The sequence below is a fragment of the Narcine bancroftii genome, chromosome 14 (assembly GCF_036971445.1).
Source record: "Narcine bancroftii isolate sNarBan1 chromosome 14, sNarBan1.hap1, whole genome shotgun sequence".
NCBI lineage: Eukaryota > Metazoa > Chordata > Chondrichthyes > Torpediniformes > Narcinidae > Narcine > Narcine bancroftii.
The window spans coordinates 29207657-30295977 of record NC_091482.1 but is presented as its reverse complement, the minus strand read 5'-3'; the positions used below and the strand labels follow the sequence as shown (position 1 = coordinate 30295977).

Genomic DNA, 1088321 nt, shown 5'->3' with positions numbered 1-1088321 from the left:
CATTATTTGTCTGTATGTGTGTTATGTCTGGTTGTATGTCTGCATGTTTTTGCCCAGAGGTCTGTTTCGTCAGGTTGAACTTGTACAATCAGATGACAATAAGCTTGACTTGTCTTGGTTTTAAGGACTGGCACTCTTCACAAAGACACAGTAATGATGCCTTTAAAGCAGCTTCTAAATACAGTAAACCCCCTATTATCTGGAATTCAAGCAACCGGCAAAATAAAATCACAAAATAAATACTGTATATTTCCATGTATAAGTCAACTGGCTTACAAGTCAACATTCCTTTTTCAGCCTAATTTAAAGGGTTTTATGGTCTATCCGACGTATACGTCAACCTCCGTTTTTTGGCTGCCTGAGGTTACCCATTGACCAGTGTATAAGTCAAACCCCAAAGCTCGCGATGCCTGAGATGGGGCATTGACCGGCGTATATGTCGACCTCCATAGATCGCGTGGATTGATCTGCTGGGCATTGGCTGGAGGTTATTGTTATCATAGAGGGTCCATTGAAACAATGAAGCACACGATGAAAATATGAAGTGAGCTTTAAGGTGAAAATGATAGAAATGGCCAAGAAAACCAACAACGGCGGCTGCTGCAAGAAAATCTGATGTGGATGAGAAGTTGGTAAGAGATTGGAGGAAAAAAGAAGTGACTTTAAGAAAAATACCAAAAAAAAAAAGGAGTCACGTGATGGAGTAGTGGCCGGACGGTGAACTCCAGCCCTCTCCAGAAAAGTCGGGAAAAACAAGAGAAAATACAAAGGCACAGAAATACAAGTTAAAGAAAAGTGAGTATAAAGGTGGAAAGAAGATGGAGACAAAAGAAGAAAAATCAAAATCAACGGTAAGAAGAGAGGAAGAGAAGACAACGGAGGAAAAAGGTGAAGGCCTTACCTGTCCGAAGAGGCCCGCTGTGGAGAGAGTCGCGCATGCGCGATGCGCATGAAAAAAAACACACCGACGGGAGGGGGGACCAGCTGGGGAGTCGATCTCCACAGCCGGCAACGACAGCTGCAGAACACCTGCAGCAAGAAGAGACCACAGAAGACAATAGAAACAAGAAAGAAGAGGAGGAAAGGGCACCAAAGAAACAACAGATGGCCAACCCAGAGGAAGAAGAAGAGGAAGAATACAGTGAAATAGATTGGGCAAGGTAAAGGATATACTTGCTCTTGTTAGAGGATACATGGAGTAATTTAAAGAATGGCAAACACAGGAATTCAATGATTTAAGAAGAAGAATAAACAACACAGAAGAGAAAGTGAATAAAATAGATATGACCTTGACAGAAATGGGGGGAAAAATGGACAAGATGGAAGAACGGGCAGTAGCAGCAGAAATGGAGGTAGAAGACTTAAAAAAGAAATTGGAGGAATCTAATAAAAAAACTAAAGAGACACAAGAACTACTAGCTCAAAAAATAGATATAATGGAAAATTATAACAGAAGAAATAACATAAAGATAGTGGGCCTTAAGGAAGATGAAGAAGGCAAGAATATGAGGGAGTTTATAAAAGAGTGGATCCCTAAGACCCTAGGATGTCCAGAACTACAGCAAGAAATGGAAATAGAAAGGGCACATAGAGCATTGGCCTCTAAACCACAACCACAACAAAAACCAAGATCTATTGTAGTAAAATTCCTAAGATATACTACAAGAGAAAAGGTACTGGAGAAGACAATGGAAAAAGTAAGAGAGGGCAACAAACCACTGGAGTATAAAGGGCAAAAAATCTTCATTTATCCAGATATAAGTTTTGAACTCCTAAAGAAGAGAAAAGAGTTCAATACAGCAAAGGCGATTTTATGGAAGAAAGGGTATAAATTTACACTGAAGCATCCTGCGGTATTGAAAATATTTATTCCAGGACAACAAAACAGACTGTTCTCGGATCCAGAAGAAGCACGAAAATTTGCAGAACAATTACAAAAATAGACTGAGGGATGAAGACGGGTAATGAGAGTAAAAATGATCACGATTGATATGTATGTGGGTAAAGACAAAAATAGACTGAGGGATGAAGACGGGTAATGAGAGTAAAAATGATTGATATGTATGCGGGTAAAGAGGTATAAGAGTGAATAGAGACAATGGGCATACGTGAAAGTATCTGTAATTAGAGGAAAACATAGATAGTATAGACAAGAATTAATAAGGGAAGGTAATGGAATAGAGAGAATAAGGAGGGAATTAAAAGAGTGACCTTTATGACATATGAAAAGTGAAATCTTTTCTGGAGGAGGCTGGGTGGGGGAAAAGAGCGGTCACTGCAAAATCAGTTGACGCTTGCAAGTGGATTCGCAAATCCAAATGGAGAGGGGAGATGTGGTTGTCCGACAAGGGATAAAGGACAACTCAGGAGGGGAAGGGGAGATAGGGGATAAAGAAGATAGAAATAGGAGAATAAGGAAAATGTTGGATGTTGTAGGAATGTTGTCTGGTAAAGAGTTGAAAATAAGAAAACAGAAATGGAAAAGGAGGAAAGGTAATGATGGAAAAACGGAAAGAGAAGATAAACAAAATATAAAATGGCTACGCTGAACTATATGACTTTAAATATTAATGGAATACATAACCAAATTAAAAGGAAGAAACTACTAAATTTACTGAAAAAGGAAAAAATAGATATAGCATTTGTCCAAGAAACACACTTAACTGAATTGGAGCACAAGAAATTAAAGAGAGATTGGGTAGGACATGTAACAGCAGCATCGTATAATTCAAAAGCAAGAGGAGTGGCCATATTAATTAGCAAAAATGTGCCATTTAAAATAGAAGAGGAAATAATAGATCCAGCAGGGAGATATGCTATGATAAAATGTCAGATATATTCGGAGCTTTGGAATCTACTTAATATATATTCACCTAACGAAGAAGATCAAAAGTTTATACAAGATATCTTTTTGAAGGTAGCTAATACGCAAGGGAACATACTAATAGGAGGGGATTTCAATCTGAATTTGGATCTAAATATGGATAAAACGGGGAAAAAAATTAACAGGAAGAACAAAGTAACCAAATTTATAATTAAATCAATGCAAGAAATGAAACTTGTGGACATATGGAGGAAACAAAACCCAAAAGAAAAGGAATACTCATACTACTCGACTAGACATAAAACATACTCAAGAACAGACCTAGTATGCAGGATAGAGTAAGAAAAACAGAATGCTATCGGACCATTCACCCTTAATACTGACAGTAAAGCTAGAGGACATCCCTCCAAGAATGTATAGATGGAGATTAAACCCCATGCTACTTAAAAGACAGGATTTTAGAGAATTTATTGAAAAACAATTAAAAATGTACTTTGAAGTAAATACGGAATCAGTGGAAGATAAGTTTATACTATGGGACGCAATGAAAGCATTCATTAGAGGACAAATAATAAGTTATGCAACCAAGATGAAGAAGGACTATAATCAGGAAACAGAGCAGTTGGAAAGGGAAATAGTAAACATAGAAAAAAAATTAGCAATAAAGGAAGATACAACCAAAAGAAGAGAATTGGCGGATAAAAAAATAAAATATGAAACATTACAAACATATAAGGTGGAGAAGAATATAATGAAGACAAAACAGAAATATTATGAACTAGGTGAAAAAACACACAAAATCTTAGCATGGCAGCTTAAGACAGAGCAAACTAAGAAAATGGTATTGGCAACAAGGAAAAAAGACAAACAAATTACATATAATCCAAAAGAAATTAAGGAAAACTTCAGAGAATTCTATGAACAATTATACCGAACTGAAAACGAAGGGAAAGAAGGGAAAATAGATGAATTTTTGACTAAAATTGAACTACCAAAACTACAAATAGAGGAACAAAATAAATTAACAGAACCATTTGGAACAGTAGAAATACAAGAGATAATAAAAAAATTACCAGATAATAAGACACCAGGAGAGGATGGACTCCCAATAGAATTCTACAAAACATTTAAAGATCTATTAATACCGCCCCTCCTGGATGTAATCAACCAGATTGATGAGACACAAAACTTACCAGATTCATGTAAAACAGCAATAATTACAGTGATAATAAAACAAGGGAAAGATCCACTCTCACCAGCGTCATATAGACCAATATCTCTGCTAAACACAGATTATAAGATAATAGCTAAACTATTAGCAAACAGATTAGCAGAACAGGTACCGAAAATGGTAAATTTAGACCAAACTGGATTTATCAAAAAAAGACGCACAACAGACAATATTTGTAAATTTATTAACTTAATTCATGCAGTAGAAGGAAATAAAGCACCTGCAGTAGCAGTTGCTTTAGACGCAGAGAAGGCCTTCGACAGAGTAGAATGGAATTACTTGTTCCAAGTATTGCAAAAATTCAGTTTACCGGAGAAGTATATTAATTGGATTAAAGCATTATATAAGGGACCGTTACCGAAAGTGACAGTAAATGGACATGTATCAAAGCAATTTAACTTAAGCAGGTCAACGCGGCAGGGATGCCCACTATCACCATTATTGTTTGCGCTAGTTATAGAACCACTAGCAGAATCGATAAGAATAGATAATAATAAAAAAGGAATAAAAATAAAAGACAGGGAATATAAAATCAGTCTATTTGCGGATGATGTGATAGTGTACTTAACAGAACCAGAACTATCAATAAAAGAACTATATAAGAAATTGAAGGAATATGGAGAAGTGTCGGGATACAAGATAAACGTAAATAAAAGTGAAGCAATGCCTATGAATAACGCAGATTTCTCAAAATTTAAGGAGGAATCCCCATTCAGATGGCAAATGCAGGCAATAAGATACCTAGGTGTACAAATATACAAAAATCTAGGCCAATTATATAAACTCAATTACAATCCACTAATGAAAAAATTACAGGACGATTTAGAGCATTGGAAAGAGCTACCACTAACACTGATAGGAAGGATAAACTGTATTAAAATGAACATTTTTCCAAGGATACCATACTTATTTCAGGCATTGCCAATACAACTGACAGAAAAATTCTTCAAAGAGTTAAAGAAAATAATAAGGAAATTTTTATGGAGAGGGGGGAAACCGAGGATAGCACTAGATAAATTAACAGAATGGTATAAACAAGGAGGCTTACAATTGCCAAACTTCAAAAATTATTATAGAGCCGCACAATTAAGGTACCTATCAGATTTTTATCAAACAAGGGAAAAACCAGACTGGACGAGATTAGAATTAGATAAAATAGGGGAAAAGATACCTGAACACATATTATATAAATGGGGCGAAAAATTGGTACAACATAGAACTTCTCCAGTATTACACCATCTCCTCAATATATGGAAGAAGATTCATGTAGAAAGAAATAAAACAAATTATCAATTACCAAAACTAATATTGACGCAAAATAAGCTACTCCCTTTTACAATAGACAACCTTTCCTTTAGAAAATGGGAAAAAAAAGGGATTAAAAGAATAGAAAATTGTTTTTCAGGAAGTAGATTCTTATCCTTTGAACAAATGAGAGATAAGTACAATATAACTGGAGCTACAGCGCTGGCATATTACCAACTGAGATCCTACTTGAAAGATAAATTAGGAAGCAATTTGAGTTTACCAGAGGGAAGTAACCTTGAATATGTGATTACAGATACAATGTTAATCAAAAGATTTATAACAAATATGTATATTAAACTGCAAGAAAAGGAGAATGAGGAAACAAATGGTAAAACTAAACAAAAATGGGAACAAGATTTAAATATAAAGATAAAAAAGGAAACATGGGAGAAATTATGTTCTGGAACGATGAGAAATACAATAAATACGAGGCTGCGTATGATACAATATAATTGGTTACACAGACTATACATTACACCGCAAAAGTTAAATAAATGGGACCCAACAGTATCTGATAGATGTTTTCGATGTAAAAAAGAAAGGGGAACAACAATTCATGCAATCTGGACATGTGAGAGAGTAGAAAAATTTTGGGATGATCTCAATCAGATATTAAATAAAATAACAGAAAACAATATACCAAAGAATCCAGAGATCTTTCTCCTAAGTAACATAAAAAATAAAGAATTTGGAATTGACTTGGAAGATGCACAAAAAAGATTTGTTAAGATAGCCCTAGCCGTAGCAAAAAAATGTATTATGTCAACCTGGAAATTGGAAGATAATTTGAAAATACAACAATGGTATATAGAAATGAATAAATGTATTCCATTAGAAAAAATAAAATATAGTTTAAGAAATAATATTGAAATATTCGAACAAGTATGGGAGCCTTACATTAAATACAATAGCGAAAACCTACCGGGGACAAACATTACCTAAGTTGATGGAAGGAGAAGGAAAGAAAAGAATGGACTCTGTAGAATTTCTGGTGTATTTTTGTTGAATGACAACATTGTCTGACTGAATTAATGCAACCTAGATTGTATACCTAAAATGGATGAGAGGGGGGGGGGGTGGGGGGGGGGGGTGGCTTGGGAGGAGGGAGGGGGGGGAGAAAAAGTCACTGTAAATGTGTGAAAAAGAAAAAGTGTATATCATGGCTATTGTGATTTATGGTGTGAAAAAAAAAAACCAAAAAGAGAGTGTTCTTTGAGAAGAGGAATCGTTTGTTGGCCAGAGTTGGAAAATCACATTGGAGGTGGGTATGTGAACAGAGGCAACAATGCTACATAGTCACCTGAAATAAGAACGTTTACATTGCAGTGGGTCAAGTCACACCCAGATCTCAGTGATGAATTTTGAGGCTACAGTCGGTTGGTGCAATTGTTTCATGAACAGGAAAAATCTGGTATTATGCCAAAAACCAAAAATTGCACAGAAACTACCAAAAGATCTTGATCATAAAGTTGTAAATTTTCACCAGTTTATTATATGCAGTCGGCAGAAGCACCAGTTTGCACTGGCAAATATCGGAAATGTGAACTAAACCCCCATGAATTTCGACATGATAGGCAATAGAAAACTGTGCAAACCACAAGTTCAGGCCATGGAAGGCCCATGTTTACCGTGGCATTATTGTGCATGGCCGACAGGACAGAGTTAAGACCCATGGTGATCTTCAAATGCAAAATTAAACCAAAAATGAAATTCCCTGCAGGTATTTTTGTACATTTTTGTGAAAAAGGATGGATGGATGAACATGGTGTAAAACTACGGATAGATAATGTGTAGAACAGGCGATTTACGCAAAGAACGGAGTTTGTTGGTCTGGGATATGTTTTGTAGCCACTTAACTGAGAACAGTAAAAGTAGATTATTACTACATAATACTTGGTGGTTAACCCTGGTGGTTTGATATCCATATTGCAACCTCTCGATGACTACTTGAGCAAGCCATTCAAAGACCATCTGCTTGAGGAATGGGATACATGGATGTCAAGTGAAGAAATTTTATTTACAAAAGGTGGGGCAATGGATGCTGCATCACGTGATGTGCTATGTAACTTTGTGCTCAAGGCATGGGACAAAGTTAAAGTGATAAAATAGTTTAAAAAGTGCAATATCTCTTGTGCAACTGATGGGACAAGAAACTTGTGCCATCTTTGCCTTATACGATAATAGCAAGAGTGATTTTGAAGGGTTCTAAATGTGTTGTTTCCAGACAATGATAGCAGTTTTGAAGGGTGCTACTTGTGTTGTTTTCAATAAAAATCTCAATGAAAATCTGTGGTAGTTGGGGTTTTTTTGACTTTGAAGAGTCAACTTATGCACCGAATTGGTTTTTCAAGGGTTGATTTATACACTGGAACAGCATGGATTGGATTTTGAGCTGAATTGAAGGTCTCAAAAGTATATCCAGCGTATAATTCGACCACCATTTTTTGAGAGATGTTTTTGGGTTTCACGACTTGACTTATACGCCAAAGTATACGGTAAAAAAATATGAAGTTTGTCAATCAGGCAGCACAATCTCAAGCAACCAGAAAATTCACTTATCTGGCATCTATTAATCCCATAGATGCCAGATACCAGGGTTTTTAATGAATATTGTCCGGGCTCCATGTCAGCATGGACAAGCTCCCTCACACTGCGTTTAATGTACTTTTGATCAATGTCAAGATTTTATTTTTATGGTGGATCTGATTGATCAATAGTGTTGCACAATGCATGTCTAATTCACCAAAACACAAAGAACTTTAGTTTCTAGGTAGTTGCGATTTCTGGCTGACAATAAAAATAGTGAGCTGGCCCATGATATACCAACCACAGTTCCACTCTGCCTTCTGACCACAACCCTCCACTGACCAGATGACACCCCTGCCTAGCACACATCCCCATGCATCTCACAACGACCTCCTCAATTGGTCTACCCTTCACTACGATTCCCCAACTCCCAAGATTAAGAACAAATGATGTTGCTTTGCAACACTGCAATGTCATGATGGGATATCACTGTCTCAGGACTGGGCACAGTCTTCATGGTGTCACCCAAAAGAGATAGTAGAGGAGGGATCTCATTGTAAGGTCAACCTGCAATGTGTGCTGCTGTCAGGTGTTGGTTCGAAGAGAATGTTGAGATCCAGTCTCTGTAATGTCATTTAATTGATGAACTGCAAGTTAAAGGATTATTGCTGAGACAAAGTCTTGATGGAGAAATGTCAATTTAAAATTGTCAATTTAAAAATTTTAAAGGGGTGGCACATTTGGTGTTGCAGTTAGTGCAACGCCTTTACAGTACCAGCAATTGGGGCTGGGGTTCAAATCTCGTGCTGTCTGTAAGGCATTTGTCCATTCTCCCTGTGTCTGCAGGGGTTTCCCTTAGGGGCTTCGGGTTTCTCCCACCATTTGAAACGTACTGAGGGTGGAGGTTAATTGGGCTGCACAGACTTGTGGGCCAAAATGGCCTGCTGTATGTATGTTGAAATTTAAAATTTAAAGATTTTAAAATTTATTTTTCAACATTTCACAAATGCTGAGAAAAGATTGGAAAAATTGAGAAATGTGAGAGGTGAAATATTACAAAATGTGCATGTTAAAAATAAATAATTTAACATTCAATCATATGTTACAATATTATTGTGAATGAGTTACAATATATTCAATTGCATTTTATTTTCATGGCAGTAGGTTATTTTATAGTGAAGGGTAATCCATAGAAGGTGCAAATTCAACTGTTCAACACAGGGCGATTGATATTATGAGACCTTGAAACTGTTGGGGAGGGCTGCAATCTGCCATGCATGTGGTGAAGTTCTGTATCACTGACACCATCGTCTGGATTTCTGTGTTTGCAACACAAGCTGAGACACATTCACAGAGAAAATATAGAAGCAGCAGAAGGTTGTTCTGCCATGAGGCACTTCCTGCAGGAAATTCAACCATCTACCTTTGCCAGAAAGTGCAGTCAATTTCAAGACATGTCTGGGTGAAGTTTTGAAGGTATTTTGTTCTGGGGGTAAATATTAGAATTACTCATAGTTAAGTATAGGGCAATTGATATTATGAGAAAAGGAATGGTTGAGAAAATTCTTTCTTTTTCAATCTTTTTATTATTATTATAATTTATAAACACATACAGTTCAAAGAGATATAAAAAAAATACATAGTAAGTAATGAATTAATACAGGGATATTAAACAATAATATTACAGAATAAAAATATATCATAAAAAATTTTTTTGATCAGTTTAGGGTGTGAACTATCTCTAAAAAAAAGATATAATTAATAACAATATATGAAAAAAGAGAAAAAAAAAACCCAAAAAAGAAGAAAAAACAAATCTGAATTAAAAAAAAACTTTTAAAAAAACCTACAGATATAGCTAAACCACGCCGATCACTCCGATCTCATCTTACAGCCCAATTATCATACATAATCATAGAAAGAAAACAGAGCCAGATCAACTCACCACAAATGAAAATATTGAATAAATGGTCGCCAGGTTAACTCAAACTTAGAAGGGGATTCATAGACAGAGTTTCTAATTTTCTCTAAATTTAAACATAGTATGGTTTGGGTAAACCATTGGAAAACAGTGGGAGGATTTACCTCTTTCCAATTTAATAGTATAGATCTTCTAGCCATTAGTGTAAGAAAAGCAATCATACGATCCGCAGGAAGAGATAAATAAGTCAAATCTATCATAGGTAATCCAAAAATTGCAGTAATGGGATGTGGTTGTAAATCAATATTCAAAACAGTAGATATAATGGAAAAAATTTCCTTCCAATAATTCTGTAAAGAGGGACAGGACCAAAACATATGTGTAAGGGAAGCTATTTCCAATTGACATTTATCACATATAGGATCGATATGAGAATAAAAGCGATGGAGTTTATCTTTAGACATATGAGCTCTATGAACAACTTTAAACTGTATTAGTGAATGTTTTGCACATAGAGAAGAAGAGTTTACCAGTCGCAGAATTTTATTCCAATTTTCATTAGAAATATGAAGGTTGAGTTCTCTTTCCCAATCATTTTTAAACTTTTCAAAAGTCCCAGAATTTATTTTTGTAATTATATTATATAATTATATTATATTATATTATTATATAATAAAATTCAAGAATCCTTTATTGTCATGTAATAGTACAAAACATGTACTGCAATATTACATGAAATGGATTCATGGCTGCAGACCCTACACACAAAGGGGTGATTATGCCGGCATTGTTGGCTGTTATAGCACCCTGCCCAGCACCAAGATGACACATTATACATTTTCTAAGTACATCAGGAGCAAAATGATCGCCAGAGAAAGGGTGGGTCCCTTAGGGATCCAAGGGGTAACCTATAGGTGAAGCCAGGCAATGTGGTTCAAGTTCAAATGAATATTTCTTGTCTGTATTCACCAAAGACCATGACATGGAAGATGACGAATCTTGGATGTCTGCTCCAAGAACTACCATTGTGCCTTCTGGTTCTCCATCCCATAGAACGATGTTTCCTTTCAGTCAGTTTGTGGGATTTGATATGAGGATACCCCGCTCCTCAGAAAGGAACAGCATGTGTGTGAATGAATTTAGGTGAGCAGGGGGTTGCACAGGTCCAGACCCAACCTCTTGACATCCCCTCCCGGATCCAGCAGTACGGTGAGGTCCAAGATGCCTGGGGGGGGGGGGGGAAGTTCTGTTGCAGACCAAGCTTCGGTGCAAGGGACGCCCTTTTTTGCGCTTCTCAGTACATGTTTGTTAGATGGCCATTGACCCTACGGGAGGATTTGTCGACCCTTTGACATGTTTCTCATCCTGCAGGGTATCTAGTCACTCTCCGCACCAGACAAGCCTGATGGGAGATCCGGTTTAATCGCCGACCAGCCGACCATGCGATAGATAGTACTGGGTTACATGGTACTGGCGGCACTCAGACGAGTGACGTGACCACTCTCACATCAGAGGGTGATCCACTCTCTTTTGCAACTCCCTCTGTCACACCTAAAACGTCTATTCCCTGGAGCATTAAAGCTTCCCCTCTGCCTTACTTCATATTTTCCGTAATTGCAAATATTATTCATAATTAATTCCAAATGCAGGTCTAAGCATCTAAGAAAGCTGGTCAATCGAATCCATGTACATGAAAAACTGGTTCAGAGGGAGAAAACAATGATTATACGTACTGTATATCTGATCATGTAAATAAGTGTGAAACATTGAAATGCAGAAAGTAGGTCCAAAAATGACCACTCGACTCTTTGACCTTGTTTGCCATTTGGAGTGACTGTGGCTTATCTCCCACACAAATTTAAATGTTATCAATTTGTCAACTCCTATTTAAGTTGCTGCTCTTCGCCTTTAAAAAATAATTATCACATTGTGTCTCCTGGAGATTACTTCAAAGCAGTAATTGCCATCTCTAAAACACTGTTTCATGGTGAGTTCCCAATGCACTTTATCCTCACAATTAACAGATTGTTTATTGTAGGAATTTTAATGAAATTGGGTTGCAGACCTACTTATAGAATTATATCAGAAAGGTTAATCATGCCAATGTATTAATATTATCCTAGAATAAAGTGAGAAACACACATATGAAGAGAATAAAGAAGAAAAAGTTTAACTTAAAAGGTGACTTTTCGCAAAGCTCCAAAGGCTGTTTGTGCTCCAGAAAATTCCAGTCAAGGCCTGACCACGACCACTGGAGTGGGATGAACTGGATGGAATGTAAATTGGAGAAAGGACATTCGAGAATCCATGAATCAGACAGATAAGTGAGTTCAGTTGATGACTCCAGAGGGATCGAGAGAGGATATGATGGCCACAGGGGAAGAAGAGATGGGTCCGCATTGCCAAATTGGGGAAGGAGCCCACTTGGTTCTGTAACATTGTGGTTGACCACAGATGGTGTGGTAAAGGGCCAAAAGATATGGAACCTTGATATTTAAGGGTATTTAAGCTAATGCACAAAGAATCAGGAGTAGTCAGCGACATAAACTTCTGAAATCTGGAACCTGCTGAGAGCCAGATCACAGGCATTCGAGTCAGGAAATCCAGATCATTACAGGAAGAGCAGGAACGACCTACGGAAATCCACCTCCCTGGCAAAAAATGGAATTTCTGGGGAAAATTGGAAGCAACAATGGATATCCGAGGGTGGCGGGTCCTAAATGACAAAGCCTGTTACAAAAGCAAATCCAGTGCGGTAGGAGACAGCAAAGCTTCACTCCCATATGAACTCAATGCCTTCAAAGCTCAATTTGACAACAAGACCAAGAAAGAACCACCACCGTGTGCCCCGATGTCCCTGATGATCCTCTCCTGTCCGTTTTCAAGGATGACGTGCGGCTGCCTCCAGGAGAGTAAATCTGAGGCAAGTATCCAATCTGGACGGAGCATTAAAAACGTGCTGACCAACTTACCGATGTATTCATAGATATCTTTGACATCTCACTCTGGAAGGGCATGGTCCCCACCTGTTTCAAACAGGTGTCAATCGTACTGGTGCCCAGGAAGAGTGTGGTAACCTGCTTAAATGATTATTGACCAGTGGCACTCACATCAACGGGAATGAAGTACTTTGAAAGGCTGGTGTTGAAGCATATCAGCTCCTGTTTGAGCAGCAACATAGATGCCTTCCAATTTGCCTATTGTAGCAACAGGTCTATGACGGATACCATTTCACTGGCTCAAAGCCCTGGAACACCTGGACTATAAAGATGCATCAGTCAGGATGCTCTTTATCGACTACAATTCGGCATTTAACATCATCATCCCCTCAAAACTGATCAGCAAACTCCAAGACCTGGGGACTCAACTCTCCACTGTATGATTGTATCCTGGATCTCCTCACATCCAGACCACAATCAGTGAGTATTAGTAAGAAAATCTCCTCTACGATCTCCATCAGGGCTGTGTTCCTAGCTCCCCTGCTCTACACTTATGGGCGTGTGGCTTGGTTCTGCAACACACCATCTACAAATTCACTGACGATACCATGGTAGTGAGTTGTATAAAAAGGGGAGATGAATCAGTGTACAGTAGGGAGATTGAAAACTTGGCTGAATGATGCACCAATAAAAAACTCACTCAATGTCACCAAAACCAAGGCGCTGATTGTTGACTTCAGGAAGGCAGTACGAGAGGTGTTCAGTCATTGGGGTGGAGTTCTCGGGAGTTACTATCTCAGAGGATCTTTCCTGGATCCATTGTGAAGAAAGCACATCAGCACCTCTACTTCCTCAGGAGTTTGCAGAGGTTTGATATGACATTAGAAATCCTGGCAAATTTTTACAGATGTGTCGTTGTAAGTGTGCTAACCGGCTGCATCGTGTAGTCACACCAAAATGCCTGAGTGCAAAGCCCTGCGAAAGATAATGGACACAGCTCAGGACATCACAGGCAAAACCTTCCCCACCATCAAGAACATCTGCAGGGAACACTGCTGATGGAGAACAGCAGCAATCATCAGGGATCCATATCAGGAATGTTCTAGCTGCTACCATCGGGAACGAGGTACAGATACCACAAGACTCACGCCATGTGGTTCAAGAACACCTACTACCCCTCCACCTTAGACTCTTCAATGACAAACTCAATCAGGGACTCATTTAAGCACTCTTATTTTTGCACTTTATTGATTTTTTTTCTCTCTCTCTGTTGTGACTGAGTATGTAGAGGTGTTTGGGAAATAAATTAGGAAAGGTTTGTTAGAGCAGGACACACACAAACATTTTAAAACACAGAATTTTTGCAGGAGTTTTGCAGAGTGCCCACAGACTCATGATGGTCCGCTATTTGCAAAAGGCAACAAACACCTCTATATACTCTGTCACACTGTATTGCACAATCAGTTTGTTTACATTTCTTTACTTGTTTCATATGTACATTGAGTACAATTCTTTTGGCAGTAGTAATTCTGCCTCGCCTGCAGGAAAATGTATCTCAGGCTTGTATGTGATGTCATATATGTACTCTGATAATAAATCTGAAATATTATATGCAGCTAATACCGAACTTGACTTTAGGCCTTGAAATCTGAATCTGATCAGCTTGAGAAAACAAAAATACAAGATCATCACTGCTCTTAGCCTCAGCTGAGGAGTCTCACTGCTAATTTGACATCCGTTGCAAGCGAATGATCACATTGGTCTTATTTGCTTTGTGTTTTGCATGATAATATGTTGTAATTTTTTTAACATCACTATTGTTCTTTTATGAACCAATAAACCACACAATTCCTTAAACTCTGTGTAATCTGTGATCTTAAAGAGTTAAAATCTTGCATCGCAATTTCACCTGCAAGCAATTTATCTTAATTATCCATTTAAAATAAAATTTCACTCTCACAAGATCTTGTGTTTATAGCTCTTGATTTCTTTGATATATCAGATTCAGACCTGAGTTTTTAAAAATATATTTTAATTGACTCCAAAACCTGGGGAGGCCTGCCATTCAATGTGAGTTGTTGACAGTTAAGCATCCCAGCCCCGGGAGTTAAACAGGGTGAGGTCCAAGCATCGCCTGGTGCATCAGCAAGTTCATGAGAAAATAGAGTTAGCTATTTAGCCTGATGAGTTTGCTCTGCCACTCAGTAAGTTCATGCTGATCTGGGTGTAGACTCGGCTCCACTTCTCTGTTCATTCTCCGTAACCCTTAATTTCCCCATTATTCAAAACTCTTATCTGTGTCTTTAAATACATTTAATGAGGCAGCCTCCACTGCTTCATTGGACAGAGATTTTGACAGATTCACTACACTTTGGAAGGAACAGGTCCTCCTTATCTCAGTCTAAATCTACTCCCCCAAATCTTTAGGCAATGTTCCCTAGTTCAAGTCTCACCTGCCAGTGGAAACAACCTTTCTGCTTCTATCTTATCTATTCCTTTTATCATTTTACATTTTCTTAAATGTAATTCCTTACTTCTTCTAAACTCCAATGAGTATAGTCCCAGTCCCAAGTTCTCTTCGTATACTAACTGCCACATGGCAGGAATCAACTTAGTGAACCTCCTCTGCACCACTTCCAATGCCAGTATATCCTTTCAAAAGTAAGGAGACCAGAACTGCTTAGTGTATTCCAGGTATGACCTCACCAGTACTCCATACGTTGCTGTGGAAATTCCCTTCTCTTAAATTCAATCCCTCCAGTGGGAGGTGCTTTCTTGATTATCTGATACGCCTACAAACTAATATTTTGTGATTCTTGTACAACCATTCATAGGGTTCTTTGCACAACAGCATGGTGTAATTTTCACCATTTAAGTAAAAGATCAATTTATTGAACAGTTATGGGGGCCAGCACTAATCCCTGTGGCACCCAACTAACCATTGATTTGGCAAGCAGAGAAACACCCATTCAAGCTAACTCTCTGCCTCTTGAATTTAAGGTGGCTTCCCCCAGGAGTATCATCTGAAAAGTTCTGGCGTGAACCAAATGCTGCCCTTTTAAATCTACCAGCAGGCAGTGGGCGAGTGTGAAATCGGCTCCTAGGAGCAGTTGCGCCACTGCCACGACAGTAAAAGTTCACTTAAATCCTGGAGAAAGAGACTACTCTTTTTATTCAAATAGACTTATTTTTACTACTTGCACAAATACAAGGCAGGATAATAGTTGTATTCCTTGGAAAAAAATTACATGTAATTTAAGAAATAAATATCCTACATTTTTACAAATTTGGAGGCCATATATGCAAAGTTTAGGGGTGAATATTTAAAAATGTACTTCCAGCCTGTGTTAATCTTCTTCCCCCTAAATAATGATTGTACGAATACTTAGGACCCCAGTGTGCAAACTGATCCTTTGTGCAATCCAGGAAATTATTTTTCACTTTTTTTACATTTTTTATAACTATATAATTACATTTATATCTTTGTTCTTTTTCAGTGGGGGGGGTATAAGGAGGGAGGGAGGAGAGGGTAAGGGTGGGCTAAAACCATCATGTAATCATTGTAATTTACATTTAATTAATATTTTATCGATGTAAATGTTTATTAATTTTAAATAAAATATTCAAAAAAAGTGATAATTCAAAAGAGCTAAATAAGTGGACACCCCATCCACCCAGCCGCATTGCTATTACCATCAATGATGGGGTGTGAGGGCCCTTCAATGCTGACCACCCCACGCATTTCCAGGAAACACTATGGCCAACCATGGTTAATGGCTGTGGCGGTTAGCCATCGTGAAAATCTCCTCCACGTGTGAGACTCTCTGTTGGGAGGCAGTTCCTCATGGACACCGATGCCATTATCATGGGCTCCTTTGTCTACTTTGCCTGGTGTTTCAAACAGATCACACAGTTTGAAACCTTCTTGTCAATGTCATAATTTACCCCCTGGCCAATAAGTAGCAGTTCTGGCCTTCTTCTTGCATTTTCCCTCTCCAAGTCCATAGGCCAGACCTAGACAGTCTTTCAACATTTCAGATGTGGTATCGTCTTTGATGTGACTGACCTCCAGTCTTCTCCCACAGCCTATTCCATCTTCTCAAGCATCCCTAGATATTTTCATCCTTCTGGATGGTTCAAAGAATGTCAAAAGCATCGGTTCTGCAGTTAGAATGGTCTTCAGTCCTCCCCATTCTTGCTCGTGGTTGGCTGTCCACTTGAATTCATATTTATCATGTAACATCTTCCTCAGGGATATTGTTTTGGAAGACAAAGTTTGGAATTAATTTATCAATGAAATTGATCATTCCCAGCACTCTCAATATGACCTTTTTGTCAGTGGGTCTGGGCATCTCTAGAATTGCTTTTACCTTGCTCTTGTCTGGCTCCACACCTGCCTCCAACAACTTATCTCCCAGAAAGGTGATTTCCTTCACACCAAACTGACATTTTGCTCTGTTTAGCTTCAATCCATACTTCTGGATTGCGTTGTAGCACTTTGATGACCGTTTTGTTGAGTTGTTCTTGTTTGGATCGCCATAGGATCAAGTCATCCATGTACACACATACCCCATTTATGCTGTCTATGATGTGCTCCATTGTCCTGTAGAACACTTCCAGAGCTGAGGAAATTCAAAACAGCATCCTCAGACAGGTGTATTGGCCAAATGATATATTAAATGTACAGTATTTTGTGCTGTCTTCATGCAGTTTTATTTACCAGAAGCCCTGGGATGAATCCATTTTAGTGAAAAATTTTGCACTGGCCATCTCCCTTGTAATTTCATCCCTGGTTGGAATCTAATAATGTTCTCTCTTTATACTGGCATTCAAATCTTTTGGCTCCATGCACAAGCATTGGTCACCATTCTTTTTGGCACACACCATTGAATTCTTCCATCTGTGGGCTCCTCCACTTACTTTATGACCCCTAGTGAGGCCATTCGATTGAGTTCTTGCTTGAACTTTTCTTTTATTACTGGCTGTGCATCCTCCTTTAACTGTATCTTATAGGTGAATGGTAGAACGCAAAAGCCCTTGAAGATGTCTGGAAATTGATCCAATATTTCCTCTACGCTGACCGAGCATTGTCGCTTTTAATATGGTACACCCTCTTGACTAGTCTTAGGTTTTCACATGCTTTGTCACCAAGCAGTGATTCATGTCCATCTGGTATTAATGCAAACCTTTAGTTTACATGTTCCTTTAGTGTCAATGTAGGATTTGGGGCAAACAGAATTTGAGTGGATGTATGGCTTTATCTTCATTGCCCTGGTGTTGTGCTGACCGTTTGAAAGAAGTGACACAGTCCACTTGTCCTGTTCAACTCTGTTCATGCTTGGGTCTTCAGTGTCTGTTGGTTTAGAATCTTCCTGCATTACCATGCCAATGAAGAATGGATCACTGAGGGCAGTTTCTTCTATAGTGCGTACCGAGTACACACTTTCACTTCTGTTTTGTTTCCCTTTGGAAAAACAGTGCTTTGCATCGTGATTCTGCCCTTTGCACTTTCCATTGGCTGGGCATTGTTTTGGTGCATGTTGATGCCACATCATTTACAATTGAATGACTCTCTTTTTTGGTTGTTTTCTATATCTTGTTTTCTGTTACTACGGCTATGTGTTCAATTTTACCACCATTTGCATCTCACCAAACTTTTTCGCCAGCCGCTGAGCAATTCACCGGCATGGCATATTCTCACAGGTCCAGCTAAGGTAAGCTCTGCCTCTCGTAGGAGCCTCTCTCTCACTTTCTTATCACTATTTCGGAATGCAATTTGATCACAGATCATTGAATCTTGCAGCGATCCAAAATTGCATGTTCTTGCTTTTAGTTGGAAGTCCGTTAAGAAATTACTGAAGCTCTCTGCCTGCAGCTGCATGCGTGTGTGAAACATGTACCTCTAGAATGTTTCATTTTTCTTTGGTGAGCAGTGTTCATCAAACATCTTGATAACCTGTTGAACTTTCCCTGTTCCTCTGCCTTGGCAAAGACAAATGTGCTGAAAACCTCAAGTGCTTGAAGTCCAAGTACGATAAGTGGCAGTGCATTCTTCCATGCATCTGGTTTTCTATCGAGTCCAATGGTTTGCAGATTCAGCTGCCACTCATGGTTGTCATTCCCAGTACTATTTACAGCATCAGGATTCTTCTCACTTTCCATAATTTCTGCTGATACTGATTAATACGCACTCTTGGTACCATGTGATGTTTCTTTTAAGTAATAAAGAAACTTGGGTTCTTTTAGTATTAACAATATTTTATTAACAACTCACAACCTTGTAGTGCAGCCATGTTCTTCATCTAACCCAGTAATTTTCAAACTGCACCCCTAAACTCGCATTCCACCTTAAGCAATCCTTATGCCTTAAGTGCTCTGTGATTAATAAGGGATTGCTCAAGTTGGTATGTGAGTGGAAAGAAAAAGGTTTGAAAACCACTCTTCTAATCAAACCAAATTGATTCATCATGTGCATGGTTTCATGACTCCAAAGGAAATGGGCCAATGACAATTTTTCTCAAGCAAAGTATTTCAGTAACAATTGGGTCTAGAGCAAGGAGGGAGGGCACCCCACTCACACACCACCTTAAGCAATCTCTTACCAATCACAGAGCACCAATGGCATAAGGATTGCTTAAGGTGGAATGTGAGTTTAGGGAGAGAGTTTGTAAACCACTGATCTAACCAATAACGCAACATTCATCTCTGATTTCCTCTAGTGGTCAGGAGTATCGTCAGCACTCTATTACTACAGCAGGAAGGCTCATTGATCTTCAATTCTACTTTCAACTATGTAGGAAATGACTCGGTCCACACTACAAGTAGTAAGATTTGGATAAAATGAAGCCCAGAAATGTGCTAACTGATAATAATCTCTAATCAAATGGAGCCTAACCAACTAACATTGGTATTCAGTCAACATCCTATGGGTCACTTTTCCATAAACTCTACTGCAGCTATAAAAACACATTGCTGGAGAAATTCAGGCAGGTCCAAAAGTGACCTCTATGTAGCAAAGGTAAAGATACCAATGTTTTGGGCTATTGAGCTATGAGCAAAATATAGACAGGTCCCCGAACAAAATGCTTGGGGCAGGAGGAGGAGCACAGTCCGAAAGACAGGAAGAAAGAGGTGGATAAAGGAGGAAGGGCACCCCAGCAAATGGAAGGGAGACTGTGAAAGACTAGAGAAGGGGGAGGGAGACCCGGCAGAAAGGAGACCGAGGGATGGGGAAGAGAGAGAGAACAGGGAGCAGGTTTGCAGGAACCAGAGAAGTCCATGTTCATGGCATCCGGTTGGAGTGTGCCCAGTCCAGAAATTAGGCCTGAAACATTGGTGATGTATCTTCAACTTTGCTGTATATAGTACACTATTTGACCTGCTGAGTTTCTGCAGCATTGTGATTTTACTTCAATCACAGTGTCCACAGACTTTCATGTTTTACTCCTGCAGCTATGTGAGCAGTTCAAAGACTGGTATCCTTCTGCACTCCTCATTGAACTGTTAATTCCTTGGTTTGATTATAGAGGCAGATCAAGGGACATTGCAGATTGTGGCAGTGTATGTGGCTGTGCTAATGATGGTGCACATGGCCCCACGAGTGTCGTCCCGAGCAGTATGATTGGTTCCAAGCCAATTCCATTTCAGACAGTTAAAATGTCACAGAGGCTGCCTGTCTGAAGAATGAAGAATTCACTCTTTTTAATGTTAGTTAAATAATATCTGTTTAAATACTATAAGCAAATATGCACAGTTCTAAACATTAAACAAGAAAGTAAATAATTAAGATATATGTTATCATTTCCCCATGTCGTGTATGAATACGGAAAAGATTCGCTATTAAGTTAATGATTCAGATATAAGATGTTATGGGGTTATTTATGACTCATGATCTTACTTTATAATTTCACTTCAATGTAATTAAATTGTCTAACTTGTATCTTTTCCATATTTTTTAATATATATTTTTATTCCTTCATTGTTCTTTTAATATTAATCATATACTGCATTTGGCAATGCTGTTAGGTGGGGGTTTTGAGTTTTTCTCCTTTTGTGGTGGGCTGTGGCAGCGGCGATTGGGCCGGTGGTCCGGGTGGTGAGCGCAACCAAAGACCAGCAATCTGTGCACCGGCACTGGCCCCAAGTGAACTGGCGAGTGGATGGCAAGGGCATCTTAAAGAGCCAGAGACCCCAAAATGCACAGCCCACAGATGGACAGCACGCGGGGAAGAAGGGCATTGTTTTGCAGAAAAGTTCCTGTGCTCGGGAAACCCGTTTTCGTTATGCACGTTATGACATCAGCCAAGGGGGGCCATGGCGGTAACAGGGCAAGTGTAAAAGTCGGGCCAGAGCTTAACTTGTCTACACTACATGTGTGCATCTTCTTCTGAGTAGTGCGCGGCTACAATTGCTGACCCCGACGGTTTAGACGGCTTCTAAACCCAGCGATGAGTGAACAGGGAGCAGTCAACAAGGTCGCTCTCAAGCTGCTGACCTCTGAATCAACCATGTGTGTGGTTTGACCAGGCTGAGGCACAGCTCCATATCTGGCAGATCACAGCAGAATCCACCCGGTACTACCACGTGGTGAGCACCCTGGACCAGGACACAGCAGGCTGGGTAGCCAACATCATCCAGGAGCCTCATTGGAAGGCACGTACATCTCCATCCCCATTAATACACTCAAAGCCAAAGCTGGATGTAACCAGGAGCTCAGTAACAGAGTGCAGGCAGGTCGAATTGAGCTGCTTTGTCTGACACATCAGCCTGGTGTGTGAGCTCTGAAACATCAGCACGAGCTCTGAGGAATGCCAGCATTACATAAGCCAGTGACAGCTGAAGATCAAAGAGATGCCAGAGCAGGAAAGGAACAGATGTAATATTCTCTGCCGCACTCAGTGACCAAGCTCACTGCAACCCCGGTGCCACGCTCTCAGGAAGTGTCTGCCGTTGTCATTTTTGTCAGCTTGGTAACTGTTTAAATAAAAAAGAGCTGACATCGAGATGTTTTCACAGAAGGTTAACTTCCTTTAATTCTATGATGGAGAATAAAAACTGCGCCTATTTTTCTTCTCCACCCTGAAGGAATAGAGCAGGCAGAGTCTGATCTGACTGGACAACATGGGAGGTAGTTAGGTGATTGATCACCTCTGTGAATTTTCTTAGTGGTTGTGTACACAGTAACATTAATATATCAGCAAATAAAATGATCAAATCTGCTTTTACCTGCAAATCCAAATATAGAGATATAAATAAAGAGATATAAATAATTAAGCCCATTTACACAGGCAAGCACTGCAAGCAAAATGTCTGACATTTCTCTTGGGTTTAGCAACACCGCTAATTCTGCATAATCTCTTTTCCTCTGCTAGTCATCCATCTATCAGGAGAATAGTGTGGCAAGACAGACAAGTGTTTCTTTGCCCTACAATTGTTCTGAATCAGTAATAGAATAACTGTCTGTTTCCCAGCTGTTCCCAGTCTGCTGATCATTGTAGCTCACTCTGGTGGTACGTTCACCTCTGAATCAAAAGATTCTAAATTCCATTTCTACTCCAGAGAACTGAGGACAGAAATCCGGCTCAGTAGCATGGGGGTGCTGGAGCTTAGTTGCGTTGATAAACTGGGGATCAGGAGATGGTGGATAAGTGAGTTTGCTGGTTGATTGAGACTCCCTGTTGCATGGATTGGTGACCTGACTGCTAGGGGCTGCTAATTTTAAACTTTTGTATTTTTTACCCATGTATTTCCTGTAATTTTTTCCCCTAGTTGCTTGAGGATGCTGGTTGCTTGAATTCCTGTACTTTACTGTATTTATTATTGTCAAGAGTTATATGTAGGAACTTGCTTCTGTGTCTAGTGGATTTCTATGATGGCTGGTTCACGCCTGTGACTTCACTTGTTTGTGGAGCGTGGAGTTGGCTGAAAGTTTCTCTATAATGCCACTTCCTTTCTTGGTTCCCCCAGTCCTCCTCCCAACATTCAGTGCTCTATTAAAGCTGATTTGTTTTTAATCCTAAATGAGATTCCAGTCGCGGCATCCCTTACTTTCTCCATTTTAAGGGATACAGTATAAGGGGTTTGCTATTTCTTGGGGTAGTTTGATTATTTTTAACTCTAACAGTCGTCAACCTGCAGTGGTAAATGACTCCACAGAGGCAGCCTGGTCGCCTGAGTATTTCTAGCCACCTCTGCTTGTTGAGATTAAACAGTAATTTTCCCAGTGAACATGTGTGTTGAAAGAACAGTTAGATGAGTTGGCAGGTGGGAAATAAACTGCCTTCCTTGTATTCTCTATCTTTGAATCTTGCTGGTAAATATTATGAAAATCTGGGTCAGTCCAGCAGCTCAGGCAAGGTCACCTTCTCCTCATCTGCCATTGCTTCATCATGACCTGATACCTTGTAAAAACACGATGCTGGAGAAACTCAGCAGGTCAAACAGTCCACTTTATAGAGCAAAGATAAAGATGTAAAACCAACATTTCGAGCTTGAGCCCTTCATCAAGGAATATGATCTTTGACCTGAGTTTCTCCAGCATTGTGTTTTAACTCCAATATGGACATTCGTGTTTTACCACCAATATCTTGTAGTTGCTTTATTACTGATTGGCTATGTGAAAAATACCTTCTGCTGAGACTTAGCTTTTCTGGTGTTCCACTCAGACCTGCGGGAATATAGAAAGTCCAATGTTAAAATAACATGGCTCATTTCAGAGGATCCAATCAATAACTGTCAAAGACTAGATTAATAAAGTGGAAAACTCTTCGGAACAAGCTTCATCGTGAATGTTCATAATCAAATTGTGTTGGAGCTGGCCAGTTATATTATGCTCGAGTAATATTTTCTGAACTGAGAGACCTTTAAAGGTGTGATTGCTTTGCAAAGTGACTCAAGGGCAATTGATGAAAGGTAGAATTATTTCAAGTGCAGAAGTAGCAAAATTTGCAAGCAAACCCAATTCTGACCAAAGGATTCAGATGGGAAATGTTAATTGTTTCTCTTTCCACACTTGCTACCTGCCATGCTGAGTGTTTCCAACATTTTGCTGAAATGTGTTCAGGAAAGTTTCCTTAACGAGAGAGAATGCAATACTGAAGAATAAGACCTGGTAGGTGAAGGAAATGAATGCAAGCAAACATTTTGTATCTAGTGATTATATTGCCATTAGATTCAAGGCAGTTCTGGAAAAAGATGGGTCTGGTCCTTGGGTTGAGATTGGAGAAAAGCTCATTTTGGGTTGGGGGAGGCGAATGTGTGCTTGGTAAGTGGGAGGCCTGCAAAGGTGAAAATTTGAGAGAACAGAGTTAGTTTGCTCCTGTCAGGATGAAAGGCAAGGCAAGACAAGCAGATATGAGGAATCTTGGTTATCAAGAGATATGGCTTAATAAGGAGGTGCATAGGCACAAGGAACAAATGAGGTACTTGAGTAATGTAAGAAATGCAAGGAAACACTTGAGAAGGAAATCAGACTAAAAGAAAATGAGTTTGACAAGGGAAAAAAAAATTCCAAAGGTTTCTACAGATCTATTAAGAGCAAAAGAATAGCAAGGGACAAAACTGAAGATCAGAATGGCCATCAATGCATGGATCCAAATGGATTTTTTGCATATACATAAACTAGGGAGATTTAAAAAAAAATCTAGACATACAGCATGGTAACAGGCCATTTTGGCCCACAAATCCATGCTGCCCAATTAGTTAATCTACACCCCTGGTGCAATTAGAATGGTGTGAAGAAACTGGAATCCCCGGGAAAAATCCATGCAGAGACAGGAAGAACGTACAAACTCCTTGCAGACAGTGCGGTATGTGAACCCTGGTCCCAATCGCTGGCGCTGTATTTGTGTTGCTGGAGCTGTGAGCCAGCAGTAACTCAGGAACAGCACAGACTTAGTTTGGGATAAGAGAATGCTGTGCTTATGAACACCTAACTTTGAACTCATTTGTTTAGGAACATAGGAACATAGGAAGTAGGAACAGGAGTAGGTCAAAAATGGCCCATCGAGCCTGCTGCGCCATTCAATACGATCATGGCTGATCTAATTTATGACCTAACTCCACCTACCTGCCTTCTCCCCATATCCCCTAATTCCTCTATCATGTAAAAATTTATCTAACCGAATTTTAAATATGTTTAATGGGGCAGCCTCAACCACTTCCCTGGTTAGAGAATTCCAAACATTCTCTACTCTCTGGGAAAAACTATTTTTCCTCATCTCTGTCCTAAATCTACTCCCCTGAATCTTGAGACTGTGTCCTCTTGTTTTAGTTTACCCGGCCAGCTCAAAAAACCTTCCTACATCTATCCTATCCATACCCTTCATAATCCTATATGTTTCTATAAGATCTCCTCTCATTCTTCTGAACTCGAGTGAATATAATCCTAGACGATTTAATCTTTCATCATGTCAACCCCTTCATCCCAAGGATCAACCTAGTAAACCTCCTCTGGACCGTCTCTAAAGCCAATATATCCTTCCTCAAATATGGAGACCAGAACTGGACACAGTACTCCAGGTGCAGTCTCACCAGTACCTTATATAGTTGCAACAATTACCTCCCTACTCCTGAATTCAATTCCTCTAGCGATGAAGGCCAACATTCCATTTGCCTTCTTAATAACCTGCTGCACCTGCAACCTAACTTTTTGCGATTCATGCACAAGCACTCCCAAGGCCCTCTGCACAACAGCATGCTGTAGTTTTTCACCCTTTAAATAATATTCAGCTCTTTTATTTTTCTTGCCAAAGTGGATAACCTCACACTTACTAACATTGTACTCCATCTGCTAGACCTTTGCCCACTCATCCAGCTTAACTATATCCCTCTGCAGACTCTCCACATCCTTATTAGAATTTGCTCTTCCACTCAAATTGGTGTCATCCACAAACTTGGCTACACCACATTTTGTCCCCTCCTCCAAGTCATCAATGTAAATGATGAAGAGTTGAGGGCCTAACACTGACCCCTGCGGCACTCCACTTACCACTCTCTGCCAACCTGAAAAACTCCCATTTATCCCAAATCTCTGCCTCCTGTCAGACAACCAATGTTCAATCCAGGCCAATATATTTCCCCGGACTCCACTTTCCTGTAACTTACTGATAAGTCTCTTGCGCAGCACCTTATCGAACCCTTTCTGGAATTCCAAATATACAACATCAACCTGTTCCCCTCTATCCACCACACCCATTATATCCTCAAAGAATCCTAACAAGTTTGTCAAACAAGATCTTCCCTTTCTAAAACCATGCTGCGTCTGCCTGATTGAACCCTTACTTTCCAAAAGTTTCACTATTTCATCTTTAATGACGGCTTCAAGCATTTTTCCAACTACAGACGTCAGGCTAATTCGCCGATAATTTCCAGTCTTCTGCCTACATCCCTTCTTAAAAAGTGGCGTGACATTTGCTGTCTTCCAGTCTGCCGGGACCTGCCCAGAATCCAAGGAATTTTGGTATATGACCACCAATGCATCAACTATAACTTCTGCCATTTCCTTCAGAACCCTTGGATGCATATCATCAGGACCAGGTGATTTGTCTGGCTTTAGTCCCATTAGTTTCTCCATCACTACTTCCTTTGTAACAACTATTTTATCAAGGCCCTCCCCAACATTCGTATCCTTAACTCCGCACTTGGGCATGCTGGACATGTCTTCCACCGTGAAGACTGACACAAAATATTTGTTTAATGCCTCGGCCATTTCCTCATTTTTTGCTACCAGTTTTCCTTTCTCATCCTCCAAGGGTCCTATGTTAACTCTGGCCACCCTCTTCCGTTTTATATATTGATAAAATTTTTTGCTTTCTGTTTTTATATTTTGTGCCAATTTACTTTTATAATCCTTTTTCCCATTTCTTATTACCCGTTTTGTAACCATTTGTTGTCTCTTAAAGTTTTCCCAATCTTCCAGTTACCCACTGCTCTTTGCAGCTTTGTACATCTGCGCCTTCAATTTTATATTCTCCTTTGTTTCCTTTGTTAACCACGGTTGATTTTTCCCTCTCTTGCTGCCCTTTTTCCTGACCGGAATATTTTTGTTGAGCATTACAAAATATTTATTTGAAAATCTTCCACTGTTCCTCAACTGTTTCATCAATTAGCCTGTGCTCCCTGTCCACTCTGCCCAATTCCTCCCTCATCCTATGGTAGTCAACCCTGTTTAAGCATAATATGTTAGTTTTAGATCTAACTATTTCCCCTTCCATCTGAATGAGAAATTCAATTACACTATGATCGCTATTTCCCAGATGGTCTCTGACTATTACATCATTTACTCTACCTATCTCATTGCACAACACTAGATCCAGGAGAACATTTTCTCTTGTTGGTTCCTTAACATGCTTCTCAAGAAAGTTATCGTGGATGCATTCTATGAAGTCCTCTTCTAGACTCCCACGACCAACTTGATTTTCCCAATCTATGTGGAAGTTAAAGTCCCCCATGACTACTGCCGTATCATTATTACATGCCTCACTTATCTCTCTATTTATTTCCTGTGCCACTAAACTATTGTTATTTGATGGGTGATAGATAACACCCACCAATAATTTTTTCCCTTTGCTATTCTTTATCTCTACCCAAATGGACTCAACATTATGCTCTTTAGATCTTATATCATCCCTCACTACTGCCTGGAGCTCATCTTTGATTAAGAGTGCAACTCCACCTTCCTTATCATCCTGTCTATCTCTTTGCACCACCTGATACCCTTGAAAGTTTAATTCCCATTTAGGGTCACCTTGTAGCCATGTTTCCATGATGGCTACCAAATCATAGGCATGGGTACCAATTTGCACCTCAAGTTCACTAACCTTATTTCTAATACTGCAGGCATTCAGATAAAGTGCCCTTATGCTCTTTGTCCTTTTAATATCTAGTGACTTCTGTAACCTTTTCTTTTGATTTTTCTGCCCATTATTTTTCTTTGTAATTTTCTTAACACTATCATTGACCTGAAAACTCACTGCACCATCTGATTTTTTACTTTCTCCTCCCAACATTACTTTTCCCATTTTACTTTTCCTGGCCATTACTTTATCTTCCCTACCCTTTTCCCTATCGCTCTGGTTCCCATACCCCTGCCAAATTAGTTTAAACCTTGCCCCACTGCTGTACCAAATATACTTGCCAAAATGTTGACACCTTTTGAATTTAGGTGCAGCCCGTCCCTCCTGTAAAGATCATGCCTTCCCCAAAAGAGATCCCAATGATCCAAGAAGCCAAATCCTTGCCTTGTACACCAGCACCTCAGCCACACGTTCATTTTCCTTATCCTTACATTCTTTTCATCACTTGCATTTGGAACAGGTAGTAATCCCGAGATCACCACCCTAGCGTTCCTGTCTTTCAGCTTTCGTCCCAGCTCACTGTAATGCCTTTTCATTACCTCCTCCCTTTTCTTGTCAATGTCATTTGTACCCACATGTACCAAGACATCAGGCTGCTCTCCCTCTCCTCTCAGAATATTTTGGACCTGATTTGTGATATCTCATACCCTTGCACCAGGGAGGCAGCACACCATGTGGGTATACTTATCTGGCTCACAGAACCTCCTGTCTGTACCCCTGACAATGGAGTCCCCAATAACTACTGCATTTCTCCTTTTCCTTTTCGTTTGCACCACTCTGCCAGGCTCATTGCCATTGACCTGGTGCCCATGGCCATCTTCTGTCCGGTCATCTCCCTCAACAGAATCCAACACAACATAACTGTTGCTGAGTGAGATAGTCACTGGTGTGCTCTCTGTTTTTCTCACTCTTTTCTTTCCTCCCCTGACGGTTTCCCACTTACCTGACACGGGTTCTGGAGTATTTATCACCCTGAAAGTTGAGTCGATTAACTCCTCACTCTCCCTTACAAGCCGCAGGTCATCAATCTGCAACTCCATATCCCTAATTTGCTCCCTTAGTAACTGCATCTCGGTACACCTGGTGAAGATGTGGCCATTTGGGAGGGTGGAGGTCACCCATCGTTCCCACATCTGACACCCAGTACAGAGCACTAACCCTATTGGCATGACTTTGAATATGAAGGCCGCCTCTTGCTGGCCGCTCCCTCCCCTTTCACTCCTTTTATTGGCCCCTTGACCAATTAACCCTGTCACTTTCAGTAAGCTCCTCCTCCTCTGACTCACAGCCCGACTCTCTCCAAGCTCCTCCTCTGACTCCCAGCCGAACCAAGTTTGAATATGTGGAAGATTGTTTGAATATGTGGAAGATTGTAGAGACAAAAGGCCCCTTCTCTCCAAATCCATGATGTGTTGATAACTAGTGCAGACCCTGAATGGGTTTGTCTTGGTTTGGATTTGGTGATGGGGTAAGATAACTGTTAGTCCTGCCTCCCAGAATACCAATTCTAGTTTCCATGTGAACAATTGCTGGTAGCTGAAGCACTATTTGGATTGTGCTCTGGAAACAGAGTGCAAAGGACTGGAGCTACTCTACTCTACTTTCAACCATTTGGGAATGGATTTTGGGCAAATATCTGGTAAGAGTTTGTTATGTTCAATTTGATTTTTTTCTGCTTGCCATATTAGAATGATGACTAAAAAGTATTTTATTGGCATCGGGCCCTTTGTTCTACCATTGAAAAAGAGACCATTCAGTATTAGCTTTGTGCTGGGGTGACAGAGGTGAGTTTGTGGTTGAAGAATGCACACCCTTTAACACATTCACATTCTTAGCCCTACCAATATGAGGAAATGTGTGTGTCTTCTCCGGTTCGCCCACCTGATGGCTCTCATAACTCGAGCCAGGCACATAGTAATGAATGCTTGGAAATTCTTGTCGTGGGCATGGTTCTTCCGTGCTTTAGAACAGGAGGCTTATAGACCTGAACAGATCCATCCCTCCCTGCCTCCATATGGAAAATCAGGTACTTTATATGGAGGGCCTGACAATTTTATTTGTTCTTCTTCTGGTAGATTGCTCCTTAATATTAAGGCAATTACATTCAAGCAATTGTTGTTCTGTGGCATTTGTACATCAGTCCCATCCCAGACCAATAGATGGCTCTATATAACTTTAACTTGTAAATTTGGTACCCATTCAAATGCTTAATTTGCATTTTTGCACATTGATTGATTCTATTGAATAACTTTGTTTACCGGTTAATGATCTATATTTACAACTAAATTTTGCATTATTGCTGGTCTGCTTAAATATTTGTGAATTCCCAACATTAGGGACAAGTGCTGTGTGGCAGCCCCCACATGCTTTCTTTTTATGGACTCTTTTGTGAATATTTTTGTTCATGTTACCACCCATTACTTCTGGGATTTCCATGGAAAAGCACCTGTCAGCACTGCAGTTCCACGCAACAAAGGTAACTAATTTTGGCATAGCCGTTATCGTAACGCCGTTACAGTGCCAGCTGCTGGGAATCCTGCACTTTTTGTAAGGAGTTTGTAGCTTCTCCCCATGTCTGCGTAGGTTTTCCCCGGGGAGCTCTGGTTTCCTCCCAGTGTTGGAAGGAGAGATTAATTAAATCTTACTGGAACGTCAAAGGCTGAGGGGTAAACCCAGAGGTTAACAAAATGATGAGGGATGTTGGTAGTTAAAATCTTTTCCCTGGGCAGTGTCTCTAAAACTAGGGGGGTATATTTAAAATGAGAGAGGAGAGTGGAGGTTTTTAACATAAAGGATAGTGAATAGAAAATAGAACAGTACAGCACAAAGGTTTGCATCAAAGGTGATGTCCTAATCAAACTAAATCTTAGCTGTTTGTGCTTGATAGTTATCTCTCCGTCCCCTTCATATTATTGTGTCTATATAGACAGCTCTTAAATGCTTCCTATTGTATCTGTTTCCGCCACTATTCCTGGCAGCTTATTCTAGGCACCTATCACTCTCTGTGTAAAATATTTTCCCACACATCTCCCTTAATCTTCCTACACCTCACCTTAAACCTATATCCTGTGTTGTGTGATGCTTTTACCCTGGGGAACAGATTCTGACTGAACACCCTCTCATTATTTTATAAATCTCAATTAGGTTTCCCCTCAGCCTTCTATACTCCTGAGAGTTTGTCTAATCGCTCCCTATAACTCATCCCCTTGGAAGCAGGTAACATTCTAGTAAACCTCTTCTAGCCTTTTCCAAAGCCTCCACCTCCTTCCTGTGATGGAGTGATCAGAATTACGCACAGTATTCCAAGTATGGCCTAACCAAAGTTTTATGCAGCTGCCACAGGACTTCCTCGATTTTGTACTTTGCACGGTTAGCGCAAAACTGTAACAGCGCTAACGATCGGGACCCGGGTTAGAATCCTGCACTGTCTGTAAGGATTTTGTACGTTTTTCCTGTGTCTGCATGGGGCTCCAGTTTCCTCCCACCATTCAAAACATACTGGGGGTTGTAGGTCAATTGGGTGAAAATTGTATGTTTAAATTAAAAAAAATTAAAAATAAAAAAATTGCTCAATGCCCTGCCTCCTTTAGCACCCTACCTATATTTTTTAGTAATTTTTTTAAAAACATTTTTATAATAATTACAGTACAATTAAAAAAAGGAAAGAAACTGAAAATACAATATCACATATGCATATATATCAAGATAAAACTTCAAACAGTATAAACTTGGTTCCCCTCCACTGCACTGGGTGAAGACAGAAAAGACATCAAAAATATTTTATAGAGATAAAACCCTACCTAACCTACTCTATTAAAAAAAGAAAACTAACAAAAAAAATCTGAGCAGCCTATCCTGAGGGCTCCATATATTTTGTAGCTTTCAATTCAGACCATGAATCAAAAAGCGAAGACTATTATCTTATCTGGAAGAGAGAGAACATCTAATTATATTAAAAACATCTCCATCAAATGTAAATAAAAGGTCACCATGTATCTTCACATTTCACCGATGAATCAAATACAGGATATCTATTTTTTTTTTCCTGAACTTGAACAGGACATAATATGAGAAACTGTTGGAGGTCTAGAGTCTTTCCATTTGAATAGGACAGCTCTTCTGGCCAACAATGTAGAGAAGGCCACCACTGTTGTAAAGGTGCAAATAAACTCCCTATGTCTGGTTCAATAACCCCAAAAAGAGGAGTTATTGGATTGTGTCAAAGCTCCACCTGAAATACTGTTGAAAAGATATTAAAAATTTCTTTCCAATAGATTTCTAAGGATGGAAAAGACCAAAACATATGTGTTAAGCACCCACCCATTTTCATGGCCACCTTCAATAGGAGTGGACCTGGACCTAGATCCCTCTGCTTATCAAAACTTTTTAGAGCCCTCTTATTAACTATGCATTCCTCTTGTATTTGTACTCCCAAAGTGCCACCCATTACATATGGTCAGCTTAAACTCCATCTGCCATTTCTGGGCTTATATCTATAACTGATCTATATCCTGTTGTATTCTTTGAGAGCCTGTTACTCTGTAGAAAACTCGATGTATCAGCAGCAAATTATTACCCCTCTGCTGTACAATGAACCATGAGGTCCCAACTTTCATACTGAATACTCCATCCAATGAAAGGAAACAGGCCAAATCTCTTTTTTCCTGCTCAGTCCACCTGAGTTGCCATTTTCAGGGAACTATGCCCTTGCACCCCTAGATGTCCATGTTTTACAATAATCTTCAGTGCCCCACTGTTCACTGTATATGCCCTACCCTAGATTGACTTAACAAAATGCAAAATCTTGCTATGATAAATTTCATTTGTTACTCCTTGACTCATCTTTCCAATGTTCTCAATCCTGTTGCAAACTTGAATATCTTCCTCACTGTTCACCAACAGTTTTGATGCTGTCTACAAATTTACTAATTGTGTTAATTACACATTAATTATTTGAATGGCAATGCACCTAGCCTTGACCCCTGCAGCACACCATTGGTCATTGGCTTCCAATCAGAAAGCATCTCTTCACTACACCCCTTTGACTCCTGCCATGAAGTCAAGTTTGATTCCAGCATGTGGTAAACCACTGTCTTGCTATGATTGGCTGCTACCGGCTGGACACAACTCCTGAGACCGATCCTACCCATAGCCCTTTGCAGGGTCCCCATTCTACTCTGCCTCGGTCAGTCAATAGTTGATAAAAGCCGATCGGTTTGACAACTTCTGTCTTTTGTGATTAGTGATGATGCAGCACCACACCTCAATACGAATTCCATACCCAACTTTCCTCAGTGCATGCCTCCCAGAACCAACTTTTACAATGTGTCTTTACAATTTCATCTTTTCCAGTGTGCTTATTCTATATCTACTCTTCTATGATGTGTGTCCTTTATCTCTTGCCTAATCCACTCATTCTCAACTGATCATTATATTGCAACCTTTGTCAGAGTATTATATTTAAGTCATCCTTTCTCAAAATGTCCTCCCTCTTTCATGCTTCCTGCTTGTCTGTATAACAGACTCTTACAGCATGCATCCTCATATTTAACTTCCCACAGAGCGTGTCACTTCCCTAATCTGTTTCCTCTCTTTTGCATATTTCTGGGATGTTTATTTATAACCACTCTAACTTTGCTATTTCTATGTCTTCCCCATTGCATCTCTGTATCTCACTCTTCCTCTGTCACTCACTCTTTGCCAGATTATTCCCCACATCCCACTCATCAGCAGTGAGTAGGCTCTATTATCCACTCTTCATCAGTTTTCCCTCTAAGCCATTCTTCATTAATGTGCCCTTTCTCTCCTACACTTCAGTTTACCTGCATGCCTCTTCTTCTGCCGTGTCTCCTAAATCCAATTTTTTAAACATATATATTTCACTATCACCCCCCTTCCCTCAATGTGAATCCCCCTTTCCTCCTCTTTCCCAGTGTATCTCTATATCCCATTTTAACATATATATTTCACTATCACCCCCCTTTCCTCAATGTGACTCCCCCTTTCCTCCTCTTTCCCAGTCTACCTCTATATCCCACTGCTCTGTCTCTAAATGTGGCATTTTGTTCTCTAATCCACCATGTATGTTTATTTGCATCATAGTTCACCGAGGCTCCTACTTTGCACTTCAAACCCTGTTCTCCATGTCCTAACTAATATTCTCCTGCTTCCCATTGCCACAGCATTAAACTTTGGAGTGTATCACTTCTCTTCCACGTGCACTCCATGCTGTATGCCCCAAAGTTGAAGGCGATTGCTTATATATTTCTTTCATGTATTTTCCTCCATTTGATTTTCACACATTCTGGATAAAGTTCAAAAATAAAACAGGGGAAGATCAAAAAAATTGAGCTTAGATGAATATGATAATTGTGTTCTGCTCAGCAGATCAGAGGCCATGAATATAACATTGGCAAACTCCACGTTTTCCTTCAGAGCTGTGAATTTTAGTGCCAGATTCACATCAAAAGCAGCTGCTACTATGTTGATTAACTCCTATGTAAAGGTTAAGAAAGAGAGTTTGGGCTATAAGAACCCATTTTTCAATTGATGCTTATAAATTTATGCTTCTCGATGTGGTGCCATGAACAAAATGTGATTTATGGAGTCCAGTGAATGTTGTGTTCGCTTCTTTTTATGGACTTTCCAAAGCATTTTCCTGCTGTATCACTGTTGTCAACATCATAAATTTCTATTGATTTCATTAGGCATCTGGACTGAGCTCTTTGCTGCTCCCTTGTCACTGGTCCAAATGTATCCAAAGGACTCTGTGTCTAGCTTTCCAAGGGGTTTCTATCCCTCTTGGAACAATTTGGTTCTTGCCATATAAATCAATTCAGTTTTCGTTAAGCATGTTTTTCGTGGCTCCCTGCTGAATCTGATTCTTGCTACGCTGCCCATTTCCACTCGTGCTGTGATCTGAATTGCCACCTCCTGCCTCTGAAAGTCACCGTGCACCTTGGCGGTAAACACAAGGTAAAATATTGTGATTTGTGTGGAGGGAATCAGCTGGGTCAAAATCGGGAGTGCCTACGTGCGGCCAAGTTTGCTACTGGGCTTCCTTCCAGAATCAAGCAGCCAAGTGTAACGAGGTGCCTTTGGTCACTGGAGACAAGTAAATATACCTCAGTGTCAACAGATGAGGCGTTGAAGAGTTTTCCAGGAAGAAAATAACTGTAAAGGAATAGAACAATATCAGGGCTAGGTACATAAATCTCTAAACTAATGAAGGGATAAATTAGGCCATGAGAAAAAAAGCAAACATTGCACTAAGATTCAGTTCTAGAGCGATTGAATTAACATCAGTGAAGTGATGTTAACATGATATCGAACCAATGTTGAGCTCCCTTTGGAATCTCGTGAGCAGTACTGTTCTCTATTACCCAAAAAGAACACTAAGGCACTGGAGAAAGGATCAGTAAGGTGTAATGCCCCCATACCAGGTTGTGATGCAGTGGTCAGCCCACATCTAGAGAAGTTTGCCAAGGTTACCGATGCCATACCAAACTTCTGCAAGCTCCTGAGAAAGTAAAGATGCCGACGTGCCTTTTTCACTAGGCGTGAGTGTATTGGGTCCAAGGAAGGTCCTCCAAGATCGCGACTCCCAGCAATTTAAATTTGCTCACCGTCTCCACCCAAGGAAGAGAAAAATGTTTGATGTGATTAGATGAAGAATGATGTGCGCTGGTATGGGCTTATTGAGCTAAATGGCCTCTTTTTATGTTATAATAACACAAGAACCACGTGTAGGTGATGAGAATAGCCAATGGAATGAGGTATAGCTGGTGTTCATGATGGTGACCAGATCTTCCAGAGGAGAATAGGGAAGATTAGAAAATGCATGAACTGAAAAAACAGTGGCAAGCATCACAAGGATAGATGTTAGAATAAAATAATAGTTTTAAACAAATGCACACATGCTGTTTTAACAGTTAATGCCATGTACCTTTTACCCACAGATGAGATAATTGTTGTGTACTTTCCTATATCATTAATTACATTATGAATTTTTGACAGCTAACATGTCAAAAGCAAGCTGTGTGCCATCTGGGCAAATTTTGCTAATCAGCTTCTTTCGTCTTGCTTACCAGATCTGAAGCAATGACTGCAGTGATGAGCTGAACCTTGTGCCTTCAGTCCTTTGGAGAAGACCAAATCATGCAGTATTTTTAAAATGCCACATCAGACTTTTCAGAAAGTATGCTTTCGCCAATAGAACCATTGTGGTGTTCTTAGACCGTTAGTCATTCGGCAAACAGTAAGATTCCATCTGATAATTTTGACTGTGCTGCTTGTGTGTACTGTCTTGACCAGGGCACAGTATCTTGTTCAATATCTGCCTGGCCTATTGGAATGACCTCACTGGCACCAACCTCAATGAGCACAGCGGCACCTCAGGGCTGTGTGCTCAGCCTGTTCCTGTTCACACTGCTGGCCCACGACTGCATCACCAGATCCAGCTCTAACCACATCAAGTTTACAGATGACACAACAGTCGTCAGGCTTATCAGCAACAACAATAAGTTTCACTATGGAGAAGAGGTGGAAAGTCTCGTAAAATGGTGTGAGAGTAACAACCTGAGTCTCAATGTGGACAAGACAAGACAAAGGGATGATTGTGAACTTCAAAAGGACCAGGAATGGCCACCCTCCACTACACATCAACAAGTCTGTAGTAGAGAAAGTGGAGAGCACCAAGTTCCTTGGATTTCACTTTAACTCGTGACCTATTGTGGACACGCAACATCTCCTCACTTGTCAGGAAGGCACAACAGCAACTGCACTTCCTCAGAAGACTGACGCGAGCAAAAGTACTGGCCATCATTATGTCACCCTTCCACAGGAGCTCTATCGGGAGTGTCCTGGCCGGTTCCATCACAGTGCAGAGAAATGGATCAGAGGTCAATCCACAGGACCATAAGAATGGTAGAGAGGATTAATGGAGTCTCCCTCCTCCCTACTTTCCCTCCCCATTAACATGGTCTACTGGGATTGTTGTCTGAAGAGGGCATACAAAATCATGGAGGACCCCTTCCAACCCACTCACTACATCTTTCAGCTGCTCCTGTCAGGGAAGAGATACAGGAGGATCATAGCAGAACCACCCAGCTGAGGAACAGCTTCTTCCCACGGGCAGTGAGAATGCTGAACGGCCAAAGGAACTGCTCACACTGACCAACTGAGGCTCTCATATTCATGAAACAATATTTATTTGTATATATGAATACTTGCATATGTATTGTTTGTCTATATGTCTGTTATATCTGGTTATATGTCTGCGTGTTTTGCGCCAAGGACCGGAGAACACTGTTTCATCGGGTTGTATTTGTACAATTAAATGACAATAAACTTGACTCAATTGAAAGCCTCATTTGGTGGATAATACAGCTGATAATGCAGCAATCCTGCCTCCAAGGACTGCTTTGAGCATGGGACTAGATAGGGTGTCCTTAACCTTCTAATTCAATTGATTTTACACCGATATCATATTAACTAGGTTACTTAAAAAATGGTCAAAAGGCATGATATTTGCATTATATTCAATTTCCCTTTGTTCTTTTGTAGTGTTATTCAAATTTCAAGATTCTTTTATTGTCATGTAATAAAATAGAAAATGCAATATCACACAAAATATCCTTCAGTCTGCCACAAGGCAGACAGAGGCGCCATCAGTATTGCTCAGCATCCCTTTCAGTCCGAAAAAGAGATGCAAAAGTGAGTCCCTTCAGAGTCACTGAGTGCCCATGGAGTCTCTTCTAGCGCTTCTGCTGCCTCTGCAGCCACACAGAATCCTGTTCTATCCGCTGGCAACCGGTGCTATAGATCCAAACCTCCAATACCTTCAGCACCGGAGGCCCTCAGGGGCCCTTCTTGCCCTCTGCTCCCTCTCAAATCTGTGTTCTGATACCTGGTTCCTGTGAGCCAGCAGCCGGCAGCCTGTGTTAGTCCATTTGCTGAGCCTCCTGCTTGTCCGTTGCCATGGTCACCATTCTATAGGGTCACCTATGCATCTCTTTCTTAACAGGGGAGGAGATTGTTTCACACTATTTCTGGTGCCATGTGCGGGTACGCTCCTCTCCCGGAGTCTGGAACCCCTCGATGCTGCTGTCAGCACAGGCGCCACCCTCTTGGGCGCACACCTCGTGGTTGTAGAGTTTTAAATTAAAGCACTGTCGGTTCCTTTAACAGGCTATTTAAAGCTTGTATTGAGCCATCAGCATTAGTACTGGGTGCCTGGACCCTGTGGGGGAGCACTGTGTCTCTGTTGCCCACTCTTCCCGGGTTCACACCAGTGGCTGCACTGCCACTGCAGCAATACCACCCTCTCCCTTTTTAGAATTCTAACTTCCTCCGAAATGGTGGAATTTGACTCAGTAGGTAATATTTTTGAGGGAATGCAAGCTCCCAATTGTTAATTGTTGGAAGATGATGTAGAAAATTAAGTTTCTTACATATAAATAATGCTATTTCTCCATCATCAGTTTTCACACTTACCTTCTAGAGAAGCCGCTCATGCAAAACGATATTGCCACGTGTTTCGACTAAGTACCTGTCATGCGGTACTTACATAGGCTGGATGCGGGTCAATGTCATTAACCCATTGTTGCGGAACGCCTGTAGTTCAGTTTAGACTGCAGGCAGTCCGCAATAATGTCCAGGAATCACTAATTTCCGTCCTGATCTTTTTACACAGACAGCGCTCCGGGAATTTGGGAATAATTTCCTGGAACGCAGGAGCTGTGTACAGAAAACATAAATGTCTGTTCGAAAATGGACTGCGCAGTAACTATGTGTGATCTTAGATCATGTACATCTGAATCTTATTATTTTGTTCCCTAACCGTCCATACTCTATCGCACAGTTTTACACTTTCTATTGACCTCCTATTCAAAAACTCGTCGGGTGAATGGCTTCTACTTTTCATTAACCTTGGCCAGAGAAAAGCTTCCTCATATCAACCCCCAGAGCAGCAAACAAACCACTATCTGTATTATGTTGAGGTATGGTTCCTCTTAATTCATCCAGAGGCTACTGTAACACACTCCATTAAGTATCAAATTATTTCTCATGTGATGTCAGTGCTTTTGTTGTTTGTGAGAGGATTTCCTGACATCGGCTCTGAAATGATCTTTTCATTGATTTAAACGTGTTCCCAATTTATACTCCCTCACTTTAACTTGAGGTAATATTAGCCTCTTGGAATGCAGGAATTGCATCCCACTCTATTGACAGGGGAGTTTGTCATTCTAGTACCTTTGCTAATGGGACATTTTGAATATAAAGTTACTAACTGATCTTTTCGTATCTTCAGCACTTTTCATGGAAAAAAATGCATATTTAATTTCTCCTCTTTAAATTTAGACAGGGAGCATGGTAACAGGCCCTTTCGGCCCACGAGCCCGGGCAACCCAATTGACCTACGTCCCTCGGTAGGTTTTGAATGGTGGGAGGAAACAGGAGCCCCTGGGGAAAACCCATGAAGACGTGGGAAGAATGTCTAAACTCCTTACAGACAGCGTGGGATTGAATCCCGGTCCCGATCACTGGCGCTGTAACAGCGTTGTGCTAACCACTAGGTTAACTGTGCCGCCCTCTATGTAATCCATGACATGGCTTCATTAAATTTCACCTGCCATTATTGTTCTGATTTACCTTCCTTGACTAACTTATTTGATAACTCATGAATTGTTATTTTCAATTCACTGGGCCTCCCATTTTGATATTGTGGTGATACAAATATGTAACTGCCGATGGGTAGCTGGCCTGTCCCCCACTGGTAACTTCTCCCCTTGTGACCCTGGAATAAAGGTCGACCTCCCTCTCCCTGTCCTCAGGCGAGCACTTGGAATTGGGCCAGCTACAAGTCTAAAGTATAATAAAGCCCATCGTTCCTCACTCTATGGCTTTGGAGTTATTGATAAAGCCCATCAGATATCCAAATAATGTCATGCTCCCTCATTCTCCCCAACTTCTCCAACCCCTCCAATATGCACTTGTTGTTTCCTGTCATTCATTCTTTTTACTATTCATCTCTCATGATTCAGATACATTGGCTTAAATTGACTTTATAATTTTGAAATCATTTGAAAGTTTATGCTGACAATCAAGTTCATTCCTTTTGTTTGAAGTCTAGCTAAGTTGGTTGTTACTTGGTAAATGCACACAGAAATATTGGAGGAATTCAGTTGATCTTGCGGTGTCCATAGGTGGTAAAGATGTATTACTGACATGCCTGAGGAATGAGTAAAATGCTGGCAGGCATCTGAATTAAAGACTAGAAGAAAACGGGGAAGAATGGGAGAGGGACAAATCCAGACCAAGAGCCAAAAGGTGTTAACTAGATACGATAAGAGGAAAGGCTCTTATAAAGGAGACAGAGTGAAAAGGGATGAGAGAGAGAGATAGAGAGAATTACAGTGAAGGAATGGGGAAGAAGAAGGGGGTGGGGTGAGGGGAGTTCTTGATGGAAACTGGAGAATTTGATGTTACTGCCATCCGGTTGGTGGGTGCCCTGATGGAAAATGAGGTTTTGTGCTCCTGTTGTGGTCTCCTCTACTGAGACTGGGCGAAGTCTGAGAGATTGCTTTGTTTAGCACCTCAGCCCTGTCCCCCGCAATAGCGTGGGTCTCCCGGTGGCCACCCATTTCAATTCCCCACCCCATTCCCTTACTGACATGGTCTCGTGTTCTGCCAGACTGAGATGACCCACAAATTGGAGGAAGAACACATCATTTTCCATCTGGTTATCCTCCAACCGGCTGGCATTAACATAGAATTCTCTGGTTTCTGATAATCCCCCCCCCCATCTTTTATTCTTCCCCGTTGCCTTTCCCTCAGCTCTGTCTCTCTCTCCCTTCCCTTTTTTTTAAAGTTTAGACATATAGCATGATAACAGGCCATTTCTTTCCCTCTGTCTCCTTTCGCAAAGCCAAAATCAATTCTCACTTTTCCTCTTAACATATCCCATTAACACCTTTTGGCTATTGATCTGGACTCCTCCACCTCCCATTCTCCCTCCCCCTCCCACTTCTCTCTGGTGTTTAATTAAGATATCTGCTTACTTTTACCTTGAAGACGAGCTCAGGCCTGCAACTTTGGTAATATATCTTTATGTCCTATGGATGCCGCAAGACCTGCCGAGTTCCTCCAGCATTTCTGTGCGCGTTAACTTCAATCTCGGCATCTGCAGACTTTCGAGTTTCACTCCTGAGCCTTACTCGGTCACCTGTTTTGAATATCAACATTGTGTTTGTCTGCTTACAATACGCTATCTCCACAGTATCTCCAGTCTCTTATTATGATCAGTTTTGTTTTGTCTATTTTTGCATCACAGGATGAAGGGGGTGGGGTGAGGGGAGTTATACTGAGTGTGTGCAGGCCGTTGATTTTATTTAGGTTGTTATCATTTGCAGAAACACAGTCAGAATCAAGATTTATTGTCATGAACGTGTCATGAAATTTGTAGTTTTGCGGCAGCGTCACAGTGCAGACATTTCTATGGACCTCATTTCAAAATAAGTTAAAAATAGTGCAAGGAAAAGACAAAGTGAGGCAGTGTCTGCGGTTCATTGATCATTCAGGAATCTGATGGCAGCGGGGAAGAAGCTGTCCTTGTGCCGCTGAGTGCTCATCTTCAGCCTCCTGTACCTCTTCCCTGATGGTAGCAGAGTGAAGAGGGGATGGCCTGGGCAAGGTGGGGGGGTAGTTTGGGATCCTTGAGGATGGAGGCTGCTTTTTTAAGACACCGCCTCCTGTAGATGTTTTCGATAGAGTGAAGTCTGGTGTCCGCGATGCCACAGGCTGAGTTAACCACCCTCTGGAATTTTTTCTTATCCTGAGCATTGGCACCTCTGTACCAGACAATGACATCACGAGTCAGAATGCTCTCCACCTATCGAAGCTTCTCAGAGACTTTTATCTCCTCAAAAAATCCCCAGATTGGCAAGTGGGCAATATTTCATGGAATTTGTTATATTGTTTTTTTTGTTTGTGACTGAATTCGCAATGTATTTTGACTGTTCAATTCATTTATAATCACTGGAGCAACACTGTGGCTTAAACATTAAGATCAAATGAGATGATGGCTTGCAAGAAGGTGTGAGGCTTTGTTACAGTCTCAAACCAGTTCAAAGGGAGGTATCGTGCTGTTTGGTTGAACTACCAAGTAAGAACACCTGATGTTCTTCATGGGATGGAATATTCATCATGAGGAACTCAGCACAATGTGAAACTATGGCCTTCATCACAGACATCAGCTATGCTCAGCTCCAGGGCTTTCTTCCAATAGAACAAGCCTGCTTATCTGCACTCGAGTTCTCCAAAGACTGGGGGTAGTAGGTTCTGTCTATTTCTGCAGTAATGCCAGAAGGATCGATGGAATTATTGGCATGCATTTTTAGGGGTGGCCGAAACTCTCCATCAAAAATGGGAATCAACAACATGAAGAGGGGCACAGGTTTAAGAAATCAAACACTTCCTTCTATCAAAAGGACAGTTGATGTATCTTTCCCAAAATGGAAATGTTAATGTAGAAAATCTTGAACCAGGAACTTATTCACATGCTCAAAGTTAACTAAGATCAAGTCACACCACTATGACTTTGAGAAACTGTTAACAATATGTTGAAATGGGAAATTTCTGGTTCGGAGGGGAGGACAGCATCTTATTTTAAGGATTCTTACTTTTGCACGGTCAATCTGTTTACATTCTTAAATTGTTTACATGTGTATGATGAATGCAGTTTTTTTTGTACTACCAATAAGTGGTAATTCCGCCTCGCCTACAGGATAAAGGATCTCAGCATTGTATGTGATGTCATGTCTGTACTATGGCAATAAACCTGAAATCTGAGGGGACCAAAACAAATGCACTTGGTGCTGGAGCAGAAGAAAAATAATGAGTGATGTTGAAGGAAGATGTGCTCTACTCAACCAGGATTCAGTTTCTTGCTTTCAACATGAACACGTGGAACTCCACCTCATCGGCTGTAGGGAGCTGCAATGTTTGTGGAGAGTACACCTCTCTTCTCCTCCAATAGTGCGCAAGGGATTTATGAATGGCTGAAATGTAATTTGGTGAGGTAGCAATCAACTGGCTGTTTCACAGGGAGCATGTCCCGTGTCTGAGGCATGGTCACTGCCATTTGAGGAGCTGACTGTGTGGCTGCCAGATTAATGGGTCAAGGCAGCAAGAATGGGTTTGGAAATGGAATAACGAATGCTGCCGTGAGTTAAGTGGGGACGAGGAATAGTATGAATCGTATGTATGTAACACGACAGTTGTTCTTCTTTTCTTTGGCTTGGATTCGCAGATGAAAATTTATGGAGGGGTAAATGTCCATGTCAGCTGCAGGCTCGTTTGTGGCTGACAAGTCCGATGCGGGACAGGCAGACACGGTTGCAGCGGTTGCAGGGGAAAATTGGTTGGTTGGGGTTGGGTGTTGGGTTTTTCCTCCTTTGTCTTTTGTCAGTGAGGCGGGCTCTGCGGTCTTCTTCAAAGGAGGTTGCTGCCCACCGAACTGTGAGGTGCCAAGATGCACGGTTTGAGGCGATATCAGCCCACTGGCGGTGGTCAATGTGGCAGGCACCAAGAGATTTCTTTAGGCGGTCCTTGTACCTCTTCTTTGGTGCACCTCTGTCACAGTGGACAGTGGAGGGCTCGCCATATAACTCGATCTTGGGAAGGCGATGGTCCTCCATTCTGGAGATGTGACCTACCCAGCGCAGTTGGATCTTCAGCAGCGTGGATTCGATGCTGTCAGCCTCTGCCATCTTGAGTACTTCGATGTTAGGGATGAAGTCGCTCCAATGAATGCTGAGGATGGAGCGGAGACAACGCTGGTGGAAGTGTTCTAGGAGCCGTAGGTGATGCCGGTAGAGGACCCATGATTCGGAGCCGAACAGGAGTGTGGGTATGACAACAGCTCTGTATACACTAATCTTAGTTCGAGTATATCAGCATATAATATGCATTTTGTTTACTTTTCCTGCACGGCTGAGGTTATTAGACATCTACTGAGTTATTTATTTCCTTAAGACCCACATCTTGTATTGACTCAGACCAGTTTAGTGGTGGTAGTAAGTGATCTCCTTCATTGTTCCATTCCTTGCCCACCTTTGCTGCATCCGGTCTTCACCAAATGTCTTTCTGAACCAAATTCTGCCCTGGCTTCTTTCCCATTTCATATAGTTTGTTATGATGCGGAAAAAGACCATTCAGCCTATTCAGCTCTATGCAAATTCACAGACCAATCCCATCAACCCCTTTCTTGAATTGAATTGTTTGTTATTGTCGTGTGTAGAGGGGAAGTTTTTTTTTCCATGCTATCCAGACAAGTCAACCCATATTTCAGTACAACAGGGAGATCAAGAATTAAACAAACATGCAGTGCATAGTGTAGCAGAGAATAGAGCAAACAGTGCAAGGGCGATGTTGAGGTAGGGTTTGTGAGACAAAGAAATAATTTTAACAAATGAGAGACCCATTAAAGAGATAGTAAAAGCAGAAAAGAAACTCTCTTTGAATCTGGTGATGATGAACAGGGAGCTGTTCACATGCTGTGATTGCAGTTAAAAATGCAAATCTTCTGGAGAAACTCAGCAGGTCTTCCAGCGCCCATGGGATGTAAAGATTCTGGGGTGAGCCCTACTTCAAGGTATGAGCAAAAAGCAGGTAGGAGACTGATTAAAAAGGCTCACTCTCAATAACTCCTTAAAAAGGGGAGAAGCACAGGACGACAGACAGAAGGACATGGATAGAAGGACAGGGGAAGAAGAGTGAGAATTGATCAGGGTGGCTCTGTGAATGCAGAAACCATGGACAAACGTAGGTATAGTAGGGAATTGAAATGAAATCCCTGCTAGGGATTAAGGTGCTGAATGAAGTGATCTCCCAGTCTGCATCCAGTTTCCTCAATGTAGAAGAGACCACAATGGGAGCACCCAGATACAGCAGGTGACTCCCTCAGATTCACAAGTGAAGGGCTGCTTCACTTGGAAGGACTGTTCGGGCCCAAATTAATGATGAGGGAGGGGGTGTGGGTGCAAGTGTAGTACTTACTGCAATTACAGGAGTAGATGTCAAGGGGACAATTGGTGGGAAGTGAGGAGTTAACGAGGGAATTACAAAGGGAGCAGTTCCTGCAGAAAGGGAAAGAGGTGTCTGGTGGTGAGTTCATGTAGTAGGTGGTGGAAATAATGGAGGATAAAATCTTCAATGCAAAGAGTATTGGGTTGGAAGATGAAACCCAACCCTGCACTACCTGGTTCTACCTACTGCCAAAGATCCACAAACCCTATTGTCCTGGTAGACCCATTGTTTCCACATGTTCCGGCCCCACCAAACTGATATCCACTTACATTGACTCCGTTTTGTCACTCCTGGTCCAGTCCCTCCCTATATACTATACATCCAGGATACTTCACATGCCCTCCATCCCTTCAACAACTTGCAGTTTCCTTAACTCGACTGCCTCTTCTTCATCATTGATATCCAATCACTATAGACCTCCATCCCCCATATCAAAGGCCTCTAAGATCTTTGTTTCTTTCTTGACGATAGACTCAACCATTCTCCTTCCACCACCACCATCCTCTGGCTGGCACAACATGTCCTCACTCTCAAAAACTCCTTTGACATCCCACTTTCTCAAAGTCGAAGGGGGAGACATGGGTACCTGTGTGGCTCCCAGTTACGTCCACCTTTTCGTTGGCTACAAACCTACACAGGCAAGGGTCCTCAACTCTTACTTCGTGGCCTTAACAACTACTTTGATGCTCCTCATGTACCCATGATGAGCTCTTCAAATTCATCCACTTTGCTGCCAACTTCCACCTCAATTTCACTTGGTCCATTCTTCCCTTTCTCGATACCTCTGTCTCTAACTTGGGAGACAATCTCTCGCCAGATATTTTCTGAAAATCTACCAACTCCAACACCTTCCTTGACCACTATACCTCTTCACACCCTTTCCTCTGTAAGGATTCCATTCCTATCTCTCAATTCTTCCATCTCCCTTGTCCACTCTTCCCTTCCCACCAATTGGCCCCTGGAAACCTATTCCTGTAACCACAGGAAATGCCAAATTTGTATCCACCCTCCTCCCTCACCACCATTCAGAGCCCCAAACAGATCTTTCAAGCAAAGCAACATTCCGCATGTGATCTGCAGCCTGCAGGGGTCATCGACTACATCTGGTGCTCCCATTGTGTTCTCCTCTACATCAAAGAGACTGAACGCAGACTGGGAGATTGCCTCATTCAGCACCTTAGCTCTCTCTGCCGCAATAGTGGGGATTTCCTAGTGGCAAACCATTTCAATTCCCCACTCCATTCTCCTGTCTGTCCATGGTCCATTGCACTGCCAGACTGAGACCAGAGGCAAATTGGAGAAAAAAACACCTTGTAATCTATCTAGGCACCTTCCATTAGCATAGGCCTCCAGTTTCTGTTAGCCCCTCTTCCCCTATCTCTATATCTCCTTTCCTTTCCCCCTCTCTCTCTCTTTCCACTTCCTCAATGTCGCCTTTTATCGCCTTTTATCTGTTGGCCTATATCCACCCCCTCCACCCCCACCCATTCTTCCTTTCTCCTCCAATCTTTGTATTCAGGCATCTGCCTACGTTTTGCTCAGAGAAGGACTCAGATCTGATACGTCAGGTGGCTCCGTTGGCGTAATGGTTAGCGCAACGCCTTTACAGCGCCAGCGATCAGGACCGGGATTTGAATCCCACGCTGTCTGTAAGGAGTTTGTACGTTCTCCCCGGGTCTGCATGGGATTACCCCGGGGGCTCTGGCTTCTCTCACTGTTCAAAACGTACTGAATTTGTAAGTTAATTGGATATAAATTGGGTGGCATGGACTCGTGGGCCGAAATGGCCTGTTACCATGCTGTATGTATACATTTAATAATAATGAAAAAAAAAACGCTGCAAGACATCCCAGGTTCCTTCAGCAGTTTTGTGTTTTTATTTGAATCTGGTGGTGCGCATTTCTAAACATGTATCTGTTGCCCACAGCTTGGGGAGATGAATGTGTGGCCATAGTTGGATGGGTTCTTTAATCCTTAGTTGCTTTCATGAGAGAGGACATGTCACCTTGAGTCCTTTGTGACCACTCTCAAAACAAAAACTGGAACTAAACATGAATGAGAAACGAATGAACAAACTGTGTTTTGGGAGTATCCTCTTCTGAGGACAATTACATCTCCAGTAATTAATGCCAGATTAATATACTGTGGTGCACTGTTAGCCAGAATCAGACACACACAAAGATAAAGACTGTACAACAGGTTTTAATCCACAAAGACTTCCACAGAGCCAGGCTGGCTGTGGCTGCAGCAACTCTGAGAGAGGCCTTGGGAGGCCAGCGCAGGCTTATATCCCGGAAGGTGATTGTGGTGGTCCACCACCGGCCTACTGCAGGGGGCAACCTCTGTACCTTCAGGAGTGTAAGGGGACAGGACAACACCTGGCCAGATGCCAATCAGTCAGCCTGAATGGATCAAGCCCCACCCGGTCGGGTGTCAATCACCCTCTGGGATATAAGCCTGCGCCGGCCTCCAGAGGCCTCACACTGAGTTGCTGCAGCCACAGTCAGCCTGGCTCTGTGGAAGTCTTTGTGGATTAAAGCCTGTTGTACAGTCTTTACCTTGTGTATGTCTGATTCTAACAGCGCACCACAATTTAATTCACAAAACTTTCCCACGGCTGCCATGGAAAAACTCATGCGCGCAGGGAGCCTCGAGGTTGACCCACGCCACCCGGAAGCCCAGACATGCTTTGAGATCTGGCAGCACGCGGTCAAGACAATCATCGAGGCACACGAGGGTGACTTCCTGGACGCCGATCGTAAGAGGTTGGTCCTACTTTGGTCAAAGCTGGGTCCCCAAGCCTCCCAGGCAACTAAAGGCTGCTCCACGTACAAGAACACAATGGTCACTCTCGAGAACTTGTACAAGCCTCCCATGAATGTGGTCTGTGCAAGGTACCTCCTCAACACCTGAGCCCAGCAACCCGGGGAGATGGCTGAGACTTACCTGGGACACTTGCGAGAGTTGGCCCAACCATGTCTGGTTGAACCCGGGGTAGGTGTAGAGGAGGTCGAGAGGCTGATATGGGACACCTTCGTCCGAGGGCTACGCTCAAGGACCATCCAGCAGAAGCTGCTGGAAGACAACATCTATGCACTAACCAGGACTGTGGAAGTGGTCCAAACCCTGAAAGCAGCAGCCCTGCACATTGAAACCATCGATTCTGGGTTCCCCCAGGCTCCCTCATGGCCCTCTCACACTCCAGCTGCAGTCCCAGGCCGGGCTGGAGAGGAGAACATCGCTGTGACAGGTACCTGGCACCCCTGTAAATACTGTGGGTCCTGATGTGGGTCAGATCGATGATAGCGCCAAAACTGCCCAGCTAGGAAACTGTATTGTTCCTGATAAGGCAAGAAAGGCCATTTTGCAAAAGTGTGCCTCTCTAAACCTGCCAGCAGCTCAGTTGCCCTCTATGACCTCCTTACCTCACCCACGGACCCACCCACGTGCGCGTGCCGGGCGGCGCCATTGTCCCCGTGACAAATTCCGCCTACCCCCACTTCGACCACACAACATCCAGCCCTGCCAGCAACCCTCGCAGCATGTGCCCCAAGCATCTTCACCAGCCCTTGCCCTCGCCGCTTGCTGAGAACTACAGTGACATCACTTCTGGCTCATGGCATGACGTCACTTCTGGCTGACATAATGACATCACTGCCGCCGGCCGGAATGATGTCACTTCCCCAGTGCAGCAGACACTGCTGGGGAAGGAGGCCAGCCACGCAGCGGCTCCCCACGTACTCCCGCCATCTTGGGCCAGGCAGTGCTCCACACATTCTCATTGACATTGAGAATGACGTGTTCAACACGAGCGATGACCAGACCGCCCTACCGACACTCCCCACACCTCCGGAGGCCATCAACTACTGCAAGCTGCACCTCAAGACCGATGTCGACATGGTCAACATGGGTGATGACCAGGCCGCCCTATCAACTCTCCCCATCCATCCAGATAGCAACGACTCTGACTCTGAGATGATCCTGGCCACCACCAAGCTGACCAGGGACATTCCCCACGATCTCGGGCACTCAATGATGGATGTGCGAGTTAACGGGCAGGTAACAAAGTGCCTGTTGGACAGTGGCAGCACTGAGAGCTTCATTCACCCAAGCCTGGCCCACTCCCAAAGGTTAAAGGTCCACCCCATCACCTGCTTGATCGCCCTCGCCACCAAGGATAAGACTGTTGGTACCCTCAGTCGATATAACGGTGGGAGGGGAGACTTACACAGGATTCAGGCTCCTGGTCAAGCCCAAACTCTGCGCACCACTCCTCCTGGGCCTGGATTTCCAGTGCCACCTGCATTATGTCACCCTTGCCTTCGGGGGGCCCCAACCTCCATTCACATTGCACAGCACGCCATCCTACCAGCCCCGGTCAACCTGCGGCCTCTCCACACTGCGCATCACCCCACCAGCGCTCTTTCCACATCTTGCGCTAGGCTGCAAGCCGATCACCACCACAAGTAGGAGCTATTGCGCTGCAGACAGGGACTTCATCAAAGTAGAGGTGCGGCGACTCTTGGCAGAAGGTGTTATAGAGCCCAGTAACAGCCCTTGGAGAGCCCAAGTCCTGGTGGTCAAAGGGGGAGGTAAGCCAAGGCTGGTCGTGGATTACAGCCATACATTTAATCGGTACACCCAGCTGGATGCCTACCCCCCTGCCGAGGATCACTGACATGGTCAGTGAGATTGCCCACTACCGGGTTTTCTCCACGATTGACCTGAAGTTGACATATCACCAAATCCCTATTCACCCGTAGGACAAGCCCTACACTGCCTTTGAGGCAGACGGGCACCTGTACCAGTTCGGCCAGGTTCCTTTTTGGGTCACGAACGGGGTCTCCATCTTCCAGTGGGAGATGGATCACATGTAGACCAGCACAAGCTGAAGGCGACATTCCCATATCTGGATAACATCACTATCTGCGGCCGTGACCAGTAGGACCACAATGCTAACCTGGAAAAAATCTTCCAGATGGCCGCAGAGCTGAACCTCACTTACAACAAGGAGAAGTGTGTGTAAAGCACCACCCGCCTCACCATCCTGGGGTAAATCGTGGCCCATGGAGTCGTCGGCCCAGATCCAGGAAGGATGCGCACATTAATGGAGTTACCCCTCCCCCCCACACTAAAGGCCTCTGCATATGCCTGGGCTTGTTCTCTTATTACTCGCAGTGGGTCCCTCTCTTCTCAGACAAGGTCCGCCCACTGGGCCAAGCCATAACTTTTCCTCTCCCACCTGAGGTGCAGGCAGCCTTCACCTGCATCAGGCAAGACATCGTGGATGCCACGATGCAGGCTGTGGATGAGGACTCTCCCTTACAGGTGGAAAGCAGCAACTCAGTGTGAGGCCTCTAGAGGCCAGCACAGGCTTATATCCTGGAGGGTGATTGACACCCGACCGGGTGTGGCCCCAGCTGCTACCCTCAACCAAGGGGGGCACCCCGTCGCCTTCTTCCCCGGGACCCTACACGGCTCCGAGCAAGGGCACTCCACCATTGAAAAGGAGGCCCAGGCGATTGTGGAAGCGGTACGCCACTGGCACCACTACTTGGCCGGCAGGAGATTCACGCTCCTCACGGACCAATGGGCCATGGCGCTCATGTTTAACATTACCCACAAGAGCAAGATAAAGAACGACAAGATCCTGCGCTGGAGAGTCGAGCTGGCAACCTACAGCTACAACATCCAGTACCGCCCCGGGAAGTTTAACGACTCCCCTGATGCCCTCTCTCGCACTTGCGTGTCTATGCATGACAACAGGTTGCAGGCATTGCATGAGTCCCTCTGCCATCTGGGCGTCACACGGTTGTACCATTTTGTTAAGTCCCAAAATCTGCCGTACACCATCAGGGACATCAGGGACATGACCGAGACCTGTTGGGTCTGTGCAGAGTGTAAACCCCGCTTCTTCCACCCCCCAACAAGGCCCACGTTGTAAAGGCTAATCGGCCTTTCGAGCATCTCGGCATGGACTTCAAAGGGCCCCTGCCTTCCACGAACCGAAATGTCTACTTCCTCACGGTAGTGGACGAGTACTCACACTTCCTTTTCGCCATCCCTTGTCTGGACACCTCCATGGCCACCTTCATCAGGGCCTTGGGGCAGATTTTCGCCATGTTTGGCTACCCCACCTTCATCCACAGCGACCGGAGGTCTAGTTTCATGAGCAACGAGCTGCGCCAGTACCTGTCGGGTAGGAGCATCGCAACCAGTCGCACAACAAGCTATAACCCGAGAGGCAATGGGCAAGTGGAATGCGAGAATGGGGTGGTCTGGTAGGCAGAACTCCTGGCTCTCGGGTCAAAAGGGTGGGCCGTTGAGTACTGGCAGGATGCCCTGCCCGAGGTGCTCCATGCCAATCAGTCAATACTGTTTACAGCTACCAACGAGACCCCTCATGAATGCCTATTCTCATTTCCCAGGAGGTCAGCGACTGGAATGTCACTCCCAGAATGTCTCACATCCCCGGGACCGATGCTTCTGCATAAGCATGTACGGACACACAAGGCCGAAACCCTGGTGGAGCAGGTTTTCCTCCTTCATGCAAACCATAACTATGCTTATGTTAGGTTCGGCAGTGGCAGGGAGGACACCGTCTGAACCAGGGACCTGGCACCAACAGGAGCACCCACCACACCACACCTGGCAGGGAGGACACTGTCTGAACCAGGGACCTGGCACCAGCAGGAGCACCCACCACACCACACCACCCTCCAACCCAGGACGACGTTGACCGGGCATACATCCCCGACCCAGGCAGCTATGGGGCACGCAAGGCCTCCTTGACCACCAGGGGCCCACTTCAGCCTTAGGAGACGAATCCTCCCCCCAACACATCCAATATGACCCGCATTGTCGACCCCGGCCCCCTGGCCACCCCTCTGCACGGCACCATACCAGCCACACACACTCTTGCCACCATCCCCCCCACTTGCCCTCCGACCAGTGACCAGGAGCCAGTCCTATGATAGTCACAGAGACCCTGGTGGCCACCGAATCGTCTCAACCTGTAAATATTGTATATACATAGTGGGTGCGATTCCTTGTTACTGCAACCCCCACTCCCTGGGACAATTTTAAAGAAGTGGGTGAATGTGGTGGTACACCACCAGCCTACTGCAGTGGGCAACCTCTGTATCTGCAGGAGTGTAAGGGAACAGGACAACACCTGGCCTGCTGTCAATCAGTCAGCCTGAATGGATCAAGCCCCACCCGGTCGGGTGTCAATCACCCTCCAGGATATAAGCCTGTGCTGGCCTCTAGAGGCCTCACACTGAGTTGCTGCAGCCACAGCCAGCCTGGCTCTGTGGATGTCCTTGTCGATTAAAGTCAGTTGTACAGTCTTTACCTTGTGTGTGTCTGATTCTATCTAACAGCGCACCACAGTGATTGACACCTGACCGGGTGGGGCTTGAACCATTCAGGCTGACAGTCGGCTAGGTGTTGTCCTGTCCCCTTACAATCCTGCAGGTACAGAGGTTTCCCCCTGCATTAGGCTGGTGGTGTACCACCACATTCATCCCCTTCTTTAAAATTGTCCTGGGGGTGCAGTAACAAGGAATCGCACCCACTATGTACATACAATATTTACAGGTTGAGACGACTCGGCGGCCACCGGGGTCTCTGTGACCATCGTAAGACTGGCTCCTGGCCACTGGTCAGAGGGCAAGAGGTGGGGCTGGTGGCAGGAGGGTGTGTAGCTGGTGTGGTGGCCTGGGGGGCCGGGGTCGACAATGCGGGTCGTATTGGATGGGTGGGGGGGGAGGCGGGTTCGTCTCCTAAGGCTGAAGTGCGCCCTTGGTGGTCATGGAGTCCCTGTGTGCCCCATAGCTGCCTGGGGATGGGGATGTATGCCCGGTCTGTGTCATCCTGGGTTGGAGGGTGGCGTGGTGTGGTGGGTGCTCCTGCTGGTGCCAGGTCCCTGGTTCAGATGGTGTCCTCCCTACCACTGCCGAACCTAATGTAAGCGTAGTTATGGTTTGCATGAAACCAGGGCTTCGGCCTTATGTGTCCATACATGCTTATGCAGAAGCACCGGTCCCGGGGACGTGAGCCATACTGGGAGTGACATTCCAGTCACCGACCTCCTGGGAAGTGAGAACAGGCATTCGTGGGGGGGTCAATGACTGAATGGCATGGAGTGCCTCGGGCAGGGCGTCCTGCCAGTACTCAACGGCCCACCCTTTTGACCTGAGAGTCAGGAGGATTGCCATCCAGACCATCCCATTCTCGCATTCCACTTGCCCGTTTCCTCTTGAGTTATAGCTTGTTTTGCGACTGGTCGCGATGCCCCTCGCCGTCAGGTACTGGCGCAGCTCGTCGCTTATGAAACTAGACCCCAGGTCGCTCTGGATGAAGATGGGGTAACCAAACATGGTGAAAATCTGCCCCAAGGCCCTGATGAAGGTGGCCATGGAGGTGTCCAGACAAGGGATGGCGAAAGGGAAGCGTGAGTTCTCGTCTACTACCGTGAGGAAGTAGACGTTTCGGTTCATGGAAGGCAGGGGCCCTTTGAAGTCCATGTCGAGACGCTCGAAAGGCCAAGTACAACGTGGGCCTGGGGGGGAGGGGATAGGTAGAAGATGCAGGGTTTACACTCCGCACAGACCCGACAGGCCTCGGTCATGTCCCTGACGTCCCTGATGGTGTATGGCAGATTTTGGGACTTAACGGAACGGTACAACCAGGTGTCGCCCGGATGGCAGAGGGCCTCATGCAATGCCTGCAACCTCTTGTCATGCATAGACGCGTAGTGGCGAGAGAGGGCATCGGGGGAGTCGTTAAACTTCCCGGGGCGGTACTGGATGTTGTAGCTGTAGGTTGCCAGCTCGACTCTCTAGCGCAGGATCTTGTCATTTTTGCTCTTGCTCTTGTGGGTAGTGTTAAACATGAACGCCATGGCCTGCTGGTCTGTGAGGAGCGTGAATCTCCTGCCGGCCAGGTAGTGGGACCAGTGGCAGACACTTCCATAATCGCCTGGGCCTCCTTCTCAATGGTGGAGTCCCCTATCTTGGAGCCATGGAGGGTCCTGGTTGAGGGTAGCAGTGAGGGCCACCTCAGAGGCATCGCTCTCTACCTGGAAGGGGAGTCCTCATCCACAGCCTGCATCGTGGTGTCCGCGATGTCTTGCCTGATGTGGGTGAAGGCTGCCTGCGCCTCGGGTGGGAGAGGAAAAGTTGTGGCTTTGGCCAGTTGGCAGACCTTGTCTGAGAAGCGAGGGGCCCACTGCGAGTAATAAGAGAAAAGGCCAGGCACCAGCGGAGGGCCTTTAGCATGAGGTGGGGGGAGGGGAGGGGTAACTCCATTAATGGGCGCACCCTTTCCGGATATGGGCCGACGACTCCATGGGCCATGATGTACCCCAGGATTACGAAGCGGGTGGTGCTGAACACACACTTCTCCTTGATGTAAGTAAGGTTCAGCTCCGCGGCCGTCTGGAGGAAATTTTCCAGATTAGCATCATTTGCCTACTGGTCACGGCCGCAGATCGTGACGTTATCCAGATATGGAACATCGCCTTCAGCTTGTGGGGGTCTACCAGATTATCCATCTCCCGCTGGAAGACGGAGACCCCATTTATGACCCCAAAAGGAACCCGATGGAACTGGTACAGGCACCCGTCTGCCTCAAAGATGGTGTAGGGCTTGTCCTTCGGGTGGATAGGGATTTGGTGATACGCTGACTTCAGGTCAATTGTGGAGAAAACCTGGTAGCGGGCTATCTCATTAACCATGTTAGCGATCCTCGGCAGGGGTTGGGCATCCAGCTGGGTGTTCTGATTAATGGTCTGGCTGTAATCCACGACCATCCTCATCTTACTTTGACCACCAGGACTTGGGCTGTTACTGGGCTCTATAACGCCTTCTGCCAGGAGTCGCTGCACCTCCGTCTTGATGAAGTCCCTGTCTGCAGCGCAATAGCACCTATTTCTGGTGGTGATCGGCTTGCAGCCAAGCGCAAGATGTGGGAAGAGTGCCGGTGGGGTGATGTGCAGTATGGAGAGGCCGCAGGTTGACCGGGTCTGATAAGTTGGTGTGCTGTGCAATGTGAGTGGAGGTTGGGACCCCTGAAGGCAAGGGTGATACTTTACAGGTGGCACTGGAAATCCAGGCCCAGGAGGAGTGGTGCACAAAGTTTGGGCATGACCAGGAGCCTGAATTCTGTGTAAGTCTCCCCTCCCATCGTTATATCGACCGAGCAGCACCCGAGTGTACCAAGTCTTATCCTTGGTGGCGAGGGTGATCAAATAGGTGGTGGGATGGACCTTTAACCTTAGGGAGTGGGCCAGACTTGGGTGAATGAAGCTCTCGGTGTTGCCACTGTCCAACAGGCACTTTGTAACTTGCCCGTTCACTCTTATGTCCATCATCGAGCTCCCAAGATCGTAGGGGATGTCCCTGGTCAGTGTGGTGGCGACCAGGACCGTCTCGGAGTCGGAGTCATTGCTATCCGGAGGGATGGGGAGCATCGATAGGGCGGCCTGGTCATCGTCTGTGTTGACCACATCAACATTGGTCGCTGGGTGAGGTGTGCGGCAGCTGATTGCAGCGGGAGATGTGGGGAGCATCAGTAGGGCAGCCTGGTCATCGCCCATTCTCAACGTCATCAGTGGCCCTCCGTATCGGGCACAGCCTGGCCCAAGATGGCTGCAGCACGTGAGCGGCTGCTGCTTATCTGGCCTCCTTCCCCAGCTGTGTCCGCTGCGCCGGCGGCAGTGATGTCGTTACGTCAGCCGGAAGTGACATCGCTTTAGTTCTCAGTGGTTGGCGCCGGTGAGGGGGTGGGGCTGGTGCAGATGCTCGGGCCATATGCTGTGACAGTCGCTGGCAGGGTCGGATGTAGTGTTGTCAAAGTGTGGGAAGGGGGAAATTGTCGCGGGGACAATGGCGCTGCCCGGCATGCGCACGTAGGAGAGTCTGCAGGGGAAGTGGGGAGGTCATAGAGGGCAGCTGAGCTGCCAGCAGGTTTAGAGAGGTTCACTTTTGCAAAGTGGCCTTTCTTGCCTCATCGGGCAAGGTTAGGCAAGGCTAAGTTCCTAGCCGGGCAGTTTTTGCGCGATTGTTGATCTGACCCACACCAAGATCCATAGTACTTACAGAGGCGCCAGTAATCTGCCGCAACAACGTTCCCCTCCCCAGCTCAGCCTGGGGCTGCAGCTGCAGTGTGAGAGGGCCATGAGGGAGCCTGGGGGAACCTGGAATCAAAAGCTTCGAATTGCAGGGCTGCTGCTTCCAGGGTTTGGACCACTTCCACAGTCCTGGTTAGTGCATGGATGTTGTCTTCCAGCAGTTCCTGCTGGATGGCCTTTGAGCTTACCCCTCGGACGAAGGCATCCCAGATCAGCCTCTCGATCTCCTCTACACCTACCCCGGGTTCAGCCAGACTCTCGCAAGTGTCCCAGGTAAGATTCAGCCATCTCCCCGGGTTGCTGGGCTTGGGTGTTGAGGAGGTACCTTGCACAGATCACATTCTTGGGGGGATTGTACAAGTTCTCGAGAGTGTCCATTGTACGTGGAGCAGCTTTTGGTTACCTGGAAGGCGCGGGTACCCAGCTTTGACCGGAGTAGGACCAACCTCTTCTGATCGGAGCCCAGGATGTCGCCCTCGTGTGCCTTGATGATTGCCTCGACCGCGTGCTGCCAGATCTCGAAGAGTGTCTGGGCTTCCAGGGGGTGTGGGTCGATCTCGAGGCTCCCTGCATACAGGAGTTTTTCCATAGCCACCATGGGAAAATTTTGTGGATTAAATTGTGGTGCATTGTTAGCCAGAATTAGACACACACAAAGATAAAGACTATACAACAGGCTTTAATCCACAAAGACTTCCACAGAGCCAGGCTGGCTGTGGCTGCAGCAACTCTGAGTGAGGCCTCAGAAGGCTGGCGCAGGCTTATATCCTGAAGGGTGATTGACACCTGATCGGGTGGTGCTTGATCCATTCAGGCCGACTGATTGAAAGCTGGCCAGGTGTTGTCCTGTCCCCTTACACTGCTGCAAGTACAGAGGTTTCCCCCAGCAGTATAACTGTCAATTTCAGGTTTGGCTCTTCTAATCTTTCACTCAATCAGGAATGTTGGTGAATTAATATGTTCACAAATATTCCTGTTAATTTCCTTATGCCCAGCAGCTCCCTCTCATTATTATTGACTGCTCTTGTCTGATGAACACGAAGTCTTGCTATGCAAAAGGGGGTACGTAATCACAAGCCGCCTTTAAAAAATGCGTGCATTCAGTTGGCAAATCCTTTCTTTTCATCTCCTTGAGAAAATCGCTCCAAGAAGTGCAAAAAGCATCTGATGTTCCCTGTAGTATCTTATCATCATCTATCATCTGCATGTTTAAGCTTAATGGCGAAGAAAACCCTGCATAAATAATGTGCTTCCAATTTTTAGCAAAAATATATGACACTCTCATAATAAATGCCCCTTATGAAGATTAATTTTATGAATATATTTCACAACGTTACATTTTTAAGCAACAGTTTAATTAAAATCTATTAGGTGAGTAAAACCATGCAAATTTCTCAGGATTAGGCAAGTCCCTGGGAATAGTGTTTAATGTTTATTTACTGCTGACTGAAATGGCCTTCATCTCTTGATTCATAATTATGCAAATAGGTTGGCACTGTTTTATTTCCTTCTTAGTGAAGATCTGCCTGGTAATTATTTGGATGTGTGAGTAGAAGATCTAAATCGATAAATCCTGGCCTTTGCTGTTAAATGGATTTGGCCTCAGTATCTCAAGATAACGAGATAGAAAAATCTGTGATTGTCAGGCTGGTCGACTGTTGAATTCATCACAGTCAAGTATAATTTCAGTTGCATCTGATGTAATGAAGGAACTCAAGCAGTCTAATGGAGTCACAAGAGATTGCAGATGGTATAATATGGAACAATTAAAGGAAATTGCTGGAGGAACTCAGTGGGTCAAGCAGCATCCGTGGAGGCAGAGGAACAGTTGACATTTCGTTCGTGACCTTGCATCATGGCTTGCCAAGGATGCTGGCAGTATCTGCCCTGTGGGTCGCTCCCAGGAAGGGAGCAGAATCCAATAAGATCACAGGCCAGGTGGGTTGGAAAGGCACACGTTTCGAACACATGGGATCTCCAGCCGTACTTATTACATGGAGACCAAAGATCCATGCTTGTTGTTCCACCTTTTGGGAAGGGATACTTGAGGAAGAGAGTTTGAAGAAGATGGGCACTGAGCGGTAAAGTCAGTGCAATGTTCATTGTATTGCTGGCAACGCACATATCTTGGAGCAGATGGAGTCCAAGGAAAATTTCAAGTGAAAATTAGTATGCGGCTATGTTGGTACACCACCGGCCTACTGCGGGGGGCAACCTCTGTACCTGCAGGAGTGTAAGGGGACAGGATAACATCTGGTTGGCTGCCAATCAGTCAGCCTGAATGGATCAAGCCCCACCCGGTCGGGTGTCAATCACCCTCCGGGATATAAGCCTGCGCCGGTCTCCCGAAGCCTCACTCAGAGTTGCTGCAGCCACAGTCGGCCTGGCTCTGTGGAAGTCTTTGTGGATTAAAGCCTGTTGTACAGTCTTTATCTTTGTGTGTGTCTTATTCTGGCTAACAGCGCACCACAGCGGCCTTAGCCATAAGATGAGAGAAAGATCTGATTGAGAAGAGGAAAGTGAGAAATTAGGTCAGGGATCATAAGGGAATTCCTGGAAGATCCATTAGTGCGGAGCCAAGAATCACAGTGAGATTGTATGGAAAGTGATGCCTCAAGAAGCTGTGGGGGTTTAGGACAGCAGAGAGGAATATGCCTTCTAGCTCATTAAAAAAATAATTGTGAGTGTGGTTCTTGAAACCCAGGGATTGAGGTACTATTTCAATGTCCACCATACTGCAGTTGGTATTAGGCAGAGGGTAAAGCAAACACTGCAGTACAGTGGTGTGAGCGGCCCATGGTGAAAGTGCAGAAGGTGGAGAGAACTTATGAGGAACAGCATTGAGGCAGTGGGTGATACAAATTGGAGTAAAGATGTACCCCAGGATGGCGAGCAGTAGACACAGTGACCCTGCCTTTTTTGAAGAGCTTTCCCTATCCTCTGGCAGATGAGAAGGTTCACACAATCAAGTCGGAAGTTACCGCTGTGGCGGAAGAGGTGACATAGGCCTTGGAGAAGGAAATCATGTCTGGTCACACCACCACAAAGAGGCCTGGATGAGACAATACCTTATGGGAGGATTGTGTTAGTGTGTAGCAATATAAGATGTGTGATATCGGTTCGTGAAGCAACCACCTTTCAAGGAACACTTCAGGGAAAATGGAATTAGAAGAGTTGATAGTGAATAAATTAGTAAATAATTAGTATTTTTTTTGGGGCCAATGGGTTTAAAATAAAAGAGAATTATGTATTTTATATTTTTGTTAATATAATTTGGGAACCTTTACTTCCAGGAACAGATACAAGGGCAAATGAAATTTTTAAAAAATAAATAAAATTCAGACATACAGCACAGTAACAGGCCATTTTGGCCCACGTGTCCGTCCCGGTCAATTTACACCCAATTAAAAGACATCCCAGTATGTTTTGAATGGTGGAAGGAAACCGGAGCCCTTGGGGAATACTCGCACAGATGAGGGGAGAACATGCAAACTCCTTGCAATCAGCACGGGATTCAAACCTTGGTCTCAATTGCTGGCGCTGTAAAAGCGTTGCGCTAACTCCTATGTCAACTGTGCTGCCAATTCTGCCATCTTTCAAGAGTTTCATTTTCTAATGGGTAATCAGCTACCATGAACTGATTACTAATTTTCAATAGCTCAGTTACTCCAGAGTTGCACAAAGGAATTTCTCAGCCCTTGTCTCCGTGAGCTAGAATTGGTGCTGAACTATGAATTGCTCAGGATAAAAATGCAAATATTATTGATTTTCTTTTCAAATTGATTGTGAAAGCTTTAAATGAATGAAGCTCTGTTAATTTTAAAGGAAAATTATGGGAGTCATGCCTTAAACACCTTGGTGGGACTCATAATTCTGCCTAGAACAACTGGATTTCACCTTGTGTGTGACTCTTTCCTCCAGTCCTGTCCTGATGGAAAATGGAAACCGTCCCTCTGCTTCCACAAATTATGTATAACCCTGAGCTAGTTGTTTTGGCTGCAAGTTCCAGCAATTTTAATCTCTTGTGTTGCATGATTTTTTTTCTGTGTCGGTGAGGGAATAATTTGAATTATTCGAGAAATGTAACCCAAGGAATCCCTTCAACCCAGTGAAACTGCGGCAGGCGGCTTTCTAACAGAATGGTTCTACAGCACAGAAAGAGGCCCTTTGGCCCAACTAATCCTTGCTGACCATTACTTCTCTGCTATTCCTGTATGCCTGTATTTGGCTAATATCCCTCTAACCTTTCCTATCCACTTACAGCCTTTGAAGTGCTGTAAGAGTGCACCTGCTGCTAGTACAAGCTTATTTCACAAACCAACCACTTTCTGTGTGAACAATCTGCCTCTCAGTCCTCCTTAAATATTTCCTCTCTCACCTTAAACCTACGCCTGCTACTTTTCTGCTCCCCTGCCCTGGGAAAAAGACTATGACAATCCATCTTATTCACTTGCCCGAGTTAACATCCATCTGCTATTCCATGCAACCCGGTAACAGGCCATTTCAGCCCATGAGTCCATGCCACCCAATTTACACCCCATTAACCTACACCCCCTGAATGGTGGGAGGAAACTGGAGCCCCCGGAGAAATCTCAGGCAGACACGGGTAGAATGTAAAAATGCTTTACATTCAGCAGAAGACGCGATCCCTGGTCCCGTCCTGATTGCTGGCGCTGTAAAGGCATTGCGCTAACCACTACACGAAGCATCCTGGGCCCACATTCCCATGTAGTTGCCTCAGATGATCTTCATTTTCTATTGCAGCACAAATTTTGTTAAGGAAGTACAGGATATAATGTCCCTTTCATGATAATACCTCACAGCCAGGGGTTGGTCTGCAGTTATTAATGCTTTAAGCAGTGTTAGTTTTGTTAGATAGCTTTTACAAGATTCTGGATTCCACCTGTTGAGATAGAGCTGGTTAATTTTGGAGAGGAGAAAGGCAGCGCTGTCCTTGTTGCTCCTTTGCATAAAACGTTTGTGGGCCATTCGCATGCTGAGGAACGACAATTGCCTTGGTCTTAACCTGTCAGCAGAGATGCAGTTAATATATCTTCCTCCATATTTTGATCTGTGAGCTAAAATAAAATGAATTATTCTCAACCACAGTCTGCTGTGAAATACTCCAAGTGCCATAATCATAATGTATTTATATAGCACCTTTGATAGGTTAAAATACCTTAAGCCATTTCACTAGAATAATTTCAATTAAAAATTGACATTGAGTCAGGTAAGGATCAAAAGCATAGCCAAGGAAATCCTAGGGCGTTTAATGCATGCATTACAAGGGCAAGAGGATAAAGAGAGAGAGGATACGACCACTCGAGGACAAGGCCGGACAGTTTTGGCTGGAGCTAGAGGAAGTGGGCAAGATATAAAATTAGTACTCTCCATTGGTATTCACTACGGAGAAAGACATTTCATTGAGTGTAGCAAGATCAGAGAGAGTTATGCTGATAGAATCAAGGGCATGTGGATATAATGATGGAGGTAGTGTTGGGTTTCTTGGTGGATTCGTGTGGATTTTTTCGGGGCCTGTAGGGTTTGTCCCATTACTGAGAGAGGCGAGAGAATGACCTTTGTATCCTGTTCAGCCACAGACAAAGTCCCCGATGACTGGGGATCTGTTTAAGAGAGGCAATAGGAACAAACCAGGAAACTACAGGCTCCTAAGACTTGCATCAGTTGGCAGGTACATAATTGGAAATTGCATCTACTCACAACTGGAAAAGTATAGACATTAGGGGCCATCAGCATGGCTTAGGGCAGGCTGCCTTTGGTGTATTGTGTGCAGATCTGGTCATAACATTACAAGGATGTGGAGATTTTGGAAAAAGGGGGAGAAGAGATTCACAAGAATGTTTCTTGAATAAAGGAGTATTAGTGAAAAAGAGAGGTAGGACAAACATACAGCACAAATGTGCAGGCCCTTCGGCCCTCGATGCTGTGCTGACCGAACAAACTTGGATTGTTTTCTCTGGAGCGTCAGAGACTGAGGGACAACCTAAAAGAACCATATAAAATTCTGAGAGGCACAGTTTGGGGAGATAGTCTGAGTTTCCCCCCCCCCCCACCCAGAATATAAATATCAAATACTGGAGGGCGTAGGTTTAAGGTGAGAAGGAGAAATTTGAAGGAGATTACAGGCATGTTTCGTACACGTAACTAGAGCATGCTGCCGGGAGAAGGTGGAAGCATGTTTAAGAGAATTTAGCAAACACATGGTCAGTCAGGGGAATATGGATCATGTGCAGGCAGATGTACAGTTTAAATTTGCATTGTGGTAGGCATACACATGGTGGGATCAAAAGGTCTGCTTATGTTATTGTTGTGGCTCTCCCTTGCTTGAGGTTGATGGACTTCATTCCATTGATCTTTTTATGGACTCTCATGGCTTATGAGTCCAATCTTGGAAAGTGGCCCATCAAGTGAAGACGCCTGATCATGTATTTACTTGATGTTGCATCCCAAGAAGCACACGATACTTCACAATTTGAACAACTAGTTCCAATGGCCTGGAAACCCCAACGATTGGAGCTGATGGATTTATTGCAGCCTTCGTCTGCCTTCAAAGTAACTTCATCCACCTGTTCCACCATTGAGGACTTGGTTGGATTGTTCTTCGTTAAGGACCTCACCCTTGACCTTAGCACCATGGGTGACCCTACCAGGAGCATAGCATGGCTATGCTCTCATGGCTGAGAGCATGGCTCTCAGGATCTTAGGCCTGTGGTGCACAGTTAGCCAGAATCAGACACACACAAAGGTAAAGACTGTGCAACAGGCTTTAATTCACAAAGACTTCCACAGAGCCAGGCTGGCTGTGGCTGCATCAACTCTGAGTGAGGCCTCAGGAGGCTGGCACAGGCTTATATCCCAGAGGGTGATTGACACCTGACCATGGAGGGCTTGATCCATTCAGGCTGACTGATTGACAGCCGGCCAGGTGTTGTCCTGTCCGCTTACACTCCTGCAGGTACAGGGGTTTCCCCCTGCAGTAGGCCAGTGGTGTACCACCACAAGGACCACACAAGTTTCTCTACCACGTCAAGGTGACAATCCATGGAGATTGTGTTGTACTGTTCTATTAAATAGGTTTTAAGGAAAGAGGGCAAAGAGGCTGCATAGTTTAATTGGGGAATTCTGAATCTTAGGGTGATGGTAGCCCAAGTTGATGGTTCATATTTTCTTATAGCACAGAGGCTATTCCATGCCTTGCAAGCAGAAGCAGAGGCCAGGTTGGAAGCCAGATGTAACTGCTGCACCCCTGCTGCCCATTGCCAGTGGCAGAGCAGTAAAGAGAACTAGAGAAGCGCAGAGGTGGCGAGAGACAAGGTGCAACTGGAGCAGCAAAAATGAATGAGGTGCATAAGCTCGTGAAGGTTAGCAGCCACAGGATGATGAGCAAGCAGATTTTGCTATGGATAGGCACACCCCCCATTCTCTAGCTGTGCAGTATGTGCACTGCTAACATTGCAATAATAGGCTATTATCTCCTGAAGGCTTTGACATCAGTGAAGCAAGATTTTGATCGCCTGTAAAGGTGAAAAACAATAAATTCCACTGACACATCAATTATGCTCAAGGTAGTTAAAGAGAGAAAAAGAGATTTATGAAACTCAAGTTATTTTGAGGAAGCCAGTGATTACTACCAAAGTAATTGGTAGTTCCCTATCTTCAAGAAGATTAACAAGGTCACAGCTTGAGGTTTTGTACCTATATACCTGACCTGAGTAACCTGTAAATGTAATAGAATAGTAATCAAAATGGATGCATATGGGAACACTGTCAACCAGATAAATAACAGCCATAGTAATTCAAGAAGGTTTGCTGTGGCCTTGTCAACACTGGTAAATTTTGAGGTGACTTACTTAATAGAAATAGCCCATTAGGAGCAGGAGAAGGCCATTCAGCCCTTCAGCTGATCATCCACTTCAGGGCCCTGTTTCTGTCTTCTCCCCACATCCTTTGATTCTTCAGCATTAAGAAATCTAGTGACCTCTTTCTTCAATGTGCTTCATAACTTAGCCTCCAATGCCTTCTGAGATTTCCAAAGGTTCACCGGTGTCTGGATAAAGGAATTTCTCCTGAAGTTTAGTGCCTTATCCCATGGTCTATGATTCTGGGCTCCCCAGCCTCGTGTATGTCCACCTCAATCTGATCCCTCTAGTCTATTGGACATTCATGATATGGAAAGGTAACATTAGGCTCATCTCCTAAAATAGTTTCAGTATCTTGTGCTTAGCTTGGATAAGTTGTAGAGACCAATATTAGTTCTTCAAACCTCGCTATGAAATAGACCAAGGCATTGGCCATTTTCAAATTCTTGAAAGAGAACCGGAATTAGTCAAGGACAAATTGTGGGCAGTCCAGCATCAAAGATAAATTTTTTTTAATCTTCACTGAACCAGTGGAGCAGAACTATTTTGTGATGAGGGCTGTATTGAGAAACTGGATCACTTCAGAGAGCTGCATATGAAATGCTCTGGTCTAACCACACGATACCAAGCTAAACTGATATTTTCAGTCTTGTATATAAATGCGAAGACATGCCACTATTTTAAAATTCAAACACTAATTTGTAGAGAATATTTAGGAGGATGCCATTGTTTATTTTAATATTTTTTAACTGTATTTCTCTGAGTTTATATTTAGTCACTCGTTTCTGCTTTTTCTTAATAATCATCCAGTTTTTCATTTGGCATTGCACTTCTTTCCTTACTTTTAATTTGGTTCAATATGCTTGTTATTACCAATTAGGGAAAATGTCTAATAAATGCCTGTGGACCTCCAAAGAAAAAAACATTACTCCTTTCTTCTATTTCTAATGAGTTAGAAACTATATTTATTTTGTGTATGGTTTTGAAAAAAAAAAGACCTGTACTTGCCTCATTTCTTTCTGGCTAACTGTCGCACCACAGAGTTACCACCAAGTTAATCCACTAGAAAATTCAGAAATAACAGCATTTGTGTTTACTTGAGCAAGCAGATTCCCTGCCCATATGGGTTCCCTGCAACTTGCAACTACATGTACTAATATTTAAATGCTACAGATGATGTCTGAAACAAAAACTGAAATTGTTGGACACAATTTTCTAGTTAAGCAGGATCTGTGGAAAGGAAAATGGAATTAGAGTTCAAGCACCCTCTGAAACATTATCATCCTGATTGATATTGATCAGTTTCCCTCTCCTCAAATAATCTGACTTCATGAGGATCTTCAGTGTGCTGTGTTTTTAATATAGGTAAGGTGTGGAAGTCAGCCCGTGTTGTAATAAAACAAACAGCAGAACAAATTAAATGCACAACAGATTTTGTTTTCATTCAGCCTTGATAATGCAAGTGGGAGTAAGGGGTGCAAAGAATGAATAGACAGTGTCACTCATTCCCTGCACTGAGCCTTGCTCAATTCATACAACATTCTGGTACATCTCATATAGTTGTGTCGTTTCACAAGTTACTTGCACAGGTTTCTTGCAACTGATTGATCCTGATTTTTATTAACATGTTTCCTTGTTGTTTCTCTAGACTTTCAACTTAATCAACTTTAGAAAGGTTAATCTTGCTCAAATTTTGTCATTCTATATTTGTCTATCTGAGCCATATCTTGTTTTTGTTTTCAGACATATCAAGCAACCTTGTATTTATGAAACTTTGCTCATCTATTATTTAATTGTGAATCTTTATCTGCAAGGCTAGCAAATCTTTATGTCTACGAATAGAACAGAGAATCCGCCTTCCCTTAATGGTTAACATCCCTGTTTGACATTCTTTTACATTCCCTCCTTTTATCATTCCACAATAAGTATGAAAGGTCCGTGGAGGATACTTGTTGCAGCACACTTTTACAAAGACAACATAAAAAACAGTACAGCTATGATATGATCAAACTTTTTCCCAGTAACTGAATCCACCCATTTATGCAAAGGGGTAGCCGTAGTAGTCATGCATGTCCGCTCCAATTCCTCATAAGTCATGTATCTATTTTTGCATGTGGCTCACCAAATTAGTGAAGTTTTCAGAGCTATCAGAAATATATATACAGCAGTCTTGACCTATAATTTTACAAGCCTCCCCATGATTAGCCAGAATAAAGTCAAGGGCCATTCAGATCTAGATCGTCACAGTTCGAATGGCAACCATCTCTGGTGATAGTTGAGAAACTGCCTTGGAGCTCCTTAGTCACATCATTAGCCAATTGTTCCAATGCTGCAGCTGTACCGTAAAAGGGGAATGGAATCATAAAGACCTCCTCCATCTCTTTGTCCTGAACCTGGCTACATCTGGCCAATCAGGGTGTTGGTCTAACTTCTGTACATGGTGTAAGGAGGAAACCATGTATCCCAAATAACAGGACCCCGTCCAATTACCAGTCAACTATGGATGGATATGCCTTATGTCCATAAATAAAATAAGTTTCATTGTATGCTGTAAAAATGAGCCATCATCATCATCCAGGGCCCGAATGACTCTTTAGACCAGTAATCGTTGAACGTAATATTGTGTACCTTTGTCCAGTCCAAATTAAACATCTCCCTATCTGTCAGCGGAGGCTGCCACACAGCAATTGTTTTACATCAACTTTCTCCCATTTGCTGCTCCTGCTCCTTACAGGGGATCCTGGATTCCTTCAGAGTGGGCAGTTTAAAAAACAAAGTGGCAGCTTGTTATGACAGCAGGTACCGTTTAATACAGTGGTTCTCAACCTTTTTCTTTCCAGTCACATCCCACTTTAAGTATCCCCTATGCCATCGGTGCTCTGTGATTAGTAAGGGATTGCTTTTTAAAAAAATTTTAAAAGTTTTTCACACTATGAACCATATCAATCAAAATACACACAATCATTTCCCTCTTGAATATACACAGTGGCATTTTCTCCCCTTTTTTCCCCCTCCCTTCCCTCCCTCCATCCCACCCCCTCCAAACCCATTTAATGTTCAACATATACAATACAATAAAACCATTAAACAATGTCATCACACAATGAAAATAAACAAGAAAATTGTGTCATCTACTTTTACACGCTGGATCAAGTCATTTTCTCTTCTTATCATTTTATCATTTTAGGGGGTGGAGGTCCGCGGTAGGCCCTCTTTGTTGTGTTCCATGTACAGTTCCCAAATTTGTTCAAATAATTGACTTTATTTTTTAAATTGTTATTTTTTCCAATGGAATACATTTATTCATTTCCATGTACCATTGCTGTATTCTCAGGCTCTCTTCTGATTTCCAAATTGACATTATACATTTTTTTGCATCAGCTAAGGCTATCAAAATAAATCTTTTTTGCGCTTCATCCAGTTTGAGGCCTAATTCTTACTTCTTATATTACTTAGAACAGGGGTGTCAAACTCAAATTCACGGAGGGCCACAATTAAAAACTTGGACTAAGTCGAGGGCCGAACTAAATATTTATTGAAAATTTTGAACAACATCTGCATGTTTTCTCTTCTTTCAACATATGTAATGTTAAACTTTAGGATATAACTTTAGGAGGATAATGTTACAGGTCAGGAGTAGGTAGCTCAAGTTCACCCTTTGCTTGACCTGAGGGAAACCTATTTGGTCCCTGTGGAGATGTAGTCAGCATTCACAGGCTGTGTCCATTTTGGCCTGCATCAGGACTCAGCATTTCCTGCTCACTCCTCAGGCTCTAGGCCTCTATTCACCCTCGACCCACCATCCGTCTACCTGACCAGTCCTTTACCGAACCTCTACTCACCCCTCACTCCACTCGCTCTGCCTCTACCCACCCCATCCTATACACGCCCCTCTACTGCCTCTCCCCTCAACCTGTTCCTCCCTCTACCCGTCTCTCACCCTCTAATCACCCCTCCCCTACTTGCCCTGCCCCTCCCCTTTTACCTCTTCCCTATCCACCCCTCCTTCTACTCATCCCTCCCTCTAACTGCCCCTCGCACCACCATAACTTCACCTGCCCATTACTCCTCACCTACACCCTCTGCCCACCCCTGCTTACCCACCCACTCAGGCCCAGCACGCTGCCGATCAGCCTTTGCGGACAACCACCATCTCTCTCTTCACGTGCAGGGCCGAACCAGCCGTCCCTGGGGTCCGCGCGGGTGCAAGCGCTGAAGGCCATGGCGACCGGGAGAAGTGTGCTCACGCTGTGGAAGGGCCAGTCGTGCGGGGCTCGCGCTGCCCGGGGACTGTGCGCAGCCTGCCATGCCCGTCGCGCCGACAGGAAATCACAGGCGGTCGCCCATCCGCCGCACCGCTCGACAGGTGGGAGAAGTGACTGGTTGTGCGGGGAGCCTTCCAACTGGCTTGCCGGCTGATGACATCGACAGACTTCTCGTGTTACAATTTCTCGTGTTACAATGGGGAAGGATGTGCAATGAAGGGGGAGGATGGTGGGGATGACATTACCAAAAAACAGCATCGGCTCTCGCTGCAGGGCGGGCCACCTCTAATACATTTTTTAAATAATCTTGCGGGCCAAATCCCGCGGGCCAGAGTTTGACATGTGTGACTTAGAAGAAAGATCTCTGGATTTTTTGGTATGTTGCTTTTTGTGATTTTATTTAATACCTGATTTAGATCTTCCCAAAACTTTTTCATTTTCTCACATGCCCAAATTGCATGTACTGTTGTTCCCATTTCCTTCTTACAGCAAAAACATCTATCTGATACTGTTGGGTCCAATTTATTTAACTTTTGGGTTGTGATATATAGCCTGTGTAACCAGTTATATTGTATCATGCGTAACCTCGTATTTATTATATTTTCCATAGGTCCAGAGCCTATCTTTTCCCATATTTTATTTTTTATCTTTATGTTTAAATCTTTTTTCCAGTTTTGTTTGGGTTTACAGCCTATTTCATCATTTTCTTTCTCTTGCAGCTTGATGTACATATTTGTTATAAATCTTTTTATTATCGTTGTTTCTGTAATCACATATTCAAAGCTGCTTCCTTCTGGTAATCTCATTCTGCTTCCCAATTTGTCCTTTAAGTAGGTTTTCAGTTGGTGGTATGCAAACATTGTACTGTGAGTTATACCATATTTGTACTTCATTTGTTCAAATGATAATAAATTATTTCCCAATAAAACAATTTTCTATTCTTTTAATTCCTTTTCTCTCCCATTCTCTAAAGGAAAGATTATCTATTGTGAAAGGGATTAGCTGATTTTGCATCAATAATAATTTTGGTAGTTGGTAATTTGTTTTTTTCCTTTCTACGTGAATCTTCTTCCATATGTTGAGGAAATGGTGCAGTACTGGTGAACTTCTATATTGTACCAGTTTTTCATCCCACTTATAAAGTATATGTTCTGGTACCTTCTCCCCTATTTTATCTAGCTCTGTCTTGGTCCAATCTGGTTATTCCCTTGTTTGATAAAAATCTGATAGATATCTTAATTGTGCTGCTCTATAATAATTTTTAAACTTTGTTAGCTGCAAACCACCTTGTTTGTACCATTCTGTTAATTTATCTAGTGCTATCCTCAGTTTCCTCCCCTTTCCATAATAATTTCCTTATTATTCTCTTTAGTTCATTGAAAAATTTCTCTGTTAAGGGAATTGGTAATGATTGAAATAAGTATTGAATCCTTGGGAAGACATTCATTTTAATGCAATTTACCCTCCCTATCAAAGTTAGTGGCAATTCTTTCCAATGTTCTAAGTCATCCTGTCATTTCTTTATTAGTGGCTGATAATTTAGTTTGTATAAATGACCTAGATTATTATTTAATCTAATACCTAGGTATCGTTTTGCTTGTGTTTGCCATTTAAATGGTGATTCTTTTTTAAACTCTGTGTAATTTGCATTATTCATTGGCATCGCTTCACTTTTATTTGCGTTGATCTTGTATCTCGATATTTCTCCATATTCCTTCAATTTCTTATGTAATTCTTTTATTGATATTTCTGGTTCTGTTAAGTATACTATGATGTCATCTGCAAATAAACTGATTTTATATTCCTTCTCCTTTATTTTTATACCTTTTATTATATTTTCTGTTCTTATCACTTCTGCCAATGGTTCTATTGCTAAAGCAAACAGTGAGGGAGATAGTGGGCATCCCTGCCAAGTTAATCTGCTTAATTTAAATTGGTTCAAAACATATCCATTTACCAATGTTTGGGTAAACCTTCACCAATGGTCCCTTATATAATGCTTTAATCCAATTAATATATTTTTCTGGTAGGTTGAACCTCTCTAATACTTTGAATAAATAATTCCATTCTACCCTGTCAAAGGCTTTCTCTGCATCTAAAGCAACAGCCACTATTGGTATCTTATTTTGTTGTACTGCATGGATTAAGTTAATGAACTTACAGACGTTGTTCGTCTTTTCTTAATAAATCCAGTTTGATCTTATTTTATTATTTTTGGTACACAGTTGGCCAATCTGTTTGCTAATAGTTTTGCTATTATCTTATAATCTGAATTAAGTAGAGATATTGGTCTATATGATGCTGGTGTTAGTGGATCTTTTCCTGTCTTTGGTATTACTGTAATTATTGCTGTTTTGCTCCTCTTCTTGCAATTTTGGTAGTTCAATTTTAGCTAAAAACTCATCTATTTTGTCTTCTTTCCCTTCGTTCTCAGTTCGGTATAATTGTTCATAGAATTCCTTAAAGTTTTCATTGATCTCTGCTGGATTATATATAATTTGCTTGTCCTTTTACCTTGATGCCAATGCAGTTCTTTTAGCTTGTTCTGTATTAAGTCGCTAAGTTTTTGTGCGTTTTTTCTCCTAGCTCATAATACTTCTGCTCTAATACTTTTCATTATGTTCTTCCCCACCTTATACGTATGTAATGTTTCGTATTTTATTTTTTGTCCGCCAATTCTCTTTTTTTTGTTGTATCTTTCCTTGTTGCTAGTTATTTTTCTGTACTTACTATTTCCCTTTCCAACTGTTCTATTTCCCGATTGTAGACCTTTTTCATCTTAGTTACATAACTTATTATTTGCCCTCTAAAGAAAGCTTTCATTGCATCCCATAATATAAATTTGTCTTTCACTGATTCCATATTTATTTCAAAGTACATTTTAATTTGGCATTCAATAAATTCTCTAAATTCCTGTCTTTTAAGTAGCATGGAGTTTAATCTCCATGTACATGTTCTTGGTGGGATGTCCTCCAGTTCTATTGCTAGTAACAGGGGTGAATGATCAGATAACAATCTAGCTTTATATTCCATTTTCCTATCCCTCCCTTGGATATGGGCTGACAACAGGGACAGGTCTATCCTTGAGTATGTTTTATGTCTACTCAATAATATGAGTATTCCCTTTCCTTTGGGTGTTGCCTCCTCCATATATCCAAAAGTTGCATTTCCTGCATTGATTTAACCATAAATTTGGCTACTTTTTTGCTAGTCTTTTGTCCAATTTTATCCACCTTTGGGTCCAAATTAAGGATAAAATCCCCTCCTATTAATATATTCCCCTGCATATCTACAATCTTAAAAAAAAATCTTGGATAAACTTTTGATCCTCTTCATTAGGTGCATATATATTGACCAAATTCCAGAATTCTGAATATATCTGACACTTTATCATTACATACCTCCCTGCTGATCGATTATTTCCTCCGCTATTTTGATTGGTACATTTTTATTGATTAATATAGCTACACCTCTGGCTTTTGAATTATATGATGCTGCCGCTACGTGCCCTACCCAGTCTCTCCTTAATTTATTACGTTCCACTTCAATTAGATGTGTTTCCTGCACGAATCCTATATCTATTTTTTCTTTTTTCAGTAAATTTAATAGCCTCTTCCTTTTGATTTGGTTATGTATTCCGTTAATATTTATAGTCATATAGTTCAACATGGCCATCTCATACTCTGTTTATACCTCATTTCCACTTCCTCACCACCACCTTTCCCCTTTTCCCCATTTTCATCTCTTAGTTTTCCTTTTTTGAACTCAATGTATGACAACACTTCTAAAACATAAAATATTTCAACAACTCCCACGTCTAAAATTCCTTTAACCCCAAGTGTCCCCCCCTCTCTGAGTCGCCCCTTGTCCCTGCTGTCGGACATCTCTCAGCTGGTCGCACTGTGTAAGTTCACTCCATTGCTGGGCCCCCCTCCCGTCAGTGTTTTCCTTTTCCTTGTTGTGTGCATTGCGCACTTCTGTTTGGCTCAGTGAGCCATTTTTGCAGTCCCACAGTCGGGAGGTCGTGACCCTGCGGGGTCTCCACTAACCTTGGGGAGTGGGCTCCTTTGTCCACGGTGGGTCCCTGCCTCTTCATGCAGGTAAGGCCTTCTCCTTTCTCTTCCAGCGTCTTTCCTTCTTTTTTTCCCCATTGTTTTTGGTTTTTCCTTCTTGGGTGCCATTTTCTTTCTTTTCTCCATACCCTTATCTTTTATTTGTTGTGTTTTGTGTTTCTTGAGCTTTGCATTTTCTTCACTTTATTTCTTCTTTTCTGAAGAGTGCTGGTATTCTCCTACCGGCCACTATTCCATCACGTGACTCCTCCCAGTAAGGGATTGCTTAAGGTGGGATGTGGGTGGAAAGAAAAAGTTTGAAAACCACTGTTTTAATTGTACTTAATGGACTTATTTCATTACTCCAAAGGAAATGGGCCAATGCCAATTTTTCTCAAGCAAAATATTTCAGCAACAATTGGGTCTAGAGCAGTGATTCTCAACTTTCCCTTTCTACTCACATCCCACCTTAAGCAATCCCTTACTAATCACAGAACACTTATGGCATAGGGATTACTTAAAGAGGAATGTGAGTGGAAAGAAAAGGGTTGAGAACCACTGGTTTAATAAAAGATGTTGTGTTATACCCTGCTGACCTCCACATATTTGTATCCTCATTTTTACTTGTCTGTGATCGGTTCTGTCTCAAGATCCATTCTATCACTTCCTGTATGGGGTAGGGGCCTGGTTCTTGAGGGAATACCTCCCATTGAGTTGGTTGCAATATGGGAATAGATTCCACAGCTAGAAATATTAATCTTATCAGCATATAATTAAGACACATGTAAAAAAGGTATTTTGCTGCCGTCCAAATTTCCTCTTTCATTCATGACTCCAGCATTCAGTTCAAATATCAAGGTGACAAAAGGACATAACAACAAAGTTTTCATGGGCATTTTTTTTCAGTCTGTTCAGTTTGATCTGTAGAAAGAGATAGAATTAGAGTTTGAGGACCATCTGAAACATTATCACAGTGATTGATTTTGATCAGTTTCCCTCTTCTCAAATAATCTGACTTCCTGAGGATCATCAATACAGGTAAAGTTGCCAGATGTCCGGCGAGTTTTCATTTGGGTTGTTAATCATCACCAAATATGGGCGGAAGTGATTCAACAAGTGACAGCAATGTGGCTCAATGTGAACAAACAATATCCCATGGAAAGACCTCTGATGCAGAACCTCTGATCTGAGTGATCTGCCCTTCTGACCACAAGGCAGAAGCTCCAAGGCACTCAGAAAGAATGTCTATTGGGTTGAAGGTGGTCCCCATGAGCTTTGTGTTGCCTCTCAGGTTGGCCAGAGTGATTGGCCTGTTTTGGACATTCGGATTTTCAAGCAGCATGGTTCATGTAGCAGTTAGGGCAAAGATATTAGATTGCCAGTGACCCAGGTTCAACTCCGGCACTGTCTGTAAGGAGTTTGTATGTTATTCCTGTACATGTGTGGGTTCATTCTGGGTGTTCCGGTTTCTTCCCACCCTTCAAAAAGGTAAGGGGGGTGTCATAGGTTTTTTGATGTACTTGGGGGCACGGGCTTATGTACTAGAAGGGCTTGTTACCATGTTATTTATCTAAATTTAGATTTATATGTACTGTGCCATTTCCACTCTGCATTGAGCTGAACCTTGTTGGAGTGAATGGGAGTGGAATGATAGGTCTGCACATCATTTTTAAATTTAAAGGGTCTAGATTTTTTTTTACCTTACATTCTTTATAAATAATAAGAATGGGCAAGATAATTAATTATAAATTAATGGAGAGTTTATTGAATCCCATTGGACAATATCCAGTCAATTATTATTTAAACATAATTAACTGCTTGAAGATAAATGAAAACAGCCAATGAACCAAGTAACAGATGGTAATAACATTCTGAGGATGTGCCTCTGGCATTGCACTCATCAGTGCACTGGAGAAGGATGGGGATCTTGTGATATACAACAAACTACTGACTAAACAGGGAATATGATTTAGTATTAATGTCATTTAAGTATGGATTTGCTCAGGTAAAGTTAGATTGATACTGCTAATTCACTGCAACTGTAAAATCATCCATTGGAACCAGGCCATTAAAGAGTTGTCATGTATTACAGTTCAACATGGAAAGGAATGTTTTTTTTTGTAAGTGTGAAGATTGAACCCTTGGGGGAACCTGAATGAAATAAACCAAATGATTTTCTTTCCAATACAAAGGCAGTTCTAAAGCTGATGTGGAATGTGGGGTTGGTGTGGAATGTGGGGTTGATGAGGAATGTGGGGCTGGTGTGGAATGTGGGGTTGATGAGGAATGTGGGGCTGGTGTGGAATGTGGGGTTGATGTGGAATGTGGGGCTGGTGTGGAATGTGGGGTTGATGAGGAATGTGGGGCTGGTGTGGAATGTGGGGTTGATGTGGAATGTGGGGCTGGTGTGGAATGTGGGGTTGATGTGGTGTTGGGCACTATCGGTAGCCCCAATAATGACGCAGACAGAAGACTGAGGGGAGCGATAGGCTTTATTGAGCTAGAGACTGCTGGCCCTGGTCCAGGCTAGGAAATGACCTTTATGGCCCAGGGTCACATGGGCAGGACTAAGGCAGGAGGGCGGGCCAGCCAGTGCGTACAATCATATCACTACATTCACCTCCTCTTTTTTTTAAAAAAGAACCCACCGGTAATAACAAAACTGGGGGCGATAACAGCAGCAATTCAACAATACAACAATATTTAACAATTATTAAACAGGAGAAGTGGATCCCCCCCACCGGCTAGAGGTTGAGCTGCACAGGCGGCCTCTTCTATCTGCCGGACCGCCAGGGAACCGATGTGTCTATACGGCACTCCTCTGGAGAGGGGACTGATGGGGGAGTATCCTCTACAGGAACTGTGGGGGTTGGGGTGCTGGTGATGGACACCTGGAGTGCTGGGGGGGGGTGTCCTCCGCAGCTGCAGGAGGGGTACAAGCGAGGATGTCCGACGGTAAGACAAGCAGCTCGGGCTCCAGGACCATGCTTGGATGTAGCAGCATCAGGTCTGTGGTGTGGTCAGCAGCTGTCAATGCAGTCTCGGGGTCTCCGGCCCTTGTCAGATCTTGTATGGGCACAGTGTCCTCGTGGCCGTCTGGGTACCTCACAAATGAGTATCGAGTGTTTGCATGTATGAGGTGGACCGCTTCAACCAGTGGATCCGTCTTAAGGCCTCTGATGTGCTTCCGAAGGAGAACTGGCCCTGGGGTTGTCAGCCAGGGAGGGATGGAAGAACCATTTGCTGACCTCCTAGAGAAAGCAAAGAGGCGTTCATGCGGGATGGTGTTAGTAGTGGTACACAGTAATGACCGGATGGCATGGAGAGTTTTGGGGAAGAGGTCCTGCCAGTCTTCCAGACGGTGCCGTTCTCGCTTTCCACCTGGCCATTACCTCTGGGGTTATAGCTGGTGGTCCTGCTGGTGGCTATGCCTCTGGTCAGGAAGTACTGACGCAGCTCCTCACTCATAAACGAGGTCCCCCAGTCACTGTGAATGTAGTTAGGGTACCAAAACAGAGTGAAGATACTGCTCAGGGCGTTGATGACCATAGCCGAGGTCATATCCAGGCAGGGGATTGCAAAGGGGAACCTAGAAAATACATCCACCACCGTCTGGAAGTAGGCGTTCCTATTTGTGGTCAGGAAGGCGCCCTTAAAATTGACGCTGAGTCATTCGAAAGGACGAGTGGCCTTGATGAGGTGTGCCTTTTCTGGCCGATAGAACTGGGGCTTACACTTGGCGCAGATCTGGCAGTGTCTGGTCGTGCACTGGACATCCTCGATGGAATATGGAAGGTTCCTTGACTTGATAAAGTGAATCAACCTCATGACGCCGGGGTGGCACAGATTATCATGCAGGATCTGGAGACGGTCGAGATGCACACTGGTGCACGTTCCTTGGGATAGGGCGTCTGGGGGATCGTTGAGCTTACCCGTCTGGTACAAGATGTCATAGCTGCAGGTGGATAACTCACTCCTCCACCTCAGAATCTTGTCATTTTTGATTTTACCCCGTTGTTTGGCGCTGAACATGAAGGCCACTGCCCTCTGGTCAGTCAACAGGTTAAATCTCTTTCCGGCTAGGTAGTGTCGCCAGTGGCGTACCACCTCAATGATTGCTTGCTCCTCCTTCTCAATGGAGGAATGCCGGAGTTCAGGACCATGAAGGGTGCGAGAAAAAATGCTACCGGCCTGCTTGCCTGGTTTAATGTGGCAGTCAGTGTGAAATCTAAGGCATCGCTTTCCATCTGTAAGGGGACAGATTCATCCTTAGCGATGTCTCCTCGAATTTGATTAAAAGTAGCCTGGTCCTCCGCCAATAATGGAAAGGTGGTTGACCGAATTAGGGGGTGGGCCTTATCAGCCATTGTGCATAACACGAGAACAGCCCCAGGCACCTTTTTAGTGCCTTCAGGGTATTTGCGACAAGTAGCTCCAGAAGTGGTCGCATGCGGTCAGGGTCAGGAGCAATGACACCATGTGTCATGACGTATCCAAAAAGGGCCAGGAGCTCTGTGTTGAACACGCATTTGTCCTTGTTGTATGTCAAGTTGAGTGACTTTGCCGTAAGCAAGAACTTTGCGAGATTTGCTTCGTGGTCTTGATGGTCATGGCTGCAGATGGTGACATTGTTGAGATAAGGAAATGTTGCCATCAGCCCATGTTCCTCCACCATCCGGTCCATTACTCTCTGAAAGGCAGAAACACCAATAATAACACCAAAGGGTACCCGCAGGAAATGCAAGAGTTTCCCATCAGCCTCAAATCTGGTATCGATTCAATCGCTTGAATGGAGAGGAAGTTATTGGTAAGCCATCTTAAGATCAATTGTCGGAAAAATTCTGGACAGCGACCTTATTGACCAAGTCAGCTATATGTGGGAATGGGTACGTGTCCAACTGGGTGAAGCGGTTGATGGTTTGACTGTAATCAATTACAGTGCGCCCCTCTGACCATGAGGACCTGTGCTGTCCAGGGACTGGGGCTTGGGGCTATGATCCTCTCTGCCAGGAGTCGCTGAACCTCAACCCGGATAAATTGCATATTCTCCGAACTATAGCGCCGACTCTTGGTGGTGATGGGTTTGCAATCCAGGGTGAGATTCGCGAACAGCAATGGAGGGGGCACGTTTAAGGTGGTGAGACCACAGGACAGTGCCAGGGGCTGAATGCTGAGACTGCTGGACTGTGCCGGGGGCCGAGTGCCGAGACTACTAGACGGTGCTGAAGGTTGAGTGCTGGGGCCACAGGATGGTACCGGAGGCTGGGCTTCCAGTCGGAGATGGACATCTGCGGTGGTTGGGGGCCTCCGAACGTCATCGTCACGCTCCTAAACTCTTTGAAAGTCAATGCCCAGGAGATTCAGTGCGCAGAGGCAGGGCATAATTAGCAACACGTTATAACACTCCCGCCCCCCCAACAACGTTGAAACTATGGGTCGGACCGGGAGGGAGAGTCTCTGGACCACATCGGGGTATATATAGCTTTCCATACTGCTGCTATCGAAAAGACAGTTTGTTTTATGCCCATTCACCTCGATCTGCATCATTGAGTTTGAGATCAAGTGAGGACTGGCTTGATTCAGTGTCACTGAACCTAAGACTGGCGCTTCTTCATCGTCGTTGTCGGTGGGGAGGCCCGCCCAAGATGGCGACCTCCATGTTGACCATGCAGCATCAAATGAAGAAGAAGGCAGAAGTGGAGTCATGGCAGTCGGAAGAGACGTCACTGGAGTGGTAGGCCGAGGTGCCGAGGTTGGGAGCGATGGCTGGTAAGATGGTACTCCCCTCACCGCGCACGCGGTCAGCGCCGGAAGCTCTTCAGGTATGCATGCCGCACTGCTCATGGACTGCGGTAAGGACCTGCAGACCTTGTGGTAATGGCCCTTCTTTCCATAGCCCGAGCATGTTGCTCCTTTTGCAAGGCAGAGACGCCCGCAGAAGTTGAATCTCGTCGATGCAGACGGCATTATTGCAGTCGCAGTCAGGTCTCTAACACCTGATGCTGGAGTCCTAGGCCGACGACCCTCGTGGTGGAATGTACACAGATGGCCTGCTCAAAGAGTACCGATGCACTTGGGACTTGGGGGTTTACTTCCAGCTGTTGGGGGCACAGCAATTTCTCCATAACCAGAGAGTTCCAAAAATCTAGCTCAATAAATTGTTGGGCACTATCATTAACCCCAATAATGAGGCAGACAGAAGACTGAGGGAAACTGTAGGCTTTATTGAGCTAGAGACTGCTGATTCAGGTCCAGGCTAGGAAAATGAGTGGGAAGAAGAGGGGACTCGATCTTTATAGCCTGGGGTCATATGGGCAGGATTAAGGGAGGAGCGGACCAGCCAGTGCATACAATCATATCACCACATATGGAATGTGGGGCTGATGTGGAACGTGGGGTGGATATGGAATATGGGGCTGATGGAGAACGTGGGGCCGATGTGGAACATGGGGTGGATATGCAATATGGGCCTGATGTGGAATGTGCGCCCGATGTGGAACATGGGGTGGATATGGAATATGGGGTTGATGTGGAACGTGGGGCCAATGTGGAATGTGGGGTGGAAATGGAATACGGAGCTGATGTGGAACGTGGGGTGGATATGCAATACGGGTCAGATGTGGAATGTGGGGCTGATGTGGAATGTGTGTCTGATGTGGAACATGGGGTGGATATGGAATACGGGACTGATGTGGAACGTGGGGTGGATATGGAATATGGAGCCGATGTGGAATGTGGGGTGGATATGGAATATGGGGCTGATGTGGAACGTGGGGTGGATATGCAATACGGGTCAGATGTGGAATGTGGGGCTGATGTGGAATGTGTGTCTGATGTGGAACATGGGGTGGATATGGAATACGGGACTGATGTGGAACGTGGGGTGGATATGGAATATGGAGCCGATGTGGAATGTGGGGTGGATATGGAATATGGGGCTGATGTGGAACGCGGGGCCGACGTGGATCGTGGGGCCAACATGGATTGTGGGGCCGACGTGGAACATGGGGCTGACGTGGAACGTGGGGTCAATGTGGATCATGGGGTTGATGTGGATCATGGGGTTGATGTGGAACGTGGGGCCGATGTGTAAAGTGGGGTTGATGTGGAATGTGGGGCTGAAATGGAATATGGGACTGATGGAGAAGGTGGGGCCGATGTGGAAAGTGGGGTGGAAATGGAATACGGAGCTGATGTGGAATGTGGGGTGGAAATGGAATACGGGGCCGATGTGGAACGTGGGGTGGATATGGAATATGGAGCCGATGTGGAATGTGGGGTGGACATGGAATATGAGGCTGATGGAGAACGTGGGGCCGATGTGGAACGTGGGGTGGAAATGGAATATGGAGCCGATGTGGAATGTGGGGCCGATGTGGAATGTGGGTCTGATGTGGAACATGGGGTGGATATGGAATACAGGACTGATGTGGAACGTGGGGGCGATGTGGAACGTGGGGTGGATATGGAATATGGGGCTCATGTGGAACGTGGGGTGGATATGCAATATGGGGCAGATGTGGAATGTGGGGCTCTTGTGGAATGTGGGGCTGATGTGGAATGTGGGTCTGATGTGGAACGTGGGATGGATATGGAATATGGGGCTCATGTGGAATGTGGGGTGGATATGCAATATGGGGCAGATGTGGAATTTGGGGCTGATGTGGAATGTGGGTCTGATGTGGAACGTGGGGTGGATATGGAATATGGGACTGATGTGGAACGTGGGGCCGATGTGGAATGTGGGGTGGATATGGAATATGGGGCTCATGTGGAACGTGGGGTGGATATGCAATATGGGGCAAATGTGGAATGTGGGGCTCTTGTGGAATGTGGGGCTGATGTGGAATGTGGGTCTGATGTGGAACGTGGGGTGGATATGGAATATGGGGCTCATGTGGAATGTGGGGTGGATATGCAATATGGGGCAGATGTGGAATTTGGGGCTGATGTGGAATGTGGGGCTGATGTGGAATGTGGGTCTGATGTGGATCATGGGGCCGATGTGGAATGTGGGGTGGAAATGGAATACGGGGCCCATGTGGAATGTGGGGTGGATATGGAATATGGGGCTGATGGAGAACGTGGGGCCAATGTGGAACGTGGGGTGGTATGGAATACAGGGCTGATGTGGAACGTTCGGCTGATGTGCAACATGGGGTGGATATGGAATACAGGGCTGATGTGGAATGTGTGGCTGATATGGAACATGGGGTGGATATACAATACGGGGGTGATGTGCCAAGCACTGATGACTGTTTGTCAATCTTACTTGCTGTCTTTCTCCTTGGAATAATGACACTTTGATGAAGTTACAAAACTTAACATTGACAAATATTGGGACGGCTATTGTACCAATGACCTAAGTTCAAAATTCAGATTTATCGGAATATGAGGAATACATGACATCACATACAACCCTGAGATTTTTTTTTCCTGCAGGTGAGGTAGAATTTCTAGTTGTCACAAGTGAAAAAAAAACTTTATATGTACAAAAGAGAGAAATGTAACAAACTGTGGAATACAGAAAAACTAAATAATCAATAATTAATAATGTGCAATGAGTCCTTAAATGAGTCCCTGGCTGAGTTTGTCATTGAGGAGTCTGATGGTAGAGGGGCAGCAGCTGTTCCTGAACCTGGTGGGACGAGTCTTGTGGCACCGATGGCGGCATTCCTTGTAGATTTTCTTATGGTGACGAGAGTTTTACCTTTGGTGTGCTGGTCTGTGTCCATTACGATTTTCAGGGCTTCCTGTGCACAGGTATTGGTGCCCCCGTACCGGGCCGGGATGCAGATGGTCAGCACACTTTCCATCTCACATTTGTAGATGTTTGCTAGGGATTTTGATATCATGCCAAACATCTGCAGACTCCTGAGGAAGTAAAGACACTGACGTGCCTTCATCACAATGACATTCGACATTCATGTGTTAGATCCTCCAAGATAGTGATTAGCAGGAATTTAAATGTTCTCACCCTCTTCCACCTTTCATTCCCCCATTAATTACTGGATTGTACACCTCTGGATTTTCCTTCCAAAAGTCCTCAATCAGTCCTTGGCTTTGGTGATATTGAGTCTGAGGTTGCTGTTAGGGCACCATTCAGCCAAAGTTTCACTCTCCCTCCTATATCCTGACCCATCACCCCTTTTTATGCAGCCCACTACTGCGGTTAAGACAACAAATTTGTAGATGGTGTGGCTGCTGCACCGAGCCACACTGTTGTAGGTGTAAAACGAATAGAGCTGGGGACTAAGAACACAGCCCTGTGGTGCTCCGGTACTGGTGGAGATTGTGGAGGAGATGTTCTTACCAATCCTCACTGATTGGGGTCTGGAGGTGAAGAGATCCAGGATCTTTTTACACAGTGGGATGCTGAAGCCCAGATCTTAGCATTTGTTGATCAGTTTTGAGAGGGATCACGTTGATGAATTCTGAACAGTATTTGATTAAAAGAGCATCCTAGTGCATGTGTATTTGCTGTTCAGGGTGTTGGAGGGTATTTAGAGCCTGTGAGCTGGCATCTGCCATAGACCTGTTGTTGTGGAAGGCATATTGCAACAGATCCATGTCGCTGCTCAGACAAGAGCTGATAAGGTTCAATACCCACCTCTCTAAACACTTCATCACTGTTGATGTGAGTGCTACTGGTCAATAGTCATTTAGGCAGGTCACCACATTCTTCTTGGGTACTGGTACAATTGAGGCCTGTTTGAAATAGGTGGGCACCACATCCTACCGGATTGAGATGTTGATGATGTCCGCGAATACAATAGCAGGTTGGTCAGGTTGGAGAGACGACAGGGGAAGCAAGGGGGTGGGAGGGGGATTTAATGAAAGCCAGGTATTAATGCCATTGGGTTGGAGGGTGCCCAGTCAGAAGATGAGGTGTTGTTCCTCCAATTTACAGGTGGTCTCAGTCTGGCAGTGCATGAGACCATGGACAACCCCATATTGCATATCCACCCCATGCTCCAATTTACAGGTGCTTTCCCTGTCATCTGTCCATTCCTTTCGCACAGATGCGATAAATTTGACCTAATCCCTTATATCAATTAACACTTTTTGTGGGTCTGGATTCCTCCCCCATTGTTTGAATTCTGATATATCCTGGTTCTGCCTTTTCTGAAGTAGGACTAGAAATGAACTGGAAACGCAAACATTGCCTGAGCATTCTGGGTGGTTTTAACAGAAGCAAAGGTCCTCGTGAGGAGTTCTGTGCATCTCAGCATAACTCATTCATTTTGTGTCAGTCCTTTTTGCCAGCCATTCAGTTCCTCAGTCACACAATTCTTGGGTGGCAAGGATTTACTCCACTATCCATGATTTACTTCAGACCAGACTAGGAAGACAACATAGAGTTACACAGCATGGAAACTGGCTGTTCCACCCAACTCATTCATGCCAATCGTTTTGCCCCCTTGTTCCAGTCCCATTTCTCTCTCTCAATGTTTCCTATCCATTTACCTGTTGTTTTAATTGTACCTGCTACTATCACTTGTTCCATGTACCCACAACCCTCTGTGTGGAAAAGATTGCCCCCAGGCCTCATTTAACTCTTTATCCTCTCATCTGGAGGTACGATCTCTACTTTAGTTCCCTCTACTCAGGTGGAGGGGGGTGTGTGAGAATTCACCTTATCAACACTCATGATTTTATTTACAGGAACGTAAATAAGGTCATCCTTCAGCTTCCTAATTCTTCAGGGGAATAGAAATACCCAGCCTATCCACTTTCTCCTTCTCACTCAAACCTTCCCATTTCAGTAACATCCTTATGAATCTTTCCTGAATCTTTTCCAATTAATGACACCCTTCCTGTAGCTAGGCAACCAGAATTGCATACAATACTCCAAGTGCAGTCTTGCCACTTCTTGTACAACTGGAACAAATGTTGTACTCGACATCCTGACCAATGAAGGCAAGTATGTCAAACGCCTTCTTCCCCATCCTGCCTACCTACCTGCGATGCCACTTTCAGGGAACTATGTATCTTTACTCTAAGTCTCTCTGCCGTACAGAGAGCACAATTGGAGGCAGGAGACCCAAACTGTAAGTACAGAATGCCATGGGATACCCTCTAGTGGTCTCCATGTGACTTCACAAAATACCAATATGATGCATTTGGTGCTAATTCTGCCATTTTAAGAAATTTAAAATGTCTCTAAATTTCAGGTTTAAAAGCTGAATATAAATTTGGTTTTTGGGATAAAGCTTTAATTAATCCAGGAGGCAGAAAGAATGGGAAAAGGGGACAGATTTGATCTTCTTTGGCTTTCTTCCATTTTCTTGCTGGAATTTTATTCCTTCCACAAAACCAGACTCTGAAGGGCTGGGTTTCTTGATGCTTTGGACACTGATTTGCCCAATATCTTTGGAAAATTCAGCTCAGGCATTTTGTCATTTTCCAGTGTTGGTGGTCAGAGGCATCTGGATGGTATTGTGCACTAATTAACATGCAGTTAACATACAGCAAGCAGCAAAGGATGTGAATGGTATGATATCATTTATTGCAAGAGTATAGAAGTAAAACCATTTTTACTGAAATGGTGAGATTGGAACATTATGTAGTGAGAAGGAAGGATATAATTCTGACAGAGGGAGAGCACAAGTAAAAGGAGAGGACATAGGTTGAAGGTGAGAAGGGAAAGATTGTGAAGGGGGCATGGGGACAACTTTTTCCATGCAGAGTGTGGTTCACAAGATTGGTTCCTGGGATGCAGAGATTGTCCTCTGAAGGGTATTAAGCTGACTTGTCTGATACTTTATAGAGTTTGGAAAATATTCTCTTTCCACCCACATATCACCTTAAGTAATCCCTAGGCCATAGGTACTCTGTGATTAGTAAGGGATTGCTTAAGGTGGTATGTGAGTGGGGGAAAATGGTTGAAAACCACTGCTCTAGACCCAATTGTTACTGAAATATTTTGCTTGAGAAAAATTGTCATTGGCCCATTTCCTTTGGAGTTAGGAAACCGTGCACATAATGAGTCAATGAGGTACGATTAAAACAGTGGTTTTCAAACTTTTTCTTTTGAATCAACTTAAGTAATCCCTTACTTATCACTTATGGCATAGGGATTACATAAGGCAGTATAAGAGTGGAAAAAAAAAGTTTGAAAACCACTGGACTATATGATTGAAACACAGAATTCCTATGGGCTTGAGACTGTAGTTGTCGAGTGAGACTGGTGGGGGTGGGGGTGGGGTCTGGGAGGGAGGGGGAAGGAAATTTAACTATTTCAAATGAGATGACAAGAAATTTCTTCACCCAATGGTTGGAATTCTCTACTCATACAATAGGAGGAGAAATAGGCCTTTCAGCCCATTGAGTCTACCCCAGCCCCAGCTGAGGATATCAATGGGATAAGGCAAATGAGGGTGGCGCAGAAAGGTAAAAGGTGAGCTGTGAATTTGCTGAATGATGAAGCAGGCAAGAGGGTCTGAATGTCTTACTTCTAGTTCCTTTGTTCTTACATCCTATGTCGTGTGGTAGCCTGTGCTCAGTGAACACATATTGGTAAAAAAGCAGTGGACATTGTTATCAACCCTACTGGACCATGACCAGCCAGCTAATGCCAATACTAATTACTCACAGGAGTTCCAGATCTCTGCAACAGGAGGAGGCCAGACATGCTGTTGGATGGGATCCTCATCAAATTGTTAGGGGTGAGCTTGGGTGGGGGGGGGGGGGGGGTGGCAGGGGAATTCACTGGAGATAATTGCAATCATTCATTCAGATGGATGAAGGTCTAAAACAGGGGTGGGCAACCTACCTGGATCCGGCCGGTCATCCAAATGCAAAAGTACCATGTGCACCCAGCCCACTGATACATATACTGCACTGCTTACCATCCGTTTTGGGAATGTCCTACCCCCACCCCCATTAGCACTGCCACTCTCACCCCCACGATACACAAGGAACATACACTTGTTTCTTCCATGTTGCGTACACCCTTCCTTGTCCTACCATTCGTTCTCAACTTATACAATGCTAAATACAACATGGGGGCAACCAAGGCCAGCTCTCACAAGACTTCCTTGTTGCCATTTATTTTGATGCACCGGCCACCCCTGCTATTTTACATAGATTGGCCCCTGCATTATTGAGTATAGATTTTTCAATATATGTCTACTTCATATATGTGCATCTATAAATATTTGTGTTGTAATGTGAATGCATGTATCTTTAAGTCTGAGTGAATGAGTGCATTTTAACATTTAAAAAATTCATTTATGGTAGCATCACTATTGCCATCTGGCCCACATCTGGTAAAAGGTTGCCCGCTCCTGGTCTAAAATCTGCTGAATTTGCTGTCAGTGAGAAGAATCTTTAGCTATCTCTGTTCACTGGTAGTAATAGGAAAGTTGGTGACCACACTTCAGACCCTTCAAAATGTTAAGGAGAATAAGAAGGTTCTGCTGTATGGATAAGGCAGGGAGAAGAATTCAAAGAGAGAGGGAGAAGTGCTTTGGATAGGAGGGTGTCCAGAACTGTGCCTGCTGGAAGAGCAATGGCTATTCCTTGTTTAGGTTGTGGCCAAGATCAGTCATGTGCTTGGGACCTGTGGCTGCAAGAGTGATTGTGACCTTCAACTCTTTTGCCTTGGGTTCAGTCAGGAGTGATTCCAGAGACATCAGCAATGATTCAGTGTTCAGCCCTGCATTGCCTTAAGGAGGTGATGGAGTGTGGAGTGTTACGTACCAGATCTTCTTTCTTTGGCTTGGCTTCGCGGACGAAGATTTATGGAGGGGTATGTCCATGTCTGCTGCAGGCTCGTTGGTGACTGACAAGTCCAATGCGGGACAGGCAGGCACGGTTGCAGCGGTTGCAAGGGAAAATTGGTTGGTTGGGGTTAGGTTTCACCAAGACCATGGTATCTTCAAAACAATCATTATTAATGAGTTTATTAATAAACTCTGTGTGTGTGTGTGTGTGTGTGTGTGTGTGTGTGTGTGTGTGTGTGTGTGTGGGGGGGGGGGGGGCAGTTCCCAAAACTATTACAGTTTAGACACAATTGTAAAAAAGAATCAATTTTTAAAGTTCAGTCAATTTTGTGTTGAAACTCAGATTCTTTAAATTGTTGCTCAAAAGTAATTATGGAGCAGGTGTGAGGCCTCAGATTTCTTAAAACTCACAAAGGTCTTGTAGAGTTGTTTTCAGAGAATTGTTTCTTCAAACAAATGATTTACCTCTCTTTCATGGAGGTTTCAGAACTTCTCTTCCATGATGATTTCACAAACCCTGGCAAGGGTCACATGAAGTGGCCATGCGAAAATGGACACAGTGAAACTGTCCTCTTTTCAAAGAGGCAGCTGAAGTGAGTGGATTTTCCTTATCACTGATTTTGTGTATCTCCCATGATTAAGAAAAGACAGCTCAAATAGTACCTCTCTGACCATGTAATATTAAAGATGCCTCCTTGAAGTGCCTTTAATCACATGACATGACCTCATTGCTGTCTTTGTTTCTTCAAACCACTTCAAAAATATGAATCACGAGCAAAGAACTCTGGCCCTGCACAGGTCACTGAAGCAAGAACTTGTTTGTTTGAACAGATGCTATCTCTCAACAAACACTATTGTCTTAGGTTCAATGAAGACCACTTCAGTTTTTATGGCTGTTTACACAGCTTTAGCCAACAATAGAATAGCAGACATTTTGACTTTCTAAAGGGTTTCTGTGTGTAAGAGTCTGCGGTGTCTGGGTCCCAGTCCACCCACAAAATCCCTTTACTAAGAGATATATAATAACTAAAGATTAATAATACAATTCCGTCACATGGAGATCCTCAGCTTGTATGACAGCTGGAGGTACAGAGTCGACTGGGATTTGTGGGCAGTGATTGGTGTTCCCACAGTGCTTTGAAATAAATAATTTTGAAATCATTCCCATAGCACAAAAATTTCATCTCCTCTCTGTTGAATGTTAGTTACCACTCCCAGAGGATCCATATTCTTGGAGAATTCAGACATTACCTATAACTTGGACCAATCAACTGTGCTTCTACCTGTAACCATTGCACCAAAGCAAATGCTTCAATTAAAAAGGTTATTCTCCATACACCAACTCCTGAATCAAGTCAGTTTTTCATGCACACAGCAGAAGGCTGTAATGGTGAGCACTGGCCCATCTGCAATAGCCCAGGGCATAATATTGATGGAAAGGAGCTGTTTAAATTGCTCACATTCCAGGGGAGTTGGTGGTGTTTTGCTGCAACCTGCACAGGGAGCCAATCCTGCAGAGAGGTGGAGGAAATGGATGAGTAGCGAGAATGCAGAGAGTGTTGTCAAGGAGAAATTCATTGCTTTATGCTTCTCATCAGGAGGATTCAGAGCCTAACTGGCAAGCCACAGGTTGCAAAACCATCTGTACCTACTTACAACTATATCTGATTGGGTTCTGGCTGATAAGTAACGAGTAACATCTGTGTTACACAAGTGACACAAAATGATAATCTCTGACATGCTGCTGGTTGCATGGAAGCGCCACCATTTGCAACCTCACCTGTAAAACAGACAGCTTTCAGAATTGGAACTAAGTTGCCACTATCCATTGCAATTGGTTCCAAATGCTGGAGAGCCGTGAAGCAAGCTGCAAGGGACCATGCACTGCAGATGGGTTCAGTGACTTTAGATGGTGACACCCCTCCACCTTCTCAAGAGTAATCATGGCTAGTCATTAAATGCCGGTCTTGCCAGTGACATTTACATCCCATGAGTGAATAAAAATAAAGCCAATAAATAAAGAAAACAGACATTGCATCCCAGCTACCTCCTACCTTCCTTCTGTTGCCGATGAGTAAATAAAATTTAAATTTAGATGTACAGCACAGTAACAGGCCCTTTTGGCCCACCAGCCTGCACTGCCTAATTTACACCCAATGGACCTACGACCCTTGGTACGTCTCGAAAGGTGGGAGGAAACCAGAGTCCCCAGGGAAAACCCACGTGGACACAGTGAGAACGTACAATCTCCTTATAGACAGCGCGGGATTCAAACCACAATCCCGATAGCCGGTGCTGTAAAAGCACTGCACTAACTGCTAAGCGAACAGTGCATCTTTATGTATCCAATCAATATAAAAAGCAGATTTGCATCCTTTAATGCTGAGCTGCATGTGAACTAGGGAGGCTTGTAGAAAGCTGCCAACTTGAGTGGAGTGGGCCACACCAGGCCTTGAAGGAAGTCTGGCTGTGAGCTGCAAATTTTAAAATGTTTTAAAATAAATTATTTACAACTCAGTAGAAGTCATTGTAACCAATGCTGCGCAATTACACCCAATTAACCTCCAACCCTGTATGTTGATACGGTGGTAGGAAAGCAGAGCTGTGATCTTGCCGTGATCCCAGCAAACAAAATGTACATTGTGGGTCCGTGTTCAGCAGGGGTGGAGGTGGGGGGGTGGGGGTCTTTGACTGGTCCCACTTGCCTGTATTTGATCCAGTGAAGAAGTTGTCACTTGGGTTCTTTTAACAAAAGTGAGTTACTTTCTCTTCTAGTTTTAGATTCCCCATGGAAGCCCATTGTAATGGGAGGATCATGTAACCCCTCCAGCAAGCAAGAGATCACCTGCCACTCAAGGGTTAGATCTGCCCACTGTGAGGTTGATGCATGATTGGCCCTTGCAGCTGGTGTGCCAGTCTGTGGCATTTTGTGAATTCCTCTTTCTCTGTTCTTAAGCTGTGTCTGGATTTATTACTTCTCAGACCTGCCGAACTTGTTCCTCCCAACACACCCATCTCCTCCAATTTTAAAGTCCCCTCAGGCCTGGAAATCTAAGATAATGAGACTCAAATAGTGTGGTGAATTGCTGAACACTCATTTATCTGGCTCCGCCCTGCACTGTGGCCAGACCCTTGGCTCCTCCCTCTTGACCCTGTATAAAGGCTTCAATACCATGACCCCTCCCCAAAAAGCCTGGGTCACAGCACAAGATGACTTTGAAGTTTATTGTAAATAAAAGCCTATTGTTCTGCAACTCCAGTCTGTCGAGTTATCAAATATCTCGCAACCAACAGCTCCCCGTAGAACCACCAGCTATCAGTCAATTTGATTCAGCCTAATGCGTAAGATTTCACAAGCTGTGCTGCTGGAGTTCCATCTAACGCAGCTCTCTTTTTTTTCCTTGGTGAAAGTTACCATACTGCTTCAATAATTTTTAATATTTAGAGAAGTACCAGAGGGAAGTCATTCAGAAGGATGTTGGGTACTTCAAGCACTCGCTACAATAGTTTTTTTCAAAAAATCAGTTGTGTGAGTCAGTGTTTAAAGACGGGAAGTGTGGCTACAGCTTGAAAAACCATCTCACCCGAACACCACTCCTTTTGGAATTTGGAATTGATAAGATAGATTGTTTCCAAGTACTGAAAAATCATCAAATTCTCATTAAAAGATATGGCCCTATGTACCAAAGAAAATGGGAGTTTCCATTTCTTTTTTAATGGGAAATAAAATGGAGCAAAATAAATGGTTGTCCAGCTACATTGCTTGTGGGATGGAGATCATTTTGAAGTGATAAGGTGGACTTGGGCACAATAAGAGAGTTATTTTGGAAAATTAAAGGCCTTCTGTGTGAATAACTAGGAACTTTAATGGCTATCTTTAATGTTATCTTGAACACTATAAGGTTACTCCAGGGTTCATGAATGTGATGGATTTCTAATTACACAATAAAACTGAAAAAAGAAAAACCAATTGAGAATATAAGATTAAAGGCTATTCTATCAAATGGGGATTTCTCAAAATTTTTCTGATGTGAATTGAATTAAATCACTTGGGTACAATTTATCAAAAAAAAATCTCACACTAATTTGAAAGAAAGGATGTTGTAGTGATAAATTGTTAACTGTTAGCTTTTAATTGGAAATGTTGATGCTGCATTGGCCCTGACCACAAAATGGCCGAGGAACGCAGCGACCGCGTGAACCTGGGGGGTGACCCCGGTCATCGTCCCAATTGACCTCCCGCACGGCGATGATGCGGTGCCCTGATGTCGGCACCTGGGGCCCATATAAATGCGACGGCAAGTGCAATAAACCAGTCTCGACTTCAAGCCTTTGGTGTGCATGCTGTTCTTCTCCATGCCTGTGTAGCACGAATGCTACATTGTTGACCCCGACAAGTCCAATGGCAGTTGGACCTTAAGATGACAGACCAGGAGGAGCCAGTGACCATTCACCCGGTCTCTCTCACTCTCCCAAAATTTTGGCTGTCACAGCCACATGAGTGGTTCAAACAGGCCAAGGTTCAGCTCCAGCTTTGACACATCACCACTGCCGACAGCCACCACTTCTACATTGTGAGACCACTCGATCATGACACAGCGGCAAGGGTCATAGATTTCCTATGGCAGCTTCTAGAGCAAGGCAAATACGCAGCCTTCAAAGAGCTGTTAACCTGCACTTTCGGGCTTTCCCAGCATGAGTGGGCCGCCCGATTGCTGCACACAGATGGATTGGGGGATAGGCTCCATGCGCCCTAGTGAGTGAGATACTCACTTTGATCGAGAGCCACAAGCCTTGCCTGGTCTTTGAGCAGAACATTCTGAAGCAGCTGCCCAAAGATATCCGACTCTTGCTTTAGGATGAGGACTTCAGTGACCCTTGGAGGGTCGCTGCCCAGGCGGACATGCTCTGGAAAGCAAAGAAGGATACCAGCACCATCATAGACCACATCTACAAGCCCCATAAATAGCCGACTGAGAGACCAAGACCAGCGGAGCGGCAAGTTAATACCCGGGGACAATTCTGCTACTATCAGAAGTGATGGGGTGCAGAGGCCCATCGATGCCACCCACCCTGCAGATTTCTGCTCAACGCTCTGGCCAACCATTGTTCGCCTCCTCTACGTCTGGGACTCACTGTCAGACTGGTATTTCCTGGATGACACAGGCGGCGTGGTAAGTCTCCTTCCTCTGCAGGCCTCGGCACTCACAGCAGCAAGCAGGGCCCAGCACTGAGGGCAGCCAACAGCTCCTCCATTTGAAATTTTGGGACCCGCACCACCCCCCCCCCCTTTCGTTCAGCAACAGCTCCTTTACGTTGACCTTTATCTTGTGTCAGTGGCGCAACCGCTCTTGGGGACCAACTTCCTTCATGCCCTCTGCCTGCTTGTAGACCTCAAGGCACAGCGTTTGGTACACGCCAGAACTTTTCAGACTCTGGGGGAAGCCAAACCACCCAACCCCCACCTTGACTCTATAAACGTTCGGACAATGAATTCGCCTGCATCCTAGCGGAGTTCCCCTCGATAATGGCACCACAGTTTTCCACGGCCAAGTCAAAGCACAGGTTTATATACCACATTCTGACCAAGGGCCCCTCCCTCCACGCCAGGTCATGCCGTCATCCTCCTGGTAAACTCAGCATGGCAAAGGAGGAGTTTAGGAAAATGGAGAAGCTGGGGATTGTGCTCCGACAGTCCCTGGGCCTCCCCCTCTCCACACGGTGCCCAAATCAGCGGTGGAGTGGAAGCCAAGTGGTGACTACTCCCACCTCAACAAGGCCACCACAACCGACAGATACCCCGTACCCCACATCCAAGACTTCTCTGCCTACCTCTATGGGGCATGGGTGCTCTCCAAGGTGGACCTCATCTGGGGATACCACCAAATCTCAGTTCATCCCTAGGGGTTCCCCAAGAACACGATTATAACCCCCTTTGGCTTGTTTGAATTTCTTCACATGCCCTTTGGTCTGAAAATCACGGCATAAACTTTCCAGCGGTTGATGGACGCAGTGGGCTGGGATCTCCCATTTACATTCATCTATTTGGACGATATCCTCATCACCAGCCGGCTAAGTGAATTTGGTTTGACAATTAACCCCGCAAAGTGTCAATTCGGTCTGGACACTATTGACTTCCTGGAACATAGAATAAACTAACACAGGGCCACACACCTCCCAAAAAGGTCGAGGTGGTCTGGCACTTCACCAAACCACATACAGTAAAAGGGCTACAGGAATTCGTCAGTATGATAAACTTTTACTTCAGATTCATACTGGCAGCAACCCGCCTCATGCACCCCCTCTTCGTGTTAATGGTGGGCAAGTCAAAAGGCATTATTTGGGATGATGAGTCTTTGAGGGCATTCCAGAATGTCCACAGACCAGAGGCACTTACCGCTCTGACAGTCAACGTCTCCAGAACAGCAGTAGGAGGCATATTGGATCAGTTCATTGAAGGTCAGTGGCAACCCCTGGCCTTTTTCAGAGCTCAAATACATCGCTTTTGATCGACACCTATTGGTGCTGTACTTCGCAGTAAGACATTTTGGCAATTTAAGTTCTTCACCGATCACAAGCCGCTGACCTTTGCCTTCCATAAGGTATTGGACCTGTGGTCGACCTGACTGCAGAGACACTTGTCCTATGTAATGGACATACAGCACATTGTGGGGAGAAGCAATGTGATAGCCGACGCTTTTTCACATCCCGAATCAAGTTAGTCCAAAGGGGTCGACTATGGAGCCCTCGACAAAGTGCAGCAGCAGGACCCTGAGATTCCCGTGTATAGGACAGCCAGCTCTGGTCTCAGGGTGGAAGACATGATTGAGTGAGATCAAAGGTAATTTCAGCCTGTGAGTTTGTGTGTGTGAGAATTTTATCTTGGACCATGCACTGGGATTGAAAAAGTTAAATGCTAAAGCTTTATCTGTAATTGCTGTTCGGCAAAAATAGAATTAAATGTAGGCCTTTGGATCAGCTGGTGGGAGGTGGAGGGTGTTTGTTTTGCATAAGCATGGCATTATTGCAAGGGAGGACCAGTTAGAGATGAGGGACCATCTGTTTAGAATTTCCAGATGTTGTCATGGCTACTGTCAAAAAGTAATTGTTTAGGTATTTTTTTAAAATTTGAGTCTTTGCTCAGTCATATTTTAATATTAACCATTTTTCAACCATAGTTTAATATCTATATTTTAGAGACTCTGTTCATTCGTTTCTCCAAGCAGCTGGAATGAATCTTGATGCACCATCAGTAACTCCAAAGGACTGGAAATTATGTAAAACTGAGAGGCTTTTATTCACAACAGAATGGAGCCACGTCCATGCTGGTCGACTGTCCCGAACTGGGGAGGGAGTAGTGGAACCTTTATTCCGGAGTCTGTGGGAGGAGCCACAGGTACAGTCAGCCAATGGGTGTGCCCAGACAGATTAAAATACAAACAGTGATTTACCACTATTTGTTTTGCATTCTCCATCAAATGCAGAAAGAATGAAGATGGTTGAAGAAGGATGGCTTAAAAACAAGGGTGATGGTGACCTGGATGAAGTTCATGTAAACAATGAAGTTGTAAATGTCACTTATAGGGGAGGCCATAGCAGGAGCCCTGACTGGATTACATGAAGCTGTGAGGAAAGGGCTCACATGCACTCCCTCTAACCTTATTGACTGCACTTGGTGCTCCCGTTATGGCCTTCTCTACATCGGAGAGACCCCATACTTGTGGGCTACTGGCGACAGCAGACAAGGGACTCGCAGCAGGCTGGAGACTGGCTCGAGGCTGGTTGAAGGGATACCAGATATCGGAATGAAGATGCGAGAGGGTGCAGAGGGCTTCCTGATCGTGTCAGAGGTTTGAACCTGGAGCTGAGGTTATGAGGCTGCAGGAAGCAAATCCGTGGACACACAGTGACTCTCTTTTACTGACTGTAAATGGCGATGGACAATTTTCGCTGCTGGTGAATCCTTGTAAAGGAAATTTTATGTAATAGCACTTTTTCTATTCTACGTCAATAATAGTATCTTGGATTTTGTTCGGTAGTGTGTGTGCTGCGCTGTTAGAATCAGACACACACAAGGTAAAGACTATACAACAGGCTTTAATCCACAAAGACTTCCACAGAGCCAGGCTGCCTGTGGCTGCAACAACTCTGAGTGAGGCCTTGGGAGGCCAGTGCAGGCTTATAGCCCAGAGGGTGATTGATACCCGACTGGGTGGGGCTTGATCCATTCAGGCCGACTGATTGACAGCCACCCAAGTGTTGTCCTGTCCCCTTACACTTCTGCAGGTACAGAGGTGGCCCCTATGAAGCCATCCTGAGTTCTCAGTGACATTATTCCTCTATTGCAGGGGTGGCTTTTGAGTCACATGCAGTTGTTTGACCTATAATGTGCAGATCATGGCAGTATTTTGGCTGTGTAGTGTTAGCGGGTGTGATCATGTGATTGTGGCACGTCTGGTTGTGTTGCAGGCAGTGGGATTAATGGAGTGTAAGTGTGATCCATCCATCACGAAGCCATGGCTATCTGCCTATCTGAGCTCCCGACGTTCCGGCTACCCTCCCATCCAATCTCCTGACACCCACGCAGCACACCCATCCAAGCTCCTGAATCCCTGGCTGTCCATTTATCTGAGCTCCTGGCACTCCAGCCACCCAGCCACCCAATACCACAGCTGCCTGCCCTCCAAAACTCCAGACATTCTGACCGTGGACTCTTGCCTTGGCCCCAGCCACCCACCCACCGATCGGAGCCCCCCATGTCCCAAATGCAGACTCTTGCCTATCTGAGTTCCTGATGCCTCGAACGACTCAGGTACCTATCACAGTCAGAAGTTATATGTATGTAATAAATGACTCCTAAATTTTACCCTAAAAATAGGACCACAAAATTCAACTATTATATTTAAAAAATGTTGTGTACATTTTGATTATTGAAACCAATACAAATGGGCAGTTTAAAAACTACACGCATATATGTAATAATTTATATGTAATATATGTATTTATATTTAACAATAATAAATATTATTATTACATAATATTTATATAAATTCAGGAGGAAGTCAGGGAAACACGACCCAGTCCTCATCGAGGGCTCAGTAGTGGAGAGGGTCAAGAACTTCAAATTTCAGGGTGTCAACATCTCCGAGGATCTGTCCTGGAGCCTCCTTGTTGATGCAATCACTAAGAAGGCTCGCCAGCAGCTATACTTTGTGAGCTGTCTGAGGTGTCGTATGTCACCAAAAACTCACATCACCTTCTACATGTGTACAGTGGAGAGCATCACTGCCTGGTATAGAGGCACCAACTCTCAGGACAAGAAAAAACTCCAGAGGATTGTTAACTTGACCTGTGACTTCACAGGCACCAGACTTTATTCCATCAAGGACATCAACATGAGGCGGTGTCTTAAAAAAAAAACAGACCATCAAGGACCTTCAGTCTGCTACCTAAGGACAAGCACTCAATGGCACAAGGACAGCTTCTTCCCCACTGCCATCAGATTCCTGAATAGTCAATGAACCAGACACTGCCTTACTTTTTGTGCTCTATTATTTTATTATTGTTTTATTTTATTTTATTTTTATAGCAATGTTGTAAGAATGTTTGTACGTACATTTGGACTATGACGCTACCGCAAAACACCAAATTTCATGACTTGTTCATGACAATAAATCCTGATTCTGATAATAAATTTTTGTGTCAAAATATGCATATATGAGTAAAAACATGGATGTAATATTTTTTCATGTATTATATCTCTCAATCATCTGAAGTTTATCAGATGTGGCTCTTATCTTAAGCAAGTTTGACCCCTCCTACTCTATTGTCACTTTCTCTTCTTATCAGGTTCCAGCACTGGCAGCCTTTGTCTCCACTTATCTCCCCACTCTTCCCTGTACGAGTCATCTTCCTCGTCCTGACCCTTTTCATTTCACTTGCTTCCCTCTCCCTTTGTCTGACAACTGCCAATCGACTGCCTCTGACCATCATCCTTCACCCATCGTCCTTGGTTTCCCCCAATCCAACCCCTCCCATCCTGTCTACATTATACTGGCCTCCTGCTCTCTGCTCCCTTACTCTTAATGAAGGGTTGGCCAAGAACATTGACCATTCTCTTATCCCATTAATACTGCTGAGTTCCTCCAGCAGATTGTTTATCTCATGTTATACTATTTACAATGTGGATTTTCTTACATGTAAGTTTGTGCTGTGTATTAAAAGAAAGACACACTTGAAAACAAGTCCTGTGATGGACAATCAAGTGACACCACGAGGCAGTAGATTGGAGTCCAAAGGCTTTTATTAGACGTTAGCTGGGGCTCAGAGAGCATCTGGCCTGGATCTGAGCAGGAAGTGATCTGGGGTCAAGGTCTTGGGTTGGGACCTTTATTAGGGAATCTCCTGGGAGGGGTCAGAGGGAAGGAAAGGGCGGTCCAGGCCAGTACATACAGTTATTGCAGTGGTGTAATACCTCATACCACCACATCCTCAGCATGCTTGTCCACAGTGTTATCCTGAATTAAAACTGATGATAACCTTGGAAATAAAAAGGAAGGATTTCTGCTAAGAACTCTGTGCAACTTATGGTACAGCTGAGTGCTGACTCGCCAATTGCGTGGAACTTCTGAGAACAAAGGGAGAATCCAACTGTGAAGCAGACAGCAGCAGTTGGAGTGAAGTTGGAGCGGTGGAGGGCAGCTGGAGAGCTGTGTGAAGTGCATTTGCCTCATAAGTAAGGATGCACAAGTTTACTGCAACACATCATCAGTCATTTCTCTCTCCAGCGTTCACAACGGCATCCTTTGTTATCAGTTAAAGAACTGAACTTGGACATCGAACTTTGAATTCTATGGACTGTGTTTTTCCAACTGACTGAGTTGATTGACTCACCTGAGGTTTTTGGGGGGATTTTTCCTTTTTGAACATTGGGGACAGAATGTAATGGTCTGGGCTTTCACATTCACACTGTTTATAAATATATATCTGTATATTTGCTATAAATATTTATAGTGAGGTTAATTGTGTTAACATATTATATTGTTAATAGTCATTAATAAATATAGTGTTAAAATTTAACCCTTTTGAATTGCATCTTCTGTTGTTGCTGGTTGGAGATGTAACAACAATTCAAAGTCATAACGTTGCAGCTTCATCATCAGTCCTTGGATTTGTTGTAACATTTCACTGAGATTTTTCTTGATTTTCACTATTAATGGCCTGTGGTCTGTCTCTGCCACGTATGTTGTTAGGCCATACACATAACTGTGGAACTTCGTGGGTCCATAGGCCTAGACATTCTTTCTCGATCTATATATATCGACATTCAGACGTTGTCATCGTCCTTCATGCTTATGCTACTGGCCTCCAATTTTTGCCCACATATTGAAGTCATACACACCTGCACCTATTCCATCTTTTGAAGCATCCGTAGATATTTCTGACCTTCTGGATGTGTAAAAGAATGTCAAAAGCACAGGTCCTATAGTTAGACTGGTCTTCATTCATTCCCATTCTTCCTCGTGGTTGGCTGTCCACATGAATTTACATTTGTCCTGTAACAACATTGTTTTGGAAGGCAGGTGTGGTATGAATTTACTGATAAGGAAATAATGAATAACACTGTACAGATTTCAATTCCAAATCTGTCTAATGAGGGTGTTCAGCTTTGTCAGAATAATATACCCAGAAAATAATATATCCAATATTCACTGTGCAATAATAAAATCTGATATTAGGTAAAGCCAGACGACCATCTTTCTTTAATTTCTGCAAATGAAATTTACTCATTGTAGCATTCTCATTATTCCATATATAAGAAGACATTTTAGAGTCAATATTGTCAAAAAAATGATTTAGGAATAAAAACTGGAACTGCTTGAAATATATACAAATATTTGGGTAAAATTATCATGTTGTTAGCATTTATACAACCTATTAAAGTTATGGCAAATGGAAACCATCCAGAGCGTGTTTGATTCATATAGTCAATCAAAGGGAGAAAATTAGATTTGTAAAAAACTTTACATTTTTCAGTGATCTTAACCCCAAGATATGTAAAATGTTCTTTAACCACTATAAAAAGTATATACTCATAGACAGGCGCAGGTATATTCATTGGAAATAGTTCACTCTTGTGTAAATTCAATTTATATCATGAAAAAAATACTGAATTGGAAAAGCAAAAACAGAATTGAAGGAATAGATTTCTAAGGATATGAAATATATACTAAAAGATCATTTGTGTATAGATACCTTATGAATTACAAAGCATGTTCTTGCTTTTAATTTCAAGTTCATTGAAAAAAGTATCAAAGCTCCCTGCAGCTGCAAGCATGAGCAAAAGATACCTCTCAAATATTTCATTTTTCTTTGGTGAACAGTCATAACCTTGTCAAACTTGTCCTGGTCAGCTGCCTTGGAGAAAACAAATATGTTGAAAACCTCTCATGCATGAAGTCGAGCCATGGTAGGTAGAAGTGCAATCTTCCATGCATCAGGTTTGTTATTACTTGCAGGTACAGCTTGAATCTTTGTTTGAACAACCTCCACTCGTGGTTGCATTTCCTGTCCAATTTACAGCATCAGGATCATTCACACTTTCCATTTCCATGCTGCTATCGACTGATTCTCACTTTGCACACTCCTGGTGTTTCATCCACTCCTAGTATGCACACTCCTGGAGTTTCTTCCTACTCCTGGTATCATGTGATGTTTCTTTTATTGTAAAAAAGAAACTTGGGTTCTTTATTAGCTAAAGTACACACTGGACTGTTTGAATCCAACCCAAGCTGCAACAAATGAGCCTCCAATTCCCTCTAGTGGTCAGGAGGATCACTAGAACTCTATCACGACAATAAGTAGGTATTTTCAGGTGGGTAAGAGAGAACGAATGGTGTGCCATAGGGAACAGATGAGTTAAAAATCCATTGAATGCCCTTCAACCTTCTTTGTAACCACATCAGAAAATTTGATCTGGAGAGTTAAATGTGATTTGCTTTTATCAAACCTGTGCTTTGTCGCTTCGATCAACTCAAACTTCATCAAGTTACTACTAATATTTTTTTCTGATTTCTTTCTCTCAACTTAAATTAAGCTGGTTGACCTGGAATGTTCTTACAATCCCTTCTGAACAAATGATGACAACTTTGATCTTCAAATGATGAAAACAACTGTAAAGTCATATCTTGCAAGGATGACAACAAAGGATCGCAAACTATTTAATGGGCATAATTTATGCCTGGGTGGAGAAATGTTCAAGATCATATCATGCATTTAACCAGGTAACCAAGTTGCCAAATTAAACTGAGTTCATTCATTGGAATTGACCGGAAGAAAACTATATTCTTTCAAATTCAATTACACTGTTTATCATTTTTGTTTTCAGAGATTATATTAACTTTTGATTATTTCACAATCAATGGCAAGCTCCAATTCATGAGTTATGGGTATGAACCAAGTTCCTTTTTTAAAATTGTTATTTTCTGCAGAAGAGATAATTTAGCATTTAGCTGGTACAGACCCGTACTTATCTGGTTTTGTGGATTATTTGTGCTAATGGGAAGAGGACCTCATCTGTTGTACTGCTCAAGCTACTTCTTCCTGTTTTAAATGCTTGCCAAATTAAAAAAGACCTTAGAATTATAGATTTCAAATTCATTCATGTGTCTGGTTTCAAAGAAACTGCTGATACATAAATAAACAGTAAGGTCTGCCAAAATGTAACATTCCACAGTTCTGAAAATATTAGTTCTTTTTCACCATTAACACAGAGCCAGAGATTTGTGATTAAATTTGGAACAATTAAAAATGAGCTTTGGGCATTTGTTTCAATTTTCTCAAATGAAGTTTTAATTTGTTTAGCTTCAAGGATGGCTATTCAACACTATTACAGCGAAAGTGACGCATGTTCAAATCTGGCACTGTCCATAAGGAATTTGGATGCTTGTCCCATGATCAGCGTGGGTTATCTCCCACCCTTTAAAAACATAAGGTTATTTGAGTGGCATGGGTTTCATGGCCTGGAAGGGAATTCTATTGTGCTGTATCATTCAAAACATACTGGGGATGTAATTTAATTGGGTGTAAATTGGGCAGCATGGACTCATGGGCTGATATGACCTGTTACCGTGCCATATGCGTAAATTTTAAAATGCAATGTTTTCAACATCTCTCAGAAGAATAGATAAATGATCACAGTAACTCTGGCAAGATCTACTCCAGTAAAGCCTGCATTCAGTTATCCTTGAAAATGTGGCAGTCCATTTTACTATCTTCTGATTTTTATTATCACAAGATGTTTATTGAAATCAAAATTGGGAGATAGAAAATAAAGTGTGTATTTGCTGTCGTTTAGCATATAATTTCTTGCTGCACCGTCAAAGGGTTCAATGATCGAATTTAAGAGAAAAAAATTAAACCTTAAACAATTATTGCCAAGATATTTGTGAATAGATTGTTTCTGCTTTTCAACAAGTTATCCATTTTCTTCTTTGGCTTGGCTTCGCGGACGAAGATTTATGGAGGGGGGTAAATGTCCACGTCAGCTGCAGGCTCGTTTGTGGCTGACAAATCCGATGCGGGACAGGCAGGCACGGTTGCAGCGATTGCAGGGGAAAATTGGTTGGTTGGGGTTGGGTATTGGGTTTTTCCTCCTTTGCCTTTTGTCAGTGAGGTGGGCTCTGCGGTCTTCTTCAAAGGAGGTTGCTGCCCGCCGAACTGTGAGGCGCCAAGATGCATGGTTTGAGGCGATATCAGCCCACTGGCGGTGGTCAATGTGGCAGGCACCAAGAGATTTCTTTAGGCAGTCCTTGTACCTTTTCTTTGGTGCACCTCTGTCACGGTGGCCAGTGGAGAGCTCGCCATATAACACGATCTTGGGAAGGTGATGGTCCTCCATTCTGGAGACGTAACCTACCCAGCGCAGCTGGATCTTCAGCAGCGTGGACTCGATGCTGTCGACCTCTGCCATCTCGAGTACTTCGACGTTAGGGATGAAAGCGCTCCAATGAGTGTTGAGGATGGAGCGGAGACAACGCTGGTGGAAGCATTCTAGGAGCCGTAGGTGATGCCGGTAGAGGACCCATGATTCGGAGCCGAACAGGAGTGTGGGTATGACAACGGCTCTGAAAACGCTTATCTTTGTGAGGTTTTTCAGTTGGTTGTTTTTCCAGACTCTTTTGTGTAGTCTTCCAAAGGCGCTATTTGCCTTGGCGAGTCTGTTGTCTATCTCGTTGTCGATCCTTGCATCTGATGAAATGGTGCAGCCGAGATAGGTAAACTGGTTGACCGTTTTGAGTTTTGTGTGCCCGACAGAGATGTGGGGGGGCTGGTAGTCATGGTGGGGAGCTGGCTGATGGAGGACCTCAGTTTTCTTCAGGCTGACTTCCAGGCCAAATATTTTGGCAGTTTCCGCAAAACAGGACGTCAAGCGCTGAAGAGCTGGCTCTGAATGGGCAACTAAAGCGGCATCGTCTGCAAAGAGTAGTTCACGGACAAGTTTCTCTTGTGTCTTGGTGTGAGCTTTCAGGTGCCTCAGATTGAAGAGACTGCCATCCGTGCGGTACCGGATGTAAACAGCGTCTTCATTGTTGAGGTCTTTCATGGCTTGGTTCAGCATCATGCTGAAGAAGATTGAAAAGAGGGTTGGTGCGAGAACTCAGCCTTGCTTCACGCCATTGTTAATGGAGAAGGGTTCAGAGAGCTCATTGCTGTATCAATAACATCATAAGGTAACAAATTTGTACACTCTGATTTCAAGTGTCTTATTCAAATGTACATCTTCTAAGGATCCTTCTTTCAATCTTAGGTATCTGATATAATCCTAAATCCAATTTCAATCTCAGTCCAAACCTCCATGTTATAGACTGATTAATCAAATGATAAGTTGTGACTAGGATTTTCCTGAGGCCTGTTGCAACTTCAAACAGTGAACCATAGACAATATCATATTCTGTCTTTTTCTTTTTCTTGCACTATTTTTATTTATTTTGTGAGGTGGTTTATATAAATGTTTGGACTGTGATGCTGCCACAAAACAACAAATTTTGTAACATGCCCATAACAATGAATTCTGATTCTGAATTATGCATTCGATCATACAGATGGTTTAAATTTCTTCTTTATATCTCTTCCTCAGGCAAAGAAGGTACCACAACTAGAATGGTCTTCCAGAAGCTGTAGTTCAAAAAAAATGTTTTATAACATTAAGAGCTCCACTGGTCATTAAATATTTCAAACAATGTTCCTAAAAATGCAAATTAATGTACAACAAATCAATGTCTTTTGGTGATAGTCATTGTAGAACGCATCGAAAGAACCAAAGACTTGTTGATCCAAACCAAGGCTTTTATTAACTAAAAGACTGGAGCATATCACAAGTAGGTCGACCAGTCCAGAATGACCTGGTCTGGCTGGGAGCAACCCTTTAAGACCTGCCAGTAGGCGTGGCTATGCCCTCAGCCAATCACAGTCATCCTGCACTACCATCTGTACATATACACATTGGTGATAGAATCTGTACTATTACTGTCGTCGAGGAAAAAATCTTCATCAGGGCAGCTCAGTGCTTATTGTCAGGTAATAATGAGGAGCCTTAACCTCAATAATCTATCGATGTTCAATCAATGTGAGTGATTGCCATTTACATTAGTGCAATGTACTTGATTGCTGCAGTAACACAGTTACATAAGACACACCAGCTCCAATAGAAAACACACAAAAATACTGGAGGAATTCAGGAGGGTCATGCCGTGTCCGTAGGAGGTTTAAAGATAAACAACTGATGTTTTGGGCTGAGCCCTTCTTCAAAGTATGCACAAAAGGCAGATAGGTACCTGCATAAGAAGGCCAGGGGAGGAGGGAAGCAAGAGCAGGGAACACAGGCAGCAGGCCATAATTGGACATGGATCGGAGGACAGGAGAGGAAAGTTGAAAATTAATTGGGGAGGGGGAGTAGGGGGGGATAACTCTGTAAATTAAATTCCTATTGAATATAACTTCCCAGAAAGCAGTGACTCACTGAGGAAGTGAAAATCGGAAAATTATCTTGTGAGAAATTTGCAAATGAATTCCTTGATTACATGAGTTACATGAATTTGACCCTGGTCTGACTGGCATTTAGCTTACAACCTGCACTCTCAAAGCTCAGTGTGTTGTGTATCACTGAGAGGCAGAATTCCATGATATTGATACCGTCCGTCTGAAAGAAGGGTGTTGCCAATATTTTTTTTGAATATTTTATTTCTGATTTTCAGACTCGTATGAATCCAAATAAACAATACATTTTTCCAACAATAGTGTATATCTTGCAGAGTCTATTTTATTCCCCTCCCCCTCTCCCCCACTTCCTGTACTCTAACACAAAAAACATTCTATAAATCAAACAAATACAAAGATCAGAATATCGTGAAAGGCAAAAACCTTTAAGGGAAATTAAGAAGAGCCCAAATAAACTTAATAAGGAAAAAAAATGCAAGAGCCACGATCTCAAACATTTCACTACTGTTACGGTTATTGTATTCACTATATCTAAAAGGGGGTAGAATTACATCTGCGCAGCAATGTGCTGCAGATAGGGTTGCCACACTCTAACGAATGCGCCATATTTCTTCCTCAAATTGTACGTGATTTTCTCCAGGGGAATTCCGTATTCCAACGTATAATATTTAATTGGGAGTCGGTCTTCCATGTGACCGCTATACACTTCCTGCCTGCCGACAAGGCGACCTTCACAAACTGAATGTGGTACCTGGACAGTTTAAAACTCATGCCCATAATATTTCCCAGAAGGTACAATTCCGGATCCTGTGGAAAATCCACCTTTGTAATTTCTTTTTCAGTCCCCCAGGTCCTCCCAGAAGGATGTCACCTTTGTACGCAGCCAGGTTGAATGGATAAAGGTTCCAATCTCTACACCTAAAGCACATTTCTGAGATTTCTAGTTTGGATTTATGTAATTTTTATGGTGTGAGGTACAGTTGGTGCAGGAAATTGTATTGCACCAACCTGTACCTGACAGTAATAACTGCTGTCATGCTGTCCAGACACAGGTTTGACCAACACCGCTTGCCCAAGTGAGAGCCCGGCTTTGGGCTTTCACTTTGGATTAGGAGATACATTGTAGAGATAAAATTACACATATTCTCCTTTCGAATTAGTTTTCATTGTCACTACACACAGGCAGGGCCACAGATGGTCCCAAATGATCCCTTAAGAAAGATCTTAGCTGAAGATGGCAGATGAAAGTTTTATGAGGCAAATCATATTTATCCCTCAGCTGTTCAAATAACATGAACTGTCCTTGCTCTTAACAATCCTTGATACAGCTGATTCCCTCCCGGCACCAGGTATCCAGGATCTTACTAAGATGTTGCAAATATTGACTGTGAGCAGCCTGCTCAAGAGATCTCGCCCATAAATCCTTTCGTCATTGAATGCATTTTTAATGTTGGTATTTTGGGATGTACAATGTTTCATTATGAAAAATGACATGCTGCTGTCTGACAATGAATACCTTTAATATTACCCTTTTTCTTTCTCTTTGGCTGCTTTCAGCATTTCTTCTTCAGAGCCTCATCGTTTCATTCTGTGTCATTAAAACCACTTGTTCAGCCAAACAATTAACAAATTGATTTTTACAAGAGAGGATTCAGACAATGTAAAATGTGGAATGAGCTTCCCAATCAAGGCCACAGAGAGAAAAATCTAGACATTCCAATTGGAACTCGGAGGGATCTAGGAGCAGACTGTAAAATTACCAGACAGAATCCACGATGCTGGCATGTGGACGGGCAGCAGTGTAGTGCTTACACACGTCCTTTGAAAGCAGTAAATTTTGCTGAAAGACTCCCAAATCCTAGTAATATAAACAATTTCATTCAAAGGGGAACAAATATTATTGTAATCTAATTCACTGGTTCAGTTTGTTTGCAAGTAAAACAACTGCTTCCCAGATGTCAAATGCAGCCTAGAATCTAATTGAGTTCACTTGGTGGTGCAGTTATTGGATTATTTGACTGGGATTCCCACAGGATGAGGAATCCAGAAACACGAGTTTAAATTCAATTAGTTAAGTAATCAATAATCTAATAAAAGATGAAAGGCTTAGGCCCGGCATGTCGGTTATGCATCTTTATGCTGATTTTCTCCAGCATTTTTCTGTAATCTACAATCACAGCATCTGCAGACTGTTTTGTTTAAATAAAAGAAAATCAACTTTCAATAATAGTTACCATCAACCTTGCCAATAAAGGCCTCTGAGGAAAGGGAATCTGCCACCTGCTGATCTGCTCCACACTGAACTGGTTGATCGATTCAGTTATCCCAAAGGTTTAATTTAATTTTGAAGCTCCCTGAAGACCTGGAACATAATATGATAGGGATGATTTATAATTTCAAACCTAATTATAAAGGGGTTGGGGGGAGGGGTAGCTGGTCTTTATAAATTACATCTAAATTGTAGGGATAGTTCCCTGGACAGAATTAAAAAAAAAACGATGGGAATAGGTTTTTCAACAGTTAATTTCTGAAACTACATGGGTTTCTATTCTGAAGCGAGTACATTCATCCTCTTTGTGCCAGACACTCATTAAGGTTATACACCGGGCCCACTATTCCAAAGTCCAATTGTCTAAATTCTATTCTAATCTTTCTTCTAAATGTGATAAATGTGTAACTGAAGAAGGAACATGGTGTAACGGTTGCTCACGGCAGCACTACTGAAATGAAGCGCGTCCGCGCAGCGCGAGGGTGAACCAGTAACTGAACTTTATTCGAATCTCTTGCGCTACTTTAAGGGGATGACCCACTTTCTGTCTGGGGTGCACTGGTCTAAGGGAGTGACATCAATGCATTGCAGAGTCACTGCCTGCCCAAGGACACACAACCAGGAAGTGGCGACTTCTCTTGGGCAGTGCATGTCGCCAAACGCGGGCTTCTCCTGAGAAGGGAAGGGGAGCATGCGTCATCTTGTCTCAACCGACTGGGGCAGCAGTTCGGCCCATCTAACCGCACAATAGTATCATATGTTATGTCCCTCCCTTTCCAGTTTTTGGGAAGGTGTATTCTGTACCTTGTCTTTAGTTCTAAACCTTACTTTGACTCCAAATCTTTTTCTTGCTCTTTTTGGAATTAATGGGGCTCACAATCCCATGTAGTTTCCCTCACTTCCCTTATCACTAGAAGGGGCATATTAATGAGATAGAAAGATGCTGTCTCTCCCACTCACACTTAATGGTTGTCTGATATGATGGCATGTCTGACTTTGGGAAAAATGAAATGTTCCACGACTGAAATTAATCTTAATTTTGTTTCTTTATGGGGTTCTTTTCTCAATTATTTTCAAAATTTGTGAGATTAGTTTCTGGTTTTTAACCCCATTGTTTACCTTTTTTTATTGTTAGTCGTGGAATGTTTGTGTTTAGCCTGTAGCCTCCGAAGGGAGGGGATGGATAATTAGTCTAGTCAGCTGTTTTACTTCTTTTCAAGAAAGGTAGGTTTCAATACTATTTTTATTACTATGTAAGATTTGTTAATATTTTATTTTATTGCCATGTAACATTTATTTGATGAAACCAATAAAAATATTGAAAAGAGAGTTGTACCAAAGCTACCAACAGGATTTGAGGAAAGGCAGCTGCTATTTGGAAACACCATTCATTGCACAATTGTCCCAGGTTAACAAACCATCGCGATTTATCAACATACCACTTTTCCTCCAGTGTGACTAGGTCTAAATCCCAAAATTCCCCACCAGCAACTTCTGAGACCTTCAGAAGACAGGTGGGCACCACCTTCACAAAAACATTGATCCTTTGGATTCCATGTCCCTGTTTTCAGGGACTACCAACAAGCGCATATACACCATGTCCCGGTTTTCGTACTGTAACTATTTACCCATGGATCTGGTTTGGAAGTATATATGGAAAGGTTAAAAATGGCTGGAGTCCAAGGGGTTAAAGATAGACAATAAATGCTGGCCTTGTCAGTGATGCTCCAATCCCAAAATAAATAAATGCAGTAAAACCCCTGTTATCCAGAATTCAAGCCACCTTAAGCAACTGGCAAAAAAAATTGAGGAAAATAAATAATTTTAAATAAATAAGAATAAATAAATTTTAAATTAAAGTTTAAAATTGTAAAAGTACATTATCTCTGAAGTAATACAAACCTTTGGTGAAGATGGGAGCAAATATCCAGCCAGCGGAGTGAGGGCCTTGGCTGGTGCTTTACTCATAGCAGATGTTTGAATAAAGTTGTGATTGAATAAAATAACGTCGCCCAGGACGAAGAGCTGCCTGTTGGGGTGTCTCTCTTAAAGTGTCTCCTTATCCCTGCTTAGTAAGAGTTTTTATTAGCATATTATTAGTAAGGCTTTATTTGTTAACTTGGGGGAGGGGGAGTTAATTATGATGTTATTGTTTGTCTTTCGGGCAGCTCCGTGGAAGGGGAGGACCTGCGGTGCAGCGACAGTTAAATGTTTTCGAAGAATGTGACTGAAAATGAAGTAAAATGCTTTTAAGATTTATGTATACATGCAAGTGAAGGTATGTTCATTGTAAGTACAGTATTTTTGTCTTGTAAACTGTTTATTTTTAATGTTGGTATTGTAAGAGTGAGTCTCAAGCAACCAGAAAACTCACTTATCCAGAATCTACATATTCTCGAAAGTGTCAGTTATCAGGTATTTTACTATATATAGAATAAGTAACAGCTTGCTTGTACACAGAACAATATTAGCAGAATTGGCAAGTCTACAGCGTGGAAACTATTTAAACTCCTGCAGCTTAGTTTGATTTGACCAATGGCAGCTCCCTTATCACCAGCTCACGCTTAGTCCTGAATGACAAGGGCAAGTTCTGTTCCTTCAGTTGCTTCCGCCTCTGCTCTTCTAATGGGCACATGTCAGGTGGGTACAGAAATCAATCCATTCCAGCTTTTATGCTATAATGACACAAGGGGCCAATCAACCTGTTTAGGCTCTGCCAGCACCCTATTGGTTCTACTCCACCCTGATGCCCTCAAAACCTGCAACTTGTTATGTTGCACACATGCTCCTCTGCTCCTCTTTGATTTTCTTTTTGCCATTAACTACACAGAGGTAACTTACGTTAGCTAATAAATCTCCCATCCTGTCTTTGGTCTGTGTTTGGATCCAGGTAAAGACCATCCACTCATTTTGGTTCCCATCCTAAATGTGGTTGTTTGCAGATCAGGTCATGAAGAAGCCTCACTCTGAGGGGTACCCATCAGAAAATGTGTGGCAGGTGTGTGCACTGGTGAGTCAAGGAGTGTATGCGTCCAATGCTCCCTCAAAAATCCAGAGGGGGAAATTTAAAGTAGAACTGAAGTTATCAACCAATTCCACTGCCAAGCAGCCACAGGCAAATCTGCCTGGCATGGTCTGCCGTTGGGAACATCTTGTGACCTGGTCTCAGTGCAGGATAAACTTCAATGTGGGCAGCACATTTTTCACCACCTTGTGGTTGTTTCTTGTTTGCTGCCGGCTGAGCTAATTCAGCAACTTCTCCAAAGCTGATATCCATTGGCTTTCTTAATCTGATGGGTTAAAATGAGATCACCAACTGTTCCAGGATGTGAGAACCGAAAGGGTGTGTGTCGTATAAAGAGTGGAAAGGAACTCAGATATTCCTATACCCCTTCTCCCACATCTCAAACTTAATTAAAACAGTCCCTGCTTTCACTCTGAGTTCTCCTATCCCTTCCTTTCCTCTCTTCAAGTCAATCCCTCCATTTTCTTCTCAAAACCTGGCACAGTTTTCAATCCCATTTTAACTCATGAGATATTGGAAACTTGTAGATTAGGGCTTGAGGCAGAGCCAATGGATATGAGCATTAAGAGAAATTGCTGAATTAATTTAGCAGGATGCCATGAGCTATATGTTCTTCCCAGTAAACAAGCAACAATCACAAGCCAGCGTACATCTTCTCCATGATAAAACCAGAAATGCGGGAGATGCTTAACAGGCCAGGCAGCATCTGTGGAAGAGAAAAAGAGTTAATGTTTTGAGAGACACGCGGATTTCAGGTCGGGGATACTTAATTGGAGTTTGAGCATTTTTCTATTTCAAATTTCAAGCATCAGCAGATTATTTTGAATTAGAATCTGTTCCATACTCTCCTGTGATTTTGTTTTCCATTCTTTTTAAAGTTAAATTTAAACATGCAGCATGGTAATAGGGCATTAAAGCCCACATGCAGACACAGGGAGAATATGCAAACTCCTTACAGACAGCGTGGGATTCAACTCAGGTCTCTGGCACTGTAATAATGAGGTGTTAATCGCCCTGATCTGTATGCCTGGACTTATTTAGCCAATGTAATTTAGTGTTGGATTTAAAAGAATAATTGATTAAGTTTTATGTTCGGAGGACATTTCCAAACATCTATCACCCTTTCTTTGTAGAAGTATTTCCCTAACCACTCAAAACTATGCTCCAACTCCTATCCTCCCTGTTTCTGGATTCCCAACCAGAAATATTTCTCCCACAGATTCCCTTCAATATCTTTTGAGAACTCAATCCTATACTTGCAAACGTCAAGGGATTCAATCCTTGTTTGTGTATTCTATCACTAATATGCCCCAGACTCTGAAGTGACCTTCCAGTAAATACATCCTCTGAGGTCACCACATAATTACCAAGTTGCACTGTCCAAAACTGTTTGCAAAACAGATATGATTAACCAGACCTTTATATCACTGTAAAGGTTTATACTCTCAAATTCTAGTTCCCTGGAGATAAAAGGACTGTGTTATTATTTTCTGAAAGATTAATGTCATGAACTCTTATGTTTCTGAAATTCCACTGCTTTTAGGTTGGCACTATTTAGAAAGGATTCTCTTTCATCCATTTTAACTTGAAAGTGGATCATATTATTTAGACTGCACTGAAAACCACTTTGCCTATTTGTTTCATTTAATATCCATTTGGAATGTTTCGACCGCACTACATACAAGTGTGCAGTTAAACACAGCTCCAGCCACATCATTAAGTTCGCTGATGACATGACCGCGGTGGGGCTGATCAGTAAGAATGACGAGACATTGTTCAGAGAAGAGGTGCAGTCACTAAGGGACTGGTGCAGAGCCAACAACCTGTATCCGAATGCTAAAAAAAACAAAAGAGATGGTTATCAAATTTAAGAGGGCTGGAAGGAGCATGCTCTGTTGATCATTAATGACCCCACCATTGAGGTTGTCAAGAGTATCAAGTTCCTTGGAGTACACTTGGCGGAGAACCTCACCTGATCCCTTAACACCAGCTCCATAGCCAAGTAAGTCCAGCAGTGCCTCTACTTCCTGCAAAAGTTGAGCAAAGTCCATCTCTCACCCTCCATTCCCACTACATTCTACAGAAGATGTATTGAGAGCATCCTGTGCAACTGCATCACCGCCTGGTTTGGAAGCTGTACCACCTCGGACTGCAAGACCCTACAGATGATCGTGAAATCTGTGGAAAAGATCATTGGGGGCTCTCTTCCTACCATGAAGGACATTCAACATTCAATGCAGGTGAAAGAGAATAAACATTGTGAAGGACTCCACACACCCCTCATGTAAACTGTTCTCCCTTCTGCCACCTGGTTGGAGGTAGCATAGCACTCGGGCCATCAGGCCCCTGAAATCCCAGATCATTTGTAGATAGGGTACCATGTATTGTTGCTGTAAAAGTCTTAATATCTTCATATTTTAATGTGGTTAACTATTTTAACTTATGTAAACTATGTAAACGTGCTTAATGGTCCTGGGGAAATGCTATCTCATCTTTACCATGCAAGCATAGTATGAACGATAAATAATGGTGTGTGGTGCGCTGTTAGACAGAAACAGACACACACAAGATAAAGACTGAACAACAGGCTTTAATCCACAAAAACCTCCACAGAGGCAGGCTGGCTGTGGCTGCAGAAACTCTGTGTGAGGCTGCGGGAGGCCGGCACAGGCTTATATCCTGGAGGGTGATTGACACCCGACTGGGTGGGGCTTGATCCATTCAGGCCGACTGATTGGCAGCCGCCCAGGTGTTGTCCTGTCCCTTTACACTCCTGCAGGTACAAGATTTCCCCCTGCAGTAGGCTGGTGGTGTACCACCACATTCACCCCTTTCTTTAAAAATTGTCCCGGGGGGGGCGGTGGGCACAGTAACAAGGAATCACATCAACTATGTACACACAATATTTACAGGTTGAGATGATTCAATGGCTGCTGGGGTATCTGTGACCATCGTAGGACTGGTTCCTGATCACTGGTCAGAGGGAAAGTGGGGGGGCTGGCGGCATGGGTGTGTGTGGCTGGTGTGGTGTCACGCAGAGGGGTGGCCAGGGGAGGTGTGGTCAATGTATACGGGTCATATTGGATGGGTGGGGCGGCGGGATCGTCTCCTAAGGCTGAAATGGGCCCCTGGTGGTCAAGGAGGCCCTGCGTGCCCCATAGTTGCATGGGGATGGGGGTGTATGCCAGGTCAGAGTCATCCTGGATTGGAAGGTGGTGTGGTGTGGTGGGTGCTCCTGCTGGTGCCGGGTCCCTGGTTCAGACAGTGTCCTCCCTGCCGCTGCTGAACCTAACGTAAGCGTAGTTATGGTTTGCATGAAGGAGGAAGACCTGCTCCACCAGGGCTTCGGCCTTGTGTGTCCATACATGCTTATGCAGAAGCACCAGTCACGGGGATGTGAGCCATGCTGGGAGTGACATTCCAGTCGCCAACCTCCTGGGGAATGAGAACAGACGTTTGTGAGGGCTCTTGTTGGTAGCCTTGCACAGCAGTGACCGAATGGCATGGATTGCCTCGGGAAGGACGTCCTGCCAGAATTCAACGGCCCACCCTTTTGACCTGAGAGCCAGGAGGACTGCTTTCCAGACCACCCCATTCTCATGTTCCACTTGGCCTTTGCCTCTTGGGTTATAGATTGTCGTGTGATGCCCCTCACCATCAGGTACTGGCGCAGCTTGTCGCTCATGAAACTAGACCCCCGGTCGCTGTGGATGAAGGCGGGTAGCTAAACATGGTGAAGATCTGCCCCAGGGCCCTGATGACATTGGCCGTGGAGTTGTCCGGATAAGGGATGGCGAAAGGGAAGCGTGAGTACTCGTCCACTACAGTGAGGAAGTAGATGTTTCAGTTCGTGGAAGGCAGGGGCCCTTTGAAGTCCATGCTAAGACGCTTGAAAGGCCGAGTACAATGTGGGTCTGGGGAATGGGGGCGGAAGAAGTGGGGTTTACACTCCGCACAGACCCAACAGGACTCGGTCATGTCCCTGATGTCCCTGATGGTGTATGGCAGATTTCAGGACTTGACAAAATGATACAACCATGTGACGCCCGGATGGAAGAGGAACTCATGCAATGCCTGCAACCTGTCATCATGCATAGACACGCAGGTGCGAGAGAGGGCATCAGGGGAATCGTTAAACTTCCCAGGGCGGTACTGGATGTCATAGTTGTAGGTTGCCAGCTCGACTCTCCAGCGCAGGATCTTGTAATTCTTTATCTTGCTCTTGTGGGAAGTGTTAAACATGAAAGCACGGCCCACTGGTCTGTGAGGAGTGTGAATCTCCTGCCGGCTAGGTAGTGGCGCCAGTGGTGGAGCGCTTCCACAATTGCCTGGGCCTCCTTTTCAATGGCGGAGTGCCCTAGCTCGGAGCTGTGGAGGGTCCTGGAAAAGAAGGCGACAGGGCACCCCCCTTGATTGAGGGTAGCAGCGAAGGCCACCTCGGAGGAATCACTCTCCACCTTGAAGGGGAAGTCCTCATCCACAGCCTGCATCGTGGTGTCCACGATGTCTTGCTTGATGCGGGTGAAGGCTGCCTGCACCTCGGGTGGGAGGGGAAAAGTTGTGGCTTGGGCCAGTGGGCGGACCTTTACCAAGAAGTGAGGGACCCTCTGCGAGTAATAACAGGCCCAAGCACCTGCGGAGGGCCTTTAGCGTGGGGGGGGGGGAGAGGTAACTCTTAATGGGTGCATTCTTTCCGGATCTGGGCCGATGACTCCATGGGCCACGATGTACCCCAGGGTGGTGCTGAACACACACTTTTCCTTGTTGTAAGTGAGGTTCAGCTCCGTGGCAGTCTGGAGGAATTTTTCCAGGTTAGCATCGTGGTCCTGCTGGTCACGGCCGCAGATAGTGATGTTATCCAGATATGGGAATGTCACCTTTAGCTTATGCCCGTCTACCATGCTATCCTTCTCCCACTGGAAGATGGAGACTCCGATCATGACCCCAAAAGGAACCCGCCGGAACTGGTACAGGCGCCTGTCCACCTCAGAGGCCGTGTAGGGCTTGTCCTTTGGGTGGATAGGGGTTTGGTGATATACCGACTTCAGGTCAATTGTGGAGAAAACCTGGTGGCAGGCAATCTCATTGACCATGTCGGCGATGCTCGGCAGGGGATAGACATCCAGCTGGGTGTACCAATTAATGGTCTGGCTGTAATGCATGACCATCCTCGACTTAATTCCCCCTTTGACTACAAGGACTTGGGCTGTTACTGGGCTCTATAACACCTTCCGCCAAGAGTCGCCGCACCTCTGCCTTGATGAAGTTCCTGTCTGCAGCGCAATAGCGCCTACTTCTGGTGGCGATCGGCTTGCAGCCTAGCGCAAGATGTGGGAAGAGCGCCAGTGGGGTGATGCGCAGTATGGAGAGGCCCAGTTTGGCTAGGGCTGGTAGGTTGGCGTGCTGTGCAATGTGAGTGGAGGTTGGGGCTCCCCGAAGGCAAGGGTGGCACTCTGTAGGTGGCACTGGAAATCCAGGCCCAGGAGGAGTGGTGCGCAGAGCTTGGACATGACTGGGAGCCTGAATCCTGTGTAAGTCTCCCCTCCCACAATTATATCGACTGAGCAGTGCCCGAGGGTACCAACAGTCTTATCCTTGGTAGCGAGGGCGATTGAGCAGGTGGTGGGGTGGACCTTTAACCTTTGGGGGTGGGCCACACTTGGGTGAATGAAGCTCTCGGTGCTGTCACTGTCCAACAGGCACTTTGTTACCTGCCCGTTGACTTGCACGTTCATCAGCGAGCGCCTGAGATCGTGGGGAATGTCCCTGGTCAGCGTGGTGGTGGTCAGGACCATCTCGGAGTCAGAATTGTCGCTATCCGGAGGGATGGGGAGCATCGATAGGGTGGCCTGGGCATCACCCGTGTTGACCATGTTGTTCTCAACATCATCGGGGGCCCTCCGTGTTGGGCGCTGCCAGGCCCAAGATGGCAGCAGCATGTGGAAAGCCATTGCATGGCTGGCCTCCTTCCCCAGCCGTATCCGCTGAGCTGGGGGAAGTGACATCATCATGACCGGCGGCAGTGAGATAATTATGCCAGGCAGAAGTAACGTCATGCCGTGAGCCGGAAGTGACATTGCTGTAGTTCTCAGTGAGCGGCGCGTGCGAGGGCTGGTGCAGATGCTTGGGGCACATGCTGCTATAGTTGCTGGCAGGGCCGGATGTTGTGCAGTCAAAGTCGGGGAAGACAGAAGTCATCACGTGGACAATGGCGCTGTCTGACACGCGCATGTAGGGGGTCCCGCGGGGGAGGTAGGGAGGTCATAGAGGGCCGCTGAGCTGCCGGCAGGTTTAGAGAGGCACACTTTTGCAAAGTGGCCTTTCTTGCCACATCGGGAACAATATAAGTTCCTAGCTGGGCAGTTTTGGCATGATCGTCGATCTGATCCACACCAGGACCCACAGTACTTACAGGGGCACCGGGCGCCTGCCGCAGCGACGTACTCCTCCCCAGCTCGGCCTGGGGCTGCAGCTGCAGTGTGAGAGGGCCATGAGGAAGCCTGGGGAAACCAGAATTCAAGGCTTTTACGTGCAGGGCTGCTGCTTCCAGGGTTTGGACCACTTCCACAGTCCTGGTTAGGGCATAGATGTTGTCTTCTTGCAGCTTTTGCCTAATGGCCCTCGAACGTAGCCCTCGGATGAAGGCATCCCGGATCAGCCTCTCAACCTCCTCTACACCTACCCCGGGTTCAGCCAGACACGGTTGGGCCAACTCTCACAAGTGTCCCAGGTAAGACTCAGCTGTCTCCCCGGGTTGCTGGACTCGGGTGTTGAGGAGACCACATTCATGGGGGGCTTGTACAAGTTCTCAAGAGTTTCCATTGTGCGTGGAGCAGCCTTTTGTTACCTGGAAGGCTCGGGGACCCAGCTTTGACTGGAGTAAGACCAACCTCTTCTGATCAGAGTCCAGGATGTCGCCCTGATGCGCCTCGATGATTGCCTCGACTGCATGCTTCCAGATCTCGAAGTGTGTCTGGGCTTCCGGGTGGCATGGGTCGACCTCGAGGCTCCCTGCGCACAGGATTTTTTCCATGGCAGCTGTGGGAAAATTTTGTGGATTAAATTGTGGTGTGCTGTTAGACAGAATCAGACACACACAAGGTAAAGACTGAACAACAGACTTTAATCCACAAAAACATCCACAGAGCCAGGCTGGCTGTGGCTGCAGCAACTCAGTGTGAGGCCTCGGGAGGCTGGCACAGGGTTATTTCTTGGAGGGTGATTGACACCCAACGAGGTGGGGCTTCATCCATTCAGGCTGACTAGTTGGCAGCCAGTCAGGTGTTGTCCTGTCCCTTTACATTCCTGCAGGTACAAAGGATGCCCCCTGCAGTAGGCTGGTGGTGTACCACCACAAGGTGGTTTGACTTGATTTGATCTTTTTGACATTGGATGTGTTACATTCTATTCCGTCATCCGTCTTCTACAAACGCAATTAATACTTGTGGCTTGGACCTGTATCCAGGCCAGAAACCACTGATCAGGCCCAGCCACATTGTGTACCTCCCTCTTGACCCTTCTCTCCATGTCCTTCATCTGTCTCAATTTCTGCATCAGGCTGACAATTGTCATACACCTCTTGTGAGAATCTGCATCGAATAAAAGTAACTTATATGGGTCTTCAGCAAATTCGTTCAGGAAGTCAACACAAATAACACTGAGTCGAATTGATCAGGCGGGACCTGTTCTTGCTAGCTCTCTCTTATCAGTTGAAAAATTATCCAAGCTTCCTTATCTTCAGAGATGTGTCTTTTCTGAGAAAATATAAGATGTATTTTCTGCGAAAAGCTATCTCCCGGGCGCGGTGGAGATTTCTGATGAAAAAGGAAACAATGAGGGATACCCGACCACTGTGGCAGGGCCTAAATGCCATGACCTGCTACAAAACCAAATCTGATGAAGTAGCAGATGGCAAAGCTTCTCTCCCAGAGGAACTCAATGTGACAACAGTAACAGCAAAGAACTACCCCTCCACTCCCTCACGTTCCCTGATGATCCCAACATGTCTGTATCTGAGGATGACATGCGTACTGCCTTCAGGAAAGTGAATCTGAAAAAAGCACCCAGCCTGAACGGAGTACCTGGTCAGGTTTTAAAAATCTGTGCTGACCAACTTACCAATGTATTCATGGCTCAATAGCTCACTCCTGATGGGTATGGTACCCATCTGTTTCAAACAGGCGTCAATCATTTGAATGCCCAAGAAAAGTGCACTAACCTGTAGAACTGACATCAACGGTGATGAAGTGTTTTGAAAGGCTGGTGCTGAAGGATAACCGGTTGAGTGGTGACATAAATACATTCCAGTTCACCTATTGTAGCAACAAGTCTATGGCGGATGTCATCTCACTGGCCCTGTAACACCTGGACAGCAAAGATGCATACATAAGGATGCTCTTTATCGACTACAGTTCGATATTTAACACCAGCATCCCATAAAAACTGATCAGCAAACTCCAAGACCTGGGATTCAACACCCCACTGTGTAATTAGATCATGAATTTCCTCAACTCCTAACCTCAGTCAGTGAGGATTGGTAAGAACATCTCCTCCACAATCTCCATCAATATTGGAGCACTACAGGGCTGCATTTTTAGCCCCCTGCTCTACTCACTTTACATGATAGGACAATAACAACATCTACAAATTTGTTGACGATAGCAGGTGAGTGGGTTGTATAAAGGAAGGGGTTGAGTTAACATGCAGGAGAGAAACTGGAAACTTGGCTGAATGATGCACCAACAACAACCTTGCACTCAAATGTCACAGAAACTAAGGAGCTGATCGTTGACATCAGGAAGGGAAAGTCAGAGGTATCCAATCCAGAGATCATTAGGGGATCAGAGATGGAGAGGGTGAACAAATTTGTTCTTGGGAGTCACTATCTCGGAGCACACTAATGGCATTGTGCAGAAAGCACGTCAGCGCTTTTACTTCCTCAGGAGTTTGCGGAGGTTTGATATGACATCGGAAACCCTGGCAAATACCTGCAGAGGTGTGATGGAAAGTTGCTGACCAGCTGCATCACAGTCTGGCATGGGGACACCAATAGCCCTGCAGAAGGTAGTGGACACAGCCCAGGACATCACAGGCAAAGCCCTCCCCATTGAGAATGTCAACAGGGAACACAGCTGTGTGAGAGCAGCACCAATCATTGAGGATCCCCACCACCCAGCACATGCTATGTACTCGCTGCTGCCATCGGGAAAGAGGTATAGATGCCATAAGACTCACACTACCAGGTTCAGGATCAGCTGCTCCCCCTCCATCATCAGACTCCTCAACAACAAACTCAATCATGGACTCCTTTAAGGACGTGCATTTATTGATAATTTTTTATTTTTTCTGTATTGCACTGTCAGTTTGTTTACATTCATTATCTGTTTATAGTTTTCTATTCGTTTATATGTATATGCTGCATAAGGATTTTTCTTGTACTACCAATAAGTGGTTATTCTGCCTCGTTTGCAGAAAAGGAATCTCAGGGTTGTATGTGATGTCACGTACGTCCTCTGACAATAAACCTGAAATCTGAATCTGAGACATTATGGTGGAAGTGCTGGGTTGGATCTTCAGCATTATTGCCACGTGTTGAGGATACTTTCTCAACCTGCATGGTATCTCTGATCAGAGTGACTCTCCCATTCATCCAGAAGAATGTGGAAATCTTCAACACTAATGTCAATGTGGTTCGCATTACACGGCACAGCTTTAGCGGAAACTCAAACGTTTATCACGTGGACTCTTGGGCTCCAGGTGGCCTTGTGCAGATTCGAAAATGATCAAAGGATTTCAAAGGTTCAGATATCTTTTGCCATCAAGTCTCCAACAGAATTAGACTGCTGAGCTCCCAGCACCAGTAAATGGAGGCGGCACATTAAGAACAGTGGATGTCCCTCCTTAGGATATCACCATTTCCCTTCCTCAACCAATTTCCAGCACGGTGCTAGTGGGTCACTGAATGCAGGCCCACACTGGCTATTCAAGCGCCCAGAAGTGATGACTCTGAGCTTGAAGAAAGCAGCCTTCAGTGTAAACCTGGCTCACTAGCTAAATACTCACTTCTGTTTGGGACAGTTGTCCCCAAACCTAGCCAGTAACAAGTATTTACAGAGCTGAGGGAATGTTGCCCTGTCAAAGATGTTAGCCTTCAGGTGAAATGTGTGAGTCTTTGAAAACCATTGACCATAGAGGATGCATACATTATGGCAGTATTTCACAAATGAGAAGAGAAATCCTTTCTGCTCTCTTGTTCATTAGATACCTCGTAACTAACTATAGAAGAGTAGATTTTCTGATCATATCCTTACTGCTTGTAGGACAGAGTGTTATGTTAATAGCGATAACATCACAAAAATTTTTAATGAATCTGAAATATTCTCTAGGTTTTGAAAAGGCGCTGCAGGGATTTTCAGTTAGGAGAGCTCTTATCAGAAAGATAGTGATTAAATATTATCTTGAGAATGGTATCGAATGGAAGGCAATGATGTTTTTGCACTTGGTATCACATTTTGGTAAAGTGCAGTTTTATCATAACTTCTGAGTCATTAGGATTAGCTTGGCCCGGATAAAGGAGTTATCCGAGTGGTTTCTATGTTCTGGGCAGTTTGAGGGATGTGGGCAAGTTGGAGAGGTACTGTGCGAGTTCTCAGTGCACGAGGCCAGAAAGTCACTTGATCCCTTGTGCCTATTGCTGGAAGGTACCCAGGTGGCTCTCTCTCCTTGGATCAAAATGAAGACCTGTTTCAGTGGCAGCCCTCACTGGAGAGGTTATGAGGTGTGCAACTGATTGCTGTATTGCAGAGACCATGTCTGAAATAGATCATTGGGAGCCACAGACTTGTTGAGATATCTGAAGCTTGACTTTAGCATTGATTTTCTTTAATTTATGATTTCCTTTAGACCATAAGACCATATGTAGGTACAGAACTAGGGCATTAAGCCCATCCAATCTACTCCACCTTCACATGACGTATTTTTCTTCTCAAACCCAATCTCCTGTCTTCTCCCCATAACCTTTGACACCCTAACTAGTCAAGGACCTATCAACCTCTGCTTTAAATATACCCAATGACTTGCTTCTATTGCTGTTCGCGGCAACAAGTTCCACTGTATCTCAGTGAGGACGTGGAAGGAAGAACAGGAGATGAAAGATTAACTTTAGTTGGAAAGCCTGCTGCAAAGACTGAATTCTGGGGGGGATGTCATTAGTCACGTATGGTGTGCACAGATAGAAATTTGCCGAAACAAGAAGACTTTAGTCACCAAAGGATTTGACGCAGAGAGGTGGAAGTCGATTGATATTTTCTTTCTGATAAAATCAGCACAGAGTTCCCATTTAAACCGAGTACCTCATCCATTTTGACTTAATTAATTGCTGATGGTGAACATCTCAGCTGCAGATCAGAGATGGGGGAACCTCTGATATGGAAGTAAACAAGATGCTGGGTTCCAGTGCAGAATACAAAAGTGTTGGAGAAACTCTGTAGGGCACGAAGCATTCAGAGTCAGTCAAAGGCAATTGGCGTTTTGAGCCCTTTTTCAACAGTACACGAAATCAGGTAGATGCCTCATATAAAAAGTGGGGGGGGGGGGGGAGGGGAAGGAAGGGGAGAACAGAGGCTAACAGGTAAGAGTTTAAAGGTAGATACAGGTGGGAGGGGAGAGGACAGAGGTGTATAAAGGTAGCTCTCTGATCGAAGAAAGGGAAGGGTTGAGGAGCAGAAGGAATGGAGACTGAGGGATGAGGGAGAGAGAAAAACTAGGAGAGGGGTTCCTGGCAGTTGGAGAAATCTATACTGGTTTCATCTGCTGAGATGGAATATAAGATGCTATTCCTCCAATTTGTGGTATCTCAGGAATCACATGGCCAAGCTCTGACTATTTCTGATCTCGGGCACTTGGAATGTGCAGGGTTAAGTGGTTAAGAGTGATAAATAGATTTTCCTTTCTGCTTCATTCTGTTATTTCAGAATAGAGCTTCCAGTCTTGCTAAGTCACAAGAGATTCATCTGATATCTCATTGCAGATGCACCTGCCATCTCTCACAGTCAAACAAGATGCCTGATTTAAACCTTTATATCGCTGCTTATCAGAACTGTTAACCAGAGAGGGAGAAAAACCAGAGAACCTGATTCTGGATGTTATCCAGGAATTTCTTGCTGGGTGGGGCATTTATGCTGATGACAGGTTTATGCTTGGCTATAACTGCTAAACCCATAAATAATTCACTAGAAAATGTTTATTGTCATACGGTCCAAAATTCAGTGGTAGAGCTTTTCTGTTAGCAGTCCAGCTAGACATCTCAAGTGTACAGATGTGCAGTTATGAGAGAGATCGATGGGTACAGGATAGAAATATGGTAATTTTATTCCTTTGAGGATTATTCAGGAATCTGATCACGGCAGAAAGAATCTGTCTTTAAATCTGATCGTATATAATCTTTTGGATCTTCTTCCTAATGAATTTTGGGTGTGGGTGGAGGGGGGTAGGGTGAAGAGAGAGTAGCCAGGGAGCGATGAGTCTTGCAATACGTTGGCTGATTTTACAAGGCAGCGGAATGTACAGATGGAGTTGATGAGATGGAGAAGGACGGCTTGTGTGATGGTCTGAGCCAAGTTCATAGCCTTCTGCAGTTTATCGAGGCCTTGCAGAGAGCAGTTCCCGTATCGCGCTGGGATGTATCCTGATTTGCACATGGCATGTCATATTTCCTCAGGATTTCAAGCAATTTCATGGCATCGACGTGGGTGGACCAGGGCAAGTTTACCCTGGGAATGTAAGGCTGTCTATTATCTCTACCTCAACAGCGCAAGATACCGGCCGCGGAATAGGTTCCACCCATCTTCTGGGCCTTCAGTAGCTGCAGGTTCCAATTGAAAAGGATTTATATTCAATTGCAATGAAACCTCTTGAGACACTTTACAAGAACTAAGTTAATAAATGACACTCAGTCAAAGAAAGAGAAAGAATAGTTGACCTTGGAAAATTAAAAGCAAAACATAAGGAAAGCACATGAGCAAACATGGACTACTCCTCCATGGCACTTTGGTACAAGTCTGGATGTTCTTAGAACTAATCTTGGCAAGTGTACCTCAAAGGTTGAAAGGATAATTTTATTGTCACATAATAATACATGAAAATGTAATGTTCATGACATTTGCCATGAGGCAAACCAAGTGTCTCCATGACAATGCCTCTAACAATGGGAGAAAGAGAAGCAAAAGCGAGTCCCTTCAGAGATACTGAGTGCCCATGGATTCACCTACAGTGCTCCCGCAGCCTCTGCAGCCAAAAAGACTCCAGTTGAAACCTCCAGTATGATCAGGAAGCCTTCAGCACCCAAGGCCCTTCGAGAGCCATTCTTGCCCTCAGCACCCTCTCAAATCCTGACTCTGATATCTGGTTCCAATGAACCAGTCTCCAGTAGTGTGCAGCCTGTGTGGTCCTTTGTCCGAAAGTCACAGGCAGCTCACAGTCTGTGTGGGTCTTTCAGCTGCTGAGCCCCTGCCATGTTCACCACCAATGCTTCTCCTTCTTAATGTGGGGTGGGGGGGGGGCATTCTCCCCATTTTTGGTGCCCTACGTGGTCCACTGCTCCCATGGAGTCTCCATCTCCTTGTGATACACAGACCAGCACAGGCACTGCCATTTTGGACACAACCTGTACGGAGCCATTGGCGTTAAGACCGGTCAGTAACACTCTGCTGAATAGTGCTGTATCTCCGCTCTTTGCTCTTTTCGGTCTACACCAACAGCAACACTGTTGTTACAACAGTGCCACCTTCTTTTTGATGGAAGTGCTGGACATCAATTCTTCAGAGAAACACATAGGACAACAGAAGCTAGGCTGGTGTAGCGTCTTCGATCAATAAAATAGTCGCTTGGAAGCTAAGTGAGGCGTTTGTCTGCGACGCATTTCTGAATAGATCGGTAATGAAGCCCAAATTAATTTTCATAAACAGTCTTTATTAACAAACACAAAAGGACTAACATCTGTCGTATCATTCCATATCAATAGCAAAAACTGTTGTAGAAGAAAATAATGTTTCAGTGCAATACCGATTAATCATAAAGTAGCGAGTAAAGTTCTAACGTCTGTGAAATGTTCTAACATCCTTGCAATGGTCTACAGAAATGATTGATGCCTAACTCACCTTCTTCGGATCACCCAACTGATGACGTGGGCTAACGAATCTACTTTTCAATGGGCGCAAACCCCTGCGCAAGCTCACTGCAGAACGTGCTGGCTCCAACCACTTCCTGCCAGGGCCGAACCAAACTCGCAGGCCCACAGACCCTGACGCACCGCCAACGGCCAGTAAGGAACGAGCCTTTGGCTCTTACACCGGCCCCTAATTATTATAATGAGATGTAATGTGTCTAATAGTAATTACATAATTATGAATAACAATTAACCACATAACATGTTGCTGGTCTTACTTCAAGGCAAGTAGCCTTGAAAAGAGTGATCTTTACCACCACTCTGTAGTCTGCGTAGTGGGCAAAATGCAAAGTACATAACAAATAAAGTCAGTTTGGACTTGTCAAAGTTCTTACATCTCCCATAGAATTCCTCACAGCTTTTCTTTCGAGTTTAACATGAGGCTTTCTTCAACATTCTGCTTCTCATAGTAAGAATTTGAAGTCTTAGAACCAGATTTTGGAGATTTATCTGATCCTCTCGATTTTAATAAAGGAGTCTTTTTAACCTTCCCTGTATCATTGTCTTTCTTTTCTGAAGTTGGTCATAGTCAAATGACATTAGTTCTTTAAACTCATCAACAGCTACAGTATTTGTAGAATCCTTCTGGAAAGAAGTAGACTGTTTTTACTTATGGCTTCTACAGATTTTTTTAACTGCAGCTTCTTCAACCTCTCTGGCTTCTATTGCCTTTTTCTCCAATTCCAGATCCAATTTTGCAACTTTCAATTGAGTCTCAGTTTCTGACAGTATATTTTGAGGCCTTTTTATTTGATTCTCTCTCTGCATTCAATTCTTTTGATAGGAAAGTAATTTTCTCATTATCTTCTGAGAAGTTAGAAACTTGATCTGGAGTGAAAAGATCATGTGATACTTTGGTACTTCTGCTTTCAGTCCTGCTGATAGTAAACTCAGTCTTTGAATTTCTTCATCTTGCTTGTTACACGTTGCTCAAGTGCAATATCTTTTTATTTCTGCATCATTATTAGCTGGGCTTTCAAATTACATTCTTAATTGTTTTCTGTAGTCAGCTGTCTTGAGTTATTAACTAAATGACTTATTCTCTTTCAGAAGATGTATCTTCTCCTCCAATCTTTTTCATCTTGATAAAACTGAATCTTTTTCCTCAATAACTGTATTTGTTTCTTCTGCTATCTGGCTTTGGCAATTCTATCTACTGTGATCGGTGTGGTGTGCAGCGAACAAAAGAAAAGAACCACACAGAAGCTGTGAGTAAGTTGAACCAACCAACTGACTTTACTGAAACTCTCCAAGAGCTTATCAGCATCACTCCCATGATCCTTTACGGCCCCTCCTACTGGGACCATTGTGATGTCAGCCCAGTGTGAATCTGCACCTCCATGACTCAGTTCACTTGAGGATTAGTGCAGCTCATTACATGACACCCTCTTTCCCCACCCCCCCCCCCCTTCAGAACCGGTGTTCGGAGGTGCTGAGTCCACAGTTCATAAACAGCTCATACATATGGGAGATCAACCTCTCTGCCACGGGGCTGGAACAGTTATTGGTTGCTCGAGGTCAAGGTGTGCTGGTTTGAGATGGTCGACCATGAACGTTTCCTGCCAACCCTCATTGTCCAAAAGCCACCTATTCCCTTTGTGTCGCAACACCTTGTATGGACCCTCGTATGGGTGCTGAAGGGGCATCTGGTGTGCGCCTCTCCTTATGAAGAATTCGCAGTCTTCGAGGTCCTTCGGGATGTAGGATGGAGCTGAACCATTGTGTGAGGTAGGGACGGAGGCCAAGGTGCCCACCTTCTAGCAAAATCGCATTAGCAGCACTGTAGGTGTTTCCTCCTGGCCACAAGCCACTGGCACAAATTCGCGTGGGACTGTCAGCAGGGCCATAGACAAGCTCAGCGGAGGACATGGCCAAGTCCTCCTTCAGCGCTGTGTGGATGCCAAGGAGAACCCAAGGCAGCTCGTCCACCCAATCTGGGTCTCGGAGACATACCATGAGGGCCATCTTCAAATGCCTGATGGAACCTTTCCACCAGGCTGTTAGATTGTGACTGGTAGGCCATGATGCAACTGTGTCCCTAGGAGGTGTGCCAGCACTACCCATAGCCCAGTCATGAACTGTGACCCCTTGTTCGACATGATATTGGAAGAAAGGTTGAAATGGGCTACCCAGATGAGATGGCATAATTGTCATGAATGTGTCCAAGAGTGGGACAGCATCTAGCCATCTAGTGCACCTGTCCATCGTCTGTGTGTCAGCGGGAAAGACTGAAGAGGGGTTTCATGTGCTTCTGCACCTTGGATGTCTGACAGTGCAGGCAAGTTCTGGCCCAGTGGCCGACCTGTTTACACAGGCCATGTCACATGAATCTGTCTGCGATCAATTGAGTTGTCGCCTGGATGGAAGGGTGGGCCAACCCATGCAGCACGCTGAAGACGCCACACCTCCATGCGGAGGGAACGATGGGCCACAGATCAGCCAGTGGACACGTGACAGAGAAGTGTGGCTTCAGATGGCCTAAAACACACGTCTTCCAGCTGTAGCCCTGAGACTGCAGTGAGTTAGGGTGGTATCTCGCTGTCATGCTGCTGGGCCACTGTAAGTGCTGTATAGTCGATTCCTTGGTACAGAGAGTGCATAGATAGGGCCGACGTGGGACAGAGCATCAGTGACTAGGTTGTTCTTGCTTAAACTGTGCTTGATATAAGAGATGTAACCAGATTTTGGAGATTTATCTGATCCTCTTGATTTTAAGATACAAGAGATATAAGAGAGGTGACATTGCTGCCTTGCTGACCACAGGTCCGACACCTTGGCGAAGGCAAAAGTGAGGCACTTGTGATTGGTGAAGTCCATGAAATCCTGACTTTTGACCATGGTTGGTTTGGCAAACTAATGAATGGCCTGAACCTTTGGTGGAAGAGGGACCACTCCGTGTCAATCAAGGTGGTGCCCAAGGAAATTGATGGCTGTCAGGGTGAACTGACATTTTGTTGGGTTGATGGCGAGGCCATAGTCACTCATTCATTGGCAGAGCAGCTGCAGATGTGTTAGGTCCTCCTGTCATGAATGACTGGTGATGAGGATGCTGTCTAGGTAGATAAAAAGTCCATGAGTCTCTGGAAAGTCTGCACTGTGTTTTTGAGGCTGACTGGCATGCGGAGGAACTCAAAAAGGCTGAATGGGTGATGAGGGCTGTCTTGGGGACATTGCTGGAATGCACAGGGATCTGGTGATACCCCCAGACCAGGTCAATTTTTGAGAAGATCTTCACTCCACATAGATCGGCTGTGAAGTCCTGGATGTGGAGAACTGGGTAATAGATGGGTGTTATGGCATAGTTGTGCCGCCTGTAGTTCCCACAAGGTCTCCATCCCCCAGAAGACTTCGGTACCATTTGTAGAGGAGAAGCCCATGGGTTGTCCGAACGCCAAACAATTTACATCTCCATCATCCTGAATTCTTCCTTGGTGAGCCGCAGCTTGTCAGGGGGAATCCTGAGTACTCAAGCATGTAATGGCGGACCCTGTGTGGGGATGTGGTGCTGGACACCATGTTTCGGGACCACAGTGAAGAACTGTGATGTTATAATGGCCGGGACTTCTGTCAGGATTCTGACAACCTTGTAGCCTGATAAGGTTACCGAGTCAAGGTGGGGGACTGGGAACATGGCTTCTGATGGGTGTAGATCTGGAAGGATCTGGAATTGACCAGACAGCGCCTTTTCAGATCCACCAAGAGGTAGTGGACTCTAAGGAAGTCTGCACCCAGTAGGGGAGGAGACATGTCAGCCAAAGTGAAGGTCCAATTAAAAGAGCAGGAGCCAAACTTGAGCGGGATAGTCCACATCCCATATATGCGTATGCTGCTATTGTTGGCTACAGTGAGGGACGATCCTGACTTCCCGGCACAGATGTCTTGGTTTGAGGAGGACAAGATGATGATCTCTACCCCTTGTCCATGAGGAAATGCCACCCTGAGTTCCATTCCCATAGATAAAGGAGGCTATCTCGGCGGCCGACTGTCATAGTCATCAGCGAGAGCCGGCTCTAGCATTTCCCGGATGATAGCAGTGGTGGGCTCCAGAACCCCCTTTTTGATGTTAGAAACACCACTGCAACAAGGTTGAGTCTCCACCTGCTGTGGCTGTCACTGGGCTCCTCAGTGTAGTGGAAGAGAGATGAGTCACTGGATGTGACGCAGCAATGGATGCCCTGATATATTGCTTGGTATGCCACAGGACATCTGCGTGAGTTGATAATCTGCGTGGGTCACTGAAGTAATCATCCGTGAGGAATAGGTGGATGTCTTCGGCATCTGTTCGGGAAATATCTGTTTGAACAGTAAGCAGGGCCTGTGGCCATTCATTAATGCCAGTGTATCGTTCATAAGGGCGGACTGCGTGTGATCACCCTGGCCATCTATGCAGAGCAGCCATGCTGATTGATCATAGCAGGAAAGGTTGAAGGTGTGGCTAAGGAGCGCCTGAATTTCCTTATACCTGTCAGCAGCTGACAGCTGACGTAAGAAGTTGATGATTAATCTGGCAGTCTCCTGGTCGAGCGAACCAACCACGTACTAATATCTTGTGGAGTCCGCAGTGATCTGCCTGACCTGAAACTGGGCCTCAGTCTGTTCAAACCAGACTAGCAGCTGTGAGGTCCAAAAAATCAGCAACTTCATCAAGACTGCATCTTGATCGTGGGGTCCAAAATGCTATTTTGGATAGTCAAGGTCACCACTATGGTTGGTATGCTGTGAAGCGAATGAAAGAAAAAAAGCACAGAAGCTGTGAGTGAGTTGAACCAACCAAATGACTTTGCTGGAACTCTCTGAGAGCTTATCAGCACCATTCCCATGATCCTTTTTGGCCCCTCCCACCAGGACCATTGAGCCTGAATCTCCATGACCCGGTTCGCTTGTGGATCAGTGCAGCTCGTGACACTACAATTAAATCTTTCTGGTTGCTGTTTTCAGGATGACCCAATATTTCCAAGTCCCATGTCAACATTTTGTTCTTTGAAGGCAGTTGCACCAGTTTTGCAGTCATTTATTTTTTTACTTGTCTCAGATTCAATTACATGGAAATAATCACCAGTAGTATTTGCAACATCTTCTAATACTTCATTTTCATCTATTGTTGATGAAAATAATTCCTTTAATATTGGTTTAGATGCCTTTGATTTATTTTCATATTGATCTGTTTTCTTCAGAAGTGATTTTCTTATTTACAGTCCTTTGCTGTTCCCACAGCTCATCACGTTTCACAACTGAAATCCTGTTGACACTTCTCGCTGATTGCTTCTGGGCATTATCATTTTTCTCTTCTAGTGGTCCATTAATTGTCCATCCAATTGGATGGTTTGGACAGCATAAGGCCCATTTCCCACACTCTGCATTACTTCTAGTGGTTCCAATGCCTTTGGTTCATCTGAGCCAATCATCATCTCTATCTCAGAACCAATTCTAGGTAGATAAACATCTCAGATGTGGCCACCGTCTGATATCATTTTGATGTGAGAAAAGTCCTCTGGGTGCATGTGCTTGGAAGATCACAAGAATCGCTGCTGTTCAGCCCAACCATCACTAAGCCAAAACCAGATCAGTTTCATTAACCTTCTATGATCCATAGTCTTCAGTAGAATCTTTGACCTTCTTCCATGTAGATTAAGCTTAATCGTTAACTCCACCATACTAAATGATGCAGTACTACCTGGGTCAAGAGATGCATTATGGTACTCCCTGTCTTGGCCTTGACTTGTCCAGGCACTATTAAGAGTTTGCAGTTATCTTCCCTGGCCACAGTAAGGCCAATTGTCTGAATGGAGGCTATGGGAATATTTCCAACTGCTTCTTTTGTTTCCACTTGTTCTTTTTCAATTTTTAACCCTTCCTTGATGGATATGCACATCTTAAGATGCTTCTGATTGCACATATCACAATTCAGTCACTTCTTACAGTTTTTTCTGAGGTGCAGCTCAAACATATTCCGTTTTCTATTAGGAAACCGATTTTCTCACCATGCAACTTATTTTCTAACTGCGCACTTTTCCAAAGTAGGCTCATTGTAATGGTATGGATTGTGTGTGCTAATTGGCTCGGGCTGGCCCGCCCCCTGATGACACACTCACCTGGACTCCTCCCCTGGGACCCAGGCCATAAAGGTCATGGCACCTCTCCCTTCCCTAGTTTGGATGCGGGCCAGCTCAAGTCTTCTGTGCAATAAAGCCTAGCATTATTGGGGCAACAGGTAGTTCCCAACACTCATCTTTACAGTTTTTCTCAGCAGGCAAACTCTCCTTCTCTTCTTTATCTGTAATTGGTACTGCATTAACCAAGGCACTTCTCTTATTTTTGGATTAGGCTGGGACTTGGACTTCTTTACGTCTGCGCTCACTGTCGGAGTATCCTTGATATTTCCAAATACTAGAATAGTTGCAGTCCGCATGTGCCATTCAAGGAACTCAACAATATCCTCAAAGATAACATCCTTCCTATACTTTGTCTGAAGTTTACAAACTCTTTTCTCCACAAATCCTTCAGCATATAAGGCAAATTGTTTGTGACGATTAGCATATTACAAGATAAGTTAAGCTCCCGCACGTGGTCGATATCTTCCATAGCAGTACGACAGGAAAGTGTATGCTTGTAAAGCTTTTGTATCCACCACTTTTATTGATGACCATGAAAGAACCTTCTCCAGATAAGCCATTGCAATTTTATTCTCATTGCCAAATTGACCAAATTGCCTTTGCCTTAGTGAATCCCCTTTGTGGATCCATATGCAGACAACTGGTCACAAGTTCCTTTGGCTGCCTTCCAGTGTAATAAAGATGATCTCTAGTGTTTTTATTCCTACTTTTGATATTATGTTCAAAAGATCTCATGAATGCTTGATACTGAAGTGGATCTTGAATCTCCTTCCTGGGTAAGGAATAGAGTCCTTGTTGCTGCATTAATAAAGCAGTAATTGCATTTTGTTTTGCCATGATTGACAATATATTGTCTTGTTCACCGTGGCTTAAAGGTGGTTCTGTAGCTGAAAATGTTACATGTCCTTGTTCACCCTCATTTTTTATGACCTGATGGAAGTAAATAGAATTCTGGCTGGATAGATTGAAATCCACTCATATCTCTGTCCGAGGGATGATTATTGGTATTTGAGCCCCGGCACCTCCATTCTCGGGAAGGATTTGTCCATGTATATTCATGCCTTGTGACCGAGGTACAAAAGATTCTGCCTTGGCATCAAGTGCTCTCATTTCATGTGATGACTTCTTACCATCAGATCTCTTAGATAGGTCACTTCAAACAACAGATCCTTTTAAACTTGTCAGTACCTTCACTTCAGCCTTCTTTCTTATAAAATTATTTTTTTATTATCGGAAAAACAAACAGAAAAGCAGTAAATCAATTGCAATGAAACCTTTGCAGATTTACAAATAATAGCATAGGGTCCAGTAGCAATATGAGTTAATTCTAAATCCAATAAATGCCAATGCATACAATATTATAAAAGATAAGTAAGGAAAATATGAAAAGAAAAAAGAAAAAAAACTCAGACCCACAGCAATCGAAATTCATATTAAATCTGAACAAACAGCCTCAGGGAAAACAAACAAGCAGGCCCAGTAATATTCATCATCGCACCTCATTAGTGAAATCATGGATGTGAGCTAGAAATGGGCCTCTGGTCTTGTCAAAAGAAATCTTGATTTTTGTGACATTATGCCTAATTTTCTCCAGATTTAAGAAGGACATAATATCTAATAACCATTGATTATGCGTAGGTTGGAACTCATCCTTCCATTTTAACAGAATTGTTCTTCTTGCGAATAAAGTGGAGAATGCTATAAACTCTCTTTGATTAGAAGATGAAATAATATTTATATCTTTAGAACAACCAAATAGTGCAATTACTGGACATGGATCTAAAGTGATCTCAAATATGGTTAAAAAAGTTCTAAAGACGTCGGTCCAATATTTTTGCAAATTAGGGCAATTCCAGAACATTTGTAGCAAAGAAGCATCGAATATTTTACATTTGTCGCAAAGTGAACTAATATCAGAATAAATTTGAGCACGTTTGACTTTGGAGAAATGGACACGATGTAGCTCTTTGAATTGATTAAGACTCTGTCCAGTGCACAATGAGGAATCGTAAATCTGGCCCAAAATTGAAGTCAATTTTTCTTCTGACAAAGAGATATTCAGATCATTCTCCCATTCAGTTTTAATTCCACTAAAAGAAATTGCTTTCATATTCAATAGTCTATAATATAAAGCAGATATCATGCCTTTATGTGTAAATTGTAACTTAAAGAGTTCATCGATAAAATTTGGGTCAGGAAGAGTAGGAAATGTTAAAAGCTTACACCGAACAAAATGTTGAATTTGATGGTATCTGAAATAATGACTATTTGATAGGTTAAATATCATCCCCAATTGTTGAAGAGATATAAAATGTTGTTGAATAAAAATATCTTTAAAACTATTAATACCTAAAAAATTCCATTCTTGAAAACCGGCATGTAAAATAGCTTGTTATAATAAATAATTAGATATAATATGATATGTAACTATAAATCCTGTAAGGCCTAAAATTTTCTGAATTGATTCCAGATCCTCTATCTATGTGTCATTATTAAATTCTGACACATAGTGCCCATAGGGATGTACTTCTGAGGGACTTCTAAGATTATTGAATATCTATTCATAACAATGAATGCACTTTATCCTTAGATTCTGAAAAAGCATTCAACAGAATAGAATGGGAATATTTATTTGCCACCCTAGTAACATTTAATTTTGGCCCAGCTTTTATACATTGGATAAAACTTTTATGTGCATCTCTAATGGCCTCAATTTGTACCAATTCTCAGCAATCCAAGCTTTTTAAACTACATTGAGGCATGAAAGAAGGCTGTCCTCTAAGCCCATTGCTTTTTGACTTAGTACTGGAACCACTTGCTCTGTGGGCAAATCCTGATCTTTACTGGTTTAGTTAGAGGAACCACTGATCATAGGTTCTCTCTCTTTGTGGATGACCTTTTATTGTTCATTTCCAACTCGAGTTATCCATACCGAATATACTCTCTTTACTTTCTCATTTTAGCAGATTTGCTGGTTATAAGATCAATCTTCATAAGACCAAATTGCTACCATAGAATTTTAAAAATCTTCTTAAAGAAAACTTTGCACTTTTAGTCCACCAAACCAAATCAATTCTTAGAGGATGGTCACCACTCTCATTGACCATGATTGGTCGTATTAATTTGGTTAAAAAGAATATTCAATCAAAATTTTTATACCTCTTTCAATCACTGCCATTATTTATTCCTAAGTCCTTTTTTGAGAATTTTGAATCAATTATTATGTCATATATACGGCAAAACAAGAAACCTAGATTGAATAAAAGGTATCTTTAGAACGTTAGAAATAATGGGGAATTAGCCCTATCTAATTTTTGTTCTTACTCCTGGGCTATAAACATAAGAAATATGTTACTTGTGTTCATTGTGAAAATACTTCAGCCTTCATAACAGCAAGTTTTGATTTCAGATCCAATTGTTCTCTTTTTCTCCTTTACTCTAATTGCTGCTTAATTTGCTGCCTCCTTTAGCTGCACCTCCTGGTCCATTTTCTGCCTCCTTATCTGCTCCTCCTGGTCCCCTAAGGTGTATTTCTCATCAAGCACATCTTGTTGTGCTTGAAGAGTGGCTGAGCCTTTATACATAGAGATGAAGCACTTGAACACGGGAAGCCCACTTTGGAATTTCTATTGCTTCTCCTGCTTCCAGCATTTGAAGCACTGTCTTCTGGATTTACATCTGGTACGTGAATTGGTGCCTGGAAATCTGACTCCTTTTCAGATTCGAATCATACATCCTCTTCCCTTTTGTCCTCTTTGTCAACATTATCTGACACATCGTTAGCCATTTCTGTTAGCCGACATCACCTGCAGTGCTTTTGTGGAGTCTTTACTCTCATCCACCAAAGCTGCCTCTTCTTCTTCTTTGATTGACAGCTTCAGTCTAGCGACGAGAGCACTTTTGTCACCTGTTGTATCTATCCCCCATTGGCACAGTTCTTTCATAAGATCTGCCTTCCTCCAGGTTTTGCTACATAGTGACTTAGCGCAGACTCCGAAAGCAGTGGCGGCTATTTCTCCCGTCTCCATCTTGATGCTGAGTTCCCAGCACAGAAACACAAGCAAACTGTACTGTTACCAGCAAGCAAACCTCCACCATTTATATCACTAATTTGCAATAAGTAACTTGACTAATGTGTCAACAAAATCCTCTTCTCACAGATTAGAAATTTTGAACTCTTTTTCTGGTCACTACTCAGGCCGATGGATGTGGATCACAAACTGCAAAGCAACTCTGTATTTCTAAGATGTCCGCAATTCAATGCAATTCAATTTCCACTCACACAGCAGTCCAAATGTTCCAACAAAAATTTCTGTTGACTAATTGTAGCGATTTGATCAACAAAATAGTCGCTTGGCTAAATGAGGCGTTTGTCTGCGATGTTTTTCTTGAATAAATCGATAACGAAGCTCAAATTAATTATTTTAAACAGTCTTTATATCATGTATGTATTTTGTTTTTTTCCTAAACTATTTTTTCATTGTATGTTTTATCACTATCAATAAATAAAAAATTCAAAAAAATATGGGTGCCCTTAAATCCTGAAGTTGTGCCCTCTTGTCATGGACTCCCCTACATGGGAAACAACTTTGCCACATCAATCTGCCCAGGCCTTGCAAAATGCTTCTATGAGGTCCCGCCTCATTCTTCTGAACTCCAAGGAATACAGTCCAAGAACTTTCAAAAGTGAGTATTGCCGCAGGAAATCTACCAGGGCTGGAATAAAATGATATGTTCTTTTCGTTTTAAAAATAACTCTCTCCGAAAATTGTCAGAACAGATTCAATGTTCTCTTGTACAGTCATTCCATAGGCTGTAAATATCACTGGAATATTCTTGCTGGCTCTTTCCAGTTTTTCATCGTAAAATATTGGTAACATGACCTGGATTCTTTTGTACTAATATCTTCTGTTAAAACCAAGCCAAGTTTCATACTTCAACACACTACAGCCTGATATCACTGTCTGATTTATATGTTGCCTTTACTCTCAATTCTCGGAATTGCTCTGGCCATCCAATACACAGCAGCAGATTAATTGATCCTTATGCATTATGCCATTTCCAATTATAATCCACCCATTTATTTTAATTTTCCCTCTGCTTTACATATCTCTCACAAATCATTCTAATGACCACACCTTGATTTTCCTTTCCAAGAATTATATCCTTCAGCCTTTGAGTTATCATTCTGCTTCATTTTGACTGAGGCTACCAGCCGATTAATCATATTGCTCTTACATTAGAGCTTGGGAGGGCAGTGGCTACGTTACTGAACTAATAATGCAGAGGCTGGATGAGTGAACCTGAAACAAATCGCCACAGAGCTGGAGAATTTAAATTTGATTAATTAAACAAATTCCGGAATAAAGATAAGTATCAGGAAAGGTGTGCCTTAAACTGTTTCCTTGCCATTAAAGCCTCTATGCCTCACCTATAAGCAGCACAAAGGAAAATCTGCTGTCTGTTCGGACTACAGACATATGTTAAAGCACTGCAATGAGAATAAACCTGTGCAGCAGAATCAGGCAAGAGAAAGATTGTCTGATGCAAGAAGCTCCTCTTGAGTTTGTTCCCAACCTGCAGCGCTGTCCCACAGAGTAGACACACCTCACTTATTGCAGCTCTCTTCTCCACAACCCCTGAAGCAATTGCACGTCTTCCCTTTCAGCTTTCGTGAGATCCCAGTCTCGTGCATTCAGCGTCTTATGGAGGCGAGGCAACTTCATACCGATTAGTCCGTATTCCTCAGTGGTCACACAACTTTGAAATAGCACTGAGGATGGAACATGGTCTTGGACTCTGAGGGCAGGGGTAATAAGTGCCAGACCAAGTCTAGGGCACAAAGTAGAAGAAACAAAATTAATACTCCAATCCATAAAAATCTTGATGACAGCATTGGTAAGGGTGATCACATTGCAGACCTGTGGAGATGAAGTCAGAACTTCATAAACAAGGTACAATCCATACCTTCTGTCATGTGTGGCAGCATCACACGATTTCGAACATACCTTCCTGGGCATCCTTGAGGTGCAGCAGCAGATCTGTTTTGCAGTCCAATCTACAGAAGCATTCCCTGTCATATCCTTCATTCCAGTAGAAAGCCAGCCTCATTCAATGAATATAAATGACCTGCCAGGAACAAGAAGTCAGGGTGACATGTCAAGCCAATGAAGCCAGCACACAGGACAGCAAGTATGCCAAGCAGCAGAAGCAACAAGCAACAGTCACTTCATATCCAGATGTGAATAGTAGATAAGCACTGTGTGAGTGTGTGTGTTATGCAAGTATATAGTGTATAGTATATATACTGTGCGTGGGTGTGTATGTATACGCACACGGGCACACTATAGTGCATAACAGCACAGTACAGGCCCTTTGGTCCACAACGCTGTGCCAACCTATGCAACCTACTGTCTTGGGTAAACTTGTACCTCTCACTTTGTTCGTTTTAGATTGGTCACAGTGTTCGAACAACCGAAAGAAAATAGACACACACACCAAGAGCAGTTCATTTTATACAAGTCTTTATTACTAAATCTAAAGCTGAATTCACATTACAATATGCAAGCCCTTCCCAATTATACTTATCAACGCCTGGACTGGTCCCAACTGCCGAAGCGAGGCAACGACTGCACACTTGTAGTAGGGTGTCGGGGCGCCGGTAGCAGCTTCTCTACCTCCCTTGACCGGGACGTTAGCTGGACTCTTGAAGTTCTTCTTTTTGCTGAGAGATATAGCCACCTCTTCCAGAGTCTCTCTCTCTTCAGCAGTGGGACCAGGGCTTATATTACTCAAAAGTTGTTTACTTCAGATCTTATCTTTTTGAACAAATGGTTTATTATCTTCCTCTTGCTGAGAGATGTTGCCACCTCTTGGAAAGTCTCTCACTTCAGCAGTGGGACAATGGCTCATATCACCCAAAAGTTGTTTACCTCAAATCCTATCTTGAACAAATGGTTTAATTAACTTCAAGGTCTTCTGACAGTCTGCGACCAACAATATAAACTGCTCTGGGCCTCATAAGTGTAAATTAGATAATGTCTTCCTATTCAACTGCATCCTGGGCTCATGGTGGAATTTAGATGTGTCTACTAATTTCTAAAAAAAACAGACAAGTTGTCAGCCTTGCAAAAGCAAAGACTGCAAAAGTAAGAAACACGGTTTAAATCTTCCATTACACCTACTCCGCAACAATCTAATTTATCCCTTCTCACATCTAAATCCCTTTTATTTTTATCCTGTATCCTCCTACACTAAAGTGAGATGATGTTTGTGCATCATTCGCTTGGATCGCCTGTTGCAGTATGCAGTGCTCGTTGGGTATTTGTGTGTGTCCCTGTACACTCTGTTCCTCATTACATCGTTTGAATGCTTGTGCATTCTGCTTTGTCTTCACTGCACATTTCGCTATTTTAGAATGGATTTGGGATTTAATTTGAATTAACATAACCAGTATCTCAGCTGTCAAAAAGAATTTCACGTTTTGTGAAAGATTTATTTAATATTTGAGTTTAATAGAAAGCCATTTTAAAATCTGTCAAGGAACCCACAATCAGTTTTATACCTATATTCTTTGATTGCAAGTCATTGGGAATGGAATTCCAATAAACAAGGATATTTGTCGATATATAGTTTCTTCTCCCAAACTGTTCAGCCCTTTTCCATTACTCTAGAAAGTTATTTGAGACACAACTGCACTAGGGGATAATCAACACATCATTATTCCAACACATGCTTGGTGGTTGTAATAGGATGAGTTTCTTTCCAGCTTTCTCAATTAGGTGGAGGAGAGAAACAGCGAGGGCAGCTAGCTTGGGGTTGAAGGTGACCATCTTGGGATCGTGAGCACCCTGACAGCAAGTCTAGACTGATCTCCATCACGCTGAACCAAGAGGCACCACACGAACTCGTCAGGTCCATGGTGGACGTCCAGTAAACATGTGCGCTACCAACTGCTTATTTGATATCAGGAGTACAGAAAGTTTTATCCACTCTAATATTGCTAAGCTCCTAACCCTTAAAGTACGGCCCACAAAACACAAGATATCACTTGAGTCCAAATCACACACAGAAGCCATCCATGGGATCTATGTAGTGACCCTAACCATTGGAGGCATAGTTTACAAACATTTCAGACTACTCATCATGCCACAACTGTGCCCACTTACGACTGGGGCTGGGCTTTCAGTGCCAGCTTCAGAAAGTGACAGTGAAATTCGATGGGCCACATTACTCCCCTCACTGTTTGCAACAAGCCATTCATAGACGGCCCTCTGCATGTGACCTGTAGCCTCTCAACTCTTAAGGTCGACCTACCCCCCACCAATGTTCGTCAACCTCACCCCTGACTGCAAGCCGGTGGCCAGCAGGAGTAGATGGTACTGTGTGGCAGACAAGGCATTCATTAAGTTGGAGGTCAGCGCTTGTTGGGCAAGGGCATCATTGAGGCCAGCAATAGCCCTTGAAAGGCCTAGGTGTTTGTGGTAAAGAACAGGGAAAAGAATAGGATGGTCACAGACTACAGCCAGGCCATCAATTGGTACCTGGAGCTCGACGTGTACTCCCTTCCTTGCATATATGATATGGTCAACCAGATCGCACAATATCGGGTATTCTCCACGATTGACCTGAAGTCGGTGTTCCTGATCCACCCAGAGGACTGGCAGTATACTGCATTTGAGGTGGATGGCTACCTCTACCATTTCCTCCAGGTCCCTTTCAGCATCACAAAGTGGGTCTCCATCTTTCAGTGGCAGATGGACCGCATGGTGGACCACTACGATCTACAGGCCACTTTCCCATACCTAGATAATATAATCATCTATGGCCACAATCTGCAAGATCATGATGCAAATTTCCATAAGTTCTTCTGGGCAGAAAAATGCCTGATTCGTACTAATAAGAAAGACAAATATGTGTTCCGGATGGCATGACTAGGCATCCTTGGCTGGATGGTCGATAATGGCATCATTGGCCCCAACCCTGACCGGAAGTATCCGTTGCTGGAGCTACCTCTTCCACATACCCTCAAAGCACTGAAGAGATGCCTTGGGGTCTTCTCATATGAGTCCCTAACCATGTGGACAAGATTTGCCCTATGGTGAAAGCCACTAGGTTTCCCCTGCTGGCAGAGGCCCAAGCTTCATTCGACCGCCATCATCATTTGACCGTATCAAAGATGACATCATCAAGGTAGCCAAGACCGATCCTACCCATAGCCCCTTGCATGCTCCCCATTCCACTCTGCCTGATCAGTCAATGAGATTGACGACTGTTCCAGTCTTTAATAGACATGTCCACATCATTCCAAGTGGAGAGTGATGGGTCAGACTTTGCCCAGGCTGCCACACTCAATCAATTGGACAGGTCCGTCACCTTTTTCTCACACACCCTCCCGGGCCCTGAAATTCACCGTTCCTCCATCGAGAAGGAGTCCCAGACCATTGTGGAGGAAAATCGACACTGGAGGCACTACCTCGCTGGAAAATGATTCACTCTCCTCACAGATCAGCATATGGTCGCATTCGTGTTTAATAATAAGTAAAAGGGCAAAATCAAGAATGATAAGATCCTCAGGTGGAGAATTGAACTGTCCACTTACAACTATGACATTCTCTACCAGCCTGTCAAACTTAATGAGCCCCTGGACACTCTATCCCAAGGGACCTGTGCCAGTGTCCAAATGGACAGACTGCAGACCCTCTATAATAACCTTTGTCACCTCGGAGTAACTAGGATTTTCCATTTTATCAAAGCTCGGAACCTACCATACTCCGTTGAAGAAATTTGGACTATGATTAAAAACTGCCAGGTCTGCGGCGAATGCAAACCTCAATTTTACCGACTGGACAAGGCGCACCAAATCAAAGCCGCCCACCCCTACAAGTGCCGAAGGATTGATTTCGAGGGGTCCTCCCCTCCTCCAACCGGAATGCCTATTTCCTTACAATCATCAATGAATACTCCTGTTTCCCTTGCATCATCCCATGCCCAGACATGACCATGGCCACAGTTATCAAGGCCCTCCATAATATATTCATGCTCTTTGGACACCACAGCTTCATCCATAGCGACTGGGGGACCTCATTCATGAGTGATGAGCTGCAGCAGTACCTACTGGCCAGGGGCATCGCCATAGGAAGGACAACCAGTGAAAATGGACAAAGGGAAAAGGAGAATGCCCTAGTCTGGAAAACTATCCTCATATCACTGAAGTCACGGGGACTCCCCATCTCCCAATGGCGAGAGGTCCGCCAGACACACTCCATTCTGTCCGGTCACTTTAATATACAGTCACCAACAACACACCTCATGAATGGACGTTTGCTTTCCTGAAGAAGGCTGCATCAGGGATTATGCTGCCTGCCTGGCTTACCTCCGCAGGACCGGTCCTGCTTTGGAAGCACATCGGGCAATTAAAGACGACCCACTGGTCGAGAAGGTCCACCTCCTCCACACTAAGCCCCATTATGCCTAAGTTGTCTTCCCTGACAGGAGTGAGGACACGGTCTCGATCCAAGATCTGGCACAATTGGGCACTTCCCCAACCACCAGTGACCACCAACAGACACTTCCCCCCACTTCTACTTTAGGGGTCCCTGAGCCTGCAACTGACCATTCTCCACCCCTGTTGTTGTCAATGATGCACCAACACCGCATTCCTTTAATCCCTCACCTGTCTCCCCACCCCCGACAAACTATAAACCGATGATGACAGGCCAACCCCACAAGCTGCTCAGGATGCCACGGAAGTGCCCCAACCATTAGCACGTTGTTCGCTGTGGCAAAGGAGACCCCCTGACAGACTTAATCTGGAAGATGTACATATGTATATTTGTTTCATTTTTTTCTCACCTCTCAGGACCCTTCTTAAAAAAGAGGGGTGAATGTGGTAAACCACTGCCATGCTATGATTGGCTGCTGCCGGCTGGCCACGCCTCCCAAGACCAATCCTACCCATAGCCCCTTGCATGCTCCCCATTCCACTCTGCCTGATCAGTCAATGAGATTGACGACTGTTCCAGTCTTTAATTAATAAAAGCCTGATAGTTTCACAACTTCAGTCTTTTGTGATTATTGATGGGGCATCAGTGATGCAGTAGTTCGTGGCTCGATGTTGGAGCAGTCTTATGCTGTACATGGATCCATTGTACAGTGGTTCTATTCACGAAGCGTGGCCAACAACAATGAAGACTTCCACATACTAGAACCTGCTGCCTTCGTTTTACAATCAATGTTTGGAAGGTTCCAAATTCTTATTGTCTGAGAGCTGAGCTAATTGTTCAGGTAAGCTCCTACTGTTTGAAGCATTTGTAATGACTGAGCAATTCATTCTTAATTTTCAAAAACAGAGCAGTTAAGCAATCAATCACAGAGAGACATTATTAGTATAGCTAAAGGGCAATGTTAATTGAGTCATATTCTGAGAACAATGTGACTTTGGAATGAAGTTAATGACAAAGGCATATAAATATGGAATTATATTGGAACTTCCTTTAAGGAAGATGTTTCACAAAGCAGGATAATACCTGAGCAAACATGTCTGTGAAAGAATAAAGCCTGAAACCGAAACCTTTCATTCTTTCTGTGTAAAATGTGAGTGGTTGATAAAGCAGGCAGTAAACAGCAGAGAATCTGAAGTGATCAGAAAGGCTGGGACATGTCAATATGTATCATTCACTTTATGGCTACTATTGAGAGTATTTCATTTTGTGTGTAAATATAATGTTCCATTAGTTTTTATTGGCAGCCACAGGATTTTAGAAAGTTGCAGAGAGTCTCTGAATTTTCAGCTTCCACTCTTCAGGGCAATAACTCATGTCATGGTTATTTCCCTGCTGTTATGAAGCCATGGATTGCAGTGCCCTTCTATAGTTCCAGAGAAAGATTTAATTCTTTTTTTTTTGTTACTGAGAGGCACTACAATATGAAATGGTGTTCAATAGTTCTATGGTCCCAAACAGTCACCTGCAGCTGTGGAGCCTTTGTGCTTATTTCTGGGGCCTCAGAACCCAGGATGGAAACCTGTGAGCCACTCACATAAGCAGAAGGTAAATTATCTTGGGCTCATCAGGAAGCAGGGAATGGAGTGGGATGGGCACGTGGTGTCTGGGAAATGCATCGATAAACAGCTTTGACCTGGCTCTTAGGACCGCAGTATTTTTACATTATGGTTGTGATGTGGTTCCTTCCACATAAAGTCTTATAAAACCAGGTGGACCCTTCCATGCCAATTTCCATTCATTTATAGTTTCTGTGACTACCCCAGTCTCCCGCCTCCTTGAAACATCATTTATTTATTGCCACTGACCTTGGAAAAAGCACTTGACCAAATCACTCACCCACTGCCTGGCATTTGGTCTTTCAGTCATCAGATTCTTCCAGTCATTGCTTTCTCCTTCTGAGCCATTGATAACCTTCTTCCCTGAAATACATTTAATATGCTCCCCTCTTGGTTATTCCTTCCGGTGCGTGGCCTAGAATAGGTTGGAATGAAAACTAGCATCTTTCTCAACTGGCCTCCTGGTTCTCCTGGTGGTGGTCAGGTCATGGTTAGGGCAGAATCAGCCTGTTGGGAGAAATCTGTGTCCATTGATTCACCAGCTGGAGGAGTCTGGATACAGTTGTCCAGGTACATTCACCAAAACACCAAAGTCTTGTCAATGGTAATAAAATAGATTATGACCTAAGGAGTTGCAGGAAATCAGTTCTTCTGAGAAATAAATCTACATACCCTAGCAAAGTATTCTATACTGAGCTACTTTAGACGTCAGTGTACATGCTGTGGAATCGCTGTACACATTGTCGAGTTGATGTATACACTGGGAAGTTGATGTACACGCTGTGGAGTCTAGTGCAAGACTGACACCACCAGGCTTGCATGCTGGGTTTATATACATCTCTTCTTCTTTCACATGAACAGGAAGTGACTTAATCACTGATGTGATCAGCCCAGATAAAAACATGTGTTCGATGCAGGTCAATTTCCTATGTTTTCCACAGGACATCCACCATTTTGCTGGTAAAATGACCCCCCCCCCCCCCCCCCAGAACTGGCAATCCCTCTCTGGAGCCCAAAAATCTATATAATTCTTTGCTTGGGCGGCCTTCCTCTCCACCGAGGCACCTGAACTACAAATGCTCTGTCCAGATCCAGATGGGCAGGTTTGAGGCGGTCAATTGCAAAAGGTTCCTCTTTACATCCAATGTCCAAAATGTTCGTTGAACCATTGTGTCTTAGTACCTCAAAGTGACCCACATATTGATGCTGGAATGGTGCTCGGTGTGTTCCTTTCTGTACAAAAACATACTTGCAGTCCTACAAGTTCTGGGATGTATAGAACCTGGCCTGACCATGTTGAAATGTTGGTTTGGACACTAAAGAACTGAGCTTCTCGTGAAGCTTGCTTAGGATTGCTGCGGACTTTTCCTTCCATCCTCATGAGTCTAATACAAATTCTCATGGAACCATCAGAGGTGCACTGTAGACCAGCTCTGCCGATGAGGCACCTATATCATCCTTAGGTGCTGTTTGTATGCCAAGAGTACCCACAGCAATTCATCAACCCAGTTAGGTCCCTGCAGACATGCCATAAGGGCCAATTTCAAATGCCTGTGGAACCTTTCTACTGGTTTGTTGGATTGGGGGTGATACGCAGTTGTGTGGTGCAACTTGGTGCCAAGCAGGGTGGCCATTGTTGACCACAGACTTGATGTGAATTTGGCACCCCTGTCAGACATGATATGTGCTGGCAGACCGAAACGTGCTATCCAGGCTGAAATGAGGGCCCTGGTGCAGGTGTTGGTAGTCATGTCTGCCAGTGGAACCACCTCTGGCCACCACGTGGCCTGATCCATGATAGTGAGAAGAACACGGGAACCACATGATACAGGCAGGGGGCCTACAATGCCCACGCATATGAGGTCAAACCTCCGATACGTCGGCTCAAAAGATTGTAGTGGGCTTTTGTGTGTTACTGGACTTTGGATGTCTGGCAACGAGTGCATATCTTCACCCAACTGCTGACCTGGTTTTGAAGGCCACGCCACATCAATCTGTTGGATACCATCTAGACAGTTATTCTGATCGATGGATGTGCCAACCCGTGTACGTGTCAAATACCTGTCACCTCCAGGCCACTGGAACGATTGGGTGAGGACGGCCTGTAGATACGTCACACAAGAGTTTCAGCTCCCCTGGGCCAACCAGAATTTCTTCCAGCTGCAGGTTCGAGTCTCCTGTTCTGTAAAGTGGAGTTTCTTCATCTGCCTGTTGTACTTTCGTGAGCGCAACATAGTTCACCCCTTGGGCTAAGGTCTGCATGGATTGTATGGTCGGGTGAGGCAGCGCATCAGTCACTACGCTGGCCTTTCCTGAGATGTGTTCGATGGCCGTCGTGAACTCAGAAACATATGATAAATGTCTCTGTTGATGAGCCAACCATGGATCTGATATCTTAGTGAAGGCCAATGTAAGTGGCTTGTGGTCTGTAAAAGCCGTGAAATACCTGCCTTCTCGAAAGTACCTGAAATGTCTGATAACTAGGTACAGTGCCAACAATTCTCAATCAAACACACTGTACTTGAGTTCTGATGGTCTTAGGTGCATGCTAAAGGAAGCCAATGGTTTCCATTGCCCATTGATGTACTGTTCAAGAACCCCTCCTACTGCCGTACTGGATTCATCTACCGTCAGGACATCCGTTCTTGGGTGGATCAGCAAAGCAGCATTAACTAGGGCTTCCTCACCGTTCTCAAATGCTGCTGACAATTCTTCATCCCAAGTGACATCCCTTGCCTTGCCTGACACCAGGACAGGATGCGAGCCATTGATGGTAGAAACTGGAAATTCACCATTCCACTGAACTCCTGGAGGTCTTTAACTGTGCTGGGCTTAGCGAATGCCCGGGTCACCTCAACCTTTGCCGCAGGTGGCTTTGCTCTGTGTTTGTCAATTCTATGGCCCAGAAAGTCGACGATCGCTCACCCAAATTGACACTTGGTCGCGATGAATGTCAGTCCAAACTCATTTAAATGAGTGAAAAGCTTGTGCAGGTGGGATAGATGTTCCTGACGACTGCAGGTAGTGATAAGTAGGTCGTCTAGGTACATGAAGGTAAAGATCATGTCCCACTCTGTCCATTAAATGTTGGAAAGTCTGTGCAGCATTCTTGAGCCCAAAAGGCATCCTTCTGAATTCAAAAAGATCAAAGGGTGTAATAATAGCCATTTTTGGAATGTCATCCGGGTGGACCGGGAACTGATGATGCCCCCGGACCAGGTCCATCTTGGAAAAGGTGCAGGCTCCCTGCAAAGTTGGATGTGAAGTCTTGTAAATGGGTTTAAATCCAGTGCGGTAACCTTGTTCAATCTGCAGTAATCACCTCGGAGTCTCCCTCCTCCTGTGGCCTTGGGTACTTTGTGGAGGAAGGAGGCCCAGGAATTATTGGACCATTGTACACTACCCATGTCCTCCACCCTTTTAAAGTCCTCTTTTGCCAGATGAAGTTTATCTGGAGGGAGCCTGCGATTGGTATGTGGTCCTGCACCCCATGTTTCGGCATTGCCAAGGTGCAGGGATTTCCGCCAACAACCTGGCAAATTCATCCTCCAAAAGAGTATCAGAGTCTAAATGCAGGGCTGGCAGCCTGGCCTCACCTAGGGCAAAGATCTGGGAAGTGTAGGTATGAATGAGCCTTCGTCCCTCTAGATCAACCAGCAGGCCATGTGCTCTGAGAAAATCAGCTCCCAGTAGTGGTTGTGTGATTATGGCCAATGTGAATGCCCACTTGAACTTAGTATCACCGAGCAGAAGCGGCATTCTACAAGTGCCAAATGTCTGGATAGTACTGCAGTTTGTGGCTTTCACTGATTGCCTGGGTTTTCTGTTACTTGTGCCATGCCCTGAGGGGGAAGCTCGCTGATCTCAGCCCCTGTATCCACCAAGAAATTCTGGCCAGAGAGTCGTCTATCCCAGACATATAAAGGGCTGTCTTGATGGCCAGCCACCACAGCCATTAGCGACAGCTGGCCCCAGCAGCAGTGAGCTTCTGCACCCCATCGTCGATGGTAGAAACACCAATGGGTGCTATCTTCACCTCCTGGCCGACTGGCAGTCTGACAATGGATTTGATAATTCCTGCAGCCAGTCTAATGTTGGACTTGCATGGTCCTGCTGCTGTAAGCAGGATCTGGTGACCTGTCCTACGGATGTCAAACTTACTTGCTTAGCCCGCCATAGAACATCAGCACAGGCCGCGACTCTCTGTAGGTCACTGAAATCCTCATCAGCCAGCAGCATGTGGATATATTCCGGAAACTGCTCCAAGAAAGACTGCTCGAACACAAGGTAGGGCCTATACCCTTCTGCCTGGGCCAGTATCTCATTCATGAGTGTGGAAGGGATCCTGCCTCCCAAGCCATCCAAATGAAGTAAACAGGCCACTCACTCACATTGTGAGAGTCCAAAGGTATGGATGAGCAGACTCTTGAGCACCATATACTTGCCCACCTCCAGAGGCTGTTGCAGAAAATAAGAAACTCAGTCCACCATCTCTTGATCCAGGGCATTTACCTTTGGAAGACTACACAAAAGAGTCTGGAAAAACAACCAACTGAAAAACCTCACAAAGATAAGCGTATACAGAGCCGTTGTCATACCCACACTCCTGTTCGGCTCCAAATCATGGGTCCTCTACCGGCATCACCTACGGCTCCTAGAACGCTTCCACCAGCGTTGTCTCCGCTCCATCCTCAACATCCATTGGAGCGCTTTCATCCCTAACGTCGAAGTACTCGAGATGGCAGAGGTCGACAGCATCGAGTCCACGCTGCTGAAGATCCAGTTGCGCTGGATGGGTCACGTCTCCAGAATGGAGGACCATCGGCTTCCCAAGATCGTGTTATATGGCGAGCTCTCCACTGGCCACCGTGACAGAGGTGCACCAAAGAAAAGGTACAAGGAGTGCCTAAAGAAATGTCTTGGTGCCTGCCACATTGACCACCGCCAGTGGGCTGATATCGCCTCAAACCGTGCATCTTGGCACCTCACAGTTCGGCGGGCAGCAACCTCCTTTGAAGAAGACTGCAGAGCCCACCTCACTGACAAAAGGAAAAGGAGGAAAAACCCAACACCCAACCCCAACCAACCAATTTTCCCCTGCAGCCGCTGCAACCGTGTCTGCCTGTCCCGCATCGGATTGGTCAGCCACAAACGAGCCTGCAGCTGACGTGGACTTCTACCCCCTCCATAATCTTCGTCCGGCTCCGAATCATGGGTCCTCTACCGGCATCACCTACGGCTCCTAGAACGCTTCCACCAGCGTTGTCTCCGCTCCATCCTCAACATCCATTGGAGCGCTTTCATCCCTAACGTCAAAGTACTCGAGATGGCAGAGGTCGACAGCATCGACTCCACGCTGCTGAAGATCCAGCTGCGCTGGATGGGTCACGTCTCCAGAATGGAGGACCATCGGCTTCCCAAGATCGTGTTATATGGCGAGCTCTCCACTGGCCACCGTGACAGAGGTGCACCAAAGAAAAGGTACAAGGAGTGCCTAAAGAAATGTCTTGGTGCCTGCCACATTGACCACCGCCAGTGGGCTGATAACGCCTCAAACCGTGCATCTTGGCGCCTCACAGTTTGGCGGGCAGCAACCTCCTTTGAAGAAGACCGCAGAGCCCACCTCACTGACAAAAGGCAAAGGAAGAAAAACCCAACACCCAACCCCAACCAACCAATTTTCCCCTGCAGCCGCTGCAACCGTGTCTGCCTGTCCCGCATCGGACTTGTCAGCCACAAACGAGCCTGCAGCTGACGTGGACTTTTACCCCCTCCATAAATCTTCGTCCGCGAAGCCAAGCCAAAGAAGATGTATTGAAGAAAAATTTTCCATGTTAGGATCCAAATATCATTTGGACCATCATGATCACCAACGTAGCAAACCATTCTATATTGAACTATTACAGACATTATCAAATTGATTTATACACTGCAGAGTCAAGTGCAAGACTGACACCTCCAAGCTTACATGCTGGGCTTATATACATCACTGTTTCTGTCACATGGACAGGAAGTGACATCATCAGTGATGTCATCAGCCTAGATTAAAAACCTGTGTTAGATATAGGTCAATTTCCCACATTTTCCACAGCGTGTCCACCATTTTAGGAGCCTTTTTGCTTGCTGGTGAGACGCCACAATACAATTAAACTATTCAATTTTATCATCCAAAAATGTCATTGCTACTAAATTGTCTTTTGGTTTGGTAATTGATAATATCCTTTTGCAATTTATCCATTACTGAAGATAAAAGTACGTGAAGTAATGTTTACACTGTGGCTACAGATTGGAAGAGAAATGAGTTAAATCCACCAAAGGTTTTGAGAAAGTTAACATGTTCCCACAAATCTTGTGACTTATCTCCAACAGATGAGAATGAAGTAAAGTTGCAGGGTTTGCAATATTAAATTCTTGAGCTAATTCTTAAGAGTTTTAATTGCATTTGAGAGAAAAAAAACACATAACTGGTGAAGAAATAGAAATCGTGCTACTTCATGTTGACGGTTTTGGGCCAAGAGTCCCCTAAATTGGTCAAAATATTTGATTAATGTGTGCTAGTTAACTTTGAACACTTTTAATCAAAACCAAAGGAAACATAATTTTGTATTCCCATATTTAATAAGGCATCACTTTCTAAGCTATCACCGCTGCTCATCCAACTTGACATCTTTCCAAACTGAGCCACTCTATCTCAGGCTGCTGTCCATTTACTGAGATTCTGGCCACGTGGAGCAAATATTCTCTAATCTATTCTCTAGTCAAACGGAAATGTAATTACCCAGTCAATCTTTAGCCTCATTGGTGTGGCTCCATTATGCAAAATGTTACAGTTACTTAGGCATTTTGAGGGAAGAAAATGTCTTCATTAATAACCAGGCAGTTAGCTATCATTTCTTGACTACTCCAAAATGAGAAGATGTGTGATCAACTGCTTCTGATCTCCCTGTGCCTGTGTGATCATCTTGAGTTCACATATCAGGATCTGGGTCTGATGATGGTCTTCTGAATTGTGAAAGTTTAAAAGGTGTTTGAAGTTAGCTGGCCCATGAAACTATTGGTCAAATATTTTAAACAATTTATGAGAACTTTGCCCCAAAAATGCTGATAGAAAGTACCTAAAGATTTGCTAAAGTGTCCCTTTGTTGGTTAAATCCATGGTGATGTCTTTAGCAGGTCCATTATCTCCAGTTCACATGTTGCTGATAAGGACCTTTTGTGCAGACAAGGTTCTGCCATATTTGGTGGAGGTATAAATAACCTTGTGCCTTATAGTTTAATAAAACAATGTGCAAATTAACATTTCAAACTGGTGTGGCCCTATGACTACAATATTGAAAAATCTTGGTTGAAAATGGGGTTAGGCCATAAGATGTAGGAACTGTTTAGGCAATTTGACCCATCCCATCTGTTCAGCACCTCTCCCACCACCACATAACCAGATGTGTATTGGGAGGTGCAGCTGGGATTAAACATTTCCGGCCAACAAATGCATCCTCAATATGTAGATGGTTGGGTGAAACATCTCTTATCTTACCAAAGATGGTAATCACGCAGATCATGGAGGGGAAGTGGAAGGGGTGAAGGAAATTGTGATTGCTTATTGGCTGATGTTTGTTTGGAGTGGTACCTGATGGATAGAACTTTGTAACAGAGTTCTCATTGCACTTACCTCTTTACACTTCTAATCAAATGGCTAAATTGATAAATGCAGAAACAGGAGACACAAAAGATGCAGATGCTAGAATTTTGGTCAAGAAATAACCTGCTAGACGAACTCTGTGTCAGGGAGCATTGGGGGGAGGAAAATGACGGGCGGCATTTTGGGTCAAGACCTTGGATCTGATTACTGCTTCGTGGACCTAAGCAGGTTCATGGTTGGGATACTGGAATTGTGTTTGACCTTATTTCTGCTGGTGTTCCCATTCTGAGAGCCTTGCAGTGAACGGCAAATAGACCACTCAGCTCTCCCACATAATGTGATCATAGCTGATCTGGCTGGAGCCTGAACATATGCCTGACGGTAACCTTTCACTCGCCACATACGACGAGAATCTAATTTCCTTTGCCTCAAAATATTCAAAGATACAACTCTCCCATTCTTTCAGGAATAGATTTCTGAAGATTTGCAGCCCTCTGAGGAAATTACTTTGATTCACCCCTTTTTTTAAACTGTGATCCTCAGTTCCAAATTCTCCCATCAAAGAAATACCTTGTCCTCATCCATCCTGTTCAGGGTTTTTAGAATTGTATGTTTCAATCAAACCCATCTTTTTAAAACTCCCATGGAAACAAGTCCACCATGTCCAATCATTCTTCATAAGGCAAAATGACCATCAATTCAGTAAACCTTCTCTGAACTGCATCCAATATGCTGACATCCTTTAATAAGGTCCGTACTGTACGCATTGTTAAAAGCTTAGTGAGAACCCTTCCCATTGCCTTAAAAGTCACAAATAAAGAATGGCCACTGTCACGATAACTTCGCACTTCCAGGTGAAGTACAGAAAATGAAAGGCAATTTATTTTAAAAAGCCAATGTTTCTAAAATCTCATGTTTTAACACCAGTTGATTTTCTCAAGTGAATGTCCTCAATGTTCAGCCTCATGTTAACCATGGATTCAGCTGCAGGAATCAAATCATCTGTATCGAAATAGATAGTCCACCAGCCTCATTTGAATACTTGAAGCCTCCTCCTGCCCTGTGCAATGTAAATAGTTTTCAGCTTGGTTCTGAAGGGATCAGTTTGGACTTGATCTTTGTAGGCTTATTTTATCATTAGCCAGCATATTGTCAAAAACACTTCAGCACCAGTCTCTGTGTTCATTAATATATTCAAACACATAAATATACATCTACTTTAGCAAATAGATATTTTTTTCATATCAAGTAAAGGAGAGTTTTGAATTTTTATTTTCTGTAGCTGTTATCAACCAATGACAGGTGACATGTGCTCAGAATGTGTGAAGCCTAACAATCCATCTTGCTTAAGGCGTAACATTCATTGCTGCCTGTGCCCCTCGCCTCCTGAAGGAGCTCTGCAGTATGCTTCAGTTTACTAATCAATTTATAACTTGAAGTAGCTGTCAATTTATTCAACTTTCTGCTCTATCTCCTCCTCGTGACTCAAGGATAGCCTGTGATAAATGTGTTTGACTGGAGAGTCACTGAGCCGAGTGCTGGAATAAACACCGCAACTTCCCCTTTCAAAGAGCAAAGTCATAGTTTATCAAGGGTTTGACTCCTGTCCACACGGAGGAGATAACATATAGCCATACAGCATGGGGACAAATCCTCAGCCCGCTGAGTTTGCACCAATCATCAGATGCGCACGACCAGTTTAAATTTAGATTTAGACGGTAACAGGCCTTTTTGACCCATGAGCACGTGCTGCCCAGTTACACCCAATTAAGCTACACCCCCTGGAGTCCTTGGGGAAAACCCACACAGGCACAGGGAGAACGTACAAACTCCTCACAGAGACATTACGGGATTTGAACCCCAGTCCTGATCACTGGCGCTATAACAGTATTGTGCTAACCGTGTCTATTTTTTTCCTCTTGTATCCCTATTAAATGCAGCCCACTTTCCCATTCCCCATCACTGCCAATAACCTTACTCCTCCTGACACCAACTCAGAGCAATTTACAGCAGACAATTAACCTCCCTTTGGGATGTGGGAAAGCACCAGAGCATCCAAGAGAAACCAGGGAGAATCACCACAGAGTCAGCACCCAAGGGCAGGACTCTGGGGGCTGCAGAACTAACCATTCCCCTCTGTGTGTAGCCCTTTGACCAACTGTCATCAGCAGGTAACTGCTCAGCATGAGCGTACTCACCTCCTCCTGTCTGAAGCAGATTTACCGCCAGATTTACACAGTGAAGCCTGGATCATCCTGAAGATCAGGTATTAGCAAAGCTGTTAAATTATTGTAGATATTAGAACATCAGAGCCAAGATTAATCCTATCTCGATTCTAATTCACAAGCAATGTAGCAAGGATTCCCGCATGGAAATGAGGAATAGGTGGTGTTGCAGGGGTAAAACTTGTAAGGGCTATACATGGGAAAGAGGGATGTGGGTTGTGTTAACGTGGTAACAGGGAACTGAAGGCAGGCCCAAGAGTAGGGCCGTCAAATACAGCAGGGAACACAATTAATTATGTTATATCGTGCACCCTTTGCTGCTGAGAGGAAATTGGATTTATTGTTAAGGAAGTGACAATCATAACTTGCACCATTGTTGTAAACTGAAACTTAGACCATTGTTATCTAAACTTGTAGATAAATTAGCAACCTTTATCTTGCCAGTAACTAGTTCTTTGTATGTCCCATTCTATAACCAAAACAGGAAAATTAAATTAATCACGTTTCTGTAATTGTGTCCATGGAGAGTATAAAACCAATACCAGAATCATGCTCCGGGGACCAGCTTTCACTGCTCTTGTGATGCGCATCAGTTTTAATGAATCGCCTGTTGTCTTGAACATCAACTCCATGTGCTCTTTCTATTTTTCTCCTACAAGTGGACAAGCTGATGCCCCTTTTCTCCAAGCAATTCACGGTGCCAATTAATGATGTAATTAGAGTGATTTTTCTTTTATTTGTGCTATTTATGAGGGCTTCGTCAAAGCTGGGACTTGGCACAGCAGGCTGAGTCTGCTTTTATCCATAAATAACATTTATTTCACAATATTTACAAAAAAGAAAACCATTCAAAGTCTTTTCACATCCTCTGTTTTTTTTAAGGACTTCCCCTTGACCTCAGCCCTTCAATGCCCGGTGATGGAAGAACTCTAATCTGTGGTCCTTCCCCACGATGCCCTCGCATTGGCTGCACCGCATCCCTCAGCCTGGAATGCACTCCCTCATTGGCATCTCAGTATGCTGAAAGACCAACCAGTTTTGGGCAGACCAAAGGGGTGACTTTCACCGAATTGAGGATCTTCCAGCATTTCTGGATGTCTGGCTCTGTGTGCACCCACCGGAACAGCCCATAAATCAGAGTCCTCTGTCATGCTGCTGCTATGGATGAACTGTGACAAGAACCCTTGCATCCTTCTCCACACATTCTGCAAAGAGTTGGGTGACTCTCCTCTCCACCTCAGACATCTTGGGGACAATGTGCATTGTTGAGTGATAGTGTTCTGTTGTGTCAGGAACTCCTCTCACTGCCAGTCAGGTGCTTATTCATGAGCAATGGCAGAATAAAAACTTGTCATGAACAAGTCACGAACTTTGTTGTTGTGCTGTAGCATCAAAATGCAAACGTTCACGTAAACCACCTTACAAAAACAAATAAAATATAGTGCACGAAAAATCAAAGTAAGGCAGTATCTTTGATTCATTGATTATTCAGGAATCTGATGGCAACAGTAAAGAAGCTGTCCTTGTGCCGTTGAGTCCTCATTATTAGGCTCCTGTACCTTTTCCCCCGATGGTAGCAGAGTGAAGAGGGTCCTTGAGGATAGAGGCTGCTTTTTTTAAGACCCCATCTCATATAGATGTCCTTGATGGAGTGAAGTCTGGTGCCCGTGATGTCACAGGCCAAGTTAACAACCCTCTGGAGTTTTTTGTTGTCCTGAGTGTTGGCACCTCCAACCAGACTGTAATGCAAACCGCCAGAATGCTCTCCATGTAGAGAGTCTTTGGTGTCTGAATCCCCTCATGCACCTTACAAAGTGTATCTGCTGGCGAGCCTTCTTTGTGATTACATTGACATGGCGGCTCCAGGATAGATCATTTTGAGATGTTGTCACCCAGGAATTTAAATTCTTGGCCCTATCCATGACTGAGTCATCGATGAAGACTGGAGCATGTTCTCCAACTTCCTCCACAATCATCTCCTTGGTTTTGCTAATGTTGAGTGCAAGGTTGTTGGTGTGATTCCAATCAATGAGCTGATCTATCTCACTTTACGCTTCTTCTTTACCATTTGTGATTCTGAAAACAACTGTCAGAAAATTTGTAAATAGCATTGGAATCGTGCCTGGGCCACAGAGTCATGGGTGTGTGGTGAGTAGAGCAGTGGAATAAGCACTAAGGCAATTAGACATTCTGCCAGATCGCCTAGACCATCTGCTCAGGAACCACCCCATGGTATCCATTGTCCTTCACCTCACTGTCTGTCGGACATTCTGTGCTGACCACTGTCTGATGAACGTGGTCAAAGGTATTTTCTGGGACATTGCAAGGCAACTGGGCCAAGTTCATCTTTCACGACATCTGGGAAGGGTGAATCTTAACACATAGTAGCACTTGGTTCTTTGGTTCTACATGGAGTTGAAGTGCCAGTTAATGAAGCAGACAAAGACGATGTAGTCAAACAATAATCATGACTTTTATTAGCAGAAACTAATGGTACAATAATGAAAGATGATGGGTGCATACACAGTTATACCCAAGGGGAACGTCTTTAATGGTAGAGATAATACACAGCCAATGTCAGTAAAGCAAGGCTAGGCAAGAGGAAGACTGACAGCTCAGCAGAGATTCTCCACAGTCTCCCCCGGCAGAAGAAGGGTTAAAATCAAAGGGATAGCTGCTTTGTAAAATTTTAGCAGGCAGGTAATTTACAGCAATCCCAATACATTAAATGGCATGGAGAATTCACTGACAGCCAAAACAAGGCCAGTATCTAGCAAAGCAATTGGAATATAATGAGATGTTTATGAATACTGGAGCGTCTCGGGTTGTTTAAGGATTTGGGTGGACTTTCTAATTGGAACAGGTGCCGGCATTGCAACCTTGGGAGCTGACGGTGTTGATACAGTTCCCTGGTCTGTAGTGAGGGAAGGTTGGTCTTCTGGACCCACTCCAGAATTCCCAGTGTGAGGCAGGGGGGCCTCAGCATGGCCATCTGAATGCTTATTCGGGGTTACAGGCTAGGGGTGAGTTCAGTCTCTCAGGATCACCCTGAGTAGGGGTGTGAGGAAGGGGTGAACCAGGCAAAGCCATATCTCTTAGGGGTACAGTGTCTGTGCTCCCATCTGGGAATTTCATGTGGGCATAATTGGGGTTAGTGTGGAGTAGCTGAACTGGTTGGAGTAGAGGGTCCGTTTTACGCGTCCAAGCATGGCTCTTCAGCAGTACGGTTCCCGGCTCAGATAGACAGGCTGGCCACTCCATCACAGTTCCTGATTTCCTAGGAAAAGCAAACATACATTCATGAGGTGTTTGATTTGTTGCAGTACACAATAAAGACCGAATAGAAACTAGCACCTCAGGCAGCACCTCCTGCCACCGGGTAAAAGGGTAACCATGTGTCTTTAACGCAAAGTTAACAGTCTTCCAGACTGTGGTGTTAGCCCTTTCAACCTGCCCATTGCCCTGTGGGTTGTAGCTCATGGTGCGGCTGGTGGCAATCCCCTTGCATAACAGGGCTTGGCGCAGTTCCTCGTTGTGATAAATGCAAAATTGGCGATGCTTCTCTAATCCATATGTTCTGGATGTGCTCCAGTTTGGAAAAATATTGGAGAGATGTCTTTCAAACATTAGCAGTGATTCTCAATTTAAAATTAGAACCAAGTCCCTTAGTTCTGTTTGGAGCTCTTGGAGAAGATTATGTTTTACTAACTCCAATTAAATGCCACATTTTATCTTTTACTTCGTCGCTGGCCAGACGTGCTATTTTGATTAAGTGGAAAGATAATACCCCACTTATTCATGCCAATGGCTAAGGGACCTAATGTCCTATTTAAATTTGGAAAAAATTAGATATGCAATTAATGATTCAAACATTAGATTCCAAATATGGGGCCTGTTCGTGGACCATTACCATAATCTCTAGGCTCAGTGTTAATATTCGAATGTTGGCACTGTGTCCCACTTTAGAGTGAGTTATTTTGTTTCATCAACATTAACTTTCAACCTTGTTTAGGGTCAGTGGTTTGGAAAATTTAAATTTATTATGTCCATTCTTTACTATTATGGCTGTTCTTTGTGAGTTCACATGTATAATTATTCTTGCACTGCTTTTCTTTCTTTTTTTTCTGTAGCACATCCCATAATTGTATTGTACAAACTTATTATTACTGAAAAATCAATAAAAATACTTGAAAAAGAAAGAAATGGAGAGCTGCATGTTTACCTTGCATGTTATTTCAATTATTGTTCATTTATTGGATATACACATGGGAGAAGGCCAATGGTCAACTTTTACAGCATAATTGAGGAGGGAGTTCCATTGTTGAACCTGGTGGCAATGAGGGACCTGTAATTGTAATACCAGGTCAGGATAGTCCACAAGTTGGAAGGGAACCTGCTGCCCTTGTCCTTGTTAGTGGTAGCCTTGGATTGTTTGGGAGGACTGGTGGAGCTGCACGGGCAAGGAACTGCTGTGCTTTTGTAGATGTTCCCCACTGCATTCAGTGTGTACTGGTGGAGGTGGGAATGAACGTTGAGGATGATTGATAGAGTGCCAATCAAGGGACCTGCTTCTGGGGTGCTGTTGGACTTGGTCTTGGCCAGGCAACTGGAGAGTATTCCAACTGCATCTTGACTTGTGCCTTGTAGTTGGCAGTAAGCCCTTGTAGTGTCAGGATATCAAGCTTCTAACCTTTTCTTGTAGTTTTGATAATTATATACCAGGTCCTGTTGATTTTCCAATCAGTGGCAACTCTCAGGAAATTAATGATGGAAAACCTGCTGATGGTAACATCATTGAAAGTGAAACGTGGATGGTTAGTCCTCTCCCCAGTCCGTTCAGATGGTTATTACCTGGAACTTCTGTGCGCATGGGTAACTTGCCTCTTGCATGCCTCAATGTTTCCTAGGCCTTGCTCCATGGAGCAGTTGTGAATTTATAGAACATTGTGCAAACATCAACAAATGTTCCAACTTCTGACCCATGATGGAGGGAGGGATATGGAGGAAGCAGTTGAAGATGAGTAGGCCGAGGATTCTGACGTGAGGAACTGGGATGATTGACTTTCAATGACCATAATTATCTTCCTCTGATCCAGGAATCAAAGTTTTTCCAGTTGATTTCAGTGATACATTTGCTATCAGTCTGATTAAGGGAAAGAATTAATTCTTTCCCACTGTGTATGCTCGAAGATTTAGAGATCATCTGGTTACGGCAGCACAACAAGAATAAATCTGTGTTCTTCCAATTCATTCGATATTCTGTGGGAAAGCCAGTTTTAAACCTCCAGAAGAAATACTACCTCATATTCAAGAACACATTAAACCCTCTTTCATGCATTGAAAATATTTTACTTCAAATTTCAGTCCATACTTCATTGATATTCAAATACAAGCATGTTGAATCAATCTTCACATTGGCAATACACTCATTTGGTTTTTAATGTCCTTTTACAACTTTGTTTTTCTCTGCAAAATGATCAAGTCTAGTTCTGTGTCAGAAGCAAACTGAGACCTATTCACATTTGTAGACTATTGAGCAGAATGACAACAGCCTCTGTAATTGCTGCTCTGTCAATTTTCAATCAGTACTGGATATATCATTCTTCACAGAAAAGGGAAGAGCTAAAGAACTTTCTGTGAGAGGAGCAGGAGAATCCAATGAAATCTCAGTTGTGCTGAATAGAAACCAGCATAGGGCAGGAACACCATGGATATCTAATCCATAAATCTGTGGTATGGCGCCCACCCCATTCCAAACTGACAGCAGCAGATCCTGCATGCAGACCGTTGTCTCAGAGCACAAACAGCAGGGGAATGTAGCACATTTCTTCATTCTCTATTGTACTGCACAAATCCATTCAACAAATTAATCCCTGTTGACAAAGGACTGAAATAGAAATGTAGAAAACCTACAGCACAATACTGGCCCTTTGGCCCACAAAGTTGTGCTGAACATGTCCTTACCTTAGAAATTACTAGGCTTACCCATCGCCCTCTATTTTTCTAAGTTTCATGTACCTATCCAAAAATATCTTTAAAGACCCTATCATATCTGCCTCCACCACTGTTGCTGGATGTCCTTTCCATGCACCCACCACTCTGCATATTAAAAAAAAATCTTGCCTCTGACATCTCCTCTGTACCCACTCCCCAGCACCTTAAACCTGTGTCTTCTTGTGGTAATCATTTCAGCCCAGGGAAAAAGCTTCTGACTATCCACACGATCAGTGCCTCTCATCATCTTAAACATCCCTATCAAGTCACCTCTGATCCTCCGTCGTTCCAAGGAGAAAAGGCCTGGTTCACTCAACCTGTTTTCATATGACATGTTCTCAAAACCAGGCAACATACTTGTAAATCTGCTCCAATTCTATGACTTCCACAACCTTCCAGAAGTGAGGTGACCAGAACTGTGCACAATACTCCAAGTAGGGTCTGACCAGGGTCTTACATCGCTGCAACATTACCCCTTAGCTCCTAAATTCTATTCCATGATTAATGAAGGCCGATACACCGTATGCCTTCTTAACCACAGACTCAATCTGAGCAGCTGCTTTGAGCATCCAGTGGACTCAGACCCCAAGATCCCTTTGATCCTCCACACTGCCAATAGTCTTACCATTAATACTATATTCTGCCATCATATTTGACTGACCAAAATGAACCACTTCACACTTATGTGGGATGAACTCCATCAGCTACTTCTCAGACCAGTTTTTTATCCAATCAATGTCCCGCTGTAACCTCTGACAGCCTTCACACTATCTACAACACCCCTCACCTTTGTGTCATCAGGAACTTATTAACCCATCTCACCACTTCCTCATCCAGGTCACTTACAGAAAAAACAGAGCAAGGCTCCCAGAACAGATCCCTGAGGCACACTGGCATCACTGGGGGGGGGGGGGGGGGGGGGGGAGGGGGGGAGGGGGGGAGGTGCGTGAACCATAATGAGTGACACCATCAGAGGGAGTGACACCAAAATGACTGTCGATTAAATTTTTTTGCAGCGTTTCAGCATAAATTTATTATTTTTAATAAAATATCCCTATAGTTATAACAACAAAACAGTTTTTCATAAGCTCATCTTACATGTACAAGGCTAAAACTCTATGATAATTTACTTTTTGAGCCTTCTAATGTGCTCCAGTCAGAGACCCCCACTCAGCGCTATTACCACCCCATGCCCCCCACTCAGAACCATCACTGCCGCCACCTCCAACTCCCCCCCTCCCCAGCTCAACACTGCCTCCACCACCACCCCAAACGTACAAGGAACACACACCAGTTTCTTCTACGCTGGGTGGGGGGGGGGGGGATGTGGAGAAGAAGGGGAATGACACTAGGCTACCACACCGAGTGACACCAACCCTAGCAACGTCACTGCTGAGGCACACCAACCTCCACGTGGAATATGACCAGTCTTTAACCACTCTGATTTGCTATACTCATGACTGAGTATTATTTAAATGGAGACAAGCTAGGGAGTGGGGAGGAGCAAATGGATTTGGGAGTACTTGTTCACCGGTCACTGAAGACTAGCATGCAGGTTCAGAAAGCTGTGAAGAAGGCTAATAGCATGTTGGCTTTCATAAAGAGGGGATTGGAGTATAGGAACAGAGACACCCTTCTGCAGTTGTACAGGGCCCTGGTGAGACCCCACCTGGAGTATTGCGTCCAGTTCTGGTCTCCAATTTTGAGGAAGGGCATACTAGCTATAGAGGGTGTGCAGCGCAGATTTACAAGGTTAGTTCCAGGGATGGCGGGGTTGACATATGCTGAAAGGCTAGAAAAACTGGACTTGTATCCAATGGAGTTTAGAAGGATGAGGGGGGACATGATTGAGGTATACAAAATCATCAGGGGGATAGACAAGGTGAAGTCGGATTACTTGTTCCCAATGATGGGGAGATGAGGACTAGAGGGCATAGTTTAAGAATACAGGGTAGGCCCTTTAGGACGGAGATGAAAAAACATTTTTTTACCCAGAGACGTGTGAATCTGTGGAATGCTCTGCCACAGAGGGTGGTAGAGGCAGATTCGCTGATTATGTTCAAAAGACAGTTAGATAAGACTCTAGTGGGCAAAGGAGTTAAGGGTTATAGGGATAAGGCTGGAAAGGGGTACTGATGGTAGTGATCAGCCATGATCTGTAAAATGGCGGTGCTGGCTCGACGGGCCGAAGGGCCTACTCCAGCTCCTATTGTCTATTGTCTATTGTCTTTGCCTTCATCAAATGCCACCATTAAATCTCCACGTTAGGACAAGGGAGGGCCTGTGATTCTACAATGTCAATGCAGTGAAGGAGGGAGCTTGAACAAGAAGTCAATTTACTTTAAATTGTTGGGTTAGTTTGTATTTTATGTTTGGGTTATTTTATGTTTGAAAATGTGCACTTTTTTCACACATTAGACAGCTGTAAATATTTTGAACTTTGTGCTCTGGTTAAGATGTGCAATACAAGTTTTATAAGATATACAAGTTTATTGTTTATATATTTTTTTTCTTTGGCTTGGCTTCGCGGACGAAGATTTATGGAGGGGGTAAAAAGTCCACGTCAGCTGCAGGCTCGTTTGTGGCTGACAAGTCCGATGCGGGACAGGCAGACACGATTGCAGCGGTTGCAGGGGAAAATTGGTGGTTGGGGTTGGGTGTTGGGTTTTTCCTCCTTTGCCTTTTGTCAGTGAGGTGGGCTCTGCGGTCTTCTTCAAAGGAGGTTGCTGCCCGCCAAACTGTGAGGCGCCAAGATGCACGGTTTGAGGCGTTATCAGCCCACTGGCGGTGGTCAATGTGGCAGGCACCAAGAGATTTCTTTAGGCAGTCCTTGTACCTTTTCTTTGGTCCACCTCTATCACGGTGGCCAGTGGAGAGCTCGCCATATAACACGATCTTGGGAAGGCGATGGTCCTCCATTCTGGAGACGTGACCCATCCAGCGCAGCTGGATCTTCAGCAGCGTGGACTCGATGCTGTCGACCTCTGCCATCTCGAGTACTTCGACGTTAGGGATGTAAGCGCTCCAATGGATGTTGAGGATGGAGTGGAGACAACGCTGGTGGAAGCGTTCTAGGAGCCGTAGGTGGTGCCGGTAGAGGACCCATGATTCGGAGCCGAACAGGAGTGTGGGTATGACAACGGCTCTGTATACGCTTATCTTTGTGAGGTTTTTCAGTTGGTTGTTTTTCCAGACTCTTTTGTGTAGTCTTCCAAAGGCGCTATTTGCCTTGGCGAGTCTGTTGTCTATCTCATTGTCGATCCTTGCATCTGATGAAATGGTGCAGCCGAGATAGGTAAACTGGTTGACCGTTTTGAGTTTTGTGTGCCCGATGGAGATGTGGGGGGGCTGGTAGTCATGGTGGGGAGCTGGCTGATGGAGGACCTCAGTTTTCTTCAGGCTGACTTCCAGGCCAAACATTTTGGCAGTTTCCGCAAAGCAGGACGTCAAGCGCTGAAGAGCTGGCTCTGAATGGGCAACTAAAGCGGCATCGTCTGCAAAGAGTAGTTCACGGACAAGTTTCTCTTGTGTCTTGGTGTGAGCTTGCAGGCGCCTCAGATTGAAGAGACTGCCATCCGTGCGGTACCGGATGTAAACAGCGTCTTCATTGTTGGGGTCTTTCATGGCTTGGTTCAGCATCATGCTGAAGAAGATTGAAAAGAGGGTTGGTGCGAGAACACAGCCTTGCTTCACGCCATTGTTAATGGAGAAGGGTTCAGAGAGCTCATTGCTGTATCTGACCCGACCTTGTTGGTTTTCGTGCATGTTTATATATTTTATATATGTTTATATATTTTTGTTTATATATTATATAATATAATACAGGAAATACAAGTTCCCTTTTATTTTCAGTATCAGAGAGAGGATGTTTGGGCATAGATTCTCTGACCAACCTGTTTTAATCTAATCCTCAGAAAGATGCTCTTTTCATAGAGGTAACTATTTCCATATGCTACTCCTAACCAGTCTTGGGTGAAGTGGGCTCAATCTCAAGTTTTAAAAATAAATTGAATAAATACATGGATAGGAGAGGTCTGGAGGGTTATGAAATGGGAGCAAGTCAATGGAACTAGTGGAATAATGGTTGGCCCAGACTAGAGGGCCAAATGGCCTGTTTTTGGTGCTGTAGCGTTCTATGGTTCTAAGCTGTATAGAGATGGATAGCAAACACCCTGAATCCTGACCTTAGAATAAGGACAATGTTCTCATCCCATCAGGTCACCCTGGATCAGAACTCTCCTCCAGAAGTGGAAGACTTGTACAGCATATTGCATTGTTCAGTCTCTTGCAAGGATATTTTTCATTTGGAAGTGTTTCCTTGCTTTGATTAATCAGCATTTGCAGCAGGCTGAATGCCTGAATGTTCCTATCAGTGGCATCCAGTTAATGGATATAAAATAATTGAAATCAATAGAAACAAAACAAAACATGCTGGAAACATTTAGCAAATCAGGCAGCGTCTGTGGAAATAATCAATGTTTGAGATCTGAAAGCCCTCATCAGAATTGACCTTTTCCACTGCAAGAGCCTCAGACCTGAAAGAAGAACTCTATTTCTTTCTCCACAGATGCTGAACATTTTCTTTTTCTTGCATTTTCAGTATGTGTATTTTTGATTGATAGAATAAAGAACTCATTCTGCTCATCTTCAATGGCCCTCTCTCTCTCTTCACAATGCTTTTAATCAACTGAAGCATGACTGAACTGCTTTGCCATGGAAATCCCACTTAAATATGAGAAAAAGGCGTTGCCAGGAGCTGTCTGGAAAAACACATCAGCATTAATTTGAAGGGCAGAGCAGACTCGATGGACTGAACAAGTCTTTGGATCTTATGGCCTTGTCAGTTACGCATCCTTTATGAGAGCATATTCTAAATGGGCCTGCATGTCAATGCGATCATGAAGAAGGCTCGCTATACTTTGTTAGGGGTTGAAGAGATTTGGGATGCCACCAAGTTTCTGCAGGTATATAGTGGAGAACGTTCTGACAGGTTGCATCACTGTCTGGTATGGAGATGCCAATACACAGGACAGGAACAGACTACAAAGAATTGTGAACTCAGCCATCGAGGGCATGAGCATAACTCCATTAAAGGCTCTCTCGAAAAAGCAGCCTCTAACAAGGACCCTCACCACTCAGGCCATGCCCCCCAACTCACTGCTCCCATCAGCAGAGGTACATGAGCCTAAAATATTTTTGCATCTGTGATGTTGCAGAAAAATAATGAATTTCATGACAATACATTCTGAAATTGGTAGTCTTGGGATACTCTTAACACTGGGTGAATACTTACAGGTGAGTAACAAATGGAGTGTATGCAAAAGTCTAACGAGAAGTGCAGCAGGTACAATATATGTAATCGTAATCTCATGGTACAAGATCATATGACTGGGTGACCTGCAGCATGTGGTTTGGATATTTTTTTAACGATTTCACCAAGTACTTCGACTTGTGTTTCACATTATTCGACTGTTGAGCAACATTTTCCCTTGATGCCACTGACCCCTTCGATCGATCCAAAGCCCCTGTCGGCTTGCTTCTCCAGTAAAGCAGAGAGCAACATCAGAAATCCATTTGGACACGACCACATCTCTGATCGTCAATTCCCTGCAATCTGCCGGCAGACCTGTCTCAGGCCCTCCACTGCTGATTCGAACAAGAGAACGATGAGTGGGCTGAATTAAATTCATATCATGTTGTGAGGAGTCACATGTATTGATAATTAACAGCAGAAGGCAGGATATATTGTTGGCGGTGATGTTGGGATGGGTGCTGCAGAGATGGGACAGAGTCCAGGATATTGGGCTGTTTTGGGGCAGATTAAAATATTATCACATGGTAATTATATAAACTCAATGGTTTTTCAGTGAAAGTTCACTATTGGCGTTACTGGTGGGACCATTGATGACCACAAGACTTGTCTTTTTAAAAAATGTATTCATTTTTCAGCCTTGCTGGCAAGGCCAGCATTTAATGCTCTTCCCAAAGTGCCTAATTAATTGGTGAAAGTGAAGCCACTCCCACAATTCTGTTATGGAGGGGTTTCCTGAACTCGGGACTCAATGATGATGAAGAGCCTGTGATTTATTTCCAAGTCAAGATGATAGAATGAATTGGAGAGGAATCTGCAGACAGTGGTGCTCCCATGCTCTTTCTGGTCCAATCTCTCTTAGCATTAGGAGTCTTGCAGTCAGAGTAGCCTGGACAATTAATTCAATGCAGTTTATAGATGGCCCCCTAGTGCAGCCACTTTGGGCCAGTGACAGATGGTACTGATTATGTGTGAGCAAGTGAAGTAGTAGGTTCATGACTAACCATCCTTAGAGACTCATTTTCGTTCATACACTTTGCTTCCTTGCTGTCAGTGTTCTCCCTTACTTTACTGCTTTTTTTTCATGCTTTGCTTATTTGCATTCTGCTTGCATTGTGTGGAACTCCCTCTACTCTTCTTTCTTGTTTAAAGCCTTTCCCAGTTCATTATGTATTGTTTCTACTTGGACATGGTTCTGTCCTGGTTCAGGTGGAGTTCATCCTGTGGAAAGATGCTCTTATTTTTCACCTCAGCTCTACAGCCATCTGTTTATTTTCCCGATCTGATCACTCCCATGCCAATTTGCATGTGGGGTGTGCAATAATCAAATTATAATGCCAGCCCATCAGGGTAATGGTCATTAGATTATAGTGAGCGTTACTTTTATGGTCTGGCATTATAATTTGGAGATTATCCCTTTATGCTGGTTCGGAAGGAGACTCTCAGTCCCTACCTATGTCATAAGAAATGGGAGCAGGAGTTGGCCATCTGGCCCGTCGAGCCTGCTCCCCCATTCAATGAGATCATGACTGATCTGATGATGGGCTCATCTCCACTGACCTGCCCTTTCCCCATATCCCTTAATTCCCTTACTATGTATCTATTCCAATCTTGTCTTATATTTACTGAGGTCACCTCCACTGCTTCATTGGGCAGTGAATTCCACAGATTCACCAGCCTCTTGGAAAAGCCGTTCCTCCTCATCTGTCTTAAATTTACTACCCTGAATCTTGAGGTCATGTCCACTAGTTCTAGTTTCTCCCACCAATGTAAACAACTTACCTACCTCAATTTTATATATCCCTTTCATAATTTTATCCGTTTCTACGAGATCCCCTCTCATTCTTCTAAATTCCAGCCAGTGCAGTCCCAGACGATTCAATATTTCCTCCTAGGCCAACCCCTTCATCCCTGAAATCAACCTGGTGAACCTCTTCTGCACTGCCTCCAAAGTCAATACATCATTCCTCAAGTAAAGTCAGAATTGCATGCAGTACTCCAGATGCAGTCTCACCAGGACTTTGTACTGTTGCAGCATAATCTCCCTGTTCTTAAATTCAATCCCTTTAGTGATGAAGGCCAAAAATCCATTGGCCTTCTTGATAGCCTGCTGCACCTGCAAACCAACCTTTTGTGATTCATGCACAACTACTACCAAGTCCTCTGTACGGCAGCACGCTGCAATCACTTTCCATTTAAATAGTATTCTGATCCTTCCCTTTTCCTTCCAATGTGGATAATGTCACATTTACCAATATTGTACTCTATCTGCCAGACCTTTGTCCACTCACTTAACTTCTCTATATGTCTCTACTGACTCTTTATATCCTCTGCACAATTTGCTTTTCCACTCACTTTAGTGTCATCAGCAAACTTAGTTACACTCCACTGTGTCCTCTTCCAAATCTCTTATGTATATCGTGAACAGTTGTGGGCCCAGTACCGACCCCTGCAGTACCCTGATAGCCAACCAGAAAAACATTGCTGTACCTCAACTCTCTGCTTTCTGCTGGTTAACCAATCCACTATGCTAATACATCAACCCCCCAATTCCATACATCCATATCTTTGGTATGCCTTATATACAGCACCTTACTGGGGGCTTACCAGGGCTTGGGCCTACTTGGTTTGGCTAGGAGTCGGAGGAGGAGCTTGGAGAGAGTCGGGCTGTCAGTCAGAGAAGTAGCAGCTTGCTGAAAGTGAATAGAAGGTAAGCTATTAAAGTCAGGGGCTTACCGGGGCTTGGGCCTACTTGCTTCGGCTGGGAGTCAGAGGAGGAGGAGCTTGCTGAAAGTGATGGGGTTAATTGGTCAAGGGGCCAATAAAAGGAGTGAAAGGGGAGGGAGCGGCCAGCAAGGAATGAAAGCAGGCAAGGAGAAAAGGTAAGCTGAGTTATTTGCCTTCGTATTCAGTCATGCCAATAGGGTTAGTGCTCTGTACTGGGTGTCAGATGTGGGAACAATGGGTGATCTCCACCTTCCCAAATGGCCACATCTGCACCAGGTGTACTGAGATGCAGTTACTAAAGGACCGAATTAGGGATATGGAGCTGCAGATTGATGACCTGCGGCTTGTAAGGGAGAGTGAGGAGTTAATCGACTCAACTTTCAGGGTGATAAATACTCCAGAACCCGTGTCAGGTAAGTGGGAAACCATCAGGGGGGGAAAGAAAAAAGTGAGAAAAACGGAGAGCACACCAGTGACTATCCCACTCAGCAACAGTTATGTTGTGTTGGATTCTGTTGAGGGAGATGACCGGACAGAAGATGGCCACGGGCACCAGGTCAATGGCAATGAGCATGGCAGAGTGGTGCAAAAGAAAAGGAAAAGGAGAAATGCAGTAGTTATTGGGGACTCCATTGTCAGGGGTACAGACAGGAGGGCCTGTGAGCCAGATAAGTATACCCACATGGTGTGCTGCCTCCCTGGTGTAAGGGTACGAGATATCACAAATCGGGTCCAAAATATTCTGAGAGGAGAGGGAGAGCAGCCTGATGTCTTGGTACATGTGGGTACAAACAACATTGACAAGAAAAGGGAGGAGGTAATGAAAAGGGATTACAGTGAGCTGGGACGAAAGCTGAAAGACAGGAACGCTAGGGTGGTGATCTCAGGATTACTACCTGTTCCAAATGCAAGTGATGAAAAGAATGTAAGGATAAGGAAAATGAACGTGTGGCTGAGGTGCTGGTGTATAAGGCAAGGATTTGGCTTCTTGGATCATTGGGATCTCTTTTGAGGAAGGCATGATCTTTACAAGAGGGACGGGTTGCACCTAAATTCAAAAGGTGTCAACATTTTGGCAAGTATGTTTGGTACAGTAGTGGGGCAAGGTTTAAACTAATTTGGCAGGGGTATGGAAACAGAGTGATAGGGAAAAGGGTAGGGAAGATAAAGTAATGGCCAGGAAAAGTAAAATAGGAAAAGTAATGTTGGGAGGAGAAAGTAAAAAATCAGATGGTGCAGTGAGTTTTCGGGTCAATGATAGTGTTAAGAAAATTACAAAGAAAAATAGTGGGCAGAAAAATCAAAAGAAAAGGTTACAAAGTCACTAGATATTAAAAGGACAAAGAGCATAAGGGCACTTTATCTGAATGCACGCAGCATTAGATATCAGGTTAGTGAACTTGAGGCGCAAATCGGTACCCATGCCTATGATTTGGTAGCCATCACGGAAACATGGCTACAAGGTGACCCTAAATGGGAATTAAACTTTCAAGGGTATCAGGTGGTGCAAAGAGATAGACAGGATGGTAAGGGAGGCGGAGTTGCACTCTTAATCAAAGATGAGCTCCAGGCAGTAGTGAGGGATGATATAAGATCTAAAGAACATAATGTTGAGTCCATTTGGGTAGAGATAAAGAATAACAAAGGGAAAAAATTATTGGTGGGTGTTATCTATCACCCACCAAATAACAATAGTTTAGTGGCACAGGAAATAAATAGAGAGATAAGTGAGGCATGTAATAATGATACGGCAGTAGTCATGGGGAACTTTAACTTCCACATAGATTGGGAAAATCAAGTTGGTCGTGGGAGTCTGGAAGAGGACTTCATAGAATGCATCTGCGATAGCTTTCTTGAGCAGCATGTTAAGGAACCAACAAGAGAAAATGCTCTCCTGGATCGAGTGTTGTGCAATGAGATAGGTAGAGTAAATGATGTAATAGTCAGAGACCATCTGGGAAATAGCGATTATAGTATGATTGAATTTCTTATTCAGATGGAAGGGGAAATACTTCGATCTAAAACTAATATATTATGCTTAAACAGGGGTGACTACCATAGGATGAGGGAGGAATTGGGCAGAGTGGACTGGGAGCACAGGCTAATTGATGAAACAGTTGAGGAACAGTGGAAGATTTTCAAAGAAATATTTTGTAATGCTCAACAAAAATATATTCCGGTCAGGAAAAAGGGCAGCAAGAGAGGGAAAAATCAACCGTGGTTAACAAAGGAAATAAAGGAGAATATAAAATTGAAGGCGCAGGTGTACAAAGCTGCAAAGAGCAGTGGGAAACTGGAAGACTGGGATAACTTTAAGAGACAACAAGGGGTTACAAAGCGGGTAATAAGAAATGGGAAAAAGGATTATGAAAGTAAATTGGCACAAAATATAAAAACAGAAAGCAAAACATTTTATCAATATATAAAACAGAAGAGGGTGGACAGAGTTAACATAGGACCCTTGGAGGATGAGAAAGGAAAACTGGTAGCAAAACATGAGGAAATGGCCGAGACATTGAACAAATATTTTGTGTCAGTCTTCACGGTGGAAGACACGTCCAGCATGCCCAAGTGCGGAGTTAAGGATGCGAATGTTGGGGAGGGCCTTCATAAAATAGTTGTTACAAAGGAAGTAGTGATGGAGAAACTAATGGGACTAAAGCCAGACAAATCACCTGGTCCTGATGAAGGAAATGACAGAAGTTATAGTTGATGCATTGGTGGTCATATACTAAAATTCCTTGGATTCTGGACAGGTCCCAGCAGACTGGAAGACAGCAAATGTCACGCCACTTTTTAAGAAGACTGGAAATTATCGGCTAATTAGCTTGACGTCTGTAGTTGGAAAAATGCTTGAAGCCGTCATTAAAGATGAAATAGTGAAACTTTTGGAACGTAAGGGTTCAATCAGGCAGACGCAGCATGGTTTTAGAAAGGGAAGATTTTGTTTGACAAACTTGTTAGGATTCTTTGAGGATATAATGGTTGCGGTGGATAGAGGGGAACAGATTGATGTTGTATATTTGGATTTCCAGAAAGCATTTGATAAGCACAAGAGACTTATCAGTAAGTTACAGGAAAGTGGAGTCCGGGGAAGTATATTGGCATGGATTGAAAATTTGTTGTCTAACAGGAGGCAGAGAGTCGGGATAAGTGGGAGTTTTTCAGGTTGGCAGAGAGTGGTAAGTGGGGTGCCACAAGGGTTGGTGCTAGGCCCACAACTGTTCATCATTTACATTGATGACTTAGAGGAGGGGACAAAATGTGATGTAGCCAAGTTTGTGGATGACACCAAATTGAGTGGAAGAGCAAATTGAGAGTCTGCAAAGTGGGCAAAGGATGAGTGGGCAAAGGTCTGGCAGATGGAGTACAATGTTAGTAAATGTGAGGTTATCCACTTTGGCAAGAAAAATAAAAGAGCTGAATATTATTTAAAGGATGAAAAACTACAGCATGCTGTTGTGCAGAGGGCCTTGGGAGTGCTTGTGCATGAATCACAAAAAGTTAGGTTGCAGGTGCAGCAGGTTATTAAGAAGGCAAATAGAATGTTGGCCTTCATCGCTAGAGGAATGGAATTCAGGAGTTGCAACTGTATAAGGTACTGGTGAGACCGCACCTGGAGTACTGTGCCCAGTTCTAGTCTCCATATTTGAGGAAGGATATACTGGCTTTGGAGACGGTCCAGAGGAGGTTTACTAGGTTGATCCCTGGGATGAAGGGGTTGACTTATGATGAAAGATTAAATTGTCTAGGATTGTATTCACTCGAGTTCAGAAGAATGAGAGGAGATCTTATAGAAACATAGGATTATGAAGGGTATGGATAGGATAGATGTAGGAAGGTTTTTTTGAGCTGGCCATGGAAACTAAAATGAGAGGACACAGTCTCAAGATTTAGGGGAGTAGATTTAGGACAGAGATGAGGAAAAATAGTTTTTCCCAGAGAGTAATGAATGTTTGGAATTCTCTAATCAGGAAGTGGTTGAGGCTGCTTCATTAAACATATTTAAAATTCGGTTACATAAATTTTTACATGATAGAGGAATTAGGGGATATGGGGAAAGGCGGGTAGGTGGAGTGAGGTCATAAATTAGATCAGCCATGATCGTATTGAATGGCGGAGCAGGCTCGATGGACCATTTTTGGCCTACTCCTGTTCCTACTTCCTATGTTCCTATGTTCCTATTGAATGCCTTCTATCTTCCAAGTCATTATATCCTCAAAGAACTCCAGTAAATTTGTCAAAGAGGATCTGTCTTTGCTGAATCCATGCTGCATCTGCCTGATGGATCCATTTTGCTCCAGATGCCTCGCTATTTCTTCTTTAATGACAGCTTTAATCATTTCCCCAACTACAGACATTAAAATAACTGGCCTGTAGTTCCCTGCCTTTTGCCTACATCCTTTTTTGAATAGTAGCGTGATATTCACTGTCCTCCCATCCACTGGCACCTGCCCAGAAGCCAGAGAATTTTTGTAAATTATCACCAAAGCCTTGAGTATAACCTGCCATTTCCTTCAGTCCTCTGGGATGCCATCAGGACCAGGGGGCTTGTCTACCTTTAAAGTTTTCTGAGTATGACCACTCTAGAGATATCTATTACATCCAGGTCCTTGCCTCCCATCACATCCTTAACATCTGTTTTTAGATTGTTTGACATGTCCTTCATCATGAATACTGACACAAAATAGTTATTCAAAACCCCATTATCCAATATCAATTTCCTCTTCTCACAGGGGTCGTTATTGGGGCCACATCTTATGATGAGATAGATTATGGATTGAATGGATTGTGGCCATGTTTCCAGGTGATGCAATTTAGGTGGTGCAGTAGGAAGTGTTGAAGAAACCAAAAGTATGTAGAGAGACTTGGACAGCTTAGGAGAGTGGACAAAAAATGGAAATGAGATGCAATATTGAGAAATGTATGGTTGTACATTTTGGAAAAGGAAATAAACAGGCAGATTGTTATAAGGATGGGGATCAAATTCAAAACTTGTAAGTTTTTAACAAACGCTTTCTGGAAATCCAAATATACAACATCAACCTGTTCCCCTCTATCCACCGTACCCATTATATCCTCAAAAAGGACTTGGGGAACCTCATGCAGGATAACCAAAAGGCTAACCACCAGGTTGGATCAGCAATAAAGAAAGCAAATGCTCTGTTGACATTCGTTTCAAGAATAAAGAGGTGTTGCTGAGACTCTATGGGGCACTGGTGCGACTTCATTTGGAGATCTGTGTTCAGTTTTGGGCCCCTTATCTTAGAAGGAGAGAGTACAGAGAAGATTTAACAGGATGATTCCTGGAATGCAAGGGCTAACATGTGAGGAACGTTTAACGGCTCTTAGACTGTTTTCATTGGAGTATAGAAGAATGAGAGTGGATCTCATAGAAACATTTCGAATACTGAAAGGATTAGACAGAGTAGATGTGAATAAGACGTTTCCCTTGGTGGGTGAATCCAGAACAAGAGGACATAGTCCTAGAATTAAAAGGTACCCATTTAAAACAGAGATGAGGAGAAATTTCTTAAGATAGAGGGTTGTAGATTTGTAGCCACGTACAGCTGTGGAGGCGCGATCATTGGGGGAGTTTAAGGTGGAGATTCACAGGTATCTGAGCAGTCAAGGTATCAAGGGGCAAGGGGAAAAGGCCAGAATTTAGAACTAGAAGTGAGAACGGTTTAGCTCAGGACAGAGACGTGGAGCAGACTTGATGGGCTGAATGGCCTACTTTTGTTCCTTGATCTTTGATCTTCCAAAGGACCAACCTTCGCATCAGCAACCCTTTTGCACTTTATATAATTATAAAACTTTTACTGACTGTTTTTATATTTTGTGCTAATCTTTTCTCATTATCTACCTTCCTTCTTTTTGTTACTCTCTTCATGGTTCTTTGTTGCTTCTTAAAGTTTCTTAATTTTCTAGTTTCACACTCCTTTCAGCAACTTTATATGTACAAGCTTTTAGCTGGATGTCTTCCTTGATCTCCTTAGATATCCAAGACTGCTGTCTCCACCCTTACTGTCCTTGCTTTTAACTGAAATATACTTTCGTAGAGCGCTGTGAAAAACTCCTCCACTGTTCCCCAACTGTCCCTCCATATAGCCCATGTTCCCAGTTTACTCTGGCCAAACTTGTTCCTTTGTAGTTTCCCTTGTATAGGCATAACACGCTTGTTTTAGACCAGTCTATTGTACCCTCCATGTATAATCAACTCAATCACACTGTGATCACTCTTTCCAGGAGGATCCCTAATGACAAGATCACTATATTTTACCTGTCTCATTGAACAGGACCAGATCCAAGGTGGCATATTCCCTTGTTGGTTCAGTTACATCACGTGTTCTAACATGAGTTAAGCTTTACTCCTTTCCAAGTTCCAAATAACCCTGTGATATCTCTTACCCTGGTGCTCAGTAGGCATCATACTATTCAAGATTTTAATTCTTGTCTGCAGAGGAAGCTAACTACATTTCTCTTCTGCTCTCTTCTTGGTCAGTAGTCAGATCCCCGAGGCTTTGGCTGTTGTTGTCCACTCTGCAGATTTTATCTTCACCTTCACAGGTTAGTACGTTATTCCTGTTGGTCAGGATCAGTGATTACAGGACCTCTTCCTCTCAGAGGTTCTGTCGGCCACCCCTCTCAACTTTTCCCTCAGCCTCTCTTCTACGCCCTACTTCACCGTCTCCAGCATCCAACATCCTGCTTCTCCCTCACTTTCTCAACTTTTTCTTCATTCCCTTGCTTCTCTTGACCACTAACCCCTGACTCTTGCCTTTCCCCCTCTCTTACTCCTTATCCCAAACCACTAACATCCCCACTCTTCACCCTCAGCCTCCCTCATCTCCAAGCTCTTCTTCCTCCATTCCTCTTCTTCTTTCTCATCCTATCTTGTAATAGCCCCTTATAATTGAACACCTCACTCTTTGTTGGTTTTTCCTCCTTTGTCTTCCTTTCTCACTCCTTTTTATATGGTGTCTCAGGACCTTCAGAGTATCAGAACAGCAGTCTTTTCAATTTCTCCACTGAATTATCCCAGTCAGCAAAGACCTAGGTGTCCTATTTAGAAAGGCTAATGTGTTCAGAATGGAATGTGTTCCAGAACCGGATCTGGACATCTAGTAATGTTGTTAGTTTTGCATTACACTGACTAGTTTCAGGAAGACAAAATAATAATCGGAAATAGATTATGCCTCCAATCAGCAATTTGGAATATGTTCCTATCGAGACAAAGACTCCTCTACATTGTGAAATGCACAGGGGTGGGTAAGTGGAGAGGGGGAGGGGTTGAGGGACATGGAGGGGAGAAGAATACTCCCTGACTGCACACTATTGGAAATGAACTTCATGCCTGAACAACCAAAGGAGCTGCTGAATGACCAAGGGAACTGCTCACCCTAATCATCCAGGACTCTCATATTTATGAAACAATAAGTATGAAGACTTATCTGTATTATGCATTGTCTGTCTGTATGTGTGTTATGTCTGGTTGGGGGTCTGCATGTTTTGCACTGAGGACCAGAAAGCGGTGTTTCATCGGGTTGTACTTGTACAATCAGATGACAATAAACTGGACTTGAAAAAATGCCCCAATGAAAGATGCAGTCTTGGCTCATTGAAGGCAAGCACAACAAAGAGGAGCATCGATATTGAGGAAATTAGCATAAATGAGACACCGTCAAGATATGAAGTTCCCTAAATGCAAAAAAATTACTAAAAAAATTATGTGATAAATTTGAACAGAGAAATGTGGAATCATGTAAATAACAACATGAAGATAATTAACTTTATAATCTGTGAGAGAGAGAGAACCAAATCCATGGAGAAATTAATTTCATTTGGTACGGTTTATTATAAATGTTGCCACATGACAGTTCAATTGGATCCTAAGCTTGTGAATGAAAGTTAATGAGGTAAGAATGTCAACTGACTTCATGGACAATGCTTCGATGTATTTTTATTCAGGAGCTTCCAGGTCTATTACCAGTAATTGCGACTCTGAAACGAGAAGGCAGAAGCTGTCGACATGCAGATGACAGTAGATGCTTGAATCCTGCGCTGGCCGTAAGGAGTCTGTACGTTCTCCCTGTGTCTGCGTGAATTTCCTCCAGGTGCTCCAGTTTCCTCCCACTGTCCAAAACCATACTAGGGTTGTAGGTCCATTGGGGTAGCACAGGCTCATAGGCTAAAAGAGGCTGTTACAAGCACAGTGCATGTTGTTAGTGGTACACCCTCCAGTTCAGTGGAAGAAATTAATATTTAGGGTGGTCAATGGGTTACTATTAAATTGCTTGATCAGTCCTTGAGGTCTGTTGGAGCTACACTCCTCCAGTGGCGAATTCCATTGCACTCTTGACATGCCTTATAAGTAGTGAAATGGCTTTAGGATGTCAGGAGATTAGTCGATGACTGCTGAACTTCCATGGTCTGACTTGATTTTTTCACACATTACCTATATGCCTTATCCATTTGCATTTCTGGTTATTGTTGAACCCCCAGAGATTGATGGTGAAAGACTTGACAAAGGTAATACCATTGAATGGTAGGTGGTTAGACTCACTCTGGTTGGAGATGGTCTTGCTGTCAGACCGAAACTGTAGCTTTTAAGAGACCACAGAGAAATGTTGTCCAAGTGTGATGATTCCATTTCAGTGGTTCTCAACCTTTTTCTTTCCACTCACCTACCACTTTAAGTAATCCCTATGCCATGGGTGCTCTGTGATTAGTAAGGGATTGCTTAAGGTGGTAGGTGAGTGGAAAGAAAAAGGTTGAAAGCCATTGTTTTAATTGTACCTCTTTGACTCGTTATGTGCACGGTTTCAGATCTCCAAAGGAAATGGGCCAATGACAATTTTTCTCAAGCAAAATATTTCAGTAACAATTGGGTCTAGAGCAGTGGTTCTCAACCTTCCCTTCCCACTCACATACTAATCCCTTACTAATCACAGAGCACCGATGGCATAGGGATTACTTAAAGTGGGATGTGGGTGAAAAGAAAAAGGCTGAGAACCACTGCCTTACATCCTTCAGCAATCGTCTGCTGCCTGAGGGGAAATGGCAGTTTTGATGGTCTACCTTGGGACACAGGTTTTGTTTAGATTTATCATATCAGTAGGCTTGACGTTCTGTATTGTGGATCAAACATAGATGAACCTAACTCACTCCACCATAAGTGCATCTACTTTCTAATAAAGGCTGAGAAAATGTATCCAGTTAGTTAATTAAAAACACAGCAATCTTATCCATTTTGAGCACATGCCTGTTCTAAGTCTGTGGCTATAATCATTCATGCAATCAATTTGTTTCTGTCTTGTAACAATCTCTGCTTTATCCTGTCTATTGAATACCAACCAATTTTTCCTGAAGCCTATCTGTGGTTACTTTGGAGTTAATGTAGCAGAGAAATCCATTAGCTACATAAGAGAGCCTTGCCCAACAGACTGTCATTTTGTAAGAGATACAGAAATTCATTCAGTGCATGACAAAGGTCAGACAATGAACTCTCTGTCATTCTTGTATGTTCCGCTCAAAATGACTTGTTCAGATTTCAGATTTATTGTCAGAGTACATGCATTGTTCAGCATGTTGATTATTCAATTATAGCTCAAACCATCCCCTGTCACTTCCAAGTTACCAGCACTGGATCTTCACAAAATCATACCATAGGTGAGTTTGCCAGTGTAATTTATTACTGACAGAACATGAAAATGAATAACTTTTCAATAAAGTTTGAGTCCTCTGCTGTCAAGATAGATATAACGTGTTAATGATATTTATGATATTGCTAGTTGAGAGGGATTGTGGAGATTTGCATCATTGATACAAAAAGGTAATTTTAAAAATTCCACAGGGTATCTGACAAGATGACATGAGTGAAGTTCCGTGAACGAGTCAAGAATAGAAATAAATTATCTTTCTTCTTTGGCTTGGCTTCGCGGACGAAGATTTATGGAGGGATAATGTCCACGTCAGCTGCAGGCTCGCTTGTGGCTGACAAGTCCGATGCGGGACAGGCAGGCACGGTTGCAGCGGTCGCAGGGGAAAATTGGTTGGTTGGAGTTGGGTGTTGGGCTTTTCCTCCTTTGTCTTTTATCAGTGAGGTGGGCTCTGCGGTCTTCTTCAAAGGAGGTTGCTGCCCGCCGAACTGTGAGTCGCCAAGATGCACGGTTTGAGGCGAGATCAGCCCACTGGCGGTGGTCAAGGGGGCAGGCACCAAGAGATTTCTTTAGGCAGTCCTTGTACCTCTTCTTTGGTGCACCTCTGTCTTGGTGGCCAGTGGAGAGCTCGCCATATAACACGATCTTGGGAAGGCGATGGTCCTCCATTCTGGAGACGTGACCTACCCAGTGCAGTTGGATCTTCAGCAGCGTGGATTCGATGCTTTCGGCCTCTGCCATCTCGAGTACTTCGATGTTGGAGATGAAGTCGCTCCAATGAATGTTGAGGATGGAGCGGACTCAATGCTGGTGGAAGCATTCTAGGAGCCGAAGGGGATGCCGGTAGAGGACCCATGATTCGGAGCCGAACAGGAGTGTGTGTATGACAACGGCTCTGTATACGCTAATCTTTGTGAGGTTTTTCAGTTGGTTGTTTTTCAAGACTCTTTTGTGTAGTCTTCCAAAGGCGCTATTTGCCTTGGCGAGTCTGTTGTCTATCTCGTTGTCGATCCTTGCATCCGATGAAATGGTGCAGCCGAGTCAGGTAAACTGGTTGACCGTTTTGAGTTTTGTGTGCCCTATGGAGATGTGGGGGGGCTGGTGGTCATGGTGGGGAGCTGGCTGATGGAGGACCTCAGTTTTCTTCAGGCTGACTTCCAGGCCAAACATTTTGGCAGTTTCCGCAAAACAGGACATCAAGCGCTGAAGAGCTGACTCTGAATGGGCAATTAAAGCGGTATCATCTGCAAAGAGTAGTTCACGGACAAGTTGCTCTTGTGTCTTGGTGTGAGCTTGCAGGCGCCTCAGATTGAAGAGACTGCCATCCATGTGGTACCGGATGTAAACAGCGACTTCATTGTTGAGGTCTTTCATGGCTTGTTTCAGCATCATGCTGAAGAAGATTGAAAAGATGGTAAATTATACCATCTGAATAAAAACACAAATAAAACGTCGAGACCCAGAGTTCAGACATAGGCTTGATCCCTGGGCATACCTGTCTTTGTGTTATGAGCCCAGAGGACCCCAAAACCCAGCAGCAATGGAAATTCACCAAGACAAATGGTTACTTAAACAAAAGTTGTTTTTAATTTTTCTTTAAACATAAAAACAGGATCAAACTTTAACTTATTACTATTAACTTAACTTAACCCCCTACTAACTCTAAGCGCATGTGTATGTAATGTGTATATTCTCAGGAAAGTTCTTTGATTCACTGTCCAATCTCATTTCTCACTCCTCCAAGTTTACTGGTATCAGGCAATTCTTATACTGTGCACAAAATTAACATTTATGAATCTTCATCAGGCTTAAGGGTAAATGGTAACCACTCAGGAAGGTTCTAATTGGTTTGAGAGAGATATTTGTTGCTCAATGGACGCACACATAATGATTTCCCACGATCAGTACTTCAGTGTCTTGCCGAAGAAACTTTCCCCACCATGGGTTTTCCAACTGTTCTTCTAGCTCACCACAGAGTTCCTCTTGTTTCCCTTATTTCAGGGGAAACACTTGAGCCAGCCATTTCCTCTTGTAAGGATCACAAGGGTTTTGAACAGGCTGAACTCAGAATTCAAAGTGGGGTTTTAACAAGCCTGTCAGCTTGCCATATTGCAGCCTTAAAATCCACTGCAGAACTCAAACTGATCTCTCTCCCCCTCCCCCTCAGAAATCCTGTTTGATCTTTTCCTGTCTCTCTGCTTGTAAAAACTAGAACCTCTTGCAGGGCTAACCCAATCCTTGAAAGATCTTTATCAGCACCGAGTCTGCTTTTTAAAATTCCTTCCAAAACAGTCCCATTGTATTTTGCAAAGCCACTGGTGCCTGCATGACTGGCTTCAGCCAAGCTCCTGCATTTTAAATGAGATGTGAAGGGTTACTCTGTTTGTGGTGACCTACACTAAACCCCCACAATCAATCTCTTTTAAAAATATATTTATATATAATATAAAATATAATACAACCAGTAACAATTGGTTCTGTTGAACAGTCCCTGTTCCAATCCTACTCTGATACCCTTCCTTAACTCTTCCTCCACCACAGCGATGACTGCATTAGTGTTGCTTTTTGAACGATGCAGAACTTGACAACTCCATTAACAATTTACTGCCAACTGCATCCTACCCTCATTTACTTGGACCTTTTCCTACACCTCTCTTCCATTTCTGGATCTTTCTGCTTCTTCTCAGGAGACTGATTACAAACCCAGTGACCACCTCTCTGCCTAGACCACATTTCTTCACACTGTCTCTCGTAAGGACAGGATCTTTTTCTTCCCTTTCCTCCTCCGCTGCTTGGGATGAGGCCTTCCACTCCAGAACATCCAAAATGTCCTCTTCAAGAAACCTGGCTTCCCTACTGCTGTCATTGATAAGGTCTGAAGGTATGGCTACATTTCTAATCAGGCTCGACATCATGGATGGGCATTCATGGGCCTACCCACTCGCGGCACTAGCATCATGTGGTTTCATCTCCCCACGCTATAAGCACGTGCATTTGGCTGTTACATTGGAGGGAGGGGAGGTGTGACAGTGGTGATTGGAGGAGGTTCAGCTGCACCTCCCCCCACACTGGTGAATGAGTTTTCCAGCGTCAGTTTGTGTTTCTCCCCCTCCAAGTGATTACGCGAATTCCCTCCCCCCCATTAGACTTGTTCTGATGCCAACTCTGCCCCGCTTACTCAGACAGAAAAGATAGGGTTCCCTTGGTCCTTTCACATCTAGCATATAATTCTTTGACTTTGCCAACTTCAACGTGATCCCACCACCAGGCACATCTTCCTTTCTCCACCGCTCTCTGCTTTCTGCAATAGATCGTTCTATTCATGACTCCCTGGTCCACTTCTCCATCCCCACCCATCCTTCCACCCCCTTAGCCACTTCTCACTGTAATCATAGAAGATGCACCAGTTGTCCCTACATCTTCACTCACCCACAAACAGGCCCTCCAGATAAGGCAGAGCTTTACATGCACCTTGTCCAGCCGAGCCTACTGCATTCCAAGCACTCAGTGTGGCCTCCTCTGTATTAGTAAGACAAAATGCAGATTGGGTGACTGCTTAGTTGAACACCTATGCTTCATCCTTGGTGCTCGTTGGTACTCCTTGTTTCTAGCCTTTTTAATTCCCTTCACCAGTCCCACAGAGAGATGTCTGTCGTTGACCTCATCCAACGAGGCAAACACACACTTGAGGTACAATTTATTACATTCTTCCTAGGTTGCCTGGAACCCAATGGCATGAACTTTGGGTTTTACAGGTTTAGGTAGCCCTCATTCCAATCTAATTCCACTGCTTCCCCTGGTGCAGTACCTGCTCCTGTTCTCACCCAATTCCCCCATCTTGGTCCCCTCCCCCATCTGTATCTCCACCTTTCCTACTTCCATTGATTCAGTATCCTATCACTGCTTGCCCCTGCCCCTCCCTCCTTTCTATACTATCTCCCCTTCCCACTTTGCTCTCAACCCAAAATACTGAGAATTTCTCTCCTGCTCCTGACCCACTGAGTCCCTCCAGTTTTTATTTGTTCACTCAGCAAAAAAAAATGAACAAAGTTCTGCTTTAAAAAGCTGGACTGAGATTGGCTCACTGACTTATCGCATGATCCTAGTGCAGGTAAAATTTGTGGATATGTCTCAGAAGGCTGTCTCTATATCACATGTTCCTAGTTTCAGTCATAGCTGGAGAAGAGTTTATATTTTCACCAGTCTAAAAACTGGAAAAAAGTTTGGGATGGAGACAGAATTCCTCCTTACATTCCGGTGTTCATTTCAAAATTGAGAATGAATGATCTCTCCATTACCTAAGAGCACGGGCATCATGGAAAGTTGTAACTTTGGGGGAAGAAGGTAGTAAGTGTATTGATGGTAAATGTACTCTCATCATTAAACCCAGGATCCATCTCCTGGGCTTACCAATGTAGTAATACAGGTACACAAATCTTTATCCAGAACCCTTGGGGGACAGTGTGCTCTGAATTTCAGATTTTTCCGAATTTTGGAAAGCCAGATTTTAGACAACCCGAATTGAGCTTCCATATACACCTCCATCCCTTCCAGTCCCGCTGCCGTCTCCTCCCCAACCCCCTCGCCCACCCGACTCGCGCTGCCGGTCTCTCCCCCTCGCCCACCCGACTCGCGCTGCCAGTCTCCTGCCTGCCTGACTTGTGCTGCTGGTCTCCCCACTTTGCCCACCCGACTCGCGCTGCCAGTCTCTCCCCCTCGCCCGCCCGACTCATGCTGCCGTCTCTCTCCCCACTTGTCAGATTTTGGAGCTTTCCGGATTTTAGATGTCCTGATAAAGGATTGTGTACCTGTAACTTGATGCAATCAATCAATCTGCAAAGGGGATTTTAATCTTTTTTGGATTTCACATTTGTTCTCACCCTCATAGAGAGCTCGATGATATCAAGTTCAAGCTCATGTACCAAGAAGCAATGGGAAAGGATTTTTTTTGCAGGCAGTCCAGTTTGACATCTCATACATAGTACACCAAGTAAACTTGGTATACAAGTGCAGAGATCAGTTAATACAAAGCAAAGGCAGCATCATTTTACAAGCGTAAGAGGTTTGTTCAGGAATCTGATAAGAGCAGGAAGGAATCTTCTGGAATCTGGCAGTGTGTAGCGTCAGGTGACTGGGCCAAGCTGCAAGTGAGGGGAATAATGGAATGAAAGACGCAAGTCCGCGGACTCTGGGAGGCCAGCAATCTCACAACTGAGTTCTTGGGTGACTGTGACTTGTTTTCCTTGCAGAGGGCTTGCTGCGTGGTGGGTTAGAAAAAACCACATGGGATATCAGTTTTATTAGAATTGAGGTGATATGGAGCGTGAGTTCATTTCTAAGATTTGGATTGGTTTGCTCCTCTCCACCCATGATTGGTTATGCTTTTGCTGTCAGCTGCTGAACACAGAGAATGATGACAGCAAAGGCTGTGGGGGCAGCAGCAAGCAACTCTTCAGAACCCACTGTGCTTTCACGCTGCCCTTGCTTGGTACTAGTGATCTTTCTCATTGCAACCCCACGGCTGTATGAATGTTAGACTTGACTTGTGAGACTCCTCATGGAAATACCCTCCCTTCTGTTCCTGGTACAATGTGACGATAACTCGATAAGCTGGAAGTGTACAGGCATCAGAAGGCATGAGTCATCAGAAAGTCAAGGTGGAATCGGTAGAGGTGTGGATGGTTTGTGTGGTAGCCAGTGCTGAGTATTTTTTTGTGGAAACTATTTTTGAAGCACCTACATTCAGATTCGGCGTCACAAGAGATCTAATCAGGGAGGGGGTGAGGTTGCGTTGAGGTAACCATGGGGTGGGGACATAAACTGCTGATCGAGAACTCACTCAGCGAGGAGGGGGTGTGGTTCGCAAATGTAAATTAAAGCTGGGGTCTTCCAATCAATGAGCTTTTCCACCACTGATCATCAGGGAAGTGCAGAACGTGGCTTTTGATTTAATCCATGTTCATTTGTTTATTCTTTTAACATTGTTCTGGTGACAGTCAGCACCAGAAATTCACCAGGAGATCTATATGGTTTGAGTAGATCCCACTAAAGATTGCTGGATCAGTTCCCATACGTACAAACACATCCAGATTTTCCCAATCCAGCCTTGCCCAAACATGCTGGCTGCTGCAGAGATGAGTTTTCATTTGTCTTTTTTCTGGCCCTGTTGACAGCCTTCATGAATATGTTTGGGTACCGATTGTCAGTCACTCAGGCATCTAGGGGCTCATAGCCAAGCCCAATCTTGTCCCACTCGGGACAATGCATGTTCTTGCAGGTGGAGCCACGCACTGTGGAGCCTTTAAGCCGACTTTTCCCATGGTCCGCAGTCCCTGGTGACATTAGTGCTATAGGTGGATAGTGGGGGAAGTATGGTAACTCATTTGGGGGGGCATGGCCTGAGAATGCCCCCTAATGATGCTGAGCCTGCCTACATTAAACTGGAACCATAAATGTGTGGATATAGTTCTAATTGTTTTTTTAAATTTAGACATAGAGCACAGTAACAGGCCCTTTTTGGCCCACGAACCCATGGCGCCCAATTGACCTACAACCTGTGGTATGTTTGGAATGGTGGGAAGAATCTGGAGCATCGGAAAGAAACCCACACAGGCATGGGAAGAACAAATAAGCCCCTTACAGACAGCGCCAGATTCAAACCCCGGTCGCTGGCGCTGTGACACAATTGCACTAACCGAAACGCCAACTGTGCCACCCTTCTGTAATAAGAATCTATCAGGTGAAAACCTGAGAAACAGAAATCCTCAAATGGCAGCTAGCGATCAAGGATGAAGTTTGACTTCCTATAAAATATTCAGGGCAAGATAACACCACCTTGCTTTTGCACACTCCATTACACTTCAATTAGTGAGACATGCAATGAAATGACCACAATAAGCTTTGATTCAACAATAAACGATGATCGCTCAAAGGGCCAATCACTGAGATATGCATGAAGAAAAGTTTGACACATAGTTGATGACATTTGATTCCTTGCTCTTTCAGCGCAGTCACTTGGGGCAAAGGTTTGCAAGCTATGGGAGAACACGCATTTGCAATCAGGTGAAGTTAAATCTCAAATAAAATGTCATTGTGAGTTTCAGTCAGGTCTACAAGTCGAGAAAACAACTCCTACACTGGCCAAGACAAAGAAAACAATGGGAGAGAGGGACAATGCTGATGAGGAGACAGAAAACTTGCCAAGATGGAGGCAAAGCATTAATAAACTACCTGAGAAGTTTTAATTAAATTCTTCTAATTAGCAGGGGGTATGTGCCATCAAATAACTTTGACCATCACAGCCACTTGAGGTACTTCTGAGAAACTCTACAAGCATTTATCAGTGAGAATCAACTGCTACAAATAGAGCTCCCAGCAGATTTCAAGATAATGTGGACGTTTATAACCAACAAATCCTGAAGAACAGCATCAATGACGGCACCCATATGGTTTGTGAATTGTAAGTGCAAAGAGTAGCGGCTCCTCACACGCCACTGATGAGTTTCCTTTCTTTACTATTATAAGTTGCAAGTTGAAATTTCAGTGTCTTTATGAAAGCAGCAAATGCTGAAATCTTCATGTTGTTACTGATAAGCTGAGTCACTCCTTTCTCTTAACTGCAGCCTCCTGTGCTGATCATGGTGTTATAGTGACAAAGCAGTAAATGAGAAAACTATGACACAAGGCATGGTTGGTGTAGCGGGTAGGGCAACACCTTCACAGCGCCAACAGTCAGGACGGGTTTGAATCCCATGCTGTCTGTAAGGAGTTGGGACGTTCTCTCCGTGTCTGCATGAATTTTTCCTGGGGGCTCCGGTTTCCTCCCACCATTCAAAATGTACCGGGGGTGTAGGTTAATTGGGTGTAAGTTGGGCGGCTCAGACTCGTGAGCTGAACTGGCCTGTTATTGTGCTGTAAGTCTAAATGTAAAATTTGAAGTTTAAAAATTTAATCAAAAATATTTTAAGGTATTTTACAGAGTTCTGTGTTGAGTATTGCCCGATGTGTTGTGTGGTTTTATGTTAAAAAGTGACAGTTTGCCTTAGAGAGCCAAGGTGAAGGTGGACTGCTGAGAGAGTGGGAGATGGACTGAGCATGTGCAGAAAATGATCTAAAGATTTCTGGTCTTGGATGATAAATCACCACTGGGGGTGCTGTGGAGTGGAAGGAGGCCCAGAGCATGAGTCATGGTCTGGAGGACAGTTTAGAATGTTGGGATTTCAAAAAGGATAAACATTCTGAAGGCAGCCATAAGGATTCGGACCAAGCTGGTGGTTCCTCTCTCTGCAAACAACACAAGACAACTTCAAATTTTATGCTCTCTCTCTCTCTCTCTCAAAGATCTTTTGGCTTCAGTTTACCAAACAAACTGAATTTTGTTTGCTTCGGTTGAGATAGACGTTTTGCGAGTCTTGTGTGTTTTGTGTTTGTTTTGTGTCTAAGTTTTTCTCTGGGCTGGTTGGAAATATAACTTAGACTTTAATTACATATGTTATATTTAGGCTGGGGAATTTATTAGTTTTACACTGTTATAGAGATTTGCATAGAAACCAGTGGCCATTGTTATAAAAGGGGGGATTTTGAATTAAAGTTTGAAGGTGAATTTTTTGTAATAAAGTAATTGTTCACTTTTACCCCTGTGTGATATGCCTTCTTTGTGGTTGCTGGTTTGATCTTGTAATAAGTATTATTCATAAAAATAGCAAATGGACCAGAGAGAGAGATGGAAAGCATCTAGTCCTGTTTGTGTCTGATCATTAAATGTGGAATGGGAAATAAAAATGTAGATTTCAATTTATAAAGCTGAAAAGTAAAATGTGGAATCCTGAAGTCCGAACATGATCTGAATTGGGAATTAAATTTTGGTGAGGAGATGGAGGAGAAGATGGAGATGGGGAAGACCATGCTGGCTTGCCTTTGGATCTTAGTCAAGCTGTGAGAGAGATAATGATCTGAGTAACCAGTGCCCTGTCCTTGGGAAGGAAAGATATCTGCTGGGTCATATCCAGGTCAGGGCTTGTCCACAGTCCATTGACAATATAATTCATTTCCTCATCTTTGCAAATGCAACCATTGTGATTTGTGGACCCATAAGAGATGGAATCTGGAGCAAAACAAAACTCAGTGGATTGAGTAGCATCAGTGGGATAAAAAGAACGGGGGCCTGAAACCCTTCAGCGAGATGTGATTTGGACCCTTGCGGAGCAACAGCTTAATTTTCACCTGCACGTTTAACATGGATCACACCCCATCAAAGGTTAATCAATGCCTTTTTAAAGTAAAGCCCAAAAACGATCACTGCACTGGACTAGACCAGCAATTATTCAACGATGAAATGTTTGTATAAAACAGATGATTAATGTCGCAGTAAAAATGATGGATGGAATGCTGTCACCTGGACAATCAGCTATACCAAGTATGATCACATAGAATGATCTGAATAAATAGTCATGGGTCTGGCCAAAAGTATAAAATCCATCAAGGGGTTGTGAGAGATTGAGGCTCTGTGTGGGCTTAGAGAATCTTTGGGGAAGAGGGAATGAACGAAAGGAATGAATTAGAAAGCATCTAATCATAGGAACCACTGAACAGTTTGCCTAGAGTGATGTTTACAAATGAAAAACCCATTATCTATGTGGATGTAGCAAGCTGCAATGTAAAAATGTTGACAAAGAATGTACAAGTGCTTTAGAAGTGTCTGTGGCTGTGAGACAGAATGGTTTGATGAAAATTAAATGTAGTGATTGTATTCATAGAACACTTTCAACATAACAAATCATCCTACACAGCTTCATGGATATCCTTGCAGACAGAATTTGTCATCTTGCCACTTGAGATATTTGGGCAGTTAGTTAAAAGCTTGCTCAGTGGTTGAATTAAAGGTGCAAGAAAGATGTGGAGGTTTAGGGAAGGAATTCCTCAGTTGGGCCGCTAATGACAAAACAATTACATTTTGGGATGTTCAAGAATGTACATGGAACACAAACAGAGAGGCCCTACCCCCTAAAATGTCAGAATGAGAAGAAGACGAAGTGAACTGACCCAGTGTGTAAAAGTAGATGACACAAATTTCTTGTTTATTTTCATTGTGTGATGACCTTGTTTAATGGGTTTGATGTATCGTATATGTTAAACATTTAGTGGGTCGGGAGGGGGGTGGGAAGGAGGGAGGGAAGGGAGGGGGGAAAAGGGGAGAAAATTACTGTGTATCTTCTTTCTTCTTCTTTGGCTTGGCTTCGCGGACGAAGATTTATGGAGGGGGTAAAAAGTCCACGTCAGCTGCAGGCTCGTTTGTGGCTGACAAGTCCGATGCGGGACAGGCAGACACGGTTGCAGCGGTTGCAGGGGAAAATTGGTTGGTTGGGGTTGGGTGTTGGGTTTTTCCTCCTTTGCCTTTTGTCAGTGAGGTGGGCTCTGCGGTCTTCTTCAAAGGAGGTTGCTGCCCGCCAAACTGTGAGGCGCCAAGATGCACGGTTTGAGGCGTTATCAGCCCACTGGCGGTGGTCAATGTGGCAGGCACCAAGAGATTTCTTTAGGCAGTCCTTGTACCTTTTCTTTGGTGCACCTCTGTCACGGTGGCCAGTGGAGAGCTCGCCATATAACACGATCTTGGGAAGGCGATGGTCCTCCATTTTGGAGATGTGACCCATCCAGCGCAGCTGGATCTTCAGCAGCATGGACTCGATGCTGTCGACCTCTGCCATCTCGAGTACTTCGACGTTAGGGATGAAAGCGCTCCAATGGATGTTGAGGATGGAGCGGAGACAACGCTGGTGGAAGCGTTCTAGGAGCTGTAGGTGGTGCCGGTAGAGGACCCATGATTCGGAGCCGAACAGGAGTGTGGGTATGACAACGGCTCTGTATACGCTTATCTTTGTGAGGTTTTTCAGTTGGTTGTTTTTCCAGACTCTTTTGTGTAGTCTTCCAAAGGCGCTATTTGCCTTGGCGAGTCTGTTGTCTATCTCATTGTCGATCCTTGCATCTGATGAAATGGTGCAGCCGAGATAGATGCCACCATCATCACCCTGTACAAAAACAAAGGCGAGAAATCAGACTGCTCAAACTACAGGGGAATCACGTTGCTCTCCATTGCAGGCAAAATCTTCGCTAGGATTCTACTAAATAGAATAATACCTAGTGTCGCCGAGAATATTCTCCCAGAATCACAGTGCGGCTTTCGCGCGAACAGAGGAACTACTGACATGGTCTTTGCCCTCAGACAGCTCCAAGAAAAGTGTAGAGAACAAAACAAAGGACTCTACATCACCTTTGTTGACCTCACCAAAGCCTTCGACACCGTGAGCAGGAAAGGGCTTTGGCAAATACTAGAGCGCATCGGATGTCCCCCAAAGTTCCTCAACATGATTATCCAACTGCACGAAAACCAACAAGGTCGGGTCAGATACAGCAATGAGCTCTCTGAACCCTTCTCCATTAACAATGGCGTGAAGCAAGGCTGTGTTCTCGCACCAACCCTCTTTTCAATCTTCTTCAGCATGATGCTGAACCAAGCCATGAAAGACCCCAACAATGAAGACGCTGTTTACATCCGGTACCGCACGGATGGCAGTCTCTTCAATCTGAGGCGCCTGCAAGCTCACACCAAGACACAAGAGAAACTTGTCCGTGAACTACTCTTTGCAGACGATTCCGCTTTAGTTGCCCATTCAGAGCCAGCTCTTCAGCGCTTGACGTCCTGCTTTGCGGAAACTGCCAAAATGTTTGGCCTGGAAGTCAGCCTGAAGAAAACGGAGGTCCTCCATCAGCCAGCTCCCCACCATGACTACCAGCCCCCCCACATCTCCATCGGGCACACAAAACTCAAAACGGTCAACCAGTTTACCTATCTCGGCTGCACCATTTCATCAGATGCAAGGATCGACTGTGTATATTCAAGAGGGAAATGTTTGTGTGTATTTTGGTTAATATGGTTCATAGTGTGAAAAATAATTTTTTTTTTAAAAAGAATGTAATAGGAGTACAGATAACATAAATGGAGTTGCATGAGATTAGAGAACAGGGGTTTGAATACAAAGAAGAATATTTTTGTTATTAAACCAGGTGGATAAAATTGTGGGAGGTAAAGATGAGTTGAATGACACAACCTTTTTTCCCAGGGTAGGGACTTTAAAACTAGAGGGCATGAACTTAAGGCAAGAGGAGAAAGATTTAAGGGGAACATGAGGGGCATCTTTTTCACACAGGCTGGAGAATATATGAAATGAGCTGCTGAAGTAAACAGTCAAGACAGGTTCAATTGGAATATTCTAAAGAGAAGTAAATGGATAGGAATGGTTTAGATGGATATAGGCCAAATGTAGGCAAATGGGACTAGCTCAGGTGGACACCTTGAGTAGCATGGACTAGATGGGCTAAAGGGCCTGCTTCTGTACATTATAACTTTGTGACTCTATGACTCACTCTGCTGTCACCCATGGTGTGTGTTACGACACTGGCACTTGGATGACGTAAGGAATGTATTAGGTTAGTTGTTGCTAAATCCTATCGAGCACACAATGACAGCTACATCAGCGGAGTATATTGAGCACTGGCAACAAGTTAAGACTGTTCAGAACAAATGGACTCGGTGAGAATGAGACAGATTGAGTTTCAATAAAGGCTTCCAGCCCAAAGCGTTAACTGGACCATATGTACCCATGGATGCTGCTTGGCCCATTGAGTCCTGCCACCATCTCTTGGTTTGCTCAGGAGTCTAGCTTCTGTAGTCTTAGTGCTTTTCTTTTCCTGCTCAGATCAAAATCAGCCAACTCTGCCTAACACCAGTATTCCCAAACAACATGTGCTAAGGCAGTGAATTTCACAAGAATCAGAGTTTTAGACCACATGGATACAGTCCGTTTGGACCATGCTGACTGTGAATACCTATCCTATCTGCACAATCCCATTTGCCTGCATTTGGCATGTATTCCTCAATTCCTTTCCTACCATTTAAACATTACAATGGTATCTGCCGCCACTACGTCCCCAACACCTTATTCCAGTTTTTTAGCGCCCACTAAAAAAACAATCTCCCTCAGGTCTCCTTTAAATGTCTCCCCTCTCACCATAAAGACTTACAGACCCTTCTGCCTTAGGAAAACTATTCTATCTATCCTGTCTGTCCCCCTCATAGTTTTGTAAACCTGTCTAAGGTCACCCCTGAGCCCCCAATGTTCCAGTGAGAATAAGCTCACCTATTCAATCTCTCCTTAGAAGTGCAGCCTCAGGAAACCTTGTGAATGGCATCCATCTGTGGCACAGTTCTTTCTCTGGGATCTGCTCAGCAAGGTTGGACAATTTAAGTGGCGCTATTAGTGGCTCGGTGACCCAGTACTGATGACGCAGTTTGATGGGAGCAGTGCTCTCTCCAACTCGTTCTGCTAATTTGTACCTGTGCACTTACATCTTTATGAAAACAAAACTGAAAATCCTGGGACTTTGCAGCAGTTCAATAATATCAATTCAAGGGGGAAAAAAAACCCCAATAATTCAACAACATAAAATTGTATTGAATTAAATGGAATTATTTATTGACACAGTGAAAAACTTTGTTTTGCCTGCTGACCAGGCGCTAGTTATAGTTGTTTACTTTGTGCAACAGACATGCACCAAGAAAACCAAAGTGCAGGGACAATGCCACATAAAATAGAGGTTGTAGGGTGTGGTGTTAAAGAGATAAGCAGTGCAAGACACCATTGGGCCACTTGGCCCATCGAGTCTGCTCCACTATTCCAATCGTAGCTGATGTACTTTACAACCCAACCCCATTCTTCTGCCATCTCCCTATGATCTTTCACACCATTACTGCTCAACTACCTAGTCACCTCCACTTTAAATAGACCCAATGACGGCCTCCACAGCCGTCTGTGGCAACATATCCCACAGATTCACCACCCTTTGGCTAAAGAAATTTCTCCGTATCTCTGTTCCAAAAGGATGTTCTTTCATTCTGAGTCTGTGCCCTCTGTCCCACTACTGGAAACATTTTCTCCTGATATACTGTATCCAGGCCTTTCAATAGGCAGTTGGTTTGTAATGAGATGAGATTTCAGATTTATTGTCAGACAACACATACAACCCTGAGATTCTCTTTCCTGCAGGCATGGCAGAATGACCACTTAAATGCAGTGCAAAAAAAACTGCTCAGCGTGCACATGTAAACAGACTGTGCCATACGAAGAGTAAAAATAAATCAACAAAGTGCACAAGTAAGAGTCCTTAAATCAGTCCCTGATTGAGTTTGTTGTTGAGGAGTCTGATGGTGGAGGGGGAGCAGCTGTTCCTGAACCTGGGGGTGCGAGTCCTGTGGCACTTAGACCTCTTTCCTGATGGCAGCAATGAGAACAGAGCATGTGCTGGATGGTGTGGATCTTTGATGATTGCTGTTGCTCTCACACAGCTGTACTCCCTATAGATATTCTTGATGCTGGGGAGGGTGTTACCCATGATTCCCTGGGCTGTGTCCACAATCTTTTGAAGGGCTTTACAGTTAGGGGTATTGGTGTCCCCATACCAGACCATGATGCAGCCAATCAACATATTTTCCACCACACATCTGTAGAAATTTTCCAGGGTTTCTGATGTCACACCAAACATGAAGTAGAGGCACTGATGTGCTTTCTTCATCATGCCAGAGTTGTGTTGGGTCCAGGAAAGATCTTCTGAGATAGTGACTCCCAAGAACTTAAATTTTCTCACCCCCTCCACCTCTGATTTCCCCCAGTGATCACTGGATCATACACCTCAGGATTTTGCTTCCTGAATTCAACAATTAGCTCCTTGGTTTTGGTGATATTGAGAGTGAGTTTGTTGTTGGTGCATCATTCAGCCAAGTTTTCAATCTCCCTTCTATATGCTGACTCATTGCCCCTTTTGATACAACTCACTACCGTGGTATCATCGGCGAATTTGTAGCTGGGTGGTATTGTTGTCACATCGAGCCACACGGTCATAGGTACAAACTGAGTAGAGCAGGGGACTAAGAACAGAGCCCTTTGGTGCTCTATAACTGATGGAGGTTGTGGAGGAGATCCTCTTACCAATCCTCATTGATTGTGGTCTGGAGGGGAGGAAATCCAGTATCTGATTACACTGTGGGGTGTGGAGTCCCAGGCCTTGGAGTTTGCTGATCGGTTTTGAGGGTACAACGGTGTTAAATACCGAGCTGAAGTCAATAAAGAGCATCCCCCCTCATCCTTCAAAATTCCGGTTAGTGCAGTTTCAGGGGCATGAAACACAGCTCATTCGGCTAATCCTCTCACCCCTGGGAATCACAGCAGAAAATAAACTGTCAATGAATCCGGAGGCACGAGTCTTCAAATTCATGTATTTTCTGAGGGCGAGGAGAGGGAGCTGGATTTCTATATAGATGTTTGCCCATCTTATCCTTTTATCCATGCTGGTTAAGTCCATCTACTGTTTCTTTTAAAACATTTCTACTTCATTTGTTACCTTTAGTTCAGCAACAAATAACCCTGTTGCCAGCTTGCTCTCTTCATGAGGGTTAATCATGCTCTGGAGATTTGAGCAGAAGATGCAAGTGATGGATCAGGGAAAGTACTGAGGAAAGGCTGCAGTATCCCTCAGGAGAAACCTCTATTCACTGGGACAGAAGCAGCATTGACCGATGAAAAGCAGAGTCTCCTTCCCAGAGTTGAGGGAGTCTAACACAGATAATTTGGTCACTGTTACATTAAAGTTGGAGAACTCTGCTGTACACTAACAGTATTTTCCTGCACTAGGAGCATTAACCACACTTCAAAGTGCTTTCTTGAGCAGCAGGATAACGAGCCTTTGAAATCAGCTAAACTGAAGGCAAATTTGTTCAGTCTTTCTGTATGGACATGCTGTGTGTCAGTTTCCAATCAAAACAAGACCAGGATTAAATTAAGAAGTTTGTGCACACAAGGTTCATATTTCCCAGATTATGAAAGATGCTGGGAATTGTCCTATTGGCCTCTTTCTTCCTCTGGTGGAAGGATCCAGAACAAAAGTTCAAGTTTATTTATCATCTGATTGGACAAGTACAACCTGACGAAACAGCGTTCTCCAGTCCTCGGAGCAAAGCACAGCAAGCCCACATACAGACAAATGATACACAGGCACAAATATTAAAATAAATAAATATTGTTAACAAAATGCAGTCATGGAGGGTTCGTATGAACAGTTCATCAGTCTTTCAGCATTCCCACTTCCCACGCCAAGTGGCTGTTTCTCATACTCCTGCATTTCTTTTGCAACAGGAGTAGCTGGAAGATGTTGCCTGTGGGGTAGTAAGGGTCCTCACTGAATTTACGAGGCCTCTGTAGTCAACGATCCCAGTAAATCATGTCACGGTGGGGTGGGGGGGGGAGGAGGGGAGGGAATCTGCAGTGGTCCTCTCTGCCACCCTTATGGTCCTGTGGATAAACCTCCGATCTGAATGTTCCCCAGCAATTGTCCCACATTGTGATTGTGGTGCTATGTATTTACACCACTAGGTCACCAGGGGTCACCCCGGTGACCTTTTCTATAAAGCAGCCCAGAGCTACAGTCTCGCCTTCCAGGTTTGTCTTGCAGAGAGACAAGACCTCTTAATATACATATTAGTTTATTAAAGCTGCCACCTCACTGACAAAAGGCAAAGGAGGAAAAACCCAACACCCAACCCCAACCAACCAATTTTCCCCTGCAGCTGCTGCAACCGTGTCTGCCTGTCCCGCATCGGACTTGTCAGCCACAAACGAGCCTGCAGCTGACGTGGACTTTTACCCCCTCCATAAATCTTCGTCCGCGAAGCCAAGCCAAAGAAGAAGAAAGCTGCCTTATACTTCCACTGCTGGTGTGGTTATTGTCAGTACAATGATGGCTAGGATGCTCCTGTAGAAAGTTGTCAGGATGGTGACCATTAGCCTTGGTTCCCTCAGTCTTCTCAGGAGGTGCAGTCACTGTTGCGTCTTCCTGGCAAGTGAGGAGATGCTATGTGTCCAGGACAGGTCACCTCTTAAATGGACTCAGAGGAACTTGGTGGTCTCTACTCTCTCCACTCCCGACCCATTTATGTGTCGTGGAGGGTGGTCATTCCTGGTCATCCTGAAGTTCACAATCATCTCCTTCATCTTCTCCATATTGAGACTCAGGTTATTCTCACCCATTTCATGAGATTTTCCACCTCTTCTCTGTAGTGCGAGTCATCGCTGTTGCTGATGAGGCCAACTATGGATGTGTCATCTACAAACTTGATGACTCTGCTGGAGATGGATCTGGTGCTGCAGGAATGGGTTAGTAGTGTCAACTGGAGCAGGCTGAGCACACAGCCCCAACATGCGCCAGTACTCAATGTGATGGTGCTTGACTTTCTGCTGCCAATCCAGACAGACTATGGTCTTTACATTCGGAAGTTAGGATGCATTTACAGAGAGGGCGTTGAGTCCCAGCGAGAACAGCTTCTTCACCTGGGTATAATTGTATTAAATGGTGGGATGAAGTCAATGAACAGCAGCGTATGAAGCATCATTTTCCAAGTGGGTCAGGACGGAGTGAAGCGATAAGGCTATAGCATCATCAGTGGAACATTTCTGTCTTTAGGGGAATTGAAATGGGTTCAGTGTCTTCTGAGAGGTGTGCTTTGATGCGTTAATGCCACTGGGTGGTAGTCATTGAGGCCTCTTACTCTCACCCTCTTTGTTACTGGGTTAATGGTGGCTGGCCAGAATAAAAGCCAAAATCTTAAAATTAAATTGAGGCCTACCAAAGGTTAAGAGACATTTACTCATGGACAATGCCAATCTCAGTTTCTCTTTTCATCACCTCCTCCTGAATCCCAAGGGAAAACTAAGGTTAGATACAATTTTCCTAGTCCAATTATATAAAGGAAATCAAATGAAGAAGTAGAAATGGTGGAGAAACTGTTAAAGCAGCTTTCTTGCATTTTTAGAGACCTGACACTTCTGTGAGATTCCTGTGACCACATGAGTTTCTTTGGGTGCTTCAATTTCTTCTCACATCCCACAGTTGTACGGGTAGAAAATTGGCAACAGTATATTATTTCTTGGTACAGTGGCAGAAAAAACCAAAGAAGAAATTGGTAGAATGTGAGAGAGAATAAGTTGCAAGAGCTGGAATGGGACCAGGAGCTGGCATGGACCTGCTTGACCATAATAAATTAGTAAGGTTAAGCCATGAATAAGGTAGAGAGGGTGCAGAGAAGATTCACTAAAATGTTGCCTGGATTGCAGTATCTAGAATACGGAGAAAGATTGAGTAAATTAGGTCTTTATTCATTGGAGCGTAGAAGATTGAGAGGGGATTTGATAGAGGTATATAAAATTATGAGGGGAATAGATAGAGTAGATGTGAATAGGTTCTTCCCCTTGAAGGTAGGGGAGATTGGAATGAGGGTTGGAATAAGTTAAGGGTTAGGGGGAAAAACTTTAGAAGTAACATAAGAGGAAGGTTCTTCACTCAGAGAGTGGTAACTGAGTGGAATGATCTTCCGGAAGAGGTAGTTGCGACAGGGTCAATTCTGTCATTTAAGAGGAGATTGGATGAGTACATGGATGTGGGGGGGTTGGAGCAGGTAGGTGGAACTAGTGGAGTTTTATTTAAATTGGTGAAGGGCCAACATGGGCTGTTTCTGTACTGTAATTGTTTTATGGTTATATGAATGGTATTACAGGATTGAAGGGCTGAAAGGCCATTTGTAATGTATAATTTGTATACTCCTGGCAATCTCATCAACTTAATGGTACTTGAGCATCATCATGTATTTCTTTTCAATTAACATTAAATTTCAAGCCAAGAAATTGCTTAAATATGTAGAATAATGGGAGTCATTACACTGACATGCTGCTCTCAATATTGTCCCATTAAAGAAAAACTTTATTGCTCCAGTTAGTTCAGTGAACAGAGTGAAATGGCCTTCCACTAATGTCACTAAAGGTAATTTTGCATATTTTTTGAGACAAGATAAACCACACAAAATGTCAATGTAAAGCATTTCTTCTCTGCCAAAACATAGCAGGTGGATACAAGGCAGCCAGAGTCAAAGCCTGACTGATTCAAGACGGATTAAAAATTTTATTCGAATGCTGGCATTTTGTCCAAGATTCTGTTTCTTGGAGAAAATTCATGACATTGTCTTGGGTTGGGTTCATGCAGCCTATTAGATACTCCGATAGAAATGGACATTAACATTTAACTGAGTGTATCTTTCCCTCTCAGTTTGGATTAATGCATTAATACAGACTATTAAGGTAAATTAAAAATGTGAAATAAAAACAGAAAATATAGCATCATGAGGGGATAAGATAAATAGTGATTGTTCCCAGGGCAATTAGAAGGCATAAATGTAAAAAGAGAAGGAAAGATTGAAAAAAAACCTGAGGAGCATTTTGTTTACTCAGAGGGTATGCAATATGTACAACAAGCGACTAGAGAAGTGGTAGAGCCAACTATATTTGTAATGCTCAACATGGTCAAGTGCATGGATAGGAAAGGTTTGGAGGGATATGGGCCATGTGCAGGCAGATAGGACCAGCTAAGGTGGACAACTTTGTCGGTGCGGAGCGGTTGGTCTGAAGTGCCCATTCACGTATTGTCAGACCCTGAGATCCTGTTCCTTTCAGGTGGCATAACCAGAATTTTCTGTTCTGATTAAATGCAGATATTTTTAGCTTGTTTCGCTGATGTGTACGTTGCCACAGTACAGCCATCATTGTAAATATTCATTGGCAGGCAGAGATAAAACACAGGGGACCCTGAGAAGGCATGGATCAGGGAACAGCCACTCTGCAACACCTTGTTCAACATTTGATCTCTCGTTATTGCTTTGTTTCTTCATCATGTGACTTTCCTCCACCTTCCCCATCAATATCCATAGGTTTCTAATTGCCTCTCATGGGAAGAGACTCAGGTCATTCAGTCCTCAACTTGCGTCTACTATTTAATACATTATTGGTGATTCGTGCTCCATGCAACTCTATTCCAAGCCTGGAAGGAATCTGTCCATCTCAAACTTCAAATTCCCACAATTTCTTTGGGGGAAATTCTTTCTGACGTCTTCTTTTAAATAACAGCGTGTCGCAAGAATAATCTGCAGAACTTGGCGGGATCTCCAATTTCCTATTCTCGAGTGCATCCCCAGAATTAAAATAGAACACTACAGCACTCTTTGGCCCCTCCATGTCATGCTGACTTATTCTGCAAACTCATTAGAATTGTCATGTTTACTCTTGAGCAGACCCCAGCATCAACTTAGGGGGCCTCAGAGTTTGGTTGTTGAATCTGCATCTGGCTTCCTCACCTGCCTTGGGTGTTTATACAATAATGATGGTGACATGCTCTACCCACAGAAATGTTCCAGCTGCTCAATATGGAAACAATTCCCCAATCTAAAACAGAAAATGCAGGAAGCACACAGAAGCCCAGGTGGCAATCACAGGAAGAGATTCAGGTCTGGGATGCGTCATCAGAATAGAAGATGTGAGGCAGTCTTGTTTTAATTTGCGGAGATGGCGAGAGAAGGATGGACCAGAACAAAGGGTATATCTCTGTTAGGGTGAGGCCAGAGTTGCTTTAAGATCATCAAAAATGCTACAGATGTTGCAAATTTGAAACAAAAAGAGAAAATACTGGGCAATGCAGTGAACTGATCAGCTGAGTATTTCCAGCATTTTCTTGTTGACCTGTATCAGTAAGAGAATTATCCAATTCTGCTGCAAGTTATCCATCTGTAATATTAGTTCAACATTTATCTCTCCTCTGGTACTGCCTAAGATGCTAATATTTCCAGAATTCTCCTTTGGTTTCAGGTTTCAAGGTAGCTCTGACCTGAATGTTAACATGCCCCTTTATCTGTTTTTTTCCTCTCTGTATAACTGCTCTTGTTAATTAGAAACATTGCAATCACCTGAGCGATTCTCATGTCAACCCATGAGAAGTATTCCCTTTCTCCTGTCCGTCCCTTCTCCTTCCTTTTAGAAGATTAAATGATTTCACTCACTCCTCCCCCCCCCCCCCCCCCCAGTTCTGATGCAAATCTCCAGCAAGAAACGTTAACTGTTCCTCTTTCCAGTTACATACTGCCTGGCCTGCGGAGTGTTTTCAGCACTTCCTGATTTTATTTCAGATTTACAGCATCTGCAGCATTTTCATTGTTGACCAGTAACCTGTGATGCAAATAAAGTGTTGCATTTCTAAGTAGGTCAGGCAATTGACTCCTATCAAGTGCCCACTCAGATAGACTGAAGCATTCGTGTTGAAGAGTGAGGCTGGCCAACAAACACACACTGACACCTGAGCTAAACCAACCAGTCAGCCCAAACAGTTCTTTCACAATATGAAATACTCTTCCACCTAATGCTACATATGCAAGTGGACCAGAATTGATGTAATCCTAGCATGCGGTCTGCCTTTCTCTCCGTCCTTGCTGTGCTCCAATTAGGATTCATCTCGCTGTCTCCAACACATAATTTACCATGAAATTATTGTCTACGTGTTTTAAAACCCAAGTGTAGCATTATATAACCATTACATTCCTACTATTTTCAACCTGAAGGGCTTACAAATGTCCTTAGAATGTCATTCTGGCTATTACAGTCAGATGTTTCTGAAATGTGAAACAATTTATTTTTAATCCAGTTAAGATGACATTTATCCATATTGGTAAAATGTCATATTGGTTCTCAGTGACTGGCAGCACAGAAGATGAGCTGTAGTAAGTTCTTTCTTAAGTGGTTTTGATATGTGGAATGTACCTGATTTTAGCAATGCCTAATCCTTGTGAATATTGAAGAAGAAAAATAATATTTATCAACCTCACTGTATTTACATGTTTAAGGGTTAATGACCCTAATGCAAAATAGAGAAACTGAGAGGTCATTGAATTCAAGTTGCACGCAAACAGCAGGACGATTGTCTGTTCGTTCATCCTTGAAAGAAATGAAAATGTGATTATAACTTAAGTGCCAATTAACAGAAGCAGTTAATTTCCGGCAGGAAAATATTGTTCCTTCAATGTCATCTGATTCAGTTTTAGAAATAAAAATATTTGACATGGGCCATATGCCAAATGAGGGTAAGGGAAATAGAGTTTCAGAACATGACGAAGGAAAATTTGGTCAAAGGGTTAAAGAAGGATCTTGCTTTTATAGTAACTTTTTTTTTTTTCTTTGGCTTCGCTTCGCGGACGAAGATTTATGGAGGGGGTAAAAAGTCCACGTCAGCTGCAGGCTCGTTTGTGGCTGACAAGTCCGATGCGGGACAGGCAGACACGGTTGCAGCGGTTGCTGGGGAAAATTGGTTGGTTGGGGTTGGGTGTTGGGTTTTTCCTCCTTTGCCTTTTGTCAGTGAGGTGGGCTCTGCGGTCTTCTTCAAAGGAGGTTGCTGCCCGCCAAACTGTGAGGCACCAAGATGCACGGTTTGAGGCGTTATCAGCCCACTGGCGGTGGTCAATGTGGCAGGCACCAAGAGATTTCTTTAGGAGGTCCTTGTACCTTTTCTTTGGTGCACCTCTGTCACGGTGGCCAGTGGAGAGCTCGCCATATAACACGATCTTGGGAAGGCGATGGTCCTCCATTCTGGAGACATGACCCATCCAGCGCAGCTGGATCTTCAGCAGCATGGACTCGATGCTGTCGACCTCTGCCATCTCGAGTACTTCGACGTTAGGGATGAAAGCGCTCCAATGGATGTTGAGGATGGAGCGGAGACAACGCTGGTGGAAGCGTTCTAGGAGCTGTAGGTGGTGCCGGTAGAGGACCCATGATTCGGAGCCGAACAGGAGTGTGGGTATGACAACGGCTCTGTATACGCTTATCTTTGTGAGGTTTTTCAGTTGGTTGTTTTTCAAGACTCTTTTGTGTAGTCTTCCAAAGGCGCTATTTGCCTTGGCGAGTCTGTTGTCTATCTCATTGTCGATCCTTGCATCTGATGAAATGGTGCAGCCGAGATAGGTAAACTGGTTACAGTCACAGGAAATCCCCAAACCCATTGCTCAGAGCAAATTCCAACCATAATGATCATATTAGAATCAGAATCAGGTTTATACTCATGAACATCTGTCATGAAATTTGTCATTTTGCGGCAGCAATATTGTGCAGAACAAAGTGCAAAAATTGCTATAAATTACAATTTCATAATTACAACTGAAAGAAAAAGTAACTAGGGCATTAAAAAAAAAAGGAGAAAATGTGAGGTAGTGTCCTTTGGTTCATTGCCCATTCAGAAATCTGGTGGTGGAGGGGAAGAAGCTGTTTTTGTAATGCTGACTGTGTGTCTTCATAACCATATCACCATATAACCACTTACAGCACAGAACAGGCCAGTTCGGCCCTACTAGTCCATGCCATAGCAAATCCCCACCCTCCTAGTCCCACTGACCAGCACCCGGTCCATACCCCTCTAGTCCCCTCCTATCCTTGTAACGATCCAGTCTTTCCTTAAATGTAACCAGTGATCCTGCCTCGACCACATCCCCACCACCCTTTGCGTAAAGAAATTTCCCCTCATGTTCCCCTTATAATTTTCCCCCTTCAATCTTAAACCATGTCTCTAGCTTGAATCTCCCCCTTTCTTAATTGAAAAAGCCTATCCACATTTACTCTGTCTGTCCCTTTTAAAATCTTAAACACCTCTATCAAGTCCCCTCTCAATCTTCTATGCTCCAGAGAAAAACGCCCCAGTCTGCACAACCTTTCCCTGTAACCTGAAATCCTGTCAACATTCTCGTGAACCTTCTCTGCACTCTCTCTATTTTGTTTATATCTTTCCTATAATTTGGTGACCAAAATATACACAGTACTCCAAATTTGGCCTCACCAATGTCTTCAGGCTCCTGTACCTCTTTCTTGATGGTAGCAGTGAGGAAAGGGCCTGACTTGGGTGGTGAAGACAGAGGCTGCTTTCTTGAGTCACTGCTTCTTGTAGTTGTCCTCAATGTAGTGAAAACTAATGCCCATGATGGCACTGGCCAAGTTTACAACCCTCTGTAGCCTGTTCCTATCCTGTGCACTGGCATACCACACAGTGATGCATCCAGTCAGAATGCTCTCCACAGAACACCTGTAGAAATTTGCAAGCGTCTTTGGTGACATGCCAAATCTCCTTAAATTTCTAACAAAATTTAGCCACTGGCGAGCCTTCTTCGTGGTTGCATCGATAGGTTTGTCTCAGGATTTGTCTTCAGAGATGTTGACAGCCAGGAGTCTGAAGTTTCTTACCCTCTCTACTGCTGACCCCTCAATGAGGACTGGTTGGTCTTCTCCTTGCTTCCCCTTTCTGAAGTCCACAAACAATTCCTTATTTTTACTGATATTGAGTGCAACTAGTTGATCTCGCTCCTGTGCGCTTTGTCAATGCCATCTGTGATTCTGCCAACAACCGTGGTGTCATCAGCAAACTTGTAAAATGGCATTTCAATTGTGCCTGGCCACACAGTTCATGCATGTGGAGTGAGTAGAGCAATGGGCCAAAGCATACATCCTTGAATTGTACCTGTGTTGATTGTCAGTGAGGAGGAGATGTTGTCACTGATCCACGCTGACTGGGGTCTTCTGATGAAGAAGTCAAGGATCCAGTTGCAGGGGGAGGTGCAGAGGCCCAGGTTTTGAAGTTTGCTGACCATGACTGAGAGGATGATGGTGTTGAAAATTGAGCTATAATTGATGAAAAGCAGTCTGACGTGGGGTTGCTGTTCATGAAGGTAATGAACAGATCTAAATCTATAATTGAGCCAGATCAATAATTGAGATTTCCTCCTGCCATGTTACTGAAAGAACTCTGGATGTTGCAAGACAGAATATGACTTCCTGTGGGTGTTTGTTTAGAATATTTAAGAGCTTTACATTCATAAGGCTATACCCAGGAAGTAAACTCTACATTAATAGCCACATCCATTAACTGCTAAATCAAAATAAAACAGTGATTTTATTTTTGAAAGACATCTCATGCAGCAAAAGTTTACAGTAGTTTTTTTCATCTCAATTATTTTCCTTTTTTTAAGAATGTTCTGCGACTCTAAGGAAATTGTATTCCAACTCGTACTCGTGTTGGTGAACTGGTTGATTATGCAAAATGGTAATAAAGACAAACCTGATATCTCACCTTATCCAATGTGGCCAGATCTTCTACAAAAAAGCTACTTCTAGCCTTCTTGCATTTCCCCACACCGGGGCAAGTGATTTCCCTTTAAGCAAATGGGAAAATTTCTTCTGTAATTGAGAAAGTAGAACAGTCAGCCACTCTGAGTGACAAATGGGAATCACTGCAGTTGAGTGCGATCTGTGACAAGTTAGAGGAAACCAAATGATGAGAGGAAATCAAAAATGAATTTTAAAAGGCAATGCGATTGTTAGCATGGCAGGTAGAAAACGCAGCACCTAATGCGGTAATGTCGGATGGATATAACAGTGAAAATAATGAAGTGTTGACTTAGGTTAGACTGTGAGGAACACAGAAAATAATAGAAACAATGTCCAATTACTTAATAGGAAAGGTTTCCCAGACTGTGGAGAATTATGGGGGCAAGATGGGATGAAGAGGGAACAGGAAGAACAAATAATGAAATGTCTCAGGAATGGAATGATTAAAATAGTTGCTGATAGCAACCCAAGGAAATTGAAACAGGAGATTATTCACCAAACAGGGAGGTGATGAAAGGGCTCCGGTAGAAGCTACAGAGGCAGAAAGAGAGAGGCCGAGGAATAAGGATGTATATCAGACACGTGGTGGAGGTAGGCAGCAGAGCAAATTGCAGAGGGTTTTGGTTAAGAGCTGGTTTGGCTCACAGAAGGCAAGTCATGGTGAGCAGTTCAACTGAGTACTGTGAATGCCGCTCTGTGAAGAATTCTGACACAACGTTCGTAAACTATATAACAGGCTTTAATCAGCTTAAACTTGTACACACATGAGGCCTCTGTACCATCTTGGCTCCATGTGCTCGGCTGACTACCAAAGGGGGCAGCTCGAGTCTTTATGCAGGCCGGCAGGTGGGGCCAGCCTCCCAGGTTGCCTACTTGCAGGTACAGTGGTTGCCACCCCACCTGCAGTAGGCCGGTAGGAGTGCGACCAATGTAGTGGTTGTATCACCACAAGTACTAACAGGAAATTAACTGATAAGAGATTTTAGAGGGGATCTGATAGGAAGCTCGAGAGTAGTCAGTTCAGGAAATATCTAAATGTGCACTTGAATCATCCAGGCATTGAAGATTTTGGGCCAAGTGCATGTAGACGAGAGTAATATGGAAAGTTGCCCACTGATCAGTCTGGATGTGTTGGCCTGAATCGCCATCTTCCTTGCTGTATGACTTTGAGTTGGAAGAACAATTACTAAAATTCAATTTAATTTGTTTCATGAATATTTATTTCATCAGTATGTTTCATCATGCAGGACGAATTGTTGTAGACTGTTAGGTGAACATAAATATTAAGGTTAGCTTGTGAAGCGGTTATGAAGAAATTGTCAAAGTTGCTGCAGGGTGGAAGGTTTTATGATGACAGAGCCACGTTTGCTCCAGTGCTTTGTAGATAAAGTAAGTTGAAGAAGCCATGGGAGATTAGGGTTTGGCCAGTGTTTCTAAAATTACCACCACGGAATACAGTGAAACAAAAGGTCATATGCCGCATATACTCGTGCCATATAAAAGTTGGCGCTGTAGCGGCCTGCAAACAGAGTCATGACCCCACTCACAAAACAGCCGGTGAATGTGGCGATTGTGAGTGCCCCACAGGGAACAATGGCCGTCATCCTATGAGACCTCCCACATGGCAGGACACAGTGGGAACACTAGGCAGTTGGAGGCCGGTGCTGCGATGACGTCACTCCTGTCGTCAGAGGCAGGGAGTGAATATAAGCAGAGCTGGCAGTGCAATAAATCAGTCTTAGACTCCACACTTGGCGTAAAAGTGAACCCTAGGCCAGAGCTCCCAATGCCACAGTTATGAACTCAGCCACAGCCCTGGCCACCTGTCCATCGGAGATCCTGGCACCTCAGCCCAAGCTGCCCGCCAATCGGAACTCCAGGTGCCTACGACAACACAGATACTGACCACAGTCCCAACCTCCCCCAAGGAAGGATGAGTGTCTTGAGACTTTGTATTATTACTTTAATTCATTTAGAGGTCATTTGGATTTCTGCTGCTGTTATGGCATTTTGGATTCTAGTATGAATTTCAGCCCCTCAGAAGCACTAATGTAATAGTTGACCCTATAAATTCAACATTAAAAACATCTACAAAACTCGACTTTTACCCAGGAATAACATTAGTTGGTCACATGATAACAGTTGACAGAACATGTTTAACAGTGCAATCATGTGGGCTTCTCAGATCATCTGGATGAGATGCAGAAGATAATGCTGTAGGCTAAGAAGATTGAGGAAACACCTTGTGTGTTTGATTCTTAGTTCATTTTGTGCCTATCCCCTTAAGAAAAAGTATTGTTGGTCGTGTTACCATAGTGACTATGACATCATATGTTGTAATATCCGAACGGACCAAGAGCTTGCATCTTAATCTTCAAAGAATTATGGGAGGAGATGTAAGCTCGAGATACTTTTCTTTGAATTCATCTTAATTCTTCTTATTATGTCTTAATTTGGTCTCTTTCTTCCTGTATCTGTTTAAAGTTGAATATCATTATATCATTATACAGAATGTTTTGTTCATTTTTATGAAAATCTCTATGTGAAGTTATGCAAAATTTTTATCCATTTTATCAATGAATTTAAACTACTTAAAGCTGCACCTACAAAGTTTGGTTTATTAGATTAATAAGATACAGTAGTAATTTAGAATATTGTCACTCTCGTCACTTTGAAGATGAAACATTTTGAAGATGGGAAAAACTAGAACTTGGAAAATGTCATCTATAGAAAGTTCCTTACACTCTAAAGCCGAAAGAGCTGTTAATGTCAGATGGTAGAATTAAATACAGGATGGTGTCCAACCTGCTGTTAGGGTCATGTGATCTAAAGGTGGAAATAATTGTTGAACCATCTCACTCTTGCAGCAAAGATGGACCATGTGGAAAATTCATATCCACATAGGATAGAAGGATAGTGGAAAGTAGGAGCCTGATTTTTTATCGGGGAGAGATCTTTTATTGATGGATTCAATTAGATCAGTGGTTTTCAAATTTTTTCTTTCTACTTGTACACCACCAAAGTATTGAATATAGGAGTTGGGATGTTATGTTGAAGTTGTTTAAGAGATTAGTGAGGTCAAATTTGGAATAGTGTGTGCAGTTCTGGTCGCCTAACTACAGGGAGGATATCAGTAAGTTTGAAAGAGTGCAGAGAAGATTTACTGGGATGTTGCTGGGTCTTCAAGAGTTGAGTTACAGGGAAAGATTAAGCAGGTTAGGACTTTATTCCTTAGAGTGACGAAGAATGAGGGGAAATTTGACAGAGGTTTACAAGATTTAGACAGAGTGGGTGCAAGTAGGCTTTTTCCACAGATTGGTGGAGATAAATACGAGAGGTCATAGTTTAAAATGAAAGGGGTGAGTTTTAGGGAAAGTTCTTCCCTCAGAGTGATGGGAGTGTTGAATGGGCTGCCATCTGATGTGGTGAATGCGGGCTTGATCTTGAGTTTTAAGAATAGATTGGATAGGTACATGGATGGGAGAGGGTTATGGAGTGGGAGCAGGTCAGTGGGACTAGCAAAATTGTCATTGGAACAGGATAGCCTGTTTCCTGTCCTGTAGCATTCTATAGTTCTTAAGTAATCCCTATGCTATAGTGCTCAGTGATTGGTAAAGGATGACTTACAGTGGTATGTGAGTGGGAAGGGCAGGTTGAGAACCACTGCTCTTGACCCAATTGTTACTGATATATTTTGCTTGAGAGAAATTATCATTGGCCCATTTCCTTTGGAGTTATGAAGCCGTGCACATAACGAGTCAATTGGGTACAATTAAAACAGTGGTTTTCAAACCTTTTTCTTTCCACTCACATACCACCTTAAATAATCCCTATGGCTGTGTAGTCTGGGATTAGAGAAATGATGCAGACATGCCATCAAATAATGGATCTTCTGAGTGAACTGGCAGTGAAGCTGCAGATGTAGAGATCCACCCACTGAGTTCCCTTTGCCACACACCAGCGGCTTGTAGTTCATTGAGAGAGTTTCTGGTGATTTGACAAAACTGAGGATTGAGATTACTAGCAACCTCTCATAAGTCGACACTGCAGGGAGTCAGGAGCAATCAGCAGGTCAGTGTTGCCCCATAATCATGGATGATACCCGGTGAACTCTCTGGAATGAGGGTGAAATGTGCCTTAGGGTAAGGTGGAATGGTTAACTCTTTCCACTGCGGGGGGCTATAAAATCCCTTAATGATGGAAATAATGTCCAGTTATAGAACCAGCCCTTTTTGAATTGAAAAGATAACATTTATTGTCACATGCATATAAAATAGAGGTAAACAAGGAAGATCTGGAGATGCCTGGGTCTATTGTAGTTAGTATATCTGGTGCTCTTGATGTGGCCTCCTCTACACCATGGAGACTGGATGCAGACTGGGAGATTGCTTCGCTGAACACCTTCAATCTGTCCACTGCAATAGCAAGGACCTCCAAGAGGCCAACCACTTCGATTACACACCCCATTTCCACGTTGACATGTCTGTCCGTGGCCTCACATACTGCCAAATTGAAGCAACCTCAGATTGGAGGAACAACACTTTATAATCTGTCTTGGCAGTCTCCAACCAGACAGGATCAATATCAATTTATCTAATTTCCATTAATCTCCTCCCTTGGTCTCTCTCTTTTCCCTACCCCTCTGTCTCTCTTCCTCCAGCTCCCTCACCCTTCTCCAACCAGAGCGCTACCTTTCTTAGCTCTCCCCCATCACCTCAACTTCTTTCTCCTCCACCATCCCACCTCTATTACTTTTTACTTGTTACCCTGTCTTCATCCCCTGCCTCTCCTCGCACTTTTTAAATTGGCGGTCTGTCTAACTTTTGGCCTTCCTGAGGAAGGAATTAGGCCTGAAATGCTGATTCCCTTTCACTTTCTATGCATACTGTGTGACCTGCTGAGTTTTCTCCGCACTTTTGTGTGCTGCAGTGATAGAGGTTGTTTTGTGAATAGACCAGTCGATGTCTAATATAAGTGAAGTACTATACAATAGTACAAAGTGCAAAGAGATCAGTTAGTGCAGAGCAAAACATTTTTACTGCATGCACAATATATTTTCAAGTGTTTAGCTTAGTTTGATCAACTTTAAAGCTTTACTTAATGTTTTACTTAAAAATACAGGGATTGTCCTTTAGCAGAATTTCAGCAATCCCGCCGAAAGGGTATTTGACAGATGGAACAGCTGGGGGAGAGAGCGGCAGTGTGACTCAGGCGGGCGAGCGGGGAGAGCACAGTCTATCTCCCTTCATTTACCAAGACCGGTGCAAGCACCCCCAAATTTCCTAAATCTGAAAAGTGTCTGGTCCCAAGGATTTTGAATAAAAGGTTAAGTACCTATAGCAGGAATGCGATGATCTTAAAATAAATCAACATTAAAGGAGACGTGGCTGTAATGTGAAAGCAGTTTTGTGGCCTTAACATATAAAAATTAACCACGCTTCAGATCCCAGCATGCTGTGAAAACCAATATACTTTTTAATGAGTTTTGAAACCAGCCTGAAAGTTGAAGGAAGATGCCTGAGGCACCATATACACAAGATTGAGAGCAATCAACACCTGTGGTCTACCTTTTCAAAAGATTTGCACCAGATCAAGTAACCACTAAATTGAAGAACACAGAAGAATCTCAATAAAGTGTCCCGACCAGAAATATTGACTGGCCATTCAACCTGTGCCTGACCCACTGATTCCCTGGAGCTTCTCATTGTTGGTCCCAAAATTGTCCAATTTACATACATGCAAGAAATAAATAGGACAGAGATGACCCATTTTGGTGGGGAACAGAGAGTAATTGGTGTCAACCAAGTTATCACAGATATGTTTTAGAATTATAAAGAGCATTTAGTGCAGTGGTTCTCAACCTTTTTCTTTCCACTGACATACCACTTTAAGTAATCCCTGTGCCATAGATGCTCTGTGATTGCTAAGGGGTGGTATGTCGGTGGAAAGAAAAAGTTTGAAAACCACTGTTTTAATCGTACCTCATTGACTCGTTATGTGCACCGTTTCAGAACTCCAAAGGAAATGGGCCAATGACAATTTTTCCCAAGCAAAATATTTCAGTAACAATTGGGTCTAGAGCAGTGGTTCTCAACCTTCCCTTCCCACTCATATACCACCTTAAACAATTCCTTAATCACAGAGCACCAATGGCATAAGGATTGCTAAAAGTGGTATGTGAGTGGAAAGAAAAAGGTTGCAAACCACTGATTTAGAGCAAGCTTCAACAATATCCAGGGAAACAACAGACAGGATTAAATTAATCATTTGTATGCACAGGGAGAGAATGTTTTGAGTGAATAATAGGTCAAGTGGTACTCAGGATGTATTGAGAACTGTGTGAACAATGTTAAGTGATCAGTGTGTTAAATGCAATTGCTGACTAGTATTTTGTTGTATTACACGTTCAAAACGTAAATTGGGTACCACAGACTTGTAGAGCAAAATGGCCTGTTACTGTGTTGTATAAAATAAATCTATTGGAGTAACACTGAGTTGTTCCATTTGTATTGCAATGCACAACATTGGTGAAGAAACTCAGCAGATCATGTAGCTTCTATAGGAAGCAAAGAATATAACCAATGTTTCGGGTCTGAGCCCTTCAAGGTCTGAGTAAAGAGCAGGCAGGTGCCTGAATGAAGAGGTGGTGGGGGGGGGGGGGGCGGTGAAGAAAGGGCAACAGGAGGAGCATGTCAAAAGTCAAGAGGTCAAAGGTGGATTTGGGTGGGAGGGAAGAAGAGAAAAAGTTGAGATGATGGGGGGGTGAGGGTAACTCTCTGAATAGAGATGGAAGGGGTGGAGAGCTGGAGGAAAGGACACAGAGATAGCGAGAGAGTCAGGAGAGGGGCCATATGGAAACTGGAGGTCGATTTTAATGCCGTCTGGTTGGAGAGTGCCCTGATGGAATAATAGGTTTTGTTGCTCCAGTTTGCTGGTGACCTTGGTTTGTCAGTTCATGAAGCCATGAACAGATACAGTATGTCGATGTGGGAATGGAGTGCGGATTTGAATTGGTTGGCCTTTGGGAGGTTCCTGTTATCTCATATTCTCATATTCTGCATCTTTTCTCTTCAATAGAGCGGAGGCCATAACGGGAGCACCGGTTTCAGTAAATGATCCCTGTAGATTCACCTGTAAGGGGGTGCTTCCCTTAGGCCTGTTTAGGGTGGTGAGAGAGGAGGTGTGGGTGTAGATGTAGCATTTCCTCTGGACACAGGGGTAGGTAGCAAGGGGACGATTGGTGGGAAGGGATGTGTGGATGAGCTAGTCCCAGAGGGAGTGGCCCAAGTGGAAGGCGGAGAGTGGAGAAGAGGGGAAGATGTGTCTGGTGGTGGTAATTGCAGAGGATAATATGTTGATATAATATGATGTGGAAGCTAATGGGGTTGTATGTAAGTTCAAGGGGAATACTGTTCTTGTTGCATCTAGGGGCAGAAGAAGCCAGGGAAGATGTATGGAAATAGAGGAGCTGGGGTTAAGGGCTGAATTGAAGGTGGTAGTGGGGAAGCCTCATTTTTTTTTGTAGAAAGAGAACACCTCAGATGTTCTGGAATGGAAGACGTCATCCTGGGAGTAGATCCAATAGTATCAGAAGAATTGAGATAAAAGAATAGAATCCTTATCGGTGACATGGTGTGGAGGTGTTTGTTTAATAAGTTAAAACCCAAATTAGCTTTGTGATTGGTTGCAAAAAAAAACCCAGGAGAACTGTAGAACAAAGGGGCCTTGGCATCCATGCGCACATATTCTGGATGGTGAAGATCAGGTGACTGCATTAGAGTAAGAGAGAAGTCAAAGATTTACAGGGATATTACAGAGTGTGTAGAATCATTGTTAAGGAGAAAGCTTGGTTAAGCTGAACATCCTCAGTAAAGGGGAAGCTGAGGATTGAATTAATTGAAGTGTAGGGAGGATTTAACATGATGGCAGAGTTCTAAACCAAAGAACTAAAAGGACCTTATAACTTTAGGTATGATTCAGGGGAAGTGAGGAAAGAGGCATCCCAAAGAGATGTGGGGATCTGGTACTCACCTCCCTGAAAAAGTGATAGTGGCAGTAATTTTTTATGTTTTAAAATGCCTTGGCATGTGTCTCAGCTCCCAGTGATAATGGACAAGTAATGGATGTTTAAATGCATGATAGACAAACTGACCTCTTCTAAGTATTACGTGCTCCCAATTAATTTTCTTTTGAGTGGGGCTGTCACTTTAAGAGAACAAATCAAGCTGAAAGCCCTGCAAGCTTTGGAGATTGACTGAGGGCTGACAGGCTGGAGACAGCGTGTACTCAAATTCACTACTTCTGAAGAGAGAGGAAGTGTGCCAGGAACACAGGTCGAGAAGCCATGTGACCAGCATATTAAAGAAACAGCGCACTGTTTGATCAGGGGTCATTTTAAGGAAGCAGAACTTGGAGAAGCAGCTCTTTGAAGCAATACTGTGCTGAATTTGCCTCGTGTGGTAGTAGACAATTTGTTTGATTTCTCTCTGAGAATGAGTATACCCCACCATGGCCAAAGGAATGTCACTTTTGAAGAGGGATTAGTGTACCACACCATAACCTAAAGGGAAGGTCACTTTGAACAACTGACCCACAAAAGGGTTCATGAAGCTTAATGAAAATCATTCGCTTCATGTCTCCATGCAAAGAAAGTGGGAGTTTTGATTGCCACTCGTCTGAAAAGGACATTTCTTTGGAAGCACCTCAACAAGGATTTTGTGAGTTTCCAACAGTCTCACACACCAACTCTGTCGGGACTTTCAAATTGCAGCACCCAGATAGCCCTCCTGGGACCCGGGTGAGATTACTGGGTCGTGTGTGCCACCTGCACTTTTCACCTAACCTACCTATTAAATCACTAACCTGGCAATTTAAGGGGGACCCCGCCCTTGCGATGATATGGTGAGTGATGCGTCACACAGCCACAGGGAATCCCCTTTTCCCTGTGCTCTTTCTGTTTAAAGTTCCAGAGTAACCAGGTGAGCTTTTTCCCCCTTTCAAATAGGTGGAGGAGGACACCCGGGTAAGTTTTACTGGGTTCCCTGACCACCTCTGAGGTAGATCTGGGACCCAGGTAGATTTTTACCAGGCTTGCCCAGTTTAGCCCTTTCAAATAGCCCAGTACCTGGGTCTTCAACCTAGTAAATTACCTGGTTAACCCCATTTTACAAGGCACTTTGATCAACACTGGATTTTGTGAGACTGAACTTTAAAGTGATGTTCCAGAATTGAGCCGAAGCTGTAATGGCTTGGGATATTCACACACACACACACACACACACACACACACACACACACACACACACACACAAACACACACACACACACTCAAAGTTAGATATGTTTCAATGTTAGATAAGGTGTTATATTATTGGTAATTAATAAAAATATTGTTTTAAATATAACACTGTCTTGACTAATTTTCTATTGCTACTGTCTGAGTACGTAACATAAGCTATAAATTTATATGATTCTTCTAAATATGGTTTTAACAGTAAACCTAGCAAAGAAAAGAGTATCTGACTGATTATCTTGTTCAGTTAAAGATGTCAAACCTAGATATATCAGCCCTCCTTCACTAAGATTAAGAACCTATTTGTAGACAGATTTAAACCTGAGGTTTTTCTGATTTGAAGGGTTCAAAGGCATCTTACAGATCAGACCTGACAATTTCAACAATGATGAATTCTCTTTCTTTGCCCTCAGCCATCCCAGTGCTAGTCCCATTCATCTTTAATTTAATTTTTAAATTTCCATTTAGAGATACAGCACAGTTAACAGGCCCACGAGCCCACTCCACCCAAATGTACCCAATGAATCTACCAATCCTGAGTGTCTTTGGATTCATCCTAAAGTCTCCTGTTGAGTATAATGCACATTGATATTTTCCAACTTAAAGTACATACATGTACATGAGTACATGTACATGAGTTCTGCTGAACCCCAGTCGGGTGCTTGCATCTTGTGAATATTTTACAAGTACTTGCCCGTTGTGAAAGTTTGAGCAAGTTTTTACATTTTGACATTTTCAACTTGCCCATAAATTTAGCCATGATGGGAATTGTCTACAGCTGTCACTTCAATTGCAAATAGTTATTTTCTTCCATAATTGGTCCTTTGCCCCAAACCTTCAATAAGTGTCTCAGGACTTTTGTTGCCCGTAAAATTGTATTGATTCTGTTATGTGCGGAGTATATATTACAAAACACCTGATGTGCAAAGTTGCTGGCTCAATTCATGCCCAAATAAATAGATCCCTTTTTATAACATGTAGAATTGCCATGTATATGTAGAAAATGGTTCCCAACATGGATACGTCATGTAAGTGAATCATAATATAGGAACAAAAATATTCTTGGCTATTTGGGTTTATTTCAAAGAAGTTTCAAATAATTGAATTTACACAAGGTTATTTTGAAGAATGATGGGTCCCAAATGCATAGCTATTTTGTGTTTACAATCACTCAGCAACAGTAGAATGGGAAATGGGACAGAGTGGCTTTAGGATTTCCAGTTGTGCATAAACGCTGTTGAAAAGCATTGCTTTCTCTGACAATGTTTAATATTTTTGTTGGGATTACCAATAATTGCTTTGTCCTCTTGGCTGGGAGATGCTACAGCAGCTTGTCAGATATTCCTTCAAACCATAACATTAAAGAGTTATTTGTCCTTTTTCCACTGGCACCCTGTCCCAAGGAATTAACTGGGAATTTACTGCAACAGGGTCCAGTGGAAAAGGTACACTGTCCGAATACCGGTGTGCTGATAAAACCAGTGGAAAAGGGACAGCAGAAAGTCACCCGTTTCCAGTCGAAGGTTGAACACTCTCATCCCTGGGGATGAGTTATGTTCAATGGAAAAGCAATTAGTGTCACAGTTAAGGGTGGCCCAGTGGAAACTGCATAAGGGACTTCCTATCCTGGGACACTGCACTGGGATGCCAGTGGAAAAGGGGCTAAGTGGTGTCATGGAAATGAGGAGCTCGTGAATTATGTAATTGTCGTGGGATTTCTGAGGTCTTTCCATGGAGGATAAATGAGAAGCCTCCTGCAGGAATGCCTTATCTCTTTCATGTTTAGGTAACTGACTGGGCAAGGTCTTGGCCTGGATGCTTATTGCACATCTGAACCTTCATTTCTCACCTTTCATGTTCAATGTCTAATGTCCAGAAGCTTACAACAAATGGCTTAAGTATTTCAGATTTTATTATATTGTCTCATACAAAATAGAAAAAAATTGTGCTAAATCTTACCAGACACATTCAGATACATTATACAGTATTTGGTTGATGGAAGAGAATTGTAGCCTCTCAAATTATCAATAAAATTTTTCTCAGGAAAGTTATAATTAAGGACCATTGGATCATGTCAGGTATGCTGGGAACCAAACTCCTTCAAGTTCAATCCTGGACATCTCACCAGGACCAAGATCACACTAGGGCAGACTGCACCATTGTATTGCAGAAAAGTGTGAGTATAATTACCTTGCCAGACAAACTTCTTCAGGGAAAAGATAAAATTGAGGTGGAGAGTTTGTAAAAAGATCATGTTTAACTTATCATGGCATAGCTTTGATGGATTTATCTGTACAATTAAAGTTAATAAATCAGTTGTAATGTGCTTGGGGAAGAATGTGGCCATGTAATTGACTGTAAATTATTCTTTGTACACCAACTATAATGTTGCATTCAAATTCTATTAAATGATCTGAGCTTTACAATAAGCAGGATGCTGTCTTTCCCAGCTCCTGATCGTTCAGTGGTAGTGTTCATTGTCAGTCTCCACCCTAAATCCCAGGAGGTGCTTTCAAGTTACAGCACCTGGATGCAATTACTGGGTCGTGGGCGATTATGGGTAAGGAAGATGCCATTTCTCCCGCACTCCCTCATTGAGTCATCACCATGAACCGGAGCAGCGATCGTGGCAGCAGCACGTCGTGGTTCCCCACCCCCCGATTGTGGCAGTGGCACTTCAGCCAGGAATTTCCCAGTGACTCACGGATGCAAGCGCTGACGTCACCAGAATAACTGGGTCCGCCATTTCCCCTTTCAAATTGGCAGAGGAGGATGCCCCGGTAAGTTTTATTGGGTTCCCTGACCACCACTGAAGTAGGTCTGGAACCTGGGTGGGTTTTGACTGGGTTGACCCAGTTGGACCCTTTCAAATAGCCATGTACCTGGGTCATCAAGTGAGCAAATTGCCTGGTTAACCACATTTTACATGGCAATTTGAAAGGGCCTAGGTGAAATCTGTCCAGGTAGAGACACAGTGACATGACTGTATTATATGGCAATAAGCAAGAACAGCACAAATGACAGTGCATGAACCTCTTCAATTTAACAAAAGCCTTTTATTTGTTCAATACCCCACTCAAATTAGGCTCCTGACAGAAATTCAACCGTCTTATGTTTGCTCTTAAATGTGTCTAGAATATTACCCACTCTCAGTGAAGACAGGTGTCGATAAGGCTTTTTCCAGTGCTGCACATTGCCTACAATTTTCATTGCTGATGAGAAATTATTCGCTCCACTGCAACCACACTCCAGCACCAAGGTCACCCCAATTTCAAGCTGAGCTCTAAGATGTCGTCAATTCACTCGCCAAAGCATTTGAAAGGATGGGTCACCTGCACCCTTTGCAGAACATTGCATACGCATTTAACGCTCGCAGGGAGACCCTGGGAAATATATCGCTCTGCAGCCACTTCCAGTGAAGGCAGATGCTGACGGTGAAATTCATCACTGCCTGCACTCCTCAGTCACAGTCCATCACCAGCACTGACCTCCTGCCCACTGAAGACATTGGCATTGGTGCTGCCTCATGGAAGTAGCCAACATCATAAAGGATCTCCATCATCCTGGGCTCGATCTCCTCTCACAGCTAGCTTCAGGTAGAAGGCACAGAAGCCTATGTCCACCACCTCCAGGACAGATTTTTTTTAAACAACTTGAACATTCCAATACCACCAGGACCAGATATCTGTCTGCATGATCGTAGCGCCACATTTTACTTACACTAACTGGCAACTGAAGATTATCTATCCTTTTATATTTATTACTTTTTTCTCTCATGTGACAATTAGTGTATTTTGCATGTCTGTGCCCTTGCAGCAAACAAGAAGAATTTCAGTGCCATTGTGCTCATGTCTATGACAATATATTCTCCTCTCACTGATCAGGGTTCAACCGGGCATCAATAATCCCTGTCCTCATGCACAAGGTGATCCGCCAAGCTACTACGAGGCCCACATGACGCAGGATAGCTACTGGTGTTGGCTTTTGCGGATCCACCTGAACTGATCATTTGCTAACAAATCCTTAAGTTAAATTCCTGCATCATCTTGCTGCAGGATCAGTGTTGCCTAATTTAAAAGGGCACTGACCTCCACTTTCCTCTGACCAGCTATTTCCAAAAGGTTTCAGCCATGCTCCAAACCCTCATCCCTTTCTAGTACAGCAGTATGCAAATCCTGTCCAGACTTCACCTTAGCCACAGTAGCAGAGTAATGGCAACATAATGATCAGATTCTCATTCAATGGGTAGTGAGAGGCGTCAAGCAGATTACATTTCCAACCAGTTCTTTGCACAATCAAACAACAATGAGAATTCCCTCAGAGACCAGGATCAAGGATTCTTTTAAGACACTGCAACAATTGACAATTTCAGGTGGAACAATTGCTTACGTATGTTCAATAGGACCTGATCAGTGTAGTTTAACATTTCTTGGCAAAGTGCAATGCTTCATGCAAAATTTCTCTCCCCTAACCCTGTTTCCTTTTCAACCATCTGTATAGCAAAGATGGGTCACGTCTCCAGAATGGAGGACCATCGCCTTCCCAAGATCGTGTTATATGGCGAGCTCTCCACTGGCCATCGTGACAGAGGTGCACCAAAGAAAAGGTACAAGGACTGCCTAAAGAAATCTCTTGGTGCCTGCCACATTGACCACCGCCAGTGGGCTGATATCGCCTCAAACAGTGCATCTTGGCGCCTCACAGTTTGGCGGGCAGCAACCTCCTTTGAAGAAGACCCCAGAGCCCACCTCACTGACAAAAGGCAAAGGAGGAAAAACCCAACACCCAACCCCAACCAACCAATTTTCCCTTGCAACCGCTGCAATCGTGTCTGCCTGTCCCGCATCGGACTTGTCAGCCACAAACGAGCCTGCAGCTGACGTGGACTTTTTACCCCCTCCATAAATCTTCGTCGCGAAGCCAAGCCAAAGAAAGAAGATAGCAAAGATAGTGGAGCTGATTCTTCGTGTCGGTATTCCACCTTCACTGCGTGGGAGTTGGCTGCAGTCGTTACTGGAAGAGCAAGACAAGCCAGGACAGGGGATGGGAAAGAGTCACGAGGTTGGACTCGACTGCATGGATGGGAGGGAAAGGCAGGCACAGTCCTGTTATCCAACACAACGGAAGCAATTGCTTGAAGTTCAGCACTTAACAGTCATGATTTCCAAAGGAGCCTCTCATCCTTACAGCAATGGCATTATTCAAATAAAGAATGTCTGGATACAAAGCATGGCATCAACAGCCTTCCTGGTAGAATGTGGCAGATCCTTGTGGCTGACATTTGCTGTTGCATACAGTGTACCTGAATGAGAATGCCATTTGACAGTGCTGTGTAGTAATCAATGCAGCCTAATTATACAGCTATTTGGAACGTTATGGTGGCACGACTGGGGTAGCAGTTAGCACGAGCCTGTTACAGCGCCAGCAACTGGGTTTCAAATCCAGCGCTATCTGTAAAGAGTTTGCACGCTCTCCCAGTGTCTGCGTGGGTTTACTCCGGGTGCTCCGGCTTCCTCCCACCCTTCAAAACATACCCAATTGTAGGTCAATTGGGTGTGATTGGGCAGCATGGGCTTGTGGGCTGGAACAGCCTGTTACCGTGCTGTATGTCTAAACAAAACGCTCTTTGATAATTAAACAAGCTCATGCCTCTTGTGCTTTTCTTACTTATTTAAGGTCCTAGCACTTGATTACAGTCTCCCCCTTTCATATCCATAGTGGCTGCTGGAAGGCTCCTTCCTTTCACCTTGAAGGGCCTGTGATGTCCTCGGAGAACCTTATGCCTTAGATAGGCTAGCTAAAGAGAGAGGCCCATGGCCAATCATGGGAGGTTGTAGTGGTGGTGGCTTGGTTCATTTGCAATAGAGGGCATCGATACTCTGAGCCTGCAGAGCGGGAAACCCCTCAAGGGACTGCGCAAACAATGGGAGAACAAAGTGCTTCTGCGCCGACTGCACTGTCATCATTTCAGGTCACTGCGGGGAGAGCTCCATGAGCCAACAAAGATCAAATCACGTATCTCTGATCCTTGCTTTTCTCGCTTGTCTCCTTCGAGCCCGTTGTCATGCAGTCTGAGTAATACTCTGTATATAATGAGGAGATACATGAGCTCAGGTGAGAAGCGGAATTCCACTGCTCATGAGATAACATTTCTGTACATTATTCCTGTACTCTCCCCAGAGCTGGGCTCTGCCTGTATGGAAGAACATCCCTCTGCTCTGCAGTCTTTCTCTGTCTCTTAGAAGGACCAAGAGGTTGATTTGTAATGCCCATCACTCCTATGAAACCCTGGGGCACTGATGGGGAGCATCCTTGTATCGATCTGCTCATGTGGCATCTCTCTGTTCAATGAGTACAGCAAGGTGCTACCTGGTGGCACGTTACTGTGTGTTTACAGCTTGAAACTAGTCCCACATGGTGGGAACCAGCTTCTAGGTGGATCAGTGTATGACTGCAGAAAGGTTCAGGGTGGGCTCTGTGCCTTGTTGGTCGCTGATACCTAAACCAGCAATCAGTGTCAGGGTCCTGGCATTTCATAAGAAAGATTTTCTGCCCTCCAGAGACTCCCTGTAGCTTCTTGTGAGTATGTGGAGGTGGACTCCTCCACATTTCTTGTACAGTGTAGATGACATTATTTTCATTGAGCCACCATGATGAAGCAGAGGGCCACAAACAGGAAGGAAGTGTAATCGTGAATTAAAATAGCAAGAAGGAAACAGCTCAGAGTCATTCCTGCAATCTGAGTGCAGGGGCTCTGCAAAGCGACTGCCAAATCCGCAATTAATTTCTCCTGTGTGGACACAGTGTGTACAATATGAGACTGGAAGAGGTGTAGGCGAATCACTGCTTCACCTGGAAAGATCTGAAAAGGGAGGAATGGAAAGGGAGAAAGGACAGGAATGGAAGGGCAGACATGGAAATAACAAATGATGTGATATCCTTTGAAATGGGGAGGGGAATGTGTGTCTGTGGTGGAATCTTGCTAGATGATGGAATTCCTTTGTAATTCCCCTCCCCATTACTCATCAACACAATTTACCGTGTTTGGACCAAACCCAGCTGGTAAGAGGGAGAAATTGCAAACTCTACATATAGAGCTCCCAAGGGGAGGATTGAAACCATGTCAAAGGAACTTTGAGGCAAGTGGTGAAACTTTGGGGAAAGATTGGTTCAGAGGTAAAATAGAAATCTTTTATCATCTCAATACTGTCCAAAGATCCACTCATAAAAATATTCCCATGATTGGATTGAAACCTTGATGGACGAGATGTTTGGATCGCTTCAAAATTTCATTACAATTGGGTGTTCAGCTCTCCAGGGAAGATTTTCAAATTCTTGACAAAGCACATTTAGTACTCACATTTGCAAGAAACTAATTGTACAAGAACCTTGTGAAGTAACATATGTTGCTTTTATCCATTGATGATATAGATGAGTCTCCCATCTATGCTGTTCCCACAGAGTAATGGAGAATTATAACTTGGAGACTACTCTGCCCATTGGCATGACAGATGTGGTGACATGAGCCAGACCTGAAATTCACTTGTCCTTTCACTGCAATGTCCTAACTGAAGTGACAGTCAATCTTTCTTCAAACAGTTACTAGTTTTTAAAAAAAAAAATGTATATTTGCATTTAATAATATATAGCTCTTCCACATTTCTTGTCCAGTACAGATAATATTATTTTCATCAGGCATTTATTGGGCTTAATGGTATTGCTAGTGTGGCGACTACCTTCCTTTATAGTCGCTTGGAAGATATCAGAATGTTATTGTTGTTGTTGTCATCTATTACTCGTTCAAACAAATTTGTAATAAAGTTGAGTTTTCCAAAGTTTATTAAACAATATTAAACATTGTTAACATTATTATCGGTTGCTATACATTGTTATAACATTGTTACATGATCAATACAAATTGTCAAGAGCTTTTCCGATCCCTCCACTTTCACAGAACAAAAGAATTAAACTGAGCATCTTTATCTTAATATGTCGAGAAACCAACTGTAACCTTGGCTCAAAGATGTTGTTAGGGGACAGCATAAAAATATGTTTAACAACAGTGAAAAAGACACAAGCAGATTGAAATCCATTTTAACCCTTGCTGCTAGATAAAATTCATTATTATAACATCAAGTTCCATCACCATCAAAGTTGCTCAAAACCATGCAATCTAAATTTTGCATTGAGTCTTTGAGAGAAGTTGATGGAATAAAATCTTCATCCCCTTCGAAGAATTTACTGAAAATGTATTTTTAAAACAAATAACATATTCATAAAAGACTCCTGCATTGCAATAGACAGCAAGAAGAGTGACACCAGTGGCATGATGACAATTAAGTAATCTGAAATGTGGGACAATTCTTGGAAGTGTTACTTGGAGGGATTCACCCCTCCTATCATCTTGCATCTCGCAGCCAAGCAGTGAGAATGTCCTAACTGAAGTGACAGTCAATCTTTGGCATTCTTTCAGCAACATTTCCAAACTGGCGCTCTACTCGCCTCATTTCCTTTTTAATATTTATTAATTTGAGTTGGTGTAGAACTCAGAAGAATAAAAAGTTAGGTCATCCTTTGTTAAACATTTCAGAATTGTTCTTTTTTGGGGGGATTCTGTTGTCATGTTAATCGAATACAGTGAAACAAACAAATTACTGGAAGAACTCAACAGGAGAGGCAGCGTCGGGGTTGGGGGGGGGGGTAGATGCAGAGTCAACATTTTAGTCAGTGACTCTGGGAATGTGAGATAAAAGTGGGTTTTGTAGAGTAGGGGAGAGGACAGAGGGAATATCTGAGATAGTGCAAACCAAAATAGCCAAACAGAACATTATTCTGAATGCCAGCAATTAGGGATAGAATGAAAAAAGGAACAGATTGTGAGGAACATATTACATATACCTTGTAGTTTTGATTATGAATGTATAACCAAACCACCCTCCATTCACTATCCACAGCCTAAGAGGATGATGATTTATTTTTCTCTCTGTGCATGTTACTTCACCAGCTGCAGTCTTCTAGCAGACTTCTGGTTTTGTAATTTCACAATCTGCAGTCTTTTGCACCAAGAGTATTAAAGATGAGTACACATTTCCACTCCATGTTTTTAATCAGTTGGGAATAAAATTAACGTGCCTTGTGGTGTGATCTTGAGGAGAGTGGATAGAGAACATGAAATCCACTGTCTGCTATCCTAGTAATAGTTATTCCCAAATCACAGCGATCAGTTAGACTTGGACCAGAGAACACTACAGCACAGAAAATCCCTTCTATTGTTCTGCTAGTCCCTGTTCTCATTCCATAATCTTCCAGACCTCTCCCATCTATGTATTTATCCATTTTATTCTTAAAAATTAAGATCAAGCCCACATTCACCACATCGAATGGCAGTTCATTCCACACACACCACTCTCAGAGTGAAGAACATTCCCCTAATGTTCCCCCTAAATTTTTCCCCTTTCATCTTAAAACTATTGTATTTATCTCCCCTAATCTGTGGAAAAATCTCATAATCTTGTAAACCTCTATCAAATCTCCCCTCATTCTTCTTCACTCCAAGGAATAAAGTCCTAACAGGCTTAATCTTTTCCTGCAATATCCCAGTACATCTTCAATCTTTCAATCTTATTGTGTAGTTGGGTGACCAGAACGGCACACAGTATTCCAAATGTGGCCTCACCCATGTCGTAAACAACTTCAACATAACATCCCAACTCCTGTACTCAACACTTTGATTTATAAAGGCTAAGATGCCAAAAGCTTTCTTGAAAACCCTGTCCCCTGCAATGCCACCTTCATGGAATTATATCTTTTGCTCCTCCACACTCCTTAGTCCCCCACCATTTACCTTAGTTTGATCTTCCAAAACACATCACCTCACATTTGTCTACATTAAACTCCATCTGCCATTTTTTGGCCCATTCTCCAAGTTGGTCCGGATCCCTGTGCAAGCTTTGAAAATCTTCCTCACTGTCCACACACCTCCTATCTTTGTGTCATCAGCAAACTGGCTGATCCAATTTACCACATTATCATCCAGGTCATTGATATAGATAACAAACAACAATGGTCCCAACATGAATCCCTGTGGCACACCACTAGTCACAGGTCTCCAGTCTGAGAAGCAACCATCCACTACCACTCTCTGTTTTCTCCCACACAGGCAATTTTGAAGCCAGTTTACAACCTGTCCATGGATACATAGTCTCTTAACCTTAAGAAATCTACAACAGAGATAGACATGGCTGAAGGAACACTACAACAATAGAGAATTTGGGGAACTACAGTTTAGTTATCTTTTTTCTCAGGCACACTGCACTTAATTTGTTCTCAAATTACTCTGATACTGTTACACAATGCTATTTTTTGGAACAAATCTATCTAATTTGTATTTTGAGTGAATCAATGCTGACCCCGGAGTGTCATTCCAAAGATGCAGCACAGGTTTAAATTTTGAATTCAGTCCTTTTAAAACACAGGGGATGCCTTCTGGTCCTTCTATTCTGGGCAAGATGAGATTTCTTATCATTAAAATCCAAACAGCACCAAATGTATTTAATCTTTCACTAATTTGCATACCTGATTTACATAATCATTCATCATAATCATTCAAAGGAATTATAGGATCTGCTTTGCTCTTTGGGGACTTGCTGTTATCATATTGAAAATGCTCGGGCTTTTGTTTTCCACAATGTGTTTTTGATTAAGTAAGTTATTAGATTGTCAAAGCCTTGAAGCTAAAGAGTGTCATTATTAATTCTATGGGTTATCTACTGATATAATTATAGTTCAATTTCATTGATGCTGATGCATGGTTAGGCCCAGATGTAAAAAAGACAGTTTATTTTTATTGAATTGATGAAATCTGTAGATAAAGAAAAACCCTAACTCTTCAATCTGGCGACGTTGGGACATGGCCATTGCCGGACATCAGAAAATGCCAGAAAATAGAGATTAAATATACTGACTGTATATTAAATTTACTGACCATCAAATGACAGCTTCTCCAGTCTTTGCATCACTCTGCACCTTTGGGCCGATCCTCTGAGCTGGACGATGGGTTGGACATGTTGTATTAAAACCTAAGCCGTGCAATTTGCCTAAAGTCCTGCCTTGGTGTTAATCTGGGCCTCTGAGCTGTCTCAGTGATGTCATGTTCGCAGCTGGGTGAGTGGGTGGGTTTGGAACACAATTTTAAACTGTGCAACTGAGAGAGGGAAAAAGAAAGTGGGCAATTCAAATGCCGTAAAAGGGCTGTGCGGAACTATCGCTGCTAACAGTGCTCCCCTGGTGACAGATCCACAAACTAATGGCAGCAGGTTTAAAACCGTGCTGGTCGACGGGAGTTACCGGATCACAGAGTCCTGGATTAGAGAGGTACAACCATACTATGGCATAAGAATACAGTGAAGGAACAGACCAATGAACTCCAGTCAATTTTCCTCCCTTGCCTTGTGGTTTACCCTTTCATGATTTTACCACCTCCTTTCTGTATTGTTGCAAGCCTCGGTTTTTTTCAGTGAGTCACTTTGGGGGTTGGAACAAGGTGAAAAAAACACTCACAGATTTCATAACAACAGTTTTACAGATGCAGAGGTACCTGGGTCCAAGCCATAAATAGAGTTAATGTTCTCAATTAAGAACTCAAGGAAAATACATCTGTTCAGAGAGAAGTCATGATTTTTTAAGGACATTGAAACTGAAGCCAGTATTGATCAAGCAAGGGATCTAAAAAACAGAGTTGATATGGCTCTGGGAAATGGACACTTCTGCTGTTTCTCTTTGTCAGGGAAAACAGTGAACCACTGTGATCATTGTAACGGTCATTGGATTGTGACCATTCTGATGGTCTTTTCATTTGACCTTTTCCTGGGTCTTGAAAGCATCATGGAAGTCACACATTTCATTTCTGAATGGACTTTCCAGAATTGTGCCTAAAATGTAATCTCTCTCTCTCTCTCTCTCTCTCTCTCTCTCTCTCTCTCTCTCACACACACACACACACAGACACACAGACACACACACACACACACACACACACACAAACACACTCAGTTGGAGTTAATTTTAGATTTAAGTGCGATGTAACTTTATTAGTAATTATTAATTTAAAAAATAATGTTTTATGATGCAACAGTATCCCCTTACTCTTGTCATGAACTCGCTGCTTGCTTTTTTAACCCATTGAGGTTACCAAGGCAACATGCTTGGGGCTAAGAACGGTGAGTTAATAATCTGCCAATGGGATGCTCTTTTGTTTTATTTAATATGCCACTGACTTCAAAAACATAAAGTGAGGAAGCCTTTTTAGACTCTCAGACATAAATTCAAATAAATATCCAAAGAAGTGACATTAAGTACCACACAGGTTCAAGTCCTTCTGTCTTGGGTGGAATTCACACCTTCCCACATTTTGTTGGTCCAGAAAACATGCATATGGATTGGTAAAGAATTCTGCTAAAAATACCCAGCTTGTCAGCAGGGCGTATTCAAAATTCCTGTGCCAGAATCATCCTATTTCTCACACCATTGGTTTGTATGTGTAAACCTGGAACCTGGGTTGAAACAGGAGTTTGCATAGTTCCAATCAAAGTTTATTTCTCCTTATTCCATCAGCAGTTGGGTTTGACAGGGTGGATTCAGTATGATCATGTTTTCAAACTAAAACTACATCTTGACTGGTTTCATAACATATTGATTCAGTAGTTGTTTCCAGTATGCTCAATGAGCTAGCTTTCTCCACTACCTTTTTTATTTTCATTTGTTGATATAAAAGCTATAGCCATGCAAGATTATTTACTGCCTTTCACACAGTCAGTGTGCACCTCGTGGATGTGTGGTGAGCTCACTGATCGACTGGTGCACCTCGTGGATGTGTGGTCAGCCCACTGCTCTACAGATGCACCTCATGGATGTGTGGTTAGCCCACTGCTCTACAGGTACACCTCGTAGATGAGTGGCTAACCCACTGCTCTATAGGTGCACCTTGTGGTTGGGCATTACATAGTCTTGGCTGGAGGAAGGGCAGGATTGGCTGATGTAGGTTCCAGAGTTTAGGTATTTTAAAAGGGATGAGTTTGGAGGTAAGAGAGAGGGGTGGAGTAGCATTACTGGTCAGGGGTAGCATCACTGCTATAGAAAGGGAAGACATTGCAGAGGGAATGTCTACTGAGATGGTTTGGGAGGAAGTCAGAAATAGAAAAGGAATAATCACTGTACTAGCAGTAATCTCATTATTCAGGTGCCATCGCCATTCAGCTTGGGCGATCATGTCTCTCCATCCGTCACGATCTCTGACCCTCCGAATTGTAGTGGTTGCCTTCCCAGTTCTCCATTTTTAAGCTGAGACCGTAGTCAATGTATGAAGCGTAGTCTAAAGGCCCCCAAATAGGCCTCTGGACACCAAAGAGCAGACAAATTTTGGAATGGTGCAGGAAATATAGGGTTATCGTTATGCGAAACTTCAACTTCCCTATTATTGAGAGTGGCATTTCTTGACTGCAAGCGAGATAGAAGGGGCTGAATTGGTCAGGTATGTTCAAGAAGAATTTCTGACACAATATGTCACCAGCCGACAAGAGGAGAAGCCATACTGAACTAATTCTGGTTAATGAATCTGGTGCTGGGAGAGCATTTCGGTGAGAGTGACCACAGCTCCCTGAGTTTTACATAACAATGGATAAGGATAAAAGTAGGCAAATGGGAAATTATTTAATGGAGAAGGGTGACTTACAATGGGATGAGGCAGGAACTAACAAGAGTGTTCAAGGGTGAAAGCACTGAATTAATGTGGAGGAAGTTCAGGGACGACATGTTCTGGGCTCAGGATAGGTTTGTCCCATTGGGGCAGGGAAACGATGGTAGGAAAAGGGAACAATGGTTGACGAAACAGGTGAGGCAACTGGTCAAGAGGAAGAAGGAATCAGATATTAGATTTAGGAAACAGGACAGGTTCATAAGTATATGGTAGCCAGGAAGGAGCTTAAGAAAGGACTTAGTAGAGCTCAAAGGGGGCATGAGAAGGCCTTGGCTGTAGGATTAAGAAGAACCCCCCAAGATGTTCTATGCCAATGTGAAGAACAGAAGGATGATGAGAATGAAGGTGGGGCCACTAAAGGATAAAGAAGGAAACATGTGCCTTGAGGTGGAGGGGGCTGTGGAGGTCCTAAATAAATACTTTGCTTCAGTATTCACAAGGGAAAAGGACCTTGATCAGGTGAGGTCAGAACAGAACAGGATTGTGTGATGGATAATGAGGAAATTAAGGAAGAAGAAGTGTTGGATCTTCTTAAAAACATTAAAATTTTAAATCCCCGGGACCATTGTGATGTACCTAGATTACTGAGGAAAGTGAAGGAAGAGATAGCTGGGGTAGTAGCTATGATCTTTGAGTCCCCTTTGGCCACAGGGGAGGTGCCAGAGGATTGGAGAATGGCAAATGTAGTGCCCCTGTTTTTAAAAAAGGTAATAGGGAGAATCCTGGGAATTATAGATTGGTGATTTTTGTGTCATTGGAGAGAATTCTTAAGGATTCTATGAGCATTTGGAGAAGTACAGTCTACTCAAGGATAGTCAACATAGCTTTGTGAAGGGAAGGGCATGCCTCAAGAGCCTAAATGAGTTTTTTTGAGGAGGTAACAAAATAAATTGAGGGTAAGGTGGTAGATGTGGTCTGTGTGGATTTTGGTAAGGCATTTGACAAGATCACCCATGAAATACTTGTACAGAAATTTTTGAGGCTTTGGAACCATGAAAGTTTGGCTGTGTGGATACAAAATTGGCATATGTGTAGAAGCCAGAGAGTTGTGGAGTTCCGCAAGGATCTGTTTAGTGAACCTTGCTCTTTGTGATTTTTATAAATGACCTCGATGAAGAGGTGGAAGGATGGGTCAGTAAGTTTGTGGATGATACAAAGGTTGGAGGAGTTGTGGATGGTGCTGAAGTTTGTCAAAGGTTACAAGAGGATATAGGCAGGATGCAGAGTTGGGTGGAAAAATGGCAGATGGCGTTCAATTCACATAATTGTGAACTGATCCATTTTGGAAGGACAAGGGAGATGGCTGAGTACAGGGCTAATGGTCAGTTAAGAGTGTGGATGAACAGAGGGGCCTTTAGGACCAAATCTATACATCCCTCAAGGTCGCTACGCAGGTTGATAGGATAATTCAGAAGGCTTATGGGATGCTGGGCTTCATTAATAGGGGGATTGATTCAAGAGTCATGTTGCAACTCTACAAATCTCTGGTAAGACCACACTTAGAGTATTTTGTTCAGTTCTGGTCACCTCAGTTTAGGAAAGACGTGGAAGCTATGGACAGGGTGTAGAGGAGATTTACCTGGGTGTTGGCTGGATTGGAAAGTAAGTCTTATGAGGAAAGGTTAGGAGAGCTGGGACTTTTCTCTTTGGAGTGTAGAAGGTGCCCAGGAGACTTGATAGAGGTCTACAAGATTATGGGAGGCATAGATAGGGTGGACAGCCAGTGCCTTTTTCTCAGAGCAGGAATAGAAAACGTCAGAGGTCAGATGTAGAAAGTGAAGGGAGGGAAGTTTAGGGGAGACATCAGGGGTAAGATTTTTAGAGTTGTGGGCGCATGGAATGCCTTGCCAGGGATAGCGATGGAGTGCTTTACAGCATGGAAACAGGCCTTTTGATCCAGCTTGTCTGTGCTGACCAAGTTGTACACCTTAACTAGTCCCATTTGCCTGTTATCCCCTATCCCTCTCGACCTTTCCTATCGGTGTATTTGTCTAAATATCTTTTAAATATTACAATGGTACTCGCATCTAACACTGCCATACATTCTTGCGGCTTGGTGCATGCAGAACTCAGCCAGATTTGAAATGATCACCTCTGGGCATTTAAGACTCTTGGACAGGCACATGGATGGAGGAAAAATAGAGGATTACAGGGTAGGGAGGTTTAGTACTTTTTTTTAAGAATATATGGGTCACCACAACATCGAGGGTCTACCTCGTGTTATCCTATTTTCTTCCAGTATTTCTTTATGAAATGTAATTTGAAATATTTTCTCTGTGACGCTGCTGCAAAACATGAATTTTTTGACATGTTCCTGACAATAAATTCTGATTCTGATAAACGCCCCTTCCCTATTATTTCTTGATTTATATGCTTTCTTACTGTTCGGGGTTAAACTCTTTGAACACTGAGTCCACAGAGAAGGTTATCATGTTTCCAGTCAATCATTGCCAAAGAGACCGGATTCATCATTTTTTTTAACCCAAACACGTTGATAGATGATAATGAAAAGGCATTTCCTTGTATAGCCCCAGTTCACAAACAAGCCAACAGAAGGCTGTAAGAACTGTTGGTTTGGTAACGCTCATCCTTATTCTCAGCTTGCTAAATAGGTGGGTGATGGTGAAAGAGATGTGAGGAAAAGTGAGCGAAACGTGAAAGTCTGCTGACACTGTGATTGTAGTAAAAGCACCAAAATGCTGGAGGACCTCAGCCGGTCTTTTCAGCGTCAATGAGTCAGTGGTCAGAAGGCTAACATACAAGCACCCATTGGAAGGAATGGGGCGGCAACGTTTTCAACTTGAAAATGGTCTTCAAAACTGTTTGGACACTTTCGAAGACCATAACTGAGGATCTGATTTTTACAAATTTGCTGGTGCAATGTAAAGAAAAGGCAGCTCAATAGTGAGCGACATGGAACATCCGTCTCCCATTTCGTCATTTTTTTTGGGCTGAGAATACTCCTTTCCTCATCAGGCATATTTACAATATGTAAATAGTGGCAAAAGCAATTGTGTTTGTGGCTGAATCAGTGCAGCTGGTTTCTGTTTAATCATAAAGCAACTTGAAAAGAAATTTTGCTCTGACATTTCCCATTTGCTGTAAGTGTATGAAATACCAGAGGCAATGTAAATAGTAATATCTATCCAACAAAGTTAGATTATGTAGGACAAAATTCGACTGCGTATAAATAAAACATGAATACAAGAGAAAAATGCCTCAAACTGTGCAGAGACAGAAGGCTCCTTTTATATCATTCATCTGTGTCACAAACAATGACAATTGGAAAATGATACCTTGAACTGCGAGACTGTGTTACAGTAGAGTAACATCTTTTGTGGGAGCTCCTTCTGCAGAAAATGAAGAGACTCGAGTGCTTTTGCCTCTAAATCTGCAGTTCCTTGAGGAGTTTTGGAATTTATAAGAACTTGGGTGTACGATTCTGGCAGCATGCCATCCATCTGGATGGCATACGACATATCCTGCAGTGGGCATAAGTACCAGTGCTTATTGTCAATATATTCCTTGAGTTGTTTGGAAAAAAAACGCTTCAGGTGTTGGAGTGCATTAAAGCATGGAAACAGACGTTTTGGCCCAATTTCTCCATGCTGTTAACAAGTTGTCCACCTTAACTAGTCCCATTTGCCTGCATTCAACCCCTATCCCTCTCAGCCTTTACTAACATGTACCTGTCTTTTAAACCTTACGATAGCACTCACCTCAACCTGATTTGAAATGAATCACCTCCGGTTAGAGAGATTGTTCAATATACTCCCCCTTCTAATAGTCCCAGGGCACTGTGAAGTCATCCTTCTATCCTGTTGACCTTGTTTGCCATTGTTGCCCTGTCTTTAATGCCTATAAGTTTGGTGCCTGCCTCAACATCAACATTTTGGGGATTTTCATTTTTGCTTTTGGAGTGAATTTTTTTTCAGTTTTCCAGAACAGAAAAAGTCCATTTTCATTAAAAAGGATTTATCAGAATTCTGAATGAACCCAGTAAAATAATATTGCCATTGCTCTGTACTAATTGATCATTCTCTCTCTCATTCTCTCTCTCTGTGTATTACTTCCTGTAAAGATTGTTTGGTTGACAAACTCACTGCTCACAAAACAAGCTTTCCCTCAGCACATGTGACAGTAGACTTGACCTTGAGATGAAGAGTTTTGTTATTTGGTTCTGTTTTCGATTAGCATGAATGAAATACAGCACGGTTAGTGTAGCAGTTAGTGCAATGCTGGACAGGGGTTTGAATCCTGCACTGTCTGAAAGGAGTTTGTATATTCTCCCCTGTCTTCATGGGTTTTCTCGGTGGGTGGGGGGGTTCCATTTTCCTTTCACTGTCAAAACGTGCTGGGGAGTAGGGTAATTGGGCGGCCCAGGCTTGTGGGCTTCAAAGGCCTGTTACCATACTGTATGTTTAAAATTAAAATTTAAAATTTTAAAGTTGTCTCCTCACCTAACAACTGCTTTTACCTTTGAAAATCAAAGCAAAACCTGCAGAGGCCGTAATCTGAAATAAAATCAAAAAGTGCTGGAACCACATTTGGCAGTACTTGTGCTGGGAATTACATGAGATAAATAGGAGCTGATTTGAAGCGATCTGATTATCTGAATATTTGGTGCATCAAAAATATGGTAGCACTAATGCTGAAGTGAGGAGCATCCTTTAAAAACAGTCACTAAATTTGGAAACATTACCTTTGATAAATAGTTTAGATAGTTTGCACCCTGATTTCCTCATCTGACTTACCTCTGCCCTTTTTTATAAGACTTGCTCCATCCCCAAAATGTTTAGCTATCTACAAGACATTTTTTAAATATTTTAGTACATATATCATATGATCATATCCCCCCCCACCACCTCCCCAACCTCCCAACTATTACCGTCCCTCCTCCCTCTCCCAACTACAAAGAAAAGGGAGATCACTATTTAATCTTAAAATTATAACTAAAAAGCTTCTTGGCTGCAGGAGTGAAGACATCTACTGGAGCAGATCGAGACCTCATACTTTAATATCAACAACTTTCAAGTAAGGGCTCCAAACTTTAATTAAAAAAAAGAATATTTATCTCTCAAATTATATGTAATCTTTTCTAAAGGAATACAGACTTTCATTTCATTATGCCATCGTTTCATCTCTAAATTTAAATCAGATTTCCCCTATTAGATTTCAGCTAAGCATTTTATTGAGACCGCTATTGATAAACACAAAAGCTCAATTTGATACATATTTAGTTTCAATTTTAAAGCCGTTGATTTTGTAATATCTCCTACAAAAATAACATTGGAGCAAGAGGTAAATTTATTTTTAAAATATGCTCTAAAAAAGATTTAATTTAAATTTAGAGCAGGTCCATGTTGAATGAAAAAAAAAGTATCTACTTCTAAAACATGTATCTGAAGAACTGAGCTGAAAGTTTTTTAGTTTAAGAGGTGATGTCTCAAGAAAGCACCCTCTATCATCAAGGACCCTCACCACCCAGGTCATGCCCTCTTCTCATTAGGAAGGAGGTACAGGAACCTGAAGACGAACACCCAATGGTTAAAAAAAAAAGCCCAGCTTCTTCCCCTCCACCATCAGATTTCTGAACAGACAATGAACACTACTTCACTTTTTCTCTTTTATGCACTAATTTATTTTTTAAAATGTAATTCATAGCAATTTTTGCACCTGGATGCAGCTGCAAAACAATGAGTTTAGTGAAACATGTTCATGGACAATAAATTCTAATTCTGATATGAAAATTCTTTACATCTAAATCCCATAACTGCCCTTTTTGGAGATTTTGGAGCAGACAAAGGTCATTGTCTGGCTTCTGCTCATCGGTTGATAGCTTTTACCACCCTGATGGCTAGGAGAGCAATTCTTCAATGGAAAGACCCCACTCCGCCTATTCTAGATCGATGGTGTTCTCCAACCATGGCCTGTTTGAACTTAGAGAAAGTTAGAAGTGCTCCCTCTCTTAAATTTGAAGAAACTCGACACTCATTCATACAATATATAATTTCTAACATTTTCTTTGATTGATTGTCCCTTCCTGATACATTGAGTTTCTCTTTGGATGAGGACCAGGCTTGTTATGTTGGATGAAGGCTGATCCAAGGCTTTCCAGTTTGATTATTTTTTGTTCTTTTTTGTTTTCTCTTCATTAGATTAGTACAAGGGGTTATATTTTTCATTGCTTTTTTTTGTCTTTGATTGGATATTACGTACTGATTTGTTGTATATTGTAATCTTTTTAATTATGTATCCTAATTCTCTATATTCATTGTTTATTGTATATTAAAATTAATAAAAAGATTGAAAAAGGAAGGAAATTGTGCCTGCTGCTGTTTCATGCTGTTAGACATTATCATAGATCGAGTCCTCAGCAGGACACAACCTCTGAGAGTGTGCGTGGACTCTTTGGAGAGTCACCAATGCAATCTCTGCAGCACTGGCCAGAATTATATCGTCTATGAGATGTGTTGTTATGTTAGTGCTTTTACTGCCATGTCAACATTTCTCTGCAATGGTCTGAATAGAGTATCAGCCACTGGATATATTTAGAAGAACTATACTTGACCTTGTAATCACAGTGGGACAGCAAAGCCGCCTACCTCAACACCTGGAGCTAACGATCGGAATGGCCAATTCTGGACTCAGATGGCAAATTATAGTTTACGAACCAGAACATAGACAGCAAATATTCTCAATAGCAAATAAGGAAAACAATTGCTGGCACTTTCTTCTCCATTTTTACTTACAAATGTGGGGAAATGTAGATATGTGGAGAACTGTTGAGTTTGATGGGATGAATATTGTTTAAATAAAGAATGACATGGTCTTGTAATTGGATTTGTTGTGTGTGCATGCCCAGCTAGATGAGGAGATCAACGTCATCGTAAATACCGGCAAAGATACAAGCAGATGTCATTAAACAAGAAACACAAAGTCAGGATGCAGGTACCATGAGTAATTAGGAAGACAAGCAATATTTTGGTGTTTATTATTAAGCAGATAATGTGTACATTTTTAAATTGAAAAAAATTAGACATACAGCACGGTAAGAGGCCATTTTGGCTCACAAGGCTGTGCTGCCCAATTTACATCCAATTAATCTAAACCCCTGGTACATTTTGAACAGTGGAAGGAAATGGGAGCCCCTGGAGAAAACCCACACAGACACAGGAAGAACGTTCAAACTCCTTACAGACAGCACTGGTCTCGATTGCTGGCGCTGTAAAGGCATTGTGCCAACTGTGCTGCCCGAGAAGTCTTACCCAAAATGTGTAAGATGTTAACAAGGTCAAACTTGAAACCTGCGAACAATTTTGATTTCCTTATTTGAGAGGAGTGTAGCTGGTAGCTCCGAGAATGATTACAGGATCAATTCCGATGAAGCAAGAGTTGAACAGATGGGACTTATTGTTTAGAAGAATGAGAGTTAATTATATTGAAGCATAAAATATTCTAAGGGGGATATTGACAAAGTAAATGGTGAGAGGACATTTCTCCTTGTGGGAGAGCATGGAGCAGTGCAAATCATTAAGGAGTCATGCATTTAAGAAATATTTGAGGAGGAATTTATTCTTTCATGAATTTTTGGAGTACCCTGCCTTACAAAGCTGTGGAAGCTGCTATTAAATATAATCAAGACTGAGTTAGAGACACCTTTTAAAGGAATCAAGGATTATGCAGAACAAGGAGGGAAGTGGAGCAGAATTCCTGATCAGCTTCTCTTTGTTCAAGATTCCAGCATCTGCAGTTTTTGTGTTCAACTGACCGACCTCTGCTCCTATTTCTTATTTGTTTTGTTTAGATTTCCTGGCAAACATGTTACTGGAGACACAACACACTTCAGATGTTTTTGGACGTCACCTACTCCCTAATTTGAGGCATTGCATATGAGCTTCAATGTTATGTCACCAATAGAGATTTTCCAGTCAGTCCCTGCTTACATCCTATTTTTCATTATTCTTGAACAGCTAATGTAAGCACCATTGTTGGGTCAAGTAAGAATATGAATATTGAATCATTCCCAGAATGCATATGCTGTGTGGCATCTCCTGGACAATATTATTGACCCTCATGATGGCATAATTAGTGGTAATCCAATCACACCCACCTTCAGAGCAAAATAAACGGTGTTCTTGAATGTTATGCTCTGTGATTATAGAAGTGCTATGGAAGTTCCTCCAAAATGCACTTATTTTCTTGTGCATTAACCATGACAATGTCTGTGCCCTTCACCTTCTTATCCAGAGGTGTACATCAACTTGAGAACTATCAGGTTTGGTGGGTGTGGTAAAGCACTGTTACACCATAATTGGCTGCTATCGACTGGGAACACCTATGAGACCGATCCTATCCATAGCCCTTTGCAGACTACCCCTTTGCTTTAGCTCTGATCAGCCAAGGAGGTGGATGGTTGTTTGATAGTGTTCCAGTCTTTAGCTATGAAAAGCCTGATTGTTTCACTACTCAGCCTTTTGTGAATTATTAAAATTAGACATACAGAGAGATGAGTCTGGGTTCACAGAGAGATGAGTCTGGACACAAGTGTTACAACCAAAAATAATTTTATTCAATACATGGGAGACAATCGGGAAGATGTGAAACTACTAAACAACTATATGGACATTCACATTGGATCTAGACTGGACTCTGATACCAGTGTAGAAGATACTACCTATCTTCTACACGCTCATGCATGTGAATACACTTCACATACAGGGCCTTTCAAACACATTCCTGATTCCCTGTATCAACAGAGGTGCAGTTTTCTGCAAGCACTGATTACCACAGTATGTCGGCTCAGCTTAAGTGTACTGGACACCCTACCCACGACTCCTCCAATGATATCCACAGTAGCGACCTGGCGTAGAGTGATGTCCGGGACTTGGACCATGAGGCAGAGAGAGAGAGAGAAATGTGCTATGCATCAATGTTTTATGCTGTTCTGAGCTGGGCATTTGACCAACGATGGCACTGAGTCATTTAAATGAGCCAATGGTAAGGTGTGCACTAATAAGTGGCTAGAGTCAAATCTTAATTGGCAGAAGATGCGACTTCTGAATACGTTTTAGATAGGGAGGTCACATGACCCTCCACAATCCACAAAGTTCCAGACAGGGAGGCCACATGTTCCTCTGCAATCCACATATAACATTTGGTGTGGGGGGGGGGTAGACCTTTGCGAGTACTTTCAGTGAGATACCATTGACTCTCCTCATCTAATTAGATGTACAGATGCAACAAATCAAAAAGGCTTCGATCCCTCCAACTCTGCATCCTGGTCTGGAGATGATGGCATTGGCTATTGCTCAGCATCCATTTCCTGATGGACAGTTAGTCTGTCACTGTCGCATACTCCAGATGCCTGTATCCAACCAGTCCTCTATCAATGGTATTGTTTTTTCATTATCCAGATCCTCACTACTGGTACTGAAACATAAAAGTTTGCAGATGCTGTAATTGTAGTAAAGCACAGAATTCCTGGAGGAATTTGGCACATTATAGCATCCATAGAAGGTAAAGATACACAGTATTACTGACATTTCGAGCCTAAGCCCTTCTTGAAGGTATAAGCAAAAAGCAGGCAGGTATCTGAATTAGAGTGGGGAGAGGAGTCCAGGCCAATGGACAACTGTCAATAAATATGATCAGAGGAAAGGTAAGAATTGATTTTGGCTCTGTGAAAGGAGAGAGAAAGAAAGAGAGAGAGAGAAAGAAAGAGAGACAGGACTAGATGAAAGAAGACAGGGGGAGATTTGGTGGTGGTGGGGGGGGGGGTTAATGGAAACTGGGATAGTCAATGTTAATGGCATCCAGTTGGAAGGTTCCCAAATGGAAGATGAGGTGTTGTTCCTCCAATATGCAAGAGGTTTCAGTCTGGCAGTGTAAGAGACCATAGACAGACATGTCGGCAAGGGAATGGGATGGGGAATTGAAATGTGGGGGGATCCACGCTATTGCGGTGGTTAATATCCAGTGATTCCAATGTGGGCACCTTTGAAGATCTCTTGTTTGTCAATTGTATTTCCAAATCTTAGGTGTATCTGCATGGGTACTGATCAAATGCCTGTCATTGAGTTTTAGTCTAATCAGCTAATTCTTGCAAAATAACATCTGTCATTCAATGTGGTCTTTTATCTCCATAGGCCATGCCAGTTACTGGCCATTGTAACATCTCATGTAATGCACAGGTACTCCCCAACTGAAAATTTGTTAAAAAAAAAATTTACATTGTTTATGTTGTATTTGACAAACTATAACAGGGATACAAGGTGTGTAAGCGTCACAATGTGTGTACTTACCTTGTTAGTCCGTAGGCTGGACATAACTATCTTGATTCCTGTGCACATGCACAAGTCTTCGGTTGCAGCGTGCGTAGTACGTGTTTGAAGTTCGGTTGGTGCATGTGCGAGAGTTAAGTGCACAAATTCAATATCACTTAACTCTCATGCATGTGAAAAGTGAACTCCACGAACCCACCGTGCATGCGCCAACTGAAGACTCACAGATGTGCACAGGAATCAAGGTGGCTGCGCCCAGCCTAGAGACCCTGGGACGCTGACTAACAGGATAAATACGTACATTTTGGCTCTTACACACCTTGTATCCCTGTTGTAGTTTGTCAAATACAACATAAACTGCGTAAATTTTAGATTTTTAAATTTTTTTAACAAATGCAAGCAATTCTGACATGCGTCCATTCCAAGATACGACTAATCCTTCAGTCTGAATTACAGTCATAAGTTAGGGAGTACCTGTATTTACTCCAGTATCCTTAGAACTTGACCCAAGTATGTCTTGAGAATTACTGTAAACTGTGTAAAGAATGATTAGAATCCTTCTCCACATTCAGTTACTGAATCTGCCTGGATTGCTCATGCTTTTAGTTGACCAACACCATGACGAATAATTGTAATACTTCCCACATTGCTACAAGGTTGGGTGAAATGTTGTACAAATCAAATTCTGCAGCATGGTTCTCTGTATTGTACCATCATTGAATCTCTGCTTGGCCTTGTTACTCCGTGATTGAAGTTGCACAACGAGCACTTTGTTTTCTTTAACGAAATGGGAAATAGAAGCCATAACAGCTGTATCTTAGATTTGCACTACTGTCACGTGTAATGTCAAGTCTGTTTATGGAATGGGTTTTTTTTAGAATGGGGCCTTGTTTACTATGTTTGGACTGCAGGCTAATTTCCTGCTTGTTCTGATATATTCACTGCCTTTGTTACAATCTTACAGACCACATCTGAAGTCCTTCTTGCAGCCACACAGTGCACAGTTGAGGAATCGCCCCAAATTTGAATGCCTTGGTAAGTGTTTCAATGCAGCAATATCAATGTCCCAATGCCTGACTCCATGGGCCAAGTATATATCTCTCCAGTCTCTCAAATTGCTGTGGATTCAAGTATTTTAGTACTTCCCTTACGAAAAGAACTTCCTTGGTTTTCTGTGAAGCTCCTGATTGTCAGCTCGCAGCATGTTTCAGAGTCAATCTCTTTCAATAAAATTCTCTTCTTTTACTCACTCACTTCTTTTCTACCTTAGAATTGTTATTAGCCAGAAAGACCATATCTATCCTTTCCACATTGGCTGTGGAATGACTCAGCTGCTACATGGCGCACCTCCAGTTGTCTCTACTTGAACCCGCATTTTGTTCCATTCTCCACCTACATCGTGACACTGAACTCAGTTTTCCTGGATATTTCCTCTTCTATATTCAGCATTTTTCTCTCTGTTGTAGGTAGGTAAGCACAGTCTGCCTTGCATTTTGCATAAGGTAATTGCACCATTTCCCTCTCTCTCTCTCTCTCTCTCTCTCTCTCTCTCTTTCTCTCTCAGCTTTTGCCTTGCACGTTCACCAACTTCTTCCAAATATTCAGCCCCCGCTCTATTTTATCATCTCAACTGCAAAGATTTTGTTCGACTATGCTGAGTGGTGTCAATATTTTGCAACCACCTTTTTTTTATTCCCAGTGCCAGTTTATGTCAGCAGTTGATATGTTTCTTGTCACCAATATGAGTGAATTTGGAGGTGATCTGTGAGCTGAGCTGATATAAAACATTTAAAAGAAACCAGAAGTTTCAGAATAAAGGTGCTAACTAATGATAATGATTATGACTTTACTGTTATGTACAATGTACATATGTACCAAAATTCTTTCTTCCTGCAGATGAACAGGCACTTTGTTAAATAAAATCCTTAATTGAATTAAAAGAGACAATTAAAAAATATATGGGAAGTAACTACGGAATAGCAATGATCATATTTGTTAGTCCGTGCATCTCATGTCATCATATTTGTTAGTCCCTGCATCTCATGACATCATTTTTATTAGACCATGCATCTCATGACATCATATTTGTTAGACCATGCATCTCATGACATCATATTTGTTAAACCATGCATCTAGTGACATCATATTTGTTAGACCATGCATCTCATGACATCATATTTGTTAGTCCATGCATCTCATGACATCATATTTGTTAGTCCGTGCATCTCATGACATCATATTTGTTAGTCCGTGCATCTCATGACATCATATATCCAAAGATGTTACCACAGCAGACAAGGTCACACATATAGCAATGGCTATTGACTTGAGGTGTTCTTGGCATTGAACAATGAGATGCCTGGTTTTGGAAACTCCACTCCCCATCTGCTGACTCATCCAGCCTGTCTTTGTACTTTATAAGACATGAGAGGTAAGTTGGTAGCAACAAATTGCAGCCAAATGGTACAGCCCAGAAGAAAAGGGATAGAAAATTGGTGTTCGCCTTACCTTGAGCAACCATTACATCTCAGTGTCGATGGAGGTCTGTTTACCATTGGATAGTTAAGAGCAAAAGAGAATGGGCTTGAAATGAACTCAAGAAGCTTCCCTTCTTTGTTTCTTTATGGGGTTTCTTTCTTCATTATTTTCAAAATTTGTAAGTTTGATTAACTTTCAGTTTTTGACCCCATTGAATAACCTTCCTTTCTATTATCAGGTAGTGGACTGTGTTGCAAACCATGCATAATAGACAATGAACCAGTGTTTGATTTTAAAACACTGATTTTATTTCTTACTCTTAAACTACAGTCTTAACTCTTAAACTATCCTTAACACTGGGTTAATGATAGTCTGATACCCAAACCATTACAGGCCAAAACCTAGAAAGTTACTTCATAGTTCAGTCTTTTAAATTCAGTGTTGAAGCGTAGGCCTTGAAATTTGATGTCCAGAATTAATGATGAACTGATGGGGAGACTGGAGTCGTAGCTTCTACAGACTCACTAATTCTCCTTGTGTTGCCTTTGAAGAAATGTCCATCCACACAAGCTGTGGTCACAACACTCCTGGTCCTTTTGTAGGAACGACTTGAACTGGGCAGGCTCCACGAAGCTTCCAAGATCCTGGCACCGGTTTCTCCAAGTGACCTTCACTGTTAAATCACAAATGAAGCATTTTGCTCCCCAAAAGATCCTTTTGGCGCAGGTCAACCCACCGAAAAGCCCCAGTCATTCCCAGAGCATGCTTTGCTCTGAATTCCACCGAATGGCTGGCTACAAGAGCTACTTCAAACAGTTGTCAGAATATGATTTTTGCAAGGGAGAACCAATGTCTTTGCAAATGTATCGAATTCTGGAACAGAACTCAGTTCTTCCAATGTATCGAACTGTCACTAGGCTATGACTTGTGTTGTGATGGTGTTAGTCTGAAATGTTAATTGTGACCATTCAGCTCCTCCTGTCTATAGTATCACTTAGTGATAATCATATTTTACTAAAATGGAAGCTCGTAGTAACTGCTGATGGGAAGGAGTTGATAAATTAGTATAGTGTTTTCTCTTTAGTTTTTTTCTTTACTTTTCAATGTAACGCAACATCATTTTTATTATTACCAGTGTATGTGGTTTGTTAATACCTTATTATTATATACCCATGTAATATTTACTTGATGAGACCAATAAAAATATTGAAAAGAAAAAAAAGAAGGTACCTTTGGTGAGTCTATTTCTAGGCAGGCCTGCGTGATGGCATTAGCTGCTCCACTTTGAAACACAAGCAGTAACTTTTATGGCTCTCTGGACAATTGAAAGAAGAGCTATTTTGAAGGCTGACTGAATATCTAAAGTCTCATCAATCGAACGGTAACAAGGTATTTCTCCTTCTCCAGATGAAAGGATTGTCTGTTGAATTATCTTTACTTCACTTTGATTAGTGTATCCGAAATGTTATTCAAGAGGAATCTGCCACCAATGAAGATTAATCTTAGGAAGCAGCCCCTTTATGCATTTGGTTGCAGACATTTTGATCAAAATATCCGTAAAGAGCAAACTGCCTTGCTACAACATGGGTTTCTGTGATGCTGAGGTGCACTTAAATAAATGTGGAAAGTAGAGGTCAGATTCCTTGCTGCAATGTCTCCTCTTGGCACACTATGTATTATGAGAATACTATTAACCTTTTCATCCCTGACATCTTCAAATGATTTACCTTCTGTTTGATAGAAAACCATGGGTTCTGCTGTAACTCACCCACCAAAAATATTGGTTCTGATTTTATCTCTTCATGAGCCTTTCTTTACAACTCTGCTTTGACAATTCTTTCTTCTGTATTCTCTTTTCCGAATTGCCCACATTAACCTCCCTCTAAGTACGTGTACTTTAACTGTTTGTATCAGAACTGGCTGAAAAGTTATCCATCTTTTCATCTGTCCACTGATACGATCAAATCTGCTGGACATTTCCTATTCAGCTTTGTCTCACATTTCACAGTTTTTAATGTGCTCCTTTGTTTTCTATCTTCCTTCAATTGTATAACAACTAGATTTAATTATCAACAGTTGAGTGCAAATGTTGGGAACATTGTGACAGAGCTGTACAGAAGTTGTTGGTGAGTCTGTACTTGGAGTACTGCATGTAGTTCTGGTCACCCAGCTACAGGAAGGAAAGGGTATAGAAGAAAGTAAACAGGATGTTACTGGGACGTGAGGGCTTGGGTTATAGGGAGAGGTTGGACAGACTGTTCCCTGGTGGATAGAAGGCTGAGTGGTGAATGTATAGGTCTATAAAACCATGAGATACATGAGTAAGGTAAATGCTCAGTCTTCTTCCCAGGGTAAAAATCACATGCATTTAAGGTGAGGGTGGGAGAGGGTCTAATAAAAAAATAGAGAGTGGTAGGTCCCTGGATCAGGCAGCCAGGGGAAATGGGAGAATCAGATATGATATTAACATTTAAGAGTCTTCTGGATAAATAAATAAATGTGTAGAGGATGAAGATATGCATCATAAGCTGCGGAGTTTTACTTTAATTTGGCATCGTGCTCGGTGCGGACATGGTTGCTGTGTCCGATTGTTCGATGGTCCACGCTCCAGAGGGCAACATTTTAAGGTGAGGGGGGAGAGATTTAAGAGCCAGTTGTTTTCACTCTGAGCATAGTCCATTTCTGGAATGAGCTGCCAGAGGAAGCTATAGAACTGTGTACAATATTGAGAGTAAAAGGGTATTAGGGTAGATAGGAGAATTGGAAGGATTTAGGAAGATATGGGTCAAATGTAGGAAAATGGAACTAGCCCAGAATGCCAATGTGGTCAGTATGGACAAGAGGGACTGAAGGGCCTTTTCAGTCCTGTGTAGCTCTATAACTCTAATCTGTTTAAACATATCATGTTAAAAACCCTGGCCCCTCAGAAGTATTCTCCCTGCCATCGACATCTTCCCAAGCTTCTCAGAAACTTGAAAATTGTTTTCTCTTTTTCCCAATTCTGTAAATAAAATCTTCTGTCTAAAAGGGTTTCACTTTGGATGATTGCGGAAGTGAGTGTGCTGCTGAGGGACCAAGATGCTGCCCTCAGAGCGGGTGACAAGGTGGGTCTAGCAAGAGCCAAGATGTCTAAGGCCATCATGGAAGCAAAGTGTGCACATGCCCAGCACATTCATATTCACTTCCTGGACAGCAAGGGCACACAACGCATGTGAAAGGGCATCCATGACATCACCAACCACAAGACTACACCATCTGCCTCTGCTGGTGTGGCCTCCCTCCCAGATGCACAGAACAACTTCTATGCATGTTTTGAGGTGAAAAATGATATGGCGGCGAAGAAGACCACCTCTCCTCCAAATGACCAGGTGCTGCATCTTACAGTAGTCGTTGTGTGGAGAGTGTTAGGTAAATCAACCCACGGAAAGCTGCTGGTCTGGATAACATTCCCGGCCCAATGCTCAGGAGGTGTGTGGCTCAGCTGGCGGATGTTCTTGCCGACATCTTTAACATCTCTCTGAGAAGCGCCATGGTCCCAACGTGCTTCAAAGATGCCACCATTGTCCCCATGCTGAAGAAGTTGCCTCAATGACCACCACCCTGTCGCATTCACTTCTATTGCCATGAAGTGCTTCAAGTAGCACATCATGGAGCTCATCCAGCTCCTGCTGCTCCATCACTGGACCCTCCTGCAGTTCACATGTAGATCCAACGGTTCATCACCATTGCCTTCCATCTAGCCCTCTCCCACCTGGAAAACAAGGACTCATATGTTCGAAGGTCTAAACACCTCTCTCTGCAATTGGATTCTTGACTTCCTGTCGGGATCAACAACAGCACTTCCAAGACATCACACTGAGCATGGGGCCCACCCCCAGGGCTGTGGGTTTAGCCACTGCTGTTCACTCTGCTGACCCACGACTGTGGAACTAAATACGGCTCGAACCACATCATTAAGTTCACTGACGACACGACTGTGGTGGGCCTGATTAGCAAGAATGATGATTTCGCATACACAAGGAGAGGATAACAGACTGGTGTAGAACCAACAACCTGTATCTGAATGCTTATAAAACAAAAGAGATGGTTGTTGACTTCAGGAGGGCCCAGGGGGACCACATTCCACTGACCATTGACGGCTCCATCATTGAGGTCATCAAGTGTATCAAGTTCCTTGGAGTGCACTTGACAGAGAATCTCATCTGGTCCCTTAACACCAAGAAAGCCCAGCAGCGCCTTAACTTCCTATAAAAGCTGAGCAAAGTTCATCTCCCACCCTCCATCCTCACTACATTCTACAGAGGATGTATCGAGACCATCCTGTGCAACTGGTTTGGAAGCTGAGGCTACAGCTCAGACTGTAAGACCCTGCAGAGGATAGTGAAGTCAGTGGAAAAAGATCACTGGGGGCTCCCTTCATACCATGAAAATCATTTACAACACATAATGCACATGGAAAGCAATAAACATTGTGAAGGACTCCACACACCACTCATGTAAACTGTTCTCCCTGCTGTCATACACTGTCTGTATGTTCTCCCTGTATCTACATGGATTTTTGGCTGGCGGTCCAGTTTCATCCACCCCTTCAAAACATATCGGGGGTTGTAGGTTAATTGGGTGCAATTTGGGGGCACAGATTCATGGGCCAAAATGGTCTGTTACCTTGCTGTATGCCTAAATTAAAAAAAAATGATTGTACAATATAAAGAGAATTTTAAAAATCAATAAAGTGCACAATTAAGTGTCCTTAAATGAGTGTTGTTGGTGAAGGGGTAGCAGCTGTTCCTGAACCTGGTGGAGAAAGTCTTGTGGCACTGATACCTCTTTCCTGATGGCAGCAACGCAGCGAGAACAGAGCATGTGCTGGATGGTGTGGATCCTTGATGATTGCTGCTGCCCTCTGACAGCAGCATTCCTTGCGGATGTTCTCGATAATGGGAAGTGTTTTGCCTGTGATGTCCTCATCTGTGTCCACTGACTTTTGTAGGGCTTTACCCTCGGGGTATTGGTGTCCCCATACCAGATTGTAACGCAGCTGATCAGCACACTTTTAACCACACACCTGTAGAAATTTGCCAGGGTTTTTGATGTCATACCAAACCTCCACAAACTTCTGAGGAAGTAGAGGTGCTGATGTGCTCTCTTCACAATGCCTTTAGTATGTTGCGTCCAGGAAAGATCCTCCAAGACAGTGATTTCAGATTTATTGTCAGAGTAAATACATAACATCACATTCAACCCTGAGATCCCTTTTTCCTGTGGGTGTTGCAGAATTACCACTAAAATTGGTTGTAAAAAAAAACCTGTACATAGCATCTACATGTAAACAGATATTGAATGTAAACAAACTGTGGAATACAGAGAGAATAAATATAATCAATAAAGTGCCCAAGTAAGAGTCCTTAAATGAGTCTCTGATTGAATTTGTCATTGAGGAGTCTGATGGTGGAGGGGTAGCAGCTGTTCCTGAACCTGGTGGTGCCAGGCCTGTGGAACCTCGACCTCTTTACCGACAGCAGTGACAACAGAGCGTGTGCTGGGTAGTGTGGGTCTTTGATGATTGCTGCTGCTCTCCGAAGGCAGTGTTCCCTGTAGTTGTACTCAATAGTTGGGAGGGTTTTACACTCAGGGGTTATTGGTGTTTCATTACCAGACCTTGATGCAGTTGGTCAGCACACTTTCTACCACACATCTGTAGAAACTTTCCAGGGTTTCTGGTGTCACCTTGACCTCTTCACCTTGGCCGTGACTAGGGTAAGATGGAGCTTCCTTTGGCATCAGCCTGTTCTTCTCATCGAACCATGCATAGAAGAATATTCAGTCTGTCTGGAAGGGAGGCATCACTGTAAGTGCCTCAAAAGGTTCCCTTGTGATCTATTATTGCCACATGCAGCTCATGTTGCAGGTGTTGTACGACTGTCTATGGATTGTCTGTGCCTATTGCTTTGCCTTCCATATTGCATATGCGAGTTCAGCCCTGGCTAATCTAAGCGTCATCTTCTCTCCTGGCATGAAGACTGCTTCTCAAACTCTGCATCCAACCATCATCTCTAGTTAGCCCTGGTTGTGTAACATTTGATCTCCATGACATCCTCGAGGCAATTGCAGATCTAGCCAGTTACTGAGCTTGTGTACTCATTGATGGTTATGCTTCTGTTATCGGTGGCCTCCTCCCTGAAAGACCTTCAGTCCATGGTCTCAAAGCAGTTCTGTAGCACCACTGTGCCCTCTGCACGCCACCCTCTCCGCATACACCCATAACGCACCCCTCCCCCCTACACACACACACACACACACATCCTGATCTCCCTGCAAACTGACTCTTCGTATTTCCAGTAGTTTGTATGTCAGATTTAGCAAGACCGATATGCTGTCCGAGTATCCAAGGTGGGTGCGAGCGGCACCAGGGACAGTGTGTAGATTTCATCAAGGGTGTTCTCTCTTCTGATGGTGAAGTTGGCATGCTGTTGAAACCGTGGTTGGACAATTTTCAGGTTGGCGTGGTTGAAGTCACCAGCCACAACCATAAAACTCCTCTTTTTAATTGACATCGTTTTAAAGGCCACAATCACAAGGTTCACAGTATGAAAAGGCCACTGTTCTGAATTGTGCATCTTGCATTGCAATCACATTTAATCTTTAAAATGTTATGACAAAGGATGAGAGGTAATCCAGGATATCCATAACATTTTGAAAAATGTGCAATTACATTTATCTAAAACTGAAAAGGCTCCATAAAAGGTCACCCATATACAAATATTATTTTCTTTCAAGGCTTTAGGACTTTTCTAACAACATTGTTTCCTTTAGTTCATTTACTATCATACTATGAAGTCCAATGGGGGAAAATGCAAATAAAGTCCATTAATGTCTCTATGGCTCTATGTATGAACTCAAGTGTCTCAAATCACTCAGATCGATGAATAAGTTAATTTCCTGATCAGATCAATTTAAACAGGGGAGATGCATTAACCAGGAGGAATGAGAAAACAATAAACTAAAAGGTTAAATAGTTTCAATTATCAGTTTGGGCTGGCTAAGGCTTCAGATTCAAGGGCTACAAAATGAGTATTTAATCTACACACCATCTCTTGTACTTACGTTTCAACAATTGTACCACAAGTAAATCCAGATAAACTTCCCACTCCAGACATCTCTAATTATTCTAGATGCCTTTTGCACTTAAACCCTTTTGCTTCACGTATTTATTGCCTGCCTTTCTTTCTATTTTCTTGCTGACATTTTTTTTAGATCTCTAACTCTGGAGATCTTGCCTTCGGATTGATTGAGTTCTTTTCCATTATACACTTATTGAGCTCGCATGATCTTTTGCAGAGAGGTTTGATGGCAAAAATTGAAGTGTATTTCTCTGAAGAGTGGACAAATTTGTAAGTATGATAGTTTTACTTTAAGGGATCTATAAACCTCAGGCACAGTTTAACTGAAGGATTCTGATCTCAAGGTACCATTATAATGATACCTTTTAATGGTACAGCATTACCCTGGGCTGCCCAATTACACCCAATTAAACTGCCAGCCCTGTAAGCTTTGGAAGGTCAGAAGAAACCAGAGCACCCGGAGAAAACCCACGCAGGTCACAGGGAGAACATACAAACTCCTTACAGCAGCGCCAGATTCGAACCCCGGTCCCGATCGTTGGCGCTGTAATAAGTGATCAACTTTTTCTTGATTTTTAAATAAATATTGAATTGACCTGTGCCATATTGATTGGACAAAATTAAATTCTCGATCAGATCTCCCTCTCTCCCTCGCTCTCACTTTCCCACCCCCTTTCTCTGTTTCATACTTGCCCTTTTCAAAATTTTTACTCTTGCTTGAATGCATTTCACAGAATTGCTCTTTTCAATTGACTCGTCTCTTACTGGATCTCATTCATCTCTCGCAAGTTGAATGCTTTGTCCCTATCAGTAGGGTATTTCTTTGAAAGGGGAATGGCGGAGGCTCTGTGTGGGAAGATGATGGATATGTCTTTAGGTTGAAGGGGGGTGGTCAGGGTAAATGGAAATTATAAGATGGAAAATAGTAAAGTGGGTACCGGGATGTCCTAGCATCAGATACTTTGGAAAGGTGGGTGAAGCTTCATCATTCGGGGTTCTTGAAATGTAGGAGGTGCCACTTACTGGCACTTTCATGGGGAGGATGGGATTACATTTTCCCGGCTCTGGGAATACTTTGGTGACCTGCTGAAAAAGTCTAATGCTAAGTATTGCCTCTGCTGGGGATGGGATTATGAAATCAGATGAGGATTGTTCTAAGGAGGTTGAGGAGATTCGACGAATACTCCGTCAAACTTCTACAGGGTACTGTGGAAAGTAAACTGATTGGTTGCATCACTGCCTAGTTTGGAAACTCGAGGGCCCAAGAATGTCGGAAGCTGCAGCAAAGTCCATCTTGAGTACTGGATTCATTGAAGACATCTCTGTGAAGACATCTCTGTGAGGCACTCCTTCAAGGAAGCAGCCAACGTCCGGCTCATTCTCTCTTTGCGATGCTACCTTCAAGAAAAGGGTGCAGAAGCCATGTCTGCCAATATTTAAGTTCAAGAACAGTTTTTTTCTTCAAAAAATTATCATGCTCTTGAACCTTTTCATCCTACCATAACCCTAACGATAAACTATAGTATGGTTAGCGTAGGGGATGGCATAGTTAGCGATGTGGTTACAGCAGCAGTGGTCTGGATTCAATCCGTACTCTCTGTAAGGCGTTTGTACGTTATCCCCAAGTCGAAGTGGGTTTCCTCCAAGTGCTCTGCCTTCCTCTCACTGTTCAAAATGTACCATGGTTGTAGGTCAGTTGGGTGTCATTGGGTGACATGGGCTCATGGGCCGAAAAGGCCTGTTATGGTGCCGTGTGTCTAAGATTAAATTTATAAATTTATTCCACAACTATTGTAAGATCACATTTTTTAATGATTTGTATGATAAAATGTCATGAGTGTGTTTATTAAGTTTGCAGATGGTATCAACATTTCAACATTAGTGGTGTAGATGACAGTGAAGAAGATGATCTTAGATTGCGACAGGATCTCGATGAACTGGGGAAGTTGGCTAAGGAGTGGCAGATGGAATTTAACCCAGACAGGTGCAAAGTTAGACCAGGACTTGTGTGATGAAGGGTAGGGGTTTGGCACACTTGCCTTCATCAGTCAGGGCACTGCACAAAGCCGTACATAGCACTCCAGAACAACTGTACAAGGTATTGGTTAACCTCTGCTTGGAATATTGCGTGCATCTTGTCACCCAGCAGATGGAAGGAAAGGGTGGAGAAAATATTCAGAATCATTGTTACTGTAACTGGTGGTCTTGATTTATATGGAGAAACTAGACAGTATAGGACTTTTCTCCCTGGTGTTTAGGAGGCTAACACAGGGCCTCTAGGCTCTGGTTTATAAAGCATGTGAATAGTCATCGTCTTTACCCTCGAGTGAGGGAATCTAGATTTAAGGTGACGATTTAAAAAGGACCCGAGGGGGACCCTCTTCACACAGATGCTGGTGGGGATATGAATGAGCTGTCAGAAAAGAGGTGGAAGCGGGGACTATTTGAACATTCAGAAGTCACATACAGGAATAGGAAAGATCAGAGGGCTAAGGTGCCAAATGCAGGCAAATGGGACTAGCTTGGTCTGCATGGACAAGTTGGGCCGAAGGGCCTGTCAAACTCTGACTCTACAAGTGCAACTGTGAATATTTATCCATCCTTTCATATTTATTATCTTTTTACTTTTCTCTCATGATCATTTAATTCATACTTATTTTGTAATGGTGCAGTTTTTGACCTATTTAGCTGCCGTAAACAAAAGGAATTAGAGTGCAATTGTACCTTGTACCTTCTCATCACTGGAATATTTGAGGTCTGGAGCTGATGAGAGGCTAAACAAATATTTTCAGGCACATTATAGGTTCCTTTTTCAAAAATTGAGAAAAAAAAGCTTTTTCTTAAATTGACTTGAGTGGCAGACACATGGGATAATTTTTACAGACAGTCCCTGGGTCAAAAACCAGTTCTGTTACCCAGCTCTGTCTTCAACTCAAATTTTATTTAAGTCAGGGCAAGTACATACATGTGGTGATACACCACTAGCCGACTGCAGGGGGCGACCTGTGTACCTGCAGGAAGAGCACTGGAGGACAAGGCAACACCTGGCTGGCTGTCAATCAGCTGACCTGAATGGACCAAGCCCCACCCGGTCAGCTGCCATTCACCCTCCGGGATATAAGCTAGATCCAGCCCCTCGAGGTCAGTCTCAGAGCCAGCACAGCCACTCTCACAGCCAGCTCTGTGGAAGTTTATGTGGAATAAAGCCTGTTGAACAGACTTTATGTTTTGTGTCTGCTTCCTGCTCGATAGCACACCATAATATGGTCCATTTTTAGTGTCAATTAGTCAAATGTTTATCTTAACACATGAGCATATATAATATATATTTTCAAGCTTGTAAAACACTTAAGAATCACTCCTAAATACACAACAGCATCGTAAACATAATACACAATTGGATGATGTCGGAGAATAAGATGGAGAGATGGCTGCTGTTGGAGAGGATGGGCCTGGTGCTAGAGAATCAGGGTGTGATTTTTGCCATGTGGAATCAGCTGCAAAGAAGCATCTGTTCATTTCTAGCTGCTTTTAACCCAAGGAGGCATAAAGGGTCACCTACCTGTGAGTCACTTGTAAACCAGACAAAATAAGAGCATAACAGAATGAATGTGTTCCAAGCAAGTTCGGTGTTCTGGACAACCACACTGTTCAACGCATTATTAAAATGCACTTTGATGTAATACATTCCAATCCTATCAAAGAGATACATAAAATTGAACTTTAGTGGCAATAAGTGAACATGGTTTATTTAAGAAAATATTTGTCTAATTTAGTTTACACCTAGCCCTAATCCTAATCCAGGCATTCCCCTCCATACAAAATGGCATGGTTCAGTGGTTTGGAAACACGTCGCACCAGAGCGGAGACGAGAAAACCAGATTGCCATCAGTGTAAGGCAGCGTGCTGCAGATAGTACAGGGAGCCTGATCACAGCTGGGGTAGCAATAATGTCAACACAGCCACTTAACTCTCTCTATTCCACAGCTCAGTGCCTATATTTCAAATATTTTGAACTAGAGTCTTCCAAAGTATTATGAGGTGGTTTAAATAGTAACAATAAAACCTTATCGTTGCAAATTTAAAACTGCAGGTCAAATAAAGAATATAGTACAGGATATTCTCTCACGATGCTGACTCAACCATGCTTGAACCGGAAGTTTACGGCATTCTACTTCCGACTGGCTTGTCGGTTCATAAATATGAGTTGTTCATAAATTGGATGCTTTTCTGGGGACTGCCTATATTTCAACATTTTCTGATGTATGAACGAGCATCCATCTGATGGAAACCTTCAAATATTGGTTACCGAACCTCTATCAGCTGTGGAAACTTAGCTAAATTGACATTCTTTTCATTGAAACCCATTCCATATTGTGGTTGCAAATTGATAACGTGTGTTTTAATTTGGCAAGATTTAAAAGAACTACTGTATATCTAGTACTAATGCCTCAACATGCTACACAATGTAAACGGCTTCCTTGCTTTGCCTCTTCCATGGTAATTTTAGCTTGAAACTAATTGACTCTATTCTGTCCAACTCATTTCAAAATTTAAATACCCTCATTTATTTCTCTACACTTTTCTGTGAAGTATAAGTCAGAATAATTTAGTTAGGGTTGTTTATGTTTTTTTTATGGCAGAAAATGACTGACTCCATCGATAAATGTCCCTCATGTTTCCAGTAAAAATTTAGATTCTGCTTTTGAGACAATGTAGAAAGGCCAGAAGGAGAATTTGAAAAGTCTAAATACACTTCCTAGTTTATCAGTGTGTAAAATAACGAGAGAGAGAGAGAGAGAGAGAGAGAGAAAGAGAGATCACATTTTCATTAGTAAATTCAAAACCACCCAACTGAAACCATTCGATCCTTTTTTTCTGTTCCTGTAAAATAATATCAAGAAAATGGGGTTGATTGAAATGGCACCAGCCTTTGATATTACTTAGCCTGTGGCAAGTATTGTACATTTGCTCAACAGTGAGTTGCATTTTCATTTCTATGTTTCCCTGCTAATCTCTGAAGCTTTTTTGAGAAACATGTCAAAGGCATTTAAAGAAAACTACGTGTGATGTTTCCATTTCTGTCCATGTGCCAGTGAAGCTCTTTATATTTTGTGCACACCAGCTATGAAATTAGTGTGTGTCCATTAACACTTCAGGTTTCAGAGTGTAGACCTTCTGAACCAATTGAATCCCAAGAGAAAGGCACAATGGGATTAAAATTAACTTTCCATAGGGCAATGAAGGAGTTTTATAAATTTGAACTGGTCCTTTGTCAAAAGACACATGCAGACTGTTGAGTGCATTCAAACACCAAATGGCATTGGAAGCTGCAAGAGGTGTGAGCTATTCAGATGTCAGGCTTCAATTCAAGATCTTAAACCAGCTTCTTCTCTTTAGGTGAAGGAACCTTACTTGATCTGCTGCTAAGGTATTGATGTTCAGCCATGCAGGACCTTGAAGAATTTTGTTTGGTGTTCTCTCTGACCCTTTCCCTGTATGTGCCCAACTACCTCCTCCAACCACCTAATCATTTCTTCAACCACCTGCTTATGTCTCTGGCCCCAGAAACCCTTTTCCAGCTTGCTCAGAGACAATTTATTTCCCGATTCCTCCTGCTCTATCAGATTTACCCTATCCCCACTGAAGTTCACAGTTTACCTGATTTCTTGCACAATATTCTCTCTCACAACTTCTTAGGAATTTCACACAATCAAATATTCCTCAAACAACTGTTGTGGGATTCCCTTACAGTTCTATTTTAAGTGAAGCACAGAAGTCTGAAGACACCCTGATTGCAGATCAACCTTAAGAAGTGCTCAGGCCCGAGATGTTGGTCATATGTCTTTACCTCCTTGTGCTCAGAGGTGTATCTAGGGTATGGCAGCTAGGGCATGTGCCCTGGGTGCCACGAAGGCAGTGCCACTGACCTTGCCTCACCCACCCAATATCAAACTCCTGAGCCAAGCCTAATGCTGATCCTCGCCTTTCACCTCATACTCGACGCCCGCCGACCTAACCGCTGCAGTGCTGCCGGACATCTAACTCCCAAGCCTGACCGCTTTGCTGATCCTAGCACCAATGCCTGCTCATCCGACCATGAAACGTTTCTTCATGAAGAAGAAAGAAAACAGAGCTGAAAGATGGAAGAGATAAAAGGTAGAGGAAGCAAAGAAAGCCAAGTTCTTCATGGCCTTCTTTGAAAAGCCTGGAGCAAGTCGTTCGACACATTCCATGGAGTCACCTGCACTTGATGCAAGTTTGTTAGAATCCAATGGTGGATCAAGTACACGTGCATCACAAGCTGAGGAGGAAGTGGAGTCAGATAAATTCGAGTATGAGGAGATTAAGAGTGGGACTGCCACAGACGGGAGATATGACAGCAGGGGGAGACAATGGTGCAGGTGAGTTTATTGATGAGATTTTACCTGATGAGGTTGAACATGACTACAGTGAACCTAGTGAACTGGATAGTACCAAAGATCCTCGAGCTGTCATACCAGAGGTGACACTGAACTTCTGAAATTCGACAAGGATACTGGAAATGCAATTCTGCCTGATGCACTGAGAACGGAAATTATAAAGCTGGGCTCAAAGTATTTCCAGAACATTGAGGGGCCTTTCCTACCAACAAATAACTGCTCAATTAACACAACGTGGTTCAAGAGGAAATGGGGAAATGGTTGTGGTGAGGACATAACTCACTCATGGCTGGTCTATTCCCCTTCTAAAATGGTCTGCATTTTGTATCTGTTGTCTTCTCTATTCCCAGTCAGACCATCAATCTTCATTGGAGCAGGAAGGTGGATTCAACCAATGGAAAGCATCTGAAAGGATTTGTGTTCATGAAAATTCCAGGAATCATCAGGAGTGCTTTACACAGTGGAAACAGAGAAGTTATTGACATGGAATTTCAGTCTCTGATTGAGAAAGAAAAGCGGAAATGGCATGATATCTTGACGAGAATCCTTCACTGCATAAAATTCCTTGCGACTCAGAACTTGGCTTTGCGAGGACACAGGGAGTTACTTCAGCTAGATGATAACTCCAATGTGGGAAATTTCCTTGGCTTACTGAAACTACTGGCCATATTTGATCCTGTCATAAAAGGACACCTCACCCATATGGAAAGGTATCTTTCACCAGGTGTCCAAAACAAATTCATTCACATGATGGAATGTACTGTTCACCAGAGTTTACTGAGAAGCATTCTTGGAGCCAAATACTATGGTCTCATACTTGACTCGACTCCTGATCAGGTGCACAGTGATCAGATGTCAGAAGTAGTGAGGTACATTGATGTTAATTTAGAGAGTCCTTCCTTGCTTTTAACTGGGTATGCCAGAAGGATGCTGAGAGCTTGATTGAAGAGATCTTGAAGCAGCTAGAGAAGGATGAAATGGAGCCACAAGATTGGGGGTCGCACTGCTATGACAGCGTTGCAGTGATAGCTGGACACAGACGTGGTGTCCATCAAAGAATAAGTGAGAAAAACAACTTGGCAGTGCTTGTGAATTGCGACAATCACTCACTCAACATGGTGGGTACACAGCAGTCAAGCAGGATACAATGATGATCATGTTTTTTGGATCCATAGAAGCTCTCTACGTGTTTTACTTTCATTCAACACAGCGCTGGGGAAAACTCCAAATCACTGTGTCTGTGGTTAAGTCAGAGTGCGAAACCAGGTGGAGTGGAATACACAAGCAGTGAAGTCTGTCAACAAGTACCTTGAGGAGATACTTCAAGTTCTCCAGAACATGATAGACAATGAAAATTAGACTAGTGAGTGACACAAGGCAACAGCACAACCGTATGTTAAGTTACGATCTTCTGATTTGCTCGGATTTTGGAATAAAGTGCTCATTTGCCTTTACCAAGTTCAAAAGAGGCTGTAGGATCCTAACATGAACTTCCACGATGCTGCCCTGGATTTGAAAGCCCTCTGAGATCATTTTGATGATGAAAAAGTGTTGGTCAGTGAGTCACTTGAAGAAAGACTCAGTCCCTTTCAAGAATGGAATGTTGAAGTTAAAAGACATCAGAGACGAAAGTCACGAATGGATGACGAGAACTCGAGAGACCCTGGGTTAACAGCAAAGGAGGAAATGGAAGGAGTCATGAAGGGAATACTTGACCATCTTCACTTATTTGCATGACACTGACGCCAAGTTTTGGTTCCTTCTCTGTGATGCCCGGCTCCAGCGGTAAGTAGTCACAAAACTCGAGAAAGACCGTACAACAGGTTTTATTCAGTTAAAAGTCTCTGCCACAGTGGTGGTAGCTGTATCCCAGGCAGTTGATTGACAGCCGGCCTGGTGGAGTTAGGTCTATTCAGGTTGGCTGATTGACATCCGGCCAGGTGTGGTCTGTCCTCCGGTGATCTTCCTGCAGGTACAGAGATCTTCCCCTGCAGTAGGCTAGTGGTGGTATATCACCACATTCTCGATATCAAGGGACTGTGTTACGGTGCCGACAGTAAAAACCTAAAGAAGTGCTAAAACTTGAGCGAATGGGTCAGCTCTGATGTTGATGGACAGCAGCAATAAGAAGAAATTTTGGATTACAGAATGTTACTATCAAGACGAACCAACATGAAAATATCAAGTCCCGAAGAGCCTCTTGAATTTATTGTTCAGTACGGAGATGAGAGCGTCTTCCCCAATCTTCACATTGCTATTCAGATAATGCTAACCTTCGCGTTTTCCATCGCCAGCGGTGAGAGATCATTCAGCAAGTTAAAACTAATACTTTTGTATTTGAGTGCCACCATGGGTCAAGGCAGACTCTGTGATCTTGCTCTACTGAGTGTAGAAAGAGAAGGAACTGAAAAAAACTGCCTTTAATCACATCATAGACCAATTTGCATCAGTGAAATCAAGAAAGGTGCATTTATAATTTTCATGTAGTCCCGTAACTTGCTAATTAAAGTAGGAAAAAATACTCTAAATGTAATGTTGTTTCCCTCTATTAATCATGAATTTATTTGCATTTGAATCTGAATATTTTTTGGAATTTTACGGCTTATGGGTGTGAATGCTGAGGCCGTTTGAAATATCTGTTGCTATTTTGACTGAGCGAAGTCCATTTGCTCGAAGGGGTTAACACTACCACTAAAGTTGAGAAAGGAATTGCAGCAGGAACCCCTTGTCTGCAATCAATGCTCTCTGGAATAATTTAAATACATAATTTCAGAACATACTGAGTTCTAACAGCAATATGTTTTTTACTCCATGATTTACAGACTTTTCTCCAGTGGAAAAAAAAATCAAACTTGAAATGTAAATCTTCATGCTGATACAAGGTCTGATACAGATTAATACCTGAGGTTGATGGAATATTATCAAAGGCCAACAAGAGATTGAAGTTGTTTTTGTGACACAGGTGCTACTGGGGAGTCCTTGGATCCTCTGTCTGTTCAAAGCAATCCCCATTTGTTTTCTGCCAGCCTGATCAACGAGATTTACTCTGTGGGGCTGTGCCATTTGTGTCCCTGCTGCTCATTTCATGGTACTGGGGAACTTCCTTGTCCCATTCATGAAAAAAAAAACAAATGCTGGAGAAACTCAGCGGGTCAAATAGTGCCTTTAGGCTGCAAAGCCTAGATGGCTGCAAGGCCATCATAGCCTTGATGAAGGGTTCCAGCCCGAAACGTTGGTGATGTATCTTCACCTTTGCAACTTAAAGGCAGTGTTTGACGTACTGAGTTTCTCCAACATTTGTGTGTTTTTTCACTTAACCACAGTGTCAACAGAAACCTGCGTTTTACCTCTGCCCCATTCATGAAAAGAGCAGATACACAAATTGTAAAACGAGAAGGCAAAATAAACAAAGGGGGCATTTTAACTAGTGGGCCACTGCAACAACAGACCAACAGCACACACACACTTTCCCTGAATAGTTCTGCATACTAATGTCACAAAGGATCGTGCATCTCGTTGACTCACGGCGGGTGCTGAGTGTCAGCGGAAGTGGTGGGCCTTGGGTGACATGGGACTCTGGGAGGGGGAAGGCTCATGGTGCATCTCTCCCTCCCCATGAGACCCGGGGTGCGGAATGAGAGGATGAGGAGCACATCGCGGAGAGGACAGGTAGGGAAAGCTAAGTGGATGGTGTGGCATCAGCAAGGGATGGTTGCGGTGTGAAGGGTTGAAGTAAGTAAGTTTTAACCGGGAGGGAGGGAGTGCAATTTCAGTGCTTGGCATAGGTGTTATTTCCCTCAGATACCCCATTGTTGTTCCTTCAACATTTTTGTATTTTTAGTGATATTTTAGCATCATTTTGGGAGTTGGGAGCTCAAAGGGCTGGAACTGGGTTCAGGGCATCAAGAACCCAGATGTACAGGCAGGTGGCCAGGGCCTAGTCGGGAGCTTGGATGGGCAGGTGGCCAAGACGATGGACTCCGGTCAGGGCATCGGGAGCTTGGATGGTCAGGTGGCCGGGGCCTAGACAAGTGCCCACGGTCAGGGTTTTGGAGGCTTGGATGGGCAAGCAGCAAAGATGATGTTCTGTGGTTGGGGCATTGGGAGCTCCAGTTGGAGGGCAGGGTGGTCCCTAACCCTAACAATCACACAAGTATATAAGGTAAGTAGTTGCGGAATGTTGAAATCTTTAGTTCTTATGACTGAGATCAAAATAAGTTTTGAAGGCAAAAGGTAGGAAACATTGTAGAATAAAGAGAAGTAAATGGAATTGATTTGTGGTTAAGCTGTGATCTGACTGAGGAGAGCAGTGGGCGTGAGAATGATCTACTCTGCTCCAATGTAATTAGATCATTACATGCTCCCAGATAGTAAGGTTAGCGATTCAATACTCCCATTGCATTTGTACAGCCTGTAACACCTATTTACTTTAAATAGATACCAGTACCATTAAAATCATTAATGCAAATCAAGGGGATGGGAACTTAATAGCTCTGCTTACTCAAGAGGGCGCAAATGAGATTCGGGTTCCAGAGCTGGAGAATCGTAGCTGCCCCATGGTCATGTCATGTGCATTAGTGGAAGTAAAGGATAAATTTAAGCAATATATAAAACATTTAAGAAGCCAGAGTAGAGTGAACTGGCATCAACTATCTCTCTTCATAGAAAAAAATCAGCCATTAGATCTACAATATGGAATACAGAACATTACAGCAAAGTACAGACCATTCAGCCCACAATGTAAACCTATCCAACAACAACCTAATCCTTCCCTACCTCACACCTATAACCCTCTGGTTTTTTTTCTTACATTCACATGCTCTTTCTAAGAGTCTTTTAAATGTCCCGGCTTCCACCATTACATTGGGCAATGCATTCCAGGCTCCGATCACTCTCCGTGCAAAAAGAAAACCATGCCTCTCATGTTTCCCCTGCTCTTTCCTCCTCTCTCCTTAAACGAAAGTCCTCTGGTATTTGCTATTATCGCCCCAGGAAAAGGCGCGGGCTGTCCACCCTATCTATGCTCCCCATGATCTTATTAAGTTACTTCTCATCCTTTGTCGCTCCAAAAGAGAAATGTCCTAGCTTCTTCGAGCTTTAAGGTGATCGTTGGAGGGATTGGAGTGATGTGGGAGGAGAGGTAGCTTTAAAGAGATTATGAGGTGCTTAGATGGGGGGGGGGGGAGAACAGCTTTTTCCTGGGGTGACAATCAAATACCAGAGGATATCTGTTTAAGGTGAGTGGAGAAAAGTTATTAGGGGGTAGGTCTTTGACTCAGAGTGTGATGGGCACTAGGGTTGGTGGTACCCTACCCCCCTCCCCCCCATGGACCTCATCCCATACCAGACCATACAGAATCCTTAATAATATTTTATTGTACAAATTTGACTTGTAAATCGTTATTCCCATATATCACTGAAGATAATGGCAATAGTAGTGAGAGAAAACGCCAGAAAATTTGACAGAAGTGACTATAAAAAGACCAGCAGCAATGAAAACGTAGCGCGTGCAGACGGAACCGCGTGATTCGAAGCAATCATAATGACAGCTCTGACAGGAGAGCATTAGAAGGTTCAAAAAGTAAATTAGCATCGAGTTTTAGGCTTGTAGGTATATTGATACATGTAAGATGGGCTTACAAAATAATGTTTTTGTTGTCATAATGAACTACAGGGACATTCTTATAAGAAATAATAAATTTCTGCTGAAACACTGCAAAATAAATTATAGACAGTCATTTTGGGGTCACCCCTCTGTTGGTGTCACCCAGTCCACCCCACCCCCCCTAGTGATGTCAGTGGTGGTGGTGCCTGGAATGCCTTGCCAGGGGTGGTGGTGGAGGCTGCTACAGTTGGGACAATTAAAAGACTCTTGGATAGGTACATGGATGCAAGAAGATAGAGGGTTGTGGGTTAGGTAGGAAAGGTTTAGATTGTTGAGTAGGTTTACATAGGTCGACACAACATCGAGGGCCGAAGGGCCTGCACTGCACTGTTATGTTTGTTTCCAAGAGTGTTGGGGATCTGGAAAATCACTATCTGGAAGGGTATTGGAAGGGCTAATTTATGGGAATACAGGAGCTAATTTATGGGAATAGCCTTCATAGCTTTTATTTTCAGGCCAGCACAAACTCAATTGGCCGATGTATTGCCTCTTGGGTTGTATTTTCCTGATTCCATAATGTAGCACATGAGAAGTGTGAACCATTTCCCAGCACTATCTGTGATGAAATTTCAGGAGTGGAGTAAAATGAAAATGTATTCTTAAAAAGTGTACCTTAGTTAGACGAGCAGGTACCAGACAGCAGCTGTTATTTTCAATTTGTTCTAAAGGCTGAGGCTTTTTGCTGTAATTTCTCATTTGACACTAAATGTCAGTCCCTATCCCCTGGCATTTACAGTCTAAAGATTGAAAAGGTCTGTTAAAATGAGGCTGGCAATTTCAGTCTCTCTTGACTTCCCTGCCTATCAATAAAGAGCCTGCTGCCTGGTGCAGTTAACACAGGCCTGCAATTTGCCTGACCTGTAGATCTGTGATGCAGGCAATGAACAAGCAGCTTCGGGTCAACCAGTACGAAGGAAGAACATGCTGCGGACTGTACCCATTTTAATTTCCCCCTTTGTCCTGCAAGTTGTGACTCTTGTGACACTTCACACGCACGTCACCTCTCTCGTACACCATGGGACAGTTAATCTATCAGGATATTAATCTAAATAATCCAAAGCCAGTTAATGTTGAGAATTGAGGTTACTGGCTGTAGAGCTCGTCGAAAGAATCAAAGACTTGTTGATCCAAACCAAGGCTTTTATTAGCAAAAGACAGGAGCTCTTCACAGGTGGTCGACCAGTCCGGAATGATCCGACCTGGCTAGGGACAAAACCCTTTAAGGCCCAGACAATAGGCGTGGCTTAGCTCTCAGCCAATCGCTGTAAGCACAGTCTAGATACAGTAACTATATGGCAGTCTCTTCAATCTGAGGCGCCTGCAAGCTCACACCAAGACACAAGAGAAACTTGTCCGTGAACTACTCTTTGCAGACGATGCCGCTTTAGTTGCCCATTCAGAGCCAGCTCTTCAGCGCTTGACGTCCTGCTTTGCGGAAACTGCCAAAATGTTTGGCCTGGAAGTCAGCCTGAAGAAAACTGAGGTCCTCCATCAGCCAGCTCCCCACCATGTCTACCAGCCCCCCCACATCTCCATCGGGCACACAAAACTCAAAACGGTCAACCAGTTTACCTATCTCGGCTGCACCATTTCATCAGATGCAAGGATCGACAGTGAGATAGACAACAGACTCGCCAAGGCAAATAGCGCCTTTGGAAGACTACACAAAAGAGTCTGGAAAAACAACCAACTGAAAAACCTCACAAAGATAAGTATATACAGAGCCGTTGTCATACCCACACTCCTGTTCGGCTCCGAATCATGGGTCCTCTACCGGCATCACCTACGGCTCCTAGAACGCTTCCACCAGCGTTGTCTCCGCTCCATCCTCAACATCCATTGGAGCGCTTTCATCCCTAACGTCGAAGTACTCGAGATGGCAGAGGTCGACAGCATCGAGTCCACGCTGCTGAAGATCCAGCTGCGCTGGGTGGGTCACGTCTCCAGAATGGAGGACCATCGCCTTCCCAAGATCGTGTTATATGGCGAGCTCTCCACTGGCCACCGTGACAGAGGTGCACCAAATAAAAGGTACAAGGACTGCCTAAAGAAATCTCTTGGTGCCTGCCACATTGACCACCGCCAGTGGGCTGATATCGCCTCAAACCGTGCATCTTGGCGCCTCACAGTTTGGCGGGCAGCAACCTCCTTTGAAGAAGACCGCAGAGCCCACCTCACTAACAAAAGGCAAAGGAGGAAAAATCCAACACCCAACCCCAACCAACCAATTTTCCCCTGCAGCCGCTGCAACCGTGTCTGCCTGTCCCGCATCGGTCTTGTCAGCCACAAACGAGCCTGCAGCTGATGTGGACTTTTACCCCCTCCATAAATCTTCGTCCGCGAAGCCAAGCCAAAGAAGAAGAATACACTATGTACATTGGTGATAGAACTGTACTATCACATTCACCCCTTCTTGGAGAACTGACCCTGGAAAAAAAAACAAAAAAACGAGGGATAGAATGAAAGGAAGGGGTAGGTTAAGGACTGTAGCGGTCAGGGGGTCTGACCATCCGGCGTGACTGCCGTGGTGCCGGGATTGGGGTCGCTGGAGTGGTGTTGCCAGCGGGCTCATCGGGTGCGACCTCTCCTTCGCTCAATTCCCCAGTCGTGTTGTCGGCAGGGTGGCCCGGGTCGTTGGGGTGCTGTTGGTCCTTCTGTTGCGGCACGGGGCCTGGGGAATAAAGAGTTGTGGAAGGTTGGGTTGGGGGGGTTTGCTGGGTCTACCACATCCTGAGCTAGGTCCCGCATCGAAACAGTGTCCTCCTACCCGTTTGGGAACTCAACGTAGATGTAATGTGGGTTCGTGTGGAGTAGAGTCACTCGATCGACCAAGGGGTTGTTCTTTGAGGGCCAGACATGGCGTCGCAAAAGGATAGGGCCAGGGACGGTGAGCCATGCCAGTACAATGGTTCCTGATTCGGATTTCCTCGGGAAAAGGAACATCCTTTCGTGGGGGGTGGCATTGTTGCGGTACATAGGAGGGAGCGGATGGAGTGTAAGGCACTAGTGAGAACCTCCTGCCAGTGAGAGGTGGGGAGACCTTTAGACCGGAGAGCCAGTGTAACCACTCTCCATATGGTGGCATTCTCCCTCTCGACCTGGCCGTTACCGCGTGGGTTATAGCTCGTAGTCCTGCTTGAAGCAAAACCACACTCCAGAAGGTACTGTTGCAGCTCTGCGCTCATGAATGAGGACCCCCTATCACTGTGGATGGAATTGGAGTACCCGAAGATGGCGAAAATACTGTGAAGGGCCTGTATCACTGAGGCGGCAGTGGTGTCTGGGCAGGGCACAGCGAACGGGAAGAGGGAGTACTCGTCGATGGCCGTAAGGATGTAGTTATTACAGTTGGTCGACGATAGGGGCCCCTTAAAGTCTACGCTAAGACGCTCGAAGGGGCGGGTGGCTTTGATAACGTGGGAGTTATCTGGACGGAAGAAATGGGGCTTGCATTCAGCGCACACCGAACAGGCTCGGGTCATGGAGCGGATCTCCTCGACTGTGTAGGGTAGGTTGCGCGCCTTCACAAAGTGGGCAAACCTAGTGACCCCTGGATGACAGAGTGCCTCATGGAGTTTCTGCAGTCTGTCCATCTGTAAGCTGGCGCACGTCCCCCTGGAGAGCGTCAGGCGGGTCATGGTTAAAGGTGAAGAGTTCGATTCTCCATCTGGCAATTTTGTCATTTTTTATCTTACCACGCTGGGTGTTGCTGAACCTGAAGGAGACCGCGCATTGATCAGTCAACAGTGTAAATCGCCTCCCAGCGAGGTAATGTCTCCAACGACACACCGCTTCAACTATGGCCTGAGCCTCCTTCTCGATTGAGGAGTGTCTACTCTCTGGACCCTGGAGGGTTCTGGAGAAGAAGGATACAGGCCGACCGGCCTGGTTCAAGGTGGCTGCCAGGGCGAAGTCGGATGCATCGCTCTCGACTTGAAACGGGACAGACTCATCGATCGCGTGCAGCGTCGCAGCAGCGATGTCAAATTTGATTCGATTGAAAGCCGCTCTGGCTTCGGTCGAGAGGGGAAAGGAGGTGGTCTTGATAAGAGGATGCACCTTGTCGGCGTAGTGTGGAACCCATTGGGCGTAATACGAGAAAAGGCCCAGGCAACGTTTGAGCGCTTTCTGGGTATGGGGGGGGTGGGGTAAGTCCATTAGGGGATGCATGCGGTCAGGATCTGGCATGACTATCCTTTTCTCCACCACGCAACCTAGAATAGCAAGTCGTGTGGTCCGTAAGACACATTTGTCCAAATTGTAAGTCAGGTTCAGCCGACGGGCAGTTTGAAGAAATTTGTCTAGGTTGGCGTCGTGGTCCTGCATGTCGTGGCTGCAGATGGTGATATTGTCCAGATACGGGAAGGTAGCGGTTAGCCCATTCTGGTCCACCATTCTGGTCCATTTCCCGCTGGAAGATCGCGACACCATTCGTGACCCCGAATGGTGCCCTGAGAAATTGATATAGCCGCGCATTCGCTTCAAAGGCCGTGAATGGTCGGTCCTCACTTCGGATTGGGAGATGGTGGTACGCCGAACGTAGGTCAATGATGGAGAATATGCGGTATAGGGCGATCTGGTTCACCACATCCGTGATGCGTGGCAGGGGGTACGCATCCAGGAGTGTGAAGCGGTTAATGGTCTGGCTATAGTCGACCACCATCAGTAGTTTTTCCCCGTTCTTGACAACCACCACCTGGGCTCTCCAGGGGCTTGAACTGGGTTCGATGATGCCCTCATCCAGCAATCTACGCACCGCACTCCTAATGAATTGCCTGTTTTCGTAACTATATTGCCGACTTTTGGTGGCCACAGGCTTCCAGCCAGGGGTGAGGTTTGCGAAGAGTGCTGGCGGGGTAATCCAGAGTGTAGAAAGGCCGCAGGATTGGCCCCGGGGCACTGGGGCGGGTTGTTCGGGTGCTTCGGGGGTGGGGTGATGGCAGACCGAGAGGGGGGGGCATGGGGTCCCCCAAAGTGTAGGGACACTGTTCGGAACTGACACTGAAAGTCTAATCCCAGCAACACTGGGGCGCACAATTGAGGAAGGATGAATATTTGAAGTGGGTGACCGTTACGCCCTGTACTTCCAGCGTGGCGATGCAATACCCCTTTATCCCGGTCGAGTGCGACCTCTTCGCTAATTAGATCCTCTGGGTAGTGGGGATAATGTCAAGTCCCCAACGGAGGGCCAGATCTGGCTGGATAAAACTGTCAGTTGACTCAGAGTCAAATAAGCAATTTGTGTAGTGTCCATGCACTTTAATCAGTTCCATTGCTCTGGTGAGGGGATGAGAGCATTGCTGGTTTAGTGTTATTGAAGCAGTTGACAGGGGAGTTTCGTGTGATGACGTCACGCAACGTGATGACATCACGCAACGGGATGACGTCACACAACGGGATGACGTCACACAACGGGATGACGTAATAGACGTAGTCAACGCTGGAGGAGCAGGTTGGACAAACTCCCGGAAGTGCTGTTGTGGCGGCGTCGGTGGATGAAAGGTAAGTAGTGGGGTTTGTAGTTGCTCACGGTTGGCGGTGGGTAGGTCGTCGGTCGCGGCGGTCGGGCCCCGATGGTCATCAGCGATGGACGCTAGGGTGAGTACCTGGTTGGCCCCGGGGGCGTCTGTGGCAGCGGCAGCCGCAACGGTTGCCACAATCGGGACTGTGGCTGGGTCGAGTGTTCTGCACGGTGGCGAGAGGTGGGCTGCCCTATCCAGGTTCGGCGTCTCCGTGACGTCAGGCGTTGCCGTGCAGGGGAGCCCTCGCTCTTATTGGACGAGAGCTCTGGGGAAGAAGAGTTTGAATGGGATAGTGGTGATTGGGCTTCACACGAGACACTGTGTTTGCCTGCGGCCATTTTAGACCTACAGACTGCAGCAAAGTGGCCCTTTTTAAGGCACTTCTGGCACCTGGCTTTTCTTGCTGGGCACTAGGACCTGCTGTGCTTGTCCCTCCCGCAGAAATAACATTTTGGGTTCGCATGGGGCAGTGTAGCAGCAGCCAATAGGCCGTCAGTGGTAGGGTAGAAGGGGGCACTCTACTCACATCAGAAGGTGGGGTCCAGACCCTAGAGAACTCGGTGGACTTTAAGGCTGCATCCTCCATTGTGATTGCAATCCGGGCCACGTCCTCTAGTTTTTCTACCCCTTGCTCGAGCAAGCGCAGCCTCACTTCGTTTGATCGGACCCCGGCCACATAGGCATCCCGGACAAGATCATTTGTGATCTCGGCAGCAGTTTTGTCCACACAGTTACAGTCCTTGCCCAATGCCTTTAATACTTGTAAATATGCCCTGCTGGACTCGCCGGGCTGTTGCTTCCTCGAAGCAAGTACGAGCCGGGCATGAACTCTGTTCACCGGTTGATTATACAGTTCTTTCAGTACCTTTATGGCTGCAGTGTAAGTGGTCTCATCCTGGATGTTCTCGTAGACTCTCAAGGACACCATAGACAGCAATGCTGTTAGACGCTGGTTATCCACCTCCACCTCAATGAGTCTCAGGAAGTTTTCAAAGTTCAGCAGCCAGAAGTTAAAGGCTTTGAAGGCTGTAGCTGACTGTGGGTCGATGTCAAGTTTTTCTGGCCGAGTTAAACGCTCCATCCCTTTCAAAAAAAAAATTCTTTTTGCTAATAAAATTGTAGAGCTCGTCGAAAGAATCAAAGACTTGTTGATCCAAACCAAGGCTTTTATTAGCAAAAGACAGGAGCTCTTCACAGGTGGCCGACCAGTCCGGAATGATCTGACCTGGCTAGGGACACAAACCTTTAAGGCCCAAACAATAGGCGTGGCTTAGCTCTCAGCCATTCGCTGTAATCACAGTCTAGATACTGTAACTATATACACTATGTACATTGGTGATAGATCTGTACTATCACACTGGCCTAAATATTAATTTTTTTTTTATTATTCAGATATTGAAAGTCTTTGGACACTTGCTTAATGGTCGTTTTAGGCAGATTTTTAAACTATTTTCAAGGCAGAGGGATACAATTTATTGATTTGAGAGTTACTGGAGGGTAATAGAATACAGAGTTTCAGTCATTATACTACTGAATAGAGTCATAGAATCATGTAGTCCGAGTGCCTGCTGATCACTTACATTAACTTCACATTAATCCCATTTTAATACCCCACAGATTCTACCACCCAACTCCACATCCAAAGCCACTCACAGCAGCCAATTCATTGGTCAGCCTGCACCTCTTTGTGATGGGGGAGGAAACCACCATTCCTGGAGGAATCCCACGCCATCAAAGGAAAAACACAGAAGTTTCACCGTACGTCAGGATTGAACCAAGGACTACCGCTGTGCTGCCCTGACAATGAAGCAAATTCAACCCACTCCTGCAACTGATTCGCAGGTACATAAAGCAAGGAGCTTTCAAGAAGCCGAGGCAGCTCTAGAAAAGCTTAAAATTCAAATAGTTAGCACCTCAACAATGCAGAATGTAAATGTGTGATGGGTAGTTGTTGCTTCCCATTGTTGAGGCCAGCACAGTTGGTGTAGTGTTTAATGCAACTGCCACGCCTTTACAGCACCAGCGATTGGGTCCAGGCCGACGTTTAAGACGTGTTGAGTTTGTACATTCTCCCCACTATCAGCGTGGGTTTTTTTCCGGGCCCACCATTCAAAACGTACCGGGGGAGGGAGGCTGTAGGTTAATGGGGTATGAATTGGCGGCACTCGTGGGTCGAAGTGGCCTGTTACTGTGTTGTATGTCTAAATTTTAAAATTTAGTTACGTAATTACAAGAATTAAACTTGTGTAAAAAGGCAAAAAAGCATAGATATTTGAAATTTGAAATTAAAGAGTTATGGAAATCCTCAGTACATCAGACATCATCTGCTGCACAATTGATGTAGCGGTTAGTGCCATGCTGTCACAGCGCCAGCAACCATGCTGTCTGCAAGGAGTTTGTACATTCTCCCTGTGCCTGCATGAGTTTTCCCCGGGGGCTCCAGTTTCCTACCACTGTATAAAAACGTACCAAGAGTTTAGGTGAATTGGACAGCACAGAACCGTGCTGTATGTCTAAGTTTAAAATTTAAAGTAATCTATGGAGAGGGAAATTAAGTGAATGTTTCAGGCTGTTGAACTTCCACTGTAATGAGAACATTGGGAAAATAAGTGCATTTGAGTTGAAGTGAAAATAATAAGAAGAATGTCTATTACAGGATGAGACCAAGTTTGTCCAGGTGACATAAATGCTGTGGATGCCATCTAAGATAGGGTGATGAATACTTCTTCATCACGGAACTAATCACGAAATGGAGGAAGATGAACGAGCACAGAGCAGAGGGTAAAAATGCTGGAACTGAGATTCAGAACCGATCAGCTCCTCTTTACGAAATGAGTTATTGACCTGGATCGTTAACTTTGTTTCTCTATATTCCATTTCCTTCTACAGATGCTGCCAGACCTGCTGCATGTTTCTAGTATTTGCTATTTTTAAAGTCAAATAATTAATTGGAAATAATAAATGGTTCAATAAAGTGTATACTTTATAACCATATAACCATATAACCATATAACCATATAACCATTTATAGCATAGAACAGGCCAGTTCGGCCCTACTAGTCCATGCCGTAACAAATCCCCATCCTCCTAGTCCCACTGACCAGCACCCGGTCCATACCCCTCAAGTCCTCTCCTATCCATGTAACTATCTAGTCTTTCCTTAAATGTAACCAATGATCCCGCCTCGACCACATCTGTCGGAAGCTCATTCCACATCCCCACCATCCTTTGCGTAAAGAAATTTCCCCTCATGTTCCCCTTATAATTTTCCCCCTTCAATCTTAAACCATGCCCTCTAGTTTGAATCTTCCCCACTCTTAATTGAAAAAGCCTATCCACATTTACTCTGTCTGTCCCTTTTAAAATCTTAAACACCTCTATCAAGTCCCTCCTCAATCTTCTACGCTCCAGAGAAAAAAGCCCTAGTTTGCACAACCTTTCCCTGTAACTCAAACCTTGAAATCCTGTCAACATTCTCGTGAACCTTCTCTGCACTCACTCTATTTTGTTTATATCTTCCCTATAATTTGGTGACCAAAAAACTGTACACAGTACTCCAAATTTGGCCTCACCAATGCCTTGCACAATTTCATCATAACCTCCCTACTCTTGAATTCAATACTCCGATTTATGAAGGCCAACATTCCAAATGCCTTCTTCACCACACCATCTACCTGAGTATCAGCCTTGAGGGTACTATTTACCATAACTCCTAAATCCCTTTGTTGCTCTGCACATCTCAATAGCCTACCATTTAATGCATATGACCTATTTAGATTTGCCTTTCCAAAATGTAACACCTCACACTTATCTGTATTAAATTCCATCAGCCATTTCTCAGCCCACACCTCCAGCCTTCCTAAATCACCTTTTAATCTACGGTAATCTTCCTCACCGTCCACAACACCACCAATCTTTGTATCATCCGCAAACTTGCTTACCCAACTCTCCACCCCTTTATGGAACTATGAAGAGCAAAACTTACATCCATCAAGAGATAACTTTAAAAAGGGGCTCCACCAGGAAAAACTATCTTCCAGCATGTCCGAGTGCAAGATTCTAATGTCTCACTCCTAATTACTGATTGAGTCACTGGTGCAGACTTTGCCTGCCCTTCACCCTCCTGTCAGGTCATTCTTTCTTTGGTGATGGGTCCCAGAAGGCTAGGTGTCCAGGTCTAGTTCACTCATGGCCTCTGTGAGTAAATGAACTGGTCACTTTGATGACTGCTGATGCTCCAACCCCAGGTTATCATTTACATTCAAAAACAACTGGCACTACTAAAGACAGAATAAAATGATGATACAAGTCATGCGGGTATGTATGTACGTTGCTCAGTAGAAACCACCTTATTAAACATATTTAAGATACAGATAAATAGATTTTTGGAAAGAAGGAAAATTGAGGAAATTGTTGGTGGAGTTGAGTCAACGGCCAGATTCATGATGAAAAACGGATATCCTCGATGAGCCAGATGGCTGACTCCTGCTCCTTTTCCTTTTACCTTCTGAGGAAAAGTTGAGTGGGTTTCAATTTGGAGTGAAGAATTACTTAGTAGAGATGTACAAGATTATGAGAGGATAGATAGGGTGGTCGGCCAGTGTCCTTTTCCCAAGGCAGCCATGGCCCAAACCAGAGGTCATATCTTTAAGGTGAGTGGAGGTAAGTTCAGGGTGGCTATCATGGTGCGTGGGAGGATGGTGGGTACTTGGAATGCTGGGAACAGTGCCGGAGGCTGGTTCAATAGGGCCTTTTGAAGACTCCTAGATAGGATACGGATGTAAGAAGAATAGGGAAGGAAGCGTTAGATTGATCATGGATTAGGTTTATGTAGGACAGCACAAGGGCCTGTATTGTACTAAAAAGGCTACAAATATAATTAACTGATCTACTGAAAAATGTTGACTCTCTGTCCTTCCTATTTCTGCTTTCTACTTCTCTCTCCTCCTTTAAGACAGTTGCTAAAACTAATTTTATTGACTATTTAATCCTATCTTTTCTCTGAAGCTAAATTGTCAAATGCTGTCTAAGTGAATGTTTGATCATATCGAATGTGCTTTGTTGATTTAAGGTGCTGGGTGTTTAAACCTTGATGGCCTTTTCCTCTGTGTTTTCACTGCCAACTCTGGGATGATAACTTGCCTTCCAGCAGTAGGTTTTGAATATGCATGCTTTTCCAAAGGTTCAGTTCCAAAAATTCATCATAGCAGTGAAAATTGATCAGGTACCTTGGAGGATGAAGAATGAAGAGATGCCAAGATCTGTTTAAAAAGCTGTAAAAGATCAGCTGAATCGGGCTGCATCATTTAAGGCCAGATTTTTCCTCTTGGTAATTGCTGCCACACCCTGCCAGAAAGCATCTCGTTCAGCTGGCAACGGTACAGTTTTCACTGGCAAGTATAGCGAGGCATTTCCCGGTTCCTCTGCTCCAGTCACCCACCTGGTACTGAGAGCAGTTGCAGAACGAGCTGTATTGTCTGATATGGAGGATGGATAAACAGGAATGCATAATGATGGGTAAGATTCCGGACCCACAGATTGTGCCCCAGACAAACCTACCTAGCATCTACACTCTGCTGAAGGAATCATAGATCGGGTGGGGAGGACATGCTAGAGATTGGCAGATTGTGGTGGAACATGGCACGTTCCCCACTGGGCTGGAGAGGCTGGCTCACCCCTTAAAGACCCCTAATAAAGGCCGAGATCCCTAGTCTTCTTCCCCATACCTGCCCTTGGACTTGAGCCAGCAGCATGCTGAGGAATGCTTGGATCTTTAGATCAATAAGCCTCTGGCCCTTTGTGTCTGTGAGTGGTCATTGATCGCACTACACAGTACAGGCCTTGTGGCCCACAATGTTGTACCAACCTTGTAAACCTACTCCACGACAATCTGATCCTTCCCTCCCTCACTCCTATAACCCTCTAATTTCTCCTGCATCCACGTGCCTGTCTAAGAGTCTTTTAAATGTCTCTGTTGTAGCAACCTCTACAACCAACATTCTAAATCCAAGGGTTTAGTGCAGGTACACAAAAGGGGAAGAGGCTACTGCATCCGGAGCTCCTGATTCAGCTCCTCTCTATTGAGGAGACTGGACAGACCGGAAAATTGTTTTAAAGCCCCTTCACTCAGTTCGTTGCAACAGCCAGGATCTCCCAGTATCCAGCCATCAATTCCATATTCCATTGCCACAATGACGTCTGTCCATGGCCTCATGTTCCGTCATCCCAAGAAATTAGATGAACAACATCTTTTATTCCGTCTTGCCAGTCTCCAAACAGACAGAATTAATATCAAGGTCTCCATTTCCATTCACTCTCCCCTTCAGTTTTTCTCTTGTCCTACCTGTCTGTCTCACTTCCTTCAACTCCCCACCCCTTTACCTTCCATCTCCAATCAGAGAGCTAACCCCTCATCTGAATCACTTCCCACCTTCTTTCTCTTCTACCCTCCCATTGCCCATTAGCCCCTTTCCCCATCTCTACCTTTTCATTCAGACATCTACCCGATTTTCTGCACTCCTGTAAAGTGCTCAGGCCCAAAACGTAGATTGCCTCTTATTTTCTGTGGATGCAGCATGACCTGATGAGTTGCTCCAGAACTTTAGTGCACTGTGTTAGACCAATATCTCATGGCAGAGTGCCAAAGCAGCTACCTTATGTCAAATTCAATGAAGACCAACAGTCTGTGGTGGACAGAAATAGAGATCAAAAACTCTTAGAAACTTCCCGGGAGAGTTCCAACATTGTCAGGCACTACTGAAGCAACAAGCCTTGGATAGTCCTGTTAGGCAATCTCACATAAAAAGTGGTGCTCATTCTCAGAACAGAAGCAAAAAGATAAAGAACTTCAAGAACTAATGATGTTGCAGCATGTTGTTACCTCCGTCACTTGTCTCAATGGAATTTTCCAGCCCAGATTGATATAATCAGCCACATTCCAACCCTAAAGGCTAGATAGTCTCACTGTTTGATGAAGATTCCAGCACCAGCAGGTTTTGTCTATGTGATAGTACAGATCTATCACCAATGTATATAGTGTATATAGTTACTGTATCTAGACTGTGCTTACAGCGATTGGCTGAGAGCTAAGCCACGCCTATTGTCTGGGCCTTAAAGGGTTGTGTCCCTAGCCAGGTCGGATCATTCTGGACTGGTTGGCCACCTGTGAAGAGCTCCTGTCTTTTGCTAATAAAAGCCTTGATTTGGATCAACAAGTCTTTGGTTCTTTCGACGAGCTCTACAATTTTATTAGCAAAAATAATTTTTTTTTTGAAAGGGATGGAGCGTTTAACTCGGCCAGAAAAACTTGACATCGACCCACAGTCAGCTACAGCCTTCAAAGCCTTTAACTTCTGGCTGCTGAACTTTGAAAACTTCCTGAGACTCATTGAGGTGGAGGTGGATAACCAGCGTCTAACAGCATTGCTGTCTATGGTGTCCTTGAGAGTCTACGAGAACATCCAGGATGAGACCACTTACACTGCAGCCATAAAGGTACTGAAAGAACTGTATAATCAACCGGTGAACAGAGTTCATGCCCGGCTCGTACTTGCTTCGAGGAAGCAACAGCCCGGCGAGTCCAGCAGGGCATATTTACAAGTATTAAAGGCATTGGGCAAGGACTGTAACTGTGTGGACAAAACTGCTGCCGAGATCACAAATGATCTTGTCCGGGATGCCTATGTGGCCGGGGTCCGATCGAACGAAGTGAGGCTGCGCTTGCTCGAGCAAGGGGTAGAAAAACTAGAGGACGTGGCCCGGATTGCATTCACAATGGAGGATGCAGCCTTAAAGTCCACCGAGTTCTCTAGGGTCTGGACCCCACCTTCTGATGTGAGTAGAGTGCCCTTCTACCCTACCACTGACGGCCTGTCGGCTGCTGCTACACTGCCCCCTGCGAACCCAAAATGTTATTTCTGCGGGAGGGACAAACACAGCAGGTCCCAGTGCCCAGCAAGAAAAGCCAGGTGCCAGAAGTGCCTTAAAAAGGGCCACTTTGCTGCAGTCTGTAGGTTTAAAATGGCCGCCAGCAAACACAGTGCTTCGTGTGAAGCCCAACCGCCACTATCCCATTCAAACTCTTCTTCCCCAGAGCTCTCGTCCAATGAGAGCGAGGGCTCCCCTGCACGGCAACGCCTGACGTCACAGAGACGCCGAACCCGGAAGTGGCAGCGCACCCTCGCAACCATGGTGTTGGCCCGCCTCTCACTCCCGTGCGGAACACTCGATGCTACCGCCGCTGCTGCCGCCGCCACTGACACCACCAGGGCCGACGCTACCGCTGCTGCTACCGCCGCCACAGCAACCCCCGCGGTCAACCAAGTACTCACCCTAGCGTCCATCGCCGACGACCGCCAGGGCCTGACCACCGCGACCAACGACCTACCCACCGCCAATCGCGAGCAACTACAAACCCTACTAATTACCATTCACCCACCGACGCCGCCACAACAGCACTTCCGGGAGGTCCTCCAACCTGCTCCTCGAGCGTTGACTACGTCATCCCGTTGCGTGACGTCGTCCCGTTGCGTGATGTCATCGCGCAAAACTCCCCTGTCAACTGCTTCAATAACACTAAACCAGCAATGCTCTCATCCCCTCACCAGAGCAATGGAACTGATTAAAGTGCATGGACACTACACAAATTGCTTATTTGACTCTGGGTCAACTGACAGTTTTAACCAGCCAGATCTGGCCCTCCGTAGGGGACTTGACATTATCCCCACTACTCAGAGAATCTCATTAGCGACGAGGTCGCACTCGACTGGGATAAAGGGGTATTGCATCGCCACGCTGGAAGTACAGGGTGTAATGGTCACCCACTTCAAATTATTCATCCTTCCCCAATTGTGCGCCCCAGTGTTGCTGGGATTAGACTTCCAGTGTCAGTTCTGAACGGTGTCCCTACACTTTGGGGGACCCCACGCCCTCCTCTCGGTCTGCCATCGCTCCACCCCCGAAGCACCCAAGCAACCCGCCCCCGTGCCCCGGGGCCAATCCTGCGGCCTTTCCACACTCCGGATTGCCCCGCCAGCACTCTTTTCAAAACTCACCCCTGGCTGGAAGCCTGTGGCCACCAAAAGTCGGCAATATAGTTACGAAAACAGGCAATTCATTAGGAATGAGGTGCGTAGATTGCTGGATGAGGGCATCATCGAACCCAGTTCAAGCCCCTGGAGAGCCCAGGTGGTGGTTGTCAAGAACGGGGAAAAACTACGGATGGTGGTCGACTATAGCCAGACCATTAACCGCTTCACGCTCCTGGATGCGTGCCCCCTGCCACGCATCACGGATGTGGTGAACCAGATCGCCCTATACCGCATTTTCTCCACTATTGACCTACGTTCGGCCTACCACCAGCTCCCGATCCGCTGCGAGGACCGACCATTCACGGCCTTTGAAGCGAATGGGCGGCTATATCAATGTCTCAGGGTACCATCCACAGTGACAGGGGGTCCTCATTCATGAGCGCGAAGCTGCAACAGTACCTTCTGGAGTGTGGTATCGCTTCAAGCAGGACCACGAGCTATAACCCACGCGGTAATGGCCAGGTCGAGAGGGAGAATGCCACCATATGGAGAGTGGTTACACTGGCTCTCCGGTCTAAAGGTCTCCCCATCTCTCTCTGTCAGGAGGTTCTCACTAGTGCCTTACACTCCATCCGCTCCCTCCTATGTACTGCAACAAATGCCACCCCCCACGAAAGGATGTTCCTTTTCCTGAGGAAATCCGAATCAGGAACCACTCTACCGGCATGGCTCACCGTCCATGACCCCGTCCTTTTGCGACGCCACGTCCGGCACTCAAAGAATGACCCCTTGGTCGACCGAGTGACTCTACTCCACGCGAACCCACATTACGCCTACGTTGAGTTCCCAGATGGGCGGGAGGACACTGTTTCGGTGCGGGACCTAGCTCAGCACGCGGTAGACCCAGCAAACCCCCCAACCCAACCTTCCCCAACTCTTTATTCCCCAGGCCCCGTGCCGCAACAGAAGGACCAACAGCACCCCAACGACCCGGGCCTCCCTGCCGACAACACGACTGGGGAATTGAGCGACGGAGCAGTCGCACCCGATGAGCCCGCTGGCGACACCATCCCAGTGACCCCAATCCCAGCACCACAGCGGTCACGCAGGATGGTCAGACCCCCTGACCGCTACAGTCCTTGACTTACCCCTTCCTTTCATTCTCGCCGTCGTTTCTTTTTCCAGGATCAGTTCTCCAAGAAGGGGTGAATGTGATAGTACAGATCTATCACCAATGTACATAGTGTATATAGTTACTGTATCTAGACTGTGCTTACAGCGATTGGCTGAGAGCTAAGCCACGCATATTGTCTGGGCCTTAAAGGGTTGTGTCCCTAGCCAGGTCGGATCATTCTGGACTGGTCGGCCACCTGTGAAGAGCTCCTGTCTTTTGCTAATAAAAGCCTTGGTTTGGATCAACAAGTCTTTGGTTCTTTCGACGAGCTCTACAGTCTATCTCAAATGTTTACACAGAGAGTGGTGGGGGTTTAGAATGTTGGCTGTAGAGGGTGCTACAACGGAGCCATTTAAAAGCCTCTTAGATAGGCATGTGGATGCAGGAGAAATTAGAGGGTTATAGGAGTGAGGGAGAGAAGGATCAGATTGTCGTGGAGTAGGTTTACAAGGTCAATACAATATTGTGGGCCACAGGTCCTATAACGTTCTGGTCTATGTTGGATTTGTTCTGGCCTTACTCAAGAACAAGTGACAGGTGACAGTGAGAAACAGGCAGTGAGCTTAATAGTGACTAATGGGTGACAATGTGTTGAATAAAGGATTAAGGGCATCTGCAAGAAGCTGTCCAAATGGATTACAAAGAAAAGTGAAGCCTGAGAGATGGAAAATAACTTGTACCTATTCATTGCTCATGTCTGCAAATGACCTGACCTTGATGCCTATGATTATCAGAATTTCGGAATCAGAATCAGGATTTATTGCCATGAAGCAGCCATGAAATTCGGTCCTTTGTGGCAGTATCATAGTGGAAATATACATATTATAACCATCTTATAAATAAAAAAAATAATAGAGCACAAAAAGTCAGGCAGTGTCTTTGATTATTCAGGAATCTGATGGCAGCGGGGAAGAAGCTGACCTTGTGCCGCTGAGTGTTTGTCATTAGGCTCCTGAACCTTTTTCCTGATGGTAGCAGAGTGAAGAGGGCATGGCCTGGGTGGTGGGGGTCTTTGAGGATAGAGGCTGCTTTTTAAGACCACACCTCAATGGACTGTGATGTTGGAGGCCGAGTTAACAACCCTCTGGAGTTTACTTTTTTCCTGAGATTTGGCACCTCCATACCAGGCAGTGATGCAACCAGCCAGAATGTTCCCCACAGTACACCCATAGAATTTTCAGTGGCATACTGAATCTCTTCAGACACCTCACAAAGTATAGCCACTGGCGAGCCTTCTTTGTGATTGCATCAACACGGAGGCTCCAGGACAGATCCTCGGAGATGCTGACACCCAGGAATTTGAAGTTCTCGACCCTCTCCACTAATGAGCCCTTGTTGAAGACTGGGTTGTGTTCCCCTGACTTCCTTCTGAAGTCCAGAATCAAATCCTTGGTTTTGCTGAAGTTGAGCGCAAGGTTGTTGTCGTTACACCATTCAATGAGCTGATCTATCTCCCTCCTGTATGCTTCCTCATTGCCATTTGTGTTTTGTGTAACTGAAGGCCAGTGACCCCAAATGAAGAACATTCCAATCAGTGTGTGTCTCCAGCAGCTGCCTGGTATAAGAAGAAAATGAAATGCAATGCAGTAGTAAAGTATGAAATAGTTGAGTCGACCAGTCCATCAGCGATGGAGCTTGTAGGTCCAGCAGGGACATCGAGAAGTCAGCAAAAACTACAAACAAGTTTCCTGAGAAAACAGGGGCAAGAAGGCCTCAGCGAGAAGTCCAGCGTGAGCTACCTCAACTACAAAAAAACCGGCTAATGAAGAGGTGACTAGGAATGTGGATGAGGGTAGCGCAGTGGATGTTGTCTATATGGACTTCAGTAAGGCCTTCGATAAGGTACCACATGGAAGGTTAGTTAAGAAGGTGCAGTCTTTAGGTATAAATTTTGAGATAGTCAAATGGATTGAACATTGGCTGAAAGGGAGAGGCCAGAGAGTGGTAGTGGATAATTGTCTGTCAGGTTGGAGGCCGGTGACCAGTGGTGTGCCTCAAGGATCTGTATTGGGCCCATTGTTGTTCGTTATATACATTAATGATCTAGATGATGAGGTGGTGAATTGGATTAGTAAATATGCAGACGATACTAAGATAGGTGGAATAGTGGATAATGAAGAAGGTTTTCAAGGATTGCAGAGGGATTTGGGCTGCTTATAAAAGAGGGCTGAAAAATGGCAAATGGAATTTAATGCTGATAAGTGTGAGGTGCTTCATTTTGGTAAGAAGAATCAGAACAGGACATACGTGGTAAATGGGAGAGCATTGATGAATACAGAAGAGCAGAAAGATTTAGGAGTAACGGTACATCGTTCCCTGAAGGTAGAAACTCATGTGAATAGGGTGGTGAAGAAGGCTTTTAGTATGCTGGCCTTTATCAATCATTGCATGGAATATAGGAGTTGGGAGGTGATGTTGAGATAGACGTTGGTGCGGCCTAATTTGGAGTTCTGTGTGCAGTTCTGGTTGCCTAATTATAGGAAGGATATAAACAGAGTGGAGAGAGTGCAGAGAAGGTTTACCAGAATGTTACCTGGGTTTAAGCATCTAGAGTATAGGTTGGACAGATTAGGTCTTTATTCTTTGGAGCGTAGAAGGTTGAGAGGGGATTTGATAGAAGTATTTAAGATTATGAAAGGGATAGACAGAGTGGATGTGGATAGACTATTTCCGTTAAGAGGAGGAAAGATTAAAACAAGAGGACATGAGTTAAGAATTAAGGGGCAGAGGTTTAGAGGTAACATGAGGGGGAACTTCTTTACTCAGAGAGTGGTAGCCGTGTGGAATGAGCTTCCGGGAGAAATAGTGGCGGCGGAGTCAATTGTATTATTTAAGAAAAGGTTGGACAGGTATATGGATGAGAAGAAGATGGAGGGTTATGAGCATTGTGCAGGGAGGTGGGACTGGAGAGGGGTGTTTGATTCGGTGCGGACTAGAAGGGCCTAATGGCCTGTTTCCGTGCTGTAATTGTTATGTTATTATGTTATATGTTATTGTCTTTCAATGACTCAGGCCTGTAATAAAGGGCTGAACTCAATTTAATTTAAATTAGGATGTTCCTTGCCAGTTAAATCATTCTCCAAGACCACAATGAAGCTAGTAGATAGGGCCTCACTGGATGTACACAATTCCAATGCTACAGTCATGTTCAGCCATGGTGTAATGTCAAAAGAGTGGAAGCTCCCAATACATCTCGTCCGGGACCTAACCTCACTTTTGATTCCATTTGCTTTGAAGTGGTTAGTGTAAGTCACAGAATTCTATGGCATGGAAACAGACTCTTGAGCCCAATCAGGCATACTGCCATCCCTATTCTCAAAAACAAGGTGGATACCCGAGGACATCTGTTTAAGTTGACTGGAGGAACATTGAGGGAAGACATCAGAAGTATGTTTTTTTGGACACAGGTGGGTGCCTGGAATGCATTACCAAAGTGGTGATGGAGAATGTCCAACAGGAAAATGTAAAAGTCTCTTAGTTCCAAATAGGACAGAGTTCCTCTGGAGGAACTCAGTAGGTCAGGCAGCATCCATGGGTAGAAATGGTCAGTCAACATTTTGGGTTTGAGACCCTTTAGTTAGACTAGAAAAAAAAGGAATCCCTTTTTGCTTTAGATATTCTGATACCCAGCGTTGACTGACTATTTCTACCCATGGCAGCTACCTGTCCTGCCGAGTTCCTCCTTGTTTGCTTAAGATTTCAACATCTGCTGCTTTTGTTTTTCCTATGCAAGTTGCTTGACAAGTTTCAGGAAAGGAGGGCAAGGGTCTGCCCTTAAACTCAGAAGGGACTGTGAATCTGGGGCAATTTTTATAAGGGCAGACTTTACCTTATTAAGGGCATCTCCCCTCACATTTCCTTATTACAGGCTGGTACATCTTGATCACCAAGAAAACTTGGGATTTGGAAAATAAAGCCCAAGACACAATGTGATCACTTGCACTATTTTTCATCTGGGGTGGAGTGATGTGTGTGTGCCAGGAATGAGACTGCTTTGAAGCCCTTGCATTTGCCCTAAGCAAGGATTGTCTTTGTGGATTATATGGAGACTGCAATGTTGTTGGCACTGTAGAAAAAAACTAGTTAGTTGTGAATTTCCTACTCACTGCTGCATGAACAGCGTGGAACTCTGGTTGATAGTTCCATCTCCAGACTGCTGAGCTGAAGTGAATTAATACCACTCTGTATCATGTTCCCTGGATCCCTTGATCTCTATTGCCCAATCAGCTTCCTGCTGATCTGAGCTTTTCAAATCCAACTGCCTGAGTCACCTGACTCCAATTGCCAGATACAGCCTTCAGGTAAAATCTCTGCTGAAGTCTGCTGCAATTGCCCCCTCCAAGATTGCAAAAGCACTAAGTGTGGGTGCAAATGATTGATAAGGAGAAAAAAGGTAGCATTACAGATCTATAATACCAAGAGTCCCTGGAGGTGTTGAAATATTGTGCATAATTAACTGGCCAGTGTACTTTTCTCCCAAACCTTGTTGTTTTTATTGGTGGAGATGTTGTAGGTGGACATGTGTTATCCCGTCAGAGGTAGTAGTAGTGTTTTTGCTTACTGGCACAACCAGTTCATTCCTGGTCATCGATGTAGCTAAAACCTCATCCTTTAAGTGAGAAACTTTAAGATGGTCAATGCTAACAGCTCCCTCTTGCCTTGTCTATCAAGAACAAAATTCTTGGGAGACCTGCATATCACCAGTTTATAGTGTCTGGAGCGGTTGATATACTGCATCATGACTGACGAATACATATGAAAATAAACTGAGCTCAGCTGATACATGTGATACAACACTGGTATGCATCTTGGCAGGCATAATATTTGTCATGTACTGCCATAGTCGATGAACATAATTAGTTGTATTTAGTATCGATGTAGGTCGATCAGGTGCAATCATCTGTCCAGGTGAGTGTCGTCCCATATACTAGTTCAGCCAGTGTGCAGCCTAGGTCTTTTTTTTTACCATCTTACGGAAATCCAGTAGTACAATTTGCAACTATTTATACCACTGGTTTGGGTTCTTCTGGGCTTTCAATACTGTTTTGAGTTGCCGATGGAAGTATTTGATGGTGCCATTAGCTGCAGGATAAATAGGCTGTTGTGCGGATGAGTGTACTACCAAGTAGATTGGTCAGTTCGTGAAAGAGTTGGGATTCAAACTGTCAACCCCTTGTCTGTTATGATTGTAGATGATGTGCTGTAACGCATTACCAGTTGGTGGCCAGAAACTCTGATTATTGTCATGAATAGGTAAAGCATCTGCTAAAAATGTCTATATAGATGAGAAGATAACTGTACCCATTCGACAGAGGGAGAGGACCTACCAGATCGCTACGTATATGTTGAAATTTAGTGTCTGGGGTAGCGTATGTGTCAAGGGGAGCTGTGGTATGATGGTGAACGTTGGCTTTCTGACAGGCGATCCAGCTCCTAGCCCACTGCTTAACATCCTTATTCATGTTAGGCCATACAAAGCAAGATGTTATCAGCTTCTGTGTGGACCTTATACCAGGATGTGACGCACCATAGAGAGCATTGAGAACAGATACCGATGTTTCTTGGGAACATAGGGTCATTCATGTCCAATAGATACATCACACCAGATATATCCATTCCTTGCTGGCAAAGGTACACGCTTGAATGAGAGCAAGGTTGAGTGTTGAACTTCAGCCCATTCGTCGTCCTCCTCCTGGTCACAGGCTGGGTTTCTGAAAATCAATGATAGAGGAGGTTTGCAATGCATCTACATGCAGGTGTGAAAGTGCATCTGGTACTGTGTTTTCCTTCCCTTTGACATGTTAAGTATTGGCGGTGAAGTGCGATATGTAATCCACATGGGGAGTGCCTATTTGGCTTGGAAAAAAGGCTTGTGATCGCTGTAAATGGTGAATGTGTGGCCCTCAAGTAGATGGCAAAAATGTTTGATGGCAAGGTAAATGGCCAACAGTTCACAACCAAATATGCTATACTTGGTCTCAGCAGGTTGGGGTCACTTGGGAAAAAAGACAAGCAGTTGCTAGGCATTTTCTACGAGCTGTTGAATGGCTCCACCTACTCCGACATCTGATGCATCGACAATGAGACATAACGTCAAGGATGAACCAGAGTAGTCGCTCTAGTCAGGTCGCTCTTCGCACAATGGAAGGCTGAAAGGTCTGCCTCATTGCGTGAGATGGATTGATTTTTCTTAGTTCGGTTTTTCAGCAAGTCTGTGAGTAGCTGGAGTATGTCAGCACCGTGTGGGATGAACCATCTGTAAAAATTGATGAGACCAACGAACTCTCTAAGCTTTGTGAGTGATGAAGGAATGGAAAAATCACAGACCTTCACCTTGTCGTCATGAGGGCGAATCCTGTGTTCATCAACCGTATGCCCCAGGAAGGTGAGTAATGGTACCCCAAACTGACACTTGGCTAGGTTCACAACTATGCCGTACTCCCACAAATGCTTGAAAAGTAGACGGAGATTAATCTCATGTTTGTCACCTGTAGAGCTGGCTATTAGCAGGTCATCTATTAAAACATGGACAATAGGAAAACCATGAACCACATCATCCATCATCCTCTGAAATGTCTGTGCCGCGTTTCGTAAACCAAACAGCGTACATACACACTCGAAAAGTCCAAAAGGAGTCGTGATGGCGGTCTTGTGAATGTCAGCAGACTCCACTGATATTTGACGAATCGAATTGATCTTGGAGAAAATGTGACAACCACTCAGAGAAGACGAAAATCCCGGAGATGCGGGATGGGGTATCGATCAGGCGCTCTACCAACTTTAAGCTTGTTATAGTGGTCTTTGACTGGCAGTGAAATTAAGAAGCCATGTGTCATCTCCAGTTGCAAAGAGGCAATAACATACTCAAAACACATCTCGTGTGATGTCATGGGGTAGAAAATTGCACCTCCACCTGCACAAACCATAACGCTGGGCCAGTGGGCCAAAATGGTGGTAGTTTTAAACTGACCACCGCAATGAGTGGTACAGCTGCGGTGGTGGTTGCCTGACTCATCACCTCTGTCTCTACATTATCCATGGATGAAAATAAATATCTCCCATGTAGACGGTGGAACAAAGAAGAACAGTAAATTTACGTGAAATGGCAGATCACATCAGGGTCACCAGTGTAATAAAAAGACTAGTTAATTGTGAATTTCCTACTCACTGCTGCAGGTACAGCGTGGAACTCTGATTGATAGTCCCATCTCTAGACTGCGGAGTTGAAGTGAATTAATACTATCCTGTGTCACAAGTTAATGAAAAAAGATACCAGTCCCCTGAATCCCTTGATCTCTATTGCCCCTATCAGCTTCCTGCTCATCTGAGGTTTTCAAATCCAACTGCCTGAGTCACCTGACTCCAATTGCCTGGTGCAGCCTTCAGATAAAATCCCTGCTGAAGCCTGCTACAGCACAAAACCTGCAGCACCAAGGAGTTGATAAGGAACCGAGAAATGACAAGAAGCTGACTTTGTTGCAATTTTGTATCAGTGTAATGCACATTCATTTCAATTTGCTAAAATACTTAATTTGTCTTCCAAGTTAAATTAAGATGAGCGTTTTAATCCTCCTCTCCAGATAACAATAATTGTCTAATTTTGTACCTCACCTTTAGCTTAAAGCAACTAGTCAGATTTCACCAGGCATTTGGAGCTGGAGTTCGTAAATCTCATCCTTGTTTACTGCCTCGCACTAACAGCTCGCACACTCTTCTACCCATCAAAATGCATGTCTTGAACATGGTGCACTCCATTCTTCGATTCCCAGATTCAAATTTCTCTTTGGGATCATTGATTCCAGGGTTTCTCCCCCATCTCAGTTCTTGCACTGTTCCAGGGTTCAGGAAGGAGTGGAATCTTCTTTCCCAGCAGTGTGCACACAGACACTGGCCCTTTGGCCCATCAAATCCATGCTGATTTTTCCCCTATCTTTGTTTGCATTGGGTCCTTCTATGTCCTTGCCTATTCAAGTAAAAACACACCAAAATGCTGGAGGAATCGAGCTGGTCTCTCAGCATTCAAAGACAAAGCAAAGATATATTCGGGTGTGAGCCTTTCTTCAAGGAATAAGCAGAATTTTCTTACTCCTGGAAGAAGGGCTCAGGCCTGAAACATCGGCAAAATATCATTGCTTTCTTTTTGACGCTGAAATTCCAGCTGTTTTTACGACAGTCACTCTGCCCATTCAAGTCCTGTCTTAATGGGTCTCAATCACATCTGAATTTTTCAACTCCTCTTGCAGCGAGTTCCATATATTAAACACTCTGTGCTATAAAACACTTTTAAACAGTCTCATATTAAATCTATGTCCACTTGTTTTTCATAACCTGTCCAAAGAAAAAAAGATTTTATATATGTTATCAATACCTTGTGGCGGCATGCCATTAGGCAGGCGAACCGGCCCCGCTTGTAATCCACGCGGCGGGACAGCCGGCCAAAATGGTGCCATTGGGAGTTTCCCCTTCTTCTCAGAACCAGGCTCAGAAGCCCGTGCTGGGGGACCACGTGATGCCCAAGTGACGTCGACGTCCCCCAGTGCGGTTCTCAGCCAGGGAGCATAAGTTCAGCCCGGCAGCCAGCAATAAACCAATTTTCTGCACACTGAGCTCAGCCCGTTTGGTTGTGTGTTCTTTTAGTAGCAGTGTAGCTGCCACTACAACCTCTCATAATTTTAGATAGTTCTATCCCTCAGCATCTTTTATTCCAGATAAAACAAACCCTGTCTCTCCACTCACTCACCTTAATCAAAGTCCTCCAGGTAATGTATTGGTACAGCTTCTCTGCACTCTCTCCCGCACAATCACTTCCTTCCTGTAGCCTAGTCATCAGAACAGCATTCAATCATTTCAATTTAAAATGTAGACATAAGCACCGTAACAGGCCATTTCGACCCACGAGTCCGTGCCCCCCAATTTACCAACGGTGGGAGGAAACTGGAGCCCAAGGGGAAAACCAATGCAGACATGGGGAGAGCATAACAGTCAACAAGAGATTCAAACCCTGGTCCCGATTGGTGATGCTGTAAGGGTGTTGCACTAACTGACGCTGTAAAGGTGTGCCACCACAAAAAAGTGCAACCACAGCAGGACTCAAACCTGCACTCTTCTGGTCTGAAGTCAGATGCTTTATCCATTAGGCCACATGGCCAACTGAAATTTGTAGTCTAACCAGTGTTTTGTAAAGCTGCAACATAATGCATACGTCTGTTCCATCACCTTATTTACTTGCGTAGCCACTTTCTTTAACATGACAGCATTCAATGTTGAAGAACGCTCATCAACATTGCTTCGTGCCAAACCACTTACTGTACATGTCCACCCCTGTTTGACTTCCAAAAATTTCATCACCTTACACTTGTCAGGATTAAATTACATCTGTCAACACTCCATCCAACCTTCTACCTGATTATGTGTTACAGCCTTAGGCAAACTTAACCCACCAACTCTTACAGTTCCTTGGCCACATCTCTTCACACCCAATCCCCTGCAAGGATTCCATTCCTTTCTCACAAGTCCTGTGTCTGTTGCATCTGCCCCCAGGAAAGGTCTTCCATGCAAGATCAGCTGAGATGACCTCCTTCTTCAAAGAATGCAGCTTCCCTACTACCACCATCAACTTGGTCTTCACCTCCATATCCTCCATTACCTTCACATCTGACCTGGCCCCCCTCTGCCCCCATGTACCTCAAGAAAGGATTATACTCACTTACTCCCATGAATGCATGCTAAAGAGTCCACCCCTTCCTTGATTAAATCATTATTAATCTCAATTTGACTTTCTTAACATTTTCAGAGAAATTTACAGGTCATTAAACACCTTGGTGTGTGTCAACCTCCAAATGGCTAGAAATGCTGTCATTTTTCTTATTCTGTAATGGCTGTATTAACTCTGTAATGACTGTATTAACTCTGTTACATGCCCAACTCAGAACTTTGCTTATCCATCACTCTTGTTCTTGTTGCAGCTTGTTCAAGGAGAATGTGCCTAAATTTTAAATTTAGACATACAGCACGGTAACAGGCTATTTCGGCCCACAAGCCCGTGTTGCCCAATTTACATCATATTAACTTATACCCCCCCCACCCTAGTGTGTTTCAAATGGTAGGAGGAAAGTGGAGCCCCCCCCCCGGGGAAAACCCATGCAGATACAGCGAAAACGAACAGACTTCTTACAGACAGTGTGGGATTTGAACCACAGTCCTGATCGCTGGCAATGTAAAGGTTGGTCTAGGAGGGAGAATCCCGCAGTGGAGCGCTACGTCCCCTCATCTTGCTCTCTGTGTGTCCGCACCAGTTCTTCTAATTGAAGCAGGCTTTGGGTTAATAATGGTGTTATACCTTACAGCAGTGGTTCCCAACCCTTTACTTTCCACTCACATACCACATTAAGTATTCTGTATGCCGTAAGTGTTCAGTGATTAGTAAGTGATTGCTTAAGGTGGTATGTGAGTAGGAAGGGAAGGTTGAGAATCACTACTCTAGGCCCAATTATTACTGAAATATTTTGCTTGAGAAAAATTGTCATTTGCTCATTTCCTTTGGAGTTATGAAACTGTGGACATAACAAATCCATTTGGAATGATTAAAATAGGGGTTTTCAAACTTTTTCTTTCTACCCACACACCACCTTAAGCAATCCCTTACTAATCACAGAACACTTATGGCATAGGGAATACTTAAAGTGGTATGTGAGTGGAAAGTAAAAGGTTGGGAACCATTGCCTTAGAGGTAGACTTCTATGTTAAATGTGGTTTGATAATGCAAGTAATGGAGATAATGTCATAGAGCCATACAGCACAGAAAGAGGCCCTTTGGCCCATTCTATCCATGCCAACCATCATGTGTCTATTTGTAATTAGCTCACTTGCCAGCACTTGAATCATTGCTTTCTTTGCCTTAGCAATTCAAGTGCTCAGCTCCACACTCTAGTTGGCAAAATGAAGAGGTTTTTATAGTATTTTATATATATATATATACACACACTAAAATTACCATATATAGGTTTTATATAGTAATCCCATTTTAGACTTTGTAATTACATTGTGTGATTTCACCTCCCTCCTCACCACATTCTCTGATATCAGACACCTTCTGTAAATCTTCAGGCTGGGCCACTGAGGGTAGGCCCCGTTCACTCTATGGGGATGCGAACAAGGTTGCTTTCTTACCATATCTTCCCATTCCCAGGAATTGTTACAGGAGGTTTGATCGTGAATCTGAAGGAGGCGATGTGTGAGGAAAGTAGGCGCTAGGGAGATTGAAGATTGTTGTCAGTTCAGTCCACCTGGAAAACAATTTCCCTCAGCGGCAAGGTTTTGCTGGTTTGGACAACTTACCTGCCTAGATGCAGATTTTAGTGCCTCTGTCCAGAGTTTCCTTTGAAATGCATGTTATTCTTCATCCTACTGCAATGTCTGAGGTAATTATGAAAATTCAATTTCCAATAGTATCCAAGTACAAATTCTGCTTCCTTCAATATTTTCTTTATTTATCCATATATCTTCTTTCTTTTCTCTCTTATCTTGTATCTTTGTCTTGGCTTCACGGATGAAGATTTATGGAGGGGTAATATCCACGTCAGCTGCAGGCTCGTTTGTGGCTGACAAGTCCGATGCAGGACAGGCAGACACGGTTGCAGCGGTCGCAAGGGAAAATTGGTTGGTTGGGGTTGGGTGTTGGGTTTTTCCGCCTTTGTCTTTTGACAGTGAGGTGCGCTCTGCGGTCTTCTTCAAAGGAGGTTGCTGCCCGCCGAACTGTGAGGCGCCAAGATGCATGGTTTGAGGCGATATCAGCCCACTGGCGGTGGTCAATGTGGCAGGTACCAAGGGATTTCTTTAGGCAGTCCTTGTACCTCTTCTTTGGTGCACCTCTGTCACGGTGGCCAGTGGAGAGCTCACCATATAACATGATCTTGGGAAGGCGATGGTCCTCCATTCTGGAGACGTGACCTACCCAGAGCAGTTGGATCTTCAGCAGCGTGGATTCGATGCTGTCGGCGTCTGCCATCTCGAGTACTTCGATGTTGGAGATGAAGTCGCTCCAATGAATGTTGAGGATGGAGCGGAGACAACGCTGGTGGAAGCGTTCTAGGAGCCGTAGGTGATACCGGTAGAGGACCCACGATTTGGAGCCGAACAGGAGTGTGGGTATTACAACGGCTCTGTATACGCTAATCTTTGTGAGGTTTTTCAGTTGGTTGTTTTTCCAGACTCTTTTGTGTAGTCTTCCAAAGGCGCTATTTGCCTTGGCGAGTCTGTTGTCTGTCTCGTTGTCGATCCTTGTTGATTCAGCCGAGATAGGTAAACTGGTTGACCATTTTGCGTTTTGTGTGCCCGATGGAGATGTGGGGGGGCTGGTAGTCATGGTGGGGAGCTGGCTGATGGAGGACCTCAGTTTTCTTCAGGCTGACTTCCAGGCCAAACATTTTGGCAGTTTCCGCAAAACAGGACGTCAAGCGCTGAAGAGCTGGCTCTGAATGGGCAACTAAAGCGGCATCATCTGCAAAGAGTAGTTCACGGACAAATTGCTCTTGTGTCTTGGTGTGAGCTTGCAGGCGCCTCAGATTGAAGAGACTGCCATCCGTCAGGTACCGGATGTAAACAGCGTCTACATTGTTGAGGTCTTTCATGGCTTGTTTCAGCATCATGCTGAAGAAGATTGAAAAGAGGGTTGGTGCGAGAACGCAGCCTTGCTTTACACCATTGTTAATGGAGAAGGGTTCAGAGAGCTCATTGCTGTATCTGACCCGACCTTGTTCGTTTTCGTGCAGTTGGATAACCATGTTGAGGAACACTGGGGGGCATCCGATGCGCTCTAGTATTTGCCAAAGCCCTTTCCTGCTCACGGTGTCGAAGGCTTTGGTGAGGTCAACAAAGGTGATGTAGGGTCCTTTGTTTTGTTCTCTGCACTTTTCTTGGAGCTGTCTGAGGGCAAAGACCATGTCAGTAGTTCCTCTGTTTTGCGCGAAAGCCGAACTGTGATTCTGGGAGAACATTTTTGGCGACACTAGGTATTATTCTATTTGGGAGAATCCTAGCGAAGATTTTGCCTGCAATGGAGAGCAGCGTAATTCCCCTGTAGTTTGAGCAGTCTGATTTCTTGCCTTTGTTTTGTACAGGGTCCCAGCAGAGCTTGAAAAACTCATGCAGTTTGGCCATGCAAAAGTTAATTTTAATATCATAGGCAAGTGAATAATTCAGGATTGGTTAGAATTTTGCATCTATTTTGGTCTTGGGGGAATTTGTTTGGCCAATGGTTGTTGGAGCAGAGAAATAGTCCTTTTCAACAACTACTCAACACCTATCTCTGGAGCATTGTTTTTCTTGGTATTTTGGCAGCAGCCCTGTTGCAAGAACCCATCACAGGACCATATCAAGCTTTGCAATATTTTTATATTTCCTTGTCTTCACAGTTCTTCCACTTCTTTTCTGACAAGATACAATTTATTAGCATCTTCTTTTAACCCAAGATGAACAAGCTTTTCCTGTGCAGACAAACACTTGCTTTGTTTGGCAGGTAGAAACTAGTGCAGACAAGTGTGAGGTGTTGCATTTTGGAAGGACAAACCAAGAAAGGACATACACGGGAAATGGTAGGGTACTGAGGAGTGAGGTAGAACAGAGGAATCTGGGAATACAGATACATAATTCCTTGGAAGTGGCATCACAGGTGGATAGGGTTGTAAAGAGAGTGTCTGGCATATTGGCCATAAATTAAAGCATTGAGTAAAGGAGTTGGGATGTTGTGTTAAAGTTGCATAAGACATTGGTGAGGACATATTTGGAGTATTGTGTGCAGTTTTGGTCACCTAATTACAGGAAATATATCAATAAGATAGAAAGAGTGCCGAGAAGATTTAATGGGATGTTGCCCGAACTTCAAGAACAGAGTTACAGAGAAAGATTAAACAGTTTGGGACTTTATTCCCTGCACTATAGAAGAATTAGGCGAGATATAATATTTAAAATTATGATGGGGATGGACAGAATAAGTATATGAAGGCTTTTTCCACTGCAGGTAGGCGAGATATAAAGCAGAGGGAATGGTTTAAGGGTGAAAGGGAAAGATTTGGGGGGGGACATACTTTCACACAGAAAGTAGTGAATGAGGACTGAATTTTAACATTTACGATAAATTTGGACTGGTACATGGATAGGAGAGGCATAGAGGGGTATGGACTTGGAGCAGGTCAGGGGACTAGGAATAAAAATGGTTTGCCGCAGACGAGAAGAGTTGAAGAGGTCTGTTTCTGTGCTGAAATGTTCTATGGTTTGAGTTTGACATTGGAGCTGCTTGAACACTTCCAATAGTTAAAGATTTTTTTTCTTTCACACTTGTGGCAATTAGTACATTGTCGATTTCAGAAACAATAATCTGCATCTTGATGTGCCTTGACTGTTGTAGCCTGAAACATTTCTGGAGATGATTTCAATTATAAGGTCATTTTATTTTTGCATACTGGTCCCTGTGCATTTATTATCACAAAATCTGTGCCCTGTGATGAGTAAGGGATTGCTTAAGGTGGATGCGAGTGGGAAGGGAAGGTTGAGAACCACTGCTCTAGACCCAAATGTTACTGAAATATTTTGCCTGAGAAAAATTGTCATTGGCCCATTTTCTTTGGAGTCCATTAGTTACAGTGGTTTTCAAACTTTTTCTTTCCACTCATGTACCACCTTAAGTAACCTTACTAATCACACAGCACCTATGGCACAGGGATTGCTTTGAAAACCACTGGTCGAAAGAGTGATTTAGTCACCTGGACCAGCTGGACTACACCCCGGGGTTCTTAAAGAGTTAACTGAAGAACTTGTGAAGTAACGATCTTTCAAAAATCGCTAGAGTCAGAAATAATTCTAAAGGTTTGGAAAATTGCAAATGTCACTACTCTCTTTAAGAAAGGAGAGAAGAAAAAGACAGGAAATTATAGGCCAATTATTATAGTGGTTGGTAAGCTTCTAGTCAATTATTAACTATGTGGTTTCAAGGTACATGATAAAATAGGCCAAAATCAGCGAGGTTTCTTCAGGGGAGATGCCTGTCAAATCTGTTGAAATTTTCTGTGTGTTGTAGAAGATTGGCTGACCGGCAGAAGACAATGAGTGTGAATAAAGGGGGCCTTTTCTTCTTGGCTGCAAATGACTTGTGGTGTCCTGCAGGGATTGGTGGTGGGTCTGATACTATCCATGCTACATGCTAATGCTTAAGATGATGGCATTGATAGTTTTGTGACCAGGTTGGCAGATGATGCAAAGATAGGTGGATGATCAGGGAGTGTTGAGGAAGTCTGCAGAGGGACTTGGATAGGCTAGGAGAATGGGCAAAGAAGTAGTGAATGGAATGCATACTTTGCTAAAAAGAATAAAAGCATAGGCTATTGTATAAATGGGGTGGCACGTTTAGCGTAACTGTTACCACACACTGTTACAGCGCCAGCAATCAGGCCTGCGATTCAAATCCCGCACTGTCTGTAAGGACAGTGTCTGCGTGGGTTTTCCCCAGAGGCTTCGGTTTCATCCCACCATGCAAAAAATGTACTGGGGGTTGTAGGTCAATTGGGTTAAATGGGGCAACAAAGGCTCCTGAGCCGAAAGGCCCTGTGACCGAGCTGTATGTCTAAATATAATTTTTTTAAATTAAATGGGGAGACAATTCAAAAGCAGAGATCCAAAGGGATTTGGGAGTTCAACTACAGAACTTGCAAGTTGGATGAGTGCAATGTTAGAATTCATTTCAAGATGACTAGATTAGGATGTAATACTGAGGCTTTATAAAGTGTTGGTCAGTCCATATTTGGAGTATTGTGAGCAGTTTGGGCCCCATATCTAAGGAAGGAATGTTGCTGTTGAAGAGGATTCAAAGGAGATTTACGAAAATTATCGCAAGGTTAATTTAATGAGAGGATTTATAGATCTGAGCTTGCACTTGCTAGAGATTAGAAGAATGAAAGGAGATCTCATTGAAACCTGCTGAATATTGGAAGGCATGGATAGAGTAGATGTAGAGATAATGTTTCCAGTAGTGGGAGAGTCTAGGACCAGAGGGCACAGCCTCAGAATAAAAGGATGTCCTTGTAGATGAGAAGAAATATCTTCAACCAAAGGATGGTGAACCTATTGATAGGCTCTATCAATAACCACAGACTCATAGGCTGCTGGAACAATAGGCTTTAATGCACACAAGACTTTGGCTGGCCAAGATCCAGGACTGCCGGAAAGGTGGAGGTAACGCGACCTTTATGGCCAGGGCAAAAGGGGAGGAGACTTAAGGGATGAGTCATTAGTGGGTGGGCCAGCCTCATATATACAGTAACTGGTAGGGTCTATACAATGGAGGAAAACATATCAGTACACCTATGGAGTTCATTGGCACACACAGCAATGGAGGCCAAGCCATTGGGAATATTTAAAGCAGAGGTTGATATATTCTTGTTTAGGAAAGGTGTGAAAGGTTATGCAAAGAAGGCAGGAGAATGGAGTTGAGAGGAAAAATACATCCGCCATGATTGAAATGGTAGAGAAGACTTGAGAGTCTTAATTCTCCTTCTATGTCTTGAAGTCTTATGGAGTAATGGGAAATTTTATCTTCTGGTGCAACATCATCAATCATGGTGGAATGGCGTTTGACAAGATGGTCAGACAAGTGTTTCCATTGGCTCCTTGCACGCTGAAGATATCTGTTTTATCTGAGATTTAAAACATTTAGGATTTTTTAATTGATGTTTGTGCAGTTTATGGCTCCCATTACATCCTACCCAAGTGATTCAGATTCTGCTTTGAAATTTTGGCATTTCATTCCACTCAATGACTATAAACCGCTATTGAATTTAAGCCTAAATCCTTCATCCACAAGTGTTACAGTTTAGTGTGAAAGATAAAATGTGAGATTCTGCATGTTTAATCTTTCAGTTGAATTCGCTCATTAACTAAAACACAAACAAATGTTTCAAGCATTAAAGAAGAAAGTCTGCAGATGGTGGGATTGAGTTCAGTGCACAAACCTGCTGGAGAAACTCAGCCGGTCACACAGCATCCATAGGAATTAAAGAATAACCAACGTTTCTGGAAGGGCCCAGGGTTGAAACATTGGTTGCCATTCACTTCCTGTGGATGCCGTATGACCGGCTGAGTTTCTTCAGCAGGTTTGTGCACTGCAAATATTTCTGGCAATGTTCAAGGGTGAGCAAGTTCCAAAACTACAACGTTAAGTCAAATCTTCCTCCGATACAAGGCACTCACTAACCATCCACCCTGACTCTTAATTTTGAATCTGCACCTCTTCAAAATTCCAGATGGTTTCAGATTAAAGCGATCTTTGGTAATCTCTCAGTCAGATAAATTATATTCCAGTGGCATTAGAAGATTTGTTAATGCATCTGAGCAGATTTCAGTTAACAAAATAACTTATAGATGCTCCTTTCCTTACGATGGTCCAACTGACGATTTTCAAAGTTACAATAGCGAAATAGTTTATGATTAATTTTTTTTTCAATGTGGAATAAAAGGTATTCAACATTTAATTATAAAATAGGCTTTATTTTAGATACATTTTCCGAGCTGTAGGCTACGGTAAATGTTCTGAACACGTTTAAAGTAAGCGAGGCTAGGCTATGTTGTACAGTAAGTGCGATACTGTATTTACTGATAAACCCATCAGAACGTAACCCCACCATAAGTTGAGGAGCACCCATATTTGTGCACCTGTCCAGGCACATTGTCACTCTTAATACCACATGAACCACTTTGAAAAATCCTTCAATAGGTTTCACGTAGGAACTGAAAGGTTCATATAGCGATCATTCACAATCTGGCAGCCAATGTAACATTTTCTTCTTCTGATGCTCTTCCCACTCAATACTGATGAAGTTACCACGTTTTCTGCCATTTCATATACCTTCCAACACGTGAAGTTAATCACATCACCTTTCCCAATGCCCTTCGCTGTGTCAATACTTCCTTCACAGTGACCTTCCACCTTTTTTTTAAGTTAAAATAGGAAATGCTGCAATCCCTCAGCAGATCACATAAGATACTTGGCAAGAGGAGCAGTTAACATTATGGAACATCAGAATAATGGAAGGGTCTGGAGAGATACTACCAAATCTGTCTCTCCATATGCTCCTCCAAATCCATTGGCAGGATAGATAAGCCAACTTCAGTGCCCTCTCCCAGGTAATTATCCCAGTACTGAGGCCCTAATCACACCCTGGAAGGTTACATCAGGAAGTCTCATCACTTACATTCTTGATACCCAGACACATGCAGCACACACTTCTCCGAGCTCTGGTTCAACAGAAGGATAGAGAACACACTTCAAAAACATGCTCAAAGCCTCCCTGAAACAAGTATGTGCTAGTTGTGGGATCCCTGGCCCATGGCCAAACAAAAGGGAGAGGGAGCACCAGGATGGCACGAAGAACCTCAAATCCTGTCACCAGGAACGAGGTGCTCAGCGTGAATGGCAGAAGGAACATTCCAACTCCATCATTACCACCACCCATCCTGGCCAAGGAGAGTCTCCAAATTCCACATTGGCCACAAGTCATCCCAGGATCCATTTAAATGGATGGAAACAAGTTGTCTTCAAGTCAAGGGAATGCCTCTCCCATCATCAATGGACATTCTCAACAGATGTGCTTACCCAACAGGGGCCTGTGTTTTCTCTGCAGAAATGTTTCTATTCTTTTTCCAAAGTTTAAGTTTATTTGTCACAAAACACCTTGGGCAGTGAAAGGAGTGCTTCTGAACACAGACTGATAGCTATGTAAAGTGCACAATAAACAGAGTGCAGGATATTAATGAAAAATAAGACCAATCAAGCAAGGGCATCATGAGAGCTCTGCTATGGGGTTCATTTGGGAGCCTGTTTTTAAACTTTCACACCCGTTCAACCCGATAGGATGTGATGGGTCTTTCAGTAAGTTGGCTGCCATTCTTACACAGTGGGAGATGTCAATGGAGTCCATGGAGGTTTAAAATTTTAAAATTTAATTTTGTGTTAATTTTAAGTTTAGACATAGAGCACGGTAACAGGCCACTTTGGCCCATGAGTCCATGCTGCCCAATCACACCCAATTAACCTGCAACCCCAGTACGTTTCAAATAGTGGGAGGAAATTGCAGAGGAAACTCTAGCAGGCATGGAAAGAACATACAAACTCCTTAGAGAATGCATAGGATTTGAATCCCGGTCCCAATCGCTGGCACTGTAACGGCATTGTGCTAACCGTTGTGCCAGTTGTGTCACCCCAAGGCATGGACATCTTGTTTCAAGATGGTGGTGCCTATGCTGGGTAGCCTACTATGAAGGAGGGAGCCATGGACCAGCGCAGTGCACCAGAAATGGTGAGGAAAAGCCTGGGAGATGACCCTTCTGGGAAGATGACCACAGCAGTAGACCAGGGGAAAGTTCAGTCAGTGAAGGACCCACAGAGGATGCAGGCTGCTGCCGACTGGCTCATGGGGACCAGATATTGGAATGGGATTCGAAAGGGTGCTGAAGGCAATGAGGGCTCCCAATGGCCCTCAGGCACTGAAGGTTTCCTGAAGGTATCAGAAATTTGGATTTGGAGCTCTGGCTGCCAATGGTTCGAAAAGTGATCTGTGCAGCCAAAGGGGCTGCAGGGGCACTGGAGGCGAATCCTTGGATCCTCTATAGATGACACTTTTCTTATTCTTATATATCCTAATTTCAAAGTGTCATCTTCCAAGGCATGAGCTATGATATTCCGAATTTAGATCTGTGTCATTTCAAACTCTCCAGCTGTTACTTTATGCAGCCATAATTCATTGATAAAGCGGATGAACATTTTGCATAACTTTGCATTAAGACTTTCATAATGATGAATAACAAAGCATTTACTGTATAATGATACAAAAGATATGTGGAGATACTAGCTTAAAAAAAATACAAAAACTTTAAAGAGATACACAAAAAGGTATTTAATGAGATGCAAAACTATTCAAAGAAAATTTTTTCTTACGCTCACGTTTCCTTCAGGTCTGGTTGAATAATGAGAAAGTCGTTAGTCGGGTGGATATTACGACATATTACATCATAGTTACTATGGTAACACGATGAACAATAGATCTCTTAAAGAGCAGGCACAAAATTAACTAAGAGTTAAAAAATACAAGGTTTTAACCTTTACACCCTCAGTGTGTCTGGAGGTTCTCTCTTTTGCTTCTCCTTCTCTTAATGTTGAGGGTAACTCTTTCTTTGCAGTCGCTCATGTACATTGCATTTTTTAAAATGTGACAATGATCTAGATGATGGGGTGGTGAATTGGATTAGTAAATATGCAGACGATACTAAGATAGGTGGAATAGTGGATAATGAAGAAGGTTTTCAAGGATTGCAGAGGGATTTGGGCTGCTTAGAAAAGTGGGCTGAAAAATGGCAGATGGAATTTAATGCTGATAAGTGTGAGGTGCTTCATTTTGGTAAGAAGAATCAGAATAGGACATACGTGGTAAATGGGAGAGCATTGATGAATACAGAAGAGCAGAAAGATTTAGGAGTAACGGTACATCGTTCCCTGAAGGTAGAAACTCACGTGAATAGGGTGGTGAAGAAGGCTTTTAGTATGCTGGCCTTTATCAATCATTGCATGGAATATAGGAGTTGGGAGGTGATGTTGAGATTGTATAAGACGTTGGTGCGGCCTAATTTGGAGTTCTGTGTGCAGTTCTGGTCGCCTAATTATAGGAAGGATATAAACAGAGTGGAGAGAGTGCAGAGAAGGTTTACCAGAATGTTACCTGGGTTTAAGCATCTAGAGTATAGGGAGAGATTGGACAGATTAGGTCTTTATTCTTTGGAGCATAGAAGGTTGAGAGGGGATTTGATAGAAGTATTTAAGATTATGAAAGGGATAGACAGAGTGGATGTGGATAGACTATTTCCGTTAAGAGGAGGAAAGATTAAAACAAGAGGACATGAGTTAAGAATTAAGGGGCAGAGGTTTAGAGGTAACATGAGGGGGAACTTCTTTACTCAGAGAGTGGTAGCCGTGTGGAATGAGCTTCCGGGAGAAATAGTGGCGGCGGAGTCAATTGTGTTATTTAAGAAAAAGTTGGACAGGTATATGGATGAGAAGAAGATGGAGGGTTATGGGCATTGTGCAGGGAGGTGGGACTAGAAAGGGGTGTTTGGTTCGGTGTGGACTAGAAGGGCCTAAAGGCCTGTTTCCGTGCTGTAATTGTTATGTTATGTTATGACAATACAAGAAAGGTTTGCAGATGCATATCCCAACTTGAACATGTCTCCTGCATTGTTGCTGTGGAAAGTCTTGCCAATACTTTCTTGATGTTGGTAACCCTTTCTGGTTCACAGATCTGTGAATAACTAGAAGCATCAGGAGTTGATGTATTTGCTGTGATTTTTACCTGAAATATGACCAGAGCTTTACTTCATTAAGCAAATGCATTCATAGATAATCTACTGTAATCAAATGTTTGTCCAGTTGACAGGTCATTGAACACTTAAGGACGATCAAATTATTCTGCTCCAGCCAAAATCTCAAACCTTTAACCAGAAGTGAAGAAGGTGAACGACTGGAAATTGCAGACGAGTTTGGGAACAAGGAAGAATATTTGTAAAAGCAACAAAATCTGACCAAACAAACCAGGTAATGGTACTACTGAGTATGCCCTGGGAGTTTTTCTGCAGACGTTGAAGCTATCTTTGCTGACAGGATCAACAATGCTGTTCTAACCTTTGCAACAGAAACTCGCCTTCAGATGGGGGATGGCGCAATGAGACTGGAAGTGTAGTCTCTTGAAAAGGATCCTCAGTGAATTATAAGGAGCAATATTTTTGTCATTAGAGGACAGGCAGGATAGTGACTGGTTGTGACTGTTGCTGGATTGTGAAGTTGAGCAGTCACTGATGAATAGAATTATCAGTAGCATCATGTGAGACTTTGTGCTGAAATAATATTAATAAAAACCGTTTGTTACAGTGTTTCATCTTCTCTTCTGACCCTTTTCATTCCCATATTCTTAATGCTAACATTAACCTTGACTTCTGGCTCCATCCCTTTTCCCCTAACGTTCTGCACCCTTTCCATGATGTCCTTTAACCTGACATCAGATAGGCTGCACCATTTCATCAGATGCAAGGATCGACAATGAGATAGACAACAGACTCGCCAAGGCAAATAGCGCCTTTGGAAGACTACACAAAAGAGTCTGGAAAAACAACCAACTGAAAAACCTCACAAAGATAAGCGTATACAGAGCCGTTGTCATACCCACACTCCTGTTCGGTTCCGAATCATGGGTCCTCTACCGGCACCACCTACGGCTCCTAGAACGCTTCCACCAGCGTTGTCTCCGCTCCATCCTCAACATCCATTGGAGCGCTCACACCCCTAACGTCGAGGTACTCGAGATGGCAGAGGTCGACAGCATCGAGTCCACGCTGCTGAAGATCCAGCTGCGCTGGATGGGTCACGTCTCCAGAATGGAGGACCATCGCCTTCCCAAGATCGTATTATATGGCGAGCTCTCCACTGGCCACCGTGACAGAGGTGCACCAAAGAAAAGGTACAAGGACTGCCTAAAGAAATCTCTTGGTGCCTGCCACATTGACCACCGCCAGTGGGCTGATAACGCCTCAAACCGTGCATCTTGGCACCTCACAGTTTGGCGGGCAGCAGCCTCCTTTGAAGAAGACCGCAGAGCCCACCTCACTGACAAAAGGCAAAGGAGGAAAAACCCAACACCCAACCCCAACCAACCAATTTTCCCTTGCAACCGCTGCAATCGTGTCTGCCTGTCCCGCATCGGACTGGTCAGCCACAAACGAGCCTGCAGCTGACGTGGACTTTTTACCCCCTCCATAAATCTTCGTCCGCGAAGCCAAGCCAAAGAAAAGAAGATAGGTTGTAACTACTGTGAAAGCCATGTTGACTATTGCTGAAATGCCTCTCTGGGAGAAGAGAGCCAAAGCATGCATCATATCGGCTTAAATACATTTTCTTCCCCGCAACCATCAGACTCCTGAATGAACCCCATAACACACCTCTCATGCTGCCCTGCGAGGTGCTAACTGATTTTCCTTTCATTGTAACCTGTACTGCTCTATATACAGCTGTATGGTTTGTTTGCAGAATAACCTTTCTCACAGTACGGGCTATTTTGTGACAAATAAACTTCAAGTAAACACTTGTCCTCTCTTTTTCAAATGCTGACTGAGCTCTTGTGTTCTATGGGCAACAGTTCACCTGGTCACGTGCAGGGTGGGAGTCGGCCTCTGAGTGCACGGCCTGAATTGTCTCACAGGCAAAATCTGTCATTTGGAAGATTGTAACTGAGCCCAGTTAACACAAGTATGAGTGCACAATGTTCACATTAGCGAAAAGGACAAAAGGTTTTGATGCGCTATTTTTGATGATGAAATCAAACAGCTGAACAACCATGAAATTTAATGGAGCAGATCAACATTTCCAATAGCAATCATGACAATTCCAACTCAAGTCCAAAAACACAGCAATACAATAAAGCAACTTGATGCCATCTGCTGAGGGCAGTAAAAGTCAAGTAAATGGCTTATTCTTTCTATTTAAAAAAAAATTGCAGGAGATAATCACATTGACGCTGGGCCAGAAGAAATGCTGATGTTCACGATGAAATAAAACTCAACAAAGGTGCAGATCACTTCTGCCATTCTTGCAATTCTCAAAGGTTACCGGTGGATGATCATTTGTCCAAGGTGCTCATTGTCACAGCCTAATATTTTAGTTTCAAAAAACATTTCTGTTTCAATGGCTTTGTGAAGTAAGGCATTGTGTGCATGTTTAGTACACACAAAAGCACCGGAGAGACTCAGCAGGTCAAGCAGCGCCCATCGGAAGGCAGTTGACTTCTCATATCTGAGCCCTTCATCAGGAAGGCCAAAAATCAGGTGGATGGGTGGTGGGAGGGGAGCTAATAGGTGGATATAGGTGGGAGAATAGAAGAGGCTGAAAATTGATGGGGGAGAGGGCTAAGAAAGACTCTAATAGGAGAAGGGAGGGAAGGGGGTGAAGAGCTGGAGGCAAGGAGATAGAGAGGCCGGGGCAAGGGGATAGCAGAAATTGGAAAAGTTGACTGATGCTGTCTGCTGATGGAATATGAGATGTTGTTCCTGCAATTTATGGGTGATCTCAACTTGACAGTACGTGAGGCCATAGACAGACATGTCAGTGTGGCAATAGGGTGAGGAATTGAAATGGGATATCCTTACTTTTGCAGCGGACAGAGCAAAGGTGCTCCACAAAGTGATCTCCCAGTCTGTGTCTTGTCTCCCCATGTAGAGGAGGCCACCTTAATTCTGTTACACATTGTGCATTAGTTGCTGCCTTGTAATTCTCACTCTGTGTTCTTGAGAGTGGTTTCATTTTTTGTATTGTCAATTCCCGAAACAGTGCCCACTATAACAAAATTTTCATTTTAGATTTTAGCCCCATTGTAAAGATGTTCTTTTATCTACCTAGTAAATCTTTTACTCCAGCAATAGTTCGTGCAATATGAACAACAAAACCATTTGAGGCTCTTACAAAACACTTTGAGATAGCTTCACTGCCACCAGAGACACTTCATATGTAGATTAGTGATAACCAAGGTAGTTTATCCAATTGTATTTCTGCAATCTTTGCACAATTCCACAGGACGTTCATTTGTTAATGTAACTCTAGTCTAACCTCTTCAGATAAAATTGTCAATTTACACGAGTTTTTATTTCCTCTGGAGAAAGGAAACAGGCATAGATAATTAACCTAAAACAGCAATGAATCACACAATAGCCACAGCTGAATGATACCAAAATCAAACGCAGTCATTATTGGGAAGCACTGGATATTTCAGACCTCGCATGAATATAATCTGCTGCGATGTAAATGGGTTGTTATACTTGATGATGTATTTAGTTCTTGGGGAGTGAAAGGGTGTCAGTGACTTTGGCATCATTTTGCTGCCAACCTGCTTCGCTCATAGATCCGCTGCTGACTGAAATTGTTCTTGTTTTAGAAGTGATTAAATATTATGCATAATTTTTTGATAAGCATTGGTTTGTCTGTCGATGTGAAAAAGGGAAAGGAACAAAACTGCATTTGTAAAGTGACTTTTCTCGCTACAAGCCTACAAGAAGTGTAATGTTTGTTAATAACAGGGAGTTGTGATTATTACTGTCAGTGACATGAGGAATGGACTGCTTAACAAAGTCTGGCATTCTGAGGTCATCTCACATTTTCCTGACAGTTTTTTTTGTTAAGCTCTATTTAATAGAAGCATCTAGCTCCATTATTAAAATGACAGTCATTTTCTTGACTAATCATGCATTTGTTGAATAGGAAAATTTACTGCAAAAATGAATTGCTTTTCAATAATGTTATGAATAATTAAATGGTAGATGTTGCATCATTTGCATGGATACTTACAGGTCATGTGATTGGTATAGTAGATCTCTAATTGGACTTGAATCAGAAGGAACTAAACCATTGGTTTCGGCACTGGCTTCTGCCGTGATTCTCATCAATCTCTGCACTTTATTCAACTTTCAAATAAATTTATTTAAAACATCAAGCTCTGTGGGTGACCAACAGCAGAGCAACCCACATGTGTGGAAACTCAATTTTAAATGTTTGGAAATGAAATAAAGGCTGCACCAGGACTATTGTTATGTGTCATTTCGCCACTGACTTGTTGAGCATTTCTGCATGAGGGCAAACTGCAGATAATTTACTACCTTAGGGCCAGGAACATACACCAATGATGTAACATAACTAGGAAAAGCCCCTTCGTGGTCTTGATCCACCTGAGAGGAGTTGCAGTGGGAGAAACAAGGCTCTACTGTTGCTTCGCTTTTTCTAACTGGCAGTTGCAACAAGCATTGAATTCCCATGACAGCACGGATTATTGATCATCCGTGATGAGGTGCTTCATCAAGTGTGTTCAGGGGTATATTGGGTATACTCTCCTCTTTACACCAGACGCAACTTTGACCCATTATACTGTTAAGGGAACCTTTTTCCATGACTTCTTCTCACCTTGCCTCTAATTAAGTCTTGGTTCTTGTATTATCTTGATTAATGTATCTCAAGCTCTCAGATTAAAAGGGGGATTCTCCTGTTTTGTCAATTAAATGAACACAATTACATAGCTGTGCTCCCTCCAGAGATGGCTGGTCTGTAATATGCCGTTACTAATATGCTGAAGCACACACACCCGAGAGTTTTAAACTGCCAGAGTATCATTGAGTAAGTGATTCATTTTTCATGTATCTGTTTAATTTGTTGTCATCTTTGTTTAAATGGTAAATGTTGGAGTATTTATGCTTTTCACAACATAAGGATATCCCAAAGCACTGTACAGCCAATAAAGGACTGATGAAACAAACTCATTGTTCTTCATTAGTAGCAGACAATTTGCACAAAGGAAACGGTCAAGAACAGCAAGAAGATAATAGCTATACTTCAAGAATAACTTCCATTCTTTAAATTTAGACATAGAACACGGTAACAGCCCTTTCAGCCCATGAGCCCATGCCACCCAATTGCACCCAATTGACCAACATTCTCTGGTACGTTTTGAATGGTGGGAGGAAACCAGAGCCCCCGGGGTAAACCCATGCAGACACATGGGAGAACATACAAAATCCTTGCAGGCAGCCCGGGATTCGAACCCCAGTCCCGATCGCTGGCTATGTAACAGCATTGTGCTAACTGCTACGCCAGCCATGCCGCCCTTTGCCTTGAAATTGAGTGAGCATATGAAGATTCAGTTCAACATCCCCCCCCTGAAGGATGGGCAGTGACCTCAGTCCAGCAGTGAACTGTCAGCGTATTATGTTTCTTTGTTGTGTGAAGTTTCTAGTTGCGAAGTAATCAGGGTTAGTTACAGAGAAAATCCCTCATCAAAAGTTACAATAGCCCAAAAGAGAGTGAGAACAGCAGGGTTAGACAGAGCTAAAGACAAGACAAGAAATTAACTGATTGAGGATTCATCTCTGTTCATGGACTAACATTTTCTGGAAGATTTCATCTGCCAGAATTGACATTAATGGTTCACGATACCACTTTACAAGTTACCATTTCTGGCTCAGGTGAATAACCAAGTTATAGTTTTTTTTCTCTCTGAACACAGGGATTTGCACAAGATATGAATGCGTTATTTTTCAGTGACATTTCGAACCCTGAAAGTGAAGAATTGGCTACTATCTCAGATGGTTGGATGCATTGCAATACTTCATTGTTTTTCACTATGTGCAAAATTCTCACAGCCCCTTATAACACAATGTTACTCAGTGCCTTTCTGTAGATAAATCTGAGGAGAGAGCTCAAAACTGTAAAGAAAACTCTAGTTGCAATTCCTTACTCCAGAAGATTTCAAAAACAGTGGTCGACTTGCTTGATTGTAGTAATCCATTGATTCTAATGCTCTTTGGGATAATATGAATGTTACATAAAAGGTGTTGTATAAATTCAGACATTTATTCTTTTGTAATTGTTCTTTTCTGAAATGACTAACATGAGGGGACCTAGTTTTAAGATGCTTGGGAATAAGTCAAGGAGGGATGCAAGATGGAGAGACGGGGCTGAATTTGTCAGGTGGGTTCCAGAAAAATTCCGTACGCAGTATGTGGGCCAGCTGACTAGAGAAGAGGCCATACTGGATCTAATTCTGGGTAATGAACTTGGTCAGGTGGAGGACCTATCAGTGGGTAAGTATTTTGGTGAGAGTGACCACATTTCCCTGAGATTTAGCATAGCTATAGATAAGGATTAAAGCAGACAAATGGGAAAGTGTTTAAATGGGAAGGGCTAATTACATTGGGATGAGGGACCAGTGAGAGTAAATTGGAAACAGATGATTGAAGCTGAAAGTGCAGAACTAATGTGGAGTAAGTTTGGGGATGACGCGCTGGGTTCAGGATAGGTTTGTCCCTTTGGGACAGGGAAAAGGCATCTGTAGTTGAAAAAGATGACACAGCTCGTCAAGAGGAAGAAGGAAGCATACATTAGATTTAGGAAACAGGAAGGGCTCATCAGAAGTATATGGTAGCCAGGAATGAGCTTAAGAAAGGAGAGCTCAAAGGTGGCATGAGAAAGTCTTGGCATGTAGGATTAAGGAGAATCCCAAAGCGTTCTATGCCTATGTGAAGAACAGAAGGATGACGAGAATGAAGGTGGGGCCATTAAAGGAGGCAACATATGCCTAGAGGCAGAGGAGGTTAGGAAGGTCCTAAATGAATACTTTTGCTTCACTATTCCCAAGAGAACTTAAGAGTGTGGATGAGCAGAGGGACCTTGAGATCCAAACCCGTACATCCCTCAAGGTCACCACACAGGTTGATAGGATAGTTAAGAAGGCCTATGGGATGTTTGGCTTCATTAATAGGGGGATTGAGTTCAAGAGTCGAGAGGTCATGTTGCAATTCAGTTCTTGTCACCTCATTATTGGAAAGATTTGGAACCTGGATGTTGCCTGGATTGGGAAACAAGACTTATGAGGCAAGGTTAGCAGAGCTGGGACTTTTCTCTTTTGAGTGTAAACAGATGAGAGAGACAACAGAGGTCTACAAGATTATGAGAGGCATAGAAAGGGTGGACAGCCAGCACCTTTTCCCAGGGCAGGAATAGCAAACACGAGAGGACGTATGTACAAAGTCAAGGAGCGGAGACATCATAGATCCAGAGACGTAGAACATTACAGCACAGAAACAGGTTCCTTCAACCCTTCTAGTCTATGCTGAACCATTTTTTTTCCTAGTCCCACTGCCCTGCACCCAGCCCATAGCCCTCCATACCTCTCCCAATTCTTCTTAAATGTTAAAATTGAGCTTGCATTCACCACTTCATCTGGAAGCTCATTCCACACTCCCACCACTCTCTGTGTGAAGAAGTTCCCCCTCACATTCCCCATAAATGTTTCCCCTTTCACCCTTAACCCATGTCCTCTGGTTTGTATCTCACCTACCCTGAGTGGAAAAAAGCCTATCTACATTTACTCTCTCTATCACCTTCATAAGTTTAAATACCTCTATCAAATTTCCCTCATTCTTCTACACTCCAGGGAATATAGTGCTAACCTGTTTAACCTTTCCCTGGAACTCGGTTCTGAAGTCCAGGCAACATCCTAGTAAATTTTCTCTACACTCTTTCAGAATCAGAATTTATTGTCATGAACAAGTCATGAAATTCAGTGGTTTGCAGCAGCGTCATCGTGCAAACATTCATATTATAAACTATCCTACAACATTACTGTACAAAAATTAAAATAATAGTGCCCAAAAGTAAGGCAGTGTCTTTGGTTCATTGATTATTCAGGAATCTAACAGCAGTGCCGCTCCAGCATCTCCTTGTCATTTTTGGTGAGCTCCGGTACCTTAAAAATTAGCACTGCACCCCTGAGCAGCGGGAAGGAAGCTATCTTTGTGTCACTGAGTGATCGTCTTTAGGGACCTGTACCTTTTTCCCAATGGTAGCAGAGTGAAGAGGGCATGGCCTGAGTGTGTGGGCCTTTGAGGATAGATGCTGCTTTTTTAAGACACCGCTTCATGTAGATGGAACCCCAGTGGCACAGCGTTTCTTAGAGCTGCAGATGGAGTCAGGACACCGGAGGGAAGATTGGGGCTCCCCACCGGGCGATGGGGGCGCCGGCCGCCGGCCGCCCTGCGCCTTCCCACCGGACCAGCGACGGGTGCCCGGAGTACACGTGGAGAGTGAGGCTGATCGGGCAGGTAGGGTGGAACCCCCCGCCAATCTTGGGAGTGGCGTTGGCTGGATCGGGATTAGCCATGCTCACCTGCTCCTCCACCGCTGACCGGGATCCCAGCGCGGTCCTGAGCGCGGAGACTGCCCTGGAAAGGTCCTGGGACACTGGCACAGAAAGAAGAGCAGGGTCCGTAGAACATTACAGATCAGAAACAGGCCCTTCGGCCCTTTGACTCTACCTCGTGAAAACCCAACACTGGAGTAACTCAGCGGGTTAAATCGTATCCTTTATCCAGCAGAGAGGTACCTGACAATGTTTGGCCCTTGATCCCCCTCATCAATGTATGAGCGAAAGTCTGTGGTTTTCGTAAAAACACCAGAAGGGAGAAACTCAGCAGGTCAAAGGGGGTCCGGGAGAAACTCAGCAGGTCAAAGGGGGGGTCCGAGGGAAACTCAGCAGGTCAAGGGGGGTCCGGGAGAAACTCAGCAGGTCAAGGGGGGTCCGGGAGAAACTCAGCAGGTCAAGGGGGGTCCGGCAGAAACTCAGCAGGTCAAGGGGGGTCCGGGAGAAACTCAGCAGGTCAAGGGGGGGTCCGGCAGAAACTCAGGGGGGGCCTGACCTCGCCAGGACTGTTGCCCACTCCCCCTCCCTGCCGCAGGTTGACCCGCGACTCACGGTGACGGGGCCGCTGATCCACCGAGATGCCGCCCTGCAGCGAGAGCCGATGCCCCCGCACTGTCGTTGTCCAACCCGATCGCCCGCAAACCCCGTCCTCCCGCACACAGGCCTGACTAAGTATTATGAACTTTAATCTCAGGATAAAACGATCTTCCAATAGTTTCATGTCACAGTGATAAATATATTCCTGGTTAAAAATGGTCCTGCACCTGGATACAAGCTCATTAGGCATAAAACTTGAAAAGTGTGTAAATCAAAGGATATCTGTACCAATGGAAAAAGCGCATGGCAAATAACCCTGCTAGAGTTCATGCCCACAATCAGTCACCCATTGGATTGCTTCAGGAATCATGTTATTCTCCCACATTCTCAATAGCCCTCAGATTTTACTATTCGACAGCACACTAGCAACATTTGACAAATCCTCTATAGAGAAATATTATTTATTGAATATTTTATTTCTCATTTGTTAATGCTTCTGGAAAGAGTTTATCCAAAACTATTATTAAACATTTATTTTAATAAGAAAAAGTTTAACATTACATATGTTGAAAGAAGAGAAAACATGGAGATGTTGTTGAAAATTTTCAATAAATATTTAGTTCGGCCCTCGACTTAGTCCAAGTTTTTAATTTTGGCCCTCCGTGAATTTGAGTTTGACACCCCTGCTGTATGTCCTTTCTTGGTTTGTCCTTCCAAAAAGCAACACCTCACACTTGTCTGCATTAAATTCCAGCTGGTCCAGATCCCTCTACAAGATTTGAAAACCCTTTTTGCTCCACAGTGCCTCAAATCATAGTGTCTTATGCAATTGTGGGAAACTCAGGAGTAAGTTTTATCTGCAGAGTGTTGTTGGTGCCTGGAATACCTTGCCAGGGATGGTGATGGAGGCTGAAACATTAAGGACATTTAAAATACTCTGAGACAGGCACATGGGTGGAAGAAAAATAGAGGGTTACGGGGTAGTGATGGTGCAGTATTTTTTTAAGGAATATGTAGGTCGGTACAACATTGAGGGCCAAAGGTCCTGTATTGGGCTGTGGTGTTCTATGTTCTATTTTCTATGTGAGGTTTTCACACAGTGAGTGGTGGATGCATGGAATGCATTGCCGGCAACAATGGTGGAGCCAATAGGATCTTTGAAGAGACCTTTAGATAGATACATGGAACTGAGAAAAAATGGAGGATTATGCAGGAAGGAAATTCTAGGCAGTTGTTAGAGTTGGTCATTAGGTTGGCACAAGTCTGTGGGCTGACGAACCTTTATGTGCTAAAACAGTGGTTTTCAAACTGCCCCTCTAAACTCATATTCCACCTTAAGCAATCCCTATGCCATAAGTGTTCTGTGATTAGTAAGGATTGCTTAAGGTAGAATGTGAGTTTAGGGGGGCAGTTTGAAAACCACTGGTCTAAAATATGAAATACTCTGTTTCCATCATAGACTTCAGCAAATAATTCATAATTGGTGTCCAATTACTTGCATACTGGTTTAATTGTAACTTTTTCTTGAACTCCTATGTTTACCTTAAATACCTGTCCATGAACTATTTTGCCATCCTTGTTAGTAGAAGTCAGCTTTGAATTTTGAGGCCAAGCACAGTTTTGCGAACCGATACATTGACCATTCTTTATCTCCCATGATGCTGCTTGACCCGCTCTGAGTTCCATCAGCATGGTGTAATTGGGTGGTGAGTGCTCATGGGCTGAACAGGCCGTGTTACCCTGCTGCATCTTGAAATTAAGTAACATTGAAATTGTATTTAGCTTCCCTTTGCAGTCTCCTGCGTACCTCCAGTTTTGAAGACTGTAACAAGATCATTCCTTAACTGAGAAAAAAGAAACAAACATTTTAAATTTGAATGTAAGAAGGTGGTCTGAACAATCATTTGGAATGATGAGGATGTGGACTCCCTTAGCAATTGGGAAATGTAAGTCTGTAATGAGGGGTGTACATAGGGACCAGGACATGGAATTTTTCATGTTTGACATATGTATAAATTATTTAGCTGAGAATGCCTACGGTTCGATAAAATAAAAACTGGGGAAGTTGTAGATAGCAAAAATGGTCGTCTAGACACACAAAGGAAGATATATTACCCATGACTGTGTAGCCAAGGTTAGCACCAACTCGATCTGCAAATTCACTGTCATTGGCCACATAATGTGTCAGATGACAGAATCTAACTGGGTGGTGCCAGAGCAACAATCTTACTGAGGAGGGAAAGGCGGAGGGACCAGGGTCCAGTCTGCATTGATGGGACGGAGGTGGAGTGAGTCAGAACCTTCATGTTCCTGGGTCCATATTTCAGAAGAGCTCTCCCGGAGCCAGCGCATTGAGGCAACTCTGACGAGTCTGAGGCGATTTGGCATGTCACAGGATACTTTATCAAACTTCTACAGATGCACTGTGGATAGTATTCTAACTGGTTGCATTACAGCCCAGTGTGGGAATTCAACTGCTCAGCAACACAGAAGTCTACAGAAGATAGCAAATCATAGCGAAATCCTTCACATGCTCTGGTCTCCCACATTCCTGCTGCCTCAGGAAGACAGCCAACATCATAAAAACTTCCATCATCTTGGTCACAAACTCTTTCCACTGCTACCTTCAGACAGAATGGACAGGAGCAGCACCTCCAGGTTCAAGAACAGCTTCTTTCCAACTGCGATCGGACTCTTGACCCTCCCCTTGCTACACTAACCAGAGAGTCCTCTGGCACCACAAAAGGGCTGTTGGCTCCTTGCAAGTCGCCTTTTATTTGCCCTATCATATTTCTTTATTATCTCTTTGAATTGAATGCAAATAGTTTATAATTATTATTATGGATTTTCTTTTCAGGTTACTTGTTCGGCTGCAGCAAGTTAGAGTTTCAGTACAATTGTACGATCACAGCTTTTACCAAACATTTGGACAAGTACGTGCAGTAGATGGGTAAGGACCACATATAGAGGAAGATGGTGTAGGCGGCTATCATGTCTGGTATCCGCAAGTTGAGCTGAAAGGCCTGCTTCCATTTTGTTCGACAATGACTAGTGATAAGGAAACTCGAATCAAGGAGAATATGAGAAAGCTGTTAAGGGAAATAATGTAATATGTAAAGCTACTGGAAATCGTTAATGACATTGTATTTTGGTCATTAACTCTTCGTATTACCATTGTCACAAAATTGATATCGTAGCATAGTTGGTGGGAAGCCACTTTGAAGATATATTTTTGATATTACCAACTTTCAGTCCCAATAGCTAAGACCCTATGGTATGAATTACCTCGGTCTATCCGTCACTTTGTTGTGTTAAATTTCACATAAAAACACACCTATACAGAGAAAAATTGAGTGGACTGAGACTTTATTCATTGGAGCGTAGAAGGTTGGGAGGGGCTTTTTTTAAGAGTGTATTTAAAATTATGAAGGGAATAGATATATGTGAATAGGCTCTTTTCACTGAGGGTAGGGGAGATTGGAACAAGGGGTCATAAGTTAAGGGTTAGGGGGCAAAACTTTAGGAGTAACATAAGAGGAAGCTTCTTCACGTGGCTGAGTGGAATGATCTTCCGGAAGAGGTAGTTGCGGCAGGGTCAATTCTGTCTTTTAAGAGGAGGTTGGATGAGTACATGGATGTGAGGGTGTTGGAGGGTTATGGGCAAGGGAGTGGGTAGGTGGAACATGGAGTTTCATGTAAATCGGTGCGGGCTAGAAGGGCTGATATGGCCTGTTTCCATACAGTAAATTGTTATATGGTTATATGCAAAGATGATACATGAGAAGCATTCTTTATTAAAAAAAAGTTTAATTTGTAGCCAATAAAATCCTTGTTTATGGCACAACTTGGTGACACATTTGTTTGCTGTAAATTTTCTTCATGTGCTTCGTCCACTTAGTCACCTTCAGATCACCATTTCAATCCTTGATTAAAACACTTCGGGTGAGAGAATTATGGCACCGCTTGGAGCCTCATGATTGCGGTCACTCCTCCATTCTTCACTCCTTGTCAATGGTTCAGGGAAATCACCACATTGCCTGGCATCAACCTTCACCTCCCTTCATCCCATTTCGGGATCATTGTTGAATGATCATTGGAGATATCTGTAGGCACCTGCTGCTTTCAAATTCAGGTGTATGTTCTTGACTTCCATCCAGAAAATTCTTGAAGGAAATTGAATTTCTGCCCACTTTGCAAGCATGTAACAAAGTAGACAGTAATTAAGAATGGAATTGATCACCAAATATGGGTAGAAGATAGGGTTTCATTTTCTAACTCATTCTGTTTCATTTATCATTTTGGCAGTTGGATAATTTTGTCGAAAGATTGAAGTGGACAAACAGGGTTGTTGAGTTCATCATCTGTAGAGTACAAAAGCCAAATTTTTTTTAAATGGTATTACTTGCTTAATTTTATTATGTCTGACTTTTGTTCTAATACTTTCCGGCAACTTCACATGAATTAGTTTTCACATTGAATAAATAATTACATTGTGAATATTAGCTGTACTCTTTCTTTCTAAATAAAGAATTCTAAATAATGTGTAATCGTTTACAATTCATGTGTTACATGGAACTACTTTTACTTATTGCACAATAGTACTTTTTAAATGTGGGCATCTAACTATAACGAAGGGAGCATGGACTGAAATAGGAAGATTACATTTTAAATCACAAAGCTGTCCAAACAATGACTTCAATGCACCATTAAAAGACAGTGCACATATTGCAAAATATCTGATACATTCTTAGATCATTAGTATTTATATACACAGATACATCAAAAGTCTTCATCCAGAATCTGAAACGAAGCAGCCAAGCTGTGCTTTTTTTTTGTAGAGCTGTGCTATTGAACAGAATACTGTGGATTAACACTATATTGGAGCCAAATAATTGATACATGACAGCTGATTTTATAAATCATAGATGGGCACCAGGAACTGGCACAAAGTATTCTGGAAGCATTCATATTTACTTTGAGTTTGTGGATTTTGGCTTTCTGCAATTAGTGCAACGCTGTTACAGCGCAGGCAATTAGGACCCGGGTTCGAATCCCACGCTGTCTATAAGGAGTTTGTGCATTTTCCCTGTTTCTGCGTGGGTTTCTGCTAGATGCTCCAGATTCCGCGCATCATTCCAAGGGTTGTAGGTCAATTGGATGTAATTGAGCATCACAGGCCTGTGGGCGAAAAGGGCAGTATATCTAAAAATACAAATAACATTTGAGGACAATCTCCTCACATCTCCCTTTTAGTGCTTCTAATATAGTCATACAGTGTTGAAACAGGTCCACGACAGCCAAAATGCCCCATATATTCCAGTCCACTGTCTGTAGTATGTTTCTTAAAGTCCATGAAAGGAAAATTCAAGCCATCAAGCTCACTCCTTCATTGTGGACAATGGCAATTGCCAAACTTCCTGAGGGAACTTTCCACAGAAATATTCCATGATCTCAGAAGACAATCTGGCAAGTAATGAATATTTACCTCTATTCACATCACCAGTAAGAGAAGACCAAATAGCCTGGAGAGACATAAGAGACTACAGATTCTGCATCTTGGAGCAAAACACAATCCACTGCAGCATCAGTGGGAGAAAAAGAATAGTCAGTTTCGGGCTGTAATCCTTCATTAAGGCAACCCTTTCTATTTCCTCACTCTGCCTTGTCCACCTATCACCTGCCAGCTCCTGTCTCAACACCCCCCACCCCCAACTCTCCTCTTTGCACTAGCTCTCTTCCCTCTTTCACTCTCTATTCCGATCCAGGATCTCGACTCGTAATGTCCATAATTCTTTTATTTGCTGACCACTGAGTTATTTTAGCATTTTGTACTTTTGTTTGGCTCCACTTTGTGGGCTATGGGATCTCTTACTCAAGTAATGGAATTTCTCTTACCTCAGACTTAGAAAATGAAGTGAGAACTGTGGTAAACATCCCTTTGATATGGTGGTGTAATGTGGAAGGCCAGAAGGGCATGGAAGGTGTGGAAAGGAAGGAGGTCATTGTACAGGGGGAAACTCACTGGGAGTAAATCTTATGTTCGCAGTTAGGTAACATTCGCCGTGAAGCATTGTTCTGATATCACTGATGAGTAGAAGATTGATCAGCTGTTCATCCTTGACATTGATAATGAAGTTGTATTTTTCAGATAAAATTTTACATTGGACTTGTGTTTCAATGCTTGGGACTGCTCAGAAAATTTATGTTCTGATGTAGTGTAATTAGAAGTCTTGTTTATATTAAATTATACAGGCTAATGATAGAACTTAATTGATGTGGTGTAAGATCCTTAAATTAAGCCACACAACCGGTTCTTAGTTGCAACTTTATTTGACTGACTTCAGTAGGGATATGCAAGGATCCAAATATTCCCAAATCCACTGAGAACTGTGCCAATGTCAAGGCTGATTCATCAACCAGGTGTTCCTCGAGACATTAACAGTTCTAAGGGCTACACTGGCCTGTAGCTGGCAGTCTTTTGGGCTTCATTGGTTAAAAATTACCGGTTGCTGATATACTTTGTGGCAGTCACCAAGAAATTTCATGAAGAGGTATCTGAAGCTCTTTATCATTCCAAAGGGGTTCCCACAGATTATTCAATGACCATTTATTCACTGGGAGGAGATGGTCCTGTTTTGTCGATGTAGCCCTGTGAAGGAAAGCTTAGGGAACAGGCTCTTCAGCTTGTCCATGCTGACCAAATCTGAGCTCGTAACATTTGTCTGCATCAGGAGGATCCGGGTGGAACCCTGAAGTGCCAGTTGATGAAGTCGACAAAGACAATGGGGTCAAACAATAATCATGGCTTTTATTAGCAGAAACTCATGGTACAATAATGAAAGACAATAGGTGCATGGGAGAGGAGAGGAGAGGAGAGGAGAGGAGAGAGGAGAAGGACAGAAAAGAAAAGAGTCCGGGGCAGGTAAGAAAACTTTTTAAAAAAGTCTCTTACCAGGGTCTGCGGGGAGGAGTCGGCGTCGGAGGCGGCCATTGGTCGAGCCAGCGTACAGGAGAGTGTGAAGGGGTTAATTGGTAAAAGGCCAATAAATAAGAGGGACAGCGAGTGGCCCAGCGAGTGAGTGGCCCAGCGAGTGAGTGGCCCAGCGAGTGAGTGGCCCAGTGAAGGAGTGGGACTTCCAGGCTTTGGCTCATCAGGCTTCGGCGAAAGCAGGCGGAGAGAAAGCTAAGATAGTCTTCATTACTTCTTCATTGGGGTAAGGGATGAGTGTTAAGGCTGTGTGTTGTCGGGAGTGCCGGATGTGGGAGGTCCTGGAGTCTTCCAGACTCCCGGATGTCCATATCTGCACTAGGTGTGTCGAGCTGCAGATTGTCAGGGACCGTGTTAGGGAACTAGAGCTGCAGCTCGATGACCTCAGGCTGGTTAGGGAAACAGAGGTAGTCATAGACAGGAGTTACAGCCAGGTGGTCACGCCACGGCCACGGGAGGATGAAAGGTGGGTAACTGTTAGGAGAGGGACAAAAGAACGTAAGGTGCCAGAGACGAGCCCTGTGAATGTAACCCTCAGCAATAAGTACGCCTCTTTGAGCACTGTTGAGGGGGACATCAGGGTTGGGGGGAGTGACAGTGGCTGTGCCTCCGGCACGAGGTCGGCCCCTGTAGCTCAGAAAGGGAGGGAAAGGAAGAGGAGGGCAATTGTGGTAGGAGACTCCATAGTTAAGAGGATGGATAGGGGATTCTGCGGACGCAGCAAGGAGAACCGGATGGTGGTTTGCCTCCCTGGTGCCAGGGTCCGAGATGTTGCTGCTCGTGTCCCAGATATCCTAAAGTGGGAGGGACAGGAGCCAGAGGTCGTGGTACATGTAGGTACCAATGACATAGGGAGAATTAGAGAAGAGGTCCTAAAAAGTGAGTACAGGCAGTTAGGTAGGGAGTTAAAAAGAAGGACCGCAAAGGGGGTAATCTCTGGATTACTCCCTGTGCCACGTGACAGTGTGAATAGAAATAGAATGAGGTGGAGGATTAACACGTGGCTGAAGGGGTGGAGTAAGGGGCAGGGTTTTAAGTTTCTGGATAAATGGGACTTTTTTTGGGGGAGATGTGACCTGTACAGTAAGGACGGGTTACACTTAAATCCCAGGGGGACCAGAATCCTGGCAGAGGTATTTGCTAGGGCTACTCAGGATCCTTTAAACTAGAATGGTTGGGGGGAGGGAACAAAATAGTACAGAGCAGTAAGGAGAAGGTTAGAATGCAAACAAAGAAAGTTTGTAGTAAGTATTTGAATATGGATGGGCAGGTGATAGAGAAGGAAAATGCTCTGGAAAAAGATGAAGGGCAATTGGCAGGAAAAGTAAATAATGTTGTTCTTAAAGATGAGGGAAAACAGGGATTAAAAATTGGGAAATCCCTGAAATTCATATATTTTAATGCCAGGAGTATTGTAAAAAAGGTGGATGAGCTGAAGGTGTGGATTGATACTTGGAAGTATGATGTGGTAGCGATTAGTGAGACATGGTTGCAGGAGGGATGTGATTGGCAACTGAATATCCCTGGGTTTCGTTGTTTTAGGTGTGATAGAGTCAGAGGGGCAAGAGGAGGTGGGGTTGCATTGCTTGTCAGGGAAAATATTACAGCGGTGCCTAGGAAGGATAGATTAGAGGGCACATCCACGGAGGCTATTTGGGTGGAACTGAGGAGTAGGAAAGGAGAGGTTACACTTGTAGGGGTGTATTATAGACCACCCAGAGGGGATCGAGACCTAGAGGAGCAAATCTGTAGGGAGATAGTAGATATTTGTGATAAGCACAGGGTTGTAATTATGGGAGATTTTAATTTTCCACATATAGATTGGGAAACACATTCTGTGAAAGGACTGGATGGGTTAGAGTTTGTGAAATGTGTGCAAGATAGTTTTTTACAACAATATGTAGAGGTGCCGACCAGAGAAGGAGCAGTGTTAGATCTACTGTTGGCAAATGGGATGGGTCAAGTGACGGAGGTTAGTGTTGGCGAGCACTTCGGGTCCAGTGATCATAATGCCATCAGCTTCAATGTCATTATGGAAAGAGAGAAATCAGGGCCAAGGATTGAGGTTTTTGATTGGGGAAAAGCTAGATTTGAGGAGATGCGAAAGGACTTGCAGGGTGTGCATTGGGACAATTTGTTTTATGGGCAGGATGTAGTAGAGAGATGGAAGTCTTTTAAAGATCAGCTTTTGAGAGTGCAAAAGCTTTATGTTCCTGTTAGGTTAAAAGGAGGGGCAAAAGGTTTGAGAGAGCCGTGGTTTTCAAGGAATATTGGAAACTTGGTTCGAAGAAAAAGGGAGGCATACATTAGATATAAGAAGCATGGAGTTAAGGTGATGTTTGAAAGATACATTGAATGTAAGAGGAATCTTAAGAGAGGAATTAGGAAAGCTAAAAGAAGGTACGAGAAAACTATGGCAAGCAGGGTGAAAACTAATCCAAAAGAGTTCTACAAATATGTTAATGGTAAGAGGAAAGCTAGAGACAAAATTGGTCCCTTAGAAAATCAGAGCGGAAAACTGTGTGTGGAGCCTAGAGAAATGGGGGAGATATTGAACAGTTTCTTTTCTTCGGTATTCACTAAGGAGAAGGATATTGGGAGATGTGAGATAAAAAAAGCAAATTGGGTAAATATGGGGAATATAGAGATTACAAAAGGTGTAGTTTTAAGGCTTTTGAAGAATATAAAGGTGGATAAGTCTCCGGGACCAGATGGGATCTTCCCCAGGACATTGAGAGAAGTGAGGGAGGAAATAGCAGAGGCTCTGGCGGTAATTTTCCAAATGTCATTAGATATGGGGATAGTGCCGGAGGATTGGCGCATTGCGCATGTGGTTCCGTTATTTAAAAAGGGTTCAAGGAGAAAGCCTGGCAACTATCGGCCTGTAAGTTTGATGTCTGTGGTAGGTAAATTAATGGAGAAAATTCTTAGAGATAGTACTTATAAACATCTGGATAGACAGGGTCTGATCAGGAGCATTCAACATGGATTTGTGGGAGGAAGGTCATGTTTGACCAATCTGATTGAATTTTTTGAAGAGGTGACTAGGAATGTGGATGAGGGTAGCGCAGTGGATGTTGTCTATATGGACTTCAGTAAGGCCTTCGATAAGGTACCACATGGAAGGTTAGTTAGGAAGGTGCAGTCTTTAGGTATAAATTTTGAGATAGTCAAATGGATTGAACATTGGCTGAAAGGGAGAGGCCAAAGGGTGGTAGTGGATAATTGTCTGTCAGGTTGGAGGCCGGTGACCAGTGGTGTGTCTCAAGGATCAGTATTGGGCCCATTGTTGTTCGTTATATACATTAATGATCTAGACGATGGGGTGGTGAATTGGATTAGTAAATATGCAGACGATACAAAGATAGGTGGAATAGTGGATAATGAAGAAGGTTTTCAAGGATTGCAGAGGGATTTGGGCTGCATAGAAAAGTGGGCTGAAAAATGGCAGATGGAATTTAATGCTGATAAGTGTGAGGTGCTTCATTTTGGTAAGAAGAATCAGAATAGGACATACGTGGTAAATGGGAGAGCATTGAGGAATACAGAAGAGCAGAAATATTTAGGAGTAACGGTACATCGTTCCCTGAAGGTAGAAACTCACGTGAATAGGGTGGTGAAGAAGGCTTTTAGTATGCTGGCCTTTATCAATCATTGCATGGAATATAGGAGTTGGGAGGTAATGTTGAGATTGTATAAGACGTTGGTGCGGCCTAATTTGGAGTTCTGTGTGCAGTTCTGGTCGCCTAATTATAGGAAGGATATAAACAGAGTGCAGAGAGTGCAGAGAAGGTTTACCAGAATGTTGCCTGGGTTTAAGCATCTGGAGTATGGGGAGAGATTGGACAGATTGGGTCTTTATTCTTTGGAGCGTAGAAGGTTGAGAGGGGATTTGATAGAAGTATTTAAGATTATGAAAGGGATAGACAGAATGGATGTGGATAGACTATTTCCGTTAAGAGGAGGAAAGATTAAAACAAGAGGACATGAGTTAAGAATTAAGGGGCAGAGGTTTAGAGGTAACATGAGGGGGAACTTCTTTACTCAGAGAGTGGTAGCCGTGTGGAATGATCTTCTGGGAGAAATAGTGGCGGCAGAGTCAATTGTATTATTTAAGAAAAGGTTGGACAGGTATATGGATGAGAAGAAGATGGAGGGTTATGGGCATTGTGCAGGGAGGTGGGACTAGAAAGGGGTGTTTGGTTCGGTGCGGACTAGAAGGGCCTAATGGCCTGTTTCCGTGCTGTAATTGTTATATGTTATATATGTTATATGTTATGTACAGTTATACCCAAGGGGAGTGTCCTTAACAGTAGAGATAATGCACAGCCAATGTTAGTACAGCAAGGCTCGCCAGAGGGGAGACAGGCAGATTGGCAGACATTCACCACAGTCTCCCCCTGGCAGAAGAAGGGTTAAAATCAAAGGGACAGCTACAAGGAAAGACTGAAGCAAGCGATACATGGATACCATGATTGGCCTTGAGATACTCTAACAGCCAAAATACGCCAGTATCTAGCAAGCAATCGAAATATAATGAGATGTTTTATGAATATGTCAGCCTATCAGGTTGTTAACGAATTCTGGTGCTTCGTCTCAAAACAGACGGCTCCTTTGCAACCTTGGGAACTGGTCCAGGCCCTGGGTCTGTAATGTGGGAAGGACTGACTTCTGGACCCACTCCAGAATCGCCAGCATGAGGCAGCAGAGCCTCAGCATGGCCATCTGAAAGCTTAGTAGGGGTCACAGGCTGGGGGGGGGGGGGGGGGGTGAGTTCAACCTCTCAGGCTTCCTCTTAGGGATGCGAGCAAGGGGTGAACCAGGCGAGGCCAGATCTCTTAGGGGTACAGTGTCAGTACTCCTGGCTGGGAATTTAACATAAATGTAGTTGGGGTTGTAATGCGCGTTGAAAGAACCAAAGACTTGTTGATCCAAACCAAGGCTTTTATTAACTAAAAGACTGGAGCATATCACAAGTAGGTCGACCAGTCCAGAATGACCTGGTCTGGCTAGGAGCAATCCTTTAAGTCCTGCCAGTAGGTGTGGCTACGCTCTCAGCCAATCACAGTCATCCTACACTACAATCTGTACATATACACATATACACATTGATGATAGAATCTGTACTATCACAGGGGTTAGTATGCAGTAGCTGAACTGGTTGGACTAGGGAGTCTGTTTTACGCGCCAGAGCGTGGCTCTTCAGCAGCACGGTTCCAGGCTCAGATAAACAGGCTGGCCAGTCCATCACGTTCCTGATTTCCTAGGAAAGGCAAACATACGTTCATGAGGTGTTTGATTTGTTGCAGTACACAATAAAGACCGAATAGAATGTAGTGCCTCAGGCAACATCTCCTGCCATCGGGTAACAGGGTAACCATGTGTTTTTAAACCAAGATTAACAGTCTTACAGACTGTAGCATTAGCCCTTTCAACCTGGCCATTGCCCTGCAGGTTGTAGCTCGTGGTACAGCTGGTGGCAATCCCCTTTCGTAGCAGGGCTCGCTGCACATCAGGGCTCATGAATGCTGAGCCTCCATCAGTATGAATGTAATTGGGAAAACCAAAAATGCTGAAAATTCTGTCAAGTGACTTAATGACAGACGCTGATGAGACGTCAGGGCAGGGTATCACAAAGGGAAACCTGGAATATTCATCAATTACAGGAAGGAAATATACATTTTTGTTGTTGGAAGGTAACGACCCTTTAAAATCTAAGCTAATCCTCTCAAAATGTGGGGTTGCCTTGATGAGAGTGGCCTCCGGAGCTTTGAAGTATTGCAGTTTGCATTCTGCGCAAACAGGACAGCTTTTAGTCAGTTTCTTGACTTCTTCCAGAGAGTAAGGAAGGTTGTTAACCCTTATGTAGTGGAAGAATCTTGTGACTCCTGGGTGGCACAGTCTGCTACGGATCTCTTTTAGCCCATCCAGCTGAGCACCGGCAGCAGATCATGACAATGCGTTGGAAGGATCATTTAACCTGCCCAGTCTGTACTGGATCTCATAATTATAAGATGAGAGTTCTATTCGCCAGTGTGCCATCTTATCATTCTTGATTTTACTTTTGTGTTTAGGACTGAACATGTAGGCTACAGATTTCTGATCAGTGACAAGAGTAAATTTTCTGCTGGCTAGAAAGTGTCTCCAGTAGCGAACAACTAATAGCCTGGGCTCCTTTTTCAATGGCAGGATGTTTAAGTTCAGGTCCGCGTAACGTGCGGGAGAAGAATGCCATAGGTCTGCCCTTTTGATTGAGGGTTCCTGCCAAGGCACAATCTGAGGCATCAGTTTGCACTTGGAATGGGACATCCTCGTCAATGGACGAGAGTGCAGCTTTGGCAATATCAGCTTTAATTCTCTCGAAAGCCTTCAAGGCCATTGGAGAGAGAGGAAAAGATTTAGTGTCAAACAGAGGGCATGCCTTCGTGGCTTAGTCCCGAACCCATTTGCAGTAGTAGGAAAATAATCCCATACACCTTTTAAGGGGTTTTGCTGAGTTTGGGGGTGGTAACTTCTTAAGGGGGCCATTCTTTCCGGGTCGGGGTGGATTTTGCCCTTGCGGACAATGTAGCCCAGAATGGGTAGCTCTGTCGCGTTGAACACACATTTGCCCTCGTTAAATGTAAGGTTGAGTTCTTTAGCCGTTGTTGTCGTGCTCAGCCTGTGTTTTCCCACAGATAGTGACATTATCCAGATAGGGAAACGTACCCTGTAACTCATACGTCCTAACAATCTTATCCATTTCCCTCTGAAACACGGACACACCATTAGTGACTCCAAAAGGTACCCTTTTAAACTGGTTTAACCTCCCCCCATCAGCCTTGAGGCTGATATAGAGTCGTTCCTTTTTTTTTAATGGGGATTTGGTGGTAAGTTGCTTTGAGGTTGATAGTGGAGTACACTTTGTATTGTGCTATCTGATTAATCATTTCATTGATGTGTGGCAGGGTGTAGGCATCCAGATTCGTGTAATGGTTGATTGTCTGGCTGTAGTCAATAGCCATTCTTTTCTTAGTGTGATTTTTCACGACTACCACTTGGGCTTGCCATGGACTCTTACTGGGTTCAATTACTCCCTCTTTAAGCAATCTCTGGGTCTCAACTTTGATAAACTCACGATCCTCTTTGCTGTAAGAACAGTTCTTAGTGGCAATCGGCCGACACTCAGGGAATAAATCACTGAGAAGGGAGGGAGCTTTGATCTTTAATGTGGACAGGCTGCAGTAGCACGGGGGATGATAAGTGTGAGTAGTGGCCCACTGAAATTTAACACTACACTGTTCATCTGAAATTGAATATCTAACCCCAGTACCACAGGGGCGCAGAGCTCCGGCATAATAAAGAGCCACACATCAGCCAGGCAATGTCACTGTAAATTTAAAGTAATTTTACATTTGTCCCGTACAGTTTTTGTAAGTTCATTACAAGCCATCAATATCTTTCGGTTCGCTGGATATCTCCACAAATTTAAGGCTCTGGTAACTCTCTCATGGATGTAACTGTCAGCACTCCCCGAGTCTATTAGACAATCAAGAGTCTCACCATTCACCTCCCCCTTCATAGTCGACTGTTCCAGTCCTTAACAGGTGATGCGTTAACTAAAGTATCCAGCTTCAAGGCATTGCGGTGTTGTTGCACATTGACTGCCCTGACATCACATTCATTTGCCAGCGAGTCGAGGGCCAGCACATAGGCAGCATCACTTTACCCGGGTTTCTGGCGTCTAGTCAGCAACTGGTGTCGAGCAAGCACCACATTCCGTGGCCCTGCACAGTAAGCAGTCAGACGTTCCCGGGCTATAGCCAGAGTGGGAGCTCCTTGCGTTACGGCGAAAGGGACCTCACCCAGCAGAGAGTTCAGGTGACCCCAGTGTATCGCCTCATCGACCACGTTATTTTGAGCCATGTAGTAATCGAAACAAGCAATCCAGTGGTTGAAAATTTCTCTGGCCCTCAGGGCAGACTGGTCGATTATCAGCTGCTCTGGCTTGAGTTCTGCATCCATTTCTACTAATAAAATTGAAGTGCCAGTTGATGAAGTAGACAAAGACGATGTGGTCAAACAATAATCATGACTAGCAGAAACTCATGGTACAATAATGAAAGACAATAGATGCATATACAGTTATATCCAAGGGGAGTGTCCTTAACATTAGAGATAATTAGAGATAAGGCTCACCAGAGGGGAGACAGGCAGCTTGGTAGACATTCTCCACAAACCCACAAGGTCAGAGGGAGAACATGCAAACTCCACATGGACAGTAATAGAGGTCAGGACCGAAACAGAATGCTGAGGTTATGAGGGTACCTGAACCTCTGGGCTGCCAAAAATGTCTGATTTCTGATTTCAGGTTTATTGTCAGAGAACATACATGACATCACATATAACCCTGAGATTCTTTTTCCTGCAGGCGCTGCAAAATTACCACTAACTGGTAGTGCAAATAAAACTGTATTCAGCGTACACATGGAAACAAATATAAACAAACTGATTGTGTTATGCATGGAGCAAATAAAACAGTAAAGTGCAAAAGTAAGATCCTTAAATGAGTCCCTGATTGAGTTTGAGGGTGGAGGGGTAGTAGCTGTTCCTGAACCTGGTGGTGCGAGTCTTGTGGCACCGATACCTCCTTCCTGATGGTAGCAGCGAGAAGTGCTGGATGGTGTGGATCCTTGACGATTGCTGCTGCTCTCCTATGGCAGCATTCAATGTAGATGTTCTCAATAGTGGGGAGAGTGTTGCCTGTGATGTCTTGAGCTGTGTTCACTACCTTTTGCAGGGCTTTATGGTCAGGGGTTTTGGTGTCCCCATACCAGACCATGATGCAGTCGGTCAGCACACTTTTAACTGCACATCTGTGGAAATTTTCCAGGGTTTCTGATGTCATACCAAACCTTGAAGTCTTTGAATTTAAATTGTCTGCTGTTATGTGGGATTTTAAATCATGCTTCTGAAAGTGTGAACTCTGCCCTCTTAGCCCAATGACTTAACCAGTGCACTACCATACCACATTTTATCAATCCTTGCATATCAGAGATGTGCTCCCAGAAATCCCTTTCTTGCAGCAGTTCCCTGTGATTGAAAGGTAACGAATAAAACAGCATTACTTAACGAAGGAGAGAGAAATAAAGATTGGATACTCTAGATTATTTCACCTGCCAACACTTGTCAGAAAGACTGGAGCTCATTCCAGGTGACATGATAATGAGAAATACTATTAGGGAGAATTGTCTGTTGAGAATGTCACAAGCAAAATAGGTGAGGTGGAACCTGTATGCAGAGGATTCAAAAGGCTTCGGAACTAACTTACAAAAGGTTTTTATGTAAAACAAGGTGGTTGCAGCTTGATTATAGTAAAGATACACAGGAACTTCACAGCATCCGTCGAAGGTAAAGATATACAACTGACGTTTTGGGCCTGAGCCCTTTTTCAAAGTATAAACAAAAAGCAGACAGGCTTCAGTTTTTACTACAATCTCAGCAACTGTGGTCTTATGTGTCTCGTAACTTGTTTGTACATAGAGGATTTGTTAAAATACAGAAAACAGAGCGAGGGAATAAATGAGTTGCTTTTTTAGGCTGACTGGCTAGTGGTAATCAATTCTGATCCTCTGCTATTCACCATTTATGTAAATGTCTTCTTATTTAAACCATGCCTGGTAGAAAAACAGGAGAGAAGGGAACTGGGAGCTTGGAGACTGCATAGTTGTAAGACCAATTTAGTGACTGGGCAGATAATGGCAGGTGGAAACTATTGTAGAAGATGGAAAAGAAAATAGAATACATGTTAAATGGGGGAAGACTAGTATATATTGGTGTATAAATGAATGTTGCGTCCTTCTCAGTGTGACCTAAAAATATACACACAGCAAGCAATTCAGAAGGCAAATGATAAGTTGGCTCTTATCGCGGAAATATGGGGGCATTAAAGTAAAGGCGTCTTGCTGAGATTGAATAAAGCTTGAGAGAGATTTTATTTGGGGTATAGTATTCATTTTTGGTGTCTGCACATAAGTGCATAAGGAAGTATGCACTTGCCTTGGAATGAATGCAGAATCTGTTCACCGGAATGACTCTAGGTATGAGGCTTTGGTCCCCGAGTAGATAATGAGTAACACTGGACTTTAGTGCAATACTAATAGTAACATTTATGGACAGAGTAGATGTTGAGAATCTAGAATGAGGGGCTTCTGAGAAAGAGGTTAACCTTTATGACAGAGATCAGCAGAAATCATCAGAAATATTTGGAATGCACTAATACCTCCTCATTCAAGTTCAAGTTTGAGTATGTTATCTGATTGTATAAGTACAACCCAAGGATACAGCATTCTGCAGTCTTCAGTGCAAAACATCTAAACACACATCCGGACGAAACTCATATTAAGACAAATGATACAATGCGTGGACATTGGCGACTTCAGGGGTTTCTACGAGGCTCGAAAGGCTGTGTACCCCAAGTCCAAAGCCCGCTGCGCAGCTCAGACAGCAAAGTCCTCCTCAGCGACAAGATCTCCATCCTCAACCAATGGTCAGAACACTTCCAATCTCTTTTCAGTGCCAACCGCTCAGTCCAAGATTCCGCCCTGCTCCAGCTCCCTCAACAGCCCCTAAGGCTAGAGCTGGATGAGGTCCTCACCCAGGATGAGACATATAAGGCAATCGAACAACTGAAAAGTGGTAAAGCAGCAGGTATGGATGGAATCCCCCCAGAGGTCTGGAAGGCTGGCGGCAAAACTCTGCATGTCAAACTGCATGAGTTTTTCAAGCTTTGTTTAGGACCAAGGAAAACTGCCTCAGGGCCTTCGTGATGCCACCATCATCACCCTGTACAAAAACAAAGGCGAGAAATCAGACTGCTCAAACTACAGGGGAATCATGCTGCTCTCCATTGCAGGCAAAATCTTCGCTAGGATTCTCCTAAATAGAATAATACCTAGTGTCGCCGAGAATATTCCCAGAATCATAGTGCGGCTTTCGCGCAAACAGAGGAACTACTGACATGGTCTTTGCCCTCAGACAGCTCCAAGAAAAGTGCAGAGAATAAAACAAAGGACTCTACATCACCTTTGCTGACCTCACCAAAGCCTTCGACACCGTGAGCAGGAAAGGGCTTTGGCAAATACTAGAGCGCATCAGATGCCCCCCAAAGTTCCTCAACATGATTATCCAACTGCACGAAAACCAACAAGGTCAGGTCAGATACAGCAATGAGCTCTCTGAACCCTTCTCCATTAACAATGGCGTGAAGCAAGGCTGTTTTCTCGCACCAACCCTCTTTTCAATCTTCTTCAGCATGATGCTGAACCAAGCCATGAAAGACCTCAACAATGAAGACGCTGTTTACATCCAGTACCGCACGGATGGCAGTCTCTTCAATCTGAGGCGCCTGCAAGCTCACACCAAGACACAAGAGAAACTTGTCCGTGAACTACTCTTTGCAGACGATGCCGCTTTAGTTGCCCATTCAGAGCCAGCTCTTCAGCGCTTGATGTCCTGTTTTGCGGAAACTGCCAAAATGTTTGGCCTGGAAGTCAGCCTGAAGAAAACTGAGGTCCTCCATCAGCCAGCTCCCCACCATGACTACCAGCCCCCCCCCCCACATCTCCATCGGGCACACAAAACGCAAAACGGTCAACCAGTTTACCTATCTCGGCTGCACCATTTCATCAGATGCAAGGATCGACAATGAGATAGACAACAGACTGGCCAAGGCAAATAGCGCCTTTGGAAGACTACACAAAAGAGTCTGGAAAAACAACCAACTGAAAAACCTCACAAAGATAAGCGTATACAGAGCCGTTGTCATACCCACACTCCTGTTCGGCTCCGAATCATGGGTCCTCTACCGGCATCACCTACGGCTCCTAGAACGCTTCCACCAGCATTGTCTCCGCTCCATCCTCAACATTCATTGGAGCGCTTTCATCCCTAACATCGAAGTACTCGAGATGGCAGAGGTCGACAGCATCGAGTCCACGCTGCTGAAGATCCAGCTGCGCTGGGTGGGTCACGTCTCCAGAATGGAGGACCATCGCCTTCCCAAGATCGTGTTATATGGCGAGCTCTCCACTGGCCACCAAGACAGAGGTGCACCAAAGAAGAGGTACAAGGACTGCCTAAAGAAATCTCTTGGTGTCTGCCCCATTGACCACTGCCAGTGGGCTGATATCACCTCAAACCGTGCATCTTGCCGCCTCTCAGTTTGGCGGGCAGCAACCTCCTTTGAAGAAGACCGCAGAGCCCACCTCACTGACAAAAGGCAAAGGAGGAAAAACCCAACACCCAACCCCAACCAACCAAATTTCCCCTGCAAACGCTGCAACCGTGTCTGCCTGTCCCGCATTGGACTTGTCAGCCACAAACGAGCCTGCAGCTGACGTGGACATTTACCCCCTCCATAAATCTTCGTCCACGAAGCCAAGCCAAAGAAAAGAACATGTGCAGTGTGTATACACATAGATAAAAACAAATATATAATAGTAGAGTCTCAGAAGGTTAGTATGAGCAGTTCATTCAGTTGTTCAGAAGCTACGGCGATCATTTTAAAATACTGTATATCATATTCTCTGGCCTAAAGGGAACCAGAGGATGTCAGAATTGGATGAGATCAAGATCACAATCTTATTGATTGGAAAAGCCACCTCTGGGACTGGATACCATAATGTTATTTTATTTCTGATCTGTCTTTTACTGTGTAGCTTTCCCCTCGGGCCAAAAACCTGGAAAAGTGACTCTGTTACAAACGCGAGTTGAGCTCATGTGGCAGAGGAATGAATGGGAGATTCATCAATAGCTGCTCTGATCTCTACTCCATGTGTAGGCTGAAGAATTGACTTAATTTCTTTAGATAATTTATCACTTATAAATTGTCTTTTATCTAATTTCTTCCATAGAGCTGCTTTGGGGATATTTATCATTGTTCCTGTATCATGGTCCATTACATCAGTAATGGAAATGGTTTCATTTCATGTTGATGAATAAACAATAATTTAGCATAAAATGAATGCCCATAATAATGACTCAGCTTTTAGTACAGTTGCCTCTCAGCTTCATTGTCAGTGTGGAATTTGCAAGTTCTCCTGTAACCATATTGGTGGTGGTTCTAGATTTCCTCTTAAAACGTATGGGGTTATAGGTTAATTGGGGTATTTGAACGGCACAGGCTTGTGGGCCGGGAGGTCCTGTTATCGTGCATGTCTAACTTTGACATTTAAATCTCAAAGATATGCAGGTTGATGAGTTAATTGGCCATTGTAAATATCTCCTCATTCAAGTTCAACTTTGAGTTTGTTATCATCTGATTGCATAAGTACAACCCAATGATTCAGCGTTCTGCAGTCTTCAGTGCAAGACATCTAAACACACATCCAGACGAAACACATATTCAGACAAATGATACATGTGCAGCGTGTATACACATAGATAAAAACAAATATATAATAGTGGAGTCTCAGAAGGTTAGTATGAGCAGTTCATTCAGTTGTTCAGCATTCACACTGCCCATTGGAAATGCCTGATGGTGCTGGCTCTGTTACTCCTGTAACCCTTTTCCAACAGGAGTCATTGAAAGATGCTGTGGACAGGGTGGAATGTGTACTCAACAATTTTGCAAGTGTAGATGAGTGGTAGAATCAGGATGGAGTTGATGGGAATGCAGAAGGAGGGAGAGTGAGGAAAATAAAATAAGATTTTTGTAAGATTAATATAAATAGTGATTTGATGATTGGCATAAATTCAATGGGCTGAATGGTCTGTTTCCATGTTGTGTGATTCTATTACATTCACTCTGCTCTAACACTGGAGAATATTTTTTTTCCAAAACATTTGCATCCTGATATAAAATTGGGGATTATAATAGACAACTTCAAGCTAAACACAAAGATGATTTCAGATTTGCTGAATCATGTAGGAGGTTGAAGAAACATTACATTAACCTTTATTGAATTTAGCATGGTTAGGCTCAGACGAGAAGGGCTGAAGGGGCCTATTTCTGTGCTGTAGCATTTGATGATTCTATGACAGGCTTTGTGAACCTGTTCTATTGTGCATTCCACGAGGAAATGCTCCTCCATGTCCAGAGAAAACCAAGCAAAGCTCCAGACTTCATCCTCAGAGCAGGATGTGTCACTCATCATCCATCAGGTGTGGTCAGAACACATACATTTTCCTGAGGAATTGCTCTTAGAAATCTGAACTATACAGCTGAAATTCCAGTAAATAATTCTCTGAAAGGGAAAGAAATTATAATTGTTTAAGAATGTAAAATCTATACAATATAAAAGTAAAATTTTGCACATGCAGAATATCCAAAGATGAAACGGGAAGATGCTCGGATGACTCATGGGGTTTAGGCAGCCTCTGTGGAATGAGATGCAGAGTTGATGCTTTACTTCAATAAGATGGTCATGACTCCCAGTGCCTGAAGCTCCACTGATATATGAAATCTGTTTAAATCGCAGCAGGCCCATCATTTCAGCAGAAAGAGGAGCCTCATTTGGCTTTGCAAAATAATGCAAATGGTTCCAGATGAGTTGCTTGCGGACTAGAAGGGCCTAATGGCCGGTTTCCGTGCTGTAATTGTTATGTTATGTTATTATTTTATTCTTTGGAGCGTAGAAGGTTGAGAGGGGATTTGATAGAAGTATTTAAGATTATGAAAGGGATAGACAGAGTGGATGTGGATAGACTATTTCCGTTAAGAGGAGGAAAGATTAAAACAAGAGGACATGAGTTAAGAATTAAGGGGCAGAGGTTTAGAGGTAACATGAGGGGGAACTTCTTTACTCAGAGAGTGGTAGCCGTGTGGAATGAGCTTCCGGGAGAAATAGTGGCGGCGGAGTCAATTGTATTATTTAAGAAAAGGTTGGACAGGTATATGGATGAGAAGAAGATGGAGGGTTATGGGCATTGTGCAGGGAGGTGGGACTAGAAAGGGGTGTTTGGTTCGGTGCGGACTAGAAGGGCCTAATGGCCTGTTTCCGTGCTGTAATTGTTATGTCAATTGGTTGATGGTCAATTTTTGGTTATCATAAGGTCCTTCCATGGTGCTCCTGAATTTTAACCTCCTGGTGAAAGGATATACTTCCAAACCACCATAGATATGGCCTGAAAGGAGAGGATTGATGGGTGGGGCGGTGGGGGGGTGGGGGAGGAGGGGGAGCAGTCGAATTTACAGGTAGTGATGATCTCTTGGCCTCATCCTTCCAGGTGCCAGCGGTGCAGCTTTGGAAGTGGGCTTGTTAAATTGCTGCTTTGGTTTAGTTACCAGATTGGTATTGTATGAACAATAAAGGAAATGCATGAGTTCTACATCAGTAGCCTGATGGATATGATTATAGCGAACTGACGCATTGTTATTTAAAATGCAGCCTGCTTACATGGTGTCTTCTGCCTGTGAGCCACAAGCCATTCCTACCAGAGCTCCACCCAAGGCAGAATTTCAGCTGCTGTTTACCTTGGCTTGGGAGATGAAGATAGAAAAAAATGCCATGTAATGTAAATGAACTTCCTGAGGGCAATTAAATCCTATTAATATTAGAGAGCTCTCAGTCGAAAAAAATTGTACAGGGAAAAAAATGTTTTAATTTTTAATCTAAATGGATAAATGCACTCAGCCATGGAAGTAGGTGGAAAGATGCAGATCAATTCAGCTGTTTAAAACTACGGTCTGATAGCTTAAGAGGGGTTTATTATTCTGACTATCAGACACCAGAGTTTGTGTGGACATGAGTGTATCTGTTTTAAAAGGATGACTGTTTCTGAGAAAAGCCTCTCTCAGGATATTAACTTTCTGTAAGTCTCACATCTGATGATTCGATGGGCTTGTTTGAAGCTTTGTAAAACTGCTTCAGCTGTATTGATTGAGCTGAACATAAGCCTGACGACTGGCGAGGAGGGGGGCAAAAGAGATGCTGTGGCCCTCAACTGAAACAACAAATTGCTGGAGGAACTCAGTGGATCGAACAGCATCTCTAGGGGGAAGGGAAACTATCATCAATTAAGGTCAAGTCAATGCCCAGCATTTCTTAAATCCTTATTAACATAATGCTGGGATAAGGCACCTTTATTCAAATTTTCTCCTGAGAAAGTCATTATACTATTTGCATCCCTCATCACTTGTTTCACCTGCATATTGGCTTTAAGCAATTCCCTTCTGCTTTGTTACCCAATCTCTTCACTAGATGCCCTATTCTAGGGAACAGTTCTTGGGAGTAAACAGTTCCAATGATCCGACCTGGATGAACCACATTGATAGAGTAGTCAAGAAAGCGTCTGCAGATTTTCCGGTTTAACATTAATGCATCTACTTTCTTACACTAAGGAAGGTCAACAACCTCAGACAAGAAAAAGGGAAGGGATTCAAGGGAAATGTACCTTGTGTGGGCCTGATGATGTCACTGCAGGAGCTGGAAGAGGTCTGAGCAAACTGCGGTCTGTTCTGGAACTTTCTAGTCCCTCCTGGAACTTAGAAGAATGAGAGGGAATCTTATAGAAATATATAAAATGATGAAAGGAATAGATTATTTCAAAGCAATTTTTTTCGACCTGTGGGTGAGACTGGAACTAGGGGGCGTAGCCTCAAGATTCAGGGGAGTAGATTTAGGATGGCAAGGAGGAGGAACTGCTTTTCCTAGAGGGTGGGGAATCTATGGAATTCTCTGCCCATGGAAGCTCTGGAGACTACCTCAGTAAGCATATTTGACAAGATTGGATAGAGTTTTGCATAATTGGGAAATTAAGGGAAATGGGGAAAAGGCAGGTAGCTGGAGATGAGGCCATGCTCAGATCAGCCATAATCTCATTGAATGGCAGATAGGCTGAATGGCCTGCTCCTGCTTCTACTTCTTATCTCCTGGCATCTGCAGCATATCCCTTTAAATAATAAGAGGGAGACTGTAGGGTGATGTGCTCCTGTCACTGTACGGAGTTTTGAGCTCCAATTTACATCAGAGCAGATGGAGATGGGAGGAGCTCAACCAGCAATGTCATTAGTATCACCTGGTGGGTGGGAGAGGGCAGGCAGACAGAAGCCCTTGATTCAATTTGGTGATTGACATTAATTTATATAAAATTGCCATAGGCACGATCTTCTCCTGGTAGAATTGATTTTGGGTCACATAGTGCTTAAAGGAATGGTGGTCTAATTACTTGACTAAGGTCTTTAATAAGAAGCTCAAACAATCATGTCCATTTATGAAATCTGCTTGTCAAGCCAAATTCAAGGTTTGAGCTACCTTAGGCAGATTCCAAACCATCCCATAATATTCAGCAGCGGATTTCACTCAAATACCTTAAATTATCAAATCGATGACTTCAGCCAGCATCTTAGACAGAGACAGAGTTTGAATACAACTGAGGAGTAGGTGAGTTGGGTGCCTGCCATCAGCATGGCGATGTTTTTGAACAGCTGAGCTGAGCTAGACCTGCTGAATTATGGTTTCTTTTCCTCCCTGGATGTCCTTGGAATTCGCCCTACAGTTTGGACATTGATCAATCCTGTACATTTCAACTTCCACCTCAGCTTAATCATCGTGTCATGGAATTCATAGGCAGGATGTGGGAACCATAAATGGCAACACCCTTCCATTGGCCATCCTTTCTTGTGTTTGGGTTTGAGTCATTTTCTAGAGCCACTTCCTTCAGAGGCCATGCCTCTGAAGGAATTTAACATTTCTGTTAAATTCACTTTGAGTACAGGACAGGTAGGAACAGGCTCACAATGCCAGCACCGAACACAATACCAAATTAAACTATACCTCTCTGCCTTCACATGGACCATACCCTTCCATCCCTTGCATATTTATGTGTCTGTCTAATAACCTCTTGAATCCTACTATTTTATCTGCATTTCACCACTACCCTGGCAACCTGTTCCAGACATCTACCACTCTCAGTGCAAATAAATTGCCCCAAACATCTCCTTGAACCTACCACCCCTCACTTCAAATGCATGTTTAAATATGTGTGACGTTTTTATTATCTATGCCTCTCATAATTTTATAAACATTTTATCACTTCTCCCCTCAGCTTCTGATGCTCCAGAGAAAACAACCTAAGTGTGTCTAATCTCTCCTTATAGTTCATTCCCTCTAATTCAGGCAGCATCCTGGTAAATCACTTCTCGACCCTTTCTAAAGCCTACCCATCTTTCCTATAATAAGGCAACCAGACTTCCACACAATACTCCAGATGACGCCTAACCAAATAGCTGCAAAATAATTTCCTTACTTTTGCCACAATCAGTGAAAGCAATAATGCTCCATACCCCTCTATCTATTTGTGTGGCTACTTTCAGGGAGTTATGTATCCGAACCCTCAATCTCTCTCCATATCTTGCCATTAATTGTATACACTTACTCTTGATCTCCCAAAGTGCAATACCTCACACTTGCTTGGATTGAGCTTCATCTGCAATTTCTCCAGCCATACTAATAACTAATCTATAGGGCAGCAAGGATGGCCTTGCGGTAGCGCCAGCGATCGGGACCAGGGTTTGAATCCCACCTGTCTGTAAGGAATTTGTACATTCTTCTCATGTCTGTGTGGTGTTTCCCCGAGGGCTCCAGTTTCCTTCCACTATTTGAAATGTACCAGGGGTTGTAGGTAAATTGGGCGGAATGGAAAAATATATATAGCCTGTTATATTCTTTGATAGCCCTCTACACTGTCCAAAATCCTACCAATCTTTGTATGGTCTGCAAAGATGCAAAGTCGGTTTATTAATTTTTTAAACATGATGCTACATCATTGCCCTTCCTGAAAGTTCATTATTTGGTGAAAGTGCACACTGTCGACATTGTATTCAGTACATTCGATTCTACAACACCATTCCATCAACAACTCTGGAAATCAGCCTTCAACAACATTCATTTTAAAGCTTTGATATTGTGGAAATTCTGCACTGGAGTATTATGGAACATTCACTGGAACCAAGTCACATGATGAAGACATCCAACATTAGGAAAATCTTAGACAGTCAATCAATCTTCCGGCATGAAGCTTCAGACCAACACAGACTCATATTCCACTTTGTGCCCATAAATAGCAAATCACCTTTAAAGGAGGTCAAACAGCTTTACATTTTGCAAAATAAAATATCATAAATGGCAATATTAACCTCCTGTTATCATAAAAGAACATACTCTCCAACTTAACATTAAAAATGTCACAGAAGATATATCGATATTTAAGCTCGTAATGCAGTTCAGTGAACTGCTCTATAATGGGTCAAATGCCCTGTATAGAATCCCTAAATTGAGAATCAGAAAGCACATCTTACACTTTGGAATCAGGCCTACTAAGATCTGGTCAGAGGGTGCCCAAAATAATTTTGGAGAATCTTCATGTCAATCAGAACCGCATCTCTATGACTAGAACTGATGGATGACTCAGTTCCGATATACCTCACAAACAAAGTGTGAAAATGACCAGATACATTATTTGTTTTGGTGTTGAAGATTTAATCAGAAAAATGTCACAGGGTCCTTTGCATCTGTGAGAAACAGAAGTACCTTCACAGAAATTGCTCGAGACAAAAATTGAGAACAAAGATCATTTATTATACAACAATGCAAAGTTGGGTGCTTTCCCCTTACCCTGGGAATACACACATACACTGGGGCTCACCCAACTTTTATACAGTTTATTTCAGTATAGAAGTACCCTCCCCCTTACATTTTTCTGCCTCCTGGATGAGTTTGGCATTAGGCAATCCTGTCTGCCTACGTGCTGTTTCTATGAACTTGGAGGACCGGGGGTAACCTGTCGGTGTCCCATCATGTCATTGTCCTTATTCACACCTTCCCGACTCTCAGGGCTTACTAACTTCTTATATGCAGAACTTGCTAATTCTGTCTAAGGCTTACTAATTACATATACGGAACTTGCTGACTCTCTCTAAGGCTAGAAGACCCTTATCTTATTCAGACTAACTTTACTTCCTACATTCTATTATCTATTATCTATCCTTATCTTATTCATACTGGCTTTATTTATTACACATATATCCATACTAGTTTTCTTCATCTTTCATATTTTCATATTAGTTTTAATCATCTCTCACACATCCATCTGAGAAGTAGACAGGCCCTCAGATTGAAAGACAGTGTTTCTGACAGTGTGCAGGTCCCTGGGCTCGCCAATGCAGTGGAAGCTGAACACACAGCCTCCGCTTGTGGCACTGAGATCAGCTGCATGCGAATTGGACTCATCCACAAAAACCGGATGATAATTTAATGAGCAGTTATAAAACAATTGAGTAGTTGCATTTTATATGGGCCTATTTTACCTTCCTGAACTGTATTTAATTTACATTCATGAAACTGCTTGTCTTTTTATGTTCCGTGATATGTTTTTTGGTGGCTGGTGTACAGTGCCTTCATTTATTCCGAGTTGTTTTAAATTGCAGTTTTTGAATGGTCTGTGGCCACGATCTGTATTATGCAGCTGCCCAGTTCCTCCATGGGCCATTGCGTAAATACATTCCTGAGCCACTTACTGAAAGATCCTTTCAATTGCTTTAAACTATTGACAGACCAATGACTGAGCGCTGAGAACACTACACGGCACTCCCAATACAAACCCTTTTCAATTGCATTGCATCTCAAAGACTTGCTGCAACCACATTTTATATTCAGCTTGAACTCCAGTTGTTCTTCAGGCAGTGTAGGGTCAGGGAATGAAGAATTCTAGAGCACCTTTGTTCCCCAGACCTCTCTGCCACAAGCATGGCAAAACCGTGCTATCTTGCCCTTGATCTCCCCAGTGCAGGCAGATGCTGAAAATGCAGACCTTGGGAATATTAAAAATCACAAGGACAACTTGTGCCACCATAGATGATGTGGCAGTGAAGAACCCCTACCAAAAAATGAAATAAAGGGTTCCCCCGAAGATGGCCTTGTAGGGGCAAGAAAATTTTGCTAGGCATGCCCAAGCGACATTGATGTGGAGAAATGAAGGGAGGCTGCTGAGATACATTGCACCAACTTGGCCATGATCTGTGCTGCAGAGTCCTGCTGGGAGGAGTTAAGTAATCCCCTTCAAGCTACCTGGGGCCATACTCACTGCTTCTGCCCCTCCACATGTCCGTGGCAATGTGAAAGAATAAGTTTTATGAATATGCATAATAAAGGGTTAATGGATTATGTAAGAATACAGTAGCTGCTTGTGCAATAGTGGAATAATTCACAAGAATGTCAATAACCCTTGGGTACAAGATATTCTGACTTTTCCAGACATTTGTGGACATTACAGGGTAACAAAATGCATATGTGTGAAACTCGTGTGAAACATGTAACTACCCAAAATATGTATAAAAATATGGCGAACACTCCAATGCTTTGAGTGGGGGCTCAGTGTAGAGAATGAGTTACTGAACTCTATCTTGAATTCCCTCACTCCTCTAGTCTTACAAAGGGTTAAATAAAGAACCTGCTGCATGTTTAATTGTCTCTGCTGTGTTTTCTGTAGTTTGATTTCTTACAGTGTGGGCTGACTTTAACCTTGGCATAGTCGGTAGGATCTCACCAGGACAGAAGTCACTTCAGACGAAGTAAGATTTACTAAAATGTTGCTTGGATTGCAGTAACTATAATACTAAGAAAGATTGATTAGACTGGGTCGTTATTCATTGGAGCATAGAAGGTTGAGGAGGGATTTGATAGAGGTATTTAAAATTATGAGGGGGATTGATAGAGTAGATGTGAATAGGCTCTTCCCCTTGAGACTGGAATGAGGGGTCATGAGTTAAGGATTAGGGGTCAAAATTTAGAAGTAACATGAGAGGGAGCTTCCTCACTCTAAGAGTGGTGGCTGAGTAGAATGACCTTCTGAAAGAGGTGATTGCGGCAAGGTCAATTTTGTCATTTAAGAAAAAGTTGAATAGGTGCATGGATGTGAGGGGATTGGAGGATTATGGGCAGGGTGCAGGCAAGTGGGACTAGAGGAGATCACTTAAATCAGTATGGATTAGAGGGGCTGAGATGGCCTGTTTCCGTACTGTAATTGTTATGTGGTTATATGGTGCTCCAGAGGGCTCCAGAGGGAGGATAAAGAAGTGCCTTCAGATCCATTGTATTTGCCTCCCATTCCAGTTTCTGGGAACACTGTGGTCCCTTATCTGAAGTTGATCTGGTTCACTGCTGAGATCCAGAAAAGAACCACGATAGACAAAAAGACAAAGCATACAGATCTGTGGAAGATATAGTATGGGGGGGGGGGCGCGTGGCAAGATGGCGTAGAGTCTAGACGTGTAATCTCGACCTCTCTGGCCAGACTTTTAAGTACCCATTTTTTAACCCTTTGTTTTCAAGTTTAAACTTTTTATATTTTAGTTTAAAGTATCAGGGAACTATTATGGCCACTAATGGTAAAAAGATTAAACCTCAAGTGCAGAAGAAGTTACATTTTTGAAGTGCTGAAGATTTGGGGCCTAGACGACTTGATACAGCTCCAGGGTTAATCTCTTCATTGTCTAAACCTCAAAGACTGCCTGTGGGAGCTGAAAAAAAAAATGTCTACTACTCACCAAGTGAAGGATGGCGCTGGAATTACCCATTCTCTGAAAGAAGGTGCGTGTTCCCAAGAAGTGGATCCTGATTTTGAAAGCCTTTCGATTTCAACGGAGGGAGCACACAGGAAAACGACTCCATTGTTGGAAATGCATCAGGAAGCATTTCAACCTGAAGTAATCACTTACCTTCGTGATTTTGTGAAAAAAATGCGGGGGGAGACCAATGGCGACCCCTTGAAGAAGTCAGGGTGCCGTCATTGGGAGTCCAGACGCACAGTAAAACTTTTAAAATGCCTTCAGTTGAGTTGCAGCAGGAGCTGCAGTTACCTTGTTTTGCCACTACGTCAGAGAGAGCAGGGCTGAGCTTTTCTGATCTACAGTGTATGCAACTAAATGCAGTTATTCAGCCTTTAATGAATGAGATGGCTCAAATGAATGCTAGTATAAGTTCAGAATTGAATACAGTTAAAGCACGTGTGGATGCATCTTATGAAGAATTTTTAAAAATTCAGACTGCTTTTTTGGACTGTAAACAACAAGTGGCTTCTAACACAGAAAAAGTGTTGAAGGTTGAAAAATCAGTCATAGAATTGGGAGAATGCGAGAAGGAGCTAGAGAGGAAAATAGACTACTTGGAGAATCAAAGCAGAAGGAATAATGTGAAAATTGTTGGTTTGCCAGAAGGTATAGAAGGACAAGAACCTCTTTGTTTCTTTAAAGACTGAATCCGGCAAGTATTAGGGCAAGAATTTTTTTTCTGGAGAAAGCCAGCTGGTCAACCACCGAGACCGGAAATAATTCGATGTTTGAATTATTTGGACAGAGAAGCAATACTTCGACTAGCAGTGCAAAATGCGAGACAACGATAAACTCCGTTATTGATTCAGAATAGCAGAGTGTTTTTTTATCCTGATTTGAGTCAAGAGGTCATTCAACATCGACGTCGATTTAATCCAGTTACAGAAGTTTTGTGGTGTAAAGGTTATAAATCTACTTTTCACTACCCTGCAGTGTTGAAGGTGTTTTATGGAGACTATCAATTTCAGTTTTTTGAGAATGATCATGAAGCAATGATTTTTGCTGATTCATTGCCAGATATAAGAGGACAAAGGCATAGTCCACCGTTGTCTCCTAAAGAAAAATCTGGTTGTTCTGTAAACGGAAGAAATGGCAGAAATGGGAAAAATGGGAATAGAAAGAGTCCAACTTCTTCTGAAATGGGATCTTCGAGATTGGAATCTCTTGGATGAAAAGAAGAATTTTCTTTTTCTTACTCTTTTTTTTGTTATTATGATATTTTAATGTTATTCATTGTGTGGCTGGGGAGGGAGAGATTTGCTCTAAGTTCTTTACTAGTCATCAGCCACTGGTGGGTGACCCACACCCAATTTTTGCTTAGGAGATTACTACCTTTTGGTAGGCTTTTTTGGGGGGGGTGGGGGGAATTTTCTCTTTTTTTATTTATTATTTTTTTATTTTCATTTTAGTTAATTTTTAATTTGTGATTTTATTTCCTATTGGAGGGCCTATATACAGTTGATTTGAGTTTTTATATAAATATATTATTGGTATTTAGTAATAATAGTAAGTATGTCAAAGTTGAGACTTGCTACTTTTAATGTTCGAGGATTAAACTGTCCAATTAAGCATAAGCGAGTCTTGGTGTATATTAAGAAAATGAAAATTGATACTGCTTTTTTACAAGAAACACATTTGAATGTGAAGGAAAGTATGAAATTAAAGAGGGACTGGGTTGGGCATGTATATTCTTCTTCACTTAATTCTAGGGCTAAAGGCGTAGCAATTTTGATACATGAAAATGTATCTTTGGAATTGCAATCAATGGAGGAAAAGGCAGGATGTATTCTTAAAATGAATTGTAAGATTTTTAGTGAATTTTGGACTTTACTTAATATTTATGCCCCAAATGTAGATGATGAAATATTTATTTCAGATGCATTCTTATATTTGGGTCAGGCTAATGATAATATTTTAGTTGGTGGTGATTTTAATTGTGTTTTGGAACCTTTATTAAATAAATCTCTGAAGAAAGTTAAGAAATCCAAGATGGCAGTTCAGGTTCAAGTGTTGATGAAAGGTCTTAATTTGGTATATATTTGAAGGCGTCTTAATCCAACAGAGAAAGATTTCTCCTTTTATTCATCTAGACATGAATCGTTTTCAAGGATTGACTTCTTTTTAGTAACGGCACACTTACAAGGGAAAATACAACAAGCGGAATATAAAAGTAGGGTGATTTCAGATCATTCTTTGTTATATTTTACATATGCAACTTCTGAGAAAATTCAAGTGACCTATTGTTGGAGGTTTAATACAATGTTAATACAGTCTGAACCCTTCTCCATTAACAATGGCGTGAAGCAAGGCTGTGTTCTCGCACCAACCCTCTTTTCAATCTTCTTCAGCATGATGTTGAACCAAGCCATGAAAGACCCCAACAATGAAGACGCTGTTTACATCCGGTACCGCACGGATGGCAGTCTCTTCAATCTGAGGCGCCTGCAAGCTCACACCAAGATACAAGAGAAACTTGTCCGTGAACTACTCTTTGCAGATGATGCCGCTTTAGTTGCCCATTCAGAGCCAGCTCTTCAGCGCTTGACGTCCTGCTTTGCGGAAACTGCCAAAATGTTTGGCCTGGAAGTCAGCCTGAAGAAAACTGAGGTCCTCCATCAGCCAGCTCCCCACCATGACTACCAGCCCCCCCACATCTCCATCGGGCACACAAAACTCAAAACGGTCAACCAGTTTACCTATCTCGGCTGCACCATTTCATCAGATGCAAGGATCGACAATGAGATAGACAACAGACTCGCCAAGGCAAATAGCGCCTTTGGAAGACTACACAAAAGAGTCTGGAAAAACAACCAACTGAAAAACCTCACAAAGATAAGCGTATACAGAGCCGTTGTCATACCCACACTCCTGTTCGGCTCCGAATCATGGGTCCTCTACCGGCATCACCTACGGCTCCTAGAATGCTTCCACCAGCGTTGTCTCCGCTCCATCCTCAACATCCATTGGAGCGCTTACACCCCTAACGTCGAAGTACTCAAGATGGCAGAGGTCGACAGCATCGAGTCCACGCTGCTGAAGATCCAGTTGCGCTGGATGGGTCACGTCTCCAGAATGGAGGACCATCGCCTTCCCAAGATCGTGTTATATGGCGAGCTCTCCACTGGCCACCGTGACAGAGGTGCACCAAAGAAAAGGTACAAGGACTGCCTAAAGAAATCTCTTGGTGCCTGCCACATTGACCACCGCCAGTGGGCTGATAACGCCTCAAACCGTGCATCTTGGCGCCTCACAGTTAGGCAGGCAGCAACCTCCTTTGAAGAAGACCGCAGAGCCCACCTCACTGACAAAAGGCAAAGGAGGAAAAACCCAACACCCAACCCCAACCAACAAATTTTCCCTTGCAACCGCTGCAATCGTGTCTGCCTGTCCCGCATCGGACTTGTCAGCCACAAACGAGCCTGCAGCTGACGTGGACTTTTTTACCCCCTCCATAAATCTTCGTCCGCGAAGCCAAGCCAAAGAAGAGAAGAATACAATGTTAAAAAATATGGAATTTATTGATTTTTTGAAAAAACAAATTAATTTTTTTTTAAAGAAAATTCTAATTCTGTTCAAAGTAAGTTTGTATTATGGAATGCTATGAAAGCTTATTTGAGAGGACAAATAATTAGTTATACTTCTAAAATAAAAAAGAATCAATTAAATCAGAGTCTTGAATTAGAGAAACAGATTGATGAGTTAGAAAAGGAATTCCAGAAAGATGTTACAGAAAATCAGAAAATAGAATTATCTAGGTTGAAATTGGAATATAATACTTTGCAATCTTATCAATTTGAATGTGTGATTAATAGGACTAAACAACGGTATTATGAATGGGGAGAGAAAGCACATAAGGTATTGGCGTGGCAATTAAAGAAAGAACAGATTTTGAGGACTATTAATGCTGTTAGATGGAATTCTCTTATTACTTATAAACCTCGTGAGATTAATGATGAATTTTGTTCATTTTATAAAAAGTTATATACATCTGAAGGAAAACAAGAAACAAGATCTTTTTTTTAATCACAGTTGAATTTACTGATATTAGAGGATGCAGATATACAGGAGTTAGAAGAACCATTTACTGATTCTAAAATTAAAATGGCTATGTTGGAAATGCCAAACGGTAAATCGCCTGGTGATGATGGATTTTCGGTTGAATTTTATAAAATTTTTAATGATGATTTATCTACAGTGTTTGGGGATGTATTATGTCAAGTTGGAGAACATTATGAATTACCTGAGTCTTGTTCTAGTGCTTCAATTACAGTAATCCCAAAAAAAGATAGATATCCTTTGAAAATATCTTCATATAGACCAATTTTGTTGTTAAATTTAGATTATAAAATAATAGCTAAAATATTAGCGAATAGATTGGCTAAAATTTTACCTAAGTTGATTCATATGGATCAAACAGGTTTTATAAAGAATAGATATGCTTCAGATAATATTTTGTGTGTGATTAGTTTGATTAATAGATTTCGACAATCTTCAGATCACCCGATGGTGATATCTCTAGATGCAGAAAAAGCATTTGATAGAGTTGAATGGAATTTTTTGTTTAAAGTTTTGGAGAAATTTAAGTTTGGTCCTTTCTTTATTGGTTGGATTAGGGCTCTATATAGTAAACCGATAGCTAGAGTATTGACGAATGGTTTGATTTTGGAACCCTTTAAGTTAACTCGATCAACTCGTCAAGGTTGTCCTTTATCACCAGCTTTGTTTGCATTAGTGATTGAACCTTTTGCACAGCTGATAAGACAAAATACACAGATACAAGGTATAAAAGTTTTAGATGAGGAGTATAAAATTAATTTATTTGCTGATGATGTATTGGTGTATTTAATAAACCCAGTTCAGTCACTTTTCCACTTGAAGGAGTGTTTAATAGAATATGGATGTCTTTCTGGATATAAAGTTAATTGGAAAAAAAGTGAAATATTACCGGTAAGTGAAGGAGATTATTCAGCTTATAAGAATATTATTAATTTGAAATGGACTGATCGAATTAAATATTTGGGTATAATTTTGAATGTTAATTATCAATCTTTATATAAATTAAATTATGTTCTGTTAATGAAAAAAATTAAAACTGATTTGATTAAATGGAAAGATTTACCTATTAATTTAATGGGTAGGATAAATAGAATTAAGATGAATATTTTTCCACATATACAATATTTGTTTAAATCTATTCCATATTTACTTGATAATATTTTTTTCCGAGACTTGAATAAAATGGCTAGGGAGTTTTTATGGAGGGGTAAATTTTCGAGAGTAGCTTTGCATAAATTAACTTGGAAATATGAGTTATGGGGATTACGTTTACCACATTTTCAAAATTATTATGAAGCAGTCCAACTTAAATTTATTAGTTCATTGATGGATTTGGTACGGCCTCCTAGTTGGGCCAAAATTGAGATGGCAAATATTTCTGAATTTGAAATACATCAATTTTTGTTTAGATGGAATATAAATTTGTTACAACAATATTATGTGCCTATACTAAAACATTTAATGAAGTTATGGATAAAGAAAAATAAAATGATAGGCTCTAGGGGTAAATTATCGGCTTTGACTCCGTTGTATAATAATCAACATTTCTTTTTCAATACATAATCGGTTTATTGCATTGGAGATCTAAAGGTGTGAAAAATTTGGGAGATTGTTTTAAAGAGGGTAAAATTTTATCTTTTAATCAGATGAGGGAAAGTTTTGGTATTGATGAGAACTCTTTGTTTCTCTGTTATCAAATTCGATCTTTGGTAAAATGTATGTTTGGTAGAGATATGATTTTACCTGAAATGACTAAATTTGAGACTTTTCTTATGAAGGTACCAAAGAAGGGTTATATTTCATCTATGTATCAAATATTACAGGATGGTATGGATAAAAAGGGTTGGGATAGATCTAAAAGTAAATGGGAAGCGGATACTGGTTTTATTTTTTCCGAAGATGATTGGTTAGATATCTGTTATGATAGTGTAACTAGATTGATAAATGCACGTTATGCAATGATTAACTATAATTTTTACATCAATTATACTTAACACCTGAAAAATTTAAAAAGTATGGTTTTCATGAATCAGATTTGTGTTTTGGATGTGGTGATACGGTTGGAACTTTTTTTCATGCTGTTTGGTCATGTATACATGTATACAATCTTTTTGGAAGAAAATTCAATCGGTTTTAGAATACCTGTATAAGATTAAAATACCTTTAGATCCAACAGTATTTTTATTGGGTAGTTTGCAACCTCTGAAAGGCTTGGGGTTAGATAAGTTTCAGCTTGCTTTTTTATATTTAGCTTTATCTGTAGTGAAAAAATGTATTGCTAGCACGTGGAAAGATACAAATATGATTGATATTAATGGATGGCATAATGAGATGAGATATTGTTTAATAATGGAAAAAATTACGTATGTTTCACGTGATAATTATAATTTTTTTAATTAATAAGTGATTGTTATAATCAGAATGTTTACATTTTAATTTACATTGATTATATCTTAATATGTATATTTAATTTTCCTTTAATATTTTTTCTTTCTTTATGGCTCTCCTTAGGAGAGTTGGCTGAAGGGGGGGGGGTTCTTTTCTTTTCTTTTTTTTCTATATATAAAAAATAACATTCATGTTTATGGTTAATTGTTGTATATGCCATATATTATCTGTTTTTGAACGAATAAATAAAGTTTAAAAAAAAAGGAAGATATAGTATGAGGTTTAACGTTACATCCCACTGCAGTGGTTATCCATTTATATGGATAAAAGGATACAGGATTGCCTGAGGTTAAATTTCAATTCGACTGGTTGGTCAGAGAGGCCCAGATAAAAGATTAATTTGTATGTCAGGCAGGAGATTATGAATAAGATTGATGGGGGCACCTCAGTACAACAAATCTGTGATTTGTATCCGAAACATGGTAAATAATTTTGACATCTGTTGGCAGCATTACCAAATCCACTGGGTAATGAGGCATGACCAGTCGGGAGAAATATGGTCCGTATGGGATATAGAAAAAGCAGAGCAAGGAAATGGAGAAAGCGTGTACAGGAATGGAAGGAACAGGGAAACAAAGAAAGGCAAAAATGTAAAGAAAGAATCTGGATGGAAAATACAAGTTGTATGGCGAAAGGAGGGTGCACCCCAAATTTGGGAGGTCTGCAGGCTGAGTGTAAGAGGGGCGACAATCAGGAGAAAAATCAGAGAAATGCTGAGAGCAGAGCCAGCTGATAAAAGAAGACCCCGGGGACCCGAAGCCAGGCATGGCAACCTTATTCTTGCAGAATGATGAGGATCAGGAATCAAAAGATTCCTTGCGGGAAATACCATCCCCATATGTAGCCCAGCAGCCACAGCCCCCAGCCCCGACTCCCTCACTAGTTATGAAGGAGGAGGAGTAGCTAGACAAGGTTTCAGACTCAGTTTTGATGGAAAATTGTTGCTCATTTTGGAAAAAGAAACTTGAAGAGGTTTGCCTCCCACCTTCCAGGCTCCTCGATCACTTTTGTTCCTATAGCGATACTGTGCAGGCTGTGAGGAAGAAGGGGTTAAAAAAAAAACTCAAGCTGAATGTATTGTCAGCAGCTATTTGAAACTTGCCCTCTAAAGTGCTTCACTCGTAATGGAATGAATCCCCTCTTTTACGAACATTATGCAATGTGTCTGAAACAAAGATGAGATCTGCTTCACTAGTGCTTTGTAGTATTAAATTGACAGACACATATCACAGGTTGACTATCAATTCAGCTATTGGACATTAAAGTGACATTTAAGAAATGTTGTTAATAGCCCGCCATGCTCCTGACAGAAATTGAAATGCAGTGGGCTTTGTTAACTATATCAGAACAATTCAAAACATGTATGGGGCTCAACCCCAGGACTTATTTTCCCTGTGCCATTAAATTTTGATTGCCGAGGAAAGTGCAAAATGGAGGGAGGCAATGTGATCCCATACTGTTGCATGAAGGACTTGGGCAGCACCAGCCCCAGCCAGTCGATCAGAATTTTGAGTCCATTTTATGTACCACCAGACTGATGTTGGAGATCAGACATTTAATGATGGCCAGGCCTCAGCTTAATTTAATGCAATCCTTATACAATGCTTATCAGAAGAAAAACTGCATAATTGTTTAAGACTAAACTGGCCAGATAATACCAAAGAACAACCAAGAAGAACAGTGATGACCTTCTGGCCGAGTAATAAAGCGGGAGCTGAGGCCCCTCTGATACCCCTGGTGAAATATGAATTTCTCTAAAGAACACTGATGAGAGATGATGATTAAAGAGATGATTGGCCATATCCCGGCGAATGAACCAAGACAGATTCCTGTTCAGCATTCTTACCTGCCTCAGGGGCGAAACCGATTCTGGAGACTCCGGCCAGGCCCCCAGAGTAAGCCTAATAATTATACCTGACCACCACCCACTTGTGGACCAACACATCGCTAACATGTCTGTTTTGTTTCATTGGCGCTGGGAGTGCACCTCCTTTGGAGAGGATGATTGCCGCCAGGCATCTTTTACTACTAATAATCCCTTCTGCTAATGATCTGATAGAGGCCGGAAGTTCTCACCGCTCCCCCCCCCCCCCCCCCCCCCCCCCCCCCCAGTAACACAAGGAAGGAGTGAGGAACCTATCACTACAATGAAGTTGCAGGGTGTCTCTCTTCCATTTTTGATTGATCCAGGAGCAACTTTACAAGGATTCTCGCAGAGCATTGACATATTGATCGATGCCTCAAGAGATTCATAACACTTTGCCTGCAAATACTGGAGAAGTATCAGAGGAGGGATGGTCAGCATCACCTTGAGGTAGGATAAACCTACTCAACTACCTTCCATACCACCTTTCATCAGTCAGTACAAGTTTACATCTAGCATTCAATGGCAGCTCTCCTGGTGTCCAATCAAATAGGCCACATGATTCAAGCATGTTTGAACCACTAGGAACTCTATCTCTCTTTTAGCGAACTGTATCTGACCTTCCACAATTGCACTACTGTTAATCTGGCAGCCTTTTTAACGCCTCCTGCAGAGGAACTTGAAGAACCAGATTATGATTGTTTGCAGCGTAATCATCTTTTGACTTCTGACACGACAAGATTTCATAGACAGTCTTATTGGTGAAGCTACAACTTGTTTCATTGATGGGTCAACCTTTGTTGATGATACAGGTCAACACCGATCAGGTTATGCCATTGTCCAAAATACAGATGCAGTAATAAAGGCGGCTGCCTTCCACATCCATTCTTTCACAGCAGTCAGAATTGTTTACCTTTAGTAGAGCCTACATATTAGGGAAGGGAATGTCATTTAATGTTTGTGCCCATACCAGGACCCTGTATCCCTTGGGAATGCTTATGCAGAGGCCACTGCAAAAGCTGCTGCTATAAACAGTCCCTTCACCATTTATTCAGAAAGCAATAAATCTTGCCTGATATGGGGGATGTAGTGTAGCTTCAGGAGGACGTCCCAGCTAATTTGATCAAGCTCTAGAAACAGCAGGGGTGAGCCAGAGATCCAGAAACTGAATTATGAACTGCCCCTGCTGGACAATTTATGTACCTAATGCAATGTTTTACCTGAACTGCTTAAATGTAGACATGCAATGCCACATTTGAGTAAGGAGGGAATGATGGGAGTGGCACATTCATTTGAGAAAAGAGGCACAAATCAAGGCACAGGAATGTATTAACTGTCGGCAAAATAATCCTGGTAAAGCAGTAAGTGCCCTCCGGGTAGGACATGAATACCTTCTGTTTGGGTACATATAGATGGATTTTATAGAACTGCTTGGAGTACAGAGCTATACGTATTGTTTTGGGCTTATTGATCTACCTCATGTCTCGGGAAAATGCTGAGGCAAATTTATATTCTTATTTATAACCACTTTATGAATGTACAAACTTGGATAAAGTGTAGGGTCCTCACGGAATGAAGAAAGTAACCAGGGGTACAAAGCAAATTCAAAATTGTTGTGCTGTTTGCTATTTGCTATTAGATGACCAGGGATCCTGTGTTTACATCAGTAGTACTAAATGTTCTTGCAAAGAACCTTCAAACAATGCAATTTAGAACATTTTATCCTCAGAACAATTTAAGTAAACATGGCAGATGTTTTGGCAATGAAGAATATGCTCACTATACTCCCAAATCCAAAACTAGCTCTAACTCACAAATTAATATAGACTTAAATCATTTATAAAGGAGGCAAGATTACAGAGTCTAGGAAACAGGCATCTACTTCACTTTGGATACACTGAGAGCCTAAAGACAACAATTACATACTTCCTCTGTGTTTAAATATTAGAATTTTTAAACTGAATTTAGCATCTGCTGATTATCTTAATAACAGCTAAAGAAGGAGGTCGGGCTCATCGGCAGTGATCCCCCTGCTGGTGCTGATGCAGCTCTGGTGGGCATGACCCGTAATCACACGCTCGCACAGGACAAATCTCTGCAGAAAAAAAAATTGTTTTACTTTTCAAGTTCAACTTTGGAAGTCAACATCGAGACGTCATTGTTTTTATGCCATTCAGTCGATCATTATACTGCAATGCTGACTGACGGAGTGTCTTCATTAGATTTTAAATTCATTTTTGCATTTTCTGGCTTTATCTTTAAAGTCTCACCCTGCTCCAGATAGGTTTTGAGTTCCATACAAAAGGGACGATTAATAACTTTCACAGGTACGTAATCCCCAAAGGAAAGAGGAGGACAATCCAGAGGGGCTGGGACACAGAATTCAGCCAGGAGACACCTACAGCAGTAAAGGTTGAGGGGCAACTTCTTCAGTGGATACATCATGGTGACGGTAAAAGGATTGGCCCTGTAAAAAGTCAGCATGAGGCATCAGAAGATGATCAAGGGCCCTGATCAGGCTCCTGAGTGGAGAAAATGGACATTTATTGGGCACCCTTGAAATGACTACCTTGATGAAGGAGAAATCAGATAGCTAAATGGAAATGAGAAGTCAATCCAACAAGTCAAAGCTATGACTTTATCACACTTTTGGACTTATAGTAGTCAAGGAGTTCCAACGTAGCAATACCCTTTAATGATACAGGTTAATGATTAACCAAGTGAATGCCACTCCAATTGGACTCTGAGGGTTTAAACTAGATTCGCTGGGAGGGAGGGTACCAAGGTGAGAAAGCAGAGAAAGGGGGTTGGACAGCTGGTAGTGAGTTTGTGTGGAAGGACAGGCAGACAGGGCAAAATGCAGCCATGGGGAGCACCAGGGACACCAGAGTCAAATAAAGGGTTAAATGTTTTGCATTTAAATGCACTCAGTACAGGGTATAAAGTGCATGACCTTGTAGAGGCAGATTGGCAGGTATGATGCTGTGGCCATCGCGGAGTAATACGCTAAAGGATGGATTTCATTGGAGCTGAATGATCAAGGATACACTGTGTTTCGAATGGATAGGCAGGGAAAAGAGGAGGCAGCGTGGATTTTGGTAAGGAACATTAAATCATTGGAAAGAGGTGACAGAATCAGAAAATATGGAATCATTACGGGTTAAGTTAAGGGTATAAAAAAAATTGTTGGCTGTCATCTACAGACATCTATGCAGAAGTCAGGATGTGGACACAAACTACAACAACAGATAGAAAAGGCATCAGAAGCATATGGTAGTCATGGGGGATTTTAACATGCAAGTAGCTTGGAAAAACTAGGTTGGGACTGGATCTCAAGAGAAACCCTACAAGACGGCTTTTTAGAGCAGCTTGTGATGAGCCCTTGAGAGGATCGGCTATACTGGATTGGTGACCGTAGGTGATTAGAGAGCTTAGAGTAAAGCAACCATTTGGGGGCAGTTATCATGGTATAAATTCAATTTGAGATTTAACAAGGAGAAACTAAAGTCAGACGTGTCAGTATTTCAGTGGAGTAAAGGGAATTACAGTGATGCGAGAGAGGAACTGGAAGGAAGGACTAGTAGGGAAAATGGCAGAGCAGCAATGGATGGAATTTCTGGAAGGAATGGGCAGGATGAAAAAAAGAGTAAACATTCAAATGGAAAATCATGACTGTGGCTGACAAGGGAAGTCAGAGCCAATGTGAAGGCAGAGGAGAGGGCACTCGGGGACCAAACGTTAGTGAGAAGATAGAGGATTGGGAAGTTTGTTAAAAACACAGCAGATAACTAAAAAGATGAGAGTAGACATAGAGCCAGTAGAAAATGATGCTGGAGAAATACGACAGGGAGATTTTTTTTGTTTGATTCATTCACGTCTTAAAAGCTAACTTACCATGACAGATCATAATATTGTTTCATTTGTTTTATTTGCTTTTTTCATTAATAGTAAAGGGAAAATAAACCATATTCTTATTCTCATATTAGTTATCATGAAATGATAAAAGGAGGGAATGTGAAAGAATTAAGTTTTATGAATATGCTCAATAAAGGGTTAATGGATTAGGTGAGGATACAGTAGCTGCTTGTGCAATGGTGGGAACATAACTGCCTTCTCAACATCCGTGTCGGTGAGATAATTCTGACTTTTCCAGACATTTGTAGACATTGCAGGCTAACATGTAATGGTAAACACAAAATGCAGGTGCGTGAAACTTGTAAGGGTCTCATAAAGGCCCCTGCCAAAAATGTGTATAAAAGTTCAATGTTTTGAGTGTGGGACTCAGTTTAGAGAGTGAGTCACTGAACTCGGTCTTGAATCCCCTCACTCCCACTAGTGTTACAAAGAGTTAAATAAAGAAGCTGTTGGATGTTTAATCGGGATGGCTTAAGGTGGTATGTGAGTCAGTCTTCGCTCATTGGCCCATTTTCTTTGGAGTTATAAAACCGTGCACATAACGAGTCAATTAGGTATGATTAAAACAGAGATTTTCCAACTTTTTCTTTCCATCCACATACCACCTTAAACAATCCCTTACTAATCACAGAGAACCTAGGGCATGGGGAATACTTAAAGTGGCATGTGAGTGGAAAGAAAAGGTTGAGAACCACTGTCCTCGACCTTCCCACTACTGGAAACATCTTATCCACATCCACTCTACCTAGCCCTTTGAATATCCAGTACATTTCGATGAGATCCTTTCTCTTAAACTCCAGCGAGTGCAGTCACAGATCCATTAAATGCTCCTCTTACCCTGGGATCATTCCCTTAATCCTCCTCTGGATCCTCTCTGATGCCAATACATAATTCCTTAGATATGGGGGTCAGAACTGCTCACAATACTCCAAATGCTCAGTGCCTTATAAAGCCTCAACATTACATACCTGCTTTTATATTCCAGTCCTCTCAAAATCAATTCAACATTGCATTTGCCTTCCTTACTACCAACTTAACCTGCAAGCTAACCTTCAGGGAATCCTGCATTAGGACTCCCTGGTCTCTTTGGATCCCTGCTTTCTGAATTCTTTCCCCATTTAGAAAGTAGTCCATGCCTTTACTCCTTCTAACAAAATGCCTACGCTGAATTCCATTTGCCACTCTTTCCCCATTCTCCCAACCTGTATAAATCCCCCTGAAGGCTTCTTGCTTCCTCAATACTATCCACCCCTCACCTATCTTCATATCACCCACAAATTTATCATATTCTGCTTGCACCACTCCTGTTCTTCTGATCTTTGGAGCCAGGTACGGTGGAGGAATATTGGTTGAAGAACTTCCTTGCCAATGTGCTCATGGGACTAGCCATTGTTGCCACTCACAGATCTAGGCAGAATGGGCCATGTAAAGACCGCCTAAGCCGACTGCTTGCCTCTCTTTCAAGGGTACTTTCATGCCCAGGTATCCTGAAGAGAAAACACATGAGATCCACTGGTGCTCTGGAGGCCTGGCAGAGATTAGAGTTCATCCTGGACAAAGATGGCAATGTTTTAATTTGATGTAAATTTAAAAAATATGAATTGAGAACATTTTAATATTGTAATTATGTCAATAAACCCTTTTGTTTGGGAAAGTAAATCTGCTCTCACATCAGATGTCAAACTAAAGAACATTAGAGATGCTGTTTGATTCTGTGAACAAGTACAAAAGACTAAAAGCTGCTTAATATGTTACATTAATATGCATTAAGATCTGAGAGCTTCATGCAGTTCACACTGAAAGTTAGCTATGTTAGCAGATGTGGGAAGCTATGTTAATTCTCTGCAGCAAGTTACAATCGTAGAGCTAGAGAATGAATGTCAATTTTATCATTACATAAAATCTGAGTGCTGCAGAAACCCTTATAAAGAAGGAGGAAGGGAATTACATTTTTTTTTCAATTTCAAGTAATACTGAGATTCCCACTGAGGGTGGTTTAACTGCATGATACCGCTGTGTTCTTCAACAACTCAGAGAATAAGAGTTTTACAACAACAAAACACAGCCATTCGGCCCATCTTGGTCATGCTGTCCAAGTTGTCTACCCAAGCTAGTTCCATTTGCCTGTGTTTGACCCATGTCCCTAAATACCTTTCCTATTCATGTACTTGTCACGTACCTTTCTAAACGTGTTATAAATGCAACAATTGCATCTCTGGCAACTCGTTCCACACATCCACCATCATCTGAGTGAAAAGCTACCCTTCAGGACCTTTTCCCTCTCACCTTAAATCTATACCCTCTCATTTTAGAATTCCCTCCCTTGGAAATAAAATGGTGACTATTCATGTTATCCATGTCCGCCGTGATTTTCCAAAACTCTATAAAGTCGTTCTCATCCTCTTACGTTCCAGAGAGAGATGTCCCAGGCTATTCATTCTCTCTTTACGACCTCGGATCTTCTCCCAACTACAGTGAAGCAGAGACCAGTCATTAAAAAGTGTGAACAAGTTTTCAGGAAACACCTCACTCAGTCACTAAGCCACACAAGCCGCTTACACACTGGCCAATGGTGCAGTATTCGAGAACAGTGGAATTTATTTAGACATACAGCACAGTAACAGGCCATTTCAGCCTATGAGCTCGTGCCACCCAATTACACCCAATTAACCTACAATCCCTGGTACATTTCGAATGGTGGGAGGAAACTGGAGCCCCTGGGGAAACCCCATGCAGAGATGGGGAGAACGTACAAACTCCTCACATACAGCGCAGGATTCAAAGCCTGATCCCGATCATTGGCACCATAACAGGATTGCGCTAACCGCTATGCTAACCACACCATTCTAAGGGTGGAACCTGTCAGATTCAGAACTTATTGTTATGAATAAATCATGGAATTTGGTGTTTTGTGGCAGCATGATATAGTGCAGACATTCATATTATAACCATCTTATATTACTATAAATAAAAACAATGGAAATAGAGGGGCACAAAAGGTAAGGCCATGTCTTTGGTTCATTGATTATTCAGGAATCTGATGGCAGTGGGGAAGAAGCTGTCCTGATTTGCTCTCCTCAACAAGGGGTCCAGCGTCACAGCAGAATATCACCCTGCAGATGAGAAGAACGTCATCAACTAATGCTGACTTCTGCTGGGATTTATCCACAAGCTTGTTGCAGTAACAGCACAAACTAAAAAGAGGACGACACCTTTTCCTGTCAATTCCATCCTTTTATTGCATATTTACTGCAAATTCTTAAGAGTTGTGAAATAATATTTGAAAGATATTTTTACAATAGCTTGTCTGATTTCACACTTTGATTTTCTGAGCACCTGACCTCTCCGTCCTTGGTGATTTGGTGACACCCAATTTATGCTGACCAATGGCAGGTGTTTTTAAAAGTTCATTTGCACACTGGGACTGCCCATAGTGCAGGAATGGAATTCCAAACTTACTGCAGTCCAGACATTAGTGCAGCTGATATCACTGGACACCTTCAGTCAACATGGTAGAGAAACAGTGACTTGCTGGGGATGCATTTCAAACCAGGCCCATCAGCTTTACATCAGGGCCAAAGGTAGGAGGATTGCGCTTTTTGGTCAACATGTTTCTACAATCCTTGAAGGAGAGCATCCTAAGGATTTTTGGAGTTACATGAAATCCAGACAACATTGGTGTCCAGATGCTTAAGGTGAATAACTGTCTGATCACCGAGGACCAGGAGAAAGCAGAAGCTCTTGCAAACCAATTCCAAAATGACTTTACCTGGAAAGATACGGATCCTTCATCTTTTCCTGATCTTCGCCCTGCCCATATATAGACATGCCTCCTATCACAATTAGGTTGACGGTGTCAAAAAGTTACTGCTTAACATCAATACGGCAAAAGCGATTGAGCCAGATCAGATTCAGAATTAAGCCCTCAAGATTGCAGCTGAAGAACTAGCTCCTGTTCTGCAGTTTATCTTCCAGCAGTCACTCGGCTCAGGTGACCTTCCCCTGGATTGGAGAAAGGCAAACATCACTCCTTTCTTCAAGAAGGGCTCATCCACCAACCAAGCAAATTATTGTCCTATTTTATTAACAAGCACCTGCTGTAAACCTCTAGAGCACATAACAGACAGCAACCTGATGAGGCATCTTAGCAGTCGCAATATTCTTGCATTTATGAAGCATAGACCATGTGAGCCCCAGCTTATCCTGACAATAAATGACCTGGCCAAAAACTTAGATAACAATGTCACCACTGATTTAGTGGTGTTTGACTTCTCTAAAGCATTCATTGTCACTCCCCGCCAAAGATTTCTTAAGAAGCTTGACTACTATGATATTCTTTCTTTGGCTTGACTTCGCGGACGAAGATTTATGGAGGGGGTAAATGTCCACGTCAGCTGCAGGCTCGTTTGTGGCTGACAAGTCCGATGCGGGACAGGCAGACACGGTTGCAGCGGCTGCAGGGGAAAATTGGTTGGTTGGGGTTGGGTGTTGGGTTTTTCCTCCTTTGCCTTTTGTCAGTGAGGTGGGCTCTGCGGTCTTCTTCAAAGGAGGTTGCTGCCCGCCAAACTGTGAGGTGCCAAGATGCATGGTTTGAGGCGATATCAGCCCACTGGCGGTGGTCAATGTGGCAGGCACCAAGAGATTTCTTTAGGCAGTCCTTGTACCTTTTCTTTGGTGCACCTCTGTCATGGTGGCCAGTGGAGAGCTCGCCATATAACACGATCTTGGGAAGGCGATGGTCCTCCATTCTGGAGACGTGACCCACCCAGCGCAGCTGGATCTTCAGCAGCATGGACTCGATGCTGTCGACCTCTACCATCTCAAGTACTTCGACGTTAGGGATGAAAGCGCTCCAATGAATGTTGAGGATGGAGCGGAGACAACGCTGGTGGAAGCGTTCTAGGAGCCGTAGGTGATGCCGGTAGAGGACCCATGATTCGGAGCCGAACAGGAGTGTGGGTATGACAACGGCTCTGTATACGCTTATCTTTGTGAGGTTTTTCAGTTGGTTGTTTTTCCAGACTCTTTTGTGTAGTCTTCCAAAGGTGCTATTTGCCTTGGCGAGTCTGTTGTCTATCTCATTGTCGATCCTTACATCTGATGAAATGGTGCAGCCGAGATAGGTAAACTGGTTGACCGTTTTGAGTTTTGTGTGCCCGACGGAGATGTGGGGGGGCTGGTAGTCATGGTGGGGAGCTGGCTGATGGAGGACCTCAGTTTTCTTCAGGCTGACTTCCAGGCCAAACATTTTGGCAGTTTCCGCAAAACAGGATGTCAAGCGCTGAAGAGCTGGCTCTGAATGGGCCACTAAAGCGGCATCGTCTGCAAAGAGTAGTTCACGGACAAGTTTCTCGTGTCTTGGTGTGAGCTTGCAGGCGCCTCAGATTGAAGAGACTGCCATCCGTGCGGTACCGGATGTAAACAGAGTCTTCATTGTTGAGGTCTTTCATGGCTTGGTTCAGCATCATGCTGAAGAAGATTGAAAAGAGGGTTGGTGCGAGAACACAGCCTTGCTTCACGCCATTGTTAATGGAGAAGGGTTCAGATAGCTCATTGCTGTATCTGACCCGACCTTGTTGGTTTTCGTTCAGTTGGATAATCATGTTGAGGAACTTTGGGGGGCATCCGATGCGCTCTAGTATTTGCCAAAGCCCTTTCCTGCTCACGGTGTCGAAGGCTTTGGTGAGGTCAACAAAGGTGATGTAGAGTCCTTTGTTTTGTTCTCTGCACTTTTCTTGGAGCTGTCTGAGGGCAAAGACCATGTCAGTAGTTCCTCTGTTTGCGCGAAAGCCCCACTGTGATTCTGGGAGAATATTCTCGGCGACACTAGGTATTATTCTATTTAGGAGAATCCTAGCGAAGATTTTGCCTGCAATGGAGAGCAGCGTGATTCCCCTGTAGTTTGAACAGTCTAATTTCTCGCCTTTGTTTTTGTACAGGGTGATGATGGTGGCATCACGAAGGTCCTGAGGTTATTTTCCTTGGTCCCAACAAAGCTTGAAAAACTCATGCAGTTTGGCATTCACTCTATCATTAAAAGATGGATTTCCAGTTTCTTGATGAAACATCTCCAGCGAGTGTGTATGAATGGAAAAATGCTCTGAATGGTGTCCAGTGTTAAATGGTACACCCCAGGGCACAGAGTTAGACCCACGTTTGTTTTTACTCTACATTAATGACATTCACAAGCACTGCTAGACTATTCGAGGATGACTACTTGGTATACCATTCAATTAAGTCACCTGAGGACGAGGATGTTCTCCAGAAAGATCTTGATAGTATGGTCACAAAAATGGAGCATGCAGTTCAATCCTTGCAAATGTGAAACCCTGTTTGTCACCAAGAAGAGAAAACAAGACAAAACATCATACAAAATCCTGGGTGTCACCCTTCATGAAAACAAACAGACCAAATACCTTGGCATCAAAATCCAGAACGATCTACGTTGGAATGATCAGATGCATCATATAAGGGTGAAGACAACAGGAGATCTAAATTTTCTGAGACACAACTTCCATCATTGTTCAACTTCTGTCAAGAAGTTGTACCTCACCCTCGTCAGACCACACATGGAATACGCAGTAGCTGCATGGGACCCAGACACAAACAAAAACACTACTCCCATCGATCAAGTCTAGAGACAGGCAGCCCGATTTGTCACAGATACAGATGGAAGAGAAGCAAGTGTTGCAAAGCTCTTGGATTCATTAAACCAGAGCTCTCTTCAAGACAGATGTGAAGCGCACCGCCTGACCTGTTTTTAAAAAATGCTGAACTGCCAGCTCGATATAGATGACCAATCCTACACTGCCTCCAAGCCTGTTAAGAGCCGACGAGGACCTGCAGCCCAATTTGTCGTGCCATCTTCCAAAACAGATGTGTACAGCAATTCATTCTTCCCCCGTACAATTAAAGCACGGAATAATCTTCACTCTGCCATCCTCACACAACCAGACCCATTAAATTTAAGACAGTTCTTCTTCAAAAATCTCCACCTTAAGCCCACCCTCCCCCACCTCCAGTTTAAAATCCACATGGAATATTTTGGATGATCAAGAACCAAGACCAAAGAAAAGCACGGAATCTGTCATAAGAGAGAGAGAGAGAGAGAGAGAGAGGGAGATGTGCAGATTTGTGCTTGATGTACCTTACTTTATTTTAATGACTTTCATTTTTTTTTAGTATTTTAATACTAAAACAAAACATACCAGGGGTGTAGGTTAATGAGGTGTAAATCGGGCAGCACAGACTCGTGGGCTGAATTGGCCTGTTACGGTGTTGTATGTCTAAATTTAAAATTTAAAAATGTTTTAATTAAATGCATTTTTTAAATAATGTATTTTATTATCTTTAAATCAGTCTGAATGTTTTCTTTTATGTCTCTATTAGAACCAGGCCTGGTGTGCTCTCAGATACCTCTTCAACACTGAGGGTGGGTTTGTCCAGCCTTCCACAGTTACCAAAAGTATTTGCACAAGTTCTCTGGCTGGAAATGGCATCGTTGTGCATCAGAGCAGCCGGCTCCCATGGAGGTCCAGCCAGTTTCCATCCTGACCTCAGGGCCTGTCTGCGAGGAGTTTTCACATTCAGATATTCATAGAAAACAGGTGCAGATGAGAGTCATTCAGCCCTTTGAACCTGTTCCACCAGTCAACACGACGTCAGTATTCCTGCTTTCTCTCCATACCCCTTGCTCCCTTCACCCATAAGTGCCATATCTCACTCCCTTTTGAATATATATTGAACTGGCCTCAACAACTTTCTGTGGTAGGGATTTCCACAAGTTCACTCTCTGAGTGAAGGCGTATCTCCTCATCTCATTCCTACATAGCTTAGCCCTTATGCTTTAACTGTGGCCCTTTGATCTGGAATTCCCTGACATCAGAACATTCTTCTTGCATCCAATTCATCCAGTCTCGTTATACATTTCAATGAGATCCTCTCTTTTTCTTCTAAATTATAATGAGTAAAAGCTGAGTATATCCCACCTATCTTCATATATCAACCCTGCCATCCCAGGAATCAGTCTGGTGAATCTTTGCTGAACTTCCTCAATAGCAAGTAGTTTCTTCTTCAGGTTAAACTGGGCACATAACTCAATGAGTAGGCTTGCCAAGCCCCTATACAACTGCAGTAAGAGCTGCCTCTTCTACATTCAAAGTCACTTGCAAATAAAGGCCAAGATGCTAGTTAGTGTTTTTCACCATCAACTGTAACTGCAGTGACTGATGTCGCTAAATCCCAGACCACCATGACACCCAGGTCTCTTTGCATCTCCCCTTTCCTACTTTGTCATCACTCTTCCATTCAGTTGTTTTGCCACCAAAGTTGATATCCTCACATCTGCCATGCACTTGCCCACTTTTCTAATCTGTTCAAGACACTCTGCAGCCTCTTGGAATCTTCCTCTCAGCTCACCCAGCCACCCAGCCACCCAGCTCACCCAGCCAGCTAGCCACCCAGCCACCCCTCCAATGATTCATGGCTTTTCTCCTGTGGCCCAAACGTGCGCAGGTTGAGAAGTTCATTCCTACTGTAAATTGACTGCTGTGTACAGTTGGGGCTATGTAACTCATGGCTAGAGCCATAGGTAAAAGGGAGCAGAATGAAGGAGAGGGATACTTTAACTTAATTCAGAGATACAGCGTGGTAACAGGCCCTTCCGGCCCAGAAGCCTGCAACAGACACACACAAAGATGAAGACTGTCTTCTTCTCTTCTTTGGCTTGGCTTCGCGGACGAAGATTTATGGAGGGGGTAAAAGTCCACGTCAGCTGCAGGCTCGTTTGTGGCTGACAAGTCCGATGCGGGACAGGCAGACACGGTTGCAGCGGCTGCAGGGGAAAATTGGTTGGTTGGGGTTGGGTGTTGGGTTTTTCCTCCTTTGCCTTTTGTCAGTGAGGTGGGCTCTGCGGTCTTCTTCAAAGGAGGTTGCTGCCCGCCAAACTGTGAGGCGCCAAGATGCACGGTTTGAGGCGATATCAGCCCACTGGCGGTGGTCAATGTGGCAGGTACAAGTCCTTGTACCTTTTCTTTGGTGCACCTCTGTCACGGTGGCCAGTGGAGAGCTCGCCATATAACACGATCTTGGGAAGGCGATGGTCCTCCATTCTGGAGACGTGACCCATCCAGCGCAGCCTGTACAACAGGCTTTAATCCACAAAGACTTCCACAGAGCCAGGCTGCCTGTGGCTGCAGCAACTCAGTGGGAGGCCTCGGGAGGTCGGCGCAGGCCTATATCCCGGAGGGTGATTGACACCCGACTGGGTGGGGCTTGATCCATTCAGGCTGTGAGAGATGAGAAAAACTGATATTGCAATATGAACATGAAGAAAATAAAATTGATACATAAGTAAATGAATGAAGCCAGTACAAACAACATGAGACATGGATATTAGAAGGCAGGAAGCTGACACTGTCTGAGTAAGATAAGAATCTCCTAGAGAATCAGCAAGTTCACTAACTGAAGGAGATAAGAACAGACAATTGATGATAGAAGTAGAGTTAGTCTGAATGAGATAAGGGTCTCCAAGCCCCAGATAGAATTAGCAAGGCTTGCATAAATAATTAGAAAACCTTAGACAGTATTAGCCAGTTCTACATATATAATTAGTAAGCCTTACACAGATTTATCAAGTTATGCATATTTAATTTAAAAACCCTAGACAGGATTAGCGAACTCTGCATATGAAGGGACTATAGCTCTGAGAGTTGGAAAGGTGTGAATGGGGACAAGGGCAAGGTTATGAATAAGGACAATGGGGATAATGACATGAGAAGACACCGACAGGATACCCCCTGGTCCTCCAAGTGCACAGAAACAACACGTAGGCTGTTTGCCTAATGCCAAACCTCTCCAGCAGGAGGCAGAAGAATGTAAGGGAGGGTTATTCCTATACTGAGATAAACTGTATAAAAGTTGGGTGAGCCCCAGTGTATGTGTGTATTCCCAGGGTAAGAGGAAGCACCCAACTTTGCATTGTTGTATAATAAATGTTCTTTGTCCTCAATTTTTGTCTCGAGCAATTTCTGTCTCGAGCAATTTCTTTAAAGGTAATTCTGTTTACCCCCTCCATAAATCTTCGTCCGCGAAGCCAAGCCAAAGAGAAAGAGCAAAGAATTCTGTTTCTAACAAGGCTGACTGATAAGCAGCCGGCCAGGTGTTGTCCTGTCCCCTTACACTCCTGCAGGTACAGAGGTTACCCCCCGCAGTTAGCCGATGGTGTACCACCACACCAAGTGTCCATCTTTGGTATCTGGGGTGACATGAAATCACATGGAGAAAACCCATGCAGAAACAGGGAGAACACACACACACACACACACACACACACACACACACACACACTAAAACATTATGAAAGAAATGATTAATTAATAAGTGTATATTTACTGCATGGTTCAGGGGAAAAGAGGAATGTGATTAAGTGGCAATCACAGCATGGAGCAAAGTTGGCTGAGCAAAATTGTCCACTCCCAAAATACAGGGAGAGGAAATGCATAAAACGATTTAGGAGGAATGCTCAAACTAAAGGAGGTGGTGAGTAGCACAGGAGACACAGGCCAGACCAGAACAAAGAATGGCCTGCAAGAAACAAAGGGAATGGAAAACCAGTCTAGAGGAAGATTAAGGAAGGAGGAGGTGTTAAAGAGAACAGCAGAAATTGGCCAGACAAGAACAGAATGGTGATTAGAAATATCTGGGGATGAATTAATTTCTGATCCAATCAACAGGATAGTCTGGCTTGGAGGATTAAGATGGGAGTGCTACATCCCAGATATCTGCAAAACAGGAGATGACTTGTGATAACCCTTATGCAAAAAGATCTAGCAAAGGAAGACAACTTTTGTTCTGTATGATAAGGTTGATCTATATAAACTGAGCCAACTGGACAATAGGGGTCAGTCTTGGGGAATAGCTCACTGTGGAGGTGACCTATGAACTAACGACTGACCCAGAGCTCTGTTAAGTTTTATTCTTGTGCTGTGTAATAAATTGACTGTTGAACCGAATACCTTCACCTATCACTTCATTCAAAGAACACGCTGGACTCAGACCACACATAGACTAATTTAAGAGTAAGGTAAAGCCAGAGTCCGACAATTTGGTAACCCCGACGTGATGAAGATGGAGAAGTGACGGAAGAAAAAGATACGAAACACCGGTCGATTGTGGTGTGGTGATAACAATAAGTGACCATTCTACAAAGGGAGGTAAGCAGACGCCTGTTTTAACGAAGTTCTGCTATTGGCAAAGATAAATTGTGTGTTGTCACTACTCTGCAAAAGCCCTCGTTAAAGCCAAAGAATAAAACAAAAGGGGGTTGGAGTCCCCCTAGTAGAACGGGGTTGGAGTCCCCTGTAGTAGAAGGGGGTTGGAGTCCTCCTAGTAGAACGGGGTTGGAGTCCCCTGTAGTAAAAAGGGGGTTGGAGTCCTCCTAGTAGAACGGGGTTGGAGTCCTCCTAGTAGAAAGGGGGTTGGAGTCCTCCTAGTAGAACGGGGTTGGAGTCCCCTCGTAGCGATCTCGAGAGATAGGTTTAGACACTTGGCCAATTAGAATAAGGTGTATGGTGATGGTTATTTGCTTCTATAGTGTGTAATAAGTATTTGATTAAGGATCGTGTACCATAGTAGTGTATAAGTATCTGTATAAGGTGCATTGTGATAGTTATTTGTTTCTATAGTGTGTAATAAGTATTTGATTAAGGATCATATATCATAGTAGTGTATAATCAGTATCTGTATAAGGTGTATTGTTTTATAGTTATTTGCTTCTATAGTGGATAAGTATCTGTTTAGGAATCGTCTAGTGTATCATAATAGTTTATAATAAGTATTTGTTTAAGGATCGTGTGTAGTGTGCCGCTGGTGTTCATAATAACGTGGGAAGGGACGAAGTAGATTGCAGGGTGTCAAAATCCTACCAGGGGAGAGACCCAGTGAAGTACGAAGTCTAAAGGGTTAAAGATCGGAACGGAGATGGAAGGAGTAAATAGGGATGTAGGGCAAGAGCTCGGGGGAGACAGAGGGGTTCCCCCATCTGTAAACCGACAGTGGGAAAAAACAAGGAATCAATTACTGGGAGGATTACCGAAGGGAGAGGAGGTACAGGCTATGGCACGGTACGAACAAATATGGAGAGAGCTGCAGAGTCAGGGGAAGGTACCACGAGGGTTTGAAAAAGTCCGGCTGGTACTGTACTTAGGAGAAGCAGAGAGGGAAGCAGCCAAGGAGGTACAGGAACATGAGGCAAAGGGACAAGGATCTATATGGAATAGAAGAAGGCTTAAACAACAGAAAGAAGTGAAGGAACATAGAAGGGCAGATTTACACAACATGACATTGGCTTGCATGGCTGTGGAAGCGAACCTTCAACATGATATTAAAAAGGGACCCCTATCATAAAGGAGAAAACGGGGGAGGTTAAGCCGTCAGCCCCGCTATATCCAAAGTTACCAGAGACATTGCCACCACCTTATCCTATTCCCCAGATGCCAGTGATGCAGATAAATGAGGGAATAGCGAATGCCACTGAATTAGCAGGTCACGAACTCCAGGAGGCGAAGGAGAGACTTAAGAGAGTTATGCAGGAAAGGGTGGAGGAAATGAAGGAGTTAACAAAGGAAATACAGAATTATGTATGTAAAGTGAGGGAAACTAGTATGCGACTGGAAAAAACAAATGAGAGAGAGCAAGAACAGACACTTGAGAAAGCCTTCTCGGTAGGAATGTCAGAGGATCACACCACCCCCACTCCTCACAATAGACAAAAGGAGTCAGAGGATGAGGAGATCTTGACCTTTTTGAGTCAGTGTAAGGAGAGTTGGACGGATAAAGCAGGAGTACACCCAGCCACAGAACCCTTGCAGACTACACTCTTTAGGTCTGCAGTAACGAGTGGACTGCCAGCTGTAGTTAGGGAGGCGTTAGAGAATAACCCTGATATTCCTGGCTGCTCGAATGAGCAATGGGAAAAACATTTGACCCATCACATGAAACGTTACAGGGCTAAGCAAAAGGAGGACAAACAAATTACGGAGTCTGCACAAGTGCAACTCCTGAAGCTTCAATTGGAAGAGACTAGGAAAAAGGCAAACGAGGCAAAAAAGATTTCCTCAAAGGGTGCGAACCAGATGATTCAGCAGCCACCGCAGCCACCACAAGGGAATAATATGAGTTGGCACCCGGCCCCATATTGGGCACCGGGTCCCACCTATGTGGCCAGAATGGGAGGTCCAATGGGGGGGATTCCGAGTAAGAGGGAGAGGTCGGGGTGCTCCACAAATGCAGCCAGCCGTATGTTTTGTATGTGGTCAGCCAGGACACTGGAAGAGAGACTTCCCCCTAGTTTGGGGTCCTCAGGACACTGGGGGAAGGGGATATGGACCACCACAAAATGAGCATTGGGTCCAGCCCCAGAGATCGTCAGTGACACCCCCGGTACATCAGGCACCCCATGCGGCTCTAGCTCCGAAGAGACAATTCCCTTTGCTGACAGAGGAGGAGCAATATTGCCCACAGTGACGGAGCCCGAGCACCCACGAGCAGGCTAGGTTGGCAGACCCTTTCCTGCAGATTAAAGTAATGGACATGGAAGTATCCTTTTTAGTGGATACGGGCGCCAGATTTTCAACACTCACTGGCGCTGAGTTTCAAGATAAAACATCATCCTCTAGCGTCCAGCTGATAGGGTTCTCGGGTACACCAGAAAATCTGCCGTTTTCTACACCACTTGTCACTTCTGTGGCGGGACAGACTTTTACACATCAATACATTTTGTCAGCCAGGTGCCCTACCAATCTCTTGGGCAGAGACCTGTTGGTCAAGTGCGTAGCATCGATCCTTTGTGGACCCAGCGGAATAGAGGTCACCTTTCCAAATGGATATTCTATGAACTGTTCAGTAACTACACTGCATTCCAGTTCTCAGATGTTGTTGGCGGCAGCTGGAGGATCCGCGTCTGAGGGACAATGGGCTGACATTTACTGGGGGCTGTTGCAACCAGAGGACCCACAGAAGGGAGGGCTGCTAAAGCTTTATAATCAATGGAAGCCGTGGATCCAGACGTTACACCCGTATACCCCTCCCTCGGACCCTCCCCATATGACCCTCTTTTACGATAGGGATGGGGATGAAATGTATCAGCATGCCTTTTATGAAGAGGTAGAAGGCATGCTATGGGAAATTAATTCGGACTACATAGTGGTAGGAAAGGAGGGAGTGGCTGCTACGGTGGCACTGACATCTGAACAGCTGGAATGGTATAAGATGGCAGGTGAGGCCATTCCTCATGTCACCCTTGCAATTGGCACTACTCACCAGGCAAAAGATTTGGGACCGATGTGTCGGAACTTGAGGTCCCTTAGTGACTGGTCTGACACCCAAATACCGACAGTGCAGTTCTCCTCATCTGGTCAGGCATACAGAATTTTGTCTCCGACATATGATCAAGTCCTCCTTGAGCATAGACAGATTGAACGCTTTCATGGTAGAGAGAAGATGGATCACCCCGACTCGGCCCCTATGCTAGATTCTCTCCCTGAGAACCTGTGGTCAGTGGGATCAGCAGATGTGGGTTTTTGTCAGCAGGTTGATCCCATAACCTTCGAACTGTCAGATTACACCCCTATTTGGCAGATGCAGTATCCCCACAAACCTGAAGCGTTGGAAGGTTTGGCAGATACCATTGATGGCCTTATGTATTCAGGGGTGTTGGAACATTCGTGTTCTCGTTGGAATACACCCATATTACCTGTTCCTAAACAAGACACGGGCAAATATCGGATGGCCCATGACTTAAGGCGCATCAATGGTATTGTGCGAACACCCACAGTTCCAGTACCAAACCCATATACTGCCATGACAGCTTTAACCCCCAACCACAAGTGGTTCTCTTGCATAGATTTAGCGAATGCTTTCTTTTGCTTGCCACTGGCAGAACCATTAAGAGATGTGTTTTCGTTCATGTATAGAGGTAGAAAGTTGCGGTATACTAGGCTTCCGCAGGGCTTTATCTTATCTCCAGGGATTTTCAATCAGGTGTTGAAAGAACAGCTGGGGGGGCTAGCACTGCCAGGTGGGGTAGTTCTGATCCAGTATGTAGATGACATCCTATTAGCAGCACCTGATCATACTTCCTGTTTGGAGGCCACCTGTCTCCTGCTAGTGCAGCTGTTCAAGGCAGGCTTTAAAGTCTCTCGCTCAAAGCTGCAATGCTGCAGGCAGGTGGTCACCTTTTTAGGGAGAATGGTCTCAGCGAAAGGCACAGGGATTTCCCCTGCACATCGAACAGCGATACTACATCATCCAAAACCAAAGACAGTTAAGGAAATGCTTTCGTTTTTGGGTTTGTCAGGTTATAGTAGGCAGTTTATCCCATCGTATGGTGAGTTGACGCATCCACTGCGAACTTTGGTGAATGAGCAGGGGATGAGGAATCTGGGAGCTACACTTGATTGGACTGCACAGGCTGAGATGAGTTTTATTCTATTGAAGCAAGCTCTTACAACAGCTGTAGATTTGGCGATTCCAAATTATAAACTACCTTTCTTTTTGGATGTTTCTGAAAAAGCACACACAATTGATGGTGTTCTTTTTCAGAAAAAAGGGGGTGGAAGATGTGTGCTCATGTATGTGAGTATCACACTAGACCCGACGGAAGACAGACACCCACCATGTACAAGACATGCAGCGGGAGTAGCAAAGATTCTACAAAAGGTGGCGCACACATAGTAATGGGACATGGCCTGACGGTATTAACAACACATAGTATTGTAGCATTTGTGAGCTCGACAGCATTTACAATGACTTTGCTAAGGCAGACGAGACTAGAAAAGATCCTGAATGCTCCATATGTTACGTTTACCCATGAAGGCATTAACATGGCAGACAATATGGGAGAGGGAGAACCACACTGTTGTGAGAAGAGGGTAGTAAATGATATTAAAATAAGACCTGACTTACAGGCTACACCCTTAAGAGAACCAGATGAAACCTTGTTTACAGATGGGTGTTGTTACAGACACCCCACAGATGGATTGAAAGCTGCCTATGCGGTGGTACGAAAAACTACAGGAGGATTTGAAGAAATCATTACAGGGACAGTGAGAGGAAAGGAGTCAGCACAACTCGCAGAACTACAGGGAATGATAGCAGCATTAAAATGGGCAGAAGGGAAGGAGGTCAATATATATACAGACTCGGCATATGTGGTAGGGACAATACAGGTTGAGCTTAGTCAATGGATTAGAAGTGGGTTTTTAACAGCAGCAATGACCCCAATTAAACACGAGAAGGACGTTAGAAAACTGGCTGAGGCCCTCCTGAAACCAAGGGCATTAGCAGTTCTTAAATGTAAAGGACATGATAGAACAGATACGATGGTGGCTCGGGGAAATCAGGAAGCAGACATGGCCGCTAAAAGGGCAGCAGGATACGGCCCTCAGTTTATTATGATACAGGCAGACAGAACAGCACATGACTTATTACCACCGTGTAGGGTAGAAGTAATAGTACAGGAACAAGCAAAGGCATCACCTCAGGAAAGGATGGTATGGGAGGAAAGGGGGGCAACCAAGGATCAAGGATTATGGAGATCGATAGACGGGAGGACAGTCTTACCATCTGGACTCATGAAACCCCTCCTCGAGGAGGCGCATGGGCTAACACAGATGATAAGGTACTTGATACATTGGTGGCACCCCTTCCTGCCGGCGATGGTGGAGAACCATATTAGAGAGTGTGAGGTATATATAACTTTCAATGTAAAGGCGACTGTAAAGCCACATGAAGGTCAGTTCCCGCTACCTAAGTTACCAGGGCAGGAAATCGTACTTGATTATACGGACATGATTGAGAGGGTAAGTGGCTATCGATACCTCTTAGTAGCAGTAGATGTGTTCACAGGGTGGCCGGAGGCAATCCCTGCCAAAAGAGAAGATGCAAGGACGGTATGTAAATTCCTGATCAACCAGTATATTCCGAGATACGGATTTCCTAGAAAAATTAGGTCCGATAATGGAAGTCAGTTTAAGAATAACGATCTACAGTAGGTAGAAGCAATGTTGGGATTGAAACATGCCTTTAGAACGGTGTACCATCCACAATCCCAAGGGAAAGTGGAGAGGATGAACCAAACAATAAAAGGTAAGATCGGGAAAGTACAGGCACGGACCAAACTAAATTGGGTGGATGCGTTGCCCCTGGCATTAATGTCATTAAGGAGTTCGGTAAGTTCTGTGACAGGATTTACTCCATATGAACTACAAACAGGGCACCAGTTTCCAGGACCAGGAGCCTGAATTCAGACTACGAAGAATGAGGTAAGTTCAATGGGATGCAAGCTTTATTATGATAAACTAACGGCTCTGGTGTCAGATTTTTCACAACAGGTCACAAGTCCCAACAGAGAAGGGGAAACACCGATACCTTCAGTCTCAGAGTGGGTTCTGTTAAAGGTCATCAAAAGAAAGTGGTTGGAACCCAGGTGGACAGGACCCTACAGAGTGGTGGAGAGGACGTCCCACGCGGTTGGACTCCTGGGAAAAGGAGAGACGTGGTATCATTGGAGTCAGTGAACAGCAACGGACCCACCGACACGGACACTGGAACAGATTCGAACCGAGGTGACTGAGAACCTGTGAAGCAACTACGGACTAAGAACTTTTTGAATGGGTCCCTTTAAAGAGACTGTTGGATTACGGTGACTGTATTTCAGTATTCGAAGTGATATTTCTATATTGAAGTCAACAGAATTTAGGGGGATGTGATGGACACTATGTGGGGACTATGGGTGATGTTGTTCCTAGCCCTTGAAGCATCTGGAGAAGGAAACAACTGTACAAAGGGTTTATGGTCAGCCTGGGAGGCCCATAACGAACCGAAACAGTACTTTGCGGATTGGACTGATGTTCCTGAACACAGTGTTGGGGCCCCCACTGGACTGAAGTGTGTTCATAATGGCCAAGTTTGTGAGGTTAAGTTTAACAAGGGGTCGGAGATGCCGGTCCTTGCAAAAACTCCTGAGGTCTTGGTCCCATAAGTTAACTGGTGGTTGGTCTCATTTTCATGAGACCAAAAGGGGGACTGTTGGAATCTAGGGATAAAAACATTATGAAAGAAATGATTAATTAATAAGTGTATATTTACTGCATGGTTCAGGGGAAAAGAGGAATGTGATTAAGTGGCAATCACAGCATGGAGCAAAGTTGGCTGAGCAAAATTGTCCGCTCCCAAAATACAGGGAGAGGAAATGCATAAAACGATTTAGGAGGAATGCTCAAACTAAAGGAGGTGGTGAGTAGCACAGGAGACACAGGCCAGACCAGAACAAAGAATGGCCTGCAAGAAACAAAGGGAATGGAAAACCAGTCTAGAGGAAGATTAAGGCAGGAGGAGGTGTTAAAGAGAACAGCAGAAATTGGCCAGACAAGAACAGAATGGTGATTAGAAATATCTGGGGATGAATTAATTTCTGATCCAATCAACAGGATAGTCTGGCTTGGAGGATTAAGATGGGAGTGCTACATCCCAGATATCTGCAAAACAGGAGATGACTTGTGATAACTCTTATGCAAAAAGATCTAGCAAAGGAAGACAATTTTTGTTCTGTATGATAAGGTTGATCTATATAAACTGAGCCAACTGGACAATAGGGGTCAGTCTTGGGGAATAGCTCACTGTGCAGGTGACCTATGAACTAACGACTGACCCAGAGCTCTGTTAAGTTTTATTCTTGTGCTGTGTAATAAATTGACTGTTGAACCAAATACCTTCTCCTATCACTTCATTCAAAGAACACGCTGGACTCAGACCACACATAGACTAATTTAAGAGTAAGATAAAGCCAGAGTCTGACAACACACACACTTATCACAGGCAGTGAAAGATTCCCACCCAGACTGCTGGTTCTGTTATAGCACTGTGGTAACCACTAACCGTGCTGCTCCATTTTAAATTTAAAAAAATTTAAACGTACATCACAGTAACAGACCCTTTCGGCCCACGAGTCCGTGCCGCCCAATTACACCTAATTAACCTACAGATACATTTCAAATGGTGGGAGAAAACTGGGGCCCCCGGGGAAAACCCACGCAGACACAGGGAGAACGTACAAATTCCTTACAGCCAGCGCAGGATTCAAACCCCGACCCTGATCGCTGGCTCTAATGTTGCACTAACCGCTACACCAACTATGCTGTCCCAAATCATTCTAGCTGAAAATTCAACAGTAATTCAGATCCCTTAAATCTGCTCTTCGTGGCAGTATCTTTAAATATCACTGCCACAATAGTTTTAAAAGTGTGACCTTGACTTTGCAAAGTCTTCACTGCATTTGTTCCTGAATCAAAATGTAACAAGACTTCTAAGGGTGACAATAGCTATTATTCTGATTAAATCTGTAGAAAGTATGAGTCATTTTATCCGAATGTGAATATTTCAGATAATGATTTTTTTCGTAGTCAGTTATCTGGGGGTTATAGACCATTGAAATCTGACTTAGTGGGCTTAGTTTTGTCCCATTATTGTTGGATTAATGTTCTATTCCCATCAATGACAGCTGTAAAATTGAATTTTGTAATGGTTTTCAGAATGGAGATCCATTGGCACTGTAAATAAACACTTCCAAACTGGCAGCTCAGCACTGACACTGCACTCTTGCAATAACCATTCTAATAGCAACAAAATAAACTTGGTTTGCATGAATACAACACAAAAATGTGATCTTGACTTGCATATTAGTTCGATATATAATGACTAAAATATATCAGGAAGGATAAATGACGACATACATTATAGAGATTTTACAATTCAAAGATTTTTTACAGGTACTCTGATGGCTAAGAACATAAAAGCTTCAGGATTGCGATCCAGAGTGTTCTCCTTTAGCTGATCTCAGTTGAATTGGCATGATGGGTTAGTGTGGTGGTACACCACCGGCCTAATGCAGGGGGAAACCTCTGTACCTGCAGGAATGTAAGGGGACAGGACAACACCTGGCCGGCTGTCAATCAGTTGGCTTGAATGGATCAAGCCCCACCCGGTTGGGTGTCAATCACCCTCTGGGATATAAGCCTGTGCCAGCCTCTCGAGGCCTCCCTCAGAGTTGCTGCAGTCACAGCCAGCCTGGCTCTGTGGAAGTCTTTGTGGATTAAAGCCTGTTGTACAGTCTTTACCTTGTGTGTGTCTGATTCTAGCTAACAACGCACCACAGTTAGATAATAATTGATCACAGTCATGGTTGAGAGCTTCAGGTCCTCCCCGTGAAAGCTGTGAACGGCATTTCAATGAGAGGGTGTATGTGAGAGGAAAAGGAGACCGCAGATGATGGAGTCTGAAACCAAACAAAAGCTGCCGGAGGAACTTAGAAGGTTGAGCAGCATCAGTGGGAGAAAAGGAATGCTCCAAGCTCAAACGCTACGTCAGGACTGAGGAAGAGTTTCGGCTCAAAATGTCAACCATTCTTTATTTCCCACTGAAGCTGCTCGACCTCCTTAATCCTTCTGGCATATTGGCTATGATTTTGTCCTTGAGCAGTGGTCTGTTGGAAGAAGCAAAGTCTAAACTAAAGGAGACCTTAGTCCAAATTCAGAATGAATCCAGAAAGACAGTTCTGACAGTTTGAATGAATGACAGAGCACAAAAATTTGGCCCAGTACTGCAGAATAGAGGCATTTCAGTTCCATGAATACTGCTTGTCCCTTCCATTCCCCCACACCCCCAGCTCTCTCTCTCTCTCTCTCTCTCTCTCTCTCACACACACACTCTCTCTATTTCTCTCGCTCCCTCTCCCTATTCCTCACCATACTCCAAGGCCATCTCTCCCCAACCCTTCACTGCCAACTTATCCTACCTCATGCCCCACCAACCACCAAGCCTCTGCACTCTAAGTGCTACCCACTCCTCATCCCAGACCCCTTTTCACTGACCTGGACAACATTGTGAGTTAGATGATGTGGTGGCATATTCCTGGCTGGGAAAATGTTTAATTTTTGTCTATTCTATTCGTTTTTGGGTCTCGGGTTAAAGTGAATAATTATGTAGAATTAGAATGGGAGCCACTGGCCCTTGTCCGTGGCTTGTCTTTGTTCCCTACAAAACAATGACTCAGCCCATGGTCACAAAATCTAACTGGAGAGGATTATGCCTGTGAACGAAAGGCACACAAGGGCGGTAGTGAGAGCAGAGCATATTCTGACCTTCATGGATAGAAGATTATTGATTCCACTGTAGGTCCCAAGCCATGAACTCCATTTCCAGAATATCATCTGAAGATGTGATGACGCAGGTAATGAAAATGAATTTATACATTGTACGATGTACGTATGCACCTAAATACATCCTTGCTGCAGCTGAGCAGGTACTTTGCAACAAAGAACATTATGCATTAAATTAAATTAAAACTAAATATAAGTGATAATATAAAGAATAAAAGTGGTGTTACAATAGTCCACACAGTCCTTGTCAGAATAGTTCATGATTAGAGTAATAAGGGGAAGGTTCAAGAGCTTAATAGCTGTTTAAATAAACTTTTCTTCCACCTGGGGTTGCTGGACTTCAGGCTCTCCAAAAGAAGAGGTAGTGATCTGGGTGATGAGAGTTCTTTATGGCTGCCTTTTTGACATGGATGTTTTCGGAGCGTGAGATTGACCTAACTATGTTTAACTTCTGCATTCCTGGGCACTCAATTGACTAAACCAGACAATGATGCAACCAGTCAGTTTTCTTTCCACAGTGCCCCTGTAGAGGTTTGACTGAGTATTTGGTGATGTGTCAAATCTACTTTCATCATGGCTACCCAGATGTTTGAAATCCCATGTTCCCTCCAAAATCTCTGACAAAGTTTTACGATTTAATCTCACATGAATTTGGGAAACGGAGACTGTTTCTTTATCCAATGGGAATAACAAAGGACATTTTATATAGTCTGAACCAAACCAAACTTCACAATCTTTGACCTACCCGCCATTTTTTCCAATGTCAGCATGTTACAAAATGTTTTGTAGCTTTTGAAATACAATTACTGTTGGAAAATGTAGCTGACAGGTTGTTAATTGAGGGTTATTTGAAGCTTCCTGAAATTGGGCTTTGGTTCCATGCCCCTTCCAGAATGCTGTCCTCTGCCTGGATTGTACATGAAACACGTTGACAGGAGTTTGATCGACAATTTACTCTCATTCACTGCTGGAAACTGTGACCCCAGTAACTACACTGAGAAGCTCCGGGCAAATTGCACAGGTACAGTTACTACATTAAACAATATTGATGAGAGCATGGGGATATAAAGTACATGGAATCATCCAGGGTACACCACAAGAATCTACAAAGAAGGTCAAAGGTTTATAATCTTGTTCATAAATTCTGCAAACATTATTTTTTTAAAAACTGCATATGTTGGAAATCTGAAATAAACAAAACAAAAATGCTCAGCAGGTCAGACAGCATCTGAGAAGAAAGAAACAGTGAACCCTTCAGGTCAAAGACTCTTTATTCACAAGGTCTATGACCTGACACATTAACTCAGATACTGCCCGACCTGATGAGAAATTCCAGAATTTTTTGTTTTATTTCAGATTTATATACAGTAAAACCCCCAGTACCCAGCACCTTTGGGGATTAGTAGATGCAAATTTTCACTCTCACAAAGCCTAACTAATACACCTGCATTAGGAATAAAACAATTTAAGACAAAAATACGATACTGTACTTTTCATACTGTACTGTACTGCATGAATATATAAACCTTAAAGAACATTACTTGATTTTCAGTCACATTCTTTGACAGCACCTCCACAGAGCTGTCTGAAAGACAAACAAAAATATTATAGATAATTAACACCTTCTCCCCCGAGTTTACAATAAAGCATTACTAATATACTAATAAAGACCCTTACGGAGCAGGGAGCCAACAGAAAGCAGCATCAACCAGCTCTTCATTCTGGATGACATCATTTTATTCAAACACAACTTTATTCAAACAGCTGCTTTGAACAAAGTACGACCAAGGCGCTCCACTGGCTGAATATTTGCTCCCATCTTCACCAAAGCTTTATGTGTTACTTTAGAGAACATTTACTTTTACAAATGTAAAATTAAGTTTTTTTTTAATTTATTTTTTTTAAATGTATTTATTTCCTCGATTTTTTTGTCAGTTGCTTGATCATTTCTAAAAGTATTTTCGATCTTACAGTGAGTGAATTTCTCATGATGTCACTAGTAGTCATTTGTAATCTGGAGAATTAAGGCTCAGTGGGGACCATGGGCACTAAGTGGTGTTATATCAAAGCCACAGGCCAACAAACACCAGGAGGAAGTGGTTGTAAGAGGCAGTCAGAATCGTGCGTAACTTAAAGGACTAGTGCTCCCCTGAACATAATGCTGGTCATCAGCACAAACCAAAACCAGCAACATGTCCAGGCTGAGTTACGAAATGACTATGTTTGGAGTCCAGAAAGTTGGGGGGGGGGGGGGACACTGGGGACAACATTTGGGCACAGTGTTGGGTAGAGGAAGATATACAAAGGCAGGCAAGGAGAGGATTTTTCCATTTTCCTGTTTTTTTATTTTCAATTTCCTGAAGACATTGACTTCAACGAGCTAAGGTCTCTGGGGATTGTGCACTCTATGCCTTGTCCTTCATTATATAATGAGCTGGGAGGCTCTTCCCACAGGATTGATGAAGGAAACTCTGTCCTTGTTTGATTTTGGTACACAAATACATTTTAGCAGGTGGTTTCAGAAGAAACAGTTGCAGCAAAGTCTGACCAATAGATTTGTTTTCTTATTTTTCCCCAAAACCACTGAAATCAATTCATTCAGCAGACAACTGATCGAACCTGAAACTCCTTGCTGTGTGTGATGTGGTCACAGCAGAGAGAAGTAAATAGAAGCAGTCATATTCAATCTACTTTCTGTAACTTGTAATTATGCCTTCAAGCTCAATCGTTTTTCTCTCCTCTGTCTTCTCAGAGCCAGGTGTTTTGAGATGTGTATCATGAGTCCATTCATGATTTACCTGACCAGTGGCTGCTTCCCTGAAAGGCGTTTTCCACCTGCTTGCTCTCTCCCTTGATGGAATATTTTGCTGCAATGTTTCAGCACTGTTCCTGCAGGGAATTAGCCTGCCGTAGAATTCTGGAGAGAGGCGAAATACGTGCATGGTTTTCAAGCAGCTGGTTGACTCGATATCAAATCTGATCTGTGGTTTGAATCTTTTTCTTCCTAGTTTCTCAAGTGGTGTGCTCGATGGAAAGGCAATTGAGCGCCAGGCAGAGCAATGTGTGACTCCCTTCCCACGAGTGAGCATGTGTTTCTGCAGTGTGGCTCCATGCTGATGGATCCTGCATCTTAGCACCTATTAGCAAATGTATTAGTTCCCCTGGTAAAGTGGTGGAGACAGGAGTTCATTTGGTGGGCAGAGGCTGTAGAAAGTGGCAGACAGCTAAATACATCATAGGCATTGACCTCTTGGCCATTGAAGACCCAGAAGGCAGCCAACATCATAAAAAGCCCCCATCATCCAGCCATGTTCTCTTCCCACTGCTACCTTCAGTGGAAAGTACAGAAGCCTAAAGTCTGGCACTACTAGAATAGTTTTTTTTAATTTCCAACAGCAATCAGGATCAGATACCTCCCTGTATCTCCCAAACCAATCACTATTGTAAGACCACCAAAGATCTGTCCACTCACTCAATACATATTTAGCATTACATCTATTTATTTTTCCTTTCCTACTCCAATCTTATTTTCACTCCTTATTTGTTACTGTGTGTTGTACATGTTATGTTCATGGGTGGGGGGGGGGGGGGGCTGCAACATGTAAGACCACATGTGCACATCAGTAAACTTAATTTATAAACTTCACGCACATAGCTGTATAGGACATCACAGGCAAAACCCTCCCCACCATTAAGAACATCTACAGGGAACGCTGCTGTTGGAGAGCAGCAGCAATCATCAAGGATCCGCATCGCAAAGCACACACTCTGTTCTCACTGCTGCCATCAGGAGAGAGGTGCAGATGCCACAAGACTCACACCACCAGGATAAGGAACAGATGCTCCCCCTCCACCACCAGACTCCTCAATAATAAACTCAATCAGGGACTCATTTAAGGACTCTTACTTGTGCATTTTATTGTTTTTTTTTTATCTCTGTATTGCACAGTCAGTTTGTTTACATTTCTTTGTTTACATGAGTACGGTTTTTTGGACTAACAATAATTCAGCCTCGCCAGCAGGAAAAAGAATCTCAGGGTTGTATGTGATGTCATTCATGGACTCTGACAATAAATCTGAAATCTGTAAGAACATATGGGTTGTAATAGTGGGTGATTTTGACTTCCTCAAAATTGCCTGGGCAGCCAAAATGCTAAGGGGCAGAATTTGTGAAGTGTGCATCTGCAGTCTCCCATGTGTCTTCAGTTTACACGTTATTAAGCTGCTTGAAAGAAATGCATGGAAGGAGCCCTTCTCCAGTGTTTATGTGGAGTCAGGTATGATTTCCTCCCTGGAATCAGAACATACATTTGTGTTAGTCACGGCCTTTCACCTGTTCCATGGAGGTGCAGATAGAGGCCAATCAAATTATTGCTGCTAGAGGTTAGTCTTCGTTCACTCCAAACAAAGCACAGCTTGCCATCTGCCAGGAGTAGACACTTGTTCTGCAGAAGTAGAGAACATAATGTTGGACATATAAAAATTGCCATCAGTTTTGATTGGGGTCAGTGCACAGGTCGAGGAGCTCTGACAGCTGCTGCTCAATCTGGCTCACACCTGACAAAAGTTGCCACTGCACCTCGGGACATGAGACAATAACCTTGATCTTGAACTTAAGTCCATTCCTGCCAGAGATCGATAGGCACTTTAGGGAGGATTTCACCTTCCTAGTTTTCCACCTGTGTCCCAGATCATGATTTCTTGTTCCAAGAAAGTAATCAGCACCCAGCCCTCCAGGGCAACGGTTCCTCCAGGATACCTGCAGTCTCCGCAAAGCACAACCACCCAGCAGACTGGCGATAACAGCACAGCGGGCATTGCAACACATTAGAAAGCCAAGGTGGAAGACAGTCACCTCAATAAAAGACTTCAGTGCCCAGGTGGTGAGGTTCCTTTGGTGTTATTGTGATTGTGAACTGTTTTATTTCAACCATTCAAGCATTGGAAACCCTATGGAAAATAATATTGCCCTGCCCATGCTCTGTTCTCGCTGGTGCCATCAGGGAAGAGGTGTCGGTGGCAGAAGACTCGCACCACCAGGTTCAGGAACAGCTGCTCCCCCTCCACTATCAGTCTCCTCAACAACAAACTCAGTCAGGGACTCATTTAGGGACTCTTACTTGTGCACTTTATTTTTTTATTCTTTCTCCATTGCACAGTCAGTTTGTTTACATTTTATTAACTGTTTACAGTTCTTTATTTGTTTACATATGTACATCGTATACTCTTTTTTTTTGCACTACCAATATGTGGTGATTCTGCCTCATCTGCAGGAGAAAGAATCTCAGGGTTGTATGTGATATCATTTATGTACTCGACAATAATCTGAAATCTAATTGATGAATTTCATGAGAAGTACAGTAATGGTCTCCCTCAAATGAACCTTAAGTGTTTGTTTTACTCATTGAATATACTTGAAAACAGTACATTATTACCAGTGTGGTAATGCTAAAACATTTTTCCATTCCCTACCATAGAACCACGAAACAATACAGAACAGAAACAGGTCCTTTGGCCCATCTGTTATTTTGCCTCGTCCCATTGACGGGCACCCAGACTACACCCCTTCATACCTGTCCCATCCATGTACGTATCCACATTTTTATTAAATGCCGAAATTGAGCCTGCAATCACCACTTCAGGTGGCACCTCGCTACACACCATCAAGGATCTGGAAGTCTTTCAGGATTGGGCAAGCTATACAACAAAAGAGTCAGTGTTCAGGAGCTGCAGAGTTATCTGTTACCTTGACTGTGTGATAATCCATGACTCTTCTCACTTCCCTGATTCCATCACTGGTTCATAGGCCATGCCACTTTGAGGAAGTACAGCTCTTGGACCCAAGATGCAACAAAAAGTTGTTCTTAGATAAACATTACTCAAAAGGTTTGAGATAGTTGAAAATTAAAAACATTAGCAATTGCTGGAAATCTAAACTACAAATGAGTTTAATGTGTCATGAAGTCTGGGACTATGTCTATCACTGCAGCAGAGAATCCAAGAAATGGCAAGAGTCCTTGTTCCTCTACCTACACTACAGAGCAAATAGTGGACCCTCTGCCTCCTTGCATCTCCAGAGAACTCCATGTGGAGTTTGCAGCTTCTCCCTATGTCTGAATGGTTTCCCTCCAAGTGCTACAGTTTCCTTCCACATCCTAAAACTGCACGAGTTAATTAGCCTCTGTAAATTAGTGTGTGGGTAAGTGATGGAAATGCATGAAAGGTAACATGGGATTGGTGTAGGATGCCTGCCGTTCCACCCTCGCTTCTGCACCTATCATCTGCCCCCCCCCCCCCCCCCCCCACCCCGCACATTCCTAGTTTTTGTTTGGACACCTGCCGGCACTCTCTCACACCTGAGGAAGGCCTCAAGCCCGAAACATCGGTTATGTATTTTTACCTTTGCTACATAAAGGACACTGTTTGACCTAAGCTTCTCCAGCATGTTTTTAAGAGGGATAAATAGTTCAAGATTCAAAATTCAATTTACTGACATTGTAATAAAAAGAGTGCAATATTACACAAGATTGCTTTTGTCTACTGTAAGGTAGGAATTGCCTGAAGCACCTCCTACAGTCAGAGAAAGAAAAGCAAAAGAGAGACCCCCCAGAGTCACTAGCCCCTTTTACACAGCCACTTCGATGCAGGAATGTTGCACCTTTATTGCACTACACCTCCTCTGCAAAAGGTACGAACACGGAACAGGCCTTTCCAGTCCTGCCTTTAAGTTGGCAGCAGAGGTAGTCACAGCGCTGAATCGACATCTACGTAAAAAGGGCGATGCGCCATTCCAGGATCAGGCCAGTAAAGGAATGCAATGTTTTGATGACATGTTATCTCTGTGGCAAAGTAAACATTTTTTAAAGCAGCTACAGTTACAATGACTACGAATTGGGGAGGCCAAGAGGTCTATGAGCTCTTTACCCTCCGAGCAGAGGATGAAATAAGGAGGCATAACTGGGACGGTAAAGGCTGGCCCAATATTGGAAAGGCTGGCACAACACCTTAGAGGCTGCGGCTTTGCTCGGAGCAAGTCACAGATAACGAGCAAGTTGAAAACTTGCGATAAAGAATACCATCAGGTATAATGGCAGGAGTGGTACAGGGCGTTTGGACTGGCCATATTTTGATCTGTGCTATTCCATTTGAGGCACAAGCCACTCTACCAATCCAGTTACTCTCCTGAGCAACATGGAGGGTCCAGCTTCCCCTGAGATCATTCCAGCTGTGTCTCCCTTCTCCAGCAGTAATGCTGATACCAGAGACGCTAGTGCCACGAATACAGAGGTCAGCAACAAAAACAGTAAATCTGTGCCTCACGATCGAGCAAGTAAAAAGTTTTATTCCTGATTAACATTCTTTTAATGTCTTTTTGTGAGTGTGTTTGCCCATAAAGACCCGTCATGCAAATGTTGCCTGTGTTCTCTTGTTCTCTAGGATGCCTCCTGCCACTGGAGAAAAGGCACAAACCAACAAAGCCCAGATGGTGACGAAGGAAATGAAGGATGTTACTGGGCAATGGACCATGAGGACGTGGAAAGGGGTGCCTTCGATGGGAAGGGCAGAGGGCCCATGAAGAGCAGCTGAAAGAGAGGCGCCGCAGGTGGAGATGGCAGCGTGGGAGGCCAATAGACAAGAGCGGAAAGATGAAATCCATGGGTTCGGCAAAATGCTTCAGGATATTCAGCGCAAGATGCAAAATCAAGCCTCACCAATCAGGACCTGATTGCATCATTGGCTGCTCCTGCACCCCCCCCTTCCCACTCCCGCTCAACTCCACGAAATCCCCGCACCCTGATAAGCAACCCGATCAGGCTCCTCAGGGAGATTGGGTAGATCAGTGTTCCTCTCAGGTAAGAAGTGTTCCCTGTTGATTTCACATATATTGTGTTGAAGTCAACAGGCAAAAATAGTACAAATATCAAGTCTCTGGGCCAGGCACTTACAGCTACCTTTGAGATGTCCGAAACCATTTTCCACCACCATCCTTGCCAAGCTCAATGGAAGTTAAAGCTCCGCTGCCGTTGATCGAGTGAATAGTGGTTAGTGAACCCCTTCATCAACGACTCCTTGAGGGGGGTAAGCTGGGTCTCTGATTAGATGCATGGGATTTCCACTCCGTAAACAGTTTTGGATTTTTGTGGGCAGATCAATGTAGACATTGATCTTCTGAAATCTCAAATAATCAGTAAACCAATGTTTTCTAGCGGCTGTTTTACAATGAAAGGATTGAACCTGACCTTTAGACTTGTCATAAGATTTTTTTGAAGTAAACTCAGTTAGCCATCCCGTCAGTTTAAACATATATATTTCACCGTGATTGTGTCCTATATGGTTACATGTGACAAATAAACATGATTGATTGATTGATCCATACATACCTCACTGTACAGTGGGGTATATAAACTTACAGCAGTGGGAAGAGGTACATGACTTGATCTTCGGCTTTTCTGTAGATGGGCGAGTTAGCTAAAACTCAAGCATTGTGTGTGCAACCAGGTCAACCCACATACACATCTGTGAAGCAGTACAACAAAACTCTGTGTATAGATTGACATATGAAATACATTAATTGTTAATGACAGATCATTGTAACTCAGGCTGCGATTCTTACCAGCAATTGTGGTCAACAACAGCTTGAACAATCGAGTACCACCCTTCCCAATTGCAGTATGTTTGTGCATCTCATTGTCTCCTGAAGACGTGCACCACTTGGCAGGTCAACAAAATGTTTAAAAGGGGCCCTCTTCAATGCTTTAGTAACTTGGAGTACACCAGCAGTAACAATGCTGACACCAAAAATACAACTAATGGATTAATATTCACAAGGGTTAGCATACCACCACAAAGCAACAGCGAGTCTAAGCCGAGGTTCTCAAGTCTGTCGCCAATTTGTTGTCTTGCACCTCAGGTGTTGCTCAACGAGTTCCAATACAAAGACAAAAGTGTCCCGAGATATATGGAAATCATCTTCATCAAAATTGTTCAGGACATTAGACCAGAACATGGGCCCATGTGGTCTCTCTCTCCTCCACATCATTCTATCCGAGTCCAGCGTGAATTGACTCACAAGAAGGAAGCATCTCTGTGACTAAAGTCTGCGCACCTTTCTGCCTCAAACTGCTCCCTGCTTCTCTTCAACTTCTCCTCCAATGCATTTCTGATCGCATGAACACGTTGCTCACATGAATCTGCCATTCTACGCATCAAAACGTCATGTAGAAAATTTGTTTGCGTTCGAAGAGTGGAATAAATGTTCATGGCTACCGTAAGATCATCAAGTTCAACCGCCATTTTTGTGTAGAAAGCCAATGTTATATTTCACACTAGAAGCCGATGCTGTTGTGTGGCATGTCCCGCCTCTTTTGCTCCCGGAATGCCAGGACTGGTTGGTTTAGCATAAATGACCAAAGCAGGATTAATGACGGGTCCACTTTAGGACAGTATTGTAGGATCACTGTGTAAAAAGCCCTACTGATGTTGCTCAACCTTCTAAGTTCCTATTGAATGTTCATAGATTTGCCTCCAGCATTCCTGCAGCCTCCTTGGTGAAATAGAGAGCAGTCCAAAACATCAGCAGCTGAGCTCCAGATCCGAACCTTCAATACAATTAGGAACTTTTCAGTGCTTTCAGCATCCTCTCACATCCTGGTTCTGATACCTAGTTCCCCTTCAGCCAGTTTGAAGCCAGACCCCAGCAAGTCCACAGCCTCGTGTGAGTCTCTTTGACAGCAGTCTCCAGCAGCCAACAGTCTCCATAGGCTTCTCGACTCGAGTCATCAACAACCTACCACCTATGGGTTCCTTCAGCCTCAGAACCTCAGAAGTTTGGCATGGACTAGATGGGCCAAAGGGCCTGCTTCTGTGCTGTAGTATTTTATGGTTCTATGTATCATTATTGAGCCGATGGCTCCAGTTAGAAATTTAAATTATTTGCAAAATGAGTGTTGATGATTCTTCGCACCATTTCTGGATTGATCAATAGATGGGGGTCCTTCGAAGCTGATCAGCTTGTCATTCCTTCGTCTATCATGGTGAAAACAACATCAGATACCTAATGATTGGCCTTTAGCGAAATGGACCACTACAAATGAATGTGTCAAAACCTTTTTCTCTCTTCATTGTCTTTATTATTGGCTTTGCTGTTGCCTTTTTGTACAGAAGGTTATATATCCATGCGGCCACGCTGATATGCCAAGGCCTCAGTTCAGCACAGAGTCTCTCAGGCTGCAGGGCCTTGGTTACGATCCCTTCACAACTCACCAGCAGGTCATTTACTACGGCGACCCTGCTGCATAATCCTCTATCACAGAGCTGCACGTAGAGCAATCACAGTTCCCAGCCTTCCAGAGCAGGCTGGTTGCCAATTACATCGCTGATATTGATTTTGTGGTTGTTTACACTTCAATCATAGCACGTCTGTAAGAATCCTTAACTATTCCACTTGATCAGAATGAATGATTCCATTTTGAATACTCAGGAATCAGCAGAAAATCAGATAGAATTTAGAACATTACAGCAGAATACAGGCCCTTCGGCCCACAATGTTGTGCTGACCTACACTACAGCAGTCTAATCCTTCCCTACCTCACACTCATCATCCTCCATTTTTCTCGTATCCATGTGCCTGTCTCAGGGTCTTTTACATGCCCCTGTTATACAAGCCTCCATCACTACTCAGGCAATGCTTTCTAGGCAGCCTCACTCTCGATGTAAGAAACTTACTTGTGACGTCTCCTCTAAACTTTCCTTTTCACACATTAAACAGATGGCTTCACATATTTGCTGTGGTTGCCCTGTGAAGAAGGTGCTGGCTCTCCACACTGTCTGTGCCTCTTCATAATTTTACATACCTCGATTAAATCACCTCTTATCCTTCATCACTCCAAAGAGAAACATTCTAGCTCTGTCAATCTCATTTCATATAACGTTTTCCAATCCAGGTAACACCCTGGTAAATCTCCTCTGCACCCTCCCTACATCTTCTACATTCTTCCCGTAATGAAGTGACCAGAACTGAATGCAATACTTCAAGCGTGGTCGAACCGGAGTTTGATACAACTGCAGCATTCTACTAACAGTCTACTAATGAAGGCCAGCAAATATGCTTTTGTAACAAGCCTCGAACTACCGTCAACCAACCCTGGAGAGATCAATGGACTTGGACCTCAAGAGCCCACCAATTCTTCACACTGTTAAGAATCTGGCCATTAAACAGGTACTCCTTCAAAAGTATATTACTTCACATTTATCCAGGTTGAACACCATTAACCACTTCTCCAGCCAAGCTGGCTATATCTTCTTGTAACCTACAGCGACCTTCTACACTATCTACAACACCTCGAACTATTGTGTCATCAATGACTTTACTGACCCACCCATCCACTTCTTTGTCCAGGTTCTTGTGGAAAGCCAATAGTATTGACCTGCAGGCAGAATATTTCCATCTAACTACCACCCTCTACCTTCTGTAGATGACTTAATTCTGAATCTGCGCAGTGAGTTCCATGTCTTCATGACTTTCTGAATGATCCAATAATGGGGGACCTTGTCAAAGCCTTGCTAAAATCCATACACACTACATGTATTGCCTTACCATCATCAATTTATTTTGTCGCTTCCTCTAAAAACTCAATTAGGCTTGTGAAGCATGATCTCCCCCCATCTCAAAGCCATGCTGACTCTCCCCGAGAAGACTATTCTTCTCTAAATTCTCTAGAATCCTCTCCAATAGTTTTCCCAACTTTTGATATAAGATTCATTGGTCTATAATTCCCAGGAAGCTCCCATTTACATTTTTTAAACAAGGGGACTACATTAGTCATTCTCCAATCCAGGGAGGGGCCAAAGATCAGTGCCAACATCCCAGCAATCTCTTTCTTTGCTTCCTGTAGGAACTTGGAGCATATTGCCACCAGTGCTAGTGACTAATCCATCCGAATATTTTTTTTTAAATCCAGTACTTCCTCTTTTTTAACTTCAACATGTGCCAGCACATTCACCTATTCTACACATCCACCAAGCTTCATCTCCCTGGAGAACACTGAAGCAAAGTATTCATTTGGTATCTCCTCTACCTCCAGGCACATGTTCCCAATTTTATCCCTGATCATTCACCCTCACTCGAATCATCCTTCTACAATTCATGTATGTGTAGAATGCCTTAGGATTCTCCTTAACCCCTCTTGTCAAGTCCTTCTCGTGCCCCCTTCTAGCTGTCCTAAGTCCTTTCTTAAGTTCCTTTCTGGCTACCATACAATATAATTCTCTCGAGTCTTTCCTGAATTTTGCTTCCTAAATCTTATGTATGTTTCCGCCTTCCTCTTGACCAGCTGTCCCATCTTTCTCGCCAACCGTGACTTCTTTCCCCTACCATCTTTTCCCTGCCACTGTGGGACAAGCCGATAAATATCCTCCCCACTTGAGTTGTTATCGATGAAGCAATGTCTGGTGAGCAGCTCATTCACTGTGAACATTGGCACTGATTCAGCTTGAGAAAGAGGGTCCTCTGGAAGAGGGCATGCTTTCCACACTTTTCATTCTCTTTTGCCTAGATGGCCAAAGAGCTCCGTTAACTTTGAGTTTGATGCATGACTCACTGAAGTCAAGGATTGAGACTTTAAGGAAAGTTCTGTTCGGACGCCTGTCTACGTCATGAAGGGTTCAAGCCCGAAATGTGGGTTTTGTATCTTCATCCTTGCTCTATGAATAACATTGTTTGACCTGCTGAGTTTCTCCAGTGTTGGGGGTTTTTACTTCAGTCACGGTGTCTGCGGACTTTCACGATTGGGGCTTTCAGGGAGCAAAACACATTTAAAGTGTCCACCTCAGATAAAGTGCAGAGTTACCTGAGCTGATGGGATTTTTCTAAATTCCCTTTTCCATCTGAAAGAAGGACCTAGGAATTTCCCTGAGATTCTCCTTATGCTAATATTATGGTCTATACACTGGAGTCCAATGTGTATTTACTATCTCGGTGTCAAGGGTGTCGGCTTGGGAGAGGGCAGTGCCATGAGTTTTCGCTTTTTGTCAGATACTCAGTGAGCTATTTCACTCATTGGTGCTTTGGAGGACCTTTCCATTCCAGAACATCATGTGTTTGTGATTAATTATAACCATATCATATAACCACTTACAGCACAGAATAGGCCAGTTTGGCCCTACTAGTCCATGCCAGAACAAATCCCCACCCTCCTAGTCCCACTGACCAGCACCTGGTCCATACCCCTCCAGTCCTCTCCCCTCCATGAAAATATCCAGTCTTTCCTTAAATGTAAATAACGTTCCTGCTTCAACCACCTCCGCCGGAAGCTCATTCCACATCCCAACCACCCTTTGCGTGAAGAAATTTCCCCTCATGTTCCCCTTATCATGTTCCCCTTTCAATCTCAAACCATGGCCTCGGGTTTGAATATCCCCCACTCTTAATTGAAAAAGCCTATCCATGTTGACTCTCTCTGTCCCTTTTAAAATCTTGAACACTTCCATCAAATTCCCCCCTCAATCTTCTACGCTCCAGAGAAAAAAGCCCCAGGCTACTCAACCTTTCTCTGTAACTCAAACCCTCACATCCTGTCAACATTCTCATGAACCTTCTCTGCACTCTCTCTGTTTTGTTTATATCCTTCCTATAATTTGGTGACCAAAACGGCACACAGTATTCCAAATTTGGCTTCACCAATGCTTTGTACAATTTGATCATAACATCCCAACTCTTGAATTCAATACTCCGATTTATGAAGGCCAACATTCCAAATGTCTTCTTCACCACTCTATCTACCTGAGTATCAACTTTGAGGGTACTGTTTACCACAACTTCTAAATCCCTTTGTTGCTCTGCACTGCTCAATTATCTCCTGGACATTTTGGGTCGTTCTCTTCAAACCTGTCTTTCAATTTTCTGGTTTTGGATTTGACTCATTAGCATGGAGTTTAGAATTTTCTGTTGTATTTTGCTTCTCTCTTATTTCAAATTGCTTCACATCAATGACAAAGGAGGACCTTTTATCTTATTGAGAGTTATATGCTACGTTTCATACCTCAGCCCAGCGAGCTACATTACAAATACATTGTGAAACTCTTCCACCAGTTCCAGGTTTAAACAGTGACATGGATCCACATAAGTTAATGGTAAAGAAAAACTTTCCAGTTAGTTCTTTGTCATTAGTATCAAGTATCCAGTCATTAAAGTAGCTAGTCATTAAGCAACCTTTTGAGACAAAATTAAAATAGTTCAAAATTGATTCTACTAAGAATTTTTAAAATTGGATTAGCACTAATTAAGACTAAAATAGGTTTTATTAGATATGACCTGTTTAACTTAAGGCATTTCCTTGAAAGTCCTGTGTGGCCTCTTTTGAACAATGTATATTGATGGAAGACTCAAGTCCAGTGTTTCTGAGTTAATGAGATTAGATAAATTGTTGATACAAAAATCACTAATATTGCTAGTCAGGCTAGGTAGCCTGGGATGGGCATTGCCTTAAATTTGGGGCTTGTCATACTTTGATGAAGATCATAATCCTCATACACTGGGTGGGGGTGGGGGGGGGGTGCGAAATCAGGAATTATTTCATCAATATCTGCTGAGACCAAAATTCCAAAATTATAGTTGATAGATTTTAATTGAGTAAGGACTCTTGTGGAATGGCAAATATAATTAAGTTTCAATCTATCTAAATGGTTTATGAAGCTTGAGAAAGTGCAGCTAAATCATGTTCTGATAGCCCCACAAGAACAGACTGGAGGATTAGTGCTGAGCAAAAGATTTGCCTTGTGGATTGTAAGTAAATGGATTTCAGAGACTCATTTTATAAATGGACAAGTGATGCATTAGCTGGTGAAGGCAGCTCAGAATATCACACAAATCTCCTGCCTCCCCATCAGCTCCATCCACACCTCCTGCTGTGTCAGAAAGGCATTCAACAGACTGAAGGACACACCACACCCCCGGATGTCCTCTCTTCTCTCTCTTCCCATTAGGGAGAAGGTCAAGAGTGTGGACCATTTCTTTTTTACCGTCTCAGGCTTCTTGACTAACTTTACGTGATCTCTGCCCTTGATATGTACTGCCTCTGATCTTTTCACGATAACACTATACTCTGTAATGGTGCTCTTGCATTTCTGCTTTGTACCACTGTGTGTATATTAGAGTTTACCTGTAGGACTGCTCACCAAAGTTCCCTTCTCACTGTACCATGTATAATGTGACAATAAACTTGGCTATTCTTTTAATCGGGCAGTGCAGAGGATCGGACAAATTCTGTCAATGGCAATGACTAAGAGAGCCATCAGCACATGGAAATTTTCTTCAGCCTCTGGGCTATCAGAGAGAGAGAGAGAGAGAGAGAGAGAGAGAGAGAGAGAGAGAGAGAGAGAGAGGAGAGAGAGAGAGTTGTCAACCATTTCTTCTCTTATCTAGTCCCTCAAAAGATGGCTTGGTACTGCTCCGGTTTAGTGAATACTGAAGTGACTGGTGAGACCAGTATTGGAACTGAAGAAGTTTCAATAGATGAAATGGTAAAGGTCTGACAGATTGGCTGGGTGGGTACTTTAGGAGATCACATTGGGATTCGGTGTGCATTGAGGATCTTAATACTATCCCAAATGGTTCTTCCTTAGAAATTTGTACATTCTCCCTGTGTCTGCATGGGTTTTCCCCAGGTGCTCCAGTTTTCCTCCCACCGTTCAAAACATACCAAGGTGTAGGTTAACTGGGTGTAATTTGGCAGCACGGGCTCATGGGCTGAAATGGCCTATTACCATGCTGTTTGTCTAAATTTAAAATTTAAATTCTCCACTTTGAGTGATCGAGTATTCTCTTGAGTCAGTGGGAACGTTGCATTTTCTCAAGGACTTATTGGTCATATCCATCTACCTTTTCCACAGTCCACCTGATTATCTCTTCCTGAGGCAGAGCTATTTTGGGAATCTGGTGTCAGATCTTTGAAAAACACAGCTGACAAGTGGAGCTGATTGTTTTTAACTGGGGTTCTAAGTTGGGAATATTGGCCAAAAAAGAGACTAGCATTGTCTTGTTTGTACTTCCGGGGAATGTGAAGGATTTTACAAATGCATTTGTATAGTATCTTGGGGTCATTGTTGGGATCTGCAGCATGTCGAGCATGAGCTGTAATCTTCCAGTACCCTTTTTGTTGATTATCCAGTGACTGGGGTGACTCTTCCACAAGAGTCCTTACTCAATTAAAATCTATCAACTATACTGCATGTATTGAAGTGAATCATTATCACTGATGTTTGGCTCCCAAGATACGAGATGGGTGGGGGTGCATCAGCCATTCTGGGCTGGTAGCGTGTGGCTGGACTTGGATCAGGAAGGGCTTTGTGTGCAGCCTGGTTCAGAAACTGGAGCCTGAAGGACCAAAGTGTAGATGGGACTATGCACAGGAGCATAAGTGAGGGGTTAGAGGCAAGAAGGGAGAGAATGAACAAGGACAGGTCTGTGTATGTGTGTGAGCGCGCGTGTGTGTGTGAGGGTGAATGTGTGTGTATATATGTATGCATACCAGTGTGTGTTTGTGCACGTGTGTGTGTGTATATGTGTGTGTGTGTGTGTGTGTGCATGCGTGTGTGTATGTGTGTGTGTGCATGCGTGTGTGTATATATGTGTGTGTGTGTGTGTGTGTGTTTGTGTGTGCGTGTGCGTGTGCGGGCATGTGTGAGGGTGAGTGAGTGTATCTGTGTGTGTATATGTGTGTGAGTGCATCTGTTTGTGTGTGTGTGTGTGAGTGAGGGCAAGTGTGTATATGGGTGTGTGTGTGTGTGTGTGTGTGTGTGTGTGTGTGTGTGTGTGTGTGTGTGTGTGTGTGTGAGTGCATTTGTACATTTTCATACGTATGTGTAAGAGTACTACTCTGTACATACAGAGTGGTGGTCATCCTTATGGCCATATATGAGTACTAATGCCTATGTAGCAGACCCTAGTGCCTTACTGACCTGATCCCCCCTGTCAATGAACTAAGACATCTCTTTGACAAGTGTTATCTGTCATGATCAGGATGCCACAGTTGGTAACAATCATCTTTGTTGCAGAATTTCTTTTCCCTAACTTGTTGAAAAGCAGCACAGATACAGTCTGAAAGTGATTCAGGGAAATGCTACAATGTGTACCATCACACTATGCAGACAAACATACTCCACTCTATGGCCCTGAATACATTACTCAAGAAGACATGTTAGAAAAGGTGTCCAGATTTAAACCCTGGACACGATGGTGTACGATGATGGGAACTTGCAAATGCTGTACCTGCTCTCCTTGTCCTTGGTGAAGGGGATCACGTTTGGGAGAAAATGTCAAGGTAGCCTTGGAAAGAATAGTTCCTTCCCCACCCCCCCCCCCCCCCACCCTTTGGAAATATGGGCACTGTAACAATCCATCCCAGCAGGGAAATGAGTGGAATTAAGGAAGTAGGACATGACGCAGACGACGTTTTCCTGGTTTTGTTTTTAGTTCTTTCTTTCTATTCTTTACCTTTGTTACTTAGTCAACCTGGTTGTTTTTCCTAGGTTTTTTGTCAGGGTCATAGACCCCACCAGTATTGGTATCTGTATAATTTATATGACCGCATGTATTGTGGGGTGAGAGGAGGGAGGGAAATAAATACAGACTCCGTACGCTATATGAGTGTTGAAAGGGATTGCGTTGGTTGTTTATAATTTATATGACCATATGTATTGGGGTAGGGGGTTTGTGGGGTGGGGGGGGGAGATAAATACAGACTCTCTATGTTATATGAGTGTTGAAAGGGATTGCGTTGGTTGTTTAAAATTTTATGAATCTATGAAAATCAAATATAAAACATTCAAAGAAAAAAGTAGCCTTGGCAAACAGACCACTTTATAGGTAATACTCACTGCACTCTTTCTGAATGGAGTTAATGTTTAAGCTGGGGAATACAGTACTCATCAAATGGGCTGCTTGGTTCAGAATGCTGTTAAGGTTCTTGACTGGTGCTGGATATCACAGATTGACAGTTGAACATCTACCATGGAGATATTGCCTGCCAGCAGATGTGTGATTCAATTGGTTCTTACAATTTTTCAGTCAATACAAAATGTCACCTGGCTCATGTAGCAAGTGTGCATGAACATTCATCTTCTAAGGAGCTGCGAGTGAAATTGTGCATGATAAAAGGTCATTGATGTGGATGGTTAGGCCTAGAACATAGCCTTGAGCTACTCCTGCAGTAACATTCTGCAGCTGAGATGACTGACCACTGTGATTAACTTTATTCCAGTGTGCAAGGTCTGACTGCAGGGAGGGGAGAACTTAACCTTCAGCTTACATTGATTTTAGTTTAACTAGGACCCCTTCATGTTGGTTTTGTCAAAGGTTGCCTTAATGTTAAGGGCAGTCATTCTTAGCTTACATATCGATTTTAGTTCTTTGGTTCATTCTACAATGATAATATTTAAAACCATTTGACAAGGTCCCATGTGGTAGACTCATTGAGAGAGTCATGAGGCAAGGGATTCATGGAATTTTGGCTGTGTGGATTCAGAATTGCCTTGCCTGCAGAAAGCAGAGGGTAGCAGTAGATGGAGGTCAGTGACTAGTAGAATTCCACAGGGATCTGTTCTGGGATTCCCACTCTTTGTGATTTTTATAAATGACCTGGATGAAGAAGACGGATGATGGGTCAGTAAGGTTGCAGAAAATACAACGGTTTGGAGGTGTTGTGGATAATATAGAAGGTTGTGGTAGGTTACAACAGGGTATAGGCAGCATGTAGAGGTGGGCAGAAAAGTGGCAGATCTGTTCGCCTCATTACAGGATGCTGTGAAAGCTTTGGAGAAGCTGCAGAAGAGATTTATCAGATGTTGCCTGGATTGGAGAATGTGTCTTATGAAACAAGGTTAACAGAGCCAGGGTTACTCTCTTTGAAGCGAAGAAGAATGAGACGTAAGTTATAAGAGGTCTAGTATGAGCTCACACCAAGACACAAGAGAAACTTGTCCGTGAACTACTCTTTGCAGATGATGCCGCTTTAGTTGCCCATTCAGAGCCAGCTCTTCAGCGCTTGACGTCCTGCTTTGCGGAAACTGCCAAAATGTTTGGCCTGGAAGTCAGCCTGAAGAAAACTGAGGTCCTCCATCAGCCAGCTCCCCACCATGACTACCAGCCCCCCCACATCTCCATCGGGCACACAAAACTCAAAACGGTCAACCAGTTTACCTATCTCGGCTGCACCATTTCATCAGATGCAAGGATCGACAATGAGATAGACAACAGACTCGCCAAGGCAAATAGCGCCTTTGGAAGACTACACAAAAGAGTCTGGAAAAACAACCAACTGAAAAACCTCACAAAGATAAGCGTATACAGAGCCGTTGTCATACCCACACTCCTGTTCGGCTCCGAATCATGGGTCCTCTACCGGCACCACCTACGGCTCCTAGAACGCTTCCACCAGCGTTGTCTCCGCTCCATCCTCAACATCCATTGGAGCGCTCACACCCCTAACGTCGAGGTACTCGAGATGGCAGAGGTCGACAGCATCGAGTCCACGCTGCTGAAGATCCAGCTGCGCTGGATGGGTCACGTCTCCAGAATGGAGGACCATCGCCTTCCCAAGATCGTATTATATGGCGAGCTCTCCACTGGCCACCGTGACAGAGGTGCACCAAAGAAAAGGTACAAGGACTGCCTAAAGAAATCTCTTGGTGCCTGCCACATTGACCACCGCCAGTGGGCTGATAACGCCTCAAACCGTGCATCTTGGCGCCTCACAGTTTGGCGGGCAGCAGCCTCCTTTGAAGAAGACCGCAGAGCCTACCTCACTGACAAAAGGCAAAGGAGGAAAAACCCAACACCCAACCCCAACCAACCAATTTTCCCTTGCAACCGCTGCAATCGTGTCTGCCTGTCCCGCATCGGACTGGTCAGCCACAAACGAGCCTGCAGCTGACGTGGACTTTTTACCCCCTCCATAAATCTTCGTCCGCGAAGCCAAGCCAAAGAAGAAAAGTATGAGAGGTGTAGCTGGAGGTCAACAGCAAGCAGCCTTTTCCTTAGGGCAGGGTGGCCAACCTTTACATTCCATGCATCAATTTTCTCACGCACGAGTTCAGATGCACCAAACAAATATTGTACCCCCATTCAATTCTGGTATAAATATGTTAATATAGACCTATTTAGCAATATTACATGATATATTGATTTAATATAAAAACAAGATAAACATTACTTACCTTAATAAGACTTTTGAGTCAGTTTTGATTTCGCTAAAAATAATTGCTAAGTTTTAGACTTATTCTCAGTTAAACCCAATTCTAGATGTAGCTACTTGAATTCTTGTTATAGATTTTTTTATAAATCGGTTTTTGATTAATACTTTTTGCGTGAGTAGGCTTACATTTTTATTATTATCACTGCGGTGCAATGTGCCACTTCTCATCATCCAATGCATCACCTTTAGTGCATGCGCCATAGGTTGGCCACCCCTCCCCTGGGGCAACAGTAGCAAGTACCAGACATCTATATAAGGTGAGGGGAGCCTCAGGGGTAAGTTTTTAAATTTAAATGTAAATGCACAAGCCCGTCAATTGCATCCAATTGACCTACAACCCTGCATGTTTTTGAATGGAGGGAGGAAACTGGAGCCCCTGGAGGAAACCCATGCAGACACAAGGAGAACGTACAAACTCCTTGCAGACAATGTAGGATATGAATCCTGGTCCCGATCGCTGGCGCTGTAACAGCATGGAGCTAACCACTACACTAACCGTGCCACGCAATACATTTTTTTACATGGAGATTAGTGGGTACCTGGAATGCATTGACAGGGGTGGTGGTGGAGGGTGGTACAATAGGGGCATGTAAAATAATTTTAGACAGGAACATGCATGCAAGAAAACTAAAGGGTTATGATGTGAGGTAGGCAATGTTTAGATTGTTGCGTAAATTTATATTGGTTGGCACAACATCATGAGCCTGCATTATGTGGTGATGCTCTATGTTCTATTTGGAAAGAATTTTGGAAAATGAGAACTCGAGCATTACTCTCTCCATTCCCTTTTTCAGAACTCTGGGATGAGGATCTTCAGGTCCTTTAGAGTTTTTGGTTGTCAAAATAACATAAGAAATAGGAGCAGGAGTCAGCCATCCGGCCCATCGACCCTGGCCCACCATTCAATTAGATCATGGCTGATCTGATTATTGACTCAACTCCACCTACCTGCCTTTTCCCCATATCCCTTAATTCCTTTTTTATGTAAAAAAATCTATCTAACTGAACCTTAATTATGTTTCACGCAGTTGCCTCAACTGCTTCCCTGGGCAGAAAATTCACGACTCTCTGGGAAAAACAGTTTTTCCTCATCTCTGTCTTAAATCTACTCCCCTGAATCTGGAGGCTGTGTCCCCTAGTTCTGGTCTCACCTACCAGTGAAAATGATTTTCCTGCCTCTATTTTATCTATCCCTTTCATAATTTTATGTTTCTATAAGATTTTCACCCATTCTTCTGAATTTTAGTGAGTATAATCCCAGATGATTTAGTCTCTCTTCATAGGTCAACTCCCTCATCTCCGGGATTAACCTGGTGAACCTCCTCTGGACTGCCTCCAAAGCCAGTCTATCCTTGCTCTCGTATGGAGACCACAGACTACACACACCACCAATGTATTTCTTTGCTGAAATTAACATCTGGTGCTTCCCTGTATCCATTGAACCAGTCGTTCTTCAGTGTTTTTGGTCGATGTTTTTCACAAAACACAAAATGAAGTCACAAGACGCAAAATATTTATTCAGATCCTTTACTCTCTCCTTCTTCCACATTACAACGTGTTCTGTTTATCTGTACAAGACCAACACTTGCCTTGTCCTTTTTCCTTATTGCATACCTATAGAAGCTCTGAGATTATATCATTTTTTTTCTCTGTAACCTGCTCTCATATTTAATTTTCTCTTCCTTTATCAATTTTCTGGTCATGCTTTTCTAGTTTCTACATTCTCCCATCTAGAAGTTACTGTTTTTTTTTCCTGGCAAGTTTATAAGCCTTTTCCTTCAACTGAATGATACTTTTAATATCTTGTACAATGCATGCTAGATCAATTTTCATTTTGCGTCTGTGCCTTTAAGGGATATATGTTTCAAATCACCTTATTCTTTGTAACTGGCTTGTCAGGTAGAATCTTGACAAAAACCTTGCTAAAAATTCATGTACATTGTATCTGGTGTAACTACTATCCACAAAAGCTGCTTTGAGGCTGGGTGAGGTTCTTTATACATGATGTGTTTTCAATTATTTCCAATGCAAGTTTGGCTGTATTTAAATAATTTATTTTAACACATAAAACTTGTAACCATCATCTTTAATGTTCTCTGAAATGTCTATAAATAATGTTGTATGATATCGATCAGTAATAAAAGTGATTCATGTAAATGGTCGTGTTAACATTCTTGTCAACGTCCATGTAAACGTCCATGTCAATGGTCAGCAAAAAATGTCAGCTTCACTCACCCTTATTCACATACACCGCCATGTTCTGTGCACTCTAGCCGTACTAAATTCACACCCTTAACTATTGCGCATGCACCAGCCGGTACTCCATACACCGAACCCACTGAGTTTGCACTAGCCGGTACTCCATACACCGAACCCACTGCGCATGCACCAGCCGGTACTCCATACACCGAATCCACTGTGTTTGCACCAGCCGGTACTGCATGCACCGAACCCACTGCATATCCACTAGCCGGTACTCCATACACCGAACCCACTGCGTATGCCCCAGCCGGTACTCCACACACTGAACCCACTGCATATGTGCCAGCTGGTACTCCATACACTGAACACACTGCATTTGCACCAGCCAGTACTCCATACACTGAACCGACTGCATATGCCCCAGCCGGTACTCCATACACTGAACCCACTGCGTATATGCCAGCTGGCACTCTCGCATGTGCACTAAATAATGATGACCTCACCAGCCAACAGACCCTGGGATGCTGACTAATAAGGTAAGTACACACTGTTACAGAGTCATGTTATTATTAATCTTTAGTTTATAAATATATAATTTTTAGTAAAGTTAATTTGTGGATTTGGAAACGGGAGAAACACACACAGAAAACAGCATTTTGAGAGTCGATGTGTCTCCTATGTCCAGCTGTAAACAAGCTTGTATAATTGTTCAATTGGAAGCCTGTTTGCTCAAAAGACAACTTGACTGCTACTTCAGAGCAGTAAGCAATTTGATTATTGTTCTCCATTGAAACCTAAGACAGTGAATGTTTTCTAAGGAGAAGCACCTGTGTAAACAGAAGACCATTTTCTTGTTGATTCATCTTTCTGAAGAAAATGAAACTTAAGAGCCAGCTGTGATGTCATGTCATGTATTATGGACACTTTAAGAAGGCATCTTTCATATTATGAACCAGTTTTTCATCTGAAGTCAGAGATGCAGTAACCTTCAATGAGAGAGGTACTGTTGTGCATTCTCCCTTTGACGGATGGAACCCAGAATTGAAGGAATTGAAGGAAAGGGCCACTTTGACTGTCTCTTTGTCAAGAGGAGCCAGTTCTGCATGTCCATTTGTAACAGTCACCTCATTTAACTCTTGCCTAGGTTGGTCACATCATCGTGTGAAATACAAGTTCCGAAATCTCCATGCCAAAGAAGGGAATTTATGAAAAATCATTTGCATGAGGAAACATTTCTATAAAAGCAACTCTACAAGAGTTTGTTAGTTTTGAGAAGTCTGACTACTTGGTGCTTTGTCTACTTCATAATTACTTTTGAATAACAGTTTAAAGACTCTGAGTGTTAACACAAAATATTTCTAAGACTGAATTTTAAAACTGACTTTTCAGAATCGTGCCTGAGCTGTAATAGTTTGGGTTCTTCCACCCACACACATATATAGGTTTGCGCATAGAGGGGTTAAGTGTAGAGTTAAGTAAGATTTTACATAAATATTTAAATATATAAATATTCATAGATATTGTTTTGAAGATACCATTGTCTTGGTTAATTTCAATTGCTGCTGGTCTATGTGATAACACACATTTTGGCTCTTACAATATCAAATCTACTTGTTTCAATGACTCTTCTTGTTACCTGCTTGAATTCAATCCAGTTAGTCAGACAGACTTGGACCAAGATTCCAATGAGCTTTCTGACGAAGTGGCTCGTGTAGTACCCATACTGAGCATGACCAGGATTTTGGTGGGTACTGCTTAATAGCATTGTCAATGATACGATTCACCTTTTTGCTGACAAGAATGGACTGATGGGGCAGTAATTAGTCAGACTGGATCACACAACCCCCATAAAAGTCTTCACATCCAATGCACAAATCCCCAAATTTCCTGCTCCCAACAGGAAGCTCTTTCAAATTTCAGATATTTTTTTGGAATAATTTATTTTAATTTTGTGGTCAAACATTTATCAAGAATTAACCATTGCCTAAATACATAAATTGAAATGAGAAAATTCAATGGTACAAGTTGTCCATGTCTCCAAACAGCCCCATCTCCCTTCTCCCAAAACAAAACCCAAGATAGAAAAATAGAAAGGAAAGAAAAAGAAAATAGATAAGAGAGAAATAAACAGAAAAGCAGGAAAAGAGGAAAAGAGGAAGAACTGTTGGGATCCAGGATCCACTTCAGAGGATCTAATGACTTTTCTTGCCTAGATCTCAAATAGGAGAAAGAACCAGGAACAGAATAAGTATCCCTACATAATCAACCCTGCATAGATTTCAGAGTTATTGTCAGAGAACATACATGATATCACATATAACTCTGGATTCTTTTTCCTGCGGGTGACGCAGAATGACCACTTCTTGACAATGCAAAGAAATGTAAAAAAACTAACTATGCAATACAGAGTGAAATGAAAGAATCAATAAAGTGCAAAAGTAAGAGTTCTTAACTAAGTCCCTGATTGAGTTTGTTGTTGAGGAGTCTGATGGTGGATGGGTAGCAGCTCTTCCTAAACCTGGTGGTGCGAGTCTTGTGGCACCGATACCTCTTTAACGATAGTAGCATCGAGAACAGAGCGAGTGCTGGATGGCAAAGATCTTTGATGATTGATGCAGCTCTCTGACGGCAGCGTTCCCCTTAGTTGTTCTTGATGGTGGGGAGGGTTTTGCCTGTGATGTCCTTGGCTGTGTCCATTAAAAATTACAGGGTTTTACGCTCAGAGGTATTGGTGTCCTCATAAGCAAACCGTGATGCAGTCATTCAGCCATTCACCTGGAAATTTGCCAAACCTCCACAAATTCCTGAGTTCAAGCAAAACCGCAATCTACTCGCAATTAACAGCATGAGCGGCAGGCATTTGATTTCCCAGGTCACAGTCACAAGTCTGTTAGTCAATAAAACAACTGTTGTCAATCATTTAAGTATCAAGAATCATGAATCCTTTGAATGGCCTCTGCCTGTATTTCCTTGGAAACAAAAGCCTTCTCGGTCATTGTCATGCAGAAGTATTGAGGCCGGCAGGCATAAAGTGTCCAGTAGAAATAAGTTGCACCCAGACAATGTGAGCTCCTTCATGTTCTTTGATGCCTTTTTTTCAGTCCATTAGTCCAATTAGTCAATGCACAAAGAACATTGATGCCATCTGCCCTTCATCAAGGTGTGGAGGAACATGAGAGATGTCAAAACAAAAGGGGGAAGGGGGGAGGGGGGTGGTGAGGGTGCAAGATAATAGGTGGAGAGGTGGGAGGGTGGGGAGGAGTCTAGGGTAGTTGAAGAGAGAAAGGAAATAGGAATTGAAATAACCAGTTGTGGGGGTGGGGTGGAGGGAGGGAAGGCCTTCACCACATCAGAGAGATCGGTTGCAGATTAGGAGATCGCTTGGCCCAGTACCTCCTCTCCATCCACAACAAAAGTGATCTCCCTGTAGCCAACCATTTCAATCTGTGTCACAATCGCAAGCTCACGTCTGTCCATGGCCTTTCACACTACCCCACCCTCACCACCCACAGATTGGAGGAACAACACCTCATTTTCTTCTGGACACTCTCCAACCCCAGGGCATGAACGTTGAGTTCACTGCATTCCACTAATCAGCTTGCTTTTTCCCCCTCCCCCCAGTTATTCCAGTTCCTACTTCCTTTCTCCTCCCCCTAGCCTAGACTCCTCCCTCCACTGCGGTGTTTCTCCTCCCCCTCCACCTATCATCTCCCACCCTCACCACCCCCCTTTTGTTCGAACATCTTTCATGTACCCCACACCTCAATGAGGGGCTCCAGCCCAAAATGTTGGTGATGTATCTTCACCTTTGCTACATAAAGGCACTGTTTGACCTGCTGAGTTTCCCGAGCATTTGTTTGTGTTTTTTCATTTAATTCCTCATTAAATGTCTCATTTCTACTTCTACTATCCCTTGAGATGAAGCATGGAGAAACTAGAAAATTGAAATTATAACTATTTATTTGTCCGTGTTCTGTATCTCTGGCAAAGGATTATGCAGCAGGTAATAGATGCTGCCTCAAGGGTCCAGTGAGCCAGGTTCAAACCCACCCTCTGGCTACTGTAAATTGCTTCGAATGTCTGTGTCTTGTAGAATGAGGAGAGTATTGATGGAACTGCAGGGAGGGACGATTGATCAGAGGGAAAATCAGACGGAGATGGGGTTGGTTTGTGAGCTGGTCTCCTTTCCTTGTATGTTGTAAGGAAATTTAAAAGGTAAACATTGTTATTTGTCAAGTTTATTGTAATCTGATTGCACAAGTACAACCTGATGAAACAGCGCTCTCCGGTCCTTGATGCAAAACACACAGACGCACAACCAGACCTAACACACATACAGATAAATAATACGTATGCGGGACAAGTATTCATATATACAAGTAAATAAATAAATTGGTGTGTAAATATGAGTGTGAGCAGTTCCTTTGGTCATTCAGCATAATATAATTATATCTAACAGCTCAATTTAAATATTCCTGAGATGACATGTGACAAGCTCAGTAAATGTTAGACAGTGTCCCATTAGCACTGAAACAGTCCTTGCTTGTCCCTGCTGAACATTATTAATTTTGTTTACCAATATCTGATCCATATCTCCTGTGCCTTGGGATTCAAATGCTCCTCCAGATACTTCTTAGCAGTGCATTCCCATTGGGTGATAAAGTTCTTCCTCAGACTAGACACAGCAAAATCCATTGAACTAGACAACTTCTCAGTGAATACTATAGTCCAGAACTAGCTGTGTCTCTGAGCAGGCTGTTCCTGTACGACTACTATACCGGAAAATACTTGACATTACATAAAGGTGATTCATGTCCAACCAGGTATAATTCTTTGATAACATACTCACTGAAGTCTTGCTTTGATTTTGTCAAGACTACTCAGAGGGGTGTGGCCACATGAAGGACTTAGACAGACGTGCTTTTGTTGAGCTCTCCATGAAGAGATCTAAATAGACCATCAAAAATTGAAAATCAAGATTTTCTTCATCAAAAATGAATAAAACTAGCAGGAAGAAGCCAAAGCAGCCAAGAACAAAGATTGAAGAAGCTCCTATTCAACTGGGAACATTGGGTGAAAGTCCGAAAGGGAGCGGTGCAAAAGTGGCAACAGGACCAGCAGAACCAGGTAAAACTGGGGAGGCGGGTCAAGAATTGAGCATCATCCTGGAAAAAATGGTACCGATTCATGTGTTGAAATGGCGATAAGAGATGATGGAGAAAATGACTGAAATAAAAGAGATTGTTGAAGACTTGATGGAAAGAATGGGTCGAGCAGAGATTGATCTGATGAAAATGCATGAAAAACTCGAGGCTTTGCAAAAAAAAGTCAAAGAATGGGAGTCGGATAATCAAGGACTGGAGGACAAAATTGACTCTGTGGAGAACTTTAGTCAATGGAAAAATGTTCAAGTCATTGGACTGAAGGAAGGAATCTAGGGAAAAGGCCCAGTGAACATTTTTCAAAGATGGATCCCACAAATGTTGGGAGAAGACAAATTTGGAGAAAAACTGCAGATCGAGAGAGCTAACTGAATACTCGGACCCTGAAGAGCCGGCGACCAGAGACCAAGGCCAGTTCAGGCGAGGCTTTTAAGCTTCTGAGAAAGGGAGCAGCATATGATCACTCTAAGCAGAATAATGGCCCACCTGAGGTTGATCATGAAAAGGTACACTTTTTTCAATACTTTTGCCCGACCTTGATTAAGCCAAGAAAAGAATTTGAAGATATGAAAAGACAACTACATTCTATAAACTTGAAATACTCAAAGATATATCCCGCGACTTTGAGGGTTGAAGTAGCTGAAGGGAAGCAGCAATTTTTCAAGACCAAGAACGAGGTGAAAAATTTTCTGTGAGGTTTATTAAAAAAAATTAAGATTGCAAAGGGAGAAGATTGTGAAAACATTTATAATGGAACTAAGTAAAAGTAAGAAAAGTTTTTTTAAAATTTTTTGTTAAACCATCTTGTATTTATTGTTTAAAAGTAAAGTGTGTAGAAATATTCACAATGAGCTCAATAAAAAGGAAAATAAATCTGGGAAGAGTTGTGGCAGGGTGGAGACTCCAATCTAAGAGGGAGAATGGCACCTGGAAAGATGGTGCCAAAGGGAAGGTGTTCTTCCAACTCAAGAAATTCCGTGGGCTTTTTCTCCAGCTTTCAGGTGTATATGTCACCGTCGGGGCAGGGACTTGGGTGTTTTTCTTAAAGGAGAAGGATCAATTTATTATTTAAAGAGTCAAAGAGATTTTACTGTTAAAAATATTGTTTTAAAGAAGAATATGGATAGAACTTCAAAATTTATTAGTTTTAATGTTAATGGAATTAATGCATTGTTGAAGAGAAAGCGGGTACCTGGAGGTGTCAGTCTTGCACGAGACTCCACAGTGAATACATCAACTCAACAATGTGTTCAGTGATTCCACAATGTGTACACTGATGTCTATAGTAGCTCAGTATAGAATACTTTGTTACATTGGTAACATTTGGACCCCAACATGGAAATTTTTTCTTTGATGCATGCCTTGGGTCTGAAACTAGACTTCACAACCATGTGTATGGTTTGACCAAGCAGAGGTCCAATTCCAGTTGGGGCAGGTAACATCTGATTGCACACAGTTCTACTGAGTAGTAAGTGCCCTGGATCAAGAGATGGCATGCTGAGTTTCTGCAGCAGCCTCCAGAGGAGGGCAAGTATATGGTGCTCAAGAATCTGCTCGTCTATACCTTTGCTCTCTCAAGATGTGAGCGAGCGGCCCATTTACTTCACTTTGATGGCTTGGGAGGCAGGACCCCTTCTACGCTCATGAATGAAATGCTGGCACTAACGGAAGGGCATAGGGCCTGCCTCATGTTTGAGCAGGCTTTCTTGGAGCAGTTGCCAGAAGATGGTCACATGCTGCTGGCCGATGAGGATTTCAGTGACCTCGGGTGAGTTATGGCCCGTGATGACATTCTATGGAGGGCTAAGCAAGAAAGCGTGACAGCCGTAGGACAGGTCATCAGATCCAGCTCACAACAGCAGGACTGTACAACTTCAACATTTGACCGGCAGCAGGGTCAATGAAATCCATTGTCAATCAGCAAGGAGACAACGGGATGAAGATGTCAATGAACAGCAGCCTGGTGTATGAGGCATTGTTCTCCACATGGGCCAGGATGGGTGAAATGGATCCAGCATCTCTGGGAGGTGTGCTTTGATGTGTTGCATCAAAGCATTTCATAACGGTGGAGGTCAGGGAGGTAGTTCTGAGGCCTGTTATTTTTGGCCTGTTGGGTACTGGGATGATGGTAGCTGGTTTGAACCTGTAGACTGTTGCATTGAGGTGTTGAAGATGTCCATGAAGGCTTCCATCAATTGGTCTGCACAGTCTTTCAGTACCCAACCAGGTATGTTGTCTGGCCCTGCCACTTTGTGTGGGTTGACCTTGGATAGGGTTCTCCTCAACTTGGCTACTGCCTGTTGTTACATTTGTTACATTTGTTCATCATGGGGGCATGGAGCTCTCTTTGGCATCATCCTGTTCTCTCATCAAACTGTGCATAAAAGGTGTTCAGTCTGTCCAGAAGGGAGGTGTCATTGTCCTTAATTCGCAAGGTTGACTTGCTGGAGGAACTCAGAAGGCCTCACGGTGTTCAAGATAAAAGGGTTCAGACTTGAAACAGTGGTTATATATCTTTACCTTCTATGGAGTCTGTGAGACCTGCTAAGTTTCTCCACCATTTTTTGTGCCTTTACTGCAATCACAGCATCTGCAGATTTTTGTGTTTCACAGAGGAGAAAAGCTGGTAGTTTTGGAATCTAATAGAGACCAGATAGAAAACCAAAAGGAGAGGGGGAGAAATACAGAGAGAAGATGGGGTGGAAAGGGATGGAATCAAAGACGAGGGGGAATGAGAATGTGTGGGTGTGGTTGGGAAAGAGGGAGTAACAGAAATGAAATAGAAATTGGGACTCATTGCCTGAAATTAGAAAATTATCTGTTAATACTGTTATGAGTCCAGAGGACCCCCAAACCCACCAGCAATAGATATGCACCATGACAAAGGGTTACTTAAACAAAAGTTGCTTTTAATTATCTTTGAACATCAAAATACAATCAAACTTAAATTAAGTCTCTTGACTCACTTAACCTCCTTAATCCCCTTCTAATTCTAAGCGCACATGTGTGTAATGTGTGTAATGTGTGTGTAAGTTCAGCCAAGTTTTTTGGTTCACAGTCCAATCTCAATGGTTGGAGGCAATTCTTGTACTGTGCACAGAAGTTAACATTAATAAAGTTCACCAGGCTTTGGTGCTTAACAGGTAAATGGCTACCACTCAGAAGGTTTCTTGTTGGTTTTCAGAGAGAGAGAGTTTTTCTTGTTCCAGGACATCCACCACTGATACCTTTTTAATCACCCACTCCAGTGTCTTGCTGACAAAACTTGCCCCCTTCAGGGTTCTCCAGATGATAACCTCTTTTTTTTCAGGTCTCCACAGAGTTCCTTTCTGTTTCTCCTATTCCAAGGGAAACACCGGACAGCCAGTCCTCTCCTTTGACCAAGCCATCTTCCAAAGCTTGCCAGCTTGTCCCTCTGGAACCGATGTCTGTCTCTCCTCTCTCTCTCACTCCCCCTAACTCTTTTTTCTCCTCTCTGCCTGCAAAGATCTCATGACCTTCCAGACAGTAAATGCTCCTTTCCAGACAAAGCTGCTACTGCCTGTTGTTACATTTGTTGCCTTTTGCAAATAACAGTCCATCATGAGTCTGAGCACTCTTGCAAAAGCTCCTGCAAAAATTCTGTGTTTTAAAGTGTTTGTATGTGACCTCCTCTAACAAACCTTTCCCAATTTATCTCCCAAACACCTCTATATACTCTGTCACAATACTCTTCCTCAAGTTTATCACTGGCCTTCACTCTGGCATTGGAGAAGGCCCACGACAGATAGGTCTCTAGACTAAATTTTGACTGAATGTGGAGGAAGATTTCTGATGTAAGGGTGCTAAGGGGTAGCCTTTATCAATTGAAATAAAAATATCTATTCCTGTTTGGTTTATTAAAGAACATATTCAACAATAAACACATGAAATCAAGTACTCATCAAAACTTGTATTTATAATTGCATCCATACATTTGGGTATTAACAGTTGTTGGTGAAAAATATCTTTTAGGGGACTGATTAAGAACTTGGTCCTGGACAAAGGAGTGAACAGGGAAAGCAGAAATGAAATTCAATCTGTGCAATTATTTCTGTGGACCCTAGATTTTAACTTTTTATTTGAAAATATTATTAAAATACTACAAGAAAGACAAAAGGTAAATATTTCCTTTTAGTCCATCTTTTGCGTTTTAAAAGGTTAGATTCTTGATGTTACCAAGGCAAGAATATTACAACTGCACTTAAGGTGTAGCATGTAATAGATCCCAAGAGTGAGATGCAGGCATGAATCTAATTAAATGGTTCAAATGTTTATATATGGAATAATGGATCCCAAGAGTAAATTACAGGCTAACAACTAATCAAGCATCTCAAATAGTTTAAATGTATTGAATGAGTGATCCTCTGAGTGAATTACAGGCTGGTATTTAATCGAGCAGTTCAGATGGATCCCCAGAGTGAGTTATAGGCTAATCCAATCAATTTAGATGTAGAATATGGGATCTTACGGGCTAGAATCATGATAATTTTAAATGTTTATGAATATAATTGAAGGTTTAAGAAGAAGCTAAAGAATAATGGAGAGTGAGTTATATGCTTTAACTGTGAGATGTTCAGATATGTTATGAATTTAATAAACAGGTAAAATGGAATGCTGCAAAGGTCTTTAAATATCTCATAAATAGAATAAGAATGCCATTGAGTGAGTTAGAGATTAGAATCTAACTGAGTTGCTCAAATGAATCATATACAGAACATGAACATACAAAAGAAAGACCATTTGGCTGACTTCATCCTGAGAGAATCCTCTACTTCATCATTCATTGCTAAACTCACAAATCAGAGAATAAATATCTGGTGTAAAATAACAGACATCACCAAATGTAATAACGACTCACATCGTCGTATCCTCACGAAATGCACAATGAAAAGGGGAATCTGTCTTTATAGGATACTTCAATTCATGAAGCATCTTCACAGAGTTGGAATTATGTTTCTTTTAGTCACTGGCCACGGGGGAGGTGCCGGAGGACTGGAGGGTGGCTCATGTTGTTCCGCTGTTCAAAAAAGGATCCAAAAGTAAACCTGGTAATTATAGGCCTTTAAGTCTGACGTCAATGGTGCGTAAATTAATGGAAAGTGTTCTTAGAGATGGTATGTACAACTATTTGGAAATTGATTTAGGATTGATTTGGAGTAGTCAGCATGGTTTTGTATGTGGTAAATCTTGTTTAACAAATCTTGTGGAGTTTTTTGAGGAGGTTACTAAAAAGGTTGATGAGGGGAAGGCAGTGGATGTTGTCTATTTGTACTTTAGTAAGGCTTTTGATAAGGTTCCCCATAAGAGGTTAGTAAGGTTCCCCATAAGAGGTTAGTAAGGAAGGTGGCAGCATTAGGTATTAATGAAGTAGTGAAATAGATTCAGCAATGGTTGGATGGGAGATGCCAGAGAGTAGTGGTGGAAAAATTGTTTGTTGAATTGGAGGCTGGTGATGAGTGGAGGGGCTCAGGGTTTGGTACTGGGTCCACTACTGTTTGTCATATATATTAATGATCTGGATGATAGGGTGGCAAATTGGATTAGTAAATTTGCAGATGATACAAAGGTTGGTGGTGTTGTGGACAGCGAGGAAGATTATCAAAGCTGACAGGGTGATATCGGACAGTTAGAAGAGTAGGCTGAAGGATGGCAGATGGAGTTTAATACTAATGTGAGGTGCTACATTTTGGTAGGAATAATCAAAATAGGTCATACACATTAAATGGTAGACAATTGAGGAGTGCAGTGCAACAAAGGGATTTAGGAGTCATGGTACATAATTCTCTGAAAGTTGAATCACGTGGATAGGGTGGTGAAGAAAACATTTAGTATGTTGGCTTTCATAAATCAGACTATTGAATACAGGAGTTGGGATGTTATGTTGAAATTGCACAAGGCATTGGTGAGGCCAAATTTGAAAAACTATGTGCTGTTTTGGTCACCAAATTATAGGAAGGATATAAACGGAATAGGGAGAGTGCAAGGGAGATTTACAAGAATGTTACATGGGTTTCAAGGTTTAAGTTGCAAGGAAAGGTTGAGCAGGCTAGGACTTTATTGGAGTGTGGAAGGTTGAGGGGTGATTTGATAGATATTTTAAATTATGAGGGGGACAGATAGAGTCAATATGGATTGACTTTTCCACTGAGTGGGGGAGATTTAAACAAGAGGGCATGGATAGAGAGTAAAAGGGGAAAAGTTTAGGGGAAACATGAGGGGAAATTTCTTCATGCAGAGTGTGGTGGGGGTGTGGAATGAACTTCTAGCAGAGGTGGTGGAAGTGAGATTGATGTTAATATTCAAGGAAGGGTTGGATAGGTATATGGACAGGAGATGTGTGGAGGGTTATGGGCCGAATACGGGGCAGTGGGACTCGATGGGAGATGTTCGGCACAGACTAGTAGGGCTGAACTGGCCTGCTTCTGTGCTGTAAGTGGTTATATGATGTTCATCTGGGCATTCTCCAACTGAATGGCAGTAACATTGACTTCTCCGGCTTCTGTTACACACCTCTCTCTTCTTCTTTCCTGTCGTCTTTCCCCAGCTCTGTCACTCTTTTCCCTCTCCTTTCACAGAGCCAAAATCAATTCTCACTTTTCCTCTCATCATTTCCTTTTGACTGTTAGTCTCGACTCCTCCCCCTCCCATTCTTCAGTCTTTATTCAGATGTCTTCCTTTACCTCCTATGGACACTGAGAGACCAGCTGAGTTCCCCCAGTATTTCTGCGTATTTCTATCACTCACCTACACATAAGGGTAATTTACAATGTCTAATCAACACATATTTGGGATGAGGGGGGAAGCCAAAGCACCCAGGGAAAATGTCCTGCAGCTATAGGGAAAACGTGTGAATTCCACACAGGTAACTCCTGAGGTCAGAATAGAAACAAGGCCTCTGACACTTGGAAAAAGCTGGACTACTACCTGTGTCACTCTGCTACAAGATAATTTAAAAGAATGGAAGGATTAAGAATGGTACTAGTTTATCCAGAATTCATTGCAGGATCTTTGGATACATTCACAGCATCTGTGTATCTTCATTTAAAGAACATACCGTATATTTCAGCGTACAAGTCGAGTCATGAAACCCTTAAAAATCACAAAAAAAATAGGTGTCAACTTATATGCCAGATATACTTCTGAGACCTTAAATTCAGGTCAAAAACTGTTTGATGCCAATTTGGCGTATAATTTGACCCTGGAAGCACCTCCCCACTGCTGGCACTGCTGTTCCCCGGCACCTTCCCACTGCCGGGCAACATCATAACACACCCAATCATTCTATAATTGTAGAGCCCGAGGTCCCCGCTCCTACCTGGGAGCCAGAGTTTGCCACTCATACTGGGAGAATGAGGTCATCGCTTCTGCCACGAAGGCTGAGGTTCCAACTCCAGCCGGGAGAATGATGTCACCACTCCTATTCGGAAGAAATAAGGTTGCTGCTCCTGCCCGGTGGGCTGTTTTTTTATTTGCTTGCTTAATTTACAGCATTATTACTTGGTGATTGGGCTGTTGTAACAAATTTTGGGTTGATGCTGGGAGGCCCGGACAGCCCGAAAATGGGGGTCATAAAACCATTAAAATGAGGCTGAAAAAAGGGGGTCGACCTATCTGTCAATCGACTTATGCACCAAAATATACGGTATATTACTTTGGCAAGTTGCTGATGCACATGGAGGCTTATTCCTGAAGGAAACTGGAATAAAATATCCAATGGTAAAACTAAGATATGTGAATGACAGGCTTTGTGCTTTTAATTGTACTTAATAAAAGCTTTCATTAATCTTGGTGCTAATTTTACTTTTAAGATATCCCAGAAATTGGCAAAGAGAACATAAAGGTCAATACTGTACCTAAACGAAGCGATGAAGGAAATAATGTGGTTATCAGCAACCAGCAATTTTTTATGAGCACATCCATTGAGATGCCAGCAATCATGTCTGTAAGCTTTGGCATTTCTACCTCTCTACTGTCTTACAGGATCAGAATCAAATCAATTCAGCTACAAATCAGTGCTGTGGAAACAGACTATGCCCATGCAACATAGATTTGGTGCACTCAATAAGGAGAATGATCATGTTTAGCCTGAAAGATGATTTACCTTTACAATGAGTTGCTTAAGTAAGTGGCCCATTAGGTGTTTAGTGCAGGTACTTAAGCAATCCTAGAAGCCAAAATGTTACATGCTCCTGTCTTACATTTTGGTCTTTTCTGAACAAGGTGCATATAACCAGAATCCAATCTAGTTTGAACCCAGGTGAATCAATTTTGTTATATATCTCCATGATTAGACTGGAAATCTCAAAATGCCTTTTTACCTCCTTATTCGAAAAGCACCTTTCCTGTGTTTTGGCAGTGATTTATTTTTGTATATTTTATCACAGAAGTTACATTGAAGTTCATTATTTGATTCACAATCTTCCTATTCCAAAGGTCCTACAATTATTTTCAAACTCATGATGACAGACTGACAGGACAGTTTGCACCTGAACTGGAGCGGGACTAGCTTGCACTACCAAACCTATCCTTTCAGGTAGTTTTGCAAGGGCTGCTCTGGGAGGTGGGGGAAGGGTTTAAACTAGATTTGCAGGGGTGGGGGGCGACGGGAACCAGAGTGTTAGGGCAGATAGTGAGGTAGAGGAGGATAAAAGTCATGCGAGTACTGATGTATAGACAGAAATCTGAGGATTGTACATGATAGAAATGTTTTCAGGTGCATCTATTTCAATAAAATGAGTATTGTTGATAAGGCAGGTGAGATTAGGGCATGGATTGACATGTGGGATTATGACATTATTGCTATTAGTGAGACTTATTTGCAGGAGGGGCAGGACTGGCAGGTCAATGTTCTGGCATTCCATTGTTTTAGATGAGATAGAGTGGGAGGGATGAAAGAGGGAGGAGTGGCATTATTACTCACAGCTGTGCATAGATAGGACAGCCCAGAGGGCTCATCTACAGAGGCCATATGGGTGGATCTGAGAATTGGGAAAGGTATGACCAGACTGATAGGGTTGTATTACAGACTGCCCACTAGTTATAGGATTTATCTACAGATTTGCAGAGGGATAGCAGACTGATGTAAGAAACAGAAAGTTGTGATGGTAGGAGATTTTAACTTTCCACATATTGACTGGGACTCCCATAATATAAAAGGGCTGGATGGCTTGGAGTTTGTCAAATGTGCTCAGGAAAGTTTTCAAAATCAATATTTAGAGATACCATCGAGAGAGGAACCAGGCAGGCCAGATGACAGAAGTATGTGTAGGTGAACAGTTTGGATCCAGTGACCATAATGTCATTAGTTTCAAGTTAATTATGGATAAGGATAAGTCTTGTCCTTGAGTTGAGTTTCTAAATTGGAGAAAGGCCAATTTTGTGCAAATGAGAAAGAGCGGAACAGAAAAAGTTTTTTTTTCTGGCAAGGATGTGTCCAATAAGTGGAAGGCCTTCAAAGATAAAATTTTGAGTGTACAGAGTTTGCATATTCCTACCAGGATTAAAGGTAAAGATAACAGACATGGGGAACATTGGTTTTCAAGGGATATTGGTGATCTGGTTAAGAAGAAGAGAGAGCGAGGTGTATAATAGGTATTGGCAACAAGGAGCAAATGAGGTTCTTGTAGAGTATAAAAATGTAAGAAAATACTAAAGAAGGAAATCAGGAAGGCAAAAAGGAGACATGAGGTTACTTTGGTAGATAATGTGAAGGTAAATCTGAAGGGATTCTACAAGTATAATTGGTCTCCTAGAGGATCAGAGTGGTGAACTATGTGGGCAGCCCCATGATCTTTAACTGTTTTTTTTTTGCAACAGTATTTTCTCTGGAAACTGGCATAGTTCATGAGGAAGGAAGGGAAACAAACTGAAGTGTCATGAAATATATGGAGATTATGGAGGAGGAGGTACTTGCTGCCTTACAGTGAATAAAGGTAGATAAGTTCCCAGGGGTGGATATATATTCCCTCAGACCTTGAGGGAGACAAGTGTAAAAAATGCAGGGGCCCTGGCAGATATATTCAAAGTGTCCTTAGCTATGGGTGAGGCACCAAAGGATTGGAGGATAGCTAATGTCCCTGTTTTAAAAAAGGCTCTAAAAATAAACCAGGTAATATAGGCTGGTGAACCTGACATCAATAGTAGGTAAATTATTGGAAAGATTTCTCAGACAGGATGTATATATATTTGCACAGCCATGGGCTGATTAAGGTCAGTCAGCATGGGTTTGTGCATGATAGGTCGAGTTTAACGAATCGTAGAATTTTTCGAGGAAGTTACCAGGAAGGTTGATGAAGGAAAGGTTTTGGATGTTGTCTACATGGACTTTAGTAAAGTCTTTGACAAGGTCCCACATGGGAGGTTAGTTAAGACACTAGGTTCCATGGAAAGATTGTAAACTGGATTCAAAATTGTCTGTGTGAGAGAAAACAGAGTGGTAGTGGATGGTTGCTTCTCAGACTGTGATGAGTGGTGTGCCTCAGGGATCTGTGTTGGGTCTATTGTGGTAAGTTGGATCAGCAAGTTTGCTGATGGCACAAAGATAGGTGTCATGGACAGTGAGGAAGATTTTCAAAGCTTTCAGAGGGATCTGAACCAACTGGGAGAATGGGGCTATAAATTGCAGATGGAACTTAATGCAGACAAGTGTGAGGTGTTGTATTTTGGAAAGGAAAACCAAGGTAGGACATACACAGCAAATGGTAGAGCACTGAGGAGCACAAAGGAGCAGAGATCTGGGAATACAGATACATTCTTCCCTGAAGGTGGTGTCGCAGGTAGACAGGGTTGTAAAGAAAGCTTTTGGAATCTTAGCCTTTATAAATCAAAGGATTGAATATAGAAGTTTCGATGTTATGTTGAAGTTAGTTTAAGACATTGGTGAGGCCAAATTTGGAATATAATGTGCCATTCTAGTCACCAAACTACAGGAAGGATATCAATAAGATTGAAAAAGTGAAGAGCTTTACTAGGATGTTGCCAGGTCTTCAGGAGTTGAGTTACAAGTAAAGATTAAATAGGTTATGACTTTATTCCTTGAGTTTTACAAGATTATGAGAAGTATAGGCAGAATGGATGTGAGTAGGCTTTTTCCACTTAGATTAGGAGAGAGAAGTATGAGGGGACATGGCTTTAAGGTGAAAGGTTTAGGGGGAACATGAGGGGGGACTTCTTCATTCAGACATTGGTGGCAGTATGGAATGAACTTCCATCTGATATGATGAATGCAGGCTCAATCTTAAGTTTTAAGAATACATTAGACAGATAAATGGATGGTCTGGAGGGTTTTGGAATGGGAATAGGTAATTGGGACTAGCAGAATAATGGTCAGCACAGACTAGAAGGGCCGATTTACCTGTTTTCTTTGCTGTAGCATTCTAGAGTTCTTTTTTGTCCCTTGAGCTTTTGCGAGAGTCATCACAGGAAAGCTGACTGTGACTGTTTTGGTGCATTCTTGTGAAAAATAAATCACTGACATTTTACCAGAAGTGAAAAATATAATTTATAATAGCTTGGCAGTCAAATAAGTATTTATGAGCTTGATACATGGAGACAGTTGGATACATTAATGATGGTAATCATTTGATATCATTGCAGCAAAAATGAAGAACAAGTATGTATCTAGGAGAATGTATGGGTCTTGACTGGGCTTTAACAGGAAGTCAGCTCATGTTTCTTAGAGCAACACCTGTTAGTTGTGCTGTTTTAGAGTGAGACCTGGTTTCATTATATATTGGGGGAAGGACCCTGACAGCATCGAACATTGCTCTCACTTCATCTCTGACATTGTGATGCCCTACTGAACAAGATATAAGATTCTCACTCCCATAACCACCCCACCAGAAGAGTTAGCTTGAGTCCACCAATACTTCTTAACTGCTCTTGGTCATTACCATGAAGAACCCACCGCTTTAAGAGGTCCCACCACAATGGGCATCACACAAATAAATTCTAGGTTTCCATCTGAATCCTGAATTAATGCTTATTTGCTGAACTGGGGAATCCTCTAATTTATGTGCTTCACGTTTTTTACAACCCTGCGGTCATGGATGAAGCTGGTGTGATTCCTCATGCAACTCCATTTTAGTATGTTTCTGTGCATTATATGTACACTTTCTCTCTTAATAATAAAATTATTGAAATTGGGGCTGTTAAAACATTTTGTGCAATGGATTCTGGTCAGTGATCTGTTAATGCAGTTACTTACATATGTGCAAGCAGGGACCAGAAAAGAAACAAAGTATGAATTTATCTGAAATGCTTTTCTGAATTATAAAGAATAATTAACACATTATCAAATAATTGTGTCTGAGTAAAATGATCAAGCAATGGTTTTTTTTCAAGAACACATAATTAGTTTCAATAAAAAAACCCCAGAAAGAATATTAGCAAAGAGGAAGAGTTGGGGGGCAGGGGGCGGTGGTCTGTAATCAGTTGTGGTCTGGCACACTGACCTTTACCTTGCTGAGGCCAGTCAACAGCTCTTAGACACCTCCTCCTATTGACCCCTCCCACAGAACCTCACCACCACACATTAAACCACCATCTCCAACCTCATCACCTCTGGTCACCTCTCCTCCACAGCTACCAACTTCATTCTCTCCCACCCCTGCACTTTGTTTCTATCTTCTCCCTAAAAGACACAAACCCAACCATCTGGGTAGACCCATTGTTTCTGCCTGCTCCTGCCCCACCAAACTAATTTCATCCTACCTAAACTCTATCCTTTCACCCCTGGTCCAATCTCTACCCACCTACATCCACGACACCTCATACACCCTCCGTCTTCTCAATGACTTCAGATTCCCTGAACTGGACTGCCTTATCTTCATGATGGATGTCCAAATCCTTTATTCCCCACACAGAAGATCTGAAAGCACTTCTCTTCTTCCTGGACCAAAAATCTGATCTGTCTCCACCCTACCACCACCCTCTTCTGTCTGGCAAAACGTCCTCACCCTTCTCCTTCAACTCATCCCACTTACTCTAAATCAAAGGAGTAGCCATGGGTACCTGCATGGGACCCAGCTACACATGCCATTTTGCAGGCTTTATGCTGCAAGCCTAAACAAGCAAGACCTCCCAAATTTTCCTCCAGTATAAAGATGACTATATTAGGGCTCCCTTATGCACCCACCCTGACCTTGCCAGCTTCATCCAATTTGAGTCCAACTTCCACCCCAATCTCAAACTCACTTGGTTCATCTCTCATAACACTCTCCTCTTTCTGTATCTCTCTCTCCATCTCGGGAGACAAGCTTTCCACTGACATATACAACAAACTCTCCAACTCCCACAACTACCTGGACACTTCCTCACACTCTGCCCCCTGCAAGGATTTCATCCCCTTCTCTCAATTTCTCAGTCTTTGCCGCATCTGTTCCCAATAAGGTCTTCCAGTCCAGATCTTCTGAAATGTCTGCCTGCTTCCACAAATGTGACTCTCCCTCCACCATCAACTCAGCCCGCACCTACATCTCCTCCATTTCTCACTCATTTGCCTTGGCTCCCTCTTCCCCAAGACACAACAATTATTGAATTTCCCTCATCCTCATCTGCTACCCCACCAGCCCCCTCATCCAACATATCATTTGCTGGAATTTCCGGCACTTACTATAGGATTTCGCCACCAGACTCATTTTTCCTTCCCCTTGCCTCTCGGCCTTCCACAGGGACCACCTCCCTCTGAGATTCCATGTGCACTCATCCCTCCCCACCCTTTTCACCCCTGGCACCTTCCCCTTTGCCCACAGGAGGTGCAACACTTACACCCACACCTCCTCCCTCACCACGGTCCAGGGCCCAAAACAGGCCTTTCAAGTGAAGCAACTCTTCACCTGTACATCCAGAGTACTTATTAACTGCATTCAGTGCTCCCTTTGTCGTCTTCTCTACATCGGAGAGACCAGTCGCAGACTGGGAGATCGCTTCACTCAGCATCTTTGCTCCATTCACAACCACAGCGATCTCCCAGTACTGTCCCATCCTGACCATTCGCAGATTGGAGGAACAGCACCATATTTTCCATCTAGGCACCCTCCAGCCACATGGCATGAACATTGACTTTACTGCTTTCCATTAAACCTGCTCACCTTTTCTTTCCCCTCCCCCATTTCCTAAACTTCCAGTTCTTTCACCCACAAAGACCTACCATCCCCCCTCCCCCTCATTGCTGCTGCCCCTTCCCTCCTTTCTCCACCTATCATCCACCCCTCCTACTCTTTTGATCGGATGTTTGTTGGCATTTTCTCATACTTTGATGAAGGGCTCAAGCCCAAAACGTCAGTTCTGTATCTTTGCTACGTAAATGTCACTATTTGACCTGCTGAGCTTCTCCAGCTATTAGCAAAGATCACAGAGCATTCTCGTATGAAAACAAGACCAAGACAAGAACAGAAGTACTGATTAGACTGTATTAAGAATGATAACAGGACTAAAATTAACTTATGTTACTGTATATTACACATCTTGTATAAAGAGTTGGTATAGTTTTACTTGTGCACCATTCAATAATGTGATAACATTATGTAGCCTCAATGGTTACTTTTTTGAAAGCTGATACATAGAAGAATTTTCAATTGATCCTGATCCTGGAAAGTTATATAGCAGTAGATATTCCAACTGCCTTGCTCCAAACAGACTTCTCAGCTAATGAGGCAATACATTCAATATCTGCAATTGACAGAAATTGACATTGACAGGCATTGACAGAAATTATTCAGGATTATGTGAGATAGAATAGTAGGCTAGCAAAGTACATAATGAATTGTTGAATATTTATTGGATAATTATGAATACAATCATTAAAGCAAGGAAGCATCTAGTTTAGGAGAAATGAGTTAAAATAAATAGGATGTATGTACCAATATGAATTTTGAGAACATGTTTTACAAAGCATGCCACTCTGTGTATTCCGTACAACTCACACAAAATAAATAGACAGGGCTATTCATGGAAATTTTTAAGGTTCTTCATAGTTGACCACAATGCCACAGAGGCATAATACACAATGACACCAAATGACACTTAATCCTACAACCATTTAAAAAAAAAATTTGGCAAGGGTTAATTTCTCTCTGAAAAGGAAAATGGAAATCAGATGGCAGATCTCTCTTGGTAAGTGGCATTTGAAGGCAGGAAGGAGAGACAAGGGATGCTTGAGACAGAAGAAAGGAAATAGATACTCTGAAAGGAAAGTACAAGATTCAAACTATCAATTAAATCAAATTTTCTACTCAACTCTTGCAAGGATTTTCTAATGGACAGTAAGTGGGAGCAGAAACATTGACTACCTCTTGCTTTAACACTCTCCAAGGCCTGCTGCAGAATTACAAAAATAAAAAACAGGAACTATGATGTATCTGGTGAACAGAAACTGTCTTCAACAATTTGGTTTGGATAGATATTCATGTGTATCAACTCTACATCTGATAAAGAAATAAGCCTTGTTTGTTTCTAGTTATGACCACTCTAAAACATGCAATCAAAAGAACTATAGATTATAAGATAAACCTAAAAATATTTTCAATGGGATACTTTAAATCATGAACATTTATTGCCGTGGTAATATTGGACATACACATGAAAATATGAAATGTGTGTTCACTCATATCAGCTGTCATATCTCGACTTTGATGTCTATTTAAACATTATTATTTTCATTACAGTTCAATATTTCAACTGTGCTACATCAAGCACGAAGAAGGAAGATTATTTCTATGCGCTAATCACAAGAGCTGTATCGCTCACTTAGAATTTTGCTATAGGCTCTCTCCATATTTAGAACACAGAAATAAATTGTGCGCTAATCACAAACTTTGAAATTTCACAATCTCAAGACAAGCAACAAGAACTTGGAATTTGCATAAAAGAGAGCAAAGCTTCCAAGGCGGTTCACAGTGGAAAGAGATGGGGGATTTAGGAAAGTTGGTCAAAGGCACATTTAAAATGTGGGTTTACTGGATCCTTAATTTTAATTTAGACATACAGCACGGTAATAGGCCATTTTGGCCCATGAGCCCGTGCCGCCTAATTTACTCCACTGGTACGTTTTGAATGGTGGGAGGAAACCAAAGCCTCTGGATATAATCCTCGCAAACATGGGGAGAACATCCAAACTCCTGACAGACAGCGTGGAATTCAAACTTCCGTCCGGTACCGATCGCTGGTGCCATAAAGGCGTTGCGCTAACCATTATGCCAACCATAGCTGTCCCAAGGCAGGAATGGAAGTAGCAATGTGGCAACATTTTGGAAACATAGGCCAAGACAACAGTAGAATAAGATGTTGGAGAAGGGGTTGTTGGGAACAGCAGAACAGTGTCTATAGAGGACATCTGAAGCACTCTCAACCTTCCCAATATTATAAAATCATTAGAATCTGTTTTTGATACAACTTCAAGATCACTCCACAGTGACTAGTCATATTTGCTTAAATAGTTTACATAAATATTTTTGGAAAATGAAATAGATTATAGGAACATTGTTAAATTGATAAGTAGTTATGTATTTCATTTGTTTTTTAAGCCATGAAGCAGTATCATGTCATAAAATTGTCAGGCTTGTGTGAAAATTGGGATATATCCTCTTGTGGTTAACTATGCTGTTGGGTTAAGATCAGTTCTGGGGTTTTCTGAATGTCACTTTGTCAACCATTGTCTCTTCACTGATCATTTTAATGAAGTGAAAGATTGTGAGGTGTCAAGCAGAGTCAAAATGTTCTGTCTGGTGGATTTCTTTTGTGAAGTTTGTGAAGGTATTAAAACAATCAACATATTGATGAGGTTTCATATATACTTTAGCCATCAGGAACATCAATTTAAAATGAAAATGGCTTTCTTGATGGCATAGTGAAAGTTGCAAGACAGAGAGAAATTTAACCAGGAGCTTTTTTAATGTCGTAGGTTGGTTTAATGGTATAGTAATACCTCGGCTGTACCATTTCATCTGATGCAAGGATCGACAAAGAGATAGACAACAGACTCGCCAAGGCAAATAGCGCCTTTGGAAGACTACAAAAAAGAGTCTGGAAAAACAAGCACCTGAAGAAACACACAAAGATCAGCGTGTACAGAGCCGTTGTCATACCCACGCTCCTGTTCGGCTCCGAATCATGGGCCCTCTACTGGCATCACCTACGGCTCCTAGAACGCTTCCATCAGCGATGTCTCCGCTCCATCCTCAACATTCATTGGAATGACTTTATCACCAACATCGAAGTACTCGAGCTGGCAGAGTCCGCAAGCATCGAATCCACGCTGCTGAAGACCCAACTGCGCTGGGTGGGTCACGTCTCCAGAATGGAGGACCATCGCCTTCCCAAGATCGTGTTCTATGGCAAGCTCTCCACTGGCCACCGAGACAGAGGTGCACCAAAGAAGAGGTACAAGGACTGCTTAAAGAAATCTCTTGGTGCCTGCCCCATTGACCACCGCCAGTGGGCTGATATCGCCTCCAACCGTGCATCTTGGCGCCTCACAGTTCGGCGGGCAGCAACCTCCTTTGAAGAAGACCGCAGAGCCCACCTCACTGACAAAAGACAAAGAAGGAAAAACCCAACACCCAACCCCAACCCACCAATTTTCCCTTGCAACCGCAGCAACCGTGGCTGCCTGTCCTGCATCGGACTTGTCAGTCACCAACGAGCCTGCAGCAGACGTGGACATACCCCTCCATAAATCTTCATCCGCGAAGCCAAGCCAAAGAAAGAAAGAATCTCTATATATCTAGATAATATTCTATAAAAATGAAATACACCTAAGTCACCCAATTCCTGGGGTTCTATTATTGTTTATACCTGTAAAATTCCTGTTGTAGGCTGATTTTCAGAAGATTTAACAATTAGTAGGTATACAGTGGATATGTTTTACTTTGTTGGTTATTAATCTATGAAGACCTCTTTCATTGCATCCTCATTTCACACTCAATCTAGTGGATTAGTCTTCACACTCCAATGGCCTACAGCCAACACAGGTGTTACCCTGTCATACCTTGTTCCTGTTTCACTGATTAAAAAGGTCATTTCAATATCTCACCCGCATATTCCCAACAGTTCAAGGACAAATATGAGTCATTGGCAATTTACAAAAGCCAATGGATTTTGGTTTATTTTCTGTCAATGCCTCTTTCTGACTTAAAATAGGTGCTAAATTCCTCAAAAAATATAAGGATTCCTCTTGAAAGTCTTATTTGCAAACTGCCTGTGTCACCGATGCTTTGTGAATAAAATCACAGATTCTCAGTTCCTGCAAATTAAGATTTTTGTTTTGTTTGAGAATTGAGTACAATTGATTGCTGCTGTAATTAATTAAGAAAGGTTACATCTGGTAATTTCTGCTCCAGTGTATCAATAAATTGCATTGTAAATATGCATATTAAATTAAAATGTATAACAAGGCCAGTAATAAAATGTTCATTGATTGCTGCTAGCACACTTCACTGAGAACAAAATAATATTATTTGTTTCCCTTAAACAGAGAAACATTTTCATTTCACCTTTGATTAATCATTCATGTATCAGCTTTCCTATAACCTGAAGTAACAACTGCAATTTGTGCCATGCTCTTGCTTCAACACTTTCTATCCTTGCAAATAAATGAAATCTAAATGTGAATGAAATAGAAGTACAGAATTGACTGTGGACTCAAATTTTGATTAAGAGTTTTGTTTTAAAAATGAACATCTGCCACTTATTTTTAATATCAGTTTTGTCTTAGCAATCAACATGTTTCAGTGGTAAACCTCTTTGGTAAAGGTCTTGCCACATGTGTTCTTTCATATCTATCAACCACATGTACCGGTTTACATCTTTAAACAACTCCACTCTGAGCAGAGTATGTGAGTTTCTGCAGTGTTCAGCCTAAGTTGAAAATAAGATGCCAATGCCGTTCCAGTTCATTGTTGCCAACAGAGAATGATTCAAGCATGCTTTTGTGATTATGAGGAAAACAGTATGCACCTGTGCTACACCAGTCAATTTTGTGTCCTCATATGAAGTCTGTTTTACATTAGCTCAGATTTGTCAATATTGAGAGAAAGAGAAAAATCTTTGCCAGCTTTTCACTGTAAATCCATTCTGCGTATTGCAGCATTGTGAGGGCCCATTTAACCACAAAGCAGTGTTGTAGCACCTTTCTGTTCATCCAGTCTCTATGCACTGCAGCTTCCTTCTGTGGACCAAACAAAAACCTATATATGTGACAAACGTCTGGTGACGATAAATGCAGTAAAGAAAACCAGCAGCAGTCTAGGCAATCTCCTTTATTCTCTGAATGTAATTGTGTAGCTCCTCTGGGTCTGTAAGACCCATATCCTGGCAGACCCACTCAATGTCTTCCTCATCGGCGATCGGGATGCAATTATAGGCCAGGCTGAGCTCTTCTGATGGCAATGTGGCAAAAGTAGTAAACTTGACCCTTTTACGTTTGGAGGTGGGTGAATGCAGCGGATCCTCACTGTGATCCCGAGCTGAGCTCCCGGATGAACCATCAGCTCTGCTGTGCACTTGACTTTGCACACTTGTCTGTGAGCTGCCACTGCTCTGATGATCATTGTGGCAGCAGGTTTGAATGTTTTCCAAGGGATTGCCAGGGCTTTCAGGTTGGGGTGAGAGGTCAGCCTGGGTACGAAGAGGTTGGCCATTACCTAGAAAAACCCAGTGGTGAGAATGATCCATGCTGGCTTGACCCTCTGGGGGAATACGTTTGTGCCTGTACTTGAGAACAAACACAATGCAGTTTATTAAGAAAACCAGTATGGCGAGGCAGAAGACTCCCAACAGTGCATACATTCCAATTTCCAAATCAGTCAGACCTCTTGGTGTTGGGGCGTAGTCATCCTCAGGATCTGCAAAATCTTTTGGCAGATCCGTGACATCAATGTCAAAAGGCATGCTGGGCAACCTTGTGTTATCAAAATGCACTCCATTATCTTGCATGCCTGGTTCTGCTCTTGAGTCAGTCCTTTCTTCCACATCTGACTTAACGGTTGTGCTACCCTTCCACATAACACTTTCTTCGCGGTCACCAGTCGAAGAAGTGTCTGGCAGGAAATCAAACTGACCCTTCTCTTTTGGCTTATGTCCGAATGGGTTGCCTTCAAATCTAACTCCATCAGGTGCATAATCCTCACCAGTATTTTCTAGGTCTTCTTCTGAGTAATCATCAGACCCAAACTGAACTTGCACATCGACAAATGTAACAAACAACACGCTCTTGCGGTTGGTCTTTTTACAGGGTTCACAGATACCAAGTTCCACCTTGATAAATTCACCCGATCCTTCACCTTCTGCTATTATCAGTGGCCATCCTGAGTCTTGAGAAGAAGAGACCACTTTATCATTCAGTGTACTCATTGTTAGGTTGTAGTCTTTAACATCGTAGAGAGTCAGTGGTGCTGCTGTATTGTCACTGTAGAAAATCCATGCACTCAGAATTCCTTCCTGTGAAAAAAAACAAAAAAGTTGTAATTTCTAATTACCTCTGACATTTTTATTTGATCTGAGAGATAAGGTGTGCCTTTTTCTTTTTTATGAAACACCAATCCTGCTACCCAACTTCACAAATCATACTGAAAGGGCTGACAAGTCATGATCACCACACCAGAGAAGGAATAACAGCCAGCACTACCTGTCCTTTACATTAGTGATGAGGGACTGGAATATTGCCAAAGGAGCATTCTGGTAGGAGCATGCAGAAGAAAGGCACATGGAGGTCAAGGCTGAGCTGGTTGTGGCCATAGTTCTTCATGCTTTTGATTTATCTCTTTGTTTTAATTGCTCATGCTGAACAAAATCAATTTATCAATGAGTCAGGGTATCAAGAGTTACAGGGAGAAGGACGGACAGTGGGGCTGAGTGGGAGGATAAATCAGCTCATGATAGAATGACGGAGAAGACTCGAAGGGGCCCCTACTTCTGCTTGTGATCTTGTGACAATTATATTAAATATACATTGCACTAAAATAGTTTGTCAATCATAATTATCTCTTGCAATTTAAATTCTGAAATAAGAATCACTCTGGTATTTAAGTTTATAGGCAGAAGCAAATAAAGGCTACAATCCTTGACAATTTTGGGACTTAACTGTTGAATTTTAAAACTAGTTAAAATATGATGAAGTAGACATAAATCAATTTGTCAATATTATTACCAGAAATTCTTTTGCTTCTGTCGTGGCTTCATTTTATATTTTAAAATTTTATTTACAGCATGATAGAAGCCGATTTAAACCTGTGCTACCCTATTACATCCAACTTAACCTACAACTCCATATCTTTTGGATGGTGGAAGGAAACCGGAGCAGATAGAGGAAATCCACGCAACATTGGCAGAACATACAAACTCCTTAAGACAGTGCTAGATTCAAAACTGGATCGTTTTTGCTATAATAGCACTGCTCTGAGTAACATGGAGATTTACTCATTTGCACACGCATGCACTGTCAAACTTGCAGTCACTTGTTCAAGATAAAGGCTGTCAGTTCCTTGGGCCCTAAATGTCATTCTTCTCAAACAAAATATTACCTTTTTAAGACTGTGTTAGACAAGCAGTTTGACAATATTGAAGTAATGGAAGGGTCAAACAAGATGGCATTGAGGTAAAACTGGGTGTTTGTAACATTGATGTGGAACCTGAAGTACATTTTTGAGTGGTGTCAGCAAGGGATTGCATGTAGATGAAAAATATGAAAACATAAAGAATAAGATTCTTAGGAAAGTTCTATTGGAGCTCTATTATATAACCATATAACCATTTATGGAGCGGAAACAGGCCATGTTGGCCTTTCGAGTCCGCACCGGTTCGCTGATTTTGTGCGCCCTCTTCAGGCATTGGTCCCGGTAGATCTTCATTCAATAATGATGGACGGATTCAATGCAGGTGGAATCAGTCGTAGAAATGTTTGTGAAACGTGCAGTTCAATATTCCTTTTAATATTTTCTAAGTACCTGCTATCATTTTCTTAATTAATTCCATCTTTTCCTAATTACTGATCTGAAGTCATCTGGCCTAACATTCCCAGTTTTCCTACCTAATAGTGAAATATTTTGTACCTTCTTTTCAGTGAGAACCCATCTAGAGTCTATGGTATTCGAGAGCATCCTGGCTGGCTGCATCATAGAATGGTACATTTGTTGCTGAGAAATGGATGGAGGTCAATCTACAGGACCATAAGAGTGGCAGAGAGGATCACTGGGGCCTCCCTCCCAACCCCCCCCCCCCGGCCCCCACCGCATTGATGTGATCTACTGGCATCATTGTCTGAAGAGGGCGTGCAAAATAATTGAGGACCCTTTCCATTCCGCACACATCTTTCAACTGCTCCCATCATTGGGGAAGAGATCCAGGAGTATTAGAGCCAGGACAATTAGGCTGAAGAACAGCTTCTTCCCACGGGCAGTGAGAACGCTGAACTGCTCACACCAACCATCTGAGACTCTCATATTCATGAAACAATATCTATTTGTATAGATGAAATACTTGTCCTACATATGTATTGTTTATCTGTATGGGAGTTATACCTGGTTGTACGTCAGCGTGTTTTGACCCGAGGACCGGAGAATGCTGTTTGTCAGGTTGTTATTGTAAAATCCGCCCTGCTCCAGCTCCCTCAACAACCCTTGAGGCTAGAGCTGGATGAGATCCTTATCCGGAAAGAGACATATAAGGCAATTGAACAACTGAAAAGTGGCAAAGCAGGAGGTATGGATGGAATCCCCCAGAAGTCTGGAAGGTTGGCAGCAAAGCTCTGCATACCAAACTGCATGAGTTTTTCATGCTCTGCTAGGACCAAGGAAAGCTGCCTCAGGACCTTCGTGATGCCATCATCATCACCCTGTACAAAAACAAAGGCGAGAAATCAGACTGCTCAAACTACAGGGGAATCAGGCTGCTCTCCATTGCATGCAAAATCTTCGCTAGGATTCTCTTTAATAGACTAATACCTAGTGTCTCCCAGAATCACAGTGTGGCTTTCGCGCAAACAGTGGAACTACTGACAAGGTCTTTGCCCTCAGACAGCTCCAAGAAAAGTGCAGAAAACAAAACAAAGGTCTCTACATCACCTTTGTTGACTTCACCAAAGACTTTGACACCGTGAGCAGGAAAGGGCTTTGGCAAATACTAGAGCGCCTCGGATGACCGCCCCAAGTTCTTCAACATGGTTATCCAACTGCACGAAAACCAACAAGGTCAGGTCAGATACAGCAATGAGCTCTCCGAACCCTTCGCAATTGACAACGGCGTGAAGCAAGGCTGTGTCCTCGCACCAACCCTCTTTACTATCTTCTTCAGCATGATGCTGAAACAAGCCATGAAAGACCTCAACATTGAAGACGGTGTTTACATCCGGTACCGCACGGATGGCAGTCTCTTCAATCTGAGGCACCTGCAAGCTCACACCAAGACACAAGAGTAACTTGTCCATGAACTACTCTTTGCAGACGATGCCGCTTTAGTTGCCCATTCAGAGCCAGCTCTCCAGCGCATGTCGTCCTGTTTTGCGGAAACTGCCAAAATGTTTGGCCTGGAAGTCAGCCTGAAGAAAACTGAGGTTCTCCATCAGTCAGCTCCCCACCATGACTACCAGCCCCCCCACATCTCCATTGGGGACACAGAACTCAAAATGGTCAACCAGTTGACCTACTTCGGCTGCACCATTTCATCTGATGCAAGGATCGACAAAGAGATAGACAACAGACTTGCCAAGGCAAATAGCGCCTTTGGAAGACTACACAAAAGAGTCTGGAAAAACAAGCACCTGAAGAAACACACAAAGATCAGCGTGTACAGAGCTGTTGTCATACCCACGCTCCTGTTCGGCTCCGAATCATGGGTCCTCTACCAGCATCACCTACGGCTCCTAGAACGCTTCCATCAGCGCTGTCTCTGCTCCATCCTCAACATTCATTCGAATGACTTCATCACCAACATCGAAGTACTCGAGCTGGCAGAGTCCGCAAGCATCGAATCCATGCTGCTGAAGACCCAACTGCGCTGGAGGACCATCGCCTTCCCAAGATCGTGTTCTAAGGCGAGCTCTCCACTGGCCACCAAGACAGAGTTGCACCAAAGAAGAGGTACAAGGACTGCTTAAAGAAATCTCTTGGTGCCTGCCACATTGACCACCACCAGTGGGCTGGTATCGCCTCCAACCGTGCATCTTGGCGCCTCACAGTTCGGCGGGCAGCAACCTCCTTTGAAGAAGACCACAGAGCCCACCTCACTGACAAAAGACAAAGGAGGAAAAACCCAACACCAACCAACCAATTTTCCCTTGCAACCGCTGCAACCGTGGCTGCCTGTCCTGCATCGGACTTGTCAGTCACCAACGAGCCTGCAGCAGACGTGGACATACGCCTCCATAAATCTTCGTCCGCGAAGCCAAGCCAAAGAAAGAAGAAATTGAAAAATCAGATGACAATAAACTTGACTTCAAGGACATGTCAGGTTAGATGTAGTGCAGGCAATTCTCAACAGCATTTCACACTACAGATTAGCTGTTAAGAATTAAATTGTAATGTGTTTAGATTTAAATTATTTGATATCATTTAAATGCTTTTAAATATTATTAGTGCTATTTAAAGATTTTTAGTGTGCTATTTATTTTAAAATATTTTTAAATAGTGAATTCCTGTTTAATTTGATTAATCTTGGAATGATTTTGAATTCCAGAAATGTATTGAAGGTGGTTAGTTGGCTCACTAAGGTGGGGTCTGACAACTTTTTTTTGTAACTTTAGGGGCTGAGTTTATTTTCTTGCCTTCAACCTTGTGCCAATATTTATAAGCAGAATACCCTGAAATAGCATGGGGTCTTGTGACTGAAATTGAAGCCTTTTATTTGGAAGCTCCATCTTTGGCTTTGGAAGATCCATCCAAGATATGTAAGTTGCAAGTTATTTCTGCAGATTATGTCTTGTACTGACGCAGTGTCTCAGCCTGAGAGATCTACATACACCTTTTCACTTCACAGATGGTGACTCACTTGCTGAGTTCTTCTCCTAATCAGTTTTTGTCCTCTTTTCAAGTTGGAAATACGGTTTGATTATATCGGGGTTTGTTATCAGGTTCAAAGATGTATTAATATGCATCACAGATAGCCCTTTATTTTCTATGTTTACCCTTCCCTTCTTTCCAGAAAGAGCCCCTGCTTGATGGGTATTCCACACATACCAGCATCTCACTTGATCAATCATTCTTTGTGAGCCCAAAATTTTTTAGACTATGTACAGTCAGTTTTTGCCTTTAAGTCACTAGATTGTATTGAAGATAGGATATTTAAGATGATTTACATTCTCTTGGTGTCTTTAAATAAGTCAAAATGTAATGGTCCATTTACAGGATGGCACAGTTAGCATAGTAGTTAGCACAATGCTGTTACAGCACCAGCCACCCTGGATCTAGTCCACTGCTGTCTGTAAGGAGTTTGTGCCTTCTCCCCAAGTCTGCATGGGTTTCCTCTGGGAGCTCCCACTCTTCGGGGGTTGTAAGTCAATTGTAAGTCAATTGGACGGCAAGGGTCCGTGGGCCAAAAAGGCCTGTTAACTGTGTAAATTTAAAATTTAAATTTGTAGTTCCTGATTGTCAACTATTTAACAGCATTTAAATACCAAAGGAGGAAAAACCCAACACCCAACCCCAACCAACCAATTTTCCCCTGCAACCGCTGCAACCGTGTCTGCCTGTCCCGCATCGGACTTGTCAGCCACAAACGAGCCTGCAGCTGACGTGGTCTTTTTACCCCCTCCATAAATCTTCGTCCGCGAAGCCAAGCCAAAGAAAGAAGAAGATATCTCCACAGCTCTCTTATGCAAAGAATTTCAAATATTCATTATCCTATGACTGTAGAAATTTCTCTTCATCTGAATGGCAGACCTTAGTTCTAGAGACCCCAATTGTGGGAGAACATCATCTCTGTGTCTCCTTGGTCAAGCTCCATAAGATTTTCCATAATGATTTCTCATTTTCTTAAACTCTTTAGGGTTTGCCTACTCAATCATCACTCATTGGAGAATCCATGCCAATCAAACTGGTGGAGTTTCTTTTGTAAGTATATCCTTCCTTGGATAGACCAGAACTGTCAACAATATTCCAGCTATGATCTAAGCAGATCCCCACGCAACAGTAAGAGTTGTACAGAACAAAAATGAGCCTTTTGATCCACCACATTATGCTGAATTTTCTGCCCATTTACACTAATCTCACTTACTAGCCTTAGGTCTTTATCCTTCTGTGCCTATGAGTGCTTGTCTAAATGTATCTTAAACATGGTGACAACCGTTACTTTGTCCATATTCTTGAAGAGACTCCCTTAATCCCAGATATTCATCATTGTCATATTTTCATTTTTTTTCCAATCAAACCTTCAATATTCTTTGTTACCCTTGTTCCCTAATCTTGCCATCTTTGCCTTTAATTGTTTCTAGAATTGCAATGAAATGTCTTTATGAGCATATTCATATTATGTTGATATTATAGACAACAGTACTTGTGTTCCTAATGGTTTGCTACACTGGCTCATTAACTCACAGCAAATTGTTTACAAGGACACTCAGATAGCCTTTAACACCAGCACCTTTCAATCTCCTTCAATTAAAAAATACTTTCCTTTCTACCTTTGTGACCAAAACAGATGAATTTACAATTTTCTAAATTATTTCTATCTGCTATGTCCTTGCTTGTTTATGTTCCCTGGAAGTCTTGCTACACCTTCTTCATAATCCACAATACCTTTTAATATTGTCAGCAAACATGTTATATTCTAATCCATAAATGCTTAATATCTGTGTATAGTGAACCTTCTTGATATTGAATCTAGTAGAAACTGACTGCTAACTGGTAGAAACAAATTGGCTTAAGAGTTTAGATGCTTCTTTTCAGCTTTATGAAATTGAAAGATGATGTTTCCTGGAATTCAATGTGATATCAATCATGCTTCATACCACTATAGAATTACAACTTGGTACTTCTAGATGTGACTCACTCTGACATAACTTCTGTTCTGGGGTCCAAGGGATGATATCTCTTATTGGCCATTGCTCCTTTTGGTCCACATTGTCATAACATCAAGTATTTATTTTCTGTTATTTTGTACAGTGACTAGTATTATTGAGCATTTACTGATAAAACCTCTACCATACCCATTCATCAGTGCCACACTCTAATGGCATCCTTCTGTCCCAACCAAGTGCAAAATACTGAGGTCACCTTACTATCTCTGCCCCCTGATTATTTATCAGTGCTGGCCACTTGGTGCAAATGAAGTTTGTAACATGGAGTCATTTATGGCTATCCCAGTCCTACACCCATCTTCATGTGAGATGTGATCAGGGCTTCAATATTGACAAGGATCATCAGTTTATTGTCATTCACTTAAGTACAATATACATATGCACCTAAAGGTACTTTGGTGAAAATAAAGCAACTACAATAAATCACCTAAGTACAGAAAGAGATAATAAATATAAAAGCTAGATGATAAAATGTTTACATCAATTAGTGCAAAAAAAAGTAGTTTCAATATAGGCAGTTCTGGGTTAAAAACGAGTTCCGTTACTTAGGTCTGTCTTTAATTTGAATTTTAATGTAAAGGTCCTTATTTAGTGTCTTTATTTTAGTACACAGCATATATTTTATCTTTATATGCATATAAAATACTTCCCTTTTAATAATACTTAATAATTAAAGACTTTTAATAATAAAAGTAACTACATACAGTCATAAGGTCATGATTAAAAGTTAACACTCACAGGAGAAGACGATGGAGAGATAGCAACAGTACTCTCTCTCAATGCTGAGTGATGGTAGCATCCCTGATCCTCCCATATCTTCACTCCTGATTCGTGCCCAGCTCCTTCACTTTCACCCTCCTCCCCATCCCTCTCGCTCACTCGCTCGCTGCTTCCTCCCTCTACCTGCTTGCTTACTCCCTCCCTCCCCCCTTGCTTGCTTTGCATTTGTATTTGCGATTTGGTTAATATTTAGTTGAAACAAAATAATCAAATTCTGAAGAAATGGAATTTTGCAAGCACTGCCTCAGATTGCTTACTGTTTAAGAAAAATAATTAAATTTAAATTAGGCACAACCACGCTCAAACTCCCGGAAGTTGATGTCATTATACTTCTTGTCAGCTTGTTTGTAAATCAGATGAATTCAATCTGAAATGCAATCAGGTCTTTTTGTAGTCTCAGAATACTTTATGATTAAGGGAATAAGTTAATAAGTTAAAGAGCCTGATACATTTGATAAAATAATGTTTCTGAACCTGGGAATGCTGAACTTCAATCTTCTGCGTGAAGGTAGGTTGTGACCGGGGTAATGACATTGCTTGCATTCTTGAGGCAGTGTCTCATATAATTATCTTCACTGGATGGGAGGTTGAAGCCTATGATGGACCTGGCTATGTCTGCAGCCATCTTGCATTCTGCAGCCTTGTACATCGCTGAGTACTTGAATGACCAAACCAGATCATATACAACCAGTCCGTCTACTTTCCACATTCAATCTGTACAAATTTGATAATTAGATGAAATGTCAAAACAACTCATTAGAAAGCAGTAGCGTTGATGTGCCTTATTCATGTTTGCCTCAATTTGGTAGTTCGAGAAGATATCTTCTGGTATGTGGATTCCTAGAAAGTTGAAGGTATTAACCTGCTCTATCTCCATCCCACTAATGCAGTCATGCATTGGTCTTTGGCCTCCCCTTCATAAAGTCCATAATAAGTTCCATGATCTTGGTAATATTGAGAGCATGACTATTATTCTTGCACCACCCAACCGCATTGTCAATCCTATATTCTGAACTATTATTTTCCATCATTCGGCCAACAGTGGTGGTGTCACCAATCAATGGGGTGGCACAGTTAGCGTAGCAATTAGTGCAATGCTGTTAGAGTGGCAGTGATCGAGACTGGGGTTCAAATCCCACGCTGTCTGTAAGGAGTTGGTACATTCTCCCTATGTCAGAGTGGGTTTTCCTCCCATTGTTCTAAATGTAACAGGGGTTTGTAGGTTAATTGGGTGTAATTGGGCGGCATGGGATCATGGGCTGAAATGGCACATTATGGTGCTGTATGTCTAAATTAAAAAAATAAAAATTAATATTTACATTTAATTTATATTGTGTATAAGGTACAGGGCAAGGAACTAAGTGTGCAGCCTTGAGCTTCCCCTGTATGATCAATGCAGAGGAGGTGATGCTGTCGATCTGCAATGATTAGGTCTAATAGATGTCCTTTTGAAGCAGGAGGGGTTCTCAGACCACAGCAGTGCAATAACTCCAGCCATGCAGAGGCATTGGCATTTTTCTAGTGCCTTTCCAGTTCATGTAAGTGTGATGCTTTTCATTTCTTTAGTGGATACCATAAATAATTTAATAAGATTATTAAAATTACTCATGTATTACACGTGGTTACTATAGCAGAGAGAGGGGTTCCATATGAAAATTAATTATGAGATTTTTAAACCAACTGACAATAAAAGCAATTTTAAATGTTTCATATATGAAACTGGTAAATATTTTGGATTTTGCTTTGTTTTTTCATTTTATTTATTGAAATGTTGCTCTTTTTAAAAAAATAAACAAAGAGACTGAATGTTCAGTGATGTCACACACGGTCATGCCATCAGGAAAGTATTGCTCAAAGGGATCAAGTGGTGTCAATGTAAACCCAGCAGACACCACATTTGTGTGATTTGTTTGATTTTTCTGTGCTTCTGGAGTTTCCCATTAAAATTATTTGACACCCTATAAAATGCAATGACAGACTTACAACCATATACTGAGGAAATGCATTATTCATTTCTGTTCTTCATGGTAGATCAAAAGAGACCACAAAGTAAAGATCCACTGATCACAGCAGGATCCAGGCTTTTTCTTACTTTGAATAACTGAATTAGCGTTGGTGTAGCTTAGAATAAAATAACTTTTATTTCTGCTGCTCTGTTCAAATAAGAATCAGGCTTTTTGTAGATTCCAACTTTATTCAGATGTGTTTTTATCATTTATACATTATGTATGTGTGTATACTTCTCAGTTACAAATTAGTTTTTATTGAAATAAATGTTGTTTTAGGTTCTTAATATATTTCTCCGGTCTGAGGGAAGAATATCCATGCTATTCATTTGATCTTGTGTCTAAAGGTGGTTGCTAAAATAGTTTCAAGTCCAGATACTTACCGACTTGCCACCTATGTGACCTATGTCCATCCGCACAAAAGAACAAAATTTGTTACAAAATATAAAGTATAAAATTTGCACATTTTATGCTGTATTTAACAAACTATAACAGGGATACAGGGCATGTAAGGGCCAAAATGTGCATACTTACCTTGTTCGTCGGCATCCTGGGGTCCATCTTGCCATCAAGCCATCTTGATTCCTGTGTACATGCGTGAGACTTCGGTTGGCACATGCATGGTGGGTTCGCGTATTGGAGTTAAGTTGGCGCAAGTATGAGTTAAGGGTACAAATTCAATATTGTTAGGGCACTTAACTCTCTCAGGCCACATCAGGCCAAATCTCCTCCCCTCTCTGGCTTCCACAGGGACAGCTCCCTCATCCATTCCTCCCTCCCTACCAAATGTCCCCTTGGCACCTATCTCTCTGACCGCAGGAGATACTCCACTTGTGCCCACAGCCACTCTCTCATCACCATTCTGGGCCCCAAAGAGTCCTTCCAAGTGAAGCAACACTTCACATGAATCTGCAGGGGTCATCCACTGCATCTGGTGCTCCCGATAGTTTCTTCTACATCAGACAGACTGGATGCAGACTGGAAGATGGCTTAGTTGAGCACCTCAGCTCTGTCTGCTCCAATAGTGTGGATCACCCAGTGGCCACACATTTCAATTCCCTGCCCTATTCCCTTGCTGACATGTCTGTTCATGGTTTTATGCACTGCCAGACTGAGACCATCTGCAAGTGGGAGGAACAATACATCAACTTCTGTTTGGGCACCCTCCAACCGGATGACATTAACACTGACTTCTCCAGTTTCCCTTAAAACAATCTCCCCCTCCCATCTTCATCTTGATATTTCCTTTCCTCTAGTTCTCTCTCTCTTTCCTTTTTCCTCTGTCTTCTTTCAATTCTCACCTTTCCTTTTATCATATCCAAATAATATCTTTTGCTTTTTTGATCTGGACTTTTCCTCCTACCATTCTTCCACCTTTCTCCCTCAATCTTTATTGAGACTCTTGCCTGTTTTTTGCAGGGCTCAGGCCCAAAACATCCGTAATGCATCTTTCCCTCTATGAACGCTGCGAGACTGGCTGAGTTTCTCCAGCATTTATTCTGTGTTTTCAGTCTAAAAGGCTGGTTGTACTGGACCAATTTTATGAGAATTCTTGGAAGACATCATCTCAAGGAATTTGTTGTAAGGATTGCAAATTAATTGCTTGAGAAATGGTCGCTGGAAGGATAATTCGCCAGATGATATGACAAAACACAGAAATCACCAAAGTATGACATTTGTAATTAAGAGCAGTTGCTTGATTAAGAGACTAAAACCAGCATGAAGAGCTTATTTCTCTGTTGCAACTTTCAATGATTTTCACAAGTTTCAATAGACAACAATAGGAGCTGGAGTAGGCCCTTCGGCCCGTTGAGCCAGCACCGCCATTTTACAGATCATGGTTGATCACTACTATCAGTACCTCTTTCCAGCCTTATCCCCATAACCCTTAATAACTCCTTTGCCCACTAGAGTCTTATCTAACTCTCTTTTGAACATAATCAGCGAATCTGCCTCTACCACCCTCTGTGGCAGAGCATTCCACAGATTCACACTTCTCTGGGTAAAAAAATGTTTTCTCATCTCCGTCCTAAAGAGCCTACCCTGTATTCTTAAACTATGCCCTCTAGTCCTCGTCTCCCCCATCATTGGGAACAAGTAATCCGACTTCACCCTGTATATCCCCCTGATAATTTTTATACCTCAATCATGTCCCCCCTCATTCTTCTAAACTCCATCGGATACAAGTCCAGTTTTTCTAGCCTTTCAGCATATGTCAACCCCGCCATCCCTGGAACTAACCTTGTAAATCTGCGCTGCACACCCTCTATAGCTAGTATGACCTTCCTCAAAATTGGACACCAGAACTGGACGCAATACTCCAGGTGGGGTCTCACCAGGGCCCTGTACAACTGCAGAAGGGCGTCTCTGTTCCTATACTCCAATCCCCTCTTTATGAAAGCCAACATGCCATTTGCCTTCTTCACAGCTTTCTGAACCTGCATGTTAGCCTTCAGTGACCAGTGAACAAGTACACCCAGATCCATTTGCACCTCCCCACTCCCTAGCTTGTCTCCATTTAAATAATACTTAGCTTTCCTATTATTGCCCCCAAAATGGATAACCTCACATTTGCTCACATTGAATGTCATCTTCCATTCAGCAGCCCACTCCCCCAACCTGTCCAAGTCCCTCTGCATTTTCCTGACATCCTCCTCACACCCCACACCGCCACCAAGTTTAGTGTCATCTGCAAATTTGCTCATGTTATTAATAATCCCCTCATCCAAATTATTTACATAAATTACAAACAACTGAGGACCCAATACCGATCCCTGCAGTACTCCACTCATCACATCCTGCCATCCTGAAAAAGACCCGCTTACTCCAACCCTTTGTTTCCTATTTCTTAACCAATTTCCTATCCATGTCAGCACCTTACCTCCAATACCATGCTCCCTGATCTTGCCCACTAGTCTCCCGTGCGGTACCTTATCAAAGGCCTTCTGGAAGTCCAAATACACCACATCCACTGGCTCTCCCAAGTCCACCCTCTTTGTCACATCCTCGAAAAATTCCAGAAGGTTAGTCAAGCATGACTTACCCTTAAGGAATCCATGCTGACTAGCCCTTATACTATTATTTCTGCCTAAGTGTTCTGCTATTACTCCTTTTATGATAGATTCCAATATCTTCCCCACTACTGACGTCAGGCTGACCGGTCTATAATTTCCCGTTTTCTCCTTCCCTCCCTTCTTAAAAATCGGCACCACATCAGCCACTCTCCAATCCTCAGGGACCTCCCCCGAATCTATGGAACTTTGGAAAATGTCGACCAGTGCCTCCACAATTTCCATAGCAACTTCTTTAAGCACCCTGGGATGCAGCCCATCAGGCCCTGGGGATTTATCAGCCCTCAGTCCCAACAATTTACTCACAACCTCCTGCTTCTGGATCCGGATATCCATTAGATCCCCTACTTCCCCAGGAAAGTTCCCCAAGTCTCTTGATACCGCATGACCACTACCCCCTAACTGACCATAACCTATATCCTCCTTGGTGAAGACAGTTGCAAAATATTTGTTAAATTCCTCAGCCATCTCCTTGTTTCCGGTAATAATTCCACCCTTTTCCATTCTTAATGGACCAATTTTAGACCGAACCAATTTCTTCCTCTTCACATATTTAAAAAAGCTTTTGCTATCCTCCATTATATTATTTGCTAATTTCCTCTCGTACTTCATTTTCATTTTCAATCTGTATTGTCACCAGCACATGCATGTGCATCATGCTCATTCTACTAACTTATACATGACAATTGTAAAATAGTTCTGATGAATGTAAACAAACTCCCATGTGCTTCATAAAGATATGTTGAGGTCCTTTTAAAGGACTGTTAACAAATTGCATCAGGTATGCCTTGAGAAACTGAATTGCCTCAAAATACATTTTTCCCTATTGTACCCCACTGTATAGTAAAAACAACTATTTTTTTTCAAATCAAATATAAACTTCTGGCAGGTAACGTGATATTTCATTTTGCTCATAATTTCCTTTATTTAAGCTTTTTTTCCAGACTACAGAAGCAACATTTTACTGTTGGTGAGAAGAATCCTATAATTTCGTAGCTGTTTATTGTGAGAGTATATAGATATGTTTTTGGGAGATAAATTGGGAAAGGTTTGTTAGAGTAGGTCACATACAAACTCTTTAAAAATGATATTATTTGAAATACTGGAGCTCAGCTAATGTTAGACATATTGGCTCCACAGCCTTTGCAAGAGCTTTGGAGAGTGCCCAAGAGACTTCACTAATGGATTGTTGTTTACAAAAAGGCAACAGATGAAAGAGCTTGTTGGAGCTGCAAATTGTCTGGAGTTGTTCTAAGAGGGTCATGTGGTTTGGCAAGCAGAGAGAGTCAAACAGGCTTTTACTCTCAGAGAGAGAAATTAGTTCTACAGTGTTACAGCTAGCAACAGCAGCTGGGACTGGAATAGGACAAGCTGGCAAGCTTGTGGAAAACCCCATTTGGGAGACAGGTTGTGAGTTCTTGGTTAGCCAGGTCAAAGCCCTTGTGGTTCATGCAAGAGGAGAGGACTGGCTGTCTAATGCTTCACTTGGAATAAGTTAAACAAGAAAGAAACTCTGTGGTGACCTGAAAGAAAGAGGTTATCATCTGGAAAACCTTAATGGGGCAAGTTTCGTCAGCAAGTCACTGAAGTGGCTGATTAAAAAGGAATCAGTTGTGGAGGTCCTGGAAAAACAAATCTCTCTCTCTGAAAACCGACAAGAAACTTCCTGAGCGGTTAACCATTTACCTTTCAAGCACTAAAGTCTGGTGAACTTTATAAATGTTAAATTCTGTGCACAGTATAAGAATTGCCAGCAACCAGTGAACTTGGAGGAATGAGAAGTGAGATTGGACTGTGAACCAAAGAACTTTTCTGAACTTACATACATATTACATACACATGCGCTTAGAATTAGAAGGGGGTTAAGTTAGGTAAGTTAAGTCAATAGTGATAATTAAAGTGTGATTCTGTTTTCATGTTTAAAGATAATTAAAAGCAACATAAAGTTGAGAGGAAGGGACATTGCCTATGAGCATCTCGTAGCAGGGCACGATATTCCATTGAAATTAAAGAAATTCAGGAAATTCAAATACAAACACTCGTAAGAAGATTTCGTGAGAGAAATTATGTTGAGTATTTACGAAGGATTGTCCATAATTTTGAATAAATGTCATATTTTAGATTTTTTGAAATTAACTTATTTCTTTTTAACATTTTTACTGAAAAGAATAAACATTTTTAGTTCTATATATACATTAATAAAGTTTTTCATAAATGAACATTTTCATTAACAGTGTATTATCAATTCTCATCTTGCTTTCATAAATGATTTTAACTAAGTCTGAAAAGGAATAAATATGAGCTGCGCCAAAATAGTTCTGTACCTAAATGGGTCTGCGGCAAAATAGACTGCGCCAAACAGGCCGTGCCAAATCGCTCGCGCCAGAATGGCAATTGTTAGGTCTGCTTTGTTCATGAATGAGTGAGACAAACACCAGACTGAGTCGAAATCAGGGTTCTTTGTTCTTTATTACCGGATTGTAACACTTGCAACTAACAAAGTTAGTCGGAGAATGCATTCTGCCGTTATCAGCAAAATGGTGATTTTTTATACCCTTGGATACATGCTTAGAACATCATCATATCATTACTTGTCCAATGACTAAAACTGTTGCTATCCTTTCCCTGCTAGCTTCCTGCCTCTCAATCCATCAATGTCTCTCTTATCTTGTAAGTACAAGGATGCATTCACATCTTGTTACAGCCCTGTACAGGGTAACTCCTTACACATTCCCATCTCATGATGTTTTACCTAACAGGAGTACAAGGACACCTCCCCTTCTTGTTACAGCCCTGCACAGGGTAACTCCTTACACATTCCCATCTCATGATGTTTTACCTTACACTATGCCAAAAGGTCCTAAATCCCCAGAGATCCTAGCACACTTAAACACTGCTACACAAAGATACCGAATGCCTAGTGCCTAGTGTTCTTTCCCGAGACAGCATTTTGGCTCCTGGATCACCTGCAGCGTTCCTTTTGCCTGCATACAGACAGAGCATAAAAAGAGAGCCTTCAGAGATCAGGACAGCCAAAAGATGGTCATGGGAGGCTAGAGAATGGTTACAGGTCTGTCTGGAGTCAGTGGATTGGGCGGTGTTCAAGAACTCAGCTGAGAATTTGAATGCTTACACCATGGCTTTTGTGGACTTTATCAAAACAATTGTGGACAAGTGTGTCCCCACCAAGTAATTCAGGGTATTCCCCAACCAGAAGCCCTGGATGAACAATGAAATCTGGAACCTGCTGAGAGCCAGATCACAGGCACTTAGCTTGAAGATCCGGATTACTACACAAGGAACAGGTACGACTATTAAATGCCATCTCCCAGGTGAAACAGAGATTTTGGATGAGAATGGAAAGAACTGAGGATATCTGACAGCTGTGCTAGGGCCTAAATGACATAACCTGCTACAAAACTAAATCCAGTGCAATAGGAAACAGCAAAGCTTCACTCCCAGATTAGCTCAAAGCCTTCTAAGGCCCATTTGATCCCCAGAACAAGGAAGAACCACTGTGCATTCCTTCTCATCCCCTGATGATCCTCTACTCTGAAGATAACGTGAGGGATGCCTTTAGGAGAGTGAATTCAAGGAAAATATTGAGTGCAGATGAAGTACCTGGCCAAGAGCTGAAAACCTGTGCTGGCCAAATGGCCAATGTATTCATGAATATCTTCAACATCTCCTCCACAATCTACACCAGGACCGGTGCACCACAGGGTTGCATACTTAACATCCTGCTCTACTTGTTTACATCTATAATTGTGCTGCTCGGTAATGGCGACTCTTTATGTGCCTTATGGCAGGCTGAAGGCAATTTTGTGTAATATTATATTATAATATAATATTAATATGTTTATAATATTATATTATGTTCTGTACTATTACATGACAATAAAAGGAATCTTGAAATTTGCTGACAATACTACATTAGTGGACTGTATAAAAAGGGGCAATGAGTACTGTTCTCATTGATTGAATGGTGTACTAACAACAACTTTGCACTCAAGTTCACCAAAACTAAGGAGCTGACTGTAGACATTAGGAAGAGAAAATCAGAGATGCATGATCCAGCAATCATTAGGAGATCAGAAGTGCAGAGGATAAGCACATTTAAATTCCTAGGAGTCACTATCTTGGAGGACCTTTCCTGGACCCAACATTCTGATGCTAACATGAAGAAAGCATGTCAGCACCTCTTCTTTCTCAGGAGTTTTTGGAGGTTTGGTATGACATTGGTAAACGTCTACAGATGTGTAGTAGGAAGTGTGCTGACTGGTTGCATTACAGCCTGGTATGGGGGCACCAATACCTCTGAGCGGAATGCTCTGCAAAAGGTAGTTTACAAGCAGAACTCTTCAAACCATCAAGAAAATCTACATAGAATGCTGCTGTTGGATTGCCTGGTAGCAATCTTCAACGATACACCCCACCTGGACATGCTCTGTTCTCACTGCTGCAATCAGGAAAGAGGTAAGGTGCCACAAGATTCATACCACCAGGTTCAGTGACAGTTGCTCCCCACCACCATCAGACTCCTAAACAACAAACTCAATTAGGGACTCATTTAAGGACTCTTACAATGCACAATATTTATTATTGAATATTTATTTTCTTTATTGCTTTATTTTTGTTTACATTTCTCTCTTTTGTATACACATCTTTACCTGACTATGCTTTTTTTTCTCCACTAATGATAAGTAGAAATTCTGCCTGGCCCACAGGGAAAAGAATCTCAGGGTTTATGGGATGCATATATAATATTTGGGACAAAGACACTTTTCCTTTATTTGCCCCTGTGCCCTGCAGTTTGAAATTTTTAATCAAACAATTCACATGTAATTATAGTCCACATTCCAGTCTATATTCAAAGTTATTTGTATACATTTTGGTTTTATACATAGATCCCTCATTTCAGGGCACCATAATGTTTGGGATATTTGCTGTCACAGGTGTTTGTGAGTACTCTGGTGTGTGTATTGCTTCATTGATGCAGGTATAAGATAAGCTTGCTTCTAAACTTTTGACACCTTTGAAGTCTGTAGTTGCTATTTTTTAACATGAGGACCAGAGTAGTGCCATTGAAAGTTTTAAAAAAAGTCATTATGAGACTGAAAAACAAGAATAAAATTATGAGGATGAAAAGCAAAATTAAAACTGTTGCCTAAACTTTAGGATTACCAAAATCAACTGTTTGGAATATCATTAAGAAGAAAGAGCATTCTGATGAGCTCATTAATCACAAAGGGACTAGTGGAAGACCTCCACTGCTGATGACAGAAGAATTCTCATCAAAATGATGAAAAATCCACAAATGAATGACCAACAGATCAGAGACACTCTTCAGGAGGCAGGTGTGGATGTGTCAATGACTACTGTCCGGAGATACTTCATGAAAATAAATGCAAGGGCTACATTTCAAAATGCAAATCACCTCTGGCCAGATTACAGTTTGCCAAGAAGTACTTAAAAGACCATGCTGAATTCTGTAAAAAGGTCTTATGGATAGATGAGACCAAGATTAAATTGTATCAGAGTGATGGCAGGAGCAAAGTATGGAGGCTTAAAGGAACAGCCCAAGATCCAAAACACTCCACCTCTGGCATTGTTTGCATCTTGCAGTGTAGCCTCTATATTTCTGTTCATGTTCTGTTCTTCCACATTTGCCTCCTGAAGAGTTTTTATGATCTGTCAGACATACACTTGGGGATTTCTTTTTCATGATTATGATGAGAATTCTTCTGTCATCAACAGTGTCGGTTTTCCTTGGAATATCAGTCCCTTTGTGATTACTGAGCTCACCAGTATGCTTCTTCTTCTTAGTGATGTTCCAAACAGTTGATGTTGGTAATCCTAAAGTTTGGGCAATGTCTCTTACTGGTTTCCTTTTAAATATATTTATTGAGTTTAACATATAAACTTACATACAAAATTTTAAGGAAAACACAAACAAGTCATCTCTTATACATATAAGTACAAAAAAAATGGATGGAACTTCATTAGACAGGAGAAACAAGTTATTGAATTAATCTAATGACAACTATGTTGAAACCCATATTTGCAAAATTAATCCAAATAAAAACTGATAAAAAGAAAACAAAAAAAAATTAAATCTAAATCTAAATGAGGGGACTATTTATAAAAAGTACTGTAATGTTACATGGTCAAACCAAGATGTATACAAATAACCTTGAATACAATCTGGAATGTACACTTTAATTACATGTAAATTGTTTGATTACAAATTTAAAATTGTGGAGCACAGGGGCAAAAAAAAGGAAAAAAAAAAGTGTCCTAAACATTATGGATGGCACTGTATGTACTCTCACAACAAATCTGAACTGTAAACTTTTGTCTCAATGAGACATGGAAAAGATGGTAGGATAAGGGAACTGTATCTGACAAAGAGGTGAGACAGCTAGATAAGACAAAGAAGGAAGCATATTTAAAGTTTAGGAAGCAAACGTCAGGAAGGGCTTATGAGAGTCTGGAAGTTGTAGGTCAATTGAGAGTAATTAGGGCAGCACAGGCTTGTCAGCCAAAATAGCCAGTATGTTTAAATTTTAAAAATAAATTTAATTAAAAAAAAAATAAATTTAGAAACCAGGAAGGAACTTAAGAAAGGACTTAAGGAGAACTAGAAAGGGGCACAAAAAAGCATTGCCAAGTAGGATTACAGAAAACCCTTAGGTGCTTTATGAAGAACAGAAAGAATACAAGAGTGAAGGTAGGGATGCTTAGGATAAAGGAGGCAACATGTGCCTGGAGGCAGAGAGGGTAGGAGAGGTCCTAAATGAATACTTTGCTTGAGTGTTCACCAAAAGGCACCTTGGTCAACGTGAAAAAGCTTATATGAAACTTATATGAAAAAAGCTCACGTTGAGGTCAAGAAAGAGGAAGTACTGGACCTTCGTAAAAACATTCAGATTGATAAGTTCCCAGGACTGGACAAAATATACTGCAGGTTACTACAGGCAGCAAGAGAAAAGATTGCTTTGGCATTGGCACCAGAGAATTGGAGAATGGCAAATGTCATCCCTTTTTCATAAAAAGGTCAATGGGGGAATCCTAGGAATTAAACACCAGTGAGTCTTATGTTAGTAATGGGAAACTGTCCAGACTTCATTAAACGGATTAAATTATTATATTCATTCCCTATGGCTTCACTTCATTCTAATTTACAACAATCAAAAATGTGTAGGCTTTATAGGGCAAGGTTGCACATTAAGTCCTTTGCTTCTTGATATAGTACTGGAACCATTAGCTGTTTCTCTCCAACAGTGTAGAGAATTATTCAAAGGTATAACTAGATGTAGAATTGAACATAAAGCATCTCTTTATGTAGATTCAGTGGTTCTCAACCTTTTACTTTCCACTCACAATCCCTATGCCATCGGTGCTCTGTAATTAATAAAGGATTGCTTAAGGTCATATGTGAGTGGGAAGGGCAGGTTGAGAACCACTGCTCTAGTCCCAATTGTTACTGGAATATTTTGCTTGAGAAAAACTGTCATTGGCCCATTTCCTTTGGAGTCAATTAGGTACAATTAAAACAGTGGTTTTCAAACTTTTTCTTTCCACCCACATACCACCTTAAGCGATCCCTCATGAATCACAGAGCACCCACGGTAAAGGGAATACTTAAAGTGGTATGCGAGTGGAAAGAAAAAGGTTGAGAACCACTGACTGATTTATTGCTTTTTATTTCAAATCCTGAGATTTCTATACTAAATATATTAACTTTGTTTGCCCAATTTACCCAGTTTTCGAGTTATACATTAAATTTACATAAGAGTGAACTTTTACCCTTAAAAGGATCTTTTGTAAGCTATTCTATTTTCCCATTTAAAATAGTGAAAGATCAATTCCAATATTTAGGAATTACAATTATGAAAAATTATAAAAATTTAGTGAAAGAGAATTTTTTGGTCTCATTCAATAAACTTAAATTACTATTATTGGGATGCTCACCCTTATCTATTGCAATGATGGGTCATATTAATTCAATTAAAATGAATATTTTGCCTACATTTCTGTACCTTTTTCAACCTTTCAATTTTTTTTTAGCTCATTATATTTGGTTATTTCTTCTTACATATAGCAAGGGAAAAAAAAAGAAGCCCATCTTCAAAAGACTGAAAGGAATGGAGGATTATCACTTCCAGATTTTAGATTCTATTATTGGGCAATTAATATACAGTACATAATCTATTTTTATTATTACATTTGGACAAGTCAGTGAATTATCCATCTTGGGTAGAAATGGAACTGAAGTCTTCCAAAAATAATTCTATCTTGACAATTTTAGGAAATAAATTTTTTATGTTAAACTCAATAAAAAATTTAAAAGTGAAGGATAATGGGCAAACATTTGGAGAGGATTCTTAGGTTCAGGATTTAGAAGCGTTTAGAGATGCAAAGTGTTCTGAGGGATAGTCAGTATGGCTTTGTGAAAGGCAGGTCATGCCACATGAGTCTAATTGTGCTTTGGAGAAAGTCACAAAAGAAATTAATGAAGGCAGGGTAGTAGATGTGGTGTCTATGGATTTTAGTGAAGCATTTGACAAGGTCTCCCATGGTAGACTCATTCAGAAAGTCATGAGATCCATGGATCCTTGGCTAGCCTGCAGAAAGAGTGTAGTAATGGATGGAAAGTATTCTTCCATTTGCTCAGTGACTAGTGGAGTTCTGCAGGAATCTTTTCTGGGACACCTGCTCTTTATGATTTTTATGACCTCGATGAAGAAGTGGAAGGAGGGGTCAGTATGTTTGCAGATGGTATGGGGGTTGGAGGTGCTGTGGATAGTGTGGAAAATTGTCATAGGTTATAGCTGGATATAGACAGGATATAGAGTTAGGTGGAAAAGTGGCATATAGAATTCCATCCAGATAAATGTGAGGTAATGTATTTTGGAAGGTCAAACTTGAAGGTGGAGTACATGGTTATTGGCAGGATTCTTAACAGTGTGGAAAAACAGAGGGACCTCAGGGCCCAAATCCAAAGATCTCTCAAGGTTGGCACACAGTTTGTTAGGATATTAAAGAAGGATTGTGGTCTACTGGCCTTCATTATTCAGGGGATTGAGTTCAAGAGCTATAGAGTAATGTTGCGGCTTGTTAAAACTCTGGTTAGTCCACAGTTGGAATATTGAGTTCAGTTCTGGTTGCCTCTACAGGAAAGGAGAGGGTGCAGAGGAGATTTACCAGAATGTTGCCTGGGTTGGAGAACATTAATAATGAGGCAAGGTTAACAGAGGGGCTTTTTTCTGGAATGAAGAAGGATAATGAGGTTTGCAAGATTATGAGAATAGATAGGGTGGACAGCCAACACCTTTTTCCCAAGGCAACAGTAGCAAATATCAGAGGGCATCTGTTCAAGGTAAGGGGAGGAAAATATAGTAGGTACCATAAGATATAGGAGAAGAAGTAGGCTATTCAGCCCATCCATTCTCCCATTCAACTGGAGTTCCTTGCGTACTTCCCATAAACTCTCAATCTATGCCTTAAATATACCCAATAACCTGGTCTCCACAGCTACCCGTAGCAGCAAATTCCAAAGGTTCACCACTCTCTGGCTAAAGAAATTCATCTGCATGTCTGTTTTAAATGGGTGCCCTTCAATCCTGAGGTTGTACCCTCTCTTGTCTTTGCTACATCTACTCAATCCAGGCCTTTCAACAGTCAAAATTATTTTGAGGTTCAACCTCATTCTTCTGAGCTCCAAGGAGTACATTCCTCATATGCTAATCCCTTCATTCCAGGAATAATTTTTGTAAATCTTCTCTGAACTCTCTCCAATGCCAGCACACTCTTCCTTAAATAAGAAGCCTAAATCTGTACCCCGTACTCCATGAGTTCTCAAAGGTGCCTTATAAAGCCTCAACATTACATTCTTGCTCTTGTAACCTATTGCTAGTTATACTTATGTGTGTCTGTGTAACCTAATATGCCAACATTGCATTCACCAACTCAACATGGAGGTCAACCTTAAGCGTATCCTGCATGAGGTTTCCCAAATCCTTTATAGCTCTGAATTTTTCATAATAGTCTGCTCTTTTATTCCTTTTACCAAAGTGCTTGACTACTTTCCAATATTGTACTTCATTTGGCACATCTTTGCCCATTTTTGCAATCTATCTCTCTCTGCAGACACTCTGTTTTCTCATCATTACCTGCTCCTCCACTTATCTTTGTATTATCTGCAAAATTAGCCACAAAGCCATTTATTCTACAATCCAAATCATTAACATACAACACCAAAAGAAGTGGCCCCAATAATGACTCCTGTGGTGTGCCACAGAAAAGAAGCCTTTGATTCTTACTCTCTGCCTCCTGCTGATCAGCCAATCCTCTACCCATCATGCAAGTACCTTTCCAGAAATTCCATGTGCTCTCATTCTGTGAAGCAGCCTCATGTATGGCACCTTGACGTCAGGGTTGTTGTTTTTACAGAGAGAGTAGTAGGTGTCTGGAATACATTGCCAGGGGAGGTGGTGGAGGATGGTACAATAGGGACATTTAAAAGACTCTTTGTCAGGAACGTTTAAATTAATGAATAGGTTTATCTAGGTCGGCACAACATTGTGGATAGAAGAGCCTGCACTGTGCTCTAATATTCTATGCTCTATGTTCTAACCAATGCTATCCATTGATCTGTACCCAACTTCAACTACTGTGGCTGAATTTTTTGTTTCACATTTTCTAATATGAACTATATTAAGCTGCAAATTGTAATTGTAGCCAAGGGAGAAAAGCTCATTAGAAAAATATTTTTCTCTCTGAAACGATTTTGATTTTGGATGAATGAAAAGTTTTGATTTCCTCTGATCAAAACTGTATGTGATTAAGAAAGAAAGAAGCTGCATCACATTTTGCATCATTAAAAAAAGAGCAGCCTGAAGGACAAAAAAACTGAAGATACTGGGAATCTGACATCAAAAACAGAAAATGCTGGGTACACTCTGTGTGTCAGTCATCAACAATTAACATTTCAGTTCAAATACTAACACTGACCTGGTGAGTGTTTACAGCATTTCCTGTTAAGGCCAGAAACACTCATTGTCGAGATGATGTGCAATCATTTCTGAGGGTGAGAGAAAGTTGAACTAAGAGATCCTCTATCAAAAATATTAGAGTAGCAAGATTGTTTATATCCTTGTTTTTGAACTGGAATTTGTTTTGCTACTTCCAAGATCCTGAGGTGCTATTCCTTGCTTTCTTGCATCCTTTCTTTTAATTTATTTATCATTTCTCTCATTTCCCTATTGCAAATTATTTCCTTGACTACTTCTAGTACTTTAGTGTTCTAGATGAAGTTGGTTCGATTTTTCAAAAGTTGGCTTCTTATAGTTAAACTGCCCCATATACAATTGCAGTCTAACTAACATTTTGTACAATATAACATGATGTCCAAACTCATGCACTCAATGCCTCAGCTGAGGAAGGCAAGCATGCCGAACACCTTCCCCACCACCAAGTTATATTTTAGGATTTAAGTTGTCTGGTTGTCTAGATATTTTCTCTTGTAATGACTGAAATGTTGTTAAATGATGGTATATAGACTGGTTTGGGTTGACAGGCATACAAGATGAAAAAGTTGAATATGGAATAAATGCTGGAAATGTTATAACCTTCATCAGAAATAAGAAGTTAGAAATCAAATATGTTTTAAATTGCAAAGAAGAAGCCCTTCTATCTTTTTATAACTCTGATGAAAGGTCATTGTGTGAAACTTAAGCCTGTAATCAGTGTGCTGTGCAGAGAACAAAAGAAAAATACCACAGAGAAGCTTTGAGTGAGTTGAACCAACCAAATGACTTTACTGGAAGTCTCCGAAAGCTTATCAGCATCATTCCCACGATTCTTTTCAGCCCATCCCACTGGGACCATTGTCATATCAGCCCAGTGCGAGCCTGCACCTCCATGACCCAGTTCGCTTGTGGATCAGTGTAGCTCACTACATGACCCTCCCCACCCCTCAGAACCAGTGTTCGAAGGTGCTGAGCCCTCAGTTCGTAAACAGTTTGTATGTTTGGGCTGGAACAGTTACTGGTTGGTCGAGGTCAAGGTGTACTGGTTTGAGGCGGTCAACTATGAATGTTTCCTGCTTACCCCCAATGTCAAAAAGGCACATAGTTCCGTTGTGTCATTACACCTTGTATGGACTCTCGTATGGGCGCTTAAGGGGCATCCAGTGCACGCCTCTCCTTATGAAGATGTATTCGCAGTCTTAGAGACCCTTCGGGATGTAGGATGGAGCTAGACTATGGTGTGAGGTTGGTATGGGGACAAGATGCCCACCTTCTTGCAAAATCATGTTACCAGAGCCATAGATGTTTCCTCCTAGCTGTGAGCCACTGGCAAAAACTTCCAGGACTGTCAGTTGAGCCCATAGACAAGCTCAGTGGAGGATGTGACCAAATCCTTCTTTGACATTGTGCAGATGCCAAGGAGCACCAAGGCATCTCGTCCACACACTCAGGGCCTTGGAGCCTTGCCATGAGGGCCGACTTCAAATGCCGATGGAACCTTTCCACCAGGCTGTTAGACTGTGGGTGATAGGCTGTGGGGTGATGTAACTGGGTTCCTAGGAGCTGGACATGAACTGTGCCCCCCCCGACTGATGTAATATTGGATGGAAGGCCGAAACGGGATATCCAGTTGGCAATGAGGGCCTGGTGCAGGATTCCGTGGAAGTGTCTGGGAGCGGGACAGCTTCCAGCCATCTAGTGAACCTGTCCACCATCGTAAACAGATACGTGGGACCTTTGGAAACCAACAGCGGCCCAACGATGTGCATGTGGACATGGTCAAATCATCTGTGTGTCAGCGGGAAAGACTGAAGAGTGGATTTTGCGTGCCTCTGCATCTTGGATATCTGACAGTGCAGGAAAGTTCTGGCCTAGTGGCTGACCTGTTTACGTGGGCCATGCTACATGAATCTGTCTGCAACCAGCTGAGTTGTCACCTGGATGGATGTGTGGGCCAACAATTTAGCACGTTGAAGACACGACGCCTCAAAGCAGCAGGAATGATGGCCAGCGGACACGTCACAGAGAAGTGTGGCTTCAGATGGCTTGAAACTCACATCTTCCAGCTGTAGCCCTGTAGGGTGGTATCTCGCTATCCTGCTGCTGGGCTGCTGCAAGTGCTGTGTAGTCGATTCCTTGGTACAGGAAGTGTGCAGACAGGATGGAAGTACAGAACATCAGCCATAAGGTTGTTCTTGCCGAAAATGTGCTTGATAGCTGTCACGTACTCTGAGATATAGGAAAAGTGATGTTGCTTCCTTGTGAACCATAGATCCGACACCTTGGTGAAGGCAAAAGTGAAGTGGTTGTGATTGGTGAAGTCCATGAAATCCTGTCCTTAGAGGAAATAGCGGAAATGATGTACAGCGAGGTAGAGAGCTAGCAAATCCCTGTCAAATGCACTATACTTCTGCTCTGGGGGCCTTAGAGTCTGCTGAAGAAAGTGAGTGTACTCTAATGTCCATTAATCAGCTGCTCCAGGATGCCACCAATGGCTGTACTGGATGTGTCGACTGTGAGGGTGTGGGAATATCAACATGTGGATGCACTAGAAGGGTGGTGTTGGCCAGAGGGTTTTGGCCTGGTTGAAAGCTGCCAGAGACTCCATGACCCAGTTGCGTTCTTTCTTCTGATCAGACAGCAACTTGAAAAGAATTTGCATGATCCTGGCAGCTGACGGCAGGAACCGATATTAGAAGTTGACCATCCCAATGAACTCCTGCAAACCTTTGACCATAGTTGGCTTGACAAACTTATGAATGGCCTGAACCTTTGATGAAAGAGGGACCACTCTGGGTCAATGAAGGAGGTGCCCAACGAAATCGATGGCCGTCAGGCCAAACTGACATTTTGTTGGGTTGATGGCAAGGCTGTAGTCGCTCAGTTGCTGGCAGAGTAGCTGCAGATGTGTTAGGTGCTCCTGTCACGAAAGAATGGCGATGAGGATGCCGTCTAGGTAGATAAAAACAAAATCCAGGCTGCCCCCCACAGAGTCCATGAGTGTCTGGAAAGTCTGTGCTGTGTTTTTGAGGCTGAATGGCATGCGGAGAAACTCAAAAAGGCTGAATGGGTGATGAGGGCTATCTTGGGGACATCACTGGAATGTACAGGGATCTGGTGATACCCCCAGACCAGGTCAACTTTTGAGAAGATTCTTGCTCCACAATAGATTGGTTGTGAAGTCCTGGATATGGGGAACTGGATAGCAGTCGGGTGTCATGGCACTGGTTGTGCCGGCTGTAGTTCCCACAAGGTCTCCATCCCTCAGAAGACTTCAGTACCAACTGTAGAGGAGAAGCCCATGGGTTGTTGGGGCACTGAATGAGTCCCATCTTCTCCATCCTCCTGAATTCTTCCTTGGCAAGCCACAGCTTGTCAGGAGGAAGCCTGAGTACTTAGGCATGTACGGTGGACCCTGCATGGGGATGTGGTGCTGGACGCCATGTTTCAGGACCGCAGTGAAAGAATGTGATGTTATAATGGATGGGAATCCTGCCAGGATTCTGACAAATCTGTTGCCTGATAAGGTTACTGAGTTGAGGTGGGGGGCCGGGAACTTGGCTTCTCGAATGGTGAAGGCCTGGAAGGTCCTGGAATTGTCCAGAGAACGCCCTTTCAGATCCACAGGAGGCAGTGGGCTCGAAGAAAGTCTGCACCCAGTAGGGGCTGAGGCATGTCAGCCAAAGTGAAGGTCCAGGTAAAACAGCAGGAGTTGAACTCGAGCAGGATGGTCTGCACCCTGTATGTGCATATTCTGCTATTGTTGATGGCATTGAGGGATGGTACCGACTTCCTGGCGCAGATGTCTTGGTTCGAGGGAGCAAGTCGCTGACTTTTGTCCCCGTGTCTACGAGGAAATGTTGCCCTGAGTTCCAGTCCCATATATAAAGGAGGCTGTCTCGGTGGCCAACTGTCGTAGCCATCAGCGACAGCTGGCCCTAGTGTTTCCTGGGTGGGAGCAAAGTTCACAGCAGTGGTGGGCTCCACAATCCCATTTCTGTTGTTAGAAACACCACTGCTCCAAGTTCGAGTCTCCACCTGCTGTGGCTGGGCTCCTCGGTGGAGTGGGAGAGAGATGAATCGATGGCCGTGATGCAGCTACTAGATCAATGGATACCCTGCCATATTGCTTGGTGTACCACAGGACATCCACATGGACAGATAATCTGTGTGGGTCACTGAAGTGATTGTCTATGAGGATTAGGCGGATGTCTTCCAGCATCTGTTAGAGAAATATCTGCTTGAACAGTAAGCAGGGCCTGTGGCCATTCATTAACGCCAGTATATTGTTCATCAGAGTGGATGGCGTGTGATCGCCATGGCCCTCCATGTGTAGCAGCCGTGCTGCTTGTTCGTGGTGGGAAAGGCCGAAGGTGCAGATAAGGAGCGCCTTAATTGCCTTATACCTGTCGGCGGCTGATGTAAGAAGTCGATGATTCATCCGGCAATCTCCTGATCGAGTGAACTGAGCACGTAGTAATTTCTTGTGGAGTCTGCAGTGATCTGCCTGACCTGAAACTGGGCCTCAGCCTGTTTAAGCCAGACTACCGGCTGTGAGGTCCAAAAGGTTAGTGAGGCTGCATACTGTGCGCTTGTGTTGTTCATCGTGGTGTCAGTTCGGCCTGATGGCCATTGTGGTTTTGGACCATCAGGGTCACCACTGTGGTTGGTGTGGTATGCAGTGAATGAAAGAAAAAAAGTGAGTTGAAATAACCAACTGACTTTACTGGAACTCTCCAAGAGCTTATCAGCACCACTCCCATGATCCCTTTTGGTCCTTCCCACTGGGACCATTGTGAATTCATCCCAGTGTGAGCCTTCACCTCCATGACCTGGTTTGCTTGTGGATCAGTGCAGCTTGCTACAAGCTATGTTTTTTACTCTCTCTCTCTCTGACCAATTGCGTATTTCCAGTAGGGGGAAGTTTAAGGTCAGAATCTTATAGACCGGGATGCTAGTTGTACTGTGGTGTTGGTTGAATATATCAAACAACTGATTGATCAATAAAGTCAGGTTTAATTTTAAAGTTTAAAACCCAAGCTTTGATTTTTTTTTAATTTATCAAAAGTTAGTTAAGATGTTACAGGCTAAACTGAGAGAAAAATCTGTTTTCATTTTATGTATCACTGAAGTTAAACATTATTTTTAATCAAGGAACTAACTTGCAGACAAAACAAACCTCAATAATGTTTACAATTCACATAGATCATTTTAATGAAGCTCAGTGACAGTTCAAAAACTAAAATCTTTCCATGGTTGGAAAATAAGGTCATACTATTTAAGCAATGAAACACAGGCAGAGCATTTATCAATGATCTTTGCGCTAAAAAAACTGAATGACAAATGTGTATTTAAAGTAGTACAATGCCATCCTATTATAAATAATTGTTATTTCTGACTGAAATATGAATTAGATATTGTCATGTTTAATTCTTCAGGCTGTGCTTTGAATGGAAGATATTATATCAGTGATATGTAGTGTACCCATTTTGATAATAAGCACACTCTAGCTATTTCCAGTAGATTTTGACCCTTCAATTTGAACTCTGTCTAATGTCTGACAATAAGTTAATAGGAAACCAGATTTTTGGTTTTCTAGCAATTAGTACCTCAAAAATAATAGCCAGAATATAGACATTACGCTAGATATGTCAACAAGTCTGGGATTTCTACAAATATTTGAAACTTGCTGACAGGTACCGCACGGATGGCAGTCTCTTCAATCTGAGGCGCCTGCAAGCTCACACCAAGACACAAGAGAAACTTGTCTGTGAACTACTCTTTGCAGACGATGCCGCTTTAGTTGCCCATTCAGAGCCAGCTCTTCAGCGCTTGACGTCCTGTTTTGCGGAAACTGCCAAAATGTTTGACCTGGAAGTCAGCCTGAAGAAAACTGAGGTCCTCCATCAGCCAGCTCCCCACCATGACTACCAGCCCCCCCACATCTCCATCGGGCACACAAAACTCAAAACGGTCAACCAGTTTATCTATCTCGGCTGCACCATTTCATCAGATGCAAGGATCGACAATGAGATAGACAACAGACTCGCCAAGGCAAATAGCGCCTTTGGAAGACACAAAAGAGTCTGGAAAAACAACCAACTGAAAAACCTCACAAAGATAAGCATATACAGAGCCGTTGTCATACCCACACTCCTGTTCGGCTCCGAATCATGGGTCCTCTACCGGCATCACCTACGGCTCCTAGAACGCTTCCACCAGCGTTGTCTCCGCTCCATCCTCAACATTCATTGGAGCGCTTTCATCCCTAACGTCGAAGTACTCGAGATGGCAGAGGTCGACAGCATCGAGTCCACGCTGCTGAAGATCCAGCTGCGCTGGGTGGGTCACGTCTCCAGAATGGAGGACCATCGCCTTCCCAAAATTGTGTTATATGGCGAGCTCTCCACTGGCCACCGTGACAGAGGTGCACCAAAGAAAAGGTACAAGGACTGCCTAAAGAAATCTCTTGGTGCCTGCCACATTGACCACCGCCAGTGGGCTGATCTCGCCTCAAACCGTGCATCTTGGCGCCTCACAGTTTGGCGGGCAGCAACCTCCTTTGAAGAAGACCGCAGAGCCCACCTCACTGACAAAAGGCAAAGGAGGAAAAACCCAACACCCAACCCCAACCAACCAATTTTCCCCTGCAACCACTGCAACCGTGTCTGCCTGTCCCGCATCGGACTTGTCAGCCACAAACGAGCCTGCAGCTGACGTGGACATTTACCCCCTCCATAAATCTTCGTCCGCGAAGCCAAGCCAAAGAGAGAAGAGACATGGAATCTAGCAATGAATGTATAATGGCGGTGCTGCATGTTTGTGTAATGGCGATGCTGCCAGAGCTACTGTAATGGCAGCGCTGTAACTGGTCTGGACCCATGGAGAGCGAGGAGCGAAGATACGGGGATCCACCTACCCAGCCGACTACTGTCAGCTCCGCACAGGCTTTGAACGGCCTATTAAAGGAGCTGACAGTAGTTTTATTTAAAATCCCACGACCGGGGGACTGCCCTCAAGATGGAAGCACCTCTGTTCAGCAGCAGCCTCGAGGGGTTGCAGACTCCAGGGAAGTGAGGAATGGTGCAGGAAACGGGGAGATCGCCTCCTGTCTGAGAAGGAGAAGCTGAGGGAATGACCACAGTGACCACAGTGGCGAACCAGTGAGGGGTTCTGCAGCTGAAAGACCCACAAATGCGGCAGGGCTGCTGGAGACTGGCTTGAAACTGGCTGAAGGGGTATCAGATATCAGAAACGGGATGCGACGGGTGCTGAAGGTGCTGAAGGGATACTGATCACGTCAGAGGTTCGAATCTGGAGCTTGGGTTACCAATGGTTTGGACTGGGATCTGTGTGGCTGTGGAGGCTGCAGAAGCGCTATAGATGAATTTACAGACACTTGGTGACTCTGGGGGGACTCTCTTCTGCTTATCGCTTCAAGCAATTTCTGCCGATGACAAATCTGTCTGCCTTACAGCAAGCAAAAGTAATTTCATGTAATATGACACTGTTTTTATTACATGACAATAAATTGATTCTTGATTATGATTCACACGCAGAAGATCCTGCTGCTGCAAAGCTCTTGTCCAGGAGAATCTGGCCAGTTATCTCCAATATTCCTTATGCAGAATGTGAGTAAGGTGAGCAGCAAATGCAAGTTGAATGCTACTGACAAAATCCAGGCCTGTCAATAGCCACTATCCACAGGCCCTCTTATGGCTCCACCACTGAGTTTTAGAACTTCATGTAGATACTGGCAGACTTGCTATTTTCTGGTTGGTATTTATGACTTATTGGCCAGGAGTAGTGGCAAAGTTGAACTGACCAGACTGTTTCAGGATGGAGCTTAGGGCACTCACACTAAAAATCAAGTCAATGTCGAGGTCTTTAAAATTTTTTTAAATCACTGAATGTTTCTCTGATCTTCAAATTTTAACTTTCACTCTTGGCTCTCAATGGGGTGGAGCCTTGGGTGTTTGTGCCATGGTAACCCTTGTCAGCATTGAATAACCTGCATGTACCATAGTAGTCAGAGAATTATTGAGCTTTCTGCACTCTTTCCACCCTTCATCTGTATTTTAGGTTCTCGGGTTTTAGTTTACAGATCCTAGTAGGTCAAAAATGAATAAAGAAACCTTCTCCCTCCACTGACAAATCAATGCATCTACATGTTAAACAATACTTGAAAGTCACACTGTAAGTAGGAGGGTAAAGAAGGAAAGAAGGAGTGAGGGTGGGGTTTCAATGTCTATCACCAAGAGAGCCTCTTGGTAGAACCAGTATTGACTTGGCTGGCTAGGTTTTAGTGGAGAAAGGCACCAGACCGGATCTGTGTAATACATAAAAGTGCTGGAGAAAATCAGTAAGTCAGGAGCATCTAAACAAAGCAAAGGGTTTAGGGCCTGAATGGGGAGGGAAGGGGATGGGAAGCTTCCCTCGCCACTTTCCATTCAGAGAGTTATCCTCTTCTCCTATCAATTCTCAGCTTTTTTTCTCTTCTGCTCTCCCACCCATATCAATCAATGCCCTCTTGCCTGTGATCCTTCCGCTGCCTATAGATGCTATGTGACCTGCTATTTTCTCCAACACTTTTGTATATTGCACTACAAACACACCATCTATAGTCTTTTCTGTTTAACTTCAGACAGCATCTTTAGAAGATGGTAAATGAATCAACATATCTGGCAATTTAAAGCACTTTAAAGAGGTGATTGCAAGTGTTAGATTTAGTTGACTACAGGAATTAGATAAATTTGGGCAGCATGGTTGGCGTAGTGGTTAGCGCAACATCTTTACAGTGCCAGCAATTGGGACCAGACCTGGGTTCAAGTTCCTCGCTGTCTGTAAGGAGTTTGTATGTTCTTCCCATGTCAGCATGAGTTTTTTCCAAGGGCTCTGTTTCCTTCCACCTTTCAAAAATGAATTGGAGTGTACGTTAATAATGTATACATTGGATGGCACAGATTCGTAGGGCCATACACTGCTATATGTCTAAAGTTAAAAAAAAACCCTACTCCCTGTCAAAAAAGTGAGAAGTAACACCTGAAAAAATGGGTGGCAAGGGATTGGCCTATTTGACTTCATCCCCACCAATCTACCTTGTGTGATTCATTTGTCCAAGATAGCATTGGTAAAAGTGACTACATCACAATCTGGAGAAATGCTAAAAAAAATCTGACCTTCTCCCTGAAATTGCACCATCACCCAAGCCAATCAAATTACTTCAAGTGACATGAAGAGGTGACTGGAAATGCAAGATATATGCAGAACTTGGAGATGTTTGGGCAAGTTATTTACTCCTTGTGTTAAAAAAGGGAAGTCATACCTGCAAAAAATGGACGGCGGGTTTGCATATTGGTTAATGCAATGCTATTACAGCGCCAATGACCTGGGTTCAATCCAGTGCTGTCTGTAAGGAGTTTGCACATTCTCTTCATATGTCTGTGTGGGTTTCCTCTGGGTGCTCCAGTTTCCTTCCACCCTCCAAAATGCATGGGGATTGTAGGTTAATTGGTTAACTTTTGAATAAGAGTCAGAAAATGACTGCTCATCTAACCAGTGTAGGTCTTCTTACCACCATTAAAGCCAGCTTCTCAGGTTGGTGCAATTTTCCAGTTGCAATTTTTTAAAATTCAAGTATGCACTTTTCATTGTTACTGCAGATGTGTCAGTCATGTGTTGTATTCTGATTGATGTCCTTGCTGTATGCCCAGCAGCCTTCATACGTAATTATCTCATTCACACTGAAACTCTTGAATCAAATTGCAAGTATGTGACCTACATGCTTAAAACTGCCAATTCTACAGAACATGCTCTAAAAATTTGCATTTCAATTCCTATACTCATTCGAACACAACAAAATAATGGGCTGGAAATTCATTTGCTCCGAAGTTGGAGCATCATAATATGTTAACTACGATGCTAGTGCCAATGTTAAAACTTGCCAAAGTGGTATGATTTTTCAATAATCCCAGTGCAACAGTGCAGGTTAAACAAATATTACCTTTTGAGGCAATTGCCAGATTCTGAGAGATAAATCCAAAGAAATTTTGGAAAGCTGCGACCTGGTGATAGGGCCCCAACCCCAATATACACAGGCATTGAGGAAATAAAGGAGAATGAGAGAGGTGCTAGACCCAGAGACAGATCAAGATATATTAGTGTGGGAAATCACCAGGAAAGATAGAGGTCCTGTGTGACAGCACCAACACCTCAACATAGGAGAACTAGATGGGAAGGAGAAGCATGATCTCATTACCTGTTTGAAGCTGAAATCTCTGTATCTAATCAGCATGTACTGACTTTAATTCTTGCAATATCAGCACTCAGGAGGTACTTCCTTTCCACATACTGTATTCAGTGACAACCAAACAGTGACACATCATCCCACCCTGTCTCAATCACACTCACTGATAGTAAGACAATGATACACATATTCATCAAGTGAAACAAGCATCTAACACTAGACTGCCTCCTTGCTTTAGAGGCTAATGTCACAAGGAACGACTGCCAATCCTAGCTGGCAAGAGAATTACTTGGGCTCAAAGATGCCCAGATTTAAACAGAGCCAGCCTGCAATTTGCATGCTAAACTCGTATTTTGTAATTATTAAACTTGATTGTCTCCTGTCTTGAAATAACACTGCACTCAATGTTATATTTTTCTGTTCATATCAATGTGGGTTCACCAGGGAGAAGATCACTCCCACTTTCAGAAGTCCAGCTCCTGGAGGGAGTAGAATGAGCAGTCTCTGGATAAAGTAGCCATTCAGGAGCAGACTGCATGACTGCATCTTTCCCCATTGAGCTTTATCTCAGATAGCGACACCACCAGAACAGAACATAAGTTGGTGAGGCGTGGTGCACAATGCTTGAATATTGAAATAGCCTCTGGCATCATTGCTCCAGAAGTGAATTATCCAGAGCTTTACTATTCATTACATCATAGAGTGAATCCATGGAACTATCACCTCTACTATACCCCAGAGTTGCTCACAATTGGAACAATTTGCTTAGAGTGATTACATTTTTAGATTCCAATAGCATGTAGTTCAGCTTTTATTTTCCCTTCTCTGTTCTGGAATTTATTAATGGAAACATGTGAATGCAAATTCTGAAAACAATGACAAATATTTCAATGATTTAGGACCTTATTTCTGAATTTAGATTATGCAATATAGTAACAGAGAATAGGAATTCTACAAATGAAAAGATCACCATAAAACCAATTATGATTTGGCATGGCATTTAATCAAATGGGGATTGGGAACACAATTCAATCATATCTGCCACTTGTGAAATTAAAGCAAAGATGGGAATCAGTGAGTTGCTTTAATGATAAAGTGATCAATTTACTGATGTATTAGAGAGCAAAAATAGCCAAATTGGGTATGGTCTGCTTTTTATGAAATGGATATTCCTTACAATATTTCTGGTGAAATTTCTGTTACTACACATAAACTGTCATCATTATATTTCACTTCTGGAAAAATGGATTTACATTCACAGAAAACTATAAAGTAAGATGTTGGAACATTGCTTCATTGTATTATAAACACTATAATTTCCCTATTATGCAGAAAAATGTATGTTGAAGTGAGAAAATAAAGAAAGTTATTTTACTTTGAAAAATTTAAGGCTTTCTCTTTAAGTAACAGTGTAATTTGATAAAAGCTGATCAGACATCATGGAATAATTGGACAACAAAATTTTGAAGAAACCTTGTCTGAAATTTGCTGACTGTATCTTTAGCTGACCATAATTATTTTCAAATTTTGGTGGAATAGTTATCAGCTCTCTGTTGCATCTTTGAAGCCTAAGACAAAATTCCTGAGCAATCAAGTTGGAAAGACTCTTTCTTTTAGTGTGAAAGAAAATATCTCTAAGAGATTTGAGATATTTAAATCAAGCCATTAAAAATTGCTTTTATTAGCTTAGATGTTTGAGTAAATTCATAGTGTGTCCTGTTATACTTGAAATGAAGGTGATCTATATGTTCTCTTAGAACTATTCTTGTCCTTGTAAAGTGGTAAGTTAGTGGAATAGGTATTGATGATTTTTGAACTGCTGACAATTTGTTCAGCATGAATGGCATCAGTCTGAACACCAATAACCACTATGTACTAATTGTCATATCCACAATTGGCAACTACTTGAGTAACTGGCAGGATTTCCCTTCATTTCCAGTCAGAAGTTGGCCAGATCAGTACAGAAGCTTGCTGATCGTAAAGCTAGTCACCTTTGCGGTTCTTCGTTAAGCCATGGGAGGTGGAAGCTCCTGAACACTACTTGCCCCATGCCCTATTGCAGCCCCTCCATATCCAATTTTGACATTAGTGGTTGAACATAGAACAATACAGCACAGGAACAAGCCATTCAGCTCATGAGTCTGCACTCAATATGATGTACAAATGAAAATGAAAGTCTGCTGCTTACCCATGATAGATATCCTTCCATCTCTTATTATTCATGTGTCTTTCTAGAACTCTTTTAAATGCTACTATTGTAGCTGCTTCCACCACTACTCCTGGCAGCCAATCTTCTCTGGTAAAAACTCTCCTGCTCACCTTAAAGACATGTCCTCTAATGGGTAACTCTGGGGAAAGGATTCTAACTGCCCTATAAATGCCTCTCACAATTTTATAAGCTTCTATCAGGTCTCTCCTCAGCCTCTGATGTTGAATGAGACACCAAATTTTCTGAGTATCTCTGGCTCAGTTCTGTATGCTGGGGGAGGGGACTGTTGAGCGTTTGATGGGGAGAAAAGTAAAACTGGTTAACATTTCCAGTTAATTATTTTCCCAAAGTACCATCCAACAATGCAGGTGTAGCGGGCTGAGCAACTGCACGGTTAGACAGGTTGAATTGCCGCCCTAGTCGTCCAGCACAAGATGGCACAGGCCCCACTTCCCATCCGAGGAGAAACCTGCGGTTGGAAAAATGCGTAGCCCTGGGACAGCACCGCTTTTGTGTTGTGTGCTGCTGGAAAAGGAGTGAAGCCACGACACACTGATGTCACTTCCTGAGGCCAGTGCGCCCCTCACAGGAAGTGGGTGGTTTCCTCGAGCAGTGCGAGTAACTCAAAATAAAGTTCAGTTACTGGTTCACCTCGTGCTGAGAGGACCTCTCTCATTTTGGTAGCACTGCCGTTGGCAATCACTACAGTGGTGACCCTGATGGTTTCAACATCTTTGGAACCCACCTTGAACGCAACAAAATGCAGGATGCTACTACCGCTACATTCAAAATGACTGTGACCAATGCCCTGGGTATGCATTTACTGCCTTTCTGGGCAAATCAGCCCAGGAATTGGTTACAGCTGGCTGAGTCATAGTTCCAGGTCAGAGGCATTGTCTCAGAGGACACTTTTCCCCACCCTGCATCAGAGCTCCATACATGTGCAACTGATCTACGCCATCGGCGCTGCTGGTTTAGCCCCCCTGCAGGCCTCCCCAGTGGTAGTTGTGGCACAACCACAATGTAACGAGCGCTCAGACAAACAGAGCGATTACTATTTCTACCGTTACAGATGGGTGTGTCCCTCCATGCTCGTACTCCAACGCCAAGTCAAGCACGGTGACAGGAAATGGACAGGCTGGCTGCCTACAGTGGCCTCGGTGGTTGGCACACATAAAGGCCTACTCTACCTCAGGGACCAGCGAATAAAGAGGGATTTCCTAGTCGACACAGGCACAGAGATAAGCCTCATTCCGCCAATGTATTTCAAACTCAAACACAATTCCAAGGGCCTTCCCCTACAGGTAGCCAACAGTTCCTCCATTCCAAGTTTCAGCACCCAACTGGTCACAATCCACGCCATAGACACGGTTTTCCACTGGAAGTGTACGATTGCGTCCATGGGACAAGGCCTACTTGGAGCAGATTTCCTCCAGGCACATGAGCTCCTGGTGGACATGAACAGATGCCATTTGGTCAATGCTACCACATTCCAGCCATACCCCCTTACTCTACAGCAATGTTCCTTTCTACCATTAGGAATCCATGCGCTGGACTGTAATGAATATGCCTGCCTACTGGCCAAGTACCTGTCATTGTTGGCACCCAACTTCTATGATGCTAAGCCACCACATGGCATGGAGCACCACATCGAGTCCATTGGTCCCCCAGTGTATGAATGGTATGGGGCCTCCCGACACAGCTCTCTGCCCTGCCACATCCCGGTGAACGTGCAGTCCACTGAATTCATTTTTATTTGGAGAGGACAGCAAGGGACACCCCTACAATGCCCCCACGAAGGCCCATTCAAGGTGTGGCACCGCGACGGTGTCATTTTCACCTTGGACATTGGCGGGAGGCAGGACAGATTTACCACTGACCACCTCAAGGCAGCGCATCTGGTCTCAGACCAGCCCGGCCCGGATCCCCATGTCTGACACAGAGGCCGCCTGCCCAATGCAGTATGGTAACTTGCTTAAAGGGTGGCAGTGATTCTGTGTGGGATGGGGGGGTGGTGTGGGGTAGCGGGCCAAGCGACCACGTAGTTAGACAGGGCGAATCGCTGCCACAGTTGTCCGACACAAGATGGCGCAGGCCCCCCATCTCTTCCGAGGAGAAGCCTGCGGTTGGCGACACGTGTTTCCTGGAGGACAGCCTGAAGGATTGCCCGAATTCAGTTGGCAATTTGGCATAATGTACTGCTAAATAGAGGCCAATAACAACCCAGCCCTATCTAAAGAGATAATCAATTACTTGTAAATTAGATGGGATTATATTTGGGAAACCACCACTGTAGGGATATAAAGTCCTTTGGGGTTGACCGTTTTGGGCTGCCAGTACAATCAAGAGCAGAATGAGTGAGACATTGCCATAAGACTGAAGGAACTGGGTATAAGGTTTTGGTTGGGTGTGCCAATCAGGATCTAGCATCATTCCTGATGGATAGTCCAAACTCCAAATGTGTGAAGAGCACTGGTGAAGAGTAAGTTTTTTTTTAAAGGCAGTAGTGACACAGATTTGCCATGCATGTATGCCTGAAGTACTCTAAAGACCTGAAGGTCACTATACACTGAACTTAACATTGACAGAATTATATCAAAGGATGCATGTTATATATACACTGTATCTTGTCGTCTGCAGCACACTGCTGTATATACAATGCTTTGATGTTCTCTGCTCAAAGGAGGCAGGATAACCGGTGGCTATGAAAGTGTAATATAAGAACATATATTCATTTAATGTGCTGGGAAATCACACATTTGTAACTCCCTTTAGCTGAAGAAATGTTCCTAACTTTTCCCCTAAGTAGTCTTGCTCTGATTAGAACTATGGTCCTTTATGGTCAACACTAAAATTGTAAAGGTGTCAATGTTTATTTACTTGAGGGAATAAAAATCTTATATTCTGGTAACAATCTGGTGCATTTATACTGCGCTCCTTCCATACTCATTTTAACTTTTCTAAAACATTGCTCCCATGAATGGTTAAAATAATTATAGAAGAAAAAGGATGTTTAGAAACAATGCAGTTTTATAACAGAATAGTACAGTTATCAAAAATGCCTTCCTAGATTTATTCATTTTACAACAATGAAGGATTACATCTATCATGTTAACCTACTTTTCTTTTTAGTTGTGATTATGCATGTGTGTGTGTGTGTGTGTGTGTGTGTGTGTGTTCTTATTATTAATTATTTTAAATGCAATTAAATCTGAATAGTAAAGTCTTTCTCATGATCAGATGACAACAAAAGTAACCTCTAAATAGATTTCAATAAATTAGTATAATGGAAACTAAATTGGGAAGACTTTCCTCTTTTTTCATTACTTATGTAAACCATATGAGCTGGAAGGTGCATGTATATTTCCTTCTTCATCCATTTACAAGGGCAGAGGGAACTCCTGGTCCATGCCTTGCATCCCACCCAGAAATTTAGTGACCACCATCAAATAAAGCACATATCCAAGAATGGCCACAGAATTTTCTGGTTGCCTTTTAAGGTTGACTTTATGGGTGCTAAGGATGTAACAAGTGGTTCAAATGCCCCTGGAGATAGGATTGAGAAGTGCAAGGAAAAGTTAACAAACAACTTCACCTGAGTTCATTAGGACTCATAGCAAGTCACCGAATCAGATATCAAAGGGAATTTTTGCAATGGGAATACAACATAAGCAGCCTAAGGAAATAAGTATGAGGCTGCAAATCCACTGTATAAATCAGGGCTGTTACTGACTTACCATTCATGAAAATCCACAGAAAATCTGAATCAAACTCAATGAGGCAAAGATCTACGGAATATGCATCTGGGACTTTTCTAGTCTAATACTGTTTTATCAGTAGTTAAAGTTGACAAGTACCTACTCCTTTGGAGCAAAGAAAAATCTCTGGTACCTGTTTGAGTGTTTGTAGGCGCTGACGAGCTGTTGTCTTGGCAATGAAGGTGTGGCTAGTCCCAGGATTAGACTCCAGACTCAACGATAAACCAGAGATGACTTGAGCTTGGAGGTCAGTGATGGTGACTTTGTCATCAGAGACAGTCAATGGCACTTCCCCCAGTACAGCCTCCATCAAAGGAGAAACAACCTGCAAGAATTGAAAAGAACATCATGTGCTGCACATCTGCTTAAACTATAATCATTCATGTATAGTTCAGTATATAAGGTATTTCTTCAATAAAAATGACAATAATGCTCCTATCTGGGAAATAAATGGGCAATTTTGAGGATACAGACCAAAAATAGCTGAATATGTTCATTTCAGAAAACTTTACTTTGCATTAAGAATTATACCTCATAATTTAAACAATAACTTGTTTCAACTCCTTCCAACAATAACTTGTTTATATGTTTCTACTCTAATCTTGTACAGATTGCAGAAGCAATGATCCTTTGTAAAAGCTCTAAAGGATGCAATACAATTAAAAACCCAGTCATTACAATAATAATTTTTGGGTGAATTGTAGTGGCAGCTCACGTTTTGGCCAAATGCTCTGGATATTTACCAAGTGGAGATTGTACATTTTCCTCATATGAAAGGTATACACTAGCAACACAGATGGCCTTGGGTAAAGGGTAAGATTGGTAAATATTTAGGGGAAGGTTAGTACTAATTTGTACTATATGCAGATGGTCCTCGATTTCTGATGATCCGACATGAATTTTTGAAGTTATGATGGTTCGAATCTGTACTTTCGATTTCAAGTTCTGATGTGACCCCACGCTTGTGATGTGTGGCACACTATTCTCGTGTGATTCTTGGCGATGGCAGCATCATGTGATAGTAGCATGCAGCATACTCTCTCGCGAAGCTGACTCAACCACGCTCGCAGTCTCTGTATTCAACATTCAGTATGGTGTATTCAACATTTAATTGTAAAAATGGTAGGTGGAATATTCTTTTTGTTACGATTTTTTTGCTGGAACGCAACCTCATCGTAAGTCGCGGACGATCTGTATCTTTTTAACATGGTTTTTCCAGAGAACTTGGAGAGCATTTCTAATATTCTTGCCATCTACTGCTGAGAGCAAGACAGAAGTGAGAGAGACTCTGAATCTCATTGCAGGAAGGTGAAAGACTGAAGCAACTCACTTAGAGAAGTATATCACAGTACAGAAAAGTTTGTCACAGAGATTACAGGAACAAGACTAGATCATTCAACCATGAAGTACAATCACATTTGATCTATACTTCAGTTACAAATACTCTCATTTGTTTTATATCATTGATATTATTTCTTTTGTCACTTGTATCTTGTGACCTTTGTTAATGATTTCTGGGAAGCTACTGATACTTAGCCTTAAAGGGCTGTCTTCACAAAGATATACCCCTGGTGCAAGTAGTATGGAGTACTAAATAGAAAGATAAGAGGAGAATGTAATGTGAACTCCACTCGACAGAGCATGATATGAAGATTTTGAAATCTGCAGGGGATGGAATGATCTATGCACTAGGAAATCTCTAAGATCCATAACTCAATGAAGCAAGATCAAAGGGTATGTATCTAAGAAATGTGGAGTAATAAAGTAAAATGTATCATAATCTGATAAGACATATCAACGCAAAGAAAAATCAACCAACTGTGCATCTAATAGGCAACCTTCAGCTACCATACTCAGGCCCTTTACACACCCCAACACAATGCTCCCATGCTCAGAGGATGACAGATAGGCACATGTACATAGATCAAGCAGAACAGGTAAATGTTTGGTGCACTTTGTAAAAGAAACTCCTTTTTGTTTTACCAGGAATGGGTTATACAAAATGGAGAGATGGCACATCAGATAGCAAGAGTCTTTTGGAGCAATACCTGATGAGATTGGAGGACAGAGTACTCCTCCTGATGGGCACTGGGACAGCCAAGCCAGCATCCGGTTCAGCACCTCTAGGTTCAAGAACAATTTTTGTTTCTAACAGCTACCAGACAATTCTCTCTAAACTACCCTAACCACACACTACTGCAGGACCAGCAAAAGATCTGTCTGCACTATTGAAGCAATTCTTTTTTGCACTCACTGCAACTGTGAATACTTTTTAAAAATCTATCCTTTGATGGTTATTATACCATTTTTCTGTAATGGCGCATTATGGTGCATCTTACATATCTGTGTAGTTTGGTACTAAACCTGTACCATAACATATTTTGCTTAGCGCCAGTTCAAATAATGGCACTGCAAGGGATTAAAAACAGAATTTTAAGTGATGCATTGCATGAGCAGTGAACCTGCCAACAATGTTTGCAGTCAGTCAAGAAACAAGAGGATGAGGAGAGTCCACTCATTAGTACCATTGTGATGGACTTGGGGAAGGGTAAAATTGGTATTTAGGGGATGGTTAGTACTAATCTGTACTAAAATCCTTGGCACTTTCTCTGGCCTGTCGGACAGAACACACAAGTTACTGTAACTAGAAGCATGCAGCAGCCCATTTCTAGCTGTGTAAGAACAAGTACATCATCTTCACTCTTAAGGATATACTGAATACACTTCCATGCCAGCAAGTTATCGACATTGTAGAACTTTAAGTGGACAATGTTTGTTATAAAAGTAGTTCTAGCAATTGACATTGAAAAACATAATAAGAAGTTCCCAATTAATGGCTTTGAACACACAGAAACACTATTATTTTTAAAGTTCCAAGCAAAGAAACAGTAATAACCTGTTTAGTTGATTGGTCAATTATCTTGTCATATAATCGACCAAAAAAACATTAGTTTGTCAACAATCTATTTGGGTGCAAGTTGCTGTAAATGCTGGTTATTTTGTATTCTCATATTCTGCTCTCCTGAAAACCTCTGCTTCAGCAATATTTTTGTTGTTAATGCTTATCAAAGAGGCTCACTGGAAAGTGTACATGATTTAATGAAGAAATAAATAAGGATGACATGGCTTCGTCTAACTTATTTGAGGTGAATTTATTGGCTTGGTGGTGTCTAATTACTGTAAAATGGGGAAGTTGTAATAAAACTGCTTTTGTTGTGAAATGTTGTTTTGCCTGCCACTTGATATGATATTTAAATTTATTGCCATGTTCCAGCCATTTTTATGTCACTCAGAAACAGAGATTGCATCAACAAAAAAAAAATACAAATAAATTACTTACAGCTTTTGAGGATATACAAAGAAAAATTGTCAGCAATTCTAAGTGCCATTTTCATAACCAGTCCAATTATTGCAACTTGACTTAAAAGAAGCAGCAATATTTATTAGAAAAATAAGGCCTGGTTTTGACTGTAGTGACAGTGAATAAGAAATATTGCAACAGATGAGTGAGTTAACATAGATGATGAACAGGCTCCTAGATCAATGGAATCTAAGTATTTTGTCTAAGTTAGCGTTATAGTATCAAAGCATACAGATATTAAACAGTGAATAGAGAGCAGGAAATAGTTAACAATCACACTTCACCATGAGCCTTTAGACCTTATAGAATAATGGATATCCTGAAATAAGTTATAAAGAGAAATTGTTAAAATCATTTAATAACTACACAAGTGGTGCTTGGAGTGTTGGGGATGGGACGAGGGCAAAGGAGGTGGTGTGTAGTTATGGGCATAATACACGTTTTGTGAATTGCAGTGCACTGTGCAAAGGGACATCAGGATAGTTAAAAAGAAATATGAAAAGATAGATTCTTGCTATAAAAGGAACATTCTAGTTGTGAACTATGAAAGAATATTTGAATGGCACTCAGATTTCCAAATGATGCTGGGCAAGTTGTCTAGGTGTTATCAGTGCATGATTTTTGTGCATACATCTAGTACAATGAGTTCATCATCAATTGTGATGTTTTCCATGAACATGCAATGAGCACAAGCAATTCCAGGAATCAATTGCATGAGCTGGACGTATTCTGCACAACTTAACGTTATGCTAGTACCTCCCAAGTGGAATGTCCGTGGAGGTACATGTGAGTGCAGAGGTGCACATGCATGAGGAGTGAATCAAACGACTATTGGAAATAGATGTGCAGCTTATGGAGTTTGAACAAGAACAACAGTGACACTCATCAAGAAGTAAGCACCCTACTTCAATGTGCAAGAGGTGGACAACCACATTAAATTTGGGGCTCAGAGTGTACAAGACCAAAATGGAGTGACAAAGGGATAAATACCCAAACTGATCTCCCTCTGTAATTATGCTAAAGTTGGAAAATGAATAGTAGTTTGCCTCAGGGATTAGTAACCAGGACCATTGTTGTTTGTCATTTATATCAATGATCTGGATAATAATGTAGTAAATTAGGTCAGCAAGTTTGCAGATGGCACAATTGGAGGTGTTGTAGACATCAAAGGTTTTCAAAGCTTGCAGAGGGATCTGGAATAGTTGGAGAAATGGGCTGGTGTGAGGTGTTGCAATTTGGAAGGACAAACCAAGAAAGGACATACAGTACAAGGTGACTGGTAGGGGACTGAGAGGTGCAATAGAACATAGGGATCTAGGAATATAGATACATAATTCCCTGAAAGTGGCATCACAGGTGGATAAGGTTATAAAGAGAGCTTTTGGCATATTGACCTTCATAAATCAAAGTATTGAGTATAGGAGTTGGGATGTAATGGAATAGTTGTATAAGGCATTCGTGAGGCCAAGTTTGGAGTATTGTGTGCAGTTTTGGTTGCCTATCTACAGGAAAAATATGGAGGGATTTAAAATTATGAGGGGATAGACAGAGTAAATGTCGATAGGCTTTTTTTCCACTGAGTCACAAATGAGGGGGCATGGGTTAAGAGTAAAAGGGGGAAATTTAGGGGTAACATAAGGGGGAACTTCTTCACACAGCTGCCAGTTGAAGTGATGAATGTGGGCTCAATTTTAATATATAAGAATTTGGACAGGTACATGGTTGGAGAAGTAAGGAGGGGTATGGACTGGGTGCAGGTTAGTGGGACTAGGCAGAAAAATGGTTCATTTTTAACAGACTAGAAAGGCTGAAGGGACCTATTTTTGTGCTACAATGTTCTATGGTTCTATGTTTACTGATCTCACAAGTCTATTCAAGACCATAAGCAGCACCTATAAACCACACCAATTTTTTTTTAGGCAAGAAGGAGGCTGCATACAATTGTAGTTAGAAGCAACAGAGGTGCTGACACAGAAAAGGAGATCATGGTCTCAGTAGCTCCAGGAATTCATAGTAAGGCATGAGAGGCTCTTTCACAATCAACTTTGACTCTTTCCTACAATTCCTTCTCCCTGAAAAGAAAATAGTGGTTTAAGAATGTCCCTTTCATCTGGTTCCTTCCCTCATCTTATACCACCTGCAACTGAGAATCTCATTAATGAGAAAGAAAACAACTCATCAATGTATCAAGACAGTGGCATTCCAGCTCAGACAATCCTTCATGGATTGTGGGAATCTACATGAACAGTCTGTAGTTGGGAGAAGAAAAATGACAGTATGCCCATCCACCTCCAGGATGAGAATGCTCTGGACATCTCAAATGAAAATTGCAGTGGAGAAGACCTAGAGGATCTTGATGAACATACATGTGACAACACATGGGCCTTTGTACAGTCTGTTTGAGATGTTGTGGAGCATACTGAACAGATCTAATCTTGATAGCTAGGTCCATTTCAACACTTTGGGATCCTCTTAATGTAGAGGTCAGCTTCCAGTTGCTGTGGATTCCCTGATTTCTGCATTTAAATTCATGCCATTAATATTATGTTTCTGGATTCCACTGGGTTTTGAAGGTGTCAATGCGCTCCAGTAACCTCTCCTCCAGTATAATGAAACTAAGCAATGCCCTCCCTCATGAAAATGGCTCTGAATATTGAAAATTGGCATCAGGACTATGATATTAGTGTTCCCAGCATTATTACCCTGAAATGCTTGTCAATCAACTATTACATACAATTGGTGCTGATAAGACCATCCAAAATTTTGGTCGAAGGCTGTTCATAATCATCCCTCACTGTCCACTGCACTCTCTTTTGTTCTCTCTCCTGATTTTGCTGTGGCCAGAGGTGAGAGAACTATGCACAGGAGTAGCAGGCTTGACAAGGATGAAAAAAAAATGGACATCTAAAGGATCCACAAGAGTGAATAATCACCAGTTATATAATTCTGGTTTTGATTGATTACATAATAATATGTGATAATTTTTTAAATAATTTTTTATTTTTCACACTGTGAACCATATCAACCAAAATATATACAAATGTTTCTCATTAAATATACACAGTGGCATTTTCTCCCTCCCCCCCCACCCTCCAAAACTAATAAATATTCAACATATACAATACAATACAATAAAACCATTAAACAATATCATCAAACAATGAAAAATAAACAAGAAAAATGTATCATCTACTTTTACACACCGGATCAAGTCGTTTTGTCTTCTTATCATTTTAGGGGGTGGAGGTCCGAGGCAAGCCCTCTCTGTTATGTTCCATGTATGGTTCCCAAATTTGTTAAAATAATGTGACTTTATTTTTTAAATTATATGCTATTTTTTCCATGTACCATTCATTTCCATGTACCATTGCTGTATTCTCAGACTCTCTTCCATTTTCCAAGTTAACATTATACTTTTTTGCTACTGCTAAGATTATCATAATACATCTTTTTTGCACTTTATCCAACTTAAGGCCTAATTCCTTACTTCTTATATTACTTCGAGGTTTTTTTGGTGATTTTATTTAATATCCGATTTAGATCTTCCCAAAATATTTTCACTTTCTCACATGCCCAAATTGCATGTACTGTTGTTCCCGTTTCCTTCTTGCAGCGAAAACATCTATCTGATACTGTTGGGTCCCATTTATTTAACTTTTGAGGCGTGATATATAACCTGTGTAACCAATTATACTGTATCATGTGTAACCTTGTGTTTATTATATTCTTCATAGTTCCAGAACATAACTTTTCCCATAATTCATTTTTTATCTTTATGTTTAAATCCTTTTCCCACTTTTGTTTAGGTTTATAGCTTATTTCATCATTTTCCTTCTCTTGCAGCTTAATGTACATGTTCGTTATATATCTTTTAATTATCATTGTGTCTCTAATCACATATTCAAAGCTGCTTCCTTCTGGTAATCTCAGTCTGTTTCCCAATTTATGCTTTAAATAAGCTTTCAGTTGATGATATGCAAACATTGTACCATGAGTTATTCCATATTTGTACTTCAACTGTTCAAATGAAAGGTTATCTATTGTAAAAGGGATTTGTGGGTTTTGTGTCAATAACAATTTTGGAATTTGGTAATTCTTTTTTTTTCCTTTCTATGTGGATCTTCTTCCATATATTAAGTGAGCTTTTATATTGCACCAGCTTTTCATCCCACTTATAAAGTACCTTCTCCCCTATTTTATCTAGTTCTATCTTAGTCCAATCTGGTTTTTCCCTTGTCTGGTAAAAATCTGATAAATACCTTAATTGTGCTGCTCTATAACAAATTTTTAAAGTTTGGTAACTGCAAACCACCTTGGTTATACCTCTCTGTTAATTTATCTAACGCTACCCTCAGTTTCCCCCCTTTCCACAAGAATTTCCTTATTATTCTCTTTAGTTCATTAAAGAATTTCTCTGTTAAGGGAATTGGCAACGATTGAAATAAGTATTGTATCCTTGGGAAGATATTCATTTTAATGCAATTTACCCTCCCTATCAACGTTAGTGGTAATTCTTTCCAATGTTCTAAGTCTTCCTGCAACTTCTATATTAGTGGCTGATAATTTAGTTTGTACTTAAGTTATTATCTAACCTGATACCTAGGTATCGGATTGCTTGTGTTTGCCATTTAAATAGAGATTCTTTTTAAAATTCTGTATAATCTGCATTACTCATTGGCATCACTTCCCTTTTTTTTGTGTTGATCTTGTACCCCAATATTTCTCCATACTCCTTCAATTTCTTATGTAATTCTTTCATTGATATTTCTGGTTCTGTTAAGTATACTATGTCATCTGCAAATAAGCTGATTTTATATTCCTTCTCCTTTATTTTATTTTCTGTTCTTATCAGTTCTGCCAATGGTTCTATTGCTAAAGCGAACAATGAGGGGGATAATTGACATCCCTGTCGAGTTGACCTACTTAATTTAAATTGGTTTGATACATATCCATTTACTGTTACCTTCGCCAATGGTCCATTATATAATGCTTTAATCCAATTAATATATTTTACTGGTAGATTGAACCTCTGTAATACTTTAAATAGTTCCATTCTACTCTGTCAAAGGCTTTTTCTGCATCTAAAACAACAGCCACTGTTGGCATCTTATTTCCTTGAACTGCATGAATTAGATGAATAAGTTTACAGACATTATCCGCTGTTCGTCTTTTCTTAATAAATCCAGTTTGATCTTGTTTTACTATTTTTGGTACACAATCGGCTAATCTGTATGCTAATAATTTTGCAATTATTTTATAATCTGAGTTAAGCAGAGATATTGGTCTATATGATGCTGGTGTTAATGGATCCTTCCCCGCCTTTGGTATTACTGTAATTATTGCTGTCTTACATGAATCTGGCAAGTTTTGTGTTTCTTCTATCTGGTTCATTACTTCCAGGAGAGGAGGAATTAATAACTCTTTAAATGTTTTATAGAATTCTATTGGGAATCCATCCTCTCCTGGTGTTTTATTGTTCGGAAGCTTTTTTAATATATTCTGTACTTCCTCTATTTCAAATGGTTTTATCAGTTTGTTTTGTTCCTCTTGCAATTTCGGCAGTTCAATTTCAGCTAAAAATTCTTCTATTTTATCATTTTTCCCCTCGTTCTAAGTTTGGTATAATTGTTCATAAAATTCCTTAAAGTTCTTATTAATTTCCATTGGGTTATATGTAATTTGTTTGTCCTTTTTCCTTGATGCCAATACAGTTCTTTTAGCTTGCTCTGTTTTAAGTTGCCAGGCTAATATTTTGTGTTTTTTCTCACAGTTCATAATACTTTTGCTTTATTTTCATTATGTTCTTTTCCACCTTGTATGTTTGTAATGTTTCGTATTTTATTTTTTTGTCCACCAATTCTCTTCTTTTCGTTATTTATTCCCTTTTTACTAGTTCGTTTTCTGTACTTACTATCTCCCTTTCCAACTGCTCTATTTCCCCGATTGTAGTCCTTTTTCATCTTAGTTACATAACTTATTATCTGCCCTCTAATGAAGGCTTTCATTGTGTCCCATAATATCAATTTCTCTTTCACTGAATCCATGTTTATTTCAAAATATGTTTTAATTTGCCGTTCAATAAACTCTCTAAATTCCTGCCTTTTAAGTAGCATGGAGTTTAACCTCCATCTATATGTTCTTGGTGGGATGTCCTCTAATTCTATTGCTAATAATGAGGGTGAATGATCAGATAGCAATCTAGCTTTATATTCAGTTTTCCTAACTCTCCCTTGAATATGGGCTGATAAAAAAAAACATATCAATCCTTGAGTATGTTTTATGTCTACTTGAATAATATGAGTATTCCTTCTCTCTTGTTTCATTTGGTGTTTCATTTCCTGCATTGATTTCACCAGAAATTTGGCCACTTTATTCTTTTTGCTTGTCTTTTGTACAGTTTTGTCCAACATTGGACCCAAATTAAGGATAAAATCCCCTCCTATCAATATATTTCCTTGTGTATCTACAATCTTCAAAAAAATATCCTGCATAAACTTTTGATCCTCCTCATTAGGTACATATATATTGAGCAAATTCCAAAATTCTGAATATATTTGACACTTTATTATTACATACCTCTCTGCTGGATCTATTATTTCCGCCTCTATTTTGATTAATTAATATAGCTACACCTCTAGCTTTTGAATTATATGATGCTGCCACTACGTGTCCTAACCAGTCTCTCTTTAATTTATGTTCCTCTTCGGTTAGATGCGTTTCCTGCACAAATGCTATATCTATTTTTTTTCAGTGAATTTAATAGCCTCTTCCTTTTAATTTGGTTATGTGTTCCATTAATGTTTATAGTCATATAGTTCAACGTGGCCATCTAATATCTTGTTTACACCTCATTTCTGCTTCCTCACCACCACTATCCCCCTTTCCCCCATTTTCATCTCTCAATTTTCCCTTTTTAAACTTAATATATGACAACACATTTAAAACATAATACTCCAGCAACTCCCACATCCAATATTACCTTAACCCCAAATACCGCCCCCTCTCTCTGAGTTGCCCCTTATCCCTTGCCGGGCAACCACAACTCCCCTTTCCATTTGGATTGCGATCCTGTTCGCAAACGTCAACTGATTTCACAGTGACGGTATTCTCTCTCTCCCCCCAAAACACTTTTTTAAAAACACATATAACAAAGTTCTCCCTTTTTTCCCCTTACTTCCTTCCTTCCCTTATCTTTCCCTTCTTTAGTTCTTTACATATACATTGTTTTTACATCTTTATATATACTTTTACACTATTCTTCATTCTTATTACATCACTTCATCTCTCCTGTCCTGCAAGCATTCTGCAAATTTTTGTGCTTCATCCGGATCTGAGAACAGTCTGTTTTGCTCCCCGGGGATAAATATTTTATGCACAGCTGAATGACTTAACATGAATTTATAACCTTTTTTTCCATAGGATCGATTTTGCTGTATTAAACTCCTTAAGAGTTCAAAACTTATGTCTGGGTAAAAAAATATTTTTTGACCTTTGTTTTTCAATGGTTTATTATCTTCTCTAATTTTATTCCGTGCCTGCTCCAGTATATTTTCTCTTGTCGTATATCTCAAAAATTTTATCAAGATGTATCTTGGTTTTCGATGTATCGGCGGTTTCGGAGCTAGAGCTCTGGGTGCCCTTTCTATTTCCATTTTTTCCTGCATTTTTGTCATTCACAGGACCTTCGGGATCCATTCTTTTATAAATTCCTTCATATCGGTGCCTTCTTCATCTTCCTTCAGGCCCACTATTTTTATGTTGTTTTGCCTACTATAATTTTCCAACATATCAATTTTCTGAGCTAACAGCTCTTGTGTTTCTTTAACTTTTTATCACGTTCTTCCAATTTTCCTCTTAAGTCGTTTACTTCCATTTCTACAGCTGTTTCTTGTTCTTCCACATTTTCTACTCTTTTCCCTATTTCTGTCATAACCCGTTCTAAACTTTGCATTTTATCTTCTGTTCTTTTCATTTTTCTTTTAATTGCACTAAATTCTAATGTCAACTATTCTTTTAATGCTCTCATTTGTTCTTCAAAAAAAGCTTTATCTATATTCTGTCCATCTGTTTTACCTTCTATTTCTCTGTGAAGATCTTGGTCTTCTTCTTCCTCCTCTTCTCTGTCTGTACCTGTGTTTGTGCCTTTTCTCTTCTTTCTATCTGTGTCTCTTCTGATTTTTCTGATGAGTTGCATGTCTCACTTTGTCAGGCCTCTTCTTGCTTGGTCTCTTGCTGTTGGTCCTCTCTTTCTGAGCTGCTCATCTGTTGGGCCTCTTACTGCTGCTCCTCTTGTCGTTCACCCCGTTGACTTTCTTTCTCACCTGGCACTTCACTCCCTTTCCTGCCGCTTTCCTCACTTTCCAGCTGAGAGCCTTGGTGTCGGGCGTCTCTCAGCTGGTCGTGCCTTGATTGCCCGCTTCTCGGCTGAGCCCCCCTCCTGTCAGTGTTTTCCTTTACCCTAGATTGAGCAGTTGCGCACTTTTGTTTGGCTCAGAGAGCCATTTTTGCAGTGGGGGGTGGGGGGGTGGGATGGGGTTGTGACTCCGCAGGGCCGACACCAACCTCGGAGATTGGACGCTCTTCGCCACCATGGCTCTCTGTTCCTTTGTGCAGGTAAGGCCTTCTCCTTTCTTTTCCGGTGTATTTTCCTCTTATTTTTTTTTCTTGTTGTTTTTACTTTTTCCTTCTTTGGTGCCATTCTCTTCTCTGCAACTTTATCTTTTATTTCTTATATTTTATGGAGAGGGCTGGTTTTACCCTACCGGCCACTACTCCATCACGTGAGTCCTCCAAATATTTGATATGTTTATTCTCTTTTTGTTCAAACAGTAATACCAAAATAATCCTTAAGAGCAGTGGTTCTCAGCATTTTTCTTTCTACTCACATACCACTTGAAGTAATCGCTATGCCATCAGTGATCTGTGATTAGTGAGGGATTGCTTAAGATTGTATGTGAATGGGAAGGGAAGGTTGAGAACCACTGCTCTAGACCCAAATGTTACTGAAATATTTTGCTTGAGAAAAATTGTCATTGGCCCATTTCCTTTGGAGTCATGAAACTGTGCACAAAATGAGTCAATTAGAGCACGATTAAAATCTTAAGCAATCCCTTACTAATCACAGAGTACCTACGGCATAGGGAATGTGAGTGGAAAGAAAAAGGTTGAGAACCATTGGCCTTAGGGTATAGAAGAATGAGGGAAGATTTGATAGAGGTTTACAAAATTATGAGGGAATTGACAGAGTAAATGCGAGTAGGCTCTTTCCACTTAGATTGGGAGAGATAAATACGAGAGGACATGCCTTTAAGGTGAAAGGTTTAAAGGGAACATCAGGGGGAACAACTTCACTCAGAAATTGGTGGGAGTTTGGAAAAAACTGCCATCTAGCGTGGTAAATGCATGCTCACTGTAAAGTTTTAAGAATAAATTGGACAGGAACATGAATGGTAGTGGTCTGAAGTTTATGAAATGGGCGCAGGTCAGTGGAACTAGTGGAATGATGTTTCGGCACAGATTAGAAGGGTTGAATGGCCCATTTTTTGTGCTGTAGGTTTCTATAGAACAGGATCATTATGGTGGGTGGCAGAGCTGGTGTAGCAGTTAGTGTAAAGCCTTTACAGTGCCAGTAGTGGGGTCTGGGGTTCGAATCCCACTCTGTCTGTAAGGAGTTTGTATGTTCTCCCTGTATCTGCGTGGGTTTTCTCCGGGAGCTAGGGTGTCCTCCCAATATGTGAAACGTACCGGAAGAGTAGGTTTATTGGGTGTAAATTGGGCAGCATGGACTCGAGGGCTGAAAAGGCCTGTTACCGTACTGTATGACTAAGTTTACATTTAAAATTAAAATTTAAAAATTAAGATTCCTATTTATATTATGTCATTTATAGGTGATTAATGCTGTTGAGATGAAGACAGGTTTCTTATCCCTCTATAGTAGGTGGTGTGGGAACTATGATTTCAAGTTAATGGTTAGCAATACCACAGTGAATAAGGGAAATAAAGATAGGGAACACTTATTCCAAGCCTAGTTGGTATGTGACAGGTTGTTCAGGTTGAGTCTTTCCTTGCAAAAGGTGCAACCCTTTTCAAGATGCTCCCAGCCATTTGAAAAATGGAAGTCTCTTCATTAATGTTGAACTGCAGTGGTTAATGGGGGTAGCAGCAGAGTGGGTGACTTTGTGCTGAATTAAAAAAAATATTTTATTTAAAATCACATAATATTAATTATTTCATATAGATACAAACATCATATGATTAAATACCCCCCAACCTCCCTCAACCACCCCACTAACATCCTCCCTCCTCCTCTACCCACCTACAAAGAAAAGAAGAAGGTATCACCAATAAAAACAACCATAATCAACTTTTTAGCTGCGGAAGCAGAGATGTCCACAGAAGGCGACCAAGAGATTAAATTTTAACACCTAGATTTTTTAAATATGGACTCCACACTTTAACAAAAAAAAAGTATTTATCTTTCAAATTATACATTATCTTTTCTAAAGGAATACAAGCTTTCATTTCAATATCCCACCTATTCATACTTAAAACTGTTACAAGCCCAGAGGACCCCAAAACCCAACAGCAATAGATATTCACCACGACAAATGGTTATTTAAGCAAATGTTGCTTTTAATTATCTTTAAACATGAATCACACTTTATCTTATCACTCCTGACTTAAGTAACCTAACTTAACCCCCTTCTAAGCGCATGTGTATGTAGTGTGTGTGTGTGTAAGTTCAGAAAAGATCTTTGGCTCACAGTTCCATCTCACCTACTTCTTCCAAGTTCACTGGTTGCAGGCAATTCCTATACTGTGCACAGAATTGAACATTTATCAAGTTCACCAAACTTTGGTCCTTGAAAGGTAAATGGTTACTGCTCAGGAAGGTTCTTGTCGGTTTTCAGAGAAAGATACGTTGTTCCAGAACACCCACAACTGATTTACTTCCATCAGCCACTCCAGTGTCTTGCTGACGAAACTTTCCCCCTCAGGGTTCTCCAGATGATAACCTCTTTCTTTCAGGTCACCAGAGTGCCTTTTTTGTTTCTCTTATTCCAAGTGAAACATTAGATAGCCAGACCTCTCCTCTTGCATGAACCACAAGGGCTTTGACCAAGCTGAATTAAGCACTCACAACCCATCTTCCAGATGGGGTTTTCCACAAGCTTGCCAGCTTGTTCTGTTCCTGTCCCAGTTGCTGCTCCTGACTTTAACACTGACCAATCTCTCTCCCTCTCTCTCAGAGAGAAAGCCTGTTTGACTCTCTCTGCTTGCAAAACCACCTCTTAGAATAGCAAGTTCCCCTCCAGACTGTCTGTAGCTCCAACAAGTTCTTTCATCTGTTGCCTTTTTGTAAAGAACAATCCATTAGTGGTCTCTTTGGGCACTCTTCAAAGCTTTTGCATAGGATCTGAGGCCCTGACATGTCTAGCATTAGCAGAGCTCCAGTGTTTTAAATAAGATCTGTTTTAAAGTGTTTGTATGTGATGTACACAAAGAAACCTGCCCAATTTATCTCCCCAAAACACATCTATATACTGTCACAAAACCAAATCTAATTTCCATGTGATAGCTAAACATTTTTTTAGAAACAGCCAAAACCAAACGTAAAAATTCAGTTTGATACATAGTCAATCTCAACCCTAAGGCTATCAACTTAATATCCCCTAATAAAAATAACAATGGATCAAATGCTAAATTCACCTTTAATACCTGCTCTAAAAATAATTTAATATGTAACCAAAATTTTTTTAACCTTAAAACAAGTCCAAGTCGAATGAAAAAAGTACCTATTTCTTGTCCATACCTAAAACATAAATGTGAAGAACTAAATTCATTTTTTTTTGTTTTTTGAGGAGTTAAATACACTTGATGTAAAAAATTATATTGTACCAACCTATATCATATATTGATGACCTTAGTCATACTATGTTTGCACATGTTTCTCCAAACACTTTCATCTACCTTTCTTTTCAAGTCCAATTCCCATTTCACTCTTGATTTATGAAGATTCAGTTTAGGCATTTTATTTTGTAATAACTTATACATCTCAGAAGTAAATTTACTTGAATCTTCCTTATTAAGTATTAATTCTAAAGGAGATTGCCTAGGAAATTTCAAACTATGACTTAATATCTCCAACAATTTATTTTTCATTTGATACAAAGATAAAAAAATCTCCCTACTTCAAAACAATCTTCAACTTTTTTAATCCCATATTTTCAAAAACTGATTATCTACAGTAAAGGGAGAAAGTTTATTCTGATATAAAGGCATTTTCACTGAAATCTTTCCTTTCCCACCTATCTGATAATCGATTTTATTCCATAATTTAATTAAATGTTTCAAAATTGGTGGGTCCAATTAACAATTTTGAATTCCATTTATAAATAAATTCAGCTATAAACTTCTCATCAATTTTATCCAACTCTATTTTAGCCCAAATAGATTTACTCATATCAAACATTGCATTAATAAATTTCAATGGCGCAGCTTTATAATAATTCTGAAAATGAGGAAGATGTAAACCACCCAATTCAAATTTCCAAGTCAATTTCTCCAAAGACACCCTATTCATTTTCCCTTTTCATAAATATTTTCTTACAACTAAATTAAGATCCTTGAAGACACACATAAATCATTCCATCTACTTAAATCTTCTTTAATTTTATTAAATAATGGAATGTAATTTAACCTATATAAATTTCTATTAATTCTAATACCTAAGTAATTAATTGGATTATTTGTCCATATAAATTGAACTACATCCTTAAAACAATCATAATTTCCTTCTACTAATAGCATAACTTCACTTTTATCCTTATTAATTTTATAACCTGTTGCTCCATAATCTTTTAATTTTTTATATAATAAAGCTAAAGAGTTCTCCTGATCTGTTATATAAATTAATACATTATCTGCAAATAGACTAACTTTATATTCATTTTTATTCATTTTAATCCTCTTGATATCAATATCTTGTCTTATTAATTGTGCCAGTGGTTCAATGCAGGAGATAAAGGACAGCACTGCCTAGCCGACCGTGTCAATGGAAAAGATGGATAAAGTTGTCCATTGGTTACTACTTTAGCCATAGGGTTTCTATATAAAGCTCTAATCCAATTAACATATTTTGACCCAAATGGAAATTTTTGTAAAACTTTAAACAAATAATTCCATTCCAATCTATGAAAAGCCTTTTCTGCATCTAACGACAAAACTAATGCTGGATCCAATTGTCTTTGAGAACTATGTATTAAACTAATTAATTTTGTTACATTATCAGGAGAATATTTATTCTTAATAAATCCAGACTGATCGAAATGGACCAACTCAGGTAAATATTCATTTATTCTATTTGCCAAATCTTTAGCCACAATTTTATAATCAACATTTAATAGTGATATAGGTCTATAAGATTCCAGCTTTAATAAATCTTTACCTTTCTTACTGTTGTTACCCAGGTAAGAAGCAAGTTTCATTTGCTTGTTTTAATACTTCCATTATTAAAGGCATCAATAAATCTTTAATTTTTTTAAATTAAATTCAGATGTAAATCCATCCTCTCCAGGAGATTTCCCATTTTGCATAGAATTTAAAGCTTTAATAACTTTTTTCAACGTAAACAGGGAATCTAAATCTTTCAGAGCTTGGCAATTTGAAGATGGTAATTGGAGCTTATGCAAAAAATCTTGTTTTCCAATTCTAACTTTTTTTTCCCCTGATGGGGTTTTGTACATTTTTTTCCAAATTCATAATTTATTTCTCTAATTTAATAATTCTCTTAAGATAATTTTTCTTAACCTTAGTCAAAAAACATTATCTGGCCTCTCAAATATGCCTCTAATGCATCCCATATAACAAATTTATTATCAACTGAATTAGCATTTATATCTAAATATATCTGTATTTGATTTTGTATAAAGTGACAAAACTCTACATTTCTTAACAATGATGAATGAAACCTCAATCTATAAACTGTTTCAATTCTATCAGAATTTAGACATGACATCACCATTGGTGAATGATCTGATACAATTCTAGGTTTATATTGTACATACTCAACCTTTTCTTGCAAATGAGCCAAAATTAAGAAAAAGTCAATTCGAGAATAAGAATCAAACCGATAAGAATAAAATGAATAATACCTCTTTCTAATATTCAATTTTATACAAATATCTACCATGTTTAATTCCATCAATATCAATGATTTTTTAGCCATCTTTGTCTTAACCAAAGATTTTGTAGACCTATCTAAAATTGAATCCAAACAACAATTAAAATCTTCACCAATTATTACATTTCCATCAATTTGTGACAAATTAAGAAAAACATCTGAAATAAATTTTTCATCATCCATATTAGGAGCGTAAATATTCATAAAACCCCAAGGTTCTGAATAAATTTGACAATTCACTAATATAAATCTACCAAAAGGATCAACAACTGTTGACTGCAGTTTAAACGGTAATTTTTAAATTAATTAATATAGCTACACCTCGATAACTTTTAGAACTAAAAGACGAAGCTATAATCTGTCCAACCCATTCCCTTTTCAACTTTTGATATTCTTTCTGTCAAATGAAGTTCCTGTAAAAAAGCAATATCCACTATTAATTTTTTAATACGAGTCAAAACTCTCTTCCTTTTAATTGGGTTATTGAGCCCGTTCACATTTAGCGTTACATAATTCAAATCTTGTTTTGCAATATTTTAATAAAAAAAAAAAATCTCCAATCCACTCCAGGACATCCTAGTTCCACAGCCAAATTTCAAAACATAGGATCTCCAATACAGAAATCAAGAAACCCCAAATTAATAATAAAAAAGAAAAAAAAAATTCAAAAGTGTTGATTAGGTCAGCGCTAACTCCTTTAATAACGAGAAGTGGCCCTCGCCACTGGTGGCATGTGGCCTCAGAAGAGGAAAGTGGTAAAAAAAGAGAATCTGCGCCCCTCCCAACAGAATATCAAAAGTAAACATTAATCAGTCAAGTATAGTAAGCGTCTCTGTTAACTTGATCATCATCAATTTCAACTTGAACTTCAGTTGGCTGCTCCCCAGATGAAATCTCTCCTTTCAATTTTTCTTGATACCCCTCATGTTGAGATACAGATCCATTCTGTTTAATATTAGACAATGAATTAGCGAATTCCAGAGCTTCAAATTCATTAGCAAAAAACTGAGATTGTTATTGTCCATAAAATACTTTAAGGACTTCTGGATAATAAAAAGCAAATTCATATCCCTTGTTCCACAAAGTTGACTTAGCTGGATTAAATTCTTTTCTTCTTTTGACAATTTTGTTGCTCAAATCAGAATAAAAAATACTCTATTATTCTGGATTAACAAAGGACCTTGTTGTTCCCTTGCTTTTTGAACTGCCATTCTTAGAATAATTTCCCTATCTTGATAATGTAGGCACTTAATCAAGACAGATCGTGGAGGTTGCCCCGGATATGGTTTTTTTCCTTAGGGCTCTATCGAGCTCCAAACCATTTGGAAAATTCTCTGGTCCCAATATTTCAGGCAGCCAATTTTGAAAAAAATTCACTGGGTTGTTACCTTCAAAATCTTCAGGCAAACCAACAATTTTCACATTATCTCTTCTACTCTGATTCTCCAGCATATCGACTGTTTGCTATAGACCTGAACTTCTCACGCTGTAAAGGAATCTTCTATCTTGTTAACTGTATCTTTACAATACAATGTTCCACTTCCATATGACAATCATGGAAATTTTCAAATTTCTGAACTTTAATTTTATCAACAGATTTATTACATTTTATCACATCTGTTTTCAATACAATTCTTTAATGGCTCTCAATTGATTTGTAGAATTAGCTTTAACTTCAGCAAAATTAGCATCCATTTTCTGACTAATTGAATCCATTTTTTCCAATTTCTGTGGGCAAGAGATGTTGGGGTAACATAATATGTACCATTTTACCTTGAATATATTGGTCACCTGCTTCTTCTTCTTCTGTTTCTTCTCCTTGTGACTGTTGTAGAAAACTCTCTTCCTCTCCTTCTTCCTCTTCTGTTGATGTAGTTAAAGGCTGAAACTGCAAACGGGCATTCAGTTTAGCCCTTGTGTAACCTGCAATTGATCAAAGTTTTGATCACTTCCATCACGCGCTTGCGCGAAGTTTCACAAATGCGCACAGGCTCTGCAGTAGTCTCTGTAGTTTTCTCTGTGTCTCAGCGCCACCCTCCGCAGCTCCCCGATAGGGCAGTGCTGGAGCCTGGATTCTCACCCGGGAAGTCTTCGTCGATCATGGCTGGAGAGGAACTAGAATCGGAGGCTGAGTTTTCAAGATAGGCCCTGGTTTTTCCAACAGAGTTATTTCAATTGTAGTTGATTTTTTTGTAGTTTGAGATTTAGATTTCTTTGTAGCTATCTTCTGAGACCTCTAAGAAGTTTGTTTAAAAGCAATTAAATTAAAAAAAAGTTTAAAAAAATTAGGTATTAATTAATTCTGCCAGGAGAGGTGTTTTCCATGTCTTCCTCCTACAGCATCATGCTATGCCCCTGACTTGAATTGCTTAATGCAACATTGATATGTTCTGCAAATTCACTGTCTGTCCCATGTTTCAATGGTGATTTGTCAGGTCTCACTGCCAGAAGGGTAATAGTAATGGCAATGAATTTCAGGCAGAAATAATGAGGTATATGACATATTTGCAAGGTACTTCTGTTCCGTGATGGTAACTTACCATTTAAAATTACAAGTTCAAATGATGAAAATGCACATTTAGGAATGAACCGCCTCTCTACTTGTAGCCTGAACTCAGGAATTTGGGGTCTCATGTAAATATCAAGGGCATATGGAGTTTACTAACAGTACTTCAAACCACGTTCTCTCTTTGTAACTCCCAGCTATTTTCTTCTTTCTCTTCTAACTCCTCCTCATCTTCCTTCTGCCATGCAGGTCAAATCCTGTAAAACTTTATATATCGCCGTGATCTTAATCTCAAATCTCAACATGCTTTTTGCAAGAATTTGCTGGTGAATTTCCTTTACCCCAACCTAAAAGCATTGCTGATGAATCAAATTAGAATGGTTCAATTACAAAGCTATTGATAATGATGCTAAATCCACTGCAAGCAATCCCTTGCTTCCTTAAAGTAATTTTCTGCCAATCTGGAGATTCCATTACTTTGAAATAAAATCATATTTTGAACAACTATGTGAGTTGGTTGAATAATGAGCTTTCTTTCTACTATATGGTCTTCCAGCCTTTAGATTGTCTGCAAAAATAAGCGAGCATTTCCTGAACCATACTAAACTTGAGTTTTTTTCCCCATTTTGCTTGCCTGATATCATTACCACTCTATTGACTTGATAAGTAGTGCCAGTAAAACAAATGCCATGATAGAAGAGCAGAAATTCAGAGAGACAAAATCTCTGATTTAACATTCTAGAAGCTAAATGCATCCATGTAGCCACTCCAACTAAGTGACAAAGCAGATGGCTATTATTGTGAGAGTTATCTGTTATTTAAGCTTTCAGAAAAAAAATTCTCACGAGTACCCTTTCTGTCAATTACATTGCAAACAAAATTGATTGTGCTGACATAGGAATCAAAGCAAGTTCCTCAAATAATTCTTAATGAATACTTCTAACTGTAAGAATCCTTAATAGGACCAAATACCTTAAAAAATAAACCTCTTTGTTTCCTGACTGATTTCCATTATGATAATAAAATAGATGAAGGATAATATAAACTTGCCATATACTTGTTCCTAAATCATTGCAAGGATATCCATATTTGAGGTCTATGTTGATAAAAGCTCCACACTGATCATGTTTGGCTTCACAGTTAGTTTCCTGAAAGCTTCTCTGCAGACTAGATGCAAGTTCTCCATTGGGTATTTCAATGGAATTTAAAGACCGACGTATTAGTCTCTCATAGTGAGCCCTTATCAAGCAAAGGTTATGTGCATAGTTCCTTAACTGTAGTCTGGCAAATCACCATCCTGAAAGCAAAGGACACAGAACTGTTCTTTCTTTTCTTTGTCTTGGCTTCATGGACGAAGATTTATGGAGGGGTAATGTCCACGTCAGCTGCAGGCTCGTTTGTGGCTGACAAGTCCGATGCGGGACAGGCAGACACGGTTGCAGCGGTTGCAAGGGAAAATTGGTTGGTTGGGGTTGGGTGTTGGGTTTTTCCTCCTTTGTCTTTTGACAGTGAGGTGGGCTCTGCGGTCTTCTTCAAAGGAGGTTGCTGCCCGCCGAACTGTGAGGCGCCAAGATGCATGGTTTGAGGCGAGATCAGCCCACTGGCAGTGGTCAATGTGGCAGGCACCAAGAGATTTATTTAGGCAGTCCTTGTACCTCTTCTTTGGTGCACCTCTGTCTCGGTGGCCAGTGGAGAGCTTGCCATATAACACGATCTTGGGAAGGCGATGGACCTCCATTCTGGAGACGTGACCTACCCAGCGCAGTTGGATCTTCAGCGGCGTGGATTCGATGCTGTTGGCCTCTGCCATCTTGAATACTTCGATGTTGGAGATGAAGTCGCTCCAATGAATGTTGAGGATGGAGCGGAGACAATGCTGGTGGAAGCGTTCTAGGAGCCGTAGGTGATGCTGGTAGAGGACCCATGATTCGGAGCCGCACAGGAGTGTGGGTATAACAACGACTCTGTATATGCTAATCTTTGTGAGGTTTTTCAGTTGGTTGTTTTTCCAGACTCTTTTGTGTAGTCTTCCAAAGGCGCTATTTGCCTTGGCGAGTCTGTTGTCTATCTCGTTGTCGATCCTTGCAGCCGATGAAACGGTGCAGCCGAGATTATACAAATGTATTCATTTGAATACAATAGTGTATCCATGCAGGTTGCCTATAATGATCAATATCCTTTGCCATCTTCATTGCACCATGTTTTTCATCCTTCAATTTCTCACCATATCACTCTGATAGCCTCAGTCAAGCATTCATCTATGTAGTTGGCTTGGATGCCACTGATGATACAGTGGTATGAAACCCTGTCTGGTGAGTAAAAGAAAGTACCTTCATTGTTGATAAACAAAAGCATTTTGAGGAAAAATTAGAGTTCTCTACAGAAGGTTGTGTGGCTTTCTGTATCGCAGCATTCTACTGGAGTTCGAAGATCTTGGGCCTATGCCACCCATCCTGCCAAGATTCAGCCCTTGGAGCAAACTGCACCTGAAACACTGAATCAATCAGACTGCTTATGAATGAATGAGTCTTGTTAACTTCCTGCAAATACCTGAAATTAAAGGTTATTTTCATGAGATTATCAGTTGCGACATTCATGACGTGACACCTCTAAGGAGCTCAGGTATACTGTCCATCTTATTTATAATCTATCATTTCACCAAGTGCTCTACAAAATCAAGTTTATTGATTTCTGAATTGTTGAATTTTAGTGACTCAAATGGCCATAACATGGGACTGCCTGTATTATAACACTGCATACAATATATTATAACCAAGTGCATAATATATGAGACAAATTTATTAAGCATCAACTATGGAAAGCTCATCATTTCTTGCTGACCTGATATATGAAAGGAACAATGATGCAAATATAAATACAAATAACTTCCTAAATATCAAAAATACTCAAGGTTTGAGCTACTTCATAATGTTGATCAAGATTATAAAATGAAAAAGCGTGCATGACACGACAATATGAAATTCTAACTAATGACTCATATCAACAAATTATAAATATTCTGCATATGTTTCTACTTGTAAAACAACAAAACTCAATCGACTGAATAATTCATCTTTAGCCTTCATCGCTATACTTTCTCAGAAAGTAAACAGATGAATTTTATAGCAAATATCTAACCTTGAACATTGTCATTCCAGGCTCAAGTCCACCAAGTCTATTGCCTTCCATAATCTGTGCGATTCTTGTGTCTGCCACTCTCATGAAGTCACTGACAAGATCAGTGATATCCACTGACCACTCCGATCCTAACATAGTGATCACCTGATCTGTGCCCTCTGAGGAGGTTGTGTGGAATTGTGTGAACACTCGTACTATTGCATGCTGGTACTGCAGAGTACAGCCTCGTGCTTTGCTTCGTTCTTCTTCATCTTCATCTTCACTGTCACGGGTGGATCTGAGAAGTGGAGCAGATGTAGAACAAAGCAACAATTAATTCTATAATATACCCTTTAAATGTAATTTAAAAATATTTTCATCATTGTATAAAAGATCTCACAATCATATCACCCACTCCATGACAATTAAATCTTTAGCAAAGATTCAAAAGATGGGATATTTTCTATGATGGAAAATATTGGAAGTTTGAATAAAAAAAAGGAAAAGATCGAATCTGGCACTCTGTTAAGTTTGCACATTTTCCTGTGTCCACATGGGTTTACTCCGAGCACTCCCATTTCCTCCCACAGTTCAAAACATACCGAGCATGTACGTCAATTGGGCGGGATGGGCTTGTGGGCCAAAGGGGTCTGTTACCATTATGCATGACTAAATTTAAAATTTTAGAAGCATAATCAGATCAAATGGCATTTGGCAAAAGATCTTCTTTCAAGATTCCTGACTAAATCATTCTGAGGAGGTTGTTTGGAGCTGGATAAAACTATTTCTGAAGTGATTTGTGATATTATTTACTCTGTTCCAATTTGAGGCCTATCTTCAAAGGCAGCTTCCCATGAACAGTGCTGAGGAACATGTTAACAATCAATTAAAAATCACATGGGACTGAGATCTATGTGAAGCATCAGATATAACACACACACATACACACACTCACTCACATTACCAACTCCACAGAACAAAGGGGGAAATCTATTCTACCTTTTTCCAGTTTTCTCTGCTTTATTACAAATATCTAATAGCATTTGATTAAATACATTATTTACATACCTAACTAAGCATTTTATAAATGTAAAGGGATGGATAGCTGATTAATGGCTCTTGGGTTTATCTCTGATACTAACCCAATCACTCCGTTCACTGTCTCTGGGCAAGAACAATAATCTTGTATTCTATGATCTTGTGTATCCAGCTCTAACTGCCTCAATGATGAAAACGGAGTCCCAGCTAGTCAGTTTTATCCATGAGACCACATAAATGGAATGAGGTCAAGTTCCACAATGCCTTGTCAGTTCTCCACTTTGTGTGACCATGTACATAGCACCTGTATATTTCTATTTGTCTAACTTTTGCAGTGCTAGTTTTGATTTGGCCACTTTTAACAAGCGGCACATCAAACAATTCTGTAAAAGACATGAACATTTTAATTATGTTTTCTCTTCCTACTGATTCTGCCAGACCAATTGAGTGTTCCCCAACATCTTTTATTTTATTTCTTGTATCAAATGCCCAGTAAATGATTAAGACTTCCCCTAATTGAGTTTGTTGTCATAGAATTATACACCTTGGTACAATTTCAGGATATCAGTTTATCTCAATATTTTATTACTTCCTCATGGTAAAATTCCATACCCTTTATTTATATAAAATCCATAGGGGTGAATGCAATTCACATCCTTCTTTTCACACTACAGAACTTTGAATTCATTTACTGGGATTCCCCAAGTAATTGGTGTCGCTACTTTAATGTTAATCCTTAGAGCACAGTCTATGCAGCTCTTAATCAGGTAAAATTTACCATATAAAAACAAACCAACCAACTTAATTTCTCAGTTAAAAATAACTAACCAATAGTTGCTTTGATGGAAAAGTTACTTCATTAGGCAGAAGTATATGAGAGAAAATAGGCACGCGAGGAGAGTGAGAGATACTTCGGTGGTGGAATTGTATATAGCACAGAAATGGCTTTTTCAGCTGAGTGAGTCCTTTCAGACTCTTTTGTACATCTACATTAATCAAATTTGCCTGCATTAGGACCTGTTTTGTACTTTTAAATGTCAAAATGCCTCTTAAACTACAATTGTATCTGATTCTACCACCTCCTCTGGCAGCATTCCAAATATTAGCCACTCCTTGAGTGAATAACTTGTTCCTCAGATCCCTTTTCTATCACTACCTCTTATCTTGAAACTATATGCTCTTGTTCATGACAACCCAACCAAGGGAAAAAATAGATTTCAACTATCTACTCCACTCATAAACATATACTTCTATCAGGTCAGCTTCCTTTACTCCAGGGAAAACAATTCAGCCTCTCCCATCTCTCTCTATAACTAAAGTCTTTCAATCTGATTAACACCCAGATTGTGCTAGTAAGGGTCTGGTGACTCTCACTAGCACAATCGGCTCCTTCCTGTATTGTGGTAGCTAGAACTGCACACAAGATTGTGAGGGATAATTAAGAAGCTAACACTAGACAAAGAAGATTTTGCTTCCTGAACACTTTTGGGTGTATTTTACGGATTTTGGGCTACTGATCTCAAAAATTACCTTAGAAATTACCTATCACATGCCATTTTTTAGATATTACCTATTTTTATGATTTCCTGTCATATTTTAAGACTACTTTAAAACCATGAAATGCAATATGTCATTGAAAATGTAGTTTATGCATTCAGTTTTGGACTTCTTCCCTGCCGATCTTGGTTCAATCAGTGATGAACATGGTGAAACGAAAATCAGTGGAAATTTTTTTTAGGTCAGTTGAACTCGTGCAATGTGTCAGCATCATTTTGCGATTAAACATGCTAAATTCAATAAAAGTTAATTTAATTTTTCTCCAACATGATGCAGCAAATCTGAAATTATCTTTGTGTTCAGCTTGAAGTTGTCTATCAAAATCCCCACTTTTTTTTTGGAAGTAGACCTTTTGAAAAAAATTTTTTGTCCAGTGTTATTAGCAGTAGGGAGAGGAGAGGAGAGGAGAGGAGAGGAGAGGAGAAGGACAGAAAAGAAAAGAGTCCGGGGCAGGTAAGAAAACTTTTTTAAAAGTCTCTTACCAGGGTCTGCGGGGAGGAGTCGGTGTCGGAGGCGGCCATTGGTCGAGCCAGCGTACAGGAGAGTGTGACGGGAAGGTAAGGTCTTTTTAAAGACTCTTACTGGGGACAGAGCTTAGCAGTAGGGAGAGGAGAGGAGAGGAGAGGAGAGGAGAGGAGAGGAGAGAAGGACAGAAAAGAAAAGAGTCCGGGGCAGGTAAGAAAACTTTTTAAAAAGTCTCTTACCAGGGTCTGCGGGGAGGAGTCGGCGTCGGAGGCGGCCATTGGTCGAGCCAGTGTACAGGAGAGTGTGAAGGGGTTAATTGGTAAAAGGCCAATAAATAAGAGGGACAGCGAGTGGCCCAGCGAGTGAGTGGCCCAGCGAGTGAGTGGCCCAGTGAAGGAGTGGGACTTCCAGGCTTTGGCTCATCAGGCTTCGGCGAAAGCAGGCGGAGAGAAAGCTAAGATAGTCTTCATTACTTCTTCATTGGGGTAAGGGATGAGTGTTAAGGCTGTGTGTTGTCGGGAGTGCCGGATGTGGGAGGTCCTGGAGTCTTCCAGACTCCCGGATGTCCATATCTGCACTAGGTGTGTCGAGCTGCAGATTGTCAGGGACCGTGTTAGGGAACTAGAGCTGCAGCTCGATGACCTCAGGCTGGTTAGGGAAACAGAGGTAGTCATAGACAGGAGTTACAGCCAGGTGGTCACGCCAGGGCCACGGGAGGATGATAGGTGGGTAACTGTTAGGACAAAAGAACGTAAGGTGCCAGAGACGAGCCCTGTGAATGTAACCCTCAGCAATAAGTACGCCTCTTTGAGCACTGTTGAGGGGGACATCAAGGTTGGGGGGAGTGACAGTGGCTGTGCCTCCGGCACGAGGTCGGCCCCTGTAGCTCAGAAAGAGAGGGAAAGGAAGAGGAGGGCAATTGTGGTAGGAGACTCCATAGTTAAGAGGACGGATAGGGGATTCTGCGGACGCAGCAAGGAGAACCGGATGGTGGTTTGCCTCCCTGGTGCCAGGGTCCGAGATGTTGCTGCTCGTGTCCCAGATATCCTAAAGTGGGAGGGACAGGAGCCAGAGGTCGTGGTACATGTAGGTACCAATGACATAGGGAGAATTAGAGAAGAGGTCCTAAAAAGTGAGTACAGGCAGTTAGGTAGGGAGTTAAAAAGAAGGACCGCAAAGGGGGTAATCTCTGGATTACTCCCTGTGCCACGTGACAGTGTGAATAGAAATAGAATGAGGTGGAGGATTAACACGTGGCTGAAGGGGTGGAGTAAGGGGCAGGGTTTTAAGTTTCTGGATAACTGGGACCTTTTTTGGGGGAGATGTGACCTGTACAGTAAGGACGGGTTACACTTAAATCCCAGGGGGACCAGAATCCTGGCAGAGGTATTTGCTAGGGCTACTCAGGATCCTTTAAACTAGAATGGTTGGGGGGAGGGAACAAAATAGTACAGAGCAGTAAGGAGAAGGTTAGAATGCAAACAATGAAAGTTTGTAGTAAGTATTTGAATATGGATGGGCAGGTGATAGAGAAGGGAAATGCTCTGGAAGAAGATGAAGGGCAATTGTCAGGAAAAGTAAATAATGTTGTTCTTAAAGATGAGGGAAAACAGGGATTAAAAAATGGGAAATCCCTGAAATTCATATATTTTAATGCCAGGAGTATTGTAAAAAAGGTGGATGAGCTGAAGGTGTGGATTGATACTTGGAAGTATGATGTGGTAGCGATTAGTGAGACATGGTTGCAGGAGGGATGTGATTGGCAACTGAATATCCCTGGGTTTCGTTGTTTTAGGTGTGATAGAGTCGGAGGGGCAAGAGGAGGTGGGGTTGCATTGCTTGTCAGGGAAAATATTACAGCGGTGCCTAGGAAGGATAGATTAGAGGGCACATCCACGGAGGCTATTTGGGTGGAACTGAGGAGTAGGAAAGGAGAGGTTACACTTGTAGGGGTGTATTATAGACCACCCGGAGGGGACCGAGACCTAGAGGAGCAAATCTGTAGGGAGATAGTAGATATTTGTGATAAGCACAGGGTTGTAATTATGGGAGATTTTAATTTTCCACATATAGATTGGGAAACACATTCTGTGAAAGGAATGGATGGGTTAGAGTTTGTGAAATGTGTGCAAGATAGTTTTTTACAACAATATGTAGAGGTGCCGACCAGAGAAGGAGCAGTGTTAGATCTACTGTTGGCAAATGGGATGGGTCAAGTGACGGAGGTTAGTGTTGGCGAGCACTTCGGGTCCAGTGATCATAATGCCATCAGCTTCAATGTCATTATGGAAAGAGAGAAATCAGGGCCAAGGATTGAGGTTTTTGATTGGGGAAAAGCTAGATTTGAGGAGATGTGAAAGGACTTGCAGGGTGTGCATTGGGACAATTTGTTTTATGGGCAGGATGTAGTAGAGAGATGGAAGTCTTTTAAAGATCAGATTTTGAGAGTGCAAAAGCTTTATGTTCCTGTTAGGTTAAAAGGAGGGGCAAAAGGTTTGAGAGAGCCGTGGTTTTCAAGGAATATTGGAAACTTGGTTCGAAGAAAAAGGGAGGCGTACATTAGATATAAGAAGCATGGAGTTAAGGAGATGTTTGAAAGATACATTGAATGTAAGAGGAATCTTAAGAGAGGAATTAGGAAAGCTAAAAGAAGGTACGAGAAAACTATGGCAAGCAGGGTGAAAACTAATGCAAAAGAGTTCTACAAATATGTTAATGGTAAGAGGAAAGCTAGAGACAAAATTGGTCCCTTAGAAAATCAGAGTGGAAAACTGTGTGTGGAACCTAGAGAAATGGGGGAGATATTGAACAGTTTTTTTTCTTCGGTATTCACTAAGGAGAAGGATATTGGGAGATGTGGGATAAAAAAAGCAAATTGGGTAAATATGGGGAATATAGAGATTACAAAAGGTGTAGTTTTAAGGCTTTTGAAGAATATAAAGGTGGATAAGTCTCCGGGACCAGACGGGATCTTCCCCAGGACATTGAGAGAAGTGAAGGAGGAAATAGCAGAGGCTCTGGCGGTAATTTTTCAAATGTCATTAGATATGGGGATAGTGCCGGAGGATTGGCGCATTGCGCATGTGGTTCCGTTATTTAAAAAGGGTTCAAGGAGGAAGCCTGGCAACTATCGGCCTGTAAGTTTGACGTCTGTGGTAGGTAAATTAATGGAGAAAATTCTTAGAGATAGTACTTATAAACATCTGGATAGACAGGGTCTGATCAGGAGCATTCAACATGGATTTGTGGGAGGAAGGTCATGTTTGACCAATCTGATTGAATTTTTTGAAGAGGTGACTAGGAATGTGGATGAGGGTAGCGCAGTGGATGTTGTCTATATGGACTTCAGTAAGGCCTTCGATAAGGTACCACATGGAAGGTTAGTTAGGAAGGTGCAGTCTTTAGGTATAAATTTTGAGATAGTCAAATGGATTGAACATTGGCTGAAAGGGAGAGGCCAGAGAGTGGTAGTGGATAATTGTCTGTCAGGTTGGAGGCCGGTGACCAGTGGTGTGCCTCAAGGATCAGTATTGGGCCCATTGTTGTTCGTTATATACATTAATGATCTAGATGATGGGGTGGTGAATTGGATTAGTAAATATGCAGACGATACTAAGATAGGTGGAATAGTGGATAATGAAGAAGGTTTTCAAGGATTGCAGAGGGATTTGGGCTGCTTAGAAAAGTGGGCTGAAAAATGGCAGATGGAATTTAATGCTGATAAGTGTGAGGTGCTTCATTTTGGTAAGAAGAATCAGAATAGGACATATGTGGTAAATGGGAGAGCATTGAGGAATACAGAAGAGCAGAAAGATTTAGGAATGACGGTACATCGTTCCCTGAAGGTAGAAACTCACGTGAATAGGGTGGTGAAGAAGGCTTTTAGTCTGCTGGCCTTTATCAATCATTGCATGGAATATAGGAGTTGGGAGGTGATGTTGAGATTGTATAAGACGTTGGTGCGGCCTAATTTGGAGTTCTGTGTGCAGTTCTGGTCGCCTAATTATAGGAAGGATATAAACAGAGTGGAGAGAGTGCAGAGAAGGTTTACCAGAATGTTGCCTGGGTTTAAGCATCTGGAGTATGGGGAGAGATTGGACAGATTGGGTCTTTATTCTTTGGAGCGTAGAAGGTTGAGAGGGGATTTGATAGAAGTATTTAAGATTATGAAAGGGATAGACAGAATGGATGTGGATAGACTATTTCCGTTAAGAGGAGGAAAGTTTAAAACAAGAGGACATGAGTTAAGAATTAAGGGGCAGAGGTTTAGAGGTAACATGAGGGGGAACTTCTTTACTCAGAGAGTGGTAGCTGTGTGGAATGATCTTCCGGGAGAAATAGTGGCGGCGGAGTCAATTGTATTATTTAAGAAAAGGTTGGACAGGTATATGGATGAGAAGAAGATGGAGGGTTATGGGCATTGTGCAGGGAGGTGGGATAAGAAAGGGGTGTTTGGTTCGGTGCGGACTAGAAGGGCCTAATGGCCTGTTTCCGTGCTGTAATTGTTATGTTTATGTTATTTATATGTTATCTGGAGGGATTACTTTTCTTCTCCTTCTCAATAATGTGTTATTAATACATTTACTTCATGAAATTTGCCAGTCTTCTCACCTCCTTTCAGCTGCCAAATATGATTTTTACACAGTAATAAAGAAAAAATTCAATAAAAAATTTGCATACTTACCTCCAGAGTGAACGTTTACACAACACTTTTCCTAAGCATTTTTACTCTGCCTTCCTGTGTGGCACAGTTTGTTGGAGGGTGATTAGACCATTAGCACTGTTTCTTACAGAGTGCCTACAGTCAATTTAGATTATAGCCACTCCACAAAAATGTGTAGGGGACTTGATGGAAAAATTATGGGATAGAGTTTAGCTTCTCAGCGGCTGTGTAAAAGTACCTATGGACTATAAAATGTTAAAAATATAATGGGCTAGAAATAGTTGTACGTAAAAGAAGCATTGCACAGGGAATAGCATGAGTTTATGGAAGCTTAAAGCAGATTGAGTCAGGTGTACAGGTGCAATTCACACCAGGCCAAGTTTTCAGTGATGAATAATGATCTGGAAATTAACGCTATTTCACTCTGGGAATAGGCCAGAGTTAAGTATAAGACCATAAGAGTGAGGGGAAGAAATAGGCTATGTAGCCAATTGAGTTTGCTTCACCATTCAACCATGACCAGATCCATTTTCCCACTCAGCCCCACTGCCTGGCCTTCTCTCCATCACCTTTGATGCACTGGTTAATCAAGCATCTATTATTCTCTGCCTTAAATAAACCAAACTTGGCATCAAGACTGTCTGTGGCAACAAATACCACAGATTCACCAGCTACTGACTAAAGAAATTCCTCAGCATCTCTGTTCTAAGTGGATGCCCTTCAATCCTGAAGTTGTGCTCTCTTGTCCTAGACACTGTCACCAAGGGAAATAACTTTTCTACATCTACTCTGACACTTTTCAACATTTGAAATGTTTCAGTGAGATTCCCCTCTTTCTCCTAAATTCCAATGTGAACAGGCCAAGAGCCATCAAATGTTCATCATATGACAATCCTTTCATTTCTGGAATCATCCTCTCTAATGTCAGCATACCCATTCTTAAATGAGGAGCACAAGTCTACTCATATTACTCCAAGAGAGGTTTCACCAGTGCCATTTAAAACCTCATTTTAAAAGTGAGCTAAATTAAACAGTTTTATGTGTTTAATTTGAGGTAAACACCATTGTTTATAATATTTAAATGATCAATCTGCCAATCTACATCTCATTTGTCAATTAGCTGTCACCCTTCATTTTGTTTCCATAAATGGGTGAATTCAAGCCCCTATTTTTGATATTCTCAATTTTAACTCCATCCCAACTCTCATATTTTTGAAATATATGATTCAGTCCTATATTTCAGCAAACAAACTGACCCAGGAATTTCAAAAATTTATGCTTTTTTTTCTCCCTGTAATTCTAAATGCAGTAGCTTGAAAATGGACAATGTGCAAACGTATCACAATATGCTTTTGAACATCAATTTATTCTTGGAACTTCAATCTCTCTGTGATTGCAATGTTAAGATTTTAAATTAATACTGAGCATATTGCACCATATTAACTATGCAGTGAAGTGTAAATATCAAATTCAATATATTCTGATCTAATTCTTAGCATATAAAAGAATCTGAATTTTAAAAAAGAACATCTTATCATATTCTGAGTGTTATGCAACCAATTGATTACTTTTGAAGTGCAATAATTGTAGTGTCAACAGACATAGCTGAACACAGCTGACAAGTTTGACAAAGCATGGTTCCTCAAGCAGAAACTGAGTAGAACATTCATTTTAAAGATGTTAACTGGGTAAAGAATGGTAAAATAGATTGGAGATACAACTCTGCTACATTTTGAAGAGAATTGTGGAACTTCAATTACAGATTAAATATCCATATATTGACTACCTCAGCATTGCATGAATTTCAACTTTGATTATTTGCTCTTGTCCACACTTGTGTTTTGCAACCAGTCTTTCAACCCAAGAAAAATGAATGCTCTGGACTGAATCAAATTGTTACATTTCTGACCTAAAAATATAAAAAATTTAAGTAAGGAATGAGAATACTCCAAGCATCCATAATGCATAACTCATTTCTCAGAAGTAACTCAGAATGCCGTGTGTCCTGCTAAGTTTTGCCAGCACTTATGTGTATTAAACTACAATAACAGCATCTGCAGACTTTCTTGTTTAACTACATAATCCATTTCTAATTAATCTTGTGATGTCGTGTCACCCCTTAGAAAATCAAAAACACAGGAGGGCACTCTCTCCATTGTTTGCATTAGTTGACAATGATCAACTCAATATAATCTCCCATGGCAGCAGGAAGTTAAAAGAAGATTGGCAAGGCAAGTTTTTTCATACTTTTTTTGCCCAAAATGCAGTCAGGGGTGGTGGTAGAAGCAGACACTATAGTGATGTTTAAGAGACATTTAGACAGGGAGGGGGTAGAGCAAAATGGAACAAGTGAAGGCATATGGTTAAATTATCATCACATCATAGGCTGATGGGTCAGTCTTCTTCTGGGCCAAGCCAATAGTGAAGCTACAATATTCCTGAGCTGTACAAGGCTAGGCTTCCTCTTCTTGTCGACAGTACACTGATGTAATCAAATAGTCAACACATAGGATCAAATAGATTTGTAAGGGTCATAAGACAGTATTTGAAAACAATCTGAAATGGACAGATTGAGAGGAGGGAAAGAATACACTAAGATTCCAGTCAATATGAGTCATGGGAGTAGTCTTTGAAAGCCTCCGACACACACACTTTGTTTGATCTCATAAATTATATTCATGTCTATAAATTCTGCAACAGAGTTCTTTACAGGTTAAGAACCTATTGAAAACAGATTCTTAATGCATGACACCAGGCTCACTATCATTAATGAAATTAATGAGGAGATCAAGAGACCACTCTGGTGAGTGAATCAGAAAATCATACGACAAGAAAACAGAAAAGATCCTAGCAACAATCAAACATCCAGTAACACCAATCCTGCATTAATCCCATTTTATTCTCCCCAAAATGCCATCAACCGCTCCCAGATTCTAACACCCATCTGTATATTAGGGTGATTTACAGTGGCCACTTAGCCTATCCATCCACCTTTTGGGATGTGGGAGGAAACTGCACAACTTGAGGAAACCCATGTGGTCACAGGGGGAACAATGATACTTCACATAACTTGCAAATGAGATCAGGATGGAATCCAGGTTGCTGGAGCTGTGAGATTGGAATTTTATCAGCTATGCCACAGCACTGTTCTTGAATCTTTGAAGTACACATGCAATCACACCAAGCCTGAGGTGCAGAGTTGAGCATAAAGGAAAATAAAAGTAGCACATGCAAAATTAAGTGCAGATAAAAGTTAAGCCAATGTAAAACTGACAGGGCAGGAGCAGAATAGTTCTAATCAAGTAAAAAATGAGCTGCTAACAGAAATCAACATGACAGGCAGAAATTGTGGAAGCTAACGGATGGTCTGTGTTTTGGATTCACAACCAAAGGTGTGAGGTGATATGATGACTATAAAGATCTACAATTTATGAAATCAATTAAGAAATAAAGGTGATGAGTGAAACCAGTTATGGGAAGGATGGTGGTTAGATGGGAACAGTAAGGAGAGGGGATAGGGTTGAGTGTGTGGGTGATGAAACCAGGAGATAGACAGGAAACAAACTGGCTAACAGGGGCCAGGGGGTTCTATTGAAGTTCTTGAATTACTTGCCATCTATGTCGTGAAGTAATTCCCATTGTCCTATTTGGTAGGAATTTTCAGTATTTAGACCCAACAACATTGAAGTAATGCTTCATGAAGTAATGGTTTGTGACTTGCAAAGGGCACTGCCAATTGATGGTGTTCTTAGCCTGAATAGTTATTTACAAAGTTCTTGGATAAAACTACAACATCTAACCTGTAAGAAAGTATTCAAACTAATCAAATTATTAAAAATAGAAAAATTATGTTTTGTTTATATTACTGCCATTGTATAATGGGCTTTGTAGCAGTCTTCAAATACTGCTGGACAAAGTGAAATATCAACCTTGGAAGTTAATTCTGACTCTAAATACTTTCACTTTAGGAATTTCTGAAATCAAGCTTATACAATTTTCTTGTCATTAGCAATAATGTATACAAGTATGAATTAGCAGAGGCTGGATTAAATTCATTTCCATTCTCAATGCAAATCGATCTACTTTCTAGAAAGCTTTGTTTCTTGGTTTATATTCTGTGAGAGTGAAAATTAATTCATGCCATTTAATGAAAGATTTCTCTTTCAAAGATACACTCTTCACTCATTAGCTTTTAGCAATTTAGAGTACAGAATTCAATCTGTGAATTAATTTGTGATTCAGTGCCTCAATGACCTTTAAAATGTTCAACCTGCTTGAAGAAACCCATCTTACACATTTGCTGTTCTGTAGGGACTTTCCCTCAAAATTAGACAAACGGCTTAATTCATAGAGATTAAATTTAGAATTCTGAGCAAGTGCTTTCATTAATATGAATGTTGCAATGTTATTTCCTTAGAAATATGACAGAATTGATTAAATACCATTCTATTACAAGTAACCTATAAATGGAGTTAGCATAAAATGAATAAATTCCTGAAAATAAAGTACCCATAACTCTTTTGGATCTTCCCTTCTAGCAGAGAATGTTTGTTACACCAAGGATATGGAGTGATTTGTCCTGGTACAATACCATCAAAATGTCAACATCTCAGAGGATCTGTCCTGGAGCCTCCATGTTGATGCAACCATTAAGAAGGCTCCCCAGCGATTATACTTTGTGAGGTGTTTGAGAAGATTTGGTATGTCACTGAGGACTCTTCAAAACTTCTACGGGGGTACTGTGGAGAGCATTCTGGCTGGTTGCATCAATGTCTGATATGGAGATGCCAACGATAAGGACAAGATTAAAAAGGGACCAGTCTTCATTCCATAGAGGACATCTACAAGAGGTAGTGTCTTAAGGATTCCCTCCACCTAGGCCATGCCCTCTCTGTTACCATCGGGAAAAAGATACATGAGCCTTAAGACAAGCACTCAGCAGCACAAGGACAATTTCTTCCCCTCTGTCATCAGATTCCTGAATGATCAATAATCCAGACAGGTGGTTTATATAATTTTTTTCACTGTGATGCTACTGTAAAACAACAAATTTTGTGATGTTCATAACAATAAATTCTGTCTCAATAAATAAGCTCACCAGAAACTCCTACAAAGGTTTGACTCAATTTATATTTGTAGCTAAATGGCATTTTATCCATTTGGCCTTATGTGTTATTAAAGTCTGAAACTGCAGAGGAAAGATTTTTTTCCTGTTCATTTTCTGTTTTAGTCTTAATGGTACAGCAAATGTAAACAATCAATCATCACCAGTTTGATGATCTTTCATTGGCCTTCAGAAAGCCTTAGAGTGTTCACAACAGATTCTTAATAGAACAAAAGGGTTGGAAAAAAATAGGAGTGAAATTATCTTTTGTGAAATTTGTTACACTGGATTTGGTGTATACCAATAAATTCAGAAAATGATGCCAGTTATAGTTCACAAATTCATCAAAAGCCAGCACTGGCCTTAAACCTATATAAAGGCCCAATACAAGATGAAGACAACGTTTGCAAAAGACATCACAGCATTTGTGTGGTCAGCTTATTTTGGTAATGCTGGTGTGCATGGCGCCTTATGATCTTATAGGGCAAAGCTCTATTCTTAAAAATCTAAGTTGTTGTAAACTTCTGTAAGTTTTCCTAACACTGCTTCAGTATGACTAGATAACAAATCAAAATGTAGCTTTTGGAATTATTTAGGTAGGTGCCACCAAAAATATTAGTCTCTTAGGAGTTAAAGTCCCATATGTATCCATGACCTCTATTTAGAATATCTCAATGGAAAAGGGATAAAATGGCCATATATTACACCAGGTCTTTAAGTTGAGAGTAGGTTAAGGTATATGTGTTAAGATTGACCATACTTTTGGCACATTAGCATTTAATGAATAGGAACAGGAACCTGGTGCCTACACTGAGGGACTGGCATGAAATAACACATAATTAAGTTTTAGCCTGTACTTCAGTTGTCCTCTTCTTGACTTTGTTAGAATATAGTGAGGTCATTTTCCACTTCTTAATCATGAGAGATATGAATTAAATTCAGTTCTTTATGGGAGATAAGCACTGTTTGAAATGCCATCTTTCTGATGAGTGGTTAATATGAGAATTTATATACACTTTCAGGATCTTCTAGTATGTAGAATTTCCATGCAGTATTTCAAAACTGATTTTCTTTTATAAAGAACCTTATGATATTTCAAATTTGTTATACAGTACATAATACATAAACAAGTTCCACACTGGTTGTTTTAAATTACTATCAACAAATATGCTGATAGCATAAATGATAAGTATAGCAGACAAAATGATAGCAACCAAGTAGTGCATGGCCTATTGGGAAGAATGCAAAGGGCACAATGCTCATGAAACAAACAGAAAATGCTTCGCCAATCAGTCAGCCTCCTCACAATCTTATACAAATATTCCAGATCAATGACCTTTCATTAGAAGTGGTTCTCAACTAATTTTCCCAGTTCTGATGAAAAGTCACAGATCTGAAACTAACCTTTTCCTCTTCCCTTTGAAGCTGTTGCAGCACTTGTAGGCTTTTACTCAATGCATACATGAATGATGAAGGTGGTTATGATTTAGTTAGATCAAATATATTATTAATTCCCAGTCAGAAGTCTAATGAACCTTGTCATTTGTCATAGGCTGCCGAGGTGATATGGTTTCTAGAAAGTCAGAGCAGGAACAGGAACACTGGAAACTCAGGAAGGGTACTTCAGAGAAGTTGGGAACAGTCAAGGAAAAACAAGTGAACTAGAAAATCCAGAGAACATATTATATAGACCCTGAGATTAACCTCTGGGTCAAAAATGGCACTATACCAATGCCTCAGAAATAGTCCATCTCGGTAATAACATTGATGGTGAAGGACTTCATCTAGTTGTGGACAAGGTTACCTGGCACTGAATGCATTGAGCCAGATCAACTTGACACAGTTGAAAGCCTGTTTTGGATTTTTCAACTACTATTGATGTTTTTGGTGCACCTTTCAGGAGCACTGGGTCATTCACACAGGTTGACAATGCAGAACTGGACAAAAAAACAAGTTTGTATTCTTAGAATTGAATCAGTTTCTTGTAAATTAACAGTATGGTTCAAAACGATCCACGATGCTTTAAGGCTGTCCTGCGATGGTATTTCTTATGGTGTGGCTATAGTTTTAGCACACCATATGGTTAACCGAGATAACTCATTTTGTGTTCAGATATCTTTCCATATCACAGCAAAAATGGTCACTAAAAGACAAAGATTTATAGTAATTATAATCAACAGAGAATCTAATTGGATTTAACTTTGTCACTTTCACAGATCACATCTACTGCATGTTATTTTTAGTGAATCCAAGGAACTATCTCAGTAGGCTTAAGCTAGAATACAGAGGTCGGCCTTAGTTAAATAGTACATGCAGAAAGTGAATGCTCTCAGTCATTTTGGATGCGTAAAGATTTTTTTTAATTGTTCCCATGTACTGAGATACAGTGAAAAGCTTTCTTTCTGTTGCCATGTTCCAGCGCTCTTATGCAAAATAAAGAAAAGAGAAAAGAGAGTGACCTCAGAGTCAGTGAGTGGTTAAGAATCATGGTGCCTCCTCCAATATAGTCATCTCTACCGTTTCTGAACACCAAGCTCAAGGTGGTGTATTCAGCTGCCTTCTCTCCATCACACCTCCTCCACCCCGGTCCCATTTCCTGAAGCCGCTATTGCTTGCTGCCTGGTGGGAGACCTAATCTTCATTGGATCTCCCTGAACTCTAGTTCCCGATTAGAACTACTTCTGTTTTTCCAATTTGAAATTGAACTTTGCTACTCATGGTCCTCTAATGGACAATGGAAGAAATGACCTTTGGCCAATCTGCCAAATTACATACAGCTTTGTACCACTGAGACTCCAAACAGGTTGGCGGAAAATATACTTTGGATGATGTAGGCAAGGTAAGGTGATATGAGATGAAACTGAGATAAAAGTTGCTTGTTTCTTATTTTGCAATCTGAATGCACTAAATAAAACTGCAGCATAGTTTATCCTTCTAAGAAAGGGTCTTTTAAAATTAAGTAATTTATAATGGTCAGATTTGGCAGAATTTGGATTTTCTAAAGCCCGAACAAGTGAAGGAAAAGAAAAAGGCATAGCTTGTCATCACCATTTTGAAGTCAATGGGTATTCTTAGCTTCTCTGAAAACATAAGAAGTGTAAAGGATTGTGTAATGTGATAATCCTGTTATGAGGGCACTTGAAGAATGGAAGAATCTTGTGTGGTTATTCTACTGTTGTCTCTAACATTACATACACCTGTAAAAAGAGCAGAAAATACAGAGTAGAGGATTACCATGAAAAGGAAGAACAATTAGCACCAAGCGAGGACAGCATCATAGCACTGTTATAGGGTTCATTCAGTCTGTTTGCTACAGGTCTTTAAGATTGTTGGCGTGTGCTTTCACACTCTTGGAAGTCTTCTCCTTGATGGGAGGAAGAACAAGAGAGTGTTCTCAGAGTGTGATCAGTATGTTGGCTGTCATTCTTTGGCACCATGCATTCTTTGATTCCATGCATGGGAGGGATTTTGCAAAGTTTGTGCATGGATGAGCAACACAAATTTTAAAAGAGCTAATGTGCATGATCTAAACGACTGAGTTGTGAGTGTTTGTATTACTCAACATTTGAGTATGGTGGTGGGGAGATAATTCGCAACTCCATTTGCCTTCAGAATCAGACCCATATATTTAATTCAATGTTAAACAAATTATTCATTACTGATTCAACTTTTTAAATAATTACTCACCATAATGGAAATTTTTTTAAGGGGTAACTGTAAACCAATTTGAAAAAAATTGGCATTTTAAATTAAGCTCTGTGATTAGAATATGAATGTTTAAAATATTTGTATGCCGTCCCTTTTTTATAAAAGAAGGATTTACTCACCACTTTTGAACTAATTTGCCGTAAATAAGTCTTAACTGTGGGTCTATTCTATAAATTGGATGGAATTATTTTTAACACAATGGAATCTCAAAACTCTGGATTGTAAGTCTCAATCTGTAATAAATTGCTTGAACATATTTCTTTCAAATGAATTTTGCTGAAGGTTTGCAGTCACTAGGTTTTCCTTCTTTCAATAAGTGAATGAATTATATTAATTTTAGTGATCAGCCATTAAAATTTAGTGAAATTGAGTTCACTCACCTTTTATCGGGGAGGATAGGAACTCTCCAGCCTTTCACTTGACTCAATTTGCTATCCGATAATTCAATCTGCAGGGGAAGTTTTGGTACCCAAACTGTCAGCTCTAGTGCAGCAGTTAAATATTCATAGTCAAAAATAATCCGAGCATTCATTGAGCCACGAGACTCCTTTCCACTTACAAACACATAGTCACAACCTTTGGATACCTATGTGAAAACAGAAAAGCTTGAATCAATTGGAATCTGCAAAGGGAGGCATTTTGGACAGTGTCAAAATGAAGTCCAGAATTAATCAAAATTCATCCAAACATTTACCATTCATGCCTCATGACTATTGTCAACATTTTGTTTGAATTAACACAACCAATATTTATTTATTTGCCTCACAATTCTTTTCAAATTACATAGCTGATGAAGGGAATGCTTATTTGAAGTAAATATTTGTATAACTGTACTAATAATTCAAATCTACAACTGTTTTCAGGAAAGTGGGAAGAAATATTGGATTAGTTCAACAAAATCAATAACAGTTATGAAAATAATAAATGCTTGGCAGTAGAATGTGAAGCTGCTGCTTAAATTTTTATGCATTTAAAAGTCAGAATCAGAATAATTTATAGATTGAGATATGCTAAATTGACTTAGTTTATCTGTCTTTCTATCATAAACAATCCTGAAATGTAACGATGCACAGTCAAACAAATATTAAGCAAAGTAAAATGGAACTTTTTCCTGTGAAGTACTAGAAACACAGTGCTCTTGGTACTACTGATTATGGTAGCTTTTATTTCTTTGCTGATGATTGAAAATAGATTGAGAGGATAATATATGGTGAACCTGGGTTTGTTCTACTTTTTGTGGACAGGGTATGGCTTGTCAATTTTCTGTACATATTGTTCTATAGCTGCTAGCGATGGAGTTGTACAGGAATCATTTGGCCAGAATTGGAGTTTATATTGGAGCTCAATCCTTCTGCACTGCAACCAGAAAGTTGTTGGGTCCCAAAATTATTCCAAAATCAGGAATGGTGTGTAACTTGAAGGAGAACTTGCAGGTGGCGGTGTTCCCATGAACCTGCTGTTCTTATCTTCTTTGTGGAAGAGATCATGGATTTGGAAGATGTTGTCATATTCTGAACAAATAGGTCTAATGCATTTTGCTGAGAGTTGTTAGGCCTGCATCATTACATGTTATTGAGGAGTCCATCTCTCTGCTCTCTCCAGGGCTCTTCACTCAAGAAAAAAGGACAAATGTTAGTATAGTAAAATCCTAATTTTCTGGAATTTAAGCAACTGGTAAAAAAAATAGAAAACTTTAAAATTGGCGCCCTTAGTGGTTAGTTTGCCATCACACAACACAGTCTCAAACGTAAAACTCACATCTGGTATCTACCGATCCCCATAGGTACCAGAGGGTTTTTCTGTAATTCAAAATAAATCTATCATGCAACATCTAGTGGTTCAGTTGGCAGTGTTATAGGACTCAAAGTCCCCTACTGACCCAGCTTGAAGCCTGGTACCTGCCACAGTAACAGTTTTATGCTGTGAAGAAAGAGGGAAGCCACCAGGGAGAAGTTTGCTTTCATCATTTAGCAGAGATGATGTTCCTGAGAAGAATGCTATCCTCATTAGGAAATGAGATGTCGTTGATTTGCTGATTTCTTCTCTGTGGACAAAGAATGCTTCCCTTGAGCATCTCATCGTTCTCTGGAAGCAAAAGGATGCTGCACGTGAGCAGCTGAATGTTCTTTAGAAACAGCAAGATGCAGCACTGCATGAACAGTCTGCTCTTCTACCAAAAGCAGAGGAATGATAGCAGGAATGAGTGTCTGCATTCATCATTAATGGACATGTTCCTAATGACCCCCAATCCATGCCATCTCAGACCTCTACTTATTATGATCTGAGTCCTGATTGGTCACTGCAGGCAAGCTAATGGGAAAGATAAAGTAGGTGACTCAGCTCAAGGTCTAGAGGTGGCGTATGACGGGGAGAAATCTGAGTACCAACAGATCACTGAGAAGAAGTCATCTGGCATGTAAGTTTGGGACATTGATGTTGTTACTTGTAAGTATTAACACCATTCCCTATCACTGGATTTTTTGAAGCAAATTAATTTGGGTCCAACAGCCAGCCTTATACATTGCTCACTCAGTTGGGTCTCCTGATGTCAAAGTGTTATTTTAGATAGCATCAAACATACCCATATAATAAACATATGAAATAGTGAAAATATTTGGCAGGTTGGGTATCATCTGTGAAAAGAGAAATGGTTAATATTTCATGTCCAAGGTCAATAGGTTGCACCCAATTTTTTTCAGGCAAGGGAAGAAACAATTGAAATGTTATTAGATGCTGAAATGATGCCAGAGAACATAGAACAGAACAGTGCAGGTACAAGGTCTTCGGCTCATGTGTCTGTACTGAACATGATGCCCAATTCAAACTCAAGTATGCTGCTTGTACCGATAGATATTTCTCCATCCTTTTCATATTCATGTGCCTATCTAGAAGCCTGCTTCAACTACTACTCTTGATAACTTGTTTCAGGCTCCTACTGCCATTGATATAAAATATTTGCCTGTTCATCTCCCTTAAACCTCCCTCTCCTTCAGCTTAAATATGTTCTTGAGTATGTAATGCATTTATCCTGTGGAAAAATTCTGAATGATCACCCTTTCATGATTTTATAAACCTCTATCGGGTTTCCACTCAGCTTCTAGAAAAAACAACCCAAGTTTGTTATTTCCATAAGCCCGGCAACATCCTGGGAACCTCTTCTGTATCCTTTCCAAAGCTTCCACATCCTTCCTGTAATGGCAGCCAGAATTGCAATTCAGCTTCAGATAGTTCAAATTTCAGATTTATTGTCAGAGAACACACATGACATCACATATATCCCTGAGATTCTTTTTCCTGTGGGCCAGGTAGAATTACCATTTATGGGTAGACCAAAAAAAAAATGTAAACAACGTACACATGTAAAGAAATAAAGAAATGTAAACTAAGGAAGAAAAAAAACAAACAATAAAGTGCAGAAATAAGAGTCCTTAAATGAGTCCCGAATTGAGTTTATTGTGAAGAGTCTGATGGTGGAGGGGTAGCAGCTGTGCCTGAACATGATGGTACGAGCCTTGTGGCTTTTCTGATAGTAGCAGCGCGAACAGAACATGGGCTGGGTGATGTTCTCAATGGTCAGGAGGGTTTTGCCTGTGATCTCCTTAGCTGTGTGCACTATCTTATGCAGGGATTTACGCTCAGGGACATTGGTGTCCCAATACCAGACCAAGATGCAACTGGTCAGCACACTTTTCACCACACATCCATAGAAATTTGCCAGGGTTTTTAATGTCATACCAATCCTCCGAAAACTCCTGAGGAAGTAGTAGATGGGCTGATGAGCTTTCTTTACGATACCATTAATGTGTTGAGTCCAGGAAAGATCCTCCGAGATAGTGACTTCTAAGAACTTAAATTTGCTCACCCTATCCACCTCTGATTCCCCCAATGATCACTGAATCAGTCACAACTTCCTGAAGTTGGTGACATTGAGTGCGAGGTTATTGTTGGTGCACCATTTGGCCAAGTTTTTAATCTCCCTCCTGTATGCTGACTCGTTGCCTTTTTTAATGCAATATTGTGGTATTGTAAGCAAATTTTTAGATGGTGTCATTGTCATACTGAGCCACTGCAGGCCTGTGGTGCTCTGGTACTGATGGAGATTGTGGAGGAGAGTGTACAAATACAATCTAACCAAAGCTTTAGATAGCTGCAACACAACTTCCTTACTTTTATTCTCCCAGTAAATCCAAGAGTACTATGCACCTGCTTTACTGCCCTATACCTGCATGGCCACTTTCAGTGAGCCATGGACTCCAGATCCCTCTGCAAATCATTACATATTGCAAATTGCAAAACTTCACCCTTATTTGGATTATACTCCATCTGCCATTTCCCTGCCCTGATCTGTATCCTGTGGTACACTTTGATTGCCATCTACTCTGTCACCCGCAAACTTATGAGCCCACCCTCCTACTTTTTAAATTCAAGTCATTTATATATATACACACAGTAAAATGTTTGGCATCTGGCACCTAACAGTTGCTTGAGATTGCATGATTGCACGGATTGGCGAAATAATGGCCAGGCTCGCAAATTTTAAACTTACATAATTTTTACCTATTTATTTACCTTGATTTTTTTTGCTAGTTGTTTGAGGTTCTTGGTTCCTTGCATTCCAGATATTAAGGGTTTTACTGTACATCTCAAACAGTTACCAGTTAAACATAAAGGTCATTGGCACATGGAAGTATTTAGCCATTTTCTGATGGGAGTGATTTCACCTGAAAATAATGTTTGAATCAGGCCATGGTAGATTTATGTGAAACTTGCACATGAAAATCAAATAGTTCAAATTTTTAGCTTATGTTTATTTTTCTCTGAGAAATGTCTTATGTGTTCATTTCTTCAAAGTAAATGGAAATTGTTGTGTTACAAGCTACATTGTGTTAATCCAACAATCTTAAAACCAGTGACTGATTATTGTGTTATGTATTCAGATCTCTTCAATACATATATATATTGTATATACATATATATATGTATCTGCTAATGAAAAGATTTGCTTTTTATTTTCAAATGAAAAAACATCTCTTGCATGCTCTAACAATCTGCAATGTGTTTTGCTTGTCAATCAAATTGAAATCAAGGAGTCAATTCATAATTTTTACAGTGATTAGAGTCAGCAGGAATGAAAGATAATTAACACATTTTATTTGCCTGCAGTGTCATGTACCAGGAAAATTAAAATAAATTTAAATTATGTAGTAACAGCAGTACAGAGTTTGCAGCACTATTGGTGTTAGAAGGAAATACTCAGACATACCATATAACATAACATAACATAACAATTACAGCACGGAAACAGGCCATTAGGCCCTTCTAGTCCGCACCGAACCAAACACCCCTTTCTAGTCCCACCTCCCTGCACAATGCCCATCACCCTCCATCTTCTTCTCATCCATATACCTGTCCAACCTTTTCTTAAATAATACAATTGACTCTGCCACCACTATTTCTCCCGGAAGATCATTCCACACGGCTACCACTCTCTGAGTAAAGAAGTTCCCCCTCATGTTACCTCTAAACCTCTGCCCCTTAATTCTTAACTCATGTCCTCTTGTTTTAATCTTTCCTCCTCTTAACGGAAATAGTCTATCCACATCCACTCTGTCTATCCCTTTCATAATCTTAAATATTTCTATCAAATCCCCTCTCAACCTTCTACGCTCCAAAGAATAAAGACCTAATCTGTCCAATCTCTCCCTATACTCTAGATGCTTAAACCCAGGTAACATTCTGGTAAACCTTCTCTGCACTCTCTCCACTCTGTTTATATCCTTCCTATAATTAGGCGACCAGAACTGCACACAGAACTCCAAATTAGGCCGCACCAACGTCTTATACAATCTCAACATCACCTCCCAACTCCTATATTCCATGCAATGATTGATAAAGGCCAGCATACTAAAAGCCTTCTTCACCACCCTATTCACGTGAGTTTCTACCTTCAGGGAACGATGTACCGTTACTCCTAAATCTTTCTGCTCTTCTGTATTCCTCAATGCTCTCCCATTTACCACGTATGTCCTGTTCTGATTCTTCTTACCAAAATGAAGCACCTCACACTTATCAGCATTAAATTCCATCTGCCATTTTTCAGCCCACTTTTCTAAGCAGCCCAAATCCCTCTGCAATCCTTGAAAACCTTCTTCATTATCCACTATTCCACCTATCTTAGTATCGTCTGCATATTTACTAATCCAATTCACCACCCCATCATCTAGATCATTAATGTATATAACGAACAACAATGGGCCCAATACAGATCCTTGAGGCACACCACTGGTCACCGGCCTCCAACCTGACAGACAATTATCCACTACCACTCTCTGGCCTCTCCCTTTCAGCCAATGTTCAATCCATTTGACTATCTTAAAATTTATACCTAAAGACTGCACCTTCCTAACTAACCTTCCATGTGGTACCTTATCGAAGGCCTTACTGAAGTCCATATAGACAACATCCACTGCGCTACCCTCATCCACATTCCTAGTCACCTCTTCAAAAAATTCAATCAGATTGGTCAAACATGACCTTCCTCCCACAAATCCATGTTGAGCGCTCCTGATCAGACCCTGTCTATCCAGATGTTTATAAGTACTATCTCTAAGATAGTAGGATATTTGGGATTACCTGCAATTCTACTTCAGGAATACAACAACAATTTATCATTTTTTTCCTTCATATCTAGATTAATTCACGTTATAATTGTAAATTCTTCAATTAACAACATTTTAGTTAGGAAGAGTAAAGTTATAAATTATAATTTCTTCAAAATTTAGGATGTTTTTATTTTATTTACTTTTATAAATATAACCCTCATGGATTTTAACAAACAGAAATTCTCTTGGCTCTGGGCATAAATTTAGTTGGCATGCAGTATTTTTGGGCTTTGAGCATGGACTTTAATGATCACACTGGGTATGTCATGGAATTTTCCTGACATACGAGCTGAGAAATTCAATCACACATATACAGTTTGATTTATAAGCACCTCATGACCTGAATGTAATGTTAATTAAGAAATGTGATCATCACTTCTTAAAGCTCAGAGGACATATTGTAAATGGTGTATGAATGCGTATGGTGAGCTGTCTGCAAAGGGATGTTGGGCATACAACAACCATTTAATACATAATGGACGTTACTGCTGCTGCATCATAAGCTCAAAGAAGAAAGGCTTTGATGAAAGGAATATCGTATTCTTAAGTGCATGTTAAGCTGCAGACCTCCCTTGAAATGGTGTTGGGAAGGCCTTTATAAAAGATAATAAGTTTCTCTGTCACAGTCTAGGCATAGTAGGATAGTGTACAAGAATGAATCCCCAAAATGTACTTGCAGCCAAACAGAGGTAAACAAGAGAGTCTGCAGATCCTGTAAAATTGGACTAACACAGAAGATTAAAGAAGAACTCGACAATTTAGGCAACAGATAATCAATGTTTTGGGTTGAAACCTTTCATCAGGAATAGAATTCACAATATTCTTGATGAAGTGTTGCCTGATCTGTTGAGATCATGCAGTATTTTGGGTGTTGTACTTGCAGTGATGTGCTGAACAGGAATTACATCACTTCCATATACAATGCCTTAAATAGAGCATTTATAAAAATAATTTTTTCAAACCTCAGTATGAAATTGGCATGAGTGTTGATGATGTTGCCTTTTTTGGCTGGCATGATGTAACATGGAAGGTCACGTGTTCAGGCAGAAAGAAGCTCACTATTTAATAGGCTGAAAATCAGAGTTGTCCCCAGCTGACACCATCTTCCAAATGGTCATCCTCCTCACCTGAAGTCATGTGATTTGATACCTGGGCTGGTCTCTAGCCCCAAGACTATAAAAAGGAGCATGTGTGATTTTCTTTGTCTTTGTTTATCCCAAGCTCACTCCTGGCTTCAATCCATGTGCAATGCTGGAGGACCTATTGTAAAATGTGTGCCCTAAAGGGTGGAAGGCTCAATTGTGGTGCACACTTGAGGGACCTGCTTTAACTGTTTAGTGAAAAGCATGCTAGCGTAATCAGTTCAGGGGTGGACATTTTGTCTTTGGTTTTGTGTTTGCTCCCACCTGTAAATAAAATTTACATTTTGATACTATCAAGTAACTGTGAAACCTTAAATCTGTTACCTCAACCCTGACCACCACACATGGAAATGCTTACATTTCCTACACATTATTTTAACCGGCAAGAGTTCCGGCGAGAACAGGAACACCAGCGAGGAGCTGGACTCGGCGGGGTGAGGCCCAGTAGGAAAGCAGTGAGGAGCTAGACTCGGCGAGGTGAGGCCCAGCAGGAGCAATGACGAGGAGCTAGACTTGGTGAGGCGAGGTCTGGCGGGAGCAGCAGTGAAGCTCAATTATTTTTTTGAAAACTTTATTTTTGATTTTATAATACATATATAAATAAAAAGAAAACAAAGTAAACTAAAATAAAATAACAAACAAAACCCACCCTCACCCCTCTCTCCCACTAAAAAACCCCACAAGGGGAGCAAAAAACATAAATCAGTTAATTACTTACATATGCTGTGTGATATTACAAACTTAGAATATATAAAAAAAACTAAACCCATAATTTCCAAATAAGGTGACCACATCTGGTCAAAAAAAGAATAATTACCATGCAAATTATATGTTATTTTCTCCATATAAATACAAGATCTCAATTCATTGTGCCAATGGGCTATATTTAACTTCACATTATCTTTCCAAGTAATCGCAATACATTTCCGCGCCACTGCCAATGCTAAACGAATAAATACCATCTGAAACTTTTCCAACCCTAAACCAGTCACAGATACAGCATAACCCAGCAAAATGGTAATTTAATCATAAGTAATTTTTCCAAAAAGACTCTATTTTTTTCCCCAAAATGGTTGAACTTTATCACAAAGCCAAACTGCATGTACAAATGTTCCAGTATGAAGTCCACATCTAAAACATAAATCTGAACCACTAAAGCCATATCTTTTTAACTTCTCAGAAGTCAAATACAACTGATGTAAAAAGTTATAATTAACAAAACTATATCTTACATTAGGCAATTTAGTCACACCATCTAAACACATATCTTCTCATTCCTCCTGAGATATATCAAAAGAGAAATCTTCCTCCCATTTAATTCTAGATTTATTTAAGTCTGGTTTATTGATCTTGTCTTGTAACAAAGCATACGTCTCTGAAATAAATCCCCTTGGCATCGCAAATTTTTCCCTGAGTCGAGTAAAAGAAAGAAACTGTCCATCTTCAATACAATCATCAATCACCTTTATAGCTTTAGAATCCCAAATCTTTAAATATAAATTATCCATCGAAAAAAGAATAATTTTATTTTGATATAATGGAGTTTGGGACACAATTTTGCCCCCAGAACCTATAGCAGAATTACTTTTGGTCCAAATCGCTAACAATTATTTTAAAACTGGCGTATTATATCCCTGTAACAAATAACTATTCCACTTAAATATAAATTGATGAACTTGAGATTCAGATATACAAGCCAATTCAACTTTAGCCCAACTAGGAGGTTGGGAAACATCCGACATCTTATTGACAAATTTTAATGGTGCAGCTTGATAATAATTCTGAAAGTGAGGCAGTTGATGTCAATTTCTGCAGTGCTACCCTGGCTAATTTACCTTTCCACAAAAACCTCCTCACCACAGTATTCAATTCCTGAAAAAATACCCTTGGAAGTGGGCGTGGGATTGATTGAAAGAGATATTGAATATGCGGAAAGATATTTATCTTAATACAATTCACCTGACCTATTAATGTTAAAGGAAGATCTTTCCACTTATTTAAATCCAATTTAATCTTTTTTAATAACAGTGCATAATTTAATTTGTACAAAGATTGATCATTTACATCAACAGTTACCCCTAAATACTTAATTTTATTAGACCATCGCAATTTTGTAATCTGTTTACACTCAGTATGATCATCATCTGCAACCAGTAATATTTCACTTTTATCCCATTTTACTTTATACCCAGACAGTACTCCATAATGCTCCAAACACCTCTGCAAATGTTTCAAAGATTGTTCCGGATGTGTTAAATATATCAACACATCATCAGCATAAAAAATTATTATATTCATCTTCTGCAATTTTTATTCCTTTAATATTCTTATTTTGTCTAATTACTTGAGCCAATGGTTCTATGACCAATGCAAATAAGGCTGGTGACAATGGACAACATTGACGTGTTGATCTTGTTAATTCAAATGATGAAGAAGTTTGGCCATTCATAACCAAAAAAAAAATCAATATGAATGATTAATTCAGAGATCTAAACAACATTATTATGAATTAGGTAATAGACCTCATAAGGTGTTAGCTTGGCAGTTGAAAACTGATCAGGCATCTTAGGACTATTAATGCTGTTAGAAAGGATTCGATGGTTACTTATAAACAGCAGGAAATTAATGATCAATTCCCTTTATTCTACCAAAAGTTATATACTTCTGAAGGGATTCATGATAATGGTTCGATTGAATCATTTTTATTTGCTTTAGATTTACCAGTTTTAAGAGCAAAAGATATGAAAGAATTGGAGTCACCATTTACAGATTTTGAAATTAAGGAAGCTATTCAAATGGAAAATCTCCCAGAGATGAAGGGTTTACTGTAGAATTTTATAAAGAGTTTTAGGAAGCTCAATTTTTGATCTTTTAGCAATTAGAAAAAAAAAATTAGAATGTCTCTGGTTGTAATTTATCACAAATTTCAGTGATCTCTAGCTCAGGGAGGAATTTCCCAAAGTTGATCCTGAAATTAGCCACAGATTTTTTTCTTTAGTTTTTCACCTCCAGGAGCCACATTACCAGCATATTAGGGCAGAGAGTGGTGGTAATCCAAAAGGAACAGTGGCAATAGATAGAGAAACAGAGAGAGAGAGAGAGAGAGAGAGAGAGAGAGAGAGAGAGAGAGAGAGAGTAAGAGTGAGAGAGAGAGAGAGAGAGAGAGAGAGAGAGAGAGAGAGAGAGATAGAGAGAGAGAGAGATGGGGCAGCGCCCTGCCCCTCTTGGATACTCAGACCATATTGTCTCATTTGTGGCCCGAAATGTGAAGTTAATAAAACATTAAACACAAGTTTTATCAGGTAAACTTCGGTAAACTTCTCAGTGGCTTTATTTTCCCGTTTTCTTTGTTCTCCTGCTTGTGTTCTTATCTCTCTCTCATACCACGTGACTTCCGGTACATCTCATACATATTCATTATCATGATATCCTTCCTTTAATCAGAAATAAATTTTACCTTCACTTACCAATATCCCTCAGAAACATACAAACATCGTAACTAATGGTAATACTAGAACTCAACTACATAAAGTTTACTTCCTACAGCACTCATACATGCAATTTATGATATAAGATTAAAATACTGTCCCAAAGTTCTTATTAAAACTATGGCACAAAGTCTTCGTATCGTTTGGGCGGTTTCCGGTTTCGTTTCGGCCTGCCTGCGATGTTGTCGTCGCTTCTTGGTTGTTCACTCTCAGCGTCGGCAATACTGCTCGCCACGGCTTCGGGTGTTTCTGGCGCTCTAGTCACTTCATCAGGAGTGCTGGTAACTGCCTCTGGAACATCATCAGGTCTCTCAGTTTCAGCATCTCGTATTGGCCTTTCAACCTCTTCGCTCGATGTATCTCTTTTTACACCTGAGACATTTCTCTTATACAGGACTCCAGTCGGAGACTTGACTGTCACCATACTGCCACTTCTGGATACGACAGTATAGGGTTGATGGTAATAAGGTGTGTCTAGCTTACCACCAGTTTCATGCCTCACTAGAACATTATCTCCTGGCATGATGTCTGAGTACTTAGCTCCACGTTTCGAATCTGTGTACAGCTTTGCTGCACCTTTCTTTTCAGCATCGTGGTCCCTCATCTCCTGGTCGTCTCGGATTTCCTTTATTTCTGGCATTTTTGTGCGGATTTTTCTCCCAAAAAATGCTTCTGCAGGACTTTTTCCAGTGGTTGCATGAGGCGTTGCTCGATAGACAGCCACATAAGATAGCAATGCTTCTCGCCAGTTTTGTCCTTCTGCGTGTGCAATCCTCAATCGTTTTTCAATGGATTGATTTTGTCTCTCTACTTCTCCGTTGGCTTGCGGCCATTTCGGAGTTACTTTATGATGGTGGATACCTGTGGTCCTCATGTATTCCGCAAATGTCTCTGAAATGAATTGTGGACTATTGTCAGAGTATAATGTAACAGGTAATCCATATCTTGCGAATATCTCTGCTAATGCTTGTATTGTTTTTTCAGTGGTTGTGGACTTCAACACCACGTACTCATAGTATCTACTGTAGTAATCTATCACTACCATAATTGATTCACCCGTCGGTAAAGGTCCAAGAAAATCACCAGCTACGTCAATCCATGGTCCTGTCGGAAGTAGCGTACTCCGGATCGGTTCTGGCGGATTACTCTTACTTGTGATTTGACATCCGTGACAAGTTTTAACAAATCTCTCTGCGTCTTTATCACAACCTGGCCACCATACCTTGGTCCTGAGGTTTTGCTTGGTACTAACAATGCCTAGGTGTCCTTCATGCGCTAAGGATACGATCTTCGGTCTCAATCTTTGTGGTATCACCAATCTGCAACCTCTTAATACACACTGTCCGATGCAACAAAGTTCGTCTCTAATGGGAATGTAAGCCTTGTGAGTACACTTGTCCCATTGTCCACTCTGTATGCATTCTCTTACTTCCATGAGTTCTGGATCATGTTCAGATTCTCTCTCGACTTCCTTCGTAGTCACAGCTTTCGGTGTCGCCTGAATAGCTACGAAGCGTACAAAGCTCTCTGTTTCAGTTCCCAATTCTGACTTGGATTGTGGACCACCAACCTTCACCAATCTGGACAGCGGATCTGCAATGTTTGCTTTCCCTGCAATGTGGATTACTTTATATTTGTAGGGTTGTAGTCTGAGTACCCATCTCTCTATTCTGGCACATGGTTTGGATCTAGGTGCATAGATCACCTCTAATGGCTTATGATCTGTGATGAGTTCAAATTCAATGCCGTATAAATATGCATGGAACCTCTCACAGGCCCATACAAGTCCGAGTGCTTCTTTCTCTGTCTGAGAGTATCTTCTTTCCACATCTGATAATGATCTGCTGGCATAGGCAATGATTCTTGGTCCTCCATCATGCATCTGGACCAACACGGCTCCTAAACCAACTGGGCTGGCATCCGCTATGACTTTGGTTGATGCCGCCAGATCGTAATATCCAAGAGTTTTTGCATCTGTCAGGCTTTGCTTCAGCGCTGTGAACGCTTTCTTCTGCTCAGATCCAAAATGAAATGGTACACCTTTCCTGGTTAGTTTTCTTAGTGGTTCTGCCACTGTGGCGAAATTAGGAATGAACTTTGCACAAAAATTGACCAATCCCAGGAAACTCCTCACCTCTGTTGCGTTCTGAGGTGCACGTGCCTCTTCAATAGCTTTCACCTTGGCCTCTGCAGGGTTTAGTCCTTCCCGTGTAAGTCTGTGTCCCATGAATTCCATTTCTGACACACCAAACTGGCACTTGTTTCCATTCACGGTAAGGCCTGCCTCCTGTAACCTAGATACTACACGCCTCAACCGTTTGTCATGCTCTTCCTTCGTTGGTGCATGGACTATGATGTCGTCAAAAATGTTGGCAACTCCAGGAATGCCTTGAATCACTCGATGGATTTCACACTGGTAGATCTCAGAAGCTGCATTAATTCCAAATGATAGTCTCTTGTAACAATACAATCCACAGTGAGTCACAAATGTAGTTACATCTCGGGAACCTGGATCCAGCTCTAATTGATGATAGCCCCATTTCAGATCAATTTTTGAGAATACCTTGCTGGTAGTTAGTTCTTGAAGTATTTCCTCCACTGTTGGTATAGGGTGTCGTTCTCTAATTATAGCTTCATTGGCCATTCTCATGTCAACACATAGTCTTATGTCACCCTTTGGTTTGGGCACAATCACTACGGGACTGACCCATTGTGTCAAATGTTCCATCGGTTCAATAATGTCTTGTTCGATCAATTCTTTAATTTTGGCTTCGACTTTCCCACGAAGTCCAAACAGAGTTCGGCGCATTGGTTGTGCCTTGGGTTTGACCGTTTCATCTACCGCTAGCTTCAATTGTCGACCTTTCAGCTTTCCTACTCCTTGGAAGACTGCGGGGAATTCTTGCTTCATATCCTCATATGACTGAATTGAATTGACACAAGCTCCAATATGAAGTATTGCCAGGTCTTGCGCTGTGCTTCTACTCAGCAATGGTTCTCCCCTCTCTTCTATGACCATAAACTCTGCTTCGGTGTACTTATCTCCAGCTTCAACAGTTGCAGTAAAACATCCAATGGTCTGCAATGGCTTGGTTGCTGTGTATGGATACAGTTTCTTGGAACACTTCTTTGAGGTACAGATGATCTTTTTCCTTTTCAACTTCTCCCATAAATGTCGATCAATCACATTACTGTCACTGCCTGAGTCTACAATGACCTGTACTGTCACTCCACCAATAATCACTGGGACCTTCTCATGATGTCCTTCATTCAACATAAATTGGTAACAACTCTGTTCCTCCTGGGTGTCATCATCGTCACCGTCTATCTGGCGAATGGTATCTTTCTTTCCAGGATACTTTCCTTTCCCCCAGGCTTTGCCTTTGGAAGTTGTACTCTTCCTCTTCTGGTCTGCATTGGACTTGCTTTTGCACTTCTTTGCAAAGTGGTCCTTACCTCCACACTTTCTGCAAACTTTGCCTTTGGACGGGCAATATGGGTCTTTTCCAAAGTGACCTCGGTTTCCACATCGATAACACTCCACGTCATGTGTTGGCGTATATCTTGGCTGATTATGACGATGTGAGAGCCTCTTAATTTGCTGGCTTGAGTTGTCTTTCAGGGTCATGGTATGAAATTGCCCTTCAACAGCCTCTAATGCAGCAGCAATGGTTAAAGCATCGGTGAGTTCCAACTCATTCCCTCTTTCCAGTAGACGTCTTCTGAGTTTATCTGATCTGCACGACTTGATCCAATAATTGGTTGTCCAAATCAGCTGGCATGTAATTGCATCCAACAGCTAGCTGGCGTAGTCTCGTCACGTACTGAGCAATTGTCTGGCCATCTTCTTGTCTCGTTCTCCGAAACAAATGGCGTTGAAATGTAGCATTCGGTGTCACTACATAGTGTGCATTTAATGCAACTATCGCTTTCCGGTACTCATCCTTTCTTCCAGTATTCAAAAGTGTCTTAAATGTTTCCCGAACTGAGGGTCCAGCCGTGAAAAGAAGTAACGCCCTTCTCTGCGCTTTTTGTTCAACTGTACCGGTATCTAGAAATAGGCCACGACTGTCGGCGTAGGATTCAAATTCTTCCAGCCATGCCTTCCACTTCACACTTACAGTGCTTGCATCACCCGTTGGGTCAAAATGAGCAATTCCACTATGTGTTAGAAAGTCACTGTCTGCACCAGCCATGAGGAAATATTCCAGCCCCAAAAGTACTGAGTCACAGAGAAAATTCTTATCACCTTGAAGTTGTCTGTAATTCTCTGTAATCTTGTTTAGTCTTTAATTTTCTTCAAGCTTCTTTCATCCTCGTCGCCAATGTCACATTTGTGGCCCGAAATGTGAAGTTAATAAAACATTAAACACAAGTTTTATCAGGTAAACTTCGGTAAACTTCTCAGTGGCTTTATTTTCCCGTTTTCTTTGTTCTCCTGCTTGTGTTCTTATCTCTCTCTCATACCACGTGACTTCCGGTACATCTCATACATATTCATTATCATGACACATATCTCTGCAATGCTAACCCCAGCATACAGACCACTCATCACATGGTCCAGACCAGTTCTGAAGCAGGTTAAAACCTGGCCAGCAGGAGCCATCCATGCACTTCAGGACTGCTTCATGTGTACTAACAGGCACATGTTCAAGTAAGCAGCAACCAATGGCGACTGCATCAACCTGGAGGTGTATATGGCATCAGTAACTAGCTACATTAGTAAGTGTACTGACTACCATTACTTCCTCTAATCAGAAGCCATGGATGATTGTGGAGATGTATGTGCTGCTGAGGAGCCAAGACTCTGCCTTCAGAACGGGCAACAAGGTAGTCTTAGCCATTGCAAGATCCATCAGGTAAGTAAAGTGTGCACATGCCCAGCAAATTCATAATCTCTTTCAGGACAGTAAGGACACATGACACATGTGGAAGGGCATTCAAGATATCACCATCCACAAGACTACACCATCTGCCGCTGCTGGTGATGCCTTTCTCCTAGATGCAATGATAAACTTCTATGTGGGTTTTGAGGTGAAAAATGATGTGGTGGTGAAGAAGAGCACCTCTCTCCAAATGATCAGATGCCGAAGATACAGTGGCTGATGTGAGTAGAGTGTTAGGCAAAGTCAACCCACGTAAAACTGTCAGTCTGGATAACATTCCTAGCAGGGTGCTTAGAGGGTGTGCAGCTCAACTGGCAGATGTTATCACTGACATTTTCAACATCTTCCTGAGCAGTGCTGTGGGTCCAACATGCTTCAAAGCTACCACCATCATCCCCATGCCAAAGAGGTCATCACTGTCCTGCTTCAATGACTACCATCATGAAGTGCTTTGAGAGTCTCGTCATGGGGCATATCAAGCTCCTGCTGCTCCCCTCACTGGACCCCCTGCAGTTTTCATATAAATCCAAATACTCCATTGCCTCTATCCTCCATCTAGCTCTCACTCTCCTGGAAAATAAGGACATACATGTTCGAATGGTGTTTATTCACTTCAGTTCAGCATTCAACACAATCATATCTCAGTACCTGATAGGGGAGTTGAGCCTGCTGGGCCTAAACACCTCTCTCTACAATTGGATTCTAGACTTCCTGATGGGGAAAAATCAGGCAGTCCGGATGGAAAACAGCACTTATAAGACCATAACACTGAGGACGGGGGCCGTGTGCTTAGTCCATTGCTGTTCACTAGACTGACTCATGACTGTGCAGCAAAACACAGCTCGAATAATATCGTCAAGTTTGCTGACGATATGACCATAGTGGGCCTTATCAGCAAGAACAATGAGTCAGCATACAGAACTGAGGCGCAGTCGCTAACAACCAGTATCTGAGATTTAATAGAGGAAAAGAGATAATTGTCAACTTCAAAAGATCCCAGGGGATCACTCTCTGCCGACTATTGACGTTGTCATGAGTACCATGTTTCTTGGTGTGCACTTATGGAGAATCTCACTTGGTCCCTCAACATCAGCTCCATACCCACGAAAGCCCAGCAGAGCCTCTACTTTCTACAAAAGCTGAGGAAAGTTCATCTCCTACCCTCCATCCTCACTAAATTCTACAGAGGATGTATTGAAAGTATCCTGACCGCCTCACCGTCTGGTTTGGAAACTGTACCACCTCAGACCAAAAGACACTGCAGAGGAGAGTGAAGTTAGCAGAAAAGATCATTGGGGGCTCTCTTCCTACCATGAAGGACATCTACAACACATGATGCATGAGTAAGGAAAATAACATTGTGAGGGACTTCTCACATCCCTCTTGTAAACTTTTCTCCCTTTTGCCATATGGAAGAGGTACCGTAGTATTTGGGCCCACACGTTCAGATTGTGCAACATTTTTCCCAACCACCCCCCCCCAACAAAGCCATCAGGTTCCTCAATTCCTAGAAATTATGTACAATAGTATATCATGGATTTTTATTGTAATATAATTTAATATTGAACTCCTATTTATGTACACCTGCTCCATAGTCCCGGAGAAACACCATCTCATCTTTATTGTGCATTGCATTGGTAGTTGTATGAGTGACAAATAATAAGGTTACTTGACTTGAGAGTGCAGATATGGCACTCAAAGCAAAGGAATGCTCCTCCTGCAGGATGAGGATTGTTAGGGAAGCCAGCAGTAACCCTGATTACTTCATTCAGCTGCAGCTCCTGAAAAACTGAGTTAAGGAATTGGAACTGGCATTGGATGAAGTACAGATCATTTGGGAAGCAGATGGTATGATTGACAGGAGTTACAGGGGCATTATCATTCCTAGGTGACAGTTGGGTACAGAAATGGAACAGGCAGGCAGTGCAGGGCATCCTTGTAGGCATTCCCCTGAATAATGTAAACCATTTTGGATACTGTTGAGGGGAATGACCTACCAGGTGCAAGCCCCAGTGATCAAGTCTGTGGCACAGAGTCTGGTCCTGTGGCTAAGAAGGAAAAGGCAGAGAAGAATAGTTAGATGGGACAGATAAGAGGGTCTGTGGAGGAGATCGAGTATTCTAGATGGTTTGTTGCTTACCTGGTCTGAGCTATCTCAGATCTAGATCTCGGCATTCTCAGGAGAGAGAGTGAGTAGTCAGATGATGTGGTCCATGTAGGGATCAATGATGTGGGAAGAAAGGGTGAGGAGGTTCTGCAAGGTGAGTTCAGGGAGTTAGACACAAGGTTGAAGGAAAGGACCTCCAGGGTAGTGATCTCAGGATTGCTACTCATGCCACGTGCTAAAGTTAGAAATAGGAGGATAATGCAGCTTAAAACGTGGCTAAAGACCTGGTGTAGGAGGAAGGGCTTCAGGTTTCTGGATCATTGGACTCTTTTTCAGAGAAGGTGAGACCTGTTCTGATGGGATGGTTTGCATCTGAACTGAAGGGGGATAAATATCCTTGGGACAGGTGTGCTAGTGCTGCTCTGGTGGGTTTAAACTAGATTTGCAGAGGGAGGGGAACCTGAGTGCCAGAACAGATGAAGAAGTGGAGGATGGAAAAGATGATGTTAAAATTGCATGCACCATTAGAAGTCAATGGGCTGAACATGGTAGAAATATTCTCAGGTACATCTATTTCAATGCAAGGAGTATAGCAGGAGAAGCGGACGACCTTAGAACGTGGACTGGCTTGTGGGAATTATGACATTGTGGGCATTAGTGAAACCTGGTTGAAGGAGGGACAGGACTGGCAGCTCAATCTTCCTGGCTTCCGTTGCTTTATATGCAATAGAACAAAGTAGATGAAAGGCATTGCTTGTCAGGGCAGCAGCACTCAGGCAGGACTGACCAAAGGGCTCGTCTACTGAGGCTATATGGGTGGAGCTGAGAAACGGGAAAGGTATGACCACACTCATAGGGTTGAATGAGAATTGAGGGAGCAAATTTGTAGAGAAATAGTAGAAAGCTGTAGAAAACAAAGTTATGATAGTAGAAGATTTTAACTTTTCACATATTGACAGGGACTCCCATACAATAAAAGGGCTGGATGCCTTGGAGTTTATCAAATGTGTTCAGGAAAGTTTTCTAAACTAATATATAAAGATACCAACTAGAGAGGGTGCAATAGAGCATCTCCTATTAGGGGATATGTCAGGACAGGTGACAGTGCTATGTGTAGGGGAATATTTTGGGTCCAGTGATCATAATGCCTTTAGTTTCAAGTTAATTATGGAGAAGGATAGTTCTGGGCCTAGGGTTGAGATTCTAAATTGGGGAAAAGCTAAATTTGAGGATATGAGAAAGAATCTAGAATATGTGGATTGGGATAAGCTGTTTTCTGGAAAGGAAGTGCAAGGTAAGTGGAGGACCTTCAAAGGTGAAATTTAAGAAGAGCATAGAGTCTGTATATTCCTGTCAGGATCAAAGGCAAAGTTAAAAGAAATAGGGAACCTATTTTTGAGGGATATTGGGGATCTGGCTTGAAAGAAGAGAGAGGTGTAAAACAGGTATAGGCAGTATGGAGAAAATACGGCATTTAAGGAGTATAAAAAATAGAAGAAAAATCTCAAGAAAGAAATCAGGAAGTCTAAGACATAAGATTGCTTTGGCAGACAATGTGAATGAAAATCCTAAGGGTTTCTACAGGTATATTAAGAGCAAACGGATAGTAATGGGCCAAAATTGGTCCCTTGAAGATCAGAATGGTCGGCTTTGTATGGAATCAAAAGAGAGGGGGGGAGATCTTAAATGTCTCTTTTCCTGTGTTCACTCAGGAAATGGACATAGAGTTGGGAAAGTAAGGAAAACAAGCAATGAGGTCATGTAACCTATAAATGGGGGAAATGCTTACTGTCTTAAAGAGAATAACGGTGGATAAATCCCCAGGGATTGACAAAATATTCCCTCGGAGCTTGAGGGAAACTAGTGCAGAAATAGTAGGGGCTCTAACAGAAATATTTAAATGTCCTTAGTCACAGGTGTGGTGCCAAAGGATTGGAGAGTAGCTCATGTTGTTCCATTGTTTAAAAAAGGCTCCAAAAATAACCTTGTAAATTATAGGCCAGTGAACCTGACGTCACTAGTAGGTAAATTCTTGGAAGGAGTTCTAAGAGATAGGATATACAATTATTTGGATAGCCAGGGAATGATTAGAGTTAATCAACATACTTTATATGTGGTAGATCGTGCTTAACCAATCTTACAGAGTTTTTTGAGGAGGTTACTGGGAAAGTTGATGAAGGAAAGTCTGTGGATCTTGTCTACATGGATTTTAGTAAGGACTTCAACAAAGTCCCACATGGGAAATTAGTCAGGAAGGTTCAAATGCTAGGTATTCATGATGAAGTAGTGAACTGGATTTGACAATAGCTGGACAGGAGAAGCCAGAGAGTAGAGGTGGATGACTTCTTATCAGATTGGAGGCCTATGACTATTAGTGTGTCTTGGGGATCAGTACTGGGACCATTCTTGTTTGGCATCTATATTAATGATCTGAATGATAATGTGGTAAATTGGATCAGCAAGTTTTCAGATGACACTAAGAGTGGAGGTGTTGTGGACAGCAAAGGAGGTTTTCAAAGCTTGCAGAAAGATCTTGATCAGCTAGTAAAATGGGTTGAAAAATGGCAGATGGAATTTAATGCAGACAAGTGTGAGGTGTTGCATTTTGGAAGGACAAACCAAAAAAGGACATACACATTAACTGGAAAGGCACTGAGGAGTGAGGTGAAATATAGGGATCTAGGAATACAGATACATAATTCCTTGAAAGTAACATCACATGTGGATAGGGTTGTAAAGAAACCTTTCGGCCTACTGGCCTTCATAAATCAAAGTACTGAGTACAGGATTTGGGATGTTATGTTAAAGTTGTATAAGACATTGGTGAGGTCAATTTTGGAGGATTGTGTATAGTTTTGGTCATCTAACTACATGAAGGATATCAATAACAGAGAGAGTGCAGAAATGATTTACTAGGATGTTGCCTGGACTTTAGGGACTGAGTTACAGGGAAAGGTAAAACAGGCTTGGAGTTTATTTCCCGGAGCATAGAAGAATGAAGGGTGATTTAATAGAGGTATTTAAAATTATGAGGGGCAGACAGAGTAAATTTAGATAGGCTTTTTCCATTGAGGGTGGATGAAATTCAAACAAGAGGATAAAGGTGAAAGGGGAAAAATTTCAGGGGTACATGAGGGGGAACTTATTCACTCAGAGAGTGGTGGGAATGTGCAATGAGCTTCCAGCTGAAGTGGTAGATGTGGGCTCAATTTTAAAATTTAAGGGAAATTTGGACAGGTATATGGATGGGAGTGGTATTTAAGGTTAAGGACTGAATACAGTGTGGGACTAGGAAAGAAAAAGTGGTTTGGCACAGACTAGAGGGGCCAATGTGCTCTGATTCTCTGCTGTAATTGTTTAATGGTTCTATGTTATATGGTACATTGAGTTTGGAAAACTATTTTTACCTGATAAATCTTGGGATCTTTTGGTACTGATAGCCACAGTGAGCCCAGGTGGCAATTGTCAGCAAGGTATTGGAATGAAAAATCACATACCACCTTTAATTTTGTATTTGGCTGATCATTAATTTATAAGAATGATAGTGATCAGGAGTAAAGGAATAGGATTATAGAGTGAAGCATTGGACAAAAGATCCTGAGAAAAAAAGTAAATTTCAGCAAGGTACAAATCAAAATAACTAATTTTTTTTATATAAAAACAGAATTCTTGTTTTTTTTGCAGCTTTAAATAACAAACTGAATATATTTATATGGCGATGACTAATAGGTGCAGCATATGGTAATGTTACAGTGACAATTATTGCTCTGGGAAATCACAGAGCAGGAGGAACACAGATTTATTTTCAGAATTGAAAACTGATTTGCAAAAGCTACCGTCACTAATAGATAATAGTAAAAACACATATAAATGTTGGGAGTAATTCAGCCAGGCTCTCAGCATCTAGAGGACATAAAGATATATCACCAATGCTTTGGGAATGAATCTTTCTTCAACGTATAAACAAAGAATTAGAATAAAGACTGAAAACTAGCAGGGGGAGGAAACCATCAAAAGATGTTAATTGTGTGGATCTCCCAGTGGCCACTATTACAAGCCCCAAGGACCCCAAGTCCCAGCAGCAAGATATTCACCAAGACAAATGGTTACTTAAACAAAAATTGCTTTTAATTATCTTTAAACATGAAAATAGCACATCACTATTGACTTACTTAACCTAACTTAACCCCTTTCTAATTCTAAGTGCACGTGTATGCAATGTGTGTGTAAGTTCAGAAAACTTCTTTGGTTCACAGTCCAATCTCACTACTTATACTGTGGACAGAATTTAACATATATAAAGTTCACCAGGCCTTGGTGCTCGAAAGTTAAATGGTTACCAATCAGGAAGATTCTTGTCACTTTTCAGAGAGAGATTTGTTGTCCCAGGACATCCACAACTGATGTACTTCCAGTCACTCCAGTGTCTTGCTGACAAAACTTGCCCCTTCAGAGTTCTCCAGATGATAACCTCTTTCTTTCAGGTCACCACATTAGTCAGCCATTACTCTCCTCTTGCATGAACCACAAGGGTTTTGATCAGGCCGTCTTCCAAAAAGGCTTTCCACAAGCTTGCCAGCTTGTCCTGCAACACTGTACAAGTGATCTCTTTGTGTCTCTCTCTCCCTCTCTGAGAGAAAGCCTGTTTCACTCTCTCTGCTTGCAAAACCACATGATCCTCTTACAATAGCTCCAGACAGTAATAGCTCCAAAAAACTCTATCATCTGTTGCGTTTTGTAATCAACAATCCATTAGTGAGGCCTCTTGAACACTTTTCAAAGCTCTTGCAAAACCTGTTGACACCAATATGTCTAGCATGGGGCAGAGCTCCAGTATTTCAAATAAGATCTGTTTTAAAGCATTTGTATGTAACCTAATCTAACAAACCTTTCCTAATTTATCTCCCAAAAACATATCTACCTATCATACATATTCAAAGAGACCGATAGGAGAAAGGTAATGCTCGAGATTCATATAAATTTAAAAACTAACAATTTGTAAATATGAGCTCCAAATTTCACAAAAAGTATGATATCTCTTAAATTATGTAATTTTCTCGTGGAATACAACTCCGAACTTCTACATGCCATCTATCCATTCCCAAATCAATATCCGATTTCTATGTAATAGTAATACATTTTATAGATATTGCCAAAGCAATTTGAACAAATTTTTCTTGATACATATTCAATTTTAATTTAGGTTTAATCCCTCTAACATCTCCCAGTAAAAATAACATTGGATCCTGTGGGAATTTTACTCCAGTTATTCATTCTAATAAATTACCCAAATCAAGCCAAAAAGGATTTATTGTGGAATACTGCCAAGTCGAATGCAAAAAAGTACCAACTTCTTGTCGAAAACATAAATCTGAATAAATATAATTCATACTTTTGTGATAGTAAATATAATCGATCAATAAAATTATAATGAACTAACCGATATCTCATATTTACTGTACTTCTCACCCTCTCTACATATCTGAATCCATCTACATTCATCTATTTGCTTATTTAAATCTACCTCTCATCTATGTCTTGATTTATGAACTCCTTTTCAAGCTTTTTTTGTAATAATTTATACATCTTTGAAATAAATTTCATTACATTCTTATTTCTTAATAATAATTAGGATGTCACTGGCCACGGGGGTAGTGCCAAAGGAGTAGTGCCAAAGGATTGGAGGGTTGCGCATGTGGTTCCGCTGTTTAAGAAAGGGTCCAAATGTAAACCTGGTAATTATAGGCCCGTGAGTCTGACGTCTGTGGTGGGCAAGTTGATGGAAAGTGTTCTGAGGGGTGGTATTTACAAATATTTGGAGGTTCAGGGATTGCTAGGGAGTAATCAGCATGGTTTTGTCAGGGGTAGATCATGCTTGACAAACCTGATTGAGTTTTTCGAGGAGGTTACAAAAAAGGTTGATGAAGGGAAAGCTGTAGATGTTCTCTATTTAGACTTTAGTAAAGCTTTTGACAAAGTTCCCCACAGGAGGTTAGGAAAAAAGGTGGAGGCATTAGGTATAAATGAGGAGGTAGTGAAATGGATTCAGCAATGGTTGGATGGGAGGTGTCAGAGAGTAGTGGTAGAAAATTGTTTGTCCAATTGGAGGCCGGTGACTAGTGGAGTTCCTCAGGGATCGGTCCTGGGTCCACTATTGTTTGTTATATATATTAACGATCTGAAAGTAGGGGTGGAGAATTGGATAAGCAAGTTTGCGGATGATACAAAGGTTGGTGGTGTTGTGGACAGTGAGGAAGATTACCGTAGATTAAAAGGTGATTTAGGAAGGCTGGAGGTGTGGGCTGAGAAATGGCTGATGGAATTTAATACAGATAAGTGTGAGGTGTTACATTTTGGAAAGGCAAATCTAAATAGGTCATATGCATTAAATGGGAGGCTATTGAGATGTGCAGAGCAACAAAGGGATTTAGGAGTGATGGTAAATAGTACCCTCAAGGCTGATACTCAGGTAGATGGTGTAGTGAAGAAGGCATTTGGAATGTTGGCCTTCATAAATCAGAGTATTGAATTCAAGAGTAGGGAAGTTATGATGAAATTGTGCAAGGCCAAATTTGGAGTACTGTGTACAGTTTTGGTCACCAAATTATAGGAAAGATATAAACAAAATAGAGAGAGTGCAGAGAAGGTTCATGAGAATGTTGACAGGATTTCAAGGTTTGAGTTACAGGGAAAGGTTGTGCAGACTGGGGCTTTTTTCTCTGGAGCGTAGAAGATTGAGGGGGACTTGATAGAGGTGTTTAAGATTTTAAAAGGGACAGACAGAGTAAATGTGGATAGGCTTTTTCAATTAAGAGTGGGGGAGATTCAAACTAGAGGGCATGGTTTAAGATTGAAGGGGGAAAATTATAAGGGGAACATGAGGGGAAATTTCTTTACGCAAAGGGTGGTAGGGATGGGGAATGAGTTTCCGGAAGACGTGGTCGAGGCGGGATCATTGGTTACATTTAAGTAAAGACTGGATAGTTACATGGAGAGGAAAGACTGGAGGGGTATGGACCGGGTGCTGGTCAGTGGGACTAGGAGGGTGGGGATTTGTTACGGCATGGACTAGTAGGGCCGAACTGGCCTGTTCTGTGCTGTAAGTGGTTATATGGTTAATTCTACTTTTTTCTCTGCTGGTAATATTAAATTTCAACCAAAAATTTTACAAAAAAATCTCTTAACTTGATAATACAAATATTTTGTATTTTCCAATATCTAAAGTATTCTTTCATTCTATTAAATGTAATACATTTCCTGGCTTCAAAACAATCTTTAATTTTCATAATACAACAATTTTGCTAAATTTAAAAAAATCCATAGAAAATGGATTAAGTCTATTTTGAAATAAAGGTGTTCTTCCAGCCATTAAACCACTTCCTCCAATCTCTTTATCAATTTTATTCCAAAGTACAATTAAATATTTCAGCATTGGTGTTTCTTTATTTGCTATTAACAATCTTGCATTCCATTTATAAATAAAATGTTATGGATCAGTTTCTCCAGGTTCTATATTTAACCATGCTGGAACATTATTTAACTCATACATTACATTAATAAATTTCAACTGTGCTGCTTTATAATAATTCATAAAATTGGGGAGGTGTAAACCTCCTAAATAGTATTTCCATGTCAATTACTCCAAAGAAACCCTAGCCATATAACCATACAACCACTTACAGCAAAGAACAGGCCAGTTCGGCCCTACTAGTCCATGCTGTAACAAATCCCCACCCTCCTAGTCCCACTGACCAGCACCCGGTCCATACCCCTCCAGTCCTCTCCTATCCATGTAACTATCCAGTCTTTACTTAAATGTAACCAATGATCCCGCCTCGACCACGTCTTCCGGAAACTCATTCCCCATCCCTACCACCCTCTGCGTAAAGAAATTTCCCCTCATGTTCCCCTTATAATTTCCCCCCTTCAATCTTAAACCATGCTCTCTAGTTTGAATCTCCCCCACTCTTAATTGAAAAAGCCTATCCACATTTACTCTGTCCCTTTTAAAATCTTAAACACCTCTATCAAGTCCCCCCTCAATCTTCTACACTCCAGAGAAAAAAGCCCCAGTCTGCACAACCTTTCCCTGTAACTCAATCCTTGAAATCCTGTCAACATTCTCGTGAACCTTCTCTGCACTCTCTCTATTTTGTTTATATCTTTCCTATAATTTGGTGACCAAAACTGTACACAGTACTCCAAATTTGGCCTTGCACAATTTCATCATAACTTCCCTACTCTTGAATTCAATACTCCGATTTATGAAGGCCAACATTCCAAATGCCTTCTTCACCACACCATCTATCTGAGTATCAGCCTTGAGGGTACTATTTACCATCACTCCTAAATCCCTTTGTTGCTCTGCACATCTCAATAGCCTCCCATTTAATGCATATGACCTATTTAGATTTGCCTTTCCAAAATGTAACACCTCACACTTATCTGTATTAAATTCCATCAGCTATTTCTCAGCCCACACCTCCAGCCTTCATAAATCACCTTTTAATCTACGGTAATCTTCCTCACTGTCCACAACACCACCAACCTTTGTATCATCCGCAAACTTGCTTATCCAATTCTCCACCCCTACTTCCAGATCGTTAACATATATAACAAACAATAGTGGACCCAGGACCGATCCCTGAGGAACTCCACTAGTCACCGGCCTCCAATTGGACAAACAATTTTCTACCACTACTCTCTGACACCTCCCATCCAACCATTGCTGAATCCATTTCACTACCTCCTCATTTATACCTAATGCCTCCACCTTTTTTCCCAACCTCCTGTGGGGAACTTTGTCAAAAGCTTTACTAAAGTTTAAATAGACAACATGCACAGCTTTCCCTTCATCAACCTTTTTTGTAACCCCCTCGAAAAACTCAATCAGGTTTGTCAAGCATGATCTACCCCTGACAAAACCATGCTGATTACTCCCTAGCAATCCCTGAACCTCCAAATATTTGTAAATACCATCCCTCAGAACACTTTCCATCAACTTGCCCACCACAGACGTCAGACTCACGGGCCTATAATTCCCAGGTTTACATTTGGACCCTTTCTTAAACAGCGGAACCACATGCGCAACCCTCCAATCCTTTGGCACTACCCCCGTGGCCAGTGACATCCTAAATATCTCTGTTAATGGCCCCACTGTCTGTCCACAAGCCTCCCTGAGTGTCCTTGGGAATATTTTGTCCAGTCCCAGAGATTTATCCACCTTTATCTTTTTCAACACAGCCATCACTATCTCCTCGGTTATCCTTATATGCTTCATGACCTCCCCACTATTTTTCTTTACTTCAACTGGTTCAATATTTTTTTTCCCTAGTGAATACCAAGGCAAAGAAATCATTTAAAATTTCCCCCATTTCCTTTGACTTCTCACTCAGCCTACCCTCGCTATCTACAAGGGGTCCAATTTTATCTCTCACTAATCTTTTACTTTTAATGTACCTATAGAAACCCTTTGGATTTATTTTTACTCTGTCTGCCAAAGCTTCTTCGTGCCTTTTTTTGGACTTTCTAATTTCTTTCTTAAGACTCCTTCTACACTCCTTGTAGTCCTCCTTCAAATTCTCAGCTCCCTGCTCTTTATACCTCTTGTACACCTCCTTTTTTCTCCTAACCAAATTTCCAATATTCCTCGAAAACCAAGCCTCCCTATGACTTCCATCCTTTCCTTTGAACCTCACTGGGAAATATCTACTCTGTACCCTCAAAATTTCTTTTTTGAATATCCTCCATTTTTCATTTACATCCTTACCTGAAAATATCCTGTCCCACTCAATACTCCCCAAATCCCTTCTTATTCCTTCGAAATTTGCTCTTCTCCAATCCAGAACCTCAACTTTAGGCCCCTCCTTGCTCTTCCCTAAAACTACCCTAAAACTAACAGAGTTATGATCACTAGACCCAATTTGTTCTCCATCATTAATGTCCGATACCTGACCTAACAGGAGATCTAGTATTACACCGTCCCGAGTCGGTTCTTCTACTAATTGATTTATAAAACAATTTTTCCTTTCCATCAAAATTTTCTAACACAAACATTTAATTCCGTAAAAATGTTTTTGAGGAACTAAAATTGGAATCAATTGGAATAAACATTGTACTCGAGGAAAAACATTAATCTTAACACAATTTACTCTAACCAGCAAAGTAATAGGTAACATATTCCATTTTTCCAAATCCTATTTAAGTTTCTTTAATAAAAATAAATAATTTAATTTAAATAGTTTTGTCAAATCTGATTGTACACTTATTTCTAAATAGTTTATTCCAAGATCTGGCCATCTAGATTCAATTACTTCCTTACATTTCTGATAATACCATTAACTAAAGACATAACCTCATTCCCAATTTATTTTATATCCCAATATATCTCCATATTCTTTTATCCTAATTTTAAGTTGTTGCAAAGAATTTAAAAGATCCGTTAAATAAATCAAAACATCATCTGCAAATAAATTTATTTTATATTCTTATTGTTTCACCTTAATACCAACAATCTTTGAAACTCACCTTATTAATTCAGCTAACGGTTCTATTGCTAAAACAAATAAAGCTGGTGACAATGGGAAACCTTGGCTACTTGATTTCATTAATTCAAAAGATCTTGAAATCAGTCCATTTGTCACTACTTTCACAATAGGTTTTAATTCATCATTCTAACCTAATCTATAAACATTTAACCCAATTACATTTCTCTAAAACTTTAAAGAGGAAATCCCATTCTAATCTGTCAAATGCCTTTTCAGCATCCAAAGTGACTGCCACACTCAAGTCTCCCCTTTTTTGAATCAAATGTATTAAACTAAGAAGCTACATTATCTGCAGATCTCTGACTCTTAACAAATCCAGTTTGATCCATATGTATTAATTTCGTTAAATATTTTGATAATATTCCAACTGAAAGAAAAAAGAATAGGATTACAGAGTGAAGCACTGGATGAAAGGGTTTATGGCTTATTTTACTTTTTTATGAAAAATAAAAGATCATTGACCCATTGGCCCACAGTATTGTGCTGACTTAATAACTGATATACTATGAATAATACCAAAAGACAACAGACTTGGACCATGCTCCTGTTCTGCATGATCCCAGGACATGTACTGAAGGAGGGACTTGGCTTAACTGCCTTTATTAGGGAATTCCAGGGAGTGGAATCACCGAGGGAAGGTGGGTCAGCCATACATATGAATCATACAGTGATAGTAACAAAATAACAGTATACATTGATGAATTACCACAATAACCTACTTTAACAAATGCTTAGAGTTTTCCTACTGCATAACCCTACACTAAAAGAATGAGATATGGGAAATAAGTCTGCACTCAGTATTCAGCAGAAATAATAAGTTACAACAAAATGAAAGTTATTTAAGATATGATGAGGTTTACTAATAAAAGCAGAAAAGGCTTGGAACACTCAGCAAGTCAAACACTATCAGTTCTCTTTCCACAGATAATGTTCCAGGTCGAAGAGTATTTGTTAGAACATTGAACGCCCTTTAGTTTGAACAGTCCGCTCCCTCTGCATTCACGCCTCTGACCAGGCTCTCTGAGCTCTCTCTGTCGATTCCAGACGGAGCATTAATCTGTCAATTTGGTCACGGCTGGTTGAGGCAGTTATGTTGGTGGGATTGAGCAACCAACGTCTCGGCTGCCCTGCAGAAGTGGATGCTTGTCCCTAGGTTGTTCAGTGGCCACACTGCTGCAGTAGTCGCTGGTGTTTGAACAAAACCAACTCCTGTCTGTAACTGGCCAGACCACAAAGCAGCCAATAAAAGTGCAGGACACCCATTCCATGTCAAGTTGCGCAATGTCATCACTGACATCACTGATCACTGAGCCACCAAACACTCCTTGTTCACAGAGAATGGCACATGCACGATATTTGTAATGACCATGATGCCAAATTAAACAAAATCTACCCTGCCTGCACACAATCCTTACTTCAAAATGCCCTGCATTCTATGAAGTCTCTAGAAAATTACTATGATGTCCACTTCCATCATTTCCCATTCACCTCTTTCAGACAACATCCATGACTGTGTGAAAAAGACTTTACCCCACATTAACAGACTTACAGTTTGAGCTTCAGTTTCTAGCATGCTATATTTTGTTCGTGCGCACACACACACACGCACGCACACACAACACACACACACACACACACACACACACACACACACACACACACACACACACACACACACACACACACACACACACACACACAGTAGTTTTCTTTCCTTCCATCACAGAGGCCAAATTGATACATGGGACAGAAACCCTGGTGTTTGATTGACAGGTGAATGTGGTACTTCCATTACATTGGTGTACCAGTCATTGTGATGGGCCCCCTTACCTTCTGGGCCCCTAGACTTCAGCCTACTCTGCCTAATGGTTAATCTGCCACTGTTTATTGGGAGCGATAGATAGGTTGATGTTAATGAAAGTAGCCACTGGGAGAGGCAGAGGGAAATAGAAAATGACCGCAAACAATATAGCAGATGCAAAAGCTGTGAAATACTCTGCAGGCATCCATAGTGGGGAAAGAAAAACACAGATTCAACATTACAGACCCTAACCCTAACCTAGCTTTTATATAAATCAAAAAATGAGTTACCTGAAACTTTTGAATTTAATGTTGAGTTCAGAAGGTTGTAAAATTCTCAGATAAAAGGTGAGGTGGTGTTCTTTAAGCTTACATTAGGCCTTGTTATATCACTGTAGGGGTATCAGCCAGATAGATTAAATTGAATTGAAATGAAAAGACTTCTAGAAGTTTATTCAACGTCAATATATTGGCAAACCTGGCCTTGTCTTATCACAGATAACACCTTTGTTCAATCTAATATTGCCCTAGCTTCTCTATACTTTCATATTAATGTTTTGTATCTTTTCCACTTCTGTTGAAGAGTCTTACACCTACAACTGTTTATCTTCAGTTGTTGCCTGACCAGCTCAGTCTATTTTTATTCCAAATTTCATTAACAGCATTCTTTTAATTTTCAATAGACTAAATGTGGTATGCTTCAGCAGTAAAGAGTGGTAAGAGTTTTCATTGTAATTTGATGTTGGAAATATACAAATGCAAGAAACCGGATTTATTTTTACATGCATAGTTCATGGGTCTATCTGCTTCTGTGTGCTAGATAGTGTAAAGAACTGCTGGATGATATTATTCAAATTAATGTATTTTTCTGCCATTTGTTTATCTTCCAGGTTATTAACTAATTTAATTTAAAAAGTATTTCAAATAGAGATCAGAAGAACAACACGAAATGAAATGCTCATGTGCTAATAACATACTCAATATTATTTGACTGTATACCTATCATTCATATACCTGTTAACCAATTATGCCTCATTCCTACTCTGCTTCCTTATATCTATCTTTCTTCAGGTCTCCAGCATACCTTTTCCTGCTTTCTCAATCTCATTCTCTATCCTTGTGTAACAAATAGAGCTGTCAAGTGAGTGATAATTAATGAATAATTGCATGACTAAAAAATTAATGAGTTAATTATGATTTTACATGCACTTTTAAACATCAATAAAATATCAATATTTTTGGATGATTCAAATGAAAATAATTACCTCTAATCTTGAATGGTTCAATGGAAAATACTTTGGCTTAATTACTTTAATATAATTTCAAATTCTAGCCATTTTCTCATGACTCTAGAAGTCATTAAACTCAGTTCTCTGCACTTTTCATATTTTGGTCTTTTCGACTTCTCAAATGTCCTTCAACCTCACCACTGAACATAAGGCTCATTACCAAATTGCTTGGTTACACTCATTTTAATTTCTTTATTTCTGGTTGAGATACTGAATTGCAAGAGGAATGAGAAAATGAGAGGCAAGTGAGTCCAGCTCTGGTCTGGATTTAAGTTGAAAGGGGATGGGAAGAGTTAGAAGTGAGTGAGAAGAAATGGGAATGAAAAAAAGGAGAGCAAGAGTGCAAAAAAAGGGAGCAAGGGAGAAATCTCCTTCAGTTCTGTAGTGATGATCTCTCTTTAGCTCTCTTCCTCTCTGAATCTAATCCAACAAGTCCCATTCAGTCTATACATTCTGCACTACCTTTTGCCCCTTCCCTTCCAGCCTTGTTTCATCCTCTTACCTTTCCACCTGTTTCATTCTCCCTTTTCCTCTTTCTCCCTATCCAATGCTTTCTTCTCCTTCCCCATTCTCTTTGGGGGGCAGAGGTGCTTCTGCTGCCTGCCTGATCAAACAGCAGCAGAACTCAAAATAAAAGGCAATACTTCTTGCATTCCTGGAGATGGCCTGGTCGTATAAGTTGGATCACCACACCTTGATTTCAATGGCAATAGGAAGGAAGAGGAGAAAGCTCAGGGTCCAAAGAAGATGGATTGTCAAGGCTACTATGTGGGACTTTATCAAAAACCTTGCCAAATCTACGAAAACTACAGCAAATACATTGCCCTCCTCAAGCCTTGTTATATCCTAAACAAAAGTAACCAATCTAAATCCATGCTGACTGCCTCTAATTTTCCTTGTAAAAGGCACCTTATAGAATTCCTTAGAATTGATTCCAAAAATGTGTCCATCACCAAAATATAACAGTTTATTGCCTCTTCTCTTTTTCAACAATAATACAGCATATGCAATCTTCCAACCCACCAGGACATTTCTTTGCCCAGGAGGGAAATTTCTTCCACTGCTTCATTTAACATCTCAGCATTTATTTAGTTATGGTAAACAGATGCTGGGTTCGAGTGCAAAACAAAAAGTGCTGGAGAAACTCAACAGGTCACGCAGCATCCAAAGGAAGTGAAAGGTAACCAACTTTCGGCCCTGGGTCCATTTTCAGGTATTTGGAAAAATCAGGTAGATGCTTGAGTAAAAAGATGGAGTGGGGGAGGAGGAGAGGAGTGGGTAGCGTGGGCAAGCAGCTGTAGTGTATTTTGTGGTTGATATATACAGCAGCTTGTGTGTATCAGTAGTCCAGGGAATTAATATTTAGGATGATTGGTGCATTGTCAATAGTGTTACGCTTCGTGAAATTTGTTGGAGCTGCATTTATGCAGGCAAGAGGTCAGTATTCCTATGACTTGTAAACAGTGGAAACGCTTTGGTTTATTATCATTAACTCTGAACTGCTCGCAACCTATAGTTATAGTATGATCATAGCTGATCCAGTTGAGTTTCTGGTCAATGTGAACACTCCCCTCTCCCCCCCACCCTTGAGAATATTGATCGAAGGGGCTTTTGTGCTGGTAATTGGTTTGATGTCAAGGGTAGGCATGTTAGTGATTTATAAGGATTCACATGAACCCCTTGATCTCAATGCAAAATACCTAAGAAAATAGTATAGAAAACAGAATGAATAGAGTACTTTTGAGTTCCCTTTAAGTACCAACACAGAACATGAATGAATTTGGCAAACATTATTCCTTTAGTGAGTACAGAGTTGAATATTATATTGCTTTTAAAGACTCCAGGACCATCACATGTTTCTATGTCAGAGAATCCAAACTGAATAGAAAATATCTATACCAGATACTCTGGATGGTGTGTATAAATTGGAAAGTAATCCACAAGTACTGTTGATCTTTGGCACCTGCTGGTCTTCTTTCTTCTGCAACAATTGTGCTTTGGGAAGTGTTATCAGAGAAATATTAGTGAATATTTGCAGTGGATTTTTGTTGTTGATACATACTGTATAGTAGCACAGTGGAATAGTGCAGGAACTAATAAATATTTAGGCCATAAATTGGTGCCAGATAAACTTTGTCCTGGCCTGTGGTAAGGAAGTTTGAGATTACTTGATTTGTATCTTGTATCCTGTGGCTCATCATGACAAAAACACCATCTACAAATTTACTGATGATGCCACAGTAGTGTGTTGAATAAAAACAAAGCAATGAGTCAGCATACAGGAGGGAGATTGAAAACTTGGCTGAATGGTGTATTAACAATAATCTCTCACGCAATGTCACCAAAACCAAGAGGAGATAGTAAGAAGGAAAAACGAAGTGTATGATTGAGTAATCATTGGGAGAATCAGAGGTGGAGAAAATGAGTAAATTTAAGTTCTTGGGAGTCACTATCTTGGAGGACCTTTCCTAGACTCAACATAAGAACGTCATCATGAAGAAAGCACGTCAGTGCTTCTACTTCCTCAGGAGTTTGAGGAGGTTTGGTATGACATCCAAAATCTTGGCAAACTTCAACAGATGTGTGGTGAAAAGTGTGCTGACCATTGCATCATGGCCTTGTGGGAGAGGGGAAGGGGGGTGGAGGGCACTAATACTTCTGAGTAGAAAGCCCTGCAAAAGGTAATGACACAACCCAGTATATCACAGGCAAAACTCTCCCTACCATTGTCAAAATCTTCATGGAACGTTGCCATCAGAGAACAGCAGCAATCATCAAGGATTCACACTACCTAGGACATGCTCTATACACGTTGCTAGCATCAGGAGAAAGCATAGATGCCAGAAGACTCATACTTCCAGGTTTAGGAAGAGTTGCTATGCCTCCACTACCAGACTCCAAAATAACAAACTCAATCATTTATTTTTTTAACTTTTTTTTACACAGTTGCTGTGTAAATTATTCCCAAATTCCCGGAATGCAGTCTGCGTAAGAAGATCAGAACAGGAATAAGGGACTCATTCCTGTTCCAACATTTTACCTCCTTGACCCCAGATATTTTCGTTGATTGCCTGCAGTCTAAACTGAACTGCAGGCAATCTGTGAACAATGGGCTAATGAATAGGACAACACTGACAACGTCATCACAATGGCGCTGTAGGTCGTACCTATATTATACATTACGGTCAATGTTGAAGCAGTGGCGTTCCAGTATTCTATCTAAATTTGTGAATACTTCAGAACAAAATTATCACGTAAGGTCTATGTAAAAAAAACATAAGAGAGTCACTTGAGGACTCTGACTTTGCACCTTTTGTTGTTATTGAATATTTATTTTCTGTAATGCTCAGTTTGTTTACATTTCTCTCTTTTACACACATCTTTTTTTTAGTACAGTTTTTAAAAACAAACTATTGGTAAGTAAAAATTCTGCCTGACACATCGGAAAAAGAATCTCAGGGTTGTATGCAATGTCAATAAATCTGAACTTTGAGGTAGTAGCTGTGTAGACAATAACTATTCACAGTAATCGTTGTGCAAAAAAAGTGACATGGAATAATGCAAACAGTCGATGATTAATTTACAAGGCGGAGTTCAAGAGTCAGATAGCTATTGGAAAGAAACTGCTTGTTGTTCAGGTGCTGGTTTTCAGGCTGACTGAAGGGAGCAGTGGGCAGAGGTTGTCACCAATATGATGGGGTTATGGATGATGCTGACTTCTTTTTGAGACGGCATCTCACATAGACGGCTGCTGTTGACGGGATGTCAGAGCCTTTGTCATTTGTATTTTACATACATTTTTCTTGAGGGATTTTGCATATTCAAGGGCATCTTGTAACTGGCCAGTAAAAGATCTATTGCCCGGGTGCAAAATTGATTTGGTATAAGCACACAGCTCTTATACCAAATCAATTTTGTGATCAGATGGAAGAATTAAGCTGCCCTATTGCAATGTTTTCTGGCTTACACCAGAATAAAGGGTCAAAATAAGGGATCAACATTGCAAAACCATATAAAAATCATTTTAAAGGAAGTATGTTATAAACCTAAGTGTGCCAGATTCGCTAAAACTAAGTGAAATTTAATGCCTCTATGTAGCATTGAGTAATGCAGAATTTAAATTATAAGCATATATTAACTAAAATCATGGCAGCTTTTAGGTACTTCCTAGTGTTATTTCATCCCAGTGTTTTGATAGTAGTAGCATGTTAAAGGTGCCTACATAGTTACATTTCAGGGATAATATTAAATATTCAAATCAAATGCTAACGATGTAACCAAAAATAAATCCAGATGCTGGATATCACAAATTTAAAAAAAGCGAGAAACATTCAGTCATGAAGACTTGTAGAAAATGAGTTAATGTTTCAGATTGAAGAGCCTTCATCACACTGGTTAAAAAAACAGAGGTGCTTTAAAGGTGCAATATTTACAGTACCTCTAGTCAATCATATTGTTGATCTCAAAAAAAAGCTTATAGCCAGAAATTAAGAATATATTTTCAGGGTACCTATTGTAGCAAGGGTATTATCAAAATTTCATGTTAAAAACATGAACAGGATTCCCATGTGTTTACAGAGAGAACATGCAAACTCTGCACAGACAGCACTCCAGGTCACCATTAAACCTGGGCCATTCACTGGAGATATATGGAAGGAATACAAAATGGAGTGCCACCTCAATAAACTGATCCCATTTAGAACTAAACAGCCCTTTGACTACCACCACATCTAGGCATTCACACCCTCCACCAGTAACATAAAATGTCCAGCATGTACCTACTGCAAAAAGCACTGCAGTTATTCATCGATGCCACTTGATGGGAACTTTCAAAACCACGACCTCCACCACCAAGGCCGACATAACCATAATGGGGCCATAAGAACAAAATCACTGCATAAACCGATTGAGGAACATCTGTTGGAATTGGAAACATGCTAGCTTATTTCAACATCTTTGAATCAAACCTGAAATTCCCCACCAATGACATTGTGGGAATACCTTCACCAGAAAGACTGAAATGGTTCAAAATGGGGATGTGTAATAAATGATGATCTTGCTAACAATGTTCAGATCCTCAAAACATGAATAAATACAATTTTACACTCCAGGCTCAGGAACAATGAGCTTTTGATACTTTAAACAGTTCAGATCTGAGGTTAATTTCTAATAATCTAAGATCCAATATAAATATAATCCTTGTGTGCCCCTTTTCCCACTCTCTCTCCTTTAAGGATTCTATTCCTTTCTCTCTTCCTCTGTCTCTTACGCATCTACTCCCAGGATGAGGTTTTCCATTCCAAGACATCTGATATGTCCTTCTTCAGAAAACATGTTTTCCCCTCCACTGTTACGAAACTCAGTCTCCACCTGCATCTCCTCTTTTTACTGCACATCGTCCTATCCCCTTCCCCATCCCCCAAGATGTATCAGGGCAAGGTTCCCGCTGTCCTCACCTACCACCGCACCAAACCTATTCTCCATAATTTCTGCCACCTATAACAGAATTCCCCTTCTCCCTTCCGTGCCTCCTTCGTCCATTCAATCCTTCCCACCAACCACCCTCTTGGCATCTACTCGTGATTGCCCTTGCACTTACACATCCCTCACCACTATTTGGGCCCCACAAACAGTCCTTCCAAGTGAAGCAACATCTTACATGCAAATCTATAGTGTAATTTACTTCATCCACTGCTCTCAAAGTGGCCTGCTATAAATCGGGGAGGCTGGATTCTATTATGAGCTCCTGTTTTAGTAAAATGGGATTATCACTGAATGGTCACAATTAACATTTCACTCAAGCACCAAGCATAACACAAATCACAGCCCAACAATAATTCAATACATTGGAAGAAGTGAGGAAAGGCTTGTCAGTCTGTTCCAGAATTCGATACTTTTGCAAAGGCATTTGATTTTGAACCATGCTGACGGCTGAAGAGAAAATAGCTCTTTAAAGCAGCTCTTGTACCCAGCTATTTTTGTGGAATTCAGAGCAAAGCATGCTCTGTGAATGACTGGGCCTTTTCGATGGATTGACCTGTGCCAGGAGGGTCTTTTTGGGAGGCAGTGCTTCATTTGACATTGCTTCAATTGCTGCAAGTGGAGGTCACTTTGAGAGACTGCTTCATTTTAAGTGTGACTAGCAGTAAAGTTACTTGGAGAGACCGGTGGCATGGTCTTGGAAGCTTCTTGGAGGCTGACCATTTTGATTCTTGCCTATAAAAGGACCAGGAGTGTTATGACCACAACTCATGTGGTGGACATTTCTTCAAAGGCAATGCAAGAAGAATTCATGAGCCTATAGCAGCCACAACTCCAGTCAACTTCAGTTCAACATGAAATTTCAAAGGCTTTCGCTTCAACACTGAATTTGAAAGACTGAACTTTGAAGTAACTTTCTAGATTTTGGCTTGGACTATAATGGCTTGGGTATATCTTTCTCTCTCTCTCTCTCTCTCACACACACACACACACACACACACACACACACACACACACACACACACACACACACACACACACACACACACACACACACACACAAAACAACGCAGATTGGGAGATCGCTTCGATGATCACTTTTGCTCTATCCACTGCAAAAGTAGGAACTTCCTAGTGACCATTCACTTTAATTCCAGACTCCACTGTCACACTGACTGTCTGCCTATGGTCTCATGTACTGCTGAGTTAATGCCACCAATTTTCATTAACCTCCCTGGGTCTCTGTCTTTCCCTGATCCCTCTGTCTTTCTTCCTTTGGCTCCTCACCTGCTTCCCTTCCTTCTGCCCTCAGAGAGTTGTCTTTCTTAGCTTTCTGCTCTCTCACCCATCATTTCTTAGCTTCTCCCTCCTCCCACCTGTTACCAGTAGGTAGCCTGTGCTTTTCCCCCTCCCACTTTATTATTCGGGCATCTGCCTGATTTTTAGCACCCTGAAGAAGGCTCAGGCAAAAAAAAAATTGATTGCCTTGTACTTTTTATGGGTACTGAGTTTCTCCAGCACTTTTGTATACTGAATTAGACCCCAGCATCTGCAGATTTCTTGTTAATGACATGGGTGAATGTACAGAAAGAAGCAGGATAATGGCTTTGCACTTTCCAATTGTTAGCACCCCAGTTCTCACATATTATGTTGGGATAAACATGAATGTGATAGGCCACATCTGTTACAAATAATTTCACAAAGTTGATAATCATTTACTTACTCATAATTTCAATGTTTTTTTTAACTTTTGGCCATACTCTCATTCTATACTTTATGCTACAGTCATTGAATTTATTTACATGAATGATAGCTGTGAAATTGGATTATTCTTTCCTAGCCTAATCCCAGTTGAAGATTTTTAATGGGTAGTGTCCTATACCTTTTTCTTGCTCTTGTTGGATTGCACGGGTATATAATGCAGCTCCATATCATGAAAGCTAAAACTGTCTTCAATTCTGAAGCTAGTGGTGATTCACCAGGGACTCCATTCTCCTCCCCAGTATTATTACAACCTGAAATCGTCAAATATCCTGACCTATTTACGACTGTAGTTCTCACTATGTGATGATGGAGAAGTTCAAAATTTAGATTTATTGTCAGAAGTCAACTAACGTCTACAATTAAACACATGTATCAAAGGCTCATGTATCACAGATAACATTACTTCAGAGGATGAATAAACTAAAAGTGCAGGTACTGTCATTTTTAACATTTTGTTGATTTTCATGTGTGGGCAATCTCTTTCCTGCTGGTCAGTAAGGTATGTCAGCCTGCTTGCTAAACTTGTAATTCAACATCGAGTTCTAACACCATTTCCATCCAGCAATGCAGCTAGGACTTTTCACATTGCCCACCTGTGAAATTGGCATGTGAATTACCTGTTTTGAAATACCAGTAGGGACGCTCATAATGGACCAAGAAAAACTGGTTCCATGCGCCCTTTCACATTACCAACCCAGTATAAAGGAGCTAAGTGGAGCCCAACTTCCAGCAGTGATATCCTGAGTGATGTATTATTACTCACAGGCAGTGAATGCTTTGTTCTATAAGGAGTGTTATGTCTCTGGAGTTTCTTGGGAAGCTTCTTAAATAACTTAGAGATACAAGATTCAAACAAAAGAGAGTTTACTTACTGACGTGTTCCACCATCTCAGGAAACTGTTCACACACTCTCACATATACATGTGCCCCACAGTGGTTCACAACAGTTATTACAGTGAGAAGGGTGTATTCTTATACAGTTACAAAATAGTTCACATTATCCTGACTATATTACATCCCTCCATCTCAAGATAATGAAAAAAATAGTGTTCTTTATCATTTTCTTTCCAGTGCAACTTAAGTATCTGAACTTTTACACTCATTTATTCACACAACTATTTTTAAAAAATAGATCTTATCGATATCACACTGGCGGCAGTTTGTTCCTTCACCATCTTGTGGTTTTGGGCTATGTGTTACTGGTACACGTGTAGGTGATGTAATTGTTATGCTTCACCTAACAACTGCTGTGTTATTTTTCGGTATTAACGATTGTGGTCTCTTCACTTGATACCTCACTTGATATTGGTGTTGCAGGCTTTGCTGGTATTAAAGCTTTCTGCTTCATCACATCTTGTGTCAGCCGGATGTGATTTCTGTTCCTCCTCAGCTGATTGCCAGAGTCTGTCTCGACAACGTATGATCTTGGTGTCTCAGCTTCTCTAAATATGCACATGCTGCTCTCTGAAGAGTTCTGGCAATGTTTGTGTATGATTGTTATAATTCTGGCATCCTTCTTCTTGTGTGTCAGCCAATCTTCTGGTTTCCTCCTGAGTTTCTGGAGGGTGTATTTTGCTTGGCAGAGTTTACTTATATCTCCTGCCATTTAGAAGTTCTGCCAGGAACTTCATGTCAGCCCTTAAAGGTGTTGCTTGTAATGATAGAAGAGCTAGGGATGGGTCTTCTTTTGTTTTGCGACATTTAACTGGTGTGCGTTTCACAGTTTGCACTTGTCTTTCAATGAACCCATGACCTTTGGAGTAGTATGGGGATGATGTAGTGATAACAAACCCATACTCTGCAGCCAGCTTTATGAGTTCTTGTGACATGAACTGTGTTCCATTGTCACATATTACTTGCTTGGATTATTCCTTGTTCAGCAAGAAGCGCTCTCATTTCTGAGGTGATAGTTGACACTCTCAAGTCTTTCACCCTTTTGACAAATATAAACAGGCTACTATTAAATACCAGTCTTGATTCTCAGTGAACAAGGCTGTTCCCACTGTGTGCCATGGCCTGGCAGGTACTCCTGTGGAAATCATTTCCTCTTTTTGTTGTGTGTTTCTGTACTTTTGGCATATTTGACATGTAGCCATCATATTTTCAATGTCTTTGTATATACCAGTCCAGTACACAGCTGACTTCGCTCTGGGTTTGCATTTCTCCATTCCCATGTGACCTTCATGGATTTTCTGGAGAATCTCTTTCTGCATTGTTTCAGGTATAATCAGTCTTGATCCAGCTAGTAGGACATCATTCTCCAACAATAGATCATCTCTGATAGACCAATATTGATATATTGAAGGCTCCATCTGCTTTATCCTCTCTGGCCATCCTTGTATTATTTGTTGAGAAAGCATTTGCAACACGTCGCCCTTACTGATTTCTTCTCTAATCTGGTCACACTGACATGATGATGTTTCTTGATCCCCATGTCTTCTATTTCATATTTTTCACTTGGTGAAAGTCATGACAAGGTATCAGCAAACACCGTCTCTTTGTCTGGTATGTATTTTAACAAAGGACTCTACATCACCTTTGTTTACCTCACCAAAGCCTTCGACACCGTGAGCAGGAAAGGGCTTTGGCAAATACTAGAGAGCCTCGGATGCCCCCCAAAGTTCCTCAACATGGTTATCCAACTGCACGAAAACCAACAAGGTCGGGTCAGATACAGCAATGAGCTCTCTGAACCCTTCTCCATTAACAATGGCGTGAAGCAAGGCTGCGTTCTCGCACCAACCCTCTTTTCAATCTTCTTCAGCATGATGCTGAACCAAGCCATGAAAAACCTCAACAATGAAGATGCTCTTTACATCCGGTACCGCACAGATGGCAGTCTCTTCAATCTGAGGCGCCTGCAAACTCGCACCAAGACACAAGAGCAACTTGTCCGTGAACTACTCTTTGCAGACGATGCCGCTTTAGTTGCCCATTCAGAGCCAGCTCTTCAGCGCTTGATGTCCTGTTTTGCAGAATCTGCCAAAATGTTTAGCCTGGAAGTCAGCCTGAAGAAAACTGAGGTCCACCATCAGCCAGCTCCCCACCATGACTACCAGCCCCCCCACATCTCCATCGGGGACACAAAACTCAAAACGGTCAACCAGTTTACCTATCTCGGCTGCACCATTTCATCAGATGCAAGGATCGACAACGAGATAGACAACAGACTCGCCAAGGCAAATAGCGCCTTTGGAAGACTACACAAAAGAGTCTGGAAAAACAACCAACTGAAAAACCTCACAAAGATTAGCGTATACAGAGCCGTTGTCATACCCACACTCCTGTTCGGCTCCGAATCATGGGTCCACTACCGGCATCACCTACGGCTCCTAGAACGCTTCCACCAGCGTTGTCTCCGCTCCATCCTCAACATTAATTGGAGCGAGTTCATCTCCAACATCGAAGTACTCGAGATGGCAGAGGCCGACATCATCGAATCCACGCTGCTGAAGATCCAACTGCGCTGGGTAGGTCATGTCTCCAGAATGGAGGACCATCGCCTTCCCAAGATCGTGTTATATGGTGAGCTCTCCACTGGCCACCGTGACAGAGGTGCACCAAAGAAGAGGTACAAGGATTGCCTAAAGAAATCTCTTGGTGCCTGCCACATTGACCACCGCCATGGGCTGATATCGCCTCAAATCGTGTATCTTGGTGCCTCACAGTTCGACGGGCAGCAATCTCCTTTGAAGAAGACCGCAGAGCCCACCTCACTGACAAAAGACAAAGGAGGAAAAACCCAACACCCAACCCCAACCAACCAATTTTCCCTTGCAACCGCTGCAACCGTGTCTGCCCGTCCCGCATCGGACTTGTCAGCCACAAACGAGCCTGCAACTGACATGGACATTACCCCTCCATAAATCTTCATCCGCGAAGCCAAGCCAAAGATTTTAAGTTGAAGTTATAGCCTTGTAGTCGTGGAAATAATCTCTGTAGTCTAACTGGTGCCTTGTTTGGGTTCTTTCTCTGGATGTGTTTCAGTGGGTGATGATCACTTTCCACTATAAACTTTCTTCCGTACAGAAAGTTGTGAAACTCCTTCCATCCATATACGACCGCCAACAGCTCTCTCTCTCTATTGGCATATCTGGTCTCCACTGTTGTTAGTACTTTTGAGGCAAAAGGTATTGATTTTCCTTCTTGTACTGATGCTGCACCAAGGTCTCTGTTAGATGTATCTACTTGCAGAGTGAGGGCTTTTTTCTCTATCATAGTAGCTCAACTCCACTTTGCTGCATATTATTTCTTTGAGTTGGTCAAAACTTCACTGATTTGCTGGTGACCACTGAAATTCGATGTCTTTCTTCTGCAATTCTCTGATGTTTGGTGTGTAGTCTGACATATGTGGTACGAAGGAACTCATGTTCTGGACCAACCCAAGGAAACTTCTGAGTTCCTTTTTGTCCTTTGGGTGCTCCATTTTGGCAACGGCTTTAACCTTCTCTGGGCTTGGCTTTACCCCATCAGGAGTGTACATTATTCTGAAGAATTGGCATTCCTTTTTTTTTATAATGCATTTGTCTGCAGTAAGTTTAATTCCAGCTCCTCTTGTTCTCTCCATGGCCTTGTGGAGATGAAGATCACGAGCTTTCACATCTCTGCCCAAAACCTGGATGTCATCATTGATGCCAACAGCTCCTTTACACCCTCTGTGGGTCTCATCGATCTTCTGTTGGAACACATCCTATCTCAGCTTTAGTCCAAAAGGTAGTCGCAGGAACATGTAACGACCAAATGGAGTATTGAACATTGTTAGTAATGTTGATTCCTCATCTAGTTTCACATTCCAGGATCCATTCTTAGCATCTAGCTTGCTGAAGATTTTGAATCCTGTTAATTGCACTGTGATGTCTTCTAGAGTTGGTGTTGGGTAGTGATCCCTTTTTATTGCTTGATTTGTCTTTAGGGTCCAGACATATTCTCAAGCAGCCATTTGGATTTATTTTGACCACTATGGCATTTACCCAGTCAGTCGGCTCAATCGCTTTGGCTAGGATTTGCATCCTTTCCATGTCCTTTAGTTCTTGCTCCAGCTTCTTCTCAAGCTCCAGTGGGACTTTCCCTGGAGCATGGACGACGAGTTTGCAGTTTGGATCTATGGCGATGTGATATTCAAAGTCTCCAAAGCATCCAACTGAATTGCCAAAGCATTCTGGGTACATGCTCATGAGCTCAGCCTTGTTCATGACTGGAGGTTGGTTCTCCAATGTAGAATCTCTGTTGATCCTGGATCTGGATCTCATAACTGACAGAGATCAACTGTAACTCCCGGCAGTTATCCAGACCTAGAATTGCTGGTCCGTCTGCATTTAACATGTAGAATGTATAGAGAATGTTCTTTCCCTTATGGCAGCCATGGATCTTAGTTCTCCCTGACTGCTTGATCATCAGTCCACCATAGGCTGTTAATGTGACATTTGCTGTTTCCAATGCACTGTCTTTTGGATACCCTTTGATTATGTTCTCTGGGAACATCTGGTGGTAGAGTCTGAATGGAAGGAGGTTGATTTGTGATCCAGTGTCCAGCTTCACCTTTAGGTTAAATATTATAGGCTTGTTTGGGATTGTCTGCTGTATTTAGATCCTTGTGTGCAACTCACTTTCTTCTTGAATCTGACATCTCATGAAAGTATATGGATTCTATGTCCAGTATCTGGGTGTCAGAGTCTTCATTGTTGTTTTCTTTATGTGGTGGATCTTCTTGTCTTCTTTCTTCACTGGTATTACTGTGTTCTTCATACCAGACTTGTACATCTTCACCTAGTGGTTTACTTTACCACAGGCTCTACATTCAGAACAATATGTAGGGCATTGGTTTAGGTCATCGAAGGGGTGTTGTCTGCCGCACTTTCTGCAGGTCTTGGGGGTTTTTCACTTTTCTCATTGTCTTCCTTAATGCATCAACCTTTCCTTTCCTTTACTTGTCTGCATTGATAGGGATTTCATTTGTGTCCTCGTGGATTTGAAAGCTCTGGCTCATCTACAGCTTCGGTCACCTTCCCTATAAGTGACTTTTGCTCTTCGGAATGGGCACTCCCCATATTAGTTCAATTAATTAATCTTTCCTCTATATCCTTAAATCTGCATTTTTTAGCAATAAGTTTTAGTCTAGTGAAGACATTATCAACAGTTTCATCAGTCTCTTGCATTAAGCCTTGAAATTCATTGGGTTCAAGGTGAGAAACAAACTTTGCAAATATCTGCTCTGGATCATTTTTCTCCATCTCTGTAAGCTCCCAGGTATTAAATAAGTCAACGGCCTCGCTCCCCTGTCCAGAGAAGTAGATAACTGACCTTCTCTTCTGCTGTTGCATTTTTAAAATAGCGTTTGAATGCTAAATTGCACTTCTGCTGAAACCTTTTAAATGATTCAACAATGTTTTCAGCCTCCCCAACCATCACTGGGTGAACTGCTGCTGCTCCAGACATTTTTTCAGTAATGTTTTTTCTCTTCTCTCCCTTCATATTTCAGTGTCTTACGATCAATTGCATACCTTTATTCTTGTTCTCCTATACTGCTTGCCACAATGTTATGTCTCTGAGTTACTCGGGAAGCTTCTTAAATAACTTAAGAGATGCAAGATACAAATAACAGAAGAGATTTTACTAATTGATGCATTTCACCATTTCAGGAAACTGTTCACAATCACATATACATACGCACCACAGAGGTGCACTACGATTATTGCAGTGAGAAAGGTGTGTTCTTACACGGTTACAAAATTGTTCACAATATCCTGACTTTATAAGAAGGAGTTTACCCACACCTCACTGCAGCCCATCACTCTCCGGGTGGGGAGGGGGAGATGTGCAGGGGGATGTGGGGATGTGTGTGTGTTATGAGTGAGAAAGCAGATTCAATTGGTCTCAAAAGCAAAGACTCTGAACAGTTTTGTAGTAAATGATTTTATTGACAAAAGACAGGCGTGGAAAAGTTGCACTAACAATGAAACGCGTAAAAATGGTATCTTGCCACCCAACCATCAGAACTGCTAGAAGTAATTGAGGATTTTTAAAAAATCCATACCACAAATATTCAATTTGATGAACAGCAAGTGAACTGTTTGTAGTCATTTTGTCAAGTTCCTGTTCTCATTCTGCACTCTCTTCATATGCCAGTTAATAGTGTTTTTCTTCTATGATCTCACCTTCTTGCTCTTTCCATTCCCTGCCTCTTTAAGAACCTCCCACACATGCAAGAATGTCATCAGTGTGTCACTAATGGGACCTGGCATATTGGGTGTGCATTCACATTGGAGCCAATTCGAAACAGATCAGCTTTGATACAACCTCCCGGTGGTTAATTCCCGGGTTGATTTTTACCCTCAGACCATGTTGGGAGCATTCACACTGTCAGGTGATCTGGTAAATTGCTAGTTAATTCCCACTTTCAAGTGCCAGTGTGAAAGGGGCTTTTGACTCACTACCATCAAGGAGGTACTGTAGCATCAAAATCAGAACTGCCAGGCTGGCTTCTCGCTGGCTGTAAGATTGATGAATAGTATCCTATAACCAAGTAAATCATCCAAAAATATTTATATATTTATTTTAAATGATATTCTTATGTATATATATGTGATTATTATGTACTTGGTATTAAGTATGTGTAAGCACTGTGGCCTAGAGAAATGCTGTTTCATCAGATTGTTGTTCCTGTTCCTCTTATTGTAATGTAATAATACATGTAATATATGTGATATCCGTCAACTTTTGTCTGTCAATGAGGGAAATAAAGAGTTGCCTTATATAAGCATTGCCCGGCACCCCTAACAATAGGAGAAAATGAAGCAAAAGGATGTCAGTGAGCCTCTGCAGCCACACAGACTCCAGTCCAAACCAGTGGCAGCCCAAGCTCCAAATCCAAACTTCTGATAGGATAAGGAAACAGTTAGTGCCTAAGGCCTTTTGGGAGCCCTTGTTGTCCTCAGCGCCCTCTCAAATCCCAATTCCGATATCTGGTTCCCATGGACAGCCTGTGTGGGTCCTTCAACTGCAATTTGTCAACAGTCTGCAGACTGTGTGGGACCTTCAGCTGCTGACCCTCTCACTGGTCTGCTGCTGTGGTCACCTCCCCTGTAGGGTCGTATCCCAAGCTTTTCCTTCTCAATTAGAGGGGGAGGGTTGGGTGTTCTCCCTGTTGTAATGGCCCTGCACCAGTCCGCAGCTCCCCTGGAGTTTGTAACCCCTTGTGGTATATTGCTCAGCACATGCACCATCAGCTTGGGCACAGACTAATGGTTGCAGGATTTAATAAAAATTAGTCTCTTTAATAAGGCCATTTAAAGCCTATATGTAGTGTCGGCATTAGGACCAGGCAGAAGGACCGAGCCGAGTAGAGCTGTCTCCCCGCTTCCCACTCTCCATGGTCTGCACTTGAAGCAGCACTGCCGTTACAGCAGCTCTAGCAGTGGTAATATTTTTATATGTACATGTACAGTCTGATGATAATAAGTTTGAACTTGAAATTTTAACCAATATCTTCGAAAGTTAATGTAGGAAATACATGTTGACTAATAGTATTCTATCAAGTTAACATGCTGTTAACTTGATAAAGCCATGCTTAATTGTCTTTTCAATTATGATTTTTACACAGAAATAAAGGAAAGATTCTGTAAAAAATTGTATACTTATCTCTGGAGTGGTCGTTTACATAGCACTTTTACTAAGCACTTTTACACTGCCTTCCTGTGTTGTGGAGTTTGTTGGAGGGTGAATGTCGTATTCATTAGCTCAGTTTCTTACGGAGTGACTGCAGTCAATTTACACTGCAGCTGCTCCATAAAAATATGTAGGCATCTTGGAAAAATTACGGGATGGAATTTAGCAAATAAATTCCGTCCGGACATTTTTTACACTGGCAGTGGAACAGATAATTCGTACAAATTTTCTGCTTCTCAGTGGCTGAGTAAAAGTGCAAAAAGTGTATTCCAACCCTGGGAAAAATGGCTTCAAGGGTTTGAAGCAGCATATAGAATCACAAATGACATATTCCCATTACATTATGATGGTGAACAATTACTGAAAATTTATAAAGTATCTTTGCATGCTAATGACATAGACACAAAAGCTGCACATACTTATGCTTATTCCCTCTCTCTTTCTTTGGCTTGGCTTCGCGGACGAAGATTTATGGAGGGGTAATGTCCACGTCAGCTGCAGGCTTGTTTGTGGCTGACAAGTCCGATGCGGGACAGGCAGACACGGTTGCAGCGGCTGCAGGGGAAAATTGGTGGGTTGGGGTTGGGTGTTGGGTTTTTCCTCCTTTGTCTTTTGTCAATGAGGTGGGCTCTGTGGTCTTCTTCAAAGGAGGTTGCTGCCCGCCGAACTGTGAGGCGCCAAGATGCACGGTTTGAGGCGATATCAGCCCATTGGCGGTGGTCAATGTGGCAGGCACCAAGAGATTTCTTTAGGCAATCCTTGTACCTCTTCTTTGGTGCACCTCTGTCACGGTGGCCAGTGGAGAGCTCACCATATAACACGATCTTGTGAAGGCGATGGTCCTCCATTCTGGAGACGTGACCTACCCAGCGCAGTTGGATTTTCAGCAGCGTGGATTCGATGCTGTCGGCCTCTGCCATCTCGAGTACTTCAATGTTGGAGATGAAGTCGTTCCAATGAATGTTGAGGTTGGAGCAGAGACAATGCTGGTGGAAGCGTTCTAGGAGCCGTAGGTGATGCCGGTAGAGGACCCATGATTCGGAGCTGAACAGGAGTGTGGGTATGACAACGGCTCTGTATACGCTAATCTTTGTGAGGTTTTTCAGTTGGTTGTTTTTCCAGACTCTTTTGTGTAGTCTTCCAAAGGCGCTATTTGCCTTGGCGAGTCTGTTGTCTATCTCGTTGTCGATCCTTGCATCTTATTCTACATAACATAATATGGCATACGATTCAACTGTGTTACACAACCAAAAGCAAATGAAACAATTGATCAACATTGCACATGCCTAAGGCAATCCACAGCAAGATGTGAATTTTATGATCTTGAATGAGAATGGAAAATGCAGATAACTTTGATGGGAAGTCCCTGGTCATTAGCCCGTTGTTCACGGATCGCTTGCAGTTCAATTTAGACTGCAGACAATCCATGAAAATATCTAGGGGTCACAGAGGTAAAATTTCAGAATGGGAATTCCCATTACGATATTTTTACACAGACTGCATTCCAGAAAATTGGGAATAATTTCCCAGAATGCAGCAGCTGTGTAAAAAACAGAATTGAGAAAGGCAGAATTCAAAACTGTGCGATTGTTCTCTTAGCAACTATTTTCATAAAGCAGAATTTTCTGAAAAGGAGACAAACTATGGGGCAACTAAACTATTTCTAGATAATTTGTCATTTAGCAAACACATTAGATAGTTGAGAGCATGAATTAATTCTGTCATTAAAGAGTTGAAAAGCCCTTGATAAAGGGCTCAAGTCCAAAAATTTGGTTCTGTATCTCTACCTTTGCTACGCAAAGCACACTGTTTGACCTGCTGAGCTTCTCCACCATTTTGTGTTTTTTTCTTCAACCACCGTGTCCACAGATTTTCATGATTTATAGCTGTAAATGGAATAGGACTGTGTAGTCATCAACAAACATCTCATTACTGGCTTTAAAATGGACAGAAAGTAATTGATGAAGCAAATTTTCCGTGACCCTTCAATAAATATGATGGTAATTCACCATTATCAACCTTTTATTCATAAATTTAATCATTAATTATTCTTTAAGTGATTATTCACTAATTGTTGTCATCTCTTCCATTGAGCATGTCTTCCAAGAGTCTTGCCTAATCTACTATTTCACATAGTGGTAGCCAAGCATGCAATTTTGCTCAAGGAATATTGCTCAAAATTAGTGTCACTTGTAGCCTCCTCCCATTGCTACGTCATCTCAGTGAATAATGATCTCTGGAATTCCCTGGTCATCAAAGTGCCTGGTATTATGAATCCATACATCTTAGCAATAATTGAGATGCTGTGCAATCAAGGAGTGGCTAGATTTGGTGTCCATTACTCTTACAGCATATCCATTAAGAGATTTGATGGCAATTAGTATTGGTTGATTTCAACAAGCTTTATTAACAAAGTGGGGAAATCAATATGATTTGAATTTCAAATACACAGATGTGTTTACACAAAATGTGGATAAGAAAACCACCAATGGTAATGATACAGATAGGTGCAGATTCATAGCATTCATCAGAAAGATATATGAGCAATGCAATTCCCATTCCAACAAAATTAGGTTTTATATTGATAGTATGACATCTGCAAAAGAGTTATTATGACTATGGTCTCAATAAAAAAATAATGAATTTTATAAACTTCTGTGCAAATGCATCAATTAGGGTTTTGTTATCCTACAAACAGCTATGGTGATTTTAATAGTACGTAATTAGGTTTTTGTGCAATTACATTTTAAGGTGTTATGAACAACATTAATTATTTTACTGAATAAGTTTAGTTAAGTTTGAATTAAGAATAGTATGTATTTGTTCTTTTTAGGGATATTTGACACAAAGATATAGCCAGACATGTTATAATACAAAATCATATTAAACAGATATCAAAAGGCTTTAAGTTAGTTTACTGGGAATTAACCAATGAAATATAAATGTGTTGATTTTCCCTGCATTGAAATCACAGAGGGAGTTTGATAATGGCTTATGTTTTTTAGGTTAATCGTCTTTTCTTAGCATGTTTTAATTCCTTAATGAAATTATTTGAAGTGATTATCTTTTGTAATATAAAAGTCATCTTTAACCTATAAATCATATTGTTAATGGTAGGCTTGATCACAATAGAAAATGGATTGAAACATTCAATTAAAGGAAATATAATTGTCTATTCTAATTAGTAATGGATCAGATTTTGTCACTGTAATGAAAGAGAACAAATCAGCATTTGGCTTCATTACACCAAGAAATTGACATGGACTTTGGGATTTATGTACGTGCAGATATAAATGTGGAAATCCCCAAGTTCCTGTTAACGATTTAACATGCTCTGACAAGGTTTGCTAACTATTGTAGCCTCAGCCATAATCAAACAATATGAATTGATAAAAAATATAAACATTCATTGCCTATTCTCTGCATAAAATTTGCTGAAGATGGTTTACCTTGTTGCAGAAGCATGAATTTTTAAAATATTTAAAGCTATTAGCAACTAACTAAGTCTTTAAAATGTGCATGTAGATTGTTATTACTTCAAATATTTAAAAATAATAAATAGATTTATTTTTAACAAACATCATTTGTGAAATTTCCACTTTAATTATCGCCTTTTAAGTATTGATCTAAGCATATTTGCAATTTTAATAGATAAATCGTTTTTGCTTTTCTGTTTGTGCTTGTGTGACTCCTTCATTGTCTTTGGCAGAGCAGCCATCTTAAATATATTACTGTGACCGGATATTTTAAATGATACCTGAAATTAATTAACATTGGAGTGGCAGGGCCAAAATTACATAACCTGCAATAAAACCGAATTCAGTGCGGCAGCGGACGGCAATGCTTCACTCCCAGAGGAATTCAATGTCTTCTATGCCTGATTTGACCACGGTAACCACCAACCATATCCCCATGTCCCCTGATGATCCTATTCTGTCCATATCTGAGGATGATGTGCAGGCTGTCTTTAGGAGTGAATCCAAGGAAAGCATCCAGGCTGGACAGAATAACTAGCTGAGTATTAAAAATCTGTGCTAGAGGGGGCGTGCCATGTGATAACGTGGGGTTAGACTGTGAATCTCTTCTCTCTCTGAAAAAGTTTAAAAAAAGAATTAATAAAGGTTGAAGAAGTTAAAAAAGTAGAAGGAAAAGTTGTTGGAAGACCAAATAAATAACACAAGAAGTCACCAAAGAAAGAAAAATCAGTTGTAACTGCACAAGAAAAAGAGACAGATAAGGAAGTGAGGCCTACCTTGAAGAAGGATCTTGGAGCTGTCCGGAAGGTAGGAGTCCATGGAGATAAGCCTGGATCTGGGGAGACCTTGGACTTTGCTGTACAAGGTCTCCCCTGAAAATGGCTGCCCATTACGGGAGAAGAAGCATAGAAAAAAAAGGAGGCAATTTAAAAATAAAACCAAAGAAGCTTTCAGCTCTAGCAATCAGGATGAAGACCAAGAAGAACGGGAATTACATCTAGAACAAGGAACTATGACTAAAAAGAGATAAAAAATGAGAGAGACATATATTTCCAGCTGAAATGAAGAACTAATATGGAAAACATCTAACAATCAAACAGCAGAAGTTAAAATGTGTAGTGAGAGTATGGCTGAAAATAAGAAGGTAGAAAGAATGATGCAGCAAGTAGATAAGAAATTTGAAGTTGTGGAAGAGAAAATTAAAAGAAATGAATTTGAAATTCAAAATGGTAAAGAGATGAAAAAAATCCAAGCTGAAGCGGCTGCAACAAAAGATCAACTAACTCAAAAAAATTATATTTTAGAAAACCTTAGTAAAATAAATAATATAAAAATTGTTGGACTTAAAGAATGTGTTGAAGGTCAGGAGATGAAGAAGTTTTTGCAGCGATGGATTCCTCAATCCCAGGAGGAGGGGAGGTAACTGAATTTCGAGGAGATATTGAGATTGAAAGAGCTCATAGAGCATTATGACCGAAGCCACAACCAGATTTAAGTCCACGTCCGATATTGGTTGAATTGCTTCATTATGAAGTGAGAAAAAAGATCTTGGAATTGGAGGTGAAACAAACAAAAGAAAGATAATCACCATTAATTTACAATGGAATCAAGATCTTCTTTTACCCTGATATAAGTTTTGATTTGTTGAAAAAGAGAAAAGAATTAAATGATGTTAAAAATGTATTGTGGAAGGAATGCTATGCCTTTGTCTTAAGGTATCTGGCAGTATTGAGAGTTTTTGTTCTTTACGGAACCCAATGAGGCAAAGCTGTTTGCAGACTCATTGCCTGAGAAAGAGAGACAAGCAGTGTGTGATGCTTGAAATGAGAAATAATATTGAATGATTATAGTTCATAATCATAATACAGAGAGGGAAAAAGGAAATATTTTTTTTCGAGAAAGATTGGGGAGAAAGTTTTAACCTGAAGGATCTATAAATAAGTAAAAATTCGTAAATGGTTAAGATTATATAGATGTGATGCAACAAGAGACAGTACAGTAATTTGAAAGAGTGAGTTGGGAGTGAAGGACTAACACCTACCAAATCATGAGTGCTGGTGTGTTCTCGACTGCAACTCGTATAGATCAGGGTTTTAAATATGTAAGTTTAATAATGTACTTTTTGGAATGGGTGAGTGTTCTATCCTTTTCTTTTTATCAATACACCTAAATATATCAAGAACATTAAGAAATATATTGTTAGTGTTATTAAAATGAGATGGATGGGAGTGGAAAGATAGATTTAGTAAAGAGATCTGATGGCTGGAACACTGAATGAATACAGATTTGACCATGGTAACCACCCTCCATATCCCCATGTCCCCTGATGATCCTATTCTGTCCGTATCTGAATGAATGGGATACAGAATCAATAAAACAGAAAACAAAAAAATATTAGTGTATATGAAAAAAACAAAAATAGATATTGCCTTTTTACAAGAAACACATTTGACAGAAAAAGAACATGAAAAATTAAAACAAGATTGTGTAGGAACTGTATTGGCATCATCATTTAATTCAAAAGCTTGAGGTACAGCAATATTGATAAATAAAAAATTACCAGTGAAAATAGAGGACACAATTGTAGATAGAGCAGGAAGGTATGTTATGGTAAATTGTCACATTTATTTGGAACAATGGACTCTAATGAATGAATACTTACCTAAAGTAGATGATGGTAAATTTGTACAAGATATTTTTATGCAATTATCAAATGCTAAGGGAAAAAAAATATATTAGGAGATTTTAATTTTACTTTGGGCTCTAAACTAGATAGGTCAGATGATAAAATGATAAAAAATAAAGTAGCTAAAATACCAATAGATTTAATGAACGATATGGGGTTAGTGGATATTTGGAGAAAAATTCACCCAAGTGAGAGATTATTCTTTTTGGCATAAAACATATAGACATGTTTTTAAATTTCTGCACAAATTCAGTCAAGAGTGCAAAAGGTTGAATATCAAGCATGAGTTCGATCTGATGATCCACCTTTAATTTTTCAATTTTATTACAGGAAGAACAAAAGGTAAGTTATAGGTGGAGATTAAATACAACATTGCTGAAGAAAGAAGAATCTTGCGACTTTATGAGATAACAGATAAAAAAAAATTCTTGAAACTAACAATGATTCAGTAATGAGTATGTTTATAATATGGGATTGCATGAAGGCATATCTAAGAGGTCAAATAATAAGTTATACTTCAAAAGTAAAGAAGGAATATATGAAAGAGGTGGATCAGTTGGAAAAAAAATAATGAAATTAGAGAAGGAATTATAAGTGCAAATAATGAGGAGAAAAGGAACTGTTAGAATAAAAAAAAATAAAATTTAATACAATATAAACTTACAGAATCGAGAGAGAGATAACGAGGTCACGACAAAAATTATTATAAATTGGGTGAAAGAGCACATAAAGTACTAACATGACAATTAAAAACAGAGCAAGTTTCTAGAACAATAATTGCTACTGAGAAAAATACTGGTCATTACTTATAAAACACTGGAAACAAATGATAATTTAAAGGAATTTTATGCCAAACTATCAATCAGAATCTTTGAAAGATGATAATAAAATAGAAGAATATTTGTGATAAGTTAAATGACCTATGTTAGATGAAAATGAAAAATTAGAATTATCTAATACTTTTTTTCTGAAATAGAAGTTTATGAGACCTTAACGTCATTACAGAAGGATAAATCACCAGGTGAAGATGGTTTCCCACTAGAATTTTATGAAGAATTTAAGGAATTATTAGTACCTACATTAATGGAGATATTAGATCAAATGAAAGGGGTACATGACCTACCAGAATCTTTCAAAACAATGTTAATAACAGTAATTCCAAAGAAAAGGTAATATTATCTACAACCTTTTTCATATAGACCTATATCCCTACTGAATATGAACTATAAAATTGTATCAGTTATTAGCTAATCGGTTAGATAAATTTTAACCAAAATTAATAAATATGGATCAAACTGGTTTTATTAAAAATAGAAGAGCAGCAGATAACATAAATTTTTAAGTTTGATAAATGTAGCACAAAATAGAAATATACCACCAGTAGCAGTTGCGTCGTATGCAAAGAAAGCATTTGATAGATTGGAGATGGATTTTTTGCTTAAAGTACAAACATTTGGGATTCCAAATACTTTTGTAAATTGGATAAAAGCATTATATGATCAGCAAAAAGCAAAAGTGGTTATGAATAGACAAATATCAAAACCTTTTTTGTTAGAAAGATCATCTAAACAAGGTTGTCCATTGTCACTTTTTTTTATTTGCATTAGCCATAGAACAATTGGCAGAAATAATTAGAAGTGACAAAGAAATTAAGGGATTTGAGATAGGCAATAAAGACCACAAAATCAGTTTGTTTGTGGATGATGTCATAGTGTATTTAACAAGACCAAAAATATAATTGAATAAGTTAAATATGAGATTAACAGAATATGGATTATTATCAGATTATAAAGTTAATGTTGATAAAATCAAGGTAATGCCTATGGTTGATATGAATTATTGATAATGTAAGAGATTGACAACATTCAAGTGGCAAAAAGAAACAATTAAATATTTAGGAATAAAAATTGATAGAAATATAAATAATTTATTTAATTTAAATTACTCACCCCTATTAAACAAGATAGAAGAAGATCTGAGAAGATGCAAAGACTTACCAATAAAGTTAATAGGACAGATGAATTGTATTAAGATGAATATTTTTCCAAGAATACAATATTTATTTCAATCATTACCCATTCATGTGCCAGAAATGTCTTTTTTTTTGAGTTTGAATAAAATTATACAAAAATTTATTTGGAAAGGTAAAATGCCAAGAATTGATCTTGAAAAATTAACATGGAAATAAGATTACCAAATTATAAAAATGATTATAAAGCAGCTTAATTAAGATTTTTGTCATCCTGCTATCAAATGGGTGAAAAAAATTGCTTGGGTTCAGATTTAAATGAATAAAATTGGAGAAACTATCCTAGAACAAATTTTGTATAAATGGAATAGTGAATTGTTTAAAGGAAAAATGGAAGAACCAATTTTAAAACATATATTGAAAATATGGAATGGGATTCATATGGAGAGAGGGATTAAAAAATATCAATGACCTAAAATGTTGTTAAAACAAAATTAACTTATTCTTCTCACTTTGAATTTATTTATTTCATTTTATTGGCCCCAAGCCCAAAATGTTGGCTATGTATTTTTACTTTTGCTACATAAAGGACATCATTTGACCAGCTGATTTTCTCCAGCATTTTGTGTTTTTACATATAAAGTTAAATTTAACAATGTTAACACTACAGAGAACTTAATGATTTTAATGACTGCAGAGAATTTGACTGTAGCTTCCACTAATCACGGTAACTAAGCTACTTAACTTAAAATGTATTAACTGGAAACATACAGTCTTTAAGTAAGTAACCCATAGTCTTTGAGATGGACTGAATAAAGTCTGTAAGTCACTGCACCTAGTCTCCCTTTCCTAGATCCCCACAGGGATGAAGAACACTGAACCTGAGCACGACCCCTCAACTTTTCCAGAGGTTTTAGCCACTCCATCATGTATAAACAAGTTGTTGGAGAAATGTCTCCTTCCACCTTTGTGGCAATCGTCAAATACTGGGCACATCCCACAGAGTGTTCTCATAAGGTCAGGGGTTGGATGATTGGATTGACTGCTCTATACAGCTTCACGTGCCTATCCACTTACCAACAGTACTTTCCTTTGTAGCTATAATAGTCACTTCAACCTTCCCATTGTATATCAACAAATTCAGAATGGTTTCTATATTTTCTATTGACAGTTCCACCTTGCTGATCCTCACTTCACAGATGTATTTCCAAACTTCATAAAATGAAGCAAATAAACTGCTCCTTTGCACCATAGGACTTTAAAAAAAACTCTCCTGTGCCACCTCAGCATTATTTTGTAAGAATGTGAAGCACTGTTGTTTCAACACTTCCACAAATCCTAGCCCTTGTTTTCCCGGCTATTCCAGACCTGGCTCTTGAGTTTGGCCCTCTGCTGACCCAGCCCTGGTTTCCCCAGCTGTTCTAGTCCTTGTTTCCCTGGCTGTCTCAGCCCTGGCTCGAGTTTGCTCCCCTCCCTGCAGTCCTGGCTCTGGCTTCCCCAGCTCTTGAGTTTAGCTCGCAGCTGTCTTGACTCTAGATCTTGAGTTTGGTACCCCTCCGCCCCGGCTCCGGCTCTTAAGTTTGATCACCATGCTGTCCTTGCCCTGGTTTCCCCGGCTGTTCCAGCCTTAGCCCTTGAGTTTGGCATCTCACTTTTTATACTTCACTTTACTATTTCTCATACACATTTTTGTTGTTTTCCTCTCAAGTTTCTTCCTTTTCTTTTTTCCTGCTGCTGAGCACATGCTTTCATCACCCAACTTATTACTTTTGTCCTTCTTTATTCACAAAATTTTAACCTCCAACTTCCTTCTTTTTCAGAAATCCTGTGGATCCCGTCATCCGGAGTGTGGATTTTCATCCTCGTCGTTATTTTTTCCCCTTTGGAAATATCACTGCTGGTTGCTCGAGACTCAGTTGAGCTGTAATTCATTTAAGATGGCACCAAACTGAAACTCCCCATAGAACATTACTCTGAGTATCTGATGTCATATGCACACGCTCATTCCCCTAACACTTCCCATCCCACACCCCAACACCGCTTCCTTAAAATTCCTGCTGTATTTAATGTCAGAGATAGCCATATACCCACTATTTTAAATTCCCTGCTTATTTATTTTGCCTCTTTTTACAGAGGCAGTACTGCACCTCAACTCCATTTTATCCATGTTGGTCCAGTCCCTCCCCACCTTCGTCCATAATACTTCATATTTCCAACATCACTTCAACCAGTTCCCCGAACCTGGCTGCCTCATCTTCACCATCAACATCCAATCACTATACACCTCCATTTCCCCATACTAGAAGGCCTCAATGCTCTTCGTTTCTACCCCGACAACAGTCTAAACCAGTAGCCCCGACCACCCACCTCCTTCTCCATCTGGCAGAACTTGTCTTCACCCTCAATTACTTCTCCTTTGACTCATCAACTTCCTCCAAGTCAAAGAGATAGCCATATACCCACATGGGCTATGCCTGCCTTTATGTTGGCTATGTCAAGTCAAGTTTGTTGATATCTGATTGCACAAGTACCACCCAATGAAACAGCATTTTCCAATCCTTGGTGCAAAACACGCAGACATACAACCAGAAATAACACACATACAGACAAACGATACATAAGCAAGACAAGAATTCATATATACAAATAAATAAATATTGCTTCATGAATATGAGAATCTTAGATGGTTTGTGTGAACAATTCCTTTGGTCGTTCAGCATTCTCACTGCCTGTAGGAAGAAGCTGTTTCTCAGCCTGTTTGTACTGGCTTTGATACCTGTGTCTCTTTCCTGACAGGAGCAGCTGAAAGATGCTGTGTGCAGAGTGCAAAGATTTTGAACAACCTCTTCAGACAATGACCTGATAGATCACATTAGCCGATTTCAGGTGACCAGAATATCCGATTGTAAAGCTGCCTATTCTACCCCAATGTGGCCACCTGAAAGTGGAGAACCCAGCCAGGAGGAGCGCTTACCTAACCCACCTCCTGTAGGTATAGTCTCCTGCACGGAGAATCCCCCATTGCACCTGAAAGCAGCACCAGGCAAAGCCGGCTAGCAGCTTTCAGGTGCCTCGCAGGGGGCAGGTTGATGCAAGTCAGCTGGCAACCCAACTCCCAGCTGCCTGACAGTCCCTCCAGCACGCAGGAGCGGCCGGCGTGGAACTACAGGGCAGGGGTGGCTGGCGCGAGATTATGGGGCTGGGGCGGCTGGCATGGCCATTCCAACCTCGACGTCCCACGCCAGCTGCTCCAGCCCCATAGTCCCGCGCCTGCTGTCCTACCCCTGACATCCCCCGCTGGCCGCCCCAGCCCTGCAGTCCCGTGCCGGCTGCCCCAACTCTGATGTCCCCTGTTGGCTGCCCCACCCCTGCAGGCCACACTAGCCCTGTAGTCTCGCGCCGGCTGCTCTAGCCCTGTAGTTCTGTGCTGGGGTGCTGTCAGGCAGTGAGGAGGGGGCTGCCAGGCCACGGGGAGGAAAGCCGTTAGATGACTGCCCCTGTCCCGACTTAGGAGCCGGCGTTTGCTCCGCGGCACCTCTTCCCGCTTCAGGCCTTTCAGGTGGCCGAACACTGCCTTCAGCACTGCCACCTGAACATCCCTTCGAAGGCACCCGCAGCCACTTCAGAGCCGCATTCTCCAGGTGATTCCACCTGAAGCAGCTATTGATAGAGGAGAAGGGAGACTCCCAGGAAGGGAGTCTTGGCTGCTTTAATTTTCTCAGGAAGTGGCCATGCTAATGAGCTGAGCAGGTGTTTTGAAAGAGCTCTCTATAAAAAGTATTAAAAAGCTAGTTTAAAAGCACGAAAACCAGAATTTTATCGTCAAAAATCGATAAAACAAGTACTAAATGACCGAGGCAACCAAAAACAAAGACTGAAGGGGTAGCAGTTAAGCCAAAAATATCGAATTGAAGCCTGATGAGGAGTGACTCAGCAAGGGCCTTGCGACCGGCTGAAGCCAGCAGAGCTGGGGAGTCAGCCAAAGATATTACCACCGACCTGAACATGATAGAAAATTTATGTGGTCGGTTTACGAGTATGGAATCAGCAATTAGAGATATATCAGAGAAGGTAATGGAAATTAAAGTTGTGGAAGACTTAAATGAATGAATGACTCATTCAGAGGCTGAGCTGGACAAAACAAAAGACAGACAAAGCACAGGAAGTAAAAACAAAAATATGGGACACAGAAAAGAAAGGACTGATGGACAAGATCGATCATATGGAAAATTTTTAGCAGACTTAACAATGTAAGAATCATTGGACTGAGAGAAGGAATAAAAGACGTAGTGAGTTCCTTTGAAACATGGATCCCACAAATGCTGGGACAAAATAAGTTAAATGCAAAGATGCATATTGAGAGGGATCACCGGACCCTCAGACCCAGAAGAACCGGAGAATAGTGACCACGACTAGTCCTGGTAAGACAAGTTACTGGGAGAGAGATGAAAACTTGGGAGCCGCATATGAATATTCAAAAAATAATAATGGCCCATTAGTGGTGGTTAATGCAAAAGTAATGTTTTTCCAGGACTTCAGCCCTGCCTTGGTCAAATAAAGAAAGGAATCTGACAAGGTAAAGAGCCAACTGCAATTTAAAAACTTTAAGTATTCAATAACTTATCCAGCAACTCTGAGGGTGGATGTCTCAGAAAGTAATCGATGGATTTTCAAGAATAAAGAAGAAGTGAAAGAATTTTTAAGAAAGTTATGAAAAGATTAAAATCACCAGCTGAAAGGGCTGAAAAGACTATTTCAAAAAAGGACAAATTAAAAGTAACTTTTTATTTACACTTTTAAAAGAAAAAAAACATTGGTTTATATGGAGAGCTCTGAAAAGACAGAAAGGCAGTAAGGAAAGCAGCAAGATGGGTATTCCAACTTGGTTGGGGGGAGGGGGAGCGAGATGATGTTGAGAAAGGAGAGTTTAACAGATGGCACCAAATGAAGGGTCTCTTCAGAAGAAGAACCCACAGGCTTTTTTTCATTGGTTTCTGGGTACTATAGTCAATGTCACCATCAGATCTAGGGATGTATGTGGGTGCTTCTTAAAGGCGAAATGTATGTGTTGGAAATATTTTTTAAAAGGGAACTGTTACGACAGTATTTAGAATATTGGGAAGATATTGTTATACAATATTTGAGTGAAAAATAGTATGGATAAAACATTAATGTTTATCAGTCTTAATGTTAATGGGATAAATGGGTCGGTAAAGAGGAAAGGGGTCTTGGCATACTTAAAGAAATTAAAAGTGGATGTATCTTTTTGCAGGAAACACATCTTACCAAATTACAACATGATAAATTAAAAAGAGGATGGGTGGAACAAATGATATTGTCTTCCTTTGGTTCAAAGGCAAAAGCAATGCCTATTCTAATTTATAAAAATACACCAGTGTTAATAGAAGATACCTTGATTGATTAAGCCGGAAAGTATGTAATGGCACACTGTAAAATTTATGGAGAACCACGGAGATTTATGAATATTTATGTCCCAAAATATGACAACGAAGCCTTTATGAAGGACATCTTCTTAAAAATTGCAGAGGGAAGGCAAAATATATCAGTTGGAGGAGACTTTAATTTCTGCTTGGATCCAACATTAGATAAATTGACAAGAACGATAATAAGAGCAAAAGCAGCAAAAATCCAAAATTTCATATATGAAATATCTAAATCTCATCGATGTATGGAGGCAATTAAATCCCACAGAGAGAGACTGCTCTTTTTACTCAAGGATTCTTGACTCACATACAAGGATTCTTATTTTTAATGTCTGCTCGGTTAAAAAGTAGAGTGATAAAAACAGTGATAAAAACAGAATATCTATTGAGGCTTTTATCAAACCATTCTCCAATAATATTAATTATAGCAACAATGGGAAAGCAAGAGAGTGTATACAGATGGCATCTCAATACAAAATTGCTTCAGAGAACAGACTTCTGTCATCTACTAATAAGTTTTCTGATAACCCTCAGTATTTGTTGAATAAGCTAGCGGGCACTGCGAAGACGATGAACTAAATGCGGTTTCTACTCCCAAAATCTTGGCAGAAAAAGAAAGAAAACATCATTTTCACACACAGGAGGAAGAGTTCTTTTTTACTAATGTGAAAGAAAACTGCATGTGTCTCATTTCCAGGGTGACTGTGGCAATGGAAAAGCAGCACAGCGTGGAGAGACACTTCAGTACGTGACACAAAAGCTACCATGCTAACTACCCACTGGGCAGCACACTATGGGCAGAAAAAGCCTGCGACTTAAAGGCAGCTTTGGGCAAAGAACAGTTTTTTTTCACAAGGCCAGTGAAAAACTCCCAAAAAACAACTGAAGCCTCATTCAGAGCTACACATTTTTTGATAAAGAAAAAGGCGGCATTTTCAGACAGGGAGGTTTTCAAAGAAGTAATGATAATAATTGCAAACATTATGTTTAAAGACGAGAAGAATGGAGCCAATGTCATTTCCACTCTCTCTGATGTCCAACTGGGGGCAAGTACAATGGTTAGAAGAGTTTCGGCTATGTCTGGAAACTTGGTATATGCCCAGCAGCTATGAAGATTGCCAGCTTGTTTGGTTCAACCTATCTCTGTGAATCAGCCTTTTCTGTCATGAACTTCATCAAGAACAAACACAGAACACGCCTCACTGATGCACATCTGCAAGACTCACTCAGAGTTGCAGTGTCAAGTTACACCCTCGATTACAGTATACTGGTGAATGTTGTCAGTGGCCACATGGCAGTGCCATAGCAAAGTTACATTCTGTTGGAGTTGATAATTTTTTATATTAAATTACCCATCTTTTCATGTTTACTTTTACTGACTCCAACAAATTCAAATGTTGAAAAATTGTGACAAATGTGTTCATAAAGTGTGACAGTTCTGATGATTTTGTTAAAAATGCTGCAGATTTGGTGATTAGTACAAAATGTGATAAGATTTATTTAAAAATCTGAAAGAATTGACTTTTGTTAAATCTTATATAATTGATAACTTGTGCAAACATGGTACATAGTTCATGATTTGTTAAAAATTGTTATAGTAGCTAGTAAAAATGGGACATGATTTCCTATGAAATGTTGCAAAAGTGATCATTTGAAAATGCAGAGATTAATAGAAATAAAATGTTGCATGTTGAAATGTATCTGTTTCCTACCTTATTAAATCATTAATAATTATTTTGAGGAATCATTAACATGATTAGTGTCTTCACATAGATGATTAATAATATTATATAATTAAAGGTGAGCCGTGCAACTTTGTTATTTCAGAAATGTGTACTAAACTGGTAGCCCTTCATATTACTCAGTACCCTTGAAGTAGCTCGCAGTTTCAAAAAGGTTGGTGACCCCTGGTCTATGGTCTCATGCACTGCCACACTGAGACCATTAGATCACCTTTGGTACATTGTTCCCCCTGCCCAATTACCCCCCCCCCCTTCCCCTCGCCATTTCCTCCCTTCTCCCCCAGCATTTTTATTCAGGCATCTGCTGCTTTCAGATTATACTTTGATGAAGGGCTCATGCCCGAAATGCAGGTTATGTATCTTTATCTCCTATGAATGCTGTGAGACCTGCTGAGTTCCTCCTGCATTTCTGTGTTTTTACTACAGAGGTTAGAAAATCATTTTATCTACTACATGAAGACAGATCAATTTTTTTTTAAGTGAAAATTTAAATGCAGTAAAACTGTTTTATTTCAGCAGCCAAGAAATTATACTCAGCAAGTATGCATTAGCACTTGCTTATGCAGAATGCTAAGAGCGAAGACTGCGCACAAATGAAAAAAGCTTGATGCAGCATCTGAGTTGAAATACAGTCACATTAGTTGATTAAAAAAAACATTGTGGTGGACTCACAAGAAACCAATGTCAGAAACTGCAATATGGGTGGCATAGATGTGTAGCAGTGATTTGTCATGCCTCTAAGAAGTTGCCATGAAATATTTTCTGATGAAAATGCTTCACAGACCCAGATTCAATCCTGACCTGGATACTCTGCTCAGAGTGGCATGTTACCTCTATGACTGTGTGGGTTTCCTCCTATTACACATCCCATTGTAAATTATCCTTTAGTGTAGGTTATTTGCAAAATGATTCAAAGGGAAATTGATGGGCAAGACTGAGAGAGTATTAGTTCTGGGAAACAGGTGAGGGGTAATGGGATGAATAAGTTTGCTCCCCGGGTGTCAAAATGGATCCAATCGGCTGCAATGATTACTTCTGTGGTTTTTATAAGCAAAGGATTGAGGCCAACTCAGCTATTTTTAATTTAGGTTTACAGTAGACTGTGTAGGAACTGGAGTTTGCCAGGTGCCGTGAGAAACCTTTGGTGATTTTTGCAATCCTCCTTTTATTACCTTCTTGTTCTGGATACTGAAGTGGTGTCACCATTGGATCTGTGAGAAAGGCAGAAGAGTCAGGATAGACATGTCCAAGGACCTTATATGAGAAGATGCTCTCAAATCTTCCCCCTCTATCAGGAATCATCCTCCTACCTCCTGCTATCTCAGAAGCCACACTGCCACACTGAGACCATTAGATCACCTTTTGTACATTGTTCCCCCTGCCCAATTACCCCCCCTCCCCCCCTTCCCCTCGCCATTTCCTCCCTTCTCCCCCAGCATTTTTATTCAGGCACCTCCTATCTGGAGGCCTGGTGACTGGGATTCTACAGGCAGCGCTCTTGTTCATGTATGGAGGTAAAGGTAGTTTTCATCCTGGATTTGCTGATCATCTTAGTCAGCGATTGATGCTTGCCATATTTCTTAGTTTTCTGTTCACTGCTGTTCTGTGCTCGGAAAAAGGAACCTTCAGAAAGAACAGTTTATGAGAAATAAAGGCTTCCTCAAGGTTTAATGGGGTGACTGTCAGGTCCTTCAGGCTTCTTGTAACAAGAATCACAACAGCTATCACCTGGCAGAAATTCAAATGATTTGTCATCACTGAGAGAAATTTCTTGTGGTTAATGTCATACTTCTGGGAAATTTAGATGGGGCATTTATTCTCAGGAAGTCTGTAATGCTTGTCATATTCCAACTATTATGTTAGATAGAAGGTTGGCTGGTTGACGAATGTTGTCCCCTTTTTTCTTGGTTCTTTGCATCTTTCTGCACTATCTGGTGCAGTGAAGCACAATTACATGAAACAAATAGTAGCTTAGCTGAGATGACCAAATGTGCCCTCGAGACTTCAGTTTACTATTCCCTACAGAACATTAGATGTATTATCATAATTTCCTGAATGCCCCATAACCTAGCCACCAATGCTTAGAGACCTTGAAGAGAAAGGGAAAGGAAGAGTTGAAGCTGGAGAATATTCTCTCTGGATGGCACATGTCATAGTCAGAGCACTTATTTCATTGATTCTGCATTTTGACAAGAAATAAATAACAGATGTAATGAAAGGCTATTTGGATACAATGCGGGTTTGGGACTAGAAGGCCATAGTTCAGTAAAACTTCTGGTATCTGGCACCTATAGGGAATGGTAAATACCAGATAAGTGTATTTTCTGGTTGCTTGAGACTTATTATTACAAATCTTATAGACAATAGACAATAGGAGCTGGAGTAGGCCCTTCGGCCTGTCGAGCCAGCACCGCCATTTTACAGATCATGGCTGATCACTACCATCAGTACCCCTTTCCAACCTTATCCCCATAACCCTTAACTCCTTTGCCCACTAGAGTCTTATCTAACTCTCTTTTGAACATAATCAGCGAATCTGCCTCTACCACCCTCTGTGGCAGAGCATTCCACAGATTCACACTTCTCTGGGTAAAAAAATGTTTTCTCATCTCCGTCCTAAAGGGCCTACCCTGTATTCTTAAACTATGCCCTCTAGTCCTCGTCTCCCCCATCATTGGGAACAAGTAATCCGACTTCACCCTGTCTATCCCCCTGATGATTTTGTATACCTCAATCATGTCCCCCCTCATCCTTCTAAACTCCATTGGATACAAGTCCAGTTTTTCTAGCCTTTCAGCATATGTCAACCCCGCCATCCCTGGAACTAACCTTGTAAATCTGCGCTGCACACCCTCTATAGCTAGTATGTCCTTCCTCAAAATTGGAGACCAGAACTGGATGCAATACTCCAGGTGGGGTCTCACCAGGGCCCTGTACAATTGCAGAAGGGTGTCTCTGTTCCTATACTCCAATCCCCTCTTTATGAAAACCAACATGCCATTAGCTTTCTTCACAGCTTTCTGAACCTGCATGCTAGTCTTCAGTGACCGGTGAACAAGTACTCCCAGATCCATTTGCTCCTCCCCACTCCCTAGCTTGTCTCCATTTAAATAATACTCAGCTTTCCTATTATTGCCCCCAAAATGGATAACCTCACATTTGCTTACATTGAACGTCATCTTCCATTCAGCAGCCCACTCCCCCAACCTGTCCAAGTCCCTCTGCATTTTCCTGACAGCCTCCTCACACCCCACACCGCTACCCAGTTTCGTGTCATCTGCAAATTTGCTCAAGTTATTAATAATGCCCTCATCCAAATCATTTACATAAATTACAAACAACTGAGGACCCAATACCGATCCCTGCGGCACTCCACTCGTCACATCCTGCCATCCTGAAAAAGACCCGCTTACCCCAACCCTTTGTTTCCTATTTCTTAACCAATTTCCTATCCATGTCAGCACCTTACCTCCAATACCATGCTCCCTGATCTTGCCCACTAGTCTCCCGTGCGGTACCTTATCAAAGGCCTTCTGGGTCCAAATACACCACATCCACTGGCTCTCCCAAGTCCACTCTCTTTGTCACATCCTCGAAAAATTCCAGAAGGTTAGTCAAGCATGACTTACCCTTAAGGAATCCATGTTGACTAGCCCTTATACTATTATTTCTGCCTAAGTGTTCTGCTATTACTCCTTTTATGATAGACTCCAATATCTTCCCCACCACTGATGTCAGGCTGACAGGTCTAAGCATTTTACTTTATTCTCAATTACACTTTTTGAAAACATTTAACTGTTGCTGCATCTGCAGGTTGCTCCTCCATCTTGAGCTGCCTGAAAGACGAAAAATAACATTATAGATAATTAACCCCACCCCTCCCCCAAATTTACAGATAAAAGCTTCTGATCAGGTAGTCTCTTATTAAGAAGGGATAAGGAGACTTCCTGGATGACATTTTTTTTCAAACAGCTGCTACAAGCAAAACATGACAAAGGTACCCCACTGGCTGAATATTTGGTCCCAACATCACCAAAGGTTTATGCGTTACCTCAGAGAACATTTACTTTAACAATGTGAAGTGTATGTATTTTTTTCTACCTATTATTTTATTATTAAAACATTTAATATTATTAAAACATTTATTATTAAAACATTTATTTTCCTTGATTATTTTGCCAGTGGCTTGAGGCTGTTATGAATCGAGAGGACACCAAAGCCCAGCAGCAATAGATATGCACCACGACAAAGGGTTACTTAAACAAAAGTTGCTTTTAATTATCTTTGAACATGAAAATAGAATCAAACTTTAACATCTCTATTGACTCACTTAATCTACTTAATCCCCTTCTAATGCTAAGTGCAAGTGTGTGTAAGTTCAGCAAAGTTTTTTGGTTCACAGTCCAATCTCATTAGTTGCGGCCAATCCTTATACTGTGCACAGAAGTTAACATTAATAAAGTTCACCAGGCTTTGGTGAACTTACAGGTAAATGGTTACCACTCAGAAGGGTTCTTGTTCCTTTCTGTTTCTCCCATTCCAAGGGAAACAACGGACAGCCAGTCCTTTCCTTTGACCACGCCGTGTTCCAAAGCTTCCCAGCTTGTCCCTCTGGAATCGATGTCTGTGTCTCTCCTCTCTCTCTCACTCCTTCCTCTCTGAGAGCAAACCATCTTTTTTTCTCCTCTCTGCCTGCAAAGATCTGTTTTCCAGACAAAGCTGCCTCTGCCTGTTACATTTGTTGCCTTTTCAAACAGTCCATCATGAGTCTGAGCACACTTGCAAAAGCTCCTGCAAACATTCTGTGTTTTAAAGTGTTTGTGTGTGACCTGCTCCAACAAAACTTTCCCAATTTATCTCACAAACACCTCTATATACTTTGTCACAGGCTGTCGGTTGCTTGAATTCTGGATACCACTGATTTTACTGTATCATGGCAGCAGCACAGTATTTACAGAGATTGTGGTATATTTGGATGCAATTGAGTCATAGGTGGATGTGAAGTAATAACATAATATTTTTGTCCCAAGCGCATGTGTCAGTTGCTGTTATGCTGCCATATAGTATGCACTTTTGGCCTGATATTTCTGATGTCCCTGAGTATTATTATAGACAGTAAGTACACAGTCTATTAGTCCATCTCACAGACATTGGTCAGATACACTACAGTTGGAATTAATGATTGTCAAAGCAATAGATGTGACTAGTGTCCAGATAAAACAATTTGAATAAACTCTTTGAAAGACATACTGAACTTTATTTTTTGGTAAGTGCTTGGATGGCAAAGTTGTTCTGGGTACTGTGAGCAGTACATACAATAGCAATTGAAAAGTGCTGAGAGAGAAGACCAAAACTGGAGAATTAATAGCAACATTCAGAATAATTTTCAGCAACTTCTCAAGCAAAGCTCTGATAACATCAAGGAACGCTCTCTGTAGTTTAAGATATCAAGGTGTGAGAGATCAATGGCAAATGGTGCTGAGACAAGGAAATCTTGCTTGATATTTCCCGACCATTTCAGGTACACATTTCCAATATCATACTCTCTTAAATTAAGTAAATTCTGACAGATTTCCTTAATCAATGTATATCGCAACAACACAGCTCAAAGCCCTGCAAATGTCACTCCACAATTTCATTGAAGATCTATTACCTTTGCCAGACAATGATTATCAATTATGAGATTCAGCACAACCTCTAGTGTACTGGTATCTTTTGGAAAACTATTTTGACACATCTTCATTGATTAAGATCCCACAGAGTAATACCAAAATCCAGATTTACAACTCAATTCCCAGTCTTCTTGGGTGACTTACTGTAGGAACTAAAGAGCATGGAGGCAACCAGATATCAACGCTAATATACTCTATTTAACGTACACTCTGACTTTGAAGGAAACTTGGCTGTAGCAACAGATCACATAGTAATCAAAGAACACACGAAAGACCGAAGAAAACTGACATATTATACATCATATACATGGGCATAGCGGTTAGCGCAATGCCTTTATAGCGCCAGTGATTGGGACTTGGGTTCAAATCCCGCACTGTCTGAAAGGAAAGGTACGCTCTCCCCGTGTCTGCTTGGGTTTTCCACGGGGTCTGTTTCCTCTCAGCGTTTGAAATGTACCAAAAATGTTGGTTAATTGGTTGTAAGTTGGGTGGCATGGACTCATGGGCTGAAATGGTCTATTATCATGCCAATGTCTAAATTTAAAAAAAATCATGTGTCAGGATAAACAGGTCATCAACCACAATGAATGTTTGCAAAACATCCATCAAATGGGAGTCTGATTCAAAGCTGGATAAAGCGAGTGTATATTGAAAAAGAAAATAATCCCCATTTGTGGCCAGATGTCCTATGTAGAAACATTTGAATTTCCTGTGGATTGATCTAATGGTTTAATGTCATCTACACAAATCATCTCTGGATTCATAATGAACCATGGTAAAGATAATCTTTCAATTGAGGGATATCTACAATAGGCTTGTGAACATGTATGATCTTAATTCAAATTCATTAAGGAAAGCAACTTAAAAATAGCATCTGGACTTAGGGAAACTTCTTTCAATGTCAAGTCAAGCAGATTCATTAATATCAAGCAACTGACAGCACTTCTTCTTATGTCAAGATTAATGCAGATAAACAACGTGGCCAACTATGACCATCTAAGTATTTTACACGAGTGAAACCAATGGGAAGCTTTATGAAAATACGCTTTCAAATTAATGATAACAGTTTCATCTTCTGGATCGGATTTAACATGATTCTATTATCTTTCTCAGATTGACGAGAATATGACATTATAAATGCTGCTTCCTGGAGAACAAATTTGGATTTATGTGGGAACACTCATCCACTCTAGTTATGCCACATTATCATGGCTACAGATGAGGGAGGGTATTCACCTGTACAAAGTATAGTGTGCTTAGACAAAACAAAGTAATGAATTTCTTTTAGGAATCATGTTATCTCCTCTAAAATAAAGATGACTTTGACAACATAACTATCTACTTTATGGTAGGAAAAATGAACATGATGCCTATTCATAATTTAAGCTAAGACTTTCTAAATGTGGATCTCCCTATTGAAGTGCAAGTGACAATAAATTGATAAACCTTTCTGAAAAGATCTCTGAAATATATATTGAGAAGACTATACCAATAATACACATTTTTAACAATGCAAGTGTTTATTGTTAGTCCTCTTTCACACTAGTGCTACAAATTCTTCTTGGGGAAATCCTGATAGTTTATCCTGGAGTAATTTTACGCAAGTGAAAGACATAATGTGGAAGCTGTTGAACATGAATAGCTGAGAATGGTTGCACCATACATATCATCAAATATCCTTAGCTGCTTTGCTTATCTAGCTTTTCATTGTGTTCATAATTTTCAGAAATCAAGGTTGCTTATGACCTAGGTAATGCAAGCATAAAGCAGGGAGCATCAAACTGTGTTCTCAGAATCTATCTGTCATTGGTTTCAGTTTTCAGACATCCCTCATTTCATCTTTCCTCATTGTAAAATACCCTTACTCCTCAGGCTCTGTAAGAAATCAGTGCAGACACAATGCTGGAACTTTGATGATTCCCACAATAGCTTAATTCTTCCAAAGACTTCCTTAATTCTGATAGGTCTTTTTTGTTAGTAAATTAATGGTGATTGTTCATCACAAATAACTAACTGCTAATACATGCATCATTGCAGCTTATTAATTCTGTGCACTTGGCAAAGCAAAACATCAGAACTGCTACTGACTAGTACTGTATAATGCTTATGATCATGCCATGTGTGCCTTTAACATTTCAGCCAATGCTCTTATGGACAGGATTCATCAACTTGTCATCATTTGTGCCATGATAATGCACCTCGCATCTCTCAAGCATTGCACTTTGCTGATTACGTTGCCTTAGAATGCAGTCAACAATAAGATCACTGGCACATAAGTGAAAGGCAGACTTTACTCCAAGGGTTTACCGTGCACATGTTAAAGTGTCTGTAATATTAACACATTGAAAAGGTGACTAAACCAATGTTCTTTACACATAAAATCAGAGGATACTCCCTGTAATGCAGTTAATACTGCATATTTTACCTTTCTTTCTGACATATTATTTAAGTGTGGAAGGGAAATTATCTGAAACGTGATGCTATTTCACATGTAGTGGCCTGGATCATATTAGGTAGCTCACAGCTCAGGTTCAACTCAGATTTGCAGATCACATTTCCTTACTTAACCCACTCAATGGGTTTAGATGTTACAGGTGCTGGCTTTTAGATTAGATGTTAACTCAAGTATCATGTGGTACTCCAAGATCCCACATTAATTTCTAATGAATAGGAGAAATCTCCTCTAATTCTTGGTCAATATTTATTTCTCAACGAGCAAATCTTACTCTACAACCAGCCCAGTTCCCTTGCTATTTCAATGAATTGAGCAGCATTCTCATTTCTACTTATAAATGAAGCACTTTGTTAAAATCTAATTTCAATTATAAGATTCTTTAGGAAAAATTACTTTCTCTTTCATCTGGACTTGATTTGGATCTAGAGCCCAATATTTACAAAACACAAGTTAGCTCAATCATTCTTTAGGATCAATGTGACATTATAGGGCGGTTTCACAGACAGGAGCCAGGATTAGGTCTTAATGTGCACTAGTTAAAGTAGTATATTTAAATGGGTTTTTTGAATGTGGCTTAGTTAGTCGGAGACTATGGAGTTCTGGGGAAAGGTAAGTAAGCCTAAATGAGAACACCCAGGTTAAGCCTGATTAGGTTAAATATGAGCACATGGTGTTGGTCTAATGGAGCTCATAAAAACCCAGAATGAAATAGAAAACTCCATTACTGGTGTGAATCTTGAGACAAAACAATGGCAAAGGTAAAAAGATTAGTGAGTATGGAAAAAATGCAAATAAACCAAATTGTGTCAAACCATCCAGTTATTGAAAGTAAAAACCTTACTATTACAACTGAGCAAAAGAAAAAGAGTGGTTGGGCCACAATTTGCAGTAAATTCAATGCAAATGAAGATGTAACGACAAGAACAGTACAACAACTTCATTATTTTCAGTATTTCACAATTCTCATAATCATATTTTTGTGACATATATTGAATGATATCTGCCTTTATAGACTCTGTGGAAGGACCTTAAACTGGCTTTAAAAATAAAAAAAATGCAGAGATCAGAAGAGAACGATTTAATATTGGTGGTGGACCACCAAAAAAGACAAGACTGAAGAATTAAGTTACTTGCTCTCTGGAATAATAGAGGACCAGCAACCTCTGGATGGTACACCAGACTATGACAGTTCAAATGAAGAACTGAGCACAAATGGTAAATATATTCCATGGTCTGTATCAATCTTTATTCTTCTTTCATGCTAAGGAGCATATAAGTTTACTTGTGCTTTTAATGGTGTTCTTTTTTGAGAGGAAAGGAAGCTGAATGGGTTGGAAGAACCAGTGCACAGTGAGCATGCACCCTCCACATCTGCAATAGCATCCCTGAGAGAAGATGCTGCCACCACCTTTCAGCAGAGAACAAAAAAAATGACCATGCATGAAAAGTTAGCCAGAGAACTTCATGAGTATAAAATGAAATATCTGAAGGAAGAACATGAAATGAAAATTAAAATTCTACACGTTGAATTGGATATGAAGTTGGAAGAAAGAGCTATGATCCAAAAAGATAATGTAATGAGACAACTGTGATTACCAGTCATGGTGAGCAATATGATAGATGAAAAAATAAATGTTTTGTCATTTGGATATTCAAGTGTGTGAGTATTTTAATCACCATAAACCACATTTTAAACCAGCCTTGGTTTAGTCACTCATTTAATTTTGCTGCACACTATTTTAATTTTGAACAGAACAAACATTATCAAAGTAAAAATAAGCCATAATGAATATATTCCATATTTAATTGCATCTCAACTGGTTGAAGCAAGTTCTCATTGGTCATTGTCTGCCTCAGTCATGGGAACATCTGCTTGATCTTGATCTTTCATTGGAGGATCAGGACAGCAATGCTGCTTCAGGTAGTTATGCAGCACAGCTGTAGCAATGATCTATTTGCAGCATCTTATTGGCTTGAAATTAAGAGTACTGCATAGACACTGCAATCGCTTTTTTCAGACTCCAAACATAGTATTACAAGCCCAGAGGACCCCAAAACCCAACAGCAATAGATATTCACCATGACAAATGGTTACTTAAACAAAAGTTGCTTTAAATTATCTTTAAACATGAAAACAGAATCACACTTTAACTTATCACTATTGATTTAACTAATCTAACTTAACCCCCTTCTAATTCTAAGCACATGTGTATGTAATGTGTGTGTGTGTAAGTTCAGAAAAGTTATTTGGTTCACAGACCAATCTCACTTCTCTTTCCTCCAAGTTCACTGGTTGCAGGTAATTCTTATACTATGCACAAAATTAAACATTTATAAAGTTCACCAGGCTTTGGTGCTTGAAAGGTAAATAGTTACCGCTCAGGAAGGTTCTTGTCGGTTTTCACAGAGAGATTTGTTGTTCACTGGACACCCAAACTGATTCCTTTTTAATCAGCCACTTCAGTGCCTTGCTGAACAAACTTGCCCCACCAGGGTTCTCCAGATGATAACCTCTTTCTTTTAGGTCACCACAGAGTCCCTTTTTGTTTCCTTATTTCAAGTGAAATATTAGACAGCCAGTCCTCTCCTCTTGCATGAACCACAAGGGCTTTGACCAGGCTGAACTAAGCACTCATAACCCATCTTCTAAATGGGGTTTTCCACCAGCTTGCCAGCTTGTCCTGTTCCAGTCCCAGCTGCTGCTGCTGACTGTAAAACTGAGCAGAATTGATCTGTGTACACACACACACACACACACACACACACACACACACACACACACACACACACACACACACAAAGCCTTGTTTGTCTCTCTCTGCTTGCAAAACCACATGATCCTCTTAGAACAGCAAGTTCTAGTGCAGACAATCTGTGGCTCCGACAAGCTCTTTTACCTGTTGCCTTTTTGTAAACACAATCCATTAGTGAAGTCTCTTGGACACTCTCCAAAGTTTTTGCAAAGGCTCTGAGGCCCTGACATGTTTAGTATTAGCAGAGCTCCAGTATTTTAAATAAGATCTGTTTTAAAATGTTTGTATGTGACCTACACTAACAATACTAGCCCCAATTTATCTCCCAAAAACATATCTATATTCTCTGGCACAATAAGCTCCACCATCCGTCTAGTACGGATATGAGGACTGCTGTATCTTTGCTGCTCAGCTGTTATGGATTTATGTATGGAGTAAATAAAAATTTATTCTGACCACATCTACTGTCCCCATATAGTAGTGCACTATGTTGTCTTCTCTGAAACTGTGAACACAATGAAGAGTTGAGAAAAATCCTTGAATTGTGAGTTGTACTTTTACAATGAGAAACAATGTTTGAAAACTCTAAATTAGGAGTGCATATACCTTGAACATTGATGGAAAACCAATTCATATGGTTCCTGTACTCCTCAGAACCAATCACTCCTGGGAAGTGCCCATATTTATAGAATTGCACTTTATAGTCGGCTTGGGCAACAGCATGAGGAAACTTGATATAAAGACTCCTATGCACAAGTATTCGTCTGGCTCCCTTCTGTAATGCATGCTGGTCTCCAAGCTTCCTCACAAACAGTATTAAGCAGAAGTTAAACCTGCATCTTTGTAGGATTAATTTCAGCTTCAATTTACCAGCTCTTGGCCTCCATCTTGTGATCAGCTTTGTTTAATCCAGAAAAGACTAAAACTACGGATATTTTAATATAAGTTTGTACAATTTGCTTGGAGTTAAGACAGTTCAAATAGATATTTTAGTCTGGGACTAAGTTTAAGCCCTGTCTGTGAAACCGGTCCTAAATGTACTAATTTAATCTAAATACCCTCATAAAAAGGAGACAGGCCATAATCCTATCATCTTTTCAGAATATTTTTGGGATTTGCCTGGTAATAAGGGCACAATATACCTGTTTACAGGAGTATGATTTTGTTCTAACAAAATATGAGAGTACATCTTAATCATATCCAGAATGCTGAAAAATAGACAATAATTACAATATAACTACAACATAATGAAATGTTGTAACTTCCAAATGCTTCCGAATGAAGTCAATTAACTGGTCTGTTCAAGATACTTCTGTTCTGAATACATCTGCATCATTGGTCAAATTGCTCCATTTGACAATGACTATCACTTAATGTACAATGGAAATACTAATACTACATTCATTTCTGTGACTGATCAATCTCCCATTGAATGGACAAATTCATACAACTGTCAATATTTGTGAATAATTCATCCTGCTCATTTTTGTTCCACCATTTTGAGTGAAGTTACCTTAATAATATCCTCATTAGTAGATCTGCACTCAACAAAGGATGACACATCTGTGATGATTCCATTTAGTTCCACTGCAATGACCTTCAGAGGAATAGCCACAGTCCTTCCTGTAAGTATTGCAGTGTTGATGATCTCAGTATTCTGGTAAAGAGAGAAAAGCACATCTTGTAAAATGTTTACATACACCAAGTAAATAAACAAATTGTGGGTGCAGCTAAAATTCAGCTTAATGCTTTTGTGTATTTTGTGAAAAACGGCAGGTATTGGTTGTAACATGAATCTTTACAGACTAAGCAAGAAATTTTGAGAATTGTTTCCTTCAATCATTCTAAAGTTTTAGCATGAGTCATCAAATGAGTAGGTAAATATTTTAAGTTCTCATTACAGATAAGGAAGCCTTGCATGGAGAGAAAGGATTCTAATTTCTTCTTGGCCTATACCGACACAATTAATATCCAGAAAATTTTGCATTAAACAAGATGATTTAAAACTTGTTAATTGCAGAAATGAGGATTTTTCATTAAGCTCAAACACTGGTACATCAACTCTTTGTCATCCTTTCCCTGTGACAACTAATTCATCAATTTAAGAATTATTTTCTTACACAAATAACTAAGATTACAATATGTGTTGAAGTAGAAAATAGTTTATGGAGTTTTCTCAAATCAAGTATGAAACAAGAAATTTATTTTTATTTTTTATCATTTTTCTAAGAATAGGATAAAATTCAGCACAGAGATTCAACATTGTTTAAGTGATTTTTTAACATTGTCATTAGCATCTTGTTAGTTTTTTTGGATGCCTCCTGATCTTCCTGCTTCTGTACCTTATTGTTATCTCTCTTAGGTTTGTTTCCCTTTACTGGACCAAATAATTAAGAATACAGCTCAAAATAACACATCTGGATAGGATGCTATCGTACTGTATAATCTCACAGTGCAGTCAGACAGCTCAAGCAGTTTTTCAGCAGCTTGATCATTCAGAGTTCTGAGGAAGCACTGCTCTAATTATAGTGCATCTTGGCATCTATACCTTGATTCCTGATGAGAATTATGATGGATGATGCAGTCCTATTTACTACCATCCCCTCACCACCCCAACCCACCCCACCCCACCCCACAAAAGACTCGAGAGGAAGAGACAGATTTATTCACATAAAAATGTCTTGGTCACAAGTGGAAATCCTGATTGAGACCTTAATAATGCAGAGCCTATCCTTGCAAACCAGCTGGACTGTCAGATGGGGATTACTTTTGTTGATGAGTCTTCTTGGCTTGACGTGGAGCTTGAAAGATAACACTCAGCATCCAGGGAAGCCTATTACCTTGGTTAACCCATTGCTCCCCTGACCCTTTTCAGAAACTCAGTTTGCCCCTCATATTCTTTGGTAGGGTCTGCTATATATGGATATGTGAAGCAATCCATCTTGTTAATGACAAACTGAGTAGTATGATCATTTATTGTCAAATACATTAATACATGTACATATGACCAAAATTCTTACTTGCTGTAGCCACACATGTACATTCAAAAATATAAATGACCACTTTATGGCATGAAACAGAAAAATACACTATAAAAGTTTAGATAAATGATTTCACAGTTGCAGTTAGTGCAAAAAAATGATGTATCAATGGTGCAGACTGATCTCTTGGTTGTCCTGTAGTAGATATGGTTAGGGTTAGTGTAGTACAGGGAGGTTGATGAGCCCAACCTGTCCTTAATCAGTGGTGCTGGACTTCAGGCTTCTGAAACTTCTGCCTGAAGGTAACAGTGAGAAATGATTGTGCCATGGGTGTTGAGGATCCTTTACGATGTTGGCTGCCTTTTTAAGGTAGTGCCTCACATAGATGTCTTTAATGAACAGAAGGGTGGGTGTCAGTTATGGACTTGTCTAGTTTGCCACTTTCTGCAGCCTTCTGTATCCAAGGCAATACAGATTCCATTGGGATGCCTTCTTCACAATTGTCTTAATGTGCTGGCCTGAAGAGAGATTGTCTGTATGTCATTTTGCAGGAACCTGAAAGTACTAACCCTCTCCGATGTTAACCTGCCAAGGAAGAAAGGCACTTCCTCCCTCAGCCTCCCCTTCCTAAAGTCCACAATATGCTCCATCGGGCTTGCTGATATTGAGAGCAAGATTGCTGATATTGCACACACAACCAGCTTCTCGATCTCCATCCTGTATTCTGACACATCATTTTGTGTCAGATTATGTGGCGTTTGTTTTGTATATGGATATGTTTGTGGGAGATAAATTGGGGCAGGTTTTTTTTTAGTGTAGGTCTCATACAAACATCTGTGCTCATGCTAGACATGTCGGCCCCAGAGCCTTTGCAAAAGATTTGGAGAGAGCCCAATAGGCTTCACTAATGGATTGTTGTTTACAAAAAGGCAACAGATGAAAGAACTTGTTGGAGCTGCAGACTGTCTGGAGTGGAAGTTGCTGTTCTGAAGAGGGTCATGTGGATTTGAAAGCAGAGAGAGTAAAACAGATTTCTCTCTGAGAGAGAGAGGGAGGGAGAGAGAGAGAGAGAGAGAGAGAGAGAGAGAGAGAGAAAGAGAGAGAGAGAGAGCGAGAGAGAGACAGAGATCAATTCTGCAGTCTTACAGCAGCAGCTGGGACTGGAACAGGACAAGCTGACAAGCTTGTGGAAAACCCCATTTGGAAGATGGGTTGTGAGTGCTTAGTTCAGCCTGGTCAAAGCCCTTGTGGTTCATGCAAGAGGAGAGGACTGGTTGTCTAAAGTTTCACTTGAAATAAGAGAAACAAAAATGAACTCTGTGGTAACCTAAAAGAAAGAAGTTATCATCTGGAGGACCCTGGTGGGGAAAGTTTATTCGGCAAGACACTGAAGTGGCTGATTAAAAAGGAATCAGTTGTGGGTGTCCAGCGAATAATAAATTTCTCTATGGAAACCGACAAGAACCTTCCTGAGCAGTACCTATTTACCTTTCAAGCATCAAAGCCTGGTAAACTTGATAAATGTTAAATTCTGTGCACAGTATAAGAATTACCTGCAACCAGTGAACTTGGAGGAAAGAGAAGTGAGATTGGACTGTGATCCAAATAACTTTTCTGAACTTACACACAGATTATATACACGTACACTTAGAATTAGAAGGAGGTTAAGTTAGGTCAATAGTGATAAGTTAAAGTGTGATTCTGTTTTCGTGTTTAAAGATAATTTAAAGCAACTTTTGTTTAAGTAACCATTTGTCATGGTGAATATCTATTGCTGTTGGGTTTTGGGGTCCTCTGGGCTCGTAACAATTTTCTGTTATTAGGCAAAAACAACAGTGGTGTCATCAGTGGATATATACTGTGTTGGAGCCAAGGTTGGTTAAGCAATTGTGAGTGTAGAGGGAATAAAGCAGAGGACTAAGCTCGCAACCTTAAGGTGCCCATGTTGATGATCCATGAGGAGGAGGCGATGTTACCAATCCAAACTAATTGGGCTCTGCTGATGAGGAAATTGATGATTCAGTTGCAAAGGGAGAAAGAAAGTCCCAGATTTCTGATCTTGATTATTATTTTTGCTGGCTTGATGATGTTCAACATTAAAGTGTTGTCAATGGACAACAGCTTGACGTAGGTGACTTGTGGTACAGGTGGTGGACCAACTTAATGATGACTTTGTTCAAAAGTTTCCAATCATATGACAAAAAATGATTTTCCATGTGCATATTGTAGAACTCAATGATGCAGTTTATATTTACGTAACGACACTCAAAATATCCGCAATAGCTTTTGATCTGTGATTTTGTAGAAAGCTGTTGCTCGTATTGAAATGAAAAGCTCAGTGTAATTTAAAAGTCCAGTACAGACTAATCTTCATGTAAGATACATTGAAATATCTTTGAATAAAGATTATTTTGCATCTGCAACATTATAGTTTTCATTTCAAATTATTAAAATGCAAGTTTGCTTCCCAAGTAATGAAACTTTTCACCAACAAATAACATTCGATACTAAATTAAAGCTCAACACAATCTGATCCTAATGACCAACTGCAGGTCAACTAGCTTATTGACAACATCAATTTTAAACTGCATCTAAATGAGATGGACTAGATATACTTTGCCAAAAACTTTGCGTCTGTATGTGTTGATACACATTATATATAATTTCATATTTCGTAAATAGTGTGTGTAAACCACCCAATTTAAGTACTCATGTGTAAGATTTGGGTTTCCCAATTAAACCAGTATTTCCTGCCCACGCCTAAATGCTCGTTTAGAAGATGATGATGATGAATAAATTTCTTGAACCATTATAGTCCATATAAAGGTACTCTCATAATTTTAGTTCAGGACTTTTCCAAGTCATGATGGTGTATGAGTGGGATAGAATGTATTATCAATAGCCTGCTATTATTTTTTCTGCATTATATTTTGTTGCTGGAATGCTGTTAGTGTGGTTTAAGATGGTGGAAGCTAACAAACTAAGCAAGCTTATTTTGTCCTTTTTTTAATATTATTGCCCTCATCCAGGCAAGTGTAAAGTATTGTATAGGTCCTGAATTGTGGCTTGTAGGTGGAAAACTTTCAGGAATTCAGGAGATGAGTTATTTGTTGCAATATACCTAATATATGGTTGAAACCACAATATTTGGGTGGTTGATCCGATTAAGTGTCTGGTCAAGCTGTTGGTGCTGGTGAATAATACCATTTGGTCAAGCTGTTGGTGCTGGTGAATAATACCATTTGATAACAAAGGAACATTGATGATTGAAATTTCTCTTATCAGTGTTGATTATCTAGTATTTTTGTGGCATTCATTTTACTTGCTACTTATTATTGTAAGCCTGAATGTTACCCAGGTCTTGCTGCAATCAGTGATCCTCCCCACTTTTAGTTGAAGAAACCACTGAAGAAGGGTGTGTTGGGACTTTGCTCTGAGAAACTCCTCCTGCTAACAAGGATATACTATCAATGATCTGTTGATTAAACCATTGCTCATGCACACTTGATATTTTATCATTATGTCAGCCATGCTATCAATTCTTTAAGGACAAATTATTGAGTAATCAGACAGTTCATTTAGTCTCTCCAATATCCATCCAACAGGATGTCAGTGGGGTAGGATATGAGAGTGTACAATGTACAATTTAATATTACAGTAGAACTCCAATGATCTAAAATCAAATTCTCTGAAATCCTCATTTATCTGAAATTTTTTTCATAGCTGAACTGACTGTGGACGACAGGCTCCTGGCAGCAGCGGACCTCGGACTCCCAGCTGCGGCAACAGTTGATGTCAGGCTCCTGGCGGCTGTGGGGACCTCAAACTCCTGGGCAGGAGCAGGATCCTTGTGCTCCTGGCACAAACAGGGCCTCGGTGGGGAAGTGTCGGTATCGGTGGTGGCCAGCATTTTTTTGGTGAGAATTAAAACTTTATTTTAATGCTTAAAAAGCCTTACCTTGTTGCCTGTTGTTGTATAAACACTTACAAATGATTTGCTGTTGCTACTGGACTGTTTAAAAAAAAAGAATGGTTCGTCAAAAAAAATTATCCAAAATAACCCCGGTCTCGACCATTTTGGATAATCGGAGTTGATTGTATTAAATTTGTGTTATTTCTTTCCAATTTAGTTAAGAATAATGTTCACAACTCAGTAAAATAAGGGTGGGCCATCCACTCAAATTGTCCTCTTTTAACTAGATCACAATTGATCTGATCTGGATTTCCCAATTTTCTGTATGATATTGAAATCCACAAATCTATATTACAAAAATATGTCAATCTCAGAATCAAATATATTATTCCCAAATTCACAAACCTCTGAGAAGAATCTCATGTCTATCTTTGTTTTAAATGGGTAGCATCAAAATATCTTGCTGTGGGGGTGTGAGCAGTGGAAGAAACACAGCCACCACGTTGAGGGTCGTTAACGACTGTTTTTATTCACATTCACCGCGCCCCTTTAAGGGCAGCATGAGCTCCGTCATCTGGTGCATTGTGATGTCATAATCACTGCCCAGGGTGCGCGCTGGAAGGGATGCTGGAGTCAGAGAGAAACCTCTGACGACGCCATTTCCCCATGGCTGCCCCGCCACGTGGCGATACAAGCGGGGCCAGTTCGCCATGAGGATGTGTGCTGCCACATTGCGAGCATTTACTTTGTTCAGCCTTCTCATAACTTTGTATGTTTCAATGTGTTTCTCATTTCTCTGTATGCCAGAGTGAATGCAACCTGATTAATTGTTTTTCAGGACATTCATCTTTAAAACAAACTAATAAATATTTTCTCTACTATCTCTGATGCAAGCTCAAAACTCGAAAGCCTGTACAACAAGCTTTATTCCAGTAAAAGTCTGAACATCAGTTCATGTCTTGGTGGTTCCCCGTGTGACTGGCTCAGGAGGGGCCAGCTCAGGTCAATATTTGGGTTGGCTGATTGACAGCCGGCCAGGTGGAGTCAGCCCCTTAGGTGGTCTTCCTGCAGGTACAGAGATCGCCCCCTGCAGTAGGCTGGTGGTCGTATCACCACAATGGGCCCCATCCACCCCTCATTGTCTGTAACAAGCAGTTTTTAAATCTCCCACTCCACTCCACCTACCCTTCAGCCTCCTTCTCCACCATACACAGCCAACAATCTAATTGCCCATCGCACATGACCTGCGGACTCTCCACCCTTAAAATCACCACTCCATCACTGTTCGCAACCTCACTCCCGACTGTAAACATGTGGCCGCGAAATGTAGACAGAACAGTCCTGGGGACAGGGCCTTTATTAGGGCGGAAGTGCAGTGACTATTCAACGAGGGGATCATTGAGGCTACCACCAGTCCTTGGAGAACATAATTGATGGCACTGAAGAATAGGGAAAAAAGCAGGATGGCCATTGACTACAGTCAGATCATTAACAGGTACACAGAACTTTATAGTGAACCAAATCTCACAATATTGGGTCAATATCAAACTAAAATCGGCATAACATTAGCTCCCCATCTGCCTGGAGGATTGCCAATATACTGGGTTTCCTGAGAGTCCCTTTGGAGTCACTAACGGGATCTTGGTTTTCCAATGGGAAACGGATCACATGGTAGATTAGTACCAGCTGCAGGCCACATTTCTGTACCTCGACAATGTCACCATCTGCGGTCACAACCTGCTGGTCCATGACAGCAATCTTCGAAAATTCCTTAACATTGCCAAACTCCTTAACCTCACGTACAATAAAGCCTTATTGTAATGCATATTTTGCTCAATCCACCTACGTTACCTGTTATTCATCCAACAGTGATGTCATCAGCAAATTATATTTCCAATCTGCATTGATTGGGGTGTACCAATGACAAAGTCAAGGATTCATTTACAAACAGAGATGGCATATTGCTGAGTATATTGAAGACTGAGATTGATAAAACATAAGATATTACACGAATTAATGAATACTGGATTATCATGAGAAAGTCATCCTGTGGTTAAAGATCACCCATGACGACACTGAATCGAGCAAAGTAGAATCGAGGAGTTGAGCAACCAGCCTACTTGCTCCTATTTCCGATATTCCTACATTTCCCTTTCTCCTTCAACTGATGTTTTTATCTTTCTTAAAGTAAACTTCTTTCTGAAAATATAATTTCTTTACTCTTCCAAAAAACATAAACTCAAACTCTGTCTCTGCAACACAGAGCTCCATTCTCTTTCTCTTCTCCAAACTTCTTTAACATGTTATAGTTTTCATATTTGTGTTCATCTTATCCAAGTGCTGGTCACTTGATAATCTCTGAATTATTCCTTCTTTAGCAACCATACCTTAGTTGCAAAGTCCATAACCTCAAGAGAAAATTTGGATGTGCTCTACAAACTAAAATTAACACCAGGTTATAATAGGAGGCATTACAACAGATGACTAAAAGTTTGTTCTTAGAAGCAGGTATGATGAAACACTTCAATGGAGTAAGATTGAGAAAGGTTAAGGAAAGATTAAGGAAAGGTTCAGGAATTGGACTCTAAGCTTAATTTGGAGACTTCGTAATTGAAGGTATAGCCACAAAGATGAAACAATTACATTTCAAAATAAACAAAAACCCATGTTTAAGAGCAAATATATCTCAGAACATTTTTTGCCAATGCCTATAAATACACAAGTTGTTGCTGCCATTGTTATGGTGAGAGTTATACATTTATTAATGTTTAGCTACACCACTATAATGGCTTTTCCAAATTTGTTTTATTATACAAATGATATTCCAGTTTCACTAAGGGTTGCAATTCTGACAATATGAAATCTATATTGCTATCCATATAAAGATAGGAAAGACCTCACCTAACAATCACTCCTTTAGCTGTTTTGAAAAACTATTATAGCTATGTTGAATTTACAGCTCAGAAGGTAGAAACTCACGTGAATAGGGTGGTGAAGAAGGCTTTTAGTATGCTGGCCTTTATCAATCATTGCATGGAATATAGGAGTTGGGAGGTGATGTTGAGATTGTATAAGACGTTGGTGCGGCCTAATTTGGAGTTCTGTGTGCAGTTCTGGTCGCCTAATTATAGGAAGGATATAAACAGAGTGGAGAGAGTGCAGAGAAGGTTTACCAGAATGTTGCCTGGGTTTAAGCATCTGGAGTATGGGGAGAGATTGGACAGATTGGGTCTTTATTCTTTGGAGCGTAGAAGGTTGAGAGGGGATTTGATAGAAGTATTTAAGATTATGAAAGGGATAGACAGAATGGATGTGGATAGACTATTTCCGTTAAGAGGAGGAAAGATTAAAACAAGAGGACATGAGTTAAGAATTAAGGGGCAGAGGTTTAGAGGTAACATGAGGGGGAACTTCTTTACTCAGAGAGTGGTAGCTGTGTGGAATCATCTTCCGGGAGAAATAGTGACGGCGGAGTCAATTGTATTATTTAAGAAAAGGTTGGACAGGTATATGGATGAGAAGAAGATGGAGGGTTATGGGCATTGTGCAGGGAGGTGGGACTAGAAAGGGGTGTTTGGTTCGGTGCGGACTAGAAGGGCCTAATGGCCTGTTTCCGTGCTGTAATTGTTATGTTATGTTATGTTAACATTTGGACTAAAGCTTTATAATAGGCTTTATCCAATTCATAAATTTTTACAGTTTTATTTCATTGTATATTCTTCTGCCCCACATCCCCAATCTACTTTCCTAACTTCTCCTTATATAGATTTGTAAACAACATGTTTATAAAATATACCTGAATGTCTATCAAACATTACTCGAGCTAAAGGATAATAAAAAAATGAGATTTTTTTTATTTTGAGACTGATAAATTTTGGATATTATTGAAATCAAGGCATATGAGATGAGTGAAGATGGTGCTGAAATAACATAGCTACAATAGTCATTGAACGGCAGGTGGAAGGGGCTAAATGCTCCTTGTCTTCTTGTATTTCTGATGTTTTTTTTAACTTTCGTCTGCAATATCTTTGAAGGAGCAAAAAAATCAAGTGCAACAAGGTTCACCACTATGCAATAGATGGTCAGAAACCTTCCTGCAATTTTACAATTACACAACTAATAAAAATATTATGCAATGCCTGCCTGTATTGTTGTTCTTGAACTTTAAATTTAGACAGCTGTAATGGGATCTATTTATTATGAAAATACTTACTCTTTATTGATACTTAAATCCACTAAGCAGCTGCCATTGAAAATATTCATTCCCATTTTAATCACAGTTTTCAAATGTTCCACATCCTAGTAAAAATAAGACACAACTAATTTTCCACTGACATACTTTTGATCCATGTGTCCATTTCCACTTTCTTGTTTAGATTCTTCTGGTTTCTTCCACCAGCCCTGATCCTATGATCTCCGATTCCTATTTTAACATTGATTAAGATTCTTTGCCTGATCCTCCAAACCTCTAATATTAAACTCTAAAAATATGGCAAAATCAATTTTTTTTACTGAAAGAAGTACACGAAAAAGCAACAAAAAATGTTGTGCCTGATTTAGCAAGGTCCCTGCTGGTCTTCTATATTTTTCTGTCTGATTCAATTAACAGTCTGGTCTAAAAATCTTTTTCGGGTTTGAAAATAATTAATGACTCAGAATCAGTAGTAGCTGTCTGAGAAGAAATTCCTTCTCAACTGAGTCTAAAATGGTTTCTCTCTTCTGAAAATATGCCTCCTTGATGTAGACCCTTCAACTACTGCAAGCTTCTTTACATTTATCCTGTCAGCTTACCTTAAAGCCTTAAGTTTTAATGAGTAATATCAAAATTGAAGAAATGCTAAAAATGTAAAAGGTGCAAAAGCATACACAATTTAAACATTCACAGTTTATAGGTTCAAACTTATTGTAATAGAATGGATGGGAAAATATAAAACCTCATCTGTATTCCATGAATAATTTTCAGCGAGTAAGTGGTTGTAAAACAATATAATGTTGCATTCAGCTGGAAGAGAACTATAAATTGAAATGATACAAACTCGATGACCAGCTAGAAATTCAGACATATTACAATTTTTTTTACACATTACACATCTGAAACTCATTTTCTTGTCAGGTAGAATAAAATTGCAATTATTTCTGGGTGTAATCATGTCAATCAGGATATCTGATTGGGCACTTACTGTTAACATATCATTTTGTGCAGCCAATGTAACTTCCAGTGCAACATTCCTTTTGCAGCTGCAGGAAAAGTAAGCCCACATTTTCTCAGGACCAGCTGTTTTTGGCCATTTCAAAAACAAGTATGTGTTTACAGCAGTGTTTTAACCTGGAACCTAATCCTCATATTTGTACCTTTTCTACCTTCACTAAGCTCAACTACCTCTGCCACCTCTCCTCAGCCAACTCCACAGACCCACAGATTAGCCCAATCTCAACACTTCCCACCCTAACTGGTCTACTCTTTGATCTTCCAATCTCCAAGCCCTGGTCCATAATTCCTTCTTTCCCCCGCACTGATCCTCGTGACCTTGGTTACCTCCAAAACATACCGAACTGGTGAGTTCCATAGTCTGAAGGAAGCTACTCAAGACTTTTGAAGGTACTGAAATTTGCAGCATAGGGTCCATGACTGAAAATCATACTGATAGTTTAAAACATGTACATCTTTTTCCATCATTGGTGCTGCCTCCTGCACTCATCAGGAATTCTTCAATTTTTAGCAGCTTCACTATGAACTATCATTTGACCCAAACATTCACTTGGACCACTTATGACACCATTTGACCTTTTTTGGACCTCTCTGTCTCTATCTCAGGAGACAAAGAGTGGCACAGTTAGTACAGCGATTAGTGCAAGGCTATTATCGTGCCAACGACATTGGTTCGAATCCAGCATTATCTATGAGGATATTGTATGTTCCCCCTGTGTCTGTGTGGTTTTTCCCCAGGTGCTCTGATTTCCTCCCACTCCCAGTTAATTGAGGAATTTGGGTGGCATGCACTCATGAGCAGAAGGACCTGTTACCATGCTGTTTATCTAAATAAAAAATAACTGTCTATTGATATTTACTATTTAAGCGCTGACTCCTTCAGCTATCTTTAGTACAGCCTCTCCCATCAATTAGTTGTAAGGACACTGTCCCTTTATCCTGGTTTCTCTGTGTCTGCTGAATTTGTTCTGAGATTAAGCTTTCTATTCCAGTACATCTTCAGGAAACATGGTTTCCTCTACTTTGAATAATGGAGCCCTCACTCACATTTCGCCATTTGATGCACTTCTGTTTTCACCCTGCCTCACGCCTCAGACTGAACAGAGTTAGAGTTCTCTTGGTCCTCAGCTTTTACCCTTCCAACCTCTGCATCTAATATATCATTCTTAGCTGCAATGGGAGCCCACCTTCAGTCACACCTTTCCTTTCCTACTCCCTTCTGCTTTCCACAAGGGACATGCTCCTATCCACCCATCTCCTCTAAGTCACTGACATTTTCCTTGGGAACAAAAGAAGGTGTAATAGTTTTTGCATTTTAAATTTTAACAATACAGCACAATAGAATCTGATTCTACTCAGTAAAATCTGTACAGCCCAATTATACCCAATACTTCCAACTATTTCCAGTGCAGGAGTGTAACTATGTTAATAAACCTAAGTTCAATATTTCAGAATACATGCAGTTATTATATCTGCAATACTAATGCATGTCTTTGAAAGATACTTTGAACAAGTATGTTTTTGATGGCAATTACGCCATTGTCAGCCTTGAGTACTTAATGTGGAGCATTACCATTCACATTGTAACTTTAATGCTATTGTTATACATCACATCTGCTTGCAAATCCAAATTCCTATTCCCACCAAAATCACACCTTCCGGTGCTCTCATATTACTCCTGAAAGCTAAAAGTAAATAATCAGCACAATTGCAAAAATAAGATATATTTTGAAGGAATAAATAAGATTATTATCAATTATTTTCCTCTTCAGGGCCAATCATCCACTGTAATTATTCAACATTCTACCATTCATTTTTGGCCAAGTAGCTGAGCTGCACTGACACATTCTGATGACAGTGCCTTTGCTGCATACCTACTGTGAATTAAAAAAACTCCTCAAAAATAAAAAGACCCTGTAACAAGTAGAGCATATACTCAGGACCAACAGTAGTGCAAGAAACCCCCCAAAATGCAAGCCATTATTTGGAGCAGAGCTTAGCTAAGACCCATCTATAGCACTCTTGAAATGCATTTGCAATTTCCTGCATTCAGATTAATTTCACATCCTGTGACTTACAAATCAAATCTTGACAAGTCACATCTCTTACACTTGGATGAAAACAAAATTGCTCCTTTTTGTGGAATCAAAGCTGTCAAGATGCTCTATTCGCAAGTAATTTGTCAGTTTGTTATGTTTAGTGAAAGTGTATTTTAATGTGTAAAGAAATATACGTCAGATTTTATGTGAGGTGATGGTTATGATGAATTTGTAAAACAGTTTTTTGTTGTGTGTGTGTGGGGGGGGGTAGGTGGGGAGGGAGGGGGCTGAATTATCTGGCATTAATCAGTGTGCTTAACAGCTGGAAAGTTGACTTCCCACATTCTCCAAAGAGATAAGTGAGATTTGCTGTCAGTAGATAATGTTCCAGACTCCAGAGGGACTTCAGTGAAGTTGCTTAGTGTTTGCATTAGGAAACTGTTGAATAGTGTTGGATATTCCAGACCATCATATTGTAGATTTAGGAAGTTCACAGTGCTCCAGCATCCGAAGTAATTTGCTTTAATCATACATTTGTTTTTGGATTTGCTGACTGCAGTTTATTCATGCTCACACTTCTCCAGGCAGAGATGCAAGAAGTAATTTTCAAGGTATGAATTTACATACAAATTCTAGGTCTCTGTCCCCCACTCTGCAACTGGATCCTTGGCTTTCTCATTGGAAGACCACAGTCAGTATGAATTGGAAATGTCTCCTCCTCACTGATCATCAACACAGACACACCCCAAGGATGAGTGCTGGTTATACACCCATGACTGTGTGGCCAGGCACAATTCCAATGCCATTTACGTTCGTCGATGACACCATAGTTGTTGATAGAATCACAAATGGCAATGAGTAAGTGTACAGGAGGAAGATAGACCAACTTGTTGTATGGTGTAATGAAAAAACCTTGCACTCAATGCCAGCAAAACCAAGGAGATGATTGTGGACTTCAGGAGGAAGTTAAGGGAACACGGCCCAGTCCTCATCGAGGACTCCTTAGTGGAGAGGGCAAGAGCTTCAAATTCCTGGATGTTTGAGGATCTGTCCTGGAGCTTCCACGTTGATGCAATCACAAAGAAGGCTCGCCAGCGATTATACTTTGTGAAGTATCTGAGGCGGTTTGGAATGTAACTGAAGGCTCTCGTTAACCTCTACAGCATTCAAGCTGGTACATCAGTGCCTGGTATGGAGGCGCCAACTCTCAGGACAAGAATAAAGTTCAGAGGTTTGTTAACTCGGCCTGCGACATCACAGGCACCAGACCACTACATCGAGGAGATCTACTGAGGTGGTCTTAAAAAAGCAGTTTATATCCTTGAAGACCCCCACCACCCAGGCTATGCCCTCTTCACTCCGCTACACAAGGAGAGCTTCTTCCCCACTGGCATCAGATTCCTTAATAATCAATGAACCAAAGACACTGCCTCACTTTTTGTTCACTATATTGTTATCATTATTTTATTTTTATAGTAATGTTGTAAGATGATTATAATATGAATGTTTGCTCTGTGATGCTGCCGCAAAACATCAAATTTCATGTTTTGCTCATAATAAATCCTGATTCTGATATACAGTGCGGTAACCGGCCATTTCGGCCAATGAGTCCATGCTGCCCAATTTACACCCAATTATCCTATAGCAATGGCAGGATGAAACCAGAGCCCCCAGGGAAAATCCATGCAGACACAGGGAGAACAAAGTCAGGATAGTGAAGAACATTGGGCAGTGTAGAGAGGATTTGTTCCCTTAAGTCTCTAATAGGCTTTGACATGCTATTTTCTTTGTTTTGTGTCAAAACACTCGTGGAAAAATCATTAATTGGAACTAAAAAAATGTCAGAACAATTGAACACAGACATTGCGTGTGCTCTCACAAAGGAGGACAAAGAACCACGCAGATAGGTTAGTAAATCAGAGGTCTTACAGCGAGGGAAGAACTGAAGAAAGTCAATATCAGTAAAGAAATAGTGTGAGGGAAATCACTGTTGCACAATCCCCAGCTCCTCTACTCTATATCCCAAAATACAAAGGAAATGGCCTTGGAAATAATGGGTGCATTGTCTGTGTGGGAAAAGTGAAGTTGCAATAAAACCGGTTGTATGCCAGTTATTAAAATTAAGTGTTTGAATGCAAAATGCAGTTAGGAAGTCCAGTGGCATGTTTGGGTTCATTGCATGACCATACAAGTACAAAAGCAAAGATGCATAGAAACATAGAAAATAGATGTAGGAGTAGGCCATTTTGCCCTTCAAACCTACACCACCATTCATTATAATCATGGCTGATCAGTACCCGGTTCCTGCTTTCTCCCCATACCCCTAACCATCTTGGCCACAAGGTCCAAATCTAACCTACACTTAAATATTAACAGGGAACCGGCCTCAACTATTTCCTGTGGGAAAGAATTCCACACATTTACCACTCTCTGAGAGAAGAAATCTTTCCTCATCTCAGTCCTAAAGAAATTCCCCCTTATCCTTAAATTATGGCCCCTGGTTCTGGTTTTTCTTAGCATTGGAAACAACCTTCCTGCATCTAGTCTGTCTAAACCCTTAAGAATTTTATGTTTCTATAAGATCCCCCCTTAATCTTCTAAATTCCAGAGAATACAAGCCTAGTCTATCCAACCTTTCTTCATATGTGAGTCCCTCCATCCCCGGTATCATCCTAGTGAACCTTCTCTGCATCCCCTCCAAGGCAAGGATATCCTTCCTCAGATAAGGCGACCAAAACTGCATGCAGTACTCCAGCTGTGGTCTCACCAAGACCCTGTACAGCTGCATCAGGATCTCTGTATTCCTGGACTCAAATCCTCTCGCTATGAACGGCAACATATCATTCGCCCTCCTCACCGCCTGCTGCACCTGCCTGCTCACTTTCAACGACTGATGCACAGTGACACCCAAGTCTCGTTGCATCTTCCCTTTTCCTCAACAGATACCATTTAAATAATAATCCTCTTTCCTGTTCTTACCTCCGAAGTGGATAACCTCGCATTTATCCACATTAAACTGCATCTGCCACGTCCTGGCCCACTCACCTAACTTGTTCAAATCACTCTGCACTCCCCTAGCATCCTCCACACAGCTAACCCTGCCACCCAACTTTGTATCGTCTGCAAATTTCAAGTTATTGCTATCTATTCCCACATCTAAGTCGTTGATATATATCGTAAACAACTGCGGCCCCAGCACTGCGGTACTCCACTAGTCACTGGCTGCCATTTTGAAAAGAACCCATTTATTCCTACTCTTTGCTTCCTGTCCCTCAACCAATTCTCTATCCACCTTAATACCATACCTCCTATACCGTGCTCTTTAAGTTTATACTCTAGTCTTCTGTGCGGAACCTTATTAAACACCTTACTAAAGTCCAGATATACTACAGCCACTGGTTCTCCCCTATCCACTCTATTGGTTACATCCTCAAAAAACTCTATTAGATTTGTCAGACATGATTTCCCTTCACAAAACCATGCTGACTCTGTGTGATGATACCACTATTTTCCAAATGTACTGCAATTGCATCTTTAATAACCAATTCTAGCACCTTCTCTGTAGAGGGCCTGAGTTTTGTGTGGAGTTTGGGTCTCCTGATCTGAGGAAGGATACTTTTACTGTGTAAGGGTGTCCAACACAAGTTTGTGACAAACAGTCCTCAGATTAGGGCAGAGTTCTATTCCTCAGAATTGTTTATATGTCTATCTGTTCTAAAATCAGAAATGAACAAAAGTAGTGTGTGGGAGAAACAGTTGTGACTGTGATTTGATATGACAACAATACCATCCACAAGTTCACTGACAATATCATGGTAGTGGGATGTAGAAAAAGGGGCAACGAGTCAGCATACAGGAGGGACATTGATAACTTGACTAAATGGTGTACTAACAAGACCTCACATTCAATGTCACCAAAACAAAGGAACTGATTGTGACTTCAGAAAGGGAAAACCAGAGGTGTATGATCCAGTGATCATTGGGGACTCAAAGGTGGAGAGGGTGAGCAAATTTAAGTTCTTGGGAATCACTATCTCGGAGGATTGTTCCTGGACCTAACACACAATTGGCATTGTAAAGAAAGCATATCAGAACCTCTACTTCCTCAGGAGTTTGCGGAGGTTTGGTATGACATCGGAAACCCTGGCAAATTTCTACAGATGTGTGGTGGAAAGTGTGCTGACCCACTGGTATGGGGACCCCAATACCCATGAGTGGAAAGTCCTGCAAAAGGTAGTGGACACTGTCCAGGACATCACAGGCAAAACCCTCCACACCATCAAGAACATCTACAGGGAATGCTGCCATCAGAGGGCAGCAGCAATCATCAAGGATCCACATCACCCAGCACATGCTCTGCTCTTGTTGCTACCATCAGGAAAGTTGTTTAGGTGCCACAAAACTCGCATCAGGAACAGCTGCTACCCCTCCACCATCAGACTCCTTAATAACAAACTCAATCAGGGACTTATTACTTATTAAATATTCAGTAACCTTATCAGGCAACAAGTTTGCCAGAATCCTGGCACAGTTTTCCACTGCAGTCCCAAAACATGGCGTCCAGCACCACATCCCCACACGACTGAGCATTCAGTTTTCCTCCTAACAAGCTGAAGTTCACCAAGGAAGAATTCAGGAAGATGGAGGAGATGGGAATTATTCGGTGCTTGGATAGCCCATGGGCCTCTCCTCTAAAGTTTTTTGTGGTATGGAAACTTTGTGGGGACTACTGTCGGCTCAATAACACCCGGTTTCCCACATCCAGGACTTTATGGTCAATCTACATGGAGCGAGGATCTTCTCAAATATCAACTTTGTCCAGGGGTACCACCAGATCCCAGTGCATCCCAGCGATGTCCCCAAGATAGGCTTCATCACACCTTTTGGCCTTTTCGAATTCCTCCACATGCCATTTGGCCTCAAAACGCACTGCAGACTTTCCAGACACTCATGGATTCGGTAAGGCATGGCCTGGATTTCATTTTTATCTACCTAGATGATATCTTTATTGCCATTCATTTGCAATAGGAACACTAACACACCTGCAGCTGCTGTGCCAGCGACTGAGCGACTATGGTCTAGCCATCAACCCAACAAAATGTCAGTTCGGCCTGTCAGTCATCGATTTCCTTGGGCACCACATCAATTGACATGGGGAAGTCCCTCTCCCATCAAATGTTGAAGCCATTCATAAGTTCGTCAAGTCAACTACGGTCAAAGGTTTGAAGGAGTTCACTGGGATGGTCAACTTCTACTGTCATCTGCCAGGATCATGCAACTTTTTTTCAAGCTGGTGTCCGGTCAGACCATAGACTCAGTTGGGATGCACAGTCTACGCCTGCATTCAACCAGGCCAAAGACGGTTTGGTCAGCGCCACCCTTCTAGTGCAACCAAGCGTTGATGTTCCAACTACCCTCATAGTCAGCGCATCCAACATGGTCGTCGGCGGGGGTCCTGGAACAGCTGATTGATAGATATTGGAGACCACCTGCTTTCTTCAGCAGGCACATAAGTCCCCCGGAGCAGTAGTATATTAGTATAGTGAATTCGACAAGGAGTTGCTAGCCCTCTACCCCACCGTATGCCATTTCTGCTATTTCCTCAAATAACTGGACTTCAAGGTCTTCACTGATTACAAGCCCCTCATTTTTGCCTTCGCCAAGGCGTGGACCTGTGGTCAGTAAGGCAGCAGCATCACCTTTCTTATATCTCAGAGTTCATGACGGCTATCAAGCATATTTCTGCCAAAACACCCTTTCCTGTACATCCATCCTGTCTGTTTACTCCAATCCCTGGAATCGACTATACAGTGCTTGCAGCATCCCAGTGGCAGAATGGTGAGATTTCAGCCTACTGCACTGCATTCTCAGGGCTACAACTGGAAGTTGGGCTATCCGAAACCACACTTCTCTGTGACGTGTCCACCGGCCAACCAAGGAATATAGTTCCCATTGCGTGGAGGCGTCATATCTTTGACACGCTACATGGGTTGGCCCACCCATTCATCCAGGTGACAACTCAATTGGTCGCAGACAGATTCATGTGGCATGGCCTGCGTAAACAGGTTGGCCACTGGGTCAGAACTTGCCTGCACTGTCAGACATCCAAAGTGCAGAGGCACGTGAAAGCCCCTCTTCAGTCCTTCTGACACACAGACAGTTTGACCACGTCATGTGGACATTGTCGGGCTTGCTGCTGGTTTCCAAAGGTGCCACGTACCTGCTCACTACGGTGGACAGGTTCACTAGATGGCTGGAAACTGTTCCAATCTCGGACACTTTCACAACATCCTGTGCCATGGTCTTCATTGCTAAATGGATAGCGCATTTCAGCCTTCCTTCTAATATCACATCAGACAGGGGGACACAGTACACATCCAGCCTATGGGCAGTGCTGGAACAACGTCTAGTGACCCAGTTACATAACACCACTGCTGACCACCCACAGTCTAATGGCTTGGTGGAAAGGTTCCATCTGCATTTGAAGACAGCCCTCATGGCACTTCTCCGAGGCCCAGATTAAATGGACGAGCTGCCTTGGGTGCTCCTTGGCATCTGCACAGCGCTAAAAGAGGATATGGCCATGTTCTTTGCTGAGCTTGTCTATGGGGTCCCGCTAACAATCCTGGGTGAGTTTGTGCCAGTGGCTCGCAGCCAGGAGGAAACACTCGGAGAGTTCCAGTAAAGTCAGTTGGTTGGGCAGCTCACTCACAGCTTCCATGTTGTTTTTCTTTCGCTCACTGCACAGCACACCAACCACACCATTTTTTATGTACCCAATTCCCATGCTCACTATAAATTGTGCATGTTTTTTCATTGCCATTGTTACATTCCCATGCTTGCCATAAATTGCCGATGCGACTTTCCCACGCCTTTTATAAATTGTGCACATTCTTTCATTGCCACTATTACTTTTCAGTATCAACTAAAGTAACAAAAGAATGGTTGCAGGCTGTCCTAATGTATTTTAATGAAGAGAGTGAAGGATTCAAAGGGGTTATGGATGATGAAGAAGACAAACACAGACATATGTGTGGTTTCTCGGTGTCTCCTTCTAAAATGAACAATGAGCTCCTTTGGGTAGCATGGTTAGCGTTACAGTTAGCCCCATGTCTGAGTGGATTTCCTCCAGGTGCTCTGGTTTTCTCCAAGAATATACAGAGGTTTGTAGGTTAATTGGTGTACTTTTAGTTGTTTTTTTATTTTTTAACATGTTGCCCAGCTTTTTTATGTTATTTAAAATGATATATGGTTATTTTAAATTAAAGCGATTACAAAACAATTTAATTTAGAACCAATGGCTGGTCAATTAAATTATATTCAACAGATAAAAAAATTCTTGTATAATGCACTGTGGATTACCTGGTTTGTAAATAAAACACATAACAAGTGCGTTATATGTGTAAAAATATAGCAGTATATGTGCCTGACAATTCCATCCTGCACGTTCTCATAGGCCAATGTTATGCATAAAGGTGCAAGGTTAAGTGCAAGTGAGGATGAAAATCACATAAATTGATATGAAATGTCAGAATGTTGAAGTGGCATGTTCAAAATGAAAACAATAGAGGATAAATGGATGCTATATCAAAACTGCAAATAGCATCTCAAAGGTATTGCATATGTACACATTTTCTCAATTTAATAAAGATTTTCATAGGTAAATGAATGACAGGAATACAAATGGATGCAAACAAAAAATATTTTGCCAAACAAATAAAATGAAAATTTGTGGCATGAGTATGTAAATTTTGTGATGAAACCTGAAAATAGAATTATATTATTTTAAACAGATGCCTATGTTACAGAAATTAGGAATCTGGAATTTTTCATTGTTTTATAGCTACTCAAAGATATACGGACCATGCCTTCATGGCTATCATAAACCCACTGTCTTATTTGACTATACTGAATAAATAATCACTGACCTAAGCAATAGAGGTTGATCAACGGAATTGACAGTTAACAAATGTTTTTGGAGTAAAAACTAATTTATATTACATAGACACATTTTCATAAACAGTTCACTAATTTACTCAAACTAGCAACAGCACAAAGTAAATTGGGAATTGGTGTCTGTTGGGAGTCCACAATAGAAAAATCCAAGTGAGCATTATGATTAAGACAGGCACTTTGTGAATGTTGGACAATCAATTCCATTTTTTCTTGTGTTTTAAATTTACAGTACAGTATAATGCATTGCAGAGGTATTTTAATCGAGACATAAACCCTGATATCTAAAAGTAGAATGGTAACAGAGTTAAGACCTATCATTGACAGGTATCTGCCAAAAAGTATTAACTATGATGAAAAATGAATTTAAAAGGCCCACAAAAATTGTATTTTTTTAATCCTTGAGGTGAAAGGTTTTTCTTTGTTGTTTTTGGTTCTAATAGATGTCATCATGTGTGGGATTTCAATTTGCAAATGCTCCCTGGGCAACTGTACTTTAAGAGCTCTACCATAGGAGATTTTCAACTACTTTTACCCTTCCACACTTAAAGAAAGCCTTCCACGTAGCCTATCGTAAGGCTTTCCCACATTTGATTTAATTTGCAGAATGGAAGGTTCCAATGGCCTGCGAACTATTCGCACCAATACCAACATTAGTGGTATTTTGTTGAAGTACAGGTTGTACCTCTCTTATCCTGCACTATGTGGTCCGGCAGCTCCTGTGGCCTGGCACGTTTGAATCTGCCACTGTTAGTACAAACTCCTTACAGACCACGTGGGACTCGATCCCCGGTCCCGATCGCTGGCTTTACGTTAACCACTATGGTGACCGTGCTGCCCCATCCCATCGTATTATTTCCTGTTTTAAGCTTTGTTCTACCTTTGATATGTTTACACAGGGGGTTCTCTTAAGGGTCAATTTCTATTTTCCGGCATTTTCTGTGGTTTGACAATGGCCAGGTCCCTATGTCATAGGATTAAAAGGTACAGCCTAATTGTCAAATTGTCAAAAAAGGGAATCTCTTTTGCATTCTTTCTCTCTTACTGAAAAGGGCACTAAGTGGCACTAATGGTGACTCTGTCTGTCTTCTGGCAGTCAGAAGGAAATTTCATGTAATATTACATGTTCTGTACTATAAGACAATAAAAGAATCTTCTAGATGACTCCCCAAATTTTCCTAATTTCCTCTCCCACTATGCCAAATAACCATCATTTCAGGAATGTAACAATAATAATTAAATTCCACAATTAACACATTGTTAGCATTATCAGGTGACACTAATGTATACTCTGCTCATTGATGCTCAGTTTGTGTTGTATTTATAACAATCAGCTTCAGTCCTTGTTGCAACCTTTGTTGAATATGGATAAATAGGTTGAAATAGAGCTGAGCATTAAAAGTGAAGTGAATGTCTGTTTTTGACATTACAGCAGCATTTCAGCCTGTGTAGCATTAACGGCATTTAATAAAACTAAAACCAAAGGGGGAAATGAGGGGAAACTCTCTGCTGTATGTAGTCAAAATGAAGACAGCTGTGGCTTGTGAAGGGCATTTCTGTGGGAATCTCTGAGAGCATTTTCAGAGACCAACTATCATCAGCTATTTCAACAATGTCTTTCCCTTCAATAAGTGGTCAGAAATGGAAATGTTTGCTGATGGTTGTATGATATTCAGTTCTCTTCACAGTTTGTTGAATCAAGAACCAGCAAGATCTGAACAATCTGGCATGAGATATTGCAAATGACAGCACATATTTTCCAAAAGCCATCTCTAATTAAAATTGTTTAATATCCTTAAGGAGTAAAATAAATGCAAGAAAACATTTATGGGAATCAGGAGGGCAAGAGATAGCTCTGACAGACAAGGTGAAGGAAAATTCAAGAGGCTTCTATCGAAATATTAAGAGCAAAAGGATAGCAAGGGACAAAATTGATCATTTTGATTCAAGATTATTTTATTGTCATAGATGTAATATTACAAGAAATTGCATTTAGACTGCCATATGGCAAAGATTTGCCATTAGCAGAAATTGCCCAGCACCCTTTGCGATTAGCAAAAGAGAGATCCTTCAAAGTCAATGAGTGTCTGTAGATTCACTTCCAGCCGCATAGGCCAGTCCAAATCATTGACAACCTGAGATCCAAACCTCTGATACAATCCAGAAGCCTTCAGTGCTAGAGCCTCCCAGGTGCCCCTCCCATCCTCGGTACCTCTTGAATCTCGGTTCCGATACTTGGTGCCCCTTCAACCAGTCTCGAGAAAATCTCCAGCAGTCCACAGCCTGCTGCGAGTCTTTTGACCGCCTGGCCAACAGCACAGAGCCTAGATGGGTTCCTCGTCTCAGGTCACCAACAACTCTCTCCGTCTATGTGTTCTTCAGCCGCAGAGCCACTTACCAGTCTGTAACAGTCGTCACTACCCTGTAAGGTTGTCTCCTCTTCTCCTCCTTCTTAAACAGGGGTGTTCTCCCCTATTCCCATGTCCTGCACCAGTACTCTGCTTCCCTGAATTCGGCAATCCCTCAGGGCCGCTGCCAGCACAGGCTCTGCCAATTTGGGCCCAGACCCTGTGGTTGCAGGATATTAAAATAAAGCACCATTTGCTTCTTTATCTGGCCGTTAGTCTGTTCAGAGCTGTTGGTAGTAGGACTGGGCAAGAGTGTCCTGGCTGGTTGCTTCACAGTGTGATCCTTGGTCAATTCACAGGTCCATAAAAATGGCAGAGTGGATCACTCATGTCTCCCCCTGCCCCAATCAATATGATTTACCAGGATTGCTGTTCAAAGAGAGCTTGCAAAACCTGTGAGGATACCTACCACTCCACACACAGAAACTTTCATCTACTCCTGTCGGGAAAAAAATATAGATCCACCAGGCTGAGGAACAGCTTCTTCCCAGGGGCAGTGAGACTGCTAAGTTACTGCTGAATTGCTATAACAACTCCCTGTTTCTGTTATATAGTTTGCATTGTTTTTGGGCGGTCGAAAGATCGTTGTTTTTTTAGATTGTACTGTTACCATTAGATGATAAATTAAACTTTCATGCACTGCCAGACTGAGACCACCCACAAATTGGAGGATCATTACCTCATTATCCGTCTGGGCACCCTCCTGTTTCATTAAGATTGGGGGTGGAGTCAGGGAGCCCATGCAAACTCCACCAGACAGCATGCATTTGAATCTGGGTCTGAGGCAGAGCTCCACTTCCCTGGACAACTGTCCCACCTATATAATAAAATCTGTCACTATTTGTTAGAATAAAAATCTGGGAAAATATTTTAGAAATTTAGTCTCATTGAATGACTACTTCACTGAAGAGAATCTTCAAATGTTCTGAGTTAAGTCTCACATTCAATTTCGTTTGGCAGGTGTTCCGCAGAAGTAGGCAGTCAAATTTGACAAAGCATGCAGCAAGAAAATCACTCACAGAAAAGAATACAAAGAAATTGTAAAACACTGTCGAGAATCTTCCATGCAAAGTTATAATATGAGTCTTAAAGAAACTTTCAAAAATACTATTGGCATCAGAATTATTTTCTTGTGAAGGCTCACGAGCATAAGGTATTGCATGTCTTGAATAGGAAAGTTAAGAGACTGAAGAAGCAGTAAAACAGAAACAAAGTATTGAGGTCAAATGTTCCTTATTGTTCTTAATTTCACTTAGAACAAATGTCTATTCTATGTGAAATGGAGACCAAAAGAACAGGTTCTATATTTTATTTTAAATAACCTGCAAATTCTGCTATCAAAATACTGTACCATTTTAGAATTCTCTTGAAGAACTCTTGTAAATCAATACCAAAGAAAGTTGGCAAATACAATTTCAATCTATTGAGGATTTGTATGATACGTCAATTACCAACTAAGAAAACTGAAAATTTAAAACTTCTTAAAGACTAAATAGAGGATGACTCAGCCAGATTGTAATTATTCATGATGTTTTTATGGAAAGGATAAAATGAAAATGTGGATTTTTAGAAATTTGCCAAATTTTGACCTGAAGAGGCTTAGTGCATTAAACTCCTCTGATATTCAGCTGATAGCCAGAGATACCTGTTGTACTTGGTTTTGTTGTGATAATGCAAGTTCCTTTGGACTAACATGGCATTATATCAGAGCTTCAAAATCCCAGGAAGACACAATAGCAAGTTCTGTTACAATTGCAAGTACATGGGTCGTTTGATCCTGCATTCTGATACCTACACAAGTTTGCACCTGAAATGATGTGCTGCAAAGGCCATGTGTTGTCAGCCTAAGAGAGTGCATCATGAAAGATACATAACAGCCATGCTCAATGCACTCTATTCTAGCTCTGAGTTCACAATTATCAGCATCAGAAATATTCTTTCTTCTTTGGCTTGGCTTCGCGGACGAAGATTTATGGAGGGGGAAAAAGTCCACGTCAGCTGCAGGCTCGTTTGTGGCTGACAAGTTGGATGCGGGACAGGCAGACACGGTTGCAGCGGTTGCAGTGGAAAATTGGTTGGTTGGGGTTGGGTGTTGGGTTTTTCCTCCTTTGCCTTTTGTCAGTGAGGTGGGCTCTGCGGTCTTCTTCAAAGGAGGATGCTGCCCGCCAAACTGTGAGGCGCCAAGATGCACGGTTTGAGGCGTTATCAGCCCACTGGCAATGGTCAATGTGGCAGGCACCAAGAGATTTCTTTAGGCAGTCCTTGTACCTTTTCTTTGGTGCACCTCTGTCACGGTGGCCAGTGGAGAGCTCGCCATATAACACGATCTTGGGAAGGCGATGGTCCTCCATTCTGGAGACGTGACCCATCCAGCGCAGCTGGATCTTCAGCAGCGTGGACTCGATGCTGTCGACCTCTGCCATCTCGAGTACTTCGACGTTAGGGATGAAAGCGCTCCAATGGATGTTGAGGATGGAGCGGAGACAACGCTGGTGGAAGCGTTCTAGGAGCCGTAGGTGGTGCCGGTAGAGGACCCATGATTCGGAGCCGAACAGGAGTGTGGGTATGACAACGGCTCTGTATACGCTTATCTTTGTGAGGTTTTTCAGTTGGTTGTTTTTCCAGACTCTTTTGTGTAGTCTTCCAAAGGCGCTATTTGCCTTGGCGAGTCTGTTGTCTATCTCATTGTCGATCTTGCATCTGATGAAATGGTGCAGCCGAGATAGGTAAACTGGTTGACCGTTTTGAGTTTTGTGTGCCCGATGGAGATGTGGGGGGGCTGGTAGTCATGGTGGGGAGCTGGCTGATGGAGGACCTCAGTTTTCTTCAGGCTGACTTCCAGGCCAAACATTTTGGCAGTTTCCGCAAATCAGGACGTCAAGCGCTGAAGAGCTGGCTCTGAATGGGCAACTAAAGTGGCATCGTCTGCAAAGATAGTTCACGGACAAGTTTCTCTTGTGTCTTGGTGTGAGCTTGCAGGCGCCTCAGATTGAAGAGACTGCCATCCGTGCGGTACCGGATGTAACCAGGATATAATGCTGCTAATTACATTCTGCAGAAATTGAAAGATGGCACTCACAAGGCTTTGAAAGACAGTTCTTCTTTTACTCTCATGCCATGCAACCTTTACAGTTAGTATTCAATATAGTCATATTGATACAATGCCTGTTCTTCAGCCTCTCTCTTTAAAGGAATATGTAAATGTTCTCAATGCCACCATTAATAAACATAGCATATTTTGAAAAGCCAGCAGTGTCTGAGATTTGAATGCATCTGCCATTAGTTATTTGTCACTTACTGTATTTTAATACAGTTGGGAATGAGGAGACTAGTAGGTCACACTGCAAGGGAAATTAACCATTAAAGGAAATGAAAATAGTACTTCAAAGGAAAAAGCTGGACATCACTGGAATGTTAACAAATTAAAATGTCTCTGAAAATGGTTGGCTAACTAAGATAAAGGACAGTAAATATAGAACATAACAGCATAATAAAGGCCCTTTGGCCCTGGATATTGTGCCAACTTACTATATATATTCCTACCAAAAAAAAAGAAAATCTTCCTACCTTGTAACCCTCTGTTCTTCATCCATGTGCCTGTTTAAGCATCTCTTAAATGCCCCTAATGTTTCAGCCTCCACCACCACCCCTGGCAAGAAATTCCAGCCACACACAACTCTGTGCAAAAACCTTAGTTTCATAGAACATCAGAGCACAGTACCGGCTGAATGTCTACCTCATCTATGCCTCTCAGAATCTTGTAGACCTCTATTAAGTCTCCTCTCATCCTTCTTCACTCCAAAGAGAAAAGACCCAGTTCTGCTAACCTTGCCTCATATTACTTAATTTCCAATCCAGGAAATATTCTGGTAAATCTCCTCTGCACTTTCCATAGTTTCCACATCGTTTCTATAATGAGGTGACCAGAACTGAACATAATACTCTAAGTGTGGTCTCACCAGATTTATGTAGACTTGCAACATGAGCTCTCAACTCTTGAACTCAATTTCCCTATTAATAAATCACAGCATCCCATTGGTCTTCTTAATTATCCTACCAACCAGTGCGGCAACCTTAAGAGATATATGGATTTGGGCCCCAAAGTCCCTCTGTCCTCCACAATGTTAAGTTTCTGACTATTAAACTATACTCAGCTTTCTGGTATGACCTTCCAAAATGCATCAATTCACACTTATCTGGGTTGAACTCCATCTGCCACGTTTCCACCCAACTCTGCATCTTGTCTATATCTTTTTCAAGTCAAGCCACTTTTATTTGTTGTTCACACCATGCCTGGTAAAGATAAGATAGCGTTCTCCAGGACCACGGAACAAATTTACATTAAATATAAGTTAAAATATTAAGAAATATATCGTAAAATTCCATGGTCCACTATCCACATATATTCTGGGAATTCAGGAGCCTGATTGCTTGGGGGAAAAGAACAGTTGCCCAATCTAGACATAAGGGCCCAAGTCCTACATTACCTCCTACCAGATGGCAGATGGCCCGTAAATTCCTTCACAATGTTTATTGCTTTCCGTGTGCATCGTGCATTGTAGATGTCCATCATGGTAGGAAGAGAGCCCCAATTATCTTTTCCACTGACTTCACTATCCTTTGCAGGGTCTTACAGTCTAAGGTGGTACAGATTCCAAACCAGGCAATGATTCAATTGATCAGAATGCTCTCAGTGCAACCTCTGTAGAATGTAGTGAGGATGGAGGATGCGAGATGACTTTCCTCAGACTTCATAGGAAGTAGAGCTGCTGCTGGGTTTTCTTGGCTATGGAACTGGTGTTAAGGGACCACGTGAGATTCTCCACCAAGTTCACTCCAAGGAACTTGATACTCTTGATGACCTCAAGAATAGAGCCGACAATGGCCAGTGGAGAGTGATCTCACCGGCTCTCCTGAAGTCGACAACTATCTCTTTTGCTTTATTAACATTGTAGAGTGTGCAAAGTATGGAAAGAAGACACACACACGAGAAATTGAAGTCGAAGACTGATTTATTGCTCTGGCACCTATGCTTATATTTACTCCTTGCTGCTGATGTTGGGAGTGATATCACGGCAGTGTCAATCTCCAACTGGGTGACAATATGAAGGTCGTTGGCCCCGCAGGGCCTGCGTGGTCGCCTCGTTCGTCGCCCATTTTGTGTACTGGGTCGTGTCCCAGTTAGCAGGCTGCTACAATGTTCAGATACAGGTCGTGAATTTATCAAAGCTGACACCCAGAGATTGCTTAAAGAGGGAGTAATTGAACCCAGTAAGAGTCCATGGCGAGCCCAGGTGGTAGTTGTGAAAAATCTCACTAAGAAACGACTAGCTATTGACTACAGCTTGACAATCGACTGTTACACTAACCTGGATGCCTACCTCTGCCACGCATCAATGAAATGATCAATCAGATAGCGCAATACAAAATGTACTCCACTATCGACCTCAAAGCAGCTTACCACCAAATCCCCATTAAAAAAAAGGAACAACCCTATACAGCCTTTGAGGCTGATGGGGGGGGGGGGGTGTTATACCAGTTTAAAAGGGTACCCTTTGGAGTCACTAATGGTGTGTCAGTGTTTCAGAGGGAAATGGGTAAGATTGTTAGGACATATGAGTTACAGGATATGTTTTTCTATCTGGATAATGTCACTATCTGTGGGAAAACACAGGCTGAGCAAGACAACAACTTAAAGAAATTTTTAGCAACAGCTAAAGAACTCAACCTTACATTTAACAAGGGCAAATGTGTGTTCAACGCGACAGAGCTACCCATTCTGAGCTACATTGACCACAAGGGCAAAATTCTCCCCGACCCGGAAAAAATGCCCCCCCCCTAAGAAGTTACCACCCCTAAACTCAGCAAAAGCCCTTAAAAGGTGTATGGGATTCTTTTCCTACTATTGCAAATGGGTTCGGGACTACGCCACAAAGGCACGCCCTCTGTTTGACACTAAATCTTTTCTTCTCTCTCCAATGGCCTTGAAGGCTTTCGAGAGAATTAAAGCTGATATTGCCAAAGCTGCTAATAAAATTGAAGTGCCAGTTGATGAAGTAGACAAAGACGATGTGGTCAAACAATAATCATGGCTTTTATTAGTAGAAACTCATGGTACAATAATGAAAGACAATAGATGCATATGCAGTTATATCGAAGGGGAGTGTAGAGATAATGCGCAGCCAATGTTAGTACATGAGAGGGGAGACAGGCAGCTTGGCAGACATTCACCACAATGTTATTGTAAACAAAAACCAACCAGCCACACAGAGACAATTAGCCAGCAGCAACTCTCTTAAAGGGACTAAATGAGATATATAATTCATTTACAATTCCAAGGAACTGGGGGAAGCCAGGCCAGGTTGGAGGGTGAAGAACCCAAGATAGATAAGAAGTCTCGTCGGGCTAAAGACCTCGAGCAAACAGCTCTTCTCAAAGAACTGTTTATTCGTGAGTTGAGCCAGCAAGGTGGATCGACAACACTTGGCAGGAGGTTGGAGCCAGTAGCAAAGAAGAAGTGGCTTCAACTAGCAAGCAAGAAGAAGACTCTGAGAAGGCACTACAGGCCTCATCCACTGGCTTAGAAATTAGTGGAACTGAAACAGATGAGTCTCACTGGTGCAATATCAAGTGAAATGCAGAACATAGAGACTTAATCAGTGGTATCTGTAAGTTCAGATCTGTATCCTGATGATAGTATTTCCAAGGTGATGAGTGCAGGAAGATCTTCAAAGTCTTCAAAGGCATCTAGAGCAAGTACAGCTTCACGTGCTTCAAGCCTATCAGCTATCCATACTAAGGCACAAGCAGACTTGGCTGTTATCTGTGCACAACAGTGGTTGGTGAAAAGTGCTTGCAATAGAGGATAAGGAGGTTCAAATCAGGAATCAGCAAATGAGGCAAGAAGCTGAAATCAGGAATCAGCAATTGAACTTAAAAATGGCTAGTGAAGAACAAAATAAATTATTGAATAGAGAAAAGAAAAGACTAGAGCTTGAGGAACACGAATATGGCCAAAGTGAAAGCATTAGCTCAGGCTTCTGCAAGATTTGTCACTCAAAGTGACATCCCCAAAGGGCGAGCACCTAACCTTCCAGTAGAGCCATGGGTAACACAGCCACAAGAAACAAATATATTCGAGAAAGGAACCATGGGTGTCGCTCCTTTTGCTCAAATAACAATGACCAATCCAATGGAAAGAGCTGGTGACATTCAACCTCTCTAAAGCACACAATATAAGGATCTTCTCAAAAGAATGGCATTTCAAAAAAATTCAACCATGCGAGTTGATCATATGCAACCATTGATGTCTCTTTATGTGGCTGGAAAACCAGCTACAAGTCAAGGGTATTAGAAGATATCTTGGAACGTAAAGATGGTTAAAAAATGGTATTTACCTCATCATGGAGTTAAACATCCATAAAAGAAGAAACCTCACCTAGTATTAGATTGTGAGACATCATTTCAAGGAGTTTCGTTGAATTTTCATCTTCTCCAAGGTCCAGACTTAACCAGTACTTTAATAGGAGTTCTGATAAGATTTTGTAAAGAGCCTATTGTAATTGCTGCAGATATTGAAACGATGTTTCATCAAGTAAAAGTACCATCAGAAGATCGTGATTTTTTACAATTGTCATGGTGGTCTAATGGAGATTACAGTAAAGACATGATTGAATAGAGAATGACAGTTCATCTATTTGGAGCAACATCGTCACCAAGTTGTGCAAATTTTGCTCTCAGGAAATGTGCTGAAGTTAATGAAGAGCAATTTAGTTCTCAAATTGCAATAAACATCATCAGAAATATTTTCTATGTTGATGATTATCTTACCTCACTGGTTTCAGAAAAAAAAGCAATAGAGAAAGAGTTAAAGGAGATCTGAATAAAGGAGATTTCTTCCTTACAAAATGGATTAGCAACAGTCGAGATGTGTTGGATATTATTCCTGAGGGAGAAAGAGCAAAGGAGATAAAACATCTTGATTTGGATTGTGACGTTCTACCTGTCGAAAGAATTCTAGGGCCGCATTGGTGTGTTCAATTTGATATTTTCAAATTCAAAATTGTTTTGAAAGAACAGCTTTTAACAAGAAGAGGTCATAAGTTCAATATACGATCCTTTGGAAATATTGGCACTGATAATATTAATAGGTAGGAAAATTCTGCAAGAATTGTGCAGATGAAAATTTGGATGGGATGAAACTATACCAGAATCCATCGCACAAGATTGGATACATTAGATTGAGTGTCCTAAAATGTTAGAAAATTTTGAAGTCAACAGATGTTTTAAACCAACAGACTTTGGAATTGATACATTTGCTTAGTTACACCACTTTGCTGATGCAAGTGAAGGTGGTTTTGGTCCTGTCAGTTATTTAGTGCTTCAAAATAACTAAGAGTGAGTACATTGTGGATTTGTAATGGGAAAAGCCAGAGTGGCTCCATTAAAGGCAGTCATCAAACCTAGAAAGGAATTGACTGATGCTCCTACAGCGAGAAAAATGGACACAATTTTAAGAAGAGAATTACAGATGGAGTTAGCAGACTCTATGTTTTGGACTGAGAAAACATCAGTGCTTAAATACATTAATTACAAAACCACAAGGTTTCGTACCTTTGTGACTAAAGAATTAATGAAATTGAAAAGGTTTTGCACGCTAATCAATGGAAATATGTTAAAACAGTGGATAATCCATCTGATACAGCTTCATGAGGATCAAAAGTTCAATATTTTCTGAAATGGCCAACACATGGGTGTCCAGTCCTCAATTTCTTATGTGATCTCAAGAAGAGTGGCCTTAAAATCCAAGAGTTTTCAGTAGAATATCCTGAAATCCAAAGCACTAATGTAAATACTATTCAAATATTTAATGAAAATGATCTAATCACTCAATGAATTTGCTATCACTCTTCATGGTTTTGTTTGAAAAAGGCAGTAGCATGGATTCTTAGGTTGAAAACTATGCATTTAAATCGTATCAAGAAAGAAAATCTGAAGACTCGAAAGAGCTTTCAGCTAACAGTTGATGAGTTGGTGAATGCTGAATTGGAGATAATTCCTTTTTGTCAAAAAAAGGTGTTTGATTCGAAGATATCAAATTTGAAGAAGAATCTGAATCTTATAAAAACAAGTCGCGTTTACAGGCTAAATCTTATTCTTGAAAATGATGTATTGAAAGTAGCAGGAAGATTAGAAAATGCAATAATACCAGAAGAAGATATCTATACAAGACACAGATGGAAACAAGTTGATTTATTGCAGATTTATTTTGGAAAAAATGGATTAAAGAATATATTTTGTTATTACAAGAATGACAAAAATGGTCTAAAGCTAAACACAATTTTGTATGCGGAGATATTGTAATTATCATGGACGATTCTTCGCCAAGAATTGCTGGGGATAATTGAGGATACAGTTCCAGACAAGAAAGGTTTTGTTTGGCAAGTGTGAATTAAAACCAAGACTAGTTACTTAAATAGATCTATTACTAAAATCTGTCTTTTCAAGAAGCTGTGTTTTGATTTCTAATCTTATACCTACTATATTTACTTGTGCATCAGTAATAGTAATTATTACATAATAGCCATTAATGTCTATTATAATAATTATGGGCTGGAATGTAAAGGTTAAAACCTTGTGTTTTGATTCTTAGTTAATTTTATGCCTGTCTCTTTAAGAGAACTATTGTTTGTAGTGTTACCATAATGACTATGATGTAATATGTCATTATATCTGCCCAGGCTAACCACTTTTATTCTTCAACATGTGAAGGAAGCATTTTAAAATGTGCGTATCTTTAAATTTTTTTGTATTACTTTAAGCTAGTTTCTCTACATATCTTCTGTATCATTATACATTAAATGTTTTGTTATTCATCATTATGAAAGTTGTAATGCAAAGTTATGCAAAATGTTTATGTTTTATTAATTAATTAAAGCTGCATAGAGTAAGAGCCACAGAGTTTGATTTGTTGGAGTAAAGAGATCTAAATTCGAAATACTGTAGCTCATGCTTTGGAAGATGATCCCTTGAAATTAGGATATATTAGAAGAAGGAAAGTGTCATCTATACCCCTCCCTGATCAGTTCTCACCTTTCCTCTCCTGTCTGTTGGCCTGCGCTCCTCCTCCTCCTGCCTTTCCCTTCTCCCCAGTCTTTTTATTCAGGCTGCTGCCTGCTTTTTGCTATTACCTTGAAGAAACTTTCATGCCCTGAAGTACAGTATATCTTTACCTCCCATGGACGCTGTGTGACCTGCTAGGTTCCTCAAGCATTTCTTTGCTTTTACAGGTTATTTATTCCACCTAAAACCAGTAAAAGGCCCATTCTAATTATTTTGTTTGCTGTTTCTCTATAAAGTAACTACTAGTGTCCTGTCTCAACCCCTTTGGTGATTTGCAGCGATATAGTGCTAATTTTTTAGGTGCTTGAGATCACCAGAAATGGCGACATGGCAGTGTTGTGAGACCTGGGCTTGGTGGCTGTCATGTTGTATTTTCCATTGTATAATTAAGAGCCAGTGACAAAACGACAAAGGAGGATGGCTGGCCATGGAAGAAACAGGCATGTTGTATGTCTAGAGTGGCACTCTGGAGGGGGTGGGGGGACCCACCACCCAGAGCAGACGCATGAAGTGGCACTGGTGATCTCCAGCAGCATTGCGCCCCTGATAGATATCTATGACTACCTTGGTAAGTTGGTCAGCACAGCTTTTTAATACTCGGCCAAGTACTTCATCTAGGCCTGATGTTTTCCTTGGATTCACTCTTCTGAAGGCAGAACGCATGTCATTCCCAGATACAGACAGGGTGGGATCATCAGGGGATGTGGGGGTGCAGGGGGGGAGGGGGTCATCACTGTTACTGTTGTCAAATCAGGCGTAGAGGATTTGGTTTTGTAACAAGTTATGGCATTTAGAGCTAAGTCCAATAGAAACTGTTCTAAAGAAAGTGTTTTCAACAGGCCTTCATAGGTTTTTTTGTAACTCCCAGATCTTGTTTCATCCTTCATTGCTTTTTCAAATAAAAACACAGTGCTGTTTGAAATGAGCTAGGTACCCACTTGATACCCAGAACATAGACTATTTTTCAAATTTGTTGTTCTAGTTGAGAGGCACATTCAGACAGTTCCTACTGATTTAGAGGTAATCTATTGTAAACAGAGTACAATTTGTCTGTAATTGATTGAAAATTATTAATTCCATGAACTTCTCTCACTGAATCACCTACTGCAAATTCTAATCTGTGATTAAGACAGTGCCAAATTATCACATCAGGGTTATGTTCCTTGAGAAATGTAGCAACACCAGATTTGACACCAAGCATTACCCTTGCCCCATCACTAGCAAATGCTACAAGGTCCTGTTTCAAGACAGATTCAAGATTCAATTTACTATCACAGTAATAAAACAATCTCATATTACATGAAATTTCTCTGTGTCTGCAAAGCAGATGGATTCACCACTGGCAGGAATTGCCTAAGTGCCTCTTACAGTCTTACAATGAGTGAGAGAAGCGAAAGAGAGTCCCCCCAGAGTCTGTAGATTCGACTCCAGTGCTTCCATAGCCCTTGCAGCCACACAGAGTTCAATCCAAACCACTGGCAACCTGAGTTCCAGATACAAACCCCTGACATGATCAGGAACCCTTCAGCACCCTCGGGACCTCCTTGCATCCTGGTTCCAATACCTGGTACCCCTCCAGCCAGTATGAGCCAATCTCTAGCAATCCATAGCCCAGCGCGAGTTTCCCGACAGCAGTCTCCAGCAGCCCACACCTTCCATGGGTTCCTTGCCTCGAGTCACTAAAAGCCCACCACATTCACTGGTCCCTCAGCTGTAGAGGCCCCTCACTGGTGCGCCACCGTGGTCACCGTCCCTGCAGGTCATCTCCTCCACTTCTCCTTCTCAGATGGGGTGGGGGGGGGAGAGTGGTGTTCTTCCCATCCTCTGGTGTGCTGCTCCTAGTGGCTGTTGCCGATTAATAGAAGCGGCCATCTTGGGTACAGACCTGCAGTTGCGGGATTTCAACTAAAGCTACCGTCAGCTCCCTCAATAAGCTGTTTACAGCCCATGTGGAGCTGAGGGTAGTTGACTGGGCAGCTGGACCCCATGGCAGCACTGCACCTCTGCTCCCTTTCTCCCCATGGGTCCGTACCAGCGGCATCAACCCCATGATTATTGAGACAGTTTAATAGATGCTTAGCAATAGTTGGAGCTTTCTGATCGGACAGTTCAATTAGATCTAAAAACATAACATGGAGATCACCTTCCTTATCACTTTTACATTTCAAATAAACTATTAAGATGGTCTTAATGCTCAGGCTTATTGATTCATCTATGAAAGCAGAAATTTTTGTCATTTATCTACTTGATATACTGACAAATTTTCTTTTTCATATTAATGGCCAGGTGATTAATTATCTCTAGCACTAGTGCGGGAATGCAGTCCAATTCCAATGTCAATATCATTTTTGTTTTGAAGTTCCAGTAAGTCAAAGTGATCAGAGTATGGTTTGTCATTCTGAGCTAAATAATATGCAGAATGAAAAATTGAACAAGTTGTCTTTAGATGTGAATCATTCATGGTACCACATAATTTCCCAACAGCATCTTCACTAGCTATATTCTATGTTAGAGTAGATTATTAGGTTGGCACAATACTGTGGGCTGAAGGGCCAGTACTGTGTTGTAGATTTCTATGTTTTATTCTAAATGTTGGATTTGCCAATGAAACTCAGAACACAAAAAAAATGAATTAATAAAAGCAAGTTTAAAAATAATGATGTGCTCAATTGTGTGGAACAATTATGTTCTTTTTTTAAAATCTTCAAATTGTTTCAGAAAATGTCACTGCAAAAGTTAATAACATTTCCGGTAATTATTTCTGTTGCATATCAATAATGCACAACTGAGGAGGAAAAAGTGATTAAAAAGTCAGACAAATATGAAAAAAAGAGTAAAACAAGAATATAGCAGCTACATTTATGATAATATAAATTCTTTGAAATGTCTACTCATTTAATGTGACCTGCCAATATTAAGGTAAAGGGTGAGAAACAGATATTAACAAAAGAAAATACATTCTGACCAGTTTGGAATAAAACAAATGCTAAGATGCAGAGAACAATTATAACCATGAGAAAGGATACCACAAAATTTGTTCTTTGAATGAACATGATGGAATTCAATAGAAAAATGTGCTTTCTTGGAGAATGGCCCATAATTTGTTTAGTTTTGCTGGCGGTTTCATAGTGAGTTCTTCACATCTATCTGTTAAACAAGTATTAGTATTGGGTCCACTACTTTTCATACCTATATGCTAAGGATCTGGACAATGGACAAATGGCTGGAATTTAAAAGGATAAGTGGGGATCATAATGAAAGGTCCAGATGTCTAGTAGTAGGATAGTCTAGAGCCCACAGAATAAAAGGATGACCCTTTAGAACAGAGATGAGGAGAAGTTTCTTGAGTCAAAGGGTGGTGAATCTGTGGAAGGTCAAGTCAGTGGGTGTATTTAAAGCAGAGGTCGAAAGGTTCTTGATTACTTAAGTCTGTCAAAGGTTACAGGGAGGTGACAGGAGAATGGGATTGAGAGGAAAAATATATCACCCATGATTCGAATGGCAGAGCACACTCAACACGCCAAATGGCTTAATTTTGGTCATTTGTCTTATGGTCTATCCATTTAAATATCAGAAAGCTTGAAATAATAACACTCACATGCTTGTTCCAAACATCCTGCCAAATTTCTCCTGGTTAATCTACTATGATATTCTGTTCCTGGACTTTGTATATACATACATGCTGGAACTTTCCAAAATTTAAGCAGAGGAAATCTGAACCAAATTTGACCAATATCTGATTCATTCATTTTATGTTGAAAGGAAGAAAGGTCAGAATAAGCTATAAATGTGCTTACAAAAATACTTTTAATTTTTGAAAGTGTTTTCAAGTGACTTGGGGGAAAATTAAGAGCATAGTTATGCGCTATGGAGACAAACCCTTTGAGGATATCCAAAACAATCAGAAATCCTCAATTATCCAAAATTTTTTTTCGGAGCCGAACTGATGTCACAGGTTGAAAAAATTTTGGAATTTTGGAGAAACCTCTGAGTAGAATTTTAAGGTTTTGGCATTGGATTTATCTTATTTTGTTCAGGTTGTTTTTTTTTAATGAGAATTAAAAATTTTATTTCATGCTTAAAAAGCCTTCCTTTGATGTTTGTTGTGGTTGAAACACTGGTACAAGTGATTTGCTGTTGCTACTGGGCTGTTTTTAAAAATATTGTTTATCCAAAATAGGCCTAGTCCCAACCATTTTGGATAATCGAAGATGTACTGTAATTATTTTTTTAATGTTCTTTTTAAAGTTTCATAATTGCATTCAGAAGCATTGTAAAAAATGATTGACACTGGGGACAAGATAAAGCTATTTTCAACTATTCCATTTTTTTCATTACCCCACAGACCCATGTCAATCAGCCACCAAGTTCTCTTTATACATTTCCACAATGTTCATGTCAAATAATTGTGGAATCTCAGATATATCCAGGCCACATTCACCCAAGTCTCACAAGATGCTAGACAATTATAATAAAACTTCCTTACTCCTGAATTCAAATTCTCTCTTACAAGGGTTAACATACCACTTGCTAGATTTTAATATTGGTTTTCAGTGTTATAAGCACATCTGGTCTCTTTAAATATCAACACTATTTTATCTATTTGTATTTAACAAATGTGCTCCTTTTATGCTTTGTGAACTATGGTGGATGACCTCACATTTTATTCAGGTTATATTTCATCTGCCATGTCCTTATGATATAAGGATCCTAAGGGTCTGGTATACTATACAAAATAAAATAATCCCAGTTACAGGAAAATGGCTGTTCTCCATTTAGATTTTTTTTTACAAGCAAACATCCTCATCAATAATAAATGACCTGCAACATACTGAAGTTCCTTCTGAATGAAGTCTACAAAAATGGGACTACAACATTTAATAATTTAGAAACTATCTTGACCCCAACATTGAAGATGGTCACTGGTTCTTCACTTGACAACATTCTAATTGTTAAGTGGACATATGTATGGCCATCCAATAATACATCTCAATACTATACTTCTGTATTATAGAGGGATTGCGCTCCCAGAAAATTACCTGTATCACGATTATCTATAAATCAAACATACACCATCTTCACTTGCATCAAGAAATCAAATAATTTCTGAAGCATGGGAGGAAACCCATGCAGACATGGAGAGAACCTACAAACTCCTTAGACAGGAGTGAGATTCAAACCCACGTGTGGTCCCAATCGCTGACGCTGAAAATGCATTGTGCTAATCATTACATCAACCATACAGCTGATAATAAATCACTATGACCGTAAAATTAAATAGTGAGTTTAATTTAACTGAAGAAAAATGTTATTATTATAGCTGAATGATAAGCCATCAGAAGTGACAATTTACAAACTTCCACTCACTATAATAAATTGGAACGCACAAAAAGAGGTTTCTAGCATCTCAGATTTGTAGCAAAAGAGGTTTCGGAGATCAATAGAGCTTGTTGCAAGCTTATTGTTGTCATTTTACATGTAGCATTGATAGAAACTAGATCTAGATGAAGGTAATTATATATCATGGATTTAGTGGGAAAAATGACCGAAAAGATAAAAATATATTTCCTACCTTGTAAAATTATCTTGAATCTTTGAATGCGACACGATTCTCAATCAAAACAATCCAATTTAGTTACTCCAGAAAACCATGCTACATTTGTAAAACACGAACATCTGCAGGCACTATGGTTGAAGTAAAAACACAATGCTGGAGAAACTCAGCAGATTAAATAGTGTCCCTTATATAGCAAGATAAAAATGCATAACTGATGTTTTGGGCTTGAGCCCTTCATCAAGGTGTGGAAAAATGTCAGCAGGTGTCCAAATAAAAAGGTAAAGGGGAAGAAGACAGGGGGAAGGGGAGGTGGAAAGGAGAGTAGGTTAGCAGAAACTGGAAAAGTTGATGCTGGAGAGTGCCCGATGGAAAATGAAATGTTGTTCCTCCAATTTATGGGTGGTCTTGAACAGACAAGTGAGTATGGGAGTGGATGCAGAACTGAGTGGTTGGCCACTGGGAGTTCCCTGTCACTGGTGCGGATAGAGCAAAGGTGATCCGCGAAGCCATCTCCCAGACTGCATCCAGTCTCTGATGTAGAGAAGGCCACAAAGCGAGCACCGGTTGCAGTAAATCAACCCTGCAGATTTCTCTGCCTCTGCTGCATCTGTTCCCAAGATGAGGTCTTCCACTCCAGATCATTTGAAATGTCTACCTTCTTCCACAAACATGACTTCTCTTCCACCACCATCAAATCAAACCTCACCCTCATCTCCTCCATTTCCTACTCATCTGCCCTGGTCTCTCTGCCCCCAGATGCAACAAACACAGTCCCCTTGTGCTTACCTACCAATCCACCAGCCTCCACATCTAACACATTATCCTCTGGAATTTCCGGCACTTAAAACAGTTTCCCACTACCAGACACATCTTCCCCCCTCCTCCCCTCTCTGTCTTCCAAAGGGACTGGTCCCTCCATGACTCTCTTGTGCATTCATCCCTCCCTACCAACCCCACTCCTTCTCCCCAGCAGCCTCCCCTGTGGCCGCAGGAGGTGCCACACTTGCATCCACATCTCCTTCACCACAGTCTGGGGCCCCGAACAGTCCCTTCTAGTCAGGCAACACTTCAATTGTGTAGCCACAGGATTGATTTACTACATCCAGTACTCCCTTTGTGGCCTTCTCTACATCGAAGAGATTGGGCGCAGACGAGGAGATCACTTCACTGAACATCTTCACTCTGTCTGCACCAGTGAATGGGACCTCCCAGTGGCCAAGCGATTCAGTTCCACAACTCATTCCCATTCTCACGTGTCTGCCCATGGCCTCATGTATTACCCCACCAAGACCATCCGTAAATTGGAGGACCAATACCTCATTTTCTGTCTGGGCACTCTCCAGCTGGATGGCATTAACATTGACTTTTCTGGATTTCCTCTTCCCTTCCTTTCCCCGTCTTTCCCTCAGCTCCCCATCCTCTTTCCTCTCTATTCACCTAGCCATCCCCCCTCCTCCTGCTTGCTGGTGTGTCCTCGCTCCCTTCTCCATCTGCTACCCCCTGCCTTTGGGACCATGCTTCTCCCCCCTTGCCAACCCCTTTATCTTTTTATTCGGATGCTTCCAATATTTTTCATTACCTTGATGAAGGGTTCAAGCCCGAAACGTCGGTTATATATTTTTATATTTGCTATATAAAAGACACTGTTTAACCTGTTGAGTTTCTCCAGCATTGAGTTTTTACCATGCTACATGTGGTTTGAATTTGGTGAAGGAATCAATAGAAAAGTAAACCAGTGTTGCTGGATGGATTTAATCTTTGCACAGCACATAAGAAAGAGATCATTTGTATTGTTGTGCATGTGGCTTGAGGTTAAATATTTGCTGCAACATATTGGGTGGTGAACTGGCTTGCAGCAAAGACCTAAAAAGGGGGTCATAGTAAATTGGCAGTCTGAATTGCACAACATCTGATTTTCTTTTCTTTTGAAGCCTGATAGATTAGAACCATTCTCTTAGGATCTTTCCCAATCGTCCATTCACCACAGAGTATTTCTTTAAATTAAGGCCATGGGTGATTTACAACAGGAATGATCTACATTACAGAGGAGGCTTGGGATTCATTGGTAAAGCACAGATCAGCTGATATTGTGTCAGGTTCAAATGATCTAGAATGATAGTCTCTGAATGAGCTGGAATTACAACTTCCCCAACTTGTGTCCCAGGTTGCTGTATTATTAAAGATCGCTGTAAGGGACAGTAATATTGATTTTTCCTGCTGTATAGTTTCAACTACACTTCCTTGACCCTGCTTTGTGAGCCTCAGGGGACAGAAAACTGATTGGAACAAGCCTCATGAGTTGTCATGGTATGAATCAAGTCTGTTTATTTATTTATTTCAAGGTTTGCTTTTTACTCAGTGGTTAAGATGTGTTAACAGCAATGTGATTACACAGCTCTAAGCTTTAAAAAGCTGAAACAAATTAATCAGAAACACTGTTAACTCATACCAATATTGTAATTACCTTTTATGTCAGTTTTAAATTGTTGAGGTCACTTTTTTAAGGATTTTTTTCCCCTTTGTCTGACTGCCTTTTTATCTTATCACTAAATTGTCACTTCTCATTTGTTAATTTGTTACCAACATTATTAAAAGGGAGTGGAGAAGTGGGAAGTCTATATCCCAGTTAGGTTTTGATATAAAGGCTTGCTCAACAGATGTGAGAATCTCGATGGCGATGTACATAATTAGCAAGTTTGAATATAACATAGTATGTGACTTCTCAAAACAATGGATGAAAGTCACCATTTTAATAACTGGCATTATTTCATTTCAAAATGAATTTGAGTAATCTCAGTTGGGGTAGAATCACACAAGGTCAAAGAACCAATTACAATGTTAATTAACTTTAAATTGGCTTCAATACACAAACTACATTGAATATGATAATTTATGGTGCTAGAGAAATGCTAGTCATGCAGGAAATAGACATTGATCAACGGACACTTTAAGCGTCATTGTTTAGTAGATCATCTTATTCCCTGGGTTGTTAAACACCTGCACTATTACATATTATTTGTCTGCAATATTATATTAAAAATCATAATCTCAATAAAAGTGTTACCTGAATCTGCATCCTAACCAATTAACTTTCTGAGTTTCATCTTAAAGAAATGAAACTGAGTGACTAGTGGCTGAAGTTGATGCAAAAAATAATTTGTTTAAGGGGACCATCAGATCATTCTTTTGCTTGTTTGCATAAAAAGTAAAGATGAGCAAAAATAATTCATAGTTGTCATACTGCTTAAGGAATCTCAAGATGTTTTGTGTGCCTAACTTGCATGATGTTCTCTTGACCAATATACAGTTTACTGTCCTCTATTGTGCACATAGCAAGAGTTAAAAAAATGATCAAAGTAAATAAATTAATGGCAGAGGATCCTTTCCAAGTGTCCACGATCCACCATGCCTTCTTTTCATTTGCCTTCACTGAACAAAATCTCTATTTGACCCTAAATGGGCAATTCTGACACATTCTTCAACAGGAGAGTCCTACTCGCCAGCTTTAGGTAAAAGTGGTCCGAGGCTAAATATCAATGGGTCCCAGGCTCTCACTATTAAGTACAAGTATCAACTATGCACCTCTATTTAACCACCTGAATTTCTCAGTCCATACCTCTTGCAAAACAAGTTTAATCTTTATCCCATCTAATTTTAATAACAATAATTTTAATAGTAAAATTAATAATAGCACGTAAATTTTCCAGAAATATGAAAACTTTCCTGATTCCCAATATACCAACAATCCAATTGCATCAGGTCAATCCCTACTTTGACCGAGACCGTTGCTGACACATTCTGATCATCACCACTGAATTTATGTCTGAATAGTCAGAATTATAGGAGTAACCTTGAATCTCTGAGTTGTGACTTCTGGTCAGCTTTAGAAAGCAAAATTAAACATAAACAGTTGCTTCCAGGATTGATACAATTTTGACCAGCATTTAACCTCAGAGATGGCAACTAGTCTTACCCATTACTCCATGACAGTACGGTTTGAAAAATAATTCCACCCTCAAATTTAATCAAGAATTTCAAACATTCATTGAGCTGACAGTCAAACTGGGAGAAAAAAAATGTCATACAGCTATGATTACTGATTCCTTTTCAGAGGTGATCATTTAATTTCTGGCTTTATACCATGGCATTCTATTGCTTTGTTTCAGTGTGGGTGCAACAGAGTAATAAGAATTGAGCATGTACAGCAAGGAAATGAGATTAGAACTGAGACATGATGGGTGTAGAAGACTGTAAAATTTCATGCATAAAATCTCCAACTATAATTGTATGTGTTATGAGACTTTCAATGTTTCAAATCTTAAAGTATTAAAAGTTTCATGTGGTTTTCAACTGTGTCATATTATTATTCAAAATAAATCAATATTATTTCATCCTCACATCATTTAAGCAGCATGTTTTTAAATTCAAAAGCAAACACATTCATATCTTTCATTTGGAAAAAAAAATGTGATTGGAAAAGAGAAAAGGAAGATGTTAATAATACTCACCATGGATAGTGGTACAATAGCTCGGATATCTTTTTGAATCACAGTCAATTCTGTCACCACTTTGTCAGAATCTGGTGGAGGATTTTTTCCATGGTAGTCAACATGCCACATAATTCGTCTTGTGACTGATTGACTGGTAAAGTTTTCCATTTCAAAGTTCAATTGAATAATTTCATTGGGTTGAGCAGTCCCTCTGTTAAGAAATTAAGTAAATTTTAGATTGCACAATGAAAATATTGAAACATTTTTAAAATCTTTGACAACTTACTTTATTTGTATACTTTGCTTTCTTGTGACCTTTTCAAAAATACTACCTGAAATTGTGAGCTCTCCAACCTCATTGCACAGTAAAGTGATTTAACCAATCTGTCCTAGTACTTCAAATTGTCTAAATTCACCTCAGATTCTCCTATTTTTAAATCTAAGGTTCGCATCAGTTAATCATGATTGAGAAACACAAAGACTACAGATGTTGGAATCTTGAGAAAATTGCTGGATAGGAGGCGAATCCACAGATACTTATTTGGTGTCTTTGATAGGACATCTTTTACTTCTCCTTCTCTTATGGGGGGGGAGGGGGACACACACTAGGTGTGCCTATGCATGTGCTTTTATGCAAGCAAAAGTTGACAAAATAAAGGAATCTTGAATCTTAGAATTCGGCAGGTCAGACAACATCCATGGGTCAAAATGGTCAGTCAACATTTTGGAAGAGGAACCTTTATGAAGTCAAAGATAAAAAGGTAAAATTACATATATAAAGGGAGAATTAAGCTGGGGAAGAACACAGAAGTGATAAGATATAGGAAGAAGGTGTGCGAGGTGAAGAGACATGTAGAGAGATGGACCTCCATGAAAAAGGGGGAGGGGAAGGTAGAATAGGAAACATAAAAGTAAGTACAGGAGAAGGTAAAATGGAGACGGAAACCATGGAACCAGCCAGGTATGGAATTTACTTAAAATTAGAAAACTTGATGTTCATACTGTTAGGTTTAAGGCTGTCAAAGAGGAATACTGTGTATTGTTCATCGAGTTCACATTTGGCTTTTTAACAATAGAGGAGCTGAGGACAGATATATCGCTGTAGGAATGTTTGGGGGAGATAAAGTGGTTGGCTAAAGGAAACTCAAGCCTAGAACCACCAGAGAACATGGATGTTCTGTGCTTGGTCTGACCTAGTACAGGTGTACTGTACAACAAATGGAATAGATTAGGACAAATCATGTATAGTTCTAATGTATGGACAAAAATCCACCTGTCATAATTATTATTTTCAAGTTCAAGTTTACATTTGTGCTGAGGTATAATGAAATGGTTTGTTTTGCATGGTACTCAGCAAGTCCTTACACAAATTCAGCAGAATAAAATAGTACAAAGAATAGTGTTATAATGAGAAATCATTCAGGACTGAGTAAAGGCCACACTTTTTTTTATTTGTGTGAGGTTCATTCAGTAGTTTGATAGTAGTGGGAAGAAAAACGGTCTTTGAAGCTGGTGATGGGATCTTATCTTCTTCCTACCGAAGGAGGGAGAAGATGAATACGCAGGATGGGATGAATCATTTAGTATGTTGGCTGCTTTTCTGAGGATCTATTTACCAGCTCCTTTTATATTGCAAAGCCACGGTATTCCCGTAGCCATGACCCATCTTAAGAAGCTAGCTTGCACACTCACACAGAACCATAAAAAGCCAGCTCCATGAGTCAAATATGCTCCACCGCTGAGACTAACTACCTAGGTGGATTGAAGACGGATAAGTTTAGATCTTCCAATCCACCTTTCACATCGTGCTTCAAAGGTGGAAAAAAACAGCTTTCAAGCTATGTAAAAGGGACTAGTGAAAGAGCATTCAGCCCTCTCAGGGAGAAAAGATTCTTAGTTCACTTTTATGCTGAAATTGGAGTCAATGGAGGGAAGGGAGGTTGTGTATGGTCTGAGCTGCATTCAAAATTCTCTGAAGTTTCTATTGATCTTGGGCAGAGCAATTCCCGTATCATGCAGTGATGCATCTTTGTAGGATACTTTCACTAATGCATCCATGGAAGTTGTTCGTGAACACAAATAACACGCCACATTTCCTCAGTCTCCTGAGGAATCAGATGTGCTGGTGTGGTTTCTTGGCTGATGTCAAGGACAGGCTATTGGAGAAACGTACTCCTTGGAACTTAAACCTGTCTACTAACTTTACTTCAGCATAATTGATGTGAAGACAGGAGTGAACTCTACACATCTGGAATTTGGCCATGTGTTTAAATTACATTCTCTCTGAATTCCAATACTATAATATTGGTATGAGATCAGAGTCAGCATCCTGGTGAGATACATGCCATCAAGTCATGCTGATTCAATGTAAACCTCGATGTTTTTTGCTAATAATCCAGAAAATAAATTGGGTGTGCATTAAGCAAAGAAAAATGAACTCACCCTTTACCAAACTGAATTTTGTAAACATTTATCCACCCACTCTAAAAACCTGTGTAGGTTATCCAGTATTAGGGTGTAATCTTCCATGCGCACAACTCATCCAAGAACCAAATAAATTTGGTGGCGCCAAATAAGAGCTTTTCCCATTAGCTCAGGCAATGCACAAGTAATTTCAGAATTTATTGAGTTATGGAGAGTTACAGCAGAGAAACAGGCATTTAAGCCAACCCTACTATCAATCACCATTTTCACTAATCCTACATTAATCTTTTTTCCAATATTTTATTGGATTTTACAGAAACAGTACATAAATAGAAGTCATTTATCAAAGGTAATATGAAAAATGTTACATAAAAAAACTATTATATAAAAAATATAACAGTCAGAGAAAAAAAGTAGTAAACACAAACAATTATAACATATGGCTAGTTGAAAAGGATCAAAAATGTAAATATTATACTATTCTAGAAATTATACTCCTTACACTTCTGAAGTTTTCTGGTAAATCCAACATTAATCCTAATTATTATTCTTCCCACATTCTCATCAACTATTCCCTGAATTCTGCCACTCACTTACATACTAAGAGCAATTAAGAAAACACTAATTTTGTAGACACTGGGACCCACAAATAATTAAAGGAAACAACAGTAGGAGATTAAAAGAGAGTTAAGTATTTGAAAGCTTAATCCCTGATCCCAGTGGCGAAATAAGTTTTATGACCTCATGATGGGATGGAAAAGCCACTGTTCCCATCAATCAACAACTATACAACTGCACTAACATTTTATTCTTCATCAATGCTTAAGCACAGCTCCCACAGCTTATACCCACACACCTTTCAACACAGCCACCCTCTTCTTTCTCTGATGAAGTAACACTGTTGGGTGTCATGAGCTCAGCTGTGTGGAGTTGATAGGAAATCATTCCCATTTCTCAATAACCCACAATTCTTTTCTGCCTTATAGAAGACAAGACTTTTTTTTAGCTGTTTTCTGAACTCCTGTCTTCATCATGACCATATATTTTTGCTTTTGTCATTTCAGATTCATAAGAAATACAAGCTGGTCTGGTCTGGCAGTCAAAAATGTTCCATTCAGATGATGAAGACTTCAAGACCATGTCAAAACCAACAGTCATATCTATCACAGGTATCAGAGGCAGTTTTGCACTGGATATGTAACTGTTCAATTGCTGTCCATGAACAGACTGCACCTTGCTTGACAGGAAAAGTAGCTCTTTTGGAGCAAGTTCACACACCAGATGAAGGCTTGATGGGACAATATAAAGGTGAAAGCTGATGAGCATCCATATATAAATATTTGGGAAGTAAAACCATAAAAGCCTGCAGACACTATGGTTGAAGTAAAAACACAATGCTGGAGAAACTCAGCGTCAAACAGTGCACTTTATTTAGAAAAGATAAAGATACATAACCAACATTTCATGCTTCAGCCCTACACCAAGGTATATAAATATTCTGGTCCCTGTTTCATCTACCTGAAAACCTGTGCAATATAGTTTAGGATGTGGAGACATGGTGAGGCTATCTCTGTTTCATCTTGTATCTGTATGTGTGAGTTCTTAGACAACATATGGATGAAGGAAAAGGTTCTTAATTTTAAAGTTGTTGTACACAGCCCACCATGAAGTTTTCAAGCCTCCATTACAGATCTCTCATACAGCAGTCTCTTCGTCTGTGTCAGCCCCCTGTTGGCAGCCAAGTATAATCAAACAGGAACTATGATCCTTAAGACATTGCTAGATAAAATGTAAACATGATCACTATCATTACATCTCCCTTTCTTAAAACAAAAGTAGCTTACTTTTAACTAACATATTTCCTTTGCATAACTGCAATTTTAACTTAAATTTTCATTATTATTAACATTTGTTAATATTTTAAAAACTTGTTTTGCATGTTCATATTTACATACACCAAAACTTGAAGAGGGAATAAGATAGCACTACTTCATTTTATAACAGGAATCTTTAAATTTGCTCTATGAGTTTCTTAGGAGGATTCATGTATCTTGATGATGTCCTGATTGATTGACCTTGAATATGAGTTGTTGCCTCAGATGATGTCTTCTCAGTTGTGTATTCAGGTTGTTCAACAGTATCTGTCTTTCCATCTACTGTGGCTGGTCCCAATTGAAGATCTTGATGATTTCTTAAGAGAACAGCACCTTCCTCTTTCTGAATGGTGTAGGATCTTTGTTGGACTTCACCAAGGACAGTTCCCTTCTGAGTCCATAAGTTCGAATTGTCTTTTAGCCTTTCTTGGTCACCAGTGTGGAGTTCCAATAGGTTTTTTGCTCCTCTGTTAAAGTAATACTTTTCCTTTTCTTTCTGTTCTTTGAACTTCCTCACTTTCTCCCCCTCTTTTGTTTGTAGAAGGTTATCCTGAATGGGTAGGTTTGACCTTAGACTATGTCCCATATGGAGTTTGGCTGGTGACATACCACACTTGAGCGGCATTGTGCGGTATACTTGCATGCTCTAGTAAAAGTCCGTTCCACTGTCTTTTGCCTTGTATATCAGTCTTTCACTGTTTGTACTGATTTTTCCACTGGACCATTGGACTGTGGAAATGAAGACTTGACATGGTGTGTAGAAAGTCCCACTCTTGGCAAAATGTTGGAACTTTGAATTGAAAAACTGGGATCCATTGTCTGTGAAGACCTCGCTTGCCATGTCATGTCTGGACAATATGGATTTCATATGTGTATTACAGCATGTGCAGTGGTGGTGTTCAGTCTCCACCCACCTGGATACAGGGAGTAATAGTTGTGATTACAAGATAGTCCTTCCCTTGACATATGAATAGATCAGCGCCTGACTTCTGGTAAGGTCTGTGTAGTGCTGGGTGTGTCTTTACTGGTTCTGCAGGATTGTTTGCTTGATATTTCCAGCACATTATACAGTTTGACACTTCATTTGTTATATCATTGTTAATTCTTGCCCAGTACATCACCTCTCGTGATCTTTCTTACACTTTTCAATTTCGAGATGTCCTCCATGGATCATTTTTAGCATCTCTTTTTTCAGACACTTTGGATAAGGATTTTACTTCCTTTGAAGATGATGTCTTCAACCTCTGATAGTTCTGCCTTGCAGTTCCAGCACTCTGCAATGTCAGGTGAGCAGTCCTGCTTCATGTTGGGCCATCCATCCAAGATGTTTTTTTCTCAGTTGTCTCTTTGTTTGTCTCTGGTTTTATGAACTTTTTTGCATCTGATACAGGCAGTGCATTTGTGATCGTGTCCACGAAGGCATTAATGTCTTCATCCATTTTGGTGTTTGTGGGCTATCTTGTGTTAATGGCTCTAAACAACGTGTCTACTGTGTACATTAGCTTACCAGTGTATGCCACATTCAGTGTATAGCACTGCAGACTAATCATCATTCTTTGTATTCTACGTGGACATTTATTTAATGGCTTTTGGAACAATGGAATCAAGGGCTTATGGTCAATCTCTACACTGATTGCTTGTCCTGACACAAACTGATGAAATCGTTCACGGGCGTATGTGATGTTGAGCAGCTCCTTTTCAATTTGAGTGTATCGCGTCTCCACATCTGTCATCATATGATGGGTTGCCAGTCATCATATTTTTTGCAGAAGAACTGCACTGAGCCCACTATGTGATGTGTCTGATGATACCTTGATGGGTCTCTCTGGGTCGCAAAACCTCAGAACTGGTTCCTCTGTGAGCAGTTTCTTTAGTTCACTCCGTGACTTTTCATGCTCATGATTCCATTCCCATTCAATGTTCTTTTCTGTTACTCTTCTCAATGAGCCATCTTTTCTGGGAGGTTAGATATGAATTTACCCATATAGCTGACCATTCCATTAAACCTATGTGTGTCCTTTTTGCATCGTGGCCTTGGCATGTTCCCAATGATGGACACCTTTCTGAGATCTGGTCTGATGGCTTCACTGACAATAATATCTCCTACAAATGTTAGTTCTGTCACCCTGAGCTGGCATTTCTCTCCATTCACTTCAGGTTTGCTTTCCTTGTTGCTTCCAGCACTTTCCTTAGTCTCTCATAATGCTCCATTCTTGTGGTTTCCCATATCATGATGTCATCCATTGAGGTATCAACTCCGTCCAGGTGCTCATAGAACATATGGATAGTTTTGTGATACACTTCAGGAGTTGAGGCAATTCTGAATGGTCACCTTAGGAATCTGTATCTGCTAAATAGACTATTAAAAGTGCACACTCTTGAACTTCATCCAATTTCAACTGCCAAAATCCTGATTATGCATCTAACTTGCTGAAAAACTTTGCAGTTGCAAACTGTGACATGATTTCTTCACGTGTTGGAAGCTTGAAGTGTTCTCTTTTTATTGCTCTGTTTAGATCTCTTGGATCCAGGCAAATTCTAAGCTTTCCATTCTTTTTGTCCACAATGATGAGAGAACTCATCCATTCCGTTGGCTCATCTAACTCTGAACCACGTTCAGGCTTTCCATCCTGTCCGACACTGCCTTTAGTTGCTTTTGAAGCACAACTGGAACTTTTCTGCATGAATGTACTATTGGAAGCACACGTTTATCCAGTCTAATCAAGTGTTCTCCTGGAAGGCTGCCGAGATCCTGAAATAGGTAATTGTTTTCTTTCATGAGTTCATCATAGACGGTCTTTCTTCACAATGAGGACTCTTTTTTTTTACCAGGTTCAGTTTCTCACAGGCTGTTAAATCTAGTATGGCCTGTACATCCTTTGGTACCACGATGAATGTTAGCATATGCTCTCTGTCCTTGTGTTTCACTTTGACAATGCATTCTCTTTGCACTGGTGTATCGGCACCTGAATATCCTGTCAACTTTACTTATGTTCGGGGGGCGTGGCAAGATGGCATAAGGAACAGACGTGCCTTCCAGTCCTCTCCTGACTCTAACTTATTGTTTTGTCTTTAAGTGCCCGTTAAAACTTTTTTAAAAAGTTTATAAATAGTATGAGATGTTGAATTAATACCTAATGGTACATTTGTTAAAAAAAAAGTAAAAGGAAACATCAACAGATTGTTGAAAAATTATATTTTCCGAAATTATCTGAGCCTGCTTGTTTACAAAAAGCCACGACTCAGCGTGAAATGGATCCAGGAAAACAAGCGAAGAATTCGGCCTTGGAGCTCCGTTCTGATTCCGTAAGTCTTTCTGAAGGTCGTTTTCAACTGCCTTTAGAACAAAGGGCTGGCCGGATGCCAGTATTTCAAACAATGTCTACTGAGACTTTGACTGCTGAATTAGCTGGGGTGCCACCAGTTGGAGAGTTAAAGAGTTGTTATTTGACTGCTATACCACCAGTTATATCAGCTCTTCCAGATACTGATCTAACGAAGCTTTTAAAGGAGGTTTGGTTCAAAGATAACCCTGATCATCAGCCTCCTGATACTTCTGGGGGGTCTGTGGCAGGGGCTCTTACACGGAGTCAAATTGCAAGAAAAGCTACTAAATTAAAAGAAGGGATAGAAGGTCCTCTGATTCCACAAGAACAGCAGAATCCCACCATGTCTGGATCTACTGATGTTGATATACTTTTCAAGAGTCTTGAACATAGGATATTTTCTTCAATGATGCATTTAGGTGATTCTATGAATAATCTTACTTCTAAGATTAATGCATTGGTGGATGTCAATACTCAACAGATGGCTGATTATGGAGCTTTTAAAGTTGAAACTATTGAAAGACTTGAGATGTGTGATCAAGGATTATCTGATGTACAAGATCAATTGCAAGATGTGAGGGGAAGGGAATAAAAAGTTTATCTGATTGTTTTTCTAAGGGATGTTTTTGTTCTCGCGATGAATTATAAAGGAAACTTGGTATTAATGGAAATTCTGTATTTATGTATTATTAATTATGATTTTTTGTATAACAGATATTTGGTTGATATATGATTTTAATATTTGAATTTAGTTTCAAAATGGATTTCATTTGTTAAATACATGAATTATGTTTGATTTAAATATATGTTTATGGGTATTATTTTAGTATTGATATTTTTTTTGTTGTTAGTAATTTTTCTTGTTGTTAAGTTTTATCCTTTTTTTTGTAAGTGGGGTTTTTTCCATTTTATTTACAACATTGTTAATTAATTCTTCACTCTTTATTTTGGGGGGAGGGTTGGATTAATTTTAAATTAGATGATTAATGTTGTGTTATAATTATTGGGGGGGTTAATTTGTGTAGTTTAATGATGTAGTATTCTAATTTTTATTATCTTATTTTTTATTATTTCTTTAAATGTAATTTTTATTTTATTCATGTCATAAAATTTTAAATAAAGTTTAAAAAAAACTTTACTTTTGTTCCATACATTTTTTTTTCTGGGTCTAATGTTCCGAAAATTAGTCTCTGATATTACATTAATTTGTGCTCCAGTATCCAATTTAACTGAAATATATATGCAATTCACTTCTAATCTCAATATCCAGTCTCTTTTTTCTTTCTTGTTTTCAGTCGCAACATCTACATAGATTTTCTCTATTTTTCATTTACTCCATGAACCTTGCTTTGTTGCATAGCAATGGACATAATGGTTGCTTTTGTTGCACCTTTTGCATGTTTTACAATATGCTGGACCCTTTTTTGGTAGATGTGTACTGCATGGACAACATGGCTTTTGATTGTCCCTTTCATTTTTGTTCGCTGGCCACACCTCTTCACTTTGGCATTCTTTTTGTTAAACAGATTTTGTCCATTCTTGGTCACTGCCTCCATGTTGCAGATAGTTTCACTGAACAGCTCTTTTGGTTGGCTTTTACAGTTTCTGTAGCCCTACAGAGTGGTATGGCTTTTTCCAGGTCTAGATTTTGCTCTTTTAGCAGTCTCTCCCTTAGACTTTTATCTGGATACCACATACAAGTCTGTCTTTTATCAGTGAGTCAGTCAGTTCACCAAATTCACACGTTTTGCTTCTGTTTCTCAATTCAGTCACATATTGATCAATACTTTCTTCCAATTTCTGTACACATGTGAAAAATCTGTGCCTCTTTAATATCACGCTACGTTTAGGTATTCAGAATTTCATTTTGTCCCCTTCAGCAGCAAATGTGAAGTTATACACCCGCAGGGCTTCATCACCCACGACATATAAGAAAAGTGACACTTTCACTTTATCACTTTTCTCGTCAGTTCTGATTGTCACTAAATACAATCCAAAACGTTGTTTGAATTTGTTCCAATTTTCAGCCACATTACCTGTCAGCTGAAGTTTCGCTGGGGGGGTGTAATCCTTTCATTTTTCACTTCTTTAGCTTTCTTCACTGATCAGTTGCTAACTTTAGATTTTTCCTTTTAAAGTATTTCCTTTTAATTTCCTTCATCCTACTTCAGACACTATGTTTCATTTTGTATTTGTATATGTGAGTTCTTAAACAACACACGGATGAATAAAAGGTTCTTTACTTTAAAGTTGTGTAAACACCCCATGAGGCATGCCAAGAGGCTGCAAGCCTCCATTACAGACCTCTCATACAGCAGTCTCTTCATTTGTGTAAGCCCCCTGCTGGCAGCCAAGTATAATCAAACAGGAACTATGATCCTTAAGACATTGCAGGTTGCAATAGAAACATTATCACTATCTGTATAACCTGACGAATTCCTCCCCCCCCCCCCCCCTCCAGCATAGACAAGTGCCTGACAATGGTGACTTTGAACATCTCCACTTAATGATACAGAAGTTCCGTTGGTTACGGGAGAACTGACTTAGAGAACTCTACATCTGGCAAATACTCCCATAGATTTTTAAAGATTTTTTCAAGTCAAGAAAAATGGAATGCTAATAATGGAATGCTAACCTCTTCCAATTTATGGAAAAGGAGTAGAAGCTACTTAATTCAGAAGACAACAGCCGATAGTAATCAGACTTCATTGTCCTAAGATGCACAGTGCTGGTTAACAGTTGGAGGCTACTTAAAAAAAAAATGTTTGCAAACTGTTAATGGAATTTCTTCCAGTGATACATGTAAAATATTTTATCAAACAATGCATCATCCATTGACACTTTACAGCCATCAAAACTAGCCATTGGATGTGGGCAATCTTATTCTGTGCCATTGTAACTACACAGAAGACCGTAATTAAAATATTCATGCTCATCATTAAAATTGTTCATTTCTGACTTATGGAAAAATCAATTTTGTGACACTAATCTATGGATGGCCTGTACCTAATTTCTGCATAGTACCTAGTACCTCCTCGCATCCCTGTTGTAATGCACATCCCATTGCCCCTTCAACATCATTAGGATCAATAATTAGCCCAAGACCAGAAAGCTGCATAATGACTTGCAACTTTAATAAGCTGTGGTCATTTTAATTGCTGGAGACCTGCTGTCAATTTGTGTAGGATCTATTCTACATGACAGGGTTGGTGCGAGGACGCAGCCTTGCTTCACGCCATTGTCAATGGAAAAGGGTTCGGAGAGCTCATTGCTATATCTGACCCAGCCTTGTTGGTTTTCGTGCGGTTGGATAAACCATGTTGAGGAACTTGGGGGGGCATCCGAGGCACTCTAGTATTTGCCAAAGTACAGAGCCGTTGTCATACCCACGCTCATGTTCGGCTCCGAATCATGGGTCCTCTACCGGCATCACCTACAGCAGGGGTGTCAAACTCAAATTCACGGAGGGCCAAAATTAAAAACTTGGACTAAGTCGAGGGCCGAACTAAATATTTATTGAAAATTTTCAACAACATCTGCATGTTTTCTCTTCTTTCAACATATGTAATGTTAAACTTTAGGATATAACTTTAGAAGGATAATGTTACAGGTCAGGAGTAGGTAGCTCAAGTTCACCCTTTGCTTGACCTGAGGGAAACATATTTGGTCCCTGTGGAGATGTAGTCAGCATTCACAGGCTGTGTTCATTTTGGCCTGCATCAGGACTCAGCATTTCCTGTTCACTCCTCAGGCTCTAGGCCTCTATTCACCCTCGACCCACCATCCCTCTACCTGACCAGTCCTTTACCCAACCTCTACTCACCCCTCACTCCACTCGCTCTGCCTCTACCCACCCCATCCTATACACACCCCTCTACTGCCTCTCCCCTCAACCTGTTCCTCCCTCTACCCGTCTCTCACCCTCTAATCATCCCTCCCCTACTCGCCCTGCCCCTCCCCTTTTACCTCTTCCCTATCCACCCCTCCTTCTACTCATCCCTCCCTCTAACTGCCCCTCGCAGCACCATAACTTCCCCTGCCCATTACTCCTCACCTACACCCTCTGCCCACCCCTGCTTACCCACCCACTCAGGCCCAGCGCGCTGCTGATCAGCCTTTGCGGACAGCCACCATCTCTCTCTTCACGTGCAGGGCCGAACCAGCCGTCCCTGGGGTCCCCGCGTGTGCAAGCGCTGAAGGCCGTGGCGACCGGGAGAAGTGCGCTCGCGCTGTGGAAGGGCCGTCCGGAGCCAGTCGCGCAGGGCTCACGCTGCCCGGGGACCGTGCGCATCCTGCCATGCCCGTCGCGCCGACAGGAAATCACAGGCGCTCGCCAATCAGCCACACCGCTCGACAGGTGGGAGAAGTGACTGGTTGTGCGGGGAGCCTTCCATCCGGCTTGCCGGCTGATGACATCGACAGACTTCTCGTGTTACAATGGGGAAGGATGTGCAATGAAGGGGGAGGATGATGGGGGTGACATTACTAAAAAACAGCATCGGCTCTCGCTGCAGGGCAGGCCACCTCTAATACATTTTTGAAATGATCTTGCGGGCCAAATATAATTATATCACGGGCCAAATTTGGCCCGCGGACCAGAGTTTGACATGTGTGACCTACAGCTCCTAAAACGCTTCCATCAGTGCTGTCTCCGCTCCATCCTCAACATTCATTGGAATGACTTCATCACCAACATCGAAGTACTCAAGCTGGCAGAGTCCGCAAGCATCGAATCCATGCTGCTGAAGACCCAACTGCGCTGGGTGGGTCACGTCTCCAGAATGGAGGACCATCGCCTTCCCAAGATTGTGTTATATGGCGAGCTCTCCACTGGCTACCGAGACTGAGGTGCACCAAAGAAGAGGTACAAGGAGTGCTTAAAGAAATCTCTTGGTGCCTGCCACATTGACCACCGCCAGTGGGCTGATATCGCCTCCAACCGTGCATCTTGGCGCCTCACAGTTCGGCGGGCAGCAACCTCCTTTGAAGAAGACAGCAGAGCCCACCTCAATGACAAAAGACAAATGAGGAAAAACCCAACACCCAACCCCAACCAACCAATTTTCCCTTGCAACCGCTGCAACCGTGTCTGCCTGTCCCGCATCAGACTTGTCAGTCACCAACGAGCCTGCAGCAGATGTGGACATACCCCTCCATAAATCTTCGTCCGCGAAGCCAAGCCAAAGAATTTTACATGAGTATAATGTTTAAAAAATAATAAAGACTTAATATACAAAAACTCAATGTACCACTTTTTAAAAATGTGTACAGATTGTAACAAGAGAAACGTAATAGGAATCACTCTAATAGTATAACTGAGGGTAGGGTCTTAATAGTGGTCTTCAGAAGGGCTCAGGGTTTAGGCGGGAAACCAAGGTTATATATGGGTTGATGGGGGTGGAGAGGGGAGGCAGAGCCAGCCATCAGTGTATCACACCACCAGTGAATCTCAATTCACCACATTCACCCCTTCCTGCAGAATTTAGGGTCTGTGGATGAAGACTTAGTGTGTTGTTTCAGAAAAAAAAAGAAAAATATACAGTTATTTACAAATTTAAGCAATCTGGGGGTCTGGAGATTTTGCTGGAGCGCCTAAGCATGGGAGAGCCTTGGGCTCCTTGGGTCTCCTGGTCCCCTTTTGAGGGAAAAGTGGCAGGCAGGGTCTCGGCTCTAAGATGGAGGGGGACGCACTTTCCTCCTGAATTGGGTTCCCTGAGATCCTAACTGGGAGTGAAAAGAATGAGATCCGCGGCTCATAGGGCACTTGAGAGGGTGCCAGGTCCTTGATGGAAACATGTCCTCCCTGCTAACCAAGTACTCTACATAGGCGTTTGTAGGATTGGCGTGGAGCAGTTTCACCTTTTCCACCATGTCAGTCTTGATTCTCCTCACTTGCTTCCTGAGAAGGCCCGGACCAGGAGTGGTGAGCCAGTTTGGGAGTGTAGTTCCCAATACCAATGTTCTCTCGAAATTGAATAAGAGCTCGTGAGGAGTAACATTGGTTGCTGTACATAGTAGTGACCGGATGGAATGGAGTGCCATAGGAAGAACTTCCTGCCAGTGTGAGTCTAGAAGACCTCTTGACTTGAGGGACAGTTTGACAGCCTTTCAGACCATGGCATTTTCCTTTTCAACCTGCCCGTTCCCCTGGGGGTTGTAGCTAGTAGTCCTGCTGGATGTAATACCCCTCACCAGCAGATACTGTCGTAGCTCTTCACTCATAAAAGATGAGCCCTGTTCGCTATGCATATAGCCTAGGAATCTAGAGCCTTTATGACTGACGAAGTGCATGTGTCTGAACATGGGATGTCGAATGGGAAGTGGAAAGAAAGTGATCCCGTTTGTGGAGGGGAGAGGTCCCTTAAAATCGAAGGGCCTGGATGACTTAATCAGGTGTGCCTCTGCAGGGCTGTACACAGGCCTGGCAATTTCCCTGATGTCTTCCATGGAGTAGGGCAGATTGTACGCCTTGACAAAATGAGCCATGCGGGTAACCCCTGGATGGCAGAGCACATTATGTAGAGGCTTCAGTTGACCGGTTTGTGCAGAGGCACAGCTTCCTCTGGATAAGGCATCTGGAGGGTCATTAAGGACTCCCGGCCGATAGGCGATATCATAATTGTTGGTGGAGTGCTCAATCCTCCATCTAGCAATTTTGTCATTTTTGATTTTGCCCCTCTTCACGTTATTAAACATAAATATGACAGAGTGCTGGTCAGTGAGGAGCATAAATTTACTACTAGCCCGGTAGTGCGTCCAGTGCCTCTCAGCTTCTACAATGACTTGAGCTTTCTTTTCCACAGATGGGGTTTGGAGCTCGTGGCCTTGGAATGTCTGAGAAAAAAATGAAACCGGCCTGACCGCTTGGTTGAGGGTAACAGCCAAGGCCACAACTGAAGCGTAATTTTCCACCTGGAAAGATACATTCTCGTCCTTCGTGTGCATGGCGGCTTTCACAATGTGGTTTCAGAAGTAGTTAAAAGCCTTTTGGGCATTGGTCAAGACGAGAAAAGAAATAGCTTTTAAGAGAGGTTGAACCTTATCAGCGTATTAAGGGATCCACTTGGCATGATATGAGAAAAACCCCAGGAATCTCCTTAAAGTCTTTGTGGTCCTGGGAACGGGGAGCTATAATAGGGGGCGTATCCTATCAGGATTCAGGCCAATGATGCCATTCTTAACCACATAGCCAAGGATAGCCAGACGTTTAGTTCTGAACACACATTTGCTAGAGTTATAAGTGAGGTTCAGGGCTTTTGCTGTGTGGAGAAAACTCTGAAGGTTGGCGTCATGGTCTTCCAGGGTATGGTCACAGATGGTGATGTTATCGAGGGAGGGGAAGGAAGACTTCAACCCATACTCATTGACTATTCTGTTTTTCTGCCTCTGGATGATAGAAACCCCATTAGTAATACTGAAAGGGACTCTTCGGAGACGACCTTTAACCTCAAAGGCTGTATATGGAGGGTCCTCAGAACAGATTGGCAGCTGGTGATAAGCAGCTTTCAGGTCAATGGTCGAATAGACCTGCTACTGCGCAATATGTCTGCAATTCGAGGGAGGGGGTAAGCATCCAGGAGTGTGTACCGATTAATAGTTTGGCTATAGTAAATTACTATCCTGGACTTGTTTTCCCCTTTTACCACTATCAATTGCGCTCTCCATGGACTAGTGCTAGGTTCGATGATACCTTCATCGTTAGACGTTGTGTCTCAGATTTTATGAAGTCTTGATCTGCTGTGCTGTACCTCCTGCTCTTGGTAGCAATAGGTTTGCAGTCTGGGGACAGATTCGGGAAGAGGGGTGGGTGTGGGGGGGAGGTCAATATTCAATGTGGAGAGGCTGCATGTGGGTTCTTATTTTAGATACCTTCCGTTCTGGGAGGTGAACCAGAATACTTCAAGGTCACACTTTTAAGGTAACACAGGAAGTCCAGAGCACACAATTCATTAAGTATATACAGGCGTATTTTACAAAACTTCCCCTCTTCAAACGACAAATGTACTATACAATGTTCTTGAATACGTGTAGAGTGCGACTGAGATGCAGGAATATATGATATTTGGAAGGATACATCTTTAGGCTGCATTCTTGTACAGTGCGTCAGTCTATGAAGCTTTCAATAGAGCCTATGTCGATTAGGCATTTAGTGGAGTGCCTGTTTACCTTAACAGTATTGAGGCTAGGACCCCAGAGATTCTGTATCCTCCTTCAAGTGGCCCCCACCATCCTGGGTTGCCCGTGGGTGAGATGGTGTCGATCTTGTGTTGCAGCAAGATGGCCGCCCTCCTTCCTCCTCTGATGATGACAGCGCTGAGTTTAAATTGAGTCGCAGCAAGATGCCTGCTGAGCCTTTTTGTGCCGTTTTCTCGCAGCTATCCTCCTTTAGCATGTAGCGCAACAAATGGGTTCAGGCGAATTGGGGGCAGGCAGCTTGGGGCTTGATTTGGATCTGGGAGTGGTGCAGACCGTGGACTTCCCCTGCTTTCACTTCCTCAATGTCCTTTCTTGCCACAGCTGGAGCAAACTGAGTCTTTAGCCAGGAAACAAAATTGGAGGTGCTGGCTCTTGTTGCAGAAAAAGGACTCCCTAGCGCAGGAAGCAGCAGCCGTTAGGTCTAGGGAAGCAGGAGCAGCCGGTGCTTGGAAGGGGTCACCTGGGTGAGCTAGCTCGCTAGCTTCGAAGATCTCATTCTCAAGTATGGCCTTTTCCAGTGACTTGGCCAGTTCAATGTGGCTAGCCAGGTCTTTCTTACCAGACTCGAGCAGTCAGGTCCTTCTTACCCGACTCGTGTAGTCGCTGCCTTATGTACCTTGAGCGGACCCCCGTGACTAGAGTGTCCCGGATCTGTTCTTCCTTATGAACGTAGCCCATTTGCCAGATTTTGAAGCTTTCCAGATTTTAGATATCCGGATAAAGGATCGTGTACATGTACTGACCCTTCAAAGCCTCGATGGCAGCTTCATATGCAGTGTAGTCCCTGATGACTGCAGATCTTTTCGTTCCTACATTGGAAACGAGTGTGGACCTCTTGAGTTTATCGGTGTGGAAGATGTCTCTGGTCACATTTAGGTAGGCCTGGAAGCAGTCTAGCCAGTATGTGAACTCCTTAGCCACGTCAGGGGACAGAGGGTCTATCAGCAGTATACCTGGCCTGAGCAGCACTTCCATCATCTAGGCAATAAGCTAATAAAATTGTAGCATGAATAAAAGCTCTCACGACTGGAAGGAAAACATACAATTTTATTCGCTTATAAATGAGGGTAGGGTCTTACAGTGGTCTTCAAAATGCCTAAGGGTTTAGGTGGGAAACCAGGGTTATATATAGGTAGATGGTGGCAAAGCCAGCCATCAGTCTAACACATCACCAGTGAATATGCACCCATATGTACAGCTTGCTTCATGTGAGTATGCGCTAGACTAATGCTATTGCAGTGTGTTATGATAATGCATGGCAAAACATTGACTGCATTTCACAATTGATTTCATGCATTGTGTAACCCATTAAAACAAAAAATAAACTTAATTTCTATGTCTACATGGTGAACAACAGCTGTTCAAAGATACCCATAGTGCCTAGCTTTGCCAGTTTCTGGAGAAGTCTAAGCAGATGGTGTCTGGTTGGAGAATGCCCAGAAGGAATATTATGTGTTGTTCCTCTAATTTGTGTGTAACCTTGGTTTGGCACTGCATGAGGCCATGGATAGGCATATCTGTATGGGAATGGTGTGGGGAATTAAAATGGTTGGACACCGGGAGGACCCTGTTATTGCAGCTGACAGAGGTGGCAGTCTCTCGGGAGGCAAGCTTCTGATCCTGGAGGGGTACATTTAACCCTTTCCTTGAGTTTTTCTCTTTCCCTATTCCTCTCTCCTTTCCTCCAGCTCCCCACACCCTTCCCTTCTCTCTCCATTCAGAGAGCTACTCACTATCACGTCTCAGCTTTTTTTCTCTTCTACCCTCCCATCCATATCCACCTATGACCTCTTGACTGTCCTCCCCCTGCCCTATCTTCCCTCCTCTCCTCCTTTCACTTTTTATTCAGATGCTTGCCTGCTTTTTGTTCTTACTTTGTGGCCAGTGGAGGATTAACCATTAGGCCGAGTAGGCTGAAGCCTAACGGCCAGGAGGGTAAGCGGGCCTGAGCCCTTAGGCTTCAGCCTACTCAGTAAACGGTAGGTCCCTGGTCTCTACTTACTACACCTGCGGTGAAGCGGTGATGGTGGGTCAGAGACAGCGTCACACTGTCGTTGGGGTGATGTGCGCAGCGGTTTATGGGAGACTCAAGCCAGCGACATGAAGAGTAGCAGCGTGTGTGCGATCCTCCACCTTCCCACCAAACTATTAGATGATTTTTAATGTCCAATTCGGTCAGAGAAATGTTAAAAATCTAATAGTTTGGTGGGAAGGTAGAGGATTGGGGGGGGGGGGGGGGGTTGGTGGGGACTAAATCTAGAATCTCAAGTATGCTGGATAACAAGAAAAAATTTAGGAGCCCCCATGACGAGCATGACACGACCTGGCAGCAGGCACTGAAATACCACTTGGGGGGATAGGTAGTTCGGTGCGCTTTGCTGAGTTGTGTCGTTCTCGTCGGGACTTGTGGGGGAGGGGCTCCTAAACTCTTCCTTGTTAATCCAGCATTCTGAGCCCCAACAAGTCACTCACTTTCCATACCAAGGAACAATATCTATTAAATAATCTGGGACAGCAAAAAGCATGATGTGAGAGATGAATCACTAACAAAATAACCATGTCCAAACAAGTGCTAATTTGCTAACCAGCAGGCAACAGTTATTTATTATGCGACCCTTTAGGAAATTGTTTACCTTAGTCCAGCAGGGCCTCTGGCTCCGCCGGTCTCAATGCTACCTGTCAATCAATGCTCGTGCATTTGTAAAAAGCACGCGCATGTCTGAGCCTAAGGTCTGCCTCCTTCAGCCGAGCTCGGCTCATGCAGTGCCAGCATCACTCACGGAAAAGTCAGGGACAACTGATTTAATTAACCTTGGACTCTCTGCCACAGGAGTGGAATAAGTGATCACTTTAATTATTTTATTCATGCTGTTTAAATTATGAATGACAGAAGTTGAAATTGTATTGCAAATTGTTTGCAAATTGCAATGGTTGCTGAATGGTTGAAAGGTGGGGGTATTTCAAGTCAAATTGTGTGTGACTTCACATGCTGGTGTCCCATACTTTTTTCTTCCCTTGTCCTTCCATCTTCGTGTAACGTCGTCATGGGTAAAAAGATCCTGACCAAGGAGTATTTCTGAGTGCTGGCTGCAGCATGCATTTGATACAAATTTACAAACTACTATTGCCATGTGTTAGTGGTGGAGTCAGTGAATGGTTGTGGATTGAATGCCTACTAACAAGGCTGATGTGTCGTGTACATTGTCGATCTTCTTGAGTGGCAGCAAGTTACATGGTGAGTTACACACATTGCACACACATTGATTCATAGCTTCTGAATCTTGTGCAGAAGATCAAGCCACCTCAGTCTGTAATCAATGTAATCAGTGACCATTCACATGGTGTGAGATAAGAGCTGAATTTCTGGGGCGACTGACCTGGCTGTGGCTGGTACAGGAGAGGGGGATTGTTGCGCAGCAGAGACAAACTGCCCCAAATGCAGAGCTGGCACAAGACACCCCACTACAGGCCCAACCTTTCACCTCTTTATGCACGCCTCTCCAATTGCCACCCAGCCCATCACCAAGCACAGCTTGCACATACACACCCCAAGTACATACCCAGTTGATAAATGTAGAATATGTGAAGGGAGGGTATCATCATGGGGGCGGGGGTGACGAGGTCAAAGGGGTGGTGAGGCCAAAGGGGGCCTCACTAAAGCTCAGCCTAGGTAGTAGTTAATCCGCCATTGCTTGTGGCGCAGTGACGCACAAATAGATCTAGACCAAAAACCTAATGATTGTTGGATGGAGAGTTGCAATGTTGAAAGCCCTTTGAGCTATTAAATTAAGGGTTTGCCCTCTTAAATTAATGTTTAAAAATCCTATGGATTTATTTTGAAGAAAGGCAAGGTTATTCACAAAATTCTGACTAATTTTTGTGAGAACAAAATGGTTTATCAACAAAAGAAGTTTGGAATAGAACAGGGGTGGCCAAACTTGTTTAATGTAGGAGCCACATATGATAAACTTCAGATGTTTGAGAGCCGCAAGACATGAAAAAATATTACATATATGTTTTACTCTTAGATGCACATGATGTTGGGAGCTCGGATGGCTGGATTTCCAGGGCTTTGGGACCTTGGACAGGCAGGAAGCCTGGGCTTAGGCGAGAGCCCCAGTCACGTGCGGCTCTTTGACATAAAATGTGCGGCCCGTACGATTCCTGTTCAGCCAACACATTTCTGCCAGCCACACATTATGTGTCAAAAAGTCACGTGGCTCACAATCCAACTGAATGTATACAGGCTGAAATTTTTTTTAAAATGGATAAATATTGGAAAGAGAGAAGGATACAGGAGTATGGATGAAAATAATGTAATAAAATTGTTTGTTATTTGCTTTAGCTGAGGCTGAATTTCCATCTTTGCTGCAGTTAAATGTCTATAGTTTTTTAAAAATCTATTCAAGGTTATATCTTTCAGCACTAACACGTGGGCTGAACATCCTGTTCCTCAGCTGTACTTTTCGATGTAAACGTTGTTAGGGTCGGATTCAGTAAGGGGTTCTGTGCACTTGTAAAGTTTCAATCCTACTGAGAGAACAACAGGTGTCCAAGGTTCACCAATAGCATTTCAAGAGAAGCATCCAGAAAATGTTGTGCAATGTCTAATGTAACAGATCCACTTATATTCTTTCTCTTCTCAAAAGGGCTGTCCCAACTGATAGCAAATTTGTTGCACATTTAGTTCATTTTTCAAAAGGTAATTACAGTAAAATCCCTATTATCTAAAATTCAAGCAACTGGCAACCCTGGAGGGGAAAAAAGTCGAGGAAATTAAATTAAAAAAAAGAATAAATAAAAAAAAACTTTAAAATTGTAAAAGTAAATGCTCTCCAAAGAAACACATAAACCTTTGATGAAACAAACATTCAGCCAGCAGAGTGCCCCAGTCATGCCCTACCCACAACAGATGTTTGAATAAAGTTGTGTTTGAATAAAATGGTGTTGCCCAGGATGAAGAGCCGGCCAATGCCACTCATCACTAGGGGTTCTCCCAAAGTGTCTCCCTATCCCTGCCTGGTAAGAGTCTTTATCTTTATTAGTATATTATTAAATAAATTACTAAGGCACTATTTGTAAACTTACAGGATGGGGTAGGGTTAATTATGACAGCACGGTTAACATAGCAGTTAGTGCAAGGTTGATGCACAGCTCCAATGTCTCAGGTTTGAATTTAAATTTTGTAAGTTATGGGAATTACCTGATTAAAGTGAACTTTACATAATTAAGGACTACAATATTTTTTTTTCAAATTACTTTACATTTTGCACTGTCATTTTGTCTTAAATGTTTATTCTTAATGCAAGTGCTATATAGTTAGGCAATTGTAAATTAATCATCTCTGGCATACATAATCCCCGTAGGTACCGGATTACGGTGGGGTTTTACTATGTATGTATAAAATTCTGTAGACACCATGGTTGAAGTAAAAACACACACAGTGCTAGAGAAGCTCAGCAGGCCAGTGTTCTTTATGTGGCAAAGATACATAACCGATATTTTGGGCTGGAGCCCTTCATCAAAGTATAAGAAAATGGTGGCAAGCTTCTGAACAAAATTAGGGGGGTGGGGGCAAAGGCAAGAGATGATTAGTGGAGAAAGGAGGGAGGGGACAGCAGCAATGAGGGGGGAGGTGGGATAACTGGATGGGTAGAGGAACTGAAAAAAACAGAAAAAGGCGGAGGGGAAAGAAAAGGCGAGCAGGTTCAGTGGTTGGAATGCCCAGACAGAAAATAAGGTGTTGTTCCTTCAATCTGCGGAATTTACAGCACTTACTACAGGATCTCACCACCTGACACATTTTTCCTTCTCCTTCCCTCTCGGCCTTGTGCAGGAACCGCTCCCTCCTCAATTCCCTCATCCCTCCCCACCCCTAGTACCTTCCCCTATGCCCGCACGAGGTGTAATACCTCCTCCCTCAGCACATTCTGGAGCCCCAAACAGGCCTTTCAAATGAAGCAACACCACGTACATCCAGAGGACTTATTTACTGCAACCGATGCACCCTTTGTGCATTCTTTATATCAGAAAGATCAGTCGCAGACTGGGAGATTGCTTCGCTCAGCACTTCGTCTGGGCACTCTCCAACCAGATGGCATTAACACTGATTTTATCGTCTTCCACTAAACCTGCTCACCTTTTCTTTCCCCTCCCCCCTTTCCTGTCTTTCCAGTTTATCTATCTACCCAGTCATCCCTCCTCCCCCTCATTACTGCTGTTCCCTCCCTCCTATCTCCACCTATCATCTCTTGTCTTTGCCATCCCTTCCCCTCCTCCATTCCCCTCCCCCCCCCCCCCAACAACCCTTTTGTTCGGACACTTGCTGGTATTTTCTCATACTTTGATGAAGGGCTCAAGCCCAAAACATTGGTTATGTATCATTATCTTTGCTATATGAAGGACACTGACTTGCTGAGCTTCTCCAGCATTGTGTGTTTTTACTATAGATTATACATATAGTTAGACATGCGTATTTTAAAAATTGCTGTTTGTGATTAATAATACTTTAAAACTTTTAATCTATATTCAAGTTAAAAGGCCATGCACAACCTGTAGACCCTTTCTGCCTCATCTCTGTCCATTCCAATGTGTCATCAATGAACAATTTAGATAAAATAGACTGGTGAAATGCTGTTTTGTCTGGTTGTATACATATAGTCAGATGATAATGAAATTGAACTTGAAAACGATGCATGCAGCCAAGCACACCGACTGCCAGTTCAGTAGAAAAAAAAGCACCCACAAATTTAGCTTCAGAAATCCCAAAGCAATGTAGCCCTAATTATTTAACAAACAAAAATGGAGTTCTTTGTATAAGGATCGATTTGACCTTTCAAACAATGTAACTCTGTGGAAATATGCCAGATCTTAAATCAGACCTAAAATCAGGGTAACTACAGGTTCTCTCATTTAATATGCACACACTTGCTCTTCTTCCATAAAATACCATGGGAATTTTTAACAATCACATGAATAATGCAGACGTGTATCCATTTAATGGCTCATTTCATCTTTTCCTTTCAGTTCTCTGATTTTGTAGTGCAAATTAATCTTTTGAATATTATTACTGTTATACAGAGAGATCTCCAGAATGGAGGACCATCGCCTTCCCAAGATCGTGTTATATGGCGAGCTCTCCACTGGCCACCGTGACAGAGGTGCACCAAAGAAAAGGTACAAGGACTGCCTAAAGAAATCTCTTGGTGCCTGCCACATTGACCACCGCCAGTGGGCTGATATCGCCTCAAACCGTGCATCTTGGCGCCTCACAGTTTGGCGGGCAGCAACCTCCTTTGAAGAAGACCGCAGAGCCCACCTCACTGACAAAAGGCAAAGGAGGAAAAACCCAACACCCAACCCCAACCAACCAATTTTCCCTGCAGCCGCTGCAACCGTGTCTGCCTGTCCCGCATCGGACTTGTCAGCCACAAACGAGCCTGCAGCTGACGTGGACTTTTACCCCCTCCATAAATCTTCGTCCGCGAAGCCAAGCCAAAGAAGAACAGAGAGATATTTATTATTTTTTTAGATATTTTTAGCAAAGTTTCAGCAGTTTTGACCTCAAGCAACAAGTGAAAAGAGAATGAGATGACTGAAATGCAGGAGATTGTTGACATTACAACTGAAATGCCAAAATATTAATTGATTCCATTTTGCAATACATTAAAATGCAGCAATATGTAAAATGATTATTTTTCTTATTACAACTTGTGGTCTAACAACAAATAAATTGAATATTATAGTGCAGTTCTTTATTATTATCTCCAGTACCTTTAGTGTCAAGGACAGTCTTTATCCAACAGCTATCAGGCGCATGAAGCTCCCCAAACTACCCTAATACTAAGCCAACATCTCACCATTTAACTTTCCCACCACTAATGTTAGGCACGCCAATTTGCAATTTCCTGGTTTGTCCTTGCAGCCTTTCTTAAATAAAGGCACAACATTAGTTACACTTCCATCTTCCTGCATGTCATTCAATAATAGTGATGCAAATATCATTCAGACTTCCTGCAATTTCTTGCCTAGCTTCCCACAAGGTTGCTTGGATACTATAAGTTGTCTCAAAATAGGTTAAAAGCAAAATGAATCTAAAGTGGAGTTGAGAGGCATTGGGTAGCTGGAGCAGACATGAATCCAACAGACGATATAACCACCTTCTGTATTGGTATTGTGACAGATTATGTTTTTGGAGATAAATTGGGGCAGGTTTTTAGTGTAGGTCACATAAAAACACTTTAAAACAGATCTTATTTAAAATACTGGAGCTCTGCTCATGCTAGACATGTCGGTGCTAAGAACCTTTCCAAAAGTTTTGGAGAGTGCCCAAGAGACTTCACTAATGGATTGTTGTTTACGAAAAAGGCAACAGATGAAAGAACTTGTCGGAGCCGCAGACTGTCTAGATGGAACTTGCTGTTCTAGGATAGTCATGTGGTTTTACAAGCAGAGAGAGTAAAACAGGCTTCCTCTGAGTGAGAGATCAGTTTTGCAGTGCTACCATCAGCAGCAGCAGCAGCCGGGACTGGAACAGGACAAGCTGGCAAGGTTGTGGAAAACCCTATTTGGAAGACAAGTTGTGAGTGCTTAGCTCAGCCTGGTCAAAGCCCTTGTGGTTCATGCAAGAGGAGAGGACTGGCTGTCTAATGTTTCACTTGAAATAAGAGAAACAGAAAAGGAACCCTGTGGTGACCTGAAAGAAAGAGGTTAATATCTGGAGAACCCTGAGGGGGCAAGTTTCATCAGAAAAACACTGAAGTGGCTGATTAAAAAGGAATCAGTTGTGGGTGTCCTGGAACAACAAATCTCTCTGTGAAAATTGACAAGAACTTTCCTGAGTGGTAACCATTTACCTTTCAAGCACCAAAGCCTGGTGAACTTTATAAATGTCAAATTCTGTGCACAGTATAAGAATTGCCTGCAATCAGAGAACTTGGAGGAATGAGAAGAGAGATTGGACGATGAATTAAAGAACTTTTCTGAACTTACACACACATTACATACACATGCGCTTAGAATTAGAAGGGGGTTAAGTTACGTTAGTTAAGTCAATAGTGATAAGTCAAAGTGTGATTCTGTTTTCATGCTTGAGATAATTAAAAACAACTTTTGTTTATGTAACTATTTGTCTTAGTGAATATCTATTGCTGCTGGGTTTTGGGGTCGTCTGGGCTTGTAATAGTATATGTACAAGATGGTGTAGATCAGAAAATTACATAAAATCTGCAGTTAGTCTACTCAAATAGTCTGTACAAGTTTGCATGAACGTTGTCTACCCAAATTCATCTAACCCTTTCAGTATATCTTCTATTTTTTCTTTAAATTTGCTTAAATTGACAACCTCAGGAATTCCATGTGAATATTTTAGAACCTGCTAAAGAATTACTGTGGTTGGCACTCAGTTTTTATTTAAAAACTCTTAATCTCCAATTCTACAATTCTAAGTGGTACATAGAGGCAATGTAATATTTGTCTGATTCCACATCATTGTTCTTCTGCTATTTTTTAGTTATTTTCTGGTGTATTCCATTGTCCTTGGTGGTCAAACCCCAATTTACTTTATGTAATCCTAAACGTGTGACGAGCAAGTTGTGTTCTCAGTGGCAGCTGCATTGGGCTCGTCAGGCAAAATGCCAAGACAGCTGCAATGGCTGCATAGATTGGGCTGAGTAGAAAGGTAACTGCCAAAAAAGGAGTAGAAACTTGTGCAAATATTTATGTTATTTTATCTTTTTACTCTCAAATTACTAGTCTCCAGATGCGTAAAATTGCAAATTTTTGCAGTGGTTCTAGATCTGATTTAATTTCAAAAGTTAAATATTGTTAAGAACAAATAAATTGTGATTAATTTGCAATTGAGTTTTTAAATACCAAAACAGTGGTGAGGCCTCAGTGGAAGCATAATTTTGAATAATGCATAAAATAAACTGTGTCTCTGAAATTCTCATGAGAGCTTTGACAGCTGGTTCCATCAGAGAAGTTTGAGTTTTTAGAATTTTCTAATATCCTACTATTTCAAATGAACATTCCCATGCACTTTCATAGAAAAAATAAACAGGCAGACTATTTTTTAAATGGGGATAAAATTGAAAATGCCGAGATGCAAAGGGATCTGGGAGTCCTTGCTTGATATCCTGAAGGTAATCTTACAGGTTGAGTCAGTGGTGAAGAAAGAAAATGCAATGCTGTTATTCATTTCAAAAGGAAATGAATAGTGCAGCAGGGATGTGCTATTGGGGCTTTATTGTGAGCAGTTTTGGGCTCCTCATTTAAGAATGTATTTGCTGACACTGGAGAGGGCTCAGAGGAGGTTTACATGGATGATTCCAGGAATGAAAGAGTTATCATATGAGGAGCATTTGACAGCTCTTGACCTGTACTCGTTGGAATTTAAGAGAATGAGGGGAATCTCATTGAAACATTTAGAATGTTGAAAGGTATGGACAGAGTAGAATTGGCAAAGTGTTTCCAATGATAGAGGAGTCTCGGACACGGTTGAAGGACATCTACTCAGCATGCAAGATGCGCAAGTATTTCTTTAGCCAGTTGATGGTAATTCTGTGGAATTTGTTGCCAAAGACAATTTTGTGGATGCCAGGTCAATGGGTGTATTTAAAACAGAGATTGGCAGATTTTTGATTATCCATGGCAGAAAAGGTTATGGAGAGGCCAGGCAGTGCGGCTGAGTGGGAAATGGATCAGCTCATGATTAAATGGTAGGACAGATTTGATGGGTTGAATAGCCTATTTCTGCTCCTATGTCTTATAGAACCATCTATAACATTCAGGAACATTGGGAAAACTACTAAACATTAAACAAGGTTATTAAAAATTAAAAATAACAAGAAAAAACTAAAATTGCACACCCCTCAAGTAAACTGTTCATCCTTCTGCCATCTGGTAGGATGTACCATGGCACTCAGGTCTATATGTCCAGATTGGGCAACAGTTTTTCCATGCAGGTCATCAGAATCCTGAATTCCCAGAACATTTGTGCTTAGAGTATCTTGGTATTGGGACTCTTACAGTATATGTCTTAATATTTAATATTTTACGAGTTAAACTTCTATTTTAACTTATATCGATGTAGATATTCTCTGTGGTCCTGGAGAAATACTATCTCATCTTTACCATGCGAGCATGTATGAATGATGAATAAAGGAGACTTCACTTGACAAATAATTTAAACGCTAAAGAAATCAAAGAAAACAAAACTCACCTTTCATAAAAATCAAAATGATAATCCAATTCCATGTTAATCAAGTGCAGAATGCAAAAGCATGAATGTCAGAAAATCTAAACAGGATTCAGTTGTTAATGGACTCCATGGGGAGACTAAAGGAGATGTTTTGTCACAAATATTGTGTAGAATCTCATTTAGTAATTCTGTGCTTCTACATTTAACTCTTACACATGGAAGTGGGGTATCTGTTGGCAGTGCTGTTACTAGCCAATGGATTGCTTGCATAATCAAAAGCCTTTTTCATACTGGCTAACCAGTATATTGGGCATTCAGTGAAACGGTTTTTGCCTTTCACACTGGACTACTGTTAACCAGTTCTCTGCGTCCTTTTACACTCATTGCAAGGTATTCCCAGGGATAGGGGATTCTATTCTCCACCAACCATGTCTGAGTGACACATCGAGTGATGAGAGACCTGCCCTAAATCCTGATCAATGTATTATGATTTTGTATTTAAACAAAATTAATCATGCCTAATTATAACATAATTAAACATTATGTACAGCACAGTATTAGCCCTTCAGCCCGTTGTTGTCCCAACCTATATATAACTTTATAAATTTATAAATTTATAAAAGACCAGAGAAAAATATAGTTGCACAATTTATAAACACCATGGGGAAGTTCTAGCGGCAATAGCGCACAATTTATAAAGACCATGGGAAAGAGTGATGGCGGACCTGTCCTCCTAGAATTCCGTGCGGCACGAAGAACTCATGGAGCACTCATGGAGGGTTTCTTTGCCGCCCAGTATTTTGGGATGGTGGATCCACCATCACACTCTCTCTCTCTCTCCCCCCCCCCCCCCACAACTGTGACTTTCCTACAGACCTTAAGAAATTTAGATATTTATAAAGGTTTATATAGGACAGCAAAGTTTATACCTTTTTTTTAAATCGTTTGCTTCCTTCACGTTCCTGTACTCATGCAAAAACGTCATCAATGTGTCTTGGAGCACTGGATACCACAAAGGCTACAAGGCAGGAAAACATCCGAGGTGTAGTAAAGAATTGTGTTACCAAAATAATTACACTTTAATAAAGCTATTGTAGCACAGTTACTATACTGATCATTCATGACACAAAAATATGATCCAGTGCCTTCTTATTGCAGGAGCCACAGCAAAAACATCACATAATTCTTCAAGAATTATTAAACTCTTATGTAACGCTTTCAATAAGGTGTATGTTTTCTTTTATACAAGTCTCTCTTTTTTTCAAATGACTGCAATGTGAATAAATTTTGCTGAATTGGGATAAAAAATGTTTTCCCACATCCATCTGAAAAGTGGAGGAGCACCTTAAGGACAGAACCAGGCATGGAAAAGATCTGAGCAGTGAACACGAATAGACTCCGAGACACCTTTACATAATGTTAAATTACTAAATATATTTTTTAATTAAACAGAATCAAAATCCTGCCTAAAAAAGTACACATATTTTTATTTCCAAGAACCATCAGGAATCCTGCCAATCCCTTCCTGATTTCCTTGAGTGATTCCTTGACTAATTTTATCTTTGCCATATTACCATAATACACAATCCAATTTTCAATATTATTACAGGCATATTTAATGTGAACCTTCCTTCAAACATTGGCTACACCTGTATTTGCATAAAAATATGCAATGTCTTAAATACTTAACATTATAGCAATTTTGAAATACCAGTGATGATATAAACGAGTGGTTTGTAGCGAGGTTGCTACGCTTATAGCTCAAGGTAGCTAGAAGACTCGGACACTAAGGGAGTGTAATTGACAATGACTTTATTGGGCTGCAGTTTTGCCTTTTATAGGCAGCCGGCCATGTCACCACCAGGACGTGGCTTAAGTAAGGCTGGTTATCCTGGATGCGCGGGCCTGGATTGGACCCCCTACGATCCGCTGGCTGTGATTAGCTGATTCGACCGCTATTCCTGTGGCCTATGTGAGCGTGTGATTTATCCCACATGGTGTCTTCCCGATCGTCGTGTTCAAAGACTGCTGTGTCGCCCTCTGGTGTGGTCCGATGGCCGCTATACAACCCTCTCCCCCCCAGAACCGGCGATCAGGACACTGTCTTATGGCGGCCAACCCCTGTGCCGTGGGGTTGGGTAACTGGCTGGTTAACCTCCAAATGGGCCTGTTTCAGCTGGTCAAGCATGAAAGCCTCCTCCCTGCTGCTACTGTTCAACATGCAGGTGGAGCCATTGTGTCTGATGATGCGATTGTAGCCCTTCATAAGGCCATTGAAGGGGTGGCCAGTTGGCCCCACATCAGACGTAAACATGGTGACAATCTGCAGAGTATTTTTGGGCAAAGGTGTTGGCTTGCCCATGAGCTCTGGGTTTAACTGTGGCTAGTGAGCCCAGGTTCACGCGCAGTCAAGACAATGTAGCCATCGGGAGATCCCCCAGGTCCTTAGAAGGTGCCACAAATTTGCCTGGGATGCCTTGAGATCCTCTTTCGAGGCAGTGCGAATGCTTAGCAGGACCCAAGGAAGTTTGTCTGCTCAGTTCAGACTGGTGAGCCAGGCCATCAGAGCTTGTCTTCAGGTATCCGGATGGTATGCTATGGTGTGGTGGAGTTGAGTCCCCAGGGCATTTGCTAAGGCGGTCCACAGGCTGGAAGTGAATTGGGCCCCCTGTCAGATGTTAAGTGTTTGGGGACCCGAAACGTGCCACCCAGGTATTCAGTAATGACTGAGCACATGTGTCCGTGGAGATTTCAGGTAGCGGCACCGGCTCTGGCCATCTAGTCGATCATGGTCAATAGATAACATGCATCTCTGGATACAGGTTGGGGCCCCACAATGTCTGTGTGCACATGGCTGAAACAGCAGTGTGCTGGTTCAAAAGACTGCGGAGGGGATTTAATGTGGATCTGGACCTTGGATACCTGGTACTGAGTTCATGTTTTGGCCTACTGAGTGACCTCTTTATGGAGGCCATGCCAGAATACCTGTTGGCTACCATTCTAATTGTAGTCCTGATAGCGGAATGAGCCAAATTGTGGACTGAATTGAAAACTCGCTTCCTCCATGCAACCAGAATGATGGGGCACAGTTTACCAATCGAGGGGTCGCAGAGCAGAATGCAGTTACCTGGGGCGGTCTGGATGTCCTCCAGTTGCGGGCCAGTAAATGCTGTCTGGTGCACCAGTATGTCAGGGTCTGCTTGCTGCGCATCTGCCAGGGCCGCAAAGTCTATACCCGGAACGGGGTCGTGCACTGCTAGGATAGCCAGATGGTAAAGGGATCGGCTACCACATTGGACGTGCCAGCAATATGTTCAATGTCTGTCGAAAATTCAGATATGTAGGACAGGTGCCGCTGCTGCCTGGCTGACCACGGGTCTGACACCAGCTGAAAGCAAAAGTAAGTGGTTTGTGGTCTGTGTAAATTTTGAACTTCTTGCCCTCCAGGAAGTAACGGAAATGCTGAATTGCCAGGTATAGTGCTAACACCTCCCGATCAAAGGCACTGTACTTGAGCTCTAGTGACCTGAGATGTTTACTAAAAAAGGCCAGCGCCTGCCACTGTCCGTTAACCAATTGCTCAAGGAAACAACCCCCCCCACCCTCCCCCGACTTCTGAGCTGGAAGCATCTACTGTGAGGATGGTTGGGGCGCCGGTCCTGGGATGCATCAGGAGGGTGGCTTTTGCCTAGGCTTCTTTGGTTGCTTGTGTCCATTAAATGTCTTTACTGGGCCTTGCCATGAGGAGAAATAGCGGACTCGTGATGTGAGCTGCTGCAGGTATTAAACGACGATAAAAATTGACGATATCTCCAAACCCTTTAGTCCCCTCATGATTGTTGGTCTGGGGAAGGAATCGATAACATCCACTTTGGTGGGTAATGGCCTGACCCCATGTTGGTCAGTGCGATGGCCAAGGAAATCAATTGTCTCTCAGCCAAACTGGCACTGCCAGATTGATGTTTAAACTGAACTCACTTAGCCTTGAGAACAATAGGCTTAAGAGAGCAGTGGGCTCAGTGTGGGTGTGGCTGGCTATTAAAATGTCATTGAGGTAGACAAAGATGAAGTGCAGATCCTGGCCCACTGCATCCATCAACCTTTGGAAAATCTGAGCCGCATTTTTCAGCCCGAATGGCATGCGGAGGAATGTGAACAATCCAAAGGGGGCTATATTTGCAGTTTTGGGAATGTCATCGGGTGGACTGGGATCTGATGATACCCCTGATGAGATATATCCATGCCCCTTGTAGATTAGCAAAGTCCTGGATATGGGGCATGGGATATCTGTTGTGCGTGGTAGCCTCATTAAGGCGGCAGTTGTCTCCACACAGCCTCCAACCTCCATCTTTCAAAAATCTTCTCTCGCCAAGTTGAGTTTCTTGGGGAGAAGACGCCCACCCTGGCATGGAGGGGAGGGCCCTCTGTAATAATTTGGTGTCTCAGCCTGTGTTTTGGTTCCGCCAAATTGAAATGGGGTGCAGTGATGGAGGGGAATTCCATTAAGGCTCGAGCAAATTCGTTGTCAGTAATATTCACTGAGTGGAGATGGGGGTTAATAAGTTCGGTGCCCTTGAGTGAAAGTGTCTGAAATGTCCAGGCTGTACCAGAGGACGCCCCTTAATGTCCACCAGTAGCGAGTTGGGTCACAATAAATCGGCACCAAGTAACGGTTGTTGTATGACTGCCACTGTAAAATTCCAGGTGAATTGTCTGGTCCCCAAAGCGGAGAGAAATTGTATGGGTGCCAAATGTTGGCGTCATTTGCAGTTTGAAGCTCTCGGCCCACCTTGCCGCTGTGGGAAAGATCTGCTGGAACAGCAGGAGAGAGGTGTGGACATCGTTGAGAGTGAGCATGTCGCTCATGAGGGCGGAAGGAGTCCTGTCCCCCAAACCATTGATGTGCAGCTTTGAGAGCCCGAAAGTGCAAGTTAATGGCCAGATACTTGATGGCCAGATACTTCCCTTGCTCCAGGAGCTGCTGGAGGAAGTCGATGATGCAGGCTGCAGTGCCTTGATCAAGGGCGCTGACCACGTGGTAGTACCGCGTGTCGTTTGCAGAGATCCAGTGAATGATGAACTGCACTTCTGTTCCTGCTGGAACCACACCAATGGTTGTGACATCCAGAAGCCCGGCAGCTTCAACGCTACGGTGTTGATTGTAGGCTTTTCCTCCATCATTGGGTCCAAAGTGCCGTTTGGACCAGTCGGGGTCACTAAGGTTATAGCTTGGGTTATAGCTCAAGGTAGAAAGAAGATGCACACCAAGGGAGAGTAATCGACATTGACTTTAATGGGATGCAGTTCTGCCTTTTATAGGCAGCCGGCTGTGTCATCACCGGGGTGTGGCTTGAGCAAGGCTGTCTTCTTATTGGTTGTTCTGGATGTGCAGGTCCAGATTGGACCCCCTGCGATCCACTGGCTGTGATTGGCTGATTTGACCGCTATTCCTGAGACCTATGGGAGCGGGCATCTCATCTAGAGTGCTGTCTGCTCAATCGTCATGTTCAACAAATGTTTGCTGTGTCGACTCGTGGAGTGGGCTGCGGGCCACTACAAGGTTGCATTAATGGATATACATCTAATGAATGCATTCCACTACAAAATAGATAATGTTGAGCAATACTTTGAAGTAGTAGGGGCTTCTGAACATCCCCCAATGATGGCGAGCCACAGAAGTTAGGAATATTGCAAATACTAATGTCAATATTCTAGTTATATTTGTGGTTGACAAGGACAAACAGAATGCTGAGGTTCAGGCTTGTTAATACTGTCTTGCAGCATGCGGACAAAAAATGTTTCATTGTTTTTGAAATAGGAATGGAACATCCCCATTTCTCTCCTGATGTTGGAGGGAAAGTCATTGATGAAGCAAATTAATTGAGCTGGCCAGGACACTGCTACAATCCCTTTGACTTCCAATAAATGACAGTATCCAACCATTGGAATATTTTCCCATTAATTTAATTGGGATTCTGTCTCTTATCAGCTCTCCAATTTATCTTTGGTAAAGAAGGTGGTGCCAATTAGAGAGGTGTGTGATCCTAACAAAACCCAAACCGAACATTGGAGTGGATTTGGCAAAACTGTTGATTATATGAGTTTGTTGATGGTGAAGTAATCTATGATTAGCAGTAAATACCTGAAATGGATTTTTCCAGCTTTATTGGACAGGACATACCAAGTACAGTACAACTCTGATTATCCGAAATTGGATTATCCGAAATACTCAGTTTTCCAAATTTTTTTGGAACCGGAAGTGACGTCTGTTCGACTCCAAAAAATTTTTTGAGTAAATTGAAAATTTCAGAAAAATCAGAAATCGAAGCTGAAATGATGTAATTTCACCTCCAAAAATATGGATAACTGAGGATATCCGGAACAATCAGAAATCCTCAGATATCCAAAATTTTTTGAGAGCTGAATTGACATCACAGATTAAAATTTTTTTTTGGAATTTTCGAAAAACCTGTGAGTAGAATTTTGAAGTTTTGATGTTGAATTTATCTTATTTTGTTCAGTTTTTTTGTTTAGAATTGATTATTTCATGTGTAACAGATTTATGCTAATCTTTAAAGTTAATATCTTTGGATATAATGTGGTGACCAACATGTTTGGTGTGCAAAGCGAACCAACTCTGATTGTAACGTGCATGTGGTCAGAGCAACCTACACCAAGATGGCACCAGGCATCTTCCCTTTCCCCTCAAGGAAAGGGTCCGCAAGCACAAAGTATGAATAGCTGCCAGTCAGCAATGCAACTTCAGGTTCCCAGTGGCAGGAACAGGGAATGCCTTTAAAACGCTCAATGAGCAAGCAATAAAGCAGTGAGTTTTGGAACGAACCTATCGACTGCCGGTCTCGTTATTCACTGCTTAGCGCGAACGCTACATTGGTGACCCCACGGTCCAAAAGGTATTTTGGACACAACATCATGGATACAGCAGCAGTGAATGCTGTTGGGTTAAAACTTCCTACCTTCTGGATGCTGCAACCTCTCACTTGGTTCAGTTGTTATGGGCCCAGAGGACCCCAAAACCCAGCAGCAATAGAAATTTCACCTGGCTTTGGTGCTTCAAAAGTAAATGGTTACCGCTCAGGAAGGATCTTGTCAGTTTTCAGAAAGATTTATTGCTCGTTGGACACAAATTGATTCCTTCTGATCAGCCACCTCAGTGTCTTGTTGAAGAAACTTGCCCCATCAGGGTTTTCCAGATGATAACCTCTTTCTTTCAGGTCACCACAGATTTCCTTTTCTGTTTCCCTTATTTCAAGTGAAACATTATGCAGCTAGCCATCTCCTCTTGTATGAACCACAAGGGCTTTGAATAGGCTGAACTGTAGAACTGGATTCTCTCTCTCTCTCTCTCTCTCGCTCTTTCTCAGAGAAAAGCCTGTTTCACTCCCTCTGCTTGCAAAACCACATGACCTTCCTAGAACAGCAAACTGCATTCAGACAGAGTGCACACCCAGACCTAATCTTCCGAGTCCATTCATCCGTTGCTTTCCAAAACAATAATCCATTACTCAACAGCTTGTCCAATTAACACTTACTTGTGAAGTCTCTATAGACATTCTTCAAAGTTTTTGCAAAGGCTCTCAGAACATGGACTGTCTGGCTTGAGCCAAACACTTGCATTTTAAATGAAATCTGTTTTGAAGTGTTTGTATCTGTGTGTGACCTAACTTAAAAACACACACAATTTATCTCCTGAACAAGTTTGGACTGACCATTAGCCCAAGCAAGTGCCAGTTCGGGCAGGAGACCATTGATTTCCTGGGCCACAGGACCTTAAAGGATGGCGCAACTCTTCTGCCGAACAAGGAGAAGCCTATAGGAATTTGTGGGCATGGTTAACCTCTACCACTGTTTCCGCCCATCAGCTGCCAACATCATGCGACCACTGTTCACCCAGATGTCAGGTAAAAAGAAAGACATCACTTGGAACCCGGAGGTCGAAGCAGCTTTCGTCCAAATGAAAGAGGCCCTGGCTAACGTTGCCATGCTAGTACACCCCAGGACTGATGTTCCAATAGTCTCACAGTGGATGCATCAACATGGCAATCGGTGAGTACTGGAACAATTTGTGAATGGACAGTGGAAGCCATTAGCCTTCTTTAGTAGACATTTAATGCCAGCCAAGTTGAAATACAATGTTTTCGACAGAGAGCTATTAACACTCTACCTGGAGATCTGGCACTTCAGATACTTTCAAGAAGGCTTTACACAATCACAGGCCCTTACCTTTGCAGTCACCAAAGTATCAGACCCCCTAGGTCAGCCCCGCAGCAGCAGCACCATTCGTATATTTCAGAGTTCATGACAGCGATTCAGCACGTTTCCAGTAAAGACAACGTCATGGTGGACACTTTATCCAGGCCAACCATCCAAGCATTGGCATAGGGGATCAACTACTCACAGCTAGCAGAGGCCCAACGAGGAGACACATAACTATAGGCCTGCAGCTGCAGGATGTACCCTTGGGTCCAGGTGAACAGATGCTCCTTTGCAATACAGCCACAGGCCATCCCTGCCCCATCATCCTGGCAGCCTGGAGAAGGCGTGTATTCAACCCCATGCACAGTCTAGCGCACCCCTCCATCAAAACCACAGTCTGTATGATCTCCAGTTGGTTCGTGTGACATGGCCTCAAAAAAAGTCAGCGACTGGGCAAGGACATGCACTCAGTGTCAGACAGCTAAAGTCAGAGGCATATTAAACCCCCCACACCCACAACCTGCAGATTCAACCACATCCACGTTGACATTGTAGGGCCACTACCAGTATCACAGGGAGCACGGTACCTCCTCACCCTGGTGACCGTTTCACCAGATGGCCAGAGACAGTTCCCCTCACAAACACTACCAATCCTGTACCAGGGCCCTAGTTGCAACTTGGGTAGCACATTTCAGCATCCCAGCCACATCACATTGGACAGAGGGGCCCAGTTTACATCAAACCTGTGGGCCGCCGTAGCCAGCTTGTTGGGGACCCAGCTGCATCACACCATAGCCTATCACCTGCAATCAAACAGCCTGGTGGAACGCTTCCATAGACACTTAAGATCGGCACTTATGGCCAGGCTGAAAGGCCCAAATTGGGTGGATGAGCTTCCAAGGGTCCTATTCTGAATCTGCACAGCGCCCAAAAAAGACTTGCAAGCTTCTTCAGCTGAACTAGTCTATGGAAAACCCCTAGCAGTCCCTGGAGAGTTCCTACCTGCCCCAAGGGGGCAAGAAGCAGACACCACTGTAGCCCTGAGCAAGCTCTGCGAAAGGCTGGGTAACCTACCACCCATCCTGACTTCCTGAAATGGACGAACACCAACCTCTGTCTTTGTTAGAAGGAGCGCACACCGGCCACCACTGCAGCTGCCATGCGAAGGGCTGTTTAGAGTAGTAAAATACAATGGGTCTATGTTTGTGTTGGACAAGGGGGTAAAGAGGAAGTGTTCGTGATTGACCGATTAAAGCCAGTCAAAGTCCAAGCACTCAAACATAGAGGCAGGCCAACCAAATAGAATAAAATGCAGGCTTTGGGTTGTGTGGGGGGTGGGGGGGAGAGGAGGGGCAGGCGAGATCACCGGTTCTTGTGGGGGAGGGGGTTCCGAGATCACCGGTTCTTGTGGGGGAAGGGGTTCCGAGATCGCCGGTTCTTGTGGGGGAGGGGGTTGTGTGGCGATCAATGCGTTTGGTTTTCACTATAAATGGCTCCAATTGTAACATGCGTGTGGTGAGAGCAGCCTACACCAAGATGGTGCCAGGCATCTTCCCCTTCCCCTCAAGGGCCCGCACGCACAAAGTATAAATAGCTGACAACATACAGTTCCCAGCGGCCGGAACAGGGAGTGCCTTTAAAACACTCAGTGAGCAAACAATAAAACAGCAAGTTTTGGAATGAACCTGTCAACTCCTGGTCTCGTTATTTCCTCCATAGAATGAACGCCACGATAAAATATATTTTTCTGAGTAAGTTATAGAATTAAATATATTTCTAGTAAGGGAATTATGGGATGGACACAGGGTTACAGACAGGTCACATCACATTTACAATACACTCAGAAACGAGCTCATTATCGGAGTCAACGTGTCTTGGAAAGGCAGAGCTAATGAAACTGAAGTGGGTCTTAATTATTCAAGAACAATGGAGTGTTTGCTTTATTAAAACTCATGTATTCAAGAAGAACTGCTGAAGGAGGCCTCTCTTTAAACAAAAAAATCAGACTTGCTGGCACTATAAACCACAAGCCTCTTGGAACAGAGATCAGATCAGAGATTTTTATGGATATGGTGTGGTTTTGAAGAAAAGCAGGAGGTTTGGCAGAAATGAAACTAAAACCATGATGATGTCATGTCACATGATGTCAGAGAACCATAAAATGAAAGCAGAGAGACATTTTGGACACCACTGAAGAAGACTGATCTTCCTGTGAAAAGATAGGATTGAAATAGTAGTCTCTGGAAAGAGAGGGAAATGCTGTTCTGTATTGTATCATCCTTATCATAGGAGCTACACAACATAAGTGGCTTTTAAATCAGTAAGACTACTTCCGACTGCTCCTTTGCGAAAAGAGAAGCAGCCTCATTTGTGTCCAGAAAATGGCCACTCCTGTTTGAAGACTCTCTCTCTGAAAGACAGCTCATTAAAAAACTCATGAGTTTAAAGAGATCTGAAGATAATTACTTCTGAACTGCAATTTAAAAAGATCCTCAAGTTCAACAAGATGTTTGAAACTGGACTTTAAAACTGACTTTTTCAGAATCAAGCTTATTCTGTAATTGTTTGAATTTAATCACACACACACACACACACACACACACACACACACACATTTCCTTTGCACATCGTGGGGTTTTAAGATAGAGTTAATTAAGAAATATTATGTTATTAATAGTTTAATAAAAACTTTTTTTTTAAATTTGCCATTGGTGAATTTTCTATTGCTGTTCCTTTATTAGCACTAATAAGATATTGTTAGTTCATAATACATGCTTAAAAAGCCTTCCCTTAATTTTTTGTTGTTGTTTAAATACTGCTACAAGTGATTTCCTGTTGCTATTGGGCTGTTTTTAAAAAATGACCAGTTATGCAAAAATATCATTTATTCAAAATAGGCCCAGTCCTGACCATTTCGGTAAATCGGAGTTGTATTGTAAATGTTCCACATTTTTGGGTAAAATTCTGCAAGCTCTGGAGCACAACTTCTTAGAATATCACTGACATTGTCTGACCTCATATACAAAGCTCTTGATATTATGTGAAGTGAATTGAATTGGCTGAAGAATGACCTCTGATGGCAGGGATTGCAGAAGGAAACCAAGATGAACATTCATGAAGACATAAGAACATAAGAAATGATTTGCCTGGCTGTTCACCATTTTATGAGATTATGGTTCATCTTTTACTTCAATGTTACTTTTCACATACCCCATAATCCCTTAATTCCTCCAATATCTTTTCTTCTTTGGCTTGGCTTTGCAGACGAAGATTTATGGAGGGGTAATGTCCACGTCAGCTGCAGGCTCGTTTGTGGCTGACAAGTCCGATGCGGGTTTGAGGCGATATCAGCCCACTGGCGGTGGTCAATGTGGCAGGTACCAAGAGATTTCTTTAGGCAGTCCTTGTACCTCTTCTTTGGTGCACCTCTGTCACGGTGGCCAGTGGAGAGCTCGCCATATAACACGATCTTGGGAAGGCCATGGTCCTCCATTCTGGAGACGTGACCTACCCAGCGCAGTTGGATCTTCAGCAGCGTGAATTCGATGCTGTCGGCCTCTGCCATCTCGAGTACTTCGATGTTAGGGATGAAGTCGCTCCATGAATGTGGAGGATGGAGTGAAGACAACGCTAGTGGAAGCGTTCTAGGAGCCGTAGGTGATGCCGGTAGAGGACCCATGATTCGGAGCCGAACAAGAGTGTGGGTATGATGACGGCTCTGTATACACTAATCTTTGTGAGGTTATCAATATCTAAAAGTCCACAGATTACTGTTGTGAATATCAGTGGCTGAATGTCTAAAGGTATCTTTGGTGGAAAATTCCAGTCACAACTTCCTGGGTGAAGAAGCTTCTTACATGTTCTGAATAGCAAAGCTCTTGTTTTGACACACTTGATTCTCGATTAAGGAACATTAATTTGACATCAATTCCTTTAAATTCTACGGAAATTTGAATAAAATCAGATCTCATTCTTCCAAACTAAAGAGATAGAGGCCTAATCAGATCAATCTCTCTTTATACAACCCAGGAAACAGCATGACAGACCATTGCTGCAATCACCCTTTCATGTTTACCTTTTCTTAAGCAGTAAAACCATACCAGTGCACAGTATTTCAGGTGTGGTATCATCAGGACTTCACATAGTCCGACAAAAAAAATTTCTACTCTAGTAATCTTCTTGCAATATAGAATAACATACTATTTGTCTTACAAATGGCTTGCTGCGTTTTTCAAAAGATTTTACCAAACCAATGGCCCTCATACTGTTTCATATAATATTTCACCTGCATTGTCTTCTCCATTCAATTAACCTTTTCATATCCCCTGGTGTACATAGAAATTAAAAACAGCTGTAGACCATTTAGCAACTTAATCCTGTCCTCAAATCAACTCTACTTTCCTATCTGCTCCTCTCTGCATTAACCTCACAATTCATAATGCCATCTTACTTCATATGATCAACAAACTTAGTTATATTACACTCAATCCTGTTATAAAATCTTGAGTGTGAACACCAGAGGCCCCAGCACCAATTCCTATGACACCCAGTTATTCACAGCATATCAGTATGAAAATTACATGTTTATTCCTATTCTTTGTTTTCTGAACATTAATTACTGGTAATCATGTCGAGATCAAAGCATTCTATTTTTGATTAAATAATATCCAGCAAAGGTGTCCTGAAAAACCTCTTATCTGATTCATCTATTTTATTGTGATAGTTTCAAGCTCAAAAAACTAGAATAGACTTGCTAACATTTCTCTTTTATGTAGACTTTCATTATTTTATTCTAAGTACTTTGTTATCACTTCTTTAGTAACAGATTTCAACATTGTTCTTACTTTTGTCTGAAGATAGCTGTAAATGCTTTAGCTTTGTCTGATCTGACATCTCAAAACCTTTGGACAAGTCAAAGCACAAGTCAGGAGCAAGATAACATTCTCTCATGGATGAGAATAGCTGAAACAACATTTAAGAAGTTCAGGAGAGAGAAAAGAAAATAGCTGGATGTTCTCAGCCAGTTGAGCCACATCAATGGAAGGAAAAGAATGGTAAATGCTTTGGAATCAGAACCCTTAATTAAGAACTTTTTCTGCTTCTGAATTCAGCATCTGCCGATTCTTGTGTGACTCAAGAAGCTCACATTGTGCTGAACAAACCAGCCCATTTGGTTTGCAACCATTCACACACTAAATAATTATTCCTTCCATCATTACTACACCATGGCTGTAGTATGTACCATTGTACCATTTACAATATACAAATGCTCATTTAGCTAGGCTACACTGACAGCATCTCCCAAATGCAATCTCTATCCTTGAGAGGATAGCTGCAGCTGCACATATACATTACCACTTGAAGTTTCTCCTGCAAGTCACACACACAATTCTCATTTGCTTCCTTAGTGCTGAGATTAAATCCTATAACTTCTCCAACATCATAATGGGAGTACATATTTCAGAGCTACTGATGAAATTTGAGAGGGTGGCTTGTCAGCATTTTTTCAGAAGTATCAATGACCAATAAGTGCAGGCCTTGAAAATAGAGTAAAGAAATAAAATGTGTTTGCAATGTCAAATGAAATTATCAGCATTAGAAGCTGTTAATTTTGAACACATCAATGCAAAGGTAATTTTTACTGTCAAGGCTAGATCCCAAAATGTCAGAAACTAAACAAAAACTGCGAAAGAATTCAGATTATATATAACTGAATTGTATTATAATGGTAATTGCAATACTGTAGCCTGCCTACATTGAAGCTACTGTAAGCACATTACAAGAAAGTATGACTGAGTTTTTGGAAGGATTGATTTTTTTATGCATAAAGGTTTCAGATATAGTAGAATGTTTGAGTATAGCAGCATAGCTGTGCCTGGAAAAGTCTAAAATTTGCAATGAGATTTAGTGGAATTCTTTTCAATTACAATGTATTTTAATCAAGTAAATTTTTTGGTCAAGGCCTGTGCTAATCCCTGTTTTTCAAGTTAATATTGATGGAAGATTCAGGATCTAATAGAATTATTTATCAGATATTATCCATTGTTCCTTCTCCAGTTATGCATTTATCACATTTAGAAGAGAGATTAGAATAGAATTTAGGTAATTAAACTTTGGAATTGTGGGCCTCTAAATTGTATTAATGAGTGTCTAGTACAAAGAGAGGATGAATGCTCAAGCTTCAAAATAGAGTCCCATGTAGTTTCAGAAATCAACTGTTGAAAATCTTGTTCCCATAATTTTTAAATTCTATCCAGGGAACTATCCCTAGATCTTAAAAGTAGTTCATAAAGGTCTGATATCGTGGGGGGCGTGGCAAGATGGCGTAAGGATCAGACGTTCCTTCCAGTCCTCTCCTGACTCTATCTTATTGTTTTGTCTAGAAATATTCGTTAAAATTCTTTAAATGTTTAGATAATTTCAGTGCTGTTAATTTAACTTATGATGGTACAATTGGTGGAAAAGAACAAAAAAAAAACGACAACAGATCATCAAAAAACTACATTTTCCAAAAGTTCAAGTTTTGGAGCGAGGTACAGTGTTCGGATGTAGAGCTCTATGTTACATCGGTAGAGCCCCCTAAAGAGGGCGCCAAACAGCCTTTAGAACAAAGAGTTACTCAAAGGCATTTGTCAACTGTAGAGATGGCGCTGCAAACTGCATCTCTTGAGATAAAAGAACCTATACAACTTGATGTACTGGGAGAACTTAATACATTATGGACCGGGGAAAACCCTGGCCAGCGTCCTCAAGTTATTGCTGGAGAGGCTGTGGCTGGGGTTTCCACATGCAGTCATACTACAAGGAAGGCAACCAGAATGAAGGAAGGAACAGAAGATCCTTTGGTTATGCAGAAGAAGCAGGAATCTGTTGAGTCAAAATCTCTTCCAATTGAAAAGATTTTTGTGAATCTTGAATCTAAATTATCTTATACAATGCAGGGATTATCCAAGATTATGACTGAACTTGGTACTAGGTTTAATACTCTGGTGAAAATACATTCTCAACAGATGGCTGAGTTTGGAGCTTTTAAGCTTGAAGTGAGAGATAAATTTAATTCGTGTGAAGAAGATATAGACAAAATACGGGATCAAGTTTTTGATGTGACCAAAATGGTCGAAGACTTACAAACTCAAAATAAAAATTTGGTGAAAAAGATTGATTATTTGGAAAACCAATCCAGACGGAACAATATAAAGATTATTGGTTTGCCGGAAGGTATGGAGGGACCAGACCCAAGAAAATTTTTTACTGAATGGATTCCGCAGGTGCTGGGTCAAGAACATTTCCCGGAAGGTATAATATTGGAACGTGCTCACAGAGCCTTGCGTAGAAGACCTATTTCAGGTCAAAGTCCAAGACCTGTTTTGGTTCATTGCTTGAATTATTATGAGAGAGAAATAATTTTACGAGTGGTTATTAGAAATGCACAACAGAGAAAATCACCCTTGATGATTCAAAATAATCGAGTTTTCTTCTATGCGGATTTGAGTCAAGAAGCTATGTTCCAACGACGGGAATTCAATCCTGCTAAAGAGTTGTTGTGGAAGAAAGGTTACAAGGCAACCTTTAGATATCCAGCTGTTTTGAAGGTTTTTCAAGATGGTTACCAACCAAAGTTCTTTGATTCTCCAAAGGAAGCTATAGCATTTGCTCAAGAGCTGCCAATTACTCAGTTTCAACAGAGACATAGTCCGCCGCGATTTCTAAGGAGACAAGAGATGGAAGAAAAGAGCCGTGCTCCAAGAAGGAATGGTTGTAATTGTGACTCGGCAGTTGGAGCTGATTAAAAGAGTTGTCCTTTTTTTTTTCTAATTTTTTTTTAAAAAAAAAGGGATATTAAATAATGATGATGCTAGTTTAAGATGAAGTGAGAGTTGGGGGAGAGAACTGGATAGGCATTATTTCCTGAAAGTCATCTGCTACGTGTGAGTTATCTCACACCCATTTTTTTTTGGGAGTTACCGCATTGTGCGGTTTAGACGGGAGGGGGTATTTTTAACCTCCTACCCGTTTTTTTTTTTCCTTTTGTTTGTATTGTTAGATTAAAGAGTGAAGGGTTTTTTTTTTGTTTAAATATTAAAAAAAAGCATAAGAAAGTATTTGATTGCTTAAAAAATTAAAAATTGATGTGGTATTTTTTGTAAAGTTTATTCAGTAGATAGGGAATATCAGAAATTTAAATGTGAATGGGATGGATGAGTTTTTTTATATTTTTTCTTTAACTTTAAGGTGAAAGGAGTGGTAATTCTGGTGTATATTATTTTGCTATTTTAGTTATAGAACAAAGGGAATAATGGTGAAAGTTATAAATTGAATTGTACAATTCTTAATGAGGCTTGAATTTTGTTTGTGGTTTATGCTCCATTTGTTGAAGATATAGATTTCGTTTTTATTATTTGGATATCTGAATTTTAACGTAATGATTGGGGATATTTAAATGTGGTATTGGAGCTTTTATTGGATAACTATTCAAGAGTAAAAGGGAAAAATGGTGGAAGAGTACTAAAATTGAATTGTACAATGCTTAATGAGGTTTGAATTTTGTTTTAAGATGGTGGTTTATGTGACTAATATGATGATAGATGTGAAGTTAGTTGATATTAGGTGAAGGTTTATCTCAAAAGAGAAAGTATTTTTTTCATTTTTTTTTCATGCTACAATTTTTTTTTAAGAATTGATTATTGTTTAAGAATTTTTGATAGATAATGTTACTAACTTTACTAATTTTTTATATTAAGTTTGAGTTAAATATATGTTTCATCTTAACTCCGTTTGTTAAATATATGCATTTAAGTTTGATTTAAATATGTTTTTTAAGTCTGATATCTTAGTATTAATTACTTTTCTTTTTGTTAGTATTTTAATCGGTTATGTTTTTGTTTTTTTTTGTAAGTGGGTTTTTTTCTTACATATATTATTAACTTTATTAATTCTTCACTCTTTATTTTGGGGGGAAAGGGGGGGTTGGACTAATTTGAGTTGGGTTATTAATGTGTAATAATTATTGGGGAGGGTATAGTTTATTTAGATTACTGATACTGTATTGTAATTTTATTATTTTATTCTTAATTTTTTTTAATGTAATCCTATATGTTATTTATGTTATAAAATCTTAAATAAAGTTTAAAAAAAAAGGTCTGATATCAACCATTTGTGAAGAGGTTTAAAATTATAAATCTTCTCTATCATATTAGGTTCCAAATCTTGAGGGAACCTCAAAATTAAAGAGTTCAAGAAGCTCCTAACCTGTAAATAATGAAAAAAAAACTGAAAGAAGTACATGTTATCATATGTTCTGGTTATGTTCCTCTCTTTCCAATTTTTAGGAATGTGTATTTCATACCTTGTCTTTCGTTCTAAACATTTGACTTCAAATCCTTTTCTTGCTCTTTGGAATAAGTGGGCCAAGGGGTCTGATATTGACTGCCTCACAATCCCATATAATTGCCTTTGCTTCTCTTATTGTTAGAAGGGCCATATTAATGAGATGGAAAAATGCTGTTCCTCTCACTCATACTCAATGGTTGTCTGATATGAAGGCATGTCTGACTTTGGAAAAAATTAGATGTTCCACTATTAAAATGAACATTTTTTTTCCTTATGGGGTTTATTTCTTAATTACTTTCAAAATTTCTAAGATTAGGTTGTGTTTGATTTTTTTTATCCCAATGATTACCTTCCCTTTTTTTTATTAGGTAGTGGACTGTTTATGTTTATGTTTAGCCAGGAGCCTCCAAAGGGAGGGAGTTGACAATTAGTATAGTGCTTTTTTTAGGTGGTTTTTTTTTCAATGTAACATAGGTCTTAACACCATTTTTATTATTATATGTGATTTGTTAATACTTTATTATCATGTACCTATGTAATATTTACTTGATGAAGATGAAATTTAATTAACTGTTAAGAAAATGTTGTATCAGCATCTCCATTGCTCCTTTAACCTTGAACGCATAGTTCTTTGAAATTCAACTAATCCGTTAAAACTACTGTAATCTAAGAATGTACATTTTTTACATTTATTCATTTTTCAACCTTTGAGGAAATGATAACTGATTGATGTGATCAGCCATTTAAGAGGTCTTTTAAATAAAAATGAAGAGAATGGGTCTGGAATCACCTGCAAGCCAGATTGGGTAAGAACAAGAGACTTCTGTTCCTGATGGACCTTTACATTAATCCAGCGGTTTTTTCAGTTATTGTTACTAAGCTAGTTGTTGATTTTCCAAATTCCATATTATTAAAAGAATTTAAATTCCATGCTGCCACAGTCAGTTCTGAACACAGATCACTCGATCCAAGATTTTGTATTACTAATCAGTAATTTAATTGCTATAACTCAGGTTGTATCTGAATTACTGTTTAGTAAGCCTGATTTGTTAACTCTCCTTTTTAGCTTTCCAACTCACAAAGGCTCAGATTGTTTTTTTTACCCTCTGATGTATTCCTGTGTTCAAGATGGTGGCACCTGTGCAGCACAGCATACCACAATGGATTGTGGCCTCCAGGAGAGCAGCTGACACCAGAAATGAGGAGAACCCCCCCCCCTTAAAAGGAGAGCATAGGTGAAGTCCTTACATGATAGTGACCATGGCAGTGGACCAGTGAGAGATCAGCGGCTAAAGGATCTACACAGGTTTCTCATGATGCAGTCAAAGGACCTATACAGACTACAGGCTGTGGGATTCTGGCTCATGGGACCAAGTATCGGAACCTGAATTTTAGAAAGTGCTGACGACAAGAAGACTCCTGAAGGGACTTGGGCATTGAAAGCTTTCTGATCATATTGTAGGTTTGGACCTGGATCTCAGTTTGTTGATGTCTGGTTGCAGAGGCTGTGGGAGCACTGGAGGCAAATCCACACCCAGTATCACTGAAGGGACTCCTTTTTATTTATCATTCTCCTATTGTTAGGAACATCGGGCAATGCTCATAGCAATTTGTTGTTTGCATTACAGCAGACAAAAATCAAAATATATCATATATACATTTTTAATGCATCTTTATGACAAAAGGACAATATGACATGACAATATAAGGAAACTTTGAACCTGTCTCACAATGTTCGCAAAACCAAGGAGATGATTGTGGACTTCAGGAGGAAGTTAGGGAACATGACCCAGTCCTCATTGAGGGCTAAGTAGTGGAGAGGGTCAAGAACTTAAAATTCCTGGGTTTCAACATCTCCGAGGATCTGTCCTGGAGTTTCCATGTTTTTTTTAAATTATTTTTCACACTGTGAACCATATCAATCAAAATAAATACAAAAATTTCCCTCTTAAATATACACAGTGTCATTTTCTCCCCTTTTTCTCCACCCTACCTTCCCTCCCCCTTTCCCACCCCCCCTCCAAAACCAATAAACATTCAACATATACAATATTAATAAAACCATTAAACAATGTCATCACACAATGAAAAATAAACAAGAAAAATGTGTCATCTACTTTTACACACTGGATCAGGACATTTTGTCTTCTATTCATTTTGTCATTTTAGGGGGTGGAGGTCTGCGGTAGGCCCTCTCTGTTGTGTTCCACGTATGGTTCCCAAATTTGTTCAAATAATGTGACTTTAATTTTTAAATTATATGTTATTTTTTCCAATGGAATACATTTATTGATTTCTATGTACCATTGCTGTACTCTCAGGCTCTCTTCTGATTTCCAGGTTGACATTATACATTTTTTTGCTACAGCTAAGGCTATCATAATAAATCTTTTTTTGCGCTTCATCCAGTTTGAGGCCTAATTCTTTACTTCTTATATTACTTAGAATAAAGATCTCTGGATTTTTTGGTATGTTGCTTTTTGTGACTTTATTTAATACCTGATTTAGATCTTCCCAAAACTTTTCCACTTTCTTACATGCCCAAATTGCATGTACTGTTGTTCCCATTTCCTTCTTACAGCGAAAACATCTATCTGATAACGTTGGATCCCACTTTTTTTTATTTTTGGGGCGTGATATGTAGCCTGTGTAACCAACTATATTGTATCATGCGTAACCTCGTGTTTATTATATTTTTTATAGTTCCAGAGCATACCTTTTCCCATATTTCATTTTTTAATCTTTATGTTTAAATCTTTTCCCCACTTTTGTTTGGGTTTATAACTTATTTCATCATTTTCCTTCTCTTGCAGCTTAATGTACATATTTGTTATAAATCTTTTTATTATCATTGTTTCTGTAATCACATATTCAAAGCTGCTTCATTCTGGTAATCTCACTCTGCTTCCCAATTTGTCCTTTAAGTTGGTGGTATGCAAACATTGTACCATGAGTTATTCCATATTTGTACTTCGTTTATTCAAATGTTATTAAATTATTTCCCAAAAAACTATTTTCTATTCTTTTAATTCCTTTTCTCTCCCATTCTCTAAAGGAAAGGTTATATATTGTGAAAGATTTTGTGTCCATAATAATTGTGGTAGTTGGTCATTTGTTTTTTTCCATTCTACATGAATCTTCTTCCATATGTTGAGTAAATGGTGCAGTACTGGTGAACTTTTATATTGCACCAGTTTTTCATCCCACTTATAAAGTATATGTTCTGGTACCTTCTCCCCTATTTTATCTAGCTCTATCTTGGTCCAATCTGATTTTTCCCTTGTTTGATAAAAATCTGATAGATACCTTAATTGTGCTGCTCCATAATAATTTTTAAAGTTTGGTAGCTGCAAACCACCTTGTTTATACCATTCTGTTAATTTATCTAGCGCTATCCTCGGTTCCCCCCGTTTCCATAAGAATTTCCTCATTATTTTCTTTAGTTCGTTGAAGAATTTCTCTGTTAAGGGAATTGGTAACGATTGAAATAGGTATTGTATCCTTGGGAAGACATTCATCATAATGCAATTTACCCTCCCTATCAATGTTAGTGGCAATTCTTTCCAATGTTCTAAGTCTTCCTGCAATTTCTTCATTAATGGCTGATAATTTAACTTGTATAAGTGGCCTAAATTATTATCTAATACCTAGGTATCAGATTGCTTGTGTTTGCCATTTAAATGGTGATTCTTTTCTAAACTCTGCGTAATCCGCATTATTCATTGGCATTGCTTCACTTTTATTTGCATTGATATTGTACCCTGATATTTCTCCATATTCCTTCAATTTCTTATGTAGTTCTTTTATTGATAATTCTGGTTCTGTTAAGTATACCTTGATGTCATCAGCAAATAAGCTGATTTTATATTCCTTCTCCTTTATTTTTATCCCTTTTATTTTATTTTCTGTTCTTATCAGTTCTGCCAATGGTTCTATTGCTAAAGCGAACAGTGAGGGACATAGTGGACATCCCTGCTTAGTTGGCCTAATTAATTTAAATTGGTTCAATACATATCCATTTACTGTCATCTTCGCCAATGGTCCATTATATAATGCTTTAATCCAATTAATATATTTTTCTGGTAGGTTGAACCTCTCTAATACTTTGAATAAATAATTCCATTCTACCCTGTCTAAGGATTTTTCTGCATCTAAAGCAACAGCCACTGTTGGTATTTTATTTCCTTGTACTGCATGGATTATAATAATGAACTTACAGACATTGTCCGTTGTTCGTCTTTTCTTAATAAATCCAGTTTGGTCTTGTTTTACTATTTTTGGTACACAGTCAGCCAATAATTTTGCTATTATCTTATAATCTGAATTAAGTAGAGATATTGGTCTGTATGATGCTGGTGTTAGTGGATCTTTCCCCGTCTTTGGTATTACTGTAATTATTGCTGTTTTACATGAATCTGACAAGTTTTGTGTTTCTTCTATCTGGTTCATTACTACCAAGAGAGGAGGAATTAATAACTCTTTAAATGTTTTATAGAATTCTATTGGGAGTCCATCCTCTCCAGGCATTTTATTGTTTGGCAGCTTTTTTAATATATCCTGTATTTCCTCTATTTCAAATGGTTTTATCAATTTGTTTTGCTCCTCTTCTTGCGATTTCGGTAGTTCAATTTTATCTAAAAACTCATCTATTTTGTCTTCTTTCCCTTCGTTCTCAGTTCGGTATAATTGTTCATGGAATTCTTTGAAGTTTTCATTGATCTCTGTTGGGTTATATGTAATTTGTTTTTCCTTTTTCCTTGATGCCAATACAGTTCTTTTAGCTTGTTCAAAGTTGCCAGACTGATATTTTGTGCATTTTTTCTCCTAGCTCGTAGTACTTCTGCTTTATTTTCAATACGTTCTTCTCCACCTTATACATTTGTAATGTTTCATATTTTATTTTTTTTGTCTGCCAATTCTCTTGTTTTTGTTGTATCTTCCCTTGTTGCTAGTTCTTTTTCTGTACTTACTACCTCCCTTTCCAACTGTTCTATTTCCCGATTGTAGTCCTTTTTAATCTTAGTTACATAACTTATCATATCTGCCCTCTAATGAAGGCTTTCATTGCATCCCATAATATAAATTTGTCTTTCACTGATTCCGTATATATTTCAAAGTACATTTTAATTTGGTGTTCAATAAATTCTCCAAATTCCTGTCTTTTAAGTAGCATGAAGTTTAATCTCCATCTATATGTTCTTGGTGGGATGTCCTCCAGTTCTATTGCTAATAACAGGGGTGAATGATCAGATAGCAATCTAGCTTTATATTCCATTTTCCTAACACTCCCTTGGATATAGGCTGACAACAGGAACAAGTCAATCCTTGAGTATGTTTTGTGCCTACTCAAATAATATGAGTATTCCTTTTCCTTTGGGAGTTGCCTCCTCCATATATCCAAAAGTTGCATTTCCTGCATTGATTTAACCATAATTTTGGCCACTTTATTCTTTTTGCTAGTCTTTTGCCCAGTTTTATCCACCTCTGGGTCCAAATTAAGGTTAAAATCCCCTCCTTTCAATATATTCCCGTGCGTATCTACAATTTTCAAAAAAAACTTACATAAACTTTAGATTCTCTTCGATAGGTGCATATATATTGAACAAATTCCAAAATTCTGAATATATATGACACTTTATCATTACATACCTCCCTGCTGGATCTATTATTTTCTCCTCTATTTTGATTGGTACATTTTTATTGATTAATATAGCTACACCTCTGGCTTTTGAATTATATGATGCTGCCGTTACTAGCCTACCCAGTCTCTCTTTAATTTATTATGTTCCACTTCAGTTGGATGTGTTTCCTGCACAAATGCTATATCTTTTTTTTAGTAAATTTAATAGCCTCTTCCTTTTGATTTGGTTATGTATTCCATTAATATTTATAGTCATATAGTTCAATGTGGCCATCCCATACTCTGTTTACACCTCATTTCCGCTTCCTCACCACCACCTTTCCCCTTTTCCCCATTTTCATCTCTCAGTTTTCCCTTTTAGAACTCAATGTATGACAACACTTCTAAAACATAAAATACTTTTTGCCCCTTGTCGGGCAACCACAACTCCCCTCTCCATTCGGATTGAGAACCCGCTCACAAGCGTCAACTGATTTCACAGTGACTGTTATTCTCTCCCACCCAACCCCCTCCAGAAAAGACATTTATCTTCATATTTAAGAAAGTTCACCCTTCTTTAGTTCTTATTTATACATTATTTTTACATCTTTATATGTAGTTTGTCGTCATTCTTTGTTCTTGTTACATCTCTTCATCTCTTTCTCTCCTGCAGGCATTCTGCAAATTCTCGTGCTTTCTCCGGATCCGAGAACAGTCTGTTTTGCTCCCCCAGGATAACTATTTTAAGCACAGCTGGATATCTTAACATAAATATATAGCCTTTTTTTCCATCGATATTGCTGTGTTAAACTCCTTCCTCTTCTTTAGGAGTTCAAAACTTAGGTCTGGGTAAAAAAAAAAAATTTTGACCCTTGTATTCCAATGGTTTTTTGTCTTCTCTAATTTTCTTCCTTGCCCTCTCCAATATATTTTCTCTTGTAGTGTATCTCATAAATTCTATTAAAACAGATCTTGGTTTTTGTTGAGACTGTGGTTTTGGGGCTAGTTTTCTGTGTGCTCTTTATATTTCCATTCCTTCCTGTATTTCTGGCATTCCCAGGACCTTTAGGATCCATTCTTTTATAAATTCTTTCATATTTTTGCCTTCTTCATCTTCCTTTAATCCCACTATCTTTATATTGTTTCGCCTACTATAGTTTTCCATTATATCCATCTTCTGAGCCAACAACTCTTGTGACTCTAACTTTTTTGTCACTGCATTCCAATTTTCTTCTTAAGTCATTCCCTTCCATTTCTACAGCCATTTCTCGTTCTTCCACATTTTCTAATCTTCTCCATATTTCTGTCATGACCAGCTCTATTCTACTCACTTTTTCTTCTGTACTTTTCATTTTTCTTTTCATTTCACTAAATTCTAATGTCAACCATTCTTTTAATGCTTTCATTTGTTCTTGAAATTTTTAAAATCTATATACTATCCATCTATTTTATCTTCTATTCCTCTGTGCAGAGCTTGGTCTTCTTCTTCTGTGTATGCACCTGTGTTTGTGTCTTCTACTTCTCTTCCTTGTATATGTGTCTCTTCTGACTTTCTTTTTTGAGCTGCTTGCTCAGTTTGTTGGGTGGTTTTTTGCATAGCTTCTTGTTGTTGGTCCACTTCTTCTAGGCTAGTTATCTGTTGGGCTTCCTGTTGCTGTTTTTCTTTCTTATCACTCCCTTTCCCGTTGCTTTCCTCTTCTTCCAGCTGAGAGCCCTGCTGTTGGACATCTCTCAGCTGCTCGCGCTATGTAAGCTCACTCCACAGCTGGGCTCCCCTCTCATCGGTGTTTTATTTTTCCTTGGTGTGCGCATTGCGCATGCGTGATTCCTCGCGCATGTACAGTTGCGCTCTTCTTTTTGGCTTAAAGAGCCATTTATGCAGTCCCGCGGTCGGGAGGTCGCGTCCCTGCGGGGTCGCCACTAACCCCAGGGAGTGGGCTCCTCTCTCCATGGCGGCTCCCTGCCTCTTCATGCAGGTAAGGCCTTCTCCTTTCTCTTCCGGCGTCTTTCCTTTTTTACCCATTGTTTTTGCTTTTTCCTTCTTGGGTGCCATTTTCTTTCTTTTCTGCACACCTTTATCTTTTTGTGTTTTGTGTTTCTTGAGCTTTACGTTTTCTTCAATTTATTTCTTCTTTTCTGGAGAGAGCTGGTATTCTCCTACCGGCCACTACTCCATTATGTGACTCCTCTCTGGAGATTCCATGTTGATGCAATCACAAAGAAGGCTCGCCAGCAGCTATAATTTGTGAGGTGTCTGAGGAGATTCGGTATGTCACAGAAGACTCTTGTAAACTTCTACTGGTGTATAGTGTAGAGCATTCTGGCTGTCTGCATAGTTGCCTGGTATGGAAGCAAACTCCCAGGACAAGAATAAACTCCAGAGTTTTGTTGACTTGGCCTGCGACATCACAGGCATCAGACCACTCCATTGAGGACATCTACATAAGGTGGTGTCTTAAAAAAGCAGCCTCTATCCTCAAAGATCTCCCCCACCACCTAGCCCATGCCCTCTTAATTCTGCTATCATTAGGGAAATGGTAGAGGAACCTAAAGATGAGGACTGAGCAGCACAAGGACAGCTTCTTCCCCGCTGACATCAGATTCCTGAATAATCAATGAACCAAAGGTACTGCCTCACTTTTCATGCAGTATTATTGTATTTATCATTATTCTTTGGCTTGGCTTCGCGGACGAAGATTTAAGGAGGGGGTAAAATGTCCACGTCAGCTGCAGGCTCGTTGGTGGCTGACAAGTCCGATGCGGGACAGGCAGACACAGTTGCAGCGGTTGCAGGGGAAAATTGGTTGGTTGGGGTTGGGTGTTGGGTTTTTCCTCCTTTGCCTTTTGTCAGTGATATAGTAATGTTTAAGATGGTTATAATATGACTGGACTATGATGCTGAATTTCATTACAATAAATCCTCATTCTGATTCTGAACTCCAAAGTTTTTTGTTGATGTTTACACTCTTTAACTGATCCCATTCACTCATTAACCAGATAAATTTGTTTACAACATATCTCCAAGATAACAGCAGAAACAAGAAAGTCTGCAGACTCTGTGATTGTCGTAAATACACAAAAATGCTGGAGAAACTCAGAAGGTCCTGCAGCATCCATATGAGGCAAAGATTATACAACCAATGTTTCAGGCCTTAGGCCTTTGTCAATGTATGAGAAGTCAGAGACATGCCCCACTGTACTTCGCTCCACAGCTTAATGTATTTCTTTTGTCACCCTCAGGGTACTTTCTTATATAACATAACACTGCTTCTGTTCGACACATGCAGCCTGACCTGCTGTTATTTTCAGTATTATGCCCTTTTTTTTAAGATTTGCAGTATCTTTGGTATTTTTTTAACCATCAATAATATCAGTACATGCAAAATATCAGAGGTAACTGTCTAGTGATGCAAAAAGCAATATTTCAAGCTTGTCATTGTGATAGGATAATTATTTTTTTACCATCTCCCACCCACAAAATACACCAATCAAAATTATACAATGTTAAAATTAAAGGTGTTTAACGTAATTGCATGGAACACTTGTAAAAACAAAGTTCGACAGATTAATAGCTCTGACCTAATGTGCATTACAGATGTATGGTTGGATCCTATCCAAAATTGGAAACTAAATATTCTAAAGTAAGTGTGTTTCAAAATAACAGACAAAATGAGAGTGGAGGTGGGATAGGGTAAGGGAAATTAGATTTAATAACAAAGAAAAATTATTTTGGCTCAGAAGGAAGGGAAATAGCATTAGTTTGAAGGTGTGGTGGCTCACCACTAGGCAGGCAAACCGGACCCGCTTGTAAGCCACGCGGCAGGGCAGCCGGCCAAAATGTCGCCGTCGGGCTCAGAAGCCTGTGCTTGGGGACCACGTGACGTCAGCGCCCTCCAGCGCAGTTCTCAGCCAGGTTCAGGCTACAATTGGTGACCCCGACTGGTTCAAACATCTTTGAACCCTTCATGAGCGAGCCTGGGATCAGCAGTATAGCCATGAAACTGCCTGAATTCTGGGTTCAGGAGCCGGAGAACTGGTTCGGCCACGTGGAGGCTCAGTTACACCTCCGCCAGATTTTGTCCGACATGACCAAATTCTACCAGGTGGTCGCTGACCTGGACCACACCAAGACCACCCCTAGCACTGTGGTAGAGCATCCGGCCCCTGCAGGGACCCCCAAGGGCATAACCAAAGCAACAGCATCTGCTCCAGGCCACTGCTTCTACCACCAGCGCTGGGGAGCCAATGCTCGGAAGTGTCGTCAGTCCTGCTCGTTCCAGGGAAACGACCAGGCTGACTGCTGTTAATGGCTGCAGCGGCTGGCCAAGGACACTGCCTCCTCTACCTGCAAGATTCAGTCAGCAGCCGGAGGTTCCTCGATGACACTAGAACCCAGATCAGCGTTTTCTCGGCCACGGCCGTCATCCAAGAAACAACCCTGTGGACATCCCCTCCGTGCGGCCAACGCAACAGAAATCTGGACGCATGGAGACAAGACAGTCCACTTCCAGATCAGCCAACAAAATTTTACGTGAAGGTTCACCGTCTCATCCCTCCCGAGCCATCCTGGGTGCAGACTTCCTCCTTGCACACGGGCTCTTGGTGGATATTTGGGGTAGGTGCCTGGTGGACACCCATACCTTCCAGGCTGTTCACCTCGACGCCTCCCGCTCAGAGCAACCGCAGATGGCCACGATCAGCACGCCCAGAGATGAGTTCCAGCGAATCCTGGATGTGTTCTGACACTCCTCAAGCCACAGTTCTCAGCTTCCTCGTCACGCCACGGGGTGTTCCACCACATCTCCACCCAGGGCCCACCGGTTCACGCCAAGGCCCGCCGGCTCCCGCCTGACAAGCTCCAGATAGCGAAGGAGGAGTGTTCGCACCTGCTGAAACTGGGGATCATTCGGCGGTCTGACAGCCCGTGGGCCTCACCACTCCACCTGGTCCTGAAAGCCTCCGGCGGCTGGCGTCCCCGCGGAGACTATCGACAGCTCAATGAGGCAACAGTTGTGTCACATCCAAGACTTTATGGCCAACCTGCATGCTGCGAGGGTTTTCTCCAAGACTGACCTGGTGTGTGGATATCACCAGACCCCGGTGCACCCTGAGGACATACCCAAGATGGCCATCAACACCCCCTTTGGCTTGTTTGAATTCCTGCACATGACGTTCGGGCTCAAGAATGCTGCTCAGACCTTCCAGCGCCTCATTGATTCTGTGGGAAGGGACTTGGATTTCATCTTCATTTATTTGGATGACATCCTCATCACCAGCAAGGACTGGGCGCAACACAAGGCCCACCTCCGTGCCCTTTTCTCCTGGCTGGCTGACTTCGGCCTTACCGTCAACCCGGCCAAGTGCCAGTTCGGGAAAGACTCCATGCAATTCCTGGGCCATATTATCATGGCCGAAGGAGCCATGCCCGCCACTGTGAAGGTCGCCATCAGGGAGTTCCCATGCCCAGACAGCCTCAAGGGGCTGCAGGAGTTCGCTGGTCTGGTCAACTTTTACAACCGCTTCATCCCAGGAGCTGCGCGCATCATGCAGCTGCTATTCGCCCTCATCGCAGCAAAGCACAAAAGGCTCGCTTGGAACCCAGAAGCCTGCACCACATTCGAGGCCACCAAGGATGCCCTCGCGAAGGCCACCATGCTCGCCCACCCGCACACCATACCTGCATATGACACTTTCTGTCGATGCCTCTCCCACAGCCGTCGGTGCCATCCTGGAGCAGCAGGTGAATGGACATTGGAAGCAGCTGGCATTCTTCAGCCGCCTGTTCTTCCCGCAGGAACGCAAGTATAGTGCTTTTGACATGAGTTACTGGGCATATACCTGGTAGTGCAGCATTTCCACTATTTTTTGGAGGGGAGGACTTTTACCATCTTCACTGACCACAAACCCCTCACTGAGGCGTTCGCGATGCCAAAGGATCCCTGGTCAGCCTACCAGCAGAGTCATCTCTCCTTCGTGTTGGAATTTACCACCGACATTCAGCACAAGGCGGGGAAGGACAATGTGGTTGCCGATGCTCTCTCACGACGGGCCATCTGCGCGCTGTCGCCCGGCCTCGACTTCAACCAACTCGCCCGGGACCAGAAGTCTGATGAGGAGACGAGGGCCTTCAAGACCGCCATCACGGGCCTGCGGTTCTGAGACCTCCTGACTCCGAGCGGCGAAGGCACCATCCTGTGCAATATTTCCATGGGCACCCCGCAACTTGTGGTTCCCCAGCAGTGGTGCAGGCAGGTCTTTTGTCACATCCACGACCTTTCACATCCGTCCATCAGGTCCACAGTCCGGGTGGTGGCAGAACGGTTCTTATCGCATGGGCTGCGGAAGCAGATCACGGGCTGGGCCAGAACATGCACCCATTGCCAGATCTCCAAGGTGCACAGGCACACCAGGGCGCCCATACAATAGTTTGAGCAAGTTCGGGAACGGTTCTGCCACATTCATGTGGACACCATCGGGCCCTTACCCGTTTCCCAGGGCAACTGTTACCTGTTTACGATGGTGGACCGCACCACTTGCTGGCCCGAGGAGATCCTGATGCCGGATGCCTCCATCAACTCCTGCTCCCGAGCACTATTGCATGGTTGGGTTGCCCCGGTTCGGCGTCCTGGGTCACCTCACCAGCGATTGGGACGCCCAGTTCACATCTGCGCTCTGGGCACAGCTCGCTAACAGGTTGGGGATACAGCTACACTGCACCATGGCATACCACCTGCAGGTCAATAGACTGGTCGAACGTCTGCACCACCACCTAAGTCGGCATTCATGGTCCGCCTCACCGGTCCCAACTGGGCGAACAAACTGCCTTGGGTGCTCCTGGGCATCCGCTCCATTCCCAAGAAAGATCTGCAGGCGTCAGCAGATGAGCTGGTCTATGGTGTGCTGCTGGCACTACCTGGTGAGTTCGTCAATGCACCTCACAATCCCCAGCAGTCGCCGCACGAACTACTTCCTCACTTCAGGGCACGCTTAGACTCATTCGAACCCCCACCGCCGCCCAGGGATGGCACCCGCCCGTCTTACGTCCCGGCGAACTGCTTTCCGCGGAGTAAGTTTTCGTTTGGTGGGGCCCGACCGCGGCACCTCTGCAGTGACCGTACAAGGGGCCATACAGGGTTGTACAGCGTTCTGGCTCTATGTTCACGCTGGCCATTGGCAGCAGGCGGGAGCTGTTTACTGTGGACAGGCTGAAGCCAACGCACCTCGATCCCACCGAGCACATGGTCATAACCCAGCCCAAGAAGCGAGGCCGCCCGGCGAAAAAGGGCAATGGCACCGGTTCGGGCTGTGTGGCGGCTCACCACTAGGCAGGCAAACCAGCCCCACTTGTAAGCCAAGTGGCAGGGCAGCCAGCCAAAATGGCGCCGTCAGAGGTTTTCCCTTCCTTCCAGCACGGGGCTCAGAAACCCACACTGGGGGACCACGTGACACCTGGGTGACATCAGCACCCTCCAGCGCAGTTCTCAGCCAGGTCGGGGCTGGGAGTATAAGTCCAGCCAAGCAGCCTGCAATAAACTAGTCTGCTCACTGAGCTCAACTCGCCTGGTTGTGTGTGTTATTGCAGAAGCAGAGTAGCTGCCGCTACAAAGGGATATAAAAGCTATCAAATACTCAGAGGGCTGAAAGCAAAAATGGTATTCTTACAAAAACAATGCATTAATCATGGAGTACAATCTTCATATCAATTGGACAATTACAACTGGGTAAAGTAGGAAAAGTTCTTAGAACTTAGGTGGCACGATGGGGACTGGGGTTCAATTTCCATGATATCTGTAAGGAGTTTGTATGTTCTCCTTGTATCTGCGTGGTTGTTTTCCAGGGGCTCTAGTTTCCTTCAAAATGTATTGGGGGTTGTGGACAATTAGCTGTAATTGGATAGCACAGGCTCATGACTGAAAGGGCCTGTTACCATGCTTATGTCTAAATTTAAATTTAAAGATTTAAACACATATAAGATGGTTATTTACAGCAAAAATTCAAAAGCACCAAAGTACAGTAAAACCCTGATCCAATAAAGTACTATAAAATGAGACTACATTGATCTGTAATATCAAAGTAAAATTTAGTAAGCTAGTATTGAAAAAGAAACAATTTTATTTTTTGAATGATATAAAATCTTAAATGTATGTTAAAGTTAATTTCGCAGTAAATAGGAGCAAATTTGTTAAGAAAATTAATTTAAAGGGTACATAAAGTCAAAATAATGGCAAGCTTTCCAAATAAATTTATTACTATTGAAATATTCATGCCATGAATTATCTCATGTTTGTATCATAAGAATATAAGAAACAGAAGAGGGAGAAAGCCATTTGGTGCCATTCAATAAGATCATAGCTAATCTTCTTTAAATAGGAAAGTCTGCAAATGCTGTGCAATACTGTATTTGAAAGGCTGTAGAAAATCAACAAGTCACACCGGCTCTATTGGAAGTAAATGGTAACCAGTGTTTCGAGCCTGAGCCCTTCGTGAAGGTGTGAGCAAAAACCAGGCAGGTACCTGAATAAAAATGTAGGGGCAGGAGAGGAGAGGAGGGAGTAAAGTTCACATTTATCACATGACTCTACATATACAACCTGAAAAAAAGGGTTTCTCTGGACCATGTTGGATACACATACACACTGAATACACAGTACCCTCCAGAATGTTTAGGACAAAGATTTTTTTTTCTTTATTTGTCCCTGTGCTCCAGTTTTACATTTGGAATCAAAAAATTGCATGTCGAAAGAGCACATTCCAGATTTTGTTGCTTTACTTGTATATATTTTGATTTGACCATGTAGAAATTACAGCACTTTTTCCCCATACATATTTTTCCCATTTCAAGGCACCATAATATTTGGAACATTTAGTTTTACAGGTGTTTGTGATTACTCAGGTATGTTTAATTGCTTCATTTATTCAGGTTTCAGAGAGCTAGGCTTGCTTCTAAGCTTTTGATCACATTTGGAGTCTGCAGTTGCCATTTTTCAACATGAGGACCAGAGTTATGCCACTGAAAGTCAAAGAAGCCATTATGAGACTGAAAGACATGAATAAAACAATAAGAGACATCCAAAGCTTAAGATGACCAAAATCAACCGCTTGGAAGAAGAAAGTGCTTACTGGTGCATACTGGTGTGGATGTGTCACAATCACTACTGTCCACAGAAGACTTCATGAACAGAAATACAGAGGCTACACTGCAAAATGCAAATCATTAATTGGCCACAGAAACAGGGTGGCCAGATTGCAGTTTACCAAGAAGTAGTTAAAAGAGCCTGCAGAATTCTGCAAAAAGATATTGTGGACAGATGAGACCAAGATTAACCTGTATCAGAATGATGGCAAGAGCAAAGTGTGGAGGCATAAAGGAACTGCCCAAGATTGAAAGCATATCACATCATCTGTGAAACATGATAATGGGGGTGTTATGGCCTAGGCATTTATGGCTGCCATAGGTACTGGCACACTTATTTTCATTGATGATGTAACTGCTGATGACAGTAGTAAACTGAATTCTGAGGTGTATAGAAACATCTTATCTGCTCAAGTTCGAGCAAATGCCTACAACTCATTGGACGACACTTCATCATACAGCAAGACAATGATTCCAAACATACTGCTAAAGTAACAAAGAAACTTTTCAAAGCTAAAAATGAAACATTCATGAATGGCCACCCAATATAAATCTAATTGAGCATGTCTTCCATATGCTGAAGGGAAAATTTAAGGGGATAAGCCCCCGAAGATGTCTGCAGTAGAAACATGGCAGAGCGTCACCAGAGATACTCTGCACTTGATGTCTATGAATCACAGATTTGAAGAAGTCATTGCATGCAAGGGATATGCAACAAAGTATGAAACATGACTACTTTAATATACATACCATTGCTATGTTTCAAATTTTATGGTGTACTTTTTAATGTACAAAAAGTCCTATAATTTCTACATGGTCATACCAAAATGTCACAAATACCCTTTAATAAAATCTGGAATGTGCAGTTTAATCAGAAGTGAATTATTTGATTACAAATTTAAAACTGTGGAGTGCAGGGGAAAATAAAGGAAAAAATGAGTCTTGTCCCAAAAATTATGGAGGGCACTGTATACACATGAATATATCTTCGAATTTAAATATTTTGTTATGATTTACAGAATACTATTCATCAATCTCACATCCTGCAAGATGTTATTTTCCAGCTGGCAGTTCTGATTTTGATGCTCCTGTTCCTCCTTGATGGGAGTGAGTTAAAAATACAGGGTGCTGCATGAAAGAACCTGCAATAATTCTATAAACCCTATTTAAACAACCCTCCCAGTAAATGTCATCAGCAGATGATATTTGATGATACTCTGCATTGACATCCAGCCTAAAGTTTTACTATGTCTTACCATGCAATGATGAAGACATGCAGGTTGTGCTCCTGTAAATGTTTGCCAATATGAGGACTAATAGCTTTGTCCTCCTCAACCTCCTTCAGATATGTATGCAATGCAGAACCTTCCTGACTAATGTGGATATGTTGTGAGTCCAGGACAGGCCACCCTTTATATGTACAGCAAGGAACTTTGTGCTCTCAAACTTAATCCAAATACTTGAATTTTATTAAGAAAAGTAAAGAAATACAAAAGAAAGAAAAACTTTGTTTTAATCCCTCCCACCCCCCCTCCCCCAACCCAAAAAAAGAGAAGAAAAATAAAGAGGGACAAGAAAAGCACAACAGGAGTACTTCACTTTCCGATACTTTTAAACATATAAATATTCATAGAGACCTATAAGATAAAGGGAATGTTTGAGATTCATTTATATTTTAATACCAACAGTTTTTAAATATGGATGCCATATTTTACAAAATGTATAATATTTATATCTTAAATTATGTAATTTATCAATACAACTCCGAAATTCTTCAATTCCAAAATCAATATCCAACTTCCAAGTTATAGCAATACATTTCCTAGCTATTGCCAAGGCAATTTAAACTTGATACATATTCAGTTTTAATTTAGGTTTAATCCCTCTAATATCTTGCAGTAAAAAATAACATTAGATCCTGTGGGAATCTTACTCTAGTTATTTGTTCTAATAAATTAGCAATTTCAAGCCAAAAAGGTTTAAATGTGGACCACTACCAAGTTGAATTCAAAAAGTACCAACATCTTGCCAACATCTAAAATATAAATCTGAATAATTATAATTCATTTTATGTAACCTTTGAGGTGTTAAATATAACTGATGAATAAAATTATACTGAAGTAACCGATATCTCGCATTTATTGAACTTTTCATACTCTCTCTATGTATTTGAATTAATTTACATTCATCCATTTGGTTATTTAAATCCACCTCCCATTTATGTCTTAATTTATGAATTCCTTCTTGTCGAGTCTTCTTTTGTAATAATTTATGCATCTCTGAAATAGATTTCTTTACATTCCTTGTAATTAATAATAATTCTACTTCTGTCTCCACTGGTAATACTAAATCTTGTCCAAATATTTCACAAAAAAACCTCAATTTGATAATAACAAAATTTTCTATTTTCCAATATCTTAAAAAGTAATAAATTTCTCGGCTTTGAAACAATCATTATTTTTCTTAATAAAATGGAATGTTTATTTTGAAATAAAGGTGTTCTTCCAGACATTAAACCTCTTCCTCCAATCTCTTTATCAATTTTATTTAAAGTTCAAATAAAAATGTTTCAGCATGGATGTTTCTCGATTTGCTATTAACAATCTTTCATTCCATTTATAAAAAACATGTAGTGAATCCATTTCTCCTATTTTATCAAGTTCTATATTCAACCATGCTGGAATATTATTTAAAATCATACATTGATAAATCTCAACTGTATTGCTCTATAATAGTTAATAAAATTAGGGAGCTGTAAAGCACTCAAATCATAATTCCACATCAATTTCTCAAAAGAAACTCTAGCGATTTTCCCTATCCATAAAAATTTTCTCACACAAATATTTAATTCCTTAAAGTTTTTTTGAGGAATTGACATTAGAATCGATTGAAATAAATATTGTATTCGAGGAAAAATATTAATCTTAACTTAATTTAGTTTACCCATCAAAGTAATAAGTAACATATTCAATTTTTCCAAACATTTTAATTTTCATTAACAAAGATCAGTAATTTAATTTAAATAATTTTGTCAAATCTGATTGTACACAAGTACCTAAATATATTATTCCATTTCAATTCAATTACTTCCTTATATTTCTGATAATCTCCATTAACTAAAGACATAATTTCACTTTTATCCCAATTAATTTTATAATCCGTTATGTCTCCATATTCTTCTATTCTAATTTTAAGTTGCTGCAAAGAATTTAGAGGATCTGTTAAATAAATCAAAAATTCATCTGCAAATACATTTATTTTATATTCTTCTTGTTTCACCTTAATACCCACAATTTTGAACCTTGTCTTATTAATTCAGATAATGGTTCTGTTGCTCAAACAAAAAAGGCTGGTGACAATGGGCATCTTGTCTACTTGATCTTGTTGATTCAAAAGAAGCTTAAATCTGTCCATTTGCTACTACTTTTGCAATAGGTATTGTTATACTATATTTTAACCCAATCTATAAACGGTGAACCCAATCTACATTTCTCTTAAAAGAGGAACTCCCAATCTAATCTATTAAGTGCCTTTTCAGCATCCAAAGTCACTACCACACTCTGGTCTCCCCTTTTTTGAACCAAATGTATCAAACTAAGAAGCCTCACTATATTATCTGTAGATTTATGACCCTTAACAAATCCAGCTTGATTCATATGTATTAATTTTGGTAAATATTTTGCCAATCTACTTGCTAATATTTTATAATCAACATTTAATAATAAAATTGATCTATAAGATAATGGTTTAATTGGATCTCTATCTTTTGTCAGAATTACTGTAATAATTGCAATTGAAAAGGATTCTGGCAGAGAATGCACCTTCATAACATAATTTAACACCTCCACAAATGGAGGTATTAAAATATCTTTAAATTTCTTATAAAATTCTACAGGAAATTCATCTTCTCCTGTTGATTTGTTATTTTGCAATGAACTCACTACTTCACTAATTTCCATTAAAGTAAATACTACATTCAAATCTTTCTGCTCCCTATCATTCATACTAGGTAAAGCAATTTGATATAAAATCTTGTCAATCTTATTTTCATCATGTACTGATTCAGACTCTCAAACCTCTCCATGACGGAGCCATTGATGTGTAATGAAGAATAGTAGACCTTCATCCTCCTGAATCCCATAATCATCTCCAGGTTATTGATCTCCCACTATGTTATGAGCTGCTCTGCTGTATCATCCGCAAACTGATGGTTCTGTTAGAACTGAATCTGGCAGTGCTGTCATGAGTTTGCAGCATGAACAATAGTGGCTGAGCACACAGCCTTGAGGTGCACCAGTGCCAAGTGTTATGAGACTTGGAAGTTTTGCTGCCAATTAATGGAAATTGGAGAAGTCTGAGCAACCAGAAGGCATTAACGTTGACTTCTCCAGTTTCATTCAGTTTTGTTAAACCCCTCTGAGTCTCTTTTTTCCCCTCTGTCTCCTTTCCTCCAGGTCCCCATCCTCTTCCCTCAGAGAGCTAACTCCTCCTTCATCACCTCAGCATTTTTTTCCTCCTACCCTCCCACCCATATTGACCTTTGTCCTCCTTCTTGATGGTAGCCTGCACTCCTTTGTGCAGCTCCTACTCCCACCCCTACTCTCCTCCCCTGTCTTTTTATTTAGATGTCTACATGCTCTTTGCTCATAGCTTGATAAAGAGCTCAGGCCTGAAACATTGATTACTCTTTACTTCCTGTAGATGCTGCATGACCACCTGGGTTTCTCCAGCACTTTTGTGTATAGGTAATCCTCACCTATGTGTGAATATTCTTTACTAATTTCATAAAACATTGATACCTTAAAATCCAAAAATCCATCTCTACTTTTAATATATTCACTGACAGGCTCCAGAGACCACATGTAGAGAAAGTTAAATAAGATCAACTTCAATTCTACTAGACACCATCAGCCAATTTGCTTAATCTATCCCAACTTCCAAACAAAATCATTTGCACAATTAAAGCATAATTGAATACCAATATTTATGGTTGGTCCAAAGCAAAACACATTGCCTTTGAAAGGGAGAAGAATTAAGAGGCTGACCTATACCTTTGGATTTTGGGAGGAGAGGGTCAGGTAGATACTATCTTTACACCTACGTTTTAATATAAATGTAACTTATGGTTAAGATTGTTTCAGGTTAAGATTAAAGTGGAAAAATATGAGGTGATACTATATGGTAGAATGAATGCAGAGAATTAAAATAGAATAAGGAAACTTCTCCAAAAGGGAGCAGAAACAGAGGGAGCCTTGAAGGTATGTATAGACAATTACTGAAAGTGACATGTTGAAAGGTTGTCTGAGAAGATGTACAGAATTCTGGGCAGTATCAATAGAGATATAGAATTGGCACATCCTCAAATGGGATACAATGTTCACTTCTGGTCCCATTATAATAAGGATGTGAGGATATTAGAAAGGGTCCAGAAGAGATTCACAAAAAAATGTTCTTTGGATGACAATTAAGGAATAGGGACCATGGTTTGAATCTCACACTGTAAGTAAGGAGATTTACAATCACCCTGTGTCTGCATGGGTTATCACCAGGGGCTCCGGTTTCCTCCCTCTGTTGAAGACATACCGGGGATTTAGGTTAATTGGGTGTAAATTGGGCAGTACAGACTCGTGGGCCAAAATGGTCTGTTACCGTACTGTAAGTCTAAATTTAAAATTTAAGCTTCAACCGTCCCCTTTCAAATATGAGCTTCCAATTGCTCACAGACTTCATCCCTTCTCATTTTATATATGCCCATCAAATTCTCTTTAGACTTTTCTTCTCAGAAAACTGTCCCAGCTGCTTTGTATTTCACGTGCCACATTCTCACCCATTCACTCTGTCTTAATCTGCAAAGATCTCTTCATATTCCCTGCACTCACAATCCCATCTACTTTAGTACTGTAAACTTGTCTTCACAGCCTGTTTAGAACATAGAACATTACAGCCCAGTGCTGCCCCTGCAATGGTATAATTATGAATCCTATGTACCCTATGTGATATTCGACAAGGTGCCCATTATTCCCATTTTATGCTTCCAATTTAATGCACTTTCCAAATGCACTCTCATTATCAATACGTTTGCACAACTGCCTTTTCCTTGCTGTTTGCCTCCCAAATAACTCCTCGGGTGAATCCGTACCTTTCAGCTTAAAATTTATTTCTTCTGTTTCTTCAAATTACCATCCTCTTACCAAATTAGTTAACCCCTCCTGTTGGGCAAAAGCAAATGCCCGCACAAGGAGACATGCCATTCCCATGAGGTTCAATCATCTGGTTTGTGGGGGTCCCATCTCTCCCAGAAATCAGTCCAATGCCTTAAGAATCTAAAGGCTTCCCCAATAACACCATGTCCCTGCCATGCATTCCCTTTACCTTCCTTTTTGTACTCACTAACATTGGTAGTAATTCATCTTGTCAAGGGCAAGTAGCATTAAACACTAGCTTTCAACATAATGCCCATACCAAAATAACATTTTAAAAAGTAGCTTTCCAATCTTAATACTGAATACAATTTTTAAAAAAGCAGTTTTAACTTTTATCATTTATATCTCTTCAAGGAGTTGGACAAGACATTTACATTGTGAAACTAGTATCTCATGCTTCACTTTCATTTCAATGCTACGTTTCCCAATTTCTGGATAAACCTATCAGCAACATGGAATTTTTAAAAAAAATCACCAAATTAATGTAAATGAAAAGCTAAAACACAAAATGCTGGAGAAACTCAGCAGGTCACACAGTGTTTTTTATATAGCAGCAATATAAAACAAATGTTACTGGCTTGAGCTCTCTTCAAGCCATGAAGTTAATGATAGACAGGCTTGAGTCTCATTTCCCTGAAAAATCAGATTGCATACGGCTGTTCTTTTTATCAACTGAATCATGACATTAATGTAAAGAAATGGTATTCACCATCATCCCCTCAAAACTGATCAGCAAACTCCGACCTGGGACTAACTCTCCACTATGTAATTAGATCATGGATTTCCTCAACTCCAGTCCACCATCTCCATCAGTACTGGAGCATCACAGGGCTGTGTTCATAACCCCCTGCTCTACTCACTTTACACATACAACTGTGTGGCTCGATACAACAATAACACCATCTACAAATATGCCAACGATACCACGATAGTTAGTGGGTTATATTAAAGAAAGGTGATGAGTCAGCATACAGGAGGGAGATATAAAACTTGGCTAAATGGTGCACCAACAATAATCTTGCACTCAATGTCACCAAAACAAAGGAGCTGATTGTTGACTTCAGGAAAAGAAAGACAGAGGTATACAATCCAGTGATCATTGGGGGATCAGAGGTGGAGAGTGTGAGCAAATTTAAGTTGTTTGGAGTCACTATCTAGGAGGACCTTTCCTGGACCCAACATACAAGTGGCATTATAAAGAAAGCACATCTACACCTCTATTTCCTCAGGTATTTGCAAAGGTTTGATAAGACACCAGAAACCCTGGCAAATTTCGACAGAGGTGTGCTAGAAAGTTTGCTGACCAGCTGCATCACAGTCTGGTATGGGGACTCCAATATCCCTGAGTGTAAAGCCATCCAAATTGTAGAGCACACAGCCCAGTACATCATAGGCAAAACCTCTTCTCAAAAACTATTGAGAACATCTACAGGGAATGCCTCCATTGGAGAACAGCAGCAATTATTAAGGATCCACATCACCCAGTACATGCTCTGTTCTCACTGCTGCCATCAGGAAAGAGGTATAGGTACTACAAGACTCACACCACCAGGTTCAGGAACAGCTGCTACTCCTCCTCCACTATCGACTCCTCAACAGCAAACACAATCAGGGACTCATTTAAGAACCCTTATTTGTGCAATTTATTGCTTTTTTAAAAATTCTCTCTGTATTGAACAGTCAGTTTGTTTATATTTGTTATCTATTTATAGTTCTTTTCTTGTATACATGCATACACCGTGTAGTTTTTTTTGCACTACCAATAAGTGGTAATTCTGCCACGCCCACAGGAAAATTAATCTTAGGGTTTTATGTAATGTCATGTATGTACTCTGAAATAAATCTGAAATCTCAAAATCTGAATCTGAAATCAACGTGCAAAGAATTATCTTAAACCAATTTTCAAAGAACCCATTACTAAGAAAATGCATTTAGTGCGAATGTGAGGTGAAAATTGTAATTGCTAGATATATTGTCCAGTGAAACACTAAATCTTTAGACACTGCATTTGTTGTAAAAACACAGAAAGGCTGGAGGAATTCAGCAGGTCTCGCAAAGTCCACAGGACAGTTAGATATGTATCAATATTTTGGGCCTGAGCCTTTTTTCAAGGTATTTGTCAGGTCATGTCTTTGAAGAAAGAAAAAAATATTTTTTGAGTTGATGACTTTTGATCAGAATGGAGAAAATGTTTAAATTGAAGTCAGGGTCACAGAAGAGAGGGAATATCTATGATAGAGTGGGAAACAAGAGAAACTGAATTAAATAGTAATGTGTTGAAGGCCTGTTAATGGCAGATCTGTCTGAAGGTAATACAAGACAAAGGGGTTGAATTTGAAATTGGGAGAGAAATAAAAACAATGATAGAGCTGTGAGATCTGAAATAAATTAACTGTCTAATTAGTATCAAAAGGCTAGAAAGACTGGATATATGAAATTATTGAATTCATTGCCCAGACTAAAGATGCAGTTCTGTTTCTTCAGCTTTGGAAAAATGTGAGAGGCTAAAGAGTAGAATTATTCCACTTGGATTACAAGTAAAATTCCACCCACTTAATTTAGGAATACAGATATACCCCGCTTTCTGAATACTCACTTTACGCAGAAACTGGTGTTCACTTTTACTATAGGATATTCGCTTTTACGAAAAAGCAGCCAGTGGAACTGTTACAGGGCACAAGGTGGGACTGTCACAGGGTGGCCAGTGGGGGTGTCAGTGCATGGCCGGCTGCAGCGGGACTGTCAATGCAGAGAGCAGCCAGTAGTGGGGCTGTCAGTGCATGGCCAGTGGGGCTGTCACAGGGTAGTCGGTGGGCTGTAAGCATGCATCCAGTGGGGGTGTCACAGGGTGGCCGGCGGGGCTGTCAGCACATGATTCCCAATTCTGGTAAGTGAAACTACATTGTACATACATTATTTCTACTTCATATTGGCTGTGTATTTATATAATTCCTGCCTTTACGATATGTTAGTCTTATTTTAGGTTTTATGTGTTATTTGGTATGATTTGATGGGTCTGGGAATGGTCAAAAATTTTTCCCATAGAAATCAATGAATCGCTTCTTCGTTTTACACCATTTCGGCTTACGAAAGGTTCTGTGGGAATGCTTCAGTTCCAAAAGCAGGTATACTCAAATATACTGTATAGATATACTCAAATAATCTAGGGTTTTTCAATCATAGCCCCTTTCACATCGCCAATTCCATGTGGGTTAACCAAGCTAATTTAGAGGGTCTGTTCCCAGTAATCATGCAATGTGATGTCCCAACCTGGCAGGGCAAGTTCCTGCTAAATGCAACCTGGTTCTGACACTTGGTAGGGGGGGAAGAGGTGGGCAAATGTCAGAGCATGGCTGAGTTACTTCACTAATTACTAATTGCCTTCTGGCAGTGTGAAAGCACAACCTGCTCTTGCATTGTCACTGCTGCAGGCAGGACCCCTTAAAATGTCAGGTTGCTGAATAACCAGGTAAATCATGCTGCTGTGGGAAATGCTCCTGAGTGCAGCATGTCCAGTAAGTTTTCCCACTTCTTAGAGGGGTTGGCAGTGTGAGAGGGGCTATAGTTTTTGTTGCTCCATAATTAATGCCGTTTAGGCACTCATGCTCTGTTGCCAACGGCATCGAGTTTTTCTGCAATATAACCTCTACATTTGACATTTCAATTTGAGGAAATTTTCCTTCTGCTTAGACATGAAAGATAACCATCAACTCAAAACTTCTCTTGATATTTCTCCAGCTTAATTTCTTTTAATCCCATCTATTACCCCATTTTTATATTTGGCTGTTTCCCCATTTTTATATTTGGATCTGAACTTATTTAAGATCACAAATGAAGTGCCTTGGCTTCATTATCGTATGCTCCCATCTCAATGAATTTTGAACCTGGTACGACAAGCTCTATTCTATAGCTAGAGGCCTTGAACGCTGAACTGTTCATTCTATCTTCAGGATGTTTGATCCAATTCAACCTCTCCTTCTGTCCTTTTACCCTTCCCAAGTTCAGTTTAGTTCTTAAATTTTTACTCCTCAGTTTAACCTATCATGTACTTGCAGAACTCCACTCAGAAAGAACTAAATCTAACATTGGAATAGAACCTGATGACTACTAGTGTTGCTGAAATTTGTATTCTGACCTCTACCAACATTAGATCCATGACAGCTTCTTATACTTCCCTTTGAATCATGATCCATTACTGAACATGAGGTCTTGTCTTACAGACAATTACAGAACCCTTTATCTACAGAAACCTTCTCTCCACAACCTCTAGTGTTATCATCACGGAACCCCACACAGCTTACCTTAACCTTATTCCCAAGATCCAGGAGCAGAATTGTTCCAGTAGTCATACTGTTTCAATTTGTTCTTCTCTGTCTTCTTGCCTTTATTTATTTCTTTCTTGTTTCCACTTACATCTTCAAGACCTCCTGTGCCTTCCAACCCTTTATGAGAGTTTAAGTTTCCCTGGTCCTGCTCAGTTTCATGATGGGTGTCCAGTCCCTTCCATTCTACACCAGGATAGCTTCAAGATTTTCAATTGTTTCAATTGTTCCTGAAACAGAAACTCAACCAGTTTTTCTCTGCCACTATCCTTTTCTCAGCTGAACATTGCCACATTTAATATTTTGTTACATTGCACTCAATTCCTCCAAATCAAGCATCCCCCTTCTTCATTTTGCATACATCATTATATTTGAATAGAACAAATCTTGTTTCATAAATCCTTGATCCTGTGTTTGTGCACAACTTAAATCTTCATCACCTTTGCTACCACTTTTCACCCTTCTTTCAATTTCACATATCCATTTTTTAACCTTTTGTTTCTAACACCAATTCAGGAAATGGGTGAATGAGGAAGTCTATATGATCAAACCTCTTCCAGTTTCTCCATTTTGCACAACAGTTTCCAAGATTACTTTCTTTTCCCTTTATTGTCATTTCCTCTTTGCCATAGTTAACAGCTTTCAACTGCATCTATTCCATTTTCTGTACTTTCTCAAACCCATTCCTCTCACCCAGACAATTGTTAGGGATCTCATTTGTCATCACTTTTCATCCCAATTTCCACTTTGAGTAGGTTGTTCTTATATCTTCCACCATATTCAATATGATACATTGCCTTTCCTTCTCATCCCAATGTGAAGGAATGATTAGTTCCATCTATGGTTTATTCTTCCATCTCTATCAACACCCATTGACTTTCCTATACACTGCAGGTCATGGAAACAAGTGCATATTTACCTCTTCCATCCTACCCTTCCACATCCACCCACACTCTGCCCCCAAGTAGAGATCTAAATGCTCTTTCCAGATTAAGTAGAAATTCAAAGAACATAAAACAGTATAGCTCAAGTACAGGCCTTTGGCTCACCATGTGTGTGCTCACCATGTGTGTGCTCACCATGTGTGTGCTCACCATGTGTGTGCTCACCATGTGTGTGCTCACCATGTGTGTGCTCACCATGTGTGTGCTCACCATGTGTGTGCTCACCATGATGCCAACCTAATTCCACCTACCTTATGTAGTCTACACCCTTCTATTTCCTGCCTGTTAATGAGTCTGTCAAATGCCTCCTCAGTTTCACAATTGTATCTCCTTCTTCCATTTCTTTCTATTTAATCTGTTAGTGCTCTGAATTCTTATTTACTTATTACAACACAGCAGTCGCATTTCCCCTCTCTTTATTTCCCTGAATATTTTTCTCTCTCATATGTCTGTCAACTCTTTTGACCGTTTGCTTCTAACCTGTGCAAAGGGACTTTTTTGTTTAACAGTAGGCAGTTTACACCCCACCACGTTCTTTGGGATGTGTGAGGACTCTGGAGCATGTGCAGAAACAAGGGTTCACGAGAAGAACCTGTAAATTCCACACTGATGACACCTAGTTTTAGGATCAAACCTGGCTCCCTTGCAGCTGTGAGACAGAACTGCTAACTGCTATATGCCAGTGTGCTGCCCTTGGTCTTCACAGAATGGTCTTCCCTAGAGGGAATATGTAGATTTTCAAAAATCCTTTGATGAAGTATCACAAATAAGGTCAAAGAATTCAGAATAAGGACAAGTATTAAATGGATTATTAACTTCTTCATGTCAGAAGACAGAGATTCAAGGGTAGTTTTTCCACAGTCTAAAAGATGGTCAGTTGTATTCTGCAAAAACAACAGAGCAGTTTTGGGTATCTGCTGTTCACAAATTACATTAACAATTTAGGTGTTGTAATTAGGAAGAGAAATGTGCTAAATTTGCAGATGATAGCAAGTTGAAAGGGGAGGTCAATACTCTTGGTAATGAACAAATTACAAGAGGACATGAATAAACTTTCAGATAATTGTCAGATGAGATTCAAAAATAATTTGCATTTTGGCAGGAAAAACAGGAAGCTCACCATTTATTTGGAAATTCTGTCAGAGTAGATACAAAGAAAAAAGATACACCATTTACTAAATGTTGCATTACAGGTTAGCAAGGGATAAATACACAAATTAAGCACTAAGATTTATTTTCACAGAGATCAAATAGAAAAATAAGGAAGTCATGCCATACTTGAGTATTTATAGTCACCATAATGTAAGAAAGCACATAGAAGCAGGCATATGAGGATGAGCGTAGCAGGAAAAGGTGAAAAGACAGGACAGTTTTTTTTAAGCTAAGAAAGCTGTAGGTTTACCAAATAGAGATTTTTAAAAAGATAGTCATGGAGTTTATAGCACAGATACAGGCCCATTAATCTGAGTTGTTTACCCAAGCTAGTGCCATTTACCTGTGATCAACCCATATCCCTCAATACCTTTCCTCTCAATGTATCTATCTAAATGTCTTTTAAGTGTTACATTTGTACTAGCTACTACTGCAGCCTCTAACAGCTTGTTCTGTATGACCACCATTTTCTTAATGAAAACAGTGCCCCTTGTGTCACTTAAAAAAATTTCTCTTCCATCTTAAATCCATGCCTTCTAGTTTTGGACTCCTCTATCCTGGAAAAAAAGACCTTGTTGCTGCTCCCCATGATTTTGTAAACCTTTATGAGGTCCACCCTCAGCCTCCTACATTCTAGGGAGAAATGTCCCAGCCTATTCAACCTCACTTTATAATTTAAGCCCACCATTTCTGTTAACATTCTCATGATGGTTTTCTTCACCCTTTCAGGCTTAATGGTATCTTTCCTTTGTTAGATGATCAAAATTGCACACAATATTCAAGTGTAGTCTCACCGGCATTCTTCTATAGTTAGAAAGTAACATGCTAGCTCAATATCCTGACTGCTATGGCAAACATTTCAAACACCACCTTCACCACTCATCTACCTGTGTCATCATATATATCAGAACTATGCACCTATATCACCAAGATTCTTCTGGTCTTCAACACTTCTGAGGGCCCTACCATTTATTGTGCCCATTTATTATGGAAGAATCCTGATTTGTGACAATTACTCACAAGGATTTTGTTACAGCATCACAAAGCTGTGACAATTTCAGTCAATTTGTCACCTGGGTCTATCCCAGTCACATAATTTTAAAAGAGCTATTTAAAATCCTATTATCTTTCTCCATCCCATTGATTCCATGAGGCCTCATTCTTGTCTCCTGTGAATCTACCCATTATGGTTCAATCTACCTTTGATTTTGGTTCCTGTTTTTGCAGTCAAGCTGTTTCTGATGATACATATGCCCAATGAAAGATTTACAGCTATTATTTTAACCTTACTTTATGTGGTGCAACTGTTAGATGGATTATTTTATTTTTTGGAGCCTAGGTTAGACTTGATTAAATCCAGTGTAAAGATAAAAACTTGCATTCACTTTTAATGTTTATTTCTCTCACAACAGCTCTCAAATTGTGCTGAATAGCGAAGATTTTCCAGGCTACTATTTTAATTATGTTTGTTCCACCTGTGTCCTAGGTTAAATCATTTATTCTAATAATTTATTCAATTTATATTTACAGATATTACAAATTATTCAAAATTGAACCTTATTGGCAGTTGTCTATGTGCTGTTATTACAATCAAATATGATGGTGATAACAACAGCATTTTGGAAACAAAAGGGGTAGAAACAATGAACTATGTGGAGAGGATGTCCTGCAGCTCTGTATGTAGAGAATATTCTGTTTATGTAGAGATTGGGTTGAAAAGTACATTTGTTTTTTTTTAAATCACTGAGAATTTTTCAGTGTTTTTTTTGGTTTAATTATTTGATTGCAGTGGTTTCAGCTCAATTTCTGTTTATTTTGGAATATTGAAAATTTGTTTTAAATAGATTGCCACTTAACATTTTAGATTCTAATTAACTGTAAGATATTTGCCACTGCAAGCAATTTATTGTTGTTTACTGAAGTTGAAGTTTTGAAGTTCAAGTTTATTTGTCATATTGTATCTAGTCTGAAGACCTCTATAAGCAGACTAAGGTTAGCTCTAACATACATACAGCTGTATAAAGCAGAAGAAGAGCACTGTTACAGAGTGTAGAGTTACAATGATAATAAAATATTAATTTTAACAAACAGGGAAGCATGGTAGCACTATTGTGTTCACTCAGCAACTTGATAGGTGCAGGGAAGAAACTTATTTTTAGCCTGTTGGTCCACAATCTCTTACATTTGAGCTTTCTCCCTGATAGGCGAAGGGAAAAGGTAGTGTGTCTGTGGTGTGTTGGATCCTTCAGTATGCCCTTCTTAGGCAGCAGGAGAAACAGATGGGAGTCCATGGAGTGGAGGGAATTTTGCATTGGTTCTGAGATGCATTCACTTCTGCAGCTTATTTTCAGCAGACCCAAACACCCTCAATCGTCTTAAAAAATAGGAGTGTTAGTGTACTTTCCTGACTGTTGTGTCAATGTACTTGGTCAGGTCAGGTAATTGGTGATGATTATTCCTAAAAACTTAAAGTTGTCTTCTTTTTCCACTTGGTTCTATTACTGTGGGCAGGGATGTGGTCTCTGCTGCCTATCCTGAATTCAATAATAATTTCCTTTGTTTTTTTTAATGTTGAGTGAAAGGTTGTTAGCTTGGCACCATGCCACCAGGATTCAGAAGTCAGATTTATTGTCAGAGTACATACAACCCTGAGATTTTTTTTCCTGTGGAAAAGGCAGAATGACCATTTATTGATATTCCAAAAAGATTTAAACAAATAAAGAACTAAACAAAATAATGAATGTAAACAAACTGTGCAATACAGAGAGAATTTTTAAAAATCATAAGCACAAATAAGAGTCCTTAAATGAGTCCCTGATTGAGTTTGTTGTTGAGGAGTCTGATGGTGGAGGGGGAGCAGCTGTTCCTGAACCTGGTGGTGCGAGTCTTGTGGCCCCTATACCTATATCCTGATGGCAGCAGTGAGAACAGTGCATGTACAGGCTGGTATGAATCCTTGATTGCTGCTGCTCTCCTATAGATATTCTCGGTAGTGGGGAGGGTTTTGCCTGTGATTTCCTGGGCTGTGCCCTCTACCTTTAGGAGGGCTTTATGCTCAGGGGTATTGGTGTCCCCATACCAGACCATGATGCAGCTGATCAGCACATTTTCTACCACACCTCTGTAGAAATTTTCCAGGGTTTCTGGTGTCATACGAAAGTTCTGTCTGAGGAAGTAGAGGCGCTGACACGCTTTCTTCAAGATGCCATTTGTGTGTTGGGTCCACAAAAGATCAACCGAGATAGTTATTCTCAAGAACTTAAATTTGCTCACCCTCTCCACCTCCCAATGATCAATGGATTGTATATCTCTGGCTTTCAGTCTCCTTTCTCTATTTTGTCTCTTTGTTGTTTGATATCTGGCATACAATTGTGGTGTCATCAGCAAATTTGATAAAGGAGTTGGAATGCCATTTAGGTGCACAGTCGTGGGTGTAGATGATGTTTAGTAGAGGACAGTACTTATCCTTGAGTGACAGGATTTGACAGTCTCTATCTAAAGTTGCTCTCAGAAGAAGTTTCAGCATCATTAAATATGGGTCTACTCAGGCAGAGTGGCCAACCTTTTAATTTTTAATTTAAATATACAGTGCAGTAACAGACCATTTCAGCCCAAGAGTACATACTGAAGGTGTAGATTAGGCAACATGGACTTGTGGGCCAAAATGGGGTGGCAAGGTTGGCATAGTGCATCACATTTAAAGCTCCAGCAAATGGGACTGGGGTTCGAATCACGCAATGTCGGTGAGGAGTGTGTACATTCTCCCCTTGTCTGCGCGGGTTTTCTCAGGGGGCTCCAGTTTCCTCCTATCATTCAAACTGTACTGGAGATGTAGGTTAATTGGGAGTAAATTGACCAAGATGGACTCATGGGCTGAAATGGCCTGTTTTCGTGCTGTATGTCTATGCCAAGTTCACTGAATGCCTTTAGAATTTTGTTCATACCTGTGACCAACATAAATCACTTAACACTTCTGTGTTAAGTTTTATTAGCCAACATGCAGCATGTACAATTTAAGGTCTCAGCAATTAGGATGATGATAAAGAAGATTGTGTAGCAGGCGCTACAACAGAGTGGAAAATCAACACCCACTCGATGCAGTTATAATCAAGTCAGATTTATTGCACCCTCTGATCCTGCTTATACAGACCCAGTTCCCAGTTTTCCCAGCGTTGTCAATGGATGTGATGTCATTGGCATTCTGGCCACTGATTGGTCAGCTTTCTCACCTCGGGGAGAAAGGGCATTAGCCTGCGTGCGCCTTACGAGATCGCTGTGTTCTTCTACCATTTTGTGTATCGGGCCACCTCCTGGGTAGCGGGCCGCTACATGACACCTTCTTCAGAACCAAGTGTTGTCCTGTAATTTTGGCAGCCTGCCCGAGCTGCAGGGCCTGCATGAGCCATTTGATATCCAGGACACATGAGGATCCGTTGTGTCTGGTTTCTTGATAGGGTCCTTCTTATGATCATTGCAGAGGCATGTAGTGTGTTCCCCATGGCACAAAGACATATTTAAATGTCTTTAGGTCCTTGGGGATGTCTTGGGTTAGCCATGTAGCAAAGGTTGTGTTCGGGCTAACGTGCCGAATCGTTTCCTTAGCTTTTCCAATGTTGCTGCTGGTGGTTCTTCTTGGTCCCTGGCAGCAGCCAAATACTCCCCCGGAATGATCAAAGGTGCGCCGTACACCATTTCTGCTGCTGAGGCGTTGAAATCCTCCTTTGGTGCTGTGCGCATATCAAGGAGGACCCATGGTAGTTCATCTGTCCAATATGGTCCCTTGAACTGACCCATCAGAGGTGGGTTCCCAGAAGATTGGCTAGTGCTGTCCATTGCCCCAAGGTGAATTCTATCTAAAGTCATATGCTCTGGGACTCCAGTGTATTGATCAAGGGTTTGGCGCAGGACTCCTTTGTTGTTTCTGCCAGCAGAACTGCTTCTGGCCATCTCATGGAGCAGTCGACTATTGTCAAAAGGTACCTTGCCCCCTGGGAGAATGGCATCGGCCATATAATGTCAATGTCGATGTGACTGAACCTTTGTCATGCTGGTTCAAAGGTTGGGGAGCGGGAGGTGCCTTGATGTGTGTTTGCACCTTTGACGCCTGCCTGACAGAGCGTGCAGGTCTTGGCCCATTGACTGACCTGTTTATGGAAGCCATGCTAGATGAACCTGCTGGCCACCATCTTGACGGTGGTTCTGAAGGCCGGGTGCGTCAGGTTGTGCACCGCATTGAAAACCTGCCATCTCCAGTATGTCAGTGTGAAGGAGCAGGCTTGCCAGTGGACACGTCACAAAGGAGTGTCTAGGTACCCGGGCGGACAGTGACGTCCTCTAGACTGAGTCCTGAGACTGCTGTCTTGTACACAGGAATCTTGGGGTCTCTCTATTGTGCTTTGACCAGGGCTGCATACTCTATCTCCTGGGACAGGGTCTGGTTGGCCTGAATCGCCGGTCATGACAGTACGTCGCCCACGATGTTTGTTTTATCAGCGATATGTTCAATGTCTGTGGCAAACTCAGATAGGTAGGACAGGTCTCTTTGTTGCTTTGTTCTGATACTTTATTGAAGCTGAAGGCTAATGGTTTGTGCTCGATGGAAAAAGTTAAATTGCCTCTCCTCCAAAAACTCTGAAGTACTGGACCACCAGGGACAGTGCCAAGAGTTCGCGATTGAAGGCAATGTAATTAAGTTCAGGTGGCATGGGCTTCCATTCTCCCTCGATCAACTGTTTGAGCACGCCCCGACCACCCTGTTGGAGGCATCTACTGTGAGGGTGGTAAGGACATCTGGCTCAGGGAGCACCAGAAGCGTAGCATTGACAAGTGCATCTTTTGCCTTCTGGAATGCCTTTCATTCTTCCCTGTTCCAGGTTACCTCTTTGCTTTTCTCTTCCATGAGTGCAAACAGGGGGCACATGACACGGGCTGCTGCCAGTATGAAACAGTGGTAAAAATTAAATATACCAGTGAATTCCTGGAGGTCCTTCACCGTGTGGGTTTTGCTGGCCTCTACATCTTCAGGCATGATTGTTGGCTCATGTTTGTTGACTATGTGGCCTAGGAAAGTCTATTGTCTCTAGACTGAACTGACATTTGGCAGGATTGATTGTGAGGCCTAAATCACTCAGGCGGGTGCACAATGGTCTTAGGTGGGCCGTGTGCTCTTTGCGATTGTGGCTGGCTATCAGGATGTTGTCCAGGTAACCTGAAGTCCCGGTCCTACTGCATCCATTTGTCTCTGGAAGAACTGAGCTGCATTCTTGAGCTTGAAAGGCATTCCTAGGAACTCAAACAGCCAAAAGGGGTGATGATTGCGTTTTTAAGGATGACATCGGGGTGGATGATAGCCCTGGATGAGGTCAACCTTTGAAAATATTCATGCCTCCTGTAGGTTTGTGGTGAAATCCTGTACTTGTGGTACAGGATATCTGTCCAGTGTGGTGACTTCATTTAGGCAGCGGTAGTCTCTGCTTGGCCTCCACCTTCCTGCTGCCTTTAGTACTATGAGCAGGGGGGAGGCCCAGGGACTATCGCCAGTTCCTCCATCTTTTTAAATTCCTCTTTCGCAAGGTTGAGTTTCTCAGGGGGAGGCAGCGTGCCCTGGCGTGGAGTGGGGGGGCCTTTGTCAGGATGTGGTGCCATACCCTGTGCTTTGGCTCAGCTGAGATAAACTGGAGTGTGTGATGGAAGTGAATTCAGCCAGGATGCATATAAACTTCTTGCTGAACACCGTGACCGAGTCAAGATGAGGGGTTGGTAATTTGGCCCCAGGGATGAAGTCTGGAAGGTCCTGGTGTACACCAAATGAAGCCCTAGCAGACAGTGGACCTGGAGAAAGTCTTCACCCAAGACTGGTTATACCACCACTGCCAGTGTAAAAGTTCATGTAAATTGACTGTTGTCAAAGCAGAGTGGGATGGTGCTGGTGCCGAAGGTCCTTATACTGCCATCAGGGCTGGGCTCGTTTCCCATTCTGCGTGTCATAGGTTGAGGTGGGAAGGTCTTGTGTCACCCAGGAAACACTGTCCCGAGAGGGAGTCCCAGACATGGAGGAGACTGACTCATTGGCAAACTGCCGTAGCTACTAGCAATGGTTGGCCGTGGTGTTTCCATAAAACCTGCTGGGGATGGGGGTTGTGGGGGGAGGCATCAGCGGGCCTCCGTACCCCTTCGCTGATGGTAGAAACAGTACTGATCGGTGGGGGAGTCCACTTGCCTTTCTATCGATTGCTGTGGCTTTGCTTTTGCTGCCTAGCAATCTGTTCCACTGCGGCGTTGCTGTCCCTTTTCGTTCTCCAGATCATGTCAGCCCAAGCGGCGACTTCTCTGGGGTTGCTGAAGTCTTTGTCAACGAGCAGCAGTCCTTGGGCAGTGGTTCCAGAAAAACCTGCTCAAAAAGTAAGCAAGGTGTTTGCCCCTCGGCCAAGGTCAGCATGTCACTCATGAGGACAGATGGGACCTTGTCCATCAGGCCATCCACAAGCAACAATCAGGCGACACGCTCATGCCGTGAGAGTCCAAAAGTTCAAGTTAAAAGCTCTTTGAAGGCATCATATTTGCCTTGTTCTCTTGCTGGTGTGTCGTGGTCAAGTGAGATCACCATCTAGTAGTACATCGTGGCATCGGCAGAGATCTGTTGGAACTGGAACTGGGCTTTGGTCTGCTCGAACCACACCAGTGGCTGTGCTGTTCAGAATGCTGGCAGCTTCAAGAAAACTGTGTAGGGTTGACTGGTCGGTCATCTTCGGGTCCCGATGCCATTTGGACTGGTTGAGGTCACCAATGTAGTGAGCGCTACAGCAGAGAGTGGAAAAAAATGACACACACTCAGTGCGGTTATAGTCAAGACTGATTTATTGCACTCTGCTCCTTCTTATATGGGCCCAGTTTCCCACCGCTGGGCCCGATTTTCTTGCCATTATCGGTGGAAGTAATGTCAACGGCATTCCGGCCTCTGATTGGTTGACGTTCCCGCCACATGGGCAGTCGGCTGGGGAGAAAGGCCATTAGCCTACACCAGCTTTGCAAGATCACTGCATTCATCCGCCATTTTGTGAATTGGGCTGTTTCCTGGGTAGCGAGCCGCTACAATTGCAGTATTGTTATCCTGACACTTCCAGTAGCACATCAAATAACAGTAGCACATAAAGATTAGGAATTATGCTTGAGGTGAGGTTCCAGGCATATTGAAACTACAATCCAACAGAAGGCTAGTAAATCAAGTCCAGTCTGTCTAAGGGAGGAGTTCTCATCTGAATAATGTGCCAGAAAATTAAGACTATGATGGAAAGACATCAAAGTGAAGACTAGCATATATACATGTATTCACCAGCCCGTCTGACTGAACACAAGAGATGGCAAACAATAGGAAAGCACAGGATGAGGTTAATTATTTCTACAGCTTATTGTATTAAGACCACTAGGAGCAACTACAACCTTTGTAATGTGGGCATCTGGTAAAATGCTGTTTACATAATGATCAGGTGGACTGTATATAGTGATTTAGGTCTTCATCTACACTGCTTGCCACTTGGACAATGAGTAATTAAGCTATATTATTCTATTGTCACTAATAAGCATTGAGCATATGTTCAATGATAATATGATTTCATGTATTATGGCACAATTAACGTAGATATGTGAGAAGATCATCAAGGAGTTAATGTGCTCTTTCATCCAAGTAACATTAAAAAAAAACAGGCCTAATACAGATATTTCAATTTGTCTTGTCACGCAGCTCTCCTTATGGCAAAGATACATAATCAACATTTTGGCCCAGAGCCCTTTGTCAAGGTATAAGCAAAAAGCAGGCAGGTGCCTGAATAAAATGGAGGAGGGGGGAAGACAGTGGGAGGAGCACAGGTCTACAAGCAAGAGATCACAGGGTGGGAGGCCAGAAGAGTGGGAAGGCAGTACAGATTTAAAAAAAAATGATAGAGGGAAGGAATGGACAGGGAAGGGGGTGGATCGATGGAGGAAAGGAGGAGTAGGAAGAGAGACACTGGAAACCAGAGAAGTCAGTGCTAAAGCTTGGTGGGTGCCCAGGCAGAATATTGTTGTTCAAATTGTTGTTCCTTCAATTTGCAGGTGCCTCAGTTTGGCAGTGCATGAGAATAAGGAACAACATGGAAGTAGGTCATGCAATTGGCTTTAGGACGTTACCGATGTTGCAGTAGACAGCATGAAGGTGCTCAACGAAATGATATTCCAGTCTGCATCCAGTCTCTCTGATGTATAGGGGCCATAACAGGAGCACTGAATGCAGTAAATATCTACCTTTGACTTCATACCTCTGGGCTCAGACCTGAAACATTGCTTTTGTATCTTTGCCATAAAGAATGCTGCATAACCTGCTGAGTTTCTCCAGCTCCTTTGGTATTAAACTACAATCACAGTGTCTTCAGACTTTCTTGTTTAACTCATCCTACAGAAATCTTTTTGTTTTTGCAGTGAATTGACTCTCAAAGCATTGATTCAGTGATGTTTCAACAAAGCTCTTGTCGATGGCTTACTACTGTGAATAAGACATCATCAACGCCACCTGCATTTTTTCTAGCTGTTGTGAACTCTAACTTTAGTTTTGTATCTTCTTGTGTCATTAATCTTGAATGATTACCTGATGACGACAGTTTTAAATCATAGAAATCCTAGTTGAGGTAGTACAGATAGACCCTAACTTACAATGGTGTTTGGTTCTGGGACTTCCATTGTAATTTACTGTCAAACTAAAAAGTGCCAGAACAGGTAAAAAAAAAATGCAAGAACCATCATAACTTCAAAAAATTGTAGGTCGAACCATCTAAGTAGGGGTCTATTTGTAGAATCATTTAAATGATGTTAAAGTCATTGTAGTGTAACTTAGATTATTAGATATCATTATTTTTTTTGTTGGCATCATTTGAATTAATGCACTATATTTAAGATCAGATCAGATTTCGACTTTATTATCAGAGTACAGGTATATACATGAAATCACATACTACCCTGAGGTTTTTATTTCTGCAGGCTTACTACAACTCTAACTCTATCTCCTTCCTGTATGCTGACTCATCACCTTTCTTTATATAACCCATTACCGTGGTATCGTTGGCATATTTGTAGATGGTGTTATTGCAGTATCGAGCCAAACAGTCGTAGTGTAAAGTGAGTACAGCAGGGAGTTACAGACGCAGCCTTGTGATGCTCCAGTACTGATTGAGATGGTGGAGGAGATGTTCTTACCAATCCTCACTGTCTGTGGTCTGGAGTTGAGGAAATCCATGATCCAATTACATACAAGAGAGTTGAGTCCCAGGTATCTATATTTCCCTCATCAAAAGGAGGAACTAGATTTACCTCTTTACTAGCCAAAAACCTCTCCGAGAGTTACAGCCTCAATTCTCTTACCTCCCTTCATCTCAATTTTTAACCTCTAATTGAAACCATCTCAAACTGTCCCTTTCGAACTGTTTCAAGACAAATTTATTTTGTCTTTCATCATCCTCCATCCATTTTTCAGCTTCCCCTAACTCATATTTCCTCGGTTTCTCAGCTTGCTCTGCCTCGGATATTCCCCTTTTTTCACCTCCTATACCTCATTTCGTTGTTTCTGCAATTCAAAAGATCTATCCTCTGAAATTTTTTCTCTTTATCAACAAATTTTCCCTCACCTATATATTTCACTGTAATCCTGTGTATTTGTATTTTCCCCATCCAATGCTTGACTTCACTCAGCTTTAATGCCTTAGCAATGACCATTAGTTCCTCTTTTCTCTTGCTCTGCAGCTCCACAGGTGATAGTTGTGACAAAAATGTACCAACATCCATCGCTGTTGTTTTCCCACACACACAAGCTTTAAATTAGCTTGGAAAAACCAATTAATTAATAAATCACAAAAACTCCAAAAGTTTAAGATTCCAAAACTCCAATTTTCTATCCGAAAAGACGAGTCTCCAAATGTGACAGGTCCAGAGGACCCCAAAACCTAGCAGCAATAGAAATTCACCAAGTCAAATGGTTACTTAAACAAAAGTTACTTTTAATTTTCTTTAAACATAAAAACAAGATCAAACTTTAACTTACTATTATTAACTTAACCTTCTAATTTTAAGTACACGTGTATGCAATGTGTGTATAAGTTCGGAAAAGTTATTTGATTCAAAGTCCAATTTCACTTCTCACTCCTCCAAGTTCACCTGTATCAGGCAATTCTTATACTGTGCACAGAATTTAACATTTATGAATCTTCACCAGGCTTTGGTGCTTGAAAGGTAAATGGTTACTGCTCAGGAAGGTTCTTGCCGGTTTTCAGAGATTTGTTGCTCATTGGACGCACAAAACTGATTCCTTCCGATCGGCCACTTCAGTGCCTTGCCAAATAAACTTGCCCCATCAGGGTTTTCCAGATGTTAACCTCTTTCTTTCAGGTCATCACAGAGTTCCTTTTCTGTTTCTCTTATCTCAAGCAAAACATTATACTGCCAGCCATCTCTTCTTGTATGGACCACAAGGGCATTGAACAGGCTGAACTAAGAACTCATAACCCGTCTTTAAAATGGGGTTTCAAACAAGCTTCCAAAAGCCAGTGCAGAAAATCAGCAGTCTCTCTCTCTCTCTCTCTCTCTCTGTCACACATAGAGAAAAAAACCCTATTTGACTCTCTACTTGCGAAACCACATGGCTTTGTTAGAACAGCAAACTGCATTCAGAGTGTGACCTAACTAAAAAACCCACAATATCTATATACAATATAAAATATAACAATCTGTCACACTACCAAAAAATATCACCTCATATTTCTCCACTTTAATCTTAACCTGAAACAAAGTAGAGGAGAATGAAGAATGGTATGTGAAAAAATCTCCATATGCAATGTGTGATTAGAGACTAGAATGCACTACCTGCTGTTGTGATGGGGAGAGGCTCCATTTTGGAATTCAAGAGGGAATTGCATAAATAAAGGTAAGAGAATTTTGCAGGGTCTGATGGGAGAAAGTAGAGCTTCTAGTAGAGTTAGTATGTGTACTGTCCTTATTCTGTGATGCTGTTGTTTGATGATGGTACTCCCATAATGCTGTTGCATTGGAATTTACTAATGAAGGAACACTAAAACAAAATTGACAAATCAGGAATGTGAGTGAGTTTGTAAGGGAACCTGCTAGTGAGAGTTTTCCCATGCGTCAGTTGTTTTAGTGACTTTGTGGTATTGGAATCTGTAAATGAGGGAGGTGCTGTTGATACAATCTAGGTGAATGACTACAAACCATTTTGCACATAATATAGGTGGTTGAATGACTTTACATTGGACTTATTTAGAGGACAAAATGAGAAACCATAAAATGGTACAGGTACTAGAATTGAGAATTAATGTAAGATACGGCTGGATACTTGGGACACTCCTATTAACTATCCTTTTGCAATTCCTAAATTTTTACCAATCCTCAGACTTGTACCCTTTTTGACAGTCTAAGTAGTTCAGCTATTACTACTCTCAAACTGTTTACAACTCTTCTACAGCAATTTTTTTCCCGTTTTTCAATGGTATATCTATTTATTATGTTATAAATCAATTGTCAATAACGTGTTTGGTTATCTTGATCTCAAATTAAAATTGTAACATGTAACTTGTGCACACCAGCAATATAAAAATTGCACCAGGTGTGTTCAAAAAATGTTTTACTGTCTTACACAAAACCTTTTGCAGTCCCTTCCTCAGACTGCAGCTTGGGAAGACTTGACTCCTTTCACTGGCACCTTCTAACTGCAAATTCTCATTGCCAGCTTCCACTACTGAACACAGGAATCCCACTGATGGACCCTTGCTGCTATACTTCCAACCAATTTCCTTCTACTCATTGCTTTAATTGGCTATATTTATATTAAAACATAGGAGTAAAGATAGTGTCTACTTGATCCTCTCCTCACAAAATCCAAGATATCAGGTATAGATCAGCTGAACTGTAGTCGATAAAGAGCATGTTGATGAAAGCGTCTTTACTATTCAAGTGTTCAGGGGCTCTGTGTGGAGCCAGTGAGATGGCATCCACCATAGACCTGTTGTTATGATAGGTGAAATGGAACACATCCATGTCACCGCTCAGGCAGAGATGATTTGCTTCAACACCAGCTTTTTAAAATATTTCATCACTGTTGATGTAAGTGCTACTGGTTGATAGTCATTAAGGGAGGCTATTACACTCTTCTTGGGCACCAGTATGATTGACGTCTGTTTGAAACAGATGGGTATCCAATCCTGCTGGAGTGAGATATTGAAGATATCTGAAAATACTTTGGTAAGTTGGTCAGCACAGATTTTTAACACTCAGTCAGGTACTTCATCCAGGCTGGATGTTTTCCTCGAATTCACTCTCCTGAAGACAGCACACACGTCATCTTCAGATACGAACAGAATCGTTTGGAGGGGTAGTTTTACGCTGTTACTCTTGTCAAATCAGGTGTAGAAAGTATCACATTCCTCTGGGAAAACAGCATTGCCATCTGCTACTCATCGAATTTGGTTTTGTAGAAGGTTGTGGCATTTAGTCCCAGCCACAGCTGTCGGCTGTCCCTTGTTGTTTCCATTTTCATCTGGAATCTCCACAATGGCCAGGAGATAGCTTTTCGCAGGTCATAATTGCTTCTTACTTATTTGATCTGGATCTCCGGACTTAAGTGCCTGTGATCTCGCAACAGGTTTCCAATTTCATTGTTCATCCAAGGGTTCTGATTGGGGAAAACCCTGAACAATTTGGTGGGGACACAGTCATCCACAGCTCTTTTGATAAAGTCTGTAACAGCCCATGTGTAATCATTCAAATTCTCTGCTGAGTCCTTGAAGACCACCCAATATATTGCCTTGAAGAAGTCCTGTAACCATTCTTCACAATCCTGTGACCACTTCCTTGCTGTCCTGATCTCCAGAGTCTCTCTTTTTAGGCTCTGACTGTATGAAGACGGAAGGAGCACAGCCAGGTGATCCAACATCAAAATGCAAATCTTGGGAAAGAAGGGTAGCCTTCCTTATCTTGATGTAGCAGTGAGTGAGTATGCTGGGATCTCTGGTACAGCAGGATATATGCTGGTGGTAGTCGGGCAGGGTTTTCTAGACATGGATCTGGTTAAAGTCACCAACTAAGATTTGTAGTGCATCGGGCTGAGCTGTCTCTTGTTTCCTGACCACATCACGCAGCTCCACCTGTTTATATTCAACATCAGGAGGGATATAAACTAAAATGTTAATACTGATAAAACTTGAGGGTCTAAAGATAGCTAAGACCCCTGGTCCTCATGGTATGCATCCCAAGGAACTGAAAAAAAATAGCAGGTTATAATAGAGGCTTTGATGATAATTTATCAAAATTCTCTGCACTCTGATCAAGTCCCAGTGGATTGGAAGATGGCAAATTTCATGCCATTATTGGAAAAAAAGGATGTCGGCAAAAGTAGGGAACTATAGGCCAGTTAGTTTAACATCTGTAGTTGGGAAAATGCTGAAGCAATTATTAAAGAAGAAATAGAGAGGTATCTGGATGTTACAATGTTATACATTGTATTATGTATTGCAATATATTGATGTATCTGTTTTAATTAAATCAATTCTGTATTCTATTCCCATGTATTGTTTGCTATAATATGTTTAATAAAAAGATTGAAAAAGAGAGAGAGGCATCTGGAGAGAAATGTATCCATCAGCAGACACAGCATGGATTCAGCAAAGGCAGGGCTTGCTTGATAAGCTTACTGGAGTTCTTTGAGGATATAATGAGCACACTGGATAGAGGAGAAGGAGGTTGTTTACTTGATTTCCAGAGGGCATTAGATAAGGTGCTTCATAAAATTCATATAGAAGATAAGGATGCAAGGTGTTGGGGGTGATGTATTAGCAGGATTGAGGATTGATTAACCAATAAAAAGCAGCGTTGGAATACGGGGGTGTTTTTCTGGTTGGCATTCTGTGGTGTGCAGTGTGCCACAGGGGTCAGTGCTGGGCTTCAGCTTTTTCCCAACTACAAATGTTAAACAAACTGTTAACGACATACATAAATGATCTGAAAGAGGGGATAGAGCTGACGACATCAAAATTATTAGAAACGCAAATTGTGGAGAGGATATGGAGTGTCTACAGAGATGTATAAATAGGCCAAGGGTCTGGCAGATGGAGAACAATGTTGGTAGATGTGAGGTTATCCACAATGGAAGGAAAAATGGAAGATCAGATTATTATTTAATTACAAATGATTGCAGCATGTTGCTGTGCAGAAGGAATTAAGAGTGATTGAGAATGAATCACAAAAGCTTGGTTTGCAGCTACAGCAGGCTATCAAGTAGACAAATGGAACGCTGGCCTTCATTGCTAGTGGGGTTGAATTGAGAAGCAGGGAGTTTATACTGCAACTGTATAAGATACTGGTGAGGCTGCATTTGGAGTACTACATGTGGTTCTGGTCTCCTTACTCGAGTACTAGATATGGTTCTGGTCTCCTTACCTGAGGAAGGATGCACTGACTTTGGAGGTGGGGCAGAGGAGGTTTACTAGATTGATTCCAGAGATGAGAAGGTTAGCTTATGAAGAGAGAATTAGTCACCTGGGACTGGACTCGATGGAATTTAGATGAGAGAGGATCTTACAGAAACATATAAAATTATGAAATGCATAGATAAGATAGAGGTAGGTCAGTTGTTTCCATTGGTAGGGGAGACTAGAACTAAGGGGCATAGCCTCAAGATTCAGGGTAGTAGATTTCGGATGGGGTTGAGGAGGAACTGCTTTTCCCAGAGGGTGGTGAATCTATGGAATTTGCTGTGGAGGCTATCTCAGTGAATATATTTAAGACAAGGTTGGATAGATTTTTATAGTAGGGGAATTAATGGATATGGAGAAAAGACAGGTCAGTGATGAGCCGACTTCTGCTCCTATTTCTTGTGTTCTTAATGTAGAAAGTTCCATCCACTATCCCCTTAGACTGTTTCTTCAGTCCTGCTGATATTGTCGCCACCAATTATCTTAAACATTTTTTTTTACTTATTTCTCAAACATGCTGGCAATTAGATTATCTGCAGACAACTGTTTTTCATGTGATTGAGAGTGTCGTGGCTAGCTACATCATAGTCTGGTATGCTTGCTGCATAGCATCAGATCAGAGGTCAGTACGGAGGGTTATTAAAACTGCTCAGAAGATCACTGGGGTCTCCCTTCTCTTCCCTCAGAGAGCAGTGCTAAAAGATGGCTCAGAGAAACATTGAGGGCTTCACCATCTAGTCTGCAGTATCTTTCAGATACTACCTTCAAGGAAAATTTAAGGTGTAGGTTAATGGTGTATAAAATGGTGCCACAGACTCGTAGGGCATTTTTAGTTTAAAAAAGAGGTACAGGAACATTAAAAACTAGGACTGCCAAGCTGAGAAACAGCTTCTTCCTGCAGGCAGTGAGACTGATGAACAATCCTGGAAACTCATCAATTATTTAATTTGTATTCATGTTGTTTGTGTGTTGAGTATATTGTGTGTTTATGTGCACTATGACTCAGATCTACATTATTTTGTCAGATTGTATCTGTGTTATCACATGACAATAAATTTGAACTTGATATGTTATTACTAATAAGTACTGCTATTCTATCTCCTCTTTTTAATTCCATATTTTCTAATTGGCTTCTCTATAGCTATTTCTAAATAATCCCAATGACATCTGGCACCTTGATAATACAGAATTGACACAAGTTACCCACATTTATGATTCATGTTTAATATGGTTTCCACTAACTTTATTAATCATCCCTGCAGACTCTTGTTCTATTTGCTTGTTGATCATTGATATCCTCCTTTCCTTTATCTCTCTTATGCTTTGTTATCCTGTTTTATTTACTTAGTCTGCTTGCATTTCTATTAAATTCATTCCCTTTTCTTACTACCATATATATTTGTATTATAGTCAAATTTAGTGAACCGATTTTTAGGGTAAAATTTAGGGAGTCGACTATTACATGTATATTACTTTTGCTGCAGTTAAGTGTATGTGTTGTTCGCGGCATTGGGAGCTCGGATGGGAGACAGGGTGGCTGGGACTGGGTGGTAAATCCTTGTTTGAAGGTGTCGGGAGCTCAGATGGGCAGATTGCTGCAGCTAAGGTGAGAGTCTGCAGTCAGGGCATCGGGAGCTCGGATGGGTGGGCGGCCGGAGCTTAGATGAGAATCCACAGTCAGGGTGTCGGGAGCTCAGATGGGTAGGCAGCTAGGACTTCAGGTGCTCACATGAGCAGACGGCAGGGGCCAAGAATAGGAGTGGTTCGACTTTTACAAGCAACATATGGAAAACCCAAATTTTTAGGCCAAAAATAGGGGGTTGACTTTTGCTCAGGATTGACTTACGGATGCTTAAAATTTTTGCCACCTCTCTGGTTACTATTTCAGTGTGGACAGAGGTCATATCCCAGTTCAAGTGAAGCAGAATAAATAGCTCCTTCCTCTCCCTAAAATAGCTGAAGTATGCCACGTCTATGAACACTTCTACGCCACACAGTCCTTTAGCTTTCTCCTGAACTGTCTGTTTCCATGACAAATTGCATGTTTCCATAGATTATTACCTTTGAGTTTGTGCTTTTTAATTTGAATACCTTGATAGTTTGGCACCAAGACTTCTTCTCTGTTCCTATCTATGCTGCTTGTTCTAATATGGATCACTGATTCATTTTCCACGCTCTCCTCCAGCTACCCCAAGATATCCTAACAGTGGTGCTATGTAGACAACAGTCCCTTCAGAATTCTTGTCCTTAGCTACAGAAGAATACCTAGCCATCTATTTATGGAGTTGTCTATCACATTTTTATTCTGCTATTCTATGTTTGCAAAGCCTTTTATGCTACAGTGCCTTTTTCTGCATTGTAGACATTTATTACAAACCCTGCCTCTTGTCTGGATATCCCTTTCTCTCAATTCTCCAGCGTCAACTACTTTTGTTCCGAGGATCTCTCCTTCCACACCAGAACCTCCAAAACATACTTATTTTTTAAAGAAATGTGACTTCTCTCCTGCTGTCATGGATAAAAACTTTTACCTGCATCTTCTCCATTTACTGTTCTTCTCCTCTCAACGCACCTCTTTAGTACTCACCTTTTGCTCAATTAGTATTTGCAGTAAGCACATAATTCTTCAATGTTATCCCAACACCAACAACATTTTCCAATCTCTATCTGTCTCTCTTTTTCCCAATCATTCTCTCTGTGACTAGCTGATCTATTTTCTCTCCTTACCTATCCTCCCACCCCCTTAGACACTTCCTGCTGTAATTGTAGAAGGTGCATTATTTGTCCCTATATTTCCACCCACACCTCCGTACAGGGCCACAAACAGACCCTCTAGATGTGGCGGAGGATTACTCATACCTCGTTTAATCTAGCCTACTGCATTCAGTGCACTCAATATGACCTCACCTTGTTGAGACCAAATGCACTTCAGGCAAATGCTTTATTAAGTACCAGCTTTCTGTTCTTGGATTCAACATTGCCACCTATTTTAATTTCATTTACCATTCCCATATAAACATGTCCGTCATTGGCCTTTTCTAATGCTTGGGTGAGGCGAAACATAATCTTGAAGAGCAACATATTAAATTTTTGGAGACTAAAAAATTTTGGCTCCAATCCTGATCCAGTTCCATTGTTTCCATCTATCCTTTATTTTTCACGTTTTATTCTCAAAAACTGCCCCCACCCCCACCACAGTGATCTTTTCTCTCCACCTCCCTCATCTTCAATTGTCCAGTATTCTATCAAATCATAGTCCCTCCCCAGCACCCACCTTTTGTATCTGCTATCTTCTCTTCCCACATTAGCATCTCACTCTAACTGACTCAATATTTACATGGATACTACCTGATCTGTTAAGTCTATCCAGAATCTCTTTATTCACTGCATTGTGGATCCCCACCTTGCAAAAGATATTGGTTGGTCATGATCAAGGTCTGCAAGAACTCCTTCTAGTACCCCATTAATAAATGCAATCCAGCGACTTAATATTCAATCCATCCCTTGTATATTCTGGAGTGCAAGTCTAATCTGGGTGAAACTATTTATAGATTTTTAATCTTCCCTTCTGGTTTGGTGCCTCTCCAATGCACAGTCAAACTTAATGAATTTGAGCCGGGAATTTAATCAGATTTTTCCATAATGTTTGGGGCAAAGACACCTTTTTTTTTCTTTATTTGCTCCTGTGCTCCACAGTTTTAAATTTCTAATCAAACAATTCACATGATTAAAGTACACATTCCGATTTTATTCAAGGCAATCTGTACATATCTTTGTTTGACCACATAGAAATTACAGCACCTTTAATACAGAGTTCCTCCATTTCAGGGAACCATAATGTTTGGGACCTTTGGCTTCACATGTGTTTGTGATTACTCAAGAATCTTTAATTGCTTTATTGGTGCAATTTATTACAAACTCTCTTTACTGAGAGAGCCGAGCTTGCTTCTAAGCTTTTGATTACCTTTGAAGTCTGTAGTTGCCATTTTTCAACATGAGGACCAGTGTTGTGTCAATGAAAGTCAAAAAAGTAATTATGAGGCTGAAAAACTAGAATTAAACAGTAATAGATATTACCAAAATCAAATGTTTGGAACAACATTAAGAACAAAGAGCATAGTAATCACAAAGGGGCAGGTAGGCGAAGGAAAACCTCCACTGACAGAATGCCATTCATAATGAAGAAAAATCTGCAAATGCCTGTCCAACAGATCAGAAACACTATTCAGGAGAGAGGAGTGGATGTGTTAATGACTACTGTCGGCAGAAAACTTCATAAACAGAAATACAGAGGCTATCCTGCAAGATGAAAACCACTAGTTAGCCACAGAAACAGGATGGCCAGATTATAGTTTGCCAAGAAGTATATAGAAGATCTTGCAGAATTCTGGAAAAAAGTACTTGTGGACAGATAAGACCAAGATTAACCTGTATGAAATGATGGCAAGAGCAAAGTGTGGCAGCATAAAGAAACTGCCCAAGATCCAAAGCATAGCATTTCAATTGTGAAAGATGGTGGTGGGGGTGCTATGGCCTGAGCATGTTTGGCTGCTACAGGTACTGGCACACTTATCTTCACTGATGATGTAACTGCTGATGACAGTAGCAAAATGAATTCTGAGGTGTATCTTATCTGTTGGAAGTTCAAGCAAATGCCTCCAAATTCATTGGACGGAGCTTCATGCTATAGCAAGGCAATGATCCCAAAAATAGTGCGAAAGCAACAAAGGAGTTTTTCCAAAGTAAAACAATGTAAGATTCTTGAATGGCCAAGTCAGCCACCTGATCTAAATCCTATTGAGCATGCTTTCCATATGCTGAAGAGAAAATTTAAGGTGACAAGCCCCAAATGAGTAGCTGCAGTAGAGGCCTGGCAGTGCATCACCAAAGGAGATACTCAGCACCTGGTGATGTCTATGAATCACAGACATGAAGCAGTCATTGCATGTAAGGGATATGCAACAAGGTACTAAACATGACTACTTTAATATACAGTACATATTACTGATATATTAATGTGCCCTGAAAAGAGGACACAATAAAAATTGCTGTAATTTCCACATGACCAAGCCAAATTTTTACATATAACCTTGAATAAAATCTGGAATGTGTATTTTAATCACATGTCAATTGTTTGATTATTAATTTAAAAAAGTGGAGCACAGGGACAAATAAAGGAAAACAGTGTCTTTGTCCCAAACATATGGAGGGCACTGTATAGGCTCAGAACAATCAGACCATCCAGAATCAATCAGCATTTTCAAAAGGAAATTAGTTTTGCACTTGGGAGAGAATAATTTGCAGGATTATGGGAAAAAAAATAGGGAAATGTCACTAATGGGATTGGAATGTGTCAAATTGGTGTAAATTTGATGTGCAAAATGGCCCCTTCAGTGCAATAACAATATAAATACTATAAAGCATTTATGTTTTGAAGTGATATTTAAAAACTAATATTATCCTTGATGAATATTTCATGCTTTAAATTCCTAACAACACAAACTCAATGACCAAAATAAAATGCTGTTGAATATGTTTCAAATAGAATATGAAAAAATGCTATTGGCAAATGTTAGGTTATACACATTGCAAGGAAAAATGGAAGATCAGTGTATTATTAAATGCCAAGTGATCATGGCATGCTGCCGTGCAGAAGGACTTGGGAGTGGTTCTGCATGTATCACAAAAGGTTGGTTTGCAGATGCAGCAGGCTATCAGGAAGACAAATACAATGTTGGCCTACATTGCTAGAGGGATTAAATTTAGAAGTAGGGAGGTAATGCTGCAACTGTACAATGTACTGGTGAGGCTGCATGTGGAGTACTGCACATAGTTCTGGCCTCCTTACCTGATGAAGGATATACTGGCTTTGGAGGCAGTAGAGAAGGGTTCACCAGGTTGATTCCAGAGATGAAAGGGTTAGCCAATGAAGAGAGAATGAGTAATCTGGGACAGTACTCGCTGGAATTTAGATGGGGGGGGGGGGATCTTATAGAAATGTATAAAATTATGAAAGGCATAGATAAGATAGAAGTAAGTTGTTTCTATTTGTAGGGGAGACCAGAACTAGAGAACATAGCTTCAATATTCATGTAGTAGATTTAGGACAGAGATGATCCTATTTTTATGTTCTTTATATGGAATATAATCTGGAAATGGGAATAATCTTAATCAATGACACATGAAGTCCATTTTCAATTCATAAACACTGTAGAAGTTACCACAATGTAACTTAATTTCTAGACTTCGGATCATTTGCCTTGAAAGAAGTAGGCCGAGGGTTTAGCTAACTGAGGTCATTAAAATCAGAAAGCTTGATTAAATTATTCAGTGTGATTTTAGTGAGAAAACATAGCAATATTAAAGAAACCATCTACCTAAATTGCTCACAAGAAACTGAAAATAAAATTTATAAGAAGCACCTTAAGCCTGAGATGATGTGCATATGTGAAACTTACTTCTGTGTCAAGTAATTGATGTGAATTGTATAACATTCTTAGGTAGGTGTTTGGGAAAAGAAAATAGGAGGATTATGATGAAGAAGAAATGGAGGATGCTGCAGTGAAACTTAAGTTCAGCAAGGCATTGTTGCCCCATATAGTTTCTTCTTGTCCTGCCAAATTTATTTAGTTTCAGATAATCAGAAGTATTTCTATTAGTTGACATCCTAGTATCACATAAAGACTCGTGTGACTATAATATCATTTGATGGCATTCAGACCAACATTTTAGTTTTTTTCTCATTTTACAATTACTTTTGCAGTCAATAAATTCCACCCTGTGATATATAGAGAGGCCACTGCCTGGGAAAAAAATGAGAAACCAACTTAAGCTGATTTTATGGATTAATTTAAACACTGCTTCTCTTATAATACTCGGTATACAAATTTGCTGAAATATAACATAGTAAATTAACATCAGAGGTTAAAATATTGTTCAAGCTTTTCTCTTGCAATATATATCACAGGAACCTGGTGAATTTATTATTTCTGCATGCAATTTGATATCTTTTGTTAAAAAGTTGTACTCTCAGACTTGTTAACTTGTATTTCATTATTTTTTGCAAGCTAGCAGTAGAGTTGGGATAATATATCAAATGTAAATCCATAATTTCCTCCTAAATCTGTCAGTTACGATGCAGAATGGATTTGATGTCATAAAATCATTTGCTAATAGGTTTTTGAGAAATATAAAATGTCCTTTTAAAAATGCACAAATAAAGAAGAAATATCATCACTATTCCACATGAATGGCAAAGCCAGGTTTCCCACAGTCAGAAGAGCTACAATATCCAGCCAAAGTGTAGCAATTACTGCAACATTGTTACAGCATCAGCGACTCAGGTTCAAATATAGTGCTGTCTGTAAGGAGTATGTATTTTCTCCCCATGTCTGTGTGGGTTTCCTCCGGGTGCTCCAGTTTCCTGCCACCCTTCAAAATGTATCAGGTGGTACGTCAATTGGCTGTAATTGGGTGGCAGAGGCTCTTGGGCCAGAAGAGCCTGTTACTGTGCTGTTTATCCAAAAATAATTAAATATTCACCTTTCTTTTGGAAGAAAACAGGATTAGACAAACAAGACTCCTACCACAGAGTCTAAGAAATGACAAAGACAAACTGATACACATTTGAAGGTGGTGGTGAAGTATTGCCCAACAGAAAACTGAATATATGCAATAACCTCACTGGAGTGACTAAGTAATTCTTGGCACACTTTCCAAAAAACTTCCTATCCCATACAAATTTCTCTTGTTTTTTTACTCAACATCTGGGTAATAGAGGTAATATTGTGATGTGGTTGACAACTAGATAGAGACATTAAAGAACACCATTCAAACATTTAAACACATATGTTACTTTGCTTTTACAATTTCCTGAAAGATCACTGGGCTGGACAGTCAACCTTTCCTCATTCCTACCTTGGCTCAGTTCTTTAAAACAAAAGTTGACATTTTTGAAAATCAAGTTAATTCACCAGCAGAAAGCATTATCATCAGTACAATAACTTATACAGCTCTTCCTGACAAAATTATGGCCAAAACAATAGAGATTCACCATAGAGCGCGGTGCATAAATCCAAATGTATTTGCAGAGATTGTTCTCACCCATCTAAGACACCTTGCTTTCTATTCATCTCCACTGTGGCTGTAGAATGTTTTCCTCCATTCACAATTTCTGATCTCAGCTGCCAAGTTTCGGGCTTTTTTGGCCACATGTTTTTCAGGTTCACTCCTTTTTTGGCTTTTACCCTGCAATATTTGAAATAAAGTATGAGATTCAACAGAGACAATGGTTTCATTGGTGCCAAACACTCCAAGGTTTTGATATGCTCAGTCATATCAGTAATTTCTATTGTAGCAAAATTGTGCCTAATAATATTTTATAACTCTAATGATTCTCATCAAAATATTTTACTAATATGTTAAAATTTCAATAATAAAATTTATTGTCAGAGTACATACAACCCAGAGATTCTTTTTCCTGCGGGCGAGGCAGAATTACCACTTATGATAAAGCAAAAAAAAGTTTTTGACGTACACATTTAAACAAATAAAGAAGTGTAACTGTGTAATAGAGAAAAATAATCAATAGTGCAAAAATAAGTGTCTTTAAATGAGTCCCTGATTGAGTTTGTTGTTGAGTAGTACGATGATGGAAGCAATGCAGCTGTTCCTGAACCTGGTGGTGTGAGTCTTGTGGCACCTATACCTCTTTCCTGATGGTAGCAGCAAGTATAGACTGTGTGCTGGGCAATGTGGATCCTTAATGATTGCTGCTGCTCTCTGACAGCAGTGTTCCCAATAGATGTTCTTGATGGTGGGGAGGGTTTTGCCTGAGATGTCCTGAGCTACATCCACCAACTTTTGCAGGGCTTCAAGCTCAGGAGTATTGATGACCCCATACCAGACTGTGATGCAGTCAGTTAGCACACTTTCCACCACACATCAGTAATTTGCCAGGGTTTTCAATGTCATATTAAACCTCTGCAAACTCCTGAGGAAGTAGGGGCACTACCGTGCTTTCTTCATGCTACATTAGTTTGTTGGGTCCAGGAAAGATCCTCTGACTCCAGGAATTTAAATTTCTTCACCACCTCCACCCCATTGATCACTGGATTATACAAAAAAACTAAATCATATTTATCTGCAGTAAACATAAAGATCAAGAATATTTTAATTCCTTTGATGAACATTTAGGAAAGTGTTACAAAAAAATGGACAAGTTTGCAAAGCTTTGAAAAACATTGGAACCTATTTGATAAGGGTTTGAGTAAAACAAGTTTAAACCCAGAAATGGGTTTAAAGTCTAGCAAAAGATGTATTTTGAGGTGTTTCAAACTGATGCTTGGATGTTAACTAGGCATTCCCAAAGAACATAATGTCAGGTAATTACCTCACAATCATGTCAGGAAGCAAGGATGACTCATGCCTAGAAATGCCTTGTTGAGGTCAAGCAAATCATTTGGAAGTGACTGGTATCACATTTCATTCATTTAGGAAGGTTTTATATTCGCATTATACAGAAGAGAAATAGCATCATGCATCTAAATTTCAGCCACAACTGGGTACATTCACAATAATAAAAAACAAATGGAGCATGAATGTGCCATGACACTGATTTTTATCGAAATTGATTGAGCTGAAATTCAAGCCATTCCACCTTTGCAAAAATTTACCAATTCAGCAAGCTTGTCCTGAAAAATAAGAATCAACTTAAACTCCTGAAAACCACTTTTAAGCAATCAGTGGAAAACATTATTCAGGAAAATTGTTAATTTTTTGAACACGCATTATTTTATGGGATGTGCACTATTCATTACCCATTTCTGCGCCCTTGCAAATGGTTTTCTTAAAATGATGGTGATTTGTAGTGAAAATATTCCTACAGTGGTTTTATTGGAAAAAGTCCAGAAATATACCCAATATATTTACAAAGTACTTAGTGCCTTATGAGGTCTTCCCCTCCATGAACTACTTTTTCTCTTTCAGATGGAAATGATCACAGGTTGAGAAGGTTCAGTTGAAGAAGCCTAGGTGAGCTACCACACTGCAGCTTAATGATATGTACACATGTAAATAGGAGACAGAAGAATAAAAAGGACATAAACATTGGAAAAGCAAACAATGCAACTGCTAGAAATTCAAAACAGAATATTCAGCAAGTCAGGCTGCATCTGTGAAGAGAGAAATAGTTAGTGTGGCGGCGCACATCCTCATGGCAAACCGGCCCCACTTGTATCGCCACGTGGCGGGGCAGCCATGGGGAAATAGCATCGTGAGAGGTTTCTCTCTGACTCCAGCATCCCTTCCAGCGCACACCCTGGGCAGCGATAATGACATCACAATGCATCAGGTGACTGAGCTCATGCTGCCCTTAAAGGGGCGCGGTGAATTTGAATAAAAAGTCGTTAACGACCCTCAACGTGGTGTTTATGTCTCTCTCACTGCTCACTCTGCCACATTAGCATCAAATATTGATGACCATTCTTCAGAATTGGCCAACCAGGTTCCAAAAGGGAAATACTGGTTAGCTAATGTGGTTTAATGTATCTGGTTATAAGATGAGCTACTGATCTTTTTCCTTACATTGGGTTTCATTCATTAGAACAAGAGCTCAAAGATAGGAAGATCAGGGTGGGAATGACGCAAAATGAAAGGCAACTAGAGACTCAGGATCATCATTACTGATTGAAGGTGCTCTGCAATTAGCTATTATCCATTTTGTTCCCCCACTGTTTATTCCATTCAGTATTAGAGTATTGATAGAAGTGGAAGCGTTCTAGGAGCCGTAGGTGGTGCCGGTAGAGGACCCATGATTCGGAGCCGAACAGGAGTGTGGGTATGACAACGGCTCTGTATACGCTTATCTTTGTGAGGTTTTTCAGTTGGTTGTTTTTCCAGACTCTTTTGTGTAGTCTTCCAAAGGCGCTATTTGCCTTGGCGAGTCTGTTGTCTATCTCATTGTCGATCCTTGCATCTGATGAAATGGTGCAGCCGAGATAGGTAAACTGGTTGACCGTTTTGAGTTTTGTGTGCCCGATGGAGATGTGGGGGGGCTGGTAGTCATGGTGGGGAGCTGGCTGATGGAGGACCTCAGTTTTCTTCAGGCTGACTTCCAGGCCAAACATTTTGGCAGTTTCCGCAAAGCAGGACGTCAAGCGCTGAAGAGCTGGCTCTGAATGGGCAACTAAAGCGGCATCATCTGCAAAGAGTAGTTCACGGACAAGTTTCTCTTGTGTCTTGGTGTGAGCTTGCAGGCGCCTCAGATTGAAGAGACTGCCATCCGTGCGGTACCGGATGTAAACAGCGTCTTCATTGTTGGGGTCTTTCATGGCTAGAACGCTTCCACCAGCGTTGTCTCCGCTCCATCCTCAACATCCATTGGAGCGCTCACACCCCTAACGTCGAGGTACTCGAGATGGCAGAGGTCGACAGCATCGAGTCCACGCTGCTGAAGATCCAGCTGCGCTGGATGGGTCACGTCTCCAGAATGGAGGACCATCGCCTTCCCAAGATCGTATTATATGGTGAGCTCTCCACTGGCCACCGTGACAGAGGTGCACCAAAGAAAAGGTACAAGGACTGCCTAAAGAAATCTCTTGGTGCCTGCCACATTGACCACCGCCAGTGGGCTGATAACGCCTCAAACCGTGCATCTTGGCGCCTCACAGTTTGGCGGGCAGCAGCCTCCTTTGAAGAAGACCGCAGAGCCCACCTCACTGACAAAAGGCAAAGGAGGAAAAACCCAACACCCAACCCCAACCAACCAATTTTCCCTTGCAACCGCTGCAATCGTGTCTGCCTGTCCCGCATCGGACTGGTCAGCCACAAACGAGCCTGCAGCTGACGTGGACTTTTTACCCCCTCCATAAATCTTCGTCCGCGAAGCCAAGCCAAAGTGAATTGATAGAAGTACTCATTATTTGTTGTTTGTGTAGTACTGTATTAAGACACAAATTCATTTCATTTTTGGAAAGAGAAAAGATATTAATTGATGTTGAATGTGTTAAAATCTAAAATGTAAGCTTTTGTGTATGTTCACATTGAAAAATTATTGAAGGTGATGACAATTAATTGAGGTAATCTTCAAAACATACAGGGTGTGTAGGTCAATTGTGTGTACATGGGCAGCATGGGCTTGTGGGCCTATTTCCTTGCTGTCTGTTGAGCTCCTCCAGCAATTCCTTATCTACTCAAGATTCCAACATCTGCACTTTTTGTGTTTCTTAACTGAATTAAACTTGCTTCAATTACACTAACAATGTTAAAGTACTTGATTCTATAAAGGAGTACGTTCAAATCTGCTCAATAACTCCTCCTGTGAAATAAGAAGACATCAGATATAGAACAATCTAGCTGAAAAATAAATGGTCATGATTTACCTATCTCGGCTGCACCATTTCATCAGATGCAAGGATCGACAATGAGATAGACAACAGACTCGCCAAGGCAAATAGCGCCTTTGGAAGACTACACAAAAGAGTCTGGAAAAACAACCAACTGAAAAACCTCACATAGATAAGCGTATACAGAGCCGTTGTCATACCCACACTCCTGTTCGGCTCCGAATCATGGGTCCTCTACCGGCATCACCTACGGCTCCTAGAACACTTCCACCAGCGTTGTCTCCGCTCCATCCTCAACATCCATTGGAGCGCTTTCATCCCTAACGTCGAAGTACTCGAGATGGCAGAGGTCGACAGCATCGAGTCCATGCTGCTGAAGATCCAGCTGCACTGGATGGGTCACGTCTCCAGAATGGAGGACCATCGCCTTCCCAAGATCGTGTTATATGGCGAGCTCTCCACTGGCCACCGTGACAGAGGTGCACCAAAGAAAAGGTACAAGGACTGCCTAAAGAAATCTCTTGGTGCCTGCCACATTGACCACCGCCAGTGGGCTGATATCGCCTCCAACCGTGCATCATGGCGCCTCACAGTTCGGCGGGCAGCAACCTCCTTTGAAGAAGACCACAGAGCCCATCTCACTAACAAAAGACAAAGGAGGAAAAACCCAACACCCAACCCCAACCAACCAATTTTCCCCTGCAGCCGCTGCAACCGTGCCTGCCTGTCCCGCATCGGACTTGTCAGCCACAAACGAGCCTGCAGCTGACGTGGACTTTTACCCCCTCCATAAATCTTCGTCCGCGAAGCCAAGCCAAAGAATGCTTACGCAATTGAACTACTTTTGTTAGTTTTAGTTACTATGACAAAAAATAAATAAATAGATCCTTCCTTTACCTTGCAAAGACAATTTTTAAAAAATTAATAACAGCATTCACTCAAAATAGGGAATTGGATTAAAAAAGAGGTTCTTTCTGTTATCCAGGTAGAAATAGTAGTGTGTTACTCAAGCCTCATAGAAAATTAATTGCATCTTCAATTCCATTTAGAAATTAAAAGCAACATGGATCTTAATTCCTTCTCAAAGAGTATTCAGAGCACATTGTTGGAAAAGCCATGACAACATCAAAATGCAATATAGCTTACTGACATGTAATCATTAGGGGAGAATTTAAAGTCAAACACCAGAATACAATATTTTAATAGATTCTATTAAACTCACAGATCACTGATTTTGCTGAGGTTGCAGATATGACAAAGAAAACTTTGATAATTTATTTGAAGACAACTCAGAGTACTAATACATCAGTGAGGATGGGGTATGACTGACAAGGGCACATGCAAGACAAGAATATATTTTCTGACAGCACACAGGTAAAATAGCAGTTGCATTTGGTACAACTGCTATATAAAATAGTAGCTATGAGTAGTAATGAGGAAGTACAAGATAGATTGCAGATGATGGAGTCAGAAATAAAGCACAATCTGTTGGAGAAACACAAGGTCTATGGCAGATGCCATCTCATTGGCTCTGCACAAAACTCTGCACCAACTGGCCAAGATGCACTTTATTGTCTACAGTTTAGCAATCAACACCATCAATGAATTTGGATCCTGGTTTTACTCACTCCCAGACCCCAATCAGTGTGCTTCGGCAAGATCTTCCACAATCTCTATCAGCTTCGGAGCACCTTTGGGCTATGTATTTAGCCCTGTGCTCTACTCATTTTCCACCTATGTCTGTGTGGCTTAACATTATAACAATACATCTTACAAATTTGCTGATGATACCATCATTGTGGGCTGTATAAAAATGGATGATGAGTCAACATATTTGCGGGAGATCGAAACTTTGCTGGATGGTGTTCTATTAATGATCTCTCACTCAATTTCACCAAAACCCAGTGATCATTGGAGAGGGTGAGCAATTTTAAATTCTGCTAAACAATTGATGAACTACTCATACAAACCCTCCATGACTCTACTATTTATTTAACAATAACATATTTATTTTAATATTTGTCCATATGTATCGTTTGTCTTTATGCAGTGTTTTGCATTGACGAATGGCAATTGTACTTGTACAGTTGAATGATAAATGAACTTGACTGGGCAGTTTCAGAAATTATTTCAGGCTGTTCAAACACATTTTGAAGTCCACGGGGTGCCACAAAAATGTCCTCCACAGTAATGAGCTGCTGACATACTCATTCCTGGTTAACAGTGAGAAATAAAGCTACAAACTGCAATAAGGTATTAATGGACTCATTAAGTGAACAAAATACTTGCATAATGAAGTGAATCCAGAGAAGTGTGAGATAATGTATTGGTGGGAGAGAAAAAACGTCTGATTTACAAACAACCCGTAGTTTTCTAGAACCAAAAAGTCGAAAAGGAGGATGATGTTGACTTCCGGTTCAAGCAGAGCTCACTTTCCATTGGCTGGCTTTAAGGTATCTGCTGAATTAAGTTTCTGCATAGTAGATTTCTAATTAGTATAGCTGTTAGCCAAGAGTTGGTGAAGCAAGTTATTCTCTGAAGGATATCCAGTATCTGACACAAACATCTGAAGTCATAAGCCCTTTTTACATTAGCTAACCAGTAAATTGGCTGTTCAATGAACTGCTTCAATATGCTGTCCACAATGGACCATTGTTAACGGTTCTCTATGTCCTTTCACACTCACCATCAGGCATCCCCAGGGAGAGGGCGCCTATCCTCCACCGGTGACGTCCTGATTTTTCCCAGAATACCCCATGTCTCTTTCACACTGGGCTAACCAGCAAGCAGGTGTCAGATCGCCCCAGTGATGATACACCCTCCCTAGGCAGTCCATCCCCTGGGTGATCTGATGCCTGTGTGCTGATTCATGAGCATTCACACTGGCACATTAGTCAGTAGATTAGCAGTTAATTACTAGGATAAAGCACTAGTGTGAATAGGGCTATAGTATTGTGTGATCCCACACGTGGCTTGGGCAAAGCAGCGGGTGGGTGAGGGAGCGAGCAACCGGCAGAGGGGAGGGAGGGAGGGAGAAGAAGCAGCAGAACACTGCTGTCAGGCTATGCTGCATGTGGCCTGGGCAAAGCACCAAGTGAAGGAGGGCGAGGAGCAAGCGAAGGAGCTGGACATGGATCAGAAGGAGCAAAGATGCGGGAGAGCTGTGCGGAATCTGTACTGTAGCCATCTCTCCATCATCTTCTCCTGTGTGTTAACTTTTAATTATCTCATAACTGTATGTACTTACTTTTATAATTGCATATAGTACTGTATTATTATCTGTATTATTATTATATACTGTATTTTTATGTTTAAGATGTTTCAGTTCATTTGGAAATGTTTTATATGCATATAAAGGTACAATATATACTATGTAGATTTTGAGGAACCAAGGGGACTTAATGCTCCCTTTACTGAAGTAGAAACAAGGGAAGCACTAGGTTCATTGCAAGTTAACAAATCTCTGGGGAAGGATGGGTTTGCTCCTGAGTTTTATAAAGGTTTAAGGATCTCTTGATACCTCTTTATAGAGGTGATAGAACAGGTGGTTGAGACGCCTACCTTCCCACAATCTTTTTTAATGTCAATAATTAGGGAACTTGTTTTTAATCCGGGGACTGCCTGTATGCTTGGGTGCTGAGAAGCAAAGAAGAACAGAAGGGTTTGTCCACAGATTCTGAAGATAACAGAGGAGGTAGACAAAGAAATTTAGAAGGAATGTGGAATATCTTTTTTTTTTATTCAAAGAAAAAAGACTGGATAGCGATACAGAGCTCCATAACACATTTCTCTGGCTAGAGCTGGTACACTTTGCAAAGAAGCTCAACACAATTGCCTGAGGAATTTAACAGGTCATGAACCAGCTTGGTTGATGTTTCAAGCTTAAACTCTTTATCAAGAAACTCTTTATCTATGCTTGATAAAGAATTTCTGCTCAAAACATTGACCATATGTTTTCTCCTACTGCTGGTGCTCAACCCGCAGCATTCTATTCCTTCAGCAGATTGTGTCTATACTTTGCTCAGATTTTATCATTAATGAAAAATCAAAAGTATTCATCAGGATATTATATGGTGGAAAGTGTGTTTATGTGTGGAATAAAAGTAACCAAGAAGTGCATAAAAAGAATGAAAAAGGCAGCCCAAATTCCCTGAGCAAAACAGTTAATAACTATTAATAAAAATAAGGAGAATTATTGGGGAGTTGTGAAGGACATTTTTCATCCAAAAAGAAACTTGAACTTTCATGAAAGAATGGTGGAAACAGAATTTATCTTGATATTTAAAATGTGTTTGGATGAGTGATTGAAGTCCATAAGTTACAAGGCTACAGACTTGATATGGAAAACAACTTTAGCCAAAATAGAAATATTGGCCAGCATGAATATCATTCTTCCGTATTATAAATTCAGATTTCAGATTTATGGTCAAAGAGTACATGACATCACATACAACCCTGAGATTCTTTTTCCTGCAGGTGCAGAATTACCACCAATTGGTAGTGCTAAAAAACTGTACCCAGTGCATACATATAAGCAAATAAAGAACTGTAACAAATGTAAATAAAGTGACTGTGCAATACAAAGAGAATTTAAAAAATCAATAAAGTGCCCAAGTAAGAATGCTTAAAGGAGACTCTGAGTGTCTGAAGAGTCTGATTGTGGAGGGGTAGCAGCTGTTCATGAACTTGGTGGTGCGAGTCTTGGGCACCGATACCTCTTTCCTGATGGAAGCAGTGAGAACAGACCGTGAGCTGGGTGATGAAGATCTTTGATGATTGTTGCTGCTCTCGTAGGCAGTGTTCCCTGTTGATGTGTTTAAAATAGTGGTGAGGGTTTTTACTGAGATGTCCTGGGCTGCGCCCACTACCATTAGAGGTATTGGTGTCCCCATACCAGACCATGATTTAGCCAATCAGCTTCCTTTCCACCACACCTCTGTAGAAATTTGTTCGAATTTCTGGTGTCATACCAAACCTCTGGCTTTCCTTTCCTGAAGTCAACTCAGCTCCTTAGTTTTGATGACATTGAGTGCAAAGTTGTTGTTGGTGTGTAGCAGTCTGCGAACTGAGTCATGACCCGGCTCACAAATGGCTAGCAAATGTTGCCATCGCGAGGGTTCCACAGGGACCAATGGCCATCATCCCACGTGACCAAACAGCCAATGTTTTGGGCGTTGCAGCTACACGTGTGGTTCGAACAGGCCGAGGCCCAGTTCCACCTTTGACAGATCGCCGCCGCCGACACCTACTTTTACTCTGTAGTGAGCTTGCTCGACCAGAATATGGCAGTGAGGGTCATCAGTTTCCTTCGGCAGCCTCCGGAGCAAGGCAAAAATAGTGCCTCAAAGAGCTATTAACCTGCACTTCCAGGCTATCACGGCGTGAGCACACCATCGGTTTTCTGCACATGGATGGCTTGGGGGACAGGGCCTCATCCGCCCTCATAAGCGAGATGCTCTCACTCGCCAAGGGTCACAGGTCTTGCCTGCTCTTTGAGCAGAATTTCCTGGAGCAGCTGCCTGAGGATATCTGACTCTTGCTCACCAATGAGGACTTCAGCAACCTGACGAAAATCACAGTCTGGGCAGACGTGCTCTGTAGAGTGAAGAAAGAAAATGGCGCCTTGGTGGAACAAATTTCCAATCCCCAACCCCAGCTGGTAACAAGGCCACAGCAGACAAAGAGGAAAGTGGACCCCCTTCCCAACCATATTGTTATCATCATTAACGATGCTGCCCACCCTGCGTGTTTCTGGTAAATACCATGGTCAACCGTCGTTAATGGCTGCGGAGGTTGGCTAATATGACAGCCTCCCCCACGTGTGGGACTTTCAGTCGGGAAAGGCGGTTCCTCGAGGACACTGGTGCTGAAATAAGTGTCCTTCGCTCCCCATGGCCTACGACACCCAGAACGCCAGCCGGGCCTGGCACTGAGGACAGCGAACAGCACCTCTATATGAAGTTACGGCACCCACACCATGCCCCTATGATTTGCTGGTCATCAATTTAAGTGGACTTTTACTGTGTGGCAGTAGCGCAACCGATCCTGGGAGCCGACTTTCTGTGTGCCCACTGCCTGCTGGTAAATTTAAAAGAGTGCCATTTGGTGCACAACAGGACTTTTCAGCTGATGCCCCTGGGGAAACCAAACTACTGTCCCCCCCACCTCAACTCCGTCACGCTGTCTGACAATGTCTACACTCGCATCCTGCTGGAGTTCCCAGCAATCATGGTGCTACAATTTTCATCCATGGAACCAAAGCACGAGGTAAGGCTCCACATCCTTATTGAGGGCATGCCACCTTCCCCCAAAAATCTTGCCCTCGCCAAAGAAGAATTAAAGAAAATAGAGGAGTTGGGGATAGTGCGGCGGTTGCACAGCCCTTGGGCCTCCCCCTGTACGTGGTCCCAAAGACAGCAAGAGGGTGGAGGCAGTGTGGTGAAACTGATGCCTCAATGAGGCCACCACACTGGACAGATACCCCGTGCCCCATATCTAGGACTTTATCGCCAACTTACAAGGAGTATGGGTATTTTCAAAGGTTGATTTAATCAGGGGTTATCTTCAAATCCCAGTGTACCACAAGGACACACCTAAAACCACCATAATCACCCCTTTCAGCTTGTTTCAATTCATGAGGATGCCCTTCGGGCTTCAGACTTTTCAGCGGCTGATGGACACGGTGGGCCGGAACCTCCCATTCACGTTCATCTACTTGGATGATATCCTTGTTGCCAGCTACAATCACTCAGAGCACATGGCTCACCTCAAGACAACTATTCACCCACCTGCAGCAGTTCGGGTTGACTATCAACCCCTCCAAGTGTCAGTTCAGGCAGGACACAGTTGAGTTCCTGGGGCATCGTATTGACAGGTACTGGGTAATACCACTGCCCAAGAAGGTGGAGGCCATTCAGCAGTTCACAAAACCTCATACTATGAAGGGGCTGCAGGTGTTCATCGGCATGATTAACTTCCACCATCGATTCATTCTGGCAGCACCTCAGATCATGTACCTTTTCGTGCTCATGGCGAGGAGGCCTCGGAGGCATTCCAGATGCCGAAGGACATTCTGGCCAACGCCACCCTGCTGGTTAAGCCTAATGTTCAGTAATCCAGCTAACAGGATGCTGATTTTATTATTAGAACAAATCACAAACTAAAGACAGATGAATACAAATTCTTAGATATTTTATCCCACTTCAAACTACTGATTCCTGTCATTGGCCTCCTTCAAATCAATTACAGCCTTTTTCTACTTTTTCCCCCAAATCTGCAAACAGGACAGTCCTTGTAATTTCTGTTTGCTCCCATAGAACACTTTTGCTCATTGAAGCATCACAAAAGTTGGCAGATGCTGAAATCTTGAGCAAACAAAGAGAATCTGGAGGGACTCAGTGAGTCAAGTAGTACTGAAGATCCAGATGAGGGACAATGATCATTTTGCTGCTTTTCCACCTTGTTCTCGGTTACAATAATCACTCTGCAGCTTTATTCCACCTTATTCCCAGTTACAATGATCACTTTGCTGCTTTTCCACCTTGTTCCCGGTTACAATAATCACTCTGCAGCTTTATTCCACCTTGTTCCTGGTTACAATAATCACTCTGTAGCTTTATTCCACCTTGTTCCCAGTTACAATGATCACTCTGCAGCTTTATTCCACCTTGTTCCCAGTTACAATAATCACTCTGCAGCTTTATTCCAACTTGTTCCTGGTTACAATAATCACTCTGTAGCTTTATTCCACCTTGTTCCCAGTTACAATAATCACTCTGCAGCTTTATTCCACCTTGTTCCCAGTTACAATAATCACTCTGCAGCTTTATTCCACCTTGTTTCCAGTTACAATGATCACTCTGCAGCTTTATTCCACCTTGTTCCCAGTTACAATAATCACTCTGCAGCTTTATTCCACATTGTTCCTGGTTACAATAATCACTCTGTAGCTTTATTCCACCTTGTTCCCAGTTACAATAATCACTCTGCAGCTTTATTCCACCTTGTTCCCAGTTACAATAATCACTCTGCAGCTTTATTCCACCTTATTTCCAGTTACAATAATCACTCTGCAGCTTTATTCCACCTTGTTCCCAGTTACAATAATCACTCTGCAGCTTTATTCCACCTTGTTCACAGTTACAATAATCACTCTGCAGCTTTATTCCACCTTGTTTCGAGTTACAATAATCACTCTGCAGCTTTATTCCACCTTGTTCCCAGTTACAATAATCACTCTGTAGCTTTATTCCACCTTGTTCCCAGTTACAATAATCACTCTGCAGCTTTATTCCACCTTGTTTCCAGTTACAATAATCACTCTGCAGCTTTATTCCACCTTGTTCCCAGTTACAATAATCACTCTGTAGCTTTATTCCACCTTGTTCCCAGTTACAATAATCACTTTGCTGCTTTTCCACCTTGTTCCCGGTTACAATAATCACTCTGCAGCTTTATTCCACCTTGTTCCTGGTTACAATAATCACTCTGCAGCTTTATTCCACCTTGTTCCTGGTTACAATAATCACTCTGCAGCTTTATTCCACCTTGTTCCTGGTTACAATAATCACTCTGCAGCTTTATTCCACCTTGTTCCCGGTTACAATAATCACTCTGCAGCTTTATTCCACCTTGTTCCTGGTTACAATAATCACTCTGTAGCTTTATTCCACCTTGTTCCCAGTTACAATAATCACTCTGCAGCTTTATTCCACCTTGTTCCCAGTTACAATAATCACTCTGTAGCTTTATTCCACCTTGTTCCCAGTTACAATGATCACTTTGCTGCTTTTCCACCTTGTTCCCGGTTACAATAATCACTCTGCAGCTTTATTCCACCTTGTTCCTGGTTACAATAATCACTCTGTAGCTTTATTCCACCTTGTTCCCAGTTACAATAATCACTCTGCAGCTTTATTCCACCATGTTCCCAGTTACAATAATCACTCTGTAGCTTTATTCCACCTTGTTCCCAGTTACAATGATCACTTTGCTGCTTTTCCACCTTGTTCCCGGTTACAATAATCACTCTGCAGCTTTATTCCACCTTGTTTCCTTTTACAATAATCACTCTGCAGCTTTATTCCACCTTGTTCCCAGTTACAATAATCACTCTGTAGCTTTATTCCACCTTGTTCCCAGTTACAATGATCACTTTGCTGCTTTTCCACCTTGTTCCCGGTTACAATAAGCACTCTGCAGCTTTATTCCACCTTGTTCCTGGTTACAATAATCACTCTGTAGCTTTATTCCACCTTGTTCCCAGTTACAATAATCACTCTGCAGCTTTATTCCACCTTGTTTCCAGTTACAATAATCACTCTGCAGCTTTATTCCACCTTGTTCCCAGTTACAATAATCACTCTGTAGCTTTATTCCACCTTGTTCCCAGTTACAATGATCACTTTGCTGCTTTTCCACCTTGTTCCCGGTTACAATAATCACTCTGCAGCTTTATTCCACCTTGTTTCCTGTTACAATAATCACTCTGCAGCTTTATTCCACCTTGTTCCCAGTTACAATAATCACTCTGTAGCTTTATTCCACCTTGTTCCCAGTTACAATGATCACTTTGCTGCTTTTCCACCTTGTTCCCGGTTACAATAAGCACTCTGCAGCTTTATTCCACCTTGTTCCTGGTTACAATAATCACTCTGTAGCTTTATTCCACCTTGTTCCCAGTTACAATAATCACTCTGCAGCTTTATTCCACCTTGTTTCCAGTTACAATAATCACTCTGCAGCTTTATTCCACCTTGTTCCCAGTTACAATAATCACTCTGTAGCTTTATTCCACCTTGTTCCCAGTTACAATAATCACTCTGCAGCTTTATTCCACCTTGTTCCCAGTTACAATGATCACTTTGCTGCTTTTCCACCTTGTTCCCGGTTACAATAATCACTCTGCAGCTTTATTCCACCTTGTTCCCAGTTACAATAATCACTCTGTAGCTTTATTCCACCTTGTTCCCAGTTACAATGATCACTTTGCTGCTTTTCCACCTTGTTCCCGGTTACAATAATCACTCTGCAGCTTTATTCCACCTTTTTCCCAGTTACAATAATCACTCTGTAGCTTTATTCCACCTTGTTCCCAGTTACAATGATCACTTTGCTGCTTTTCCACCTTGTTCCCGGTTACAATAATCACTCTGCAGCTTTATTCCACCTTGTTCCTGGTTACAATAATCACTCTGTAGCTTTATTCCACCTTGTTCCCAGTTACAATAATCACTCTGCAGCTTTATTCCACCATGTTTCCAGTTACAATAATCACTCTGTAGCTTTATTCCACCTTGTTCCCAGTTACAATGATCACTTTGCTGCTTTTCCACCTTGTTCCCGGTTACAATAATCACTCTGCAGCTTTATTCCACCTTGTTCCCGGTTACAATAATCACTCTGTAGCTTTATTCCACCTTATTCCCAGTTACAATAATCACTCTGCAGCTTTATTCGACCTTGTTTCCAGTTACAATAATCACTCTGCAGCTTTATTCCACCTTGTTCCCGGTTACAATAATCACTCTGTAGCTTTATTCCACCTTGTTCCCAGTTACAATAATCACTCTGCAGCTTTATTCCACCTTGTTCCCAGTTACAATAATCACTCTGTAGCTTTATTCCACCTTGTTCCCAGTTACAATGATCACTTTGCTGCTTTTCCACCTTGTTCCCGGTTACAATAATCACTCTGCAGCTTTATTCCACCTTGTTCCCAGTTACAATAATCACTCTGTAGCTTTATTCCACCTTGTTCCCAGTTACAATGATCACTTTGCTGCTTTTCCACCTTGTTCCCGGTTACAATAATCACTCTGCAGCTTTATTCCACCTTGTTCCTGGTTACAATAATCACTCTGTAGCTTTATTCCACCTTGTTCCCAGTTACAATAATCACTCTGCAGCTTTATTCCACCATGTTTCCAGTTACAATAATCACTCTGTAGCTTTATTCCACCTTGTTCCCAGTTACAATGATCACTTTGCTGCTTTTCCACCTTGTTCCCGGTTACAATAATCACTCTGCAGCTTTATTCCACCTTGTTCCCGGTTACAATAATCACTCTGTAGCTTTATTCCACCTTATTCCCAGTTACAATAATCACTCTGCAGCTTTATTCGACCTTGTTTCCAGTTACAATAATCACTCTGCAGCTTTATTCCACCTTGTTCCCGGTTACAATAATCACTCTGTAGCTTTATTCCACCTTGTTCCCAGTTACAATAATCACTCTGCAGCTTTATTCCACCTTGTTCCCAGTTACAATAATCACTCTGTAGCTTTATTCCACCTTGTTCCCAGTTACAATGATCACTTTGCTGCTTTTCCACCTTGTTCCCGGTTACAATAATCACTCTGCAGCTTTATTCCACCTTGTTCCTGGTTACAATAATCACTCTGTAGCTTTATTCCACCTTGTTCCCAGTTACAATAATCACTCTGCAGCTTTATTCCACCTTGTTCCCAGTTACAATAATCACTCTGCAGCTTTATTCCACCTTGTTCCCAGTTACAATAATCACTCTGTAGCTTTATTCCACCTTGTTCCCAGTTACAATGATCACTTTGCTGTTTTTCCACCTTGTTCCCGGTTACAATAATCACTCTGCAGCTTTATTCCACCTTGTTTCCAGTTACAATAATCACTCTGCAGCTTTATTCCACCTTGTTCCCAGTTACAATAATCACTCTGCAGCTTTATTCCACCTTGTTCCCAGTTACAATAATCACTCTGCAGCTTTATTCCACCTTGTTTCCAGTTACAATAATCACTCTGCAGCTTTATTCCACCTTGTTCCCAGTTACAATAATCACTCTGTAGCTTTATTCCACCTTGTTCCCAGTTACAATAATCACTCTGCAGCTTTATTCCACCTTGTTTCCAGTTACAATAATCACTCTGCAGCTTTATTCCACCTTGTTCCCAGTTACAATAATCACTCTGTAGCTTTATTCCACCTTGTTCCCAGTTACAATAATCACTTTGCTGCTTTTCCACCTTGTTCCTGGTTACAATAATCACTCTGCAGCTTTATTCCACCTTGTTCCTGGTTACAATAATCACTCTCCAGCTTTATTCCACCTTGTTCCTGGTTACAATAATCACTCTGCAGCTTTATTCCACCTTGTTCCTGGTTACAATAATCACTCTGCAGCTTTATTCCACCTTGTTCCCGGTTACAATAATCACTCTGCAGCTTTATTCCACCTTGTTCCTGGTTACAATAATCACTCTGTAGCTTTATTCCACCTTGTTCCCAGTTACAATAATCACTCTGCAGCTTTATTCCACCTTGTTCCCAGTTACAATAATCACTCTGTAGCTTTATTCCACCTTGTTCCCAGTTACAATGATCACTTTGCTGCTTTTCCACCTTGTTCCCGGTTACAATAATCACTCTGCAGCTTTATTCCACCTTGTTCCTGGTTACAATAATCACTATGTAGCTTTATTCCACCTTGTTCCCAGTTACAATAATCACTCTGTAGCTTTATTCCACCTTGTTCCCAGTTACAATGATCACTTTGCTGCTTTTCCACCTTGTTCCCAGTTACAATAATCACTCTGCAGCTTTATTCCACCTTGTTCCTGGTTACAATAATCACTCTGTAGCTTTATTCCACCTTGTTCCCAGTTACAATAATCACTCTGCAGCTTTATTCCACCTTGTTTCCAGTTACAATAATCACTCTGTAGCTTTATTCCACCTTGTTCCCAGTTACAATGATCACTTTGCTGCTTTTCCACCTTGTTCCCGGTTACAATAATCACTCTGCAGCTTTATTCCACCTTGTTCCCGGTTACAATAATCACTCTGTAGCTTTATTCCACCTTATTCCCAGTTACAATAATCACTCTGCAGCTTTATTCGACCTTGTTTCCAGTTACAATAATCACTCTGCAGCTTTATTCCACCTTGTTCCCGGTTACAATAATCACTCTGTAGCTTTATTCCACCTTGTTCCCAGTTACAATAATCACTCTGCAGCTTTATTCCACCTTGTTCCCAGTTACAATAATCACTCTGTAGCTTTATTCCACCTTGTTCCCAGTTACAATGATCACTTTGCTGCTTTTCCACCTTGTTCCCGGTTACAATAATCACTCTGCAGCTTTATTCCACCTTGTTCCTGGTTACAATAATCACTCTGTAGCTTTATTCCACCTTGTTCCCAGTTACAATAATCACTCTGCAGCTTTATTCCACCTTGTTCCCAGTTACAATAATCACTCTGCAGCTTTATTCCACCTTGTTCCCAGTTACAATAATCACTCTGCAGCTTTATTCCACCTTGTTCCCAGTTACAATAATCACTCTGTAGCTTTATTCCACCTTGTTCCCAGTTACAATGATCACTTTGCTGCTTTTCCACCTTGTTCCCGGTTACAATAATCACTCTGCAGCTTTATTCCACCTTGTTTCCAGTTACAATAATCACTCTGCAGCTTTATTCCACCTTGTTCCCAGTTACAATAATCACTCTGTAGCTTTATTCCACCTTGTTCCCAGTTACAATGATCACTTTGCTGCTTTTCCACCTTGTTCCCGGTTACAATAATCACTCTGCAGCTTTATTCCACCTTGTTTCCTGTTACAATAATCACTCTGCAGCTTTATTCCACCTTGTTCCCAGTTACAATAATCACTCTGTAGCTTTATTCCACCTTGTTCCCAGTTACAATGATCACTTTGCTGCTTTTCCACCTTGTTCCCGGTTACAATAAGAACTCTGCAGCTTTATTCCACCTTGTTCCTGGTTACAATAATCACTCTGTAGCTTTATTCCACCTTGTTCCCAGTTACAATAATCACTCTGCAGCTTTATTCCACCTTGTTTCCAGTTACAATAATCACTCTGCAGCTTTATTCCACCTTGTTCCCAGTTACAATAATCACTCTGTAGCTTTATTCCACCTTGTTCCCAGTTACAATAATCACTCTGCAGCTTTATTCCACCTTGTTCCCAGTTACAATGATCACTTTGCTGCTTTTCCACCTTGTTCCCGGTTACAATAATCACTCTGCAGCTTTATTCCACCTTGTTCCCAGTTACAATAATCACTCTGTAGCTTTATTCCACCTTGTTCCCAGTTACAATGATCACTTTGCTGCTTTTCCACCTTGTTCCCGGTTACAATAATCACTCTGCAGCTTTATTCCACCTTGTTTCCAGTTACAATAATCACTTTGCTGCTTTTCCACCTTGTTCCTGGTTACAATAATCACTCTGCAGCTTTATTCCACCTTGTTCCCGGTTACAATAATCACTCTGCAGCTTTATTCCACCTTGTTCCTGGTTACAATAATCACTCTGTAGCTTTATTCCACCTTGTTCCCAGTTACAATAATCACTCTGCAGCTTTATTCCACCTTGTTCCCAGTTACAATAATCACTCTGTAGCTTTATTCCACCTTGTTCCCAGTTACAATGATCACTTTGCTGCTTTTCCACCTTGTTCCCGGTTACAATAATCACTCTGCAGCTTTATTCCACCTTGTTCCTGGTTACAATAATCACTATGTAGCTTTATTCCACCTTGTTCCCAGTTACAATAATCACTCTGCAGCTGTATTCCACCTTGTTCCCAGTTACAATAATCACTCTGTAGCTTTATTCCACCTTGTTCCCAGTTACAATGATCACTTTGCTGCTTTTCCACCTTGTTCCCAGTTACAATAATCACTCTGCAGCTTTATTCCACCTTGTTCCTGGTTACAATAATCACTCTGTAGCTTTATTCCACCTTGTTCCCAGTTACAATAATCACTCTGCAGCTTTATTCCACCTTGTTCCCAGTTACAATAATCACTCTGTAGCTTTATTCCACCTTGTTCCCAGTTACAATGATCACTTTGCTGCTTTTCCACCTTGTTCCCGGTTACAATAATCACTCTGCAGCTTTATTCCACCTTGTTTCCAGTTCCAATAATCACTCTGCAGCTTTATTCCACCTTGTTCCCAGTTACAATAATCACTCTGTAGCTTTATTCCACCTTGTTCCCAGTTACAATGATCACTTTGCTGCTTTTCCACCTTGTTCCCGGTTACAATAAGAACTCTGCAGCTTTATTCCACCTTGTTCCTGGTTACAATAATCACTCTGTAGCTTTATTCCACCTTGTTCCCAGTTACAATAATCACTCTGCAGCTTTATTCCACCTTGTTTCCAGTTACAATAATCACTCTGCAGCTTTATTCCACCTTGTTCCCAGTTACAATAATCACTCTGTAGCTTTATTCCACCTTGTTCCCAGTTACAATAATCACTCTGCAGCTTTATTCCACCTTGTTCCCAGTTACAATGATCACTTTGCTGCTTTTCCACCTTGTTCCCGGTTACAATAATCACTCTGCAGCTTTATTCCACCTTGTTCCCAGTTACAATAATCACTCTGTAGCTTTATTCCACCTTGTTCCCAGTTACAATGATCACTTTGCTGCTTTTCCACCTTGTTCCCGGTTACAATAATCACTCTGCAGCTTTATTCCACCTTGTTTCCAGTTACAATAATCACTCTGCAGCTTTATTCCACCTTGTTCCCAGTTACAATAATCACTCTGTAGCTTTATTCCACCTTGTTCCCAGTTACAATGATCACTTTGCTGCTTTTCCACCTTGTTCCCGGTTACAATAATCACTCTGCAGCTTTATTCCACCTTGTTCCTGGTTACAATAATCACTCTGTAGCTTTATTCCACCTTGTTCCCAGTTACAATAATCACTCTGCAGCTTTATTCCACCATGTTTCCAGTTACAATAATCACTCTGTAGCTTTATTCCACCTTGTTCCCAGTTACAATGATCACTTTGCTGCTTTTCCACCTTGTTCCCGGTTACAATAATCACTCTGCAGCTTTATTCCACCTTGTTCCCGGTTACAATAATCACTCTGTAGCTTTATTCCACCTTATTCCCAGTTACAATAATCACTCTGCAGCTTTATTCGACCTTGTTTCCAGTTACAATAATCACTCTGCAGCTTTATTCCACCTTGTTCCCGGTTACAATAATCACTCTGTAGCTTTATTCCACCTTGTTCCCAGTTACAATAATCACTCTGCAGCTTTATTCCACCTTGTTCCCAGTTACAATAATCACTCTGTAGCTTTATTCCACCTTGTTCCCAGTTACAATGATCACTTTGCTGCTTTTCCACCTTGTTCCCGGTTACAATAATCACTCTGCAGCTTTATTCCACCTTGTTCCTGGTTACAATAATCACTCTGTAGCTTTATTCCACCTTGTTCCCAGTTACAATAATCACTCTGCAGCTTTATTCCACCTTGTTCCCAGTTACAATAATCACTCTGCAGCTTTATTCCACCTTGTTCCCAGTTACAATAATCACTCTGTAGCTTTATTCCACCTTGTTCCCAGTTACAATGATCACTTTGCTGCTTTTCCACCTTGTTCCCGGTTACAATAATCACTCTGCAGCTTTATTCCACCTTGTTTCCAGTTACAATAATCACTCTGCAGCTTTATTCCACCTTGTTCCCTGTTACAATAATCACTCTGCAGCTTTATTCCACCTTGTTCCCAGTTACAATAATCACTCTGCAGCTTTATTCCACCTTGTTTCCAGTTACAATAATCACTCTGCAGCTTTATTCCACCTTGTTCCCAGTTACAATAATCACTCTGTAGCTTTATTCCACCTTGTTCCCAGTTATAATAATCACTCTGCAGCTTTATTCCACCTTGTTTCCAGTTACAATAATCACTCTGCAGCTTTATTCCACCTTGTTCCCAGTTACAATAATCACTCTGTAGCTTTATTCCACCTTGTTCCCAGTTACAATAATCACTTTGCTGCTTTTCCACCTTGTTCCCGGTTACAATAATCACTCTGCAGCTTTATTCCACCTTGTTCCTGGTTACAATAATCACTCTCCAGCTTTATTCCACCTTGTTCCTGGTTACAATAATCACTCTGCAGCTTTATTCCACCTTGTTCCTGGTTACAATAATCACTCTGCAGCTTTATTCCACCTTGTTCCCGGTTACAATAATCACTCTGCAGCTTTATTCCACCTTGTTCCTGGTTACAATAATCACTCTGTAGCTTTATTCCACCTTGTTCCCAGTTACAATAATCACTCTGCAGCTTTATTCCACCTTGTTCCCAGTTACAATAATCACTCTGTAGCTTTATTCCACCTTGTTCCCAGTTACAATGATCACTTTGCTGCTTTTCCACCTTGTTCCCGGTTACAATAATCACTCTGCAGCTTTATTCCACCTTGTTCCTGGTTACAATAATCACTATGTAGCTTTATTCCACCTTGTTCCCAGTTACAATAATCACTCTGCAGCTGTATTCCACCTTGTTCCCAGTTACAATAATCACTCTGTAGCTTTATTCCACCTTGTTCCCAGTTACAATGATCACTTTGCTGCTTTTCCACCTTGTTCCCGGTTACAATAATCACTCTGCAGCTTTATTCCACCTTGTTCCTGGTTACAATAATCACTCTGTAGCTTTATTCCACCTTGTTCCCAGTTACAATAATCACTCTGCAGCTTTATTCCACCTTGTTTCCAGTTACAATAATCACTCTGTAGCTTTATTCCACCTTGTTCCCAGTTACAATGATCACTTTGCTGCTTTTCCACCTTGTTCCCGGTTACAATAATCACTCTGCAGCTTTATTCCACCTTGTTCCCGGTTACAATAATCACTCTGTAGCTTTATTCCACCTTATTCCCAGTTACAATAATCACTCTGCAGCTTTATTCGACCTTGTTTCCAGTTACAATAATCACTCTGCAGCTTTATTCCACCTTGTTCCCGGTTACAATAATCACTCTGTAGCTTTATTCCACCTTGTTCCCAGTTACAATAATCACTCTGCAGCTTTATTCCACCTTGTTCCCAGTTACAATAATCACTCTGTAGCTTTATTCCACCTTGTTCCCAGTTACAATGATCACTTTGCTGCTTTTCCACCTTGTTCCCGGTTACAATAATCACTCTGCAGCTTTATTCCACCTTGTTCCTGGTTACAATAATCACTCTGTAGCTTTATTCCACCTTGTTCCCAGTTACAATAATCACTCTGCAGCTTTATTCCACCTTGTTCCCAGTTACAATAATCACTCTGCAGCTTTATTCCACCTTGTTCCCAGTTACAATAATCACTCTGCAGCTTTATTCCACCTTGTTTCCAGTTACAATAATCACTCTGCAGCTTTATTCCACCTTGTTCCCAGTTACAATAATCACTCTGTAGCTTTATTCCACCTTGTTCCCAGTTACAATAATCACTTTGCTGCTTTTCCACCTTGTTCCCGGTTACAATAATCACTCTGCAGCTTTATTCCACCTTGTTCCTGGTTACAATAATCACTCTGCAGCTTTATTCCACCTTGTTCCTGGTTACAATAATCACTCTGCAGCTTTATTCCACCTTGTTCCTGGTTACAATAATCACTCTGCAGCTTTATTCCACCTTGTTCCCGGTTACAATAATCACTCTGCAGCTTTATTCCACCTTGTTCCTGGTTACAATAATCACTCTGTAGCTTTATTCCACCTTGTTCCCAGTTACAATAATCACTCTGCAGCTTTATTCCACCTTGTTCCCAGTTACAATAATCACTCTGTAGCTTTATTCCACCTTGTTCCCAGTTACAATGATCACTTTGCTGCTTTTCCACCTTGTTCCCGGTTACAATAATCACTCTGCAGCTTTATTCCACCTTGTTCCTGGTTACAATAATCACTCTGTAGCTTTATTCCACCTTGTTCCCAGTTACAATAATCACTCTGCAGCTTTATTCCACCATGTTCCCAGTTACAATAATCACTCTGTAGCTTTATTCCACCTTGTTCCCAGTTACAATGATCACTTTGCTGCTTTTCCACCTTGTTCCCGGTTACAATAATCACTCTGCAGCTTTATTCCACCTTGTTTCCTTTTACAATAATCACTCTGCAGCTTTATTCCACCTTGTTCCCAGTTACAATAATCACTCTGTAGCTTTATTCCACCTTGTTCCCAGTTACAATGATCACTTTGCTGCTTTTCCACCTTGTTCCCGGTTACAATAAGCACTCTGCAGCTTTATTCCACCTTGTTCCTGGTTACAATAATCACTCTGTAGCTTTATTCCACCTTGTTCCCAGTTACAATAATCACTCTGCAGCTTTATTCCACCTTGTTTCCAGTTACAATAATCACTCTGCAGCTTTATTCCACCTTGTTCCCAGTTACAATAATCACTCTGTAGCTTTATTCCACCTTGTTCCCAGTTACAATGATCACTTTGCTGCTTTTCCACCTTGTTCCCGGTTACAATAATCACTCTGCAGCTTTATTCCACCTTGTTTCCTGTTACAATAATCACTCTGCAGCTTTATTCCACCTTGTTCCCAGTTACAATAATCACTCTGTAGCTTTATTCCACCTTGTTCCCAGTTACAATGATCACTTTGCTGCTTTTCCACCTTGTTCCCGGTTACAATAAGCACTCTGCAGCTTTATTCCACCTTGTTCCTGGTTACAATAATCACTCTGTAGCTTTATTCCACCTTGTTCCCAGTTACAATAATCACTCTGCAGCTTTATTCCACCTTGTTTCCAGTTACAATAATCACTCTGCAGCTTTATTCCACCTTGTTCCCAGTTACAATAATCACTCTGTAGCTTTATTCCACCTTGTTCCCAGTTACAATAATCACTCTGCAGCTTTATTCCACCTTGTTCCCAGTTACAATGATCACTTTGCTGCTTTTCCACCTTGTTCCCGGTTACAATAATCACTCTGCAGCTTTATTCCACCTTGTTCCCAGTTACAATAATCACTCTGTAGCTTTATTCCACCTTGTTCCCAGTTACAATGATCACTTTGCTGCTTTTCCACCTTGTTCCCGGTTACAATAATCACTCTGCAGCTTTATTCCACCTTTTTCCCAGTTACAATAATCACTCTGTAGCTTTATTCCACCTTGTTCCCAGTTACAATGATCACTTTGCTGCTTTTCCACCTTGTTCCCGGTTACAATAATCACTCTGCAGCTTTATTCCACCTTGTTCCTGGTTACAATAATCACTCTGTAGCTTTATTCCACCTTGTTCCCAGTTACAATAATCACTCTGCAGCTTTATTCCACCATGTTTCCAGTTACAATAATCACTCTGTAGCTTTATTCCACCTTGTTCCCAGTTACAATGATCACTTTGCTGCTTTTCCACCTTGTTCCCGGTTACAATAATCACTCTGCAGCTTTATTCCACCTTGTTCCCGGTTACAATAATCACTCTGTAGCTTTATTCCACCTTATTCCCAGTTACAATAATCACTCTGCAGCTTTATTCGACCTTGTTTCCAGTTACAATAATCACTCTGCAGCTTTATTCCACCTTGTTCCCGGTTACAATAATCACTCTGTAGCTTTATTCCACCTTGTTCCCAGTTACAATAATCACTCTGCAGCTTTATTCCACCTTGTTCCCAGTTACAATAATCACTCTGTAGCTTTATTCCACCTTGTTCCCAGTTACAATGATCACTTTGCTGCTTTTCCACCTTGTTCCCGGTTACAATAATCACTCTGCAGCTTTATTCCACCTTGTTCCCAGTTACAATAATCACTCTGTAGCTTTATTCCACCTTGTTCCCAGTTACAATGATCACTTTGCTGCTTTTCCACCTTGTTCCCGGTTACAATAATCACTCTGCAGCTTTATTCCACCTTGTTCCTGGTTACAATAATCACTCTGTAGCTTTATTCCACCTTGTTCCCAGTTACAATAATCACTCTGCAGCTTTATTCCACCATGTTTCCAGTTACAATAATCACTCTGTAGCTTTATTCCACCTTGTTCCCAGTTACAATGATCACTTTGCTGCTTTTCCACCTTGTTCCCGGTTACAATAATCACTCTGCAGCTTTATTCCACCTTGTTCCCGGTTACAATAATCACTCTGTAGCTTTATTCCACCTTATTCCCAGTTACAATAATCACTCTGCAGCTTTATTCGACCTTGTTTCCAGTTACAATAATCACTCTGCAGCTTTATTCCACCTTGTTCCCGGTTACAATAATCACTCTGTAGCTTTATTCCACCTTGTTCCCAGTTACAATAATCACTCTGCAGCTTTATTCCACCTTGTTCCCAGTTACAATAATCACTCTGTAGCTTTATTCCACCTTGTTCCCAGTTACAATGATCACTTTGCTGCTTTTCCACCTTGTTCCCGGTTACAATAATCACTCTGCAGCTTTATTCCACCTTGTTCCTGGTTACAATAATCACTCTGTAGCTTTATTCCACCTTGTTCCCAGTTACAATAATCACTCTGCAGCTTTATTCCACCTTGTTCCCAGTTACAATAATCACTCTGCAGCTTTATTCCACCTTGTTCCCAGTTACAATAATCACTCTGTAGCTTTATTCCACCTTGTTCCCAGTTACAATGATCACTTTGCTGTTTTTCCACCTTGTTCCCGGTTACAATAATCACTCTGCAGCTTTATTCCACCTTGTTTCCAGTTACAATAATCACTCTGCAGCTTTATTCCACCTTGTTCCCAGTTACAATAATCACTCTGCAGCTTTATTCCACCTTGTTCCCAGTTACAATAATCACTCTGCAGCTTTATTCCACCTTGTTTCCAGTTACAATAATCACTCTGCAGCTTTATTCCACCTTGTTCCCAGTTACAATAATCACTCTGTAGCTTTATTCCACCTTGTTCCCAGTTACAATAATCACTCTGCAGCTTTATTCCACCTTGTTTCCAGTTACAATAATCACTCTGCAGCTTTATTCCACCTTGTTCCCAGTTACAATAATCACTCTGTAGCTTTATTCCACCTTGTTCCCAGTTACAATAATCACTTTGCTGCTTTTCCACCTTGTTCCTGGTTACAATAATCACTCTGCAGCTTTATTCCACCTTGTTCCTGGTTACAATAATCACTCTCCAGCTTTATTCCACCTTGTTCCTGGTTACAATAATCACTCTGCAGCTTTATTCCACCTTGTTCCTGGTTACAATAATCACTCTGCAGCTTTATTCCACCTTGTTCCCGGTTACAATAATCACTCTGCAGCTTTATTCCACCTTGTTCCTGGTTACAATAATCACTCTGTAGCTTTATTCCACCTTGTTCCCAGTTACAATAATCACTCTGCAGCTTTATTCCTCCTTGTTCCCAGTTACAATAATCACTCTGTAGCTTTATTCCACCTTGTTCCCAGTTACAATGATCACTTTGCTGCTTTTCCACCTTGTTCCCGGTTACAATAATCACTCTGCAGCTTTATTCCACCTTGTTCCTGGTTACAATAATCACTATGTAGCTTTATTCCACCTTGTTCCCAGTTACAATAATCACTCTGTAGCTTTATTCCACCTTGTTCCCAGTTACAATGATCACTTTGCTGCTTTTCCACCTTGTTCCCAGTTACAATAATCACTCTGCAGCTTTATTCCACCTTGTTCCTGGTTACAATAATCACTCTGTAGCTTTATTCCACCTTGTTCCCAGTTACAATAATCACTCTGCAGCTTTATTCCACCTTGTTTCCAGTTACAATAATCACTCTGTAGCTTTATTCCACCTTGTTCCCAGTTACAATGATCACTTTGCTGCTTTTCCACCTTGTTCCCGGTTACAATAATCACTCTGCAGCTTTATTCCACCTTGTTCCCGGTTACAATAATCACTCTGTAGCTTTATTCCACCTTATTCCCAGTTACAATAATCACTCTGCAGCTTTATTCGACCTTGTTTCCAGTTACAATAATCACTCTGCAGCTTTATTCCACCTTGTTCCCGGTTACAATAATCACTCTGTAGCTTTATTCCACCTTGTTCCCAGTTACAATAATCACTCTGCAGCTTTATTCCACCTTGTTCCCAGTTACAATAATCACTCTGTAGCTTTATTCCACCTTGTTCCCAGTTACAATGATCACTTTGCTGCTTTTCCACCTTGTTCCCGGTTACAATAATCACTCTGCAGCTTTATTCCACCTTGTTCCTGGTTACAATAATCACTCTGTAGCTTTATTCCACCTTGTTCCCAGTTACAATAATCACTCTGCAGCTTTATTCCACCTTGTTCCCAGTTACAATAATCACTCTGCAGCTTTATTCCACCTTGTTCCCAGTTACAATAATCACTCTGCAGCTTTATTCCACCTTGTTCCCAGTTACAATAATCACTCTGTAGCTTTATTCCACCTTGTTCCCAGTTACAATGATCACTTTGCTGCTTTTCCACCTTGTTCCCGGTTACAATAATCACTCTGCAGCTTTATTCCACCTTGTTTCCAGTTACAATAATCACTCTGCAGCTTTATTCCACCTTGTTCCCAGTTACAATAATCACTCTGTAGCTTTATTCCACCTTGTTCCCAGTTACAATGATCACTTTGCTGCTTTTCCACCTTGTTCCCGGTTACAATAATCACTCTGCAGCTTTATTCCACCTTGTTTCCTGTTACAATAATCACTCTGCAGCTTTATTCCACCTTGTTCCCAGTTACAATAATCACTCTGTAGCTTTATTCCACCTTGTTCCCAGTTACAATGATCACTTTGCTGCTTTTCCACCTTGTTCCCGGTTACAATAAGAACTCTGCAGCTTTATTCCACCTTGTTCCTGGTTACAATAATCACTCTGTAGCTTTATTCCACCTTGTTCCCAGTTACAATAATCACTCTGCAGCTTTATTCCACCTTGTTTCCAGTTACAATAATCACTCTGCAGCTTTATTCCACCTTGTTCCCAGTTACAATAATCACTCTGTAGCTTTATTCCACCTTGTTCCCAGTTACAATAATCACTCTGCAGCTTTATTCCACCTTGTTCCCAGTTACAATGATCACTTTGCTGCTTTTCCACCTTGTTCCCGGTTACAATAATCACTCTGCAGCTTTATTCCACCTTGTTCCCAGTTACAATAATCACTCTGTAGCTTTATTCCACCTTGTTCCCAGTTACAATGATCACTTTGCTGCTTTTCCACCTTGTTCCCGGTTACAATAATCACTCTGCAGCTTTATTCCACCTTGTTTCCAGTTACAATAATCACTTTGCTGCTTTTCCACCTTGTTCCTGGTTACAATAATCACTCTGCAGCTTTATTCCACCTTGTTCCCGGTTACAATAATCACTCTGCAGCTTTATTCCACCTTGTTCCTGGTTACAATAATCACTCTGTAGCTTTATTCCACCTTGTTCCCAGTTACAATAATCACTCTGCAGCTTTATTCCACCTTGTTCCCAGTTACAATAATCACTCTGTAGCTTTATTCCACCTTGTTCCCAGTTACAATGATCACTTTGCTGCTTTTCCACCTTGTTCCCGGTTACAATAATCACTCTGCAGCTTTATTCCACCTTGTTCCTGGTTACAATAATCACTATGTAGCTTTATTCCACCTTGTTCCCAGTTACAATAATCACTCTGCAGCTGTATTCCACCTTGTTCCCAGTTACAATAATCACTCTGTAGCTTTATTCCACCTTGTTCCCAGTTACAATGATCACTTTGCTGCTTTTCCACCTTGTTCCCAGTTACAATAATCACTCTGCAGCTTTATTCCACCTTGTTCCTGGTTACAATAATCACTCTGTAGCTTTATTCCACCTTGTTCCCAGTTACAATAATCACTCTGCAGCTTTATTCCACCTTGTTCCCAGTTACAATAATCACTCTGTAGCTTTATTCCACCTTGTTCCCAGTTACAATGATCACTTTGCTGCTTTTCCACCTTGTTCCCGGTTACAATAATCACTCTGCAGCTTTATTCCACCTTGTTTCCAGTTCCAATAATCACTCTGCAGCTTTATTCCACCTTGTTCCCAGTTACAATAATCACTCTGTAGCTTTATTCCACCTTGTTCCCAGTTACAATGATCACTTTGCTGCTTTTCCACCTTGTTCCCGGTTACAATAAGAACTCTGCAGCTTTATTCCACCTTGTTCCTGGTTACAATAATCACTCTGTAGCTTTATTCCACCTTGTTCCCAGTTACAATAATCACTCTGCAGCTTTATTCCACCTTGTTTCCAGTTACAATAATCACTCTGCAGCTTTATTCCACCTTGTTCCCAGTTACAATAATCACTCTGTAGCTTTATTCCACCTTGTTCCCAGTTACAATAATCACTCTGCAGCTTTATTCCACCTTGTTCCCAGTTACAATGATCACTTTGCTGCTTTTCCACCTTGTTCCCGGTTACAATAATCACTCTGCAGCTTTATTCCACCTTGTTCCCAGTTACAATAATCACTCTGTAGCTTTATTCCACCTTGTTCCCAGTTACAATGATCACTTTGCTGCTTTTCCACCTTGTTCCCGGTTACAATAATCACTCTGCAGCTTTATTCCACCTTGTTTCCAGTTACAATAATCACTCTGCAGCTTTATTCCACCTTGTTCCCAGTTACAATAATCACTCTGTAGCTTTATTCCACCTTGTTCCCAGTTACAATGATCACTTTGCTGCTTTTCCACCTTGTTCCCGGTTACAATAATCACTCTGCAGCTTTATTCCACCTTGTTCCTGGTTACAATAATCACTCTGTAGCTTTATTCCACCTTGTTCCCAGTTACAATAATCACTCTGCAGCTTTATTCCACCATGTTTCCAGTTACAATAATCACTCTGTAGCTTTATTCCACCTTGTTCCCAGTTACAATGATCACTTTGCTGCTTTTCCACCTTGTTCCCGGTTACAATAATCACTCTGCAGCTTTATTCCACCTTGTTCCCGGTTACAATAATCACTCTGTAGCTTTATTCCACCTTATTCCCAGTTACAATAATCACTCTGCAGCTTTATTCGACCTTGTTTCCAGTTACAATAATCACTCTGCAGCTTTATTCCACCTTGTTCCCGGTTACAATAATCACTCTGTAGCTTTATTCCACCTTGTTCCCAGTTACAATAATCACTCTGCAGCTTTATTCCACCTTGTTCCCAGTTACAATAATCACTCTGTAGCTTTATTCCACCTTGTTCCCAGTTACAATGATCACTTTGCTGCTTTTCCACCTTGTTCCCGGTTACAATAATCACTCTGCAGCTTTATTCCACCTTGTTCCTGGTTACAATAATCACTCTGTAGCTTTATTCCACCTTGTTCCCAGTTACAATAATCACTCTGCAGCTTTATTCCACCTTGTTCCCAGTTACAATAATCACTCTGCAGCTTTATTCCACCTTGTTCCCAGTTACAATAATCACTCTGTAGCTTTATTCCACCTTGTTCCCAGTTACAATGATCACTTTGCTGCTTTTCCACCTTGTTCCCGGTTACAATAATCACTCTGCAGCTTTATTCCACCTTGTTTCCAGTTACAATAATCACTCTGCAGCTTTATTCCACCTTGTTCCCTGTTACAATAATCACTCTGCAGCTTTATTCCACCTTGTTCCCAGTTACAATAATCACTCTGCAGCTTTATTCCACCTTGTTTCCAGTTACAATAATCACTCTGCAGCTTTATTCCACCTTGTTCCCAGTTACAATAATCACTCTGTAGCTTTATTCCACCTTGTTCCCAGTTATAATAATCACTCTGCAGCTTTATTCCACCTTGTTTCCAGTTACAATAATCACTCTGCAGCTTTATTCCACCTTGTTCCCAGTTACAATAATCACTCTGTAGCTTTATTCCACCTTGTTCCCAGTTACAATAATCACTTTGCTGCTTTTCCACCTTGTTCCCGGTTACAATAATCACTCTGCAGCTTTATTCCACCTTGTTCCTGGTTACAATAATCACTCTCCAGCTTTATTCCACCTTGTTCCTGGTTACAATAATCACTCTGCAGCTTTATTCCACCTTGTTCCTGGTTACAATAATCACTCTGCAGCTTTATTCCACCTTGTTCCCGGTTACAATAATCACTCTGCAGCTTTATTCCACCTTGTTCCTGGTTACAATAATCACTCTGTAGCTTTATTCCACCTTGTTCCCAGTTACAATAATCACTCTGCAGCTTTATTCCACCTTGTTCCCAGTTACAATAATCACTCTGTAGCTTTATTCCACCTTGTTCCCAGTTACAATGATCACTTTGCTGCTTTTCCACCTTGTTCCCGGTTACAATAATCACTCTGCAGCTTTATTCCACCTTGTTCCTGGTTACAATAATCACTATGTAGCTTTATTCCACCTTGTTCCCAGTTACAATAATCACTCTGCAGCTGTATTCCACCTTGTTCCCAGTTACAATAATCACTCTGTAGCTTTATTCCACCTTGTTCCCAGTTACAATGATCACTTTGCTGCTTTTCCACCTTGTTCCCGGTTACAATAATCACTCTGCAGCTTTATTCCACCTTGTTCCTGGTTACAATAATCACTCTGTAGCTTTATTCCACCTTGTTCCCAGTTACAATAATCACTCTGCAGCTTTATTCCACCTTGTTTCCAGTTACAATAATCACTCTGTAGCTTTATTCCACCTTGTTCCCAGTTACAATGATCACTTTGCTGCTTTTCCACCTTGTTCCCGGTTACAATAATCACTCTGCAGCTTTATTCCACCTTGTTCCCGGTTACAATAATCACTCTGTAGCTTTATTCCACCTTATTCCCAGTTACAATAATCACTCTGCAGCTTTATTCGACCTTGTTTCCAGTTACAATAATCACTCTGCAGCTTTATTCCACCTTGTTCCCGGTTACAATAATCACTCTGTAGCTTTATTCCACCTTGTTCCCAGTTACAATAATCACTCTGCAGCTTTATTCCACCTTGTTCCCAGTTACAATAATCACTCTGTAGCTTTATTCCACCTTGTTCCCAGTTACAATGATCACTTTGCTGCTTTTCCACCTTGTTCCCGGTTACAATAATCACTCTGCAGCTTTATTCCACCTTGTTCCTGGTTACAATAATCACTCTGTAGCTTTATTCCACCTTGTTCCCAGTTACAATAATCACTCTGCAGCTTTATTCCACCTTGTTCCCAGTTACAATAATCACTCTGCAGCTTTATTCCACCTTGTTCCCAGTTACAATAATCACTCTGCAGCTTTATTCCACCTTGTTCCCAGTTACAATAATCACTCTGCAGCTTTATTCCACCTTGTTCCCAGTTACAATAATCACTCTGTAGCTTTATTCCACCTTGTTCCCAGTTACAATGATCACTTTGCTGCTTTTCCACCTTGTTCCCGGTTACAATAATCACTCTGCAGCTTTATTCCACCTTGTTTCCAGTTACAATAATCACTCTGCAGCTTTATTCCACCTTGTTCCCAGTTACAATAATCACTCTGTAGCTTTATTCCACCTTGTTCCCAGTTACAATGATCACTTTGCTGCTTTTCCACCTTGTTCCTGTTTACAATAATCACTCTGCAGCTTTATTCCACCTTGTTCCTGGTTACAATAATTACTCTGTAGCTTTATTCCACCTTGTTCCCAGTTACAATAATCACTCTGCAGCTTTATTCCACCTTGTTTCCAGTTACAATAATCACTCTGCAGCTTTATTCCACCTTGTTTCCAGTTACAATAATCACTCTGCAGCTTTATTCCACCTTGTTCCCAGTTACAATAATCACTCTGCAGCTTTATTCCGCCTTGTTCCCAGTTACAATAATCACTCTGTAGCTTTATTCCACCTTGTTCCCAGTAACAATGATCACTTTGCTGCTTTTCCACCTTGTTCCCGGTTACAATAATCACTCTGCAGCTTTATTCCACCTTGTTCCTGGTTACAATAATCACTCTGTAGCTTTATTCCACCTTGTTCCCAGTTACAATAATCACTCTGCAGCTTTATTCCACCTTGTTCCCAGTTACAATAATCACTCTGTAGCTTTATTCCACCTTGTTCCCAGTTACAATGATCACTTTGCTGCTTTTCCACCTTGTTCCCGGTTACAATAATAACTCTGCAGCTTAATTCCACCTTGTTTCCAGTTACAATAATCACTCTGCAGCTTTATTCCACCTTGTTCCCAGTTACAATAATCACTCTGTAGCTTTATTCCATCTTGTTCCCAGTTACAATGATCACTTTGCTGCTTTTCCACCTTGTTCCCGGTTACAATAATCACTCTGCAGCTTTATTCCACCTTGTTCCTGGTTACAATAATCACTCTGTAGCTTTATTCCACCTTGTTCCCAGTTACAATAATCACTCTGCAGCTTTATTCCACCTTGTTCCTGGTTACAATAATCACTCTGTTGCTTTATTCCACCTTGTTCCCAGTTACAATAATCACTCTGCAGCTTTATTCCACCTTGTTTCCAGTTACAATAATCACTCTGCAGCTTTATTCCACCTTGTTCCCGGTTACAATAATCACTCTGTAGCTTTATTCCACCTTGTTCCCATACAATAATCACTCTGCAGCTTTATTCCACCTTGTTCCCGGTTACAATAATCACTCTGTAGCTTTATTCCACCTTGTTCCCAGTTTCAATAATCACTCTGCAGCTTTATTCCACCTTGTTTCCAGTTACAATAATCACTCTGCAGCTTTATTCCACCTTGTTCCTGGTTACAATAATCACTCTGTAGCTTTATTCCACCTTGTTCCCAGTTACAATGATCACTTTGCTGCTTTTGTACCTTGTTCCCGGTTACAATAATCACTCTGCAGCTTTATTCCACCTTGTTCCTGGTTACAATAATCGCTCTGTAGCTTTATTCCACCTTGTTTCCAGTTACAATAATCACTCTGTAGCTTTTTTCCACCTTGTTCCCAGTTACAATGATCACTTTGCTGCTTTTCCACCTTGTTCCCGGTTACAATAATCACTCTGCAGCTTTATTCCACCTTGTTCCTGGTTACAATAATCACTCTGTAGCTTTATTCCACCTTGTTCCCAGTTACAATAATCACTTTGCAGCTTTATTCCACCTTGTTTCCAGTTACAATGATCACTCTGCAGCTTTATTCCACCTTGTTCCCAGTTACAATAATCACTCTGCAGCTTTATTCCACCTTGTTCCTGGTTACAATAATCACTCTGTAGCTTTATTCCACCTTGTTCCCAGGTACAATAATCACTCTGCAGCTTTATTCCACCTTTTTCGCAGTTACAATAATCACTCTGCAGCTTTATTCCACCTTGTTTCCAGTTACAATGATCACTCTGCAGCTTTATTCCACCTTGTTCCCAGTTACAATAATCACTCTGCAGCTTTATTCCACCTTGTTCCTGGTAACAATAATCACTCTGTAGCTTTATTCCACCTTGTTCCCAGTTACAATAATCACTCTGCAGCTTTATTCCACCTTGTTCCCAGTTACAATAATCACTCTGCAGCTTTATTCCACCTTATTTCCAGTTACAATAATCACTCTGCAGCTTTATTCCACCTTGTTCCCAGTTACAATAATCACTCTGCAGCTTTATTCCACCTTGTTCCCAGTTACAATAATCACTCTGCAGCTTTATTCCACCTTGTTTCCAGTTACAATAATCACTCTGCAGCTTTATTCCACCTTGTTCCCAGTTACAATAATCACTCTGTAGCTTTATTCCACCTTGTTCCCAGTTACAATAATCACTCTGCAGCTTTATTCCACCTTGTTCCCAGTTACAATAATCACTCTGTAGCTTTATTCCACCTTGTTCCCAGTTACAATAATCACTTTGCTGCTTTTCCACCTTGTTCCCGGTTACAATAATCACTCTGCAGCTTTATTCCACCTTGTTCCCGGTTACAATAATCACTCTGCAGCTTTATTCCACCTTGTTCCTGGTTACAATAATCACTCTGTAGCTTTATTCCACCTTGTTCCCAGTTACAATAATCACTCTGCAGCTTTATTCCACCTTGTTCCCAGTTACAATAATCACTCTGTAGCTTTATTCCACCTTGTTCCCAGTTACAATGATCACTTTGCTGCTTTTCCACCTTGTTCCCGGTTACAATAATCACTCTGCAGCTTTATTCCACCTTGTTCCTGGTTACAATAATCACTATGTAGCTTTATTCCACCTTGTTCCCAGTTACAATAATCACTCTGCAGCTGTATTCCACCTTGTTCCCAGTTACAATAATCACTCTGTAGCTTTATTCCACCTTGTTCCCAGTTACAATGATCACTTTGCTGCTTTTCCACCTTGTTCCCAGTTACAATAATCACTCTGCAGCTTTATTCCACCTTGTTCCTGGTTACAATAATCACTCTGTAGCTTTATTCCACCTTGTTCCCAGTTACAATAATCACTCTGCAGCTTTATTCCACCTTGTTTCCAGTTACAATAATCACTCTGTAGCTTTATTCCACCTTGTTCCCAGTTACAATGATCACTTTGCTGCTTTTCCACCTTGTTCCCGGTTACAATAATCACTCTGCAGCTTTATTCCACCTTGTTCCCGGTTACAATAATCACTCTGTAGCTTTATTCCACCTTATTCCCAGTTACAATAATCACTCTGCAGCTTTATTCGACCTTGTTTCCAGTTACAATAATCACTCTGCAGCTTTATTCCACCTTGTTCCCGGTTACAATAATCACTCTGTAGCTTTATTCCACCTTGTTCCCAGTTACAATAATCACTCTGCAGCTTTATTCCACCTTGTTCCCAGTTACAATAATCACTCTGTAGCTTTATTCCACCTTGTTCCCAGTTACAATGATCACTTTGCTGCTTTTCCACCTTGTTCCCGGTTACAATAATCACTCTGCAGCTTTATTCCACCTTGTTCCTGGTTACAATAATCACTCTGTAGCTTTATTCCACCTTGTTCCCAGTTACAATAATCACTCTGCAGCTTTATTCCACCTTGTTCCCAGTTACAATAATCACTCTGCAGCTTTATTCCACCTTGTTCCCAGTTACAATAATCACTCTGCAGCTTTATTCCACCTTGTTCCCAGTTACAATAATCACTCTGCAGCTTTATTCCACCTTGTTCCCAGTTACAATAATCACTCTGTAGCTTTATTCCACCTTGTTCCCAGTTACAATGATCACTTTGCTGCTTTTCCACCTTGTTCCCGGTTACAATAATCACTCTGCAGCTTTATTCCACCTTGTTTCCAGTTACAATAATCACTCTGCAGCTTTATTCCACCTTGTTCCCAGTTACAATAATCACTCTGTAGCTTTATTCCACCTTGTTCCCAGTTACAATGATCACTTTGCTGCTTTTCCACCTTGTTCCCGGTTACAATAATCACTCTGCAGCTTTATTCCACCTTGTTTCCTGTTACAATAATCACTCTGCAGCTTTATTCCACCTTGTTCCCAGTTACAATAATCACTCTGTAGCTTTATTCCACCTTGTTCCCAGTTACAATGATCACTTTGCTGCTTTTCCACCTTGTTCCCGGTTACAATAAGCACTCTGCAGCTTTATTCCACCTTGTTCCTGGTTACAATAATCACTCTGTAGCTTTATTCCACCTTGTTCCCAGTTACAATAATCACTCTGCAGCTTTATTCCACCTTGTTTCCAGTTACAATAATCACTCTGCAGCTTTATTCCACCTTGTTCCCAGTTACAATAATCACTCTGTAGCTTTATTCCACCTTGTTCCCAGTTACAATAATCACTCTGCAGCTTTATTCCACCTTGTTCCCAGTTACAATGATCACTTTGCTGCTTTTCCACCTTGTTCCCGGTTACAATAATGACTCTGCAGCTTTATTCCACCTTGTTCCCAGTTACAATAATCACTCTGTAGCTTTATTCCACCTTGTTCCCAGTTACAATGATCACTTTGCTGCTTTTCCACCTTGTTCCCGGTTACAATAATCACTCTGCAGCTTTATTCCACCTTGTTTCCAGTTACAATAATCACTCTGCAGCTTTATTCCACCTTGTTCCCAGTTACAATAATCACTCTGTAGCTTTATTCCACCTTGTTCCCAGTTACAATGATCACTTTGCTGCTTTTCCACCTTGTTCCCGGTTACAATAATCACTCTGCAGCTTTATTCCACCTTGTTCCTGGTTACAATAATCACTCTGTAGCTTTATTCCACCTTGTTCCCAGTTACAATAATCACTCTGCAGCTTTATTCCACCATGTTTCCAGTTACAATAATCACTCTGTAGCTTTATTCCACCTTGTTCCCAGTTACAATGATCACTTTGCTACTTTTCCACCTTGTTCCCGGTTACAATAATCACTCTGCAGCTTTATTCCACCTTGTTCCCGGTTACAATAATCACTCTGTAGCTTTATTCCACCTTATTCCCAGTTACAATAATCACTCTGCAGCTTTATTCGACCTTGTTTCCAGTTACAATAATCACTCTGCAGCTTTATTCCACCTTGTTCCCGGTTACAATAATCACTCTGTAGCTTTATTCCACCTTGTTCCCAGTTACAATAATCACTCTGCAGCTTTATTCCACCTTGTTCCCAGTTACAATAATCACTCTGTAGCTTTATTCCACCTTGTTCCCAGTTACAATGATCACTTTGCTGCTTTTCCACCTTGTTCCCGGTTACAATAATCACTCTGCAGCTTTATTCCACCTTGTTCCTGGTTACAATAATCACTCTGTAGCTTTATTCCACCTTGTTCCCAGTTACAATAATCACTCTGCAGCTTTATTCCACCTTGTTCCCAGTTACAATAATCACTCTGCAGCTTTATTCCACCTTGTTCCCAGTTACAATAATCACTCTGTAGCTTTATTCCACCTTGTTCCCAGTTACAATGATCACTTTGCTGCTTTTCCACCTTGTTCCCGGTTACAATAATCACTCTGCAGCTTTATTCCACCTTGTTTCCAGTTACAATAATCACTCTGCAGCTTTATTCCACCTTGTTCCCTGTTACAATAATCACTCTGCAGCTTTATTCCACCTTGTTCCCAGTTACAATAATCACTCTGCAGCTTTATTCCACCTTGTTTCCAGTTACAATAATCACTCTGCAGCTTTATTCCACCTTGTTTCCAGTTACAATAATCACTCTGCAGCTTTATTCCACCTTGTTCCCAGTTACAATAATCACTCTGTAGCTTTATTCCACCTTGTTCCCAGTTACAATGATCACTTTGCTGCTTTTCCACCTTGTTCCCGGTTACAATAATCACTCTGCAGCTTTATTCCACCTTGTTCCCGGTTACAATAATCACTCTGTAGCTTTATTCCACCTTATTCCCAGTTACAATAATCACTCTGCAGCTTTATTCGACCTTGTTTCCAGTTACAATAATCACTCTGCAGCTTTATTCCACCTTGTTCCCGGTTACAATAATCACTCTGTAGCTTTATTCCACCTTCTTCCCAGTTACAATAATCACTCTGCAGCTTTATTCCACCTTGTTCCCAGTTACAATAATCACTCTGTAGCTTTATTCCACCTTGTTCCCAGTTACAATGATCACTTTGCTGCTTTTCCACCTTGTTCCCGGTTACAATAATCACTCTGCAGCTTTATTCCACCTTGTTCCTGGTTACAATAATCACTCTGTAGCTTTATTCCACCTTGTTCCCAGTTACAATAATCACTCTGCAGCTTTATTCCACCTTGTTCCCAGTTACAATAATCACTCTGCAGCTTTATTCCACCTTGTTCCCAGTTACAATAATCACTCTGCAGCTTTATTCCACCTTGTTCCCAGTTACAATAATCACTCTGCAGCTTTATTCCACCTTGTTCCCAGTTACAATAATCACTCTGTAGCTTTATTCCACCTTGTTCCCAGTTACAATGATCACTTTGCTGCTTTTCCACCTTGTTCCCGGTTACAATAATCACTCTGCAGCTTTATTCCACCTTGTTTCCAGTTACAATAATCACTCTGCAGCTTTATTCCACCTTGTTCCCAGTTACAATAATCACTCTGTAGCTTTATTCCACCTTGTTCCCAGTTACAATGATCACTTTGCTGCTTTTCCACCTTGTTCCTGTTTACAATAATCACTCTGCAGCTTTATTCCACCTTGTTCCTGGTTACAATAATTACTCTGTAGCTTTATTCCACCTTGTTCCCAGTTACAATAATCACTCTGCAGCTTTATTCCACCTTGTTTCCAGTTACAATAATCACTCTGCAGCTTTATTCCACCTTGTTTCCAGTTACAATAATCACTCTGCAGCTTTATTCCACCTTGTTCCCAGTTACAATAATCACTCTGCAGCTTTATTCCGCCTTGTTCCCAGTTACAATAATCACTCTGTAGCTTTATTCCACCTTGTTCCCAGTAACAATGATCACTTTGCTGCTTTTCCACCTTGTTCCCGGTTACAATAATCACTCTGCAGCTTTATTCCACCTTGTTCCTGGTTACAATAATCACTCTGTAGCTTTATTCCACCTTGTTCCCAGTTACAATAATCACTCTGCAGCTTTATTCCACCTTGTTCCCAGTTACAATAATCACTCTGTAGCTTTATTCCACCTTGTTCCCAGTTACAATGATCACTTTGCTGCTTTTCCACCTTGTTCCCGGTTACAATAATCACTCTGCAGCTTAATTCCACCTTGTTTCCAGTTACAATAATCACTCTGCAGCTTTATTCCACCTTGTTCCCAGTTACAATAATCACTCTGTAGCTTTATTCCATCTTGTTCCCAGTTACAATGATCACTTTGCTGCTTTTCCACCTTGTTCCCGGTTACAATAATCACTCTGCAGCTTTATTCCACCTTGTTCCTGGTTACAATAATCACTCTGTAGCTTTATTCCACCTTGTTCCCAGTTACAATAATCACTCTGCAGCTTTATTCCACCTTGTTCCTGGTTACAATAATCACTCTGTTGCTTTATTCCACCTTGTTCCCAGTTACAATAATCACTCTGCAGCTTTATTCCACCTTGTTTCCAGTTACAATAATCACTCTGCAGCTTTATTCCACCTTGTTCCCGGTTACAATAATCTCTCTGTAGCTTTATTCCACCTTGTTCCCATACAATAATCACTCTGCAGCTTTATTCCACCTTGTTCCCGGTTACAATAATCACTCTGTAGCTTTATTCCACCTTGTTCCCAGTTTCAATAATCACTCTGCAGCTTTATTCCACCTTGTTTCCAGTTACAATAATCACTCTGCAGCTTTATTCCACCTTGTTCCTGGTTACAATAATCACTCTGTAGCTTTATTCCACCTTGTTCCCAGTTACAATGATCACTTTGCTGCTTTTGTACCTTGTTCCCGGTTACAATAATCACTCTGCAGCTTTATTCCACCTTGTTCCTGGTTACAATAATCACTCTGTAGCTTTATTCCACCTTGTTTCCAGTTACAATAATCACTCTGTAGCTTTTTTCCACCTTGTTCCCAGTTACAATGATCACTTTGCTGCTTTTCCACCTTGTTCCCGGTTACAATAATCACTCTGCAGCTTTATTCCACCTTGTTCCTGGTTACAATAATCACTCTGTAGCTTTATTCCACCTTGTTCCCAGTTACAATAATCACTTTGCAGCTTTATTCCACCTTGTTTCCAGTTACAATGATCACTCTGCAGCTTTATTCCACCTTGTTCCCAGTTACAATAATCACTCTGCAGCTTTATTCCACCTTGTTCCTGGTTACAATAATCACTCTGTAGCTTTATTCCACCTTGTTCCCAGGTACAATAATCACTCTGCAGCTTTATTCCACCTTGTTCCCAGTTACAATAATCACTCTGCAGCTTTATTCCACCTTGTTTCCAGTTACAATGATCACTCTGCAGCTTTATTCCACCTTGTTCCCAGTAACAATGATCACTTTGCTGCTTTTCCGCCTTGTTCCCGGTTACAATAATCACTCTGCAGCTTTATTCCACCTTGTTCCTGGTTACAATAATCACTCTGTAGCTTTATTCCACCTTGTTCCCAGTTACAATAATCACTCTGCAGCTTTATTCCACCTTGTTCCCAGTTACAATAATCACTCTGTAGCTTTATTCCACCTTGTTCCCAGTTACAATGATCACTTTGCTGCTTTTCCACCTTGTTCCCGGTTACAATAATCACTCTGCAGCTTAATTCCACCTTGTTTCCAGTTACAATAATCACTCTGCAGCTTTATTCCACCTTGTTCCCAGTTACAATAATCACTCTGTAGCTTTATTCCATCTTGTTCCCAGTTACAATGATCACTTTGCTGCTTTTCCACCTTGTTCCCGGTTACAATAATCACTCTGCAGCTTTATTCCACCTTGTTCCTGGTTACAATAATCACTCTGTAGCTTTATTCCACCTTGTTCCCAGTTACAATAATCACTCTGCAGCTTTATTCCACCTTGTTCCTGGTTACAATAATCACTCTGTTGCTTTATTCCACCTTGTTCCCAGTTACAATAATCACTCTGCAGCTTTATTCCACCTTGTTTCCAGTTACAATAATCACTCTGCAGCTTTATTCCACCTTGTTCCCGGTTACAATAATCACTCTGTAGCTTTATTCCACCTTGTTCCCATACAATAATTACTCTGCAGCTTTATTCCACCTTGTTCCCGGTTACAATAATCACTCTGTAGCTTTATTCCACCTTGTTCCCAGTTTCAATAATCACTCTGCAGCTTTATTCCACCTTGTTTCCAGTTACAATAATCACTCTGCAGCTTTATTCCACCTTGTTCCTGGTTACAATAATCACTCTGTAGCTTTATTCCACCTTGTTCCCAGTTACAATCATCACTTTGCTGCTTTTGTACCTTGTTCCCGGTTACAATAATCACTCTGCAGCTTTATTCCACCTTGTTCCCAGTTACAATAATCACTCTGCAGCTTTATTCCACCTTGTTCCCAGTTACAATAATCACTCTGCAGCTTTATTCCACCTTGTTCCCAGTTACAATAATCACTCTGTAGCTTTATTCCACCTTGTTCCCAGTTACAATGATCACTTTGCTGCTTTTCCACCTTGTTCCCGGTTACAATAATCACTCTGCAGCTTTATTCCACCTTGTTTCCAGTTACAATAATCACTCTGCAGCTTTATTCCACCTTGTTCCCAGTTACAATAATCACTCTGTAGCTTTATTCCACCTTGTTCCCAGTTACAATGATCACTTTGCTGCTTTTCCACCTTGTTCCCGGTTACAATAATCACTCTGCAGCTTTATTCCACCTTGTTTCCTGTTACAATAATCACTCTGCAGCTTTATTCCACCTTATTTCCAGTTACAATAATCACTCTGCAGCTTTATTCCACCTTGTTCCCAGTTACAATAATCACTCTGCAGCTTTATTCCACCTTGTTCCCAGTTACAATAATCACTCTGCAGCTTTATTCCACCTTGTTTCCAGTTACAATAATCACTCTGCAGCTTTATTCCACCTTGTTCCCAGTTACAATAATCACTCTGTAGCTTTATTCCACCTTGTTCCCAGTTACAATAATCACTCTGCAGCTTTATTCCACCTTGTTCCCAGTTACAATAATCACTCTGTAGCTTTATTCCACCTTGTTCCCAGTTACAATAATCACTTTGCTGCTTTTCCACCTTGTTCCCGGTTACAATAATCACTCTGCAGCTTTATTCCACCTTGTTCCCGGTTACAATAATCACTCTGCAGCTTTATTCCACCTTGTTCCTGGTTACAATAATCACTCTGTAGCTTTATTCCACCTTGTTCCCAGTTACAATAATCACTCTGCAGCTTTATTCCACCTTGTTCCCAGTTACAATAATCACTCTGTAGCTTTATTCCACCTTGTTCCCAGTTACAATGATCACTTTGCTGCTTTTCCACCTTGTTCCCGGTTACAATAATCACTCTGCAGCTTTATTCCACCTTGTTCCTGGTTACAATAATCACTATGTAGCTTTATTCCACCTTGTTCCCAGTTACAATAATCACTCTGCAGCTGTATTCCACCTTGTTCCCAGTTACAATAATCACTCTGTAGCTTTATTCCACCTTGTTCCCAGTTACAATGATCACTTTGCTGCTTTTCCACCTTGTTCCCAGTTACAATAATCACTCTGCAGCTTTATTCCACCTTGTTCCTGGTTACAATAATCACTCTGTAGCTTTATTCCACCTTGTTCCCAGTTACAATAATCACTCTGCAGCTTTATTCCACCTTGTTTCCAGTTACAATAATCACTCTGTAGCTTTATTCCACCTTGTTCCCAGTTACAATGATCACTTTGCTGCTTTTCCACCTTGTTCCCGGTTACAATAATCACTCTGCAGCTTTATTCCACCTTGTTCCCGGTTACAATAATCACTCTGTAGCTTTATTCCACCTTATTCCCAGTTACAATAATCACTCTGCAGCTTTATTCGACCTTGTTTCCAGTTACAATAATCACTCTGCAGCTTTATTCCACCTTGTTCCCGGTTACAATAATCACTCTGTAGCTTTATTCCACCTTGTTCCCAGTTACAATAATCACTCTGCAGCTTTATTCCACCTTGTTCCCAGTTACAATAATCACTCTGTAGCTTTATTCCACCTTGTTCCCAGTTACAATGATCACTTTGCTGCTTTTCCACCTTGTTCCCGGTTACAATAATCACTCTGCAGCTTTATTCCACCTTGTTCCTGGTTACAATAATCACTCTGTAGCTTTATTCCACCTTGTTCCCAGTTACAATAATCACTCTGCAGCTTTATTCCACCTTGTTCCCAGTTACAATAATCACTCTGCAGCTTTATTCCACCTTGTTCCCAGTTACAATAATCACTCTGCAGCTTTATTCCACCTTGTTCCCAGTTACAATAATCACTCTGCAGCTTTATTCCACCTTGTTCCAAGTTACAATAATCACTCTGTAGCTTTATTCCACCTTGTTCCCAGTTACAATGATCACTTTGCTGCTTTTCCACCTTGTTCCCGGTTACAATAATCACTCTGCAGCTTTATTCCACCTTGTTTCCAGTTACAATAATCACTCTGCAGCTTTATTCCACCTTGTTCCCAGTTACAATAATCACTCTGTAGCTTTATTCCACCTTGTTCCCAGTTACAATGATCACTTTGCTGCTTTTCCACCTTGTTCCCGGTTACAATAATCACTCTGCAGCTTTATTCCACCTTGTTTCCTGTTACAATAATCACTCTGCAGCTTTATTCCACCTTGTTCCCAGTTACAATAATCACTCTGTAGCTTTATTCCACCTTGTTCCCAGTTACAATGATCACTTTGCTGCTTTTCCACCTTGTTCCCGGTTACAATAAGCACTCTGCAGCTTTATTCCACCTTGTTCCTGGTTACAATAATCACTCTGTAGCTTTATTCCACCTTGTTCCCAGTTACAATAATCACTCTGCAGCTTTATTCCACCTTGTTTCCAGTTACAATAATCACTCTGCAGCTTTATTCCACCTTGTTCCCAGTTACAATAATCACTCTGTAGCTTTATTCCACCTTGTTCCCAGTTACAATAATCACTCTGCAGCTTTATTCCACCTTGTTCCCAGTTACAATGATCACTTTGCTGCTTTTCCACCTTGTTCCCGGTTACAATAATCACTCTGCAGCTTTATTCCACCTTGTTCCCAGTTACAATAATCACTCTGTAGCTTTATTCCACCTTGTTCCCAGTTACAATGATCACTTTGCTGCTTTTCCACCTTGTTCCCGGTTACAATAATCACTCTGCAGCTTTATTCCACCTTGTTTCCAGTTACAATAATCACTCTGCAGCTTTATTCCACCTTGTTCCCAGTTACAATAATCACTCTGTAGCTTTATTCCACCTTGTTCCCAGTTACAATGATCACTTTGCTGCTTTTCCACCTTGTTCCCGGTTACAATAATCACTCTGCAGCTTTATTCCACCTTGTTCCTGGTTACAATAATCACTCTGTAGCTTTATTCCACCTTGTTCCCAGTTACAATAATCACTCTGCAGCTTTATTCCACCATGTTTCCAGTTACAATAATCACTCTGTAGCTTTATTCCACCTTGTTCCCAGTTACAATGATCACTTTGCTGCTTTTCCACCTTGTTCCCGGTTACAATAATCACTCTGCAGCTTTATTCCACCTTGTTCCCGGTTACAATAATCACTCTGTAGCTTTATTCCACCTTATTCCCAGTTACAATAATCACTCTGCAGCTCTATTCGACCTTGTTTCCAGTTACAATAATCACTCTGCAGCTTTATTCCACCTTGTTCCCGGTTACAATAATCACTCTGTAGCTTTATTCCACCTTGTTCCCAGTTACAATAATCACTCTGCAGCTTTATTCCACCTTGTTCCCAGTTACAATAATCACTCTGTAGCTTTATTCCACCTTGTTCCCAGTTACAATGATCACTTTGCTGCTTTTCCACCTTGTTCCCGGTTACAATAATCACTCTGCAGCTTTATTCCACCTTGTTCCTGGTTACAATAATCACTCTGTAGCTTTATTCCACCTTGTTCCCAGTTACAATAATCACTCTGCAGCTTTATTCCACCTTGTTCCCAGTTACAATAATCACTCTGCAGCTTTATTCCACCTTGTTCCCAGTTACAATAATCACTCTGTAGCTTTATTCCACCTTGTTCCCAGTTACAATGATCACTTTGCTGCTTTTCCACCTTGTTCCCGGTTACAATAATCACTCTGCAGCTTTATTCCACCTTGTTTCCAGTTACAATAATCACTCTGCAGCTTTATTCCACCTTGTTCCCTGTTACAATAATCACTCTGCAGCTTTATTCCACCTTGTTCCCAGTTACAATAATCACTCTGCAGCTTTATTCCACCTTGTTTCCAGTTACAATAATCACTCTGCAGCTTTATTCCACCTTGTTTCCAGTTACAATAATCACTCTGCAGCTTTATTCCACCTTGTTCCCAGTTACAATAATCACTCTGTAGCTTTATTCCACCTTGTTCCCAGTTACAATGATCACTTTGCTGCTTTTCCACCTTGTTCCCGGTTACAATAATCACTCTGCAGCTTTATTCCACCTTGTTCCCGGTTACAATAATCACTCTGTAGCTTTATTCCACCTTATTCCCAGTTACAATAATCACTCTGCAGCTTTATTCGACCTTGTTTCCAGTTACAATAATCACTCTGCAGCTTTATTCCACCTTGTTCCCGGTTACAATAATCACTCTGTAGCTTTATTCCACCTTGTTCCCAGTTACAATAATCACTCTGCAGCTTTATTCCACCTTGTTCCCAGTTACAATAATCACTCTGTAGCTTTATTCCACCTTGTTCCCAGTTACAATGATCACTTTGCTGCTTTTCCACCTTGTTCCCGGTTACAATAATCACTCTGCAGCTTTATTCCACCTTGTTCCTGGTTACAATAATCACTCTGTAGCTTTATTCCACCTTGTTCCCAGTTACAATAATCACTCTGCAGCTTTATTCCACCTTGTTCCCAGTTACAATAATCACTCTGCAGCTTTATTCCACCTTGTTCCCAGTTACAATAATCACTCTGCAGCTTTATTCCACCTTGTTCCCAGTTACAATAATCACTCTGCAGCTTTATTCCACCTTGTTCCCAGTTACAATAATCACTCTGTAGCTTTATTCCACCTTGTTCCCAGTTACAATGATCACTTTGCTGCTTTTCCACCTTGTTCCTGTTTACAATAATCACTCTGCAGCTTTATTCCACCTTGTTCCTGGTTACAATAATTACTCTGTAGCTTTATTCCACCTTGTTCCCAGTTACAATAATCACTCTGCAGCTTTATTCCACCTTGTTTCCAGTTACAATAATCACTCTGCAGCTTTATTCCACCTTGTTTCCAGTTACAATAATCACTCTGCAGCTTTATTCCACCTTGTTCCCAGTTACAATAATCACTCTGCAGCTTTATTCCGCCTTGTTCCCAGTTACAATAATCACTCTGTAGCTTTATTCCACCTTGTTCCCAGTAACAATGATCACTTTGCTGCTTTTCCACCTTGTTCCCGGTTACAATAATCACTCTGCAGCTTTATTCCACCTTGTTCCTGGTTACAATAATCACTCTGTAGCTTTATTCCACCTTGTTCCCAGTTACAATAATCACTCTGCAGCTTTATTCCACCTTGTTCCCAGTTACAATAATCACTCTGTAGCTTTATTCCACCTTGTTCCCAGTTACAATGATCACTTTGCTGCTTTTCCACCTTGTTCCCGGTTACAATAATCACTCTGCAGCTTAATTCCACCTTGTTTCCAGTTACAATAATCACTCTGCAGCTTTATTCCACCTTGTTCCCAGTTACAATAATCACTCTGTAGCTTTATTCCATCTTGTTCCCAGTTACAATGATCACTTTGCTGCTTTTCCACCTTGTTCCCGGTTACAATAATCACTCTGCAGCTTTATTCCACCTTGTTCCTGGTTACAATAATCACTCTGTAGCTTTATTCCACCTTGTTCCCAGTTACAATAATCACTCTGCAGCTTTATTCCACCTTGTTCCTGGTTACAATAATCACTCTGTTGCTTTATTCCACCTTGTTCACAGTTACAATAATCACTCTGCAGCTTTATTCCACCTTGTTTCCAGTTACAATAATCACTCTGCAGCTTTATTCCACCTTGTTCCCGGTTACAATAATCTCTCTGTAGCTTTATTCCACCTTGTTCCCATACAATAATCACTCTGCAGCTTTATTCCACCTTGTTCCCGGTTACAATAATCACTCTGTAGCTTTATTCCACCTTGTTCCCAGTTTCAATAATCACTCTGCAGCTTTATTCCACCTTGTTTCCAGTTACAATAATCACTCTGCAGCTTTATTCCACCTTGTTCCTGGTTACAATAATCACTCTGTAGCTTTATTCCACCTTGTTCCCAGTTACAATGATCACTTTGCTGCTTTTGTACCTTGTTCCCGGTTACAATAATCACTCTGCAGCTTTATTCCACCTTGTTCCTGGTTACAATAATCACTCTGTAGCTTTATTCCACCTTGTTTCCAGTTACAATAATCACTCTGTAGCTTTTTTCCACCTTGTTCCCAGTTACAATGATCACTTTGCTGCTTTTCCACCTTGTTCCCGGTTACAATAATCACTCTGCAGCTTTATTCCACCTTGTTCCTGGTTACAATAATCACTCTGTAGCTTTATTCCACCTTGTTCCCAGTTACAATAATCACTTTGCAGCTTTATTCCACCTTGTTTCCAGTTACAATGATCACTCTGCAGCTTTATTCCACCTTGTTCCCAGTTACAATAATCACTCTGCAGCTTTATTCCACCTTGTTCCTGGTTACAATAATCACTCTGTAGCTTTATTCCACCTTGTTCCCAGGTACAATAATCACTCTGCAGCTTTATTCCACCTTGTTCCCAGTTACAATAATCACTCTGCAGCTTTATTCCACCTTGTTTCCAGTTACAATGATCACTCTGCAGCTTTATTCCACCTTGTTCCCAGTAACAATGATCACTTTGCTGCTTTTCCGCCTTGTTCCCGGTTACAATAATCACTCTGCAGCTTTATTCCACCTTGTTCCTGGTTACAATAATCACTCTGTAGCTTTATTCCACCTTGTTCCCAGTTACAATAATCACTCTGCAGCTTTATTCCACCTTGTTCCCAGTTACAATAATCACTCTGTAGCTTTATTCCACCTTGTTCCCAGTTACAATGATCACTTTGCTGCTTTTCCACCTTGTTCCCGGTTACAATAATCACTCTGCAGCTTAATTCCACCTTGTTTCCAGTTACAATAATCACTCTGCAGCTTTATTCCACCTTGTTCCCAGTTACAATAATCACTCTGTAGCTTTATTCCATCTTGTTCCCAGTTACAATGATCACTTTGCTGCTTTTCCACCTTGTTCCCGGTTACAATAATCACTCTGCAGCTTTATTCCACCTTGTTCCTGGTTACAATAATCACTCTGTAGCTTTATTCCACCTTGTTCCCAGTTACAATAATCACTCTGCAGCTTTATTCCACCTTGTTCCTGGTTACAATAATCACTCTGTTGCTTTATTCCACCTTGTTCCCAGTTACAATAATCACTCTGCAGCTTTATTCCACCTTGTTTCCAGTTACAATAATCACTCTGCAGCTTTATTCCACCTTGTTCCCGGTTACAATAATCACTCTGTAGCTTTATTCCACCTTGTTCCCATACAATAATCACTCTCCAGCTTTATTCAACCTTGTTCCCGGTTACAATAATCACTCTGTAGCTTTATTCCACCTTGTTCCCAGTTTCAATAATCACTCTGCAGCTTTATTCCACCTTGTTTCCAGTTACAATAATCACTCTGCAGCTTTATTCCACCTTGTTCCTGGTTACAATAATCACTCTGTAGCTTTATTCCACCTTGTTCCCAGTTACAATGATCACTTTGCTGCTTTTGTACCTTGTTCCCGGTTACAATAATCACTCTGCAGCTTTATTCCACCTTGTTCCTGGTTACAATAATCACTCTGTAGCTTTATTCCACCTTGTTTCCAGTTACAATAATCACTCTGTAGCTTTTTTCCACCTTGTTCCCAGTTACAATGATCACTTTGCTGCTTTTCCACCTTGTTCCCGGTTACAATAATCACTCTGCAGCTTTATTCCACCTTGTTCCTGGTTACAATAATCACTCTGCAGCTTTATTCCACCTTGTTCCCAGTTACAATAATCACTTTGCAGCTTTATTCCACCTTGTTTCCAGTTACAATGATCACTCTGCAGCTTTATTCCACCTTGTTCCCAGTTACAATAATCACTCTGCAGCTTTATTCCACCTTGTTCCTGGTTACAATAATCACTCTGTAGCTTTATTCCACCTTGTTCCCAGGTACAATAATCACTCTGCAGCTTTATTCCACCTTTTTCCCAGTTACAATAATCACTCTGCAGCTTTATTCCACCTTGTTTCCAGTTACAATGATCACTCTGCAGCTTTATTCCACCTTGTTCCCAGTTACAATAATCACTCTGCAGCTTTATTCCACCTTGTTCCTGGTAACAATAATCACTCTGTAGCTTTATTCCACCTTGTTCCCAGTTACAATAATCACTCTGCAGCTTTATTCCACCTTGTTCCCAGTTACAATAATCACTCTGCAGCTTTATTCCACCTTATTTCCAGTTACAATAATCACTCTGCAGCTTTATTCCACCTTGTTCCCAGTTACAATAATCACTCTGCAGCTTTATTCCACCTTGTTCCCAGTTACAATAATCACTCTGCAGCTTTATTCCACCTTGTTTCCAGTTACAATAATCACTCTGCAGCTTTATTCCACCTTGTTCCCAGTTACAATAATCACTCTGTAGCTTTATTCCACCTTGTTCCCAGTTACAATAATCACTCTGCAGCTTTATTCCACCTTGTTCCCAGTTACAATAATCACTCTGTAGCTTTATTCCACCTTGTTCCCAGTTACAATAATCACTTTGCTGCTTTTCCACCTTGTTCCCGGTTACAATAATCACTCTGCAGCTTTATTCCACCTTGTTCCCGGTTACAATAATCACTCTGCAGCTTTATTCCACCTTGTTCCTGGTTACAATAATCACTCTGTAGCTTTATTCCACCTTGTTCCCAGTTACAATGATCACTTTGCTGCTTTTCCACCTTGTTCCCGGTTACAATAATCACTCTGCAGCTTTATTCCACCTTGTTCCTGGTTACAATAATCACTATGTAGCTTTATTCCACCTTGTTCCCAGTTACAATAATCACTCTGCAGCTGTATTCCACCTTGTTCCCAGTTACAATAATCACTCTGTAGCTTTATTCCACCTTGTTCCCAGTTACAATGATCACTTTGCTGCTTTTCCACCTTGTTCCCAGTTACAATAATCACTCTGCAGCTTTATTCCACCTTGTTCCTGGTTACAATAATCACTCTGTAGCTTTATTCCACCTTGTTCCCAGTTACAATAATCACTCTGCAGCTTTATTCCACCTTGTTTCCAGTTACAATAATCACTCTGTAGCTTTATTCCACCTTGTTCCCAGTTACAATGATCACTTTGCTGCTTTTCCACCTTGTTCCCGGTTACAATAATCACTCTGCAGCTTTATTCCACCTTGTTCCCGGTTACAATAATCACTCTGTAGCTTTATTCCACCTTATTCCCAGTTACAATAATCACTCTGCAGCTTTATTCGACCTTGTTTCCAGTTACAATAATCACTCTGCAGCTTTATTCCACCTTGTTCCCGGTTACAATAATCACTCTGTAGCTTTATTCCACCTTGTTCCCAGTTACAATAATCACTCTGCAGCTTTATTCCACCTTGTTCCCAGTTACAATAATCACTCTGTAGCTTTATTCCACCTTGTTCCCAGTTACAATGATCACTTTGCTGCTTTTCCACCTTGTTCCCGGTTACAATAATCACTCTGCAGCTTTATTCCACCTTGTTCCTGGTTACAATAATCACTCTGTAGCTTTATTCCACCTTGTTCCCAGTTACAATAATCACTCTGCAGCTTTATTCCACCTTGTTCCCAGTTACAATAATCACTCTGCAGCTTTATTCCACCTTGTTTCCAGTTACAATAATCACTCTGCAGCTTTATTCCACCTTGTTCCTGGTTACAATAATCACTCTGTAGCTTTATTCCACCTTGTTTCCAGTTACAATAATCACTCTGTAGCTTTTTTCCACCTTGTTCCCAGTTACAATGATCACTTTGCTGCTTTTCCACCTTGTTCCCGGTTACAATAATCACTCTGCAGCTTTATTCCACCTTGTTCCTGGTTACAATAATCACTCTGCAGCTTTATTCCACCTTGTTCCCAGTTACAATAATCACTTTGCAGCTTTATTCCACCTTGTTTCCAGTTACAATGATCACTCTGCAGCTTTATTCCACCTTGTTCCCAGTTACAATAATCACTCTGCAGCTTTATTCCACCTTGTTCCTGGTTACAATAATCACTCTGTAGCTTTATTCCACCTTGTTCCCAGGTACAATAATCACTCTGCAGCTTTATTCCACCTTGTTCCCAGTTACAATAATCACTCTGCAGCTTTATTCCACCTTGTTTCCAGTTACAATGATCACTCTGCAGCTTTATTCCACCTTGTTCCCAGTTACAATAATCACTCTGCAGCTTTATTCCACCTTGTTCCTGGTAACAATAATCACTCTGTAGCTTTATTCCACCTTGTTCCCAGTTACAATAATCACTCTGCAGCTTTATTCCACCTTGTTCCCAGTTACAATAATCACTCTGCAGATTTATTCCACCTTATTTCCAGTTACAATAATCACTCTGCAGCTTTATTCCACCTTGTTCCCAGTTACAATAATCACTCTGCAGCTTTATTCCACCTTGTTCCCAGTTACAATAATCACTCTGCAGCTTTATTCCACCTTGTTTCCAGTTACAATAATCACTCTGCAGCTTTATTCCACCTTGTTCCCAGTTACAATAATCACTCTGTAGCTTTATTCCACCTTGTTCCCAGTTACAATAATCACTCTGCAGCATTATTCCACCTTGTTCCCAGTTACAATAATCACTCTGTAGCTTTATTCCACCTTGTTCCCAGTTACAATAATCACTTTGCTGCTTTTCCACCTTGTTCCCGGTTACAATAATCACTCTGCAGCTTTATTCCACCTTGTTCCCGGTTACAATAATCACTCTGCAGCTTTATTCCACCTTGTTCCCAGTTACAATGATCACTTTGCTGCTTTTCCACCTTGTTCCCGGTTACAATAATCACTCTGCAGCTTTATTCCACCTTGTTCCTGGTTACAATAATCACTCTGTAGCTTTATTCCACCTTGTTCCCAGTTACAATAATCACTCTGCAGCTTTATTCCACCTTGTTCCCAGTTACAATAATCACTCTGCAGCTTTATTCCACCTTGTTCCTGGTTACAATAATCACTCTGTAGCTTTATTCCACCTTGTTCCCAGGTACAATAATCACTCTGCAGCTTTATTCCACCTTGTTCCCAGTTACAATAATCACTCTGCAGCTTTATTCCACCTTGTTTCCAGTTACAATGATCACTCTGCAGCTTTATTCCACCTTGTTCCCAGTTACAATAATCACTCTGCAGCTTTATTCCACCTTGTTCCTGGTAACAATAATCACTCTGTAGCTTTATTCCACCTTGTTCCCAGTTACAATAATCACTCTGCAGCTTTATTCCACCTTGTTCCCAGTTACAATAATCACTCTGCAGATTTATTCCACCTTATTTCCAGTTACAATAATCACTCTGCAGCTTTATTCCACCTTGTTCCCAGTTACAATAATCACTCTGCAGCTTTATTCCACCTTGTTCCCAGTTACAATAATCACTCTGCAGCTTTATTCCACCTTGTTTCCAGTTACAATAATCACTCTGCAGCTTTATTCCACCTTGTTCCCAGTTACAATAATCACTCTGTAGCTTTATTCCACCTTGTTCCCAGTTACAATAATCACTCTGCAGCTTTATTCCACCTTGTTCCCAGTTACAATAATCACTCTGTAGCTTTATTCCACCTTGTTCCCAGTTACAATAATCACTTTGCTGCTTTTCCACCTTGTTCCCGGTTACAATAATCACTCTGCAGCTTTATTCCACCTTGTTCCCGGTTACAATAATCACTCTGCAGCTTTATTCCACCTTGTTCCCAGTTACAATGATCACTTTGCTGCTTTTCCACCTTGTTCCCGGTTACAATAATCACTCTGCAGCTTTATTCCACCTTGTTCCTGGTTACAATAATCACTCTGTAGCTTTATTCCACCTTGTTCCCAGTTACAATAATCACTCTGCAGCTTTATTCCACCTTGTTCCCAGTTACAATAATCACTCTGCAGCTTTATTCCACCTTGTTTCCAGTTACAATAATCACTCTGCAGCTTTATTCCACCTTGTTCCTGGTTACAATAATCACTCTGTAGCTTTATTCCACCTTGTTTCCAGTTACAATAATCACTCTGTAGCTTTTTTCCACCTTGTTCCCAGTTACAATGATCACTTTGCTGCTTTTCCACCTTGTTCCCGGTTACAATAATCACTCTGCAGCTTTATTCCACCTTGTTCCTGGTTACAATAATCACTCTGCAGCTTTATTCCACCTTGTTCCCAGTTACAATAATCACTTTGCAGCTTTATTCCACCTTGTTTCCAGTTACAATGATCACTCTGCAGCTTTATTCCACCTTGTTCCCAGTTACAATAATCACTCTGCAGCTTTATTCCACCTTGTTCCTGGTTACAATAATCACTCTGTAGCTTTATTCCACCTTGTTCCCAGGTACAATAATCACTCTGCAGCTTTATTCCACCTTGTTCCCAGTTACAATAATCACTCTGCAGCTTTATTCCACCTTGTTTCCAGTTACAATGATCACTCTGCAGCTTTATTCCACCTTGTTCCCAGTTACAATAATCACTCTGCAGCTTTATTCCACCTTGTTCCTGGTAACAATAATCACTCTGTAGCTTTATTCCACCTTGTTCCCAGTTACAATAATCACTCTGCAGCTTTATTCCACCTTGTTCCCAGTTACAATAATCACTCTGCAGCTTTATTCCACCTTATTTCCAGTTACAATAATCACTCTGCAGCTTTATTCCACCTTGTTCCCAGTTACAATAATCACTCTGCAGCTTTATTCCACCTTGTTCCCAGTTACAATAATCACTCTGCAGCTTTATTCCACCTTGTTTCCAGTTACAATAATCACTCTGCAGCTTTATTCCACCTTGTTCCCAGTTACAATAATCACTCTGTAGCTTTATTCCACCTTGTTCCCAGTTACAATAATCACTCTGCAGCTTTATTCCACCTTGTTCCCAGTTACAATAATCACTCTGTAGCTTTATTCCACCTTGTTCCCAGTTACAATAATCACTTTGCTGCTTTTCCACCTTGTTCCCGGTTACAATAATCACTCTGCAGCTTTATTCCACCTTGTTCCCGGTTACAATAATCACTCTGCAGCTTTATTCCACCTTGTTCCTGGTTACAATAATCACTCTGTAGCTTTATTCCACCTTGTTCCCAGTTACAATAATCACTCTGCAGCTTTATTCCACCTTGTTCCCAGTTACAATAATCACTCTGTAGCTTTATTCCACCTTGTTCCCAGTTACAATGATCACTTTGCTGCTTTTCCACCTTGTTCCCGGTTACAATAATCACTCTGCAGCTTTATTCCACCTTGTTCCTGGTTACAATAATCACTATGTAGCTTTATTCCACCTTGTTCCCAGTTACAATAATCACTCTGCAGCTGTATTCCACCTTGTTCCCAGTTACAATAATCACTCTGTAGCTTTATTCCACCTTGTTCCCAGTTACAATGATCACTTTGCTGCTTTTCCACCTTGTTCCCAGTTACAATAATCACTCTGCAGCTTTATTCCACCTTGTTCCTGGTTACAATAATCACTCTGTAGCTTTATTCCACCTTGTTCCCAGTTACAATAATCACTCTGCAGCTTTATTCCACCTTGTTTCCAGTTACAATAATCACTCTGTAGCTTTATTCCACCTTGTTCCCAGTTACAATGATCACTTTGCTGCTTTTCCACCTTGTTCCCGGTTACAATAATCACTCTGCAGCTTTATTCCACCTTGTTCCCGGTTACAATAATCACTCTGTAGCTTTATTCCACCTTATTCCCAGTTACAATAATCACTCTGCAGCTTTATTCGACCTTGTTTCCAGTTACAATAATCACTCTGCAGCTTTATTCCACCTTGTTCCCGGTTACAATAATCACTCTGTAGCTTTATTCCACCTTGTTCCCAGTTACAATAATCACTCTGCAGCTTTATTCCACCTTGTTCCCAGTTACAATAATCACTCTGTAGCTTTATTCCACCTTGTTCCCAGTTACAATGATCACTTTGCTGCTTTTCCACCTTGTTCCCGGTTACAATAATCACTCTGCAGCTTTATTCCACCTTGTTCCTGGTTACAATAATCACTCTGTAGCTTTATTCCACCTTGTTCCCAGTTACAATAATCACTCTGCAGCTTTATTCCACCTTGTTCCCAGTTACAATAATCACTCTGCAGCTTTATTCCACCTTGTTCCCAGTTACAATAATCACTCTGCAGCTTTATTCCACCTTGTTCCCAGTTACAATAATCACTCTGCAGCTTTATTCCACCTTGTTCCCAGTTACAATAATCACTCTGTAGCTTTATTCCACCTTGTTCCCAGTTACAATGATCACTTTGCTGCTTTTCCACCTTGTTCCCGGTTACAATAATCACTCTGCAGCTTTATTCCACCTTGTTTCCAGTTACAATAATCACTCTGCAGCTTTATTCCACCTTGTTCCCAGTTACAATAATCACTCTGTAGCTTTATTCCACCTTGTTCCCAGTTACAATGATCACTTTGCTGCTTTTCCACCTTGTTCCCGGTTACAATAATCACTCTGCAGCTTTATTCCACCTTGTTTCCTGTTACAATAATCACTCTGCAGCTTTATTCCACCTTATTTCCAGTTACAATAATCACTCTGCAGCTTTATTCCACCTTGTTCCCAGTTACAATAATCACTCTGCAGCTTTATTCCACCTTGTTCCCAGTTACAATAATCACTCTGCAGCTTTATTCCACCTTGTTTCCAGTTACAATAATCACTCTGCAGCTTTATTCCACCTTGTTCCCAGTTACAATAATCACTCTGTAGCTTTATTCCACCTTGTTCCCAGTTACAATAATCACTCTGCAGCTTTATTCCACCTTGTTCCCAGTTACAATAATCACTCTGTAGCTTTATTCCACCTTGTTCCCAGTTACAATAATCACTTTGCTGCTTTTCCACCTTGTTCCCGGTTACAATAATCACTCTGCAGCTTTATTCCACCTTGTTCCCGGTTACAATAATCACTCTGCAGCTTTATTCCACCTTGTTCCTGGTTACAATAATCACTCTGTAGCTTTATTCCACCTTGTTCCCAGTTACAATAATCACTCTGCAGCTTTATTCCACCTTGTTCCCAGTTACAATAATCACTCTGTAGCTTTATTCCACCTTGTTCCCAGTTACAATGATCACTTTGCTGCTTTTCCACCTTGTTCCCGGTTACAATAATCACTCTGCAGCTTTATTCCACCTTGTTCCTGGTTACAATAATCACTATGTAGCTTTATTCCACCTTGTTCCCAGTTACAATAATCACTCTGCAGCTGTATTCCACCTTGTTCCCAGTTACAATAATCACTCTGTAGCTTTATTCCACCTTGTTCCCAGTTACAATGATCACTTTGCTGCTTTTCCACCTTGTTCCCAGTTACAATAATCACTCTGCAGCTTTATTCCACCTTGTTCCTGGTTACAATAATCACTCTGTAGCTTTATTCCACCTTGTTCCCAGTTACAATAATCACTCTGCAGCTTTATTCCACCTTGTTTCCAGTTACAATAATCACTCTGTAGCTTTATTCCACCTTGTTCCCAGTTACAATGATCACTTTGCTGCTTTTCCACCTTGTTCCCGGTTACAATAATCACTCTGCAGCTTTATTCCACCTTGTTCCCGGTTACAATAATCACTCTGTAGCTTTATTCCACCTTATTCCCAGTTACAATAATCACTCTGCAGCTTTATTCGACCTTGTTTCCAGTTACAATAATCACTCTGCAGCTTTATTCCACCTTGTTCCCGGTTACAATAATCACTCTGTAGCTTTATTCCACCTTGTTCCCAGTTACAATAATCACTCTGCAGCTTTATTCCACCTTGTTCCCAGTTACAATAATCACTCTGTAGCTTTATTCCACCTTGTTCCCAGTTACAATGATCACTTTGCTGCTTTTCCACCTTGTTCCCGGTTACAATAATCACTCTGCAGCTTTATTCCACCTTGTTCCTGGTTACAATAATCACTCTGTAGCTTTATTCCACCTTGTTCCCAGTTACAATAATCACTCTGCAGCTTTATTCCACCTTGTTCCCAGTTACAATAATCACTCTGCAGCTTTATTCCACCTTGTTCCCAGTTACAATAATCACTCTGCAGCTTTATTCCACCTTGTTCCCAGTTACAATAATCACTCTGCAGCTTTATTCCACCTTGTTCCAAGTTACAATAATCACTCTGTAGCTTTATTCCACCTTGTTCCCAGTTACAATGATCACTTTGCTGCTTTTCCACCTTGTTCCCGGTTACAATAATCACTCTGCAGCTTTATTCCACCTTGTTTCCAGTTACAATAATCACTCTGCAGCTTTATTCCACCTTGTTCCCAGTTACAATAATCACTCTGTAGCTTTATTCCACCTTGTTCCCAGTTACAATGATCACTTTGCTGCTTTTCCACCTTGTTCCCGGTTACAATAATCACTCTGCAGCTTTATTCCACCTTGTTTCCTGTTACAATAATCACTCTGCAGCTTTATTCCACCTTGTTCCCAGTTACAATAATCACTCTGTAGCTTTATTCCACCTTGTTCCCAGTTACAATGATCACTTTGCTGCTTTTCCACCTTGTTCCCGGTTACAATAAGCACTCTGCAGCTTTATTCCACCTTGTTCCTGGTTACAATAATCACTCTGTAGCTTTATTCCACCTTGTTCCCAGTTACAATAATCACTCTGCAGCTTTATTCCACCTTGTTTCCAGTTACAATAATCACTCTGCAGCTTTATTCCACCTTGTTCCCAGTTACAATAATCACTCTGTAGCTTTATTCCACCTTGTTCCCAGTTACAATAATCACTCTGCAGCTTTATTCCACCTTGTTCCCAGTTACAATGATCACTTTGCTGCTTTTCCACCTTGTTCCCGGTTACAATAATCACTCTGCAGCTTTATTCCACCTTGTTCCCAGTTACAATAATCACTCTGTAGCTTTATTCCACCTTGTTCCCAGTTACAATGATCACTTTGCTGCTTTTCCACCTTGTTCCCGGTTACAATAATCACTCTGCAGCTTTATTCCACCTTGTTTCCAGTTACAATAATCACTCTGCAGCTTTATTCCACCTTGTTCCCAGTTACAATAATCACTCTGTAGCTTTATTCCACCTTGTTCCCAGTTACAATGATCACTTTGCTGCTTTTCCACCTTGTTCCCGGTTACAATAATCACTCTGCAGCTTTATTCCACCTTGTTCCTGGTTACAATAATCACTCTGTAGCTTTATTCCACCTTGTTCCCAGTTACAATAATCACTCTGCAGCTTTATTCCACCATGTTTCCAGTTACAATAATCACTCTGTAGCTTTATTCCACCTTGTTCCCAGTTACAATGATCACTTTGCTGCTTTTCCACCTTGTTCCCGGTTACAATAATCACTCTGCAGCTTTATTCCACCTTGTTCCCGGTTACAATAATCACTCTGTAGCTTTATTCCACCTTATTCCCAGTTACAATAATCACTCTGCAGCTTTATTCGACCTTGTTTCCAGTTACAATAATCACTCTGCAGCTTTATTCCACCTTGTTCCCGGTTACAATAATCACTCTGTAGCTTTATTCCACCTTGTTCCCAGTTACAATAATCACTCTGCAGCTTTATTCCACCTTGTTCCCAGTTACAATAATCACTCTGTAGCTTTATTCCACCTTGTTCCCAGTTACAATGATCACTTTGCTGCTTTTCCACCTTGTTCCCGGTTACAATAATCACTCTGCAGCTTTATTCCACCTTGTTCCTGGTTACAATAATCACTCTGTAGCTTTATTCCACCTTGTTCCCAGTTACAATAATCACTCTGCAGCTTTATTCCACCTTGTTCCCAGTTACAATAATCACTCTGCAGCTTTATTCCACCTTGTTCCCAGTTACAATAATCACTCTGTAGCTTTATTCCACCTTGTTCCCAGTTACAATGATCACTTTGCTGCTTTTCCACCTTGTTCCCGGTTACAATAATCACTCTGCAGCTTTATTCCACCTTGTTTCCAGTTACAATAATCACTCTGCAGCTTTATTCCACCTTGTTCCCTGTTACAATAATCACTCTGCAGCTTTATTCCACCTTGTTCCCAGTTACAATAATCACTCTGCAGCTTTATTCCACCTTGTTTCCAGTTACAATAATCACTCTGCAGCTTTATTCCACCTTGTTTCCAGTTACAATAATCACTCTGCAGCTTTATTCCACCTTGTTCCCAGTTACAATAATCACTCTGTAGCTTTATTCCACCTTGTTCCCAGTTACAATGATCACTTTGCTGCTTTTCCACCTTGTTCCCGGTTACAATAATCACTCTGCAGCTTTATTCCACCTTGTTCCCGGTTACAATAATCACTCTGTAGCTTTATTCCACCTTATTCCCAGTTACAATAATCACTCTGCAGCTTTATTCGACCTTGTTTCCAGTTACAATAATCACTCTGCAGCTTTATTCCACCTTGTTCCCGGTTACAATAATCACTCTGTAGCTTTATTCCACCTTGTTCCCAGTTACAATAATCACTCTGCAGCTTTATTCCACCTTGTTCCCAGTTACAATAATCACTCTGTAGCTTTATTCCACCTTGTTCCCAGTTACAATGATCACTTTGCTGCTTTTCCACCTTGTTCCCGGTTACAATAATCACTCTGCAGCTTTATTCCACCTTGTTCCTGGTTACAATAATCACTCTGTAGCTTTATTCCACCTTGTTCCCAGTTACAATAATCACTCTGCAGCTTTATTCCACCTTGTTCCCAGTTACAATAATCACTCTGCAGCTTTATTCCACCTTGTTCCCAGTTACAATAATCACTCTGCAGCTTTATTCCACCTTGTTCCCAGTTACAATAATCACTCTGCAGCTTTATTCCACCTTGTTCCCAGTTACAATAATCACTCTGTAGCTTTATTCCACCTTGTTCCCAGTTACAATGATCACTTTGCTGCTTTTCCACCTTGTTCCTGTTTACAATAATCACTCTGCAGCTTTATTCCACCTTGTTCCTGGTTACAATAATTACTCTGTAGCTTTATTCCACCTTGTTCCCAGTTACAATAATCACTCTGCAGCTTTATTCCACCTTGTTTCCAGTTACAATAATCACTCTGCAGCTTTATTCCACCTTGTTTCCAGTTACAATAATCACTCTGCAGCTTTATTCCACCTTGTTCCCAGTTACAATAATCACTCTGCAGCTTTATTCCGCCTTGTTCCCAGTTACAATAATCACTCTGTAGCTTTATTCCACCTTGTTCCCAGTAACAATGATCACTTTGCTGCTTTTCCACCTTGTTCCCGGTTACAATAATCACTCTGCAGCTTTATTCCACCTTGTTCCTGGTTACAATAATCACTCTGTAGCTTTATTCCACCTTGTTCCCAGTTACAATAATCACTCTGCAGCTTTATTCCACCTTGTTCCCAGTTACAATAATCACTCTGTAGCTTTATTCCACCTTGTTCCCAGTTACAATGATCACTTTGCTGCTTTTCCACCTTGTTCCCGGTTACAATAATCACTCTGCAGCTTAATTCCACCTTGTTTCCAGTTACAATAATCACTCTGCAGCTTTATTCCACCTTGTTCCCAGTTACAATAATCACTCTGTAGCTTTATTCCATCTTGTTCCCAGTTACAATGATCACTTTGCTGCTTTTCCACCTTGTTCCCGGTTACAATAATCACTCTGCAGCTTTATTCCACCTTGTTCCTGGTTACAATAATCACTCTGTAGCTTTATTCCACCTTGTTCCCAGTTACAATAATCACTCTGCAGCTTTATTCCACCTTGTTCCTGGTTACAATAATCACTCTGTTGCTTTATTCCACCTTGTTCCCAGTTACAATAATCACTCTGCAGCTTTATTCCACCTTGTTTCCAGTTACAATAATCACTCTGCAGCTTTATTCCACCTTGTTCCCGGTTACAATAATCTCTCTGTAGCTTTATTCCACCTTGTTCCCATACAATAATCACTCTGCAGCTTTATTCCACCTTGTTCCCGGTTACAATAATCACTCTGTAGCTTTATTCCACCTTGTTCCCAGTTTCAATAATCACTCTGCAGCTTTATTCCACCTTGTTTCCAGTTACAATAATCACTCTGCAGCTTTATTCCACCTTGTTCCTGGTTACAATAATCACTCTGTAGCTTTATTCCACCTTGTTCCCAGTTACAATGATCACTTTGCTGCTTTTGTACCTTGTTCCCGGTTACAATAATCACTCTGCAGCTTTATTCCACCTTGTTCCTGGTTACAATAATCACTCTGTAGCTTTATTCCACCTTGTTTCCAGTTACAATAATCACTCTGTAGCTTTTTTCCACCTTGTTCCCAGTTACAATGATCACTTTGCTGCTTTTCCACCTTGTTCCCGGTTACAATAATCACTCTGCAGCTTTATTCCACCTTGTTCCTGGTTACAATAATCACTCTGTAGCTTTATTCCACCTTGTTCCCAGTTACAATAATCACTTTGCAGCTTTATTCCACCTTGTTTCCAGTTACAATGATCACTCTGCAGCTTTATTCCACCTTGTTCCCAGTTACAATAATCACTCTGCAGCTTTATTCCACCTTGTTCCTGGTTACAATAATCACTCTGTAGCTTTATTCCACCTTGTTCCCAGGTACAATAATCACTCTGCAGCTTTATTCCACCTTGTTCCCAGTTACAATAATCACTCTGCAGCTTTATTCCACCTTGTTTCCAGTTACAATGATCACTCTGCAGCTTTATTCCACCTTGTTCCCAGTAACAATGATCACTTTGCTGCTTTTCCGCCTTGTTCCCGGTTACAATAATCACTCTGCAGCTTTATTCCACCTTGTTCCTGGTTACAATAATCACTCTGTAGCTTTATTCCACCTTGTTCCCAGTTACAATAATCACTCTGCAGCTTTATTCCACCTTGTTCCCAGTTACAATAATCACTCTGTAGCTTTATTCCACCTTGTTCCCAGTTACAATGATCACTTTGCTGCTTTTCCACCTTGTTCCCGGTTACAATAATCACTCTGCAGCTTAATTCCACCTTGTTTCCAGTTACAATAATCACTCTGCAGCTTTATTCCACCTTGTTCCCAGTTACAATAATCACTCTGTAGCTTTATTCCATCTTGTTCCCAGTTACAATGATCACTTTGCTGCTTTTCCACCTTGTTCCCGGTTACAATAATCACTCTGCAGCTTTATTCCACCTTGTTCCTGGTTACAATAATCACTCTGTAGCTTTATTCCACCTTGTTCCCAGTTACAATAATCACTCTGCAGCTTTATTCCACCTTGTTCCTGGTTACAATAATCACTCTGTTGCTTTATTCCACCTTGTTCCCAGTTACAATAATCACTCTGCAGCTTTATTCCACCTTGTTTCCAGTTACAATAATCACTCTGCAGCTTTATTCCACCTTGTTCCCGGTTACAATAATCACTCTGTAGCTTTATTCCACCTTGTTCCCATACAATAATCACTCTCCAGCTTTATTCAACCTTGTTCCCGGTTACAATAATCACTCTGTAGCTTTATTCCACCTTGTTCCCAGTTTCAATAATCACTCTGCAGCTTTATTCCACCTTGTTTCCAGTTACAATAATCACTCTGCAGCTTTATTCCACCTTGTTCCTGGTTACAATAATCACTCTGTAGCTTTATTCCACCTTGTTCCCAGTTACAATGATCACTTTGCTGCTTTTGTACCTTGTTCCCGGTTACAATAATCACTCTGCAGCTTTATTCCACCTTGTTCCTGGTTACAATAATCACTCTGTAGCTTTATTCCACCTTGTTTCCAGTTACAATAATCACTCTGTAGCTTTTTTCCACCTTGTTCCCAGTTACAATGATCACTTTGCTGCTTTTCCACCTTGTTCCCGGTTACAATAATCACTCTGCAGCTTTATTCCACCTTGTTCCTGGTTACAATAATCACTCTGCAGCTTTATTCCACCTTGTTCCCAGTTACAATAATCACTTTGCAGCTTTATTCCACCTTGTTTCCAGTTACAATGATCACTCTGCAGCTTTATTCCACCTTGTTCCCAGTTACAATAATCACTCTGCAGCTTTATTCCACCTTGTTCCTGGTTACAATAATCACTCTGTAGCTTTATTCCACCTTGTTCCCAGGTACAATAATCACTCTGCAGCTTTATTCCACCTTGTTCCCAGTTACAATAATCACTCTGCAGCTTTATTCCACCTTGTTTCCAGTTACAATGATCACTCTGCAGCTTTATTCCACCTTGTTCCCAGTTACAATAATCACTCTGCAGCTTTATTCCACCTTGTTCCTGGTAACAATAATCACTCTGTAGCTTTATTCCACCTTGTTCCCAGTTACAATAATCACTCTGCAGCTTTATTCCACCTTGTTCCCAGTTACAATAATCACTCTGCAGCTTTATTCCACCTTATTTCCAGTTACAATAATCACTCTGCAGCTTTATTCCACCTTGTTCCCAGTTACAATAATCACTCTGCAGCTTTATTCCACCTTGTTCCCAGTTACAATAATCACTCTGCAGCTTTATTCCACCTTGTTTCCAGTTACAATAATCACTCTGCAGCTTTATTCCACCTTGTTCCCAGTTACAATAATCACTCTGTAGCTTTATTCCACCTTGTTCCCAGTTACAATAATCACTCTGCAGCTTTATTCCACCTTGTTCCCAGTTACAATAATCACTCTGTAGCTTTATTCCACCTTGTTCCCAGTTACAATAATCACTTTGCTGCTTTTCCACCTTGTTCCCGGTTACAATAATCACTCTGCAGCTTTATTCCACCTTGTTCCCGGTTACAATAATCACTCTGCAGCTTTATTCCACCTTGTTCCTGGTTACAATAATCACTCTGTAGCTTTATTCCACCTTGTTCCCAGTTACAATAATCACTCTGCAGCTTTATTCCACCTTGTCCCCAGTTACAATAATCACTCTGTAGCTTTATTCCACCTTGTTCCCAGTTACAATGATCACTTTGCTGCTTTTCCACCTTGTTCCCGGTTACAATAATCACTCTGCAGCTTTATTCCACCTTGTTCCTGGTTACAATAATCACTATGTAGCTTTATTCCACCTTGTTCCCAGTTACAATAATCACTCTGCAGCTGTATTCCACCTTGTTCCCAGTTACAATAATCACTCTGTAGCTTTATTCCACCTTGTTCCCAGTTACAATGATCACTTTGCTGCTTTTCCACCTTGTTCCCAGTTACAATAATCACTCTGCAGCTTTATTCCACCTTGTTCCTGGTTACAATAATCACTCTGTAGCTTTATTCCACCTTGTTCCCAGTTACAATAATCACTCTGCAGCTTTATTCCACCTTGTTTCCAGTTACAATAATCACTCTGTAGCTTTATTCCACCTTGTTCCCAGTTACAATGATCACTTTGCTGCTTTTCCACCTTGTTCCCGGTTACAATAATCACTCTGCAGCTTTATTCCACCTTGTTCCCGGTTACAATAATCACTCTGTAGCTTTATTCCACCTTATTCCCAGTTACAATAATCACTCTGCAGCTTTATTCGACCTTGTTTCCAGTTACAATAATCACTCTGCAGCTTTATTCCACCTTGTTCCCGGTTACAATAATCACTCTGTAGCTTTATTCCACCTTGTTCCCAGTTACAATAATCACTCTGCAGCTTTATTCCACCTTGTTCCCAGTTACAATAATCACTCTGTAGCTTTATTCCACCTTGTTCCCAGTTACAATGATCACTTTGCTGCTTTTCCACCTTGTTCCCGGTTACAATAATCACTCTGCAGCTTTATTCCACCTTGTTCCTGGTTACAATAATCACTCTGTAGCTTTATTCCACCTTGTTCCCAGTTACAATAATCACTCTGCAGCTTTATTCCACCTTGTTCCCAGTTACAATAATCACTCTGCAGCTTTATTCCACCTTGTTTCCAGTTACAATAATCACTCTGCAGCTTTATTCCACCTTGTTCCTGGTTACAATAATCACTCTGTAGCTTTATTCCACCTTGTTTCCAGTTACAATAATCACTCTGTAGCTTTTTTCCACCTTGTTCCCAGTTACAATGATCACTTTGCTGCTTTTCCACCTTGTTCCCGGTTACAATAATCACTCTGCAGCTTTATTCCACCTTGTTCCTGGTTACAATAATCACTCTGCAGCTTTATTCCACCTTGTTCCCAGTTACAATAATCACTTTGCAGCTTTATTCCACCTTGTTTCCAGTTACAATGATCACTCTGCAGCTTTATTCCACCTTGTTCCCAGTTACAATAATCACTCTGCAGCTTTATTCCACCTTGTTCCTGGTTACAATAATCACTCTGTAGCTTTATTCCACCTTGTTCCCAGGTACAATAATCACTCTGCAGCTTTATTCCACCTTGTTCCCAGTTACAATAATCACTCTGCAGCTTTATTCCACCTTGTTTCCAGTTACAATGATCACTCTGCAGCTTTATTCCACCTTGTTCCCAGTTACAATAATCACTCTGCAGCTTTATTCCACCTTGTTCCTGGTAACAATAATCACTCTGTAGCTTTATTCCACCTTGTTCCCAGTTACAATAATCACTCTGCAGCTTTATTCCACCTTGTTCCCAGTTACAATAATCACTCTGCAGATTTATTCCACCTTATTTCCAGTTACAATAATCACTCTGCAGCTTTATTCCACCTTGTTCCCAGTTACAATAATCACTCTGCAGCTTTATTCCACCTTGTTCCCAGTTACAATAATCACTCTGCAGCTTTATTCCACCTTGTTTCCAGTTACAATAATCACTCTGCAGCTTTATTCCACCTTGTTCCCAGTTACAATAATCACTCTGTAGCTTTATTCCACCTTGTTCCCAGTTACAATAATCACTCTGCAGCTTTATTCCACCTTGTTCCCAGTTACAATAATCACTCTGTAGCTTTATTCCACCTTGTTCCCAGTTACAATAATCACTTTGCTGCTTTTCCACCTTGTTCCCGGTTACAATAATCACTCTGCAGCTTTATTCCACCTTGTTCCCGGTTACAATAATCACTCTGCAGCTTTATTCCACCTTGTTCCTGGTTACAATAATCACTCTGTAGCTTTATTCCACCTTGTTCCCAGTTACAATAATCACTCTGCAGCTTTATTCCACCTTGTTCCCAGTTACAATAATCACTCTGTAGCTTTATTCCACCTTGTTCCCAGTTACAATGATCACTTTGCTGCTTTTCCACCTTGTTCCCGGTTACAATAATCACTCTGCAGCTTTATTCCACCTTGTTCCTGGTTACAATAATCACTATGTAGCTTTATTCCACCTTGTTCCCAGTTACAATAATCACTCTGCAGCTGTATTCCACCTTGTTCCCAGTTACAATAATCACTCTGTAGCTTTATTCCACCTTGTTCCCAGTTACAATGATCACTTTGCTGCTTTTCCACCTTGTTCCCAGTTACAATAATCACTCTGCAGCTTTATTCCACCTTGTTCCTGGTTACAATAATCACTCTGTAGCTTTATTCCACCTTGTTCCCAGTTACAATAATCACTCTGCAGCTTTATTCCACCTTGTTTCCAGTTACAATAATCACTCTGTAGCTTTATTCCACCTTGTTCCCAGTTACAATGATCACTTTGCTGCTTTTCCACCTTGTTCCCGGTTACAATAATCACTCTGCAGCTTTATTCCACCTTGTTCCCGGTTACAATAATCACTCTGTAGCTTTATTCCACCTTATTCCCAGTTACAATAATCACTCTGCAGCTTTATTCGACCTTGTTTCCAGTTACAATAATCACTCTGCAGCTTTATTCCACCTTGTTCCCGGTTACAATAATCACTCTGTAGCTTTATTCCACCTTGTTCCCAGTTACAATAATCACTCTGCAGCTTTATTCCACCTTGTTCCCAGTTACAATAATCACTCTGTAGCTTTATTCCACCTTGTTCCCAGTTACAATGATCACTTTGCTGCTTTTCCACCTTGTTCCCGGTTACAATAATCACTCTGCAGCTTTATTCCACCTTGTTCCTGGTTACAATAATCACTCTGTAGCTTTATTCCACCTTGTTCCCAGTTACAATAATCACTCTGCAGCTTTATTCCACCTTGTTCCCAGTTACAATAATCACTCTGCAGCTTTATTCCACCTTGTTCCCAGTTACAATAATCACTCTGCAGCTTTATTCCACCTTGTTCCCAGTTACAATAATCACTCTGCAGCTTTATTCCACCTTGTTCCCAGTTACAATAATCACTCTGTAGCTTTATTCCACCTTGTTCCCAGTTACAATGATCACTTTGCTGCTTTTCCACCTTGTTCCCGGTTACAATAATCACTCTGCAGCTTTATTCCACCTTGTTTCCAGTTACAATAATCACTCTGCAGCTTTATTCCACCTTGTTCCCAGTTACAATAATCACTCTGTAGCTTTATTCCACCTTGTTCCCAGTTACAATGATCACTTTGCTGCTTTTCCACCTTGTTCCCGGTTACAATAATCACTCTGCAGCTTTATTCCACCTTGTTTCCTGTTACAATAATCACTCTGCAGCTTTATTCCACCTTGTTCCCAGTTACAATAATCACTCTGTAGCTTTATTCCACCTTGTTCCCAGTTACAATGATCACTTTGCTGCTTTTCCACCTTGTTCCCGGTTACAATAAGCACTCTGCAGCTTTATTCCACCTTGTTCCTGGTTACAATAATCACTCTGTAGCTTTATTCCACCTTGTTCCCAGTTACAATAATCACTCTGCAGCTTTATTCCACCTTGTTTCCAGTTACAATAATCACTCTGCAGCTTTATTCCACCTTGTTCCCAGTTACAATAATCACTCTGTAGCTTTATTCCACCTTGTTCCCAGTTACAATAATCACTCTGCAGCTTTATTCCACCTTGTTCCCAGTTACAATGATCACTTTGCTGCTTTTCCACCTTGTTCCCGGTTACAATAATCACTCTGCAGCTTTATTCCACCTTGTTCCCAGTTACAATAATCACTCTGTAGCTTTATTCCACCTTGTTCCCAGTTACAATGATCACTTTGCTGCTTTTCCACCTTGTTCCCGGTTACAATAATCACTCTGCAGCTTTATTCCACCTTGTTTCCAGTTACAATAATCACTCTGCAGCTTTATTCCACCTTGTTCCCAGTTACAATAATCACTCTGTAGCTTTATTCCACCTTGTTCCCAGTTACAATGATCACTTTGCTGCTTTTCCACCTTGTTCCCGGTTACAATAATCACTCTGCAGCTTTATTCCACCTTGTTCCTGGTTACAATAATCACTCTGTAGCTTTATTCCACCTTGTTCCCAGTTACAATAATCACTCTGCAGCTTTATTCCACCATGTTTCCAGTTACAATAATCACTCTGTAGCTTTATTCCACCTTGTTCCCAGTTACAATGATCACTTTGCTGCTTTTCCACCTTGTTCCCGGTTACAATAATCACTCTGCAGCTTTATTCCACCTTGTTCCCGGTTACAATAATCACTCTGTAGCTTTATTCCACCTTATTCCCAGTTACAATAATCACTCTGCAGCTTTATTCGACCTTGTTTCCAGTTACAATAATCACTCTGCAGCTTTATTCCACCTTGTTCCCGGTTACAATAATCACTCTGTAGCTTTATTCCACCTTGTTCCCAGTTACAATAATCACTCTGCAGCTTTATTCCACCTTGTTCCCAGTTACAATAATCACTCTGTAGCTTTATTCCACCTTGTTCCCAGTTACAATGATCACTTTGCTGCTTTTCCACCTTGTTCCCGGTTACAATAATCACTCTGCAGCTTTATTCCACCTTGTTCCTGGTTACAATAATCACTCTGTAGCTTTATTCCACCTTGTTCCCAGTTACAATAATCACTCTGCAGCTTTATTCCACCTTGTTCCCAGTTACAATAATCACTCTGCAGCTTTATTCCACCTTGTTCCCAGTTACAATAATCACTCTGTAGCTTTATTCCACCTTGTTCCCAGTTACAATGATCACTTTGCTGCTTTTCCACCTTGTTCCCGGTTACAATAATCACTCTGCAGCTTTATTCCACCTTGTTTCCAGTTACAATAATCACTCTGCAGCTTTATTCCACCTTGTTCCCTGTTACAATAATCACTCTGCAGCTTTATTCCACCTTGTTCCCAGTTACAATAATCACTCTGCAGCTTTATTCCACCTTGTTTCCAGTTACAATAATCACTCTGCAGCTTTATTCCACCTTGTTTCCAGTTACAATAATCACTCTGCAGCTTTATTCCACCTTGTTCCCAGTTACAATAATCACTCTGTAGCTTTATTCCACCTTGTTCCCAGTTACAATGATCACTTTGCTGCTTTTCCACCTTGTTCCCGGTTACAATAATCACTCTGCAGCTTTATTCCACCTTGTTCCCGGTTACAATAATCACTCTGTAGCTTTATTCCACCTTATTCCCAGTTACAATAATCACTCTGCAGCTTTATTCGACCTTGTTTCCAGTTACAATAATCACTCTGCAGCTTTATTCCACCTTGTTCCCGGTTACAATAATCACTCTGTAGCTTTATTCCACCTTGTTCCCAGTTACAATAATCACTCTGCAGCTTTATTCCACCTTGTTCCCAGTTACAATAATCACTCTGTAGCTTTATTCCACCTTGTTCCCAGTTACAATGATCACTTTGCTGCTTTTCCACCTTGTTCCCGGTTACAATAATCACTCTGCAGCTTTATTCCACCTTGTTCCTGGTTACAATAATCACTCTGTAGCTTTATTCCACCTTGTTCCCAGTTACAATAATCACTCTGCAGCTTTATTCCACCTTGTTCCAAGTTACAATAATCACTCTGCAGCTTTATTCCACTTTGTTTCCAGTTACAATAATCACTCTGCAGCTTTATTCCACCTTGTTCCTGGTTACAATAATCACTCTGTAGCTTTATTCCACCTTGTTCCCAGATACAATGATCACTTTGCTGCTTTTCCACCTTGTTCCCGGTTACAATATCACTCTGTAGCTTTATTCCACCTTGTTCCCAGTTACAATAATCACTCTGCAGCTTTATTCCACCTTGTTTCCAGTTACAATGATCACTTTGCTGCTTTTCCACATTGTTCCCGGTTACAATAAGCACTCTGCAGCTTTATTCCACCTTGTTCCTGGTTACAATAATCACTCTGTAGCTTTATTCCACCTTGTTCCCAGTTACAATAATCACTCTGCAGCTTTATTCCACCTTGTTTCCAGTTACAATAATCACTCTGCAGCTTTATTCCACCTTGTTCCCAGTTACAATAATCACTCTGTAGCTTTATTCCACCTTGTTCCCAGTTACAATAATCACTCTGCAGCTTTATTCCACCTTGTTCCCAGTTACAATGATCACTTTGCTGCTTTTCCACCTTGTTCCCGGTTACAATAATCACTCTGCAGCTTTATTCCACCTTGTTCCCAGTTACAATAATCACTCTGTAGCTTTATTCCACCTTGTTCCCAGTTACAATGATCACTTTGCTGCTTTTCCACCTTGTTCCCGGTTACAATAATCACTCTGCAGCTTTATTCCACCTTGTTTCCAGTTACAATAATCACTCTGCAGCTTTATTCCACCTTGTTCCCAGTTACAATAATCACTCTGTAGCTTTATTCCACCTTGTTCCCAGTTACAATGATCACTTTGCTGCTTTTCCACCTTGTTCCCGGTTACAATAATCACTCTGCAGCTTTATTCCACCTTGTTCCTGGTTACAATAATCACTCTGTAGCTTTATTCCACCTTGTTCCCAGTTACAATAATCACTCTGCAGCTTTATTCCACCATGTTTCCAGTTACAATAATCACTCTGTAGCTTTATTCCACCTTGTTCCCAGTTACAATGATCACTTTGCTGCTTTTCCACCTTGTTCCCGGTTACAATAATCACTCTGCAGCTTTATTCCACCTTGTTCCCGGTTACAATAATCACTCTGTAGCTTTATTCCACCTTATTCCCAGTTACAATAATCACTCTGCAGCTTTATTCGACCTTGTTTCCAGTTACAATAATCACTCTGCAGCTTTATTCCACCTTGTTCCCGGTTACAATAATCACTCTGTAGCTTTATTCCACCTTGTTCCCAGTTACAATAATCACTCTGCAGCTTTATTCCACCTTGTTCCCAGTTACAATAATCACTCTGTAGCTTTATTCCACCTTGTTCCCAGTTACAATGATCACTTTGCTGCTTTTCCACCTTGTTCCCGGTTACAATAATCACTCTGCAGCTTTATTCCACCTTGTTCCTGGTTACAATAATCACTCTGTAGCTTTATTCCACCTTGTTCCCAGTTACAATAATCACTCTGCAGCTTTATTCCACCTTGTTCCCAGTTACAATAATCACTCTGCAGCTTTATTCCACCTTGTTCCCAGTTACAATAATCACTCTGTAGCTTTATTCCACCTTGTTCCCAGTTACAATGATCACTTTGCTGCTTTTCCACCTTGTTCCCGGTTACAATAATCACTCTGCAGCTTTATTCCACCTTGTTTCCAGTTACAATAATCACTCTGCAGCTTTATTCCACCTTGTTCCCTGTTACAATAATCACTCTGCAGCTTTATTCCACCTTGTTCCCAGTTACAATAATCACTCTGCAGCTTTATTCCACCTTGTTTCCAGTTACAATAATCACTCTGCAGCTTTATTCCACCTTGTTTCCAGTTACAATAATCACTCTGCAGCTTTATTCCACCTTGTTCCCAGTTACAATAATCACTCTGTAGCTTTATTCCACCTTGTTCCCAGTTACAATGATCACTTTGCTGCTTTTCCACCTTGTTCCCGGTTACAATAATCACTCTGCAGCTTTATTCCACCTTGTTCCCGGTTACAATAATCACTCTGTAGCTTTATTCCACCTTATTCCCAGTTACAATAATCACTCTGCAGCTTTATTCGACCTTGTTTCCAGTTACAATAATCACTCTGCAGCTTTATTCCACCTTGTTCCCGGTTACAATAATCACTCTGTAGCTTTATTCCACCTTGTTCCCAGTTACAATAATCACTCTGCAGCTTTATTCCACCTTGTTCCCAGTTACAATAATCACTCTGTAGCTTTATTCCACCTTGTTCCCAGTTACAATGATCACTTTGCTGCTTTTCCACCTTGTTCCCGGTTACAATAATCACTCTGCAGCTTTATTCCACCTTGTTCCTGGTTACAATAATCACTCTGTAGCTTTATTCCACCTTGTTCCCAGTTACAATAATCACTCTGCAGCTTTATTCCACCTTGTTCCCAGTTACAATAATCACTCTGCAGCTTTATTCCACCTTGTTCCCAGTTACAATAATCACTCTGCAGCTTTATTCCACCTTGTTCCCAGTTACAATAATCACTCTGCAGCTTTATTCCACCTTGTTCCCAGTTACAATAATCACTCTGTAGCTTTATTCCACCTTGTTCCCAGTTACAATGATCACTTTGCTGCTTTTCCACCTTGTTCCTGTTTACAATAATCACTCTGCAGCTTTATTCCACCTTGTTCCTGGTTACAATAATTACTCTGTAGCTTTATTCCACCTTGTTCCCAGTTACAATAATCACTCTGCAGCTTTATTCCACCTTGTTTCCAGTTACAATAATCACTCTGCAGCTTTATTCCACCTTGTTTCCAGTTACAATAATCACTCTGCAGCTTTATTCCACCTTGTTCCCAGTTACAATAATCACTCTGCAGCTTTATTCCGCCTTGTTCCCAGTTACAATAATCACTCTGTAGCTTTATTCCACCTTGTTCCCAGTAACAATGATCACTTTGCTGCTTTTCCACCTTGTTCCCGGTTACAATAATCACTCTGCAGCTTTATTCCACCTTGTTCCTGGTTACAATAATCACTCTGTAGCTTTATTCCACCTTGTTCCCAGTTACAATAATCACTCTGCAGCTTTATTCCACCTTGTTCCCAGTTACAATAATCACTCTGTAGCTTTATTCCACCTTGTTCCCAGTTACAATGATCACTTTGCTGCTTTTCCACCTTGTTCCCGGTTACAATAATCACTCTGCAGCTTAATTCCACCTTGTTTCCAGTTACAATAATCACTCTGCAGCTTTATTCCACCTTGTTCCCAGTTACAATAATCACTCTGTAGCTTTATTCCATCTTGTTCCCAGTTACAATGATCACTTTGCTGCTTTTCCACCTTGTTCCCGGTTACAATAATCACTCTGCAGCTTTATTCCACCTTGTTCCTGGTTACAATAATCACTCTGTAGCTTTATTCCACCTTGTTCCCAGTTACAATAATCACTCTGCAGCTTTATTCCACCTTGTTCCTGGTTACAATAATCACTCTGTTGCTTTATTCCACCTTGTTCCCAGTTACAATAATCACTCTGCAGCTTTATTCCACCTTGTTTCCAGTTACAATAATCACTCTGCAGCTTTATTCCACCTTGTTCCCGGTTACAATAATCTCTCTGTAGCTTTATTCCACCTTGTTCCCATACAATAATCACTCTGCAGCTTTATTCCACCTTGTTCCCGGTTACAATAATCACTCTGTAGCTTTATTCCACCTTGTTCCCAGTTTCAATAATCACTCTGCAGCTTTATTCCACCTTGTTTCCAGTTACAATAATCACTCTGCAGCTTTATTCCACCTTGTTCCTGGTTACAATAATCACTCTGTAGCTTTATTCCACCTTGTTCCCAGTTACAATGATCACTTTGCTGCTTTTGTACCTTGTTCCCGGTTACAATAATCACTCTGCAGCTTTATTCCACCTTGTTCCTGGTTACAATAATCACTCTGTAGCTTTATTCCACCTTGTTTCCAGTTACAATAATCACTCTGTAGCTTTTTTCCACCTTGTTCCCAGTTACAATGATCACTTTGCTGCTTTTCCACCTTGTTCCCGGTTACAATAATCACTCTGCAGCTTTATTCCACCTTGTTCCTGGTTACAATAATCACTCTGTAGCTTTATTCCACCTTGTTCCCAGTTACAATAATCACTTTGCAGCTTTATTCCACCTTGTTTCCAGTTACAATGATCACTCTGCAGCTTTATTCCACCTTGTTCCCAGTTACAATAATCACTCTGCAGCTTTATTCCACCTTGTTCCTGGTTACAATAATCACTCTGTAGCTTTATTCCACCTTGTTCCCAGGTACAATAATCACTCTGCAGCTTTATTCCACCTTGTTCCCAGTTACAATAATCACTCTGCAGCTTTATTCCACCTTGTTTCCAGTTACAATGATCACTCTGCAGCTTTATTCCACCTTGTTCCCAGTAACAATGATCACTTTGCTGCTTTTCCGCCTTGTTCCCGGTTACAATAATCACTCTGCAGCTTTATTCCACCTTGTTCCTGGTTACAATAATCACTCTGTAGCTTTATTCCACCTTGTTCCCAGTTACAATAATCACTCTGCAGCTTTATTCCACCTTGTTCCCAGTTACAATAATCACTCTGTAGCTTTATTCCACCTTGTTCCCAGTTACAATGATCACTTTGCTGCTTTTCCACCTTGTTCCCGGTTACAATAATCACTCTGCAGCTTAATTCCACCTTGTTTCCAGTTACAATAATCACTCTGCAGCTTTATTCCACCTTGTTCCCAGTTACAATAATCACTCTGTAGCTTTATTCCATCTTGTTCCCAGTTACAATGATCACTTTGCTGCTTTTCCACCTTGTTCCCGGTTACAATAATCACTCTGCAGCTTTATTCCACCTTGTTCCTGGTTACAATAATCACTCTGTAGCTTTATTCCACCTTGTTCCCAGTTACAATAATCACTCTGCAGCTTTATTCCACCTTGTTCCTGGTTACAATAATCACTCTGTTGCTTTATTCCACCTTGTTCCCAGTTACAATAATCACTCTGCAGCTTTATTCCACCTTGTTTCCAGTTACAATAATCACTCTGCAGCTTTATTCCACCTTGTTCCCGGTTACAATAATCACTCTGTAGCTTTATTCCACCTTGTTCCCATACAATAATCACTCTCCAGCTTTATTCAACCTTGTTCCCGGTTACAATAATCACTCTGTAGCTTTATTCCACCTTGTTCCCAGTTTCAATAATCACTCTGCAGCTTTATTCCACCTTGTTTCCAGTTACAATAATCACTCTGCAGCTTTATTCCACCTTGTTCCTGGTTACAATAATCACTCTGTAGCTTTATTCCACCTTGTTCCCAGTTACAATGATCACTTTGCTGCTTTTGTACCTTGTTCCCGGTTACAATAATCACTCTGCAGCTTTATTCCACCTTGTTCCTGGTTACAATAATCACTCTGTAGCTTTATTCCACCTTGTTTCCAGTTACAATAATCACTCTGTAGCTTTTTTCCACCTTGTTCCCAGTTACAATGATCACTTTGCTGCTTTTCCACCTTGTTCCCGGTTACAATAATCACTCTGCAGCTTTATTCCACCTTGTTCCTGGTTACAATAATCACTCTGCAGCTTTATTCCACCTTGTTCCCAGTTACAATAATCACTTTGCAGCTTTATTCCACCTTGTTTCCAGTTACAATGATCACTCTGCAGCTTTATTCCACCTTGTTCCCAGTTACAATAATCACTCTGCAGCTTTATTCCACCTTGTTCCTGGTTACAATAATCACTCTGTAGCTTTATTCCACCTTGTTCCCAGGTACAATAATCACTCTGCAGCTTTATTCCACCTTGTTCCCAGTTACAATAATCACTCTGCAGCTTTATTCCACCTTGTTTCCAGTTACAATGATCACTCTGCAGCTTTATTCCACCTTGTTCCCAGTTACAATAATCACTCTGCAGCTTTATTCCACCTTGTTCCTGGTAACAATAATCACTCTGTAGCTTTATTCCACCTTGTTCCCAGTTACAATAATCACTCTGCAGCTTTATTCCACCTTGTTCCCAGTTACAATAATCACTCTGCAGCTTTATTCCACCTTATTTCCAGTTACAATAATCACTCTGCAGCTTTATTCCACCTTGTTCCCAGTTACAATAATCACTCTGCAGCTTTATTCCACCTTGTTCCCAGTTACAATAATCACTCTGCAGCTTTATTCCACCTTGTTTCCAGTTACAATAATCACTCTGCAGCTTTATTCCACCTTGTTCCCAGTTACAATAATCACTCTGTAGCTTTATTCCACCTTGTTCCCAGTTACAATAATCACTCTGCAGCTTTATTCCACCTTGTTCCCAGTTACAATAATCACTCTGTAGCTTTATTCCACCTTGTTCCCAGTTACAATAATCACTTTGCTGCTTTTCCACCTTGTTCCCGGTTACAATAATCACTCTGCAGCTTTATTCCACCTTGTTCCCGGTTACAATAATCACTCTGCAGCTTTATTCCACCTTGTTCCTGGTTACAATAATCACTCTGTAGCTTTATTCCACCTTGTTCCCAGTTACAATAATCACTCTGCAGCTTTATTCCACCTTGTTCCCAGTTACAATAATCACTCTGTAGCTTTATTCCACCTTGTTCCCAGTTACAATGATCACTTTGCTGCTTTTCCACCTTGTTCCCGGTTACAATAATCACTCTGCAGCTTTATTCCACCTTGTTCCTGGTTACAATAATCACTATGTAGCTTTATTCCACCTTGTTCCCAGTTACAATAATCACTCTGCAGCTGTATTCCACCTTGTTCCCAGTTACAATAATCACTCTGTAGCTTTATTCCACCTTGTTCCCAGTTACAATGATCACTTTGCTGCTTTTCCACCTTGTTCCCAGTTACAATAATCACTCTGCAGCTTTATTCCACCTTGTTCCTGGTTACAATAATCACTCTGTAGCTTTATTCCACCTTGTTCCCAGTTACAATAATCACTCTGCAGCTTTATTCCACCTTGTTTCCAGTTACAATAATCACTCTGTAGCTTTATTCCACCTTGTTCCCAGTTACAATGATCACTTTGCTGCTTTTCCACCTTGTTCCCGGTTACAATAATCACTCTGCAGCTTTATTCCACCTTGTTCCCGGTTACAATAATCACTCTGTAGCTTTATTCCACCTTATTCCCAGTTACAATAATCACTCTGCAGCTTTATTCGACCTTGTTTCCAGTTACAATAATCACTCTGCAGCTTTATTCCACCTTGTTCCCGGTTACAATAATCACTCTGTAGCTTTATTCCACCTTGTTCCCAGTTACAATAATCACTCTGCAGCTTTATTCCACCTTGTTCCCAGTTACAATAATCACTCTGTAGCTTTATTCCACCTTGTTCCCAGTTACAATGATCACTTTGCTGCTTTTCCACCTTGTTCCCGGTTACAATAATCACTCTGCAGCTTTATTCCACCTTGTTCCTGGTTACAATAATCACTCTGTAGCTTTATTCCACCTTGTTCCCAGTTACAATAATCACTCTGCAGCTTTATTCCACCTTGTTCCCAGTTACAATAATCACTCTGCAGCTTTATTCCACCTTGTTTCCAGTTACAATAATCACTCTGCAGCTTTATTCCACCTTGTTCCTGGTTACAATAATCACTCTGTAGCTTTATTCCACCTTGTTTCCAGTTACAATAATCACTCTGTAGCTTTTTTCCACCTTGTTCCCAGTTACAATGATCACTTTGCTGCTTTTCCACCTTGTTCCCGGTTACAATAATCACTCTGCAGCTTTATTCCACCTTGTTCCTGGTTACAATAATCACTCTGCAGCTTTATTCCACCTTGTTCCCAGTTACAATAATCACTTTGCAGCTTTATTCCACCTTGTTTCCAGTTACAATGATCACTCTGCAGCTTTATTCCACCTTGTTCCCAGTTACAATAATCACTCTGCAGCTTTATTCCACCTTGTTCCTGGTTACAATAATCACTCTGTAGCTTTATTCCACCTTGTTCCCAGGTACAATAATCACTCTGCAGCTTTATTCCACCTTGTTCCCAGTTACAATAATCACTCTGCAGCTTTATTCCACCTTGTTTCCAGTTACAATGATCACTCTGCAGCTTTATTCCACCTTGTTCCCAGTTACAATAATCACTCTGCAGCTTTATTCCACCTTGTTCCTGGTAACAATAATCACTCTGTAGCTTTATTCCACCTTGTTCCCAGTTACAATAATCACTCTGCAGCTTTATTCCACCTTGTTCCCAGTTACAATAATCACTCTGCAGATTTATTCCACCTTATTTCCAGTTACAATAATCACTCTGCAGCTTTATTCCACCTTGTTCCCAGTTACAATAATCACTCTGCAGCTTTATTCCACCTTGTTCCCAGTTACAATAATCACTCTGCAGCTTTATTCCACCTTGTTTCCAGTTACAATAATCACTCTGCAGCTTTATTCCACCTTGTTCCCAGTTACAATAATCACTCTGTAGCTTTATTCCACCTTGTTCCCAGTTACAATAATCACTCTGCAGCTTTATTCCACCTTGTTCCCAGTTACAATAATCACTCTGTAGCTTTATTCCACCTTGTTCCCAGTTACAATAATCACTTTGCTGCTTTTCCACCTTGTTCCCGGTTACAATAATCACTCTGCAGCTTTATTCCACCTTGTTCCCGGTTACAATAATCACTCTGCAGCTTTATTCCACCTTGTTCCTGGTTACAATAATCACTCTGTAGCTTTATTCCACCTTGTTCCCAGTTACAATAATCACTCTGCAGCTTTATTCCACCTTGTTCCCAGTTACAATAATCACTCTGTAGCTTTATTCCACCTTGTTCCCAGTTACAATGATCACTTTGCTGCTTTTCCACCTTGTTCCCGGTTACAATAATCACTCTGCAGCTTTATTCCACCTTGTTCCTGGTTACAATAATCACTATGTAGCTTTATTCCACCTTGTTCCCAGTTACAATAATCACTCTGCAGCTGTATTCCACCTTGTTCCCAGTTACAATAATCACTCTGTAGCTTTATTCCACCTTGTTCCCAGTTACAATGATCACTTTGCTGCTTTTCCACCTTGTTCCCAGTTACAATAATCACTCTGCAGCTTTATTCCACCTTGTTCCTGGTTACAATAATCACTCTGTAGCTTTATTCCACCTTGTTCCCAGTTACAATAATCACTCTGCAGCTTTATTCCACCTTGTTTCCAGTTACAATAATCACTCTGTAGCTTTATTCCACCTTGTTCCCAGTTACAATGATCACTTTGCTGCTTTTCCACCTTGTTCCCGGTTACAATAATCACTCTGCAGCTTTATTCCACCTTGTTCCCGGTTACAATAATCACTCTGTAGCTTTATTCCACCTTATTCCCAGTTACAATAATCACTCTGCAGCTTTATTCGACCTTGTTTCCAGTTACAATAATCACTCTGCAGCTTTATTCCACCTTGTTCCCGGTTACAATAATCACTCTGTAGCTTTATTCCACCTTGTTCCCAGTTACAATAATCACTCTGCAGCTTTATTCCACCTTGTTCCCAGTTACAATAATCACTCTGTAGCTTTATTCCACCTTGTTCCCAGTTACAATGATCACTTTGCTGCTTTTCCACCTTGTTCCCGGTTACAATAATCACTCTGCAGCTTTATTCCACCTTGTTCCTGGTTACAATAATCACTCTGTAGCTTTATTCCACCTTGTTCCCAGTTACAATAATCACTCTGCAGCTTTATTCCACCTTGTTCCCAGTTACAATAATCACTCTGCAGCTTTATTCCACCTTGTTCCCAGTTACAATAATCACTCTGCAGCTTTATTCCACCTTGTTCCCAGTTACAATAATCACTCTGCAGCTTTATTCCACCTTGTTCCCAGTTACAATAATCACTCTGTAGCTTTATTCCACCTTGTTCCCAGTTACAATGATCACTTTGCTGCTTTTCCACCTTGTTCCCGGTTACAATAATCACTCTGCAGCTTTATTCCACCTTGTTTCCAGTTACAATAATCACTCTGCAGCTTTATTCCACCTTGTTCCCAGTTACAATAATCACTCTGTAGCTTTATTCCACCTTGTTCCCAGTTACAATGATCACTTTGCTGCTTTTCCACCTTGTTTCCGGTTACAATAATCACTCTGCAGCTTTATTCCACCTTGTTTCCTGTTACAATAATCACTCTGCAGCTTTATTCCACCTTGTTCCCAGTTACAATAATCACTCTGTAGCTTTATTCCACCTTGTTCCCAGTTACAATGATCACTTTGCTGCTTTTCCACCTTGTTCCCGGTTACAATAAGCACTCTGCAGCTTTATTCCACCTTGTTCCTGGTTACAATAATCACTCTGTAGCTTTATTCCACCTTGTTCCCAGTTACAATAATCACTCTGCAGCTTTATTCCACCTTGTTTCCAGTTACAATAATCACTCTGCAGCTTTATTCCACCTTGTTCCCAGTTACAATAATCACTCTGTAGCTTTATTCCACCTTGTTCCCAGTTACAATAATCACTCTGCAGCTTTATTCCACCTTGTTCCCAGTTACAATGATCACTTTGCTGCTTTTCCACCTTGTTCCCGGTTACAATAATCACTCTGCAGCTTTATTCCACCTTGTTCCCAGTTACAATAATCACTCTGTAGCTTTATTCCACCTTGTTCCCAGTTACAATGATCACTTTGCTGCTTTTCCACCTTGTTCCCGGTTACAATAATCACTCTGCAGCTTTATTCCACCTTGTTTCCAGTTACAATAATCACTCTGCAGCTTTATTCCACCTTGTTCCCAGTTACAATAATCACTCTGTAGCTTTATTCCACCTTGTTCCCAGTTACAATGATCACTTTGCTGCTTTTCCACCTTGTTCCCGGTTACAATAATCACTCTGCAGCTTTATTCCACCTTGTTCCTGGTTACAATAATCACTCTGTAGCTTTATTCCACCTTGTTCCCAGTTACAATAATCACTCTGCAGCTTTATTCCACCATGTTTCCAGTTACAATAATCACTCTGTAGCTTTATTCCACCTTGTTCCCAGTTACAATGATCACTTTGCTGCTTTTCCACCTTGTTCCCGGTTACAATAATCACTCTGCAGCTTTATTCCACCTTGTTCCCGGTTACAATAATCACTCTGTAGCTTTATTCCACCTTATTCCCAGTTACAATAATCACTCTGCAGCTTTATTCGACCTTGTTTCCAGTTACAATAATCACTCTGCAGCTTTATTCCACCTTGTTCCCGGTTACAATAATCACTCTGTAGCTTTATTCCACCTTGTTCCCAGTTACAATAATCACTCTGCAGCTTTATTCCACCTTGTTCCCAGTTACAATAATCACTCTGTAGCTTTATTCCACCTTGTTCCCAGTTACAATGATCACTTTGCTGCTTTTCCACCTTGTTCCCGGTTACAATAATCACTCTGCAGCTTTATTCCACCTTGTTCCTGGTTACAATAATCACTCTGTAGCTTTATTCCACCTTGTTCCCAGTTACAATAATCACTCTGCAGCTTTATTCCACCTTGTTCCCAGTTACAATAATCACTCTGCAGCTTTATTCCACCTTGTTCCCAGTTACAATAATCACTCTGTAGCTTTATTCCACCTTGTTCCCAGTTACAATGATCACTTTGCTGCTTTTCCACCTTGTTCCCGGTTACAATAATCACTCTGCAGCTTTATTCCACCTTGTTTCCAGTTACAATAATCACTCTGCAGCTTTATTCCACCTTGTTCCCTGTTACAATAATCACTCTGCAGCTTTATTCCACCTTGTTCCCAGTTACAATAATCACTCTGCAGCTTTATTCCACCTTGTTTCCAGTTACAATAATCACTCTGCAGCTTTATTCCACCTTGTTTCCAGTTACAATAATCACTCTGCAGCTTTATTCCACCTTGTTCCCAGTTACAATAATCACTCTGTAGCTTTATTCCACCTTGTTCCCAGTTACAATGATCACTTTGCTGCTTTTCCACCTTGTTCCCGGTTACAATAATCACTCTGCAGCTTTATTCCACCTTGTTCCCGGTTACAATAATCACTCTGTAGCTTTATTCCACCTTATTCCCAGTTACAATAATCACTCTGCAGCTTTATTCGACCTTGTTTCCAGTTACAATAATCACTCTGCAGCTTGATTCCACCTTGTTCCCGGTTACAATAATCACTCTGTAGCTTTATTCCACCTTGTTCCCAGTTACAATAATCACTCTGCAGCTTTATTCCACCTTGTTCCCAGTTACAATAATCACTCTGTAGCTTTATTCCACCTTGTTCCCAGTTACAATGATCACTTTGCTGCTTTTCCACCTTGTTCCCGGTTACAATAATCACTCTGCAGCTTTATTCCACCTTGTTCCTGGTTACAATAATCACTCTGTAGCTTTATTCCACCTTGTTCCCAGTTACAATAATCACTCTGCAGCTTTATTCCACCTTGTTCCCAGTTACAATAATCACTCTGCAGCTTTATTCCACCTTGTTCCCAGTTACAATAATCACTCTGCAGCTTTATTCCACCTTGTTCCCAGTTACAATAATCACTCTGCAGCTTTATTCCACCTTGTTCCCAGTTACAATAATCACTCTGTAGCTTTATTCCACCTTGTTCCCAGTTACAATGATCACTTTGCTGCTTTTCCACCTTGTTCCCGGTTACAATAATCACTCTGCAGCTTTATTCCACCTTGTTTCCAGTTACAATAATCACTCTGCAGCTTTATTCCACCTTGTTCCCAGTTACAATAATCACTCTGTAGCTTTATTCCACCTTGTTCCCAGTTACAATGATCACTTTGCTGCTTTTCCACCTTGTTCCTGTTTACAATAATCACTCTGCAGCTTTATTCCACCTTGTTCCTGGTTACAATAATTACTCTGTAGCTTTATTCCACCTTGTTCCCAGTTACAATAATCACTCTGCAGCTTTATTCCACCTTGTTTCCAGTTACAATAATCACTCTGCAGCTTTATTCCACCTTGTTTCCAGTTACAATAATCACTCTGCAGCTTTATTCCACCTTGTTCCCAGTTACAATAATCACTCTGCAGCTTTATTCCGCCTTGTTCCCAGTTACAATAATCACTCTGTAGCTTTATTCCACCTTGTTCCCAGTAACAATGATCACTTTGCTGCTTTTCCACCTTGTTCCCGGTTACAATAATCACTCTGCAGCTTTATTCCACCTTATTTCCAGTTACAATAATCACTCTGCAGCTTTATTCCACCTTGTTCCCAGTTACAATAATCACTCTGCAGCTTTATTCCACCTTGTTCCCAGTTACAATAATCACTCTGCAGCTTTATTCCACCTTGTTTCCAGTTACAATAATCACTCTGCAGCTTTATTCCACCTTGTTCCCAGTTACAATAATCACTCTGTAGCTTTATTCCACCTTGTTCCCAGTTACAATAATCACTCTGCAGCTTTATTCCACCTTGTTCCCAGTTACAATAATCACTCTGTAGCTTTATTCCACCTTGTTCCCAGTTACAATAATCACTTTGCTGCTTTTCCACCTTGTTCCCGGTTACAATAATCACTCTGCAGCTTTATTCCACCTTGTTCCCGGTTACAATAATCACTCTGCAGCTTTATTCCACCTTGTTCCTGGTTACAATAATCACTCTGTAGCTTTATTCCACCTTGTTCCCAGTTACAATAATCACTCTGCAGCTTTATTCCACCTTGTTCCCAGTTACAATAATCACTCTGTAGCTTTATTCCACCTTGTTCCCAGTTACAATGATCACTTTGCTGCTTTTCCACCTTGTTCCCGGTTACAATAATCACTCTGCAGCTTTATTCCACCTTGTTCCTGGTTACAATAATCACTATGTAGCTTTATTCCACCTTGTTCCCAGTTACAATAATCACTCTGCAGCTGTATTCCACCTTGTTCCCAGTTACAATGATCACTCTGCAGCTTTATTCCACCTTGTTCCCAGTTACAATAATCACTCTGCAGCTTTATTCCACCTTGTTCCTGGTTACAATAATCACTCTGTAGCTTTATTCCACCTTGTTCCCAGGTACAATAATCACTCTGCAGCTTTATTCCACCTTGTTCCCAGTTACAATAATCACTCTGCAGCTTTATTCCACCTTGTTTCCAGTTACAATGATCACTCTGCAGCTTTATTCCACCTTGTTCCCAGTTACAATAATCACTCTGCAGCTTTATTCCACCTTGTTCCTGGTAACAATAATCACTCTGTAGCTTTATTCCACCTTGTTCCCAGTTACAATAAACACTCTGCAGCTTTATTCCACCTTGTTCCCAGTTACAATAATCACTCTGCAGCTTTATTCCACCTTATTTCCAGTTACAATAATCACTCTGCAGCTTTATTCCACCTTGTTCCCAGTTACAATAATCACTCTGCAGCTTTATTCCACCTTGTTCCCAGTTACAATAATCACTCTGCAGCTTTATTCCACCTTGTTTCCAGTTACAATAATCACTCTGCAGCTTTATTCCACCTTGTTCCCAGTTACAATAATCACTCTGTAGCTTTATTCCACCTTGTTCCCAGTTACAATAATCACTCTGCAGCTTTATTCCACCTTGTTCCCAGTTACAATAATCACTCTGTAGCTTTATTCCACCTTGTTCCCAGTTACAATAATCACTTTGCTGCTTTTCCACCTTGTTCCCGGTTACAATAATCACTCTGCAGCTTTATTCCACCTTGTTCCCGGTTACAATAATCACTCTGCAGCTTTATTCCACCTTGTTCCTGGTTACAATAATCACTCTGTAGCTTTATTCCACCTTGTTCCCAGTTACAATAATCACTCTGCAGCTTTATTCCACCTTGTTCCCAGTTACAATAATCACTCTGTAGCTTTATTCCACCTTGTTCCCAGTTACAATGATCACTTTGCTGCTTTTCCACCTTGTTCCCGGTTACAATAATCACTCTGCAGCTTTATTCCACCTTGTTCCTGGTTACAATAATCACTATGTAGCTTTATTCCACCTTGTTCCCAGTTACAATAATCACTCTGCAGCTGTATTCCACCTTGTTCCCAGTTACAATAATCACTCTGTAGCTTTATTCCACCTTGTTCCCAGTTACAATGATCACTTTGCTGCTTTTCCACCTTGTTCCCAGTTACAATAATCACTCTGCAGCTTTATTCCACCTTGTTCCTGGTTACAATAATCACTCTGTAGCTTTATTCCACCTTGTTCCCAGTTACAATAATCACTCTGCAGCTTTATTCCACCTTGTTTCCAGTTACAATAATCACTCTGTAGCTTTATTCCACCTTGTTCCCAGTTACAATGATCACTTTGCTGCTTTTCCACCTTGTTCCCGGTTACAATAATCACTCTGCAGCTTTATTCCACCTTGTTCCCGGTTACAATAATCACTCTGTAGCTTTATTCCACCTTATTCCCAGTTACAATAATCACTCTGCAGCTTTATTCGACCTTGTTTCCAGTTACAATAATCACTCTGCAGCTTTATTCCACCTTGTTCCCGGTTACAATAATCACTCTGTAGCTTTATTCCACCTTGTTCCCAGTTACAATAATCACTCTGCAGCTTTATTCCACCTTGTTCCCAGTTACAATAATCACTCTGTAGCTTTATTCCACCTTGTTCCCAGTTACAATGATCACTTTGCTGCTTTTCCACCTTGTTCCCGGTTACAATAATCACTCTGCAGCTTTATTCCACCTTGTTCCTGGTTACAATAATCACTCTGTAGCTTTATTCCACCTTGTTCCCAGTTACAATAATCACTCTGCAGCTTTATTCCACCTTGTTCCCAGTTACAATAATCACTCTGCAGCTTTATTCCACCTTGTTTCCAGTTACAATAATCACTCTGCAGCTTTATTCCACCTTGTTCCTGGTTACAATAATCACTCTGTAGCTTTATTCCACCTTGTTTCCAGTTACAATAATCACTCTGTAGCTTTTTTCCACCTTGTTCCCAGTTACAATGATCACTTTGCTGCTTTTCCACCTTGTTCCCGGTTACAATAATCACTCTGCAGCTTTATTCCACCTTGTTCCTGGTTACAATAATCACTCTGCAGCTTTATTCCACCTTGTTCCCAGTTACAATAATCACTTTGCAGCTTTATTCCACCTTGTTTCCAGTTACAATGATCACTCTGCAGCTTTATTCCACCTTGTTCCCAGTTACAATAATCACTCTGCAGCTTTATTCCACCTTGTTCCTGGTTACAATAATCACTCTGTAGCTTTATTCCACCTTGTTCCCAGGTACAATAATCACTCTGCAGCTTTATTCCACCTTGTTCCCAGTTACAATAATCACTCTGCAGCTTTATTCCACCTTGTTTCCAGTTACAATGATCACTCTGCAGCTTTATTCCACCTTGTTCCCAGTTACAATAATCACTCTGCAGCTTTATTCCACCTTGTTCCTGGTAACAATAATCACTCTGTAGCTTTATTCCACCTTGTTCCCAGTTACAATAATCACTCTGCAGCTTTATTCCACCTTGTTCCCAGTTACAATAATCACTCTGCAGCTTTATTCCACCTTATTTCCAGTTACAATAATCACTCTGCAGCTTTATTCCACCTTGTTCCCAGTTACAATAATCACTCTGCAGCTTTATTCCACCTTGTTCCCAGTTACAATAATCACTCTGCAGCTTTATTCCACCTTGTTTCCAGTTACAATAATCACTCTGCAGCTTTATTCCACCTTGTTCCCAGTTACAATAATCACTCTGTAGCTTTATTCCACCTTGTTCCCAGTTACAATAATCACTCTGCAGCTTTATTCCACCTTGTTCCCAGTTACAATAATCACTCTGTAGCTTTATTCCACCTTGTTCCCAGTTACAATAATCACTTTGCTGCTTTTCCACCTTGTTCCCGGTTACAATAATCACTCTGCAGCTTTATTCCACCTTGTTCCCGGTTACAATAATCACTCTGCAGCTTTATTCCACCTTGTTCCTGGTTACAATAATCACTCTGTAGCTTTATTCCACCTTGTTCCCAGTTACAATAATCACTCTGCAGCTTTATTCCACCTTGTTCCCAGTTACAATAATCACTCTGTAGCTTTATTCCACCTTGTTCCCAGTTACAATGATCACTTTGCTGCTTTTCCACCTTGTTCCCGGTTACAATAATCACTCTGCAGCTTTATTCCACCTTGTTCCTGGTTACAATAATCACTATGTAGCTTTATTCCACCTTGTTCCCAGTTACAATAATCACTCTGCAGCTGTATTCCACCTTGTTCCCAGTTACAATAATCACTCTGTAGCTTTATTCCACCTTGTTCCCAGTTACAATGATCACTTTGCTGCTTTTCCACCTTGTTCCCAGTTACAATAATCACTCTGCAGCTTTATTCCACCTTGTTCCTGGTTACAATAATCACTCTGTAGCTTTATTCCACCTTGTTCCCAGTTACAATAATCACTCTGCAGCTTTATTCCACCTTGTTTCCAGTTACAATAATCACTCTGTAGCTTTATTCCACCTTGTTCCCAGTTACAATGATCACTTTGCTGCTTTTCCACCTTGTTCCCGGTTACAATAATCACTCTGCAGCTTTATTCCACCTTGTTCCCGGTTACAATAATCACTCTGTAGCTTTATTCCACCTTATTCCCAGTTACAATAATCACTCTGCAGCTTTATTCGACCTTGTTTCCAGTTACAATAATCACTCTGCAGCTTTATTCCACCTTGTTCCCGGTTACAATAATCACTCTGTAGCTTTATTCCACCTTGTTCCCAGTTACAATAATCACTCTGCAGCTTTATTCCACCTTGTTCCCAGTTACAATAATCACTCTGTAGCTTTATTCCACCTTGTTCCCAGTTACAATGATCACTTTGCTGCTTTTCCACCTTGTTCCCGGTTACAATAATCACTCTGCAGCTTTATTCCACCTTGTTCCCGGTTACAATAATCACTCTGTAGCTTTATTCCACCTTATTCCCAGTTACAATAATCACTCTGCAGCTTTATTCGACCTTGTTTCCAGTTACAATAATCACTCTGCAGCTTTATTCCACCTTGTTCCCGGTTACAATAATCACTCTGTAGCTTTATTCCACCTTGTTCCCAGTTACAATAATCACTCTGCAGCTTTATTCCACCTTGTTCCCAGTTACAATAATCACTCTGTAGCTTTATTCCACCTTGTTCCCAGTTACAATGATCACTTTGCTGCTTTTCCACCTTGTTCCCGGTTACAATAATCACTCTGCAGCTTTATTCCACCTTGTTCCTGGTTACAATAATCACTCTGTAGCTTTATTCCACCTTATTCCCAGTTACAATAATCACTCTGCAGCTTTATTCGACCTTGTTTCCAGTTACAATAATCACTCTGCAGCTTTATTCCACCTTGTTCCCGGTTACAATAATCACTCTGTAGCTTTATTCCACCTTGTTCCCAGTTACAATAATCACTCTGCAGCTTTATTCCACCTTGTTCCCAGTTACAATAATCACTCTGTAGCTTTATTCCACCTTGTTCCCAGTTACAATGATCACTTTGCTGCTTTTCCACCTTGTTCCCGGTTACAATAATCACTCTGCAGCTTTATTCCACCTTGTTCCTGGTTACAATAATCACTCTGTAGCTTTATTCCACCTTGTTCCCAGTTACAATAATCACTCTGCAGCTTTATTCCACCTTGTTCCCAGTTACAATAATCACTCTGCAGCTTTATTCCACCTTGTTCCCAGTTACAATAATCACTCTGTAGCTTTATTCCACCTTGTTCCCAGTTACAATGATCACTTTGCTGCTTTTCCACCTTGTTCCCGGTTACAATAATCACTCTGCAGCTTTATTCCACCTTGTTTCCAGTTACAATAATCACTCTGCAGCTTTATTCCACCTTGTTCCCTGTTACAATAATCACTCTGCAGCTTTATTCCACCTTGTTCCCAGTTACAATAATCACTCTGCAGCTTTATTCCACCTTGTTTCCAGTTACAATAATCACTCTGCAGCTTTATTCCACCTTGTTTCCAGTTACAATAATCACTCTGCAGCTTTATTCCACCTTGTTCCCAGTTACAATAATCACTCTGTAGCTTTATTCCACCTTGTTCCCAGTTACAATGATCACTTTGCTGCTTTTCCACCTTGTTCCCGGTTACAATAATCACTCTGCAGCTTTATTCCACCTTGTTCCCGGTTACAATAATCACTCTGTAGCTTTATTCCACCTTATTCCCAGTTACAATAATCACTCTGCAGCTTTATTCGACCTTGTTTCCAGTTACAATAATCACTCTGCAGCTTTATTCCACCTTGTTCCCGGTTACAATAATCACTCTGTAGCTTTATTCCACCTTGTTCCCAGTTACAATAATCACTCTGCAGCTTTATTCCACCTTGTTCCCAGTTACAATAATCACTCTGTAGCTTTATTCCACCTTGTTCCCAGTTACAATGATCACTTTGCTGCTTTTCCACCTTGTTCCCGGTTACAATAATCACTCTGCAGCTTTATTCCACCTTGTTCCTGGTTACAATAATCACTCTGTAGCTTTATTCCACCTTGTTCCCAGTTACAATAATCACTCTGCAGCTTTATTCCACCTTGTTCCCAGTTACAATAATCACTCTGCAGCTTTATTCCACCTTGTTCCCAGTTACAATAATCACTCTGCAGCTTTATTCCACCTTGTTCCCAGTTACAATAATCACTCTGCAGCTTTATTCCACCTTGTTCCCAGTTACAATAATCACTCTGTAGCTTTATTCCACCTTGTTCCCAGTTACAATGATCACTTTGCTGCTTTTCCACCTTGTTCCCGGTTACAATAATCACTCTGCAGCTTTATTCCACCTTGTTTCCAGTTACAATAATCACTCTGCAGCTTTATTCCACCTTGTTCCCAGTTACAATAATCACTCTGTAGCTTTATTCCACCTTGTTCCCAGTTACAATGATCACTTTGCTGCTTTTCCACCTTGTTCCTGTTTACAATAATCACTCTGCAGCTTTATTCCACCTTGTTCCTGGTTACAATAATTACTCTGTAGCTTTATTCCACCTTGTTCCCAGTTACAATAATCACTCTGCAGCTTTATTCCACCTTGTTTCCAGTTACAATAATCACTCTGCAGCTTTATTCCACCTTGTTTCCAGTTACAATAATCACTCTGCAGCTTTATTCCACCTTGTTCCCAGTTACAATAATCACTCTGCAGCTTTATTCCGCCTTGTTCCCAGTTACAATAATCACTCTGTAGCTTTATTCCACCTTGTTCCCAGTAACAATGATCACTTTGCTGCTTTTCCACCTTGTTCCCGGTTACAATAATCACTCTGCAGCTTTATTCCACCTTGTTCCTGGTTACAATAATCACTCTGTAGCTTTATTCCACCTTGTTCCCAGTTACAATAATCACTCTGCAGCTTTATTCCACCTTGTTCCCAGTTACAATAATCACTCTGTAGCTTTATTCCACCTTGTTCCCAGTTACAATGATCACTTTGCTGCTTTTCCACCTTGTTCCCGGTTACAATAATCACTCTGCAGCTTAATTCCACCTTGTTTCCAGTTACAATAATCACTCTGCAGCTTTATTCCACCTTGTTCCCAGTTACAATAATCACTCTGTAGCTTTATTCCATCTTGTTCCCAGTTACAATGATCACTTTGCTGCTTTTCCACCTTGTTCCCGGTTACAATAATCACTCTGCAGCTTTATTCCACCTTGTTCCTGGTTACAATAATCACTCTGTAGCTTTATTCCACCTTGTTCCCAGTTACAATAATCACTCTGCAGCTTTATTCCACCTTGTTCCTGGTTACAATAATCACTCTGTTGCTTTATTCCACCTTGTTCCCAGTTACAATAATCACTCTGCAGCTTTATTCCACCTTGTTTCCAGTTACAATAATCACTCTGCAGCTTTATTCCACCTTGTTCCCGGTTACAATAATCACTCTGTAGCTTTATTCCACCTTGTTCCCATACAATAATCACTCTGCAGCTTTATTCCACCTTGTTCCCGGTTACAATAATCACTCTGTAGCTTTATTCCACCTTGTTCCCAGTTTCAATAATCACTCTGCAGCTTTATTCCACCTTGTTTCCAGTTACAATAATCACTCTGCAGCTTTATTCCACCTTGTTCCTGGTTACAATAATCACTCTGTAGCTTTATTCCACCTTGTTCCCAGTTACAATGATCACTTTGCTGCTTTTGTACCTTGTTCCCGGTTACAATAATCACTCTGCAGCTTTATTCCACCTTGTTCCCAGTTACAATAATCACTCTGTAGCTTTATTCCACCTTGTTCCCAGTTACAATGATCACTTTGCTGCTTTTCCACCTTGTTCCCAGTTACAATAATCACTCTGCAGCTTTATTCCACCTTGTTCCTGGTTACAATAATCACTCTGTAGCTTTATTCCACCTTGTTCCCAGTTACAATAATCACTCTGCAGCTTTATTCCACCTTGTTTCCAGTTACAATAATCACTCTGTAGCTTTATTCCACCTTGTTCCCAGTTACAATGATCACTTTGCTGCTTTTCCACCTTGTTCCCGGTTACAATAATCACTCTGCAGCTTTATTCCACCTTGTTCCCGGTTACAATAATCACTCTGTAGCTTTATTCCACCTTATTCCCAGTTACAATAATCACTCTGCAGCTTTATTCGACCTTGTTTCCAGTTACAATAATCACTCTGCAGCTTTATTCCACCTTGTTCCCGGTTACAATAATCACTCTGTAGCTTTATTCCACCTTGTTCCCAGTTACAATAATCACTCTGCAGCTTTATTCCACCTTGTTCCCAGTTACAATAATCACTCTGTAGCTTTATTCCACCTTGTTCCCAGTTACAATGATCACTTTGCTGCTTTTCCACCTTGTTCCCGGTTACAATAATCACTCTGCAGCTTTATTCCACCTTGTTCCCGGTTACAATAATCACTCTGTAGCTTTATTCCACCTTATTCCCAGTTACAATAATCACTCTGCAGCTTTATTCGACCTTGTTTCCAGTTACAATAATCACTCTGCAGCTTTATTCCACCTTGTTCCCGGTTACAATAATCACTCTGTAGCTTTATTCCACCTTGTTCCCAGTTACAATAATCACTCTGCAGCTTTATTCCACCTTGTTCCCAGTTACAATAATCACTCTGTAGCTTTATTCCACCTTGTTCCCAGTTACAATGATCACTTTGCTGCTTTTCCACCTTGTTCCCGGTTACAATAATCACTCTGCAGCTTTATTCCACCTTGTTCCTGGTTACAATAATCACTCTGTAGCTTTATTCCACCTTATTCCCAGTTACAATAATCACTCTGCAGCTTTATTCGACCTTGTTTCCAGTTACAATAATCACTCTGCAGCTTTATTCCACCTTGTTCCCGGTTACAATAATCACTCTGTAGCTTTATTCCACCTTGTTCCCAGTTACAATAATCACTCTGCAGCTTTATTCCACCTTGTTCCCAGTTACAATAATCACTCTGTAGCTTTATTCCACCTTGTTCCCAGTTACAATGATCACTTTGCTGCTTTTCCACCTTGTTCCCGGTTACAATAATCACTCTGCAGCTTTATTCCACCTTGTTCCTGGTTACAATAATCACTCTGTAGCTTTATTCCACCTTGTTCCCAGTTACAATAATCACTCTGCAGCTTTATTCCACCTTGTTCCCAGTTACAATAATCACTCTGCAGCTTTATTCCACCTTGTTCCCAGTTACAATAATCACTCTGTAGCTTTATTCCACCTTGTTCCCAGTTACAATGATCACTTTGCTGCTTTTCCACCTTGTTCCCGGTTACAATAATCACTCTGCAGCTTTATTCCACCTTGTTTCCAGTTACAATAATCACTCTGCAGCTTTATTCCACCTTGTTCCCTGTTACAATAATCACTCTGCAGCTTTATTCCACCTTGTTCCCAGTTACAATAATCACTCTGCAGCTTTATTCCACCTTGTTTCCAGTTACAATAATCACTCTGCAGCTTTATTCCACCTTGTTTCCAGTTACAATAATCACTCTGCAGCTTTATTCCACCTTGTTCCCAGTTACAATAATCACTCTGTAGCTTTATTCCACCTTGTTCCCAGTTACAATGATCACTTTGCTGCTTTTCCACCTTGTTCCCGGTTACAATAATCACTCTGCAGCTTTATTCCACCTTGTTCCCGGTTACAATAATCACTCTGTAGCTTTATTCCACCTTATTCCCAGTTACAATAATCACTCTGCAGCTTTATTCGACCTTGTTTCCAGTTACAATAATCACTCTGCAGCTTTATTCCACCTTGTTCCCGGTTACAATAATCACTCTGTAGCTTTATTCCACCTTGTTCCCAGTTACAATAATCACTCTGCAGCTTTATTCCACCTTGTTCCCAGTTACAATAATCACTCTGTAGCTTTATTCCACCTTGTTCCCAGTTACAATGATCACTTTGCTGCTTTTCCACCTTGTTCCCGGTTACAATAATCACTCTGCAGCTTTATTCCACCTTGTTCCTGGTTACAATAATCACTCTGTAGCTTTATTCCACCTTGTTCCCAGTTACAATAATCACTCTGCAGCTTTATTCCACCTTGTTCCCAGTTACAATAATCACTCTGCAGCTTTATTCCACCTTGTTCCCAGTTACAATAATCACTCTGCAGCTTTATTCCACCTTGTTCCCAGTTACAATAATCACTCTGCAGCTTTATTCCACCTTGTTCCCAGTTACAATAATCACTCTGTAGCTTTATTCCACCTTGTTCCCAGTTACAATGATCACTTTGCTGCTTTTCCACCTTGTTCCCGGTTACAATAATCACTCTGCAGCTTTATTCCACCTTGTTTCCAGTTACAATAATCACTCTGCAGCTTTATTCCACCTTGTTCCCAGTTACAATAATCACTCTGTAGCTTTATTCCACCTTGTTCCCAGTTACAATGATCACTTTGCTGCTTTTCCACCTTGTTCCTGTTTACAATAATCACTCTGCAGCTTTATTCCACCTTGTTCCTGGTTACAATAATTACTCTGTAGCTTTATTCCACCTTGTTCCCAGTTACAATAATCACTCTGCAGCTTTATTCCACCTTGTTTCCAGTTACAATAATCACTCTGCAGCTTTATTCCACCTTGTTTCCAGTTACAATAATCACTCTGCAGCTTTATTCCACCTTGTTCCCAGTTACAATAATCACTCTGCAGCTTTATTCCGCCTTGTTCCCAGTTACAATAATCACTCTGTAGCTTTATTCCACCTTGTTCCCAGTAACAATGATCACTTTGCTGCTTTTCCACCTTGTTCCCGGTTACAATAATCACTCTGCAGCTTTATTCCACCTTGTTCCTGGTTACAATAATCACTCTGTAGCTTTATTCCACCTTGTTCCCAGTTACAATAATCACTCTGCAGCTTTATTCCACCTTGTTCCCAGTTACAATAATCACTCTGTAGCTTTATTCCACCTTGTTCCCAGTTACAATGATCACTTTGCTGCTTTTCCACCTTGTTCCCGGTTACAATAATCACTCTGCAGCTTAATTCCACCTTGTTTCCAGTTACAATAATCACTCTGCAGCTTTATTCCACCTTGTTCCCAGTTACAATAATCACTCTGTAGCTTTATTCCATCTTGTTCCCAGTTACAATGATCACTTTGCTGCTTTTCCACCTTGTTCCCGGTTACAATAATCACTCTGCAGCTTTATTCCACCTTGTTCCTGGTTACAATAATCACTCTGTAGCTTTATTCCACCTTGTTCCCAGTTACAATAATCACTCTGCAGCTTTATTCCACCTTGTTCCTGGTTACAATAATCACTCTGTTGCTTTATTCCACCTTGTTCCCAGTTACAATAATCACTCTGCAGCTTTATTCCACCTTGTTTCCAGTTACAATAATCACTCTGCAGCTTTATTCCACCTTGTTCCCGGTTACAATAATCACTCTGTAGCTTTATTCCACCTTGTTCCCATACAATAATCACTCTGCAGCTTTATTCCACCTTGTTCCCGGTTACAATAATCACTCTGTAGCTTTATTCCACCTTGTTCCCAGTTTCAATAATCACTCTGCAGCTTTATTCCACCTTGTTTCCAGTTACAATAATCACTCTGCAGCTTTATTCCACCTTGTTCCTGGTTACAATAATCACTCTGTAGCTTTATTCCACCTTGTTCCCAGTTACAATGATCACTTTGCTGCTTTTGTACCTTGTTCCCGGTTACAATAATCACTCTGCAGCTTTATTCCACCTTGTTCCTGGTTACAATAATCACTCTGTAGCTTTATTCCACCTTGTTTCCAGTTACAATAATCACTCTGTAGCTTTTTTCCACCTTGTTCCCAGTTACAATGATCACTTTGCTGCTTTTCCACCTTGTTCCCGGTTACAATAATCACTCTGCAGCTTTATTCCACCTTGTTCCTGGTTACAATAATCACTCTGTAGCTTTATTCCACCTTGTTCCCAGTTACAATAATCACTTTGCAGCTTTATTCCACCTTGTTTCCAGTTACAATGATCACTCTGCAGCTTTATTCCACCTTGTTCCCAGTTACAATAATCACTCTGCAGCTTTATTCCACCTTGTTCCTGGTTACAATAATCACTCTGTAGCTTTATTCCACCTTGTTCCCAGGTACAATAATCACTCTGCAGCTTTATTCCACCTTGTTCCCAGTTACAATAATCACTCTGCAGCTTTATTCCACCTTGTTTCCAGTTACAATGATCACTCTGCAGCTTTATTCCACCTTGTTCCCAGTTACAATAATCACTCTGCAGCTTTATTCCACCTTGTTCCTGGTAACAATAATCACTCTGTAGCTTTATTCCACCTTGTTCCCAGTTACAATAATCACTCTGCAGCTTTATTCCACCTTGTTCCCAGTTACAATAATCACTCTGCAGCTTTATTCCACCTTATTTCCAGTTACAATAATCACTCTGCAGCTTTATTCCACCTTGTTCCCAGTTACAATAATCACTCTGCAGCTTTATTCCACCTTGTTCCCAGTTACAATAATCACTCTGCAGCTTTATTCCACCTTGTTTCCAGTTACAATAATCACTCTGCAGCTTTATTCCACCTTGTTCCCAGTTACAATAATCACTCTGTAGCTTTATTCCACCTTGTTCCCAGTTACAATAATCACTCTGCAGCTTTATTCCACCTTGTTCCCAGTTACAATAATCACTCTGTAGCTTTATTCCACCTTGTTCCCAGTTACAATAATCACTTTGCTGCTTTTCCACCTTGTTCCCGGTTACAATAATCACTCTGCAGCTTTATTCCACCTTGTTCCCGGTTACAATAATCACTCTGCAGCTTTATTCCACCTTGTTCCTGGTTACAATAATCACTCTGTAGCTTTATTCCACCTTGTTCCCAGTTACAATAATCACTCTGCAGCTTTATTCCACCTTGTTCCCAGTTACAATAATCACTCTGTAGCTTTATTCCACCTTGTTCCCAGTTACAATGATCACTTTGCTGCTTTTCCACCTTGTTCCCGGTTGCAATAATCACTCTGCAGCTTTATTCCACCTTGTTCCTGGTTACAATAATCACTATGTAGCTTTATTCCACCTTGTTCCCAGTTACAATAATCACTCTGCAGCTGTATTCCACCTTGTTCCCAGTTACAATAATCACTCTGTAGCTTTATTCCACCTTGTTCCCAGTTACAATGATCACTTTGCTGCTTTTCCACCTTGTTCCCAGTTACAATAATCACTCTGCAGCTTTATTCCACCTTGTTCCTGGTTACAATAATCACTCTGTAGCTTTATTCCACCTTGTTCCCAGTTACAATAATCACTCTGCAGCTTTATTCCACCTTGTTTCCAGTTACAATAATCACTCTGTAGCTTTATTCCACCTTGTTCCCAGTTACAATGATCACTTTGCTGCTTTTCCACCTTGTTCCCGGTTACAATAATCACTCTGCAGCTTTATTCCACCTTGTTCCCGGTTACAATAATCACTCTGTAGCTTTATTCCACCTTATTCCCAGTTACAATAATAACTCTGCAGCTTTATTCGACCTTGTTTCCAGTTACAATAATCACTCTGCAGCTTTATTCCACCTTGTTCCCGGTTACAATAATCACTCTGTAGCTTTATTCCACCTTGTTCCCAGTTACAATAATCACTCTGCAGCTTTATTCCACCTTGTTCCCAGTTACAATAATCACTCTGTAGCTTTATTCCACCTTGTTCCCAGTTACAATGATCACTTTGCTGCTTTTCCACCTTGTTCCCGGTTACAATAATCACTCTGCAGCTTTATTCCACCTTGTTCCTGGTTACAATAATCACTCTGTAGCTTTATTCCACCTTGTTCCCAGTTACAATAATCACTCTGCAGCTTTATTCCACCTTGTTCCCAGTTACAATAATCACTCTGCAGCTTTATTCCACCTTGTTCCCAGTTACAATAATCACTCTGCAGCTTTATTCCACCTTGTTCCCAGTTACAATAATCACTCTGCAGCTTTATTCCACCTTGTTCCCAGTTACAATAATCACTCTGTAGCTTTATTCCACCTTGTTCCCAGTTACAATGATCACTTTGCTGCTTTTCCACCTTGTTCCCGGTTACAATAATCACTCTGCAGCTTTATTCCACCTTGTTTCCAGTTACAATAATCACTCTGCAGCTTTATTCCACCTTGTTCCCAGTTACAATAATCACTCTGTAGCTTTATTCCACCTTGTTCCCAGTTACAATAATCACTTTGCTGCTTTTCCACCTTGTTCCCGGTTACAATAATCACTCTGCAGCTTTATTCCACCTTGTTCCCAGTTACAATAATCACTCTGTAGCTTTATTCCACCTTGTTCCCAGTTACAATGATCACTTTGCTGCTTTTCCACCTTGTTCCCGGTTACAATAATCACTCTGCAGCTTTATTCCACCTTGTTTCCAGTTACAATAATCACTCTGCAGCTTTATTCCACCTTGTTCCCAGTTAGAATAATCACTCTGCAGCTTTATTCCACCTTGTTCCCAGTTACAATAATCACTCTGCAGCTTTATTCCACCTTGTTCCCAGTTACAATAATCACTCTGTAGCTTTATTCCACCTTGTTCCCAGTTACAATGATCACTTTGCTGCTTTTCCACCTTGTTCCCGGTTACAATAATCACTCTGCAGCTTTATTCCACCTTGTTTCCAGTTACAATAATCACTCTGCAGCTTTATTCCACCTTGTTCCCAGTTACAATAATCACTCTGCAGCTTTATTCCACCTTGTTCCCAGTTACAATAATCACTCTGCAGCTTTATTCCACCTTGTTTCCAGTTACAATAATCACTCTGCAGCTTTATTCCACCTTGTTCCCAGTTAAAATAATCACTCTGTAGCTTTATTCCACCTTGTTCCCAGTTACAATGATCACTTTGCTGCTTTTCCACCTTGTTCCCGGTTTCAATAATCACTCTGCAGCTTTATTCCACCTTGTTCCTGGTTACAATAATCACTCTGTTGCTTTATTCCACCTTGTTCCCAGTTACAATAATCACTCTGCAGCTTTATTCCACCTTGTTCCCAGTTACAATAATCACTCTGCAGCTTTATTCCACCTTGTTTCCAGTTACAATGATCACTCTGCAGCTTTATTCCACCTTGTTCCCAGTTACAATAATCACACTGCAGCTTTATTCCACCTTATTTCCAGTTACAATAATCACTCTGTAGCTTTATTCCACCTTGTTCCCAGTTACAATAATCACTCTGCAGCTTTATTCCACCTTGTTCCCAGTTACAATAATCACTCTGCAGCTTTATTCCACCTTGTTCCCAGTTACAATAATCACTCTGCAGCTTTATTCCACCTTGTTTCCAGTTACAATAATCACTCTGCAGCTTTATTCCACCTTGTTCCCAGTTACAATAATCACTCTGTAGCTTTATTCCACCTTGTTCCCAGTTACAATAATCACTCTGCAGCTTTATTCCACCTTGTTCCCAGTTACAATAATCACTCTGTAGCTTTATTCCACCTTGTTCCCAGTTACAATAATCACTTTGCTGCTTTTCCACCTTGTTCCCGGTTACAATAATCACTCTGCAGCTTTATTCCACCTTGTTCCTGGTTACAATAATCACTCTGCAGCTTTATTCCACCTTGTTCCTGGTTACAATAATCACTCTGCAGCTTTATTCCACCTTGTTCCTGGTTACAATAATCACTCTGCAGCTTTATTCCACCTTGTTCCCAGTTACAATAATCACTCTGTAGCTTTATTCCACCTTGTTCCCAGTTACAATGATCACTTTGCTGCTTTTCCACCTTGTTCCCGGTTACAATAATCACTCTTCAGCTTTATTCCACCTTGTTCCTGGTTACAATAATCACTCTGTAGCTTTATTCCACCTTGTTCCCAGTTACAATGATCACTTTGCTGCTTTTCCACCTTGTTCCCGGTTACAATAATCACTCTTCAGCTTTATTCCACCTTGTTCCTGGTTACAATAATCACTCTGTAGCTTTATTCCACCTTGTTCCCAGTTACAATAATCACTCTGTAGCTTTATTCCACCTTGTTCCCAGTTACAATAATCACTCTGTAGCTTTATTCCACCTTGTTCCCAGTTACAATGATCACTTTGCTGCTTTTCGACCTTGTTCCCGGTTACAATAATCACTCTGCAGCTTTATTCCACCTTGTTTCCAGTTACAATAATCACTCTGCAGCTTTATTCCACCTTGTTCCCAGTTACAATAATCACTCTGTAGCTTTATTCCACCTTGTTCCCAGTTACAATGATCACTTTGCTGCTTTTCCACCTTGTTCCCGGTTACAATAATCACTCTGCAGCTTTATTCCACCTTGTTTCCAGTTACAATAATCACTCTGTAGCTTTATTCCACCTTGTTCCCAGTTACAATAATCACTCTGCAGCTTTATTCCACCTTGTTTCCAGTTACAATAATCACTCTGTAGCTTTATTCCACCTTGTTCCCAGTTACAATAATCAATCTGCAGCTTTATTCCACCTTATTCCCAGTTACAATGATCACTTTGCTGCTTTTCCACCTTGTTCCCGGTTACAATAATCACTCTGCAGCTTTATTCCACCTTGTTCCCAGTTACAATAATCACTCTGTAGCTTTATTCCACCTTGTTCCCAGTTACAATGATCACTTTGCTGCTTTTCCACCTTGTTCCCGGTTACAATAATCACTCTGCAGCTTTATTCCACCTTGTTTCCAGTTACAATAATCACTCTGCAGCTTTATTCCACCTTGTTCCCAGTTAGAATAATCACTCTGCAGCTTTATTCCACCTTGTTCCCAGTTACAATAATCACTCTGCAGCTTTATTCCACCTTGTTCCCAGTTACAATAATCACTCTGTAGCTTTATTCCACCTTGTTCCCAGTTACAATGATCACTTTGCTGCTTTTCCACCTTGTTCCCGGTTACAATAATCACTCTGCAGCTTTATTCCACCTTGTTTCCAGTTACAATAATCACTCTGCAGCTTTATTCCACCTTGTTCCCAGTTACAATAATCACTCTGCAGCTTTATTCCACCTTGTTCCCAGTTACAATAATCACTCTGCAGCTTTATTCCACCTTGTTTCCAGTTACAATAATCACTCTGCAGCTTTATTCCACCTTGTTCCCAGTTACAATAATCACTCTGTAGCTTTATTCCACCTTGTTCCCAGTTACAATGATCACTTTGCTGCTTTTCCACCTTGTTCCCGGTTACAATAATCACTCTGCAGCTTTATTCCACCTTGTTCCTGGTTACAATAATCACTCTGTAGCTTTATTCCACCTTGTTCCCAGTTACAATAATCACTCTGCAGCTTTATTCCACCTTGTTCCCAGTTACAATAATCACTCTGCAGCTTTATTCCACCTTGTTTCCAGTTACAATGATCACTCTGCAGCTTTATTCCACCTTGTTCCCAGTTACAATAATCACACTGCAGCTTTATTCCACCTTATTTCCAGTTACAATAATCACTCTGTAGCTTTATTCCACCTTGTTCCCAGTTACAATAATCACTCTGTAGCTTTATTCCACCTTGTTCCCAGTTACAATAATCACTCTGCAGCTTTATTCCACCTTATTTCCAGTTACAACAATCACTCTGCAGCTTTATTCCACCTTGTTCCCAGTTACAATAATCACTCTGCAGCTTTATTCCACCTTGTTCCCAGTTACAATAATCACTCTGCAGCTTTATTCCACCTTGTTTCCAGTTACAATAATCACTCTGCAGCTTTATTCCACCTTGTTCCCAGTTACAATAATCACTCTGTAGCTTTATTCCACCTTGTTCCCAGTTACAATAATCACTCTGCAGCTTTATTCCACCTTGTTCCCAGTTACAATAATCACTCTGTAGCTTTATTCCACCTTGTTCCCAGTTACAATAATCACTTTGCTGCTTTTCCACCTTGTTCCCGGTTACAATAATCACTCTGCAGCTTTATTCCACCTTGTTCCTGGTTACAATAATCACTCTGCAGCTTTATTCCACCTTGTTCCTGGTTACAATAATCACTCTGCAGCTTTATTCCACCTTGTTCCTGGTTACAATAATCACTCTGCAGCTTTATTCCACCTTGTTCCCAGTTACAATAATCACTCTGTAGCTTTATTCCACCTTGTTCCCAGTTACAATGATCACTTTGCTGCTTTTCCACCTTGTTCCCGGTTACAATAATCACTCTTCAGCTTTATTCCACCTTGTTCCTGGTTACAATAATCACTCTGTAGCTTTATTCCACCTTGTTCCCAGTTACAATGATCACTTTGCTGCTTTTCCACCTTGTTCCCGGTTACAATAATCACTCTTCAGCTTTATTCCACCTTGTTCCTGGTTACAATAATCACTCTGTAGCTTTATTCCACCTTGTTCCCAGTTACAATAATCACTCTGTAGCTTTATTCCACCTTGTTCCCAGTTACAATAATCACTCTGTAGCTTTATTCCACCTTGTTCCCAGTTACAATGATCACTTTGCTGCTTTTCGACCTTGTTCCCGGTTACAATAATCACTCTGCAGCTTTATTCCACCTTGTTTCCAGTTACAATAATCACTCTGCAGCTTTATTCCACCTTGTTCCCAGTTACAATAATCACTCTGTAGCTTTATTCCACCTTGTTCCCAGTTACAATGATCACTTTGCTGCTTTTCCACCTTGTTCCCGGTTACAATAATCACTCTGCAGCTTTATTCCACCTTGTTTCCAGTTACAATAATCACTCTGTAGCTTTATTCCACCTTGTTCCCAGTTACAATAATCACTCTGCAGCTTTATTCCACCTTGTTTCCAGTTACAATAATCACTCTGCAGCTTTATTCCACCTTATTCCCAGTTACAATAATCACTCTGTAGCTTTATTCTACCTTGTTCCCAGTTACAATAATCAATCTGCAGCTTTATTCCACCTTATTCCCAGTTACAATGATCACTTTGCTGCTTTTCCACCTTGTTCCCGGTTACAATAATCACTCTGCAGCTTTATTCCACCTTGTTCCCAGTTACAATAATCACTCTGTAGCTTTATTCCACCTTGTTCCCAGTTACAATGATCACTTTGCTGCTTTTCCACCTTGTTCCCGGTTACAATAATCACTCTGCAGCTTTATTCCACTTTGTTTCCAGTTACAATAATCACTCTGCAGCTTTATTCCACCTTGTTCCCAGTTACAATAATCACTCTGCAGCTTTATTCCACCTTGTTCCCAGTTACAATAATCACTCTGCAGCTTTATTCCACCTTGTTCCCAGTTACAATAATCACTCTGTAGCTTTATTCCACCTTGTTCCCAGTTACAATGATCACTTTGCTGCTTTTCCACCTTGTTCCCGGTTACAATAATCACTCTGCAGCTTTATTCAACCTTGTTTCCAGTTACAATAATCACTCTGCAGCTTTATTCCACCTTGTTCCCAGTTACAATAATCACTCTGCAGCTTTATTCCACCTTGTTCCCAGTTACAATAATCACTCTGCAGCTTTATTCCACCTTGTTTCCAGTTACAATAATCACTCTGCAGCTTTATTCCACCTTGTTCCCAGTTACAATAATCACTCTGTAGCTTTATTCCACCTTGTTCCCAGTTACAATGATCACTTTGCTGCTTTTCCACCTTGTTCCCGGTTACAATAATCACTCTGCAGCTTTATTCCACCTTGTTCCTGGTTACAATAATCACTCTGTAGCTTTATTCCACCTTGTTCCCAGTTACAATAATCACTCTGCAGCTTTATTCCACCTTGTTTCCAATTACAATAATCACTCTGTAGCTTTATTCCACCTTGTTCCCAGTTACAATGATCACTTTGCTGCTTTTCCACCTTGTTCCCGGTTACAATAATCACTCTGCAGCTTTATTCCACCTTGTTCCCGGTTACAATAATCACTCTGTAGCTTTATTCCACCTTATTCCCAGTTACAATAATCACTCTGCAGCTTTATTCGACCTTGTTTCCAGTTACAATAATCACTCTGCAGCTTTATTCCACCTTGTTCCCGGTTACAATAATCACTCTGCAGCTTTATTCCACCTTGTTCCCAGTTACAATAATCACTCTGTAGCTTTATTCCACCTTGTTCCCAGTTACAATGATCACTTTGCTGCTTTTCCACCTTGTTCCCGGTTACAATAATCACTCTGCAGCTTTATTCCACCTTGTTCCTGGTTACAATAATCACTCTGTAGCTTTATTCCACCTTGTTCCCAGTTACAATAATCACTCTGCAGCTTTATTCCACCTTGTTCCCAGTTACAATAATCACTCTGCAGCTTTATTCCACCTTGTTCCCAGTTACAATAATCACTCTGCAGCTTTATTCCACCTTGTTCCCAGTTACAATAATCACTCTGCAGCTTTATTCCACCTTGTTCCCAGTTACAATAATCACTCTGTAGCTTTATTCCACCTTGTTCCCAGTTACAATGATCACTTTGCTGCTTTTCCACCTTGTTCCCGGTTACAATAATCACTCTGCAGCTTTATTCCACCTTGTTTCCAGTTACAATAATCACTCTGCAGCTTTATTCCACCTTGTTCCCAGTTACAATAATCACTCTGTAGCTTTATTCCACCTTGTTCCCAGTTACAATGATCACTTTGCTGCTTTTCCACCTTGTTCCTGTTTACAATAATCACTCTGTGGCTTTATTCCACCTTGTTCCTGGTTACAATAATTACTCTGTAGCTTTATTCCACCTTGTTCCCAGTTACAATAATCACTCTGCAGCTTTATTCCACCTTGTTTCCAGTTACAATAATCACTCTGCAGCTTTATTCCACCTTGTTTCCAGTTACAATAATCACTCTGCAGCTTTATTCCACCTTGTTTCCAGTTACAATAATCACTCTGCAGCTTTATTCCACCTTGTTCCCAGTTACAATAATCACTCTGCAGCTTTATTCCACCTTGTTCCCAGTTACAATAATCACTCTGTAGCTTTATTCCACCTTGTTCCCAGTAACAATGATCACTTTGCTGCTTTTCCACCTTGTTCCCGGTTACAATACTCACTCTGCAGCTTTATTCCACCTTGTTCCTGGTTACAATAATCACTCTGTAGCTTTATTCCACCTTGTTCCCAGTTACAATAATCACTCTGCAGCTTTATTCCACCTTGTTCCCAGTTACAATAATCACTCTGTAGCTTTATTCCACCTTGTTCCCAGTTACAATGATCACTTTGCTGCTTTTCCACCTTGTTCCCGGTTACAATAATCACTCTGCAGCTTAATTCCACCTTGTTTCCAGTTACAATAATCACTCTGCAGCTTTATTCCACCTTGTTCCCAGTTACAATAATCACTCTGTAGCTTTATTCCATCTTGTTCCCAGTTACAATGATCACTTTGCTGCTTTTCCACCTTGTTCCCGGTTACAATAATCACTCTGCAGCTTTATTCCACCTTGTTCCTGGTTACAATAATCACTCTGTAGCTTTATTCCACCTTGTTCCCAGTTACAATAATCACTCTGCAGCTTTATTCCACCTTGTTCCTGGTTACAATAATCACTCTGTTGCTTTATTCCACCTTGTTCCCAGTTACAATAATCACTCTGCAGCTTTATTCCACCTTGTTTCCAGTTACAATAATCACTCTGCAGCTTTATTCCACCTTGTTCCCGGTTACAATAATCACTCTGTAGCTTTATTCCACCTTGTTCCCATACAATAATCACTCTGCAGCTTTATTCCACCTTGTTCCCGGTTACAATAATCACTCTGTAGCTTTATTCCACCTTGTTCCCAGTTTCAATAATCACTCTGCAGCTTTATTCCACCTTGTTTCCAGTTACAATAATCACTCTGCAGCTTTATTCCACCTTGTTCCTGGTTACAATAATCACTCTGTAGCTTTATTCCACCTTGTTCCCAGTTACAATGATCACTTTGCTGCTTTTGTACCTTGTTCCCGGTTACAATAATCACTCTGCAGCTTTATTCCACCTTGTTCCTGGTTACAATAATCACTCTGTAGCTTTAATCCACCTTGTTTCCAGTTACAATAATCACTCTGTAGCTTTTTTCCACCTTGTTCCCAGTTACAATGATCACTTTGCTGCTTTTCCACCTTGTTCCCGGTTACAATAATCACTCTGCAGCTTTATTCCACCTTGTTCCTGGTTACAATAATCACTCTGTAGCTTTATTCCACCTTGTTCCCAGTTACAATAATCACTTTGCAGCTTTATTCCACCTTGTTTCCAGTTACAATGATCACTCTGCAGCTTTATTCCACCTTGTTCCCAGTTACAATAATCACTCTGCAGCTTTATTCCACCTTGTTCCTGGTTACAATAATCACTCTGTAGCTTTATTCCACCTTGTTCCCAGGTACAATAATCACTCTGCAGCTTTATTCCACCTTGTTCCCAGTTACAATAATCACTCTGCAGCTTTATTCCACCTTGTTTCCAGTTACAATGATCACTCTGCAGCTTTATTCCACCTTGTTCCCAGTTACAATAATCACTCTGCAGCTTTATTCCACCTTGTTCCTGGTAACAATAATCACTCTGTAGCTTTATTCCACCTTGTTCCCAGTTACAATAATCACTCTGCAGCTTTATTCCACCTTGTTCCCAGTTACAATAATCACTCTGCAGCTTTATTCCACCTTATTTCCAGTTACAATAATCACTCTGCAGCTTTATTCCACCTTGTTCCCAGTTACAATAATCACTCTGCAGCTTTATTCCACCTTGTTCCCAGTTACAATAATCACTCTGCAGCTTTATTCCACCTTGTTTCCAGTTACAATAATCACTCTGCAGCTTTATTCCACCTTGTTCCCAGTTACAATAATCACTCTGTAGCTTTATTCCACCTTGTTCCCAGTTACAATAATCACTCTGCAGCTTTATTCCACCTTGTTCCCAGTTACAATAATCACTCTGTAGCTTTATTCCACCTTGTTCCCAGTTACAATAATCACTTTGCTGCTTTTCCACCTTGTTCCCGGTTACAATAATCACTCTGCAGCTTTATTCCACCTTTTTCCTGGTTACAATAATCACTCTGCAGCTTTATTCCACCTTGTTCCTGGTTACAATATTCACTCTGCAGCTTTATTCCACCTTGTTCCTGGTTACAATAATCACTCTGCAGCTTTATTCCACCTTGTTCCCGGTTACAATAATCAGTCTGCAGCTTTATTCCACCTTGTTCCTGGTTACAATAATCACTCTGTAGCTTTATTCCACCTTGTTCCCAGTTACAATAATCACTCTGCAGCTTTATTCCACCTTGTTTCCAGTTACAATAATCACTCTGTAGCTTTATTCCACCTTGTTCCCAGTTACAATGATCACTTTGCTGCTTTTCCACCTTGTTCCCGGTTACAATAATCACTCTGCAGCTTTATTCCACCTTGTTCCTGGTTACAATAATCACTCTGTAGCTTTATTCCACCTTGTTCCAGTTACAATAATCACTCTGCAGCTTTATTCCACCTTGTTCCCAGTTACAATAATCACTCTGTAGCTTTATTCCACCTTGTTCCCAGTTACAATGATCACTTTGCTGCTTTTCCACCTTGTTCCCGGTAACAATAATCACTCTGCAGCTTTATTCCACCTTGTTTCCAGTTACAATAATCACACTGCAGCTTTATTCCACCTTGTTCCCAGTTACAATAATCACTCTGTAGCTTTATTCCACCTTGTTCCCAGTTACAATGATCACTTTGCTGCTTTTCCACCTTGTTCCCGGTTACAATAATCACTCTGCAGCTTTATTCCACCTTGTTCCTGGTTACAATAATCACTCTGTAGCTTTATTCCACCTTGTTCCCAGTTACAATAATCACTCTGCAGCTTTATTCCACCTTGTTTCCAGTTACAATAATCACTCTGCAGCTTTATTCCACCTTGTTCCCAGTTACAATAATCACTCTGTAGCTTTATTCCACCTTGTTCCCAGTTACAATAATCAATCTGCAGCTTTATTCCACCTTATTCCCAGTTACAATGATCACTTTGCTGCTTTTCCACCTTGTTCCCGGTTACAATAATCACTCTGCAGCTTTATTCCACCTTGTTCCCAGTTACAATAATCACTCTGTAGCTTTATTCCACCTTGTTCCCAGTTACAATGATCACTTTGCTGCTTTTCCACCTTGTTCCCGGTTACAATAATCACTCTGCAGCTTTATTCCACCTTGTTTCCAGTTACAATAATCACTCTGCAGCTTTATTCCACCTTGTTCCCAGTTACAATAATCACTCTGCAGCTTTATTCCACCTTGTTCCCAGTTACAATAATCACTCTGCAGCTTTATTCCACCTTGTTCCCAGTTACAATAATCACTCTGTAGCTTTATTCCACCTTGTTCCCAGTTACAATGATCACTTTGCTGCTTTTCCACCTTGTTCCCGGTTACAATAATCACTCTGCAGCTTTATTCCACCTTGTTTCCAGTTACAATAATCACTCTGCAGCTTTATTCCACCTTGTTCCCAGTTACAATAATCACTCTGCAGCTTTATTCCACCTTGTTCCCAGTTACAATAATCACTCTGCAGCTTTATTCCACCTTGTTTCCAGTTACAATAATCACTCTGCAGCTTTATTCCACCTTGTTCCCAGTTACAATAATCACTCTGTAGCTTTATTCCACCTTGTTCCCAGTTACAATGATCACTTTGCTGCTTTTCCACCTTGTTCCCGGTTACAATAATCACTCTGCAGCTTTATTCCACCTTGTTCCTGGTTACAATAATCACTCTGTAGCTTTATTCCACCTTGTTCCCAGTTACAATAATCACTCTGCAGCTTTATTCCACCTTGTTCCCAGTTACAATAATCACTCTGCAGCTTTATTCCACCTTGTTTCCAGTTACAATGATCACTCTGCAGCTTTATTCCACCTTGTTCCCAGTTACAATAATCACACTGCAGCTTTATTCCACCTTATTTCCAGTTACAATAATCACTCTGTAGCTTTATTCCACCTTGTTCCCAGTTACAATAATCACTCTGCAGCTTTATTCCACCTTGTTCCCAGTTACAATAATCACTCTGCAGCTTTATTCCACCTTATTTCCAGTTACAACAATCACTCTGCAGCTTTATTCCACCTTGTTCCCAGTTACAATAATCACTCTGCAGCTTTATTCCACCTTGTTCCCAGTTACAATAATCACTCTGCAGCTTTATTCCACCTTGTTCCCAGTTACAATAATCACTCTGTAGCTTTATTCCACCTTGTTCCCAGTTACAATAATCACTCTGCAGCTTTATTCCACCTTGTTCCCAGTTACAATAATCACTCTGTAGCTTTATTCCACCTTGTTCCCAGTTACAATAATCACTTTGCTGCTTTTCCACCTTGTTCCCGGTTACAATAATCACTCTGCAGCTTTATTCCACCTTGTTCCTGGTTACAATAATCACTCTGCAGCTTTATTCCACCTTGTTCCTGGTTACAATAATCACTCTGCAGCTTTATTCCACCTTGTTCCTGGTTACAATAATCACTCTGCAGCTTTATTCCACCTTGTTCCCAGTTACAATAATCACTCTGTAGCTTTATTCCACCTTGTTCCCAGTTACAATGATCACTTTGCTGCTTTTCCACCTTGTTCCCGGTTACAATAATCACTCTTCAGCTTTATTCCACCTTGTTCCTGGTTACAATAATCACTCTGTAGCTTTATTCCACCTTGTTCCCAGTTACAATGATCACTTTGCTGCTTTTCCACCTTGTTCCCGGTTACAATAATCACTCTTCAGCTTTATTCCACCTTGTTCCTGGTTACAATAATCACTCTGTAGCTTTATTCCACCTTGTTCCCAGTTACAATAATCACTCTGTAGCTTTATTCCACCTTGTTCCCAGTTACAATAATCACTCTGTAGCTTTATTCCACCTTGTTCCCAGTTACAATGATCACTTTGCTGCTTTTCGACCTTGTTCCCGGTTACAATAATCACTCTGCAGCTTTATTCCACCTTGTTTCCAGTTACAATAATCACTCTGCAGCTTTATTCCACCTTGTTCCCAGTTACAATAATCACTCTGTAGCTTTATTCCACCTTGTTCCCAGTTACAATGATCACTTTGCTGCTTTTCCACCTTGTTCCCGGTTACAATAATCACTCTGCAGCTTTATTCCACCTTGTTCCTGGTTACAATAATCACTCTGTAGCTTTATTCCACCTTGTTCCCAGTTACAATAATCACTCTGCAGCTTTATTCCACCTTGTTTCCAGTTACAATAATCACTCTGCAGCTTTATTCCACCTTATTCCCAGTTACAATAATCACTCTGTAGCTTTATTCCACCTTGTTCCCAGTTACAATAATCAATCTGCAGCTTTATTCCACCTTATTCCCAGTTACAATGATCACTTTGCTGCTTTTCCACCTTGTTCCCGGTTACAATAATCACTCTGCAGCTTTATTCCACCTTGTTCCCAGTTACAATAATCACTCTGTAGCTTTATTCCACCTTGTTCCCAGTTACAATGATCACTTTGCTGCTTTTCCACCTTGTTCCCGGTTACAATAATCACTCTGCAGCTTTATTCCACCTTGTTTCCAGTTACAATAATCACTCTGCAGCTTTATTCCACCTTGTTCCCAGTTACAATAATCACTCTGCAGCTTTATTCCACCTTGTTCCCAGTTACAATAATCACTCTGCAGCTTTATTCCACCTTGTTCCCAGTTACAATAATCACTCTGTAGCTTTATTCCACCTTGTTCCCAGTTACAATGATCACTTTGCTGCTTTTCCACCTTGTTCCCGGTTACAATAATCACTCTGCAGCTTTATTCAACCTTGTTTCCAGTTACAATAATCACTCTGCAGCTTTATTCCACCTTGTTCCCAGTTACAATAATCACTCTGCAGCTTTATTCCACCTTGTTCCCAGTTACAATAATCACTCTGCAGCTTTATTCCACCTTGTTTCCAGTTACAATAATCACTCTGCAGCTTTATTCCACCTTGTTCCCAGTTACAATAATCACTCTGTAGCTTTATTCCACCTTGTTCCCAGTTACAATGATCACTTTGCTGCTTTTCCACCTTGTTCCCGGTTACAATAATCACTCTGCAGCTTTATTCCACCTTGTTCCTGGTTACAATAATCACTCTGTAGCTTTATTCCACCTTGTTTCCAGTTACAATAATCACTCTGCAGCTTTATTCCACCTTGTTCCCAGTTACAATAATCACTCTGCAGCTTTATTCCGCCTTGTTCCCAGTTACAATAATCACTCTGTAGCTTTATTCCACCTTGTTCCCAGTAACAATGATCACTTTGCTGCTTTTCCACCTTGTTCCCGGTTACAATAATCACTCTGCAGCTTTATTCCACCTTGTTCCTGGTTACAATAATCACTCTGTAGCTTTATTCCACCTTGTTCCCAGTTACAATAATCACTCTGCAGCTTTATTCCACCTTGTTCCCAGTTACAATAATCACTCTGTAGCTTTATTCCACCTTGTTCCCAGTTACAATGATCACTTTGCTGCTTTTCCACCTTGTTCCCGGTTACAATAATCACTCTGCAGCTTAATTCCACCTTGTTTCCAGTTACAATAATCACTCTGCAGCTTTATTCCACCTTGTTCCCAGTTACAATAATCACTCTGTAGCTTTATTCCATCTTGTTCCCAGTTACAATGATCACTTTGCTGCTTTTCCACCTTGTTCCCGGTTACAATAATCACTCTGCAGCTTTATTCCACCTTGTTCCTGGTTACAATAATCACTCTGTAGCTTTATTCCACCTTGTTCCCAGTTACAATAATCACTCTGCAGCTTTATTCCACCTTGTTCCTGGTTACAATAATCACTCTGTTGCTTTATTCCACCTTGTTCCCAGTTACAATAATCACTCTGCAGCTTTATTCCACCTTGTTTCCAGTTACAATAATCACTCTGCAGCTTTATTCCACCTTGTTCCCGGTTACAATAATCACTCTGTAGCTTTATTCCACCTTGTTCCCATACAATAATCACTCTGCAGCTTTATTCCACCTTGTTCCCGGTTACAATAATCACTCTGTAGCTTTATTCCACCTTGTTCCCAGTTTCAATAATCACTCTGCAGCTTTATTCCACCTTGTTTCCAGTTACAATAATCACTCTGCAGCTTTATTCCACCTTGTTCCTGGTTACAATAATCACTCTGTAGCTTTATTCCACCTTGTTCCCAGTTACAATGATCACTTTGCTGCTTTTGTACCTTGTTCCCGGTTACAATAATCACTCTGCAGCTTTATTCCACCTTGTTCCTGGTTACAATAATCACTCTGTAGCTTTATTCCACCTTGTTTCCAGTTACAATAATCACTCTGTAGCTTTTTTCCACCTTGTTCCCAGTTACAATGATCACTTTGCTGCTTTTCCACCTTGTTCCCGGTTACAATAATCACTCTGCAGCTTTATTCCACCTTGTTCCTGGTTACAATAATCACTCTGTAGCTTTATTCCACCTTGTTCCCAGTTACAATAATCACTTTGCAGCTTTATTCCACCTTGTTTCCAGTTACAATGATCACTCTGCAGCTTTATTCCACCTTGTTCCCAGTTACAATAATCACTCTGCAGCTTTATTCCACCTTGTTCCTGGTTACAATAATCACTCTGTAGCTTTATTCCACCTTGTTCCCAGGTACAATAATCACTCTGCAGCTTTATTCCACCTTGTTCCCAGTTACAATAATCACTCTGCAGCTTTATTCCACCTTGTTTCCAGTTACAATGATCACTCTGCAGCTTTATTCCACCTTGTTCCCAGTTACAATAATCACTCTGCAGCTTTATTCCACCTTGTTCCTGGTAACAATAATCACTCTGTAGCTTTATTCCACCTTGTTCCCAGTTACAATAATCACTCTGCAGCTTTATTCCACCTTGTTCCCAGTTACAATAATCACTCTGCAGCTTTATTCCACCTTATTTCCAGTTACAATAATCACTCTGCAGCTTTATTCCACCTTGTTCCCAGTTACAATAATCACTCTGCAGCTTTATTCCACCTTGTTCCCAGTTACAATAATCACTCTGCAGCTTTATTCCACCTTGTTTCCAGTTACAATAATCACTCTGCAGCTTTATTCCACCTTGTTCCCAGTTACAATAATCACTCTGTAGCTTTATTCCACCTTGTTCCCAGTTACAATAATCACTCTGCAGCTTTATTCCACCTTGTTCCCAGTTACAATAATCACTCTGTAGCTTTATTCCACCTTGTTCCCAGTTACAATAATCACTTTGCTGCTTTTCCACCTTGTTCCCGGTTACAATAATCACTCTGCAGCTTTATTCCACCTTGTTCCCGGTTACAATAATCACTCTGCAGCTTTATTCCACCTTGTTCCTGGTTACAATAATCACTCTGTAGCTTTATTCCACCTTGTTCCCAGTTACAATAATCACTCTGCAGCTTTATTCCACCTTGTTCCCAGTTACAATAATCACTCTGTAGCTTTATTCCACCTTGTTCCCAGTTACAATGATCACTTTGCTGCTTTTCCACCTTGTTCCCGGTTGCAATAATCACTCTGCAGCTTTATTCCACCTTGTTCCTGGTTACAATAATCACTATGTAGCTTTATTCCACCTTGTTCCCAGTTACAATAATCACTCTGCAGCTGTATTCCACCTTGTTCCCAGTTACAATAATCACTCTGTAGCTTTATTCCACCTTGTTCCCAGTTACAATGATCACTTTGCTGCTTTTCCACCTTGTTCCCAGTTACAATAATCACTCTGCAGCTTTATTCCACCTTGTTCCTGGTTACAATAATCACTCTGTAGCTTTATTCCACCTTGTTCCCAGTTACAATAATCACTCTGCAGCTTTATTCCACCTTGTTTCCAGTTACAATAATCACTCTGTAGCTTTATTCCACCTTGTTCCCAGTTACAATGATCACTTTGCTGCTTTTCCACCTTGTTCCCGGTTACAATAATCACTCTGCAGCTTTATTCCACCTTGTTCCCGGTTACAATAATCACTCTGTAGCTTTATTCCACCTTATTCCCAGTTACAATAATAACTCTGCAGCTTTATTCGACCTTGTTTCCAGTTACAATAATCACTCTGCAGCTTTATTCCACCTTGTTCCCGGTTACAATAATCACTCTGTAGCTTTATTCCACCTTGTTCCCAGTTACAATAATCACTCTGCAGCTTTATTCCACCTTGTTCCCAGTTACAATAATCACTCTGTAGCTTTATTCCACCTTGTTCCCAGTTACAATGATCACTTTGCTGCTTTTCCACCTTGTTCCCGGTTACAATAATCACTCTGCAGCTTTATTCCACCTTGTTCCTGGTTACAATAATCACTCTGTAGCTTTATTCCACCTTGTTCCCAGTTACAATAATCACTCTGCAGCTTTATTCCACCTTGTTCCCAGTTACAATAATCACTCTGCAGCTTTATTCCACCTTGTTCCCAGTTACAATAATCACTCTGCAGCTTTATTCCACCTTGTTCCCAGTTACAATAATCACTCTGCAGCTTTATTCCACCTTGTTCCCAGTTACAATAATCACTCTGTAGCTTTATTCCACCTTGTTCCCAGTTACAATGATCACTTTGCTGCTTTTCCACCTTGTTCCCGGTTACAATAATCACTCTGCAGCTTTATTCCACCTTGTTTCCAGTTACAATAATCACTCTGCAGCTTTATTCCACCTTGTTCCCAGTTACAATAATCACTCTGTAGCTTTATTCCACCTTGTTCCCAGTTACAATAATCACTTTGCTGCTTTTCCACCTTGTTCCCGGTTACAATAATCACTCTGCAGCTTTATTCCACCTTGTTCCCAGTTACAATAATCACTCTGTAGCTTTATTCCACCTTGTTCCCAGTTACAATGATCACTTTGCTGCTTTTCCACCTTGTTCCCGGTTACAATAATCACTCTGCAGCTTTATTCCACCTTGTTTCCAGTTACAATAATCACTCTGCAGCTTTATTCCACCTTGTTCCCAGTTAGAATAATCACTCTGCAGCTTTATTCCACCTTGTTCCCAGTTACAATAATCACTCTGCAGCTTTATTCCACCTTGTTCCCAGTTACAATAATCACTCTGTAGCTTTATTCCACCTTGTTCCCAGTTACAATGATCACTTTGCTGCTTTTCCACCTTGTTCCCGGTTACAATAATCACTCTGCAGCTTTATTCCACCTTGTTTCCAGTTACAATAATCACTCTGCAGCTTTATTCCACCTTGTTCCCAGTTACAATAATCACTCTGCAGCTTTATTCCACCTTGTTCCCAGTTACAATAATCACTCTGCAGCTTTATTCCACCTTGTTTCCAGTTACAATAATCACTCTGCAGCTTTATTCCACCTTGTTCCCAGTTAAAATAATCACTCTGTAGCTTTATTCCACCTTGTTCCCAGTTACAATGATCACTTTGCTGCTTTTCCACCTTGTTCCCGGTTTCAATAATCACTCTGCAGCTTTATTCCACCTTGTTCCTGGTTACAATAATCACTCTGTAGCTTTATTCCACCTTGTTCCCAGTTACAATAATCACTCTGCAGCTTTATTCCACCTTGTTCCCAGTTACAATAATCACTCTGCAGCTTTATTCCACCTTGTTTCCAGTTACAATGATCACTCTGCAGCTTTATTCCACCTTGTTCCCAGTTACAATAATCACACTGCAGCTTTATTCCACCTTATTTCCAGTTACAATAATCACTCTGTAGCTTTATTCCACCTTGTTCCCAGTTACAATAATCACTCTGCAGCTTTATTCCACCTTGTTCCCAGTTACAATAATCACTCTGCAGCTTTATTCCACCTTGTTCCCAGTTACAATAATCACTCTGCAGCTTTATTCCACCTTGTTTCCAGTTACAATAATCACTCTGCAGCTTTATTCCACCTTGTTCCCAGTTACAATAATCACTCTGTAGCTTTATTCCACCTTGTTCCCAGTTACAATAATCACTCTGCAGCTTTATTCCACCTTGTTCCCAGTTACAATAATCACTCTGTAGCTTTATTCCACCTTGTTCCCAGTTACAATAATCACTTTGCTGCTTTTCCACCTTGTTCCCGGTTACAATAATCACTCTGCAGCTTTATTCCACCTTGTTCCTGGTTACAATAATCACTCTGCAGCTTTATTCCACCTTGTTCCTGGTTACAATAATCACTCTGCAGCTTTATTCCACCTTGTTCCTGGTTACAATAATCACTCTGCAGCTTTATTCCACCTTGTTCCCAGTTACAATAATCACTCTGTAGCTTTATTCCACCTTGTTCCCAGTTACAATGATCACTTTGCTGCTTTTCCACCTTGTTCCCGGTTACAATAATCACTCTTCAGCTTTATTCCACCTTGTTCCTGGTTACAATAATCACTCTGTAGCTTTATTCCACCTTGTTCCCAGTTACAATGATCACTTTGCTGCTTTTCCACCTTGTTCCCGGTTACAATAATCACTCTTCAGCTTTATTCCACCTTGTTCCTGGTTACAATAATCACTCTGTAGCTTTATTCCACCTTGTTCCCAGTTACAATAATCACTCTGTAGCTTTATTCCACCTTGTTCCCAGTTACAATAATCACTCTGTAGCTTTATTCCACCTTGTTCCCAGTTACAATGATCACTTTGCTGCTTTTCGACCTTGTTCCCGGTTACAATAATCACTCTGCAGCTTTATTCCACCTTGTTTCCAGTTACAATAATCACTCTGCAGCTTTATTCCACCTTGTTCCCAGTTACAATAATCACTCTGTAGCTTTATTCCACCTTGTTCCCAGTTACAATGATCACTTTGCTGCTTTTCCACCTTGTTCCCGGTTACAATAATCACTCTGCAGCTTTATTCCACCTTGTTTCCAGTTACAATAATCACTCTGTAGCTTTATTCCACCTTGTTCCCAGTTACAATAATCACTCTGCAGCTTTATTCCACCTTGTTTCCAGTTACAATAATCACTCTGTAGCTTTATTCCACCTTGTTCCCAGTTACAATAATCAATCTGCAGCTTTATTCCACCTTATTCCCAGTTACAATGATCACTTTGCTGCTTTTCCACCTTGTTCCCGGTTACAATAATCACTCTGCAGCTTTATTCCACCTTGTTCCCAGTTACAATAATCACTCTGTAGCTTTATTCCACCTTGTTCCCAGTTACAATGATCACTTTGCTGCTTTTCCACCTTGTTCCCGGTTACAATAATCACTCTGCAGCTTTATTCCACCTTGTTTCCAGTTACAATAATCACTCTGCAGCTTTATTCCACCTTGTTCCCAGTTAGAATAATCACTCTGCAGCTTTATTCCACCTTGTTCCCAGTTACAATAATCACTCTGCAGCTTTATTCCACCTTGTTCCCAGTTACAATAATCACTCTGTAGCTTTATTCCACCTTGTTCCCAGTTACAATGATCACTTTGCTGCTTTTCCACCTTGTTCCCGGTTACAATAATCACTCTGCAGCTTTATTCCACCTTGTTTCCAGTTACAATAATCACTCTGCAGCTTTATTCCACCTTGTTCCCAGTTACAATAATCACTCTGCAGCTTTATTCCACCTTGTTCCCAGTTACAATAATCACTCTGCAGCTTTATTCCACCTTGTTTCCAGTTACAATAATCACTCTGCAGCTTTATTCCACCTTGTTCCCAGTTACAATAATCACTCTGTAGCTTTATTCCACCTTGTTCCCAGTTACAATGATCACTTTGCTGCTTTTCCACCTTGTTCCCGGTTACAATAATCACTCTGCAGCTTTATTCCACCTTGTTCCTGGTTACAATAATCACTCTGTAGCTTTATTCCACCTTGTTCCCAGTTACAATAATCACTCTGCAGCTTTATTCCACCTTGTTCCCAGTTACAATAATCACTCTGCAGCTTTATTCCACCTTGTTTCCAGTTACAATGATCACTCTGCAGCTTTATTCCACCTTGTTCCCAGTTACAATAATCACACTGCAGCTTTATTCCACCTTATTTCCAGTTACAATAATCACTCTGTAGCTTTATTCCACCTTGTTCCCAGTTACAATAATCACTCTGTAGCTTTATTCCACCTTGTTCCCAGTTACAATAATCACTCTGCAGCTTTATTCCACCTTATTTCCAGTTACAACAATCACTCTGCAGCTTTATTCCACCTTGTTCCCAGTTACAATAATCACTCTGCAGCTTTATTCCACCTTGTTCCCAGTTACAATAATCACTCTGCAGCTTTATTCCACCTTGTTTCCAGTTACAATAATCACTCTGCAGCTTTATTCCACCTTGTTCCCAGTTACAATAATCACTCTGTAGCTTTATTCCACCTTGTTCCCAGTTACAATAATCACTCTGCAGCTTTATTCCACCTTGTTCCCAGTTACAATAATCACTCTGTAGCTTTATTCCACCTTGTTCCCAGTTACAATAATCACTTTGCTGCTTTTCCACCTTGTTCCCGGTTACAATAATCACTCTGCAGCTTTATTCCACCTTGTTCCTGGTTACAATAATCACTCTGCAGCTTTATTCCACCTTGTTCCTGGTTACAATAATCACTCTGCAGCTTTATTCCACCTTGTTCCTGGTTACAATAATCACTCTGCAGCTTTATTCCACCTTGTTCCCAGTTACAATAATCACTCTGTAGCTTTATTCCACCTTGTTCCCAGTTACAATGATCACTTTGCTGCTTTTCCACCTTGTTCCCGGTTACAATAATCACTCTTCAGCTTTATTCCACCTTGTTCCTGGTTACAATAATCACTCTGTAGCTTTATTCCACCTTGTTCCCAGTTACAATGATCACTTTGCTGCTTTTCCACCTTGTTCCCGGTTACAATAATCACTCTTCAGCTTTATTCCACCTTGTTCCTGGTTACAATAATCACTCTGTAGCTTTATTCCACCTTGTTCCCAGTTACAATAATCACTCTGTAGCTTTATTCCACCTTGTTCCCAGTTACAATAATCACTCTGTAGCTTTATTCCACCTTGTTCCCAGTTACAATGATCACTTTGCTGCTTTTCGACCTTGTTCCCGGTTACAATAATCACTCTGCAGCTTTATTCCACCTTGTTTCCAGTTACAATAATCACTCTGCAGCTTTATTCCACCTTGTTCCCAGTTACAATAATCACTCTGTAGCTTTATTCCACCTTGTTCCCAGTTACAATGATCACTTTGCTGCTTTTCCACCTTGTTCCCGGTTACAATAATCACTCTGCAGCTTTATTCCACCTTGTTTCCAGTTACAATAATCACTCTGTAGCTTTATTCCACCTTGTTCCCAGTTACAATAATCACTCTGCAGCTTTATTCCACCTTGTTTCCAGTTACAATAATCACTCTGCAGCTTTATTCCACCTTATTCCCAGTTACAATAATCACTCTGTAGCTTTATTCTACCTTGTTCCCAGTTACAATAATCAATCTGCAGCTTTATTCCACCTTATTCCCAGTTACAATGATCACTTTGCTGCTTTTCCACCTTGTTCCCGGTTACAATAATCACTCTGCAGCTTTATTCCACCTTGTTCCCAGTTACAATAATCACTCTGTAGCTTTATTCCACCTTGTTCCCAGTTACAATGATCACTTTGCTGCTTTTCCACCTTGTTCCCGGTTACAATAATCACTCTGCAGCTTTATTCCACTTTGTTTCCAGTTACAATAATCACTCTGCAGCTTTATTCCACCTTGTTCCCAGTTACAATAATCACTCTGCAGCTTTATTCCACCTTGTTCCCAGTTACAATAATCACTCTGCAGCTTTATTCCACCTTGTTCCCAGTTACAATAATCACTCTGTAGCTTTATTCCACCTTGTTCCCAGTTACAATGATCACTTTGCTGCTTTTCCACCTTGTTCCCGGTTACAATAATCACTCTGCAGCTTTATTCAACCTTGTTTCCAGTTACAATAATCACTCTGCAGCTTTATTCCACCTTGTTCCCAGTTACAATAATCACTCTGCAGCTTTATTCCACCTTGTTCCCAGTTACAATAATCACTCTGCAGCTTTATTCCACCTTGTTTCCAGTTACAATAATCACTCTGCAGCTTTATTCCACCTTGTTCCCAGTTACAATAATCACTCTGTAGCTTTATTCCACCTTGTTCCCAGTTACAATGATCACTTTGCTGCTTTTCCACCTTGTTCCCGGTTACAATAATCACTCTGCAGCTTTATTCCACCTTGTTCCTGGTTACAATAATCACTCTGTAGCTTTATTCCACCTTGTTCCCAGTTACAATAATCACTCTGCAGCTTTATTCCACCTTGTTTCCAATTACAATAATCACTCTGTAGCTTTATTCCACCTTGTTCCCAGTTACAATGATCACTTTGCTGCTTTTCCACCTTGTTCCCGGTTACAATAATCACTCTGCAGCTTTATTCCACCTTGTTCCCGGTTACAATAATCACTCTGTAGCTTTATTCCACCTTATTCCCAGTTACAATAATCACTCTGCAGCTTTATTCGACCTTGTTTCCAGTTACAATAATCACTCTGCAGCTTTATTCCACCTTGTTCCCGGTTACAATAATCACTCTGCAGCTTTATTCCACCTTGTTCCCAGTTACAATAATCACTCTGTAGCTTTATTCCACCTTGTTCCCAGTTACAATGATCACTTTGCTGCTTTTCCACCTTGTTCCCGGTTACAATAATCACTCTGCAGCTTTATTCCACCTTGTTCCTGGTTACAATAATCACTCTGTAGCTTTATTCCACCTTGTTCCCAGTTACAATAATCACTCTGCAGCTTTATTCCACCTTGTTCCCAGTTACAATAATCACTCTGCAGCTTTATTCCACCTTGTTCCCAGTTACAATAATCACTCTGCAGCTTTATTCCACCTTGTTCCCAGTTACAATAATCACTCTGCAGCTTTATTCCACCTTGTTCCCAGTTACAATAATCACTCTGTAGCTTTATTCCACCTTGTTCCCAGTTACAATGATCACTTTGCTGCTTTTCCACCTTGTTCCCGGTTACAATAATCACTCTGCAGCTTTATTCCACCTTGTTTCCAGTTACAATAATCACTCTGCAGCTTTATTCCACCTTGTTCCCAGTTACAATAATCACTCTGTAGCTTTATTCCACCTTGTTCCCAGTTACAATGATCACTTTGCTGCTTTTCCACCTTGTTCCTGTTTACAATAATCACTCTGCAGCTTTATTCCACCTTGTTCCTGGTTACAATAATTACTCTGTAGCTTTATTCCACCTTGTTCCCAGTTACAATAATCACTCTGCAGCTTTATTCCACCTTGTTTCCAGTTACAATAATCACTCTGCAGCTTTATTCCACCTTGTTTCCAGTTGCAATAATCACTCTGCAGCTTTATTCCACCTTGTTTCCAGTTACAATAATCACTCTGCAGCTTTATTCCACCTTGTTCCCAGTTACAATAATCACTCTGCAGCTTTATTCCACCTTGTTCCCAGTTACAATAATCACTCTGTAGCTTTATTCCACCTTGTTCCCAGTAACAATGATCACTTTGCTGCTTTTCCACCTTGTTCCCGGTTACAATACTCACTCTGCAGCTTTATTCCACCTTGTTCCTGGTTACAATAATCACTCTGTAGCTTTATTCCACCTTGTTCCCAGTTACAATAATCACTCTGCAGCTTTATTCCACCTTGTTCCCAGTTACAATAATCACTCTGTAGCTTTATTCCACCTTGTTCCCAGTTACAATGATCACTTTGCTGCTTTTCCACCTTGTTCCCGGTTACAATAATCACTCTGCAGCTTAATTCCACCTTGTTTCCAGTTACAATAATCACTCTGCAGCTTTATTCCACCTTGTTCCCAGTTACAATAATCACTCTGTAGCTTTATTCCATCTTGTTCCCAGTTACAATGATCACTTTGCTGCTTTTCCACCTTGTTCCCGGTTACAATAATCACTCTGCAGCTTTATTCCACCTTGTTCCTGGTTACAATAATCACTCTGTAGCTTTATTCCACCTTGTTCCCAGTTACAATAATCACTCTGCAGCTTTATTCCACCTTGTTCCTGGTTACAATAATCACTCTGTTGCTTTATTCCACCTTGTTCCCAGTTACAATAATCACTCTGCAGCTTTATTCCACCTTGTTTCCAGTTACAATAATCACTCTGCAGCTTTATTCCACCTTGTTCCCGGTTACAATAATCACTCTGTAGCTTTATTCCACCTTGTTCCCATACAATAATCACTCTGCAGCTTTATTCCACCTTGTTCCCGGTTACAATAATCACTCTGTAGCTTTATTCCACCTTGTTCCCAGTTTCAATAATCACTCTGCAGCTTTATTCCACCTTGTTTCCAGTTACAATAATCACTCTGCAGCTTTATTCCACCTTGTTCCTGGTTACAATAATCACTCTGTAGCTTTATTCCACCTTGTTCCCAGTTACAATGATCACTTTGCTGCTTTTGTACCTTGTTCCCGGTTACAATAATCACTCTGCAGCTTTATTCCACCTTGTTCCTGGTTACAATAATCACTCTGTAGCTTTAATCCACCTTGTTTCCAGTTACAATAATCACTCTGTAGCTTTTTTCCACCTTGTTCCCAGTTACAATGATCACTTTGCTGCTTTTCCACCTTGTTCCCGGTTACAATAATCACTCTGCAGCTTTATTCCACCTTGTTCCTGGTTACAATAATCACTCTGTAGCTTTATTCCACCTTGTTCCCAGTTACAATAATCACTTTGCAGCTTTATTCCACCTTGTTTCCAGTTACAATGATCACTCTGCAGCTTTATTCCACCTTGTTCCCAGTTACAATAATCACTCTGCAGCTTTATTCCACCTTGTTCCTGGTTACAATAATCACTCTGTAGCTTTATTCCACCTTGTTCCCAGGTACAATAATCACTCTGCAGCTTTATTCCACCTTGTTCCCAGTTACAATAATCACTCTGCAGCTTTATTCCACCTTGTTTCCAGTTACAATGATCACTCTGCAGCTTTATTCCACCTTGTTCCCAGTTACAATAATCACTCTGCAGCTTTATTCCACCTTGTTCCTGGTAACAATAATCACTCTGTAGCTTTATTCCACCTTGTTCCCAGTTACAATAATCACTCTGCAGCTTTATTCCACCTTGTTCCCAGTTACAATAATCACTCTGCAGCTTTATTCCACCTTATTTCCAGTTACAATAATCACTCTGCAGCTTTATTCCACCTTGTTCCCAGTTACAATAATCACTCTGCAGCTTTATTCCACCTTGTTCCCAGTTACAATAATCACTCTGCAGCTTTATTCCACCTTGTTTCCAGTTACAATAATCACTCTGCAGCTTTATTCCACCTTGTTCCCAGTTACAATAATCACTCTGTAGCTTTATTCCACCTTGTTCCCAGTTACAATAATCACTCTGCAGCTTTATTCCACCTTGTTCCCAGTTACAATAATCACTCTGTAGCTTTATTCCACCTTGTTCCCAGTTACAATAATCACTTTGCTGCTTTTCCACCTTGTTCCCGGTTACAATAATCACTCTGCAGCTTTATTCCACCTTTTTCCTGGTTACAATAATCACTCTGCAGCTTTATTCCACCTTGTTCCTGGTTACAATATTCACTCTGCAGCTTTATTCCACCTTGTTCCTGGTTACAATAATCACTCTGCAGCTTTATTCCACCTTGTTCCCGGTTACAATAATCAGTCTGCAGCTTTATTCCACCTTGTTCCTGGTTACAATAATCACTCTGTAGCTTTATTCCACCTTGTTCCCAGTTACAATAATCACTCTGCAGCTTTATTCCACCTTGTTTCCAGTTACAATAATCACTCTGTAGCTTTATTCCACCTTGTTCCCAGTTACAATGATCACTTTGCTGCTTTTCCACCTTGTTCCCGGTTACAATAATCACTCTGCAGCTTTATTCCACCTTGTTCCTGGTTACAATAATCACTCTGTAGCTTTATTCCACCTTGTTCCAGTTACAATAATCACTCTGCAGCTTTATTCCACCTTGTTCCCAGTTACAATAATCACTCTGTAGCTTTATTCCACCTTGTTCCCAGTTACAATGATCACTTTGCTGCTTTTCCACCTTGTTCCCGGTAACAATAATCACTCTGCAGCTTTATTCCACCTTGTTTCCAGTTACAATAATCACACTGCAGCTTTATTCCACCTTGTTCCCAGTTACAATAATCACTCTGTAGCTTTATTCCACCTTGTTCCCAGTTACAATGATCACTTTGCTGCTTTTCCACCTTGTTCCCGGTTACAATAATCACTCTGCAGCTTTATTCCACCTTGTTCCTGGTTACAATAATCACTCTGTAGCTTTATTCCACCTTGTTCCCAGTTACAATAATCACTCTGCAGCTTTATTCCACCTTGTTTCCAGTTACAATAATCACTCTGCAGCTTTATTCCACCTTGTTCCCAGTTACAATAATCACTCTGTAGCTTTATTCCACCTTGTTCCCAGTTACAATAATCAATCTGCAGCTTTATTCCACCTTATTCCCAGTTACAATGATCACTTTGCTGCTTTTCCACCTTGTTCCCGGTTACAATAATCACTCTGCAGCTTTATTCCACCTTGTTCCCAGTTACAATAATCACTCTGTAGCTTTATTCCACCTTGTTCCCAGTTACAATGATCACTTTGCTGCTTTTCCACCTTGTTCCCGGTTACAATAATCACTCTGCAGCTTTATTCCACCTTGTTTCCAGTTACAATAATCACTCTGCAGCTTTATTCCACCTTGTTCCCAGTTACAATAATCACTCTGCAGCTTTATTCCACCTTGTTCCCAGTTACAATAATCACTCTGCAGCTTTATTCCACCTTGTTCCCAGTTACAATAATCACTCTGTAGCTTTATTCCACCTTGTTCCCAGTTACAATGATCACTTTGCTGCTTTTCCACCTTGTTCCCGGTTACAATAATCACTCTGCAGCTTTATTCCACCTTGTTTCCAGTTACAATAATCACTCTGCAGCTTTATTCCACCTTGTTCCCAGTTACAATAATCACTCTGCAGCTTTATTCCACCTTGTTCCCAGTTACAATAATCACTCTGCAGCTTTATTCCACCTTGTTTCCAGTTACAATAATCACTCTGCAGCTTTATTCCACCTTGTTCCCAGTTACAATAATCACTCTGTAGCTTTATTCCACCTTGTTCCCAGTTACAATGATCACTTTGCTGCTTTTCCACCTTGTTCCCGGTTACAATAATCACTCTGCAGCTTTATTCCACCTTGTTCCTGGTTACAATAATCACTCTGTAGCTTTATTCCACCTTGTTCCCAGTTACAATAATCACTCTGCAGCTTTATTCCACCTTGTTCCCAGTTACAATAATCACTCTGCAGCTTTATTCCACCTTGTTTCCAGTTACAATGATCACTCTGCAGCTTTATTCCACCTTGTTCCCAGTTACAATAATCACACTGCAGCTTTATTCCACCTTATTTCCAGTTACAATAATCACTCTGTAGCTTTATTCCACCTTGTTCCCAGTTACAATAATCACTCTGCAGCTTTATTCCACCTTGTTCCCAGTTACAATAATCACTCTGCAGCTTTATTCCACCTTATTTCCAGTTACAACAATCACTCTGCAGCTTTATTCCACCTTGTTCCCAGTTACAATAATCACTCTGCAGCTTTATTCCACCTTGTTCCCAGTTACAATAATCACTCTGCAGCTTTATTCCACCTTGTTCCCAGTTACAATAATCACTCTGTAGCTTTATTCCACCTTGTTCCCAGTTACAATAATCACTCTGCAGCTTTATTCCACCTTGTTCCCAGTTACAATAATCACTCTGTAGCTTTATTCCACCTTGTTCCCAGTTACAATAATCACTTTGCTGCTTTTCCACCTTGTTCCCGGTTACAATAATCACTCTGCAGCTTTATTCCACCTTGTTCCTGGTTACAATAATCACTCTGCAGCTTTATTCCACCTTGTTCCTGGTTACAATAATCACTCTGCAGCTTTATTCCACCTTGTTCCTGGTTACAATAATCACTCTGCAGCTTTATTCCACCTTGTTCCCAGTTACAATAATCACTCTGTAGCTTTATTCCACCTTGTTCCCAGTTACAATGATCACTTTGCTGCTTTTCCACCTTGTTCCCGGTTACAATAATCACTCTTCAGCTTTATTCCACCTTGTTCCTGGTTACAATAATCACTCTGTAGCTTTATTCCACCTTGTTCCCAGTTACAATGATCACTTTGCTGCTTTTCCACCTTGTTCCCGGTTACAATAATCACTCTTCAGCTTTATTCCACCTTGTTCCTGGTTACAATAATCACTCTGTAGCTTTATTCCACCTTGTTCCCAGTTACAATAATCACTCTGTAGCTTTATTCCACCTTGTTCCCAGTTACAATAATCACTCTGTAGCTTTATTCCACCTTGTTCCCAGTTACAATGATCACTTTGCTGCTTTTCGACCTTGTTCCCGGTTACAATAATCACTCTGCAGCTTTATTCCACCTTGTTTCCAGTTACAATAATCACTCTGCAGCTTTATTCCACCTTGTTCCCAGTTACAATAATCACTCTGTAGCTTTATTCCACCTTGTTCCCAGTTACAATGATCACTTTGCTGCTTTTCCACCTTGTTCCCGGTTACAATAATCACTCTGCAGCTTTATTCCACCTTGTTCCTGGTTACAATAATCACTCTGTAGCTTTATTCCACCTTGTTCCCAGTTACAATAATCACTCTGCAGCTTTATTCCACCTTGTTTCCAGTTACAATAATCACTCTGCAGCTTTATTCCACCTTATTCCCAGTTACAATAATCACTCTGTAGCTTTATTCCACCTTGTTCCCAGTTACAATAATCAATCTGCAGCTTTATTCCACCTTATTCCCAGTTACAATGATCACTTTGCTGCTTTTCCACCTTGTTCCCGGTTACAATAATCACTCTGCAGCTTTATTCCACCTTGTTCCCAGTTACAATAATCACTCTGTAGCTTTATTCCACCTTGTTCCCAGTTACAATGATCACTTTGCTGCTTTTCCACCTTGTTCCCGGTTACAATAATCACTCTGCAGCTTTATTCCACCTTGTTTCCAGTTACAATAATCACTCTGCAGCTTTATTCCACCTTGTTCCCAGTTACAATAATCACTCTGCAGCTTTATTCCACCTTGTTCCCAGTTACAATAATCACTCTGCAGCTTTATTCCACCTTGTTCCCAGTTACAATAATCACTCTGTAGCTTTATTCCACCTTGTTCCCAGTTACAATGATCACTTTGCTGCTTTTCCACCTTGTTCCCGGTTACAATAATCACTCTGCAGCTTTATTCAACCTTGTTTCCAGTTACAATAATCACTCTGCAGCTTTATTCCACCTTGTTCCCAGTTACAATAATCACTCTGCAGCTTTATTCCACCTTGTTCCCAGTTACAATAATCACTCTGCAGCTTTATTCCACCTTGTTTCCAGTTACAATAATCACTCTGCAGCTTTATTCCACCTTGTTCCCAGTTACAATAATCACTCTGTAGCTTTATTCCACCTTGTTCCCAGTTACAATGATCACTTTGCTGCTTTTCCACCTTGTTCCCGGTTACAATAATCACTCTGCAGCTTTATTCCACCTTGTTCCTGGTTACAATAATCACTCTGTAGCTTTATTCCACCTTGTTCCCAGTTACAAATAATCACTCTGCAGCTTTATTCCACCTTGTTCCCAGTTACAATAATCACTCTGTAGCTTTATTCCACCTTGTTCCCAGTTACAATGATCACTTTGCTGCTTTTCCACCTTGTTCCCGGTTACAATAATCACTCTGCAGCTTTATTCCACCTTGTTCCCAGTTACAATAATCACTCTGCAGCTTTATTCCACTTTGTTTCCAGTTACAATAATCACTCTGCAGCTTTATTCCACCTTGTTCCCGGTTACAATAATCACTCTGTAGCTTTATTCCACCTTGTTCCCAGTTACAATAATCACTCTGCAGCTTTATTCCACCTTGTTCCCAGTTACAATAATCACTCTGTAGCTTTATTCCACCTTGTTCCCAGTTACAATGATCACTTTGCTGCTTTTCCACCTTGTTCCCGGTTACAATAATCACTCTGCAGCTTTATTGCACCTTGTTCCTGGTAACAATAATCACTCTGTAGCTTTATTCCACCTTGTTCCCAGTTACAATAATCACTCTGCAGCTTTATTCCACCTTGTTCCCAGTTACAATAATCACTCTGTAGCTTTATTCCACCTTGTTCCCAGTTACAATGATCACTTTGCTGCTTTTCCACCTTGTTCCCGGTTACAATAATCACTCTGCAGCTTTATTCCACCTTGTTTCCAGTTACAATAATCACTCTGCAGCTTTATTCCACCTTGTTCCCAGTTACAATAATCACTCTGTAGCTTTATTCCACCTTGTTCCCAGTTACAATGATCACTTTGCTGCTTTTCCACCTTGTTCCCGGTTACAATAATCACTCTGCAGCTTTATTCCACCTTGTTCCTGCTTACAATAATCACTCTGTAGCTTTATTCCACCTTGTTCCCAGTTACAATAATCACTCTGCAGCTTTATTCCACCTTGTTTCCAGTTACAATAATCACTCTGTAGCTTTATTCCACCTTGTTTCCAGTTACAATAATCACTCTGTAGCTTTTTTCCACCTTGTTCACAGTTACAATGATCACTTTGCTGCATTTCCACCTTGTTCCCAGTTACAATAATCACTCTGCAGCTTTATTCCACCTTGTTCCTGGTTACAATAGTCACTCTGTAGCTTTATTCCACCTTGTTCCCAGTTACAATAATCACTCTGCAGCTTTATTCCACCTTGTTTCCAGTTACAATAATCACTCTGCAGCTTTATTCCACCTTGTTCCCGGTTACAATAATCACTCTGTAGCTTTATTCCACCTTGTTCCCAGTTACAATAATCACTCTGCAGCTTTATTCCACCTTGTTCCCGGTTACAATAATCACTCTGTAGCTTTATTCCACCTTGTTCCCAGTTACAATAATCACTCTGCAGCTTTATTCCACTTTGTTTCCAGTTACAATAATCACTCTGCAGCTTTATTCCACCTTGTTCCTGGTTACAATAATCACTCTGTAGCTTTATTCCACCTTGTTCCCAGATACAATGATCACTTTGCTGCTTTTCCACCTTGTTCCCGGTTACAATAATCACTCTGTAGCTTTATTCCACCTTGTTCCCAGTTACAATAATCACTCTGCAGCTTTATTCCACCTTGTTTCCAGTTACAATGATCACTTTGCTGCTTTTCCACCTTGTTCCCGGCTACAATAATCACTCTGCAGCTTTATTCCACCTTGTTCCTGGTTACAATAATCACTCTGTAGCTTTATTCCACCTTGTTCCCAGTTACAATAATCACTCTGCAGCTTTATTCCACCTTGTTCCCAGTTACAAATAATCACTCTGCAGCTTTATTCCACCTTGTTCCTGGTTACAATAATCACTCTGTAGCTTTATTCCACCTTGTTCCCAGTTACAATGATCACTTTGCTGCTTTTCCACCTTGTTCCCGGTTACAATAATCACTCTGCAGCTTTATTCCACCTTGTTCCCAGTTACAATAATCACTTTGCAGCTTTATTCCACCTTGTTTCCAGTTACAATGATCACTCTGCAGCTTTATTCCACCTTGTTCCCAGTTACAATAATCACTCTGCAGCTTTATTCCACCTTGTTCCTGGTTACAATAATCACTCTGTAGCTTTATTCCACCTTGTTCCCAGGTACAATAATCACTCTGCAGCTTTATTCCACCTTGTTCCCAGTTACAATAATCACTCTGCAGCTTTATTCCACCTTGTTTCCAGTTACAATGATCACTCTGCAGCTTTATTCCACCTTGTTCCCAGTTACAATAATCACTCTGCAGCTTTATTCCACCTTGTTCCTGGTAACAATAATCACTCTGTAGCTTTATTCCACCTTGTTCCCAGTTACAATAATCACTCTGCAGCTTTATTCCACCTTGTTCCCAGTTACAATAATCACTCTGCAGCTTTATTCCACCTTATTTCCAGTTACAATAATCACTCTGCAGCTTTATTCCACCTTGTTCCCAGTTACAATAATCACTCTGCAGCTTTATTCCACCTTGTTCCCAGTTACAATAATCACTCTGCAGCTTTATTCCACCTTGTTTCCAGTTACAATAATCACTCTGCAGCTTTATTCCACCTTGTTCCCAGTTACAATAATCACTCTGTAGCTTTATTCCACCTTGTTCCCAGTTACAATAATCACTCTGCAGCTTTATTCCACCTTGTTCCCAGTTACAATAATCACTCTGTAGCTTTATTCGACCTTGTTCCCAGTTACAATAATCACTTTGCTGCTTTTCCACCTTGTTCCCGGTTACAATAATCACTCTGCAGCTTTATTCCACCTTTTTCCTGGTTACAATAATCACTCTGCAGCTTTATTCCACCTTGTTCCTGGTTACAATATTCACTCTGCAGCTTTATTCCACCTTGTTCCTGGTTACAATAATCACTCTGCAGCTTTATTCCACCTTGTTCCCGGTTACAATAATCACTCTGCAGCTTTATTCCACCTTGTTCCTGGTTACAATAATCACTCTGTAGCTTTATTCCACCTTGTTCCCAGTTACAATAATCACTCTGCAGCTTTATTCCACCTTGTTTCCAGTTACAATAATCACTCTGTAGCTTTATTCCACCTTGTTCCCAGTTACAATGATCACTTTGCTGCTTTTCCACCTTGTTCCCGGTTACAATAATCACTCTGCAGCTTTATTCCACCTTGTTCCTGGTTACAATAATCACTCTGTAGCTTTATTCCACCTTGTTCCAGTTACAATAATCACTCTGCAGCTTTATTCCACCTTGTTCCCAGTTACAATAATCACTCTGTAGCTTTATTCCACCTTGTTCCCAGTTACAATGATCACTTTGCTGCTTTTCCACCTTGTTCCCGGTAACAATAATCACTCTGCAGCTTTATTCCACCTTGTTTCCAGTTACAATAATCACTCTGCAGCTTTATTCCACCTTGTTCCCAGTTACAATAATCACTCTGTAGCTTTATTCCACCTTGTTCCCAGTTACAATGATCACTTTGCTGCTTTTCCACCTTGTTCCCGGTTACAATAATCACTCTGCAGCTTTATTCCACCTTGTTCCTGGTTACAATAATCACTCTGTAGCTTTATTCCACCTTGTTCCCAGTTACAATAATCACTCTGCAGCTTTATTCCACCTTGTTTCCAGTTACAATAATCACTCTGCAGCTTTATTCCACCTTGTTCCCAGTTACAATAATCACTCTGTAGCTTTATTCCACCTTGTTCCCAGTTACAATAATCAATCTGCAGCTTTATTCCACCTTATTCCCAGTTACAATGATCACTTTGCTGCTTTTCCACCTTGTTCCCGGTTACAATAATCACTCTGCAGCTTTATTCCACCTTGTTCCCAGTTACAATAATCACTCTGTAGCTTTATTCCACCTTGTTCCCAGTTACAATGATCACTTTGCTGCTTTTCCACCTTGTTCCCGGTTACAATAATCACTCTGCAGCTTTATTCCACCTTGTTTCCAGTTACAATAATCACTCTGCAGCTTTATTCCACCTTGTTCCCAGTTACAATAATCACTCTGCAGCTTTATTCCACCTTGTTCCCAGTTACAATAATCACTCTGCAGCTTTATTCCACCTTGTTCCCAGTTACAATAATCACTCTGTAGCTTTATTCCACCTTGTTCCCAGTTACAATGATCACTTTGCTGCTTTTCCACCTTGTTCCCGGTTACAATAATCACTCTGCAGCTTTATTCCACCTTGTTTCCAGTTACAATAATCACTCTGCAGCTTTATTCCACCTTGTTCCCAGTTACAATAATCACTCTGCAGCTTTATTCCACCTTGTTCCCAGTTACAATAATCACTCTGCAGCTTTATTCCACCTTGTTTCCAGTTACAATAATCACTCTGCAGCTTTATTCCACCTTGTTCCCAGTTACAATAATAACTCTGTAGCTTTATTCCACCTTGTTCCCAGTTACAATGATCACTTTGCTGCTTTTCCACCTTGTTCCCGGTTACAATAATCACTCTGCAGCTTTATTCCACCTTGTTCCTGGTTACAATAATCACTCTGTAGCTTTATTCCACCTTGTTCCCAGTTACAATAATCACTCTGCAGCTTTATTCCACCTTGTTCCCAGTTACAATAATCACTCTGCAGCTTTATTCCACCTTGTTTCCAGTTACAATGATCACTCTGCAGCTTTATTCCACCTTGTTCCCAGTTACAATAATCACACTGCAGCTTTATTCCACCTTATTTCCAGTTACAATAATCACTCTGTAGCTTTATTCCACCTTGTTCCCAGTTACAATAATCACTCTGCAGCTTTATTCCACCTTGTTCCCAGTTACAATAATCACTCTGCAGCTTTATTCCACCTTATTTCCAGTTACAACAATCACTCTGCAGCTTTATTCCACCTTGTTCCCAGTTACAATAATCACTCTGCAGCTTTATTCCACCTTGTTCCCAGTTACAATAATCACTCTGCAGCTTTATTCCACCTTGTTTCCAGTTACAATAATCACTCTGCAGCTTTATTCCACCTTGTTCCCAGTTACAATAATCACTCTGTAGCTTTATTCCACCTTGTTCCCAGTTACAATAATCACTCTGCAGCTTTATTCCACCTTGTTCCCAGTTACAATAATCACTCTGTAGCTTTATTCCACCTTGTTCCCAGTTACAATAATCACTTTGCTGCTTTTCCACCTTGTTCCCGGTTACAATAATCACTCTGCAGCTTTATTCCACCTTGTTCCTGGTTACAATAATCACTCTGCAGCTTTATTCCACCTTGTTCCTGGTTACAATAATCACTCTGCAGCTTTATTCCACCTTGTTCCTGGTTACAATAATCACTCTGCAGCTTTATTCCACCTTGTTCCCAGTTACAATAATCACTCTGTAGCTTTATTCCACCTTGTTCCCAGTTACAATGATCACTTTGCTGCTTTTCCACCTTGTTCCCGGTTACAATAATCACTCTTCAGCTTTATTCCACCTTGTTCCTGGTTACAATAATCACTCTGTAGCTTTATTCCACCTTGTTCCCAGTTACAATGATCACTTTGCTGCTTTTCCACCTTGTTCCCGGTTACAATAATCACTCTTCAGCTTTATTCCACCTTGTTCCTGGTTACAATAATCACTCTGTAGCTTTATTCCACCTTGTTCCCAGTTACAATAATCACTCTGTAGCTTTATTCCACCTTGTTCCCAGTTACAATAATCACTCTGTAGCTTTATTCCACCTTGTTCCCAGTTACAATGATCACTTTGCTGCTTTTCGACCTTGTTCCCGGTTACAATAATCACTCTACAGCTTTATTCCACCTTGTTTCCAGTTACAATAATCACTCTGCAGCTTTATTCCACCTTGTTCCCAGTTACAATAATCACTCTGTAGCTTTATTCCACCTTGTTCCCAGTTACAATGATCACTTTGCTGCTTTTCCACCTTGTTCCCGGTTACAATAATCACTCTGCAGCTTTATTCCACCTTGTTCCTGGTTACAATAATCACTCTGTAGCTTTATTCCACCTTGTTCCCAGTTACAATAATCACTCTGCAGCTTTATTCCACCTTGTTTCCAGTTACAATAATCACTCTGCAGCTTTATTCCACCTTATTCCCAGTTACAATAATCACTCTGTAGCTTTATTCCACCTTGTTCCCAGTTACAATAATCAATCTGCAGCTTTATTCCACCTTATTCCCAGTTACAATGATCACTTTGCTGCTTTTCCACCTTGTTCCCGGTTACAATAATCACTCTGCAGCTTTATTCCACCTTGTTCCCAGTTACAATAATCACTCTGTAGCTTTATTCCACCTTGTTCCCAGTTACAATGATCACTTTGCTGCTTTTCCACCTTGTTCCCGGTTACAATAATCACTCTGCAGCTTTATTCCACCTTGTTTCCAGTTACAATAATCACTCTGCAGCTTTATTCCACCTTGTTCCCAGTTACAATAATCACTCTGCAGCTTTATTCCACCTTGTTCCCAGTTACAATAATCACTCTGTAGCTTTATTCCACCTTGTTCCCAGTTACAATGATCACTTTGCTGCTTTTCCACCTTGTTCCCGGTTACAATAATCACTCTGCAGCTTTATTCCACCTTGTTCCCAGTTACAATAATCACTCTGCAGCTTTATTCCACCTTGTTCCCAGTTACAATAATCACTCTGCAGCTTTATTCCACCTTGTTTCCAGTTACAATAATCACTCTGCAGCTTTATTCCACCTTGTTCCCAGTTACAATAATCACTCTGTAGCTTTATTCCACCTTGTTCCCAGTTACAATGATCACTTTGCTGCTTTTCCACCTTGTTCCCGGTTACAATAATCACTCTGCAGCTTTATTCCACCTTGTTCCTGGTTACAATAAGCACTCTGTAGCTTTATTCCACCTTGTTCCCAGTTACAAATAATCACTCTGCAGCTTTATTCCACCTTGTTCCTGGTTACAATAATCACTCTGTAGCTTTATTCCACCTTGTTCCCAGTTACAATGATCACTTTGCTGCTTTTCCACCTTGTTCCCGGTTACAATAATCACTCTGCAGCTTTATTCCACCTTGTTCCCAGTTACAATAATCACTCTATAGCTTTATTCCACCTTGTTCCCAGTTACAATAATCACTCTGCATCTTTATTCCACCTTGTTCCCAGTTACAATGATCACATTGCTGCTTTTCCACCTTGTTCCCGGTTACAATAATCACTCTGCAGCTTTATTCCACCTTGTTCCCAGTTACAATAATCACTCTGTAGCTTTATTCCACCTTGTTCCCAGTTACAATGATCACTTTGCTGCTTTTCCACCTTGTTCCCGGTTACAATAATCACTCTGCAGCTTTATTCCACTTTGTTTCCAGTTACAATAATCACTCTGCAGCTTTATTCCACCTTGTTCCCAGTTACAATAATCACTCTGTAGCTTTATTCCACCTTGTTCCCAGTTACAATGATCACTTTGCTGCTTTTCCACCTTGTTCCCGGTTACAATAATCACTCTGCAGCTTTATTCCACCTTGTTCCTGGTTACAATAATCACTCTGTAGCTTTATTCCACCTTGTTCCCAGTTACAATAATCACACTGCAGCTTTATTCCACCTTGTTTCCAGTTACAATAATCACTCTGTAGCTTTATTCCACCTTGTTCCCAGTTACAATGATCACTTTGCTGCTTTTCCACCTTGTTCCCGGTTACAATAATCACTCTGCAGCTTTATTCCACCTTTTTCCCGGTTACAATAATCACTCTGTAGCTTTATTCCACCTTATTTCCAGTTACAATAATCACTCTGCAGCTTTATTCCACTTTGTTTCCAGTTACAATAATCACTCTGCAGCTTTATTCCACCTTGTTCCCGGTTACAATAATCACTCTGTAGCTTTATTCCACCTTGTTCCCAGTTACAATAATCACTCTGCAGCTTTATTCCACCTTGTTCCCAGTTACAATAATCACTCTGTAGCTTTATTCCACCTTGTTCCCAGTTACAATGATCACTTTGCTGCTTTTCCACCTTGTTCCCGGTTACAATAATCACTCTGCAGCTTTATTGCACCTTGTTCCTGGTTACAATAATCACTCTGTAGCTTTATTCCACCTTGTTCCCAGTTACAATAATCACTCTGCAGCTTTATTCCACCTTGTTCCCAGTTACAATAATCACTCTGTAGCTTTATTCCACCTTGTTTCCAGTTACAATAATCACTCTGTAGCTTTTTTCCACCTTGTTCACAGTTACAATGATCACTTTGCTGCATTTCCACCTTGTTCCCAGTTACAATAATCACTCTGCAGCTTTATTCCACCTTGTTCCTGGTTACAATAGTCACTCTGTAGCTTTATTCCACCTTGTTCCCAGTTACAATAATCACTCTGCAGCTTTATTCCACCTTGTTTCCAGTTACAATAATCACTCTGCAGCTTTATTCCACCTTGTTCCCGGTTACAATAATCACTCTGTAGCTTTATTCCACCTTGTTCCCAGTTACAATAATCACTCTGCAGCTTTATTCCACCTTGTTCCCGGTTACAATAATCACTCTGTAGCTTTATTCCACCTTGTTCCCAGTTACAATAATCACTCTGCAGCTTTATTCCACTTTGTTTCCAGTTACAATAATCACTCTGCAGCTTTATTCCACCTTGTTCCTGGTTACAATAATCACTCTGTAGCTTTATTCCACCTTGTTCCCAGATACAATGATCACTTTGCTGCTTTTCCACCTTGTTCCCGGTTACAATAATCACTCTGTAGCTTTATTCCACCTTGTTCCCAGTTACAATAATCACTCTGCAGCTTTATTCCACCTTGTTTCCAGTTACAATGATCACTTTGCTGCTTTTCCACCTTGTTCCCGGTTACAATAATCACTCTGCAGCTTTATTCCACCTTGTTCCTGGTTACAATAATCACTCTGTAGCTTTATTCCACCTTGTTCCCAGTTACAATAATCACTCTGCAGCTTTATTCCACCTTGTTCCCAGTTACAAATAATCACTCTGCAGCTTTATTCCACCTTGTTCCTGGTTACAATAATCACTCTGTAGCTTTATTCCACCTTGTTCCCAGTTACAATGATGACTTTGCTGCTTTTCCACCTTGTTCCCGGTTACAATAATCACTCTGCAGCTTTATTCCACCTTGTTCCCAGTTACAATAATCACTCTGTAGCTTTATTCCACCTTGTTCCCAGTTACAATAATCACTCTGCAGCTTTATTCCACCTTGTTCCCAGTTACAATGATCACATTGCTGCTTTTCCACCTTGTTCCCGGTTACAATAATCACTCTGCAGCTTTATTCCACCTTGTTCCCAGTTACAATAATCACTCTGTAGCTTTATTCCACCTTGTTCCCAGTTACAATGATCACTTTGCTGCTTTTCCACCTTGTTCCCGGTTACAATAATCACTCTGCAGCTTTATTCCACCTTGTTTCCAGTTACAATAATCACTCTGCAGCTTTATTCCACATTGTTCCCAGTTACAATAATCACTCTGTAGCTTTATTCCACCTTGTTCCCAGTTACAATGATCACTTTGCTGCTTTTCCACCTTGTTCCCGGTTACAATAATCACTCTGCAGCTTTATTCCACCTTTTTCCCGGTTACAATAATCACTCTGTAGCTTTATTCCACCTTATTCCCAGTTACAATAATCACTCTGCAGCTTTATTCCACTTTGTTTCCAGTTACAATAATCACTCTGCAGCTTTATTCCACCTTGTTCCCGGTTACAATAATCACTCTGTAGCTTTATTCCACCTTGTTCCCAGTTACAATAATCACTCTGCAGCTTTATTCCACCTTGTTCCCAGTTACAATAATCACTCTGTAGCTTTATTCCACCTTGTTCCCAGTTACAATGATCACTTTGCTGCTTTTCCACCTTGTTCCCGGTTACAATAATCACTCTGCAGCTTTATTGCACCTTGTTCCTGGTTACAATAATCACTCTGTAGCTTTATTCCACCTTGTTCCCAGTTACAATAATCACTCTGCAGCTTTATTCCACCTTGTTCCCAGTTACAATAATCACTCTGTAGCTTTATTCCACCTTGTTCCCAGTTACAATGATCACTTTGCTGCTTTTCCACCTTGTTCCCGGTTACAATAATCACTCTGCAGCTTTATTCCACCTTGTTTCCAGTTACAATAATCACTCTGCAGCTTTATTCCACCTTGTTCCCAGTTACAATAATCACTCTGTAGCTTTATTCCACCTTGTTCCCAGTTACAATGATCACTTTGCTGCTTTTCCACCTTGTTCCCGGTTACAATAATCACTCTGCAGCTTTATTCCACCTTGTTCCTGCTTACAATAATCACTCTGTAGCTTTATTCCACCTTGTTCCCAGTTACAATAATCACTCTGCAGCTTTATTCCACCTTGTTTCCAGTTACAATAATCACTCTGTAGCTTTATTCCACCTTGTTTCCAGTTACAATAATCACTCTGTAGCTTTTTTCCACCTTGTTCACAGTTACAATGATCACTTTGCTGCATTTCCACCTTGTTCCCAGTTACAATAATCACTCTGCAGCTTTATTCCACCTTGTTCCTGGTTACAATAGTCACTCTGTAGCTTTATTCCACCTTGTTCCCAGTTACAATAATCACTCTGCAGCTTTATTCCACCTTGTTTCCAGTTACAATAATCACTCTGCAGCTTTATTCCACCTTGTTCCCGGTTACAATAATCACTCTGTAGCTTTATTCCACCTTGTTCCCAGTTACAATAATCACTCTGTAGCTTTATTCCACCTTGTTCCCGGTTACAATAATCACTCTGTAGCTTTATTCCACCTTGTTCCCAGTTACAATAATCACTCTGCAGCTTTATTCCACTTTGTTTCCAGTTACAATAATCACTCTGCAGCTTTATTCCACCTTGTTCCTGGTTACAATAATCACTCTGTAGCTTTTTTCCACCTTGTTCACAGTTACAATGATCACTTTGCTGCTTTTCCACCTTGTTCCCGGTTACAATAATCACTCTGCAGCTTTATTCCACCTTGTTCCTGGCTACAATAATCACTCTGTAGCTTTATTCCACCTTGTTCCCAGTTACAATAATCACTCTGCAGCTTTATTCCACCTTGTTTCCAGTTACAACAATCACTCTGCAGCTTTATTCCACCTTGTTCCCGGTTACAATAATCACTCTGTAGCTTTATTCCACCTTGTTCCCAGTTACAATAATCACTCTGCAGCTTTATTCCACCTTGTTTCCAGTTACAATAATCACTCTGCAGCTTTATTCCACCTTGTTCCTGGTTACAATAATCACTCTGTAGCTTTATTCCACCTTGTTCCCAGTTACAATGATCACTTTGCTGCTTTTCCACCTTGTTCCCGGTTACAATAATCACTCTGTAGCTTTATTCCACCTTGTTCCCAGTTACAATAATCACTCTGCAGCTTTATTCCACCTTGTTCCCAGTTACAATAATCACTCTGCAGCTTTATTCCACCTTGTTCCCAGTTACAATAATCACTCTGTAGCTTTATTCCACCTTGTTCCCAGTTACAATAATCACTCTGCAGCTTTATTCCACCTTGTTCCCAGTTACAATAATCACTCTGCAGCTTTATTCCACCTTGTTCCAAGTTACAATAATCACTCTGTAGCTTTATTCCACCTTGTTCCCAGTTACAATGATCACTTTGCTGCTTTTCCACCTTGTTCCCGGTTACAATAATCACTCTGCAGCTTTATTCCACCTTGTTCCCAGTTACAATAATCACTCTGCAGCTTTATTCCACCTTGTTCCTGGTTACAATAATCACTCTGTAGCTTTATTCCACCTTGTTCCCAGTTACAATGATCACTTTGCTGCTTTTCCACCTTGTTCCCGGTTACAATAATCACTCTGCAGCTTTATTCCACCTTGTTCCCAGTTACAATAATCACTCTGTAGCTTTATTCCACCTTGTTCCCAGTTACAATAATCACTCTGCAGCTTTATTCCACCTTGTTCCTGGCTACAATAATCACTCTGTAGCTTTATTCCACCTTGTTCCCTGTTACAATAATCACTCTGCAGCTTTATTCCACCTTGTTTCCAGTTACAATAATCACTCTGCAGCTTTATTCCACCTTGTTCCCGGTTACAATAATCACTCTGTAGCTTTATTCCACGTTGTTCCCAGTTACAATAATCACTCTGCAGCTTTATTCCACCTTGTTCCCGGTTACAATAATCACTCTGTAGCTTTATTCCAACTTGTTCCCAGTTACAATAATCACTCTGCAGCTTTATTCCACCTTGTTTCCAGTTACAATAATCACTCTGCAGCTTTATTCCACCTTGTTCCTGGTTACAATAATCACTCTGTAGCTTTATTCCACCTTGTTCCCAGTTACAATGATCACTCTGCAGCTTTATTCAACCTTGTTCCCGGTTACAATAATCACTCTGTAGCTTTATTCCACCTTGTTCCCAGTTACAATGATCACTCTGTAGCTTTATTCCACCTTGTTCCCAGTTACAATAATCACTCTGTAGCTTTATTCCACCTTGTTCCCAGTTACAATGATCACTCTGTAGCTTTATTCCGCCTTATTCCCAGTTACAATAATCACTCTGCAGCTATATTCCACCTTGTTTCCAGTTACAATAATCACTCTGCAGCTTTATTCCACCTTGTTCCCGGTTACAATAATCACTCTGTAGCTTTATTCCACCTTGTTCCCAGTTACAATGATCACTCTGTAGCTTTATTCCACCTTATTCCCAGTTACAATAATCACTCTGCAGCTATATTCCACCTTGTTTCCAGTTACAATAATCACTCTGCAGCTTCATTCCACCTTGTTCCCGGTTACAATAATCACTCTGTAGCTTTATTCCACCTTGTTCCCAGTTACAATAATCACTCTGTAGCTTTATTCCACCTTGTTTCCAGTTACAATAATCACTCTGTAGCTTTTTTCCACCTTGTTCACAGTTACAATGATCACTTTGCTGCTTTTCCACCTTGTTCCCGGTTACAATAATCACTCTGCAGCTTTATTCCACCTTGTTCCTGGTTACAATAGTCACTCTGTAGCTTTATTCCACCTTGTTCCCAGTTACAATAATCACTCTGCAGCTTTATTCCACCTTGTTTCCAGTTACAATAATCACTCTGCAGCTTTATTCCACCTTGTTCCCGGTTACAATAATCACTCTGTAGCTTTATTCCACCTTGTTCCCAGTTACAATAATCACTCTGCAGCTTTATTCCACCTTGTTCCCGGTTACAATAATCACTCTGTAGCTTTATTCCACCTTGTTCCCAGTTACAATAATCACTCTGCAGCTTTATTCCACTTTGTTTCCAGTTACAATAATCACTCTGCAGCTTTATTCCACCTTGTTCCTGGTTACAATAATCACTCTGTAGCTTTATTCCACCTTGTTTCCAGTTACAATAATCACTCTGTAGCTTTTTTCCACCTTGTTCCCAGTTACAATGATCACTTTGCTGCTTTTCCACCTTGTTCCCGGTTACAATAATCACTCTGCAGCTTTATTCCACCTTGTTCCTGGCTACAATAATCACTCTGTAGCTTTATTCCACCTTGTTCCCAGTTACAATAATCACTCTGCAGCTTTATTCCACCTTGTTTCCAGTTACAATAATCACTCTGCAGCTTTATTCCACCTTGTTCCCGGTTACAATAATCACTCTGTAGCTTTATTCCACCTTGTTCCCAGTTACAATAATCACTCTGCAGCTTTATTCCACCTTGTTCCCGGTTACAATAATCACTCTGTAGCTTTATTCCACCTTGTTCCCAGTTACAATAATCACTCTGCAGCTTTATTCCACCTTGTTTCCAGTTACAATAATCACTCTGCAGCTTTATTCCACCTTGTTCCTGGTTACAATAATCACTCTGTAGCTTTATTCCACCTTGTTCCCAGTTACAATGATCACTTTGCTGCTTTTCCACCTTGTTCCCGGTTACAATAATCACTCTGCAGCTTTATTCCACCTTGTTCCCGGTTACAATAATTACTCTGTAGCTTTATTCCACCTTATTCCCAGTTACAATAATCACTCTGCAGCTATATTCCACCTTGTTTCCAGTTACAATAATCACTCTGCAGCTTTATTCCACCTTGTTCCCGGTTACAATAATCACTCTGTAGCTTTATTCCACCTTGTTCCCAGTTACAATAATGACTCTGCAGCTTTATTCCACCTTGTTTCCAGTTACAATAATCACTCTGTAGCTTTATTCCACCTTGTTTCCAGTTACAATAATCACTCTGTAGCTTTTTTCCACCTTGTTCCCAGTTACAATAATCACTCTGCAGCTTTATTCCACCTTGTTTCCAGTTACAATAATCACTCTGCAGCTTTATTCCACCTTGTTCCCGGTTACAATAATCACTCTGTAGCTTTATTCCACCTTGTTCCCAGTTACAATAATCACTCTGCAGCTTTATTCCACCTTGTTCCCGGTTACAATAATCACTCTGTAGCTTTATTCCACCTTGTTCCCAGTTACAATAATCACTCTGCAGCTTTATTCCACTTTGTTTCCAGTTACAATAATCACTCTGCAGCTTTATTCCACCTTGTTCCTGGTTACAATAATCACTCTGTAGCTTTATTCCACCTTGTTCCCAGTTACAATGATCACTTTGCTGCTTTTCCACCTTGTTCCCGGTTACAATATCACTCTGTAGCTTTATTCCACCTTGTTCCCAGTTACAATAATCACTCTGCAGCTTTATTCCACCTTGTTTCCAGTTACAATGATCACTTTGCTGCTTTTCCACCTTGTTCCCGGTTACAATAATCACTCTGCAGCTTTATTCCACCTTGTTCCTGGTTACAATAATCACTCTGTAGCTTTATTCCACCTTGTTCCCAGTTACAATAATCACTCTGCAGCTTTATTCCACCTTGTTCCCAGTTACAATAATCACTCTGTAGCTTTATTCCACCTTGTTCCCAGTTACAATAATCACTCTGCAGCTTTATTCCACCTTGTTCCCAGTTACAATAATCACTCTGCAGCTTTATTCCACCTTGTTCCCAGTTACAATAATCACTCTGTAGCTTTATTCCACCTTGTTCCCAGTTACAATGATCACTTTGCTGCTTTTCCACCTTGTTCCCGGTTACAATAATCACTCTGCAGCTTTATTCCACCTTGTTTCCAGTTACAATAATCACTCTGCAGCTTTATTCCACCTTGTTCCCAGTTACAATAATCACTCTGCAGCTTTATTCCACCTTGTTCCCAGTTACAATAATCACTCTGCAGCTTTATTCCACCTTGTTTCCAGTTACAATAATCACTCTGCAGCTTTATTCCACCTTGTTCCCAGTTACAATAATCACTCTGTAGCTTTATTCCACCTTGTTCCCAGTTACAATGATCACTTTGCTGCTTATCCACCTTGTTCCCGGTTACAATAATCACTCTGCAGCTTTATTCCACCTTGTTCCTGGTTACAATAATCACTCTGTAGCTTTATTCCACCTTGTTCCCAGTTACAATAATCACTCTGTAGCTTTATTCCACCTTGTTCCTGGTTACAATAATCACTCTGTAGCTTTATTTCACCTTTTTCCCAGTTACAATGATCACTTTGCTGCCTTTCCACCTTGTTCCCGGTTACAATAATCACTCTGCAGCTTTATTCCACCTTGTTCCCAGTTACAATAATCACTCTGTAGCTTTATTCCACCTTGTTCCCAGTTACAATGATCACTCTGTAGCTTTATTCCACCTTGTTCCCAGTTACAATGATCACTTTGCTGCTTTTCCACCTTGTTCCCGGTTACAATAATCACTCTGCAGCTTTATTGCACCTTGTTCCTGGTTACAATAATCACTCTGTAGCTTTATTCCACCTTGTTCCCAGTTACAATAATCACTCTGCAGCTTTATTCCACCTTGTTCCCAGTTACAATAATCACTCTGTAGCTTTATTCCACCTTGTTCCCAGTTACAATGATCACTTTGCTGCTTTTCCACCTTGTTCCCGGTTACAATAATCACTCTGCAGCTTTATTCCACCTTGTTTCCAGTTACAATAATCACTCTGCAGCTTTATTCCACCTTGTTCCCAGTTACAATAATCACTCTGTAGCTTTATTCCACCTTGTTCCCAGTTACAATGATCACTTTGCTGCTTTTCCACCTTGTTCCCGGTTACAATAATCACTCTGCAGCTTTATTCCACCTTGTTCCTGCTTACAATAATCACTCTGTAGCTTTATTCCACCTTGTTCCCAGTTACAATAATCACTCTGCAGCTTTATTCCACCTTGTTTCCAGTTACAATAATCACTCTGTAGCTTTATTCCACCTTGTTTCCAGTTACAATAATCACTCTGTAGCTTTTTTCCACCTTGTTCACAGTTACAATGATCACTTTGCTGCATTTCCACCTTGTTCCCAGTTACAATAATCACTCTGCAGCTTTATTCCACCTTGTTCCTGGTTACAATAGTCACTCTGTAGCTTTATTCCACCTTGTTCCCAGTTACAATAATCACTCTGCAGCTTTATTCCACCTTGTTTCCAGTTACAATAATCACTCTGCAGCTTTATTCCACCTTGTTCCCGGTTACAATAATCACTCTGTAGCTTTATTCCACCTTGTTCCCAGTTACAATAATCACTCTGCAGCTTTATTCCACCTTGTTCCCGGTTACAATAATCACTCTGTAGCTTTATTCCACCTTGTTCCCAGTTACAATAATCACTCTGCAGCTTTATTCCACTTTGTTTCCAGTTACAATAATCACTCAGCAGCTTTATTCCACCTTGTTCCTGGTTACAATAATCACTCTGTAGCTTTATTCCACCTTGTTCGCAGATACAATGATCACTTTGCTGCTTTTCCACCTTGTTCCCGGTTACAATAATCACTCTGTAGCTTTATTCCACCTTGTTCCCAGTTACAATAATCACTCTGCAGCTTTATTCCACCTTGTTTCCAGTTACAATGATCACTTTGCTGCTTTTCCACCTTGTTCCCGGTTACAATAATCACTCTGCAGCTTTATTCCACCTTGTTCCTGGTTACAATAATCACTCTGTAGCTTTATTCCACCTTGTTCCCAGTTACAATAATCACTCTGCAGATTTATTCCACCTTGTTCCCAGTTACAAATAATCACTCTGCAGCTTTATTCCACCTTGTTCCTGGTTACAATAATCACTCTGTAGCTTTATTCCACCTTGTTCCCAGTTACAATGATCACTTTGCTGCTTTTCCACCTTGTTCCCGGTTACAATAATCACTCTGCAGCTTTATTCCACCTTGTTCCCAGTTACAATAATCACTCTGTAGCTTTATTCCACCTTGTTCCCAGTTACAATAATCACTCTGCAGCTTTATTCCACCTTGTTCCCAGTTACAATGATCACATTGCTGCTTTTCCACCTTGTTCCCGGTTACAATAATCACTCTGCAGCTTTATTCCACCTTGTTCCCAGTTACAATAATCACTCTGTAGCTTTATTCCACCTTGTTCCCAGTTACAATGATCACTTTGCTGCTTTTCCACCTTGTTCCCGGTTACAATAATCACTCTGCAGCTTTATTCCACCTTGTTTCCAGTTACAATAATCACTCTGCAGCTTTATTCCACCTTGTTCCCAGTTACAATAATCACTCTGTAGCTTTATTCCACCTTGTTCCCAGTTACAATGATCACTTTGCTGCTTTTCCACCTTGTTCCCGGTTACAATAATCACTCTGCAGCTTTATTCCACCTTGTTCCTGGTTACAATAATCACTCTGTAGCTTTATTCCACCTTGTTCCCAGTTACAATAATCACACTGCAGCTTTATTCCACCTTGTTTCCAGTTACAATAATCACTCTGTAGCTTTATTCCACCTTGTTCCCAGTTACAATGATCACTTTGCTGCTTTTCCACCTTGTTCCCGGTTACAATAATCACTCTGCAGCTTTATTCCACCTTTTTCCCGGTTACAATAATCACTCTGTAGCTTTATTCCACCTTATTCCCAGTTACAATAATCACTCTGCAGCTTTATTCCACTTTGTTTCCAGTTACAATAATCACTCTGCAGCTTTATTCCACCTTGTTCCCGGTTACAATAATCACTCTGTAGCTTTATTCCACCTTGTTCCCAGTTACAATAATCACTCTGCAGCTTTATTCCACCTTGTTCCCAGTTACAATAATCACTCTGTAGCTTTATTCCACCTTGTTCCCAGTTACAATGATCACTTTGCTGCTTTTCCACCTTGTTCCCGGTTACAATAATCACTCTGCAGCTTTATTGCACCTTGTTCCTGGTTACAATAATCACTCTGTAGCTTTATTCCACCTTGTTCCCAGTTACAATAATCACTCTGCAGCTTTATTCCACCTTGTTCCCAGTTACAATAATCACTCTGTAGCTTTATTCCACCTTGTTCCCAGTTACAATGATCACTTTGCTGCTTTTCGACCTTGTTCCCGGTTACAATAATCACTCTGCAGCTTTATTCCACCTTGTTTCCAGTTACAATAATCACTCTGCAGCTTTATTCCACCTTGTTCCCAGTTACAATAATCACTCTGTAGCTTTATTCCACCTTGTTCCCAGTTACAATGATCACTTTGCTGCTTTTCCACCTTGTTCCCGGTTACAATAATCACTCTGCAGCTTTATTCCACCTTGTTCCTGCTTACAATAATCACTCTGTAGCTTTATTCCACCTTGTTCCCAGTTACAATAATCACTCTGCAGCTTTATTCCACCTTGTTTCCAGTTACAATAATCACTCTGTTGCTTTATTCCACCTTGTTTCCAGTTACAATAATCACTCTGTAGCTTTTTTCCACCTTGTTCACAGTTACAATGATCACTTTGCTGCATTTCCACCTTGTTCCCAGTTACAATAATCACTCTGCAGCTTTATTCCACCTTGTTCCTGGTTACAATAGTCACTCTGTAGCTTTATTCCACCTTGTTCCCAGTTACAATAATCACTCTGCAGCTTTATTCCACCTTGTTTCCAGTTACAATAATCACTCTGCAGCTTTATTCCACCTTGTTCCCGGTTACAATAATCACTCTGTAGCTTTATTCCACCTTGTTCCCAGTTACAATAATCACTCTGTAGCTTTATTCCACCTTGTTCCCGGTTACAATAATCACTCTGTAGCTTTATTCCACCTTGTTCCCAGTTACAATAATCACTCTGCAGCTTTATTCCACTTTGTTTCCAGTTACAATAATCACTCTGCAGCTTTATTCCACCTTGTTCCTGGTTACAATAATCACTCTGTAGCTTTATTCCACCTTGTTCCCAGATACAATGATCACTTTGCTGCTTTTCCACCTTGTTCCCGGTTACAATAATCACTCTGTAGCTTTATTCCACCTTGTTCCCAGTTACAATAATCACTCTGCAGCTTTATTCCACCTTGTTTCCAGTTACAATGATCACTTTGCTGCTTTTCCACCTTGTTCCCGGTTACAATAATCACTCTGCAGCTTTATTCCACCTTGTTCCTGGTTACAATAATCACTCTGTAGCTTTATTCCACCTTGTTCCCAGTTACAATAATCACTCTGCAGCTTTATTCCACCTTGTTTCCAGTTACAAAAATCACTCTGTAGCTTTATTCCACCTTGTTTCCAGTTACAATAATCACTCTGTAGCTTTTTTCCACCTTGTTCCCAGTTACAATGATCACTTTGCTGCTTTTCCACCTTGTTCCCGGTTACAATAATCACTCTGCAGCTTTATTCCACCTTGTTCCTGGCTACAATAATCACTCTGTAGCTTTATTCCACCTTGTTCCCAGTTACAATAATCACTCTGCAGCTTTATTCCACCTTGTTTCCAGTTACAATAATCACTCTGCAGCTTTATTCCACCTTGTTCCCGGTTACAATAATCACTCTGTAGCTTTATTCCACCTTGTTCCCAGTTACAATAATCACTCTGCAGCTTTATTCCACCTTGTTTCCAGTTACAATAATCACTCTGCAGCTTTATTCCACCTTGTTCCTGGTTACAATAATCACTCTGTAGCTTTATTCCACCTTGTTCCCAGTTACAATGATCACTTTGCTGCTTTTCCACCTTGTTCCCGGTTACAATAATCACTCTGTAGCTTTATTCCACCTTGTTCCCAGTTACAATAATCACTCTGCAGCTTTATTCCACCTTGTTTCCAGTTACAATAATCACTCTGCAGCTTTATTCCACCTTGTTCCTGGTTACAATAATCACTCTGTAGCTTTATTCCACCTTGTTCCCAGTTACAATAATCACTCTGCAGCTTTATTCCACCTTGTTCCCAGTTACAATAATCACTCTGTAGCTTTATTCCACCTTGTTCCCAGTTACAATAATCACTCTGCAGCTTTATTCCACCTTGTTCCCAGTTACAATAATCACTCTGCAGCTTTATTCCACCTTGTTCCAAGTTACAATAATCACTCTGTAGCTTTATTCCACCTTGTTCCCAGTTACAATGATCACTTTGCTGCTTTTCCACCTTGTTCCCGGTTACAATAATCACTCTGCAGCTTTATTCCACCTTGTTCCCAGTTACAATAATCACTCTGCAGCTTTATTCCACCTTGTTCCTGGTTACAATAATCACTCTGTAGCTTTATTCCACCTTGTTCCCAGTTACAATGATCACTTTGCTGCTTTTCCACCTTGTTCCCGGTTACAATAATCACTCTGCAGCTTTATTCCACCTTGTTCCCAGTTACAATAATCACTCTGTAGCTTTATTCCACCTTGTTCCCATTTACAATAATCACTCTGCAGCTTTATTCCACCTTGTTCCCAGTTACAATGATCACATTGCTGCTTTTCCTCCTTGTTCCTGGTTACAATAATCACTCTGCAGCTTTATTCCACCTTGTTCCCAGTTACAATAATCACTCTGCAGCTTTATTCCACCTTGTTCCTGGCTACAATAATCACTCTGTAGCTTTATTCCACCTTGTTCCCAGTTACAATAATCACTCTGCAGCTTTATTCCACCTTGTTTCCAGTTACAATAATCACTCTGCAGCTTTATTCCACCTTGTTCCCGGTTACAATAATCACTCTGTAGCTTTATTCCACGTTGTTCCCAGTTACAATAATCACTCTGCAGCTTTATTCCACCTTGTTCCCGGTTACAATAATCACTCTGTAGCTTTATTCCACCTTGTTCCCAGTTACAATAATCACTCTGCAGCTTTATTCCACCTTGTTTCCAGTTACAATAATCACTCTGCAGCTTTATTCCACCTTGTTCCTGGTTACAATAATCACTCTGTAGCTTTATTCCACCTTGTTCCCAGTTACAATGATCACTCTGCAGCTTTATTCCACCTTGTTCCCGGTTACAATAATCACTCTGTAGCTTTATTCCACCTTGTTCCCAGTTACAATGATCACTCTGTAGCTTTATTCCACCTTGTTCCCAGTTACAATAATCACTCTGTAGCTTTATTCCACCTTGTTCCCAGTTACAATGATCACTCTGTCGCTTTATTCCACCTTATTCCCAGTTACAATAATCACTCTGCAGCTATATTCCACCTTCTTTCCAGTTACAATAATCACTCTGCAGCTTTATTCCACCTTGTTCCCGGTTACAATAATCACTCTGTTGCTTTATTCCACCTTGTTCCCAGTTACAATGATCACTCTGTAGCTTTATTCCACCTTATTCCCAGTTACAATAATCACTCTGCAGCTATATTCCACCTTGTTTCCAGTTTCAATAATCACTCTGCAGCTTTATTCCACCTTGTTCCCGGTTACAATAATCACTCTGTAGCTTTATTCCACCTTGTTCCCAGTTACAATAATCACTCTGCAGCTTTATTCCACCTTGTTTCCAGTTACAATAATCACTCTGTAGCTTTATTCCACCTTGTTTCCAGTTACAATAATCACTCTGTAGCTTTTTTCCACCTTGTTCACAGTTACAATGATCACTTTGCTGCTTTTCCACCTTGTTCCCGGTTACAATAATCACTCTGCAGCTTTATTCCACCTTGTTCCTGGTTACAATAGTCACTCTGTAGCTTTATTCCACCTTGTTCCCAGTTACAATAATCACTCTGCAGCTTTATTCCACCTTGTTTCCAGTTACAATAATCACTCTGCAGCTTTATTCCACCTTGTTCCCGGTTACAATAATCACTCTGTAGCTTTATTCCACCTTGTTCCCAGTTACAATAATCACTCTGCAGCTTTATTCCACCTTGTTCCCGGTTACAATAATCACTCTGTAGCTTTATTCCACCTTGTTCCCAGTTACAATAATCACTCTGCAGCTTTATTCCACTTTGTTTCCAGTTACAATAATCACTCTGCAGCTTTATTCCACCTTGTTCCTGGTTACAAAAATCACTCTGTAGCTTTATTCCACCTTGTTTCCAGTTACAATAATCACTCTGTAGCTTTTTTCCACCTTGTTCCCAGTTACAATGATCACTTTGCTGCTTTTCCACCTTGTTCCCGGTTACAATAATCACTCTGCAGCTTTATTCCACCTTGTTCCTGGCTACAATAATCACTCTGTAGCTTTATTCCACCTTGTTCCCAGTTACAATAATCACTCTGCAGCTTTATTCCACCTTGTTTCCAGTTACAATAATCACTCTGCAGCTTTATTCCACCTTGTTCCCGGTTACAATAATCACTCTGTAGCTTTATTCCACCTTGTTCCCAGTTACAATAATCACTCTGCAGCTTTATTCCACCTTGTTCCCGGTTACAATAATCACTCTGTAGCTTTATTCCACCTTGTTCCCAGTTACAATAATCACTCTGCAGCTTTATTCCACCTTGTTTCCAGTTACAATAATCACTCTGCAGCTTTATTCCACCTTGTTCCTGGTTACAATAATCACTCTGTAGCTTTATTCCACCTTGTTCCCAGTTACAATGATCACTTTGCTGCTTTTCCACCTTGTTCCCGGTTACAATAATCACTCTGCAGCTTTATTCCACCTTGTTCCCGGTTACAATAATTACTCTGTAGCTTTATTCCACCTTATTCCCAGTTACAATAATCACTCTGCAGCTATATTCCACCTTGTTTCCAGTTACAATAATCACTCTGCAGCTTTATTCCACCTTGTTCCCGGTTACAATAATCACTCTGTAGCTTTATTCCACCTTGTTCCCAGTTACAATAATCACTCTGCAGCTTTATTCCACCTTGTTTCCAGTTACAATAATCACTCTGTAGCTTTATTCCACCTTGTTTCCAGTTACAATAATCACTCTGTAGCTTTTTTCCACCTTGTTCCCAGTTACAATAATCACTCTGCAGCTTTATTCCACCTTGTTTCCAGTTACAATAATCACTCTGCAGCTTTATTCCACCTTGTTCCCGGTTACAATAATCACTCTGTAGCTTTATTCCACCTTGTTCCCAGTTACAATAATCACTCTGCAGCTTTATTCCACCTTGTTCCCGGTTACAATAATCACTCTGTAGCTTTATTCCACCTTGTTCCCAGTTACAATAATCACTCTGCAGCTTTATTCCACTTTGTTTCCAGTTACAATAATCACTCTGCAGCTTTATTCCACCTTGTTCCTGGTTACAATAATCACTCTGTAGCTTTATTCCACCTTGTTCCCAGTTACAATGATCACTTTGCTGCTTTTCCACCTTGTTCCCGGTTACAATATCACTCTGTAGCTTTATTCCACCTTGTTCCCAGTTACAATAATCACTCTGCAGCTTTATTCCACCTTGTTTCCAGTTACAATGATCACTTTGCTGCTTTTCCACCTTGTTCCCGGTTACAATAATCACTCTGCAGATTTATTCCACCTTGTTCCTGGTTACAATAATCACTCTGTAGCTTTATTCCACCTTGTTCCCAGTTACAATAATCACTCTGCAGCTTTATTCCACCTTGTTCCCAGTTACAATAATCACTCTGTAGCTTTATTCCACCTTGTTCCCAGTTACAATAATCACTCTGCAGCTTTATTCCACCTTGTTCCCAGTTACAATAATCACTCTGTAGCTTTATTCCACCTTGTTCCCAGTTACAATAATCACTCTGTAGCTTTATTCCACCTTGTTCCCAGTTACAATGATCACTTTGCTGCTTTTCCACCTTGTTCCCGGTTACAATAATCACTCTGCAGCTTTATTCCACCTTGTTTCCAGTTACAATAATCACTCTGCAGCTTTATTCCACCTTGTTCCCAGTTACAATAATCACTCTGCAGCTTTATTCCACCTTGTTCCTGGTTACAATAATCACTCTGTAGCTTTATTCCACCTTGTTCCCAGTTACAATAATCACTCTGCAGCTTTATTCCACCTTGTTCCCAGTTACAATAATCACTCTGTAGCTTTATTCCACCTTGTTCCCAGTTACAATAATCACTCTGCAGCTTTATTCCACCTTGTTCCCAGTTACAATAATCACTCTGCAGCTTTATTCCACCTTGTTCCCAGTTACAATAATCACTCTGTAGCTTTATTCCACCTTGTTCCCAGTTACAATGATCACTTTGCTGCTTTTCCACCTTGTTCCTGGTTACAATAATCACTCTGTAGCTTTATTTCACCTTTTTCCCAGTTACAATGATCACTTTGCTGCTTTATTCCACCTTGTTCCCGGTTACAATAATCACTCTGCAGCTTTATTCCACCTTGTTCCCAGTTACAATAATCACTCTGTAGCTTTATTCCACCTTGTTCCCAGTTACAATAATCACTCTGTAGCTTTATTCCACCTTGTTCCCAGTTACAATAATCACTCTGCAGCTTTATTCCACCTTGTTCCCAGTTACAATGATCACATTGCTGCTTTTCCACCTTGTTCCCGGTTACAATAATCACTCTGCAGCTTTATTCCACCTTGTTCCCAGTTACAATAATCACTCTGTAGCTTTATTCCACCTTGTTCCCAGTTACAATGATCACTTTGCTTCTTTTCCACCTTGTTCCCGGTTACAATAATCACTCTGCAGCTTTATTCCACCTTGTTTCCAGTTACAATAATCACTCTGCAGCTTTATTCCACCTTGTTCCCAGTTACAATAATCACTCTGTAGCTTTATTCCACCTTGTTCCCAGTTACAATGATCACTCTGTCGCTTTATTCCACCTTATTCCCAGTTACAATAATCACTCTGCAGCTATATTCCACCTTGTTTCCAGTTACAATAATCACTCTGCAGCTTTATTCCACCTTGTTCCCGGTTACAATAATCACTCTGTTGCTTTATTCCACCTTGTTCCCAGTTACAATGATCACTCTGTAGCTTTATTCCACCTTATTCCCAGTTACAATAATCACTCTGCAGCTATATTCCACCTTGTTTCCAGTTACAATAATCACTCTGCAGCTTTATTCCACCTTGTTCCCGGTTACAATAATCACTCTGTAGCTTTATTCCACCTTGTTCCCAGTTACAATAATCACTCTGCAGCTTTATTCCACCTTGTTTCCAGTTACAATAATCACTCTGTAGCTTTATTCCACCTTGTTTCCAGTTACAATAATCACTCTGTAGCTTTTTTCCACCTTGTTCACAGTTACAATGATCACTTTGCTGCTTTTCCACCTTGTTCCCGGTTACAATAATCACTCTGCAGCTTTATTCCACCTTGTTCCTGGTTACAATAGTCACTCTGTAGCTTTATTCCACCTTGTTCCCAGTTACAATAATCACTCTGCAGCTTTATTCCACCTTGTTTCCAGTTACAATAATCACTCTGCAGCTTTATTCCACCTTGTTCCCGGTTACAATAATCACTCTGTAGCTTTATTCCACCTTGTTCCCAGTTACAATAATCACTCTGCAGCTTTATTCCACCTTGTTCCCGGTTACAATAATCACTCTGTAGCTTTATTCCACCTTGTTCCCAGTTACAATAATCACTCTGCAGCTTTATTCCACTTTGTTTCCAGTTACAATAATCACTCTGCAGCTTTATTCCACCTTGTTCCTGGTTACAATAATCACTCTGTAGCTTTATTCCACCTTGTTTCCAGTTACAATAATCACTCTGTAGCTTTTTTCCACCTTGTTCCCAGTTACAATGATCACTTTGCTGCTTTTCCACCTTGTTCCCGGTTACAATAATCACTCTGCAGCTTTATTCCACCTTGTTCCTGGCTACAATAATCACTCTGTAGCTTTATTCCACCTTGTTCCCAGTTACAATAATCACTCTGCAGCTTTATTCCACCTTGTTTCCAGTTACAATAATCACTCTGCAGCTTTATTCCAACTTGTTCCCGGTTACAATAATCACTCTGTAGCTTTATTCCAACTTGTTCCCAGTTACAATAATCACTCTGCAGCTTTATTCCACCTTGTTCCCGGTTACAATAATCACTCTGTAGCTTTATTCCACCTTGTTCCCAGTTACAATAATCACTCTGCAGCTTTATTCCACCTTGTTTCCAGTTACAATAATCACTCTGCAGCTTTATTCCACCTTGTTCCTGGTTACAATAATCACTCTGTAGCTTTATTCCACCTTGTTCCCAGTTACAATGATCACTTTGCTGCTTTTCCACCTTGTTCCCGGTTACAATAATCACTCTGCAGCTTTATTCCACCTTGTTCCCGGTTACAATAATTACTCTGTAGCTTTATTCCACCTTATTCCCAGTTACAATAATCGCTCTGCAGCTATATTCCACCTTGTTTCCAGTTACAATAATCACTCTGCAGCTTTATTCCACCTTGTTCCCGGTTACAATAATCACTCTGTAGCTTTATTCCACCTTGTTCCCAGTTACAATAATCACTCTGCAGCTTTATTCCACCTTGTTTCCAGTTACAATAATCACTCTGTAGCTTTATTCCACCTTGTTTCCAGTTACAATAATCACTCTGTAGCTTTTTTCCACCTTGTTCCCAGTTACAATAATCACTCTGCAGCTTTATTCCACCTTGTTTCCAGTTACAATAATAACTCTGCAGCTTTATTCCACCTTGTTCCCGGTTACAATAATAACTGTAGCTTTATTCCACCTTGTTCCCAGTTACAATAATCACTCTGCAGCTTTATTCCACCTTGTTCCTGGTTACAATAATCACTCTGTAGCTTTATTCCACCTTGTTCCCAGTTACAATGATCACTTTGCTGCTTTTCCACCTTGTTCCCGGTTACAATATCACTCTGTAGCTTTATTCCACCTTGTTCCCAGTTACAATAATCACTCTGCAGCTTTATTCCACCTTGTTTCCAGTTACAATGATCACTTTGCTGCTTTTCCACCTTGTTCCCGGTTACAATAATCACTCTGCAGCTTTATTCCACCTTGTTCCTGGTTACAATAATCACTCTGTAGCTTTATTCCACCTTGTTCCCAGTTACAATAATCACTCTGCAGCTTTATTCCACCTTGTTCCCAGTTACAATAATCACTCTGTAGCTTTATTCCACCTTGTTCCCAGTTACAATAATCACTCTGCAGCTTTATTCCACCTTGTTCCCAGTTACAATAATCACTCTGCAGCTTTATTCCACCTTGTTCCCAGTTACAATAATCACTCTGTAGCTTTATTCCACCTTGTTCCCAGTTACAATGATCACTTTGCTGCTTTTCCACCTTGTTCCCGGTTACAATAATCACTCTGCAGCTTTATTCCACCTTGTTTCCAGTTACAATAATCACTCTGCAGCTTTATTCCACCTTGTTCCCAGTTACAATAATCACTCTGCAGCTTTATTCCACCTTGTTCCCAGTTACAATAATCACTCTGCAGCTTTATTCCACCTTGTTTCCAGTTACAATAATCACTCTGCAGCTTTATTCCACCTTGTTCCCAGTTACAATAATCACTCTGTAGCTTTATTCCACCTTGTTCCCAGTTACAATGATCACTTTGCTGCTTTTCCACCTTGTTCCCGGTTACAATAATCACTCTGCAGCTTTATTCCACCTTGTTCCTGGTTACAATAATCACTCTGTAGCTTTATTCCACCTTGTTCCCAGTTACATTAATCACTCTGCAGCTTTATTCCACCTTGTTCCTGGTTACAATAATCACTCTGTAGCTTTATTTCACCTTTTTCCCAGTTACAATGATCACTTTGCTGCTTTTCCACCTTGTTCCCGGTTACAATAATCACTCTGCAGCTTTATTCCACCTTGTTCCCAGTTACAATAATCACTCTGTAGCTTTATTCCACCTTGTTCCCAGTTACAATAATCACTCTGCAGCTTTATTCCACCTTGTTCCCAGTTACAATGATCACATTGCTGCTTTTCCACCTTGTTCCCGGTTACAATAATCACTCTGCAGCTTTATTCCACCTTGTTCCCAGTTACAATAATCACTCTGTAGCTTTATTCCACCTTGTTCCCAGTTACAATGATCACTTTGCTGCTTTTCCACCTTGTTCCCGGTTACAATAATCACTCTGCAGCTTTATTCCACCTTGTTCCTGGTTACAATAATCACTCTGTAGCTTTATTCCACCTTGTTCCCAGTTACAATAATCACTCTGCAGCTTTATTCCACCTTGTTCCTGGTTACAATAATCACTCTGTAGCTTTATTTCACCTTTTTCCCAGTTACAATGATCACTTTGCTGCTTTTCCACCTTGTTCCCGGTTACAATAATCACTCTGCAGCTTTATTCCACCTTGTTCCCAGTTACAATAATCACTCTGTAGCTTTATTCCACCTTGTTCCCAGTTACAATAATCACTCTGCAGCTTTATTCCACCTTGTTCCCAGTTACAATGATCACATTGCTGCTTTTCCACCTTGTTCCCGGTTACAATAATCACTCTGCAGCTTTATTCCACCTTGTTCCCAGTTACAATAATCACTCTGTAGCTTTATTCCACCTTGTTCCCAGTTACAATGATCACTTTGCTGCTTTTCCACCTTGTTCCCGGTTACAATAATCACTCTGCAGCTTTATTCCACCTTGTTTCCAGTTACAATAATCACTCTGCAGCTTTATTCCACCTTGTTCCCAGTTACAATAATCACTCTGTAGCTTTATTCCACCTTGTTCCCAGTTACAATGATCACTTTGCTGCTTTTCCACCTTGTTCCCGGTTACAATAATCACTCTGCAGCTTTATTCCACCTTGTTCCTGGTTACAATAATCACTCTGTAGCTTTATTCCACCTTGTTCCCAGTTACAATAATCACACTGCAGCTTTATTCCACCTTGTTTCCAGTTACAATAATCACTCTGTAGCTTTATTCCACCTTGTTCCCAGTTACAATGATCACTTTGCTGCTTTTCCACCTTGTTCCCGGTTACAATAATCACTCTGCAGCTTTATTCCACCTTTTTCCCGGTTACAATAATCACTCTGTAGCTTTATTCCACCTTATTCCCAGTTACAATAATCACTCTGCAGCTTTATTCCACTTTGTTTCCAGTTACAATAATCACTCTGCAGCTTTATTCCACCTTGTTCCCGGTTACAATAATCACTCTGTAGCTTTATTCCACCTTGTTCCCAGTTACAATAATCACTCTGCAGCTTTATTCCACCTTGTTCCCAGTTACAATAATCACTCTGTAGCTTTATTCCACCTTGTTCCCAGTTACAATGATCACTTTGCTGCTTTTCCACCTTGTTCCCGGTTACAATAATCACTCTGCAGCTTTATTGCACCTTGTTCCTGGTTACAATAATCACTCTGTAGCTTTATTCCACCTTGTTCCCAGTTACAATAATCACTCTGCAGCTTTATTCCACCTTGTTCCCAGTTACAATAATCACTCTGTAGCTTTATTCCACCTTGTTCCCAGTTACAATGATCACTTTGCTGCTTTTCCACCTTGTTCCCGGTTACAATAATCACTCTGCAGCTTTATTCCACCTTGTTTCCAGTTACAATAATCACTCTGCAGCTTTATTCCACCTTGTTCCCAGTTACAATAATCACTCTGTAGCTTTATTCCACCTTGTTCCCAGTTACAATGATCACTTTGCTGCTTTTCCACCTTGTTCCCGGTTACAATAATCACTCTGCAGCTTTATTCCACCTTGTTCCTGCTTACAATAATCACTCTGTAGCTTTATTCCACCTTGTTCCCAGTTACAATAATCACTCTGCAGCTTTATTCCACCTTGTTCCCGGTTACAATAATCACTCTGTAGCTTTATTCCACCTTGTTCCCAGTTACAATAATCACTCTGCAGCTTTATTCCACTTTGTTTCCAGTTACAATAATCACTCTGCAGCTTTATTCCACCTTGTTCCTGGTTACAATAATCACTCTGTAGCTTTATTCCACCTTGTTCCCAGTTACAATGATCACTTTGCTGCTTTTCCACCTTGTTCCCGGTTACAATATCACTCTGTAGCTTTATTCCACCTTGTTCCCAGTTACAATAATCACTCTGCAGCTTTATTCCACCTTGTTTCCAGTTACAATGATCACTTTGCTGCTTTTCCACCTTGTTCCCGGTTACAATAATCACTCTGCAGCTTTATTCCACCTTGTTCCTGGTTACAATAATCACTCTGTAGCTTTATTCCACCTTGTTCCCAGTTACAATAATCACTCTGCAGCTTTATTCCACCTTGTTCCCAGTTACAATAATCACTCTGTAGCTTTATTCCACCTTGTTCCCAGTTACAATAATCACTCTGCAGCTTTATTCCACCTTGTTCCCAGTTACAATAATCACTCTGCAGCTTTATTCCACCTTGTTTCCAGTTACAATAATCACTCTGTAGCTTTATTCCACCTTGTTTCCAGTTACAATAATCACTCTGTAGCTTTTTTCCACCTTGTTCACAGTTACAATGATCACTTTGCTGCTTTTCCACCTTGTTCCCGGTTACAATAATCACTCTGCAGCTTTATTCCACCTTGTTCCTGGTTACAATAGTCACTCTGTAGCTTTATTCCACCTTGTTCCCAGTTACAATAATCACTCTGCAGCTTTATTCCACCTTGTTTCCAGTTACAATAATCACTCTGCAGCTTTATTCCACCTTGTTCCCGGTTACAATAATCACTCTGTAGCTTTATTCCACCTTGTTCCCAGTTACAATAATCACTCTGCAGCTTTATTCCACCTTGTTCCCGGTTACAATAATCACTCTGTAGCTTTATTCCACCTTGTTCCCAGTTACAATAATCACTCTGCAGCTTTATTCCACTTTGTTTCCAGTTACAATAATCACTCTGCAGCTTTATTCCACCTTGTTCCTGGTTACAAAAATCACTCTGTAGCTTTATTCCACCTTGTTTCCAGTTACAATAATCACTCTGTAGCTTTTTTCCACCTTGTTCCCAGTTACAATGATCACTTTGCTGCTTTTCCACCTTGTTCCCGGTTACAATAATCACTCTGCAGCTTTATTCCACCTTGTTCCTGGCTACAATAATCACTCTGTAGCTTTATTCCACCTTGTTCCCAGTTACAATAATCACTCTGCAGCTTTATTCCACCTTGTTTCCAGTTACAATAATCACTCTGCAGCTTTATTCCACCTTGTTCCCGGTTACAATAATCACTCTGTAGCTTTATTCCACCTTGTTCCCAGTTACAATAATCACTCTGCAGCTTTATTCCACCTTGTTCCCGGTTACAATAATCACTCTGTAGCTTTATTCCACCTTGTTCCCAGTTACAATAATCACTCTGCAGCTTTATTCCACCTTGTTTCCAGTTACAATAATCACTCTGCAGCTTTATTCCACCTTGTTCCTGGTTACAATAATCACTCTGTAGCTTTATTCCACCTTGTTCCCAGTTACAATGATCACTTTGCTGCTTTTCCACCTTGTTCCCGGTTACAATAATCACTCTGCAGCTTTATTCCACCTTGTTCCCGGTTACAATAATTACTCTGTAGCTTTATTCCACCTTATTCCCAGTTACAATAATCACTCTGCAGCTATATTCCACCTTGTTTCCAGTTACAATAATCACTCTGCAGCTTTATTCCACCTTGTTCCCGGTTACAATAATCACTCTGTAGCTTTATTCCACCTTGTTCCCAGTTACAATAATCACTCTGCAGCTTTATTCCACCTTGTTTCCAGTTACAATAATCACTCTGTAGCTTTATTCCACCTTGTTTCCAGTTACAATAATCACTCTGTAGCTTTTTTCCACCTTGTTCCCAGTTACAATAATCACTCTGCAGCTTTATTCCACCTTGTTTCCAGTTACAATAATCACTCTGCAGCTTTATTCCACCTTGTTCCCGGTTACAATAATCACTCTGTAGCTTTATTCCACCTTGTTCCCAGTTACAATAATCACTCTGCAGCTTTATTCCACCTTGTTCCCGGTTACAATAATCACTCTGTAGCTTTATTCCACCTTGTTCCCAGTTACAATAATCACTCTGCAGCTTTATTCCACTTTGTTTCCAGTTACAATAATCACTCTGCAGCTTTATTCCACCTTGTTCCTGGTTACAATAATCACTCTGTAGCTTTATTCCACCTTGTTCCCAGTTACAATGATCACTTTGCTGCTTTTCCACCTTGTTCCCGGTTACAATATCACTCTGTAGCTTTATTCCACCTTGTTCCCAGTTACAATAATCACTCTGCAGCTTTATTCCACCTTGTTTCCAGTTACAATGATCACTTTGCTGCTTTTCCACCTTGTTCCCGGTTACAATAATCACTCTGCAGATTTATTCCACCTTGTTCCTGGTTACAATAATCACTCTGTAGCTTTATTCCACCTTGTTCCCAGTTACAATAATCACTCTGCAGCTTTATTCCACCTTGTTCCCAGTTACAATAATCACTCTGTAGCTTTATTCCACCTTGTTCCCAGTTACAATAATCACTCTGCAGCTTTATTCCACCTTGTTCCCAGTTACAATAATCACTCTGTAGCTTTATTCCACCTTGTTCCCAGTTACAATAATCACTCTGTAGCTTTATTCCACCTTGTTCCCAGTTACAATGATCACTTTGCTGCTTTTCCACCTTGTTCCCGGTTACAATAATCACTCTGCAGCTTTATTCCACCTTGTTTCCAGTTACAATAATCACTCTGCAGCTTTATTCCACCTTGTTCCCAGTTACAATAATCACTCTGCAGCTTTATTCCACCTTGTTCCTGGTTACAATAATCACTCTGTAGCTTTATTCCACCTTGTTCCCAGTTACAATAATCACTCTGCAGCTTTATTCCACCTTGTTCCCAGTTACAATAATCACTCTGTAGCTTTATTCCACCTTGTTCCCAGTTACAATAATCACTCTGCAGCTTTATTCCACCTTGTTCCCAGTTACAATAATCACTCTGCAGCTTTATTCCACCTTGTTCCCAGTTACAATAATCACTCTGTAGCTTTATTCCACCTTGTTCCCAGTTACAATGATCACTTTGCTGCTTTTCCACCTTGTTCCTGGTTACAATAATCACTCTGTAGCTTTATTTCACCTTTTTCCCAGTTACAATGATCACTTTGCTGCTTTATTCCACCTTGTTCCCGGTTACAATAATCACTCTGCAGCTTTATTCCACCTTGTTCCCAGTTACAATAATCACTCTGTAGCTTTATTCCACCTTGTTCCCAGTTACAATAATCACTCTGTAGCTTTATTCCACCTTGTTCCCAGTTACAATAATCACTCTGCAGCTTTATTCCACCTTGTTCCCAGTTACAATGATCACATTGCTGCTTTTCCACCTTGTTCCCGGTTACAATAATCACTCTGCAGCTTTATTCCACCTTGTTCCCAGTTACAATAATCACTCTGTAGCTTTATTCCACCTTGTTCCCAGTTACAATGATCACTTTGCTTCTTTTCCACCTTGTTCCCGGTTACAATAATCACTCTGCAGCTTTATTCCACCTTGTTTCCAGTTACAATAATCACTCTGCAGCTTTATTCCACCTTGTTCCCAGTTACAATAATCACTCTGTAGCTTTATTCCACCTTGTTCCCAGTTACAATGATCACTCTGTCGCTTTATTCCACCTTATTCCCAGTTACAATAATCACTCTGCAGCTATATTCCACCTTGTTTCCAGTTACAATAATCACTCTGCAGCTTTATTCCACCTTGTTCCCGGTTACAATAATCACTCTGTTGCTTTATTCCACCTTGTTCCCAGTTACAATGATCACTCTGTAGCTTTATTCCACCTTATTCCCAGTTACAATAATCACTCTGCAGCTATATTCCACCTTGTTTCCAGTTACAATAATCACTCTGCAGCTTTATTCCACCTTGTTCCCGGTTACAATAATCACTCTGTAGCTTTATTCCACCTTGTTCCCAGTTACAATAATCACTCTGCAGCTTTATTCCACCTTGTTTCCAGTTACAATAATCACTCTGTAGCTTTATTCCACCTTGTTTCCAGTTACAATAATCACTCTGTAGCTTTTTTCCACCTTGTTCACAGTTACAATGATCACTTTGCTGCTTTTCCACCTTGTTCCCGGTTACAATAATCACTCTGCAGCTTTATTCCACCTTGTTCCTGGTTACAATAGTCACTCTGTAGCTTTATTCCACCTTGTTCCCAGTTACAATAATCACTCTGCAGCTTTATTCCACCTTGTTTCCAGTTACAATAATCACTCTGCAGCTTTATTCCACCTTGTTCCCGGTTACAATAATCACTCTGTAGCTTTATTCCACCTTGTTCCCAGTTACAATAATCACTCTGCAGCTTTATTCCACCTTGTTCCCGGTTACAATAATCACTCTGTAGCTTTATTCCACCTTGTTCCCAGTTACAATAATCACTCTGCAGCTTTATTCCACTTTGTTTCCAGTTACAATAATCACTCTGCAGCTTTATTCCACCTTGTTCCTGGTTACAATAATCACTCTGTAGCTTTATTCCACCTTGTTTCCAGTTACAATAATCACTCTGTAGCTTTTTTCCACCTTGTTCCCAGTTACAATGATCACTTTGCTGCTTTTCCACCTTGTTCCCGGTTACAATAATCACTCTGCAGCTTTATTCCACCTTGTTCCTGGCTACAATAATCACTCTGTAGCTTTATTCCACCTTGTTCCCAGTTACAATAATCACTCTGCAGCTTTATTCCACCTTGTTTCCAGTTACAATAATCACTCTGCAGCTTTATTCCAACTTGTTCCCGGTTACAATAATCACTCTGTAGCTTTATTCCAACTTGTTCCCAGTTACAATAATCACTCTGCAGCTTTATTCCACCTTGTTCCCGGTTACAATAATCACTCTGTAGCTTTATTCCACCTTGTTCCCAGTTACAATAATCACTCTGCAGCTTTATTCCACCTTGTTTCCAGTTACAATAATCACTCTGCAGCTTTATTCCACCTTGTTCCTGGTTACAATAATCACTCTGTAGCTTTATTCCAGCTTGTTCCCAGTTACAATGATCACTTTGCTGCTTTTCCACCTTGTTCCCGGTTACAATAATCACTCTGCAGCTTTATTCCACCTTGTTCCCGGTTACAATAATTACTCTGTAGCTTTATTCCACCTTATTCCCAGTTACAATAATCGCTCTGCAGCTATATTCCACCTTGTTTCCAGTTACAATAATCACTCTGCAGCTTTATTCCACCTTGTTCCCGGTTACAATAATCACTCTGTAGCTTTATTCCACCTTGTTCCCAGTTACAATAATCACTCTGCAGCTTTATTCCACCTTGTTTCCAGTTACAATAATCACTCTGTAGCTTTATTCCACCTTGTTTCCAGTTACAATAATCACTCTGTAGCTTTTTTCCACCTTGTTCCCAGTTACAATAATCACTCTGCAGCTTTATTCCACCTTGTTTCCAGTTACAATAATAACTCTGCAGCTTTATTCCACCTTGTTCCCGGTTACAATAATAACTCTGTAGCTTTATTCCACCTTGTTCCCAGTTACAATAATCACTCTGCAGCTTTATTCCACCTTGTTCCTGGTTACAATAATCACTCTGTAGCTTTATTCCACCTTGTTCCCAGTTACAATGATCACTTTGCTGCTTTTCCACCTTGTTCCCGGTTACAATATCACTCTGTAGCTTTATTCCACCTTGTTCCCAGTTACAATAATCACTCTGCAGCTTTATTCCACCTTGTTTCCAGTTACAATGATCACTTTGCTGCTTTTCCACCTTGTTCCCGGTTACAATAATCACTCTGCAGCTTTATTCCACCTTGTTCCTGGTTACAATAATCACTCTGTAGCTTTATTCCACCTTGTTCCCAGTTACAATAATCACTCTGCAGCTTTATTCCACCTTGTTCCCAGTTACAATAATCACTCTGTAGCTTTATTCCACCTTGTTCCCAGTTACAATAATCACTCTGCAGCTTTATTCCACCTTGTTCCCAGTTACAATAATCACTCTGCAGCTTTATTCCACCTTGTTCCCAGTTACAATAATCACTCTGTAGCTTTATTCCACCTTGTTCCCAGTTACAATGATCACTTTGCTGCTTTTCCACCTTGTTCCCGGTTACAATAATCACTCTGCAGCTTTATTCCACCTTGTTTCCAGTTACAATAATCACTCTGCAGCTTTATTCCACCTTGTTCCCAGTTACAATAATCACTCTGCAGCTTTATTCCACCTTGTTCCCAGTTACAATAATCACTCTGCAGCTTTATTCCACCTTGTTTCCAGTTACAATAATCACTCTGCAGCTTTATTCCACCTTGTTCCCAGTTACAATAATCACTCTGTAGCTTTATTCCACCTTGTTCCCAGTTACAATGATCACTTTGCTGCTTTTCCACCTTGTTCCCGGTTACAATAATCACTCTGCAGCTTTATTCCACCTTGTTCCTGGTTACAATAATCACTCTGTAGCTTTATTCCACCTTGTTCCCAGTTACATTAATCACTCTGCAGCTTTATTCCACCTTGTTCCTGGTTACAATAATCACTCTGTAGCTTTATTTCACCTTTTTCGCAGTTACAATGATCACTTTGCTGCTTTTCCACCTTGTTCCCGGTTACAATAATCACTCTGCAGCTTTATTCCACCTTGTTCCCAGTTACAATAATCACTCTGTAGCTTTATTCCACCTTGTTCCCAGTTACAATAATCACTCTGCAGCTTTATTCCACCTTGTTCCCAGTTACAATGATCACATTGCTGCTTTTCCACCTTGTTCCCGGTTACAATAATCACTCTGCAGCTTTATTCCACCTTGTTCCCAGTTACAATAATCACTCTGTAGCTTTATTCCACCTTGTTCCCAGTTACAATGATCACTTTGCTGCTTTTCCACCTTGTTCCCGGTTACAATAATCACTCTGCAGCTTTATTCCACCTTGTTCCTGGTTACAATAATCACTCTGTAGCTTTATTCCACCTTGTTCCCAGTTACAATAATCACTCTGCAGCTTTATTCCACCTTGTTCCTGGTTACAATAATCACTCTGTAGCTTTATTTCACCTTTTTCCCAGTTACAATGATCACTTTGCTGCTTTTCCACCTTGTTCCCGGTTACAATAATCACTCTGCAGCTTTATTCCACCTTGTTCCCAGTTACAATAATCACTCTGTAGCTTTATTCCACCTTGTTCCCAGTTACAATAATCACTCTGCAGCTTTATTCCACCTTGTTCCCAGTTACAATGATCACATTGCTGCTTTTCCACCTTGTTCCCGGTTACAATAATCACTCTGCAGCTTTATTCCACCTTGTTCCCAGTTACAATAATCACTCTGTAGCTTTATTCCACCTTGTTCCCAGTTACAATGATCACTTTGCTGCTTTTCCACCTTGTTCCCGGTTACAATAATCACTCTGCAGCTTTATTCCACCTTGTTTCCAGTTACAATAATCACTCTGCAGCTTTATTCCACCTTGTTCCCAGTTACAATAATCACTCTGTAGCTTTATTCCACCTTGTTCCCAGTTACAATGATCACTTTGCTGCTTTTCCACCTTGTTCCCGGTTACAATAATCACTCTGCAGCTTTATTCCACCTTGTTCCTGGTTACAATAATCACTCTGTAGCTTTATTCCACCTTGTTCCCAGTTACAATAATCACACTGCAGCTTTATTCCACCTTGTTTCCAGTTACAATAATCACTCTGTAGCTTTATTCCACCTTGTTCCCAGTTACAATGATCACTTTGCTGCTTTTCCACCTTGTTCCCGGTTACAATAATCACTCTGCAGCTTTATTCCACCTTTTTCCCGGTTACAATAATCACTCTGTAGCTTTATTCCACCTTATTCCCAGTTACAATAATCACTCTGCAGCTTTATTCCACTTTGTTTCCAGTTACAATAATCACTCTGCAGCTTTATTCCACCTTGTTCCCGGTTACAATAATCACTCTGTAGCTTTATTCCACCTTGTTCCCAGTTACAATAATCACTCTGCAGCTTTATTCCACCTTGTTCCCAGTTACAATAATCACTCTGTAGCTTTATTCCACCTTGTTCCCAGTTACAATGATCACTTTGCTGCTTTTCCACCTTGTTCCCGGTTACAATAATCACTCTGCAGCTTTATTGCACCTTGTTCCTGGTTACAATAATCACTCTGTAGCTTTATTCCACCTTGTTCCCAGTTACAATAATCACTCTGCAGCTTTATTCCACCTTGTTCCCAGTTACAATAATCACTCTGTAGCTTTATTCCACCTTGTTCCCAGTTACAATGATCACTTTGCTGCTTTTCCACCTTGTTCCCGGTTACAATAATCACTCTGCAGCTTTATTCCACCTTGTTTCCAGTTACAATAATCACTCTGCAGCTTTATTCCACCTTGTTCCCAGTTACAATAATCACTCTGTAGCTTTATTCCACCTTGTTCCCAGTTACAATGATCACTTTGCTGCTTTTCCACCTTGTTCCCGGTTACAATAATCACTCTGCAGCTTTATTCCACCTTGTTCCTGCTTACAATAATCACTCTGTAGCTTTATTCCACCTTGTTCCCAGTTACAATAATCACTCTGCAGCTTTATTCCACCTTGTTCCCGGTTACAATAATCACTCTGTAGCTTTATTCCACCTTGTTCCCAGTTACAATAATCACTCTGCAGCTTTATTCCACTTTGTTTCCAGTTACAATAATCACTCTGCAGCTTTATTCCACCTTGTTCCTGGTTACAATAATCACTCTGTAGCTTTATTCCACCTTGTTCCCAGTTACAATGATCACTTTGCTGCTTTTCCACCTTGTTCCCGGTTACAATATCACTCTGTAGCTTTATTCCACCTTGTTCCCAGTTACAATAATCACTCTGCAGCTTTATTCCACCTTGTTTCCAGTTACAATGATCACTTTGCTGCTTTTCCACCTTGTTCCCGGTTACAATAATCACTCTGCAGCTTTATTCCACCTTGTTCCTGGTTACAATAATCACTCTGTAGCTTTATTCCACCTTGTTCCCAGTTACAATAATCACTCTGCAGCTTTATTCCACCTTGTTCCCAGTTACAATAATCACTCTGTAGCTTTATTCCACCTTGTTCCCAGTTACAATAATCACTCTGCAGCTTTATTCCACCTTGTTCCTAGTTACAATAATCACTCTGCAGCTTTATTCCACCTTGTTCCCAGTTACAATAATCACTCTGTAGCTTTATTCCACCTTGTTCCCAGTTACAATGATCACTTTGCTGCTTTTCCACCTTGTTCCCGGTTACAATAATCACTCTGCAGCTTTATTCCACCTTGTTTCCAGTTACAATAATCACTCTGCAGCTTTATTCCACCTTGTTCCCAGTTACAATAATCACTCTGCAGCTTTATTCCACCTTGTTCCCAGTTACAATAATCACTCTGCAGCTTTATTCCACCTTGTTTCCAGTTACAATAATCACTCTGCAGCTTTATTCCACCTTGTTCCCAGTTACAATAATCACTCTGTAGCTTTATTCCACCTTGTTCCCAGTTACAATGATCACTTTGCTGCTTTTCCACCTTGTTCCCGGTTACAATAATCACTCTGCAGCTTTATTCCACCTTGTTCCTGGTTACAATAATCACTCTGTAGCTTTATTCCACCTTGTTCCCAGTTACAATAATCACTCTGCAGCTTTATTCCACCTTGTTCCTGGTTACAATAATCACTCTGTAGCTTTATTTCACCTTTTTCCCAGTTACAATGATCACTTTGCTGCTTTTCCACCTTGTTCCCGGTTACAATAATCACTCTGCAGCTTTATTCCACCTTGTTCCCAGTTACAATAATCACTCTGTAGCTTTATTCCACCTTGTTCCCAGTTACAATAATCACTCTGTAGCTTTATTCCACCTTGTTCCCAGTTACAATAATCACTCTGCAGCTTTATTCCACCTTGTTCCCAGTTACAATGATCACATTGCTGCTTTTCCACCTTGTTCCCGGTTACAATAATCACTCTGCAGCTTTATTCCACCTTGTTCCCAGTTACAATAATCACTCTGTAGCTTTATTCCACCTTGTTCCCAGTTACAATGATCACTTTGCTGCTTTTCCACCTTGTTCCCGGTTACAATAATCACTCTGCAGCTTTATTCCACCTTGTTTCCAGTTACAATAATCACTCTGCAGCTTTATTCCACCTTGTTCCCAGTTACAATAATCACTCTGTAGCTTTATTCCACCTTGTTCCCAGTTACAATGATCACTCTGTCGCTTTATTCCACCTTATTCCCAGTTACAATAATCACTCTGCAGCTATATTCCACCTTGTTTCCAGTTACAATAATCACTCTGCAGCTTTATTCCACCTTGTTCCCGGTTACAATAATCACTCTGTTGCTTTATTCCACCTTGTTCCCAGTTACAATGATCACTCTGTAGCTTTATTCCACCTTATTCCCAGTTACAATAATCACTCTGCAGCTATATTCCACCTTGTTTCCAGTTACAATAATCACTCTGCAGCTTTATTCCACCTTGTTCCCGGTTACAATAATCACTCTGTAGCTTTATTCCACCTTGTTCCCAGTTACAATAATCACTCTGCAGCTTTATTCCACCTTGTTTCCAGTTACAATAATCACTCTGTAGCTTTATTCCACCTTGTTTCCAGTTACAATAATCACTCTGTAGCTTTTTTCCACCTTGTTCACAGTTACAATGATCACTTTGCTGCTTTTCCACCTTGTTCCCGGTTACAATAATCACTCTGCAGCTTTATTCCACCTTGTTCCTGGTTACAATAGTCACTCTGTAGCTTTATTCCACCTTGTTCCCAGTTACAATAATCACTCTGCAGCTTTATTCCACCTTGTTTCCAGTTACAATAATCACTCTGCAGCTTTATTCCACCTTGTTCCCGGTTACAATAATCACTCTGTAGCTTTATTCCACCTTGTTCCCAGTTACAATAATCACTCTGCAGCTTTATTCCACCTTGTTCCCGGTTACAATAATCACTCTGTAGCTTTATTCCACCTTGTTCCCAGTTACAATAATCACTCTGCAGCTTTATTCCACTTTGTTTCCAGTTACAATAATCACTCTGCAGCTTTATTCCACCTTGTTCCTGGTTACAATAATCACTCTGTAGCTTTATTCCACCTTGTTTCCAGTTACAATAATCACTCTGTAGCTTTTTTCCACCTTGTTCCCAGTTACAATGATCACTTTGCTGCTTTTCCACCTTGTTCCCGGTTACAATAATCACTCTGCAGCTTTATTCCACCTTGTTCCTGGCTACAATAATCACTCTGTAGCTTTATTCCACCTTGTTCCCAGTTACAATGATCACATTGCTGCTTTTCCACCTTGTTCCCGGTTACAATAATCACTCTGCAGCTTTATTCCACCTTGTTCCCAGTTACAATAATCACTCTGTAGCTTTATTCCACCTTGTTCCCAGTTACAATGATCACTTTGCTGCTTTTCCACCTTGTTCCCGGTTACAATAATCACTCTGCAGCTTTATTCCACCTTGTTCCTGGTTACAATAATCACTCTGTAGCTTTATTCCACCTTGTTCCCAGTTACAATAATCACTCTGCAGCTTTATTCCACCTTGTTCCTGGTTACAATAATCACTCTGTAGCTTTATTTCACCTTTTTCCCAGTTACAATGATCACTTTGCTGCTTTTCCACCTTGTTCCCGGTTACAATAATCACTCTGCAGCTTTATTCCACCTTGTTCCCAGTTACAATAATCACTCTGTAGCTTTATTCCACCTTGTTCCCAGTTACAATAATCACTCTGCAGCTTTATTCCACCTTGTTCCCAGTTACAATGATCACATTGCTGCTTTTCCACCTTGTTCCCGGTTACAATAATCACTCTGCAGCTTTATTCCACCTTGTTCCCAGTTACAATAATCACTCTGTAGCTTTATTCCACCTTGTTCCCAGTTACAATGATCACTTTGCTGCTTTTCCACCTTGTTCCCGGTTACAATAATCACTCTGCAGCTTTATTCCACCTTGTTTCCAGTTACAATAATCACTCTGCAGCTTTATTCCACCTTGTTCCCAGTTACAATAATCACTCTGTAGCTTTATTCCACCTTGTTCCCAGTTACAATGATCACTTTGCTGCTTTTCCACCTTGTTCCCGGTTACAATAATCACTCTGCAGCTTTATTCCACCTTGTTCCTGGTTACAATAATCACTCTGTAGCTTTATTCCACCTTGTTCCCAGTTACAATAATCACACTGCAGCTTTATTCCACCTTGTTTCCAGTTACAATAATCACTCTGTAGCTTTATTCCACCTTGTTCCCAGTTACAATGATCACTTTGCTGCTTTTCCACCTTGTTCCCGGTTACAATAATCACTCTGCAGCTTTATTCCACCTTTTTCCCGGTTACAATAATCACTCTGTAGCTTTATTCCACCTTATTCCCAGTTACAATAATCACTCTGCAGCTTTATTCCACTTTGTTTCCAGTTACAATAATCACTCTGCAGCTTTATTCCACCTTGTTCCCGGTTACAATAATCACTCTGTAGCTTTATTCCACCTTGTTCCCAGTTACAATAATCACTCTGCAGCTTTATTCCACCTTGTTCCCAGTTACAATAATCACTCTGTAGCTTTATTCCACCTTGTTCCCAGTTACAATGATCACTTTGCTGCTTTTCCACCTTGTTCCCGGTTACAATAATCACTCTGCAGCTTTATTGCACCTTGTTCCTGGTTACAATAATCACTCTGTAGCTTTATTCCACCTTGTTCCCAGTTACAATAATCACTCTGCAGCTTTATTCCACCTTGTTCCCAGTTACAATAATCACTCTGTAGCTTTATTCCACCTTGTTCCCAGTTACAATGATCACTTTGCTGCTTTTCCACCTTGTTCCCGGTTACAATAATCACTCTGCAGCTTTATTCCACCTTGTTTCCAGTTACAATAATCACTCTGCAGCTTTATTCCACCTTGTTCCCAGTTACAATAATCACTCTGTAGCTTTATTCCACCTTGTTCCCAGTTACAATGATCACTTTGCTGCTATTCCACCTTGTTCCCGGTTACAATAATCACTCTGCAGCTTTATTCCACCTTGTTCCTGCTTACAATAATCACTCTGTAGCTTTATTCCACCTTGTTCCCAGTTACAATAATCACTCTGCAGCTTTATTCCACCTTGTTTCCAGTTACAATAATCACTCTGTAGCTTTATTCCACCTTGTTTCCAGTTACAATAATCACTCTGTAGCTTTTTTCCACCTTGTTCACAGTTACAATGATCACTTTGCTGCATTTCCACCTTGTTCCCAGTTACAATAATCACTCTGCAGCTTTATTCCACCTTGTTCCTGGTTACAATAGTCACTCTGTAGCTTTATTCCACCTTGTTCCCAGTTACAATAATCACTCTGCAGCTTTATTCCACCTTGTTTCCAGTTACAATAATCACTCTGCAGCTTTATTCCACCTTGTTCCCGGTTACAATAATCACTCTGTAGCTTTATTCCACCTTGTTCCCAGTTACAATAATCACTCTGTAGCTTTATTCCACCTTGTTCCCGGTTACAATAATCACTCTGCAGCTTTATTCCACCTTGTTCCCAGTTACAATAATCACTCTGCAGCTTTATTCCACTTTGTTTCCAGTTACAATAATCACTCTGCAGCTTTATTCCACCTTGTTCCTGGTTACAATAATCACTCTGTAGCTTTATTCCACCTTGTTCCCAGATACAATGATCACTTTGCTGCTTTTCCACCTTGTTCCCGGTTACAATAATCACTCTGTAGCTTTATTCCACCTTGTTCCCAGTTACAATAATCACTCTGCAGCTTTATTCCACCTTGTTTCCAGTTACAATGATCACTTTGCTGCTTTTCCACCTTGTTCCCGGTTACAATAATCACTCTGCAGCTTTATTCCACCTTGTTCCTGGTTACAATAATCACTCTGTAGCTTTATTCCACCTTGTTCCCAGTTACAATAATCACTCTGCAGCTTTATTCCACCTTGTTTCCAGTTACAAAAATCACTCTGTAGCTTTATTCCACCTTGTTTCCAGTTACAATAATCACTCTGTAGCTTTTTTCCACCTTGTTCCCAGTTACAATGATCACTTTGCTGCTTTTCCACCTTGTTCCCGGTTACAATAATCACTCTGCAGCTTTATTCCACCTTGTTCCTGGCTACAATAATCACTCTGTAGCTTTATTCCACCTTGTTCCCAGTTACAATAATCACTCTGCAGCTTTATTCCACCTTGTTTCCAGTTACAATAATCACTCTGCAGCTTTATTCCACCTTGTTCCCGGTTACAATAATCACTCTGTAGCTTTATTCCACCTTGTTCCCGGTTACAATAATCACTCTGTAGCTTTATTCCACCTTGTTCCCAGTTACAATAATCACTCTGCAGCTTTATTCCACCTTGTTCCTGGTTACAATAATCACTCTGTAGCTTTATTCCACCTTGTTCCCAGTTACAATGATCACTTTGCTGCTTTTCCACCTTGTTCCCGGTTACAATAATCACTCTGTAGCTTTATTCCACCTTGTTCCCAGTTACAATAATCACTCTGCAGCTTTATTCCACCTTGTTTCCAGTTACAATAATCACTCTGCAGCTTTATTCCACCTTGTTCCTGGTTACAATAATCACTCTGTAGCTTTATTCCACCTTGTTCCCAGTTACAATAATCACTCTGCAGCTTTATTCCACCTTGTTCCCAGTTACAATAATCACTCTGTAGCTTTATTCCACCTTGTTCCCAGTTACAATAATCACTCTGCAGCTTTATTCCACCTTGTTCCCAGTTACAATAATCACTCTGCAGCTTTATTCCACCTTGTTCCAAGTTACAATAATCACTCTGTAGCTTTATTCCACCTTGTTCCCAGTTACAAAGATCACTTTGCTGCTTTTCCACCTTGTTCCCGGTTACAATAATCACTCTGCAGCTTTATTCCACCTTGTTCCCAGTTACAATAATCACTCTGCAGCTTTATTCCACCTTGTTCCTGGTTACAATAATCACTCTGTAGCTTTATTCCACCTTGTTCCCAGTTTCAATGATCACTTTGCTGCTTTTCCACCTTGTTCCCGGTTACAATAATCACTCTGCAGCTTTATTCCACCTTGTTCCCAGTTACAATAATCACTCTGTATCTTTATTCCACCTTGTTCCCACTTACAATAATCACTCTGCAGCTTTATTCCACCTTGTTCCCAGTTACAATGATCACATTGCTGCTTTTCCTCCTTGTTCCTGGTTACAATAATCACTCTGCAGCTTTATTCCACCTTGTTCCCAGTTACAATAATCACTCTGCAGCTTTATTCCACCTTGTTCCTGGCTACAATAATCACTCTGTAGCTTTATTCCACCTTGTTCCCAGTTACAATAATCACTCTGCAGCTTTATTCCACCTTGTTTCCAGTTACAATAATCACTCTGCAGCTTTATTCCACCTTGTTCCCGGTTACAATAATCACTCTGTAGCTTTATTCCACGTTGTTCCCAGTTACAATAATCACTCTGCAGCTTTATTCCACCTTGTTCCCGGTTACAATAATCACTCTGTAGCTTTATTCCACCTTGTTCCCAGTTACAATAATCACTCTGCAGCTTTATTCCACCTTGTTTCCAGTTACAATAATAACTCTGCAGCTTTATTCCACCTTGTTCCTGGTTACAATAATCACTCTGTAGCTTTATTCCACCTTGTTCCCAGTTACAATGATCACTCTGCAGCTTTATTCCACCTTGTTCCCGGTTACAATAATCACTCTGTAGCTTTATTCCACCTTGTTCCCAGTTACAATGATCACTCTGTAGCTTTATTCCACCTTGTTCCCAGTTACAATAATCACTCTGTAGCTTTATTCCACCTTGTTCCCAGTTACAATGATCACTCTGTCGCTTTATTCCACCTTATTCCCAGTTACAATAATCACTCTGCAGCTATATTCCACCTTGTTTCCAGTTACAATAATCACTCTGCAGCTTTATTCCACCTTGTTCCCGGTTACAATAATCACTCTGTAGCTTTATTCCACCTTGTTCCCAGTTACAATGATCACTCTGTAGCTTTATTCCACCTTATTCCCAGTTACAATAATCACTCTGCAGCTATATTCCACCTTGTTTCCAGTTACAATAATCACTCTGCAGCTTTATTCCACCTTGTTCCCGGTTACAATAATCACTCTGTAGCTTTATTCCACCTTGTTCCCAGTTACAATAATCACTCTGCAGCTTTATTCCACCTTGTTTCCAGTTACAATAATCACTCTGTAGCTTTATTCCACCTTGTTTCCAGTTACAATAATCACTCTGTAGCTTTTTTCCACCTTGTTCACAGTTACAATGATCACTTTGCTGCTTTTCCACCTTGTTCCCGGTTACAATAATCACTCTGCAGCTTTATTCCACCTTGTTCCTGGTTACAATAGTCACTCTGTAGCTTTATTCCACCTTGTTCCCAGTTACAATAATCACTCTGCAGCTTTATTCCACCTTGTTTCCAGTTACAATAATCACTCTGCAGCTTTATTCCACCTTGTTCCCGGTTACAATAATCACTCTGTAGCTTTATTCCACCTTGTTCCCAGTTACAATAATCACTCTGCAGCTTTATTCCACCTTGTTCCCGGTTACAATAATCACTCTGTAGCTTTATTCCACCTTGTTCCCAGTTACAATAATCACTCTGCAGCTTTATTCCACTTTGTTTCCAGTTACAATAATCACTCTGCAGCTTTATTCCACCTTGTTCCTGGTTACAACAATCACTCTGTAGCTTTATTCCACCTTGTTTCCAGTTACAATAATCACTCTGTAGCTTTTTTCCACCTTGTTCCCAGTTACAATGATCACTTTGCTGCTTTTCCACCTTGTTCCCGGTTACAATAATCACTCTGCAGCTTTATTCCACCTTGTTCCTGGCTACAATAATCACTCTGTAGCTTTATTCCACCTTGTTCCCAGTTACAATAATCACTCTGCAGCTTTATTCCACCTTGTTTCCAGTTACAATAATCACTCTGCAGCTTTATTCCACCTTGTTCCCGGTTACAATAATCACTCTGTAGCTTTATTCCACCTTGTTCCCAGTTACAATAATCACTCTGCAGCTTTATTCCACCTTGTTCCCGGTTACAATAATCACTCTGTAGCTTTATTCCACCTTGTTCCCAGTTACAATAATCACTCTGCAGCTTTATTCCACCTTGTTTCCAGTTACAATAATCACTCTGCAGCTTTATTCCACCTTGTTCCTGGTTACAATAATCACTCTGTAGCTTTATTCCACCTTGTTCCCAGTTACAATGATCACTTTGCTGCTTTTCCACCTTGTTCCCGGTTACAATAATCACTCTGCAGCTTTATTCCACCTTGTTCCCGGTTACAATAATTACTCTGTAGCTTTATTCCACCTTATTCCCAGTTACAATAATCACTCTGCAGCTATATTCCACCTTGTTTCCAGTTACAATAATCACTCTGCAGCTTTATTCCACCTTGTTCCCGGTTACAATAATCACTCTGTAGCTTTATTCCACCTTGTTCCCAGTTACAATAATCACTCTGCAGCTTTATTCCACCTTGTTTCCAGTTACAATAATCACTCTGTAGCTTTATTCCACCTTGTTTCCAGTTACAATAATCACTCTGTAGCTTTTTTCCACCTTGTTCCCAGTTACAATAATCACTCTGCAGCTTTATTCCACCTTGTTTCCAGTTACAATAATCACTCTGCAGCTTTATTCCACCTTGTTCCCGGTTACAATAATCACTCTGTAGCTTTATTCCACCTTGTTCCCAGTTACAATAATCACTCTGCAGCTTTATTCCACCTTGTTCCCGGTTACAATAATCACTCTGTAGCTTTATTCCACCTTGTTCCCAGTTACAATAATCACTCTGCAGCTTTATTCCACTTTGTTTCCAGTTACAATAATCACTCTGCAGCTTTATTCCACCTTGTTCCTGGTTACAATAATCACTCTGTAGCTTTATTCCACCTTGTTCCCAGTTACAATGATCACTTTGCTGCTTTTCCACCTTGTTCCCGGTTACAATATCACTCTGTAGCTTTATTCCACCTTGTTCCCAGTTACAATAATCACTCTGCAGCTTTATTCCACCTTGTTTCCAGTTACAATGATCACTTTGCTGCTTTTCCACCTTGTTCCCGGTTACAATAATCACTCTGCAGCTTTATTCCACCTTGTTCCTGGTTACAATAATCACTCTGTAGCTTTATTCCACCTTGTTCCCAGTTACAATAATCACTCTGCAGCTTTATTCCACCTTGTTCCCAGTTACAATAATCACTCTGTAGCTTTATTCCACCTTGTTCCCAGTTACAATAATCACTCTGCAGCTTTATTCCACCTTGTTCCCAGTTACAATAATCACTCTGCAGCTTTATTCCACCTTGTTCCCAGTTACAATAATCACTCTGTAGCTTTATTCCACCTTGTTCCCAGTTACAATGATCACTTTGCTGCTTTTCCACCTTGTTCCCGGTTACAATAATCACTCTGCAGCTTTATTCCACCTTGTTTCCAGTTAAAATAATCACTCTGCAGCTTTATTCCACCTTGTTCCCAGTTACAATAATCACTCTGCAGCTTTATTCCACCTTGTTCCCAGTTACAATAATCACTCTGCAGCTTTATTCCACCTTGTTTCCAGTTACAATAATCACTCTGCAGCTTTATTCCACCTTGTTCCCAGTTACAATAATCACTCTGTAGCTTTATTCCACCTTGTTCCCAGTTACAATGATCACTTTGCTGCTTTTCCACCTTGTTCCCGGTTACAATAATCACTCTGCAGCTTTATTCCACCTTGTTCCTGGTTACAATAATCACTCTGTAGCTTTATTCCACCTTGTTCCCAGTTACAATAATCACTCTGCAGCTTTATTCCACCTTGTTCCTGGTTACAATAATCACTCTGTAGCTTTATTTCACCTTTTTCCCAGTTACAATGATCACTTTGCTGCTTTTCCACCTTGTTCCCGGTTACAATAATCACTCTGTAGCTTTATTCCACCTTGTTCCCAGTTACAATAATCACTCTGTAGCTTTATTCCACCTTGTTCCCAGTTACAATAATCACTCTGCAGCTTTATTCCACCTTGTTCCCAGTTACAATGATCACATTGCTGCTTTTCCACCTTGTTCCCGGTTACATTAATCACTCTGCAGCTTTATTCCACCTTGTTCCCAGTTACAATAATCACTCTGTAGCTTTATTCCACCTTGTTCCCAGTTACAATGATCACTTTGCTGCTTTTCCACCTTGTTCCCGGTTACAATAATCACTCTGCAGCTTTATTCCACCTTGTTTCCAGTTACAATAATCACTCTGTAGCTTTATTCCACCTTGTTTCCAGTTACAATAATCACTCTGTAGCTTTTTTCCACCTTGTTCACAGTTACAATGATCACTTTGCTGCTTTTCCACCTTGTTCCCGGTTACAATAATCACTCTGCAGCTTTATTCCACCTTGTTCCTGGTTACAATAATCACTCTGTAGCTTTATTCCACCTTGTTCCCAGTTACAATAATTACTCTGCAGCTTTATTCCACCTTGTTCCTGGTTACAATAATCACTCTGTAGCTTTATTTCACCTTGTTCCCAGTTACAATGATCACTTTGCTGCTTTTCCACCTTGTTCCCGGTTACAATAATCACTCTGCAGCTTTATTCCACCTTGTTCCCAGTTACAATAATCACTCTGTAGCTTTATTCCACCTTGTTCCCAGTTACAATAATCACTCTGCAGCTTTATTCCACCTTGTTCCCAGTTACAATGATCACATTGCTGCTTTTCCACCTTGTTCCCGGTTACAATAATCACTCTGCAGCTTTATTCCACCTTGTTCCCAGTTACAATAATCACTCTGTAGCTTTATTCCACCTTGTTCCCAGTTACAATGATCACTTTGCTGCTTTTCCACCTTGTTCCCGGTTACAATAATCACTCTGCAGCTTTATTCCACCTTGTTTCCAGTTACAATAATCACTCTGTAGCTTTATTCCACCTTGTTTCCAGTTACAATAATCACTCTGTAGCTTTTTTCCACCTTGTTCACAGTTACAATGATCACTTTGCTGCTTTTCCACCTTGTTCCCGGTTACAATAATCACTCTGCAGCTTTATTCCACCTTGTTCCTGGTTACAATAGTCACTCTGTAGCTTTATTCCATCTTGTTCCCAGTTACAATAATCACTCTGCAGCTTTATTCCACCTTGTTTCCAGTTACAATAATCACTCTGCAGCTTTATTCCACCTTGTTCCCGGTTACAATAATCACTCTGTAGCTTTATTCCACCTTGTTCCCAGTTACAATAATCACTCTGCAGCTTTATTCCACCTTGTTCCCGGTTACAATAATCACTCTGTAGCTTTATTCCACCTTGTTCCCAGTTACAATAATCACTCTGCAGCTTTATTCCACTTTGTTTCCAGTTACAATAATCACTCTGCAGCTTTATTCCACCTTGTTCCTGGTTACAATAATCACTCTGTAGCTTTATTCCACCTTGTTCCCAGTTACAATGATCACTTTGCTGCTTTTCCACCTTGTTCCCGGTTACAATAATCACTCTGTAGCTTTATTCCACCTTGTTCCCAGTTACAATAATCACTCTGCAGTTTTATTCCACCTTGTTTCCAGTTACAATGATCACTTTCCTGCTTTTCCACCTTGTTCCCGGTTACAATAATCACTCTGCAGCTTTATTCCACCTTGTTCCTGGTTACAATAATCACTCTGTAGCTTTATTCCACCTTGTTCCCAGTTACAATAATCACTCTGCAGCTTTATTCCACCTTGTTTCCAGTTACAATAATCACTCTGTAGCTTTATTCCACCTTGTTTCCAGTTACAATAATCACTCTGTAGCTTTTTTCCACCTTGTTCCCAGTTACAATGATCACTTTGCTGCTTTTCCACCTTGTTCCCGGTTACAATAATCACTCTGCAGCTTTATTCCACCTTGTTCCTGGCTACAATAATCACTCTGTAGCTTTATTCCACCTCGTTCCCAGTTACAATAATCACTCTGCAGCTTTATTCCACCTTGTTTCCAGTTACAATAATCACTCTGCAGCTTTATTCCACCTTGTTCCCGGTTACAATAATCACTCTGTAGCTTTATTCCACCTTGTTCCCAGTTACAATAATCACTCTGCAGCTTTATTCCACCTTGTTCCCGGTTACAATAATCACTCTGTAGCTTTATTCCACCTTGTTCCCAGTTACAATAATCACTCTGCAGCTTTATTCCACCTTGTTTCCAGTTACAATAATCACTCTGCAGCTTTATTCCACCTTGTTCCTGGTTACAATAATCACTCTGTAGCTTTATTCCACCTTGTTCCCAGTTACAATGATCACTTTGCTGCTTTTCCACCTTGTTCCCGGTTACAATAATCACTCTGTAGCTTTATTCCACCTTGTTCCCAGTTACAATAATCACTCTGCAGCTTTATTCCACCTTGTTTCCAGTTACAATAATCACTCTGCAGCTTTATTCCACCTTGTTCCTGGTTACAATAATCACTGTGTAGCTTTATTCCACCTTGTTCCCAGTTACAATAATCACTCTGCAGCTTTATTCCACCTTGTTCCCAGTTACAATAATCACTCTGTAGCTTTATTCCACCTTGTTCCCAGTTACAATAATCACTCTGCAGCTTTATTCCACCTTGTTCCCAGTTACAATAATCACTCTGCAGCTTTATTCCACCTTGTTCCAAGTTACAATAATCACTCTGTAGCTTTATTCCACCTTGTTCCCAGTTACAAAGATCACTTTGCTGCTTTTCCACCTTGTTCCCGGTTACAATAATCACTCTGCAGCTTTATTCCACCTTGTTCCCAGTTACAATAATCACTCTGCAGCTTTATTCCACCTTGTTCCTGGTTACAATAATCACTCTGTAGCTTTATTCCACCTTGTTCCCAGTTACAATGATCACTTTGCTGCTTTTCCACCTTGTTCCCGGTTACAATAATCACTCTGCAGCTTTATTCCACCTTGTTCCCAGTTACAATAATCACTCTGTAGCTTTATTCCACCTTGTTCCCACTTACAATAATCACTCTGCAGCTTTATTCCACCTTGTTCCCAGTTACAATGATCACATTGCTGCTTTTCCTCCTTGTTCCTGGTTACAATAATCACTCTGCAGCTTTATTCCACCTTGTTCCCAGTTACAATAATCACTCTGCAGCTTTATTCCACCTTGTTCCTGGCTACAATAATCACTCTGTAGCTTTATTCCACCTTGTTCCCAGTTACAATAATCACTCTGCAGCTTTATTCCACCTTGTTTCCAGTTACAATAATCACTCTGCAGCTTTATTCCACCTTGTTCCCGGTTACAATAATCACTCTGTAGCTTTATTCCACGTTGTTCCCAGTTACAATAATCACTCTGCAGCTTTATTCCACCTTGTTCCCGGTTACAATAATCACTCTGTAGCTTTATTCCACCTTGTTCCCAGTTACAATAATCACTCTGCAGCTTTATTCCACCTTGTTTCCAGTTACAATAATCACTCTGCAGCTTTATTCCACCTTGTTCCTGGTTACAATAATCACTCTGTAGCTTTATTCCACCTTGTTCCCAGTTACAATGATCACTCTGCAGCTTTATTCCACCTTGTTCCCGGTTACAATAATCACTCTGTAGCTTTATTCCACCTTGTTCCCAGTTACAATGATCACTCTGTAGCTTTATTCCACCTTGTTCCCAGTTACAATAATCACTCTGTAGCTTTATTCCACCTTGTTCCCAGTTACAATGATCACTCTGTCGCTTTATTCCACCTTATTCCCAGTTACAATAATCACTCTGCAGCTATATTCCACCTTGTTTCCAGTTACAATAATCACTCTGCAGCTTTATTCCACCTTGTTCCCGGTTACAATAATCACTCTGTAGCTTTATTCCACCTTGTTCCCAGTTACAATGATCACTCTGTAGCTTTATTCCACCTTATTCCCAGTTACAATAATCACTCTGCAGCTATATTCCACCTTGTTTCCAGTTACAATAATCACTCTGCAGCTTTATTCCACCTTGTTCCCGGTTACAATAATCACTCTGTAGCTTTATTCCACCTTGTTCCCAGTTACAATAATCACTCTGCAGCTTTATTCCACCTTGTTTCCAGTTACAATAATCACTCTGTAGCTTTATTCCACCTTGTTTCCAGTTACAATAATCACTCTGTAGCTTTTTTCCACCTTGTTCACAGTTACAATGATCACTTTGCTGCTTTTCCACCTTGTTCCCGGTTACAATAATCACTCTGCAGCTTTATTCCACCTTGTTCCTGGTTACAATAGTCACTCTGTAGCTTTATTCCACCTTGTTCCCAGTTACAATAATCACTCTGCAGCTTTATTCCACCTTGTTTCCAGTTACAATAATCACTCTGCAGCTTTATTCCACCTTGTTCCCGGTTACAATAATCACTCTGTAGCTTTATTCCACCTTGTTCCCAGTTACAATAATCACTCTGCAGCTTTATTCCACCTTGTTCCCGGTTACAATAATCACTCTGTAGCTTTATTCCACCTTGTTCCCAGTTACAATAATCACTCTGCAGCTTTATTCCACTTTGTTTCCAGTTACAATAATCACTCTGCAGCTTTATTCCACCTTGTTCCTGGTTACAACAATCACTCTGTAGCTTTATTCCACCTTGTTTCCAGTTACAATAATCACTCTGTAGCTTTTTTCCACCTTGTTCCCAGTTACAATGATCACTTTGCTGCTTTTCCACCTTGTTCCCGGTTACAATAATCACTCTGCAGCTTTATTCCACCTTGTTCCTGGCTACAATAATCACTCTGTAGCTTTATTCCACCTTGTTCCCAGTTACAATAATCACTCTGCAGCTTTATTCCACCTTGTTTCCAGTTACAATAATCACTCTGCAGCTTTATTCCACCTTGTTCCCGGTTACAATAATCACTCTGTAGCTTTATTCCACCTTGTTCCCAGTTACAATAATCACTCTGCAGCTTTATTCCACCTTGTTCCCGGTTACAATAATCACTCTGTAGCTTTATTCCACCTTGTTCCCAGTTACAATAATCACTCTGCAGCTTTATTCCACCTTGTTTCCAGTTACAATAATCACTCTGCAGCTTTATTCCACCTTGTTCCTGGTTACAATAATCACTCTGTAGCTTTATTCCACCTTGTTCCCAGTTACAATGATCACTTTGCTGCTTTTCCACCTTGTTCCCGGTTACAATAATCACTCTGCAGCTTTATTCCACCTTGTTCCCGGTTACAATAATTACTCTGTAGCTTTATTCCACCTTATTCCCAGTTACAATAATCACTCTGCAGCTATATTCCACCTTGTTTCCAGTTACAATAATCACTCTGCAGCTTTATTCCACCTTGTTCCCGGTTACAATAATCACTCTGTAGCTTTATTCCACCTTGTTCCCAGTTACAATAATCACTCTGCAGCTTTATTCCACCTTGTTTCCAGTTACAATAATCACTCTGTAGCTTTATTCCACCTTGTTTCCAGTTACAATAATCACTCTGTAGCTTTTTTCCACCTTGTTCCCAGTTACAATAATCACTCTGCAGCTTTATTCCACCTTGTTTCCAGTTACAATAATCACTCTGCAGCTTTATTCCACCTTGTTCCCGGTTACAATAATCACTCTGTAGCTTTATTCCACCTTGTTCCCAGTTACAATAATCACTCTGCAGCTTTATTCCACCTTGTTCCCGGTTACAATAATCACTCTGTAGCTTTATTCCACCTTGTTCCCAGTTACAATAATCACTCTGCAGCTTTATTCCACTTTGTTTCCAGTTACAATAATCACTCTGCAGCTTTATTCCACCTTGTTCCTGGTTACAATAATCACTCTGTAGCTTTATTCCACCTTGTTCCCAGTTACAATGATCACTTTGCTGCTTTTCCACCTTGTTCCCGGTTACAATATCACTCTGTAGCTTTATTCCACCTTGTTCCCAGTTACAATAATCACTCTGCAGCTTTATTCCACCTTGTTTCCAGTTACAATGATCACTTTGCTGCTTTTCCACCTTGTTCCCGGTTACAATAATCACTCTGCAGCTTTATTCCACCTTGTTCCTGGTTACAATAATCACTCTGTAGCTTTATTCCACCTTGTTCCCAGTTACAATAATCACTCTGCAGCTTTATTCCACCTTGTTCCCAGTTACAATAATCACTCTGTAGCTTTATTCCACCTTGTTCCCAGTTACAATAATCACTCTGCAGCTTTATTCCACCTTGTTCCCAGTTACAATAATCACTCTGCAGCTTTATTCCACCTTGTTCCCAGTTACAATAATCACTCTGTAGCTTTATTCCACCTTGTTCCCAGTTACAATGATCACTTTGCTGCTTTTCCACCTTGTTCCCGGTTACAATAATCACTCTGCAGCTTTATTCCACCTTGTTTCCAGTTAAAATAATCACTCTGCAGCTTTATTCCACCTTGTTCCCAGTTACAATAATCACTCTGCAGCTTTATTCCACCTTGTTCCCAGTTACAATAATCACTCTGCAGCTTTATTCCACCTTGTTTCCAGTTACAATAATCACTCTGCAGCTTTATTCCACCTTGTTCCCAGTTACAATAATCACTCTGTAGCTTTATTCCACCTTGTTCCCAGTTACAATGATCACTTTGCTGCTTTTCCACCTTGTTCCCGGTTACAATAATCACTCTGCAGCTTTATTCCACCTTGTTCCTGGTTACAATAATCACTCTGTAGCTTTATTCCACCTTGTTCCCAGTTACAATAATCACTCTGCAGCTTTATTCCACCTTGTTCCTGGTTACAATAATCACTCTGTAGCTTTATTTCACCTTTTTCCCAGTTACAATGATCACTTTGCTGCTTTTCCACCTTGTTCCCGGTTACAATAATCACTCTGTAGCTTTATTCCACCTTGTTCCCAGTTACAATAATCACTCTGTAGCTTTATTCCACCTTGTTCCCAGTTACAATAATCACTCTGCAGCTTTATTCCACCTTGTTCCCAGTTACAATGATCACATTGCTGCTTTTCCACCTTGTTCCCGGTTACATTAATCACTCTGCAGCTTTATTCCACCTTGTTCCCAGTTACAATAATCACTCTGTAGCTTTATTCCACCTTGTTCCCAGTTACAATGATCACTTTGCTGCTTTTCCACCTTGTTCCCGGTTACAATAATCACTCTGCAGCTTTATTCCACCTTGTTTCCAGTTACAATAATCACTCTGTAGCTTTATTCCACCTTGTTTCCAGTTACAATAATCACTCTGTAGCTTTTTTCCACCTTGTTCACAGTTACAATGATCACTTTGCTGCTTTTCCACCTTGTTCCCGGTTACAATAATCACTCTGCAGCTTTATTCCACCTTGTTCCTGGTTACAATAGTCACTCTGTAGCTTTATTCAACCTTGTTCCCAGTTACAATAATCACTCTGCAGCTTTATTCCACCTTGTTTCCAGTTACAATAATCACTCTGCAGCTTTATTCCACCTTGTTTCCAGTTACAATAATCACTCTGTAGCTTTATTCCACCTTGTTCCCAGTTACAATAATCACTCTGCAGCTTTATTCCAACTTGTTCCCGGTTACAATAATCACTCTGTAGCTTTATTCCACCTTGTTCCCAGTTACAATAATCACTCTGCAGCTTTATTCCACTTTGTTTCCAGTTACAATAATCACTCTGCAGCTTTATTCCACCTTGTTCCTGGTTACAATAATCACTCTGTAGCTTTATTCCACCTTGTTCCCAGTTACAATGATCACTTTGCTGCTTTTCCACCTTGTTCCCGGTTACAATAATCACTCTGTAGCTTTATTCCACCTTGTTCCCAGTTACAATAATCACTCTGCAGCTTTATTCCACCTTGTTTCCAGTTACAATGATCACTTTGCTGCTTTTCCACCTTGTTCCCGGTTACAATAATCACTCTGCAGCTTTATTCCACCTTGTTCCTGGTTACAATAATCACTCTGTAGCTTTATTCCACCTTGTTCCCAGTTACAATAATCACTCTGCATCTTTATTCCACCTTGTTTCCAGTTACAATAATCACTCTGTAGCTTTATTCCACCTTGTTTCCAGTTACAATAATCACTCTGTAGCTTTTTTCCACCTTGTTCCCAGTTACAATGATCACTTTGCTGCTTTTCAACCTTGTTCCCGGTTACAATAATCACTCTGCAGCTTTATTCCACCTTGTTCCTGGCTACAATAATCACTCTGTAGCTTTATTCCACCTTGTTCCCAGTTACAATAATCACTCTGCAGCTTTATTCCACCTTGTTTCCAGTTACAATAATCACTCTGCAGCTTTATTCCACCTTGTTCCCGGTTACAATAATCACTCTGTAGCTTTATTCCACCTTGTTCCCAGTTACAATAATCACTCTGCAGCTTTATTCCACCTTGTTCCCGGTTACAATAATCACTCTGTAGCTTTATTCCACCTTGTTCCCAGTTACAATAATCACTCTGCAGCTTTATTCCACCTTGTTTCCAGTTACAATAATCACTCTGCAGCTTTATTCCACCTTGTTCCCGGTTACAATAATCACTCTGTAGCTTTATTCCACCTTGTTCCCAGTTACAATAATCACTCTGCAGCTTTATTCCACTTTGTTTCCAGTTACAATAATCACTCTGCAGCTTTATTCCACCTTGTTCCTGGTTACAATAATCACTCTGTAGCTTTATTCCACCTTGTTCCCAGTTACAATGATCACTTTGCTGCTTTTCCACCTTGTTCCCGGTTACAATATCACTCTGTAGCTTTATTCCACCTTGTTCCCAGTTACAATAATCACTCTGCAGCTTTATTCCACCTTGTTTCCAGTTACAATGATCACTTTGCTGCTTTTCCACCTTGTTCCCGGTTACAATAATCACTCTGCAGCTTTATTCCACCTTGTTCCTGGTTACAATAATCACTCTGTAGCTTTATTCCACCTTGTTCCCAGTTACAATAATCACTCTGCAGCTTTATTCCACCTTGTTCCCAGTTACAATAATCACTCTGTAGCTTTATTCCACCTTGTTCCCAGTTACAATAATCACTCTGCAGCTTTATTCCACCTTGTTCCCAGTTACAATAATCACTCTGCAGCTTTATTCCACCTTGTTCCCAGTTACAATAATCACCCTGTAGCTTTATTCCACCTTGTTCCCAGTTACAATGATCACTTTGCTGCTTTTCCACCTTGTTCCCGGTTACAATATTCACTCTGCAGCTTTATTCCACCTTGTTTCCAGTTACAATAATCACTCTGCAGCTTTATTCCACCTTGTTCCCAGTTACAATAATCACTCTGCAGCTTTATTCCACCTTGTTCCCAGTTACAATAATCACTCTGCAGCTTTATTCCACCTTGTTTCCAGTTACAATAATCACTCTGCAGCTTTATTCCACCTTGTTCCCAGTTACAATAATCACTCTGTAGCTTTATTCCACCTTGTTCCCAGTTACAATGATCACTTTGCTGCTTTTCCACCTTGTTCCCGGTTACAATAATCACTCTGCAGCTTTATTCCACCTTGTTCCTGGTTACAATAATCACTCTGTAGCTTTATTCCACCTTGTTCCCAGTTACAATAATTACTCTGCAGCTTTATTCCACCTTGTTCCTGGTTACAATAATCACTCTGTAGCTTTATTTCACCTTGTTCCCAGTTACAATGATCACTTTGCTGCTTTTCCACCTTGTTCCCGGTTACAATAATCACTCTGCAGCTTTATTCCACCTTGTTCCCAGTTACAATAATCACTCTGTAGCTTTATTCCACCTTGTTCCCAGTTACAATAATCACTCTGCAGCTTTATTCCACCTTGTTCCCAGTTACAATGATCACATTGCTGCTTTTCCACCTTGTTCCCGGTTACAATAATCACTCTGCAGCTTTATTCCACCTTGTTCCCAGTTACAATAATCACTCTGTAGCTTTATTCCACCTTGTTCCCAGTTACAATGATCACTTTGCTGCTTTTCCACCTTGTTCCCGGTTACAATAATCACTCTGCAGCTTTATTCCACCTTGTTTCCAGTTACAATAATCACTCTGTAGCTTTATTCCACCTTGTTTCCAGTTACAATAATCACTCTGTAGCTTTTTTCCACCTTGTTCACAGTTACAATGATCACTTTGCTGCTTTTCCACCTTGTTCCCGGTTACAATAATCACTCTGCAGCTTTATTCCACCTTGTTCCTGGTTACAATAGTCACTCTGTAGCTTTATTCCATCTTGTTCCCAGTTACAATAATCACTCTGCAGCTTTATTCCACCTTGTTTCCAGTTACAATAATCACTCTGCAGCTTTATTCCACCTTGTTCCCGGTTACAATAATCACTCTGTAGCTTTATTCCACCTTGTTCCCAGTTACAATAATCACTCTGCAGCTTTATTCCACCTTGTTCCCGGTTACAATAATCACTCTGTAGCTTTATTCCACCTTGTTCCCAGTTACAATAATCACTCTGCAGCTTTATTCCACTTTGTTTCCAGTTACAATAATCACTCTGCAGCTTTATTCCACCTTGTTCCTGGTTACAATAATCACTCTGTAGCTTTATTCCACCTTGTTCCCAGTTACAATGATCACTTTGCTGCTTTTCCACCTTGTTCCCGGTTACAATAATCACTCTGTAGCTTTATTCCACCTTGTTCCCAGTTACAATAATCACTCTGCAGCTTTATTCCACCTTGTTTCCAGTTACAATGATCACTTTCCTGCTTTTCCACCTTGTTCCCGGTTACAATAATCACTCTGCAGCTTTATTCCACCTTGTTCCTGGTTACAATAATCACTCTGTAGCTTTATTCCACCTTGTTCCCAGTTACAATAATCACTCTGCAGCTTTATTCCACCTTGTTTCCAGTTACAATAATCACTCTGTAGCTTTATTCCACCTTGTTTCCAGTTACAATAATCACTCTGTAGCTTTTTTCCACCTTGTTCCCAGTTACAATGATCACTTTGCTGCTTTTCCACCTTGTTCCCGGTTACAATAATCACTCTGCAGCTTTATTCCACCTTGTTCCTGGCTACAATAATCACTCTGTAGCTTTATTCCACCTCGTTCCCAGTTACAATAATCACTCTGCAGCTTTATTCCACCTTGTTTCCAGTTACAATAATCACTCTGCAGCTTTATTCCACCTTGTTCCCGGTTACAATAATCACTCTGTAGCTTTATTCCACCTTGTTCCCAGTTACAATAATCACTCTGCAGCTTTATTCCACCTTGTTCCCGGTTACAATAATCACTCTGTTGCTTTATTCCACCTTGTTCCCAGTTACAATAATCACTCTGCAGCTTTATTCCACCTTGTTTCCAGTTACAATAATCACTCTGCAGCTTTATTCCACCTTGTTCCTGGTTACAATAATCACTCTGTAGCTTTATTCCACCTTGTTCCCAGTTACAATGATCACTTTGCTGCTTTTCCACCTTGTTCCCGGTTACAATAATCACTCTGTAGCTTTATTCCACCTTGTTCCCAGTTACAATAATCACTCTGCAGCTTTATTCCACCTTGTTTCCAGTTACAATAATCACTCTGCAGCTTTATTCCACCTTGTTCCTGGTTACAATAATCACTGTGTAGCTTTATTCCACCTTGTTCCCAGTTACAATAATCACTCTGCAGCTTTATTCCACCTTGTTCCCAGTTACAATAATCACTCTGTAGCTTTATTCCACCTTGTTCCCAGTTACAATAATCACTCTGCAGCTTTATTCCACCTTGTTCCCAGTAACAATAATCACTCTGCAGCTTTATTCCACCTTGTTCCCAGTTACAATAATCACTCTGTAGCTTTATTCCACCTTGTTCCCAGTTACAATGATCACTTTGCTGCTTTTCCACCTTGTTCCCGGTTACAATAATCACTCTGCAACTTTATTCCACCTTGTTTCCAGTTACAATAATCACTCTGCAGCTTTATTCCACCTTGTTCCCAGTTACAATAATCACTCTGCAGCTTTATTCCACCTTGTTCCCAGTTACAATAATCACTCTGCAGCTTTATTCCACCTTGTTTCCAGTTACAATAATCACTCTGCAGCTTTATTCCACCTTGTTCCCAGTTACAATAATCACTCTGTAGCTTTATTCCACCTTGTTCCCAGTTACAATGATCACTTTGCAGCTTTTCCACCTTGTTCCCGGTTACAATAATCACTCTGCAGCTTTATTCCACCTTGTTCCTGGTTACAATAATCACTCTGTAGCTTTATTCCACCTTGTTCCCAGTTACAATAATCACTCTGCAGCTTTATTCCACCTTGTTCCTGGTTACAATAATCACTCTGTAGCTTTATTCCACCTTGTTCCCAGTTACAATGATCACTTTGCTGCTTTTCCACCTTGTTCCCGGTTACAATAATCACTCTGCAGCTTTATTCCACCTTGTTCCCAGTTACAATAATCACTCTGTAGCTTTATTCCACCTTGTTCCCAGTTACAATAATCACTCTGCAGCTTTATTCCACCTTGTTCCCGGTTGCAATGATCACATTGCTGCTTTTCCACCTTGTTCCCGGTTACAATAATCACTCTGCAGCTTTATTCCACCTTGTTCCCAGTTACAATAATCACTCTGTAGCTTTATTCCACCTTGTTCCCAGTTACAATGATCACTTTGCTGCTTTTCCACCTTGTTCCCGGTTACAATAATCACTCTGCAGCTTTATTCCACCTTGTTTCCAGTTACAATAATCACTCTGCAGCTTTATTCCACCTTGTTCCCAGTTACAATAATCACTCTGTAGCTTTATTCCACCTTGTTCCCAGTTACAATGATCACTTTGCTGCTTTTCCACCTTGTTCCCGGTTAAAATAATCACTCTGCAGCTTTATTATACCTTGTTTCCAGTTACAATAATCACTCTGCAGCTTTATTCCACCTTGTTCCCGGTTACAATAATCACTCTGTAGCTTTATTCCACATTGTTCCCAGTTACAATAATCACTCTGCAGCTTTATTCCACCTTGTTCCTGGTTACAATAATCACTCTGTAGCTTTATTCCACCTTGTTCCCAGTTACAATAATCACTCTGCAGCTTTATTCCACCTTGTTCCCAGTTACAATAATCACTCTGTAGCTTTATTCCACCTTGTTCCCAGTTACAATAATCACTCTGCAGCTTTATTCCACCTTGTTCCCAGTTACAATAATCACTCTGCAGCTTTATTCCACCTTGTTCCCAGTTACAATAATCACTGTAGCTTTATTCCACCTTGTTCCCAGTTACAATGATCACTTTGCTGCTTTTCCACCTTGTTCCCGGTTACAATAATCACTCTGCAGCTTTATTCCACCTTGTTTCCAGTTACAATAATCACTCTGCAGCTTTATTCCACCTTGTTCCCAGTTACAATAATCACTCTGCAGCTTTATTCCACCTTGTTCCCAGTTACAATAATCACTCTGCAGCTTTATTCCACCTTGTTTCCAGTTACAATAATCACTCTGCAGCTTTATTCCACCTTGTTCCTGGTTACAATAATCACTCTGTAGCTTTATTCCACCTTGTTCCCAGTTACAATGATCACTTTGCTGCTTTTCCACCTTGTTCCCGGTTACAATAATCACTCTGCAGCTTTATTCCACCTTGTTCCCAGTTACAATAATCACTCTGTAGCTTTATTCCACCTTGTTCCCAGTTACAATAATCACTCTGCAGCTTTATTCCACCTTGTTCCCGGTTACAATGATCACATTGCTGCTTTTCCACCTTGTTCCCGGTTACAATAATCACTCTGCAGCTTTATTCCACCTTGTTCCCAGTTACAATAATCACTCTGTAGCTTTATTCCACCTTGTTCCCAGTTACAATGATCACTTTGCTGCTTTTCCACCTTGTTCCCGGTTACAATAATCACTCTGCAGCTTTATTCCACCTTGTTTCCAGTTACAATAATCACTCTGCAGCTTTATTCCACCTTGTTCCCAGTTACAATAATCACTCTGTAGCTTTATTCCACCTTGTTCCCAGTTACAATGATCACTTTGCTGCTTTTCCACCTTGTTCCCGGTTACAATAATCACTCTGCAGCTTTATTCCACCTTGTTCCTGGTTACAATAATCACTCTGTAGCTTTATTCCACCTTGTTCCCAGTTACAATAATCACTCTGCAGCTTTATTCCACCTTGTTTCCAGTTACAATAATCACTCTGTAGCTTTATTCCACCTTGTTCCCAGTTACAATGATCACTTTGCTGCTTTTCCACCTTGTTCCCGGTTACAATAATCACTCTGCAGCTTTATTCCACCTTGTTCCCGGTTACAATAATCACTCTGTAGCTTTATTCCACCTTATTCCCAGTTACAATAATCACTCTGCAGCTTTATTCCACCTTGTTTCCAGTTACAATAATCACTCTGCAGCTTTATTCCACCTTGTTCCCGGTTACAATAATCACTCTGTAGCTTTATTCCACCTTGTTCCCAGTTACAATAATCACTCTGCAGCTTTATTCCACCTTGTTCCCAGTTACAATAATCACTCTGTAGCTTTATTCCACCTTGTTCCCAGTTACAATGATCACTTTGCTGCTTTTCCACCTTGTTCCCGGTTACAATAATCACTCTGCAGCTTTATTCCACCTTGTTCCTGGTTACAATAATCACTCTGTAGCTTTATTCCACCTTGTTCCTGGTTACAATAATCACTCTGTAGCTTTATTCCACCTTGTTTCCAGTTACAATAATCACTCTGCAGCTTTATTCCACCTTGTTCCCAGTTACAATAATCACTCTGTAGCTTTATTCCACCTTGTTCCCAGTTACAATGATCACTTTGCTGCTTTTCCACCTTGTTCCCGGTTACAATAATCACTCTGCAGCTTTATTCCACCTTGTTCCTGGTTACAATAATCACTCTGTAGCTTTATTCCACCTTGTTCCCAGTTACAATAATCACTCTGCAGCTTTATTCCACCTTGTTTCCAGTTACAATAATCACTCTGTAGCTTTATTCCACCTTGTTTCCAGTTACAATAATCACTCTGTAGCTTTTTTCCACCTTGTTCACAGTTACAATGATCACTTTGCTGCTTTTCCACCTTGTTCCCGGTTACAATAATCACTCTGCAGCTTTATTCCACCTTGTTCCTGGTTACAATAGTCACTCTGTAGCTTTATTCCACCTTGTTCCCAGTTACAATAATCACTCTGCAGCTTTATTCCACCTTGTTTCCAGTTACAATAATCACTCTGCAGCTTTATTCCACCTTGTTCCCGGTTACAATAATCACTCTGTAGCTTTATTCCACCTTGTTCCCAGTTACAATAATCACTCTGCAGCTTTATTCCACCTTGTTCCCGGTTACAATAATCACTCTGTAGCTTTATTCCACCTTGTTCCCAGTTACAATAATCACTCTGCAGCTTTATTCCACTTTGTTTCCAGTTACAATAATCACTCTGCAGCTTTATTCCACCTTGTTCCTGGTTACAATAATCACTCTGTAGCTTTATTCCACCTTGTTCCCAGTTACAATGATCACTTTGCTGCTTTTCCACCTTGTTCCCGGTTACAATAATCACTCTGCAGCTTTATTCCACCTTGTTCCTGGTTACAATAATCACTCTGTAGCTTTATTCCACCTTGTTCCCAGTTACAATAATCACTCTGCAGCTTTATTCCACCTTGTTTCCAGTTACAATAATCACTCTGTAGCTTTATTCCACCTTGTTTCCAGTTACAATAATCACTCTGTAGCTTTTTTCCACCTTGTTCCCAGTTACAATGATCACTTTGCTGCTTTTCCACCTTGTTCCCGGTTACAATAATCACTCTGCAGCTTTATTCCACCTTGTTCCTGGCTACAATAATCACTCTGTAGCTTTATTCCACCTTGTTCCCAGTTACAATAATCACTCTGCAGCTTTATTCCACCTTGTTTCCAGTTACAATAATCACTCTGCAGCTTTATTCCACCTTGTTCCCGGTTACAATAATCACTCTGTAGCTTTATTCCACCTTGTTCCCAGTTACAATAATCACTCTGCAGCTTTATTCCACCTTGTTCCCGGTTACAATAATCACTCTGTAGCTTTATTCCACCTTGTTCCCAGTTACAATAATCACTCTGCAGCTTTATTCCACCTTGTTTCCAGTTACAATAATCACTCTGCAGCTTTATTCCACCTTGTTCCTGGTTACAATAATCACTCTGTAGCTTTATTCCACCTTGTTCCCAGTTACAATGATCACTTTCCTGCTTTTCCACCTTGTTCCCGGTTACAATAATCACTCTGCAGCTTTATTCCACCTTGTTCCTGGTTACAATAATCACTCTGTAGCTTTATTCCACCTTGTTCCCAGTTACAATAATCACTCTGCAGCTTTATTCCACCTTGTTTCCAGTTACAATAATCACTCTGTAGCTTTATTCCACCTTGTTTCCAGTTACAATAATCACTCTGTAGCTTTTTTCCACCTTGTTCCCAGTTACAATGATCACTTTGCTGCTTTTCCACCTTGTTCCCGGTTACAATAATCACTCTGCAGCTTTATTCCACCTTGTTCCTGGCTACAATAATCACTCTGTAGCTTTATTCCACCTTGTTCCCAGTTACAATAATCACTCTGCAGCTTTATTCCACCTTGTTTCCAGTTACAATAATCACTCTGCAGCTTTATTCCACCTTGTTCCCGGTTACAATAATCACTCTGTAGCTTTATTCCACCTTGTTCCCAGTTACAATAATCACTCTGCAGCTTTATTCCACCTTGTTCCCGGTTACAATAATCACTCTGTAGCTTTATTCCACCTTGTTCCCAGTTACAAAAATCACTCTGCAGCTTTATTCCACCTTGTTTCCAGTTACAATAATCACTCTGCAGCTTTATTCCACCTTGTTCCTGGTTACAATAATCACTCTGTAGCTTTATTCCACCTTGTTCCCAGTTACAATGATCACTTTGCTGCTTTTCCACCTTGTTCCCGGTTACAATGATCACTCTGTAGCTTTATTCCACCTTGTTCCCAGTTACAATAATCACTCTGCAGCTTTATTCCACCTTGTTTCCAGTTACAATAATCACTCTGCAGCTTTATTCCACCTTGTTCCTGGTTACAATAATCACTCTGTAGCTTTATTCCACCTTGTTCCCAGTTACAATAATCACTCTGCAGCTTTATTCCACCTTGTTCCCAGTTACAATAATCACTCTGTAGCTTTATTCCACCTTGTTCCCAGTTACAATAATCACTCTGCAGCTTTATTCCACCTTGTTCCCAGTAACAATAATCACTCTGCAGCTTTATTCCACCTTGTTCCCAGTTACAATAATCACTCTGTAGCTTTATTCCACCTTGTTCCCAGTTACAATGATCACTTTGCTGCTTTTCCACCTTGTTCCCGGTTACAATAATCACTCTGCAGCTTTATTCCACCTTGTTTCCAGTTACAATAATCACTCTGCAGCTTTATTCCACCTTGTTCCCAGTTACAATAATCACTCTGCAGCTTTATTCCACCTTGTTCCCAGTTACAATAATCACTCTGCAGCTTTATTCCACCTTGTTTCCAGTTACAATAATCACTCTGCAGCTTTATTCCACCTTGTTCCCAGTTACAATAATCACTCTGTAGCTTTATTCCACCTTGTTCCCAGTTACAATGATCACTTTGCTGCTTTTCCACCTTGTTCCCGGTTACAATAATCACTCTGCAGCTTTATTCCACCTTGTTCCTGGTTACAATAATCACTCTGCAGCTTTATTCCACCTTGTTCCTGGTTACAATAATCACTCTGTAGCTTTATTCCACCTTGTTCCCAGTTACAATGATCACTTTGCTGCTTTTCCACCTTGTTCCCGGTTACAATAATCACTCTGCAGCTTTATTCCACCTTGTTCCCAGTTACAATAATCACTCTGTAGCTTTATTCCACCTTGTTCCCACTTACAATAATCACTCTGCAGCTTTATTCCACCTTGTTCCCAGTTACAATGATCACATTGCTGCTTTTCCTCCTTGTTCCTGGTTACAATAATCACTCTGCAGCTTTATTCCACCTTGTTCCCAGTTACAATAATCACTCTGCAGCTTTATTCCACCTTGTTCCTGGCTACAATAATCACTCTGTAGCTTTATTCCACCTTGTTCCCAGTTACAATAATCACTCTGCAGCTTTATTCCACCTTGTTTCCAGTTACAATAATCACTCTGCAGCTTTATTCCACCTTGTTCCCGGTTAAAATAATCACTCTGTAGCTTTATTCCACGTTGTTCCCAGTTACAATAATCACTCTGCAGCTTTATTCCACCTTGTTCCCGGTTACAATAATCACTCTGTAGCTTTATTCCACCTTGTTCCCAGTTACAATAATCACTCTGCAGCTTTATTCCACCTTGTTTCCAGTTACAATAATCACTCTGCAGCTTTATTCCACCTTGTTCCTGGTTACAATAATCACTCTGTAGCTTTATTCCACCTTGTTCCCAGTTACAATGATCACTCTGCAGCTTTATTCCACCTTGTTCCCGGTTACAATAATCACTCTGTAGCTTTATTCCACCTTGTTCCCAGTTACAATGATCACTCTGTAGCTTTATTCCACCTTGTTCCCAGTTACAATAATCACTCTGTAGCTTTATTCCACCTTGTTCCCAGTTACAATGATCACTCTGTCGCTTTATTCCACCTTATTCCCAGTTACAATAATCACTCTGCAGCTATATTCCACCTTGTTTCCAGTTACAATAATCACTCTGCAGCTTTATTCCACCTTGTTCCCGGTTACAATAATCACTCTGTAGCTTTATTCCACCTTGTTCCCAGTTACAATGATCACTCTGTAGCTTTATTCCACCTTATTCCCAGTTACAATAATCACTCTGCAGCTATATTCCACCTTGTTTCCAGTTACAATAATCACTCTGCAGCTTTATTCCACCTTGTTCCCGGTTACAATAATCACTCTGTAGCTTTATTCCACCTTGTTCCCAGTTACAATAATCACTCTGCAGCTTTATTCCACCTTGTTCCTGGTTACAACAATCACTCTGTAGCTTTATTCCACCTTGTTTCCAGTTACAATAATCACTCTGTAGCTTTTTTCCACCTTGTTCCCAGTTACAATGATCACTTTGCTGCTTTTCCACCTTGTTCCCGGTTACAATAATCACTCTGCAGCTTTATTCCACCTTGTTCCTGGCTACAATAATCACTCTGTAGCTTTATTCCACCTTGTTCCCAGTTACAATAATCACTCTGCAGCTTTATTCCACCTTGTTTCCAGTTACAATAATCACTCTGCAGCTTTATTCCACCTTGTTCCCGGTTACAATAATCACTCTGTAGCTTTATTCCACCTTGTTCCCAGTTACAATAATCACTCTGCAGCTTTATTCCACCTTGTTCCCGGTTACAATAATCACTCTGTAGCTTTATTCCACCTTGTTCCCAGTTACAATAATCACTCTGCAGCTTTATTCCACCTTGTTTCCAGTTACAATAATCACTCTGCAGCTTTATTCCACCTTGTTCCTGGTTACAATAATCACTCTGTAGCTTTATTCCACCTTGTTCCCAGTTACAATGATCACTTTGCTGCTTTTCCACCTTGTTCCCGGTTACAATAATCACTCTGCAGCTTTATTCCACCTTGTTCCCGGTTACAATAATTACTCTGTAGCTTTATTCCACCTTATTCCCAGTTACAATAATCACTCTGCAGCTATATTCCACCTTGTTTCCAGTTACAATAATCACTCTGCAGCTTTATTCCACCTTGTTCCCGGTTACAATAATCACTCTGTAGCTTTATTCCACCTTGTTCCCAGTTACAATAATCACTCTGCAGCTTTATTCCACCTTGTTTCCAGTTACAATAATCACTCTGTAGCTTTATTCCACCTTGTTTCCAGTTACAATAATCACTCTGTAGCTTTTTTCCACCTTGTTCCCAGTTACAATAATCACTCTGCAGCTTTATTCCACCTTGTTTCCAGTTACAATAATCACTCTGCAGCTTTATTCCACCTTGTTCCCGGTTACAATAATCACTCTGTAGCTTTATTCCACCTTGTTCCCAGTTACAATAATCACTCTGCAGCTTTATTCCACCTTGTTCCCGGTTACAATAATCACTCTGTAGCTTTATTCCACCTTGTTCCCAGTTACAATAATCACTCTGCAGCTTTATTCCACTTTGTTTCCAGTTACAATAATCACTCTGCAGCTTTATTCCACCTTGTTCCTGGTTACAATAATCACTCTGTAGCTTTATTCCACCTTGTTCCCAGTTAAAATGATCACTTTGCTGCTTTTCCACCTTGTTCCCGGTTACAATATCACTCTGTAGCTTTATTCCACCTTGTTCCCAGTTACAATAATCACTCTGCAGCTTTATTCCACCTTGTTTCCAGTTACAATGATCACTTTGCTGCTTTTCCACCTTGTTCCCGGTTACAATAATCACTCTGCAGCTTTATTCCACCTTGTTCCTGGTTACAATAATCACTCTGTAGCTTTATTCCACCTTGTTCCCAGTTACAATAATCACTCTGCAGCTTTATTCCACCTTGTTCCCAGTTACAATAATCACTCTGTAGCTTTATTCCACCTTGTTCCCAGTTACAATAATCACTCTGCAGCTTTATTCCACCTTGTTCCCAGTTACAATAATCACTCTGCAGCTTTATTCCACCTTGTTCCCAGTTACAATAATCACTCTGTAGCTTTATTCCACCTTGTTCCCAGTTACAATGATCACTTTGCTGCTTTTCCACCTTGTTCCCGGTTACAATAATCACTCTGCAGCTTTATTCCACCTTGTTTCCAGTTACAATAATCACTCTGCAGCTTTATTCCACCTTGTTCCCAGTTACAATAATCACTCTGCAGCTTTATTCCACCTTGTTCCCAGTTACAATAATCACTCTGCAGCTTTATTCCACCTTGTTTCCAGTTACAATAATCACTCTGCAGCTTTATTCCACCTTGTTCCCAGTTACAATAATCACTCTGTAGCTTTATTCCACCTTGTTCCCAGTTACAATGATCACTTTGCTGCTTTTCCACCTTGTTCCCGGTTACAATAATCACTCTGCAGCTTTATTCCACCTTGTTCCTGGTTACAATAATCACTCTGTAGCTTTATTCCACCTTGTTCCCAGTTACAATAATCACTCTGCAGCTTTATTCCACCTTGTTCCTGGTTACAATAATCACTCTGTAGCTTTATTTCACCTTTTTCCCAGTTACAATGATCACTTTGCTGCTTTTCCACCTTGTTCCCGGTTACAATAATCACTCTGTAGCTTTATTCCACCTTGTTCCCAGTTACAATAATCACTCTGTAGCTTTATTCCACCTTGTTCCCAGTTACAATAATCACTCTGCAGCTTTATTCCACCTTGTTCCCAGTTACAATGATCACATTGCTGCTTTTCCACCTTGTTCCCGGTTACATTAATCACTCTGCAGCTTTATTCCACCTTGTTCCCAGTTACAATAATCACTCTGTAGCTTTATTCCACCTTGTTCCCAGTTACAATGATCACTTTGCTGCTTTTCCACCTTGTTCCCGGTTACAATAATCACTCTGCAGCTTTATTCCACCTTGTTTCCAGTTACAATAATCACTCTGTAGCTTTATTCCACCTTGTTTCCAGTTACAATAATCACTCTGTAGCTTTTTTCCACCTTGTTCACAGTTACAATGATCACTTTGCTGCTTTTCCACCTTGTTCCCGGTTACAATAATCACTCTGCAGCTTTATTCCACCTTGTTCCTGGTTACAATAGTCACTCTGTAGCTTTATTCAACCTTGTTCCCAGTTACAATAATCACTCTGCAGCTTTATTCCACCTTGTTTCCAGTTACAATAATCACTCTGCAGCTTTATTCCACCTTGTTTCCAGTTACAATAATCACTCTGTAGCTTTATTCCACCTTGTTCCCAGTTACAATAATCACTCTGCAGCTTTATTCCAACTTGTTCCCGGTTACAATAATCACTCTGTAGCTTTATTCCACCTTGTTCCCAGTTACAATAATCACTCTGCAGCTTTATTCCACTTTGTTTCCAGTTACAATAATCACTCTGCAGCTTTATTCCACCTTGTTCCTGGTTACAATAATCACTCTGTAGCTTTATTCCACCTTGTTCCCAGTTACAATGATCACTTTGCTGCTTTTCCACCTTGTTCCCGGTTACAATAATCACTCTGTAGCTTTATTCAACCTTGTTCCCAGTTACAATAATCACTCTGCAGCTTTATTCCACCTTGTTTCCAGTTACAATGATCACTTTGCTGCTTTTCCACCTTGTTCCCGGTTACAATAATCACTCTGCAGCTTTATTCCACCTTGTTCCTGGTTACAATAATCACTCTGTAGCTTTATTCCACCTTGTTCCCAGTTACAATAATCACTCTGCATCTTTATTCCACCTTGTTTCCAGTTACAATAATCACTCTGTAGCTTTATTCCACCTTGTTTCCAGTTACAATAATCACTCTGTAGCTTTTTTCCACCTTGTTCCCAGTTACAATGATCACTTTGCTGCTTTTCCACCTTGTTCCCGGTTACAATAATCACTCTGCAGCTTTATTCCACCTTGTTCCTGGCTACAATAATCACTCTGTAGCTTTATTCCACCTTGTTCCCAGTTACAATAATCACTCTGCAGCTTTATTCCACCTTGTTTCCAGTTACAATAATCACTCTGCAGCTTTATTCCACCTTGTTCCCGGTTACAATAATCACTCTGTAGCTTTATTCCACCTTGTTCCCAGTTACAATAATCACTCTGCAGCTTTATTCCACCTTGTTCCCGGTTACAATAATCACTCTGTAGCTTTATTCCACCTTGTTCCCAGTTACAATAATCACTCTGCAGCTTTATTCCACCTTGTTTCCAGTTACAATAATCACTCTGCAGCTTTATTCCACCTTGTTCCCGGTTACAATAATCACTCTGTAGCTTTATTCCACCTTGTTCCCAGTTACAATAATCACTCTGCAGCTTTATTCCACTTTGTTTCCAGTTACAATAATCACTCTGCAGCTTTATTCCACCTTGTTCCTGGTTACAATAATCACTCTGTAGCTTTATTCCACCTTGTTCCCAGTTACAATGATCACTTTGCTGCTTTTCCACCTTGTTCCCGGTTACAATATCACTCTGTAGCTTTATTCCACCTTGTTCCCAGTTACAATAATCACTCTGCAGCTTTATTCCACCTTGTTTCCAGTTACAATGATCACTTTGCTGCTTTTCCACCTTGTTCCCGGTTACAATAATCACTCTGCAGCTTTATTCCACCTTGTTCCTGGTTACAATAATCACTCTGTAGCTTTATTCCACCTTGTTCCCAGTTACAATAATCACTCTGCAGCTTTATTCCACCTTGTTCCCAGTTACAATAATCACTCTGTAGCTTTATTCCACCTTGTTCCCAGTTACAATAATCACTCTGCAGCTTTATTCCACCTTGTTCCCAGTTACAATAATCACTCTGCAGCTTTATTCCACCTTGTTCCCAGTTACAATAATCACCCTGTAGCTTTATTCCACCTTGTTCCCAGTTACAATGATCACTTTGCTGCTTTTCCACCTTGTTCCCGGTTACAATATTCACTCTGCAGCTTTATTCCACCTTGTTTCCAGTTACAATAATCACTCTGCAGCTTTATTCCACCTTGTTCCCAGTTACAATAATCACTCTGCAGCTTTATTCCACCTTGTTCCCAGTTACAATAATCACTCTGCAGCTTTATTCCACCTTGTTTCCAGTTACAATAATCACTCTGCAGCTTTATTCCACCTTGTTCCCAGTTACAATAATCACTCTGTAGCTTTATTCCACCTTGTTCCCAGTTACAATGATCACTTTGCTGCTTTTCCACCTTGTTCCCGGTTACAATAATCACTCTGCAGCTTTATTCCACCTTGTTCCTGGTTACAATAATCACTCTGTAGCTTTATTCCACCTTGTTCCCAGTTACAATAATTACTCTGCAGCTTTATTCCACCTTGTTCCTGGTTACAATAATCACTCTGTAGCTTTATTTCACCTTGTTCCCAGTTACAATGATCACTTTGCTGCTTTTCCACCTTGTTCCCGGTTACAATAATCACTCTGCAGCTTTATTCCACCTTGTTCCCAGTTACAATAATCACTCTGTAGCTTTATTCCACCTTGTTCCCAGTTACAATAATCACTCTGCAGCTTTATTCCACCTTGTTCCCAGTTACAATGATCACATTGCTGCTTTTCCACCTTGTTCCCGGTTACAATAATCACTCTGCAGCTTTATTCCACCTTGTTCCCAGTTACAATAATCACTCTGTAGCTTTATTCCACCTTGTTCCCAGTTACAATGATCACTTTGCTGCTTTTCCACCTTGTTCCCGGTTACAATAATCACTCTGCAGCTTTATTCCACCTTGTTTCCAGTTACAATAATCACTCTGTAGCTTTATTCCACCTTGTTTCCAGTTACAATAATCACTCTGTAGCTTTTTTCCACCTTGTTCACAGTTACAATGATCACTTTGCTGCTTTTCCACCTTGTTCCCGGTTACAATAATCACTCTGCAGCTTTATTCCACCTTGTTCCTGGTTACAATAGTCACTCTGTAGCTTTATTCCATCTTGTTCCCAGTTACAATAATCACTCTGCAGCTTTATTCCACCTTGTTTCCAGTTACAATAATCACTCTGCAGCTTTATTCCACCTTGTTCCCGGTTACAATAATCACTCTGTAGCTTTATTCCACCTTGTTCCCAGTTACAATAATCACTCTGCAGCTTTATTCCACCTTGTTCCCGGTTACAATAATCACTCTGTAGCTTTATTCCACCTTGTTCCCAGTTACAATAATCACTCTGCAGCTTTATTCCACTTTGTTTCCAGTTACAATAATCACTCTGCAGCTTTATTCCACCTTGTTCCTGGTTACAATAATCACTCTGTAGCTTTATTCCACCTTGTTCCCAGTTACAATGATCACTTTGCTGCTTTTCCACCTTGTTCCCGGTTACAATAATCACTCTGTAGCTTTATTCCACCTTGTTCCCAGTTACAATAATCACTCTGCAGCTTTATTCCACCTTGTTTCCAGTTACAATGATCACTTTCCTGCTTTTCCACCTTGTTCCCGGTTACAATAATCACTCTGCAGCTTTATTCCACCTTGTTCCTGGTTACAATAATCACTCTGTAGCTTTATTCCACCTTGTTCCCAGTTACAATAATCACTCTGCAGCTTTATTCCACATTGTTTCCAGTTACAATAATCACTCTGTAGCTTTATTCCACCTTGTTTCCAGTTACAATAATCACTCTGTAGCTTTTTTCCACCTTGTTCCCAGTTACAATGATCACTTTGCTGCTTTTCCACCTTGTTCCCGGTTACAATAATCACTCTGCAGCTTTATTCCACCTTGTTCCTGGCTACAATAATCACTCTGTAGCTTTATTCCACCTTGTTCCCAGTTACAATAATCACTCTGCAGCTTTATTCCACCTTGTTTCCAGTTACAATAATCACTCTGCAGCTTTATTCCACCTTGTTCCCGGTTACAATAATCACTCTGTAGCTTTATTCCACCTTGTTCCCAGTTACAATAATCACTCTGCAGCTTTATTCCACCTTGTTCCCGGTTACAATAATCACTCTGTAGCTTTATTCCACCTTGTTCCCAGTTACAATAATCACTCTGCAGCTTTATTCCACCTTGTTTCCAGTTACAATAATCACTCTGCAGCTTTATTCCACCTTGTTCCTGGTTACAATAATCACTCTGTAGCTTTATTCCACCTTGTTCCCAGTTACAATGATCACTTTGCTGCTTTTCCACCTTGTTCCCGGTTACAATAATCACTCTGTAGCTTTATTCCACCTTGTTCCCAGTTACAATAATCACTCTGCAGCTTTATTCCACCTTGTTTCCAGTTACAATAATCACTCTGCAGCTTTATTCCACCTTGTTCCTGGTTACAATAATCACTGTGTAGCTTTATTCCACCTTGTTCCCAGTTACAATAATCACTCTGCAGCTTTATTCCACCTTGTTCCCAGTTACAATAATCACTCTGTAGCTTTATTCCACCTTGTTCCCAGTTACAATAATCACTCTGCAGCTTTATTCCACCTTGTTCCCAGTAACAATAATCACTCTGCAGCTTTATTCCACCTTGTTCCCAGTTACAATAATCACTCTGTAGCTTTATTCCACCTTGTTCCCAGTTACAATGATCACTTTGCTGCTTTTCCACCTTGTTCCCGGTTACAATAATCACTCTGCAACTTTATTCCACCTTGTTTCCAGTTACAATAATCACTCTGCAGCTTTATTCCACCTTGTTCCCAGTTACAATAATCACTCTGCAGCTTTATTCCACCTTGTTCCCAGTTACAATAATCACTCTGCAGCTTTATTCCACCTTGTTTCCAGTTACAATAATCACTCTGCAGCTTTATTCCACCTTGTTCCCAGTTACAATAATCACTCTGTAGCTTTATTCCACCTTGTTCCCAGTTACAATGATCACTTTGCTGCTTTTCCACCTTGTTCCCGGTTACAATAATCACTCTGCAGCTTTATTCCACCTTGTTCCTGGTTACAATAATCACTCTGTAGCTTTATTCCACCTTGTTCCCAGTTACAATAATCACTCTGCAGCTTTATTCCACCTTGTTCCTGGTTACAATAATCACTCTGTAGCTTTATTCCACCTTGTTCCCAGTTACAATGATCACTTTGCTGCTTTTCCACCTTGTTCCCGGTTACAATAATCACTCTGCAGCTTTATTCCACCTTGTTCCCAGTTACAATAATCACTCTGTAGCTTTATTCCACCTTGTTCCCAGTTACAATAATCACTCTGCAGCTTTATTCCACCTTGTTCCCGGTTGCAATGATCACATTGCTGCTTTTCCACCTTGTTCCCGGTTACAATAATCACTCTGCAGCTTTATTCCACCTTGTTCCCAGTTACAATAATCACTCTGTAGCTTTATTCCACCTTGTTCCCAGTTACAATGATCACTTTGCTGCTTTTCCACCTTGTTCCCGGTTACAATAATCACTCTGCAGCTTTATTCCACCTTGTTTCCAGTTACAATAATCACTCTGCAGCTTTATTCCACCTTGTTCCCAGTTACAATAATCACTCTGTAGCTTTATTCCACCTTGTTCCCAGTTACAATGATCACTTTGCTGCTTTTCCACCTTGTTCCCGGTTACAATAATCACTCTGCAGCTTTATTATACCTTGTTTCCAGTTACAATAATCACTCTGCAGCTTTATTCCACCTTGTTCCCGGTTACAATAATCACTCTGTAGCTTTATTCCACATTGTTCCCAGTTACAATAATCACTCTGCAGCTTTATTCCACCTTGTTCCTGGTTACAATAATCACTCTGTAGCTTTATTCCACCTTGTTCCCAGTTACAATAATCACTCTGCAGCTTTATTCCACCTTGTTCCCAGTTACAATAATCACTCTGTAGCTTTATTCCACCTTGTTCCCAGTTACAATAATCACTCTGCAGCTTTATTCCACCTTGTTCCCAGTTACAATAATCACTCTGCAGCTTTATTCCACCTTGTTCCCAGTTACAATAATCACTGTAGCTTTATTCCACCTTGTTCCCAGTTACAATGATCACTTTGCTGCTTTTCCACCTTGTTCCCGGTTACAATAATCACTCTGCAGCTTTATTCAACCTTGTTTCCAGTTACAATAATCACTCTGCAGCTTTATTCCACCTTGTTCCCAGTTACAATAATCACTCTGCAGCTTTATTCCACCTTGTTCCCAGTTACAATAATCACTCTGCAGCTTTATTCCACCTTGTTTCCAGTTACAATAATCACTCTGCAGCTTTATTCCACCTTGTTCCTGGTTACAATAATCACTCTGTAGCTTTATTCCACCTTGTTCCCAGTTACAATGATCACTTTGCTGCTTTTCCACCTTGTTCCCGGTTACAATAATCACTCTGCAGCTTTATTCCACCTTGTTCCCAGTTACAATAATCACTCTGTAGCTTTATTCCACCTTGTTCCCAGTTACAATAATCACTCTGCAGCTTTATTCCACCTTGTTCCCGGTTACAATGATCACATTGCTGCTTTTCCACCTTGTTCCCGGTTACAATAATCACTCTGCAGCTTTATTCCACCTTGTTCCCAGTTACAATAATCACTCTGTAGCTTTATTCCACCTTGTTCCCAGTTACAATGATCACTTTGCTGCTTTTCCACCTTGTTCCCGGTTACAATAATCACTCTGCAGCTTTATTCCACCTTGTTTCCAGTTACAATAATCACTCTGCAGCTTTATTCCACCTTGTTCCCAGTTACAATAATCACTCTGTAGCTTTATTCCACCTTGTTCCCAGTTACAATGATCACTTTGCTGCTTTTCCACCTTGTTCCCGGTTACAATAATCACTCTGCAGCTTTATTCCACCTTGTTCCTGGTTACAATAATCACTCTGTAGCTTTATTCCACCTTGTTCCCAGTTACAATAATCACTCTGCAGCTTTATTCCACCTTGTTCCTGGTTACAACAATCACTCTGTAGCTTTATTCCACCTTGTTTCCAGTTACAATAATCACTCTGTAGCTTTTTTCCACCTTGTTCCCAGTTACAATGATCACTTTGCTGCTTTTCCACCTTGTTCCCGGTTACAATAATCACTCTGCAGCTTTATTCCACCTTGTTCCTGGCTACAATAATCACTCTGTAGCTTTATTCCACCTTGTTCCCAGTTACAATAATCACTCTGCAGCTTTATTCCACCTTGTTTCCAGTTACAATAATCACTCTGCAGCTTTATTCCACCTTGTTCCCGGTTACAATAATCACTCTGTAGCTTTATTCCACCTTGTTCCCAGTTACAATAATCACTCTGCAGCTTTATTCCACCTTGTTCCCGGTTACAATAATCACTCTGTAGCTTTATTCCACCTTGTTCCGAGTTACAATAATCACTCTGCAGCTTTATTCCACCTTGTTTCCAGTTACAATAATCACTCTGCAGCTTTATTCCACCTTGTTCCTGGTTACAATAATCACTCTGTAGCTTTATTCCACCTTGTTCCCAGTTACAATGATCACTTTGCTGCTTTTCCACCTTGTTCCCGGTTACAATAATCACTCTGCAGCTTTATTCCACCTTGTTCCCGGTTACAATAATTACTCTGTAGCTTTATTCCACCTTATTCCCAGTTACAATAATCACTCTGCAGCTATATTCCACCTTGTTTCCAGTTACAATAATCACTCTGCAGCTTTATTCCACCTTGTTCCCGGTTACAATAATCACTCTGTAGCTTTATTCCACCTTGTTCCCAGTTACAATAATCACTCTGCAGCTTTATTCCACCTTGTTTCCAGTTACAATAATCACTCTGTAGCTTTATTCCACCTTGTTTCCAGTTACAATAATCACTCTGTAGCTTTTTTCCACCTTGTTCCCAGTTACAATAATCACTCTGCAGCTTTATTCCACCTTGTTTCCAGTTACAATAATCACTCTGCAGCTTTATTCCACCTTGTTCCCGGTTACAATAATCACTCTGTAGCTTTATTCCACCTTGTTCCCAGTTACAATAATCATTCTGCAGCTTTATTCCACCTTGTTCCCGGTTACAATAATCACTCTGTAGCTTTATTCCACCTTGTTCCCAGTTACAATAATCACTCTGCAGCTTTATTCCACTTTGTTTCCAGTTACAATAATCACTCTGCAGCTTTATTCCACCTTGTTCCTGGTTACAATAATCACTCTGTAGCTTTATTCCACCTTGTTCCCAGTTAAAATGATCACTTTGCTGCTTTTCCACCTTGTTCCCGGTTACAATATCACTCTGTAGCTTTATTCCACCTTGTTCCCAGTTACAATAATCACTCTGCAGCTTTATTCCACCTTGTTTCCAGTTACAATGATCACTTTGCTGCTTTTCCACCTTGTTCCCGGTTACAATAATCACTCTGCAGCTTTATTCCACCTTGTTCCTGGTTACAATAATCACTCTGTAGCTTTATTCCACCTTGTTCCCAGTTACAATAATCACTCTGCAGCTTTATTCCACCTTGTTCCCAGTTACAATAATCACTCTGTAGCTTTATTCCACCTTGTTCCCAGTTACAATAATCACTCTGCAGCTTTATTCCACCTTGTTCCCAGTTACAATAATCACTCTGCAGCTTTATTCCACCTTGTTCCCAGTTACAATAATCACTCTGTAGCTTTATTCCACCTTGTTCCCAGTTACAATGATCACTTTGCTGCTTTTCCACCTTGTTCCCGGTTACAATAATCACTCTGCAGCTTTATTCCACCTTGTTTCCAGTTACAATAATCACTCTGCAGCTTTATTCCACCTTGTTCCCAGTTACAATAATCACTCTGCAGCTTTATTCCACCTTGTTCCCAGTTACAATAATCACTCTGCAGCTTTATTCCACCTTGTTTCCAGTTACAATAATCACTCTGCAGCTTTATTCCACCTTGTTCCCAGTTACAATAATCACTCTGTAGCTTTATTCCACCTTGTTCCCAGTTACAATGATCACTTTGCTGCTTTTCCACCTTGTTCCCGGTTACAATAATCACTCTGCAGCTTTATTCCACCTTGTTCCTGGTTACAATAATCACTCTGTAGCTTTATTCCACCTTGTTCCCAGTTACAATAATCACTCTGCAGCTTTATTCCACCTTGTTCCTGGTTACAATAATCACTCTGTAGCTTTATTTCACCTTTTTCCCAGTTACAATGATCACTTTGCTGCTTTTCCACCTTGTTCCCGGTTACAATAATCACTCTGTAGCTTTATTCCACCTTGTTCCCAGTTACAATAATCACTCTGTAGCTTTATTCCACCTTGTTCCCAGTTACAATAATCACTCTGCAGCTTTATTCCACCTTGTTCCCAGTTACAATGATCACATTGCTGCTTTTCCACCTTGTTCCCGGTTACATTAATCACTCTGCAGCTTTATTCCACCTTGTTCCCAGTTACAATAATCACTCTGTAGCTTTATTCCACCTTGTTCCCAGTTACAATGATCACTTTGCTGCTTTTCCACCTTGTTCCCGGTTACAATAATCACTCTGCAGCTTTATTCCACCTTGTTTCCAGTTACAATAATCACTCTGTAGCTTTATTCCACCTTGTTTCCAGTTACAATAATCACTCTGTAGCTTTTTTCCACCTTGTTCACAGTTACAATGATCACTTTGCTGCTTTTCCACCTTGTTCCCGGTTACAATAATCACTCTGCAGCTTTATTCCACCTTGTTCCTGGTTACAATAGTCACTCTGTAGCTTTATTCAACCTTGTTCCCAGTTACAATAATCACTCTGCAGCTTTATTCCACCTTGTTTCCAGTTACAATAATCACTCTGCAGCTTTATTCCACCTTGTTTCCAGTTACAATAATCACTCTGTAGCTTTATTCCACCTTGTTCCCAGTTACAATAATCACTCTGCAGCTTTATTCCAACTTGTTCCCGGTTACAATAATCACTCTGTAGCTTTATTCCACCTTGTTCCCAGTTACAATAATCACTCTGCAGCTTTATTCCACTTTGTTTCCAGTTACAATAATCACTCTGCAGCTTTATTCCACCTTGTTCCTGGTTACAATAATCACTCTGTAGCTTTATTCCACCTTGTTCCCAGTTACAATGATCACTTTGCTGCTTTTCCACCTTGTTCCCGGTTACAATAATCACTCTGTAGCTTTATTCCACCTTGTTCCCAGTTACAATAATCACTCTGCAGCTTTATTCCACCTTGTTTCCAGTTACAATGATCACTTTGCTGCTTTTCCACCTTGTTCCCGGTTACAATAATCACTCTGCAGCTTTATTCCACCTTGTTCCTGGTTACAATAATCACTCTGTAGCTTTATTCCACCTTGTTCCCAGTTACAATAATCACTCTGCATCTTTATTCCACCTTGTTTCCAGTTACAATAATCACTCTGTAGCTTTATTCCACCTTGTTTCCAGTTACAATAATCACTCTGTAGCTTTTTTCCACCTTGTTCCCAGTTACAATGATCACTTTGCTGCTTTTCCACCTTGTTCCCGGTTACAATAATCACTCTGCAGCTTTATTCCACCTTGTTCCTGGCTACAATAATCACTCTGTAGCTTTATTCCACCTTGTTCCCAGTTACAATAATCACTCTGCAGCTTTATTCCACCTTGTTTCCAGTTACAATAATCACTCTGCAGCTTTATTCCACCTTGTTCCCGGTTACAATAATCACTCTGTAGCTTTATTCCACCTTGTTCCCAGTTACAATAATCACTCTGCAGCTTTATTCCACCTTGTTCCCGGTTACAATAATCACTCTGTAGCTTTATTCCACCTTGTTCCCAGTTACAATAATCACTCTGCAGCTTTATTCCACCTTGTTTCCAGTTACAATAATCACTCTGCAGCTTTATTCCACCTTGTTCCCGGTTACAATAATCACTCTGTAGCTTTATTCCACCTTGTTCCCAGTTACAATAATCACTCTGCAGCTTTATTCCACTTTGTTTCCAGTTACAATAATCACTCTGCAGCTTTATTCCACCTTGTTCCTGGTTACAATAATCACTCTGTAGCTTTATTCCACCTTGTTCCCAGTTACAATGATCACTTTGCTGCTTTTCCACCTTGTTCCCGGTTACAATATCACTCTGTAGCTTTATTCCACCTTGTTCCCAGTTACAATAATCACTCTGCAGCTTTATTCCACCTTGTTTCCAGTTACAATGATCACTTTGCTGCTTTTCCACCTTGTTCCCGGTTACAATAATCACTCTGCAGCTTTATTCCACCTTGTTCCTGGTTACAATAATCACTCTGTAGCTTTATTCCACCTTGTTCCCAGTTACAATAATCACTCTGCAGCTTTATTCCACCTTGTTCCCAGTTACAATAATCACTCTGTAGCTTTATTCCACCTTGTTCCCAGTTACAATAATCACTCTGCAGCTTTATTCCACCTTGTTCCCAGTTACAATAATCACTCTGCAGCTTTATTCCACCTTGTTCCCAGTTACAATAATCACCCTGTAGCTTTATTCCACCTTGTTCCCAGTTACAATGATCACTTTGCTGCTTTTCCACCTTGTTCCCGGTTACAATATTCACTCTGCAGCTTTATTCCACCTTGTTTCCAGTTACAATAATCACTCTGCAGCTTTATTCCACCTTGTTCCCAGTTACAATAATCACTCTGCAGCTTTATTCCACCTTGTTCCCAGTTACAATAATCACTCTGCAGCTTTATTCCACCTTGTTTCCAGTTACAATAATCACTCTGCAGCTTTATTCCACCTTGTTCCCAGTTACAATAATCACTCTGTAGCTTTATTCCACCTTGTTCCCAGTTACAATGATCACTTTGCTGCTTTTCCACCTTGTTCCCGGTTACAATAATCACTCTGCAGCTTTATTCCACCTTGTTCCTGGTTACAATAATCACTCTGTAGCTTTATTCCACCTTGTTCCCAGTTACAATAATTACTCTGCAGCTTTATTCCACCTTGTTCCTGGTTACAATAATCACTCTGTAGCTTTATTTCACCTTGTTCCCAGTTACAATGATCACTTTGCTGCTTTTCCACCTTGTTCCCGGTTACAATAATCACTCTGCAGCTTTATTCCACCTTGTTCCCAGTTACAATAATCACTCTGTAGCTTTATTCCACCTTGTTCCCAGTTACAATAATCACTCTGCAGCTTTATTCCACCTTGTTCCCAGTTACAATGATCACATTGCTGCTTTTCCACCTTGTTCCCGGTTACAATAATCACTCTGCAGCTTTATTCCACCTTGTTCCCAGTTACAATAATCACTCTGTAGCTTTATTCCACCTTGTTCCCAGTTACAATGATCACTTTGCTGCTTTTCCACCTTGTTCCCGGTTACAATAATCACTCTGCAGCTTTATTCCACCTTGTTTCCAGTTACAATAATCACTCTGTAGCTTTATTCCACCTTGTTTCCAGTTACAATAATCACTCTGTAGCTTTTTTCCACCTTGTTCACAGTTACAATGATCACTTTGCTGCTTTTCCACCTTGTTCCCGGTTACAATAATCACTCTGCAGCTTTATTCCACCTTGTTCCTGGTTACAATAGTCACTCTGTAGCTTTATTCCATCTTGTTCCCAGTTACAATAATCACTCTGCAGCTTTATTCCACCTTGTTTCCAGTTACAATAATCACTCTGTAGCTTTATTCCACCTTGTTCCCAGTTACAATGATCACTTTGCTGCTTTTCCACCTTGTTCCCGGTTACAATAATCACTCTGTAGCTTTATTCCACCTTGTTCCCAGTTACAATAATCACTCTGCAGCTTTATTCCACCTTGTTTCCAGTTACAATGATCACTTTCCTGCTTTTCCACCTTGTTCCCGGTTACAATAATCACTCTGCAGCTTTATTCCACCTTGTTCCTGGTTACAATAATCACTCTGTAGCTTTATTCCACCTTGTTCCCAGTTACAATAATCACTCTGCAGCTTTATTCCACATTGTTTCCAGTTACAATAATCACTCTGTAGCTTTATTCCACCTTGTTTCCAGTTACAATAATCACTCTGTAGCTTTTTTCCACCTTGTTCCCAGTTACAATGATCACTTTGCTGCTTTTCCACCTTGTTCCCGGTTACAATAATCACTCTGCAGCTTTATTCCACCTTGTTCCTGGCTACAATAATCACTCTGTAGCTTTATTCCACCTTGTTCCCAGTTACAATAATCACTCTGCAGCTTTATTCCACCTTGTTTCCAGTTACAATAATCACTCTGCAGCTTTATTCCACCTTGTTCCCGGTTACAATAATCACTCTGTAGCTTTATTCCACCTTGTTCCCAGTTACAATAATCACTCTGCAGCTTTATTCCACCTTGTTCCCGGTTACAATAATCACTCTGTAGCTTTATTCCACCTTGTTCCCAGTTACAATAATCACTCTGCAGCTTTATTCCACCTTGTTTCCAGTTACAATAATCACTCTGCAGCTTTATTCCACCTTGTTCCTGGTTACAATAATCACTCTGTAGCTTTATTCCACCTTGTTCCCAGTTACAATGATCACTTTGCTGCTTTTCCACCTTGTTCCCGGTTACAATAATCACTCTGTAGCTTTATTCCACCTTGTTCCCAGTTACAATAATCACTCTGCAGCTTTATTCCACCTTGTTTCCAGTTACAATAATCACTCTGCAGCTTTATTCCACCTTGTTCCTGGTTACAATAATCACTGTGTAGCTTTATTCCACCTTGTTCCCAGTTACAATAATCACTCTGCAGCTTTATTCCACCTTGTTCCCAGTTACAATAATCACTCTGTAGCTTTATTCCACCTTGTTCCCAGTTACAATAATCACTCTGCAGCTTTATTCCACCTTGTTCCCAGTAACAATAATCACTCTGCAGCTTTATTCCACCTTGTTCCCAGTTACAATAATCACTCTGTAGCTTTATTCCACCTTGTTCCCAGTTACAATGATCACTTTGCTGCTTTTCCACCTTGTTCCCGGTTACAATAATCACTCTGCAACTTTATTCCACCTTGTTTCCAGTTACAATAATCACTCTGCAGCTTTATTCCACCTTGTTCCCAGTTACAATAATCACTCTGCAGCTTTATTCCACCTTGTTCCCAGTTACAATAATCACTCTGCAGCTTTATTCCACCTTGTTTCCAGTTACAATAATCACTCTGCAGCTTTATTCCACCTTGTTCCCAGTTACAATAATCACTCTGTAGCTTTATTCCACCTTGTTCCCAGTTACAATGATCACTTTGCTGCTTTTCCACCTTGTTCCCGGTTACAATAATCACTCTGCAGCTTTATTCCACCTTGTTCCTGGTTACAATAATCACTCTGTAGCTTTATTCCACCTTGTTCCCAGTTACAATAATCACTCTGCAGCTTTATTCCACCTTGTTCCTGGTTACAATAATCACTCTGTAGCTTTATTCCACCTTGTTCCCAGTTACAATGATCACTTTGCTGCTTTTCCACCTTGTTCCCGGTTACAATAATCACTCTGCAGCTTTATTCCACCTTGTTCCCAGTTACAATAATCACTCTGTAGCTTTATTCCACCTTGTTCCCAGTTACAATAATCACTCTGCAGCTTTATTCCACCTTGTTCCCGGTTGCAATGATCACATTGCTGCTTTTCCACCTTGTTCCCGGTTACAATAATCACTCTGCAGCTTTATTCCACCTTGTTCCCAGTTACAATAATCACTCTGTAGCTTTATTCCACCTTGTTCCCAGTTACAATGATCACTTTGCTGCTTTTCCACCTTGTTCCCGGTTACAATAATCACTCTGCAGCTTTATTCCACCTTGTTTCCAGTTACAATAATCACTCTGCAGCTTTATTCCACCTTGTTCCCAGTTACAATAATCACTCTGTAGCTTTATTCCACCTTGTTCCCAGTTACAATGATCACTTTGCTGCTTTTCCACCTTGTTCCCGGTTACAATAATCACTCTGCAGCTTTATTATACCTTGTTTCCAGTTACAATAATCACTCTGCAGCTTTATTCCACCTTGTTCCCGGTTACAATAATCACTCTGTAGCTTTATTCCACATTGTTCCCAGTTACAATAATCACTCTGCAGCTTTATTCCACCTTGTTCCTGGTTACAATAATCACTCTGTAGCTTTATTCCACCTTGTTCCCAGTTACAATAATCACTCTGCAGCTTTATTCCACCTTGTTCCCAGTTACAATAATCACTCTGTAGCTTTATTCCACCTTGTTCCCAGTTACAATAATCACTCTGCAGCTTTATTCCACCTTGTTCCCAGTTACAATAATCACTCTGCAGCTTTATTCCACCTTGTTCCCAGTTACAATAATCACTGTAGCTTTATTCCACCTTGTTCCCAGTTACAATGATCACTTTGCTGCTTTTCCACCTTGTTCCCGGTTACAATAATCACTCTGCAGCTTTATTCCACCTTGTTTCCAGTTACAATAATCACTCTGCAGCTTTATTCCACCTTGTTCCCAGTTACAATAATCACTCTGCAGCTTTATTCCACCTTGTTCCCAGTTACAATAATCACTCTGCAGCTTTATTCCACCTTGTTTCCAGTTACAATAATCACTCTGCAGCTTTATTCCACCTTGTTCCTGGTTACAATAATCACTCTGTAGCTTTATTCCACCTTGTTCCCAGTTACAATGATCACTTTGCTGCTTTTCCACCTTGTTCCCGGTTACAATAATCACTCTGCAGCTTTATTCCACCTTGTTCCCAGTTACAATAATCACTCTGTAGCTTTATTCCACCTTGTTCCCAGTTACAATAATCACTCTGCAGCTTTATTCCACCTTGTTCCCGGTTACAATGATCACATTGCTGCTTTTCCACCTTGTTCCCGGTTACAATAATCACTCTGCAGCTTTATTCCACCTTGTTCCCAGTTACAATAATCACTCTGTAGCTTTATTCCACCTTGTTCCCAGTTACAATGATCACTTTGCTGCTTTTCCACCTTGTTCCCGGTTACAATAATCACTCTGCAGCTTTATTCCACCTTGTTTCCAGTTACAATAATCACTCTGCAGCTTTATTCCACCTTGTTCCCAGTTACAATAATCACTCTGTAGCTTTATTCCACCTTGTTCCCAGTTACAATGATCACTTTGCTGCTTTTCCACCTTGTTCCCGGTTACAATAATCACTCTGCAGCTTTATTCCACCTTGTTCCTGGTTACAATAATCACTCTGTAGCTTTATTCCACCTTGTTCCCAGTTACAATAATCACTCTGCAGCTTTATTCCACCTTGTTTCCAGTTACAATAATCACTCTGTAGCTTTATTCCACCTTGTTCCCAGTTACAATGATCACTTTGCTGCTTTTCCACCTTGTTCCCGGTTACAATAATCACTCTGCAGCTTTATTCCACCTTGTTCCCGGTTACAATAATCACTCTGTAGCTTTATTCCACCTTATTCCCAGTTACAATAATCACTCTGCAGCTTTATTCCACCTTGTTTCCAGTTACAATAATCACTCTGCAGCTTTATTCCACCTTGTTCCCGGTTACAATAATCACTCTGTAGCTTTATTCCACCTTGTTCCCAGTTACAATAATCACTCTGCAGCTTTATTCCACCTTGTTCCCAGTTACAATAATCACTCTGTAGCTTTATTCCACCTTGTTCCCAGTTACAATGATCACTTTGCTGCTTTTCCACCTTGTTCCCGGTTACAATAATCACTCTGCAGCTTTATTCCACCTTGTTCCTGGTTACAATAATCACTCTGTAGCTTTATTCCACCTTGTTCCTGGTTACAATAATCACTCTGTAGCTTTATTCCACCTTGTTTCCAGTTACAATAATCACTCTGCAGCTTTATTCCACCTTGTTCCCAGTTACAATAATCACTCTGTAGCTTTATTCCACCTTGTTCCCAGTTACAATGATCACTTTGCTGCTTTTCCACCTTGTTCCCGGTTACAATAATCACTCTGCAGCTTTATTCCACCTTGTTCCTGGTTACAATAATCACTCTGTAGCTTTATTCCACCTTGTTCCCAGTTACAATAATCACTCTGCAGCTTTATTCCACCTTGTTTCCAGTTACAATAATCACTCTGTAGCTTTATTCCACCTTGTTTCCAGTTACAATAATCACTCTGTAGCTTTTTTCCACCTTGTTCACAGTTACAATGATCACTTTGCTGCTTTTCCACCTTGTTCCCGGTTACAATAATCACTCTGCAGCTTTATTCCACCTTGTTCCTGGTTACAATAGTCACTCTGTAGCTTTATTCCACCTTGTTCCCAGTTACAATAATCACTCTGCAGCTTTATTCCACCTTGTTTCCAGTTACAATAATCACTCTGCAGCTTTATTCCACCTTGTTCCCGGTTACAATAATCACTCTGTAGCTTTATTCCACCTTGTTCCCAGTTACAATAATCACTCTGCAGCTTTATTCCACCTTGTTCCCGGTTACAATAATCACTCTGTAGCTTTATTCCACCTTGTTCCCAGTTACAATAATCACTCTGCAGCTTTATTCCACTTTGTTTCCAGTTACAATAATCACTCTGCAGCTTTATTCCACCTTGTTCCTGGTTACAATAATCACTCTGTAGCTTTATTCCACCTTGTTCCCAGTTACAATGATCACTTTGCTGCTTTTCCACCTTGTTCCCGGTTACAATAATCACTCTGCAGCTTTATTCCACCTTGTTCCTGGTTACAATAATCACTCTGTAGCTTTATTCCACCTTGTTCCCAGTTACAATAATCACTCTGCAGCTTTATTCCACCTTGTTTCCAGTTACAATAATCACTCTGTAGCTTTATTCCACCTTGTTTCCAGTTACAATAATCACTCTGTAGCTTTTTTCCACCTTGTTCCCAGTTACAATGATCACTTTGCTGCTTTTCCACCTTGTTCCCGGTTACAATAATCACTCTGCAGCTTTATTCCACCTTGTTCCTGGCTACAATAATCACTCTGTAGCTTTATTCCACCTTGTTCCCAGTTACAATAATCACTCTGCAGCTTTATTCCACCTTGTTTCCAGTTACAATAATCACTCTGCAGCTTTATTCCACCTTGTTCCCGGTTACAATAATCACTCTGTAGCTTTATTCCACCTTGTTCCCAGTTACAATAATCACTCTGCAGCTTTATTCCACCTTGTTCCCGGTTACAATAATCACTCTGTAGCTTTATTCCACCTTGTTCCCAGTTACAATAATCACTCTGCAGCTTTATTCCACCTTGTTTCCAGTTACAATAATCACTCTGCAGCTTTATTCCACCTTGTTCCTGGTTACAATAATCACTCTGTAGCTTTATTCCACCTTGTTCCCAGTTACAATGATCACTTTCCTGCTTTTCCACCTTGTTCCCGGTTACAATAATCACTCTGCAGCTTTATTCCACCTTGTTCCTGGTTACAATAATCACTCTGTAGCTTTATTCCACCTTGTTCCCAGTTACAATAATCACTCTGCAGCTTTATTCCACCTTGTTTCCAGTTACAATAATCACTCTGTAGCTTTATTCCACCTTGTTTCCAGTTACAATAATCACTCTGTAGCTTTTTTCCACCTTGTTCCCAGTTACAATGATCACTTTGCTGCTTTTCCACCTTGTTCCCGGTTACAATAATCACTCTGCAGCTTTATTCCACCTTGTTCCTGGCTACAATAATCACTCTGTAGCTTTATTCCACCTTGTTCCCAGTTACAATAATCACTCTGCAGCTTTATTCCACCTTGTTTCCAGTTACAATAATCACTCTGCAGCTTTATTCCACCTTGTTCCCGGTTACAATAATCACTCTGTAGCTTTATTCCACCTTGTTCCCAGTTACAATAATCACTCTGCAGCTTTATTCCACCTTGTTCCCGGTTACAATAATCACTCTGTAGCTTTATTCCACCTTGTTCCCAGTTACAAAAATCACTCTGCAGCTTTATTCCACCTTGTTTCCAGTTACAATAATCACTCTGCAGCTTTATTCCACCTTGTTCCTGGTTACAATAATCACTCTGTAGCTTTATTCCACCTTGTTCCCAGTTACAATGATCACTTTGCTGCTTTTCCACCTTGTTCCCGGTTACAATGATCACTCTGTAGCTTTATTCCACCTTGTTCCCAGTTACAATAATCACTCTGCAGCTTTATTCCACCTTGTTTCCAGTTACAATAATCACTCTGCAGCTTTATTCCACCTTGTTCCTGGTTACAATAATCACTCTGTAGCTTTATTCCACCTTGTTCCCAGTTACAATAATCACTCTGCAGCTTTATTCCACCTTGTTCCCAGTTACAATAATCACTCTGTAGCTTTATTCCACCTTGTTCCCAGTTACAATAATCACTCTGCAGCTTTATTCCACCTTGTTCCCAGTAACAATAATCACTCTGCAGCTTTATTCCACCTTGTTCCCAGTTACAATAATCACTCTGTAGCTTTATTCCACCTTGTTCCCAGTTACAATGATCACTTTGCTGCTTTTCCACCTTGTTCCCGGTTACAATAATCACTCTGCAGCTTTATTCCACCTTGTTTCCAGTTACAATAATCACTCTGCAGCTTTATTCCACCTTGTTCCCAGTTACAATAATCACTCTGCAGCTTTATTCCACCTTGTTCCCAGTTACAATAATCACTCTGCAGCTTTATTCCACCTTGTTTCCAGTTACAATAATCACTCTGCAGCTTTATTCCACCTTGTTCCCAGTTACAATAATCACTCTGTAGCTTTATTCCACCTTGTTCCCAGTTACAATGATCACTTTGCTGCTTTTCCACCTTGTTCCCGGTTACAATAATCACTCTGCAGCTTTATTCCACCTTGTTCCTGGTTACAATAATCACTCTGTAGCTTTATTCCACCTTGTTCCCAGTTACAATAATCACTCTGCAGCTTTATTCCACCTTGTTCCTGGTTACAATAATCACTCTGTAGCTTTATTCCAACTTGTTCCCAGTTACAATGATCACTTTGCTGCTTTTCCACCTTGTTCCCGGTTACAATAATCACTCTGCAGCTTTATTCCACCTTGTTCCCAGTTACAATAATCACTCTGTAGCTTTATTCCACCTTGTTCCCAGTTACAATAATCACTCTGCAGCTTTATTCCACCTTGTTCCCGGTTGCAATGATCACATTGCTGCTTTTCCACATTGTTCCCGGTTACAATAATCACTCTGCAGCTTTATTCCACCTTGTTCCCAGTTACAATAATCACTCTGTAGCTTTATTCCACCTTGTTCCCAGTTACAATGATCACTTTGCTGCTTTTCCACCTTGTTCCCGGTTACAATAATCACTCTGCAGCTTTATTCCACCTTGTTTCCAGTTACAATAATCACTCTGCAGCTTTATTCCACCTTGTTCCCAGTTACAATAATCACTCTGTAGCTTTATTCCACCTTGTTCCCAGTTACAATGATCACTTTGCTGCTTTTCCACCTTGTTCCCGGTTACAATAATCACTCTGCAGCTTTATTCCACCTTGTTCCTGGTTACAATAATCACTCTGTAGCTTTATTCCACCTTGTTCCCAGTTACAATAATCACTCTGCAGCTTTATTCCACCTTGTTTCCAGTTACAATAATCACTCTGTAGCTTTATTCCACCTTGTTCCCAGTTACAATGATCACTTTGCTGCTTTTCCACCTTGTTCCCGGTTACAATAATCACTCTGCAGCTTTATTCCACCTTGTTCCCGGTTACAATAATCACTCTGTAGCTTTATTCCACCTTATTCCCAGTTACAATAATCACTCTGCAGCTATATTCCACCTTGTTTCCAGTTACAATAATCACTCTGCAGCTTTATTCCACCTTGTTCCCGGTTACAATAATCACTCTGTAGCTTTATTCCACCTTGTTCCCAGTTACAATAATCACTCTGCAGCTTTATTCCACCTTGTTCCTGGTTACAATAATCACTCTGTAGCTTTATTCCACCTTGTTCCCAGTTACAATAATCACTCTGCAGCTTTATTCCACCTTGTTCCCAGTTACAATAATCACTCTGTAGCTTTATTCCACCTTGTTCCCAGTTACAATAATCACTCTGCAGCTTTATTCCACCTTGTTCCCAGTTACAATAATCACTCTGCAGCTTTATTCCACCTTGTTCCCAGTTACAATAATCACTGTAGCTTTATTCCACCTTGTTCCCAGTTACAATGATCACTTTGCTGCTTTTCCACCTTGTTCCCGGTTACAATAATCACTCTGCAGCTTTATTCCACCTTGTTTCCAGTTACAATACTCACTCTGCAGCTTTATTCCACCTTGTTCCCAGTTACAATAATCACTCTGCAGCTTTATTCCACCTTGTTCCCAGTTACAATAATCACTCTGCAGCTTTATTCCACCTTGTTTCCAGTTACAATAATCACTCTGCAGCTTTATTCCACCTTGTTCCTGGTTACAATAATCACTCTGTAGCTTTATTCCACCTTGTTCCCAGTTACAATGATCACTTTGCTGCTTTTCCACCTTGTTCCCGGTTACAATAATCACTCTGCAGCTTTATTCCACCTTGTTCCCAGTTACAATAATCACTCTGTAGCATTATTCCACCTTGTTCCCAGTTACAATAATCACTCTGCAGCTTTATTCCACCTTGTTCCCGGTTACAATGATCACATTGCTGCTTTTCCACCTTGTTCCCGGTTACAATAATCACTCTGCAGCTTTATTCCACCTTGTTCCCAGTTACAATAATCACTCTGTAGCTTGATTCCACCTTGTTCCCAGTTACAATGATCACTTTGCTGCTTTTCCACCTTGTTCCCGGTTACAATAATCACTCTGCAGCTTTATTCCACCTTGTTTCCAGTTACAATAATCACTCTGCAGCTTTATTCCACCTTGTTCCCAGTTACAATAATCACTCTGTAGCTTTATTCCACCTTGTTCCCAGTTACAATGATCACTTTGCTGCTTTTCCACCTTGTTCCCGGTTACAATAATCACTCTGCAGCTTTATTCCACCTTGTTCCTGGTTACAATAATCACTCTGTAGCTTTATTCCACCTTGTTCCCAGTTACAATAATCACTCTGCAGCTTTATTCCACCTTGTTTCCAGTTACAATAATCACTCTGTAGCTTTATTCCACCTTGTTCCCAGTTACAATGATCACTTTGCTGCTTTTCCACCTTGTTCCCGGTTACAATAATCACTCTGCAGCTTTATTCCACCTTGTTCCCGGTTACAATAATCACTCTGTAGCTTTATTCCACCTTATTCCCAGTTACAATAATCACTCTGCAGCTTTATTCCACCTTGTTTCCAGTTACAATAATCACTCTGCAGCTTTATTCCACCTTGTTCCCGGTTACAATAATCACTCTGTAGCTTTATTCCACCTTGTTCCCAGTTACAATAATCACTCTGCAGCTTTATTCCACCTTGTTCCCAGTTACAATAATCACTCTGTAGCTTTATTCCACCTTGTTCCCAGTTACAATGATCACTTTGCTGCTTTTCCACCTTGTTCCCGGTTACAATAATCACTCTGCAGCTTTATTCCACCTTGTTCCTGGTTACAATAATCACTCTGTAGCTTTATTCCACCTTGTTCCTGGTTACAATAATCACTCTGTAGCTTTATTCCACCTTGTTTCCAGTTACAATAATCACTCTGCAGCTTTATTCCACCTTGTTCCCAGTTACAATAATCACTCTGTAGCTTTATTCCACCTTGTTCCCAGTTACAATGATCACTTTGCTGCTTTTCCACCTTGTTCCCGGTTACAATAATCACTCTGCAGCTTTATTCCACCTTGTTCCTGGTTACAATAATCACTCTGTAGCTTTATTCCACCTTGTTCCCAGTTACAATAATCACTCTGCAGCTTTATTCCACCTTGTTTCCAGTTACAATAATCACTCTGTAGCTTTATTCCACCTTGTTTCCAGTTACAATAATCACTCTGTAGCTTTTTTCCACCTTGTTCACAGTTACAATGATCACTTTGCTGCTTTTCCACCTTGTTCCCGGTTACAATAATCACTCTGCAGCTTTATTCCACCTTGTTCCTGGTTACAATAGTCATTCTGTAGCTTTATTCCACCTTGTTCCCAGTTACAATAATCACTCTGCAGCTTTATTCCACCTTGTTTCCAGTTACAATAATCACTCTGCAGCTTTATTCCACCTTGTTCCCGGTTACAATAATCACTCTGTAGCTTTATTCCACCTTGTTCCCAGTTACAATAATCACTCTGCAGCTTTATTCCACCTTGTTCCCGGTTACAATAATCACTCTGTAGCTTTATTCCACCTTGTTCCCAGTTACAATAATCACTCTGCAGCTTTATTCCACTTTGTTTCCAGTTACAATAATCACTCTGCAGCTTTATTCCACCTTGTTCCTGGTTACAATAATCACTCTGTAGCTTTATTCCACCTTGTTCCCAGTTACAATGATCACTTTGCTGCTTTTCCACCTTGTTCCCGGTTACAATAATCACTCTGCAGCTTTATTCCACCTTGTTCCTGGTTACAATAATCACTCTGTAGCTTTATTCCACCTTGTTCCCAGTTACAATAATCACTCTGCAGCTTTATTCCACCTTGTTTCCAGTTACAATAATCACTCTGTAGCTTTATTCCACCTTGTTTCCAGTTACAATAATCACTCTGTAGCTTTTTTCCACCTTGTTCCCAGTTACAATGATCACTTTGCTGCTTTTCCACCTTGTTCCCGGTTACAATAATCACTCTGCAGCTTTATTCCACCTTGTTCCTGGCTACAATAATCACTCTGTAGCTTTATTCCACCTTGTTCCCAGTTACAATAATCACTCTGCAGCTTTATTCCACCTTGTTTCCAGTTACAATAATCACTCTGCAGCTTTATTCCACCTTGTTCCCGGTTACAATAATCACTCTGTAGCTTTATTCCACCTTGTTCCCAGTTACAATAATCACTCTGCAGCTTTATTCCACCTTGTTCCCGGTTACAATAATCACTCTGTAGCTTTATTCCACCTTGTTCCCAGTTACAATAATCACTCTGCAGCTTTATTCCACCTTGTTTCCAGTTACAATAATCACTCTGCAGCTTTATTCCACTTTGTTCCTGGTTACAATAATCACTCTGTAGCTTTATTCCACCTTGTTCCCAGTTACAATGATCACTTTGCTGCTTTTCCACCTTGTTCCCGGTTACAATAATCACTCTGTAGCTTTATTCCACCTTGTTCCCAGTTACAATAATCACTCTGCAGCTTTATTCCACCTTGTTTCCAGTTACAATAATCACTCTGCAGCTTTATTCCACCTTGTTCCTGGTTACAATAATCACTCTGTAGCTTTATTCCACCTTGTTCCCAGTTACAATAATCACTCTGCAGCTTTATTCCACCTTGTTCCCAGTTACAATAATCACTCTGTAGCTTTATTCCACCTTGTTCCCAGTTACAATGATCACTGCTGCTTTTCCACCTTGTTCCCGGTTACAATAATCACTCTGCAGCTTTATTCCACCTTGTTCCCGGTTACAATAATCACTCTGCAGCTTTATTCCACCTTGTTCCTGGTTACAATAATCACTCTGTAGCTTTATTCCACCTTGTTCCCAGTTACAATAATCACTCTGCAGCTTTATTCCACCTTGTTTCCAGTTACAATAATCACTCTGCAGCTTTATTCCACCTTGTTCCCGGTTACAATAATCACTCTGCAGCTTTATTCCACCTTGTTCCTGGTTACAATAATCACTCTGTAGCTTTATTCCACCTTGTTCCCAGTTACAATAATCACTCTGCAGCTTTATTCCACCTTGTTTCCAGTTACAATAATCACTCTGCAGCTTTATTCCACCTTGTTCCCGGTTATAATAATCACTCTGTAGCTTTATTCCACCTTGTTCCCAGTTACAATAATCACTCTGCAGCTTTATTCCACCTTGTTTCCAGTTACAATAATCACTCTGCAGCTTTATTCCACCTTGTTTCCAGTTACAATAATCACTCTGCAGCTTTATTCCACCTTGTTCCCGGTTACAATGATCACTTTGCTGCTTTATTCCTTGTTCCCGGTTATAATGATCACTTTGCTAGTTTTTTCCACCTTGTTCTTGACTTTCAAAAAAAATCTCACTGCCGCCTATTACTGACACCTCCCCAACGAGGACCCACTCCTTCCGGTAGCCCAGTTTCCTATGACACTTCTGCTCAAAGGTAGCAGTGAGAAGACTGACGAGCCTCGATCCTCAACACAGAAATCATTCAAAACTGCAAAAAATGTATTTTTAAAAATGAAGAAATCTGCACATATGCAGAAAATTCATATGTCCGGAAGGATTTTAAGCATTAAAAAAATGTTTAATTCTCACCAAAAAAGTGCTGGGCACCATTGATCACTGAGACTGACCAACCACTGTCACCTATACCCAGAGGGGCTTCCTGGGATGGTGGAATACTCAATGGAAAGTTGGCGGGCTCCTGTCTCCCCAGTCACTGGAGCTCCCGACTCCCAAGTCCCAACTTCGAATCTTACCCTAAGCCTACCACACACGCACACCGAGGATTCCAATGTGCGTGTGCGGTAGTAGGCCAAAGGGAGGGTTCAGAGTCAGGAGCTCCGTTGTGCCAAGAAGGGAGAGAAGGGAAGACAGGGGCGAGGAAAGGGGTGAGGAAGGGGAGAGGAGGGAGGGAAGGGATGAGCAAGAGGAGAGAAGGAAGGGATGGAAGAGGAAAGGATGCCATTGACCCCGAGGTTCCACTCCTGCCCAGGAGGCTGCTCTCGATGACGCCGGATTCTTCGGCCCACTTGTGGCTGGTAGACAGCGGAATGCAGTTTGAGATGGAGAGTTGGAAATAAAAGTCAATAGGGAAAGGTAAAGAAGGACAATTGTCATTCTAATTTCATGTCAGATGAATTTTTTTTCAACCTATGAGGTCAGTACAACTCCAAAACAAAACTTTGGATAAAAAAGGACTTCTCATTTGTTTTGGATATCCTCCTTTAATTGAACTTTTTTTTAAAATTCGGATAAATGAGGATTTCAGAGAATTCGATTTCAGATAATCGGAGTTGCAAATGGCAAAAAGATCTGCAGATACTACTATGGATGTCAGTGAAAAGAAAAAAGGAAGCATTTATGTTTGTCTATAGAATAGAAAGTCAAGCTGTTGGCAAAACTGGACAGTGGTTTCAGTGTAAGATGTCCTACAGAACACATGACCAGGAACAGGGTGGCTGCAAAGCCTTAAAGGGGCAGGCCACCACCAAGGTTGAGGTCAGAAACATGGAGTTGGGGGGGGGGGGGGTGGAATTCAAACCTCCCGTACCAACCATATTACTGCCAAATGTCCAGTCATTGGAGAATAAAATCACAACCTGAGCACAAGGCTACACCACCCGAGATAAGTAAGACAAATCTCAGTTGTTTGCTGCACCAAGATCTGGCTAACAGAGAACACACCAGACACCACTATCCGACCAGATTGTTTCACCGACTGAATCGGACCCAGATTCCAGAAAAGGGAAAGGAGGAGGAGTGTGCTTTTAAGTTGATACTGGCTGGTGCACGGACACTAGAGCTATGTCAAACTCCTGCTCTACTGCTTTAGAGCAAATTGTGATTAAATCCAGACCCTTCTATCTACCCCAACAGTTCTCATCTGTGATTCTCACTGGCATTTACATCCCTCTTGATGCTGATTACAAGCAGGCACTCACAGAGCTGCATGATATGGTCAGTAAACAAGAGACAGCCCAGCCCAATGCACTCCAAATCTTAGTCGGCAACTTTAACTAGGCCTGTGTCAAGAAAACCTTGCCTAACTATCACCAGCATATAACCTGCTGTATCAGAGGTCCCAGCACACACGATCACTGCACCAAGGAAGGCCTACAGTTCTTTCTCAAGTCCGCACTTAGGCAGATCTGATCACCTGGCTGTGTTCCTTCTGCCTTCATACAGACAGAACCCAAAATGAGAGGCTCCAGAGGTCAGGACAGCTAGAAAGTGGTCACAGGTGACTGAAGAACAGTTACAGGACTTCCCCGAGTCTGCAGATTGAGCGTTGTTTAAGAACTTTGCTGAGAACCTGAACGATTACACCGATGCTGTCACACACTTTATCCAAAAACCTGTGGATGAGTGTGTACCCACCAAATCCTTAAGGGTTTTCCCAAACCACAAGCACTGGATGAAAATGAAATCTGGAACCTGCTGAGAGCAGAATCACAGGCATTTAAGTATGGAGATCCAGATCAGTGCAGCAGGAGGAAGTATGATCTATGGAAGGCAACCTCCTTGGCAAAGTGGAGATTCCAGTTGAAAATGGAAACAACAAGAGAACAGGGGGAGTCAAGTGATGGAGTAATGGCCAGGAGGGGAATACCAGCCCTCTCCAGAAAAGAAGAAATAAAGTGAAGAAAATACAAAGTTCAAGAAATACAAAATATAACAAATAAAAGATAAAGTTGTAGAGAAAAGAAAGAAAATGACACCTAAGAAGGAAAAAGTAAAAACAACAGGAAAAAAAGAAAAGACGCCGGAAGAGAAAGGAGAAGGCCTTACCTGCATGAAGAAACAGGAAGCCGTCGTGGAGAAGAGAGCTGGTTCTCCGAGGTTGGTGATGATCCCGCGACACCCCAACTGCTGGACTGCAAAAATGATTCTCTGAGCCAAACAAAAGTGCACAGTGCGTTTAATAAGAAGAAGGAGAACATCGACGGGAGGGCGGCTCATTCGAGGAGCAGGCAAACACGATGCAACCAGCTGAGGGATGCCTGACACCAGGGCTCTCAGCTGGAAGAAGAAGAAAGCGACAGGAAAGGAAGTGAAAGGAAAGAAGAGCAGCAGCAGGAGGCCCAACAGATGAGTAGCCCAGAAGAAGAAGACCAATAGCAAGAAGCCAAGCAAGAAGAAGCCCAGCAAAATGAGACAAGCAACTCATCAGGAAAGTTAGAAGAGACACAGATACAAGGAAGAGAAGAAGGCACAAACACAGGTACAGACACAGAAGAAGACCAAGATCTGCACAGAGAAATAGAAAGTAAAACAGATGGACAGAATATAGATAAAGTTTTTTTCAAGAAGAAATTAGAGCATTAAAAGAATGGTTGACATTAGAATTTAGTGAAATGAAAAGTACAGAAGATAAAGTGAATAGATTAGAGCTGGTCATGACAGAAATAGGGAAAATATTAGAAAATGTGGAAGAACGAGAAACAGCTGTAGAAATGGAAGTGAATGACTTAAGATGAAAATTGGAAGAAAGTGATAAAATAGTTAATGAGCTATTAGCTCAGAAAATTGATATGTTGGAGAATTATAGTAGGCAAAACAACATAAAAATAGTGGGCCTAAAGGAAGATGAAGAAGGCACAGATATGAAGGAATTTATAAAAGAATGGATCCCAAAAGTCCTGGGAATGACAGAAATACAGAAAGGAATGGAAATAGAAAGGGCACACAGAACACTAGATCCAAAACCACAGACACATCAAAAATCAAGATCTGTTTTAATAAAATTTTTGAGATATAAAAAAGAAAATATACTGGAGCAGGCAAGGAATAAAATTAGAGAAGACAATATACCATTGGAATACAAGGGCCAAAAAATTTTTTTTTACTCAGACATAAGTTTTGAACTCTTAAAGAAGAGGAAGGAGTTTAATTGCAAAATCGATCCTATGGAAAAAAGGTTATAAATTTATGTTAAGACATCCAGCTGTGCTTAAAATATTTATCCCTGGGGAGAAAAACAGACTGTTCTCGGATCCGGAGGAAGCACGAGAATTTGCAGAACACCTGCAGGACAGAAGGAGAGATGAAGAGTTGTAATAAGAATGAACGGCGATAATAAAATAATGTATATGTAAGAACTAAAGAAAGGAAAGAGAAGGGAAGAAAGGAAGAAAGGGAAAAAAAAGAGGGTGAACTTTGCTATACGTGTAAAAAAAGTCTTTTCTGGGGGGGTTGGGTGGGAGGGAATAACCGTCACTGCAAAATCAGTTGACGCTTGGGAGCAGGTTCGAAATCCAAATGGAGGGGAGTTGTGGTTGCCCGACAAGGGATAGGGGCAAATCAGAGGTGGGGGGGACATTTGGGGCTAAGGGAATGTTGGATGTTGGAGTTGTTGGAATATTTTATGTTTAAATTGAGTTTAAAAAGTGAAAACTGAGAGATGGAAAAGGGGGATGGTGGTAGTGAGGAAGCAGAAATGAGGTGTAAACAGGATATGAGGTGGCCATGTTGAATTATATGACTATAAATATTAATAGAATACATAACCAAATTAAACGGAAGAGGCTATTAAATTTATTGAAAAAAGAAAAAATAGACAGCATTTGTGCAGGAAACACATCTAACTGAAGAGGAACATAATAAAGAAAGACTAGGTAGGGCACATAGCGGCAGCATCATATAATTTAAAAGCTAGAGGTGTAGCTATAATAATTAATAAAAATGTACCAAGCAAAATAGAGGAGGAAATAATAGATCCAGCAGAGAGGTATGTAATGATAAAGTGTCAGATATATTCAGAATTTTGGAATTTGCTCAATATATAGGCACATAATGAAGAGGATCAAAAGTTTATGCAAGATATTTTTTTGAAGATTGCAGATACACAAGGAGGGGATAGGAGGGGATTTTAACCTTAATTTGGATCCATAGTTAGATAAAACGACAAAAGGCTAGAAAAAAGAATAAAGTGGCCAAATTTATGGTTAAATCAATGCAGGAAATGAAACATGGATATATGGAGGATGCAGGACCCAAGAGAGAAGGAAAATTCATATTATTTGAGTAGGCATAAAACATACTCAAGGATTGATATGTTTTTGATGTCATCCCATATTCAAGGGAGAGTTAGGAAAATTGAATATAAAGCTAGATTGGTATCTGATCATTCACCCCTGATATTAGCAATAGAACTGGAGGACATCCCACCAAGAACATACAGATGGAGGTTTAAGTCCATGCTACTTAAAAGGCAGGAATTTAGAGAGTTTATTGAATGCCAAATTAAAACATTCTTTCAAATAAATACGGAATCAGTGAAAGACTAATTTATATTATGGGATGCAATGAAAGCTTTCATTAGAGGGCAGATAATAAGTTATGTAACTAAGATGAAAAAGGACTACAATCAAGAAATAGAACAGTTGGAAAGGGAGATAGTAAGTACAGAAAAGGAACTAGCAACAAGGGATGATATAACAAAAAGAAGAGAATTGGCTGACAAAAAAATAAAATACGAAACATTACAAACGTATAAGGTGGAGAAGAACATAATAAAAATAAAGCAAAAGTATTATGAACTAGGAAAAAAAACCCAAGATATTAGCCTGGCAACTTCAAACAGAACAAGCTAAAAGATCTATATTGGCATCAAGGAAAAAGGACTATCAAATTACATATAATCCAATGGAGATTAATGAGAACTTTAAGGAATTTTATGAACAATTATACAAAACTGAGAACGAGGGAAAAGAAGTTAAAATAGAAGAGTTTTTAGCTAAAATTGAACTGCTGAAATTGCAAGAAGAGGAACAAAACAAATTGATAAAATCATTTGAAATTGAGGAAGTACAGGATATATTAAAAAAGCTGCCGAACAATAAAACGCCTGGAGAGGATGGATTCCCAATAGAATTCTATAAAACATTTAAAGAATTATTAATTCCTCCTCTCCTGGAAGTAATGAACCAGATAGAAGAATCACAAAACTTGCCAGATTCATGTAAAACAGCAATAATTACAGTAATACCAAAGACGGGGAAAAATCCACTAACACCAGCATCATATAGACCAATATATCTACTTAATTCAGATTATAAGATAATAGCAAAATTATTAGCAAACAGATTGGCCGACTGTGTACCAAAAATAGTAAAACTAGATCAAACTGGATTTATTAAGAAAAAACGAACAGCGGATAATGTCTGTAAATTTATTAATTTAATTCATGCAGTTCAAGGAAATAAGATGCCAACAGTGGCTGTTGTTTTAGATGAAGATAAAGCCTTTGACAGAGTAGAATGGAATTATTTATTCAAAGTATAACAAAGGTTCAATCTACCGGAAAAATATATTAATTGGATTAAAGCATTATATAATGGACCATTGGCAATACCATCTGCATACAGTAAATAGATATGTAAATATAACCATATAACCATTTACAGCACAGAACAGGCCAGTTTGGCCTTACTAGTCCATGCTGGAACAAATCCCCACCCTTCTAGTCCCACTGACCAGCACCCGGTCCATGCCCCTCCAATCCTCTCCCATCCATGTAAATATAACCATATACAGGCCAGTATCAAACCAATTTAAATTAAGTAGGTCAACTAGGTAGGGATGTCCATTATCTCCCTCACTGTTCGCTTTACCAATAGAACCATTGATAGAACTGATAAGAACAGAAAATAAAATAAAAGGGATAAAAATAAAGGAGAAGGAGTATAAAATCAGTTTATTTGCAAACGACATCATAGTATACTTAACAGAACCAGAAATATCAATACAAGAATTACATAAGAAATTGAAGGAGTATGGAGAAATATCGGGGTACAAGATCAACGCAAATAAAAGTGAAGTGATGCCAATGACTAATGCGGATTATACAGAATTTAAAAAAGAATCACCATTTAAATGGCAAACACAAGCAATCCGGTACCTAGGTATTAGTTTAGATAATAATTTAAGCCACTTGTACAAATTAAATTATCAGCCACTAATAAAAATATTGCAGAAAGACTTAGAACATTGGAAAGAATTACATTTAACGTTGAGAGGGTAAATTGCATTAAAATGTATGTCTTCCCAAGGATACAATACTTATTTCAATCATTACCAATTTCTTTAACAGAGAAATTCTTTAATGAATGAATGAGAATAATAAGGAAATTTTTGTGGAAAGGGGGGGAAACTGAAGATAGCATTAGATAAATTAACAGAGAGGTACAACCAAAGTGGTTTGCAGTTACCAAACTTTTAAAAATTATTATACAGCAGCACAATTAAGTTATTTATCTGATTTTTATCAGACAAGGGAAAAACCAGATTGGACTAAGATAGAGCTAGATAAAATAGGGGAGAAGGTACCGGAACATATAATTTATAATTAGGATGAAAAGCTGGTACAATATAAAAGCTCAGCAGTATTGCATTATTTACTCAATATATGGAAGAAGATTCACTTAGAAAGGAAAAAAAACAAATTACCAAATACCAAAATTATTATTGATGCAAAATCAGCTAATCCCTTTTACAATAGATGACCTTTCCTTTAGAGAATGGGAGAGAAAAGGAATCAAAAGAATAGAAAATTGTTTTTGGGGAAATAATTTATTAACATTTGAACAAATGAAGTACAAATATGGAATAACTCATGGTACAATGTTTGCATATCATCAACTGAAAGCTTACTTAAAGGATAAATTGGGAAACAAGCTGAGATTACCAGAAGGAAGCAGCTTTGAATATGTGATTACAGACACAATGATAATAAAAAGTTTTATAACGAACATGTACATCAAGCTGCAAGAGAAGGAAAATGATGAAATAAGCTATAAATCCAAACAAAAGTGGGAAAAGGATTTAAACATTAAGATAAAAAATGAATTATGGGAAAAGTTGTGTTCTGGAACTATGAAGAATATAATAAATACAAGGTTACGCATGATACAGTATAATTGGTTACACAGGTTATATATCACGCCCCAAAAGTTAAATAAATGGGACCCAACAGTATCAGACAGATATTTTCGCTGTAAGAAGGAAAAGGGAACAACAGTACATGCAATTTGGGCATGTGAGAAAGTGAAAAAGTTTTGGGAAGATCTAAATCAGATATTAAATAAAATCACAAAAAACAACATACCAAAAAATCTAGAGATCTTTCTTCTAAGTAATATAAGTCAGGAATTAGGCCTCAAACTGGAAGAAGCGCACAAAAGATTTATTATGATAGCCTTTGCTGCAGCAAAAAAATGTATAATGTCAACTTGGAAATCGGAAGAGAGCCTGAGAATACAGCAATGGTACATAGAAATGAATAAATCTATTCCATTGGAAAAAATAACATATAATTTAAAAAATAAAGTCACATTATTTGAACAAATTTGGCAACCGTACATGAAACATAACAGAGAGGGCTTGCCTCGGACCTCCATCCCCTAAAATGATAAGAAGACAAAATGACTTGATCCAGTGTGTAAAAGTAGATGACACATTTTTCTTGTTTATTTTTCATTGTGTGATGACATTGTTTAATGGTTTTATCGCCATTTTAATTTCATTTTCTGTAAAAGATTTACCCAACTCTTGTCTATTTTCTTGATTCAGTTGTGGCAATTTAATATTTTTCAAAAAATAATCTATTGCATCTTCAGTTACATCTTTACATTCTGAAGTATATAATTTTTTATAAAAATTACAAAATTCCTCATTAATTTATTTTTGTCTAAAAGTAATACCCGATTTCTTTCTAATTGCTGGTATAATCCTAGATAATTGTTCCTTTTTTAACTGCCATGAGATAACTTTATGAGCTTTCTCACCCCATTCATAAAACTTGTATTTAGTTCAATTCATTAAACATTCAAACCGATATGTTTGTAATTCATTATATTTAAATTTTAAATTAGTTAACTGATTCTTTTGCATTTCGGTAGCATTTTTTTGAAATTCTTTTTCAGTAACAGTTATCTTTTTCTCTAAATCTTCAATCTCTCTGATTCTCTCTTTCTTTACTTTAGAAGCATAACTAATAATTTGACCTCGTAAGAAAGCTTTCATTGCATCCCATAAAACAAAATGACTAGAAACAGAATTAATATTATTACTAATAAAAACCTCAATGTGTTTTTTTAAATAACTAATAAATTCTGGTTTTTGTAATATCATAGTATTAAATCTCCATCTTGGAGTTCTCTGAACATCCTGTGAACTCTGATATTCTAATAATAGTAATGAATGGTCTGAAACCAACCTTGCCTTATAATCCACAGATATAACCCTATCCTGCAAATGTGTTGAAGTTAAAAAATAATCAATTCTTGAAAAAGAATTATGGCATGAAGAATAAAAAGAAAAATCTTTCTCTGTAGGATTAAATCTTCGCCAAATATCAACTAAATTCAAATCTGTCATCATGTTAGTCACTTGCACTGCCATCTTAGATTTCTTAATTGCTCTTGGATACTTGTCCAATAAAGGCTCCAATACCACATTTAAATCTCCCCCAATCATCACATTAGAATTTGCTTGTCCAAGTAATAAAGACATATCCACAACAAAAGCTGTATCCTCAACATTTGGAGCATAAACATCAAGCAAAGTCCAAGCCTCGTTAAAGATTGTACAGGGGGACATCAAGGTTGGGGAGTGCGACAGTGGCTGTGCCTCTGGCATGAGGTCGGCCCCTGTAGCTCAGAAAGGGAGGGAAAGGAAGAGGAGGGCAATTGTGGTAGGAGACTCCATAGTTAAGAGGACGGATAGGGGATTCTGCGGACGCAGCAAGGAGAACTGGATGGTGGTTTGCCTCCCTGGTGCCAGGGTCCGGGATGTTGCAGCTCGTATCCCAGATATCCTAAATTGGGAGGGACAGGAGCCAGAGGTCGTGGTACATGTAGGTACCAATGACATAGGGAGAAATAGAGAAGAGGTCCTAAAAAGTGAGTACAGGCAGTTAGGTAGGGAGTTAAAAAGAAGGACCGCAAAGGGGGTAATCTCTGGATTACTCCCTGTGCCACGTGACAGTGTGAATAGAAATAGAATGAGGTGGAGGATTAACACGTGGCTGAAGGGGTGGAGTAAGGGGCAGGGTTTTAAGTTTCTGGATAACTGGGACCTTTTTTGGGGGAGATGTGACCTGTACAATAAGGACGGGTTACACTTAAATCCCAGGGGGACCAGAATTCTGGCAGAGGTATTTGCTAGGGCTACTCAGGATCCTTTAAACTAGAATGGTTGGGGGGAGGGAACAAAATAGTACAGAGCAGTAAGGAGAAGGTTAGAATGCAAACAAAGAAAGTTTGTAGTAAGTATTTGAATATGGATGGGCAGGTGATAGAGAAGGGAAATGCTCTGGAAGAAGATGAAGGGCAATTGGCAGGAAAAGTAAATAATGTTGTTATTAAAGATGAGGGAAAACAGGGATTAAAAATTGGGAAATCTCTGAAATTCATATATTTTAATGCCAGGAGTATTGTAAAAAAGGTGGATGAGCTGAAGGTGTGGATTGATACTTGGAAGTATGATGTGGTAGCGATTAGTGAGACATGGTTGCAGGAGGGATGTGATTGGCAACTGAATATCCCTGGGTTTCGTTGTTTTAGGTGTGATAGAGTCGGAGGGGCAAGAGGAGGTGGGGTTGCATTGCTTGTCAGGGAAAATATTACAGCGGTGCCTAGGAAGGATAGATTAGAGGGCACATCCACGAAGGCTATTTGGGTGGAACTGAGGAGTAGGAAAGGAGAGGTTACACTTGTAGGGATGTATTATAGACCACCCGGAGGGGACCGAGACCTAGAGGAGCAAATCTGTAGGGAGATAGTAGATATTTGTGATAAGCACAGGGTTGTAATTATGGGAGATTTTAATTTTCCACATATAGATTGGGAAACACATTCTGTGAAAGGACTGGATGGGTTAGAGTTTGTGAAATGTGTGCAAGATAGTTTTTTACAACAATATGTAGAGGTGCCGACCAGAGAAGGAGCAGTGTTAGATCTACTGTTGGCAAATGGGATGGGTCAAGTGACGGAGGTTAGTGTTGGCGAGCACTTCGGGTCCAGTGATCATAATGCCATCAGCTTCAATGTCATTATGGAAAGAGAGAAGTCAGGGCCAAGGGTTGAGGTTTTTGATTGGGGAAAAGCTAGATTTGAGGAGATGCGAAAGGACTTGCAGGGTGTGCATTGGGACAATTTGTTTTATGGGCAGGATGTAGTAGAGAGATGGAAGTCTTTTAAAGATCAGATTTTGAGAGTGCAAAAGCTTTATGTTCCTGTTAGGTTAAAAGGAGGGGCAAAAGGTTTGAGAGAGCCGTGGTTTTCAAGGAATATTGGAAACTTGGTTCGAAGAAAAAGGGAGGCGTACATTAGATATAAGAAGCATGGAGTTAAGGAGATGTTTGAAAGATACATTAAATGTAAGAGGAATCTTAAGAAAGGAATTAGGAAAGCTAAAAGAAGGTACGAGGAAACTATGGCAAGCAGGGTGAAAACTAATCCAAAAGAGTTCTACAAATATGTTAATGATAAGAGGAAAGCTAGAGACAAAATTGGTCCATTAGAAAATCAGAGCGGAAAACTGTGTGTGGAGCCTAGAGAAATGGGGGAGATATTGAACAGTTTCTTTTCTTCGGTATTCACTAAGGAGAAGGATATTGGGAGATGTGAGATAAAAAAAGCAAATTGAGTAAATATGGGGAATATAGAGATTACAAAAGGTGTAGTTTTAAGGCTTTTGAAGAATATAAAGGTGGATAAGTCTCCGGGACCAGACGGGATCTTCCCCAGGACATTGAGAGAAGTGAAGGAGGAAATAGCAGAGGCTCTGGCGGTAATTTTCCAAATGTCATTAGATATGGGGATAGTGCCGGAGGATTGGCGCATTGCGCATGTGGTTCCGTTATTTAAAAAGGGTTCAAGGAGGAAGCCTGGCAACTATCGGCCTGTAAGTTTGACGTCTGTGGTAGGTAAATTAATGGAGAAAATTCTTAGAGATAGTACTTATAAACATCTGGATAGACAGGGTCTGATCAGGAGCACTCAACATGGATTTGTGGGAGGAAGGACATGTTTGACCAATCTGATTGAATTTTTTGAAGAGGTGACTAGGAATGTGGGTGAGGGTAGCGCAGTGGATGTTGTCTATATGGACTTCAGTAAGGCCTTCGATAAGGTACCACATGGAAGGTTAGTTAGGAAGGTGCAGTCTTTAGGTATAAATTTTGAGATAGTCAAATGGATTGAAGATTGGCTGAAAGGGAGAGGCCAGAGAGTGGTAGTGGATAATTGTCTGTCAGGTTGGAGGCCGGTGACCAGTGGTGTGCCTCAAGGATCTGTATTGGGCCCATTGTTGTTCGTTATATACATTAATGATCTAGATGATGGGGTGGTGAATTGGATTAGTAAATATGCAGATGATACTAAGATAGGTGGAATAGTGGATAATGAAGAAGGTTTTCAAGGATTGCAGAGGGATTTGGGCTGCTTAGAAAAGTGGGCTGAAAAATGGCAGATGGAGTTTAATGCTGATAAGTGTGAGGTGCTTCATTTTGGTAAGAAGAATCAGAATAGGACATACGTGGTAAATGGGAGAGCATTGATGAATACAGAAGAGCAGAAAGATTTAGGAGTAACGGTACATCGTTCCCTGAAGGTAGAAACTCACGTGAATAGGGTGGTGAAGAAGGCTTTTAGTATGCTGGCCTTTATCAATCATTGCATGGAATATAGGAGTTGGGAGGTGATGTTGAGATTGTATAAGACGTTGGTGCGGCCTAATTTGGAGTTCTGTGTGCAGTTCTGGTCGCCTAATTATAGGAAGGATATAAACAGAGTGGAGAGAGTGCAGAGAAGGTTTACCAGAATGTTACCTGGGTTTAAGCATCTAGAGTATAGGGAGAGATTGGACAGATTAGGTCTTTATTCTTTGGAGCATAGAAGGTTGAGAGGGGATTTGATAGAAGTATTTAAGATTATGAAAGGGATAGACAGAGTGGATGTGGATAGACTATTTCCGTTAAGAGGAGGAAAGATTAAAACAAGAGGACATGAGTTAAGAATTAAGGGGCAGAGGTTTAGAGGTAACATGAGGGGGAACTTCTTTACTCAGAGAGTGGTAGCCGTGTGGAATGAGCTTCCGGGAGAAATAGTGGCGGCGGAGTCAATTGTATTATTTAAGAAAAGGTTGGACAGGTATATGGATGAGAAGAAGATGGAGGGTTATGGGCATTGTGCAGGGAGGTGGGACTAGAAAGGGGTGTTTTGTTCGGTGCGGACTAGAAGGGCCTAATGGCCTGTTTCCGTGCTGTAATTGTTATGGTATGTTATGTTAATTCAGTTTTAATAATCTTCCACCATTTTTCTCTTCATTCTGTAACTGAAATGGTAGATTCTTGTGCACCAAAATTGCCACTCCTTTTGCCTTTGAATTAAATGAAGAATAAAAAAACTTGTCCAACCCATTCACGTTTAAGTTTCAAATGTTCCTTATCTATTAAATGAGTTTCCTGCAAAAAAGCCACATCAACTTTAAATTTTTTTAAGTAAGCAAGTACTTTCTTACACTTAATAGGATTATTTAAACCCTGGACATTAAGAGAAGCAAACTTTAATTTGGACATTTCTTACAACAACACAAGAAAAAAAAAGAGAAAAAAGAAAGAAAAAAAACAAGAAAAAAATAGACTCCCTCCCCTTATCCCCTCTTAAAACTACAACAAAAAAAAGGAAATTATTTAAAAAAAATAATAAAAAGAAACTTCACTCCTTAATCCAAAAATTAATGAAAAAAAAACCAGGTATGAGGTTACAACTACCTCCTCATGTCTGAACCGCACAATGCGGTAACTCCCACGAAATATTGGGTGTGAGATAACTCACATGTAGCTGACGACTTCTGGAAAATAATGCCCACCCAGTTCCCTCTCCTAACTCCCATTTCACATTAAACTATCATCATTATCTAAATCTTCTCAAAAAAAAAAATCGTTTTTTTAATCAGCTTTGTCACTCCGACCACCATTGATTCCATTTCTTCTTGAAATTCGATTCCCATCTTGCGTCTCCACTCTCTTTGGAGACCGTGGAGGACTACGTCGTTCCTGGAATTGCGTGATTGGTAACAGTTGAGCAAAGTCCATAGCTTCTTTAGGGTTATCAAAAAATTTTGGTTGATATCCATCCTGAAAAATCTTCAATACTGCAGGGTATCTAAATGTTGCTTTATATCCTTTTTTCCATAGCACTTCTTTCACAGGATTAAATTCACGTCGTTGAGTCATAACTTCTTGACTCAAATCCAGATTTAAAAAAACACGATTGTTCTGGACCATCAAAGGAGATCTACTTTGTTGTGCATTTCTAATAGCCACACGCAAAATTGTCTCTCTATCATAATAGTTTAAACAACGGACCAGAACAGGTCTTGGATTCTGTCCTGGAAAAGGCTTTCTTCTCAAAACTCGGTGAGCACGTTCCAGTATTAAACCTTCCGGGAACTTATCTTGTCCTAACACTTGTGGAATCCAATCGGTAAAAAATTTTCTAGGATCTGGTCCTTCTATATCTTCTGGCAAACCAATAATTTTTACGTTGTTCCATCTAGACTGATTCTCCAAATAATCAACCTTTTTTGCTAAATTTTTATTCTGAATTTGTAAAGTTTCAATTGTTTCATTTACGTCTTGTATTTGATCTTGTACCTCAACTATACCTTGGTCACAAACATCAAGTCTTTCATTCGTTTCAAGCTTAAAAGCTCCATAATCAACCATCTGTTGAGTATTAATGTCCACCAAGGTATTAAGCTTAGTGTTAACTAGAACCAAAGATTTACCTAACTCTTTGATTGAAGAAGATAACTTAAATTCAAGATTCTTAATAAGCATATCAACTGGAATAGATTCAGGCAAAATAGGATCCTGCTGTTTCTGAGTAACCAAAGGATCTTCTTTTCCTTCCCTTTAACTGCTTTTCTTGCAGTCTGACTCTGTGTAGAAACCCCTGCCACAACCTCCTCAGCAATATCAGAAGACTGATAGTCAGGGTTATCCTTATTACATCAAGAGCCTTCATTACATCAAGATCTATTGAAGTCTTCATAACTGGTGGTGCATTTTGCAGCGCCACCACTATATCAATCGGCGGACATCTCTTTAAAGTCAGGTCTTCAGCTGGCAGCGTCCCAGCTGTTCCAACTGTCAAAGGTTCAGTGACAGCGCTCATAGAGGGCGTTGATTGAAATACACGCGCCTGGCTAGCCCTTTGTTCCAAAGGCTGCCAGGCGCCATCTTTAAAGAGCCCTACCGGTAAAGAGCAGGGCTCCGTTGCCGAATCCTGCACTTCTTCTCCTGGATCCATTCCACGCTGAGTCCTGGCTTCTTGTAAACAGGTAGGCTCAGATAACTTCGGGAAATGTAATTTCTTAGTGATCTATTGCCATTTTCTTTTACTTTTTTTCAGCAATTGTACCATTAGAAGCTAGTTCAACACCTCTAACTATTTATAAACTTTTTAGAAGGTTTCAACAGGCACTTATAGACAAAACAATAACAAAGAGTCAGGACAGGACTGGAAGGCACGTCTATTCCTTATGCCATCTTGCCACGCCCCCCACCATTAGACTTCTCAATAACAAACTCAATCAGGGACTAATTTAAGGATTTACTTGTACACTTTATTGACTTTCTTTGTTCTCTCTGTATTGCACAGTCAGTTTGTTTTCATTTGTTATCTGTTAGCAGTTCTTTTGATTGTTTACATATTCACGCTGTGTGCAGTTAATTTTTGCACTGCCATTTAGTGGTAATTCTGCCGCCTACGGCAAAAAGGAATTACAGAGATGTATATTGTATTCTGATAATAAATCTGAAATCTGAAGAAATGGAACGATAAACTGTTGAAGTTGAAGTTCTATTCTGAAAGTAATGAACAAAAGTTAATGAAAGATAGAAAAGCTAGAAGTGAACATTTCAATCGAGTATTGACGAAGCGTCACAGTGAACACATGCCACTTATTTAAAATCAAAGAGAGACTTTTAAGACAAAAACCATTGTTAATGAGGCAGATGGCACTGCAGGAAACAATTGAAATAGCCATTGAGAATTATTAGTGTTTGGTGCTGCATTTAGCTTATTTTGTAAGCAGAGATCAAGTTGTTTTTTGATATGTATTAAAATGCCAGTGCACATCCTCATGGCGAACCAGCCCCGCTTGTAATGCCACGAGGCAGGGCAGACATAGGGAAATGGCGTCGTGAGAGGTTTCTCTCTGACTCCAGCATCCCTTCCAGCGCGCACTCTGGGCAGCGATTATGATGTCACAATGCACTAGGTGACTGAGCTCATGCTGCCCTTAAAGAGACACGCTGAATTTGAATAAAAGCAGTCGTTAACGACCCTCAAAGTGGTGGCCGTGTTTCTTCCACTGCTCACACCTCCACAAAACATTATTTCATGCTTGACAACCCAAGGTCCAGATCCAAATCTCTGATATGATCAGGAAGTTTTCAGCATCCAAGGCCATTCAAGAGCCCTTCTTGCTCTCAGCACCTTCTCATATCCTGTTTCTGATACGTGGTTCCAATGAGCTAGATTCCAGCAACCCATTGCCTGCATGGATCCTTCAACCACGTCACCAGCAGACAATGTCTGTATGAATCCTTTGACCACAAGTTGACAACAGCCTGCAGTCTGTGTAGGGTGTGGGTCCTTCAGCTGCTGAACCTATCACTGATCCACTGCTGTGGTCAGAGTTCTGCAGGGGTACCTCCTGTTTCTCCTTCTCAACAGGAGGAGTTCTCCCTGTTTCTGGTGTCCTGTGCTGGTCCAATGCTCCCATGGAATCTGCAACCCAAGTCAAGGTTATTGTCATCTGATTGCACAAGTACATCCTGACAAAACAGTGTTCTCCAGTCCTTGGTGCAAAACACGCAAACACAGAAGACATAACACACATACAGACAAACAATACATAAAGAGGAGAAGTATTCATATATACAAATATATAAATGAAAGTTGTTTCATGAATATAAGTCTCGGATGGTGAGTGTGAGCAGTTCCTTTGGTCTTTAGCAATCTCATGGCCTGTGGAAAGAAGCTGTTCCTCGGCCTGGTGGTGCCAGCTCTGATACTCCTGTATCTCTTTCCCGACAGGAGCAGCTGAAAGATGTTGTGTGCAGGGTGGAAGAGATCATTAATGATTTTGCATACGCTCTTCAGACAATGATCCCATAGATCATCATGATGGGGATGGAGACACCAGTGATCCTCTCTGTCACTCTTATGATCCTGTGGATTGACCTCCGATCCATTTTTCTAGAGCAATCATACTAAACTGTGATGCAGCTGGCCAGGACACCCTTGATAAAGCTCCTGTAGAAGGATGACATAGCCTTGCCCACTTCATTCTTCTCAGGAAATGCAGTCACTGTGCACCTTCCTGACAAGTGAGGAGATGCTGAGCAGCCATGATAGGTCATTAGTTAAGTGAACTCCAAGGAACTTAGTGCTCTCCACTACAGAGCTGTTAATATGTAGTGGTAGGTGATTCATCCTGAAGTCCAGAATCATTTCCTTCATCTTGTCCATGTTGAGTCGCCAATTGTAACTCTTTCACCATATCACAAGATTTTTCATCTCTTCTCTATTGCTCATCTGCAAACTTGCAAACTTAATGACACTGTTGGAGCAGGATCTGGCGATGCAGTCGTGGGTCAGTAGTGTGAACAGGAACTAGCTGAGCACCCAGTCCGATGTGTGCCAGTGGTCAATGTGACAGTGCTCGATGTTCTGCTACTGAACCGAACAGACTGGTCTTTCTGTTAGGAAGTTCAAAATCCAGTTGCAGAGACGGTTGCAGAGAGAGTCAGCAAGGACAGCTTCTCCACCAGTCTCTGGGGAATAATCGTATTAAATGCCTAGCTAAATCAATGAACAGCAACCTGGCATATAAGGCGTCATTCTCCAGGTGGGTCAGGACGGAGTGAAGGGACAAGGCTACAGCATCGACTGTGGAACAATTTCTTCTATAGACAAATTATAATGGGCCCAGTGTCTCTAGGAGCTATGCTTTGATGCACTCCATCACCAGATGCTCGAAGTATTTCATAATGGTGGAGGTCAGTGCCACAGGGCGGTAGTCATTGAGCCCTGTTACTGTCTCCTTTTTGGGTACCAGGATGAAGGTGGCTGTCCTGAACCCTGTAGGAATGATGGTCTGCTGCAGTGAGAAGTTGAAGACGTCCATGCAAACCTCTCAATTAGTGTGTGGTCTTTCAGTACCCGACCAGGTACGTTGTCTGGTCCTGCCACTTTGCGTGGGTTCCCCTTTGAAAGGGTTCTCCTCACGTCGGATATGTAGGGGGCCCATTCATCAGATCGCATGGTCTGCTGCCCAGCATTGGCGCCACCAATTTTGGCCATAGATAACATGGTTGCATGATTTTAAAGAAAACAGTTGTCTCCTTAACTGGCCATTTAAAGCCTGTACGGAGTCGTTGGCATTGGAACCAGATGGTAGGTCACCACAGAGCAGTGCTGTCTCTCCACTCCCTGGTCCTCCAGGTCTGCACCAGCAGTGCCTCTGGCACTGCTGCTATTTTTAAAAAATCTCACAAACTACTTCATAGAACTCCTCCAAAAGTTCATTGATACTTAATAATAGCTACAAATTAAATTATGCAATTACAAATACAGCAAATAATATTACAAGGCACTACCAAAGATTAAACAATATTCACTTCAATAAAATACTGCAGTGGAACCCCATTATAATGTGATAATTTGGGTCCATTAAATCTCATCGCGAAAAAAATGGGGTCACGCTAAATCGGGGTTTCACTGTATTTCCCTGTTTAATTTGCATACCTATATAATTTCCATGTATTTCCCTGTTTAATTTGCATACCTATATAATTTCCATGTATTTCCCTGTTTAATTTGCATACCTATATAATTTCCATGTCTCTTTTGTTTGGAATATCCCAGTTATTCTGTTTGCATTTTAAATCAATCCAGGAACCCAACATTCCCACTCCTGCTGGCACCCCAATGTCCCTTCTCCTACCAGGAGCCCAACACCTAAGTTCAATGACTCATCACATTATATCCCAATTTGCGTAAAATCAGGACACATGAAATCGGGGTTTCATAGTATGCAATTCTGTATTTTGAACTATTTTACACAGCTGTATTGATTAACAACTTAATTATGCATATCTCTAACTCGCTTTCTGAATGCAGTTAATTTGGCGATCTATAAAATCTATAAAACCTTTAAAATTGATCTTTAACTTTAAATATTGTTTCTGATTAACTCTAGATGACCTTGAATACAATTCATCCAGGCAATCACTCAGAGGAGCTTGTTCTTTGGTATAGATGGAACCATAAACTTACAGTAAGAATAGCTTAAGCAAGTTCTTAAGATTTGTCCTGAACTCTCCATAGTTTGAAATACTAAAATTACACCCATGGCAATCGAATTGACATCACCAGCCGCTCCTTGTTTGATTGTATCATTTCTACCTGTACTTTTGCTTACTACCACTATCAAATTATTCTTTCTCACTGCTCTGTCAGTGAATTAGTCTATTGTTTTCTCTCAAGAACATTTCCATTGGATGTTCTAACCATTTCCTAGCCAAGATGTTTTGCTGGGGCAAGTTCTACATTTACCAGAATATTGAAAAGGCATAAAAGGTGAGTTTTACTCCAAAACCTTAGAGCATTAACATTTCCAAAGGCTTTGGGATGAATTTAGTCTTGGTGCAACCAAGGTTGGCATGTCTTTATGGATATTCAAGTCTTGTGAATGGCCAGACAGCCAGGATTGAAAGAAAACAAACTATTTTTCCACTTACAGCCCATCTTAAAAGTTAATTAAGGGCTCTTGGTTCCCCAGAACATTGTGAGTTTTGTCATTTTTTTTATCCAATATTGATTTGTCATGGGTCATTCTTTCTCTTTGCAGGATTTGTCACATTTTTATCTCCAAATACACCTTTTCGTGAACTTAAGTTGTTTTTTTTAATGTAAACATTTTTCCACAGTTAATGCAAAATCAAAACGTGTCTGAGAGAGAAAAGCCCTTTGCTACTTAAGTGTCTGCAGATAATATAAATTTCATAATTTAATTAATCTAAAATGAACAATTTTTCACATCAGATTAAAGTCCATCTTTGTTGAGGATCTACAAATTAGCATATTCGTCTCAAAAATCTACACTTTCCATGTTTTGGATTTAACTTATTATCTTAAAAGTAATATAACTGAAGCAATATTGATAAATTGCCATGATATCGCATATACTGGTAGATCTTTCGCTTAGATCATCAACTCAACCACTTTAGCAATTTAAATACAAATAAAGATTCCATTATTGACAGGTAATACTACATTTACATGAAATTCTTGACTACTGTAAGGCAGACAGAGATTTGTCACTTTGTCTAGCGCCCCTCACAGAAACCTACAACACTTGGTGTTCCTAGACAGTCTCCCCTTCAAGCACTGAGCCTGCTTAGCTTCTGAGATCAATCTCAGGCATATTAAGGCTATTAGGTGCTGTGGAAATGTTTGCATTCTTTTAAGAACTACTTAATTCTTCAAACCTTAATTCTTGAAGCACAATATATTGGTCAATATTTAGCACCAAATCCTGAAAGCAACATATATATCAAACGTGTCACTTCTTCACTTCTGAATTCTAGCGCGAGTAAAGGACAGCATTCTAATTGCTTTTTTCATTATGCTGCAGCAGCCCACGCATGGAGTCACAGACTGGCCCGCAAAATGACCAACAAACATGGCGACCGTGTAGACCTGGGGGTGACACCAGCCATCATCCCAGGTGACCTCCACACAGTGGGAAGATGGAGAACTCTGGTGGAAATGCCAGCCAATCCCAGGCCGCCGCTCCGATGATGCAGGGCCCTGACATCAGCACCAGGGGTCCCCATTTAAGTGTGACGACTAAAGCATTAAATCAGTCTCATTTTCCATGGCTTTGGTGTGCGTGTCGTTTTTATCCACGCTCCGTAGCACGTACACTACAATGTATTGATTCTCCTCCTTTTAGTGATATGAATGAGGCCTAAGTCATGAAATTTCTCCTGTTTTCTCACTTTTAAAATCACAGTGCCAATGCTGGCACATTCAATTATTATTTCAGATTTCTAACATAAGCATTTTGTTACAAAAAAAAATCATAAACCCTCAACAAGTAAAGCATCTGTGGAGAGAAACAGTTAATGTTTTGGATTAATGACTTTCCAGTATTTTGTTTTTAAATTATCATGTTTTTTTTTATGTTGACTATATGACATACCATTATGGTGGATCAGTATTTCTTCCTTTGAAACTATGCTCTTGAGATTGTTGTAAGGAGCAAAAATGGTCAGATTTTGTAAATGTAACAGTTTAAAAAAAAACACAATTTTCCAACTGGATTTTGCTAACATTGCTGGATACAATGTGTTGTGCTCGTTGGATAGTGAACTATATCAATGCCATCTTAATTTGTTAGAGCTCTCCACTGGCCACCGTGACAGAGGTGCACCAAAGAAAAGGTACAAGGACTGCCTAAAGAAATCTCTTGGTGCCTGCCACATTGACCACCGCCAGTGGGCTGTTAACGCCTCAAACCGTGCATCTTGGCGCCTCACAGTTTGGCGGGCAACAACCTCCTTTGAAGAAGACCGCAGAGCCCACCTCACTGACAAAAGGCAAAGGAGGAAAAACCCAACACCCAACCCCAACCAACCAATTTTCCCCTGCAACCGCTGCAACCGTGTCTGCCTGTCCCGCATCGGACTTGTCAGCCACAAACGAGCCTGCAGCTGACGTGGACTTTTTACCCCCTCCATAAATCTTCGTCCGCGAAGCCAAGCCAAAGAGATTGACTCAAGTGTAATGGTGCATGTATTGTGGTGTTGATGACTATGTCAATTGGTGATTATACATATGGAAACAAATAATCTCTCTTCTGCTGGAGATAATTTAACAAGGGAAACACAACATATACATTCATTATAATGAGTGACTGAGATGTAAAGATTCCTTTTTCGTCATATAAGACAAAATGCAATATTACATGAAATTACCTACTGCCTGCTCTAAGGCAGATGAGCAGCCCTTAGTGCTGCCGGCACTGTAAGAAAGATAAACAAAAGAGAGTCCCTTCAGAATCACTTAGTATCCATGCATTTGTCCCTAGTAGCCTTTGGTGCCAGACAGATTGTTCAAAATCATAGGCAGCCAAAGCTCCAGATCCAAACCTCCAACATGATCAGGAAGCATTCAGAACCTGAAGCCATTCAGGCATTCTTGCCCTCAAAGCCCTCTCAAATATCGGCTCAGATATCTGGTTCTCATGAGCCAGTCAACAGCACACATCCTGTGTGCATTCCCTGACTGAAAGTCATCCGCAGCTTGTGTGGATCCGCAAGACACTGAGCCCCTCACTCGTTCACTGCCATGAACATCTTCCCATTAGGATGGTCTCCTCTGCTTCTCCTTCTCAACAGAGGGGATACTTCCCATTTCTTGTGCCCTGTGCTGGTGTGATAGTACAGATCTATCACCAATGTATATAATTACAGTATCTAGACTGTGCTTACAGCAATTGGCTGAGAGCTTAGCCACGCCTACTGTCTGGGCCTTAAAGGGTTGTGTCCCTAGCCAGGTTGGATCATTCCAGACTGGTCGGCCACCTGTGAAGAGCTCCTGTCTTTTGCTAATAAAAGCCTTGGTTTGGATCAACAAGTCTTTGATTCTTTCGACGAGCTCTACAGCTGGTCCACTGCTCCCCAGAGTCTGCAATTGCTTGTGGCCACTGCCAAGCACAGGAGCTGACATCGTGGGTACAGACCCCATGGTTGTAGGGTTTTATTACAGACTCTGTTGGCTCCTTTAACAGGCCGTATAAAACCTGTATGGAGCCACAGGCATTATGACTGGGTGGTTCTGTACAATGTCTCCGCGCTCCCGTGTCTGTACCAGTGGCAGTGCTGCCATTACAGCTGCTCTGGAAGTGCCACCATTAGAATTCATTTCATTCTCATTACATGGTCCACTGTATCCTCCAACAATGTTGAGATAAAACCTTGAACCTGTTTTTTTTTATAAATAAAATGAAAATACATTTTCCCTTTTCTATTAGTAAAAGGTTAGCATTGTTTATTGCTTGTTGATGCAGGTGCAAGTGTATACCTACATGAAAGTATCTTGGTAATACAAAACAAATAGGCATATGACAATGGTGATAACACTGCAGAATGAACACTTGGCTGTAAAATTTTTGTAATGATTAACATACAGTTTCTAAATCCTCTTCCAAGTTAGTTTAGTTGTTCATTAAAGTAAAAATAACATTAAACTCCATACCTTAGTGTGAATTGTTCCACTGTTGAATTTGGTGTTAGAAAAACAGATATACTAAGGATCTCCCCAGGTTTGAGCCGTCCTTCTGGTAAGCGAATGAAGATGTTACCATCAAGCCGATGTTCCTGAATTAATTGAGTTTGTGGTGGTTGATACAAATTGATGCTTCCTATACGTAGCAGTGGCTGCTGGTAAGAACCATCTTGCCTAATTCCTTTACGAGAATTTGCCTCACTGCCAGCATTGCATTCCCCGTTTCCATCTGGAGGATGCAAGGTGTAGTAGAGTTCAACTTGATGATTTTCACTGACTATATCCATGTTATCCATGGATTTCTTGCTTTCTATATCTGTGATAGGCAAGTCAACTTGGACTAGGCACATGGCTAGGATTCCTCTCAGCCTGCAGGAAGTCTTAATATCCCTCAAATCTTGGAAAACATGAAGTCTAACACAAGGCAATTTATCCACAACATCAAAATCATCCCAATCTCGACCTGCCACGTAGAATAAAACCTGGACAAGTGGGTGGTTAAAGGGAATTCTCTGTTTGATAATAAAGGCTCTCACTTTCCAATTCATGGTGAATCGGTCTAATACTTCCAATGTACTAGTTGGCTGAAGCACATCTTTCGGGAGCATTCGATCCATGGAGAAAGGTCCTAATGTGGCATTCACCACTGGAAGTTCCTTTGTTTGAAATACAACAAAGTGTTCCAGGCGTTGTACTGAGCTGGTGTTGTTCCATTGTGCATTTTGTTTGACTTTATTTAGGAAAAAGGCTAGCTGTACATTTGAGAGTTTGTAGTTCACAGGAAGGTAAGCTGAGGATGTATGGAAGCTCTTCAATCTCTCTGAACTTGTAGGCAACACCTTGCCACTAACTGCAAAAAAAGAAGAAATGGATATCAAAGCTATGTTAAATACCTCATTTGCATGATCCTATTTGTAACAATTGCGTAGAGCTGTCATATCAATTGGCTTGAAGAGTACAACATACAACTCTGAAAGTTCACTATACTGCAAAGTAAGATCTGTTCTGAATAAGCAAACATATACAATGACTTGATAAGATTTTTTAAATTTAGAAATTGTGATAAAGATTCAACTCAGATTTCAGTTAAAAAAACTAAAACACATTTTTGAAATTTCACAGATCTGTTTCACCATTTCCCCTAACTTACTTACAAAATTATTTAAATTATAGCCAAGAAAATAAAGACACAAGGGCTCCAATGAGTTCATTGGTAAGAACATGGGAATTGGTTTACTGGTTTAATTTACAATCAATCAGACGTAGATGTCCCATATCCAGTTTGCCAGCCTCAGAAATAATAATGATCTGCCAGCTCAAACATTGGTCCCAACAGTAAGAGTTACAGAGAGAATGATAGGTTAGAGAAAGCAATTGGGATGAAATGGTACAGTCGCATATGGAGGCAGATGGTATCCATTATAAAAGGTTTTTTTTTAATTAACTTACCTTTCTGAAGTAAGCTTCCTGAGATCTCTTTAAGAACCTACTGGGGTGTTTGTCAGGTACCTGAGAACATGGGCATGTTATGCATAAAGCAGTAAGTCACTAAATAATTTTGGTAGAGACACTGAAATTTATTTGCATATGGAACTTAGCCTTACTGCTTGAACTAGGCTTCGACCCATGGACTCCAAAATGTAATTTAATCATACTTTGTGTGGTGAACTTCTGGCATAGGCTATATATTACCTTGCCCAGCATGCTGGACCCTGAAGTATCCACTTTATATCAGTACAGATGGCAAGGTGCCAATGTTTTGAGGACAACTTTTTCATTCTATTACTTTAAATTTCCATTTTCTGCACAATTACCAAATGATAATTAATGGCTGCGGTTGAAAAGTTGAAAACTTTTTATTATTATTTTTGTGACAACGGTGATCACACTGCAGAATGAACACTTGATTGTAAAATTATTGTAATGATCAACATTACAAATCCTCTTCCAAGTTAGTTTAGTTGTTCATTAAAGTAAAAATAACATTATACTCCATAAGTACCATATCTGTGTAAAAACATACACAAACGACCATTAATCTACAGTAGCCAGGAACATCAGTAGTAAAAAAGGCGAATGCTCTGTTGGCATTTATTCAAGATGAGGCTGTATGGCGCACTGGTGAAACCTCATTTGGAGTACTGTATGCAGTTTTGGGCCCCCTTTCTTAGAAAGGATATGATGTTGGTAGAGAGAGTGCAGAGGAGATTTACTCGGATGATTCCTGGAATACAAGGGCTAATGCATTAGGACCGTTTGGTAGCTCTTGGATTGTATTCATTGGAGAATAGGAGAGGGGATCTGATAGAAACTTTTCAAATTTTGAAAGATTTCGACAGAGTGGATATAGATAAATTGTTTCCCTTGGTGGGTGAATCAAGGACAAGAGGCACAGTCTTAAAATTAGAAACTATCCATTTAAAACAGAGACGAGAAAAAAACATTTAGTCAGAGGGTCATGGATTTGTGGAACTTATTGCCAAATACTGCGTGGAGGCTCGATCAATGGGAGAGTTTAAGCAGGAAATTGATAAGTATCTAACTGGTCAGGGCATCAGGGGATTATGGGGAAAAGGCTGACAAGTGGAACTAGGTGAGTATAGTTCTGCTTAGAGTAGAGTTACAGAACAGACTCAATGGGCCAAGTGGCCTACCTTTGATCCTTTATCTTGTGATCTTGCGATCATAAAGGACAAGGATTTTCTCAACAAAATGAAGAGTCAGCTTAACAAATCTGCAAAGCAGGGTTGTGTGCCTGGTAAACAACCAAAATAGTAAGCAACAGATAAATGTAATTGATCTCATAACAGACAGATCAAAATGAAGCTTTTACTGGTGAATGATGGGGAACACTTAACAGGGGAAAGCTCTAAGAATATCCTCAACTTCAATGGTGGCGGACCATAGCACAAAAAGCCTAGGAAAAAAAGATGAGTACTGTATTTGCAACCATGGTCAGCATGAAGTGCCAAATAGGTAATCCACCTTGGCTTCATCCTGAAATTCCCATCCTCATAAAAGCCAGTCTTTAGTTAATTCAATTCACTCCAAATGATATCAAGAAATGACACAGAAAAGGTTACAAGACCATAAAATCTCCCAGCTATATAACTGAAGAGCTGAGCTCCAGAAAGAACTGCACCATTAGCCAGGCTGTTCCAGTACATTACTAACCAATGATGTAAAAATTGTCTGGTCTATTCACAAAAGGCAGGATAAATCCAATGCAACTAATTATAATATAATCTATTCTCAATCATCAGTGATGGATTTTGTTAGTAATAGATCTGTAAACTAATCTATCATGGGTGCATCTTTGTAGCATTGTAATGTTCTATAATTTTAATTCATTATTAATCGATTTGGTTGAATTGTTTACTTAAATACATCATAGAAAACTTAATTGCATTATTACATTAAAAATTACTATCAACTTTTTCTATCAGACGTAAATTGGCCTATTGACTGGTGCTATAATATCAATTTGTAATCCTGAAGTTCCTGTTCTAATCTTAAAGCTCCATTTAACATGGGAGATACTTAAATAAAGTAGAATAGGTAGATCCCTACTTGCGACCTATACGACTTATCCTGACGTATGATCGAAAAAAAAGAAAAAATACATAAATATAAAAATTATGCTTTAGAGGTGAAAGTATGGGCCTATCTATGAAAAATAACAGTTATGGCAGGGGTGGCCAACCTTCCACGAGAGCTGGCTGGTGGTCAACCTCTTGCAAGAGCTGGCATTGGTGTTCGCCATGTTGTATTTGACAAACGATAAAACAGATACTGTGGCAGCCTGTCGCAGCGGCGATCGAGCCGGTGCTTTGGGCGGTGAGCGCAACCAAAGACCAGCAGCCTGTGCAGCGGCACTGGCCCCAATGAGCGAACCCACAGATTCAAGGGCACTTAAAGGCCAGCAACCCCAAAATGGCGTTGGCCTTGCTGCACAGCCAACAGACAGGGACAGCGCACGGGGAAGAAGGGGATTGTTATTCAGGAGAGTACCTGTGCGCGGGAAATCTGTTTTTGTTATGCAAGTTGTGATGTCAGCCAAAGGGGGCCAGGGTGGGAACAGTGCAAGTATAAAAGTGAAACTCAGAGCTTAACCTGACTACATTATGTGTGTGTTTCTGTGTGTGTGTGTGTGTGTGTGTGTGTGTGTGTTTCTGTCTGTGTGTGTGTGTGTGTGTTTCTGTGTGTGTGTGTGTGTGTGTGTGTGTGTGTGTGTGTGTGTGTGTGTGTGTGTCTTCTTTTGAGTAGGGTGCACCTACAATACAAAGAATTTCCGATGTACATCCATTTCGATATACAGCCGGTCAGTCAGAACTGAACACTGTGGTAAATTGAGGATTACCTGTATTAAGGATGTTAAAAATTAATGAAATTTATAAACTGAGATTATGAGGTCACATGCAGTTGTAGATTCTGTCCACAAAGTGTCACTTTGAAACAACATAAAGCTCTGCATTTGCAATGTCACTGCTTGAGTGGCAAAGGAAAATAAATGCAGCTTGGAAATATTAAGTGAATAGAAAATAATGTTGTATATGATTCACCCTTTTCCAGGCACTGATTTAGTTTCTGCCTTCAGCAAAATGTATTCAAAAAAAGGCATGCACATTTGAAGTATAAATAGAGAGAAAAAGGAAATGTGGTTGAATTATTTAATCTGGAGAATGTGATCCCTGATAAACCAACCTGATAAAAGTGGGTTGGAACAGGTTTAAAAAATACCTTTGAAAAAAAAATATACAAAATATTTAAAATTCCAACTTGTGCAGTGGAACAGGGAGGACTAATCTCATAGTGGGACTGAGTTTGGGTTGCAGTGTCTAAGCACAATCAGAACATTAAACAAAAGACCTTTTAATTGTTATAAGGTATGAACCACTGAAGATTGGTTCAGAAAAAAGATTAAAAGATCCAACAGTACGTTAAATCTGGGATGCATTTAATGAAAATTTCTTAATTCTCAAGAAATTGAGAAAAGCAAAAATGATTAATGTCATGCAAATAAAATTGACAGTATTAGACCAAATGAAGACCTTTATTATGTCTACAAAGGTGCAGTAGCAAGGAAATGTTGTAACGTTCGCGCTACACGAGTGTGGAAGGAAGACACACAGACAAGGAGTCAAAATCGAAGACTGCTTTATTGCACCAGCAGCTCTGCTTACATGGGCCCCTGGTGCTGACGTTAGGGGCACACATCATCAGAGTGCCGACCTCGGATTGGCCAGCACTCCTGCCAGAGTTCCCCATCTTCCCGCTGTGCTGAGGTCACCTGGAACAGCCAGTGCCACTCCCAGCTCCACAAGGTCGCTGTGTTCGTTGGCCAGTTTGCAGGCTGATTCACATCTCCGTGCGCGGGCCGCTACATGACCCTCCTCCCCAGAACAGGTGACCGGGCCATTGCCTGTAGCCTTAGGTGGCCTGCCCCTGTGTCATGGGGATGGAGTGCACACCAGCTCATTACAGTTCAGATATGCCAGTTTTAGGCAGTTGATGGTAAAGGTTTCCTCCTTGCCGCTGATGTCAAGGACAAAGGTCTCTAATGACCTTGTAAGGGCCCTCGTAAGGTCGTTGTAATGCTGGTCTGTGTGCACCCCTCCTCACAAACACATATTGGAAAGTCCTTAGGTTATTTGGGACGCTATGCTTGGGCTGACAGTGCGGAGGGGGCTGCCGTGGGACCAAGGACCCCAGTTTTTGCCGTAGATTCTTGAGTTTGCTGCAGGATCTTCCGGGCGTTTATCAGGGGTGAGGAATTCCCTAGGGATGATAAGAGGCATGCCCCAGACAATTTCCACCACCGAGGAATTAAAGTCCTCCTTCGGTGTGGTGCAGATTTTCAGCAGTACCCAAGCCAGTTCATCCACCCAGTTGGGACCCCTAAGGCGGGCCATCAAGGCTGCCTTGAGGTGCCTGTGGAAGCGCTCCACTAACATGTTAGCCTGTGGGTGATAAGCCATGGTATGGTGGAGCTGCATCCCCAGAAAATTAGCCAGAACTGCCCAGAGCCCAGAAGTGAAATGTATCCCCCATTCCGAGGTGAGATGCTCTGGGACCCCTAATCAGGAACCCAAGTGTCACTGAGTGCCCTGGCACATGTTTCTGTGGTGTTATCAGCAAGTGGAACCGCCTCTGGCCACCTTGTGGAGTTGCCTACCATGGTCAGGAGGTATCTTGCCCCACAGGAAACTGGTAATGGCCCCATTAAGTCAATATGCACGTGGTTGAACCTGCGCCCTGCTGGCTCAAAAGTCTGTGTGGGCGTTTTAGAGTGAACCTGCACTTTGAAGCACTGTCAGTTCATGCAGGTCTTGGCCCATTGGTTGACCTGTTTACAAAGACCATGGCAGACAAACCTGTTGGCCACCATTTTGACCATAGTGCGGAGGGCAGGGTGCGCCAGGTAGTGGATAGCCTCAAAAACCTGGCATCTCCATGCAACCAGGACAATGGGGTGGGAGCTATAGTAGAAATATTGCACAGCAATGTCAGGTTACCTGGGCTGACCGGCACATCTTCCACCCTGAGACCCGAGGCAGCTGTCCTGTAAGAGGGGATCTGAGTCTTGTTTTGGTGAGGGCCACGTAATCGATCCCTTGGGACAGGGTGTGTACTGACTGGATTGCAAGGCATGACAGAGTGTCTGCCACCAAACTGTTTTTCCCTGTGATATTTTGAATGTGGTAAGTTCAGACACCTAGGGCAAGTGCCTCTGCTGTCAGGCTGATCACAGGTCCGAGACCTTATGGAAAGTGAAAGCTAGCGGATTGTGGTCAGTGACACCCTGAATTGCTGGCCTTCCAAAAAGTAACGGAAATATCTTACCGCCAGATTCAGTGCTAACAGCTCCCAGTCGAAAGCGCGGTATTCAGTTCTCGGGGGTGGAGGTGCCTGCTGAAAAAAGCCAGGAGTTGACACTGGCCCTCAATGAATTGTTCCAGCACACCCCCTACTGCTGTGCTGGAGGGGTAGATGCTAGAGCAGTAGATGCCTTCGGATTGGGGTGAACCAGGAGGGAGGCATTGGCTAGCATGTCTTTGGCTCACTGAAATGTCTTTTGCTTTACTTGTCATCAGCACAAAGAGGGGGCATATGATGGGTGCCACTGCTAAATTCCTGCAGTCCTTTAACTATGCATGGCTTAGAAAAGTGCCGGACCACCTCAACTTTCTCAGGGAGGGGTGTGGCCCCATACTTGTTAATTCTGTGCCCCAGGAAGTTGATGATGTCCAGACTGAGCTGGGTTGATGGTCAGCCCAAACTCACTCAGCAGGGTGTACAGCTGTTTTAGGTGGGTGGCATGGTCTATGTGGCTGCGGCTGGCGATGAGGTTATCACCTGGATAGATGTGCAAATGGGAGGTCCCGGCCCACTGCGTCCACCAACCTCTAGAAAGTTTGTGCCGCATTCTTTAGACTGAAGGGCATGTGGAGGAATTTGAACAAGCCAAAGGGGGTTATGAGTGCAGTCTTGGGGACATCCTGGGTGTGAACTGAGATTTGTTGGTTCCCCCAGATGAGGTCCACCTTTGAGAACACCCGTGCCTCGTGCAGGTTGGTGGCAAAGTCTTGCATGTGGGGCAGTGAGTAACTGTCGGGCGTGGTGGCCTCGTTCAGGTGGCGGTTGTCCTTGCATGATCTCCAACCCCCTGCTGATTTGGAGACTATGTGGAGGGGAGGCCCAGGGACTGTCAGAGCGCCGCACAATCCCAAATTCCTCCATCATTTTGAACTCCTCCTTTGCCAGGCTGAGTTTCTCGGTGTGTCCTGCCGTGGAGCGGGGGACCCTCGATCAGTAATGTGGTGCCTTACCCCATGTTTTTGCTCGGCCGTGGAGAACTGTGGCACTATTATTGAGGGGAACTCTGCCATGAAGGGGGACAAACTCAATGTCCGAGAGTAGGTAGCTTGGCTTTTCCCAGAGCCAGATTCTGAAACGTTCTGGCCTGTCCCAAGTGCAGTCCCTTGAGGTTGACCAGCAAGCAGTGGGCCCAAAGGAAGTCGGCCCCAAGGAATGGCTGCGCCATTGCCACGAGGGTAAAGATCCATGTAAAGGGGCTGTGATAAAATGAAGGGGGTTGGTGTGGGTCCCAAAAGTTCGAATCCAGAAGCTGTTGGCTGCCCTCAGTGTTGGGCCCTGTTTGCTGCAGCGGGTGGTGAGCCCTGCAGGGGGGGTAACACCCTTATCTCAGCACCTGTATCAACCAGGAAATGCCTGCCCAACAGTGAGTCCCAGACGTGGAGGAGAAAAAGGGAGAAGATCAAAGCATGATGCTATATGCTCTGAGTTTGTGAGGAAGGACAAGCAGAGGACAACACTAGGAGTATTAAGAATAAAAGGGATGAATTTAGAGCATAGGTCAGTATGTGGACTACAATGTGGACATTAGAAACTTGGCTGGAGGAAGGACAAGATTGGCTGATGCAGGTACTGGGGTTTAGTATTTTAAAAGGTATAGGATGGGGTGGGGAGGGAAGTAGCATTAGTTGTCATGGATAGTATCATGGTTATAGAAAGGGAGGACGCTGCAGAGGGGTGTCCACTGAATCAGCGTAGGTAGATGTTGGATATAGGAAGGGAACAATCTCTGTGCTGGGAGTAATTGATAGGTCCTCAAATAGCCCTTGGGACACCGAGGAGCAGATAAGCAGGCAGATTTTAGAATGATGCAGGAAATACAGGGTTGTAGTTATGCATGATTTCAACTTTCCTAATATTGACAGCAATCCTGACTGCAAGAGGGATGGAGGGGGCTGAATTTATCAGGTATGTTCAAGAAGGATTCCTGACGCAGTATGTTGACTGGCGGACAAGAGGAGAGGCCATACTGGAACTAGTTCTGGATAATTAACCTGGTCAGGTGGCGGACCTCTCAGTGGGGGAGCATTTTGGTGGCAATGATCACAATCCCTTAGCTTCAGCATAGCTATGGAAATGGGAAAGTGCTTAATTGTGGAAGCGCTAATTACGAAGGGATGAGGCGGAACTAGTAAGAGTGAATTGGAAATAAATGTTCAAGGGTGAAAGCACAGAAGTAATGTGGAAGAAGTTTCAGGACCAATTGTGTAGGGTTCAGGATAGGTTTCTCCCATTGGGACAAGGTAAAGGTGGTAGGAAAAGGGAACTGTGGCTGACAAAATAGGTGAGGCAAATAGTCAACAGGAAAAAGGAAGCTTATACAGCTCATGCCTCTCTTATCCAGCACCCTCCAGTTCTGCAAATCCCATGGTTCGGCATGCTTGAATTTGTCACTGTTAGTACAAACTCCTTACAGACAATCCAGGAATCAAATGCAGGTCCTGATCACTGGTGCTGTAAAGGTTGAATCTGCCGTCATTAGTACAAAGTCCTTACAGACAGCGCGGGATTCAAACCACAATCGTGACCGCTGGAACTGTAAAGACATTGTGCTAACCATGCCGCCGCACAGTATTATTTCTTGTTTTAAGCTTTGTTCTACATTTGATATGTTTACATAGAGAGTTCCCTTGGGGGTAAATTTCTGTTTTCCGGCATTTTCTGTGGTCCAGCAATGGCCAGGTCCCAACATCACCGGATTAAAGAGGTACAACCTGTATTAGATATAGGAAGCAAGAAACAGGAAAGGGCCATGAGAAGAATATGAAAACCAGGAAGGAGCTTAAGAAAGGATTTAGGAGAGCAGCCAGTCAGCACACTCTGAAGAAATTTGCCAGGGTTTCTGGTGTCACACCAAACCTCCACAAACTCCTGAGGAAGTAGAGACACTGACATGCTTTCTTCATGATGCCATTGGTGTGTTAGGTCCAAGAAAGATCCTCCAAAATAGTGACTCCCAAGAACCTGAATATGCTCATCCTTTCCACCTCTGACCCCACAACGATCACTAGATTGTATACCTCTGGCTTTCCTTTCCTGACGTCACAATCAGCTCCCTAGTTTTGGTGACAGTGTGCAAAGTTGTTGTTGGTGCACCATTCAGCCAAGTTTTCAATCTCCATCCTGTATGCTGACTTCCTTTATATAGCCCACTACTGTGGTATCATTAGCAAAATTTTTAAATGGTGTTATTGATGTACTGAGCTACACAGTTGTAGGTATAAAGTGAGTAGAGCAGGAAGCTAAGAACACAGCCCTCTGGTGCTACAGTACTGATGGAGATTTTGGAGGTCAAGTTCTTACCAGTCTTCACTGATTGTGGTCTGGAGGTGCGGAAATCCATGATCCAAGTACACAGTGGGGTTTGATGATCAGTTTTGAGGGATTGACGGTGTTAAATCCCAAACTGTAGCTGATTAAAGAGCATCTTGATGTATGCATCTTTGCTGTCCTGATGTTCCGTCCGGGGCTTTGTGTCGAGCCAGTGAGATGGCATCCGCCGTAGACCTGTTTCTATGATAGGCGAACAGGAATGCATCTATATCGCTGCTTAGACAGGACTGATATGGTTCATTACCAGCCTTTCAAAACACTTCATCACTGTTGATGTCAGTGACACTGGCCGATAATCATTAAGGCAGGTTAGTACACTCTTCTTGGGCAGCAGTATGATTGATGCCCATTTGAATTATTGAAGATATTTGTGAATACCATGATAAGTGGGTCAGCACAGATCTTTAATACTCAGCCAGGTACTCCGTCCAGACTGGATGCTTTCCTCAGATTCCCTCTTTTGAACGCACCACACATGTCATCCTCAGATATTCTTTAAGAGGCCCACTTACAATCCCTACCTCCATATGCAGGGCCTTGGAGAGAACAAACCTGGATTACTTTGCTTAGTTTTAGTACCCTTATCTTAAAAAATGTATATGCATGCAAGAAGGAGAGAAGATCAGATTTTCCAGTCCTGGCATTGGAGGTTGCCCATTAATGTCCAGTCCTACTATGTTTCCAAAAATAACTATAATATTTTACATTGTCTATCAGTACTATCTCAACTTGTCTGCCTTTTGCAGTACACACCATTAAGCAAGAAAAAAAAATCCATTTTCTCTTTTTTAGCAATGTTTATTCTGCCTTTCTAGCTCTATTTCTTTGTCTTCTGCTAAGCTATTAATAAATCCCCATACAGCAGCTTTAGGTAACCTGCATCAAAAGTATAGGCCCTGGCCCTTTAAAGTGCAACCAATCTGTATTGTTTAGAACAGACATTTCCTTGAAATCATGTAATGTCGCAAGATTCTAGTGCCCTCCTTCCTCTGCCAGACCTAAATGGCTGAGGAGTAGTACTGTGCCTCTTTCTGCTCATATTTACTTACTAAGTAGAAATCTGAATGATTTATTTCAGTATTTAGCAATAAAGCCACATCGTTGGTTTGTATCATCAAAGACAAGAAATACTCAAGGTACATTATGCAAAAACACAGTGCTTTAACAGAAACTACAGATTTATATTCTCTGACCCCACTGCTTAGTCAGCTGACAATAACTTCATATGGTAAAACCAAATATTTGGACAGGTCTTTATCCAACTGTTCATAATTTTAAGAAAATGCTTAAAAATAAATTGTCAGCCATTCAATAAAATTTGCCCTTAATTGCAAGTTGATTGGAGTTTAAGCATTGGGTGGTTTTACTGTTGGATGTTGGTGAACCCCATCTAGAACACTGGGCACAGTTTGGGTCTTCTTAAAAGAGGATATACTAGCTTTGGAGGCAATTGAAAGGCAATTCACATGGCTAATTCCTGTGATAAGTGGATTATCCTATCAAGAGATCTATATTATTTGGAGTTTAGAAGAAAAAGAGGTTAAACCCTTCCCATTATCTCACTTTCGTTTTCTACCTGCTCTACTACATTTTCTGGCACGCTGTATGGTTACTATGAGCAGCTCAATTTTAACTGTTCTGACCTGAAACATGGTTGACAGCAATCAAGTGTGGTGGCTGCAGTTTGGGAAAGCACAAAGGATTTTAATAGTGTGCAGTTCATGGATTATTGAGGGCTGTGGAGAGGGGCAGGGAACAAAACAAACAAAAGCTGTGAAAAACAGGGCAGATTGGAGAAACCAAATACAGACTGAATGACCAATTTATGAAACATCTGCATTCAGTCCACAGGAATGATCATGTTCTTCCAGATGGGTGTCACTTTAATTCTCCAACCCATTCTTTCTCTGATCTATTTGTCTTTGACATCCCACACAGTTCTAATGTAGTGCAATTTGAGGAATAATGTTTCAACTTCTTAGAGGATAGGCAATGACATTGGGAGAAATAAAATACAAGAAGGAACGATGATTGAAGCAGATATTTTGAGTGGAATAGAAATTTTATGGTATTGGAAGGGGCAATGCAAAGACAGTGGACAAGGAAGAAAGGGCAGGCAGTTTAACTGGGAGAAGGGGAATGTTGGAAGTGTATGGACCAAGGGCTTAAATTAATATTTTACTTACCAGCCGTTTCCTGGTTGGGCAATGCAAGACTAAGATTACACTAGCCCAAAAATGCTCTATTGTGGGTATCCCAGGACTATGTGGTCCAAGTTCTCTGCAATACATCAAAAGGAAATGATTCTCAAAAACTCCTTTACTCCCAGAGATGAGAATATTCAGAATTCTCTAACTCAAGGGAGCTGTAGTTTTTAGTTGTCAAGTATATCCAAGGCTGGATAAACATTTAACATGAAGTATTAATACACATAGAGATGGGCAGAGGTTCAGACAAAATAGAGGATCAGTCACTAATAAGGCCTTGTGTTATTTATTCGCAGGAACTCTGACTGTCATAAGTCCCTGAGCAAACATTGTAAAAGCCAGTAAATTAGAATCATCAAGGCATCCTTATTTTAGGCATAAATGGATAATTGTAAATTCAGTTTGTAAGATTGAAAAATAATGGAATAAAAATATATCCTAAAATGACAAATACCAAGCCTAGATTTGCAATAAAGTCAGTAATTAATGCATTAAGCAAGTTTAGCTCAACACTATTAATGCATCAGCAACCCGGATTAGAATCCAGCACTGTCTGTAGGGAGTTTGTATGCTCTCTGAGTGTGTTTCCTCTGACCCTTCAAAAAAAGTATGAGGATTGTAGGTTAATTGGTGCATTTGTGGGGCATGGGCTCGTGGGCCAGAAGGGCCTATTACCATGCTGTATGTCTAAATTTAAAAGTTAAAATGACAAACATGCGGGTTCTCACCCTCATTGTTTTTCTATACAGTATATGCTATCCACTGCAAAACGCAAACAATTCAAACTGAAAGGGCATACACAACTACTGAATCACAATTAAAGGTTACTAATGAGCGATGCAGCTGATTAAAGGAGGCAGATTTAAGTTGACTAATACATTTTAAAAAGTAACAACTACCACTTAATCAATAATTTAATAGAGCAACTGGCACAAAATGATATGAAATCAGGCAGAAGAGAAACATGGTAATCAATGCAAACGATCATGCAAAAATTAATCGAATTGGTGATATTACAACAAATCAATGAATTAGTGGAGCACCACATACCGGTGAATTAATAAATTAATGGAGTAATAGGCAACAGTGAAATTAATGCAACATCAAGTTTTCATACATCAGTTTTAACAAAACAGTGAGAGTTCATCACAAAAATAAAGGAAAGTGTCGCTGAAGCGAGGAACCCACGTCTCCACTGCAGCTATATTCTGCTTTGCAGCAATTGGGGTTAGAATCTATGTCCGCCTGATCTGTCGCTATGGACTTCTATATTCATTTTTTGAATAGAACTTCTTCCTCAACTTGACTGCCATAGGTAACCATACCAGAACTGTAAAATTCAAATTACATCACTCTTGGGGTTAATTGGAATAGGTGTGACTCTATTGCAACAAGATGACAGTCATCGGAAGGGATTAAGGGTGTACTGGCTCTTAGAAAGAATATTTATTTTTATTTCCAAATTGAACATGGTGGTTCTGCTCTTATGCCACAATGAATTGTGTCCTAATTTCCCCACTCTACAAACTTTTTCATTTTGGTTAAGTGATGCATGTGCTCATCCTGTGAATATAGCAGTATAATTCCCTTTAAAAAGGAGTACATTAATTCGTCAGAAATTATGCCACCAGCAAATAAAGAATCAATAACAAAATTCAAATTTTAAACCTAATTCATATTAATCTTTTCAAGGTTTGTAATTCACTATTCTCTTTGAAATCCAATTGCTATGCTTTACCCACCTCCACCAACCTGCCAGTGTTATCCTAAAGCTTTCTCTTTATATCTCTTATTTTGTTTTATATTTTAATTCATGAGTAAACGTTATAAATCTGTTCTTCATGTCTATGCCAGACAATGGGCCTAGGAGTGATCTTACTGCAAAATAATTTCCAATCAGAAAAGGATTCCTTCACATTTTCCTCCAATCACACAGAAATATTGTATTCATATACAGCCAGGCAATTATGACTTGTTTGCAAAGTCTTCCATTTTAAATAATAGCCTGTTTGTAACTTAGTCAAATGTTTAACATATCTCCGTACATACCACATATACCTGCAGTAATACCTGCATTACTTTTTTACCTATGTCTGTTACCTCATCAAAATATTTAATTAAGTAAGTCAGACCTGATCTTTACAAATTCATGCTAAGTGTCCTCAATTCTTACATTATGTCATAGTGGCACCACGGGAAGCTATTCAGTCCATTAGGCTATATTTGCTTTCAGGGGAACAATTCCCTCTTTTTTATATTCTTTTACTCTTAAATCATGCCATTCTCAATATTTCATTTTTTTTATAATTTTTTTATTTTTCACACAATAAACCATATTAACCAAAATACACACAAACATTTCCCTCTTGAATATACAGTGTAATTTTCTTCCTCCCTTCCCTCCCTCCCTCCTTCCCACCCCCTTCCAAACCCATTAAACATTCAACATATACAATACAATAAACCCACTAAACAATGTCATCACACAATGAAAATAAACAAGAAAATAAGAAAATTGTGTCATCTGCTTTTACACACTGGGCCAGTTCATTTTGTCTTCTTCTCATTGTCATTTTAGGGGGTGGAGCTCCGCGGTAGGCCCTCTCTGTTGTGTTTCATGTACTGTTCCCAAATTTGTTGGAATAATGTGACTTTGCTTTTTAAATTATATGTTATTAAATACATTTATTCATTTCCATGTACCATTACTGTATTCTCAGGCTCTCTTCTGATTTCCAAGTTGACATTATACATTTTTTGCTACAGCTAAGGCTATCACAATAAATCTTTTATGTGCTTAATCCAGTTTGAGACCTAATTCTTTACTTCTTATATTACTTAGAAGAAAGATATCTGGATTTTTTGGTATGTTGCTTTTTGTGATTTTATTTAATACCTGATTTAGATCTTCCCAAAACTTTTCCACTTTCTCACATGCCCAAATTGCATGTACTGTTGTTCCCATTTCCTTCTTACAGCGAAAACATCTATCTGATACAGTTAGGTCCCATTTATTTAACTTTTGGGGTGTGATATATAGCCTGTGCAACCGATTATATTGTATCATGTGTAACCTCGTGTTTATTGTATTTCTCATAGTTCCAGAGCATAGCTTTTCCCATTTTTCATTTTATTATCTTTATGTTTAGATCTTGTTCCCACTTTTGTTTGGTTTTCAGCTTATTTCATCATTCTCTTTCTCTTGCAGTTTGATGACTGGATTGGACCAGGTTAGAGCTAGATAAAATAGGGGAGAAGGTACCAGAACATATACTTTATAAGTGGGATGAAAATCTGGTGCAACACAGAAATTCACCAGTACTGCACCATCTGCTCAACATTTGGAAGAAGATTCACATAGAAAGGAAAAAAATAAATTACCAACTACCAAAATTATTATTGACGCAAAATCAACTAATCCCTTTCATAATAGATAATGTTTTGTTTAGAGAATGGGAGAGAAAAGGGATCAAAAGAATAGAAAATTGTTTTTTGGGAAATAATTTATTATCTTTTGAACAAAAGAAGTACAAATATGGTATAACTCACAGTACAATGTTTACATACCACCAAATGAAAACTACTTAAAGGACAAATTGGGAAACAGGCTGAGGTTACCAGAAGGAAGCAGCTTTGAATATGTGATTACAGACACAATGATAATTAAAAGATTTATAACAAACATGTACATCAAGCTGAAAGAGAAAGAGAACGATGAAATATTTCATATTTCTTGAAGTCACAGGCTGCCACTTGGCTCATTGCCTTGTTAGTTTTTTATTACCTATTAATATCCCCCAAGATTCTCCTACCAGCCATCCATAATAGGATTAATTTATGGTAATCAATTAATTAATCTGGACACATAACATCTCCCCACTTATCTGGAAGGCACAAAAGTAACTGCAGTTCCTTAGAAGGCTACCAGCCTCTATTCTGTAAACTTTCTGCAGGAGCTCTATCACAAGTGTTCTGACTGGCTTCGTCACAATGCAGTACAGTTGCTGTACAGCATTGGATACTGTGTATGTGTAACATTTGTTTGTATGTTAAGTCTGTACGTGTGTTTTGCACTGCTCTGCACCATGGACCCCAAAATGCTGCTTTGTCGCCTTGTACTGGTGAAAATGGATGATAAACTTGAACAAACAGCACATTTTTGAGATGTGGTCAGAAACTGGAGCATGAAAAGAAGCCCATGTAAACACAGTAAGTATGGGTGCATGTATGTTTCTTTTGATTCAACAACCCAATAATGGTTTCCATTAATTTCACACTATTCCTGCCAGGATGAATAACCTGTTTCCTTCTCTCTCTTACTTTAGTCAATGGTCCAATGCCATTAATCTTCCATTTCTATCACTACTACCATTATTCACAGAGGTTTGAAAGATTGTTTCCAATTCTCTGTAATTTGAAATTTGTATCTTCAGAAACTTTGGATGCATTCCACCTGAACCAGGGACTTACTGATTCAATAAATGTCAATTTTCATTTCTTAATATATGTTTTAATCTGTTATGTCCAGAACAACCCTGAACTCCAAGAAGGTAAAATTCATTTCATAAATGCTTTTTGTTGTGAAAGCAGTTCCAAAGTATTCATTGGGTTCTTTAGGTTTGTCTCCCATTTCTAAACAAATATTTCTACAAAATCAAACCAAATTTTGTTCCCATTGTTATCCAAAAAATCTACTTGAGGTATATTAAACTCACATTGCCAAATTACTTTTCCATCAGCAGGTGCAAAGCAGCTACTTCACTGAAATAGAGAGATACAGATCAAGAGAATTCTCCTCTGCACATTTCAAAAAATATTCCTTCACCCCAAAAATATTATTTTTGTATTCTGAAATACAGAATTAAAATGTACTAATGTTGCAACTCTACTTTTGCTTCATTCCAAAATGTGATGATTGTGATCAGCGAGCTTTTATGTTAACGATGCTTTAATTCATTATATAGATGAATGACATTGATTGCTTGAACAATTACAATGATTTGCTAGTCAAATCAAATTGACAGTACTACAAAATTTGATATGTTGAAAATACAGTTCCAATCGAAAAAAAAGCCCTTCACAATTCTCAACAGAACATTGCTCTGACCCCCTTGACTTTTCATTTGGATCTCCAGATCTTAAGCCAAACCTTAAGCCCCTCCACTCCACAATCACCAAGATCACCCAACTGAAACATTTTTTTTGGCCATTCAGCTAATTCATCAGCAAAATACAGTAGTTGAATTAATGTTAGTGTCCATTCCTAAGCCAACATAGTAAGCATTAAGCTTCTGATGAAACTCAATCAATTCAACTGGATGGGGTATGTCATTGATATTCCTGCAATGAGTATTTTTGGAACTCCAACAATTTCCATATTTCCTTACAACATGGAAAGAAACCATTTTTTCCCTATATTTTCTTTAAATATTTAATTATTTGACACTTAAAGATTCAATGCACCAGCGACAATTAATGCTATGGGTCAGCATGTGATGACAATCATTTCCCTGAAGTTATCACTTGACTTCCCAAGAAAATTTAAAATTAATAAAATCTTGTTATAGACTGCCTAACTGATGAAGTCTTTTCATATTCATTCTCTTCATAAATTAAAATCCCATGAAATAGCTTTTCTTTGCTTCTTTGAGCATTTCCAGAATGAACAACATTCCTCATCTATGACAGCAGTGTTGACTTGTATTCAACATTGTTCTATAACTCTACATTGTTGCACATACTGCAATTATTTATTGTAAAAATACTTCTATGATTGGGTATCAGACAAGTGTATGATAACTTATGACAAAAATAAAACCAAGATTAGAAATTCTCTGCCAGAAAAATACAAACACAAACCTAAATATATTAGTCAATTGCTAACCTAGTAAATATCAGCATATAGCATTTTATAAATAACTTCAAGATTAGCATAAGATATCAATGTTATCTGTACTATGTTATACATTTCCTAATGTTTAAATACAAGGTCAGAAAAATTTGTTAAAATTTTGAAGCATAATGCAGTTGACCAAAAAAACTTCGGAGCATTCAACCATTTAGATGGAAGAGTCACAGACTTAAGTGGACTTGCCATAATTCTGTGTCTTGCTGTGTTACAGATGTCGCCACAGTTGTCACTCCAAAGCATCAATGGACTCACATAGAAGCCATAGTACCCTATCTTGTTGCAATTCACAGCATTGCCACCCCCACCCCCACCCCCTCCCCCTCCCTGAGTCCTTCAGCTTGTCAGCCCTGGAGCAAGGCTTCAAGGGTTATTAACTTCAATGAAAATCCACTGACTGTGTTATTTTCAATTATAGTACAAATCCAATTATCCAAAATTGGATTATCCAAAATCCTCATTTATCGGGAAAAAATTTGGATCCAGAAGTGACGTTCTGTTCACCTCCGAAAAAATTTTGGATAAATGAGGATATCCGAAACAATCAGAAATCCTCGGTTATCCAAATTTTTTTTGGAGCCAAACTGAACTCACAGGGGCAAAAATTTTTTTTCACCTGTCATGAAATTAGAATGACGGTTGTCCTCATTTCAGGAAACTCCCTCCCCTCTCTCTTTCCATTTCTTCTTTACCTGCCACTATTGAATTTTCTTTCCAACTATCCCTTTCAAACTGCATGCCACCATCTCCCAGCCACAATCAGTCAGAAGAATCCATTGTACCAGCATCATCAAGGAGAGTGCCCCCCCCCCCCCCCCGTGAGGATTGGGACCTCAGTGTGGTGGTGTCAGTGATCGATGGCAGTGGGTGGGAGGGGGACTATGCACAGGCAAAGACAGAGACTGTGTTGGGCTCAAACATCGAGAACTAGGACACGAAGCCATAACATCCCCTACTGGAATGAGCCCACGGGGAGACAGGAGCCTGCCAACTCGCCAGTGACTGTTCCACCAGTCAGGGAAACCTCCTCCGGGATCGGCAGCAACGGTGAGGATGTGTTAAGAATTGGCGGCAGCCAGCATTTTTTTTGTGAGAATTAAACATTATTTTAATGATTTAAAAAGCCTTCCCTTGTTGTTTGTTGTTGTTGAAATATTAGCCTCTTGTAAACAGCAGCGGCTAGGTAGCCCTCCTGAGACCCAGGTGCGATTACTGGGGGGAAAAGTGCTAGAAACACCTTTTAAATTGCCAACCCAGCGATTTAAGGGGGATCTTGTCCCTCCAATGACACATCACGTACTCACCAGAAGTACTGTCGGATGTTCGGATCCTGGGGCTGCTCGGTGATGCACGCACTGACATCGCCGAAATAAGCAGGTTGGCCATGTTGGGGTTTCCCTGACTGGTGGAACAGTCACTGGCGAGTTGGCAGGCTCCTGTCTCCCCGTGGGCTCATTCCAGTAGGGGATGTTATGGCTTCGTGTCCTAGTTCTCGATGTTTGAGCCCAAAACAGTTTGTGTTTTCAAATCACCTGTGGACGTGACCTAGATAAGTTTAACTGGATTCCTTGACTACCTCTGAGGTAGGTCAGGGACCCAGTTGAATTCTGACAGGGTTGACTGGGTCTGACCCTTTCTAACTGCCGCTTAACTGGGGGGTTATCTGTGCAAATTGCCCGGTTAACCCCACTTATACGGAAGTTTGAAAGGGCTTATTGATATAAGTGATTTGCTGTTGCTACTGGGCTGTTTTTAAAAAATGAACAATTATCTGAAAAATTCAGTCATCCAAAATAGGTCCAGTCCCAACTATTTCTCTGACAGGGTATGGTACCTACCTGTTTCAAACAGACCTCAATAATACCAGTGCCCAAGAAGAATGCAGTAACCTGTCTAAATGACTACTGACCAGTGCATTCACATCCACAGTGATGAAGTGTTTTGAAACACAAGAGGTCCTGTCTCTGTGGCAACATGCACCCGTAGCAACAGGTTTACATTGATGCCTTCTCATTGGCTCAACACAAAGTGCTGGAACACCAGGCTAGCAAAGACGCATACAACAGGATGCTCTATACTACAGTTCAGCATTCTATACCATCAGCCCCTCAAAACTGATCAGCAAACTCCAAGACTTGGCCTTCAATACTACACTGTGTAATTGGATCCAGGATCTCCATCTCCTTCTCAAATTTCCATCAGTACCGAGAACCACAGGGTTGCATCGTTAGCCCCTTTGCTCTATTCACTTTACACCAATGATGATACCACAGTATAAAGTGGGTGATGAGTCAGCATAGAGGAGAGAGATTGAAAATTTGGCTGAATGGTGTACTACCAAAAACCTTGCACTTAATGTCATCAAAAACAAGGTTGTGAACTTCAAAAGGGGAAGTGTATGATTGAGTAAGCATTGGGCAATCAGAAGTGGAGAGGATGAGTAAATTTAAATTCCTCAGAGTCATCATTTTGGAGGAACTTTCCTGGAGCCAAATCACTGATGTAATCATGAAGAAAGCACAGTTTGGTATAACATTAGAAACCTTGACAAATCTCTATAGATGTGTGGTGGAAAGTGTACTGACTGACTGCATCATGACCTGATATAAGGCCACTAAATTCTCTGAGAGGAAAGCACTGCACAAGGTAGTAGGCACAGCCCACTACATCACAGGCAAAACATTCCCCATCATCAAGAAAATCTACATGGAATGCTGGCACTGAAGAGTAGCAGCAATCATCAATAATCCATACAATCCAGTACATGCTCTATTCTCGTTGCTGCCGTCAGGAAAGAAGTGTAGGTGCCAAAAGACTCATACTCGTTCTAGAACGATCACTACCTCTCCAACATCAACAAACTCAAATTTAAGGAGCCTTTTTGCACATTGTATTGCACATTTCTCTCTTTTGAGTATGTATCTTTTTTCTTGAGTAGTTCTTTTTGCATGATCAATAAATAGAAATTCTGCCTTGCAGGAAAAAAAATCTCAGGGTTGTTTGTGATGTATACACTTGCACATGTGAAAGAATAAATTTAACGAATATGCTTAACAAAGGGCTAATAAATTAGGTGAGAAAATACAGTAGCTGCCTTTATGATGGTGGGAATATAATTGCCTTCTAAACATGACCTTCCCTGTGCTGTAGTAAGATAGCAAATAATACGACAAGAATGACAATACATCTAAAGGACACCCTGAAATTTCACAGACTTTTTCATCACCTCAGGGGAACATGTTATTGTTAACACAAAATTGCCAGATGTGTGAAACTTATCCAGGTCTCAAAGGTGTAGGAAGGTACAATGAACTCTCTGATGCTTTGAGATAGGACTCAGTGGAGAGAACAAGTTACTGAATTCTTTCTTTGTACCCCTTCTCCCACTAGCATTACCAAGGCTAATTAAAGAAACTGTTATACACTTAATTGGTACAACTGTTTTCTGCTGTTTGTTTTATTACAGCACGGGCTGACTTTCACACACAAAATCTGAACTTTGAACTAAAACTCTAAATATGATCCATCATCTCTTAAAACATTTTTTAATCCTGCTTTATTTTATACCTTTAGCCATTAATTTTAATAATCAATAGCATTGTGCCCAACTATTCAATAACCTTAACATGGGAATGTAATCATTTTTTTCAAAATTAACAATAATATTTTCCATCTGCTTAATTTAATGGCCCAATTTAATGAGATTAATGGCAAAACCCATCTTATTTACATAATATTTTAATATCACAAGTAAGAATTTTTAAACTGATTTGCAATTTAAGTGTACCTAGATGTGTATTTTGTGGACAGATTAATGAGCATATGAAATAAACTGCCTGAACAGAGGAAAAGTAATCAAATGGGATGGATGTGAACTTGGAGGAGGTAAAATAAGAACAAAATTAGAGATTGTAATATGGAAGGAAAAAAAACTGACAGCTGAAAAAGGAACATATTTACAAAAGTAATATTTAAAAAAACCATTCTGACTATTGTATGCAAGTGATTTTGGCAATTTATGAAAGACTTCACCTTGAGTTTGTTAACAAATATCTAGCAATGGATTATCAAATAACTTTTATTGGTCTAGAATATCCTGGGATCAACAATGTACCTGCATTTACCAGACCTTAAGATCTTCAAGCAATATTTTGATCAGTGAATATAAGTCCAAATGGGCACCAAATCACATGAGAGAGCCTAAAATAAATCTCAGCACACAATAATGCTTTGATAGCTGATTAAGCCCTTTATTCAGGCTATACCAAATGTCAAACAATATGAATATTTCTACGTTCACAAACATTCAAAAACATCCTAAACCAATTAAACCACTCTGCCAGGTTATTTACATTAAATACATAAAGGTGAAAAAAAATTCGAGAGTTAAAAAAAATTAAAAAGTCAGGCCCATAAAAATTTAAAATTATGTTACATATATAGCAGACACAGTCAGAATATTTGATGCAGGTTAAAAATGTTGTTTAATAGAGGAGGTGTGTTTAAAGTGAGAAGCGGAAAGCTTAGAGAAAATGCAAGGGGAAAGTTTTTTTTATATATACAGAATAGGTGGTGAGTACCTGGAATAGACTGGCAGGAGTAGTGGCAGAAGCAGATATAATTGCAGCATTTAAGAAGCTTCATGATACACACATGAATATGTAGGGAATGAGGGATATATGGATTGAGCAAGAGGCAGAGTTTTAATTTAATATATTAACGTTCATTTAGCATACATCCTAAAACAGAGTTTTGTGGGACATAGCTGAGAGTGATAGTGGATGGTTGCTTTTCAGACTGGAAGACTAGTGGTGTGCCTCAGGGATCCATGTTGGGAACATTGTTGTTTATTGTCTATATCAATGATCTGGATGATAATGTGGTAAAAATAAATCAGCAAGTTTGCTGATGACTCAAAGATAGGAGGTGTGTGGACAACAAGGAAGATTTTCAAAGCTTGCACAGGGATCTGGACTAACTGGGAGAATGGGCCAAAAAAATGGCAGATGGAGTTTAATACAGACAAGTGTGAGGAGATGCGTTTTGGAAGGCAAAACCAAGGTAGGAGATACACAGTAAATGGGAGGGCACTGAGGAGAGCAGAGGAGCAAAGAGATCTGGGAATACAGATACATTGTTCCCTGAAAGTGGCGTCGCAGGTGGACAGGATTGTAAAGAAACCTTTTGGCATCTTAGCCTTTATAAATCAAAGTATTGAATACAGGAGTTGGGATGTTATGTTGAAGTTATTTAAGACATTGGGGAGATCAAACATTGGGCAGTTCTGGTCGCCTAACTCGAGGAAAATTTTCAATATGATTGAAAGAGTGCAGAGATTTCACAGGATGTTGCCGGGTCTTCAGGAGTTGAGATACAGGGGAAGATTAAACAGGTTAGGACTTTATTCCTTGGAGAGAAGAAGAATAAGGGGAGATTTGATTGAGGTTTACAAGATTATGAGAGGTATTGACAGAATGGATGCGAGTTTGTTTTTTCCCCTTACATTGGGGAGATAAATGAGAGAAGTCATAGTTTTAAGATGAAAGGAGAAAGATTTACGGGAAACATTAGGGGGAAGTTCTTCACTCAGAGAGTGATGGAAGTATGGACTGGGCTGCCATCTTATGTGGTGAATGTGGGCTTGATCTTGAGTTTTAAGAATAGATTAGATGGATACATGGATGGGAGAGGTCTGGAGGGTTATGGAGTAGGAGCAAATCAGTGGGACTAGCAGATTAATGGTTGGCACAGATGAGAATGGCCTGTTTTCTGTGCTGTAACATTCTATAGTTCTAATAAAACATATTTATGTATGTAAATTCAACAATATGTAAAATATCTGAAATTTACCTCATCCCTCACATTGGTTGCCACTAAGATTAGTGAAGTCATTGAACCCACATCATGGTCCAACCATGGTCAGATTCAATAGGCAGGTTTCCCACTCTAGTTACAGAAAACTGCTACAAACTAGTACTCTGTCTCAAAGCACATTAAGTTAATCATGAAACATCAGTCGTGAAGTAAGGGGACTTTATCATTAGCACATATATGTGCAATCTTCACCATCCTGATGGTTACAGAGGTAATAGGTAATGGAACAGCCAGTATTTTTTAGGAAAATCCAAGCAAATATTTCATGATGGTACATCATTGATAAAGAAATATGAATTTATGAAAATAAACTGCCACCTAGTGTAGCAAATGTTAGCTTAAATCATATATTCAGGTATATTGGACTATATTCAAGAAATATCAAACTCTCGACCTCTCACATGGTTACGTGAGAGAAGAACAAAAACAGGAGGTAATAGTGAGACAGAAACATGGGCTGATTTAAGCAGAAAAATAGCCATGGACAATCAAAAGCAGAAATGCAAAGATAATTAGGTAAACAGAAACAGATGTAAGGAGAAAGAAACAAAGGAATAACATGAGACGAAGATACAGAAAGATACAGGGGAATTAGCTACATTATGCCAAGATGGGGGTGGGGGGGGGGTGGAACTACAAAGAGATAGAAACAGGGATTCATAGGTTTCTTCATACAAAAAAAATAGTGCAGTGCAACTGAAACCTGGCAATCTAGTTTTTGAGAATATCACAGCTTCAAAGAATTCAACTCCTGCTTTTAGGCATGATACTCATTTGTCCTTGCACATAATTTGCAATGTCAATAATTAAGTAACACGCAACATTCTTCAGCATTATTTTGAATCTGAATAACCTAACAAAAATATGCTTTATTCGCAGAACACCAGGTTTAATTACTCTGCTCTAGATCTGTGAGCAATTTTAAAGGCCAAATACCAAAAAAGTATCTGCCCTCACTGAAATATGTGACTTTCTATATCCTCAAATACAGCCTTTTCTTTTACTCTCAACTGTTTTGCTCATGAGGGTCAAGTTCATGGTGATCCTCAGGAATATTATAGGCTGCAGCTACTCTCTAAAATGTGAGGGAATTCATGCATGTTGCTAAACTGAAGAAAGGAGAGAAGCAACCACCCACAGGATCAGGCAGTGAAAGCACACAGATTCATAAACTTCTGGCATTCATAGACATTGGGGTTTTTTTTCTGTGTAAATATCTCCTTGGCAATTCAATGCCAGTTGGATATAGCCTAGAAATCTTGGTGGCACCTCATTGGAAAGAAAAATGTCTCTCTCCTGTGAACATTTTTCTTCCAATCTCCCATACTATAAAAACACTTCTATGTTGCTGAGAGTGCTACTGCATTGCAGTAAAATAACAGCAACTGCAAGAGATAACGTTGAAAATAATAATGTGTATATTTGGTTTTCAGCGACCAACACAATCGAACAACTGGATCTTTATAGAATGTTTGCACATTACATGAAGTTGCTGAAGAGAGGGAGAAGCTGCAGGAAGTGGAAAAGGGAGAACACTATATTGTTGCAGCTTGTCAGAGAGGAAAGTGTAGAGGTGGCAAGTTGAAGGCAGAGAGAATGGGAGAAATTGCAAAGGAGAGGGGGTGTGTATGCATATACTGCTGCTGCTCTGTACATAAAAGTGGCTTGCCCGCCCACTGATGACTCAACCCCATGTAACCCCTCTTCCTGTGATCTGGCCATAAAGGTCGACCTCCCTGCTCCTTCCATTCATCCGAGCACATGGAATTGGGCCAGCTGAAATCTAATGTGATTAAAGCCTATCGTTCCTAACTCCGTCTTTAGAGTCATTGAAAGTGTATATCAATTTAATACACATTAGTTTTTCACATGGGATAGACAAGCTGAGACCCGACCGCCTCGAAATCGATCCACAGACACCTGGAGCTGCCGAATGGTACGAGCAGTGAATCGGCTGCTTCACAAACTTCCTTGAAGTTGCAGCGGGCAGCACGTCATTGACGTCATGTCCGGTCCTGAACGGCTCGACCGCATGCGTGACCCGGGAGTCACCATTTTACACAGCGTCTTCTCCGCTTTCCTGGGAGATGTCATCTCCACTTTCTGCTGCCCGGTCAACGTCACTTCCTCCTTCTTCCTCCAATGCGACAACGTGTTCAACATGGAGGCCACCATCTTAACAGTTGGGCCTCCTCTCCTACAGCAACCCAATCCTGGCTTCCGTGACCCTAAACCAGTGCAGACCTCATCTGATCGCTCACTCAATGATGGAGATCGAGGCAAATGGAAAAAGGACAAATTGCATTTTCAACAGTGGGAGCACAGGGAGCTTTATCAACCTGGACACTGCCCAGAAACTCACTCTCTGTCAGATCCACAAGTGGCACCACCTCTATGGTCGTAAAGGACCAATCCGCGGAGATCCGGGGGTACTCTGTAGCATCATTTACGGTGGGGGGGGGGGTGAGGGCTATAATAACTTTCATTTACTTGTGATGCCACAGCACTGTGAAGTGATACAACTGGGCCTAAACTTCCAGAGCAGGTTAAAAGTGTAATGATGGCATTCGGAAGACTGCAACCACCATAACTGTACACAACCTCACCTTGCAACCCCCTTCCCCCCGATAGCTGGACCCCGCCTGCAGCTTCTCCACCCTCCTCATATCCCCTCCGTCAGTATTCGAGAACCTGACCATGGACTGCTGGCCCATCGCGACTAAAACCAGGCTCTATAGCGCCGAGGATCAGGCATTTATAAAGTCCAAGGTGCAGAGATCACTGACGGAAGGGATCATAACTCCCAGTTCGAGACCGTGGCGGGCTCAAGTTGTGGTGGTCAGGGACAGAAGAAAACCACCCATGGTAATGGATTACAGCCAGACGGTCAACCACGTCACCCAGCTAGATGCTTAACCCCTCCCCGCTTACCCCCTCCCCTGGATAGCTGATATGGTCAATAACATAGCCCAGTACAAAGTGTACTCCACAAATGACCTGGAATCGGTATACCACCAACTCCCCATTCGCATGGGGGACTGCAAATACACTGCCTTCGAAGCAGATGGCAGGCTTTACCCTTCCTCAAGGTCCCCATTGGTATCACCAATGGAATCTCAGTGTTCCAAAGGAAGATGGATCGGATGGTAGACAGGTATAAACTGACAGCGATGTTCCCCTACCTTGACAATGTCACCATCTGTGGCCATGACGAACAGGACCATGACACAAACCTAGCAAAATTTCTCAGCACAGCCAAGTCTCTGAATCTGACTTAAACAAGGAGAAGTGTGTGTTTAGTGCCACTCGCCTTGCCCTCCTTGGATGTGTCATGGCACATGGTGTCATTGCCCTCGACCGCATGCATTCATTTACAGAGCTCCCAATACCACACAATCTCAAGGTGCTGAAACGGTGCCTGGAGTTCTTTTCTTACTATGCCCAGTGGGTGGCGAATTATGCCTATAGTCACTTTCATGTTTAACACAAAACTGTGGGGTAAGATCAAAAATGATAAAATCCTGAGGTGGAGAATTGAACTCTCCACATATGATGATGCTCTATCCTGGGGGACGTGCCCCAGCACACATCTCGACCGCCTCCAGTCCCTCCACGATGACCTCTGCCACTCCGGAGTTCATCAGGTCCCTGACCATACACTGTCAGGTCTCCACGGAATGTAAAACGCAGTTCTTCAGGTCCGACAAGGCACACCTCATCAAGGCCACATGGCTTTTCGAACAGCTGAGTGGCAATTTCAAGGGAACCCTGCCCTCAACCAATAGAAACATCAATTTCCTCAACGTCATGGGAGAATTCTCCAGATTCCCGTTTGCCATCCCCTGTCCCAACATGACCTCTGCCACTGTTATCAGGGCACCGCAGCATATTCACCCTCTTCGGTTACCTGGCCCTCGTTCATGAGCGACGAGTTGCTGCAGTACGTGTTGGCCAGAGGCATAGCCACTGGAAGGACTACAAGCTACAACTCCAGGGGAAACGGCCAGGTAGAGCAAGAAAACGCCACCATTTGGAAAACAATCCTCCTGGCCCTTAAGTCAAGAGGCCTGGCGGTGTCTCACTGGCAAGGGGTCCTGCCAGAGGCACTCAATGCCATCCGATCTCTCCTATGCACTGCTACAAATATGATCCCTCATGAATGCATGTTTTACTTCCCCAGGAGGTTGGCGACGTAAACCTCTCTGCCGTCCTGGCTCTCACCTTCAGGACCAATCCTGCTGAGGAAGCATGAGAGGGGCCATAAGACAGACCATTGGTGGAAAAGGTGCAGCTCCTGCATGCAAAACCACAATACACATATGGTCTGATGCCCATGAGAATACAGTTCCTGTTCGGAATCTGGCACATGCTGGAGACACCTACCTTGCCCCAGCCCCGACCACCACATACACACACATCAGTCCCTACAGAGACTTGGTACAGGCTATCAACACCTCCCCAGGCACCCACACCGCATGCCTTGGACCCTTGTCCTGCCGAGTCGACGGCAACAACCACCCCCACAGGCATATAGACCCCACCTCCTCCAGCAACAGCCTTGTCCCCCACCCCTACCTCAAGGAACCCATCCAGCAACAGAGCCGATCAGTACACCCCCAAGCGGAGCTGCGCAGGTAACAGAGGCAGAGGAAACCACCTGACCAGCTGAACCTCTAGGACTGGGTCTTGGTTTTTTGTAAAGAGGGGGTGAATGTAGTGATATGTATATACTGCTGCTACTCTGTACATAAGTGCCTAACCCATCCACTGATGACTTGATCCCATGTAACCCCTCCCCCTGTGACCTGGCCATAAAGGTCGACATCCCTGCCCCCTTCCATTCATTCGAGCACATGTTGTGCTAGCTGAAATCTAATGTGTACTAAAGCCTATTGTTCCTCACTTTAGTGTCATTAATAGTGCGCATCGGGGGAAGGGGGGAAAAGTAGAGAAGGAAGGAGAGGAGGGGGTGAGAGGGGGAGAGAGAGAATCAGGAAACCAGAGTGCCACCGAAAAAGACAAAACCCATCTCCATCAAACAAAGAGGATATAATGCAGAGGAAGAGATGCAGTTGAATAGAGAAATCAAGATTAAAAAAGAGGGATGATGATAAACAGATGTTTGGGTGACACGCCGTGGCACTCTCTCAGAGGTGAATACCATGTGGAATAAGAATATTAGGTAACAGAGGCCAGTGTTATTGAAAGGAATTAATAATTTGCAGAAGCTCTAAGTGATAGCAATCTAGTATAGAGACTCAGAGAAGGATTGATGTACATATATTGACCAGAGGATTTCAATTGGGCCAGGATCACGGCATTTTGAACCACAAGGCTGTAAACTAGCAACCACTCAGTCTCTTGGTTAAAGGAAGTTATCCACCCTCATAGCAAACTCAACGGACTTCAGACTAACCATGACTCTTTCTACAACAGTAATGGAAGCCTCCAACAATAAACTCATTAAACAATGAATTCATTGTCATATACATTGCACGATGCACATATGCATTGGGATTCTTGCTTGCTCCAGTTGAACAGTTATTTTGTACAAAAAAAACTACAAAGCAATTACAATGGTATACACAATTGAATTAAATCAACAGTTAAGTCGATGGATCAAAGAGGATCAATCTGCAGCTGCAGAGGCTGTGGGAGTGCTAGAGGCAAATCCATGGACCATAGTGGCTCTGAAGGGACTCCCTTTTGCTTCTCATTTACACTTTTTAGCTACCCTTTCATTCCGGGACATTTAATCCTTTTTCCTGGAACACTGGCTGTTTTCTGGCAACGGACCTAGTAAAATTCCCAGAATACCAGCAGTTTAAAAGGCGCTTCTGGCATTCCTGGACCAACTCAGGTAAGTAATATGACATTTTGATGACACGTAACGCATGTAACGTTTCAGCACAAGATTTGAAAATTTTAAACCAAGTCAGTTCTCAGCATCCAATGACCACAATGTCTGCCATCTGAAGTGATTCAGAGATCTGAGAGCTTCTCACCTTCCATGCAGAGAACTAAATAAACGACCACAAAATGGGCACTTTGAAGGATGGACCAATATTAGACAGAGTAGCTCAAAAAATGAGAGATGGGACTTTGCTCGGAACAAGTTCCAGGTCATAGCAAACTGAAATGCCTGCATAAAAAGTACCATCAGGTAAATGACCACAACGGCAGGAGTAGCAGGGGGCGTTTGGACCAAAAATTGTTGAGGATAGGGGACCTAATGTGAAGGAGGATATAAAGGAAATAATTGTAAGTCGAGAGGTTGTATTAATTAAATTGCAGGGATTAAAGGTAGATAAATCCCCAGGGCCGGATGGTGTGGATCCAAGAGTGCTGAAGGAAGTAGCCCTGGAAATAGTGGAAAAAGTCTGATGTCTGTGGTGGGAAAGTTGATGGAAAGTGTTCTGTGGGATGATATTTACAATTATTTGGAGGTACAGGGATTGCTAGGGAGTAATCAGCATGGTTTTGTCAGGGGTAGATCATGCTTGACAAACCTGATTGAGTTTTTCGAGGGGGTTACATAAAAGGTTGATGAAGGGAAAGCTGTGGATGTTGTCTATTTAGACTTTAGTAAAGCTTTTGACAAAGTTCCCCACAGGAGGTTAGGAAAAAAGGTGGAGGCATTAGGTATAAATGAGGAGGTAGTGAAATAGATTCAGCAATGGTTGGATGGGAAGTGTCAGAGAGTAGTGGTAGAAAATTGTTTGTCCAATTGGAGGCTGTCTTGGGTAAACTTATACCTCTCATTTTGTTCATTTTAGATTGGTCACAGTGTTTGAGCTACCGAAAGAAAATAGACACACACACCGAGAGCAGTTCAGTTTATACAAATGTTTATTACTAATTCAAAAGCTGATTTCACACTACAATATGCAAGCCCTTCCCAACTATACTTATCAACGCTTGGACTGGTCCCAACTGCCGAAGCAAGGCAACAACTGCACACTTGTAGTAGGTTGTCAGGGCACTGGTAGCAGCTTCTCCACCTCCCCCGACCGGGACGTTGCTCGGACTCTGGCTGTTCTTCCTTCTTGACAAGGGGTGTTCCCACCCCTCGGAGAGTCTAAACTTCAGCAGCAGGACCACAGACTTTTATACCCCAAAAACAATTAATCATGCACCCACTCCCTCTAACATTTGTCAGTCAAAATCAAAGCTGAGCATACTATTCTACAATTTAGAAGATTAATTATTATGGAGCAGGATGCTATGATATCCTGGTTTATCTCGTAGATACAAGGACTCATTAAAACTTCTTGAGCAAGACAGGTTGTGACCAATACGTCAATTTCAGAGTGTCGTATTTGACAACTGCTTTCCCTGGGCCTCACGGTGGAATTCCATTTCAAAGTGCATCTTCAGATAAGTCCCCATGGCTGAGTTTAATTACATCTGCTAGTTCTGAAAGTAAGGTGACCTGCGTGTGGACCCAGTGTCGTCAGTTCCACATAAGCAAAAAGCATCTGAGTACATGGTTTTAATCCTCCATTACAGAGGCCAGTGACTAGTGGAGTTCCTCAGGGATCAGTCCTCGGTCCACTATTGTTTGTTATATATATTAACGATCTGGAAGTAGGGGTGGAGAATTGGATAAGCAAGTTTGTGGATGATACAAAGATTGGTGGTGTTGTGGACAGTGAGGAAGATTTCCGTAGATTAAAAGGTGATTTAGGAAGGCTGGAGGTGTGGGCTGAGAAATGGCTGATGGAATTTAATGCAGATAAGTGTGAGATGTTACATTTTGGAAAGGCAAATCTAAATAGGTCATATGCATTAAATCGTAGGCTATTGAGATGTGCAGAGCAACAAAGGGATTTAGGAGTTGAGGTAAATAGTACCCTCAAGGCTGATACTCAGGTAGATGGTGTGGTGAAGAAGGCATTTGGAATGTTGGCCTTCATAAATCGAAGTATTGAATTCAAGAGTAGGGAGGTTATGATAAAATTGTACAAGGCATTGGTGAGGCCAAATTTGGAGTACTGTGTACAGTTTCGGTCACCAAATTATAGGAAAGATATAAACAAAATAGAGAGAGTGCAGAGAAGGTTCACGAGAATGTTGACAGGATTTCAAGGTTTGAGTTACAGGGAAAGGTTGTGCAGACTGGGGCTTTTTTCTCTGGAGCGTAGAAGATTGAGAGGGGACTTGATAGAGGTGTTTAAGATTTTAAAAGCGACAGACAGAGTAAACGTGGATAGGCTTTTTCCATTAAGAGTGGGGGAGATTCAAACTAGAGGGCATGGTTTAAGATTGAAGGGGGAAAATTATAAGGGGAACATGAGGAGAAATTCTTTACGCAAAGGGTGATGGGAATGTGGAATGAGCTTCCGACAGACGTGGTCGAGGCGGGATCATTAGTTACATTTAAGGAAAGATTAGATAGTTACATGGATAGGAGAGGACTTGAGGGGTATGGACCGGGTGCTGGTCAGTGGGACTAGGAGGGTGGGGATTTGTTATGGCATGGACTAGTAGGGCCAAACTGGCCTGTTCTGTGCTGTAAGTGGTTATATGGTTATTTGTGATAATTTTTCAAAACTCCTTAGATACTGGATTAGTTCCTGAGGACTGGAGGGTGGCCAACGTTACCCCACTCTTTAAGAAGGGAGGGAGAGAGAAAACAGGAAACTACAGACCAGTTAGCCTGACATCGGTTGCAAAGAAGGTGCTAGAATCAATTTCTATGTATTTTGTGCTATGCCATCTAGGGCATAAACCACTCAGCACACCTGGTCCTCTTCAGAGCAAAATGGAGGATCCATCATCTCCTGAAATTGTTCCATATGCGTCTCCCACCTCCAGCACCAATCCTGATGCTGGGGAGCCAAGCGGCGTGGAAACCAACGCCAGCAATACAGAAACTGCCCCTACCGAGCAACCAGGTAAAAACTTATTTTTTCTCGTGATCATTAATTTTTGTCATGTGTTTTGTAAATGTGTCTGCCCATAAAGAGCTGTCTTGCTAACATAGCTTGTGCTCCATTGTTTTCCAAGGTCTCAGCCGCTTAAGAAACAAGAAACCTACCAAGGCACAGATGGTAACCCAGAAAATGAGGGACACGTTACTATGGACCATGATGATGTGGAAGGGGAGCATCATCTGTAGGAAGTGTAGAGGGTCCATGACATGCAGATGAGAAGAGAGGCACAGGAGATGGCAGCACATGAAGCCAATAGACGTACTAGATCAGAGGAAATGACAGGGTTAGGACATATGTTTAAAGACTTCCAACAGGAAATGCTTAACCAGGCCATGAGGGAGAGGATTACTCTAATGTCATCCTCTACTTGACAGCATCAAGCTCCCGCTGCACTGCAACATACACCCTTACAACAGTATTACACTCATCAACCTCATAGCCAGTATTTCTCTCAGGCATCATGCAACACATAGATGAGGCATGAGTCATTTCAACCAACAGCAGCGCAAATTGGCTCACAAGAAGGAAACATCTCCATCTATGTGGGCAGAAGGTTCTATTTCATGCTATTCAGCATGCAACAAAAAAAATTGATATCATACCATTGAAGAAAAAGCAGCCTGATTGATTGGCACCACTTCTGCCATATTAAACATTCATTCCTCTACCAGGGAGCACTGTGAGTCAGTGTCTATAAAATGAATTCCATCATATAGACTGCAATGCTTTACCATCATATGTTTTGAGGGATGTACAGTGGATTTGCTAATCATATGCACATCATGAAAAAAATCATATTATGATAGAATTTGGTGGACAAAAGGACGGTAGAAGTAAATCCCATGTTCAAGTTTATCATACAATTGTACAGGGTCAACTGGACAAAACAGTGTCCTTCAGTCCTCGGTGTAAAAAATTGCAAACACACTTATAGCCATAGTACATATATTTACAAGCTGCATCAAGATCTGGTATGGGGAGACCAATGCCCCTGAGCGAAAAGCCCTGTAAAAAATAGTGGATACAGCGCAGGACATCACAGGCAAAACCCTCCCCACCATCGAGAACATCTACAGGCAACATTGCCTTCAGAGAGCAACAGCAATCATCCATGCCACCCAGCACATGCTCTATTCTCACTGGTACCATTAGGAAAGAGGTATACATGCCACAAAGCTTTCACCACTAGGTTCAAGAACAGCTGCTACCCTTCCACCTTCATACTCAACCACAAGGTCAATCAGTAGCCTCTTTTCCACTGGCATCCGGTTAATTGGCTGTGTAGTGTCCCATGATATTGCATTTCCCCAGGGATCAGAGTGTTCGACCTTCAAATGGAAGTGGGTAACTTTCTCCTGTCCCTTTTCCACTGGTTTTATCAGCACACTGACATCAGCGACATAATTTTGTCGCCAGTGTTCGGTCAGTGTTCCTTTTTCACTGGACCATGTCCCAGTAAATTCCAAGTTAATTCCTGGGAAAGGGACTAGTGACTTATTTTTAGGGGCTCTTATTTTTGCACTTTATTGATTTTTTTCCCTCTGTATTGCACACTTTGCTTAATTTCTTTATTTGTTTACATGTGTACGTTGAGTTTTTTAATGCACTTCCAATAAGTGGTAATTCTGCCTCAACTGTCGGAAAACGAATCTTAGAGTTGCATGTGGTCATGTATGTACTGACAATAAATCTGAATCATATTCAATCAAAAACTGCCTTCAAGTTAATGTCACTCTCACATACAAAATTCAGCTCTTTATTCCACATTACACCAAAGCTGTAATGATGTCTGCAGCTGCATGGGGAACCTGGTAAATTCTAAGGTGGGCATTGTGAACAGTTAAGCAACACTTGATAACCAAATAATAGATACACCAGACTGAATATGTCTTTTGCTTTTGTGAGCACAATATTCCTGGACAATTTTCTCTATTCTTACATTCATACAAATGTTTTAAATATATGAACAGCTTGGCTATTATGGCAGCTAGTTTTAGAGGCAAGGTCCTCGGTGCTATGCCTCAAATGTTTTGTAATTCTGATTTGTTTGCAGTATCCAGTATACTCATCTGGTTAAACAACACCTACCTAAGTTGAGTGCAATACACAAATGTCCTGGAGAAATTCAGCAGGTCACACAGCATTCATAGGAAGTAAAAGTTAACCAACATTGCAGACCCTGGCCCATCATCAAGTATATGCAAAAACAGACAGGACCCTGGCTGAATAAAAAGGAATGAGGGCAAGGGGAAGAAGGAGGAGCACGGGGAGGCTTTAACAGGAGCACAATTGAGAGTGTCCTGCCCAGCTGCCTTATTGTGTGGTATGATAGCTACAAAGCATTGGACTAGAAGTCAATACAGAACATCATCAAAATGACTAAGATCACTGGGGTGTTCCATTCTGAATTTTATCTTTTTGTTTCCATGAACTTCTAATGTGCTGTGTATTGTGTGTACACCACCGCCAGTTGGCTGATATCGCCTCAAACCGTGCATCTTGGCGCCTCACAGTTCGGCAGGCAGCAACCTCCTTTTAAGAAGACCGCAGAGCCCTCCTCACTGTCAAAAGACAAAGGAGGAAAAACCCAACACCTAACCCCAACCAACCAATTTTCCCTTGCAACCGCGTCTGCCTGTCCCGCATCAGACTTGTCAGCCACAAACGAGCCTGCAGCTGACGTGGACTTTACCCCTCCATAAATCTTCGTCCGCGAAGCCAAGCCAAAGAAAAAAGAAAAAAATATGTACAGTCAGGTGATAATAAACTTGAACTTGGAAGGGCGGTGGAAACCCTTAGCCTGTGCTCCACACCCCCTTCCCCCATCTTTTTATTCAGGCACCTGCTTGTTTTTGCTTGTATTCAAGGACCCGTGCCCAAAATGTTTGTTACTTTTTACATTTTGTAGATACTGCATGACCCACATTTCTCCAAAACGTTTCTTATATTGCAGCCTGACACTACCAGATTTATTCCTCATCTTTTCTTTTAAATATATTTAGGCAGTACCAAGTGATAATACTGTGTCTGCAGATTCCTCTTCAGCTTGGTGATCACCTAGCACTAAGGGCCGAAGCAGATTTTGTTCATGCAGTTTACACTAACTATTCATCATTTGCCAGCAAAGAAAGGAGAGATTACCTTGGCTTGTGATCATTTTTGTTCGCTCCACTCTTAATTTATTTTCTGAGTAAATTGATTTGTTTACTGTAGAATAAACCACCATTCTTCATGAAGGGTCAATAAATATTTATATATTTATAAATATTTGTGAGCATAAAACTGCATTTCAATATTCTGTGCATAAATAAGCAGACCATACTGTGTAAAATGCACTGATCTTTTAAATACAAAGAATTTAAAAGAACCAGCAAAAGGGTTTGCTAAGTTGGTAATGCTCAAACATTGAATCCTCCATTTCAGTATTACAAAACCAGGCTTTAAATTACAAATGATCTTGACACTCTGGAATTTATTACATTACCTTAAACGAACAAATTCTCTAATTTATCATTAAATAGCTGAAAGGTTATTTATGGTATAAAATTTCTTTGTGGGAACAAACATGAAACTGTTTATAACATCCAAAAAAATAAAGATATCGAGATATATTCAAATGTTGTCCACTCCATGGTCTGCATATGATTTAGTTCTCCAGAGATCCAGTTTGTAGTTCACTAAAATACAATATATTTTTTTCAGATGTTTGCCTTGCCTTTCCTTTGCTCCCGATGGGTGCAAAGAATGATTTGATCCTTTGTATAAAGCTAAAACTGTATTTGTCAAGTACTCTAACAAAGGATTCTATTAGACATAAATTACTGTTCCTCTGCTGTTAACAAGATTTCTAATCAGCAAAAGTGTAAATGAATCCTTGGTAAAGAATTGATTATTTTGTGTGTGTGTGTGTGTGTGTGTGTGTGTGTGTGTGTGTGTGTGTGTGTGTGTGTGTGTGTGTGTGTGCGCGCGCTAAAATAATATCTAATTTACAGAGTTCAAAAATATTTTCTCATTTTTAAACTATGGTATTTTAAAAAAAAACAAGATTCTCATTTTGACCTTTATTTTGTGATAATGATTTATTAAAACTAAAGTTATTTTACCACAAATAGAATTTAAATAATAGCATTGAGTTATTCAAAATTAACACACAAGGTAGATTTTCTCTCTCAGTAGGCTTCAAGAATCCAGCAGATGAAACATGCTGGCTTGTTAGTTCATCAAGTCCCACACAACAGGTACAAATTAAATTCCTCTGATATTAAACAGCTTGATTAATTTGCAGACAGTAAGACTATAGATATAGAAGGGGGAAAACAGGAGGAGGGAGCCCCACTACTCATGGTAATTTTCTGTAGTCTGAAAGAATATCACATCTTTTTGACCCTATAATATAATGGAAAGTTGTGTCACCTCCATGACCCCAGGTTCAGGTACAGTAAAACTCTGCAACATGACTGCTTGGAAATATCTCTCTCCCTGGCTATCCATCCCATAGGATAATGATGCTTCATTTCAGTCAGTTTGTGAGATTTGATATGCGCATCCTGGAGCGGCTGTACAGGCCGATCCTTGACAGGCTCTGCTTGCCACATACTTGGCAGAAGAGGCACGGAGGGGCAACAGAGACAGAAACTCTGATGCAGTGCTTTTCCTCAGTTGCCTCTTTGAGCTTGTTTTCAGCAATGTCCACATCCTTTTTGATGGCGTCCGTCCACTGTGAGTGACCATGAGCCAGATCCATGTTGATGGGGCAATGTCAGTTTCCCTGAGCCTCCTGTGCAGAACATCCTTGTACTGTAATCACTGGCCTCCTTATTTTCAGTACCACTGGACAGTTGGCAGTATAAGATGGCCTTGGGCAGTTGTCCGTCAGGCGTTCTGACAACATGTCCTGCCCAGCACAGTTGGGCTGACATCACCAAGGTTGAAACTGCTGGCGTTCCAGCTTGAGAAAGGACCTCAGTATTGGAGACATTGTGTCACCAGGTGATCTTCATCAGATAGCTTAGGTGATACTGCTGCAGTTGGTTAAGCTGACGCAAGTGACTCTGATACAGGCACCATGTCTCACATCTGTAAAGCAAGGCTGATATGACAATGGCCCTGTACACTTTGGTGGCCAACCTGATGTTCTGTGACAAAACCCTATCTTTCAGATGACCAAAGGCAAAGCTACATCTAGAGAAGCTGAGGATGATATTGTGCTTCCCTGGTAGCAAAACTTGTTGACAGTATTGAGACGAGTGCCATCAATGAGGACAGTTAATTCTTCGAGGCTTGAGCCAGAGGCCAGTTGGTACAAAACTTCTGTCTTTTTCAGGCTGATTGTCTATCCACAGCTCTTGGTAGCACTAGCAAAGTAATTGGTGATCTTCTGCAAGTCTTCAAGGGAGTGTACAACCAGTGCACAATCATATCAACGATTGACATATACTTCCCAGGTTCAGATACATGTTCTCCCTATAATATACAAGGCCCTTGCCTCCCAACACATCAATGGTGTTTTCTAATACACCTGGTTCTATACTCTGCATTACTTTCACTTTTATCAGCTTCATAACACTGTGCTGTGTAACAACTAAGAAAAAGAGAATTAAAAGTGTGTTGAAGTATTAATTGGAATAACACCTAACAGTCTGTAAAATCTGTACCCTCTGCTGCAAAATTAAGAGGAGTTTTATCAGTATGATACTGCAATCAAATTGCATCTATTTTCCATGGATGTCATAATACTTCAATGGTTACTTTTACTGCTCTTTCAAGGATAAAACTGCTAACAGCAAAGGGGCTGTAAGTTCTTCAAGTCAATTTGTCAAATTGTATAGGCCTCCTTCAGTCAGGCTTGTAGTCTCAATAGAAATTCTCACCTTTCCGTTTATATCCAATTAACACCTGATTTTTTTTAGTCTCCATTAAAGCTGTCTCCCATTCTTCCACCTTTCTCTTTCAATCTTTGAGACACCTGCCTGTTTATACATTACAGAAGACCTCAGGCCTAAAAAAAAAATCGATAATCTACCTTTACATACTATGAACAATGCAAGACCAGCTGAGTTCCTCCTTTGTGTTTTTACAACAATATAGCATCATCAGAAGAGAGAAAAGAGCTAGGGGTGAATATTGAGATGAGTGAAACACAGATATTCAACCGTAGCTCTTTTCTCTCCTCGGTCTTCCCCCCACTTATACCCTCCATGAGGTGTTAGCTGACATTAATAAATATTCTGCCCTCTTTACCAGTGAAGGCCAGTCTACAGCACCCATCATTTTACTTTCTCCAACTTATTGGATTCTTCTTTTTGAGTTGATCATCATATACATTAAATACAATGTACAGATGCATAGAAATTCTTTTTGCTGCAGCTACATCGGGCCATAAAATGCATTAACAGAAAATGTATAAATTATCACACAAGGAAAAATGAATAAATAAATATGCCTGGTTAAGAGTGCAAAAACATGGGAAATTACAAAAGTGCAGATAGTTATTCCGTGGTCTTGGAGTAGTGTTATTGTTGATAGTACAGGGAGACTCAAGAACTGTTGGAAAAACTGTTCTTGAGCCCAGAGGTGCCAGACCTCAGGTTTCTAAATGTTCCTTTCAGTCAGTTTGTGAGGTTTGATATGTGAATCCTGGAGCAGCAGTAAGAACAGAGTGTGACTAGGGCAAAGGGGATTCTTTATGATATTGGTTGCCTTCTTAACGCAATATTCTACTTGTTTGCCATCAATAGTTGGAAGGTCAATGCCTGTTTTCAATTTCCTGCAATCATCTGCATTCCTGGGCACTCAAGGTTCCAAACCAGGTCATGATGGAACCAGTCAGTGTCAGATTTATGATCAGAGTACATACATGACATCACATATAACCCTGAGATTCATTTTTCCTGCCTGCCAGGCAGAATTACCACTTTTTGGTAGTGCAAAAAAACTACACAATACACAAATGTATAGAAATGACTGTGCAATACAGAGGAGAAAAAAAACCCAAACAATAAAATACAAAAGTATTAAATGTCCCTTAAATGTCCCTAATTGAGTTTGTTGAGGTGAAGGGGTAGCAGTTATTCCTGAACCTGGTGGTGCGAGCCTTGTGGCACTTTTACCACTTTCCTGATGGTAGCAGCAAGAACAGAGCATGTGCAGGGTGGTGTGGATTCTTGATAACTGCTGTTGCTCTCCCTGTAGATGTTCTCGATGATGGGAAGGGGTTTGCCTGGGCTGTGTCCACTAGCTTTTGCAGGGTGTCCCCATACCAGAACTTGATACTGTTCAGCCAGTTAGTATAGCTTCCAATGCACATATGTAGAAATTTTCCATGATTTCCAATGTCACACCAAACTTCAGCAACGCCAAAGGAAGTGGAAGTGCTGACGTCCTTACTTCACGATGTCATTAGTGTGATGACTCCAGCAAAGACCCTCTGAGATATTGACTCTCAAGAACTAACATTTGCTCACCTTCTCCACTTCTGATCCTCCATTGATTACTGAATCATTGTGACAGATTATGTTATATTTTATCTTTGGCTTGGCTTCGCGGACGAAGATTTATGGAGGGGGTAAAAAGTCCACGTCAGCTGCAGGCTCGTTTGTGGCTGACAAGTCCGATGCGGGACAGGCAGACACGGTTGCAGCGGTTGCAGGGGAAAATTGGTTGGTTGGGGTTGGGTGTTGGGTTTTTCCTCCTTTGCCTTTTGTCAGTGAGGTGGGGTTATATTTTATATTGTATATATATATGATTTAAAGGAGATAAATTGTGGCATTTTTTTTAAAGTGTAGGTCATATACAAATGCTTCAAAACAGATCTCATTTAAAATGCCAGAGCTCTGCTCAAGCCAGACAGTCCAGGTTCTGAGTGCCTTTGCAAAAACTTTGAAGAATGCATATACGGACTTCACGAGTAGGTGTTAATTGGACATGCTGTGGAGTAATGGATTATGGATTATTGTTTTGGAAAGCAACAAATAAATGAACTCAGAAGATTAGGTCCGGTGCTGCAGTCTGTCTGAGTGCAGAGTGCTATTCTAAAAGGGTCATGTGGTTTTCTATGCGTGAGAGACTGAGAGTGGGAGAGAGTGAGTGAGAATTCAATTCTACAGTTCAGCAGCAGCAGCTAGCAAGGTTGTGGAAAAACACCATTTTAAAGACAGGTTGTGAGTTCTTAGCTCAGCCTGTTCAAAGCCCTGTGGTCCATACTAGAGAAGATGGCTGGCTGTATAATGTTTCACCTGAAATAAGGGAAACAAAAAGGAACTCTGTGATGACCTGAAAGAAAAAAAAATTGTCACCACGAAAACCTTGATGGGTCGAGTTTCTTCGGCAAGACACTGAAGTGGCTGATCGGAAGGAATCAATCTGTGTCCAACGAGCAACAAATCTCTCTCTGAAAATCAACAAGAACTTCCCAGAGTGGTAACCATTTACCTTTAAAGCACCAAAGCCTGGTGAAATTCATAAATGTTAAATTCTGTGCACATTATAAGAATTGCCTGATACCAGTGAACTTGGAGGAGTGAGAAGTGAGATTGGACAGTGAATCAAATAACTTTTCTGAAATTAATCACACATTACATACACGTATGCTTAGAATTAGAAGGGGGTTAAGTTAAGTTTATAGTAATAAGTTAAAGTTTGATCCTGTTTTTATGTTTAAAGATAATTAAAAGCAACTTTTGTTTAAGTAAAAATCTGTCTTGGTGAATTTATGTTGCTGCTGGGTTTTGGGGTCCTCTGGGCTCATAACAATCTTACACATCTGGTTTTCCCTTCCTGAAGTCAGCAATCAGCTCCTTGGTTTTGGTGACATTGAGTGCAAGGTTATTGCCTTCTTCACCAGTGCATCATTATGTTGGTGCCAGGAAATGTCCTCCAATATGTTGACAGGGATTACTTTAAAGGTACTTCCTCACCTTTTTCTTTTGGAATATTTTATTTAAATTTCCATACATATATTAATATTCAAATACAGAAAATAAGTCATATTCCAAATCAATTATACATGTTACATATAATGCCCCCTAAAATCCAACCAACCCCCTCCCCCCAAATAATAATCACCAAAGAATAGAAAAAGTAAAAGAAAAAGATAGAAATAAAAGAAAATAGTCAAAGGAAAAAGAAAACAAACCCACTTATCAAACTATTCACTCAACTTTGTCTTTTCAATGTCATTCATTTACTTATTTCAAGGAGTTAACAAGGTTTTGCGAGGCTCAGGGAAAACTCTTATAAATAAATAGCTAATGTACCCAAGTATAGCCACCATATTTACAAAAAAGTACATTTATTCCTAAATTATAAGTAATCTTATCAAGAAGTATACAACTATATATTTCTGCATGCCATCGTTCCATTCCTAAAGGGGAATGGAACTGCTATACATTTTCTTGCACTGCTAATGCAATTTTCACAAATCCTTTTTGCTATAAATTTAATTTAAATGTTGGTCTTATCGCCAAAATATAACCCAATAAAAAAAGCATTGGACCTTGTGGAAATTTAACTCCCATTATTTGTTCTAGAAGTTTTCCTAATTCTATCCAAAATGGCCTCAATTTTGAACATGACCACGAAGAATGCAGAAAAGTACCCATCTCTTGACTGCACTCAAAACATTTATCTGATAAATCTGATTTTAATTTTGTGGAGTAGGATATAATTGACGTACAAAATTATACTGAACAGTAGCAACTATGTCGCAGTGTGAAATGAAGAATGACTAAATGATCAGACATAGTCGAGTCAAAGTTCAGTAAAAGTTGTTTACTCAAACAGCTGCACACAGCTTTTTAAAAACCCATGTTTTCCAAATGACATCATCTGATGTCAGGATATCACTCGGAACCTCCTGAGCTCGTTCGATTAAACCTCCGGTGAGTGGCTACATGGCAACCCTCCCCGCCACCTCCAGAACCAGCTAAATATCTGGCACCTTTACTATCCACCGCTCTTGGGCAGTCGTCTGTGCCTTTGCATCAGGAGTGGTGGCAAGGGCCGATTAAGGTCGAGATGAGAGGGCTTTAGTTGGACAATCACAAATGTCTCTGGATGCCCCCCACCCCCCAACATTTAGTACACAAATTGTATGATTGTACTCTGAAGGGCCCCTCATATAGCCTCTGTAAGGGTGGCTCATATGTACCTCTATGCACAAACACAAACTTAAACTCACAGTCCCTTTTGGATGAAGGGTATCGTTGTTCCATGCCTTGACATGGGAACTGGAGCCAATTTTCCAAGCCACTAAGACTTAGGCTGGTGACACCTCTTGTCCGTATGCTGCGGGCACAAACTTCCCAAATACAATGAACAGGGCTCCATAAACCAACTCTACCAATTATAAATTGAGATCCTCTTTGGGTGCAGTTCTTATTCCCAAGCTGATCCAGGGCAGCTTGTCTGCCCAATCAAGTCCCTGAAAGTGGGCCATCAGTTCAGCCTTTATGTACATATGGAACCACTCCACCAGGCCATTTGACTGCAGGTGGTAAGGTAGGCTGTTGAGTGGTGGAGCTGCATTCCCAGCAGTCACAACAAAACATCCCAGAGTGCAGAGATAAACTGTGGGCCTCTGACAGAGGTGACATGTGTGGGTAGGCTAAACCGAGAGACCCAAGCAGAAATGAAAGCTTTCTTGCATTAATAGGTCAATGAATCCATCATAGGAACCACCTCCAGCCACCTTGTGAATCTGTCGATGACCATTAACAAGTACCTAGATTGAAAGCGGGCCGACAATGTCGACATGCACGTGGTCGAATCTGCACTGCAGTGGCTGGAAATGCTGAAGCAGTGCCTTCATAGCCTTTGCTCTTTTGCAGATTGGTAGTCCATACATGTCTTTGCCTAGAAAATGACCTGATTTTTGAGTCCATGCCATGCAAACTTATCGGCTATCAGGCAGACCATCCCTCGAATTGAAGGGTGGGATAGTCTGTGAATGGCATCATAAATGCAACATCTCCACGCAGCAGAAACGATAGGGCAAGGATGAAGTGAAAACATCGCATAGGAGAGTGGTACCTTGAGGCCCAAAGGCTCGAGTTGCACGCTCATGACAGCAGTTCTATAAGCTGGGAGTTTGTCTGAGCTTTGGCTACACCCAGAGAGAGGGCACATATTGCTTGAATGAAGGAGCAGAACAGGGCACCAAGCCCTGGAGATGTATTTAATGCTGGTTGACAACTCGGATATGCAAGATAAGTGGAATTGCTGGCAGGCTGACAATGGATCTGATGTTTATGCGAAGGCGAATGTTAGTGGTTTGTGCTCAGTAAAAAATGTGGTCTCTGCCTTCCAAAAAGTAGCACAAGTGTCTGACCACTAGATACAGTGCCAGCAGTTCTCTATCGAATGTGCTGAATTTGCTTCCAGTGGGTGGAGGTGCCTACTAGAAAACGCAAGAGGCTTACATTGACAATTGGTGTACCGTTCCAAGACCCTGCCTACTGCCACGTCAGACCCATCTATTGTCAAGATGGTTGGTGATCAATTTGTGGATGGACCAGCAATGTTGCCTTCACTAGGGCATCTTCAGTCTGTTGGAATGCTACCATCATCCCCTTTGTCCACTTAAGTTCTTTGGCATCACTGGATAGGAGGTTGAAGAGGAGTTTCATAACATGAGCTGCAGAGTGTAGAAAGCGACAATAGAAATTGGCCATCCAAACAAATTCCTGGAGTCCTTTGATTGTATCAGTTTTCGTGAATTTGAGGATGGTTTCCACCTTGCTAGGCAATGGAACAACACCCCGCTACTAAACTGATGTCCCAAGAAATCAATAGAGGACTACCCAAATTTGCACTTGCCAGGGTTCAGTTAGCCTGAACTCCTGTAGGCGATGGCAGAGTACACCCAGATGCTGCAGGTGCTCTTTGTGGGATTGGCTGGCAACAAGCATGTCATCCAAATATACGAAAAGGAAGTCCATGCCATGCCCCACTGCATCCATCAGTTGCTGGAATGTCTCTGCAGCATTTTTAAGCCATAAAGGTATTCTCAAAAATTTGAAGAGGCCGATCGGTGTTATGGGTTTACAAGTATTTGATGGTACCCACACACCAAGTCAATTTTAGAAAATATCCTGGCCCCATGAAGATTAAACGTAAAGTTCTGTATATGGGGTACAGGGTAGTGGTCTGAAATGGTAGTGTTGTTGAGACGCCTGTAATCCTTGCAAGGCTTTCAGTCTGCCGTGGCTCTAGGCGCAACATGTAGCAGGAAAGCCCACAGGCTATCAGACCTGCATATGATTCCAAGTTCCTCCATTTTGTAGCACTCTTGTTTTGCTTGTCAGGCAACAGGCATTGGGCTCGGGCGTGTAGAGGAGGTCCTTGGGTGAGGATGTGGTCTGCATTGTCATTTTTGGGTGCAGCAATGGAGAACTGGGGAGTGACAATGTCTGGAAATTCCACTAGAAGTTTGGCGAATTCATTGTTTGAGTATTCCATGGTGTCCAGGTGCGGAGCGGGTAGTTTGGCTTTTTCATGGTGGAAAGTCTGAAATATTGTGGTGTTCACCAACCAGCACCCTTTTAAGTCCACCATCAGTGAGTGGAATCTGAGGAAGTCAGCACCCAGCAACGGCCAAGACACAACAGCAAGATTGAACTTCCAAGTATTTCAGGTGTATAGTCCATATGCCGTATGTATGAATCAAACTGTTATTCACTGCAGTGAGCGCTGGATCCACGCTCCTGGTAGTGTGTCAAAACCTGAAGGAAGAAGGACACTAACCTCCAAACCCATGCCAACTAGAAATTTGTGCTGGGAGAACTCGTCCCAAACGTAGAGTAGGTTGTTAGGGTGGCCAGCAGCCATAGCCATTTTCATAAAGTCATGCTTGTCCGGGGGAATGTGCACCCCCGTCACCGGTACTCGTACAACCTGGGCCTTTGGGTGTGACACAATACTCATTTCTGTGGGCCACAGAATGCCTGTATGGGCAGCCACTGTTCGAGGGTTATCAAAGTTCTCATCAGACAACATGAGGCAGATATCTTCCTGCTTATGCTCCAGAAACAATTGCTCGAAGAGCAAGCAAGACCTATGGCCAACTACCATTGCCAACATGTTGTTCATTAACTCCGAAGGGGCGCGGTCCCAAAAGCCATTGATATGGAGGAGCTGCGCAGCTCGCTCACGTCATGAGAGACTATAAATCCGAAGAAGGAGGGGTTTTAAGGCTAAATACTTGCCGAGAGCTGGTAGAGCTGGTGGGTCTCCAAGGAAATCTAGTACTTGACTGGCCATGTCCTGATCAAGGGTGCTCATCACGATAGTATTTAGTGGCATTCACTTCTATCTTGCAAATGTGGAACTATGTCTCAACATACCAGAACCAAATTTTATGTTGAGCACTCCAAAAGACAGGCAGTTTGAGTGAAACCACTGCGTTAGGTCCAAAATCCATTTTGGCCCATCGGGTTCACCAATGTAGCAGTGTTGCAGTGTGAAATGAAAAGCTGTGTGTAACTGTTTGAGAAAACAAATTTTACTGAACTTCGATTTGACGACATCTGATCATTTTCTGGAAGTTCAGTAAAATTTGTTTACTCAGTCACACACAGCTTTTTAAAACCCCACGTATTCCAAATGACATCATGACGTCACTCAGACACTCGCAAGCCAGTTTAATTAAGCCTCCAGTAAACCGCTACAGAACCAATCTATATCTAACATTTATTGTATTTGTCATACTGTTATAACATAATTACTGCCAATTTTTCTCCACAATACTTGCATTTAAATCTGTTTTTCATTTCTAACATATCTCCCTGCAGGATCAGTAACTATATTTTGTATTTTAGCCAGAAGATTCTTATTAATTAAAATTGCTACTTCCCTAGCTTTCATGTTAAATTAAGAAGCCGCAACATACCCTTCCAATCTCTCTAACTTTTGATGTCCTTTTTCAATTAAATGAGTTTCTTTCAAAAAGCCTATGTCGACCTTCATTTTCTTGATATGTGCCAATATCCACTTCCTTTGTCCTCCCCTTCTTAAAATCCACAAGGAGCTCCTTGGTCTAGTTGACATTGAGAGTAAGATTGAAAAGTTGGTTATGTGACATCAGAAAAACTCCATCATTATCCCTCATTTTACCATCAATGGCAATATCATTAATGAATTTATAGCTGTGCTGGAAATGAACTTGGCGATGTAATTGTGGTATTGAGGGAATAGAAACAAGACTAATTATTTAGCCTTGATGTACCCATGATGATTGGTGAGGAAGTGATGTTGCCAATCCATACTTTTTGGGCTCTTCCAATGAGGAAGTAGAGGAGGAAAGGGGTGAACGGCAGGAAACAGAGTCCCATATTTTCATTTGATTAGATTTGGTGGTATAATGACATTAAATGCTAAGATATAATCAATGAACAACAGCTCAACATTGGTATTCTTGTGGTCTAAGAGACCTAATATAGAGTAGAGGACCAAGGTGATGGCATCCGCTGTAGATGAATTGAAATGAATCTAGGTCCTTCCTGAGGCAAAAGTTAATTTGTTACACAATCATCCTTCCAAAGCATGTCACCAAAGTGAACCCAAGTGCCACTATCTGGTCATTGAGGCAAGTTAGCTTGCTCTTCTTGGGTGTCCTTTTAAAGCAAGCGGAGACCTCACTTCAAGAGGTTGAAAATGTTTGCAATAACTCCAGCTAATTGGTCGCACAGGTTTTAGGGATGTGGCCAGTCTTGTCTGGACATTTTCCAAGGATTCATCCTCCGAAGTGTCTTTTTGCTTCAACCACAGTGACTGAGAGCACAGTCACCGGCGGTTCTGGGGCTTGTAAGTATGCATGGTTTTCCCTATTGAAGCAAATGGAGATGGAGTTTAGTTCATCCAGAAGAGATGCTTCACAATTGTCGTTGCTATGTGGTTTACCTGACAGGAAGTGATAGTCTGTAAGCCCTATCACAGTTTCCGAGTATCTCTCTTGACACTCCACCTGAAGTTGTCTTTTTGATTTAGTGTTTATATGTGGATTGTGAAGAAAAATGTGGCCTCCCTGCCTATCAGAATATTGTGGATTGTTGGTGGTCACTTGTCCTCTCTGTCTGAAACTTATTTGGAAGTCTTATCATCTGTCAATCAAGGTTGGACTCCAGCCACTCATTAGTGCACTCCTTGCCACTGGCTAATTTAAATCACCTAGGGTCATTATTGGCCCAGATCAGAACTGTATACAACATCAACACAGAGCACATTCTTTCTTTCTGCCTCGTGGTCCAAGCCCTGTACATCACTCCATGCTAAGTCACTTCTGTGGACATCACTGGAAGTGTCACGGGTAAGGTGTGCACTACAGAAAAGCTGAGCCAAAAACTGGCATTTATTTTCTGTAATGAAAACACTTGACCACCTCGCTCCTAGCCTCCACTGCCTGTTCCCCCCAGCCATCCATCGTCGCCCCCGCCATCTGTCAGTCAGCCCCACCGTCTGTCTGTTGGTTGCCCCACCCCCAACAGCCATCAGTCACCCCCTCCCATCTAACTCTCGACATCCCCCCCATCTAACTCCCGATGCGGCAGTAGGGGTGCAGTGTTGCCGAGCCCAGAGTTCACTTGCTGTGGCGGCTGGCAACAGCCAACACTCTGCCAGTGTCAGAGCGGTTCCAGCTGCATGAGGGATTATGGGTGAGGAAGACAGCCATTGCTCCCGCATTGAGCCAGCCATCGCCTGCTTCTCTCCTACCAGACTGGGAGTCACCTTTCCACAAAAAGGAAGAGGAGTGAGGAAGACAGCCATTGCTCCCACATTGAGCCAGCCATCACCTGCTTCTCTCCTACCAGACTGGGAGTCACCTTTCCACAAAAACTAAGAGATGGCTGCGATGAGGAGTGAGGGAGGGAGGTGGGGAAGGAGCATGGTGGGGATGAGAGTCTAAGCAAATTTTATTTTTAAATCTTACTTTAATTTTTTTTTAAACCCATAATATCACTAGCAATGTTATCTAATTTCATTCAACATCCCACACCCCTTGTTTTGTGCAATTTTGAAACATTGCATTTGCTTAAAATGACCGCCATTTTAAAATTATTCCTAAATCCAGAAAATTCTGTACAATGACAGGTGTTCAGTCCCGATGATCCTGGATAAAAGGTAGGCACATGTATCTGCATTTTTTAATCTAGCCTGATCAAGTCCCTGGAAATGACTGAGAAGGCATGCGGGTACGTCGTAAGGTGTTAGTTGATCATGGCATGTGCAACCTCTACTGCTAGCTTAACATCTGCCTGTGGAAGGATGTGAACTGCAGTCAGAACAACTGTAGTAAATCTCCTTCGTTGAAGAGTCAGCACAACAGAACCAGATGCTCCAGGAAAGAGGAGCAGACATAGGACAATACTGCCAGCCCTTACTTTACCCCAAAGATGCCATCTTGACAATGGGATTTTCAGAGAAATCTTTCAACTGAATAACAGAGTCTGGAGACTTGGGTGCAAGCCACGTCTTTGTGAAAGAGTGTACATGGCAATCCTTTTTTCCCCTCTGGCTCGTCAATCTTGTCCTAAGATTTTATTTTATTCTCCAGAGATCGTACATTGGCTAAAAGGTTGATACTGTCCCGTGTTTCAGTCTTGCTTGGTGTCTACCCCTATGACTACATGTTCTGGCACAATGAAGACCTCTTCAATGTTTTCAAGTATTGTATTTACAGTACTGACTTCGTGTGTTGGTGGATCAGGATCACTGATCCTAATGGAGAATGGTAGGATTGCTAAATTATTTAAATCCCTTGGCAGCCTGTTTCGCCATTTTTTTTTCTACTGACTTTGCTTACTGGTAGATTGGATTGGCTCATTTCAAGATCGCTAATTAATTTAAGCATTTTAAAAGCCTGTCTGTTACAGCAATCTTTTTTGCTGATTTCCTTAGCCTTATTAATAGGATAAAATGCATGGATCTTAGGTTTTCCTGCTCCGCTGTTGGCAACATGTTACCACTTACCAGAGGCATTGTTCGCCCCTCTGTCTATGTTTAAAATTTGGTCATTTTTTAACTCAATTCTGAGGAAAGATAATTGATCTGAAATATTATTACTCTCTTCACAGATGCCATATGACAGATTGAGTATTTCCAACACTTTCTGTAATTATTCTGCGTATATACTTATTTTCAGTTTACCAAAATTAACTATTCCCTGAATTTTCCATTTCACAATGTGAAATTTAAGAGGAATATGGATATCGTTGAAAGTTATTGCCATATTTCAATTATATTCCACTGCAAATTCTTAGGAAAAAAATTGAAATTCATTACATTTGTGTGAAGGTAAGTAAACAAGAAATTAACTAATGACAATTGTCAATTCATAATGCAGTCAAAAACTAACAAGACAATACAAAGCACATAGTATTCGAATTGTTACCTAATTAGGATTGTAGACAGCTTATATTATCTGCAATTTTTAACTTGTAGAAACTATTTTTACAAAAATGGTTAATTCAGTCAACTGACAGTGAATATGTCCAGTGATAATGTATAGGAGACAAGATATTGTCAAAAGGTAAAGGAACTAAGTATCAAGGTAAGTTCCAAGTAAAGAGAACAGATCCCAGAAGCAACCTACTCTTGGCCTAATCTAGAAAGTGTTCATATATATTGATGACGCAATGGAGAGTATTAAGTAGTTGGTGAGCCACATTTAGTATGTATTTTGAAAGGGAACCACAACGAGTTGGTCTCTGGTACAGGGTCAAATCCCACAACCACCTGGTTATAAGTGATGAGCTTGTGAAGTTATTGTCTTTAGTAATCCTGTGCAAAAATAGGGCAGGAATTTGAGTTGAATTTTAAGTATGATCAGTTATTAACCAACACTGGATCAGGGCACCAAGAATGAAGACTAGTATGGGTGGCATAGTCCAGGCTTTAACAACAAGGACAAGTATCCTTTCATCAGAGTCAATGTTCCAGCTCAAAGATCCTTCATCAGAATTAAAGATGAGATAAAAGCAGCTAAAAAACTACAAGGCCGGTGGGGACGTAGGGGACTTCTCTGATAGAGTAAAACAAGAGTGAACATGGGAAAGCTAGAAAAAAGTAATCTCGTCAATGAATGATGGGAGCCATTAGAGTGCAAGAACAGACGAAGAACCTTGAAAACACAAAATAATGGCAGATAGTCCAGTGCTTCTCAACCTTTTTCTTTCCACTCACCTACCACTTTAAGTAATCCCTATGCCATCGGTAAGGGATTGCTCAATGTGGAATGTGAGTGGGAAGGGAATCACTGCTCTTGACTCAATTGTTACTGAAAAATTTTGCTTGAGAAAAAGTGCCATTGGCCCATTTCCTTTGGAGTTATGAAACCATGCACATAATGAGTTAATTAGGTACAATTAAGACAGTGGTTTTCAAACATTTTCTTTCCACCCTGAGCTGAAACATTGACTAACGATTTCAATCCATGGATGCTGCCAAACCTGCCGAGTTCCTCCAGCTTCTATTTGTTCACAAAAGAATGCAAGAGTTGGGATTTACAGTGCCAGAAGACATACCCCACTGATAAGCTGTAAGTCTTCCACTCCCAAAGAGGAAAACAAACAAAATGAGCTAAAATAATGTTTTTCCTTGCAGATGGATCCATTTTCTGATTTCCTCCCTAATTCTCATTTTGAAGTGCACATCCATAGCGTGACAGATTATATTTTGTGTATATCGATATGTTTTTGAAGGAGATAAATTATGGGGTTAGTGTAGATCACAAACAAACTCAAACATTTCACAAAATAGATCTTATTTAAAATGCCAGAGCTTTGCTCAAGTCGACAATCCAGGCTCCAAATGCCTTTGCAAAAAACTTTGAAGAATTCCTATAGATAATTCACAAGTAAGTGTTAATTGGTCATGCTCTGGAGTAAAGGACTATTGTTTTGAAAACAACAGATGAACGGACTCAGAAGATTGGGTCCAGTGCTGCAACCTGCCTGGTTGCAGTTTGCTGTTCTAAGGTCATGTGGTTGAGAGAGATATGGCAGCTTGTTGAAACCCCATTTTGAAGATGGTTGAGAGTTCTAAGTTCAGCCTGTTGAAAACTGTTGTAGTCCATACAAGAAGTGGCTAGAGTGTTTCATCTGAAATAAGGGAAACAAAAGGAACTCTGTGGTAACCTGCAGAAGAAGAGCTTATCATTTAGAAAACCGTGATGGGGCAAGTTTCTTCAGCAAGACACTGGGAGCTCAACATTCAGGGTTACTCAACATTCAAGAGGGATAGACAGAATGGAAAAGGAGGTGGAGTACCCGTGTTGGTTAAGGAAGAAGTGAATGTCATAGAAAGGAAGGACATCAGTGTAGAGGATGTAGAATCCACATGGGTAGAGCTGCGAAACACGAAGGGGCAGAAGACACTAGTGGGAGTAGTGTACAGGCTGCCTAACAGTAGCAGTGAGGTGAGTGAAGAGTCATGAAGGAAATTGGTAATACGTCCAACAAAGGGACGGCAGTTATAATGGGTGACTTTAATCTACATGTAGATTGGGTGAACCAAATTGTTAAGGGTAAGGATTTCTTAGAATGTATGCGGGATTGTTTTCTAAATCAGCATGTTGAGGAACCGATGAGGGATCAAGCCATTCTAGACTGGGCATTGAGTAATGGAGAAGGGTTAATTAGCAGTCTTGTTGTGAGGAACCCTTTGGGCAAGAGTGACCACAATATGGTGGAATTCTTCATTAGGATGGATTGTGACAGAGTTGATACGGATACAAAGGTTTTGAACTTGAGATGTAACTTTGATGGTATGTGATGTGAATTGGCTAAAATAGATAGGCAAATGGTACTTAAAGGACAAACGGTAGAAATGCAATGGCAGTCATTTTTGGATAGCTTGGAGCAAGTGCAGAAATTGTACATCCCAGTTTGTACGAAGAATAAATCGAGGAAGGTAGCGCATCTGTGGCTAACAAGGGAGTTCCAAGAGAGTGTCAAATCCAAAGAAAGAGCTTACAAATTAGCCAAAAAGAATAATATCCCTGATGATTGGGAGAAATTCGGAGTTCTGCAGAGGAGGGCAAAAGAATTAATTAGGAAAGGTAAAAGGGATTATGAGAGGAAGCTGGCAGGGAACATAAAAAATGACTGTAAAAGCTTTTATAGATACATTAGAGAAAAGTTAGTTAAGACAAATGTGGGTCTGTTGCGGACAGAAACGGGTGAGTTGATCATGGGGAACAAGGGTATGGTAGACTGTTTGAATGATTATTTTAGTTCTGTCTTCACCAAGGAAGACATTACTGATCTACAGGAAATTATTGAGGATCGGGGATCTATTGTGATGGAGGGACTAAAGGGAATAATTGTAAGTCGAGAAGTTGTATTAGTTAAATTGGAGGAATTAAAGGTGGATAAATCGCTGGGACCAGATAAGACTGCATCTGAGAGTGCTGAAGTAAGTAGCCCAGGAAATAATGGATGCGTTGGTGATAATGTTTCAAACCTCTTTGGAGACTGGATTCGTTCCTGAGGATTGGAGGGTAACCAATGTAATCCCACTCTTTAAGAAGGGAGGGAGAGAGGAGAAAAAAAAAAATCAGGAAACTACAGACCAGTTAGCTTGACATCGGTAGTAGGGAAGGTGGTAGAATCAGTTATTAAAGATGCAATTGCAGTACATTTGGAAAGTAGTGGTATCATCACACAGAGTCAGCATGGTTGTGTGATGGGGAAGTCATGTCTGACAAATCTAATAGAGTTTTTTTGAGGATGTAACCAGTAGAGTAGATAGGGGAGAACCAGTGGATGTGGTATATCTGGACTTTAGTAAGGCGTTTGATAAGGTTCTGTACAGAAGACTAGCGTATAAACTTAAAGAGCACAGTATAGGAGGTATGGAATTGAGGTGGATAGAGAATTGGTTGAGGGACAGGAAGCAAAGAGTAGGAATAAATGGGTTCTTTTCAGAATGGCAGCCAGTGACTCGTGAAGTACCGCAGGGCTCAGTGCTGGGGCTGCAGTTGTTTACGATATATATATTTGGATGTCCCCCAAAGTTCCTCAACATGATTATCCAACTGCACGAAAACCAACAAGGTCGGGTCAGATACAGCAATGAGCTCTCTGAACCCTTCTCCATTAACAATGGCGTGAAGCAAGGCTGTGTTCTGGCACCAACCCTTTCAATCTTCTTCAGCATGATGCTGAACCAAGCCATGAAAGACCCCAACAATGAAGACGCTGTTTACATCCGGTACCGCACGGATGGCAGTCTCTTCAATCTGAGGCGCCTGCAAGCTCACACCAAGACACAAGAGAAACTTGTCCGTGAACTACTCTTTGCAGACGATGCCGCTTTAGTTGCCCATTCAGAGCCAGCTCTTCAGCGCTTGATGTCCTGCTTTGCGGAAACTGCCAAAATGTTTCGCCTGGAAGTCAGCCTGAAGAAAACTGAGGTCCTCCATCAGCCAGCTCCCCACCATGATTACCAGCCCCCCCATATCTCCATCGGGCACACAAAACTCAAAACGGTCAACCAGTTTACCTATCTCGGCTGCACCATTTCATCAGATGCAAGGATCGACAATGAGATAGACAACAGACTCGCCAAGGCAAATAGCGCCTTTGGAAGACTACACAAAAGAGTCTGGAAAAACAACCAACTGAAAAACCTCACAAAGATAAGCGTATACAGAGCCGTTGTCATACCCACACTCCTGTTCGGCTCCGAATCATGGGTCCTCTACCGGCATCACCTACGGCTCCTAGAACACTTCCACCAGCGTTGTCTCCGCTCCATCCTCAACATCCATTGGAGCGCTTACATCCCTAACGTCGAAGTACTCGAGATGGCAGAGGTCGACAGCATCGAGTCCACGCTGCTGAAGATCCAGCTGCGCTGGATGGGTCACGTCTCCAGAATGGAGGACCATCGCCTTCCCAAGATCGTGTTATATGGCGAGCTCTCCACTGGCCACCGTGACAGAGGTGCACCAAAGAAAAGGTACAAGGACTGCCTAAAGAAATCTCTTGGTGCCTGCCACATTGACCACCGCCAGTGGGCTGATATCGCCTCAAACCGTGCATCTTGGCGCCTCACAGTTTGGCGGGCAGCAACCTCCTTTGAAGAAGACCGCAGAGCCTACCTCACTGACAAAAGGCAAAGGAGGAAAAACCCAACACCCATCCCCAACCAACCAATTTTCCCCTGCAACCGCTGCAATCGTGTCTGCCTGTCCCGCATCGGACTTGTCAGCCACAAACGAGTCTGCAGCTGACGTGGACTTTTTACCCCCTCCATAAATCTTCGTCCGCGAAGCCAAGCCAAAGATATCAATGACTTAGATGTGGGAATAAATAGCGGTATCTCAAAATTTGCAGACAATATGAAGTTGGGTGGCAGGGTTCGCTGTGTGGAGGATGCTAGGAGAGTGCAGGGTGATTTAGACAAGTTAGGCGAGTGGGCCAGGACATGGCAAACGCAGTTTAATGTGGTTAAATGTGAGGTTATCCACTTTGGAGGTAAGAACAGGAAAGAGGATTATTATTTAAATGGTATCTGTTTAGGAAAAGGGAAGATGCAGCAAGACTTGGGTGTTGCTGTGCATCACTCCTTGAAAGTGGGCGTGCAGGTGCAGCAGGCGGTGAGGAGGGTGAATGGTATATTGGCGTTCATAGCAAGAGGATTTGAGTCCAGGAGTAGGGAGATCCTGCTGCAGCTGTACAAGGCTTTGGTGAGACCACACCTGCAGTACTGCATGCAATTTTGGTCACCTTATCTGAGGAAGGATATCCTTATCTTGGAGGGGGTGCAGAGAAGGTTCACTGGGCTGATACCGGGGATGGAGGGACTTGTATATGAAGAAAGGTTGCATAGACAAGGCTTATATTCTCTGGAATTTAGAAGATTGAGAGGGGTATCTTATAGAAACATAAAATTTTTAAGGGTTTAGACAGATTAGATGCAAGAAGGTTGTTTCCAATGCTGGGAAAAACCAGAACCAGGGGCCATAGTTTAAGGATAAGAGGGAAATTTTTTAGGACTGAGATGAGGAAAAATTTCTCTCTCAGAGAGTGGTAAATGTGTAGAATTCTTTGCCACAGGAAGTAGTTGAGGCCAGTTGCCTGTCAATATTTAAGTGTAGGTTAGATTTGGCCCTTGTGGCCAAGGGGATTAGGGGGTATGGGGAGAAGGCAGGAACCAGGTACTGATAAGCCATGAATGGCGGTGTAGGCTTGAAGGGCCAAATGGCCTACTCCTACACCTATTTTCTACGTTTCTATGAAGCAGCTGATCAGAGGGAATCAGTTTGTGTGTGTCCAACGAGCAACAAATCGGTCTCTGAAACGAACAAGAACCTTCCTGAGCAGTAACCATTTAACCACCAGAGCTTGGTGAAAATTTATAAATGTTAAATTCTATGCACAGTATAAAAATTGCCCGATACTGGTGAACGTGGAGGAATGAGAAGTGAGATTAGACTGAGAATCACCAAACTTTTCTGAACTTATACACATTACATACATGTGCGCTTAGAATTAGTAGGGGTTTGTTAGTTTAAGTTAAGGTAATAGTAATAAGTTAAAGTTTGATCTTGTTTTTATGATTAAATAAAATTAAAAACTACTTTTATTTAAGTAACTATTTGTTAAAGTGAATTTCTATGCTGGGTTTTGGGATCCTCTAGGCCTGTAACAATAGTGTACATGCACAAAATCTCCTGGCTTAACATGACCAGGCAACGAAAAAATGGTGGCGCCACCACAGCTGCCACTGGTGTGGACCTAGGGAGGCACAGCACTACCCAGTGGGGTAATACTACCCTGTCCTACAACTGATGGCTCAGTAAAGACTTTAAATGGCCTGTTAAAAGAGCCAATGGTGTTTCATTTAAAATCTGCGATTGTGTGGTCTGAACCCAAGATAACCTGTGTTCGGCAGCAGCAGTCAAGGACTTGCAGACTCCGGGTGGAGCAGCAGACTGTTGCAGGACACCATTAATGGGGAAAACACCCCCATTGAGGTGACCATAAGAACAGTGACCACAGTGGTGAACCAGTGAGGGGCTCTGTGGCAAGGACACCCACAGACAGTGGGTTGTGGTGAGGAACCCACACAGGGGGCAGGCGACTTGAAGTCAAAGGACTCATACCAGGCTGCGGACTGCTGGAAACTGGCTCATGAGAACCAAGTATCAGAACATGGATTCAGGAGGATGCTGAGTACAAGGAGGGCTCCAAAAGAACCCAGGGTGCTGAAGGTTTCCTCATCGTATCGGAGATTTGGATTTGAGCTTGGGTGGCTGATGGTTTGAACTGAACTGGAGTCGTATGCAGCTGCAGTGGCTGTGGGAGCGCTGGAGACAAATTTACAAACACTCATTGACTCCGGGCTGGGGGGGGGGGGCTTTCTTTTTCTTCCCTTTCTCTGTTAGGGGTGCTGGGCAATACTAATGGCAAATCTTTGTCTGCCTTATGGGACTAAATGCAATTTTGTGAATTACATTTCTGTTTTATTACATGACAATAGCATCTGATCTGATTTATCCAAACTCATGGTCAATACACAATTGGTATCCCAAGCAGCAAAGGATGCCAGGATATTCCTAATGGGTACAGAGCAGCGTCTCAGTGGATAACCAGTCCCAGAGCAGACAATGTAACTAGCAATAATGTTGGATATGATGTTGTAATCAATATTCAACAATGAGATGACTTGCCAATTCCTCATATCCTCCCTCTCCCCTCTGTTTGTAGAGGAGGGTAATGATGCTCTTCCTACTGGATCCTGATTCGTCACTAGCCACAAGTATAGAATTCACTTCCATATCTCGGTCCATCCACTCTCACAAAGCAGATTCTGCTTGGAAGTAGTCATGTCAGGAATGTTATTTGTCTCAAGGGAATGGTTGAAACAATAGGAAATCAGATTTCTATCATGTTTGGTTTTGAAATCGAGTTTGTGTGACAACACTTCCCTGGACAAGAAACAAAAAAAAATTCCCAGTGTGCTTTTCTTTAAGTAATTAAGATTTTTGTGACTACCTTGTAGATTAGTTGGTGTATTGTCTCCAGCCAGATCAAAATAATGAAGAAAAACTCTTTCACTGTCACAGCAATAACAGAATACAGGAAAGTGGTAGAGAGCCCAGTGTCATGATGTTAGGTCAACAGGCTCCTTCTTCCCCAATGTCATCAAATTAAGGAAGCACATTATTGACCAGCAAGTGGGGGAGGAGGAAGCGCATACTACTATCTTTTCAAGATTGTGCTGAGATGGAAAACATGCAGTTCACTGGAGTGAATATCACCAACAACCTGTCTGGTCCAACCCCATTGAACACATGGCCAAAAAAGCACATGAACAATCTACTTCTTCAGAAGACCAAAAAAATTGACACATTCTCAATACACCTTTATATATAAAGTGATAAATATAAATAATTTAATAAATCTAAATAAATTAATATTTTTGTATTTTATCCAGATATATCACAGCTTGGTATAGGAACTGGTCATCCAAGACCAAAAGAAATTGCAGAGTTGTGAACTCAGCTCAGGCCATCATGCAAACCACCCACAGCCTTAGGTAACCTGGCCACATATGGGACCAATCTCACCCTAGTCACACTCTCCTCCTACCTCTTCTGTCAAGCAGAATATATACGAGATTGAAAATGTAAAGCCTGCAGACTCAAGAACAGTTTGTTTCCTGATGTTATCAGACTCCTGAATGGACCTTGCATTGGCAAAGGGTGATGCCCCTGTACATTTCTTACATTTTGTACCACCTGTACTAACACTATACTCCTCACTTTTAATTGGACTACTGATGGTATTCAACTACAATCTGGCAAAGAATTGCTGGAGGAACTCAACAGGTTAAAGAGCATCATGGTTCGTCAATGTTTCGGGTCTGATCCTATCAGGAATGGGATAGGAGGTAAAATCACATATATAAAGGAGGAAAAAGGCTAGAGTGTGGGTTGACTTGCCTGAATAATGCGCAAAACAAAACTGTTCACTGTATATTCATACACATAACAATTCAATAGAAACGAGAATTCTTTCATTTTAAAAATGTTATCAGAAACATGGGCAATGTTTGGAAACAAAATTTATTATTGTACAATAGGATTTGTTTTCAAATTTAAATAGGAAAAAATGCCAACTATTAAGATTTGCAGAAAGCTTAATGAAAAGTAACACAAAGCTCAAATTACAAAAATATTCATATGCCTTCCAAGCATCCTAGGCTTTCTGCCAGATGCACATATTGAAGGACTTCGACTAGTTCAAAATATTGTGGAATTGTGTCCTTCCATTTGACTGCTTTGATATAATTGCAATGTTTCAATTAGGATCAGTGGTGTAATTGTCCTAGGATGACTTGTAAAGATCAAAAGCCTAATTTTGTGTTTGATTATTTGTATTCTTCTAATTATTGTTATCATTGGAATTTTAATTTACTGCTATTGAGAATTATAATCAGGAAATAGGAATGTTTGCACATTTATCAAATAAAGAGTGTAAATGTGCAACAAGATGCTTTGGGAGTGCAGTGGAAAAACTGGTCCTGAGCAACAGTAGGACAAGAATCCACAAGTTAAGAATCAATAGCTAGAAGTTTGTTCACAGTACTGTAGCTTTTGAAATTTTCAAAATCTTATTTAAAAAAAAATGGAAGGATCTTAGGAAGAAATTCAAATAAATGGTCACAAGATGAATGCTGACATTAAGACCAATGGTAGAGTAGACCTAGTTATACAGAAACTACTGAGGAGATTTATTGGCAGAATGATATCGACTCTTATGTGGGGTTAAAGAGATCCAGTCATTGGCAGTTGGACAGAGAAATGGTGATATTTGTAAATAGGATATGAAGATTTAAAATAAAATGCATTTTGAGATGCTAAAAGAGTGAAAAAATTAAGAATTTAATTTGATAGAGGATTTCAGAGGAGTTAAAATATACCACAATCATAATTATGAATATATTACATGCATATTAAAGGTAAAGGTTCCATTTTGTCATGTAATATTACATTTAGAATTTAACATGAAATTCTTTAACTTTGTCTACTGTAAGGAAGAGAGTCACCACTTTGTCAAGCGTCCCTCACAGAAATGAGGCCCCAGCGAGGAACAAACTCACGATCCTTGGCCTTGGTTGAGAAGACCAGTGCTCTAACCACTGAGCTATCGGATCCGGCAGCCAACTTAAATATGCTGACACCTACCAATGTGAAAAAAATTCTCCACCAGCATTGAACTACTGTATGTTACTTTACAGACATGTTAATTTTCATGAGAAATTCCTCATCTCCATGAGTTTTAAATTGATTCAACCCAGAGAGTCGCTGAATGCATTTGTGTCCTGAGCATATTGCCAAACACTTCAAATGATATATCAAAAGCCTCATCAATGGAATCCAAAGTACACTATCAAGTGTTATGTAAAATACCTACTATAATTTGTCTGTTTTGAATGCCACTTTTTATAATGGAGGAAAAAAAGTTAATCAAATCTTGTGTGGATTAAAGAGATTCATTGGTAAAGTTGGACAGAGAAATGGTGATATTCGTTAATCAAATCTAATTAAGAAATTAGTAACATGTTACTTAAAATAAAAGCATGGATTTACAAAGAGAAAATTAATATTTTACAAATCTGTGAAGAAATGTATCAAGATTAATGCTGGTAGATTTGACAAAGTGAACCATGTGTGTACAGTAAAATTGCTTGTATGAGGATTGTGGATATCAGATATGCAAATTTTCCAATTGCCTGACACATACACTTACAATGCCTAACTAATACACCTGCATTAAGTATAAACAGTTTAAAAGACAAAAGACAGTGCAAAAATGGAAAGTAATTTTTAAAAAAACTATTGTCATCCTTAATTATGTAAAGTTCCCTATAATCAGGTAATTCCCAGATCTTAAAATATTTAAATTCAAACCCAGGTCGCTGGCACTGTAACAGCTAGCCACTACACTAACCGTGCCATCATCATAATTAACACCCTCCTCCCCCAAGTTTACAATAAACCTTCCTAATATACTTAATAGTAGTAAAGCTAAAGACTCTTACTAGGCAGGAATAGAGTGACACTTTGGGAGAGTCTGCTCCTTATTCTTATTCAAATGCAACTTAATTCAAATTTTGTTCAAGTGGCTGCTGTGCAGGCACGACCAGGGTGTTCCACTGACAGAATGTTTTCTCCCATCTTCACCAATGGGTTGTGTGTTGCTACAGAGAATATTTACTTTTAAGAATTTTATATTTTATTAAATTCTTTATTTATTCTTATTTATTTTTGTTATATGTATTTATTCATATTTTTTTGCCATTTGCTTGAATTCCGGATACTGGGAATTTTACATTATTTGAACTTTCAAGGGCTTCAAATAAAGTGCCGCATAGAACAGCAAATAAAATTAGAGCAAACAATTTGAGGGGATATAATCTAGTTTTGATTCAGAATTAATTAAGACTCTATACAAAGAATAAGAATAAATAGAATCAGAATTTATTATCTTGAACAAGTCATGAAATTCGGTGTATTGCAGCAGTGTCATAAATGCAAACATTCATATTATAACAATCTTACAGCATCACTATATAAAAAATAAAAACAATAGTGCACGAAAAGAAAGGCAATGCCTTTGGTTCATTGATTATTCTGGAATCTGATGGCATTGGGAAAGAAGCTGTCCTTGTGTCGTTGAATTCTCAAGATATGTTGATCGAATAGAATGAACTTTTTTTTCATTTCAGAGGCTGAGTGCATTGAGGACCTTGGACCCCACACCCAAACAACATGATTTACTAATGATACAAAGCTCAGATTCAGAGTGAGCTGCAAGGAGGATAGAAAAAAGATTTTATGAGAAATAGTCATTTTAACTGAATAGAATAGGTAGACATAATGTAGGAAAAAAATAAATCTTTTATTTTTTTTTAAGAAGAGTTTAAATAGTTTAAATAATGATGATAATTTAATGAAATGGGAGTTGGGAGAGGGAACTGGGTGGGCACTAGTTTCCAGAAGTCATCAGCTACCTGTGAGTTATCTCACACCCAATATTTTGGGGGAGTTACTGCTTTGGGCGGTTTAAACAGGAGGAGGTAGTCGTGACCTCCGACCTGTTTTTTTTTTTCTTTTTAATTTTTGGGTTAAGAAGTGAAGGTTTTTTTTAATTTTTTTTTTAAATAAAAATTTTTTTAAAACTCTTTGTTTGCTGATTGTAATTGAAAGGGAATTAGGAGGTTTTTTTCTCTCCTTTTTTTCTCTCTTTTTTTGGGGGGGGTTTTCTCTTTTATCTCTCTTTTTTAAGAGGATGATGTCACACAAGATAATAAGTCAAAAATTGAGGATGTTGAATTAGATGAAGAGGAAGATGAAGGGAAAGGTGATAAGAAGAAAAAGAAGAAAACCAAGTACAAATACATTGAGGGAGAAGAGTTTAATAAAATTAAGTTAATTTCGATAGAGAATTTTGAAGATGTTATAAATGAAGAATATGGAGAATTTTATAAGAGTTTGAACTTTTTTTCTTTTTTTTTTAAATATAAGGGGAGGGGAAGGGAATAAAAAGTTTATCTGATTGTTTATCTAAGGGATGTTTTTGTTCTCTCGATGAATTATAAAGGAAACTTGGTATTAATGGAAATTCTGTATTATTAATTATGATTTTTTTGTATAACAGATATGTGGTTGATATATGATTTTAATATTTGAACTTAGTTTTAAAGTGGATTTCATTTGTTAAATACATGTATTACGTTTGATTTAAATATATGTTTAAGGGTATTATTTTAGTATTGATTTTTTTTTATTAGTAATTTTTTTTGTTGTTAAGTTTTATCCTTTTTTTTGTAAGTGGGGTTTTTTTCTATTTTATTTACAACATTGTTAATTAATTCTTCACTCTTTATTTTAGGGGGAGGGTTGGACTAATTTTAAATTAGACGATTAATGTTGTGTTATAATTATTGGGGGGGTTAATTAGTGTAGTTTAATGATGTAGTATTCTAATTTTTATTATCTTATTTTTTATTATTTCTTTAAATGTAATTTTTATTTTATTCATGTCATAAAATTTTAAATAAAGTTTAAAAAAAAAGGTGATGACACTGGAGGGATGACAAATGGAGCGAGCCCATTAGAATACGAGTGCTGTGGTCCATGATACAGCGATTTTTTTTTAAAATCCACCAGCAATGAAAAAGGTGACAGGAAATCCACTCACAAAATGGAATTCACCACATTTACAACTGTGAAAACCTACCGAAAAGGTCTGATGAGACTGAAATCTGGCAAGAGTAACCTCTGGCCTTAAATTTGAATACGAGAATAATTCGCAGCTTAAAGTACACATGAAATATTAGGGTATCTGCATTCTTCAGGGATTGGATAGACCACAAAAATCTCTGCACTGGAATCAACAAGAAACTGAACACCTGAGAGACAGTCTTTGAGGAAAAGACTGTGACCGATGTCCCCATGGGCAGTAGTTGCCTCTACTGCCGGGACTGGTTATTTCCCAGCTACCATTTGTTGAAGCCGTAAGGTAGCTGACAGGACCAAGTGGTAGCGCAAAAAATTTCCAGTGCTTCCAACAAATATGCCACCTATCATCTTTACTATGTCCTCGGCCAGCACGTTTCCAACCAGACCAACAGGAGGAAGTGCTAATACACTTCAAATCAGTTGCAAAATTATCTGGGATGTCCCAAGTGGAAAGCATAAATACAAGTACAGTATTTATTGACAGCAAATTTTTTTCAAGGTTCAAAGTTCCTTTGTCATGTACACAGATACACAAAATTTGTTCAAAGGCAAAGAGACACAAGTCCAGTGACCTGTCTAAGAGAAAGGGAAGCAAAGAAATTGTGTTGGATGCCCAAAGCCTGGACCTGCGTAGTCAGTGCTGCCATTTACTGCTTCAACTCAATTATCTTCAGTTGATAAGGTGCTGGTGGTTCATAAGGTGCCATAAGCAGTAGTTCTAGCTCCATATGCTCCTTCTGACTCTAACTTCATTGTCAATGTCTTGGACACACAAGGTCAACATGATCCACTCACCAAGGCACTCACCAAGTCACTGGAGGAAACTCTGCTTCCAAAAATCCCCTTCATCAGTGTCTGTCCTAGCTAACCTGCACCATCTTCTCAACATTTGTGATCGTTGCCCATCACCTAGCCTGTCATCAGCTAGAAACTTGGCAATATGAACCTCCCAAGACAGCTAAGTATGCCACAAAATACCAGTCTTAGAATTTTCTATGGGAAATTATCAACTAAAACATCCTACACTTCACAGCTAATCTATTCTGGAACACGTGCCACAAGTAAACTGAATTTCATCTTCTGACTTGTAACACTGAGGGCGGAGAAACGTGCCTCAAGGATCATGAGCCACGCTGGTGCATTATTAATAAAAAGGGAGAGGGAATCTCTAGCTTGACCTTCCATACTGCTCTGTAAGAGGTTTATCCTCATCTCTTTCGATTATAACCTAAAAGATGCTGTGAACCCACAGAGTTACCACTTGTAGCTGCAGTAACTTAACTAGTTTACACACAATTTAAAGAATACACTCACTCATTTGTTTCAGAACAAAATGGAGTCAACTCTCTTTATTCCACTGATGCACAACACTGAATTCTTCATCCCACCAACCACCACCTAGCCAAACCACCCTGACCTTTCACTGGCTTCCCACCACTCGGGTGATCTTGATGCTCTCACTCTCCTTCTCCTACGTTCAAGATATATCACAATGTATGCAACATTCTGAACTAACCCATGCACTATTACTCCCTCGCATTGCCTCGGATGCATCATCAGTGGCAACTAGTACCACTTCCGACACAGCTAAGTTCGCGATTGGCCCATGCAAGGAGGCAGCTGATTGTAAATGTCCTGGTAGCAAATGTTCTGGAGGGCAGACAGTTCAGCTCAACCTCGTACGTTACTGTAAGGCAGGCAATATATGCTCTGACTGCCAGGGGTACGACCTTTCTTCCGACTCTGGCACCAACGCAGAACATGGACTGTCGATATACGCCAACTTCAATCTGTTGAAGGAGACAGTGTCAACTTTCTCATTTGTGAATCACTAAAGTCTTCAGATAGTGTTGTAAGGCTTCAAAAGGCCCTTCGTAAACAGGCTGAAGTGGTTTACGAACAGCATCATGTCAAAGTATAATGTTGTAAATCATCCGGCATGTACACTACAGGTGACGCATGTCACGAAGGAGTAGATCTGAGCAATCTCATGTTTTCCCGAAGATGATCGACATAACTCACCAGATCATAGAGCGTTGTCCCTTAACTAGCATTCACAAACTAGCTCTTTCGCTGAACATCTAAGATCCATCTTTACACCAGAGAGCACGCCATTGAGAACCATGGATAAACATTTGCTCATCGTAGATGCATCACCAACTGCTGTCAACACTAATTTCAATTGGCAATGGAAATGCTCAACAAGGCTGTAGTCTGAATATGGGTAGTCCCCAAAATTTGCGTGAGAGCTTGGAACAATGCTGAGTCAAACTCTCAATCCGTCGTAATAAAGCCCAGAATACCAAAAGATGGAACCCAACAATCCACAAAACCCCACGCAATCACCTCTGCAGAGATATCAGGTGACAGGAATGGCCTCCTGCCACCTGATAGCCCAGTCCTCACACGCAAGCAGTTAAGTACATTCTCAGGATGGCAGAAGTAGGCCTACCAAGACAAAATGTCCATGATTAAAAAGGGAATCTAGAACAACAAAATCTCTCAGCTTGGATTTTGTGTGTAAAATAGGTAAATTACTGCAAATCCAGTGTCTTCTTCTGGGCTTCTACTACTCAACAGGGTGGGGTTCTGCTCTGGTGCCCTAGAGTCTGCATTACTCATATATCTATCTGGGTCACCAAAATACAGACACAGACCACTATAGATTCTTCAGTGTAATAAAAATCCCTATCTATAGGCCAGTTAAACATCTATGAGGCTGCTGGGCATGATATTCAGGCAGTTGGACCCCACAGTGGAGTGCTGGAAGACACAATTTTGATCCTCACTGGTCAAACAGCACTGACATTTCTCTGAAATGTCTGCATGAAATAAAATTCACCTTTCTGAAATTCTGTACATTATTTTGCTGAGCATATTTCAACATTGCTACCTTATGCAGTTACCAATTTTTTTTAAAGAATCCACCAAAGGATGAAGAATTCAAAGAATTCCCAGGCAATTAATTATCCTCATTTTTTTGAAATGCTCTTCTATTTAAGTTCATAGATTAACTCTAATGATATAATCATGAGTTTCCCATAAACATTATAAAATGTACATGTGCACCAAAAATCTTGCTTGCTGCAGCTCAACAGGCATTTCATTTTAAAAAATTATAATAGTATACACAATAGAATTAGAAAGAAACAATAAAAACAAATAGAAAAGTAATAAAGATTCAGTTACCCTAGTGCAAAAATGAACACGATGGACGTACATGATATCTGCAAATTCTGATAAAGTCATAAAGAGGCAAAGAATAATTAGGTACCCATTAAGTTTTGATCTTATGAACATCAAAAAGTAAAGGTACATTTTCCCTGTATCACAGTACATCATCACTTCCCAGCACCACAACTCTAAGAGCCCTGTGTCAGTCACAAACACATTACAAAGCAAAAACCTGCAAAGGAGGGGCATGGATCCCAGAAAGGGATTATACTCCTTGCCTTACTCTCTACCATCTTATTGAAACAATGCTCCACACAATTTACTGTTAGGTTGGTTCAGTAAATTTGATGTCACGTTTTCAGGAACATTCTTTTATAAAGACAGGATGGAAAGGAGTCTGTAAGGAGTTTATACGTTCTTCCCATGTCTGTATGGATTTTCCCCAAGGTCTCCAGTTTTCCCCCACAATTCAAAACATACCATAGGTGTAGGTTAATTGGGTGTAAATTCGGTGTCACGGACTCATGGCCAAAATGGCCTGTTACCATGCTGTATGTGGTTTTTTTTTTAATTTAAAAAACTTTAAAACTCTTCACAATGCCTTTAACACAAAGTAAAATGCGCAAGTGTTTCACTGAACTGTTATCAGCCAGAGTTGGAGACCAAGCCACATAGGTCATTGTGAAGTGATCCGAACCTTAGAAAAAAGGATTAATTTTGAGATGGAGACAGAAGATGGGTGAAGGAATTCTTGGGTTGTGACTGGTGCTGGACTAAAGAAGATTATAGACAATTGATGGAAAAAGGCCAAGTGGTTGAGCTGAAGGGACATTGGGGACGAAGTCTTCAAAAGAACCAATGCAGTGATCTATCTCATTTGGAATTTAGAAGAATAATGGATGATCCTATTGAAGCATACAAGATCTTTGAAGGACACAACAAGATAGATGCTTCCACCAATGAAGAATTTTGAATGAGAGATCACACAGAAATTAAAATAATGCACTTGGGGAGAGAAAATGCTATCAAAGGGGTGATGTACCTCTGGAGTTCTCTGCTCCATAGAGCTGTGGAAGCAAAATAATTTGGGTTAGAGGAAGTAGGTATATTTTTGAAAGATTAGAAAATTGAGGATTTTGGGAATCTGGCACCAAAACAAAAGGGAATGAAGTGCGGCATAGATCAGTCATGATCATACTGAATGGCAGTGGGGCTCACAGGCAGAGTAAAGGAATCTTCTCCTGCTCTTATTTTCCAAAGTTCTTGTGTCTTATCTTGCTATAGATAGTGCAAATCATGCATCTCACATACCTGTGGGAGATGAGTCTATGAACCTTTGCCCCAGTCATGGTTTTTCAAATAGACTTTTCAACTTACTAGTCAAGGGGGACCAGACATGACTTTTTGTACAATATGATCAAAGAAATGGCTCTGAATTGCTTTGTAAAATAAAAGTTTTCAGTTATACTAAATAAATTACACTGGATAACCCAGCTAATACTGGATTTGATCGCATTATGGATGAAGTCGAAGACTTCGATCTCAAAGATAACTTCATTTGTAACATTTAACAATCATTAACCCTTCAACACATACCACTCAACAGTAGATCTGAACAAGATTTAGCCTCAATATCCATGATTTTTAAAAACCCTCAAGCTTTTGTTTTGGGGGAAAAATATAATTTCTAAAGTATCATATCAGAGTAATTCCCTAATCCTCAGTGGCAAACCAGTCAACCAACTGGATTAACAAACCAGAGATACAATGGAGTCAATTATAAAATTGTACAGCATGGAAACAGGCCCACCTTGCTGATGCTGCCCATTTTAATTAGGTATACTAATCCTATATGTCCTCATTAAATGTGCAACTTCCTATGCCTTGTTGAGATGGTTCATTAATGTTAGGAGTATTTACCTCTTTGGGCAGTGTTCCAGACTCAAACTACTACGTGCATGTGAATAAATTGCCCCACAGTTCCCTTTCCCTACCTCTCACCTTAAACCTTTGCAGTTTTGTCTTAAACATCCCCACCATGGAAAAAAAAAGTAATCTTTATGACTCTTTCAATTTTGTGTGTCTATCAGGTGATCCCTCAGCTCCAAGGAAAACAAATGCAGCCTATTCAGGCAACTTTCTATGAATCTTCCCAGTTGGCCATCAACACAATTACACCCTTCCAATAGTCTGGCAACCAGAATTACACAATATTTTTGCATGTGGCATGACCAATGCTTTATAAAGTTGTAGCATGATAACAGCTCCTGCATTCTCTGCCATGGCCACATGCTTCACATTTTATCCTCAATCACTGATTTCCCTATAGTCAAAAAATCTATCTTAGCCTTGCATAAAGGATGGTTCAACAACCACAGCCTCTAAGGTAGGGAAATCCAACCAAGATAAATTTTTTTTGAGCTCAATTTTAAATGGACAACTTTCATCCTAGGATGATGCCCTCGTTCTAGATTTCTTCCATAAGTGGAAGCACCCCCATAGTTTTTGCTATGTCAAACATCTTCTGAATTTTATACAAGATCCCTGCTATTGTTCCAAATACTAAATAATACAATGGCCTCCATAATGAATGGGATAAATGCACATTTTTTCTTTATTTTCCCCATGCTCCAGTTTTAAAATTGTAATCAAATGTGATTAAAATACACATTCTAGATTTTATTCAATATTATTTGTATATATTTTGGTTTGAACATGTAGAATATACAGCTCTTTCACACATAATCTCATTTCAGGGCACCATAAGGTTTGGGACATTTGGTTTCACAGGGGTTTGTGAGTACTTCGGTTTGTTTAATTGCTTCTTTGGTGCAGGTGTAAGAGAGCTAGGTTTGCTTCTAAGCTTTTGATCACCTTTGGAGTCTGTAGTTGCCATTTTTCAAAACGAGGGCCAGAATTGTGCCAAATAAAGTCAAAGAAGCCAATATGAGGCTGAAAAACAATAAAATAGCAAGAGACGTTGCCCAAACCTTAGGATTATCAATTCAACTGTTTGGAACATCATTAGGAAGAAAGTATGTATTGGTGAGCTCAGTAATCACAAAGGTCAAGGAATACTTCTACCACTGATGATAGAAGAATTCTCATCATAATGAAAAATCCCCAAACACCAGTCCTACAGATCAGAAAAACTCTTCAGGAGTCAGGTGTGGATGGGTTAATGACTTGTTGGCAGAAAACTTTATGAACACAAATATAGAGGCTACACTGCAAGATGAAAAACACTAGTTAGCCACAGAAAAAAGATGGCCAGGTTACAGGTTGCCAAGAGCTTGCAGAATTCTGGAAAAAGGTCTTGTGGATAGATGAGACCAAGATTAACCTGTATCAGAGTGATGGCAAGAGAAAAGCTTGGAAGTGTAAAGGAACTACCCAAGATCCAAAGCATCCACCTCATCTATGAAGCATGGTGGTGGGATTGTTATTGCCTGGAACTGTATGGCTACCACAGGTACTCCTGCAGCAAGACAATGATCCCAAACATACTGCTAAAGCAACAAAGGATTTTTCAAAGCTAAAATCTAGAAAATTATTGAATGGCAAATCTAATTGAGCATGCCTTCCATTTGATGAAGAGAAATATGTTCATATGGACAAGCCCCCAAAACAAGCAGGAGCTGAAGATAGCTTCAGTAGAGATCTGGTAGAGTATCGCCAGAGAAGATACTCAGCACCAGGTGATGTCAATGAATCAAACTTCAAGCAGTCATTGCTTGCAAGGGATATGCAACAAAGTACTAAGCATGACTACTTTAATTTATCGTACAACTCTGATTATAACCATGTAACCACTTACAGCACAGAACAGGCCAGTTCGGCCCTACTGGTCCATGCCATAACAAATCCCCACCCTCCTAGTCCCACTGACCAGCCCCCGGTCCATACCCCTCCAGTTCTCTCCTCTCCATGTAACTATCCAGTCTATCCTCTGAAATCAGATTCTCCAAAATCCTCATTTATCCAAATTTTTTTTGGAGCTTAACTGACTGAGAACCTCGGGCTCCCAGCATGAGTAGGGCCTTGGTGGGGAGGTGCTGGTGATTGGCGGTGGCCAGCAATATTTTTGGTGAGAATTAAATATTATTTTAATGCTTAAAAAGCCTTCCCTTGTTGTATAAACAGTTACAAGTGATTTGTTGTTGCTACTTGGCTGTTACTAAAAAAATAACCAGTTCTCTGAAAAAAGTTTACAAAATAGGCCCGATCCAGAACAATGCAGATAATCGGAGTTGTACTGTACATACCATTGCTATGTCCCAAATATTATGGTGCCCTGAAACAAGGGGATTATGAACAAAAAGTGCTATAATTTCTGCATGTTCAAACCAAAATGTATACAAATAACCTTGAATAAAATCTGGAATATGTACTTTAATCACACATGAATTGTTTGATTATAAATTTCAAACTGTGGAGCACAAGGGCAAATAAAGGAGAAAAAACACATCTTTGTCCCAAACATTATGGAGGGCAATTTACTCAACGAAACCAATTCATCTCATGAATCCAGCAAGCAAACAATTTTGCATTGCTTCCAAGTACATTTTTTCGAAGATAAAAATTCATCTGACCAAATTATACACAAAAGCAGTAAAAAAACAAAAATGCCGGAGAAGCTCAGCAGGTCAGTGTCCTTTATGTAGCAAAGAGAAACATGCATATCGGATTTTTCAGGCTTGAGCCCTTCAAAGTATGAGAAAATGCCCGCAAGCATCGAAACAAAAGAGGTGGCAAAGGCAGGAGTAATGAGGGGGAGGATTAATGGCTGGGCTGGATGGGTGAAAGAACTGGAAAGACAGGAAAAGGGGAGGGGAAAAGGGAAGCATATTTAATGGAAAGCAGAAGAGTCAATGTTCATGCCATGTGGCTGGAGAGTGCCCAGACAGAAAACAAGTTGTTCCTCCAATCTGCAGATGGTCAGGGTGGGACAGTACACAAGGCCATGGACAGACATGTGAGCACAGGAGTCTGACCAGTAATGGTCTCTGGGAGGTCACCATGATTGCTAACAAATCTCCCAGTCTGCAGCAATGTTTCACTACATTTGTACCTAATCCCTCTTGTAATAAAATGTCAACATTCCATTTGCTTTCCCATTCCTTGCTCTATGCAAATTCAAACTTTCTGCATTATTTGATCACAAACTCTCAGAACAATACAATCCCTATTCTCATATCATTCAAACAATATTCTATAAATAAAAAAAGCATTGTTTTACAGATTTCCCATGTGATAGTACAGATTCTATGACCAATGTGAATATGTACAGATTGTAGTGTAGGATGACTGTAATTGGCTGAGCGCATAGCCACGCCTACTGGCAGGTCTTAAAAGGTTGCTCCTAGCCAGACCAGGTCATTCTGGACTGGTCGACCTACATGTGATACACTCCAGTCTTTGATTCTTTTGACTCGCTCTACCTCCCATATACCATCTTTTTTTTTTAAAATAGCTTTCACTTATTTTGCCCATATCTCTCTGCAGACATTTTTTTTCTTAACTTATTTTCTTACTTATCTTTGTGACATAAGTGTCAGAAACACAAATTCTCACAAATGAGTCTCTTTAAGATCGGTGACACGACAAGCTTTATTCTCAAGTCTGCAGAGTTGGACTCAACCGGCTTCTTGCCAAGTCGAGCCCTGATACATACAGTGCATTGTTTTTTATACAATTTGCTTGTCCTTCGGCATCTCCACTACACTGCTTTAATTGGTTAGTTTTTGCAGAATCATCCTGATTACTGTTAGTCACGCACACCACGATCATTCATGACCTCTGCTCACACCAAATTCTGTTTTTCACTCTTTATCAATCTTTGGCTCCTGCATGTCTCTCTGTAGTTAAATCTGTTGCAAGTCTTTTGTAACATTTTCCAGCTAAACTCCAGTGGTTAGCCCCCTTTTATGACTAATCATCACATTTTAACTTAAACCCTTTTTAACCCAAATTCTCTATCTATAACAATAAGTATCATAAACAGGCCTGGAATTTCCTTTGAATCACAAGCAGTCTGCATTTCTTACTTCTCTACTAATTGGCAGTCTCTTCAATCTGAGGCGCCTGCAAGCTCACACCAAGAAACAAAAGAAACTTGTCCGTGAACTACTCTTTGCAGACGATGCCGCTTTAGTTGCCCATTCAGAGCCAGCTCTTCAGCGCTTGACGTCCTGCTTTGCGGAAACTGCCAAAATGTTTGGCCTGGAAGTCAGCCTGAAGAAAACTGAGGTCCTCCATCAGCCAGCTCCCCACCATGACTACCAACCCCCCCACATCTCCATCGGGCACACAAAACTCAAAACGGTCAACCAGTTTACCTATCTCGGCTGCACCATTTCATCAGATGCAAGGATCGACAATGAGATAGACAACAGACTCGCCAAGGCAAATAGCGCCTTTGGAAGACTACACAAAAGAGTCTGGAAAAACAACCAACTGAAAAACCTCACAAAGATAAGCGTATACAGAGCCGTTGTCATACCCACACTCCTGTTCGGCTCCGAATCATGGGTCCTCTACCGGCACCACCTACAGCTCCTAGAACGCTTCCACCAGCGTTGTCTCCGCTCCATCCTCAACATCCATTGGAGCGCTTTCATCGCTAACGTCGAAGTACTCGAGATGGCAGAGGTCGACAGCATCGAGTCCACGCTGCTGAAGATCCAGCTGCGCTGGGTGGGTCACGTCTCCAGAATGGAGGACCATCGCCTTCCCAAGATCGTGTTATATGGCGAGCTCTCCACTGGCCACCGTGACAGAGGTGCACCAAAGAAAAGGTACAAGGACTGCCTAAAGAAATCTCTTGGTGCCTGCCACATTGACCACCGCCAGTGGGCTGATATCGCCTCAAACCATGCATCTTGGCGCCTCACAGTTTGGCAGGCAGCAACCTCCTTTGAAGAAGACCGCAGAGCCCACCTCACTGACAAAAGGCAAAGGAGGAAAAACCCAACACCCAACCCCAACCAACCAATTTTCCCCTGCAGCCGCTGCAACCGTGTCTGCCTGTCCCGCATCGGACTTGTCAGCCACAAACGAGCCTGCAGCTGACGTGGACTTTTATCCCCTCCATAAATCTTCGTCCGCGAAGCCAAGCCAAAGATGACTAATTAAATCCCTGTTAAGGCTCATAAATGATCACCTTAAATCCAAAAAATGCATGAAACCAATTATGCCTTGAGAGAGAATTTAAATATCATTCACAAACATTTTTAAAAAATTTAAACATCACTATTCAGTAATTTGAACAGCAAGTCATTATTACAATATTTTTGTAAAAACTAGTTGTGAATATCGTTTGGAACAGAAACTTTACAGAACTTTGCACTTTGTCTAATACCTGTCCTCACGACAGTGAGCTATCCAAATCAATAATGGTGAGATTCTTTAGCTGCAATATCATTTTTACATGAAATTCTGGATTAATAAGACAATAGGAGTGCATTCTACCGATACCATATAACGTTGCAGAACATCGAGTACCATTTCGCTGAGCACTGGCGTACCTTATATAGACACTTTCCAAGTTCTAATATTTCCCGTTCCATCTTCAATGAGATGTGAACAACGATATTCTGAATTACCATCTTATTAATCCAATAAACCTTGTAGTTGCAGTTTTAAGTCGCTTTAATTCATTGATAACTTCTCATTAAGATTTTCATAATCTTTGGCTTGGCTTCGCGGACGAAGATTTATGGAGGGGGTAAAAGTCCACGTCAGCTGCAGGCTCGTTTGTGGCTGACAAGTCCGATGCGGGACAGCCAGACACGGTTGCAGCGGCTGCAGGGGAAAAATGGTTGGTTGGGGTTGGGTGTTGGGTCTTTCCTCCTTTGCCTTTTGTCAGTGAGGTGGGCTCTGCGGTCTTCTTCAAAGGAGGTTGCTGCCCGCCAAACTGTGAGGCGCCAAGATGCACGGTTTGAGGCGATATCAGCCCACTGGCGGTGGTCAATGTGGCAGGCACCAAGAGATTTCTTTAGGCAGTCCTTGTACCTTTTCTTTGGTGCACCTCTGTCACGGTGGCCAGTGGAGAGCTCGCCATATAACACGATCTTGGGAAGGCGATGGTCCTCCATTCTGGAGACGTGACCCATCCAGCGCAGCTGGATCTTCAGCAGCGTGGACTCGATGCTGTCGACCTCTGCCATCTCGAGTACTTCGACGTTAGGGATGAAAGTGCTCCAATGGATGTTGAGGATGGAGCGGAGACAACGCTGGTGGAAGCGTTCTAGGAGCCGTAGGTGATGCCGGATTTTCATAATAATGAGTAAACAAAGAATACTGTATGATGATATAATGATATTCAACATTAAACAGATACAAGAAATAGATAAAATGAGATGAATTAAGATGAATTCAAACAAAAGTATCTCGAGCTTATATCCCGTTCATAATTCTTCGAAGAATAAGATGCAAGCTCTCACAGAGTCACTTTGGTAACACTACAAACAATTTTTCTTAAAGGGATAGATACAAAATTAACAAAAATCAAAAACACATTTTAACCTTTACACCTTTGGGCTGTGTGCTCAGCCCGCTATTCGCACTCTGACCCACGACTGCATCACCAGATCAAGCTCCAACAGTATCATCGTTTGCAGATGACAACAGTAATTGGCCTCATCAGCAACAACGATGAATCACACCAGAGAAGAGGTGGAAAATGTCATGTTGTGGTGCGAGTGTAACAACCTGAGTCTCAATATGAACAAAACAAAGGGGATGATCGAAGAACCAAGAATGACTACCCTCCACTACACATCAACAGCTCAGGAGTGGAGAGCACCAAGTTCCTTGGAGTTCACTGAACTAATGACCTATCATGGACACACATCATTTTTCTTGTCAGGAAGGCGCAACAGTAACTGTACTTCTTGAGAAGACTAAAGGGGGCAAGGCTACCGGCCACCATTATGTCAACCTTCTTCAGGAGCTCTACTGAGAGTGAACCGGCTGGTTACATCACAGTGTGGAATGGTTTCTGCAGAGAAATGGATTGCAGGTCAGTTCACAGGACTACAAGGACAGCAGAGAGGATCACTAGAGCCTCTCTCCCCCCAAATGACATAATCTACTGGGATCATTGTCTGAAGAAGGCATACAAAATCATTGAGGATCCCTTCCACCTCACACACAGCATCTTTCAGCTGTTCCCATCGGGGAAGAGATACAGGAGTAACAGAATCAACACGACAAGGTTAAGGAACAGCTTCTTCCCATGGGCAGCGAAAACCATGAACAACTAAAGGAACCGCTCACATTAACCATTCAAAACTCTCATTCACAAAAAAAATTATTTGCATATATGAAGACTTGTCCTGCAGATGTATTGTTTGTCTATATGTGTGTTATGTCTGGTTGTCTATCTGTGTGTTTTGCACCAAGGAGAATGTGGTTTTATCAGGTTGTACTTGTGCAATTAGATGAGAATAAACTTAACTACTGCATTGAATTCACAATAAATAATTTCAATAAATATTATCTGAAACCAAACAGGTTCTGAAATTTCTAAACCAAAACAAGGTTTGAGCAAAATATTTTAAGGTGATATGGTTTTGCAACAAAATCATTAATTTTGTAGCCACTAAATTATCTTTTGTAACATTTAAAACAAGAACATGGCTTCTCAGAAAAACTGAACTTGCACATGGTACACAATTTGTTAGCAAAATAAATTATTAAACAGCTAGCTATATTGTGTTTTCATTCATTTTTTTTCCTTCAACGATCTAATATTCTCATGAATCCATTCAAATGACTTGCAGCTTTCGTGCTACCCAAGCGTGGAGAAGAACAACACACACACACCAAAGCCTTGAAAAACGAGACTGGCTTATTCCTCTGGCCGTCACACTAACATGGGCCCCAGGTGCTGATGTCAGGGACCCACGTCATCAGACCACTGGCCTTGGATCAGCAAGCCTTCCCAACAGAGTTCTCCATCTTCCCGCTGTGCAAAGGTCACCTGGGACGACAGCCAGTGTCACCCCCAGGTCCGCACATTCACCGCATTCATCAGGCATGTTGTGGGGAGCTCTGTGACTCTGTGCACGGGCCACTACATATTAATGCATTTTAAAGGTAGTCTCCTGGACTTGTATTAATGTGGTTCATTCTTAATCGCCCTCTCAAATAGCCAGACACACAAGGTCAAAAAAAAAGAGGTAAAGAGCAGAGCGCAAGGGTCAAGGAGGTGCAGCACCTGATGCGGGTATTTTGGGGGGGGCAGCCCCCACATTTGGAAAATTTGAACACAAAATTGCCAGTTTGAAGCCTCTTTTGGCATTTCAAAGTAAAAACGGACTTTACAAAATAATGTGAATATGTCACTGTATACAAACAACATTTTTTTTAATTGACTTTGAAAATGTTTATCCTTTGTGATTTGTCAATTTTTTTCTTTTCCTTCCCTATGCCTTTTTGTTACCTTCATGGTGCGTTCGCTGCTTTATTCCACCTTGTTGCCAGTTACAATTATCACTTTGCTGCTTTATTCCACCTTGTTCTTGACTTTTAAAAAGATGCTGGCTGCTGCCAATCACCAACACCTTCCCACCAAGGCCCTGCTCCTGTCAAGAACCCAAGGTTCCCACTGCTGCCGAGGAGCCCAAGGTCCGCTGCACTTCTGTTCGAAGGTAGAAGTGAAAAGAACGATGGGCCCCAAACCGAGCTCCTGAATGCAGAATCATTTAAAAGCATTGAAAAAGGATTTCAGGGGGCGTGGCAAGATGGCGTAGGGAACAGACGTGCCTTCCAGACCTCTCCTGACTCTGATTTATTGTTTTGTCTTTAAGTGCCCATTAAAGTTCTTTTAAAAGTTTATAAATAATAAGAGGTGTTGGATTAGTGCCTAATGGTTTATATGCAAAAAAAAAGAGGTAAAAGAAAATATCAACAGACTGTTAAAAAACTACATTTTCTGAAATTGTCTGAGCCTACTTGTTTACAAGAAGCCAGAACTCAGCGTAGAATGGATCCAGAGGAGGACGTGCAGAGTTCGGCATTGAAGCTTCGTTTTAAGCCGGTGAGGCTCTCTGAAGGTCGCACTCAACAGCTTTCAGACCAAAGAGCTGGACGGGTGCCATTGTTTCGCACAGTGGCCACTGCAGGTGTTGTTGCTGAGGCTTTGACAATTGAATCAGCTGAGGAGCCAACAGCTGGAGAGTTAAAGAGCTGTCATTCGACTGCTATAGTGGTGGCGCTGCAAAATGCATCTTCAATTACAACGGTTTTTCCAGACATCGATTCAGTGAAGATGATTAAAGAGATTTGGCTTAAAGATAACCCTGATCATCAGTCTCCTGGCATTTCTGGGGGGACTTTGAGAGGGATTTTTATACGAAGTCAAACTGCTAGAAAAGATACTAAATTAAGGTAAGGGACAGAAGATCCCGTGGTCTCTAAGGAACAGCAAGACCCCATTATGCCTGAATCTACTTCTGTTGAAATGTCTGTTAAGGATCTTGAAGATAAGATATATTCTGTATCGAGTCACTTAGCTAATTTTGTGAACCTGTTTATTTCCAAGATTAATGCGATGGCGGAAGTCATTAATGGAGCTTTTAAGCTTGAAACCATTGAAAGATTTGAAATGTGTGATCAAGGTTTAGTCAATGCACAGGATCAACTGCAAGATGAAAATAGAATAATTGAAACACTGCAGGTCCAAAATAAAAATTTAGCAAAAAAGGTTGAGTATTTGGAGAATCAATCTAGACGGAACAACGTGAAAATTGTTGGTTTGCCAGAAGGTATAGAAGGACCAGATCCAAGAAAATTTTTTAATGAATGGATTCCACGAGTGTTAGGACAGGATAAATTCCCTGAAGGTTTAATACTGGAACATGCTTATAGAGTTTTAAGAAGAAAATCTTTTTCAGGACAGAATCCAAGATCTGTTTTGATCTGTTGTTTAAACTATTGTGACAGAGAGACAATTTTACGTACGGCTATTAGAAATGCCCAGCCAAATAGATCTCCTTTGATGGTTCAGAAAAATCCTGTTTTCTTCTATCAAGATATGAGTCAAGAAATTATGTTTCAACGACGCGAATTTAATTCTGTGAAAGAACAGTTGTGGAAAAAAAGACATAAGGGAATATTCAGGTATCCTGCGGTAGTGAAGATTTTTTAGGATGGAAATTAGCTAAAGTTCTTTGACAATCCTAAAGAGGTTATGGACTTTGCTTAGTCTCTACCAATCATGCAGTTTCAGGAACGATGTAGTCCTTCAAGGTCTCCAAAGAGAGTAGAGATGTAAGGTGGGATCCAGTTTTTTTAAAAGAAATGGAAGCAATGGTGACCGAAGTGGTAACGTTGATTTAAAAAAATAAATCTTTTATCTTTTTTTTAAGAAGAGTTTAAATAGTTTAAATAATGATGATAATTTAATGAAATGGGAGTTGGGAGAGGGAACTGGGTGGGCACTAGTTTCCAGAAGTCATCAGCTACCTGTGAGTTATCTCACACCCAATATTTTGGGGGAGTTACCGCTTTGGGCGGTTTAAACAGGAGGAGGTAGTTGTGACCTCCGACCTGTTTTTTTTTCTTTTTAATTTTTGGGTTAAGAAGTGAAGGTTTTTTTTTATTTTTTTTTAAATAAAAATTTTTTTAAAACTCTTTGTTTGCTGATTGTAATTGAAAGGGAATTAGGAGGTTTTTTTCTCTCCTTTTTTTCTCTCTTTTTTGGGGGGGGGTTTTCTCTTTTTTCTTTCTTTTTTTTTAAGAGGATGATGTCACAGAAGATAATAAGTCAAAAATTGAGGATGTTGAATTAGATGAAGAGGAAGATGAAGGGAAAGGTGATAAGAAGAAAAAGAAGAAAACCAAGTACAAATACATTGAGGGAGAAGAGTTTAATAAAATTAAGTTAATTTCGATAGAGAATTTTGAAGATGTTATAAATGAAGAATATGGAGAATTTTATAAGAGTTTGAACTTTTTTTCTTTTTATTCTTTTTTTTAAATATAAGGGGAGGGGAAGGGAATAAAAAGTTTATCTGATTGTTTTTCTAAAGGATGTTTTTGTACTCTCGATGAATTATAAAGGAAACTTAGTATTAATGGAAATTCTGTATTTATGTATTATTAATTATGATTTTTTTGAATAACAGATATGTGGTTAATATATGATTTTAATATTTGAACTTAGTTTTAAAGTGGATTTCATTTGTTAAATACATGTATTATGTTTGATTTAAATATATGTTTAAGGGTATTATTTTAGTATTGATTTTTTTTTGTTGTTAGTGATTTTTTTTGTTGTTAAGTTTTATCCTTTTTTTGTAAGTGGGGTTCTTTCTATTTTATTTACAATATTGTTAATTAATTCTTCACTCTTTATTTTGGGGGAGGGTTGAACTAATTTTAAATTAGATGATTAATGTTGTGTTATAATTATTGGGGGGGTTAATTTGTGTAGTTTAATGATGTAGTATTCTAATTTTTATTATCTTATTTTTATTATTTCTTTAAATGTAATTTTTATTTTATTCATGTCATAAAATTTTAAATAAAGTTTAAAAAAAAAAGAAAAAGGATTTCAAAAATGCAGAAATCCATGGAAAATTCACATTCCATCAAATCACAATGGAGACTACACAATGTACAATGGGACATGTTGCTCTATCCACTGTTCCAAGCCTTCCACACTCACACAACCCTTCCCTCCCACTCCCAATGTCCACATGGAAGATCTTTCCATTTATTCAAATCCACTTTAATCTTCTTCAATAATGGGTCATAATTTAATTTATAGAGATTGATAATCTATATCAACAATTACCCCTAAATATTTAATCTTATCAGACCATCACAATTTTGTAATCTGTTTACATTCATTATGATCACCACTTGAGATTGGTAGTATGTCACTCTTATCCTAATTTACTTATACACAGACAATACTCCATATTGCTCCATACACTTTTGCAAATGTTTCAAAGGTTGTTCAGGATGTGTTAAATATATCAATACATCATCGGCAAATAAATTAATCTTATATTCCTCTTCTGCAATTTTTCTCCCTTTAATATTAGCATTTTGCCTAATTGCTTGAGCTAATGCCTCTATGACCAATGCAAATAGGGCTGGTAATAATAGACAACCTTGTCCCGTAAAATGTGATAGTTTTAAATGACAAAGAGGTTTGGCCATTCGTCATCACCCTAGCAACTGGACTTTTATATATGCCTTTATCCCAACCAGTAAAAAAAGGGTCCAAATTTAAATTTTAAAACTTTAAATAAAAAAATTCAATTCAACCCTATCAAATGCTTTTTCTGCAACAAATGCAAAAATCATTGGTTGGTTGGGCTGCTGCTTTGACGCATTGATCAAAGTAATCGGTCAAAGAATAATTTTTTCTTCATTTTTAATGTTAATTGAAAAACAAATAACATCAGAACAGAAGTACAATTAGAGTCGAAACTAAATAATAATTTAAAATTACATGCCTTCACCTGGGTCAACACTTAACAAGACAAGGATTACCAGCAAAATTTGAGTATAAAACCCACCATCTCGAGGTTTTCTGATGGACTTCTGCACCTGGAAATGCTTGCATACAAAATAGAAACAGGAATCATCCATTTGCCCCTTGTGCTTACTCCACAGTCAATAAAAAAATGTCCTCAATTCCCTGTTTTTACATATTCCTTAATTGTTCAACATTCAAAAAACCTATAATTTAAAAAAATAATATAATCACCCTCGTGGCAAGAATTCCAAAAAGTCAGATTCTCTGAATTTAAAAAATTGTTTTGATTATGTAACATCTAGTTCTGGTTACCCTAACGAAAAACAGAAATTCCTTGGATCTATTCTGTCAAACCTTGTCATTATTTTGTAACTTAGTGAGATCACCCCTCATCCTTCGGAACTTGAGAGTCTATTTAATCTCTCCTGACAAGACACCTGACTACTATAGAAATCATATTTGATGCACTCCCTTTATCAAAATTTATCCCTTCTTTGATTGGGGCAATACCAGTAAAAATATTATACAGGTTTTATGGTCAAATATTGAGCACAGGTTGTTTCAATCAAATTGTTACAAAAACTCAGCAATGGACCACCCACATAAAATTCAGGCACAAGAAATGCACCAAATCTAGATAACCCTGCAACATCATCATAACAAGCACTGTTTCATTGCAATTAACCCTCATGTGACCATTATGTTCAAGATGCTGAGATATTCTGTGAAAAAAAATCAACTCTCTCAACAAATACTGCTAGAAACCTGACCTGTGAAGAGACGGCATTTTGTTCTTACTTCACGTTTCCAACATATGCCATTCTTTTGCTCTTTGAGACCTAAATGACATTTTCCACCCTATTTATTTTTTTATTTGTAATAACAATTTATAGTGTGACTGCTCAATTCTCATTTCCAGTTACACTTTAATTTAGATGATGTTGGGGAGTCACCTGATGGAGTAGTGGCCGGTCGGGGAACTCCAGCCCTCTCCAGAAAAGTTAAAAAGACAGTGAAAAAACGAAGGCACAAACACAAAAACCAAAATAAAGTGAAAATAAAGGTGTGGAAAAAATGGCAGCAAAAAAGAAAAGCCAAAAGCAATGGGAAGAAGAGGACGTCGGAAGAAGAAGGTGAAGGCCTTACCTGTCCGAGGAGGCCCACCGCGGAGAGAGAAGCCCGCTCCCTAAGGTCATTTGAAGCCCCGAATTCAGGACTACAAAAATGGCTCACGGAGCCAAACAAAAGTGCGCAACCCCGCATGCGCAAGACAAAAATAACACTGACGGGAGGGGGGACCAGCTGAGGAGTTGATCTCTACAGCTGAAATTGACATCCACAACAAAGCAGCAAGAGGAGAACATAGAAAATAATGAGAACAAGGAAGAAGAGAGTAAAAAGAAATCAAAGAAACAACAGATGACCAACCCAGAGGAAGAAGACAGCAGCAAGACACTTCTAATAAAAATAAGACGACCAAAAATACCCAACAAAATAAAACAAACAAACCAACAAGAAAACCAGAAGAGACAGAGGTAAAGGACACAGATCCTGGAATGGACTCAGAAGAAGAGGAAGAACACAGAGAAATGGAAGATGAAGGGAAGGGCAAGACAAGGCATATTTTTTTTTTTAAAGAATATATGGAATCAGTAAAAGAATGGCAGTCACAAGAATTCAGTGAAATAAAAAGAAGAGTAAAAAGTACAGAAGAAAAAATGAATAGATTAGAGATGATCATGTCAGATATAGGAAAAAGAGTGGACAAGGTGGAAGAACGAGAAACAGCCGTAGAAATGGAAATAGAGGACTTAAAAAAGAAATTAGAAGAATCTGATAAAAAAGTTAAAGAGACACAAGCGTTGTTAGCTCAGAAGATAGATATAATGGAAAATTATAATAGAAGGAACAATATAAAGATAGTGGGCCTTAAGGAAGATGAAGAAGGCAAGAATATGAGAGAATTTATAAAAGAATGGATCCCCAGGGTCCTAGGAAAACCAGAATTACAGGAAGAAATGGAAATAGAAAGGACACACAGAACATTAGCCCCTAAACCACAACCACAACAAAAACCAAGATCCATTCTAGTAAAATTCTTAAGATATACAACAAGAGAAAATATATTGGAGAAAACAATGAGGAAAATAAGAGAAGACAAAAAACCACTGGAATGCAAAGGTCAAAAGATTTTTTTCTATACAGATACAAGTTTTGAACTCCTGAAGAAGAGGAAGGATTTTAATGCAGCAAAAAATGATCCTATGGAAAAAAGGATATAAATTTATGCTAAAGTATCCAGCGGTACTTAAAATAGTTATTCCAGGGCAGCAAAACAGACTATTCTTGCATCCGGAAAAGCAAGAAAATTTGCAGAACAACTACAAAACAGACAGAGAGGAAGATATGTAACGAGAACAAAAATTACCACAAACTATATGTATGTGTGTATGTAGGAGGAAAAACCCAACACCCAACCCCAACCAACCAATTTTCCCCTGCAACCGCTGCAATCGTGTCTGCCTGTCCCGCATCGGACTTGTCAGCCACAAACGAGCCTGCAGCTGACGTGGACTTTTTACCCCCTCCATAAATTTTCGTCTGCGAAGCCAAGCCAAAGATATGTGTATGTGTGTATGTATATATAAAAAAAATAGAATATAGGTAAGAACTAAGAAGGAAAAGAAAGGAAAGAAAGGAAGTATGGGGGTAATTAAGAGAGTCACCTTAGTTGTATATGAAAATTAAAATATTTTCTGGGGGGTGGGGTTGGATGGGGAAGAGTTACGGTCACTGCGAAATCAGTTGACGCTTGCGAGTGAATTCACATATCCAAATGGAGAGGGGAGATGTGGTTGCCCGACAAGGGACAAAGGGCAATTCAGGAAGGGGAGGAGATAGTGGGGTTAAAGAAATTTTAGATAGGAGAATAAGGGAAATGTTTTATGTTTTAGAAATGTTGTCTTATAATGTGTTCAAAAAAAGAAACCAGAAATGGATAAGGAAAGGTGATGATGAAGAAACGGAAAGGAAAGATAAACAAAGTATGAAATGGCTATGTTGAACTATATGACTTTAAATATTAATGGAATAAATCACCAAATCAAAAGGAAGAAACTGCTAAATTTACTGAAAAAAGAAAAAATTGATATAGCATTCGTACAAGAAACACACTTAACTGAAGTGGAGCACAAGAAATTAAAGAGAGATTGGATAGGACATGTAACAGCAGCGTCATAAAATTCAAAAGCTAGAGGAGTAGCTATATTAATCAGTAAAAATGTACCAATCAAAATAGAAGAGGAAATAATAGATCCAGCAGGGAGATATGTAATGATAAAATGTCAGATATATTCGGAATTTTGGAATATACTCAATGTATATTCACCTAACGAAGAAGATCAAAAGTTTATGCAAGATATTTTTTTGAAGATAGCAGACACGCAAGGGAACATACTAATAAGAGGGGATTTCAACCTTAATTTGGATTCAAACATGGATAAAACTGGGAAAAAAATTAACAGAAAGAACAAAGTAACCAAATTTATAATTAAATCGATGCAAGAAATGCAACTTTTGGACATATGGAGGAAACAACACCCAAAGGAAAAGGAATATTCATATTATTCAGGTAGACATAAAACATACTCAAGAATAGACCTATTCCTGTTATCAGCTCGCATGCAAGACAGAGTTAGGAAAACAGAATATAAAGCTAGACTATTATCGGACCACTCACCCCTGATATTGACAATAGAGTTAGAGGACATCCCTCCAATAATGTATAGATGGAGATTAAACTCCATGCTACTTAAAAGGCAGGATTTTAGAGAATTCATTGAACGACAAATTAAAATGTACTTTGAAATAAATACGGAATCAGTGAAAGATAAGTTTATACTATGGAACGCAATGAAAGCGTTCATCAGAGGCCAAATAATAAGTTATGTAACCAGATGAAGAAGGACTACAATCAGGAAACAGAGCAGTTGGAAAGGGAAATAGCAAATATAGAAAAAGAATTAGCAATGAAGGAAGACACAACTAAGAGAATTGGCAGATAAAAAAATAAAATATGAAACACTACAAACATACAAGGTGGAGAAGAACATAATGAAGACAAAACAAATGTTATGAACGAGGAGAAAAAACGCACAAAATTCTAGCGTGGCAGCTTAAGACAGAACAAACTAAGAGAATGGTATTGGCATTAAGGAAAAAAGACAAGCAAATCACATATAATCCAATGGAGATTAATGAAAACTTCAGAGAAGTCTACGAACAATTATATCAAACTGAAAACGAAGGGAAAGAAGACAAAATAGATGAATTTTTAACTAAAATTGAACTACCGAAATTACAGAGGAACAAAATAAATTAACAGAACCATTTGAAATAGTAGAAATACAAGAGATAATAAAAAAAAACTACTGAATAATAAAACACCAGGAGAGGATGGATTCCCAATAGAATTCTACAAAACATTTAAAGATTTATTAATTCCTCCCCTCCTGGAAATAATCAACCAGATTGATAAAACACAAAGCTTACCAGATTCATGCAAAACAGCAATAATTACAGTAATACCAAAGACGGGGAAAGATCCACTCGCACCAGCGTCATATAGACCATTATCTTTAGTTAACACAGATTATAAGATAATAGCTAAACTATTAGCAAACAGATTAGCAGAGTATGTACTTAAAATGGTAAATCTAGACCAAACTGGATTTATTAAAAAAAGATGCACAACAGACAATATTTGTAAATTTATTAACTTAATTCATGCAGTAGAAGGAAATAAAGCTCCAACAGTAGCGGTGGCTTTAGACGCAGAGAAGGCCTTTGACAGAGTAGAATGGAATTATTTATTCAAAGTACTACAAAAGTTCAGCTTACCAGAGAAATATATTAATTGGATTAAAGCATTATATAAGGGGCCATTGGCGAAAGTGACAGTAAATGGATATATATCAAAACAATTTAACTTAAGCAGATCAACAAGGCAGGGATGCCCACTATCGCTCTTATTGTTCGTGTTAGCCATAGAACCACTAGCAGAACTGATAAGAACAGAAAATAAAATAAAAGGGATAAAAATAAAAGACAAGGAATATAAAATCAGTTTATTTGCAGATGACGTTATAGTATACTAAGCAGAACCAGAAATATCAATAAAAAAATTACATAAGAAATTGAAGGAATATGGAGAAGTGTCGGGGTACAAGATTAACGCAAATAAAAGTGAAGCAATGCCAATGAATAATGCGGATTTCTCAAAATTTAAGAAAGAATCACCATTCAGATGGCAAACGCAAGCAATGCGATACCTAGGTATACAAATAAATAAAAACCTCGGCCATCTATATAAACTCAATTATTATCCACTAATGGAAAAATTACAAGACGACTTAGAGCATTGGAAAAACTTACCACTAACACTGATAGGAAGGATAAACTGTATTAAAATGAACATTTTCCCAAGGATACAATACCTATTTCAGGCATTGCCAATACACTTGACAGATAAATTCTTCAAGGAGTTAAAGAAAATAATAAGGAAATTTTTATGGAAAGGGGGGAAACCGAGGATAGCACTAGATAAATTAACAGAATGGTATAAACAAGGAGGTTTACAACTGCCAAACTTTAAAAATTATTATAGAGCCGCACAATTAAGATACCTATCAGATTTTTATCAAACAAGGGAAAAGCCAGATTGGACTAGATTAGAACTAGATAAAATAGGGGAGAAGATACCTGAACATATATTATATAAATGGGATGAAAAATTGGTACAACGTAGGAATTCTCCAGTATTACATCATCTGCTCAATATTTGGAAGAAGATTCATGTAGAAAGGAATAAAACAAATTACCAACTACCAAAACTAATATACTGACGCAAAATCAGCTAATCCCTTTTACAATAGATAAACTTTCCTTTAGAGAATGGGAGAAAAAAGGGATCAAAAGAATAGAAAATTGTTTTTCGGGAAATAAATTATTATCCTTTGAACAAATGAAGGATAAATACAACTCACGATACAGTGTTGGCATACTACCAACTGAAATCCTACTTGAAGGACAAATTTGGAAGCAGCCTGAGGTTACCAGAGGGAAGTAATTTTAAATATGTGATTACAGACACAAAGATGATCAAAAAATTTGTAACAAACATGTATATTAAACTACAAGAAAAGGAGAATGAGGAAACAAATGGTAAAACTAACCAAAAATGGGAACAAGATCTAAACATAAAGATAAAGAAGGAAACATGGGAGAAGTTATGCTCAGGAACTATGAGAAATACAATAAATACAAGGTTATGTATGATACAATATAACTGGATACACAGGCTATACATTACACCTCAAAAGTTAAATAAATGGGACCCAACAGTATCTGACAGATGTTTTCGCTGTAAAAAGGAATTGGGAACAACAATTCATGCAATTTGGACATGTGAGAAAGTGAAAAAATTTTGGGAAGATCTAAACCAGATATTAAATAAAATCACAAAAAGCAATATACCAAAAAATCCAGAGATCTTCCTCCTAAGTAACATAAAAAACAAAGAATTTGGACTCGATTTGGATGGTGCACAAAAAAGATTTGTTATGATAGCCCTAGCTGTAGCAAAAAAATGTATTATGTCAGCCTGGAAATTAGAAGATAACTTGAGAATACAACAATGGTATATAGAAATGAATAAATGTATTCCATTAGAAAAAATAACATATAATTTAAGAAATAACATTACAATATTTGAACAAATATGGGAGCCATACATGAAACATAATAGAGAAAATCTACTGTGGACATCTACCACCTAAAATGACAGAAGGAGAAGAGAATGAAAAGAACTGACTCAGTGGAATTTCTTGTTTATTTTTATTGAGTGACAACATTGTTTGACGGGTTTAATGTATCTTATTTTCTGAACTTTAAGTAAATGGGAGGCGAGGTAGGGAGGGAGGGAGGGGAGGAGGGAAGGGGGAGAAAATGACACTGTATATATTTAAGAAGGAAAATGTATGTATCTTGATCTATATGGTTTATAGTGTGAAAAATAAAAATAATTTTTTAAAAATTTAGATGATGTTGATATTTTTTTCTATATTGCATCAGTTCACCTTTCCAATGCCAGTTTTAAATTGTTACTACCTTTAATATTATTACTTTCCTTCTTTGCAGTGGGACGATGAGAAGTAACACTTATCTGCTGTTTACTTCGGTCAAACAGCACTATAAGCAAACAAGTTGTACCACGAGTTTTCACATGGCTTCAACCAACATTACAAATACTTCAAATTCATTGCATGCTTTGGTAGTAATCTCCAGCATTCAAAATATCAAAACTTGCACCACAATTTTCTCCCTTTTAGCAACATATGTAAGGCAGTGTAGTAAAGTCACTATTTGGCATACATACTTATTTTTTTAGTCAGTGCACTGAGTACAGAAACAGGAATCTTATGTTATACCTGTACATTAGTGAGACTGCTTAAGCAGTTTGGTATGCAGAGCTTTGCCGCCAGCCTTCCAGACCTCTGGGGGGATTCCATCCATACCTGCTGCTTTGCCACTTTTTAGTTGTTATATGTCTCTTCCCGGGTAAGGACCTCATCCAGCTCTAGCCTCAAGGGTTGTTGAGGGAGTTGGAGCAGGGCAGATTCTTGGACTGAGTGGTTGGCACTGAAAAGGGATTGGAAGTGTTCTGACCATCAATTGAGGATGGAGATCTTATCGCTGAGGAGGTCTTCGCCATCTGAGCTGCGCAGAGGCCTTTGGACTTGGGGTGAGGGGCCGTACACCGCCTTTAGTGTCTCATAAAAACCCCTGAAGTTGCCAACGTCGGCGCTAAGCTGGGTTTGTTTGGCGAGGCGAGTCCACCACTCATTTTGGACCTCCCGGAGTTTGCGCTGAAGGTGGCTGCATGTACTCGAGCTGGCAGAATCCGCAAGCATCGAATCCACGCTGCTGAAGACCAAACTGCGCTGGGTGGGTCACGTCTCCAGAATGGAGGACCATCGCCTATCCAAGATCGTGTTATATGGCGAGCTCTCCACTGGCCACCAAGGCAGAGGTACACCAAAGAAAAGGTACAAGGACTGCTTAAAGAAATCTCTTGGTGCCTGCCATATTGACCACTGCCAGTGGACTGATATCGCCTCCAACCATGCATCTTGGCGCCTCACAGTTCGGCGGGCTGCACCCTCCTTTGAAGAAGACCGCAGAGCCCACCTCACTGACAAAAGACAAAGGAGGAAACACCCAAAACCCAACCCCAACCAACCAATTTTCCCTTGCAACCGCTGCAACCGTGCCTGCCTATCCCGCATCGGACTTGTCAGTCACCAACGAGCCTGCAGCAGACGTGGACATACCCCTCCATAAATCTTCATCCGCGAAGCCAAGCCAAAGAAAAGAAGTGAGACTGCATTTTACAGTTCTGATCATCTGGCTCTAGGAAAGGTATCATCAAATTTATTTAAGAAAGGTTGTTAAATGTCTTTTGAACAGCTTGCATGTAAATATGACTTACCAAATTCTCTTTTTTTTTAAAAAAAAAGTTATTTACAGATTAAAAATTTCCCAAATGCTATATTACTAGATTTTCCATTTGTATATCCACCAAATTTAGTTGATAATATTTTTCAATTGAATCCCTCTCAGAAAGGGTTCATTGGAATTTATATGATGATTATTAAAATTACATCCAGTACTTCATGATAAAATTAAAAAGGCTTGGGAACTAGAACTTACAAGACTCTTATCTAAGGATCTATGGGACAAGATTTTTAAACTGTAATCTCTTCTATATGTCCTCGACATTCATTAATCCATTTCAAAGTGGAACATCATGTTCAAAGATAAACTGACCAGTATTTTTTCTAATATTAACCCTACTTGTGACAGAAGCAAATCTGAAATTGCTACATTGATACATGTTTTGGCCTGTTCACCCTTAGAAAACTATTGGAAATGAATTTTTATTATCTTTTCAACTATACTTCAGGTGGAGCTACAATCCAATCTAATAATAGCTCTTTTTGGGGTTATTGACCCAGACAAGGGGAGTTTTTCTGTACCTGTTCAATGGGTTGTGGGCCTCTCTACATTGTTAGCTGGAAGAGCTATCCTATTCAAATGGTTTAACCTCGAACAGTTTTTTCATATAATGTCTTGTTTAAGTTTAGAAAACAAATTAAATATCATGAATAAGATTCATCAGTGAAATTTGAAGATACATGGCAACCTTTTATGTCTTATTTTCATAAGATGTAAATATTTCTAATGCGATTACATGTATTTACTCTTCCAGATCAGATATAGCTTTACTTTTTTTAATTTATGGTAGTAACCAAAAACTATGAAATGTATGTAATCGTCAGGAAAAGCTGCTCAGCTGTTATAGTTTGTTGTGTTTTTTTTTTTAAATAGAGTTGATTATGTGGGTTTTTTTTTAAAAAAAGACAATACTTTTACTTTTTTTCATTTTCACCCATTTGAGTTTATACTGCTTGAAGGTTTAATATTAATATTAATGTATTTTCATTTATGTTCCCTTTTCTTCTCTGTATTGTATTTACAATAAAAACCAAGAAATTTAAAAAGAAAGAAGAAAATTATCAACAGGATAGAAAGGCTTCAGAAAAGATTCACAAGTATATTACTGGGACTGGTGAATTATCGCGAAAGACTGGGACTTTGCTCCTGAGAGCAAAGGGTCCTTCACATTTTCTAGGAGTAGGAAGCTCATTAGCCCATTGAGTGCATTCCGCCATTTTAGTCAGGAGCTGATCCATCCTCCCACTTAGCTCCACTCCCCTGTAACCATTAATGCCCTGACTTATCAAATGCCCTAAATATACCCAACAACCTCACTTCCACAGCTGCCCATGGCAACAAGTTCCATAGACTTATGACCCTCTAAAGATTTTTTTTCCACATTTCCATTTAAATTCACACCCTTTTATCTTGAAATTGTACCGTCTTGTCTTAGACTCCCATACCATGTGAAAGATGCTTGCCACATCTATAATCAGCCTCTGAGGTTGCCCCTCATCCTTCTGTACTCTGAGTACAGTCCATGAGCCCACAAACCTTCCTCATATGCTAACCCTTTTATTCCTGTCATAATTAAAGTAAATCTTCTCTATACCCTCTCCAACTCCAGCATATCTTCAATAAGGTACCCAAAACTGTATACAGTATGCCAAGTGAGGTTTCACCAGGTTTTTTATAGTCTCACCATTATGTCTCTGCTCTTTACATGCTTTTGCTCTAGAAATTAATGCTGTTACAGGCCCAGAGGACCCCAAAACCCAGTAGCAATAGAAATTCACCAAGACAAATGGTTACTTAAATAAAAGTTGCTGAAAAGAAGAATTGTCTTATTTTATTTTTTCTTTTGTTATTATGATACTTGGATGTGACTGATTGTTTGGCTGAGGAGGGGGAGATTTGCACTAAGTTTTTTACTAGTCATCAGCCACTGGTGGGTGACCGATTCCCAATTAATGTTTAGGGGATTACTATCTTTTGGAAGATTTTTTTTGCGGGGGGATTTTTTTTTGTTATTTTTTTTACTTTTTTTTAAGTTTTAATTTGTTATTTTTTTTATTGGAGGGCATATGTATGTTGATTTGAGTTTTTTTTATATAAAGATATTATTGGTATTTAGTAATAATAGTAGATATGTCAAAGTTGAGGTTTGCTACTTTTAATGTTCGAGGATTAAATAGTACGATTAAACGTAAGTGAGTCTTGGCGTATATTAAAAAAATGAAAATTGATATTGCCTTTTTACAAGAAATAAATTTGAATGTGAAGGAAAGTGTGAAATTAAAAAGGGACTGTATATTCTTCTTCATTTAATTCTAGAGCTAAATGTGTAGCAATTTTGATACATAAAAATTTATCTTTTGAATTACAATCAATGGAGGAAAAGGCACGATGTATTCTTAAATTGAATTGTAAGATTTTTAGTGAATTTTGGACTTTATATTTATGCTCCAAATGCAGATGATGAAGTATTTATTTTGGATGCATTTTTATGTATGGGTCAAGCTAATTATAATAGTGATATTAATTATGTTTTGGAACCTTTATTAGATAAATCTCCGAAGAAAGTTAAAAAATCCAAGATGGCAATCCAGGTCCTAGCATTGATGAAAGATCTTAATTTAGTAGATATTTGGAAATATCTTCATCCGACAGAGAAAGATTTTTCCTTTTATTCGTCTAGACATGAATTGTTTTCAAGGATTGACTTCTTTTTAGTATCGGCACATTTACAAGGGAAAATACAACAAGTGGAATATAAAAGTAGGGTGATTTCAGATCATTCCATGTTATATTTTACATATGAAACTTCTAAGAAAATTCAAATAGCTTATCGTTGAAGATTTAATACAATGTTGTTAAAAAATATGGAATTTATTGATTTTTGGAAAAAACAAATGATTTTTTTGAAAGAAAATTCTAATTCTATAAGTAAGTTTGTATTATGGGATGCTATGAAATCCTATTTGAGAGGACAAATAATTAGTTATACTTCTAAAATAAAAAAGAATCGATTAAATCAGAGTCTTGAATTAGAGAAACAGATTGATGAGTTAGAAAAGGAATTTCAGAAAGATGCTACAGAAGATCAAAAAATAGAATTATCTAGGTTGAAATTGGAATATAATACTTTGCAATCTTATCAATTTGAATGTGTGATTAATAGGACTAAACAACAGTATTATGAATGGGGAGAGATAGCACATAAGGTATTGGCATGGCAATTAAAGAAAGAACAGGTTTCGAGGACTATTAATGCTGTTAGACGGAATTCTCTTATTACTTATAAACCTAGTGAGATTAATGATGAATTTTGTTCATTTTATAAAAAGTTATATACATCTGAAGGAAAACAGGAAACTGGATCGATTGATTTTTTTAAAAATCACAGTTGAATTTACCGATATTAGAGGATGGAGATATACAGGAATTAGATGAACCATTTACTGATTAGGAAATTAAAATGGCTATGCTGGAAATGCCGAACAATAAATCGCCTGGTGATGATGGATTTTCCGTTGAATTTTATAAAATTTGGGGATGTATTACGTCAAGTTGGAGAACATTATGATTTACCTGAGTCTTGTTCTAGTGCTTTAATTATAGTAATTCCTAAAAAAGATAGAGATCCTTTGAAAGTGTCTTTATATAGACCAATTTGATTGTTAAATGTAGATTATAAAATAATAGCTAAAATATTAGCGAATAGATTGGCTAAATTTTTACCTAAGGTGATTCATATGGATCAAACAGGTTTTATAAAGAATAGATATGCTTCAGATAACATTTTGCGCGTGATTAGTTTGATTAATAGATTTCGACAATCTTTAGATCATCCGATGGTGATATCCTTAGATGCAGAAAAAGCATTTGATTGAGTTGAATGGAATTTTTTGTTTAAAGTTTTGGAGAAATTTAAGTTTGGTCCTTCTTTTATTGGTTGGATTACGGCTCTCTATAGTAAACTGGTAGCTAGAGTATTGACGAATAGTTTGATTTCGGAATCTTTTAACTTAACTCGATCAACTCGTCAAGGTTGCCCTTTACCACCAGCTTTGTTTGCATTAGTGATTGAACCTTTAGCACAGTTGATAAGAAAAAATACACAGATACAAGGTATGAAAGTTTTAGACGAGGAGTATAAAATTAATTTATTTGCTGATGACATATTGGTGTATTTAATAAACCCAGCTCAGTCACTTTTGCATTTGAAGGAATGTTTAATACAATATGGATGTCTTTCTGGATATAGTTAATTGGGAAAAAAGTTAAATATTATCGGTAAGTGAAGGAGAGAATATTATTCAGTAAGAATATTATTAATTTGAAGTGGACTGATTGATAATTGACATTCAAAATTATACCCAGATTTTTAATTCAATTTTTATATAAATTAAATTATGCTCCATTAATGAAAAATATTAAAACTGATTTGATTAAATGGCAATGTTTACCTATTAATTTAATGGGAAGGATAAATACAATTAAAATTCTGCGTATACAATATTTGTTTCAATCTATTCCGCATTTACTTGATAACATTTTTTTTTCGAGATTTAAATAAAATGGTTAGGGAGTTTTTATGGAGAGGTAAATTTTCGAGAGTAGCTTTGAATAAATTAACTTGGAAAGATGAGTTAGGGGGATTACATTTACCACATTTTCGAAATTATTATGAGGCACCCCAACTTAAATTTATTAGTTCATTAATGGATTTGGTACGGCCTCCTAGTTGGGCTAACATTGAGATGGCAAGTATTTCTGAATTTGAAATACATCAATTTTTGTTTAGATGGAATATAAATGTTACAACAATATAATGTGCCTATACTAAAACATTTAATGAAGTTATGGATAAAGAAAAATAAACTGATAGGTTCTAGAGGTAAATTATTGGACTCCGTTGCATAATAATCAACTTATTTCATTTTCAATACATAATCAAAGTTTATTGCATTGGAGATTTAAAGGTGTGAAAAATTTGGGAGATTGTTTTAAAGAGGGTAAGTTTTTATCTTTTAATCAGATGAGGGAAGATTTTGGTATTGATAAAAATTCTTTATTTCTTTATTATCAAATTCGATCTTTGGTAAAATGTATGTTTGGTAGAGATATGATTTTACCTAAAATGACTAAATTTGAGACTTCTCTTATGAAGGTACCAGAGAAGGGTTATATTTCATTTATGTATCAAATATTACAGGATGGTATGGATAGAAAGGGTTGGGATAGATCTAAAATTAAATGGGAAGCGGATATTGGTTTTACTTTTTCTGAAGAGGATTGGTTAGATATCTGTTATGATAGTGTAACTGGATTGATAAATGCATGTTATGCAATGATTAATAACAATTTTTACATCAATTATATTTGACACCTGAAAAATTTTTAAAAAGTATGGTTTTCATTAATCAGATTTGTGTTTTAGATGTGGTTGGAACTTTTTTTCATGCTGTTTGGTCATGTATACATATACAATCTTTTTGGAAGAAAATTCAATCATTTTTGGAATATCTGTACAAGATTAAAATAGTTTTAGATCCAACAGTATTTTTATTGGGTAGTTTGCAACCTCTGCAATGCTTGGGATTAGATAAGTTTCAGCTTGCTTTTGTATATTTAGCTTTATCCATAGTGAAAAAATGTATTGCTAGTACGTGGAAAGATACAAATATGATTGATATTAATAGATGGCATAATGAGATGAAATATTGTTTAATAATGGAAAAAATTAAGTATGTTTCGCATGATAATTATAATTTTTTTATTAATAAGTGGCTGTTATACTCAGAATATTTACATTTCAATTTATATTGATGAGATTTTAATTTGTATATTTTACTTTTTTTAAAATATTCTTTCTTTTTTCTTTTTTTATGGCTCTCCTTAGGAGATTTGGCTGAAGGGGGGGTCATTTTTTTTCTTTTTTTTTAATACATCTAAAAAATGTTCATGTTCATGTTTAATTGCTGTATAAAAAAAATAAAAGTTGCTTTTAATTGTCTTTTAACATAAAAACAAGATCAAACTTTAACTTATTACTATTAACTTAATTCTAATTAAGTCCTTCTAATTCTAAGGACACGTTTATGTAATGTGTGTGTACTTTCAGAAAAGTTATTTGATTCACAGTCCAAGCTCACTTCTCACTCCTCCAAGTTCACTGGTATCAGGCAATTCTTGTAATGTGCACATAATTTAACATTTATGAAATTCACCAGGCTTTGGTGCTTTAAAGGAAAATGGTTACCGCTCAAGAAGGTTCTTGTTGGTTATCAGAGAGAGAGATTTGTTGCTCGTTGGACACAAATTGATTCCTTCCGACCAGCCACTTCAGTGTCTTGCCGAAGAAACTCGACCCATCAAGGTTTTCATGATGATAACCTCTTTCTTTCAGATCATCACAGAGTTCCTTTTTGTTTCCCTTATTTCAAGTGAAACATTATGCAGCCAGCCATCTTCTCTTGTATGGACCACAAGGGCTTTGAACAGATTGAACTAATAGCCTGTCTTCAAAATGGTGCTTTTCCACAAGCTTGCCAGTGTGTCATGTTCCAGTTCCAGCTGCTGCTGTTGAACTGTAGAACTGAATTCTCACGCCCTCACACTCTCACTCATAGAAAACCACATAACCCTCTTAGAGCAGCACTCTGCACTCAGGCAGACTGCAGCATTGGACCTAATCTTCAGATTGCGTTCATATCTTCAGCATGTCCAATTAACATCTAATTGTGAAGTCCTTATAGGCATTCTTCAAAGTTTTTGCAAAGGCAGTCAGAGCCTGGACTGTCTGGCTTGAGCAGAGCTCTGGCATTTTAAATTAAATCTGTTTTGAAGTGTTTGTATATGACCTACACTAAAAAACCTGCCACAATTTATCTCCTTTAAAACATATCTTATATACAATATAAAAAGTAAAAATCTGTCACATTGCCAACATTGCATCTGCCTTCTTCACTCTTTGCACCTCAGATTTTGAATTTTCTCTCCATCTCAATAATAGTCTGCCTGTCTATTTCTTCCGTTCATGACCGTACGCTTTGCAACATTGTATTTGTCCATTCTCCTAATCTATCCAAGTCTCTCCACAGCACCACTCACCCTACTGCCTATTTCGGTATCATCTTCAAATTTAGCCACAAAGCCATCTATTCCATAATCCAAATCATTTATATACAATGTAAAAAGAAGCGGACCCAACACTGATCCCTGCAGAACACCATTGGTAACCAGTATCCAACCAGAATAGGATCCCTTTATTCTTATTCTCTGTTTCCTACCGAACAGCCAATGTTCTACCCATGCCAGAATTCTTCTTGTAATTCCATGGGCTCTCATCTTGTTTAGCAGCCTTATGTGTGGGACTTTGTTGAAGGCTCTCTGAAAGTCTAAATACACAACATCCATTGCATCTCCCCCATCTATCCTACTTGCAATCTCTTCAAAAAAGATTTTGCTTTAAGGAAACCATTCTGATTTGGGCCTATCTTTTCATGCACATTCAGATATTCCATAACTTCAGCCTTGACAATGGACTCCAACAGCTTCCCAACTACCGCCATCAGCTTAATGGGTCTTCAGCTTTAATTTCCTTCATCAGCCACAATTGTCTAATTTTTTTCAGTCACAAATTTCTTTCTTTATGATATGTACCTGTCCTGAACTTTCCTCATTTTTCTCAGAAACTCTAGTCATTGCTGATCTAATGTCTTCCCCATTAGTGTACTTTCCTAATGGATTTGGCCAGTTCCTCTCTCATGCAACTGTAATTTCCTTTACTCCACTCAAATACTGATATATCAGACTTTAGCATCTCCTTTTCAAATCTAAATGTGAACTCAGTCATGTGACCACAGCCTCCTGAGGGTTCCTTTACCTTAAGATCTCTAATCACCTCTGGTTCATTGCACAGCATCGAATTCAGAACAGCTGATCCCTAGCTGGGCTCATCAGCAAGCTCCTCCAAAAATCCATCACATAGGCATTCCACAAACACCCTCTCCTGAGATTCCATATTGACCGGTCTTTCCCAATCTACTTTCAAGTTAAAATCCTCCATGATTATCATAATGCTGTCCTTCTGACATGCCTCATCAGTTTCCAATTGTATTTTGTAGTCCACATCCTATATGCAACTACACTTTTACCTTTACCAATCCTTAACGCAACCCAAAGAGATTCTACCTCTTCTCATCCTATTGTAAAAGTTAAAACCTTGTTTTTGATTCTTAGTTAATTTTGTGCCCATCTCTTTGAGACAACTATTGTTTGCAGCATTACCATAGTAACGATAATGCAATAGGTCGTAATATCCGCCCAGGCTAACTGCTTGCTCTGATTCTATAAGATGTGAAGGAAGCATGAGCACAAGAAAATTTTATTCAAGTTTTGTATCTCTATATGTGCGTTTTCATAGCTATTGCTTTTGTTATGACAACTTTTGAGTAATTAGTCTAAGGGACTATATTTATACAGTAAATGCTTTGTTATTCACCAATATGAAAGTCTTTTTGCGAAGCTATGCAAAATATTTATCTGTTCTATCAACGAATTAAAACTACATAACAGTGACAGAGTTTGATTTATTGGATTAAAGTGATCTAAATTTAGGATATCACAGTTTACACTTTGGAAGATGATACTTTGAAATTAGGATATATTAGAATAAGGAAAGTGTTGTCTATATTTTGAACTTTGTTCGGAAGAAAGGATCATTAAATTTGTCTAAAAGAATTAACAATTTATTTAATGCCAAGAGACATCCACATAGAAACAATAGAATATTACAGAAGAGTGTGAACCCTTCTGTGAATTGTGCAGGTTGAAATTGAGCAAAAGCTGGCTAGACAGCGTGCGTCCTTGAACAAGATAAGCCACAGCTCTGGTAGCAGAATTGGCAGGATGCCCAGACAATATTCCTGTAAAAATAAACATTAAGATTTTTAAAAAAAGCTTGTGTGCAGAACCACAGAGACAATTCGGCCAGCAGCAACTCTCCTAAAGGGACCAAGTAAGATACCAAATTCATTTATAGTTCCAGCAGGAAACAAGAGAAGCCAGGGCAGAAGCCAGGTTGCAGTGTGAAGAACTCAAGTTGCATAAGAACAGGTCTCTTCAGGCTAAAGACCTCAAGCAAACAGATCCTCTCAAAGAACCATTTGATTGTGAGTTGAGCCAGCAAGATGGACCATCAGCATTTGGAAGGAGGTTGGAGCTAGTAGAAAAAAGAGAAGCAGCTTCAACTAGCAAGCAAGAAGACTCTGTCAAGGCACTGCAGGCCTCATTTACTGGCTTAAAAGTTAGTGGAAAATCCCATTCGTGCTGAACCAAGTGAATTGCAGAAGATAGAGACTCAATCAGTGGCATCTGAAAGTTCAGATTTGAATCCTGATGATAATATTTCCAAGGTTATAAGTGCAGGAAGATCTTCAAAGTTTTCAAAGACATCTTGAGCATTGCAAGAAGACTTGGCTAATGCACAACAACAGTGGTTGGAGAAAAAATTGAGGATAAGGAGGTTCAAATCAAGAAATAGCAAGAAGAACAAAATAGATTATTAGTTAGAGAAAAGACTAGAGCTTGAGGAACAACGTGCTATGAATATGGCCAAAGTGAAAGCTTTAGCTCAGGCTCTGCAAGATTTATCACTCAAAGTGACATAACCAAAGGGCTAGCACCTAGCATTCCAGCAGAGCCATCAATGCCATCAGCTACAACCCAAGGATTCCCACCAATGCCATCATTTACAAGTCAAGTTTCTACACCTATGTCACCAGTTCAAGATCCTTTTTCTCCATTCACCTCAAGACAACCAGTCTCAAGCCATGGTGGACAAGACAATATATCACTTATAGCAAAACAAAATGAAATCATTGCTTTGTTTGTGCAGCAACAAGGTTTATACAGTTTATCCAATGAACATAAAAATTACAAGGACCCACATAGACAAAATTCTTTCTTGATCCGCAATAATATCAAAGGCTTTATAAGCATATGCTCGCTTTCTGAGAGGATGTTGTAATGCAATGGGAAGTACAGGTAGTGTATATTTACAAGACCTGAATTTGCTTGCCAATTTGTCGATTATTATAAACAAATTGCCTTGTAAGTTGAAGGATGTATAGAGAACCAAAGTTGCAGAGATTAAGATGGTTCCCAGAAAGGATGCCACTTTTGAGGATGTTGTTCAATTTTTGGAAAGGCATGTGTATGTTAACACTGTGCCAGTATTTGGAAATATTACGGGTACTTCAATTGTTCCTAAAGATGTAAAGAAGTCTAAGTCAGACTTCAACAGACTAACAGAAACCAAAGGGAAGTACTTTTGTTATTGCTAATTCAGACACAAGCACAGGAAAGAACAAGTTAACAAAGGAAAAGGACAGACTGTTCAGGAAAGTTGTTTGTATTGCAAAGGTAATCATGCTTTAGAAAGATGTTCATGATTAGAGAAAAAGTCACATGATGAAATTAAGTTTTTAAAAGAAGAATGGAATATGTTTTGGCTGCTTAGATAAAGGACACATCAGCAAAACTTGTATTAAGCGACTTAGTTGTGGTAATATGCAGTTTAAAGCATTCGAAGTTACTGTGTACTCAACGAAGTAAAGTTGAGAAGGAAGTCAAACAATTTGAATCCAAGATTAAAGATAGCCAGAAAGGATGTTTCAACTTTGGTTCAGACAAAAAGTCTTACTGGAGCCGGTGACAATAGTTCCTGTGCAGGTTAAAGCTAAAAAGGGGAGCATCATACTAAAGACCTACACATTTCTTGATCCAGGAAGTACCATATCATTTTGTACTGTTGAGTTAATGAATAAACAATCTTCATGGAAAAATATCACAGATCTCATTGAAGACAATGAATGATGAAAGGTACATTGAAACTATTATGGTTTCAGATTTAGAGATTGCTGGGTTGAATAGCAATGAATTTTGTGATCTTCCAAGTGTGTATTCTCAGAAGACTATGTCTGCGAATTCCATAATCAGGATGGTATCAGACAATGGGCTCAACAAAAAGATATTTGCTTATCTAAAATTGAGATGTCAATTGGACTAGACATACCAAAAGATCTCAAACCTCTAGAAGTAACAAGGAGTCAAAATGACAGACCTTACGCTGTGAAAACATTGCTTGGATAGACAATTAATGGACCATTAGGAGAAAAATTAATCATGATCAGGAGATTTTGAACATGAATGTTAACAGAATTTCAGTTGTCAAGCTTAACAATCTACCAGAACAACAGTTTAAAATTGATTTTCCTGAATGTCTCAAGAACCTTTCAAAGGAGGATAAGCAGGTTCTGGATTTAGTTTCAAATTCTGTTAAACATGTGATGGTCATTAGTGTATAGCATTACCTTTGGAAAAAAAGATAAATTTGTATGCCAAATAATAAAATAATTACACAACAGCGTATGCTGAATTTAAAGAGAAAATTCAAGAGAAATTCTTCCTTTCATTTGGAATATGCAAATATCATGTTGGAAATGATAGCCAAGGGTTATCATTTGGAAAAGGTATTAGAAGATATCTTGGATCGTTAAGGTGGTTAAAAAATGGTATTTACCTCATCATGGAATTATACATCCACAAAAACAGAAACTGCATTGGAGCATCATTTTGTTGAATTCTCAACTTCTACAAGGTCCAGACTTAGCCAGTGTTTTAACAGATGTTCTGATAAGATTTTGTAAAGAGCCTATTATAATTGCTGCAGAAGCAATGTTTCATCAAGTAAAAGTATCGTCAAAAGAGATTTCAGTAAAGACATGATTGAGTACAGAATGACAGTTCATCTATTTGGAGCAACATCGTCACAAAGTTGTGCAAATTTTGCTCTCAGGAAATGTGCTGAAGATAATGAAGAGCAATTTAGTTCTCAACCTTTAAACATCAGAAATCATTTCTAAGTTGATGATCATCTTACTTCAGTGGTTTCAGAGAAATAAGTAATAGATTGCTATCAAGAGTTAAAAGAGATCTGTAATAAAGGAGGTGTCTTCCTTATGAAATGGTTTAGCAACAGTCGAGATGCGTTGGCTGGTTATTCCTGAGGCAGAAATAGCAAAGGAGATAAAACATTTTGATTTGGATTGTGACATTCTACCTTTCAAAAGAATTCTAGGGGTGCAATGGTGTGTTCAATTTGATATTTTCAAATTCAAAATTGTTTTGAAAGAACAGCTTTTAACAAGAAGAGGTATTCTTTCGATCATAAGTACAAATTACGATACTTTGGGAATATTGGCACCGACAGTATTAATAGCCAGGAAAATTCTGCAAGAATTGTGCAGATGAAAATTTGGATGGGATGAAACTATACCAGAATCCATCACACAAGATTGGATAAATCGGATTGAAAGTCTTAAAATGTTAGAAAATTTTGAAATCAACAGATGTTTTCAACCAACAGACTTTGGAATTGCTACATTTGCTCAGTTTTACCACTTTGCGGATGCAAGAAAAGGTGGTTTTGGTACTGTCAGTTATTTAGTGCTGCAAAATAACTAAGAGCAAGTACATTGTAGATTTGTAATGGGAAAAGCCAGAGTGGCTCCATTAAAGGCTGTCACCATACCTCAAATGGAATTGACTGCTGCTACTACAGTGAATATAATGGACACTATTTTAAGAGAATTCCAGATAGAGTTAGCAGACTCTATGTTTTGGACTGATAGAACATCAGTGCTTAAATACATTAATAACAAAACCACAAGGTTTCATACCTTTGTGACTAAAGAATTAATGAAATCGAAAAGGTTTTGCATGCTAATCAATGGAGATATGTTAAAACAATGGATAATCCATCTGATACAGCTTCATGAGGATCAAAAGTTCAATCTTTTCTGAAAATAGCCAACACATGGGCGTCCAGTCCTCAATTTCTTACGTGATCTCAAGAAGTGGCCTCAAAATCCAAGAGTTAAAAGAAATTTCAATGTTGTATTCTGAAATCCAGAGCACTAATGTAAATTCTATTCAAATATTTTAATGAAAATGATCCAATCACTCAAATAATTTGCTATCACTTCATGGTTTTGTTTGAAAAAGGCAGTAGCATGGATTCTTAGGTTAAAAACTATGCTTTAAAATCGTATCAAGAAAGAAAATCTGAAGGCTCAAAAGAGCTTTGAGATAATTGGAGATAACTTGTTTTTGTCAGAAAAAGGTGTTTAATAACGAGATATCAAAATTGAAGAAGAATTTGAATGTTACAAAAATAAGTTGTGTTTACAGGCCAAGTCGTATTCTTGAAAAAGATGTATTGTGAGTAGGAGGAAGATTAGAAAAGGCAATGTCAGAAGAAGTGAAACATCCAATTGTATTCGTGAAAGAATTTCATATTTCTGATCTGATTGTTCAACATATGCATGAGAAAACAGGTCATGGTGGTCATAATCACGTTATCAGAACTATGCCAGAAATTTTGGATATTTGGTGCTTCAACATTGATCAAAAGAATTATATCAAAATGTATTAATTGTCGATGAACAAATGCTAAACTTGGACAACAACAAATGGTGGATTTCCCACAGGACAGAGTTTCACCTGATGAACCCCTATTTAAAAACGTGGGAGTATTGTGGTCCTTTGCAAGTAAAACAAGGAAGAAGTACTGAAAAACGATATGGAGCTATTTTTTACCTGTTTGACGACAAGAGCAATTCATATTGAAGCAGCATCATCACTTGATACAGACTTTTTAATCAATGTTCTTTGACATTTTATAGCCAGATATGGTCAAATAAAAGAATTACATTCTGATAATGGGTCTAACTTTATAGATGCTTGACTAGAGGTGCAAAAAGCAATTCAAAATTGGAATCAACATCAAATTCATGATTCATTATTTCAGAAATCTCGAGGTACTCGAGATGGCAGAGGTCGACAGCATCGAGTCCACGCTGCTGAAGATCCAGCTGCGCTGGATGGGTCACGTCTCCAGAATGGAAGACCATCGCCTTCCCAAGATCGTATTATATGGCGAGCTCTCCACTGGCCACCGTGACAGAGGTGCACCAAAGAAAAGGTACAAGGACTGCCTAAAGAAATCTCTTGGTGCCTGCCACATTGACCACCGCCAGTGGGCTGATAACGCCTCAAACCGTGCATCTTGGCGCCTCACAGTTTGGCGGGCAGCAGCCTCCTTTGAAGAAGACCGCAGAGCCCACCTCACTGACAAAAGGCAAAGGAGGAAAAACCCAACACCCAACCCCAACCAACCAATTTTCCCTTGCAACCGCTGCAATCGTGTCTGCCTGTCCCGCATCGGACTGGTCAGCCACAAACGAGCCTGCAGCTGACGTGGACTTTTTACCCCCTCCATAAATCTTCGTCCGCGAAGCCAAGCCAAAGATTTCAGAAAGAAATTATTTAGATATCCAATCCACCCACAGGATCACATCATGGAGGTGTGTGGGAAAGAATGATTAGATAACTCAAAAATTTTTAATTCCATTTTGAATAGTCAAATACTCAATGATATCAATCTTTGTGCTTCATCAAAGCTATTTTAGATAGTCGTCTAATAACAAAAATTTCTTTCAATTCAATTGACATCCTTAAATCTAAACCTTTGATGCCTCCAGATCAATTTCAAAAAGACGATATCTATGCAGGATGCAGATGGAAACAAGTGTAATTTCTTGCAGATTTATTTTGGAGAAGATGGATTACAGAATATCTTTCATTTTACAAGAACGTCAAAAATGGTCTAAAGCTAAACACAATTTTGTGTGCAGAGACATTGTAATTATCATGGATGATTCTTCACCAAGAAATTCTTGGTTGCTGGGGAAAATTATGGATACAGTTCCAGACAAGAAAGGATTCATTCGGCAAGTGCGGATTAAAACAAAGACTGGTTACTTAAATAGGCCTATTACTAAAATCTGTCTTTTACAGGAAGCTGAAACCTTTGATTTCTAATCTTATACTTATTCTATTTACTTTGTGAAAAAGACACACAAGCTTTAGAAACTTAGCAGGTCAAACAGTGCCTTTATGTAGCAAAGGTGAAGATACATCACCAACGTTTCAGGCTTGAGCCCTTCATCAAGGTGTGGGGGAACATGAGAGATGTCCAAACCAAAGGGGGAAGGGGGCAGGGAGGGTGGTGAGGGTGGGCGATGATAGGTGGAGGATGGGGGAGGACCGCAGAAAGGGGGGGGGAGAAGGAGTCTAGGTTAGGTGGAGAAAGGAAGTAGGAACAGGAATGACAAATTAAGGGGTGGAGGGGGAAAAAGGCAAACTGATTAGTGGAATGCAGTGAACTCAACGTTCATGCCCTGGGGTTGGAGTACCCAGACGAAAAATGAGGTGTTGTTCCTCCAATCTGGGTGGGGTAGGTTGAAAGGCCATGGACAGACATACGAGCTTGAGAATGTGACGCAGAATTGACATGATTGGCTACGGGGAGGTTGCTTTTGATGGGGACGAAGAGGAGGTGCTGAGCGAAGCGATCTCCTAACCTGTGACCTATCTCTCCGATGTAGAGAAGGCCACAGAGGGTGCACCAGATGCAGTAAATGAGTTCTTTGGAGGTACAGGTGAAGTGTTGCTTCATTCGAAAGGTCTGTTTGGGACCTCAGACCGTGGTGAGAGAGGAGGTGTGGGTGTGGGTATTATACCTCCTACGACGATAGTGGAAGGTCCCTGGGGAGGGGCAATGGGTGGGGAGGGAAGAGTGCACAAGGGAGTCATGGAGGGAGCAGTCCCTACGCAAGGCTGAGAGGGGAGAAGGAAAAATGTGTCTGGTGGTGGGGTCCTGTAGATGTGCCAGAAATTCCAGCGGATAATGTGTTGGATGCGGAAGCTGGTGGGATGGTAGGTTGAGGATGAGGGAGATTCTGTGTTTATTGTTTCTAGGGGCAGTGGGGTGGGGGCTAGGGCAGATGAGCAGAAAATGGAGGCGATGCGGGTGAGGACCAAGTTAATAGTGGTGGAGGGGAAGCCACGTTTGTGGAAGGCAGACATTTCAGAGGCTCTGGACTGGAAGACCTCATGTTAGAAGCAGATGTGACAGAGACGGAGAAATTGAGAGAAGGGGATGGAGTCCTTGCAGGGGACAAGATGTGAGGACATGTAGTCCAGGTAGTTGTGGGAATTAGAAGGTTTGTAAAAACGTCAGTGATGAGTCTGTCTCCTGAGATGGAGACAGAGAGATCCAGAAAAGGGAGAGAGTGATCGGAGATGGATCAGGTGAGTTTGAAGTCAGGTTGGAAATTTGCCGCGAAATTGCTGAAATTGATGAGCTCATCGCAAATGCATGAGGGTGCCCCGATGTAGTCATTGATATACCAGAGGAAGAGTTGGGGGAGTCTTGTCTGTGTAGGTTTGTAGCATGTTTTGCTCCACAAAACCCACAAATAGGCAGGCATCGCTGGGACCCATGCAGGTACCCTTTAATCTGAAGGTAGTGGGATGAGTTAAAGGAAAAATTGTTAAGGTGAGGACAAGTTCTGCCAGGCGGAGAAGGGTGGTAGTGGAAGATGACTGCTCAGGTCTGACGTCCAGGAAAAAGTGCTTTAAAGCCTTCTGTGTGGGGAATGGAGGTGTAAAGGGATTGGACATCCATCGTGAAAATGAGGCAGTCCGGTTCAGGGAATCTGAAGTCTTGGAGGAAGAGAAGTGTGTGTTAGGTGTTGCAGATGTAGGTGAGGAGGGATTGATCTAGGGGAGAAAAGATGGAGTCAAGGTTGGATGAAATTAGTTCCATGGGGCAAGAGCGAGCAGAGACAATGGGTCTGCCCGGATGGTTATGTACCTTGGGAAGAAGGTAGAAACGGACGGTGCGAGAATGGGAGACAATGAGGTTGGTGGCCATGGTGGGGGGTGGGGGGGGGGGGGGAGGTGCTCAGAGGTAACGAGGTGAGCCATGGTGTTGGATATGTTGGCTTAATGGGTGATGGTGGGGTCCTGTGGGAGGGGTCCTGTGGGAGGGGTTGATAGGAGGAGGTGTCTGAGAGCTGTGAACTGCCTCAGCAAGGTAGAAGTCAGTAAGCCAGACTACAACAGCACCACCCTTGTCTGTGGGTTTGACAATGAGGTTAGGGTTGTTGTGGAGAGAGTGGAGGTTGGAGCATTCTGAAGAGGTGAGATTGGAGGAGAGGGGGTTAGTGAAGTTTAGATGGTGGGTCCCAGTGGAAGTTGGATATAAAAAGGTCCAGAGTGGGCAGCTGGCCAGAAGGAGGTGTCCAGGTGGAGGAAGAGTTCTTGAAGCAGGAGAAAGTCTGGGGGGAGTTGCTGGGAGAGTTGCAGCTGAAGTAGTGGGTCTGGAGGCAAAGGCGATGGAAGAAGAGTTCAGCATCACGACACGCGTGGAACTTGTTGAGGTGTGGACAGAAGGGGATGAAGGTGAGACTGCTGAGGATAGAGCGCTCCACCTCCGAGAGGGGAAGGTCAGAGGGGATAGTAAAAACCAGGCAAGGGTCAAAGTGGGAGTCGGGGTTGTGGAGGGTGTTTGGGGGGGGTGAGAAGCGAAGTGTTGGAGAGGTCCGATGAGGGAGAAGGAAAGTGGGGGAGGTTGGGGAGAGTGAAGGGGGGGAGAAGGGTAGGAGGGGTACCCCAAGGGAGGGGGGAAAGAGGATTGGTGCTTAGAAGGCAGGGGGTTGGGAAGAAAGGGGGAGATGGGAGTGGAGTGGTGGAAGGAGGAGTGAGGGGGTTAGTTAAGTGGGATCTAATAGAGAGATCAGGGCTCCAGATGAAGTCTGTGTCGGGAGCCAAATGGGATGAGTCAGCGAGGAAGGCTCCAGCGTCTTCTGCAGGTCCAGTGCTGGAGTCAGCATCAGAGACGTCAGGAGCTGCAGTGAGTACCTCCAAATAACTCATTTACTGCATCTGATGCACCCTCTAGAACCCTCTCTACATTGAAGAGACCGGTCACAGATTAGGAGATCACCCCCCAGCTCCTCCTCTCCATCCGCAACAAAAGCAACCTCCCCGTAGCCAACCATTTCAATTCTGAGTCACACTCTCAAGCTCACATCTATTCATGGCCTTTCACACTACCCCACCATGACCATGCGCAGATTAGAGGAACAACACCTCATTTTTCTTCTGGGCACCCTCCAATCCCAGGGCTTGAACTTCAAGTTCACTGCATTCCACTAATCAGGTTGCATTTTACACCCCCCCCCTCCCCTCCTTTTAGTCATTCCAGTTTCCACTTCCTTTCTCTCTCCACCTAGCCTAGACTCCTCACCCCCCCCACCTATCATCCTCCCACCCCCACCACCCCTGCCTTTTGTTCAGACATCTCTCATGTTTCCCCACACCTTGATAAAAGGCTCAAGCCGAAAATGTTAGTGATGTATTTTTACCTTTGCTACATAAAGGCAGTTTGCCCTACTGAGTTTCTCCAGCATTTGTGTTTTTTTTAAACTTAACCACTGTGTCAACAGAATCCTGTGCTTTTACCCCCCCCCCAATTTAATTTGTGTATCTGCAATAGTAATTATTATATATTAGCCATTAATGTCTTTTATCATGATCAGAGGCAAGAATGCAAAGGTTAAAACCTTGTGTTTTTGATTCTTAGTTAATTTTGTCCCTCTCTTTTAAGAGAGCTATTGTTTATAGTGCTACCAATATGACTATGATGTAATAGGTCGTAACATCCGCCCAGGCTAACTGCTTGCTTTGATTCTACAAGATGTGAAGGATCCATGAGCACGAGAAATTTTATTCAAGTTTTGTATCTCTATATATGTGGTTTTATAGCAGTCTTAAGCTATTAATTTTGTTATGACAACTTATGAGTAATTAGAGTCTAAAGCACTATCTTTATACAGTAAATCCTTTGTTATTCACCGTTATAAAAGTCTTGTTGTGAAGCTATGCAAAATTTTTATCTGTTTTATCAATGAATTAAAAATACATAAACTAACAGCCACAGAGTTTGATTTATTGGATTAAAGAAATCTAAATTTGGGATATCTCAGCTCACACTTTGGAAGATGGTACTTTGAAATTAGGATATATTAGAATAAGGAAAGTGTCCTCTACACCCATGTCCCTTCTTTCCAATGATTTTATATTGTTGCTTACCAGCAAAGCCAAGCCACCCACTCTGCCTATCGTTCCGATACACCGTTGCTCCCAATTACATCAATAATTTAACAATGACACAGTAATGGACTCAAGATCATACCCTCCAATCTATAGCTAAACTGCAAGATCATTCACCTTGTTTCATTAGATATGGGGATAGTGCCGGAGGATTGGCACATTGCGCATGTGGTTCTGTTATTTAAAAAGGGTTCAAGGAGGAAGCCTGGCAACTATCGGCCTGTAAGTTTGACGTCTGTGGTAGGTAAATTAATGGAGAAAATTCTTAGAGATAGTACTTATAAACATCTGGATAGACAGGGTCTGATCAGGAGCACTCAACATGGATTTGTGGGAGGAAGGTCATGTTTGACCAATCTGATTGAATTTTTTGAAGAGGTGACTAGGAATGTGGATGAGGGTAGCGCAGTGGATGTTGTCTATATGGACTTCGATAAGGTACCACATGAAAGGTTAGTTAAGAAGGTGCCTTCGATAAGGTACCACATGAAAGGTTAGTTAAGAAGGTGCAGTCTTAAGGTATAAATTTTGAGATAGTCAAATGGATTGAACATTGGCTGAAAAGGAGAGGCCAGAGAGTGGTAGTGGATAATTGTCTGTCAGGTTGGAGGCCGGTGACCAGTGGTGTGCCTCAAGGATCTGTATTGGGCCCATTGTTGTTCGTTATATACATTAATGATCTAGATGATGGGGTGGTAAATTGGATTAGTAAATATGCAGACGATACTAAGATAGGTGGAATAGTGGATAATGAAGAAGGTTTTCAAGGATTGCACACAACAGACAATATTTGTAAATTTATTAACTTAATTCATGCAGTAGAAGGAAATAAAGTACCTACAGTAGCAGTTGCTTTAGACGAAGAGAAGGCATTCGACAGAGTAGAATGGAATTATTTGTTCAAAGTATTGCAAAAATTCAGTTTACCGGAGAAGTATATTAATTGGATTAAAGCATTATACAAGGGACCGTAAGCGAAAGTGACAGTAAATGGACATGTATCAAAGCAATTTAACTTAAGCAGGTCAACGCGGCAGGGATGCCCACTATCACCTTTATTGTTTGCGCTAGCTATAGAACCACTAGCAGAATTGATAAGAATAGATAATAATATAAAAGGAATAAAAATAAAAGACAGGGAATATAAAATCAGTCTATTTGCGGATGATGTTATAGTGTACTTAACAGAACCAGAACTATCAATAAAAGAATTATATAAGAAATTGAAGGAATATGGAGAAGTGTCGGGTTACAAGATAAACGTAAATAAAAGTGAAGCAATGCCTATGAATAATGCGGATTTCTCAAAATTTAAGAAGGAATCTCCATTCAGATGGCAAATGCAGGCAATAAGATACCTAGGTGTACAAATAAACAAAAATCTAGGCCAATTATATAAACTCAATTACAATCCACTAATGAAAAAATTACAGGACGATTTAGAGCATTGGACAGATCTACCACTAACACTGATAGGAAGGATAAACTGTATTAAAATGAACATTTTTCCAAGGATATTATACCTATTTCAGGCATTGCCAAGACAACTGACAGAAAAATTCTTCAAAGAGTTAAAGAAAATAATAAGGAAATTTTTATGGAGAGGGGGGAAACCGAGGATAGCACTAGATAAATTAACAGAATGGTATAAACAAGGAGGCTTACAATTGCCAAACTTCAAAAATTATTATAGAGCCGCACAATTAAGATACCTATCAGATTTTTATCAAACAAGGGAAAAACCAGACTGGACGAGATTAGAATTAGATAAAATAGGGGAAAAGATACCTGAACACATATTATATAAATGGGACGAAAAATTGGTACAACATAGAACTTCTCCAGTATTACATCATCTCCTCAATATTTGGAAGAAGATTCATGTAGAAAGAAATAAAACAAATTATCAATTACCAAAACTAATATTGACGCAAAATAAGCTACTCCCTTTTACAATAGATAACCTTTCCTTTAGAGAATGGGAAAAAAAAGGGATTAAAAGAATAGAAAATTGTTTTTCAGGAAGTAGATTCTTATCCTTTGAACAAATGAGAGATAAGTACAATATAACTGGAGATACAGCGCTGGCATATTACCAACTGAGATCCTACTTGAAGGATAAATTAGGAAGCAATTTGAGTTTACCAGAGGGAAGTAACCTTGAATATGTGATTACAGATACAATGTTAATCAAAAGATTTATAACAAATATGTATATTAAACTGCAAGAAAAGGAGAATGAGGAAACAAATGGTAAAACTAAACAAAAATGGGAACAAGATTTAAATATAAAGATAAAAAAGGAAACATGGGAGAAATTATGTTCTGGAACGATGAGAAATACAATAAATACGAGGCTACGTATGATACAATATAATTGGTTACACAGACTATACATTACACCGCAAAAGTTAAATAAATGGGACCCAACAGTATCTGATAGATGTTTTCGATGTAAAAAAGAAATGGGAACAACAATTCATGCAATCTGGACATGTGAGAGAGTAGAAAAATTTTGGGATGATCTCAATCAGATATTAAATAAAATAACAGAAAACAATATTCCAAAATCTTTCTCCTAAGTAACATAAAAAACAAAGAATTTGGAATTGATTTGGAGGATGCACAAAAAAGATTTGTTAAGATAGCCCTAGCCGTAGCAAAAAAATGTATTATGTCAACCTGGAAATTGGAAGATAATTTGAAAATACAACAATGGTATATAGAAATGAATAAATGTATTCCATTAGAAAAAATAACATAGTTTAAGAAATAATATTGAAATATTTGAACAAATATGGGAGCCTTACATTAAATACAATAGCGAAAACCTACCGGGGACAAACATTACCTAAGTTGATGGAAGGAGAAGGAAAGAAAAGAATGGACTCAGTAGAATTTCTGGTGTATTTTTGTTGAATGACAACATTGTCTGACTGGTTTAATGCAACCTAGATTGTATACCTAAAATGGATGAGAGGGGGGGGTGGGGGGGTGGCCTGGGAGGAGGGAGGGAAGAAAAAGTCACTGTATATGTGTGAAAAAGAAAAAGTGTATATCATGGCTAATGTGATTTATGGTGTGAAAAATTTAAAAAATTAAAAAAGAACAACAAATCTCTCTCTGAAAACCAAAAAGAACCTTCCTGAGCAGTAACCATTTACCTTTCGAGCACCAAAGCCTGGTGAATTTTATACATGTTAAATTCTGTGCACAGAAGAAGAATCGCCCGCAACCAGTGAACTTGGAGGAATGAGAAGTGAGATTGGACTGTGAATCAAATAACTTTTCTGAACTTAAACACGCACACATTTCATACATATGTGCTTAGAATTAGAAGGGGGTTAAGTTAATAATAGGCAAGTTAAAGTTTGATTCTGTTTCCATGTTTAAAGATGATTAAAAACAATTTGTCTTGGAAAAAAAAAGGATTGCAGAGGGATTTGGGCTGCTTAGAAAAGTGGGCTGAAAAATGGCAGATGGAATTTAATGCTGATAAGTGTGAGGTGCTTCATTTTGGTAAGAAGAATCAGAACAGGACATACGTGGTAAATGGGAGAGCATTGATGAATACAGCAGAAAGATTTAGGAGTAACGGTACATCGTTCCCTGAAGGTAGAAACTCACGTGAATAGGGTGGTGAAGAAGGCTTTTAGTATGCTGGCCTTTATCAATCATTGCATGGAATATAGGAGTTGGGAGGTGATGTTGAGATTGTATAAGACGTTGCTGCGGCCTAATTTGGAGTTCTGTGTGCAGTTCTGGTCGCCTAATTATAGGAAGGATATAAACAGAGTGGAGAGAGTGCAGAGAAGGTTTACCAGAATGTTACCTGGGTTTAAGCATCTAGAGTATAGGGAGAGATTGAACAGATTAGGTCTTTATTCTTTGGAGCGTAGAAGGCTGAGAGGGGATTTGATAGAAGTATTTAAGATTATGAAAGGGATAGACAGAGTGGATGTGGATAGACTATTTCCGTTAAGAGGAGGAAAGATTAAAACAAGAGGACATGAGTTAAGAATTAAGGGGCAGAGGTTTAGAGGTAACATGAGGGGGAACTTCTTTACTCAGAGAGTGGTAGACATGTGGAATGAGCTTCCGGGAGAAATAGTGGCGGCGGAGTCAATTGTATTATTTAAGAAAAGGTTGGACAGGTATATGGATGAGAAGAAGATGGAGGGTTATGGGCATTGTGCAGGGAGGTGGGACTAGAGAGGGGTGTTTGGTTCGGTGCGGACTAGAAGGGCCTAATGGCCTGTTTCCGTGCTGTAAATTGTTGTTATGTTAAATGCTGTGTGCATTTAAGTACAATACTTCCAAACCAATTTTTGAATGCACCATGTTTCTGTCATCCCTCCCACTCTTATTTGGTCTCATCGCCTGCCTGCCATCCTTGCTGCACACCACCTTCACTTTACTTCTGCTTTCCTTTTCTTCAGCTCAAGCAGTTTGGTTCCCATTCCCCTGCCAATTTAGTTTAAACCCTTCCTTAACAGCTATATTAACCCTGTCCACCAGGATATTGGTCCCCCTTGGGTTCAGGTGTAATCCATCCATTTTGCATAGGTAATAACTTCCCTAAAAGGGATACCAATAAACCAAGATTCTGAAGCCTGCCCCTGCACTTGTTTCATAGCCACGCATTTATCTGCCTGATCTCGCTATTCTTACCCTCGTTAGAAAGTGGCACAGACAGTAATCCTGAGATTACCACCCTGAAGGTCCTGCTTCTCAGCTTCCTCCCTTATTCCGTGTTCTCATCATACTCCCTGTAGCTCCAATCACTTCCTCACTCTCCTTAATGTGCCATAGGTTATCAAGCTCCAGCTCCAGTTCCTTAACACAGTCTCTTAGGAGCTGCAACTTGGTGAACCTAGCACAGATGAGAGCATCAGGGAGGCTCGGAGTCTCCCAGTGACCCAACATTTGACATTCTATGTAGAGCATTAACCCTACAGTCATAATGCCTAATTAGCACTAATAAATTAGAACAATATACTCACCCTCACTATAACCTTGCCCTTTATCTATTCTCACCAATGCCTATTGATTCAGTCTTACCATTCCAACTATGACCACTTCACTACATGGATCCTCACTTTTACGGTGAGGACCAACTTGAACTTCAGATACCCTAATCACACCTCCACCAATCAGTGGGTTGCTTGCGCCAAACATCTTTTTAACACTGCCTTGCTGCTTAACATGGGTCACCTGATCACACCTCCACCAATCAACCTTAGTGATTTAGAAAGTCAGGAGGGGCATAGATAAAGATAAATAGTAATTGTATTTTTCCCAGGGAAGGGGAATCTAAAGCCACTTTCAGGTGTTCCCATGAAGATCATGCGCTGGCAGTCGCAACTGGGGGTGTGTAGCTGGCACATTCGTCTTTGCACATTTATTTATCAGAATCAGAATTTATTGTCATGAACATCTCATAAAATGCATTGTTTTGTGGCAGTATCACAGTGCAAATATTTACATAAACCACCTCACAAATAAAAATAGTGCACAAAAAGTCAAAGTAAACTCAAATCTAGACACTGCATGTTGCAGCTTAAGACACAAAACTTTAATCTGTGTTCTTTCAGAAGTCAAGGTTATCAAAATTTTAGCTCGTGAGCAAGAGCTGTATATTGTTTGCCGCCATCTAGTGCTCCCATCCTGATATCATAAGAGACAAATCCAAATGACTGAACATTTATCATGCTGGGTTAGTCATGAGAAAGCAAAGATGAGTCAGCAACTCAGTAATGCTGACTTAAGCCTTAGCCTTGTCTTTGGTATCTACTGGCTAGATTTAGAATGGGGATGCACATGAAGTCTCCCCTTGCCACACTTGCAAGTTTAACAGTCCACTACTATCCCAAATCATGTGACAGGAACTTCATCTAGCCATTTGGTTAAAGAACTATTGACAGTACAAATCTCAATCTGCTTTGCTTATTAAGCATAAAACTAATCTTGCACTATAGCTTTAATAGTTTAGCTCCAGAATTTTAGTAAAACTAGACACTAGCTAAGATCAGGATTAATCCTGTATTTGTGAAGCTGTGAGATAGTAGCACAATCTATTATGCCACCACAACATTATTAGAGACCTTGTCATCTCTCAACCTGCTTATGTTTCCAGCAAAGGTGGTGGGATCACTAGGATGTCTAGCATAATTAGCTCTCCTATTCAATATTCACCCAAGTACAAAATCAGGTACAAGAGCTGAACCAGATCCAGTGGAATCTAACGCATAATATCAGCTTCAAAAGCAAATAAAGGTATTCCCAAGGTTATACAAGTGTCCAGTTCCTGGGAATTGTCCTTAAACAGATTTGTTCCCCAGAAGCCTCCTTTTCTGATGCAAGACTTCATTTGCTCTCAGTACTGCATTTCTTTCATTTTCAATAGCTATCCTATCATATCACTCTGCATACACTTCCATAATTCTTACATTATGTTCACCACAACACTGCACATCATTGACTTAATAGTACATATTGTTACAGGCCCAGAGCAATAGAAATTCATCAAGACAAAAGGTTATTTAAATAAAAGTAGTTTTTAATTTTCTTTAAACATAAAAACAGATCAAACCCAACTTATTACTATCAACTTAACCTAACCCCCTTCTAATTCTAAGCGCATGTATATGTAATGTGTATATGTTCAGGAAAGTTCTTTGATTCACTGTCCCATCTCATTTCTCACTCCTCCAAGTTCACTGCTATCAGGCAATTCTTATACTGTGCACAGAATTTAACATTTATGAATTTTCACCAAGCTCTGATGCTTAAATAGTTACCACTCAGGAAGGTTCTTGTCAGTTTCAGAGGTCATTGCTCATTGGACACACACACAAACTGTCACTTCAGTGTCTTGCCAAAGAAACTTGCTCCATCAGTGTTTCCGAAGTGATAACCCCTTCTTCCAGGTCACTACTGAGTTCCTTTTTGTTTCCCTTATTTCAGGTGAAACACTATCCAGCCATTTCCTCTTGTAAGGACCGCAAAAGTTTTCAACAGGCTGAACTCGAAACTCATAATAGTCTTCAAAAATGGGATTTAAACAAGGTGCCAGCTTCCAAAAGCCAATGCAGAACTTGAACTGAATTCTCTCTCTCTCTTTTGGAGAAAACCTGTTTTGTCTTTGTTCTCTCTCTCTGCTTTCAAAACCACACGACCTTCTTAGAACAGCAAATTGCAACCAGACAGATTGCAGCACTGGACCAAATTTTCTGAATTTTCCAAATCATCTGTTGCTTTCAAAACAATAATCCATTTACACAGTATCAGTCCAATTAACACCTACTTATGAAGTCTCTTGAGTTTGGGTTCTTCTATTTGCACCTCCTTGTGAAAACCTTTAGCAAAGCAGTTTTTTTTATTGTCTAGGCCCCAAGTGTCTGGTTTGTTTGTGTCTGATCTGTTTTGTGAAGTGTGTGTTTGTTTGTGACCTACACTAAACCCTCCACAATCTATCTCCTCCAAAAACATATTTATATACATTATAAAATATTATATAATGCATCACAATATAGTAAATCCAGAGATAATTAATGCCACACATTTTAACGTTATTTATCTTACTTTGAAAAATTATTTTAAAATGATAGAATTTGCATAAAGACAATTTCTGCAAGTCCATAACCTGCCATCCCTATACAACAGTTGCTGTTAATCATAAATAATATGAAACATTAATTCTATTTCTCTCAATAGATGCTTCCAGTTATATATATATATATATATATAAATTTATTTATTTATTTATTTATTTATTTTTTAGCAGATTCCATATATGCAGAGTACCAATTCTAAGGAGTATCAATTCACTGTAATTTTCTGATTATGGTTTCAAAACTCTCCACATAGAAACATCCTCAACTCATCTAAGACATACTTTACATTGGCCCATATTTCACAATGCTTAAATAATAACCTGTATTTATTTCAACATTGATTTGCCAAAAAATTTTTTTAAAACACCTTGAGATCAATTTACTTTGTTATAGGAGATTCATACTGATGACTCCTTATATATTTGTAGATTTTTTTTTTTAAACCTCTGAAGATTTCAACTCAGAAGCACTGGGTCTTAATCTCAGGAAAACATTTTTAAAATCCATCAAACACAAGTTATTCTACATTTTAGCATTATCTAAGTTTGTTCCAACAAACTGTAATAATTTCTCAAGATTTTGTAAATTATAAGTGGACATTGGTATGCAAGTATGTCTGAAATCTATTCAGACATAGTCCCGATGAAGGGTCTCAAACTTGAAACATCATCTAATGTTTCCCAAACCATGAGTTCCTCAACAATTTGGTTTTTTAATTTACTAGTGTTAAAATATGATAGGAACTATCATTACAGAGCTTAACACGAATCATAAAAATTGCAAAATAAAATTACATATAGAAATTTGAAAGCCAAATTACTAGAATCAAAGAAGAACAAGAATACAACTACAAAGTGTATTTTTTGCCCTTTTCTGATCTGTTCTATATTTACTATTTAATAAAAGCTGTATCAAAAAATATGTTCAGTGTGGTGGAACACAGTACTAAGGACATGAGCTCACTTGGCTGGGCAGCCTGGCTTGCCTTCTGTATCTGTAGCCCTGCCCCATAAGATCCCATAATAAAGGCCAAGATCCCTAGTCTCCTCCCTCCTACTTGCCTTGGACATGAGCCAGCAGCATGTAGAGGCAAGTCTGCATCTTCTGATCAATAAAGCCTTTGACTACTTGCTTCATGTCTGCGAGTGTCCCAGTTCTTCATCTAATTCTATTTATCAGGAAGTGGGTTCTCAGCAAGAAGCCAGATCTACTTTGGTGTTCAAAAGCAATTATTTTACCAGAGAACATCTCAAAAATAGAACAACTTTGCTTTAACTAATCTCCAATTCCTTATTTTTCCTCTTTCCTCTCTTAATAGGGAAGTTTCTTTTGCTATTTTCCAGTCTATGAAACAATTCTAAAATTTATGAAACTTTGATTTCAATGTTCTATTGACAATCTTGTTAACTATCTCCTTTGAAAACATTAGGACTGTGATCATCAGGTCCTCAATTGTTCCATCTCAGTGATTTCACCAATACTATTGTTAATGCAAATCTCTGAAATTCCTATTCAGAGAAGACCATGAAACTCCAGAAACTCCCTTTTTCCAGTCAGTCAAATATTTTCCACCATTTTCTATTGTACAAAATGTATTCTCTCCAAGGATGCACAACATGAAAGGTATAAATATCAACTTAAGTTAATCTTTCTCTTTTAACATATTACTGAAGCAGTTACACTTGCTTTTCACTGGACTCCTCTCATCATCCACTTTCACTTTCCATGTCAATGGCTTGGACCTCTGCTGAATTCTGAAATTTTCCATATCTTTTCACAACATTATTTCCTGCATTCCAAAACTTTTTCTTTGATAGCTAGGACATTTCTTGCTCAATTTTTTTTGCTTTAGAAAGGGAAATGTATTACTTGTAGATTATCCACCAATTCATTATATTTGCCACTACTCATATACTATAGTACCCTTTAATGCAAGCTACAATAGTCAACACTTCCCTCATGACTTTATTCAGATCCATGAATTGTTTTTAACTGAATATATTTTATCTATGTAAAATTCCATATTTTTGTGATCACTGTTCTCTGAACCCTCCTTAACCCTCATTCATTATCAACTGCTCCCACATTAGTTCGACAATCTGCTTTTAAAAAAAAACTTTTAGGTTCTCATATCTTTTCTGCCAATTTAATTTCCACCGTTCATATATCAATTTCAAGTCAACAAAACAGGAAAACTGAGTGCTTTAGATTTTCAGAAAAAAGGAATGGGGTCAAGACCACTGAACGAGATTGTTTGTGGCAGCATACAGACTAAAGTTGTTCAAATAATTCTTTAAATTCCAGCATTAAGTGATAGAACAGGAAAAACTACTAAAGAACACTAAAATCACCAGTGAACATTTATTCTTTTAAAATTATTGGTGATCCTACCTTCCCTCTTTTTTTTTTGCATTTTGTTAGTTTTTAAGAGCTTCCCTTAAAAATCCTCCAGCTTCCTGATGATTTTTGCCATAAAACATGCACTTTTACATTGTCTTTGATTTTCCCCCATCAGCCATGCTTGCCTTGATGTTCTTTAAGAATGTCAGTGCTTCTTTGGGATAAAATGATCCTGCATCTTCTGAATACTCCCAAAAACTCCAGCCACTGGAACTCTACCATTATCCCTACTGGTGTCACCCTCCAATCAACTTAAGCCAGCTCCTTTCCCATGACTTTGCAATGATCTTTACAGGTATATCCCGCTTTACAAATACTCGAATTACAAAAATTCACTTTTACAAAGAAAACTGTATCCGCTTTTACTAAAGAATTTGAATGGGTTTTCGCTTTTACGAAAATAGCCTCCAAAAGTATTGAAAGGGTCCACTTTACGCCATTTCAGCTTACAAAAGGTTTCAATAGGAACGCTATAGTTTTGTAATGCACCAACCTGATTTTCCCTGTCTACCTGCATGTAGAAGTCGCTATTGACCAGCGTAACATTACTTTTCTTACATGCCTTCTCTGCTGTCTATTGTAATTTGTACCACACATCTTAGAATCATGGAACACTACAGCAGAAAAACAGACCACTTGGCCCTTCTAGTCTGTGCCAAAACATCATTCCGTTAGTCCCACTGACCTGCAACCCTCCAGACCTCTCCCATCCACGAAACTTTATTCTTAAAAGCTAAGAGTGAGCCCTCATTTACCACATCAGATGGCAGCTCATTCCACACCCCACCACTCTCTGTGAAGAAGTTCCCCCAAACTTTTCCCCTTTCACCCTAAAGCCATGTCTCCTCTTGTATTCATCTCTCCTAATCTAAGTGGAAAGAGCCTGCTCACATTTTTCTGTCTATATACCTCAATTTTGTAAACCTCTATTAAATCTCCCCCCATTCTTCTATGCTGCAAGGAATAAAGTCCTAACCTGTTTAATCTTTCCCTGCAACTCAACTCTGAAAACCTGGCAACTTCCTAGTAAATCTTCTCTGCACTCTTTCAATCTTACTGACATCCTTTCTGTTGTTTGACTACCAGTCCTGCACACAATACTCCAAATTTAGCCTCACCAACCTCAAAGTACTCAATACTTTGATTAATGAAGGCCAAGATGCCAAACGCTATCTATGATGCCACTTTCAGGGAGTTAGGTTTCTGTATTCCCAGATCCCTTTGTTCCTCTGCACTCCTCAATAATTTACCTACTTCACACTTCAGGCTCACTCGCCTGTAATTTCTTGGTTTACTTTTGCTACTGTTTGGAGGTTATACAACTCCCAGTTTTTTCCCCCCAATTCTACTCACAAAGATTCTACAATTTCTGATCTTATTTCCCTTCTCCCTTTACCATATCCAAGTGCATCTTAGATCAATGTAGTAAATTTACTTCCAAGTGGACAACTGTGAATCCTTGCAAAGAAGTAGGTATTATTTAGGCTTTTTTGTGCACTCAGCTGGTTGTCAAATAAAGTGATAACAACTCACAGAATAAGAAGTGAGTAAAACGAATATCATTGAGTGGAAATGTCACTTTCCTTTCTAAAGTGAAAATTGATGCAAACTCATTATGCACCAAAAATTTAAGTTGCATGCAATCTTAGATTTTTTTTATTGCTTGAAGACTGAAGAACAAAATTCAGTGCACATCACACAAGCTTTAACAATCAGTAGGATCCATGAATTATTTCCCTAGATTTCAAAAAAGATCAAAATTACAGTATGCAAAGTTGTACATTTTACTCTACATAAATACACATGCAGAAATGTGTGGTACCTGATAATTTATTCACTGGGTCACAAATTACTAGGAATAAAGACAATTCCTCAACGCTTGATCTTCCAACTGTTCTCTTTAATTTTAGAGTGTTATGAATTAAGCAATGACCTTTCAGATAAAGGCCTTCATTGTTAAAGTGACACCTCACCACAACATAAATTAAAATAACTTTTCAGGTTGAAAAAATGTCATGAAGTATTGAATAGATTAACTACATTTAAAAAAAAAATAACTGGCAAAATGATGGATCACAGTAAAGATATCATCATCTTTCTATGGCAAATAACAACTTCACATTGGTGAAGGAAATGGGTGGGGGGGAGAAACGGGAACAGGAGGGTAGTTTGATGGAATATAGATATGTTTTTGGGAGATAAATTGGGGCAGGATTTGTTAGTGTAGGTTACATACAAACACTTTAAAACAGATTTTATGTAAAATACTGGAGCTCTGCTAATGCTACACATGTCAGGGCCTCAGAGCCTTTACAAAAGCTTTGGAGAGTGCCCAAGAGACTTCACTAATGGATTGTTGTTTACAAAAAGGCAACAGATGAAATAGCTTGTCGGAACCGCATACTGTGCAGTGGAACTTGCTGTTCTAAGAGGGTCATGTGGTTTTGCAAGCAGAGAGAGTAAAACAGGCTTTCTCTCAGAGAGAGAGAGATCAAGAGACACAGAGATCACTTCTAGTGTTACAGTCAGCAACAGCAGCAGGGACTGGAACAGGATAAGCTGGCAAGCTTGTGGAAAACCCCATTTGGAAGATGGGTTGTGAGTGCTTAGTTCAGCCTGGTCAAAGCCCTTGTGGTTCATATGGTTCATACAAGAGGAGAAGACTGGCTACCTAATGTTTCACTTGGAATAAGGGAAACAAAAAGGCACTCTGTGGTAACCTGAAAGAAAGAGGTTATTATCTGGAGAACCGTGGTAGGGCAAGTTTTGTCAGCAAGACACTGAAGTGGCCGATTTGAAGTGAAATGAAGTAAATCAGTTGCGGATGTCCTAGAACAAATCGCTCTCTGAAAACCAACAAGAACCTTCCTGAGCGGTAACCATTTACCTTTCAAGCACCAAAGCCTGGTGAACTTTATAAATGTTAGATTCTGTGCACAGTATAAGAATTGCCTGCAACCAGTAAGCTTGGAGGAATGAGAAGTGAGATTGGACTGTGAATCAAATAACTTTTCTGAAATTATACACACATTACATACACATCACTTAGAATTAGAAGGGGGTTAAGTTGGGTTAGTTAAGTCAATAGTGATAAGTTAAAGAGTGATTCTGTTTTCATGTTTAAAGATAATTAAAAGCAAGTTTTGTTTAAGTAACCATTTGTCTTGGTAAATATCTATTGCTGCTGGGTTTTGGGGTCCTCTGGGCTCATAACAGTAGTGAAATAGATTTGCTTTAGTACCTTTTCAATGGATAACAAATTTGCAATTTGGAAGTTGCTTTTACAGAAAGGTAATTTTTCTTTTTTTTTTGTCAGCCTTCTAACCCCGATTGAATGACAAGAACAAGGAAAAACCATTGCGCACACCCAGATCCCCTGATGATCCTTCATTGTTAATATCTGGTGACAGCATGCGGGATGCCTTCAGGAAAGTGAATCGAAGAAAAGCATCTGGAACAGATGACATACACTGTCTAGTGCAGAAAATCTGTGCTGACCAACTTGCCAATGTATTCACGGATATCTTCAACATCTCACTCCAGAAGGGCATGGTACCATGTTTTAAACAAGCCTCAATTGTACCCATGCACAAGAAGAATGTTGAAATCATTACCAACCAGTGGCACTCACATCCGCAGTGATGAAGTGTTTTGAGATACTGGTGTTGCATCACATCAGCTCCTATCTGAGCAGTGATATGGATCCTTTCCAATTTGCATACCGCAACAACACGTCTATGCCAGATGCCATCTCACTGGCTCTACACAAAGTCCTTGAACATCTGAACAGTAAGGAAGCATACACCAGAATGTTTAACAGTTCAGCATTTTACACCATCATCCCCTCAAATATGATAAGCAACACTAAGACTTGGGCTTCAAAATACCACTGTGTAATTGGATCCTAGATTTCCTCACCTGCAGATCACAGTCAGTGAGGATTGTTCAGAACATCTCTTCCACAATCTCCATCAGTACTGGTGCACTATAGGGCTGCATTCTTAAACCCCTCCTCTACTCGCTTTACACTTATGACATTGTTACTCAGTAACACCATCTACAAATTTGCTGTCAATACCACAGTAGTGGGTTGTATAAAAAGGGGCAATGAGTCAGTGTACAAGAGTGAGATTGAAAACTTGGCTGAATGGTGCACCAATAACAACCTCCCAATTAATGTCACCAAAACCAAGGAGCTGATTGTGGACTTCAGGAAGGAAAAGCAAAGGTATACAACCCAGTGATCATTGGGGGAATCAGAGGTGGAGAGACTGAGCAAATTTAAATTCTTGGAGTTACCATCACCAAGGACCTTTCCTGGACCCAATGCATGAATGTTATTGTGAAGAAAGCATGCAAGCGACTGACTGTATCATGGCCTGGTTTGGGGGCATCAATACCTCCAAGTAGAAACCGCTGCATGGATTCAGCCAGCAGCAATCATCAAGGATCCATCACCCAGCACATGCTCGGTCTCTCTGCTCCCATCAGGAAAGAGGTATAGGTACCACAAAACTTGTACCACCAGGTTCAGGTTGCTACTCCTCCATCATCAGACTCCTCAACAATAAATTTAGAGACTCATTTAGGGACTCCGAACATTATTCATTACAGGTACATGATCCTTTATCTGGACATCTAAAATCCGGTAAGATCCAAAATCCAGCAAGTGGGGAGAGAAGCGGAGAGACGGGCGAGGGGAGGGGGAGGGACCAGCAGTGCAGGCCGGGCGGCCGAGGTACCAGCAGCCGAGAGGGGAGGAGGGGGGGAAGAGAGAGAGACTGCAGCACAATTCAGGTGGCCTTAAATCTTGCTTTCCGAAATCCGGAAAAATCCAAAATTCAAAACACACCGTCCCCCAAAGGTTCCGGATAAAGGATCTTGTACCTGCATTACATTTTTATTTTTTGTATTGCAGTTTGTTTACAATTCTTTGTATGAACTTAGACAAAAATATCTGAACTTACAGGAAATGACAAAGAATAAAAAGATTTTTTTTAAAATAACATTTAAAATGTTCCTAAAGACGATTTCAATTTTTTTATTAATTCAAAACAAGGTTTATTTTGCTCACTTTGGACAATATAGCCAGGTTTAGAAGCATGACAATGAAACATTGTTGATGACAATGTACCTGTACCACACTCCCCACCCCAAAAAAAACACCAGTTTCTTCAAGTGCCTGTCTACATTTTCTTCATGCCAAAATGTTGGTTATATACATTTGCTTTTGCTATATAAAGTATATAAAGGTACAAGGACTGCCTAAAGAAAGCTCTTGGTGCCTGCCACATTGACCATCGCCAGTGGGCTGATATCACCTCAAACCGTGCATCTTGGCGCCTCACAGTTCGGCGGGCAGCAACATCCTTTGAAGAAGACCGCAGAGCCCACCTCACTGACAAAAGACAAAGGAGGAAAAACCCAACACCCAACCCCAACCAACCAATTTTCCCTTGCAACCATGTCTGCCTGTCCCGCATCGGACTTGTCAGCCACAAACGAGCCTACAGCTGATGTGGACATTACCCCTCCATAAATCTTCGTCCGCGAAGCCAAGCCAAAGAAAAAAAAGATAAAGTAGTGTTTGACTTGCTGAGTTTCTTCAGCATTGCGTTTTGATTTCAATCGTGTTGTCTGCAGACATTTGTGTATTACACATTGTTGTTGAAAATGGTTTCATAAACTATCATTGGGACTTATTTCACTCAGGCAAAATCTACTCAAAATTCAAATTATTATCATTGTAATAAAACAGTGTCATATTACATGAAATTTCTTTTTCCTGCTGCAAAGCAGACAGATTTGCCAGCTGTACGAATTGCCTAAGTGCCTCTTACAGTCAGACTTAGTCAGAGAGCACCCCGAATGAAAAATTCTGGTGTAATAATGGCACAAAAACTTGACTATCAATTACAAAATTAATATTGTTTTAAAATGTATAGAAAGGGCTATTTCAATAGATACTAAAGGCTTTCATTTAATTGGAGGTACTGAAATGAGGAGTCATCAAAAAACCATCATTGGAAGTAGGAAATATTTCTTCACGATTTGAAAAATTAGTTTGAGGAATATTTAAGACAAATATTTTATTTTTCATTAACAATTAAATGTAATATCAGATTGATACATTCCACACTTGTTATGGATTAGATTGGGCTCTTATTGAATGTCTCAGATGTTGTTATACTGGAGCATTAAAATGCTTTAAACGTTAACTAAATGCACAAGTACAAATTGTTGGAACACATTGCAGATACTTGGTAATTCTATTGTCAAAAAACAAAAGGTAAACAGCATCTGGAACCTGAGTAACTAGGCCAAACTTTAGTGAATCTGACCAGAACACTGAAGTTTAGACTAATTAGAGACAATGAAATCAAAGCAAATTAGGCCTAAAGGTAAGCAGAGAATGAGATTTTATTTAGGGAAAAATATTAAGTTTTTAATTCTCTAACGATGCTCATCTGACTCCAATAACAGTTCTGCTATGTTTAATGCCTTGTGCTGAAAAACTTAACAATATTTAACAGCATGAATAAAATGACACTTAGCCAGAAATGAGCAAACTTTCCTGCAACAAATGGATCGTGTATCTACCATAATAGTGAGATCACATCATTCAATGTTCAAGAGAGAAGAGTTTTGATGGCTGAACACAAGTAGTGTGCCTATAACAACTTTTACAAAACCACATTAACATACTATTACCCTCACTTATTTTGCATGAAATTCTGATCCTAAAACAAATTTTTAATAGATTAATAATCATAGGCAACCTTGCAAAGGCTACCAATCATGATGGAAGCCTTAAAGTCCTTCCATTTGCAGATTTGGATAGTCTGCCTCAAAAACCTGGAGAATTCTTGATTTACAAAGCCTATGTATTGGTTTCCCAACAACGAAAATGAGCCATCTACTCAAGGCACTTTGTTTAAAAATTGGTTAAATAAGCAAATATCTCATACAAATTTCAAAATTACTATCAACTGTGCTTAGAAGTACCGTCACATTAGTCAAGTCATATACATGATTTTAAAAAGAAGAAATTTTTTTTTTTTAAATTCCAGTAGTTGTAATAGTAACAGCAACTTCCATTCACAAACCACCTTTTAAAGAAAGTGAAACATTCCAAAGATCTTTCCAGAAAATTATTAAATATATTGATACTGGGTTACTTGGAATATTATTTTGGTCAAAGAAGTAGATTTCAGGGTATATTAAAAAGGTAGAGTGTTTTTTTTAAGGAGGTGAAATTCCAAAGCTTAGTGGCCTTGGTCGATGGAGGTGAATTTCTATCAATAATGGAATGAATAAATTTGCACATCAGTGGCATCAATTAAGTCAATAATTACAGAGGGGTAGAACATTGGAGGTGTTAATGAGGAACAAAACCAGAGGATGAGAATTAAATGATTGGGCTCTTTCAACAAAGAGCTAATATTGGTCTGAAAGTTGAAGGAAGATATAGGCACCGACCGTTTTGATAACATCAAGTTGATGCACGATTATGAGGAAATGCATTTCAGCAATACAGATTAGAGGTATCAATGGCTTGGACTATTGTTTCACCAGCAGACATACTGCGATGTCCAGAATCAGGCAATGTCGATAAAATATGGATGTAATAATTCAAGCACAGTTGTTCACATTCAATCTTCAAGGGAAAGCGTTCACAAGAATTTTTTTGGAGGAACCAGGAGTGGGTCTCATTGACAAGAGGCGTTTCTTTTTGGGAAGGGACAAGGAAAAACGGGTTAAAGTTACAAGTCACGGACCAGGAATGGTTGTGGAGGGGCGCTGGTCACGTTGAACGTTTGAAATGGTGGGGTTGGAAAGTGAGAATCTATGTTAAATACAAAACAATCCTGACGTCTACAGTCCAAATTAATTATTCAGTACCATTACCTTGACTTGTTACGAAATGGTTTCTCAGGTCATTGAACGCATACAAAAACGTTAATACTTGCCTTGAATAACGGCAAAACACAAATACCGTAATTATTATCTGCCTATTGAAGACGGGTAAAGCATTCCCGGCTGCCCAGAACGTACAAGGGCTCACTTTTTGGAGCTGTTCTGTGGTGCAGTTTTGAGACAGAACGCAACACCCCGCCTTTGCCTCGACGTATAATCCTTGTCCATCGAGCTCCAACAGCACCAGCTGCCAGGCGGCGAAACACAACTTGTGTGGTATTGGGTGACTGATCCAAAAACAATTAGGAAAGACCGAATTCCTAACACCCTCAACTTCATCGCTTCCAAGGGAGGAAACTGGAAATTTAAGACCGGGAAGAAGAAAATCGCCCGTGTTCCTCTCGCTCCGGGGCGGCGAGTCTCAGGACACCGATTTCCCCGACACTTTTCTTAACAGATGAACGATCACTTTATTAAAAGCCCCAAACTTTTGGAGCCACTCACGTTAATGCCAGCGTAATGTTTGTTGCCCACCAGATGCTCTCGGGCAAAAAGATCAGGAGGATGGGAAGCGGAAGTGCATTTGGAAAGGAGATGAACGATAAGAAAGTGGAAAGGGACGGATGCAGGAGACACCAGGCAGACGCATTAGAGGGAGAATGGAGGAGGCTGCCGTCAGTCCAGCGAGGATGTGCCATCCATCTGAAAATGCGAGCCCGGATAGACCCGGTAGAGTTGAAGTCCGAATCAGCCAAAGGCGAGGAATTCCCCCCGTTCAACAACAACCCCCCCCCCCCCCCCACACACACACACACACTCCTCGCATTAATCATTCTGCAAAATCGATTAAAAACCCCAACACGATCAGTGAAGAGAAAGCAAGAAAATGATCTGAAGTGAAAAGATTCGAGATAAATAAAAACGGGAGCATCGCGGAACAAAAAACTAGACAAGAATCAGCAAACATTTAACAGTAATAAATTCTGACCCCATGAATAGATCCTTTACAGAATAAACTGGGGAGGGGAGGGGGGGGGGAGACACCAAACTGTGCCCCCACGGCGGCCCGTCAGCCCAGGGGGGGGGGGGGGGGGGGACCCAGCCGCCAAGCAGAAACGCCGGCTTCCTCTCATCTCGTCGCAATAAAACCGTCGCTTCGTCCCTCACCCAACACACGAGGAGAGAGAGAGAGTAAAAGAAAACCCAAGTGCATCTTCACTCACCTCTTGCGACCGCGAGGAGAACGAAAGCCACGGTCCCACACAACATGTTGACCTGGATTTTAAACCACTCTGGCTTGCTCACCGCCCAAGGACCGCAGTCACATTCGCCTTTCTTCTTCGCCAAGGCACACGTGTTGGAAGTTTTATTCCGTCCCCTTCGAACCGTCGGGGCCGCCCAGGCGCGGCTGGCAGATATCTTCCCTCCCTCTCATCTGGAGACGCGTTTTGCAAACTGAGGGCACGGGGTTGGGGTTGGGGGGGCAAGTGTCAGTTGCGGGTCCGAGGGCTTTCAAATGCCGGGGATGCGTCCACCACACGACCCCCCCCCCCTTTCCCCAACCCCACCTCCAGGGGGATAGCGCCGGAGCCGGGCGACTCGGGGCTGTCTCGCGGCCACCAACGGCTCCCGCGCTGTCTCGCGGCCACCAACGGCTCCCGCGCTGTCTCGCGGCCACCAACGGCTCCCGCGCTGTCTCGCGGCCACCAACGGCTCCCGCGCGGCACGAGACTGCCCAGTTTCCCCCCCCCCCGGCAGCTGCAGCGGCGCGAGCGAGTCGGATTCCACAGCGGCTGCTCCTGCCAACAAGCCGCCTGTCTCTATTTTTTTTCCTTCCCCCCCTCCCCCCCCCCCTTTAAACCCACAGCGTCACACCAGCCCGGCGAGTTCCACGGGACCTTTGACCCAACCGGCCGCCAGGCAGCAGCGGCGGAGGCAGCATCGAGAGCAGAGCTGCCGCCGCCGCCGGACCCCCCCTCCTCGCCCTCGCACGCCGCAGTCCCCGGCGGCTCCAGGAGGGTTCTCCAGACGGGAAGTTGCCTTTTCTCTTTCGCCGCGGGTCGCCCGACGAGGTAAGAACGAGGTCTCCTCGGCTGCCCCTGAGTTTCTCCAGTTGGAGCTTGCCTACGAACTTGGCGGCTCTCGCTCCGGGGGCGCGAAATGGTCCGAGTTGCGCTCGCTCCGGGGGCGCGAAATGGTCCGAGTTGCGCTCGCTCCGGGGGCGCGAAATGGTCCGAGTTGCGCTCGCTCCGGGGGCGTGAAATGGTCCGAGTTGCGCTCGCTCCGGTGCGTTACCGGTCGCCGCGAGGAAAAACAGCGGAATGAGAGTCCCACTGCGTCACGTGGGCTGCAGCTCCCCGAAGCTGCGGTCGCTGTCACATGGAGAGGGGAGGTGATTGCCATCGCATCTTCTCCGGAAATGCATCCAGGCCATTGGAATTACTGAGCAATGATTCCCCCTTCCCCGGTTTGTGGGGACTCTGCTGTTCGATGACTCATGACATGGAGTCCAACGTCCCGCATCCCTTCCCGGGGATCCCTGCAGCGCTGCCCCAGATGAAGACTTCGCCTCCCGACTGCTCAGCCGTCGCCTTTCCTTTCGAGAGTAGTCGGACAAAGCCAAGTCTTGGGTCCAAATCAAGAGTTGCGAGTGTGACACCTGGAAAGCACGTTTCTTTCACGTGTCCCAGGGAGATCGCAGTGTTTTCACTCGCCCCTTTCGTGTTTGATGTTTATTGAGGAAAGTTTGTTTGGGGGGGGGGGGGGGGGGTCAGTTCATCGAGATTCGCTGTTTGTCAGATTGGGAAGATGACGATGCGGGGCACTGTCATCCACTAGAAATATGCAGAGCAGACGGATCATTACGTAAATCAGCATGTAACATTGATTTAATACCAGCGTATATGAATTAAATGTAGCTGAAGTCCTATATATGTGGAGTGTTGGGAGAATTCAACAGCAGCCCAGCTGTGCTATTTAATGGGACCGTCATGTTGGTTGCTTATTGATTACTGTGTTCAAAGCTTTAGAGATTCTTTATTAGTCTCTAGTGCATTTATATGCATGCACGTTTCATGCTCTGTCTATCTATGCAAATATTCATCCTGGGAACCTGTTGATTAGAAGAATCGTGGTGTGACTGTTTTTATGCATGTGACACAAATGGAGCACTCATTCTATAACTGGAGCCTGAACACATTAAGCGTTGTGCCCAAAAGTTAACTCCTCCCTGTTTTGATATATAAAAGCAATGAAAAATTGACAGGGAAGAGTGTACTGATGGAGTTCATCTTCAAGGCTTCTCCAATAAAAAAAAATTACAGGTACTTTGAAAGTTAGTGTTCGGGTGACTAGAGTCAAAGCATTCTTCAGCACAGAAGCTGACAACTCTACAACTCAACTTGTCAATGCTGACCACATTGTGAATCTAAACTAATCTCATTTGCTTATGTTTAGCCCAATCATCTGTCTAAAATTAAATAACATAAACATTGCAATTGTACCTGCCTCTTCCTCTTCTGAAAGTTTGTTGCATGTACTAAGTACCCTGGACATTGGTGGGGGGAATGCCATAAGATCCCTTTTAAATCTTTCCCCATTACAAATCTACACTTGGAGAAAGAGCATGACTATTTTTATTTATGTCCCTAATGATTTTATAAACCTCAAGTCCCCTCCCCCTCCATCCTGGACCTCCTGTTCCCCAGTGAGAAAAATCTCAGCCTACCCACCCTCTTAATAATTCAAGTCTGCCAGCCCTGGTAACATTCTCATGAATCTTTTCTGCACCCTTTCCAGCTTAATGAAAATGTTCCTGTTGCTTCCTTTGACTACAGGCTATTTGTCTTGCAGAGCAGCATAACCAGGAGAATGAGCAGAGGGTGAACAGAGCAGGATAACCTGATAAAGCTGTCAGAAGTCCAGAACCACCAAGGAGATCCTTGATAGCTATGAACTCTTAACTTTTTCCTATTCTAATGATGTAATTAGTTCAAAATGTTTACTCAGTTTATCTATGTGATTACTGTTAATCAATTTACATTTTAATTTTAGGCAAGATGACAAAATCATCAATAATGCTATTTTAGCGACTACTACGGTAGATGCTACTAAATAAAGGCAAACACACGCAAAGGTAGTCAACTCAAGACTGGTTTATTGCAGACATACACAGACCTTTTATTCCCTGCCTGTTAATGAGCTTGTTAGTGAACAGCTGCTGGTCCTGATTCACTCGCTGTACTTTGGCGCCCAGCACTGCTAGCCCGGGATGTATCAGGTAAGTCTGTGAACTGACGGTGACGGGTTCGCAATACCGTGCTGTGCACCCACTACATCATCTTCCTGGAACCTATCTTCATACGAATACAAATTCAGTGTTTAATAGTGATTGGGACACTTGTTGCCTAGGTTTGCCATGCCAGTTGGTAGAGGATAGTTTGCTGTTAACAATACCCTTGTGGAGTTGTTGCAGGACATCCATGTCTGATTTGCTTGTGAAGTGAATATCTCCTGGAACCATAAGAGCTGTAACATTCATCAATTCTGCAGACGGATCTTCTTTTGGAGCTGTTCATACTCCTAGTAGAACCCAAGGTAATTCATCAACCCAGTTGGGGCCGGAAGTCGGGCCTTCAGTGAAGATATAAGTTGCCAATGGAAACGTTCCACCAGGCCGTTGGACTGCAGATGGTATGCAGTAGTGTGGTGCAACTTTGTACCACAAAAATGAGCCAAGGAAGCCCATAATGCCGAAGTGAACTGTGGGCCACAGTCCAAAGTTATGTGTGTAGGCACTCCAAATCTAGAAATCCAATTTAAGATGAATGCTCTAGCACATGCCCCAGTATCACTGACTGGTAATGGAATGGCCTCTGGCCAGCGTGTGAAGCAGTGTACTACCGTTAGAATATACCTCATCTGTGATGCTTGTAATGATCCAACCAGATCCACATGCTCAAATCTTCTGCGTATTGTCAGAAAAAGCTGCAGAGGCGCCTTGGTGTGGTGTTGACTTTTCACAGATCGGCAGGATATACACGTTTGTGCCCATTGCGCGATATCTTTTTTCAGCCCATGCCACATGTACTTGTTTGACATTATTTTGACTGAAGTCCTGATGGATGGGTGTGATAGATTGTGAATGTCATCAAAAAGACACCGTCTCCAAGATAATGGGACCAATGGTCGAGGATAGCCCAATGATACATCACAAAGGAGTTCTGGACTACCTTGTTGTGGTGCCAGTAATACCTATACTGTATCCTTGTACATCCATATCCACAGATTATGCTGCAGCCAGTTCAGCAATGTTGACTCCACCTTGAATATGGCACACATTTGATCTAGAGAGCACATCTATGACCAGATTGTCCCTTCCTAAAATATGACATATGTCCATAGTAAACTGAAATATAGGACAAATGTCATTGTTGTTTTGCCGACCAAGGATCCGTAACTTTGCTAAAGGCAAAAACGAGCAGTTTATGGTCTGTGAATATGGTGAAATATCGACCTTCCAAGATATAATGAAAGTGCCTTATAGCAAGACAAAGTGCTAATAGTTCTCGATCAAAGGCACTGTACTTCAATTCTGTTCGTCTTAGATGACGACTAAAGAAGGCAAGGGGCTGATATATTGTTCCAGAATTCCACCCACAGCTGTTCCCGAGGCATCTGTGCTAAGCGTGAAAGCAGCTTCAGGATTTGGATGCTCAAGCATTGCTTCTTTGGCGGTCACAAATGCGGCCTCTCCGTTCCAGGTAATGTTTTTGTTTGGAGCAGAGATTATGTCAAACGGGGGTGTGGGGGGGTGGTCACAGGATGTCAGCAATCCTGGGAATAAATCTGTGATTAAAAATTTATCATTCCCAAAAAATTATGTAGCCCTTTGACAGTGACAGGTCTGGAGAATGTACGGATGTCGTCTACCTTGCCTGATAATGGAGATATGCCGTCTGCTGTTATTTTATGCCCTAAGAATTCTGTGGTTGACTTGCCAAATTGACACTTGTCAAGGTTAATTGTCAGACCAAAGTCTTGGAGCCGTTGGAAAAGACGGTGCAAATGCAGGCGGTGATCTTGCTCATTTTGACTTGTTACAAGGATGTCATCCAAGTAAATATTCGAAAAATCTAAACCTCTGCCTAGAGCATCCATAAGCCACCGAAAAGTTAGCGCGGCATTCTTTAAGCCAAATGACATTCTGAGAAAATCAAAAAGACCAAATATTCCCAAGACAATATTCTCATGAATCAGTATCTGATTATATCCCTTAACCAAATCAATCTTTGAAAATATGCAGCAATGATGCAGATGGGGGGTGAAATCCTGTATGTGTGGATTTGGGTATCTGTCGGGTGTAGTGACATCACTAAGCCTACTGTAGTTGCCGCAGGGTCTCCATCCGGCGGTCTTCTTGGGTACCATATGCAAGGTGAGGCCCAAGGACTGTTTGAGCATCGGATGATAGCCAATTCTTCCATTGCTTTAAATTCTGCCTTAGCTTGCCACAATTTATCAGGTGCCAGACGATGAACCTTGTCATGGATCAGTGGGTCTGGTGTGTCTATGTAATGAGACACACCATGAGCTGTTCTTGAGGCATTGAAGTTGGAGGTGAGAATATGGGGAAATTCATTGAATAGAGCAGTATATGCGTACTTGTGTAACGTGTGTACTCCGAGCTGTGAAACTCTCCCCTTGATGCACGGCAGTTGATAGGTCTGAAAGGTGGTGGCGTGAACTAATTTTCTGCATTTTACATCTACCAATAAGTCAGAGGAACAGAAAAAATCCACACCCAAAATGGGTTGAGCGACAGAAGCGAGGACACAATTCCAATAGAACGTGGTTCCATCTATTCTGATTGTGACTAGTCTAGTGCCAAAACTTGGAATGGCAGTTCCATTAGCCGCTCGCAGGGTCAAGTGAAATTTTTTTATGCGTCCTTTCAAAATAGGTCGGCGGGAAAAAACCAAGTTCAGCACCTGTGTCTACAAGGAATTTGCGCTTACCCGCATCGTCCTGAAGATACAATAGGCCTGTATATATGCCAGTTGCCAATGCAGGTAGCCGGCTCTCTCGTTTCCAGACTTCTTTTTTGTAGTAGGTACACGGCTGGACACACTTATGGGCATTTTTTCCCCAGTGGCAATGGTCAAAACACCACTCTTGATGTACAGCAGCACATTCCTCTTTCTTGGATTGGACTGCAGATACAGGAGGCTAGAAGGATGCAGGAGATGCTTGTGCTGCAAAAACTGGATGTATTCAGGCAGACTCTTGTGTAGGAGTATGATAGAGCCTGTCAGCCTCTCGAGCCACGTCACTGGGAACGGCAGAAATCCATGTTACCAATGGGTACGGCAACGTTAGCTGTAAGTTTTGACAGAAATAAGGTTTTGAAAAGCAGGCAATGGGAATGACCATCTAATAATGCCAGCATCTCATTCATCAGGTCTGATGGATTTTTGTCACCTAGGCCTTCCATGTTCAAAAGATGTATGCTATGCTTATGCCTTGTAAGTTCCAATGTGTCAAGAAGAAACTGGCAGAATCTGGTGTACTGGTCTTCTCCCAGAGGATGAGCAATAAATTCACTTATTCACGATGCAGTGGCCGCATCCAATGTACTCGCAGCATGCCACAATTTTGTGTCTTCTGCCGTTATACCCCGAAGACGAAACTGAGTTTCAGCTTGAAGAAACCAAATTCAAGGCTGATGTGTCCAGAAAGGAGGCAAATAAAGCCCAACTACATTAACTGCCGTTGCAGTGGGAGTTATCGCTGCTGTTGAAATGTCCTCCTTTTCCATAATGATTCAAATTTGTTGAATCTTAACTTCAGGGTCACCAATTTGTAGCAGCTACTATGGTAAATGGTATTAAATAAAGGCAAACACTCACAAAGGAAGTCAACACAGACTGGTATATTGCAGACATACACAGACCTTTTATTCCCTCCCTATTAATTAACTTGTTAGTGAACAGCTGCTGGTCCTGTGGACTAGCAGGTTAAAGCTATGAGCCATTAGTGCCCTGCACCTTTAGGCAGGGGCTTCATCTGATCCACTTGCTGTACTTTGGTGCCTAGTACTGCTAGCCCATAATGTCTCCGGTAAGTCTGTGAAGTGACGTTGGCAGTTCGCAATACTGCACTGTGTGCCCGCTACACTATTATTTACCAATAACTAATATCTTGGTTTGAATTTTATCATGAGCTCTTTCTTGCGTCCAACTATTACAGTCTTGATCCAAAGACCTGCATTTCAGACATAAGGTGAGGTGAAGTGGCATCAAAGCAGTACTTAACCAAATGTGGTAATAAAGCTGTTGTGGTAAAATAAATCAAGGAAAATTTGACTTTACATAATTGTTGTGATTGTGGAAGACAACTATTACTGTCCCAGAGTTCACATGGGCGGTCCTAAGGCCAATCTTTCTATCTTGTTTTATTGTTAAATCATAAATTGAGATAATTGCAGAAGATTGCACATTGTTCAATAACCTCCTTTCCCCACCCCCACCCCCCTCAAAATACAAGCCAGTCAATGTTTGCATATAGATCTGGGCAAATAAATGGCATACTTAAATGTGCCACCATAGTGGCAGGGAATGATCATTCCCAACAAAAGGATCCTAATTAATCACCCTTGACAGTAAATTATAATTTAGTTACCCACATTTAAAATATTAGGGGCTACCATTCATCAAAAACTCAGCTGCACTAAGCACAAAGATACTGTGGCTAAAAGGTCAAGTCAAGGAGTGGGTTCTTGAGGTAAGAGGATTACTTCCTGACACTCAAATTTTTCTAAAATCTGCAGAGCTCTGGTCACAAGCCAGAAAGGATGTTCCTCCACCTTGTCTGTGCCAACCAAATTGGAATTCTGAACATCCCCCTTGTGTGCATTTGCTCCATATTTATGTTCAAATATTTTTTTCAATATCATAATTGTACCTGCTTCTTTTGCTTCCTTCAAGATGCAAACTACCCTCTAAGTGAAAAAGTTGTCCCTCAGGTCCCTCTTAAACCTCACCCTTCTTGTCTTAAATCTATGCCCTATGATCCAAGATCCATTTAATCTGGGGAGAAAAACAGACTATTCACCTTATCCATGCCCCTCATAATTTTATTTACAAGGTCCCCTCAGCCTCCTACACAATAGGGAATAAAGACCCAGCCTTTCCCTATTGTTTAAACCCACAAATCCCAGGAGCATCCAAGTAAATATCTTCTCCACTCTTTCCAATTTAACAATTTCCTTCCAATAGATGTACAATCAGAACTGCTACACTACAAACAAAGATCTCGAGTACCTACCCTAAAAACAAGCATCTCGAGTACCTTTGCTATAAGCAAAAATCTTGGGTACCCATGCTACAAGCATGGATCTCAGGTACCCATGCTACAGACAAAGATCATGTGAACAAACCTTTGCTTCCTATAGACATTGCATGATCTGCTGAGTTTCTCCAGCATTTTTGTGCAATTCACTGCATTCACAGTGTCTGCAAACTTTCCTGTAAAACATAATACTCTATCTGCTCATCAATGACTTGTACCATTATACCAGGATGTCCTAATTTTGTCTCAATGTTCGACGCAATGAAGGCAAGCGTGCTGAATACCTTCTTCACCACCTTGTCCACCTGAATAGCTATCTGTACTGCTCAGTCTCTCTCTTGTAGAACAATCAAGGACCAAGCAGCCTACTTGATTGACAACCTTTTTTTTTACTGCTCTGAGCATTCAATCTCTACCATACACCAGCACAGGATATCTTGTACAAAAACCACAGCCTTTACCTGCCTAGGCTACTGCAGCCTTCCAAACTAAGTGGGTACAACTCCT

At 41.2% G+C, this 1088321-nt stretch overlaps 1 protein-coding gene and 6 long non-coding RNA genes across 10 annotated transcripts; 4 read left to right on the top strand and 3 right to left on the bottom strand.

Moving 5' to 3' along the window:
* The first annotated feature begins 84618 nt into the window (after window positions 1-84618).
* LOC138750013 (uncharacterized) lies at window positions 84619-101930 on the top strand. Its single transcript, XR_011349010.1, has 4 exons — window positions 84619-84691; window positions 86231-86343; window positions 98847-99033; window positions 101889-101930. It is a non-coding gene; the product is annotated as an uncharacterized lncRNA (long non-coding RNA).
* Window positions 101931-107426: 5496 nt separating this feature from the next.
* On the bottom strand, window positions 107427-123592 carry LOC138749999 (uncharacterized). 2 transcript variants are annotated; one of them, XR_011349001.1, is made up of 3 exons: window positions 122199-123592; window positions 116261-116406; window positions 107427-108748 (listed from the first exon to the last, which is right to left on the bottom strand). It is a non-coding gene; the product is annotated as an uncharacterized lncRNA (long non-coding RNA). The 2 variants fall into 2 exon arrangements; XR_011349002.1 differs by lacking the exon at window positions 107427-108748 and adding an exon at window positions 109763-109878.
* Window positions 123593-219046: 95454 nt separating this feature from the next.
* Window positions 219047-291821, top strand: LOC138749541 (uncharacterized). Of its 3 annotated transcripts, XR_011348734.1 has the most exons (6): window positions 220592-220626; window positions 227136-227195; window positions 229027-229112; window positions 233409-233479; window positions 261270-261494; window positions 291319-291821. It is a non-coding gene; the product is annotated as an uncharacterized lncRNA (long non-coding RNA). The 3 variants fall into 3 exon arrangements; XR_011348735.1 differs by lacking the exons at window positions 220592-220626; window positions 227136-227195 and adding an exon at window positions 219047-219111; XR_011348733.1 differs by lacking the exon at window positions 227136-227195 and having other exon boundaries at window positions 220547-220626.
* A 117742-nt stretch (window positions 291822-409563) lies between these two features.
* On the bottom strand, window positions 409564-1080210 carry tmem132e (transmembrane protein 132E). Its single transcript, XM_069911026.1, has 9 exons — window positions 1079690-1080210; window positions 951801-952680; window positions 704974-705117; window positions 609445-609637; window positions 566268-566411; window positions 491108-491313; window positions 474214-474490; window positions 451160-451351; window positions 409564-411355 (listed from the first exon to the last, which is right to left on the bottom strand). Exons 1-9 carry the CDS (start codon window positions 1079733-1079735, stop codon window positions 410162-410164), a joined length of 3276 nt encoding a protein of 1091 aa, XP_069767127.1. The 5' UTR covers window positions 1079736-1080210; the 3' UTR covers window positions 409564-410161.
* On the top strand, window positions 582900-590364 carry LOC138749544 (uncharacterized). Its single transcript, XR_011348738.1, has 2 exons — window positions 582900-585525; window positions 590218-590364. It is a non-coding gene; the product is annotated as an uncharacterized lncRNA (long non-coding RNA).
* Window positions 965183-972076, bottom strand: LOC138749543 (uncharacterized). Its single transcript, XR_011348737.1, has 3 exons — window positions 971993-972076; window positions 968962-969007; window positions 965183-965576 (listed from the first exon to the last, which is right to left on the bottom strand). It is a non-coding gene; the product is annotated as an uncharacterized lncRNA (long non-coding RNA).
* LOC138749542 (uncharacterized) lies at window positions 1079918-1082604 on the top strand. The gene is made up of 2 exons (XR_011348736.1): window positions 1079918-1080538; window positions 1082319-1082604. It is a non-coding gene; the product is annotated as an uncharacterized lncRNA (long non-coding RNA).
* The last annotated feature ends 5717 nt before the right edge of the window (window positions 1082605-1088321 follow it).

Coding starts and splice junctions, on each gene's coding strand:
- tmem132e (XM_069911026.1), bottom strand. CDS start 1,079,735: ATGTTGTGTGGGACCGTGGCTTTCGTTCTCCTCGCGGTCGCAAGAG. Junction 952,681..1,079,689: donor TCTCCTCGCGGTCGCAAGAG/GTGAGTGAAGAT, acceptor CTTTTTTTGCAG/TTAGTGGCAAGGTGTTGCCT. Junction 609,638..704,973: donor AAGCAAGGTGTCTTAGATGG/GTGAGAACAATC, acceptor ATTTCTTAACAG/AGGGACTGCTCAACCCAATG.